This window comes from Mobula hypostoma, chromosome 5 (assembly GCF_963921235.1).
Source record: "Mobula hypostoma chromosome 5, sMobHyp1.1, whole genome shotgun sequence".
In the NCBI taxonomy this organism is placed as follows: domain Eukaryota; kingdom Metazoa; phylum Chordata; class Chondrichthyes; order Myliobatiformes; family Myliobatidae; genus Mobula; species Mobula hypostoma.
Window position 1 is genome coordinate 82705711 of NC_086101.1, and position 983274 is coordinate 83688984.

At 40.3% G+C, this 983274-nt stretch overlaps 2 protein-coding genes and 3 long non-coding RNA genes across 14 annotated transcripts; 2 read left to right on the forward strand and 3 right to left on the reverse strand.

Annotated features, from left to right (window-relative positions):
* Nucleotides 1-125046: 125046 nt before the first annotated feature.
* Nucleotides 125047-158898, reverse strand: LOC134346227 (uncharacterized). Of its 2 annotated transcripts, XR_010017874.1 has the most exons (5): nt 158233-158898; nt 157677-157846; nt 153078-153267; nt 128617-128712; nt 125047-125783 (listed from the first exon to the last, which is right to left on the reverse strand). It is a non-coding gene; the product is annotated as an uncharacterized LOC134346227 (long non-coding RNA). The 2 variants fall into 2 exon arrangements; XR_010017873.1 differs by lacking the exon at nt 153078-153267 and having other exon boundaries at nt 158233-158538.
* Nucleotides 158899-176789: 17891 nt separating this feature from the next.
* Nucleotides 176790-205533, reverse strand: LOC134346228 (uncharacterized). Its single transcript, XR_010017875.1, has 3 exons — nt 205509-205533; nt 183956-184024; nt 176790-177206 (listed from the first exon to the last, which is right to left on the reverse strand). It is a non-coding gene; the product is annotated as an uncharacterized LOC134346228 (long non-coding RNA).
* Nucleotides 205534-435620: 230087 nt separating this feature from the next.
* Nucleotides 435621-585061, forward strand: zeb2b (zinc finger E-box binding homeobox 2b). 3 transcript variants are annotated; one of them, XM_063048612.1, is made up of 10 exons: nt 435621-435725; nt 439090-439238; nt 541552-541809; nt 555826-555897; nt 560701-560889; nt 569084-569298; nt 572125-572233; nt 573001-574997; nt 578234-578414; nt 579346-585060. In XM_063048612.1, the coding sequence occupies exons 2-10, from the start codon at nt 439166-439168 to the stop codon at nt 579921-579923; spliced, it is 3672 nt and encodes a 1223-aa protein (XP_062904682.1). In that variant the 5' UTR covers nt 435621-435725; nt 439090-439165; the 3' UTR covers nt 579924-585060. The 3 variants fall into 3 exon arrangements, with proteins under 3 accessions (XP_062904682.1, XP_062904683.1, XP_062904680.1); XM_063048613.1 differs by lacking the exon at nt 435621-435725 and adding an exon at nt 436258-436933 and having other exon boundaries at nt 541552-541803; nt 579346-585061; XM_063048610.1 differs by lacking the exon at nt 435621-435725 and adding an exon at nt 436259-436933 and having other exon boundaries at nt 579346-585059.
* A 2725-nt stretch (nt 585062-587786) lies between these two features.
* On the forward strand, nt 587787-956894 carry gtdc1 (glycosyltransferase-like domain containing 1). Of its 7 annotated transcripts, XM_063048615.1 has the most exons (12): nt 587807-587889; nt 646484-646598; nt 680239-680434; nt 681022-681231; nt 730353-730520; nt 749013-749186; nt 902343-902708; nt 906933-907042; nt 907683-907827; nt 931555-931625; nt 935948-936039; nt 954505-956894. In XM_063048615.1, exons 4-12 carry the CDS (start codon nt 681053-681055, stop codon nt 954586-954588), a joined length of 1389 nt encoding a protein of 462 aa, XP_062904685.1. In that variant the 5' UTR covers nt 587807-587889; nt 646484-646598; nt 680239-680434; nt 681022-681052; the 3' UTR covers nt 954589-956894. The 7 variants fall into 7 exon arrangements, with proteins under 7 accessions (XP_062904684.1, XP_062904689.1, XP_062904688.1 ...); XM_063048614.1 differs by lacking the exon at nt 646484-646598 and having other exon boundaries at nt 587787-587889; XM_063048616.1 differs by lacking the exons at nt 587807-587889; nt 646484-646598 and adding an exon at nt 589198-589209.
* LOC134346229 (uncharacterized) lies at nt 608169-615346 on the reverse strand. Its single transcript, XR_010017876.1, has 3 exons — nt 615254-615346; nt 610512-610657; nt 608169-610077 (listed from the first exon to the last, which is right to left on the reverse strand). It is a non-coding gene; the product is annotated as an uncharacterized LOC134346229 (long non-coding RNA).
* Nucleotides 956895-983274: the final 26380 nt, after the last annotated feature.

Genomic DNA, 983274 nt, shown 5'->3' on the forward strand with positions numbered 1-983274 from the left:
TCTGAATGGATAAATTAATTTCAATAGGTATCTAAGTTTGCAGGTTATAGCTTACTCCCTTCCTTGTTGTTTAAAAAGTTTTAATGCAATGGATAAAAGCATATAATGCTGTTAACACTTTGCAGATCAAACTCCATCTGTGCAGAGAGAAGCAGAGTTCATGTTTTGGCTCTGATGGGTAATCATCACCTGAAAGTTAAGTCATCCATGAAGTTTCGTAGCCAGTAGCGGCAGAGAAACAATTAAATGGAATGATTGCCCTTCTCACTTTCTCTTTATCCCACTCACTATCTTTTCTAATGTACAGCTGCCAATGATCCAACCACACAATGTTTGTCCCATTGAAATTCTGTATGTGATGCCCAGGAGAATGAAGTTCAAATCTTGCATGTGTTTTTTCATGAAACACTGTACCTTATCCTTTCAAAGTTCAAAGTAAATTTGTTTGTCAAATTACATATGCAGTACATCACCATATACAGCTCTGAGATTCATTTTGTTGTACACATACCCAACGAATCTATAGAACAGTAATTATAACAGGTTCACTGAAAGATCATCCAGAGTGCAGAAGACAACAAACTGTGCAAATCCAAATATAAATAAATAGCAGTAAATAGCGAGAACATGAGATAATGAGATAAGGAGATAAAGAGTCCTTAAAGTGAGATCATTGGTTGTAGGAACATTTCAATGACACGGCAAGTGAATGTAGTTAGCCCCTTTTATTCAAGAGCCTGATCGTTGAGGGGTTAGTAACTGTTCTTGAACCTGGTGATGCAAATCCTGAGGCTTTTATACCTTCTACCCGATGGCAGCAGCAAGAAGAGAGCATGGCCTGGTGGTCAGGATTTCTGATGATGGATGCCACTTTCCTATGACATCGTTTCATGTAGATGTATTCAATGGTTGGGAGGGCTTTATCCATGACATGCTAGGCTGAATCCACTACCTTTAGCAGGATTTTGGAAGTGGTCGTCGACTGTATTTTAACCCTCCAGACCCAAGGATTATCCAGGATCTGATGACTAGTGTGTTACCCTCCAGAGCTGAAGTCTAACAATGGAAGCCTAGAATCTTTTATGCTTCAGTTTTCTGCCAATCAAATGAAGACCTCTGCCATCTTTGAAACTTCCATTGTTCTCCAGCAATCCATTCCCCAGCGGCTGCGGGAATGGTATTGTCTCCACGGTGAATGAATAGATCATGCTGGTGTAGGATTTATGATCCCACTTCAGACACTTTACTTTCTCTGTAATGTTCCAGACACCAAGGTAACAAGTTGCCAGTCATGACAGAGAGTTGAGTTCGAAGCCAAGACGGGAGCCACATAGAGTTATCAATCAGGGCCATCTGTAGCAGCTTTTCACTAGCTATACTACAGCTACAAAGGACCAGTAAAACTAGCAAAGGTGCGAAAGAGGACTTGCAACAAGGGAGTAGCAGGAAGTTTATCATTAACATTATTGTCTTGATATTAATAAACATAACTGAGAAGATGTGTAGCTCGGGTGGTTGATGGTTCGGTTGAGTTGTTCTCTGAGCTTGGCGCTCAACTTGCAAACATTTCGTCACCATAGGAGGAGGCATATGATGATGTCTCCTTGTACAGTGATGAAACATTTGCAAATGGATTCCCAAGATCAGAAAACAACTCAGCCCAACCATTAATAAATGAGGTTTAGACCATTGATCTGATATGGCTTTACAGTTAGCCTGATACGGGTGCATGGTAGGTCACGGTTAGCGTGATACTATTACAGCTCAGGGCATCGAGAGTCAGAATTCAATCCCTGCCTCCTCTGTCAGGAGTTTATACCTCTACCCAGTGGAATGTGTGGGTTTTCTCCGGGTGCTCTAGTTTCCTCCCACAGTCAAAGATGTGCTGAGTAGATTAATTGTTCATTGCAGATTGACCCATGATTAGGTTAGGGTTAAATCGAGGTTGACAGGGGCAGCTGGAGGTGAGGGTTGGGTATAACACGAAGGGGCAGAAGGGCCTATTCGGCAATGTTCTGCTAAATAAATAAATAACTATTGAGATGATCAACAATAGTGGTGGTAGTTTTGTTATTATTATTATTATTATTATGTTATGGAATGCAGATGATATTGAAAAGGCAAATGATTAATGGGCATCTCTGATTGCATTGGTGACAGTAGTGGGTTACTGACCTCTTGGACTACTGCACACCTCATACTCAAGATACTCTTCTGTCAGAGAGGAAATATGATGGTTAATCTTGATGACATCATAGTTTCGGTATCATTGCTCAATTGAAATTTGGGATTCCCTGCTCAAACCCTTAAGGAGGTATTTTATAGTTCAGGAAGGCTGCTAGCCAGCATGTTGTCAAGAGTAATGAGGGATGGCAAGTACATGCTTTCTTTTTAAACCCGAGCACAGCAGAAGAATAATATTTTCAAGTCAGGATGATGTGTAACCTAGAAATGAACTGTCTGGTTCTGTTGTTTAGATGGCCTGGTTGCTTGTGTCCTTTTTATTAAAGTTTACAGACTTCTCAAGCATTTTAAAAAGATTTGTAGAGTTACTTATGGCTAGGCATGGTGTCAGCAAAAACATTCTCAACTTTAATTAACTATCAAGACAAGCATTTGAATTTCCAAGACACAGGGTCAAGGGCTGGACATGGATTGGCTGCTTGACGATCAACATGGAGGTTGTGGGCTGAAGGACTTTTTGTCTGTTCTGTGTAACTCTATGGTTCTATGATTCCATGAAGTTCCACTCATCTAATTAAACATACACTACTGTGCAAAAGTCTCAGGCACGTACATATAGCTAGGGTTCCTAAGTCTTTTGCACAGTACTATACTTGTCAATTGGAGTGGAGTGCGAATTTGTAAATCTGATGGGAGCAAAGGATGTTGGGAGTGGTGAGGGTGGTGCGTCTTGGGAACGGTAACGGACAGGTGGCAGATATAGGTGAAGGTAGCGCAGGTGCAGACACACCCAGCCCTGAGACACCAGGCAAAGTCATTTGATTCCAAACAATTGGTTTATTGATCATTACAGAATGTCTCTCTGTTGCTTCCCCCTCCTTTCCTTCTCCTTTCCCCTTTTTCCAACTAGGATTCTCCTCTCCGTGCTCCCTTCCCATTCAGTCCACAATAGAGACCATTTTATCGGAATCAGGTTTACCATCACCCACATATGTCATGAAATCTGTTGTTTTTTTGCGACAGCAGTACAGTGCAATACCTACTATTACTACAGTACTGGGCAAAGGTCTTTGGCATCCTGACTATATACTGTATATGTGCCGAGGACTTTGCACAGTAGTGTAGAGTATTCCATCTTGACTGGCGAATGATGAACGGGCTCTTGGGAATTGGAATTCAGTATGAGTTCTGGAACTTGGGCAAGACCAATACTTATTGTCATGAGAACATGATGGTGAACTGCTGTCTTCAACTGCTGCAAACATTCTGACATGGGTACTTCTAAATTGTTGTTGGATAGGGAGTTCCGGAATTTAGACCAAGCAACAGTGAATTGCCAGAAAAGTATTTACTAATCAGGATGATGTGCAGCTTGGAGGAAACCTGTGTGTAATAGTGTCCCCGTACACATCCTGCCCTTAGGCTACTTGCTGGTAGATTTTGTGCATTTGCAAGGTGCAGTAGGAGGAACTGCAGTGTGATTTGTCAATGGTGAACACTACACCTATTGTGTTTCAGTGGTGGAGGGGAGGAATGTTGAAGGTGCCAGTAAAGTATAATGCTTCACCCTACATCCTATTAAGCATCTCGAGATATGTTAGGACTGCATTCCCCGAAGCAGTGCTTTTTTATTCCATCACACTTGTGACTGGTGGAAATCTTTGTGGTGTCAGGTGGGTAACTACCAGAATATTCAACCTCTGATCTGCCACCGCATTTGAATGCTGACTGTTGCTAGGTCTAAATTCTGGATCTCCCTACCCAGGAACATTTTGAAAGTCCATTCATCATGCCATGGATACCTTGGGTATGTATGGCTATGACAATAAACTTGAGTACCCTTTCTCAAATTTACTGATTGACAGATAGCTACAATAAGCAAGGAACCCATATAGTCTATAAATCCAGATAAATTTATTGTAAAAGCAATGCAGAGTTCCCCACCTTCTCCTTAAAGGCACGAAAATGTTTTCCTTTCAGATTTGCAACCAGCTTCCATTTGAATGCCATAACTGAACCTGAGAGTGGGGAGGGAGCAGGGAGAGGGGAACCATGGTTGGGAAAAGAGGAAGAGAGAGAGGACGGAGTGGGAAGCACCAGTGAGACATCCTGTAATGATCAATAAATCAATTGTTTGGAATCAAGTGATCTTGCCTGGTGTCTCAGGTCAGGGAGTGTCTGCACCTTTGCTACCCCCTGCACCTGGCATTCCTTCTCTGCCGCCTGTTCTACATCCCGCCCATGGTGCACCACCCTCACCATTCCAAAAATCATTTGCTCCTGCCAGATTTACAAATTTGCTCCCCACTCTATATTGATAAATACAGTACCTTGTAAGAGTCTGAGGCACCATTGCTATTATACAGTGCCTGTAAAAAGTATTCACTCCCCCCCCCCGGAAGTTTTCATATTTTATTGATTTACAACATTAAATCACAGTGGATTTAATTTGGCTTTTTTGACACTGATCAACAGAAAAAGACTCATGTCAAAGTGAAAACAAATCCCTACCGTGATCTAAATTAATTACAAATATAAAACACAAAATAATTGATTGCAGAAGTATTCACCCCCTTCAAGTCAGTATTTAGTAGCTGCACCTTTGGCAGCAATTACAGCCTTGAGTCTGTATGGATAGGTCTCTATCAGCTTTGCACATCTGGACACTGCAATTTCCCCCCATTCTTATTTACAAAATTGCTCAAGCTCTGTCAGATTGCATAGGGATTGTAAGTGAACAGCCCTTTTCAAGTCCAGCCACAAATACTCAATTGGATTGCAGCCTGATCTCTGACTTGGCCACTCCAGAACATTAACTTTGTTGTTTGTAAGCCATTCCTATGTAACTTTGAGTTTATTGGAGTCATTGTCTTGCTGGAAAATAAATCTTCTCCCAAATCTCAGTTCTTTTGCAGACTGTGTTCAGTTTTCCTCCAAGATTTTCCTGTATTTTGCTGCATTCATTTTAACTTATATCTTCACAAGTCTTCCAGGGCCTGCCACAATGAAGAATCCCCACAGCTTGATGCAGGCACCAATATGGTTCATAGTAGGGATGGGTTTTTTTAAATGATGTGGGGTACTTGCTTAAGCCAAACATAGCATTTAGTCTGATAGCCAAAGAGCTCAATTTTGGTTTCATCAGACCATAGAACCTTCTTCCAGCTAACTTCAGAGTCCCCCAGATGCCTGCCAGCAAATCCTAGCTAAGATTCCATGTGAGTTTTTTTCAACAGTGTCTTTCTCTTTGTCACTGTCCCATAAAACTGCAACTGGTGAAGCACCTGGGCAACAATTAATGTATGAGCAGCCTCTCCCATCTCAGCCACTGAAGCTTGTAACTCCTCTAGAACTGTCACAAATCTCTTGGTGGCCTCCCTCGCTAGTCCACTTCTTGCACGGTCACTCAGGACAGCCTGCTCTAGGCAGATTTACAGCTGTGCCATATTCTTTCCATTTCTTGATGATTGACTTAACTCTACTCCACAGGATATTCAATGACTTAGAAATTTTCTTGTATCATCTCCTGACTTGTGCTTTTCAATAACCTTTTTCCAGAGTTGCTTGGAGTGTTCTTTTGTCTTCAGGATACTGACTCACCAGTAGTTGGATCTTCCATGTAGATATGTTCTTACTACAATCAATTGAAACACCTTGACCACCCACAGGTCTCCAATAACAGATGACCATTTACCTAATCATTGTGACTTCCAAAGCCAATGGGCAGCCCCAGTGATGATTTGGTGTGCCATATTAAAGGGGGGGGGGGTTAATACTTATGCTATCAATTATTTTGTGTTTTATATTTGTAATCAGTTTTGATCACTTTGTAGAGATCTGACTTCACTTTGACACGAAAGAATCCTTGTCTGTTGATCAGTGTCAAAAAAGCCAAATCAAATCCACTGTGATTTAATGTTGTAAAACAATAAAACATAAAGACTTCCGGGCAGGTTTGGGGGGGGGGGTGAATACTTTTTATAGGTATTATATATTTTCCCATGATTTTTGTACAGTACTGTATGTGATTGATGTCCAAACCCTAATCGTTTGCTGTATAAATTATTTTTTCCTCGTATCACATTTATTCATTTCCTGATCACTCTTATTCTATTTCTCAGAGTTCAGGACCCCACTCTCACTGGGAGAACTTTCTACATATCTAAAATTTTAGAACTTTAGGTTATTGTGCGTTTACTGAGAACATTTCTGCTTATACACCCACCAGGTATACATTCCTATGCTCAGTACATTATCATTTCCATCAACATCTCTGTAATATCATCCAGAAACTTAGGATCAGCTTCCAGTGTAAAGTGGCCTTTCTCCTCTCCACCCTATTGCCTCCTACACCATTCCAAAGGCAGCTGTTACGCACTCCAGCTGCCTATCCAACAACACAATTAGTGTGGGCCAAAGTTTTATTGCAACTTAAAATGGCACAAATTTAAGCAATTCTCTTACACCATTTCTCTGGTATTTCCAGCTATTTTTTTCTACCCAGGTTGTAACAAGGGATTGGGAAAATGCTTGTTGAACTTGCTTCAGTGTGCTAATTTTTATTTAAATTGTGCTGAGATGGTGCATGTGTAAAAGGAAGAAGACACATTGCAAAACTGGGTGTATATCTTACTGAATCCTTAAAACTATAAAATTTGAAACATTTTTCTCTGTGGGAGAGACTGTTCCGATGTGCCATCTGCTAGGTTTCTCTGTTCATTTAATTTAGACCAAAAAAAATCTTAGGTACAATAGAGTGGCATGATAAAGCAGCACTTGCTGAGAATGCAGAATGTAAGCCTAACTCATTTGATACATAAGTAATGAGTAATATTTGAAAATTTAATAAGTTATCCAAGTGCACCTTTAAGTACTTACATACTGTAATGATAAGAAGAACATGGGGAGAGGAGTTAGGCTATCAACCCCTCAATCCATCTCTACTACTCCATTAGACCACAGTTGTTTGATATCTATAACTCTATTTCCTTGTGTATGATTGATCTTGCTCAATACCTCGACTTCCTAACAACAAATTGCCAGTCCCAGCCTTTATACCTCCATTTAAACTAGAATGCACTGACTTTTAGAGGACATCATGTTGACACTTGCCTCCTGCTATCGATCCTGAAAGAACAAGAGTAGCTCCATTATTGTGGATTCCCACAATAGAACAAATGGATTAGGAGCAGTATTAGTTAGGGCCACCAGTGTGTAATGGGTTCATAGCTGATCTGATTGTGACCAGAATTCTGCATTCCATTTTATCAAGTATCTCTAGAACATAGAACATAGAAAACCTACAGCACAATACAGATCCTTTGGTCCACTAAGCTGTGCCGAACATGTCCCTACCTTAGAAACTATCTAGGGTTACCCATAGCCCTCTATTTTTCTGAGCTCCATGTACCTGTCCAGGAGTCTCTTAAAAGACCCTATCGTGTCCACCTCCACCACCATCACCGGCAGTTCATTCCACGTACTCACCACTCTCTGCGTAAAAAAACTTACCCCTAACATCTCCTCTGTACCTACTTCCAAGCACTTTAAAATTGTGCCCTCTCGTGCTAGCCATTCCAGCCCTGGGAAAAAGCCTCTGACAATCCACACAATCAATGCCTCTCATCATTTTATACACCTCTATCCAGTAACCACTCATCCTCCGTCACTCCAAGGAAAAAAGGCCGAGTTCACTCAGCCTATTCTCTACCTTTAAGATAAACTAAGACTGTTACCACTCTCCTTTGAGGCAGAGAGTTCCAAATTCTCATAATATTCTGAGAGAGAAAAGATGTCTAACCTTATCATTCACTTAACTAGGTAGTCTCTTATTTTATAAACAATGTTGTTCCTTAGAGAACCTCAAACTAATGAAGAGCATCTAGTTTCTCCCACAGGTAAAAACATTCTTTTTACATCTATCCTCTTGAGATTTTATATGCTGAAATCTGATCCCACTCAGAATAATTCGGTCCTCTTCCAGTTATTCCATTTTTGTTTTCTTTCCTATGCGAACCGGTCCCCAAACCACCAACATCCATTTTCAATCCTTCCTCCTCCTGGATCCATTCTCCACATGTCACTCACCTGACACCAAGATGGTTCTGGCTCTACTTGCCTTTCACCTCTCTCCTAACGAATCCCATTATCATCTTCCATGCCAAGACCAGTAGATTCAAAAGGAGTTACTTTCCCTCATCGGGAAGGGTGATCAACACCTGCACACTCTATCCCACACTTGCCCAGCCCCACCACCACTACTCTACCGTTTTTTGTCAGAGTCGCCTTATGTACAGATACTCCAGTGTCCAGCATCACGTTCTGGGCATACAATCAATCCAGGAGCAGTACTGTGCTTAAGAGTCTTGGACACATACACATAGCTGGGGTGTCTAAGATATGTGCACAACATGGAGTGGACAGCGAGTTTATAAATCCAGCGGGACCAAAGGATGTAGGGAATGGTGAGGTTGTGGTGCCATGGGTGGGGTGTGGGGTAGAGGGCAGAGAAGGATTGCCAGGGACAAGGATGGCATGGGTGCTGACACACGAAGTCCTGAGACCCCAGGCAAGGTCACTTGATTCCAAAGAATTTGGTTATTGACTATTGCAGAATGTCTCTCTCGTGCTTCCTGCTCCCTCCCGTTTCCTTTCCCCTTTTCCCAAATATTATTCCCCTCTCCCAGCCCCCTTCCCACTCTCAGTCCACAATAGAGACTCATGTCAGAATCAGGTTTATCATCACTCACTTATGTCATGAAATTTGATTTTTTTTTGTGGCAGTAGTATAGTGTGATACAAAAAAGTACTATAGTATTGTGCAAAAATTCTTAGTCACCTTTGCTATACTTTAGACTTTTGCACATTTATTGTGTTCTTTATCTTATTGTGTTTTCTTGTGTGGTATTGGATCCAGAATAACAATTACTTCATTCTCCTTTAGAAATTGCTTACTGGAAATAGCATTAATCAAACATGAATCTTGATTCTTGAATCTGACTGATTAGATTCCAGCAATAGTAACACTTGTGTTCCTACTTATTACTCTCCTGGAAGTCTCCACCTTCATCCTACTCTCCTTTCATCTAGCTCGATGTGCCTCATTTTGTTTTTTGGCCTGCTTCCACCGAGCATCAACCAATCCCTGTCTCCCAATGCCGCTCAAAGTCCTGAAAAATGGTTTTGATGCAAAATGTCAACAAATTCTCCCGTAGATGAAACTCAAGCAGCTTGCTTTTTGTTCTAGATTCCAGCATCTGTAATCTCTTCAATCTAAATTTTGTTCACTATCCCCATCACAAGCCTTTCGCAATTCATTCTCCAGTGCACACAAATTCCTCCACATCTGACAACTCCACAATCTCTTCACCACTTGGATAATGTACTTCTTGATTTTTCCTGCCAAAATACACTATTACGCATTTTTCACTATCCACACAATAAATTGAAGTTCCTATTGTCCTTTTCACAACCTTTCCGCATTTCATTATGTCATCGCTATTAAAACTTATTGTTTTTAAAACCTTACTTGCAACTCCAGTAAAACTTCTAAACCCAGATCTATGCAACAAGTTCTGTTAATTTCAACATTCATCATCAAGGACAGGGATCCCCAACCCTTTTTGCACTGCGACCAGTTTAATATTGACAATATTCTCGCAGACTGGCCGACCCGGTGGGAGGGGGAGGAGTAGGGTTGCCAACGGACAAGAGTAGCAGTCAAATACGTTGTGTTTACCCAGAGAAAGACTACAATGACCATGAAGCCTTGCTGGGGCACCAGTGCGCATGCTTTTACCTGACGATTTTTTTCTGCAAATCGTTTTTGGCGATTCTGTTCGGGGGAGGAGGGGGTGGGGTGTTAATCACGACCGGAATATAGGTGATAAGTGGCTAATACACTGAATTACATTTCTAAAAGGGTTTATCTAATGAATTTAATATTAAACACACCGCATATTTTCCTCGCATGAATATAGTGGTAAGTCAATTATCATCGGAGGACAGGGGAGCTTGAAGTAAGTGTTGAATGAACTTCCAGTAGAAGTGGCAGAAGCAGGTTCAATATTATCATTTAAAGAAAGATTGGATAGGTATATGGACAGGAAAGGAATGGAGGGTTATGGGCTGAGTGCAGGTCAGTGGGACTAGGTGAGAGTAGCGTTCAGCACGGACTAGAAGGGACAAGATGGCCTGTTTCCGTGCTGTAATTGTTATATGGTTATATGTCACTTATAAGTCAATAGTATCATAACATTTTAAGTAACGTTTGGATATTAAACAAACAGCACATATTTTCCCCATATGAACATATAAAATCATTGCAACACACCAATATTGCTGAATCAGTGGGAGCCCTGGCCTTGTTTTCCTGCAACAAGACGGTCCTATCAAGGGGTGATGGGAGACAGCGATACTCGAAGGGGATTCCTTATGTCCAGTCTATTCCACAATTTAGTTTTTGTTGCATTCATTGCGGAAATCTCCACTTCGCAGAAAAATGTTGGAAATGGAAGCAAAGTTTTCAGTGCTTTCGTGGCTATCTCAGGATATTTAGCCTTGACTTTGATCCAGAATGCCGTCAGATATGTTATGTCAAACATACTTTTCAGCCTGCCGTCATTTGCAAGTTCGAGGAGTTGATCTCCTTCCCGCGCTGACGTGGATGATGCGCGGGTAATGACCTCGCGTGCATTTAAGCTCAACAGTGGGCGTGACAGGGAATGAGGAAAGGTGCAGCTGACTCATATTGCCAAATCATATCGTTTCCCCGCGGCCCGGTGGCACATGCTTTGCGGCCCGGTACTGGTCCGCAGCCCGGTGGTTGGGGAACCGCTGGTCAAGGATAACCACCATCCAGGCTATGTCCTCTTCTTGCTGTTGCCATTAGGAAGAAGGAACAGGAACCTTCAGTCCCACACCACCAGATTCAGGAACAGTTATTACCCTTCAACCATCAGGCTCTTGAATCAATGGGGTAACTTCATCCATTTCAACCCTTCACTGGTTCCACAACATATAGACACATTTTCAAGCATGCTACGACTCATATTCTCAGTATTGTTTATTTATTTGTTTGCTTGTTGTTTTGTATTTCCACAGTTTGTCTTCTTTTGCTCATTGATTGTTTGTCCATCTTTGTTTGTGTAGTTTTTCATTATTTCTATTGTATTCCATTGTTCCACTGTGAATACCTGCAAAAATTGAATCTCAAGATAGTATATGGTGTTTTATAAGTATTTGCTAATAAATTTACTTTGAAGTTAGACCATTTTAACTTGTCCCTATCAGTCTTTATATCAGATTGGTAAATCTCGATTCCAGTCCTACCAGTTACTCAGTTTTACTGAATAGCAAAGTCCTCAAGAAAAACACAAAGTATGAATGACAAATATGTTTTCAGACATTCTTGTCTCAGGTTTAAATTATATAGAAGGTTTCACTCCAGTCTATTTGAACTTTAATCATTTAACACTTAAGGTAAGGGCATCAGGCACAATCCCTTCAGTGTTAGAGCAAGAGGAAGGAGTGAAGTTTTTAGTGAACAATAACCAAGCCAAATTCTGAAAGCCTCAAGACTTCAACCCCCTACTCTCCCTGTAACATTTGTCCTCAGTACTTTTTATATAGAATTGATAAAGTGGTCTTTATCTTGTTGGCCACAAAGTCAAATAAATCACTTGACAATATTGATGCCACAATGATTGTAGAACCAGATGGCATTCACAATTTAACCTCATACATTAACTTGTGTAAGGTAATTTAGATTGGGTGGAACCCATTAAGCTTTATTACTATCTTTAGAAGGAGGGAGTAAATTGTTGAGTGGGAAATGGAGCAGAGACAACTAAGAACCACTTTTTGGAAATCCATTTAGCATTCCCTGCAAAAGACATTATTATTTCTTACCTACATTAAAGTCTCCTCTTTAAATTGTTCTCTCCGTCTATAGTCTTTAGGAAAATTAATTAGGAAGTCAACTGTGCAGTCTATAATGATGGTAAGGTTGCAGAATAGCACTGAGCAAAAGGGAAAACTGTTCAGAAGTGAATTTTAATTAGAAGAATCCAGCACCCCCCCCCACCCTGAACTTTCATGTTTTTAACAAATTAACAATAAGTACTTTGAAACATTTAACTGGAGGTCCATAATTCATAATGTTGGAAATTTGGTGTCATGATGTTAAAAATCTCAAAGGTCATAGTACATTTATTATCAAAGTACGAGGGGTGATTGATAAGTTTGTGGCCTATGGTAGAGGGAGTCAATTTTAGAAAACCTAGCACATTTGTTTTTTCTACGTTTACACACTTAGTCCAGCGGTTGTGGATCATAAGGATCCCTTCTTTGTAGAAGTCGGCGTGTTGGACCTCCAGAAGTGGTCCACAGCAGGGGTGATTGATATGTTTGTTGCCAAAGGTAGAAGGAGATGAGTTATTAACTTCAAACTTTCTGCATTTTCACTCAAAGAGTTGAACTGCACGTGCATGTAACGAGAGCTGTATAACTCATATCCTTCTACATTAGGCCACAAACTTATCAATCACCCCCGCCGTGGACCACCTGGAGGTCCAAGACACTCTCATTAAATGCACGTGCAGTTCGACTCTTTGAGTGATAATGCAGAAAATTTGAAATTAATAACTCATCTCCTTCTACCTTAGGCCACGAACTTATCAATCACCCCTGCTGTGGACCACTTCTACAAAGAAGGGATCCGCATGCTCCACGACTGCTGGACTAAGTGTGTATATGTAGGAGGGGACTATGTTGAAAAATAAATGTGTTAGGTTTTCTAAAATTGACTCCTTCTACCTTAGGCCACGAACTTATCAATCACCCCTCGTATGTATACATTATATGACCTTGAGAGTCATCTCCTTACAGGCAGCCTCAAAACAAGAAACTCAAAAAGAACCTACTAAAAACAGACCAACAGACACCCAAAGCACAGAGGGAGAAACACCAACTGCATAAACAATAAAAGGAAGCAACTGAATGAAAGCGAGTCTATGCACACAAAGTCTGCAGCAGCTGGAACGGGTCACAGACTCAGACTGAGTGCAGTGAAAATCAGGGCAAAAATGTCACAGTGCAGCCATCTTAAAGCCGAGCCAGTATGAAGTAAAGCTATTTCTGTCAAAGCATCCTGTGTGCAGGTTTCAGAGATTCTGTCTTTAAGGGTACTTGAAAGGATTCAATTGTATGCAGCATTCCTCTGGCTGTAATTTCATCAGACTCACTGATGTTTCCAAAAGTGCATCTCTTGTATTTTCAAGAACATCAATGAGATCAATAATATTGGTTCTAGTTGAATGTATGATCCTGATCACTGCAGATACTTGCCTGCTGAAAGCTCTGCCAATTTGCCAGACTAAAATATTAAGGGAAAAATATACCATTTGTTTCAAATATAGCAAGCCCTCAAGATTTGTTTTACTTTGCTATTAAAGGGACTTAACTGGAATGTGAGGAGTTCTTTTCTAAAGGATAAGTCATTAACATAATGTTTTTGTATAAAACACATAATTCACCATGATTGAAATTGTGAATATTGATGGTATAATTAGGAATGTGTTTTTGAGACATTCTAGTGTTTGAATGTATGTTGGCATTGAAAAAGTTTGAATGTTCAAGTGTAAGTACAGTACACGTCCAGGGTTTGTGATTATAGTCAGGATTTTGGTCTTACTGAACACAATGGGCTAATTTTGTGCCAGTTACTGAAACAATCAGACAACCTTTAACATATTACCATATCTTACTTATTTCTTCCTTTAAGAACCTGTTACTACATTTAAAGGAGCAAATGGAAGAGCAGATTGTGGGTAGCACAGTTGTGTAGATAATCCAACATCTGATGCTGTCTATGTGGAGTTTGCATTTTCTCCCTGTAAACATGGATTTTCTCTGGGTGTTTCCTCCTACATCCCAACAATGTATGGTTTGGTAGTTTAATTGGCCACTCTAAATTGTGCTTTGTGTGTAAGTGAATGGTAAACTTTATTTTTAGATTAGATTATGAGGACACTCAGTCCTCATTTATTGTCATTTAGTAATGCATGCATTAAAAAATGATGCAATGTTCCTCCAGTATGATATCACAGAAACACAGGACAGACCAAGACTAAAACTGACAAAAACCACATAATTATGACATATAGTTACAACAGTGCAAAGCAATACCATAATTTGATAAGAGCAGACCATGGGCACGGTAAAAAAAAGTCTCAAAGTCCCGATAGCCCCAACATCTCACGCAGACGGTAGAAGGGAGAAACTCCCCCTGCCATGAGCCTCCAGCGCCGCAAATTGCCGATGCAGCACCCTGGAAGCACCCGACCACAGTCTGACTCTGAGTCCGTCCGAAAACTTCGAGCTTCCAACCAGCCCTCTGACACCGAGCACCGAGCACTTCAACCCCACCCCAGCCGCCAAGCAACAAACAAAGTCGAGGATTCGGGGCCTTCCCCTCCGGAGATTTCGGATCACACAGTAGCGGCAGCAGCGAAACAGGCATTTCAGAAGTTTCACCAGATGTTCCTCTGTGCTTTCACGTTAAATTGTGCTTTGTGTGTAAGTGAATGGTAAACTTTGGGAAAATAGTTAGGAATATGTTGGGGGCGGAACAAATGGGATTAATGTAAATGAGTGTTGATGGCTGGTGTTTCTTGATCGGACTCAGGATACGTGCCTTGTTTTAATGGTATATAACTCTCTGAACCTATGTTAATAGACAAAATGTGTTGCCTGCTTTGCAATCACTGAACTGTTCCCACAACCTATGGACTCACTTTCAAGGACTCGTCATTTAATGTTCTTGATATGTATTGTTCATTTTTTAATCATTATTATTATTTCATTTTGTTCACTTTCTTATTGTATGAGTCCTGCTGAAGAGTTTCGGCCCGAAATGTCGACTGTGCTCCTTTCCACAGATGCTGCCTGGCCTGCTGAATTCCTCTAGCATTTTGTGTGTGTTGCTCGGATTTCCAGCATCTTCAGATTTTCTCTTGTTTACTTATTGTTTTTGCACACTTTGTTGTTTATTATTTGCATATTGGTTGTTGTCTGTCCTGTTGGGTCTGGTCTTTCATTGATTCTATTGTATTTCTTGTATTTACTGTGATTGCTTACAAGCAAATGAATCTCATGGTTGTTTATGGTGAAATATACAGTATGCAAAACTTTGATAATAAATTTACATTGGACTTTAAGCTGACTGTAAGATACGAATGCTTGTGCGGGATACTAATGCCATTGTGGAACTGTTTGATTAAAAGAACACAACAGGGAAATTCTATTAACATCATAGCCCAACCGAAAATAAAATCCAAACACAAGGAAATCTGCAGATGCTGGGATTTCAAGCGAAACACATAAAAATTGCTGGTGAACACAGCAGGCCAGGCAGCATCTATAGGAAGAAGTACAGTGGACATTTCGGGCCAAGACCAAAATCCACTTACCTGGCTGATCGCAGGTCAACTCTTTCATCCAGTTATATTAAATAGTTCCATGGGTACTGTAAGACAGGGGTCCCCAACCTTTTTTCACTGCGGACCGGTTTAATATTGACAATATTCTTGCGGACCAGCCGACCAGGGGGGAGGGGGTGAGCGGGTGGTAGGGTTGCCAATGGACAAGGGTAGCAGTGAAATACTTTGTGTTTACACTGGGTAAGACTACAATGACCATGAAGCCCTCCGCGGGCACCAGTGCACATGCAGGACTTGCGCATGCGTGTACGTCCCGATTTTTTTCTATAAATCGTTTTTGGCAATTCTGTTGGGGGGGTGGGTGGGGGGGTTAATCATGACCGGAATATAGGTGATAAGTGGCTAATACACTCAATTTCATTTCTAAAAGGGTTTATCTAAGGAATTTAATATTAAACACACTGCGCATATTTTCCTCACATGAATATAGTGATAAGTCAATTATCGGGGAGGACAGGGGAGCTTGAAGTAACTGTTGAACGAACTTCCAGTTGAAGTGGTAGAGGCAGGTTCGATGTTATCATTTAAAGAAAAATTGGATAGGCATATGGACAAGAAAGAAATGGAGGGTTATGGGCTGAGTGCAGGTCAGTGGGACTAGGTGAGAGTAGTGTTCGGCACGGACTAGAAGGGCAGAGATTGCCTGTTTCCGCGCTGTAATTGTTATATGGCTATATAAGTCAATAGCATCATAACATTTTAAGTAACACTTGGATATTAAACACACACCACATATTTTCTCCGTATGAACATATAAAATCATTGCAATGCACCAATGTCGCTGAATCAGTGGGAGCCCTGGGCTTGTTTCCCTGAAACAAGACGGTCCTATCGAGGGGTGATGGGAGACAGCGATACAGGGGTTCCTTATGCCCAGTCTATTCCACAATTTAGTTTTCATTGCTTTCATTGCAGAGATATGTTGGAAATGGAAGCAATGTTTTCAGTGCTTTCGTGGCTATCTCAGGATATTCAGCCTTGACTTTGATCCGGAATGCCAGCAGAGATGTTATGTCAAACATACTTTTGATCTTCTTCCCATGCTGACATGGATGACGCGCGGGTCATGACCTCGCGTGCGTTCAAGCTCAACAGTGCGTGACAGGGGATGAGGAAAGGTGCAGCTGACTCATATCGCCAAATCATATCATTTCCTGGCGGCCCGGTAGCACATGCTTTGCTGCCCGGTACCGGTCCGCGGCCCGGTGGTTGGGGACCGCTCTGTAAGATATCTTCAGCATGCACTGCTTCTTTTTCAGAAATGTTCACATGACAAAGAAAATCAAAACAATCTTCAAGTCCATTTTTATTAAGTACTTCAATGGACTAAAATTTGCCACAAAGATAGGTGACAAATTATTGTTTTGCGTAGTTGATTTTTGAGCATTGTTATACCTGTAATCATGAAACACATACATGAGTTTTGTTTTCAGTTTGTGTTGTCCAAAATGTACAGACATAAAATTTCATCTTTTTTCCTAATCATGTGCATGCAGCACGAACCCACTGTGAAAGAAAACAAATTGCTGTTTATTTATTGACGGATAAGACAGCAGACACCGTCTGCTTTAAAAGACAATGATGACAGAATACAAAAGAAGCATAAAATAAAGCTGTTTACTCTGTGAGCTTCTGTCTATCATGCAGTCTGTTCCCATACAATTATTATTTCAAAGTTGTCGAAACAAATTCAAAAAATCCTATGAAAGGACCATCAATAGACTAGGTTTGTACTTGGTGATTTACATACACCATGTGCTACAACATTACACATGAGGGAATGAAAGATAAGACTACATCCTTGCCAATAAGGAAAACATTTTAAGAAGCCATTTTGTACAATAAATATTAGTATGTGTGGAGAAAAATCAGTTCAGATTTTGGGTCAATCAGATACTTACACATTCAAGAAAGTTGTGAAAGAATCAAAGTTTGTAATGGAGCAACAATATTATTGCATTACACATTTCTATGCCCCTGAATGTCACGCTACTCTGCTGTGTTCCCTTCACCTGCCATATTCAAATTGCAGCTTCACCTTTTGACATAAACAGCACAAGTAATAGATCAAAAAAATTACTTGGTGTTTTGAGCAACACACACTAAATGCTGGAGGAACTCAGCAGGCCAAGCAGCATCTAGGAAAAGAGTACAGCTGATGTTTCAGGCTGAAACCCTTCGGCAAAGAGACGTTGGTATTTTGAGCAGTGGTCAGTCAGAAATTGGAAGCAGGAAAAGACGTTGCTCATGCAGGTTTGCCATTGAGTAGAAAAGGCATCAACTCCTGGCAGTTTGAGCAGTGGCCAGTCAGAGATCTGAAGTGTGAGAAGACATTTGCTGATTGAGTAGTAAAGACAGTGCCAGTGGTGCATGATTAAGAGAAGTTTGTTATCAATATCAATGTTTAAGAGAAGTTTGCAGAGGTAGATGGATGATAGGGGTATAGAAGGCAATGGTCCCGGTGCAGGTTGATGGATGTAGGCAGTTTAAATAGTTTGGCCATGACTAGATGGGCCAAAGGGCCTGTTTCTGTGTTGTATTTTTCTATGGCTGTATGACCTGGGAATACAGATACAAAATTCCCTAAAAGTGTCGTCACAGGTAGATAGGGTCGTAAAGAGAGCTTTTGGTACATTGGCCTTTATTAATCGAAGTATTGAGTATAAGAGCTGGAATGTTATGATGAGGTTGTATAACGCATTGGTGAGGCCGAATCTGGAGTATTGTGTTCAGTTTTGGTCACCAAATTACAGGAAGGATATAAATAAGGTTGAAAGAGTGCAGAGAAGGTTTACAAGGATGATGCCGGGACTTGAGAAACTGAGTTACAGAGAAAGGTTGAATAGGTTAGGACTTTATTCCCTGGAGCGTAGAAGAATGAGGGGAGATTTGATAGAGGTATATAAAATTATGATGGGTATAGATAGAGTGAATGCAAGCAGGCTTTTTCCACTGAGGCAAGGGGAGAAAAAAACCAGAGGACATGGGTTAAGGGTGAGGGGGGAAAAGTTTAAAGGGAACATTAGGGGGAGTGGTGGGAGTATGGAATGAGCTGCCAGACGAGGTGGTAAATGCGGGTTCTTTTCTAACATTTAAGAATAAATTGGACAGATACATGGATGGGAGGTGTATGGAGGGATATGGTCCGTGTGCAGGTCAGTGGGACTAGGCAGAAAGTGGTTCGGCACAGCCAAGAAGGGCCAAAGGGCCTGTTTCTGTGCTGTAGTTTCTATGGTTCTATGGTTCTATGGACTCTATCAGATTTTGGTGACATGAATTCACAAATCACAGCAGGGTCCAAATGTGGATGTTCTATCTTGCTGAAAACATTCCATACTCCATCAATGAGACCTGAGGGATGGCAGGATCACAAGCAATTGAAACCCCCTCCTAAAGCATCCCTAACAAGACTTTGATTGTTATTAAAGCCCATTGCAGTGTATTTGTTGTCTATGACATCAAAGACTTCCTACCTTTAAAATTTAGGGAAAAAACTAATAAAGTTATTTTATTCTGAAATGTTTTAACTTTTAAAACTCAGCTAAAAGATTTAATATTATTTAAAAAACTAAAAAAACTTAAATGAAAACACAAATAATTTTAAATGAAAGGAATTAATTTTACGCTCCAGAGTCACATCTTCATATTTCTAATCAATGGGGGCACAAATGCTGCATGAGATCAGATGGATCAGAGTGATAATTGAGGCATTCTTGTAAATAAGAAACAAACATTTCAGTCCATCTTATATAAGAACAGCATTGTACACCCCATGCATACTTTACAACACAGATGTGTTTGGATAGCCTCACAGGAAATATTTATCTTAATATTAAGGTGTTTGGCTAGTTGCTTTAGTATGATTAATTAGGTACTATTTGGTTGGTTGGAATTTATGGGGTGTCTAGGAAGGAGTAGCACCTCTAGTGAAAGGACTTGTTGTGTCTATTCCAAGCAGCTTACTCACCTTTGGTCTCCACGGGACACTCGCTTCTCATCCTGTGTCTCCGAGTAGCTGTCTGCATGAGACAGTGGCCACACCCCGGTGCACAGCTTCAATAGGCAGGCTAAATCAAGCGAGGGTAGCCAGCAGCCTCATGAGACAGGGACATGCCTATCTCAGCATGCAAAGTCAACTCCAGCGGACTGGGTGGATGAGATCCACAATAGTCATAGTCATAGTCATACTTTATTGATCCCAGGGGAAATTGGTTTTTGTTACAGTTGCACCATAATAATAAATAGTAATAGAACCATAAATAGTTAAATAGTAATATGTAAATTATGCCAGTAAATTATGAAATAAGTCCAGGACCAGCCTATTGGCTCAGGGTGTCTGACCCTCCAAGGGAGGAGTTGTAAAGTTTGATGGCCACAGGCAGGAATGCCAGGAAGGTGGTACTGCAACACTCCGTGGACAGAAAAAGGGCATGACAAGGCACAGATGGTCATCCAGTGCAAACAAGGAAAACCCCAGTTTGTGATACTTGTTCATACCACTTGACCCAGACTTCTAACATCGAGATTGTGGAACTGCCCCACAACGAATTTTCCACTTTAAAAACTCACCTGCCCAGGTCTCCTGTCATCGTCGGACATGACCAACAACCACCATGTGATTGATTATTTAAGTATAAAAATAAATTAAAATAGATTAGTTATTAAGTTTACTAACAAATAGTACTAATTGACAGAAATTGTGGATGGTTTTCTTTGTTTTACATCAATATTGCTGCCAATATTTTCTTAAACTTTGACATAAATAATGCAATCTTTTTCTCTCTGTACTGAGCCTATTCTTTGCTTTGTTTTAAAAGGACAAATTGTGGAATTCTAACTGTAGTATAGTTGGATTCCACGTGTCAAATGGAATATGCTTTATCATATTATAAGTAACTAATACAACTATTTAATAACAAAATGATGAATTTGTAAAAAAAATTCTGATTGTCACTTGTCCACTTTGTTCAGTATCCATTAGCTGAAAATGACAGGTGTTACTTGAACATATAAAACTTAGCCTTGATGATATTTTATTTGGACCCATAAGTATACAATCAGGCATCTCTCTCAGACTAACAGGAGTATATCTTAATTTAAGAATGATTTTAGTTGCGGCATAGACATTTATAATTTTCACACATAGGTTAAGGGAATGGCAGATAATGACATAATTTAAGTAATGCCCCCTGTAAAAGCCTTTAGATATATTCTGTGGCACTAGATGAAACCCAGATGTTCCTCCTGTCCATCAGGATAACAATGTCTATTGTTTGAAACTGGACACTGGTGGCAATGTCCAGCTCACTAAGGCTGTGGAGCCTCTAAACTCCCCAACCCTAGCTGCATTCCATTGAGGATCAAACCAAAGTAAACTGCTTGTCTCATTCAGTAGGGTGCGTTATGTTTTGTAACTCGGAAGTTCAAAGTTCAAACGTAAATTAATTTGCAAAGTTCATGTATGTCACCATATACAACCCTGAGATCCATTTTCTTGCAGGCATACACAGAAAACATGGAATAATGGCGATAACAGAATCAATGAAAGACCACACCAACTTGGGCACTCAACCAGTGTACAAAGGACAGCAAACTGTGCAAATACAAAAAGAAAGATATAATAATAAATAAATAAACAGGCAATAAATATTGAGAACATGAGGTGAAGAGTCCTTGAAAGTGAGACCATATATTGTGAGAACATTTCAATGATGGGGTAAGTGAAGTTGAGTGAAGTTATTCCTGATGGTTGAGGGGTAATAACTGTTCCTGATCCTGGTGGTTTGAGTCCAGAGGCTCTTGTACCTTCTTTCTGATGGCAGCAGTGAGAAGAGAGCATGTCCTGGGTGGTGGAGGTCCCCAATCTTGGATGCTGCTTTCCTACAACAGCATTTTATGTAAATTTGCTCAATGGTGGGAAGAGCTTTACTCATGATGTACTGGGACACATCCACTAATTTTTGTAGGATTTTCTGTTCAAGGAGATTGCTGTTTCCATAGGAGGCTGTGCTGCAGCTAGTCAATATACTCTCCACCACACATCTATAGAAGTTTGCCAAAGTTTTAGCTGCCATGCCAATTTCTTGCAAATTCCTAAGTAGAGTAGCAGTGCTGCCATCTTTTTTTCATAAATGCACTAACGTGGTGGGACAAGCATAGGTCCTCCTAAGTAATAGTACCAAGGAACTTAATTTGCTGACTTGCTCCACTTCTGATCCTCCAATGAGGACTGGCACATGGTAAACTAATTGGAAGAAAAACAAGGAGCCCAGGAGAATGTGTAAGATTACTTTACTTCAGTTAGGCGTGTACATATGACATGGTGGCATTATGACGAATGCCATACTTTTACATATAACCCATAATGAATTATGTAATCAAGAACACTTAATCAAACAATATATTTACTCAAATATTACTGAAATATTAAGTACATTACACTCTTTCCTGCTTAGTATAAACTCCAACACAATATGCAATGCATCTCAACTCAAACACGTAATGCATTTCTAGTCATCTGTGACTGTGGAAGATTTCTTACTCTTGTGGAATGATGTCTTTCCTGATAAATGGTGGTAACTTTGCTTGGTAGGAGAGACTTATGGCTGTGAAACAATCTCAGGTTCTGGAACCTGTTCCTTGGTGGTCATAGAAGTTGACTCTGGACTGCAGGAAGCTATTCTGACAAACTGAACACCTTTCTTCTCCAACAATTGACTCTGCGCTCCACAAGTTATCAGCGTGTCATCTCCAGATGACATTAGATGCAATCTCTACTGTATATGAGACTGGACTAGTTCTTAATCTTTCCAAGTACCCACTTTTGATTACCTCTGTAGTCCCTCATCAGGACAACTTATCCAGAAGTGAAACATCAGACGTTTTTGTTTGAGGAACCCTAAATTTCTCTCAACTATTTGTTCTGCATACTCCTTCTCAGATTGGGTTACGGAGAACCAAATGTGAGCACAAGGGATGGCCAAGGATCAGCACAGCTAATGAGTTGTTGGTTGTGGAGTGTGCTGAATTGTGGTTTGTAAGAAGGAAATTGATGAGCTTCTGATTCAGTCAGTGTAGTGTGTTCTGCTGACATTACTCGCAGTGTATTCTTTAGACACTCTGTACAGTGCAGATGTAATATATCTTAGTCCATTCATTTTCAGGAATGACTGAGATTGTTCCACAACAAACTGCAGTCCATTGTCACTGACTCAATGTTCTGGAACACCAGTACTGAGAAGAGGCTTTCCAACGCATCAACGGTGTGCCAGGCTGTAGTAGAATCTATTGGAAACACTCTGACCACTTTGTAGCTGCATCTATTAATACCAAAAATCTGCTCTTGGTAACTTCTAGATGTGCTGACATCCTGAACAGTACATGGCAAGCTGCTCAAACTGTTGATCTATTCCAGGCCACCAGACAAAGCTTTGAGCTAACGCTTTCATTTTGACCACAACTGGATGACCTGCTTGTACAGTGCCTATAAGAAATATTCACACCCTTGGAAGCTTTCTTGTTTTATTGTTTCACGACACTGAAACGCAGTGCATTTAATATAGCTTTTTTGACACTGGTCAACAGAATAAGACTCTTTAATATCACAGTGAAAACAGATCTGTACAAAGTAATCTAAATTAATTACAAATGTAAAACAAAAAATAACTGATTGTATAAATATTCGCTCCCCCCTCCCCTTTTAATATGACACACCAAATCATCACTGGTGTCCCAAGTGGTTTCAGAAGTCACATAATTAGTTAAATGGAGATCTGTTTTTGGAGACGGTGTGCATTCATAGTGTTTCACTTGTTTGTAATAAAAATACACATGTATCTGGATGATCCAGCTGCTGGTATTCTGGCAAAAAAACTGCACCATGAAGACAAAAGAACACTCCAAGCAACTCTGCAGAAAGGTTTTTGAAAAGTACAAGTTAAGAGATGCATACAAGAAAATTTCCAAGTCACTGAATATCCCTTGGAGAATATCCTATCCTCAAAAACTGAGTGACCATGTAAGAAGGGGACTGGTGAGGGAAGCCTTCAAGAAACCTATGACAACTCTGGAGGAATTACAAGCTTCAGTGGCTGAAATGGGAGAGACTGTACATACAACTGTTGCCCAGGTGCTTCACCAGTCGTAGCTTTATGAGAGAGTGGCAAAGAAAAAGCCACTGTTGAAAAAAACTCACATGAAGTCTCAGCTACAGTTTGCCAGAGGCATGTGGGAGAATCTGAAGTCAGCTGGAGTCAAACTTGAGCTTTTTGGCCATTAGAATAAACATTATGTTCTGCATAATCCAGACACTGCACTTCATCAAAAACACATCATCCCTATCATGAAGTATGGTGGTGGCTGCATCATGCTGTGGGGATGCTTTACTGCAGCAGGCTCTGGAAGGCTTGTGAAGGTAGAGGGTAAAATGAATGCAGCAAAATAAGGGAAATCTTGGAGGAAAACTTGATGCAGTCTGCAACAGAACTGTGAGTTGGGAGATTTGTTGTCCAGCAAGATAATAACCCCAAACATAAAGCCAAAAATACACAGGAAGCAACAAAGTTAATGTCCTGGAGTGGCCAAGTCAGAGTCCAGACCTTAATCCAATTGAGAATTTGTGGCTGGACTTGAAAAGAGCTGTTCACTCATGTTCCCCATGAAATCTGATGGAGGTTGAACAGTTTTATAAAGAAAAATTGCAGTGTCCAGATGTGCAAAGTTGATAGAGACCTATCCACACAGACCCAAGTCTTTAATTGCTGCCAAAGGTGCAACTACTAAATACTGACTTGAAGGGGAAGAATCAATTATTTGCGTTTTATATTTGTAATTAATTTAGATGACTTTGTGGAGATCAGTTTTCACTTTGACATGAGAGAGTTTTTTTCTGTTCGTCAGTGTCAAAAAAGCCAAAATAGATCCACTGGCTCTGCTCACTGCTCTGCAATGTTTGCCCCACTATGTGATGAACTGAGGTTGAGGTTGTGGACCTGCTCCAGCTGCTCTGGGCTTCGTGTCTATGGACTCACTTTCATTCTGAATGCTGTTGCTGTTGCTTGCTTTTATTGTTTGTACAATTGGTGTTTATTTTCTCTACACGCATTGGGTGTTTGTTGGTCTTTTTTTAATGGGTTCTTTCAGATTTCTTGTTTCGTAACTGCCTGTAAGGAGATGAATCTCGAGGATGTATAGTTAATAGCTACTTTGAACTTCAAATTTAAATATTTTTGAACTTTGAAGAAACATTTTATGAAGAGAATCAGTGAAATAACTACATATACTAAAGAGAAATCAAGAACAATTCCACCAGGGCACCTTCAATAATTCTATGTTTGAAGTATTAAAAAAAAATTATCAGAGATGTCCTAAAAGCTTGATAGCAGCAGACACTGAGGAAAAGCGACTGGCACTTTGAAAAATGCCACAACCATTTTGCACAAAGTAAGATCCCATGGACAATTAGATAAGTAGCATTTTATGCATTTTGATATTACTTAACGAGTATTGCATAAACACTGAATCAAATGCTTACAAGAATAAGATTTAGTCATTGATGCATTATTAATTTCCACAGATTCATGATACGGCCAACTTACCTTAAAGCAGGGGTTCTCTACCATTTTTATTGGATGGATCCCTACCGTAACCAAGGGGTCTGTGGACTCCAGGAAGGATAACTACTGCTCCTTTCCATTGAACAGAAGAATAGCAATAAACTAAAATTTGCAGAAATAATCTTTACTTTTCCCCATTTCTGTTGTGATCAGAACCAAGTTAGCATGATAGGTGTACTGACCACACATTACAGGCATTAATCCCCAATAAAAAAATGTTGAAAAAGCTTGAAAACTGTTGATAGAAGCAGTGTCCTTTGATAAGTAGTCATAGTCATAGTCATAGTCATAGTCATAGTCATAGTCATACTTCACTGATCCCAAGGGAACTTAGGTAGAAATGATTTATCCATGTGGCCCTGATGTTCTGAAAATATCTCTTCATGCAGAAAGCTTCTCCACACCATTCCTTTCAAATGACAGGTGAACAGCAGATTAATTTAGTTCAGTTTAATTAAAGTAAGTTCTATGTTTTTTTCTCATTTATATGAATTAAGGCCGTGCTTTTATTGCTCTGCCAGGTCCTGAAAGTATCTTACTAGCAACGTGATTCCACCTCAGTCATTAACCTACAGATATATGAATATTACATAACAGAATCCACTGATCTAAGAATAAGATTCATTTCAGATTATTTTTATTCTGGGCTTTAAAAATTTATTTTGCACATAAACCATATTCCATTTTAGATAAAGTAACTAAATAAATAACAAGCTGGCTTTCAGATGAATAATTTGAGCAATGTTTGATATTCCACATAAATATTTCAGTTAATTACAGAAGTACCTTGTAAGACAATACTAAAACAGCATCATTAATTTAACATTGTGCTCACAGATGATACTACTTCTTATATTGCATTTTTCAACCAAATCTGGAAAGGTTAGCAAGTAGAATTGAAAATATAGAGGAATAAAATGTTTTCAATTACAGTGATTTTTAACAGCATGAATAATCAGAACTCTAAGGAACATAAAAATAACACTATAACCTGATGTACCTGCAATCCCAGCACACTATCACAGTCAATAATTTATTTATAAGCATATATTGCTTTACAATTATGGGACTAAAGAAGTCAATGGCCCTGCTTTATGTTTTTATTGGCATTAGAAAATTTGTCTTTGCACAGCATATAAATACTCGATTGAACGTGTTGTTAATCAACGAAACCTTGATTGGGCAAATGAGAGATACATTGGCTAAGGAAGAATTCACTGATAATGAAAGACATTTTGTACTCCTACCACAATATTGTAAAATAGTGTACATTTGATTAAAGATGTGATTTTTTTTTAAACATCAAGCCTTTTAAAGCTTGATTTTAGGTATCCGTGATGCTGAAAAGTCCTGTATTTTCATTTTAGCATTGAACACAAGATAATGATAATTTCTTCACTGAATGCTTTTGCAAATAGTTACACTTCAAAGAATGCCTAGGGATTTACATTTCATTTACAGCTTGTTTAACCTGACTAAATTTCTGGCCAGGATTCTACATGATTGAACCATTAAACATAATTTTTTTTCTGTTCAGACAAAAAGGCAGATATTGTAGTTGTACGTTCTATGCATGAAGAAGACCAACTCCTTGTGCTTTTCACCCTCACTCTCAACCTGTTATTGCTGGTAAGGTGCTACCTGTTGCAAAGTCCACCATCTCTGATATAGAGAGTGGAGTACTGTTGTGAGATTCAAGAGGCCAATGTAACTACATAGAACTCGTGCACAAGAAGGCCCGAATGGTCATCTGCCCATGATTCAGTGAAGAAGCAAAGAGCAATTTTAGTAAATTATATTTTTTCAGAACAATAAATATATTTGGAAGCATACAGGCAAATGGATGAAGTGTAGCAATAATTATCAGAGTTCAGCTACTACACAGCCCACCTTTATGTCATATGTCTTTCTTGCAACACAACACTCCACTTTTTAGATGAAAAGGTGCAAAATTCAGGAGAATGCTTTATTAAAGTAAGTGGCAAAAGTAGAAAACATATAAAGTACTGAGTCCTCTTCAATAGATCTATTGCACAAAAAGCTGAAATGAATTAATTGGCATAGAAAAAGTATCTTTTGAACTCTGCAGTTTACAGTTAATTCAGAATTAGAATTAGATTTAATATCACCAGCATATGTTGTGAAATTTATTGTTTTTGTGGCAGCAGTACAATGCAATACATAATTATAGAAAAGATGTGAATTACAGTGTGTATATATAAAACAGTAGAATTAAATAAGGAGTGCAAAAATAAAAATTTAAAAAATAGTGAGGTAGTATTTATAGGTGCAATGACCATACGGAAATCAGATACAGGGGGAAGAACTCTCTGCAGTTTATTTCAATCTTGAGCAGTAGCCCCCACCCTCCATACCAGACCCATGCTGCAGCTGATTAGAATACTTTCCATGATATATCTGTATAAGTTTGCAAGTGATATACTAAATCTCCTCAAACTCATTGCATATTAAACTGAGTGAAAGATATATCTTCACTTTCCAGGAGGTAGAAATTTTCAACCTTGACTTGATGATATTTCTTTCCCTAGATTCCTTTTTAAGTAATCATGGAAGTCTTGAAGCTCCCACAAACTGTATATTGACTTTTCTGTTTAGCAAGTGAGGGTGCCACCTGATTTGTCAAATCTATGGCACATCTTGGTAGAATGATCCCATCAAACCCAATCTCTCCCTTTTTCCCCACAACCTTATACCATACTGTGCAAAAGTCTGAAGCACATATATATAAGTCTAAGATTTTTGCACAGTACTGTATTTATCAACATGGAACACAGAGCAAGTTTGTAAATCTGTCAGGAGAAAAGGATGTAAGGAATGGCCAGGGTGGAGAACCATGGGATGGGTGTGGCATAGGTGGCAGAGAAGGAGTGCGGGGAGCTGGGGACAGGTGTGGGTGCAGACACACCCAGCCCTGAGACACCAGGCAGGGTAATTTGAATCCAAACAATTGGGTTATTGATCATTACAGAACATCTCTCTGGTGTTTCTTGCTCCCTTCCTTCTCTCTTCCCCTTTTCCCAACCATGATTTCCCACTCCTTGCCCCCTTCCCACAATGCAGACCCATATCAGAATCAGGTTTATCATCACTCACGTATGTCATGAATTTGTTTCCTTTTTGCAGTAGTACAGTGCAATACATAAAAATACTACAGCACTATGCAAACATCTTAGGTATGTATTAAGTCCTAGCTATACATATGTGTTACTAAGGCTTTTGCACAGTTCTCTATATTACTATCTATCAAGTGTTTTATCTTGAATAGACTAATAGGCCTGTAATAGTTTCTTCACTTCACACCAGATGTCACACCAGAGGAGATTTCCCTTCTATCCATATTGGTCTGGTTTTGCCTGCAGTAAATGGCTCATCATTATCTCTGTCATAGACAAAAATCTAAAGCACTTTGCCTCAATTACCATTGGCCAGACAGATGACAGACAACTTTTGATCAAGGTACCATTTACGTTCAGTGGCAACAACCACAAAGCTGCACTCTATGATCCCTGTTAGGGTGTATTCTGGAGTTAGGGTGTATAGCAAATATTAACTTCACCAATCCTCAGACATGAACGAGGATTGTAGATAGAATTTAAAATGTGACCTGGAACAATAGTTTTTCTGCAGCTGTGGACTAGAGTTGATTGCAAAGCAGACAATGTGGATAAAGATTCACTTTGAGTGTCTGGAATGTGGGTGCGAAGAAGGAGATGTGTGAAAAAAATATGTAATTCAAAGGAAGCATTGTAGCTACATTGTTACTACAGAATTGTCCTGCTGTTAGCTTTGATTTTTAACATATAAAAATGTCAATTTTTATATGCTGATTTTGGGTCAGGAGGCCTCTTACTCCAAGAGGTCTCAATATGATGCCTGCTGCTCATTTTTGTTGAATAAAACACTTCTATATCCATTAGCTTCAGTGTCTGTCTGGTCACTTTGTTCATATTGCAACAATCCCTATAATGCTAAAAGTAACTAAAAATTAATATGCTGCCAGTTTTATGCCACAGTGGATTTTGTAGTACTGTAGTGATGCAGTCTCCAACAGATGTTGAAATGAAGTTCAGGATTTTCTGATGAAGAGCCAGAAATTAAGTTTAGGATTTTCTGATGAGTATTTCAGCAAAATAGAATCAATATTAACAATAGAACTAGAAGGGCTAATACACATCCTCACCAAAATATGCTCCCATTGTGTAAAGTAAGTTAGGTGCATAAACATTGTTCCCATTACATTTTTGATTCCCCCATGACACCTGCATGGCAATAAATAGGAAGGAAAGGTGAGCATAATGACCACAGAAGTCAGATAAATGTAAGGGTCACGAAACTCAAGAACCGTTTACAAGGCAAGCCCTCTGAAAATCAGGTGTCCCTGTATTACATTTGGCTTCAATCTGTTCTCCTTATGTAGTTCGATCATCTCCAGCTGAGAAACTGTTTCATCAGTAACCAATGAAGACTTCAAGAAGTCTACCTCAGTGTTGAACCCATTGACCAGCAATTTAACCTCAGGCATTTTGAACTCCAAACCTTTAAATCTTTGAATAAAGCTATCTTTTAAGCCCAGGAAAAAGTGAGTAAAACACTGGGGGTGCTGTGTTCCTTCTGCCGTATTACCATTTTCACAAATCTTAATCATGGACAGATACATTATTTAACCTCACCACAATTGTATTTGAAGCCTGTTTATTAAGTTGATCACATGGTGCATGAGTTCCAGCAACACCATTTTTTTTTTGCCATGTCAGATTTGCAATCTCCAATTACGATGAAACTTCCAGAAAAAGGGAATCGAATTAAATAAAAAATTTCCAGAAAGTACACTTGTTAACTTTATAATGTCCCAGCAATCCATTTGCTTGTTCTCAGCCATAAGAAAAGCAGCAAGTTTCTTTGAGGTTCTGCTTTTTAATATCTTTCCAAACTCTCAATATTCACTCTATAGAACCTCCTCCCTTTTTCTACCTATATCATTTGTGCTAACGTCCTCAATGACTATTGGCTGCTCACCTTCCCCTTGAGAATGTTCTGCCACAACTCAACCGTGGCAGCAGGAAGGCAGCACCATCTTGGAATCCCTTCTGTGGCCGCAGACACTCCCACCTGCCTTCTTAACTGCTGAATCTCCTATCATTATAGTCCTGTCTGAATGCACCCTTCCCTGGGGAGATTTGGAGCCTGTCCCATTGTTGTATACTGTACCTGACTGCTACTGCTGTTCTCTTGAAACGTTATTCCTGTTTTTAAGGGGAATGCCTATAGGGGGGGCCCTGTATTATTGGTTGACACACTCTAACTTTCCTTGTGGTCACCCAATTACATATAGCTTGTGCTTTGGTGTGTGACTACCTCACTTAAGACCCTTATCTAGGATGCAGTCAGCATCCCAGATCACCTAAATTGCATCCAACTCCACCCCCAATTTCTTAAACTTGGTCAGTCAGGAGCTGCAGCTGGGCACTTTCTCTACTGAGGAGTGTGCAAAGATTTGGCATGACATCTAAACCTTTGACAAACTTCTGTTTATGTGTCACAGCCTGGTATGGAAATACTAATACCCTTGAATGGAAAATCTTACAAAAAGTAACGGATATGGCCCAGTTCAACACAGGTAAAACCCTCCCCACCATTGAGCACGTCTACATGAAACGCTGTCACAGGAAAGCAGCATCCATCATCAGGGACGTCACCAACAGGATGTGCTTTCTTCTCACTGCTGCCATCAGGAAGAAGGTACAGGAGCCTCAGGACTCACACCACTAGTTTCAGGAGCAGTTACTACCCTTCAACCATCCGGCTCTTGAGCTAAAGAGGATAACTTCACTCAACTCAGCTGGCCCCATCATTGAAATATTCCATCAACTTCACTTGCTCCAGTATTGAAAAGTTCCCTACTGCCCTAACTCTGAAACGGACAGCACTAAGTGTGAAGATATAAGTTGAACATCCTTGCTTGTGCTTACCTTTACTTTTATAGAAACATAGAACAGCACAATACAGGCCCTTCGGCCTACAGAGCTGTGCCAAACCTGTCCTTGCCTTAGAAATTACTAGACTTCCCCATAGCCCTCTATTTTTCTAAGCTCCATGTACCTATCCAAAAGTCTCTTAAAAGACCCTATCATATCCACCTCTACCACTGTTACCAGCAGCCCATTCCACACACTTATCACTCTCTGAGTAAAAAACTTACCCCTGACATCTCCTCTGTACCTACTCCCCAGCACCTTAAACTGTGTCCTCTTGTGGCAACCATTTCAGCTCTGGGAAAAAGTCTCTGACTATCCACACAATTAGCGCCTCTCATCATCTTATATACCTCTATTAGGTCACCTCTCATCCTCCGTCACTCCAAGGAAAAAAGGCCAAGTTCACTCAACCTGCTTTCATAAGGCATACTCCTCAATCCAGGCAACATCCTTGTAAATCTCCTCTGCACCTTTCCACACCCTTCCTGTAATGAGGTGACCAGAACTGAGCACAGTACTCCAAGTGGGCTCTGACCAGAGTCCTATATAGAAACATAGAAACATAGAAAATAGGTGCAGGAGTAGGCCATTCGGCCCTTCGAGCCTGCACCGCCATTTATTATGATCATGGCTGATCATCCAACTCAGAACCCCGCCCCAGCCTTCCCTCCATACCCCCTGACCCCTGTAGCCACAAGGGCCATATCTAACTCCCTCTTAAACATAGCCAATGAACTGGCCTCAACAGTTTGCTGTGGCAGAGAATTCCACAGATTCACCACTCTCTGTGTGAAAAAGTTTTTCCTAATCTCGGTCCTAAAAGGCTTCCCCTCTATCCTCAAACTGTGACCCCTCGTTCTGGACTTCCCCAACATCGGGAACAATCTTCCTGCATCTAGCCTGTCCAATCCCTTTAGGATCTTATACGTTTCAATCAGATCCCCCCTCAATCTTCTAAATTCCAACGAGTACAAGCCCAGTTCATCCAGTCTTTCTTCATATGAAAGTCCTGCCATCCCAGGAATCAATCTGGTGAACCTTCTTTGTACTCCCTCTATGGCAAAGATGTCTTTCCTCAGATTAGGGGACCAAAACTGCACACAATACTCCAGGTGTGGTCTCACCAAGGCCTTGTACAACTGCAGTAGTACCTCCCTGCTCCTGTACTCGAATCCTCTCGCTATAAATGCCAGCATACCATTCGCCTTTTTCACCGCCTGCTGTACCTGCATGCCCACTTTCAATGACTGGTGTATAATGACACCCAGGTCTCGTTGCACCTCCCCTTTTCCTAATCGGCCACCATTCAGATAATAATCTGTTTTCCTATTTTTGCCACCAAAGTGGATAACTTCACATTTATCCACATTAAATTGCATCTGCCATAAGTTTGCCCACTCACCCAACCTATCCAAGTCACCCTGCATCCTCTTAGCATCCTCCTCACTGCTAACACTGCCACCCAGCTTCGTGTCATCCGCAAACTTGGAGATGCTGCATTTAATTCCCTCATCCAAGTCATAAATATATATTGTAAACAACTGGGGTCCCAGCACTGAGCCTTGCGGTACCCCACTAGTCACCGCCTGCCATTCTGAAAAGGTCCCGTTTATTCCCACTCTTTGCTTCCTGTCTGCTAACCAGTTCTCCACCCACACCAATACCTTACCCCCAATACCGTGTGCTTTAAGTTTGCACACTAATCTCCTGTGTGGGATCTTGTCAAAAGCCTTTTGAAAATTCAAATATACCACATCCACTGGTTCTCCCCTATCCACTCTACTAGTTACATCCTCAAAAAATTCTATGAGATTTGTCAGACATGATTTTCCTTTCACAAATCCATGCTGACTTTGTCCGATCATTTCACCGCTTTCCAAATGTGCTGTTATCACATCCTTGATAACTGACTCCAGCAGTTTCCCCACCACCGACGTTAGGCTAACCGGTCTATAATTCCCCGGTTTCTCTCTCCCTCCTTTTTTAAAAAGTGGGGTTACATTAGCCACCCTCCAATCCTCAGGAACTAGTCCAGAATCTAACGAGTTTTGAAAAATTATCACTAATGCATCCACTATTTCTTGGGCTACTTCCTTAAGCACTCTAGGATGCAGACCATCTGGCCCTGGGGATTTATCTGCCTTCAATCCCTTCAATTTACCTAACACCACTTCCCTACTAACATGTATTTCACTAAGTTCCTCCATCTCACTGGACCCTCTGTCCCTTACTATTTCTGGAAGATGATTTATGTCCTCCTTAGTGAAGACAGAACCAAAGTAATTATTCAATTGGTCTGCCATGTCCTTGCTCCCCATAATCAATTCACCTGTTTCTGTCTGCAGGGGACTTACATTTGTCTTTACCAGTCTTTTCCTTTTTACATATCTATAAAAGCTTTTACAGTCCGTTTTTATGTTCCCCGCCAGTTTTCTCTCATAATCTTTTATCCCCTTCCTAATTAAGCCCTTTGTCCTCCTCTGCTGAACTCTGAATTTCTCCCAGTCCTCAGGTGAGCCACTTTCTCTGGCTAATTTGTATGCTACTTCTTTGGAATTGATACTATCCCTAATTTCTCTTGTCAGCCATGGGTGCACTACCTTCCTTGATTTATTCTTTTGCCAAACTGGGATGAACAATTGTTGTAGTTCATCCATGCAACCTTTAAATGCTTGCCATTGCATATCCACCGTCAATCCTTTAAGTGTCATTTGCCAGTCTATCTTAGCTAATTCACGTCTCATACCTTCAAAGTTACCCCTCTTTAAGTTCAGAACCTTTGTTTCTGAATTAACTATGTCACTCTCCATATTAATGAAGAATTCCACCATATTATGGTCACTCTTACCCAAAGGGCCTCTCACGACAAGATCGCTAATTAACCCTTCCTCATTGCTCAAAACTTAGTCCAGAATAGCCTGCTCTCTAGTCGGTTCCTTGACATGTTGGTTCAAAAAACCATCCCGCATACATTCCAAGAAATCCTCTTCCTCAGCACCTTTACCAATTTGGTTCACCCAGTCTACATGTAGATTGAAGTCACCCATTATAACTGCTGTTCCTTTATTGCACACATTTCTAATTTCCTGTTTAATACCATCTCCGACCTCACTACTACTGTTAGGTGGCCTGTACACAACTCCCACCAGCGTCTTCTGCCCCTTAGTGTTACGCAGCTCTACCCATATCGATTCCACATCTTCCCGGCTTATGTCCTTCCTTTCTATTGCGTTAATCTCTTCTTTAACCAGCAACGCCACCCCAACCTCCCCTTCCTTCATGTCTATCCCTCCTGAATATTGAATATCCCTGAACGTTGAGCTCCCATCCCTGGTCACCCTGGAGCCATGTCTCTGTGATCCCAACTATATCATAATCATTAATAACAATCGGCACTTTCAATTCATCCACCTTATTACGAATGCTCCTTGCATTGACACATAAAGCCTTCAGGCACTCTTTTACAACTCTCTTAGCCCTTGTACAATTATGTTGAAAAGTGGCCCTTTTTAATGCTTGCCCTGGATTTTTCGGCCTGCCACTTTTACTTTTCTCCTTTGTACTTTTTGCTTCTACACTCACTTTACACCCCTCTGTCTCTCTGCACTGGTTCCCATCCCTCTGTTGCAACATTACCTCTCGGCTCCTAAGTTCAATTCCATGATTAATGAAGGCCAATACACCGTACACCTTCTTAACCACAGCGTCAACCCGCGCAGCTGCTTTGAGCGTCCTGTAGACTTGGACCCCAAGATCCCTCTGATCCTCCACACTGCCAAGAGTCTTACCATTAATGCTATATTCTGCCATCATACTGTATTTGACCTACCAAAATGAACCACTTCACACTTATCTGGGTTGAACTCCATCTGCCACTTCTCAGCCCGGTTTTGCATCCTATCAACATCCCGCTGTAACCTCTGACAAACCTCCACACTATCCACAACACCCCTAACCTTTGTGTCATCAGCAAACTTACTAAACCATCCCTCCACTTCCTCATCCAGGTCATTTATAAAAATCACGAAGCGTAAGGGTCCCAGAACAGATCCCTGAGGCACACCACTGGTCACCGACCTCCATGCAGAATATGACCCGTCTACAACCACTCTTTGCCTTCCGTGGGCAAGCCAGTTCTGGATCCACAAAGCAAGGTCCCCTTGGACCCCATGGATACAACGCAGAGTAGGTCCTTCCTGCCCTTCAAGCCACACCATCCCAACTACCCCACAACCACGATTTATCCTAACCTCATCACGGGACAGTTTACAATGAGCAATTAACCTATCTGGTATGTCTTTGGATAGTGAGAGGAAACCAGGGCGCTCAGGGAAATGCCATTCACTCTATGGGGAGGATGTAGACAGACTTCTTACAGACAGTGCCAGCATTGAGCTTCGAACTCTGGAATACCCAACTTGCAAAACTGTTGCAATAACCGTTATTCTACCATGGTGTAGTGTGGTAGTCCTTGCTATGCACTGCAGAGCACCAAGCGATACAGATTAGTTTAAAATGAGCCAGTGATGGATCAAAAGTCCTCTTTCCATGCTGTATCTCTTTGACTCTGTTACAGTATTAAACAGGGGGATTCAAAAATTCAAAGATTCAAAGAACATGTATTATCAAAATTTGTACGTACTATACAACCCTGAGATTTGTCTTCCCTGCAAACAAGGAAAAAAACAAAGAAAACCTAGGAACCCGTTCAAAGAAATACATCAAACCCCACCACACCCCATGCACAGAAAAAACAAATTGCCAAATGGCAACAATAAAAACTAGTGAAAAACACAGAACACAAAACTCAAAATCAAAAGAGTCCAGTGATATTCATTTCCATTCAATATTCTTTATCTGCAGTCTGCCCCAATCAAAATCGCCCAATATAGCAACAAAAAAGGAGCAACCAGAGACATAAATACATCGTATTTCCTGGTCCTCTCCACAAACCACATCGATTAGACTTTGTCCAAGACCCAGAACTCAGGCATCATCCTCCAACAGCATCAAAGGGGAGAGAAAGAGAAAAAAAAAGTTTCAAGTCACGTTTCAGCAACAGTAGCTCAATAATATTAGTGGAATTAATTTATTAGGAGATAGACCAGGGTAAGCAATGTTTAGAATGCTTCAAGTAAATAAGAATTTTCAAAAAAAAGGAAAGAAATTTAGATTTGTGTGAGAAAATGGCACAATCAGCTAAATTGAGAAATGGAGAACATTTGGAAAAATAGCCTTCATTTATAATTACCGCCACAGAAATAATTGATTGCACGATGAAAACAAAAAAGGACAGCGAGAAGTTATATAAGAAGAGCATTGGAATGGAGTAATACAAGATGCAGTCAGTTGAAAAGAACTGTGAAAATTAGCTAGCTAGAGATATCTCCAAATTTGAAGAGCCATAAATGGAAGTCAGAGTTTCCATAACAGTGCTGAGTAAAGAGTTAAAGAAGTAGAGGACTCTTAGCTGACTTGACACTCACCAAAACCGAAAACTGCAGTGAAATCTACAAAGTTATTACGTAAGAAAGATTATTGAAAAGTATAAAAGAGTGTGAAGTTATTTGTTCTAACGTGACCTGGTGCTGGCTCTTCAATAGATCTCTCCATTTAGTCATTTTGTCCTGTTCTGTCCCCATTCAATTGTTTCCTTGAAAATATTGGGCATTAGAAATTCATTTTAACTTTTAAGTATTTATCCTATTCTCTCTTGAAAGATATTATTGAAATTGCTTCCTAAACTCTTATAGGCAGTGCTTTCCAGATGATTAAAATACACTATATAAAATCTTATCTTCAGTGCTTTTCACAGAATTCAATTAATATGCTGTCTGAAAATCAGCAAAACATTCAAGCAATGGAGATCATGGAGCAGAGACACTGCCTTGATGATTATTGAGGAATTTGTTTTGTCCGATGTTTAGATGGAGCTTTGAGGAATGGCCAAAGAGAACTTAGCTTTTTAGGGTTCAGGTATACATTCTGTGCCAGATATATATGTGCATGTCAGGATGGTTGGGTAGGGTTTGTGCCCCTGAAGAGACATGACTGCTAATTTTTCCCCACATGAGGAATTCATAATTTGTAAAGCATGCTCCGAGAGGTGTTTCTGAGACAAGCGTTCTTGAGGTTATATGTGATGTGACACTGCTGTTTGACTCAAGCTGAGTGAGGTATCTTAACATTATACAGGTTCTCAGGCTAACAATGGTATTTAATTGCTCTGGTCAATTTGTATGTTTTTAATTTTATATCCAAGCAAGAACTGCTGATTCAGACAGAAAGGATTTACAGATTTCCAAAGCTCCAAGATTATCCAATAAACCATTAGTTTATCCAATAGATTATCCAATAAACCATAAATAAATCATCAAGTGGTGAGAGAAGTAATTCACAATCTTTCAGAATAAATGACATAAGATGAAACAAATCCTCTTCAACCTCAGTCACCATCTTGTGTTGTTAAACTCTAGGTAGAGGGAGAACCTTTTAAAACTTACATGGAGAAATTTCCATGGAGCAGAGCAAGTTAGCAGATAATTTGTTGCAATTTTTAAATTATGAAGTGTTTTGATTCAGTGAATTTTGAACGTTCACTTGTTCGGTTGGTAAATCAGTACAATAAGAAATTATCACAAAAAGATTGAAAAAGAAGCTGAACTTGATTGAAGCAGAAGTTTGTTATTGTGTATTTCACCACAGGTTGAAGGGTGGATTATCACATCTTTTAAGGGTAAAGTAGGTCAGTATTTAAAGCATTTGGAAAATGTAGAATTAGGATTGATTTAGCATTTCAGCAGCAATTTATACAATTGGACAAATAATAATCTTCTGTAAATCCTCAATCTTCTATAAAAATATACAGTATAAGCTCTGCTGTGTCCTCTTGAAGTATGCCATAATACCCCTCAGAGTTTAATATACACTGTTTAGTATTACCGTCAAACTTTGAAACTGTCCTTTGTACACAATTATTCAAATCATTATTATCTATATATTTATTATGTGATATAAATAAAGTGCTGGTGCCGGAATTAATCCTTGGAGCATGGCACTAGTCCTCCTCCTCTAATCTGATAAGCAGCCATTCACCAGACTCCCCATATTTTTCTGAATCAGAATCAGAATCAGGTTTATTATCACTGACACATGTTGTAATTTTTTTTTGGGCAGCAGTGCAGTACAAGACAAATATTTACTTCAAGTTACAATAAAAAAATAAATAAATAAATGGTACAAAAGAGGGATAATGAGACAGTGCTCATGACTTTTATGGACCATTCAGAAATCTGAAGGCAGAAGGGAAGAAGCTGATCCTAAAATGTTGCGTATGTCTCCTCCCTGAAGATAATAATGAGCAGCGGGCATGTCGCAGATGGTGAGGATTCTTAATGAAAGATGCTGCCTTCTTGAGTCACCAGCTTTTGAAGATATCCTCAGTGGTGGGGAGGCTACTGCCTGTGGTGGAACTGTGTCTATAACCTTCTACAGCCTCCTTCAATCCTATGCATTACAGCCTCCTTACAGGTGGTGATGTAACCAGTCAAAATGATCTCCGAGGTGCATTTGTAGAAATTTGGTAGAGTTTTTGGTGACATACCAAATATTATTTGTTTAATGCAGGGCCTAGTGGTGTTGCATTAAGACAACATCCTTCCCTTCAATGTCATCAAAATAAAGGTCATTGACTTCCGGAAGCAGAGTGACTCACTAGCCCCTGTCTGTATCAATGGCATTGATGTGGAGATGGTTGAGTGCTTTGAGCTTCTAGATGCAAATATCACCAATAATTTGTCCTGGTTTGGCTGCAAGGCCAAGAAAGAATTTATTTCTGAGGAAGGCTTAGGAAGTTTGGCATTTCCCTGTTGACTCTCACCAATTTTTTTTTACAAATGCACCCTCAAAAGCAATCTACCTGGATGCATCACAGCTTGCTATGGCAACTCGTCTACCCAGAGCCACAAGAAATTGCCGAGTTGCGAACACAGCACAGTCCATGATGAAATCCAGCCTCCTCTCCATTGACTCTGGTGATGCATACAGCTGCTTCAGGAAAGCAGTCAATATAAGCAAGAATGTTTCCCACCCCAAGCCATTCTCTCTTCTCTCCCTCCTTTTGGGCAGAGATACAATAGCTTGTAATTACATACCGTTAGGTTGAAGGACTGCGTCTACCTTGCTGTTATTAGACTCTTGAACTGATCTCTCAATCTCCCTTGCCTTTGTCTACCCTGCATTGTAACTGTAAACTATATTCTACATTCTGTTTTTATTTTCTTTTTACAACATCAATGTACTTATATATGGAATGAATCTGTCTGGGTGGCATAAAAATGAAAGCTTTTGCTGTAGCTCAGTGCATTTGACAATAAGAAACCAATTTCAATTCCAGTTCTAAATAAGAGACGCTTCTGCTCTGAAATAGTTGTCTTTATCGAAATCTGTCACCTACTGCTCTTTAATTGAATTAAAGATAAAATTAAATTGATTTGCCACATGTACATCAAAACATACAGTAACATGCATCGTTAGCGTCAAATCAAATCAGTAAGGACTAAGCAGGGCAAGTGCCCTCACATTTCTGGCACCAATATAGAATATTCACAACTCACTAACCTTCATGATACAGGGAATGCAGGCAATTTATACGGTACTGTGCAAATATCTTAGGCACATATACCTAGCTAAGACTCTGTAGTAGTTTTATGTATTGCATTGTATTGCTGCCACAAAAACAACAAATTTCATGATACATGTGAGTGATGATAAACCTGATTCTGATATGGGTCTCTATTGTGGACTGAGAGTGGGAAGGTGACAGGGAGAGAGTAATCATGGTTGGGAAAAAGGGAAGGGAGCAGGAAGCACAAGAGAGGCATTCTGTAATGATCAATAAACCAATTGTTGGAATCAAACGTTACCTTGCCTGTCGTCTCAGGGCTGGGTGTATCTGCATCTATGCCACACCTCACTTCTAGCACTGCTCTGTCACCTGTCCCACACTCCTCATGTGGCGGACCATCCCTTGCTCCCACCAGATTTACAAACTCACTTTCCATTCCACATTGACAAATACAGTACAAGCAAAAGTCTTAGGCACTCTAGCTATATATGCCAAAAGCTTTTGCATAGTGCTGTACAAGAACAGTTTGATTAAGTAACTCTTGCTCAATTAATAACAGTTTAGGCAAGTAGAAAGGCGTATCTAGCTGTAATTATTCACACCACACAACTACCAGGCAATGCCAACATTCAGCAAGAGGAAAGCTAGCTATTACCCCTTGAAATTCAATGATCTTACCAATGTTGTGACTGTGAACACTGAAGCTGGTGGATATAAAAGTCCTTATTCAGCAAGATGAGTAGCGGTCATCATATCTGAGACACTCTTGAAAGAAGAGACCTGCCTGACCCAATATTACATGACGTTTTTACGTGCTGAAGATCAAAGGTAACAGCAGAATAATTCCATAGTTACAATGTATTTACAGTGCTTCCTTTGAATTGCATATAATTTTCAAACACCTCCATCTTCACACTCAGAGCCCAGACACCCAAAATGAATATTAATTCCCACTGACTGGGGGCCACATTCATGCATATGCAGGCATCTGTGATCAAACAGAGTGTTTGTTTGTTTACAACCAACCCCCAAAATGCAGCTCCAGGAAGACCATTGTTCAGAGCTGCATTTTAAATTCAACCTACAATTCATGTTCGGGTCTGAAGACCGGCTGCTGTTGAAATTAGCATTTGCTATGTACTGTAACTCCAGAATAGCCCTAACACCGAATTAAATCCACTACAATCCAATTCCTCAGGGTTCCATTGATCAGAAATTGAACTGGAAGGGCCATATACAAAATGCAGCTGCACAAGAAGGCCAGATGTGACGATCCTGTAGTGAGTAACTCACCTGCTAACTTTCCAAAGCTTGTTCACCATCTATAAGGCTTTCTACTTGCCTTCATGAGTGCACCTTTCCTGCCTCTGTCTATAAAAAGTTTGTGCATGCTCTGCATGACCGCATGGGTGTGTTCCAGATGCTCCAGCGTATTCCCACAGTCCAAAGATGTACCGGATGGTAGGTTAATTGGTCATTGTAAATTGTCCTGTGATTAGGCTAGGGTTAAATCGGGGGTTGTTGGCCGGCATGGCTCAAAGGGCCAGGAGGGTCGTTCTGCACAGTATCTCAATAAATAAATAAAAATAATAAAACAACTTTCAAAAAATATTGCATCATGCAGAAATAACAGCCTAATTGATAGACACCCTTCCACTAACATTCACTCACTCCACCACTGACAAACAGTAGCAACAGTTTGTATCGTCTGCAGGATGTACTGTAACAATTCAGCAAGGTTCCTTTAATAACAGCTTCCAAACTCACAATGTCTGCCAGCTGGAAGAACAAGGGCAGCCAGATCATTGTAACACTACCACCTGCAAATTGCCTTCCAAGCCACACACCATCCTGACTCGGAAGCTTATAGTTATTCCTTCACATTGCTTGGTCAAAATCTTGGAATTCCTTCACTAACAACAGTGTGGGTATACTCACGCATCAAGGGCTGCAGTGGTTTAAGAAAGCAACTCACCGCCATCTTCTGAAGGAAATTAGGGATGGGCAATTAATACTGGCTGAACCAGCAAAGTTCACATCCTTAAATGTATATCAAGTTATTGTTCATCATCCAAAAAATACACACTGCAGATGCTGGAAATCTGCAATACAAATAGAAATACTCAAAAATTCAGACTGCATTTGGAGTCAGAGACTTAGATGTATCATTTTAAGACAATCATCTTGCTTCAGAATAGATGAAAGGTTATTAAAGCAAAACAACATGGGAATTTCTTCCTCTATGGAGGCTGCCTAACCTGCAGTGTATTTCCAGTAATTTATGTTTTATTTATCATTTGTAGGGCCAGAGTTTGGATATGTTAGGGAGTATTCTGGAGTTATGTGAATATAACAGATAGTAATTCAAAGAAAGAATCAGGCTTCAGTTCTTATGGTAAAAATAAATAAGGACAGGAAGCTTGCAATTAGCCTTCAGTGTTTTTTTTGTATATTGCAAGCAGTAAATTGAGGTTAAAAGCATAGGCTGCTCCACAGACTAAGAGATTGCATATGCAAGAACCATACATTAAGACAATGGGGTTGTGGTAATTGGCCTACACCAAACCAGACAACAAGGCTAAATTATTTGCACCATTGTGACTTGGGTACAAGCTGGCAGACCATATGTAGAGGCAACCAATGGATTTTGTGTACTTACCATATTCGTGTACTCAGAGACAGTCATGACAGCATCAATTTTGGCTGTCTGGCTCTCTTTTCTCAAAAAGTTTTAAAATATTTGTGTTAACTGGAGGGGAGGAGAAGATGGCGATGTGATGCAGCACACGCGGCCGCTCCAAAATTGTATTGTATTTGTAAGTAGGTGCCGTGCACAATCCTGATTTGATGGAGACGGACGTGAGAAGCACGGAGGAACATCTGGAGAAACTTCTGAAATGCCCGCTTCGCTGTCGCTGCTACTGTGCGATCGAGAATCTCCGGAGGGGAAGGCCCCAAATCCTCAGCTTTGCCTATTGCCTGTTGCCAGGGCCAGGGTCAAAGTGCTCGGCAGAGATGGTGCTTGGTGCTCAGTGTCGGAGGGCTGGTCGGAGGCTCGAAGTTTTCAGACCGACTCCAGAGCTGGCTGTGGTCGGCTGCTTCCAGGGTGCTGCATCGGCAAGTTTGCGGCGCTGGAAGCTCATGGCAGGGAGAGTTTTTCTTCCTTCTACCGTCTGCGTGAGATGATGGGACTTTCGAGAGACTTTGAGCCTTTTTGTTATCATGCCCATGGTCTGTTCTTTATCAAATTATGGTATTTCTTTGCACTGTTGTAACTATACGTTATAATTATGTGGTTTTTGTCAGGTTTTTAGCCTTGGTTTGTCTGTGTTTCTGTGATATCATTCTGGAGGAACATTGTATTATTTCTTAATGCATGCATTACTAAATGACAATAAAAGAGGACTGCGTGTCCTCATAATCTAATCTAATCTAATCTAACCCAATATATTGAAGTAAACAATGTCATTTTAACAATTGAAACCTTTAATCTTCAGGACATAAAAAAGTGACATACTTTTGAGATTGTGAGTATCTACCGAGAATATCTCATATCAGCACAACAGGTCCACAGCAGATGCCTTTTCATTACCTTTTCACTAACCCTAGAACATCTCGACAGCAAAGATACACATATCAGGATGCTCTTTATCAACTATCATCCCCTCAAAACTAACCAATATGCTTCAAGACCTTGGCCTCATTGCCTCTTTCTGTAACTGGATATTTGATTTCCTTTCAGGCAGGCGTCAGTCAGTTTGGATTGGCAACAACATCTCCTCCACAATCTCCATCAGCACAGGTGCACGACAAGGCTGTGTGCTTAGCCCCTTGTTCTACTCGCGTTACACTTATGACTATGTAGCTAAGTACAGCTTAAATGCCATTATCAAGTTTGCAATTGACACTACTGAACTAGGTCAAACCAAAGGTGATGATGAAATAGCATATAGAAGGGAGTTTGAAAATCCGGCTGAGTGGTGCCACAACAAAAACCTCTCACTCAATGTCAGCAAGACCAAGGAGCTGATAATTGACTTCAGGAGGAGGAAACCAGAGGTCCACGAGCCAGTCCTCATCAGAGGACCAGAATTGCACAGGATCAGCAAATTTAAATTCTCTGGTTTTATCATTTCAGAGGACCTGCCCTAGCCCCAGCAGTTAAGTGTAATTATGGAAAAAGCACAATTGTGTCTCTACTTCCTTAGGAGTTTGTGAAGATTCTGCATGACAACTTTGACAAAACATCTATAAATATGTGGTGGAGAGTATATTGACTGGCTGCATCACAGCCTGGTATGGAAACACCAATGACCTGAAACGAAAAGTCCTACAAAATCTCCCCCTCCATCTAAGTGAAGTGTGGTCACAGGAAAGCACCATCTATCTTCGAGGACTCATACAACCCAGGTCATACCCTTTTCTCATTACTGCCATCAGGAAGAAGGTACAGGAGCTTCAAGACTCATACCATCAGGTTCAGGAACAGTTAGTAGCCCTCAGCCATCAGGCTTTTGAACCAAAGAGGATACGTTCAGTCAACTTCACTTGCCCCATCATTGAAATGTTTCCACAACCTATGGACTCAATTTCAAGAACTCTTTATTTCATGTTCTTGATATTTATTGCTCTATTTATTTATTAATTACTACTAGTTATTTATTTTTGTATTTGCACAGTTTGTTGTCTTTTGCACACTGGCTGAACACCCAGTCCCAGTTAGGTGTGGTCTTTCGTTGAATCTATTATGATTGTTATTCTATTATGGATTTATTAAGTATTTTCACAAGAAAATTAATCTCAGGTTCATCACCAGCTCTGAGCCTCTCTAGTGACATTGTTAGCTGTCACAATGCAATAAATTAACTGGACAAATTGGCTTGTTCATAAAGTAGAGAGAGAAGGGACAGTGTGTACTGGAATTTGGAGCAGCTTACAAAATGCTGAAGAAACTCGGCTGGTCAGGCAGCATCTGTGGAGGAAAACGGATAGTCAGCATTATGGGGTTGAGGCACTTCATTTGGACTGAATGGTAGAGGGGCGTTGGCCAGTATAAAAAATTTGAAGGAAGCAGCAGAACAAGAGCTGGCAGGTGAGAGGGTGTTTGGCAGATCGGCCGGAGAGAGTGGGAATGAAGTCTGAGCTGGTAGGTGGAAATCACCGAGGGTTGATAATGATGGAACCTAATTGAAGAAGGTTGACCGTAGAATTAAAGGAGAAAGGTAGGGTGTGGAATAGGTAGAAGTAGTTTGTGGCTGACCGGCAGATGGAAAGAGTGAGGGAAGGTAAAGAGATTGGGTGATGCTGGCCTGGTAGTTCAGGAGGAGAGAGTAAGTAGACATAGGAGAACAATTACTGGAAGCCAGAGAATTCAATGTTTATGCCATTAGACTGCAGACTACCAAGGCACATAGACTGAATGTTTTTGTTTTTTTTTAATTCAATGTAAAACTCAGCGAAGTGAATTTGTAAAAGCACTAATCTCCCTTTTGTAATATATGATGACACAAAAAATTACTGGTCAGAATGAGTCATTGATAGAGTAAGCTTGGCTTTAAAGTTACTATTCAGGTGCCAGAAGATATATAAAGTAATTAAGAACTGCAAGGAACAGTGTGTTCAGGAATGTTAGAATTTCATGAGTAGGCATAAGTCAGGTCTGGAAAGCAAATCCGTCTGCTAGGGAGTCAACCACCTGTATCTATCTTTAAGGAACAGAGATAAAGCTCTTATCAACATGACTTATGTGACCTTCTTATGTTTGTTTGAGGGGGCCATGAATTTTAATCCATCTGTAACAGTATTTTGAAAACAATCTCCATTGTCCTTCAATATATAAAAAAAGTATAGCTACTTTAATTTCTGAATGAAAAAACATATCTTCGGTTAAAATACTGATTTGGTTGAGGTATCCCTACAGGCATTATTATATGAATCTCCCTGTAGCTGGAAAAGTTTAATAAGTATCCTGTTAGAGCATTTTCTGAAGAAAGGGTATAGAGCAAATAATAAATTCAACAGTGATTAGTCTTCAGATTTGAATATGGATTACAGATTGAATTTAAAACGTAGCTCTAAACAATAGTCTTTCTGAAGCTACAGACTGGGGTTGATCACCTGAGATGTCTGCATATGCATGAAGGCAGCTCGAAAGATTATGGGGATTAACATTCATTTTGGGTGTCTGAAGTGTTGGAGGCATTTGAAAATTATATGTCATTCAAAGGAAGCGTTGGAATGATTGAACAATAGATCTTTAGTATATAGAAATGTCATGTAATATTGGGACAGGCAGGCCTCTTCTTCCAAGAGTGCTGCTCATTTTGCTGAATATAGGTTTCTATATCTACAAGCTTCAATGTCTCTGCGGTGACTTTGCTCAGAGTCACAACATGGTCCACAGATTAAAAAATAAAAAGAACCAGTTGGAATAAAGTTATAGTCTTTTTGTGGAACAGCAGGGGAAGAATGGATTTCATCCAGGTCATTCCATCTGAATCATACCTCCTACAAAGTTCTCCCAATTATGACATAATACCTTAAGGGAAATAGAATTCAGCCTAAATGTATTTTTTAAATTAGCTCCAATTGATGTCATCTAAAATTTGCAGTTAAGCTATCTTGAAATAATGCTTGCTGCTGCCATGCAAGAGGCCTTTCACTCTGTGTTTCACCTATCAAATTGAACGTCTATTTCTAATGAAAATTTTACAAGAGGAGAGGGAAAGAAGAGTCAGAGAAAAGAAACAGGCGAAAAATAATGGAATCTCATCTGAAATGCAAAGTATCCCAAAGTACATTATTCATTATTGTTCTTTGAAACCTTGACAATTTGCAGATTGCTCACATTGGCTAAAAATAACATGATACAACATTGTCTAAAGTCAACACAGTAAGATTTCATGCCCAAAATAAAGTATGTTTCTATTTAGTACAGTTAATTTTGCAATTTGCTGCAATGATAACCTTCCCCTTCCAAGCCTTTATCAATTTGTTTCTGTTGCCTTTAAATAAAATGGCTTTAGTTCAAAGTTTAGGTAGTTTGAGGTAAATGGGTGTTCTTTTTTATAGCAGTACTCAGTGCCTTTCTGTTGAATGGGCAGATAGATCCTTGATTTTAGATTTACTGTGCTGCAATCTTGACACCATCAGAAGCAATGATCTGATAACCTGCATTTGGTAATCCAAGGCTCAAACCACACCTGCTTTTACAGCAGTGTGGTTACATTTACCTCAAGTGGAGGGTGTCATTCAAAGCAACGAGGCAGTTTAAGATTGTGATCCGTTAAATGTGTATGCTTATGCTGGTAGATATCTACCAAAGTTTATTTTTTTAATTTATTGAAATACTGCTTGGAGTAGGCACTTTCAGCCCTCCAAACCGTGCTGCCAAGAAACCCAACTATTTAGCTCCAGCCTAATCAGGGGACAATATACAATGAGCAATTACCCTATCAACTGAGTACATCTTTGGACTGTGGGAGGAAATTGGAGCACCCGGAGGAAACACACACAGTCATGGAGAGAACATACACACAGCGGCAGGAATTAAACCTGGGTCGCTGGTACTGTAAAGCGTTATGCTAACCACAACACTACCAGGAAATGAGTTAGGGTTAAATGGTTACGTTTATAAGCATGTTTGATTTACCTATGTACTGATCTGCATGTGGTTAAAGTATCATAGTAGGCTTTCTTGTGATGTATGCATCTATATGCATACATCCTTTGACTACATATACTGCAAATGCTTCTTTTAATCAATATATACCTTAGTTTTTTTTAAACATAAGGTGCCATTAAGTTGTATATGTGTTTATGTTTGCTCAGAATGTAATTATTTGTGTATATGTATATTTTTATTTTGATACTGTGTCACTTACATATTCGGAAGCAACATGGAAGCATATTTTTAGGAAGGTGGCATCTATTTTATATGTTTGTATTTGTCACTTTACATATATGTATCAGTTGTAAAACAGAGAGGAGAGAGAGAGAGAGAGAGAGAGTATAAAAGAGCCCCATGTACAGACAGTCTGACGCCAGATGGCTTCTTCTAATAAATATTCAACCTTAACTCGGTTCCCATGTAACTTTGTTGTAAAGCTGCCAGCACACCCACACGGATCTAGGCCAGCAAAATGATTACAGTAGTACAAACAAAAAAGTGCAATAGAGGAAACAGGCAGACAAGGTTCTGTATACAGAGAGATACAGCAGGGATATGCGCTGATGAACCTTCATTTGACAGTGGGAAAGTGGAAAGGGTGGGAGTTTGAGGGAAGCCAAGACCTGTGAGCAAATTACAGCTGGATAAAAATTGTTAACAGGCTAGATTCCCTCCAAAAAATGGACATCTAGAACTATGATTTTCAAAATAGCATTAGAAATCTGCCTCTTCTTAGTAATCTGTTTATCTTAATTAAGACAGTCAACAGCCTTCTAATGGGGAGGCCTGGGTATTTTCCTTTGTAGTATCTGGTGTATCAAAGACTGCTGCTTTTCTTGCCAAACCAATCTTCCTTCCTGCTTCATTTCAACCCCAGGTGACTGCAGGCAGCTGAACAGACACTCTCCCAGAAGCTTCTGTTGACCTGGCTCCAGCCTTTTCCTCGTGTGTATTTTTTTGTAATTCTTTTTGCCTCGGGAAACCTAGGGAACTTCATGGCACTGAGGCCAATAATCTGGAATTAAGAGTACATACTTCTGCCTTATCCTAGCAACAGGCCCATCACCATCTGTCCTTCGGAAGGTCTGCTATTATCAGCGGAATTCTTTGTGTATACTCTATCACCTGTGAGCAAAGGCATTGCCCCCATTGTGGCTCCTTTGTCTCCTCAATAAAGTTTGAAACAATTGTGTGCAACATATTTCACAAACCTGAATGACAAACGGCTTAAACCAACGGCTTCCACTTGAGTGAAGAAGACATTTAAGTTATTTTTGCATTCAACAATGAGTATTCAGTCCCAACTGAGCAATGGCATTATTTTCCAGTTTACGCTGCCTGTGAAAAAGACAGGCTTCTCCTACTTTTTGTTCTCTCTGATAACAGACCTGGCTGCTGTCAGGGTTTATCATGTTCAAACATCTACCAACCATCACAAAACCAACTTAAGCAAAATAAAAACTGACTAACCAGGAAGTAATTATTTCCTCCAGGATTACACCCTATTTAAAAAGTGCAGCCTGACATTAAAGAGCTTTACCTTGTTTACGATAAACACTATTTTACACTTATCATATATTTCTACATAAAATATACACACAATTTCAAAATAATCACAGCCATATAATAAACAACTAACATTTGGGAGAATTGCAAAATGCTGATCAATTCATTGCTTTGTTCAGGAAAAGTACAATAGATTAACTCTTCACTGGTAGCAGGTAGCTATTTTTCGAATAAACATGATTCTATATATCCAGGGTGCGCTTGTGCCTGAGAAACGGTTAACTTCCAGTGCACAGTTATTTTCAAATGAAATACTGGCAGAGAGACATTTGTAAAGATAAACTTAGGTTGGAAACAGGCACAAAATTATTTTAAATCCATTGTGTGATTTTTTTTATGTGGGCTTTTACAATTGAACAGATTCTTCTTTTCCAAGTGACTAAACTTTACACAAAAACATGAAAACTATATTTTGTAAAATTAATGATTTGATCTGTAAATTCTGACAAATACTTTCATACAATTCAACTTATTATCTTGTACCTGTGGACACAACATACTGGATATGTATGTATGAACATAGTTAGTAAAATACATATGAAACATATTCACATGCATAGATTGTAAGCGAAGTCCTCATTATAAGTACTTAGTTATGCTTGACCATTTAGAGAAATGGGAAGGTATGCACACACAACAGCATTATCTCATTAACACTAAAATACAAAACACATTAATCTAATGAATATTCACAAAAACATATATTTAAAGTGTTTTGCTTCATTCTTAAATAATTAGGTATTCCTAATCTTTCAGCAGAAATTATTAAACTCTATATATTTTGCAGTTTATCTTGAAATGTCATGTGTGGGCAATGATGAACTGACAGGAGAGCCTGACCTGCTTTGAAAGCTATGCCCAAAAAGTTGTAAACGCCTCTGCAGTTTTAAAACATTTTTGTTTACTAATTAATGTTGTACAAATAAATTCCTGTAAAATGCCAGCCTGCCTGTTATAAAACGGTTACTGAAATCTAAGAGACATTTGCAGAAACCTGCTCATAAACTAAAGAAAAACTCGTGTAAAATGGTGAAGATTGTCAGGTTACACAGGTAAGTGAACAATAAAGAAAATGTTTTATTTTATTTTTATTTAGCAATACAACATGGAATAGGCCATTCTGGTCCTCTGAGCAGTGCCGGCCCAGCAATCCCACAACCCCGATGAACCCTAACCTAATCGCCGACAATTCACTGTGATCAATTAACCTATCCGGTATGTGCTTGGACTGTGGGAGAAACCCAGAGCACCCGGGGAAGACTTACGCATTCCACGGGGAGGATGCATCCATCTTATCTCTAATTCTTCCATATAGCAGCCAGAATTATTTAACTGGTTAGCAACGTAACCAGTAGTTTACGTAAGAAAAGCATAATGGTTAGCACAACACTTTGCAGTACTGGCAACCCAGGTTCAGTTTCGGCCACTGTTTGCAAGGTGTTAGTTCATTCTCCCTGTGACCAGGTTGATTTCATCTGGTCATTGTACACTGTCCCGTGATTAAGCTAGGATTAAGTTGGGGGATTTTGGCTTAAAGGGTCGGAAGGGCCTATTCCACACTGTATCTCAATAAAAATTTTTAAAATAGGATGGCTATTCCAAGATATTATACTTGGTTTATAACAATCCATAGAATGTGAAACTAGCTGAGATTTTGAAGTGGCAGGGAAGAGTATATATTACTCAAGATATTAGCTCACGATAATTTTTGGATTCAAATTCAAAGTTAAATTGTATTTTAAATATAAATGTGATAGCTCCTTTAGTGTGGATTTGAAACCAAGTGAAAATAAAACAGACACTCTATGCACTGCACACTTATCCATGCGCTAATGTTCACTATACATGTGTTGGATTTGATGCCACACAAGTAGATTTATGCAGCGTTCTGAGTTTGTTGAATGGCTCATTAGCCTTTCTTCTGCACCAAGCATCGAGTGGTTTCCAACTTTCCACATCCCTAATTATCACCTTGGCTATTTCAGAGAGAGTTAAGCTATTCCGATAAACTGCCTCTGCAAGTGAACAAGGGGGAACAACAAATACAGTTTAGGTTTGAAATTAATACAAAGACACAATTCTTCCTTTGCTTTCAATGAATGGAGACAGGGGAGTACAACTTATTCAACAGCCTGTTTAACATGTCCCACTCACAGCTGATAGGGTGGAAGCAAAGCGTGTGAATGGATTTGATGGAGAATGAGATTATTTAACTATCACTGACCGAAGATATCTGCCCGAGCTTTATTTGGAAAAAGATTTTGAAAAAAAAAATGGATTATCTATGCCATTTAATCTTTACTGCTGATACATTCAGAGCCTGGAAATGAAAGGGTAAATTTTAGTTCAGACCAAAAAAACCAATAGTCGCATTGAACACATAACTCACCCTTATAAAAACTATTCAATGCGCATTTTATTGAATTTAATAGAATAAAAATGTATATGGGTTACAGAACAAAGATTAACCAACAAAGGAATGAATCTTTGTAAGCAGCAGAGAGCAGAATGCTCTCAAATTTATATTTTTAGGCAATGACTGCTTAATAGATTCATATCAAGTTAATTTGTCTTTGTTGTAAGAATTGATTTTTATTTTAAATGGATGAACACCAACATCAATTTATGTTTGATCATCCTTGATACCATAACTTCCAGAAGGACGATGCACTTTGTGATAGTTTTTAAAGGACTCCCATGGCTAAGAATCCTTTTAAAATAGGCCATAAGACGATAAGATACAGGAGCAGAATTAGACCATTTGGCCTATTGAGCCTGTGCCACCATTCGATCATAGCTGATCTCAACCGATTCCCCTACCTTCTTCCTGTAACCTTTGTTGCCCTTACTAATCAAGAACCTATCAACATTCACTTTAATTATACACAACGACCTGCCCTCCACAGCCATCCGTGGCAATGAATTCCACAGATTCACCACCCTCTGGCTGAAGAAATTCCTCATCTCTGTTCCAAAGGGATGTCCTTCTATTCTGAAGCAGTGCTCTCTTCTCTTAAACTTTCCCACTATGAGAAACATTCTCTCCACATTCACTCTATCTAGGACTTCCAATACTCGATAGGTTCTCGTTCTTCTAAACTCCAGTGAGTACAGGCTTAGAGGCATCATATGCTCCTCATTCAGTTCCCTGTCATTCCCGGGATCATTCTGGTGAACTTCCTGTGGATCCCTCCAATACCAGCACATCCTTTCTTAGATAAAGGCCCCAAAACTGCTCACAGTACTCCATGTGTCTTCTGACCAATGCCTTATACAGCTTCAGCATTACATTCTTGCTTTTATATTCTAGTCCTCTTGAAATGAATGCTAACATGGCCTTTGCCTTCCTTACCACTGACTCAACCTGCAAGTTAATCTTTGGGGAAACTTGGCATTGGTATTTGAATTGTTATGGTACAGAAGAAGGACATTTAGCCCGTCAAGTAATGAGGTTACAAAGAAATTTTCAGTCGGTGTAGCATCACTGTAAGTATTTTCAGATTTTCAATAAAAAAAATAAATTACGCGTCCAAAATTGAGAATGGTTGTTACTTCTTTTAGAAAATTATCTGCTATGTCCTCACTTTTGCTTCTTTCCTGCTGGAAGTCTTTTTTTATGCTACCAGGCTCGCAGATTTCAATATGTTCTTCACTAATTTATTCTTGAAGCATAAAATGTATACATAACCAATTAGATCGACATCAGCTAACTTGAAGGAGATAACTTTTAACTGCAATGTTTAAAGTCCTAGAGTACTTTGAATGTTTTGGATAGAAGTACAACACTCATCGGTTGTGTATTGCATGAATCAGTATATTGAAGTATAATTACATTGAACTCAGCTTCCAATTCTCATTTCATTAGCTACACTTGCTATTTCTTCTGGTGTGGCAGCAGTGACTCCAGTGCAGCACCTCCAGTATTTAGCAGCCTTGTACTGCTCAATGTGTCAAAGGCTAATGCACAGAATCAAGGGAGACACCAGCAAACTATCTGGTTATGTTCACTCTCATTCACTACATACCACTGGATTAGTGGAATGACAACCAACCGCCACGTTACCAGGAAGGAAAATAGCAGACAATATTGACAAAGTTTACTGACAATCTGACAAACTCTAATGGCCTGTCACGGGAAGCATAATGTGTTCATAATTTTGTTATCATTAAGTAAAGGCAGATTATACAACTCACCAATTTGAATGTGACCACAGGTTTTGCTGTATGCATCCATTACACACAGATAAAGCAGATTACCAACTCATATCAGTTCTTACCTCATCCAAGTGTTCTCTCAATCTGCTTTCAGGAGGATTAAATAAATTAATGTGCAACAAGCAAGAGATACAGTTGAGGCTAAGGGGATAATGCAACTATCCCCTTAGGATATGGTAATGTAAAAGTAGATTTGGGAAAGCTTAAGTCAGCTCTCTAAAAGTGAAATAGTCCCACCAAGTATGTGAATCTTTGAGGTATATCAAGGATCAGGGGATAACTTTATTCAATATATATATATTGACATGCATTAGAAACTTGGTGTGTCAGCATGACATGAAACAAAAAAACAACATTCAACATTTATAATAAATAAATGAATAGGAATGTATGTATTTATGCACATTTTTATACTTTAACTGTGTTTTTGCAGTACCCCTGAAAAGGGGAGACAAATATAACATAAACGCTGTAATGTTCATGCATTGGTCGCTTTATGATAAATGAGTATGGTGTGTCCTGCCCCGCCCCAGGCACTCTGGCAGGCATGAGCAATCAATTACATACTGAAGATTGAATGTAAGCTCTTATAAGTCAAAGGCAGATTCAGTGCTCAATACTATAAGAGAACGCCTTGCACACAGATTCTCAGAATTTTCAACTAAGCACACTTGCATGTTTTTCAATTAATCTCTCTCCTTTTCTCAACATAAAATGATATTCACATTAAATAATTTTAACACTCTTTAAAATTTATTTGAACAACAGTTTATGACTAAATTGAACAGATACCAACCTTACCCCTCAAAAGTAGATGACGTCCTGACATCTCATTCCAGTATTAGACTTGCAATCACTACTTTCCTTGCAGGAAACATTCTTTTCGTTTGCAGTGGGCAAATAGTTGTTGATGTGGGAACTGAGGCACAGGAAGCAACTTACTGAAGGCAGAGCTTAGGCAGGTAAGTGGATTCGGATGGCAACTCCTTTGCTTGCATCTTCGGAAACAGCTCTATTTCCATCTTTAATATCTCTATTTTTCCCTTTCAGGGTTCTTTTGAAGACACTGACCAGGAGTTACACGCCGACTAAGGTTCTTTGCGAGAAGGGCGCCCGCTCTCAGGGTTTCACAACTAGCCGTTGTTCGGCACGCTAAGAGCTTGGCCTAAGAGCTCCACATGCCTTCGGAGGCCCAGGATCTCGTGGCTCTGGAGACGGGGGGATTGGAGGTTGGTGCCTCTGCAAGAGATCGATGTGTCATTGGAGACAGAAATCTCTGGCTGTGTGCCCAGGGACCCGAGATCTTTGGGCACAGAGCTAGGAAAAAGCAACGCAGCGGACTTTTGACTTCATAAACCAGTGAGTTGTTTGCTATGTCTCCCCTCTCGCTGTGAAACGGAGACAAATCTTTCTCCCTTATTAAGAAGAGAGTGAGCCTGTGGTATGTCGAAAGCCGGGTGAACGATGTAGCCTTTAGAGTACTGCAAGACTGTGCCTTTACTGTTGCTTTGCTCACACATGAGTGCTCAGTGCTGGGTGCCGATGGGTTTTTTCCTGATGGGGGGGAGAGGGGATTGTTCCTTGTTGCTGCTTACGCACAGGAGGGGGGAACAGGGGGTACTCTGGGGTTCCAACATTTAAATGTTGTCCATTCTTTGGGGCACTCCTCTGTTTTTGTGGATGGTTGCAAAGAAAAACCATTTCAGGATGTATATTGTATACATTTCTCTGACATTAGGTGTACCTTTGAAACCTTTGAAACCTTGAAACTTTTGAAGTCATTGATGTTACACAGTTACAAGGCAAGGCCTGTTAGTGATGTGGCCTACAGTCTACAGTCTGAATGTTGTGACACGTGGGGGTCACAACCCTATAGTAAGCATAGTGTTTTGGGGGTTGTCGTTCTCTCAGATAAAGTTACTGGGGCTGGTACTGGTTCATATGCAGGAACGCTTGGTTCAGATGAAGGTACAGGGATTGTTAATGATTGACAATCAGGTAAGTCATCCAGGTTACTGGGTCCGGATGAAAATACAGGGACTGATACTGGGTCGCATGCAGGCAAGCTGAACAACTGTTCCTTCTTAGGCATTTGTCACTGGAAGTACTGTGAATCCTCAATCCTCATTTGCTGCTCAGCAGGCTGTATAGGCTCTACTTCAAAACTCCTTGCTACTGTGAGTTGGGGACATTTGGTTTTGTAGTAATGTTCATTGTCACTGTCGCTGGCTGGTTCGCTCTCTTCCCTTTCTTTAGGTGGATGAGCCCTGCTGCTTCATTTTGGCAGCCAGCCTTGCATTGCTGCAATATTCATTTGTGGTTCAGCATCCAAAGACAGATGTTCACATGGAACGAGAAGACTGTGATGTAGTATTCTGGATCTTCCCTTCCCTTGTTCAGGTTTTACTTCATAGATTGGCACGTCCTCCCCAACTTTTCATACAACAATATGGGTGCAGTCCTCCCAATAGTTTCAAAGCTTTAAAAGCCCGGACCTCCGTGGGGTGTCCGATTCTTTACTAGCACGTGATTCCCAGGTTGTAGCTCTGTAAATCTCACTCTGCTGTCATAATTTCTCTTATTTCCTCCCCCACCCGGAGAGCTTTTGCATATACTCCTTGGCAATCTGATGGGTTTCTTGCATGCCACTTTCCCATATATCTAAGTATTCTCTATGGGTTGCAGGACATTTGTCAGTGTTCAGGCCAAAGAATATATAGTATCTATGGGCAGCCTCGGCGATTTACTGAAGAGAAGGTAGAACAAAAAGAATCCTGTTACTTCCGACCTTGTACAGTTGTAAGCATAGACCATTTTATTCAATGACTCTTTCCAATTTTCTTTTTGTCTTTCTGTTAGTGTTTTCAACATTTGCAGAAGGGTCCGGCTGAACCTCTCAATTCGTCTATTTCCCTGGGAGTGGTATGGTGTAGCTCTTGTCCATTTCCCTGGGGGTGGTATGGTGTAGTTTTCATCCATTTCCATGGGGGTGGTACAGTGTAGTTCTTGTCCATTTCCCTGGGGTGGTACGGTATAGTTTTTGTCCATTTCCCTGGAGGTGGTACGATGTAGTTCTTGTCCATTTCCCTAGGGTGGTACAGTGTAGCTCTTGTCCATTTCCCTGGGGGTGGTACGGTGTAGTATTTGTCCATTTCTCTGGGGGTGTTACGGTGTAATTCTTGTCTATTTCCCTAGAGGTGGTATGGTGTGGCTCTTGTCCGTTTCCCTGGAGGTGGTATGGTGTGGCTCTTGTCCGTTTCCCTGGGGGTGGTACAGTGTAGTTCTTGTCCATTTCCCTGGTGATGGTACGGTGTAGTTCTTGTCCATTTCCATGGGGGTGGTACGGTGAAGTTCTTGATCTGGCCACACTGCAATGTTTTCTCAGTTACATGCAGAGTTGGTTCTCAAATTCAGCCCCTTGGTCATGGTGTATTCGTGATGGGACTTCAACTTTCAGGGCAAAGTCATTGAAAAGGCGGTCAGTACAGTTTTTCCTGACTTCAAGGTTGTGACATATGCCTGTGCAATTCGTGTAAAATGGTCAATAATCACCAAACGCACTTAAATCCACCCTTGCACTTGTCTAGCTGAAGAAAGTCAACTGACTCAAGTTTGAATGGCTGCATTGTCACAATGCTCTTGAGTAGTGTCCTTGTTTCCCAACACAGTGTCTTTTGCTTGAGACAGGAACAGACTCTTAGCACATGGTGCTCAAAGTCCCTCTGCATGTGAGGCCAGAAAAATCTCTCTCTTAGCAAAGCTGTTGTGCGATCAATGCCTTTGTGCCACATTTTATCATGTAGCTCTTTCAGAACTGTGCACTTGAACTTCTCAGGTAGCACAAGTTGCGTCCAGTAAGGTAGTTTTCTGATGAAAGATGCTGTCCTCATCCAATACTAATTTATCCCACTCTCACAGAAAGCACCTGGCTCATTTTCATAATGTCTGTATTTGTTGAGAAGTTGGTTTCGAACCTGGGTGTACAAAGTCGGTTACTGTTTTGAGGTCTCCATCCTTTTCCTGTGCTTGCAAGATCTCTCTCCTGGACAGTAATGGAACTGACGTGTTCACCAAGTTGACATTTACTGTGTCTAACAGTACAGATACTGCCATGGGCCAGGGTATGTCTGTACTTTGCTGCACTTCAATGGCCTGGTCTGTGGCTCCCACTGAACTCGACGAGAATCTCTCATAGTCGTTTCCATGGCTACTGGCATTTGGGACAAAGAGTCAGCATCAACACTTTCTTTTCCCAGGAGAAAACAGATAGTGAAGTAGAAATTGGCCAGTTCAGCAACCCATCTATATCTGGTTGTATTCAAATTTGCTGAAGACAGAACATATGTGAGGAGGTTGTTGTCACTGTAAACTGTGAATGTTGGGGCCTAGTACAGGTAATCCCTAAATTTTTCAGTAATCGCCCACTTCAAAGCAGGGAATTCCTGTGTAGGTGATAGTTATTTTCTGCAGCCGTCAATGTTTGTGAACCATAGGCTATTACTCTCAATGTGCCATCTTGCTTTTGGTACAGGACTGCTCCCAACCCCTGATTGGAGGCATCAATGTGGAGAAATGAATGGTTGTGCAAAGTCTGGGAATCCCTACACAGGAGGCTGTACTGGGCAGTCAATCAGCTTCTCCAAAGTTTCTTGATGCATCTCTGTCTAAGTGATCACAAGAGGCCACACAATTTGTCTTCCTAATGCTACCCCTACTGAGCTAATTTTTGTCTCTGTCATCTCTGCTTTTTAACAGGTCATGTGGGGTGGAGGTCACAATCCAAAAGAAATAGACCCAGAATCTTTCTCAGTCTCACACTGTGCCTGGCCTCTTCTCCTTCAGCACTGTTACTGCCACGCTGTCTGCACGATCCATCCAATTTCCCTCTACCGACACAATTCTCCCCAGGTAGCGACCCTCAGCCTTAAAGAACTCACACTTGCTGGGTTTAGGTTTCACTCCATGCACCCGCATTTGTTCAGCATTCTTCTCACCGCATCAAAATGCTCATCGAAGGTCTTAGTGAACACTAGCATGTCATCCAGGTATGGCACACAGACTTCATCTCTTAATCCTTCAAGGAACTCCTCCATGAAATGTTGGTAGGCTACAGGCACATTCATGAGTCCAAAGGGGTTTCAAACCCACTCATCCAAGCCTCAGGGGTTAGGAAGGCTGTAAGTTGCCTGCATTCCATCATTGTGAATCTTTTGTGGTATGCTTTCCCCGATCAAGTATTGAGAACCAAGCATCATCCCCTAAGCTGTCCATGATGTCTTGCATTCATGAAATGGGCTGGTGGTCAGAAATAGTTTTCCTATTCAGGTCCCTATAATCAATACAGAGATGAAGGCTTCCACCTTTCTTTCTCACACACACGACTTGCGAGGCATAAGGCGAGTCAGATTTCTCAATCCACCTGTGGATGATTAGGTCATGCAAGTTACCCTTCATTTTGTTGTAAAGGGGTTTTGGAACTGAAATTTAAGAGCGAGCAAGTGGTTCATCAACTCTGAGAGAGATGCTCAGCCTCAAGCCTTTGATACATCCAATGTCATTGTCTGATTTTAAAAAAGAGTGACATTCTTCTCATAGCATCTGCTTCACGACCTGCTGCTGTTATGTATTTAGGTCAGCTGGGTATCCCATAAATCAGAGTCGTTCACCCTTATCATCCTCTGTTTGGTGTTGAGTAGCTGGGTCGAATACAGCACCTTCTTGTGCAGTGACAGGAAACATGGACTTAACTGGTGGCAACATCCTTAGCACTGTCTTCTCAGCAAGAACAATGTCATGGTCCGTCCTGTTGTGCACATCAGTAACAATGTATGGATGTGCACCCCTCTGGAGTTTTACGAGTGTTTCACACTGTTCAAGGCCTTCTGCACGCTGAGGGCTCACTTATGGTTCAAAGAGCATTATTCTGTCTTCTCTCACAAATGCACAAATGGAGACTCTACATAGGACTGAATTTGTGTTGTTGTATGTACTGGTACGTTAATTCTCTCCTTTGTAGTCTGTACTTGATACCCACTGGAATTCTCAATGCTAATAAATTGATGAATGCCTTGATTTTGCCTCTCTAAAGTCAATTACAAGCCAATGGCAGATTCTGTGCTATGAGAGAATACCTTGCAGACAGATTCACAGAATTTTCAAATTAATACATTTGCATGTTTCTCAAGTAATATCCCTTTCCTTTTCTCAACATGAAATGATATTTTCATTAAATACATTAATTTAACTTTTGAAAAGTTATTTATAATCAAATTGAACAGATTTCAACCTTGTCACACTTTAACCTTTAACTTCATAGTTAGGGTGCATTCTGGGGTTAGGTTATATAGAAAATATCAATTTCAACAGCAGCCAATCTTCAGATCTGAATGTGGATTGCAGATGGAATTTAAAATGCATCTCAGAACATTAGGCTTCCTGAAGCTGCAGGCTGGGGTCAATCACAAACGAAGGAACTCTCTACTCAGACCTTAGACCTCAGATGCCCGCATATACGTGAAAGCAGCTGAGAGTCCATGGTGATTTACATTCATTTTGGGTGTCTGGAATGTGGGTTTCAAGGAAGGAGGTGTTTGAAAACTATATGTGATTCAAGGGAAGCATTGTAGATACATTGTAACTGTAGAATTGTCCTGCTGTTACCTTTGATCTTTAGCATATAAAAAATGTTATGTAATATTGGGTCAGGCAGGCCTCTTCTTCCAATAATGTCTCAAGTATAATGCCTGTATACTTGTTTTGCTAAAAGAAAACCTTCTATATCTACTAACCTCACTGTCCCTCCAGTGACTTTGTTCACAGTTAAAACATATATATATACATACATACAAACACACACATACAATATATATATATTATATTTATATCTATATAATTATATATTTATATAAATTTAGAGGCTAATGTACAGATAACAAATAAAATGTGCATAAGCTCGTAAGTACCAGTACGCATTTACAATGTAATTAGCATTATAAAGAGTGATATAAAGTATTTACAGCACAGTACAGTGACTGAGAAACAGATAGAAGTGTAGGAGTCTAACTAGAATGGTTAATCAAATTAACTGCCTTGGGGAAGAAACTTTTAAGATGGCATGAACTTCTTGTTTTAATAGCCCTATAGAGGATTTGTGAGGGAGTTTTTGGAAATTGCAGATTGCTCAGTCAGTAAAGTCATTGAAAGTTACGTAAAGCAGACCTGCAACTGAAGTTGTTTGGGTCATTCCTCATTTAAAATATTACAGTTCTCATTACTTAAGATCCAGTTTCTGATTTCCACTTTCATTTTTTCCTCCTTTTATTAGTATATTTCAAAGTTCAAATATGTATTTCTTATTTTACTGTGATTACAGGTTTAACCCTGTTAATGGCAATGTGAAACTCCCCTTTAAAATTGGGATTATTTAAAACCTGGATAAAACATAAGGAGATGGATCTTATTACCTGGGATCTGCCCTAAGCACATTAAACATATGAGTCATTCCTTTCGCTGTCATTCTATGTTTCAATAGATATATTCATAATCAGATACAGGGATAGAATGGAGAATAGGTGTTCATGGCAGGATTACTACTTAGTTTCTGTTCTGCATTTTGGCAAGATCAAATGAAATTATCAAGGGTACTGACTTTACTTTCCAGAATGTTGCTTAGTGATATATATCAGATGACAAATGCAGTGACTGAGACTTTGATGTTTCCAAGTTTGTGGAGTTAGTTATTGGAGAATATAACTGGTGTTGGTTATTTATTTAAATGAAGCTCTTCCTTGTTTTCAGTATTACTGAGGTGAAACCACAGATTTAACATGTTCCATTGAACCTTTTCCATCTGTTAAAGTAAAATTTCTTGTTGACAAGGAAAGGTTTCATAGATTTTCTGGTGCATAATTGCAAATGGTCATCACTGAGGGTGTTTTGATTTTTAGAGTGAACAGACACACTATGTATTGTTAGTTGTCCTTTCTGACTTCCTGACATGTAAGTATTTCCCCTTCATGAGGTACTGTTCACTCTTCTTTTTAAAGTTGTCACCAAAACATCCTTTTCTTACATCCTGAAGAACTTGTAAAAAGTGAGTTCTTGTTTCCTCTGTCCTTGTTAATTGCTAAAGTAGCCATGTTCCAGCTGCAGAAAATAAGTCCCCATTTTAACCTCTCCATCAGGCTTTTCTAGTTCCATTATAATCAGCCTTTCTGGAAAACAATATCATAAATTCAAGATATTTTAACAAAGGCAGGCTAAGGAGTATGGGAGAGAAGGGTGAAGTAGCATTAAGGGAAACATTGGATCAACCAGGATAGTATCGAATGTCAGAACAAATTCAAGAGGCTGATTGGCCTATCCCAGCTCTTGGTTTGCATGCTTTTATGTATTACATATGTAAGGGGTTTCTTCTTTTATGTTACTGCGAAGGCAAACAAAATGGCTTCTTTGTTATGTTATAATAAAAATGGCTTTTCTGTAATAATTACTGCAATGTAAGGAGTTCTCTCTCTCTCTCTGCTTGTTTGGGTTATATTATTGATAAGAGAGAGAACGTACCAATTGGGATAGACATTATTCTTTCTTGTGTGTCTGCAAGCTATTGTTTTTTGCAGGCTTTGGGACAGAAGGCGATGGGGACAGAGAGAGGAGATGCGAAGTTGTAAGCTGGGTGGCGGGACAGACCCCAAGCGGGAGTCCGAGGCCCAGGGTCTTCGGCGAGGAGAGGAAACGAAGACAGACTCGTGTGGAGCGTCTGGACGACCACCGTGGTTGGTACCAGGCAGCGGTTTGAGGAGGTTGGAGGGGATCGAATGGGGGAAAGTTGACTCCATTAATTGAGCGCCAACTGTTGTGCACAAAGTGGTTGAACTTTGATAAGTTTGGCACCTTTTACTTCCCTTTTATATTTTATCTCTATTAATTACATAGTTCCAGTAAGATCTATAAAGTGTAATCATTTAATCGCAGACGGTGTATTGTCTGTTATTTGGCAGGGTGGGGTACATCACACAGCATCCACACAAACTTGATTACCCAGTTTGGAGGGGCCGAAGGCTGCTCCCACTAGACGAAAGCAAGCTGAGCGAGCCTGAGGCTTACCAGGGGGCTACACATACAAATCAGAGATCAATAAATTTCTGGTGATTAATGGAATCAGAAGAAACAGGGAAGTTGTCTTGAAACAGAAGATTGTATTAAATGTTGAAGCAGAACTGAGGGGGGTCAAATGTCTTACTTTTCTTATATTCTTATATTATAAAGCAATAATCTCTATGTCTATAATCACCTTGTATTATTCCTTTTCATAATACTGTATCTCTCGGCTGTTACCCAATCCTACTTCCCCTCTGTTATCCACTTCAGTAGGTTTGGGATTGTGAGCTCTTTGTGTTTAAATCTGTAATCATATGTACAATACACTCAGTTATATATACCTATAATTAAATAAAAACGCCTATAATTTGTGGAGATCTATTCATGATAACACAATCTTTCCTCGTGCTAAAAGCAATTAGGACTGTAAATTAATGTGAGCAATTATTCTTTTCACTATTGTAATGGTGGGGTGAGCGCATCGCTGTTAAATAGATTAACACTCCTGTTAAAATAGAGTGAGAGAAATTAGATAAGGATGTGAGGTTTATAAACAATAACAGTAAAGTTCAGTCAATAGCTCAATATTAAAAAAGTGAAAGAACTGAACTAGATGAATCCAACGTCTTCAACTGCAAGCTGGGAAAATTGATTAATATCTAATAAATTCAGAGCAAAGATGATTCATTCCTACAGGGTTTATTATGTTTCTACAGGTGACCAGGGTTTTAACATTTGTAAATGATAATATTTCCTTATGTCTTATATATTAAACTCTCAATAAAGAAAAAAATGAAATTCCTATTAACTAGTCCCATTTGCATTCTGTGGAAATTATGAAGTATTTCAGATTTGAATGTTAACAGATGAAATATTCAGTTCATGCACAGTAATTTCCAAACAGAGATGTAAAATGAGAAATCATTTTTTTATTTATTGAGATACAGCACAAAGTAGGCCCTTCCGGCCCTTCGAACTGTGCTGCCCAGCAATCTCTCGATTTAATCCTAGCCTAATCGCTGGACAATTTACAATGACCAATTAACTTACCAACTAGTACATCTTTGGACTGTGGGAGGAAACCCTTGTGGTCGTGGGGAGAATGTACATGTTCCTTACAGGCAGCAGTGGGAAATAGAATTATTTGTGGGAGGAATTTTGGTAGGGATTAAATACTGAAAATGCTGGAAGCACCTGGCAGGTCAGCAGCCTCCATGGAAAGAGAAACAGTGTTAGTTGAGTTTGAGACCCTTCTTCCATTCAGATTTTGTTTGATTTACTTTTAATTTTGGTCAGGACATTTGGAGAACTTTCCTAATCTTTTCAAATCATGACCTGGGTTCATTAATATCCATTATTACCCAATGGTAAGTGATTCAGTGTCATCAAATGCAGCACCTCAAAAATCAATTGCCTCTGCAAGACAAGTTGTGCTGGAAAATAGCTGCATTCCCTCAAAAATATTTGGCTCTAGATAACATATTGCAACATATTTTAAATGCCCTGTCATGGTATAGTTTGTTAACTCATTAACTAGTTAGTTGTAATAATTCAGTAGTTCTCTGTAGTCTGGTTAGTTCTCTGAGGCAGAAAAAAATGGTACTGTACTGTGTTACTGATTAAAAGAAAATAATAATTTATTCTGTTTAGGAGTGCTTTATGTTTTTATTTGTATATTTTATGTGTGTTGTGCTAATAGGATCTTAGCTATATATCCATTACAATTGAATAATATTTGAAATGTTGTCATTAGCAACAATACAAAACCTTAACGGACTCTAATGAGCAGAGTTAAAATCATAAACTATATGTCATATACAGTTAAATCTTCACAAATGCATGATTAATTTTATTGGAATTTTTGGAACCAAATGAGTAACATGCTTGGATTGGGATTTCTATATCATTCAAGCTGCCAATTCATAAATCTTAATACTGCAACCAACTTAATTACTAATTCCACAATTGCAATCTAAGCAAAAAATCTGAAAACATTTAACAAAAAACATATTTGACAGATTATGGTTAAATTTTATAAAATATACGGTGTTCCCAAGGTCAAATCTGCCAGTAAATTCAGTAAGGTTACCATTAAATCCTCTAATTTGGGCCATGTATGTTGACTATGTTCCAGGATTCTATCTAATAGGATATGATTTGATGTTCTGGCTGTCCATGCTTGCTTCATGTACATGTCCAAATGTTCATTGCAGCACCTTCAAAGAGGGATTGCATTACTGTGTGTGGGTGAAAATTGATATCTCTTCCCAACACCGATCTCCAGAGTTTCAAATATGGATAAATTGTGGATCTTTCTCATTTCTATGTTATTTATACTAATGATTTTTAAATTCTATTATGTCTATTTATAGTGTAGGAATCATATTTTCAGATCTGATGACCTAGCTTTTGCACATTCCTTTTTATTTAATTGTACGATGTATTTTTTTCCAATCCCTTTTAGTCCTGTGATTCAGTTAAGGCTGAAATTAAGCAGTAGCATTTACATAGCTGAAGAATTTAAAACATAATTTCTTTTGTCATTTGCACAGCAATTTTACTCCTGAATGCGTTGTTTTAGGCAGGAATTAATAAAAATCGCATGCGCTTCAGGTGCCAGTTAGTTCATTCTTTCACACACTAAGCCTGGAGCTCTGAATGCTCCTTTCTTATCATCAGTTAATAATTCTTTCTCATTGAAGCAAATTAGGAACTTGACTGTGTTAAGAGAGTCCAGAGCTCTGCTAGAGGCAACTGTGGAGCTGAGGCTAAATGGCATAAATTCCTCCCTGAGCAAGACGCATGAAGCACAACATTGTGTCCACCACAAAAGCAGCTCTGTATTTTTTTATCCTTTCTAATTTAATTAGCCCAAGAGGTAGCGCATTAATTGCCAAGAATTCTTCTGATGCAAAGCTGCCCCCAACACAGAAGGGGAAAAAATAACCTGCGTGCTATCCTGGCATGTTAGCAATGAACTCTGTTTGAAAGGGGGTCATTTTTATGTTACAAATGGCTTTGTGAAGTAGCAGGATGATTACAGACTTGAAAACCTTCTAGCTTTTTATCTTTCATTTGGTCACACTTAAATCAGTGTTCTATAAAGGACAATGTAACCCTTTAGTTTCAAGCCAGGATTCTTCATGGAACAAGGCTTCATTAGCTGAGGCTGGCAGTAATTGACACCACCTAACCCAGCCAATTTAATGCACACATTTCTAATTTTAAAGTCAAATTATTAACTGAATGACCTTCGTACATCTTGAATGACAACATCACATATTATAATTTTTAGTCCAAATTTGTAGTTTTAATATTGTTCTATTGTTTGATTTGAATCATCACATTTATAATCACTTTTGCTGGTTTGCATAGGAACTGGTTTATATGCTTTCTTTATTTATTTGTGGTACCCAATACTGTTATTCAGTTTCATGACTGTTCCTTCGGAGAGAAAGGTAGGGAGATTTTTAGTTTTTTGATTCAAGATACTGAATGGGAGTTAGGTCTTAAGAGGTGAAAGCTCACGTGATCCAAAACACAATGGAAAATTGAATCGAAAATTGTCTCAGTGGTAGGAAGCAAAGTATTTTTGTGACTAGGTAACTGTTAGCACTGTCCTGCCATTCACTGCCTAAAAGGCTGACGGAGGCAGAAACACTCATCATATTTACTGTATGTGTTTTGTGTGTATTATGTTGTGCACCCTGGTCTGGAGGAACTTTGTGCCATTTGGTGGTATATATGTGTACGGATGGATGACAATAAACAGAATTTGAACTTGAACTGGACAAGTATGTGGATTTTTACTTGAAGAGCTATGACCTGCATCACTACAGCGCTGATGTTAGAAGTTGAGATTATTCTCAGCATTACAAATGACAGATCCAAGCTCCAAACTACATCGTCTGTGCAAAAAAAAGGTACTTTAGCAACAATCATCAAAAACCAAGAACGTGCTTCTCAAATCTCAGATAACTGAACATTTCTTGACATTAGAAGGAGAGAATTTTTCATGTAAAGTCTGTTGAAGTAACTAGTAATGACTTTAAAGAAAAGTGCCAGCAATCAATGGTTGAGGGTTCAATTCCCAACATTGTCTGTAAAGAGCTTGTATGTTCTTCCCATGATTGCATTCTCTGATTACCTCTCATATTCCAAAGACGTATAGATTGTGGGCATGTTACGTTGGCGCCAGAAGCATGGCGACACTTGTGGGCTGCCCCCAGCAAATCCTCAGACTGTAATGGTAATGGACACTAACAACGCATTTCACTGTACGTTTTGATGTACGTGTGATAAATACAGCTAATCTATCTATATTTCAATCTTCTCAGAGCTAATGCAATAAAAAAAATTCTTCTTCTATCTCTTGAATTTAAATTGTTCCTTTGCATTCATTGTCAATGCTCCTAGGCCAAAATATTAAGAGGAATAGACAGCAGGGATAGTCAGCACCTCTTCCCCAGGGCACCACTGCTCAATACAAGGGGATATGGCTTTAAGGTAAAGGGAGGGAAGTTCAAGGGGGATATTAGAGGAAGGTTCTTTACTCAGAGAGTGGTTGGTGCGTGGAATACACTGCCTGAGTCAGTGGTGGAGCCAGATACTCTAGTGAAATTTAAGAGACTACTAGACAGGTATATGGAGGAATTTAAGGTGGGGTTTATATGGGAGGCAGGGTTTGAGGGTCGGCACAACAATGTGGGCCAAAGGGCCTGTACTGTGCTGTACTATTCTATGTTCTATGTTCTAAAAATGGTCAGTTAGATATAGTACTTCCAGTCAAGCAATGTTCAATTAGTGATAGTCTAAAGACTTGAAGAGAAAAGAGAGGTTATGTGATAAAATTATAGGCATAATCTTATTTGCAACAATGAGTTTATTTTAGCTCAAAATATTTCCTTGCATCAGCTATCCAACCTTTATAATTATGAGTTAGCTTTGAAGTATCTCTCTTTTAAGCCCATCAGCCCTGCTGGGGCATAGGCTTCCACCAGCGGAGTCCTCCGTCTTGGGCCAGACTTTCAAGTTGTTCCCAAGTGTAGCCCATCTTCAAACATCTTTTCCCTCCCAGGGATGAGGTCTCTGGAGCTTCTACTGCATTTCTGTTGCACTGGGTTTTTGCAGGATGGAGTTGCTAGCCCCATGCCCAATCTTCCTCCTTCTGCAGCCGGGCTTGGGACCATCCATGGTGGAGTTAGCTTTGAAATATACTCAATTTATAATATGTACAAAAGATTTGTTTAAAACATAAAAGAATGAAAGAACCCACCTACTGCAATTGCAAAGAAGTTGAGACTTCTTAACAGCTCACCAATTCTTTAATTGTTACTTTGCACCATTGCACAGCAATATACAATACTTTCCTACTGACAAGCCAAATAAATAAGCACAATTGATCAATAAATCATCCTGGTTTATCCTTTGCAGACTACTGTGATGTGTCATGATCCAGACAGCTCTGCCAGTCAGCTCCAACTCCATCATCGGCACTAGCCTCCCCGGCATCCAGGACATCTTCAAGAAGCATAAGACCATAACACTTTGGAGCAGAATTAGGCCATTTGGCACATCGAGTCTGCTCTGCCTTTTCAACATGGCTGATCAATTTTTCCTCTCAGCCCCAGTCTCCTGCCTTCTCCCCACATTCCTTCATGCCCTGACAAATCAAGAATCTATCAACCTCTGCGTTAAATATACATACAGACTTGGCCTCCACAGCTGTTTGTGGGAATAAAATTCCAAAGATTCACCACTCTCTGGCTGAAACAATGCCTCAGAAAGGTAGCATCCATCAAGAAGGATCCCTCATCACTCAGGACATGACGTCTTTTCAAAGCTACCATCGGGGAGTAGATACAGAAGCCTGCCAGCACACATTCAATAATTCAGGAACAGTTTCTTCCTCTCTGCTGTCAGATTTCTGAATGGACACTGAAACCATCAACACCACCTCACTACTTGTATTTTTTTCTCTTGTATTTTTATTTTCACTTGTCAACTTCATATATATATATATATATATACTGTAATTTACAGTTTTTATTAATATGTATGGCCACATAACAACAAATTTCACAACACATGCCAGTGATATTAAACCTGATTCTGGTTTGTTTAGACCAGAAGTTATAGAAGCAGGTGTAGTCCATTCTAGCATTTGCGACTGCTTCTCTTAATATCTATAAGTCTATGGATCTCTCTTTTGATTATACTTGGAGACTAAACCCACTAAAGTAAAAATTTCCAAAGATTCACTATCCTCGCATGAATAAGTTTCATTTCACCTCATTCCTGGATGGAGGTCCCCTTTGTTCTGAGATTGCGGCTCCTAGCAAGGAAAACATTACCTCCTGTCAAGCTCAGGTAGAGCTTTACCTATTCAGAGAGATCACTTCTGCTTGATCTAAGTTCAAGAGATTACAGGGCCAGTCAGTTTAACATGACCTTATATAAAAATGGAAAAAATATCACTTTCTGGAAATTAGTTTGGAGAGCCTTTGCTAGACTCTTTCTATGGAATGTTTAATGTATGTTTAATTTATTTTTATGCTGCTGATGATTGGTTATATGAGTTTTCAGCTGCTTCGTGGTGATCAAGTATGGCATGCTACCTCAGAGCTGCCAGATTAAGATGGAACCATTGATTTCAAACGTTAAGAAAGCTGCACATCCAGTCCTCTCTAACGTGAAAGGATCTTCCTCCACAGTTAGCAAACCTAAGTGCTAACGACATGGCATTCTTGCCTCATCAATGAGATGAAAGATATCAAGCAGGAAACTTACCAGTGGCGCCCTTCCAAAAAAGGCAAGATTGATCAGCTGCAAAAATGAATGAAGACCAAGAGCAGTAGAGTTATTTCCCAGACTTATACAAAAAATATGGAATAAGAAAATACAGGAATAAAAAAATAAGATAGCAAGAATGATTTATATAAAATATAGTAGGTATGTATAAAAGTTCTTTTAAATAGCAACAGACACCAGGAAATGCATTTCAGGGCTGTAATCCAATCCTGGAGTTTCAATGACAGTTAGAAAGTGCTCTAGCATCACTTGATTTATGCTATACAAACTCCTTGATTAGATAACTGGCTTGTAATCACTCCCATCTATCCATTAGCCTCTTTTCTTTAAAACCTTCATAAATTGGATATTAAAACTACCAGCATTCAAACTTAAAAGTGATGTTCAGATATGTGAGCTTATCACAATCTTCATAACATTGTAAGTAAATTAAATACAAATGCTAGCCAGTTTGTCAAACTGTGTAGCAGGTCAGTGTATCAGCACGCTGCCCTTAATTTCCCTGTGAGGCAGGGTATATGGAGAAAGGTGATGATGGATATCAGCCTTTTCATATTAGGAGAAAGTGAAAGAAAAATCACCCTTGTCTCATCAACAGTATGTAGCATTTGCAGTATTTATCACTGGCTGCCTGCTCATTATCTCTGATGAAGGAGGGCACTGAATATATAAGGAATAACTTTAGAAATAGGACAGCAGGTGAAAGATATAAACATTACTTGCCCCTTCTTATCTGTACAATTTCTTCCATCCTGCTAGGTGTCTGTGCATCTCTAATTCTGACCACTTGATATTTCTGAATTTGAATCAGAATTAAAATCAGCTTTAATATCACTGGCAAATGTTATGAAATTTGTTGACTTTGCGGCAGTAGTACCATGTAATACATAGTAATAGAAAGAAACATTAATTAACATTATATATGTATGTGTGTGTATGTTATGTTGAATTAAATAAGTAGTGCAAAAATGGAAATAAAATAGTAGTGAGGTAGTGTTAATAGGTTCAGTGTCCATTCAGAAATCAGATGGCAGAGGGGAAGAAGCTGTTCCTGAATAGCTGAGGGTGTGCCTTCAGGCTTCTGTACCTCCTTCCTGATGGTAGCAATGGGAACAAGGTGTGACCTGGGTGATGGGGCTCTTTAGTGAAGTTTATTCCTGCAGTAAGGGATTAGGAATGCACCTATGACTCAAAAGCAGGAACATTTCTGGGTGCTGGAAGTTTAAAGAAGATTAGCTTTATTTGTCACTTGTACTTACATGGAAACTCTGAAAATGACAGATGTATGTTCATTTGTAAAGGACTTGAGCATTTCAGCTTCACTTTTCACCTTGTGGTGCTCACTTTATTCTCCTGCTTCAACTAGGCTCTTCAGCCTGAACATCTCCTTGTGTGACTCAATGTCAATTTTTGTTTCCTGTCACTCCTGTAAAGCATCTTGGGGAGCTTTACAACATGAAAGGTGCTGTATAAATACAAATTGTCATTGTTGTTCATTGCCTCAGTAACCTCCTGTGACAAGTCAACATGCATTTACTTATGGAGATGCTTGATTCTGCAAGCTTTTTATTTAATAATTTCTTCCTTTTAACCTTGTCTAAATTCATCACTCATTGAAACACAAGAGAAAACCTAACATTAACTAAGTCACAGCAGCAAAGCAATAAAGACTGGCAACATATTGGGATCTGGTAGGATTTGAGATTGGTTTCATTTTTCTCTGCTTTTAAGACACCTCCAAAATGGCTTTATTGAAATCAACTTAATTTAATCTTTCATAGATTTTAACATTTAAACAGGATTTTAGTCATTCCTCCAAGCTAAAACAAAAAATGCTTTATGAGCCAATCATGAGGTAGTGTTCATCTGAGAAAACAAATTTTGGCCGGCACTCATTTGGGTTTGGAAGAATGAGGGATAATTTCATTAAGGGTACTGAAGAAGGGTCTCGGCCCAAAACATCCACTGCCTGTTCATTTCCAGGGATGCTGGCTGACGTGCTCAGTTCTTCCAACATTTTGTCTGTGTTACTTTGGATTTCCAGCATCTACAGAATTTCTTATCTCATTAAGACATGTAAGTTTATGAGTGGGATAAACAGAGTAGACACTGAGAGATTTTTTTCTCAAAGACAGAAAAGCTTTGGAGCTGGGATACTTGGTCTAAGTCTATGGGATTTGGCAATTTATCACAGGCGTGAAATACCTTTGCTCCCTTCTTCTGCAAATCTTTGGAATTCTCTGACTCAACAGGGATTTGGATGTGCAGTTATTGAGTATACTCACAGCTGAGATCGATGGACGATACACATTAAGGGAATGAAGAAAAATGCAACTGTGCCAAGTAGTCACGAGTCTCAGGATCAGTCATGCCCTTACAGGATTGCACCTTTTTATTGTTCCTCATTTTATCTCTTAAGAGTGTAGTTCTATGCTTAGCCCCAAAGCACCAGAACTCTTACCGCAGAAGAAAGGAAGAAATTATGTTAGCCTGCTGGTGGCATATTCACTGGACGTCAGGGTGAGCAGTTCCAGGTTCGAATCCAGCCGGCCCGTTGCACACTTCCCATCCATGCTGGGTTGAGCATCGAGCCAGCAACTTGGCCTCGGAAAACACACAAATGCTAAGGAGGTGGCATGGTTGCTGCCTGAGGTGCCAGTGAGGTGCGGGAGGATCCTATTACATTATTGAAGTACATGAGTGGCATTACTCTTGCCCCAGTGCAAAAAGGGCATTTTAGCAGTGTTATCACGCCTGCACTTAGGGTGCAACTCCTGCACATTGAGGAGCTTTCAACAATGCATCACATAGACTTCCACTGGCAAAAAGGTGCCAGCAACAAATGGTGACATGTTGGAGACAGCTCAGTAAGCCACTAGGTAACTTTCTCCTTCTAGATATACTTCTTCTTTTGAATTGTATTAGATTACAGCCAGTAATTTTCCTCTTAAGCATGTACTTTTGAGCTGACTAAATGATCGAGTGCCTTTATGATCTACCGGGGGATTCAGCGAACTAGATTCTCATGTGCCCATGTCAGGCTGGGGGTGAATGATGCATGATGCCTTTTGGCCAAGCACAAATCTGTGGTTGGCTTCATCATTCTGTGCTGATTGAAGCTTCAAGCAGGATTGAAATTGTCAAGGACGAGGGTGTAAAATGATCCGGTGTTCAGCACCATCAGCCTGTGTCTGACCAGTCTCCCTCTCTTCTTGCTACTGCCATTGGGTGGGAGGTGTAGTAGTCTTGGGTCCCACACCACCAGGTTCAGGAGCAGTTGTTGCCCCGCAACCATCAGGCTCCTGGACCAGCTTCAGTCACTTCAGCACTGAACTGGCTCCATGGCTATGGACTCATTTTCAGCAGCTTTGTGGTTAACATTCTGTGTGTTATTTGTGTACTTTTTTTATTGTTAGCATGATTTATTCCTTATTGCTCCACACATTGAGAGTTTGATGACCTTTGCTGTGTGGGTTTTTTTAATAAGTGGGTTCTGTTGTGTTTCTGTGTTTTCTAGCTGCCTGCAAGAAGATGAATTCAAGGTTGTATACAATATGCATACTTTGATAAAAAGTGTACTTTAAGCTTCGAATCCTTGGCTGTAGGTGGTCAATGCACCTTCCATAAAACAACATTGCAAACCGAAGTAGCTTTGTCCGAATTTTCAAAAAACATTCATCCCAGAGTAAACTTAAAAGTGGGATACCCTGAGCATTTTAGCATTGGTGCCAACAACTTGATGATTATGATGAGGTGCTGAAATTATATTTATTTAAATAGATGAATTGAAAATTCAAGATAATTGTTCCAACACTCAAGCAAATGGTCCTAGAAATGTCTTTGAATATGCAAGTTGCCTTCTTAATTTTAAGCAACAAAATAAAAATAACATATAAAGAATTCAAATAGCTTTGTTGTTACCAGACTGGAGTTTATATTTGATATTATTGTTGTTCAGCATAAATAGTAAAATGTGTTTACCATTATCATATAAGCTGACTTAGACTGGAGAAACACGAACCATACTATTAAGAGCTTGGGATTAATTTTACTGCCATTGTAATGTGATCTCTGAGTCTTCATATACCAAAAACAAAACTTGAACAGGATATCCCACCATCTGCATACTATTGAAAATGAATGTGGTTGGCAAGAATCAAGCAATGGGTCCATCCAACACTTAGTACGGGACTGGAACATATGCACTTGATCCTGGTGGAATTTCAGTTACAACACTAGCAGAATGCTACCATTCACTGGGGTTCTTGGGGACGGCTGAGAGGAAATTGGCCAAGGGAGAACACAACTGAAAACTGAGGAGAACAAAAAGAAGAAAAGCTAATCAATTTTAAATATCTTAATAAGTCTCAAAAGACTTTATAAGACAATGAGCAATATGTTGCAGGTATTCATATTCAAAAGCTCGCGGTAAGTCAAGTCAAATAAAATCAAATTTAGTATCATTTACATATATAAATGTTTATAATATATATAATCACATAATGTATATAAAAACGAGACAACATTTCTCTGAACTGGGGTGTAAAGCACAGTCGTACACAAAACACACGATAACTTATGAAGGAAAGGATAAAATCTAAGGATGAATCACACATAAATAACAAACTAAAGAGCATAAATTAAATATCGTAAACAACAGATTAATCAGTGACACTTCAAATATGATTCAGCAGGGCGTTCAGAAGCTTAATGACCTGAGGGAAGAAACTATTTCCCACCCTGACCATTCTAGTTTTTATGCATCATATTCTCCTGCCTGATGGTATAAAGTCAAAGAGGATGCTAGATGGATGGGTCGGATCCTTAATAATACTAAGGGACCCGATGGATTGTAGGGGGACTCCTATGATCCTCTCAGCTTCTCTCACTGTAGAATCTGAAGCTCGCCTGCTCCCATACCAGATGGAGATGCAACTTGTCTGGATGCTCTCAATGGTGCTCCTGTAAAATGCAGTTACGATGGGGGTGGGGGGGAGTGGGGGGAAGCCTTTTTTACCTCTTCTTGCTTAGGAAGTGGAGGTGCTGCTGTGCTGCCTTGTTCAGGGAGGTGATATTAAGGACCAAGTGAGGTCATTTGTGATGTGAAGTCCCAGGAACTTGGTGCACTTAACTCTCTCTATGGAGGAACCACGTATTCACAGAGGGCAATGGTTCACATGCCCCTTTCTGAAGTCCACAATGATTTCCTTGGTCTTCTCAATGTTCAGGTTTAGGTTGCTCTTCGCACACTAATCCACCAGCTGCTCTACTTCCTCTCTGCACTCCATCTTGTCATCATCGTTGATGAGGACAACCACTGCTGCGTCTTCTGCAAACTTGATGGTACGCTTTGAGCTGAATCCTGCAACAGAGTCATGCGCCAGCGGTGTGAACAACAGTTAATTTATTATCCACGTACATACACATCACCATATGCAACCCTGAGATTCCTTGCAGGTAAACACGGTATATCCAAGAAGTACAATAGTATCAATGAAAGACCACACCCAACAAGGCAGACAAATAACCAATATGGAAAAGACAACAATCTGTGCAAATACAACAAAATATAATAATATTTAATAAATAAGCAATAACTATTGAGAATGTGAAATGAAGAGTCCTCGAAAATGAGTCCATAGGTTGTGGGAACAGTTCAGTGATAGGGTGACTGAAACTGAGTAAAGTTATCCCGTCTGGCTCAGGAGCCTAATAGCTGAGGGGTAACAACTGTTCCTGAACCTGGCGGTGAGTCCTGAGGCTGTTGTACCTTCTTCCTAAATGCAGCAGTAAGAAGAGAGCATGTCCTGGATTGTGCAGGTCCCTGATGATGGATGCTGCTTTCCTGCAACAGTTATAATGTGGAAAAGGCAGCAGTCTATTTGTATTCAGCAAGCTGCTACACACACTAATATGATAATGATTGAATAATCTGTCTTAGTGTTGTTTAATAAGGGATAAATATTGATCAGAACATCAGAGCTTGACATGCTATTCTTTTTCAAATTACTGCCAAGGGATTTTTTACATTCACTTAGGAATCTAGATGAGACCAATGTTTAGCATCAAATCTGAAAGGCAGCATCTTGAAAAGGTAGCACTCCCTCCGTACTGTGCTAAAAAGTCATCCCAGCCTTTTGTGTCCAAGTCTCTAGAGTGGGACTTGAAACGGGAACCTTTGATTCAGAAGAATCAGATTAATACTTTATTTTTACTCCACTGATGAAATTGGCTGCGAGGAGTTAATGAGCCTGAGATTGTGAAGGGGCTCAATTAACAGATAAAGTTAAATCAACATGACCTTTGAAACATTCTGAACTAATAAAAGCATCTCTATTGATGTTAATTCAGCTGTGTGACAGACTTAGTTACTGTTCCCAGCCTCTTTCACTTTGATACCAAAATTGTATTTTATTTTAAATTTAACTGTTGGTCAAGTAAAAGGGTTTGTGTCAAATGTAACACCTTGTTAGTTGAATTTCCAACATATCTTTCAAACCAGCTGCAGTCTCTTTTACAAGAATAACTTGCATGTAATTAATGTCTGTAGCTCAGGAGAATGTAAAGGAACAGGAACAGCGAGTGGAAATATTATGAGGCAAAAACAGATGATCTTTGTGTCAAAAAGGATACAGGGTTGAGGCCTTAAATGTTACGCAAGATGGACAGCGGAAGTGTAAACAGTTTTAAAGTGGTCAGGAATCACAGGTGAAGAAACAAATTTAATTGTAACGGCAAAGACTTGGTTCAGATTGTGATCATTCTAGTCCACCTCCTCTGCTCAGCCCTGTTCTTTTGCCACAACTGCATTTAATTTTTTTGAACCAATCCAGTTCAAGGCCTGACTGTCACAGTGATGACAGAGAACAGAAAATACTTCTGTTGTGCATTTAATATTTAAGTAATCTTGTGTGTGTGTGTGTGTATATATGTAGCTCCCCCTGGCCACCCTCAGGGTCGCACGGCTCGCTGTCATCTAGGGAAACAGCACTCAGCCCCGCCAAACTGGGTAATTAGTTTGTGTGGATGCTGTGTGATGTACCCCACCCCCCCCCAAATAACAGACAATACATCAGATACGATTAAATGAGTTACAGTTTATAGATATTACTGGAACTATATAATTAATAGAGAATAAAATATAAAAGGAAAATAAAAGGTGCCACACTTATCAAAGTTCAATCTCTTCGTGCACAAAACAGTTGGAGTTCAAGACCCTTCTTCTTCACCATGCAACCCTTCGGACCATCTCAACCGGCTGCCTGGGACCAACAACGGTGGTCGACCAGATGCTCCACATGAGTCCGTCTCTGTCTCCTCTCCTTGCCGAACGCCCTCCTCGGGGTCCGACCCCGTTAGCAGACTCACAGCACCTGGTTATTCCTCTGTCTTTCTCTCCCGTCTTCTCCCCCAAAACCCCGCGCATACAGTATCTTCAAATACACCAAAAACATAACAACTATCCTAATTGGTTCATAACATCTTCTTATCAGTAACGTGTTTCTACAAACTGCTAGCGGGAAGGACTTTCTCAGCGATTAACATAACAAAGAAGCATTCCCAAGTATAACATAACAAAGAAGACATTTTAAATTTAACATACAAAAAAATCCTGTACATATGTATATATATATATATGTTGATTAAGCGATCTTATTCATTACAGGTTGTATGTGTAAATGGGTGAATTGCACACATCATCACACTACCACGTGACACGTGCGTGCCTCACTTAAAGTGAACATGACGTTAGACACATTTCAGATTCCCTTTGAATTAGTTCAATGTTTTGAAATAACAAAATCTAACACTTCCATAAACAGCAACACAGCCCAAGGTAATGAATCCTGAGGCTCCTTCCATAACCTACACCGAGAGCCTTTTGCTGCTGTCAAAGGCCTGAGAATGACATGTAAGCATGTCTGATGATTTGCAGCATTTAAAACCTGTTCAAAGAGATTTAGATAATTAAATCATAAGTTCATTTAAAGATATGTTTAACCTTCAAATGATTAAAAATATTAACCTTAAATAAAATAAAAAAGAAGCACCAAATTACCTACATGTCCTTACCTTTTCAATCAAGGGCCAGGATCTCAATCAAACGAATAGGGTGGCATCACATTTGCCTTTCATCACTGGATGTGAAGTCCATCTATTTTCTCAGTTTAGTATGTTTGTATCCCACCCCTCATTGCTGAATGCAGCAGCAATGCGGGAAATCAAATAAGCCAGCATCTCATGTCCAGCTCATAGTTCTGATATCCCCATTGTAATGGGGACACCTCTTTTTCTCTTATTAGGGAGAGAAAGCGCCTGTGATATGTTGAATTACCAGGTGAATGAGTGGTCTTTGGGGTACTGCAAGTCTGTGTCTTTATTGATGCTATGCTGCGCACTTGAGTGCTCGGTAGGGGGTGCTGATGCTTTTTTTGCTGGTGGGGATCGGGGTTGGGATTGTTGCTTTGCTGCTGCTTGTGCATGCATGGGCGGGGGGAGTTGGGGGGGGCTTTGGGGTTGTAACATTTAACTGTCATTCATTCTTTGGGGCACTCCTCTGTTTTTGTGGATGTTTGTGAAGAAAAAGCATTTCAGGGTGTGTATTATATACATTTCTCTGACATTAAATGTACCTATTGAAACGTGCAGGTGGGAAGATCAGGAACAGTCTGGCCCATGCACTGCAATTCAACTCTTTGAGTGATTATGCAGAAAGTTTGAAGTTAATAACACATCTCCTTTTACCTTAGGCCACGAACTTATCAATCACTCCTGCTGTGGACAGTTTATGGAGATCCAAAATCCGTATGCTCCACGACCGTTGGACTAAGTGTGTAAATGTAGGAGGGGACTATGTTGAAAAATAAGTGTGCTAGGTTTCCTAAAATTGACTCCTTCTACCTCAGGCCACGAACTTATCAATCACTCCTCGTATATACATACCACATATAAAGTTAAATTAAATAAGTAGTCCAAAAAGAGAAAAACATAATAATGAGGTAGTGTTCGTGGGTTCAATGTCCATTCAGAAATCTGATAGCTGAGAAGAAGAAGCTGTTCCTGAATCATTGAGTGTGTGCATTCAGGTTCCTGCACCTTCTCCCTGATAATAGAAATGACAAGAGAGCATGATCCAGTTGAAGGGAATCCTTTATGATGGATGCCATGTTTTTGAGGCTTCAATCCTTGAAGATATCTTGAATGTTGGGGAGGCTCATGCCCATGATGGAGCTAACTGAGTTTGAAACTTTCAGATGCTAAGTGACAGCTAGAGAATTACTGAAGACAGATCCTCGACTAATCCAGTAGTGGTGAAAGAGGAAAACCAATGCAGGGGATTTTCTGATTAAAACTTAGAGTTGAGCCGGCTAAGTGGAGTTTCACTCATTTAGATAACAGGGGAGAGTTCCTGTGTGGTATGGAAACTGCACTGCAGCAGAAAGTCCAGCACATCACCAGCACCTGCCTACCTACTATCAAGAACATATATACAGAAAGGTCTCAGAAAAAGGTCAGCAATATCATGAAGGATCCATCCACCTTGCTTATGGACTGTTTCTCACATAGTCATCAGGGAAGAGCCTACACGGCATCCATGCCAAGACCACTAGACTCAAAAACATCAAGGCTGATCAACACTTTCATCCTTTGAGCCACCCCAGCACCACTACAGCTATTCCTCTCCAGACCTCCTCAGCACCCTTCAACTCCCCATGCACTGGCACTTTATACTTACAAGCCACATCTTGCACCTATGCTAACCCAGTCACTGTCCTACATCTTTTCAAATGTCTATTCATAGAATAGATCCTCTTGCCAAGAGTCATTTTGTCACTTTATCATTTCCTGCCAGAGTCACCTGATGCTTATGCACACACAATTAATGTCAGGAAATGTAGAGGAGGCTTAATCCAAAAGCAGATCAACGCAGACAATTTAACAGAGAATGATATTTTACTAATAAACTGCAAAATAACAAGCCTCAAGGGGACACAAAACAAGAAAGAACAGATAGTTAACATAACAAGGTAACTGAAGACTAGGAACAAATGGTTGAGGCTAGCTGGTTCATATGGGTGAACAAGGACCGTGGATGCGAGCTGGGTTTAAATAGGCTGCGGGTATATGTTGGAAGCGAGCGGTAAGTAACTACTGTTAGCTGGGTGGTGTCTGAGAAGACCTTTGCTCCACACTCCAACTAAATAGGTGGCAGTAATGCACCTTATGTTGGTCTGACAACCACCATTAAACGTTACTAGAAGATAAAGCTGAAGACTGAGAAGTCCCTGCTTGTGCAGGCCTAATAATCAGTCCATGTGTATAAGGAAATCTTACATATACATAAACACACTCAATAGTTACTTGTACATTATGCTTATAGGATATATTTGATAGTTATTGTGTTTTTTATGCCACTTCGGATCAGGAGTAATAATCATTTTGTTTTCCATTTCACTCAGGTTCTGTAGAATGACAATAAACAATTTTGAATCTTGAATCAGATATCAAGTTGCAGGAGAAATGGGCATAGATTTTTCTTTCAAGAATACTTAGCACACTTCTAGATATATACACTAAATATTATCTCATCAAGTTTTGGTTTGATCACTGCAATTGATTGAGTGATTAGACACTCAGAGCTGCATGAGAAAATTTATGAAGAAGAAGCAAAGAAACTCAAAGACCTATTATTTGATACAATTTCATTCGTAGAGTTACTATGAAGGAGCAAGGTTCAGTAGGGAGTATCACACCGATAACTTAATGGGACAGCATGACCCAATGTAATAAATTTTATTGAAGTCAAAATAAATTATGCAATAGGCCATTGGCCCAAGGAAGGACCCTGCTCATTTTGGAAGTTTTTTTTATATATACTGAGAATCATTTGCTTCTAAAAGCAAGCTATTCATATCTGCTGTAGGGCAGTAAAATATTTAGTGAGAAATTAATGATACTGAAATGACTGATCATTTCAGATTGGTAAACAGTGAAGAACGTCAGGAACCTTTCAATTAAACCAAACTTTTCAGGACTTGCTAAAAGGAAAATTAAGCTGTTTTATTGTCAATGTAACCAGTTTCAATTCTACTGAGCAAGATAGAAAACCAACTGAACTTATGATGGTGTCCTAGAGATTTGTCAGATGCTGACTAACAACATTTTTGTTCACATCAGCTCCTCACACATTTTCTTATAAAATTGCCCCTATATTGATTGAATTGTTGTTTGTTTTATATCTATTGTAGGTTTCTATGTGAAGCATCTGTCCCCTCATATTAAGAGAAATAAGTGTACTGCATTTAATATTAAGCAACAATACAATAAACTTCCACAGTTATGTCTTAAAGAAGCAATATCTTCACGTTATCTTAGCGGACTGAAAAGCTTGAGCATATAGACATTAAGAAAGTGGATGTGCTGGAGCTTTTGGAAAGCATCAAGTTGGATAAGTCACCAGGACCAGACGAGATGTACCCCAAGTTATTGGGGGAGATGAGGGAGGGGATTGCTGAGCTTCTGGTAATGATCTTTGCATCATCAATGGGGACAGGTGACATTCCAGAGGATTGGAGGGTTGCAGATGTTGTTCCATTATTCAAGAAAGGGAGTAGCGATAGCCCAGGAAATTATAGACCAGTGAATCTTACTTCAGTGGTTGGTAAGTTGACAGAGAAGACTCTGAGCCGCAGGAATTATGAACATTTGGAGAGGCATAATATGATTAGGAATAGTTGGCATGGCTTTGTTAAAGGCAGGTCGTGCCTTACAAGCCTGATTAAATTTTTTGAGGATGTGACAAACACATTGATGAAGGTAGAGCAGTAGATGTCGTGTATATGGATTTCATTAAGACATTTAACAAGGTACGCCATGCAAGGCTTATTGAGAAAGTAAGGAAGCATGGAAACCAAGGGGTCATTGCTTTGTAGATCCAGAATTGGCTTACCCACAGAAGGCAAAGAGTGGTTGTAGGTGGGTCATATTCTGCATGGAGGTCAGTGACAAGTGGTGTGCCTCAGGGATCTGTTCTGGGACCACTTCTCTTCGTGATTTTTATAAGTGACCTAGATGAGGAAGTGGAAGGATGGGTTAGTAAATTTGCTGATGACACAAAGGTTGGAGGTGTTGTGGATAGGGTGGAGGGCTGTCAGAGGTTACAGTGGGACATCAATAGGATGCAAAACTGGGCTGAGAAGTGGCAGATGGCGTTCAACCCAGATATGTGTGAGGTGGTTCATTTCGGTAGGTCAAATATGATGGCAGAATATAGTATTAACGGTAAGACTCTTGGCAGTGTGGAGGATCAGAAGGATCTTGGGGTCCGAGTCCATAGGATGCTCCAAGCTGCTGCGCAGGTTGACTCTGTGGTTAAGAAGGCATACAGTGCATTGGCCATTAACAATCGTGGGAGTGAGTTTAAGAGCTGAGAGGGAATGTTGCAGCTACATAGGACCCTGGTCAGACCCCACTTGGAATACTGTGCTCAGTTCTGGTCACCTCACTACAGGAAAGACGTGGAAACTTAGAAAGGGTGCAGAGGAGATTTACAAGGATGTTGCCTGGATTGGGGAGCATGCCTTATGAGAATAGACTGAGTGAACTCGGCCTTTACTCCTTAGAGCGACAGAGGATGAGAGGTGACCTGATGGAGGCTTTTTCCTAGGGCTGAAATGGCTAACATGAGAGGGCACAGTTTTAAGGTGTTTGGAAATAGGTACAGAGGGGAGTGTATGGAATGGGCTGCCAGTGATGGTGGTGGAGGCGGATACAATAGGGTCTCTTAAGAAACTCCTGGATAGGTATATGGAGCTTAGAAAAATAGAGGGCTGTGGGTAATCCTAGGTAATTTCTAAAGTAAGTACATGTTCAGCACAGCATTGTGGGCCAAGGGGCTTGTACAGTGCTGTAGGTTTTTTATGTTTCTATATCTTTGTTCACATTTGCTGAGCTTCTGTGCCTATCGTTCATCTGTAATTTGCTGTGTTGTATGATATGAGTGATTATGGTCTTACCATGATGGTAATTGTTCTTGGCAATTTTTTATACAGAAATAGTTTGCCATTGCTTTCTTCTGGGTATTGTCTCTACAAGACTGGTGACCCTAGTCATTATCAATACCCTTCAGAGATTGTCTGTCTGGCATTAGTGGTCGCATAACCAGGACTTATAATATGCACCAGCTGCTCATGTGACCATCCACCACCTATTCCCATGGCTTCCCGTGACCCTGATCAGGGGCTAAGCAAGTTCTGCACTTTGTCCAAGGGTGACCTGCAAGCTAACAGAGGGAATGAGCACCTTACACCTCCTTTCATAGAAACATTTCTTCACCACTCCACCCTCTGTGAATATATCCGATGAAATTGATAGGCACCTCATTTGATTCTACTCAAATCTGAATAAAAACTAGTTTACTATGCGTTTTTGCTCTTTAGCCAATTAAATTATTTAATATCATGGTGTCCTGACCAGAAGTTTCTTTTGAGTCTGATTGTAACCTAATTGTTTTGTTCCAATCTGCTTATTTTGTCTAAGTTTCTTGTGCCCAATGAGCAATCTCCAATAGACTTTGCTGGAATTAATATCATTGAATGAAATTACATTACCATTGGAAACTGGGAGTGAAGTAGGTCAGTCAAGAAGAGAGAGTCATTGAGGGGGACATGATGCATGTAAAACATTTCTTGATGACTGAGTGTCAGATGTCAACATGGCGAAGTCTGAAGAACAAAAATATCACTCAACTGCAATTCTTCAGGTATATGGCAACAGGTTTTGTAGATCAGATGACACTGCTATAAGAAGCATATCTTTGTCAAATGTGGGAAAGTACGAGGACTTCCAATTTTGATTCAAAAATACATTTTTTATGGAGAAAAATTATGGAACTGTGGAGGAAGAAAATTTTTATGAACAAAATCCATAAATTTAGGTGCTCAGATATGAAATGTAATCAGACAGATTCATAGAATTATTCCCCCATTGGAGGGGAATTCAAAAGGAAAGGAACAATCCTTCAGCTGTACAGATTCTTGTCCAGAATTCTTCCGCACTGTGTCATTCCATTTGGGGTATTGTCAAGGTCACCTACAGCATTACTGCACCATTTCACCATAAGTGAAATCAGAAGACCATGTGAAGCAAAATATCTCAATTTTTTTTCAAAGAAGTGGATGACAGGATTGTGAGCGTATTTATGGCAGAGAATTATGTATTTAAAACATCAATAGATATTAATTACAAGCTGATCGGAGAAGTAGTACAGATAATTCATGGTCCAAATGAAGGAAAAATGGGGTCAATATGCTAAGTAGCCTACATCTGTACTTATGGGTGGAATCCCTAGCAGATAAAAAGGAAGTGGTAATTGCCAAAAACAACTAATGCTGAAAGATGACATTCAATATATGCATCAGATCTAGAGATGGAAATAAGTCATTCTTCTAGTATTTGCTAGGCTGCCTTCATGCTCTGTGTTAACTACATGAATTGGGAACACATCAATGTACAGCCAGTACTCACTAAACCATCAGGACAACATCATTCAGTCATAAATTGCACTTGACAATACCCATGTGGAAATAGCATTATGTTAATACATGGGAGTGGTTCTCTGAGTATATAATCATTTGCCTTGGTTCTCCTGCCCTTTCCTCTGTGCTCGTCGATTGCATGAGAGATGTGGGTCGAAGTTAAGTTAACAGACTCTGGCCAGAGTTCTGTACCATTGATCTAGATGTTTGAGTTTGAATTCTACTTTATCAACTAAAGAAGTTTTTTTTAAATGGTAAACTCATTTGAGTAATTGTTGTCAAACACTAATAAGTGTCATAAAAATATCACACCTGCCTTACTTTTATCCTGCAGCAGGTGAACTCTGTTATTTGTACTGTGCCTGACCTAGATGCAACCTCAGAGCAACTATTCTGGTTTACTCTTTCCTCTTCAGTGTAGGGACAATGAGAGACAGACAATAGCTGCAGCGATTTCCAGTAAACACTACTGTTAGTAAGTCAGTGAATTTTAAAAATGGTTCAGCATCCTTGATTGGACTATCTGTTCTTCTGATTTACATCCTTTATATGTTCTTTTAATTCTTGACAAATTCTGTAGTTGTGATGACCCCACCGAAAGGAAATCTAGTTGACCTAACATTTCTTCCATATTTATGGGAAACCTTGAAAATGGCCTACTTTTCTTAGTTCTTGTTCAGGGCCAAACCCTTATTCCTGAAGCACGTTAGGATCTTTACTGCATTAAGGTGTTGAATGAAAAACATTGTAGGTTGTCAATTGTATAGGCCAGAAGCAATGAGCCACCATGGAGGGGGAGGGAAGGGGGGTTTAGAGCGGGTCATTCAGGCAAGAGAGAAGGATGAGGATTCCATAGAGTATGGAGACAGACAAGCTATGCCCTCAGAACTGCTGGGGAGAAAATATTGAATGATATTCAGGAATAATTTTTAAAATATTAAGTTTTTTCTACCCTTAAAACAATATTCCTCCAAGAGGACCTCAGATTTGTCATAGGCTTTGGAGGCTTGGAGACATGCATGCCTCAATGATCTGGAGGGCTATGTTGGCTGGAGTCAGGGCCTTGTGCTTTGGCTCTTGGTAGGGTCACCCTTGCCAAACAGGTCAAGGGGTAGAGGCCAAACTAAGAGTGGTCCACCGGTCCTCCAGGTTCAGGAGTTCAGCTCAGGGCTAGCAACCCTGACTGGTCAACAAAAAACTGTTACAGAAACAGCAATGAAGAGTCCTTCTGTATCTGTGTGCAGCTGTGTGAACAGACAGAGATGGTGGACCTGCATTGCTGCCCTAAACACCAACGGCATAATGGGCAGTGAGAAAAACAATATCAAAATATTATCAATATATACTTCAAAAACCTTTAAATAATCTCAAATATTTCAAGAACAATGTTCACAAATAAATGCTTACTTTGTTCTCTAGCAGCCATTCCTCTCCATTGTATGAATGGAGAAACCATTCTTACATCTGGTCTATCTGGGAATAGTTCATTAATCAGATTCCCAAGTGTTTTGGGAATTGGGAAATCTATACAACTTTGTGCTTCTCCTCTGGAATCACAGGTAAGAAATACCAGTAAAGAGCTATTAGCAAATCAGGGCATCCATAGATATGCATATATGTGCAGTAACCATAATTTGCTAACCCTAATGCATAAAATTACAGACATTTCTCCACACAGTCCATCAATTATATATTAATATCCTTTTAAATTCACTTTGTTTTACTTTCATGTGTGATTAAAACAACTTCCCCATAGTTGCAAAGTAATATTTGTTCAATTTCCTTTACATTGGGTGTCCAGGTTGGAAAAAGAAAGACAGTAATGACTGGAATATGTTCTATATACCACTGTAACAAGGTACAACTAGCATTTTCAGAAGTACTACCGTTCATAAAGCTCCGCTTCGAATTCATTTCTTTGGGGAACCAGACCTAATTAATACTGAGATTCCTGGCTGTTGGTGGCAGCCGAAAATTGCTACATAGACTCCAGAGAGTCTATACTATAATATCCAAGTTAAATAATTGAAGACCAGCAAAGGTGGTTTTAACTTTTAAATTTCTCAAGCTCTTTCTCAGTTGTCATACTGTGAATTTTAAGTCATTGGAGAGAAAATAGTTTTTGTGAGTTGCGACATTTGTTGTCCAATATTTCGAGCACTCCAAATGATTCCTTACAGTGTTGTAATCAATGTTGTTTCAAAGGTACTGTAGAATTATGGCTGTGTAACAAGACAAGTAATAAAAAAAACAGACTGACAATTCGTTGATATGAGTTCAAATCTCACCATGACAGCTGATGAATTAAAAATTCAATTAATTAAATAAATCGGTGAGCAGTGTTGTAAAAATCCATCTGTTTTACTAATATACTTTAATAGAGAGAATTTGTTGCTTTTACCTGGTCTGATTTTTTTGTGGCTCTAAACCCACAGTAATAATGAATGACTCTTGACTGCCCTCTGAAATAGAAAACGAGGCTGTCAGTTGAGAGACACTAAAGGATGGGCAATAAATGCAGTTCCTGCCAGTGATATAGACTATACATCTAGTGAATAATGAAGAAGTACTTTGTGAACATAGACTGCTCCTTTCACATATTTTCATTTAATTATGAAGCTATGTTTTAAACATCAGACTGTTTACAACATGTATACAAATTAAGTTTCTATGTGGTGCTGCATGTACAATAATGCTGTCTTTAAATGACTATTAAGATAAGATGATTTCTTTCTTTTGTGACCAGTTGTAAAAGCAGGATCGATGTCTGTACTCCTGACACAGCAGGAGAGGTTTGCAGTTACATTTCTGCCTTGCCAGGGTTTTACTGTAACCAGTTAGAAGAGTGTGTCTGTTAATTACCAATTTCCCTCACACTTTCCCTGGCACCTTTCCTACATGTTGTTGCTGACATTCTAGTTAAGCTCCGAGTTTTGTAGGGAGTCACAATCAACTCTGATATTGATGACACAGATTGTTCTACATTTACATAACTTGGCCTAGAATACATGTACATCACAGAACAATAGTATTCCATCCAAGAAGACCATACCATCTCTAAGTATCCATCAAATCCTATTGCCTCAACTTCACTTATGCCCTAAACATTATTTCCAACCATATACTAAATCAATTTCCATTTGAAGGCTACTATTTCCTCCTGAAATGTATTTCAGACCCTAACCTTTTACCATGGAATTTTTAAATCATTATATTATTTTTTTGTCAATACCATTTCATAATCTCTTGACCTTGGCCAACCCAACCACTGGAAATGCCCTTATTTCTGTAAATACTCATGACTTTGAAAAACTCAAGCAAAGCTCCTTGCGGCTACCTCTGTTCCAAGAACAAACTTTGCTTCTTTCATCTATCAAGTTATCTCAGATCCCTTATCCCTTTGAATACTTTTGTTAAATCTTCTCCCCAAGGTTTTCCTAATGTCTAACAGTAAAAGGCCCCTCATCACACCATTACAAGCAATCATCACACCTATCTATGTTAATATCCTTCACCAGTAATTTGGCTGCAGTCTTCTATGCCTTGGTTATTTGGGTATTCAGATGCAACCTCTTAAATATTGTCAGAATTCTTACAATTACCATTGGCAGGAGGCAAAATCAGAAATCAGAATCAAGTTTAATATAACTGGCATGCCGTATGTCATGAAAATTGTTGTTTTGCTGTAGCAGCACTTTGCAATACATAATAATTTAAAAACTATAAATTACAATAAGTACAGTATATATACATGAATAAATTAAATCAGCAATGCAAGAAGAGAGGGAGAAGAAAATACTGAGGAAGTGTTTCTTGTCCATTCAGAATTCCGATGGTGGAGGAGAAGAAGCTGGTCCTGAAACATTGAGTGTGTGTCTTCAGGCTCCTGTACCTTCTCTTTGATCATAGCAATGAGAAGAGGGCATGTCCTGGTTGATGGAGGTCCTTAATGATGGATGCTGCTTTTTTGAGTCATTGCCATTTGAAGGTGTCCTGGTTGCTGGGGAGGCTTGTGGCCAAGATGAAGCTGGCTGAGTTGACAACTTTCTGCAGCTTTTTCTGATCCTGTGCAGTGGCCCCTCCATACCAGATGGTGATGCAGCCAGTTTGAATGCTCTCCATGGTGTATCTGTAGAAATCTGAAGTCCCACACCGCACAGTTTCTTCTTGAACCCACCAGCACAGTTCTATTCATTACAGTTAGCAACCCTATGACCACTTTGATCACTTTTCCGTGCAATGGACTTTGTTTTATTTATTGTTCTCATCTAATTCCTCTGATCATAGACCTGACACAAGGAAAATTGTAAAAATTGTGTATAATTTATAGCTGGGTTGAGTTATTCTCTGAACTTGGCAATTTACTAGAAATCAACACACATAAAAATTGCTGGTGAACACAGCAGGCCAGGCAGCATCTCTAGGAAGAGGTACAGTCGACGTTTCGGGCTGAGACCCTTTGTCAGGACTAACTGAAAGAGGAGCTAGTAAGAGATTGCTAGTAAGAAATGTTCTGACGAAGGGTCTCAGCCCGAAACGTTGACTGTACCTCTTCCTATAGATGCTGCCTGGCCTGCTGCGTTCACCAGCAACTTTTATGTGTGTTGCTTGAAATTCCAGTATCTGCAGATTTCCTCATGTTTGCGAATTTACTAGCGATGTTTTGTCACCATGCAAGGAGACATATTCAGTGGGCTGTAATTGTGGTATGCCCTTTGTAGCTGAGCTCATGCATTTGACCATAAACTCAACTTCGAGAGAATCTGCCTAGTGCAGGGGTTCCCAACACTTGTTATGTCATGGACCAATACCATTAAGCAAGATGTCTGTGGACCCCAGGATAGAAATCCCTGGCCTCAGGGCTTAATAAATTTTCAACATGACCAGCTTGTTCTGTTTATAATTCTCATCCAATCCACCCGACAGAAATCCAATTTACCAAAACTTCCCAGCCCAGCAAGTCCACTCTCATCCCTCCCCAACCCCATCATTAGAATGAAGCAAGACTATTCTGTGTGAAAGCAGAAATAATACCCAGAGAGATATAGAGTGATTGCTGGAAATTGGAAATTAAATAACTGGCAATACCATTTACCTGCAATTCTGGAATTGTTCAGGAGGTTTCTCATAGGTCGGCAGCTCTCGTTTAAAAGGAGAGTTTCGTGGGTGTTCGGTGTCATTCCGAAGGCCCAATCAGCGGTGGGAGAGCACACAAGGAGGAGGTTTCTCACAGGCAAGCAGGAGCAGCACAGAGAGGAGCAGATAAAAGTACAGAGGAGACATTGTTGAGACAGGAACAGTGGTGAGTGTGGGCATGTCAGGCTTTGGCTCAAAGGAGGCTTTAGCTTGGAAGAGGCATTGGCACTGGGTAAGTTGTCTGTGTTCGTTGCTGTTGAGTTTCCCCTTTTTCTTACTGTGTTAGGAGTAATTAATATAGTTTAAGTGGCCATTGTGTGTTCTTCATACTGGATATTGGAGTCCTGGGAGACCCAGAATGTGACCTGGGAGACACAGATGTGTGAAGTGCATCCAGCTGTAGCTCCTCGAAGAGCATGTTAGGGATCTGGAGCAGCAGCAGCATAACCTTCGGCTGGTATGGAACAGCAAGGAGATCATCAATCAGAGTTACATGGAAGTAGTCACTCCTAAGTTGCAGGAGGCAGGTAGCTGGTTGACTGTCAGGAAAAGAAATGGGAACATGAATAGGAAGTTAGCACAGAGCACCCCTGTGGCCATTCCCCTCAATAATGTGTATACTCTTCTGGATCCTGTTGTGGGGATGACCTCCTGGGGGTTGCCATAGAGGCCAGGTTACTGGCACTGAACATAAGTCTGTGGTGCAGAAAGGAAAGAGGGAGAAGAGGGGAGCAGTAGTGATAAGGGACTCAATAGTCAGAGGAACAGGAGGCGAGTCTGTGTATGTGATTGGGACCCCCAAATAGTATGTTGCCTCCCAGGTGCCAGGGTTAGGGGCTTCTTCGATCACATCCACTGCATTTTGGAAAGGGAGGAGGAGCAGCCAGATATCTTGGTATTTGCTGGTACCAATGACGTAGGAAAGAAAAACAATGAGATCCAGAAGGGAGAATTTAGAGAGCCAGGCAGAAACCTCAGTGGTTGGGGAGATCGTGTAATATCTCAATGCATGGAGTATAAGAATTAAGGTGGATGATCTTGTTTTACAGATTGTCAGGTAGGATGTTGTGGCCATCACTGAATCATGACTGAAGGATGGTTGTAGTTAGGAGCTGAAAGTCCAATGTTACACATTGTATTAGATGGATAGGGAGGTAGGCAAAGGGTTGGTGTGGCTCTGCTGGTAAAGGATGGCTTCAAATTATCAGAAAGATGTGACATAGGATCAGAAGATGTTGAATCCCTGCAAGATGAGTTAAAAAACTGCAGGGGTAATAGGACTCCGATGGCAGTAATATACAGCCCTCCCAACAGTAGCTTGGATGTAAACGACAGGTTACAGTAGGAAATAGAAAAGGCATGTCAAAGGGGTAAACAACAGGAATTCTGCAGATGCTGGGAATTCAAGCAATACACATCAAAGTTGCTGGTGAACGCAGCAGGCCAGGCAGCATCTGTAGGAAGAGGTGCAGTCAACGTTTCAGGCCGAGACCCTTACCTGGGATCCTCAGAAGGTCCAAATTGAGAGGCTTGGAAACGAATCCTAAAGCCAACTGGAGTAAGTTGGCGACGGAGGCACGTTCCAAGAAAGGATATATGGCTGTGATAGCGAGTCTGAGTCAAAGTGTGGTCAAAAAGTTGAAGAGCCGAAGAAATTACAGATGGGGAGCAGTGAGAGATGGTTTCACTGAACTCCCGGCGAAGAGAGGATCTAAACTTCTTTGGTGTAGGCATCACCGGAAGAGGCTTCGCAGTAGTGAATTTAAACGCAAACAACAGGAATTCTGCAGATGCTGGAAATTCAAGCAACACACATCAAAGTTGCTGGTGAACGCAGCAGGCCAGGCAGCATCTGTAGGAAGAGGTGCAGTCAACGTTTCAGGCCGAGACCCTTACCTGGGATCCTCAGAAGGTCCAAATTGAGAGGCTTGGAAACGAATCCTAAAGCCAACTGGAGTAAGTTGGCGACGGAGGCACGTTCCAAGAAAAGATATATGGCTGTGATAGCGAGTCTGAGTCAAAGTGTGGTCAAAAAGTTGAAGAGCCGAAGAAATTACAGATGGGGAGCAGTGAGAGATGGTTTCACTGAACTCCCGGCGAAGAGAGGATCTAAACTTCTTTGGTGTAGGCATCACCGGAAGAGGCTTCGCAGTAGTGAATTTAAACGCAAACAACAGGAATTCTGCAGATGCTGGAAATTCAAGCAACACACATCAAAGTTGCTGGTGAACGCAGCAGGCCAGGCAGCATCTGTAGGAAGAGGTGCAGTCGATGTTTCAGGCCGAGACTAGTCCTGACGAAGGGTCTCGTCCTGAAACGTCGACTGCACCTCTTCCTACAGATGCTGCCTGGCCTGCTGCGTTCACCAGCAACTTTGATGTGTGTTGCTCAAAGGGGTAATTTTATAATAGTCATGGGAGATTTTAACATAAAGGTAAATTGGGAAATGGAGGTTGGTAGTGGAGCCTATGAGAGTGGATTTATTGCATGCCTATGAAATGGCTTTTTAGAGCAGTTGGTCATTGAGCCTACTAGGGGATCAGCAATACTGGATTGGGTGTTATGAAATGAACTGTGCAATTAAGGAGCTTAAGGTACAGGAACCCTTAGGAGGCAGTAATCACAATATGATAGAGTTCAACTTGAAATTTGATAGGAAGAAAGTAAAGTCTGATGTGGCAGTATTTCAATGGAGCAAAGGAAATTACAGTTGTATGAGAGAGGAGTTGGCCAAAGTAAATTGGAAGGAAATGCTGACAGGGATGACAGCAGAGCAAAAATGGCTTGAGTTTCTGGGAAAAATGAAGAAAGTGCAGGATAAATGTATTACAAAAACAAAGAAATACTCAAATGGCCAAATAGTACAGCTGTGACTGACAGGGAAAGTCAAAGCTAATGTAAAAGCAAAAGAGAGGGCATACAACAAAGCAAAAATTGGCAGGAAGATAGAGGATTGGGAAGCTTTTAAAAACACAGAACACAACTAAAAGTATTATTAGGAGGGAAAAGATGAATTATAAAAGCAAGCTAGCAAACAATATCAAGATGGATAGAAAAAGCTTTTTCAAGTATATAAAAAATAAAAAGAGAGATGAGAGTGGAAATAGGACCACTAGAAAATGAGACCGGAGAAATAATAATGGGGAAAAAGGAGATGGCAGATGAACTAAATGAGTATTTTGCATCAGTCTTCACTGTGAAAAATACTAGCAGGGTGCCAGATGGTGAAGGGTGTGAGGGAAGAGAAGTGAGTGCAGTTACTATTACAAGGGAGAAAGGGCTCAAAAAGCTGAAAGACATAAAGGTATATTAGACACCGAGCTGCACCCTAGGCTTCTGAAGAGGTAGCGGTAAGAGATTGTGGAGGCATTGATAATGATCTTTGAAGAATCATTGGACTCTGGCATGGTTCTGGAGGACTGGAAAATTGCAAATGTCACTCCATTCTTTAAGCAGAATGGAAACTATAGACCAGTTAGCCTGACCTCAGTGGTTGGGAAGATATTGGCATTAATTGTTAAAGATGAGTTTATGGAGTATTTGGTGACACAGGATAAGATAGGACAAAGTCAGCATGGTTTCCTTAAGGGAAAATCTTGGCTGATGAACCTGTTGGAATTCTTTGAGGAGATTACAGGTAGGAGAGATAAAGGGTATGCAGTGGACATTGTATATTTGGATTTTCAAATGGGCTCAGAGGAGGTTCACAAAGATGATTCCCAGAATAAAAGGGTTATCATATGAGCAATGTTTGATGGCTCAAGGTCTGTACTCACTGGAATTTAGAAGGATGAGTGGTGATCTCATGGAAACCTTTCGAATGTTGAAAGGATTAGACAGAGTAGATGTGGAAAGGATGTTTCCCATGGTGGGGGAGTCTTAGGACAAGAGGGCACAACCTCAGGATAGAGGGGCGTCCATTTAAAACAGAGATGCAAATAAAATTCTTTAGCCAGAGGATGGTGAATTTGTGGAATTTGGTGCCACAGGCAGCTGTGGAGGCTAGATTGTTGGGTATATTTAAGATGGAGATTGATTGGTTCTTGATTGGCCACGGCATCAAAGTTTACAGGGAGAAGGCCAGGAAGTGAGGCTGACAAGGGGAAAAAGAAGGATTAGCCATGATTAGATGGTGGCGCAGACTCACTGGGCCAAGTGGTCTAATTCTGTTCCTATGTCTTATGGTCCTATGGTCTTTACCAAGGAACTGCCCAGGTTGAAGAAAAGATGCCTAAGAACATACAGGCAGACCAGACACAAGGAAGCAAGAGCGCAAAATAAGGTATTTTATTTCCAAATATTAAGCATTACAATAAGGCCTGATTCATTGCTTTTCTATAATTGTATTTGTACTGTGTCTTGTAATTTGAGATGTCAATTAAAAGTATTGTGGATTAAATTGGGGGATTGCTGGGGAGCGTGGCTCTAAAGGCCAGAATGGCCTATTCCACATTGTAACTCAACAAATAAATAGATAGATAGATAGATAGATAAATAAATAAATAGTGCATTCTTTCCATTCTTGCATTCTTAATGCCATTCAGTAATGCATGATCATAGTCTCCATTATATGTGTGATTTCCTGCAAAGAATATTGGGAAGACACCCACTCCTGCTTGACTCACCTTGCACAGTCATTTTTTCATTAGCTAAATTTAAATTCCTTGGATGTTGTGGTGAGATTATAAACTCATGGTAATTCAGATCTCTGGAATGCCAGGCAACTAATATAACCACAGTGACCTACTCAATCCCCACCAACCTTTGTTTCAGGACAAAAATGTCTAAACTCCATAAGGAGATTACTAACATCCTGTTCTAAATATAGTGTCAGCATCTGCTTTCAATATGTCCCTTACTAGTATAAATTTTATATCAGGAACTCCTCTCTCAGCTGCCCAGTAGTACTGGGCTCCCATCTAACTCCTTGCCTACTTAGATGTTAATCCCACCAGTTTTCGGCAGGAGTGAGTTCTACTGAGAAAGTCTCGGAACCTTGGCCTCACTTCCAACTCAGCGTGAGATATATTTGTTTACTGGCCACATCAAATGCAACCAAGTTGAAATTAAAGTTCTTACTTCAAAGTATTAAAATGTAGAGAAATAAAACAAGTCATTTCCTGCTGGGCTTTTTCTTCTGACCTTGACAACCTGGCCTTTATTTGAAGAATCTGGGGATTTAGAAGCAGCTGTCAGTCCACATAAATTACTCTCAACAATTAGCCACTAATTAACCTTACAATATGCCCATTTAAACCATTTCCCCACTCCTCCACACACCCCCACCCCAGGGGAATACCTGAGCTGTGGGTTAAAAGGAAAGTCTAGTTTTCATCATGACAGCCTTACCATTCTCCAAACACCTGCAAGCAACCACCAGGCAAAGTTTATTAAATAATATGAAAAATTCATTTATAATATGTAAATCTGATTTTTAGTTAATAGAGCTAAATTATTTTGAAAATGAAATATTTTGATCAAACTACTGAAGAGGTTTCAGATAGGTTTCGCTCCAGAAGCAGCCTGGAATGCAATTTTTGTCAAAAGGCTGCCACAACGGAAGGTGTCACTTGAATAGCAGAAGCCACTTCATGGGAGAGTTTGCGTCTTTTTTTTAATGCAGGAAATGCACAATAGGTAAAACAGCTTCACATGTAGGATGTTAGGTCAACATTTGCGGTTTGACCTTTCTGCACAACCTTCGCTGTTATGAAAGGTTAAATAGCAAAACCATAACCTGCCTTTCCCAAGCTGGTCTTTGATGGTCCTGCCACACATTTCGTGTAACCACTTTCTTTAATATTTTAGATCTGCAGCATTTCCTTTTGCCTGCGCTGTTTCTCTTTGTTCTTGCAGTGCTGATTCTAAAATAAAATTAAATGCCATTATGTCATTTACTAGTTCTTTCTGACTCAAACAACAAAAAGTACCTGGAATGATTGCATCTTTTTGAACACTTAAACAGGTAGAATATAGAACATAGAACATAGATAACATCTTATATGAAGTATATTTAACATTTTAAAGCATTAGTCTGGATGAAGGAAGATATTTCACTGGATATTTTCCATTTAAGCAGTCTTTTGACAGGAACAAAACAAACCCAAACACAACTTTGTGTATTCCAATTTTTTTTAATTTTATTTTATTGAGATACAGCACAGAGTTGGCCCTTCTGGCTCTTTGAGCCAGTCCATCCAATAATCCCCCAATTTAATCTGAGACTAATCACGGAACAATTTACAATGACCAACCAACCGGTACGCCTTTGAACTATGGGAGGAAACTGGAGCACCCAGTGGAATCCCACACGGTCATGGGAAGAACGTACAAACTCCTTACAGGCAGTGGCAAGAATTGAACCTGGTCTCCTGTACTATAAACTACTACACTACCATGCCGACCCAATTATAAGAAATTTTCTGTAACTTGTGCAAGGTATGTAACATCTTAATCTATTCTGATGCAATGTCCAATGAACTAACAACATTTTACTGCCATTCATGTTATATGATTGTGAGATTTTTGATCTTTCTTCTATTACAGAAGGAAAGTTTTTTTAAGTGCTTGATAATATAACAAAGTGATTTTTTTTTTGCATGGTTGGCAAAAAGCTTGTAACCATTGAGGTTATAAATTGTGTTTGTGGGATGATATAACTGATATGATGAAAGTCAATTATCTAATGCTGGAGCCATTAGTCAGTTGTTTTATAGTTCAAGCTAATCTAGAAAGATAGGTAAATCAAAAAACAAACAAATTTAAGTAGGAAGCGGAAGTTCCATTTATATTTTGAGCGGATGAGTTTGTATTAATTCAATTGAGTTTTCCAAATATTCATTATGAAATAATTCTCCTTAAAGAATTGTATCTGTCTTCACCTTATGGAGTGTTTCAAGTCAAGTCAAGTCAAGTTTATTATCATTTAATTACATATATGTATAGCCTGAAATGAGGCTATGTTTCTCCAGACTGGAGTGTAAAGAACCAGTAGTAAACATAACTCACAATTACTTAGGAAAGTAAGAAGAATATCTACAAATGAATTATGGATAAATTAACAAAGTAAACAGCGACATTTCGAATGCAATGTGGCAGGGAGTTCAGAACGTAATGGCCTGAGGGAAGAAATTGTTTCCTATCCTGACCGCTGTCATTATGCATCAGAGTCTCCTGGCCACTGGTAAAAGGCATGAAAGTTAGAAATAATGGTAGAAAGTCAAATAGAATGCTGGATGGATGAGTGGGATCTTTCAGTCTTACAGCGCAAAGATTGAAGTTCATGTGAAGCTATGCGGGCAAGTTCTGTGGGAAGACTAACCTAAGGGTTGTATACTGCATACATACTTTGATATAAATGTACTTTGAATCTTTAATCTTTGAAGGTGCAAAACTAAGCAATAATGGACAAATTAACCTAATCTTTTAGCACTAAAGCAGCGCCAACCCTAGTCTCAGTTTTGCATTATGTTCCACTCAGTGCCATCTTGGTAGCTCTCTTCTGCACATCATTTTATCAACCCTGGATAGTTTTCTCTGCCAATGAGCAACTATAATTCTTCAACTCTCTTACTATGAAAATAATATATTCTGCTATGTATTATAACCAGATCTCAGGTGTTTGTACCAAAATTAGACCAAAATGGATCATGTCCCTGAAATAGTGGAGAGCCAAAGACATAGAATGAATGAGAAGTTCAACGTAAATGCCATTAGCAGAAGTTAGTATCGGAGAAAGTAACTAGACTGAAAGGCAATAAATCTCAGGACATTATGACTCACATTCAAGTATTTCAATGATACTGTCTATGGGGAGAGCACATGGTCTCACCTTCCAGATTTCCATAGATTTTGAAATGGTCTCCACAGAAAGAAAGGTATTAAATGTAAGTCCACTTTTTGATAACTATGTTTGGGAAAGAAACAAGGGAGTTATGGACCAGTTGGCTTGATATAACTACGAGCAAATTGCAAGAATCTATTACTAAGGAAGCTGTAATAAGACATTTCGCAAACAATAATAGGATTGAGCAGAGTCAATATGGATTAAAAATGAAGCAGCAAAACACACAGAATGCTGAAGGAACTTAACAGGTCAGGCAGCATCTATGGAGAGAAATGAACAACTGATGTTTTGGGCTGAAACATTTTATCAGGACTGATAAATTCCTGATCAAGGGTCTCGGCCTGAAACATCGACAATTTATTCCTCTCCGTAGATGCTGCCTGACCTGCTGAGTTCCTTCAGCATTTTATGGGTGTCTCTCTGGATTTTCAGTATCTGCAGAATCTCTTGTATTTAAAAAAGGGAGATCATTTTGTCGAATCTGTTCGAGATTTTTGGAGTTGTAGCTGACAGAATAGCTAAGTTGACGCACTCTACGTGGAATATTACAACTTTCAGAAGGCTTTTGGTAAGGTGACTTATAAGAGATTAAAGAACAAAATTCAAATGCACAATATTGGGGGACTAAATTAGCATTGATGGGGGACTTATTAATAGGGAAATATCAGACCTAGAAATCTATTACTTTCATGTTGAGAGCTTCAACTTGTGCCGTGCCATGAAGATCCCACCAAAGAAAGATGTTCAGTTTCTTAGTTTATTCAAGATAAAGGTAGATGTGTCTTAAGTATCATCAGAATCTCAAATATCATGAGAATAAAAGTTTAGAGCAGGATAGCAAGACTAAATTAAAAGATTAGCCAGGATATTAAATTATAGACTAAACACAATAGACTGAATATCGTATTCCTGTTTCGACTGTTTAGGCCCATTGTAAATTGTGGGAACTTCTTCGTTGGTCACCTCCACTCCATCTGCTAAAAACATAAATTCCCCATGGCAAAACATTTTAATTCCAATTCCCGTTCCCATTCTGACATGTCAGTACATGGCCTCTTCTTGTGCCAGGATGAGGCCACCCTTAGTGTGGAGGAGTAACACCCTATATTCCATCTGGGTAGCCTCCAACCTAATGGCATGAATATAGATTTCTCCTTCTGAGAAAAACATTCATCCCACACCCTCCATTCTTCTTCTATTCCCCACTCTGGCCTCTTACTTCTTCTCAGCTGCCTACCTCTTCCTCCTGGATCTCCTCCTCCTTCCCTTTCTCCCATCGTCCACTCTCCTCTCCTATCAGATTTCCTCTTCTCTACCCCTTTACTTTTCACACCCACCTGGCTTCACCTTCTAGCTACCCTCCTGCCACGTCTTTTTATTCTAGCGTCTTCCCCCTTCCTTTCCAGTCCTGAAGAAGGGTCTCAGCCTGAAGCATCAACTGTTTATTCATTTCCATAGATGCTGCCTGACTTGCTGAGTTTCTCCAGCATTTTGACTGTGTTGTCCTATTTTTACTTCTTTTGTTCTTATATTTTAGAGCTCTGCATATAAGAAAAGATCAGAAATAATTCTAGCCAAGCATTACAGTGTGATCTTTCTTTGTCAGAATTATGTTAGTTTACTCTATGTATGATGATGTTCCCAAACATTCAATGCCATTTGTATATGATGCTGAAAAATTGCTGCCAGGTGTGGTCCCAGTTAGTCAGAGTCCAATGCTTACTGATAATCATCATTACTTCAGATTTTCCACTTACTGCTAAGGCAGTTTTCCTTCAGCAGATGATTAAAAACTCAATGAAAACAACTAATGGTTAAATTTTGCTGAGCTAAACAAACCTTCTTTGCACATTAGTTATTGAAGTCATATTGAGTGTAGAATCTAAAGACTTTAATTGGCATGCATTCACACTTGAGCAAATTTTTTGTATTATTATTTTCAAACTGGAAAGATACAGCTTTTAATGTTTCACACTGATGTAATGCTGATATATTCTACTTAGTTTAACATACTTTTGAATTGATTTTCAAAATACTGCTTTTACAAAAATATTAATCGCTTACAAGTTGAAATAAACTTATAATTAGATCTGTAATTCTGAAAATGAGTAATTTTGATCTAACATTAATTTGATAAACCGATTTCGACATTTTCAGGTTAATTTCTCTATTTTCAGGTGAGAATCTCAGGTGGTGACAAACGGGCGTACAGGAGTGAGATATGCCAACAGTGGAGTGGTGTCACAGCAACAACCTGGCACTCAATGTCAGTAAGATGAAAGAGCTGATTGTGGACTTCCGGAAGGGTAAGATGAAAGAACACATACAAATCCTCACAGAGGGATCAGAAGTGGAGAGAGTGAGCAGTTTCAAGTTCCTTGGTGTCAAGATCTCTGAGGATCTAACCTGGTCCCAACATGTTGATACAGTTATAAAGAAGGCAAGACAGCGGCTATACTTCATTAGGAGTTTGAACAGATTTAGTATGTCAACAAATACACTCAAAAACTTCTATAGATGTACCGTGGAGAGCATTCTGACAGGCTGCATCACTCTCTGGTAAGGGGGTGGGGGGGCGAGGGTGGCTACTGTACAGGACTGAAAGAAGCTGCAGAGGGTTGTAAATTTGGTTGCCTCCATCTTGGGTACTAGCCTACAAAGTACCCAGGACATCGTCAAGGAGCAGTGCCTCAGAAAGGCAGCATCCATTATTAAGGACCTCCAGCACCCAGGACATGCCCTTTTCTCACTGTTGTTATCAGGTAGGAGGTACAAAAGCCTTAAGGTACACACTCAGCGATTCAGGAACAGCTTCTTCCCCTCTGCCATTTGATTCTTAAATGGACATTGAACACTAAATGGAGACTACCTCATTTTTAAATATATATTATTTCTGCTTTTGCATGATTTTTCATCTATTCAATATACACGTACTGTAATTGATTTACTTATTCATTTATAATTTTTTTCTCTTCTTCTATATTACATATTGCATTGAACTGCTGCTGCTAAGTTACCAAATTTCAGGACACATGCCAGTGATAATAAACCTGATTCTGATTCCAATTCTGAGAGGCGGGGCAGAGACAGGTTGTTACCAAAGGAGTTGTAATGCACTCCTTCCCTCCGCAAGCCTGCATGTCACCCTTGGGCAAGGTGTAGCTCAGAGTCACATGAAGCCAAGGGAACAGGTGATGGATGGCCGTATGAGCAGTTGATGCATATCGCAAGTCCTGTTTACGTGACCACTGAAGCCAGGTAGTATTGATAATGGTTGGGGTCACCAATCTTGCAAAGGCATTGCCCAGAGGAAAGCAATGGCAAACCAATTCTTTAGAAAAAATTACCAGAAACTGTTGTGGTCATGAAAATACCACGATCGCTTACATCATACAACACAGCACATAACAAATGAATGATAATTTAAAATAATCAGAATCCAGATTTTTAAAAAGCCTAAAACTTGTTTCAGATTTTGAGTATTGCGTGCCATTCTAGTCAGTCCGGTCCTACCTACAGAAAAGATATCAATAAGACTTAAAGGGTACTGAGAACATTTACGAGGATTTTGCCGAGACTTGAGGACCTGAGTTATAGGGAAAGGTTGAATAGGTTAAGAATTTTTTTTTCCCTGGAGCAGAGGAGAATGAGGGAGATTTGATAGAGGTATATAAAATTATGAGGTAAATGCAAGCAAGCTTTTTCCTCCGAGGTTGGGTAAGACTAAAATTAGAGGTCATGGGTTAAGAGTGAAATGTGAAATATTTAAATGGAATCTGAAGGGCAACTTCATTCAGAGGGCGGTGACAGTGTGGAATGAGGTGCCAGCAGAAGTGGTGGATACAGGTGCAATTTCGACATTTAAGAGAAATTTAGATAAGTACATGATGAGATGGGTATGGAGGGCTATGATGCAAGTGCAAGTCAATGGGACTAAGTAGAATAACAGTTCATCATGGACTCTTTGGGGTGAAGGTCCTGTTTCTTTGCTGTATGACTCAATGACTCTATAACCAAATGTTGAGATATTTTGAATTACACAGCTGAGAAGTTTATGTTAATTTTCTACTGAAATGTCAAATTATGACAACTTCACTGGGAAAACTGGAAGGGAAGAATTTGTAATTAAATGTAAGCGAGCCAAGTTCATACTCAAAGCTGAAATAATAATGCAGTGGGTTTTAAAACTTGCATGCTAAATTTGTTTTTTCATTGATTAAATGGAAACTTTAAAAGAATACTATTCATATTTTTGTTAATATTTTGGCAGAGCCAAAATCATTGATTTAGATATGGTTATTATTATATAGATTTACTGAGTATTCCCAAAGAAAATAAATCTCAGAGTTGTATATAGTGACATATATATACTTCGATAATAAATTTACTGTAACTATTGGATTTTGAGCATCATTTTGACACTTAAAAAGAAAATGAATGAAGGTTCTATTTAGAAGAAATTTGTGATCCAACCCAGGTAGCGAATTCCTTGGCAAAGATATCTATCAACCTGAAAATCATATAAAAATCTTCTAATCCCTTATTCATCTATTCAACTGAAAAAGAACAGGTTAACAGTTTATGGCTTCTTCCCCTTTCCTTTCCAGTCCTGATCTCGGCCAAAAAGGTCAGCTCTTTGTTCCTCTCCATTGATGCTGCCTGGATGCTGAGTTCCTCCAGCATTTTGTGTGTGTTAATCTGGAATTCCAGCACCTGCAGAGCCTCTTGTGTTTATAATAGTTACCAATACCCAATATACAAGAAACATTGCAGTAGTCTACAAGATGTAGGCACAATAACTGCAAAATTTAATTTTGATCTTTCTTACTTACTGCCCACTATGCCCTGCTGTTTAGGGCAGCAATGAAGGTCCTCCATCTCTGGCGGTGTTCAGGGCTTCTTTCATCATGTCAGTAGTTCCCTCCTGGGTTTCATTACTGTCAGTCATACACGTACCGGTTGGAGACTCAGGAATACTGTCACACTCAGGTGTAGAAGGATTCTTCATTGCTGTTTCTGTAGCAATTTTGTTTTACCAGTCAGGGATGTTAGCCCTGAGCTGAAATTTTGACCTTAGCAACTATGTTATGAGGCCAAAGTTTATAAATATGATTTTGTGACCTTTTCATAGAGTATTACACATTGCAGTAAAGCCTAAATCTGTCATCACATAATGTGCTCACATATGGCAACGCTGAATTGAAATCAGAAGAAATATTTTCTCACTCAGAGCTCATTTGGGACGTTCTGGGTTGATACAGCTCAATTCAACACAGGGATGTGCTTTTGCCAACTTCTCCATTGGGAGGTTTTCAGATTTAGCATTTATGTTCTTGTGTCACATTCATCTGCTTTTATTTTACCAATGGAAGGAAGACAGTTTTTGTTCAGATACAAATGTTTAGTGGCATTTTCATCAGATTATTCCTTCATATGAAATTAATCTACTCAAGCATAGTATAATCAGAAACCTGGCCCAATAAAAGGTGCAAAGCGGTGCCATCCGGTTGAAATATGAGCTCTTTTCCAGTTTTAAATAGATTAGTCAAAAAGATCAAAGTGACCACATCAAGGATCTTCTTCTGAAAGAGCCAAATAAAATCCTAATAACTCAGTAAGTAGTGCGTATAGTATGTTATATAGTTAAGAATGTGCATACGTGTATATACAAAGGTGCATTATCACTTACATGGGGTCCAAATTGACTGTTCTTTATATTACAATAACATGTTAAGATTCCCTACTGTTCACATCTCCTAGCATCTGTTTCTCTGCATTTAAGACTTGCTTTGTAGCAGCAAATCTCTGGGAAATGTTTCTGACTGTTAGCCTGCAAGGCAAAATAGATGAGAGACACTGTCAGGCGCAGTTAAATCGGAGACCTGTCTATAATTGTTTGCAATTTAATTTCAAACAGTGATATAAACTATAATCCAGCAACATTTGTCCAACAAAATATTTTATTGGTTTAGTACAACTTTGCGAGAAGCCAATCCCACATAGAAAATAGTATTGACACTGCGCGAAGGAAGATGGTTGCGAGATTTTAAGATTCTGTAAAAACCTGCTTCGGAGTATTGATTTGAGATCCAAACAGAGGAAAATTATGTATTATGATACAAATTATTGTGCATTATTTTATTGCAAAGGCTGATAACATTTTGAGTGTATGCATCAAGTAAGGCTCACCTGGTATTCTTTAGTTTATTCAAATGAATCATCATTTCCAATTGCAAATGATTGAATTTTCTTTTAAAAGCAATTGTATACCAAACTCTCAGCCAGACGACCAGACTGGTTCAGTGTTTTGTCTGCATAGATACCCCTTCCTCTAATTCCATCAATTACAAATTCAGGCGAATGCAAGCACAGAGAAGTCCAAGAAGACCTGAGGCTATATAAAAAACGATTAAAATGAAATAGGTATGTTTTTATTTTTGTCTTTTGCTTTGGAAAGATACGGATTGTTTTTCTGGGAGCAGAAAATAAAGACTGAGAGAGGAGTTTGTCTGGGGTAGGTCAAGAGCTCTGTTATAATTGGAAATCAGCACCATGCAGTTTTAGGTAGTTGGCATTAATTTAACACCACGGGGTTATGCAATTATGGCACTATGCCATTAGGTTTAATGTTTTTACTTTGTTTCCTGAAATTTTCTCCTTTTGCTGAAGATATTGACTCATGGTGGAATTTAATTCTGATAGTTCAAACAAGAGGTCATTCTTCATGCATGAACTCAGTCAAGGAGGTCAGTTTTGACTTCTGGGTTTAGAACTTGTTCATCAGTGACAAATATTGAGTCTAGGTCACTTCAAAATTTGAAAACTGACCTAGCTTCTTGTTAGGTGCATCATATGAAGGCAAGGCACAGACACGGATTACCCATGATATAATGAAATGGAAGAGCAGGGTTGAGAGGCTGAAAGACTTATTCTACTCTTGTAATCTGGCATTAGGTGCATCACTCTGTTGAAAATGGCCTTTATTGGTGGCTTGTGGTTCTGTTGTTATAGAACATACAAGTGTGCCAGTGGTGACCTCTCTGACTAGTTCTGTGCCAGAACAACAATTGAAGTCCTTGAGACGAATGCACGTTTATAAATCACATGAAACAGCCAACGACTTTGGGCTGTCATAGATGGAAGGCTATTAAAGTGGCAGAGTAAGAAATCCAATTCAGTGATTGTTATCCCTATAAGACCAGATATGAATTAATTTAAGTGTTACCATCAAGACAAAGCCCACTTATACCCTCATCCAACATCTCTATACGTATGTCTCATAGTCATAGTATTCGAAAAAAAAGTAAAACATTTAAAAAATATATTTACAGTACTGTGCAAAAGTCTTGGGCACATATATATATCAATCAGGTGCCTAAGACTTCTGCACAGTACAGTAGTAATTTTATAAATTACACTGTACTGCTGCCACAAAAAAAAGAGAAACAAATTTCGTGACATATGAGAGTGATGATAAACCTGATTCTGATATGGGTCTCTTTTGTGGAGTGGAAGTGGGAAGGGGACAGGGAGAGGGGAATCATGCTTGGGAAAAGGGGAAGGAAGAGGGGAGCGAGTGAGAAGCACCACAGACACATTCTGTAATTATAAATAAACCAATTGTTTGGAATCAAATGACCTTGCCTGGTGTCACAGGGCTGGATCTGTCTCCACCCTCACTATTCCCAACATCCTTTGCTCTCACCAGGTTCACAAACTTGCTTTCTACTCCACGTTGACAAATACAGTACTGTCCAAAAGAATTAGGCACCCTGGAGATATATGTGTGTGTGTGTGTGTGTGTGTGTGTGTGCACCTAAGACTTTTGCACAGTACAGTCAATGTTCTTAACTCTTTAATCAAATCTATTTAAATGAACAATGTATACTTATGACAGCCATCCTCTATAACAAAGCCAAGGTGCCAAGTACATACATTCCCAGCTCAGTAGGTTTGTGCTCTTCCACAGGAGGCAGTGCCGATCAGTGTTGCATTGACATCACAGTCAGAGGAGATCATTATGATGGAGGGTGATCTTCATAAGAATGACAGATGGATAAGTGTGTTGCATTGATCTTTAGGAAATCAAATGTAAGAGGGAAATATGGAAGCATTGATGGACAAAGGTTTCTTTAGATGCCTAGCCCTATGGAAATAGCAGTAGATGTAGGTAGGAATACTTGCCTTCATTGACCAGGGTGTTGAGTATAAAAGTCAACAAGTCATGCTGCATCTGTTGGACCTCATTCGGAGTATTGTGTGCAGTTTTCATAGCCCCATTACAGGACAGACATGGAAGCTTTGGAAAGGATGCAGAGGTAGTACATCGGGGTGTTGCCAGCATTAAGGTGCATCAGTTATAAGGAGTGGTTAGACATCACTATGTGAATTCTTTTCTCACATCTTTCAGAGGCTAAGGAGTGACCTACTCTAATATTAAGTGATGTATAGGGTAGTAAAGTAAAATACTAGAAGGCATAGCTTTACAGTGAAAAGAGGAAACCCTGAGGAGATGCTTTTTTTACATGGGGAGTGGTAGGTGCCTGATACACACTTCCAAGGGAAGTGGTAGAACAGAAATGATTGCAACGATTAAGAGTTATTCAGACAGGTACATTAAAAGGCAGAAAATGGAGTGATATAAATCACAGGCAGATGGGTCAGCACAGGCACTGTGGGCTGAAGGGACTGTTCCCGTACTGTATTGTTCTATGTTCTATCTGTCGTATGTGGAGGCTGTTACAGTTGAAAGCAGTAATGAGAACTCTACCCTTGCCTCGGATAAAAAGGGCTGAAAGTGCCACTCTCCATATTCAACAGAGTAACCTCCATAATATTTGCCAGGACTAGTGTGATGCAGCATTCAGTTTTATCTTCCGCTTCTCTCAATGTATAACGTAACTTGTAGATTATTCTGCATTTAATGCTTTGACAAGCCCTTTCACCTCCACTAATACCCACTCCATCACACGCAGCAAGTCCCCTGAAACTGCAAGAGCTGCTAGCCCTGCCCTTTTGTCCTTTCCCTTCCATCAGTCAGGACTCATTCTGCAATGATTCCTTGTTGAATGTGATGTAGAAGCATGTGAAAATGTACACCACCTTTATATTTTGGTTCCATTGAAATATTTGAGGTATTGGAGAACAGTGAATTTATAAGCAAGAAGAAATAGGCAAATTTGCAAGTTGATATACTGAGTATATTTTAAACCACCTTTGCAATTCATCCCTGATCCAACTTCTTCAACCTTTTCTCCTGACGATTCCTCCAGCTCCAGTTTTATTTTTAATATATTGCTCAATCTTCATTCTCTGACTGAGGACAAAGGCTCCACATTCCCACTCGGGTCATTTTAAGGCAAGTCGTCATTGTACCCATGTTTGTATTTCTCAAACAAATTTAAGAATGAATATTGACTCCCTTTTTCTACAGTGCCAAGGAATATTTCACCACATTAAAAGTGCTTAATGTGATAATTTGTTGTTGTGTCTGTATTACCAACACTATACACCCACTTCTTACTGAAGCCGAAAATCAGATATGACGACAGTGGGATTTAAATGCTTAAAACTTTATTTTTTGAGCTGATATTTTAAAGTGGCATTTATTTGCCCTCTGCTTACAGAACACATGGTTCTTTTATATTGAGGCAATCAACTCTTGTGAAATATAAATTTTCAGGGATTTGCTTTTTCCTAATACACTCATAATGAAAGATGTTAAAATTGTTAACTCTGAACAAATGATTGAATATGCTCAGCCAGGGAGTAAGTAATTCCTGTACTACTTGTAAAAGGCAAACAGACAGAGGATACAATCACATTAACACAAGAAATCCTGCTAGTGCTGGAAATCCAGAGGAACACCTACAAAATGCTGGCAAAACTCAACAGGTCAAACATCAACTATGGAAATTAATAAACAATCAACGATATGGGCCAAACAAAAGATTGACTGTTTATTCATTTCCATAGATGCTGCCTGACCTGCTGAGTTTGCTGTTCCTCCAGCATTGTGTGATTGTGTATTGTGTGCAGATGTGCACGTGTGTGGTGTGTGTGTGTGCGCACGTGTGTGTGTGTGTGTGTGTGTGTGTGTGTGTGTGTGTGTGTTGCTGCATATGGTGCAATAGTCTTCAATGAACTCACCCAACAGAAAGTCATGGTAACCTTCGGGGCTTGTTATTAATAAAACAAAATTAAATGAAATAATAATCATAATAATTAATTTACTGTTCTTTATTCCTTTATTTAAACAGTGAGTTTAACAGGCATTGTTTTGGAGAACAGAAAGTAGCCCAAGTGAGTAAGATCAACAAGGAGCAGTATAGTGGCATAACTAATGGAACCACCGGCAGACAGGGACTGAGGTAGAGGTTCAGTTCTGACCTCTAGTATGATCCACGTGGAATCTGTATGTTCTCCCTATCATTGCTGGATTTCCTCCAGCTGCTCTGCTTTTCTCTCACAAAGTGAGCAGGCTAAAAGTCCCCAGTAAATTGTCCCTGGTTTGTAAGGGAATGGTAGAATCAAGAGGATTTGATGGGGATGTGGGGAGAATCAAAGAAATGAGATTAATATGGGATTTAATATAAACATGTGGCTGATGGACAGTGTAGGCCTCATGAGCTGAAGGAACCTGTTTCCATGCCGAATGACTCTGACAAAATTTAAGGTCACCATACTATAGGAAGCGCCGATGTACTATAGAGGCACATAACAAGCAGATCTGAATTAACATTGCCTGTTAACATGTGGCTGATAGACAGTGAAGGCCCTGTGAGCTGAATGGCCTGTTTCCATGCCAAACGACTCTGACAAAATTTAAGGTCACCAGGCTATAGGAATCACTGCAACACACATCAAAGTTGCTAGTGAACGCAAAGAGGTACAGTCGACGTTTCGGGCCGAGACCCTTTGTCAGGACTAACTGAAAGAAGAGCTAGTAGGAGATTTGAAAGTGGGAGGGGGAGGGGGAGATCCAAAATGATAGGAGAAGACAGGAGAGGGAGGGATGGAGCCAAGAGCTGGACAGTTGATTGGCAAAAGGGATATGAGAGGATCATGGGACAGGAGGCCTCAGGGCTTCCCCCCTCCCCCTTTTCTTTCTCCCTAGGCCTCCTGTCCCATGAGCCTCTCATATCCCTTTTGCCAATCAACCGCCCAGCTCTTGGCTCCATCCCTCCCCCTCCTGTCTTCTCCTATCATTTTGGATCTCCCCCTCCCCCTCCCACTTTCCCAAATCTCTTACTAGCTCTTCTTTCAGTTAGTCCTGACGAAGGGTCTCGGCCCAAAACGCCGACTGTACCTCTTCCTAGAGATGCTGCCTGGCCTGCTGCATTCACCAGCAACTTTGATGTGTGTTGCTTGAATTTCCAGCATCTGCAGAATTCCTCGTGTATATGAATCACTGATCTAATATAGCAGGGGTTCACAGCCTGGGGTCCACAGATCCCTCAGTCAACGGTAGGGGTCCATGGCATAAAAAAGGTCCGGAACCCCTGCACTATAGAGAAGCACATGACAAGCAGATCTAAATTAACATGCAAGTTAAGTTAACATTGCGGAGCTAAGATGGTGCCAAATGGCTGATACTTTGAGCTGATCTGTAGAAACAGCTTAAATTCCTCTCTTTAATGTCTCTTTTTTCAAATTTCCTTTTCAAGTCAGAACAAATTACTCAGGTACTTGAGCTGGTGGTAGCAAAGGCAGGTTAAACATGATGGTCACTACTAGAAATGATTGATTGAAAACCATATTTTCTGTTACATATTGAATAGAATAATATATAGAACCAAATTATCATTTATGTATTTATTTATTGAGATACAGTGTGGAATAGGCCCTTCTGGCCCTTTGAGCCACAACACCCAACAATCCCACAAATTATTCCTAGCCTAATCGTGGGATAATTTATAATGACCAATTAACCTACCAACTGTTATGTCTTCAGACTGTGCAAGGAAAGCAGAGCACCCGGGGGGAAGCCCACGCAGTAACAGGGAGAATATACCAACTCCTTACAGACAGTGGCGGGCATTGAGCTCCAATTACCTGTACTGTAAAGTGCTGTGCTCACCACTACGCTATTGTAAAGCTGCATCAATTTATCTTCACTCAGAAAGCAAAAATGTGATTGGAAAATGGTACAATATCAACTGTTTCTGTTCATGAATAAAGATCGAGATGATATCGTACCATAAGAAGCTTACTATTTTATCAATTTAAAGATTTTAGCTTCAGTGGGCGTACGCTGTTCACTAGTAGTATCTTCATATCATGAGTCATATTGAGGCTTTTAAATATTGCAGAGGGGAGGATATGAGAATAATTCACAGTCCAAAACATTTTGGTTGTTAATCTAGACTAAAAGATCTACACCTTTCTATTCTACAGACTGTGCGATAATTTGGTCAAATGTAATAACATAATGAATGGATCAGGCTCTGAGTAGAATTGATATGTCACCCAAGATACTTGCAAATTCCTACAGATGTTCCTTGGAGAACATTGCAACTACCAGCATTGCTGAATGCTGTGGACCGGCCACTGCACAAGAATGGAGAAAGCGGCAGAAAGTTGCAAACTCAACCAGCCCCATCAAGTGCACCAGCTTCCCCAACATCCAGAACACCTTCAAAAGGCAATACCTGAAAAAAGCAGCTTCCATCATTAAGGATCCCCATTACCCAGGGCATGCCCTCTTCTCATTGCTACCATCAAAGAGGAGGTCAGTCAGTCAGTGGGTGCCGTCCTGAATCCGGGGTTGGCGGCTATGCACCTCCATCTTCTTCGATCCTGCGACAACACCGAGTACAGCCTCTCCTCCAGTTTGTTCTCGCTGGCTGCCTTGGCACCGCCCACCACCACCCCCGCCGAACTCAAGCTCGAGGCCATGTCGGCCTCCAGCCGCGGCTGCTTCTTCGAGCTCGGCCCTCTCTTAGGCGGAGGCCTTGGGCAGGTCCAGGCACATGGTGCAGCGCCCAAGTTCATCACGTCTCTTCTAACTAAGTGCATAGCATACGATTCGTAGATACGTAGTGAGGCTTTAATCTCTTCCATGGAAGATGGCCGTTGGCTCAGAAGGAGCTCATCCGCCCTTTGTCAGGTCTTGTTTTTTTTAGTCCTACTGGGTGTCCTCACACCCTCCTCACTAGACTAAATCTGGAGGGGGAGCCAGCCCAAGTCGCCGACCACTCGACCATGGCCTCCGGCCGAGCGCTGAGCGCCCGCTCCCGCAGGATCTCTCCGAGCGTCCGGCACCCGACCGAAAACCATGGTTGAGCGGCCAGTGACCGAACCGGAGGTACAGAAGCCTGAAGACACACACTCAATGCTTCTTTCCCTCTGCCATCAGATTTCTGAATGGACAATGAACATTACCTCAGTATTTCTCCCTCTCTTTATGCACTAATTATTTCATTTATTACTTCATATTAATTTTATAGTTTTTATTGCCATGTATTACAATGTACTGCTGCCACAGAACAACAAATTTCTCAACAAATGGTATGCCGGTGATACTAAACCTGATTCTGATTCTGACTGTGTCTGAGATTTACAATATCATTTGAATTTATCACTTTGGATTTCTTCCCATCTATTTATATTTTGTTGTAGGCCACTGTAGTGTGACATCCTACAAGAAGTTGCGATCAAAGCTGATTTGCCCCACTTCAAGGATTTCCTTTTCCAATTCACTTTGAACAGCAGAGTTAGGAATTCAGCAGTATTTCAGAATGATCTACTCCAAAACAATGCACTTTCCAGATCATATTTGTAAAGCCCTTTTTACTCTAACTCCACAAATTTCACTTGTTTCACCTCACAGAGCTCCACAATGCAAACCTTAATATGATAAAGGCAATGGTGTGGTTCGTCAATATTCAGCTGCCAAGTTCATGTTGGTTTAGAGCTCACATTTTCTGCTTAAGTGATCATGTTTACTATAGCCTATCTCCCTCTGTGGAAACTAAGGCTTTTTTGTAGAGTGATTCTTTGCTCACATCATGTAAAGAGTCATGCATCAATCAAATCCAAAGCTGACTTGTCAAATGTATTTCTCAAGCATATTTTTACATTGCATGCATTTTCACCCATGGCAAAAGCATATATAAAGCAATCTATTGAGACAAGATTAATGGCAAAACTGAGCAAGTTCCATCAAGTATCCTGACACTATAGCAATGTAGTGATATAGTGATATGTCATTTTTCATTTTTAAAGGCTACTCGTTGAATCTGCATGATCACACCTGTAACATCAAAAATATTCACAAATGCTGGTTTATTTTTACATCAAGTAAAATCAATACCGAGACTGATGTTTCTGAGGCAAAATTTTAAATTGTGACTACAATTCTTATTCATTGAAAGTACCAAAATATTAACTGTAAGAAGGCATGGTTTAAACCAAAAACTGTCTCATTCATTGTTCCTCTACACATCCCTGATGCCTTACACATCCCAAAACAACGTACCGAAAACCATGGGATTCAATATCCATGGGTTGAACATAGTTCCAGTTTTGGCATATTTAAGCAACATAAACTCAGCCATGCATCCCAGCTGGTGTACGAAGGAGCCCATGACTTCAGTTTTGAACTTCATCAAGTTAATTGTTCATCTAGCAAGCAAATCTTGGCATAATGTAAGCACAATGAACATAAGAACATAAGAAATAGGGGCAGGAGTCGGCCATCTGGCCCATCGAGCCTGCTCCATCACTCTGGCCGTGGACTCACCTCCACCTACCTGCCTTTTCCCCATAACCCTTAATTCCCCTGTTATGCAAAAATCTATCCAACTCTGTCTTAAATATATTTATTGAGGTAGCCTCCACTGCTTCATTGGACAGAGAATTCCACAGATTCATCACTCTCTGGGAAAAGCAGTTCCTCCTCAGCTCCATGCTAAATCTTCTCCCCAAATCTTGAGGCTATGTCCCCTTGTTCTAGTCTTACCTACCAGTGGAAACAACTTTCCTGCTGTTATCTCATCTATCCCTTTCATAATTTTATATGTTTCTGTAAGATCTCCTCTCCAAGAAGTAAAAACTATCCTGATCTTACATTAAGGGTACTTTCTGGTATCCTATTCAAAGTAAGCTGACAGAGGCAACAAAAATAAATCATAAACTCTGGGAGATTCAACAGCATGTGTATAAATATTGACCCTGATGACTTCAGTTGGGTGTTCCTATAGCACGCTTAGGAGAGCATATTAAAATTCTCAATTATGAATTTGTCTTCATGAAATTTATTTATTTATTTACCTATCTATTTATTTATTTGTATCTTTGATTATTTATTTATTGGCATACAGTGAGGAATAGGCCCTTCGGCACTCCAAGCTCCGCCACTCAGAAACCACCCTCCACACAATTTAACTCCAGCCTATCAAGGGTCAATTTACAATGACCACTTAACATATTAACCGGTAAGTCTTTGGACTGTGGGAGGATACCAGAGCACCTAGAAGAAACCCACGCAGTCACAGGGAGAACATACAAACTCCTAACATTCAGCAACAGGAACTGAACCCGGTTTGCTTCCACTGATAACCACAACGCTACCATGCTGTCCAAGTGGATATTAATTGGATATTAATTCTTCAGTTACCTGGACTTCCACTATAAGCATAATGATAAAATATCCCCTGAAATTTTGAATGGTAGGGAAATTATTTTCTTGTTCATGGCACTCATTCTTCTTTTCATAAAATAAATTATTTGATGGCTGGCAGTGCTTTACAAGTGGGTGGTACGTTGTAGAATCCTGATGTTATATAGTTGTTTGGCCTAAGTTTCAGTTATACAGCATTTTCTAATATATGCTAGGGTGTAATAAGATAGTGAGTGCTGATAAATTTACAATGTGCAACACCTTCATTCAGTTTGATCACTGTAGATAATAGCATTTTATATGTAAATACGTGATCTCATCAAATGACATATTTGATCATTTGTGTTTTGCTGTGTGCTGTTTAATATTTACATATTTACATATAATATTTACATATTGTATATTAATATATGATGTCCCCCAATGACATATTTGATCAGTGTTTTTTGCTGTGTGCAGCTTATGAAGAACTTGCCCTTTATTTTTGAGATTTTCATGTATTCTCTACATTACTTGGTGAAATCACTATGTTACTCATTGGGAAACTAGGAACTGTGAGGCTAGAACAGAAAAGAAACTAAGTAAAACTTGAGCACAGGAATAATAAAAGGGAGAGCAAGCATACTGACAAGCAAATACCTTGTATCTTAAAGCATACACGTAACAAGATGGCAGCGTCAACCAGTTCCAATTATATCAGGAACTTTTGCAGGCCTGATAAGCATTTGAGCTCTTCTGTCCTTATGTTGAATGGATGTAGGAAGTACTATCATTGCAATTCAGGGCAAAGTATCAGTCTTTCTGTTCAAAATAAAGCCATGAAAGAGCATAAAAATCTAAGCTTGATAATGGTTAGTAACTTTAATCCAGCATTTTCAGAGATAATAGAAAGCTATAAATTCACAAGCAGAAACTGAAGATCAAGCAACACCAAAAGACTAACCTTGATAATGGTTGGAATTACTTTAATCCAGTGCTTTCATAGATAATAGAAAGCTATAAATTCAGTGCCAGAAACTGAAGATCAAGTAACACCATTTTTTTTTACATAGCTGGGAGAAATCTGACTGAACACTGAAGTTTTGGTACGTACCTGGAATGAGTATTAGTGGGCAAGTTTGACATATAAGCCAATTCAATCTAAATTATTAATATATAGAGTTTAAGCCCACACGTTGATGGAAATGGCTTCCTAAAATTTTAGGTGGTCAGTAATTTTCATAAGCTAAATCAATTTTAGTGTCATATAGTCTTCCCAAGGAGATTGTTCTGTATATTACTCTTTCACAGTTAATAAAACAAATGGGTTCAAACATTGTTTTACATCTTGTTATCATCCAATCTCAAATAAGGAAATAAGAAATAGAAACAGGAATGAATCATTCAGTCCTTTCATGTCTCCTCCAAACTGAATGCTGATCTTTTGCTTCAACTCCTAGTTCCTACACTAAACTATATCCCTTGATTCACTAGTTTTGAAAAACAATCTCTCAGTTGCATATGTTCAGTCACTAAGCCTCCAGAGCGGACAGAAAATTCCAAATGTTTACCATTCCACAGACAAAGGGACAACTTCTCAGTTTTGCCTTGAGTGGATGTCCCATTATTTTGACAGTGTGATGCATTATTTTCCGGACACCCAGCCTGGGGAAATATCAATTTATGTCAAGCCCATAAGATTGTTATATATTTCAATGAGAACAACTCTCATTCTACTAGAGTCCCTATCTACTTAATCTCTCTCAATAAGACAAACTAGGAAAGGTCAGAACATGAAATGAATTGGATACTAAAGAATCAAGTCATGCAAAGCAAATAAGCTGCAGAAAGTTGTAAAGTTTCTGGAACACTAGACTCTCCAGCATCCTGAACGTCTTCAAGGAGTGATGCCTGAAAAGATGACATCCATCATGAAAGATCTCCATCATCCAGGATATGCCTTCTTCACATTGTTACCATCAGGAAAGAGGTACAGGAGCCTGAAGGCACATGCTCAATGATTCAGGAATATCCTCTTCCCCTCTGTCATCAGATTTCTGAATATTTAAAGTTTATTTATTGGGATACAGCACAGAAAAGGCCCTTCAAGCCATGTCGCCCAGCAACCCTGATTTAAGCAACACACACAAAATGCTGGTGGAACGCAGCAGGCCAGGCAGCATCTATCGAAAGAAGTACAGTTGACGTTTCGGGCCAAGACCCTTCATCACAACTAACTGAAAGAAGAGATAGTAAGAGATTTGAAAATGGAAGGGGGATGGGGAGATCTGAAATTATAGGAGAAGACAGGAGGGGGAGCGAAGAAGCTAAGAGCTGGAAAGTTGATTGGCAAAGGGGATACAGAGTTGGAGAAGGGGGAGGATCATGGGACTGGGGGCCTAGGGAGAAAGAAAGGGGGAGGGGAGCCCAGAGGAAGGTGGAGAGCAGGCAAGGAGTGATTGTGAGAGGGACAGAGAGAGAACGAAAAAAAAAGTGGGGGGAATAAAAATAAATAAGGAAAGGGGCAAGAAGGGGAGGAAGGGCATTAACGGAGGTTAGAGAAATCAATGTTCATGCCATCAGATTGAAGGCTACCCAGACAGAATATAAGGTGTTGTTCCTCCAGCCTGAGTGTGGCTTCATCTTGACAGTAGAGGAGGCCGTGGATAGACATGTCAGAATGGGAATGGGATGTGGAATTAAAATGTGTGGCCACTGGGAGATCCTGCTTTCTCTGGCGGACAGAGCGTAGGTGTTCAGCGAAATGGTCTCCCAGTCTGCGTTGGGTCTCACCAGTATATAGAAGGCCACAGCGGGAGCACCGGACGCAGTGTATCACACCAGCCAACTCACAGGTGAAGATTCACCTTACCTGGAAGGACTGTCTAATGCCTGCCCTTTTGTTGGCTTTGTGGAACAGTCCATGTACTGGTATCTGTCCCCCACTTTTCCTTCGCTACATCGACGACTGCTTTGGCACTGCTTCCTGCACGCATGCTGAGCTCGTTGACTTCATTAACTTTGCCTCCAACTTTCAGCTTGCCCTCAAATTTACCTGATCTATTTCCGACACCTTCTTCCCTTTTCTTGATCTTTCCGTCTCTATCTCTGGAGACAGCTTATCTACTAATGTCTACTATAAGCCTATGGACTCTCACAGCTACCTGGACTATTCCTCTTCCCACCCTCTCTTGCAAAAATGCCATCCCCTTCTCGCAATTCCACCGTCTCCACCGCATCTGCTCTCAGGATGAGGCTTTTCATTCCAGGACGAAGGAGATGTCCTCTTTTTTTCAAAAAAGTGGTTCTCTTCCTCCATGATCAACTCTGCTGTCAAACGCATCTCTCCCATTTCACGCACATCTTCTCTCACTCCACTAGGGATAGGGTTCCCCTTGTCCTCACCTACCACCCCATCAGCCTCTGGGTCCAACATATAATTCTCCGTAACTTCCGCCACCTCCAGCGGGACCCCACCACTAAGCACATCATTTCCTCTCCCGCTCTTTCTGCTTTCCACAGGGATCACTCCCTACACGACTTCACCTTGAGTTGGCTGCTTCCGGTGCTCCCGGTGTGTCCTTTTATAGAGATATATATAGGTGAGACCCGACGCAGACTGGGAGACCGTTTTGCTGAACACCACCTTCTCTGTCCGCCAGAGAAAGCTGGATCTCCCAGTGGCCACACATTTTAATTCCATGTTCCATTTCCATTCTGATATGTCAATCCATGGCCTCCTCTACTGTCAAGATGAAGCCACACTCAGGTTGGAGAAACAACACCTTATATTCTGTCTGGGTAGCCTCCAACCTGATGGCACAAACACTGATTTCTCTAACTTCCGTTAATGCCCCTCCTCCCCTTCTTACCCCATCCCTTATTTATTTTTGTCCCCCTTTTTTTTCTTCTCTCTCTATCCCTCTCACAATCACTCCTCGCCTGCTCTCCATCTTCCTCTGGGCTCCCCTCCCCATTTCTTTATCCCTAGGCCCCCTGTCCCATGATCCTCCCCCTTCTCCAACTCTGTATCCCTTTTGCCAATCAACTTTCCAGCTCTTAGCTTCTTTCCTCCCCCTCCTGTCTTCTCTTATCATTTTGGATCACCCCCTCCCCCTCTCACTTTCAAATCTCTCACTATCTCTTCTTTCAGTTAGTCCTGACGAAGGATCTCAGCCCGAAACGTCGACTATACTTCTTCCTATTGATGCTGCCTGGCCTGCTGCGTTCCACCAGCATTTTGTGTGGGTACCCTGATTTAACACATGGAGAATACAGAGTACTATATAGACCAGCCACAAATCATTGCAGCTACAATTTATAATGACCGCTACTTGTCTGGTCTGTGGGAAGGAAGTGGAGCACCTGGAGGAACTCCGTACAGTCACAGGGAGAACGTACTGACAGTGGTGGGAATTGAACCCGGGTCACTGGTACTGTAAAGTGTTGTGCTAACCAATACGCTACCATGCCGCCCCATGGACATTGAACCCATGAATACTACCTCATTACTTTTCTTGCACTACTTATTTATTTTTAGATAATATATAAAGAACTGGAAGAAAGGCAGCTGAAATAAGGCATTGTGACACATGTCGTAATAAAAGTTTAAGATTTCATAATACGGATCATGTGTCAATAGGTCAAGGATAGAACAAATGGGACGTCAGAGAAACTGTGGAAGCATGTGATTCTGAGAATTATCTCACAAGATTAGGTAACACCCATTCGTTCATATGACATCAGAAATCATGGTCATGGCCATGATCGTTTTCGGCATTTTTTTTCTACAAAAGTGATTTGCCATTGCCTTCTTCTGGGAACATATTCATAAAAATTCATCCAAATCAATTGATGTAAGTACAAGATAACCAAGAGAATATAAGGAATATTGTGAGCTTAATATAATCTTGATGTTAATCCTGCAATTATTCATGATAAATTGGCAATGAACATCAAATACGAGAGTCAAGAGGTAAGAGGTTCTCTGTGTGTTTAGGCTGGTGAAAGTTGCACCAGTCAAGCAAGCTGCCTTGTCCTTATTGCTTTTAACCTTCTTGAGAGTTTTTGGAACTGACTCATCTGGGTAAGTAGAGGGTATTCCATCAGCACCTGGCTTTTACCTTATAGATGTAGGGAAAGGACAGCATTCACAGCCTCTGATCTAAATTTGTAGCTGCAATTTATTTAAATAATAAATAATACTCTACATGCTCCATATATTATTTAACAATAAACCAAGGACTCAAAGAAGAAGATGCTGTTCGCCCATTTACAGATGCTCAGAAGTGCTTCAGGGACTCAGGTGAGTTGGATTCGATTCAAGATTGAATAGAATATATACATCACCACTCCAAATGAAATAAAGGCAGAGAAGATTGATGGTGGAAGTGTGCTAAAGAAAACACTGAAGTGGTCAAATCAGAAATGTAATAGAAATATCCAAGATATTTATCAGGAGCACTGCATACACAGGGGCATTAGCATTGTCAATGATCCTGCCCATCCATCCAACAATCTCTTTGACCGCTTTCTATCAGGCAGGAGGTACCATAGTATTAGGACGAGGACAGTTAGGATGGGAAACAGCTTCTTCCCTCAGGCTGTGAGACTGCTGAACTCCCTGCCACCACCCAGTTCTCATCACGTATGAAGCGCCAGTAGAGTTATAGTGTTTACTTTTTAATTTGTATCATAAATGCACCTTATTATCTGTTAATTTATCTGTAGTAATATTCCTTTACGTGTTATGTGTGAATTATTTGCACTTTTTTTGCACCTTGGTCCAGAGGAATGTTGTTTCATTTGACTATACACATTTATATGGTTGAATGACAATAAACCTTGAACTTGGTCCTCAACTTGATAGAAACCTATTTCTGTGACATGTGAAAGAGATGGAAGAGACAATATTATCTTGTTACTGGGTCATTGGTTAACATACATCGTGTTAGTACGGGCGGATAAATCATCAATGGAGAGATATAGGAAAATGGTCCAATGCAAGTACTTTCATCTGGAGTGTCATCAGAAAGCAGAGTGGAAGCAAATTCATGCAAGGTTTCAAACAGGAATGGCATGTATTCACAAAAACAAAAGGAAAAGGGAAAGTGTTGCATATTCACTGTCCAGGACTGGAAGGCATTTTTGCCAAGCTTGGCTTTCTAACATAGCAGCTGACATTTCTGGAGATCAACGAGTTGTTTTTGATTAAGTTAAAGTCCCAACTATTATTATTTGCTCAACTTCTCATGAATGGGAGCAAGTCTTCAGTTCTTAATGTAAATGGCAAGCAATAATCAGTCTGAAGTTAAAAGGACTGCTTTGCAAACAAACAGCACTGTTTACAGAGCACAGGCTGCTGGCCCACAGCATGGAACCGACTCTGAAGAGATGCAGTGTAAGACAAGTACGTTATGTTAACTGGCCTGCATCAAACAAGACTACACTGACCAAGTTATTTAGTTAAGAAAGTTTGCTGACCAGACTGATACTGTCACTTAGCACATCAAATAGCTATTAGTCAAACTTCTGAGCAAATTGTATGCCTTTAAACTCAGCAAAATTGGTACTTGTTTCCCATTGCAACACACACAAGATGCTGGAGGAAATCAGCAAGCCAGGCAATATCAATGGAAAAGAGTAAACAGTTAACGTTCAAGCTAAGACCATTCTTCAGGACTTGTTTTCCAGTGACTATTTCATTTGCTTTAATATACTGCCCAATCCTTTCAGAATACAAAATTCATTTATCTGTTATGGTATTTAACGTGTCTATCTTTCTGATGTAGTCAGCCAATTCTGCTCTTTTTTAATGATTATTAATACTTTTTTGAATCCATGAATTCTTTTTTTTTGCCTTTATTTTAAACGCAAATATTTCTTATCTTCTGAAGAACACATTCTGCGAATTTTTTTTTAGGTTGAACGTCTTGCTGCACTTCCAAAGGTTGTCTCAGGTTCATTTTAAAAATACCTTGTCATCACTGTTATGTTTTGTAACTCCAAGACATTAAACTAATTAAAAGGAAAAAACAGGAGTCCAAGAGATGTGCAAGTCCTAGTTTTTCGCTTTACTTTAAGCGAGGCGCCCACGTATCACGTGGTAGTGTCATAACGTATGTAATGCATTTATTTTTACATATAACCCATAATAAATTATTTAAATGAACAAGAATTCTTTATCATGCAATATAATTACAATATTACTCAAATATTACTGAAATATTAAATACATTACACTGTTTGTTAATGCAAATATCTAACCAGCCAATCATCTGGCAGCAACTCAATGCATAAAAGCAGGAGGCATTGTCAAGAGGTTCAGTTGTTGTTCAGACCAAACATCAGATTGAAAAAGAAATGTGATCTAGAAACATAGAAACATAGAAAACCTACAGCACAATACAGGACCTTCAGCCCACAAAGTTGTGCCGGAAATATCCCTACCTTAGAAATTACTAGGCTTCCGTGTAGCCCTCTATTTTTCGAAGCTCCATGTACTTATCCAAGTCTCTCAAAAGAGACTTAAGAGTCTCTTAAAAGAGACTCTTTAAAGTATCCCCCTCCACCACCGTTACCGGCAGCCCATCCCACGCACTCACCATTCTCTGAGTAAAAAACTTACCCCTAACATCTCTGTACCTACTCCCCAGCACCTTAAACCTGTGTCCTCTTGTGGCAACCATTTCAGAAAAAGCCGCTGACTATCCACACGATCAATGCCTCTCATCATCTTATACATCTCTATCAGGTCACCTCTCATCCTTCGTCGCTCCAAGGAGAAAAGAATGAGTTCACTCACCCTATCCTCATAAGGGGTATATGGGGTGTCAGGGAGGGGTAGCACCTCTGGTGGGGGAACATGTCGCGTCCTTTTCAGGGCGGTTAGTCCACCTTTGGTCCCCACCTGGCACTCAGCTCTCACTTGTGGCTCCCCATAGTTGTTTGCATGCGACAGCGGCCACACCCCGGGCAACGGCTTCGACAAGCCGACTAAACCAGGTGAGGGTAGCCGACGGGTCTCAAACCCTCGGTGAGATAGGGAGTTGTCTATCCCAGCATGTGAAGACAGACTCCAGCGGATTGAGCGGACGAGACCAATGGAAGGTCCAACGGTCAAGAAGGCGGTCTCTGCAAGCGTCGTGGAACGTGTAGAGCAGGACAAGACACAGAAGATGTCCTGGTCATCCACTGCGCCTAGTCCCATCTCCAGCCGTCTAGACTCTGTCTTGCCACTAGACCCAGATGGGAATTGGGAAGAGAGAGTGAGGCTGACGCTACGCAACTCTCCCTCACTTAAATCCAAATCATGCGCTAGTCTCGACACCATCAATAATGGTGTCAAGGTCCTCATCGATGCCAACGATGGACGAACAATATAATAATATCCTCATAAGACATGCTCCCCAATCCAGGAAACATCCTCGTAAATCTCCTCTGCACATTTTCTATGGCTTCCACATCCTTCCTGTAGTAAGGCGACCAGAACTGAGCACAGTACTCTCCAAGAGGGGTCTGACCAGGGTGCAACATAAACTCTTGGCTCCTAAATTCAATTCCACAATTGATGGAGGCCAATACACCGTACGCCTTCTTAACCACAGATTCAACCTGCACAGCTGCTTTGAGTGTCCTGTGGCCTCAGACCCCAAGGTCCCGCTGATCCTCCACACTGCCAGGAGTCTTACCATTAATACTATATTTTGCCATCATATTTGACCTACCAAAATGAATCACTTCACACTTATCTGGGTTGAACTCCATCTGCCACTTCTCAGCCCAGTTTTGCATCCTATCAATGTCCCACTATAACCTCAGACAGCCCTCCACAGTATCCACAACACCCCCAATCTTCGTGTCATCAGCAAATTTAGTAACACATCCCTCCACTTCCTCATCCAAGTCATTTATAAAAATCATGAAGGGAAGGAGTCCCAGAACAGATCCCTGAGGCACACCACTGGTCACCGACATCCATGCAGAATATGACCCATCTACAACCACTCTTTGCCTTCTGTGGGCAAGCCAGCTCTGGATCCACAAAGCAATGTCCCCTTGGATCCCATGCCTCCTTACCTTCTCAATAAGCATTGCACGGGGTACCTTATCAAATGCCTTGCTGAAATCCATGTACACTACATCTACTGCTCTTCCTTCATCACTATGTTTAGTCACATCCTCAAAAAATTCAATCAGGCTCGTAAGGCACGAACTGCCCTTGACAAAGCCATGCTGACTATTCCTAATCATATTATACCTCTCCAAATGTTCATAAATCCTGCCTCTCAGGATCTTCTCCATCAACTTACCAACCACTGAAGTAAGACTCACTAGTCTCTATTTCCTGGGCTATCTCTACTCCCTTTCTTGAATAAAGGAACAATATCTGCAACCCTCCAATCCTCTGGAACCTCTCCAGCCCCCATTGATGATGCAAAGATCATCACCAGAGGCTCAGGAATCTCCTCCTTCACCTCCCACAGTAGCCTGGGGCACATCTCATCAAGTCCCAGTGGCTTATCCAACTTGATGCTTTCCAAAAGCTCCAGCACATTCTCTTTCTCAATGTCTATATGCTCAAGTTTTTCAGTCAGCTGCAGGTCATCACTACAATCGCCAAGATCCTTTTCCACAGTGAATACTGAAGGAAGGTATTCATTAAGTATCTCTGCTCCTTCCTCCGGTTCCATACATACTTTCCCACTGTCACACTTGATAGGTCCTATTCTTTCACATCTTATCCTTTTGTTCTTCACATACTTGTAGAATGCCTTGGGGTTTTCCTTAATCCTGCCCACCAAGGCCTTCTCATGGCCCCTTCTGGCTCTCCTAATTTCCTTCTTTAGCTCCTTCCTTATAATCTTCTAGATGTCTAACAATATCTAGCTCTGTGAACCTTTTGCATGCTTTTTTTCTTCTTGACTAGATTTATTACAGTCTTTGTACACCACAGTTCCTGTACCCTACCAAAACTTCCCTGTCTCATTGGAACATACCTATGCAGAACTCCACACAAATACCCCCTGAATATTTGCCACATTTCTTCTGTACTTTTCCCTGAGAACATCTGTTTCCAATTTAAACTCCCAATTTCCTGCCTGATAGCCTCATAATTCCCCTTACTCCAATTAAATACTTTTCTAACTTGTCTGTTCCTTTCTCTCTCCAATGCTGTTGTAAAGGAGATAGAATTATGATCACCATCTCCAAAATACTCTCCCACCGAGAGATCTGACACCTGACCAGGTTCATTTCCCAATACCAAATCATGTACAGCCTCTCCTCTTGTAGGCTTATCTACATATTGTGTCAAGAAACCTTCCTGAACACTCCTAATAAACTCCACCCCATCTAAACCCCTTGCTCTAGGGAGATGCCAATCAATATTTGGAAAATTAAAATCTCTGCTCACGACAACTCTGTTATTATTACACCTTTCCAGGATCTGTTTCCCTATCTGCTCCTTGATATCCCTATTACTATTGGGCGGCCTATAAAAAACATCCAGTAAAGTTATTGACCCCTTCCTGTTCCTAACCTCCATCCACAGAGACTCCACAGACAGTCCCTCCATGGCATCCACCTTTTCTGCAGCCGTGACACTATCTCTGATCAACAGTGCCACACCCCCACCTCTTTTGCCTCCTTCCCTGTCCTTTCTGAAACATCTAAAACCCAACACTTGAAGTAACCATTCCTGCCCCTGAGCCATCCAAGTCTCTGTAATGGCCACCACATCATATCTCCAAGTACTGATCCATGCTCTAAGCTCATCCACTTTGTTCACAACACTCCTTGCGTTAAAATAGATGCATCTCAAACCTTCGGTCTAAGCATGTCCCTTCTCTATCACCTGCCTATCCTCCCTCTTGCACTGTCTACAAACTTTCTCTACTTGTGAGCCAACCTCCTCTTCCCCAGTCTCTCCAGTTCTGTTCCCACCCCGAAATAATTCTGAGTGATCTGTGTGCTTTTAATCATGGAATGATTGTTGGTGCAAGAGGGGGTAGTTTGAGTATCTCAGAAGCTGCTGATTTGGGATTTTCACACACAGCAGTCTCTACAGTTTACAGTGAAAGGTGCAAAACCAAAAACAAAACACACCCAGTGAACGACAATTCGGTGGGTGAAAATCACCTTGTTAATGAAAGAGGTTCGAGGAGAATGCCCAGAGTTGTTCAAGCTGACAGGAAGGCAACAATAACTCAAATAATCACACGTTACAATAGTAGTGCACAGAAGAGCATCTCTGAATGTACAACACATCAAACCTTGAAGTGGATGACTTACAGCTACAGAAGACCACAAACATACATTTAATAGTCACTTTATTAGGTACAGGAGGTACCTAATAAAGTGGCCACTGAGTGTATTCCCAAAACAATTTTAAGGCCTTTGTATAAACGGCATTTTTGCTCGTTTGACAAAGTAATTATATATGGTGTCATTCTGAATTTCAGCCGATTGTTCTCTCTCATTTCTAACCATCTGACTACTTCTTGCAAATGTCTTTGCACATTTTCCTCCAGTTCCTCAAGCAAGTGATCTTTTAATATAAAGTGTTACAAACTGTTTGTTCTTTTGCCAGGTTAAACAAGTCTTTTTTTTATCAACATACTATTAGCTCGCTTTGCCATTCAAGTACTTTTTTTCCAATTAAGATTGAAAGTAACCTCGATAAAATGTTATCTGCAACTGCAAATTTCAGAGTACATTTAGATGGAGTTTAAGATCATCTTTGGCAGGATCTATCTGAGTACATTGGTGCCAGTTGTATATTATTGATTTTGTACAGTAGTGTAGGTTCATTGACTGGATGGGTGAAAAATCAACCAGTAAGCAAAGCAAAATGTGTTCACACCTTGCACACCAAATTGCCTTTTTCGTGCATTAGTTTCAGGCAGGCCTTTAAATAAAATGCTCGAATATCTGCTTTACACAGATATAGAGGTACAGTAGTTAAGTATAGAAGTATAGGTTTTCATGTCAATACAGCTTATGATATGATACAGACTACCAGGTTCAGAAACAGTTATTACCCCTCAGCCATCAGGCTCTTGAACCAGGGGACTAATCTCACTCAACTTCACTCTCCCCATCATTAAACTGTATCCACAACCTATGGACTCGCTTTCAAGGACTCTTCATATGATGTTCTTGATATTTATTGCTCTTTTTTTTTCTCTAGTATTTGCAGAGTTTGTTGTCTTTCGGATAATTGGTTGTTTGTCCTGTGGGGTGTATCTTTTCATTGATTATATTGTGTTTCTTGGATTTACTGTGTATGCTCTCAAGAAAATGAATCTCAGGTTTGCATGTAGTGACATATGTGTACTTTGAACTTTGAACTTTGATTGTTGTATAATTGCAATTCTATTTTCAATAATATACGTAGCACCTTGATATAGGAAAAATGTCCCACGGTTGTCCAGTGATAAGTAATCAAATCTGTTCAAAAGTTTTAGGCACATATATATAGTGCCTAACCATGATTCCCTCTCCCTGCCCCCTTCCACTCTCAGTCCACAATGGAGACCCATATTAGAATCAGATTTATCATCACTCACATATGTCATGAAATTTGATTTTTTTTTTTGCAACAGCAGTACAGTACACTACATAAAATTCAAAGTTTCAAAGGTCAAAGGTTCATTTATTTTTATAATGTATCACATACAACTCTGAAATTCATATTTGCCAGATAGCCATGAAACAAAAAAAGAACATGAAAGTCATTCAGAGAGAAACATCAGATCCACACCAAAAAGAGCGGCATCCCAATCATCAACACCCCAAAACCTCACTCCTCTCACACAAAATAGAAAGGGAACATCAGCCTCCTCCGCACAAAAAACTACCAGAGCATCAACCCCCAAACATCCTCCCCTTGCACAACAAAACGGAAAAGGAACGGGCAACAAAAAAACACAGAATACAAAAACCGGAAGTCTAAAAAAGTCCACTGTCCATAAACACAATAGTCCAATCCATAAAAGCAGAATCACAGTATTGCTGATGATTATCAAAAGACACCACACGAGGCAGCGAGGCCTACCCTCAGAGAGACAGTGAACCACACAGCTGTAGGCCACTCACAGACTCCTTCTCCAGCAGCGATACAAAGGAAGGCAGTCAGTGCTGAAGCTCTCGCCCGCCTTCCGCATTCGCCTCGATGTCACAATCTTCGTCAACTCTTTAATTGGCGATTAATGGACATTTTAAACAGTGGAATAGTATCAAAGATCAGCTCCTGTGCCGTCTTGAAGTTTCTTTGCATTGAGACCATCCTAGTATGTGCTGGCTTCCCAGAATCTTCTTGGAGATGGCAAAGCACTGGATCACTCAAACAATCTCCAAACTGTAAATCGCAGGCTCTAAACACCCTAGAAACACATTTAAGGGAAAAAACAGATGTAAGAGAAGAAAAAAAGGTATTTTCATGAACTATCTGGAAGTTGTGAACCGAGGGAACGCTGTATGCTAACGTCATCTTGACCGGAATAAATGCAGTTAATAAAATGACTTCAGTACTGTACAAAAGTCCAAGGCAACCTAGTCATACTTTCTAGAATAGATTTTCTTCTGAGATGCAGAGTATGCAGTAACAGTCTGGTTATATTACCAGCAAAATGTTGACTTCAGTGCAACTAATTTTTGGACTGGGTGTGCTAGAAGTGTCTGATAGAATTTTGATCACTAATAGTTGCCATCCATGACAATTGAAAGTCTGGTGCTATCATTAACTATTGCCACAACATTTCATGCTGACCGTTGAGACTGAGCTTTATAGTGAAGAACTAAATTCATAGGGTAAGTAAGTTTTACATTCAGTGGGCTAATTTTAAATACCTTTGCCAGAAGTAAAAAGAGGTAGTGGCAGTCAGCAAACGACACAGTGTTACTTACCACACAGCATTTTGCTGAAACTGCAGCCATTGCTGAGGAAATGCAAAGAGTATAGAAGTACAAGACACAACAGATAAAGGTCAGAAGTTACTGTTTGGATGAGTGAATCTAGTGGAGAATGAAGGTAAATTGGAGACGGAATGCTGATAATTTAGATATCATAACTTAGAAACTGGTATCTCTTGAAATAGATGCAGACTATTTTCAAAATGAGGAGAAAATTCAAAAATCCAAGTTGCAAGGGACCTTGGGAGTCCTCATGCAGGATTCCCTAAAGGTGAACTTACAGGTTGAATCAGTGGTAAGGAAGGCAAATGCATTTTTTAACATTAATTTCAAGAGGACTAGAATATAAAAGCAATGATATAATGCTAAGGCTTTATAAGGCATTGACCAGGCTGCACTTGGAGTATTGTAAGCAGCTTTGGGCCCTTTATCTAAGAAGAGATGTGGTGCCATTGGAAAGGGTCCAGAGGAGGTTCACAAGAATGATTCTGGGAATGAAGGGGTCAATGTATGAGGAGAGTTTGATGACTCTGGGCCTGTACTCACTGAAGTTTAGAAGAATGAGGGGGTCTCACTGAAACCTATCGAATATTAAAGGGCCTAGATAGAGTGGATGTGGAGACAACGTTTCCCATAGTGGGTGAGTCTAGAACCAGAGGACACATCCTCAGAATAGAGAGGTATCCATTTAGAACGGAGATAAGAAAAAATTTCTTTAGCCAGAATGTAGCGTATCTGTGGAATTCATTTCCACTGACAGCTGAGGAGGCTATGTCATTGGTATATTCAAAGCAGAGATTGGTAAGTTCTTGGTTAGTCTGGGGGTCAAAGGATATGGGGAGAAGGCATCTATGATGGAATGGTGGAGAACACTCGATGGGCTGAATGACCTAATTCCATTCCTATGTCTTGTGGGCTCATGGTCTTATAACATGTCATTACTGAAATACTAATATCTGAGAGCTATGCACAGATGAGGAGGGACCTCTAACAGGCTGGGGCTTCAAGCACTTATGAGGAGAAGGAAACCATTAGACTCAAAGCACCAGTTGACTGTCTAAATTGAAATTCAGCCCCACTGATGGTGAATAATGTAGCCTGTGGGGAAAGCAGGAGCTATGCAGGTTAGATCAAATACCAATACCATTCTTCATCAGGCTGAACCTGGTCCTTAAATCTCAAGACAAATTATGTCTTTCAGAGTACAGTATTAATCATTCAGCATGTGGAAATCATGCAGCCTCTGCTTTTAGAAAGGTTCAATTTTGGGCTTAACATCTGAGAGCCATTGTCTTGCTAATAGAGATATTTATGCATTTTTATTACTTTGCATATGGGTTTAGCTTGAATAATTTCTATGGTCTTACATTTGCTGTTCTTATGAGCACTACAATGACTAATGGGGTGTTAGTCTGTGTCCCTATCACTTTCAAAAGCCAATCATATGATGGGTATCTGTTCTAATATGCCAAGAAGTGAATGTAAATTACAAATCGCAGCACAATCTCATTTGATGATAACACAAATACTCACTGTATATAATAAGAAATATCTTTTGGTCAGAAGTCAAAATTAAACTTTCTGAATGTCACTAGACTATCTCTTTTCCGTTTCAAGATCATTTTCTTCATGCCACTTGGTAATCCGTGAAGGATTGCAACACTGACAGCATTTCTTTGAATAAACAAGAGGATATCTGTTAAATGTGAAGGTTAAGTTTGTCTGCCTCTGATGAAAAAAGTATCCATTATATCTCTTAATTCCAAGGTGGAAGTGGCAACATCATTCGTGCAACATCATGAGATCCTTCTTACTTAGCACTCTGTAGGGTTTCAATAGGATAAACTGAGCAAGGAAATTTTTTATATTCTCAGACTGCTGTTTCATACCGCAGTGATTATAAACAGTCAACTGAAGGACAATCAGGAAATGAGAAGCTCTCTTGTATCTGTGTGCAGAAGGGAAATTCCAAAGCTACTGCGTATTTTCTTGTTCAAATTGTAGTTATAAAAGAATTTCCTGGTACTTTAATTGCTCAACTGGCATTCTCTTTGTGCCATCTTAACTTTCCACACACAGCACGCTACATGTTAAATGCAATTGTACTGTCTGTTCTTGTTCTCCACAATCAGCAAATGTTACTGATTGCACTCAGTACCTGACGAGCAATGAAAGGGACAACAGGATGACAACTAATGACTGACAGTTATGAGAACACAGATAAACATGTTAGAGTCATGAATCTTGCTGAGTGTATTTAAGAAGTGAAATTAATAACGTTAGGCAAGTTCGGCATCCTCCTACCCAGTGCTCCCAGCTTTATCCAGGCTTCAGATTTCCCAGGCTATGATCCAGGTTCACGCTTCTTGCTCCATTCCCATAATGCATCTGTTTCTTTGTCTGTAAGAAGAGTAGGGAAGAGTTGGTGAATGTTTGTTGAAAAGCAAAATGGAGATGTGCCAATGGCTAAATCTAAAGAGAAAAGAAAGAAGAAACGAGGCTGAAATGTTTCCTAGAACATTAACATAGAACACTATAGCACAGTACAGGCACTTTGGTCAACAATGTTGAGTCGACCTTTTAACCTAGTCTAAGATCAATCTAATCCTTGTGTAGGGTAATGTAATGGGTGACAGATAATACATATTGTTCATAATAGACACTGTTCTGTGTAATTCACAAACATCATCATTAAGTTGATGCGTTCACTTTAAGAGATGGTGTCTGTCATAATGACGTCAGTGTAAGGTGACTGCTTTTATTTTGTTGGTAATGGATGCAAAGGGCTGCAGCTTTTGTTATGCACATAATATGACTCTTGCATATTTTATTCACAAAATTCTGCCATGGTGACCTCAAGGAGATCAGACAATTAAAGAATTACTCAACAACATGTTGACCAATGCAGTGGCTTAGAAGCTGCCAGGATTTTGGGGACAGCACACAACCAGAGGCGTCTGCTCTACTACCATCCCTGGCAAGGTGTTCAACAGTCAAAGGCAGCAGACCTTACTCAGTACCACATCTGAAATTTCTTCTAAACACAGTCCCCAATTCACATCAGACCTCTGGGCCAAAATGACCCAGAACCTTGATGTTAAATTGTATCACACCACAGTGTATCACTCACAGTCTAATGGCCTGTGTGAGCAGTTTCATCAATCCATAAAGGCTGCTCTGAGGGCCCTCCTGACGGACGAAAGTTGGCACAGTCGTCTCCCATTGGTCCTGCTGGTCCTTACAAAGGCTCTAAAAGAGGACATACAGTGCTTCACAGCTGAGTTGGTATATGAGCAGCTGCTGTGGGTGCCGAATGATTTTATTCCTGATGTCACGACCACCTGGTCTATGTCTCAGCAGGATTCTGCCCTCCTCAGAAAACTAAATCATTTTACGTCTATTCCTACCTCCTATCATGGCCTACTGCTCTCTTAGGTTCCAATTGACCTCTGTTCTACCTTGTTCATTTTTGTCTGCCATGATACACATCAACACCCTCTTAAGCCCCCTTATGATGGCCCATTCCACGTCTTGAAACGCGGGGAAAAGACTTTTATTGTAGACAGGAAGAATAAACATGAATGCATATCTGTAGATCACCTTAAACTGGCCTACCAAGACCAGGATGGTTCCACTACCTTTGCCCCTGCATCACTTTATGACCATCTGCATGTCAGCACACCCCTGGGTGTTGCTTCAATCAAGACTCAAGCTGGGTGACTCGTCTGAGCTTAAGACAGACTCACAATGCCGATTGTGGAGAATTTTAGGGGGTCTGTGTCAGGTAAAGTAATGGTTGATAGATTGTTTAGAACAGAAACTGTTTTACATAATTCACTAATGCCTTTCATTGAGTTGTTGTGTTTAGTTTAAGAGACAGTGTCTGACGTAATGATGCCAGTGTAAGGCAAATGCTTTTGTTTTGTTGGTATTCGAAGTAAAGGTCTGCGGCATTTCTTAAAGTGCATAAAATGGTTCTCGCGTGTTTTATTCACAGAATCCTAACGTTCCTTTCTGTACAGCCATCCATTTTTTAGTCATCCATGTGCCTATCTAAGAGTTTCTTAAATGCCCCTAAAGTATCTGTTCTACCACCATCCCTGGCAAGGTGTTCAACAGACTCACCACTCTGTGTAAAAAATTATCTCTGACATCCCCACTATACTTTCCCCCAATCATACCAAAATTCTGCCCCCTAGTATTCACCATATCCACCCTGGGAAAAAGCCTCTGGCTACCCACTCAATCTGTTCTTCTTTTCATCCCGTACACCATTATCAAGTTATCTCTCATCCTCCTTCACTCCAGAGAGAAAAGCCTTAGCCTGCTCAACCTATCTTCACAAGACATGCTCTCTAATCCAGGCAGCATCCTGGTAAATATCCTCTGCACACTCTCTGAAGGTTCTGCATCTTTCCTATAATAAGGTGCCCAGAACTAAACATAATATTCCAAGTGTCATCTAACCAGGGTTTCATTTTATCTTCATATACAGGATATAATTTATACTGATGATGAAAGAATTTTGTTTTGTCCCTTTTGTTGAAAGATCTTTATTACAACAGGGCACTTTCCAAGTCAATTGATTACAGATTGTAATTAATGCTATGGACTTTGCTATGGATATACAGTTACCTAGACAGTGGGGTGGGATACATCCCTACCAAAGGAGGTGTAAGGCGCTCCTTCCCTCCGCTAGCCTGCATATCACCCTTGGGCAAGGTGTAACACCTGCTTCACGTGATCTGATCATATGAGCAGCTGGTGCATATCTCAAGTCCTGCTTATCCAGCCACTGACATCAGGCAGGCAATCTCTGAGGAGTATTGATACTGCCCAGAAGAAGGTCATAGCAAACCACTTCTGCAGAAAAAATTGTTAAGAGCAATCATGGTCAAAGATTATAATCGCCCACATCATACGACATAGCACATAATGATAATGATGATATAATTATGCATGATTCAGGCCAATGAAAAATTACATTAAGGAAATAGCTAGGTTTGCCCAACAATTCAACCGACTCATTATACTACTGTCAGCTTATTGTCTGAATTTTTTTAAACAAATGCTCAAATTCAATTAATTGGAATTCAAATTCATCATCTTTAAGATGTCAGTCTAGTAATATTGCCTCTATAATAGCACATTGATGTATTGAGTGGAAAGTTGGGTGCATAGAATTTATACTGAAGAGGCAATGAAGGAAGAAATTTGGTTCTGTACATACATCATGTGGAAGGTGTAAAAAGGGTTAAGTGTATTTGTTCTCAGAGAGAGAAAATGTAGGATGAAGACTACATTTGATGACAGAGAGCAATAGGAAAGGTCTGAAATCCATATTGGAAAATGTTGTTAAGTGGGAAATGGAATGCTAGTGGTCTCACTTGAAATTCACATGAGATCATCGAACAATTTCCTACATTAACTCCAGGGTTGTTAGCAATGAAGCTACCACTGGACTACTGAGAATGTGTTAAAGATGAGAAGTCTTACAACAGAGGTGTTGGTATTTGTACGGTTGGAAAAGTAGCACCAAATGCTACCTGTGCTTTTCCCTGATCTGACCACATGTCTCTTGCTGATATTGCTAAGATAATGGAAAAGTTTTCCAAACCTAATGTTGGCTAAATAGGGCTCCACAACTCCACCACCCACCAACCCATTAAGAGTTGCAGGAATTCCAATGCAAATTTGGTCAATGACTGTTTCCTCCAATTCAAGTAGTGTATTAATTTTAGTGACACAAGAGATTCTGAAGATGCTGGAAATCTTAAACAATGCTGGAGGAACTCAGCAGGTCTGGGAACACCATGGAGAGAAATACATAGTAAACATATGGGGCCAAAGCTCATCTTCAGGACTGACCAGTTGTGTTCCTCCAGCATTTTGTGTCCAGTGCACTAATTTCATCATACATCTCGCTAAATGCAGGATTACTGCATAAAACCATAAGAACACAAGACTAAAAGATATAGGAGCAGAATTAGACCATTTGGCCCATTAAGCAAGCCCTGTCATTCCATCATGGCTGATGTATTATCCCTTTCAACCCCAATGTCCTGCCTTCTCCCTGTATTCCTTCAGTCCCTGACTAATGAAGAATCTATAAATCTCTGCCTTAAATATATCCAATGACTTGGCCTCCATAGCTGCCAGTGGCAATAAATTCCACAGATTCACCACCCTCTAGCTAAAGAAATTCCTCCTCATCTCCATTCAAAATGGACATCCCTCTATTCTGATGTTGTGTTCTCTGGTCTTAGACTCCCCTACCATAGGAAACATCCTCGCATAATCCACTTTATTGAGGCCTTTCAACATTCAACAAGTTTCATTGAGATCCCATGTCAATGATGCTGCTGAGTATCCGCTTGAGATGAACCTTCACCTCCAAAATGTAAACAATGCTGCATATTGGACCATAACTGAAACTTACTTGGAGACTCTTGGGAATGGGTATGCACAATTACCAGATAGCCAAAATGAAATGTCAAAGTCCTTTTGCAGAGCTTGGAACCCATCCTAAGCAACACACAAGAAATGCTGGAGGAACTCAGCAGGCCAGGCAGTGTCTGTGGAAAAGAGTAAGCTGTTGACGTTTTTGGCCGAGAACTTTCAACAGGAACCCATCCTTCCTGGCAATGAAATGGTATCTAGCTTGTAGAACTATTATGTAACATTTACTTATAGCTGAGCATTCTGGCCAAGCAGATACTGTTCTAGTCAGCAACAACTGACAGCTGGAACAATGAACTATCTGCTGGAGGTCCTAATGCAGGGTTGAAATCTGAAACATTGACAGGTCTTTTCCCCACACAGATGCTGTTCAACCTGCTGAATTCCTCTATCAAATTGTTTGTTGCTGCAAATTCCAGTATCTGGAATCTCTTGTGCCAACAGGGAAAAGTAAGGCTATTGATGGTAGTGCTGATATTACGATCAGTCGTGTTTTCAGAAAGAATACTTCCTCATTTAGCATGACGTGTTCCAGAATTCAGAGTTTAATTTTGGCGCTGTTCTGTAAGGAGTCTCTGTACATCCTCCCTGTGGAGTATGTGGGTTTTCTCAGGTCTTCTCATTTCCTCCTACAGTTCAAAGACGTACTGAGTAAGTTAATTGGTCATCGTAAATTGTCCCGTGATTAGATTAGGATTAATCAAGGTTGTGGGGTTGCGTGACTCGAAGGGCGAGAAAGGCCTACTCCATGTTGTATCATCAAATAAAATTTTAAAAATCAACTAAATTTCCCTCTATCCGTTCTTTTCCCTCACTTTCTCCCTTTCCTCCTCAGTGCTCTCTGTCTCCTTGGGCTGTTTCCTGGATCCATGAACTGCTGTTGGTATTCACAATTTAGCTGTCATAGCTTTCAAAACCAGATGGCACAAATGACTGATGTTGATCATGACTACTAGTAGTTGAACTGACAATAGTTAAATATCAACAGTGCAAGCAGATTATTCCTCCATAAACTCAGAACTGACCTTCAACCATGTGAACCGAGTCAAATGCACCCTGTCCTATTGGGGAGGTTTGCTATTTCCTCAAAGTTGCTTCTATGTTGCAAATATCTCAGCTCCACCCTAGAATATACCCAGCACATAAAAGAAGATAAAATAATCACCTTAACAACCTCTGAGAAAGCAGTTATTGTTTGTCTTCACTGAACCAGGGATGATTTATACATTCTTCCTGACAAAGAGTTGGATACTCTGGATGTTGTAATCTCCAGCTAAAAGCTTCTCCCCACCTCCTCTTCCAGCATTCTTCCCTATTCTGCAAGGACTCCTGTCTTTCTCTATGTGATTTTATCTTTGAAGAAACATCCTTACTAATATGCTAATGTCTTTGACAAAGAAGTTCATACAGAACTTTGAAATGAGGGCAAAGCTTTTTCACACCTGCCACAAAACCACATTCTATTGAATGTAACAACTTTAGAGAATGATGCAAAACACTCTAAACATATATAATCACAATAGCAGCAGTAGAAACCAAATATTAGTTGATGATCACTTCATATACCGTAATAATGAGATGGGTTAGTATATTCTGCCTCTCGTTGGCATTATGGAGGGTATTAGTGTAAGTGCTGAGCTCCAAGTGGCAGTACTAGTGGCAAATGAATACAACACCTTGATTAATGTCAAGTTATGTCTAACTTGTAAACTACAATTCAAAGTTCAAAAAGTTCAAAGTAAATTTTATTATCAAAGTACATATATGTCAGCATATACAACATTGAGATTTATTTTCTTATGGGCATACTCAACAACTCTATAGAACAGCAACCATAACAAGATCCATGAAAGATCAAACAAAGTGCAGAATGCAACAACTGTGTAAATGCAAATATAAATAAACAGCAATAAATAATGAGAACATGAAATATTAAGATAAAGTGTCTTTGAAGTGAGATAATTGGTGGGGGAATATCTCAATAGATGGGCAAGTAAGTGTAATTATTCCCTTTTGTTCAAGAGCCTGATGGTGTGAGGCAGTAACTGTTCTTGAACTTGGTGGAGCAAGTCCTGAGGCTTTTGTACCTTCTGCCTGATGGCTGCAGCAAGAAGAGAGCATGGCCTAGGTGGTGGAGATCTCTGATGGATGCTGCTTTCCTATGACAGTGTTTCATGTGGACGAGATTAATGGTTGGGAGGGCTTTACTTCTGATATACTGCTGAACCCACTACTTTTTGTAGGATTTTTCCATACCAGGCTGTGTTGCAGTGAGTCAATATACAATACCCTTCACTGCACACCAGTTGAACTTTGTTAAAGTTTTAGTTGCTAAATCTCCACAAACTCCAGAGAAAGTAGAGGCACTGTAGTGCTTACTTTGCAATTGCACTTACGTGCTTACGTGCTACTCTGAAATAGTAACACGCTGGAATTTAAAGTTGCTAACCCTCTCCACCTCAGATCCTCCAATGAGGTCTGGGCCATGGAGCTCTGGTTCCCCTCTCCTGAAGTCTGAAATCATTTTCTTGGTCTTACTAACATTGAGTGGGAGGTTTAGTAAGACAGTAACCATGCTTTCACTAACACCCGCGCAATATGATATCTTGCAACTAACGTGTTGCATCTCAACACACACTATAGACTAATTCAACACCTGTGGAGCCCAGGAAACTAGTGGTAGGGAGCCAAATTTTGTGGGTCAGTTGTTTTAACACACATATATCATCAAATTCCCTCTAATCATCACCATTACATTATGAAATGATTCAAACATTTTATTATTAATCAAGAGGATATTAACTGAAAACTTCAGCTTTCCTAAGTAGATAATAACTAAAAACATATGAAAGCTAAATGATTTTGTAAGTTTTGGGAACTGGAATTGAGATTATTATAGTCACATATACTAATATACAACGAAAAGCTTGCCCTGCATACTGTTCATACAGATCAGATCATTTCACAGTGCACTGAGGAAGAACAAGTAAAGCAATAACAGCATAGAATGAGGTGTACCAGCTACAAAGAAAGTGCAATGCAGGGAAAACAATAAAGTACAAAATCACACTGAGGTAAATTGTGAGGTCAAAAGTCCATCTTAATGTATTAAAGAACCATTTTATATTCTTTTAACAGTGGAGTAGAAACTGTCCTTTACTCCGGTGGAACATGCTTTCAGACTTTTGTATCATCTGCCAAATGGAAGGAGGGAGAAAAGAGAATGTTTGTAGTGGGTGGAGTCTGTGATTATGCTGGTTATTTTACTGAGGCAGCAAGAAGTATAGACAGAGTCCATAGAAAGGAGGCTGGTTTCCCATATGTACTGAGTTGTATCCACAACTCTCTCTGGTATTTTTGCAGTCATGCGCAGAGCAGCTGCCATACCAAGCTAGTTTGCATCTGGACAGGATATGTTCTCTGATACATTGAGAAAAATTCGTAAGGATCAATGGGCCAGGCCAAATTTCTTAAAGCCTCCTGAGGAAATAGAGGCATTGATGAGCTTTCTTGTCATCGTGTCAATGCAGTTGGACCAGAACAGGCCATTGGTGATGTTCACCGCTAGAAACCATTTCAACCTCAACTCCTTTGATACAGACAGGAGGAACATGTACATTGCCCCCCCCCCCCCACAAGAAGTCAATGTCTAGTTTTTGTTATCATTTTGTTGAAATTATTGTCATAACACCATGTTGCCAAGTCCTCCTGCCTACTTCCTGCACTCTGACTCATCGTTATTTGTGATAAGGGTCACTATAGCAGCATGATCTGCAAGCTTGTTGATGGAGTTAGAGCAGAATCTGGCCACACAATTGTGGGTGTACAGAACGTAGAGCAGGGGTCTGAAAATGCATTATTGTGGAGCACCAGCACTTAGAATAATCATGGCGGAGGTGTTTCTGCCGATCCTTACTGATTGTGGTCTGCTGATCAGGAAGTGAAGAAGGGGGCATCGACTCCCAGGATTTGGAGTTCAGTGGTAACTTTGCTTGGAATTATAGTACAATATAATATAATTGTAAATATTGAGATAAGAGGAATCTCTAAGGATAGTATGTTGTACTCAGAATATAAAATTTAACATGTAAAATATTTTCCGTGTCAGAACAAACTATGCATAAACTGGGGATTTATCCCAAGCAACATTGTTTTAGCACAACATAATGCCCAGGGACAAGACATTCCCCAATGTAATTAGAAGTATTACTGCGCAGTACTATACTATTATACTATAGGGTGCCATGGTAGCAGAACGGTGAACACAACACTCTTACAGCTGGGGGCGTTCTGGAGTTTGGAGTTCAATTCCACAGCCCTTCCATAGGGAGTCTCTGCATGTGCTCCCCGTGGAATGCATGGGCTTTTGCTGGGTCCTCCAGTTTCCTCCCACAATCCGAAGTCGTACCAGGTAAGTTCATTAGTCATTGTAAATTGTCCCATGATTACATTAGGGTTAATCAAGAGCACCACAAACCTTGTCATAGGGTCTAGAGGTTTCGTGCCTCAATGACCCAGAGAGCTGCGCTGGCTGGTGTCGGGGCCTTGGCTCTTGGTAGTGTCACCCATGCTGAACAGATCAATGCATGGGGACCAGGCTCAGAGTGGTCCACCAGTCCTCCAGGTTCGAGGGTTCAGCTCAGAGCTAACAACCCTGACCAGTCAAAAAAGTCAACTGTCACAGAAACACCAGTGAAGGATCCTTCTGTATAGACAGAGATGGAGGACCTTCATTGCTGTCCCAAGTGCCAACAGTGTAATGGGCAGTAAGTAATCAGGGTTTGTCAGGAGTTGCGGGGTCAGCGTGGCTCAAAGGGCTAGAAGGGTCTACTCCAGCTATACCGCTAAATAAAATAAATATACCTTTAGATCTTGGAGAAGGTAGTGTTGTGAATTACTTTCCTGCCACCTCTTTCTTACAAAGCCTCTGCAAGAAGCAACCCAATGCCAGGGCCAGTACCTACACCCACTAGCAAGGATTAATAATGCGATTGGCTACATGTGAAAACCAGATGGCAGGTATATTTGGCAGAATGATCATTTTGAGCCAGGTCCAGGCTTCTAGTAGTAACTTTAAAAAGCTGCACAGCTTGCTCAGAGGTACTTTGAAGATCCTTTATCTCTCACCTCTCCAAGAAACAAATTCCTTCACAGGCATTGAAAAGCCGAAACTGGTCAAGTCATTAGTGTCCACAACTTTTATCCCTCAGGATCTTTATTTTGTGGGTCCTCAACAACATAAGGCACTTAGCTTCCCTAGAAATATTAAGCAAATCACTCAAGTTATATTTACTTGTGCAACAACATGGAAAAAGCATCAACTTTTGAATGCAATACTCAATCAACCCCTAAAAAAAATCGATTTCTTGTTATCACTTCATTGGGAAAAATGGAGTCAACTCATAGGCAATTTTATTTGGAAAAAGTTTTAATAATTGGTCAACACGGCAGTATTTTAAAGCTGTGCATTAGTTCCTAATTGGTATCAATGCAGGAATTCATTCAGTGTATGCTAACGTGTTCTTTGATTGACAGTAAGTGAACATGATCAGCTTAGACACCTGCTTTCAATGACTGCATCCTCCAAATCTTCACATTTATTGTAACATTCAAGATGATTACCAATGCCTTCAAATTCTTTATTGTTCCTAATTTGTTGAAGTAGTGAAATTGTTTCATTTTCACTCCCAGCTATTTCTGGTATCTCCAAGCCTGAATACTTAAAATTGCAGTGAGCAAAACAGTTCTGAATTGTCTTACTGCTTACTACTTACCAACTGTCAGTGACAAAAATCACGGCTTTTTGAACACAAACACACAAGTGAAGCTATTTTAAAACTTTTCTCTCTAAGCATGGTGTAGTGTCTAACAGCTGCACAATATTCACCTGACTGACGCTAGTTAGAAAATGTTCAGCAAAAGCCTCTTGCCCCAATTAAGCAGCATAGTGTCCCAAATAAATGAAGGGAATCCGGGTTATTTTCTTGATTTAAGTTTTGCTCTTTAAGAGTTGTCGCAAATAAGTGGCTGCTCTGATTAACTGATGGTCCAGTTTACCAGAATCCATGGTTCTTAAAACAAAGGGAGCATAATTGGCACTCAATGTCTAATATGTGGTGTTAGTGGAAGTTGATAGGGTTATCTTTCTTGGCTGCACAAGTGAATTAATTAAATTTCTCCAAGCACTGGACACAGCGCTTGAAGAAATTTAATTACTACACGATTTCAGTGTGGCGGAGCTGGGATTAACATGTGCAATATGGTGCAGATGCATTAACACTCCTCATCACGTGCTTCACTCATGGAGTTACAATGGCTTCAGCTGAAAAATGGGTCAAATTTCTTAAAAATGTATTGTTCCTCTAGAGCAGGGGTTCCCAACCTTTTTAATGCCATGGACCTCTACCATTAACCGAGGGGTCTATGGACCCCGGGTTAGGAACACCTCCTCTAAATTTTATTTATTTATTTATTCATTATCGAAATACCGCATGGAATAGGCCTTTCTGGTCCTTCAAGCCGCGACACCCAACAACCCCCGATTTAAGCCCAGCCTAATCACGGGAGAATTTACAATGAGCAATTACCCGACCAACCTATATGTCTTTGGACTGTGGGAGGAAACCATAGCACCTGGAGGAAACCCACACTGTCATGGGAAGAACATACAAATCCCTTAAAGGCAGCAGCAGTAATTGAATCTGGTTCGCTGTTACTATAAAGCGTTGTGCTAACCATTAGTCTACCATGCCAGCCTGCTGGAAGAGGTCCTGAAAATTCTGTGGCTGCACCACAGTTCCTGTGTGGCAATGTATACACATCCTCTTTGAGTGTTTTCAATGCTGGAAGCAATAATATGTTAATTACTTCATAAAAGTTCATCTGGATCTCAAACTTCTTTGAAATTGCCTACCAAGTCTGTGGCATCCACTAGTAGGACATTAGTAGCAGAAAATCAATACCTGGAACCTCCATTCCAAGTCACATACCCTGACTAGAAATATATTATCACATAGCTATTACCACTGGATCAAAACCTAGAATTCCCTCTCAACAGCAAGTGCGGTATCATCATTGGAACAGATGGCTGTGGTTCAAGGAGGAGTTCACCACCATCACCACTGTGTACTCGAAGATAATTAGGGATGGCAGCAATGCCCACATACTCTAAAATGAAACATAAAAGAATACCTATATTTGATGACATTATAAAGATCCCAACCATCAAGGTTGTTTTTTGTTATTATAACTATATTTTACACAGCTGATGTTAAGAGTCAAGCAATTATGAGATTTTGCTACCTAAAGTGTGAGGCAGTATAAATGTGCTGCATCCTTTACTGTTATTGTTGGAGAATAACAATCTTTGAAAGCGCAAAATAACATTGCAAGTGGTATGCATGATAGTTACCTCTTTATTTTCCTTTACAAATTAAAGGATACAAAAATGATGGCTACATTTGTCATAGTTTGTTGTAGTCACCCTTGTGTCATTTTACATTTGATATTAATCCTCAGTTGCCTTTGGCAGGGATATGTAGCTGACCCATCCAATTGTATATAATTATTGCTTAATTGGATTGGGGTATCATACTGCGCAAAAGTTTTCAACAGTATTCCATTCGAAAGCTTTGAACTCTGCAAATTTGTTACTTAAAATAAAACTAATGTCAAATGCAAACAAATTATTCATTACAATATGTCGTGGTTGAACCAATTTTTATGACATATCAATGGAAAAACATCATAACACACATTCTTAATTAGTAATAAAGTGAGAGTCAAAAAGTGTAAAATTTGAAGGACCAGAAATTATTCATGGCTGTCAGTGAACAGTAACAATGTTTTCAGTGGGAAAGAAAATTATTGGAGTTTCATATACAGACCATTTACCTATGTGATGAAACAGTTCATTATTTCAATACTATTTTTCTTACAGACGTGATACAATTTCTCAGGCTTCCAGCCAGGTGCAAGTCTCAATTTTAACTGAAATTTTGATGACAAACTCTGCCATCTTTATCAGAGACGATATGTAGGCACGTCTAGTCTGGTGGTATATATACTGTACTCCCAACATCCATCCCTCCTGATTGGTTAGTCCTCAACCAATCAAGTTTCCACTGTCCTTGTTTAAAATCATATTCTAGTTCTTACTTAGTGCAAGACCTTCGTCTTTGTTAAAACTCTTGCTCTCTAGTCTTATTTCAATGGCTTCCTTCACCAAGCAGTCCCAAAAGCCATTGGTGCAGTGCTGTAGTTTTGTGCTGTCTTTTGACTAGAGAATAAGAATTGGACTACACATGCCTAGGCATAATCCTAGATGAAGATGCCGGAGTTTGTCATCGAAGCATCAGTTAAAATTGACACCTGTATCCGTATGGAGGACTGAGAAGAGTTTATGCATCATCTACACTAGGAAAGCATTCAATCCTTTTTGATATAATTTCATATTAAAGCACATGCAGAAGAATATATAGAGTAAGCAAAAGATATTCTATGAATAGTTTTGAAGATGGGAGTGCAAACTTAATGAAATATTCAGTCTCTTATTGTCAACGTTACAGAGAGTATTCAAAGGGTTAAATACAATAAGTCTTAACTGTTTCAATTCAATGCTCTGGCAGAAGTGTGTGTATGTAGCCTAGTTCTGCACAGGAAGCTGTGCACTACTCACGTTGCTGCTTCAGTGAAACCGTGCTGTCCCACAGTTTAAAAAAAGGGGAAAAGAGCCTAAAGGCAGTAGGATAATTAAGCAAACTCAGTGACAGCTGTGGCAGGTCTTGCACAGGACTGGCTCCACTGAGCTGAATTAATAGCATCAACAGCCCAACAACCCAGCATCTACATTAACATTTGATCATTAATTATTACCCCCTGACAGTGAGATCTGAAACCTGTCTAAAATTGCATGGTTACTAATCTATTGTACCTGCCCTGACAACCCCAACTGTCCATCTCTTGCTAACATTCCCTACCTCTTTCCTTTACATTTCACTCAAACCCTAAGAAACTAGATCCTTACTGTTTTGAGTAATTTCAAGGATTGCTTAAGTATTAAAACATAACTCTGAGAGGTTTCCAGCATTTCAATCACAGCCAACAAAATTACAAAGCATTGGCAGCATCCCGGAGGGCTTCAGGAGAATCCAATAGCAATGACACTTTGGAATCCCACATATGATGAATGGTCTCGTGGGTAAGATGCCAGAATCCTGGCCAAACCCATGACAAGTAAGCCGACAATAACCAGCACTTTGGGGAGAGTTCAGAAAGTATAATCAGATAGGGATAGGTGTGAAGGGTAGGAACTTGCTTATAAAAGGAGATATATGAAGGTACTAGAAGTTCCCACAGACACAATAATATCAATATATGAAAATTCTTTGCACCGATTATTTAGTCAATTTAAAAAAATAAGCATTCTTCTTGGTTTAATCAAGAAGCAAAGCGCAGATGAAAATGTAAAAAAAAGTTTAAGCCTACTGTATACACAATAAGTACATATCGTTATCTGAACTCAGTTGCTTTGCTCATGTTTTCAGAGAAAGAAAGCCGCACCCTTATGCATTCCAGCCTATATGTAATTCCAGACCCACTAGACACTTCATGACCTTCTACGATGGACCAGTTGATCCTTCATTCCAGGGCTGTTAGGCGTGGCGGTAAACACAAGGCTTTTGCTACTGTTAGCCACATCCAGTAAATAAATAAATCTCAAAGCCACTTTGCAATATTTTGATGGCAGATGCATAATGTTGCTCCCAGCACCTTCAGAGGATCACATCAGAGCTACATTTGCAAAAGGACGCACAGATTAGAGAAAGGCTTTTTGGCACAAGGAGCCCATACCAGATCAATGTAAGAATCATCCAAGTGGGATCATTCCTCTACCCTCTCCCCAGAGACCCACATTCTTTATCCTTTCAGATATACATGAAACTACTGGGTAGCTCCCAGCCTGGTGACATGAACATTGATTGATTTCTTTAACTTCTGGTAATTTCTCTCCCTCCCCCTTCTCTCATTTTCTATACCCCATTCCAGCTCCCCTTTTACCCCTTCTTTTCTTCCCATCTGGCTATCACCTCCCTCTGGTGCCCCTCCTCCTTCCCTTTCCCCCATGGTGCACTGTCCTTTCCTGTAAGATTCTTTCTTCTTCTTCTTCTTCTTCTTCTTCTTCAGGCTTTTACATCTTCTACCTAGCACCTCACGGCTTTTCACTTCATCCCCCTTCCCCACCAATCCACCATCCCCCTCGCCTGGTCTCACCTATCACCTGCCACCTTGTACACCTTCCCTCCCCCACCTTCTTATTCTGCTTTTTCTCTCTCTCTTCCTTTCCAGTACTGGTGAAGGGTCTCAGCCTGAAACGTCGACTGTTTATTCCTGTCCGTAGATACTGCCTGACCTGCTGAGCTTCTCCAGCATTCTGCGTGTGTTGTTCCAGATTTAAATTCCCGTGTTTATCAATTGCTACGTTTTCAATCCCGCTTTCCCAGTTTCATTCCCTACTTCTCTTGTCTGACTTTATTTTTATTTGATTAAACTTAAAAATATAAAAGTGGGTGCATGATATGGGGTTAAAAAGCATGTGTCTTACCACTTACAAAATAAAATATGAAAGGCTTGAGGCAACAGTGAAAAAGCATTATTTTAACAAAGTAGGAAAAAGAAAAATCATAATTGACATTTCTACTACAAAATCAAATATCTGATAGCAATAGACTTCATTAAATTTTGTCACTTTCCTGTGTTTGTGTTTACTTTCTGCTGTATTGATCCAATTTTAATCTATGCTACATGGCAAGAATATGAAAATATTAGCAGCCATAATGGAGTGCTATAATTACCTATGAATTCACCCATAATGTTAATTAACACATGAAAATAAAATGAGTTAATGGCGCACTGGGAAAGGTAAGAAATGTGTATTGATTAATTGATCAATAACCAACTATTGGCCATGATTAATTGGTCACAGAAATTTCAAGTGATCAAATCTCAAATCGATGTTGTTCAAATGAAGTTGTCTGTTGTATTACCTGCCTGTCGTTCATCACTCCTGGCTGGTATTAGGTCTATACAGTAATAATGCAGATTTCTTGGAAATAAGGATTACTAAAGGTTTGTTTTCAGATTCCTGGATTTTACAGCCGTCTTGGGTTACTTGAAGTACGCCAAGGTTGCAGTTTTACTGGTACGTTACTAAAATTGTCTTTCCCATATTTCTTAAGGCCATCCATTAGTAAGGTGAGTCTATAAACAAGTGGTAAATGAAATGCTGTTTCTTCCACTGAAACCGAATTGCATTTCAGATCTTAGAAAAACAGAACATTCAAAAATCAGAATAAAAGCATGTTTGTATCTTTTATTTCCATGCTTTTAGGTATACTGCTTACCAGTATCATGAGATAAATAACCTGGGAATCTGCAAGATTTAGGTGTTTCCAAAAACAAAAAGGAATTTTTAACTCTGGTCTCAAAGGACAGCATGCAAGTTTTATTAGACCCCCCTCTAGAGAGAAGAGACACAACCTTCCTTTGCCAGGAAACAGGAACACATTCTGTCATTGATACCTGCAGAGGATGGATACAGATACCACTATACTTATAGGGATCAGATGCAGACATTTATGCCCCAAAGGCCTATCAGCCCATCCAGTATCACTTGGGAAAACAGATGTATGCATTTTCACTCGGGCATTCGAGAAATTAATGTGAATTTTACCACAATAGATTTAAGTGCCCTCGATCTGGACAATCAGGGATCAGATGTCTTCCAGCAGGATTAAAATGATTTCAAGAGATACTGTACATAAGTGTTGCAAATCTCATCATAAAACATAGTATTTGTTCTTCACCCAAAGGTTGACACAAAAACTAAAATAAGAATATGAATACCTGACCAGATTATACTTCCCTCTTTAGAAGTATGCAATTATGACGGGAAATTTGTGGACAGTCACACAAAAATATAGTTAATGCAAAGTCAGTGTAAAGGTAACCCTTTGCCGTACTTAATCCTTCCTTAGCTGCGCAACGAGTAATTCAATATTCTGAATTCTAAGGGCCATTCATCTTTCAAATCAAAAAGTATAAAATTCATAATTTTCTTAAGAAATAAAAGATTATAGCACTAAGTCTAACATGATGTTTTGATATGACAGTTTTCCTATTGTATCTTGCAGTGGCAGCTTGAGTCAGAATGTTGTAGTTTGAACTAGGGGGTATAAGGTAAGTAGATCCTCCAACACACTTCCGGAAAGGTGTTACACTGCTGAAGGGGCTTTCCTTCAAATGAAACGTCCATCTGTTAAGGTGGACGTTAAACTTCGTTGTAGAAATGCTGTTCTGGTAGACAAAACATATACAAAATAATTGTGTTGTTAATCTGTGTTAGAAAATTCATTCAAAATTTGTGAAATGGTTCAAGTATTTTGGGGAATGATATGTTATACTACTCAGTGAAGCAATTATTCTGGAAAATTATGTCATTTAACCATTTTAACTAAATATAGATCACAATAAACAGTTATGGTTCAAGTGATATTACTTCAAGAAGTGATCTGAGAAATAATTCAAGGGAGAGAAACCCGTTTTGGTCGAATGATTTGGCAAAAAAACAGAAGCTGGTCTTTAGATTTGAAAGAGTAAGATTGCTGGTTTACACACATTAACATTAATAAAAGATTATTGTGTTTCATATATCTATAGGATCTGATTATAGGGTATGATGTTCTTTGAATGGAAACCATATAGTTTCCAAGAGTTAGTAGTAGTTTGCAACTGAGTTCAAGCTGCCAAACTCAAGGTTTATGTTGTGAATGTCTTGTTTTTTTTCACCCATTCAGAGTTTGAAGTAAATTTATTATTAAAGTACATATATGTTACCATATACAAACCCGAGATTCCTTTTCTTGCAGGCAATCACGGTAAACACAATATACATAGTAGAATCAATGAAACACCACTCACAACAAGGCGGACAACAACCAATGTACAAATAGAAACAATTAACTGTGCAAATTTAAAAAGAACGAAAAGAAAGAATTAATAATAATAATAATAATAAATAAATATGCAATAAATATCAGCAGCATTAAATGAAGAGTAGTTAAAAGTGAGACCAGTTCAGTGTTGGGATGAAGTTGAGTGAAGTTATCCACTCCAGTTCAAGAGCTTGATACTTGAAGGGTAGTAATAACTCTTCCTGAACCTTGTAGTGCAGGTCCTGAGGCTCCTGTACCTTCTTCTAGATGTTGGCCATGACAAGTGAGCATGGCCTGAATAGTGGAGTTTCCTTGATGATGAATGCTGCTTTACTGCAACAGTGCTCCATGTAGATATGCTTAGTGGAGGGAAAGCTTTACCTATGATGGACTAGCCATAGCCATTACTTTTTGTAGGCTTTTCCATAAAAGGACATTGGTGTTTCCATACCAAACCATGATGCAGCCTGTCAGTATATGCTCACCACACATCTATAGAGGTTTTTGGTAGCAAATGTGCAATCTTTTAAATCCATGATACAAATAAATTCACATTCATGCTATGTCATAAGGAAATCCTAGGAGAATTTTCAGACGTTGCACTTGGAATCAATTATCTCCTTGAACCATGTGCAAATATTGAAATCAGGAGAAGGTTACAAACAGCCTCGAAATGCAAGCTGGCCTTATTATTGGTGCACCTGAAAAGGAAATTCTTAGAGTTCCTCTTGAAAACTTAGCCACCAAAGAAAAAAAAATGTCAGTATATCACACCTTTTAAGAGCTGCTACGTATTTCCTATGTCGACAAGATGATACAACAGAGAGCATTTTGAAATACCTAGCATCACTGAACTTACTTTAGTAATTATTACAAAGCTTTTCCTTGCAAGACAGAAATATGACTGTGAACTTTAATTCATGGTATTTCATCTCCATCCTCTCCACTTCTGTTCCACCTTTGTAAACTGCTTCTCTTTTTTAAGAGTACAAAAACTATCCTATGTAGGTCTATTTCAAAATTAGCAGTTTCTGGTAAATGTGGAATAAAGTAATAGTTTGGCAGGTGTAAACAAAGGGTCAATGAAACGCCCAATGTTGTCTTAAACTGAAAAGATGCTCTCAGCACAGTTGTCCTCAACAGCAAAATTATTTAGTCATGATTTATTCTATTAACTCAATAATTGTCAATAGCACAAACAAGTAAACTTCCAAAAGTTGGATTTCAATTCACCCTGCACTTTCCCTTTGATTTTATTGAACCAAGGCTGCAAATAAACTTAGCCTAAATGACACAATTTCCGCACGAGGGAAAAGAACTAGAAATTAATTAGTAGCACTACATTTCATGCACTAAACAATTTGACTTCTATCAAGGATTTACCATGGCAATTGGGAAATCCATGAATTTTTACTCCAGGTATAGTACATTGTGCATATGACGTAGGCACCCAGATTGGCAGTGACATCTAATGATATGCATAACATGTCTGGACACGACTTCTGTGACTTTCATGTGTACATGCATGACCTACAGATGGCCACTTGTGCAGAAGATCTTTCACGCTCATTAGTTTTTTTGAGAAGATGCACTTGCCTTAACAAGAAATCCCAAGGAGTCAGGTGCTAGAAGCCAGCTATAGGGTCCACTTTTGTACTCAAAATTGTACTGTCCATGCTAAGTCCTACTTGAATATCCTGTATGCACCCCGCTTCTCAAAAGTAACAAACGCATCTTCCTTAAAGCTCCAAACTAATAAACAGAGAATGGCCAAAGCCTTGCATTGCTGATATCCCAACCTCTTTCTTTCTCCTTGATTGCTCAGCCTACCCAACCTGCAACATGAAAGGTGCATTTACCTGTTTTTTCACAGTTCATTGTGCACTGATGGAGAAAATTGCTTTGTAAACATTAAATGTGTAGGGCTTAAGAATGAGATTTTGTTGGCTTGCCATGCACCCAACTGTGTAAGTACCTTTCAGTGATAAATAGTTTCTTGGGCAAGTGCTATGTAAAAAAAGGGTATATTAATTAATGGATGGTAATACAGTTCTACAAAAACAACAGGAATTCTGCAGATGCTGGAAATTCAAGCAACACACATAAAAGTTGCTGGTGAACGCAGCAGGCCAGGCAGCATCTCTAGGAAGAGGGGACCCCCTCCCACTTTCAAATCCCTTACTCACTCTTCCTTCAGTTAGTCCTGACGAAGGGTCTCGGCCTGAAACGTCGACTGCACCTCTTCCTAGAGATACAGGTCTACACTCAGTTTACAAGAATCTTATTGATATTGCAAATATTTTAGTTACCACAATCTGGAAATATGCAGATGTTTCTCAAAATTATTCAAAGATACCCTTTCAATAAACTATAATAATATTATGGCACATATTTTTAACTATACTGTACACAACAGTAAATAAGAATCATTTTTTCTTTCTTTCTTATTTACTGTCATATACATATGTAGTGCTTACATAAACTACATGAATTGTTTGCAAGCAAATAAATACAGTTAATTCCTTTCGATCATACAAGGAAAAATTTGTCTGAAGATAGTGAATTGACTTTAGACAAATGAAATATATTACTGAGGGTCAGTTTTCTTCAAATATCTTAGAAAAGTTCCACAAGCATGAAAGTAACTGGCCTTAAGCTCATCAACATCAGATTAAGCAAGAGATATTCAAGGAAGTGTGTTATGCTAATTGACCCAAAGGTTATTAATAACTTACTCGTGTTTAGAGGATAGTGATTGGCGTTTGGTCACAAATGTGATTTGCTTCACTTCAGAGATTAGTTGTTGATGAAGGAAGGAAAACTAACTGAGGAAGAAGACCTTCCCTGCATTACTCAAATATAGTTTCTGAGGAAATGACTGGAATGACATTGACAGTATTCAAGAGCTCATCTCTGACTGATTTTACTTTTCATTAGTACTGAAAATTAAATATTTATTGTGACCCTAACAAATGATAGCAAAGAAAACAAAGATGTTCAGACTTGTGCAATATCTACCTCGGCCCAAGGACTCTTTGAAGTGACTCTTCAAAAGGCAATAAACTAAGGTACTTTGGGGAAAATGTGGCAGACAAATTGTATGCAGCAGGTAAGATGCATGGCCAGATGATCCAGTTCAGCAGTAAATACTGACCAGGATATCAAGAAAACTCCCTACCACAAGATCTATTATATCCACCGAAAGGACTTCCTATAATGCTGCTTCGAACAAACACTGTACCAAGTAGACAGCCTGGATTAATATGCTCAAATCTCACAACTAGAGCTTCAACTTCCAACCCTCAGTCATTTATGCTAAGTATCAGGTTATTGTTTTCTGAGGATTTCATGAAAATTATCTTCACCACTGAAGCAAAAAATTGTGTGTTTTTCATTTCCCTGCTTAAGTAGTTTCAAGTATTGTTTGCTTATCAAAAATAGTGGAGAGTATTTTAGATCTTTGACACTTGTGACTGTCTTTAAGAAAAGTGCTGTCTGGTTACAGTAACTATAGAGGTGTGTCTAGCTGTCTGCCACAGGATAGCAATCACCAGAGTCATCTTTAACCACCATCTTCCAGTGGCTAAAGAACAGATCCTTGTACAGTGTGGATTCCATCCTTCTGAAGGCACTATGGCTATCATTATTCCATGCATCCTCTCCAGAAGGAATCTGGCTTTCTTCAATCTCATAACTCAAAAGAATGATGAAAGATCCTTCTCAACTTTACTTGTCCTCAGATTTGTTGCTACCTATGCCATCAATAGCATGCAAGATGTGTTCCTAACTGAAAAAATTCACCACAGACTCTATTCCACAGTAGAATGAAACAAAGTAAATCTGTCTCAATCTTCCTCAATGCATTAATACATCTTACTTCAAATGAGTTTCTCCCTGGAATGACGTTATCTATAGTACATGTAAGCTGTTCAATCTTCCTCCCTCCATTCCAGAATTAAGAGATCCAGTTCCTGTCACAGGATCACAGCACGCAGGCAAGGTGTGCACATATTCAAGAGGTTGTTATTGATTTTCAATGAAACATGAGGATAAACATTTCATTAAATATTTGAAGGACAGAGATCCTCTACCAACCTACACTAATCACACAAGCCAAACTCCAACAATTAATATCCACAAAATAAAAAACACCTTGGAAGAGTAGATCACTTCCCACAAGTTGGTAACAACTTCTTAACCAAGGTAACTATTGCTAATGAAGTTCACCATTGTTTTCAGGGCATCTGCCCAATCCTCTGACTGAAGGAAAGATGTTTAAAGATCAATACTTCAAAACCAACATTAAGGTCATAGTTAACCAAGCTATTGTGATCTCCTCTCTGCTTCAGAGATCAGAATCAGAATCAGGTTTAATATCACCGGCAAATTAAATAAGTATTGCAAAAATAGAACTAAAAAAGTAGTGAGGGTGTGTTCATGGGTTCAATGTTCAGAAACCCGATAGCAGAGGAGAGGAAACCTGAATCGCTGAGTGTGTGCCTTCAAGCTCCTTTACGTCCTTCCTGATGGTAACAATGAAAACAAGGCATGACCTGGGCGATGGGGATCCTTAGTGAATGACGCTGCCATTTTGTGGCATCACTCCTTGAAGATGTCCTGGATACTACGGAGACTAGTGCTAATGATAGAGCTGACTAAGTTTACAACATTCTGCAGCTTGCTTCGACTCTGTGCAGTAGACCATCCCCCCACCCCCATACCAGATGATGATGCAGCCAGATAGAATGTTCTCCATGGTATGTCTGTAGAAATTTTTAAGTGTTTTGGTGATGTAACAAATTTTCTCACACTTCTACTGAAATATAGCCACTGTCGGACAACCTAGATGGACACACATTCTTTTTTTCCCCCCCATTCTTCATGTTCTTAGCACTGCTGTAAAGTCACTATTGGAGCTACATTCAACCAGTTAAGTGCAGAAGATTTCATCACACTCCTGATTGTGCATTAAACAGATGTCAAAAAGTGAGTCACTTATTATAGAATCTCCAGCCTCTGGCCTGTTTTTGTGGCCACAGTAATTTTGTGACTAGCTCAGTGTTTCTGGTCGGTACTAACCCCTAGAAAGTTGCTGGTAGGGGACTGAGTAATGGTAATATCGATCAATGTTGAGTGTGTGTGGTTAGACCATCTCCTGGTAGAGATGATCATTGTCTGCCATTTTTGTAATCTGAATGCTAATTGCCATATCAGCACAAGCCAACACATGGTATAGACACTGTTGCAGTTTAGTTCAAACTGTAAGGAATTTCCAATAGAGTGATACACAAGACTCTGAAGGAACTCAGCAGGTCTTCATTATCTATAGAGGGAAATATTCAGTCAGCGTTTTCGGTTGAGATGCTTCATCTGGATTGATCTAATATCTGCAATCTCTCGTGTCTCTGAATTTCAACTAGATTTACAGCACTGTGCAAAAGTCTTATATATACAGTAGCTAGGGTCCCCAAGACTTTTACACAGTATTGTAGTAATTTTATGTATTGCAATGCACTGTTGCCATGAAAACAAAATAATTTCCTGACATATCTGAGTGATGATAAACCTGATTCTGATATGGGTCTCTGCTGTGGACTGAGAGAAAGAAGGGAGAGAGAGGGGGAATTATGGTTGGGAAAAGAGGAAGGGAGAGGGGAGGGAGGAGGAAGCACCAAAAAGACATTCTGTAATGATCTATAAACCATTAGAATCAAATGCTCTTGCCTGATATCTCAGGGCTGGGTGTGTCTGCAAATGGCGCCAACCCCGCAACCCACCCCCTGCCCATCCAGCCCTGCAATCCTACTCTGCCAACTGTCCCAGACTCCTCCAGCAGTGCTCCACTCTCACCATTTCCCAACATCCGTTGTCCCCGCCAGATTTACAAACTTGCTCTCGTCTCCACTTTGATAAATACAGTATTGTGCAAACATCCTAGCTATATATATATATATGTGCCTGAGACTTTTCCACAGTACTGAACATCATCATTCATCATATCCATTTCTGAGCTTATGACGGAAGGGAAAGTCATCGACGTAACAGAGAAAGATGATTGACCCAGTGGAACTTCCATATTAATGTAACAGGGCTGGGGTAATTAATCTTGAGCAACCGGGAGAAGTACCACCAAGCTGTCTTTGCTGTCTAATCTACTGAGAGCGTGGACAAGCCAAGGTCAGAATCCTCTTCCAGGCCGTTGTCTCTGTCAGCAAAGCTCTGATTGCACTCTGATAGATGAAGCACATTGTTCACATACCTGAAACCAGGCACCCAATACATGGCGGGAGATTTCAGAAGAACAAAGAAAATGCTTAAATGGCATATTCAAAACCTCTTTGAAAAAGATAACCTTCTTGCTTACTAACAACAGGAATTCTGCAGATGCTGGAAATTCAAGCAACATACATCAAAGTTGCTGGTGAACGCAGCAGGCCAAGCAGCATCTATAGGAAGAGGCGCAGTCGACGTTTCAGGCCGAGACCCTTCGTCAGGACTAACTGAAGGAAGAGTGAGTAAGGGATTTGAAAGCTGGAGGGGGAGGGGGAGATGCAATGAACATTGACTTCTCTAACTTCCGCTAGGCCCCACCTCCCCCTCGTACCCCAGCTGTTACTCATTTTTATGCACACATTCTTTCTCTCACTCTCCTTTTTCTCCCTCTGTCCCTCTGAATATACCTCTTGCCCATCCTCTGGGTCACCCCCCCCCGTCTTTCTTCCCGGACCTCCTGTCCCATGATCCTCTCGTATCCCCTTTTGCCTATCACCTGTCCAGCTCTCGGCTCTATCCCTCCCCCTCCTGTCTTCTCCTATCATTTTGCATCTCCCTCTCCCCCTCCAGCTTTCAAATCCCTTACTCACTCTTCCTTCAGTTAGTCCTGACGAAGGGTCTCGGCCTGAAACGTCGACTGCGCCTCTTCCTATAGATGCTGCTTGGCCTGCTGCGTTCACCAGCAACTTTGATGTATGCTTCTTGCTTACTCATTGATCAGGCATATTCCGGAGTTAGGGTATATTGCAAATACTGATTTCAACAGCAGCCAGCCTTCAGACCTGACCATGGATTGTAGATTGAATTTAATGTGTACCCCTGAACAATGGTCTTCCTGGAGCTGCATTTTGCAAACAAAGGTACACTCCATTTGACCTCAGATGCCTGTGTATGAATGACTGCAGCCCAGAGTCAGTGGGAATTAACATCCATTTTGGGTGTCTGGAGTGTTGATGTGAAGATAGAGGTGCTTGAAAATTACATGTAATTTAAAGGAAGCATTCTAGATACATTGTAACTATAGAATTGCCCTGCTGTTACCTTTGACCTTTAGCAGATAAAAACGTGATGGAATATTGGGTCCGACAGGCCTCTTCTTCCAAAAGTATCACAAATATGGTGCCTGCTGTTCATTTTGCCGAATAAAGACTTCTATATCCACCAGCTTCACTGTCTCTCCGGTGACTTCATTCACAGTCACAACACTCATGTGAGTCCCAGACTTTTACTGCTGCAAAATGGAAGGGCATTAAGTCTCTTTGATAGGAGGTTGTAAATGCCACATACAAACAGCCAAAAGAATGTAGATGACTTTAAGCAAGCCACCTGTCTTGTCAGTCTCCACCCTCCCTACCTATAGCAAAGTCAGTGTATCCCGCACAGGACCCTTCAGCCACCTTACAACATATAGAAGTGGAGAGGAAGCTGGTTATTCTCGAACCCCAAAGCCTTTGTTAGTTGAAAAAGTAGAAGAGATACTGGGACAAATAGATCATCCAATGATCTAATACAGTTTAATTATTCAAAGCAGGATCTCTGCCGGACTAGCTTCTGCTAGCGTAGGATCACTGCCAAACACGTGTACTCCCTATCCACAGCCCTGCCAATGGCCAAAGCATAGATCTGATCTTACAAGAATTTGCAACTGCGGCAGCATGATAGTCACACACTGGAGTCTTACCCAAAATGCTTAAACCTAAAGTAAGTGAGTTGGCTCAGTGGCACAGCTGGTAAAGTTGATGTCTCACAGCTCCAGAGACCAAAGTTCAGCCCTGACCTTAGGTGCTGACTGCGTGGAATTTACACGTTCTCTCCGTGACTGCATGTGTTTCCTTCAGATGTTCTGGTTTTGCGCCACATCCAAACAACGTGCAGATTGATAGGTTAAATTGCTCCTGGTGTGTGGGTGAGTGGCAGAATTTTTGTGGGAGTTCATGAAAAAGTAAGGAAAATTTTTAAACATTTTGTTTATGTAGCAGTAGGGCGGTTGATAGTCGGTGTAGATTCAGTGGGCTGAGGGACCTGTTTCCACACTGTATCTCTCATTACTCTGTAACTGATGCAAAACAATGCAAAAATAATCTTTGCTTTACCAAAAAATCATGTAAAAATTGTAAACCCATTGGCTATTTTAAATTAAAGCAAAAACTTGTTCAGCTTACACATTTGTGTTCCAATTAATTTTGATACCGAATTTAAATTCAATTCAGATAGAGTGATAATAAAAAGCTAAATATTTTAAGTAATTTTCTTGCTCAATTGTCTGATTGAATTTATTAGATAATAGCATGATTGACTTTTTCTTATTTGCTTCATATAACTTCAGACACATGTAATGTAGGGAAGTTAAAACATTGTAATCAGAGAGGGTTTTATTTAATTCTTATTTTTCTGCCCAATCATACTATTTAAACTGTCAGATTTGTATATAACTTTGACAACATGGCTGAATACTGTAAATTATCTGCAAAAGAATGAACAGATCTTGGCTGATCTCAAAACAAATGTCTCTCCTTACATTTGAAAGCTAATGATATGCATTGAATAATATTTGCAAATATTTATGTCTCCGTCTCTGGGAGTTTGTTCCATTTAAAGATAAATTAAAAATGGAACATAGTCAGTTGATTGTGTAGATGCTCTAACAGTAGCAAGATGGTAATTTTTTAATAATTTTTTTTCCAGTATGTGGGAACAATTATAAGTCCAATCCTCATTCCCTTACTCTAACCATCAGTACGCTGAATAGCTTGCCAGGTGGCAATTAAGAATTACCCACACTAGTGTGTCTAAAGTTGCATATAAAAACATCAGATTTATTTCCTTGAAGAACATTGGTGAATGAGTCAGGTTTATATTACCATATTTGCTATTTTTATTCCATGTTACTTAATTAATATAATTTAAATTCACCTGCAGATTTGTCAATGCTCTCTGAAGGACTCAAGTCTCCAAATCTTTAGTGCAGGCCTCAAGGTTACAAGTAACATATTAGTTAATTATAATGTTACTGTACATAGAACTTGGTACAGCGGATTTGGAAAGACTCCCTTCATATAAAGACTAGGTTGGATAAAAGAAGTTGTAAGTCATAGCTTAGGTTAGTTGATTGTAATTGAAGAATGAAGCACTCTGTCTTACTCAACAGCAATTGAAGAAGACTATGGCATGATCTGCAAAGCTCACTTCCAATAATTAATTAACTTAATCGATTTGCTGCGCGAAAGATTCTATATTACTGCTCTTCATGAGGAGAACAATACCACAGCAGTCAGAAAAGCTTATCCCAGTATAGTCCATCCGGTCAGCTTCCACTTTGAGAGTTAAATGTAGGTGATCTATTGTAAATCAGAAGTAAACTCTTCACATCTTTTCTGTCACTGTTCACCATATAGCATTTGTCAAGATATGCTGTACTTATGTAGTGAATGTGAGTTAAGATGTTTGCAGATTATAGGTAATTCTGTGTAATTTATTGATAGGACTGAAATATTGGTTTATTTTATACTTTCTATGTCATTGTGGTTATTCCACTCACACAATGCCTTATGTTTCACATTTAGAGTCATAGAGTCATAGAAAAAGTACAGCAGAGAAACAAGTCCTTCAACCCAACTTGTCCATGCCAAACCATTTAAGCTGCCTACTCCCGTCAACCTGCACTGGAACCATAGCTCTCTATACCCCTACCATCCATGTACCTATTCAAACTTCTCTGAAACGTTGAAATCGAACTCGCATGAACCACTTGCACTGGCATCCCATTTCACACTTTCATGACCCTCTGAGAGAAGAAGATTTCCCTCATGTTCCCCTGAAACTTTTCATCTTTCACCCTTATCCCATGACCTCTAGTTGTAGTCCCCCACAACCCCAGTGGAAAAAGCCTGCTTGCATTTACCCTATCTATATCCATCATTATTTTGTAACCCTCTATCAAATCTCCTCTCAATCTTTTACATCCCAAGGATTAAGTCCTAACTTATTCAATCTATCCTTATAACTCAGGTCCTCCAGAGTATAAAAAAAATTGATCTTTTTTATCACTTTACAAGTAAGCTTCACTTAGCTATTCCACGTAAACTTATATTTTACTGGGTGGCATCAGACAAGCACACAGATTTTATAAGGAGCAGCATAAGTTTGGCAATTTAACTTTGCTCACAATAATGAGATTTCAATGAATGGTGCACTAATTAATTCCAAATCATTGATGGAAGCCGAAAACCCTATCCTAACATTTAAATGTACATATCTGGTATCTTGGTGGTGGCCTAAATCTATTTGTTAAAGGCTAAAGTAACCTTTTAGTTTACTCAGGCCTCTTACTTCTCACCTACCCATCACCTCCTCCTCGTTCCCCTCCTCCTTTACGTTTTCCTATAATCCATTCACCTCTTCTATCAGATTCCTTCCTCTCCAGCTTTTTACCTTTCCTACCCACCTGGCTTCACCCACCACCTTCTCACTGCCCTCCTTGCCCTCCTCCCACCTTTGTATTCTGGCATCCTCCCCTTCCTTTCCGGTCCCAAGGAACGTCTCAGCCCGAAACTTCAACTGTGTATCCATTTCCATGGATGCTGCCTGACCTGCTAAGTTTCTTTCGCATTCTGTTTTTTGTTGCTTTGGATTCCCAGTATCTGCAGAATCTCTTGTCTTTCTAAATATGTTTATGTTGTTAGAGTAAATGTATTACAGGCTTAAAGCAGTCAGCAGACGTTTAGATAGGAGATGCATAAGGTGAAAAAGTTCACTGGGGTATTAATAGTAAATAAATAATTTTCTGAATACTTCTTCCTAAAGTACTATTCCATCCTTGCATAGATCCTATTGTCCTTGAAGAGCCATGGTCTGGATTGTATGGACATAAAAGATGAAGGTTATGTAAAGTTAAAAAAAGGGACTTCACATGGAAGAAAGACACTTTTCCTATCTGCTTATTGTACTTGGAATCCAACTATTCTCAATAGCCAACTGGTAAAATATCAAAGTAGGACCGGTCCTAAAACAAAATAAACTGGCTTGATAAGTCTCTACAATGCTTAACAAGTGTTGTGCAGATCAATGCTGAAGGTTATCTATTCCGAAAGCAATCGTGGAATCAATTTTCCACTATCCAGATCTCACTGCTTGTTAGGAGCATTCCTCGATCACAAGTAAGATTACATTGGCTGCATACAGAAATCAAATTTTCAGCATACTCATTAATGACAGCGCTTTCACAGAGCAAGGAAATTTGACATTAATATCATGAGTTGTAAGTTTGTGACATTTAAGGAGAATTGCCTGTTTTATGAGAAAAAATAGCTTAAATTCAGATTCATTTACTTATGATATGTATATGGAGACATACAGTGAAATATACAGTGAACCAACACAACCTAAGGATGTACTGATGGCAAGCCCGCAAGTGTTGTACACGTTCTGATGCCAAAACATGATGCCCACAATGTTCAGCAGAGCAGCACAAGGAACAACAGCAGCAAACGAAGCTCCTTGCCCCACCACCACCTACCCACCCACTCACACACACACAGACAGGCCCCCAGTCTCAGGATAGGCCCAGGCTCACAGACTGGCAGACATCAGGCTTCCAGCTCACAGACCTCGGGCCCCTGACTCGCAGAATCACAGACTCACCAGCATTAGACCACTAGCTCGCAGACTCACAGACATCAGGCCGCTGGCATGCAGATATGCAGACATCAGGCCACCAACTTGCAAACACTGGGGCCCTGACTCGCAGATATGAGGCCACTGATCAATGGAACTATCACAGAAGTTGTATAGGGTTGGGAATATTTTAGCATCTGAAAACAGTAAAAAAAATCTTCTTAAACTCAGCTAGCATCCAGTTGTAAATGAGTACTCTTTCACTTTTACAGTAATAATTAAACTTTTCTTCAATGAAAGTGTTTTCAGTGTAAGGGAAATTTAATTCCATTGATAGTTATTGGGTGAAATTAACTGTTATGAGCAGTGAATTTGCCAGATCTTATAATAACTGCTTAAAATGCTTAAACGTTATTTACTGTTATGAAACATTTCTCCGCCAACTGCTAACTGTTGGGTTTGCTGTGGTTTAACTTTTCAGCAGCTTTCAGGAAAAAACACAGCTTCCCTTTAATTGCAAAATCTCTCGAGTCCAACAGGTGTATGCAATCAAGAACCGCAGCAGAAGAACAAAAACTGTTACCTTCTAAAAATTCCACTGATCTACGGCACAAACTGGTCAGGGTTGCATAACTTCACTTTCCTGTAGCAATTCTGATGACTCATTATCCTCTGTCAGGGAAACAGCGTAATTTTTATATGCTGCAGCAGGACATATCTTGCTGTTTGATTTGATTCTGGTGATTAACACTTCAATTACTGGATTCCCACTAGCAAGCAAAGCACAGTGATTACAATATGCAAAGGCTTATTCTGTCCATGACTATAACACCTGTTCCACTATCTGTAAAAGGCCAAGGTTTCTTTGCTGGCACCTCCTAAATTCTTGACCTCTTTTGTCTAGGAAGGCAAGGGCAGCAGGTGCCACTACCTAGTTTCTTCACACCAAACACCATCCACAAATTAGAAGCACGTCACCGTCATCACCACAAGGTTAAAATTATGTAACTTCTCTGCTTTCACCATATCATCAGCAACTTATCAAGGTTGTTCATCAGTTGTTTTAAGTCCCATGCCAGTAAATAAAAATTATCTTCACTAATTATTCAAAGGTTACCTATTTGTTACTGGATCTTCGGATTAATCATAAGGGGCTTTTAGATAGTTAGATGAATAGGCGGAGAATGGAATGATGTGGACCATGTTCAGGCAGAAGAAACTAGCTTAATTTGGCATCATGGTTAATGTGGATACTGTAACATAAACCAAAGAGCCTGCTCCTGTTCTGCTGAACTGTTCCATGTGTCTTCCATGACTGTTCTATAATCACTCCAAACAAAAATTGTCAGTATTCTCTCACTTGCATGACTGGTAAGTAGTGGTGGATTAGATCATGATTTTGTTCTGAACCCATTTACTAAGCCTGAACTCAGATTTTCACAGTGTGAGAAATATTCAGACAAGGGCAAAAAGCACAACTAATTTTCTGACAACTACTTTGACATTTGATTATACTATACATTCCACATATTGTACTCTCTTATCACTAAAAGAAATGCAACTTGAGTGTTTCCTGCATTATCCAACTTAATACTGGTGTCAATTGATAATGACATTGTTAAGCAAACAGTTTCATGGTTCTAAGAAAAAAACATGGGAGGGTTGAAATTCAACCAGAATTATAGTAGGTGTAGTATCTGCCAATATATGCAGACTGTTGTGTTTTTAGCTGATTTCCTGAAGGACGGGTTATTACCATATTAAAGGTGAGTGGCAACAGAAGTAATTACCTTGCTGAAGCTTACACTGGTGACCTTCTGCTTCACTTTGGCCAATGGCTTAAAGCAAGCAAGTCTGAATACTGATCAGCACACATTGCATATTCCTGTGCCTAAACTGGTATCAGTTCCAGCAAGGACATGGAGAGATGGCACTTCATGTTTGAACCTTGCCTTCCAGAATGTTTTCATTCTGCTGTCAAGTCCATCTGGATCTACTGCTGGCATGCCTGACATGTTCTTGGTGTTAATAAATGAACATGAAAAACTCATAGAAAGCTGCATGAGGTAGAGCAGAGCCTTCTCTATCCCTTCCAATTTTCTGGGCCAGCTTCAATGAAGTGAATTTGCAACAACTGAGTGTTCCCTCCACTGGAATGTATGTCACAAAAGGAAGCACACTACTACCTTCGCGTGACTGATAGGTGATGAGCAATAAATTTTGGCTATGCCAATAATGCATGTATCCTGAAAAATAGGCGGACAAAAAAAAACAAACAAAAGAAGATTTTTTTCTGGCAGTTGAGATGTTCAGTCATTGAAATTGGATATAGAACTTTTAACGTCCATTGTTTGCCACAAGTAGAAGATTTAATCATCTTCTAAGTGTGTTTTATCACTTTCAATGCCAGTAACCTAGATAACTTGGGTGGAATGACATGTGTGGGATGTTCAATCACATAGCTTATCACAGCTTGTTTGACAAGGTTATTTGAACTTGCTGCCTGCCTCCTTCGTATTCTCTTTGGAGACTTCATCCACAGATAGAGTTCAGAGAGAAGATGGTCACTCTTTTTTAATAAAAAATCACCTTGGCATTGAACTTCATCCAAGAACATTCCATTGAAAGAAAACTGACAGATGAGCAATAATCACATTGCTCCACCTCTATTTAAATTATTTGAACAAATGTTTCACCATTATACCAGACTGCACAGACAATCAGACAGTGGCTCACTTTCTAAGCAGATGTATAAAGTGTTTCGTTGAGTCAATCCTTTGACGAGCCACAACATGGACAAAGGCACATCACTGCAGGTGAAAAATCCCTTTAGCTCTTGAATTGTGGTAGAGGTGACATGAAATGGTAGATTTGAGTTGTGCTACTTTATCATACCTCTTCATGAACATTCTCCTTTCTACTGGCTATGTGACTTGTAGTAATAGTTTCCCATTCCCGTTCCAACATGACCTTATACGCCATCTGCATGGCCTCCAATCTTATGGCATGAATATCAATTTTTCCTTTGGTTTAAAAAGATCCTTCCCCATACCCTCTTCTTCTATTCCCCATTCTGACATTTTAACTCTTCTCACCTACCTATCGCCTCCCTTTGGGTCCCCTCCTCTTTCTCCTTCTCCTATGGTCCAACTCTCCTTTCCTATCAGATTCCATCGTCTCCATCCCTTTATCTCTCCAACTTCCTTGGCTTCACCTATCACCTTTCGGCTCGCCTTCCTCCCCACCTACCACCTTTTTATTCTGGCATCTTCCCCCTTCCTTTTCAGACTTGAAGAAGGATCTCAGCCTGAAACAATGACTGTGTTTTCATTTCCACATATGTTGCCTGATCTACTGAGTTTCTCTAGCATTTTGTGGTGCTTTGAATTCCCAGTATCTGAAGACTTTCTTGTGTTAGTAATAGTGAAAGTCATGGTTATTAACTTACAAGAAATAGAAGATCTGTTAATATAAGTAATAAACTATACTCCAGTGGGTAGGTAGCACTGAACAAGCAGCTAGAGGAAGTGGTTGACAAGGCACCTTTGCAACATTAAAGAGGCTTTTGGATTGGTGGGGTGGAGTTTGGAGGGTTATGGACTGGGACAAGTAATGAGGATACTTCAGTCAGCATGGATTAGTTGGGCTACTATATGACTCTATAAGCAATGTTATGAAGTGAATCATAAATTATAATAGAATATATTAAACTGGGGTTTAGCCAGGAGCTCTTGTTCTTTATAGTATGAAGGGCACAGCTAGGATATCCAAAAGGCTAGATAGAGAAGTCTCCTGAATTTCCTACTGAATTGAATTTAATTGGAGGACTCTTTTAAGAGGTGCTTTCAGTCATAGGCAAGCTGATTAATAGGGTGAAACCTGTTGGTGTTAAGTCTAATTCATGAAGCTGAAGCCTCTGGAGCAGGGGTTTCAAACCTGGGGTCAACAGACCCCTCAGTTAATGATAGGTGTCCATGGCATATAAAAGGTCGGAAACCCCTGTTCTACAGTGAATTAAGGCTGGAGGGAGATAGAATTAAGGCAGGATTGTGTGATAGATGAGGATTATGGCTTCACTTTATTGAGGATTGGAAGGCCCCAAATGTGAGAAAATGGTGGTCCGTTGGTAGCAACATATGACCTGCCATTCCAAAAATTACACATTTCATTCAAATAGCATCAAAAAATACTTAATGCAATGGCTTCCTGAGCTCTCTGGCTGGACTTGCACTCTGAAATTTCTGGAAAGAAGTGCTTGCTTGTGTATAGTTCTCGGGATAGGAACAAAATCTTGCTCTACACTGCTACCATTTTTGCTAAATAAGCTATTATCATACATGTAAAATGCCAGTTGGTGGTGTAGTAACATCCGCACTAGACTTTGAGGTGAGTGGTCCCAAGTTCGAATCCAGCCAGCTCCTTGCATGCTGTCTATCAGTGCTGGGTTGAACATCAAGTGAGCAAATTGGCCTTGTCAAAAACAGACAAAAATACAAAAGATCCAGCAAGTTTGCCACCCGTTGTGCCAGAAGGCTTGGAAAGGAACAACAACAACACATGCAAAATAACTACCATCTCCTTTGGAAGAGATTTTATTTTTTATCAGCAATATTACAATGAATGCTCCATGGTTTACTGAGCATTTCTTTTTTACATATAGATATTGTACAGTATATGCTATCATCCAACACTTACTCTTTTGTGAGTGATAAAATTTACAAAATGGAGTGTCTCTTATCTCTTCACTAGACCATTCTAAAATTTAATTTGACTGGACTAAGAATTTTCCCCTTTTGAGTTTGAATAGTTACTGCAATATCTCTCCCCTTTTTATTTGTCATCATTAAATATATATTTATATGATATAATTTCATTCACTTCTGATTGCATTATCTATCTGATGTATCTCAGTTGTAAGAGCAAACATGAAGGAAGTACTCAACATCAATTTCTGTCATTTGACATTGTTGTTTCCAATTTATCCTTCTCACTAGCATCTGCTCCACTTTACATTTATTCTAGCAATGCTTTCGTTTTCTTGTTAATTTAATGTTGTGCATTACTAATTTTTTAACAGATCTGTTTTAATCTTTTCATATTCACCTTTGTCATGTTGTCCCCAGCTATTCTTGTACAGTATGTAGTGTATGCTTTTGTCTTTTCCCTCATTTTTTCCCCATTTCTTTATGTGTCGAAACGGCTTCATTATTAATTGGTGAATTGCTATTACCTGCATGGTGGGAGGTGGCGGGGCTGGTGCTTTGCTGGAGCAAGTGGGAGGAGGGGAGGTGGTGGGGCTGATGCTTTTGCTGCTGCTTGTACATGGGAGAGGATGGGGGGGGCTTTGAAGTTCAAATGTTTTTGCCATTCATTCTTTGGGGATTTTTCTCTCTGTTTCATGAATGTCTGTGAAGATTAAATATTTCAGGTTGTATACTGTATACAGTTTCTGATAGTAAATGGAACCATTGAAACACCCATATTTTGTTTTAATCTGTAATTCATTAAACATAATTTCAGGAATTACCATTGCTGTATTGTATAAATGTCTTAGCCCAACTTATTTCCTCTGTTCAATTATCAGTGCCTCTAAATCAACCTTTCTCCAATCTCTTACCCTAGTTTTCGTCATGTTCATCTCCTGACTAACTGCATGAGTCTTAGTTTAGTCTACAATTGTGTAGGTGATCCTATCAGAAATGAGGCAAATAAAAATTATTTTGTCTGAAATCAGAAGGAATATCATCATCGGGTAAAAATTAAACCAAAGTAGGTAAACTTTTCTGAGGGGAAACGTACAATGATGTACTTACCTATTTTTGGGCTTACTTAAAACAGATATTACTTAATATTCTTATCCATCTACATCAATCGTATATTTTGCGTTTGATCCTTAATAAAGTTCCTTCTAGCTGGGCGCACCCTTACTTTTAGTTGTGTTCTGTGAAGTTGTATCTCTATCCTGATCATACTTATCAATGGGACAGCTGGTGAAATCATTTCCTATGAAGTTAGTCGCATGAATTGCATGTTAAAATGCAAAATGATATTCACTAAGCAGTACACAGACTTTCATCTTTACTGCTCCTCATAAAACACCTGGGAGTGACTCCAAAATTACAAGTTTTGCTCTAATTTAGTGGGATGTTTTTTTTCAGAGCAGAAGTACTGACTATCAAAGTTCAAAGTTCCATGTAAATTTATTATCAAAGTACGTATATGTCACCATATACAACCCTGAGAATCAGGGTAAATACAAGAAACACATTGGAATTAATGAAAGACCACACTCGATATGGTGGACAACCAATATGAAAAAAATTAACAAACTGTGCAAAGAGAAATGGAAAAAAAGAAATGTTAGTAGCAATAATAAATGAATAAATAATTAAATAAGCAATAAATATCAAGACATGAGATGAAGAGTCCTTGAAAATTTGTCCAGTTCAGTGATGGAGCCAGTGAAGTTACCTCTTCTGGTTCAAGAGCCTGATGGGTGAGAGGTAATAACTGTTCCTGAACCTCATGATGCTGGTCCTGAGGCTCGTGTACCTTTTCTTTCTCATGGCAGAAACAAAAAGAGAGCATGTCCTGGTTGGTGGGGGTCCTTGATGATGAATGTTGCTTTCCTGGGATGACTTTCCATGCAGATGTGTTCAGTGGTGGCGAGAACATTATCTGTGATGGACCATTTCCACTACTTTTTATAGGCTTTTCCATATAAGAGCATTGGTGTTTCCAATCCAGGCCATGATGCAACCAGACAATACACTCTCCACCATCCATCGATAGAAGTTGGCCAAAGTTTTAGATGCATGCCGGATCTTTGCAAATTTCTCGTAGACGCACTGCTGTGTTTTCTTCATAATGGCACTTATTTGCTGGAATGATAGCACTGAGGAATTTAAAGTTGCTGACCTTCTCCACCTCAGATTCCCCTGATGAGGACTGGCTCATGGACCTCTGGTTTCCTGCTCCTGAAGACAATAATCAATTCCTTGGTCTTGATGATATTGAGAGAGAAGCTGTTGTTGTGGCACCACTCAGCCAGATTTTCAATCTCCCTCTTGTATGCTGATTGGTCACCACCTTAGATTAACAACAATGGTGTGACCAGCAAACTGAGTATGGCATTGGAGCTGTGCCTAGCAGCACAGACATATGTATAACTCATGTAGAGCAGGGATCTTAGCACACAGCCTTATAATGCACCAGTGCTGATGGAGATCATGGAGAGATGTTGCCATTCCAAGCCTACTGGGGTCTGCAAGTGAGAAATTGGAGAATCCAGTTGCACAAGGGGATATTGAGGCCTAGGATTGATTAGTTTTAAGAGGATGATAGTGTTGAATGCTGAGCTGTAGTCAATAAAGAGCATCCTCATGTATGTATCCTCACTATCCAAATGTTCCAGGGTTGAGCTGAAGAGCCAGTGAAGTGGCATCTGCTGTTGATCTGTTGTGACATTAAGCAAGTAGGAGTTGAATCCAAGTCACTTCTCAGGGAGGAGTTGATATGTCTCATCACCAACCTTTCAAATCACTGCATTACAGTGGATGTAAGTGCTACTGGACAATAGTCATTGAGGTAGGTTACCACGGTTTTCTTAGGTACCAATATAATTGAAGACTCCTTGAAGCAGGTGGGGACCTCCAACTGCCCAAGTGAGAGGACAAAGATACCAGTGAGCACTCTAGTCAGTTGATCAGCACGGGTCTTTAATACTTGGCCAGGTACTCTGTATGGACCAAATACTTTCCATGAGTTCCAGAATTGACATTTCGCACATGAGATGGCTTTCCGGACATTGTTCCTGGACCTCCTGTATTTAACTGGGTCGCCAGACCTGAATGCCACTGATCTGGCCCTCAGCAGATTGCAGATCTGATGGTTTATCCAGGGCTTCTGGTCAGGGAAGACCTTGAAAGATTTTATGAGGATACAGTCATCTATAACTGAGGAAAATGGGTCCTCTCTCTTCTCTAGTCTCGTTCATTCTTTATGTGCTGTGCCGTATAATGTCTTGGTCTTTCCATGATAATGATTGGTCTTGGCAAATTATGCTACAGAAACGGGATGTCATTGCCTTCTTCTGGGCAGTGTCTTTACAAGACAGGTGACCCCATCCATTATCAAAACTCTTTAGAGATTGTCTGCCTGGTGTCAGTGGTCACATAACCAGGATTTGTGATAAGCACCAGCTGCTCATACGACCATCCACCACCTACTCCCATGGCTTCATGTGACCCGGATTGGGGGTGAGGGAGAGATCTAAGTAGGTGCTACACCTGTAGACCGGTGGAGGGAAGGACCATCTTACACCTACTTTGGTAGAGACATATCTCCACCCCACCACCCATTAGCCTTTTACTATTGCGTAAAATTTTGTTAAATAATCCCTGAGCCTTCTTTATCCCAAAGAAAACATTCACAGCCGAGACAGTCTCTCCTTATAACCGTAATTCAAATCCAATCATGTGTAAAAGCTCCGGTTATCACAAAGAATTGCAAACTCTACTTTTAGAGACTTCTTTAATATGAGGATGATTTTATAAACATATAGTTTTTATTTGGATTTGTCAGATTACATTTTAAATTCAACACTATATATTTTTCCCAGTGCAGCATTCTATTGCTAAGCCATTGACAGAAAAGTTCTACCATGTTGCCAGAAACTATGCAATTTTGTTAGGGGTTACATACACATTCCTACATTTTTGTACTCTGCAAATTCTTCAGTGTTGATTTGTGTTTGACATGGAAGTGTAGAACCGTGAATACATTCTCAGTGAATTTGAAATGATTTCCAAGCTTTTCCTTCAATGGAGGATGTGCCTCTCAATTTATGTAGAATGACAGGTAAGTAAATGCACTTCAATTGTGACATTTTAATAGATACTTAACTTTGTCACAGAAAGCCAGCATTAGCAGCTTTTCATGGAGTCATACAGCATGGACCCAAGCCACTGACCCTATAATATCTTACTAACCAGTGAACATCCATCCATATTAATCCTATCTTTGAGCATTTGGCCTGTAGCCTTCTATGCTTAGGCATCTCAAATGGTCATCTTGACATTTCTTAAATACTGTCAGTTACTCTGTTTCCTCAGGAAGCGTATTCAAGGTACTGGCCCCTCTCTGGGTGAAATATTTCCTCCTCAGATTCTCTCTAGATCTCATATCCCATGCGTTAAATCTACCTTTAATAGGTCCCTCCTATATGTTCACAGGCACTTATTCATCAGATGTTCCAGGTTGGGGGAACAAGAGTACGACAAGACTGCTGTGTCTGAGCATCAAAAAGAGATTATCAGAAAACACAGATCTCACTATCATAAATGGCATTCCCACAGGAGTTATCTTTCCTCCAGTATAAGATCTTAGTTGGATATCTGCAGGCTTCAATTTAATATCTTTGAGATGCCATTCAAACTCATTTTGACTGAAACAGCCAGGTCAATGTCCAATTCCATTTTAATTAATTTGCCACACATTACTGGTGCAAGCCATATTGCTTGTCTCATTCCCATTCTGATATGTCTATCCACGGCCTCCTCTACTGTCAATATGAGGCCACACTCAGGTTGGAGGAACAACACCTTATATTCCGTCTGGGTAGCCTCCAACCTGATGGCATCAACATTGACTTCTCTAACTTCTGTTAATGCCCCACCTCCCTTTCGTACCCCATCACTTATTTATTTATTTGTTATGATTTTTTTTTCTTTCTTTCTTTCCCCTTTTTTTCTCTCTTTTTTCACTCTCTGTCCCTCTTCCTCTCCTTGCCCATCCTCTGTGTTTTCCCCCCACTCCCCCTTTCTTTCTCCCTAGGCCTCCCGTCCCATGATCCTCTCCCTTCTCCAGCCTTGTATCCCTTTTGTCAATCAACTTTCAGCTCTTAGCTCCATCCCTCCCCCTCCTGTCTTCTCCTATCATTTCAGATCTCCCCCCCCCCCCAACTTTCAAATCTCTTACTATCTCTTCTTTCAGTTAGTCCTGACGAAGAGTCTCGGCCCGAAACGTCGACTGTACTTCTTCCTATAGATGCTGCCTGACCTGCTGCGTTCACCAGCACTGTTTGTGTGTGTTACTTGACTTTCCAGCATCTGCAGATTTCCTCGTGTTTGCTTGTCTCTTGTTAGTTTTCACATTTTAAATCTTAAGGCTACCTAGTCCTGTGCCACTTACATCATTATCAGATATTTTTCATTAACAGTATGCAGATTAGTGCTCTTTTTAAAAGTGAATCTTGAATGTTATCTTTATCTCTTCCTTGTGCAGTCCATTTATTTTTGTCTGCCTGACATGCTCTTTTTATGTGCTTATTTTGTTGCATTTTTGGCATGTTTTGGCTTCAAATCTGCATTGGTCTGAGGTATATGAGCTCCTGCCTCAAGGGTGACATAAATTGTTCAGCTAGCCATGTTTCTGTTTAGACATTGCTCACTTTCATTCCTGACTGCAACTCAATTGCGTCTCTGCCTGCTACTTCCATTTATATAGTAATCTTCTAAATATGAGTTGTGCCTCAGTTAGGAGCCACTTTTGCATGCTTTCTTATAAGATTCCATGAACTAAGTGATCTCACCGTGCATTATTAAGCCCATTATCGAATTGCAATGCACAGAAAATCTCTTCAATGCAGTCACATATGCTGAAATGGACACCCCTTCCTTTTGATTCCACTTAGAAACCTAAACCTAAAACTTTCTGCAATCAACAATGGTTTTGGTTCTAGACGTTCCTGCATTACTTTCATGATATCAGCAAAGTTCATTCCTGCCGGTTTATTTGGAGCAGTTGAACTTCAAAGCAAACTGTATTCCTTTAAATTCAACGTACTCAGCAAAATTGGCATTTGCTTCTCATTGGTTATTCCATTTGCTATAAAATACTGCTCTACCGATTCAGTACACAAGTACCGGCTATCCATTGTGTAATGGATCGTGTCATTCTTTCCGAAGTAGACACAAACAAGAGAAAATCTGCAGATACTGGAAATCCGAGCAAAACACGCAAAATGCTGGAGGAACTCAGCAGTATAGAAAAAAGTACAGTCGATATTTGAGGCCGAAACGCCAGCTGTACTTTTTCCATTTTGCTGAGTTCCTCCAGCATTATGTGTGTGTTTCCGATATAGACAGCCATTTCTGCTTTTTATTTTTATGATTGTTATCACCCTGTATTCTGTGTTTATGAGCCTGTGAATTCTTCCATTTTCTGCCTTTTTTTACTCAATTTTGTCTTCCCTTCCAAAAGACATGTTCTGCTGCTCTTCCACAGGTTGGCAGTCGTCTCGGGTTCATTTTAAAATTACTTTGCCTCCAATGTTATGTTTTGTTATTCCAAAACATTAAACTAAATAAAAGAAAGATACAGCAGTCTGAAATGTGAGTCTAACCTTGTGTTTACTTGAAGCAAGGTGTGCCTATCATCTGGTAGAGTTATGATGCAAGCAATTCACATATTTTTGCACATAACCCATAGTGAGATATTTAAACAAACAAGAATGCTTACTCAAACAATATATGTATAATATTACTCAAATACTACGGAAATATTAAATACATGACATATACTAACCCAAACTGTACACAATACTCCAGCTAATGTAAACAACAAAATGTTAAGTGTGGGTTTCTTATCCTAAACTTAAAGTATGAAGGATATGGATGAAAATGAAATGTTCTCATACTGTGCCTTAGTTTCCCTGCCGAACATAAAACCTGTGATCAGACCTTGGTGATGGTGATCAATGAGTTAAAATGTACCAGGTTGGCAAATTATGGTATTAGCAGTGTTACTCTTCGTGCATAAAATACATCAAATGACTCCTTGAACTAAACACTAAGGAGTTCACTTGTTCCAAATTGTTAATTGGAAACAAAAACCTGAGGATTGAACCTCTTATAGAGAGAATACTGTATCATAGCAACACATGTAGATATTCAAACAATTCCATTATGCTGGTTGGAGCTCTTAGCAGGTGGGTGATGCCAGTGTTGATAAACATTTACAGCATTGTGGTGTATGGTGTTTACCAACACCATGATGATGAAAACATTTCATAGCAATATGTTCAGTGTCTCATCCATAAAACAGCTGCAGAAGTATATTTGTACTACTTAATGTCAGAGTCATTTACTTAATCATTTAACAAATGGTGTATAAAATTATGAGAGTTCTTAATATAAATAATAGGAAGGAGCTGCTTCCCCTGACAGAAAGGTAGATTTAAGTCGATGGGTAGAGATTGCGGAATCAAGAAAAAGAGAATTACAGTAATAAACTGGAACTCATTGCCTGAAGTGATCATCAGACTTTAAAAGTACCTCAGAATCAGGTTTAGTATCACCAGGCTATGTCACAAAACTTGTTGTGATGTGGCAGCAGTACATTGCAATGCATAATAATAACTATAAATTACTCTATTATGAGGTAGTGCTTATGGGTTCAATGTCCATTTAGAAATCTGATAGCATAGGGGAAGATCGAGGGATGACTGCGCAAGTGCGTGGATGTCAGGGAGTTAAACCAGCACGAAGAGTTTAAAAGGAGACAGCTTTACGGAATGGGTGCCAGAGGAGCGGGCAACAGATTAGGAGGGCTTTAGCTCAATGGGGCTGCAGTGCTAACGGGTCAAGGAGAGGTAGATTAGCTGTGAAGAATAGAAACAGGAAGTATGTCTGTGAGGCCGGTGTTCTGTAATGGGTGTCAGATGTGGGAAGTCCGGGAGACTCCCAGCCTCCCGGAAAGCCACATCTGCTCCAGGTGCTTTGAGCTGCAGCTTCTTGGGGACCAGGTTAGGGAATTAAAGCTGCAGCTCGATGACTTTTGTCTGGTCAGGGAAAGTTAGGAGGTGATAGAGTGGAGCTATAGGCAGTTAGTCACACCAGGGCCTCAGGAGACAGATAAGTGGGTAACAGTCAGGAGAGGGAAGGGCAAGAGTCAGATACTAGAGAGTACCCCTGTGGCTATCCCCCTTAACAATAAGTACTCCTTGGGGGGGACGGCCTACCTGGAGGAAGCAACAGTGGCCACACCTCTGGCACAGAGTCTGGCCCTATGGTTCAGAAGGGCAGGGAAAGGAAGAAGGCAGCAGTGATAGGGGACTCTATAGTTAGGGGGTCTGACAGGTGATTCTGTGGATGCAGGAAAGAAACACAGATGGTAGTTTGCCTCCAAGGTGCCAGGTTCTGGGCAGTTTCTGATTGTGTTCTCGATATCTTGAAGTCAGAAGGTGAACAGCCAAAGGTTGTCGTACATATTGGTACCAACGACATAAGCAGGAAAAGGGAGGAGGTCCTGAAAACAGACTACAGGGAGTTAGGAAGGAAGTTGAGAAGCAGGACCTCAAAGGTAGTCATCTCGGGATTACTGCCTGTGCCACGTGACACTGAGCATAGGAATAGAGTGAGGTGGAGGATAAATGCGTGGCTGAGGGATTGGAGCAGGGGTCAGGGATTCAGATTTCTGGATCATTGGGATCTCTTTCGGAGTAGACATGACCTTTACAAAAAGGACGTGTTACATTTGAATCCAAGGTGGAACAATATCCTGGCAGGGAGGTTTGCTAAGGCTACTGGGGAGAGTTTAAACTAGAATTGTTGCAGGGTGGAAACCAAACTGAAGATACGGAGGAAGGGACTGTTGGCTCACAAATAGAAAAAGCTTGGAGATACTATGCGAAGGAGGATAGGCAGGTGATAGAGAAGGGATGCGCTCAGACCGATGGTTTGAATGTGTCTATTTTAAAGCAAGAAGTATCATAAATGAAGCGCATGAGCTTAGAGCATGGATCAGTACTTGGAGCTATGATGTTGTGGCCATTACAGAGACTTGGATGTCTCAGGGGCAGGAATGGTTACTTAGAGTGCCAGGCTTTAGATGCTTCAGAAAAGACAGGAAGGGAGGCAAAAGAGGTGGGGTGTGGCACTGTTGATCAGAGATAGTGTCATGGCTGGAGGAAAGGAGGAAGTCATGGAGGGATTGTCTACTGAGTCTCTGTGGGTGGAAGTTAGGAACAGGTAGGGGTCAATAACTTTACTTGGTGTTTTTTATAGACCACCCAATAGTAACAGGGTCATCAAGGAGCAGATAGGGAGACAGATTCTGGAAAGGTGTAATAATAACAGGAGATTTTAATTTCCCAAGTATTTCTTGGCATCTCTCTAGAGCAAGGGATATAGATGGGGTGGAGTTTGTTAGGTGTGTTCAGGAAGGTTTCTTGACACAATATGTAGATAAGCCTACAAGAGGAGAGGCTGTACTTGATCTGGTATTGGGAAATGAACCTGTTCAGGGGTCTGGTCTCTCAGTGGGAGAGCATTGTGGAGAAAATGATCACAATTCTATCTCCTTTACGATATCATTGGAGAGAGATAGGAACAGATAAGTTAGGAAAGCGTTTAATTGGAGTAAGGGGAAATATGAAGCTATCAGGTAGGAACTTGGAAGCATAGATTGGGAACAGATGCTTTCTGGGAAATGTACAGCAGAAATGTGGAACATGTTTAGAGGATATTTGCATGGCATTCTGCATAGGTATGTTCCAATGAGACAGGGGAAGGATGTTAGAGTATAGAAACCATGGTGTACAAAGACTGTTGAAAATCTAGTCAAGAAGAAAAGAAAAGCTTATGAAAGGTTCAAAAAACTAGGTAATGATAAAGATCTAGAAGATTATAAGGCTAGCAGGAAGGAGCTGAAGAATGAAATTAGGAGAGACAGAAGGGGCCATGAGTAGGCCCGAGTAAGCAGGATTAAAGAAAACCCCAAGGTATTCTACAAGTATGTGAAGAGCAAGAGGATAAGTCGTGAGGGAATAGGACCAATCAAGTGTGACAGTAGAAAAGTTTGTATGGAACCAGAGGAGTTAGCAGAGGTACTTATTGAATACTTTACTTCAGTATTCACTACGGAAAAGGATCTTGGCAATTGTAGGGATGACTTACAGCAGATGGTAAAGCATGAGCATTTAGACATTGAAAAAGAGGAAGTGCTGGAGCTTTTGGAAAGTATCAAGTTGGATAAGTCTCCAGGACTGGATGAGATTTACCCAAGGCTACTGTGGGAGGCGAAGGAGGAGATTGCTGAGTGTCTGGCAATGATTTTTGCATCATCAAAGGGGATAGGAGAGGTTCCAGAGGATTGGAGGGTTGCGGATGTTGTTCCCTTATTCAAGAAAGGGAGTGGAGCTAGCCCAGGAAATTATAGACCAGTGAGTCTTCAGTGGTTGGTAAGTTGATGGAAAAAATGCTGAGAGGCAGGATTTATGAACAGTTGGAGAGGCATAACATGATTATGAATAGTCAGCATAGCTTTGTAAAAGGCAGGTCATGCCTTACGAGCCTGATTGAATTTTTTGAGGATGTGACAAAACACATTGATGAAGGTAGTGCAGTAGATGTAGTGTATATGAATTTCAGCAAGGCATTTGATAAGGTACCTCATGCAAAGCTTATTGAGAAAGTATGGAGGCATGGGATCCAAGAGGCCATTGCTTTGTGGTCCAGGATTGGCTTGCTCAGAGAAGGCAAAAAGTGGTTGTAGACTGGTCATATTCTGCATGGAGGTCAGTGACCAGTGTTGTGCCTAAGGGGGCTGTTCTGGGATCCCTTCTCTTGGTGATTTTAAATGACCTGGATGAGGAAGTGGAGGGACGGGTTAGTAAATTTGCTGATGACACAAAGGTTGGAGGTGTTGTGGATAGTGTGGAGGGCCGTCAGAGGTTACAGTGCGACATTGATAGGATGCAAAACTGGGCTGAGAAGTGGCAGATAGAGTTCAACCCAAATAAGTGTGAGGTGGTTCACTTTGGTAGGTCAAATATGATGGCAGAGTATAGTATTAATGGTAAGACTCTTGGCATTGTGGAGGATCAGAGGGATTTTGCAGTCTGAGTCCATAGGACACTCAAAGCTGCTGCGCAGGTTGACTCTGTGGTTAAAAAGGCATACAGTGCATTGGCCTTCATCAACCGTGGGATTGAGTTTAAGAGCCAAGAGGCTACACAGGACCCTGGTCAGACCTCACTTGGAGTACTGTGTTCAGTTCTGGTCACCTCCCTACAAGGAGGATGTGGAAACTATTGAAAGAGTGCAGAGGAGATTTACAAGGATGTTGCCTGGATTGGGTTACCTTATGAGAATAGGTTGTATGAACTTGGCCTTTTCTCCTTGGAGCGACGGAGAATGAGAGGTGACCTGATAGAGGTGAATAAGATGATGAGAGGCGTTGATTGTGTGGATAGTCAGAGGTTTTTTCCTAGGGCTGAATAACATGAGAGGGCACAGTTTTAAGGTGCTTGGAAGTAGGTACAGATGGGATGTCGGGGGTAAGATTTTTATGCGGAGAGTGGTGAGTGCGTGGAATGGGCTGCCAGCAATGGTGTTGGAGGCAGATATGATAGAATCTTTTAAGAAACTCCTGGATAGGTACATGGAGCTTAGAAAAATAGAGGGCTACGGGTAATCCTAGGTAATTTCTACAGTAAGTACATATTTGGCACAGCATTGTGGGCTGAAGGGCCTGTATTGTGCTGTAGGTTTTCAATGTGTTTAGGTTTTTAGGTAGATGTACCTCCAGGCTGCTCTACCTCCACCCTGTTGGTAGATAATGAGAAGCGGACATATCCTGAGTAATGGAGGTCCTTAGTGGTGGATGCTGCCGTTGTGAGCATCTCTCCCTTACAATGTCCTAGATGCTAGTCCCCATGATGGAGTCGATTGAGTTTACAACTATCTGCAGCTTATTTCGATCCTATGCAGTACCCCCCCCCCGCCCCCCACATACCAGATAGTGATGCAGCCAGCTAGAATGCTCTCCACGAAATATCTTTAGAGATATGTGAGGGTCTTTGGTGACATACCAAATCTCCTCAAACTGCTAAGGAAATATAGCCACTGTTGTGCCTTCTTTGTAACTGTATCGGTATGTTGGGCCCCAGATAGATTTTCAAAGATGCTGAGCCCCCAGGAATTTGAAACTGCTCACCTTTTCCACTACTGATCTCTCGACAAGGACTGGTATATGTGCCCTCATCTCGTCCTTTCTGAAGTCCACAATCAATTCTTTAGTCTTAATGATACCGAGTGCAAGGTTGTTGCTGCGACACCACTCAACCATCTTACTCGTGTATGCCTTCGCATCACCATCTGCAATTCTGTCAACAATGATTGTGTTATCAGCAAATGTATAGATGCCATTTGAGCTGTACCCAGCCACACAGTCATGGGTACAGAGAGAGTACAGCAGTGGGCTAAGTACACATCCTTGAGGTGAACCAGTGTTGATTATCAGTGAGGTGGAGATGTTATTTCCAATTCACACAGACTGTAGTCTTCCAGTGAGGAAGGATCCAATGGCAGATGAAGGTATAGAGGCCCAGGTTTTGGAGCTTTCTGAGCAGAACTGTAGGAATGACTGTATTAAACGCTGAGCAGTAATCAATGAACAGCAGCCTGATGTAAGTATTAGTATTGTCCAAGTGATCCAAAGCCATGTAAAGAGCCAATAAGATTGCATCCACTGTATAACTGTTGTGGCAACAGGCAAATTGCAGAGCGTCCAGGTCCTTATTTTGGCAGGAATTGATTCTAGCCATAACTAACCTTTTCATCACTGTAGATATGAGTACTACTGGATAATAGACATTAAGGCAGCTCAACCTGCTCTTCTAGGACGCTGGTATGATTGTTACCCTTTTGAAGCAGTGGGAATTTCTGACTTTGAACACACTTGCTGGTTAGTTGGCACAGGTTTTCAGAACCCCACCAGGTACACTTTGGGGCCTGTTGCCTTGCGAGTGTTCACTCTCTTAAAAGGTGTTCTTAAACCTGTATAAACACTCAAAAAGCCACAATGTGTGAGCATTAATCGAGGGCCAGAAAGTAGGAATCTGGTGTCATCATGATGGACTGGATTCTCGACCTTACTTTCCCAAAATCCATAGCCTGTCATTTATTATTCATAATAGTGAGTTAGAAACACACAAATAGATTTTGTTGACATCTTGACAGTTCAGAGTAAAATTGCAGCATTCCTACACTCAGTTCTTCACCTACACCGAGGCTCTAGCTTTTGTTTAACTGAAGCATGAATTGGGAGCCAGAATCAAGCAGAGAAAGACTCCTTGGAAGAGATGGTTTAGCCCTGTTTTGTTTCAGAATTGGTTCCTTATCCATAAGCTGATTTGTACTGTACATTTAGTAGATGTTAGTTCTGAGCAGTGTGAATATGTCGATATTCCTCAGGAGGTACAAATTGGGATTGTAAGATAGGCCAGTAAGATAAATAAAAGGAAAAGGAAAATAGAATTTCTGCACAATTGGTAGTGGATAGTGTAAGTTCCTTCCCTATTATATCATATCTGTTTTATAGACTTTAAGAACAATAGCTATAAATCCTTTGAGAGTGAAAAGGTACATAATTTGCACATACAACAGGAATTCTGCAGATGCTGGAAATTCAAGCAACACACATAAAAGTTGCTGGTGAACGCAGCAGGCCAGGCAGCATCTCTAGGAAGAGGTGCAGTCGACGTTTCAGGCCGAGACCCTTCATCAGGACTAACTGAAGGAAGAGTGAGTAAGGGATTTGGAAGTTGGAGGGGGAGGGGGAGATCCAAAATGATAGGAGAAGACAGGAGGGGGAGGGATGGAGCCAAGAGCTGGACAGGTGATAGGCAAAAGGGATACGAGAGGATCATGGGACAGGAGGTCCGGGAAGAAAGACAAGGGGGGGGGACCCAGAGGATGGGCAAGGGGTCTAGTCAGAGGGACAGAGGGAGAAAAAGGAGAGTGAGAGAAAGAATGTGTGTATAAAAATAAGTAACAGATGGGGTACGAGGGGGAGGTGGGGCCTTAGCGGAAGTTGGAGAAGTCAATGTTCATTTCATCAGGTTGGAGGTTACCCAGACGAAATATAAGGTGTTGTTCCTCCAACCTGAGTGTGGCTTCATCTTTACAGTAGAGGAGGCCGTGGATAGACATGTCAGAATGGGAATGGGATGTGGAATTAAAATGTGTGGCCACTGGGAGATCCTGCTTTCTCTGGCGGACAGAGCGTAGATGTTCAGCAAAGCGGTCTCCCAGTCTGCGTCGGGTCTCGCCAATATATAAAAGGCCACATCGGGAGCACCAGACGCAGTATATCACCGCAGTCGACTCACAGTTGAAGTGTTGCCTCACCTGGAAGGACTGTTTGGGGACCTGAATGGTGGTAAGGGAGGAAGTGTAAGGACATGTGTAGCACTTGTTCCGCTTACACGGATAAGTGCCAGGAGGGAGATCAGTGGGGAGGGATGGGGGGGACGAATGGACAAGGGAGTCAGGTAGGGAGCGATCCCTGCGGAATGCAGAGAGAGAGGGGGAGGGAAAAATGTTTGCTTCGTGGTGGGATCCCGCTGGAGGTGGCGGAAGTTACGGAGAATAATTTGCACATAACTTGATTGAGAACCTATCGCTTTGAAATTTTTAAATTGTGAAGACCCAAGGCAGCAAAGTTCTCAAAAACGCTTCATCTCCAACAATCTTCCCAAATGAGTGAGCCGATCTACAGGATAAATAGGAGACAGTTCATTGTATGTTACCTCCATTTCAGGTTTCCTTTAGAAATGAAAATGATTTACTGTTAGTGGAATGGAAACACTAATGCCCAAGAACAGAAAGGCCTACAAAAAGTGGTGGATGCAGGCCAGTCCATCACAGGCAAACCCTCCCCATCACTGAGCTCATCTGCACAGAGCACTGCCACAGGAACCCAGCATCCATCTTCAAGGACACCCACCATCCAGGTCATGCTCTCTTCTCATTCCTATCATCAGGAAGAAGTTACAGGAGCCTTAGATCCCACACCAAGAAGTTCAGAAATACTATTACCCTTCAGCCATCAGGCTCATGAACCAACGTGGATAAGTTCACTTACCTCAACACTAAACTGATTCCATAACCTATGGACTCACTTTCAAGGACTCTACAGTCCATGTTCTGTATATTATTGATTATTATTTGTTTTAGTTCATATTTCAACATTTTATCTTCTTTTGTACATAGGTTGTTTGTCTTTGTTCATATTTTCATTGATATTCATATTTTATTGTGCTGTTTTCTATCTACTGTGAATGCCTGCAAGAAAATGAATCTTAGCTTTGTCCTTGTTGACATATTTGTAATTTGATAATAAATTTACTTTGAATGTGCAGCAGGGCAAAATTTGCTCAGATGGTCAGATGCATAACTTCAGTACTGAAAGATCCTTGTTCGTGTTTTAGTGGTAAAATTTCCAGCTGCAAAGCCCTCTGCATCCCAAGTAAAACTAGTGACAGAAATGTCTGGGATGAGGTGCTGGGGCTTCCTACATTGAGAATTACCACTTTCTTACTTCTTATTTCAATGAAACTGTAGTTAAGATTGTTGTCAGGTTTTTGATAAGTTGCAATTTGCCAACCAATAGATATGATCCAGAAAGGGCCAATGTCATTGAAAAAGGGATTAAAAATTATTTTGTAAGTCACAACAAATTAAACAGGTTAAACTGGATCAGAAGAGGACAACAGAAGAGTCAATCTCTGACATCTCACCACATTGAGAATGCAGTGGATGATGTCTAAGCTGTGCCCATAGAGATGTATGTTTCCATCAGCACCAAGCACATGTGTCAACCTACCACTGAAACCGCACATCCTGCTAGTGAGAGTTGCAGTGTACTTGACTTGATCATAGTCCTTGTGTATTAAGCGCTAAAGTACATATTACATATATCTGCGAATTTATATATATATATAGCACTGTGCAAAAGTCTTGGGTATGTATTTATAGCTAGGATGCCTAAGACTTTTGCACAGTACACTTCTTGTCAACATGGAATGGAGAGTGAGTTTGTAAACCTGGCGGGAGCAAAAGATATTGGGAATGGGGAAAGTGGAGCACCTTGGGAGGGGAGTGGGACAGGTGGCAATGAAAGTGTGCCAGGGTTGGTGGTGGCACGGGTGCAGACACACCCAGCCTTGAGATACCAGGCAAGGTCATTTGAATCCGAACAATTGGTTTATTAATCATTACAGAAAGTCTCTCTGGTGCTACCCACTCCCTTCCCATTTTCCCAAATTATGATTCTTCTCTCCCTGAGTTGATTAAAAATGTTTTGGATAACTATCTCACCTTCAGAATTGAATTTGACAGACTGTATATGTCACATTGGTTTCCATTATATCTGCAGCAGCTACTCACTACAGTCTCAAATTGGAGCAAATTTAAACGGAAATAGTTTGGTTGGATTCTGAGGAATCTGTTTATGTTTTCCACTTCCCACTTGAACTGATTTTCATCATTGATGTATTCTAAAGAATACATTAGATAGCTTGGCACCATTGTGCTTGGAACAATAAAATTTATGCTACTACCCTTCGAGTTGAAGAAAGTATTTTAAAGTTGCCAGGTTAGAACAAAATATCAAAAAATATGTTTTATTATAATAGGCAATGAATTCACTCTGCTAGTATTGCTCCTGGATTTAAATTTTACCCTAAATGTTTCCTCAGACCATTAGCTTGTGTATTATTGGTTCAGTTCTTTTTGAATAATGTGTGGTGAAGGGTTGGATTAACTGTATAAATCTCTTCTATTGAGTGAAAGCACAGTGATGATCATGCTGAGGGGAATATACTCTATCCCTCATTTAATCTATTGGGATTCTCTGGGGTGGATATTGAATATTGACATTCATCGCCTTTTCTAATGTCTGTAAATGCATTGCAAATACATACGACAAAATAATTGGAGAGAGTGGAATAAGTATTAGAATGATTTTCAAAGTTCTCCATGTCTCATGTGAAACGTTTATTATTGATGCTATATAAATTTAAGCAAGAAAACATGTGTACATTACAAAGTAATAATGGCAATGTATTGAATGGATATCATACAAAGAATTTTAAAAAATGAAATAAGATGGCAGAAGACAACAATAACACACATAAGATGCTGGAGGAACTCAGCAGGTCAGGCAGCATCTATGGAAATGAATAAACAGTCAAAATTTCAGACCAAAACCCCTCTTCAGGACTGGAAAGGAAGGGGGAACAATGCCAGAATAAAAAGGTGGTGGGGGGGAAGGGGAAGCATGATTGCAGAAGGTGATAGGCAGGGCTAGGCTGGGCTACAGCCCAGGGGCCAGAGCTGCAGAGGGGCCCAAAATAGGTAGCTATCATCATCGCGGACAAAAAAAATACGGGAGTGGAGCACAGAAAAGAAAAAAGAAACAAGAAGAAGAGGACCGTGAGAAAGAAGGATTAAAAAAGACATTAAAATTGACAGAATTTTTTAAACCTGTTCTCGATGATGCAGCTGTATCATCGCTCTTGTTACAATCTGAGACCAGCAGACAAATGGAGACTTGTTCAACAGCTAGCGCTAGCACCAGCGTTAGCACAGGACCATCATCCTAGCCACAGTCAGCAGCTAATGTTGAAGATGCAGAGAGCATGACTTTGGGATTCCCAACCACAGGGGCCTCCAAACAACCAAGTCGGGCTGTCATTAATCTTAACGTTACCGCTACTGGGGATCCTTACAGCACTGATCCTGCTTGCTGGGGAAAGGAAACGTTAGATGATTCAGTCTGAGCATACTGGGCTAAGAAAGGGCCGGAGTCCTGCCAGAATAAGGATGTGAATACAAAGCTTCAGAATGAGTATACAAACAGCAGAGATGTTTTTTCTCCAAATTTCATTTTCAAACGCAAGTAAACATATCAAGGCAATGGCTCTTATATTCCCCTTCCGTCGGCTGTGTGTTTTGTTTTGCATGCTGTATCTTCAGTGATGGTAACTGTCAGTCCATTTTTGAAACTGGCTTTAGTGACTGGAAACATGCTGCTGAGCGCGTAGGAGAGCATGAAAATAGTGAACACCACAGGAAAACGATACTGACCTACATTACACTAGCGTCTGACAGCGGAAGAATAGATACAGAACTGCAAAAACAGTTTGTGTCAGAGTATGTCTACTAATGAGTGGTCTTTACTCTGCAAGCCACACAGCACAGTAATAGGTTAGTATGAGCCAGATCTCATTTTTCAAAAATATTGTTGGAGTAGTGTCAATTTTCCTAGTTTGCCATAATGCCATTTCTCTTGGCCTTTTTGTCTCTCATTTCCATTCTACTTTCTCAGAACACACGGCTGAGAAAAATACCTAAATAAAAATGCTTTGGCATTGTTTGAGAAATAAGGCCTATGGTATGTGCAACAATAGCTAAATAAAGATTTAAGATTGGGTACATCATACTTCGTCTCCCTCATAACTTTACTAAACCAACTAAGCCTAGGTCAATTTTTGAGTGCTTTAGATGCTGTCCTTCAAACTAAGAATCTGCATTACTTTCTGTCCTCCCTCTTAAGGCCTATAAGTTTATAGCCTACGTATTGTACTAAGCCAATGTCTTGGTCCACAGCTTTGATATTTAGACCAGTATGGCCTTTGCTCTTGTTCTTGCCTTTTTTTGCTTGGTACAGCAGCTTTTTATGGTGTCAGCGGGGGCCCCGGCCCCACTAAATCCGGCCCTGGTGACAGATGAAGCCAGATGGGTGGGAAAGGTAAAGGGCTGGAGAGGAAGCAGTCTGATAGGAGAAGAGAGTGGACCAAGGAGAAAGAGAAAGATGAGGGGCACCAGGAGGAGGTGATAGGGAAGGTGAGAAGAGGTAAAAGGTCAGAGTGGGGAATAGAAGGAGAGGGGAGAGGGAGGGAATTTTTTTTACCCAGAAGGAGAAATCAATATGCATGCCATCAGGTTGCAGGCTACCAGATAGAACATAGGGTGCTGTTCCTCCACCCTGAGGGTGGCCTCACCTTGGCACAAGAGGAGGCCATGGACCAGCAATGATATTTTAAGTCACTGATAAAGTGGGTGAGCATGGAGGCAGCTAACTTTGAGTGTGCACTGGCAGTTGTGTACACAGATGGATGTGAATGGCAAGGGGAGACAGATCCACTGGAAATGCGGCATGGGGATACTTTGGGTGATAAAAACAGTAGAACGCTTGCAGGGAAGAGTGTGGCACCACAGGTAAGCGCAACAGTGCAATGACCTCATGTGCCAGGAACAGGGAACCCGTAACATACAGCAGCCATGAAACAATTTTGTTACTGACGCAAGTAGAAACCACAAAATCTGGTGTGACAGCACGTTTGGCAGAATGATCGTCAGTCCTTATGTAAGTTATTTATACTCTGCTAATTATTGATAAACTGGTAATTTTTGCAATCTGAACATATACAATATCGTCTATAGGAGTTCCAACTTTTTATTTAGAACATATTTAAATTCTATTTCTACCACCATTCACAATAAAAATTGATAGCAAGACCATAAGATGAAGGGTCTCATCTTGAAATGCCGACTATCCATTCCCCTCCTTTGATGCTGCCTGACTTTTGCGTATGCGTTGCTCAAGATTTTGCATCTGCAAAATTTCCTGTGTTCATAGTGTAAAGATCATCATCTATGGAATCAAGGTGATGTATTATTAGCCACAAGTAGCAAGGATATAAAATCTAAAGGCTGATTCAGCTGTAAGTCTAAAATAACAATAGGAACAGGAATCAGCCATTTGGCTGCCTTGCTTTCCTGCCACTCGTTAGATAAAGTTTGACTGATATATTTAAATGTTCAAAATGTTCAGCAGGTCAGGCAGCATCTGTGGAGTTCATATTTCAAGTCAATGTTCTTTAGTTGCAACTAGACCTATAATCCTGACTTCTGTTTTCCTCTTGACAGCTGCCATCAGTTGCCAGCTGCTGTGTATTTCCAACATACTTTGTTTTTTATGGCAAAGAATAAGCTATGAATATCATAAATGTTCAGGTATGAAAATGAGCACCATGAAATGCTTATACTTTGTGATAAAGGCTAAATATAAATGGATTGTAAATGGTCATAGAAAAATTGGAAACAATTGTGAAGGAAATAAAACCTTGAAACACTGCAGAACTTGGATCATTCCTAGACATTGGACACTGTCATGTTAGATTTCTGCCAGGTCTTGCAGAAATTCTGGCACCACTGCATCATTTACTGAAGAAAGATGAGGTAGACTTGAGACAAGGAACAGAAAATGTAGACTGCATTTGCAAGGAAAGTATTGCAAGTGATTCTTCGTTAGTCACCATGTTACAAAATTAATATTGAACTTTGGATGGAGTTTATGGATTAAAGCTGTTATTAGTCATGTGATGCATGATCACCAAGAAGACAAGCAATTGCAACACATATAAGATGCTGGAGAAACTCAGCAGGTCAAGAAGGACCTATGGAAATAAATAAATAATCGACATTTCAGGCTGAGACCCTTCATCAGGACTAAAAATGAAAAGGGGAAGATGCCGGAATAAAAAGCTGGGGGGAGGTGATAGGTGAAGCCAGGTGGGTGGGGAAGATAAAGGGCTGGAGTAGAAGGAATCTGATAGGAAAAGAGAGTGGATCATATGAGAAAGGAAAGGAGGTGTTTTGGACGCGGGGGGGGGAGTGTCCTGGGGGAAGTGATAGCCAGTTGAGAAGAGGGAAAATGCCAGCATAGGGAAATTTCCTTTTTACCGGAAGGAGAAATCAATATTCACACCATCGGGTTGGAGGCTACCCAGAGAGAGTATAAGGATTTGTTCCTCCACCCTGCATGTGGCCTCATCTTTGCACATGAGGAGGCCATGGACTGACATGTTGGAGTGGGAATGGGAATGGGAATTAAAATGTTTGGCCACCGGAAAGTTCCACTTTTGGCAGATGGAGTGAGGGTGCTTGACAAAGTTATCCCCCAATTTATAATGGGTCTCACCAATGTAGATGAGGCACATTGGATTGGGAGCCTCACCAATGTTAAGGAATTGTCCTTGTGTCAAGTACATTGACAAAAGTAGAAGAGAAAAGTACTCAAATTGATAAAGAGATAGTCTGTGGAGTGAAAATATACAAAGAATTTCTATTGGGCAGACCTTTACATTTACTTACAGTGTACAAGCCTTTGCAAACAATATTTAGTCCCAGATTAATTGTAGAAGAAAGGAGAATGAACAGTAAAATATGAGTACACAATCAATCATCACAAGCAAAATGAGATTCCAGATGCTTTAATAAAATAATTATGTGGGTCCGTGGCACCTTCTTATACCACAGTGAGGCAACCCCATATACATCCGGATAGCCTCCAGCTATATGGCATGCATATTGATTTCTCCTCCCAGTAAAAAAAATCACTCCCCCCACCCCCCTCACTTCAGTTCCCCACTCTGGCCTTTTATCTCTTCTCACCTTTTCCATAGATGCTGCCTGACCAGCAGAGTTCCTCCAGCACGTTGTGCGTATAACCATGCAAAATTTCTGAAGCAGAACAGAAAAGCATATTTACTCTTATCTGCACGTTGAAAGTAAGAGTGGCCATTCAGAGCAATGGAGCTGACTGAGAATACACAAAAGTGGGCATATTTGGAACACTTGGAGAGCTTGCGTTGAATCAGGCATACATCCAGATGAAGCCATATTAAAACGTATGATATGAGCTGTCAGTACAACAAGTTGGGCTAAATGGGAATGCAGAGCTGCCATATCTGTGGAGAAGACAGGTTTTGGAAGAGTTTCACATTGAACATTTTGGCATTGGAACCATGAAGGTAATTGCCAAATGTTTTGTTTATGACAGTGAGTTGGATAAAGATCTTGAAGAACTAGTAGACAAGCGTACTATCTGCCAAATCTGCAAAGTCAAACCACTAAAGTCATCTTTACAGAGTTGGATACGACTAAATAGACTTTTATTAAAGGTCCCACTGATTGTTCTGAGATTCATAACTTCTCAGTACTCATTGTCACTCTAAATGCTTGAGCCAAATATGTTGAGTCCATAAGACCATAAGACATAGGAGCAGAATTAGGCCACTCAGCCCGTCGAGTCTGCTCTATCTTTCCAACATGGCTGATTTATTATCCCTGTCAGCCCCATTCTCTGGCCTACTGCCTGTAACCTTTGAAGCACTTACTAATCAAAAACCTAATAACAGTCCTATACTATAACAGAGTATGGAACTAAAGAATTGAGATTCATTTCACCTTATAGATTATTACCTGTCCCCAGTTCCATTCATTCCCATGTGAGTGTTTTAAGAAATAAACTAAAAATTATGTCAGGCCTATTGCATCATATCATCCAGCATCCAGGATGGTGCAGTGGAGAGTTCACTGAGAATTGTCAAAGAATCATTGAAAATACAAGTATTAAAAGGGTGCTTGAGATTAATGATGACACATTGATGAAGTAACTTTGCTTAGCAACAGGGTGGCATCACATTTTACAACATGTTATTCATCCGGCTGAATTATAAACACATAATAAATTCAGTATGTTACAGACATGTGAATTAGGAGCAGGAAAATAGTCCACATGGCCCTTCAAGCATAGTGTATGATTCAATACAATCAACTCCACATTCCTATCTTTGCTTGCTGTCTACCTCTTCTTGGATTAGACTGTATAGTTGTTACTTTCTTTGCAGTTTAACTATTTATGCTTGCTCGTATATATACTTGTAGCTGCTTAGTACATTTCCTGGTGGTAATAGTATGTGTATGCAATTGTTCAGTGGGCTCCTTAGAGGTTACAGTTCCGTCTTTTTGGAAGCTTCTTGGTATCACATTATTTGAGTGAGCTGATCTGATTGATAAACTCTACTCTACTTACTTACTTAACTGTTATCCACAAATTTGAATGGAATGTCTCTTACCTATGGTATAAGAAGGGCTGGACATATTGATCCACCACCTTTGCTTCTTCTTTTCTTTCCCCTCCTAGACCCCACTCTTCTTCATTTCCAATTCTCTTTGTTCTATTAGTGCTTAATAAAGCAATCATGAAGCAACAAGTTTTATGCCTCTTTATTGACTTCTGAAAGAACTTTGGATCAAAAACATCAGAATACAACACTTTCTTTATAAATAATCATAGTGTCCACTTTCCTTTGAGGAAGGGAATCTGAAAGAATCTCAATCCACTGAGAACAAAATAAATCAACCCTCTTTAAATAGTTAATCCCTTATTTTTCACATGATCGCTGGCTTTAGATCCTTCCACAAGAGGAAATATCCTGTCATTAAGACCACTCAAATTTTTACCTGTTTCACTCCAGTACCCTTTTGCTCTCACAGCAGATATAAAACTACTCTGTCCATTATTTCCCCATAGGACAACTGACCTATTTCAAGCATAGAGTTTGAATAACAACACACCACATAAATCTATCATTCTGAAATGGGATATTGCTACTTTACAAAGAAATAAAAGTGAGCATGTAAATAAATTTAATTCTGCAAGAGATATTGAAGAATTATGTGATTGTGAGTGTATTCTACAACTAAATCTATCGTTACCCATAGTAGAGACATTGCAAGGTTCTAGTGATCCAATCAAGTAATAACTCTTACTTTCAGACAAGACCCAGATAGAGACCAACAACACAACTTGCCTTGCAAAGATCAAGGAAGATCAGAGAATCTCAGAGAGTTTAAACTGTTCCCACAACCAATGGACTCACTTTCAAGGACTCTTCATCTCATGTTTTCAATATTTATTGCTTATTTATTTATTATTATTTCTTCTTTTTGTACTTGCACAGTTTGTTGTCTTCTGCACTCTGGTTGAATGCTGTAATTGAATTATTTTTATTGATTCTGTTTTGGTTATTATACCATAGATTTATTGAGCATGCTTGCAAGAAAATGAATTTCAGGGTTGTATATGGTGACATACAGTATATGTATTTTGATAATAAATTTACTTTGAACTTTTGGAATTGGTAAATAATGTGTGCAGATGTGAATCATTCTTTCTTTTCAAAGAGGAAATCTATAAAATGGATGCAAGCATGTGACATACAGGTGTAATATCTGAACGCTTCTGATGTAGTTAAAGAGCTGAATGAACAAGATGCATGTACTTTAGCAATTATCGGTATCTCTCAGTGTCTCAATATATTTCAAAAAGATATCCTATTATCTAGAGCCCAGACACAGCCATTACATTGGAGAGGATATGCTTGACACCAGACTCCAAAAATAGGTCTGTACTCTGTCATGACGGGAGGTGATCCAGAACGTGGAGTACATCCTCATTGACTCTTGGAAACATTTGCCTGTTGGTGCAGTAGAAGTCAGGATGGCCCTGCAACATCAATGCTACAAATAAGGAAAGTCACCGTAAGTGGCAGAAGTGATACATCACCTCACAAAATACTACTTACCCTTAGCTGCGTTTTGTCCCAAGTATGAAGAAGCATCTGTAGACAGTTATTGAATGAAGGAGTTATCCTCCAAAGAAGATAACCCCTGCCACTTATTGCAGTGTAAATTAGGAGCCACACATTCAGTTCAAACTTGATAAGCTAATTCTCATCATAAACATAAAGTAAGTCAGGAAAAGTAAGCCACGTGCAGTCATGAAGACAATATTACATTAAAAGCAGGAAAAACATTTGAGAAACAAAAATCTACATTTTAATTTAGTTTTCCTACCTTCAGTAACCTAACCTAGAAATATTGTTGAATAATAAGTAAAATTTGACCTATTGATTAACTATAGAAGTTTTGCACTTGTTAAGGGTGACTAACTTCAAAGGCAACATTGATTGTACAGAAAAGTGAAAGTGAATGGCTGACTTAGTTTGAGTGGGGATTAAAGACCCACAGTCAGTGGGAGTAGAAGACATTGGTATTTTAACTGTGGGAGGTTATTTTATAAGTTAGTAGGCTGTGAATTATCCTCACCTTTGAAGGATCAACAGCCTAATTATGGGTTACAAGATAGATTTGTTTTGCCTATCACCATGCACAAATAATTGTTTGCTTAAAAAAATTATGCCCTGTCTGTAATTATTTTATGCAATCTGAACACATTATGATTTGTGGAAATTAAATAAAACTAAAAAGTAATATGCAGATCTCTCATTAAATAACCTCATAATGATGTCATGTTCACATTCTCACATTAATCTGTGATTTCTGAAAACCAAAACTGTTATTTGGTCACCCCCCTGTTGTTCTTCCTTTGATCACAGTTGTGGTGAGTACCATTTTCCAGTCCTTTCTAAATCAAAGGTACCCCTGCGACAGGTTATTTATATGCAGCCACTGCTCTCAGAATTAGGAGGTATCGTAGGCTGCCCCATTCAATTCGAGCAGACTAAACTTTTGGAGATACAAGAAACAGCAGATGCTGTAATCTGAAGCCAAAGGAACTCAGCAGCAGTGGAGGCAAAAGGATAGTCAACATTTTGGGTCAGGACCCTGCCCCAGTCTTGGGAGTTGGGCAAGGTTGAATCAACATGGTTTGTGGATTTTACACTGTGGTTCACGTTATAATGTGTTTCTGCTTTCTGGTTGCTCCCATCTTGTTCCTACTTTGTCCAATTTTGATCGGGGTGGACTGACTCTGCAGCTTACTGTCAACGAACAACAAAGTGCTGGATTGAACTGAATTGAGCTGAAAACTGAACATTCCTGAACGGTTTCAATGACTTTGTGGTTTGATGTTTTATATTCTGTGTTTTTCGCTCTTTTTTTTGATGCTTGTGCGATTTGTTCTTTTTATTGCGTGTTGGGGGTTTGATGTCTTTTTCTTGAATGGCTTCCATGGTTTTATTTGTTCCATGGCTGTCTCTATGGGAAGACAAATCTCAGGGTTGTATACTGCATACATACTTTGATAATAAATGTACTTTGAATCTTTGACTCTTTGAATCTTTAAAAAGACATTAGACACTGTGAATGCTGGAATCTGGAGCCAAAAGAAAAACAAATAGAAGAAGGAACTCTCCTCAACTTTTATCTTAGCGCCATTTTCCTGCATTAATCCCATATCCTTTCCCCAATTATATACAAACCAGGACGATTCTTGATGGTTTTTGGAGATAACAGTTTCTTCAATAAATCTGTCGACAGCTGATAGGTTGAGGTGGAAGTGGAATTAGGTGATATTGTGGTGGTTGAAGTAGATGGCCTTTGTGACAGAGAAGATTGGAATAGAATAAAATAATTGTCAAGCCATGAATAAACAAAGTTTCACTTATAAAACACCAGCTGTGGTAGAATTCTTGCTTGAAGCTGTGGGTTCAAAGCTTATTTCTGAGGTGTGAGCATAAGATTCAGGCTAATGTTCTAGTATGTGCTGCATTGTCAAAAGTGTCATCATTTGGTTGAGACTAAACAGAGGCACTCGCTGTCTTCTTATGCATATGTGAAAGATCTTGTGCCTTACAAATATAAAGGTTTTGCTGAAATATTAGGTAATAAATAGCTCACTCTCAAACAAAATTGTCAAAAATAACCATACAGAAAAAAGTCACATATTTTGTAAGTGAGAGCTTGTTCCACACAAACTGTTTTTTATATTTCTTACACTCAATTAGTAACAAAGTTTCAAAAATACAAAATTGGCCATGAAGTATCTTAAAAAGTTCGTAAAATTATGATATCAGTGAAATTCATTCTTTTTTGTTGGGAGAACCAAACACGCCATCATCAAAACCAGCTTTAAATTCTATAGCAATTTTATCCTCTCTTTGGTCACAATCTTTGGATTGCCTTTTTATCTATTTTGAACCCAAACTAAGCTACTAATTTTATGCCCACAAAATCAACAAAGTTCCCATATTCTTCAGTTGTTGAATCCCTATAAAAAGGTGGATGGATCTCTGTTTAATATCCCATACAAAAGATTACAGCACAGCGATCAGTGGCATATTAGACAGATATTTGTATACAGATCTTTTGAAGCAATGTCCTTAAATCTCTGAGACAAAATGCTCCTATAAAATTACAGCTGACACTTACATCTTACTATTTCATACTTCCAACTATTGCTATGTTTTATTTAAGTCTAGAACTAAACATTCAAGACATTCCTGCTGATGTCAGGCCACAATTGAGCGATTACCAACAAAAGTTGTGGAGGAAAATGTATGGAAATTTCCATGGGTTTATCTTATTTCCCGTAAGTGACAAAAAAGAGACAATAGAATTTAGGTAGACACAGCATAGTTTCACATTTATCACTCCACTGATAAGTATTGGAACATTTATACATTTCTAAGAAGTTTAAAGTGAGGAGAACTATATTGTTCTTGAACATGGGTATCATGGCATTCAAATCCTTCTCGATTTAGAGTTCCCAATCTAGGGTCCTTGCTTAATGGCATTGGTCCATGGCATAAAAAAGGTTGGGAAACCCTGTTCTATTTCAAATTCTATCAGCAAAGGGGTTCACATTTAAATCACTAATCATTTAATGGTTTCTAAGGAGCCTGTGACTACTGGGATAAAGAGCATTAAACTAATTGAAAACTATTTCATTCCAACATAAATCTGCAATTGAACTGGAATCATTACCGGAATAATACTTGAACAGTAGGCACATTTTACACAGGTGGCTTGAAATCATACTTCTGGTTAATTCTTGCAAAAATAACTCCTTAATTATTCCTAGCATGTTAATGGTTAGTTGAAGTTTGTACCATATCATTAAAACAACCAAGGTAACACAACTGCATCATCAGTTTTACACTTGGGCATGCATTAATCAGTTATAAATATACCTGAAATACCTGGATATCAATGAAGCATAAGTACTGTGAAACTGTTTTAAAGAATAAAGGCTATGTGGAGAGAAATCTCAGAATTATCATTGCCTGGTTACTCATTATAGTCTGATGCTGTTACCTCCTACCTGAGTGAAGTCATGCAAGATGCTGACAGATTTACAGCTAGATTAACAGAGGTTCATACTCTATCCTTCTGTTTACTGAAAACATAAAAGATTGCTATGTGCAATAAAAAATAATTAACTTTGTCTTAAAGGCCACCTGTAGAGATAAACCACAAATATATAAGGAGTTAATGGTCACGGATTACAACCCTTCAACAGAACATCTATTACTCAAACTTGAGCCTGGACCTGCAAATCATTTCTAAAGTAATCTTACCATATTCACATTTGTGGGAAGATCTTATGTTTTAAGAATTTTTATCTTCTTCGTTGAGGCTCTCCCCTATGTTTCATACCATTATCCAGCAAAAAAACTTTATGAGACGAAATGGCAGCTATCAGACATCTCTTTCAACTGGTTCTTATTCATCTGCTGAAAGATGCACGACTGTATCCCTGACTGAGTGGCATAAACTTTTTTTCTTAATCCATTTCCAACAAAAATTTTGAGGATAACCATATATAGTACAAACTGTGCATCAGAAACTAGCTATCCAATTTTGCCGCACATTAATTCGATAGTCATTCAGTCCCCGATAGATTTTAAGAATGTCTTCTCTCAATGGAAATTGCCAGACTATTCTAGTGTTTCAAGAATCACCCCTTGTAATAATGACCAGTGTGGCACAGAGAATCTGTATTTACTGACAACTAACTTTTATTGTCTCAACTAAAAAGCATGATGGTTTACAAACTAACTACCTGTATGCACCCTACTTGAATCCCTGACCCTGCATGAACAGTCAATGAAGCAGAAAGGTATTATCCGGGAAAGGACTCCGTGCTGGCCAGGCTTTCCTCGTGGTCCCGATCTCCTCGTGTCCATGGGGTCCTCTTTAACCACAATGGTTGGTCTCCAGTTGCTGGAGACTTATCGTCCTTCTGTATTTGGAGCTCCTGACTCTTTCTCTGTTCTTCATCAGTTGAACTGGTGGATCTCCATCTCATTGGTTCAGGGTCACCAGACTTACTTGGAGCACCTTCTTACTCCTTCTAGTCCAGGGCTACAACCAACATTGTTTCATGGTTCTGCACAACCCAGCACTGCGTATATGTGTCTTTCAACTCTGACTGGCCCCAACGAGTTAAATGAGGCAACCCAGACAGGGTCTAATGAGATTAAAGGTTGGTTCTTTGGTAGGTCTGGCATTTTACATTATAAGTAGCTACTCATCTGAGAATGTCTTTAGGTTTAGCAGGTCATTACCTGAAGCTCCTTATGTCCACATTCAATTGCTCTGATTAGATTATTCCAGACCAAGAATCAGTTCGAAATCCACAAAATGGAGAGGGAAAAAGACAATTGGTTTGTCTGCTTCCCCTGTCCTTGATTCAACAAATCCACGAATTGTAGACTGAAGTTTCTTCTGGCCAACATCTCCCTCCGCTTGATTCTGAGATAGTTATCTTCAGATCATTATCCTCCTCTCCTTCAGTTGACTGCCCAGGGGAATGACATGGACCACCAGTAGGTGTGCAACACTTACATTCTATAAATAATAACAATTTCTGACAAAATTTACCACCTTTATACTGACAATTATCTCTGCTGTTTCATGAAAGCATTATCCTCAATTTTGTCCCTTATTTCGGTCTTCCATCTTCACAGTTGATAAACATTGAGCAATACAATTATCAAGGTACATAAAATTAGTATTATAACAGAATGTGATTGTATTCTCACCCATGGGTATATTTGAACATTTGTTCCCCAAATCCAAAAATTTATTGTTTGGGTTGCCTTATCTGCGTGTGTTTCAATAACTTCAGTGTGTTCCGTCCATTGATGGATTATCTCCTTTCCTCTGCCACAGCACATATCCAGTCTGCAGTCAAGTGAGGAACTGGTGGCAACTCAGTAACATAGAAACATAGAAACCCTACAGCACAATACAGGCCCTTCAGCCCACAAAGCTGTGCCGAACATGTCTTTACCTTAGAAATTACCTAGGGTTACCCATAGCCCTCTATTTTTCTAAGCTCCATGTACCTATCCAGGAGTCTCTTAGAAGACTCTATCGTATTCGACCCGGATCTGGGTCGTACCCTCCACATATCCGGACCTGCCTCTCGGTTTTTTTGCACTACTTACTTTCCCTTTTCTATTTTCTATTTATGATTTATAATTTAAATTTTTAAAATTTACTATCAATATGTACTCCAGGGAGTGCGAAGCGCAAAATCAAATATCGCTGTGATGATTGCACGTTCTAGTATCAATTGTTTGGTGACAATAAAGTATAAAGTATTCACCTCGACAACTATTGCCGGCAGCCCATTCCACGCACTCACCACTCTCTGCATAACAATCTTAACCCTGACATCTCCTCTGTACCTACTTCCAAGAACCTTAAAACTGTGCCCTCTCACGTTAGCCATTTCAGCCCTGGGAAAAAGCCTCTGACTATCCACACGATCAATGCCGCTCAGCATCTTAAACACCTCTATCAGGTCACCTCTCATTCTCCACAGCTCCAAGGAGAAAAGGCCAAGTTCACTCAACTTCTTCTCATAAGGCATGCTCATCAATCCAGGCAACATCCTTGTAAATCTCCTCTGCACCCTTTCTATAGTTTCCACATGCTTCCGGTAGTGAGGTGACCAGAAATGAGCACAGTACTCTAAGTAGGGTCTGTCCAGGGGCCGATATAGCAGTAATATTACCTCTCGGCTCTTGAACTCAATCCCATGGTTGATGAAGGCCAATGCACCGTATGCCTTCTTAACCACAGAGTCAACCTGCGCAGCAACTTTGAACTTTGGACTCGGACCTCAAGATCCCTCTGATCCTCCACACTGCCAAGAGTCTTACCATTAATACTATATTCTGCCATCATATTTGACCAACCAAAATGAATCATTTCACACTTATCTGGGTTGAACTCCATCTGCCACTTCTCAGCCTAGTTTTGCATCCTATCAGTGTCCCACTATAACCTCAGACAGCCCTCCACACTGTCCACAACACCCGCAATCTTTGTGTCATCAGCAACTTTAGTAACACATCCCTCCACTTCCTCATCCAAGTCATTTATGAAAATCATGAAGAGAAGGAGTACCAGAACAGATCCCTGTGGCACACCACTGGTCACCGACCTCCATGCAGAATATGACCCGTCTATAACCACTCATTGTCTTCTGCAAGCAAACCAATTCTGGATCAACAAAGCAAGGTCCCCTTGGAACCTATGCCTCCTTACTTTCTCAATAAGCCTTGCATGGGGTACCTTATCAAATGCCTTGCTGAAATCTGTTTGCACTACATCTACTGCTCTACCTTCACCAATGTGCTTAGTCACATCTTCAAAAAATTCAATCAGGCTCGTAAGGCACGACCTGCCTTTCACAAAGCAATGCTGATTATTCCTAATCATATTATGCTTCTCCAAATGTTCATAAATCCTGCTTCTCAGGATCTTTTCCATGAACTTACCAACCACTGAAGTAAGATTTACTGCTCTATAATTTCCTGGGCTATTTCTACTCCCTTTCTTAAATAAGGGAACAACATCTGCAACCCTCCAATCCTCCGGAACCGCCCCATCCCCATTGATGATGCAAAAATCATTGCCAGAGGCTCAGCAATCTCCTCCCTCACCTCCCACAGTAGCCTGGGGTACACCTTATCTGGTCCCAGAGACTTATCCAACTTATTGCTTTCCAAAAGCTCCAGCAGATCCTCCTTCTTAATGTCTATATGCTCAAGCTTTTCAGTCCGCTGCAAGTCATCTCTACAACTGCCAAGATCCTTTTCCATAGTGAATACTGAAGCAAAGTATTCATCAAGTATCTCTGCTATCTCCTCCGGTTCCATACACACTTTTTACTGTCACACTTGATTGGTCCTATTCTCTCAGCTCTTATCCTCTTGCTCTTCACATACTTGTAGAGTGCCTTGGGGTTTTCCTTAATCCTGCTCACCAAGGCCTTCTCATGGCCCCTTCTGGCTCTCCTAATTTCATTCTTAAGCTCCTTCCTGCTCGCCTTATTATCTTCTAGATCTCTATCATTACCTAGTTTTTTTAATCTTGGTCCATAACAACATAGTCCCACAGATATTGATCTGACTCAGTGCATTGGATCTTGAAGTTCTCCTTCATTACTATGTTTCTTACTGGCTAAGGATAAGTTCATCCTCCAATGGCCAGATCTAATGCCACATTCCCTATGGCGATATTGTGGCTTACCAAAGAGCATTGTTGTTATCCCCTGATATAACTTGTGGCCGCTGTTACTATATAATATGTCTGTCCCACCAATACATATTGTAAGAAAGACTGATTATTCACAGGTAAAATAGACAATGAATAGTTCTCATAAATACTGAAACCACAATTTGTTAGCTTCTGCTTTATCATTTCTTCTGGACAAGGCTAGTAGTCTCTCTTTTGATGGCTTCTTGATAAGTCTATCCTTTTCACAATACCATTCATAACAATAGCTTGTGTTGGTAGGTTACGTAAGGATATCCGTGTATTCTCATGATATTTACAAACATTGTGAACACTTTTCAAAGGGTAGGTTGAATAATTTCCACATCGGGGAATGTGGAATACTGCTCCAACGTAAAACCTTCCTTCACCATCATCACGGGTACCCAGCACTTCATTGGTTATTATAAAGCTTCTAATATGGCACAACAGCACCTTTTCTCTGACCCATTCTTTTAGATGCTCATCTGAGACCCAATTTGGTACTTGATGTGCATCAAGTTGGAATAAATTACTGGCAAACAAAGTAAGCAACCAACTAGCATATATATCACATATCTCAGTTTTATGCATTTCCTTAGGCATGAGGTCTATGTGGTCAATAATCATATTTGTTGTATCTTGAAGGAGCTTCAGAAATTTAACCGCATCCAGAGTTACTTGGCATGCATCTCAATCAATCTGATTAGTTTGTACCTGATCTTGATCATTTTCTCTAGTAATGTCCTATACTTTCTGCTGGAGGGACTGAATCTGGTTTTCTAATTCTGCTATATCTAGGGTGTTCACCGTTGCAACTCCTGATGCATAACCTGCTCCCACTAATTCTAATAGTTTTCTTTTCCTGTTATTTTTGACTGACTCACTCCCGCTTTGCTGTCTCCCAAGAAGGTGAGTAAATAATTGTTTTGTTGTAGGTGAGCACCATTCAGGCACCATTATTTCAGTTAGATTAAAGGTTACCTGCACATGCTGGTACCCTGGTACCAATATGACAAATTCCCCCATTATCATCTAACACTAATCTTACCCCGTTTGTATTATGCTGGGTCTGGTGCAGTTTCCGTCACTTGTGGGTGTGGAGTAGAGATTTTTCTAATAGTTCTGAAAACTTGAAAAGGGCTTGAGCCGTGACAGAAGCTCTCCTCCGTATCCTTTAGTCTCTTCCCCATTCTACTTTCCCGGCATACTAGATTCTCCTGTGGGCAGTTTATAATGACGGAAACAGCCTTCAAAAAAAGAATGGAATGTCACCCCAGTTGATAACTCATTTGTAGATCACTGCCACACTCAATATTCACATGAGTGTGATCCCACAGAACTGTAATCTTGCCATGCCTGAAGGCTGCTCAGGAATTGGACTTACAGACTGACTTGGGATTATCTCCGGCAACATACATCAAAGTTGCTGGTGAACGCAGCAGGCCAAGCAGCATCTGTACGAAGAAGCGCAGTCGACGTTTCAGGCCGAGACCCTTCGTCAGGACTAACTGAAGGAAGAGTGAGTAAGGGATTTGAAAGCTGGAGGGGGAGGAGGAGATGCAAAATGATAGGAGAAGACAGGAGGGGGAGGAATGGAGCCGAGAGCTGGACAGGTGATAGGCAAAAGGGGATACGAGAGGATCATGGGACAGGAGGTCCGGGAAGAAAGATAAGGGGGGGGGGGTTGACCCAGAGGATGGGCAAGAGGTATATTCAGAGGGACAGAGGGAGAAAAAGGAGAGTGAGAGAAAGAATGTTGCATAAAAATGAGTAACAGATGGGGTACGAGGGGGAGGTGGGGCCTTAGCGGAAGTTAGAGAAGTCGATGTTCATGCCATCAGGTTGGAGGCTACCCAGACGGAATATAAAGTGTTGTACCTCCAACCTGAGTGTGGCTTCATCTTTACAGTAGAGGAGGCCGTGGATAGACATGTCAGAATGGGAATGGGATGTGGAATTAAAATGTGTAGCCACTGGGAGATCCGGCTTTCTCTGGCGGACAGAGCGTAGATGTTCAGCAAAGCGGTCTCCCAGTCTGCGTCGGGTCTCACCAATATATAAAAGGCCACAACGGGAGCACCGGACGCAGTATATCACCCCAGTCGACTCACAGGTGAAGTGATGCCTCACCTGGAAGGACTGTTTGGGGCCCTGAATGGTGGTAAGGGAGGAAGTGTAAGGGCATGTGTCGCACTTGTTCCGCTTACACGGATAAGTGCCAGGAGGGAGATCAGTGGGGAGGGATGGGAGGGACCAATGGACAAGGGAGTTGTGTAGGGAGCGATCCCTGCGGAATGCAGAGAGAGGGGGGGAGGGAAAGATGTGCTTAGTGGTGGGATCCTGTTGGAGGTGGCGGAAGTTACGGAGAATAATATGTTGGACCCGGAGGCTGGTGGGGTGGTAGGTGAGGACCAGGGGAACCCTATTCCTAGTGGGGTGGTGGGAGGATGGAGTGAGAGCAGATGTACGTGAAATGGGGGAGATGCGTTTAAGAGCAGAGTTGATAGTGGAGGAAGGGAAGCCCCTTTCTTTAAAAAATGAAGACATCTCCCTCGTCCTAGAATGAAAAGCCTCATCCTGAGAGCAGATGCGGCGGAGACAGTGGAATTGCGAGAAGGGGATGGCGTTTTTGCAAGAGACAGGGTGAGAAGAGGAATAGTCCAGATAGCTGTGAGAGTCAGTAGGCTTATAGTAGACATCAGTGGATAAGCTGTCTCCAGAGACAGAGACAGAAAGATCTAGAAAGGGGAGGGAGGTGTCGGAAATGGACCAGGTAAACTTGAGGGCAGGGTGAAAGTTGGAGGCAAAGTTAATAAAGTCAACGAGTTCTGCATGCGTGCAGGAAGCAGCGCCAATGCAGTCGTCGATGTAGCGAAGGAAAAGTGGGGGACAGATACTTTCCGACTTTTCGACCACACTTTGACTCAAACTCGCTATCACAGCCATATATCCTTTCTTGGAACATGCCTCCGTCGCCAACTTACTCCAGTTGGCTTTAGGATTCGTTTCCAAGCCTCTCAATTTGGACCTTCTGTGGATCCCAGGTACTCACATTTTATTGACTCTGTCTCTCGCCGCTTCTCCCGTCAAGCTCTGAAGGCGACGCTCTCCGCCATGAGGAGGTACTTAGTGTCCCTATCCCAGACCCTTCCACACCTTCGGGACACTTTCTTCGCCGTCTGTAATGGTCCTACCCGTTATTTCATCCTCCGTCGGATTCACGCCTGCAATCGCCGTTTTTTTTACTTTGTCATGTTAGGCAAAGATCGCAAGATCCTACATCTACGGACTCCAGAGCCTGCCGGCCCCGACGCTAGCAGGCATGAACTTTCAATTGCGGCCCCTGCCATTGATCTCGGCGGCTCCAACACCTCAGGACATATTCAAAACCCGGACTCCAGCAACGACCATGGACACATTCAAAGTGATTGCGCAACCACCAACTGCGACTCCAGCCTTGGACTCCAGGCCGGGTCTTTATGTGCTGCTGTTCTGACTCCCGTCTCCCCTTCCCCCACCACCACTCCGCAGCCCCGTCTTCCTCAGATCCCACCGTCAGCTCCTGGGCCCTCAGAGGCTCCATCTTCCTCTCACCCCAACCCTCCCCTCTCCATTGACACCCCCAGCCTCCCCCCTCCCCCCTCTGATCCCAGCTCTCATCCGTGCCGGGTCTTTACCATCCCCTCCGACCTTCAACTGTCGGAGGCAGAACGCTCTGTTCTCAGTAAGGGCCTCACGTTTGTCCCCCTTCGCCCACACCTCAGCGAGTTCCGTGTTCGCCACGATGCAGAACTTTTCTTCCACCGTCTCCGTCTCCGAGCCTACTTCTTCGGCAAGGACTCTTGCACCCCCACCGATGACCCCTTCTCCCGTCTTCAACCCTCCTCTTCTTCATGGACACCCCGCTCTGGTCTTCTGCCTGCTCTGGATCTCTTTATTGCTAACTGCCGACGGGACATTCACCGCACCTTGTCCCCATTCCAACCTCACTCCTTCGGAACGCTCTGCTCTCCACTCCCTCCGCACTAATCCTAACCTTATTATTAAACCCGCTGATAAGGGGGGTGCTGTTGTAGTCTGGCGTACTGACCTCTACCTTGCCGAGGCGCAGCGACAACTCGCGGATACCTCCTCTTATTTACCCCTCGATCGTGACCCCACTAAGGAGCACCAGGCCATTGTCTCCCACACCATCACTGACTTTATCCGCTCAGGGGATCTCCCATCCACTGCTACCAACCCTATAGTTCCCACACCCGCACCTCCCGTTTCTACCTGCTACCCAAGATCCACAAACCTGCCTGTCCTGGCCGACCTATTGTCTCAGCTTGCTCCTGCCCCACCGAACTCGTTTCTGCATACCTCGACACTGTTTTATCACCCCTTGTTCAATCCCTTCCGACCTATGTTCGTGACACTTCTCACGCTCTTAAACTTTTCGATGATTTTAAGTTCCCTGGCCCCCACTGATTTATTTTCACCATGGATGTCCAGTCCTTATATACTTCCATCCCCCATCAGGAAGGTCTCAAAGCTCTACGCTTCTTTTTGGATTCCAGACCTAATCAGTTCCCCTCTACCACCACTCTGCTCCGTCTAGCGGAATTAGTCCTTACTCTTAATAATTTCTCCTTTTGCTCCTCCCATTTCCTCCAAACTAAAGGTGTAGCTATGGGCACCCGTATGGGTCCTAGCTATGCCTGCTTTTTGTTGGGTTTGTGGAACAATCTATGTTCCGTGCCTATTCTGGTATCTGTCCCCCACTTTTCCTTCGCTACATCGACGACTGCATTGGCGCTGCTTCCTGCACGCATGCAGAACTCGTTGACTTTATTAACTTTGCCTCCAACTTTCACCCTGCCCTCAAGTTTACCTGGTCTATTTCCGACACCTCCCTCCCCTTTCTAGATCTTTCTGTCTCTGTCTCTGGAGACAGCTTATCCACTGATATCTACTATAAGCCTACTGACTCTCACAGCTATCTGGACTATTCCTCTTCTCACCCTGTCTCTTGCAAAAACGCCATCCCCTTCTCGCAATTCCTCCATCTCCGCCGCATCTGCTCTCAGGATGAGGCTTTTCATTCTAGGACGAGGGAGATGTCTTCATTTTTTAAAGAAAGGGGCTTCCCTTCCTCCACTATCAACTCTGCTCTTAAACGCATCTCCCCCATTTCACGTACATCTGCTCTCACTCCATCCTCCCACCACCCCACTAGGAATAGGGTTCCCCTGGTCCTCACCTACCACCCCACCAGCCTCCGGGTCCAACATATTATTCTCCGTAACTTCCGCCACCTCCAACGGGATCCCACCACTAAGCACATCTTTCCCTCCCCCCCTCTCTCTGCATTCCGCAGGGATCGCTCCCTACACAACTCCCTTGTCCATTGGTCCCCCCCATCCCTCCCCACTGATCTCCCTCCTGGCACTTATCCGTGTAAGCGGAACAAGTGCTACACATGCCCTTACACTTCCTCCCTTACCACCATTCAGGGCCCCAAACAGTCCTTCCAGGTGAGGCATCACTTCACCTGTGAGTCGACTGGGGTGATATACTGCGTCTGGTGCTCCCGTTGTGGCCTTTTATATATTGGTGAGACCCGACGCAGACTGGGAGACCGCTTTGCTGAAAATCTATGCTCTGTCCACCAGAGAAAGCAGGATCTCCCAGTGGCCACACATTTTAATTCCACATCCCATTCCCATTCTGACATGTCTATCCACGGCCTCCTCTACTGTAAAGATGAAGCCACACTCAGGTTGGAGGAACAACACCTTATATTCCGTTTGGGTAGCCTCCAACCTGATGGCATGAACATCAACTTCTCTAACTTCCGCTAAGGCCCCACCTCCCCCTCGTACCCCATCTGTTACTCATTTTTATGCACACATTCTTTCTCTCACTCTCCTTTTTCTCCCTCTGTCCCTCTGAATATACCTCTTGCCCATCCTCTGGGTCAACCCCCCCCCCTTGTCTTTCTTCCCGGACCTCCTGTCCCATGATCCTCTCATATCCCCTTTTGCCTATAACCTGTCCAGCTCTCGGCTCTATCCCTCCCCCTCCTGTCTTCTCCTATCATTTTGCATCTCCTCCTCCCCCTCCAGCTTTCAAATCCCTTACTCACTCTTCCTTCAGTTAGTCCTGACGAAGGGTCTCGGCCTGAAACGTCGACTGCGCCTCTTCCTACAGATGCTGCTTGGCCTGCTGCGTTCACCAGCAACTTTGATGTATGTTGCTTGAATTTCCAGCATCTGCAGAATTCCTTTTGTTTGGGATTATCTCCTCAGGGTTACTGAATAATGTCACCTCTTGTAATTTATTGCATAGGAACTGTACCTTTGTACCTTCTGGAATACAAAGGGTTTTGTCCATGCATGTCAAGCCATCTACCCCAGTATAATACCAATTTGAGACCCCATTTCTCCTTTTTTAGCCTGCATTACCCGAGTCCATTGAGAAGATTTGTTTTTGTTCACTGCATGTTCTCCAAGCAACAGTCTCACTGTTGCCACGTTTGTGCACTGTAATGGCTCTGAAGCAAGACTGAGCATGGCCCTAGTCATAGCTAATTCCATTGCAACAAAATACATTATTACCTTCAAGTTAAATTAAACCTTCAATACACAAGGGTAATTTCTGCTCTTATTTTCAGTTTAAATCTTAAACCATTTCATGTCCTTATTTTCTACTTGTTTTTCCAGACTATCCAATCTGAACTCCCAATTGTCTTTGCACTCAAGGCGTCCATTTTTCTTCACCCAATTTTGTTTCGAGATAAGCAGGATAAGCACTGGCATATTTTCCTTTTCCTTTCATCGTTTTGACAAAACTCCCATGGTTCTCAGGATGGAGGAACTGAAAATCAACCCCTTCATAGGACCTGTCCCAATCTTCTTGGAACAGTTGTTCCAACCTCAAGTCTCCCATATCAGGGCCATCATGTATGTCAATTGTTACATGCCGATGGTGATAATATTCCTCCCCCAACAAATTTCAGCTGGATGTTATGGTACCAACCACTTTTATCTGGAGAAGTCAGTACTAGGTACCCTGAAAGGCTTGTTTTGTCTATAATTTCATAGAGCCCTGAAAACCTTGGATTAAAAAGTGATCACTCTTTGTCCAGGGCTTAATTCTATGGGACTGACTTTTGGGTCAAAGTAGGCTTTACTCTGTTACATCTTATTTCCTATTTGGTGGGCTGCCACTTAATTGGCCTCTTTCACTGTCTCTACCAATTGTTGCACCCACTTTTCTGACACAATCCCATCTATTTCAGCTCCTTCCTCCCCCCAGAACCACAAGCTTTCCTTCATAAAGGGCAACTCTATCTTTGACGAACACTCCCTTGTGCTCTTTGTATATTTTAGACCTTGCACCTTTTATCAATTTTTATTTTTAATTCCTTATCTTTCTTCTGCTCCTCTGTTAAATCCATTACCTTAGTCTGTTGTTTTACTGCCTCCCAATCTCCACAGTCTGTGGCTGCCATTCCTGCCCACATAAATCACATTGCTTTGCCAATTTCTATTTCCCTCTGGAGATAATTTAAAATGGGCTTTCACCTTTATGACTTTCCCTTTGCCTCCTCAAATGTATATCATAATAAAGCAGCAGATGGGGGGGGCTTCCCATCAGCTGGAACAAACCCACTGGCTTCCCACAGAGGCAAATGTTCTGTAAGCTGTTGCAAACATACATACTATCAGAGTGTATGACTGACCCTGGCAGAAAGTGTTCTGGGTGGTTAGCCACATATGCTACAGTTGTCAATTCTGCTGCCTATGCACTCATGGTTTTGGGTAACTTTAAAGCTGTACTATACCTTTCCTGGCCATATTCATCCTCTGCATATGTGCCACACTCAGTTCTCCTCTGATCATCTGGTACTGATGAGGAGCCATCTACAAAAATTTTAAAATAGGGTTTTTATTTATCCTTTGTGTCTTTGGTTTCAGTCATTACTTCATTTGATCTGCTTCCAACCCCTCCTTTTTGTTTGATGCAAATGGACCCTTGGGAGCATTTGCTATCATAACTTGACACTCATGTTCACTTCCTTGGTACATCAGGTTATCAGCAAACATTGAGGTAGTGTTTACTCGCTTTACACTAATATTTCTCCCTTGCAGCAGTAATGCTAGGAAATTAATGCAAATGAAAATTGATAGAGCATGTGCCTTAAAATATAAATAGCTATAAGTAAGATTTTCTTTAGACATCTGACTTGATTTCAGCTTACAACTCCAAAATTCATGTGAAATGTGAACAAATATCACCTGGCAATATTCAATTGCATCTCGGGCAGTCCCCTGCTCTATTCCCTAAAGATTCATGACAACGTGGCCAGATCTGCTCTAACTCTAACTCCATTTAAATGTTCGCAGATGATGCCACCATAGCGGGCCGTATTGATACATAATTGGCCATTCAGATTCAGAATTGCCTTGTCCCTAGAAGAGAGATTGTACTGGTTGATGTGGGTTACACTGGCTGGACATTTGAAGCCAGCAGTATTCTGTTTGGGTTCATACTTGGACATTGAATTGGATGTAGGTAGGTTGTTTAGTAAGTGTGCAGATGATATGAAAATTGTTGGTGTTGTGGATAGCATAGAAAACCTGCAAAGGATACAGCAGGATATTGATCCTTTACAGTTACGGGTGAAAAAATGTCAGACAGAGTTTAACACAACCAAATGTGAAGTGTTGCAACTTTGGAAATCAACCATAAGGAGATGGTACAAAGTTTAGGGCAAGACCTTAGCGGTATTGATAAGCAAAGGGATCATGTGGTCCAAGTTCATAGCTCGCTGAAAAAGGCTACACGCATTGATCGGGTGGTAAAGGAGGCATGCTTGCCTTTATTAGTCGAGGAAATTAGTTCAAGAATTGAGAAGTTATGTTGCAGCTTATAAAATTCTACTAAGGCCATATTTTTAGTAGCCTTCAGTTCTGAGCAGCCCATTATAGAAAGGATATGGCATTTTGGAGAGAATGCAGAAGAGGTTTACCAGGATGCTGTCTGAATTAGAGAGCATCTATTATAAGCGGAGCTTGGACAAACATGGCTTCCTTTCTCTGCAGCAGCAGAGCCTGAGTGGAGATCAGACAGAGGTTCATAAGATTAGGAGAGGCATTGATGGAGTAGACAGCCAGTATCGTTTACCCATGGTAAATACTTAAAACCAGAGGGCATGCATTTAAGGTAAAACAGAATAAGTTCAAAGGAGATATGCAAGTTGTTTTACACAGAGAGTGGCGAGTGACTTTAACGTGCTGTTTGGGGTGGTGGAGAATACAAGCGCCATCGGGATATTCAAGAGGCATTTAGGTAGACACATGAATATGTAGAAAATGGAAGGATAGGAACATTGTTCAGCAATGGCAGAAAAGATTAGTTTAGTTGTACATTTGACAGCTAATTTAAATGTTATTTTTATTGTGGGCTGAAAGACCTATTGCTGTCTGTACCATTCTATATTCTATGTTCTGCATTCCATGACTCTTGACCTTGCACCTTACTGCACTGCACCTTCTTTGTAAATATAACATTTCATTCTGCGTTCTAATATTGTTTTACCTCTTACTACCCTAATGCATTATTGTAATGAATTAAGCTGTATGAACAGATTGCAAGACAAGCTTTTCACTTTATCGCGATACATGTGACAATAATAAACCAATTGAACCATTTATTTGCTCATTAACATTGTCACAGTATTAGGATGGTGTAATCCTCGAGCATTTGAAAACTAGTCAATAGCTATTGTTAGACTAAAGCAATGTGTAAATTACTCACATTCGAGTGCAAGGAAATAATTGATGGTATGTATTCTACCCTTTCCTGAAAGAAACCAAAATTGCATTTGGGTTTTGTCCATGAATCCAAGTGCTTGAGGGTGGACTTTTCCTAAACAAGTTATGGGCTATAGTCTGTCACGGCCTCATCTTCTATCTGAATTCAATTCTCCTACAAAAGTGTACAATCATAAAAGAATAGCAGAACATTGGAAGGCCACTCATCTGTTTTGCACGCTGACTGAAACTGGAGCAATTCGGTTCATTCTAATATCACAGCCCAGATCTGTAGCAGTATCAGTTATGGTTATTCAAGTATTCATTGAGGTATCTTATAATTTTTCTGCTCCAATAACAGGTTATAGAATCTGTCCATCTAATCCTTGCAGTTGTATTCGAAGGGTAGATTATATATTTACCATAGGTCAATAAAGGAACAGTTTATTACTTACATACAAAGAGCCAGAGAAGTACAGAAAATAGGAATAAGGATAGGCCCCTCTGCCATTTGAGTATGCATCAGCATGGCCAATCCTCTTTCTCAATATCATATTCCCACTCTTTCTGCATATCCCTTGACCCCTTTTGTCATCTGAAATGTATCCATCTGCTTCTGAAGTATATTCTGCAGATAGTCAAAAAGTAAACCGGGAAGTTAATATAAACATGGTTAAAATATCTTAACCTTCTGGAGTGATGAAGCAGGAACTCCAATTTGTTTCTTGGTGCATTTTTTTCTGGTATTTACTACATCTCTACATGATTTCACTTAAAAGAAATCTTGAAGCATAATAAAGTTTCAGCAATGCACAGAAAGGTCCTTCAAGAATTGTAGGTGAGGGATCAATAAAATAAATCTACTGCAGTCAATAAGAATAACTTTGAGATTATGTCTGTGAGCTCTTCATACAAAATATTTTGTATTAAAGTTTTCTTTAACATCCTTTCTGACAAACTCTAATTCAAACAATGCAGAAATTTCTGAACTGTGCAGGAAACAAAAATCCTGCAGTACATCTGATACAAATTAAACCAGCAGTTATTAAGGCAAGACTCCTTACCTGTAGTTTTTCCTCAATATGAACCTTTGTATCTTAGCACATGCATGTGACACTACTGGGGAACCAAAAGAATCTAATCACATGACTTTGCAGTGGTTAACTAAAATGCTTGCAGTTCCAATAAGAGGAAAGCTTGGCTTAATACTCTACTAGTGATGGCATACTCTGTACAAACATTTATTTATTTATTGAGATACAGCACAGAGTAGACCCTTCCGGCCCTGTGAGCAATCCCCGATATAATCCAAGCCTAATCGCAGGACAATTTTCAATGACAAATTAACCTACCAACCCGGTATGTCTTTGAACTGTGGGAGCACCCAGAGGAAACCCATGTGGTCACGGGGAGAAAAACAAATCCCTTATAGGCAGCAGCGGGAATTGACCACAGGTTTCCTGTACTGTAAAGCGTTGTGCTAACCACTTTGCTACCAAAATATGAGAGTCAATATCTACTCTCGAGTGTTTTTTTCATAATTATGTTATAATTGCTTGCTCAGGTTAATAATAATGCAAACTCTTGCACCACCATACTATACCATACCCTACCGTGCTATACCATACTGATTCCACAACCCACGGACTCACTTTCATGAACTCTACAACTCATGCTCTCAATATTATTTATTTACTTATTTATTACTACTATTATTATTTGTTTTATTGCATTTTCACAGTTTGTCTTCCTAGGCATATCGATTGTCTGCCAGTGAGGTTTGCCCTGTGAGCGACTGCGGTGTGCCATGCTGCATTGGGCTTCTAGGTTTCTCAAGCACATGTATTTACTAATTGTCTTAATGAGAGACGTTAATCCCTTGTGTTTTCTGTTTAATCTTGTCAAGTTAATTGTGACTGGCAAGATATTTCCACTTACTATGATTATTTAATGTGAACTCCCGTTAAGCGCTGATCGCGACGTCCTTGTGTGGAGAATGATTTGTCTCAAGCTGTCACTCGGTCATGCCACTGATGCTCCATTGGTATAACCTCAAGTTTCCATCTCTACGTGGGAGTCTGCCATTCCTCCACATCTGGGTTCAGGCATTGCCAATGCGCATTGTAACAGCCAGTCTCTGTTTTGTGTAGTTTTTCACTAATTCTATGGTATTTCGTCGTTCTACTGTGAATGCCTGCAAGAAAATGAAGCTCAGGATGGTATAAGGTGACATACACAGTACTTCGATAATAAGTTTACTTCACACTTTGAGCTTTGAAAGCAATAAATAATTAATAAGTTTGTGTGACTATGGTTGAACATCTTAAAATGTTAGAAAGCAAAGCTCTGCAAACATTATAAATTAAGTTGGTTATATTAGTCCACAAAATAGGGTAAATTTTTGCCCTCTGTGTTTGCAGGGGTTGGGCAAGGATGTCAAAGCAGAATCATAATCAGTGCCATAAAGTCAGTAGGTTCTGTTTAAAATTATATAATACAATGACATGAATATCTAACCACTTTTTAGAAAATCCAGTAAGTTTCTAATTGTTTTTGTAATATATTGTTTAAAATGAACTGATTTATGAACATTGAGATAAATTTGAAACAAACATGCAAATGGGAAAGTGATTTTACACTCTAGATTACGCAGAGCTTTTAATTCAAACATACACTCTCCAGGGAAACTAGGGAGAGGTGTATAATGACCGGTGTACCCAACGTTGTCTGTTTTACACCATTGCTAAAAGTTAAAATTAGACCTGCTGAGCAGATGAAAAGAAAATCCCTGCAAGGAGAGAATTATCACAGAATGAGCTAATCTGAGCCATTTAAAGCACTGGGCACCTGAGAGCGTTGTTTCTTCCCTACTATTCTAGTTTAGCAAATTACAGTTGGGGTGAGTGGATCTTATGAAAGGAGAGAATTGATTGCTATAGACATCACAGTTATAATATAATCATGCTAACAAGATAAATTTCAGAATAAACCATTTAAAAATGATGTTTCTTGGGTAACAATCCACCTTTTTCTTTCAATAATAATAGGATTTCAATTCCTTGTAACTCTGAAATATAAATAACTGTTACTGCTTCAAGACAAATGAAACAAAATACTCAAATGTGGAATTAGACTTTAAGAAGGTGCTAATGTATAGGGTAACTGAGACCCAGTCCTGAAGGAGGGTCTCGGCCCGAAACGTTATTTCCATACTTGCTGCTCAAGGTGCTGAGTTACTCCAGCGTTTTGTATGTGCTGCAATGTACAGGGTATGATAGTTTGCATCGATGGGGAGACCATAAGACATAGGAACAGAATTAGGTCATTCGGCCCATTGAATCGGCTCAATGCATATGTTTTAATAATTGTTTCCAAAACTTAGCCAAAAATGTTCTCATTGAGAATGCTCCTCTTTCTTTCTTTGTTTTTCAATCTTTTTATTAGTTTCATAAAATATAAACATGACGTAACAGTAGTACAAAATTATTGGGAATACATTGTTATAATTAACATGAGTAATTATAAAACCAAATAATACTTAATTGACAAAACTCCCAATCATATAGGCTACCAATGAATAATACAGAACAAAAAGAAATATCTAGACAAAAATCATGAAAAAGAAAAAAAAAATAACCCCCTCCAAAAAAAAACTAATCTAAACAGAATGCTCTCTCTATCAGCAAACAACAGGAATTCTGCAGATGCTGGAAATTCAAGCAACACACATCAAAGTTGCTGGTGAACGCAGCAGGCCAAGCAGCATCTATAGGAAGAGGCGCAGTCGACGTTTCAGGCCGAGACCCTTCGTCAGGACTAACTGAAGGAACAGTGAGTAAGGGATTTGAAAGCTGGAGGGGGAGGGGGAGATGCAAAATAATAGGAGAAGACAGGAGGGGGAGGGATAGAGCCGAGAGCTGGACAGGTGATAGGCAAAAGGGGATACGAGAGGATCATGGGACAGGAGGTCCGGGTAGAAAGACAAGGGGGGGGGGTGACCCAGAGGATGGGCAAGAGGTATATTCAGAGGGACAGAGGGAGAAAAAGGAGAGTGAGAGAAAGAATGCGTGCATAAAAATGAGTAACAGATGGGGTATGAGGGGGAGGTGGGGCCTTAGCGGAAGTTAGAGAAGTCGATGTTCATGCCATCAGGTTGCAGGCTACCCAGACGGAATATAAGGTGTTGTTCCTCCAACCTGAGTGTGGCTTCATCTTTACAGTAGAGGAGGCCGTGGATAGACATGTCAGAATGGGAATGGGATGTGGAATTAAAATGTGTGGCCACTGGGAGATCCTGCTTTCTCTGGCGGACAGAGCGTAGATGTTCAGCAAAGCGGTCTCCCAGTCTGCGTCGGGTCTCACCAATATATAAAAGGCCACATCGGGAGCACCGGACGCAGTATATCACCCCAGTCGACTCACAGGTGAAGTGATGCCTCACCTGGAACTTCCGCCACCTCCAACGGGATCCCACCACTAAACACATCTTTCCCTCCCCCCCCCTCTGCATTCCGCAGGGATCGCTCCCTACACAACTCCCTTATCCATTCGTCCCCCCCATCCCTCCCCACTGATCTCCCTCCTGGCACTTATCCGTGTAAGCGGAACAAGTGCTACACATGCCCTTACACTTCCTCCCTTACCACCATTCAGGGCCCCAAACAGTCCTTCCAGGTGAGGCATCACTTCACCTGTGAGTCAACTGGGGTGATATACTGCGTCCGGTGCTCCCGATGTGGCCTTTTATATATATATTTGTGAGACCCGACGCAGACTGGGAGACAGCTTTGCTGAACATCTACGCTCTGTCCGCCAGAGAAAGCAGGATCTCCCAGTGGCCACACATTTTAATTCCACATCCCATTCCCATTCTGACATGTCTATCCACGGCCTCCTCTACTGCAAAGATGAAGCCACACTCAGGTTGGAGGAACAACACCTTATATTCCATCTGGGTAGCCTCCAACCTGATGGCATGAACATCGACTTCTCTAACTTCCACTAAGGCCCCACCTCCCCCTCGTACCCCATCTGTTACTCATTTTTATGCACACATTCTTTCTCTCACTCTCCTTTTTCTCCCTCTGTCCCTCTGAATATACCTCTTGCCCATCCTCTGGGTCACCCCCCCCCCGTCTTTCTTCCCGGACCTCCTGTCCCATGATCCTCTCGTATCCCCTTTTGCCTATCACCTGTCCAGCTCTCGGCTCTATCCCTCCCCCTCCTGTCTTCTCCTATCATTTTGCACCTCCCCCTCCCCCTCCAGCTTTCAAATCCCTTACTCACTCTTCCTTCAGTTAGTCCTGACGAAGGGTCTCGGCCTGAAACGTCGACTGCGCCTCTTCCTATAGATGCTGCTTGGCCTGCTGCGTTCACCAGCAACTTTGATGTATGTTGCTCTCTCTATCAGTATGTCTTTTAGCAAATGAAATATTGAAATGCCAACAGAAACAATTTAAAGGAGAACAGAAGGTATCCAATAAATTATAAGGCGTATAAATGGGTGTGTTAGACGGGAACAGCAGCAGAATCCACCTCTGCCAATTTTAGTTGTCAATAATGCCCATGGCCATGAGTTCAATTTTGTAGGCAACGGACAGTTCCATAGACTGCTAACCTGAACTGATGCCAAGACTCAGAGGGAAGGGGGAGCTGGCAACTGTAAGCCCAACATGGACATTTGATCAAATGAGTCAGCTAGAGTGATTGGTGTCTAAATTTTCCTTTTTTGGTTACTTTTCAGAACTGGGCATCACTGGGGGATGAGCATTTATTTTTCATTCCTAACTGCTATTGAACTAAGCGTTTTCAAAGTAAATGTATTATCAAGATACATATATGACAACATACACAACCCAGAAATACATTTTCTTGTGGGCTAACACAGTAAATACAAGAAACACAATAGAATCAGTGAAAGACTGCACCCTATGAGGATGGACAAAAAACAATCTGAAAAAAAAACTGTGCAAATACAAAAGAAACAGAAAAAAAATAACAAATAAGCAATAAATTTTGAGAACATGAGATGAAGAGTCCTTAAAAGTGAATCCAGTTCATTGGGAACAGATCAGTGATGGAGCAAGTGAAGTTGAATAAAGTTATTCCCTTTGGTTCAAGAGTCTGATGGTTGAGGGGTAACAACTGTTCTTGAACCTGGTGGTGTGGGTCCTGATGCTCTTGTATCTTCTTCCTGATGACAGTAGCGAGAAGAGAGCAATACCTGAATGGTGGGTGTCCTTGATGCTGCAATGCTGCAACAGCACTCTGTGTAGATGTGCTCGAAGGTGTGGAGAGTGCTTTATCCATGATGAACTAGACCATATCCGCTACATTTTGTTGGCTTTTCCATACAAGGACACTGGTGTTTCCTTACCAGACCACGGTGCAACCATTGAATACACTATCCTCTACACCACACATCTATACAAGTTTATTAAAGTTTTAGATGATATGCCAAATCTTCATAAACTTCTAAGAAAGTGGAGGCACTGCCATGTTTTTTCATAGTGGCACTGAGAAATTTAAGGTTGCTGACCCTCTCCGCCATGAGTTGATCCCCCATCGAGAACTGGCTCATGAACCTCCAGCTTCCTCCTCTTAAAGTCAATATTCATCTCCTTGGTCTTATTGACATTAAGTGAGAGGTTGTTGTTATGGCACCACTCAGCCAGCGTTTCAATCTCCTTCCTAGATGCTGACTCATCACCACTTTTAATTCGACCAACGACAATGGTATAATCGGCAAACTTAAGTATGGCATTGGAGCTTTCACGCATTCAGAAGGATAAAGTGAGTAGAGTGGGGGGCTAAGCACATGCCTTGAGGCATACCTGTGCTGAGGGAGATTGTTAAGGAGATGTTGTCAATCCGAACTGATTGGATTAAGTTACACAAGGAGGTATTGGGGCCTAGGACTTGAAACTTATTGATTAGTTTTGAGTTTGATAGTATTGAATGTCAAGCTGTAGTCAATGAAGAGCATCCCGGTGTATGCATCTTCACTGTCCAGATGCTCCAGGATTAAGTGAAGAGCAAATGAAATGGTATCTGCTGTTGACCTGTTGTAATGGTAGGCAAACTGGAGTGGATCCAAGCTGCTTTTCAGACAGGAATTGATGATTTTCACAGCACTTCATCACCGTCAATATAAGTGCTACTAGACATTCGTAATTCAGGCACATTTTCTTCGGTACCGGTATAACTGAAGCCTTTTTGAAGCAGGTGGTTACCTCAAAATGCCGAAGTGAGACGTTAAAAATATCATTGAACACTCCAGCCAGTTGATCAGCAGAGGTGTTTAGCAATTGGCAAGATACCCATTCTGGGCTGGATACTTTCAATGGGCTTGCCCTCCTGAAAGATACTCTCACATCAGACTCAGAGGCTGAAATCACATGGTCATCGAGGGCTGTGGGAGTTTGTGAAGGTTCTTCCCTGTTTTGACCGTCAAAGCAAGCATAAAAAGCATTGAGATCATCTGGGAGTGAAGACTTGGTGTCACCTATGTCGCTTGGTTTTACTCTGCAGGAGGTGAAAGCATTCAAGTCCTGCAACAACTGTCGAGCACCCTTCAGTGATTCAAGCTGCCACTTCACACCTGCGATGGCTTTCTGGGGATCGTACTTGAACCCCTTGCACTTAACTTGGTCATCAGACCTGAATGCCACTGATCTGCCCACAGCAGATTTGGGATCTCGTGGTTCATCCAGGGCTTCAGTTTAATTGTGTGGTGGCTCACTTGTCTATGACTGTTTTTATAAAGGTTATGACAACCGTGGTGTATTCATTTAGATCCTGTGATGAATGCCCAGTCTACTAACTCAAAGGAATCCCATAGCTACTCCTTCCTGTGACCACCTCTTTGTTTACCCTATCTCGAGTTTTGCTCTTTAGTCTCTGCCTGTATGCAGGTAGGAAGAGGACAGCTAAGCGTCAGGTTTCTCGAAATACAGCCTGGAACGGTAGGTATTCCTAATCATAGAGTAACAATGGTTGAGAGTGCTGGGACGCCTGGTACTGCAGGTGATACATTGATGAAAATTGTGCAGTTTTTTCAAACAAGCCTGAATGAATTCCTCAGCAATGATTTGAAAGGCATCAGGGTAGGCTGTTTCTTGTTTGCTAACTGCGTAATTCAACACACTGAGTACTTGTTTAGCATCTTCTTTTGGCAGAATGTAAACTGCAGTCAGCATCACGGAGGAGTACTCTCCTTGTAAGTAAAACTGTAAATAGAATCATCAAATGCTCTGGGTCAGACGAACAAGGCCACTGTGTCTGAGCACCACAAAGAGTTTATGATGAAACACAGGCACCACCTTTTGCCTTCTTCGAATCAGCAATCCAGTCCATCTGGTATATTGAGAAGCCCTTGGGTCTTAATGACATATCTGCTTTGTCTGGAATGAGCCACGTCCCATGACACACAGAACCACAGCAATTCCTCATTTCCCACCGATACTAGATGATTTCAAATTACATGTTAGAGTCAACCATATAGGATGGTTTGGGACTGATACATAGAACCAAAGAATCAAAAGTAGAAGAGCCAGTTGGAATTTTATAATAATCTGGCAGTTTTTACAAATATCACTTCTAAACCACGTTCCCAGAAAATGCCATAGATGAAAATTCACTAGAGTTATAAGAATACTGGATGGCTGGCAAAGTTTACTGTGGGAATGTGTGAGGTGATTCATTTGGTTTAAGTGTGTAGAAGAATAAAATATTATTTAAATGGTATGAGACTATTGAGGTGTTTGGTGTGAGGAACAAAAATATAGGAAATTAAAATTTCCTTTTATAGAGTCATAGAGCAATACAGGACAGATTCAATCCCTTCTACTTAATGAGCCCATCCTGACCATGGCATCTAATCAGCCAGTTCCAACTTCCTGCCTTTGGACCACTGCCCTCTAAGCCTTAGCCCACCATGTACCTATCTGTGGCAGAGAGTACTCAGTAAATGCACTCCTTGCACACACACACACACACACACACACACAAATATTGCCTTGTCATTCTGCTGTCGTTGTGCTGAGTGTACACACTTCAAAGTCTTCCCCGGTATATACTCATAATGGGCCCTAAACTGAGCTGATGTGTTCAGGCTGATTTTGTGGTGCCTTTCCCACCATACGCGTCAGAATATTCCAGTTCTTTAGTAACAGGGATATATAAAGGTGTACGTTTTCTTGTGTACTGCATTTAAAGTAGATACTTCTGTTTATTTTGTAATATGATTGTAACTACATTGTGGGGTGCTTCATATTCTAATTCATATGTAGCTTTAAATTAACTCTTGATAATTGAGGAGGAAACGGCCTAGTGCCGAAAAAAAAGGAGCTCTTCTCCCTCAGTAGGGAAGAGAGTTAGTGACTGCCAGGAGTTCACACTGGACAAGCATAAGTATGGAACTATTATTCTATTTTCTGGTAGATATCTTGTAAATATTGGCAGTTTTCTTTTAAATTTTTTTGCTAATTTTTGAAAATTTGATTTTTGATGCATCTAATAAACTAAAGAGCTAAGCGACTCCAGACATGTTTCCTTTGGTTGTAATCCATGTATCTAGCACTAAGCAAAAATCTCAAATGATACTATTGTACCTGTCTTCACCACTTCTTCCTGAAGATCTTTCCATACACTCACCACTCCTCTGCATGAAGAAATTGCTCCTCAGGTACCTTTTAAATGCTTTTCTTCTCACATTAAATCTATGCCTCCTAGTTTTGGTCTCAGTCCTGGAGAGAAAGAAAAGCCTGTTACCATTCACCTTTTCTATGCCTCCTACAATTTTAAACATTTCTCTTAAGTTCACCTCTCACTCTCCTTTGTTCCAGTGAATAAAAACCTTGCCTGACCAGCCTCTCCCTAAAACCCCAGGCCCTGTAGTCCTCGCAACATCCTTGTAAATCTATTCCAGTTTAACCACACCTTTCCCATAAAGTGACCAAACTCCAAGTGCGGCCTCTTCAGTGACTTAAACAACTGCAACATAATGCTCCATCTCCAATACTCAGTGCTCTGATGAAGGCCAGTTTGTTGTAGCAAAACAACAAATTGCACCACATCTTGCTTGTCAGCGATAGTAAACCTGATTCCGATTGTGATTCTGAGTCTGATTCTGCTAAATGCCTTTCTCACCACCTTGTCTACCTGTGACACCACTTTCAATAAACTATGTATTTGGACTCCAAGGTCCTCCGGATCCATTACACTTCCTAGTGCCCAACCATTCATGAGACAAGTCCTACACTGGATTGACTTTCCAAAGTGCATCCTCTCATACTCATCGTTATCAAAAACCATTTATCACTCCTCAGCCCACTTCCCTAAATGATGAAGACCACCCCTCCCACATCATCTATAATAATCTCCTTTGCTATCAACAATACCTTCTAATTTCATGCACAGAAGTGTTTTTTTAATGGGTGAGAGAAATTCACCATCAAATCAAGAAAGCAAATGCAATGTTGGCATGATTTGCAAGATGGATACAGAATAAAAGAATAGGAAGACCTTGCTATGACAGTACAAGGCCATGTGAGTTTGTACCAGTTGGCCTGCTTTTCCAAGGAATGGAAGTTTTGCTTGGGGCAACACAGTGAAGGTTTACTAGGCTGATGTCCAGTATGGAGGATATGTATTAGGAGGCAAAATTGAAAAGTGATCTTATAAAGTCATATAACATTTTAACAAAATATTTTTGAGAGGACTTGATGGGTTGAAAGCTGTAAGAATAGTTTGTTTTATGAGGGGATGCAGAAGCTGGGAGAGTGGCCTTAGGATGAAAAGGAGCCTGCCTGAGAATGAAATGAAGAAGGAATTATTCTTTTAGGAGATTGTGGATCTTCGGAATTCTCTACCCCCGAATATTGTGGATGCTCAGTTATTACCGGTCATTCAAAGATGAGATAAATAGACTTCTGGAGATAAGAGAAATCCAGGATTATGGAAATCAGGTAGAAAAGTTAAACTAAGATCAATGATTAGAGCAGCTGTGATAATTGAATAGAAGAGCTACATGGACAATACCTGCTCCTTTCTCTTGTGTTGTTCCGTGCAGTAAAAATATACAGCAATGATTAAAGATAGCCCATTCCCATTGCACACTGATTTACCCTTCTAAGTAAAATAATCCCAATAAAATACTTGACTAATAGACAACAGAGGCAAAATTATCAATAAAAACATTAAAACTAAAAGTATACCCTCTGTATAAATATGTTTTTTTTTTGTTAGGCTAATGAAGATAACAGACCAATAGATTATGCTAATGAGCAACCATTTACATCTCTTTATGTATGTAAATTGAGGTAATTACCAAATAAACATTCCCATAACTTACAAAACATACTTCCTATCTTCCTGAATCTCAGAGGGTATTTTCACTACACCAACAGGGATAACAGATTAATGAAGTATGCTAATTGTGTTAAATTTACATATGCAAATACTGAATATTTGAAAATAGACTGTTCTATCAAATTGAAATACTACAAGCCTTAACTTGCAGTTCATCAATGTTATGCTATTTCTGGTAACAAGTTAATGGATTATTTTGGCTGGGATTTTTCAGCAGGGCACAAACAAACAGCACTTGCCATTCATTGCGAATACAATTGCCCACAGGCTTGCTATTTTGTGACTTTGAACTATGACATGCAGTAATTTGAGAGTCAAGGCAGCACCAAGGCCTCTGCAGGGAATCTGGGACTTGTGTGAACTAGACAGGCAGTAGTCTGTCTCATCAATCAGTCAAGATGAAGAAAGCTTACTAAGCCACAGATGCTGAAAAACTCAGATGGATAGCACTCTTTGTTCAGAAGCTACAGATGGCACTTAGGAACCTAGATGATATCCACTGGTGGACACACATTGCGGAATGATCTCAGACACCATACTGTTAAAAGTGTTAGCTTACATGTGATTAGTTAACACCAGAGGTACATAGAAGAGACATTTTCAACAGCGTGTATTACTGATTTAATGGTACAGTTGCCAATTTCAACAGAGTGCTCCATTATTGACCTCTCTTATCCAAAGCTGGGTGAACATACCCACAGCAGCAAGAGCACACGATATAAGGGTTTCATCCTCTGTTGCTATACTCAGTTTTGTCTTTGCTCCTTTCTGGTTGCAGAAGAGGCAAGCGCAGGAGAACATTTTCAAACTTTAGCAAAAATCTGCCACATTCAGATATAAAACCGTAAGGTACGGGAGCAGAAATAGGCCCTTCGGTTCATCAAGTCTACTCCATCAATCCATGACATTTGATATTTGTTTCTCAACCCCATTCTCCTGCCTTCTCCCTTACCTTAACCTCCTTACCAATCAAGAACCTATCAGTCTCTGCCTTAAATACATCCCATGGCTTGGCCCCTGCAAGCCCTCTGTAACAACAAATTCGACAGATTCGCTGCCATCTGGCTGAAGAAATTTGTCTTCATCGCAGTTCTAAAAGGTCAATTTGTCATTCTGAGGGAGTCTCCTCAGATACTAGACTTCTACTATTGAAAACATACTCTCCATATCCACTCCACAGGTCTTTCAGTATTCAGTAGGTTTCTATGAAATCTCCCATCATCCTTCTGAACTCCTGAGTAAGGGCCCAGAGCAATCAGATGCTCCTCATACATTAAGCCTTTCATTCCCAGGATTGTTCTTGTAAACCTCCTGTCACTGCTGTTCTGGGACAGCATATCTTTCTTTAGATTATGCAGTCCAAAATATTCAATAATACCTGTACCTGTACTCATCTGGTTAGTTGATGCCGCTTAAATATCTACATGAATGAGACCTTCGTGCAAGATGATACAGAGTGATGCTTCATAGAGGCAGCAGCAGTGGCATTGCCACAGACTGCAATTGTTGACGGGGCGTGGGGAACCCTCTAAACCAGCGGTCCCCAACCACCGGGCCGCGGACCGGTACCGGGCCGCAAAGCATGTGCTACCGGGCCGCAAGGAAACGATATGATTTGGCAATATGAGTCAGCTGCACCTTTCCTCATTACCTGCCACGCCCACTGCTGAGCTTGAACGCATGCGAGGTCATTACGCACGCGTCATCCATGTCAGTGCAGGAAGGAGATCAACTCCTTGAGCTTGCAAATGACAGCGGGCTGAAAAGTATGTTTGACATAACATCTCTGCCGGCATTCTGGATCAAAGTCAAGGCTGAATATCCTGAGATAGCCACGAAAGCACTGAAAACTTTGCTCCCACTGACTCAGCGATATTGGTGTGTTGCAATGATTTTATATATTCACACAGGGAAAATATGTGCTGTGTGTTTAATATTCAAACTTTGCTTAAAATGTTATGATGCTATTGACTGATAAGTGACTTATATAACCGTATAACAATTACAGCACAGAAGCAGGCCATCTCTGCCCTTCTAGTCCGTGCCGAAGGCTACTCTCACCTAGTCCCACCGACCTACACTCAGCTCATAACCCTCCATTCCTTTCCTGTCCATATATCTATCCAATTTTTCTTTAAATGATAATATCGAACCTGCATCTACCACTTCTACTGGAAGTTTGTTCAACACTTACTTCAAGCTCCCCTGTCCTCCCCTGATAATTGACTTATCACTATATTCATGCGAGGAAAATATGCGGTGTGTTTAATATTAAATTCATTAGATAAACCCTTTTAGAAAAGAAATTGAGTGGATTACCCACTTCATACCTATATTCTGGTCGTGATTAACAACGACCCCCCCGAACAGAATCGCCAAAAACGATTTGTAGAAAAAAATCGGCACGTACACACATGCGCACACAGGAGCTGGCGCAAGGCTTCATGGCCATTGTAGTCTTTCTCGGAGTAAACACAACATATTTGACTGCTACTCTTGTCCGTTGGCAATCCTACACACCCACCCCCCCGGGTCGGCCGGTCTGCGGTGCAAAAAAGGTTGGGGACCCCTGCTGTAAACCCCCTTTCCTGCAGTAACCCTGGCATTGAAGATGGTCGAGAGGAGCAGCATCCCAGGAACAAAGAGATTAACATATGAAGAGTAACTGATGTCGCTGGGCCTATACTCACCGGAGTTAAGAAGAATTACAGCGATCCAAATGAAACCTATCAAATACTCAAAAGGGTAACGTACAAAATGCTGGAGGAACTCGGCAGGTCAGCACCATCTATGGAAATGAAAACAGTCAACGTTTTGGGTCAAGACCCTTCATCAGGGATATTGATGTCCCCAGTTAATGTAGACATAGAGAGCATACTTCCTATAGTGAGGGAGTCTAGGACCAGAAGGCACAGCTTCGGAAAGGAAGGACGTCTCTTTAGAACTGAGAAGAGGAGATATTTCTTTAGCCAGAGTGCAGTGAATCTGTGGAATTCATCGCCGCAGACAGCTGTGACGGCCATGTCAGTAAGAATCTTTAAAGCATTGGTTGATACTGTTTGTGATGAGTAAGGGTGCCAAATGTCTCAGGGAGAAGGCAAGAGAATGGGGCTGAGAGGGTAATAAATCAGCCTTGATGGAATGGCAGAGCAGTCTCAGTTGGCCAAATAGCCTAATTCTGCTCCTATGACTTATTGGTGTGCTTAGCCCCCTGCGCTACTCATTTTACACATATTTGTGTGGGTAAGCGCAGCTCCAATGACATATTTAAGTTTGCAACAACATCACAGTTAAAGATGGTGACAAGTCAGCACCTAGGAAGGAGATTGAAATCCTGTCTGTAAACCAACTTCTTACCCAATGTCAGAAAAAACAAGGAGCTGATTATCGACTTCAGGAGGAGGAAACCAGAGGTCCAAGAATAAGTACCCATTGGGGAATCAGATGAGGAGAGTAATTTTAAATGCATCAGTGTTATCTTTTCAGAGGACTATCTCTTCAGAGAACTTGTCCTAAGCCCTACACAGAAGTGCAAATATGAAGAAAGCACAGCAGTGCCTCTACTCCCTTAGGAGTTTGAGGAGATTTGGCATGACATCTTAAACTTTGAAGAACTTTTATACATATGTAGTGAAGAGTATATTGACAGGCTGCATTACAGCCTGGTATGGAAACACCAATGCCTTTGAATGGAAAATCTTACAAAAGGTAGTGGATACGGCCCAGTCCAGCACAGATAAAGCCCTCTCCACCATTGAGCACATCTACACGGAGTGTTGTTGCGAGTGAGGAGCATCCATCATCAGGGTCCCCCACCTCCTTCTATCTTCTTGCTGCTGCCATTAGGAAGAAGGTACAGGAGCCTTAGGACTCGCACCACCAGGTTCAGGAGCAGGAATTACCCCTCAACCATCAGGATCCTAAATCAGAGGGGATAACTTCACTCAAATTCACTTGCACCATCACTGAACTGTTCCCACAACCTATGGGCGGACTCTCAAAGATTCTTCATCTTATGTTGTCAATGTTTATTGTTTATTTATTTATTATTATTATTTCATTTTTTCTTTCTTTTTGTACTTATACAGTTTGTTGTCTTTTGCACACTGATTGCCCTGTTGGTGTGGTCTTTCATTGATTCTATTATGGTTACTGGATTTATGGAGTATGCCTATATACATACTTTGATAATAAAGTTACTTTGAACTTTGGACTTTTGAGCAAAGGGCTTATACTCTTAGAACCCACTTATAACAGCACCAATACAAACAGAAAACACACTGCAGCTCGTGTGCCAATAGTAGAAAGAGCAGCAGCGCTTATGTTTCAGGTCTCAAACCTTTCATCAGAATTGGGGCAATGAGAAGACAAGATACTTTAACCTGTAAAGATGGTGAGAGTGGAATGGATTGGACAAAGGGAAACCTTGATAGGTTGAAGCCAGTGACACCTAGGTGATCCCTATGTCCATAGAGTTGTCTAGTTAATAGACTAGTGAAGGCATTTCGGGAGATAGAAAACGAAAAGATCTGTTGCACTGTGAGGTGCAGTTCAGGACTGCTAATGAACCTGAAACTAAAAGGAAACTGTGGGGACATTAGCAGCAGTCTGACATCTCATCATGCTTGTATTGTAATGGGTCAGGGCATTAACATTAATTCACAGGTAGGACCTCAAGTGCATGAATAAAATTGGTCACTATTTCCAATTCCAATTTAAATGCTAATTTGTTGATTTTCTTGACATTGAACACAGGGTTTCTAGTTCACTTCCTTCATTGCCTCAAACTTTTCAGTTTGTGTGTTTTTTTTTCTCTCTTCCACAGTTAAGTCCATGCAAGTGGGTATTTATGACCTTGCACTCCAGCAACCTGGAACCTACACCATCCTTTGCCTCTGTCCTGCTCCTTCCTCTTCATAACCCACAGTCACTGCCTTTGCCTTAAACTTAAACCAGTTGTATCAGAACTGGTGACTGAAAGTGTGAAATGAAGGCAGTGTTTCTTTATCATCACTTTCACCTTATTGCTCCTCTATTACCTGGCATGCTTGCAGTTTTTGAAAACCTGAAATGAGAAATGCACATGGCTAAAGTTGTGTTGTAAGGAATTGCACTCACCAATATGCTTACCAGCAGGACTGCTGTACAACAGATGCCACAGCAATAGTCATGCACCTGGTCCTGACAAACCTAGAAACAAGGACACTTATGTCGGAAAGTTGTTTCTGGATTTCATTTCAGCATTCGACACTCTTGTTCAACAAACCTTGATGAACAAACTCCTACTCCTCGGTCTCAATATGCTACTGTGCAAATAGGTTTTGGCCTTCCTAATGAACAGACCTCAGATAGACAGGATGCACGACCGCTCCTCCCTCCCCACCATCCTCAACAGGGGCTCCCCCACAGTTGTGTGCTGAGCCCATTCTGTACACTCTGCTCACACATGACTGCACTGCAAAATACCGAAGTAATTACATTGTTAAGTTTGCCGATGACACGAGGGTGGAGAGGCTCATCACCAACAACAATGAGACAGCGTACAGAGAGGAGGTGGAGGAGCTCAAGGGCTGGTGCCAGGCAAATAACGTCTTCAGCAATGTCAACAAGACAAGGGAGATGGTTATCGACTCCATGAGAACTCGCAGCCTTCTTTACATCGATGGCACAGCAGTGGAAATCGTAGGAAGTTTCAAGCTTCTGAGAGTGCACATCTCATACAACCTCTCATGGTCCCAGAACACATTTTACACAGTCAGGAAAGTTCACCAATTCCTCTACTTTCTGAGAAGAATGGAGAGAGCTGGACCTTGTACATCTATACTCACGTCATTCTACAGATGTGTGGTTGAGAGCATCCTGACAAGTTGCATTGCTGCATGTAGGGAAACTTCACTGCAACAAACAGGGAGGTTCTACAACAGGTATCTAAACTGCCCAGTGCATCACCAGCACCAACCTATTCGCCATCAAGAACATTATATACAGAAAGGTGCCAAAGAGGAGCCAGTAACATCATGAAGGATCCCAGTCACTCTGCTCATGAACTGTTTGTCCCACTTCCATCAGGGAGGAGACTATGCAGCATCCAAGCCGGAACCAGCAGACTGATAAACAGTTACTTTCCTCAAGCAGTAAGGTTGATCAACACCTCCACCACTAACCCAGCCCTCCACACCCCTAACCACCACTACTTTATCATTTCCTGTCTGTCTCTTTATGTACAGACACACCTGTGCCTTGCGTCACTTTATGAACATACAATCAATCTATGGTCATACAATCAATCTCATGTATTTAGATTTATTATGCCTTTTTTTATTCTCGTGTTATTTATATTATTGTGGGGGTTTTGTGCTGCAGTGGATCTGGAGTAACAATTATTTCATTCTGCTTAACACTTGTTTTCTGAGAATGACATTAAGCAATCTTGAATCTTGAATAAAACTGTCTGCAGCTTGCAAATCACAAGAGAGTGGAGGTTGAGGAGGAGGCGGATTATAAGCAGCAGGATTAAACCTGAAGAGACAGTCAGCTTTGATAATTTCAGCCCCATTGCTGGCTGTATCCTCTTGCCTATAGTCAACCATGAAATAGACTGCCATCTCCATCAGTGTGATTTCTGTGATGGCAGATTTGTCATACAAGAGGAGTCTAGACAGATTGGGTTTAGCTTCTCTTGACATAAGAAGAATGAGGGGTGATTAAATGAATTGAACAGAATTCATAATAGGGCTGACAGTGTAAACAGAATGTTGATGTTTCTCTTGGCTGGGGTACCTGGAACCATTTGTCAGAGTTTCACAATATTGAGATAGCCAGTCGGGACAGAGACAAGAAGAAATTCGTCACCCAGATTACAGATACAAGATTTGCTGTACACAAGTGTAAAGGGGAACAAAATAATTGCTACTGCAGACCCAATGCAGCACAAAAAGAAATACAATAAGATAAAGAACATAATAATTGAAAATACATATAAATACATAGATAGCTGATAGACATAGATTGATTATATATCCATAAAGTGACACTAGGCACAGGAGTGTCTGTACATAAGGTGGCTCTGTCAGGAAACGCTAAATAGTGGTGGGGGGGGTATGGTGGGTAGGTTAGTGAAGGCGTTGATCAGCCTTATAGCTTGGGAACAGGAACTGTTTTTGAGTCTTATGATCATGGTATGAATGCTATGTAGCCTCCTCCCTAAAGGATCTGGGACAAACAGTCCATGAGCAGCGAGGATGGGACCCTTCATGATGTTACAGTCCTTTTTAGGCAACTTTCCGGTAACTATTTGCTGCAGTGCAGTTCCTGTACCATGCAGTGATGCTGCTTGTTATTTTCCTTGTAAGGGCCTGCAAAAAATAAATCCCAAGATAGTATATAATACTGTAAATGTACTTGATAATGCATTTACTTTGAATGTTGAATTTGAATTTGGACACACAGGCCTAGCTGTATTCTTTTAGTTTGTTGATATTGCATCAGATGGACTACAAAGAGGAAAGTTGTATTTAATCTTTCCATTAATAACGTGAACTCAAACCCAATCATCACTTTTATTCTTACTGGAAAGGGAAAGGTCAGGTACAGGCCAAATCGAGAAGGTGGGGCCCAGGCCCTAAAGTGTATCGAAGTGGCAGTGCCCAAGTCCAAGAATGAGGAGCAACCCGGGGTTTGGACGATTTAAGCACCGGGCTGGATGAAAATGTCGCGATGTTGGGCCGGAGGCGAAGGACAGGCCAGTTCAGCTCATCGCCCTGCGAGGTTTACTTGTCTCTGCATTGAACTGAGGCTGTTGTCTGCAACTAACAAGCTTCTGGATTGAGTGCAGTGATATCTGTCTTCATGGTTATGAACTCACTTTCGTGAACTTCAGTTCCGAATATTAGTTGCTTACTTTTATTGTTTGCAGTTTGTTTTTTTTTCTGCTCATTGGGTGTTCGAACTGCCTTCTTTTTTTAATGGAATCTATTAGGTTTCTTTGTTTTGTGATTGCCTGTAGCAGATGAATCTCAAAGTTGTGTCTAGTATACATATTTTGATAATAAATATACTTCCTACTTTGTACTGCTAAATTACGGCCTTATTTGATCTACGAGATGTTTGCATATAAAGCCATCATAACTTGTCTGGGGCATGGACTATTTTCCCCATAACTCAAATGTGCAGGTTAATATTTCCAAAGCTTGGAAGGCATAACTGTTCAGCTATTTAGATGACCCATAAAAATAATCAGTGAACTGATTACTTATCAGATTGATTGCTTAGCAGAACTGTTGATTGTTCAGTTTGAAATGCTGGGACAAATTAACACATGAACACAAAATAAGATAAGCCCAAAAATTCCACAAAAAATGCAAGTGGTAAAGATTAGATTTAAAGATTATCTTTATTTGTCACGTGTAACATACAGTGTGATGTGTTCTTTGCTTCAAATCAAATTAATGAAGACTGTGCTGGGAAGCCTGCATGTGTCACTACGCTTCCGGTGCCAAAATCGCATGTCCGCAACTTACTAACCCTAAGCAGACTTTTTTGAAGTGTGGGGGGAAAGCAGAGGAAAACCATGTGGTCACTGGGAAAACATACAAACTCCTTATGGGCAGCTGGAGTCCCAAACGCAGTCCTATGTTACGTTGCAGACTGGCATCTCCTGTGACACTGTTGGTGCCAAACTGTGTTGGTCTCTGCCATTCCTTTGGATTCATCAGATGCATGGGGGGGGCACGGGGGGGGAGCTTGCTACATGGACAGCAGCTTGCTCTCCATATAGTACTGCCCTAGCCTGCGCATCTCTCCATGGTCGACCCTCAGTGACAGAGGCCTCACTCAGTTAAGCCAAATAAACATTCATTTTAACTTTTAATCTTTTGAAGAAAGAAAAAACAATGTTTAAATTTATTATCATTGAATCAATACAATTTCTATTGAAAGATTACATCACAGCATTAACTCATACTTCCCTTGCTGGGTTTATCATTACCTCCCCGAAAATCTCCTGTGACTTATTCCCACATTCTATTTAATAATATCGCCTGTAAAGTGTTTGCCTTTGTGTATTTTGATTTTTATATTTTGTTTTCTGTGATATGTTACTCAAACTGTGAACTGACAGTGTAGCATAAGGGAATCCAGGCACCGAGTGATTAGGACGATCAAGAAGGAATCACTTTAACCCATTTGATTTAAGCAGGAGAGAGTAAATGGGCTTGCAGAGAAAGTGTAAACTACAAAGATGAATCAGGTCCCAAAAAAAGCAGAATGACAGCAAGAAAATTTGGATGCAGAGACACTGAAACAAAGTGTCTGACAACTGTGCGAATGCCTCACCTAAACTACAATTTTACAGGACCCTCAGACTTCACAATACCAGGTTCAGAAACAGTTTTTACCCCTCAACCATCAGGCTTTTGAACCAAAGGGAATAACTTCACTCAACTTCACTTGCCCCATTATTGAAATGTTCCTACAACCTATGGGCTCACTTTCAAGGACTCTTATCTCATGTTTTCGATATTTTTTTTTAAGATTACAAAGGCACGCAGTCCTCTTTTATTGTCATTTAGTAATGCATGCATTAAGAAATGATACAATATTTCCTCCGGTGTGATATCACAAAACACAGGGCAGACCACTTGTTTATTATTATTACTTCTTTCTTTTTAGATTTGCTGAGTTTGTTGTCTTATGCACATTGGCTGAATGCCCAAGATGGCACGATCTTTCATTGATTTTATTATGGTTATTATTCTACCATGGACTTAATGAGCATGCCCGCAAGAAAATTAATTTCATGGTTGTAAATAGTGACATATATGTACTTTGATGGTAAATTTACTTGGAACTTTGAACTTTGAATTTATATTTATTAATGGCCTGTGTTTATTGTGCTATTTGATGGAGAGATTTCAGTCAGGATATGTGAAAAATTCCCATTTCTTTTCTAAAGTGCACTTGGACTTTTGATTATTCACATGAAGTGCTAGAAATTCAATACCAAGAACGAAAGAATGTAATAATTTTGGGCAATAATTACTGTGCTCAAGCCCAGAGCTACAGTGGACAGTTCTGTTACCTGGGTAATCTGACTCATCCATCTCATGTACGATGCTCAGACGCCCTTGAAAGCCAAAATTAGAAAACAGCCCAATATTACATCCCTATACCATGAAAACGCAGTAGCACACATGTTCAACTTTTAAAATGTACAGATGGACAAAGTGAACCAGAACTCATTAGGAACAGACTAAATTTCAAAGATTTTTCAGAAAGATCAATTCTGTCTATTTCTTAAAAAATGAAATCTTTAGCAAATATTACTAATCTTTTTCATTGTTTTCAATAATAGCTGGAGGAACATTGAAATAAATCATGAGCAAAAAATATTATGAACATCTCAGGTATTTCCAAATACTCTCTTTAAACTTCCTAAGCAAGGAAAAGATGAAATATGAAAGTAAGCTAGCCAGCAATATTTAACAGGATACTGAAAGATTTATCAAATATATAAAGAGTAAAAGAGAGACAACAGTTGATATTGGACTGCTGGAAAATGACACAAGAGAGGTCATAATGAAGGACAAGGAAATAGCGGACAAACTGAATAAACTGTCTTTACTGTGAAAGACACAAGTAGTATGCCGGGAGTTCGAGAGTGTCAGGGTCAGATGTGAGTGCATTTTCTATTATTAGGGAGAAGAAGCTTGGGGAAACTGAAGGGGCCTGAAGGTATATAAGTCAAGTAGACCTGATGGACTACACCTCAGGGTTCTGAAAGAGGTAGCTGAAGAGATTATGGAGGTATTATTAATGATCTTTTAAGAATCACTAGATTCCGGAATGGTTCCGAAGAACTGGAAAACTGCAAATGTCACTTCATTCGTTAAGAAGAGAGGAAGGCAGGAGAAGGGAAATTAAAGGTTAGTTAGCCTGATCTCTATGGTTGGGAAAATGTTGGAGTCGGTTGTTAAGGATATGGTTTTGGGGTACTTGTAAAATTGGCCAAAGTCAGCATGGTTACCTTAAGCAAAATTCTAGCCTAACAAATCTGTTAGAATTCTTTCAGGAAGTAACAAGCAGGATAGACAAAGGAGAATCAGTGGATGTTGTGTACTTGGATTTTCAGAAAGCATTTGACAAGGTGCAGCACATGAAGCTGCTTAACAAGTTAAGAGCCTATGGTATTACGAGGAAGATAGTAGCATGGATAGAACATTGGCTGATTGGCAGGAGGAAAAGAGTGGGAATAAAGAGAGCATCTTCTGATTGGCTACTAGTCATTACTGGTGATCCACAGGGGTTGGCGTTGAGGCTGCTTCTTTTTATGTTATATGTCGTTGATTTGGATGGAGGGAATTCATAGCTTTGTGGCCAAGTTTGCGGACAATATGAAGATAGGTGGAGGGCTAGGCAGTGTTGAGGAAGCAGAGAGGCTGTTGAAGGACTTGGACAGATTAGGGGAATGGGCAAAGAAGGGACAAATGGACAAATACAGTGTCAGGAAGTGTATGTACTTCGTTAGAAGGAATAAAAGCATCAATTATTTTCTAAACGGGGAGAAAATTCAAAAATCTGAGGTGCAAAGGGACTGGGAAGACCTCGTGCAGGATTTCCTAAAGATTAATTTGCAGGTTGAGTCAGTGGTGAAGCAGGCAAATGCAATGTTATCATTCATTTCAGGAGTGCTAGACTATAACAGTAAGGATTCAATGCTGAGTCTTTATAAGGCACTGGTGAGGCCTCACTCGGAGTATTATGAGCAGCTTTAGGCCCCTTATTTAAGAAAGATTGTGCTGACATTGGAAATGGTTCAGAGTACATTCACAAGAATTATTCTGGGAATGAAAGGCTTATCACATGGGAGCAATTGACAGCTCTATGTCTTTATTCACTGGAATTTAAAAGAATGAGGGGGGATCTCATTAAAACCTATCGAATGTTGAAAGGCTTAGATAGAATGGATGCAGAGAGGATGTTTCTGATGGTGGGGGGGTCTAGGACCAAAGGGCACAGTTTCAAAATACAAGGATGCCCATTTAGAATGGAGATGATGAGGAATTTCTTCAGTCAAATGGTGATGAATCTGTGGAATTCGTTGTCACAAGCAGCTTTGGGGCCAGCTCATTGGGTGTACTTAAGGTAGAGGTCAATAGTTTCTTGATTGGTCAGGCCATGAAAGGTTACAGAGAGAAGGCTGAGAATGGGGTTGAAAGGGAAATGGATCAGCCATGATGAAATGGCAGAGCACATTTAATAGGCTGAATGTCCTAATTCTGCACCTATATCTTATGATCTTACTCTATTTTCCAGTTCCAAATAACTTTGTTGAAAACGCAGATCAAATGGCAGAACATAGAGCACAGAAAGAATGTTTTTTTGTAGATTTAGAAGGAAACAAGTGAAAATTTGTGTTGCTGAAAATTTTGAGAAGTTATTTGATAAACAGAATAGATTCAGGTGTTTTCCTATTTAGAAATTTCAGGTATCAATTATATGGTACAAGCTGTGAGCTAAAATCTTGAACATAGACTGTTAACTAGACGTTCCGTTCCTCACCAAGGAAGCCACTTTGCACTGTACATTGTTCCATTTGGGAATGCAACTGATGGGCTGTTAAGGAGATAGCGGCATGTCTTATGGTTGCTGGCTGTGGCCAGTTCTGTTTTCTACATTATCTCATCTCCAGGCAATGAGGTCTGATGGCAAAGGGGAAGAATTTTCAAGTGACCTGTCAAGCAAAAGTTGTACTGATAACCTAGCAACCAGTACAACTTTGGACTGTGGGAAGAAACCAGAACACCTGAAGGAAACTGGGGAGAGTGTATAAGCTCCTTACAGACAGCAGTGGGAATTAAACCTGTGTCATTTCAACCATAAAGCATTTTGCTAACCATTCTGCTAGCATGCCTTCTGCCATGTGGAAGTGCGATTCATGGCCACACTTCTGACTTGAAAACTGTTCAGTTTACCAGAACCTTACTAGAATTAAATGGAAATAATGTGATCTGTAAAAATACAATGTTGCCTATGCAAGCCCAAACATCTTAAGACTTGTGCTAATCCTGTTAAATTATTGATTTAGAAAGTTTGTGAAAGGTATTCCTCAGAATTTCATCCAATGAATTAAATACACTCAACATGCTGAGACCCTTGAACCTGTGTCTTTTTTATTATATTACATTAATCAAATGCTTGAAGAGGACACGTTTCCAAGCAAATGTCACAATGATGTTCTGTAAAAATATCTTTCGAGCTGGAGGATTTTTGACAGCAATATCAATTGTGCTGTCTCAAATGATCAGTGTGACTGAATTAGTTCAAAATTAACAATTGGAATTTATGTGTGAGTTGCCTCATTTCCTTTGAAGAAGTGTTTGGAAAACAAATAATTGAATTGGTTTAAATGCTTAAACAATTCAAATGGCTAACTTAACATGCCTAACTGGTTTAACTGAAGCATGTGCACGGTCATGAATTGTATTTTAAAATGCTAACTCTGTTCTATTGCATGCTAAGTTTTTTTTACACAAGCGAAGGATATCCAGTGAACTGACAAGGGAATACTGTTGAGTTGTAAGATGCAATTTACAGGATCTTTACAAAAGTTGACAATTTCTTTCAAATTCAAAGGTCTGAACATGCATACAAAATGCTCGTCAAACTGCAAATGTGGCAATTACAGCAGGTTATTCCTTGACACTGTTACTTCAGGCAAGCGGCCAAAGTGCAGCACCAGTCAAAATATCCCACATGATCCAAGCAGCTTAACAAGCTCTTTTACTCTCTGCAGACTTGGAAGAAAAAGAGAATTCAACCCAAGAGGAACAGGACAAAAAAAAAGAAAGAGAAAGGTCTGGTGGTGTTTGCTGAAGAAAATGGTGCCAATGATTCTCCCTGATCAAGGTGTGTGTGTATATTGCAATGACAGCTGTCCACGCTCACATTTAACAGAGCAGACTTTAAATAGGCAAGGAGTCTGTCTGTTATTCACTGTTTGCTAATGAATGACTTGCTTCACTTCATGTGCTTTTGTGTTCCAGCGGCTCCTCTAACTACACCTTGCCTACAGACACATCAGCCTGTCACAGTTTCCCCAACTCACCACCCCCACCATTTGCTCTTTTTTAATAACTTAATTTTAATTCCACCTCACAGCAATCCCCTCTGCACAATGGGCTTCTAAACTCATTAAGTAAATTCCAAAAGAACCATTTACAAATCATTTCTCTTTGGCCAGATATATCAGGTTTAATTAGGTGAGCATTTTTGACATGGCGCAAAAACAAAAGGCCTGCTCCTCTCTGAAAGCGTTCAGGTCCTTTACAGTCCGACTCTTCCCACCATCATTCTGCTAATGATTCGGAATTTTTAAGCAAAAAAAAAGAAGGGAAAGGTCTCATAAACTCCGCTGTACACAAAAGCCTCCACATGAAACCTATTGCCTCCTCACCAGGTGACTTTCGAACCTCATTACACGATGGTTGTCAGACAACAAAGACTCTGTATACAGTGTGCCGTACTGAAGCAAACACCAAATGGGATATGCATGTTTAACTCTTCGCTGCAGTGAACTAACTAGAGGACTTTCATCTCTCCCATACCTAGTGTAATGAAGAGGATTTCTTACTACTACCACGGGCACAAGAATAATACAGACTATCTCTCTACTGCTGCAGGCTTTTAAGGAAGCAATGAAGGTCCTCCATACCTGGCAGTGTTCAGGGCTTCCTTCATTGTGCCAGTAGCTCAGTTTTCACTACTGTCAGTCACTCAGGAATACTGTCACACTCAGGTGTAGAAGGATTCTCTATTGCTGTTTCTGTAATAGCTTTGATTTACCAGTTGGGGTTGTTAGCCCTGAGCCAAACCCTTGAACCTAGAGGATTGGTGGACCACTGTTAGTCTGGCTTCTACACTTTGACCTATTTGGCATGGGTGACTCTAACAAGCACCAAAACATGAAGTCCTGACTCCAGTCAACATAGCTCTCTGGGTCATTGAGGCACACAAGACTCCAAACCTTATTCTTCTTGGAGGAATTCAGACGATTCTCCTGGATATTTATAGAAGGGGTCAGGGGTGGGGTTCATTTAACCTCTCTAGTCTGTTCTGCCATGCAGTGGACTTATGACTGATTTATATCTACCTTTACCCCATAATGTTAACGTTTTCATTGATAAAAACAAATCATCAATATCTACTGTGGAGAAAAATGAGTTGTTCAATAATAACATAATCAAAGCTCACATGAAAAAGAAAATTGTTGTTTTTAAGGGCACTCTCAGAGGATGTGAATTTCCCAGCTTGGCATATTTCAAGACATCCCAAAGTAGCAAGCATATTTTCTGATATCAGAAACATCTTCTTCAGGTTCAATGAGGTATAAGGGAGTAAAGCAATTGCAATAACTTTATCAATGGATTTCTTTCCCAACACTTGGCCTGCAGACACAGTTTTATTAATAAATATTGGCCCACCATACTTTATTTCTTAGATAGTGACAATGAACTTTTCAACATTGAACAGATCAGTATAACTCACATCTCCAGCATACCATTGTGAACAATATCATCTTATCTTCCATAGTTACAATTTAATATTGAAGGATGGAATGGTGAACTGGAGGAATTGCTCTTGTAGAATTTTACCCACCTTGTCCATAGGCCAACAGTATTCATAGACAATTCTGTAGTATGTGAGTGGCTGATCAAAATAGAAAGATTTTGCCCAAGTTGAACGAGAGCGTTCAGAACATGCGTTAGTTTAATTCTATTTTCCTTTACTCTGCCCCTGTTTCGTTTGAGCCAACATCTCTTTTTGGTCAATCCTGCATGATTCACAGACCTGAAAGAGAAAATAAATTTGATTCACCAAAGATCCAAAAGGATCTACATTGAACTCTAATTACCCTAATTATTTTGAGGATCACTGTTACTGAAATTGGCTTTTTATTCCTATTTATTAAAATAATTGAATTTGAGTGAGGTTTATCGCATGATCATCGATCAAGGCTCCCCGGTTACACATCCAGAAATATTGACGCACAGCCATACATTTTCCCCTCAGAGACTGGCTGTGCGAAGCATGTTCCAAATTAATCTGAGTACTGGTTCTGAGTCACTGCATCGTGGAAACAGACGAAAAATCCCCTTTTGTAACATCCCTTGAAATTTCCTTTAATTATCCTTTCTAACTGAAAGATTCTTTCTATCAAATCCAACATTATTGTGGTTCCAACATTTCATTAACATTTTCCAGCCAGAGGGATATGTATTTTCAGTCGTAGTATCCACAAAAAGTTACAATATGAAGATCTATGTTTGACTGTGTTAACTTTGCCTTAGTGAGGGCTCCACCAATGACTCAGTGAAGTTATCCAGTGAGCATTTGAGTCACACAGACCAGGAAGCTCCTTGGCTCAATCCCTAGCCTAGATCAAAATAATTAATCTCAGCCAAGGAAAAAGCAGAACAAAAAGCTCATGCATTCCTGTATTAAGGAGTGGAAACTCAGAAAAATTAAATTCAGCGGTATAGTGAATATGAAATACTGATTAAAAACTAATAACTCCCTCATGGAATTGCATGCCTATTGATCTTGGGTGAGAACATCCTTGGGCATGGCTGTAATGTTCCCATGAATAAATAGGCTGTTGATACTCTCAAGCAAGTTCAATTGTGTTCTTTCATTTTGTGGGACTTATCAACATTGGCACTAACTTTCATTTGTAATTTCTAGTGGCAGGTGAAAGACACACTAGGGGTGGTGAAGTGGGGATATATCTCTACTAAAGGAGCTGTAAGGCACTCCTTCCCTCTGCTAGCCTGCAGGTCAGCCTTGGGCAAGGTGTAACACATGCTTAGCCTCTCTGATCAGGATCACATGAAGTCATGGAAGCAGTGGATGGTCGAATGAGCAGCCGGTGCATATCACAAGTCCTGGTTATGTGACCACTGATGCCAAGCAGACTGTCTCTGAGGAGTATTGATAATGGCCAGGGTCATCCATCTTGTAAAGACACTACCCAGAAGAAAGCAATGGCAAATCACTTTTGTAGAAAGATTTGCCAAGAAGAATCATGGTCACGGAAAGATGATGATCATCGACATCATACAACACGGCACAACAAGTGGGATGTACTATATGAAGAACTGCAGGCTATCATTGTTATTCTGCACATGGTGTTTATTGAAGGTAGACTACCTGGTCAGTGGAGAGACAGGTCAGATCAGCAAGTGACTGGTTAGATGAGCAGTTATATAATAAGCCCATTCCACAATGGCTGGATATTGTGCCATAACTTACTCTGGTGCCATCACTGGCTTAGAGAATGGAGACTATTCTATCCAACATGGGCCGAGAGATTAGCTTTATAAACAGGGCTTGGTACACACCATTGGGAGCGTCTGTCGTGGAACTCAGTGATAAGCAATAAGGCCGACACCTAACTATACCCTCACATAACAGAGTGTTGTGATACTTTTTTGGGAGACTGAATTTGGTTCTATAATATCCAATTGCATTCCACTTTCTGAAAGTTAGAAAGCTTATCTTGTTGACAACAGATAGGTCAGGGATATCGCAGCTAATTTCACAAAAGGGTAAAGTATACTAAAGCACTATGCAGGAGACCAAAATGGAAATATCTAAACAGTCTGATTATTTCTGGTGTGCAATTTAGAAAATAGAGATGATTGTTCCAACTTCTCACACTTACAGTGAGAGACCTGACAATAAGTACCACTATCTTAATCAGAAGAGATTGTGCAGATGCTGAAAATTCAGAATAACACACACAACATCCTAGAGGAACTCAGCAGGTCAGGCAGTATTTATGGAGAGGAATAAAGAGTCAATGTTTTGGACTGAGAGTTCGGGCCATCCTGTTGAAGGATCTTGGGCCAAATCAACTCATTATTCATCTCCATAGATGCTGCGTAGTTTGCCAGCATCGTGTGCATGTGTTACTATGTACCAGAGTCTCGTTGGCTCCCTACAGTTTGGTTTAATGTCTATAAGATGGATGAGAAGTTTTGCCACTACACTGGCTATACATCTATGATCACAAAACTCATCAGAAGGCAGACCATTCTCGACCTATTGTTGACATAGGAGCAGAGATACATGTAGCATGGAAACAGGCATTTCAACCCACCAAGTGGTAGCATGTTAGTGTAGTGGTTAGCACAGTGCTGTACAGTACCAGAGACCTGGGTTCAATTCCCGCCGCTGCCTGTAAGAAGTTTGAACATTCTCTTTTGACCACATGGGCTTTCTCTGGGTGCTCCAATTTCCTCCCACAGTCCAAAGATATACCAGTTGGTAGGTTAATCGGTCATTGTAAATTGCCCTGTGATCAGGCTAGGGTAAAATTGAAAGTTGCAGGCCAACGCAGCTCGAAGGACCAGATGGGCCTATTCCATGCTATATCTCAATAAACAAATAAAGTCTGCACTAAATATTTAACATTCCACTTACACCAGTCCAATATTATTTCCGTGTTTTCTTAATTTTCTTCACAATGCACAATAAGAAACTGAGAATGTTGAATAAAAATTGTAAGATTCTGAATTTTTAAAATGTCTCTTTCAGCTGTGGGTTATTTCACCAGATCTATTGTACTGGGGAATAGGAAACTCAAACTTTATGTTGCGTGTGTGAAAGAAACCCTGGCTGACAACAGGAAAAAATAGAGTTGATGAGCATGTATGTGTTTGTAGAAGACTCACGCTTATCAATAGGATCCTAATACAGTAGATGTGGCATAGCACTAACCAGTTAAAAATAATACCGGGCTGGGTTATGAATGAAACTTGTCTAATTGCCTGAAGTCTTTGTAAGCTACTAATGTCATAAAATAATAAAAATGAGGAGAAAATAGCAAGAAGAGTACCATTTGACAAACAGGAAATTATGTGCAGAAGAAACGAGAATCTGTTAGATCTCCCTATATTAGAAGTATGTTGCAAACCATTTTTCTATTTTTATGTAAAAATGGAAACTATAATGAGATAATTTCAAAGTGGAGTCATTTCTAAAAGATTCATAGAGTTTCCAATAATCTTTAAACTGTTTTCTGTTCTTTGCAAGAATGAACTCTTAAAAATTAAATTCCCATTTTGGAAAATAATATAATCTCTTGTTTCACAGTTTATTATCCAATTAATCAGTTAAGTTCACTAACTTTTAAATAGAGAATGTTTTGCATGGTGCTGATGCATATTAATTTCTCTGGAACTACTGGGGAATTGTTTATTGCTGCAATGCTCAATGCCACTCGTGTGGTAGATTATATTGACTGATTGATGTCAACAAAGCTTGTAATTTTTCAGACATGTTATTTGTGTCAAACCTGCTGATTTTTTGTTTGATTTCCTTTTTCAATGATATTTACTGTATATGATCAGAAACAAGATAAATGCATCAACGTTCTAATGATTTTGTGTGTTCAAGAGTCATGTGGATATCTATTTTCTGTTAGCTTTTAGCTTCACAATATAATTGAGTTAGTCAACCATGTAGGAAAGATTGTATCTGTAATGTGTGCATGTGACTTGCTTAGAAGAAACTAACATTGGCGTGGACAGATACTTCTACAAAACTATAGTCTGGTTGTCATAACATGTCATGGTGCTGTAAAGCGGAAGTCAGTGATGAGCTGAGAGATGCCTCAGGAAGGCAGCAGACATTTTAAGACATCCACACCAACCAGGACATGCCCTGTCTCGTTACCACAATCAGGATGGGGGTACAGACACACACTCAATGACTAAGGAACAGCTTCCTCTCCTCCACCATTAGATTTCTAAACAGTCTTCAAGACATCTTCAAGGAGCGGTGCCTCAGAAAGGCGGTGTTCATAATTAAGGGCCCTCATCACCCTGGGCATACCCTCTCTCATTGTTACCATCAGGAAGGAGGTACAGCAGCCCGAAGGCACACACTCAGCAATTCGGGAACAGCTTCTTCCCCTCTGCCATCCGATTCCTAAATGGACATTGAACTCATGAATGAGAGCTCACTTTTTAAATTTTTATTATTTCTGCTTTTGCACTATTTTAATGTATTTAATATACATATATACCTCGACACTGTTTTATCACCCCTTGTTCAATCCCTTCCGACCTATGTTCGTGACACTTCTCACGCTCTTAAACTTTTCGATGATTTTAAGTTCCCTGGCCCCCACCGCTTTATTTTCACCATGGATGTCCAGTCCTTATATACTTCCATCCCCCATCAGGAAGGTCTCAAAGCTCTATGCTTCTTTTTGGATTCCAGACCTAATCAGTTCCCCTCTACCACCACTCTGCTCCGTCTAGCGGAATTAGTCCTTACTCTTAATAATTTCTCCTTTTGCTCCTCCCATTTCCTCCAAACTAAAGGTGTAGCTATGGGCACCCGTATGGGTCCTAGCTATGCCTGCCTTTTTGTTGGGTTTGTGGAACAATCTATGTTCCGTGCCTATTCTGGTATCTGTCCCCCACTTTTCCTTCGCTATATCGACGACTGCATTGGCGCTGCTTCCTGCACGCATGCAGAACTCGTTGACTTTATTAACTTTGCCTCCAACTTTCACCCTGCCCTCAAGTTTACCTGGTCTATTTCCGACACCTCCCTCCCCTTTCTAGATCTTTCTGTCTCTGTCTCTGGAGACAGCTTATCCACTGATATCTACTATAAGCCTACTGACTCTCACAGCTATCTGGACTATTCCTCTTCTCACCCTGTCTCTTGCAAAAACGCCATCCCCTTCTCGCAATTCCTCCGTCTCCGCCGCATCTGCTCTCAGGATGAGGCTTTTCATTCTAGGACGAGGGAGATGTCTTCATTTTTTAAACAAAAGGGGCTTCCCTTCCTCCACTATCAACACTGCTCTTAAACGCATCTCCTCCATTTCACGTACATCTGCTCTCACTCCATCCTCCCACCACCCTACTAGGAATAGGGTTCCCCTGGTCCTCACCTACCACCCCACCAGCCTCCGGGTCCAACATATTATTCTCCGTAACTTCCGCCACCTCCAACGGGATCCCACCACTAAGCACATCTTTCCCTCCCCCCCCTCTCTGCATTCCGCAGGGATCGCTCCCTACACAACTCCCTTGTCCATTCGTCCCCCCCATCCCTCCCCACTGATCTCCCTCCTGGCACTTATCCGTGTAAGCGGAACAAGTGCTACACATGCCCTTACACTTCCTCCCTTACCACCATTCAGGGCCCCAAACAGTCCTTCCAGGTGAGGCATCACTTCACCTGTGAGTCGACTGGGGTGATATACTGCGTCCGGTGCTCCCGATGTGGCCTTTTATATATTGGTGAGACCCGACGCAGACTGGGAGACTGCTTTGCTGAACATCTACGCTCTGTCCGCCAGAGAAAGCAGGATCTCCCAGTGGCCACACATTTTAATTCCACATCCCATTCCCATTCTGACATGTCTATCCACGGCCTCCTCTACTGTAAAGATGAAGCCACACTCAGGTTGGAGGAACAACACCTTATATTCCGTCTGGGTAGCCTCCAACCTGATGGCATGAACATTGACTTCTCTAACTTCCGCTAGGCCCCACCTCCCCCTCGTACCCCAGCTGTTACTCATTTTTATGCACACATTCTTTCTCTCACTCTCCTTTTTCTCCCTCTGTCCCTCTGAATATACCTCTTGCCCATCCTCTGGGTCACCCCCCCCCCGTCTTTCTTCCCGGACCTCCTGTCCCATGATCCTCTCGTATCCCCTTTTGCCTATCACCTGTCCAGCTCTCGGCTCTATCCCTCCCCCTCCTGTCTTCTCCTATCATTTTGCATCTCCCCCTCCCCCTCCAGCTTTCAAATTCCTTACTCACTCTTCCTTCAGTTAGTCCTGACGAAGGGTCTCGGCCTGAAACGTCGACTGCGCCTCTTCCTATAGATGTTGCTTGGCCTGCTGCGTTCACCAGCAACTTTGATGTATGTTACATATATACCTACTATAATTGGTTTATTTATTTATTTATTTTCTTTCTATATTATCATGTACTGCTGTGAAGTTAACAAATTTCAAGACACATGCCGGTGATAGTAAACCTGATTCTGACTCTGATTCACAACTCCTTCCTAAGCTATAAATTCTAACTCAATGTAAAGTGCACCTCAACTCCAATATGCAACATATTGATCTCTAGTTCAAAGGCTCAAAGGTGCAATTTAATATCAGAGAAATGTATACAATATACATCCTGAAATGCTTTTTCTTCACAACCATCCACGAAAACAGAGGAGTGCCCCAAAGAATGTACGATAGTTCAATGTTAGAACCCCAAAGTCTCTCCCCCACCAGCTCCCCTCCCTCCTGCACGTAAGCAGCAGAAAGCAACAATCCCCCCATCCCCCCACCAGCAAAAAAAGCATCAGCACCCATCACCGAGCACTCAAGCGTGAGCAAAGCAACAGCAAAGACACGGTCTTGCAGTTATCTAGCTATCTATACCTATATATATATATATGTGTGTGTGTGTGTGTGTGTGTGTGTGTTATGTAGTATACAATATATATAAAGATACAAACATTGTATACTACATAACATGGCTACTATATAGGCATCCACAGCATAGTAAATTTTAAATTGTCCCATTGAGGACTAAAGATTCAATTGGTTTGGAGGATTTCTTACTCTTATGGGATAACATCTTTTCTGACAAGGGAAGTTACTCTGCTTGGCAAGTGAAAATTCTGACTGAAACACTCTCAGGTCTGGGTAACACACACAAAATGCTGGAGGAACTCAGCAGCCCGGTAGCACCTATGGGAAAAAGTACAGTCGACATTTCAGGCTGAAGCCCTTCGGCAGGACTGGAGAAAAAAAACTGAGAAGTAGATTTAAAGGTTGGAAGGAGGGGAGAGAGAACCACAGGGTGATAGGTGAAACTTGGAGGGGAAGGGATGAAGTAAAGAGCTGGGAAGATGATTGTTGAAAGAGACAAAAGGCCATGGAAGAAAGAAAAAGGGGAAAGGCAATGGGTTGGCAAGGATATAAGGTGAGAGATAGAAAAGGGGATGGGAAATGGAGAAAGGGGTTTTGGGGTGCATTACCAGAAGTTTGAGAAATCAATGTTCATGTTCATACCATCAGGTTGGAGGCTGCCCAAATGGAATATAAGGTGTTGTTCCCCCAACCTAAGTGTGGCCTCATCATGACAGTGAAGGAGGCCATGGATGAACATATCAGAATGGGAATGGGAAGTAGAATTAAAGTGGGTGGACACTGGGAGATCACGCTTGTTCTGACAGATGGAGCGTAGATGCTCGGTAAAGCAGTCACCCAATCTACATTGGGTATCACTGATATACAGGAGGCAACACCGGGACCACCGAACCCAGTAAATGACCCCAAAAGACTCACAGGTGAAGGGTCACCTCACCTGTAAGGACTGGAAGGTCTGGGTCTCCTCCGTGGTAGTTGTAGGAGTTGACTCTGGGACTGAAGGAAGTGGTTCTGACAATCTGGACACCGTTTTTCTCCAACAATTGACTCTGCTCTCCTCAACTGATCAACATGTCATCTCCAGATGACATCAGACGCAATCTCCTCTGTGTAGGAGAGTAGTCCAGTCTGCCTTTAATCTTTCCAAGTACCAGCTTTTGATCATCTCTTTAGTCCCTTGCCAAGACTGCTTGGCCGGAAGAGAAACCTCAGACCTCCCTGTTTGAGGAGCCTACAATTTGTCTCAGCTCTTTGTCCTGCATACTCCCTCTGAGAATGGGTCTGAGAAAATCTAAGTGTGAGCACAAGGGGCAACTCTGTAACAGCGTAGCTAGTGAGTTGTTGGCTGTGGAGTGTGGGGCATTGCGATATGCAAGGAGAAACTTGTCAAGCTTCTGACTCAGTGTTAGTGTAATGTGTTTGGCTCACATTGTTTGCAGCCTGTTCTTTAGGCTCTGGACAAACCTTTCTACCAAGCCATTTGTAGCTGGGTGCTACGATGCAGATGTAACATGTCTTCTTCCATTCATTTTGAGAAATGACCGAAACTGCTTTGTTACAAACTGAAGTCCATTGTCACTGACTAAGTAGTCTAGAGCACCAGTCCTAGAGAAGAGACTTCTCAACAAATTAACAATGTGCAAGACTGTACCGGAGGCAATTGGGTATACTTCTAGCAGCATCCACTACTACCAAGAAATTTGTACCCATGAACTGTCAGGCAAGATCCACCTGAATCCACTGCCAGGGCAATGAAGGCCACTCCAAGGGATAGAAGGGTGCTGCTCTTGCCATCTTCCGGACATGTTGGCATCCTGAAGTGTACAGGGCAAACTGCTCAATCTGCTGATCTATCCCAGAAAAAGCTCTGAGTCAACACTCCCATTTTAACCACGCCTAGATATCTAGCATATAGCTCCTCCGACACTTTAGTTCTCAGCTTGGATAGTATGACAACACTCAATCGCCACATAAGGCAACTCTTGTCAAGGGCAAGCTTATCCCAGTCCTGGTGAAAATGGGAGAGCTGGAATTTCTGCTCCACATTCCTCCCTTTTTGGGTTGCCACGTAGACCTGAGACAGTGAGGTGTCTTTTGTAGTTTCCCTTTGGAGCACCTCTGCCATAATAGGGAGACTTCTGATTTGCATCAGGGATAATATGTCAAGAAAATTGGTCCATTTTTTGTAAATTTTTCAGGTATTGCCTTTTCCAAAGGTAATTGGGACATTCCATTAGCATTTCCCTGATTAGTTATCCTCTTGAACACGATCTTGTAATTATGTCCTCCAATACAGAGCCCATCTCTGCATTCGTGCTGCTGCTATTAGTTGGACACCCTTCTGTGGGCTGAAGATGGACACTGGTGGTTGATGATCAGCAATAAGGGTAAACTCTCTCCCATACAAGTACTGCTTGAAATGTTTTACACTCCAAACCAGACTACTCTCTGGCTAAAATAATTCCTCCTTACCTCTAATCTAAAATGTCACTCCCTCAATTTTGAAGCTGTGCCCTTTACCCCCACCATAGGAAACATCCTCTCCACATCCATCCTGTTTAGTCCTTTCAACATTTGGTAGGTTTCAATGAGATGCCCCCACATTTTTCTAAATTCCAGAGAGAATAGGCCCAAAGCTTCCAAATGCTCCTCATAAGTGAACCCCTTCATTTTCGCGAACCTCCTCTGAACTCTCCCCAAAGACAACACATCCTTTCTGATCCTTTTACATTACACCATATAAGCATAATTCACAAGATTACCACAAAGTAAATATAAATTATTTACAAGAAAAGGACACAATCAGAACAAAATAGTGCATTTTAGTGCAAAATGACCAAAGTGATCAAAGTGCTGTTAAACCTTGCTGACTACAGTGGCGTCAGGAGGGTCAAGAATTGAATGGTTGAGTGGAAGTTACTGCTGATACACATGGTGGTGTGGGACTTCTGTACCTCCTGTCTGATGGCAGCTGAGAAAAGATGGCACGGCCCAGGTGATGGTAATCTTTGATGATAGACATTGCCTTTTTGAGGCAGCAGCTCCTGTAGATACTACTGATGCTGGGGAGGGATGTGCCCATAATATATTGGGCAAAGTCCACAACTCTGTGTGGCTTCTTATGTTCCTGTGCACTTGAATTGCTGTGATGATGAGTATGGGCTCAGTGGTTCGAAGGGTTAGTTTCCATACATGCTGAATGACTCCATGGCTACAGCCAAACAAGGCAAGTGCTACTGCAGGAATAGTTCAAAGGATGAACATAGGTGAAGTGCGAAATCAAGTCAATCCTATCCATATATCATCTTGTTCACTTGTTCAGCAGGAACATACAATGTAGCCCCTCTTCATGTCCAGTCTTCTATCTGATCCCAATATCCCTTTATTCCCTATTGCCCAAATATCTATTAATTTCAGCTTTGAATGAATCAGTGGCTGAATAGTGAACCCTCTGTGCTAAAGGGTTCCCAATATTAAAGAAATTTGTCCTCACCTCAGTCCTCATTGGGCAAATCTGATGCTGATTTCTCCAGCTTCAGTCCTCTTTAGAATATTGTCAGTGCAAAACACATCAACTCTCCTTCCCCTTCTTCTGAAATCCAAACTTTGAAACACCACTGTTGTCCATTCTTACTAAACCTCTTGGGCAATGCCTCCCTGTCAAGTGCAAAGCTATCATTAGATCCCACACTAACAATATCATAGAGGTGTCAACGCTCCATGGAATCACCACTGGCCCAGCGAAATAAATGCCACATCTACTGGTTATTCTGTAAACTTCTCACCTTCTGACTCTTTCCATCTTTGAGAATGGATGGAATGATATCTCTTGTATTTTTTCTTGCGCGGGGGGGCGGGGGAGGCCATGGAGCACAGCAGTTACCGCAATTCTATTACAGTTCGGTACATCAGAGATCAGAGTTCAATTATGACACCATCTGTAAGCAGTTTGTACATTCTCCCTGTGACCATGTAGAATTTTTCTAGGTGTTCCTGTTTCCTCCCACAATCCAAAGACATACAAGTTAGTGGGTTAACTAGTCATTGTGAATTGTCCTGAGATTACCTAGGGGTTAAATAGCTGGGTTGCTGGGCGACCTGCTGGTCTGTAAGGGCCTGTCCTACACTATATCTCTAAATAGATAGATAGATAGATAGATAAGTAATTAACAATTTTCAAGAAGCACTCCATCATCTAATTCACTGAATCAACAACTTTTCCACTGGTGTAAAAGTTCTTATTCAGTCTACTGTAAATATCAACAAGATATATAATTACTATAATCACAAAAATGAATAAATAGTCCAAAAGACAAATAACGAGGATGATTTTCATGGATTATTCAGCTTCACTTGATGGCAGCTTGAATAGTGTTTAGGGCCAAATTCCTGGAACTCTTTATTCAACTGTGCTGTGGAAGTACCTTCACCCCAGAGAGTACAGTTTCATAAATAAAATCCATCACCACTTTCTAAATAGTAACTAATGATGAGAAACGAATGTCAGCCTTGCCAGCAAAATTAACAACCCAAATTAAAGACGAAAATAATGAAAAATTTGTGCTTGGTCCACCAATTCCAGCTTTATTGTTTGAGTCCTGAAGAAGAGTCTTGGTCAGAAATGTTGACTCTTTATCCCTCTTCATAGATGCTGCCTGACCTGTTGAGTTCCTCCAGGATTCCGTGCTTCTTCTGCATCATGAAAAAATATGGAAAATAAAATTTCACCTTGGAATTCCCAACTACGTTTGATAACCTTTCACTACCTTAAATATGGAAGATAATGATGATGGTAATTAGCTTTAATTGTCACAAATATATTGAAACATTGAAATGCGTCATCTTGTGTCAACAACCAACACAGCCTGAGGATCTGCTTGGGACAAACTGCAAGTGTTGCCATGCTTCTGGCACCCATATAGTATGCCCACAACTACCTAACTCTTATTAACCTGTGCATTTTTGGAACGTGGGAAGAAATCAGAGCACACACATGAAATTCACATGGCCACTGGGAATGTATACCAACTCCTTTCAGATTGTTGTGGGAAATGAACCCCAATGACTGGCATTGTAAAGCATTCCACATGCCACTTTCTCTCTGCCTGAAAAATATTCAAAGACTTCAATATGCACAATCATTTAATAAGGGAGATCAAATCTGTGTGCATTTAACATTTCAATATTATTCCAAATATATTGTTTGATTCAGCTTTCTTGTTTGTTTAAATAATTCATTACAGGTTAAGTATAAAAATACGTGAATTGCTTACGTCATTGCATCTCACTTAAAGCAAAAATGAAGCTAAGACTCTTTCTCCTGGGCTCCTGTCTTTTCCTTGCAATTAGCTTTATGTTTTAGAATTACAAAACATAACAGTGGCATTGAGGTATTTTTAAAACAAGCCCCAAGATAATTACCTACCTGTTGAAGTGGAGCCAGATGTTTGAGTTAAAAAAAGAAGCTGTGCAGCACATGTCTCTTCAGAAAAGAGGACAGAGATATCGAGTTAAAATATAACCAGAAAATAGTTAAATTCACAGGTTCATAAACAGTGAGCTCTGGGTGATAAACAAAACTTTTTAAAAAGCAGAGGGGCTGGGTAAATCGGGTTGATATATGGGTTCAATTACACAACAGATAACTGGATGTTGAATACTAAATGGATTTTAAAGTAAATGGAATAGACAATGAGGTACAAGTACCAATTTTGCTAAGTGCGTTGGACTTAAAGGCATAAAGTGTACCTACAAGTTTGACTGCTCCAACCAAACCGGTCGAAATGAGCGTTGCTGTATCACGAAAGAAATGCAGGAATACATAGAACTGAAATTATTGTTGATTACAGAAGCAGAATCAGAAGGAAGTGAAATCCATTTCAGCATACATAGCTGAACTGAAGAGATTTCACTTCAATAATCGGCTTAATAATGCACTGAAAGACTGTTTAGTCTGTGGAATCTTACAAGAAAGTTTTCAAAACTTGCTCCTAACTGAAGCACAGCTTACATTTAGAAGAGTAGTTGAAATAGCTGTATCAATGGAAACAGCAAACAGAGACACAACTGAGCTTCAGTCAGGAATGAAAGTTAGTGTGAACAAAATTGCAACGTCTAAACAGAAATAGGCCTGGCTGAACAAATTGTGTTACTGCTGTGGCAGGGACTCACATACACCACACCAATGCAGACTTAAGGGTGAAACTTGCAGAAAAGGCAACAATTTAGAGCACATACAAAGAGTACATTAGACAGACAAAAATAAATGGCATTCACAGGGATGAGAAAAACATAAAAAGTCAAGTTTCAGTTTCAAAAAGAGCACTAATCTGCATGAAAAATCAGATAATGATGAGAGTGACAGAGGACTGTGTAACCTTGAGATTCACAATGTAAAAACTATCAATAAACAAGCAATGTGGCTTACACCAGATGCAAACAGCAAATTATTTAAAATGGAATTGGACACTGGCTCAGCTGTTTCAGTCATTCCACAAAATAAGTTTCAACAGCATTTCAAAGATACTGAACTTGAATTCTACAGATATCCAAATAAAACTTTTACTGGAGGAAAGATAACTCCTGTGGAAATGACATTTGTAACAATGAAATACAATAAACATATTGGGTTTGGGTGTGATAAGAACAAAATGACCAGCATTGTGGGGTCGTGACTGGCTAAAACAATTACACTTGATGGGAGATCCATCAACAATTTGTATGCCACATCCCCTGTGGTAGAGCCAATTGAAAATGAATTAAGAAAGGTACTGGATGATGCCACAGCAGTGTTCAAGGATGGCAATAGAAAATCAAACATATCAAGGATAAAATATTGTTAAATTAAAATACCACTCCCAAATTTTGCAATGCACTTATACTGTTTGTGATTAAGTAGCCAATGAGCTAGATCGCATGGAGAATGAGGGAATTCTTTCCAAGGTTGAGGGGAGCCCATGGGCAACGGCAGTTGTCCTATTAGCCAAGAAGAATAGGTCTGTCAAGATCTGTGATGATTTTAAGGTCACCAACAACCCAGTACTGAATGTAGATCAATACCTTCTGCACAGGGTAGAGGATATTTTTGCAAATCTTTCTGGAGGGAAATATTTCAGCAAAGTGGTCTTAACTAAGGCCAACTACAGATGGAGATGGAAGAGTCCAAAGGGTTTCTCACCATAAGCACTCACAAAGGGCTTTTTCGCTATAATAGGCTTATTTTTGGAGTAGCATCTGCACCTGCACTTTGGCAGAAAGCTAATGGACCAGGTGCTGCAAGGCTACCCAGGTATTTTTATTGGTAAGGCTTGCAAAATCTCAATACAGTGTTAAAAAGTTTAGAAGATTAAGAGGTCAGAGCATGATGCAACAAGTGTGAGTTCTTTAAAGCAAGCATCACTTACTGTGGTCACACCATTGTCACACAAGAATTATACAAGAATGCTGATAGAACTCAAGTAGTGTCAGATGCCCCAAGACTAAAGGATGTGTCACAGTTGCAGCTCCTTTTAGGATCTATCAATTGCTATAACTGGTTCCGGCCATATCGGACTATTGTGCTCCACCCCTCGAATGCATCACTACAGATCGGGAAGAAATGGCAATGGAAAAAGCAGTGTAAGGTGGCTTTCCAAAAGGTAAAGGAAATGGTAATGTCAGACACTGTACTCACAGATTATGATCCGCATTGTCCAGTGAAACTTGCCATGCACTGTTTGGGATGCGAACTTGTCCAGAAGAAAGGTGTCCAGAGCCAGCTCCAGGGCTGACAGAACCACTTCTTGCAGTCCCAAAGTCAACTCCTACAACCACCATGGAGGAGGCCCCAGAACCTGAGATTGTTTCACAGCCACAAGTCTCACCTGCCAAACAGAGTGAACCCCTTGCCAGGAAAGACGTTATCCCACTAGAGTAAGAAAGCCTCACAGCAATTAAATATTTAGGCCTGAATGGGACAATTTAAATTTCCTGTGCTGTGGATGTCCATGTGGTGGTTGTACTATGTAGTATACTGTGAATATATGTATATAAGTTGAGAAGCATTCTATATTGTGTTGGAGTTTATAGCTGAGCAGGGATGAGTGTCATGTATTTACTATTTTGATAATATTAGAGTAATATTTTACATATATTGTTCAGTTTAGTATTCTTGTTTGTTTAAATAATTTATTATGGGTCATATGTAAAAATATGTGAAGTGCATACGTCTTATGTGTGTGCCTTGCTTAAAGTAAAAATGAAACTATGACTCGTTCTCCTGAGCTCCCATCTTTTTCTTACTGTTAGTTTTATGTTTTACAGCTAAAAAACATAACACAAACACTCAGAACTAACTGAAAAAATAAAAAACCTATCTCACTTTTGTCTCCAGTATTCATCTACTTATTTTTAAATGATAATCCCTACTTCAGGGAGAAATATCCTTTCCACACCCACTGTACTAAGACCTCTTAGAACCTTTCCAAATTGATGGACCGAATGGCCAAATTCTGATTCTATGTCATCTGTTCATATATATTTCAGATGTAAAGGTTACCTGCTTAATTGCGCATCAAGTCCATTGTATGCAGTTTATACAAAAATGCTTTATTTTATTATACAGTGAAAAGTTAACAGATTAATATGCTATTCGGGATCAAGCGAATCTTGATGCATTGTCACACCTTCTTCTGTGCGTAAACCAGGTGAAGTGGCTCATGAGACTTACCCTTTTCAATAATACCCAATTAAACTTTTGATCTCCCAAGTATTTTTAGACACTAAATCTGTTCAAGCACTGAAGCCTTATGCCACAGATATCAATGTTTTAATACCCAGCTGTCCTGTGGAAAGCAACCATAGCAAAGACACTGAATCCTGTTTGCAAAATGTAAGGTAATTATCGCATTTTGTTTTCTTTAAAGGGACACTGCCTCAACACAAGTCAAAGCTGAGGGTATTGCCATATGCACAAATACACATACAGGTGCAATGAAAAACGTATTTGTAGTCACATCACAAGTGCACAGCCTAAATGCTGAGAAACTGGATTTTGCGCTTGTTTGGTGATGAGTACATACAATGTATAGCACCAACTCCTAATCATTCCCTTCAGAAACGTATGAAATTGGCCAAAAAGTACCTTGGAAACAGGGACTAATATGATGACATCACTTGCAAGAGGTGCATCCAGCTAGAACTGGAGCTGGAGCTGGATGACCTATGGACCACTGAGGAGAATGAGGAGTTGATGGATAGAGGCTACAGGAAGGCAGTAACGCCAAAGTGGCAGGAGGCAGGTAATTGGGTGACTGTCAGTAGAGAGAAAGGGAATCAGCAGATGGGGCAGTGTAGTCCTGTGGCTATTCCTCTCAATAACAACTATAGCATTTTTGATACTAGAGGAGATAAACTACCAGGGGGGACTGTTACGTACCCCGTAACTGGGTTGCCAAACCAGCAGAAATGGATCACTCAGTTGGAGTCTGGATTACTAGAACTAAGAAAGTTTTATTAAAGAAACAAGCAACACAGTACTCTAATCAAAAAATGGATAATAAATGCAACAGTTCAGCAATGATAAACATACATGTACACAGAATTAAGATAACAAGATTAATCAAGCTCTATCGTTATCTAGGGGTAAATGACCAGTTTCAAAGTGACACAAAGTCCAGTTCAATTTAGTTCAGTTTGCAGTAATCGTTGCCATGGCGATGGACAGTGGGGGGGGCGGAGAGAGCAAAATGAATGAATATTCAACACAGCTTCCAGACAGACCTTCGCAGTCAGCTTTCGGGCGAGCCCTTTGTGATTTCATCTGAAGTCACCGACCAGGACCCCTCCGTTTCCAGATACGACCGTTTCTCTGCGCTGAACCTGGCACCCAGGCAAGGGTGGACACACACCAGGTTCCCGCCGATCGTGCCTTTCCACCCTGAGCGTCTAAGTCTGATCCCGCGATCAGCCATTTAAGAGCTTCCCACCGACTTGTGAGAGGCGCACCGCTTCCAGGGTCTCATTACCTCGGGTGTCGTGTGTGTTGCCTTAGCGAACCTGTCCCTTTTTATCCCCCTGCTGGGGTATCGCCTGTCCATCACTTCAAACAGTTCAGGGTTCAAAGGGGGAGCCGCTCTAGACAGCTCTCTCTCCCGTCCCTTCATTACACATCTCCAAATGCTGCTCCATTGTTTTTCCTTATCTCTCTCTCTCTCCTGAAGACAGGTGGCAGACCAACTGCTGATCACACAGGACAGCTAACATCTTATCTATGTGTATTCTTGTCACAGGACCCACAGCAACTAGGTCTCTGGCACTTTGTGGTTCAGAAAGAAAGGGGAGAGAAGAAGAGAGTGGTGTTCATAGAGGATTTAATGGTTAAGGGAACAGAAAGGACATGCTATGAATGTGAAAGAGACACCTGAATGGTATCTTGACTCATAGTTACCAGGTTCAGGGGCATCTCAGATCAGGTCCATAGTGTTCACCGGGGGCAGGGAGGGAAGGCAGCCGGAAGTTTGAGGTAAACTGGTACCAATGGCATAGCTAGGAATATGGATGAGCTCCCAAAGAGCAAATATAGGGAGCTAGGAAGGAAGATGAAAAGCAGGACCTCAAAAGAGCAGTAACCTTGGAATTGCTGCTTGGACCTCACAAAGCCCACATTTTCCACTACAGTGGCAAAACATGTGGGAATGTGGTGGTCGAACACAACTGACCCATCAGTCCATGTGCACAAGTAGACTGGATCCAGAATTGCTAGCAACCGCTAAGACTGAGTTTGCCAATGTAGAAAGACTCAGAATTGTACACCGGTCAAATAGCCTCTGGGCTTCTCCCCTCCATATGGTCCCTAAATCTGATGGCGGTTGCCGCCCATGTGGTAATTATTAATGCCTTAACAAGGCCACCAGTCCCTGATCGTTACTCGGTCTCACACATACAAGACTTTTCAGCTCGTTTAGCTGGAAAGTAAATTTTGTCTGAAGTTGATCTAGGTGGGGGTTACCATCAGGTGACTGTGTGCTCGGAGGACATTCTGAAAACAGCTGTGATATCCCCATTTGGCCTTATTGAGATTCTGCGCATGTTGTTTGGACTGAAAAATGCAGCACAGACTTTCCAACGGCTGATGAATGCTGTATTAAACGATTTAGATTTATCTTTCTGTTTACCTAGATGACATACTTGTCGCCAGTGAATCCAAATCCAAACCTGTATCTCACCTCCACACATTTTTTGAGTGCTTAAGCCAACACGGGCTGATTATTAACCCTGCTAAATGCCATTTTGGGTTGTCACCCATTGACTTTCTCGGCCATCGCATCTCTGCAGAGGGTGCGAAACCCCTCCATCAAGGGAAGCTGCTATTATGGATTTCCCACCACTCAAAAACTACAGGAGGTTTTAAGGCATGGTGAATTTCTATCACTGCTTCATTCCCCAAGCTGCTGAACTCATACTTTCCCTGTATAGTGGACTTAAAGGCAATACCACTAATCATGTGCTTGACTGGTCAGGGAACATGACCAGGGCATTTGATGATACAAGCGAGCTGATCATAATGCGACCCTACTGGCCATCACTACTGACGCTTCAGACTATACTGTGGGTGAACAGCTGGATGGAGCCGTGTGGCAGAGGCTCGCCTTCTTCAGTTGACAGTTCCATCTCCCCGAAAGGAATTACAGCACGTTTGACAGTGAGCTTCTCAGTCTCTACCTTGCAATTTTTGTTTCCTTCCAGAGGGTTGCCATGTCACAGCGTTCATCGACCACAAACCCCTCGTGTGCTCAATGTCCAAAATATCAGACCTTGGTCTGCATGGCAGCAATGTCACCTGGCCTACGTATCCGGTTCACAATGGATGTGCAACATATCAAGGGGAAAAATAATGCCACGGCTGATTGCCTCTCATGGCCAGCCATTGAGTCTGTACACATAGGGGTTGACTATACCGGCATGGCAGCCAACCAAGTTACCGACCCAGAGGTGCAGGCTTACAGAACAGCAGTCATGGGCTTGCTGTTAGCTGACAATAAACTCGGAGGAGCTGGTGTTTCTCTCCAGTGCGATGCCTCAACCGCTCACCCTTGCCCTTTCGTGCCTGCAAACTGGAGATGGACTGTTCTCAACTCCATAACTGGCATCTTGCATCCAGGCCTGGAGGCCTCATAGAAACCGGTGGCACTAAAGTTTGTTTGGCTCAGCCTCAGAAATGACGTGCATGATCGTACTGCAGCTCATGTGGAGTGCCAGCGGGCAAAAATTAATCGTCATGTTCAGGTGCTATTGGCACCTTTTGAGGTCCCTGAGCAATAGTTTGACCATGTCAATGTTGAGTTTGTTGGTCCTCTTTTCCTCTCCCGCAGTTTCACGCACCTTCTAACCATGGTAGCACCAGGCGGCCAGAGGTCGTCCCTCTAGCATCTATGACGGCCATAGATGAGGCTCAGGCATTCATCAGCACCTGGGTCGCTTGGTTTGGTACTTCATCTGATACTTCCTCTGACCATGATCCCGAATTCATTACCCACAGTCCAATGGCCTATGCAACCAGTTTCACCACTCCTTAAAGGCTACTCAGTGGGCTTCCCTGACCAATAAGGGTTGACATGATCGACTCCCCAGGGTCCTGCTGGGGCTCAGACAGCTCCAAAAGAGTATCTGCAGTTGTCCGTGGCTGAGCTGGTATACGGGCAGCAGTGACAAGTCACAGGTAATTTCATTCCTGATGCCATAACTGTCTGGTCGGCATCTCAACAGCGTTCCACCCTCCTCAGTAAATTCAATTCCTTTTCACCTTTTCCTACCTCCCATCATTGTCTATAGCAGTCTTGGGTTCCTGTTGACCTACATTCCACCTCATTTGTTTTTGCCCACCATGACGTACGCCAATATCCCTTTAGGCCCTCTTAAGATGGCCTGTTCTGCATTTTGGAACAGGGAGAAAAAAAGCCTTAATCATAGATAAGGATAAACCCCAGCATATTTTGGTAGATCACCTTAAACCAGCCCACCAAGATTTGGAGTACTCCACTGCCATGCCCCTGGCTCTGCTGGGGGAGAAGCTGACAGCGATGCAGGTGGATGCTTTCCTGGTGTCATGGATTATTGATTATCTGACTGGCAGACACAGTACGTGTGCTTGCAACACTGTGTGTCCGACAGAGTGATCAGCAGCACTGGGGCTCCACAGGGGACTGTCTTGTCTCCCTTTCTCTTCACCATTTACACCTCGGACTTCAACTACTCTACAGAGTCTTGCCATCTTCAGAAGTTTTCTGATGACTCTGCCATAGTTGGATGCATCAGCAAGGGAGATGAGGCTCAGTACAGGGCTACGGTAGGAAACTTTGTCACATGGTGTGAACAGAATTATCTGCAGCTTAATGTGTAAAAGACTAAGGAGCTGGTGGTGGACCTGAGGAGGGCTAAGGCACTGGTGACCCTATTTCCATCCAGGGGGGTCAGTGTGGACATGGTGGAGGATTACAAGTACCTGGGGATACGAATTGACAATAAACTGGACTGGTCAAAGAACACTGAGGCTGTCTACAAGAAGGGTCAGAGCCGTCTTTATTTCCTGAGGAGACTGAGGTCCTTTAACATCTGTCAGACGATGCTGAGGATGTTCTACGAGTCTGTGGTGGCCAGTGCTATCATGTTTGCTGTTGTGTGCTGGGGCAGCAAGCTGAGGGTAGCAGACACCGACAGAATCAACAAACTCATTCGTAAGGCCAGTGATGTTTTGGGCACGGAACTGGACTCTCTGACGGTGGTGTCTGAAAAGAGGATGTTGCCCAAGTTGCATGCCATCTTGGACAATGTCTCCCATCCACTACATAATGTACTGCGTGGGCACAGGAGTACATTCAGCCAGAGACTCATTCCACCGAGATGCAACACTGAGTGTCATAGGAAGTCATTCCTGCCTGTGGCCATCAAACTTTACAACTCCTCCCTTGGAGGGTCAGACACCCTGAGCCAATAGGCTGGTCCTGGACTTATTTCCTGGAATAATTTACATATTACTATTTAATTATTTATGGTTTTATATTGCTATATTTATACTCTATTCTTGGTTGGGGCAACTGTAACAAAAATCAATTTCCCTCGGGATCGATAAAGTATGACTATGACTATGACTATCCCAACATGACCATGACCATGTCTACACACCTCTAGACGAGCCAGAGGCACCCACGGTTCCTCCACCCATGGAACACAGGACTCGAGCCAGGCAGCTCGACCAAGCTCCAGACAGGCTCACTATGCCGGTTTTGGTGAATTCTTGGGGGAGCCTGTGCAGGGAAATGTAATTGGGAGAAATATACGTAATTCACAACAACCAACATTAAGGTGGGGTTTCACTTTAACAGGCTAGTTTGACATGATGATATATTTACATAAAAGGTTTTCAGCGCACATTCCTGTTTACATCTGGGAGTTCAAAAACTGTGTTACGGGTTTCATTAAACATAATATGCCTCATTTTGTTTTATTTGTGAAACCTGCACATACCATGCCTCCAGTACTGTCTCGCTTCCAGCCAGCTAGCAGAGGCGAATGCTGGTTAAATGCTGGGGAACAAACACATCCTATTAACTTGGGCCGACTGTGTGAGCATGTTTCTACAGCATGCAGTTCAGTCAGATGATGCTCAATCAAATCACAATCATTTAAAGACTCAAGGTACATTTATTATCAAAAGTATTGATGCAGTATACAACCCTGAGATTCATCTTCCAGAGACAGCCACAAAGCAAAGAAAACCATAGAACCCTTTCAAAGAAAAACATCGAAGTCCCAAAATGCAAAAAAAAAGAACAAATTGTGCAAATGGCAAAAAGCAAGCGAAAAACACAGAATGTAAAACAGCAAACCACAAAGTCATCGAAACAGTCAAGGAATGTTCGGCAATGTTGCCTTTAATTTGTAATGACCGGTGTGCGTGAAAATCATGTGCTGTGCAATTTTTTGCCCAGTGACAACAACATGTGCACAATAAATAATTTCTTCAATAAAAACAGTATAAATAAGCCAGCTGTAAAATCTGCAGACAAATCATCACAAACTACACGTTGTCAACACCATCTGTATCAGAAACCAGGAAAGGAAATGTGATAGTGTACGATTATGAAATATACTTAACATGCTAACGAGGTAGAGGATGACAGCGTTTAGTGTGCATTTAAATTTCTTTGTGTGCTAGTAGCAAAGGATGTGTACGCACACACCTTAAAGGGAACATCGATGTTCAGTTCAATCTAGTGCTGTGGCATTCGTTGATCGCAGGTCACAGAGCCAGTCCGTCCCAATCAAAATCCCTTCAGACCCTCATCTCTATGCTGACCAAAATGTTTGTCTAACCTAATATTATTGGCCTATGTTTGATCCACCTCCGTGTAAAGGCCATGTTAGACAATTATTTATTGACCACAGATCCACTTTCAATACTACAATTCCAAGCAAACTCATCTCCAAACTTCTACACCTGGAACTCAACATCTCCCTTTGCACTTGGATCCTTGACTTCCTGATCAACAGTTCTCAATCAGTAAGGACAGGCAGTAATACCTCCAGCACAATTATTCTCAACTCTGGTGCTCCACAAGACTGCATCCTCATCCCCTTACTCTACTCCTTATATACTTATAGCTGCAAATTGATTTTTATGCTATTAGCAATATTTAAGACAATTCTCTGCATTTTAACTTTTGGAAGTCCCTTGACAAATTAACATCTGGATGTTAAATAATTGAAAACAATTAATAAAATCTGTGCTGTGAAACAAAAGGTTTACTTGTCCTCTGGTGCCATTCAGTTCTTTATAGTGCATTCAAAAAATGATTCATTGGTGAGAACACTTCTACTGACATTGTGCATTTAGAAGGTGAAACTAATGCCAGGCACAACAAAATGAATATTACAAACACTGCAGTATCATTTTGCTAATGTAACCTGTGCACATAGTTCCAATAGTTAAAGCATCAAGACATTGTATGAAAGTATCACTTACTACTCACACAACTGCAGCAACAATGGATGAAGTAGTTACTGTATTTATCTTAAAAAAAACAGGTTCTTTACTTATTATTACACAATACCGTGTTATATATTAGAAAGTAAGCCATCACTGAAATCTGAACTGGAGGAAGGTCATTCCTTGAGAAAAGAGATGACTCTGAGGTGACCTGATAACGGTTATTAAAATTATGAATGGATTTGACAGGGTAGATTTAGAGAAAATGCTTCCATTTGTGAGTAAGTCCTAAACTATGAACATAAATATGAGAATCTCACTAATAAATAACAGCTGTGGGAGGTCAGTGTTTTTAAGATTGCTTAAGTAGTTGTGTGTTCTAACAATTATGTTGATTCTGCAGTCACTTTATCATTGATATTTTGAAAACAGGTATGCTGCCACTGCACAGTGTAGTATACAAAAGTATACCTCTTATTAGCTTCAGAAAGAGAGCTGAGGAAATTCTTAAGTGAAATTTTGAGGAATCTGGGGCTGATAATGAAAATCACGAGGCGCTGGAAACAGTCGTTCGAGCAATGTCTGCAGAGAGACAGAAGGTCGTTGATGAAAATCATCAGCCCTTCCTTCCTTGTAATGCAGATCCTGCCTAATCCACTAAGTGTTTCTAACACTCTTTTTCCAAAGTCGTGGCCCCTATAGAATTTTGTTTTGTGTGACTAAAAATCTGGTTAAATAGTTTGCAAATACTTCATGAATATATTTTTGTCACAATGCAACAACTCAGACAAAAAGTCTGTAAAATTCTGCTTTTCAGGATTATGCTTTTCCACTGTTAAATAATAAATCCAAATCTTTACACCCGGAGTAAATTCCTCTCAAGCCACCTTAACCTGTAAAACATAGCTTGGCTCATTTAACACACACAAAATGCTGATGGAACGCAGCAGGCCAGGCAGCATCTATAGGAAAAGGTACAGTCGACGTTTTGGGCCAAGTCCCTTTGTCAGGACTAGCTGAAAGAAGAGATAGTAGGAGATTTGAAAGTGGGAGAGGGAGGGTGAGATCCAAAATGATAGAAGAAGACAGGAGGGGGAGGGATGGAGCTAAGAGCTGGAAAGTTGATTGGCAAAAGGGATACCAGGCTGGAGAAGGGAGAGGATCATGGGACGGGAGGCTTAGGGAGAAAGAAAGGGGGAGGGGAGCATCAGTGGAAGATACAGTGAGAGGGACAGAAGGAGAAAAAACAGAGAGAAAGAAAGGGGAAAAAATATAAAAATAATAAATAAATAAGGGTTGGGGTAAGAAGGGGAGGAGGGGCATTAATGGAAATTAGAGAAGTCAATGTTCATGCCATCAGGTTGGAGGCTACCAAGACAGAATATAAGGTGTTGTTCCTCCAACCTGAGTGTGGCTTCATCTTTACTGTAGAGGAGGCCGTGGATAGACATATCAGAATGGGAATGGGACGTGGAATTAAAATGTGTGGCCACTGGGAGATCCTGCTTTCTCTGGCGGACAGAGCATAGGTGTTCAGCGAAATAGTCTCCCAGTTTGCGTCGGGTCTCGCCAATAAATAGAGGGCCACACCGGGAGCACCGGACGCCTGTGAGTTGGCTGGTGTGATATACTGTGTCTGGTGTATGTAGAAGGTCACCTTGAATCAGTCAGGTGCAGTGTAACTAAAACAAATGGCTGAAAGCAGATGGGTTGGCAGTGAATTATGACAGTAATGTTCACTCACGCTGATCTTTTTATGTTGCGAACCACTGTCATGAACTTTGAGAGGTTTGTGGATCTCCATGATTCAAATACTTCATAAACTCCAGATATTCTTAAAAGAGTGTGAACATTAGAAAGAATTCTGATGCCTCTTGCCCTCAGCCTCTCTGCTCTGTACTGCTGTGTCAAAACAACAAATTGCCTGATATATATCAATGATAATGTGGTAAACCATGTATATATGTTGTAACTCGGTTACCTGTCTGGACACACCCCTCTGCTGGCTGCCCCTGTGGCTCCTCCCACAGAGTCCTGTATAAAGGTGTTCGCCTTGCCCCTCCCCCTCAGTCCGGGGGCAGACACTCACCATGGAGGTCGTATTGTACAGCGAATAAAAGCCTTTCAGTATTTTACCAAACCTCAGTCTTTTGGAGTAATTGAAGGTGCTTCAATTTTATTCGCTGTACGTTTTAAAACATGGAACAGACCCTGAGAGCAGAAAAATTAGACCTCGATCCGCAAATGCCTGACGCTGGAAACGCTTTCGAACTCTGGCTGGCCTGCTTCGAAGCGTATCTAGAGGAGATTAAACCGACCGACCCCGTAGCGAAGTGCAGAGTTCTACTCTCCAGGGTCAGTCCACGGGTTTATTCGCTGATCAGAGACCAGCCGAACTATGACGGCGCGATGAACGCACTCAAAAGACAAAACCTGCGACCGATAAACAGCGTCTATGCTCGGCACCATTTAGCAACACGGCAACAACGCCCCGGGGAATCGAGTGCTGAGTTTGTCCGGGCCCTACGGACGCTCGTGCGAGCCTGCAATTGCCAGGAGCTGACGGCAGCGCAGCATGCAGAACTCCTAGTGAGAGACACCTTCATCACGGGGACCAGGTCAGTGTACGTGCGCCAGCGGCTGCTGGAAAAAGCCGATCTTACCCTAAGTTCGGCGATCAAGCTGGCTGATACGTTGGAGGCCGCTCTGCATAACTCCGAGGCTCTCCAGGCACGCGATCCCCCGATGGCCTTGTGGGTGCCGCAGACCCCGCAACCTGCCGGCGAATCGACCTCGGCTGCCGCCAGTCGTGAGTCCGCGAAATGCTACTTCTGCGAACTGGAGAAACACCCCCGGAAACACTGCGCGGCCCGACAAACTACCTGCTCCAGCTGCGGAAAGAAGGGCCACTTCGCCAAGGTCTGTAAGTCAAAACCGCGAGCGGGATCGAGCAGCGCCACATGCGAGACGTGGGGGTCGCCATCTTCCCTGCACACTGCCACCACGTGCGAGACATGGGGGCCGCCATCTTCCCTGCACGCTGCCACCATGTGTGAGACGTGGGGGTCACCATCTTGCCTGCACGTTGCCACCACATGTGAGACATGGAGGCAGCCATCTTACGACCTACGGGTGCTCACCAGGCATCCCGCCGCGCCAGACCAAGACAGCAACTCAACCCTGGCCTCCGTGACCCTCAACCAAAGCACTCCCCACCAGCTCGCAAGGTCAATGATGGACATCCTGGTGGAGGGGCACAGGACAAGCTGCCTGTTTGACACAGGCAGCACGGAGAGTTTTATCCACCCGGCCACGGTGCAGCATTGTGGACTCATGATACGGCCGGTAAGTCAGAGGGTCACCATGGCCTCCAGGTCGCATACAACAGACATCCGGGGGGGTTGTGTAGCGACACTAGTGGTGCAGGGCACAGAATATCGGGACTTTACGTTACTGGTCTTGCCTCAACTGTGTGCCCCTGTGCTGTTGGGGTTGGACTTCCAGGGCCACCTGAAAAGCGTGACAATGAAGTATGATGGGCCCCTCCCACCAATTACTGTCATAAATCCCCTGTTTTGTAGAGATATGTCACGTACCCGCTACTGACCACACACACACACCGACCCGCGCATTCCACCCAACATCATGCCAACTGCCACACTACCGACACCACTTGCGGCCTCTCCACCCTCAGGATCCCTCCCCCACCGCTGTTCGCCAACTTGACCCCCGACTGTAAACCTGTGGCAACTAAAAGCAGGAGGTACAGCGCGGGGGACAGAGCTTTCATTAAGTCGGAGGTGCAGCGGCTGCTCAGGGAGGGGGTCATTGAGGCAAGCACAAGTCCTTGGAGGGCGCAGGTGGTCGTTGTTCGGAACGGGGAGAAGAATAGGATGGTCGTGGACTATAGCCAGACTATCAATAGGTTCACACAGCTCGACGCATACCTTCTACCCCGCATCGCAGATATGGTCAATCAGATAGCACAGTACAAGGTGTACTCGACCATAGACCTAAAATCCGCTTACCATCAGCTCCCCATCCGCCAGGAGGACCGCCCTTACACTGCCTTCGAGGCGGATGGCAGGCTTTATCAATTCCTGCGCGTCCCCTTTGGTGTCACGAATGGTGTATCGGTCTTCCAGAGGGCAATGGACCGGATGGTGGACCAGTGCCAACTGAAGGCCACGTTCCCATATCTGGATAACATCACCATCTGCGGTCACGACCAGCAGGATCAGGACAACAACCTCCAAAAATTTCTCCAAGCGGCCAAATCTTTCAACCTCACCTATAACAAGGACAAGTGTGTATTTGGGACCACCCGACTTGCTATCCTTGGGTGTGTTGTGGAGAATGGAGTCAATGGCCCTGACCCCGACCGTATGCGCCCCTTGTTGGAACTCCCTCTTCCCAATACCCTCAGAGCCCTCAAAAGGTGCCTGGGCTTCTTTTCATATTACGCCCATTGGGTCTCTAACTATGCAGACAAGGCCCGCCCCCTGGTCAAGTCCACCACATTCCCCCTCTCTGCCGAGGCCCACGCGGCCTTCAACCGCATAAAAGGGGACATTGCCAAAGCAGAAATGCATGCGGTGGATGAGGCCGTTCCCTTCCAAGTAGAGAGTGACGCCTCCGACTTTGCGCTGGCTGCTACCCTCAGCCAGGCAGGAAGACCAGTGGCGTTCTTCTCCCGTACCCTTCAAGGCCCTGAAATTCGGCACTCTGCGGTAGAGAAAGAGGCCCAGGCCATAGTGGAAGCTATAAGGCACTGGAGGCACTATCTTGCCGGCAAAAGGTTCACCCTGCTAACTGACCAGCGCTCAGTCGCGTTCATGTTTAATAATCAGCAGCGGGGCAAAATCAAAAATGATAAAATTCTGAGGTGGAGAATCGAACTCTCCACCTACAACTATGACATCATGTACAGGCCTGGGAAGCTCAACGAGCCCTCCGATGCCCTATCCCGGGGAACATGTGCCAGCGCGCAGATCGACCGGCTATACGCCCTACATGTAGACCTTTGCCACCCGGGAGTCACCCAGCTTTTCCACTTCGTGAAAGCCCAGAACCTGCCTTACTCCCTTGAGGAGATCAGGATGATGACCAGGGACTGCCAAGTCTGCGCAGAGTGCAAACCACACTTCTACCAATCCAAAAAGGCACCACTCATCAAGGCCACCCGCCCCTTGAGCAACTGAGTGTTGTCTTTAAGGGCCCCCTTCCCTCCACCGACCGCAATGTGTACTTTCTTAACGTAATTGACGAGTACTCGCGGTTCCCCTTTGCCATCCCCTGCCCCGACACCACTACCACGTCAGTTATAAAAGCCCTGCGCAAGCTCTTCACTCTGTTCGGATACCCATGCTATATCCACAGTGACAGAGGGTCCTCGTTTATGAGTGACGAGCTGCGCCAATATCTACTGGCTAGGGAAATTGCAACCAGTAGGACCACGAGCTATAATCCCCGGGGGAATGGACAGGTGGAGAAGGAGAATGGCACAGTGTGGAAAGCCACACTCTTAGCCCTCTGGTCAAAGGGACTGCCGGTCTCCCGCTGGCAGGAGGTCCTTCCCGAGGCACTCCACTCCATCCGCTCCCTGTTATGCACAGTCACCAATGCCACCCCTCATGAGCAGCTCTTTTCTTTTCCCAGAAAATCGACCACTGGAACCACCCTACCACCTTGGCTGACGTCCCCGGGGCCAGTGCTGCTTCGGAAACATGTGAGGAGCAATAAACACTCCCCGATAGTCGAGAGGGTTCACTTACTTCATGCGAACCCCCAGTATGTCTACGTGGTTTTACCTGATGGGCGAGAGGGCACGGTCTCCATCTGCGACCTGGCGCCCGCAGGAGCTCCGGGCCCCTACCCTGAACACTCCGTGGTGACTATTGACCCCGTACCCACCAATGTATGTACCTACAAGACACCATGCACCCCAAACCCTATACAGACACCACACGACACTCCCATACCGGGCGCAATGCACACGCACGAGGGATTACCGACGCCTAACGTGCTGGCACCTGAAGTCAGGCCGGAGCCAGCACAACCGCCATCACCGGTGCTACGTAGATCACAGCGACGGACTCGACCGCCTGATAGACTTAACCTGTAAATATACTTCTTGTTAATATTGTCAGTCACTTCACCCCACGGGACTCTTTTTAAAAAAAGGAGGGGTGAATGTGGTAAACCATGTATATATGTTGAAACTCGGTTACCTGTCTGGACACACCCCTCTGCTGACTGCCCCTGTGGCTCCTCCCACAGAATCCTGTATAAAGGTGTTCGCCTTGCCCCTCCCCCTCAGTCTGGGGGCAGACACTCACTGTGGAGGTCGTATTGTACAGCAAATAAAAGCCTTTCAGTATTTTACCAAACCTCAGTCTTTTGGAGTAATTGAAGGTGCTTCAGATAATAAACCTGATTCTGATTGTGATTCTGTTACTGCTTTCCCTTACACTACAAGGTGATGTACTGATGCAATAAAATGATCTATATGATGGCAACCCAAACAAAGTTTTTCAGAGTACCTCGATACATGTGATGATGACGAACCACTTTACCAATTTACTAAGACTAATTGATCACTGTGCTCCTGACAGTGAATATCTTAGAAGTATTGATAGAAACCGCAGAGTCTCAATGTCTTCAAAAGTCATCCTGCTCTGCCAGGGGTCCCCAACCCTTTTTTAAGCCATGGACCAATACCATCATATAAGGGGCCCATAGACCCTAGGTTTGGAACCCCTCTTCTATGCTTTTCTCTACTGATGCAATGCAACAACTTGCTTGATATTTGTATAAGACACCGCATTTTCCTTTCCATTGTTCTCACTGTAGTAGCATACATCAGCATAGCAATCCACAGTCATCCACTTCCCATCTCTTCACAAAGTGAAAACTATCTTCCGGATACTAAATGGCCTGTCCACCTAACCTTCCCTTTTGGAGAAGGAATTATTGCACAGCCTTAGAAACACTGTGTGGTTAGGTTTTCGGTTGCTTTTTTTTCTGCATTGCCCATGTCAGGATATTTGCAGTGATATTGCAACCAGAAGTGCACACAGTGCTCCAGGTGTGACTATACTAGTGCCTCAGATTCATTATCACCTCCTGGGATTTGTGATTTATCCCTCTGGCTATCCATTCAATGATCTGGATATCTTTCCTTAATGCTGTTGTGAACCAGGCTGCTGATGCTAATTAGTTATTCACCAAGTACCTGGCCATCCTTCTGTATCTCAGGTCTTTTAACTTAAATCAATTATGCTATATAACCCTGCTGTCATTCTCCCTTCCAAAACACTTTATATATTTCATCTGTATTAAAAAGCTGGCATAAAAGCACATTTTGGAAAATCATATGTGTGTGGGTTGGATTCCATAAATTGCCTCATGTCACCTTAAGTGACAGAAGACTAGAAACCCATTGAACAGCCTTTGAACTCATGGCTCACATTGTCTCCAACTTCTGTGTCCAAGGTCCACTGTCATGTAAGTGCAATCAAATACAATCCCAAGTTATTTAACATCACTGCTATGTGCCCAGTGTTATTTTTGCAGAAGTACAACTGCAAGGAGAAACACACTATTCAATGTCTTATTTTACTCGATGTGCTTTTATAAATTCCAATTGCTTTTCTGAATTAATTTTACACTTCGATTCAATTGAGTATCACTTGAAACCATGCACTACGCTATTGAATTTTAGGGCCATGATGTCAGTTTGTATTTAAGGATAACTCATCCCAGAATAATGTTTTTTTTTCCTGCCTCCCAATCCACATTTCTCACTCCAAATATTCTGATTGTGATGAGGTGCTCATCTCAAGGAAAAAAAATAAGACAACAGGAAAGCTTTCACTGAAATAATAAAAAAGATTGCAGCTCGGTCAGTTATAAATAAGACACCGGTTATTTTCTCACACAAAGACAAAGAAAGCAGTGAATATTAATTCAAAGGGTTCAATTTAATATCAGAGAATGCATACAGTTTACAACCTGAAATTCTTACTTTTCACAGACATCCATGAAACAAGAAACCCTATTCAATGAATTATAGAAACATCAGAACCCCAAAGCTCACCCTCCCCTCCCTACTATTTGAAAAATGAGTAGAACTGTTTTCAGGTAAGTTGATCAAAAATGATGGAGTAAAGACAAGTGAATGGAGTTGAGAGATTGGATTTGCCATCAACTAATTGAATGCCAAGGGAGTTCAGGAGGCAGTGTAATCTATCCTTGTTACTACTTCAACAAAATCAAATTATGTGGGTTTAAATTACATGGAAGTTTCTCATTTTAGTCTCCTTTAATCTTCTCCATCAATTCTTTCCACACACAAACCCAAATGTTCACTTACAGTATAGCCTCAGACATTTCAGTCAAAATCAATTTACGATATATTTTGAAATTATTTCTCTTTGATTCAATTGTCAACAATTCATGCTGATGAGTTATTTTGCAATAATTTTCCCATGATCGGCCTATTATGTTTAATGAAATTATGTTTACTTGTGGTCATAATCCAGGCATAACTGTGCTATAACATACATTAATAGAGTCATAGAAAAGTACAACATAAAAGCAGGTTCTTTGGCCCATTTTGTCTGTGCTGACCATTTAAACAACCTACTCCCATACAGCTGCACAAGGACCATGGTCTTCCATACCCCGACCACCTATCTATCCAAACTCCTCTTAAGCATTGAAATCGAGCTCGCATGAATCACTTGTGCTGGCAGCTCATTCTGCACCTTCGCAGCCCTCTGAGTGAAGAAGTTTCCCCTCATGTTCTTACCCATGACCTCTAGCTGTAGTCCCACCCAACCTTAGTGGAAAAAAGCAACACACACAAAATGCTGGAGGAACTCAGCAGGCCAGGTAGCATCTGTGGAAAAAAGTACAGTTGACATTTCGGGCTGAGAAGGCTAGAAGGGCTTTGGCCCGAAATATTGGCTGTACTTTTTTCCATAGATGCTGCCTGGCCTGCTGAGTTTCTCCAGTATTTTGTGTGTGTTTTTTGGATTTCCAGCATCTGCAGTTTCTCTCTTCTTAGTGGAAAAAGCCTGCTTGCATTTACCCTTTATCGATGCCCCATTTACAAGATTATCTCATTTTCAAGATTGCTGAAATTTATATCATAACTTTCCATTTATTTAACTCAAAATCGAAGTAAAACATAGAGATGTACATAGTTCTGCAGCACTGTAGCACAGTGGTTAGCACAACTCTTTACTGTACCAGCAACACAGGCCGTTGTCTGGAAGGAGTTTGTATGTTCTACCAGTAACTGTATGGGTTTCTTCTGGGTGCTCCAGTTTCCTATCACAGTCCAAAGATGTACCACTTAGTAGGTTAATTAGTCGTTGTAAGTTGTCCTGTCATTAGGCTGGGTTAAATAGGTGGATTGCTGGGCAGTGCGGCTCGACGGGCCAGAAGGGCCTATATAGATAGATAGATGATAGACTGATAGATAGAGAGATAGCCAGATAGAAATAACATTTTTGATTACTTGCTTTAATTTTCTTCTGATTTTTCAATCTTCTTCATATCCACAATTCTTGTCAGTCATCTGTAATCACACTTTGCGCTGCTGTCTGCTGATGGGACTGTTCACACTGTAAAATATCTCAGCAGATGTTACAAACCCCACTCCTCGGCTAACATGTGGAGTGCCAAGTGAACTAATTGGGAGCAGACCCCTCACTGGCATCAGTTTATCCCTTCTCTCCCAGATGTGAACCAGTGGCAAGATTGGTGAAAGTCACACTCCAGGTCAAGGCAAAGTGAAAAGTTTTCAGACTTGATTCCCCTGGCCCATGGGTACATTATATTCAACTGATTCTCATAGTAGTCCACATAATACCACTTACCTCACAACAAGCTTCACCTGGAACCTTTCAGCCTTCTCCTTCCCATCTCCCCCCCCCCCTCTTCTTTATAGGGCCTCTGCCCCTTCCCTCTTCAGTCCTGATGAAGGGTTCCAGCCCGAAACATTGACTGATCGTTTCCATGGATGCTGAACTTGCTGAATTCCTCCAGCTTGTTGTGAGTGTTGCTTTGACCCCAGCATCTGCAGAATATTTTGTGTTTATGATACCACTTACCTCTTTTTTTCCACCTGTTTCCATTTTGTCAATGCATATAATGTAAATATTGTAAATGCTTGCATAAAAATTATTTTGTAGGATACTATTATTTTATTGAGAGGGGTTGTTGGAGATACATCTCTACCAAAGGAGGTGTAAGGCGCTCCTTCTCTCCGTTAGCCTGCAGGTCACCCTTGGGCAAGGTGTAACACCCTGATCAAAGTAACGTGAAGCCATAGGAACGAGTTACGGATGATCGTATGAGCAGCTGGTGAATATTATGCAACCAATGACACCAGGCAGACAATCACTAGGAGTAAGGATAATGGCTGGGGTCTTTCATCTTGTAAAGTCAGTGCCCAGAAGGCAACGGCAAACCACATCAAAAACTATAGAAAAAAATTGTCAAGAACAATCATGGTCATGGAACACGGAACTTGATGATGATGATGACATGCATAAAGTGCATATTATAGTGCACTGTTATATGATGTATTAACTATATTGGTAAATTAGTATCCAAGACACCCTCAAGGAGTGATGCCTCAGAAAAGCAGCGCCCAACATTGAGGACCCCACTACCCAGGACATGCCCTCTTTTCATTGTTACCATGAGGAAGGAGGTACAGAAGCCTGAAGGCACACACTCAACAATTCAGGAACAGCTTCTTCCCCTCTGCCACCCAATTCCCAAATGGACATTGAGCCCATGAACACCACCTCACTACTTTTTTTTAAATTCTGTTTTTGCACTATTTATTTAATTCAACTAATACATATATATATACACACACACATATATATAACTTACTGTAATTAAATTTTTTTCTATATTTATCATGTATTGCATTGTACTGCTACCACAAAGATAACAATATCACAACATATGCAAGTGATATTAAACCTGATTTTGATATTAAACAGTAACAATGTATACATTAAACACATATGTGTTGGTGTATTGTTATATGATGTCATATCTATATTGTTATATTAAACAGTAACTTTGTACATACATTAGAGACAATTTCATGTGAAATGACTGAAGTAGCTAATGGGCAGATAAAAATATTAAGTGGAAAATCCAACCCAACCACTTCTGATTTTAATAGAAGTAACCTGCTTATATGGAGTCTTTACTGCCTCCATTTAAATCCATTTTTACACCAGCTGCATAGAATTCCTGAGCCTGAAGAATCCCAGCACATGATAAATATGAGAAGAACTAGATGAACAAGGTCACCACCTTTGGTCCATCATGATTACCTTTTAAGAGCTTCTTGATTAGATCCTGACAATAATCCAACAAAATGTTCACTTCTCTCCGAGAAAGAAATACTGCTTGAGTACACACTCATGATTTTCACTACACCACGCCTCCACACCATCTAATTTTTTAACCACTGTAATGCTCTATTAATAATAAATAAATTATAACTTTATTTACAGAGCACTCTCCATACAGATGATGTAGTTCAAGATGTTCTACAATGAGATAAAAGTACAAACATGAAAATTAAAAATAAAAATAACATGAAAATAAAAAAAAGTTAGTCAAATGCAAATTAGTTTAAATAAATAAGCTTTGAGTTGGTGTTTAAGTTAACAAATTTCACGACACATGCTAGTGATAATAAACTTGACTCTGATTCCGTTGTCAACTGAATCTTATAGTGTTAGGTATTGAATTCCACAGTTTAGGTGTGTAGTTCAAAAAATCTGATGTGTCAATTATCTTTTGAGAGAGATTGGTTAAATTTAAGAGACTGGTGGAAGAAGATATTCATTTGCTTAAGGCAGGGGTTCCCAGCCTGGGGTCTACGGACTCTTTGATTAGTGGTAGGAGTCCATGGCATAAAAAAAGGTTGGGAGATCCTGTCCTCAGGTGACACTGAATCATGCTTGGTCATGTCAGTCTTATCTTGAATTTTCATTATTTTTTTCCTGGTCAGAAAAAAGCTCCACTTCACAAGTTTCTACCTCAAAGCTGGAAAAAAACTCAACCATTATGTTCAAAACCATAATCATCTTTTTTTGTTGGATGGCAATGGAATCAAAAAAATGGAAATGAGGAGAGGGGTAACTGGACAAGACAGGGGATCAGCCATGATCTCACTGAATGTCAGAGCAGGTTTCAAATGTTTTATGGCCTATTCCTCTTTCTAATTTTCTCATGTCAAGTCAAGTCAAATTTATTGTCAAATATGGTGAGGTACCAGTATAAAGAAAATCTTGGTTAGACCATAAGACATAGGAGCAGAATTAGGCCACTCAGTCCATCAAGTCTACTCTGCCATTCCATCATAGCTTATTTATTTCCCCTCTCAACCCCATTCTCCTACCTTCTCCTTGTCATCTCTGATGCCCATCTAATCAAGAACCTATCAACCTTTGCCTGAACAACCTGCCTCTGCCATCCTTTATAGAGAGTTCCAAACACACACATCTCTACTTAAATAAGTGACCCAAGAAGACATTATTATCATGACTCTCTGAAGAAGTTATTATCACAACCCAGATGAAGCTTCACAGGAACAGATACCGAGATTCAATCTTGACCATGAATGCTCTCTGAGTTTGTATGTTCTCCCAGTGACCACGTGGGCTTAATCCAGGTGCTCTGGTTTTATCAAACACCCCAGAGACATATTGATTAGCAGGTTATAAACACAAGAGCTTCTGCAGATGCTGGAACTCCAGAGTAATGCACACATAATGCTGGAGGAACTCAGCAAGTCAGGCAGCATCAATGGAAAGGAATAAAGTTGCCTTTTTGGGGTAAGACCCTCCATCAGGAAAAGTAATTTTCAGTGATATTTTCTGCTACATTAACAAGACTTTAATCCTCCCTTATTTTATCTTTCTTTTAGTTTCTGATGTGACATTAAACTACATTCCTTCATAACCCTGGTGTTTTTAATTTAGAAATAATTTAATATGATTAGTTAAAGTCATATCCTAATAAACTGGCTCATCCCGTATCTAGTAGAGTTTAGAAGATAGCAAGGGGAATTCATCAAGATGTTCAGAAAAGTCTTGACAAATCAAGTTTGGAGAATAAGTTACCAAATGGGAGATTGAATTTTTTGAGGATGTGACTAAACACATTGATGAAGGAAGAGACGTAGATGTAGTGTATATGGATTTCAGCAAGGCTTTTGATAAGGTACCCCATGCAAGGCTTATTGAGTAAGTAAGGGGTCTAAGGGGACATTGCTTTGTGGATGCAGAACTGGCTTGCCCACAGAAGGCAAAGAGTGGTTGTAGACAGGGTCATATTCTTCATGGAGGTGGGTGACCAGTGGTGTGCCTCAGGGATCTGTCCTGGGACCCTTACTCTTCGTGATTTTTATAAATGACCTGAATGAGGAAGTGGAGGGATGGGTTAGTAAGTTTGCTGATGACACAAAGGTTGGGGGTGTTGCGGATAGTGTGGAGGGCTGTCAGAGGTTACAGCGAGATAGTGATAGGATGCAAAACTGGGCTGAGAAGTGGCAGATGGAGTTCAACCCAGATAAGTGTGAAGTGGTAAATTTTGGTAGGTCAAATCTGATGGCAGAATATAGTATTAATGGTAAGACTCTTGGCAGTGTGGAGAATCAGATGGATCCTGGAGCCCAAGTCCATAGGATGCTCGAAGCAGCTGCACAAGTTGACTCTGTGGTTAAGAAGGCATACAGTGTATAGGCCTTTATCAATCATGGAATTGAATTTAGGAGCTGAGAGGTAATGTTGCAGCTATATAGGACCCTGGTCAGACCTCACTTGGAGTACTGTGCTCAGTTCTGGTCAACTCACTACAGGAAGGATGTGGAAACTATAGAAAGGGTGCAGAGTAGATTTACAAGGATGTTGCCAGGATTAGGGAGCATGCCTTATGAAAACAGGTTGAGTGAACTTGGCCTTTTCTCCTTGGAGTGACGGAGGACCTGATAGAGGTGTATAAGATGATGAGAGGCACTGATCGTGTGGATAGTAAGAGGCTTTTTCCCAGGGCGGAAATGGCTGCCACAAGAGGACACAGGTTTAAGGTGCTTGAGAGTAGGTACAGAGGAGAAGTCAGGGTAAGTTTTTTACACAGAGAGTGGTGATTCATGGAATGGGCTGCCAGCATCGGTGGTGGAGGCAGATACAATAGGGTCTTTTAAGAGACTTTTGGATAGGTATATGGAGCTTTGAAAAATAGAGGGCTATGTGTTACCCTAGTAATTTCTGAGGTAGGGACATGTTCGGCACAACTTTGTGGGCCGAAAGGCCTGTATTGTGCTGTAGGTTTTCTATGTTTCTATGTTTCTAATCTAGAAATTGAGATGATGGTTTAAAATTAAGGGGTTGCCCATTTAAGGTAGAGACAGGTGGTATATTTTCCTCAGAGGGTAGTGACAGTTTGGAACCCTCCTGCACAAAGAATGGTGGAAACAGAACCTTTGCACATTTTCCAGGCAGAAATAAATGCTTGATAAATTGGGAATGAAAGGTGAAAGAGAATGGAAATTTCAATTAGTACAGTTTTATCAAATGACAGAGGAAGTTTGGGGGGCTTTCTCTTGCTCCTAATCTGTACATTCATATGTCATTTTTCTTCAAGTCTAATTAGTTGACCCAATGCTTATTCACTCTGTTAGTACCTGTCTCCTCTTCTATACTATGCTATCAGATTCTTATGTATTAGCATACATGTGAAGTGCATTGACTGTGCGTCCATGAATTGGGGAGTTCCGTACTTGAGGCACAAGCTTTAAAACCTGAGCCTAGCTTTTCAGAGGTAAACCTCCAACAAGACCACAACCTTATCATAGCGTTTGGAGGCTTGCACGCCTCAGTAACCCGGAGAGCTGTGTTGGCTGGAGTCAGGGCCTTGTACTTTGGCTCTTGGTAGGTCCACCCATGCCAAACACGTCATAGGGTAGAGGACAGACTAAGAGTCGTCCACCGGTCTCCCAGCTTCAGGCGAATCAGCTCAGAGCTAACAGACCTGATGAGTAAAACAAGATTGTTGGGAAACAACAAAGGAGAATTCTTCTACATCTGTGATAGTACTCCTGAGTTGACACCCAGGACTTGTGTGACTGACAGTAGTGAAAACTGAGAGAAAGTTACTGACACAGTGAAGGAAGCCCTGAACACCACCAGGGATGGAGGCCCTTCTTTGCTGCCCTAAATGCCAGTGGCATAACAAGCAGTGAGTAAGTAAGTTTTCAGAGGTAAGCCTATAAATAATTCCCATGTGCAAAGGTTTCTGGAAATATGGAAAGCAGTTCCCATTGGAGATTGGCATGTGGTCAATTGTGAACTATATGTTAATTCGAAATCTGAGGCTGGTAGATATTTGTTATCCAAACAAATCATGAGAGATGAAGAGAAAGCTGGTGTATGGAATTAGGGGTCAATGCAGCTACCAATACAGACTTGAAAAACTGGATGACTTACTCCTGTTCTCATATTTGTGGGCTACTGTAGTATATTGAAATACTACATAAATGCACATTGTTGTATTTTATACAGATTGGGATAGAGGAACAGTTGGAATATGCAGTGGTTGGCAATCCAATACAGGTTGAGTAACCCTTATCTGAAATGCTTGGGGAAATCAGATTTCAGATTTTGGAATATATAATGAGATATATATTTCCGACTCTGAATTTATGTACTACAGTAAACAGTTTAGTCTTACAGTTGTTCATCGCACATATGTACTTAACAGTAAAAATTATAGCATGCCATTAATATAATAAGAATATAATGTATGCAGGGTAACAAAATCAGCACAGCAGCCTCAGGAGAATACCTGAATCAGCTGTTGAACAACAACAAACAAAAACAAGCTCTCAGTCTCCACCTATGAAACCATGTTTTGATTAAAAAGTTACAGTACACTGTATTTGGATTTTACTTCTTTTTAGGTTTCATGTAAGGTGTAAAAACAATCAGCATTGTAGACTTGTTCATTAGATTTTCATTAGCGATGATCTTTGCAAACTCATCAATGAATTTCTCCGCTGCTTCATGATCAGCAGATGCTTCATCTTTAAATCTTTAAAAATGTAACGCTGTGCCTTTTCTTAAATTTCTGTAACTAGCCTGCTGAATATACACAATTATCTTTGATTCTCAGTTCATACTGATGAAACTTTTGTTATTTATGATCAGCATACCGTTAAGTGGCACATGTTCACTCCGATGCTGATGAATCCACTCTTTCAATACACGATCGAGATCTTCATTTTTTCACTTTATGCAGTTTTTTTTTATTTTTCATTAACTTCTGTCCATTACATATGTGAAATCATTTCTCACAACTGTCTGTGTTGCACAGAGACCTGTGCATTGCCTGGGAACCTTCCCAGTGTCTTGTGAATTTTTCTATTTCTGATATCATGTCAGCGTTCAAAAAAATTTCAGATTTTGGAAGTTTTGAATTTATGGAATTTCAGATAAAGGGTACTCAACATGTATTATTAAAGAGTTCTACTGCACCAAAACCAAATGTTACCTCCTTCCCCCAAACCTTTCTCAGTTACTCCATGCAGACTTACTTCATTTACTTTGCTTAAATAAAACATAATAAATTTTTAAATGATCAGGAAGGAAATATAATTAAACTCTGGTAATTAATCAAAACAGTCTTATATTAATCTTTAAATTTGCTATATTTTTGATGTTCGTCAATACATTAATCCAAATTTGAAAAACAGCAGCTTAGAATTTTTTTTCAATCCCATACATAAATTTAAAAAGCACATTTGGACATAATGCAACGCATAGGAAAGTTTAAACTCAATTTTGAGCCTTTAACAAAATTCCATTCTTTACCAACCTTTAATAGATTAAAGGTTCATTACAAAACTGGCAGGGAGTTCAGTGAAATCTCTGTGAAGTAACATATTAATGGACAGTGGGCAAATAGCCTGCTCTAGTGGCTCCTGTGATGCTCAGCGGCCAATCAGTGAGGTTTTGAGAGGTCTGGGGGCTGGTTGAGAGGCAGATCTGGTGGTGTGCAGTTCCAAATGTGATTCCAGGCTGACAGAGGAATTATAGGAAACAGATGACGTGCGCTTCTAATTTGTGGCCCTAAATTGCAAACAGAATTTCAGGAGTTGAGGAAAGTAATAAATAGCAATAGAGGAAGCCACACACAGCCAAATCAGTATGTGGTGGTTGTAGGTTAAAACAAATGGGAAGAGACAGGTTATGATGGTTTACTGTATTACAGAGGAGAAAGGATTAAATTGCTATTGGAAGAGCAGTTAAAACTGAACCCTGGCAGAGGTTGTTTTATTTATAAGGATCTGTACCTATTTCAAGCAAACTGTGTACAAAGTAACGTTGTGTAAGATCAGATACAAGCTATACACTTTATGGTTTTTACAGGCCATGGAAGATAAGTGTTACTTTACAGTTTAGAAATGGCTGTTGATTGATGTTCTTTTTATCTCTCCCAGTCAGCAATGTTCATACCAGCAGTCTGGTAAGAACAACTGAGAGAACTATCCCTGTAAGAAAAGTCTAGAATAAAATCACCTTGTCAGCTCACCCGCAGACAGAGCAAGATACACTATTAACTCTAGTAAGTAGTATTTTGTTCTCAAATCAAAGAATAAAAATGCTGTATAGCTGTAGTTAAAATCCACACATGCATTTGCCACAGCTTTTAAGAAATTACATCATGCTATCAAAGTATCAAACCATTCTCCTTCCACATTAAAGAAATGTTATATACTTCAATGTGGAGCAAATTCCTTTATTTATATGAAGCAATCCAACACATTAATGTCCAGCTCAACATTGCCAATACATGCAATTAGATTCCTAATTCTTAATAATGTGCCAGGATTGTCAAACGAGTGATAAAAGATGACATTAAAGGCATTTCTTTTAAAGCTTTACTTCATGAGTGGGTTTAAACTTGTGTTTTACAAGCCACTGGTGAACTTGTTGCACATGAAGTCTTTTTAATAAAAAATTGAGACTGGAAGCAAAGCAGTACTTTATAAACTTTTACTGAAGGATTCCTTCAGCAGTTAAGACAGGGAAGGCGAGGTCACAGTGACATCATGAATATTATGTGAATTTTGTATTGTGAATGTACTTTGTTTAGAACTTAATAAATCCCTTGTTCCATATTTGCATATTTTGGATATCCCACTGCACACTGTCAATGAAGTCAGATAACTACCCCGTGTTCAGCCGTTCTGTTGAGTGGAACATTTGCTACCTTGGAGCCTAAGTAATCTTGCTCCCATTCAGCGAGTAAGTTTTAATCAAAGCTGAAATTTATGTTTGGTTTATTTCTGGGTGCCAAGAATTAGACATACATCTTTCAAAGGTGATATGAGTTTGTATATACCCCGCTAGTTCCAAAATACTGCAAAAGCTATCAGGATATTGGCACATGATATGGTTGCCATGATATGGATCTGTAACCTCATTCTAACATGCCAAGGGATTTCCTCTCCAAAACTACTAGGCAAGCAAGCATGATCTCCCCTCCAAGACTATCAGAAACTGGGGACATTCCTTTGGCAAGGTTTTATTAAGGCAGAATATTTTCCTCCTGGATGCAGCAACAAAGCAGATTCCCATTGGGATTGTGGAACTTTGGAAGTTAAACCAGAGTAGGACGTACTGTACACTATGTTATCTTGAAGAAAATTGGGGGAATTTTAGCAGATACCTTGGCCAAGATTTATTTCTCAACCATCACAACTCAACTTGCTCATGATCATGAAAGGAATCTTGGGAGACCATTACATGCAAATTAACTGTTGTACTTCCTATTTTGCAACAATGGTGACTTTGCAAAAAATACATCATTAGCTATCAGCATATTTGCCTTGCAGAGATTTTGAAGAGAACTTTATGAAATTCAAACTTAACTCCTGTGCATTTGTGATCAGATGTTCACCCAAAAAGGATCCTATCTTAAGCCTATTTACTAGAGCATATTTTAAAATCTGTCTCCAAACTGGTACCTCAGGGCTTTCAGGAGAGTAACAATAAACACAAACTCCTCTTTCTGCCTGGCACAATCAATGCCTTGATACATGCAGCATCTGAAATGAAAGGGTATGTAAATAATTATGAATGGTCAGCTCATAGAACAGAGTAAAGGGTGAAAATTACTGTAGTTTGTCTCATAGAACGGATGAGATGGGCTTGAAGTGAAATGAGTAAGATGAAGAAAATTTGCACAATCATTCCTCTGGATATGGTCCAAGGAGAAGCAAAGGTTCCAGTCATGTTTCAGCCGTACTCCATTTATATATATTTTTATATATATATAGAATCAAAATGTTATCAAATTGCAACAAATGTTCTGGTGGTTGTCATGCAATATTTAATGCATTGATTAAAAAAAATATTCATTCTCTCTCTCTCTCTCTCTCTCACATCCATATGGGGCTGTATTCCCTAAACCACAATATTATATGAATTACATTATTTCGTGAAATTATGATAAAGTAAAATCACTTTTAAAATTAGATTGCAATTAAAATAATAAAGAAAAGACAACTAAATTCCCAAATTTCCACAGATCCTACACAAAATCGAAGTAAGAGTTGTAAATTTAATCAGCTTGATCATGGACACTAGTCTCCATAGTATCCAGGACTCCTTCAAGGATCTGCCTTCTTCAAAAAGGCAGATCCAGCATTAAGGATTCTCACCACCGAGGACAATGCCCTCTTCACACTATTACTGTCAGAAAGAAGGTACAGAAGCCTGAAGGCACACACTCAACATTTCAGCAACAGCTTCTTCCTCTTGCTGTTCAATTTCTGAATGGACATTGAACCTCGCTACTTTTTTTATTTCTATTTTTCACTTACTTTATATATACTTGCAGTAATTCACAATTTTTTCTCTGTATTATGTATTGCATTGTTCTGCTGCCACAAAGGCAACAAAGTTCACAAACTATGCCAGTGATATTAAACCTGATTCTGATTCTGAACCTCATACTTATTTTCTTTTGTCTGACATTCATGTCTGAAAGGTAATCTGGTCTGAAAAAAAATGATAAATATGTTGTGACATTAAGTTATTACAGAATTTGGGTTTGTTATTTCACGCTAGTATTGTACAGAAATGGATGATTTAAGATAGCTTAAGATTATATATATTTTTTTACTGGAACACATGTGGGATCAGATGATATTTGTTTGGACAGGTATCTCCGAAACCAGGAAGGACATATTGTATTCAAAATGCTGGGTCTGCACCTGACATAAAGCACCTGCCTGATAAAACTAGTAAGTTTCTAAAAATTACATATATTCAAAGACAGAAAGGAATGTGCAACTATTAACGACAAACGGATGAAAATCCGTTGGGCAATAGCAATAGGACTCATAAATTAACACTGTGAATCTGCCTGTATTTATAAAATAGGGGGAAGTAAGACTGTGGTATAAGACAAGCTGAAAATGTCAATAACATCTCATATTGGATCCAGTGTAATAGTGAAAAATAAAGGTGTCTGTAGTATTATGTAATAACAGCATTGTGTAATTGGGCAAAATGATAGTAATTTAAGTCATTAGAAATCTTTATCTGAGAGCTCTCACCTGAATCTGATTACCTGAGAGGTGTTTTTGGGTTTCACATACAATTTGCAGTATCATCCAATGTCACTATCAGGGAGTTGGCACTCACATGTAACAGTCCCAAACTTTCTGAAAGGACTTCCTCACTTTTATTCCTACTGTCTATAATTATGGGATTCCTCAATGGTGAATGTCCAACTTCTTGTGTTGTCCCTTTATCTGCATTTGGGAATCTAATAACAAGTTAGACCTGGCATACAGTAGGCATAGGCCCTTCATTAATTTCGATGGAGAGGGATTTACATTTTAATGAATAAATGAGTTAATTTAAACTTGTGATTGCTTTATCAATTACTCTTTCCTCTTTTTCTCCCACTTGTTCATCATATGATCAACACTTAATATTATTGGAACACTTGCAAATTTGAGACTTTTAACTTTGTGGATAAAGTTTAACTTTATTGATCCCAAAGGAAATCATAGTGTCACAGTAACATTACAAGTGCACAGATATGCAAATATGAGAAGAGAAGTAAGAAGAATAAAAAAACAAGTTACCCTAAAAATAAGACGTAAAAGAATTCCAAGTCAAAGATTACAAAATTTATAAGATCTCCAAATTCACGTTGATAAGATGGTAGTGCAAGAATTGCCTATTATTATACAGTAACAATGCACATTCACACCGTCCAGATAAGAAGTGATGGTAATGCTGCACAGTATTGCACAAGGTGAACCTTATGCTTAACCTGTGGGCTTCTCTTTCGATCAGGGGTTCCCAAAACTTTTTTAATACCATGGAGCTATACCATTAAGCAGGGGGTTGAGAACCCCTGCTTTAGGTAGAATCATAGCATTATCAAGAGGTACAGCATGGAATTAGGCCCTTTAAGTCCAATGACTCCGCACTGACTATCATTAATCAAGGTGATTCTATTCGCACTAATCTTATACTCATGCAATTTTTACTTATCTCACTCTATAACTTGGGTAACATGCAGCTGCCAGTTAACCTAACAACCTGCACATGTTCTTGATGGTGGAGGAAACAAAGCAGGAAGTTAAAACCCACACAGTGATAAGGAGAATGGACAACCTCAACAGAGAGAACACAAGGTGTTAGGGTCAAACTAAAGTTGTGAAGCAACAAATCTACTAGCAGCACCACATTACCAAGCAGAGCTTTCTATTGATTGAAAGGCCCTGGCTTCCACAGCGAATCATCTACTAGTTTGTCGCCAGCTTCATGGAACAAGTTGTTGCTGGAAGATCCAGTCCAATCCAGTGCAGACTTGGTGGAAAAGGGAGTGGCAAACACAAGTTGCTGAAATACCATTATGAAATTCCTGGCTGTTAAAAAAAGCAGGTGGGTAAATTGCAGATGAATCCATCATAATTACTCCAGATTTGAGGAATGGTGTTTTTGGATTGCAAGATTTCACATACCAATACCGTATTTAAGAAAAGTAACAGGGAGAAGCCAATAGGGTCATCTGTATATTTTTCATCAATCAAGGGAATATTACATGAATCTATCAGTAATGACAAACTGTCTGATCACTTAGGAACCAATCAAAAGGAGGGCATGGATTTGTGAAGAGTGGATTAACACATACAAAATGCTGGAGAAATTCAGCAAGTCTGGTAGCATCTATGGAGGGGAACAAACAGTCAATGTTTCATGTCCTGATGAAGGGTCTCTTTCCGAAACTTGACTCAGTATTCCTTTCCATAGATGCTGCCTTATCTGCTGAGTTTCTCCAACACTTTGTGTGTGATACTCTGGATTTAGAAGAATGAGCTGGGGATCTCATTGAAATCTATTGGATATTGAAAGGACTTGATAGAGTGGATGTGGAGAGGATGTTTCTTATGGTGTGGGAGCCTAAGACCAGAGGACACAGCCTCAGCATAGAGAGATGTCCATTTAGAATGGAGATGAGGAGGAATTTCTTTAGCCAGAGAGTGGTGAATCTATGGAACTCGTTGCCACTGGCAGCTGTGGAGGCCAAGTCATTGGGAATAATTAAGACAGAGATAGATAGATTATTAATTAGTTGGAGCATAAAGGGATACAAGAGAAGGCAGGACATTGGGACTGAGAAGGAAATGGATCAGCCATGATGAAATGGCAGAGCAGACTTGATGGGCCAAATGGCCTAATTCTGCTCCTATATCTTATGGTCTTATTTCCAGCACCTGCAGAATTTCCTGTGTTTATGTGAAGAGTGGATGTTGTCGGACAAATGTAATTTAATATTTTGTTAAGGTTTTGTTACATTGACTGGGAGTGTGTACAAATTTTTCTGTATGCATTTTCAGAAGGCATTCAACAACGTTCCATAGTGGACGGAGTTGGAAATAACCATATAGCATGCGGTGAAAATTGTTTTGTCCTTCCTCTGTATTCCTAACAATAAACAAGTGATTGGAAGGAAATTATACATCCATAATCTCAGTCAGTCTGCTAGCAGAAGTACATCCCTATCACATCGATCGTCTGATGACTTGCTATCCCAAGGGTATCTCTAAGAGTTTTTTTGTCTGTTGTGAGCTTTATTACCAAAGAGAATAATTTCCACCAAGTTCCATTGATACGATCGTGTATTTTTAAATCAGACGACAAATATTGTAACCAATCACCTTCCTTAGGAATTGTCAAACAAAGCCACTGAGCAGATGTTCAAGTACAATTTACACTATTTCTGCTTTCCCAGTAATGATAAGACACTCCTTTCCACTAAAGATGCTGCCACATTTACCGGAGAGGCTTAGAAGGTGCATTATAGCAGAAGCAAAATGTGTGCATTGGAATCCAATCAACAACAAATGCATCATTCAGAAAGAAACACTGATGACTTTGCAAATACTTGATGAGTTAACAGACCTATCCAGCATTGCTCTGTGACGTTATCTGGAGCCAAGATTTCTGGAGCTCAATGAATTCCCCACGTCCCACTGATGAACCAGACTGGGCAATTAATCATCAGCAGGATCCTGGAATACTGTGGACTTGGTTTTCTCAGATTAATAAATTGACATGCAAAACAGGCTTGGTTCCAGTTTCCAACAATCAAGCTTATCATCTTGAAGTAGTATCGGTCCCATAATGATGAGGCTAGGAGACTATCCAAAGGAGGTTCCATCCAATCAAAAGCAAGGTGAGTACTTCCAATTGCTATTACAAGAAGGAAGAACTAACTTTCTATATTCAACTTCACCTGAAATATATCTTTATAATATAGTCCAAGTAAGGCATATGTTTTTCAATTTGTAACAAGATGTGCTAAAGCTAGTGTCCCTGAAGCACTGTATAATCACATATAATATTTGGTAATCTTATGAAATAGTGAATGATCTGAGAATCTTAAAATGGCGGCAGCTTTTGTTATAGTTTCTTTAAAAACATTACATCCCCCACTACCTCTGACTCCCCACCCCTTCACCACCAACACCCGCCCCAACATACACACACAAGCAACAAAAGCAAAATGTACAACATTTTTTTTGTGTGGAATATCATCATATTTTCATAATTTCATATTGCATTCCAGCACAAGTAAATTTGCTCTCAGTAATTTTAAACAATGTATTCTGATTATTCATAAGTTACTTTACAGATCTTGGCCCAGGAGTAAATGTTCTGTTCTGACCTGTTGCAGTCCTAAACTTGATAATGAAATTATGAAGGTTTAATTAGATTATTAAGATGTTAACTTAATTGTGAAAATATATTCACTTCTGTAGTTCCAAGCTCAGTATTTTACATTAATGATATGGAGGTAACTGCACAGTCCAAAGTTATCACAAAATAAAGTGCATATGTCTTACGTCTTATAACTCAACATCAAGCACTGCTAAAACTTCAGTATAAGGTTTATTGGAGGCAGCCTCCCATATCCTTCACTGTTGCTGGCAAGGATCAGTATCACCAAAAAAAAAGTTAGAGAGAATATGGTATAAAGTTAGGAAGAAAAATATTCTTGGTATCAAGGGACTTTACTATGAAGTTGCATTTACAAATGGAAAAGAATATTTTGCACAGATTAAGACAAAGAAGTGGTATAAGCACAGATACTTGTTGAAATTGCAGTCATGAAACTTATCCAGAAACTGTAATTAGGATCATCAAATGTAAGTTTGGAGAACTAATAGACTATTTTATTAAAAGCATAAACAAAGTCAAATATTGGAATCTTACTCAGAATGAAACAGAATATTTCAGAATAAATAATGAGCATGTTAAGCCTCCAAGGTCCAAAAACAGAAGCCAGTTTAGTGAGAAAAATATTGTTATTTTCTCTCTCTGAATTCTCATAAGGATCATTTGTGTAATGAGTTCAATGCCATATAAAGTTATTTTGCAGGAGACCCCAACATGTAAAGCTCTCCTAATTTGGCCATTGTCAATTTTTATCACAACCATCAGTTTGCTGTTTTAATTATGTCTTTCTTTTTTTGAAGATGTTGATTTGCTGTGTTTATTCATTAAACTATTCAGTACATGGTCATTTTTAATAATGATCTAAGCATAAAATACAAATTTTGCATGTATTTATATATATTTTTTTGTTTGGCCCTTTCCCTCTGAAAAAATTACTCGGCTAACACAAGAAAAATTTAACTGCTGTTTTCAAAATGGAGTAATTGCATCAGAATTCACTTGAGATAATTACCGCTATTTGATTTTCTCGGAGATTCTGCAGAGAGAAACAATTATCTATCGGTTTCTATCAGAATAAAAAAAGGGTATGCAATAAATACATTGAGAAAAGGTGTTTTACATTAGAAGAATAATTAAATTACAAAAGTAATCCATTGGATGAAAATTTATTTCGGATATCTATAGGTTATAGACTTCATATAGATTTAAATTTTTTTAATAATGGGAGGGATTTTTTTCCTTCTATTTGTCTCCTCTTTCTTTGCCTTCATTCTCTCATTCTGGTTTATTCCAAATTAATATCACATTGTGTCTGTGTATGTGTGTGTGTCCTTTCTATGTCTTACTCTACTGCCTCTTTTTTTCAGAATCAGGTTTAATATCACTGGCATACGTTGTGAAGCTTGTTGCCTTTGCGGCAGCAGTACAATGCAATACATAATAATAGACCAAAAAAAACTGAATTACAGTAAGAATATATATATATTAAAAAGTTAAATTAAATAAGTAGTATAATTTTTTTTAAGTAGTGAGGTAGCGTTCATGGGTTCAATGTCCATTCAGAAATCGGATGGCAGAGGGCAAGTTGTTCCTGAATCATTGAGGAAATAATAAAACAGAAATAATAAAAAGAGTGTATTCCTTCAGGCTCAAGAAAGAGGTACAGGAGTCTGAAGGCAGATCCTTTTTTTCTTTTATTATTTCTGTTGTAGATCTACCCTTCTGTTTTGCATTTCCCCATTTTAATTTACTTTTGTGCAACTTTTAGATACCACATGCTGGCATGCACCTCACTGACTTGTTAACTGTTATAGTTATCTATTCCCACCATAGAAGATTGTCTTAACAACCACAAAAATAGACATTGAAAAGTTGATAATCTCCACCTTTGTTTGCTGCTGCTCTGTATCTCAAGATGTAGAGGAAACAAGATAAGAGATAAAATTGCAATAGTGCATGGAAGTTCAAAGTGCCAAGTACACTTATTGACAATGTACATATATGTCACTATATACTACATTAGGATTCATTTTTTTACAGCATTTACAGGAAAATAAAGAAAAGCAATATAATTCATGAAGAAACACATAACAAGTTCTGACAGACAATCTGTAAAAGACAAATCGTGCAAATAACAAAGCAAAGTAAATAGTAATATTGAGAACTTGAGTTGTAGAGTCCTTGAAAGTGAATCTATAGGCTGTGGAGTCAGTTCAGTGTTGAGGTAGGTCAAGGACTAATTTAGAGCATTTGTATTACTTTCCTGTGTGCCCTTTTCTTTTAGGAAAAACACATATAAATTGCAAGTTAATTTCTGTGTTTAAAAAAAAGGCACACACAGGAATGAAATTGCAAAGTTAAGCATTTCAGCCTGATCAGTATTCCCAATTTAACATACCGACAGGATAAAATTTTGTCCAGTTCATCTGATTAATGTACATGATTTATAAAAGATAATAAAGCTCTATGGAAAAGGAAAATTATGCTTTTGTGAAGTGTTCAAAGGCTAATATCAATAAAGGCAATTTCATGAATGATGCAGGTGTAAAATTATGTTTTGCTTGGGTTTCAATGAGAACTACATGATTTACCATTCAGAGCATAAGAAAAGAAGCCATAAATGAATCTCTAAACTGAAAGCTTAGAAATAGACAAGTTCTTCAACTGGAAGCATTACTTACTCGTATTACACATTATTTGCATTTTGACAGAAGTTTTTTTTCATAGCGTATCCATAAATATATCCCTTGATATTTTTAAAACTTCAGTGTTAAACCCTGATGTGATGCTCTTTTAGTATCTGTAAAAATCTTCGCTTTATCTTCTTTATATTTGGTATTTATGCCCCTGAGGTGCACAAGATTAATCCTAGACCTATATTTCCTTCCCTGCATATTAACATAATGTATCCACTAATTTAGCACAGACAGGAAACTAAAGTTGTTAAAATGGTTCAAATAATGATAATAGCTGGTGAGTTATAACAACACACAGAATAAATTATAAATGCTGCACAAACAATATCTAGTCAACAGAGTCATAGAAACAGCCCCTAGCCCAGGGAGCCCAAACTTTTTTTTATGCTTTGGTCCCTTACCATTAAGCAAGGGATCCCAGGTAGGAAACCCCTGCCCTAAATCCAACTGGTGCATGCTGATTAAGATTCCCATCCAATTGCCCATGTTTTACCCATATTCTAACACATGCCTGTCCAAGTATCTTTTATACGTTGTTAGAGTCTCAACCACTTCATCTGGCAGCTCATTTCATACACTGGGAATAATTTCTAAAGGCTGAAAAAGAAAACCAGAGAATTAAGTTTAAAATTATTTAGAATCTTAGTAACCGAAATTGGAATCAGAAGCAGAAATCAGGTTTAATATCATTGGCATATGTAGTGAAATGTGTTGTTTTGCAGCAGCATTTAAATAACATAGAACATATGTTATATATGGTGTGATTAATAATATAAAAGATTATAATTGTACAAATATAATGCATATTTATATATACACTATATATTTTATATATATATATATATGTGTGTGTGTGTAGTGTAAAAAGAGAGGAAAAGAATGTGAACTGGTCTGATCTTCATATTACAGAAAATGATATACAAAATATATTAACTGGGATTATCCCAGAATTTGAAAATTATGCCTATCATGTAAGATTGAACAATCAGAAGATCTTATCCCAGAAGATGCCTGACAAATATGAAATAATTTGTTTGTGTTGTTGAAGGGAAAGTACTTTCACTTGTGGTGTAAAACTAAAATTAAGGGCGATGTCTATAAAATAGCAAATGAAAATTAAATACAGAATTCAGAAGAAAGGTTTTAAGAATGTAAAATTCAATGCCTCAGGAATAATTGATGTAATTTACCAAAATACATTTATTGGTAATTAATAAGCATGAGAGCTAAAGTTTTATAAGATTATACTGATAGGCAATTGAATTTGTACTTCAGGCTGATGATCGCTCCTCTGAAACAATGATAATGTTCCTTGTTTCTGAGGAGTGATCATCCAAACCACTTAAAATGTTCATTTTAGTTCTATCTCCACCTCAGTATTTCTGGCAATTTTTTGATTTTCCTTCCACTTACTGCTATACTTGTGCCAGAAATTCATCCTCAGTCAACAGCATTATTATAATTATAGAAACTCATTCTGGGTCTGCCTCCAAAATTCACATTATACAAGACCACCGGACCATGTAATAGACGACGGGAACAAAAATACACTGTGTGGTAGTGCATTTTGTACAACCAAATACAAATGATTTTCTAGACGTTGTTTTGTTTTAATAGTTTACGTGTTTCAGTCAAATAGGATGGGATGAATCTCAGGTCTAGCGTATATTTTTATTTATTTAAGATACATCGCAGAATTGGCCCTTCTGGCCCTTCAAGCCTCGCCACCCAGCAATCCATCAGTTTAATCTGTGCCCAATCACAGGACAATATACATTGACCAGTTAACCTACCAGCTGGTAAATCTTTGGACTGTGGGATGAAACTGGAGCACCCACACCGTTGCAGGGAGAATTCTTTACAGGTAGCTGCAGGAATTGAACCTGGGTCACCAGTACTGGAAAGCGTTGTGCTAACCACTACACTACCATGCCACCTTGCAGCTTGGTGGGACAAAAGGCCTGTTTCTGTACTGCAAATTATTCAATAATATGTAGAATGACAATTTAACATACTATTCCGTGAAATAATTAGTTATCTGTGGCTATGCATTGTTAAACTAAGCAACTGACCAAATTCATCACATACTTGATAAAAAAAATTCAAATTGATCACCCTTCAGCTTTCTCTTTTTAGTAGTTCTCTCCTTTTCCATTGACCTGCCAGCCTATTTTATTTGAAGTTTTATCCAAATTTACATCTAATACGCTGTTCCACCTGGCTCAAATCAAGGGTTGGTAGGTATGCTTGTACAGGAAATTGCACAGATTTTGCTTCACAGTTCTAAAAAAAAACTAGTTATTTCAGGTAAGGGGAACTATAAATTTAATATGGCATAATGCATAGCAGTAAGTCATTAATTTTCATTTCTGGATAGCCATGTTGAAGTTTACATTTATCTCATTCTGTGAATTTTCAGAACTTTTATTACCTAAATATGTAGCTCATTCCACTTTTGCTGAAACGTGGTCTGAATTCAGCAATTAGATCTTTATAGTTAAGAGGACGTAGGAGCCATGCATCTGTTCTCTATCCACATTGTATTCTGCATTGAGTGTTTATTAGGGTAACTAGCCACCAGTGCGTGCATGGTAAAAGCAAAGGGAACAAGTTATGTATCCGTGCTTTGTTCATGGCAACTTGCAGCTAGGGGCTGACGGATATCGTATCTTTTCTTGACCACTCAGTTACATTTAGCTTACACTTAGGTATGCTTAAGTTTCACCACTTTCAGTTTGTATGTTTGCTAACTGCTAATAAAGGATTGAATAGACATCTTCAACTTTTGGAATAAACATTATTGCAGCTGAGGGCGCATCATACAACTGTAATAAATCTGTGTGGGTCGACAGCAGTGACAATTTGTTGGTTAGAATTGGCCGCCACAGAGGAGTTGAGTGGACTGTTCTATTTATACAAATAAACAACGCCAAGGTATCAGAAGCCATTAAATTAAACATGTGTCTACATTTCCATTTAATAACGGACTTGTAATAAACTGAAACGGTAAACATTTTACTTGTTAATATTTCATATAATTACCTGGATAGACAGTCTTGTTTTTTAAACTGCAATTCCTTGTTGGGATTAATGAAATATTGAGGAATTGAGGTCTATGAGGAACTGCCCAGAAGTGAATTTAAGGCCAGCATAGATCAACTATGATCATATTGAATGATGGAAGAAGCATGAGGACACTGGTGGCCTTTCCCTGCTCCTATTGTATCGTGTTATTATATTCTTGAGATTAAAAGAAGATGATCTTGGACAAAACCTTTTGTAGCAATTTCCACACTGCTAATTGTTAATTTATACTTGCCTGCATTAAGTTACCTTATCTGGAAGTGATTTTGTTTTCTACAGTCATGAATTTAGATTTAAGATTTCAAATAATAATGGCGCATATGATTCTGACTTGAGGGATGAATCTAATCTTTTTTTGACCTTCATAGTGCATGTAATAGATAGTTTATATAAGAATCCGCAGATACTGTAATCTGAAGCAAAAAGAAAATTTTCAGAAGAAATCAATGAATTGAGTACCATGTGCCGGAGAAAGGAAAATCAGAAATTCTTCCCCCTGCCCCCCCTCCCCCACAGTTGCTATTGACACACTGAGCTTCTTCCAGCAATTTGCTTTTTGACTTCATAGGCAGGGTCATTAAAGCAGAAAGGTCTCCTCAGTAGTTACATCTGTAGAGCTGTGGAAAACTGTCCATGGAAAATCATTAATTACTTGGTTGGCAATTGATAAAAATGATTTGCTTCTTTAACATTTATGGTGATTATGATACAAGTCCAGTAGGTTTGATTTTGCCTGTTTCATTGAATGCTCATTAGTACTATCTGGTAATGTAATGATCTTAAAACGTTAATCTTACAACTCAGAATATCTGAAAACAAGGAAAATCCAGTGATCAACATACATCAAAGTTGCTGGTGAACGCAGCAGGCCAAGCAGCATCTATAGGAAGAGGCGCAGTCGACGTTTCAGGCCGAGACCCTTCGTCAGGACACCTCTTTGCGCCTCTTCCTATAGATGCGGCCTGGCCTGCTGCGTTCACCAGCAACTTTGATGTATGTTGCTTGAATTTCCAGCATCTGCAGAATTCCTGTTGTTTGCGTTTAAAATCCAGTGATCAGTGTTTTGGAAAATTCATCCCCTTTAAAATATTTTGCCTCAGAAATAGGGGGCCACCAAATGTTTGAACAAAATTTAGTGGGATCAACAGATAAATATGGTTCTTCTATTTCTTTGGTTGACAGTCAGTAATACTGTAAAACTGAACAGTCGCATTGCTCAGCAAAATAAAAACCAGAAGCCGTAATAATTTACATTTATGCAACACTGTTCACATCCTTAAAAATGCAAAAGTAATTTACTATCAGTAGATTGCTTTTTTGAAGTGGAATGACTATTGTTATATCGATAAGTGCAACAGCCAAATTGCATGTGGTTCAGCCCTACAAAGTGTGGAATTTCTTGTTCACAGTTTCATTTTAATATCAGAGAATGTATACAGTATACAACCTGAATTTCTTAATTGAATTTCTTAAAGGAGAAAAATGTTATCGTTCTTCATATAATGTTGTGAGATCTTTCACAGCCTTGCCAACAGGCTGGAAAGTAGTGATTTTGGTTATAAAAGGGTAACTGTTGCTCTTTGCAACATTATTTGTAGAAATGTCCAGAATTGATCTACAGGAGCCATGTAATAATGTTGTTTAATAATCTTTGTAATATAACTAAATGGAGAACTACATGTTGCATTATAATATTAGCTCTCTCCCAGTATTGCATGGTGTTACTATACCTGGCATCCTCTGTTAGAGCTACATACTTCAGATTGAGGAGAGGATATTGAGGTAGCTGAATGGACTTCAAATGACTAATTCAAAACATACGCCATTTAGGCTTGTTGCACATGTTGGTGGAGCCACACTCAGCAATAGGCAATGCCTTCAGGAAAGTGGGAAGGGTTATGGGAGGGGACAAATTGATTGCATTGATCGGCAATAATTCAATGCTATTGATTAAATTCTTATAGCTCAGGGGTTCCCAACCTGGTGTCCATGGCATAAAACCCCTATTATTAAAGAACAAATGCTATGGTGCATATTTTGGATCACACCAAGATCGATCTCATACAGTCTATGCCCTAATATATACAGAGAGCCCAGATTCTGTGAGACCATGGTGTGACCAGACATCCTGATGGTTGGCATTGCTTCAGATCCTGACATGTAAAATTGAACGACTGTATCATATCTCACAGTAATCGCCACCAATAGAAATAATTCACCTTTTCATTATTCTCAAAAGCCACAGCTTTCAGGGGAAAGGTAGAAAATGCTAGAAGGAGCCCCTCCATTTGTGTCACATTGCTGATTTACAAGGAGATATGTATGCAGCTGCTCTTAATGAGCCTTTTTTTTCTAACATCAGTGAAGGCAATGTATAAACTGGAAATAGAACGAGTCTAAGTACCCTCTCTATGTGCTTTGTGCACTATTGGATTGAAAACATCAACGATCCTGCCTCTTCTTTCAATCTTGGAACTCTTTTTGTCAAATATGGTAGCAGAAGCAGCAATTTGCAGGGGGAGAAAAAGCTGTTATAGCTTGACAGTTAAAGAAAATGCAGCCTGTTAATTATGTAGATGAGTGATTCACTTCCATCATAATAAACTGCCCTTGTTAATGTAATACTTGTTAATGGGCTGGTGTATAAAGATTCCTGAAGGGCCTTTGCTTCAGCAAAATGACTAGCTGCTGGATTGAAAGTGCCGCCAAACTTGCCCTTTTTTCATCAAATTGTGCTTTAATTGACTGATGCTGTCTTTAGGAGTGACAGGAAGAAGAGTCATCCCTTTGGTCTCCTTGGTAAAATAGCAGTATAGTTATGCCCACTAATTGGAACAAAGAATGATGCAAACCTCTGTGCAAACAAAACAAATGAGCATGAGCACTTACTATAATGCAAAAGTGATCCCAAGTATTTTTAAGTGGTCCCTAGTCTGCTGTATAAGACTGATGAGCAGAACAGTTTGCTTTTTAAAAAAAATGCATTACAACAAACCTACTGGTGCAACAATTATTTAGACAATAATGAATAAGAATGCATGTATTTATTATAGGATTCAGTTCAACAGGGACTTTTCTCCCTCACACATGGTTACCCTGACTCTAACAGGCTCATTGAATGGCTGCCATTTTAACTCTTGCCATTCATTATTTGCGTATCATTTGAGTGGTTAAGCATAATTAGTCAAGATATGTCCCAGCCAATAACATACAAATATTTCAAGGGAAGAACGTGCATTTCTAGATTAACTTGTCAGGTAATATTCAAAAAGAACGTTCCTTCTTGGGGAATGCTAAGTATTTTCTCTAACCATGCTGAACAGTGCTATCAAAAACTATTTTTGGAACAGTACTAACAAATATGTAGAATAGTAGTTTTAGCGTGCTGAATTTTACTTCTAAAATCAGCTTCACTGGAGTTGTCAAGAGGCACAAAACCCCCTGTACACCTTAAACTCAAGAAAGTCTGCAGCTGCCGGAAATCCAAAGCAACACGAACAAAACTCTGGAGGAACTCAATAGGTCAGGCAGCATCCATGGAAATGAACAAGAGTTGACATTTTGGGCTGAGACTCTTCTTCAGGACTGGAAAGGAAGGGGGAAGGCCACAGAAGAAAAAGTTGGGGGAAGGGGAAGGAGGCTAGCTAGAAGGTGATAGGTGAACCCAGGTGGGTGGGAAAAGTCAAGAGCTTGGGAGGAAGCCTGATTAGTCTACTGGTTTCATGAAGTTCAAGCAAGTTGGAAGCACATTAGAATCATCAATTAAACTTCCTTTCTTTTCATTTGCAATATGTTAGAGTGGAGTACCACACACAAAATTGCATTATCACTATGGATCTGAGTACTTCATCTTCCTAGTGGGTACTACATGTTATTTCAAAGCAGAAAGGCTGATGAGCATTTGCTAGTTATTTACATTCAATATGAATAAGTATACTGTACATTTGAACAGAGGACAAATCACATTTTTGTCCACAACAGCATCGTATAACCAATCTAAAAGAATGTTCTGTTTAAAAAACTTTCCACCTTTAGTCACATAATGCTTTGCCCCTCACATATTTAGGCCATGCCAAAGGAAAACTTGGCTGTTCGTCAGAATGTATGTAGTTAGACAACTACTCGTGGGGAAAACTGTGCAATAAACTCCTCAATTTCAGTTATCCATGAAATATAGAACAGTACATCATAGTACAGGCTTACAATGTAGCAACGCCCTTTTAACCTACTCTAAGATCAATCTAACCCTTCCCTCCCACATGGCCCTCTATTTTTCTTTCATCTATGTGCTTATCTAAGTCTCAAGTGTCCCTAATGTATCTGCCTCCACCACCACCCCTAGCAGTACGTTTCACGTACCCACCAGTCTCCGTGTTTAAAAAAAACCTCTGACATCCCCCCCCCCCACAGTTTTCTCCAATTACGTTAAAATTATGTCCTCTCATATTAGTTAATAATGCCCTAGGAAAAAATACTCTGGCTGTCCACTCTATCTATGCCATTTTATGTAATTCTGTTAAGCCAGCTCTCATCCTCATTTACTCCAAAGAAAAATGTGCTAGCTCACTGAATCTTTCCTCATAAAGCATGCCCTCTAATCCAGGCAGCATCCTGGTAAATCTCCCCTACATTTTCTCTGAAGCTTTCACATTCTTCCTATAATGAGGTAACCAAAACTGAAGGCAGTACTCCAAGTATGGACTCTAACCAGAGTTTTACGGAGCTGCAACATTACCTCACAGCTTTTAAACTTACTCCCCTGACTAATGAAGGCCAACACACCATATGACTTCTTAACATCCCTATCAACTTGCACGACAATTTGAGGGATCTATGGATGAGGACCCCAAGTTCCCTCTGTTCCTCCACACTGTTAAGAATCCTGCTATTAACATTGTACTCTGCCTTCAGGTTCAATCATCCAAAGTGTATCATTTCACAAATTTTCCTGATAGAACTCCATCTGCCATTTCTCAGCCCATCTGTGTTGACTTGCAAGCCATTATACTAACATGGTTCTACATTTCAACCAATATAGTGAAGGTTAATGTGAATCAATGTTCCATCATTGGAACATTTTTCTTAAACTGTCTCATTAATTTGTTCTTCCTTAACTCCAAAACTTCCCACAGAAGTGAAGCTAATCTTTAAGACTAATGGGAAATATTCATCTGACAATTCAGAACCAAAGTCGCCTTCATTTCAGTAGTTGAGCTGCAGAACACTGGTAACACCTCTGTTTTCATGTACGCCAAGGTTGAGCTCCAAGCCATCATTGACAGTCACTGAGGATGAATCGTACATTCAACATCTACAGAATAATTACAACAGCTCCTACCACCCAACCCACTACATAACATTGCCAGACAACAATGAGGTCTCATGAAAGACCTTGACAAAATTGGGACCACTTCCCATTTTTCAGGAGCCATAACTTTACAAGGAGATACTGTTGATAGAATCACCAATGCCTTCAACTGAACTGCACGGTCTGAGGCTGACTGAGGAAAATCTGACACAAAGCTCCTTGTCTACTGGCAGAAACAATCCCTGTTCTCTTATATGATTCTGATATTTGAATGCCTGGAAAGTCATTTCTATGTCTGCAAAATTCTGCAACTTCATTGGGCAATAAGCAAAGCAAACTCTGCATCGTCTCCCTGGCATTCAGACCTCAGTTACATTCAGTCAGCAAGTTGAATGATGTTGCAACAACAAACTTGCACTCGATGTCAGGAAGACCCATGAATACAGTAGGTGGAAACCAGGAAAACACATCTCAACGAGAGATCAGCAGTGGAAAGGGCGAGTAACTTCAAATTTCTGGGTGTCAACATCTCTGAAGATCTATCCTGGACCCCACATAATTATTCAATTGCAACAAAGGCCCTCCAGCAGCTATAGTTCATTAGGAATTTGCAGAGATTTGGCATGTCACCAAAGACTTTATCAAATTTTCTGCAGCTTTACCATAGGGAATATTTTGGCTGGTTGTATCACTATCTGGCTTGCAGGATAGGAAAAAGCTACACATTTTGGTAAATTCAGCCAGCTCCATCATGGGCACTAGCCTCCCCACCAATGAGGACATCTTCAAAAGGCAATGCCTCAAGAAGGTGGAATACATCATGAAGGTTCCTCACCATTTTGGACATGCCCTCTTCTCATTACTTCCACCAATCAGGAGCCTAAAAACATACACTCAAAATTTTAGGAACAGCTTCTTCCCCTCTGCCATCAGATTTCTGAATGGACCATGAACCCATGAGCATTATTTCACTATTTTGTTCTTTTATTTTGCACTATTTATTTGTTTTTTTTTACTTGCATAGTAATTTTTATGTATCGCATTGTACTGCCACCACCAAAACAACAAATTTCACAATACGTCCATGAAAATAAACATGCTTTTGATTCTGCTGTATTGGGTGAACCACGACATTTGCATGCTCAATATTAGACTTGCAAAATAAATAATCTGCACCAAGCTCTGTAAACAACCTGATAAGGTGAACCCATCACTGATGTTCTTAAAGGCTTCTTGAGTAAATACAACCTCTCTGGGGACTATTGAGAATCCTTGGTCCATAAACACTCAAAGTAGAGAGGGAGCATCCAAGATAGCATTGAGAATGTTGAGACCGTGATTTTGGAACTCACAGAGGCTCTGTATAAGTAGGGAAAGGGATGCCTCACCTCAGAAACTCTCAGCCACTCTCTCCATTGGTTAGCTCCTCCACAACTGTGGAAGAGATTATGGTTTCTTCATTGGCTTCATCAACCACTTCAGAACTCAACTTCAATCCTAACTGAAGAAAAGTGGAAAACTACTTTCATCTACCAGAAACAGGCAGTCTCAGGAATTCTTGAGAATTCACAATTCAATAATGAAAACAATATTGTTCAATATTTTTTAAAACCTCATTGCTCTTTGAATCACAAGTTGGATTTGAGGGATTTAGTTGAGATGATATCCAAATGGATATAAACTTGCCAATATAAACAGTTAGTTCCTATAGAGGAGGAATTAAGCCACAATGGTTTGAGAATTTAAATCCTATAGGGCAATCCTGAACATAATAGGATAATTTATCAATCTTAGATTTTATTAGTCTGTATATTATGAGGGGTGATTGATAAGTTCGTGGCCTAAGGTAAAAGTAGTCAATTTTAGAAAACCTAGCACATTTCTTTTTCTACATAGTCCCCTCCTACATTTACACACTTAGTCCAGCGGTCATGGAGCATACAGATCTTGGACCTCCAGAAAGTGCCCACAGCAGGGGTGATTGATAAGTTTGTGGCCTAAGGTAGAAGGCAATGGGTTATACAGCTCTCGTTACATGCACATGCAGTTCAACTCTTTCAGTGATTATGCAGAAAGTTTGAAGTTAATAACTCATCTCCTTCTACCCTAGGCCACGAACATATCAATCACCCCTGTTGAGTTATTAACTGATGAGTATTTAACCTCAAATGTTCCGCATAATCACTCAAAGAGTTGAACTGTATGTCCATGTAACGAGAGCTGTATAACTCATCTCCTTCTACCTTAGGCCACAAACTTATCAATCACCCCTGCTGTGGGCACTTTCTGGAAGTCCAAGATCCATATGCTCCACGACCGCTGGGCTAAGTGCGTAAATGTAGGAGGAGACTATGTTGAAAAATAAATGTGCTAGGTTTTCTAAAATTGACTCCTTCTACCTTAGGCCACTAACTTATCAATCACCCCTTATGTCTCTTCTCTATCAACCACATTGTGCCATCAAAACCAAGTAATCGAAACCAGAATTCCAGAAAAATTCCCAATACTTCTAACATTTAACTTCACATGTTTCTATAGCAACACCTAAGAACAACTCAAGAAACAATGTCACAAATATAAGTGCATGCTGATCTTTTTCTAATAATATCATTACTCGTGTCTCATTCCTGACACATGCCACTAGAAATATGGGCTCAAATTGCAATCTTCTTCATATGTCCTGATTATTCACCATTTGTTAGTTATTTTTCTCTTCCACTTTCCCCCTCCGTGTAAAACCAAACACCGAACTGTCACAAACAGACAGACAGGCACCTTACTGTCTAGCTTTTCCCAATGCCATGTTTGAAATGATTGTTACGATGTGAACAGGGATTGCCTAGGGTGACTTAAGCACCAATATCAATCTATGTGCACTGGATAAAAATTCAACAGTAACCCTGAATAATTTTTTTAACTATTAATAGGGAAACACAATTGTCTGACACAATAGTTTGACTTATTGTGACATAATTTAAATGAAATATGAAGTTGAAAGACCACTCCATTTAGTACAACCTCCACCCCCTCCCACTACCATATGCAGTCCAGTAGTCAGCTAGCAAATTGCAACACAGGCAAGACACAGGGCTACAAACCTAATGCAGGCAAATGGAATTAGCGTAGGTGGCCAAAAAGGTCAGTTTAGGTGTAGTGGGATAAAGAGCATGTTTTTATGCTGTACAACTCTATAATTCTAACATTAACTGTCAAAAGGTCAGGCATTGACCCCTTTGGCTTATTTGTAGCATGCTTGAAAATCAGAATCCTGATGGGTCAAACTCAAATATTATTTAACAGCCACTTCGCTAATGCATTATTCTCCCAAACACCACCATGGATTTCTCACATATATCTTGTCAAGTTATTTGTTGTTTATGTGCCTTGTATTTAAAATATCCTTCAGCAATATCTGTGAAACCATGGATTGGTGCAAAGAACTTTGGACATTCTAGGAAACAAAGTCAAGTCTTCCCTATGACTCATTGCAACCATTTTAGCACCTCAGAAAGTTCATTAGCATTCTAAATGGATGTCCAGTTAGAACAGAGATGAGGAGGAATTCCTTAGTGGTGAATCTGTGGAATTTGTTGCAACAGGCAGCTGTGGAGGCCAAGTCATTCGGCTTATTTAAGGCAGAGCTTGGTAGATTCTTGACTGGTCAGGACATGAGTGGATACGGGGTAGAAGGCAGGAGAAAGGGGTTGAGAGGGAACTGGATCAGCCATGATGAAGTGATGGAGAAAACTTGGTGGGCCACATGGGCTAATTCTGCTCCTATATCTTATGTTCTTATTAGCTCAATATTTAAGAGGCTTCTGCCAATGCTAATGAATAGGAATTGTGAATTTTGCTCAGCTATTGGGGACGTGCATTTGGTTGAAGTTCTGCTAACAAGGTTTGACAATAGAAATGCAGAAATTGGGAGAACCACAAGCCAAGGTGTATTACAATGAACTTCAGGACACCTTGCAAAACACCACCCCACTAAAGCCATTTTTTTCCTTCTTCTAATTCAAACTATGTTCTGAAGTATCTACTGTAAGTAAAGAAATGTTGATTCAAAGGCAGAAATCCCAATTGAACTATAGCATTCAATATTATTTCACAAAATACCAGAAGAAAATTTCCTGGAAAAATATTAACACATTCCAGTGTGAAACTGCCAATTGCACAGCCTTAGTTCCAGAACAAATTAAGTGAATTCTGATAACTACAATTGTGTCATATTTTCCTAAAAAAAAAGCCTGCAAAGTGACAATGACATCATTCTTTTTTCTAAAATGTGATCCCCAATGTGTAAACCAAATCTTTGGATTCCCACAGAGTTACATTTATGTGCAAGGATCAGGAAAAAGCTGAATTCAAATTTTTATAGTTTTCCAAATTTGTGTGGGCCATCATTCCAGCTAACGGTCAGCAGGGATTAATCAAGAAAAGCTTCATATATCGATATCAGTTTCCAAAACTGGTAAATGCTATTCAACAATAACATTAAAAATGATGCAGGAGGATCGGCTGGTCTACATTTACCTGTATTACTTCTCTTCAGAGTTAAAACCAATGTCAAAGACGAGCTTATTATCACATGCACATGTACGCACAGCAATGAAAATCTTGCTTGCGACAGCATCACAGGCACATGCCATTAGAGACAGAGCACTTACAAGAAGAACAAGCAACCAAGAGTATTACAGAAAAAGATCTAGCATGGGTGGGAAGATTAGCTGATTGGCAGCAAACAAAGAGTGGGAATAAAAAGGGCCTTTTCTGGTTGGCTGTGAGTGGCTAATGGTGTTTGTCAGGGTTCGGTGTTGGGTCTTCTACTTTTCAGGTTATATATTAATATTCTGGATAACAGAAATTTTGGACTTGTGGCCAAGCTTGAGGATGATATAAAAATAGGCAGAGGGCCAGGCCGTGTTGAAGAAACAGGGAGTCTGCGGAACAGGTTTGGAGAATGGGCAAAGAAATGGGAGATGGAAACAATGCATGGAAGTGTATGGTCATTCACTTTGAAAGAAGGAATAAATACATAGACTAGTTCCTAAATGGGGAGAGAATGCAGAAATCAGAGTTGCAAAGAGAAATAGAAGTCCTATTGCAGGATTCCTAAAACAAAGGGTTAACTTTTAGGTCAAATCAGTAGTAAGGAAGGCAGATGCAATGCTAGCATTCATTTCCTGAGGATAGAATATAAAAGTGAGGACGTAATACTGAGGCTTTATAAGATATTGGTCAGACCACATTTGAATTGCTTTTGTCCGAGCAGTTTTAGGCTCAGTATCTAAGGAAGGATGTACTGGGGTTGAAGATGGTCCAGAGGTATACGAGAATGCTCCTGAGGATGGAAGAGTTAATGTATGAAGAGTGTTTGATGGCACTGGGCCTGTATTCACTGGAGTTTAGAAGAATGACAGGGGATTTCATTAAAACCTACCAAATTGCCTGAATAGTGTGGACGCTGAGAGGATGCTTCCAGTAGAGAAGGAGAGTCTAGGACCAGAGGAATAGCCTCAGAATGAAAGGGCATCCCTTTAGAACTGAGATGAAAAGAAATTAGTTGGAGGGTGGGGAATTGTGGAACTTATTGACACAGACAGCTGTAAGAGAATGGTAGGCACTTGATTAGTGAGGAGTGAAAGATTAAAGGGAGAAGGCAGGAGAACAGGGTTGAGAGGGAAAAGTAAATCAGCTATGATTGAATGGCAGAGCAGATTCAATGGGCAGAATTCACACCCCCTTGGAAGCTTTCAAGCTTTATTGCTTTACAACATTGAATCACAGTGGATTGTTTGATTTGGCTTTTTTGACACTGATCAACAGAAAAGACTCTTTCGTATCAAAGTGAAAACATATTTCTACAAATTGGTCTAAATTTATTACACATATTGAACACAAAATAATCGCATGCATAATTACTCACCCCCTTCAAGTCAGTATTTAGTAGCTGCACCTTTGGCAGCAATTACAGCCTTGAGTCTGTGTGGATAGGTCTCTATCAGCTTTGCACATCTGGACACTGCAATTTCCCCCCATTCTTCTTTACAAAACTGCTCAAGCTCTATCCGATTGCATGGGGATTATGAGTGAACAGCCCTTTTCAAATCCAGCCACAAATTCTCATTTGGATTGGGGTCTGGACTCTGACCTGCCCACTCCAGGACATTACTTTGTCGTTTTTAAGACATTCATGTGTAGCTTTAGTTTTATGCTTGGGGTCATTGCCTTGCTGGATGGATAACATGTCTTCCCCAAGTCACAGTTCTCTTGCAGACCGCATCAGGTAATCCTCCAGGATTTCCCTGTATTTTACTGCATTCATTTTACTGTCTACCTTCACAAGCCTCCTAGGGCCTGCTGCAGTGAAGTATCTCCACAGCATGATGCAACCACCACCATGCTTCACGGTAGGGATAGTGTGTTTTTGATGATGTGCGGTGTTTGGCTTACGCCAAACATAGCATTTAGTCTGATGGCCAAAATTCCAATTTTGGTTTCATCAGACCGTAGAACCTTATCCCAGCTGACTTCAGAGATTCCCACATGCCTTCTGGCAAATTCTAGCCAAGATTTCATGTGAGTTTTTTGCAACAGTGGCTTTCTCTTTGACATAAAAGAGTCTTCTTTTTTCTGTAGATCAATTAAATCCACTGTGATTCAATGTCATAATCAATAAAACAAGGAAACTTCCAAGGGGGCTGAACACTTTTTATAGGCACCGTATTTTCTGTTACCTCGATATATAAGTGAACCAAATTAACTTCTGCTAATCTAGTCCTTCTTATATACGTAGAGAATTTCTTAAAATCTGTTTTCATGTTTTTGCTAGATTAGGTTCTACCTTTTACTTTCCCATTTCTTATCAATTTCTTGATCTCCTTTGCTGCAATCAGACATTTTTATTCCCCTAATTGTGGGACACACTATTTTTTGACAGTACTATAAGCTTTTCCTTCGCCTTGCTTACCACAGTTGGAGCATTTTATATTGGGCATTTGAGCTTTAAAAGGATGTACTGTATATTCTTTGTAAATTTTGCAATAATTGTTTTAATATTACCCTTTGCTCACGCACTGCTATTTCATTTCCCAATTTACCATAGCCAATTTATGCCTCATAACTTCATTGATAGTTTTGTTTAGATTTAAGACCCTGGTTTTAAATTAATAACTTCCAGTCTTTTAAAAAACCTATTATATTATGGTCACTTTTCCCTAAAGGCCCCTTAGTTACCAGGTTATTAACTACTGTAGGTCTTTCTCATTGCACATTTCTACATTTAAAGCAGATGGTTCACTCAATGGTTTTTCAACATGTTCAACCCCATCTTTAGCTCACTCTGTGAAGTGGTTTTATACATTATCACTTCTGACTCAGTCTGCTTAGTGTGAAGGTAAAGTAAAATTCCTGATGATCATTGTATTGTCTTTGTTTTGACCAGCCATAATATTTTAATTTATGCATTGACATACAAACCCACTGCTGTTAGGGTGCCTCCAGGCAACTTCCAAATCAGGCAGCACAATGGATAACTAGTACTCACAGAGCAAGAAATTACAATTCAGTTGTAACCTCGAAGCTGTCAGCATGGGGTTTGCAAGTGCTCGCTGTGACCATGCAGCTTTCCTCAGGAGTTCTGGATTCCTCCCACATCCCAAACATTGGTAGGTTAACTGACCACTACAAACTGGGATGATTTCCATCTCTCTCTCATCCACCCATTACAATGGGGGTTCCACAGACCTCTCAGTTACCGATAGGGGTCCATAGAATTAATAAGGTAGTGAGCCCCTGCATTAGAGGTATTTATCAGGACTGCTGTGTGCACAGGGCCCTTCGCATTGTCAGTGATCCCTCTCATCTGTCCAACAATATCTTTGACCCCCTACCATCAGGCAGGATGGACTGCCACATTAGCACAAGAACTATTAGAATGGGAAACAACTTCTTCCCCAAAGATGGTAGACTACTGAACTCCCTGCCACCACCCAGGTCACATTAAAGCACCAGCAGGGTTATTCTGTTGACTTTTTAATTTAATCGTACACAAACATTATTATTTATTAATTTATTTGGGGCAGTATTAGCAGTATTGCTTTATGTGCTATGTGTGTGGGTTATATGTACTGTGTTGTCCAAAGGAAAGTTGTCCCCTTTAGCGGTATCCATGTGTATGGTGGAACGACCATAAGATCATAAGACCATACGGTATAGGAGCAGAATTAGGCTATTTAGCCCATCAAATCTGCTCTGCTATTTCATCATGGCTGATTTAATTTCCCTCAGCCTCCATCCATCTCCTGCCTTCTCCCTATATCCCTTCATGCCCTGACTAATCAAGAATCCTCTGTCTTAAATATACCCAAAGACGGCCTCCAAGCCATCTATGGCAATGAATTCCACAGATTCACCACTGTCTGGCTAAAGCAATGACAATCAGTTTAAAATTGAAGTTGAACTTGGGGGTCTGATGAGAATGCGGGAAGAATAAAAAAGATGGAATTAACGTAAGATTAGTGTGCAGGGGTAGCATGGATCCGATGGGTTGAAGGGTTTGTTTCTATCCTGATTCGCTCAATGAAGCAGATAGACAAGGATGGCTTTTAGGAGGCCAAAGCTACCACTTGTCACGGATGTAATTGCACAAGTAAAAGAAGACTTATTAAAAACTAAAGCAGGAGAAATAAAAAACAGAACAATACTGGTGATTAGGTTGGATAAGATTACATACTCATTAATGACTTCCCCACTGTTAGTAACTCTCTAATGTCATCAAACACTTGCAGCAGCTGACTTTTCTTCCTTTAACATTTCTGACCCTTTCTCTTCTGGGCATTTTGCCCTACAAGTAGAAAATTAGCAATAACAAGACAAAACTGCCAGAAATACTTCAAGAGACAACCGAGGGTCGATCTTTGGCTGTCTTGAAATGCAAGTTTATGAGTCACATGATTTGAATTGTTCATTGTATTTTTTTTAACAATCAGTTTAAGAAGTTAATGTTCCAGGAAGTTCAGCTATGAGATGGTGTAGGAATTTGTGCCCAATGGCAATATGTTCACACATGATAAGCACTCACTAAGTTGTACAGTGGTCACGGTCCACATTTGTCACATGAGGCAATAGAATAGCAGAATGGCTATAACACAGTATCCTGCCTATCATGTCCATACGAGCTCTTTACCAGCACAATTCTCTAGTTCCTCATTTGGCCTTTCTCATAATCTTGTAAACTTTTCCTCACCATTATGTTCTCTAATTCCCTCTTGAAAGTGTGTGCCATATTCCAATCATGCACGTATATAAAAGCTTTTCCTCAGTGCCCTTTCCCTTTATTTTATACTGGTGACTCCTTACCCTCCAGCAATGGAATATCCTCCCAATAGCCATTCTGTCCAGAGTCCCTTATCAATATATATGTTTCTATCAGATCTCCCCCACTCAAAAAAACAGACCGAGCCTCTTGAATTTGTCTTTGCAACTGTAATTACTCATCCCAGGAACTATTCTTGTAAGTTGTTTTCTGGAAACAGTCTCTAATGGCCATCACATCCTTCCTATTATTTGACCAGAAGTGAACTCAAAGCTCCGGTTGAGTCTGGACTGTTTTATAAGGTTCAGAATAAGTTCACTGTTTTTACATTGTCTATATACCTCTGCAAATGAGTCAAAGAATAATACATCGTGGATGTAGGCCCATCGGCCCAATGAATCTGTGCCAACCACAGTGCCCACCCAGTAGTCCCAACATCCTACACCTGGCCCATATCCCCCTAAGTCCCACCCCTCCATGTACCTATCCAAGTGCTTTTTAAATGATACTGTTGCACCTGCCCCAACCACATCCTCTGGCAGCAAGCTCTATATACTCACCACCCTCTGTGTGAAAAGGTTGCTTCTCTGCTCTGTTTATAAATCTGTCCTCTCCTACTCTAAACCAGGGGATCCCAACCTTTTTATGCCATGGACCACGATTGTCCACTTAGAAGATCATGGTGAAGTTTGGTGCCCTGGCAGATTCATCACCATGACCAAGCTGTTTCATGACAGGATGTCAGTCCACTTGCTCGAAGGTGGTGACTGTTCTCAGTCACAAATGAGGTCAAGCAGGGATGTGTGCTGGTGCCCACTCCCTTCAGTAGGATGTTCAGTGCAATGTTGAATGATGCATTCCGGGGCTGCGATCCTGGAATCCACATCAAATGCAGGATGGACGGCAAGCTGTTCAACCAGCACAGATTTCAAGCCGTTACTAGGGTCAAAGAGATGGTTCTGAGAGACTTCCTATTTGCTGACAACTGTGCTCTCAACAGAAGGTCTGAGTCCAAAATGCAGGACATCATCAACAAATTTTCCACTGCATGCGACAACTTCTGTATCGCCATCAGCACCAAGAAAATGGAAGTCATGCACCAAGCAGCCCCAGATCAATCCAATGTGGAGCCATCCATCTCGGTGAATAACTACCAGCCCCAGGCAGTCGACAAGTTCACGTACCTGGGCAGCACCCTCTCAAGAGCAGTCCACATTGATGACGAGGCCAGCTGCAGGATCACTAAGGTGAGTGCCATTTTTGGGAGACATTGTGACACTGTCTGGAGATGAAGGGGAATTACTCTGAAGACCAAGCTGAACGTCTACACGCTATCATCTTACCCACCTTCCTCTACAAGTGCAAAACGTGGAATGCGTACATGAGACACATGCATTGACCGAATGACTTCCACTTGTCATGCCTACGGAAGATCATGAAAATCAATTGAGAAGACAGAATTCTTGACACGGGAGTGCCATCTGCAGCAGACATGCCCACTGTCCACACATTGCTGACGAAACATCAGGTCAGATGGGCAGGCCATGTTGTCAGGATGTCAGATGACTGCAAGCAGTTGTTCTCTGGGGAACTGTCCACAGAGAAGCGCTGTCGTGCTGGTCAGCGAAAATGGTTCAAGGACATGATCAAGACTTTGCTCAAGGCCCTTGAGATTGATCACACTTCTTGGGAACATGCAGCCTTGAATCGCTCATCCTGGCGCAGCCTTCTCAATAAAGGTGCTACCAAAGCTGAACAGCGTCGCAACAGTGAAGCAAACAGGAACAACAGTGGAAAGAATGAGCAGCAGGCACCTCAACTACAGAACCTTCACACACTTGCCCCATATGCGGGAGGTACTTCCCTAGCCCGGACTGGACTCGTCAGTCACCTCTGGACACACAAGTAACAAACACACCCACCCAAGGACGTCAGTGGTCCTCATCGCTCGCAATGGACACACACATGCCACAGATCCCTACCGTTATCCCAGGGGTCCATGGACCCCAGGTTGGGAACCCCTCCTCTAAGCCTATGTCCCTAATTTTGGACTCATCTACCCTACGAAAAAGGTCTGGTACAATCCACCTCATCTACTATGCCTCTCATAATTGTAAACATTTCTCTAACGTTGTCCTTCATTCACTTACGGTCCAAGCAATAAGTCCTAACCTGGCCAAACTCTCCCTAACCCTTTTCTGAACTCTGTAAAATGCACTGTTGATCAGATTTGTGTATACCTTGTTAACCACTTTTCCAACCTGCTCTGTCACCGTCAATGGCTTTGCATCCATGCTACTCTGTATCTCTGCCCTTGCACAGTATTTCATGTTACCTCTTCTCATCTTTTCTGCCAATATCAATTCGTGTCAATCAGATGCAAGTAAATATTTGTGACTTCTATTTAAATTTATTTTTTTGGTTGGCAGTAGATCATCTGGTTGGACAACAAGACATCTAAGCATTGTGTCAACATGTCCGAGCCACAATGGTTTACTCAGTTGTCCACAGTGTGGTCTAAAATATTGAACGGTGCCTTTCCACGTTCTCCCATGCTTGAAGTACCTCAAGATTCTATCTGTGAAATGCAGTGGTATGTTTTGGCAATATGTCTGATCATTTTCAGTAAGTTCCTACAAAAGAATCTTTTCCCTTTAAAAGTTCACTGCAGCAATTTCAATGACTACACTGATGGCAAATGTCTTGCACTTAACCACAACCCTTAATGGCAACTTTTGAGCTTCTAGCAACTGATAGATTGATTTCCAAGAGCTCATCTTGAATCCATAAGACCCAGAATAGAAGTTGGAGTAGTTCTGGCTGGTGGAATCTGAATGCAGCCAAAAATTGCTAAACTGCTTCCCACTGCTGTATCTTGCAAATCAAAAAGTCCTCACCACAGCATATGTTTACAATAGAAGATTGGGAGAGAATAATTTCAGAAGGAAAAACACATGAAGTCTTGGCTAGTTCACATGAAGAGCTTCAGGAAAGGGAAAGTGTTAACAGTTTAACATTGAAAATTTGTTAACCCCTTAGGTATGTTCTTTCGCTTTTGAAAGAACCAAGCGCTGTACAATTGCATCTTACAAAGTTCAGCCTGCTAACGTTACTAAAGGAATCAAATAGATTTCTTGGTGTCAAGTAGAAATTATAATCTCACTGCGCCCCTTTTTAGTCTTCTCTTAAATTTGTTCCATCAGCATTCTCAGGATTAAAACTCTTGATAACCTATCACATCTTCATTCAAGAAAATCAGGAATGTCTTTAATCCTTTGATCTGTAGGTCTGAGGACACATTAAGCTTTTGCTGGCTGAAACTAGTTATCATTTTTTTTTAGTATTAACTATGGCTTATGATAAATTGATTACAGATTTTTGAATTCTAGCTCCAGTTGTAGCCCAGATTTTTATTTACTTTCTCCCAGCTGTTTTATGCTTTCCGATCTGAAAAACAAATACTTAACCCATTATCCCTTATGTTTATTTCCCTTATAAATTAAAGGATTGTTAGAGATGGTAAAGGTGAAACAGAATACAACTTTACTGACAGTTTTATAGGCTGAGTCTCTGAGTGAAATGTCTGGAAATTCTTCTGGCTATTGTCCAAGGCATTCAGGTATAACACTAGGTCCATTGCTCATGTTAACTGAAACAATCTGGATCTGACTAAGCCCACCTTGAGCTCAGCCAAGTGGAAAGCTTAATTGTTGTTCCAGGCCAAGACAGAGAGAATTATTTACCTTAGGATATAAAGCGAGTGGCTGGGCTGTGAAGTGTGGAAACATGTGAGTATCGGGTTTGATTACCTACAGCTTTCTCACAGCTCTACTGGGGCCAATGCGCTCAGTGCCAGTCAGGAGATGGACACTGTGTCAGAAGGAAAAAATAAGAAAAAAAATTGAAGGACCATAAGTGGAAATTAAGAAGGCTGCTTATGAGAAGAATAGATGTAATAATGTATAAAGAGGAAAGAAGGCAAGATAACAGTACAACAGAATATTACAACGGGGTAAAACATATGAGAATTAAGGCTGTACATTCCACAAAGGGGAAAGAATTCCTTCTAATAATAATTATGTCAAACAATCGCATTTGTATTTGCGCCCATTTAGTGCCCTATTTGGTTCCATCAGCTTCTGATTTATTACCAAATAAGTTTATTTTCCTTCTCATATCTCAATGGCATCAAAACACTAATCCATGTCCTGGTCAGCCCAAGTCTATATTTCACTGACAAATTCATTTATGATTTCACAATGTCAACACCTACCCACTTCTACCATCCATCAACTGCAAGTTAACCAGAATTAGCTTTTACTTGTAGCAAAGTTACTTATATGCACTGAGGTTTTAAGTTTTAAATGCACTCTGGGACACAGAGAAGAGCTTTTAAATTCTTCATCATCTACTCTATATCTCTGAATATTCGTCTTCTCTTTACCTTCCACAAGCCTGTTTACTTGTCACATTGCCATCTTTTGCTCATAGAATGGAATAGAACTTGATTATCATTGCTCAAGACAACGAGATTGTGTTGCTAGGTATTTATAAAGCATGCGGTATAGCTTAATTTTAAAAATCCCATATTTACGGGCAGCAAGTGACTTTGATAGTCCTTAACACTCAAAGGCCATTGGCAAGCCAGGGTGTAGCGTTATTTAGCTGCATAATAGCCCTCCGGAAGAAGCTGCTTTTCAGTCTTACTGTCTTGGCTAAGATGTTTCTGTATCTCCTACCAGATGGCAGGGAATTGAACAGACTGTGGGATGGGTCTTTAAAGATGTTACAAGCATGCTGCAGGCATCAAGAATTGTCGATTGTCTCCAGGTCCGGTAGATGAGTTCCAATGATGTGCTGAGCCGTTTTAATCAGCCATTGGAGTCTCTGTGATCTGTCTTGCTGCAGCTAGAGTAAAATGTCTTACAAAACCATAATGGCCACTTCAGACCTCTGTCCTGATCAACATTAAATCTGTTGCTTCAACCGTGATGGTCAATATCTCTAATTTCAAACACCAGCACAGCTGGCTCCAAAAGGCTCTCTTCCATTAAGCGTCTGCTTTCTTTGAAATGCTTGATTCCATTTCTCTATCTTATCTGACGTCACATATTTGCTCACACTGCCGGAGACAGTTTTCTCCAGGTGCTTCTCAAAGGTGGCTGATTGTGTTTACAAGTACTTGACAGAGAACTTTTCACCACCTACTTGCCTTCCTTCTGTTGGAACATTTGATCACAGGAAGTTTTTGACACATTGGGGATGGCTTGCATGTTGTAAAATAATTCAGATGTGTCAGAGAAAAGAGTCAGAACCACACACCACAGAAATAGGCCCTTCTGCCCATCATAGAGTCATAGAACACTACAGCACTGTAATAGGCCCTTCAGCCCATCAAGTCTGTGCTGAACTATCATTTTGCCTAGTTCCGTCAACCTGCACCAGGACCATAGCCCTGTCTTAGATGTTAAAATCGAACCTACGTTCACCACTTCCACTGACAGCTAGTTTCACACTCTTACCACCCTCTGAGTGGAGAAGATTCCCCTTCATGTTCCCCTTAAGCATTTTACATTTCACCCTTAACCCATGACCTCCAGTGTCACAGAATCTCATTGGAAAGAGTCTGCTTGAAATCACCCTATCTATACACCAAATGATTTTGTACATGATTTTTATGTTGCATAGCCTAAGACTTTTGCACACTACTTTATTTGTCATTGTGGAGCAGAGAGCGAGCTTGTAAATTTGGCAGGAGCAAAGGATGTTGGAAATGGTGAGGGTGGAGCCAGTGGGGTGTAGGACAGGGGGCAGAGAGGGAGTGCCAGGGGCAGGGGGTGGCACAGGAGCTGGCACAGGAGCAGACACACCCAGCCCTGAGACATCAGGCAAGGTCATTTAATACCAAACAATTGGTTTACTGATCATTACAGAATGTCTCTCTGGTGCTTCCCGTTCCCTCCCCTCTCCCTTCCTCTTTTCTCCCCAGCTATGATTCCCCTCTCTCTGCTCTCTTCCCACTCTCAGTCTACAATAGAGAACTATATCAGAATCAGGCTTATCGTCACTCACGTATATCATGTAATTTGTTTTATTTTCATGGCAGCAGTACAGTGCAATACATAAAATTACTGTACAGTACTGTGTTTCAGGTAGCCTAGCTATATATATATGTGCCTAGGCCTTTTGCACAGTACTATACCTCTGTCAAATCTCCCCTCATTCTCCTGTGCTCCAGGGAATTATGTCCTAACCTTTTAAAAGTTTCCCTATAACTCATTCTTGTAAAATTTCTCTGCACTCTTTCAATCTTTTTGATATCTTCTGTGTAAGAAGGCAACCAGAACTGCAGACGATACTCCAAATTAGGACTCTCCAACTTCTTAAACAACTTTAACATAACTTCCCAACTTCAACATAGCATTCCAAGTCAACCATCAAATGTCCATACCAATCCTATTTACTAGCACTGGCTTTGTGTCTTTCCTGTTCTTGGTGCTTTAAGTGCTCATCTAGATACTTCTTAGATGCTTTGAAGTCAAGATCCAGTCCAATTTGTCGGCAGAAGGGATGTTCCTTTGTAAATTTAGTCTCAGGGCAAAGAAGTTACTGAAGGGATTAAAATTGTCATATAAAGTTGAAAGTATGTGTCTGCAACTGTTGATCAAAAGTAAGCGAATGTTAATGAAAAAGTCATATTCAAAAGTTAATGAATAAGGCATATAAAAATTGTAACCAAGTTTCTGATAGAATGTTGGTTGAAAGAGATAACCCAGTGGTATCTCTGTGAAAAGTGGTGACTCTTTGAAAAGGGATAGAAATGTACAGCAAAATCATAAACAGATCCAAAAAATGTGCTTATAATTTTACCACACAGAATAACTAAGGTAATTCTTCCCCTCTGTGTGTTTTCACTTCAATGTTGTCATGCGTAATTAATGTGAAATTTAAATCATTGTTATCTCTTTACATGCAACGGAGTAAAGTTCTCCATAATACTTTATAATGAAGCTGCCCCTGTAAGGCACAGAACAAACAGCCTGTATGAAAGAATCTGAGAAAAGTAGGTAAATTAAGTTGTGTAATTCAAATGACTTCCTTCCCGCAACTAAAGTTAAAGATCAACATTAAAAGGATATATATGTATCCCACTCAAATTCCCTCCTCCCGATGCCTCGGGTAGTAGACAGCAATGCAATTAGATATCTGGTGCTATTTCCAATTGTCTGCCAAAACACCATTCATGTCTATTAAAGTATCATTGAAAGCACCCATTACATCAATTTTCAGCAATGGCTTAATTACTCTTTCTCTGGAATGTCATACAACGTGAGTCACTCCAACAGAGTGGGATTTAATCTAAAGACTCAAGGAATGCTTTATATGAGAGAATGGGGAGGGTACTGCTCTCCTATTTATTACTGTATGTATAAAGAAACTTTTTATAAATGAACTTTTGTTACATGCTGAATGACCAGTGCTTAGATGTGAGACAGGAAAGTAGAGCTCAGAGGGCCAGGGTTCAGCAACATAGAACAAAGATTTTTATCTTGAAAATGAACAGAAGATTTTTTGATTGCTGCGTTTCACTTTGTAGTGGATACTAATGCAGGGCCTTGGCTTTTAAAAATTGCATTACTTACCATTTAATTATATTCAGATAACCATAGCTTGGCAAAGGATTGCTCAATAGTTGTTAAATGCTAAACAGAATTGTTGACAGGCAATTCTAGCTAACTCGTTTTGTTGACCTATTTGCCAGTTGCGTGCTTGATTTGGGACCATATTCTGCTCCTTTGATACTGACTTTATTAGAGTTATTGATGGACTGAAATAAAGGAATTACCCTCCTCTTTTGGTTTTAGCACATGCAATCCCGTAAGCACTGTATTGACATATTTGATCTTACAAATAACCTCTTCTGACTGAACTTCTTAAGAGCTTTTGCAGTGTCTTTAACAGTTGAGTTATGGAAAACAATGGTCCCATAGCAAGATCCCACAAACTACATTTTGATAATGACAACAATTTAGTCATGCTAGTTGAAGGAGAAATATTGACGGAAAATGCCACTGGCCCTTTTCCAACAGAAGAAATGGATGTTACCTCATTAAAATGTCTTCAGGACTTCAGGACAGGAAAGTCGAGGGAGCGCACAACAGTCCTCAGCGATGAGTCAGCAAAGAAAAGGGTGAGCAGTTTCTTGGTATCAACATTTCTGAAGGTCTGTCCTGGGCCAAACAGATGGATGCAATTATGAAGAAGTCATGACAATAGCTATATTTCATTAGAAGTTTGAAGATACTTGGTATGTCACCAACGACTCTGGCAAATTTTTGCAGAGGTAACGTGGAGAGCATTCTAACTGGTTGAATCACTGTCTGCTATGGAGGGGCCACTGCATAGGATCAGAAAAAGCTGCAGCAGGTTGTGTAATCAGCCAGCTCTATCATGAGCAATAGCCTCCCCAGAATCGAGGACATCTTCAAAAGGAGATGCTTCAAATAGGCAGCATCCATCATTAAGGACACCCATCACCCAGGACGTGATCTCTTCTTATTACTACCATCATATAGGTTGTATAGGAGCCTGAAGACCCACAGTCAATGTTTTAGGAACAGCTTCAACAACTACTTAAGTTGTTGACTTCAAGATTCCTACTGATTTGGAGAGTATTAGTCACTAGATTCTCCTCAGTCAGGACATTTTGTAAACGAAGCTCCAACTCACTTGCAAGAGAGAATCGGTCCACCACAGAAGTGTACACTTATCTGATGAGTGAAATAGAGTTAAGTTGTGATGAAGTCCGTTTTATGTAGTGAGAATATTCGTACTGTACTCTTTCAAATGCCCTCTGCTATAACATGTTTTTAATCCAGGCAATGCAAGGAAAAGGCATTTAACACAGCATGAGAGAAGGATGAATTCAACATCCACAGTACTTGCTTCATTTCTGGAATGACAAGCTTCAGGAACTCTTCCACAAAGTTAGTCAACTTGGAAAGAAGTTCCATGAGTCAAGCAAAGGACATGCAAAGAAATAAAATTAAGCAATGGAGATTGAAATAAAACTATCAACAAGAACTCCGAAGAGCATCCATTAAATAGGATGCAAGCTAACCGCTGCAATTCAACACATGGCGAACCCTGCAGCTCAGCTTGATCATCAAGGGAGGCACTAAATCCGGCTTTCCTTGCACACATTTTATTGGCGGCTTTCGCAGTGACACCAGTTGTGGCCCCATAACCTGCTCTCACTGAAAAAAGGGATGCTGAGGGATGCACTTCAAACCTAGGGGAAAGTAAATCACACTAGGGATGCAAAATAGAATGAGTCTAAAATAGTAGCCTTGTACTCGCTAATTTTAGTGTTGAAATCAATGTCAACATAACACAAGATTTGTTGTTCATATGCAAGTAATTCTGCCTTAAGAGATCTCCACATGATGTTGGCTAAAGCCAGGGCTTTATGCTTTGGCTCTTGGTAGGGTCATCCATACCAAACAGGTCAAATGGAAGAGGCCAGACTAAGAGTGGTCCACTGGTCCTCCAGGTTCGGGGGTTCAGCTCAGGGCTAGCAACCCTGACGGGTAAAACAAAACTGTTATGGAAACAGCTATGAAGAGTCCTTCTACATCTGAGCATGATATTATTCCTGAGTCTCCACCCGGGACTTGTGTTTCTGACAGTAGTGAAAACCGAGGGGAAATTTTTGATATGACGAAGGATGCCCTAAACTCTGCCAGAGATGGAGGACCTTCATTGCTGCCCTAAACACCAGTGCCATAACAGGCAATAAAAAACTGCAAATAGATGAGTTTTTTGACCATTTTTTTCTGGTTTTCTCTTTAAACAGTGGACGTGGAATTCACTCTTTTCTCATGCTGTGGTGAATGCATCACATTTATGCCTATTCCTTGAAGTGCCAGAATTAAGAACACATTAAATCAAAGGACAGCTGGAAGAGTGGATTACAAAAATTTCATTACATAGGTGGACTTCACCACAACTTAGCCCTACTTCCCACGTGAGGAAAGTATACACTTCCATGGTGCCTAGAGTGATTCTGTCTTGCAAGTCGGTCGGGGCTTCATTTACAATCAATTCCGACTGAAGAGAATATTTCCCTTTCTCCAGAGCGTGATGATGAATTTAATAGTAAATTTTAAATGTCAATAAAATGCAGAGACTGATGAATGAGGATAGCACCATCCCGATTCTACGGCATTTGCTGCTTAAGGTTAAAAGAAAATAAAGGAGCGCAGGCACACTTGTGAATGGACCGGTACGCAGCTATCCTGTAACAGTGCAATGATAATGGTAACATGGATGACATTCGGAGATCAAAGGCACATCACAACTAGAGGAACAAAGTCCTTTTACAGTCTGCTCACAGTGTTGCAAACAGTGTATTTTCTAGGTGGTAGGGTTGTCATTTCTCTGTCCAGTGATATGACAGTGATAATCTGCTGCAAGGATGTTAGAAACAAGACTTCACTGCAGTGAAGGATCTCTTGATAGTGCACGCCAAAGCTTGCCATTGAATACCTTCAGAATTTAACAAGGATTCATCAAATGAAAAGACCATTAGTTTGGTCACAGAACCCTAGTTACATACACAAATGACAAATTTAACAATTAACTTAATTTTTAATGATCTCATGATCATGCAAACATTGAAATTCTGTTCTTTTAGAAACTATGTAATGTATATGGTGAAGTAAAACATGTAAATAAATTATCCTCCCTTGAAATGTAATTGTTATTTTGCCAGAAGGAAGTGTACCTTGCCAAATTCAAACCCATTGTCATAAAGTTGCCTTTTGTTTCTCCAAAGTGTTTGTTTCTGTTACAAAAATAAATAGCAAATGTTATTTGAGAAAATATGTGTCATTAGGGTTTAAAACTTCCTCCAGTTACCAGGTGTTGAGAAATTCCAAAATTAGTCAATATTCAAAGAATTGGTAATGTCATTAAACTTTTAGATAAAACTCAGCTAGTTATACATAACCTCCAGGAGGACAACAACCTTGTTGTGGTTTAGAGGGTTGCATGCCTCAATGACCCAGAGATATGTTGGCTGGAGTCAGGGCTTTATGCTTTGGCTCTTGGTAGGGTTACCCATGCCAAACAGGTCAAAGGGTAGAGGTCAGACTAAGATTTATCCACTGGTCCTCCAGGTTTGGGAGTTCAGTTCAGGGCTAACATCCCTGAGTGGTAAAACAAAATTGTTACAGAAACAACAATGAAGAATCCTTCTACATCTGTGTGCAGTGGTACTCCTGAGTCTCCACCTGGGAGTCGCATGACTGACAGGCAGCCACAAAACAAGAAACCCCTAAAAAACACATTTTATAAAACTGTCAAACACCCAATGTGCAGAGAGAGAAAAAAAATGTGTAAACAATAAAAGTAAGCATATAGCATTTAGAACAAATGCTCCTCAGACACAAAGCCCGGAGCAGCCTATGCATCAGAGCAGGCCCAAGCCTCAGCCTCAGTTCAGCACATAGCGGAGTAAAAGTAACAGAGCGCGCAGACATGAAGCTCAGACAGCCAGAGCCTTAGTACAGTGAAGAGCGGAGTAAACATCATGGAGCAACGAGCAGAACAGGAAGCAAACCACTTGAAAAGGGCAAGTGAGGAGAGATAAATAAAAATTGCTGGCATACAATGAACAAACTCCAAGAACAGCAATGCTGAATTCTACACGTACTTCATTTTAAATTGCAGATTCTGTATGGTTTGCAATTTCAAAGATTCAAAGTTCATTTATTATCAAAGAATGAAAGATTTGTCTTTCCAGAGACGGTCACGAAACTAGAAACACCATGGAAGCTGTTTGAAGAAAGCATCAAACACCCAACACACAAAAACAATATGCGCAAACAGCAAAAAATGAGTGAAAAACACAGAATATAAAATATCAAACCACAGAGTCTTTGAAATAATCTAGGATTGTTCTGTTTAGTTCAGTTCGACTCAATTTGGCTCTGTGTCATTCGTTGACTGCAGGCCGCTGAGCCAGTCTGCCCTGATCAAAAGCACATAAAATAGCAATAAAAAAGGAGTAACCAGAAAGCAGAAACACAAATAACATGAACAACAGAGTACAATGCACACTTTAGTAACAATGCTGATTCACAATCAGCGACCTGATGTCACTTAAAAGAGAGAAGTCCCTTCTCTTGCGACATCAGATATTCTTAAAAGGCCTACAATGTGTAAACTTGATTTTCCACAGGCAATAGGTGGAATTTTATGTGCAACGTTTAACGCTGTGATGATAAACCTCACAGACTGCTTAGTTAAACAATTTACTACAACAGGAAGTAAAATCAGATCCATCAATTGTTTTTAGACCGTGATTTATCCCTGTCAAAATCATTTTGTAATTACGGTAAAAAAAAGTGACTTCTCTGGTGGAAAAAGTAATGCTCTTGGCAACAGCAAATATGTGCTAACACTATCTGTTATTACACAATGTCTTCATCTAAAAAGGGAAGGTGGGTGGTGTAGTTCAATGATGTGTCATACTCTTCTCACAAAGAGATTTGGAAACATAGAGACAGCAGTCCCATCAGGCCACCTCCGATTTGCTGTCTCAATCAGATGCCCTGTAAATCCTCATGTAGCTCTGCCCATGACCCACAGCTTAGTTCTGTTTCAGTGCTCGGCCAGCAAGCCGGAAAGTTAGAAGAAGAGCCATTAGAAAAAAGATCTCTACCTAAATGAAAAACAAAAACATATGACCCTTTCTGCTGAGACTCCCACGCACGGCAGAAACAAAAACATCTCGTTGTTGCTATTTAAGGGCAGAGCTGCAGTAATTTTGCTTTTATGGTTGGTTGCTGCCACTGTACTCTAGGTGAAAATCAAACTTCTTCAGACCCTCTTTGTTAATATATTTATTAACTGAATACACCGTCTTCTTAAAAAAGAGCAAGAGGAAAACATAACTATCATGGGAGCGCCCCTAACATTTCCAAGTGATTCAGTGAACACGATATATTATGCTTTAGAAGCATGGAGATGCAATGACTTAAAACGGCACAAGGGAATACTACATTTTTATAGCATGCTAGTAAATGTTATAAACTCATGTTTTCAATTATAGTGATTCAGAATTAAACTCTGATGGCTAAAAATGCTGAATTGACCTTGCATAACCCCATAGTACAAAGTGAAATGACTTTATGCCACTTCATACGGTGAAAGCTATATTACCTGACATTTCATCCGCAACCTATTGGTACAATAAACATCCAGTGTTTATACTACACATGTTGAGTTTGGAACTCAGAAGAAGCAGACACTAGGCAAGTACAGTCCATAACATTGTCCATGCCTGGTCAGATTACCTCCCACATTGACAAGGCAGTTCCCAATTGTTTTCAGTGGCTAGCTCGAGTTAAGGATCCTAGATATGCAATTCAATTGTCACAGTGGTGTTGAAGTCTCTCCCAATAGGGATTTTTTTTTTGCCCTGTGGCAGAAGTACAAGATTACATTTTATTTTGCACTTTTAACCGCAACATGATAACTATGTAAGTGCCAATTTGCATATGCTACCTATATGATTACACACAGATGAATAAATACATCAAGATCACTCACCAATGTAGCAATGGAAAACACCCCCTCTGAGACAAAGCACTGTGGATTCTACCTTTACTAAATCGACATACCGTGTCACTATTGCACAGTTGTATGAGCATGTCAGTGAAATCCCAATGATATAAATCCAGCAACACTATTACACCAATTGAACAAACGTATATTTCCTTGGCTGCACTGACCTCCAACCCTCTCAACCTGTAGGTTTTATGGAAGACTAAATTCCAGCCCTATTGTTGACACACAGGAAATTAAATAGAGTTTATTTTTAATTTTGCAGGGGTTTTGTTTTTGAGCACTAGCCAATGAGATTTTCACATTTGTTGTGGAACCACAGAGGGCAGAGAACCTTCGCTCTCTGCCAACAGCACCTCGAAAAAAAAAGCTATTCAAAGGACTTAGCACATAGTAAAATTGTTTTCCCCACCCAGAGAAATTACCATCAGATTTTCAATTTGATATGCAGAAAAATGTGCATGCAGTATAAAACACATTATTAGTTAAGCTAAGCTAGTCAAATTGATAAGGTTGAAGAAAAGAGCATGCTTTTTCAGTCATGATGACTACTTAATTCAGAAATACAGTTTTTACTATTATCCTTAATAGAAAATGAAGAAACAGCAATACACTGAAATATTGCAAAAAAAAACCTTTATTTTAATTTATACACTCTCCAGTCAAAGGGAAGCTGCAAATATTGTCTATTTTTCTGTCTCAGTTAACCTTGGTTCATCCATTCTAAATACCAATTTGTCTTAATTCTTGAATAATATATGCACCAATATGATGCACAGCAGTATCTTAATGTCTATTCCCTTGGAACGTTTGGAACACCTGTGCCCTTTGAGCTATGTCCTTTGAACTTTGGCACTTAACCCTGGCATCACAATTCAGTCTTCTCATCTTTATATAAAAGTTTCCATTAACTCTAAGGTATCACCCTTTATTCCCATTATATATTAATGCTAAGGCAGTCACAATCCCCACACTTTAGACTATATTTTTATGCCATCATCTTTTCTAGCAGCAATGGTAATTTTTTTTTGTCTTCACTTTGATGATTTCTTACCTTACTCATGGCATATGGTGTCTTCTCCCTCTCCTGTTTCAATAGTTATTATTCTCTGCATAATTGGTTCAATTGTCCTTCACCTTCATACCAGTTTAAATCTTCTCCCAGTGTTCTTTTTTTTTCAAACCTAGGCCAGGAAATTGGCACTTCCTGCCTTGGCTGAAGTCCATCACTTCTGTTTAGTTTCCTTTCTTCGTAAACTGTTCCAACAAAGTTAGAAATCTGAGCCCTCTTCTCCACTATTCCTCAAGACATGTCATGTCTGTCTCTTCACATCGAGGATATCACATGGCATTCCTAACTATCCCATGATTACCATAAATGGCTTTTAACTCTTAAATAATTCCTACTTCTGAAATTGATCCTGACTGATAGTATTTTGAGAAAAAAATTAGATGCAAAGTTGCAATAGCATTTCCTATGCAACTGTTTTTTTTTCCATTCACCAAAGATTTGTTGCCCACTTTTTCCCACTACTCTTCTTCCAATTGGGATTGGGGCAAATGAAGTGCCCTCTTTCACTACTGCAGAAAAAGTGTTTTCCAGAATTAAAGCGTTTGCAACAACTAAACTCTGCCTTTGGGTCCCCCTGTTTCATCTTGCCGTACTTCTCATACATATCAACCCATGACTCACTGGAAACAGACTCCCAAGAGCGATTCAAAATAGGTAATATAATTTCTGCCATTTAACTCTTTTTTCTTTTGATGATTTATCCATTATAATTGCATGATACTCGTGAGAATAAAGGAGGTCAAGGGTGTCCCTTTAGAACAGAGATGAGGAGGAATTTCTTTAGCCAGAGGCTGGTGACTCTGTGAAATTCATTATCACAGATGGTTGTGGAGGCCAAGTCATTGGATAAATTTAAAGCAGAGGTCGATAGGTTCTTGATTAGTAAGGGTGCCATTAGTTACAGGCAGTAGGCAGGAGAATGGTGTTGAGAGGGATAATAAATCAGCTACAATGGAGCAGACTTCATGGGTAAATGGCCTAAATCTGTGTCCATGTCTTATGGTGTAATGCAGGGGTTCCCAACCTTTTCATACCATGAACCCCTACCATTAACTGAGGGGTCCATGGAACTCAGATTGAGAACCTTTGGTCTAAAGATCTGAATTTTACAGAGAAGCAGAGCCATATTTATGAGGTTTAGAACATGGCAGTCATGGTGGAAGTAGGGGTTCACTGATGGAGAGGTGAGTTACAATGATCAAACTTTTCTGTTTCACCTCATGAATAGCACTGAATTGGAATTGGTATATTAACGTCACATGTACCAACGTACAGTTGAAAAGCTTATCTAGCATACTGCTTGTGCAGATTAAATCATAAACTGTGCAGTGAGATAATACAAGGTAAAACAATATTTAGAATGCAGAACAAAGTGTAACAGCCACCGCGAAAGTACAGTGCAATATCATAATGAGGTAGATGATGAGGTGAAGAGCTGATCTTATCACGAGTGGTTTCAACAATAGAAGTCCAATTGACTTCAGAGCCCTTTGACTAAACAGAGAGAAAAAAAACATCAGCTAATATTCACTCTCTTGAACACTGTATTTTGACCTCAGCTAGCAAGTCCATTTGTCAGGATGTCTATCAGTGACTGCTTGGCATTAGTTATATTATTCATCACCAGTTAGGCAACCTATTGACACATATTATCTGTCAGGAGTCACACATAAAGAACAACCACTTGGCAAAAAGTTGAAGAGTTGTCAGGAACTGCTGAAGCTGCCTCATCATGAATAACTAGATGAGGAAACAAGGGGAGGAAACAGAAAGCTGAGTGCTGGAAATAAAGTTCATTATGCGTTTAAAAACAGTGATGGACTCGATAAAGTCAAGGTTATACAGCACCATTTAATAAATTTTTTGGATTTCTAATTGAAATGGATAGTGGATGTAAACAGAATGTATGAACAAGGGCATCAGGTGATGAACTTGCTTGACAGAAGTTTAAAGATGTCTCAATACTTGGAGTATTTATTTAAAGACTCGTCACCAAGTCACAATCCTGGTGTCACAAGTTGCCTATTAATAGTGCTAGATACGTAGAGTCATCCAGCCCAGAATACAGGCTTTTTGACCCACAGAGTCTGCACCAATTATCAACTGCCATTTATAATGCCATCTTAATTAATCCCTTCTTTTTATTCTCCTCACGTTCCCATCGACTACCCACCCCTTTCTGGATTCTGCCATTCATTTAGACCAGGGGTTCCCAACCTGTGGTCCATGAACCCCTTGCTTAGTGATATTGGTCCTTGGCATAAAAAGGATTAGGAGCCCCTGATCTAGACATTATGGACATCTTACAGTGGTCAATTACGCTACCAGTCTTTGGGTTGTGGGAGGAAAGCAGTGCATCTGGAGGAAATCCAAGAAGGCACAAAGAGAACATGTAAAATTTATAAATCCTGCATCAGAAGTCAAGAGTGAACTTGGGTACCTGGTGCTATGAGACAATAAACCCTCCCAGCCACACCACCAGGCCACCCTAGGAGCTCTGCTTCTGAGCATGCCCAAATCTAAGCTTCATTAAAACACTGTAGCTTGATGATGTGCCTTACGCTTAATATCTGCAAGACAAAGATCGTTTACCAAGCACCATCTGTAGGACAACACACAACCAACATGAACCACTTTTCATATCTTATGAACTATCTCTTGACAAACACAGTCATCATTCATAAAATTCACCATCACCTTAAATGCACCAGCACAACATTTGCTTGACTAAGGAAAGGGATGTTATAAAATCAGTATTCAATGTTTGGACAACACTCATGATCCAACAGGCAGCAGTATCCTGCATACTTCTGAGACGTGGACTACTTATAGTAGAAAGCTCAAGACACTGGAAAGAGATCAGTAAAACTGATTCTACATAATTCTCCAAATTTACTGGAAAAATAATTGAAAAATATCAATGGCCTCTACCAACCCAACTTCCCTAGAATCTAATTACACTCAGTTGGCTCCATTGAATAGGCTACATCTGTCACATGTCTGACTCCAGACTCCCTAAATAGATACTCTATTCTGAGCTCTGTCATCGAGAGTTTACTAAGTGTTCAACGTACTCAAATCTTCCTTGAAAAATACAACATTCCTCTGACTCTGAGGAATCTTTGGTCTGTAACTACTTAGTCGGCCCTCCATTGGTTGAGGTTGATGATGGATGTTGTGTCCTAGCTGTTTACGCAAGCTAGTGTGCAAGCTGTTGCCCATGCAGGTGGTGAATGCAAAGGAAAGACCAGTACAGTTTGGCATCAGTGGTGTTACAGGAGTTGCCAAACAGCATTAACACAATGTAGGACTGTGTTAAGGACTCCAGCTTTGGATTTCATGTGAAAGTAGGAGCTGGAATTAGTTGTCAAGACACTATTTGAGACACACCATTCAGAGTAATTAGTGGGTTGTGGGAACTTATCTCTCCTACTGCCCAACTCACCCACCCTAGTTATGACAACCTTAAGGAATCTGTGGCAACCTAAGGTGAAGAAGATATGGTATTAAGAACTTGGAGTCCATGCATGAGGAGCTAATTCAGCATAGATGGCAGAAGGAGTGTGCCACCTCACAAACTACAAACTTGCATACCCAGCCAGGAGCCCCATGCCTGATCTATCAGACAGTCTGCACTTCCCACATGAGCCTCATCAGTCACCACCAAAACCAGAGATAGAGTGGAACCAGTTTCTCGGTGATCTAAGAAGAAAGATCAGCAATAGTTTTCATCCTGTCACGACCACTGAATCAGCCAAATGTCAACAAGCACTCCTGTCTAAACTTGTGCAGAATGTCATTAATCATGAGAATGTCTAATTTTCAACATGATTATATAATTCATATTTTAAGGAAAATGTCTCTGTAAATTGTTTTATAATTTAGCTAATGATATAATTGCACATAGTACACTGAGATAACCTCCCCTTTCCTGGATGAAGTTTCATTTCTCCCCCTAATTCCTTTGCCCCAGAAAAAAAAGGTTCAGCACACTTGTTAGAAGATTAATTGAGCATCATGAAACACCAGAAATGGGGCAAAATCAGAAATTATGTCACTTTTCTTGTGTTTCTACAATTAACAAATGTGAGATAAGATTGTGGAATCCTTGTGCAAAGGATTACCTTATTGACAGAAAAAAGGTATGTGAGACAGCCACAGAAAATTAACTTTTTACAATTGTGGACTTTTTTTCTTTTAGAATTTAATTATTGTTAAATATATATATATTTTAAATATATTTCCTGTCTCATTGGATTCATTCTTTCTCTCAGTGTTCTTGCACCTTATTTCATAGTGAGTTTAACAGTCTGACAATTCCTTGTCCAGCCTCTTATCAGTCACTGGTTCCCAAACTTTTTTTAAGCCATCGACCAATACCATTAAGCAAGGGATCTACGGATGCCAGGTTGGGAACCCCTGGTACTGATGAAGGAGATACATAGTTACCTGCTTTGCATAGCTGCCAAATATCCTGTAAAGGATGCCTCTCAAATTCGCAGCAAGTTCCAAAGCAATCAAACAAAAGTCCATCACAGGCAAAGCCCTCCTTCTGTTAAATGCATTAGCATGGAGCACTGCCACAAGAAAGCAGCATCCATCATCAAAGACATCTACCACCCAGGTCATGACCTCTTCTTGCTCCTACTATTGGGCAGGAGATAGAGGAGCCTTAGGTCCTACACCAGCAGGTTCAGGAAGAATTATTACCCTACTACCATCAGACTCCTGAACCAGCATGGATAGCTCTACATTGAACTGAATCTATGACCTTCGTCAGGTCCTGACGAAGGGTCTTGGCCTGAAACGTCGACTGTACCTCTTCCTAGAGATGCTGCCTGGCCTGCTGCGTTCACCAGCAACTTCGATGTGTGTTGCTTGAATTTCCAGCATCTGCAGAATTCCTGTTGTTTGTATTACATAGGAATTAACTTGAATATGATGGTGCTGATGCTTTGTAATAGTTCAACTAGGTTAAAAACAATTTATTGATGATTTTCATTTGTACTCAGTGTCTGAGGCTTCTCACTTAAGTGTCCAACAATAATCAGCCAGCATTGATAGATTCCAATCACCCTGATACCCTTTCTCCATGACCGCAATGTCCTGGTGAAACCTTTCACCATGCTTATCACTGGCAGCTTTACGGGGAAGAAGTCTAAATAAGAATGCAGAAAAATTAATCTTTAGTGACATGTTACATTTCATGGTTTTGTATGCCTGAAGCATGTTGTCAACCAGCTGCACATAGTTTACCATAAGACCATAAGGTATAGGAGCAAAATTAGGCCTTTTGGCCCATTGAGTCTGCTCCACCATTTCATATCTTACTAGCTCTTCTTTCAGTTAGTCCTGATGAAGGGTCTCGGCCCGAAACGTCGACTGTACCTCTTCCTAGAGATACTGCCCGGCCTGCTGCGTTCACCAGCAACTTTTATGTGTGTTCTTGAAGTTCCAGCATCTGCAGATTTCCTCGTGTTTGCTATGACCTTCAGACTCACTTTCAAGGACTCTACAACTCATGCTGTACTATTTTTTACATGCACAGGTTGTCTTATTTTTCACGAGACTGTTATGTATAGATTTTTATCAAATTCTATTTTATTTATATTTTTCCTGTAAATGCCAACAAGAAAATGAATCTCAAGATAGTATATGGTAACACATGTGTACTTTGATAAAAAACTTACTTTGAACTTCAAACTTCAGAAAATGTCTTTCTAGAAAAGCAAGTGTAATGATTGGTGGTATGTGTTCAAAGCTGAGACCAAAGTCCACCCCAATGTCAGATCAAGTCAAGTTCAAGTTTATTGTCATTCAACCATACACATGTATACAGTTAAGTAAAATATCATTCCTCTGGGACCACAGTGCAAAACACAGTACATATAGTTACACACAGCACATATAGTTATGATTCTGCACATACAGACACAAAATAAAAATCAGCACAGGTCTCTGAGTGGCATGCCTGAAGATTGATTGACAGGTTGATATAAAGTGTGAAGTGTGATGTCCTACATGCCTAGAAGGTGTGAACGTTGAGTTGGCCTCTTCATCATTTTGTCCATATGCAATCACATAAGACACAAGGAAGACATAAGATCAGAATTAGGCCATTTGTCCCATGAAGTCTGCTCCACCATTCCATTGTGGCTGATTTATTATCCCTCTCAGCCTCATTCTCCTGTCTTCCCCCCATAACTGTTGATGCGCATATTGATAATATTATGTATTTGAATATATAGGCTTCTTTATTCTCCAATTCCTTCATTATTATTTATCTTCTTTTTCCAAAATACATTCCCTCTCTCCTTTCCACATCAAATTGCCAATATCACCTTTATTCCCATTCTTCTGATATGCCTTTTATAGGCATCCGTTAGGCTCGTGACACCATGGATTTCCACCTTGGAAGGTTTCTAGGGCGCAGGCCTGGGCGAGGTTGTATGGAAGATCAGCAGTTGCCCATGCTGCAAGTCCCCCCTCTCCACGCCACTGATGTTGTTCAAGGGAAGGGCATTAGGACCCATACAGCTTGGCACTGGTGTCGTCGCAGAGCAATGTGTGGTTAAGTGCCTTGCTCAAGGACACAACATGCTGTCTCAGCCAAGGCTCGAACTAGCAACCATCAAATCACTAGACAGACGCCTTAACCACTTGGCCACACGCCAACTGATATGCCTTTAGTCCTTAATTTTTTTGATGAAGCCTCACTTGGAGTACTGTATATAGTTTTGGGAAAACTTTTCAGAAGACAAACTGGGAAGAATCCAAAAAAAGATTTATGTGGATGCTGCCAGAAATAGAGGATCTGAATTACAGGAAGAGACTGGCCGGGCTAGGTTTTTATTCCTTGAAGCACAGAAGAATGAGGAGTGACCTTACAGAAGTGTGTAAGATTATGTCAGATGTAGATGAGATAGATAGTAACAATCTTTACACCAGGGTAGGGGAGTCCAAAGCTAGGGGGAATAGATTTTCTTTGAACAATTTCCATGGCTTTCTTGGGTTTTCTTTGTTTCATGGCTGTCAGTGGGGAAGACGAATTTCAGGATTGTATCCTGCATACATACTTCGATAATGAATATACTTTGAATCTTTGAATTTAGGATGAGAGAGGCAAGATTTGAAAGGGACCTCAAGGGCAACATTTTCACACTGAGGGTGGTGGGTGTATGGAATGAGTTGCTGGCAGAGTGGCTGAGGTGGCTATTATAGTTTCATTTAAGAAGCACTTCGATGGGTCGTTTGGGGAGAGAGGCCCAAAGGGAAATGGCCAAACAGGAAATTGGGACTAGCTGAGTGGGCACTATCATCAGTATGGATTTGTTCGGCCACAGGGCCTGTTTGCATGCTTCGTAGCTCTATGACTGTATGACTCTATATGCAGTTTGTAAACATTTAAATGGAAAACATTTTGTTTCAGCTTCTTAGCAGACTGACAAATTGCTCATAAGCCCATGCTATTGAATCCCATGATCCATGTTTTTCTTCATTTTACCATTGTCTTTCACACTTTCTTCCAGAAGTATGTTAAAAGACAATTCATATGACTGATTGTATTAACCAAATGAAAGCTCAGTTAATCTTAAAAGGCCCAAATAATGGTACTTTTGATACTTGAAGCAATGGATGGATTTTTGCCATCAGTCTATTCTTGATGAGCCCTGAATTAGGAGTATTGATGCATACAGACTTTATGGGTATAACGTCTGTATGCATCAATACTCCTAATTCAGGGCTCATCAAAACTACAGTAGATCTGGTATTAAAATAAATTTATAAATTTATTAAAAATAAAAATATAAATTTACCTGCAAGTTTGTATGAATACCTGCTAAGATTATAGAACCAAGGAGGCTTCGTTAATGAAAAATATTCATTTCAATTTAATGGCCCTTCTGTGCAGTATAATTGGTGGCAGGGTGGAGAACTGTCTTTACCAAAGGAGGTGTAAGGTGTTCCTTTCCTCCATTAGCCTTCAAGGTGTAGTGAGCTTCTGCTTATCACCACCCGACGTGAAGTCATGGGATCAGTAGGATGGGTGGTCGTATGAGCAGCTGGTGCATATCGCAAGTTCCAATTATGCGACCACTGACGCCAGGCAGACCACCTCAGAAGAGCATTGACAATGGCTGGGGTCACCCATCTTGTAAGGACAGTGCCCAGAAGAAGGCAATGCAAACCATTTCAGTAGAATTTGCCAAGGACAGTCATGGTCATAAATCGTAGTCGTCCACATCATACCACATGATGATGATGATGATGCAGTGTAAAAGTGTCATGGCCAAGTCTCTTCACCATACTCTAATAACATTCATTTATATCAGTGATGTGGATTGGTCTATAGAAAATAATTGTGTAAACATACAATATTCAATTTTTGGCCCCCATTACCTCTATCAAATTATAGCATACAATCCCAAAAGGAAAATACTTCTCGCAGCCATTCAATGAATTATAAGCATTATGACATATAAGCATAATTATGAGCATAAAAGTGAGTTACTGATGCTTCTGTTATGGCCCTCAGGCTGTCCATAGCACACAGAGATACAAGCATATGATCCCAAAGGCATTGCCATGCCAGCTTTTCATTGATTCTGCAAGAAGTTATTGGATTAGTTGTGACTACCAAAACCAGGAAGCCCATTTTACAGAATAACTGTAGTTGATAAACATTAAAAAATGAATTAATTTGCCTGCAGATTGATAACTGTAATGGAGGTTTTCCTCTGTGAGTTAGTAAACACTAAATATTACATTAGGACAGAACATTTGATAGCTATTGATGTGACAGAAGTTCTGGTACATGTGTTACAGACCACAACATGTTTATCTGGGTGAACAAAGGCTTACATAGTTCTGTTTTACTCTGAACAGACAGTGGCTAGGTTATCATCGGTGATAAAGTCATCAACATGAGGTGTTAACTTGGTTCCCTTCCCGCTGATGAAGCTTGACCATTTCCAGATTTTACCATTTTTATTTTTGATTTCCAGCATCTTCATTCCTTTTTCATTTACTTGACAGAGTCAAAGCTTTTGTGAGTGAGGATGAAAAAGGCCTCAAATAATAGTTGGTATTTTTCCCTGCATTTGTTTTGGCATGATCAGATGGTAACAATCACCTCCATTCCAGCTTGAGATGGAGAGAATCCGTGATCTTGGGGAGCATTTATTCACCCAGCCAATGGAGTTATTTTAAGAGTATTCTGGTGATAATTTTCTCTGTGGCAGACAGTTGGGACACATACAAAATGCTGGAAGAATTCAGCAGGTCAGATAGCATCTATGGAAATGAATAAACAGTCGATGTTGGGAGATCCGAAATAAGACAATAGGTCTTATTTCCTTCTTGAAGATGATCAGTACTGTTACATCCCTGAGGTCCTCTGGAATATCTCCTTCTTCCCAGCTATGACAAAGAGATTCTGGATTCCTAACCAAAGCCCTTCAGTGCCATTTTTAAAACATTAGCAGAGATGTTGTTTGCCCTTTGTTACTCTTTTATTTGCAATATGGCATTTTCTTAGTCTTGTTGGTCACCACAGGCAGCAAGGCAGAATGAGGTGGATTACTGTGGAATGGATTCAAGTACATACACAACAAGGAGAGAGTTGTGGTCGAGAAGGTCTTTGAAGTGCTTCTCTGTTCCTGATGATGTCACCACCTCCTCCCATTTGTGGCTCTCAGGAGGGTGGGTTCCAGAGTGTCTGGGCCACAGATGGCCGTGACAGCACTATAGAACACAGACATGTCACTGCTGCCAGCAGGTTGCTGAACACTCTGCTCTGCCTACACCCACCAACTGTTCTATAGGTCATGGATTTTCCTCTGGATCTCTGGTTTCTTTTCCCTTTAGGAAAGGTGAACTTTTAGTCCAGGAATAGTTTATATTTGTGATTCGTTAACCCAGTTAGTCTCATCAGACCTGTTCTAGATCTTGGTAGGCAAACCAAGAGTCCTTTCACAATTCTTCAGGGTCGGCTACCAAACTAGCTCCTACTTCAGAGTTATTCTGTGATGATCTCATTCTTTTTCCAGTTTCTCCCTCAATGCTGGGATGATGTATTCATTAAACTGACCTCTCCAGTCTGTCTTATCTCACTCAGGATGGCAACATTAATACCAAAGCATCAGTTCCTTATCTCTGACAGAATGGCATTTAGGTGTGAACTACTGGTACTGGCCACAAGGATCATGACATTTCAGGTCTTACATAGAACATGGAACACTGTAGCACAGTACAGGCCCTTCAATCCACAATGTTGTGCTGACCTTGTAACCTACACTAACAATAATCTAACCCTTCCCTCCTATATAGCCCTCCATTTTTCTATTATCCATGTGCTTGTCTAAGAGTTTCTTAAATGTCCCTAGTATAAGATACTCCATAAGATATAGGAGCAGAATTAAGCCATTTGGCCCATTGAGTCTCTCCACCATTTCATCATGATTGATCCATTTCCCTCTCAGCCTCAATCTCCTGCCTTCTTCCCCATATCCCTTCATGCCCTATATAATCAAGAATCTATCAACCTCATCAGCCTTAAATATACTCAATGACTTGGCCTCCACAGTCACCTGTGACAATGAATTATACAGATACACCACTCTCTGGCTAAAGAAATTCCACCTCATCTCCGTTCTGAATGGAACTCCCTCTATTCTGAGGATGTATCCTCTGGCCTTAGACACCATAGGATACATCCCCTCCACATCCATTCTATCCAGGCCTTTCAACTTTTGATAGGTTTCAATGAGATTCCCCCCCCCCCTCCATTCTTCTGAATTCCAGGGAGTACAAGCCTAGAGTCATCAATCGGTCCTAATGTATCTGCCTCGACCATCATACCTGGCAGGATATTCCATGCATCCCCACTCCCTGTGCAAAAAACCTACCCCTAACAACCTTCATATTTCACTTCATCATGCACTTCATATTTCCTGTTTCTATTTTCTTTGAAAATGGTGAGACCATTGAGCATAAATCACCACACAGATTTGATAAACTGTGGCAAGAAGGACCAGGCAACTAACATGCAGCACTAATAGATTAACAGCAAATACCGAGATTAGGATTCGAAACAGAGGAAGAACAATGTCGATTGAAGGCATGCAGGGCTCTGCAAGTTTCTGTTCAATAATTTATCTGCCAGTGTCCTTTCCTAAATGATGCAAAGATGTTTCTTAATTTACTTCATACTGACTACAAAACATGTGATTGAAGAAAATCCAAAAAGTCCCCTAGTTTCCTTGAACAGTTAGATTAAGGCAGAAGTTATATTTTTCTCTTCAGGCAAATTAATTTTAGGTTGATTTAAGTCCAGCCATACAAATTTCTAACTTTTCCTGCATTCATTTAATGAAATCATTATGTGTTGGCCTAGGGCCTTTTAAGATTCTCTTAGATAGGTACATGGAGCTTAGAAAAATAGATGGCTATACGGTAGGGAAATTCTAGGCAGTTTCTAGAGTACAACATTGTGGGCTGAAAGGCCTGTAATGTGTTGTAGATTTCTATGTTTCTATTGCATTAAGGCAGGGTTTTCGAACTGGGGTACATGGACCCCTCAGTTAATGGTAGAGGTCCATAGGATAGAAAAAAGGGTTGAGAATCCTTCTATTAAGGTATAGATCATTATGCCTTTTCATCCTGGTGTGCCAACACAAGTACCTGATAGACCATTTAACACAACCCACTAAATGCCAGGTTCAGTATTCTGGAGTAATTTGTTCTATTTCATTTCAGATGTAAGGATGCATAAACTTGATGTTACCTCCCTAATGTGTCAACTTTGAATGAATCCAAGAGGAACAAAGAAGACACTGAAATGATCAAAATCTGAATGAAGTAGGGGGAACTATTCCTATTTGTCAACATCCATTGACTGGAACTCGTTCTCTTTCCTTTTCTCTGACATTCAATTGGGATTGAGTTTAACCTCCTTCTATTTGTTGTGGGTCTTCCCTCTTGTGGGTCAATGTGGGAACTGAAGACTTCCACAGAAGGGGCAGCTGATGGGGCAGGCAAATGGATAATATATGAGGTGGTTGATTCTTCCACCACCTACATCGCCTTCTATGCGCTCCCAATACATGGACTCATGGCTCTCATACCATCCAAAAGGCTGGTATTGATAGAGATGACACACAGTTCTTCCAGGAGTCTTTGAGGCCATTCTTGAAAATTTCTCTATCTACCTGGTAACATGAGCATTGCATGTAATGTTTGTAAGACCAATCTTCTCTCCCAATCTGCACAACTCTGCCCCTGTCCCCCAAAATTAAGGCTTCCAATAACACCCTGGTAAATGCGAACCACTTTTGCTTTCTTGGGGGGCAGGAGCACCATTTGACAAAAGTAAACATTGATACTAAAATTCATCACCATCTTCAATGTATCAGTGCAATTTTCTTTCATTGGCAGAAACAAGTATCTGAAGATTAAAGTTTCAGGCCTGTCATAAATCTTAAAGTCTACTGGACTACAGGTTCCCTGCCCACCTATATTCTTCTGAGAACTGGATTACCTACAGCAAATATTTCAAAGTACTGGAGCTGTCCCCCATTAGTACACAATTAATCAAGCAATCCTCCTATTTCTGGGTATGTTCATTGTGGTTTTTTAAAAAAGATGCCACGAAGTTAATGATGCTGAAAAGTTGCACATAATTAGATCGGGTTGTCAGTGATAAACAAAAGTAGGCAGGAGAGAGTGTTAGATGAGAACCAAGGTGTGAATATTTTCACTGCTGTTTGCATCTGCTCTTGTTGTTTGATGTCAGACAAATCCATCAGTTCTACCTTAGTGAGACAGTAGAAAAAAATGCTTCAGCAAAACCAAGAGCAAACTGAGGAGGTGTGAATACTGAAGAGTTACTCTTTACTTAATGTTGCTACCTAAATCCAGATGAAGCAGATGAAGTTTTATCCTGATGTTCGTGTGAATATGCTTCTGCATCTTTTATTTTTAAATGGCACAATATATTTCCAATATTTCTGCATTGAGACTCAATTGTAACTAGAAAGATGATTCTTCAATTATTCATCCCACCACCTCAGAAAAATCTCAACTTCTTTGGTTCCTCCTCACAAATCACAAAGGTACAATAATCCTTGTTGACGTGGAAGCAACACATGCTGACATTAAATTTGCCTAATTACAGGGATGCAAACTTGTCCTTGCATAGATCTTTTCTCAGCCATCCATGCAAAATGTCATTGCACACTGAAGGCCCCTTCTGCTTTACCAAGGACTTGTCTGGCAACACTTGTGTGAGGCGACAATGCCCCTTTAAGGACTGCTCATGCTATTGAATGTAAGCCTGTAGCCTTTGATGCCCAGTATGCCAACAAAGGTTTGATTCACATGGTAATCCAGATTTATTCAAACCAGATTAACTCACTCAAGGCTGTTAACCTTGAGAGATGATAAACAGGGAGAGAATGCATGGCTGTTTTAGAGCAGCATTGATCATCTGGACTTCTCTATTGCAATGTTGAGCTAGATCCTGTTCGTCAAAATATATTAAATTGTACATTTCTATGTACTAAAAAATAAAAATAAGAGAATCTCAAAGTAACATTCTGATTTTAAAAACATACATACAAAAGTACTTGTATATACTTATTCAAAAAATTGGGAATAAATGTTTATCATAAATTAACAGTGGGGCAAGTAATGAAGTGAGAATAAATTCTCCCTCAAGGTGAGTAAACATGCCTGACTTTATTTCCTGTTCTGTATATTAATAGCACCAGTGGTAGTTCCCATATAAGTTACATGAAGATGCACAAGCCATCTACGTGGTTAGGAACATTTGCCCATTACACAGTTGCACAGTTTTCATTTGGTGCTGCTGACGCTCTTGAGCAGAAAGCATGCTGGTAGGGGAGGTCACCTTGGGACGATACAAGAACCTTGTTCCTGTTTACTTCCCCTGCTCTGTGCGCCTGACCAATTCTACCCTGCTGACCTCTGCAATTTCTGTGAAATAATGAAGGAGTCTGTAATGCTTGTGCAATATTGCCTGTACTCTAAAAATACAGGGGAATTAAATTGGCCAAGATTGACCTATGATAGATATCTGCACAATAAGGCTGACTGAATACTTCATGAGTGCTAATCGGCTGAGTTAACATCAAGCTAACCAGAGGATATAGCACTCCCATGGCTGCATTATATGAGGGGTGATTGATAAATTCGAGGCCCAAGGTAGGAGTCAATTTTAGAAAACCTAGCACATTTATTTTTCAACATAGTCCCTTCCAACATGTACACACTTAGTCCAGCAGTTGTGGAGCATACGGATCCCTTCATTGTAGAAGTGGTTCACAGCAGGGGTGATTGATAAGTTTGTGGCCTAAGGTAGCAGGAGATGAGTCATACAGCTCTCGTTATATGCACGTGCAGTTCAACTCCATGAGTGAAAATGCAGGAAGTTTGAAGTTAATAATTCATCTCCTTCTGCCTTGGACCACGGACCTATCAATCACCCCTGCTGTGGACCACTTCTGGAGGTCCAAGACGCCGACCTCTACAAAGAAGGTAACCGTATGCTCCACGACCGCTGGGCTAAGTGTGTAAATGTAGGAAAAATAAATGTGCTAGGTTTTCTAAAATTGACTTCTTCTACCTTAGGCCATGAACTTATCAATCACCCCTCGTAATTCTTATATTTAACTAAAAATATAATATAATGTTTTCACCATTGTCATTAAATAGTCTGCAATAAAGTACCTTTTTGGTATGATGTTTTACTAAATATCTTATATTTCCAATTGATTTTTGTACTAGAAATAACTTGCAGGAAAAATGGTTGGTAAACAAGGAATATTTTCATTAGAGAACTAATGCGGACAACCAGTGAAATTACACTGGCTTTCCAGTCTCAATACTCTATGGCCAGGCAGTAAACTACAAATGGGTATTCATTTATTATTAAATAAATAAAAGAAAATATCATAAATGTGAGTTATTTAATGTTGTACATTAAGCCATGTAATCCGGCCCTCTCTTCTCTTCAAAAATGAGTGATAGCCATCTTTTAAATTGCCGTGATAATAAAAGATCACTCTTTGCACATCCTCGGGATATTCCAAAGTGCTTTATAGTCAATGGAATGCAGCCAGCATTGTGAATGTGATAGAAAATATGTGGACAATAAGCTCCAATAACAGCATATACCATGAGTGACCAGTTAATCTGTGGTGCTGGTTGAGAGTGGATTACAGTTCAGGATAACAAATCGTGCTTTAAATAATTCTCTTGAAATGTCTCCTTCCAGCTGAAAAGTGAGATGGGGTTTAGTTTAACTGACCAGAATGCAATGCTGGGTGTTCCACAATGAAATACCAGCGTGTTGCACTTGCTGTGGTAGCATGGATCAGACCTGTGCCAAATTAGCAATCAATATGGGGGTAGATGAGGACACAGACGGCTTCATGCACTGTGGGTGGACTCACTATTGAGTCCTGGGATTTCCTTAATTTGCTGAGTACAGAGTCAGCCACGCTTCGTACCTGACTCCTCAGCTTTATGGTACCCAAAGTAGGCTGATCTAGCAGCATGTCACACCTTTCATTTAAAAGGTAAGTGTAGGTAAGATATTGAAGTTCAAAGTAGATATATTATCAAAGTATGTATACTTTACGCAACCTTGAGATTCACTACCTTATAGGCAGCCACAAAACAAAGAAACCCAATAGAAACTATTAAAACAAAAGAATTCTCTTGTGTTTTAAGAAGGCAACGATAATCCCAGTGCCGAAGAAGAGCAAGGTGGCATGCCTGAATGACTGTCGACTTGTGGCTCTGACATCAATTGCTATGAAGTGCTTCGAATGATCGGTGATAGCACACATCAACCACTGCCTACCGGTCAACCTCGATGCTTTGCAATTCGCCTATCGGAGCAACAGGTCAAGGGCAGATGCCACCTCTCTGGCCCTACATTCCTCCTTAGAACACCTGGAGAATAAAGACGCATATGTAAGGCTCCTTTTCATTGACCACAGCTCTGCCTTTAATACCATCATTCCAAATAAACTGATTCCTAAGCTCCCGAACCTGGGCCTTAGCACTCAGATTTGCAGCTGGATCTTCAACTTCCTCACAGACAGGACCCAGGCTGTAAAAATAGGGGACAAGCTCTCCTCTACAATCATTCTGAGCATCGGTGCCCCACAAGGCTGTGTACTCAGCCCCCTGCTGTACTCACTGTACACCCATGATTGTGTAGCCAAGTTTCCATCGAACTCAATATATAAGTTTGCGGATGACACCACAATTGTAGGCCGTATCTCAGGTAATGATGAGTTTGAGTACAGAGAGGAAATTAAAAACTTGGTGACATGGTGAGAAGACAATAACCTATCCCTCAACGTCAGCAAGACGAAGGAATTAGTTGTTGACTTCAGAAGGAATAGCGGACCGCACCACCCCATTTACATTGGCGGTGCGCAAATGGAACAGCTCAAAAGCTTTAAGTTCCTTGGGGTCAATATCACAAATGACCTGACTTGGTCCAACCAAGCACAGTCCACTGGCAAGAAGGCCCACCAGCACCTTTACTTCCTGAGCAGGCTAAAAAAATTTGGCTTGTTCCCTAATACCCTCACTAATTTTTATAGATGCACCGTAGAAAGCATTCTTCTAGGGTGCATCACAACCTGGTATGGAAGTTGTCCTGTCCAAGACCGGAAGAAGCTGCAGAAGATCGTGAACACAGCCCAGCACAACACACAAACCAATCTTCCGTCCTTGGACTCACTTTACACTGCACGCTGTTGGAGCAGTGTTGCCAGGATAATCAAGGGCACGACCCACCCAGCCAACACACTTTTCGTCCCTCTTTCCTCCAGGAGAAGGCTCAGGAGCTTGAAGACTCGTACGGCCAGATTTGGGAACAGTTTCTGTCCAACTGTGATAAGACTGCTGAACGGATCCTGACCCGCATCTGGGCCGTACCCTCCAAATATCCGCACCTGCCTCTTGGTTTTTTGCACTACCATACTTTCCCTTTTCTATTTTCTATTTATGATTTATAATTTAAATTTTTGCTATTTACTATCAATTTGTACTCCAGGGAGCGCGAAGCGCAGAATCAAATATCGCTGTGATGATCGTGCGCTCTAGTATCAATTGTTTGGTGACAATAAAGTAAAGACCATCGAATGTGCGGGGAGAAAAAAAGCACAATCATGCAAACAATACAAGTAAGCAAATAGCATTCAGAACTGAAGTTCACGAACATGAACCCACAGCCGATTATAAGCTGCAGGCCACTGCCTCAGTTCAGTACAAAGATGAATAAAGCGTGGAGCAGCTAGCTGAACCAGCCATTTCCGACACCTCCCTCCCCTTCCTTGATCTTTCAGTCTCTATCTCTGGAGACAGCTTATCTGCTGATGTCTACTATAAGCCTACGGACTCTCACAGCTACCTGGACTATTGCTCTTCCCACACTGTCTCTTGCAAAAATGCCATTCCCTTCTCACAATTCCACCGTCTTCGCCGCATCTGCTCTCAGGATGAGGCTTTTCATTCCAGGTCGAAGGAGATGTCTTCCATTTTTAAAGAAAGGGGCTTCCCTTCCTCCACCATCAACTCTGCTCTCAAACGCATCTCTCTCATTTCAGGCACATCTGCTCTCACCCCATCCTCCCACCACCCCACTAGGAATAGGGTTCTCCTTGTCCTCACCTACCACCCCACTAGCCTCTGGGTCCAACATATAACTCTCCGTAACTCCTGCCACCTCCAACGGGATCCCACCACCAAGCACATTTTTCCCTCACCCCCACTTCAGCTTTCCGTAGGGATCGCTCCCTACACAACTTCCTTGTCCATTCGCCGCCCCCATCCCTTCCCACCGATCTCCCTCCTGGCACTTATCCTTGTAAGTGGAACAAGTGCTACCCTGCCCTTACACTTCCTCCCTCACTACCATTCAGGGTCCCAGACAGTCTTTCCAGGTGAGATGACACTTCACCTGTGAGTCAGCTGGTGTGATATACTGCATCCGGTGCTCCCGGTGTGGCCTTCTATATATTGGTGAGACCCGACGCAGGCTTGGAGACTGTTTCACTGAACACCTATGCTCTGTCCACCAGAGAAAGCAGGATCTCCCAGTGGCCACACATTTTAATTCCACGTCCCTTTCCCATTCTGATATGTCAATCCATGGCCTCCTCTACTGTCAAGATGAAGCCACACTCAGGTTGGAGGAACAATACCTTATATTCCGTCTGAGTAGCCTCCAACCTGATGGCATGAACATTGACTTCTCTAATTTCCGTTAATACCCCTCCTCCCCTTCTTACCCCATCCGTTACTTATTTATTTATGATTACCACCCCTTTTTTTTCTCTCTGTCCCTCTCCCTTGCCTGTTCTCCATCTTCCTCTGGGCTCCCCTCCCTCTTTCTTTCTCCCTAGGCCTCCCATCCCATGATCCTCCCCCTTCTCCAGCTCTGTATCCCTTTTGCCAATCAACCTTCCAGCTCCTAGTTTCATCCCTCCCCCTCCTCTCGTCTCCTATCATTCTGGATCTCCCTCTCCCCCTCCCACTTTCAAATCTCTTACTATCTCTTCTTTCAGATAGTCCTGATGAAGGGTCTCAGCCTGAAACGTCGACTGTACTTCTTCCTATAGATGCTGCCTGGCCTGTTGCCTTCCACCAGCATTTTGTGTTGCTGAACCAGCCCATCCCTTGCCTCCGGCCCTGACACTCTGACCCTTTCAATCTAGTCCGGCTCTGAAATTGTCTAAAGCTTGGGTAGTTCCCTACTCTCAGACCTGGGCTCTGCTACTTCGATATGCTCTCGAGCCCAAGACCAAGGAACAATCCTTCAGTGTAAGTCACTGGACATTCATGCTATTACTGAATTCTTATGGTTTAACCATCGTCCCGATGACACTAAAATAGATGCTGTGGCAGACAGTAAAGAGGAGCATCAAGAATTACAGAAGGATCTTGATCAGCTGGTGGATGGGCTGAGGAATGGCAAATGGAATTTAATTCAGCTGTTTGAACTGTAACATTTTGAAGAACAAATCAAAGTATGTCTTGTACATGGAGACACAACAGAGACTGCAGATGCTGGAAATCTAGGGCAACACACACACGAAATGCTGGAGGAACTGAACAGGTCAGGCAGCAATCTATAGAAGGCAGTGAATAGTTGACACCTTTGGCCAAGACCCTTCATCAGGATTATGTCTTCTATATTGAAAGAAGGATCCTGGTTACTGTTGTAGGAATGAAACTCCTTAAGGTGAAGTCACAGGTCGACAGAGCAGTGAAGATGCTGTTGGCCTTCATTGGTCAAGACACTGAATGTAAAAATTGGGAGATTATGTTGCGATTGTACAAGATGTTGATCAGGCCACATTTGAAGTAGTGTTTAACTTTGGTCACTATATTATAGGAAGGGTGTGATGAAACTGAAAAGAGTGCAAAAAGATTTATGAGGATGTTGCCAGATCTCAATGGACTGAGTCATAGGGAGAGGTCAAACAGGCTCTACTTCTTCGAGCAGAGGCGACTGAGGGCTAATGTCATAGAGGTATATAAAATCATGAGGAGCATAGACCAGTGCCTTTTCTAGGGTTGAGGAATCAAAAACTAGAGGGCATAGTTTTAAGATCAGAGTGAAAATGTTTAACAAGAATCTGAGAGGCAACCTTTTTTACATAGTGTGGGAGATATGTCCATGGAACCAGCTTCCAGAGAAACTGTCGACGTTTTAGGCCGAGACCCTTCGTCAGGACTGACGAAGGGTCTCGGCCTGAAACGTCGACTGCGCCTCTTCCTATAGATGCTGCTTGGCCTGCTGCGTTCACCAGCAACTTTGATGTATGTTGCTTGAATTTCCAGCATCTGCAGAATTCCTGTTGTTTCCAGAGAAACTGGTTGAGGCAGGTACATTAGGTACATTTAATAATTATGTGGAAAGGTCTACATCAAAGGAAAATGTATGAGGAGCGTTTGATAGCTCTGGGCATGTACTCGCTGGAGTTTCGTAGAATGAAAGCACAAGTATTGAAAGATGTAGGTGGAGTGGACATGGAGAGGATGCTTTCAATAGTGGGAGAGTTTAGAACCAGAGTGCAAGTTTAAGTTCCAGTTTATTATCATCTGACTGTACATATATATAACCAAATGAAACAATGTTCCTCCAGACCACAGTGAATCCACAAATCATATAACACACACAGCATATAAACCAAAATATTACCATAAATAAATTAATAAAATATATTAATTATATAAGCACTAGATCCTTTGTTAATAAAATATGATTCAAAATGCATTCAGCACAGCTAAACAGTAAACAGTACGCTATACAGTAAACAGCAGGCTGACCTAGTGACGAGATCTCAGTGGTGACAGGGTATTCATTAGTCTCACAGCCTGAGGGAAGACGCTGTTACTCAGTCTGGCAGTCCTAGTCCTGATGCTTCTGTACCTCCTTCCTGACGGTAGTGGGTGAAAGAGATTGTGGGATGGGTGGGAGGGATCCTCAATAATGCTTTGGGCCCTTCGTTTGCAACGCTCCTGGTAAATGACACAAATAGAGTGGAGGAGACCCCGGTGGTCCTTTCACCGAGTTTTACTGTCCTCTGTAGGGTCTTGCGGTCTGATGCCTTGCAGCCTCCATACTGTTCAAGGGTGCAAGTAGATTGGAGACTCTTAATGCTGCTCCTGTAGAAAGTTGTTAGAATGGAGATGAGGAGTCTTGCAAGCCTCAATCTCGTCAGAAAGTGTAGACGCTGTTGTGCTTTCTTGACTAGTGAGGAAATGCTGTGGGTCCAGGTTAACTCGTCTGTTATGTGCACACTAAGGAACTTGGTGCTCTTCACTCTCTCCAGGGCAGAGCCATTAATGTGTAATGGAGAGTGGTCGTCCCATGCATTCCTGAAGTCCAAAATTTCCTCTTTTGTCCTGTCCATGTTCTGTCTCAGATTGTTGTTCCCACACTATTTAACAAGCCTCTCTGTGTGCCGACTCATCATTGCTGTTAGGCCAACTACTCTTAGTATCATCTGCGAAATTCATGATGTGGTTTGAGCTGGATCAGTGTGAACAGCAGGGGGTTGAGCACACAACCCTGGGGGGCATCAGTACTTAGCATGATGTTGCTGCCAACTCAGGCTGACTGGGTTCTTTCTGTTAAAAAAAAATCAAAGATCCAGTTACAGAGGGGTGTGTTTGAGATGCAAGGAGGACAGTTTACCTAACCGCCTCTGAGGGACGATCATGTTAAACGCCGAGCTGAAGTCGATGAACAGCATCCTGGTGTATGAGGCATCATTTTCTAGGTGGGACAGGACAGAGTGGAGGGCCGAGGCTATGGCAGCATCAGTGCACTGGTTGGAGCAGTAGGCGAACTGGAAATGACCCAATATCGCTAGAAGGTGGAATTTTATATGATCCATTACCATCCACTCAAAGCACTTCATGGTTGTTGAAGTCAGTGCCACCGGGCAGTAATCACTTAGGCCAGCTACTGTCATTCTCTTGGGCACTGGAATGGTGGTGGCTGCCATGAAGCCTGCAGGTACAGTGGACTGTTTCAAAGAGATGTTAAAGATGTCTGTTAAAAACTCTGCATGGCCACAGAATAGAAGGGCAATGAGATGAGGAGGAAGCTCTTCAGCCAGACGGTGGCCTTCATTGGTCAGGGCATTGAATACAGAACCTAGGAGGTCATGTTGCAATTGAACAAGATTTCGACCAGCACACATTTCACAAGCTCAGCTTTATTCATCAGGTTATAGGAAGGATGCCTGTAACATCTGTGGAATTCATTGCCACAGACAGCTGTGGAGGTCAAGTCATTGGACATATTTAAAGGGGACGTTGACAGATTCTTGATGACTAATGGGTATCAAAAGTTACACTGAGAAGGCAGGAGAATGGATTTGAGAGGCAAACCAAACCAGTCAGGATAGAATGGTGGGGCAGACTTGATGGGCCAAATGGGCTAATTCTGTTCCTGTGTCATATGCTTATGGTCTTAAGAATGTCAACATTTCCAAGGGATGTGGGCCAAGGGCTGGGAAATGGAATTAGCCTTAACGTACATCTTGGTTGATGAAAACATATATGGGCCAATGTAACACACACACACAACATGTTGGAGAAACTCAGCAAGTCCAGCAGCACCAATGGAAATGAAGAAGTAGTCAACATTTTGGACTGAGAACGTTCATCAGGACTGAAAAGGAAGGAGTAAGATGCTAGAATAAAAAAAGATTGGGAGAGGAGGAGGAGGAAGAGGACTAGCTGTAAAGTTGTAGGTGAAGCCAGCTGGATGGGAAAGATTAAGGGCTGGAGAAAAGCGCATCTTATAAAAGAGAAGAGTGGAATATGAGAGAAAGGGAAGGAGGAGGGGCACCAGAGGGAGGTGATAGGCAGGTGAGAAGAACAGGTAAGAGGCCAGAGTGGGGAATAGAAGAAGAGGGAAGGGGAGGGAAAGAAGGGGAAATTAATGTTATACTATCAGGTTAGAAGCTACCCAGATAGAATACGAGATGTTGTTCCTCCACCCTAAGAGTGGCTTCATCTTGGACCGTCATGTAAAAATGGGAATGGAGATAGGAATTAAGATGGTTGGCCACTGGGAAATTCTACTTCTGGTGAATGGAGTGGAGGTGCTCGACAAAGCAGACCCCCAATTTACGTTGAACATAGAGGAGGTTGCATCGAGAGCACCGGATACAATGGACGACCCAACAGATTTGCAGGTGAAGTGTTGCCTCACATGGAAGGACTGTTTGGGTACCTAATATGGAGGCAAAGGAGGAGGTGATTGGGCACTGCCAAAGTGCCGTTTTTCTGTGCTGTTCAACTCTGTGAATCTAATCTTTCTGTCACTTCAATTACTTCTGCTATTTTTAGGTACTCTCATCTGTTTCGAGTTGCCAGAGACACTTGTAAGTTTTCGGAAGGCTGTCAGGGTGGGACATAGCTTTCCACCACACAGGGCCTGGTCACAGCAGATGCCCTGCCCTGCCTTGTGAAACAACTGAGACAGTGATGCTGGCAGGACCTTAACAGCCACACAGCCATATGGTTAATGTGGCTGCTTGGCTTAAGCAGGCGATATGGGAGGCATGGGCCGGACCAAGCTCGATCAAGCCCAATATCTCATCAAACAGACAGCATTTCCGACAAAGTCATGGAGAGCACTGTTTTCTGATAAATATCTTGCAGGAAGGCATGTTAGACACTTCATGAGTGACATTTGACAGCGATAAAGTCAGTCTGCAAATGGAGATAGCAATCATGCCACATTATTATCCATGATGGGGAATGGTTGCTTGATACAGTAACTGCTATATGAGCATTTCTGGCAAGGGTCGCTGATATGATCATCAGTTTTATACTTGGGTCACAATTTGTAAACCCACTCCTTTCTATATGCATTTACTGTACAAGAGCATAAATAAAAACAGTAGGAGATCATCAGCCCTTCACACCTGCTCTATCATTGTATTAGATCAGGGCTGATCCATATCTCAGCTCTCATGCCAATATTTTATTTTTGAGATCACATGACAGGTTTTCAGCCAAAAAAGACATATCGTTATCTACATTACCAAAATGCTCTTTGACACCATGATATCAAGACAGATGATTTCTTATTAATATCTTCACCTGCTTAGAGTAGAGGTTTTTTAGTTGGTAGTGCAGAGTGTATACAGACATACTTTCATTGTGGTTAGAAATTGAATTGTGTTGTAGTGTAATTTTCAATTACATCCTAGAGTAGAGATTGAATCCATCAATTTCTGACAAGAAGGTGAGAGAATTACTACCTGAACCATCAATCATGTATTTAGCATTTGTGTAGCTGTAAAGCTGGAGTGACTAAGTTCAAAGCAAGCATACTGAGATTATTAGAGATTCAAAGTACATGTATTATCAAACTATGTATGCAGTATACAACCTTGAGACTCGTCTTCCCCCAGACAGCCACGAAACAAAGAAAACCATGGAACCCTTTCAAAGAGGAGCACCAAACCAACCCCTGCACATGCAAAAAAAAACAAATCATGCAAATGGCAAAAAAAAACGAGTGAAGATCACAGAATATTAAACACCAACCTACAAATCATCGAAAGGGTCCAGGTCATATTCAGTTCAGTTCAATCTTGCGCTGTGTCTTTCATTATCTGCAGGACGTCCTAATCAAAATTGCACAAAATAGCAACAAAAAAAAAGGAGCAACCAGAAACCAGAAACATATCACATTGAACATATTGATCAGCAACCCACTTAAATATCAGTAAGATGCATACTTGAGAATCTAGAACATTGTGCACAAAATGTTTTAGACTGCATAAATACCAGCTGACAATAAAAGTTACGCACAAAGTACTGGAGGAACTTAACAAGTCAGGCAGCACCTATGGAGAAGGATAAACAGTTGATGTTCCAGGATGAGGCCCCTCATGAGGATTGGAAAGGAAGTGGGCAGAAGCAGGAATAGGAAGATAGGGGAAGGGATCCTCTTATTCTGGCTTCAGCCTCCTTCTTTTCCAGACCTGATAAATGGTCTCCACCTGAAACATTGACTGCTTATTCCCCATCATTGGTGCTGTCAGACTTGTTATACTTCTCCAGTACTTTGTGTCTGTTGCTCAAGATTTCCAGCATCTGCAGAATCTCATTTTTTGAACACCGAAATAATTTGACTGCACGAGAACATAGGAACAAAAGAAAGCCCTCCCCACTATTGAGCACATCTACAGGGAGCATTTTTGCAGGAAAGCAGCATCCATCATCAAGGACCCCACCATCTAGACCATGCTTTCTTTTTGCTTCCACCATGAAGAAGAAGTTACAGAAGCCTCAGGTCCCACACCACCAGGTCCAGGAATAGTTATTATCATCGGGTTCTTGAACCAAAGTGGAAGAAGCTGTTCCTGAATCATAGAGTGTGTGTCTTCAGGCTTCTGTACCTCCTTCATGATGGTCACAATGAGAAGAGGTCATCACCTAGGTGATGGGGGTCCTTACTGATGGATGCTGCCTTTTTGAGGTATCGCTCCTTGAAGATGTCCTAGATATTGTGGAGGTTATTACTTATGATGGAACTGACTAAGTTTACAACTATCTGCAGCTTATTATGATCCTGTGCAGTAGACACTCCCCCTCACACCCGATACTAGATGCTGGTACTGCCAGTTAGAATGCCCTCTATGGTACATCTGTAGAAATTTGCAAGTGCTTTGGTGACATACCAAATTTTCTCAAATGCAAAGGTTCAAAGGTACAATTTAATGTCAGAGAAATGTATACAATATACATCCCTGAAATGCTTTTTCTTCGCAACCATCCACGAAAACAGAGGAGTGCCCCAAAGAATGAATGACAGTTAAATGTTAGAACCCCAAAGTCCCCCCACAGCTCCCCTCCCTCCCACACGTAAGCGACAGCAAGCAACAATCCCCCTCCCCCCACCGGCAAAATTAAAGCGCACCCACTACCAGCACTCAAGCGTGAGCTAAGCGATAGCAAAGACATAGACTTGCAATTACCTCAAAACTACATTGTTCACCCAATAATTCGACAGGCTGAAGACTCTCTCCTAATAAGGGAGAAAGAGGTGACTCCATTTTCCAAGACATAACAAATAACTTGCTGTTTTACGATGTTAAAAGTCCGTTACATCACTTTTGTCGAGCCCTTTGCCTGGAGATCGCAAGGATCCCGGGTCCCCAGGCACACAGCAGATGTTCCGACTCCCCCAACGACACACGGGTCTCCTGTGGCGACACCAACCCTTGATTCACCCTTCCCCAGTTACTCAAGATCCCAGGCTTCTGAATCCGTGCCGAAATCTTAGGCCAAGACTTTCGCATGCCAAATAGCGGCTGATTGTGGAGCCCCAAGAGCGAGTCCCATTCCCGTAAAGAACCGTAGTCAGCATGTAACTTCAGGTCAGGGTCTTCAAAAGAACCCTGAAAGGGAAGAACAAAGATATTAAAGATGGAAATAGAACTGTTTTCTTAGATGCAAGCAAAGGAGTCGCTTGTTGGGCGCCATAACTACTTAACTCCTCGTGAAATATAGCCGCAGTCATGCCTTCTTTGTAGCTGTATCGATATGTTGGGTCCAGGTTAGATCTTCAGAGATATTGACACCCAGGAAATTGAAATTGCTCAGTCTTTCTAATTCTGATCCCTCTATGAGGACTGGTGTGTGTTCCCTTATCTTACCCTCTCTGAGGTCCATTCTATGAGTAAAACTAATTTCATTGAATGGAGGTATAAGAAACTATAAGTGCTGGAATCTGGAGCAAAAAAATACTTAACTTCCACCATCTCGAATGGGATCCCATCACCAAGCACATCTTTCTCTCCCCCCCACTTTCTGTTTTCCCCACAGATCACTCCCTATGTGACACCCTTGTCCACTCGTCCCTCCCCACTGAACTCCCTCCTGGCACTTACCCTTGCAAGCAGAACAAGTGCTACACTTGCCTCCTCTCTCACATTCAGGGCCCCAAACCATCCTTCCAAGTGAGGCGACACGTCGCCTGTGAGTCTGTTGAGATCACCTACTGTATCCAGTTCTCCCGTAGTGGCCTCCTGTATACCAGTGAGACCCGGCGCACATGGGGAGAACACTTTACTGAGCAACTCCACTCCAACCCCAGAAAAAGTGGGATCTCCCTGTTGCCACCCATTCAATTCCAATTCCCATTCTGACACGTCAGACCTTAGTCTCCTCTGTTGCTGCAATGAGGCCACACTCAGGTTGGAGGAGCAACACCTTATATTCTGTCTGGGTAGCCTCCAACCTGATGGCATGAACATCAATTTCTTGAACTTCCGTTAATTACTCCCTGCCTTCACCATGCCCCATTCCTGTTTCCCTCTCTCACCTTATCTCCTTACCTGCCCATCATCTCCCTCTGGTGCTCCTCCCCCTTCCCTTTCTACCATGATCTTCTATCCTCTTCTATCAAATTCCCCCTTCCTCCAGCCCTTTACCTTTCACCAATCAACTTCCCAGCTCTTTACTCCTCCTCACCCTCTCTCAGTTTCATCGATCACCTGCCACCTTGTACTTCATCCTTCCCTCACCCCAACCTTCTTACTCTGACTTCTCCCGAGTCCTGAAGAAGAGTCTCGGCCTGAAACGCCACCTGCTGAGTTCCTCCAGCACTTTGTGAGTGTTGCTTTTGATTTCCAGCATCTGCAGATTTTCTACATTTGAGCTGCTAGAAGAACTCAATTCATCAGGCAGCATCTGTAGAGGCAAAGGGATAGTTAACTTTTCGACTTGAGACCCTGCGTCAGGACAAAGAGTGCAATTATGGGAGAAAGTCACTTTATATAAAGGGGTGGAGGAAAAGGGTGAGGCAGAGACAGGGAAGTAGTAGATGGAGCCAGATGTGGAGGAGTTGCCGGGCAGGTGGACAACCAGGCAGGGGAGTGAGTGGTGGAGATAATGACAGGGGCTGGGAGGGGATAAGTGGAGGCAAAAAAAAGGAAGGCGATGAGTAGATTCGGAGAAGGGTCAAATGTTGGCCAGCAGGAACCAGATGAGAAAAGCAACTGGGTAACAGAGGGCTGAGTGGATGAGGTATTGGAAAGCAGGGTGTCTATGAAAGGATCCAAGTCGACGAGAAGGAAAGAGAAGGGAATAAAGGGGGTGCAAGTTACCTGAAATTAAAAAATTCAATATTCATGACATTGTATTGTACACTCCCCCAGCAGAAAATAGAGTGATGTTCTCCTAATTTCCATTTAGCCTTGCCCTGGCTGGGGATGAGGCTGCGGGTCAACAGGCTGCTGTGGAAATGGCTGGTAACTGAGAACGCTGGATGACCATTGCAAATAGAGCTCAGATGCTTGGCAAGGCAGTTGTCTAGACAGTGCTTGGTTCCAGTGATGTAGTGGAGGCCACATCGAGAGGCCTGAATGCAAGGCTGGAGGAGGTATATGTTCATTGAATTAAACATTTTTTCTTAAATTCCTCCTCTGTCAATTCCTCTTTGATGTGTTCACCTAAAATGTGTTCACATCATATTAAACAAGAAAGGCCAAGAAAGACTGAAGCTGAGTGGATCGTCCCTGGGTATAATTGTTCTTGTTCAAAAACAATTCCGATGTACATCTCACAGAAAATCAAGCATTAGCAAAATCAAAAATGCAGTGATAACTTTTGAATTGCTTATAAGTTTGCCAGCTCAGTATGGATTCTAAAAAAAACTTGGGATCTTCTAAGTATGAATGAATTCTAATTTAAGCTATAGGTCTGCTGACAGTGGATCCATGAAAAATTATGATGTTTACAGCTGGGAACTCTGATACCTGAGAGCGAATTTCCAACCTTGTTCCCAGTATGAAAACTGCACTGAGAGAAGTATATGGGAACTTCAGGCATATGCTACAGCTTTCCAAAATTAATCCAAATGGGTAGAAAATTATCAACAGCACAAGCCAAATTACTTGTACTTTGCTCCTGGTGTGAAAAGTTCCCCATTGGGAACAAGTCAGAAAATCATCCTGCTAATCTTTTCTGGGAAATCCTTCTAACAAGTGCTTGCTACTAGAAGGACGCATTCATTTTTTTCAGCTCCTGTGGAGGCAGGAGGAAAAAATAGACACACACACACAAACACACTCCAATGCTGAGCAAGTTTTTGGTTACTAACCAAAGAACACTCTAAAGATTATTTCAACTTTACAGCAGGTCAAAGTTCCACACAGAGCAGCAATCCAATCTAAGACCTTCCACGTCTGTGTGCAGCTGAAGCTCCACATTGTGGCACACTTCTATACACTAAATTAAACTGGATGAACCGTCCTTAACAGAGTGATAATGCAATATTTCTAATTAATTTTAAAATAGCCTAATGAGCACTTTCTGATTTAGTTTTCTTCCCTCTTGCCACATCGATTTACTATTCATTCTGCTGATGACCTCATTACAGGAAGTTACAATGACCCCTGGACAGTAAAGAATTAAGAGAGCTCTGAATAGAATGAATGTACCTCCCTGTTACAACATCCTCACCATCACTTTACCTTTGACCCTGAGGCCAATTTAACTTCCTGTATGGTGTCACCAGAAGAATGAGCAAATAATCAAGAGAGATTTTTCAATCCCAGAAGTCTCATGAGTTAGTAAACGTAAAAGGAAGAATTTTAGCAATTTTAATTTGAAATGTTAACATTTTAAGGCTATATGAAGGATGGTAGCAGTATTGCCTGTTTCATGAGCCTTCCAAATCTTGGACATCTACAGGCACCTGAATTCAGGCACCATTCTTAATATTGAGCAGAGGTGATCCTCAGAATAGACAGGAGGATAAACAATTTTAAATGACCAGACCGTTCAGTCACTTTGGTTACTTAGCTGGCATCTGTACTGCAGGCCTCATTCGTACAATCACAGGAACACTCTCATCAACTTCACAGGAAAACATCAAGGTATCTCATGGCTGTTTGAAGAAAAAATCATCAAAATAAATGTTGTAGATGTATCAGCAATGGAAGTAGAGTAAGCAGTTACATCTGCCGACCCTGCTTTGCCATTCAGTAAGATCATGGGGTGAGTTTCTTCCACCTCATTTTCACAAGTGGAAATTTCCTGCTAATCAGAATCAGGTTTCATATCACCGACATATGTCATGAAACTTGTCTTTGTGGCAGAAGTGCAATGCATAAGAGAAAAAAAAAACGTGAGTGCATATATATTAAATAAATAGGTAAATTAAATACATAATGCAAACAGTGGAAATATATAGTATTGCATTAGCTTTCCAAGCTAACAAAGTATCAACATTTTAGTCCCTTATGTATAGTTCCATCAGATGTCTGCATCCTATTACATCCCAGACCTCTTTAGATAATGTGCTTCTATTTTTATTTTTCCTGCCAAATGGACAACTTCACATATTTCCACACTCTACTCCATTTTAGTCATAGATTCATACAGTATTACAGCACATAAACAAGTCCTTCAGTCAGTCTAGCCCATGCTGAACTGTTATTGTATCTGGTCCTATCGATCCACAAATGGACCATAGCTCTCCATACCCCTCCCATCATGTACTTATCCAAACTTCTCTTAAATTTGAAATTAAACCTACGTACACCACTTCTGCTGGAAGATCTTACCACACTTGCACCAATCTCTGTGTGGAAAAAGATCCCCCTCAGATTCCACTTAAATACTTCATCTTTCACCCTTAACCCATGACCTTTAGTTGTAGTCCCACCCACCTTCCGTGGGGAAAGCCTGCTTGCATTTATCATATCTATACCCCTTATTATTTTGTATACCTCTATCAAATCTCCTATCATCCTCCTACCTTCCAGGAAATAAAATCCTAACCTATTCAACATTTTCCTATAATTCAAGTCCTTAAGTCCCAGCAACATCTTTGTCAATTTTATCTGCACTCAGTACTTAGATTTATGAAGGCAAATGTGCCAAAAGCTCTCTTTATGACCCTATCTGCCTGTGGTACCATTTTCAAGGAATTATTGATCTGTGTTCCCAGATCCCAGTGCCCTGCCGCTCACTGTATAAGTCCTACCCTGGTTTGCCCTCCTAAAATACAACACCTCTCACTTGTCCGCATTAAGTTTCATCTGCCATTTTTCAGCCCATTTTTCCTGCTGGTCAAGATCCTGATGTAAGTTTTGATAGACTTCTTAGCTGGTCACTACATCGCCAGTTTTGGTGTCATCTGCAAATTTGCTGATCCCCTTTAACACATTAACATCCAAATCATTAATGTGGATGACAAACAACAACAGATCCAGCACCAATCCATGCAGTACACCACTACTCACAGACCTCCAGTCAGAAAGGCAACCATCTACTACCACACTCTGGTTTCTCCCAATAAGCCAGTGTTGAATCTAATTTATGACTCATCTTGAATGCCAAGTGACTGAATCCTTTGGCCAGCCTTCCATGTGGGACCGTGTCAAAGGCCTTGCTAAAGTCCATGGAGACAATGTCCACTGCTTTTCCTTCACCAATGTTCCTGAAAAACTTCTCAAAAAACTCTACAAGATAGATGAGACATATCCTACCATGCACAGAGCTGTTGACTATCACTAATCATGCCCCGTCTTATTGAAACATATAAAATCCTAAAGGGATTGGATTGGACAGGCTAGATGCAGGAAGATTGTTCCCGATGTTGGGGAAGTCCAGAATGAAGGGTCACAGTTTGAGGATAAAGGGGAAGCCTTTTAGGACCGAGATTAGGAAAAACTTCTTCACACAGAGAGTGGTGAATCTGTGGAATTCTCTGCCACAGGAAACAGTTGAGGCCAGTTCATTGGCTATGTTTAAGAGGGAGTTAGATATGGCCCTTGTGGCTAAAGGGATCAGGGGGTATGGAGGGAAGGCTGGGGCGGGGTTCTGAGTTGGATGATCAGCCATGATCATATTGAATGGCGGTGCAGGCTCGAAGAGCCAAATGGCCTACTCCTGCACCTATTTTCTATGTTTCTATGTCTATTCAAATACTTATATCCTGTCCCTTAGAACGCCTTCCAATAATTTACCCACTATTGATGTCAGAGTAATAGGCTTATAATGTCATGTCCATTCTTAGAGCTTTTCTTGAGCAGCAGAAATATAGTATCTATCCTCTTGTCCTCCAGCACCTCACCAGAGGTTTTGAATATCTCTGTTAGGGCCCCTGGAATTTCTGGAAAAATTGCAGGGGCCCTAACAGAGAGATTTAAAACATAAGGTTCAAAGGGACACGTTGTCAGGTCCTGAGACTTATCCACCCCAACTTCCCTCCAGACAGTAAACACCTCCTTTTCTGGATATGATCCATGAGCTTACTGTTGCTTTGCCTCAGTTCTATAGACACTATAACCATCTCCCAAATAAATACAGATGCAAAAAAAGACATAATTTTGTCATTGCTATCCTTTTGCTCTTAATATATCTATTGAAGTCATTTAGATTCTCCATAACCTTGTCTGGCAGAAAAACCTCATTACTTCCTTTAGCCCTCCTGATTTCCCTATTAAATGTTCTCATGCAATTCTATGCATTTCTTATCTTCCACAAGTTCCCTGTTTGCCCCTTGTTGCCTGTACCTGGTATGCACCTCCTTCTTCTTCTTCTAAATCAGGGCCTCAATATCCCTCAAAAATTAAGGTTCCCTCAACCTGTTAGCCTGGTCTTTTATTTTAACAAGAAAATACACACTTATGTTCTCATAAAATTTCACTTTTGAAGGCCTCCCACTTACTAAGCATCATTTTGCCAGAAAAACAAATTATCTCCATCCACACATGCCCAAACCTTTCTGAAAGCCTTTCTCTAATTTAGAATCTCAATCTGAGGACTAGTCCTATTGTTCTCCATAATTATCTTAAAACTAAAGGAAGTATGATTCAGTTACTAGATCCAAAGTGTTCCTCTACACGCACTTCTATTGCCTGCTCTGTCTCATTCCCAAATAGGAGATCCAGTCACATTCTATAGCTGGGACCTCTACATATTGGTTAAGAAAACTTTCCTGAACACACTTAATAAATTCTATCCCACACAGACATTTTACACTATGTGAGGCCCAGTCAAGATATGGAACGTTGAAATCCACCTACTATTACAACCTCATTTTTCTTAAAACTGTCTGCGACCTGTCTATAACTTTGCTCCTCTAAATCCTGCTGACTATGGTATAATCCCATTAACATGGTCATCCCTTTCTTATTCCTCACTTTTACCCATATAGCCTCAGTGGACGAGCTCTCCTGTCTGTCTTGTCTGAGCACTGCCAAGACATTTTCCTTGGCTAGTAAAGCCACCCCTCTGTCTTTAATTCTCTAATGAATGTTGCCTTCCTGAGATGTTACAATTTGGTTTGATATCCCCCTCCAACCCCACTTCCCCATTTTGTTTTATATCATCAGCAACATTTGGGCACAATATACAACTTCAATCAACCAAATCATCAATAAATTATAGATATCTGACTCTTGTGACAGCCTCCCAAACCTCATCTGTTTTCGTCCATATTTTCTCTCCATAACCTAATTTTTGGCCTTTTATGTTTTTTTAAAATTCTTAATATATGACAATCCAAGTTCCACCTTATCTACCCTTTTTAATTATATTGACAAATTGTTTTCCATTAATGACAATTTCTCTTCTACAAAACCAAGCTGGCTACACCTATTCACAAAAATTATCTGTTGCTGCCTACTTAATATTAAACTCCAGTATGTTCCAAACAAATGATATCAGGCTAACTGATCTGTAGTTTTATTTTTTCTATCTTTCCTACCTTACATGGCTGTGTTGCACAGATTTGACAGAGAGCTGCAGACTCTAAAAAGAAGTGCAGTGATACTCTAGCCCAATCAACTAGTCAGCTCTGAGCAGGAAACAAAACAGGCAAGGAACTGTTACCAGTTCTAATCTTCCATACAGCAGGCAACATCTGGCACTGCAGATTGGAAGATAACAAGATAATGCTGTACATATTGAAATGGGTCTGAATATTTGAATACAGTTGACTGTGGAAAATAACCTATCTGATCCAAGTATAATTCTATCAAAATATATATTCCAATTTACATAAATAAAAGTAACTATTCTCTTTCATTATTTTCAATTATTGATCTATGTATATTTTCAGGATACATTTCCCCAATTGTTTGCAGTTTGGGCAATGATCTAAGGCAGGAGTTCCTAACCTTTTTATGCCATGGACCCCTACCATTAACTAAGGGGTCCATGAATCCATGTTGGGAACCCTTGATCTGAGGACATTCATTTGGAATTTACGTAAAAATGTTCTTCAATTCCATAGAATATTTAATACCACAGAATATTTAACGCTTCTCCTCAATTCCCCTGAAACTATGAAGGAGGCAGGTGAAGTTCTACCTTATGTCACTTTCAAAGCATATGCACATTTATGGATTTTAGCATGGCCATAATTTACATCTGACTAATTGGCTTTTATGACATTCATTAGCACAAAATGAGTTCATGTCCCAATATTTTAACTCCACAACTTTTATGAAGAAGATGGCATCTAAGTTTTGAAAACTATCCTCTTCTGTGCCTTGCAACATGACACCTCCATCCTTTCAATGTTTGCTCATTAGATATTAAAAAACTTCTAATTGAATCTGATCACATCTGGGTACAAAGCACTTTTTCTCCTGGATTTCTTTTGATTAAGACTTGTTTCATCTCTCCAAAAGGAACATGTCCAGATAGCTAAGGAATTCCAAAGGGATCTTGTCCCCTTGTTTCAATGAAAATTTCAAATAACAAACTGTACAACTTTTAACCACCATTTCAAACAGCAACACTTCAGCTGGTATGTACAAGTTCCTCTTTAAATTTGCTGAATTTGAGGAGGGTTTTGGGGAGAGTGAGTGATCACAACAATATTTTTAAAGGGGTGTCATTTCAGTCTGGATTTCATTCTTACATTAGAGGAGGTTTACATGAAAATCCACATTGTATTATGTTTTGAAAACATAATTTAAGTGCTTTAAGTATTTATACACCTAGACTATCCTCTTGGACCACAATGAAGCTTCTGTATTTAAGAAAATGGCCATGTGTTACCAGGAAAACAATTTTGATGCCAGGCTGCTGAGCTCAGAGATAAAGAATTGAAATCCCATTGGAGGATTTAAATAAATTATAAAATAAATTACAGTATCAGTAACTTAAATGTAGCTGGCAGTTCTTCCAATCAAAGGGAAACCTATCAGATAAAAGGTGGTATGAAGAGCCAGATCTAATAAATTTGTGCCAGTCAACATAATGGCTGAGCTCTGGGTTCACTTTTCCTACTTTGCACACTTTGGCATGGATTTGTGAGCTGAATTGGAATCATCCAATGATCTCCTTTGGATCACCACCAAAAGTTCTTTTTTTTTAAATCATGGACAGAGATGGAGATCTAAAAGGTTTCCAAGGTCAGAGTGGATGTGACAATGACCAATGTTGAGGGAGATAGCTTGAATCTCAGAGAGAGAAAAGATGCAAAGGTTAAAATAATCGTAAGTCCATAAGGCCTTAAGGCATAGGAGCAGAGTTCAGCCATTTGGTCAATTGAGTCTGTTCCACCTTTGATCACGGCTAATTCATTATTTCTCTCAACCTTATTCTCCTGCCTTCTCCCCATAACCTCGGACACGTTTACCAATCAAGAACTTATCAAACTCCATTTTAAAGAGGCCCAATAACTTGGCCTCCATTGGAGTCTGTGGAAATGAATTCCACAGATATACCAGCTCTTTGGCTCATCTCGGTTGTGAAGGGATGTCTTTGTATTCTGAGGCTGTGTCCTTTTGGTTCTAGACTCCTCCACTATTGGAAACATCATCTCAATGTCTTGCATATCTATCCTGTCCTTTCAATATTTGGTGGGTTTCAATGAGATCCCCTCTCATACATTAAAACTTTCATTCCCAAGATCATTTTCATGGGCAAATTAGTGGTTGTTAAGATCTTTGTGTCAAGAAATATCAGGGAAGAGATGGGGTGGAAACATAAGATATAGGTTTTCTTCTGAACTTCTTAGCCAGTGAAGCAGCCCATGCCTGCATGCATCTAGACCTAGACAACATTCAGACGTTGGATGATAAGTGACAAGCAGAATTCATGTCATAAAAGTGTCAGGCAATAACTCTCCCCAACAAGTGAGAGTCTGACCCCTTTCTTTGAGATTCAATGGCATTATTATTGCTAACTACCCACCACCAATTTCATAGGGGTCAGTATTGACCAAAAACTCACATAATTACATGGCAACTAAATCAGGTCAGAGGCTGGGTAGCCTGCAGCTTCAAGGCCTGTCTAGCACCCACAAGGCACATGTCTCTATTGTAATGGAATGCCCTGCACTTATCTCGATGAGTGCAGAGCCAATGACTCGTAAATGCTCAACACCACCTGAGACAAAGCACATCGCATTTGGCTGGTACTCCAACAACGATCCTAACCATTCATTCTGTTCACCACAAGCTCATAGTGGCTTCAGTGTTTACCATCTGCAAAGTACCCTCCAGTTATACACTCAGGTTATTCTAGCAGCATTTCCCAAACCCAAGACCTTTACTACCATGAAAGGAAAAGACAGTAGATGCATGGAAATATTATGACTATTATTATGGTACATATATGTACTTTAATAATAAGTTTACTTTGAACTTTGAACTTTTTGACCTTCAGGGTCCCTTCCAAGTTGCACAACATCCTTTATTCAAAACACTTTGCTGATCTTTATTCATAAATTGGTGTAAATCCTGAAAATCCTTGTTCAGTAGCACTATGCGTGCACCTTCATTAGAAGGGCTGCAGCAGCAGAGGTTTAAGTGAGCAGCTCACTGTCATGTTCTCAAGGGCAAATAGTGCTGCTGGCTAGATTGACCAAAATACAAGCATTTATTAAGCTTGAAATAAATTAGGAGGCAGATAATCAAAAAGACCACATGGGCGAGATAGAAAGGGGCTTAGAATCATAGAGCCATAGAGTCCTACAACATAGAAACAGGCCCTCTGAACTGTCTCGTCCATGCCAACCTGATCTTCTGCCTAGTCCCACCTAACTGCACTGACCATATCTGTCCAAGCCCCTCCCATCCATGCACCTATCCAAATTTCCTTTATATGTTACAATTGAAGCTGCTTGTCAAGGTCACACCTCTCAAATATCCTTTGGACCTCCTGAGATCCTAGATCACTGAACTCTCCTCTCTCCCTCAAGGCCTTCAGTCCCCTTCAGGTGGTGTCTCTACCCCTCCTTTCCTCCTTCATCAACCCCTACAATTATCCTTCCAGTTGCTTCATGCCACCACCATCTCATTCCAGGGGCTCTAATTACTCATAACTGCTCTGCAGAATCATGTCAAATCTTACTAAGCTGTCAACAAGTTAGACTTTTAATCTGGCTGGGAAACAGAGACAACAAATATTCATTAGGTCTTGGTAAATTCAGCTAGGCGCGACAGGGGGAGATTTGTTTTGCTGGAACTCACGATTCAGTAGGCATCTTTGATGGATCCTACTCTTCTCAAGGTGTACTCGTGACTCTGTAGCCGGCTTCTGCTCTAGCTCCATCTGCAAGTTTGCAGGTGACGCAACTGTAGTGGGTCATACCTCAAATAATGATGAATGAAATAGAGAGCTTAGTAATGTGGCATCTTTACAACAATCTTCCCCTCAATGTCAACAAAAGAGCTGGTCACTGACTTCAGGAAGGGAGTGTTGCACTGGCTCACGTCTACGCCAAGGGTGTTGAATTTGAGAGCTTCAAGTTCCTAGGTGTGAATATCACCAAAAGCCTGTCCGAGTCCAAACACATTGATGTCACAGCCAGGAAAGCTCCTCCACTTCCTCAGGAGACGAAAGACACTCAGTATGTCCCCGTCAACTTCTACCGATTTTTATCAATGCAGCATAGAAATCATCTGTCTGGACACATAATGACTTGGCATGACAAATGCTCTTCATGAGAACACAGGAAATTTCAAACAGTCGTGGACATATCTCAGCACATCGGAGGAACCAACCTTCCCTCCATAGGTTCTGTCTATACTTCTCGCTACTTCAGTAAAGCAGTCAGTATAGTCAAAGATCCCATCGACCTGGACATTCTCTCTTCTCCCCTCTCCCATCAGGCAGAAGATGCAGAAGCCTGAAAGCATTTACCGCCAGGCTCCAAGGTCAGCTTCTGTCACACTGTTATCAGACTCTTGTATGGACCACTTGCACAATAAGATGAACTCCGGGCCTTACAATCTACCTTGTTATGATCTCGCACTTTATTGTTTACTTGCCCTGAGTACATTCTCTGATGTTAAATGGAAGCATTTGAACCTGTAGCTTTTATGTTATATTCTACATTCTTATTACTTTATCTTACTGTAATTCAATGCACAGTGTAATGATTTGATTTGCATAAATAGTATTCACTGCAGACCAGGGGTTCCCAACCTAAAGTCCACAGACCCCTCGGTTAATGGTAGGGGTCCATGGCATAAAAGAGATAGAGAGAGATAGCGAGATAGAGGGGGAGGGGGAGAGAGAGAGAGACACACACACACACACACACACACTCACTTGATTTGACACTCGTAGATCAAATTATATACAACAAAATGTATCACCTGCATCGATGACCAACACGGCCCAAGGATGTGCTGGCGACAGCCTGCAAATCACTATGCTTCCACAGCAACCTAGCATTCTCACAGCTCATTCACTCTAAACCTGACTGTACACCTTTGGAATGAGTAAGGAAACTGGAGTATCCAGAGGAGACTCACATGTACACAGGAGAGAACGTGCAAACACCTTACAGACCAAGGCAGGAACTGAACCCCTACTGCCAGTGCTACAAAGCTAACTGTTTTGCTACCATGCAACCCATAGGAATACATGTGACATTAGTAAACTAATAGCAATGCCTACTCCATCATACACCCCACCTTAGCCTGTCAGCAACTCCCACACCTCCCAACCAGACATCCATCCAACAGAAGGGATTACTATTAACTTCAATGATCCTCACCCCCCCCCCCCCAATGTGGCTACAGTGCAGCACTCTAGTCTTGCATATATTGGGATATTTGGAAGAGATTAATTGAAAGTGGGTTCAGACAAGAAGTAAAGTGCATAACCAAACTTTTCTGGCACTTCTCTGACAGATGAGGGTTAGGTTCACACTGCACATTGTATTTTACATGATCATATTTTGTTGCCTGACTTGATAAATCATTCTTCCCTTTAAAGTACAGGAAAAAAAATTATGTTTATAAAATAAATGCACGTTGTTCTCAGATATTAGAAGAGCAAGGTGTAAGCCAGTTCATTAGTAACTTGGCTGACTTCAATCCTTGACTGGAACAGGGAAAAAACAATCAAGGCTCTTCATCTTCATCACTATCAATCTACTGGGAGCTGTGTCCATTATGGGTTCATGCAAATAGAGATTGAATCAGGTTTGGTTGAACTGGTTCAATAAACCTAAATACTCATCGTCTCGTTCACACATGATCTTCAGCCACCAGCAGACTGAAGGCAGATAATTAGTCCAGTGAAAAATGGACAAAGTATTAAATTGATGCCGGTGCTCCAGGAATCCTACAGCAGCAGCAGACAGTACCTTCAGGAAAGGAAGAGAAAGAACTTGAATTATACAGCACTGTTCACAACCTCACAATGTCTCAACATGCTCCAAAGCCAATGAATTACATATACATTGAAGAGTAGCTGCTTTTGTACTGGTCGGAAATGCAGCAGGTAATTTATACTCAACAAGTTCCCATAAATAGTATTGACATAAATGGCTGGATAATGTGTGTTTGGTTTTGTTGGTTGAGGCATAAATATCGGTTAAGACAATTCCTCTGCTCTTACTGAATAGTTTCATTTTGCATCCGTCTGAAAGGGAAGATGGATGAACATAGATCTGGCAGATGGTACCCCCGTCAGGCCGATATTCCTTGAGTACTGCACCATAGTGCTGAATGAAACTATGTCCTCAATGGGGTCAGATTCACAATTCTTTGACTTCAGACGTACCAGTGCTTTTGTTGATCCACAGTATTACCCTTATAGGCAACAAGTAAGATAAGTGAGGGACAAGAAAAATAAACAGCTGTGAACCAGCATGACCAACTCCCCCAAGTTTCCACCTACGAAGATCAAGAGGGACACAAATTCAGAGAAAGTCATGGCGCATGCAAACACACAACATACAAAAGAATTTCTAGAAGCATGGTTTTCTGTGAACAATTCTGCAAACAAACATGTAAACCTCAATCCTATTTATTAGCCAATGCAGGCAAAATTTCAGACCACAATGCACAGAGTTTGCCATACAACCTGTCGGCAACAAGACCCCCTCCCTACATCACAAGTGTGTTTCCATAATAAAGACAATCGAGTGATTGTTAAGTATAGAAAGGCCAAGCTTTCGGAGGACACACCACAGAGTAACAGTGCACTGATAATGTCTCCTCGTATGGTGACAAAACATTTGCAAATGGATTGCCAGGATTGGAGAACAACTCCAACAAAAAAACAGGCAATACAAATAAAAGTTGCTGGTGAACGCAGCAGGCCAGGCAGCATCTCTAGGAAGAGGTACAGTCGACGTTTCAGGCCGAGACCCTTCGTCAGCACTAACTGAAAGAAGAGCTAGTAAGAGATTTGAAAGTGGGAAGGGGAGGGGGAGATCCAAAATGATAGGAGAAGACAGGAGGGAAGGGGTGGAGCTGAAAGCTGAAAAGTTGATGGCAAAAGGGATATGAGAGGATCATGGGATGGGAGGCCTAGGGAGAAAGAAAGGGGGAGGGGGGAAGCCCAGAGGATGGGTAAGGAGTATAGTGAGAGGGACACAGGGAGAAAAAGGAGACAGAGAAAATAAATAAAAAATATATATAATAATAATAAATAAATAAATAAATAACGGATGGGGTACGAGGGGGAGGTGGGACATTAACGGAAGTTAGAGAAGTCAGTGTTCTTGACATCAGGTTGGAGGCTACCCAGAAAGAATATAAGGTGTTCTTCCTCCAACCTGAGTGTGGCTTCATCTTGACAGTAGAGGAGGCCATGGATAGACATATCAGAATGGGAATGGGAGGTGGAATTAAAATGTGTGGCCACTGGGAAATCCTGCTTTCTCTGGCAGACAGAGCGTAGGTGTTCAGCGAAACGGTCTCCCAGCCTGCGTCGGGTCTCGCCAATATATAGAAGGCCGCATTGGGAGCACCGGACGCAGTATATCACCCCAGCCGACTCACAGGTGAAGTGTCACCTCACCTAGAAGGACTGTCTGAATGGCGGTAAGGGAGGAAGTGTAAGGGCAGGTGTAGCACTTGTTCTGCTTACAAGGACAAGTGCCGGGAGGGAGATCGTTGGGAAGGGATGGGGGGGATGAATGGACAAGGGAGTCGTGTAGGGAGCGATACCTGCTGAAAACAGAGAGGGGGAGGAGAGAAAGATGTGCTTAGTGGTGGGATCCCATTGGAGGTGGCGGAAGTTACAGAGAATAACATGTTGGACCCAGAGGATGGTGGAGTGGTAGGTGAGGACAAGGGGAACCCTATTCCTAGTGGCGTGGCGGGTGGATGGGGTGAGAGCAGATATGCGTGAAATGGGAGAGATGTGTTTGAGAGCAAAGTTTATGGTGGAAGAAAGGAAGCCCCCTTCTTTTAAAAAGGAGGACGTCTCCTTTGTCCTGGAATGAAAAGCCTCATCCTGAGAGCAGATGCGGCAGAGACGGAGCACCTGACAGGCACCTGACAAAGCACTTTAGCAGCAGCGAGGGAGTGGTTTTTGGCACATTCTGTGGCCAACGAGTGGACTTTGGTTTATCAACAAAGCTCTATAAAAAAAAGCAGTTTAACACTCTTCCAAACTCAGCTAAAACAGCTATCGTAAAACCTTTGAACCAACCTGAACTCAACGTGCTCTGGTGTAGTCAAGTATTGCACTTCCTCACATCTAAGGCTACAACACCTACAGAGGTTGTGTGAACTGTCACCAAACTGCATCCAACTTCTTGAAACATAAGTCATCACAGCCCTATCTGATCCCTCTACCCAGTTCACATTAGTGTCAACAGCAAAGAATAGACCAAACCCTGAACCAGAAACAGGCCCAAAACAATGAACTCATTCAAGACCCAATAGCAAGGCTTCCTGGGCTTCACCAGCTTGGTAGGATATACAGTAGGTATTTCTAAACAGGATCTGAATGGGACATGGGCCAGTGGCCACTTAATCTATAAGTGGTGAATCAATCCCTCCTCTGCCTGTGAATGCAGTAACCCAGATCAAACAATGGACGATATCATCACATCCTGCCCTCGATAAGTATTTGACAGATACCTTTGAGATAAACTCCGTCTTTAAAATAGCCATACAGAGGCTTAGCAACATCAACCTCATTATATAAACATTGTCTAGCCTACACAAGAAGAAAATTGCTTGTAGAGGGATTGTCCTCACACAGTGCAAAGCCCCAACACTTATAATATCAGCAGATGAGGGCTGAGCTGTTGCCGAGGTATAGTTTCAGCTTTAAAATAAACAACTGCAGGAATTACAAATGCTGTAAATTGATAATAAAGGAGGACTGAAGCAGAGCCAAGGATTTAATTCTGATCCCAGCACAGAAAGTTTTCCTGGAAAACTAGCCGTATGTTTACCAAGACCCAGCTGAAGTTACAGCCAAGCATTTTAGGTGGAAAAAAAAGGAACAGTGTCACATATTTAAAACATTCCACACCAAACAATACTATTTTTACGTTGTGATTCATATTCGGAGTTTTTTTTAATATTCCTGTTGAGACATTACAGGGGATCCTTTAGTTCTTTTCTGGAATTTGTACACTTTTTCCCCTTGATCTAAGCAGCTGTTTTCTTTCCTCTCTGGGTGCATTTATCAGTCGAACAGTGACTCAAAACAAACAGGAAGTCTTCATTAGCAAGACTCCTTGGCAAGCAGATATAAAGGTGCCAGCAGAGAGGAAATCAAGGTCTGCCTTAGTACTTAGATCTGGATGAATTATTCTCTCCACACTTGCCGTGAGATGCATTTTACTGCAGCTTAGTTATCTAAAGCTACCTGACCAGGATTTACAGGTAGTGCCAACACCTAATAACTCTCTTTAGTTTGTGGTCTGATGTGTTATTCTTTCTCCACAGATTTCACTGAGCTCCTTTCTGTTCCTAGTTTATCCTACCTCCCTTGCACTTCCTTCCTGAGCTGTCTGCATTCTCCTTTCCAGGAGTCTTAGTCTTGAGCTCCCAACTTAACTAATGGAAGACGGAAAGCAGAAAGGGGTATGCTTTCAACATAGGCCCGAAGTTTTGTGCGTACTCAATAGAAAAGTCACATCCTTCTGTTTTCTACTGAGAAATAATGTGTCGCCCTGTCACTTCCTTACTAAGATCAGCTCAAACTTCCTGTGAAGTTACTGAGGTAAAAAGCAAAGGTAGTGCTGGTTGGGGGTAGGGACGAAAACAAGGGAGCTAAAGGGCTTAATCTGTCAAAGTCTCTTTAAAAAAAAGAAAAAAGGAAAATGAAGCATATTTAACATTAGCCATTTCCTGCACTCAGGAGGGAAAGAAAGCGTGCAGTTAGTGCTGTGTCTGAGGCACTCTGTGTTGCTGTTATCTCTGACCTGCAGCTTAGCCTTGGTGCCTGCACTGCCAAAATGCTCCTATTCAACATTGTGCTGAGTTCATCAATGCTCCACGTGTCAGGATCCTAACAGGAAAAGCAGGACAGACAGTCACTTCATTCAGCAGCCCGGAATCTCATGACAAGCAAAATCCCCTTGTTGTCCATGACACAGGTAATCTGTCCAAAAACTGCAGGTCCAGGCACACTCTCCTTTACCCTGCCTGTAATGTCCTGCAATGTGAAACTTACTTAAAAATCAGCAAGACCTGATCGTAAAATGATGGTTAAGATGGATTGCACTAGAAACCTCTCTTGTGCGGATGTCACAGTTAACAACTGGCACTGGGTTCCCTGCAACTTCGAAGCGTCACCAGTTAATTTGTTCCGTACCTTACAATATTTAATTTATGCACTTTTCTTTGTTTATTTATCTGTAATTCACCTGCAGAATTTTCCTTATTTTCCTAAATTATTGTGTGTTATATGTATATTTGTGTACTACTATGCTTTACACCCTGGTTCGGAGAACTGTTGTCTCATTTGACGGTATACATGCATAGGATATAGTTAAATGACAATAAACTTGACATGACTTGACTGTGTGGGACTATGAGGAATGCAGGTCATTTTCATTTTCTACTGGAATATTCAGCGGGAGTGATGGCCGGCAATCAATAGACACCTGACATATGCAGATACACGCACTCGCGCACACACACAAAATGTGCATATGCACACGCACACACACACACACACACACACACACACACACACACACACACACACGCACAAAACTGCCAGAACTGACAGAAGCAATAAAAGTGAACAGGCAAAATTCTATCAGTCCTTAACAGTGACAAAATGGAAACAGGTGCCTCAGGTATAAGGCTCCCCCTTTTCTACTGCAGCACCCACCCCCTATCCATATATTCATGCACAGCACTGGAATGCTTTGACAGGTGCAAGGGTTCATGTTACAGTGTGAACTGGGGAATAAATATGTAGTATTATTGAAGTCTAACGTGCTCACTGAGCAACCGAGGACGTTAATAACTGGCAAGGTACACTAATCTCTGATTGCAACATTTGGTTTACTTTAATCTGGAGGGACAGCTGTATTAAAGAGGGAATTATACTAATCAGTTCAAGGCCCTCGCATATAAAACTTCCCATTAGGCTTAAAGTACAACAGCTTACCACTCATTCTCTAGGAGTATGCATCTGGTTCTGAATACGGCCATCACTAATTTGCAAGGTACAAACTGAAAACAAGAGGCTGACGGTTGCTGGGGGATGGTGGGGTGGTTGGGGGGGGGTGGAGTGTGGGGGGGCTAGCAATGCCCAATTCTATGAGAATTTTCTAACACAAAAGCAGCTTTGAAGCACCTCAGTCCTCCTGCATGTGTTATCATCCCTTGTCCATCTTTTTCCTGTCACCGGAGGTGAGCAAATTGAAAAAAAAATGATGTTGTCAGTCAGATACTAAATACAAAGCGTGGCTTTGTTATTTTAAGTCAGAGGTATGATAGGCCATGCCATATGGCCATAATCCTTCCATAGCTCCCATCACCTGACAGAGGAAAACCTTCATGATGCACGACCTTATACGGCAGGCGCCAGGTTAGGGGCTGCCCAAGGCTTTCTTTTTTTATTTCTCTTTCTGTTAAATCCAGGGGTTTACGGTGATTCTCTATTTTTTAGCCAGGCAAACTATAAATCCGACTGATTACTCTGCACTCTTTTGCTTGACTGAGTCTTTACAATCAGACAGCTCTGTTAACAATAAACCCCTGATGAATCAAACATCTATGGCATTAGTTTCACCTAGCTGCCTCTTTCCCATGCACCAAGAGCTCTGTCAGACCTCATCTGACGAGGAGAGCAACTGACACATTTTCTCCTGATGCACCTATTTATCAACAATTCAGTAATGAGGAGGTGGGGGGGTGTTTAGTTGTACAGAGAGAGAGAGAGAGAGAGAGAGAGAGAGAGAGAGAGAGAGAGAGAGAGAGAATAAAACAACAGTTCCCTGTGAAAACTCAAAGCTCAAATTGGCAGGAGCGTCTTCAGCACATCCAGGTTAGCTTCTGTGAGCTAGACACTTAGAGCTGCATATTACAGGGTAAAGACCAAGCGGTGTTTGGCTACAGATCAAACCAGAATATACTGGGTGTTTGTCATGCAGTGCAGACACCTATTAATAAGCCTGTAGAGGGGAGAAAGTAGGAGAAGCTGGCGGTGGGGGTGCTGGGTGACTGGGGAAGGACACAATTTCAAATAAAAACCTAGCAATTATAAAATACAGAACTGCTGAAGTTATGGAATTATGTCACAACCCTGCAGCATGTGTAGTTCCTTCCTTATGTATTTTAAAAAGTTTTGCTGACCTAACCAAGAACTTCTGGTAAACTAAAACTTTTAATATTTTGCCATCGGTGAATTTCAAATCCTTATTTTCTGAGTTCAGTTACATTTAAACAATAGGACTAATGCATGGTTTTGCAGTATTAAAACCATAAAATGTCTCTTTTTGCTTTTGTGTTTTCTTTTTAATAATCCAATATGAAAAGGTATGATTCAGATCTGAGACCCTGAGACTGGAGATTGCTATTTAGTTTTGACACTCTCTTACCCTACAAACACAAGCCTGTAGTGATTATATAATACGGCCCTCTATCTCAGGATAGCCAACTAATTTAAATGCTGATTTAAGACCTTCAGAATGCACCTGCTTTTTTTGCTCACAGTCAGACCAAAATACATTAAATACAGGCTTATTTCATTCACATGGAAGCAAGAGGGATTTTTGCTTTGAGAGAGAGAGAGAGAGAAAAAAAGAAGTTTCCTTTTCTCCATGGAGGATTAACTGTAGATTCAGTCTGCATTCACTATTGCTCTTGTGGCTCAAGTAAAGTGATTTTGGATTACCTATATGAGGGTGCTTTGCATACCTCAGAGGCTGACAACAACAGCTCTGCATATGAAGTAAGTAACAGATGGGGACTGGAAAGTATGGCCAGAGAATAGTGTCGTTTGCAATGATCTCAGATTGGTTCCAAGATTGGTGCTAATAAAGGTTGTCACCATGCCAGACATAAGTGGTTGACATAATCCAGATATTTATTCACTGTAAACATTTTAGATTTTGTGCATCTTGATCAGCTCTGAACATACTGACCACTGAATATCAGTGATTTTATGCGTGGCCACTCCATCAATGATTCCTTTAAGGGCACCCTTTAATCTAGTGCCTTCCCCACTACTGGAATCCTCATGTACAATATTTATTTCCCTCCAATATTATTTTCAATACCCTGAAAATGTATAATTACAAAAATCTGTGTGGTACCACAACTGAATTGTGCTTTGCATTTTCTGTCTGAGGAGGTATTTGGACTGTTCAACAAGTCTGGTTCTGCATATGAATCGGTGTTGGACAGAAAGTTTATCGGCTACCTTTACCTGCTCATTTTACATACTCTGTGTGTCTGAAAGGAAGTGATTAATAAAAGGCAACATTAATATACTGGTCACCATTACAAACTGCACCAGTTGCCAGATTGCCACCAAAATGGATGAGGAAACTATGTGGAGGTCCATTATTCGGCCTACTTTCAGACTTGAACTGCTCTGCATGTAAGGACCACATAGACCAAAAGAAAGGGCTTACCATTCTTTGGCCGCACTGAAATTATTTGGATGATTTATAGCTCCCTATTATCTCTCCAAGGGCAATTCAATCACTTTATGTCCAATAGGAAAAGAAGCTGGATCCACTATTGAATTAGATATCTTTCATCCTGTTTTGGAAAACACCTGCTTTAATTAATGCAGGAGAAAAGTGCATGCAGCAACATCCAATGTGCATATCTGGATTTAGGAAATGCAGCCATTAAAAAGTTCAAAGTTCAAAGTAAATTTATTTTCAAAGTACTCATGCGTCACTGCACTCCATCCACCTCTTTGTTACTGAGATTCCTTTTCTTGCGGGCATACTCAATAAATCTGTACTAAAATAATAACCATAATAGAATCAATGAAAGACTGCACCAACTTGGGCATTCAGTCAATGTGCAAAAGATGAAAACTGTGCAAATACAAAAAGAAATAAATAATAATAATGAACAAATAAGCAATAAATACAGAGAACATGAGATGAAGAGTCCTTGAAAGTGAGTCCATGGGTAATGGAAACATTTCAATGATGAAGTGCAGTTGAGTGAAGTTATCCCCTTTGGTTCAAGAGTCTGATGGCTGAGGGGTAATAATTGTTCCTGAACCTGGTGGTGTGAGTTCTGAGGCTTCTTTACCTTCTTCCTGATGGCAGCAGCGAGAAGAGAGCATGATCTGGGTGGTGGGGATCCTTGATGTTGGATGCTGCTTTCTTGCAACAACATTTTGTGTAGATGTGCTGAATGGTGGAGACAGCTTTACTTGTCATCATGTTTAACAATATTACTTCCCTAAGACCATAAGACATAGGAGCAGAATTAGGCCATTTGGCCCATCAAGGCTGCTCTGCTATTCAACCATGGCTGATCCTTTTTTATTTCCCCTCCTCAGCCCCACTCCCCGGCCTTCTCCCCATAACCTTTGATGCCGTGTCCAATAAAGAACCTATCAAGGTCTGCCTTAAGTACACCCAGTGACTTGGCCTCCACAGCTGCCTGTTGTAATAAATTCCACAAATTCACCAACCCCTGGCTGGAAAAATTTCTCTGCATCTCTGCTTTAAATGGATGCCCCTCTATCCTGAGGCTGTGTGCTCTTGTCCAAGACTCCCCCACAATGGGAAACATCCTTTCCACATCTACTCTGTCCAGGCCTTTCAACGTTTGAAAGGTTTCACCCTTCACCCTTCTAAATTCCAGCGAGTACAGACCCAGAACCATAAGATGTTCCTTGTATGATAACCCTTTCATTTTCAGAATCATCCTTGTGAACCTCCTCAGAACCCTCTCCAATCCCAGCACATCTTCTCTTAGATGAGGAGCCCAAAAATGATATCAGTACTCAAGATGAGGCTACACCAGTGTCTTATAAAGTCTCAACATCACATTCCTGCTCTTGTATTTCAGACTTCTTGAAATAAATGCTCACATTGCATTTGCCTTCCACACCACCGAGTCTACCTGCAAGTTAACCTTTAGGGTGTTCTGCACAAGGACTCCCAAGTCCCTTTGCATCTCAGATTTTTGGATTTTCTGCCCATTTAGAAAGTAGACTGTACATTTGTTTCTACTACCAAAGTGCATGACCATGCATTTTCCAACATTGTATTTCATTTGCCACTTTCTTGCCCATTCTTCTAATCTATCCAAGTGCTTCTGCAGCCTACCTATTTCCTCAACACTACCAGCCCATCCATTAATCTTCATATCACCTGGAAACTTGGCCGTCTATTCCACCCTCTAAATCATTGCTATACAGCAGAAAAAAAGCGGTCCCAACATTGACTCCTGCAAAACACCATTAGTCACTGGCTGCCAACCAGAAAAGGATCCTTTTGTTCCCATTTGCTGCCTCCAACCAATCAGCCAATGCTCTAACCATGCCAATAACTTCCCTGTTATACCATGGGCTCTTAACTTAGTAAGCAGCCTCATGTGTGGCACCTTATCAAAGGCCTTGTGAAAGTCTAAACATACAACATCCACTGCATCCCTTTTATCCATCATATTTGTAATCTCCTCAAAGAATTCCAACAGGTTTGTCAGGCAAGACTTTCCCTTAAGGAAACCATGTCCTGTGTCACCAAGTACTCCATAACCTCAGCTTTTTGATCACCTTCTCCTGTAATAGTAACAGCACTCACTTCTCTTCCCTCACACCCTTCGACATCTGGCACACTACTAGTGTCTTCCACAGTGAAGACTGATGCAAAATACTCATTTAGTTCATCTGCCATCTCCTTGTTCCCCTTTATTATTTCTCTGGCCTCATTTTCTAGTGGTCCTATATCCAATCTAATCTCTCTTTTATTTTTTATATACTTGAAAAGCTTTTACTATCCACTTTGAAATTGTTTGCCTGCTTGCTTTCATATTTCATCCTTTCCCTCCTAATGATTCTTTTAGTTGCTCTTTGCAGGTTTTTAAAAGCTTCCCAATCCTCTATCTTCCCGCTAATTTTTGCTTTGTTGTATGCCCTCTCTTTTCGTTTTACATTAACTTTGACTTCCCTTGTCAATAACTGTTGTATTATTTTGCTATTTGAGTATTTCTTCATTTTTAGTGTACATCTATCCTGCACCTTCCTTATTTTTTCCCAGAAACTCACACCTTTACTGCTCTGCTGTGAACCCTGCCAGCATCTTCTTCCAATTTACTTTGGCCATCTCCTCTCCCACAGAACTGTAATTTCCTTTACTCCACTGAAATGTTGCTATGTCAGAATTTACTTTCTCCCTATCAAATTTCAAGTTGAACTCAATCATATTGTGATCACTGCCTCCTAAGGGTTCCTTTACCTTAAATTCCCTAATCACATCTGGTCCATTACATAACACCCAATCCAATATAACTAATCCCCCAGTAGGCTCAACAACAAACTGCTCTAAAAAACTATCTCGTAGGCCTTCAATAAACTCCCAAGATCCATTACCAACCTTATTTTCCCCAATCGGCCTGCATCTTGAAATCTCCCATGACTATCATTACATTGCCCTTTTGACATGCTTTTTCTGTTCCCTGTTGTAATTTGTGGTCCACATCCCACTTGTTTTCAGCTTTATAGAATATAGATTAATATTTTGGACAATAAGTACTCTTCTCACCTGCTTCCCAACTCAGTAGTAACTACAATCCAGGATAATGTACTTCCTTTCAGACTCAAATGAGTTTACCCTGAACACTCCTGGGCATTATTCCATGTTAGGGTCCAGCAGGAGGTGCTCATCACAAGGGCATTTTATTATTGGCGTTTCCTAGGGATGAGGTATTTTCCAGGGCATCCAATGACCTGCTTCTCCTGATCTCATGCATTTGCAGCTGGAAGATCACTGATTCATATGGAAGAATGAACGATGTTTTCAGGTGATACCCTCAATGTGAGCAAGTAAGCAAGCATCCTAATCTGCCGAGCCTATCTGACCTGCATGGCCAACCGTCCAGACTGTGTGGAGTGCCTGTAATTTTATTTTAATAATTCTGTGTTCTTCTCTCCTTTTATTGTAAATTTCCAGACTATTCCCCTCCCCCATGTTCCTGCCTTCTTTGATCCTTACTCTCACCCACCACAATGCAATCCCCTTCAGTCAGGACAACAGGGTTGGGTGGTCTAGTGCTGAACTTCTCCATGGCAACCAGTATAGGTGTAGACATTTCCTCATGCATGGACGAGGTTGTGAATCATAATTTATGCATGGTGTCATTGCTGCACAGCCTAATCTGCATATAGGAGTTTAAAAATGCAAACCGGTATTAACAAGAAGTCAAGATAAGTTTAAGAGTATTTTACATTGGGATCATCATTCCTTTCTTTAGCTTTTGAAGCCCAGCGCAAAATGAAGACCAGAAACCCTATCTCCATTAATTCACTTCCTTCCCCCATCCCTATTGCTTGTTATCTGTTTACACATATCCTTCTATTCCTGGAACGGGTGACCAAAAGGACTACACGTGACACAACATGGACTGGCATTGCATACTGTAAAATAAGACTGACAGACAGTGCCAGTATTCTCTTTGGAGATGGAATTCCCTTCCTTTCACGGGCTAGTAAAGAAAACCATTAAAAAATGATGACAGAATCAGCACAATAGTCCATCCAGAAAAAGCACGAGGTAAGAGTGGTTAGAATCACCCACGACATTAACATTGTAGAGAAATATAGATATTTTCTTCTGGAGTAAATTTCCCTAAAGTTCTCTCTCTCTTATTCTTTTATTTCACAAGGTGCACTAGCTAGGTTGGCATCAATCTAAATTAGATTTTTTTTCAATCAAATATATGTTCTGACAAGCACTATAAAGTCTGATAAAATATAATATTCATGTAATAACATATTTTGACACACTAGTTCATCTTGTATTGTGGCATCTACATTACTAACACATACCAGCTCACACCTACACACCTCAGTATCACAGTCTGAGGTGTTCAAACGTTCGCATGAAAATTGTGCTTAGCAGCAGAAACACAGTTAAAAAGTCAGTGAACCAATTACTGTCTGCAACAACTGACTGACTACCGATGTATAATTTGCTGGTCTTTCAAAACTGTTTCTCTCAGACCCACAAACAAGACAGATATGCTTCTGTTATTCTTGCAGGTCTTTCGACTCCACCGAAACGTGCATGTACGCCTGACTTGTACGGATAGAATGAGCTTCACTGCGCGGATCTTAAACACGAACCTTAAAAAACTAAAAACAAATCAGACTTAATTGTAATTGGCTGGAACTAAATGCCTAAATCAATACCGCAACAGCTGATCTGCTTATCATTTAACCATTACCTGCGAGACGGGTACCTCCTGCTGTGCCTGATTTTTACTTTAAATTTACTGCAGCTTTCTTCACTCAGATACTTTATTAAGTAGAAGAAGCCCATGTTTCCCTCATTCTTTCTCATCTTGCCTCTGAATTTGACAAATATTTTTCCTGTTAAGTGACCTTCAGTACTCATGATTGCACATATCCAATAACACGCTATTGGTTTATCTCTGCATTTGTCTCCTGACTTGGATTTCTGAGGGGCAATTTGTTCCCGCATCTATCTGTCTGAGACTCCAACATGCAAAATGCTGCGGGAAAAAAAAACTGGCAATCTTGCAATGTAGGTAAATACAACAGCACTGTAGAAAGATTTGTCTCCAGCTACAACCCCACCCATCAGAATGAGTAGACACGGGGCATTCCGTGTTCCTCCAGGGTCAGAGAAGCTCTCCACTGGTGAAATAACATCTTATTTTTTTTCTTGTCTTTTTGTTCTGTGTGGGAAACACCGCTTTTTTTTTCCTCTCTTAATACTCTTTCCCATTACTCATGTTTTCCAGTTTCAATGTACCTCCAATACTGCCTGGTCCATATGCACATTGAAAACTTTTGTTTTTGTGACTGTGTTGTTATGTGGGTGTGTTTGAGCGCCTGCCAAAAAAATGGGGTTTGCGAGAGGCAGAAGGACTGACGAAAAGAGCAAAAGGTGACAGGGAGAAAAATGATGGTGGGGGATGGGTTAGATACAGAACCGACAGATGACTAGTTTTAGCCTATCCACCTGCTGTTAGCTTACATAACACCTCCCTCCTTTTTCATAGAAGTATTAAATTCTGCACAATCCTCCCCCCCCCCCACCTCAGCCAATGCTGGGGTTATAAATTGGTCCGAACTAATCTTAAAATGATAACGTGTGGTTTGGAGTATATCAAATCAACCAACTAATGGTAAAAGTCACTGTGAGGGGAGTTACCTTTGCACAAGGTTTCATTTAAGATGGTTCCTCTCTTCTACTCAGTGCCTGCGAATCAGCATTTTCAATGGACAATAGACCCAGCAGTGGTCTCATGATTGCTTCTTTTCAAATGGTAATGGACATCCTAACTCCTTTGCCAGGTTTTCTCCCCCCTTAGCAAACCGTAAATTACAGATTACAAGGCCGGAAAAAAATATTTTTTTTAAAAATTCTGCATTGCATATCTTTCTCTATCTCCCCCCACCCCTCCCGACAAACTGACATGTTAATTACCCTTTAAGTGCTCCACTCTAGGGCTCTGATCATCTCCTAATTGTCGCAGTCAATTGTAGCCAACAGTCTCTTCATTCCCTAGCGCTTTGACAACAAGCGCAGGGATCAAAGACGAATCAGCTCCCTTCAATTTCCATCTGTTTAGGATACCACAAAAGGACTGAAAGGAAAGGTATAAAGGGCACCACTATAAAGGAGAATTAAGTGTAGAAATTAGTACAATTGTAATTTTTGTTACCTTTTATTGATATATGTCCCAGTAAACTCCCTTATTACCTATTTTGAGAAAATACATAAACATCTGCAGTGGCAAATGGCTTCTTAAATACTTAAAAGCCCCTGACACGTTAGCATAATTTCCTGCATCCCGACAGGGCAGAGCATGATTTGAATCATTTTTCACTTATTTTGGCAGCATGGTATGATGCTATTAAAATATTCTTTCTTATTGCAACCTGTATTATGCAATTGAGGAGATTATGAAATATCTCCAAAAGGCTGCACCGGCTTTCTTTGGTGTTCTCTTTTAATGAGTTACGATGACTGCACTGTTACTTCTGTCAGATTTCAATCTTTCCACTCACTCCACACAAGGAGATATATACAGTTCAGGCCTTTTGGAAAAGTTCCAACTCCAGACTTCACGGAAAGAAATGCATTTCATATAATTTCTGGTTTGGATAAAGATACTTCCTGTTTACACAGGTCATGCTTAAAACAACATACAATCACTTCCAGAACACTGAATAACAATGATTTTTTTGACTCACTTAGACTTGTCAAACATCCAAGCACGTTAGGTGAATACCACTGATTTTCTTGTGAAAGTTTTCTTCCCCTCAACCCTTGACATAATAATCTCATGAATGCAATGACACCCACCTTTTCCCCATCAGTAATATGTACTGGGAATATAAATTATGTACAGTATAATTGTACAATTTGTATAAATACAGTACTGAGCAAAACTTTGAGGCACATGCAGTATATATAGCTCGGGTGCCTAAGATGTTTGCACTGTACTGTATTTGTCAACGTGGAGTGGAGAGCAAGTTTGTAAATCCGGCAAGAGAAAAGGACGTTGGGAATTTCAGCGGTAGTGCACCGCTGGAGTAGGGTGGGACAGGTGGCAGAGAAGGATGCCAGGGGCAAGGGGATGACATGGGTGCAGACACACCCAGCCCTGAGACACCAGGCAAGGTCATTTGATTCCAAACAATTGGTTTATTGATCATTACAGAATGTCTCTCTGGTGCTTCCCACTCCCTCCCCTCTCCTTTCCCCTTTTCCCAACCATGTTTGCCCTCTCCCTGCTCCCTTCCTTCTCTCCGTCCAAAATGGAGACCCATATTAGAATCAGGTTTATTATCACTCACATATGTCATGAAATTTGTATTTTTTATGGCAGCAGTATAGTGCAATACATAAAATTACAATAGTACTGTGAAAAAGTCTTAGGAACCCTATGGTCCTGAAGAAGGATCTCAGCCCGAAACATTGACTATAGATTCATTTCTATAGTTGCTGCCTGACCTGCTGAGTTCCTCCAGCATTTTGTATGTCTACGTACATATATCTATACTTGCCAAGATTTTGCACAGTACTGTACATAGCGAAAAATAAAAATAGCTTGCCATTTTCAACAAAGTGTGCTAACAGCACCCCGCAGCTAAGGCCAGGAACTCCTAGAACAGTGTATTTGAAGGAATATTGATTATCTATCTCCTCTGAGGTGAATCCTTAAAGGGACCCTACCATCTGGTGAATCCCATCTGTTCCTTAAAATATTTATATGTATACTAGCTGATCTCGTGTGGTATTACTCGTGCATAGTCTCAGGCCTGGTTGCAATGGCAGATACTTGGCTGACAAATAGTAATTATATTTAACCTGTGTTAAGTCAGTGTTCACATAGCCTCACTGGGGATGCTCTTAATGTAACTGTTAAATTTACGGACCAGAGGATAGACTAGATTATCAGCAATAAGACAGAGATGCAGGAAGTTTCTGGTATATTTTTTCTCATTTGTAAACACAGCATCTGACACATTGAGTTACCAAGCACACACCTGAGTTCAGATCTTCGAAAAATGTGAACTTGTGGTTCCATTTCACTTACCGACGATTCTCCGTGGGTCAAAAGTAAATCATTCAAATGAAGGTGTCTTAAGCAACACAATTGGTATAAATATCACAGCTTGCATATGTTAGAAATAAAGAATATACAAAAATAAATGCAAAAGAATTATTAATCTCATATCAGTTTCAGAGGTGACTGCCTTGTGTTTGAATCATTCTAGGACACTATTCTCCACGATTACTGCTGCCCATTATTATTCACTAATTACTAATAAACACTCCATGACGCGAGAAAGGTGGTGAACAGATTTGCGCTCTATGAGATACAGCACCTGTCACACTGTATGCTTTCCGTAGCAACCACCATCGTAGTCTTCTACTGGGGTTATCAGTGCCTTTCCACCTCCTCTATTTTCCTCTGTGCAATCAGATTTCCGTGAGTCAGAAGGTCCAAAAGGGCTTAATTTGACATCATTTTAATCAAGCTGACTCAATCTCTGCATGTGATTGTGCCTCCTCTGATGTGAGGTTTGCTAATGAGATTACAAAAGAACAGATTACAACAGCTTCCATTTATATAGCGCCTTTAAGACTGCAAAACAACTCAGGGCATCGTTATAAAACAAAAACTGACGTAGAGACACGTGAGCAGATTTTTGGGCAGATAATCAAAGCTCAGTTAAAGAAACACACTTCAAGAGATGCCTTAATGATAGAAGGAGACTGAAAAATGCAGAGCAGTTTGGGAGGAATTACAAATAGTGCTTTGGCACCTTAAGATGTGGTTCAGTCATGGAGATATTATATTTAGGATTGATCAAGAAGACAGAATTACAGAGGTGCGGTCTGAAATTACAGAAGGTTTTGATAACATCTGTGAGAACTAATCAGAAGTCAGTGCAGATCCAGAAGAGTTGTTGGTCTGAGTGAAACAGGCACAGCAAGGATATGAGTGACCTCAGTTTTATCAAGCCTGGAATGTGGGTGGCCAGCCAGCAGTCCAATCTAAAAGTAACAAGAGAAGCATCAGGGGAGCTGAGATGAAGGGTTGAAGTTGCATATCTCTATTGAGGTGGAAATAAACTGTCTCAGTTAATTAAAAAAAAAGAAAATGCTAGGCAGGCAGCATCTGTGGAAAAAGTAACGGGGTTAAAATTCCACCTCAAAGCCTTCATCAAACCTCAGGTGTAGGTGTAAGTCAAAAGCACAAGGAGGGAAAAGGTATCAGTATGAATCTAAAGGGAGAAATTTCCTCTCCTTAAAAGGGGTGGGAAGTTATGATGTAAAATACATCACAATCCAATTTTGATTCCTGAAACATTTGGGTCAAATGGGGTGGAGCTTGGATGGGGTGTGCTCCCTGGAGATAATTACTCATATTAACTTACGATGGGTAATTTTTTTTCTCTCCCTTTCTTGGCAGCAGCTAGAGAGAGAGAGAGCCACATGAGACATCAGAGAGTTATTCTAGCCATATTTGTAAATGAGTCGGCGCACCACTACCTTCTGCTCCCCATCAACTTCCTCCAATTTCTCTGCAAGCAATATTTTTAACTCCTCAACCAATGAAACCTTGAAATCAAATGTACACCCAGTGTGCTTCAAGTTCCACCATCCCCTCCATGCCACTTTCAACTATTTCCTTCACAATGTCCCCAATGATCTTCTGCTCTTCTTTCCAGTTTAGTCTCCTTCCTGCAAATCTCTTTGTTGTCCTTTCAATGTCCTCACACCAGAAATCTGCCCCTTTGCCTACCCACTATGGAGATCTTTCCGGATATACACTCACGTGAAAATCTGCAGAAGCTGAAACTCCAGGATCAGATGAAAAGTCCGAATCTCTCCTCATCTTTTTTTCCAGTCTTGATGAAGGGTCTCAGCCCAAAAGGTCAACTGTTCATAGATGGTGACTGACTTGCTGAGTTCCTCCAACACTTCCTGTGTGTTGCTATGGGCATACAACTCAGGGGCTACTTTATTAAGTAACTCCTATTGTGCACTCAGAGATGCTCTTCTGCCCAGCACTGTTCTAACATGGGATTATCTGAGTGACTATCACCTTCTGTCAGCTTGAACCAGTCTAGCCATACTCCTCTGATCTCTCTCATTAACAAGGCATTTTCACCCACAGAACTGCCACTCACCGGATTTTCTTTTGTTTCTCGCACCATATTCTGTCAACTCTAGAGACCTTTTTTCATGAAAATTGCAGGAGATCAGCAGTTTCTGAGATACTCATACCACCCTGTCTGGCACCAACAAACATTCCATGGTCAAAGCCATTTGGATAACATTTCTTCCCTACTCTTTTGGTCTGAATAACTGAGCCTCTTGACCAAGTCTGAATGCTTTTATTGGGTTGCTGTCAATTGATTAGCTGATTAGATATTTACATTCATGAGCACATGTACAAGTGCATTTACTAAAGTTGGCCATTGAGTCTAAGCCCATTGAATCCATGCCAAGCTTCAAATACTGTTTCTATACTAACTCTATCTAAATCCATTTTATTTTTCCTGCATCCCCATCACTCCCCTCACTAATATACCGGTCTTTCTCACTCTCCTCTCTGCTGGCCAGATGAGGCCAGGAACTGAAGACATAGTGACTGACAAATGACCCGATTCCCACCATGGCTGACTGACTCCCGGAAGAGCACCTCAAGAATAGCAATCATGGGTCAAGCTGATAAGTTCAGCAGGAAGATTTTTAACCTCTCCCTTCTTCAGTTTAAAGTTTCTTCTTGCTTTAAGAAGCCCACTACCATTGTGGTAACTTAGGCAAGGTCATTTGATTCCAAACAATTGGTTTATTGATCATTACAGAATGTCTGTCACTTCCTGCTCCCTCCTCTCTCTGTTCCTCTTTTCCCAATCATGATTCCTCTCTCCCTGCCCCATTCTCACTCTCAGTCCACAATAGAGACCCTTTTCAAAATCAGCCTCATCATCACTCACACCATGAATTTTTATTGCGGCATCAGTACAGTGCAATACATAAAATTATGACAGTACTGTACTGAAAGTCTTTGGCACCCTGGCTGTATATGAAGAATGTGCCTTCAGCCACCAACTCTACTCCATATACTGTACATTCATAACTACACGGCCAGATTCTGTTCTATCTCCAGATGCAAGTTTGCAGTTGAAACTACCGCAGAGGGCTGTATCTCAAATAACGATGAGTCAGAGTACAGGAAGGAGAAAGAGAACATAGTGTCATGACAATAACCTTTCCCTGAATGTCAGCAAAGCGAAAGAGCTGGTCATTGACTTCAGGAAACAAGGGCAGTACACATGTTCCTAAATATATCAACAGTGCTGAGGTTGAGAGGATTGAGAGCTTTAAGTTCCTAGGAGTTAAAATCACCAACACCCTGTGCTGGTCCAACCATTTAGAAGCCATGGCCAAGAAAGCTCATCAACATCCCTACTTCCACAAGAGGCTAATTTGGCATTTCCCCATCAATCCTTACCAATAGTTTTTTTATCGATGTACCATAAAGCACATCCTGTCTGGTTGCATCACCGGTTGTTATGGCAACTGCTCTGCACATGACCACAAGAAACTGCAGAGTGTTGTGGAAAGAGCACAGCACATCACTGAAACCAGCATGCACTCTGTCTGTACTTCTCACTGCTTCAGTAAATCATCCAGCATAATAAAAGACCCCACCCACCTGGATATTCTCCCTTCTCCACTCTCCTAGTGGGAAGTAGATACAAGAGTCTGAAAACACATACCACCATGCTCAAGGACAGCTTCTACCCCAATGTTCCCTAGTACACTTGACCTCATCATCTACTTCATTATGATATTGCACCTTTTTGCCTATCTGCACTGCGCTTTCTGTAGCTCTTCCACTTTATTCAGCACTTTGTTATTGTTTTACATTGTTCTAATCATTGCACTATGTAATGAATTGATCTGAATGAACAGTATGTAAGACAAACATTTCGCTGCACCTCAGTGGTAATAAACCAATTCCAAAAGACACACTGTTCCGAGTATCTGAATGGAAAACTGAACTCACCCCACATCCTCACACTCCCGTCTCTTCCTCACACTCACGCACTTTGCATTTTGTCCTTTAACTCTAATGAGCAATGCTGAGATAATAATGTATGCAGTTATCTATATAGATGGAGTTTGTAGATCAAGAGAACATCCTTTTATTTACTTATGATTTATGATTTCATCTGTGCCACCTTAAGATGGTGAGTTAGTGCAGGGAATAATTGTTTGCCAAAAAAAAACAAATCAATAACCATTTGAACAAAAGAGTGTTCTTCCTGGTAATGCAAACAAATTTTAACTTCTATAATTCTAAAAACAGGGTGAGGTAGTGAAAATAATTTCTGATGTAAGTATAACTATACAAAAATGTTAAATTTTACCATGTGGTCAATGGTATTAAGATTTCAAAAATTCAAAAATTTTGAAGTACATTTATTATCAAAGAACGTATAAATTTTACAAATTTGAAACTTGTTGGCTTACAGGCAGCCATAAAGCAACAAACCCGAAAGAACCCAATTAAAAAGAAAATAAAGACCAACACTCAATGAGCAGAGGAAAGGGGAAAAGTCATGCAAATAACAGAACTAAGCAACAACATTCTGAAACAAAATGAGGACTTAGATTCAAACCCCAGAGCAGCTCAGACAAGGCTCAAGCCTCAGTGTCAATCCATCATAATCACAAACTCACGAAGTTTAAAAACTACATTCCTTAAATAAATCTCACATATATTTCAGTATTGGTAAATCATTAAGGAAATACTGTATTTGACATATTATACATATATAATTTTAATAAATCAGTTTATACAAGGAAACACAGGCATTTCATCAATATAAAACACAATAAAAGTATTTGGATTTATGCATAATTACACTTTCATGAACATTACAGAACCATTCATAAAATGATGCCAGCTTTGAATCTCAAAATATTTATCGGTCTGAGTCGGCCTAATACATGTGCTGATGCATGATTCACAAGGTCAAATGATCAAATGGTACAATGTGTTCTAAAAGTTGATTTATCATGTTACTTAAACTAAACCAAATGCACCATTCTAAAATCTGGCAAAATTTACTCTTGTTTTTATGTAATCTATAATAGTCAACTTCAAAGCAAATGTGCAGACTAGATGTATACAAGCCAGAAGCCCACCTCTGTTGAGGTATGTGGGATGGATGCCAGAGTAACTTGAGAGACTGCATGATGTAGATAACCTCTTACAGCGACTTCTCCATCCCAGCAGCTATCAAGGTTGTCTGGCAACCTAGACACAAACAAAGTGATGTTGGCAGTGCCTGATGTATCCTGCTGGACCATGTCTATCAGCACTGAACTTTGTTGACTGTCATGTGTGTCACAGTGTTATCAGCCAGTGGAGGCACCTTGCTGTGAGAATTTGTGCCAATAAACCAGCTCTGTTTAGATCATCAGGGTAGACAGTAGCATAAGTGTAAATAAAGATTATAATTCCTAATGCACTTGTACCCCATAGTTCATCCAGGTCACCACAGAAGACATTCCTGTCATTTAATTTGCAGCTTTACCTCAGTGTGATGCGTTTCCCCACCTATTAAACAGAAGGTCATAGGTTCAAGTCCCACTTCAGAATCTTAAGCATGTAAACTTACAGAACATTCCAGTGTTGCATTCCTGTTCTACATCCCACCGTATCTCCTTTCTTTTATTGAAAGTGACAACTGAAAGATGTGTAACTCTCTGCAGGTTTGCCTATTTTGTGCTACTGCTCAAGGTCACCTCCGATAAACCCAAATAACTACTTAATGGTAGACCATGCCATGCGAAGCCAAGAGTACAAGGACATTCAGTCATAAACTGAAAATAAATTTTTAAATCAATATCAGACAGGCATTTCACACTATAATTATCAATTCCTGATGCTCTGAGAGGTAAGTAAGCATTTCTTATTGACTCAATCATATAAAACATGTTAACGAATTATCCTCATTCTTCTAATGAGATATGATGGCTGTAGCATACACTCAGAGAAGATCTTAGGAGGTTTTTCCCAAGTTTGTGTAAATTTTTGGCACAATTAAAGAAAACGAGTGTGTCTTTTAATCAATGATTGGGTTATTTTCTTCATTTGTGAATGAGTAGTGTATAATTTGTAGGTTACGGGTTTAGGTTTTGTTGTTATCCATAACTTACAGGTTTTTTGGCTGTTGCTTTTTTTTTAACTTCCTAAAATTCTACATTGTCCCCAGAATATTACATGTGATATATAGGAACACAGGAATGTCCATCTGGCTTCTCCCAAGTGAGTACTTTATCTTTGGTTGGAGATTTACTTGGCAGGAACATAATAATACTCAGGCAAGTGCAATAAAGAAACAGGAGGAATCATCTGAAGTACAACAAAAGCATGTGTGTCATCATTGCGAATTAACTCCAGTACTAATTACAGTGTGAATCTTGACAGCAAGGAAGCTGAGAATGTAAATATCATGGGTAGATATGTTGTTTAAAAATGGTAAATTATAAACATATTTACCCTCCAAAAATGGAAGTACGCCACTATCTCACTACAATATCCTAACCCTCATCCTATTAAATACTTTCAGTAGCAGAGTCTGAAATTTTCATGGTAGTTTCACCAACTACCCAAGGACCCACAGAAATGAAGTGAAAACTTCAGTTACAAAGGATTGCTTCAGAAGAAGAAGGCTAATGGCAAGATGCAGGGAATCCCGAAGGGCTTCTACAGATATATTAAGAGCAAAAGGATAGAAAGGGACAAAATTGGTCCTCCGGAAGATCAGAGTTGTCATCTACACATGGCAGTAAAAGAGATTGGGAGATCTTAAGTGGATGTTTTTGCATCTGTGTTTACTCGTGAGACAGACATAGAGTCTGTGGAAGTGAGGCAAAGCAGCAGTGAGATCACAAACTATATACAGATCACCGAGGAGAAGGTATTTGGTATCTTGAGGAAAATTAGGGTGGATAAGTCTCCAGAGCCTGACAAGGTGTTCCCTCAGACCCTGTGGGAGGCTAGTGCAGAAATCGCAAGTGCCCTAGCGGAGATATTTCAAACATCCTTAACCACGGATGAGGTGCTGGAGAATTGAAGGATAGCAAATATTGTTCCATTGTATAAGAAAGGCTTTAAGAGTAAGCCAGGAAATTATAGGCTGGTGATCCTGACCTCTGTAGTGGGTAAGTTATTGGAAGGTATTCTAAAGGAATTGGATATATGAGTATTTGGATAGATGGGGACTGATTACGGATAGTAAACGTGGCTTTGTGCGCGGTAAGTTGGGTCGAACCAAACTTGTAGAGTTTTTCTGAGCAAGTTATCAGGAAAGTTGATGAAGGCAAGGCAGTAGATGTTGTATGGTAAATTGGATTATGAAGTGGTAAATTGGATTAGACATTATTTTGCAGAAGAAGCCAAAGACTGGTAGTAGTGGTAGTGATCGGGGCCAGTCCCATTGTTGTTTGTTATCTATATCAACAATCTGGATGATAATGTGGTAAAATAAATCAGCCAATTTATGGATGACATGAAGATTGGGGAAGTAGTGGAGAGCAAGGAAGATGACCAAAGCTTGCAGCAGGATCTGGACCAGCTAGAAAAATAAGGTGAAATTTAGCAGATAGAATTTAACGCAGAGAAGTGTGAAGTGTTGCACTTTGGGAAGTCAAACCAGGGTAGGATATACTCAATCAGCGGTAGGGCACTGAGGTGGGTGGTAGAACACAGCAACTTGGGAAAACAGATCCACAATTCCCTGAATGTGGCATTACTGGTAGAACAGGTCATAAAGAAAACTTTTAGCATGTTGGCCTCCATAAATCAAAGTATTGAGTACAGGAGTTGAGATGTTATGTTGAAGTTGGTGAGGCCTAATTTGGAGTATTGTGTGCCATTTTGGTCACCTACCTACAAGAAAGATATCAATAAGATTGAAAGGGTGCAGAGAACATCTACAAGGATATTGTCAGGACTTGAGGACCTGAGATATAGGGAAAGGTTGAACAGGTTAGGACTTTAATCACTGGAGCATAGAAGAATGAGGGGAAATATGCAATAGAGCTGTACAATATTATGAGGTGTATGGATAGGGTAAATACCAAGAAGGCCTTTTCCACTGAACATGGAACTAGGGGTCATGGGTTAAGGATGAAAGATGAAGTGTATAGGAGAATATGGGTGGGGGAGACTTTTTCACTCAGGGGGTGGTGACAGTATGAAACGAGCTGCCAATGCAAGTAATGATTTGGGTTACATTTCAACATTTAAGAGAAATTTGGATAGGTGCATGAATGGGACAGGTATGGAGGGCAATGTTCCAGTTGCAGTTTAATGGGACAGAGCACATTAATAATTCAGCATGAACCAGATGGGGCAAAGGACCTGTTTCTGTGCTGTAGTATTTTATGACCTTATGATTCTTTTATGTGAAGAAGTATTTCCTGTGGACATTCTAAAACATCTTAGCTCTAATATTGCAGCTGTTTCTGTTCTGGATTCCTAGACAGTGTCCAGTTTCCAGAGGCTAATGGACAACATGTAATGATCTTAGAGAAAGACACTTACTTTTGTATTGTGTACCTCACAACTTCAGGACTTCCCAAAACAATTAGAGCCAGGAAAGGATTTTTGATCTGCACCGTGTTGTTCAATTAGCTACCAATCAGTCACTTTGCATACAGCAAACCCTAAAAAAAGTAATTTTACAGACTGCTAATCTGTTGGGTGTGATATTGATTGACATTTAAATGTTATCCAGAATATCAGTGATAATTTTGCTAAAGATTCACATGTAAACTTTTATGTCTGTCTGATAAAATAGACAGATACTTTGTTTAAAGTCTCATCCAAAGATTAGTGCCCGATGCAGTGTGGCATTCTCTCAGTGTTGACCTTGAGTTTTGTGTTCAAATCTCCGGAGCAGAACTTGAACCTTCCACCTAAGAGTCATTATGAGCCTCAGCTGGCACTGTGAAAATATTCAGGAGGTACTGAGTACCGTTTTTCCTTCACCACTTAAGCAACAGGCAGAATCTCTCTGGCCACATCCCAATACCAGAAGAATGTGACAGATAGTTGCCCTATCTTTTGTTGAATATAAAATAAGGATTAGAGACCAATATGTGAATAATCAAAGTATCTGAACATTGACATACGAATGTTCAAATCTCTGATAACACATTGTTATACTGGAAACTATTTCATTACTAGTGGAATATAGGGGTTGAGTTCCGTCTCTTCTGTAATCTGGTTGGATGAGTTGTATTGGTGTGTGATCCAGAATACTTGCCTGAATATGATGACAAAAGTCTACCTCTACGCACATAACAAAGGGAATGCAGGTCATTTGTGGATGAGTTTGAAGTCATTTGACTCCAAATCAAACTATCTGTGTCAACAAAATCATTTGAAAAGCTTCAGACAGTAATTAAGATCCATATATGGATTTACTGGATTACGCCTTTGGAGAACAGGTTTGCCCTGGAATAACCTCTGATGAATTGTCACATGTGGTACAAATTATTCATTAAGGACACTTCCTCAAGGTTACAGACTGTAACTGATCAAGACTATAGGAGGGAACAACAGAAATGTTATGAGTGAAAGTCTCAACCTTCACTCTTGTTATGTCCTAATACTGTATTAATAGTCTACAGAACCAAAGGTGGTTGAAAATATATACCTATACTGTTATAACAAATGGCATTAAGAACCTAATCAATGACCAAATATTTAAGAGTTACTTGATGGTGAGTTAGAACACAGTTCTGTCAAAGTAACTAGTTGAGTCTGTATCCACCTAGATTCTAAAATTACTTGTATCATAGAACAGGAAGTCACCGTGCCTTAATTAAAATGAATAATAAGGGATTAAAAGGAAAACTGAATTTCCTTTACTGCAGACGTATTTGTACCCGGTAAATTATTCATCCTATTGGATATTAACATTAAAGCATCTACTACAGAACTTCAGTTTGATTTGCATGAACTTTTAGAGCCAACGGTACATTTTAAAGAAAGGGGAGATGTAATGAGATCCAGTAGACTGTTTTCATAGACACTGCAAACTGGTTCCTCATTAGACGATTAGTCACAGCTGCTCTGTATTAAAGGATCCAAATTTTGAAACCTTTTGTAGTAAAGACCTCCTGAGCCCCTAAAATGATACAGAGACGATGGGAAGTTGGATTTTCCCCAGATCAGGAGTATAAGTGCACTATAATTATGAAATGAGATATTCTACTGGCTAAAACATTCCTGGTCAGAGAAGGAAAGATTTGACTGATATTGTTATAAATGGACTACATCAATAAATCATCCAAAAGATATACCAGTGGATGATTTCCATTGCCTAGTTGAGGAAAAAGTCACCTACCTCCTCCCAGGAGACCACAGATTTAGTTCTTGCACACATTAGATCATCTTTGATGCCATTGTCATGAGCTAATTCACATACTTGCCAACCCTCTTACATGGAAACTGTTCTTGAGTCTTCAGATTAGTGTGTATGCTCCATACATTCAACCTCTCTCAGACAACAGACTAAACTGCCTTCTAATCATTCAATGTTCAAATCTGAAAGGGCTAATTCAAGACTCCCCAGCAAGTTCCCAGTCAATCTGATCAAAACTGTTTAAGTCAATCACATACACCTGGCCAGTATTGTTCAGCATAAGAGATGATTAATTTCAACACATTTACTGTATGTGTTTTATAAACGTTACCTCAAAATCTGAAATAAAAGGCAAACTGTGCACAGCAGAAATCTAACTGTAGGAATATTTTTTTCAACAGGTGCTGTCCATTTTAAAATTGCAACATTCTTTTGTCTAATCCCCTGAGCTAACCTATAGGGTTTTAGAATGATATTGCTGTGGGGATACACAAGTGTAATGATAAAACAAAAGACTGCTTGTTTTAAAACATCTAGCATAGAATATCAGATTTCACTCTGGGTATTACTGCCAAAGTTGTTCCAGTCACTCTCAATCAGGAAGAAGTGTCATTTTGATAGGCCACAAGACTGCCATAGTTGTGTGAACTATTTCTTCAGAATGATACTAATTACTACAAGATAAGTTATTTTTCAACTGTGACTCATGTTTAAATACTAATCCTAATATTAGCAGGATGGAAATGAGAAGACCCAAAACATTTGAAATGGGCTAAATGCAGTCAGGACCTCAATTCAGAGGGGAAAGGAAGAACAAATTTAAAATTGGATACTAGAATTCATTGACTGGTTTAGGGGATTATATGCACTTTTCAGAAAGTAACTCTTTTAGATGAGTCAGTGAATTCTTTCTTACACCAGGTATCTCCAACACCTTAGACGGTCCCTTAGGATAAAGGATGATTTTCTTGTTCTTGATTTTCTTGAGCTGTTTGATGAGACAAAAGTTGGGAAGCACAAACTCAGCATATGGGTAGTTTGAGATGTTGTGCATATGCCTTCTGCCACTTATGCAAGGGATCCTAAGGCATGAACTCTAAGACCTCAATACCATCCAAAATGGTCCTCCTCAACTCTGACTGGTGACTGACCTGGGATTATTAGAAGTCAGAAGTGATACTGCAGTATTTTCCACTCCGTAGTGTGCATCCTTCAAGGTGAACAAGAGAAAGTCTGCAGATGCTGGAAATCTGAGCAACACACACAAAATGCTGGAGGAACTCAACAGCCCAGGCAGCGTTTAGGAAAAGAGTGCGGTCGATATTTCCATCCTGCTGTAGGGTGACAGCCCAAAACATTGACTGTATCCTTCAAGGGGATCTGGATAATTGCATTTTTGGAGTCTCTTCATGTATCTTCTTCCCAGGAAGGGGTGTGTGGAGCAGAGGAGCATTGAGATTTAGAAGTGCATCTGAGGTTCTCCACCACTTAATCTTAGAATTTCATTATAGATAAAGTATGCTCCTGAGGTCTTGTGTATGTTTGTATATATCTCACCTACATACATTGTGTATATCGATTATAACTATATTCGCAAGGGTTTAGGCTAATTCCAACAGCCCAGTCAGTGGCAGGAGCAGACCACAGCAACAAGGTTTCTCGCAGGTTGGTGATGCTTGCTTGAAAGGAGGTCTTCGCAGGTGCTTGGGCTCATTCCAGCGGCCCAATCAGCTGCAGCAGCAGGCCACAGTGACAAGGTTTCTCACAGATCGGCGACACTTGTTTACAGAAGGGACAAGCGGTGTGGCCACCGTTGTGCGTAGGCTGGTGGTGAGTGTAGGAGTGTCAGGTTTTGGCTCAAAGGAGAATTCAGCTCGGAAGAAGCGATGACTCAGGTAAGTTTCTGTTAAGGCTGCCTTTTTTTCTCTTACTGTAGCTAATGTAGTAAATGGCCATTGTGTGTTCTTCATGCCGGATGCTGGAGTCCTGGGAGACCCAGAGTCTCCCAGGGAACTACAACTGCTGAACTGCATCTAGCTACAGCTCCTTGAAGACCGTGTTAGGGATCCAGAGCAGCAGCTGGATGACCTTCGGCTTGTACGGGAAAGTGAGGAGATAATCGATCAGAGTTACTGGGAAGAAGTCACCCCAAGGTTGAAGGAGGTGAGTAGCTGGGTGACGGTCAAGAGAAATGGAAATGTGAAAAGGCAGTTCGAACGGAGCACGCTGTAGCTATTTCCCTCAATAATAAGTATACAGTTTTGGATACTGTTGTGGGGGATAACCTCCCAGGGAATTGCCACGGAGACAAGATTACTGGCACTGAGCATGTGTCTGTGATGCGGAAAGGAAGGAGGGAGAAGAGGGGAGCAGAGGTGATAGGGGACTCAATAGTCAAGGGAACAGACAGGAGATTCTGTGGACATGAACAGGACAGCCAAATGGAATGTCGCCTCCCCAGGTGCCAGGGTCAGGGACGTCTCAGATTGGGAGGGGGAGGGAGAGCAGCCAGATGTCTTGGTACATATTGGTATCGGTGACGTAGGAAGGAAAAGCAAAGATGTCCTGAAAAAAGAATTTAGGGAGCTAGGCAGAAAGCTGAGATGCAGGACCTCCCTAGCAGTAATTTCTGGATTGTTGTCTGTGCCACGCACCAGTGAGGGTAGAAAAAGGATGACGTAATGTGTGGCTGAGAAGCTAGTGCAGGAAGCAGGACGTCAGGTTCTTAAATGATTGGGATCTGTTCTGGATGCAAAAGTGACAGGTTGCACCTGAACCCAAGGGGGGGGCCAATATTCTCATGGGCAGGTTTGTTAGAGCAATTGGGGAGGGTTTAAACTAATTTAGCAGGGGGATAGGAACCGGAGTGAAGGGACTCAGGATAGGAAGGATGGTAAAAAAAACAAAGACAGCATTCAGTCAGACTGTCAGGAAGGGCAAGCAGGTGATTGGACAAAATTGCAGCCAACAGGGTGAGTATCAGTGCATTAGAGATGCAGAATCAAAAAGGGTAGCAAATAGTGTACCCAAAGTGTTATATCTCAATGCATGGAGTCAAAGAAATAAGGTGAAGGATCTTGTTGAACTATTAGATACTGTCAACTATGATGTTGTGGCCATCAATGAATTGTGGCTGAAGGTTGGATGTAGTTGGGAGCTGAATGTCCGAGGTTACACATTGTATCAGACGAATAGAAAGTAGGCAGAGGGGGTGGAATGGCTCTACTAGTAAAAAATAGCATCAAATCACTAGAAAGGTGTGACACAGGATCGGAAGATGTTGAATCCTTGTAAGTCGAGTTAAGAAACTGCAAGGGTAAAAGGACCCTGAGGGCAATTATATACAGGCCTCCAAACAGTGGCTGGGATGAGGACTACAGATAGCAACAGGAAATTGAAAAGGCATGTCAAAATAACAATGTTATGATAGTCATGTGAGATTTCAATATGCAGGACGATTGGGAAAATCAGGTTGGTAATTGATCTCAAGAGAGTGAGTTTGTTGAATGCCTACGAGATGGCTTTTTAGAGCAGTTTGTCGTTGAGTCAACTGGGGGATCAGCTGTACTGGATTGGGTGTAATGTAATGCAGCGGTCCCCAACCACCGGGCCGCGGATCAGTGCTGGGAAGCAAAGCATGTGCTACTGGGCCACCAGGAAACAATATGATTTGGCGATATGAGTCAACTGCACCTTTCCTCATTCCCTGTCACGCACTGTTGAGCTTGAACGCACGCGAGGTCACTATGCACACATCATCCATGTCAGCACAGGAAGAAGATCGACTCCTCGAGCTTGCAAATGATGGTGGGCTGAAAAGTATGTTTGATGTAACATCTCTGCCAGCATTCTGGATCAAAGTCAAGGCTAAATATCCTGAGATAGCCACGAAAGCACTGAAAATGTTGCTTCCATTTCCAACATATCTCTGCAATGAATGCAACAAAAACTAAATTGCGGAATAGACTGGACATAAGGAACCCCCTTCGAGTATCGCTATCTCCCATCACCCCTCGATAGGACCGTCTTGTTGCAGGGAAACAAGCCCAGGGCTCCCACTGATTCAGCGATATTGATGTGTTGCAATGATTTTATATGTTCATACGGGGAAAATATGTACTGTGTGTTTAATATCCAAACGTTACTTAAAATGTTATGATGCTATTGACTTATAAGTGACTTATACAGTAATTGACTTATCACTATATTCATGCGAGGAAAATATGCGCTGTGTGTTTAATATTAAATTCATTAGATAAACCCTTTTAGAAATGAAATTGAGTGTATTAGCCACTAAAAAGTGACTTATAGTTGACTGATCTTCTATATTCCGGTCGTGATTAACACCGCCCCCCCCCCGAACAGAATCGCCAAAAACGATTTGTAGGAAAAAAATCGGCACGTACACACATGCGCACATAGGTGCCCACGCAAGGCTTCATGGTAATTGCAGTCTTCTCGGGGTAAACACAACATATTTGACGGTTATTCTTGTCCATTGGCAACCCTACCCACTCCCCCCCGCCCCCGGTCGGCCGGTACGCAAGAATATTGTCAATAATAAACCGGTCCGCGGTGCAAAAAAGGCAAAAAGGTTGGGGACCCCTGATGTAATGAACTGGAGGTGATTAGGGAGCTTAAGGTAAAAGGACACAGTGATCACAATAATGTTCAGTTCAACTTGAAACTTGATAGGGAGAAAGTAATGTCTGATGTAACGGGATTTCAGTGGAGTAAAGGAAATTACAGTGGTATGAGAGAGGAGTTCGACAAAGTAAGTTGGAAGGAGATGGTGGCAGGAATGACAGCAGAGCAGCAATGGCATGAGTTTCTGGGAAAAGTGAGAAAGGTGCAGGATAGATGTATTCCAAAAACAAAGAAATACTCAAATGCAAAATAGTACAACCATGGCAGACAAGGGAAGTCAAAGCTAATGTAAAAGAAAAAGAAAGGGCATACAACAAAGCAAAATTAATGGGAAGATAGAAGATTGGGAAGCTTTTAAAAATCTACAGCGAGCAACTAAAAAAATCATTATGAAGAAAGAAATGAAATATGAAAGCAAACTAGCAAACAATATCAAATTTTTTTCAAGTATTTAAAAAAATAAAAGGGAGATGAGATTGGATATAGAATCGCTAGAAAATGAGGCCGGGGAAATAATAACAGGGGACAAGGAGATGGCAGATGAACTAAATAAGTGTTTTGCATCAGTCTTCACTGTGGAAGATACTAGCAGTATGCCCGATGCTGAAAGGTGTGAGGGAAGAGAAATGAGTGCAGTTATTATTACAAGGGAGAAGGTGCTCAAAAAGCTGAAAGAACTAAGGGTACATAACTCACCTGGACCAGATGAACAGCACACTTGAGTTCTGAAAGAGGTAGTGGTAGAAATTGTGGAGGAATTAGTAATGATCTTCCAAAAAAATCATTGGACTCTGGCATGGTGCCAGAGGACTGGAAAATTGCAAAAGTCACTACACTCTTTAAGAAAGGAGGAAGGCAGCAGAAAAGAAACTATAGACCAATTAGCCTGAACTCAGTGGTTGGAAAGATGTTGGAGCCAATTGTTAAAGAAGAGGTAATGGAGTACTGGGTGACACAGGACAAGATAGGACAAAGTCAGCATGGTTTCCTTAAGAGAAAATCTTGCCTGACAAACCTGCTGTAATTCTCTGAGGAGATTACATGTAGGATAGATAAAGGGGATATAGTGGATGATGTATATTTGGGCTTTGGCAAGGTACCACACGTGAGGCTGCTTCCCAAGTTAAGAGCCCGTGGTATTACAGGAAAGTTACTGGCATGGTTAGACCATTGGCTGAATGGTAGGAAGCAGTGAGTGGGATTAAAAGGATGCTTTTCTGATTGGCTGCCAGTGAGTAGTGGTGTTCTGCAGGGGTTGTTATTGGGACTGCTTTTTTATGCTGTTTATCAATAATTTAGATGGAATAGATGGTTTTGTTGCCAAGTTTGCAGATGGTACAAAGATTGGAGGAGAGGCAGGTGGTGTTGAGGAAACAGATAGGCTGCAGAAGGAATTAGACAGATTAGGAGAATGGGCAATAAAGCGACAAATGAAATACAATGTTGGAAAACACATGGTCATGTTCTTTGGTAGCAGAAATAAATGTGCAGACTATTTTCTAAACGGGAAGAAAATCCAAAAATCTGAGATGCAAAGGGACTTGGGAGTCCTTGGGCAGAACACCCTAAAGGTTAACTTGCAGGTAGAGTCAGCGTAAGAAAAGCAAATACAACGTTAGCATTCATTTCAAGAAGTCAAAAATACAAGAGCAGGGATGTGATGCTGAGGCTTTGTAAGGCACTAATGAGGCTTCATCTTGAGTATTGTAAACAGTTTTGGTCTCCTCATGTGCTGGCATCGGAGAGGGTTCAGAGGAGTTTCACAAGGATGATTCCAAGAATGAAATGGTTATTATATGAGGAGCATTTGATAGCTCTGGGTCTCTACTCACTGGAATTTAAAAGGATGAGAAGGGACCTCATTGAAATACTATTTGTATTTCAAATGTTGAAAGGCCTAAACAGAGTAGATGTGGAAAGGATGTTTCCCATAGTGGGGGAGTCTTGGACAAGAGGGCACAGCCTCAGGATAGAGGGATGTCCATTTAAAACAGAGCTGCATTGAAATTTCTTTGGTGAGAGGGTGGCGAATGTGTAGAATTTGTTACCAAAGGCAGCTGTGGAGGCCAGGTTGTTGGGTATACGTAAGGCAGAGCTTGATAGGTTCTTGATTGGACATGGCATTGTAGGTTACAGGGAGAAGGCCAGGGAGTGGGGCTGAGGAGGGGAATAAAGGATCAGACATGACTGAATGGCGGAGCAGACTAAATGGGCAAAATGGCCCATTTCTGCTCCTATGTCTTATGATCATAGTCTATATGTATATACTGTATGGATATGTACAAATACACATAACTGTCTTTTTAATTAAAATATATATATTTTTTTAAATTTTGCTGGCATTGAAGTAACCTAATGAACAGATATTTGATATTGCCAGTGGGACTAATTGCCAGGGTCCTGCTGGTTTTTATTGGCTTTGATTTTAATATGGGCTGCTGAGAGAGGACCCTTCTGCAAATATACAATATACTGTACCTCATGGAGTCCCACTGCCATCTTAATTGGAGACCAGCTTAAGAAATCCATAGAGGCCAACCCAATGAGAAGAGAAGTTAGAGTTGGAAGGGATTCAATCAGCTAATTGCCTCTTACATTTTCCTGATTTTCTTTCTGATGCAGGAAGATCTTAGTGCCGTTAGGGACATCCTTTGCTCCACACACCCCTTCCCATTGGGAGGTCTGCCTGAACTTTCATCAGGTGACTTATGAGTTCTGGTGATCATTTTTTGGCTCCAGTAGTTTGAACCTGGCACCTGATATTTTCTCATGGCAAATGAACAATACAAGTGAAACCTAAGTTAAAATATCTTCTCCTCACAAAGCACAAGGTCATGATATTTTAGTACCTGCCTGGGAACTTCCTTATGTGATTATATTCCTCACTTCTGCAAAGATTCATCGGTTGCATTCCATAGCAGCAACCTCTGTTAAAGATGTAACTGTTTTAGAAAGAGCTTTGGTATCCATCCAAGAGGACAACTTGGAATTTAGAACCAGTTGCCAAGCCAGAGGGACATCCGTCAAAACCTGATCTCTCTGATGGATCTTATGATGTGACTTTCAGATGACTTTGCATCAATTGTCAAAATAGAGGTCCTAAAAAAATGAGGTCAGGTTAACCACTGCTCTGTCTTAGCAATTAAGCATTGCAATCATGCTTCAAACCTTGATAACGGATGAGCAAAGCCACTGTAGATCAACTATTTTTCATAATATTTTCAATTTTACACCAAATGTTTGCAGCTGGAAGGAGTGAAGTGTCTATCTTGAGAGAATAGTCATTGCCAAAAATTACAAAACTTATTGCTCATCGAATGGCAATGTATATTGCTGAGTGTTGCATTGCTCAGAAACTGATAACAAAGTGTTTCAGCTGAAATATATTTTATGTATGAAACTGAAATCTGCTCTGATGAGATGTACACTGGTCTAATATCTCATTAGAGGGAGATATCCAATGTGTCAGCAGATTTCGGAATCTACTGAGGTGTCAAGTCCGGAACTAAGGCCTCACACGGCCTTTCAGTTCAACCTAACAAAGACTTGCAGCATACGGCCATTATTTATTTTACCATATAAACTCACAGAGCCTTGTAAATGACCCGAGTGAATAATGTCCTCTTAACGGAACCAAACCCCTGCTTGGTACTGTGAGGTAAGGTTGTTTGATTCCAGATGTTGTGCTCTATGGAGGTTTCTTCCCAGCTAGTTGATTCTCCCTACAGTCCGGTCTGGTCCAAGAAACACAATGTCACAGCTGCTTGTCTGAATATAATCGCAATGTCCCATTGTGACTGCATTCTTTATGCAGCTCTATAGATTGTCTTTCTTCTTTTTAGTTTTTTTTTGTGTCTGGTAAGTGATGTTTAAAATTATAGGGTTCTTCTAATGAATGAATTTAAAATGATCATAAATGTAAAAGTACTTTGAAAACTCTTACCTTTGAAAGAGCCTTGGCTTAACATCCCTTTTAAGAGGGAACTCCTCCAGCACTGCTGCATTTTCTTGCTACTTGCACTGAGGTGCCAGCCTATATGATGCCCTGAAAGGGAAAGAGTCTTGCCATTGATCTTTGGCTGACACCAATGCATTGATTCTTATTGGAAAGGTCTTACCTTGGTATCAGCTTAGAGATAATTCATCTCTGGTGTGTCACTCACCATGGTCAAATATACTGCTGCATCTCACTTCAACAGTAAGTAAGTAAATTTATTATCAAAGTACATACATGTCACAATATTCATTTTCTTGAAGGCATACTCAATAAATTCATAATATAATAATAATTATAATAAAATCAATGAAAGATCACACCAAATTGAGCATTCAACCCAGGTATAAAAGACACAAACTATGCAAGTAATAATAATAATAATAATAAAAGAAATAATAATAATAAATAAATAAGCAATAAATTATCGAGAATATGAAATGAAGAGTCCTTGAAAGTGAGCCCATAGGTTGTGGGTACAGTTCACTGATGTGGCTAGCGGTTGAGTGAAGTTATCCCCTTTGGTCAAGAGCCTGATGGTTGAGGAGTAATAACTGTTCCTGAACCTGGTAGTGTGAGTCCTGAGGCTTCTGTACTTTCTTCCTGATGGCAGAAGCAAGAAGAGAGCATGTCCTGGTAGTGGTGTTCCCTGATAATGGATGCTGCTTTCCTGCGACAGCACTCTGTGTAGATGTGCTCAATGGTGAGGAGAGTTTTACTAATGGTGGACTGGACCATATCCATTACTGTTTGTAAGATTTTCCGTTCTGTAGGCTATATCCTAACTTCAGACCCACTGATACAGTCAAAATAATGACTTTGTAATTTTACTCAGTAAATATGTGGTCTATTAATGTCACGCATAATATCAAGCCACAATTTTACAAAACTTAATCTTACTCTTTGAGTTCATTATTCAAGATCCTTAGTCTATTCCAACCAATTTATACTCTTCATTATTTGAGATTTCCAGCTACAAAGTTGAATACTGATCCAGCAAAATATTATGGGATAACTTTTAACTCCTTGGCAAGAAGATGGTTGCTCAAGTGGTCAGTTTAAGAATTGCCACTAGGATGCCTGGTTATTATAACCATGGTTCTCAGAGGCCCATTAATTGGACTCAAATGTACTTAGCCATTATATTCTTGATCAAATGAAGGAAGGAAATTAAATTAACTTGAGAGGTTGCTTTTCTCTTGACTCTACCTATTTTGAATTATTCTGCATATTTAATAAAGAACCTTGAAGACTGCGCAGATCTGAAAATTTATTTTATATTCCAGTATCTGCAGTTTATAACATTGATTGTGTAGATCTCATTGTGCTTTTATATTAAAATGTATAGTCATTGTGATCACAGTAATAGATGAACTGCTGAATTGCTGGCATAATGCACGTGCCTTCCAATCTTATTTCTGATAATTAGAGCAAATTTTCATTTCCCCCTCTGTGACTGTCACTATGTTATGCACGCAAAGGGAACAAATTTTCCCAGTTTCTGTGGTCTCTTTGGCCTAGACAATCGTTGCAGTTAAGAGGAGAAAACAAGCATCCTCATTTCTCTAACAGGGGAAAATCTGCAGATGGGGGAAATCCAAGCAACACATACACAATGCTGGAGGAACTCAGCAGGCCAGGCAGCATCTACATGGATCCTGCCAAAAGGTCTCGGCCCGAAATGTCGACTGTACTTTTTTTCATAAATGTTGCCTGGCCTGCTGAGTTCCTCTAGTATTTTGGGCATGATCTTCATTTCTCCAAACAGCTACCATGAACCATACATAAAGTTCACCACTTTTAACCACTTCCATTTCACCTGGTTTTCATCCTGTACCTGCATGGGAACTCACTGCTGTAATGTGGTTAAATTTAGCAACTTCAGGTAGGGAACAAAGTGATGAAGAAAGAACAGAGTTATGGCTCAGTTGTCATGCACGGCTGGTGAGTGGCTAATGTCATTACATTATTCGAGAAGAGAACCAGGTATAATCCTGGAAACTATAGACTGGCAAGTCTCACATCAGTCATAGGGAAGTTACTGGAGAGAATTCTTAGAGATTTACTTATGAGTATTTGGAAAACCATGGCCTAATTAGGAAGAGAAGGCATGGCTTTGTGTGGGGAAATAGTGTCTTATTAACTTCATTGAATTTTTTGACGCGGTGACGATGATGATTGATGAAGGTAGAGCTGTAGATGTTGTATACACGTATTTTAGTAAAGTATTTGACAAGGTCCCTTATGGGAGGCTCATCCAGAAGATTAAGATGCATGGGATCAATGGTGAATTAGCCATTTGGATTCAGAATTGACTGATAGAGGCTAGCATGCGAAGGGACTTATTCTAGCTGGAGGTCTGTGACTCATGGTGTTCCGTAGGGATCTGTACCGGGACCTCTGCTGTTAGTGATATATATAAATAACCTGGATGAAAATGTAGATCGGTGGGTAAGTAAATTTGCAGGTGATACGAAGCTTGGTAGTGTTGTGGACAGCATAGATGACCAACAAAGAAGACAGTGGGATAGACAAGGGGTGATTCATAAGTTCGTGGCCTAAGGTCGAGGGAGTCAATTTTAGAAAACCTAGCTCATTTATTTTTCCTACATTTACACACTTAGTCCAGTGGTCGTGGAGCATATAAATCCCTTCTTTGTAGAAGTCAGCATCTTGGACCTCCAGAAAGTGGTCCACAGCAGTGGTGATTGATATGTTCGTGGCCTAAGGTAGAAGGAGATGTGTTATTAACTTCAAACTTTCTGCATAATCACTCAAAGAGTTGAACTGCATTTGCATGTAACAAGAGCTGTATAACTCATCTCCTTCTACCTTAGGCCACAAACTTATCAATAACCCCTGCTGTGGACACTTTCTGAAGGTCCAAGATTCGTATGCTCCATGACCGCTGGACTAAGTGTGTAAATGTAGGAGGGGACTATGTTGAAAAATAAATGTGCCAGGTTTTCTGAGATTGACTCCTTCTACCTTCGGCCACGAACTTATCAATCACCCCTTCTAGATCAGTTGCGGATTTGGGCAGAGAAATGGCAGGTGGAGTTTAACCCAACCAAATGTGAGGTGCTGCGCCTTGGTGCATCAAACGTAAAGACACTGTACACTGTTCACTGTTAAGGGCAAGGACAAGTTAAGCAGAGGGATTTTGGTGTTCAAATTTGCAGCTCACTGAAAGTGGCTGCACAGGTTGATGGAGTAGTTAAAAAGGCATATGGTGTGCTGGCCTTTCTTAGTTGAGGCACTCAGTTCAAAAGGAAGGAGTTATGTTGCAACTTTATAAAACTCTAGTTAGACTGAATTTGGAGTATTTCATACAGTTCCGGTTGCCCCATTATTGGAAGGATGTCAAGACGGAGAGAGTACAGAAGAGGTTTACCAGGATGCTGCCTATATTAGAGGGCATGTGCTATAACAAGAGTTTGGACAACTTGGGTTGTTTTATCTGGAGCAGCGGAGGTTGAGGAGCGATCTGATAGAGGTTTATAAGATTATGAGAGGCATAGATAGACAGGGAGTGTCTTTTTCCTAGGGTTGAAATATCTAATACCAGAGGGCATGCATTTATGGTGAGAGAGGTTATTTCAAAGGTGATTTGAGGGGCAAGTTTTTTACACAGACCGTGGTGGGTGCCTGGAATGCGCTGCTTGGGGTGGGTGGTAGAGGCAGATACATTAGGGACTTTGAAGAGACGTTTAGATAGGTTCACGAATGTGAGGAAAACGGAAGGATATAGACATTGTGTAGGTAGAAGAGATTAGTATAGTTTGCCACTTGGTTACTAATCTTATTGTTTCGGCACAACATAGTGAGTAGAAGGGCCTGTTCCTGTGCAGTATTGTTCTACGTCTATGTTCTAAAAATTAAACCTTTACGAATCAATGATAAAAACTATTTGGCTTATAGTAGACAAAACCAAGGTATCATAATTGAATGAATTATGAATTCTTTTTCAAAAATGCACTTTATTCATAAATTACGCTGTACTATAATATACAGTACTGCATTGCCTTCTCTGATCCAATGACATCATTATACCCATTTACAACTTTTAGGCACTGTTAATACACCACCCATTTTTCATTCCCAAACACTCCATCAGCGTTAAGTTTGGAAGATTATTACACAGGACTCAGCTCCTAGTATCCTGCGGAGGGAGAATGGTAAACTGGCTTTTCCACACAGACGTTTTGCCGTCTCGCTCAGTATGTAGACATGTGCTTTACAAAGTGCCAGATGGCAGTATTCAGTTGTGGACTTCACAGGGAAGCCAGGTTTAGGCTGAATAAATTGATTCTTTTATCCAGTTGATCATTTTCCAGCAACAATCAAGATTTGTCTCCGTATACTTCCCTGTATAGAGCACGCAAAACATTTCTTTCACCAGAAGGTAATGAATCTCTGGAGGTCAAGCCATTGGGTGTATCTAAAGTAGAAGTTGATTAGTACAGAGGGGAGGCAGGAAGATGGGCTTGAGAGAGGTAATATATCAGCCATAAATTACTTGGCAGAGCGAACTCAATGAGCCAAATGGCCTAATTCTGCTTCTATGTCTTATGGTCTTAACACAGGGTCCAGTGTTACAGAACTGCTTAGAAAGAACCACAACAAAGATCAGAACATCTCTCCCCACAACTCCTTGACAATCATCTATCAATTCTAGATGATGCCATCAGATCCCAAATGCCCCTCAAGATCATCGCACAGTGGGTTTGAAAGTCGGGATCTGTATGAAGGATCTGACAGTTAGCCTGTCCTTACCACTAAACAAACAACATCTGGTGCTTGCCTGAAAGTTTTGGTGATGAGGTATTCTGCCAAAAGCTTTCCAACAGTCTGCTCAGAAAACCATCTGATAGGATCCGCCTCGGCAGAGGATAGGGCCTCAAGTGGGCTTCTGCCTGATTGACTGGTGGACAAAGGTACCCTTCTGCAGAAATATTTCTATATGGGGCAGGTGGTGCATGCAGCACAGCACAAATAATAAAAATGCAGTGGTAACAATGCCAGCTCATCGTTAACAATACAGAATCTCAGCATGTGGTGTTTGTGTACCCAGGGTCTGCACACAGCTTGATACAGCTATACACAAACGTGGCTGTAAGGATTAGTCAGAGTCAGGTGCAAACATCAGATACTAGAAGTGATACCTTTCAGGACAAAGAGGAGTTTATCCCAAAGGAACAGACCAACACTGTTAACTTGTCCAGTTCTCCCTGTTACCGTCGTATAATATCTCCAAGATGGAGGGTAGGAAATTCTTGGAAGCGGTTCTGTCCTTTGCCTTCAAGTCATATGAGTCAGCATAAAAAGATTGACAGCTCCTTAAATTTATGCTGCAAGGACATTACTGCGTCTTCTATAAAACTACCCTTCCCAGAGCTCCTGAGCAACTTTTGGAAGAGCATCTCTCTCCCTGCTCCATGGGGTTATCTCTGGATCTGAGGTTGACCTTGGAGGGCAAAGGTTTCAACAATTTAAATTCCTCCTTGACATTCATTCAAACTGGACTCAGTAGGAGCAGACAAGTCCACTGCTTAAATAGGTACAGTGGCATGCACAGAGTGGAACCTGCAGGTCCCATAAACCAGCCCCAAAATCAGGCCATGATGGTTGTGCCAAATATGAGGCTAGTCTAAACTAATCCTATCTGCCTGCACATGGTCTATTATCCCTCCATTGCCTGCCTGTTCATTTGCCTTTCTAAATGCCTCTTACATATGCCCATTGTACCTACTTTCACCACTTCCCCTGGCAGCACGTTCCGGGCACCTACCACTCCAACTTCACATTAGTCATTTATCACATGAGGATGTGTGCATGTGGAATTATTCAGCCCATCAAATTCACACCAGTTCCTCATAGAAAACTCCAGTCATTGCTCTAGCTCCACTCTTTCATTGTACCCTCGCAATTTCAAAGATTCAAAGATTCAAGCCACATTTATTATCAAAGAATGTAGTATATTCAAAGTATTGTGAGAACAGCTGAGAGGATCATAGGGGCCTCCCTACCATCCACTTGGGGACATATATCAGAAGCGCTGCATATGTAGGGCCCTTAGTATTATTAAGGATCCCACCCATCCATCCAGCATTCTCTTTGACTTTCTACCATCAGGCAGGAGACTACGATGCATAAAAATAATAGTGGTCAGGTTGAGAAATGGTTTCTTTCCCCAGGCGAAAAGGCTTCTGAACTCCCGGCTGCATCAAATTTGAAGGTCACTGTTAATCAGTTTCATATCTTATGATATTTAATATTAGAGCACTTCAGTTTGTTATATATTTGTGATTCAACTGTAGATTTTATCCTTTATTTCATAAGTTATCGTGTGTTTTGTGTGTTATGTGCTTTACATCCTGGTTCAAAGAAACATTGTCTCATTTCTGTATACATTACATATGTTATATGCATGTATGTAGTAAAATGATAATAAACCTCACTTGTCACTTGTCACATGTCAAATTATACACCTTGAAATTTGTTTGCTTATTGGCAGCCCCAAAGCAAGAAACTCAAATAACCCTAATTTTAAAAAGACTAAAAACTACTGCGCAGAGAAAGACAAGAGAAATACAAACACATCGTGCAAACAATAGAAGCAAGCCAACAGCATCCCAAAGCAGACTGAGTTCCAGATCCACTCCCGAAGCAGCCACAGTAGGCCCATGCCAAGCCTTGATCCCCCGTTTTCACACCAGCGGGACAGAAGCGCACAGCAGCTGGCTCAATTCAGTTCACAGTTCACAAGTTAATGTAATTAAATGTGCTTACATATTATACGTGTGTGTGCAGAAAGATCACACCATACTTAAATTCCTGTGCATGCCATGAAGTAAGTTTATGGATAACTGATGTTCACCATAGAGGCTTCAGTTGCTAATTTTTGGGTGAGGTAGCATGAAGCAGTGGGCAGAGGCTTACTGCAAAACGCTGCTTAATTATTCAGCATTCACATACTGTACCATGAGCATGTAACCAATATTTTATATTAAATAATAATGATGGTTCTGTACATGCAAATATTCTATACAGCAGCTGCTGTTGCTCTGAGGTTGGCAGGTTGCATTATAAAGAGTTAATGTTGTTATACTTTCCAGGTCTTGAGAGTACCTTCATCATTGTTTCTTTTTAAAGTACACAAACAGTACACATCAAGAAGCAGATATGCAGATTTATGTAAAGACTACAGCTGCAACAATTATTCAAATGTTTGATTAATAATTTATTACAGCAGTAGTCAATTATTAATTCTGTAGCATGATAATCCATTTTCCAGAATTGACTTAACAACCTCCATCCCAGAAGTTTACATGACAAGCGGAGTGTGTGTGGAGCTGATTTAATTTTGCAGGGGTCTCAAACTAAACCAGACCAGACCAGATTTGACATCCTCAGGTCAGCAGGCTACATTACTGCAGCAGCAAACAGTGCAGACTGTATGGAAACAATTGAGAAAACATGTGTGAAATTTGTACTGCTTTACACAAGGTATCTCCTTCCACTTCACTTTTAACATGCTGCCCCAAGAAACCGTCCTGCAGTTCCTCTTTTTAAAGAAAATCTGGGCCGTGGTCTCTTTGGATTAAGCAGGTCACTTTCTGGGTCTTGATCCTCATCTGTGAAAGGGAAATAGTTGGAAAAATTGACTTGTGATGAGAACGGTGCAATAGGCAGATGGAATGACTGGATGAAAATGTGACAAGTGGAGTTTACTGTGGGTTAAGTGCACCTCAGTAAGGTGAAACAAAAGGTAGATTATTATCTAAATGGAGATAGCCTGAAAATGAATGAAGTTCAGTGGGTTCCAGTCCATTAATCACAAATACTTTGCTGACAGGTCCAACAGGTAGTTCAGAATTCAAGTTGCAAGTTGGCCTTTAATGCAAAGAGGTGGGACTTTAATATTTCGCAGAATTGTTGCCGTTGAACAAGGTGTTGTTGAAGCCAAACTTAGAATACTGTATACAATATGTTTCCTTTCCTAGATAGCATTAGAAGCTTACCAAAAGAAATTCACCAAGCTAAATCCTAGGATGAGAGAGTTATCCTATTAAGAGAGGCTACACAGTTTGGGTTGGTATTCCTCGGAATTTAGAAGAATGAGAAGTGAGCTTATCCAAATATTTAAGATCGTAGGGGTGGAATTTGAGATGTTTTCACTAGTGGGAGAGTCATGAAGAAGGGGACATAGCTATAAAATCAGGATATGTAGGAAATTTCATCTGGCAGAGGATAGTGGAGGATCTCTGGAAATTTCTGACCCTATTTTCCTGCGTTCTTGTAACACTAACATTTGTTGGAAAATAGTGCACTTGCTTATTTGTGAGTAGTTCTTCCAACCTCACATGCAGTCCTATCCTAACATTATAATCTGTGTCCTATCTCTCAGTGTACTGAAAAAAACTCTGATTTGTAATTGTCTAACTTTTAGATGTTCTTGCTTTTGACATTTTCCCATCTCTCAGTGAATGCAGAACTCAACCCAAGACCCAAGCCTGGCTTTCTCACCCTTTTGGCTATCCTTACCACTGGCTTCCTGAAACACTGTGCATTGATATTATTTGATTATTAGAGAGATTTTCCCAACAATCGTAAATGGCTTCTTCTACCCTTTTATCCCAGTGCTGACCAATCTAGATAGAGTGGATAGCCCAGGGTGGAAATGGCTGATACAAGGGGACATAATTTAAAGTGATTGGAGGGAAGCATAGAGGAGGTGTCAGAGGTAAGTTCTTTACACAGAGTCATGGGTGCGAGGAATGCCCTGCTAGGGGGTGGTGGTAGAGGCAGATATATTAGGAACATTCAAGAAACTCTTAGATAACCATATGGATGAAATGGAGGGTTATGTAGGAGGGAAGGGTTTGACTGATCTTGGAGAAGACTAAAAGATCAGCACAACATCATGGGCCAAAGGACTTGAGCTGAAATGTTTCATGTTAAATGTTCTATGCAATAATTTTATTTCTGATGTTGATTGCTATTCCTTCAGCTTCCAATAGGTTCACCCTTGGCAGCCAATCAAGGTGTCACTATATCTCTCGTCTCGTAAATTCTCAAATTGTTTTTCCTCCTTCTCCTTTATAATCATACAGAATAAGCATTGTTCCACTTACTCAGCTTTTTCCACCTTCTATCTTCCATTGTCCTAGCCAACTTGGTAATCATTGTCTGCCATGATTGTGGAGAAAGGGCCATAAAAAGGCATTGAGTGAAAAAAGACTGTATTGAGCAAAGATAACAGTTGCAATTGAACATCCTATAAATGTTTGCAGATTCACCTCATTCAGTGATCTCCTCAATACTTGAACCAGATCCTTGAATTAAGACCATAAGACAGCAAGTCCAAAAGACTTAAGGCAGAATTAGGCCAGTCGGCCCATTGACCCTGCTCCACCATTCCAGCATGGCTGATCTATGTTTCCTCTCAACAACATTCTCCCGCCTTCTCCCTGTAACCTTCGTCACCTGTACTAATCAAGAAACTTTCAACCTTCACTTCAAATATACCCAATGATTTGGCCTCCACAGCCATCTGTGGCAATGAATTCCACAGATTCACCAACTTCTGACTAAATAAATTTCTGTTCTAAAGGGGCATCCTTGTATCTTGATGATGTGCCCTCCTGTTCTAGACTCCCCCACTATAGGAAAAATCCTCTCCATGTTTACTCTATCTCGATCTTTCAATATTTGATAGGTTTCAATGTTAAATTAATTTAGAGAAGAAGCTGGAGAAAATATACAAAGAACATATGAAAGAAAAGGAGAAATTCTGCAGACTGACTGTGAGCCTGCCATTTAATTAGATCTTGATTCATCTGGCCGTTGGCTTCATGTCAGATTTTTGATTCCACTGTACTTCAAAATCTACCCATCTCAACCTGGAAGATATTTAAATAATTCAGCCTCCACTGCTCACAGGGACAAAGAATTGCAAAGATCCACAACTCTAAATAAAGAAATTCTTCCTCATCCCAGTCTTAATTAGGAAGCTTTTATCCTACAATTACATTTCCTTCCTGTCCTTCGTTCATCTTCCCCATTAGAGAAATACCTTCACAGTGACTACACTGCCATTTCCCCATGGTATCTATAAATCAGCTCGAACACACAATTTTGAAACTCCCTTCCCCATTCCCTTACTTTACCATTCTATGCAACAAATACATAACAAAGAAGTCAACCATCTCCTTTCCTCTCCAAAATGTTCTCTTTATTTACAGTACTTGAATAAAATCATCTTGATCATTTTTAAAAAGAAGACACTTTCCAATTATTGATTTCCTTCCCTTGGGTCACAGGCTTTCCTCCAGATAGATTTAGCTTTTTTTTCTCCTTTCAGCTCCTCTTAAGTCAGCAGGAAACAATTCAAGCACCCATGTATACAAAGAAAATTACTATGTTGGGTAACTAAGAGACAGGCTGGGACAACAAGAAACCATTCAACTAACCCAATTTATCCTTTTGCTGAGGTGCCTATTGATTTATTTCTTTTACTCCTGCATTCAGAACCAAGAATCAGGAAAACTGTCTACATCTTCCTCAAAGCTTCACAGTAATCCACATGTATGCTGCTAGATAGCTGTCCACTTATTTGGCGTCCGGCTTTCATTCCAGGATGGGAGTGAGACAGGGTCTTTGAATAACATTGCTTTAGCATCACGAATAAGATTGCCCTTCACACATGCAGTTTTACTCCATTTTCTCAAATCTATATCAGCTTTGCAGGGCAGAGTCATATACACAGACAGAATCAAGTATGTGGGATGTTTTTAAACTATGAAAATCTGCCTACACATACTTAAAAACTGTTTATTTATCAGGTGTTAAAGTCTTGCTGATGAAATGTATATTGGTTCGCATGTGTAATGTAATTCAAATGGTCTATACTGCTACAACATTCAAGCTATTATGTACACCCATTCAATGTAAGAAGTACTCTCAAAAGACTTTATAAGAAATAATTTATTTAGTGCAGTTTTCCAGATCTTGACTCCAGGGCCTCCATTTTAAACTTATTTTAAAGATATTCTCTGAAGATGGTACTTAAATAATGTTGTTGGGAATAAGAGATCCATGACACAGACCCAGCACCAATGAAGGTGAATGGTGATTAAGTCCTCACGCACCATCCTGACTTGGAATAATATTGAGGTTCTTTCATTGTTACTCGATCTAAACCTTGGAACTCCAAATTCATCAACATTGTGGCAGTACCTCGAACAGAAGAACCACAGTATTTTAAGGAGGTGATTCCACCACCGCCCTCTCCGGGTCAGTTAGCAGTGGGCAGTAAATGTTGGCCTTGCTAATGATCCAAATGTCCAAAGAAATTCAATAACCACCTCCCTTACTAAGCAAATCCAACAGAATGGACATGGTAGGACAAAGGGACACCTTTGGTGCTGTATGACTTTAAGGTAACAGAAATTATCTCTGCATCATCCGATGGGACTTCTCGGTAGCCAAACGTTTTAATTCTGATTACCATTCATGTTCAGATATGTTGGATCGTGGCCTCCCCTTGTGCCAAGATGAGATCACCCTCAGGATGGAGGAGCAGCACCTTATATTCCGTCTGGGAGTTCTCCAACCTGGTGCCATGAATATCAATTTCTCCTTCCAATAAACAGATCTTCCACCCACCCCCACCCCCCACTATTCCTCACCTTAACTTTTACCTCTTCTCACCTTCCTTTCCTTTCCCCCCCGGGTACCCCCCTCCACCCCTTTCTCCTATGGTGCATTCTCCTCTCCTGTCATATTCATTCTTTGCCAGCCCTTGGCCTTTCCCCCTCCACCTGGCTTCACCTATCACCTTCCATCTCGTCTCCTTCCCCTCCCTCCATCTTTTCATTCCGGCATCTTCACCTTTCCTTCTCAGTCCTGAAGAAGGGCCTCAGCCCGAAACATTGACTATCTATCCTTTTCAATAAATGCTGCCTGACCTGCTGAGTTCCTCCAGCACTTTGTGTGTGTTGCTTTGGATTTCTAGTATCTGCAGACTTTCTCATCTTTACAGAAATTATTCACTTGTTATTAGCAAAATATGTTGCCCAGCCCACCACCAAGAACTTTTCAAGTTCTTGTTGGCATTCCTCCTTTCCCTAAAGAAGGTCATGGTGAACCTTCTTCTGTTCTTCCCTGTCTTTGCCATGAAGGTACCACCACAATGCTGCAAGGTAGACCGTTCCAGAATTTTGACCCAGTGACCTAAAGAAATTACAAAATATTTCCCAGTCAGGATGATGAGTGATTTGGAGGCGATCGTAATTCCTTGAACTTGCCATGTTGGTTGAAGATGGTTGAGGTTGCAGATTTGAAAGATTCAGCCAGATGAGTTAAAGAGGAAAGTGGGAAAAAGTCTTTGGCGATCTTGCACATTCCTTGGACACCTATTCCCTAGATGTTTAACTGTAGAGCACCCTACAGTTATCTCAATGTCCCACAGAAATTTTGTTTGGTTTGCCACCCATATCTTTATATCTGAAAACACGTGAGAGGTAGTGAGAACGATGCTCATATTCTTGGCGTTGGAGAGGGTCCAAAGGGGCTTCACGAGAATGATCCCAGGAATGAAAGAATTTATCAATAGCATTTGATGACTTTGGGCCTGTACTCACTGGGGATTTGAAGAATGAGGGGGAATCTCATTGAAACCTATAAAATATTGAAAAGGCCTAGACACAGCAGACGTGAAGACAATGCTTCTTATAGTGGGGGAGTCTCTGACTAGAGGGCACTGACCCAGAATACAAGATGTCCCTTTAGAATAGAGATTAGGAGGAATTTCTTCAGTCATTTGGTGCTGAATCATTGTGACAGATGGCTATGGAAGCCAAGACATTGGGTATATTTAATGTGAAGATTGGTGGGAGCTTAATTAGGAAGGGCATCAAAGTTTACAGGGAGGAGGCAGGAGTATGGGGGAGGGGAATAATAAATCAACCCTGACAGAGTGGAGGAGCATTCTCAATGAGCCTATGTCTCCTATGTCTTATGGTTTTACAGTCTTATGAACAGCTTGGATTCTGCTCTAATGGTCTGCCACAGTTGAATATGACTTTGACATTACTGTCAACTTACTCTCCTGCTGCCCATTATGCTGCGGGCGTTTACAGCAGCATTGAAGGTCCTTCATCTCTGACAGTGTTCAGGGCTTCCTTCATCATGTCAGTAGCTTCCTCTCAGTTTTCACTACTGTCAGTCATGCAAGTCGCAAGTAGAGACTCAGGAATGCTATTGCACACAGATGTAGAAGGATTCTCCGTTGCTGTTTCTATAACAATTTTATTTTACCATTCAGAGTTGTTAGCCCTGAGCTGAACCCCAAAATCTGGAGGATCAGTGAACAACTCTTAGTCTGGCCTCTATCCTTTGACTTGTATGGCATGGGTGAACTTACCAAGAGCTAAAGCATAAAGCCCTGACTCCAGCCAGCACAGCCCTCTGGGTTTTTGATGCACACAAGCCTCCAAACCATGACAAGGTTGTGGTCCTCTTGGCCGATTACTGTCTAGGTTCATAATTAATGAATTGACTACTTGACACAAGATATTACCAAGCACGTTGTCTCCTGTGAAGAACCAATGTTCTCAGAAGAAAAGGTAGGAGCAAAGAATAGGAAAAGAACTTGAAATATTCTAACACTCACTGGTAGGGGTGGAAAGTAGGCACTTGGGTGCCTTGGTAAGTCGAATTAGCCACATCATTAAGTCCACACGCGAGGTTTGCTGTGACTAATTAGAGAGTAATAAGAGATCAAAAGTATTTCCTCACAAGCATCCAGAGGGGAAGTCAGGGAATGGGTCATTCCAAAACCTCACAACAGCTATGACTTCCTTGCCATTCATATCTAAAGTTTTATATGTCTGATGTGGGAAGATCCAGAATTTAAAATGAATGAAATAACCATCTATAGAAGTGATTAATTTGTCTTTAAAATTACAGAAGATTTCAGATGATTTTAGATATCTTTTTTCTATCCTCTTCTACCTTTGTTGGCCTTGGTCACCATTTCATATACATATAAACATCATGTGACACAGTCTTTGTGCAAATATTAGAATTGTGTTACCTTGATAAGGAGCAATAATCTTACAACACATATAGCAAAAACTATAGCAAAAGATCGTGATACTGTAGCCAAAATTGTGACCCTTGGAGTATGTACTCGCTGCCCCTTTATCGAAAAGACTATTGTAAAGTATAACAATTTCTGTAAAACCATGAAGTCATAAACTAAGTACGACATGGTTGTAAACGGAATCATTAATTTATAAGAGGATTCTGGTAACCTGTTTACACCATATGTAACCCAATGATAAGAAACCAAGAGGTAAACGGATAAATTTATCTTTCAGTAAAAGGAAATAGAAATTTGAAATCAGTAATTGCCATTTCTTATTTAAGCCTCTGTCAAGCAGTCTAAAGGAAATACAAACAGAGGTTTAAATAGAATGTAGGTAGGGCCTGATTAAATTGTCCTTATTGAATAAAAGTTCTTCACTGCCGTTCATGACATGACAGGCTGTTAGGGGAAATTCAGATGTGCTGTATTTGCGTTTGCAGTAAATTTCTTACTTAAAGAATTATTTATCCGGCAGTCACATCATACCCATCATATTGAATGGTCTATATACTGTACATAGCAAAGTCATAGCAAGTAAACATTTTTCTGACAGTACTGTTTGAAGTGTAGCCTGTGGCCATTTGTTCACCAGCAGCCTGGCCTTGCTGACATCATCAATTTGACCCAGCTACTAAGACCGGTACGGTTGCAACATCTTTTTGTCAGGAGCAAATCAATCGTGCAACTGAATTAATGCTCATCTCGTGAATAAAAGCATTTTCTGGCACAAAGCCTCCTGCTGAATAGTACTGACTTGCAGAATAAAGTCCACAGAGGTCAGATTAGACTCAACCAGGTAAATGTGAATGTGCAGTTGCTTAAAGTTTAAGGCAGAGCCAACTACTGCAAAAGGTTACTTACTGTTTTATTCAAGCCTATTATTAGTAGAAAAAGCCAAATTCAGAACTTACAAATCTTGCAACTTTATTTTGTAGTTTGAAATGATTACATTTTCAAAATAACTTAAACTTGGAGACATGGAGCTGTGGTAGCAACTCAGTGCACAAAAGCAGGCAGACATAGTCAAGAGGTTCAGTTGCTGTTCAGACCAAATTTCTGATTGGAGATGAAATGTGATCTAGGTGACTTTGACCGTGTAATGATTGTGGTGCCAGACGGGTTGGTTTGAATACCTTAGAAACTGCTGATCTCCTGGGATTTTCATACACCACAGTCTCTAGAGTTTACAAAGAATGGTGCAAGAGACAAAAAATAAAATCCTGTGAGCAGCAGTTTTATGGGTGAAAACACCTTTTTAATGAGAGAGATCTGAAGAGAATGGCAAGACCGGTTCAAACTGACAGGAAGGTGACAGTAACTCAAGTAACCATGCGTTAGAACAGTGATGAGCGGAAGAGCATCTCTGAATGCACGGGGTGCTGCAGATGCTGGAAACCGACAGCAATACTCACAATGTGCTGGAGGAGCTCAGCAGGTCAGGCAGCATGTAGGAGTGGGATTAAACAGTCAACGTTCCTGGCCCGAGACCCTTCATCAGGGCGCACAACACGACGGACTTAAGAGTGGATGGGCTACAGCAGTAGAAGACCACACCGGGTTCCACTCATGTAACTAATAAAGGGGCCACTGATGTTGTTGTGAGGTTCTTCACACACTCTGCTGTCAATGGGCATTGAGGAACTATGAGAAAAACTGACTCACATGGACCTCATAGACCTTCTAGATGCCAGAATATCAGAAAGTAATTATCAAAAGGCAAAAATATCCAATCTGTTTCACAAGGTGGGAGTTTATATCAAGAAAATCTATGACTGAAAATATGAAATTAATTGGATTAATTTGTTAGTGTTTTCCATCTTCACTTCAAAACATTGTAGACCGTAGGCTTGACTACATTACAGTAGCTAATGGAACAAGTTTTTGATGTTGCTCTTTTACCAGACTTTACTGTGTGAGATATTTGCTTTGCAGGGGTGTCCAACTTTTTTTTATGCCATGGACCCTTACCCCTGTTCCCCAGGTCGGGAACACCTGGATGGGAAGGCATTTTGTAGGTACCTTTTCAACTTCATTAAAACCTGTGATGCAACCAGAATGTTTTAGTTGAGCTAAAAGTCAGGCAGCTGAACCAAAACAGCCCCATGTGAAGTGTCCTGACGTGTTTCCTCTCTTAGTTTACACTTAGAAGTTTATATGGTTGAGTAATTCCAGGCAAACTGGAATTTCAATCATCATGCAGGAATTCTCCAGACTGGATGCTAAAAATTAAATAAACAAGACTTGCTATTGATTCAAACAAATCCCCTAAATGTTTATTTTTTCATTTCACCTTCTAAAATGTCTGCATATAAGTACAGATGTGGACTGCAACCTAAGTGGCTTTCTTGCATTAGAGATATCACCGCGATTGTCCTTGCTTGTGAATCTGCAAAGGCAAGACCTTTATTAGATACGGTAGCACTTTATGTGGGTGCAGCTAAGGTGGTGACCTTTTCCTAAAATCTTTTTCATTAAGAAAGCTGGGAGTTAGACTCGTCTTTTCAAGTCAAATGTTTTGCACAATCCACCTCCTTCAGTCTTGTTGTCGGGAATGGTCCAAATGTCTCCATATTTGTAAATGTTTATTAAAGGCCTGGCATGTCATCAAGCCTGAGATTCTTGTTTACAAATTCACAGTATGTGATGACATTGCTGCTGAGTGAGCAGCCTGATCAGTAGATTAGTGAAATAAAAACCACTATTGAACAGGTTGGTTCTGCTCTTTTTTTTCCACTCTTTTGCAGTAAATTTTGTTTGCTTGGTCTCTAGGGAAGAATCTTTATGCACCTATTTAAAGGGAGATAGAACCCAGAAAGCTTTGGTGCCACAAAAACACCGATTATTTACTCCAATTGTAACCTCCTCACCCTACTATATTCAAGCCTTCTGAAGTATTTTGGTTCCAAAGGCAAAGTTTATTTTACAGTCATTTCAATCATTTTTGTTTGTTTTATTGAAAATCCTCAACAACAAATAATTTATATTTAGGTAGTACCATCAAGAAGTTGTAAGTTCACTTCCAAGTTGAAATATAAGCAGAACTGAGAAGCAGTCAACGCCCTCATTGAATTTCTAAAGCTCTGTGGTAGTGTGCTATTATCACAATTTTACCATCTTATTGTGCACAGCGGTAAGGAGGAAGACATACAAAGGGACCTCAAGTATTTTATAATCGTGGATATCTGCAGAGTCCTACGGAGTTGCTTCCTTGTTGTCTGCCACTGGGAAAGTCATCTTTGGGGCTCTGCTCGGTCTAGTCCTCCTAGTGCATGATGAGCATCAGAGGCATCTCTGAGAGGACACAACCTCATTGCTGTGTCAGAAGCTCATACAAATGAGCAAATCCCTTCCCACACTTGGAGCAGATGAACAGCCGCTCCCCGGTATAAACCCGTTCATGTACCAGCAGTCTGGACGACTGGGTGAATCCATTCCTGCACAGTCTCTCCCGAGTATGAATTCGCTGGTGTATCATCGGCTGTAAAACAGGCTGAACCCCTTCTCACACTCGGAGCAGGTGAACAGTCTCTCACTGGCTGGAAGACTTTGTGAGTCCCTTGCCACCCTGACGGCAGATGAATGGCTGTTCCCCAGTGTGAACTCACTAATGTGTCATCAAGTTTTTTTGAGATTATTTATTGCACTGTACTGCTGCTGCAGAACAACAAATTTTCACGAGATATGCTGGTGATATTAAACCTAATTCTGATTCTGAGCTGTTCCAGAGTTCACAGTGTGGATTTCACTCATATACGGACACAGTGAGAATGATCATCACTACATGCCAACTCAGGTAAAATGCAGGGAGCAGCACCATCATACGTGGCCTTTTTTATCCATGCTAATACCTTTAATTTGACTACCTAGAAAAACTCATTACATTTGTTTCATGAAGCCACACAAGCCACTATGTTAAATACTAGGCTTCAACTGACAGAATTTCAGTGAATACCAATGGCAAGGCTGTATCATTGTCCCATCACTTCTCTAAATTTTTCTCCACAGTAGTGCACCTCACCTCCAAAAAGAACGCACAGGAGGGGAGCTAATCTTCAGAGCTAAAGGGAAACTGTTCTATCTGTGGTGACAACTCTAGAACCAAGGTCACTCTGATCTCAATAGTTGAGCTTGGATATGTAAATGATATTTGTGTTTGTGCACACTGAGCCATCAAGCTTCAAGGCCATAATTGGCCCACTTTCCATATGTTCAGAGAGGATGGTACGCATACTCAACATATCCAAGGCTAAAGTCTTCTACCAGTCTACCCCAGCTACACTACCCTGCCATCTGATAACAAAGATTCATGAAAAGACCTTGAAATTCAAGGATCATTTCCAATATATCAAAAGCCACTTCTCTTTCGAGGAAGACAACAATGATAAAAATCCTCATCCTCTTAACTGTGCCAGCATAGCCTTCGAGAAGATCATTTGAACACCAAACATTCAGGCCTTGCACAAAACTTTCTGAGATCTTGGCTTCTTGTATCAGGATACCAAGGCATTGAAAAGAAACCTGCAATGCCGTCTGTATAAATCTTCCACATTAACTGGAATGAAGAGTGGGAAAACTTTTGCATCTTCTCTCAGGTAAACATTCACAGCTTCGAGGACTCAATTGTACACAGTTGACTTTATTGCACAGGACACTTTGCTTGCATGCTTCAATCCAACTTCCAAAACAACCATTCTGCTCCAAGCTCTGGCTTGGGAGGCGATTATCAGATGGGACAGAGAAAAAGATCCAAGTATGTGATGCTCAAAGTAAAATGCAGCTCTGCCGCTCACTCATAAGAATCTTTGCCACTGGACAAAGATCTTTTGGGATGGTATTTAGAACCTCGAGACCAGACACTGGCAGTGTACAGAATTTCTGTTTGAATGGAGTGTACCATGCAACAGCTCTAACTTCATAGAAAAATAGAAACCTACAGCACAGTACAGGCCCTTCAGCCCACAAAGTTGTGCCGAACTTGTCCCTACCTTAGAAATTACTAGGCTTACCTATAGGCCTCTATTTTTCTAAGCTTCATGTACTTATCCAAAAGTGTCTTAAAAGACACTACCATATCCGCCTCCACCACAGTTGCCAGCAGCCCATTTCACGCACTCACCACTATCTGAGTAAAAAAACTTACCCCTGACATCTCCTCTGTACCTACTCCCCAGCACCTTAAACCTGTGTCCTCTTGTGGCAACCATTTCAGCTGTGGGAAAAAGCCTCTGACTATCCACACAATCAATGCCTCTGATCATCTTATACACCTCTGTCAGGTCACCTCTCATCCTCCATCGCTCCAAGGAGAAAAGGCCAAGTTCACTCAACCTAGGGTTTAGATGGGGCAGAGTTTGTTAAGTGTGTCCAGGATGGATTCCTGTCACAGTATGTGGACAGACCGACTGGGGGGAATGCCATACTAGATCTAGTATTAGGTAATGAACCGGGTCAGGTCACAGATCTCTCGGTGGGAGAGCATCTGGGCGGACAGTGACCACCGCTCCTTGGCCTTTAGCATTATCATGGAAAAGGATAGAATCAGAGAGGACAGGAAAATTTTTAATTGGGGAAGGGCAAATTATGAGATTATAAGGCTAGAACTGGGATGATGTTTTTGCAGGGAGGTGTACTATGGACATGTGGTCAATGTTTAGAGATCTCTTGCAGGATGTTAGGGATAAATTTGTCCCAGTGAGGAAGATAAAGAATGGTAGGGTGAAGGAACCATGGGTGACAAGTGAGGCGGAAAATCTAGTCAGGTAGAAGAAGGCAGTATACATGAGGTTTAGGAAGCAAGGAACAGATGGGTCTATTTATAAGGAAGCAAGAAAGGAGCTTAAGAAGGGGCTGAGAAGAGCAAGAAGGGGGCATGAGAAGGCCTTGGCAAGTAGGGTAAAGGAAAACCCCAAGGCATTCTTCAATTATGTGAAGAAAAAAAGGATGACAGGAGTGAAGGTAGGACCAATTAGAGATAAAGGTAGGAAGATATGCCTGGAGGCTGTGGAAGTGAGCGAGGTCCTCAATGAATACTTCTCTTCGGTATTCACCAATGAGAGGGAACTTGATGATGGTGAGGACAACATGAGTGAGGTTGATGTTCTGGAGCATGTTGATATTAAGGGAGAGGAGGTGTTGGAGTTGTTAAAATACATTAGGACGGATAAGTCCCTGGGGCCCGATGGAATATTCCCCAGGCTGCTCCACAAGGCGAGGGAAGAGATTGCTGAGCCTCTGGCTAGGATCTTTATGTCCTCGTTGTCCACGGGAATGGTACCGGAGGGAGGCGAATGTTCTCCCCTTGTTCAAAAAAGGTAGTAGGGATAGTCCGGGTAATTATAGACCAGTGAACCTTACGTCTGTGGTGGGAAAGCTGTTGGAAAAGATTCTTAGAGATAGGATCTATGGGCATTTAGAGAATCATGGTCTGATCAGGAACAGTCAGCATGGCTTTGTGAAGGGCAGATCGCGTCTAACAAGCCTGATAGAGTTCTTTGAGGAGGTGACCAGGCATATAGATGAAGGTAGTGCAGTGGATGTGATCTATATGGATTTTAGTAAGGCATTTGACAAGGTTCCACACGGTAGGCTTATTCAGAAAGTCAGAAGGCAGGGGATCCAGGGAAGTTTGGCCAGGTGGATTAAGAATTGGCTTGCCTGCAGAAGGCAGAGGGTGGTGGTGGAGGGAGTACATTCAGATTGGAGGATTGTGACCAGTGGTGTCCCACAAGGATCTGTTCTGGGACCTCTACTTTTCGTGATTTTTATTAACGACCTGGATGTGGGGGTAGAAGGGTGGGTTGGCAAGTTTGCAGACGACACAAAGGTTGGTGGTGTTGTTGATAGTGTAGAGGATTGTCAAAGATTGCAGAGAGACATTGATAGGATGCAGAAGTGGGATGAGAAGTGGCAGATGGAGTTCAACCCAGAGAAGTGTGAGGTGGTACACTTTGGAAGGACAAACTCCAAGGCAGAGTACAAAGTAAATGGCAGGATACTTGGTAGTGTGGAGGAGCAGAGGGATCTGGGGGTACATGTCCACAGATCCCTGAAAGTTGCCGCACAGGTGGATAGGGTAGTTAAGTAAGCTTATGGGGTGTTAGCTTTCATAAGTCGAGGGATAGAGTTTAAGAGTCGCAATGTAATGATGCAGCTCTATAAAACTCTGGTTAGGCCACACTTGGAGTACTGTGTCCAGTTCTGGTCGGCTCACTACAGGAAGGATGTGGAAGCATTGGAAAGGGTACAGAGGAGATTTACCAGGATGCTGCCTGGTTTAGAGAGTATGCATTATGATCAGAGATTAAGGGAGTTAGTGCTTTACTCTTTGGAGAGAAGGAGGATGAGAGGAGACATGATAGAGGTGTACAAGATAATAAGAGGAATAGATAGAGTGGATAGCCAGCGCCTCTTCCCCAGGGCACCACTGCTCAATACAAGAGGACATGGCTTTAAGGTAAGGGGGGGAAATTCAAGGGGGATATTAGAGGAAGGTTTTTAATCCACCTGGCCAACTAGAGAGCAGGCTATTCTGGACTGGGTTTTGAGCAATGAGGAAGGGTTAATTAGCGATCTTGTCATGAGAGGCCCCTTGGGTAAGAGTGACCATAATATGGTGGAATTCTTCATTAATATGGAGAGTGACATAGTTAATTCAGAAACAAAGGTTCTGAACTTAAAGAGGGGTAACTTTGAAGGTATGAGACGTGAATTAGCTAAGATAGACTGGCAAATGACACTTAAAGGATTGACGGTGGATATACAATGGCAAGCATTTAAAGGTTGCATGGATGAACTATAACAATTGTTCATCCCAGTTTGGCAAAAGAATAAATCAAGGAAGGTAGTGCACCCGTGGCTGACAAGAGAAATTAGGGATAGTATCAATTCCAAAGAAGTAGCATACAAATTAGCCAGAGAAAGTGGCTCACCTGAGGACTGGGAGAAATTCAGAGTTCAGCAGAGGAGGACAAAGGGCTTAATTAGGAAGGGGGAAAAAGATTATGAGAGAAAACTGGCAGGGAACATAAAAACGGACTGTAAAAGCTTTTATAGATATGTAAAAAGGAAAAGACTGGTAAAGACAAATGTAGGTCCCCTGCAGACAGAAACAGGTGAATTGATTATGGGGAGCAAGGACATGGCAGACCAATTGAATAATTACTTTGGTTCTGTCTTCACTAAGGAGGACATAAATAATCTTCCAGAAATAGTAAGGGACAGAGGGTCCAGTGAGATGGAGGAACTGAGTGAAATACATGTTAGTAGGGAAGTGGTGTTGGGTAAATTGAAGGGATTGAAGGCAGATAAATCCCCAGGGCCAGATGGTCTGCATCCTAGAGTGCTTAAGGAAGTAGCCCAAGAAATAGTGGATGCATTAGTGATAATTTTTCAAAACTCGTTAGATTCTGGACTAGTTCCTGAGGATTGGAGGGTGGCTAATGTAACCCCACTTTTTAAAAAAGGAGGGAGAGAGAAACTGGGGAATTATAGACCGGTTAGCCTAATGTCGGTGGTGGGGAAACTGCTGGAGTCAGTTATCAAGGATGTGATAACAGCACATTTGGAAAGCGGTGAAATGATCGGACAAAGTCAGCATGGATTTGTGAAAGGAAAATCATGTCTGACGAATCTCATAGAATTTTTTGAGGATGTAACTAGTAGAGTGGATAGGGGAGAACCAGTGGATGTGGTATATTTGGATTTTCAAAAGGCTTTTGACAAGGTCCAACACAGCAGATTAGTGTGCAAACTTAAAGCACACGGTATTGGGGGTAAGGTATTGGTGTGGGTGGAGAATTGGTTAGCAGACAGGAAGTAAAGAGTGGGAATAAACGGGACCTTTTCAGAATGGCAGGTGGTGACTAGTGGGGTACCGCAAGGCTCAGTGCTGGGACCCCAGTTGTTTACAATATATATTAATGACTTGGATGAGGGAATTAAATGCAGCATCTCCAAGTTTGCGGATGACACGAAGCTGGGTGGCAGTGTTAGCAGTGAGGAGGATGCTAAGAGGATGCAGGGTGACTTGGATAGGTTGGGTGAGTGGGCAAACTCATGGCAGATGCAATTTAATGTGGATAAATGTGAAGTTATCCACTTTGGTGGCAAAAATAGGAAAACAGATTATTATCTGAATGGTGGCCGATTAGGAAAAGGGGAGGTGCAACGAGACCTGGGTGTCATTATACACCAGTCATTGAAAGTGGGCATGCAGGTACAGCAGGCGGTGAAAAAGGCGAATGGTATGCTGGCGTTTATAGCGAGAGGATTCGAGTACAGGAGCAGGGAGGTACTACTGCAGTTATACAAGGCCTTGGTGAGACCACACCTGGAGTATTGTGTGCAGTTTTGGTCCCCTAATCTGAGGAAAGACATCTTTGCCATAGAGGGAGTACAAAGAAGGTTCACCAGGATTGATTCCTGGGATGGCAGGACTTTCATATGAAGAAAGACTGGATGAACTGGGCTTGTACTCGTTGGAATTTAGAAGATTGAGGGGGGATCTGATTGAAACGTATAAGATCCTAAAGGGATTGAACAGGCTAGATGCAGGAAGATTGTTCCCGATGTTGGGGAAGTACAGAACGAGGGGTCACAGTTTGAGGATAGAGGGGAAGCCTTTTAGGACCGAGATTAGGAAAAACTTCTTCACACAGAGAGTGGTGAATCTGTGGAATTCTCTGCCACAGCAAACTGTTGAGGCCAGTTCATTGGTTATGTTTAAGAGGGAGTTAGATATGGCCCTTGTGGCTATGGGGGTCAGGGGGTATGAAGGGAAGGCTGGGGCGGGGTTCTGAGTTGGATGATCAGCCATGATCATAATAAATGGCAGTGCAGGCTCGAAGGGCCGAATGGCCTACTCCTGCACCTATTTTCTATGTTTCTATGTTTCTATGACTCAGAGAGTGGTTAGTGCGTGGAATGCACTGCCTGAGTCAGCGGTGGAGGCAACTACACTAGTGAAGTTTAAGAGATTACTAGACAGGTATATGGAGGAATTTAAGGTGGGGGGTTATATGGGAGGCAGGGTCTGAGGGTTGGCACAACATTGTGGGCTGAAGGGCCTGTACTGTGCTGTACTATTCTATGTTCTATGTTCTACTCTCATAAAGCATGGTCCCCAATCCAGGCAACATCCTTGTAAATCTCCTCTGCACCCTTTCAATGGCTTCCACATCCTTCCTGTAGTGAAGTGACCAGAACTGAGCACAGTACTCCAAGTGGGGTCTGACCAGTTTCTATATAGCTGCAACATTACATCTCAGCTCCTAAATTCAATTCCACGATTGATGAAGGCCAATACACCGTACGCCTTCTTAACCACAGAGTCAACCTGCGCAGCTGCTTTGAGTGTCCTATTGACTCTGACCCCAAGATCCCTCTGATCCTCCACACTGCCAAGAGTCTTACTATTAATACTATATTCTGCCATCATATTTGACCTACCAATATGAATCACTTCACATTTATCTGGGTTGAACTCCATCTGCCACTTCTCAGCCCAGTTTTGCATCCTAACTATGTCCCACTGTAACCTCTGACAGCCCTCCACACTATCCACAACACCTCCAACCTTTGTGTCATCAGCAAACTTACTAGCCCATCCCTCCACTTCCTCATCCAGGTCATTTATAAAAATCACAAAGAGTAAGGGTCCCAGAACAGATCCCTGAGGCACTCCACTGGTGACCGACCTCCATGCAGAATATGACCCATCTACAACCATTCTTTGCCCTCTGTGGGCAAGCCAGTTCTGGATCCACGAAGCAATGTCCCCTTGGATCCCATGCCTCCTTACGTTCTCAATAAGCCTTGCATGGGGTACCTTATCAAATGCCTTGCTGAAATCCATATACACTACATCTACTGCTCTTCCTTCATCACTGTGTTTAGTCACATCCTCAAAAAATTCAATCAGGCTCATAAGGCAGGACCTGCCCTTGACAAACCATGCTGACTATTCCTAATCATATTATACCCCTCCAAATGTTCATAATTCCTGCCTCTCAGGATCTTCTCCATCAACTTACCAACCACTGAGGTAAGACTCACTGGTCTATAATTTCCTGGGCTATCTCTACTCCCTTTCTTGAATAAAGGAACAACATCTGCAACCCTCCAATCCTCCAGAACCTCTCCCGACCCCATTGATGATGCAAAGATCATCACCAGAGGCTCAGCATTCTCCTCCCTCACCTCCCACAGTAGCCTGGGGTACATCTCATCCAGTCCCGGCAACTTATCCAACTTGATGTTTTCCAAAAGCTCCAGCACATCCCTTTTCTTAATATCTACATGCTCAAGCTTTTCAGTCTGCTGCAAGTCATCACTACAATCACCAAGATCCTTTTCCACAGTGAATACTGAAGTAAAGTATTCATTAAGTACCTCTGCTATTTCCTCTGATTCCATATACACTTTCCCACTGTCACATTTGATAGGTCCTATTCTTTCACATCTTATCCTCTTGCTCTTCACATACTTGTAGAATGCCTTGGGGTTTTCCTTAATCCTACCCGCCAAGGCCTTCTCATAACCCCTTCTGGCTCTCCTAATTTCCTTCTTAAGCTCTTTCCTATTAGCCTTATAATCTTCCAGATCCCTAACATTACCTAGCTCTCGGAATCTTTTATAAGCTTTCTTTTCTTCTTGACTAGATTTATTACAGCCTTTGTACACCCCGGTTCCTGTACCCTACCATAACTTCCCTGTCTCATTGGAACGTACCTATGCAGAACTACAAGTTTGAAGCTACAAGTCCACTGTAGTAGACTGAATTTCAAATAACAACGTGTCAAAATACAAGAAGGAGATAGAAGATCCAATGATATAGTTCCATGAAAACTGTCTTTCCCATAACATTTGAAAATCAAAAGAGCTGGCTACTGAATTGAGGAAGGGGGAGGATAGCCTGTCCTCGTCCAGCCATGGACAATAAAATGCACTGGTGACTCTCATGAAGTTCAGCATGTCCCTGTTGACCTTCAGTGATCTTTATAGATCCACCATAGAAAGTATTCTATCCAGATGCATCGTGGTTTAGCGAGGCAGCTGTTTTACCCGAAACCACATGAAACTGTGAGAGTTGTGGCCGTAGCACAAAAACCAACCTCCCCTCTACAGAGTCTGTCTACACTTCCCTCTATACCTCAGAAAACCAAAGACCTCTTCCACCCCAGCCATTTTCACTCCCATCGGGCAGATAATAACAAAAGCCTGAAATCACATACCACCTGGCTCAACAACAGATATTATCCTGTGATTAGAAAACCATAAAACAGGCCTCTTGTACTGGTGAATACAGCAGTATCCTAGCATCTCTAGGAAGAGGTACGGTCGACGTTTCGGGCTGAGACCCTTCGTCAGGACTAACTGAAGGAAGAGTTAGTAAGAGATTTGAAAGTGGGAGGGGGAGGGGGAGATCCAGAATGATAGGAGAAGACAGGAGGGGGAGGGATGGAGCCAAGAGCTGGACAGTTGATCAATCAAAAGGGATATGAGAGGATCATGGGACAGGAGGCCCAGGGAGAAGGAAAAGGGGGAGGGGAGGAAAAACCTAGAGGATGGGCAAGGGGTATAGTCGGAGGCACAGAGGGAGAAAAAGGAGAGAGAGGGAAAGAATGTGTGTATACAAATAAATAACGGATGGGGTACGAGGGGGAGGTGGGGCATTAGCGGAAGTTAGAGAAGTCAATGTTCATGCCATCAGGTAGGAGGCTACCCAGTCGGAATATAAGGTGTTGTTCCTCCAACCTGAGTGTGGCTTCATCTTTACGGTAGAGGAGGCCGTGGATAGACATATCAGAATGGGAATGGGATGTGGGACATATCAGAATGGATCTCCCCCTCCCCCTCCCACTTTCAAATCTCTTACTAGCTCTTCCTTCAGTTAGTCCCGACGAAGGGTCTCGGCTCGAAATGTTGACTGTATCTCTTCCTAGAGATGCTGCCTGGCCTGCTGCATTCACCAGCAACTTTGATGTGTTGTTGCTTGAATTTCCAGCATCTGCAGAATTCCTCGTGTTTACTCTTGTACTGGAACCATTTGACGGAGAAGGATCTTCAACCTCAAAAGTTTGTCTCTTTCCACTGCTACAGTCTAACCTGCTTCTTATGTTCTTCATGTAGATTTTCAGCATCTGCGGTGTTGTTAGAGGCTTGTAACTTCTTCCTTCGAGATGCTGTTTCATAGGGTATTATATATCAGCTGAACCTTGGCTTGGCCAATTCTCCCCACCTCCAGCTTTGTCAGCTTTCAAAGAGTGGTAGAGGGCAAAACCTTCCTACTGTGCCGACCAAAGTCATTTCGTTGCTTACTGGACTTTGAGATTCGGAGGGCTTGAGAGGGGGCCTGTTTAATCTAGACAGGCATTTGGGACTACAGGCATCAATTTTGGGCAGCACTGATTGAAAGTAATCCTTTACAATTGTTAAGGGAATGAAGCAGATAAGTACATCTGTACTTGTATGTATAAATATATTTAAAACAGATGTTGTTTGCATCACTATCTGGGGAGGGGTGGCTACTGCACAAGATCGAAATAGGCTGCAGAAGCTTGTAAAATTAGTCTGCTCCATCATACGTACCAGCCTTTTTCGTATCCAGGACATCTTCACGGAGTTATGCCTGAAAAAGGCGGCATCCATTATTAAAGACCTCCATCACCCAGGACGTACCCTGTTCTTATTGCCACCATCAGGAGATAGGTACAGAAGCCTGAAGGCACACACGCAGCAATTCAGGAAAAGCCTCTTCCCCTCTGCCATCCGATTCCTAAAGGGACATTGAACCCATGAACACTACCTCATTACTTTTTTATTTCTGTTATTTTGCACTACTTACTTTAACTGAACTATTTAGGAGACATATATATACTTACTACAACTCAGTTTTCTGTCTATATTTATTTATCATGTTTTTCATTGTACTGCTGCCATAAAGTTAACAAATTTCACGACATATGCCAGTGATATTAAATCTGATTTTGTTTGGTTTTTGATTGGTAAAGGTGTCAGAGGTTATGGGGAGAAGGCTGGAGAATAGGATTGAGAGGGATAATAAATCAGCCATGATAGAATGGTGAAGCAGACTCAATGGATTGAATGGCCTAATTTGGTTTCTATGGCTTGTTATGTTCTTACAGGATAGACTCTTGACCTCACAGGTTACTTCATCATGGCCTTGCACGTTATTGTCCATCTGCACTGCACTTTCTGTGTAATTGAAACACTATGTTCTGTTTCATTTATTGCTTTTTCCTTGCACTATCTCGATGTATGCCTTGACAGTAATAAACCAGTAACCATAAGATACAAAACGCGTGAGAGCACAAACCACCAGACTCAAGGAAATCTCTATCCTGCTGTTATCAGACTCTTGAGCAGACCTCTCAAATGCAGAAGGTTGAACTCTTGAACTTTTGATCTCCCATTCCTCCTCTCGCACTTCATTTGGTTACCTGCGTTGCGCACTCTCTGCAACTGCAACACTATATACTGCATTCTACCTTCTTTTCGCTATGTCAATGCAATTATGAATGGCGTAGATCGGTCTAGATGGCATATCAAGCAAAATTGTTACACTGCAGCTTGGTACATTGTGTTACCAATGAACATAAGAAATAGGATCAAGAGTCAGCCATTTGACCCATCCAATCTGCTCTACCATTCAGTAAGGTCATAGCTGATCCGGCCTTAGACACACCTCCACCTACCTGCCTCTTTCCCATCACCCTTAGTTCCCCTGCGATGAAAAAATCTATCTCACTGTCTTAAATATATTTAATAAGGCAGCTTCTACTGCTTCCCTGGGCAGAGAGTATTCTGTGAAAAACAACTTCTTCACGTCTCTGTCCTAAATCTGTTCCCTTGAATCTTGAGGCTACGTCCCCCAGTTTGGTCTCACTGAACCAGTGAAAACATTTTTCTTGCCTCTATCGTATCTATCCCTTTCATAATGTTATATGATTCTATAAGATCCCCACCCATTCTCCTGAATTCCAGTGAGAATAGTCCCAGCTGACTCAATCTCGCCTCATAAATTAACCCCTTCATCTCTGAAATCATGCTCGTGAACCTCCTCTGCATCACCTCCAAAAACAATATGTCCTTCTTCAAGTGAGGAGACTAGACCTAATGCAGTACCCCAGGTGCAGAATCACCAATACCCTGTACCACTGCAGCATAACCTCCCTGCTCTTTCAGGGCTACGGTTGATCCACTCTTACATATTAATTTAGAATAAGATTTAGTTATCACATTTTTGTTGCTTTATGCTAATTACTTTGTCCTTGCTTTTGTACATCATATTCATTGCAATACCCAGATTAGTGAGTGGGTTTTCACTTGCAGGATCTGGCTTTGACAGTACTGCAGGATGAACTTGAATGTCACAGAATCAATCATAACTTTTTCTGCAGCCTTCCTTCCTTCCGTATTGGAAAGCACACAACCTTCCCTGGTATTGTCATTTTTGTCCATTCGCAGATCATGGAACGAAAACTCACCGATACAAAAATAAGATACTGAAACTGCTAGAGACGCAACAGAAAAACAGCAATGCTGGAAACAAGTGGTTTCCATGAAGAGAGAATGGGAATTGATGAAAATTCTGATGATAGGATATCGACCAAAAACATTAGTTTGGTTTCTCTCGCCACAGCTGATGCTTGATCTGCTATTCACTCTTTCTTCTTTTTTAAAGTCTTCACTGGTTGCAGGTTATAGATTTGAATACACAGTCTTCTGTGCTGTAGATTAATCAACAATTAATAAATATATATTGACCAGTTGCATGTAAGGTCATTGGGAATAAAGCATTTTAATTTTAGACATATTAAGATTCCATGGACCAGCTCACATAATCATCATCTACAGTACAGTAATGACTTACATATTATTATTTATTAAAATTGAAATGATATCACTGTGGCAAAAGCACAGATGTAAAACACCTGTCTGTCATCTTCTGACATGAGGAAACATACAGTTGGGATGAGCAAACACCACTGTATGGATGGGAAGAGATGTTTTATGCCTCAGCACAAGTTCACTGCCATTTTGTTAATGGGATAAATATATCCAAATGTAAAATAGTCTACACTAATCCAATCTGATCCTCACTTGAGGGTTTCCAGTATAATCTGAATTCCCTACAATAATTTTCTACTTGTGAGGTCATTCTGAAATTCTTCTCTTCCCCAGTTTTCAGCATATTCAACCCCTTTGAGCATCGATACGTCTCAGGTCATTTTTAACAGCACTTCTGAAAATAATGTAATGTTCTTAACGCTTGCCAGTGACATTATGGGTGGAAAGCCATATATGTATGCACACACTCTCATAGGCAACATGCCTAACACAGATACACATACATGCTTTGGAAAACACTGAGTTTCCAATTATGAAGCCTAGTAACTCACATAAGGGAAAAAAAGTGAATAATAGACGTAAATTTGGTCATATCCAAGTAGCTGTACAACAATTTGAAGCCGCATTTGGCTGTAGGCTTTTTTAACAGAGTACTGCAGCATTTTCACTGTTTCCCCAGTTAGGCTAATGCATATTTGACACAATATGCCAGCCAGTGGTGTAGTGGCATCACCACTAGACTTCGAGGCCAACGGTCCCGGGTTTGAATCTGGCTGGCTCCTTGCACACTGTCCATCCATGCTGCGTGGAGCATCAAGCTAGCAATTTGGCTTTATAAAAAAAAACAGATAAATGCTAATGAAATGGCAAAAAATGCATGAACAACAATATTTGACACTAGTCAGTATTTCCAGAGATATTTGTACAACAGATACACTATTTCCCACTCAAGACCTTGCAATACAAGGAGCAAAGGCAGAAGCACAGATAAGGAAATCTAGTTGATGGTTAGTAGTGTGTCAGTCATTCAGCAGATCAGATTATATAGATCAGATACTGAACAACGTCTTATTTAAGTTTGCCAACTGACTGATACACTAACCATATTTTTTTCTAAGTCAGCATTCCTTTTGAGGATTGATTTCTCATGGATGTATACTAATCAGGACGTGGGTATTCCTTTTATAATGAACCAAGGAGATTTGAGGAAAAACACCAACCCTTATTATTTGTGAAAATTGAAATGATATCACTGGGGCAAAAGCACAGATGCATTGACTCTATGACTCTTAAATTAGTAAGCATTTAAAAACTATGTTTTTCAAAGAGGGAATTTGCAGAACTAAATTGTTTTCCTCCATGTTATCAGTTGTTAGGATATTTAGTATATTAACTGTTAGAATAGTTTCATAAGAGCCACGGTGATAAATAGACTTGTTTTGAGTGGGGGCAATGGGGAAGTAACTATATATTTTCAACATTCCTTTTTCCCATCCGCACATTGGTGGGAAGTAGAGAAGCAAGCCTAGTCCAATGGAGCCTGGCGTCTGCCATAGCCACAGCAACCAACTGCTGACAGCAGAAGAGCTATCTGGACTAGCTCCTCTTCCAGCTTGTACAGAATCAGCCAACTTCTGCTTAATATTCAGAGAACTTTTATCCAAAACATCAGTATAAATAGCAACTTTGAAACATGAGAGATTCTGCTGATGCTGGAGGAACTCAGCAAGTCAAGCAGCATCTATGGAGAGGAATAAAGAGTCGATGTTTCAGGCTGACATCATTCATGAGGACTGGAGAGCAAGGGGAAGAAGATAGAATAAAAATGTTGGTGGGAGGGAGGGGAAGGAGTATCTGCTGGCTTTGTACTCGTTTTTTGTATTTTTTTGTAATTGCATTGTTTGTTGTCTTCTGCATTCTGGCTGAAGTTGGGTGATTTTTCATTGATTCTGTTATGGTTATTATTCAATAGATTTATTGAGTATGCCCACAAGAAAATGAATCTCAAGGTTGTATATGGAGACGTATATGTACTTAGATAATAAACTTGTGAATTTTGAACTTTCCCCTTCCCCCACCTTCTCCTTTCTTATTCTGCCTTCTTCCCCCTTTCCAGTCCTGATGAAGCGTCTCAGCCCAAAATCTCCACAGTTTATTCCTCTCTATAGATGCTGCCTGACCTGCTGTGTCTGTTCCTCCAAATAGCAACTTCCTCATTTATAAAAAACTTATAACACAGTATTGCAGAGTATCCAAAAGTGCCACACAACATTTGATAGCAGTCATATTCAGACAGGCGACCAAAAACACAGTCAAAATATCATCTGAGAAGCATCCTAAGAGAGAAAGAAAAGGTGTGGAGGCACGAAGATTTCAGGAGTTAACTCCAGACCTTAACAGATGGCAATACTTACACTAGAGATAGTGTCTAAAATCAAGGATGCTCAAGGAGTTAGAATTAAAGCTCAATTATTTATGGCAGTTGTAGGCAAGAGAAGGTTAAAAGATAAGGAGCAGCAAAGTCTTGGACAGATTTGAACAAAAAGAAGGGAATCTTAAAACTGAAGCTTTGCTTTATTAGGAATCAAAGTCAGTGGGCACAAGGACGATGGGTATACATATGGGATGCTTTGAGTATAGGCAAGGATCTCTGTTTTGAACGGGCTTAAATTTGCTGGTAACATGATAAATATCTTACTGCTGATTTAAGTTCTAAAGTTATGTAAACTATCCACAGATTCTGTCTAAAAACCACTTCCTTTCATTTCTGGTTGCTTGCATCCCAGACTCTTGATTCCCAACTGTTTGGCCATAATCTCCCCAATACCCCTCCACTTCTCTCTCTCTCCTGTCAGTCATCCAACTTTGTGACTCCTTATAGGTACTGGTGTCAACTGTTGATTATCTCAACATTCTGATATGCCTCAACCCAATAAAAGACTGAAAATCAGGCAGCATCGATTTAAAGTATTTGGTAGAAAGATTAAGCAGAAGATAGTGAAAATTTGCATCTTAGAAAGTGCTGGGTGACTGGAACACACTGGTTGAAAAGGTGAGACACAAGAATATTTTTTATATTTAAAAAGTACTTAAATGTGTACTTGAGGAACAGTGACCTGAAGGGCTATGGATCTAGTGCTGGAATTTAAGCTGGGCAGCACGTTCATGTTTGACACAAGCAGGTCGTGTGGCCTCTTCCTTGTGACATATTTTCTGTGACTTTATGAGCATTATTAATATTTTCTGAAAGGGTTGGGTCAACAAAATAGGCTTTAAATAAATCAGTTGACTGATGAATAAGTCATATTTTAAGTAGGCAAATCTAATTGTGGCACCGGGCAACCCTATCCCACTGGAATACAAGTACATAAAGGGAATACAAGAATATTAACAGAAAACATCATCACATTTCTAACGAGAGGAAGACCACCCAAACTGACTTTAATCAAAGTAATTTTATAAAAAGTTTACTCAAATGTGCAATACATTAACAGTGATTAAAAAAAGGTAAAGAATTTGTGAGTGATTATTATCCATTCACCAAAAGAATATTGCTGATGTTAAGCTGTTAACTACCAAGCTAATCGAGAACTGGCTGTGTCTGGAGAGCATTTGATTTTATGATAAATAAAGTCATATTAACCCTTAAAGACTCAGCACTAGAAAATATGTAGAAGACTAGGGGATGATTTCTGCTGCTTGTATTTACACGCAGTAGACACCTTATTAGGTACACCTGAATGCTGGTTTATTAATGCAAATATCTAATTCAGGGCCAGATTAACCTAGTAGCAAAAGTAGCATATGCTACAGGCCCCACATTTTCGAGGGCCCCGCCTGCACTAAATGCTTGCTAGCTGCAGTCTGGTGAAATCGGCATCTCACCATATTCTCACATCTGTTAGAGTGAGTTTTGGGTAGACGATTCATTTACACTTAAATAAATTACTTCAGCCATCAGTCTTCTGTTCTTTGACAAAGTACTGTGGATTGAGTTCATAACAATGCATTTCATAAAAGCTTTGAACCGAGTTTCATTTGTAACAATGCATCTCTGGCACCTCTGAGACAAGAATGCTAAGTTTACAGGTAGTTACGAAGACACCAAATCTATGCTTTTTGAATATGAATTGTCCTCTATGTTAGCACATAACATACCAAATAATGTATTATGGATTTTAACTTGCATTCCTAAAGGCCATGAATACCAGTTTAGGCATACTGGTGCCAGTAGCATGAATTTAATCTAAAGATGTGCAAACTTCAAAGAATTGTCTATACTTGTAACTATGAACTGTCCTTTGTGTTTAGCAAATAAATATCGAGCCTCAATCATAAGGCGGTTAGACCTGTTCTGGCAGGGGTCTCTGCCTGCTGTAACCTTGTTTTGTCGAATAAAGAAACTGCCTTGTACCTACCGGTAACACAATGCTCTGTGATTTCATCCACGCCACAACAACGACGATCTGGCAACGCTGTTGTTTTCATGTCGGGGGAGCTGCATGCTACATGGTACAGTATGCGTGTGCAGGCGTGTGTTGGCTCCTTGCTGTGTCGTGGTATAAATGCACATGCAAACCAAGGAAGGGGACATAAATCATACCTATCTAAAACAACATGTGAGGAATTCATCAATCTGATTGGATCCAGCATACTGGATCACATTATCGGTGAAGTGAAGAAATACAAGTATTATTCTGTTTCATTGTATTCTACTCTAGATATATCTAATGTGGACCAGCTGACTTTAACTGTGCGTTTTGTTTTGCCCTCTGGACCAGTTGAAAGATTTGTGAAGTTTTTGGATATGGAAGGTCATAGTGCTGAACAGCTCACTCAAAGTTTACTTGACTTTTTAAAGGAAAATGACATTGATATAAAAGACTGCCGTGGTCAAAGTTACGACAATGCCAGCAACATGAGTGGCAAGTATAAAGGCTTACAAGCACAAATTAAAGAGCTGAATGAGTTTCCGGATTACATTCCATGTTTGCACATTCACTAAATTTGGTTGGAAAATGTGCTGCTGAATGTTGTCAAGAAGCATTAATTTTCTTTCAATTTTTTGAAAGCCTGTACACATTTTTTTTTTTGCTTCTACTTACTGGTGGGGTCTCCTTTCTGCTGCATTATCTGATGGTGGTGCTCATTTGCCCATTGTGAAAAGAGTGTCAGATACCAGGTGGTCAGCTCGTGCAGATGCAACAAAAGCACTTTTACACAGCTTTTCTGCAGTAAAACAAGTCTTGGATGACATTTTAAAGAACAATAATCAGAAGGCAGAGTGTCGACAAAAGGCTCAACTTTCAACCATGATGAAGTTGGAAATGGGAATAATGGTCATATTGTGGGGCCAACTATTACATTGTGTTCAAATGACCAGTGCTTCTTTGCAATCTTCTGGCCAAGACTCGAACACAGCTTGTGCACTCTATGAATCTTTGCATGGATATATTCAAGCTATGCGGACTACTTTTTCAGACATTGAGAAAAAAGCCAAGGATCTGACTAAGTGTGAAGATTATCAACAGCAAACTTGAAGAAAACACAAGCAAAATCGCGCATATGATGATTTCAGTGGTTCCAGCACTCTTGATCCACTTGTTGAATCTCAAACGCCTCCTCAGAAGTTTAAAAGCCGAACATTTCTTGCCATTATTGACTGCTTGCTTTCTGCCCTGTCAAAAAGGCAGAAAGCTTATCTAAAGGTGAATGGTGTTTTTGGATTCCTTCATCACTTACACCTGAAGAGATTGTAAAGAGGTCATCAACTCTTATTAAATCATATCCGGAAGATCTGGAAGAAAGTCTTGATGAAGAATCTGTGCAGTTTAATGAACTGTTGAAAACTGATCTTGCTTCTCATATTGGCACCAAACAAGACCTTGTAGAGTTACAGATGTACCGTTTGATAACCGACAATTCTTCAGAGTCATGTTTTCCAAATGTAGAAAATGCCTTGCGCATCTATTTGTCACTCATGGTTACCAAATGCAGTGGAGAACGCTCATTTTCAAAACTGAAAAGGATTAAAAATGAACTAAGGAGCACCATGGGTCAAAACAGATTGAACAATCTCACTCTAATGAGCAATGAACATGAACTTCTGCGTGAAATAGACATATCCAGTATCATCAACAAATTTGCTCATGCTAAATCTAAAAAATCTAACTTTTAAATTGTAGTTTTGTTATTTTTGACATTTGAAATTGATACCTACATGTAAGTAACACTATTACTGAAGTGTCAGACATTTGTTGTATTGTCTGGCTGTATAGCAAATGAAAAAAATGAATTACTTTACTATGCAAGTAAATAATTTATGTTTTAATACTTATGTGCATTTTTAAAATTTAGGGCCCCTTTATAACATATGCTACATGCCCTGCACTAGCTTAATCTGGCCCTGATCTAATCAGCTAAACATGTGCCAGACATTCAATGCATACAAACATGGAGACATGGTCAAGAGGTTTACTTGTTCTTCAGACCAAACATCAGAATGAAGAAGAAATGTGATCTAAGTGAATTTGACTGTGGAATGATTATTGGCGCCACGTGAGGTGGTTTGAGTATCTTAGAAACTGCTGATCTCCTGGGATTTTCACATACACAGTCTCTAGAGATTACAGAGAATGGCGTGAAAAATGGAAAAAAAAATCCAGTGAACGGTGGTTCTGTAGAAAAAACTGCCCTGTTGATCAGAAGGGTCAGAGGAGAACGGACAGCCTAGTTAAACTGAAAGGAAGGTGACAGTAACTCAAATAACTACACGTTTATGTGCAGGAGATTGTATCTAAAGGCAGAACATGTCAAACCTTAAAGTGGATGGGCTACAGCAGCAGAAGACCATGAACATACACTCAGTGGCCACTTTACTGGATATAGGAGGTGCCTAATAAAGTAGCCACTAAGTGTATGTAAAAATGTTCACAATATTGCTCGGGGGGTGGGGGGAAGTGATGGGGTGTTTAGTTATTCCCTTTGAAATGGAGCTGAATAAAGAGTTAAGGAAGAAGGTGAGTGAAGAGTGGAACTATAAACATTAATTAATAGCAACTCAGACATTGACATTAGGTTTCATCTATCTTGGTTGCATTAAGCCATCGGTGGCTAAGTGCTGATATTCATAAGAGGAGCTCACAAGAAAAAGTTGTAAAATTGACTGTTTTAAGTGGGGCTAATTTGGGTGGCGGGGTGGAGTTACATCTTTACCAAAGGACATGTACAATGCTCGTTCCCTCCACTAACCTGCTGGTCACTCTTGGGCAAGGTGTAGCACCTGCTTAGTACTTCACCTCCCATCAGGATCATGTGAATCATGGGAGCAGGTGGTGGATGGTCGTATGAACAGCTGGTGCATGTCTCAAGTCCAAGTCATGCCTCCACTGATGCCAGGCAGGTCAATCGCTGAAGTTTATTGTGGACACCCATTTCGTAAATGCCATGCCCAGAAGAAGGCAACGGCCAACCATTTCTGTAGAAAAGTTTGCCAAGAACAATGATGTTCATTGAAAGACCATGATTGCCCATGTCACACTACAAGGCACATAATGAATGATTGAATTCAACTAATACCCAAGAAAATGGGTCCCTTAGAAATCATGCAGCATCAATGCAATTTATGGCTGCTATGTAGGAGCCAAGGCTGCAATTGAGAGGGAGACAACTGTCATATTCACTAAGTGGTACTGTATAGCTTAATCCTCATTGATGGAATATATGTCAACAGTTAGGTTTTTTGTCTCAGGTGATCCACAAGGTTTGGAAGGGGCAACAAAAGAAAAAAAAACTGAAAGGAAGTGGTTACAGTTGTTTTCTCCACATGTGAGAATTCCCATTCATTTTGTAAAGAGCACTAGAAATATGTTTCACAAAGAATATTAATACAGGTTGATCCATTACAGCAACTACATCTACTGACGTGTTATAATCAATAGAAATAGACCTGACAAAAAATGCTGAAGGAATATTGATTAATATCTGGGCTCCACTTCAAGCCCATTGGTGCATTCTGTTTACAGTGATAATTTGAATGTGGAGAAATTTGGTTTGGTTTGAGATTAAGCTTTCATAATAAGCCTCTCTCTGTTTTAGAGATGCTTCTTATGTAATCCTAATCCCTCACTTATATTTCTTGTGTCCACTGCCTGCCTTGTCTACTCAGCTGAGGAGGCAGACAGTGAGCACAAGAAATACAAGTGACGAAAGCGGATAATGGAGCAGATATCACCTTTTCCTTCTATTCCTCCTGCTCCTTTCACTTCTGGTGCAGTCTAGTTCTCCTGGGTTCTTTTGCTTTGGCACCATTTACCCTTTGTTTTTTTAGATTGTGCAGCATGCATTACACAAGGATAAAGTTTCCTCACTTTGCCGGTGGGATTTTCAGAGGCTCTCAGACCAATGCATGGACACTGAGTATCATTTGATCTCTTTGCAAGACTCGTGATACTTGTATGGCTCTTGATGCTATGAGGAGATTGAGAATAGTCCTTGTTTTCTCAGCTTCATCCCTCTGGGCTGCAGAACATTTCCCACTTATTTCTTCCAGAGAATGTGGGAATGATAGGTTCTCCCTGGAAACATGTGATTCACTATGTCAAACCATTTAAACTGCCTACTCCCATAGACCAGCACTGGGACCATAGCCCTCCATACCACCACCATTCAATAACCTATCCAAGCTTCTCCTTATTGTTGAAATCAATCTTGCATACACCACTGCTGCTGGCAGCTCGTTCCACACTCTCTTGACCAGACTCACTCTACACTCTCTGAGTGAAGACGTTTCCCCTCATTTTCCCCTTAAACTTTTCACCTTTCATCCTTAAACCATGACTTTTGGCTGTTGTTCCACCCAAACTCAGTGGAAAAGTCTGCTTGCATTTACCCTACCTATACCTCTCATAATTTTGTATACCTCCATCAAATCTCCCAATCTTCTATGTTCCAAGGAATAAAGTCCTAACCTATTCAATCTTTCCTCATAACTCAGGTCCTCCACACCCAATAACATCCTTTTAAATTTTCTCTGTACTCTTTCAACACTATTTACATCTTTCCTGTAGGTAGGTGACCAAAGTGCGAACAATATTCCAAATCAGGCCTCATCAATGTCTTATACTGCTTCAGCATAACATCCCATCTCATGTACTCAATACTTTGATTTATGAAAACCAAAAGCTTTCTTTACGACCCTACCTACCTGTAACACCACTTTCAATGAATTATGAACCTGTATTCCCAGATCTCTTTGTTCTACCACACTCCTCAGTGCCCTGCCGTTCACAGCTTGACAGACATTTGTGTCATAGCGATTTGACATTCTTGAGATGAACAGTTGTGCACTTGTATTAACATGAGTCATAGATTCATGACAAAATAAAAAAGAACAAAGCATTATAAGTGTCAACATTTCCTCCAAATTGAGAATCAGTATTTGCAGACCATTCAACTATGATAGAGAACACAGCTAAATCCTCTTCTCACCTGGCATCCCAGCACACAGATTCCAGCTAGGGTCACATGATGATGACCAGGCACAGGAATACTGCTGATTATCCTTTCTGCAATCCAGCAATGAGATCCACATTACTGCCCTGTAGCTAGTCAACTCAGCAAAGAACAGACATCAAACCTACAGCCTCCCTGATATGCATGCCTCATTCAATCTATTAACATTGGCCCGGCAGGGAGCCTAAATTGAAGTGTTTCAGAGCAATTGACTGATAAAGTTCTCCAAACAAGACAGATTATTGGATAAATGTGACCTTTGACACATATGTGGTGCTCACACTTTTGGTAGACCAGTAACTTCAAAAGAGTTCCTGTATCCACACAAGCCACTATTTAATAAAACCTTTCTTGGTGCTTGTTCTGAATACTTAATCACTTTATTTCAGTTATTAAGAATCATCATTATGCACAAGCAGATGAAAAGTGCTTGGCGAACAGGCCTTTAGCCTAGTGATGGCATCATTATACACCTGGTATAATCACTAATTAAACTGTTGTTCGTCTATCTCCAACAACTGGTGACCAACACTCCATTCCAGATATAACTCACCTCTGAGCAAACTAATGGAGTACAGATCTTTCTGAAGATAGATAGCTTACGTGAATTGTCCATGGTACAATGATAGGCAATCTTTGGAGGCAAATATTGGAGTTCTTGATGCCGTGGAGTCAGCTGTTTCTGTACTTATGTATTCAAAGTTTGAATTCAGATTTTGAATCTATAAAAACCATTGAAATGTTAATGCAAATGTATTTTGATGTAACGAAGCACACTCTTTGAGTTGTATAACAGAAATATGGGACAGTAGAGTCTTTAAAGAGCAGACTGAATATGAGTTACTGTCATGCAGTGAATGCTGACGTTTTTCTTTTAAGCACAGATTTCATACTTAAAGGAATTCAAGCAAGCAGTGCTTTTTTCCCCTACACAAATGCAGTAAATTTATGAGCTCTCCAAATATCTGGCAAAGCAGTAATCTTTTTATTAGAGCAATATTTAAATTTCACAAACTAAAGATTCATTAGTTAGTTTTCCATCTAATATAAATCTCCCATGTTATAATATTATAATTAGATTTGTAACTTTCAGTGAAATCTCATCATTTAAATAATCATTTGGCAAGTTCTACAAAAATGCAAGCTATCATAATTTAACTCCTAATAGCCCTGTGCAAGTTCCTCACTGACCTAAATTTTATATTTACCACACCCAATGGAAATACTGTACATAACTTCAAATAAAATGTATTTTGACATTTCACCGCAGACTAGTGAAAGAACTAAATTAGAGGAAAACTCTGTTACAAGCATGGCATTAATGATGTAACCAGGGATTAATTTGGGGCAGGGAAGGATCAAAAATGGCAGTTGAGATGGAAGTAATTTTATATTAATCCTGGTTTTTGAAGATGTGCTTTAATGCACAGAGTAACATCACAAAGGGCTCCTCTAGAATTTTTTTTTGCATTCTGATCAATTTAAGTGGCTGCTGGGTGATAGTGACTCCCCCTAGATTAATTTGCAAAGCTGCCAGTTTTGTACACAATGATTACCAAACCAGCTGTTACATATTTCTTTATTTTAAGTACGTGAGTGAACAATACCAACAGAATGACGAAGTTATGCTATTTGATCAAAAACAATAAATTAGAAAGTAAAGCTTGAATTTATTCATTATACTTTAGAGTGTGAAGAGTTACAAATCATTGTGCTTTTTATAACCAATTTTAAGCATGGTATGCTTACAAAACCAATTATAGCAATACAGTCTGACAAACATGTTACAATGTTTAAATATAATTGTCCACACTCTGATGTTAGTTCGTGGTTGATGCTCTCTTTCTTTTAATACATCATAAGGATGATGAAGTGATGAGATAGAGAGGCCAGATTTACTTCGAAAAGGATTTGTTAAGAATATGTCATAATATCTCTCTCAGTTACAGTGTACAGTTCCTCAGCCCCTAACATTCTAATTATCTGACTAATGCCGTGTGCTTCTCTAAGGCTTGAAGGAATCACAGGGCTGCACTCTAAAATAGCAGAAGGCTCCCTTAACACAACTGTTATAAAATGATAATGTAGCACACAGTGGGATATGTAAGATAACATCATAGAAACTGCAGGGGGTGAACAGAACTCTTACTAGTGCCAGGCGAGGACCACCTTTGGCTTCAAAGGGAACTACAGCCATTTTGGAGCCATTCAGGTTTCCTCTGGACTCCAAAGTATTTCTCCTGTAGATGTTCCAGTCATTCACCACAGGGACTAGAGCTGAAAGTTTGTCTGATGTTGTTGCATTCCAAGAGATTGGCTATCTGCATAATCAGATAAAATACTCTAGTCACTTTTTGGTTTCAGGGGAAGATGTCATGGAGATTTTTTAGGAACTATATTCAAGTTACAGTTCCTGATAATCTGAAATAATCATGGGTCACCTTTAACAAAATTCAGGTACGCTCCTAAAGCAGAATAAAGCACTCTGATCTAAGTTCACATATGTAATCAAGCAAGACAAATCTCTCTGCCAGCATTTCTACTGGTCAGATTACCAAGACCTGAACTTATTGACCTTACGATACAGTGATGTTCTGGTGCTTTAATATAAACATGCCGCTTTGCAAATAAAATCCATAATCCCAGAACAAACTCATTAAAAGTCCATTTCTGTTCCTTTCCCTCCTCCACAGTGCAGTCAATAAATACATTACATGGACCTTAAAATTATGCAGCGTGAGTATTAGTGTCTGAACCCTTAACATGCTTGTAGAAAACTTCAGGATATTTTAAAAATTGGTAAGTTATTTCGGATAAACATTTTAATGCCTCTGCTAAATCAAATAGCAACTCACATTTGTAAAGCATAATTAAAGTTGAATGCTCCAAGCTGTTTCACAGATATGTCACAAAAAAAATGGAAATGTAAGAAGGGGTGGCCAAAAAGCTTGAGTATGATAAAGGAGATAGCTTTTAAATAGAGTCTTAAAGGAGGAAACGTAGCTGGGATGATGAAGAGGTCTGTGATGGGCCTACAGTTGGGTAAAGCGAAGGTACCACATACAAATGGTCAAAATCAGAGGAACAGGGAATTAAGGGAACTCTAAGGTTCATGGAGGTTTACAGAAGCATTGAAGCAACATTCATAATCACTTCAAAACCATAATGAATATAATAAGTTTAAGCATAAGTTAAACAGAGGCTAATATAAGTTATCACAGATGGACATGAGGAACAAGCAGCAATTGATGTAGGATGAGATTTGGGCCATAGGATTTCAGTTGATGGAAAATTGATAGACTACGTGAGAGGACTGATATTCAGTAGTTTAAAAAAAACATTGAACTATTGAAATTTGGAGGTGTCAAAAGCTTAAGATTCCAGATCGAGGCCAGGAAGAAATAGAAAATATTAAACAGATGGAAGCAGACATTTTTTTTTACAAAGGAATCAATACATACTGTAGCTGGACACATAGCTAAACAACAATTAAAATGTCAAAACTACCATGGCCAACAGTTGGAATTAGTGGTGTAAATATAAAGGCAGTGCTAGCAGCCATTGATGGTAGCTTTGGGCTGCAATGGTTTATTGAGTAAATATGGCCTCATTAAAGTCTGGGGCCTAGATATTGAAGGTCTTTTTGGGTGGTTATGCTACTTCTGGCTTGTAATGAAAGTATGCTTCCTGCCTGTTGTATTGACAGTTTAAGGCACTGTATCTGTAATGCGGGGACCATACTAATTACTAAGCTTCCAACACTGTACCCAAGATGCTTATTTTCATTACAACCTAGAGGTGCACACCATACATTTCTATCAAAGTAAGCATGCAGGGCTTGCTTGAAACAGTTGCTAGATTCTTTTCATGTATATTAAAGGTATTAAATCCTGTTTGTATTAACTTTCACTGAATACATCTAGCAAGTTATCAATACAACAAAAGTTTAAAAAAGAGCTCAGGTATGAAAACTGGTCTGTGTTACATAATACAGATCCCAGATACCTTCTAAGTGTCCTGGGCCTTGTGAGGAACTCTTCTTATCTTATTCCCTATTCCCTTGGATTGAAGACTGTAAGAAAATTGTTGCAATTGGCTTTGATGTTCGCCACACTTGATTGAATTCACAGTCCTGGCCCATACATGAAGGAAAGTCATTCAGGTGTGAAAACAGACTGACGCTGATGCACATAGAACTCGATTTAGCCTATGTGACTTTGTTTATGGAAGAAATCAGGAAAACAAGACAAAACTGGGGTAGAGAAGTATTTTAGCAATTGTCTAGTTGTGGTTTTATTTATTTGTGAGTCTCCATTAAGCTGAAATGCCAAATAAGTTTTTGAAATTTTTATCTATTTAGATCAGAGGCAAAAAAAATGTAAAACAGTTGTCTTTTGAATAAACCAAATCTGCATTCAAGAAAATATTCACTGTAATATCTAATCTAGTATAAATTATAGCTGCCCACATCGTCTTGGGAGGTTTGAAAGAGTGGGAAACTGTTGCTAAGAAGCTGGGACTAATTAACATGCTGTAGATTTGCCTTTAAAATTTTGAATGACATGGAACGAGACCAACAAAGACTCTCCCAAATGCTACTGTTCTCACCTCTGTTCTGTAGGCTTCTGCCTGTCTTGTGACCCTTCTTTTCTAGATAATTTGGTTCCAATCATCAGTTGACCCATATCAGCTCAAGAACAACTTTTAAATTCAATTTATTTCAGCAGGGATCAGCATCCTGTTTGTTTCTGTGATCTCATCTAGGATCCCTAACATTCAGAAAATGTGAGTCTGCTATCGTACTTTGCTTTCAGTGACAGCAATAATTTACGTTTGAGATATCGAGTGAAATTTATGTTAATTTTCTTTGTAAAGAGAGCTCTCTTACGCAATCATCGCCAGCTGCTGGTCTGTTGAGCACTCGTTTCCAGCATATCTCACAGATTGTTTTGGTGAATTTGTTTCAAATGTAGTGATAGTCCTAACGGATTGCATTACACTGTTTACAATAATCTGCCGCATATATGTAAAACAGGCAATCACCAGAAATCTGGTGCAGTGTAATTACAGGATTCTTAAAGGTATCAACCACTCGAAGAAAAATGTCGCTGCTTTGGCTGAAGTTGCTTTTATTGATCCCAGTTAGGGCTGTCATTGTTTTATTTCGATTGGTGCTCAATGCCTTTAGTCTAATAATATTGTGAATGACGACCTTGCACTTTGCTGATTTGGACCCAAGCTGCTGTAGCTATGGCAGACAGCAAGCTGATTGTCTGCCTCAGTTTTACCACTGGCATTTTGTTAAATCTGATGGTGTTTATCCCCGTCACAAAGCACACTGTGTACGAAATCATACATCAGGCATGGACTGAAAGACAGAGGCTCAACAGAGTAGAAAGATGAGTTAATAAGTGGAGACATGCAAGATAAATTTAAGTATTGGCAGTGTAAACTGAGTGCCTCAGGGCACCATATTGGAAAGAGATCTGAGGGAACCGGGCAGTGGCTTACTGAAGCCAACAAGCCACCATGCGAAGCAGTAAAGCTCACCAATAAATAAAATGAGGAAGATACAGCCTGATAAATGTACACAGTGCTCACAACAAGGATATCCAGAGGTTTCATGACCAAATTGTTTCCTTGCAAAGACATCTGATTATAAGGATATCTGCAAGAAATATAAGGATATACAAACTTGAAGCAAGAGTAGGCCATTTCCACCATTCAGTAAAATTTTCATTAATTTTTTGGTTTAGCATTGTCAGTCCTACACTGATCTGATTCCTCCAGTAAAAACAGGCTCTAAAGTCCTTCTTCTGAAGTTGGCACATCTCAGAGAAGATATTATTTGAGTATTTGGAACACTTAAAGGAATTCAAATTAGGGTCTACCAAAAATTCTGGAACAAAGGAATATGGTCTTCAGTTTACAGGAAGAGAGGAGAAAATTTAGTTAAATTTGAATTATTTTTGCTCGTCAATAATTGAATATATAAAATGGTTTGTAGTTAAGAGTTTTAGTGAGAGTTAAGGGAGAATTTGATAGATATTTGAACGAGTGAGTGACTGATTGAAGATGTTTGAACCAGTAAAATGAAGCTCAAATTATTTTCCTATCTTGCACATTAGGTCTAAAGTGTAGAGATTATGTCATCAGTTCTCTTTTTAAAAGGGGAATGCCACAATAAACATCATAATACAAAGGATGATCAAAGACAAAAATATTTTCTAATTTGACTTGAATTGTCTATTACTCCTTATATTTAAAATCAGAGATACATACTTTACAACTTTTTAGATCATTATCACCATAAAACATTTGGCACACTTTTAAAGCCGAATTCAATATGCTAATGATGTTTTGTTCATTTTTTGCTCATCAGTACTATCCACTATCCTCTGTGCTTCAAAAAGTGCTGATGTTTTGCTGGAGTGCAATTGAACGAATGCCCACCAGTGACCATGCAATGTAGGCATGCAGCATGTCTTTACATGATTTCACAGTATTTACTTCCATTTTTTTTTCCCTGAGATTCACCATAGCCATCCCAAGTGCTCCACACACTTGATGGCCACACATAAACACTTCAGGCAAGGGATGATGGATTGTCCCAACTCAAGCCAATATTCCCTTTGAGACCAATTGCAACAACAACTGCTGCTGCCATGGCCAAGATCAGTGTATCAGCATTTATCAAATGAAGGACCATTCTGATCTCAATGGTGCAGCCACTAACAGGGTAGATGTATTGAGTCGTTGAAAAATAGCTTCTTAATACTTGAGAACTTATGTATTTTAATTACAACATCACTGGGGTGACATTTGATAACTGTACCTTTGCTAATATTGTTAGATCCTTCATATTGTCTGATGCAATAATCCCCTCTGAGGATTTTCCCTTCTAACTCTTTAGTTTACTATTTAAACAAAATGTAAGTAGAAATACATTGTCAGAATCTGCATGAGTAAAAGGAATCTTTAATGATTGGATTTTTTAATTGTGAGACTGGCTGCTAGAGTCATGCTGAAGCATACCTGTAAAATATTCTGTTGCAATTTTGCTTAAGAAAGCATAATATATATTAGATTCATATGTATAAAAATCATATTATAGGTCTCATAATATGTATACGATCATATGTATAAGAGAGGTGCTTAAGCATACTTCTAAAGTATTCCACTGTAATTATGCTTGAGGAAGTTTTTTTCTTTCTAGCCGTCAAGACCAAGAGTAGCTGAATCTTGCACGTTTCTGAGTTTAAAAGTTCACTTAAATAAAATATTATTGCTGCAGAGCTCTCTCATCTGAGTTATAAGGAGATGTGGAAGAAACAAGAATTGAAGAGTAGGCCATTCAGTCTCTAGTGCCTATTTCGTCATTCAATAAGATCTGTTATCTCACGCCATTTTCCTGCATATACAGTCTCCTTTGATACAGGCTCTAGAATCTTTATCTTGAAACCATGGGCCCCGGGGAGATATTATTTAAGTGCCGGTAATGTTTAAAGGGAGTTAACTTGGATCTTAGTATTAGCTTTAATAGAATTGTCCCTTTCTCCACCAGAAACGAATAGATTACCAATATGCATCATAAGGAAATTGCAAGTTAAAGAGTCACAGACCGACAAGTTTTTAAAAAGACGCAGCTCCAAAGAGCAAATTGCTTGAGTTATTTGGCCTTAGTGTGTAAGTGCTGCTCTCAAGTGATTGAATTCATTGTAAACTTATTCTGAACATTGCTTAATTGCGTTGTGTTGCAGAATGGGAAAAAAAATGTTTATAAAAGTCTGCATCAAAGGACAGCTGATTAACTCCGGTCTTGGTATTGGATACACTGGCAGCGAACGCAGAACTTTACCCAGATAAGAATGGAAAAGATGTGCCTTGAAAGTCCTTACACTTGGTTCATATTTATGCAGAATGTCATTTACCAGGTCGTTTTCCCGAAACATGTTTCACGGCACACCCATGTTTTTACACAGACACTGCTTTATTCAGTAATGTTCGAATAATGACGGGAATCTAAGGAAGCGACCCGGGAATCAGGACTTTTCAAGACCCCTAGAAAGTCAGCTCATGTTTCGTTACAAAGAACATATTTCGTAAATTGTGCGCCTGTTCCTGCACAGAAAAATGACCGACTCCAATAAATTATCAATCGAGTTTATTGCTCAGTCTTTGGTGATTGAAAACTTAATTAACCAAACAAGAGTTAGCGACATGTCAGGGGCGCAGGGAAATGTGGGGCTGTCACCAAGCCAATGGTTCCAAAACGGAGGCTGGACTTTTGCTACCATGTAAAACGAGTAAGAAAGTCTTATTTAGAAGTGCAACAACCAGTCAAAAATAGAGGAAAGCACCAGAAAAATGCACTACACACTTCTGTGTATAGACGCACACAATGAAATACACACGTAAAACATTTTAGAACCACACCCTACGAACTCAGAGATAAACGCTTGTATATCCTTCCAACCTCAACCCTGTGGATCGTCGTTTACTTAAAAGCAGGTAATGGTTTCTCTGCAGCTCGTGAGAAATTCGTCAACACAGTCCTTAACTCTTTAGCTGCCAGGGCATTACACTTCGTCGGATTGTCCTCATCCTCACTCTTGTTTTAATTCAGTTACTGAAGAGTAGGGGGTTAAGGCAGCAGTCTAAGTTATTATTAAGAGGTTGATGCTTAAGACAATTTCTGATTCAAGATAGGTATAACTATAGGTTACAGTACAGATTCTTGGAGGTAATGAACTGTAAGAATCGTGTGCCATTTTTAATAAAACGGACTTTTCGGTGTATTTTATTCCGTTAAAAAACTAAAACAGATAGAAGTTATTGAATAAGTTGTAAATTACGAGGTATTGCGAAACTTTCAATGGGACACGATTTAAAACGCGGAAAAAAAAGAACTATCGATGTCAAAATTCCAGCTCGTGATCAGTCGATTCAAATTAATTGTAGAGAGCAAAAAAAATACGCGAGCTTCAAACTTTTTTTGTGAAATAATGCAGTGGCAAAAATAAATACAACCGGAGTAAATCTGATCCGCAGCCGTATCTAGAAGGCTGCATACATTGCGATGCCTCCGTCTAGCCCACTGCCTCAGTATGCCTAAGCCAGAGTTGAAAAGGGCTGGAGTTTTTTTTCGCGTGTGTAGTCACTGAGCAGCTCGGGGTTTGAGTGATCTTTACTTTCACATACAGTTAACCAGTTAAGATTCGTGCAATTTCACGATTGCGCCGAATGAGGGAGAGGGGCATCTGCATTTCCGCTCCCCACCACTCTTCCCTATTCTCTGCTGCTAGCTGCGATTGTAAAGGTAATGTAATCCAGATTGTTACTGAACGCACAGAGGGAGAAAAAATGTTTGAAAACGTCACGTCTACCGATGATCACGTTTACGGATCTTCAATTATCCCTTACCATGAAGATAGGTGGCGTACGTTTCTGCGGCCGCACTTCAGGGACTCTCTTTATAGAAAAATGTCATTCCAACAAGCGGAACACGTCAGTCCGTCCACAGGTTGTGTTTCCTGGTGTGGGAGACAACGGAGCGATCAGTTCCAACCTGCACAGCAGGAATAACGGTCCTTCTTCAAGTCTTTAAAGGTTTTCCCTCTCCCCCTTTAAAACAAAACCTCGACTTCTTCATGTTTCTTCATCTTCATCCTGCCGATTTCTTACCAGACTTAACAAACAACACAGCCAGGACGAAGCAGGTATTTTATTGATATATATATATATATATACATCTGTCAATGTGTGTGTACATATATAGTTTTTAAGGACAGTTAATATAATACGCGAGAAAATAAACTTTGGTGAATTTAACCCGCTCTTTCTCTCCTCGGAATGTTGTGGGTGCAAAACTTTGTCAAAGTACCTGACGCCCAGGTGTAAAAAAGGTGTTGGTGAACAAAAATAAAACGAGTCAACCTGCCGATTTGGCTTCTTTAGAACAATATATAATTTTTCCTCCAACTCGCTTATGTTTTTGGAGTTGCGTCTGTATTTATTTTAGGAAGGAGTGGATTATTGAAAGATACCGTTACCTGCTACGACAGTGCGAGTCTCTCGACGCGTCCCATGTCCTCGTTGTGGTTATAAATTAGAGGGAATTTTCGAGGGATTTAAAAGCTCGGTATTGTTTTTTTATTATTATCTGGAAATTTTCGGGGAAAAGTCACATTTCACAAGTGAAGGACTCTCCGTTTCTTGCTGCTTGGAGATAGATTCGTTGGCAAAACTTTGGATCCCTTTCGAAACTGCGCCGTGCTTCTGGTCTCTCTCACCGCATTAATTATCTCGGAACTTCAACAAGGGGGTCGGGAAAATCTGCTGTAAAGATAAAAGTGAAAGTTGAGCGCATGTTTAAGGTGGATCATTGATAAAGTTTGATCAGAATTCAGCGAGCGGATGGTGTAGAAAAAAACGTATGATTCATTGTGTAGGTGGTAGTCGAAATTGTTTATTTTTTCCCTTTACTCGAATAAGTAAAAAGAAAGTACAATTGTTACGTGTGGCGTAATTATGGCATTTTTCACTGTCATGCCTGGTCGCTTATGTGACTTTATTACATAAGATAAGTCAGTCGAGCCTTTTTGAGTGGTCTTTTATAGGCATTTTTAAATTTGATTATGTGGCTTGTGGTTGGGCTTTCATATATACAGTGTACGCGAGTAAATATTAGCCATTTAGCGTATAGTTTCAGGGCGCTGATGATTTATCTGATGCGAACCTTTTTAAGAGTAATGACTGGATTCCCCCTATTTGTCAGTTTCGTTTCAGTTTGAATTCACAACAAAACATTTTTTTAAAAACGCTTCCTGCCACCATTTGCACGCCGTAAATCGTCCCACTTTAAGTAAAAGAAAAGGAACATCTGTAAATTTGGGGGAATTACCAGATCCATGTCATATTACTGTTACACATTGCCCACATGGGCTGGAATCACCTTTAGTTAGTGGGGTTGTTTGATGCTTTGGGCGGTGTATGAATGTGTGTGTGTGGGAGAGAGAGAGAGAGAGAGAGAGAGAGAGAGAGAGAGAGAGAGAGAGAGAGAGAGAGAGAGAGAGAGAGAGAGAGAGAGAGAGAGAAGGGGGGGTTGGGGATGAGGTGAAACGGGCACTGGAGATACTTGGTTTGGGGAAAGAGGGTGCAAAAAGTAAATAAAAGCAGGTAAAAAAAAAGTGTACATGCCAAAAAGGGCGGAAACGCATTGATTGACTCTGAGTCTGATCTCAGCCGGCACCGTTACTTTGCCTTTCATCACCTCAGTTGCACATGTAGTTTAACGATTACACGTTTCCTACAGTCTGAAAGAATAAAAATCAAATATTTCTGAAGTCTTGCAAAGCAGCACGATGTTCACACAGAACCAAACCATCGACCGCCAGGGTCTTTTCTCCCCACCTCTCCCAGCTCGTAAGTCAGTGAATCGCCCACGTTTCTCCCCCCTCCATCTCACTCAAACAAAAGGGTAAAGTGAAACAACACACTAAAAAAAATCCTTCTTGGAAAAAATAAGGTCAAGCTTGATTCTAACGATATTGTCTTCTTTAAAATTGTATTGTTTAAAAGAAAACATAGCCGACTGATCTTTCCGTGTTTGGCCGGTCGCAGGCTTTCCGTTCTTGTGTAATGGCCCCAGTTTTGAACATTTTGAGATAAAGAGTTGTGATGAGCGCTCAGAGCTGTGAGGGCGGACAGAGGTGCTGGCTTGTAGCTGCTCTGGAGCCACAGTCCGCTGAGTGCGCTGGTGGCCGGGGCTGTCTTTATTTCGCGGGCAGTATTTAAATGAGTACCGTAAAACACATTGTTGGCGTGTTGTGTTTTGTAAACGCTCCCTCTGTTTTTTTTCTCTCTTTCTCCGAAGGACCGTAAAGCGTCGTGAAAAGAGCCGGGGGGGACGAGCCGATGCCGAGTCCTGGAATCTGATCAGACTCTTATCAATGAAGCAGCGGATCATGGCGGATGGCCCCAGGTGTAAGAGGCGAAAACAAGCCAACCCCAGGAGGAAAAACGGTAGGAGAGAGCACCTTTCCTTTACTGCAGTCGTCTCCCGCACAAAGTTAGCCCCGAATTATTAGCAGCGGCTCCGTTTTTGTGTGTGTGTAATGTTGATTGACTTGAAAAAAGAAACCTCCCCCAGTGAAAGTGCAGAATGTATGTTGTGTGAAAGTTACTCCTGTCCCTCGCTCTCGCCAATACATTGATTTACCTCAAAGAGAAAACCGTTATGTGCCTCTTTTGTTTGTTTTTCAAGTGACCGTTTATTTATCTAAACTCTTCCGATTAAAAAGAGACGCCGAGACTCTGGCACCACTTCACTGTAACGGCACACACCTTCCATATATCTGTTCAGTCTTTTAATACTTTATTCCGATCCGGTTTCCTTTTACATTGTCTGTTTACATTAAAGACCCTTAACTTTTTTTAAATATGAAAAAAAGACCTTATGGCTCATATTGAAGGAGAGAGAAGCCGAACCGAGTTCTTTTTTTAATATAAAAAGCAGACCGCGATCTCTCTCTGCGTCTCTAGCTTCTTTAGATTTTGTTGTGTTGATGTTGTGTGGTTCGGAAACACGGAAGGTATAATTGATAACGGAATCAGAATAAAAGGTTTCTCTTCTTGGTACCTAGATCTTTGTGTGTGAGAGTGTCCGTCTCTCTCTTTCCTCTCTCTTTCTCTCTCTCTCTCTCTCTCTCTCTCTCTCTCTCTCTCTCTCTCTCTCCCCCTCCCTCTCTCCCTCTCCCTCGCTCTCTCCCCCCCTCTCTCTCTTGCCCCTTGCAGTATTTAAAGCTCGAGCGTGCGTGTTTCAAAATCAGGCTTTTGTTGATGGGTTTATTATTCATGTTCCCACCTCGCACAGGCTCAAATGTTATGCCGCCAGCTCGACATTTTGTGTACCATCCATTTCATCATATGTGTCGCTCCCCCCCCCCACCTCCACCACCCCTCATCTCCACCCGCCCCTTTGCTGGAGATGTTTGGCTTCATCAGTAAATAAAGTGTCCGTGACAATAGCAGATAAAAAGATGGGAAAGGAATTGCGAGTTTCTGTTTAAAGTAGTCCATAGCAACTGGACGGGATGGCGATGTGTGGTGTGTTGCGTATTACCTTGCCCCCATACGCAGTCTCTTTTAGCAAATTAAAGTTATTGATTTTTTTTGTTGTTATACCAAAGATTGAGTCTGATACCCTTCTTTTTTCCCTCTTTCCCTCTTCCTAACCAAGTATTCCTGAAGCACGTTGCTAGTGTCAGGAGATTTAACCAGAGTGCCCCCCTCGACTTTCTCCCTTTCGTGAGTGTGTTTGTTAGTGTGTGCCAGAAACATGGGAACACGGGATTAGAAACCAATGCTCAAGAAAAGGCATATTAAGGTAGGGATCCTTTTTAAACCGAGATCCCTTTTAGATCAGTGGCTGGATATCTGTTGTGACTTCAAGTTTTCTTGGGTGCCCTGCTTTCTGATTAATTTAAAGACGTGACTTTTACCCCTGACACTATAATCCATATCCCATCCCTTTTCTTCCTGTTCTGGTCGCTAGTTAAGAGCGGCAGGTAAAAAAAAAATCGCTGTCTATTTACTCCCGTGGCACATATACATCCAAACGCCTTTCCCTTGGGAAACCGCCTGCATTTATCATAGTCGTTTGCACGAGGGGGGTTCTTTATATATACATATATATATATAATTCTCACCCCCCCCCCACACACACACACCCTACGCCTCTTCTGGAATCATAGCCATGGAAAGATGTCAGCCTCTTGCTTGTGCATCCGCTGATAGCAGTATTTGAAGATGTTATCAGGACGATATGTATTGCAGGAAAGAAGGAGGGAGGGGGTGTGGAGGAGATGTTGGGCTGCGAGTAATTGTATGTGATCAGGCAGGAGGGGAGTGAAACACCAAGAGGAAAAAAAATCGAACAAAAGGCAGTGTCATTTTCAGTCACAACCCGAGTCAGATGATTACTGACTCATCTGTAACTTTGAAACACTTTTACTTTAAGTGTTTTGTTTCAGGACTCGGGAGACCTGCGCTTACTTAATAATTTATACTTTGGGTAACTTTGATTTCCAGTTAGATCAAAGGAAATCAAACTGCTTTTTAGCAAGTGAAATTGATGTGCATGTAACAATTTCGCAACTGGTAGCCACGATGCCGTTATTGAGGGTGTAGTTGTTCGGTGAAAATAAATTGTCCTTGTCGATTCGCAAAGATATTTTGTTTCTCTCTCTCTCTCTCTCCCTTTCTCTCTCTCTCTCTCTCTCTCTCTCTCTCTCTTTCTCTTTGTGCTTCCTCACCCCTCAAACTTCGCTACCCCAACATACACAGGTTCTGTTCAGGGCTTTTCCTTCCGAGTACTCCTGCTCTGCTGAGGGTGCGCTCTTTGTTCAAAACAGAATTAAAATTAGTGCCCACTATGTTTAATCATATAGTGGGGTGACCGGTTTCACCTCTCACATATAGTCGTTTTATATAAATACTGGTCTGCTGGTCGTGTCCTATTCGTCAAAGTGATCACTTATGTGAAAGCCTCAAAACTGAATGAATCGGTCTGAATTCGCTTTAAAGGTGAACTTAAATCCCGAGAAATGTTTTAAAGAAAGTTTTGAAGAGTTGAAATGCGCGTGGTGTTGAGATTTAAGTGTTCCCTTTCAGTTATAAATTAAAATAATTGCAGTTAAAACAAAACCTGCCGAACTCTGGGTGATCTAACTCCTAAAAAAAATCACCCAAGGCTTTCTAGTTAAAAGGGAGAGAGCGGGAGCAAAATTAAAAAAAAGACCACGGGATTAACTGTTGTGGGCCGACACTGCTGCTTCTGTTGAGCGACGTTAAACAGTGAACCTATCATCATGGTCGGCTGACCCAGTGTATGTCTCAGTCCAGGTTCGGGAGTCTGCCCTGCTGCAACAACAAACTTAACACCCCCAAATAACTTGTGGAGGAGTGGCGGGGGAGCAGCAAAGTCTCTGCAGACAATGGGAAAATGAGCACTACCCAGGAAGCCCGAGAATCCTTCACCAGCACAGCTCAAACACTGTTGCAATACTTTCATCAGGTGTTGTAACTAACAGCCAACTGTAAAAGCTGCACTTGGTTGCCATTTACAGCTACCCCAGCGAGCAAATGTGAGAGAGCTGGCTTTGTTAATCTAGATTTTATATCATGCATAATAAAAGAGCAAAGTGGACATAATTACAGGCGACCGTCCAGTTTATTTTTTTCAGGTAATAAAATCACTCAATAGGATTGTAAGGATTTATTCTCCCGCCCCCTGTACTTACTTCAAAATAGTACCCATCCATCATCAGCAGTAAACACATTAGTAAAGGATCTTTCCCTTCTGTTAGGATATATTGATCATTGTCAATAAAGGTACATTCGAGGAATGGATTGAGAGTAAAAGATCCAGATGCTTCGAACGGAGTTTTGTGTCTGCATTCATGCTGAAGGTAAAAAGGACAGGCAGAAATTCATTTATAGCAACATTGCTTTCAAGACTTAACAAAGGCAGATTCCTTACAATCCAAACATTTTAGCCTGCTGTCATTAGTCCTGGCATTGTAGGCGCACTTTCACTAAAGGGGAAAGAAAAGGCTTTCTGAATATCGTCTTTTAAAGCCTGCAATTTCTTTTCGCTCCTTGCGTCATGACTAAGAAAGCGGTTTCCCAAGGTACACACTATTTTGCTCCTGTTATCAAAGGAGAGAGAGAGAGAGAGAGAGGGAGAGAGAGAGAGGGAGAAGGTTTGCAGTGATCACAGACAATTGATTGTCAGGACTAATGTGTTTCATTTACATGTTTATAACGTCAATAGTGCTAGGGTGTCCACTGTACTATTCAGTCCGCATCCCACAAGGGTGCAATTGTCTGTGCGCCCAAGACAGACACCTTTCCTGATGGGCTTTCAGTTGGCTTTTTGAGCCTGTTTAAAAAAAATAGCAGAGAGGGGGTGGGGAGAGGGAAAGAGTCAGGCTGGCTGCTATGGCATTACTGTTTGAAAGAAAGATTCTTTGCTTAAAGCGTGTAACATAATTAATAAAGATCTTCCGACACTTAATTGCTGATGGGTTGAGCAGATGCATGCAGGATCATTGGGGGGGGGGAGGAACTAAGTGTTTTCAAAGCAAAATAATGCATGTTGTAAGAGAGGCTATCATTTTTACGCTTTTAAAGAAAACTTTGTCATTTAAAAGTGTGCAATTGTGAGAAGAGGTATTTATTTTGTTGTCTCTAAGAGTTCTGCCTAACGGGAGAATATACACAGCAGAGGTACCGTTAGCTGAACTCTGACACTGCGGTCTTTTAAATGCCTTAGGTATGATTTCACTTTCACTCACATCAATGGTGACCTGAATGCCTTTCATATCTGATCCGCCGTGTCTCTCCCAGTAAACATCCCCTGAGGGGAGAACAAAGAAAGAGCTTCTTCTTCTTAATCACAATTCAGCCCTTTCACCGCCAGCAGGCTAAATTTGCATTCGGCATCAAGAACAAGATGAAAAGAAAAAGTGAGAAGGAAGGAGAGAGGGAAAGAGAAAGGAGGGGAGGGTTTGGTGTCGGGGAAAATAGCTTAGGTGTTTGTAAAAGCTAACTGGGCTTCCCCTGGTTACAGCCTTACATGGCTAGCAGTCAGTCTCCCTGTCCGTGTAGCCTTGGCCTGCATCACGGATAGATAATGTTTCAGGATGGCATGCTTGTACTATTCGTGGCCACTCGCTTTAACACTTGAGCAGAACTGTTTAAAGAGGATCAAATTCTGCTCCAGACTCTGCCGTGTCTGAGGTCAGGTGTATGTCCTGAAAGTGCCTGTTATACCACATTTTGTATTGCGTTGTTGTTGAAAAGCACGGTGTCACAGTTCAAAAACAATAATGTGAGAGAGTCTGGATTTTTCCTTCCCCAAGCCATGAAAGAAATATTCTAACGATATCTATTTTAGTTTCAGTTTAATTTCACCTGATTATGAAAAAAAATAGATTTTAAAAAATAAATGTAATAATAATTCAGCTTCTATGGACCAACACAAGAGCGCGCCCAGACGACATTCCGCTATGCCCAGAAAAGCTGTGATCACGAAGTTCAAGGTATTTAGTTAGTGAAGTTGACAGCTATGGTTCAGTCACTACCTTTATCTCCAGATCTTAAAAAGCACAGTTTTTTTTATTACAAATCAAGCTTCACCAAAACGTATAGACAACACAACCATACATTTTGAGCGAACCAATTGGAACAATTAGCAGCAATTAATTGGCTGGGTTGGACTTGGTGAAATTAACATGAACACAAGAGATTCTGCAGATGCTGAAAATCTCGAGCAACACACGCAAAATACTGATTTCTGATGTAGGGTCTGGGCCCGAAACGTCGACTGTTCACTTCCATAGATGCTGCCTGACCTGCTGAGTTCTGCCAGCATTTTGAGTGATGCTCTGAAATTAATATGACTTATTCACAATACCGGAGTTATGGCACATTTAAATAACTTTCGTTGAATATATATACTATATATTTTTTATATACTAATATGTGTGTGTGTGTGTGTGTGTGTGTGTGAGAGAGAGAGAGAGAGAGAGTGAGTTATATACCTTTCTGGGAATTGTAATAAATTACCCTTTACCTCTGGGTAACTGCGTGGACTGAAATACTGCGAATGCTGGTTTTAGGTTTGAAGTTGTTTCAGAGGACTGTCGGCGAATGAATGTAGGCAACGCGTCTACTTTTATGGACGGGTTTAAGAACTAGGGGATAGGCTTTTTCCTTTATATTTTCCTTTCTCCCTTCTCCCTGCTCCTCTTACATCGGCTGAAGGTTTAAGCGGATTTACTTCCACGAACACCTTCGGATACTTGTTGGGGATGGGAGAACTGCTAAAAGTCGGGACGGGTTGCGGAGTAGATAGTGCAAGGGCAATTCTTCATTCAGGCACCAGATGTATCAAGCCTTTGCATAGACACTTACAAGCAACTTAACCCTTTGAGGTTCTTAATCACGCCACCAACCACCAGAGGATCAAAGGGGCGGGAGATATCAGAGGAAAAATCTGTCTAAAAATGAAGTGTTGTTGTGAACTTTATCTGTGGTACTTATTGAGTTAAATGCCGATGTCTCCGTGCCGGAGCAACTAGGCAGTGTGAGAAAGTTGGGGCAGGAGATAAGTGCAGAGCGATTAGTGTAGTAATTACGAGCTACGTTTATGCAAAATCTGATTGGTTGATACAGATAAACTTTCCATTAAGGTGATGTGCCACGGAACTGGGCATCTCTTCTTTAAAAATCACATTACCAAGAGATGAAAGGGGTTGAAATTGGACATGCTATAAAGCAGCGCACAGCTCCTGCAGGGATCCCTAGGCTTGTTGACAGGGGGAGGGGGGGTTAATAAATTTCCACTGGGCACTTGAAATCAATAGAGCTCTGCGTCTGATTGAACAATGTCCTGGGCGTGGGCACTCACTCCAGAGAATGGTAACTTGCTTTCTGATTTCTGGTGAATTGCCCAAGGATGTGGCGCTGAAAGTTTCGCCAAAATAGTACCAGGCTTCGGGAAATCGGGAGGTTAGGCAAGGTTTCATCTACAGGTGGCCCGTTCAAAAAATAACGATTGCGTAGCTCCTGGGTCCGGTCAATCACCTATTCCTTGAAGGGCCAGGAGAACTTCGCAGAGAGGCATTGTTAAAGCTCACTAAAGGCAACATGCCGTTCCATCACACCGCAAAGGTGAATACAATTCGGAAAGGAAACCGATTTAGGAAAAAAACAACGATCTTTGAGCAGTACTGTCAGACCTTTAGAAATAAACTTGTATCCCTTCCGACAGCAGAAAGCTACCGAATCAAAAGGTGGTATCATCATTGAAGTTTATGCGGACGAGACAACGGTTTGAGAGTATGAATAATTCGTGCGTTATGTTACTGAAGAGCGATTATTGAAACAGAGTGATAGCTTGCACAGGGCGATTTACGACGCTTTTCTGAAACTAGGTGGAATAGTTACTGAAAAAAAAATTACCATCAAAGAGAAACTAGTTGTAGGAAAAAGGCGATTTAATTTTGAATTCAAACCTGTTCATTGGAGAGAAGCAGTGTGTGTGTGTGTGTGTGTGTGTGTGTGTGTGTTATATATGTACATAAAGCGAAAAAGAGTTGGCAAAACTATTTTGGATGCGAAATGGAAAATGACAGAGCAAGTGCTGTGGATGGAGTGAGCGGCTCCAGTATTCTCCTGCCCTGGGCAGGAGATACACTAGTTTTGAGCTTAATGGTGACACGCGGCATTGTGTGTTTGATTGCTAGGTGGAAGAGCACTTCTGGCAAGGTCATTGGCAGAGCGAACAATCAATAGCAGATCGACAGATTAAGATATCATGACATCTAGAATCCAGGCCATTTATTTATTTATTAACATGAATTTCAACAATTCATATACTCTTACATGTAAACTTCATCTTTAAACTAACTTTTGCAGTTTCTCTGATGAAGTAGATAAGTTTCTCCTTCATGGTATTTGTTCCTTTCCTTTTTACTAGCTCGAGCATGCACCAGGCTATGAGCAAGGCAGTAGATACTGGTCCTCAAGCACCTCCTATTGTAATGACCATGAAAGATGTATGAAGCAGTGACACAGGGTGACTCAGGAGTTGACCTTTCCTCAATTGAGAAGTATTTTGATGTCTCCACATCCCTCCCTGAAACAGATGAGTTGAGGAAAATTTTCTCAAAAAAATCAAACTCTCATTTTAACAAAACCGTCATTATTTGAACCTCTCAAAACTGAAGTTTAATTTCATCGCTGACATGTACGTAAAATATGAATAAAATGCATCTAAGAGATAGATTTGTGCAAGTTTTATTTAATGCAGCACTGGAGTCATTGACTTACACAAAATATTGGAAAGATCTTGTTTTATTAATAATTATATGATTAAACTTGTGTAATACAATGCACCAGTGCCTGTGAAGCTTAAAGATAACTGTTCATTAAATTTGTTGAAGTTTATCTGGTCACAACATTCTGTGCTGTTAATTTGTGGTCTTGACGAGCACTTCCTCAGTGAGTGCTAACTGCAAAGAAATATCTTCCTTCTGCTGTTTGAACCCCTCTGTACCTGCAGTAGAAAGTTCACATGTAAATGACTTATTTCTTTCAGGGGGGTCTCACAGTAGTCTTAATGATAGGAGCTTAAACTTATTCAATAAAGAGCCTGGACTCATGCACCTCTTTAATCTGATGATGTATCCATCTGCAGCTGTGCTCACACTAGCAAAGTTCAGTCAAGTACAGTATCCCATCTCCAAAGTGTTTGTGGTTTTTGATAATTTAGGTAAAGGTTGCAACTCTTTTCCTTCCTATAACAAAATTGTATTTTGTTGCAGTTCCGTACTTCTTTGTTTTTAACTTGTGTTATTTTTTTCGATAGAGACTTTTAATATGCAGGGTGATATTTACACCACTGTAAAGTGATCAGTGCTCAATAATGGGTACCTTTGTATCAAAGCGTTCGCTATCAAGGGAGCTTATGTTCTGGAGAGGGAAGTTCCCAAGACATTACATGCAGTTTTCTTACTCGGAATGATTGGCTACTTCGAAAAATTTGCATGTCACAAGGATACCCACTTTGTGAGGCATTCATTGTTTTTCGACTTTCCTTTCATTTGACACTGGATAGATATCTTAATATCAAATGATTTAATTCAGAGAGATGCTTTATTGGTTAGTTGCTCACAGTAAGGCAAATGATCGCAAATAGGTAACAGACTTGGAATCCGGGTTCCCTCATCGTGGGGTCTCTTCAACTCTACATTGGTTTGGGAAGGAGAAGCAAAGTGTACCTGAATGAGGAGCCTTATTTGTTTTAGAAACAAACGCCAAAGAAAAGGCAGTGCAGGGAAGGCTAGTTCAGATGGCCCTTGTCAACTTAATGACTCTTGAAGATGCAACCGAACTGAATTCAACCTTTGTACCACTTTCTATGCCCTGATTCTAGCATCTAGCAGCCTTGCTAATCCAGCAGAATTTGCTTTCAGTAGATTAGTCAGCGTGTGAAGTTCTCTTCGCATTTGATTTAGAAAAAAAACACTCCATGATGCTCATTCAAAGAACACATTTAGATTTGCCCAAGTAATACGTAGGAGCCACTTACCCTTCCTGCCCTCCTACACTTTTGTAACTAGAAAATGTTTTCATATGTGCACATGTGCTTGTGCATGTGCATCCACATGCGTGTGTGTGCATACATATGCAGGCACACACATCTTTACATGTATGGAGTTGTTACATGTTGCTGTGTTAAACAGTAGCTGTTGCTAGCTACAGTATAGAGAGAGAGAGAGAGAGAGAGAGAGAGAGAGAGAGACATACACACATCTGTGGCTGGCAGGAAGGAGTTGTCTTCAGTAATTAATGTAATGAAATATTCATCTGCACTACCTTTTCAGTAGTCTCACAAATTAGGCTGTAACACTTAATGTCTGCACTGCCTCCGTTTTTATTATAATGGCAGGTTTTGCATCCGCAATTAGGACTTATACTGACAGTTACAATTTCCAAGGGATGGTAAACAGCATGGTGTATGAGAAGCGTAATCCACGTGCAAAGCCCCCATCTCTTTAACCTTGTTGTTTTTTGTGCAGAGGTTACCTTTTCCCGACAGTGCAAAATCGACTTGACATAACTGTTCATCAGTTTCAAGGTTCTCCCTCGAGGTATTTACATCAAATCAGCCCAGTCAAGCTTCAAGTTGAAATTGGCAGCCCAGAAACTGACAGGGTTGGGACTGGGAAAGAGACAGCACATAGGCAGCGAATTGACAGCAGCAGGGTGAAAGAGACAAAGCTTCTTGGCTTCTGTGGAAAAAAAAGATCAGCCCTAACAGTGCAGGTCAGCAGCGACACAAGGCACTTCATCAGTACTAGTGTGTGGTTGTATGCTTTTTATTTTTGGGATATGGGGTTGTATAGGGTAGTTGTGCGAGACTGGATGAGAGGAAGCTACAAATATAGCAATCTGGAGACAGAAAGAAAAAGAAAGGAATTTGTTCAAAAAAAAAGCTCCCAGTTCTAATCTTAAAGTGAAGGCTTGTGAGATTTTGCTTCTTTTCTCTGATTGGTATGTCAGACTATTAAAAAACAATTTTAAAATATTATGCATTTTAAATTAATGCTGTGTCTTCTGCCTGTAATAGCTGACTGCTGTCGTGATTGGTAGCGATTTCTAAAGAGCAGTAAAGGCCCTTGCCAATCTCAAATAGTCCCCTCGTAAAAGTTATTTGAACAGAGAAAAAAATTATGCAAGCAGATTTCACTCAGCTACATGTCATGTGTTGTGGTAAAATAGTTTAAAATGGTTTTACTAGATGTCCCACTAAAGTCATACCATTTTTTAAAATAACACAATAATTGATGAAGGAAATAAAAGAACAAACTAAGGTGTCCACTGTGATTCAAAGGGAATAAAACAGCAGCCTTTAATTCTCCATCGAGACACAATGGAAAGTTTTGGGTGTGTTGTGAAGTAAAAACCAGACCCCCTCAGTTTCTGAATAGTTCTTTGATAAGTGGCTGGGCAGTCGAATGGCTGAAAAATGTCTGCCGTATGTCCATTCAAGTAATAAAGGTTCACCTTATAAGTTAAACGTTCTTTGAAATACTTTTCTTCAGCTCTGCATTTGACAGGCACTGGGCATCTATTGATGCCTTTTCGACAGGCAGTGTTGAGCTAAAGTGGTGTGACCAGAGAGTTTTGTTAAGCTGTGAACAAAAGATTGGAGATGCCTCACTGGCATTGTCCACGCATATATAGGCCTTGTCACAGTTTTACTTGATTAAATGTTCTGGTTATTCTTATCTGTGCTTTAGACCTTTTTTTCAAGGTGCAGGCAAGGAATTCGGTAACTAGACTGTACGAATTGAACGATCGCTTCTTTTTGTGTTGTGTGTGAGAGACAGAAGCATAGTTTCCCTCAGGTTGTTGTTTTAAAAAGAAGTGTTTGCTATGAGATTTAAATGTGGGGGGCGCTTCACAGAGGTAGTCAAGGAAAGCGTCTCTTGTCTAGAAAGCATGCACGACAGGTCAGGGTGTGAATTTGCAGGGAGCCGCAGCCAGTGTAAAGCCCCAAGAAGCAGGTACTTTGTTCCCTGTCAAAAATCAAAAGCCACACCAGTTATGAAAAGCTTGGTGACATTACGTTAAGTCATGACAGCTACAGTTGTCATAGTTTCCACAGCATTACATTATTGTGAATATCCCCAGAGAGGTCACAACACATTCATCCACACCCCCCCAACAACAACCCTTCAAATTCAAATGTTCACCCTGCCCCCACCTCCTTGAAAGTTATCCAAAATTTGAAATAGTTTACCATCCATGGAAAGTATTAGATCAACTGAAGTTATTATCCACTGAGAAAGAATAGCCTGTGCTATGTTTGACTCTTTGGCCAAATCTGTTCTAATATTCAAGAGGTTCTCAGTTCAATTACATTTTGTACATGTTTTTATTGTTTTTCAGGATGTTGTTAATTATGGAGTGAGTGAGAGAAAGAAACTGGACTATAAAAGTTAGAAGTATGAAGTAAAAACACGGAGGACAAGATGGAGACCAGAATAAAAAGTAATACCTGCAAACAAATTCACTCACAGATAGGGTAGAGATACTTTGAGGCATAGATGCCATGTATATAAATACATAGATGCATATGCATTGACACACAGGCTCTAACTGTCACATCCAAAAATATATCTCCTTACTTATCTCTGACATTGTATGCATTATCATCTGAGATTGCTCTTTAGGAATATATATTAGAAAATCTCTCTTTAAAATTGTTTCATCATTGGAGAAGGGAATTTAAATTTGGGCTCCTAAAAGTAGAGGGGCTTAATAGTCTGAAAATGATAGTGACATGCCTGGGTGAAAAGTTTATAATGACTAAAATTAGAGGAAGTTTTTTCTCTGATCGCCATTCATCCTATTGCCGTGTCGTGTTTGAACATACTGATAGTCCATTTTTAAACACTTTGTAGGATTGTAAAATTGAGCACGGAAAAATCAACTGTGTAAAATCCCTTGAATATTCATGCACAGTCATCCAACGTTATGTTTGACTCTTTTGCAACTTTTTACAATGTCAAACATAATTTTAAAAGAAGTTCCCTTATTCCACCACTGGTATGTAAGTTTCCCAACCAAGCATGTATATAAATAAGGCTGCGGCAGTCTCAACTCTTTCCAGCCCAGTCCTGTTCCCTCAGTTGAATATGTTGGATAGATAAAAATACACTTCGTTCTTAGGTATAAGAGATGTTGGAAATTAAATTCAGTTTAAATAAATTATTAAAGTTGATTTTTGCTTCAGTTACAAGCCGGGCAGTAATAACCATGACATTGATGATGTGTTTGTGGAGTTATGATACAGTATGATCCAGTTATCAGTACCCTGTGGTGGGCAAATAGATTCCTGTCTTAAGCCATGAAGGTAAAAATGTGATCTTTACAAATACATGTTCGGATGAACTGTCTGGCTCCAGCCTGTTTCTCTCTGGGTAGCTCACTCTACCGCTGAGGAGGCCAAAAGTAAGATTTTGACATCACAAATGATTGGCTGTTTGTACTGTCAGTTATTTTTTCCTCAGGTGGATTGACTGGCAAATAAAGCAGAGTATAGCATCAGGAGTAGTATCAACTCTGATCTGAGGATTGTCCGCATTGATTTTACTTTGCTGGCCTGAGAATGGAGGACAGGTTTGTTTATTATGTCGTGCGGTTAACCAGACACATCAACTGGGCTGTGTAGGTTGCCTTGACACTATAACTTGACAAATTCAGTGTACCCATCCTCAGTACCCATAAAGTGGTAAGCTCCCCTGCTTATATAAAGGTTCTACTTGACATATATCACATACAAAGATGCCAAGTGTCAGACAGTGAGTTCCAAGGTTCAGTCAATGACACCATGAATAGGGAAAGCTGAACTTAAGTGGTTAATGAAAGCCATAAGAAATTCAGTTCATATTAGTGGTCAGACTCACTGCCAGCTATTTGTTCATTTGTGTACAATTGGTTTAATATTCTACTTTTTGTTTACTTCTTTCTAACATATTGTCATGATACAGAATCTGTGACAAAGTTAATACATCTTCATTCTAAAGGCATACTTAATATCTCCTCGGTGGCAATCATCTTGCCATTGATAGCATAGTTTTTAGCATAAATATCTCCCCTCAACAAGACTTGCTTGATGCCCTTGCACATTTCATGGACTACGTTGAACCACAATAAACTCAAATTGACTCAAAAAGTATAGTTTTAATGACTTTAGCATTCATTTGTAGCAATGTTTACAGCAAAAATATACATCACACTAATTTGTTGCAAATGGGACTGTGGTGCAGGCATAAATCACTCAATTTGGAATATGCTACATAAAAAATAATTCTGCAATATTTCTGAATTGCTTCCACAGAGACTATTGGGATCTACTTAGTAGTTTTTTTCCCCACACGGTTTACATCTTCTCCCACATGGCGGAATGAGACTATTATGTAAAGACATTTGAATAAAATACAGAGAAGTAATGGATTCTATGTGAAATACTATCAGTGTTTGTCGTGTAGCGTTACATTACAGATAATTTTCTAGTTACCCATAAAAAGCATTTTGGTGAACATTTCTTAAAAGGGCCTGACAAACAGACAAGGTGAAGCAAATTATGGTTTTTACCTTATACTGGAAGAAGACGTCCAAAAGGTTCATATTGTAATAGTTCTGTAATTGAATGAAGCTAATTTTAAAAGAAGTGTAATCTTTTCCTGATAGCATCAGCCGTCCGATGTAAAGTCAGTTCTATGTCCCACTAGTATGGTACCCTTGATGTTTTCCCCCCACAATTTATCTACTTTCTCTACCTTCTCACATGAAAGAGTAAAGCATCCACATTCTTGTTATCCTCTCCATCTAAATTTGTTTAAACTGTCTTGAGCCTGTTGAATATTAAACTCCTGTCAAGCTAATACTTTTGTCATTTAACAGCTTTGAGGATAATCAGTTGAAAAGTTTCAGTGTAAAGCATAGAACTGGTAAAGAAGGACGTTATATATAGTTTATAATTTAAAAATAAATCTTTAAAATGGTGTTTGAAATAGGTACTTGATTTGTAAGTGCACAACATGGAAAGTTAGGAAATGGCATCCAGCACAAGAGAAAACATTGGATAATTTGGATGGAATTCAAATGGAATATGAAGTCACTTTAGCTGTATGAAATGAATACAGAAGTCAGAATTAATTTGTGATGACCAAAATCCCTTTTTTTGAATTAATATGTATTTTGATGTTTTAATTAATTTTTACATTATTACTTCCTTTATTTAGTAATGAGGCAAGATTAATTAATAATAATTATAACAAGAGTAATGCATTCCCAGGAAGGTTATAATAAAGTAATTACAAATTAAAAGAGCAATGTTAAATCGTTTTACTTTATGAAGTAGGTAATATGAAATAAAATAATTTATGAGCAAAACATTCTTTTATTTGCAATAAAATTGCTTCTTTTCATCCACATTCAGTACAGTTGATTAAAAACACGGATTATATTTAGCTTTTCTACCTTTGCACCAAAAATATCTTGACCAAATGAGAAAACAGGTGCAAGTGTATTTAAAAGTAAAATTGCAATTAGCATTGAAAATTGGGAAATTGTCTGCAGAAATTGCTCTTAATTTCAGTCAGTGACAACATAATTTATCCCCCTCAAACACAAGATAGTGCTTAAATGAACAATTACCTCCTTCTCCACGTGCAGGCTGCAGGTGAAAGTGTTTGCTAAATATTTAGGCTATGTGAGGATGTTTTCTCACATTGAATTTCGTCTAAGACTTGGAATAGACTCCTGCTGCATTAAATGCGCTTCGGGAACTAGTGTAATAGTTTCTTTTTCTCAAGGTGTAGAAATAGATAAAGTTTTTTTTCTCTCCTGGAGAAGTTAAGTTGCTTGCGTTGTGATCATTGTACGTAGAACTTGTTAACTCATTGTGGCAATCTGAAGCTGAACGAATGCTGAAATTTCTTCCGCAAGCTTGCAGGATTTGATCCTATGCATTTCCTGCATTGGCACTCTATTTGCAAATTGTATTAGAAATAAGCCAAGCATGAATTACGGGGATCTTTGATCTTTTGCTGTTCTGTTATTGGAAATATGATTGTAAATAAGCTTTCAGGCTGCCCCCAGCACATTGTAGGCTATATTGGTTGTTAACACAGAAATTTCATTTTACTGTAGGTTTCGATGTGCATGTGATAAGTTATTGAATCGGAATCGGAATCTGATAAGTAGTTTGAGTGGAATAACGTGAAAAGAAAGGTGGATATGCCCTCATAGTAGATAGCTGTGAATAGTTCCATATCTTAAGACTAAAGAGAGGCCAAAGAGAAAACTTCATTCAGGTGAGAGATGTCATTCGTACATTTAAGTTGCTAAGGTATATCAAACTGATCAAGGCCATTCCAGTACATATGGAAGCTTAGAATTTAGTGCCGTGCTTAGCAAAAAGGTTAGAACAGCTTTTGGTTGGTTTCACTTGAGACTTGTGATCTGTTTCAAATAGCACAGTACATTGTACATAAATGAAACATTTATAAAATATACATTCAATTTAAATTTCATTATTATGCAATACCAGATATGACTGTACCAGTTTGCACAGTACCTTTTGAGTGCTTTAAGTCAGAAAATTTAAAATATATTCTGTAATACAAAATTCCATGTTTATTATTTTCCTCTTCCTCTAATTTTCTCCCCAGACTATTCCTCTTCTGAATGTAAAGAGTCATGTTAGGGGACGGTTCCACTAAGTCCAGATGACCCTCTGGTACTTCCCCCAAGTGGTCTTGCAGGTGGTCTGTGCAAGTGTGTGTGACTATTTCATAACTATTAAAAGGATGTATTTGTACTGAATGCATCATTTAAAGAGGATGTTTATGTAGTAACAGTGCTATACATAAGTGGATGTCTTCCTGCAATATGCAATCTAGTTAAATATTTATACATAGTATGCTGTACCTGAACATGTTAGTTTATATGATAGTTATGCTTTATTTTAATTAATAGAGTTATACCTTGCATGTTGTATTTTCTTTTACTTGTTAATGCAAGATATGCTAAAAGTGAACATGTTATAACATGAATACTGTTGGTTCCATTTAAGGGAATATATTTGTGCAAATGTGTTTGACATGGAGCTGATTATATAGGATATGTACTTAAACAGGGACATTTATTTTGTATTGTCTATGCATTTAGGTAGTGCATGTCCTATTTAAGTCAGGATGTTTATACAATATGCGCTCTGTTTCGGAGGACACATTTACTCAGCATGCGCTGTATTTTAATATGTTTGTTTCTGCTTTATCTGCTCTATTGAATACAATGGTCTGTACAGTACCTACATTAAATTTAAATGGGATATTTGTATGCAGTGTATACTCAGCGTAAATAAATGTATTTTTACAGTACCTGTGTATAGATGAGATGAACACATGCAGAGTTGTATGTTTTAGTTCAACAAACTTATCTACACAGTTCCTGTCTGTTATTTAACATTTTGCTTATTAAATTGGACAGTAACTTTGATGGGCTTTTATGTTTGTTCCATACACTTTCTTTCATCATACTTTGTGTAAGAGGCAATAAATGTTGCTGAGCTGAAATACTCCAGTTCAGACCTAGCAGACATGCATTGTGCACAAGAACACAAGGGCACAGGAAAATTGGAGCAGGATTAGACTGCCAGGCCCCTCAAGCCTGCACCACCATTCAGTATCACCACTGTTGATCTATGCTGCCTTCAGCTCCTATTTTGTGCCAGTTCCACCTAATTCCTTGATCTTTCAATTCCGGAGATTCACTGCCCTCTAAGACAGGAAATTTCAACACAACTCAGTCTTTGATGACCAACCTTTTACTGTGTAGATGGATATTCTTGTTAGTGACCTCTCACTAGTGACAACATGACACTATCTCTATGTTTGAATAGGGTCATCCCTTCCTTCTTCTGAACTCCAAGAAATGCAAATCCAAACTGTACAATCACTTTTGGATCTCCTTCCATCCAAAGAATTAGCCTGCCGAATCTCTTTTGGACTGCCTTCTGCTGTCACTATATCCTTTTACAGGTAAGGGGACAAGATCCATGTTCAGTACTCCGGACCTGGCCTCACCAACACCCAGTGCAGCATTGGACCTACCAGCTAACTTCTTGTGATTTATGCACCTGAACATAAAGTTTCCTCCAAACTTCACTTGCTTGCCGTCTCTCTCCATATGTATAATAATCCACCTGTAGGTACCTTTTACTGAAGTGCATGACCTCACACTTACCTACTTAAACTCCATTTGAAAGGTAAGGCAGAGTAACCAGGCAAAAATCTATTGCCCATCACTGATATGCTTGTCACTACATGCCCTTCCACTTTTTTTGTGCAACATCAGCTAGCGTAGAAATATTATTCCTTTCTCCAGATCATTGCTATATGTGTTAAACAGTTGAGGACCAAGAATTGATCCCTAAGTTACAACTCTAGTTAAATCCCACCAACCCAAAAAGGACACATTTATTCCAATTTATTGTTTTCTATGTGACAGCCAGTTTCCAATCCATACTAACTCACTTTTTGCTTGGGCTCTTTAGTTATGCACCAGCCTCTTAGGTATCATCTCAAGTGCCAAGAAGCAACTTTCTCTGTTTAAGCACCTATTTTCCCCCAATTAAATCTAAAAAGACTTTTGTCATATATATTACTTTAACATATTGGATGCAAAGTGAGTGAAAGAGACATTAATACGATTATAGTACTGGTGTTTTTGATAGTTTTTGTAAATACTTGAATGAACACAATCTGTCCAAGTTTAACTGAGAGAGAACAGAATTTGGAAAAATATAGGAGATTGAATAATTTTCATTTCCTCTAGCATCAGACAATAATAATTAACTTCCAGGAGAATAGGAGAGAGCTACAAATGGCACTGTAATAACGTGATAAATTGTAGGATTTTTGCTTGGCTTGTATACACCAACTTCTGTGTGACAACAGGGGAACTTGCTGAATTATGCTTTTTATAATATAAGACGCAAAAGCAAGCCCTCTGTAGGAAAAACAAACGACCTGACCTCCACGGGGTTAATTCATCTATGCACTTTTGCATTGCCACTTCCAAACACCATATTGCAAAAATGATTCTTCCAATAAACTTAAAGGGGCAAAATCCACATTTGTGCATTTTATGGGTTTAATTAAATCATATACAATACCATTGTTAACCTGCTATCTTATTGCAAACTACAGTACATATTTGGTATTTCGTGACTTGTCACAAAGGTAGGATCTCTTACAGCTAAGTGACAATTGTCAGATTTTTATTTAGTCTCACATTTGATGTTAGTATTTTTCATTTGCCCGTGTCCTGGGACTGAAGATATCTCTTTCTGTGGCATGCCAGGCCTTGTTAATATGCCACTTTTTATCTTTATTGCCTAGGCATAATAAGGTACGCCTAATGCTTGTTCTTCACACTAAGCATGTAGCCACTTTTTATGCATCCTTTATGCTTCATCGAATCACTCCAGTGAGCAGGTTAGGCAATATTTCATCAGGTATTCTGGGATTTTGTGAACCTTTCAGGAAACAAATTGTATTCGACAAGTTTAGTGTGAGTGAGCTGCCTGAGGAGCACTGAAGTGAGGAAAATAAATGCAGGAGATATTGGAAAGCCGATCTTGCTACTTCAGTGTTTGTGCTATGTTTATGTGTCGTAAGTGTGTAAGTGTTCATATTCTGTATCTTGTGTTGTACTTGCATGTTGTGTATATAAATTCTGCGTGTTGGTACCTCATAACATTTAATTATTTATCATTTATTATTCCATGAGTAAACAATTTTATTGACCCTTTCCATTTTTCCTACCAATGCCACGGTTACATGATCTTCTGGGATTTTTCCTATACACAGTTAATCTATCAATCTGGTTTCAAGAATCCCAGGAGCACATCTGAGCTAACATAAGGAGAGTGGGGGGCTCTTCTTTTAGGGTTGATGTGAATGCCTGCATTCATACATGGCTGTGATTCAGCTTTGTTCTCAATTTGTTTTCCACAACTGTTCTCTGGAATTTTATTGTTTGCGTTCTACAGAGCCCGCAGAAGGGTTCGTAGCTCACAAGAATAATGTCAATTTAAGCTTTATTCACAAAAGATTTTCTCCTTAGCCCCTGGAGAAGAAGGTATTGCCCGCCATCGGTGATATTGTTGAAAATGAAGCAAAACCCAGATAATAGATGGAAAGTTTTATAAAACTTGGAATCAAGTCAGTTATTGCAGCTGGTATTGTTCTTCCCCACTTTTTTGACAGCATTTGGATGCCTGAAGATGACAGCAACCAATCACCTCACCTTTTTAAAAAAGTAGGTAGTGGGGTGGCATTGTTTAGTGGTTAGCACAACACTTTACAGTACCAGTGACCTGGGTCCAATTCCCACCGCTGTCCGTAAAGAGTTTGTACGTTCTCCCCATGACCGTACAGGTTACCTCCGGGTGCTCTGGTTTCCTTCTGCTGTCTAAAGACATGCCATTTGGTAGGTTAATCAGTTGCTGTAAGTTGTCCCATGATTGGGCTAGGATTAAATGGGGGATTGCTTGGCAGCATGGCTCAAAGGGCCAGAAGGGTCTATATCGCACTGTATCCCAATAAATAAATAAATACAACTGCTGACAGGACATTTCTACACCAGACTTGGATGAAATATTTTAAATAGATTTGATATAAGCATATTTTTGTCTCCGTAAATAGAAGAAACGACAGTGGATAAATCAGTAAATTTTTAAAAATCAACTGACAAGCTAATGGGTGCTCTTACACATTCCAGTTCTTGGTTAAACTTCCTGAGTTTGGCAGTAGGACCTGCTAATTGAAGAAAGAAGATTATTTATCTCCAGAGTGGTTAATGGGCTGCTTTCATAGTCCATTATTTTTTGGTTCTGGATTGAATAATTTGGTAATCTGTCTTCTTATTCTCTCTGAGGGGGGAGGAGAAAGGGAACCATCGCTGTCAGTTCTGGAGCTGTCAGTAGGAAAACAACCCCAAATTTTAGCAAACAGACTGTTTGCTTATACCCACGTAGTGTAACTTGCAGACTTAGGGTATACATGGATTTCACAGGTAACAAGATTACATAAGGATATAATTGATCCACATGGTGGAAAAAAAAGACAGTTCCAATTATTCTATGTTTTGAAAATGGAGTTTATGCAATATATTTGAAGCAATCAAAAAACGCTAATTCTTCCAGATCCCAGCAGTGCCAAATATTTTGTAAAGAGTATATACATGCTTGCACTTTTTGTCGTTGCCTGAACCCAGTTTACAGATGGAATTCCATAGTGTTGATAGGGATAAAATCACTAAGGATTTGGAAAGCTTGGCCAAAGTGGATGCCTGGGTTTGCAGGTGGGGAGGAGTGGCTGCATCACTGAATGTGGATAATCGCTCTAGCGTATAAAGTCATAGGGAAGAAACAGGCCTTTGGCCTTTCTAATGCCTGCCAACCATTTAAATTGCCTACTCCCATCAACCTGCACTGACTGGGACTATAGCCCTCAATGCCCCTACCATTCATGTACCTATCCAACCTTCACTTAAACATTGAACTCGAGCTTGCTTGCACCACTTGTGCTGGCAGCTTATTCCACACTCTCATGACCCTCTGAGTGAAGAAGTTTTCCCTCGTTCCATTCAAACTTTTCACCTTTCCCCCTTAACCTATCACCTCTGGTGATAGTTCCATCCAACCTCAGTGGAAAAATCCTGCTTGCATTTACCCTATCTGTACCACTCATAATTTTGTATAGTCAACTTAGAGACATATTAGTAACTAATCAAACATTTCAGAAAATATTAATAGCCAATGAGATCAATAGATATTCTAACATTATTGATATTTTTATGAAGTGAGGGAGGGATCTTGTCATAGTTTTCAAAAAGCAAATAGAAATCCTGCCATCTGAGTAGTTCACCCAATAGAACAAGATAATAGGCAAAACACACAAAATGCAGGAGTAACTCAGCAGGCCAGGCGGCATCTTTGGAAAAGAGTAAATGGTCGATGTTTCGGGCCGAGACCCCTCACCAGGAAGGTGAAGGTAAAGGCCCGAAATGTTGACTGTACTCTTTTCCATAGATGTTTCCTGGCCTGCTGAGTTCCTCCAGCACTTTACGTGTGCTGCTTTGGTTTTCCAACATTTGTAGATTTCCTCGTATTTGAGAAAAAAATATACTTTCAAATGCAACAAGTATTAGTTCAGCCATGAACGCTGTAGATTAGGGTGGACTTTGAGTTCCAAAAGTATCAACCCACCTATTTTTAAGCAAACGAGCACGGAATGTACATTGGAGTTAGCAATTCAATCAAATGCAAAGCTGTCAAAGTTTAGAAGTCCCCAGAGCTCCTCTTTCTTATTTGGCTACTGCATGTCATTGAAAGGAAAAGGTCCATTGCCCGTATTTTTAAGAGCTTTGGAAGCTTGTCCACAATGATAGACAGAAGCTTAAATGGTTCTTATATAGGGTGGCAAAAAGGAACAAGGATTTGGGCGGAATTTAATATTGCATCCAAAACAATGAAGCAAAAATTAACCTTAGATATACACTATTGCCAAAGGGAGAGCTTGCAGTTAATTGAATCACCCCACACATTGCTTTTCACACTAAGTTGTCCCTGCCACTTTTTCACATGCCTGCACCTGTACATAATATAAGTACTGGGCTGCAAAGCAGCTCATTTGTGGGGCAAAACTGTACATTAACCATCTAGTGAAGGAACCGCTTTACGGAGCGTCACAATATTATGACCTACTGCTGCGCTGTGATGTGTAAAATCTGTTTCAATTTCTGCTGTTCTGACAATTTCACTTAATAAAGCTCAAAAATGGTGAAGCCTTTTACTTGTTCAAATAAACTTTAATATTCTGAAAAAAAATATTCCCATCGCATTCAGAAGCATAGTGTTCTGGTAACTGATATATCATGACTTTCTAAAGGAACCATGCTGTGCAGATTTTCTGTCTTGTAAGCTAGACTTTTCTACATGCACATGCAGGCCAATTTGTAGAGATCAAAAATGGTTAGAGGCATTTGAATTGTTATTCTTTTCAGAGCATCATTCTTTGTGAAATATGTTAGGATGCAGTACAGTATAACTTTTTGAATCTGTACAGAATCTCCGTTTTTATTTCTGTCACCATTTTGTGCTTCTGCCTATTAGACAGCGCTTATCAATTCTGTGCTGCAACTCCTGTCTGAAATTAACATATTTTTGTTGACAGCTTTCTTTAAAATATATCGTTTTAATTAAAGAGTTGTACATTTCCTGATAATCCTTGTTCTGTCCTTGTGGTCGATTCACAGTCAACAAATACGAACTTCAGAAACCACATGTATTTATTTTACCAGTTTTCAAAGGTGACTGGAAACACTTATAAGTTGACCTCCGACTGAACGGAGAGCATTGAAGAAGGCTTCTTTTTCTTGGTTAAACAGTCTAACCCATTTCCTGAAGCATTCAGGAGCAAATTGTACCTGTGCCACTTTACAAAATCTATTCAAATTACAGGTCCATGAACAAAAATTGGTCTCATCGTAAATGGGTTGTTAAGCTTTCTTCCCTACAGGATTTCTAAACTACACCATTTAATTTTTTTCAAGAGCTTTACATGAAAGAAATATTCACAAGTCGATGCAATGCCACTACGAGTAAAGGAGCCATATCCACAAACACATCCACCGCATGTGCAAGTCAAACATAATAATTTACTCCGGAGCTACAGGTTCTTTTATAGAAGTGAGCAAAGACAGTACAAAAACTGTTATTTAAATCACAGCTAGCAAACTGGAGGGGTGTCACCTAACCAAACTTAAAGGAAAGATCAGGGAATATGTAGGGAGAGTTAATATATTTATTGGGAACAGAAGTAAAACAAAATTAAAAACGCATAACATTTGGCTGTCACGTGCTGATCTCTCTTTTCTCTTTTTTTTCTGTCTCTCTTCACAGTGACATCTGCTATCAGGCTAAGCAGGTGTTCCTGTGTAAACGAACGTGGCCTGTTTGTATTTCACCGTACTTGCTACTGCACAGTCAAATGAGCAGTGTGATTAAGAATCCTGTAAATTTTTGAAAAAGGACGGATGGCTGCCCTACTAGAACCTAATTACAAAGCTCGAACATCCGCGGCTCGGTGCTATCACTGCAGCGGCGAACAGCACAAATTAATAATATATAATGGCATCATTCTTGCAATTTATAAATGAAGTAAAGTGGGGGAGGATTCTGCTGATGTGCCGTTTCGTGTTAATTTTGCAAGATTGAATAGAAATTGGAATTTTAGTGAGGTGAAACCCCATTGACATGCTCCTGCAAGTTGCGAACATGGGATTAACACTGTGTCCTAAATTTAATGTCCCTGTAATTTGAACCATGGTGTTTTAATCTACCAAGTTCAAGGCATTAGCATATAGTGACTATACTGTACCTGGATTGAAGTCTGCTGTGGAATGGCTGAATAGTTGAACTATCTCCTCCCAAGAAAACATCCTTGCAGTGGGATTAGTGATTGTCATTGCAAACAATTATGTTAAACTATTTCAATGAGTTAAACCGTCTATGAGGAATAAGGTTTCTCTAGGCCTCCAAAAGACATCCTCAAGGTACAAATAACAAGTGGATAGTCCATCTCTACTGATCCAGGGGCATAAAAGCAACACCAGAGGTTCTCCTGTCCTTCATAAGAACCCAATCATTTCAATTTGATTCTTCCTTTCATAATTATGAGTATACTTTAATATCACTTTAATACCCACAAAACACAGGAAAAATTAATTATGATTATTGATTTCCTAAGTACTGCAGTGGTATGTGTCCTTTGAATGAATAAATCTCTGCAATTTTACTAGTTAACAAAAGCAAAGACTATTTAAAATGTTTTGAAGATCTGAGCCATCCAGATGCTGTAAACTGTACAAACGTAGGAGATGATCTTAAACTGCTGATTATGTAACTGCCTTGCACCTCACCCAGTGTTGTCTTTTATTATAAATGAGGATGTTGTTCAATTACAGCTTTTTATTTACTTCAAATTACAGTCCTACAAAGACACCAAACATCAAAACCCTTTGTCTATCATACACCTTTTATATGGCAATGCTGGCTGTTCTTGTTGTGATTTATCCTGGCTGTATCCTGTAGCTGAGGAAAGGGGAGAGTCACACTTTCCTGAAACTATCCTGCACGTGTCAGTTTATTGCACAATTTGTACAGTTCTTTCACAAAAGTTCTAACATGGCTTGGCAAGAATTTGAAATAAGGCAGTTCTTTCAGGTAATTCTGTATGCTGGATGTGATTGTTGTCCAGGCAGGATTAGGAATCACAAATGAAAGGCAAATTCACAGGACTTGTGACCAACATAAATTAGGGTATGCGGTAGCACAGTGGCTAGCACAATGCTTTACATTACTGACGAGCCGGGTTCAATTCCTGCTGCTGCCTTTAAGGAGTTTGCACGTTTTCCTCATGACGGCCTGGGTTTCCTCCAGGGTGTCTGATTTCCTCCCACTGTTCAAAGACCTGCTGCTTGATTAGTTAATTGGTCACTGTAAATTGTCCCGTGATTAGGCTAGGATTCAATCGGGGGGCTGCTGGGTGATGTGGCTTGAAGGGCCGGAAGGGCCTATTCTGAGCTCTAGCTCAATAAATAAATAAATTCTTGCTAAAGCAGCGTACTTACTGACATGTGACTTATAAATGTACCCCCACTAGTGCTGAGTATTTATGCCCTTTGCTAATGCCACATACTCTATTAGAGGATGTTCATGCTGCAGTGTATGCACATATGTTGTGTTAAAACTCTTTTTGTTCTTTTTTTCTGCAACTTAGTGCATGTGAATTCATGATTAATTTCTTTTAGAAGTTAGGAGTGAGATCAATGCATAATCTGTTTGGAGGTCACAGCAGATGTTGAGCCTGTGTCCTGTCACACCATGTCTGTGTTTCACAATACAACATCATACTCATTGTTCCCTACTCTCTCCACACCCAGCCTTTGACCCTTGACCCGCCATTTTGAATTTAATTGCACCATTAAAGTTGAAAATGAAAGATCATTCAAAGTGAAAAGAGACCGTGAAATAAATAAAGACCTTACATGAGGTATAAACTGAGGATGTAAAACATAGAACAATGCAGCGTACTACGTGTCCGTCAGCCTATGATGTTGTGCCGTCCTTTTAACCTACACTCCTTGATCAATCTACCTTTTCCCTTCCACACATCTCATAATCCTCCATTTTTCTTTCACCATGCCTCTCTGTGTCTCTTCAATGTCACTAATGTATCAGCCTCTACCGACAAGCCCAGTGATACATTCCACACACTTACCACTCTTTTCATGAAATCCTATTTCTGACAATCTCCCCTAAACTTTCCTCCGTTCGTTTTAGAACGATTTGCTGGCTGAACGTTCAGATAAGTGCAAATAAACTCTGTGGTCTGAATAGAAAATTCGCAGTGAAACGCAGCATCCTTTGGCAAAATATTCATGTATGAGCTAGTGACTTAAGAGGCATCACGAATGTGAAGTGCTAATGGTTTTTAGCTCACTTTTGAAAGATGTCTATTGATCATCTCATTTGTATTGCTAACAAAAGAAATAAGATATTATTTCTATCTCATTCTTTCTATAACAATGGGATATCTCCATTTTCTTCATTACTAAAGCAATAGTTATTCCAATGCATTGATATACAATGGCTGTTTTTTGCACAGTAAGATACTACAAATAGTATGAAATAAGTGATTGGATAATCTGATGGGAGTGAGAGTATTGGTAGTATCTATGGCCGGTAAAGAATCTTTGGAGATATTCTGAACGATATGGAGAACGGTTTGTTGAAGAGTGTGATGTGGAGTACTCCAGTTGGGTAATAGCTCTGGAGGTAATGCAGTAGCTCTTGCTTCACTGACATGCTTTGCTTCTTCAGGTTCAGATACAGCTGGTTCCACACACAATCCCACAACCCATTTGGTATTGTAGGCTTTAAGAGTATTTATGGATTGCTGTTTTCAGTCTGGTTTTAAACAACAATTGACAGCCTCTGCTCAGGTTTTATGAGCTTGGTTTTTCAGTTCCAAATGAGAAGGCAGGTTCACTGTCTGACCTGGAATTGATGGATCAATGAGTAGGTCAATTGTCCAGATGGCCAAGCCAGGTCGGATTGCTGATCTGTACTGGTTAGTTGATCTCAGCATTTGAAAACAGTGGGTACTGCAGATCAGCATTTCTGCACCATTTATTGGTGGGAAATATTGTGCAGGGATCGTTTTTGAGTAATCCCTTGTTGGAATTGTGCCCCTGTGGACACATTGAGGGTGGACATGGTAGGATGGGTTGAGGTGAAAGGGATAGGAGCTCAATATCTGGATTAACCACAATAACCATATTCCTTCAGTAGAAGAGAAGAGTGCAGAACACAAAGATTTTGGTAAGATGGGGTTCGGCAGTCGTGGTTGGCAGCTCTTCTAGGAGAAGGAAAGCTCTGATCTCAAACCTCTGCTGTCTTGCGGCTATACCCACTCTTGGGAAAGGCTTTGGGAATAAATCCTGAGAAAAAAAAATCTGGAGCTGGAGTCTCTAAGGCAGTCCTATGTTAAGCAAACAACACAAAATACTGGAAGAACTCAGCAGGCCGGGCAGCATCAATGGAAAAAAAGTACATTTGGCGTTTCAGGCCATTTGCGTGTGTTGCTCTGATTTCCAACATTTGCAGATTTTCTCTGGTTTGTGAGGCCTATGTTGAGTTCTGGCTGGCAACTCCTGCAACACCACTAGTGCCAAACTGTATCGGTCTCTGCCATTCATTTGTATTTATGAGCTGCATGGAGAGGGAGCATGCTACATGGCAAAAGCTTGCTCTCCATATTGTACTGGCCTGGCTTGTGTACTGGCTTGTAGACAGCTGTAGTGCAAAATCCATGGTCAACCCACGCCAATGGAGGGCCTCAAGAGCAAAGATTAGAAGATCTGTAAATTTTTTCTCTTCACAAAAGAGACATGTTAACAATGCAGTACGAAAGAATTACGGAAATTACTGTATGATAGAAGTCAAAATTCAAACTAAATTTATTTTCAAAGTACATGTATGTCACCATATAAAACCATGAGATTCATTTTCTTGCAGGCATTTACAGGAGCATAAAGACATACAATTAAGTCTATGAAAAACTACATATGAAAGTCTATATGTCATCATTTACAGCTGTGTACTTTTTTACTTATCCAAACCATACAATTCAATTTGAAAGGGCAATGTTAGTATTTTCACTCATATAATAGCATAGTTTATATTACTTATGTTTGATGGATCTCATGATGTTGTGAAGAGGATGTCTCTCCAGAGCTTTTGAATGACACCATCAATTGACATTATTATGACAAATGATCACATTGCATTCCATGGTGCAAATTGGATGATGCTCTTCTGATAATAAAGGTTCAAAGATTCACTTCATTATCAAAGTACATATGCAGAATACAATTCTGAGATTCGTCTTCTCCAGGTAGCCTTGAATTGCAGAAAAAAAAGAAACAAAATCTCTCAAACCCCAAACACCACCCGTCCCCATCCCCTCACTGACACAAAAAACCAAAAGCTGCCCACCCGGAAAACGGCAGATAGAACATCAAGCCCCAAACCCCCAACGCCTTCTCTCGCACACGAAAAACTAAACAGATCTCCATGTGGAAAAACACCAGCAAGATTATCAGGCCCCAAATCTCCAACCCCTCCTCACACAAAAACTAACATAGCGCCCACAAGGACATCAAACACCCAACCCACCTAGACTGTGACTAGTCTTTGTAACCTGTACTTCACCTTCCCTGTACTGTAACACTTTATTCCGCACTCTGTTATTGTCTTACCTTGTCCTACCTCTATGCATGGTTGTAATGAATTGATCTGTATGGACAATATGCAAGACAATGCTTTCACCTTGGTACACCTTGGTGAATGTGGCAGTGATGAAGCAATTTACCAATTTATTCCAATGGCTTTGGGAAGTCCTGAAATTGGTGAAGATGCTATACAGATGTAATCCTGTTATTCTTTGCCATTATAATTAGCGAAGAGATCTGCTCTTGGTAATGTGCCCATCGTAAAGATCCCTACAATGTGGTATTGCTGTCTTTTTTTTTAACTGTACAGTAGCTTTGTAAAGGACACGTCTTCTTTGATGATAACAGTGTAAAAATAACGTGGATGTGACAAATGATTTTTACAGATATTTGCAATAAAAGTTACCATTCATATGTCTGCAGGGCTGTGCAGATTGTATTTCCTGGAGCTTGTTGGGGGTTTGGGGCATATGTGAAAATGTCTGTGAATAGATTGAGTTATTTCAGTGTAGAGAACATTGTCATCCAGCCATATAAGGTCTGAGAGTAATAATCCTTGTAGAATTTCAACACACTCTTGAGATTGGGCATTGCCCACTTGGCTCACATAAAACTTCCAGTACTGAAAGCACTTACTGCCGTGCCATTGCCAAAGCCTGCGCCATTAAGGATACTGACATCTCCACTGTGGGTGTCATCTTTGTTTCTGAGCTGATCAGTGTAAACTACCATGTGAGGTAGGTCTTGCTTAGGAAGCCTACAAGTGAAATGATAGAGTAATATTTTTAGAGCAAGTACTAAAATTGGCAGATACCAAATGAGGAAAGAACTAAGGACTCAGGAGCATTGTCTCAAAATTAGACACACACCTTTCAGGCATGAAGAAACATTTCAGTGTGCAAATGGAGGTAGAATGGTGAAACTTTCTCACACAATTGGCAATAAAATTTTAGTTCATTTTAAAATTGAAATTGAAATGAATAAATTTGTAATAACTAATTAGGAAAGTATGGGAACATGGAGAAAAAGGCCATGGCCTAACTGAATGGGGTAAACTCATGGACTAGTATATGGAAAGGAAAGATTTAGAAGGTTATAGGCTAAATTCTAGCAAATGGGACAAGCTTGGAAGGGTATCTTAGTCGGCATTGACCATAGAGTCACAGAAAACTACAGCACAGAAACAGATCCTTCTGCCCAACTAGTCTATGCCAAACAGTTGGGAAGAAGGGCCTTTTTCTGTGCTGTATGACTCGATGACTCTAAACTCAATAGTGACCTACTCCTGTTCCTATACTTTCTACATTCCAACATGGGTGCTGCCTGCTCGGTTAGTGGCTACTTACACCAATAGAGGCAAGGCCTGCTTGAAGCAGGGCAGGGGCTGAAGTAGCTTGGGTACCATTTGCTCCACCATATGCACTGTCTATCTATCAAGGATATTGGCTGCTTCACCAGTGACAATGCCTTCGACAATTTTACTGTTCGTACATTTTCCGAATACTGGAAATATCTTTTTTTGTTGGGAAAAGGAGTACAGCTGTGCTAAATATGTGTTCCACCCACCAGATACTTGAAGTAATGTTCCAGCGTGTCAAGAAATGATCAAGTTTCCTGATTATCATAAATGGCACTCTTTACTATGTAGTACTGAACCTTGGGAATCATCAAATTTTAAATAATATCAATCCAAAAACACAATTTAATAAAACCTACAAGAAACTCCAAATCGGGATAACACAGAAAAGAACACTGGAAATACTCAGCAAGTCAGGCAGCACCTGTGGAAAGAAAGACGGAATTATCTTTTCATGTCAAGCACCCTGAGTTTTTCCAGCACTTTCTATTTTTATTTCACATCTCTGGCATCTGCAGTTATTTAAATTTAATTTGGAATAGCACGGAGATAATCCTAATAAATGCCCACTGATGCATTTTGTAAGATGTTACTTTATTGCCTTGCAAACCTTCGTAAGGATTCAATGAAAATTCAGGACTGTGTCAAAAATAAACAGATTTCCCTTTATTCAGCATGTAAAATTTAAAATCACTGGAATGGATATTGTACATGTGCTTTGCACAATGCCGTGAAAAGGGAGGTGTATAGTTTGTTGGAGTTCATCGCACAATGGCCTTATAATTCAAAAGCTATGCAGATGAAGGTAACTTAAGAGTACTTTCTGAATCGGGTGCATGCTGCTTCAGTTCCTCGATGTTCCCTGTCACATCACGTACACAGAATTCTTGATGTGAATGAATTAGAGGTACCTCAGAGCATTTCCTTTTAATCTGAAATCTTAAAAGAGTTCAAGGTGGACTGAGTTTCCTTACAACATCTTAACTGGAACAGAGATATACAGAGAGAGTGAGACATTTGTGCAAGATCATAAAGTGTTACCTCACTCTCAACAATATTTTTTGTTTCAGTCTTATGCCTTTCTCAGTTTACAAGATGTGTGGCTTACAACTTACACCAGTGATACAGGTCACATGCATCTATATTTGGCAGTTCTCAGAATGCTAACACCTTGGAAGCTGAACCAAGAGTTCTGTTAAGGAATATCAATAGGCCAGGCCTTTCTCTTTCCACTATTTGAGGGTTGTACCACGGCAAGCAAAGTGGGATTGTTGGACTGACATTGGGAAACACTACTTTTGTAATAAATAGTATGAATGGGAATTCTTTCTTTGCAATAATGTTTTTGGTAGCTGTATCCTGAGACATGAATGGTGGTGACATAGTCTGGCCCCATTCATGGAAGGTGGCTCCTCTTGAGATTAAGAGTTGGGAATCAGAGTAGGTTTGCCTAGGAATGCAAATGTCACATCATTTTCTCTCTTCATTCCTCTCTGTTTCTCTGCTTCTCTTTCCCTCTCGCTGAGACGACCCTGGTAAAATATGCAAATCAATCGTGTTTTTATAAAAGAAAATTATCATGGTTAGAACAAATAGCTCAACTTTAAAATAAGACTTGTCACTTATATTCCGATGCTGTTACCTCCGGCATCTGTTTGAGCTTCCTTGCCAAAAGGTGTGGATCTGTGCAAGATTATTGGAGTGGGGTGTTGTTGGGGGTGGATGGGGAAGTGAGGGGGGGGGCAATCAAAACAGCACAAAAATAAAGGGCGAGAGAAAAAAAATCATTGTTGCATTGAGACAGGGGTAGCTTTAGTGGTCTTGGATCCCTTTCATCATGGGGAAAATTATACACTCCCTCACGGATACATGATAATTATACATTTCTGTACACAGGAACTTGACAGTGCTCCAGAAATGTGACAGAAAGATGCCCAGGCACCAAGCAGAACAGATTTTTAAAAAAAACTTGTAACAGTCAGGAGGTGAAAGGGGAGGATCAACTGGCTATTGTACTGGGCTTTGAATTCGCTTTATTCCTTGTTTACCTCACTGGGCGCAGTGATATGATTTGCGCAATGCGAGGTCGCAACATGTTACTTGAGACGACAATTTGCTGATTCAAGCGGGCGATTGTGTCTGGTGCCAGTCAGTCGCAATTAGGAAAGGCATCGGGGAGGCCTGGAGTAGCTGCAATGTCTTGGGCCCAGAGTCATAGAAATCAGCTCACCTGAAACTAATTGTCACAACAGAGTCCTTATGAAAATGAGCCCCGGGGTTAGCGTGGGAAAAGGAAAACTGTCGCAAAGATAGGTGACCTGCTGGGCAGGGGGTCCGTTCAGGGAAATTCTTTGTTTGAGAGTAAAAATTGTTATCCTTTGTTTAAATCTGAGAGCAAAAAGGAAAGGGAAAGTATCACAGAGAAAATCCAATGTGACTAGTCATTTGCATTGCTCAGAACTTATGTATCAGATCCAAAGAAAAAATGCAGTGAACTTTTACTTTTTACTTTTTCTCTTTCTTGTTGCAAGAGCACAATAAAAAAAATGAACTATTATCTTTTAAGATATTCCACCAGTTCTTTGTTCGTACTAAGAGACTCCCACCACCCACCCCACTTGCCGACCCAACCCCCACCCCTCACCCGGCCCAAAAAAGGTATTTACTTCCAAATGCAAAATAGCTATTCTAAGCTGCCTTTCAAAAGCTTTAGACTATAGTTGTATTTTTATATATATATATGTATATATAATGCACCTCTGCACCTCTGACTTTATAAAGAAGTATTTTTAGCACAATGTCACGTTGTTAAATAAAGAATGCGGTGGGGAAATGTATCCATTTCTTCAGAAAGTTGAGAATGGCCAAATATGGAATTGTTTGTAAGATTGTCCTCTTTGGAAATGATGATATATTAGTGAGCAAGCTTGAGGAGCTTGGATGAAATGAAGATTTTACATTAAAATTGCTCTGATTTTATACACTGTGTCAGCTATCTCTTCCTCGGGTTGATTTAGAAGCTGTGTTTTTCTCTCTCCCAGAGACTGGGCAGCGAGCAGGTGTTTCAATAGGGTTTAGCTTTCTTTCCACAGCTTATGTGTTCCTAGACTATAATCAGCAAATTCAGCAGCAGATCTTGTAAGTGCGCACGGCACATGTGCATCCGTAAATGTGTTGAGAAGTCTTTTTAATGTAAGATGTTTTCCAGTGCGTGTGTGTGTTTGTTGGCATGTGTTTCTACGCGTATGGATGTCTGTTTCTGTGTATGCATGCAGAAATCTATGTGCATTCAATATCTATGCATTTATGTGCTTGCAAACGTTTGTCTCTATGTGTATGCCTGTGTTTGAGCACATATGTTTTCTGTGTCTTTGTACGTACCTGTTATTTCATATATCTGGATGAATGTATGTTTGAGTTCATCTTGTGTATGTGTTTTCTTATGTATGTACATGTGTTTCTATGTTTTACGGGGGTACGTTTGTGTGTGTGTGTACGTTTGTGTGAGTCTGAGTCCATGTGGGAATCTGTGTGTGTGGAACTGTATGTGTTTCTGTGCCTTTGTTTTGGGAGCCAGCAGGTTTTGGAATATATCTGGCAGCTGCTAGATGATAAATTCACACCTCAAAAGTTTTTTTGTGTCCCTAGTGTCAGGTGGGAAAGGGGGGGGACAGTTGTGGGTTGGAATCTTTCATCAAAGTGAAAGGGTAAAATAAAAGTGTGTATTGAAACCTACTGCTGACTGTATTACAGATTTGAATGCATTGCCATCTGTGGGTTGATCAAACATAATAATACCTCCTTGCATAAATTTTAATAATGTTTTCTCTGACTTTCATATAAGGAGTATGTTGGGAAATACTGTATGAAAGTAATTTCATTTGAAAAACTGTGAAATGAGTACACAGGGACTTGTGTCCTATATATGCAATAAATTAGAGTGAAGCAGAGCTACGATATCAAATCGCCCTTGTCAGATTGCAGTTCACAAGTGGCAGTCTGACACCATTTGTAAACAGGATGGTGTTACCAGTGTCATCGTTCTGTTTCTGTATCCCAAACAGGCACTATTTTTTATCCTCTTTTCCTCACCCACTCTCTCTTTCTTTCTCTCTCTCCTCCTGCCCCTTTATCTTAAATAATTTCAGCAAAATAAGCGGCTGTTCTGCAGCAGCTAGGAAGCATTCTGCCGCCAACTCATCAAACTTTAATCGTAACTGCATCTTAGTTTTTGAATAAAGAACACTTAAAAAATTTAGATGCAAATTATTTTGCATTATTCATGCCCTTGGTGTCCTTGTAGATTTAAACACTTCTGAGGCCACCTTGATTCCAGTAATTACCTAGGCACTTGCTGCTCTGTCATGAATAAGGTATTTCATACAAGCAAAGTACGTGCCCGATGAGCTTTTAAAGTCGCTTTACACCAAACCTGTGTATTGCTTGGCATGCATGAGTGAGTACAACACGCATCGTGATTTGTCTCAGGTGGTGAGAGGCTGGCTGTGCATCCAGGAGTGATGTGATGGGAGTTGAGTGTCTTCTTGAACATGGTCTCTCTGTTGATGCAAAAACTTAAGAGAAGTAGGCAACACTTCCAGTTAATTATGGCTACTACACAGTGGTATAATTAATATTTAAACATTTTAATAAACTGAGGTTTGTCTGCATTTTTTAGCTTATAACGAAATCTTATATATATACTTAAGACATGAGTTTACATTTTCTTGAAACCAGTGGTATCCTTTATCTTCAGAGAAAATCAATTTCTCACTTTGGGTACAATTTATAGTTTTGTGTTGCTAGTGGAAGGCAAGCTTCCAAATGTTAGAATTTTCAGTAATTACCTAATCCACACCTCAGTCTAATAAAAAAAAGGTTTAAAAAATAAATAAGCAACTTGACAGGAAATGATTTGAATGGAACAGATTGGAATTATTTATTTGCACACTAAAAAGCAACCCTTTTTGGTGAAGTAAGAAGTAGAATTATGTTTCAGTCACAACACAGAAACAACATTTTAATACCTGTCCTTCTAATTATACACACAGTCTACTGTGCTGTACACTTTCTGCAGTTCTAATTTTCTTCTGTAGATTCTCCCATTTATTTTTTCAAAGTAATGTCACAGTTTATTATTCTTTCCCTCCCACTGTCACTTTTACAAATTTATTTTACACAAACTGTTAATAGCTGTATACAGTTTAATTATTATTTTCTTACCACCCAGTCAGATCTAAGAGTTCACAGCTCTCTCTAAGCAAAAGGGATCTCCATAAAATGACAGAAATAGTCCTCCGCAAGCGGAGTTTTGCAGTGACGCGAAACGACTCAAGGGGACGTATTTGCAAAAATGCGTCGTGGAAGCCGGATGTCAAAGCACCTGTTGATTGGAGTTTGTACTAGCTGCAGTGTAACTTCAGTCTGGGTTGAACATCTCATTGGGACTGAACCCTGTTGCCATCAATTGAGTTTTATTCTCACTTTTTTTTCTCTCCTCTGACTGGAAGACTGAAAGTGCTGATTACAGGATGCTGCTTTATGTGCACATTTTCTGTCAAATAAATTAGAAAGTACAATTTGAGGAAGCGGAAAAGCCAGATAGTGTTTATTCATTAGCAGTAAGCAGTGAAGAAACCAAACAATGGAGAAACCAAACCATGAAGAACTCAAGCTTGGTTGCATTCTTACATCCAGTATATCCTCTGGTAGCATTAGACTTAACTTCATTGTAGTCTTCAACAGTACCACCACGACACAACTTGGAATGAGAAGTCCAAAGGAATTCAGAATTAGAATCAAAATCAGATTTAAAATCACTGGCATATGTCATGAAATTTGTTGTTTTGCGGCTGCTCTACAGTGCAATACATAAATAAAAATATAAATTACAATAAGAAATATATTTAAAATGCTAAATTAAATCAGTAGTGCAAGAAAGATTTAAAAAATAGTGAGGTAGTGCCCAGGGGTTGGTTCAATGTCTGTTCAGAAATCTGATGGCTGAGGAGAAGAAGTTGCTCCTAAAATATAGAGTGTGTGCCTTCAGACTCTTGTACCTCCTCCCTGATGGTAGTAATGAGAAGAGGGCATGTCCTGGGTGATGGGGGTCCTTAATGATGGATACTCCCCTTTTGAAGATGTCCTCGATGCTGGGGAGGCTAACACCTATAATGGAGCTAGCCCTAAATGTTATTCAGTGTTAACTAATTTGCTACTGTGAACTGTATTTAAATCCAGAGTTGGTCAAAAGGGTTTCAATCTCTGTGGAGCTGTTCTGTCATATACTCAAAAGTGAGAAGGCCTGAAACAAGTTATAGTCCGTCTGTGGTCTAGTAGCGATTGAGGGGACTTAAAACAAGTTAACATGTCTCATTTTACTTGCTTTAAAATTGGTTTGGGGTGATATGGTACTTGAGAGGTTAAATCTGGCTCTTTTATCATACAAGCTCGAAATAACAGACTTGCTAATTCACAATATTTATAGCTTCCACCTGAATGTTGTATTGGAATTTGTTTAATACAGCTGCCTGCTCTGGAAATATCTGGAATATTGAGATTTGTAACTGGAGACAAATGGGGATGGACTGAAGCTGTTTCTTTGGATGCAAAAAAAAATCCTTTTTTGCCTTTCTTGCATTTTTGATTCGCATTCAGTGAATTACTTTGTTGTGATGTTGGCGAATGTGTCAGCCATTTTACACACATTAGTGTCCGATAAGCAGTGATGAAGCAGTGCTATTTGAAGGAAGTATGTTGGTCAGGACACTGGGAGAGCTGTGAACTTCTGTTCAGATAATACCTCAAATGTTCCTCGGAAGAAGCAGTTAAACCATCTGTGATTACAGAAGAGTGGTAAAAGGAAGTAACTATATTTGGAAGACAGGGGGAATGATGATTATCTCACCTTTCAGTAGGACCCAGAGGCGCATCCCTGCATCTACGTGAAAAATCCAAAATTTTCAAACCTGTGTTTTTGGGCCATTCTGTTCCTTGTGGATTGACGCCCCAAGATACTCGCAGCCACTGACTTTAAAACAGGAGATTCAACAGATGCTGAAAATCCAGAGTAGCACACTCAAAATGCTGGAGAAACTCAGCAAGTCAGGCAGCAGCTATGGAGAGAAATAAACAGTTGACATTTCAGGTCTGAAATTGTCGTCTGTTTCACTCCATAGATCAGGGGTTCCCACTCTGGGGTCCACAGACCCCTTGCTTAATGGCATTGGTCCATGGCATAAAAATGGTTGGGGACCTCTGCCATAGATGTTGCCTGACTTGCTAAGTTCCTCCAGCATTTCGTGCATGCCACTGGCTTAAGCTGCAATTTGGCCTCACTGTAGTAGGAGATCAGACATTCACATAATACCAGTGCCACTAACTTTACATAAAATCTCTCTGTCTCTCATTGAGTTCAGCAAACTAAAATTGTGTACAGCCAAGTTCCATGGCTCCATGTAATGTAATTAATCTGGGCTATTTCAATTGAATGCTTGCCTGCCCAGTTCTAATGTGCAAATTGAATTAAAATTGCCACCTATCCATCTGTCAAGGTATAAAATAAAACAATTGACCAGCTCACCCTAAATTAATAATTTCTTATACAGATCTTGTTCAGCTGAGGATCCAGGTGACAATATTTATGAGATAAGAACCTCAGCACAGTATGTTTAAAGTCCCAGAGTAAACTCTATGGTATCTACAAAATGATCAGTCACTCTTTCAAGAAAATAAATTCGGGAATATGAAAAGCCATCTGCACATTTGACATTTTCCTTACATCATCACATGTTTAGCTCTTGTTACAGACTATCTCCTGGCAACTACACCTCAAAAGTACTTCGGGAGCTGCAAAAGTGTTGTGTAAATACAAGTCTTTTTTTAAAAGCGAGGTAGAGTTGATGCCCCTATAAACAGAAAGAAGATTTCCAACATTTAAACAAAAAAACTCTTGTCTTATTTTGTTGCATAGGGTATTAAATAGCAGCCATTGTTATTTTTGGAACATGAATTTAAATACAGCTATTGTTAAAAAACATGAATGAGAGATAAAGTCAGCTCCAGAGCAGCTGCAGATGTCAGTGGCTACTGAGCTTCAGTTTCAGCCATCCCGAAACAAACATTTTCTCACATTTCCCAAGCTTAGAGATGACACTTCTGAAAATATGGCATTCATTGTTTATGATGATGGAATTTTGAATAGAAACTTTTAAAAAATCATCTTTTGAAGCAGTGAGGACAATACGTTTCACACTGACTGGATAATTATAAAATATGAATAAACTCAGGAAGGAATTCAGAAAAAAATAACTATTCAGTGAGTGGTGAGAATATGAAATTTGTTGCCCTGTGAGAGTACTTGAGACAAATCACTTAGAGGTATTTAAGTGAATCCTGGAGAAGTAAAGGAAGACAAGGATGTCAATAATCAGACTGTGTGGGCACAAAGAATGGGACAGACTGATTGGCCTGAAATTATGTCACTACACTGTAAAGTCTGTGCAGTAATATGTTTCATGACCATGTTGTGTGGCCATGAAAACAATTGTGAAAAAAACAATTCAATATTAAAAACACAAGAAATTCTGCAGATGCTGGAAATCCAAAGCAATATGTGCACAGAATGCTGGAGGAACTCAGCAGGCCAGGCAGCATCTATGGAAATGAATAAACAGTTGACGTTTTGGGCCGAGATCCTTCTTCAGGACTGGAAATGAATGGGGAAGACTCGACGTTAAAAGCCAAGTGTAACTTGTCTGTTATTTACAATCATAGAAATCAAACCTGAATTATGTGATTGGTTTAATATTTTGGCTTTCGGGCTATTGCAGGTGTGCAGCATTTGCTTGCCAACTTTAGCTGGTTGGTTATTCCAGACTAGACTAACACTCATTCTCTAAATCCAGTAGTTTGCAGCTTTCAGATAAACTGAAGTAATCTAAAAAATGAAAACAATAACAGATGGGGTAAAATTGGTCCTTGGCCACTTGTAAACATCCAATATAGTAACAGCCTTAACTCAAAAGGTGCGAAAGAGTCTTCTTTTATTTACTTATTTATTGAGGTACATCGCGGAATAGGCCCTGCCTGTCTTTTGAGCCACGCTGCCCAGCAATCGCCTGATTTAATCCGAACCTAATCATGGGACAATTTACAATGATCAATTATCCTACCAACTGGTAGGTCTTTGGACCGTGGGAGGAATCCGAAGCATGCAGCGGAAGCCCACATGCTCACGGGGAAAACGTACAAACTCCCTGCAGGCAGCGGTGGGAATTGAACCCAGATCACCTGTACTGTAAAGCGTTGTGCTGACCACTACGCTACCGTGCCGCCCAACTCATGCAAGGCAGTACAGGTGCATTTAGCACCAGAACCAAAGGGTGAGTTTTTGAACATTTTTAAAGCACAGATAATTTTACTCTAGTTTGCTTGCTTCATCATCCAGGAGATGTGTCTTAAATTTTTGGACATGCCTTTATAGTCATGGATGATTAGAAGCCCAGTAATGTGGGATTTTAATCAATGTAGAGAATGGCACTTCCCTAATTTGACCCATTGGGATACATGGAACCACATGCTTATAAAATCCATGATTTTGCTGAAAGAAATTAGGAAAGACTTCTAAAGGGGAGACATTGAACAATTCTCTCCCTTGTAATAATGATTGTAAGTTTTCTCTTTACTTCACAGATGAATTGGATTGTAATCTAAATATTTTGATGGGTCTGCACTCTTCAAAGTAAGTTGATGCTTTGGACTAAAAGTGAGACTTTTACTGAAGCGAGCAGAAGCAAAATTATTTCCCCCTCTCGGAGTAGACAGATCTTGACAGGGATCCCTAATCCATCATTCCCTACAGGCAGTGCACAGCTACCGGAGATGCCAGCCAGAGATCAGTAGTTGCACAGACTCCGCAGTGAAATCCAAGACGATTTATAACAGCTAGGTAACGGCTTTGGCTCTGGCAAAGCATTAAGTGAAACTTCATGCTGGTGGAGGGTTGGGAGTGGTCAAAGAGAGACAGAAAAAGGATTTGTGGATGGTGGGGGGGGGGCAAGGGAGAGAAAAAATTACAGATACGCCTGACCCAGGAAGCGGTGAATTGAAGGTCTTCTGCAAGTCTCACACACTGCCCCTGCCCTCCGTATCCTGGCCACATTCTCACATTCCTGTCTTTCTAGACCCACTAGGAGGTAGATAAGGTAGTCGCGGTCAGTCCACCTCCCCTGTCCGTAGAAGGACAATGCCAAGAATGTCTGCAATGTGTTCTATTTTTGTCGCACCTATGTGTGGCCACCCATCTGGTCTTAATCAATCAGTCTCATCCCAAAGCTTTGTTAAACTACCAGCTGAAATAATATACTGCTTCATCAGGATTCAGCCTGAAGGATGGCGGCTGTGCAAATCCCCAGCCAGCGCATGTTAATTGTGGTTACATATCTGTGAACCTAGAAGCTAACAGGGAATTAGGGAGATAGAAGGATTTATGTGATAGTGGCGGTAGCGGCTGTTCTACTTTTAAAACAAAATTTGTCCCCACACTTTCTGAGGCAAAAGAACTCTCTCAGAGAGGGCATCTGCATGGCAATCACCACCTCAGCTTCCTTTCTTATATCTATGTGAGTATTCTTTTCACGGTGGAACTTTTTGCTGCTGCCTAGGTAACTGCCTGGGAAGGTTGGAATATCTGGTGACGGAGTTGTGATTGAGGGTCCTGACACAACCTTTGTTGTATTGAGGTGTTTGATGCGCATTCACATACACGCTTAAAGCCAGTCTATTCTCTTCACCCTACACCCGCCCCACACACTACCCCCACCACCACTATCCTACCACATCAAACTTCTCGTGACACCTTTTTGCAAAGGAAACAACACAGGCTGTTTTGGCTGGAATAGAACACTTGATGAGATTTTGATTTACATTCTTCTTGCAGAACATGTTGTGAATATATGGATATGTGTCCTGGACAATATAAGTGCAAGGTATTATGAGTGCATAAGTGTAATGTTACTTGTGTGTGTGTATGCACTGGTGTGAGAATGTATACAAGAAATGCATGGAGTTTTTTTCTGTTATGTGCAAAAGACAGCATATACGGTATGTGTGAGAGACTGAAATAAGGTGTGAAAATTTGTTTTAAAGCTCATGAATTCAACAAATTACACTTGCCTTCATTGTGAATTTTGTTTTCTACAGTTCTGGCCAGAATTTGAGAGATATTGTAGGAGTATAATGCTTTAAGTATTAGAAAGAGTACAAGAGGGCTCATTCAAGTATAACAAAATTGCATGAAAGATTTGTTTTAAAATGTCCCTTAACACCCCCACCCATTCAATTATCACTTCCATGGAAGGTGCTAACTCATGCTGTTTCAAGTTTCTGCAGCTGTTAGGTATCCCTTAGGACCTTGGCCAATTCACCCCTCTACATGTGTGACTCTAAGCAAGGAATGACTTCAAGCTATTCAGCCATTTGGGGAAGATGAGGTGGGGGTGCAGGTTTAGTGGTGGCAATGAGCCAGTTCACAACAAGTCTTGTCTCTGCCCCCAGTTGGTGGTCAGATATGCTCTCCCGAGGGAGCCACTGGTCAACCAAGAGGCAGCAACCTTTTATTGCATCTCTACCCCTTCCAGAGTTGTTGAAAACAACCTGTTGTATTCCAAAGCAACACACACAAAATGCTGGAGGAACTCACTAGGTCACACATTCCAAATGGTCACAAATAGATCAGTGCAGAGTAGGCATTGAAGTGTGGCACCTGGTTTGTGTATGGCCCTGAAAATTATTTTGAGCTTTAAATTTAATAATAACTCAGATTTTGCTCTTTAATCCCCTGCATATTACGTGGGTATACTTTCTCTGCATTCCTACAGAAACGTCTTGCTATCTCTGAATTTTGAAGATAGTCCTATGGTTTGTTTCATTTGATATCGTAAAAGTGGACTGCTGCCCATACACTTCTATCTCCATCCATGGTGTTACGTGAGGATGAACTTTAGACAGAATGTCTAGAGTTTGACAGTTTTAAGCTAATAATTCATAACTTGGTAAAAACAGGGCTGCAAAGGACTCAGGGCACCCCTAACTGTACAGTTATCTTCCTTATAACATTTGTGGTTAAAAGTAATCTAGTCTCAAATAATAATTCTCCTTTGTTTTTTTTTGTGTAAATCTTTTGGGCAACACTTTGCTGCGCAACTTTAACTGCTTGTAGTAAATTAGTCTTATTATTATGTGTGGGGATTAAAAGCCACACTACTTGGAGCATCTCAAGCTCAGCTTTAACTTCTAGCAAAGCTTGATTAACTACAATGCCATATGTGCTTTAGGTGTTGGGTGGAGATACAACTTTACTAAAGGAGGTACAAGTCGCTCCTTCCATCCACTAGCCTACAGTTTACCCCTGGGCAAGGTGTAGCACCTGCTTAGCACCCCCACACCCTTCCCCACCCCTAATCAGGGTTAGCTGGTGCATATCACAAGTTCTGGTCATGCCACTGACGGCAGGCAGACAACCTCTGAAGGGTATTGATAATAGCTGGGGGGGGCGGGAGGTCACCCGTCTTGTAAACACATCGCCCAGAAGTAGGCAATGGCAAACCACTTCTGTAGAAAAATTTGCCAAGAACAATCATGGTCAAAGATATAACATGGTTGTCTGTGTCATATGACACAGTGCAAAATGATTATGATGACCATGCATATCATTTCTTTATTCCCTCATCCTAATATCGATACATAATGTATTGGATCATTCATACCTGAATAAGTGATAGTACTTTTCTGGCTGAGCACGTTCACAATTCAAAGTATATTTATTAACAAAATACATATATGTCACCATATACTACCCTGAGATACATTTTAAAAAAAAGAAATGTAATAAAACAAATGAAAAACTGCACACAAATAACCAACAAACTTACTCCATACTTTCAGTGAAGTCTTTTCATATTCCAGAATGTGTAAATTCAAGTCTGCAAAGAATTAAACTTGGGAAGTACAACTGGGGATACACCAGCATGGTGCAAATATCACAGATAGAGAAATGGGGTTCAGATCCTGTTGATCAACCACAAGAACTGGTTCGTTAGTGTCCTGTGGGCTCCTGAGAATTTTTGTTGTTTTCAAACACGTGACGGAATATATCTGCTGCTATTCTTTTCATACCACTTTTCCTTTCCCTATTCACAGGTAGATAGGTATTATGGTAGATGTCTCAATCAGCAGGTTCAGCCAAGCCAATGACAATATTTGCTGTGTTATATGATTCAAACTGCAGTGCCAACGTTCGGCCACTCAGATAGATTTGCAGCAATAATGTATTATGCACATTAGCAATGCAAAGGCCCCAGAGACTGTCGATCCTACTAATTCCAAACTGTCCAAACAAAATAGGTGAGTATCAGCTGACAGCAGAAAGGATTACTGGAACAGTAATGAAAAGTGAGAGCACTGGCTGATTTCTTGTACATCAAACTCCACCGACCCCTCTCCCAGAATTTCTAACATAGTAAAATGGCCCAAATATAGGAGCACTGAGATCAAGTCATTAGCTGTACAGTGGTTTACCTGCAATGTATTTATTTATTTGGAGGTACAGCATGGAATAGGCCCTTCAAGTTCCAGCTGCCCCCCTCCCATTTAATCCTAGCCTAACCATAGGACGATTTACGATGACCAATTAACCTAACCGGTGCATCTTTGGATAGTGTGAGGAAACGGGAGGGATCCGGAGAAAACCCACGCATTCCATGGGGAGGACATACAGACTTGTTACAGATGACATTGGAATTGAACTCCGAACTCCCATGTCCCAAGCTACAACAGTGTCGCGCTAACCGTTGGGCTACCATGGTGCCTACCTCTCCAGAAATCCACCTCCGCAGCACTGATTGGGAATTTAACTTGTGAGTTTTTTACTTTGCATAACTTGATTATAGAATAAGCCATTGCTTTTACCAGCTGAACCACCTCAGATTAAATAAGACGGCTGAGAACATTGGCCACGTACCATCAATGGACTCTGGTTTCTGTCAAAGTGCGTTTCCTCTCTAAAATATTGTTGCAGAACAATTTACTACCATTTTGTTCACTGTGACGGAGTAACAAACTCTGGCAAACATAATCCATATGTGACAATATGATTTTATTGCAAAACAATACGAATTGCAAATGGCAGTTCCAGTCTCACAATGTATTTTTTTTCTCCGAGGGAATGTTTGTACTGCATATAATTTGTGATTTCTCCCCTGTGAAGAAGTACTCAAGTTACATGACAAGTAGTGATTTTTATTCCCTCTGTTGAATGAGTTGTGTTCAAATTAGAGAGAAAAAAAGATTTCATGGTTCAAATTAAAGGCAGGTATTGTCTACTGCATTTCTGCAGTGGATTTGCGTAATTGAGGTGGACTTGGGCTACCAGCACCAGACCTTAGAAGACATGGTGAGTTAGTGCACATGCAATAGCCCCCAGCTCCTCAGAGATGCTGACTGACTAGAACAGTTTATTTTTTTTTACTTAAGGCCTCACATAACACTGCACACATGATAAATGGAGATATTTCTCATCAAAAAAGCAAATGCCTTCATTCTCCACATGAAGAAATCATGAAGCGGTGTTACCCTCCTGGACGGTGATTTAAAGTTTATTTTGTTGTGGTCAAGCCAACATTCTTTGGCCAATCTAGTAACTGCAGGTTAGCTTAAAGGTGACAGTAGAAAACAGAATCCTGTAGTGAGCCTCTTGGCGCTATTGCTGTCTTATGGTATATGTGCAAGGTTAGGGATGAATGGGGACAGACAGAAGACAGGCAAGAACAAGCTATCGAGCATTCAATATACTGTTGCTGAGTAACAGCTGAGCGTGGTAGTCGTGGCGGTCTGCACAGAAACAAAACGTAGTTGCCCTGACACTCCAGTGGTGCGGGTGCTACTGCCCACTCTGGGTTTGAACTGTACAGGACGTAAAGGTTTGATCCCTGCTCGGAGCTGATTGACAGTAATTGTGACACTGCAGTTATTTTCGCTTGTCCTGAGGATACAGAAGGGAAAAGGCTGACAGAATTCCTGCTTGCTATCTAGTAGCTTCTGCCATGGGCATGTCTTCTTCTATAGTTTGAGGACAAGATAGAACTAGACAGGGTTGTTTCCTGTGGTCAAGTATCTCTGCAACTATTTCGGCTCAGGGCTGTAGATGAAGTTTGCTACTTGAATGAAGTAGCGCCAAGATAGCTAATACTCATAGAGGAAAGTGTTAGCATAAATCAGTACCTTCAAAGAATTGCACTGAAGAAGAAAACAGTTCATTTGGAAATTATTGATGATCGAATCAGTCTTGTCAATTTTACCCGTATTAGCCTTAATTAAGCAAGGCTGCTTCTTGAACATAAAACACAGAGCGGAAGTAGCATTTTAAGAGATTGATGATTTCAGAGTATATCACCAGATATCTTAATTTAAACTGTACTGAGTCCACAAAAACAGTCTCAGTCTCCTTCTCTGAGCAGGTACCAATCCAGAAAAGCAGAATACTCCTGAAAAAAAAACAGGCCAGTTAACCGGCATCAGAATAAAACATAAACGAGATCATAATTAGTTTGGGGAACCACTATTATACTTCAAATTACGGCTCTCATCTCTTCCATCAACCACCTTGTTATCCAAGGAAGGGAGTGATGAGAAAGGGTTAATAATTCACCAACAGCCGAGCTTCAAGCAACATGATCATGTACTACAACATTTTCTTCGAACAACCACAGAATAAAGGAAAATGTGCAAAAAAAAAGAATTTAGTCAATAAGTCAGTAGTCATTGTAAGAAACAGATAGCAGGGAGTGATTACAGGGCTGTAATCTAATCTCAGGGCTTCGGATGACGTCCAGAACTACTCGGGGGGATTATGATGTCATCTGGACCCTCTATAACATTACAATCTGTTAATTGCTTCATCCACTGAAATGTCAAAAGGGACACCTTCATGATTTCAATAGGTACCTTAGCTTCTGTTAAATCGGATCATATTTTTTCTCTGACGGGATCTCTTTCAGAAACTAGTTGATTCCCACTACAGCTCAGTCCTTGAAAGTTTCTGTTTGAAGAAAAGGCCTGATCAGTGAAACAGCTTTTATTAAAGTGCCCTACTTGTTAGGCTACAGCTGTAGATTGAAAACATCGCCGGGGCTGGTAAGATTTGAGTTCTTTGGATCAGAAATGTAGGGGAAAAAAATCATTCCTGTTTTAGAGTCAAAAACACAGTCATAAAGGCTTGGGATTCTAATTGCAATTCTGTAACCACTTTGTTGTAATTGCAAGACCAGGCATCAGAACACTGAAGGGTGAAAGAGGGTGCTTAGATGAATTTTAATTTAGAAACAGTTGTTGAACTGCTGGTGAGAGATAAGTTACATTCAAAGAAAACTCCTTTTAAAATAATTCACAGGATATGGGTCTCATTGCAAAGGCTGTTTCCATGCCTAATTGTCCTTGACAGTTGGTGCGAGCCACCGCAGACTATGAGATGAAGGTCCTCTCGAAGCTCTGTAATGGAGATTGTTCTGGAGTTCTCACTGAGTGCTCATGAAGGTCCAGCAGAGTATTTCCATGTCAGTGTGGTGTGAAACTTCGGAGATGGTTAGAATTCCCATATGAACACTTACTGCCAGGATTTGCTGTTGGTGATTGCTTGTATCTGTCTTGTAATTGGATTGCACAATACAATGTGGAACATAATCGATGGACAAAGTCAAAATTGACAATAGTGTAAGGGGTGCCAATGAAACAAATTGTTTTTCTGTGGATAAACCATATATCATGGCTGCTGTGGAATCATTTTTGGTTCCATGTGATAGATTTATCAATATCAAATTGTACCTTATAGATAGTGAAAGGGCTCTGTAAAAATCATGAAGTAATAACTTGCTGTAGGATGTAGAACGTCATGGTGTGTGCCACTGTCGGAAGAAGGCCCCTGTACTTGAGCGATCCTCCTTTACTGTCTTTCTGATGGTGAGTGAGAGCCTTTCGGTCCTCAAGTTGTGGGGGGGTGGGTGTGGGTAAGCTTGGAGAAGCAATGCGGAAGAAAATAACATCATAACAACGAGCTGCTGCTCCTCTCCCACTCTCGTCACAGGAGTGATTGCTCTCTCCCTCACTAGTGAGAGAGGGTCTTTCTGAGATACCGAAGTGCTGGGTTATTGACTGTAGTTTTTGATGGACACTAGATCAAGGTCTCTTTGGGGGCTTTTCCTGGTGCAAGTGGGGGGAGGGGAAGTTGCTGCTTGTGTGTGGGAGAGACGGCTTTGGGATTCTGATGTTTCTGTTATTCATTCTTTGTTTCTTTTTCTGTTTCGTGGATGTCTGTGAAGAGTAAGAATTTCAGGATGTATACTGTATACATTTCTCTGATATTAAATTGAACAATTTGATTTAATATGTGCTTTTAACTATAGTATTTATGTAGATGGTCTGATGACGTTCCTAAGGAAGAGAAGCCATTGTAGTTGGGAGTCATAATGGCAAAGTATTATTGCAAATGGCCATTGCCTGATACTTTGTTGGCACTATAGTGTACATGGAGTGTGCCATCAACCGAAGAGATACAAATGGAAGTGTAACCAACACCTCCATCTGTGACATGATACAAAGAAGATTCAAGATTCAGAATTGTCTAATGTCATTTCCAATACACAACTGTAAAGGAGAACAAAATAATTGTTACTCCGGACCTGATTCAGCACAAAAAACAATAGGATAAAGAACACAATAATAAAACCCAACAAATATAAATGCACAAGATAGCTTATATGCAAGGATTAGTTGTATGTCCATAAAATGATGCTAGGCACAGGAGTGTCTGTATATAAGAGGACTCTGTCAGGAAACGATGAAGTTCTAGAGATGGGAAGATCAGTTAGTAAGCAGCTAATGATGGTTGTGCCTAGAATACTGCCTGATACATTCTTGCAGGAATGTCTCATGGCCAAGACAGTTCATCTCCAAAAGCACAGCCATCTTCCTTGGCAGTTGAATGTCGACCGTTAATTCTCAGTGACTTTCATGAATGTTTCCCAGTGCCCCTCTCAGTGAAACCCAGCCTAGATGGCAAAGGCAGTCACATTCACATCGCTTCTAGTACTTAGCTATTGTCTTTGTGTTTGTGTTAAGATCTAAAATGGAATGGGCCTGACCAAACATAAACTGAGTATTGTGGGCAAAGTTTAGGTGGATGCTGCTCTCCTGTGAAGTACCGTTGATGACGGAAGCTGCTTTCCTGTGATGTATTCAATGGGTGGGGAGGGCTTTACCTGTGATATGCAGGAGATGGCAACTTAGCTATTTTTTGTTGGATGCTTTGTTGATGGTGTAAGTGGGGTGGAATAAGGTTGTGCTTGTGTTCTACACCCATCTGTCAGTAGGAGAATGATAGGAAAATGGAAGAAAAGACAGGCATGATTTTGAAAGCATTTCCATCAGTGACGACAAGGAAATTATATTAACGTTAATGCTTCAAAACAAAATTAACAGAGGCTTTGGAAAAATTGGAATGTTGTGGCCTCCTGGCTGCCAGGAACATAAGACATATAGGAGCAGAATTTAGCCATTCAGCCCATTGAGCCTGGTGTTCGCTATTCAAGCATGGCTGATTATATTTTTTTCTCAACCCCCCCCCCGCCTTCTCTCATAACTCTTAACCTCCTTACCAATCAAGAAACCATCAAGTGCTACCGTAAGTACATCCAATCCCAATAACCTCCATGGCAATGAATTCCACAGATTCACCACCCTCTGAAATTCCTCCAAATCTCATCTCTAAAGGAGATGTCCCTTATTCTAAGGCTTTGCCTTTGGGATAAAGAAAATTACAGTTTTAAAAAGGTTAACCTAAAAGTAAAAAAAATAGAAAGAACAGCCATTTTTATGTGGCTGCTTAAATGATCTTAGGCTTTGCCAAAGCACTTTACGGACTTTGAAGTACTTTAGAAGCATAGATATGTTTTAATGTAAGGAAACCAAATTGCGCATTGTAATTTCCATAAACACACTGAGATAATGATCAGATCAATAAGGCTACTTTTTTTTAGCATTGTCAGTTGAGGAATAAATGGTGGCTAGAGAGAATTCACTTTTGAACTTCGAATTACTCCTACAGGACTTTTAAACTCCACCTGAGGGGACAGAAGGGGTTCTTGTTTGAAAGACAACGCCACCCCCCCAACAGTACAACACTTCCTCAGCATTGAACTAAGTTGTCTATCACTTAAGTCCCTGATTTTTTAATGATAAGTGCATAAGGTAGAAAAAAAACAAGGATTGATGAGGTGGCGTCCATCATTAAGGACCCCCATCACCCAGGTCATGCCTTGTTCTCATTGCTACCATCTGAAAAGAGGTACAAGAGCCTGAAGGCACACTCTCAGTGATTCAGGAACAGCTTCTTCCCATTACCATCCAATTTTGGAATGGAAATTGAACCCATGAACACTACCTCACCACTTTTTATGTATATTTTTGCACTGTTTCTTTAATTTAGCTATGTAATATATGTATATATACGTACTATAATTCACAGGTTTTTTTCTGTACTATCATTGATCGCATTGTACTGCTGCTGCAAAGTTAACAAATTTCACGACATATGCCGGTGATATTAAACCTGATTCAGATTCTGATTGTGAGCTCGAACAAAAATAAAAACTTTACATGCCCTATCGTGTAAAAGGGGCAAGAAGTGATCCATTCTTTTGCCAGGTTCATTAATATTGTATGTAGTTGATGATGGTACACCTGCAGTACTTGCCACAGAGTAACCTCAGTATTCAGTACTGTGGTTGTGCCAGCTTCCGTCGCTACCAATCACCCTGTTAGGCTGACCTTCTTACTGAATTTCGTGATTGTATAATCTAGCTTCTGTGCTTGGAAGAAAGGCAGGCATTTACACTTTGGCAAGCTTGGGCTCCACAATAAGTGTGTATAGTTCCACAGTGGTTCCATTATGCTGCACCGCCCACCTTCAGCACCCTGGTCCCCATCACAGCCCTGATGCAGAATAATTGTTCAGTGCATTGCTGAGATTCCCGACTTGTAGGATAATGAAAGCTGGTGTGAGCAGTCAAAAGCCAAGCTGAAAGAAAAGGTTTCTCTTTTGTGAAATTATCTCGTGAATTATAATTTTTCAAGATGTTTATAGTGTTAAGGAAAATTGCATATTTTTACTAGCCCACCAGAGCAAGACTTTAACCCACTATTAGTACCGCAGAATTAAATCAGCAAAACAGAAGACCATAAATTTGTATTGTCTCCATCTCTCAATGGAGACTGTTAATTTTTTGGAGTATTTTGTAGTTCACTTGTTGTGTAATCCAGCTGCAAAATCAGTGTGGAGAAACAACACCTCGTATTCTGTCTAGGTAGCCTTCAACCAGATGGCATGAACATTGATTTCTCCTTCCGGTATTTATTCCCTCCCCTTTCCCTCTCCTTCTGTCATTCTAACCTCTTACCTCTCCTCATCTGCCTACCACCTTCCTCCAGTGCCCCTCCTTCTTCCCTTTCTCCCATGGTCCACTCTCATGTCCTATCAGATTCCTTCTTCTCCAGCCCTTTACCTTTCCCACTTATCTAGCTTCACCTTCTAGCTATCTTCTCCCTTCCTTTCCAGTCCTGATGAAGGATCTTGACCCAAAACATAAACTGTTTATTCATTTCCGTAGATGCTGCCTGACCAGCTGAGTTCCTCCATCATTTTGTGTGTGTTGTAAAATAAAGGAAAGCTTTTTTATCGACGAGGTGACTATGCGAACACAAACATTTAGTGTTCAAAGCTAAATATCCCTTTAAGAACCCCTCAGCAAAAGTCTATGGGTAAAATCAATGGATATAGAGGTTATTGCGTGATACAAACCTGGAAAGAGCATCAGAATCAGAATTAGGTTTATAATCGGTGACATATGCTGTGAAATTTGTTTTTTTTTATGGCAACAGTGCATTGCAAGTTTTAAAAAAATGACGATAAGTTACAAGAAGTATTAAAAAAGAGAAATAGGGAGGTAGGGTTCATGGATCATTCAGAAATCTGAGAGCAAAATGGATGAAGCTGTTCTTGATATGCTGAGTGTGTGTCTTTGGGCTCCTGTGCTCCTTCCTGATGGTGGTAACAAGACGAGGCATGCCCGGGATGCTGAGTGTCCATAATGATGGATGCTGCTTTCTTAAGGCACCACATTTTGCAGATGATCTTTTTGGTGGGAAGGGTTGTGCTGGAGGTGAAGCTGGCTGAGCCCACTCTGCAGCCTCCTCCTTCAATCCTGGGCATTGGATCCTCCATAGCAAATGGTGAAAGAAAATTTGTCAAGGATTGTCGATCTAAGTAAGTCTCAAAGTTCCAACAATAGACCACCAATCTGACACATTGACTCAGTCTCTCTCTCCACAGATGCCAGCTGGTCTTTATAAGAACATTCAGATTTTGTTTTCTTTTGCAGCATATCCAATCCATATGCATATGTTTTTGGGAATCTTACAGGTTTTAATCTCTCACCAATGCCAGTGGGCTAGAGCGTAGATAGTCGTGGGTCACAAAGGGAATTAATCAGTGAGCTTTACTGACAATTGCATAGTGTGTGTTTGTTGTGTATCTATGTGTATGTGTGCTGACGCATGGCCAAGTGGTTAAGGCGTCAGTCTAGTGATCTGAAGGTCGCTAGTTTGAGCCTCAGCTGAGGCAGCGTGTTGTGTCCTTGAGCAAGGCACTTAACCACACATTGCTCTGCGATGACACCGGTGCCAAGCTGTATGGGTCCTAGTGCCCCTCCCTTGGACAACATCGGTGGCGTGGAGAGGGGAGACTTGCAGCATGGACAACTGCCAGTCTTCCATTCAGTCTTGCCCAGGCCTGCGCCCTGGAAACCTTCCAAGGCGCAAATCCATGGTCTCACGAGACTAACGGATGCCTATGTATATGTATATGCACATATGTATGCACATGTGTGCATGTTTGATTTTGTACATATGGGTTTTTATGTATGCAGTGGTATATATGAATGAACCCTCTGTGTGAGTGTGTATGGGGGGAGGGGGTTGCAGTTGGGGTTAGAGTTGGGAGTAAAATATGAGTTTGGAAGTCTGAACTGTTTGAAAACCAGGATTCAGACAAATAGTGGCTTACTGTTGTTTCTTTCAGAAGATTTGTTTATTGTTAGAGATGAGTAAGTCTGCTTCATACTGTTTGTTTCCTACCCACAGTACACACTGGTACCTGCTGGTACATCATTACTGCTTTCGATAAGTGTGTGGGCCAGTAGTATTTGGTTTATGGGTGAGAAGTCTGTAACTCAGAAAAGGGATACCTCTCTTATCCAGATTGTTTCAACTTTAGTTAATTCTTCCAACCTCTTGAATGACCACATGAATACCATTTTACTTTAAATTTAAATGTTTCATCAGGGCAATATTTTTAGATTTGGATGGGAAATTAAATGAATATGCCATGATATGTTATTAAGTATTTTTACTGTTTCAGGGCTCACACTTTCTCACAAAGATGTTATGATTCTATTTCTTGTTTCAATGGAAAGTGCAATTATCCTCTCACAAACGAAGTCACATCCTTTCAAGAAAATGCTCTCCACTACCCCACCTCACTATGCATCTCTAAGGCAGAGAGGTTTTAGACTGCAGCCAACTTGTGGTGTGACAGTGAGTTTGCAATCTTGGTGATCGAATGGCTAGTACAATTATTCCTTGATGTTAAGTTTTCAAAGCAGTACATTTACTGGATTTGCATGGAATGCCATCACGAAGAATTGAGCAGATTATTTTGCATCCCACACATGCAGTTAAGGTTTTAGCAGCAGATTACTGAACCACATTCTCACCTATCCAATGGCAACTCTCTAAATTGTTTAGCAGGTTAGTTTAACACCTTATACTTTAACGTCTTTTTAAGTCTTGCAAGTGCAAAATTCATGATGATAAAAGATTAAATTAGCTGGGGTGATTTTATGTATGTTTATATCTAGAAAGGTACATATGTTACTGTACTCACTAATGTTATGATTGGGCATTTAACAAAACCTCAGAAAGTTACCCATTTTTATGAGCTGAATGGCTATAACATAGGCCAACAAAATAATAGTAGGTAAGTACAGAGGCATTTGAAATGTCATTCTCCCTCTGAAATATTGATGCTAATGTGCAGGAATGTGGCAATCAAGGAGTTAAGTGGAATGCTTAAAGCAACATTCCACATTTTTACTTTGTGACATGTTGTCATGTGTTTAAAAGAAAGTCAATCGGCAATTAACTGATGCACCTTGTGAAGATGACAAAAGGCATTTTGGTTGCAAAAAAGAACTGGGTTGTGAGGGGTTGTAATGAAGGAGTAATGACTATTCATAAGCAATTTTCAGTACGTTGATCCACTTGACTGGAAAGTTCTGCCCTGGAGAGTTTGTGCTGTCAGTTTCTTTCACCTCAAAAAGCTGCTGCAATCGGTCTGTGAGTGTGAAATTATCTAGTTATGGCTGTAGGCCTGTCTCAGGTCATATGTGTTAAGCATACATCTGTCCCTCTATAGGTGTGCGCATGTGAGCAAAGGGGTCTGGATAACAGTGAGCTGTGCCCATATTTACTCTTGGCTTATCTCTGCTTTATCTCAATTGCTGATTTACCTTATCAAAAGGTAAATAGTTGATTGGCCCATTAAGGCTTTTGAAGAGCCACTTGAAAGTTCTGTTTGTGGAAGTAGTAGTCAAATGATGTCCAATTGAAATTTAACCTAGTCACTGCAGGTACAGCAAACTGTTTGAGCTTCTGGCCTGTCAATAATGAAGTGGCAAAGCAGTTTAATTTTTTATGCATATTTGAGGAAGCTCGTCGTTGTATAATGGTTGCCACCATCACACAGATGTATTTGTTGATCCTGAGGAGGTTGATAATGCTGTAAGGACTTTAATGGAGAAAGGGCAAATTACCAATTAAACATATAATGTACAGAGAGATCTCTCAGTACAAGCAAGTAATTCAATGGACACCATGTGATTATACCAAAGGCAGAAAGTCATTTTGAATACTTATGGCAATCTGAATTTATAAAAATACCCTCTTACTCTGCATTAGTGTGACAAAGTGCCAAGGATTTTAAAAGCCATACATTTCTCCCTGTTTAATTCATTACAGCCGTTTTGTGGAACTCCAAAGCCAGTCTATCAGGAATACTTGTTTGTAAGTTTATGATCTGATGGTGAAATAGATCTTTCAGTAAAAGGTTTTTCATTCTAAAAATATAGCTTTATGAATGATTCACATTTAAATGTTAAGCAATTTTTTCCTTTCTAGTAGCTTAGAATTGAGTAGTGGACAAGGCATACCTGGAAGACGTTACAAAACACTAATTCAATTGAGAAGCTCATATGAATAACATCATGGTATGCATTAGAAAGAAAAAAAAACTCTGGCTTTGAAAATGGTTCAAAGTTGGGATGAGGTTTCTGCCTTTGCTTTTCTCCCAGCAACTGTTATTACACAACTTATAGAAAATGCTCAGATTGGAATAGATAAGCTGTCTTGTTCTGTTTTACAATGTTTTTGAAGGGCAACGGCAGATCTGTCTTAGAAGCAAATTTGGTACTGTGATAAGTGAACACATCACCCCTGCCCCATGTTTAAGGAAAGTCAAGCAAAGCCTTGTAAGAATGAAATAAATAATTTGCAGCTGATCACCCATGCTGTGTACAACAGCTGTATATTTTAAAATATCAATGGTTTACCTAAAGTTTGAGTTCAACACAAACTTATTATTTACTAACAACTTTAATAATTATTTTAGAAAATGTTTATGCTATGAGATACTTCACTCTAACTCACTTTAATGAGGAAATGGGGAATATCAGTTGCGTAGCTCTGAGTAGTACATTATTAACTCTTTGAGTTCCATGAATTTCTGCAAATTCATATCTTTTTTAAGAATTTCATTTGCTAAAAATAAAAGATACAAGAATTAACAATAATTAAGAATGCAAGAGACTACAGATGCTGGAAATCCAGAGCAACATCTACAAAATGCTGGAGGAACTTGGCAGATTAGGCAGCATCTTGGGAAAAGAGTAATTAAGAAATTTAAAGTAAATTTTAAAACAAAATCACATTCCCTATTGATTCACATTTTCTCCTAAAAGTCTGGACTCATACTGAAATGTGGCATTGTGTTTATGAGTGTCTGATGATATCCTTCCTCAGTAATGTGTGGTCATTGGTAATGAACATGCCTTTTTAGTTTGGGTTCACGAAACCAATATTGTTCATATACTCACAAGCGTACATGTTTTTCAACTAGGATCAGCTTTGATTAATTTTCCTCGCTTTTGTCAATAGCATCAAATCAACTGCCATCTGAGGTAGCTCAGTGTTTCCTAGGGTCTTTCTGGTCTGCAGTACTCTGTTTCTCAGGGTAATTCTTTGACCAAACTGAAGCATTGTAACAACTTAAACACCACCAGAGCACCGCCAAGTTCAGGAACAATTATCATCTTTCAACTATCAGGCTCCTGAACCAGCCTGGAAAACTTCAGTCACCTCAGCACTGGAATGATCACAGAACACAAACCTGTGGACTCATTTTCACATTCAGAATTAGAATCAGGTTTAATATCACTGGTGTATGTTGTGAATTTGTTGTTTTGTGGCAGCAGTACATGAATAATAAAATAACTGAGGCCCTCCATTGGGTGACGTTGACCACGGAAGTTGCGTCCTAGCCACCTACAGGATACGCAAGCCAGTGTGCAGACCAGGGCAGTATGATGTGGCGAGTAAGCTGCTACAGACTCCCCCTCTCCGGGAAACAGGTGAACCAAAGGAACGGCAGAGACCAATACAATTTGGCACCAGTGATATTGCAGGAGTTGCCAGTTAGTATTGAACTCAACGTAAGGCTGCCTTAGGGACTTCAGCTCTGGAGTTTTGCTTAGGGTTAACTTCTGAAGCCTTCCCTGTGAGTGGGTATAGCAGCAAGGCAATGGAGATTTGAGATCAGAATTTTCCTTTCCCTAAATGAACTGCCAACCATGACTGATGAGCCCCATCTGCCTGAATAAAATAATTAATAATATATAATAATAATGTAATAAAGGCAATAAACACTTTCGCTTTACCCATATTAATATATTTTTGGCATAATTTTGTGGTCCAAGACTGATCTGGAGAATTACAAAGAAAAATAATAACTGAAATGACAAATTTTAGAAAACACTCTGTACACTCGAATGTACTTAAATTAACACTACCTAAGGAAAAAGGAGGAAGAGGAATAAACAGACATGAAACATTACAAACAGTCAGATAAAACTTCTAAAGACATATTTTCATCAACAAAAGTAGGAGTCAGTACTCCACATGAACATATGCAATTCTGATAAGAAGTACATACCACTAAACTTAAATGAAAACACAGCCCAGAAAATGAAAAAATTGTCATTATAGAAGAAAAAGTTAACCAGTGGAAGAGCATGCCCTTTTATGGAAGACATCCCCACGATCTGAACAGACTAGATGTCGACAAGGAAGCGTCAAACACTTGGCTCAAAGTTAGAGACCTCTCCCCAGAAACAGAGGGGTTCATTGTGGCAAATACAGGGCCAGGTGGCTAACGCAAAAAATGATCATAAGGACAAAATAAAGGACCAACAAACTCAAGACAATAAATGCAGAAAATGCCAAGAGAATCTAGAAACCATCCAACAAATTACAGGATCCTGCAACAGTTTAACTCAATCTGATTACTTACACAAGCTCAATCAAGTGAGAAACATCATTCACCAGAATCTTGCTTTAAAATACAAACTCAGAAAGACATCATACCTTACTATAAATACAAGCCTGGTCCTGTTTTAGAGTCAGTGTCCTAGAAATTACATTATGACCAATCCATTATTACAGTAGGACAAAACATAATAACTGCCCAGATAAAATATTACAGGATAAGCAAGCAAGAATGACTTAGATAATAGATATCACCATTCCAAACACACATAACTTACAGAAATCATTATGTGAAAACACCAGAAATATGCTGAATTAAAGGAAGAAATTGAAAGACTATGGAACATGAATAGGGTACGCATTGCCCAATAGTAATATCTCCAATTGGTATCTTCCCAAAGTCACTACACAATAGCATTAATCAATTATGCCCGCAGAACAATATTTATGTAAATCTCTTGAAAGCCACAATACTAAATGCCACTCGAATAGTCTGAAAGTTTCTAGCAATTGAGAAATGTGTGTGCTTGGCTATGCCCATATATCAGGTTTTGCCAGCTTGAGCTGAGAAAAAATATACAATAATAATGATAGTAAATAATTATTAATAATAAAGTATAAATTACAATAAGAAATATATGTAAAAATAATTGATGATGATGCAAAAATGAGAGCAGAAAAAATACTGAGGAAGAGTTTATGGGTCCATTGTCCATTCAGAAATCCGATGGCGGAGGGGAAGAGACTATTTGTGAAATGTTGAATGTGTGTCTTCAGGCTGTTGTACCTCCTCCTGGATGGTAGCATTGAGAAGAGAGCATGTCCTGGGTGATGGAGGTTCTTAATGATGGATGCTGCCTTTCTGAGGAATCACCATTTGAAGGTGTCCTGGATTCTGGGGAGGCCAGTGTCCATGATGGATCAGGCAGATTCTGTAGCTTTTCGCAATCCTTTACAGTTGCTCCTCTATACCAGATGGTGATGCAACCAGTCAGAACTCTCTCCTCAGTACCTCTGTAGAAATTTGCGAGTGTTTTTGGTGACATACCAGTTTCCCTCAAACACCTAACGAAATAGAGCCACTGCCATGCCTTCTTTGTAATTGCATCAATATGTTGCACTTTCAGACTCTACAACTCATGTTGTCGGTATTTTTATACAGGTTGTCTTATTTTGCAGGTTAATTATTTGGCAGCCTTTGTGTGTAGTTTTTCATTGATTCTATAGTATTTCTTTGGTCTATTGTGTATGTCTGAAAGAAAATAAATCTCAAGGTGGCATATTGTGACATATGCATACAGTACTTTGATATTAAATTTACTTTAAACTTTGAACATTGCACATCACATTGTACTGTAAGTTCATTGTAGCTACCTATTCCTTTTAGTAAGGAGTCATGCCAGAAAGAAATCATAGAAACAAATCTGTTGTTTATATATTTTATATATATGATTTTATATATGTTTTGTTTCAGATTTAAAATCACTGACATATGAAGGCCACATATTTTAATTCCACGTCCCATTCCCATTCTGATATGTCTATTCATGGCCTCCTCTACTGTCAAGATGAAGCCACACTCAGGATGGAGGAACAACACCTTATATTCCGTCTGGGTAGCCTCTAACCTGATGGCATGAACATTGACTTCTCTAACTTCCGTTAATGCCCTTCCTCCCGTCCTTATCCCATCCCCTATTTATTTATTTATTTACTTACTTACTTACTTACTTACTTTCTCTCTCTCTCTCTCTTTTTTCTCTCTCTCTCTTTTTTCTCTCTGTCCCTCTCACAATAACTCCTTGCCTGCTCTCCATCTTCCTCTGGTGCTCCCCTCCCCCTTTCTCTCTCCGTAGGCCTCCCGTCCCATGATCCTTCCCTTCTTCAGCCTTGTCTCCCTTTTGCCAATCAACTTTCCAGCTCTTAGCTCCATCCCTCCACCTCCTGTCTTCTCCTATCATTTCAGATCTTCCCCTCCCCCTCCCACTTTCAAACCTCTTACTATCTTTTCTTTCAGTTAGTCCTGACGAAGGGTCTCAGCCTGAAACGTTGACTGTGCTTCTTCTTATCGATGCTGTCTGGCCTGCTGCGTTCACCAGCATTTTATGTGTGTTGCTTGAATTTCCAGCATCTGCAGATTTCCTCGTGTTGACATATGAAGTTTGTTGTTCTGTGGCAGCAATACATAATAATTTTAAAAACTACTGTATAAATCACAATCAGAAATATAGAAAATTATATTAAATAAGTAGTGCAAAAAACAAAACAAAATAGTGAGGTAGTGTACATGGGTTCATTGTCCATTCAGAAATTTGATGGCAGTGGGGAAGAAGCTTGTTCTAAAATATTGAGCGTGTGCCTTCAATGAGAAGAGGGCATGTTCTGGGTGATGGGGGTCCTAAATAATGGATGCCACTTTTTTGAGGCATCACCATTTGAAGGTGCCCTGGGTGCTTGGAAGGTTAGTGCCCATGATGTAGCTGGTTGAATTTATGACTTTCTGCAGCTTATTTTGATCTTGTGTAGTGCCTCCTCATCCCATATCTGACAGTGATGCAACCAGTTAGCATGCTGTCTACATCTGTAGACATTTGTGAGAGTCTCTGGTGATAAACCAAATTTCCTTGTGAAATATGGTCATTGTCGTGCCTTCTTCTATGTTGGCCCAGGATGGGTCTTCTGAGACGTTAACACCCAGGAGCTTGAATCTGCTCACCCTTTCCGTTGCTGATCCTTCAATGAGGACTGATGTGCATTCCCTCAATTTCCCTTTTCTGAAGTCCACAATCAATTCCTTGGTCTTTCTGTTGTTGAGTTCAAAGTTGCTGTTTTGACATCATTCAAACAGTTGATCTATCTCATTACTGTATGCCTCCTTGTCACCATCTGAAATTCTACAAATAATAGTTGCGTCAGCGGCAAATTTATAGATGGCATTTGAGTTGTACTTATCCTCTCTTTTCAATTCCTTATTAAAAATCTCATTTTCCATCTTGGTCTAAATATTTATTTTCCTTTTGCTAATGAATTACGATCAAGGGGATGTCTAGTTCTGGAGTATCACATGGCATTATCTGAACATAGAACTCAATACAGGAACTGTCATCTTTAAGTCCACAGTACACTGCACAACAATATTCTAATACTGCTGTCAATAATTTACATTGATCTCTTCTGTGTTACTAATATAATGAAGCTGAGGCCTGGGGTCTTTATTCCATTTCTGCCTGGAGGCTATCCACAGATTTTAACATGAACTTGGTGATCATAATAAAAAAACAAAATCATCCAGATATTTGCAACCACAGTTACACAAACCAAATTACTTTACCTTTGAGGATAGGCCAAATGAAGAGAAAATCAGAATCGGGATCAGATTTAATGTGACTGGCAAACATATGTCGTGAAATTTGTTGTTTTGCGGCAGCATTGCAATACGTAAGTTACTCTTAGAAGTATATATAAAAAATGAAAATTAAGTTAAGTAAGTAGTTCAAAAAGAGAGGAATAAAATAGTGAGATGGTGGTCATGGATTCATTGTCCATTCAGAGATCTGATGGCGGAGGGGAAGAAGCTGTTCCTGAAATGTTCCTGAAAGGGGGAGGGAAAATGGACAGAGGTAGTGAGATACAAAGGCATCTGTTAAGAAGCACTGATAAACTCCTCTTGATCCTTATGCACCATTGCTGGAATATTCCAAACCTTGGTACCTTAAATACTTCAACACTGTAATGGAATTGCTCGTTCTCCTGGGATTTCTGAAATAATCATTGATGTAATTTTGCTAAAATATATGCAACACAATATTCAAAAATGAAGGCAACAGTTAAAAGTTGATTGATAGAATGTAGAACATAGAAGATTATAGCACAGTGCAGGTCCTTCAGTCCATGAGGTTGTGCTGACCTTTAATCTAATCTAAAGGTGGGGAGAAAGAGGGTTGGAGAAGCGGGGGGGGGGAGAAATTGGGAGAAGGAAGGGGAGAAAAGGAGGAGAAACGGGGGGTAGAAATGTGAGGAGAAAAATAGTAGGAGAATGGTGGCGAGAAATAATTTACCTTTGACATCTCCCTATACTGTACTTTCCTCCAATCAGTTTAAAACTATGCCCCCTTGTATTAGCCATTTCCGTCCAGGGAACATATCTCTGGCTATCCACTCAATTTTATCCTTTGTACACCTCTATCAAATCACCTCTCATCCCCCTTAGCTCGGGAGAGAAAAGCCAGTGCTCATAAGATGTGCTCTCTAATCCACACAACATCATGGTAAATCTTCTCTGCACCCATTTGAAAGCTTCCACATTCTTCCTGTAATGAGGTGACCAGAACAGAACACAATATTCTAAGTTTGGTCCGACCAGGGTTTTATAGTTTGCAACATTACCTCATGTCTCTCGAACTTAATCCCACAACTAATGAAGGCCAACACATATATGCCTTCTTAACAACCCTGTCAACTTGTACGAGAAATCTGAGGGATTTATGCTAGTGAATCCAAAGGCCCCTCTATTTCTCCACACTGCTAAGGATTCTGCCAGTAACCTGTATTCTTCCTTCAAGTTCTACCTTCAGAATGTATCACTTCACAGTTTTCCGAGTTGAACTCCATTTGCCACTTTCCAGTCCAGCTCTACGTCCTGTCAATAACCTACGACAACCACAACTTCACCAACCTTTGTGTCATCTGTAAACTCACTGACCCACCCTTACACTTCCTCATGCAAGTCATTTATAGAAATCACGAAGAGCCGGAGCCCCAGAACAGATTGCTGTGAAACACACTAGTCACAGACCTCCAAGCGGAATGTACTCTATCTACTACCTCTGCTTTCTGTGGCAAGCCAATTCTGAATCCACACAGCTAAGTGTCTCTGCATTCCATACCTCCTGACTTTTGAAGGGGAACCGTGTTGAACACCTTACTAAATCCACATGCATCACACCTACTACTTACCTTCATCAATCTGTTTTGCCATTGATATACATGGATGAAATCTGAGTTTTTTTTTAAATCTTTGAAGCCAATAATATTTCTGTGCTAAACCCAAAGTCACTTGATGAGTGTGAATTGGAATAAACTCATTTCATCCCCAGATTGCCTTGTGGGCTCAAAGAATTAACTTGTGTGGTCCTCAGCTATGCTAATCGGGAAAACCCCACATTTCATGCTTTTAATACGCTGTTGACAACGTTACTTCCAAAGTAAATCATGTTTTTTCCTCAAATAACTCCAGGCTGACATTTGAACGATGAACAGTGACATGCACAGAGCAAGTTTTCCATAGTATGCTCCAGGAGATGAATTTGCTCTTCCCTCTTACTCTCCAACCAGTCAGCACCAGCCCCTGAAAATGTAATATTTCCTATAACCACAAGTGTTTGAGGCCCCCATCCCTCATAAGGCTGTCCTTAGGAGTCAAATAATAGCCCATCACAGCTGGCTGTATTATAGAGATACTGTATTATATATATTTTCTACCTTGGAAGAAAACCTGAATAATCTGGATAACTACAGATTGTCATGCATCAGACAGGGTTTATTGTGAGGCAGTATTGTATTGTCATTGCTTTACCTTTAAAGGATGAGTACTGGTTTTCTAGTTCATTTTGAAGTTGAGAGCTAGAAAGCCAACGGTAGTAGTAGTGTGATCTCCCAAGTCAAGTGTCATGTTCTCCAAAGGGGTTGTCTATTGGTTGGTCCTCAGGTGGCTGTAGAGGCTGATCTGGGATGCACATAGCCTAGGATGTTAGGGTGGTTTCCCTTAATGGAGGACGGCCTTGCGTGACTTTGCTTAATGTGGAGAGGCTCATCCAGCAGCAGTCACCACACAGTCCTTGACAGGTTTTCATGGACTGGAATGCAAGACAACTGGGGACCCTTCACTGCTGCAGACTTCCTCTGCCATTGTGATGTGTCATCATCTTCTGTCAGCTTCACCACTCAGGTCTTGGTTAGATTGCTCTTTGTCTGGAACTGTCCCCTTGACCATGGGCAGGAGCTAAGCGCCAGATGGCTAAACTCCAGACAGCATCATTCTCGGGATGTCAGGAAATCACAAGCTGCTCCTTCATGACAAGGTGACAATTCTTGGAGTAGAGAAAGCCACTATTGATCAGCCAGGGGACTCGTTGTTGATTATTAGCCCTGAAGATGCAAAAACGTAATACCTGAGTATGTCCTACCAAAATTTGGTTTAATTGAGATGAAATTTTGGAAATAGAGGATAACATTTTGCTCCTGCTTCTTACATATTGAGCTTTACTCACCAAAGACAATTTTTTTCTCAATGATTTTTCATAAAGTAAATTACTAAAATTATTTTTACCCTTGCATATTTATTCCTGTTTTCTGAAGCTCCATTGTAGTTTTCACAGTCAAGTTTAGGCAGTGGCAACAGCACTTTACTCCTTATATTGGTTTATTAGTGGTATTGCATGTAAAAGCTTGTCTTGCATACAGTTTGAGAAGATCACTATAAGCTAGCTAACAGTAACATAAGAGTTTTAAATATCATGCACCTCTCCTTTTGTCCTTCCCATACCCCTTTCCTTATTGCCTTCCCCCTTTGACTCTCTCCCTAGCATTCCCCAAGCCTGCAAATTAGCATTACTGCCACTGTTTCCAACCACAACTTCCTTAGGTTAATAGATACACATCACGAATGTTCACCAGAAATAAATGTTATCAGTGCATTCCTGTAAGTGAAAAGTGATATGTTGCTTTAGCACAGTGTGTACTCAAGACATTGAAACAGAAGTGTCTCTTGATTGTTGCTTGTACTAATATGGGTTCTTGTGATGTGTGCGATACTGCTGCCTTGAATCATGTATCAGTGCTGCTCATTATGGTGAACAACTAAATCTAGACATTCACACTACCTCTTTCACTCAAGTGACAGTGAGCGCTGCCCCTCCACCATGAACCCAACCTCACCAATTCACGAGGGAGCCGGATACAGGCAGATTTAGCACCTTTTCTTCCTAGGTATTTCGATGGATGGCCTTTACTCTCAACAACTCCATTAATATTGCCACAAACAGTGTTCTTCCAGCTCCCTGGGAAGCTAAGATGTAAGTCCTTATCTGTTGGTTCATAAAATAGTGGAAATAAAAGTCATGCCTTTGCTTTATCAAGCAAAAACATGGGGAGGGGGAGCATACTTCTGCTCTGAAGTACCTGCCACCACCGTTTTGTAGCTGAAGAACTGCTGTGGTGGATTGGAGGAGAAACAAGGTCACATGCAGGGAGCTATTCGTCTGGCTTTATTACAGCCCCAACCAGTCTCCTCTTTTTAAAAGTATCACTTCAAAAATCTTTTCAGCTGTTAGGGCTTGTTAAGGTTTTATTAATGAACTTCTACTCTATTCTGCTGAAGGTAGTTGAGGCAGGTGCAATCTCAAAATTCAAAAAAACTTTAAAGGCCTTCATAAAATCAAAGTATTGAGTACAGGAGATGTGATGTTACGCTGAAGTTGGTTTGGCCTAACTTGGAGTATTGTATATAGTTTTGGTCACCTACCTACAGGAAAGATGTAAATAAGGCCGAAAGAATGCAGAGAAAATTTACAAGGATGTTGCATGGTCTAGAGGACCTGAGTTATAAGCAACAATTAAATAGATTTGGACTTTGTTCATTGGGACATAGAAGATTGAGAGGATATTTGATAGAGTTATACAAAATTAAGAGGGCTATAGATAGAGTAAATGCAAGCAGGCTTTTTCCAGAAGGTTGGGTGGGACTGCAACTAGAGGTCATGGGTGAAGATGAAAGGTGAGAAGTTTAAGGGGAACATGAGGGGGAACCTCTTCACTTGGTGGGTGGTGAGAGTGTCGAACTAGCTGCCAGTGTAAGTAGTGCATGTGAGCTTGATTTCAAATGTAAGAGAAGTTTGGGTAGGTACATGGATGGTAGGGGTAGGGAGAGCTATTGTTCAGGTACAGGTTAATGGGAGGAGCCAGTTTAATTGGTTTGGCATAGACTAGATGGGCCTATCTCTGTTAGTGTGTTCTACTTTTCTATGACTCTATTAAGATTAGGACATGGTTAGAAGGGGTTTCAAGGGATATGGGCCAAACATGGACAAATGGGATCAAATTAGTGAGCATCATGATTAGCTTGGATGAGTTGGTGTGAAGGACCATTTTTCATGCTCTATGACTGTGTAACAGGGGTTCCCAACCTGAGGTCCACCCACTTCTTGCTTAATGGTTGGTCCCTGGCATAAAAGGTTTGGCAATCTCTGCTCTATAACATGATTGACTTGCAAAAAGACTTTTCTCCTCCACATATGCATATATATTTGAATAAGAAAATTGTTTTTTTCAGTTTGCATAGGAAAATCTCAATGTTGTTGAGGCCAAGCAAGTAAGTTCCAGCATGGGGAACAGCACAATGGTGATAACCAGTCGCATGTATTCTTTTAGTATTACAGTGTAGGTCAATTTTAATAATTTTGAATGGGGATGCTAGTGTTGAACATATAACTTCTGGAAGTTAAAAACACTGAGAACATGTTGATGCCTGATGCTTTGTTGATGAAATAAATGTTTTATTACAAAGCGGAACAATGTTGCTGCCCTTCAACAGTACAGCAAATACAGTAACTTTCACTGGACATACTACAATCCATGGCAGCTGCAGCTGGTGCAGCTCTCTCACTTCTGAGTCAGAAAGCCATGATTCAACTCACACTCCTCTAACTTGAGCACAAAAACTAGACTATCTGGCCAGTGCAATGCTGTGAGAGAGCTGTACTGTCAGAGGAGCAGTCTTTCTAGCTTAATTAAACTGGGGTCAGAGCTGCCTCTTGGGATGTGTATTAAATAATTGCTGAATGCTATTTCAAAAAGTGTCAGGGCAGACATCCTAGCCAACGTTTATCCCTCTATATCTCGAAAATAAATTATATGGTTGTTGTCAAAGGTTACAGGGAGAAAGCAGGAGAATGGGGCAGAGCAGACTGGATGGGCTGAATGGTCTAGTTCTGCTCCTATGTCTTAAGGTCTTATGGTCGCTTTCCTGTTTGTGGGGGATTGCTGTGTGTAAATTTCCTGCTACACATCTGAGAAAAAAAGAGGGAGATTACACTTCAAAAGTACTTCACAGGTTCTAACGAACTTTGATGCATCATAAAGTCATGAATGGCACACTATACACCACTTTTCTTTGCCTTTTAACCAATAATTGCACTTACAGCAGAACAAAAGCTCTACTTTCAAATAATATTATATCTAATATATATGAAGAGATAGACACTAAGAGTGAAAATGAATGAATCGTGTCAGCTGAAGTACAGAGGGTAAGGAGTCAACTTGTGTGTATTGTGTTTGCACTTAATGGTGTTCCATATACATACACACACACACACACACACACACACACACACACACACACACACACATACACACACATACATACAGTATATTGCTTGTGGTGCACCTAACCTGCTACCATCTGCTCTCCTATTTAAAGGACTTGCACAGGTGATTGGCAATGCTGCCAAGTGACTATTTTTAGGAGTTATAAAAGACCTGCAATCTGTATCTGTCTCTAACTGTAATGCACCCGCCTCATTGCCAAAGGTATCTTTCACCTGAATCCTGTTGGCTCATTGCCCTATGAATTGTGTAGAGCGGTGGTGTGGTGCAGAAGTATTGCTGATATGTGCACCAGTTACCTGCAGCTCTGATAGTTAGCATTGTCACTGGTAAGGTGTATGATTAAATGGATTTCTTCCCATTAGTTGTCTTTAGCTACTTTTCACTGAGACAAACAATAAATTCATCTTGAAATTACAATGCCCATTCCTATTACAGACTTTAGCCATGTTTGTGAGATGTTTATGCTGTGTCTCTGAACGTTTAAACTAAAGATTTTTTGGTGTATAAATCTGCTCAAAGAGAAGTATCAAAGTTGGTTACCATCCTTCCCTAACATCACTCTAGTGGAGATTGTCATCACCAGTTGAATGATCCTCTTTAGATGGGTAGCCTGATTGGCTGATATCTACTTCCACCAATGAGAATACACAACTCCTCCATGCTCCACACTATTTAAATTACTCTTCAGTATCTTTTGCAGTAAGGAAAGAACTGATTATTAGACTTTTCAATCTCTTTTAAACTTAGGTTCACAACAGACCTACTATACTTAGCATGCCAGATCTTCACTCAAGACCAGATGACGTCATACATCTAAAATTACTGATGCCTCATTAATCACACTGATCCCTTTAATTCTTCTGAGTTTGTAACTGTGTTCAACAACTGGTGTAAGGGTTGATAAGGCTGTCTAATATTTCCTGGATCTCAGGACTCACACCATCAGATTCAGGACAATTATTAGCCCTCAACCATCAGGCTCTTGAACCAAACAGAATAACTTCACTCATCTTCACTTGCCCCATCATTGAAAAGTTCCCACAACCTAAGGATGCTTCATCTCATGTTCTCCATATTTATTGTTTATTTATTTATTATTATTATTTCTATTTTTTTTGTATTTGAACAGTTTGTTGTCTTTTGCACACTACTTAAATGCACAAGTTCATGTGGTCTTTCATTGATTCTACTATGGTTATTATTCTATCATGGATTTATTAAATATGCCTGCAAGAAACTGAATCTCTGGGTTGTATATGGTGACATATTTGTACTTTGATAATAAATTTACTTTGAACTTAGAACTTTTGATCTTTGATCTGCATGATGATAAACAGGTACTTGTTGGTTTCTAAGCAGAACATACATTTATACCCATAAGTTAAGAGTGAGTGAGCTTATCCACGTGACATTGTCACTGTTAGGAATCCTCTCCTCTTCCATGTCCTCGCAGCCATCATTCAGATGGAAGTGAGTATAAATAGAAAACTCAATCACGTGAACCATTTTGTTAATGTGTAATGCTTACCCAGTACCCAAAGAAAGATGCAGGAATCATTAAACAGCTGTCCAGGCAGCAACAAAGGATTATTTCATCTCCGAAAAAGCAATGGGGCTAAGCTTAGACCCTCAATGCCAACTCAATGTGAGTTGGTTCAAATCTTAGATCAGACTGAATTTAAGTTGTATATATGTTCAATCCTTCCCAAGTTGTTTGATTACCAGATGATGAACCAGACAATAAGCTATGGAGTTTTTATAGACCATTACAATGCTGCATACTCAAAGTCTTGCATGAGCAGGGACTTTCCATACTGATACAGAAGGAGATCATTTGCAAGGAACAAGCAATCTGCTGGAGGAACTCAGTGGGCTGAACATCAACTGTGGGAGAAGAGGAATTGTAATTGCGGTCATTTAGGAATGCTAGTTCCTCACAGAGCAATCTGTTCAGTCCTTCCATTTCTTCCTCACCCGTCCCCCCACCTCCACTGCACTTACTACTCTGAAATCAGGCCTATGGTGTTAGTGGAATGAAGTTTAGAAATCTATTTCTCAGATACCTGCACCATTAATACTGTGTAAACAACAGGAATTCTGCAGATGCTGGAAATTCAAGCAACACACATCAAAGTTGCTGGTGAAAGCAGCAGGCCAGGCAGCATCTCTAGGAAGAGGTACAGTCGACGTTTCAGGCCGAGACCCTTTGTCAGGACTGATGAAGAGTTTCGGCCTGAAACGTCGACTGTACCTCTTCCTAGAGATGCTGCCTGGCCTGCTGCGTTCACCAGCAACTTTGATGTGTGTTCATTAATACTGTGTGGCTGTTTTCATACTGGAAGAAATCCTGGCACATTAGTAAACCAGCTGAGGGATGATCTGTTCAACAATGCACAGGAAGACTTGCCAGAGGATAGTCAGGAAGTTTAAAAATAAAAAAAAATCTGCAGATGCTGCATATCTGAATTCAAATTGGGAAGTCCTGGGGACATGCATTTTCTGTTGTGAGAGGAACTGAGTTAACCTTGCAGGTTGATGGTGTTTCAAAAGAAATAATCTTGTGCAAGGGTTTTCAACCTGGGGTTCACGGGCTCCTCGGTTAATGGTAGGGGTGCATGACATAAAAAAAGGTTGGGAACCCCTGGTCTAGTGCTCGTTTCAATCACGGATAGAAAATGGAGAAAATAAATCCATCTCTCTCTCCCCCCCACGTTTAAAAAAAATTCTATACTACAATAACAAAAGAATTTCGAGCCCATTTGTCACATGCACTTAAAGTGAGCAGCCATCTCAGTCCAGTAATACAGACTTTTAGCACGTACTGTATATTACTGAAATGAAATGAAAGTAGGCTTTAAATAACAATAACATAAGGAAAAGCATTATGACTCCCCTGACAGCTCATTGGGTTTTAGATGGCAAAGAGCTGAATTGTACACACTGGGAAGTTTCATTCATAGCTTGCTCTATTAGTTGTTCTAAGCCAGTAGAGTGATGGGGCTTCCTTACCTGCCTCACTTCATGTCTTCTTCTACTCTCCTCTCAATCCAGGGACAGAAGGGGAAAATTAACAATATTTCTCAAACTTGATAATCAAGGGCCTTTTGAGCATCTTTTGTCTTCTCAGTTCTGATGAAAGGTCTTTGACCTGAAATATGATCTCTGCTTCCCTTCCCACAGATGCTGCCTGACCTGCTGAGTATTTCTATTCTTATTTCAGATTTCCAGCATCTGCAGTTTTTATTGAAAACCTTCTACAACATTCTCTTAGACGTGTTTTCTCATGCATTAGAAACAATGAATTTCACGTCCTGTAAGACATGAACACTTGGAGGAAGCCCATGTGCTCAAGAGAAGAATGTACAAATTCTGTACAGACATTTGTCACATCCACCAAGATGGCATGGTCAATGTTTGCCATCCACTACATAATGTACTGGGTGGGCACAGGAGTACATTCAGCCAGAGACCCATTCCACCGAGATGCAGCACAGAGCGTCATAGGAAGTCATTCCTGCCTGTGGCCATCAAACTTTACAACTCCTCCCTTGGAGAGTCAGACATCCTGAGCCAATAGGCTGGTCCTGGACTTATTTCATAATTTACTGGCATAATTTACATACTACTGTTTAACTATTTATGGTTCTATTACTATTTATTATTTATGGTGCAACTGTAACGAAAACCAGTTTCCCCCGGGATCAATAAAGTATGACTATGACTATACTATTTCAATTCCACTTCCCATTCCTATTTCGACATGTCAGTCCATGGCCTCCTCTATTGCCAGGATGAGGCCACACTCAAGTTGAACAAGCAGCACCTTACACGTAACCTGATGGCATGAACATCGATTTCTCGAACTTCCGGTAATGCCCCTCTCCTTCGCCATCCCCCATTCCTGTATGCCACTATCACCTTATCTCTTATTACACGTAACCTGATGGCATGAACATCGATTTCTCGAACTTCCGGTAATGCCCCTCTCCTTCGCCATCCCCCATTCCTGTATGCCACTATCACCTTATCTCTTACCTGCCCATCATGTCCCTCAGGTGCTCCCCCTCAATTCCCTTTCTTCCATGGTCTCCAGTCCTCTCCTATCATACTCCCCCTTTATCTCTTTCACCAATCAAATTCCCAGATATTTACTTCACGCCACCTCTCTCCCGGTTTCACCTATCACCTGCCATCTTGTACTTTTTCCTCCCCTCCTCCCACATTCTTACTCTGACTTCTCTCCTTTCTTTCCTGTCCTGATGAAGGGTCTCGGCCTGAAATGTTGACTGTTTCCTCTTTTCTGTAGATGATGCCTAGTCTTTCGAGTTTCTCCAGCATCTTATGTTTTGCTTCCATACCGACAGTGGCGGGAATCTAACCCTCAGTCTTACAGCTGGCAAACTCTGCCAGCTTTATGGCTTGACTGTTTTACCCAGTGTTGCCCACCATCAGTGGTAGGATATAAACAAATCACATTTGGGCAGGTTATTGAGAACCATTTAATCTTACTCCAGCAAGGAGTCATTCTTTTCCATTGCTTATTCATTATGTGCCGTGTCATATGACGTGGGCAGTCTTGGTCATCACATGACGGTGATTGTCCTTGGCAAAGTTTTCTACAGAAGTGGTTTGCCATCGCCTTCTTCTGGGCAGTGTCTTTACATGACAGGTGACCCCAGTCTTTATCAATACTCTTCAGAGATTGTCTGCCTGGCGTCAGTTGTTGCATAGCCAGGACTTTTGATATACACCAGCTGCTCATATGACCATCCACCACCTGATCCCTTGGCTTCCTGTGTCCCTGATTTGGGGGGAGAGGGGGGTTAAGCAGGTGCTACACTTTGCCCACAGGTGACCTGCAAGCTAGGAGCACCTTACACCTCCTTCGGTAGAGACATATCTTGACCCCGCCACTCATCTTTCCCACAGAACACAATTTGAAAGAAAATCCACTGGGAATGAAACTGAGAAAGATTTTCAACTAACACCAGTATGTTCATTTCTGTAAAGGGCATAACTTGATTTCAAATCAAATAGTTCAATTTAGTAACAGAGAATGTATACAGCATACAACCTGAAATTCTTACTCTTCACAGACATCCACGAAATAAGAAACCCCAAAGGATGAATGATGGAAGCATGCGAACCCTTCCGTCCACCCATGTACAAGTAGCAACAGAAGCATCCTCCCTTCCCCCACTTGCACCAGCAGAAGCAACGACAAGTCACTCCCGCCCCCCACCCCCCCGCATCATGCAAGCAATATCATCTGCTGTGCAACAATGCAGAATATATAGTCTTTTGGAAATAGAATTATTAATTATACATAAGAGCTCAAGGGTTAATTATGCTGCAACCATAAATACAACAGGACAAAAGAAAGTATAAAAATAAGTTGAATTGCCTACCTACCCGCTCGCGTTTTTAATGAAACAATGCAGTGTGTTTTGTAAGTCTTTGCAAATGAGAGTGGGTGGGAATGAGCTGTGTGCCTTGCCCTTGTCCAGTTTTGGGTCGAAGCAAATTGATGCTGATGCAATGAAGCTGGCATGTGGTCAACTCTGTGGGATGAGCTTTGCTACCAGTGGAGTCCCTCAGGTGGTTCTGGGCACTGTAATAGCTGGTGTAGGAAAGGCAATGGAAACTGATATCCACTGTTGCTACATGTAAAAACCTAACACCAGCATTATTCTTTGAGATGAAGACAGGGATATTTCAGATTATTGATGTTTTATTACTTTGCCTGCGCAAGAATGCTTTCTTCTACTGCTGACATTCAAAGGCTTATACAATGCATTACCTGAACAAGGGACCAAAGATGAATATAGTTCTGTTTCTTGTTGATGCGCAGTTAACTTTCACACAAGCTATTTTATTAAGCAACAACATTCCGATACATATTTTCATCCTACTTAGGTGAGGTCAGTTATGTATCTTCATTGCCAGCTAGACTGAATCCATATTAGACAGTGTAGACCAAGGACTGGAATGTTAGTTTGTGTACAGTTCAATATGACCTAGTACATCATACTTATCTGTTAGTCCTTCTAGAAAATTGCACTAAAGCAGTGACCTGGGCCTTTCTGCAAAATGCTTGTGTTTACTTTTGTAACTGCTGGCATTTCCCTAAGTAAGTGAAGGAAATTTAGGGACTCCCATCTAAAATTGCAGAAATATTGAAGTGTTGAAAGTCCTCACTGCTGATCATTGCTGTTTTGACTTTGGGACTCCACAAAGAGTTTAGCTGTGGAGTATCAACTTCCTGAGATTCCCAGAAGTTATGCAGGGAAATCTTCTGGCTGCCAGGTGTTACTGTGTTTTTTGTGACTTTTCAAAAATAATTAGATTTTTTTCCCCGCTAACACTGCTTAATAGCTCTTTGGATATTTTTCAGTTGTAATGAATGTGAAAAACGTGCACAAGCAATCAAGGTTTTTGATAGCTTTGACAGATAAATTAACTTGGAGATGTGTCTTAACAAGGCCCAGTACCAACACAGAACTTGATCCATTTGATCAGGACATGCTTCATCCAGGACATTCAATAGACAAAAGACAATAGGTGCTGGAGTAGGCCATTCAGTCCTTTGAGCCAGCACCACCATTCACTGTGATCATGGCTGATCATCCACAACCAGTACCCCGTTCCTGCCTTCTCCACATATCCCTTGACTCCACTATCATTAAGAGCTCTATCTAACTCTTTCTTGAAAGCATCCAGAGAATTGGCCTCCCAGCAGGTTTAGCAAAGACAGGAGGGCAACACAAGCAAATAGCTTGCTGCTTCCAGAAATCTTGGACCAAAATTGTAATCAATCTTATAAAAATGCTTACTATCTTTATTTCAATGTAAGTTTGAATTTATAACATAAATTGTGATTAAATCTAAGTCCATTCCCCTCCTTGGTACATTGTATTCCTTTTTAAATGGACCTCATTTTGTAAACAACTGTGTGATTAACAACACAAGAAAACAGATGTTTCGGTCACACCTGGAAACTGTTTGGAATGTGGGTGGTTTGATGCTGGACAAGCATTGAATGGATCCACAAGGGGCTCAGTCAGGGTAGTTGGAAAGTGAGGCATCTCAGATGGGTATGTGAAACTTGACATTTACCCATAATCATTTCTGACTGTAAATTACATTCAGCAGTAGAAGTCACAACTAGTTTTGTCCCTTTTTGGAAAGCAAATATACAGGACAATGCTGCAGTAAAGACACGAGAAGAATAAGTCCTACCAACTCTTGTCAGGTTTTGAGATCATCAGACTGATATGGTGGTCAATTCCCCATGTTAAGGGAGAGTTAGAGGGTGTCGAAGGTGAGAAACTTGATGTTTTTGGCTAAATACAAAGATGTGGGGCTAAAGAAAGTATCCTTTCACATAACTAGCCTAGGGACAGTGGCCAACTTGCCTCCTCTCTGTTGCAAACTTCCACAGTCATGATCGTGATATGATGTCCTATCGAATGCACGTATGAGTCACCACTTCTTAAGCTATCCAAAGGCATGTTTACTGTGGGATGTATCAGAGATGCATCACATTTCAGCATTTTCTTATGTAATACAAGGAGGCCACTCAGCCCATCGAGTCATTTGCAGCCCCCAGAGCAATTCTGTCAATCTCGTTCCCTGATTTACTTCCTTGTAATCTACCCCTCAGATTCAGATTTATTTATTGTATGTGCATCGAAACATGCAGTGAAATGTGTCATCTTTGTTAACAACCAACACACCTAAGGATGTGTAGGCAGCAAGTGTCGCCACACATTCCTATTTTCTCTTTAATGCCACCACTCCTTTCCACTATCCCGGTTCAGACAGCGACCACTAGCCTTCTACTGAAGTCAGATGAATGCCAGCCAGCAGCGGCCCAAATACCAGTGTGCTTTAGTTACATTTGAGAAAACCCCACCCAAGTGAACAAAGCCAGACACAAAAGTTCTGAAATAGCTGTGTGCTAGCATTAGTAGTACGGACACAAGTTGGCATGACTCCAAGGTCAGGTTTAGATTTCTCAAGGAATGGAGAAAAATGGCCATTTTACAGCAGGAATAGGGTGGCCTTAAGCTTCGGGTTACTTTTTAATGCAGTCAACTTGAAAAGCCCAGTTACATTCGATTTCAGTATATCACTTTAAAATTGTCTCAGGAGTTGGAACATCGTGTGGGTGTAAATCATTTAGAAGCGCAGTAATACCATTCGTGCTTGGAGAGAATCCATTTGATTGGCATATGTAACTGTTTCGATTTACAGACATACCGCTATATAAAAGAGTGTTTTGGGTGGTTGTGTCATTTATTGCTGCTTTAGTATTAGGTTGTTTGTTTTCTTCTTCTTCCCTTCTGGCCTACATTTTGTTTTATGGTCCTCTGACAATAAACAGCATTTTTCTAATTTTTATCTGGCCTGAGGCTCATGAGGAAAATCATTGCATGTTTGCTTTCTTTTACTTGTAAATGCTCAAGCTCGTAAGATGCCCTGCCTGTCGACTGAAGGGGCTTCTGCTGCAATCCCACGCTCTTTTACAAACACGTCATCATAGATCTGTTAGAAGGAAAGCAAATTCTCCCTTTGGCAAGTGCTGAGACCTGACGTAGGGCCAGGAGGGGCCTTGATACAGTGTGCCAATTTTACCCATTCTGCAAATCCTGTGAGCTTCCAAGTGACAAAAGATTTTTCAAGGGGGAATAGATTTATGCTCTAGTTCAGCTTTTGTTGGCACCTAGATGTTCCCTCGTGGTTAGCCAAGGAAAGGGAAAAATTATACAGAGGTCTTCCACCTTTGCTGCTTAAATTATTTAACCAAGCAGGAACAAGACTCTCTTCTGCCTCTTGAGGAGTTGTGGTTTGTAAAGGCTAAAATCGCTTCATCATGCCAAACTGAAAGTATGCATAAATTATTTAGTAAAACCTGAGAAAATCTGACTACTCTTGGGGAATCTTCCCTGCCTGGGCTGCTTAAATTTCAGAAGAGTGGGCAATTTTCTTTTTCACTTGAAGAAGGCTATGTACGTTTTCAGAGTTTTAGAGCTGATCTGCATTGGCTCAAAAGAAATGTGATAACTGGTGTGAGGGACTGCTGTACTTTTCTATCCAAATATTAACTGAAATCATCTCTCTTTTAGGGGAACTTGCCCTTCCTTTCTCAAAGCATTATTTTCCAAAGTGGAGAATGATTTGGAATATCATAATAAGAAATCAAAATAAGTGGGGAGGGTTTCTGAGACCAGGAAAGAGGTTTTGCAGGAAACTCCAGTGTCTTGTGAAATGGCACAACTGTAATTGCTTATATTCACTGAATAGTTCACTGTCATATTTATTTCAGTGTTGTCAATACATTGAACCATGTCAAGCTATTGATTGGAAGTAGTGCCCTGGATCCTTTTCTTAATGCCATTCTGTCTTTGATATGTATTTGCATTTCCATAAGTCAAAGAATTGTACTGGCATCCAGGCATTAAAGAAAAAAAGCACAAGATAAAACAGACCAAGCAATGGAGGAGGGGAGAATGGAGCCTTATCATCATGTAGTATCCTGTGACATAAATTTATCTTCTGCTGGCTATAAGTAGCAGCATCTATCTCCTCCCCTCCCCAAGTATGCATGTTGGATGTGTTCTGTATTTACACTGAGGAACTGAAGAAGTTGCAGACATATAGCATGTTAGATAAGATTCCATATAAAGCTAATTACTCCATTCTGGACCCAGTTTTAAACAGGTTGTAATAGTAGTGACATGACAAACAAGTCCCCTCTTACAGAACGAGGTTAAATATCATAATATTGCTAAATGACGCTGACTTCATGGATTACTGACACAACAAATTTCACTTGCTAACCCAGTTTTAAACACTGGCAATATTGTACTTTCCCAGCCGATGCTGCAAACAGAATCACGCTGTCTTCGAGGCCGAGCATATGAAATTAACTATGGAAAATGTGATATGGCAGTATTCCCAGATTCTGTGTTGCATGTATAAAACAGAACTCTTCTCGACTAGGAGTGCTACCTCCTCTTTTCACACTAAGTGTTCTAGATGGCAAATGCATGACTTCAGCTGACAAAAGCTTGTCAGTTAGTATGTAAATTATCTGCACAAAGCTATGTAGATACAAAATGCAACAAAGTGCACGTACTGGCGAAAACTGGGACCAAGGCTAAACAACAGTATAAGGCTATAGGATGTTGGTTGGGGGTGTTATTGGAATGAGCCTCACCATGGTTCACTGTGCTACAGGTTCATAATATTCTGTTTTGATAGAGTCAACTGCTGTTGTTAGTGCTCAGAGAGCAGAGGTTAGTCACCACAGAATGTAATTTCTTCTGATCTGACAGAACTGCAGATTGCTGCTATGGGTTTTCCCTCAGATTTCAGGGAATTGCTTTACGGTGACAAATGATTAGCTGTTATCTCCAACTAAATTTGATTCGTACAAGAAGCTGAGTCAGGTAACTTCTTAATGTCTGAGGGTTTCTGACAGGAAATGAAAACAGCTTGTTGGTCACATGTGAATACAAAAAAAAATCTTCCCTTTCAAAAATAGATTCTGCTATTTGCTAATTGGATACAGGCTTTACCTCAACTCTTTGTTGGAAGTGTCTTTTTTTCTAAGGGACTGGGGTTTGGCCTTGGCAAAAATCCCATCTGTGAGAAGCTGGGTGGTAAAAATAGAGGGAGGGGTCTGGGATCTGGGATGGCATCGAAGAAGATACTGCAGTCTGCAGGCTATTGTGTTCAAAACTAATCTGCAATTTTGGAATCTGCAAGCTAGAAATATATCTCTCCCTCACATTTGACTCCATTTTCCTTTCAGCTGTAAGTATTGGTACTCTTGATGTGTGCAGCTGAAATCTCAACCTCCAGTATTAGTGTGGCATTTACTATCTTTGAAGTCTTTTTTTTGGTTGAATTTTCTGACACACCAAAGCACATCAACACATCTTGTTGCTTGGATTTCCTTTTCCTTGATAGATGAATAACATAATTGGCCCCTTTACTGTTACTTTCCCTAAGTGCAGTTGGGTTTTATTTCACAAGCATGGGCAGGTTATAGAATCCACAGATTTATTTGCATGAAAGGATTATGGAGACATCATCCCATCTGTTGCCTACACACTCTGGATTTTCTTTTATACATAAAAATGTGTTAAAATTCAACATGATTCACACTATGTTGGCTTGGTGAAAAAAAAATAGCTTCTAGCTTTGTTCAGAATATTAAAGTAATCAGGGAAATGAAAGAAAATGGAGAAAATACATTGTTTCAAAATATTGAATGAGTTGGTGAAGGATATAACATTTATCTCTGTGGGCCTGTGTTTTTTTGGTGGAAGTTGAATGCTAAAGGCAAGACTTCTTTCGAAAAGAAACTACAGTGAACTTTAAGAGCTACGTTTTCAAACTTCATAAGCTGTTGAGAAAGAGCCCTACTCGTTTGTTAGTCGCCACTAGGTTTCAGTTGGTTTCCTGTGTTGAAAGAAGCAGCCAGCTCTCCTGTACCCACGTAAATATTTCGCTTTTCCTTTCCTTCTCCCTCTTTGAGGGGGAGAGGAAGAATAAAACATTCTAGCTGCCTGACGGTGTCAGATTAAATACTGAGATGGCGACAGGAAGAAGGCTGGAAGGAAAAACAAAAGACAGGGGGGTGAGAGTTATCAGGTTTTAGGCGGAACGGGATGCTTGTCGGGCTCCAATTTACAGGATCCAAACAGATTTTAGTTGACACAATCTGCAATCATTACTGCCAGAGCACAGCTAATTAAGAAATTAGCTTCAGCAATTGTTTGCTTGCATCTTATGTGATGAGTAGGTGAATAATGTCTTGCTGCTGATGTACCTAGTGCCAGACATATTCAGCCACATTAATAAAGTACTGTACTGCCTTTTTCTTAGGGAGGGTGTGGGAATATAAAATATGGTATTTAGTCTTGCAGTAATGACATGTTGGGAAAATCTGAAATATTCTAGACTCATAATTAGCTTTATCCAAATATTTGACTTGCTTTAGGCTGTCAAAACAATGATGATCAGTGAAACGTTAACCCTTGCATTACCTGAAAAGGGAGATTGCAATGCCTCTTAAGTGTGTTTATGTAATAGTGCACATTTTAATGACCCACCCAATGGATTTGGGATTCTTAAGCAGAGACAGACTGGAAATGCTAATTTAGAAATAATTTCTCTTAAGTTTCTGTAAACCTGCTGTGGTTGACTTCTAGTGTGTCAAACTCCTTTAGAAGTACGTCTCTATCAATCATATAATCTAATAAGATGCTTGTTAAAGGACTGCGAGTAAGCACCTTTGTAGTTATTGTAGTCACTGTGTTCATGAAAACCTGTCATGAGATGAAAGTTCACTTTAAAATGTTTGTCACAGTATAGAGCAATTTAGAATTCTACACATCTGTAATCAAGCATTGGCCTTTGAGTTTCTGTTACACTGATATTCATTTGGTTAGTTTGGAAATCATCAGCTCTCTGAACGGTCCATGAACCCATGTACACTATGTTGTTACTCCTTTTTGTGCCCACTATCTGTTTATTTTGTAAATTATCGTAATCTTTATGCCTTTGCCCTGTACTGCTGCCACAAAACAAAACACGTCACGTCATGTAAGTCAGGAACAGTTATGACCCCTCAACTATCAGGCTGTTGAACTGGGTGTGGGGGCGGGGGAATAACTTCACATAACTTCACTTGCCCCATCATTGAAATGTTCCCAGAATCTATGGACTCACGTTCAAGGACTCTTCATCTCATGATCTTGATATTCATTGTTTATTTATTTATCATTATTATTTCTTTATTTTGGTATTTGCAGTTTGTTGTTTTTTGCACATTGGTTGAACCCCCAAGTTGGATGGTCTTTCATTGATTTTGTTATGGTAATTATTCTATTATGGATTTCTTGAGTATGCCCACAGGAAAATGAATCTCAGGGATGTATATAGTGACATATATGTATTTTGATAATAAATTGACTTTGAACTTTGAATTTTAAGTCAGTGATCATAAACCTGATTCTGATTCTGATTTTTGGTTGTAATGTTTATATTGTATATCTTAACTGAATCAGTTCTGTCAATTGAATGAAAAGAAAACATAACAAAATGTTTTGTCACCTTGATTAAATGTAATATTAACTTGTTTTAACTAGTACTGACAAAGGGTCTCGGCCTGAAACGTCGACTGTACCTCTTCCTAGAGATGCTACCTGGCCTGCTGCGTTCACCAGCAACTTTGATGTGTGTTGCTTAACTTGTTTTACTTTTGTTTCAACGTGGTCCTGATGAAAGGTCTGTTTATTCCTCTCTATAGACACTGCCTGACCCACTGAGTTCTTCCATCATTTTGTGTACGTTGCTGTAGATTTTCAGCAGCTGTAGAATCTCTTGTGTTTATAGTAACTTTTCCTCCTTTACATAGATTACCAGCATCTTATGTGTGACCATCAAACGTTCCTCAGATGCCTGCATTTTATCAAGTTTTATGTAGTATAGGTTACAGAGAGAAGGCAGGAGAATGGGGTTGAGAGGGATAATAAATTAGTCACGATGGAATGTAGGGGAGCAGACTTGATGGGCCAAATGACCTAATTCTTCTCCTATGTCTTTTGGTCAATGAAATTACTGTGAAACACTAGCCAGATTTTTAAAAATATTTCTTATCTGCACTTTGCAAGTAATTTTGCCTCAGAGATCCTTAACAGGGAAAGCAGATTCAGGAGGAATTTCTGTTTGGTATGTACATACCCCTATGCTCAGAGAGGCAATGGCTCTATTTCCAGCAAAATTCTAGAGGCATCAAAAACTTCACCCTCATGCACTAAAGTGTAATAAAGTTTTTGCTGGGATGGCAACGTGCATTATTTATGTCAACAGCGCTACTCTAAAAATTAATTATTTCTAGTAAGAAATGCAAGGGCGTGAGAGATGATAAGCTTATCTCAATTGAGTCTCCTGTGTGCACATGTGCAAACAGGAACCAGTTGAATTTAACCCAGCTTGTTTGGAACCACCTCAGACAGGTTCAATAACAAGTTAGTTAAAAATGAAGCAGCCCTTTTGTGCATGTGTGCACAGGAGATTTTGTTTAGACGGCTTTATCAGAAGCTCAACTGCTTCTAGCAACCATCTGTACTGGGTTTGATCTAATACCTATTCAAATCAACATTGAACGGGAGTCAAAAAAGCACGTACCAAGCAACAGGACCGTTAACTTGAGTCCAAATGTAACAATCCTGTTGGAAATATTTTTAAACTCCTCCCAGAGGAGTATTTAGTCAATAAAAGTAGCACCATATTTTGTTGGAATGCCTTAATAAATACTGTATGATTAAAGTATCTTTGGTGAAAATTCAACACAATTTCATTGTTATTTATTTTTATTTATTGAGGCCCTTCTGGGCTGCCAAGCCACGCTGCCCAGCAACATCTGCTTTAACCCTAATCTAAACATGTGACCATTTACAGTGACAGATTAGTTTACTAACCGGTATGTCTTTGGACTGCAGGAGAAAACCGGAGAACCCAGAGAAAACCCATCTATTCCACAGACTCCTTTAAGATGATGTCAGAATTGAACTCCAGACACCGACGCCCTCAGCATTGCGCTAACCACTACACTACTGTGGTGCCCCAAATTATATAATTTAGATGAGGGATGTGAATGCAATGGGATATGGGAGACGTTATTCTGAATGTGAAATTAGTTTGTGCAATCTTAACGCTCTGGATACGCATTTCTTTCCCAGTTCCTTAACAGCTGATTGAAAGCTTCACGGGAATCAGTGGATTTCTCTGAACCCCTGGGGCTGAGACTGAACTATGTTGTGAAGAGTAAATTTTGAACTAGCATGTGTACCTCACGTGCTATAATTTCTCAAGTACATAGAGATGGTACATCAGCAGATTAACATGGTAGAGTAGCAATTAGCATAACACCAGCAACCCAGGTTCAATTCCCACTGCTGCCTGTAAGGAGTTTGTACGTTCTCTCCATGATCTCATGGGTTTCCTCCGGGTGCTCTGGTTTCCCTCCACATTCCAAAAACGTACGGGTTAGTAAGGTTAATCAGTCGTGTATGTAATTGGGGCGGTGTAGGCTTGTTGGGCCATGAGCGTTGTTACCAAGTTTTATCTCTAAAAAATCATTGAATAACTAACAGCACAGAAATCTGTCAATGAAAAATGTATAAAGTAAGGTAATTCTCCAATTTTTAAAAACCTTTGGTAGTCAGAATTTAAAACCAGTTGGTTATGGCTAAAAGAGAAGGAAAAGAGCCGGGGGAGAAGCAATCGGGTTGGGTTGTAAAGCTCATGATTATACATATTCATAATGAAAGAAAAAAAATGGATCACAGTAAAACTGTTTGAAAAGTCTTTCACAGAATCGACAGCATGGGCTCTCTTCACATTAACCAGGTAGGTAAGTGTTCATTAATAAGAAAAGAATCTGTTTAGGAGTGTTAAAAAGTACAAACAAGTCAAAGCATTTGTTCCCTGTGTAATCTACACATCAATTATCCTGCTGGGCTAATTGCTACTTTCTATACCCCAGGTACCTAAGCATTCACACATATTCGGTCTTTCATGCTCCTGATCAAAACCTTTGAGGAGATTTGGGGAATATAACCCTTCTTGTCAGGCAGCCATTTACTCATTGCAAGTAGGTGGGATGGAAAGGAAAACCATTTCCTGCACCTCGTTGTTACCTGGTGGGGATGCTATTCAGGTGACAAGGATTCTGGCACAGGAGGGGAACAGCTGTGTTTTATACTTAATTTCCATTTGAATGGAACTCTGAAAACCTGGACAGAGACCTAGACTTCACCTGGATCCTATTTCTCTGAACTTTTAGCTCCTGAGAGAGGAGGCTTCTTGACCTCTTTGCAAACCTATTTCCTATCTAATATATCGCAAAGTTCATGTTGGTAAACAATTCAGCAAAGTTGCTGCTCAAAATGTGTCTTCGCACATATTTTGGTCATTGTCTTTAGGAATATGAATAAAAAGCCTGATATGGAACAATTTATTTTGGAAAGTCTCCAAAGACCCAATTTTCATGGTTTTGTGCAGCAAGCAGAACAGCACTTTATCAAATGTGACCACTTAGTCAGCCAACAGAAGGAGTTGGATGCTGTGTATATGGATGGAGCATTGTTATGTGTAATTACATTAGAACAGACTCCTTGGGTTAGGATTAATATTTTCTAAAATGTTAATTCATACTTTTGTTTTTTTGCAAATGGTTATAATTTATAAAAAAAAGATTTTTTGTTCACTTTCTCCCTCTAGTCTTACGAGTATTCTATTGCAAACACTGACCCAACATCCATTCTTATGTCACCCAGAAAATAGTTTCTCACTGCTTCATTTGTACAAAAGTGCAAGTACTGAAAATAACGGTCAGTATCCTCCCATCTGCCCACAATGTAATGCTCCATAGAAATTGAATACGTTGTCCTACTAAAAGTACGTCAAATTTGCGAAGTTTAAGAATTAGTCCCTTGAGCATGCAGATTGGGTAGTATTTGCAAACAGACCAGTCTGTGGACCCATGCTGAATCTGAGGCTTTTTTCACGGAAAGGCTTTCTGTTCTCTTTGGATGCAAGCGCCAGTTTAATTTGACCCTGCTGGCTCAGCACCATAACATTATTAAAGGTGGATTTCCTCACCTCAAGGCTGCTGATCCAGGCCCCTGGGCTGAATCCAATTCATAAGCGAAGATGACAAGGAAAGGCCATCAAATGGATTAAAATGCCAACTTTTACAGAGAAGGGGAGCAATATAATGGGAATTTCTACAAATACTGGCTTCCGGTGCTAATTTTACTGTGACTGCTTTGGCTCAACAAATTTATTTCAGATGGCTATCCAAATGATCATGTCGGAGCTCTCTCAATGTGATATTATGATACAGACAATCTACTACCTGTTTTTGGTGAGTGCCAGCAATTTCAGGATTGACCTTGTCCAGGCTTCCAGAGGAAGTGATTATCTCCGGATGTGAATTTTTGTTGCAGATCAGACTGAATTTTGGACCACATCAGATTTGTAGCAACCATTGACTTTTGACATTGTAACCTGGATAGATTAGACAGTACTCTCAAATGAAGAAGCTGCATTAGATAGTTCTCAAAAAGAATGCAAAACAACCTTGAGTAATTCAGATTGTTTTCCATCTGCATGTCACTGATATTCTGGTTTTTCCAGGAAGGTAAAAAGAAATCTGTGGGAAAATATGCCGGGAGTGCTCACAATTTTAATTAGGTATTGTGTTACAGAATTTTTTTTTAACAAACTGAAGACTGGCAAAAGCAAAACTTTTAGTCCTACAGTTCTCATTTAGTTTACATGGTAAAAGGAAGCAACTGCTATTAAATTACTCTTTGAAACATTCTTTACTTATAACTCAAGCTGTGTGGAACTGGGTTGTGTTGAAACAGTGTTCAACATATGCTTGATGTGTTAGCATATAAATTAGTCTTTACTAAATATATATTTAGCAAGTGGATTGAATTTGAAGCATGAGGTTAAAGATATTTGGAGTACTGCATTTATGGGGTGCTATAAATGAATAATTGAAAATGTAAGTTATCTTATTATTTTTACTGTGTTCAGTGTATGGGATACCAAAGGAAAAGGGTCTGTTCATGCCATTCTAATGGAATTTTTACTGCCCTGTCACAAGCAAGTTACTTGCTATATTAAGCACAGTTCTTGGCGCTCTCTCTCTCTCTCTCTCTCTCTCTCTCTCTCTGTCTCTCTCTCAAGCACATTCTCTTTCTTCTCTCTCTCTTTCTCACACATTCTTCTCTTACTCCGCTTCCCTCCCTCTATCTCTCTGCCTCTTCTCTGCCTACCCTTCCCGCTGGTGTACAATAGTAAGAATAAATTATTTTCTTCCTGAATTTATATCATTATTAATAATGCAGTCACCCATTTGAAAGGTAATCTCAGTTTAAAATATATGTAACGCACTCTGAATGCATAAATATATAGTTCTCAGCATTGCTTACACTCGTTATTCTCTTGTACGATGGAAGCACTATTGACTTGCCAAATATTCATATCTCAAATGATGTAGTGGGGAGGGACTCCAAGTAATAGAGACCTTTGCACATGTGAAAACGTTTAAGGCTTCTCTCTAAGAGAAAGGAAGCTGATAGCAATGCAGTGCGACTATCTGCCTGACTTTTGCCACACCCTGTGTTGGACTGATGAGCTCCAGTTTACTGCCCACGTCAGCAGATTCCAGTACCTGAGAGATAGGGTTCAGCAGACTGCTGATGGCATTGGGCCATGCAGGCCTCCCAGAACAGCTGAAACTAACAGGAAAGGGATTGGAATCTGAATGCTGCGGGAGACTGGGCTTCAGAGAAAGGCCACAGATAAGCGCTTCCAGTTTTGAACAGTTACATCCACAACCGACAGACTTCTGCAAGTGCCATACAATGTGTTGTTGAATCCTCAAGCCAGTATTTTACTCGTGTGTGGGATGGTGTAGAAACATTTGTAAAAGCTGGAAAAATATGTTCTTTGGGGCCAGTTGAGAGAAATAAGACAGCAGGTGTGTAAAGGCAAATGAGTGTTAGCTGAAAGCTAGTAGAATAAATGTAAGCTAGAATATTTACCCAGGTGGGAAAATAATAGTTGTACCTTATACAAAGTGAAAGGTGAAAAACATTTAATGAAATAAAAACACAAACAACAGGAATTCTGCAGATGCTGGAAATTCAAGCAACACACATCAAAGTTGCTGGTAAACGCAGCAGGCCAGGCAGCATCTCTAGGAAGAGGTACAGTCGACGTTTCAGGCCGAGACCCTTTGTCAGGACTGATGAAGGGTTTCGGCCTGAAACGTCGACTGTACCTCTTCCTAGAGATCCTGCCTGGCCTGCTGCGTTCACCAGCAACTTTGATGTGTGTTGTTTAATGAAATAAGAATGTGCATTATATTGTGCCTTCTCCCTAAATGGCATGAGTTTCATTTCAGTAGATCAAAGTGCTGATATTAGATACTGGGCCTGGAATAAACTCAAGCAAGCAGCCTTTCACATGTTGTCACATACAATGGTGAAATAAAGTCATGGCTTCTGTTCCAATCCACAGCAGATGAGTGCTTTGTATAATTTATTTGTTTTATTTTGATTGCAAATTTAACAGATCGACCTATCGCAGAAATCGTACATTGATTCAGTATTCTTCTGCAGGAGAGTTTGTGCCATTTTGCTCAGCTCTTAGAAACATTACGGAATTTCATACAACTTCATAGAAGTGTTTGATGGCTTTGGGTAGCGGTGGGGGGGATACATCTTGACCAATGGAGGAGTAAGTTGCTCCTTCCTTCCGCTAACCTCCAGGGCACCCTCGGGCAAGGTGTAGCACCTACTTAGCAACCACCACCACCCCCAAGTCAGGGTCACATGAAGCCATGGGAGCAGGTTGTGGATGGTTGTCTGAGCAGCTGGTGCATATCACAAATCCTGGCTATGCAACCACTGACACCAGGCAGACAATCTATGAAGAGTATTGATAATAGCTGGGGTCACCTGTCCTGTAAAGGTACTGCCCAGAAGGAAGTAATGGCAAACCGCATCTGTAGAAAAATTCGCCAAGAACAATCATGGCCATAGACCTTGATCGCCCATGTCATACAACACGGCTCATAATGATGATAGCTCTGATGTTTGATGGCTCTGGGCCTGTACTTGCCGGAGTTTAGAATACTGAGGTGGGGGGGGTGGTGTTCTCATCAAAACCTGTTGAGTATTGAAAGGCCTATAAAGACTGGACAATGAGAGGATGTTCCATATATTTGGAGAGTCGAGAACCAGAGGGTACAGCCTTAGAATAGAATGATGTCCCTTTAGAACAGAGATGTGTAGGAATTCCTTTAGTCAAAGTGTGAATAATCTATGGAATTCATTTCCACAAATGGCTGTGGAGGCCGAGCCATTGGTTGTATTTAAAGTGGAGTTTGGTAGGTCCTTGATTAGTCAGGGTGTCAAAGGTTAGGGGGAGAAGGCAGGAGAATGGTATTGGGAGGGATAATAAATCAGCCATGATGGAATGGTGGAGCAGACTCAGTTGGCCCAGTGGCCTAATTCTGCTCCGGTGTGGTATGGTCTGCACGTTTCAGCTACAGGTGTCCCCCGCTGTTCGAACGTTCGCTTTACGAAACCTCACTGTTATGAAAGACCTACATTAGTACCCTGTTTTAGCTAACAGCAGGTATTTTCACTGTTACGAAAAAAAAAGCAGCGCCCAATAAAAGGCAGCGCGTGCCCCGAGCAGCCGCTCTCCCCCGGATTCGGAACAGCTTTGCTTAAACACGTGCCTGTGAGCAGCCGTTCGCAAGATGAGTTCTATGGTGTCGGAAAAGCCCAAAAGAGCTCGTAAGGGTGTTACACTTAGCGTAAAACTAGACATAATTAAGCGTTTTGATCATAGTGAACTAAGTAAGGACAACGTGAGTTTGGCTTGTGGAAGCTGATGAAGATGATGTTGAAGAGGTTTTGGCATCCCATGACCAAGAACTGATAGATGAAGAGCTGATGCAATTGGAAGAGGAAAGGATAACAATCGAAACTGAATGAGTAATGATAAAGTACGACTTTAATTTTGAAAGGGTACGTAGGTTTAGGAAATATTTGCAAGATGATTTAAGTCCTTACAAAGAACTGTATGATAGAAAAATGTGTGAGGCTCAGCAGTCAAGCAAGCCTTCCACATCAGCCACAGCAGACGACGAACCTCGACCTTCGACATCGAGGCGGGCAGTCATAGGAGAAGATGAGCTGCCTCCTCTAATGGAAACAGACGACGAGATGACACCCCAGCGTTCCACCACCCCAACCCCTGGGCCACGGACAGATACCGATTCATGGAGAATGCAGTGATAGCCGGGATGCACACAGCACATCTTTAGGAAAAAAGCTGCAATAAACATGCTAATTAATTAGCTGCCGCCCCACACATAAATGTCTGCCCAGATCAGAGGCGATGCAATCGGCAATCAGTACTGATCTGGGCCGACAATTACGTGTTGGGTGGCACCTAATTAATTAGCATGTTTATTTTGGCTTTTTTCTTAAAGATGTGTTGTGTACCTCCCGGCTACCGCTGGACCCCTGCATGCTTCGTGGCAATGTATCGGTCAGTGGCCTGGAGGGTGGTGGCCACTGCACCACCCCAGCCTGCGACGACTCAGCCTAACACACCATCATCAGTGTGCTCGGCGCTGTCTTCCCAATTCCAGTAAGTGATACTACGCTGTACATACATTATTTCTACTTTATATAGACTGTGTATTTTTACGTGTTATTTGGTATGATTTGGCAGCTTCATAGCTTAAAGGTTACTGGAGAGCGCTTGCGCTGTGTTTTTGCCAACGGTGCTTGCGTGAGATTTTCTGCCGAGAGCGCTTGCGTGAGATTTTCGTTTCAGCGAATAGTGCAGTAATGATTGTGGAAAAGTATTTCTACTTTATATAGGCTGTGTATTTATCATATTATTCCTGCTTTTACTATATGTTACTGTTATTTTAGGTTTTATGTGTTATTTGGCATGATTTGGTAGGTTATTTTTGGGTCTAAGAACGCTCACAAAATTTTCCCTTATAAATAAGTGGTAATTGCTTCTTCGATTTACGACATTTCGGCTTACGAACTGTTTCATAGGAATGCTGTACCTTCGGGTGGCGGGGGAAACCTGTATTGCTATGTACTCACACAGCACAACCTTCAAGAGTGTTAAAGGTGACAAAATGTCTCTGACAGTATAAACTGCACAGCATCAGTTCACTGATCCCAACCATCCTCCTCAGCAAGGGAAGAAGGGTGGAGGGAGGGCTGTACCGATGAGAATATTTGGGATACAACATCCAGCAGCAGTTTCCCAGATAGCTCTTCTTTCAATGTGAGATCAGTGAATGGAATTGGAAAGAACTGATGGTTCAGATGAACATTTTTTGACCTGTGTTCATACTTAGCAATGATTAGATTGTGTGAAATACCACAAACAAGTCAGATGCTGTTGTCACTAATGTGTAGATTCTCTTTGAATCAGAATCAGAAGTAGGAACTAGGAATAGATATCTGGGTAGTATTTGTTCTTTGCCCTTGTGCCTAGAAACCGTGAACCTTATTCCAGTGACCCCGCTCTGTTCTGATTGGTTCTGCCAAGTGTGCGCTAAAACTGTTTCTCTGGTTGGATCTGTACCATACCGCATGACATACTGATTGACTGAACCAGTTAGTTTATTTGCTGTTTATTATTATTATCACATGTACAATGTACATGTACAGTGAAAATTTTGTCTGACATGCTGTCCACATAGATCAATTTGTTACAAAGTTATGCTGAGGTTGTACAAGGTAAAACAATAACTGAGTGCACAATAGCATAGTAGTTATCTCATTGCTTTATGGGTACAGGTGACCTGGGTTCGATTCCCACTACTGCCTGTAAGGAGTTTGTACGTTCTCCCCATGACCACGTGGTTTCCGCCGGGTGCTCCGGTTTCCTCCCACAGTCCAAAGATGTACTGGTAGGGAGGTTAGTTGGTTGCTGTAAATTGTCCTGTGAGTAGGTTAGGGTTAAATCTGGGGTTGCTAGGCAGCACGGCTCAAAGCCCCAGAAAGGCCAATTCTGTGCTGTGTCTCAATAAATAAACAAACAATTAAATAAATAGACTAAGTGTCACAGTACAGAGAAGGTACAATCCATTTAGGCAGTGAGGTGCAAGGTCACAATGAGGTAGATTGTGAGGTAACTAGTCTTATCATATCATACTAGAGATGCATTCAATAGTCTTTATAACAGTGAGATAGAAGCCGTCTTTGAGCTTGCTAGTGTGTACTTTCAGGCTTTTGTATTTTCTTCTTCATAGGAAGAAGGAGAAAAGAGAAGTCCAGGATTTGATAGCACTTTACAGTTCCAGAGACCCGGGTTCAATTCTCGCTGTTGTCTGTAAGGAGTTTATATGTTCTCCTCTGACCATGTGGGTGTCCCTCGGGTGCTCCAGTTTCCTCCAACATTCCAAAGATGTACGGATTAGTAGGTTAATTGGTCACATGGGTGTAATTGAGCAGCACAGTCTTGTTGGGCCTGAAGACCCTGCTATCTTGCTATATCTCTGAGAATCTAAGAAATGAGAAGTACTGACAGAGTCTATTGAGAGGAGGCTGGTTTCCACAATGTGCTAGCCTGTGCCCTAACTCTCTGCAGTTTCTTGTGGTCATGCGCCGAGTTGCTCCCATACGAAACCATGATGCATCCAGATAGGATGCTTTTTATGGTGTATTTGTAAAAAAAAATTGGTGAGGTTCAAAGGGGAAGTGCCAAATATCTTTAGGAGGTACAGGCACTGCTGAACTTTCTTGGCCGTGGTAGCAACATAGTTATACCAGGGCAGACCATTGTTGAATTTCACTCCTAGGAACTTGAAACTCTCAACCCTCTTGATTTCCATAGAGTTGAGGTAGACAGGAACATGTGCACTGTCGCCTTTCTGAAGTCAATGACCACCTCTTTTTTAGCTGTCACCGAGGGAAAGGTTGTTGTGATGACATCATGTCACTGGGCTCTCTATCTCCTTCCTGTCCTGTGACACATAAATGCTGCAAGGTTAATGTTCAGACCATTAACTTGCTTGAGAATCAGGAATTCTAATTTCCAGTATGCTGCTTTCAAAGTCCTTGATGGCCTGGCAGCACAGAAGTAAGCAAGTTGTACTTCGCAAACTGAAAATGCGTTCCTTTGTGGGTTCCAGTGTTACAGCAGATGCTTACAGAGGGTGTGTGGGTGGGTGTGTGTATATGTGTGCATGTACTTATTTTTTCTTTAAACATAGAGCATTGAGTTGGACCTTCTGGCGCTTTGAGACATGCCACCCTAGCAACCCCCAATTTAACCCAGACTAATCATGGGACCAATTAACCCACCAACCAGAGCACCCAGAGAACACCACAGGGAGGATGAACAGAGACTCCTTTCAGAGGACACAGGAATTGAACTCCAAGCTCTTGACGGCCTGAGCTGTGATAAGGTTGAGCTGTCTGCTATGCTACCATGACGCCCACACCTCTAAATGGACAGGGAACTAAAATGTATTTTAAAATGATCAAAACGAAGAGTATGTAAGATGTTAATTTTGGCTGTTATTAAAACACGCACTTGCTGAGCCATGAAAATATTTCAAGTTTGGTTTCACTTGTTGAACTGAAAAGCTTTCGACAATTGTATACCACCATCACCAAAAAGTTATTGTCGGAATGCCTCTTGATGCCTTGGAATTGCACAGAAGAGATCATTGTTTAACTTTAAATGGCAAGATACTTTAAGACACACTTTGTGGTTAATCACGGTGCTCTAAACAGTATCAGATTTGAGTCCACTGGTTCTTTGTTAGTTGCATCTGTGCTGCCATTGTCCTAGTTAATCATAATGTGTTGGCTGGTGAGGTACAAATGGGTGTTGTACCCCTTGTCCATTGGTCCCTCCCCACTAATCTCCCTCCCTGCACTTAATCCCTGTAAGCAACCTATGTGCTACAACTGCCCATTCACCTCCCCCCTCACTTCCATTCAGGGCCCCAAACAGTTCTTCCAGGTGAGGCAATACTGCACTTGTGAATCCGCTAAGGTCATCAGTTGTATCTGGTGCTCCCGATGTGACCTTCTCTATGCTGGTGCGACCGTCGTAAATTGGGGGACCACTTTGTTGAGGAGCTCCACTCCCATTTGCCAAAAGGGGAACTTTCCGGTAGCCCAACATCTTAATTCCGGTTCCCATTCCCATTCTGACATGTCGGCCCATGGCCTCCTCTTGTGCCGTAATGAGTCTACCATCAGAGTGGAGGAGCAACACCTTATATTGCATCTGGGTAGCCTCCAGTCTGATTGCATAAATACTGATCTCTCCTTCCACCCTTCACCCTCCCCTCTTCTTCTATTCCCCACTCTGGCCTCTTAACTCTTCTCACTTGCTGCACCTCCCCCTGGTGCCCCTCCTCCTTCCCTTTCTCTTATGGTCCACTCTCCTCTCCTGTCAGATTCCTTTACCTGTCCCACCCACCTGGCTTCACCAATCACCGTCCAGCTATCCTTCTTCCCCTCCCCCTAATTTTTTTTACTCTGCCTTCTTCCCCCTTCCTTTCCAGTCCCGAGGTAGGGTCTTCCACAGACGCTGCCTGCCCTGCTGAGTTCCCCCAGTATTTTGTGTGCGCTGCTTTAGTTTCCCAGCATCTGTAGGATTTCTTGTGCCTATGGTATCATAAATGCTTACAAGTGATTTCAGCTGCTTTGGAAATAAATCCATAGTGAGAATCTTCAGCAACAAATTTGTAAAATAAACAACTAACTTGGTTAACAGCAAATGGCAAGTTGAGCTGTGAATGCACTCCGGCTCGTTGCTTACTTCTTCTTAATGTTTTTTTTTCCATACCTGTTCAAAATCTGCCAGCTTTCTTCCTGTTTCCACCAGTGTATCGAGGGGAGGAGTTCAACAAAAATACTGATTAAATTATGCATGGGAGCAGATAAGATACTTAATTTAGTCACTGCCTTTTTAAAAGCCGTAGGAAGCTAAAAAGAGACCTTTATTTTCTAAAAAGAAATTGGCCCCTTTGTGACAGCAAAGTACCAGCTTGCACACAGGCAAAACTGTAACAATTTTATATTCTCACCGTTTTGTGTGTATTTGGTTAGTTACAGTAATTATGCCCAATAACTGACAGCCGAAATCACGTAGGGGAAGGCAGTCTGCTTTCACGCTTGGGCCCTGCTGCAGAACATCTGCTGAGAGATTTGCATATTAATTAACCCATATTAACTCTAATTATTCTGGGAAATTATCAAATAAATTGAATTTTCTAATTTTAACCTTTCTTTTGCTTGATGCGTGTTAAAGCTGATAGGATGTGGTCGCTGGCTCACCTGTGTGACAAACAGAGTTTTTTTTCATTGCCCTTTGGACCTGAGACCTAAGGGAGCCCCTAGAGTGAGTGAGTGAGAGTGTGTGTGTGTGTGTGTGTGTGTGCGCGCGTGTGCTTATGTATGTGTGCATGTGTGTCTGTGATTTTTTTTTGGCATCCTTACTTGATGGGGGCCCTGTGCATTTGTTGTAAGATAGAACATGTGTGGATGTGTGCACAGATGGCTAAGTATTATGGGGTGAGAAAAGGTGGTACCTCAGAAACAGTTGAACAAACCTTGCTTTGCAAGCCTGTTGCTTAGGATTGAACAAATAATGGGACTTTAATTGAATTAAAGACCAGCTTCAGTCAGTGCCTCATGACAGAAATTATTGAATCTCTCCTTTCTCATTGTTCCATTTACACGTCGCTGAATTTCCTGCTTTTGTGCTTGTCTTCCCTGCCATAAAGCAAGACTCGTAATGCACTGAGCGTCTGCTTCTGTGCTTTTCACTTCTGTCACTTCTTGCCTAGTTTGGTGGTTTGTGAGGTGAGCCTGGTACAGTCAGCTGCATCTTTGTCAATTTAACAAGGTCCAAAACTCCCTGGAAACCTAGCAGACAATGACCTCATTTCCAATTTGCAAATGCGCACACCTCCCCATTGAGCCATTCAGGTGATTAACATACTTCCAAATCCTTTTTTTCTAAGCATGACAAATTTGCTTTCATCCAATCAGGTGAATGTCCGTTAACATCCCATGCAACTGATGGGCTGGAAAGCAACACATTGCCTGCGAGCTGTGCCAGACAGAGAAAGCTCTTGTTAATTCCCAGCACCAGAAATAAATATGATTCTTAGCTGAGAGGATTACAAGGCATTTGAGTGTAGGCTGCCCCAACCAGAAGTGAACTTTGTAGTTTTTTCTAAAACAACTGCTTCGCTGCTGATGGACCGTGCTCGCTTTAAGGCTTTAACTTCACGGGATCATGAGGGGTTATTTGCAGTAAGTTATTTTCTTGTGGACCTGGCTGTCCATTCTTCATTTAAAGGTATGATTTGATTTTAGTCACCCCAGTAAAATTATTTTGGTAAAGGAAGTTCCAGTGAAAGTTGAGATTCATTGAGGAAAAGGCTGAAGGTGACTCTGGCCGAGTGACTTACTTTGTTAATGCTCTTTTAGGCAATATTTTATGCCTTAGGTAGAAACAAATAATTGCTAATTTATGAAAGGGATTTTTGGTGAGCTTTGCTAGTCAGTTTTGTGTGATTTTTCTACAGATACATAGTTTAAAAATGTGATATTTCATTCCAGTGCCACCTGGTTCTATATGTATGTATATTAATCAGTGAGACTCCCAAGATCAACTTGTAGCGTCGAATTGGAGATGATGCAATTCACATAGATGATAGATAAATGGAGGGCTATGTAGGAGAGATGGGTTGGATTGATCTTAGAGTAGATTAAGTGGTTAGCACAGCATCGTGGGCCTGTACTGTGCTCTGGTGTTGTATGTCTTAAGAGAAGGGTGATGGATTGGACCCATGGCTCCAGTCAGTGCTGAGTGTCAGATCCTCTTTTGGTACCATTTGCCACAACTTCTTCTGTCCCTCTTATCATCTGTACAAGATGCTAAGAGGCATAGATCATGTGGATAGCCAGAGACTTTTTCCCAGGGCAGAAGTGGCTAATACAAGACGATTGAAGGAAAGTATGTGGGAGGGATGTCAGAGGTAAGTTTTTTACAGAGTGATGTATAACAAGCCTGGTTATGTGACCACTGACGCCGGGCAGACAAACTCTGAAGAGTATTGATCATAGCTGGGGTCACCCGTCTTGTAAAGATACTGCCCAGAAGAAGGCAATGGTAAACCATTTCTGCAGAAAAAATTGCCAAGAACAATCATGGTCAAAATCTATAATCACCCACATCGTACTTCATGGCACGTAATGATGATGATGATGGTGTGTGTATGGAACACCATTATAGGGATGGTGGTAGGGGGAGATACACTAGAAACTCTTGGATAGGTACATGAATGATAGAAAAATGGAGGCCAATGCAGGAGGGATCGAACTTAGAGTAGGTTAAAAGTTTGGCACAACATAGTGGGTCAAGGGGCTTACACTATGCTGTAATGTTTTATGTTCTAGGTGCTAACCAATGGTTCAAGTTCCTCTCCTTTTGTGAGAATAATGCATGGTGCTGAGTGCAAGTGAAGTCAGCCAAGAGTGAAACTAGATAGTCAGACTATTTACTACAACATTTTTCATAACCTTTGAGCTAAAAGCTTCAAGTGGTTTTTTCAGTATTTAGTAGGGAAGAGTATATTTTGGTAGTGCTTTTATCATAATTTAAAGCTGCTTTTTTTTTAAAAATAGAAGTATTTCTGCACATTGAGATTATGATCTATAAAGGTAGGTGGTATAATGCTTTATAGAAGATCAGACCTTTACAATATTATGTTTTTGTTTTATTTTCTCCCACATTAGACTTGGTTCTTTAAACACCATTCAGTGGAAGACAAGCATATCAGCTGTCAGCTCTTATTTACAAGCCTACAATTAATGCATTGTTGTCCTTACTTGACGCCCCATGCCATCTAATTTGCTTGGTGACAAGTCAGGAAGCAGTTTGCCGTGATGACGTCTTTGCTGAGTGTGATTGTCACTGCTGAACACGTGTGATTTGTGAAACAGCAAATGGATGCCCCCATTATTAGAATGCCTGGGCCACTCTGAAGGTTGTGCACTTTGCTAAGTTGGTTGGTTGTGTTTCAAAGTTGTGCAAAACATTTTGGTAAGGTATAACATTATTATTTAGATCATAATCATCATTTTTATATGCCATGTTGTATGAAGCAGGCGATCATGGTCTTTCTGTGACCATGATTGTTCTTGGCAATTATTTCTACAGAAGTGGTTTGCCATTGCTTTCTTCTGGGTAGTATCTTTTACAAGATGGGAGACTCCAGCCATTATCAATACTCTTCAGAGATTGTCTGCCTTCTGTTAGTGGTTGCATAACCAGGACTTGTGATATGAACCAGTTGCTCATACGACCATCCACCATCTGCTCCCTTGACTTCACGTGACCCTGATCGGGGCGGGGGGGGGGGCTAAGCAGGTGCTACACCTTGCCTAAGGGTGACCTGCAGACGAGCAAAAAAATAGCTGAAATGCACAAGCATTCAGTGGGAGATACACTTAGTGGCCACTCTGTACACCTGCTCAATAATGCAAATATCTAATCAAACAATCATGGCAGCAATTCAATGCATACAGTAGATTATTGCAGACATGGTCAGGAGGTTTAGTTGTTGTTCACACCAAACATCAGAATGGGGAAGAAATGGGATCGAAGTGACCTTAACCCTGGATTCTTTGTGCCAGATGGGGTGGTTTGAGTATCTCAGAAAATGCTGATCTCTTGGGATTTTCATGAACAACAGTCTCTAGGGTTTAAAGAGAGTGGTGCAAGAAACAATATAAAAGCATCCAGTGAGTGGCAGTTCTGTGGGCAAAAATGCCTTGTTAATGAGAGAGGTCAGAGGAGAATGACCAGAATGGTTCAAGGTGACAGTAACTCGAATAATCATGCATTATAACAGAAGTGTCTAGATGAGCATCTGAGTGCACACTACGTCGTGCTTTGAAGTAGATGGTCTACAGCAGCAGAAGACTACAAACATACACTCAGTGGCCACTTTATTAAGTGTAGGAGGTACTTAATAAAGTGCCACTGAGTGTTGAATTGAATCAGTCAATGCTGAGGTGAATGAGTGAACACCTATGCTCACACTCTCCTCACACTAAATGAGTGAACACCTATGGTCATTCATTCAATTCTGTGATCTGACCCATTAGATGAGCAACGGTAGTCTTTCATTTTGCACCAGGTATTGATAATAAAGGAGTGCCCAGGACCTTTAGGAGAAATAAGCTGTCTCATCTCGATATCGATATAAAATTGATTGGCTGTTTCTAGATTGGGATGGGAAGGGTGAGTGGAGGAGGGCCAAGCACCAGGGAGAAACCTAATAAATATAATTTCAATGTTAACCCTAACTGATTGACAGTTTAAATCAAGTTAAAGTAAATTGTCCAAACAACTCCATATGTCTTGAACATCAATTTGATCAGTTAACCCCAGTTGTTTTTTGAAATTAACTTAAAGGTATTTTCCAACATCAATTCTGAGTCACAAAGGCATTGAATTATACAGCACAGAAGCAGGCACTTCAGCCCAACTCACCCGTGCTGATCGAGGTGTCTTGTCAATTTTCCTGTCTCAAAACAACTGAGTGTCTCTTACTGCATATGTGCATACAAGCATTGAGTTTAGGAAGCCATGTGGACTTTCATGTCTGTTCTGCTACTTAATTAGTTTATGGCTAATCTGATTGTAACTTCAACTCTGCATTCCTCTCTACCCGTGGTAACCATTCACCCCTTGTTTATCATGCATCTATCTATCTGTCATAAAAATGTTCACAGATACCACATCCACCACCCTTTGAAGAAGTCACTTGCAAATACTTGCAACCCTCCGAGAAAACTAAAACTCTACCTCGTCCTTGCTTTAATTGGTTGACTCCTTATTTTAAGAAGTGACCCGTAGTTCTAAAATCTCCCTCATGAGGAAAAAACCTTCAGCAAGATGTATCTTTCAAACAAGTTGCCTTTTACATGATAAAAACAAAAGCAGATGCAAGTTCATTATGACATATTTTTCTTTGAACTGTTTCTATAGCTTCCTTTGTTTTGTGGCTGTCTGTGGAGAGATGAATCTAAGGGTTGTATACTGCATAGAGTCTTTGATCATAAATGTACTTTGAACTTTAAACATCCTGTATGATAGCAACATAGGCCATAGAGTCATACAGCATTAAAAACAGGCCATTCACCCTGACCATCAAGTATCTGTTGACAGGAATCCAATTTTATTTTACCTCCAGATTCTAGTACTCATCTACACACTACATGTAATTTACCGCTGCTGTTTATCTGACTAGTTTGCGCACCTCTGGTATATGTGACGAAAGTGGATCATCTATAAGAAATCCAGACAGTACGATGATTTTACGTAATCTTCATGCAGATAATACCAGATGTCAAGATTGAACTAGGGAGCTATGAGACAACAGCTTTACTAGTTGTACCACCGAGCCTTCTAACCCAACTCATCCTCCTTGACTTCTCTGCTGCCTTTGACACAATTGTCCATATCCATCAACTCTAATGACTTGAATGCACTTACCTGTCTTCACTTTAATCTAACCATTTGTAATCAGATAACCACCTGCAGGTATATCCTGAATCTCACCAGTGTCTGTGGTGTCCTCCTGAATCTATCCTTGGCCTCTACTACTTGTCATCAGCATTAAAACCTGTCATCGTCATCATTATGTGCCGTATCATCTGATGCAGGTGATCATGGTCTTTGACCATGATTGTGCCTAGCAATTTTTTCGGCAGAAATGGTTTGCCATTGCCTTCTTCTGGGCAGTGTCTTTACAAGATGGGTGACCCCAGCCATTATCAATAGTCTTCAGAGATTGTCTGCTTGGCATCAGTCGTTGCATGAACAGGACTTGTGACATGTACCAGCTATTCATACGACCATCCACCACCTGCTCCCATGGCTTCACATGACCTTGATCGGGGGGCTAAGCAGATGCTACACCTTGCCCAGTGGTGACCAACAGGCGAGTGGAGGGAAGTAGTGCCTTGCACCTCCTTTAGTAGAGACTTATCTTCTCCCCACCACTCCACTAAAACCTATAACTACATTAGTAGAAGTCACTACATCTGTTTCTGCATGAATAGTTGTGACATTCATCTTCACCTTTCTTCATCACTCTACTCCCTCTAAATTGTCTACAGATGACTTGTGCAATATATAGCACTGGTTGTGCAGAAATTTCCTTTACTTACGATGTTGCTAAAATTCCCTTTCACCAACGTTGTTTCTTTAGCCTCTGATTCCATCCCTTCTCTCTGACCGTCCAAACTGAACTAAGCCATTTGCAACTTCTGTGCGACATCTTGTCTCTGAGAATGGCTTTGGATCATGAAGTTGCAACATCACTTAGACCACCTGGTTCCACCTCTAAAACACCAGTCTGATCCGGATCTGCTGCTGAAACTGTTATCTACCTTTTCTTTTCTTACCTTTGGACCACAATTTTAGTACACTCCTGGCCATCTTCCTTTACTGGATTCTTCATAAGCCTGAAGTGATTGAAAACCACACTACCTACGTCAAAACTGACACTATCAAATCCCACCTATAGCACTTTCTGCTCCTACAACTGCTGGTCATCTCCAAATTCTGTCCTAGGCAGGTTTGCCTTCGGCATTCTTTTTTCTTAAATTTCATCACCTATCTCCCCTTCCTCCTTTATGGTGATTCTTGGTTTATCTCTCTTTCTGGAGAATGGAGTTGAGAGGGATAATAAGGCAGTCAAGATGGAACAGCAGAGCAGACCCGATGGGTTAAATGGCCTAATACTTTTCCTATGTCTGACGGTCTTCTCAGCTTCTGAAAGTGACTTAATATTTCCTTGCAGCTTAGCATCAAGCTCAATTGGCTAACTCTCCTTAAGCACTTAGAGATATTTTCTTGTGTGAAAGGGACTCCATAACTTCAAAATTGTTGTTAAGGATTCTTAGGGTCATCACTGGAATGCCTAAGCTCAGTACACCAGGCAAATACCTGATCAATCAACTCAAAGTGGGAGCGGATACTAATGTATATTTTATTAAGCATTATGGCAGGCACTTTTCAGAGAAGGTGTTTATTACCCATCCGAGCAAATGGCGTGTTTCTGTGCTGTGAATTCTTTCTATTTCTTTGCATATAATGGGGCAAGGAGGACTTCAGTCCTGATGTTCTGCATATTATTTACAACACAGCAACTGATGTGTTGTGGGAATGTTATGATCGCTGTAAAACCTATAAAGAAGAACTGCCTGGCAAATCTCTTTTATTTTGCAAGGGGCAGCATTGTGTGTCATTTCTACAATAATGATGATATCAATTGCTAGTGATGCAATGGCACGTTGAACATGATTTGCACATTTGCAAACAAAATGAAAAATGGCTTGCCAAACATGGTGTTGTTAATGCAACATGTCCTTGCAACCCTTTATTCTGTTAGAATAAAGCCATTTTGAGGTGGAACTGTCTTTTTTCAAGCCAGCTTTTTTTTTGCAAAAGCAGCTCGATAATTGTTTCTCTGACAATCTCACTAAAGCCATTTAGTTTGTGTAGGTGTCTGGCTGGCTGAGACTGAATTTCAATGGTTCAGAAAAATGTTGTAGGAACAGAGCAGCCTTAAAAGTGCACAGTAAGTCTGTTCCCATTGAGACATTTTATCTTATCACCATGTACGGTTTAGAAGGAGAAATACAGGACCAAAGCACACACAGCCTTCAGAAATATATTTACTTTGTTTTATTTCATATACGTACATCATACTTCAGTGAGAAGAGCTGGAGAAGCTGTGTAGGCAAACACTTTCTTGGACTTATGAGAACATCTGTATTGCACTTTAAAATGAGAAAATAAAATCACAAGAGTGAGTTAATGTGGTATTGCTTATGTGTGTGGGTGCATGCTGTACCCAGATCATACTTAGAGCATTATTTATTTATATTGCAGCACAGCTTGCAGCAAGATGGAAGCATACATTTTATTTTCTTCTTGTATCAGGAAGGGATGGTAATCTAAAGCCACACTGGTGTGACTTTTTTAATGTTTAGGTTTTGTCCCTTCATGTTTTAAGAGTTGAAGTTAGAGTCCAGTATCTTGTCCTGTTGAAGGCTGAAACCCTGTTACTTTACTTTTCAAAATATCTCTAAAATGTTCTGTTGTGATACAGCACATTGATACATAATGGCAAGGTTAATATTTCTGTTATAAAACAAAACTTGGGTAGGAAAAATAAAATACTTATTTGAATAGATGAACTTCCCTTCAGTAAATGTACCATTGAAAATTATGGCTCAAAGGAGGCATTTTCACATTAGAAATAACTTAAAGAAAATTTTGCACCAACAGAAGTTGGAGAAAGTTTAAAAAAAAATTACTAAACACTTTCTTTACAAACTTGAAAAGCCGGGTCGACTGTTGAAAGTTAGGCACTGTTGAGCTTGAATGATTTGATCACTGGGGGTATTTCCACCATGGATATCCTTCCATGGATCGCAATGAGATTTCTACATGCTTAGTTTGCTAAGCTTTGCAGTCATTCACTCGGCAGGAATTTTGCATTGTTCTGGGACTAATATGGGGTTATTGTTTACTCTGGGCCAGCAAATAGTCATCTCTCTCTTTTTCTCTCACTCACACTTCCCTTCTTCCCTCTCACTCTCTCTCTCTCTTTCTCTTCATCTGTGACTGATTACAAAATAACTCTGGAACATTTTTCAGGCACCCACTTCTTTTTAGGTTGAATTAATACCCTGTACGGATGCCAACTTGCAGCCTGATGATTTAAACTTCAGTGGTGGCTTTTGGGTAAATCTAGAGGAGCCATGTATATAAAATGGCCCACTTTACACCAGAAGCATATAGCACTAGAATAAAGTCCCTGCAGCTATTAGGGAAAAAACTGGATTGTTTTTTTTTTGTCATTTTATAAGGAAAAAGAATTAAATCCTTTATTTTGAAATGATAAACAAAACAGTGGATTGTTATTTTAGTTCAAATTCACACTATTGCCAATTAAGGGAACATGTTTTTGTTATTTCAGGTATCTAGGTGGATTAGACCATTTCTGTTTTTGTAAACTGCATTAATTAAAAATCTGGAGGTTGCACGATTTATTGAATAAGTAGTTTTCTGATTCCATCAAGAATGCTTTTACTACTAAGTTGATTACTGATTTGCTTTTTTTTAAAAAAAGGACAACTTCAGTATCCATCGTTGTTGTCTTGGTGAAGGAGTGCTGGGCTTACCGGTGCAATAAAATGGTAATGTTCAACCAAGCACTATTGTTCCATCTTTCCCACAGTCAAAGTGAGGTCTCTGAGCCAATTGCTGGTGTTGCGGTTTTTGCTTATTGCTCAGAGGAGACATTCTTGTCAAGACAGAAATTGGTATTTATGAAGAGAACAATATTTACTGTTGTCCAGGTCTCGCAGGTTGGGAAGGTATTCCTGCCCTTTGAGGGTGATATATGTCCTGCTGCTGCCCCTACACTGAGACATGACTTCATTGCTTGTATAGCTTGTGCTGATATTTGTGAGTGCAGTACCTAGTGATTAATCATGTATCACCCTTTTCTCTGAAGTATTTGAATCACACTGCACTGAGCTGCTCACGTGTTATTCAGAAAGAATGCTGTGGACAAGCAAAAGACCTTACAAGGCATGTTTTTTTGTGGAAAAGAAAGCCTTTTAATGCTTGTCCAGCCTTAGATAATTTTATTCACTCCTTCAAGCCCTCTCTTTATTTCCCTTGCACCCAGAGACCAGTTTTTAGGGGATGGGTTGATAGCTTCCCAGGGCTTGGGCCTTTTGTTGTAGCCCGAGACAAATATATCCAGTGAAGGCTTGAACCCTTGTGCAATAAAGTATCTTCGACATGTTGCTAAGAAATGGTTAAACCGCTCTTGCAAAGGAAGGGTGCAACCAATTGTGCCAAGGTATATCTGGACCACACAGCTAGATTGAAGATGAATATCCCCACTTTATGTAAAAAAATCATTTATTTTCAAAGGGCATTTCTCAGGCTGAACTTGGCTAAACCCTTGTGGTCACACCTCTTTGAAAAGGTTTTGTTTCGCCCGTCAATTGGTATTCAAACCAGGACAGCATTTCTGTTTGCCCAACTTTGCTGCCGTTTTCATTTTAATTTGCACCTGTTGTGCAGTTGTTGGAAAGGCAAGTGCAGGCCCGCGGATTGTACAAAGATCATATTATGAGTAGATATGCGCAGCATAACCTTTTTTTGTCTGGCTAATATTTTTAAAGAATATTTTAACATTACATTTAAAGGACAAACCAATATATCTTCCAAAAGCTGCAGATATCATGCCCTGAAATTGTTAATAATAAAAAAAAGATTTCAATGTTGTACGAATTCATGAGGGCAGGATTCTAAACCTGATACAACCAAAATTCTGTTCCTGCCACTCTGTATAATCTGATAGCTGGCAAGAGCTACTTGAGATAGTTCGGCTGATAAAACCAAGGGATTTCTCTATTAAAGAGTGAAGCCTGAAAAGAGTTGGGATATTTTTCTCTTGTTCCTTCTTCCCATGATGTCATATAGCTGAGCGGCTTGGCTTTGAGCATGTGTATTTGCATGCAAGTGTGTCCATTTGAGTTTCCTGTGAGCTGGGTTAAACAGTTTCTGGCAGTGTTATGTCTGCATATGTGTATCTGATGGTATGTTTCTTCAGCTAAACTAATGCCCCTGTGTTTATTACACTAATCTTTCTTGTTTAGTGGCAAAGTGGACAATTTATGTACTACCATGCACACTGAATGACTGGAAAGGCAGACTAATGCAGAAGCAGCCACCTTCCATTCAGTTCAAAGACCTTATTTATAAACTGTCTATTTTAAGGAATGCTAGTGTGAGTGCATCAGATCTGTGTGGAAAAATAAACTGGTTTATTTTTGCTCTTGACTTGTTCTGACAGTTGAAACATGATTTGAAGCATAATCTGCATGTTTTGCCAGTGTTCTCAAAATTTTGTAAAGGAGATGGACAATCGTTATAGCCTGGTTAGAGGAATTCATTTAAAAAGACATGGTCATGCGGTCCAAATGCAGGAAATGTTCAGCATTTTGTAGTTCACTTCATGAAAGCTATGGTTTCAAATACCTTTTTTTTAAAATCCTAACCCTCAGATCCTCTATTTCCTTTTTTCTGTTGCAGTTTTGAACTATGAGAATGTAGTGGATACGGGTTCAGAAACAGACGATGAAGACAAGCTTCACATTGCAGAAGAAGACAGTATTATAAATGCCCTGGACCGAGATTCCAGTCCGGTGACTATGCCCAACCACAATTCTTCCCCACATGGGAACCAAGTATTGTTGCCAAGAGAGGATGAAGAAAGTGAGAAGAGAGATTGTGTCATGGACCACACCTGGCACAGCAGGGAGACACTCCCAGTCTCAATACATGGTACTGGTGAGTCTATCTTTTAGACTAGTGATAGGATCACTGTTCCAAAAATATTAAAACACATGATGTTGGCATTACACAAAACTCATTCCAATTAATTTGACTCAATGCACTGTTTAAACAGTGGAATGAGCTAAAGATGTTTTATATTCTAAATTTTGCAGGTTAAGTGATGATTCAATCACTATCATATATTGAATTTTGTGACACCCTTCAGAAGCTAATGCAACTTTGTAAATGAGTTAAACTCATAAAAGAGCCCTGTTAACATTTTTATGCATCTTTCACTTACCTGGTGTGGATTTTAATTAAAGAATAACATGAGGGAGGAGTACAGATTGTAATTATTGTTTAATTATGGGGAAATAACATCACTTTATCATCATGCCTAAGGCCTGTAGTTTGACACTGGTCCCTATGAACTGACATGAAAAATTCATTGCTGATATTTCCTGCCAATCAAAGATCTACATACTCTTATATATAGTGAGAAGAGGTCAATGTTCAAAATAAAATCTTCACGATCTTGGGATCCTCATGCCATACAGTCGAACATTAAAACACTTTTATTTCCATTTATTCAATATCGACAATATTATTATCCCGTGTATTGATGCACGCCTGCTTTTGGCATTCAATGAATGTCAAATACTTGATGTCAAGAAGGTGTATGCTGCATTTTCTGAGTATTCACTTCAAATGTGCTCAACTTCCTGGTCTGTGAGATGAATGCAACATTCAGAAAATCATGGAATTATTATGCACAGAAGGAAGGTGTTTAGTTATCAAGTCTTTGTGATGTCAGATGCATTTCTTGGTCTTTCTTCACAGATCTGAAATTATATTCCTTCAAGAGCTTCTCTATTTCTCAGTAGAAATCCTAACCGATTCTGTTTCTATCATCCTGCAGGCAGTGAATTCCAAATCATAGCAATTCAGTTTTTTAAAAGAAGTTCTTCTTCACGTTCACACTACTTTTTGTCTCCATTTTAAAATATTTCTTGCATGGCCATTTGCAGCAGTTGTTGGGACAGAGCAGTAATTCCCAACCTGGATCCATGGACTCCGTGCTGAATGGTATTGGGCCATGGCACTAAAACAGTTTGGGAACCCCTGGAGCTGCTGAGCCCAAGTTCAATAGCTGAATTTGAATAATTCTCACAGCAGATTGTTTATAATCAAATCTGTTAAACGTGGCATTTTTACATACTCAGACTTTGCCTGCTTTTGTTTACTTGTCAGCATTCTGTGGTAAAATATAGAGAGAGACATTGAAAAATACATCACAGAGGCAGGCCATTTGGTTCATGGCAAAACATTTAAACTGCCTGCTCCCTTCAGCCTACACCCAGACCATAACCCTCCATGCCCCCACCATCCATGTACCTATCCAAACTTCTGTTAAGTGTTGAAATCAAGTTTGCATGCACCACTTGCGCCGCTGGCAGCTCACTCCACACTCTCATGATCCCTAAGTGAAGAGGTTTCCCCTCATGTTCCCCCTTTCACCTTTCACCTTTAACCTATGACCTCTGGTTGTTATCCCACCCACCCTCAGTGGAAATCTATTTCTTATATAAATAGAAATATATTTATATATATATTTAAAATGTACCAATTTTGGGGATTCTTTTAATGTGCTGCTGAGTTATGCCATCTTTAAGGATTAGCTTGGGAAGATACTTCTGGTGAGGGAAAATACAAATGCAAATAAATGAGCATATTTTCAGACTTTACAGGAAGACATTGGGAGTGGAGAGGTGTGGTAATAAAAATGTACTTAGTGATAAAAGTCTGTCCCATATTATGTACATGATGTAATAATGTAGGACAAACCCTTATCATCAAGGTTACTTTTATGCTACCCATTGAAAGAATATAATGTAGCTACAAGAAAATCTCTTGCTAAAGAATCTGACATTTTTTCCGTTGAAGGTAGTGAATCTTCAATGGAACAGTTCACAATGAGTCAGAAGAGACATTTTCTCACCTGGAATTTATAGCACCGAAAATCCCATTCAGCATACCAGTCTATGCTCAACACAAGCTTATTCCCCTATAATTGGTTCCTTTGACCCTGACATGCGTTTGTTTCATTGTTTCATTGAGGGTTGGCACAGTAGCGTAGTTGTTAGGACAACACTCTACAGTACAGACAACCTGGGTTCAATTCCAGCCACAGTCTGTAAGGAGTTTACATTCTGCCCGTGACTGCTTGGGTTTCATAAAAAAAATAAATATTCATCTATTTCCCAAGGCCTTGTGTTGAGCTGCACCCTGAACGTTTAATGCTGCCTTCTTCAATTCTTTTTGTAAGGTGGAAGGTGGCATGGGATATGAGCTGTAGGTCAGACCAGGATAGGCATTTAGATCACTGATAAGCATGGACAAAGGGATGCGAGCCATAACTGCAGGACATACATTAGACCAGGGGTTCCCAACCTTTTTTATGCCATGGACCATTACCATTAAGCAAGAGCTCCATGGACCTCAGGTTGGGAACTCCTGCATTAAAGAGAGGATATAAAATATACTGCCTGTGAAACTTATATGTGGGAATTCTGAAAGGTAAGTGCAATGCTAGGATTTTAACACCTGAAGCAAGTGTGACACAAACAAGAAGAAATAGCTTAGTGATGTTAAGCACCATGGCAGGATTATTTGCTTAAAAGTCCTTTGTGCTTTTGGCGCATGGGTAAGGACAAGATGCCACAGAGCATGCTTTTTTTCTCCTTTTATCCCACTGAACCCTTTAATCTTGGGACAATTGTTGAGCTGTCACCATTTAATGATATGGTGAGGCTTTAGTTAATCCAGATCCTATTTTATAATTAATGGTCTACCAAAGTCAATCCAGAAGTACAGTAATATCAATAGAAAATAAAGTCTCTTTGACCAACAAGATCCCAGATAAAATCATCATATTCATGCTCCAGTAGCCCTTCAGAAATCTGGAGATATACAAAGCTGAAACATTTGGCTTTCACGCCAGGGATATGAATGGTGAAGGCCTGGATGATTTTATCTGGGATCTTGTTGGTCAATGAGACTTTATTTTCTATTGATATTACTGTACTTCTGGATTGACTTTAGTAGACCATTAGTACCCTTCTCATTTATGCCAGATAAATCAATTACCACTACCTTCTTGCTGATATTATGTGCAAAGGTTTATTGAAAAAAGCCTTCTGATGGAATCTTCAGTGATTCTCTGTTGAAATCATCATCATCATCCCTATATGCCATGTTGTATGACGTAGGCGATCATAGCCCCAAGACCATTACTGTTCTCGGCAAATTTTTGCTATTGCCTCGTTCCTGTACAAGACGGGTGTCCCCAGCCATTATAATACCTTTCAGAGATTGTTTGCCTGGTGTTGGTGGTTACATGACCAGGACTTGTGATATACACCAGCTGCTCATATGAACATCAACCAACTTTTCCCATGGCTTCACATTACCCTGATCGGCGGGTGGGGCGGGGGGAGTGGAAGGAAGCTAATTGACCTGTGGACTAGTGAAGGGAAGGAGCACCTTACATTTCCGTTGATAGAAATGTATCTCCATCCTGCCACCTGTTCTGTTGAAATACCGAGGTCTCTCTCCCTGGCTATCCATCCCATAGGATAATGATGGTTCCTTTCAGTCAGTCAGTGGGGTGGTACCCCACTCCTCAGAAAGGAATAGCGTGTGTGTGAGTAGATTTTAGGTGAGTAGGGGGTTGCCCAGGTCCAGACCCACCCTCTCGACATCCCCTCCCAGATCCAGCGGCATGGTGGGGTCCAAGACGGCTGGGGGAAATTCTGTTGCAATGAATGGCCAGACCAAGCTTCGATGCAAGGGATGCCCTTTCTGCACTTCACGGCACATGTTTGCTAGATGGCTGTTGACCCTATGAGAGGGTTCATCCGCCCTTTGACAGGTCTTGTTTTTCGTCCTGCAGGGTGTCTAGCCACCCTCCTCACCAGGCAAGCCTGGTGGGGTAGCCTGTTTAGTCGCTGACCACCTGACCATGCGACAGGTAGTACGGGGTTACATGGTACCAGTAGCACTCAGACGAGTGACCTGACCAGAGATATACCGAGGTATAAATGCGGTGATTACTTTGTTATCCACGCTCTTGTCCTTTTTGCCCCTTCTGTGACTTAAAATTATGGTCTAGGACTGCTGAGATCAAGATTACAGTGTCTGACTTCTCTGTTTTTCCCAGTGCTCAGTTTAACTGAACTATGGCCTTGCCTAATGTAAGAGCCAGTCTTCAGTTAACCAGCCACTGACTTGGATGAGTGCGACTTCCTGTTGGAATGTCGACAAGGCTCAGAGCTGTCCACTGCTCTGCAGACCGCCCAGAGATCAGGATCCACCATTGCATTTATCTGGTTATCACCAACGTCAAGTATCCTGCTTTTACAGAAGCTCCTGCAGAATAAAAAAAAACTGCTGACCTCTCAGAACTGTACCTCTGTGAGTGTCAGCATTTACAGGAGAGCAAGGGGAAACAGAACTTTCAGTTCATGCCAAGAAGCACTCCTAAACAGCATTGCCATTGCATGCAATAAGATTACAAAACTTCAGTACTTTTTAAAAGTGGGTTTCCTAATTGTGCTATCCTTGACTACCATTTTAAGAATGTTCAAGAGATTGACCGTGCACTTGCAACAAATGCATGAGGACAGCAGGAGAATAAGATTTTTTTTCCGCAAAGCAGCAACTTATTCAGTTTTAAATAAGCTGACAAATGTCATCTGCAAGTCTGGGCACCTGAAAACAAGGAAGTAGGTGTCCTGTGGGATATTTCGTAACCACTTTTTAAAAAAACTCAGCGACAGCAGGGCTGATTGCTCTAATCTTAAACCTTAGTGCACTTGTCATTGGGGAGGGTTAGAGGAGACAGCTCAGTCTAGATGGACCTGTGATTACAGGAACCCACCATATTGTCCTCTTCTTCCTCAAGCAGCTAAGCAGAAGTTGGTGCAGATTACATCTGCTTTGATCTTAGCCTTATCTGTGCACGGTCAGCTATCTTGTCTATTTTTGAAATAAGTGCTAACATTTGTGAACAGCCTTCAGTCGATTCAGGTTGCATGAATTTTCCAGGTACATCTCTGACTCGGGCAGTAGAATTTGGTCATAGGAAATACTAGTAGTTAAATTTGCAAATAGGAAATGTTAATTCCAAAGGGAGCACTCTGTGACACTCTGCTTCTGGTGAATGAACAGAAAATGGTGCGCTATGTTTGGACAATTTCCAATACACATTCCCAGCATGCAAGTATTCTTGCTCAGAGAGTGAAGCTGGACTCACTCCCTAAATGTACTGTAATTTTGTACTTCAAATAAAATCTGTCGATGTAGAACCAAACGAATATCTGAACATTCAGCAATTGAACCTTTGGTAAATTATACCAGTCTGGATATTAGCTGCATTTACCTCTTATTTTCATAAAACATAATACTTCTGCTAGCCAACATTAATTCCTATGCACGATATTGGAATGCCACAGCACAGGACTCCTGATTAAAGTTTGCACCCTTGCCCCAGGGATTTCACTTCAGTTACATGTCCTTGATAATTGCATGAAAAGTCCTGGAACTTTTTTTGAGAACACCCAGCAGAAGAACATTTGACAGAATTAGTAATGGTAGGAGAGTTACACTTCAACACAAAAATCAACAATATTTTGGGTTGTAAATGTAAAGCTGTGGATCACGTGCTTGGTATTGTGAATCTAATAATTCACAACCACTCACAGCTTTAATCTTTGCACTTAAAAATGTCAACTTTTTTAAAAAAGATTCATCACTTGACCAAAGAGGAATCACAATTACATTCATTATTACTTGAAAATGTTTAACTGTTAACAATAAAGTTAAAATGTAATAAAGAAATAACAGAGAGTGGTAGAAAGATAAATATGTTTAATTAGGGTAGAAGATGATTGCCAAAGGAAATGCAACTCCTATGGAAGGCACTAACACTTCTAAATTAATCTTTTATATTGAATCCTTTTCATGCATCTAATGAGAATAATGATTCCTAGTGTTGTTAACATTAGGATGTAGGAACATGGTCCAATCCCTGTCCCTTTTGTTGCAGAATGAATTATATGTTACAAATTAAGTCATATGGCATGAGCTTGGGTGTCATCTATAAATGTATGTTGTTGGTTTCACTACTGACAACTGAGAAATGATCAGAAGTTCTCCCTATGTACTATTTCTACTACAATGCAACATTAACTACCTATTTCAGATGTTACTGGACATAAAGCACTTTGGAACATTTGAATCTTGGTTTTATTAAGAGTAGAAAACCAAACTTCAGACCAACAGTAATGTTTTCAGACAGTGGCTCTTTGACAGGAATTCAGATGATATTAATAAAAACTTTATCTATCTTGTATTATTGTCCTGTTAAAAACTTCCTGTTCCATCTTGATATTGTAATGTTGGCAGTTGAATATTTTTATTCATCAAAAGTTTCAGTTAAACTTTTGAGTTCTATCTACACTTCTCACTCTACATAATTTGCTGCCATATCTTAAGATCCTTCTCTGAGGAAGTATCAACACCGCATGGTTTTGAAGTTGTCTGCGCAAGCTAATCTGGAGGTTAAACACAGAAAACACTTTCTCTCATTATTGTCAGGATTTTTGAATTAAGTTGCACTCTTTGAGATCTCCCACTGGTCCTTAAAAAACATTTACAATGTCAATACAATTATTTTTTAATAGTATTATCTAAAACCTTAAGTGGATAAGAAATAAAAAGATTGTAAAGCAATGTTTTATAGGTAAAACAGTCTTCTTATTTTTTTAAATAATTTTCTCTGTACTATCTCTTTTAGTTTTTCCTGTGAAGATTCTAATCAGCTTGACTTTTATGTACAAGTTCAATGCCCAGGTTCAACCATTCAAATACCCTTTAAATAAATGGTATGATTTGCTTGGATTGTCAGAACTGATACTGGGATTTGAAAATGAATTGCATTTAACAAATATCAGTACTGGTTCAAAGAGAGCACAGGTCTGTGAATGTAACATAATTCACAATATTGTGTATTCACAATTTTCCTTTTGCAACTGATTATAAATTACACTGACAATATATGTGGAATTTCACATGGGAACAAACCTCAATACAAATCTAAATAAGGAATATAATCTACTTTTGACATACTTGCTGGTTCTGTTGTATTTGCAAGTAAACACATCTCATTTGACTCCTTGTAATAAATATATGCCTTAATTCAATTTATCAAGGAGGGATTTAAAACTGAGAATATTGACTCAGAAAATTTGAGCGGCATAGTGGCTTAGAATTTTGACGCTTCTCACAGCAGGTCCAAATGCATTTGATATTGGGCATTAGTCTCCAAACTAATGGTATGAACATTGAATTCTCAAATGTCGGTAATCTCCCCGCCACTCCTTCACCATTCCTCATTCCTGTTTTCTTCACTCACATGATCTCCTTACCCGCCCATCACCATCTTCTGGTGCTCCTCCCCCTTCCCATTCTTTCATGGTGTTCTACCATCTCCTGTCAGATTCCCCCTTCTTCAGTCCTTTATCACTTTCATCAATCAACTTCCCAGCTCTTTACTTCCCTCTCTCCCACTCCTGGTTTCACTATCACCTACCACCTTGTATGTCTTCCTCCCCTTCCCCCACTATCTTACTCTGACTTCTCTTTCTTTTCAGTCCTGATGAAAAGTCTTGGGCTAAGACATCGATTGCTTGCTCTTTTTCATTGATGCTGTCTGGCCTGTTGAGTTCCTCCAGCATATTGTGTGTGTTGCTTTTGATATTGGGCATTGTTTTGGTGGGCCAAGCTAACATGCAGATGCCAGCTTTGTATTTGCAGTAGATTTTGGGCTGGAGGCTTTGAATGGTAAGACATGGCTTGGCCATCAGTAATCCTTAGGTAAGTAAGGATCTCAGAAAGGCAGGGCACGGAGAACAGGATGATTGAAAGGAGCAACCAGGAATAATGTTCGAAGTTCAAAGCAAATTTTATTAATTCCAAGTACATATATGTCACCATATGTACCCCTGAGATTCATTTTCTTGTGGACATACTCAACAAATCTATAGAGTAGATGCAGCTATAAGGGAGGCAAGACAACAACTATATTTCATTAGGAGATTTAGTTTGTCACCTAAAATACTTGAAAACTTCTACAAATGTACCCTGGAGAGCATTCTGACTGGCTGCATCACAGTCTACTATGATGGGGTTGGTGTTTCTATATAAGATTGAAATAAGTTGCAGATACCTGTAAAAGTAGTGAGCTCCATCATGGGTACTGGCCTCCACAGTATCCAAGACATCTTCAAGGTGCGGCTCCATCATTAAGGAGCCCCACCATCCAGAACATACCCCCTTCACACTGTTACCATGGGGAAGGAGGTACAGAAGCCTGAAGGCACACTCGCAGTGTTTCAGGAACAGCTTCTTCCCCTCTGCCATCTGATTTCTAAATGGACATTAAACATATGAATACTACCTCACTACTTTTTTATTTCTGTTTTTTTGCACCACTTATTTAAACTTAACTATTTAATAGACATACATATATACTTTATGTAACTCTGTTTTTTTCCCTCTATATTTACTTGTGATGTACTTAATTGTAGTGTTGCCGTAAAGTTAACAAATTTCACGACATGCCAATGATATTACATCTGATTCTGATTCTGAGAAGAGTAACTATAATAGGATCAATGAAAAATCAACCAGCGTGCAGAAGACAACAAGCTGCAAATGCAAATATAAGTAAATAGCAATAAATAATAAAAACATGAGATAATAAGATAAAGAGACCTAGAACATGATTTCATTGGATGTGGGAACATTTCAATGATGGGGCAAGTGAAGCTGAGTGTAGTTTTCCCCTTTTGTTCAAGAACCTGATGGTTGAGGGGTAATCACTTTTCTTGAACCTGGTGGTGTGAGGCCTGAGGCTCTTATACCTTCTATTTGATGGCAGCAGTGAGAAGAGAGCACGACCTGGGTGCTGGGGATCCCTGATGATGGATGCTGCTTTCCTACGACAGCATTTCATGTAGATCTGCTCAATGATTACTTGGGAGGGCTTTACCTGTGATGTACTAGGCTAAATCCACAACTATTTGTAGGATTTTCCATTTAAAGGCATTGGTGGCCAGTCAATATACTCTCCACTATACATCTATAGAAGTTTGTCAAAAGTTTTAGATGTTATGCGAAATCTCTGCAAACTACTAAGGAAGTAGAGGTGGATGTTACATTAATGAAACTTTCAACTTTAATAGCCAAGAAAGCAGTAAGTCATTTTGTTTCTCTTCCCGGTGCTCTCTGCACTTCATTCACGTTTAGCACTGATCAGTCAAAAAGTCAAATCTCCCAACTAACAACATATAAAATTCAGTTGGACAGGAAGTCGAATAAGGAAAGTTTAGAGGTATCTGGGCCAAATACAGGCAATTGGTACCAGGTAGATGGGCATATTGGTCAGCATGGATTGGTTGGGCTGAAAGGCCTGTTTCCATGTCTCTATGAATCCATGACTTAATGTTACTGTTGCTTAAAAACAACTTGGGACCAATGAGTGTGCGAACTGGGCAGAAGGGTAAAGGAGGGAATAGAGTCTTAGTGTAGGTGATCAGCAGTTTAGGACTGTGATAATGGGAAATTTCTTCATGTATTTGTTCTGCATGAAGATAGCTTTGAAAGTTCAGTTGCTGATAGTGAGGGAATTGAAGGAGATAATGATTAGGTGGGTAAATGGATAAGATTCAAGATCTACAGTGGAGCAGGCCAAAGGGGCTGCAGGAACTGTTTTTGCTTCTATTTTTTATGTTCTCATGAAGTTTCATCAGTTCAGCTCTGACTACCCACATGATAAGTCATTGCTTTCAATAGTAATTCAGTGCAAAATGCTTTATGAAATGTTCCAAGATGGTACTACATGATATAACTGCGTATTAAATAATTACATCTTAAAAAGACATTAGCCAAAACTCAAATACTGAAGGTGCGAAGTTTCACTATAATGCTTATTATCTTCAAAAATGCAGCATTTTCCCTGTGACAAAAATTCCAAACTGAAAATGTGTGCATAATAGAGCGTGGACAGTTGAGGTGGAATAGAATATAATTTAGTACCCTGTTAGGTGCTGGATTGCTTTGTTGTTTAGCTTCTAATGGTTTCAGTCACAAGTAGCTGCTGGTCAGAATAGATAATTTTATGCATTTAAACACTTTGATAGAAGGAATCTTAGCTCATGGAGGGGGAAAGATTCAAGGGTCCTGCAAGCACATTAAGCATTTTCTGCGGCTCCCCCATAACAGGAATATTCTTTGTTTTTTCATTCCCCTGGCTGGTGTAGGGCTCCATGAGTGGTTGTTGCCCTCAGATATCTTGTGTAAGAAGCCATTGTTCACATGTGAATGAAAAGGCTGTCTGACAGTGGCCGATGTGGCAGCCAAAGCCAATACTACAGTCATCTGCTGTGCTTACATTGGTAATATCAGTAGGAACTAGGCAGAGTTATGAAGAATCAGAGCCAACCTAATATTTTTGTTGCTGATCGTGGAGCACTTTGATTATCTGATAGCTTAAAAAAAGATTTTAAAAAAAATCACATTTAATATCTTATGAGGAATGGGATGGAGAGTTTGTGTAATATATCAGTATACATTGAGACTAATCTTGACAAGTGATACCTTCCAGAATGCCACTTAGTAGCTTGAAGCAGCTCAGTCTATATCACTTAACATTTTCTTATATTTAAATTCTAAAGTAAATTAGCAAGACTTTGGCGCTGCGACGATTGACACTAAAGGCACGCGTGGAGCAGAACATTATGTGTAGTCAATCCATACACAGTTTGCGCCTACACAAGTGAAGGCATGGCAGTGTCATACCAGCTTCAGTACGTTCTGGCAATAATCCATATTGCTAATAAGTACAATGGGCTAGTGTAAGGTCACCCCAGAGAACATGCATAACGCCCACTGCAAAGCTGTCAAGGCTACATTCTGAAGACATGGTCAGGCATTAGAGATTCATTAGTCAACTTCATTACAAGTGTGTTAACCCTTTCCCTGGATCAGAGCTATCTGTTTCTGCAGGTAGGCAACTGACTAGAGTCAGATATCTAAAACAAAGGAAAACACGACTTAATTGTATGGGGGAAGCTCCAAACTCTTTCTTTCTGGAATGAATTTGGAACATGAAGTTTAGATGTTTATTTAGCTGAAGTAAATAGAGTCAATACAGACTTACATACACCCCATGTCAGTTTTGAAATCAGTTAAATCAGACCTTCAACGTAAGGAATTTTTATTATACATGCATGACACATTCTGCTTTTGCACAACCAAACAGAACTGAGATACCATGATCAGCTGTGAGAGAGTAGGAGTGAGTTTTGTGGTGGATTGACTCAATCAAGACATGGAAGTAGTAGTCAAAGAAGGGAAAGATGTGAACCAAAAGTTAAGGCTACTTGCTTTGCCATATAGAGAAGTAAGTAACTGATTTTATTTCTTGGCCCCTCAAATCAATTCCAAAAAAAAACAAAAACCTGAATCTTAGATTTAAAATTGACAATTGAGTTCATTTTCAGAAAAGAGATCCAGAATTTTACCAGATATGTTTCCTAACTTCAGTTGTAAATGGCCTGCCAGTGGAGATGCTTTCTTACTACAAAACGTATAATTGATATCCCAAAAATTTCAGTTGAGTTACCCATTAATATTCTGAGTTCCAAAGTGTACAATGTTTCCTTATGCAATGTCTCATTCAGAGTCATAGAGTTGTAAAGCACAGAAACAGGCCCTTTGTCCAACCTGTCCATAACAATTCAGATGTCTATCTAGATGTTGTCCTATTGCCTATGTTTGCCCGTATCCCTCTAAACCTTTTCTCCCCATATACCTATCCAAATGTCTTTTATACATTGCAATTTTTCCTGCTTCTGCACCTTTCCCTGGCAGTCTTTTCCATTGTGCTCCAACCCGTTTTGTTAACGGAGGCCTGAATGCTTGGAGCTCCTGGAGTCGTTAGGGCCATGGTAGGATGAACAATTCGGCTGTGGAGAAATAAGTGAATGCCTAAAGTGATACAAAAAATTATCTGTCTGCTTGAAAACGGGAAGACTTTGTGAGATCCTTATATAATGAAGGCTGTACATTTAACTCCTTTCAGGCCACAGGCACAGATTCTAACCTTGAAGATAAACTGCCACTTGCCAACAATTCACTCACTGACTAATTAATAATTTTATCATCTGATGACATAGATTCTATCTATGATTATATAATTTTATTTTAGCGATTTATTCTCATTCCTCCAGCAGCAATTTCATCTATATTACTTTACACAGATACACAATCTGAGCACGCAGACAGTATTGAAGCAGTTACAAATACTCGTGCACATAAAGATATTCCCCAACTCTGATCTATCATTGCTAAACTCCGAAACAATTTTACTTCTGTGTCACTCAATCAATATTTAGCACCAGTATGGGTTCAGATGGCCTTCTCTTTTAGATCTACTCTCCCCCTCTCTCCCTCTCTCCCTCTCTCCCTCCCTCTCTCCCTCTCTCCCTCCCCCCCCTCTCTCTCTCTCTCTCTCTCTCTCTCTCTCTCCCTCTCTCCCCCTCTCCCTCTCTCTCTCTCTCAGGAAATAGGTTCTCAGCTGAAGAGCGTAGTTGACCTGCTCAAGTTCTTTCTGTTCCTTCCGGTTACAGCACAATAAAAGTTTTGTGTTTTGAATTGTCCTTGACATTCTTTTATCCCACAATGGTGGACACAGTGTGCTGGGAAACATGACATCATTATCACTGACAGACACTCAAAAATATCACCTGCGAATCGGGTTCTTTTTCCTCTTCAACCCTTGGTGTCCAGAGCCAAGTGGCTCTTTGAGATTTCTTCCATGAACAATAAATAATAGCACATTATGATTGTTTTAGAGTGTATTTATTGCTTTCTCATATTAGTTAAAGAAAAAGAATGATTAAGTGATCTGTAGTGAGAGAACTAACACATGTACTGAGGAGTGCTTAACAAACAGGCTTTCTGATATCTGTCGTCTATGGCTGCTGTATTATTTACTGCGGCACATTGATCATTTTGCACTCGAGGACAACGATGTGTGTAGAAAAAACGTGTTTTTGCCCGTCTTTCTTTCAAACCTAGCCTCAAGGGACTAACCAAAGGGATACTGCCTCTTTTACACAGCTTGAATGTTCTGTTTTGAGTCTAGTTTGTTTACAAGGCCATGATTGTAGTGGTTTTCACTTTAGGTGCCACACAGTCTATGCAACTGCAACAACAAAACTGAGTTCAAGAAAGAAATCTGTAAACATTTTTCCTATTTATTAATGCTGGGTGAAGCAAACAGATAGTAGAGAACTGAAGAAAATCTCTTACCCTTTACCTAAAAAAGGTACTTAGATGGTTAGAGAAGTAGAAAGCTGGGGCATTGCCATTATTACACAAAAATTGTGTCATTTATTTCCTCAGACGGTTAAAGAACCCTCAGATGAAAAACTTATGATACACATGACTCACATTAGTCACATGGATGAGCAACAGTACAATACAATGGCTATATTTCTATTAATCTCTTACCAGAAATACCTCAACTTCAGTGTATCTTTGTGAATTAATATTGCTGACTTAGATTGTTTTTTGAAGCTGACAGCCCTATTTTTGTGTGAGTTTGTTTCTCTCTTCCTTTAATTCTTGGGGACTTTTTAATCCCCATTTTCTTCCTTGAGTACCTTTGTTTTTCATTGCTAGCTATAACACTGAAGGTAAATAAATACTGCTCTGATGCAGCATTATTGGATTCATTGAAAAGACGAGAACAAAGTTGATGAAGACAAATGTTCAGGGCAGTCTGTGTTTACCTTAAAAGAATCCCTCACTTTACCAGGTCTTGCTTGCTGTGACTGGCAGGTTCCAAAACCACAATAAAAGCTCATAAAACTTAGTCCCTTCTCCTGTCCTCTTTCTCTGCAGAAGAAATGAAGGAAGACTATGACACCATGGGGCCTGAAGCCACACTTCAGCCTAGTAGAGGTAAAGGTACAGGTGAGTACATAGACTGTTCTTTGAAGCACTTTTCATCGGTATGATGTTTTACCATAAAAGCCTCACCATAAAACAGTGGTTATTTATTTTTTTTTTAAAAACTTGTTTCTGCTGAGGTGTGCTCTGAATAAAGCTGTGGGTTTACTTTAATTAGATTTATATCAGTCTTTACTTTCAGTCTTCCTGTGCTTTCCAATTAGCTTTCCCTTACAACCACGTACCACCTCCCAAATAATCTAATGGGTTCAATTCCCTGTGTGTGGCTGGAAATCCACAGATGTAGTAATGTTTGTGTATCTAACGGTCTCTGCAGTCTAAATTAGCTTATTCTTTACGTAAACAACAGTAAATTAAACAGCAGACAGTCATGGAATTGAGTCCCTTTAATTCTGATCCAAAGTTCTTCAAAGCCATTCTAGGTGAATCCAACAACTGATTTTAAGTAGGAAATGAGGAGCCATGTGTTCATGAGCATTTCAAGAATTTATTTTCCACCTGATAAAGAGCTTTTATTAAAGCCACCACACAGCAGTATTGAAAACTTGTATTCTTTGTCCTAGGTAGTTTCAAATGAGCTCCTTTCTCCTTTTATCTCTGTAAGAAGGCTGAGCCCTTTTTTAAAATTTCAGTTCATCAAGGTGTTTTCCAGAATGCAAATCAAAGTTGCAACGCTGAACCACAGAGACATGCGTTTCGGTCTAAATTTAACTTCAGATGGGAACTTTACCAGTAGCTGGTTGCACTATGACATATTTTGCTAATCTCGTGAAAACTGGTCACAGGTTTTGAAATAAACAGAGGCAATTAGCTAAGCTGTTTCTGATTTTGCAAGAGCATCAAAAACCAAAGATAGATTTAAATACATATTTTATGTTCCGTTTCAGTCCCGTTCAGCAGGTTCCTCATACTGTATTTTCAAAGCCTGCACCACCACCCTATCTGACATGTCTGTCAGGATCTACTGCAGCATTTTGATGTTGGCAAAACATAACATTTTTAATATTTTGTTCTTTAATGGGATAATCTGTTACTCTAATAAAGTTATAAAAGTTATAAATTAGACTTTTAAAAAATTTATTGACATGCAGTACAGAGTAGGCCTTTCCGGCCCTTCGAGCTGCACTCCCCAGCAACCCCTTAACTTCATCCTCGCCTATTCATGGGACAACTTACAATGGCCAATTCACCTACCAATCGGTACACCTTTGGACTGTGGGAGGTCATTCTCTGAGTACCCGGAGGAAACCGGCGCGGTCACGAGGAGGACGTACAAACTCCTTACAGACAGTGGCGGGAATTGAACCCAGGTCACTGGTGCTGTAAAGCGTTGTGAACCCAGATCACTGGTGCTGTGCCACTCTTAATTTTTAAAAAATTTAATGCTGTGTAAAAAATTCTTCTTTATTTATTTCATTACTGTCGACTGACAAAGGGTTGGCCAATTTATGTTTATAATTCTCTGTGGTACAGTGAATTTTTGGTTGACCATCCATTCTTGTGTGGGTATTATGCTACTATTTCAACATTACTCTTGTGCTTAATAGTAGCATTCAATGCATGGCCATTAGGATAATTGTGTGTGTGAGAGCTTTTTGATTTAGATCTGCCACTTCATTTTCAAACTATAGTAAGTGGAGTTAGGCAGGACTAAATCTGAGACTTTGGATGGGTCATTACCTAAAGTAGGTTACCATTTCTGCTTAGGCCAGCGTGGTCTTGGAAAAGAATTCCCACCAGTTTGATAGGCTGATGGTGCTAGAGTGAAACGTCAGCTTCAATAATGAATTGGAAATTGGTATGTGTTGCACTAATTTTTTTAGGTGAAAATGGGCTCTAAGCATCTCAGTTCAGCAATGAGATAGACTGCACAGAATCTTTACAGACTTCAACCTCATTGCCAATCCACAGCGACCATTTTTAATGCATCCCGAGCAACTTCTTGATTCAGAAGTACAACTTCTGGACTCTGCTGGTTAGAGTACAAAATAATCCCTTTCAAAAAAAAAAATGCTAAGTGATGGCTGTCCCTGCTCAGAACCCTCCAGTCGTCCATGTGACAATAGGAAGGGTGGAAGTATAAGCGGATTGTTAGTGAAGAGGCGTATTTCCTGTTTGGACTGCAGGTTCCTCACAATCAGGCCCTTAATCTCTACCATTTATTTATTTATTCAATTTTCAGTATCTGGCTGTCACAGGAGAAGGTCTGAACGTATGGTCCTGAGAAGATGGTAGTGAGTCACCTCCTTGAAATGCTGTCCTTCAGGAGAAGATACTCCCACAGTACCACTGGGGGGGAGGTTGAGGATTAAATCCACAAGCAATGGTGTTATATTTTCAGGTCAAGATAGTATGAGATCCTCAGACAATGGCATTCTCAACTACATGATTCCCGTCACCCATTTCAACACCCTTTTCCAGTTCTACCCCCGATACACTACCACTCCCCCACCTCCACCTTTCTCAAGAGTTGCTAGAGACCATTTTCTTCTCAAGTTGTGGAAGACTGGCAGGCAATCTGTTTCCAGATTCTCCTCAATTCTGAGTTTGAAGTGGGCACAAAACAGAGTATAAAAAAGAGCATGGGGAAACATCAAGTTTCACCTTGATTCTACCCCTCAAAGCATAAGAATTTCAAAATCAGGTGTAATATCAATGGCATATGTCATGAAATTTGTTGTTTTCCAGCAGCTGTACAATGCAATACGTAAAAATAAAAACTATAAATTATAAGATGTGCAGGAAGAATACTGAGTTAGTGTTCATCGATTCATTGTCCATTCAGAAACCTGATGGCGGAGGGGAAGAAGCTGTTCCTGAAACACTGAGTGTGTTTCTTCAAGCTTCTTTACCTCCTCCTTGATGATAGCAATAAGAAGAGAGTATGTCCTGCGTGATGGGGTCCTTAATGATGGATGCCTGTTTTTCAGGCATCAACTTTTGAAGGTATCCAGGATGCTGGGGAGGCTAGTGCCCATGATAAGGCTGGCTGAGCATACAACCTTTCTCGGCTCTTTCCAACCCTGTGCAGTGGCTGCTCCATACCAGACGGTGATTGATGCTCTCCACAGTGTATTTGTAGAAATTTACAAGTGTCTTTGGTGACATACCAATTCTCCACAAATTTCTAGTGAAACATAGTCGCTGCTGTTCCTTCTTTGTAATTGCATCAATATGTTGGGCCCAGGGTAGTAACCTCAGAAGTGTTAACACCCAGGAACTTGAAACTGCTTGCCCCTTCCACTGCTAATCCCTTGAAGAGGACTGGCGTGTGCTCCCTCAACTTGCCCTTCCTGAAGTCCATAAGCAATTCCTTAGTCTCACTGATGTTGAGTGCAAGGTTGTTGTTGTAACACCACTCCACCAGCTGATCTATCTCACCCCTGTACGCTTCCTCATCACCGTCTGAAATTCTGCCAACAATAGTTATGTCATTGGCAAATTTATAGATGGCAATTTGTCAGGAGAGCATCTTGTCCAAATATTTTGTGACCTGTTGGCCTAGAAATTCAGTTGTTAAATACTGTATTGTTTTCAGTGATACACAATGGATATCTAATTCGTTCTAGATGTAAAGCTAGAAAAGGGGTTTGGGGCCATTTTGCTTTACCATATTACACCACGCGAGTCACCCTGAAGCTCCTAATATGACATGCATCAAATTATGCCATTCTTTATGCAACCCCCTCTGAGAGATTGGCTGGGAACATAAACAGTTGTCTCAGGGTTGCTTAATTCTGAACATTGAGCGGCCTTTCAATGTGCTAATGGACTGGGAACCAGGCTTAGTTACCTTAGGCATACCTCCTAACCCTTCCCTGACTCCCCCACCCCCCCCGGCCCCACTTCAAATCTTGGTGCCAACTTCCCGAAGTCCAGACCGTGACCCTTCTGGTCCTTATTCAACTGATGTCTAGGCCTCGGACACCTTCCCAGCCTAGTCCTTCCAACCTGTCAATGACCACTTTGTCTCGTCAGCTGGACGTGTGATTCTCCAACCCTTTAGGGCTACCATTACTCTCATTCCAACTTAATCTATGGGCCTCCCAATCCTTTTCCTGTAAACCTGGGCCCTTTACCACCCCCTCCCCCCAAGCCCTATCTTAAGTCACTTTAAAAAAAAGTACAATGCCCAAAAGTTAATGGCAGCATTGGGGATGGGCATTACTGGTGCTCTCTCCAGTGCCAGTCTGGCATGAACAGCTAAGACCTTTAGACTTTTAAGAGCATTTATAATGTGCCAATGAACCGGTTAACTTTTGCACCAAAAAGTTGTAGTTACTGAATTTAAGGGAATCTCCACTTTCTCTGTGCTGAAAATTTCTTGGTAGCCATATTGTTACTGAAATACACAGAATTGCTGGCTATATTTTTTTTCTTCCTTAAATAGCACCAAGATTCCCAATGCAACTATGAAATGCCAGTAACAAAAAATAAACAAGGAAAAACCCTGAAAGATAACAAGACTGAGGAAAACAGAAGTAAAACTTGGCATGGTAGCAAGTCAGGCAGTTTAGGCTTGTAATCAGCATGTACCAATAAGGGTCTGTCATTTCCTGGCTAATGAAGGCTGTGGTTTTATTTGCTTTGTTTGTGATTATTTCAGCTATCTCCACCTAACAGTTAGAGTTCCCACAAGAGCTAAACAGTATGGGGAAGCAAAAATTCCAAGTAAAATTGCAGTTCTTCAAAGCTGTGCATTGTGACTCGAGAGATGCCAAGTCACTCTGGCTTGTGCAGTGAGATTGGTCTGTGCAGAACTGACATTCTTCTCCCCTTTTTGCCTTTCTCAATGTCTTTTTTTAGGAAAGACTGTCGATTGCACGTCAGATCTCGAGGAGTATTTTGCCAAACGGAAGCTTGAGGAAGGAGACAGCCACGCGGTTAGCATTGCAGAATACTTGCAGCGGAGTGACACAGCCATTATCTATCCAGAAGCGCCTGAAGAACTTTCCCGGCATGGAACACCGGAGGCCAATGGGCAAGAAGACAATGGTGAGCCTCTCCCTGCCCATTAGCCATTTAACTGATACTTGGAGCTGCTTTATTTATAAATCATTAAGTGCTTTGAGTGCTTACACTAAAGCAATAGGAAATTTGTAACAGCTGATGGAAGCCTATCTCAAATATAGAACATAGAACATCACATGGTCCTTTGGCCATTGATGTTGTGCTGACATTTTAACTTACTCCAAGATCCATCTACCAGGGGTTCCCAACCTGGGGCCCAAAAATCCCTTGCTTAGTGATACTGGTCCATGGCATAAAAAAAGGTTGGAACCCCTGAAAAACTCTACCCTTCTACATAGTCCTTCAGTTTTGTTCATCCATGTGCTTACATAGGAGTCTCTTAAATGCCCCTAATATATCTGTTTCCACCATCACCCCGGCACCCTCCGCTCTCCATGTTAAAAAAAAACCTACAGTACCTCTGGCATCCTCCCTAATCTTTCCTCCAAACACCTTAAAGTTGTACCCCCTCATATTGACCATTTCCACCCTGAGATAGGAAGTCTATTCCTGTCTGCGCTATCTCTGCCTCTTATCATCTTGTACACCTTGATCAAGTCAATTCTTATCCTTCTCTCCAAAGACAAAAGCCATAGCTTGCTCAACTTATCCTGGCGAAGGGTCTCGGTCCGAAACATCAACTCTGCTTCTTCCTATGGATGCTGCCTGGCCTGCTGCGTTCCACCAGCATTTTGTGTGGGTTGCTTGAATTTCCAGCATCAGCAGATTTCCGCGTGTTTGCGTCAACTTATCCTCATCAGCCATGCTGTCTAATACATTTTCTCATAGGCTGAAATTGTGTTAAAATTGTTTAACTGTATAACATTTTTGTTTAATTTTGACACAGAAGAGTAACTTATGCTTAGTTATTTGAGAAGTTTTTTTTCTACATACAACCAGTGACGTATGAGGAGTGTTTGATGGCTCTGGGCCTGTACTCATTGGAGTTTAGAAGAATGAGTACCTATTGAATTTTGAAAGGTCTGGATAGAGTAGATGTGGGGAGGATGTTTCCTATGATTGGTGAGTCTAGGATCAGAGGGAGCAGCCTCAGAATAGAGGGATGCCCATTTGGAACACATATGAGGAGGAATTTCTTTAGCCAAAGGTAGTGATTCTGTGGAATTCATTGCCACGGACAGCTGTGGAGGCCAAATCATTGGGTATATGTAAAGCAGGGGATTTGTAAGCATATCAAAGGTTTGAGAAAGAAGGCAGGAGAATAGGATTGAGAGGGACAATAAATCAATCATGAAGGAATGGAGAAGCAGACTCAAGAGGCTGAATGGCCTAATTCTTCTCCCATGTCTTATGGTCATTTTATACAGTGAAATGACAGCATCCTGAAAAACAATACTCACTGAGTCATAGAATTAGACATCTCACAAGCAGGCCCAGCCCAGTTATTCCCTGCTGATCAAGATATCTATCTGAGCTAATTCCATTCGCCAGTGTTTGGGCCAGGTCTCTTTAAATCTTTTTTATCCATGAGATTTAGCAGCAATAGATACAGTAAATGTTATAAACACTCAACAGTTCAGGCAGCACCTGTGGAAAGAGACATGAAGTTGGTCTTTCTGATAAAATGTTCCTCATCAGAACAATGAATTTACATAGTACTGCATTCTGGGAAATGGTAAAATCTGCCCTTTAGTCTCCTGGGAGATGGGGATGGCCATTCCAACTGTTGTTATTGGTGCATATCCTGGATACAAATTTGAACAATTTTGAGGGACATGGTTTTTCAAACTAACCAAGATTCACATTGAACCCTGTCGGAAAATATAGGGTGGTGAACGGATGTTTGATAAGAACAGATGACCTCATTGTCTCTCTTTTCCAGACGTTTCAGTGCCTTCTCATGCACATATCCACACTTAAAGCTCATGAATAGAGAATGCCCTTACTAACACGCCGCCCTGCAAATGTCACTTGACCATGGAATACAGTGGAAGTCTGGATTAAAGGAACAGACAATTGTAACTCAGAATGTGGCAGAGTTGTTTACCTGAAAAGTTGAGATCCAGCAACTATCTCGTCTTGTGATAGTGTGATCTGATAACCAGGTCACCAAACAGTCACTGCAAGTTAGCAAGTGTTGTAGCACCATATAGTCCTGCTTTTGCACTCTTCCCTTCACCATTCTTCATTCCCATTTCCCTCCCTCAACTTATCTCATTATCTGCTCATCGCCTCCTGCTGGTGCTCTTCCCCTCTTCCATAGCCTTCTGTTCTCTCCTATCAGATTCCCCCTTCTCCATTCCTGATGAAGGGTCTTGGCCCAAAGTGTTGACTGTACTCTTTTCTGTACCACTGTCTGGTTTGCTTTCATGTTACATGTTGGAAAAGATTTATCAGGGTGAGGTAGGATTTCAGTTTTGTGATATCTTTTTCAGTAACCCATGGAATAGTTATACAGGGGATGTTCCAGAGAAGCCACACAACAGGATACAAAAAAAATGCTGCTTCTTCCATTCACTTGGTGTATTGAAACATGTCTCTGTGAGCAGGCCATTTTTGCTGCTGAACATTGGCGACAATTAACAGAGGACCTTTCTGAAGAATTTTTCCCTCTGTGTTAATATGCACAGTGCTGTGCAAAAACAAGTCTGTCTAGCAAAGATGCTTTCAAAAATAACGCATTGAAAAGTTTCTAAATATTAAAAAAAACTATAAAGAACAGTAAACAGTGCTGAAAAACTAAATTAAATCAATATTTGGTGTGACCAGCTTTTGCCTTTAAAATTGCATCAATTCCTACTGCAGTCGTGTAGTTTTACAAGAAAATTGTGGCTGCTAGGTTGTTCTAAGCTTCTTGGAAAACTTGCCACATTTCTTCTGCAGACTTTGGCTGCCTCGTTTGCTTTTCTGTCTCTCCAGGCAATCGATGATGTTGAAATCAGGGCTCTGTACCATCTGAAACCGTATGAAAAATCTAGAGTGCCTAAGACCTGTGCATCACGCTGTATAAGATCTTTGCCCAAAACATAGACATATAAACATTTATATGAATAAAAAGATTCTGGTTTGATTAATTGTGAAAGAGCAACTTTCTTTGAGCTCCTGCATATTCAATTGGTTACATTCAGGTAAAAGACGTGATCCGGTAGTGGGTGAACATAACAGCAACAATGTCGTTGCTCTGATGACTCAAGATTAGAAAATATCCCTGGAAAAATACATTACTGTTACTTTCCAAACCTCAAGGACACGCTTACTGCTCAATTACCATCAAAAGGTTTAGAGCATGCTATTGATAGTTTTGACAAATTTGTTTTTAATTTAACACCCTCACCAATCCAGCTGGTAGGTTTATGTAATGAGGATGCAGGTTACCACCTCAATCAACATCCATGGAGAAAAGGGGATGGTTTCATATTTTGGGTTGAGAACCTGCATCAGGACTGGAGAGTAAAGATGTCCAGTGTGTAGAATTGTAATGGAGAATTGAGACAGAGGCTGGAAGTTGATAGGTACAATCAGATGAGTGGCGGGAGTGAGCGATGAGCAGAACAGGTTTCATTGAATGAGTAGTCCACGAAGACAGTAGAAAGAGGGGGAGGGGGGAGGATTTTCCTGGTGCTGGGATCCTGTTGGAGTTGGCAGAAGTGGTGAAGGGTGATGTGTTTGGATACGGAGGTTAGTGGGGTAAAAGTTCAGGACCAGGGCAACCATCTCTGCTCTACCTAGATCAGGATGGTGGTTGAGAGCAGATGTGTGGCAAATGGAGGAAACACATGTGAAGGTGCCATCAACTAGGGACTGATGGTTACTTTTGCCTCCTCAAATTACTTGACTTCCTCAAGCGGTTTATGTTTTGTTCCAGATTCCAGCGTGAGCTTGAGCAGTCAGTAATTGGATAAGTCTGATAGTAGTCTATGTAGTCTATTTTCTATCATTCAATATGCCAGACAGACTTGATTTCAAATAGTTTCCCTGTGGTGTTCGGAATGAAAATATTTCTATGGCAGTCAGAATGAATGTATGACCAAATAACCAAGTAAAGGAGAGCTTGCAAATTTCCTATCTTAACTGTTTCCAGGAACATATTCCCATCTTGTGCTTGCCTAATCCAAACCATTGTAATCACTCTTTTCAACTACCTTCTTCTATCACTGGATGGGTACTTGATAGTAGGGCCAGACAGAATAGGCCGAATGGCCTGTTTCTGTGCTGTGTACCTCTATGACATAAGCACTGTAGCAAAAATCACAAATAGCTTCTCTTGTGAATGTGGCTTTAAACATAATTTTCCTCATAATCTTTGAGCCTTCAGCAGGTTTTGATTCAGTTATTTATAACTTTTTCAGTTAAACTCACCTCCTTTGCCCAGCCATTTTTTTCAAGCTTACTGTTGGAAGAAACTCATCATTAATGATTCATAATCCTATATGTCATCATTATATATCATACTAATCTTTGACAATACTATCAATACACCTAAGAACAGATGCCCAGCCATTCCTTCTCAAAAGTTCTCTTGATTCCTTCATAATTTCTCTGGCTCCCTGTTCTTCCGTTTTTTGTAGGCACTTCATAGGGAGTTATGGACATTGCTGCTACTCAGGTTGGGGATTACTGCTCAAGCATACCGTCCATTTCTAGTGTCTACTTTCTATTTGTGTTCAGCATGGAGTTTAGCAATGGAACAGGAGCGTTCTGAAGTTCCCTTCCATTTACTGGCAATCCTGCTCTTGGGTTCTGCTCCAATTAGACTTGACTGAGGACCCACTGAAAATTGAGAGCTGCTGTGGAAAAGAAGGAAAAATTGAGACTTTATAGACAAAGCTTTTTTTTGTGATTTTAACTTTAAAAGCTACTTTAAATTGTTTTATGTTCTCAGCTCTTTCAATTTCTATAAAAATAGCATTTTTATTTTATTGAGTGCATTTTAATTATTTTTATATTTCTGGGTATCAGAGAGGTTCAGGAACAATGGCAGGGGCTCTCAATCTGAGGTCCATGGACCTCATGCTTAATGGTATCGGTGCATGACATAAAAAGGTTGGGACCCTTGGTTTATAGGGACAAGACTTCCTTATCTAAAATTTTGAAGGTGTAGTTTGTTTTGGCCTCTTTTAATATGCCATTCAAAACCCTACCCATGCTCAGGTCTTTATCAGGTAGCTTAAGGATCATCTGGGTTAGCAAGTTTGGTCTTCCAAATTTGACCGTGGTCAATCTGGCTATAGCTTCTCACTGGTAGAAGCTGGGCCTATGTGGTCTGATTGCTTGTCTGGCATGTAGCAGTGAATGAACAGCAACTTTGAACAGAGACGATGTGGAGACCAAACCCAAAACTTTTGAAGGAAACAGACTGTGCTGGATGTACTTAGCTGGCCTGGCAACATGACTGGAGAGAGAAAGTAATTTCACATTACAGTCTGATGACCTTTCATAATAAATGGGGAAAAAGAGTCACAGGTTAATTTTTTTTAGATTCAAAAAGGAAAAGAAGGTGGTATGGTAAAGGGTGAGGTTATACGGTAGAAAGAAAGGGATTTTAAATGCCAAGAGAGAGCATATTAGAAATGGATGGAAATATAACAGGTAAGGAGATAAATGATTGGACATATGTAAAGGAGTGTCAAGTAGGAAGAAGAAAATTAGTGTGTATAATTGCAGAACTCGGTGTTGAGTTGGGGAAGGCTCCATTTTGCTTAGTTGGAAGATGAGGTGTTGTGCCTCAAACCATTCAAGCAGCACAGCAAGCTGAAACAGAGAACTGCTCATTGTGTGTATATGAGGCAGAGAAGCTGCTGGGAGTGTAGGGAGAATAAAATGGGATCACTATAGGATTAGAGTAAATGGTTAGCACAGACTTGTTGGGTGAAAGAGCCTACTTCTATACTGCATGACTCTAGGACACTTATACTTCACCATATATGAAACTCCAATTAAGATTGCCTGGGTATGATTTCATCCCTTTCCATCACAACTTTAACATCCTGTTGACTTTGATCCTGACTCTGAATTAATAATTCCATATCATCTGCTTCTCTTAATATTTTAACTTTTGTAGTATTGTCCATCTTACAGTACATAAAAAATCCATTTTAAAAAAATGTTCTCTTTCTTCATTATTACATCAGGTCAAAGCAACCAGCACCTATTGGTCAGCTGTCAGCCAATCATCAGTAGTTATAGGAGAGTGAGCACAACACCCATCAGCCCATCGTCCCCTTCCTTTTACATCAACTTTAAAATATTTATCCTTGTGATTAAAGCCCGCCATCAACATTCCTCTCTATTTCTGGATCTTCTTCCAAAACCATAATGCTGTTCTTCCTTCTGACTGTGACTTCTCATGCATCATCCTTTCCACTTTATCTACCATCAGAAGTTGTGCTTTCAGATGCCTCATTTCCATTCTCTTCTGTTCTAAAAGGAAATGACTCTACTTCCACTTGCTCCTATAAGATCCCCCTCAAAGCCTACATACTTAAGCAGACTTTGGTCACCTTTCATAGAATGATAGAATTGTTACTGCACTGAAGAAGCCCAGGTGCCAGACCCTAGTAGAGCAATCCCAAGAGGCTATTCCTCTGCTTTCCCCCAACATGCTGTAAATTGTACTCCTAATCACTCCTTAGTAACACTTCCCTGGAAAAGTGCTACCAGATAATTGGATGTTGCTCTCACTATTGTTGGAGTTAAAGAAGCTGTTCATTGTATGTTATTTAAATTGACAAGGATGGTTTTATTGATAAATCAGCAGCAGGACTGCCCTTTCTGATATTCTTCCCTTCAGTGGTAAGCAGAGCAATTTAATTATTTTCCTGATAATAATTACATCTTATATACTCTGTCATGAGAGGGATATACTAAATTGGGAATTGACAGGTCTAACTTGAAGTTGTGCTTTATAATGCCTCTGAAGATCACACACAGATTGTAAAAGTACAGCTCATTTATACACAGCCAGAACACAGCTGCGAACATTTTAAAAGCACTGTTAGCCTCAAGTACAAGTGGTCCGATTTCAACCAGCAGATGGGGAAAAAGGCATGACTGATTTTACTGAGAGAGCTGCCACCCATACACACAACTCTCGCTATGGTCCTTACTTATCATTTGAATTCTTAATTGCTCCTGCTTTAAACCTTACTTCACCTCTGACACTCCCCTGTCTGGCTTTAAACCTTGCGCTAGCTTTGACATATTAACTGCGGCCCTTCTGCTAAAATGAAATCTGTGATTCAAACAGATACAGTAAACATTCTGGCATTAGAACTTGCTTTCCCTGATCATTAAACAATATTTAAAATTATATCTCCTTTTCTTCAAAAAGTTGTTATTCTGATATTTTTGTAAAAAAATCATAATGCAATTTTATTATATGTTCTCTGTATTTGTTATATTTTAAAGCACTAGTCCCTTTCCTCTTTAAATCTGGACTACGGTTTAATATATGTTACTATACAACTGGGTGTAGCAGATACCAGTTTCATATTTGAACCTGGTTCATTTTCATTCCTCATTGAATTCTGCATACTGTCATTTTTCCTTTATGCTAAATTTTTGCAGCTGTACACACATTTTTAATAGTTCCATGTCACCACAGTTCGAGCCAAATGTAGAGAGCATGGTACAAACAGAATTCTTGCAAATTTCTGTGTGTCAAATTCAGGAAATGACTGACTTTATTTAACAATGATTCTGTTACATAATGGCTTTGTTTTACATATTTCTTAAAGGGAAACCTCAATGCACTGGTATCCTCTGTAACTTTACATAATATTCAAAGGTAGTCGAGCTTCCAAAGCAAAAGTGAAAACAAAATTGATTGCATTTTTATTTAGTTTTACAGCACATTACAGTTTTATATTATCGTGTTTCATTATCATTTTGCATATACATTTATGAAATACATATTAGATAAGGTGATAGAGCATTTTTTGTAAATGTATGAAGTGGAAACGGAGAAAAATTGTACATTTTTTTAAAAAAGTAGATCAAATTCTTGTCTGAAGTTGCAGACATCATATGAAATGACATGTACTAGCTTGGCGTGGATGTGTATGGGGAATCGAAGTGTGCAGAGGCCACTGTAATGATGGCACTTGAAGCAGCAGATTGCAGCGATTCCTGTCATACCATCCAGGCAGTTATCCCATTAATTGCCATTGATTGCTGACCTCTTGGCCTATGCTCTCCCTTACCCCCTCCCTGGCTGCAGAGCCGCCACCTGGAACTCCAGATGCTTTTGCCCAACTGCTGACCTGTCCATACTGCGACCGAGGTTACAAGCGCTTGACATCATTGAAGGAGCACATTAAATATCGACATGAAAAGAACGAAGACAACTTTGCCTGCCCTCTGTGCAACTACACATTTGCCTACCGCACCCAGCTTGAGCGACATATGGCTACGCACAAGCCAGGGAGAGATCAGGTGGGGCTCATGGATGGGTATGGGTAACCCTTAGAGGATAAATATCATTTTAATTGCCATTGGCTATTAATTTTTTATGGCATTTTGAAGATGCAAATCTTTAATGGTAATAGCTCTAATTTAGGTTTAAATGGTTTTTTGATGGTCTCTTCCAGGATGATTTAATATCATGTACTCACGACTGAATGAGCATTTTAATATCCAATTTAGAAACATTATCAGCACTTGAACTCTGTTTAAGTTTAGCTTAAGTTTGGGGTTTTACCTTCATTTTCAAAATCTCATTAAAATGGTGTTTCATCTCAATAATACTGCTGTGCTTGTACCCTTTAATCAAGTTCGACGATTCATCCCTGTGTGGCCTATGGTCCAGCTAATAGCAGTCACTCAAAGTAACAGTTTCTTTTTAATATTGTTACCGCCTCTGCTGATCGTTCACTTTCTCTGCCATTCGTGGTCGTTTCTTGCTTTAATAATTACGTACAACTTCCTTCCACTACAGTTTGTTTCATTGAACAAGTACACAAAGATTTCCATTTTTAAGTCACTTTCTTATTGTGTAAGTTTATCAGTTGTTGCTGAATTTCCCCTGCCTCCCCAGTCCCTTTCCTCATTTAAAACAAAGTCCTTTCCTTAAAGAGACTTTTACTTAATGTTTGTGATGCAGACTTTAACTCCATACTGTATTACAGAGGGTGGAAAAGTTGAGTTTACACAAAACTGTTCCTCCATTCTTTGGCACACACTCACACCCCATCTCAGTGGAATACTTTGTTGGATTAAATATTACTAAACCATTTGTGTTATGCTGTGTAACTTCCTCTGCCTCCTCTTGGGAGATGTGAAATACCATATATCGTAAATAGCAGCGCAAAACCGTATTTATTTCATTGTTGCCATTTTAATAGAATGACTTCATTCAAATATTTACCTTTGCACTTGACAGCTTTGTTACTTTGGAAGATGAGATAATTATTCATAACATAGCAAAAAATCATTCCATTGGTAACTTTAAGTAATAATGTATTAGTGCTTATGATAGGCAGGTTTCATCTGTCTTTCAAATAAAGCACTTACTTACACTGTAATTTTAATATTAAAAAACTTCCCTTTTCACTTTTGGTGTAGGGCCTCCTCCATAAAAAATTGATTTAAAACTGTTTTCAGGAATCAGAGAATGTGCTTTATTAAAAACACAAGGTTCGTTTTATCTCAGCGTTGTTATAAAGGATGACTGTAATATTTTGAACCTGATTTCTACTCTCCTTTAAAGGTTCAAATATTACAGTTGCCCTTTGTCGGGAAAATAATTCACGCCTACAGAATAATGATGTCCTCAATTTTACTGATGGCACTTTAACACGATAAAATAGGATCTAGCGAGCATTACTCAAACCGTCACACTCAGACACTGCGGGCACTTTCTGCTATTTTCGTTTATTTCAGCCGCTGCACTAAATCTGTAGTGGAGATCCATGGTTTTTCAGTGCTTCAAGTGAGGGAAGCTGCACTCTTTTTTTAATTTGGTTTGAGTCACTGCTTGCAGAATTTGGCATAATGTGAATTGTCGATGGTGTCAAATCACTGGAGGATCAGTTATATTAAAGAATGCCACCAATGTGGAGAGCACCGTGCAGCTGTAGTTGACAGCTTTCCATCAATATAACACCATTTTACATTCTGTAAGAGCTTTACACAAATATTTTTGTTTAGCATTGATATAATTGAATATAAAACGCTTCATTATTTTATATAAAGGTTTAAGAGCACTGAGAATACCCCCATTCTTGAAAGTGTGTGCCTGTGTCTTGTTGCCTGATTCACACTAGTTTCAGTGTATTTGGCTAGCTTAAAATTTTCCCCAGTGTGTGTCTTGTGTTGTTTCTTTTGCCGTTGCCATTGTTTTTAAAATTTATTTATTTGTGTTTAGCTTCAACACTGCAAAAAAAATCCCATAATTTAATCACGGTACTCCCACATAGTAATTACAAATGATTGTTTCATATTAACAGAGGCGCAACTAAAGTTTGCATCAGTTCTCTAAGGATTGAGGGGAGACAAAGCAGCTGTTGCTGTTTGTTTATGCAGCTCAGCAACATATGAGCACCAGCCCCTCACTGGCGCTCTGCAGGCCAGGGTTTGCTTGATCTTTGAAGGTTGCTGCTGTTTGAACAAACCTCCCTGTGTCCTGTCCAACACCATCTGTCTCACCAGGAATGTGGGAAGAGTCAGCACACCCTAGCAGTTGTCACACTGTTCAGTCCTGTTCCCTCGCAAAGCCTTTGTATCTTGCTAGTTTAGAAAGCTGACCTCCTACCTTGAGTATCTGCTGCCATCGATTTCATTTGTTGTCAGTTAATATTCATATTGTGTTTTCTGCCAGATGTTTAAGAAAGGTCAGCCCTGTTGAGATTTTTGAACTTCTTTTTTTCAGAATTCAACAAAGAGTTGCATATTAATTCATTTTAACTATGAACCTACAGTTGCAAAAAAATACTTAATCTACATTTAATCAGCCAGGTCCCAAGATAAGAATAAATACCTTCCCTATTTATGATTTCTACAATATCCATCAGATTATAAACTGTTACATGAGGACAGACATTAGAGGTGATGTCATAACTATTATGGCAGCATTTTTTAATTCATGTATTATTAGACCTAAACTCTATACAAGTTATTTGAAAAACCATTATGTGAAAGATAAACAGGTTCGGAAGCTTGCATGTAAATACATCCATTTAACAAGCTGTGCTGTTAGCTGTGACCATTCACAAATCTCTCTAAGGTCGGCAGAAGGCTCATTTCATTACCTTCCTTCCACAGCACCACATGCTGACCCATGGTGCTGGTAATCGCAAGTTCAAATGCACAGAGTGCGGCAAGGCCTTTAAGTACAAACACCATCTGAAGGAACACCTGCGAATTCATAGTGGTAAGCCCCGAGTTTCTTCTTCTGTCTGTTAAAAAGTTGTACTTTGAATGGTGAACAGAAGTTTTGCAAAAAAAAAGTTTAGAGTGGAGTTTCACCTGCCAGAACCATTGGAACTTAAGGAAGAGAACTCAGTGTACTCCACAGGACATCTGTCCGTTAAAATTATTATCCGGGAAGTCTTAAGGGAACAGTCGATTTCTTGTCCTGAAATATGACTCAAGTAAAGTGAGCTGCAGAGCATAAAGTCATATTTGTTAAATTATTCTTACTTATTTATTTATCTGTCTATCTATCAATTTTTTTGAGATACAATGCAGAATAGGCTCTTCCGGCCCTTTGAGCCACACCACCGAACAATCCCCAATTTAACCCTAGCCTAGTCGCGGGACAATTTACAGTGATGAATCAACCTACCAACTGGTACGTCTTTGGTCTGTGGGAGGAAACTGGAGCACCTGGAGGAAACCCATGTGGTTACAGGGAGAATATATGTACAAACTCCTTACGGGCAGCGGTGGGAATTGAACCCAGGTCACTGGTACTGTAAAGCTACCATGCTGCCCTATTTTTATGCCATTTAGTATGAAACAATTATTATTAAGGCATGAAAAATGCAGTGATCCAGAATATGTCGTTATGTTGGAGGAAGTAATATTAAATCTTCTCCCTTATACGCAACTCATTATATTTGATGAATACTATGTTTTTGACATTGCTCTCAAAAATTATGCATATTTACATTTAATGTTTCAATACTTCTTTTTCAGGTGAAAAGCCATATGAGTGCCCAAACTGCAAGAAGCGCTTCTCTCATTCCGGTTCCTACAGCTCACACATCAGTAGCAAGAAGTGCATTGGCCTGATTTCAGTCAATGGCAGGATGCGACCCAGCTTAAAACCGGGCTCCTCTCCTACTTCAGCTTCCTCCTCCCCTACCAATTCAGCAATTACCCAGTTGAGGCACAAGCTGGAGAATGGCAAGCCACTTGGTATTCCTGACCAGACAGGACTACTTAAAATCAAGACAGAGCCATTAGATTTCAATGACTACAAGGCTATGATGGCTTCCCATGGATTTGGCTCTTTCCCAAATGGTGGGGTAGGAACTGGCAGCCCAATGTCAATCAATAGCTCAGTTCTGAGTCCCATGCAGCACTTTGGCGTAAGCATGGAAGCACCAGTAGTGGGTTTTCCAAATGTAGCAAACAGTAACTTAAGTGAAGTCCAAAAAGTCCTCAAAATTGTTGACAATACTGTGTGTAGACAAAAAATGGACTGCAAATCTGAAGAGATTTCAAGACTTAAAGGTTATCACGTGAAAGAGCCACAATCTCAAGCTTCCCTGGCTGAGGAGCAAGGAATTACCTCCCCTGTTATGCCATCAGTCGGTCTTCCAGTAGTCAGCCATAATGGTGCCACTAAAAGTATTATCGACTACACACTAGAGAAGGTGAATGAAGCCAAAGCTTGTCTTCAGAGTTTGAACACGGACTCGCAAAGGCAAATGAACAATTTGAAAAAAGACAGGCTACGGAACATGAGCTGTTCAGCTTTAGATCTTGGCATGGATGAAAAGACATTTGAAAACAACCATGTGTCCCCTTACTCCTGCCAGTTCTGCAGGGAGGTTTTCCCTGGTCCCATTCCCTTACATCAGCACGAACGCTACATGTGCAAGATGAATGAAGAAATCAAAGCTGTGCTTCAGCCCAATGAAGTTGTGACGTCAAATAAACCAGGGATGCTGGGTGAAAGGCATGCGTATATGTTGTCCTCCCTCCTTTCAGAAAAAAATATTCCCAACCCCATAAATGCTTATAAGGACCACATGTCTGTATTAAAAGCTTATTATGCCATGAATATGGAGCCAAATTCTGAAGAACTACTGAAAATTTCCATTGCTGTTGGCCTCCCTCAGGATTTTGTAAAAGAATGGTTTGAGCAAAGGAAGCTCTGTCAATTCTCCCATTCCAGGTCACCAACACTGGAACGGACCAGTGCTGAGTTGGCACTGACTACCACTGAGACTTTCATAAATAAAGACTGTCTGTCAGCTAAGCTTCCAGCAGCAGCGTTAAAGCCGATGGACTCAATAACATCACCTTCAATAGCAGAACTGCACAACAGTGTTACTAATTGTGATGCACCTCTCAGGCTTAATAAATCTCAGTTTATCAGTATTAAACCCATTGGTGATAAGATGGACCACTCAAGGAGCAATACTCCTTCCCCTTTGAATCTTTCCTCTACTTCCTCTAAGAACTCCCATAGTAGCTCATACACTCCAAACAGCTTTTCTTCAGAAGAGCCTCAGGCTGAGCCACTGGACTTGTCTTTGCCAAGACAAAAGAATGAACATAAAAGCCTTGTCACGGGAAAAATAAGAAATAAAGCCAATAGTGTTATCATTGACCATAACAGTATTTCCTATCCATCAGAGAATCCAGATGAGCCCTTGAACTTGACTTTCCTAAAGAAGGAATTACCTAATATGAACAACACCTTAGATAAAAGCACTAAGCCAGTATATAGTACAAATCCATTTAGTGCCAAACCTTTGTACACAGCTCTTCCACCACAAAACGCTTTTCCCTCAGCTGCTTTCATGCCTTCGGTCCAGAATAATATTACAAATCTGCGACCGTACCCAGGGCTAGATCAAATGGGCTTCCTCCCACATATGGCCTACACATATGCAACAGGTGCAGCTAACTTTGCAGAAATGCAGCAGAGAAGAAAGTACCAACGAAAGCAAACGTTCCAGGTAATAGCAACCAAATGATTCTGTCGCATCTTTTCAAACTTCGATGAAAAGATGCATCGAATGTTATGATAGATGGATAAGAAGCTTTAGTTATAGTATGATCACAATATTAGAATGGTTTCTTGCTATTTGCTTCATTCTTTGTGACAAAAGGATCAACTAATTGGCAGAAAATGACCAACACAAGGACAATTTACACATACAGTACTGTGCAAAAATCTTCGGCACATTTATATAGCTAGGATACTTAAAAATTTTGTTCAGTATTGTATTTGTCAATGTGGAGTGGAGCGCAAGTTTATAAATCTAGTGGGAGCAAAGGATATTGGGACTGGTGAGGGTGGAGTGCTGTGGAGCTAGTGGCAGAGCAGGAATGCCAGGGGAGGTGTAGACACACCCAGTCCTGAGACACTAGGCAAGGTCATTTGATTCCAAATAATTGGTTTATTGATCTTTAAAGAATGTCTCTCTTTAAAGATGCTTCCTCCTCCCTTCCCTTTTTCCCAACCATAATTCCCCTCTCCCTGCCCACTATAGAGACACATATCAGAATCAGGTTATCATCACTCACTTATATCATAAAATTATGTCATGCATCCGAGTGCAGAAGACGTTTACGAAGATACTGCCTGAACTAGAGAGTATCAGCTATGAGAGGAGAGGATGGACAAACCTGGAGTTGTTTTCTTTGCAGCACTGCAGGTGAAGGGAGACATGATGGAAGTTCATATGATTATGCGAGGCATAGATGGAGTAGATAGTCAGAGTAATTTTCCCAGAGTAGAACTGTCAATTACCACAGGACATATCTTTAAGGTGTTATGTGCAGGGTACATTTTTTTTACACAAGAAGTTCCAGGGGTAGTTGTGGAAGCAGAATATAGTGGCATTTAAGAGACATTTAGACAGGGACATGAATATGTATGGAATGGAGGGATATTGATCATGTGTAGATATAATTATTGGCACAGCTACCATGGACTTAAGTGCATGCTCCTGTGCTCTACGATTCTACATGCTGTTTTTTTGACAGAGTGGCTTCAGAAGGAATGCACAGAACATCAATGTAAGATAGTGAGCAAGAAACCCAAATAATGCAAAAGAAATATCTTTGCCCAGAGAATGTGCAACTCAGTAAGATAGGGTGGGTGAAACAAATGATGTAGAAGTATTTGAAGATGCTGGTCAAGCATTTGAGGGAGGAATAAATAGAGGTATAAGTCAGTAAATTTAGCTGAGGAAATATGGGATGTCTGGGCTAAATAATATATTTCTGTGCTGAATGTAATTCTAGGTAAAAACACATTACATTAGAGTAATTTTAAAATAACAATTCATTTTTAGAAGTTTGCACAGTATACAACCTTTAATGTCACTGTTATATGAAGCAAACTTGTGTTTAATAATAGGATAGGTGCTACCATTACCTCATGAACTTTTTTCACACTTAGACTGAACATAACATATATATATATAATATATACTATATATAAATCACTGGTTATGTTACATAGCTAATTAATATATTGATCATTGAGGACAATTTAAAATTGATCTTGTCTTATAAATCATACTGGACTGGAAATGGCAATTATATGACACATTCCCTGCTGAATTTCAAATAATATTTGAACTTAACTTAGCCGACCTAAACCATGACAACCCATAAGCATAAGCCTGCCAGGTCCCCCACAGGGAGGTTCTGTGCTGCGACAGGGTCTCACACGCAATGAAATCACATGGGAATGCAAACAAGCCCCGCATTCCAATCCTCCAACTTAACGAAAACTGTGGAATTCTGAATGATTCACTCAAGAGCAATCAAAAAATATTAAAGACATGAGATGCATTTTTCGATATACTGCATTTTAAAATACAACAACAATAAAAAATATTCTAAATTAACCAGATTTCTCCTCTTTTTTTTTTGCCATTCCCTTTCACTGAAATGCATGGCAAATCACTCCCTGCATCTGGCGTGTCACTTTGCACAGAGTTTCCAGTATAAATGCTGAGGAATCTCTGCAACTTCAGGCTGTCACATTAAACTCCATGATGCTTGGCATTGAAGCACATTTGGAGAAACTGAGGCAAACAGCTAATCACAGATGAGACATATAAACATTCCTATATACTGTACATGTGGAAATGCCAAAGTTGCTGACATTGGGTAGAGGATTATCAGACATTTTGCAAATGTTGGCCCACTGCAAAATCAATCTTTGTTATCTTTCTGCTTATAGAAAGATGCTTCTGCAAATAAAATGCTACTTTCATTTGGAGTAAGTCCACAGCACTGAATAATACATACACAACTGAGAATATTTGGTATTTTTAGTCTTTCAATGTTATTGCTGAGTGAAGCTAATGAGTATTTTAAAGCTTTTAAAGTGAGAACCAGGTATTATATGACACTGCATAAAAGTTACAGTGACATGTAGAAAGGTGTATGTAAACTGAATGTAACAACACGTAATTCATATTTACTCTCTTTTCTTTTCCATTTTGACGGTGCAGCTGTCCTATTTGGCAAATGCATTCAGACCAGTTAGTTAATTTTAACTTATTCAGGTATTAATTAATACATCTCTGTCAGTGAAATGTAATGGAATTAACAAAATGGGAAGGTGCATGTGCATTTCTACACTTTAGATTACTTTTAGCACTTCATCTCATGCCAAAATGAATGTTGTCATGCAGTAATGCACATCTTCCTGTATGTTACTGTTGAAAGGAATCCTGTTTTCACATACAAGGAGTCGTTTTCATAGTAATTACGGAGCCTTCTCATCAACCTCCTTGTATTAAGAACAGATCATAACCATATAGGATGAATATACTTAATATAATTGCTACAAGTGTCTAATCAGAATTGATAAAGAACGTTACTAGCTAGTTGCACAGACTACATGCAGAGCAAATTTTATTAGTAAATAATAGTTATATATTTGGGGTGTCCAGTTAAGTGTTCCTTAGTGGGAGAAATTTATTTTACACAATGCACAAACACACTCAAGCACGCGCGCATATGCACCTCATTTATATTTTGCCTTTAATACATTAATGCATGTATCTTGCATCTCAGATTTAATACCTTAGCAAAGTTGATTCATGTAAATTAAATGTTATATGTATCGCATTGCATTTTCCTGCTATGAAATCATAAGAGACTGCAGAAGATATTTATTTGTGTTGGAGGTCAGTAGGTTTGCTTATAAAAATGTATGTTATCTTAGGGGGAATTGCTTGATGGAACCACAGATTACATGTCAGGCTTGGATGACATGACAGATTCAGATTCTTGTCTGTCCCGAAAGAAGATCAAGAAGACAGAAAGTGGCATGTATGCATGTGACTTGTGTGACAAAACATTCCAGAAAAGCAGTTCCCTTCTGCGACATAAATATGAGCACACAGGTATGTTCATTTTCTTCTTTTCATTTGCTTGACTTATTAACCATTTGATTTTATTCTCACATCTCCATTCTAAAAACAAAATAAAAATTCTTTTTTTTTAATTCCCTGGTTCACTGGTTTTATTTTTACAAAGCGAGACTTAAGGCTATTTAATATGATTCAAGAGTTAAAGTTATGAACTGTGTCTGCACATGGGTTGTGGGGTGAGGAGTATGACATTACATCTTTTAAGGATGGGGAACTTTAAATAATGCTCAAGTAATCTGTCCTCCATATTGTCCTGTAGTGTTCGGCTGACAACGATTTGCAGTTATGTCTATTTTTGAGTTCTCCTTCAACTATTGCAGCTATGGAAGGTGTTGAATGGATTCCAGTGCTATTTATGGTGCGGAATTAGCCAGATGTTTGTTTGGCCAAGGCTGCAAGTTCCAAACTCTGGTCATACGTTGGCTGAAATGCCAAAGTAGCTACTCTCAATTACATAGGTTAAAAATGAAGTGTGTATCATAACTTGATACTGTTATAAATATACCTCTTTCTTTTCTTTCCTTACACCTGCTTTCTAGAAAAAAAAATCATTCCTTTTCCATTTTTGACAGGAATCTTCCCTGTTAGTAACTTAAAAACCTTCACATCTTTTACTAGAACTTTAAAAAAGACTACATTAAATTGTAAATTGTCTTTTCAAAAGTACAGACAGTCTGTGCTCAAAACATTGTTCAGCTTTAGGGCAGGAAAAATGATCTGTAGTACCATTGACAGTTATGATTGACAGTAATTCTGGACACTTGACAATTTCTGACACTTTGACATGTGCTTGGAGATCCGCCAAAGGTATACAAATTATTATAAGGTTATTAAATCATATTGGAACATTTTAGCATTATAGCCTAATCTTTTTTTTTCGCTTGTGTTTCTTTTTCTCTTCTAGGAAAGCGGCCACATCAATGTCAAATTTGTAAGAAAGCTTTTAAACACAAGCATCATCTTATTGAACATTCACGACTGCACTCTGGTGAGAAACCATATCAGTGTGACAAGTGTGGCAAACGCTTTTCACACTCAGGATCGTACTCACAACACATGAACCATAGATATTCCTATTGCAAGCGGGAGGCAGAGGAAAGGGAAGCAGCCGAGCGAGAGGCCCGTCAGAAGGGCCACTTAGAACCTGCGGAGCTACTGATGAATCGGCCCTACTTACAAAGCATTACTCCTCAGGGGTACTCAGACTCTGAGGAGCGAGAAAGCATGTCAAGAGAGGTGGAGAGTGAACGAGAGCAGGAAAAAGAAGGAGAAGAGGATGAGGAGAAACTGGTCAGACAAGATGGGGAAGAGGAATTTGACGAAGAGGAAGAAGAAGAGAGTGAAAATAAAAGCATGGATACAGATCAGGACACAATAAGAGATGAAGAGGAGAATGGTGACCACTCAATGGACGATAGCTCAGTTGACGAGAAAACGGAAACCAAATCAGAACATGAAGACAACGTGGAAGATGGCATATAATAACTACTGCATTTTAGCTTCCTACTTCTTCCAGTAGTATTGTTACTTGCTTGAAACACTGCTGTGTTAAGCTGTACATGCACGTGCCTGATGCTTCCTGGAAGCCTGAGTGTTGGACAGATGGGGCAGTCTGTCAGATGCAAAAAATAGGAAAAAAAAGAAAAAAAACAAGACAGTGTTAGGACGAATTAGTCAAGTTTGGGTTGTGAAGAGTTGCATTATGCAAAAAAAAAATGTTCAGTGTTAGGGCCTAAAAAAATGTGTGGTTCCAGCAGCCTAAATTACCCTTCTGTCAATAGTTTTTTTTAGCACAAAATATTGGAGTATATTGCATTACATGCCACTTGTATTACTACACAAAATTTTACAATGTATTGTCTGTGTTTTCTACCTATGTATATTATTACACAAGAGCAACTTGAAAATGAAATGCTTGTGCTTTTACCCATACATGCAGTATTTTAGTGGACTGTTCGTAGTTTGACCGAGCCATTAGGCCTAATTCTGCAACCACACAATATTTTAGGTTCCCAAGAATTCTTTGAAGGATCATGAAATGATGCACGTGTAATTTTCAGAAAATGAAGTCTTAAAGTGGCCCAGCTATGGAGGAAAAGAGAGAGAGAGAGAGCGCGCGAGAGAGCGTGAGTGCGTGAGCGATTGAGAGAGAGAGAGAGAGAGAGAGAGAGAGAGAGAGAGAGAGGCAGAGGAGGTGGAGAAAGCCTTTTGAAAGGTGGTTTTAAAAAGCCTTATATGCAAACCTTTTAATCTGTGTGTTCTGCAAGTGCCATCCTTGTATAGTGCTAAATTAAGGTAACTAAAGTTACCTTGCACCAGCTTCAGTGTTAAACAGCTCACCCTGTTCTTTGAAGCACCCATGTCAGTATTAGAATCTAGGCAGCAGTTCCTTAGTTTACATACGTATGTTTGTGCAATTTTCTGTACTTTTTTTGTTCATTAACTTGTCAGTATTACACCAAACTTTGCAACAATTTGCATTCATTTTATTTTAGGTCAAATAACATTTATTTATGTTGCTCATTTTATATTTCCTAATTTTATTTATTTCATACTGTAGTGTACAGTATTATAGTTCTTCAATATATAGATATATTTTAGTAAAGGAACATGAGGTTGATCATTTGGGCAAATTTTACGTAATGAGAAGAGCATTTATTGTGTTTTCAAACATTAATTGTGAGATACGAATTTTCGATTTATTATTTTATTTTGTTTTCCAATTACTGGATTCCAAATTTGAGAACTTTTGATACGATCTTGTGAAAACACTGTATTTTCGACTGAAAATTCCACTTTCTTCATCTGTTTTTTAGCTAAAAAAAAAGAGGGACTGTTAAAATACAATGTATGATACCATGACAGAAATCTTTCCTGAATTGTCTTTGTAAAAGTATTATTAAATTTTCAATTTGTAATTTCTCTTTGAAATGACCATGCTCGAATAAAATGTAGCCAAACTAGGACCTGTTACGTGCAGCTTAAGGTTCTATGGACATCACTACAGCAAACAGATGTGCATAATAATGTATAATGTTTCCTTCCTAACTGTAGGATTGTCTTCAAACCATAAAGAATTACATTTTCATCCATAGCATTGTTAACAAAAAAAATATTTATTAACTTAAAATTTATATTGTCGTCCTATTTATTTCACTCAATGTCCACTTTTATATTTCTCTCACCATCTCAAAATAAACAAAATTATATGGTTGGATTTATTTCATAAGCTTGCTGAGGGGAAAACAAGTGACTAAATGAGTGCTGGACACGTTGTATAAAACTGACGTTGCACGAAGGAGATTTATTCCATGGGGGTAGCCTGTTTTTTTTGTTGATTCATGCTTTAGAGGTGATCTGCACCCAGACCTGCAGGGTACGTTCTTTCATCCACTGTTCCAATAAGGTGTAAAGCACTGTCAAGCAATGTAACACAACTGGTGCATAAAACAAGGACTTTGTTTAAAGAGACACATCTAGATTTTATTAGTAGTAATTAATTTGAAGGAAAATCAATATTGAGCTTTTGATTAAGGATACAGTACTTTTAAAGTTGTGCACACAGCTTCATCACTTTATAATACAGGCTGAACAAAATGAACTACTGCCTTTTTTGAAATAAAGAGAGTGGGTTTCTTGAAGGAATAGGTCATAGTCATTTGAACAGTGCCTCCATAATATTGTAACTGGGGTCTGGTTACACTTAAGTCTGAATTTCCAGTAGGCGATTAAGATACATTACATGTAAGGAAGACAAATCGGAGATCAGATGATATCTAAAGGACTAGTGATTGTGATTGACGTGCAGTTTTTTTTGAACTGCCAAACCATTGATTTTAAATGGCTTTTACAGCTCATTTAAGTTGATCTCAGGAATATACCAATTAATTGATTGGTGTCTTAAAACAAAACATCAATTTCTTACTGGTGCAAGTTGAGAGGAAGACTTTTAAAAGACATCCATTACAAAATCCAATTAAAAAAGGTAATGTCAGACTTGCCTGAGGTTGTAAAATTCTTTTCAGCTATTCAGCTTTATACGTAAGCAAGCTAGCTAAAATTACTTCAACACTCTACCATTTAAAATGTAACCACTTTTTCTTAATTTTTTTTATTTTAAAACCCATAAATGCTTCATAAGGTGCATTTACACTTTGTGTTGGTATAGAAGTTTTTCTACTAACAAGAATTTCTCTTACCATCAGCTATGATTTTGCATTTTAATAGCACTGTAGATACTAGCTTTCTATAAAAAGAATTGATAATTTCCCATTGAACAAACCTTTCTTAATTTTTTACTTGTATTTTCTGAGAACTTAAAATATTTTATATTAAATTAAAGGGAAGTCACAGAACTGTAATGATTGAAAATTTCATAGGATTTTACTTCGTATTACATTCCCCACAACCAAAAAATATACTAGAATCCCATAATTGCATTGACAACGAAGTCTGATAGAGTGTAATTCATAGGGTAACAAAATAAAGCAAGTTTCAATCTCAAGTTCAACTTCCCTTATTTAAAAACCTGCAGTGCACTATTGAAGGCAGCATTTGGGATTTCAATAATAGCCAAGCAATTTGTTCAAATAATTGGAGGTAGATTCTTACCATTCACAGTATCTTAAACCATCATTAGTGACTTTTAAGGCATTACTTTGTACACTCAGAATTCTGAGTTTCTGTAAGGCTGCTCGAGCAGCTTCTCTGCTTGACCAGATTTGAGACTGTGTAGCAGTGATTATACATTTCTTGTGACATTAGGAAAATAGTCAAAATAAATATGCAAGGATAAGTCCCCTATAGCATTTTTACATTTATTTTCTTAAATACTTGTTCGCAATATTAAAGGGAGAAAAAGCTTTGTTCCTTAATGCTTTACTGCATTGGCAGGTATGGATATGGACAGCACTTTAAACAAGACTGTTGTTTAAGTGCTCTCTGAAGATCTGTGAAATAGCTTGGACATAATTGTCTGCAAGAATAAAAGTAGTAAAGATGATTATATGTCTGTTGGAGAATGCCTGGAGCATTTTGGTAATATTTTCACTGAACATCCATAGCAATAGAAGAGCCTTTAAAAGAAGGACTGTAGTAAAATATACATGTTTCATTCAAAGTGCCCATAAAGCAGTATAAAGTGAAGCTTTTAAACCCTTTGCCATCTAAGGTTTTTTTTTCATTTTGTTCTGTAATTTCTTTTACGATTGATTGATTTTTAGTTGTAAGAATCAGCTCACAAGAATCCTTGAGAATAATAATATTATAATCCCTCTAAGGAGAGGAAGAAGTATATTTTTTTTCCTTGAGCTTGACCCTTAATACAACAGCAGATTTCTTCTTGTTACTACCTATATTCACAATAATATAAAATATTACATGAAATGATCCCCTTTGGATCACTGTAAAGAGATCAGTTTAATTCCCAATCCAACCGTGGGAAATAACCAAACAGATAACGTATTAATAACCTCAAAATGGTTTAGAGGTTATTGCGTACTCTGTTCTAACATGTATAAAGAGATCTTATTTATTTTCGTACTTAAGCATGTTTGTTGTTAGGACATGGGTAGAAAGGTTTGTAAAGTGATAAAAATAGAAGTAAGATTTCTAGAGTTGATTGGATTCTGTGTGGACGTGTGAGTGAACATTTCTGAAGAAAGCCCATGAATGCTGTCATTAACACGTTAAACAAGAACGCAGCAAAGGCAGGTTTATAAATAGTGATCTAATAAAAGAAAACAAAGACATGTTGCCTTGTTCCATCAAATTTTAAAGAAGTCTGGACACAGCTGTGCCAATGGTAACAGCATAAAATCAGTGTTTTGAACAAATTCTACAATGGACCATCTGATTTTTTTTTCAGTTTCAGTAAATGATTGAACTGCACTTAACATTCAAGCCACGAAGTCCATACAATTTAAACAGTCCACATTACTTTTTCGAGAAACATACTTCATGATTTGGAATGTAGTTAGGCTTCAGATTGCTCCCTTTAAAAAATTCAATAAAGCAATACAAAAAGCTAATACTAAATAAATTTGTTTTCTTCTGCTGTAAATGCGCAATGGTGTCTGCATGTGCTGTTACCATCAGAAGTGTTGCTACCAAAATTAATGGGATTTCTTACTGAAAATTAGAATTTCAATCTTGGGTCCTAACACACGGTCACATCACAACTGTTAAATGTATTTTACAGTGGGACTAATGATGTGTATGCAACTGGAACAGAAATGTTAGTGTAGAATTGATCTGCACTGTACAAAATGAAGAAGATTGTCATTCAGAGAATTTGAAGAATGAGGGAGTCAAAAGTTTACTTATTATATAAAATTAACTTTTTAAATAAATTATTACAGAAATGCTTTGATCAAATGATGATGTGATGAGAATGATATTTTAGCATGTGATCTGAATATGATAAAAATGCCATTTAATAATTCCTCAGCAAGTTACATTGCAGTTACTTTATGCATCATATCTAATGGAGAGAATTTTGTACAAGCTGTAAACCATTTTTAAAACATATGCCGGATGCATTCGACTGTAATCAATAAAGCACAATTAATATGCACAACACTGACTAAATACTGTTAAACCACACAAGACAAGTTATAAACAGGGTCACTTCAGTTTAATTGAATGTATAATATCCTTTGAGAGTGTCTTCCTTGATGAGAAAAGTGCTGTTACAGTATCAACTGCTTTGACTCTAATTTATTGATTTTATAATTTACACACCACATTAATAGTTTAATATTAATGGATGGCAGGCTAAAAGGAAGCTTTATTAATTTGCCTTCATTAAAAAGGAGAATTGGAAAAAATATTCTTAAATCCTTGAAGTGAAGGTAAACAACATCCTGTGAAATCATGAAATTCAAATAATAAACAAGGTAATTTCAAGTTTATTAATAACCTCACATGCAGTTTTTGCTGTCTGGCAACTTTTCTCTCACTTTGAATGTAAATTGGACTAAATGGAAAAAAAAACAAAAAAGGTCGTATTTATATCTATTATCATCCTTAACATAAATGGCCTTGACACAAGAATATCACACCAGCATGTTGAAAGTGTGACTGGTAAAGTGTTCCTCAATAGTATTAATTTGATATTTATTACGTAATCATGTATGCACCGTACATACCTAAAGGATTTCTGGTTTCAAAACAAGTCATTTTTAAGAAGTGGAATAGCACAGATATTAAAAAAATATTTCTTTGAATGATTAATAATGTACCTTTCCAAGCTACTTGTCTTTGAAGCATATGATGTGAGCGATGTTTTAGGTGATTGTAGTAACATTTTGAAATGCTCCGCAGGTTAGGTATCATCAGGAAACACCTTTAAAATGAGCACTGTGCTTACATCTTAAGTTCTGAACAATGATTGAATCTAAAATATGAACACATTCTTCTTTATGATGCCATTTAGTATTAATATATTCTTTTGTATATTTCCAGATTTCATTTTGTACATTATTTTGTTCTTAGAAACATTTCACATTCCATACTAACAAATACATGGTGACAAGTATTGTTCAATTTCTACATCAAAATCTATTTTACTCTAGGGAGTCAGAAGGACTATTAAAAGAATAGAAGGAAGATGTGATTGAGGTTGTAGTTATGGCCCATTTTTGGTAAACTACACCAGCGCATGTAAACATTTAATTTGGTAACCAGCATAGTTGACACCAGAAGTTGACACCAAGTTATCTTCCAATTAACTACAGAACTATTCTTATAAAGAATTTCAAAACAAAAACTATTTCCAAAAGTTATGTCATTTTAATTAACTAGTCCACTTTTAGAGAGGTGATTTTCAAAAAAAGAACTATCATTTAATTATTTGACAGATTTTGCTCTTTTCTCAGTCCCTTCTACAGGTTGTGTAAGTGATCCCCATGCAGTATTAGAAGCTAACTAGCCTATGCAAAACCTGACAATGTTTTGGTAGGTTCAGTGATTATTTATGTACATACAGGTACATATTTATGAAGTACAACTACTTATTCAAACCAGTGAACCTCAGAAAGGTCTTTCCTGAAGGCAGTTGTCCGTTGATGACTTGAGAAAACAATTAAGCTGAGCACCTTCTGATATCAGGACCGATTTCGTATTAGATGGAAATTAAAACCCAAAATGTCAATGCTTGTGCTGTAACACATGATTAACGGGAGACCCACATTTAGAATAATCTCTGGGGTTTAATATGTAAAATTCTTAAGTAGGCAGTGGACGTTCCACAAGATTTTGAGGGAGAAGTATTAGAAAGTTTAAGTTCAGGTGGTCAGAAATCTAATATATGATATTCAATGCTATTCATTAACAAAAAGTATATAAAAAACTGTACTTATGCATCACTTTCCCGAACCCTGTCAGAACACTTCTGAACACATTACAGCCCACTAACTACTTTTGTAGTGCAGTCACCGCTGTGTTATAGGAAGTCTCAAGTTTCCAACGAACAAAGAACAACATAAATGTTGTTTAGCCTGTAAAATAAAATGCAATAAAGGCAGGCAAGTTACATCTAACATTAGTTCATTTCGACTCCATTTACAGCTTTTTCGCATTTTGTTAATAGATTTAGGGCGTGGTCTGTTTCTGCCAATGATTGGAAGTTTTACAGGCTGATAATGCCAGTAGGTACAGAGGCAAACTTAATATTATCAGCATCAATTTAACATAATATGATGGGTACATCAAATTCCACTTTTACTTAGCCTTCTTACAAGTTTAAGGCTCATTTATAGTCTTGCCATTCGTCGGTAGAAAAATAAATTTTCACAGTTAATTTGAACAATTGAATTATGTCATATCTTCACTCTAAAGTCAGTCACCATAAGAATTCTGGAACGGATTATTTTTTTAAAATTCTAAAATAACTATAGCTGATGCAGTGCATGGATTAAAATAACGACAAGCAAAGAGACATGCACGGACGAAGAAAACCGCTTTGGATGCGTCTATAATTGTACAGCACTTGCCAAATCATGCTGTACCCTACAGTCAGCGTGCTCAACAGATGGAATCGGGACAATTCCGTTTTTCTGCGCTGCCCAAATTATTTTCCCCAACTTTTTTTTATGTAACACTTCCCAGATTTTATTATTTTTTTTTGGAAGGTTTTGAATACTATGGAGCGAAGTGGGGAAAGACAATTTGAACGGGTGCAATGAAATCTTGCCAGCCCCGGCAAAATAACCACCGGCCTGAGGGGCACGAGGTGCAAATAAATAAAACTCAGAGGCATTCTCTGCAGGAGAACGCGCACGGGTTATCACCTTGGATCTAGGAACGGGGCATTCCGCTTTAAGGCTGTTACAGAAGTGCGGGACGGGGAGGAGGAGGTGGTACGCGGAAAGGGGAGCCCGGCGGTGGCTGCCATGGTGACCGAGCTGCCGGAAGGAGGTAGCGTGGAGACGGAATGAGTGATTGACAGGTGGGCTGTCAGCTCGCGCTCGGGACGAGGGGTGCTGATAACTTGCGGTTGCAATGGGCACGGCGATGGGGTATTTCGCCATTCAGCCTTGCCCACTGGGTTTGGGTTTGCTTTCCGGCGTTGGAGTGGGGTGGGAAGCAGTTGTGGTAGGCCCAGAGGACAGCCTCGGGATCGCCTGGAGTATGTATCCGAGGCCGCGTGCGTGCGGCTTGGAATGGAATAATTACCCCTATTTGAATATTTGCCGAACAACTATAGGGTCTTTAAAAAGCAAGTATGTCCTTAGTGCAGCATTAACCGAAGGAGGCTTATCTGGAGGGAATTGCTTTGAAAAATGTTGTAGGCTTATTTAAATTAGGCGCTCCAGTTTTGAAATCTGCGACCCTAACGTAATGCTCCCCTACTAACAGTCACGGCCCATATTGCAGTTAGAGTTCCTGTGAAATGCGTGTTTAGAGGTAATTGGTTTTAAATACATTGCAGACTGATTGAAATTCGAATTTGAATCAGCACAAAGAAGAATGTTGGTGGATGATCCAAACTAAATTTCACCAGTACTGTTGGCTGACGAATATTGGTAAAGAAAATGTCTAAAACCTTGCCAAGAAAGGATGAATTCTTATGGGGAAATTGTGACCTGGCTTCCCATCCTTACAAAATATGCTGTAAATTTAAAACAAAATGCATGTTCTGGAAATTTGGAAGAAAAAAAGGTCTGAAGATCAAGCAGCATCTATGGAAAGCTAAATTAAGTTAACATTTCGAATGAGAGACTTTCTGAGAAAGGGTCTCCAATCTTAAGTGTTAATTCAGTTTCTCTTTTCCACAGGTATTGCTTGGCTTGATGAGTTTCTGGTATTTTGTGTATTTATTACACAGTAAATGTACTTGATTTCTTGCCATTTTTCAAAAATATCTTGCATTCAATATTACTATAGATGACAGCTAAGAATATGACTTCTGACTTACTTATGTAATTTGTACATTAGTTTCAGCAGTGGTCAGATATTTTAAATATTTTAAAAAATCCTTTGGGAATATCTAACTGCAAGAGGGAGGGAAACAAGGACTTTTTTGACCAGGGTGGGGGAAGGTGTTAAGAATCACTGTGCCACAAGTCAACCAAACCCCTGGAGAAATACACTTTTTTTTTCTCTCTGTTTTATGTGTAATTTATCTTTTTCTAAAAACAATGTTGCAACTTGCAACTGTTGCCAAAGGATATACTGATATTTTTGTGTGGTTCCTGTGAGGAAGTGACCTCTGGATAACAGGATAATTTCAAAAAATGAGAGGGTACTACAAGTTCTTTGTTGTAGGGTAAGTATTGTGCATGATATTTTAGTTGCAACAACTTAGTTGGAACTAAGTGTTTTCAAAACTTTTTAAAAGTTTTTATTTACATTTCATACTTTTTTTACTGCTGCATATTGACAGTTTTTTTGTTTTATTAAAGCCAGCATTAGGGGTGGTTTTTTTTAAAACATTTTGATGGTGCTTTTCTGTCTTGTCAAGTTACATATGTTTAGAGTCCACCTGTTTGAATCGTGTCAGCAATATTTGTTGTATTTTCATAGGATGGGAACTGTTTTGGAAAATCCCAAAACCGTGAAAAGCGAAGTATTTCCCTTATTGTCTCAGGGAATGCTAGAATCCTTTGAATTAGATGCCCTTCCTAAATTAAGGAAAATTAAATTCCTTTCAGCAAATGCTGGGCCTTATGACAGATTAATTGTCTTTTTTAACCCTAGACTAACACTGGGCTTTGTTTTGCAGTAGGAACCTTTGACCTATCAAGTTTCCAGCTGAGGCTCATGTACATGTTTATCATTCTTTCCTATTAAGTTACCAAATTTACAATTGCAGCAAATAGCAGCGTTTGAAACACATGACAGTGAAGGTAGAGTATGTGCTGTTGATTGAATTTGTATTAAAACAAAAAGTCCAAATGGGAGACTCAGGCTTATTATAGAAATAAAGATGTATATTGGGCATTGGTGAGGCTCACTTGAAGTACTGTGAGCGGTTTTGGGCCCCTTATCTTACAAGGGATGTGCTGACATTGGAGAGGGCTCAAAGGAGGTTCACGAAAATATTCCAGGATTGAAGGGCTTATCATATGAGGAGCGTTTGATGGCTCTAGGCCTGTACTCATTGGAATTCAGAAGAATGATGGTGGGGTTGGGGGGGGGGACTCATTGAAACTTATTGAAAGGCCATGATAGAGTGGATGTGGAGGGGATGTTTCCTATGGTGGGGGAGTCTAACCAGAGGACACATCCTCGGAATAGAGGGATGTCCATTTAGAACAGAGATGAGGGGATATTTCTTTAGCCAGAGAGTGGTGAATCTGTGGAATTCTTTGCCTCAGGTACCTGTGGAGGTCAAGTCTTTATGTATATTTAAGGCAGAGATTGAAAGATTCTTGATTAGTCAGGGCATGGAAGGATATTGGGAAAAGGCAGGAGATTTGGGCTGTGTGGGAAATGGATTGGCCATGATGGAATGGCAGAGCAGACACGATGGGCCAAATGGCCTAATTCTGCTTAAAAAAAACACCAGGCAGGGTATAAGCCAAAAACTTTTTATTTTTGTTGCTTTTGATTTCCAGATAGATTAAAAATTGTTCTTAAAAAAATAAAATTCACGTAGAACAGACAGCAAAATATGAGCAAATTCTCTTGAGGAATCAGAGAGCAAATATGAGTATCTATTTGCCTTAAGAACCTTTCTTGTTTTATGTATGGTTCATAACCTTGGCCAAGTATTTCCTTATTTTGAAACTTATTGATAAAATTACAATTTAGGTCGAAGAAGCATATAAGATCTGGATATTTTTAGTTGAAGATGAAATTTAAAAAAAAACAAGTGTAGAAGGGAAGTAATTGAATACTACCGAGCCAAGGAATTTATTAACACCTACAGATTTCTTGTGAGTTGGACCTCACTTGTCTTCCTAGTTACCATCTAGATTGTGACCATCCCTGTGTTAGTTCCACGGTGTCTGAATTCTGAAGGGTGAATCATCTTTACAGAAGGAAATGCCATTCCTTTGCAAGTGGTGACGGTGCAGATTTCATTCGTTCATTATGTGCCCTGTCATATGATCTCCCCATGACCATGATTGTTCTTGGCAAACTCTTCTACAGAAATGGTTTGCCATTGCCTTAATGCATAAGAGATAGGAGCAGACTTGGGCCATTCAGGCATTTCGAGTCTGCTCCGCCATTTCATCATGACTGATCCCGGATCCCACTCAACCCCATGCACCTGCCCTGTTACCATATCCTTTGATGCTCCGACCAATCAGTAATCTTATCAACTTCTGCTTTAAATATACCCATGGGCTTGGCTTTAACCACAGTCTGTGGCAGAGCATTCCACAGATTCACTACTCTCTAGCTAAACAAAAAATCCTCCTCACTCCTGTTCTAAAAGGTCACCCCTCAGTTTTGAGGCTGTGCCCTCCAGTTTTGGATACCCCCACCAGAGGAAACCTCCTCTCCACATCCACCTTATCTAGTCCTTTCAACATTCCGTAGGTTTGAATGAGATCCCCGCACATTCTTCTAAATTCCACTGAGTACAGGCCCAAAGCTGCCAAGTGCTTCTCATATGTTAACCCATTCATTCCTGGAATCATCCTCATGAGTCTGTTCTGGATTCTCTCCAATGACAACATCTCCTTTCTGAGATAAGGGGCCCAAAACTGTTGACAGTACTCTGAGTGTGGCCTGATTAGTGCCTTATAAAGCTTCAGCATTATCTGCTTGTGTTTATATTCTATTCCCCTTGAAATAAATGCCAACGTTGCATTTTCCTTCTTTACCACAGACTCAACCTGTGAATTAACCTTCTGGAAGTCTTACATGAGGACTCTTAAGTCCCTTTGCACCTCTGATGTTTGAGGGCTGTGGGCAGTGTCTTTACAAGACGGGTGGCCCTAACCATTATCAATACTCTTCAGAAATTGTCTGCCTGAGGCCACCTGCTCCCATGGCTTCATGTGACCCTGATCGAGGGTTAAGCTGGTGCTACACCTTGCCCAAGGGTGACCTGCAGGCTAGTGGAGGAAAGGAGTGCTTTACACCTCCTTTGGTAGACACACATCTCCGCTCCGCCACCCATTACACGAGGGAAAAATGTATTCATTTTAGGTTTGAGTCCAGATGCTGTAGAGGAAGAGAGGTTGAGAAAGGAGTGTTATGAATGGGAAAGATGACTAGACATGGGTCAGTCACTGATGTGAGAAGAGTTGGGGCCTATGAACTATGGAGCTCTGGAATAAATTTGTCCAGGATCTGTGAGAAGATTGGGTTGTGTGATAGGCAATATCAGATTGGTTCATGGGGAATTTTGGCAGTTGGTAACTTAGGTGGCAACTTAGAGTCCTGGCATCAATGCTGAGGGTCGAATCAGATGTCTGGAAGTTGAGACCCTTTGCTTGGTGCTGCGGGTCTCCCTGCGAGTCCGCTGGGATAGTCGAAGGTCCCGTGTCCTTGTGTCTGAATCTGAATCTGCTGGAGGCTAAAGAAGTCTTGAGGTTAGAGGACTGTGGGACTGTGATTGTGGGTGGGAGGAATGGAGTTTGTTTTGCTGTTGCAATCATTGTGGGCAAGCTATGATGATGCCAGGATGTGCAGTGACACTTACTTGCTGTCCCCTGACGCACTCTCAGGTGGGTTGTTAAGTCAAATGACGCATTTCACTATATGTTTTGATGTACATGTGGTAAATAAACTTCAATCTTGAATCTAGTGTGTACCAGAGGAGAGCAGGTACATAAACAAAGGGGATCGAGATGAGCTGGGTTCCGGTTCAGCTGAAACAGATCCCAGTGCTGCATTGGGGTTTGTTCAAAGCGGCTCCCTTTGTATTGCACAACTGCAATGCAGGAAGCACTGCTGAAACTTGGTTGGACTAAAAGTCTCTTTTCTGAAGTGCTTTGGCACTATTTTACCGGGCACTGCTATCAATGAGTGCTGTACTGGAAGTAACATTACACACAAGTCTGTCACCAAAAGCAGCTGAGTTTCTTAAAACAATATTTCATATCTGGAAGTATCCAACTAAAATTCCTACGTTTGGAAAGGGATCACTACAAAAACAAACTTGTAGGCAGAAGTACTTCAGTTAAGAAGTTCTTGTATATAGAGTAGAAATTTGGAGGCGTTTAGCATAGGCAGTAGGAGGAGAGGTTGCACAGATGGTGAGAGACTGAGAACTGTTGGATGCAGGACATCATAGAAAAATTGTCACATTTGTATAGCACATTTGATCATCTGCAGACTTCCCAAAGCTCCATGTGAGTTTCAGGAATGTATTCATGGTTATAATGAAGTAACAGAGTTAACCAAGAAGAACATTACAAGCTCTCAGAAAATATGTGGCATTAATGTCCGTATAATCTTTTATACTGGTGCTAAATATTACCCAGGTCTATAGAGAGAAATCTTTTTTTGTCATGAAGTAGTAACATTGGATTCTGTACGTCTAACTGAAAAGGCAGATTTGGTTTTTGTTTTAACATTTCATTCAAAACGCAAGGTCTCTGCCAGTATTTTGTCAGTGCTACAATTTAGTGTGGATCTAGAATAGGTGCTCAGCCATCTGGAGTGGGACTTGAACCCATTCACTGGAGGTGAGTGCACCATTGCACTGCTATGAACATCAAAAGGTGAATGGGGATTAGAGTTAGAATAGTGCACGGAAGGATTTGAAGTTCACTGAAAGTAATTTTAAACTAAGTTGGGCCTTAGGGATAGTCCACATCACTGTCAAGGAGGCACTGGATGTTTTAAAGAGTACGAAGGTAGTCAAATCTCTCTGGCCTGACCAGATTTTTCCAAGAACACTGAGGGAGGCTAGAGAAAAAATTCTTGGAGCCCTGGCTGAGATATTTGCATCCTTGTTAGCCACAGGTGGGGTGTCAGTAGATGGACAGTAGCTAATATGCCTTTATTTAAGAAGTGTGGAAAAGAAAAAGCTAGGAATTATAGACCAGTAAGTTACTGGAGAGGGATTCTGAGAGATAACCTATATATACATCTGGAAAGACAGGAGCTGCTTAGAGGTTATCGGCATGGCTTTGTGCATAGGGCATGTCTTAAGCACTAAAATTGAGTTTTTTTGAGGTGATTAACAATGTTGATAAGGGCAGTGCAGTTGACATGGTTGTTTGGGTTTGAGTAAGGCCTTTGGTAAGGTTCCACATGCTTGGCTATTCTGGGGGATAGATCACATGGAATCCAAGAAGAGCAGCCTAATTAGATATGCATCTGCCAGAGGGTGATAGTAGAAGGTTGATTCTTTGACTGGAGGCCCATGACGAGTGGTGTGCCTCAGTGGTCATTGCTAAGTCCATTGCTGTTTGTCATCTATATCAACGATTAGGATAAGAATGTCCAAGGCATGGTTAGCAAGTTCGCAGATAGTACTAAAGTAGGTAGTATAGTGGACAAAGAAGGTTATCACAAATTACAGCTGAGTAATTGGCTGAGAAATGGCAAATGGAGTTTAATTTGGATAAGTTGAAGATGTTGTAGTTTGGAAAGTCAAATCTAAGTAGGATTTCCACAGTAATCGGCAGGGCCCTGGGGAATGTTGCAGACATGTCTCAGTGAAGGTGGAGCCACAGCTAGACAGGGAAGTGGAGAAGGCTTTTAGCACACTGGCCTTCACAAGTCAGGGCATTGAGTATAAAAGTTGGGAGATCATGGTGCAGTTCTACAGGACACTGGTGAGGACGCAGTTGGAGTACTATGTTCAGTTTTGGTCACCCTGGCAAAGGAAAAATGTTATTAAACTGGAAAGAGTACAGACAAAGATTATGACTCAACTGCCAGGAATTGAAGGACTGAGTTATAGAGCGAAGTTGGACAAGCTAGGACTTTATTTCTTAGAGTGTAGAGAGAGCTGATCTTGTAGAATTGTGTAAAATCATGAAGGGTATAGATGAGTACAGGCAGTCTTGTTTTTCCCCCCAGAGTTGGGGTACCAAGAACTTGAGGGCATTGGTTTAAGGTGAGAGTGGAAAGATATAGGAAGAAATTGAGGGGCAACATCTTTATAGAAAGGATGGTATCAGCTGCAAGAGGGTCTGGTTGAGGCAGGTACAATACCAGTGAGACCTAATTTGGAGTATTATGAGCAGGTTTGCGCATTTTATTTTGGAAAGGATATGCTGAAACTGGAGGGGGTCCAAAGGAAGTTCACAAAAATGACTCCAGGACTGAATGGCTTGTCATTCGTTTGGCCATTTGTTCCATCAAGTCTGCACCCCCATTCCATCATAGCTGATTTATTATTCCCCTCAACCTCATTCGCCTGCCTTTTCCCAGTAACCTTTGACAAGCTTACTAATCAAGAACCTATCAAGCTCTACTTTAAATATACCCAATGATTTGATCTCTATAGCCAGCCATGGCAATGAATCCATTCCACAGATTCACCCTCTGGTCAAAGAAATTCTTCCTCATCTCTATTCTAAAGGGACGTTCCTGTATTGAAACCCTGATTAGGCGAGGATTAAATTGGGCGTTGCTGGGTGACAGGGCCAGAAGGGCCTACTCCGTGCTCTATCTCAATAAATAAATATAGCAAATGTGTGAGAGTATGGACTAGGTGAACAAAGGGCTGGGACTCTGAGGGAGAAGGTTGCAGAAGTCGTGTAGAGATGAGAAATATAATGACGGTACCAGTGACAGGTTGAGGTGGAAGAGCAGTAGCAGCCAACACTGTGTGGGAGGAAGAAAGCTTTCCTGATGATGGAGAGCATTTGAAGTTAAAACATTACCTCCAGACTGAACAGCACACTAAAATTTAGCATAATCTTGGGCAGCCGAGGATGGAAATAGAGTTACAGATCAGGGAATAAATATAATGGTGTTTATCAATGCAGGAAAATGTGATCTGTGCCGAAATTTACACTGCAAATAAGATTGTATTTCATTTTGTGCAGTTGGCTCTATGTCTCAAATTTATCCAAGACAACTTTATAATTAGAGCGTACATCTCTGACAAGGTGCCGCACACAAGGCTGTTTAACAAGCTACAAGAAAGATACTAGGATGGGAAGAAGATTAACTGGAAGGAGGCAAAGAATGGGAATATAGGGGGCCCATTCTGACTGGCAACCAAAGACTAGTTGTGTTCCCCAGGGATCGGTGTTCGGACTGCTTCTTTTCACATTATATGGCAACGATTTGGATGATGGAATTGATGGCTTTGTGGCCAAGCTTGCAGGCAATGCAATGATAGGTGGAGGGACTGGGAGTGTTGAAGAAGCAGGGAGTTTACAGTAGGCCTTGGATAGATTGGGAGAAATAGCAAATGGAATATAGTACAGGGAAATGTCTGGACATGCACTTTGGTTGAAGGAATAAAGGCATAGACTTGTTTTCTAAATGGGGAGAAAATTCAAAGGGACTTTGAAGTCCATGTGCAGGGTTTCCTAAACGTTAACTTGCAGGTTGAGGTGGTGGTAAGGAAGGCAAATGCGATGTTAGGGTTCATTTTGTGAGAACCAGAATATCAAAGCAAGGATGTATTGCTGAGACTTTATAAGGCATTGATCAGACTGCACAGCGTATTGTGAGTAACTTTTGGCCCTTGTGGAAGAAAAGATCTGGCATTAGAGAGAATCTAGAGGAGGTTCATGAGAATGATATTGGGAATGGAACCTTTGGTTCAGGGCTTGGATTCACTGGAGTTTAGAAGAATGAAGGGGGGGGGCGTTCTCATTGAAAATTATTGAATATTGAAAAGACTAGAAAGAGTAGATGTGGAGAGGATGTTTCCTATAGTGGGCGAGTCTTGGATCAGAGGGCACACTGGTAAAATAGAGGGATGTCCTTTCAGAACATAACAGAGATGTGGAGGAATTTCTTTAGCCAGAGGGTGGTGAATCTGTGGAATTCATTGTTACAGATGGGTGTAAAGACCAGGTAAGTCATTGATTATATTTAATGCAGAGGTTAATAGTTTCTTGATTAGTCAGATGTCAAATTTTACGGGAAAAATGGGGTTGAGAGGGATAATGTGTTAGCATGATGGAATGGCAGAGCAAACTCAATGGGCCGAATAGCCTATTTCTGCTCTTGTGGTTTATGGTCTCTGAGTACTCAGTGATGTAGCATTTATATCTTTTACTAATATTTAAATGTTACTGAGTCTCTCCCCATGCTCATTACAATATTGGTAGGAACAAAGCTTTTATATGCTCTAATGAGTTATGTGCTTTAATAAATGTTCCATAGTATGTTGTAAAAATGTAACCTTTAAAACCTAGGAGAAGTCCAATGGTGCTTGCTTTTAATCCTGAGGGTGGGGTACACTTCAAATCCAATTAACAATATTCAAAACAGCATTGAATGTTTGAAAGTAATAAGATAAGTTCAAACAGAATACAGATCGTGTGCCATCCAAGAAACATCTTATTTTTGTGAATCTGAATAAATTGGTGCCATTATGAAAGGTTACAGAAGAGCTTATTTCTTCTTTAGGGTGTGTATTTCCTCTGAACATTTTTGTTTGAAGCTCCAACATGATTAAATTTTTAATTTCTTGTCAGGCTTCGGTGTGATGCCCCTACATCTACAGTTGAATAGATTGGCTGACTACTTCCTGCTTGAAGAGAGCCACTTGAGAGAACTGTTGAGCTTAAGAGTTGGCATCTCTTCTCTGGGAAAAGCTACTGTCTCATAGAAAGGAAGAAAGCAGTTAAAACTTATTTGGAAACAGTTTTACTTTTAAAGCTTAGGGATAAAAGAATGAATTGCTGGGCTACATCACCACTCAAGGATATCTTGTCTGATCTGACTGCTAGATTCAATTCTAGAGTCATAGAACTACTCATTTCTACTTCTCATTATCTTTAATTCTATAAGACCATAAGATGTAAGAGCAGAATTAGGCCATTTGGCCCATTGAGTCTGCTCCACCATTTCAGCATGGCTGATCCGTTTCCCTCTCAGCCTCAATCTCCTGCCTTCTCCCCATATCCCTTCATGCTCTGTCTAATCAAGAATTTATCAACCTCTGCCTTAAATATACCCAATGACTTGACCTCCACAGCTGTCTGTGACAACAAAGTCCACAGATTCACCACTTTCTAGCTAAAAAAGAATCCTCCTTATTTCTGTTCTAAATGGACATCTCTGTATTCTTAGGCTGTGTCTTCTTGCCTTAGACTCCCCCACCATGGGAAAGGTGCTTTCCACATCTATTCTTTCAACCTTTGATAGGTTTCAATGAGGTCACCCCTTAGTCTTTTGAATTCCAGTGAGTAGAGGCCCAGAGCCATCAAATGTGCTTTGTATGACAAACTTTTCAATCTCAGAATCATTTTCGTGAGCTTCCTTTGAACCCTCTCCAGTTTTTTCTTAGATAAGGGCCCCAAAACTAGTCACAATTCCCATATGGAGTAAAACAAAAACTACTGTAGCTTACAACATACATAGAGGAGTGAATAGTTCTACCTGCTGCATTCCAATAGTGTATGATGCTCTGACACCTTCTCAACTATGCCTTTTCTTAGGCCAGCATGGGTCCAGGTGACATAGTGGCTTCAATGTGGCCTGTATGGCATACACTGTAGGACAAATAGTCAAGATGATTGTTTTCCTGGGGATTTTTTTTGCTGTTGAAAGAAACCCAGAAGAGCACCAAATACCTAGCTTCATTGTATCTTTGCTGCCCCAGTCCCTGAAGACTTTATTGGACTGATCCATTTTGCAGTGGCTGAGCATGATTTGGCTTTCCAAGTAAGCTGAAAGGTCCTAAAACCCACCCACTCCACTACAGTCCCATTAACTCTGCCGTCCCTTTTCCTGACCCCAGCCAGTGGATTCCCTGCTTTGTCAGGCAGCTTTTTTGGAGCAGACTCTGATCTGATTGTGGAAAGATCTGACCTTGCCTTTGTTAAGTTTCTCACCTCTCCAACATCCATGGGCTAACTCAGCCCAGCCTGTGCAGTTTAGTTCAAGGCTGTAATCTAAGTTACTCATCTGAGAAGGTTGAGTAAATGGGGCTAGTGTCCATAAAACTCTGGATTCAACTTCACTCACCAACGGCTTCAACTCCCTTCCTCAGGTTTTCCTGTGTTCTGAAACATTGGGAGAAATGGTCGTGGATCTTCACAGCAATTGAGGGTGGTTAGTGGAAGTTGTATGAGCGAGAGAGCTCTGAGAAACAGATGTCCAGTTAGAAAAAACTCATTCACAGGAGTAGAACGTGATTTATAATTATGAATTCAGCTACAATTGAATTTTAAATGCTTCAAAGCTATTTTATTGATGAACCGGGTATGTGGATGCACAGTTAAAGCAGAAACGGGGAGCATTACGCTGTCAATTTATACAAGTGTGTCATGGTATACTAATCTTTCCTGGATATAACCTGGAAGTGTTGGCTGTGCTATAGCTTCTGGACTCCATCCAAAGTTCCACTTGCAGGCACTGCGTCTCACCAGCAATGAGGACCAGATCAGCTCAATTCTAAAGCAGAATGACAAGCCAAGGTCTAATTGTCCTGGGACAGAAAATTCCAGGCATTCAGAACTTTGTGGGAGAGGAAATTCCTCCTCATCTCATTATTAGATGCCTGACCATTTATCTGGAATATATGCACCCAGGCTCTTGAATTCCTCTTCAGAAGACTCGCACGTTTGAGCCTTTCCTGTCAAGTCTTGGGATTTCATATATCTCAATCCTTTAAACATCCAGTCTGCTCAATCAACACTATTAGCTAATGAACTGGACTGGTGAGCAATGTCTTCAATATAGGTATGCTCTTCCTTGAGTAAAAACTCCAAATTGTAACAAAAAACCCAAACTATTCGAGGAACTTAGTGGGTCAAGCGGCATTTGTGGAAGCAAACGGGTAGCCAACTCTTCAGGTCAAGATTTTGCTTGAGGACTGAGAACATAGAGGGAGGATAGCCAGTATATAGAACCGAGAAGCATGGATTAGGTGGTAGGGTACGAGATGATGGATGTTGCTTTCCTGTGACAATGCTTCGTATAGATGTTCTCAGTGGTAGGAGGGCTTTACCCATCAGGGGCTGGGCTGTATCCACTAACTTTTGTAGGATTTTCCATTCCAGGGCATTGGTGTTTCCATACCAGGCTATGATGCCACCAGTTAATGTACTTTCCACCACATGCCTATGGAAGTTTGTGGAAGTTTTAGATGTCATGCTGAATCTTTAAAAACTCCCATGGAAGTAGAGGTGCTGCCATGCTGGGCCCAAGACAGATCCTCTGAAATGATAACACCAAGGAATTTAAAGCTGCTGACCCTCTCCACCTCTGATCCCCCAATGAGGACTGGCTGATAGACCTCTGCAAGTCAGTAATCAGCTCAATAACTGAGAAGTTGTTGTGGCCCCACTCAGCCAGATTTTCAATCTCCCTCCTATATGCTGATTCATCACCGCCTTTGATTTGGCCAACAACAGTAGTGATGTCAACAAACTGAAATATGCTTTGGAGCTGTGCTTAGCCTCACAGACATCAGTATAAAGCTAGTGGAGGAGGGGACTAAGCACGCAGCCTTGTGGTGCACTTGTGCTGATGAAGATTGGGGAGTGGGGTGATGCTATTGCCAATCTGAACTGATTGGGGATAAGCTTGGATAAATTTCACTGGATCTCTTTGTACACATTATTAATACACGTTCTAAATAGCTTAGATTCCTTCAATAAAATCTTTGAGGCACCCCAGAATTTACAGATCACTAACTTGAAAATGATTCATGCATCCTGACTTTTGTTTGCTGTTTGTTTAAACAATCCTCTCTGTGTGCTAATATACACAATCTCATGTCTTTTTTAGTAATTCTCAAGAGATCAGGTTATTTTTTAATCTAATTATTAGAAGACTAGTTTGATTTTCTTCAGCTTTATGCTTATTCAAATAGCTGTAAAGTTGCAATTGCAATACAAAAGCTGTTTTACAAGAAGCACACTAGATTTGCATCCTATGATTTCAATTCGTTTGGGGTTTGGTATTTGCCTGTCTTAGGGTGTTGTCACCGAGTTCTGGCATTCAAATAGAAAATCACTTTGAAACATTTCATTTTCTGGCTGAGTTGGGTTTGTGGAACAGTGAGCACTTCAGTCCAAAAAGATGTACTTTTTTCCCTTCTCCCCTTATTCTTCAATTCTTCACTCTGGCTTTCCTCTTACCTCTTCTCCTCACCTACCTATTACTTCCTCTGGCGCTTCTTCCCTTTCTCCAATCTTCTGTCCTATCAGACTACTTCATCTCCAGCCATTTACCTTTTCCACCCATCACCTCTCAGCTTCTTACTCCATCCCGACTACCCTGCTCACCTGGCTTCACTCATCACCTTCTAGCTTGTACTCCTTCCACCTCCCTCCCCCGCCTTCTTTTTCTTGTTTCCTTTCCAGTCCCAATGAAGGGTCTTGGCCTGAAATGTTGACTGTTAATTTATTTCCATAGATGCTACCTGACCTGCTGAGTTCCTCCAGCATTTTGTGTGTGTTGCTCTGAATTTCCAGCATCTGCAGAATCTCTTGTGTGTGCATACACTTCTTTATTCCACTAAGGTCTTTTTGCATATGTTTTCTCCCTTCACTGTCATGTATAATTTATATGCTGTGTGCTGTCTGTAGCCACGGCCCCATGAAGCTGCTACAGGCATGGTTTTCATTGTACTTGACTTGACATCTTGACTTAAGTTTAAAAGCTTATGCTAAAGAACAAAATCAAAAAATATATTTCTCTTTTCTATATTAAAATAACAGGTTTCTGGCATTACCATGTCATTCCTTGTTTTCAGTGTAACTGAACCTGTTGTGTATTTATTATCAATGCAATTTTGAAAGTTTAATTTTTTTTTTAGTTATTCATAAACCAAGGCAATGATTTGGCAAAGTTCATTAATAAAATAGAAACATAGAAAACCTACATCACAATACAGGCCCTTTGGCCCACAAAGTTGTGCCAAACATGTCCTTACCTTAGAAATTACCTAGGGTTACCCACAGCCCTCTATTTTTCTAAGCTCCATGTACCTATCCATCAGTCTCTTAAAAAACCTTATCATATCCACCTCCACCACTGTCGACAGCAGCCCATTCCACGCACTCACCACTCTCTATGCTTAAAAAAAATAAATTACCCCTGACATCTCCTCTGTACGTACTTTCAAGAACCTTAAAACCGTGTAAAGTTGTGTTAGTCATTAGTCTTACAGCAGAGAAACAAGACTTTAGCCCTCATGTCCAAAGACTTTAATTCCATTTCCCACCAGCTGGTCCAGAGTCATCTTTCTTTGGTGATTAAAGTGTTCATCCATTTTCATTTGGGTGTTCTGAATCTACATTTTCCACAGAAAGCTTCTTTGATAGTCTAGCAAACACGAGGAATTCTGCAGATGCTGGAAATTCAAGCTACACACATCAAAGTTGCTGGTGAACGCAGCAGGCCAGGCAGCATCTCTAGGAAGAGGTACAGTCGACATTTCAGGCCGAGACCCTTGGTCAGGACTAACTGAAGGAAGAGCTAGTAATAGATTTGAGAGGGGGAGGGGGAGATCCAAAATGACAGGAGAAGACAGGAGAGGGAGGGATGGAGCCAAGAGCTGGACAGTTGATTGGCAAAAGGGATATGAGAGGATCATGGGACAGGAGGCCCAGAGGGAAGGAACGGGGGGGGGGGACCCAGAGGATGGGCAAGGGGTATAGTCAGAGGGACAGAGGGAGAAAAAGGAGAGAGAGAGAGAAAGAATGTGTGTATATAAATAACGGATGGGGTACGAGGGGGAGGTGGAGCATTAACAGGAGTTTGAGGAGTCAATGTTCACATGACATGAACATTGACTTCTCAAACTTCCGCTGATGCCCCACCTCCCCCTCGTACCCCATCCGTTATTTATTTATATACACACATTCTTTCTCTCTCTCCTTTTTCTCCCTCTGTCCCTCTGACTATACCCCTTGCCCATCCCCTGGGTTCCCCCCTTCCCCCTTTTCCTTCTCCCTGGGCCTCCTGTCCCATGATCCTCTCATATCCCTTTTGCCAATCAACTGTCCAGCTCTTGGCTCCATCCCTCCCCATTCTGTCTTCTCCTATCATTTTGGATCTCCCCCTCCCCCTCCCACTTTAAAATCTTTTACTAGCTCTTCCTTGAGTTAAACCCGACGAAGGGTCTCAGCCCGAAACATTGACTGTACCTCTTCCTAGAGATGCTGCCTGGCCTGCTGCGTTCACCAGCAACTTTGATGTGTTGATAGTCTAGCATATATGTTGGCTTCTGTAGATTGATATCTCCTCAACACTAAAGTAGGTTGGGAATTATGGGGTAAGCTCTAAACTGGCTGAAGTTTATACCAAAAAAAAGTTATCTATATCAAAAAAAATGTTATCATTGACTAAGGTCCCAGTGCATCATGGGAGAAATTCCCACTGGGATTGTCATAGCTCAAGTAGCTTCATCAATGATCAGCTTTCCATCCAAAGTTTAGAAGTGGGACTGTTTACTGAATCGTGTCCAGTTTAGTTTGCGTATATATAAAAAATTGTACAGGTCATTTGCATTGTTTAATGTTGACGGGCACATGTAAAGTTTGCCCCACATAATTGTCAGTCAGTGACCACCACCAACAAAGGAGAAGGACTGTGTTGCTTTGTCATTTTCATCAGCATAGTTCCCATCACTAACATCATGTGGAGACCATTGACCAGAAACGTAACATCAAAGAGCAGATCAGAGGCTCAATGTTCTGCAGCAAGTTTGACAAATTCTGACCACAAAATGTTTCTAGTTTTGACAATATATACACCAGGACAGTCATGGAATAATACTCTCCTTTTGCTCAGTGAATGTAGTCTCAACAACACTTTTTTTTAAAAAAAAGCCTATCACTGATTCAGACAGAGCAAAGCAACTCGCCTGATTGCCTAAACCACCTGAAGCGTTTTCTGTTCTACCATCAGCATACTGTGGGGGCAGGAGGTGCTACCCACACCACACAGAGGTTGCTGAAATGGTTGGTTGTGGTGATTTGCCCTGAGTGTGTGGGTGGGTGGTCAGTCTGGTTGGAGTTGGGAATGTGAGGGGAATAAAAATTGGATTTAATATAAGATTAGTATTATACAGGTGGTTGGTGTTTGGTGCCACTGGCCTGTTTCTGTGTCATCTATAACTCTATATGAACACCTAGAAGACAGGAGAGTCATCTTCTTGGGACCTTTGAAGTATGTTGCCATTCCTTAATTCTTACTGGCACCATGGTAATATCTTAACTGTGAGGATTACAGCAGTTCAGGGGAGAAAATCAGTACCATATTTCCAAGAGTAGATAGAGATGGACAACAGCATGGAGTAGGCTGTTCCGAAGGTTTGAGCCACACAACCCTAGTAAATCCCGATTCAACCCTATCACACAACAATGTGCAATGACCAATTAACCTACCAATTAGTACACTTTTGGACTGTAGGAGAATACTGGAGCATCCAGAGAAAGCTCGTGCATTCCACCGGGAGGATGTACAGACTCTTTTAGCTCAATGTAATTGTCTTAGGCCGGCTTATAAGGTGGTTCAACAAATACTAACCCGAGGTTCTCCCTCCCGACTTGGAAGTCTGTCACATCAAACTATTGATTAGCAAGATGGCAGCTGATAGAATAATTATGATTCTAACATGACCAATTCTTTTCTATATTGTACCACAGTTTCCATGGAAACCGAATGGCTCAATTCTGCTCCTGTATATACCTTAATACGCAACTCCATATCCATGTCAATATTTGAATATCCAAGAGAGCTTGCAGTTGGAAAGTACATTTAGCAAGCTGCCCGATTTGACAGGTAGCCAGTAAACATATCTTGGGATCCAAGCCACAACCATTTTGGTCTCATCTCACATCCGCCTGTTCTAGGCCCCTAAAGAATGTTTGCATCTCAGAAGCAAATCCTCCTACCAATATGCAGGCTTTGCCAGTATTGCATACAAATCCTGAAGCAAAGCAATGTTCAATGGGAAAAAATGTTTTAAGAACCAGAAGTACAAATATCCTGGCAATATTGCTTCCTTTTGTGCTATAAAAATCTATTTAGGTTTTTGTTTCATTGTCACTCATGAAATGGTGAGCGTAGTGTCATGATTTGTCTTCAAGAATCAAATTACAATCACTGCACTTTAAAATTACTTTTAATATTAGCTGATACAGGAGTTTCTGAGAGATTAATGATGGGAGTATATGAATAGGTATTTACCACTTCATATTGTCAAATTTATTTTTATTCCTGCTCAGCTCCAGATTAACACAGATAATTTGACAGAGGCATGGTTTTGTGAGTGCTTTAGTAAGGCAGTGGGGAAAATTATTCACATTTGCTCAATGTTTCTTTATTCAACATCTTTTGTATGCAATTGTCCTTGGTGTAACCCCAGCCTGATAAATCTACATAAATGTTTAGTGTCTGAAATTGCACATGATGAAGAAGTGAGGAGTGATGTACCTAAGCAATGATTTTTCCTTCGGCAGTCAGTTAGAATTAAGCATGATTTACTTAAGTCTAGTCTGTAAATTCTGAGGAGACTGAACCTATTGTGTGAACAGTAGACTCTTCCTCTGTTGTAGCAGGAGGTGGTGAGTGGGTAGGTGGCTTAAATGATGAGGCATTCCTTTTGCCAAAAACGCAGGGCGTCTATGCCTTCTGATGCATGGAGATGAAGTCCCCTGTGCCATCTTGAATGCTACTTCTCCATTTTGAGTATTAACAGCCTAGTGATCCTCTGGAGTTGGTGGGATTTTGCCCATTTCCTCTCCCCCTCTGAGAAGTACATATGTCACTCCATGGAGCCAGCGAAGTGTTCTTTGGGCATTGGTGCTGGGAATGTTGCTCTTGGAGAGGATGCTGATGTTGGTTTACAGATCTTTCCAGTGAGTTCACAGAATATTCAGAGAGAGTTCGTAGTGTCTCTCCAGTCCTGTCAGGTGCCTGTTGAAAGTGGTCTGGATATTAGAAGCATCTTGGAGGGCGTATCATGACTGCTTGTTGACCATGAGTTTTTCGTCAACTCTGACATGATTTTTAAACACTGTTCCTCAATTGAACAACAGCTGTGCTGGTGTATCAAAACTGATGTAGAGTTTCGTCATTGCTGTCGGCATTTGCCCCCGTATATGAAAAATGAGCAGTGATTTCCAGGGTGTTGCCATGAACTTGTATTGTCAGAGTTGTACAAGGGCTGCCATCCGGGAGGAGGTACAGGAGCCTGAAGGCACACACTCAACAAGTAGGCACAGCTTCTCCCCCCTCCGCCATCAGATTTCTCTATGGACGTTGAACTCATGAGCACTACCTTTACTTTCTTTTACTCTACTTACTTAACTTACTTAACACGGGCAATTATTTGTGTGTGTACGTGTGTATATACACTGGTGATTGAGAGCTTGATTTTGATTGTGATAGGTTGGTGGGGGACCTTTGTCTTCCAAATGCCGAGTATTAGTGAATGAGCCTCTGATAGCTTGGCTTTTACACAAGTGTGTAAAATGACAAGAATTGTCTGCAACCCTTCTGTGAATGGGATGTAGTTGCTGTAAGTTGATAGTTTCCTCTATGTTCAGAAAACCAACTCCCATTTCCTTTAGGGGAAAATCATTGGCAGGGATCATAAAAATGAAAGCTAAAATATTGTCATCTCATATCTTTTTATCATTAAATTGAACAAGATATTTGCACCAACCTAATGAAGCTTTGCCTCTTTCCGTACAGCAGTGATGTAATTAATTTTAGTTGTATTTTGCATCTGCAGCTTTTTAAAATATCTTTTTCTCAGAATGTATTGATGACATTGAATTTTACTGTATCATTTTGAGGGCAATGCGTTGCATTTCTTGGCAATATTTACAACAAGCATCCTGGTGAAGTTGTCTCATGTTATTGCAATGACCTCCACTGGAAGTGCGTTAAAAGTTGGGAATGGTGGTGGACTTGTTTGTGTGTTGCAAAATGAGGACATAATCTAGAGCAACAAACACAAAGTGCTGGAGGAACTCACCAGGTCAGTAAACACCTATTGAAATGAACAGTCAACATTTTGGCCCGAGACCCTTCTTTAGGACTGGAAAGAAAGGGAGAAGACACTGACATTAAAAGGTGGGGGAGAGGAAGAAGGATAGCTAGAAGGTGATAGGTGAAACCAGGTGGGTGGGAAAATTAAAGCACCTGAGAGGAAGGAATCTGATAGGAGAGGCGAGTGGATCATATGAGAAGGGGAAGAAGGAGGAGACCTAGGGGGAAGTGACAGGCAGGTGAGAAGAAGTGAAAAGGAATAGAAGAGGGGAGGGGGAGGGTAAAAAAAATTAAATGTAGAGTTTGTTAATTCTACAGCAATTGACTGGAAAAATGAATCAGAACCAGGTTTAATATCACTGGTCTGTGTTGTGAAATTTGTTGTTTTCCAGCAGCAGTACGTTACAAAAATAATAAAAGATATACATTATGATAAGTATAAAATTATTAAGTAGTGCAAGGGGGGGGTGGAAATACTGAGGTAGCTTTCGTGGGTTCATTGTCCATTCAGAAATCTGATGGCAGAAGTGAAGACACTATTCCTGACATGTTCAGGCTCCTGTACCTTCTCCTTAATGGTAGCAATGAGAGGAGGACATGTCCTGGGGGATGAGGATCTTTAAGGATGGACGTTGCTTTTTTGAGATTTTCCCATTTGAAGGTGTCCTGGATGTTGGGGCGGCGAGTGCCCATGATGGAACTGGCTGAGTTTACAACTTTCTGCAGCTTTTTCAGTCGTGTAGTGGCACACTCACGGGCAATTATTGGCATACGATTTATAGAAAGTTATTTGATAATGGATATTTTAATGTTGTGCTCAAAATAAGTGCGAGTGATCTTTGAGTAATGATTTGAGGCTATTTTGTGGGAGGTTGGATGGGACTTTGCAATGTGCTACAAGGGAACAAAATTAAATAGGTGTAATCAGAGTCTTGAATGAAATTTTACTGTGGATATACAGAGTGCATAATATAAATAACAGGAGTGAGTAAGGAAAACATGCAAGTATATAATTTTGTTTAAGATAAATAACATTGTAATCTGTGCTCAGGATACAAATAAATCATTTTAACTCCTTGCTGTCAATTCAGAACATATTGTTTGACAGATGTGCAATTTTATTATGGATGGTTCTAAGTTACAGAGCAATAGCCTGCACAAATAGATAAATTTATAAAATTAAAGAAAACGTTGGGTGTAATGCTGCCCTGATCTGCACTCACATGAATTTCCCGCGATAATCGCCGTGGTGGCACCACAGCGTCGATCACGTGCAGCTTATCATAATTAAAGTTGTCAGATATCTGAGATTTTGTACTCAGAGGTCACTTTAGGTGGTCAGTTAGTGGTCACTTTATTGGCCACTGAGTGTACAATTGTGGTCTCCTGTCACTGCAGCCCATCCACTTTGTGATTCAATGTGTTGTGCATTCAGAGATGCTCTACTGTACCCCACTGTTGCCAAACATGTTTATTTCAGTTACTGTCACCTTCTGTGAGCTTGAACCAGTCTGGCCATTCTCCTCCAACCTCTCTCATTACAAGGTGTTTTCACCCACAGAACTGCCCGCTCACTGGATGTTTGTTTTTTGTGCCATTCTCTGTAAACTCTAGAGATTGTTGTGCATGAAAATCACAGGAGACCAGCATTTTCTAAGATACTCAAACCATATGGCCCGACACCAACAATCATTCCATGATCATTGCCACTTAGATCACTTTTCTTCCCCATTCTGATATTTGTTCTGAACAGCAACTGAATGTTTTACCATTTCTGCATGCTTTTTTGAATTGAGTTGCTGCCACATGATTGGCTGATTAGATATTTGCATTAATAAGCAGGTGTACCTAATAAAGTGGCCACTATTTCAGGCAGAGGCCAACTCAACTGTATGTTGTTTTCATTTTTGTAAGGTGGTGCTATCGACTGTTCCTTCTGAGATCTCGTGACTTGTGCACACCATCGTTAGCGTTACTGAGGTTTATCCGTGTGTTTACTTTTTAACCTAAAAAGGGAATTTTGGAGGGGAAAAAAGTAAAGTATGTGGTTTATCAGATGATAGGAAATGATTGCTTTCAAACAAATAAACAACGGATTGTTTTTACCAGGACAGACAGAATCCTGCACATTATGTGGGGGATAATGGAAACCTCTAAATTACAGGGTTTTTAATCGAGTCAAGTAGTTGAGATGATATCAGCAAGTTGGAACAAAGCTTGAGTGATTAATAAATATCATTTGATTACATCACTTGGAATCTTGCTCTGAATAGACTTATTGTTTAATTCTACTTTTGTCCATTCTTCTTTTCGTGATGCCAACAGTCATTGGGTGTAATTGCAGTAGATAATATTGCCGTTTCTATTCCTTGGTGACATATTTATGTGCAGAAAATGAGTAACCATCAGTTATTCCTTGATTGAAGGATCATGGCAGGCCCTAATCTCGTGCTCATCTGCTGTTTACAAGTGTGAAATGCTTACAGTGGTTATCTCATGGTGACCAGAGTTGGAAACATGGGTAATTCTTTCTTTCTTTCTTTCTTCAAAGTACATTTATTATCAAAGTATGTACGTGTACATTATGCAACCTTGAAGATTCCCCTCCTAACAGGTAGCCACAAAACAAAGAATCCCAGAAGAACACACATTTTTAAAAAAGGGAAGACCATCGAAAACCCAAATTGCAGAAAGAAAGCAGTGCAAACAGTATTGCAAACAGTAACTGCAAGCAAATAGTGTTCTGAACTAAGGTCTGCAAAGAGTTTCATAGTTCAACGCAGAGCTGAGTCGTGGAGCAGCGATCTGAAATGGCCTGACCATTGCCTCAGGCCCTGACACTCTGACCTTTTCAATTTGGCCCAGCGCCTAAGTCATCGTCCAATCATTGGGTTCCATTGCCTTGATACACTGTTGGGCCAGGCCCTCGCCGCCTTGATTTGGTCTGTATCTGACCTTTTCGATTTGGCCTTGCGCTTGCATCTCCGTCCAAACATTGAGTTCAGTTGAATCAGTCTGCTCTGGTGCCAGGACCCCGCTGCCTTGATTTGGCCTTTGGCACAGTGTTTAAAACAATCGAACCTCTGTCTTCCTCACCTTGCCTCGGTTCTGCCACATTGAATTGCCTCCAAGTCTAAAGGGAAATTACAGTCTATTACTTTTGATGATCTTTCTTTCCTCCTCGTTTAATGAGTGCTCTGATTTGTGACATGTCTACTGCTGTCTCAACAGAGAGATCAGTGCAGAGTGAATTATAGTCATAGACTAGGGAAATCTCATAAGTCTGGGGCATTACATAAGTATGGTTTTCAACCCACTGCTCTGACTAAAAAAAAAAATCCTGGGTTGACTGCATGACTCCATTTCACATAGGCAGAGTATTTTACCAATTGACTTGTGGGAGGAAGCTTAGTAATTTCTACAAATAGTAAAGTGTAGTGTATGAGCTGGACCACGGCAGAGGTTTTTGTGAGAATGAAAGTGATTGCTTCAGCATCCAGTTATAGAAGTCTTAAGTGTGACATTTAAACTGATTTATTTAGCAGTGGTGATTTTTTTTTGGCTTACCACTTGAATGTACGTTACTTGATGTGAAGAATTACTTGTGCCTTGTCCTGTTCCAGCAATATATAATGGCACTGGTGGCACAACATTGTGGACTGAATCTTTACCGTAGTTGTTGAGGACGCAGAACTGTGAATAATGGTAAAAAGCTGAAAAGAAATAAAGATTGAAAAGTATATAAAGGCCAAGTATGCAAAGGGCACACCACAATCAACAGTGCACTGATGATGTCTCCACTTTAATTAGTTTGCAAGTTAAATTGCCAAGATCAGAGAACAACTCAACTCAACCATCACCACCCAAGCTCCACATCTTCTGAATTATTTCCAGCAGAAGAGAAATTAACTTCAGATGCACATATTAGTATTTGTATGATCTTCTTTTATTCTTTTGGAATGTTCGTGCTGGTGCTATCACTAGCATTTGATACTCATCACTAATTGTCCCAGAGAAGGTGGTGTCAACCCTTCTTTTTAATCTGGGGCTATGCTTCCAGTGCAGTCTTTCCCACTTTAGATTTGGTTAGGGAGTTGCAGGAAATAGACTCGATGATGAAGGAGTAGCAGTATGATGTACAACTAGGAGAGAGGTGCAAGGTTGGTGGTGTCCTCATGCAACTTCTAACTTTGTCCTTTTTGATGGTGAAGCTTCAGCTTTGAGTTGCTGTTATTGCATCTTAGGAAAATGACTTCAGTGTGGTTTGTAGACAATAGATATGCCGCTACAGTGGTGGATGGAAGGCTCATTACATGAGCTGCTCTATCCTGGATAGGGTTGAGCTTCTGGTGTCCTTTCGGATCCACAGTAATGCAAGCAAGCGGAGACTAAGCATTTTTATAGATGCTGGAAAGACTTCGGGGTGTCAGGAGGTCAGTCACTCACCACAGAGTACTCAGCCTCTCGCCTGCTCTTCTACACTATATTTGTCTTTTCCTGTTGAGTTTTTGGTCAATGGTGACCAAGAATGTTGATGGTGGAAGGCTCAGCTAAGGTAATGCCATTAAATGTCAAAGGAAAGTGGTTAGACTATCATCATCGTGTGTTAAGTTGTAGGATCGTGGTCTTTCATCATGATTGCTCTTGGCAAATTTTTTGACAGAAATGGTTTGCAATTGCCTTCTTTCTATTCAGAGATTGTCTACCTGGCGTCAGTGGTCGCGTAACCAGGACATGTGATATGTATCAGCTGCTCATATGACCATCCACCATCTGCTGAGACTCTGGTCAGGCAGGCTGAGCAGGTGGGAAAAACCTTGCCTAAGGGTACCCTGCAGGCTAAGAGAGGGAAAGAGCTCCTTACACCTCCCTTGATAGAGACATATCTCCACCCCGCCACCCATGGATAGACTATACCCCTGTTAAAAAATTATCATTGTCTTGCACTTCATGGTGGGAAAGTTGTGAATGTTATCAAAGAGCCAGTGTGTGAATGTTGTCAAGGTAATTTGTGGAGGATTTGTGAATGTGATTGAACACCACGCAATCAACAGCAAACATCTCCACTTCACACAAATTTAATGGAAAGCAAGTCATTGGTGAAGCATTAGATTGTAGTTGGACCTTGGAAACTGGACTGACAGATCCCTGCAGAAAGGAACGGGGGGGGGGGCAGGATTAGTGACTTGCGAAAACCAGAACGATTGTTCATCCGTGAAGTATGACTCTAACAAGCTAGATGGTGAAGGCCAAAAGCCAGAGGCTGCAGCTGAGGGACAGAGGGGAGGCCATTTAATACTGAAATGAGGAAAAATGTAGTCATCCACAGAGGGATGAATCCCTGGAATTCTCTGACATAGGGAATACAGGACGCGTTATTAAATATGTATTTACAGAGTTAAATTTGTTGTTTATGGCTAAGACTAAGTGATATAGGGAGAAAGCAGGGACAAGCTGCTAAATTTGGATAATCAACTGCTTCTAATATCATGGGAGCGACACTTGGAGAGATTTTGGGATGACATTAGCCATCACCATCAACGTGTGAAAAAGGAGGGAAAGGTTGCTTTAAGATCAAGTCCTTTTACTGGCGTAATGCTTGCTGAGAGGATGGGGGAGCTGATGGGTTATGTTGCAAGGTACAGATCCAATGTGGCTTAGTAAAGGGATACCCTTTAAGAGACAAAAAGCACACGGTTTTGAATTAAAAGGCAGAGAGCTGCATTACACTTATTAGGATCATTTTTTCCCTGTCCTATTATTTGTACTCGTCTGACAGACCATAGCAGGATCCTCAAAGCACATAAAAGTGTCGACAGCATTAATGTTATGTCCACAGACTATAGCAGGATCCTCAAAGCACATAAAAGTGTCGACAGCATTAATGTTATGTCCACAGGTTCTTGCAAATTCACTAGAATAAGTGAACGACCTTTCAGTGTCCCCCTCCCAAGCTAATATATTTGAACTTGCATATGCCATCAACGAGCTGTCTCCTCGTCCTCTCAAGTGGGTGGTATGTTTGGAGTTCATCAATGTTTCTGTAATCCATTGTATCCACTGTACAGGGGATTGGTTTATACCAGTGGTCCCCAACCTCCAGGCCGCGGACCGATACATTGCCACGAAGAATGCAGTGGTGCAGCGGTAGTTGGAACGCACCCGGCACATCTTTAAGAAAAAAGTTGCAGTCCGGAGCCCTGGTCTACACAGCTTCACCAGAGCCCTGTTAGCCGGCCTTACCTGTTTCTACCTCTCACAATGGGGCTGTAGGGTTGGACTTTGAGAAGCCCCAAGCTTATATACCCAGTATTAATCCATTCATCCAATAAGTTATGAGATCCATGGAAACTTGGCTGCATGGATTCAGAATTGGTTTGCCCACAGAAGACGGGGTGTGGTATTAGGTTGAGTGCATTCTACCTGAAAGTCCATGAGTTGTGGTGTTCTGCTGGGATTTGTTCTGGGATCCTTGCTGTTTGTGATTTTTTTTTTTGTGTGTATTGGATGAAGAAGTAGAAGGGTTTATAAGTTTGATTTGAAGCTAGGTGATGTTGTGGATTGCTTAGAAGGTGGTTATAGATTATATTGGGATACACAGGATGCAGAGCTGGGCAGAGAGGTGACAGATGGAGCTCAATCTGGAAAAGTATGAAGTGATACACTCTGGAAGGTCGAACGTAAAGGTAGAGTGCAAGGTTAATGGCAGGGTTCTTGCAATGTAGAGAAACCAAGCAATCTTGGAGTCCAATTCTACAGATTGATCAAAGTTGCTACTCAAATTGATCGAGTGATTAAGAAGGCTTATGGTGCACTGGCCTTCATTAGATGGGTGAATGAATAAAAGAGCTGTGAGATAATGTTGCAGCTCTATAAAGCCCTCGTTAGACCACACTCGGAATATTATGTTCATTTCTCGTCTCCTGATTATGGAAGGTTAGAGAGAGTGAAGGAGTTTACCAGGATCTGCCTGGAGTACAGAGGAGCTTTATCAGGACATTGCCTAGATGAAAGAAATGTCTTGTGAGGAAAGGTTGAGCAAGCTGGGGTGTTTTGGAGTGAAGTGGATTGTGGGGTGACTTGATAGATTATGAGAATTATAGTTAGAGTGGATAGCCAGCATCTTTTTCCTCAGGGTGGTAATGGCCAACGTCAGATGACATCTGCTTGAGGTGAGTGGAGGAAAGAGGTTAGTTAGTGATTATAGTTACCTGGAGCACTCTGTTGAGGTTGGTGGTAAAGGCCGATAGGATAGTGATATTTAAGGGACTGTGATAGTGATATTTACATGGATGTAAGAAAAATGGAGGGTCATGGGCTGTGTAAGAGGGAAGGATTAGATTGATTGTCAGGTGGGTTTGTATACATTGGCACTAAATTATGGGCCGAAGTGACTGGTCTGTTCAACGTTCTAGTAAAATCTCAGTTACACTCAAGTCAGCTCCTTAAGTCATGCCAAGACTGTGTCTCTAATGCCAAGTGCCCAAACATTCTATTTTGAACTCTGTCCTGGGAAGAGGTTACCAGATAGACAGAGAAGAGTACTAGAGGGTGTGTTCAGCATCTTCACTGACACCTGGAATCACTGGCCATTGACCGTTCAAAGTGGAGAAGGAATGTTCGGGATGGTATTGTGATTGTCCTGTTCGTCGGGACCATGTAGAATGCTTGTGTAAATGCAGAAGGAGTGCAACGTGCCTCAGTCTAACGCCAGGCTCCTCTTGCCCCATCTGTGGTTCCCACATAGGCCTCCTCAGTTACCTCAAAACCCACATTAATTTTTCTGTGTAAATGAACCATAGCTGAATTAGATTATAGTTCGATCTGTTTCACATTGCTGTGCTTTTTTTTTTGTTTACCATCACCATCTCAATGCCAGATGGGCTTGCCTTCCTGAGATTACATTAAGCTTCACCTTAAATTAAACCTTCAATGTTTATCGGTCATCTAATGGATGTTAACTTAAAACATGTCAAAAGATAGCATTTTCCAGTACAAAGCAGGCTGAGGTATTGAATCTTTTCTAGCTAGTCCATGTGCCTTAATGAAGAAATATGTCCATTGCATATCTGCTGTGCCTTATAACTGGGGGAACTGTTCAGCCAAGGAGCCATTTACAGCAGACTATTCAGTCAGTGCGTGCATATTTTAGTAGACACCGTGTTTACATGTCTGCAGAATAATGTTTTCCATGATGTTGGTGAAGGGGAATTTGATGATGGTAGTACTTTTGAATGTCCTCGGGATATGCCTGGAGATGGTGATTGCTGGCCCTTTTGTAACATGAATGGTACTTGCCATTTACTCACCTAGCTTGATTGTTCTTTGGCTGTTGTAGCACGCAGACATGGATTTCTTAATTATTGGTGGAATAAGCTGTTATCAGTTGGGGTTGAGATTCGTTTGATTGTTGAGGCCTTTGAGTAGCATTGTTCCAAAGCTGTGAAAGATTCTCACCCCCAGTCCTGGTACTCTGACCTTTTCAGTCTGTCCTGGCACTTAAATCAGCGAAACTACAGGTCATTCCTCACTCTCAGAACCGAGCCCTGCCACTTCAATATGCTCTTGGGCCTGGGCCCCGCCACCTTGAATTGGCCTGTACCCAACCTTTCCAATCTGGCCCCACACATAAAGCGGTCAAACATCAGCCTGTTCCTCACTCTCGGGTCCGAGTCCCAATGCCTTGGCCCTGCCTTTCCTTGGTCCTGCTGCTTCTAATTGGTTCCAGGTCTGTGTCAGCAATGGCAAAACGTTGGCTGATTTCCCGCCCTCTGGCCCATGTCCTGCTGCCTCAATTCAGCTGGTAGATGCCACATCGCGACCGTCTTGCACCATCGAGACTTCAGTTCACATCACAACAATGCCAGGTCGTGCAGGCGGTTCACATGCTCACCTCTGAAAGGGAAATTATGGGTTATTGATTGTAGTGATAATTTTCCATGGAAAGTGTGATTAATAAACCTTCCTGTCTGGAACCAGCAATCAATCTGTGGTCAAAGTCACTTGGATCACATTTCTTCCCTATTCTGATGTTTGGTCTGAACATCAACTGAACCTCTTGACCATGTCTGCATGCTTTTATGCATTGAGTTCCTGCCACATGATTGGCTGATTAGATATTTGCAGATGTACCTAATAAAGTGGCCACTGAGTGATTTGAAAACAAAGGGTAAACACTTGCATTTAAGCAGCACCTTATCACATTCTCAAAGCATTCAACTAATGGGTATTTTGAACCACAGTACATTTTGTGAAGAAGATGATGCCAGTTTTGCACTGTAAGGTTTCACTAACAGCATGCGAGATGAAAGGTAATCTGAACAGTCATTTGGTGGTTTTGGTTGTGCAAGGAACTTTTGCTTGAATGTTGGAAGAGCTCCTCATTCTGAAACATCAGTTTAAATGGTGTGTGCAAAGCCTAGAGTAAGATTTAATGTTTATCATTCTAGCTTGGGATTTTATAGGGGAAGTGCGAGAATCATTGAGTTATAGAGAATATTTTGAAAGTACCATGGAGTAAAGTTTAACATTACAGAGGATAAGGGTTGAATTTTTGGGATTAAGAAGGTGATTTTTAATTTAATTTTGTAAAGTGGATGCTCATGGTGGATCTTTCTTTCTTTTCTTTTCATTGATTTAAAAAATGTATATACAAAAAAGAGGAGAATATCTCTGGAATATATGTCAGTAACAGTACATACAGAAGGTAAAATAAACAATATCAGAATCACACATAGTGTTGATCTACAAAGTATAAATTTGATATAGAATGTATAATGCAGACAAAAATGTAATTCGTTGTCCTCTTATCAATTTATGAAGAAAGGAAGGACTATTAGAAATTTTTATATCTTAAAAAAAAGGGAAAAAAACCACTGTTCTAAACAGGAAAAAAAAGGACTGGGCAGTCCATCCTGAGAGAAAAAAACCAGGAGAAGAGAGACTCTCTGATCAAATCCAAGGTTCTGAAAAAATAGCTGGAAGAGAATCAGTATAAAAATCAGATCATATGAAAATATTGAATAAAAGTTTGCCATATTTCTTCAAATTTAAAGGATATATCCAATGTCCGACTTCTTATTTTCTCTAGACTTAAACAGGACATGGTAGAGGAAAGCCAATAAAAGGCGGTAGGAGGGTTAGGGTCCTTCCATTTTAGTAAAATGGCTTTCCTAGCCAATAGGGTTGAAAAGGCTATCGTTCGCTAAGCGGAAGCAGGAGTATAACCTGCTTCCGATAGAATAATCCCAAAAATAGCTGTAAATAAGTTTGTTTGTAAATCCAGATCCAGCCCTTTTGATAAGGTTTTAAAAACATCTTTCCAAAAATTCCCCAACTTTATGCAAGACCAAAACATGTGAGTTAAAGTGGCCACCTGAGTATTACATCTATCACAAATAGGATTAATACTGGGAAAAATATGGACTAATTTATCCTTTGACGTATGTGCCCGATGCACTACCCTGAACTGTATGAAGGAATGACGGCCACAAATAGATGAATTATTTACTAAATGAAAAATTTTACTCCATTGATTATCTGAAAGTAACTCTTGAAATTCCAATTCCCAGGCAGCTTTAATTTTATTGTTGGGTATCATTCGTAAATTCAATAACCATTTATAAATTGTAGCTATTAATCCTTTTTGGAGTGGTTTAACCTGGAAGAGGTATCTATTATATTAGATGGATAAGTGGAGGGATAATTTGGAAGAAAAGTACGTAAAAAATTCCTAATTTTTAAGTATCTAAAAAAGTGTACATTGGATAAATCAAATTTATCCCCTAGCTGAGTAAAAGACATTAAACAATCCCCTATAAACAAATCCGAAAAAGTTATTATTCCTTTGGTTTTCCAAATTAAAAAAAGCCTGATCTAAAATTGCTCATGGTGGATCTTAGAAGTTGGGAAGGACTGTGGGGAATGGTGGCATGTACCATTCTCCACAATCTCTTGAATCAAAGGGGATAACTTGACTTAACTTCACTTGCCCCATCATTGAAACGTTCTCACAACCAATGGCCTCTTTTTCAATGACTCTTCATCTCATGTTCTTGATGTTTAATGCTTATTTTTTATTATTATTTCTTTTTATATTTGCATAGTTTGTTGCCTTTTGCACACTGGTTGAGCACCCAACTTGGTGCGGTCTTTTATTAATTCTGTTATGGTTATATTATTCTGTGGATTTATTGAGTATGCCCACAAGTAATGAAGATGTAGCACTGGTATTGAAGCCAAAATGCCTATTTCTGGGAGCTTTAGAAGAGATAATGGGATATACAATATTTGAGAGGGAAATTTTCAATTGGGAACAATATTAGTAGTATCCTTGGTTTGGCCCACAATGAGAGAGTGAATGCTTGGGTATTTGGGAGCATTCTAAGATCTTAGCGCTTGGAGTGAGTAGTAGCAACAGCAGCAGGGAGATGGTTAAAACCAACAGCGGCAGATATTGAGAACATCCCATTGCTTAAGAGGGTATTTTGGATTATGCAGATGCACCAAGACTGATATCTGACTTTTACAGGTCTTGGGTGGGTGCCACTAAAAGGCCACTTCCTATTAAGAAGTGAAAAGTATGATCAGAGACAAATATAATAAAACCATTTCCAGGAATGAGAACATGCAAGTATGTGGTAGGGCTTGATCATTCTGTTTTGAATTGGGAGTTTGTGGTAGAGATTTTATAAATGTAATTAAAATCTTAAGTGAAGATATTCAGTTGTATAGCACAATCTCAGCCCCTTTCAGAATGTGCAAAAATGCCTTATCCCAAGTGTTGTCACTTTGAAGTGTATTTTAGGGCATGCATCAGTTAATTTGCATCAGCAGAGTCCCACAAACATCAATATGATAAAGACCAAATAATCTGACCTGCAGTCAAATTAACGGATAAGTACTGGCTGGGGCACTGAAGATAAGTCTCCTGCTCTTTTTTTTGAAATGACCTCTGTTTTTCACATCTAATTCGGAATATGGACAGTCTTGGTTTAGCATAGCAGTGCAAACTAATGGCACCCTGATAGTCGAACATGCACCAGAATTCTCATATTCCCTTCCTGTGGACCAGATGAGGATCGGTCACTTTCACCAAAGCAGGGCCCCTTGTTAAGAAACTTACATAGATGCACCAGCAACTTTTTCACAGGGGATATTGAAATATATTCTCAAGCTGTTTGATATAACTGCATGAGGCCAGTAATCTCCTTTATATGCTTACGCCAAACTTTCAAAACTTATTTTGTTGCCTATACAGAGGCTTGATCGAGTTCAAAGTTCATGTTTTTGGCAGAACTTATTTTGTTGCCTATACAGAGGCTTGATCGAGTTCAAAGTTCATGTTTTTGGCAGAGGATACAGATGTATTTTGCCACTCCAAAATATTGCTATCTGTTTAAATTTAAACTTGTTAAGTAGGACAAGAAGCAGGTATGTAAGAAAGAAATTCTGCATACAAGGATCATGGTATATTAGAGATAGGGTAACACTCCAATAATTCAGCACCCCAGGACTTTGCCAGACTGATAGCTTCTAGACTGTTGGATGTTAGTCCAGTTAATACTCCAGCACTTTCTAATACACATTTATTAATTATTTCACACTAGTGTAATACATATTTACATTGAGCCTGATAAGTTTAAAGAAAACAGGGTCTTGATTTGCTTAAAGGGAGCAAACCACCTGTTGAGTTAAAAGGGAATGATAGGAACAGGCTAATGAGTGTAAAGGAAACATGGGGAATGGGGGGGGGAGTGAATTTAAGGAGCGTTTAAGACCCTATTGTGTTCAAAAGGAATGTAGGAAATGGGGTCCTTGTGTTTCAAGGGAACCCAGGAAAGAGAGTTCTAGGAAACTATGGGACAGCAGATTATGTGAGTTGTACTGTGAAAAATTAATTGGATTTTATAGAGAGGAGTTTATCCAATGTAAGATGCAGGAGATTATTCTCATCACTATATTCTTAATATATTTCTGTTATGCTTTCTTTACCTAGTTCATAACTTTTGTTGCATAATATATCTATCTGGTTCATAATTATCTAGACACATTAGAGTTAGTGAGTCTTTTTTGAAAAATTTGAGTGTATAAATTCAAGGTTTAAAGTACATTCATTAACAAAGTGCATGTATTTCACCATATGCTGCCCTAAGATTCACTTTCTTGTGGGCATTCACAATAAATAAAGAAAAACAATAGAATCAATGGAAAACCTCACACATCAAGAGAGAAGCAACTAATGTGCAAAAGATAACAAATTGTGCTAGTACAAAAAGAAGTAAGAGGAATAAATATGGAGAATGTGAGTTGTAGAGTCCTTGAAAGTGAATTTTTCTATTAATATTTGTGAAATCTAATTGGTAGGAATTCTGAGGGATATAAAATATTGCGAATCTACTTAAACACATGATGTCACATTAATTTTTTTAAGTGATGTATTTACTTACCCTTTTTAAATGTATGTGGGCTTAATCCTGACATGACTGAAGTTTTTGAAATGCAGAATATGTTATTATATTCTTTTGCTACTTGAAATGCTGGCTAATGGAAGAGAAAGTGAAAGTAAAGGACCTACTGTACAGCCAATTTCCCCGTTACAGTAACTGTACTTTAGGTTAACCACTAGGCTACAAAATAAAGTGTGTTATTTATGGCTCCCTAAAAGCTTTTGAATCATTAGTGTTAGGCAATGTTCCCCCAAAAAATCATAAGGTAAATTAGTCATTTTGCTAAATAATTATTATCAAGTGCAGGTTCCTTGTACTTCACTGCAACTTGCCCTTCACCATAACACTGCTTTCTTATGGGTCCCGAAGGAGACATTATGACAAATAATTACTGTATTAGAATTCAGGAAATAAACTAAAACATTCCAGTGCTGCTGTGTTTTTAGATGTGAAAAATGAGACTATGTGGTAGTTATTTCTTTTGTGTTTCTCTTCTCGAAATTCACTTTTATCTTTGATATAAACTTAGATGGTTGGCGAGCATGAGGTTTATTTAGTGAAATGTATCTGGCATACAAAGAATAGCCTTTCTTAAATAAGAGCATGCATTCAGAAGAAGCACTTAATGATAATGAAATAACATTTGGACTGCTGCAGCAACGTGACAAATTTCATGTTAAATAAAACAGTGAGATGTCTTAATAACATCCACTATCATGAAGTGCTTTGAAAGGCTGGTCATGTCACACGTTTAACTCTGGCTTTCCAAATGATGCCTATGATGGACATCATCTCCCTGGCCTTACACTCATTTATTTATTGAGATATGGCGTGAAAGAAGCCCTTCTGACTCTTTGAGCCCTGCCATCCAGCAATTGCCCAATTTAATCCAAGTCTAATCATGGGACAATTTATGATGATCAGTTGACCTACCAACAGGTACGCCTTTGGACTGTGGGAGGAAACCAGAGTACTGAGAGGAATCCCACGTAGTCACAGGGAGAACCTATAAACTCCTTGCAGACAGCGGAAGAAATTGAACATGGGTTGCCTGTACTGTAAAGTGTTCTGCTAACCACTACTCTACCGTGCCTTGACTCTAGAGCACCTGGACAGTAAAGACACCCATTTTTTAAAAAAATTGACACTGCCCTATGCATTTGAAACTTTGACTTCCTAATCAGCAAACCACAATCAACAAGGATAGCAGCAACACCTCTGCTGGGCATATTCTCAGCACAGGTGCCCCACAAAGCTACTTCCTTAGCCTGCTACTCTGCTCCCTGTACGCTCACAATTATATGGCTCGGTTCTGCTCTAACTTCATCTGTCAGTTTGCAGATGATGTGAGCCATGTCTCAGTGATGAGCCAGAGTAGAAGAAGGAGATAGAGATCCTAGTCACATGGTGACTAATCTTTCCCTCATGGTGGGCAAAACAGAAGAGTTGGTCATTGACTTCAAGAAGTGGGGTGGAGCACAGTTCCTGTTTACATCAATGTTGCTGAGGTCAAGAGGTTTGACAGTTTCAGTTTCCCAGAGTGAGCATCACTTGTACCCTGTCCTGGACCAACCATGTAGATGCTATGTCCAAGAAAGGGGGCGGCACAATAGTATAGTAGAGGACACAGTACTTTACAGTACAGGCATCTGGGGTTCAATTCTCACTGCTGCCTATAAGAAGTTTATACGTTCTCCCTGTGACCATGTGGGTTTCCTCCAAGTGCTCCGGTTCCTTCCTGCAGTCCAAAGCCCATACCAGTCGGTAGGTTAATTGGTCATTGTAACTTGTCCCGTGATTAGGCTAGGGTTAAATTGGGGGATTGCTGGGAATTTGGGCTCAAAGTTCTGGAACGGCTGATTCCACATTTTATCTTCCAGTGTCTGCGTGCTTCGCGATATTTTGCTCTGCTGTGGGCCTGCTCCAGCTGCTCTTGGCTTCCTGTGTATGGCCTCACTGTAGTTCTGAATGCTGTTTGCTTGCTTTTATTGTATGCACGATTTTGTTTTTTCTCTCCCTGCACAATGGGTGTTTGATCTTTTTAAAAATGAGTTCTTTTGGGTTTCTTGTTTTGTGCTGCCTGTAAGTAGCCAAATTTTAAGGTTGTATAAATACTTTGATAATGAATGGACTTTGAACTTTGATCTGAATAAATAATTAAATAAAACTTCTATTGCCTCTACCAAATCCAATCTGGATTTGGCCTAGTCCATCACAGTGAGGACAAGTATGTTGACAATACCTTTCGCATCATTGCCTTCTGTGGAAAAGTTCTGGCCACAAAAATCTATTCAGTCTGTTATCCCAATCTAATTGCTTATGCCTTGGTTTATTATTTTACTGAGGTGTGTATTCTCATTGGAGAACGGAGACGAGTGTCAATTTCACCTCATTTTAAAGGAGGAACAGCTACTACCTTGAAATGCAGGAGGAACAAAAAGAGCCAAGGGAAGGAGAGAGTCTGGAAAGGAAGGAGGCTCAGTGTTGTGAACTGATGTAGGCATGGGAAGGAGGAGGAGTAATGCTCTGGCAGAAACTGAAGGAAATGGTGGCAAAAGTACTTCTGTGAATGTATGGAGTGTTTTGCTGATATGGACTCCAGAAAATGATAAAGAATCAAACTAGCAGGTGTGTTGGCTGCCAATTTATATCAATGAAATTCTACGAGAAGGGGTAGAAAAAGAACTGTGCATGTGTTGGATTATTGGCTTCATGCAGCTTGTGTTGTGGTAACTTTGTGCCACTTCAGTTTGTGTCACAATGGCCCAGAGTTACCAAAATTCAGACCAACACCTAGAGCAGTTTTAAGAATTTATTAGCCCTTCTAGGAACTGCATGCAAGCCTTTCCTATCAGGTGTTAATATTATCAATTCCAGTTAGTTGCAGAAAAGGAAGAAGTGTTGTTTGAGGCACTTCAGACGGCAGAAAAATAATTTGTTATTGGAGATGTTCTGTCATATTTAGACTATTATGATTAAGGTCAGATGGGGCACTCTCATCTGGATAATAGATATTGAGACTAGAACGCTCAACCATATCAATTTCTGTAGAGATGATAAAGGATGCAGAAGGGTTGCAAAAACAAATGTAACCATCTGCTTTTGGTTCGAGTTGTTTTGGTGAAAAGATAGGGAAAGATTCAAAGTACATTTATGATCAAAGTATGTATATAATATACAACCCTGAGATTTGCCTTCCCACAGACAGCCATGAAACCAAGAAAACCAAGGAACCCGTTCGCAGGAAAAATAACAAACCCCCAAGGCGCAAAAAGTGAATCGTACAAACGGCAAAAGCAGGAGTGAAAACACAAAATATAAAACATCAAACCACAAAGTCAACGAAACAGTCCAGCAATATTCAGTTCAGCTCAGTTCAGTTTGACATGTTGTGTTGTTTGTTTAGTGCAGGATGCAGAGCCTGTCCACCCCAATCAAAATAGCAGCCAGAAACCAGAAACACATAAAGCGAACTACAGAGTCCAGTGCACAAACTGTATCGATTAGACCTTGAAAGAATCCTCTCATGCAATGAAAAATGCAATAGTCTGTACTGTAAATATACGCAGAATAAGTCCATTAAAACTAGAAAACCGTCAAGACAAAGGATGTTGTTTGCAAAAAAATATCCTGCACAGATGAAAATGTTAAAACATCTTGCAGTGTTATTGCTGTGTAGCAACATCAAGGAGAACAGAATGTGCAAGTTTAATTACTGGTGTGTTTGTTTTATGGTATGTTGATCTGTAAACTGAGTAAATTCATAGACTAGGATTTGTATTGGATGATATGCTCAGAAACAAAAGCGTGTCATTTTGATGTGATAGCATTAAAGGGCTGTAGTCCTTTGTGGTATACACGGGTTTATCTATGAATTGCAGCTTGCAGCTTGCAACTTCACTGGAGACAGTTGCACAAAGGAAAAGTTAGTATTTATTCACCTTTTGCTTGTCTTAGGCCCTGAGTTGTGCTTACTGCTATTTATTTCTGAGGCATCACCTGATGGATGAGAATCTGCATTGCTTTTGCTAATTGCTCTGAAGTGCATCAATGACTTACCACAATATCAACGGAATGAGTACATTTATTCTCTTCACTTCTCATTCCCGTAACCCCTATCAGCGATATGCATTCAGGAGTTTGCTGCACTTCTATTATCTAATCAGGCATTAATGTAACCTGGGAGTGTACCAGTGTAAAATCCCAGGAACTTAACACACAGGACAGTATTCGTTCCATCATGTGCATGGCCATCACTCATTAGAGGAATGGAGGTGGTGAGTGAGGGTCAGTAACTTTAAATTCCTTAGCATTATCGTATTAGAGGATCTGTCCTGATACCAGTATGTAAGTGTCATCACAAAGGTGGCAGGACCTTGCCTCTACTTTCTTAGAAGTCTGCGCAAATTAGTCATCTAAAAGTTTGACAAATTTCTATAGATGTACAGTGGAGAATATCCTGGCTGGGTGCATCAGGGCCTGGAATGGAAACACCAGTGCCCAAGGATGGAAAAACCTACAAAAAGTGGCAGATATGGTCAGTGTATTACAGGCAAAGCCCTCCCCGTCACTGAGCGCGTCTGCAAGGAGCACTGCCTCAAGGAAGCAAGGTCCTCCACCGTCTAGGCCAGGGGTTCCCCACCCGAGGTCCACAGACCCTTTATGTAATGGTATTGGTCATGACATATATAAGGTTACAAACCCCTAATCTAGACCACATTCTCTTCTTGCTGATGGCATTGAGAAGGAGGTACAGGAGCTTCCAGTCCCACACCACTAGGTTCAGGAACCCTTCAGCCATCAGGCTCCAGAACCAACATGGATGACTTCATTTACTGCAACTCTAAGCTGATTCCACAACCTGTGGCCTAACATTCCAGGATTCTACAGCTCATGTTCTCGGTGTTATTTGTTTATTTGTAGTTTTGTTTTTACTTGCACTGTTCGTCGTCTTTCGCACATTGGCTTTTTGTCAGTATTTGCATGTAGTTCATTGACTGTTGTATTTCTTTGTTCTGCTGTGAATGCCTGCAAGAAAATGAATCTGAAGTTAGTATATGGTGACATATATACGTACTTGGATAATAAACTTTACTTTAAAGGCTACACATCTCTGCTGGCCTTCGTGAGGCATTGTCAGTCAACGTATTGGAAGGTTGAAATGCATGTGATAATATGAACGGAAAAGAATGGGCCAGATCTTGCTCACTAAAGACTTCTGTAAGTCAGTTCAGGGATTCCTTCTCTTCTACCTTTTTAGTGTAAATTTCAGGCCCACAGCTCTTATTAATTTAAACTCTCATCTTTCAGTTTGTTCTACCAATCAATTTACAAATACATCTTTTAGTTACTGACCACTTTGTTAAGTGAATACCCTGCTCTTAGATTATTTACATGCTTGCCCAAACTTTGCTGGTGGTTCTCAATGCTAGAAAATCTTTGACATCCACACAAGTGTGGTCAAGGGCAGCCATCTCAAACTTGATCTTCTTTCTTCTTTCTTTTTCTTTTTTTTCTTTTTTTCAGGTAGGGGTATATATCGGGGGGAAGGGTTAAGGGGAGGGGGAGGGTAGATATTATCATTCTATGTAATCATTTTGAAAACTCAATAAAAATTATATTTAAAAAAAAAACTTGATTGGTTAAAACACACCACAGCTTGATCCCCCATTTTCTCTTTTACTTTCTCGTTCTTCATCCCCCACTGCAAACAATGGAGCTGATTTATGGGCTTTTACAACTTAGGCTCAATGGTTGAGTTCTGGGCTGGCTTGTACTCGGGGAAAGGAGCCCCTATGACTTCATTGAGGATCATATTCTATAGAGAGGAGAACAGGGTCGGCATGTTAGTGAAGTGGTTAGTGTAATGCTATTACAGGGCTTATTATGTTTTGTACTTCAAAACATGAAACTACTTCAAAGGAAGACACGTGAGCCCAAAATGCAGGTCTAACTTCCAAGTTTACTCTTAAGCGAGGTGCGCACATGTCATGAGTAGTGTGGTGATTTGTGCAATTCACATATTTATACATATAACTCACTGAATTAGTTAAACAAGAATACTTAATCACCATGTATACCCAAGATATGCACAATATATTTACATGCATTAATTAAATATTAGATACACAACTGGGCCAGAAACCCTGGTTCGATTGCTACTGTCTGTAAGGAGTTTGTACATTCTACTTGTGATCATGGGGTATGGGACTGTGTGGGGTGATTTCCTCTGGGTGCTCCGGTTTCCTCCCGTATGGGTTAGTGGTTCAGTTGGTCGGATGAGTGTAATTTGGTAGTGTGGGCTCGTTGGGGTGGAAGGACCTGTTAGCCTGCTGTATCTCTAAAGAATAAGTAAAAGTGAAAGCAAGTTCCTTTGTAATTAGAATTTTATTTAATGCCTTTCAATTAGGCACCTACTTTGAGTATGTAGCTTAGTTATAAAATTTTGCTAAATCATATTTCATTTTTAGGAATTTTTGATTTTTAAAAGTCAGAAACTTTCAGACATTAAAAAAAGCAGTGGTTTGGACAGCTGTCATTGTTAGGGATGTGGTTTTGCTACTGTCTAACTTTCAGGTGTTTTGATGATCTGAAAGCCCGACTGCTCAGGCCACACTGCATCCACACATGATGCTTCAGGGTCCTCTGTATTGGCAACTTGTAAGATTGGACATGAGGTGATTACAAGCAGCAATGCAAGTGCCTGCAAGGTCTGGCCTGCTCTGTTTTGCCATCATATATATTTCAGCCTCTCAGCAGGGCGATTTTAAAACCTTTCAATGTTACTGGATACTTAAAATGATTTACTTGACTGAATGGAATTTTAGAAGCAGGCAGTTTCAATTATGTACATTTGTAGGGAAATTTAAAAAAAACTATTAAAAACTACAGTTTTAACTTCCTAGATGACCTCTGATTCTGACCGACCTTGTGCTTGGCTGAGCTTCCTTCTGCGATCCAACTAGGTTGATGGACCATATGTGTGTATGTCTCCCTTGTGTCTTCACCATGTGCACTTAAGGAAAAGGCAAGACAGGTCTAACTGCAACTTCGTTTGGGTATTTACTATTTGACATGTGGTCTAAATTGGCCATCACCATGTCAAGTGCTTATTTTCAGCAGACTATCTCCTGTACAAAAAGATGGTCTTGAGTGGATGACTGAGTGGAAATCTGAATCACAAGGACAGATGTCTCATGTTCACTGGGGAAGCGGTAAGGATAGTTGACTCACTAATATTCCTTTGAGCAAATGCTGAGAACTGTTTAAACCTGTGAAAATAGGCACTTAATTTTAAAACAGATCATTTAAATATAGCTCAATTTCTGCATGAAAATACTATAAAAGCCCCAAAACCTGCTATTATCAACAAATTTGTAAGGAATAAATGAAAGCTACTGTAAAAAAAAAGTTGGTTAGTGATATGTTTTCAAGCATGAAGAATTTATAGTCTTACAGTTTGGATGTATTGTTCTATAGTAAATGATGTGTTACAGTAGTGTAATGATAGGGAAATTACTTAAAAACAGAAATATAGCAATACCAGCAATTACTTGTATTTATATAGCGCCTTTGATATAGTACAATGCCCTAAGGCACTTTGCAGATGCATTGTCAACAAAATCTGATACTGAGCTAAAAAAGATTTTTAGATGAAATTACCTAGACCTTGGTGAAAGAGGTTGGTTTTAACAAGCACCTTGAGGGAGGAAATTGTGATCGAGGGAATCTGAGAAAATTCCAGAGCTTAAAACATTAGCAGCAGAAGGGACGGCATGGTAGCGTAGTGGTTAGCACAACACTTTACAGTACTAGTGATCCAGGTTCAATTCCTGCTGTTATCTATAAGGAACTTGAATGTTCTCCCCGTGACTGTGTGGGTTTCCTATAGGTGCCCTGGTTTCCTCCCACAGTCCGAAAATGTACCGGTTGGTAGGTTAATTGCAAATTGTCCCATGATTTGTGTTAAATTGGGGGTTGCTGGGCAGCACAGCTCGAAGGACTGGAAGGGCCTACTCTGTGCTGAATCTCAATAAAAAATAAATAAAAGTAGACTTGACATCCACTGGTGGAAGGTGGGGATTAGGAATTGATTAAGAGCCCAGAAATAAAGAAGTGCAGGGCCTCTAGCTCATCGGAGTGTTGGAAGAAATTAAAGAGAGGCCACGATGTGAAGCAAAGATTTATGTTAAACTCAAAGAGGTAAATAACGAGGAGCCAGAAGATGAGTCTTTTTTTAAAAAAAAAACTAGGATATATATTGTGAATGGCCAGAAGTTAGTGCAGATTAGTTCAGAGTTAGCAGCATGAGTTAGGAGAATTTTCGGGCAATCTTATATTTATAAGCATTGGAATAAGCCAGCCTTGAAGTAACCAGAAATTGGTTGAGGGCTTCTTCAGCAACTAAAGAGGCAGGGCAGAGCTGGTGATTTTACTGAAGTAATAGTTGCTTTTAGTGATGCCAAGGATATGTGGCAAAAGCCTATTTTGCATTAGGAGTGAACAGTTTAGTTCATTTTCAGAAAGTTCCCTGGAAGAAGGATGGGGAAGTAGGGGAACAGATTTTGTAATTGCAAATGGAAATGGTAGCTTAAGGCAGCCTAATAGTTACTTGGCAGAAAGGTCTGTGCCTCCAGTACTACATAACCAGAGAAACATACTATGTACAAATAGTAGACAGGTTAAAAAACGGAGTAACAAGGTGGAGCTAGTGTAGTGTGAAACTGTGTTAGAAATCATGGCTGTAGTAAGTGTTATATTGATGAGAAATTAAAAACAAAGAACAATTCCTTGGGGGAGTATTAGAGGTAACCATGCAAGAATATGAAGAGAAGTCATTGCAACTGATTAAGGAAGAAGTTAAACAGTTGATTGTGCTCCAACTCACCTAGATGATCTTTGAACATAATAATGTAATACTGAAGGCTGGGGAAAAAAATTAAGCAGGAATAAATTATCTTTGTAACAATAGTGACCCAGAGAGCACCATAGCACAGAAATAGGCCCTTTGGCCAATCTAGCCCATGGTGGCCTGGTCTTCTGCTTAGTCCCATCTACTTCCAACCAGATCATAGCTCTCTTGGCTATGTACCTATCCAAACTTCCCTTAAGTGTTACAATTGAACCTGCAGCTCATCATCATCACTATGTTTCATGTCGTATGATGTGGGCGATCATGGTCTTTGACCATCGTTGTTCTTGGTAAATTTTTCTACAGAAGTGGTTTGTCATTGCCTTTTTCTGGGCAGTGACTTTACAAGACGGGTGACCACTGAAATTATCAATACTCTTCAGAGATTGTCTGCCTGACATCAGTGGTCACAAACCAGGACTTGTGATATGTGCCAGCTATTCATACAACCATCCACCACCTGCTCCCATGGCTTCAAGTGACCCTGATCGGGGTGGTGAGGGGTGTGGCTGAGCAGACACTGCACGGTGTCCTAGGGTGACCTGCAGACTAAAAGAGCAAAGGAGTGCCTTAACCCTCCTTTGGTAGACGTGTATCGGTACCTCACCACCCAGAACCTGCATCACTTCCATTGGCAGCTAGTTCCATATTCCGTACAATCCTCCTTAGATTCTCCTTAAATATTTCACCTTTCAACATAACCCTATGACCTTTAGTTTGAATCTTATCAAAACTGAGGGGAGAAAAGTCTGTTTTTGTAGGATATAATTAGTTTTCAGTCTGCAGAAATGTTATTTGGTTACTGTGGTAGTATCTAGAAATGGAAAATTTCCAGCAATTGTTCCGAGAATGAGAGGCATGAGATAGGAAGTCACAAGTCCAAAGACATTAAGCACATTTTTTAAAAAAAGCATTTAGTGGGTAGGAAATTAATTTTTGTTTAATAGCATTGTAGATATTTTGATGCTTGTAATTTGGTGAAAAAAGGCTTATTAGCTTTTCCAAGGAGCTGTGTTACTCTTTTCTTAAGTAGACTTCTTCCATTTAATGAAAATTAAAGAATGCATTTGCAGTTTAAGATCATTTTTACCACTGGTGTTGGTATCTTTCAGCCAGTTGCCAGTTTTTTTCCTCCCTTTTGGATAATTGGTGAGTATCATTTTTCACGATCAGTCCATAATTTATGAGGTGTCCTGTGCAGAGCACCCGACAGTTTGTGTATTATTCTTCTGCCTTTTGATTTTATTGCCTGAAAGCGGTTTTCTGATTGAAATTTCTAAAGAACAAAATTAAATATCCTGTAGTTAAATATTTCACAATAATACATTTTAAACCTCTTGAGCTAAATTTCATTAGTATTTTGCCACTATTACAATTTTAGATTTGGTAATCGGAAGAGCATCTAGAGGATGGGATTTGAAAGTTTTATTGGGTGAAGTTAATGTTAACAATAATATAAAGCACATATTATCTGCGTCACCTGAGCAACATTGATGGAGACATGAAAATATTTCTAAAGTTATAAGTAACTTTTATTATCAAAGTACATATACAACATGTCACTAACTATAATCCTGAGATGCATTTTCTTGTGGGCATACTTAGCAAGTCTGCAGAATAGTAACTGTAACAGGATCAATGAAAAATCAATCGGAGCGCAGAAGACGACAAACTGCAAATGCAAGTATAAATAAATAGCAATAAGCAATGAGAACATGAGATAATGAGATAACTTTAAGGACTCTAAGCGAGATCATTGGGTGTTGGAACATTTTGTTGATGGGACAAGTGTTGTAGTTAAGCCTCTTTTATTCAAGAGCTTGAGGAACTAACTGTTCTTGAACCTGGTAGTGTGAGTCTTAAGGCTCTTGTATCTTGAGATGAGTCAGAAGGCATAATGAAGGGTGGGGGAAAATATCTTTTGTTGAAAAACAGGTGAAATATCCTAATTGGAAGGTTTAAACAGAAGACTAATAGGCTTTTGCAGAAAGGAGCTGAATTGTGAGACAGGCGCTTTGGAACAGGACACACAGTATCTTGTGAGTAAGGGGTCAATGATTCAGTAGTTACTTCTTGAGAGAGAATTGCCCTTATTGTGCACTGAACTAGATAAAGTGAATAGGAAAAATGGTTTTCAATAGCAACAGCATACAGGTAGTCTGCCACCCACTTAAGTAGAATGGGCTGCTTGTTTAATGTTTGTTTACTTTAGTACACTTTAGAATAAATGTTAACCACACTATTTCATAGCTAATGTCAACCACACAAGCACTGCAGAAAAGAAATGTTGGATAATTTGGAAAGTTTCCTGACATGGTTGGGTCGCTGAGCAGGATATTTAATTTGACTGATTATTATTGATTTAAAAGCCATTAAAAACAAAAAGTTCAGTCTTTCTTGTTATTGTATTTATGGGAAATTCATGTCTAAATTGAGTAGGATGATTTTGCTTATTTTTGACTCTGAAGCTGTTGAATTTCATGATTTTGAATGGGACAATTTGAGAATAGCATTGCTGAGGATTATTCATAAATAGAATTCTTAGCAGTTACTGACATGTACAGTGCAAAAGTCTTGGACTCATATGTATAGCTAGAGTGCAAAAGACCTTTGCACGGTACTGTAGTAATTTTATGTATTGCAATGTACTGTTGCCGCAAAGAAAAAAATCATGACATGGGTGGGTGATGATAAACCTGATTCTGATATGGGTCTCTGTTGCGGACTGAGAGTGGGAGAGGGGAATTGTGGTTGGGAAAAGGGGAATGTGGAGGGGAGGGACTGGGAAGCACCAGAGAGACATTCTGTAATGATCAATAAAGGCATCCATTAGTCTTATGAGACCATGGATCTGCGCCTGGAAAGTCTTCACTCTCCAGGGCGCAGGCCTGGGCAAGGTTGTATGGAAGACCAGCAGTTGTCCATGCTGCAAGTTACCCCTCTCCACGACACCAATGTTGTCCAAGGGAAGGGCATTAGGACCCATACAGCTTGGCACCATGATCAATAAACCAATTGTTTGGAATCAAATGACCTTGCCTGGTGTCTTGGGGCTGGGTGTGCCTGCAACCCCACCCTGGCACTCCCCTACCACCTGTCCCACAACCCTCCCGCAGTGCTCCACCCTCACCATTCCCAACACCCTTTGCTCCCACTAGATTTACAAACTGGCTCTCCGCTCCATATTTGACAGATACAGTACTGTGCAAATGTCTTGGGCATATATACACTATATAGCTAGGGTACCTAAGACTTAAGCACGGTACAGTATGTTTATCATTTCTCTTTGTCTTTTTTGATATTTGGACAACGTCCTATTGTTTATTGACATACAGTGCGGATTAGGCCCTTCCGGCCCTTAGAGACACGCCACCCAGCAATCCCGCAATTTAATCCTAGCCTAATCATGGGACAATTTACAACAATTTCTTTGGATTGTGGGAGGAAACCAGGGTACCCGGATGAGACCCCTACAGTCATGGGGAGAATGTAGAAACTCCTGACAGACAGCCGCTGTCTGAATTGAAAGACTGGTCATCAGCTTGTCTTCAGAGCTGCAAGTTTAGAACTTCAACAAGAACCTACAATAAGTCAACATAGTGAATATATTTGCTGCCTTGTGTAAGAGTTAATCCTCTGTAGCATAACTATATACAATTTCATCTTAATTTTTTTTAAGTGAGTGTAACCCACATCTGTCCAGTTGTCACTGCAATTTTATTAAAAAACTCACAAATATGACAATGGTAGAAAATCAGGAAAATGATGTAGCAGTGCAGTAGGAAAGCCCAGCTGAATTTGGCAGGCAGTAGTAGGCAAAGGTTATTTTAATACCATTTATTATTTGGTGGTGGTAAATGACTGCTTCAGTTGACTGTCTCCAACAGCCCTTATGCTCTCCCAGAGTTTACAATGAGGATGTCTATTATTTTGAGTCCAAGTGGAATTAAAATATTCACTTGATGTGCAAGTTGTCCCTTTTCTTCAGAAATGGCTGTGATATTCTCACTATATAGATATTCCACCTCAGTTATTGGAAAATTTCATGGCTAACTGCCAGGATGTTGCCTGGTTTAGAAGGCGTGCTATCATGAGAGGCTGGGTAACCTTGGGTTATTTTCTCTGGAGTGTCGGAGGCTGTGGGGAGATCTGAGTAGAGGTTTATAAGATTTATGAGAGAAATAGATAGGGTGGACAGGGAGTATCTGTTTTCAGGGTTGAAACGCCTAATACCAGAGGGTATGCATTGAAAGTAAGAGGGGTAGCTTCAAAGGGGTATGTGAGGTTTAAATTTCTTTACTCAGCCGCAAATGCCTGAAATGCACTGCCTGGTATAGTGGTAGAGGCAAATACATTAAAGGCTTTTAAGAGATGCTTGGATAGGCACATGGATGCAAGGAAGGTGGAGGGTATAGAAGTGGAGTACATAGGAGGGATTAGTGTTTGGATACTTTTGATTTTGCTTTTTAGCTGGTTCAGCCAGCTTTGTTGGCCGAAGTGACTTTTCCTATGCTGTACTGTTCTACAACTGATTCAGATGGTTATTTTGGTGAAAGATTGAATTCATGCACTATGTGGGTTTAATTGAAAATCTACTTTTAATGCATGATTTTTACCTTCCCGTAGGCATCCCACCCTGCAAAAACTCATTTCAGGGAGGTAGTACCATCAATTTGTGGGAGACTCCCGGAACTTCCGGGAGAGGTGGGATGTCTGCAATACAGTAGCTCCTTAGCAGCTAGCCAGCTAGTTTAAATAACGTTAGCTATGCTAATGAATGAATTACACCTGTTAAACTCACCTCAACATGTCTTTTACAGTCTTAACCCACCATGGGCAATAGAAAAGTCACTGTTGCAAACAGTGCAGCGAGTAACAGTGTCATTATTTTTGACCCCTATTAGGCAGGGGTACACTTTAGGGTAGTCTGGGGTGACATACGTTTTATATTTTTTTTGGGACCCTCTCCCCCTCTCCCCCGGTCGCTCGTGCTTGCCCGCTCTCTCTTGCTCCCGTGGTCGCTCGCGTGCGCTCTGTCTTGCTTTCTCTCTCTTGCTCTCAAAGAATTGATTTCTGTGATATTGTATATAATTTGCAGGCATCAGGGAGCCACTATTAATATGCGGGAGACTCCCGGAACTTCCGGGAGAGGTGGGATGTCTGTTTCCGTGAAGTCATGAGCATTCAGGAGGTATACCCATGGTACACTACTATATTCAGCATGGCATTGACCTCATTGTTCCATCCCTCACAATTCATCACTTCCTGGGCACACAAAAATAAAGCAGGTAAATAGGACATCCATCTCCTTGGGTTGACCCTTGAAGAAACAGTCCCACCTCCACTGCACCAGGCCCCACTTCACCCTTGCACCCATTAAAACTTTAAGACATGTTCTATTGCACCTAGCACCTTGGGTCTGGGGCCATTAGACAATTGAGTTTAGCATCAGTGTGCTTGTGTGCAGTCTTGTGTTGGTTCACTGTCCATCATGTACTTAAGGGTCTTCAACAGTTCTGAAACTTTCTAGCAGTGTCTTGTCGTAAAGAGTGTTACTGAGGCAGGAAGAAAGGGTAGCTGATTGTTCGTCAACAGCATACTGAAACTGAAAAATTTAATTAAAAAAAGATAGTGGTGCAGATTTTGAATGACCACAAAAGCTGTCACTCTGCATAATATTTTTCCATGGTATTGGAGCCATATCAATTTTATTAGTTTGTTACTTATTGAAATACAGTCAGAATACCAAATGTAAAGTGAGTGATCAGAGCTTTCAATTGTAAATTTAAAATCAAAACTTCTCTTACTTATAACAAACATGCAAACTCTCAGCACTAAATTCTCGCCAGTGACTAAATGACATGAACGTTCAAGTGAAGTATTGAGGGCAATGACATTTTTTGTCATTAATCTGAAATGGGTAAATAATTGTATCATATTTTGTCTTTAACAAGAGTTGGTTTCTCATGATGTGAGATAAAGTGATGATGTAAGTTGATATAAGTTTGGGTTATAGAGAACAAGTTTACTCAAGTTGCCTGGAACCTATTTCTCTTTGGCAAGAAGAACATTAGGATTTCTTAAAGATATAGTTCTACATTTTGGCTTGTGGATGAGCAATTGTTAAACTGCTCTCTCTTTTTTGACATTAGCTATACTGGTGGCCATGTTCCACTGTTATTTTAATTGTTACCGGACTTGATTTTTGACTCCAGATGTATAGGAAATGTTTAAAAAAAAGCTACTTGAGGACTTGAATTGAGTCATCTGTTTCTTCATAACTTGAAGCATTTTCTGGTAAGGTTGGATTAGCAATTCCATGCTAAATGCTTTTGAATCTTTGCACAAAAGTGAGAATTTCTGGGGAAGATAAATCTTATTGTCTCTGCAGCTTTTCAGTTTTATCTTGTACGAAATCTTTAGATTCTTATTACCTTGAGGTGAAGCTACCATAGCCCTTGTGTTGCAGCCATAAACTTTGAAGTCTGTCTTAAGCACTGACAATCTCAGTGATACAGTTCCAGCCATAACCTTGTACAGGAATTATTGCCTGACTACGTATAATCTATTAGAAGGATAGATTCTAACATATAGTTGACCTTCTGAACACAAGTGGTCCACATGGCTTTGAACTATTTCTCTTGAAGCTTGAGAGAGAAAATGTAGATTTCATAAAATATTGAAGCTGTTTTCTCAGATAAATGGGTATTTGCTTTTTTTTTTCTTTTTCTATTTATCTTCAGCCAGTGTTTGCCACCTCTTTTGTCCTGGCGGCGACCCGATTGAATTTGGAAACTGGGATTTATTTGATATTGCTAAAGGGAGTTTGGAATCTTCAATGGATAGGCATCAACTGGTGAATCTTTCTCAACACAATTATAATTTACCTTAGTATTGTAGAATAAAAGTATCTATTCTGTAGTGCTCCATCTACTCTAATTTGTATTCTATTTCAGTGCCTATTTTCTAAATTTGAAGTTAAGCCCTCCAAACAATCTTTTTGATCTGTGAAATAAATGTCTTCATGCTGCACAGCAATGGTCTTGGATGGTAAGAGTCCAGGATAAGACCTGGTAAAGGAATAGACAGTTTCCAAGCAACCTCTTAGCAAAGACAACATTATTGAAATTCACCATCACTTCCAGGTTCCCAGTATGGCCTTTGGCCATTTGATGAAAAGAATGTTCAAAGATTAAGAACTCAAACCCAGAACAAAGTTCATGGCTTCGCAAGCATGCTTCCCTGAGGGCCCACCATTTAAAAGGCAAAAGTGCTTGTGATTTGCACCCTTCAAGTTTTCCTGCATACAGATTTATCAAAGAATCTGATTTCTCAGTGAAACTCTGTCAGGTTCCATCCTAAGTGTGGTAATGTGAACAAAGTCACCGCAGCAACATTGAAGCTAGTGGACACAGAAGTCTTTTATTCAACAAAATGAGATGGTCTGGAAGGAGGAGACCCCTCAACCCAATATTGCATAACATGTTTATATGTTAAAGATCAAAGGTAACAGTAAGATAATTCCATAGTTACAATGCTTCCTTTGAATTACATGTAGTTTCACACCTCCTCCTTCTCACCCACACTCCAGGCACCCAAAATGAATGTTAATTAGCATTGTCTAGTTTGATATCAACTTCATTCCACAGTTCCAGGAAAACTATTGTTCAGGGCTACTTTTTAAATTCCATTTGCAATTCACATTCAAATCTGAAGAATGGCTGTCTTTGAACTTAATATTTGTTACTTAGGGTGAAAACTGTCATTTGCGTTAACAAACATCACAATCTGCTCGCTGGTCCGCAATGTTTACTCTGCTCTGTGCTGAACTGAGGCTGATGATTTGGCCTGTTCTGGGCTCTGCATCTGAGGTCTATGTGATATTTAATCGTCTCTGCGCGGAACTGAGGCTGAGGCTGAGGCTCTGGCCGTTCCGCGCTTCATTTCTATGGCTCACTTTTGTTCTGAATGCTTACTTTTATTGTTTGCATGATTTGTTTCTGTCTCTGTGTCTCTGTGTTTCTGTGTCTGTGTGTGTGTCTCTGTCTCTCCACATTTGATGTTTGCAGTCTTGTTTTTTATGAGTTCTTTTGGGTTTCTTTGTTTTGTAGCTCTGTGTAAGGAGATGAATCTCAAGATTGTAGAATGCATTCATGCTTTAATAATGAGGCTATTATGTGTGGCACGTGGCCAAGTGGTTAAGGTGTTGGTCTAGTGATCTGAAGGTCGCTAGTTTGAGCCTCAGCTGAGACAGCGTGTTGTGTCCTTGAGCAAGGCACTTAACCACATATTGCTCTGCGACAACACTGGTGTCAAGCTGTATGGGTCCTAGTCCCTTGGACAACATCGGTGGCATGGAGAGGAGAGACTTGCAGCATGGGCAACTGCCGGTCTTCCATACAACCTTGCCCAGGCCTCAGTCAACATCGAAAATTGATGGACAGCTGAAGAAGAAGAGAATGATGATAAAACCCAAGTATGTGCTGGGAGCAGCCTGCAAGTATTGCCGCACGTTCTGGTGATATTGCCACACGTTCTGGTGACAACATATAGATGCCCACAATGTTTAACAGAATAACACAAGCAAGAACAACAACAACAAACCACAACAACAGCAAAGCAATCCCCTTTCCCACCTACCACTCACACTCTTACAGACAGGCCATTAACCTCAGGACAGCCTACCTCCTATCCTCCAGTCCCTGGAGTCTCAGACTCTTGCACATTGGGTCTCCACCCTCCAGTCCCTTGTCCAGACTCTCAGACATCAGACGACCCAAGGGCTTCAACCTTTGAGCATTGTCCTCTGTTGATCACAAGACTTTGACCTTTGGGTTTTGTGCCTCCTGCTTACATGGATCACCAACCCTGGGACTTGCCGACTGCTTTGTGGGGGAGGGGTGTGGTCTCTGACCCTCATCCTTGGTCCTTGGCCACAGGGATTATTGGTCTATGTCCTCCATCCACAGGGATTGCCTGCCTATGACGGCAGAATGCTTAAACCTAGACTCTACCCTCCAGCTCATGCTTCTGTCTTTTCATTTACTGACCCTGACTTCTAACTCTGCCTTATCCCTGGTCCTAAACACCAAACTGACCCCTGACTCTCCACACTGTCACCAAAATCATCCCTATGAACCCCATCTCCCCAAAAAAAGCCAAGTCTGAGCCACGGCCTCAATGGATATTACAGCTTGCCATCATCTTGACCAGGAGACAAAAGAAGCTGATGAAGTTGAACTAGGTAGGGGTAGGGAGGGATGTCCGAGAAGGTAAAACAGGGATGACTACTAGGATAAGCCTTAAGCAAGGTCATCTGGTCAGTGAGTGAATCAGAGCAGTTAGACAAGAGACTAGGAATTGTGAAGTACAGAGCCTAGCAATTCAGGCTGAGCATGCCCTCCATTTACAGAGAGGAAACGAGGAAAGAAGTGTAGTGGTATAGTGAGCAATAAAAAAAGTTAACAGAATTTACTTGAAATCTTGACCAGCTGAATAATGGGCCAACAAATGGCAAATGCAGTTTAATTCAGCTAAGTTGTATAGGATACTGTTGAGGCCTCACATTGTAGAATTCTGTTCAGTTTTGGTCGCCATGCTCTAGGAAAGATGTTATTTAACTGGAAGATGTGCAGAAAAGAGTTGCGAGACTGCTACCTGGACTTGAAGGACTGAGTTATAAGGAGAGGCTGGATCCTTAAGATTGTAGGAGATTGATCATATAGAGGCGTGTAAAATCATGAGGGGTATTGATAGGATGAATGCACTCAGTCCTTGCTCAAAGTTGGGGTATCAGGAGATGTATTTAGAAGGAAGTTGATGGCTTTTTTTTACACAACAGATGGTATGTTTTGTATCAGCTGCCAAAGGAAGTGGTTGCGATAGATACAATAACTTCTAAAGACATTTGGATAGATACATGGATTAGAAAAGGTTTGGAAGGTTTTGAGTCAAGTTTTGTTAAGTGGAACTAGCTTGTTTGAGGCAGCTTTGTCAACATGGGCCAGATGGGCCAAAAGGTCTGTTTCCCTGCTGTATGTCTCCATGAGGGAGAGAAAATAGAAAGAAAGAAAAACCAGTTGAGCCAATATCACAGATTTGTAGTTCTTTTCAGAATTTACTTTCACAAGCTACCCATGGAAGACCTTGGGACATTAAGTGAAAAATTCGGCTTGCTTCAAAGAAATCTATCTATAGATTTTACTTTTGAGCATTTTAGTACACTAAACAGGTATTTTGTATGGTGCTCCCATTAAGTTAGGAATCACAAATTTGTTATACATTTGGTTTATGAAGCCATTTTTATAGTTTTTTTTCATGTATTTCAAAACCTGTCACAGGAAGTATGATGGACAAGCAATATCTGTACTAGGATAGTCTGTGTGAAAAAATGTACTGACCAGTGTGACTTCCACCGGAAATGAACACAGTTACTTTGGTGCAGGCAACTTTGTCTTGTATGTGTGTCTTAAGCTTAAAAATTGCCACACATGGGCATATCTCTAGGATTCCTCACTGATGGTTTGAAACAAACCTCAAAGTTCAAAGTAGATTTATTATCAAAGTACATATATGTCAATATTTATTACCCTTAGGTTAATTTTCTTGCGAGCAATCACAGTAAATACAAAAAATATAATAGAATCAATGAAAGATCGCACCCAACAGGACAGGCAACAACCAATGTGCAAAAAATAACAGATACCAAAAGAAAGATTAAAAAAAGGAATAATAATAAATAAGCAATAAATATCAAGAACGTGATGAAGAGTCCTTGAAAGTGAATCCATAGCTTGTGGGAACAGTTCAATGATGGGACAAGTGAAGTTACTCCCACTGGCTCAAGAGCTTGATGACGGCAATAAATTATGTTGGTTTGAGTCTTAAACTGAAATAGAGTGTTTAAGTAAAGAGCAGTAACCTAGTATTTTATACAGAGAATCATAAACACAAGAGACCGCAGATGCAGGAAAACTAGCACAACACACAAAAAAGTGCTTGAGGAACTCAGCAGGTCAGGTAACATTTTTAGAAATGAATAAGCAGTCGAAGTTTTGGGCTGAGACCCTTCTTCAGGACTGGAAAGGAAGGGGGAAGATGCCAGCATAAAAAGGTGGGGATAGGGGAAGGAGGACTAGCTAGAAGATGATAGATGAAGCCAGGTGGGCGGGAAAGGTAAAGTGCTGGAGAAGAAGGAATCTGATGGGAGTGGAGAGTGGATGACGGGAGAAAGGGAAGATGATAGACAGAAGAGGCCAGGTGGCAAATGGAAGCAGGCAGAAGGGGGAGGGATTTTTTTTTGAACTGGAAGAAGAAATTGATGTTCAGTTCAGGCCATGAGGTTGGAAGCTACCCAGATGTAATATGAGGTGTTGGTACTCCACCTTGAGAGTGGCCTTATTGTGGTGAATGAGGAGCCATGGACCGACATGTTAGAACGGGGAATGGGGATAGGAATGAAGTGATTGGCCACCAAGAACTGCGCTTTTGACAGATGGAGCGGAGGTGCGCAGCAAAGTGGTCCCCTAATTTAGGTTGGGTCTCAATGTCAGGAGCACTGGATATACCAAGACACGAGAATGCAGATGATGTAATTTGATGAACTTCTGGGTCTACTCATTGAATCAAGTACCATGTATGGAGGCAAAGACATGTTTCAAGTTTTGGACTTCGAGTGCAGCTGGAGTGATTTTATACATTGTTCCCTGGATATTTGGTTTGAATATGGTATTTGTGTAAACCTGAATTGCTGTTGCTGTGTTTGGCTGGTAATGGTGGTATGAGCAACAAGTTGTCATGTTGATTCTTTTGTCACTCACTTGTGCATATAGAAGTTGTTGCATGTTAAAAACTAGTTCGACAGGGACATGGATTGGAAAGGTTATGGCCTAAATGCTGGCAAATGGGACTAGCTTGAATGGACAGCTTGATTGGAATGGACCATTTAGGCCAAAGGGCCTGTTTGCTCTATAATTCTGTGAGTGCACAGACCAGTGCCTCCAAGTCCCAGCACATTAACCACAATAAATGGCAGCAAAGCAAATTAAACCTGCCAGTTTTTGGGCATTATGGTAAAAGAATTCCCTCGTTGGAGCATGTGACACACAGAGTGATGTCAGTGACTAAAGCATGTTCCACATGCATTAAAGATATTAGTTGTTGTGGAAGTCAATTACATAAGGCCCAGCATGTTATGTAGGGGATCAATGCGGAGAAATAGCTCACTCATTAGCTGCTTCATCAGTGGCTAAACTTTGATCATAAAATTAGAAGTTGCGATAATTATGCAATGTTCATTTCCATAAACAGTGCCTCAGAAAGTGAAATGGTCCATGCTATATACAGCAAGACCCAGTAAACATTCACACTGATGAGTGTCAAATAATATGCATACCAGGTAGATGCCACACAGTGATGATCTTCAACTAATGGTTGCTAGCCCCATCGGAAACCAAGGAATAGAGAAAAGAGAGAGACAAAAGATCTTAATGTCAAGAATAATAACATTAGGATGGTCCTGGTGAAATCTTAAACAGAAAATAATCTTCACTGTTGGGCCCACTAGCATTGGCTCTGCTATGGACAAGCTTTTAGTTAACGTACTGTACAAACAGTCCTGAAACTCTGGATGAAAGTTGCTCTTTCACTTGATTTAAGATCCTTGTGTTGCAGTCGAATATCTTTGGAGTAACATCCCTTGTGCATCACACTCGAGTGATGTCATTCAAATGTGCCCAGCAGCCTTTGTAAGCAAGCTGTCTGGCAGTGTAGTGGCACTGGACTTCAAGCCGAGTGAACCCAGTTTCGAGTCCAGCCAGCTCCTAGCATGCTTTCTATTTGTACTGCGTTGAGCTAGCAACTCAGCCTTGTGGAAAAAAAAGTGGACTAAAGTGCTAAAGAAACAGCAAGGAATGCCACCCGATGCACCACAAGGTGTGGAAAGAAACAGCAGCAACAACAAGCCTTCACATACATACAGTTATACTGCAAGTCCCCAGTGATCCTGTTCAGCAGTTGGGTTTTCAATTACATTTTCACTGTAGAGTTCTGGCCCTTCAACTGGACAGCTGATAGCCTTCCGAACAGAACAGTCAGCTCAACAATCTCATTATTGCTGAATGTGAAGATTCTGCTCTTACCAGTTACAGCTCAAGTACACTGTATGTTATTTCTTTATTTGGCGGTGTACCATCCCTCTTGCCATCAGAGCATTGTTATGTTTGCCCCGTCATAAACTTGCCCATTTGTTATCTGCCCCCTCCAGTCCTGCTCTGTCCAGTAAGGTTATATTTTTTTTGTTTTAGTTACACGTTAGTGGGCTGTGAATATTGCTGGCAAATGCCAGATTTTATTGCCCATCCCCAATTGGTCCCTGAGTTTAGCCATTTCTCAGAGCTGTTGAGTGTCCATCATGTTCGCAGGTCTGGAGTGGAATGTAGGCCGTGCTGAATAAGGATGGCAGATTCTCTCCCCTGAGGCAAAAGGTAGACTTTTAAAACAATCCAGTTTCATGTTCACCATAGATTTTAATTAAAGTCCCACCAGCCTGATGGGATTGTAACTTGCATCATTGGATCGATGATCCAAACCTTTGAATACAAATTCTAAGTTGCAATACCCTTGAAGATGCTTCCAAGGATATTGCTTGGTCAACTAGGTTTAGCCTTTATTTTTTGTTCTTAATCCATTTATGTGATGGCTAGTTGAAAGCAATGGTATGCTGATTTTGGTTAGTTTGTATCCAGTGCTACTAAGCAACTTGCTGCTGTTGTAGGAAGATACTCAAAGTCAGGCAGATATACACTAATCTTTCAGTAAAAATTGTGTCGAATGGTCCATAATCAATTTTAAGCTCTGTTAGCGAAAATGGCTGAATTATTCAATTCAATTTAAGTAATGTGCTTCCTTTCCAACGTACGACATGGGCACAATTTCTCAAGGGATCATTGTCAGGTGGTAAGGAATAATCACACACCTTTACTTTCCTGAAACTCTGATAAATTTGCATACAGACTACCGTGTCCATTGCTTCCAAAATTAGGCAGTGGACCAACTAATGTCCAAATTTTGTCGGCAGAGAAGACTCTGAATGGATAGGCACTGCTTATATATGGTCATTTAAAAAAAATTGCGTGAATACTCCACATCCCAAAAAAATGCCATTGTCATTTCAGTTCATCATTGAAAATTTCTGTAATTATTTTTCACCTTCCCATTGTATCTAGATCAACATTAAGCAAAGTTTATGGTAAGGCCTGTTATTACAATTGTAAATTTGATGGTTACATGTAAACAGACCAATATGCAACTTAACAATAACTAAACTCTATGATAAAATGTAAAGCTATTTTGAAACAGTGCAGCTCAAGCTTTAAACACTTCTTTAGAGAACTTTATCGAACACCCATGAAGGTGTAAAGATGCTGTGATGTGGTGTTGTAGGATGTGGGTTTACATCACCAAATGATAATTTCTGTATTGTGGCAATTCACTGCAGGTGGGAAGAAAAGCATCATGGGTGAGTCACAGTGGGTTGCTCTTCCATGTAGGTAGTATTATTGGCAGAGTCATCAAGCTTGCTTGCTGTTTACTTCCTCATGAACGGTTTGCATAGACGCAGAATAGCACACAGAAAATAGAGCATCGAAACAACCGTTTTGAATGTTGATTGTTCCAATTTATTTTAAAAATAAGAACTTCTTTCTCTGATACTACCAATATGAATCAGTTGCTTATTCTAGTCTTCTATTGAAGCTTAGAATGTCCTATTTCTAAATAGCTCTTAAATCAGTAATGGTTTAGTTATTGTTAAATATACACTGGGTTGTTCATATACCTATGCTTAATGTGGTTTTAAGCTCTATGCTTGTAAAGTTTTATTTTAAGGAGAGGTTTGCTGCTGAAAGGGTTTTTTTTCTCACAAACTCTGACTGCGTGAACTCAAGGAGCAAAACGGCAGCATGTTCTCGGAAACCTAATAATGTGCTAACCTTTGAGATATGCGTGGACTCACCCTACCCACACCAAACCGTGCTGCTCAACCCACTTAATGATACCCATGACACAATTCAAGTATAAAAGCTCTCGGGGTGGAAATATTAAGAAAGGTGATTGACTGAAAAAAATACTTATCTGAGATAGTTTTATTTTCCAAGAAGCTCATTTCTACTTTTCTCAGAAGGTTCACGCTTCAAATAAGTAATTAGTTATTGTTTTGCAGATTGAAATAATCAACTTTATAAAAGATGTCTCAGTTCCAGTGACCTAGGTTTGATCCTGACCTCGGTTACTATCTGTTTGGAGTCTGTATGTTCTGTCCGTGACCTTGTTGGTTTCCTGCTATTTCCCAAAAAATGTGTGGGTTAGTAGGTTAAATGGCCTCTAAGTTGCCTCTAGTGTGCAGGTGAATGATGGGTAGAATCCGAGAAGGAATTGAATGGACTGAGGAGATGAGAGAGAATATAACTAATCAGTGAAGTGTAAAATGGGATGGTTGATGGTCAGTGAGGCTGATGGATCTGCTTCCATGCTAAATCTTTCTATAATACATTCTTTTTTAAAATAAAGTCTATTTTGTAAAAAAAAAGTACGGACCCAAATACAGTAGACATGGGTGTGATTGTATTACCCATTCTGAAAAAAATTGGTTGTTGGCCAAGTAGTATCATAAAGCATGGTTCATAGAACATTACAGCCCAGTACAGGTCCTTCAGCCCACAATGTTGTGCTGACCTCTGAAGCTGTAAGTTCAGCCTAACTTTTCTTGCCTATATAGCTCTCCATTTTTCTGTCATCCATGGCTCTATAGAAGACTTTCTAAAATGGCCCTAATATATCTGCCTCTACCACCACTCCCAGCAGTGTGTTCCATACACCTATCACTCTCTGCTTTAAAAAAAAATCCTCTGACATCTCCGTCTTTTTTTTCTTTCAATCGCCTTAAAGTTATGCCTTCTGCTGAGTCACATGGTGTGATTTGAGTTGAAATTAAAAACTGATTTCATTTTTGTTGATGTAACAATTTTTATATACCCCACCTACTCCATCTTCCAAATTTTTTTACTGAATGCCGTGGCATCACAGGAAGTTAGATAATGGGTTGGCATTTCCATTTCAAGTATTATCATAGAGGGGAAAATAGAGTCCCTAGATTGTGCAGTGTACTCTGTGTGTGTGTGTGTGTGTGTGTGTGTGTGTGTGTGTGTGTGTGAACATTATTGTTCAGCTTGTTAGTGTTGAAGAGTTTTATTGTAAAGCTTGTAATCTACACACACTTTCACTGTTTATTATCACCATTAGATCCAGTTCCCTGTTCACTGAACTGTAAGCAAAAGTCAATTACAGTTATAAAATTACATTTTTTTAAAACTGCTTAATCCTCTTAGAGTTTTCAAATGGAGTTTAACCTCACGATGATAACTACACTATGACCAATGAGTCTTCAAAAGGAGGCAAAGAATTTTTGAAATTCAGCCCCCCACCCCATGCCTGTTTTCACCATTCAGCTGGAATCCGAAGCAGGTTTGATATCATGGACATGTATTGGGAAATTTGTTGTTTTGCAGCAGCAGTACAGGTCAATACATAAAATAAATCAAAAATTACAATAAGAAATAGTGGATTCTGTTCAATTAGGATAAATTGGGACCAGTACATTTTGGCCCAATTAAGCGGCTGCCCCAGTTAGCTGAATTTTCATGGAAATAGTTTAAAAGAGACAAACTGCTGTTTAACTGAGTAACAACTTGTGTATCTAATTGAAATACAGATCAAATTAGAACACTACCAATATCACTAAAGTACTATAAAATATGTATTAGTTCCTAATTGTTATCAACGGAGAAATTCATCCAGTGACCTGCTGTGTTGTTTTGATTTGCTGTAAATGGAACAAAATCAGCGCAGACACCTAGTGCAGCTAATGGACTGCCCTCATTGCCTTCCTGCGTGAAATAGTGTCAAAAATCACTGCTTTTAAATAAAGGTAATCCCAGACTTTTATTTCTCTCGATTAGTTTTTATTCTTTAAGAATTGTCCTAAATAAGTGGATGGCCAATTAAGCGATGGCCCAATTAACCAGAATCCACTGTATATAAAACAATTAAATTAAATGAATAGTGCAAAAAGAGAGCCAAAGTACTGAAATAGTGTTCATGGGTTGGTTCATTGCCTGTTTCAGAAATCTGATGGCCGAGGGAAAGAAGCTGTTCCTTGAATGCTCAGTATGTGTCTTCAGGCTCCTGTACCTCCTTCCTGATGGTAGTAGTAAGAAGAGAGCATGTCCTGGATGATGGGTATGCTTAATGATAGATGACCTCTTCCTCTGTCGCACTTGCTAACCTTTCTTGCATATTTCTTGAAAATGTTGCTTTAAACTGTAATTTATCATTGTTGAAAAGATTAATTGACATGGTGGCTGCAACACTTCGAGGTGTTTAGAATGAAAAAGATGTTTGATAGGACAGATGCAAAGAATATTTTTCTCTGGTCATATTCTTAAAATAGTGAACTTAGCAAATGGTGGTGGAAATATGGAAATAGTTCATGTAGAAGCAATGGTGCCAGGCCAGTTGAAATTAAGATGGAGTTTAGACTGTAGCTCAGCATTTAACACTATCACTCCCCCCACTCTGACTGATAAGCTACAGAACCTGGGCCTCTGTACCTCCCTCTGCAATTGGATCCTTGATTTCCTGACCAGAAGACCACAATCTGTGCAGATTGGTGATAATATCACCTCCTCGCTGACGATCAATACTGATACGCCTCAGGGACGTGTGCTTTGCCCACTGCTCTATTCTCTCTATACCCATGACTATGTGGCTAGGTATAGCTCAAATACCATCTATAAATTTGCTGATGATAAAACCATTGTTGGTAGAATCTCAGATAGAGATGAAAGGGAACACACACTAAATGCTGGACGAACTCGGCGGGCCAGGCAGCATCTATAGGGGAGAAAAGTACAGTTGACGTTTTGGGTCGAGACCCTAAAGAAGGAAACATTTTTGGCCCAAAATTTTGACTGTACTCTTTTTTTCCATAGATGTTGTCTGGCCTGCCGAGTTCTCCCAGCATCTTGTGTGTGTTGTTTGGATTTCCAGTATCTGCAGATTTTTCCCTTGTTTGTGGCAATGAGAGGGTATACAGGAGTGAGATATACCAGCAAAATTTGGTTTGTCAACTGCAACACTTAAAAACCTCGATAGATGTGCCATGGAGAGCATTCTGACCGGCTGCATCATAATCTGTTATGGGGGTGGAGCTACTGCACAGGACTGAAAGAAGCTACAGAAAGTTGTAAAATTAGTCAGCTTGATCTTGGGTACTAGACTCTGTAGTATCCAAAACATCTTCAAGGAGGGGTGCCTCAGAAAGGTGACATCCATTACCAAGGACCCCCATCACCCAGAGCATGCCCTCTTCTCATTGTTACTGTCAGGAAGGAGGAACAGAAACCTGAAGATGCACAGTCAGTGATTCAGGAACAGCTTCTTCTCCTCTGCCATGCGATTCCTAAATGGAGATTGAACAATACCTCACGTTTTTTGACATTTTTTTCTGTTTCTGCACTATTTTTAATCTAATATTTATATGTGTGTGTGCATGTATATATGTATACTTACAGTAATTATTTTTTCTTTCTACAAACGTATATTATCATGTATTGCATTGTACTGCTACTGTTAACAAATTTCACGACAGACTGGTGATAATAAACCTGATTCTGAATAATAATTATTTGTTCCTGCTGAAATGAAAGGATGTACGTTGTGGTGGAAATAGTAAATTGCAAAGGATTGATAGGCTGGATGTAGAGAAGCCTTTTCTCTAGTTGAAGTGTCTGGAACTTGGAGCACAGGCTTGTGCTTGGAACTTGGGTTTTCAAGATTCAGCTGAAGTTTTTTTTTGCTCAGGATTGCACATACCTGAAATTCTCTGCTTCAAAAGCTTATGAATGCCCAGTTATTGTATACATTAGAGACTGAGGATGACAGATCTTTAAAGGGAAGGAAGGGATATCTGGGTTGAGTAGGAGAATGGAGGTAGATGATCTGGCATTTCACCTTATTATATCTGCTACCTGGTACATCAGTAGAGAAATTTGCTCTTAGATTTTGGAGCTAGATAATTTCATCTGTCATGGCCAAGTATATCAGCTTTGTTTATAGATTAAGGTGTTGTGTTATGTGTTCCACAGTATGTTCTTGATCACTACAAACATATGTTGGTAAATACTTTCATTTCTCTCCACATTTGGTATGATTTTTGCAGATGCAGTTTGAAGATGACCATTACCACTATATAAGGTCAGAGTCAATAGACAATAGGTGCAGGAATAGGCCATTCGGCCCTTCGAGCCAGCACCGCCATTCACTGTGATCATGGCTGATCATCCACAATCAGTATCCAGTTCCTGCCTTATCCCCATAACCTTTGATTCCGCTATCTTTAAGAGCTCTATCCATCTCTTTCTTGAAAGCATCCAGAGACTTGGCCTCCACTGCCTTCTGGGGCAGAGCATTCCACATATCCACCACTCTCTGGGTGGAAAAAATTTTTCCGCAAGAGTCAGAGCTCTTCACATCCTGGAGGGAGCTTAATGTTTCAATTGAATTTCTAAGTTTAATCAGATTTAAAAGTATATTGCTGGTAATTCTGTTTATGGATCAAGAAGGGCGGGTGTACTTTCAAACTCTAGTGGGGAAACTTGGGGAGATCCTGGTGAGTGGGGAATTACTTTTCAGTGTATCTGTTGACATGTATTTGATGGAGGTTTGGTGTCTGCGGATTGTATACATGTTTTTTTAAAAATTATACTTACAGGGTAGTGAATCTGGAATGCATTGCCACAGATGGCTGTGGAGGCCACATCATTGAGTATATTTAAAGTGGTAGTTGATAGGTTATTGATTAATCAGGGCATCAAAGGTTATGGAGAGAAGGCAGGAGAATGGAGTTGAGAGAGAGAGAATAAGTCAGTCTTAATGGATGGTGCAGCTGACTTGATGGGCTAAAAGGCCGAATTCTGTATTTATGGTCTTGTGAACTTGTGATATGGGAATCATGTAAATAAACCACTAATGGATTGTGTTAAACATAGATTTGTGTTTTTTCAAGACAGTTGCAGCAAGATTTGGCCCCTACTGGTGAATGGTATTTGGATACAGCACCATTGTTCATATCCACAGCACTGATGTGGATACTCTACATCTTGTGTTTGCTCATTATTGGTGGTATATTATTTATGTTGACATTGAAAGGGTCCTAGTCCGAAACATAGATGCTGTCTGACCTGCTGAGTTCCTCCAGCATTTTGTGTGTGCTGCTTTGGATTTCCAGCCTCTACAGACTTTCTCATGTTTATGATTGAAAATAATTTGTGCAGATACCGGAACATGCAGCAGTTCGTGTCGAGGACCTGAGACAAGTTAAAATTGTTCCTCAGGTGGACACTCAGCTGTCTGTTGTCCATGTCAAACTTGGTGCTTGAAGGCAGGCAATAATCTTTGTGAGGTGCAGCATCAGGCTTCTAATCCAGACTCAGTCAAGGGTTAGGACATGGTTACAAAGCATCCACTGATCTTGTGATCCTTCTCGGAGCTGTTCCCAATGAGTTTTGCCATGTACAGATTGCAGTCACGACCCGAGGTTGGGCCTCAACCATGTTTGACTTTGGGCTTATTAGTTGATTCTCCAGAGGATAGTGTGTTCTTGGAACATGTAAGTTGTTCATTGGAGTGACATTGGCCTTTACCTTCCTGGTAAAGCCTGAGGCATGGGCACAGCCAAGCACACTCATTTCTCAACACGCAGATACTGTACAACTTGTGTTTGTGTTGGTAGCACGTTATTTATGCAGACATCAAAAGGGTCTCAGCCTGAAATATCGACTGTTTACTCTTTTCCATAGATGCTGCCTTGCCTGCTGAGTTCCTCCAGCATTTTGTGTGTGTTACTTCGATTTCCAGTATCTGTAGATTTTCTCTCGTTTGTGACATCTCATTTCTCAATTGCGAGGAACTTTCGGATTATTCTGGTGCTGTTCACTATTGTGGCTTTCTGGATATTTCTATGTAGGTCTAATTGTTTCATGTTATTGTGTAGTGGCTTTGGGATGATACCAGATGTAGATATTACTATTGGGACAATGCATACCCTGTTCATGTGCCATAGTCTTTCAATTTTCTCTTTTACTTCTGCATATTTCTTTAAATCCAATTTTCACTGACTGATTTCTGTAAGTTACGTGCGTTTGGGATGGCTGTATCCATTAAGTTGTTCTTGTTTATCCAGTAATATTATATACAGACAGTTATTGTGCATTGTAATGATGGATCTGTAATAATAACTATAGTTATTTTTTTTGTATTTGCACAGTTTGTTTTCTTTTGCAGTTTGGTAGCGTCTGTCCTGTTGGTTGTGGTCTTTCATTTATTTTATTGTTGTATTCACTGTATGCCCACAAGAAAACGAATTGCGTGGTTGGATATGGTGACATACATGTACTTTGATAATCAATTTACCTTGAACTTTGTGAGATGTCCCTGAGTTAAGCGGGGCTTGAACGATCAGGATGAAGTGTTAAATGACCAGAAGGCAGAAAATGGCAACTTTGTTCAAAAAGACAGCAGGGATAGGCCAGGTAGATGTGGTTGTTATTTGTTTAAAAAAATTGGTTCATGGATTTCCATGGATGGCAGAAAATTGTGGATACCACTAAGGCTAGTAGCAAAGATGCTTGGGCTAATTTGATATTTGGTAATCAACTCCTCTTGGCATTAGAGCAACTTTTTATTTGTTTCAGCTTGTATGTTTTGGTTTATCCAATTGCAAATCTACCCACAGTCCTGATTCCCAATGTCTTTGATTTTGACCCCCCCTCCCCCAAATCTCCAACGACATGACTAGTTCCCAATATTCCTGTCCTTGACTCCATCTCTGGCCATTGACCTGGCCCCAAACCCCTGACTGCAGTGCCCACTACAAATCTATCCACATTCCTCACAGGCGACGCTTCACCTGTGAGTTGGCTGGTGTGATATACTGCGTCCGGTGCTCCCGATGTGGCCTTCTATATATTGGCGAGACCCGACGCAAACTGGGAGATCGTTTTGCTGAACACTATGCTCTGTCCGCCAGAGAAAGCAGGATCTCCCAGTGGCCACACATTTTAATTCCACATCCCATTCCCATTCTGATATGTGTATCCACGGCCTGCTCTACTGTAAAGATGAAGCCACACTCAGGTTGGAGGAACAACACCTTATAATCTATGTTCCGTGCCTATTCTGGTATCTGACCCTCACTTTTCCTTCGCTACATCGACGACTGCATTGGCGCTGCTTCCTGCACGCATGCTGAGCTCGTTGACTTTATTAACTTTGCCTCCAACTTTCACCCTGCCCTCGAGTTTACCTGGTCCATTTCAGACACCTCCCTCCCCTTTCCAGATCTTTCTGTCTCTGTCTCTGGAGACAGCTTATCCACTGATGTCTACTATAAGCCTACTGACTCTCACAGCTATCTGGACTATTCCTCTTCTCACCCTGTCTCTTGCAAAAATGCCATCCCCTTCTCGCAATTCCTCTGTCTCCGCCGCATCTGCTCTCAGGATCAGGCTCTTCATTCCAGGACGAGGGAGATGTCCTCCTTTTTTAAAGAAAGGGGCTTCCCTTCCTCCACTATCAACTCTGCTCTCAAATGCATCTCCCCCACTTCACGTACATCTGCTGTCACTCCATCCTCCCGCCACCCCACTAGGAATAGGGTTCCCCTGGTCCTCACCTACCACCCCACCAGCCTCCGGGTCCAACATATTATTCTCCGTAACTTCTGCCACCTCCAACGGGATCCCACCACGAAGCACATCTTTCCCTCTCCCCCTCTCCCTGCTTTCCGCAGGGATCGCTCCCTACGCGACTCCCTTGTCCATTCGTCCCCCTCCATCCCTCCCCACTGATCTCCCTCCTGGCACTTATCCTTGTAAGCGGAACAAGTGCTACACATGCCCTTACACTTCCTCCCTTACCACCATTCAGGGCCCCAAACAGTCTTTCCAGGTGAGGCGACACTTCACCTGTGAGTCGACTGGGGTGATATACTGCGTCCGGTGCTCCCGATGTGGCCTTCGATAATATAGGCGAGACCCGACGCAGACTGGGAGACCGCTTTGCTGAACACCTATGCTCTGTCCGCCAGAGAAAGCAGGATCTCCCAGTGGCCACACATTTTAATTCCACATCCCTTTCCCATTCTGACATGTCCATCCACGGCCTCCTCTACTGTAAAGATGAAACCACACTCAGGTTGGAGGAACAACACCTTCTATTCCGTCTGGGTAGCCTCCAACCTGATGGCATGAACATTGACTTCTCTAACTTCTGCTAATGCCCCACCTTCCCCTCGTACCCCATCTGTTATTTATTTTTATACACACATTCTTTCTCTCACTCTCCTTTTTCTCCCTCTGTCCCTCTGACTATACCCCTTGCCCATCCTCTGGGTTCTCCCCCCCCCCACCCCCGTCTTTCTCCCCGGACCTCCTGTCCCATGATCTTCTCATATCCCCTTTGCCAATCACCTGTCCAGCTCTTGGCTCCATCCCTCCCCCTCCTGTCTTCTCCTATCATTTTGGATCTCCCCCTCCCCCTCCCACTTTTAAATCTCTTACTAACTCTTCCTTCAGTTAGTCCTGATGAAGGGTCTTGGCCTGAAGCATCGACTGTATCTCTTCCTAGAGATGCTGCCTGGCCTGCTGCGTTCACCAGCAACTTTGATGTGTGTTCCTTATATTCCGTCTGGGTAGCCTCTAACCCGATGGCATGAACATTGACTTCTCTAACTTCCTCTAATGCCCCACCTCCCCCTTGTACCCCATCCGTTATTTATTTATATACACACATTCTTTCTCTCTCTCTCCTTTTTCTCCCTCTGTCCCTCTGACTATATCCTCTGGGTCCCCCCCACCCCTTCTTCCTGGGCCTCCTGTCCCATGATCCTCTCATATCCCGTTTGCCAATCACCTTTTGAGCTCTTGGCTCCATCCGTCCCTCTCCTGTCTTCTCCTGTCATTTTGGATCTCCCCCTCCCCCTCCCACTTTCAAATCTCTTACTAGCTCTTCCTTCAGTTAGTCCTGACGAAGGGTCTCGGCCCAAAACATCGACTGTACCTCTTCCTAGAGATGCTGCCTGGCCTGCTGCGTTCACCAGCAACTTTGATGTATGTTGTTCACATTCCTGACCCTCTGTGTTCCCAGTCTTGACTTAGTTGTTCTTTGGTATGTCACTACCTGCATGCAGAAAGGAATTGCAGTCCATCTCCAAGCAGTCGGGATTCAGCGGTCACTACAGGAGAGGACCCTGGAAGTACCCTCAGTGTTTAACATCCCAGCATTACACAGCTAACTTCATGGGTTTCTGATAAACACAAGCAATTCTGCAGATGCTGGAACTCTTAAGCAGCCAGCATTTTGTGTGTTGCTCATGGGTATGTGTATCTGTGGATAGTAAGTCAGCTGATAATCACGAATTATTGTAATTGCATGTAACAGGTCTAATATCAGTGATTAATATTGAGGGGGGGTGGTATTTGTGGGACAGGATTAATCTGTACATGTAGTGGCAACAAATAATTGAAAACAAAAAGAAACTGCTGGTGGAACTTAACAAGGCAAACAGCATCTGTGGGTTGAAAGGAATTGGCAAGTTTTGGATCGTGACCAGGATGGTCAGGTTGATTTTTGCAACTGATTTTATTGAATTTTTCTAAGTTAGTAAAGATTTTCGATGAAGGTAGTGCATTGATGCAATCTATATTAAGTTCAGTCGGCCTTTGATTGGTCCCTCTATGGGAGGCTGATCCAGAATGTAAGAGCGCATGGAATTCATGGAAGCTTGGCACATGGAATCCAAAACTGGGTTGGAGATGAGCAGCTGAGGCAATGGTTGAAGGTTGTCTTCGTGCTTGGAAGCCAGTGATCAACAATGTACTGCAGAATAGTGCTGCCACCCTCACTATTTGCTTTATAGACTAGCAATCTAAATGTGAACATAGGAGATGTGAAAGTTTGTAGAAGAGATGAAAATTGGTAATATTTGAGGAGGATTGTCCACAGCTACAGAATGGCATTGATGAATTAGTAAAATGGACAGAAGAGTGGCAGGTGAAATTTAATCCAGAAAAATGTGTGAAGAGTTGGATTTTTGGAGGACTAATAAAACATACTGAATGGTAGGGCCTTGTGAAATATTGGCGAGTAATAGAACATTGGGGTATATCTCTCAGGATCCCTGGAGGCAGTAACATGGGTAAGGATGTGGTTAAAAGAGGTAGATGGGATATTTGTCCTCGTTGTTCAGGGCATATAAGAAGGAGGTTTTGGTACAACCATATCAAACACTAAGCAACACCTGGTGCCCTGTATGCTGTACTGCTTGCCACAATTTAGGTCGGTTATGTTCGATAGGATACAGAGGAAATTCACCAAGGTGTTGCCTTGATTGGAGGATTTGAGTTAAGGGGAGAGATCAGCAAGGCTGGGCTTGTTTTCTGTGGAGCAGGGGTTCCCAACCTTTTTTTTACGCCACAGACCCCTACTATTAACCAAGATTGGACCACAGCTTGGAAACCCCTGCTCTCGAGTGAAAGAGGCTGAGGTGTGACCTGATATAGGTAAGATTATGAGAGGGATAGATAGACAGAGTCTTACTTCCAATGGTAGAGGTATAATGGGGAAAAAAAGACACCGGTTAACCAGTTAAGAGCTTCCTTTAAAAACTTTGTTGTTTTTTTTGGCAAATATGACATGTGAGTGGTGTTTTATGTGCTTAACAAAAGCCGCAGGCCTTCCATTATGAACAGCACCAAAAGCAGCTGCTTTTCACCGATGTCATTTTATACATATATATCTTGGATGCTTAGGACTTTTACACAGTACTGTATTTGCCAACGTGGAGCGGAGAGCAAGCTTGTAAGTCTGGGAGAGCAAAGAATGTTGAGAATAACAAGGTTGGAGGGGTGTGGGGCAGGTGGTAGTGAAAGAGTGACGGGGTAGTGGGGTGGCACAGGTACAGACACACCCAGCCCTGAGACACCAGTCGAGGTCATTTGATTCCAAACAATTGGTTTATTGATTGTTACAGAATGTCTCATTGGTGCTTCCTGCTCTTTCTCTCTCCTCTCCCTTCCCCTTTTCCCAACCATGATTCTCCTCTTGCTGCCCCCTTCCCATTCTCAATCCACAATAGAGACCCACATCAGAATCAGGTGTATCATCACTCTCCTATGTCATGAATTTGTGTTTTTTTTTGCGGCAGCAGTACGGTGTAATAAATAAAATTACTACAGTTCTGTGCAAAAGTCTTAGGCCTCCTAGCTATATATATATATATATATATATCTTCCTAAGACATTTGCACAGGTCTGTGGATTATATGTAGCTGGGGCCTCACCCCCCAGTACTGCAGTGCCCCACTGATCATAGTCTCTTAACACATAAATTACCTTTCTTTTCTAACACTTCCTTCCATTCATTAATCAATCTTCAGTACGTACTGTTATAACAACTTCAATATTATATACTCTAATTTTGTTTAATATCTCTTTAGCACCCTATAAAAGGATTTGTGAAATGTCGATCACACAGTACTCACTGGCTCCCTCTTTTATGAGTTGCAAACTAAAACCCTGCTGGTCAAAATAAATCCATGCTGACTGTTTTAGATACAGATGTTCTCAACCTAGGGTTTACGGACCCCTTAATGGTATTGGTCCATGGCATTAAAAAGATTGGAATCCCCTGTTCTAGAACCAGGTCAGAAGTTAAAGGAAGGTATATGATTTGATCTCTTGTTGGCTTTGAGTTTGACGTGCTGGTTAGAGTTGGAAGATTTTCTCAGTGGGAGTCATAGGCTCCTCGTTTATCACCCTTCCCTTTCCCTCTTCCCTCTTCTATTCCCCACCCTGACCTCTTAGTGCTTCTCACCTGCCTATCCGCTCCTCCTTTCCTTTATCTATGGTCCACTCTCCTCTCCTATCAGATTCCTTCCTCTCCAGCCCTTTACCTTTCCCACCAACCTGGCTTCATCTATCACCTTCTAGCTAGTCCTTCCCTTCCCCACCGCTTTTTATCTTCCCTCTTCCTTCCTAGTCCTGAAAAGGGGCCTCAGCCTGAAACGTCAACTGTTTATTCATTATCATAGATGCTGCCTGATCTTCTGAGTTCCTACAGCATTCTGTGTGTGTTGCTCAGGAATAGACTGTGTACTTCCTTGAACTTGCTCTGCTATTTAATGTGATATTGGCTCATTTGGTCTTGGCCTTAGCTCCACTTTATTACCGTTCCCCTCATCCTTGACTCTTTTTGCTGCCTGTTACTACGATGGTATAATAGTACACAATCTCACATTTACACCAGCGTGGTTACGGCGATGCATGGCACATGATGTACATTCACGCATGTTTTGATGGCAGCACTAAATTAGTTTTTTTTTTCCTCTGTGATCTGCAAATGACTTGAGCTATTTGTGCAGAAGCAGGCTTTCATGAAGCAGGTGAGGCGTGCTTCAATATAAAGAGGGTTGTTAGACCAGGCCCCTGGCTATCTTGTCCAGCACAGGGATCCTAACAACTCTATCGACAAAATACTAATAGTCAACCTTCATTAGGCCTGTGGCTTTTTGACATCAGAAAATTCTTTCTGCGGAAACTGCAGAGGAACAGTACAAATATAGAATCTAATTACAAATGTTAAACCAGAGTTGCTGGTAAATATATAAGATTGAGATCTCTGTAGTTCTGTGCCTCAAAAATTGTGCAAAACTGGTGATGCTACTTGCCCAGTAGATTAGGTTTTGCACAATCTGTGTATAATCCCTTGTATTTGTATCTCCCTGCAGTGCTAGTGGAGGTTGCATGTTGTAGGGGTTTTGTGCAGGCAGTGGTGGTAATAGGGTCATTATTAGAGAAAAGCTCAGAGTAGGGTAGGGAGGATTGTAATTTCTGTCAGGGAATTTTGGAGTTGTAAGTTCAAGGGTTTATTTGGATATTCAGGCAATCGTGAGACACTGGGAGCAGAATATGGGTCCTGGCCATGGAAAGTAGGGAAGAGGTTACTAACCAGCAAATGTAGGGAAGGGTGTTTGATTGGGTGATGGCGAGGGGGAAGTAGAAAACTTTAAAGGGTGAGTGCAAGCTGCCGACAAGAAGTTCCACTGTTGACCACAATAGCTATTTGTACAGCCCTAATACTGATGCCTGCTTTGTGAAGGCCTGTTTCTGCTTTTGTGCCCTGCAGTGGTCCATTTGATTTGCAGGACACACAAAGACTAATGAATTTGGAAGTGGTATCAAAAATATGCATGAGCTGTGAATTGATATCACTGCATAAGTCCCGGTGCTACAGACTTTAGATCCAATTGTGATATAATGTGAAATCTGTGCAACTAGTAGCTCCTTGCGATCATAAAGAAGAAAGTTGCTTTATAAAAACGAACAACACACACAAAATGCTGGAGGAACTCAGCAGGTCAGGCAGCATCTATAGAAATAAATACACAGCAGACATTTTGGGCAGAGAATCTTCATCAGGACGAAAAGGAGAGGGGAAGACGCCAGATTGAAAAAAAAAGTGGGGAGAATGGAAGGAGTACAAGCTAGAAGGTGATGGGTGCAGCCCAGTGGGTGGGGGAGGGAAGACGAAGTAAGAAGCTGGGATGCGAAAGAGGGAATCTGATGGGTGAGGAGAGTGGACCATGAGAGAAAGAAAAGCGGTACCGGGGGAGGTGATAGGCACCTGAGGAATGGAGGTAAGAGGAGGACCAGAGTGGGGAAATGAAGAAGAGGAAAGGGGGAACAGGGATAAATTACCTGAAGTTGGAGCAATTGACAGACATGCCATCAGGATGGAGGCAACCCAGACAATAAGGTTTCGTTTCTCCTGTCTGAGAGTTCCATTGGATTTCTGAAGCAATTTTTACAAATCTATGCAAGGCTTCCATATGGGTTAAAAGTTGTTACATTTGATCTCCTTTCTGTGCAAAATAACTGATGATTGTTAAATCGATGCAGTGTAGCAGTGGTCTGGATTAAATCCATCCAGTTTAAACAGTAAAGCAAAAATGTTATTTTTTTAACAATGCTAAACTATTTGTCATTGTGTTTGAAGAGCAATCCTCTTATCTGTGGAATGCAACAAGGTCAGAGTTATGAGTAACAGTTTAATGCTCTGGAATTTTGACTGAACAGGGTGGAGGGGAAGACATTATTTAAGATACATAATTGCGTCGAACTTTACCTATACTTTTGTTTTGTCAGGAAGTTCATTTGTATATGTGACAGAGTTGGAATTGGTTTATTATTATGACATGTGCTGAGATACAGTGAAAAGCTTGTCTTGTGTACAGTTCATACCGATCCGATCATTACACAGTGCATTGAGGTAGAACAATGTAAAACAATGTAGAATAAAGTGTCACACGTAAAAGTTGCTGGAGCGTTGCCTGAAATTCCAGCATCTGCAGATTTCCTTGTGTTTGTGTTTTAGAATAAAGAGTAACAGCTACAAAGAAAGTGGAGTACAAGTAAACAAGAAAAGTGCAAGATCAAGGTAGATCTCGAAATCATAAGTCCTATTTATCGTTCTATGGTCTTCTAACAGTGGGGTAAAAGTTATCCTTCTGTTTGGTGATAGGTACTTTCAGGCTTTTGTATCTTCTGGCTGATTGAAGGATATACTGTACACTTAGTAGCCACTTTAGTAGTAGCTACCTCCTGTACCCAATAAAGTGGCCACTGTGTGTATATCCGTGGTCTTCTGCTGCTGTAGTCCATCCATTTAAAGGTTTGATGTGTTACATGTTTCGAGATGCTCTTCTGCACACCACTGTTTTAATGTGTGCTTATTTGAGTTACTGTTGCTTGAACCAGTCTGGCCATTCTCCTCTGACCACCTTCATTAGCAAGGCATTTTCATCCACAGAACTGCCACTCACTGGATTTTTTGTTTTTTGCACCATTCTCTGCAAACTCTAGAGACTGTTGTGTGTGAAAATCCTAGGAGATCAATAGTTTCTGAAATACCCAAACCACTTTATCTGGCGAACAATTATTCCACGGTCAAAGTCACTTGTGTCACATTTTTTCCTCATTCTGATGTTTGGTCTGAACAACAACTGGATCTCTTGAGCATGTCTGCATGCATTTATGCATTGAGTTGATGCCTCAGGACTGGCTGATTAGATATTTGCATTAATGAGTAGGTGTACAGGTGTACCTAATAGAGTGGCCACCAAGCTTGTTGTATATATGTAGCCATAAAAAGGTTTGTGTTCAATGGGCTGAATGGCCTTTGTTCCTGTACTCTGGGAAGGTTATAACAGAACAGGCTGCCAATAAATCATGGCCAGCTGTATGGACTTCATTGCAGTGGTTTATCAACCTCCAGCAGTGCTGACTGCTTATTTAACGGTTTGTGATTCTGTTAGTTTTAATACGAGTTGCAAAGACAACCAAGCTATGCTGAATCAATATTCTTGCCTTTCCTTTGTTTGTATTCCTTTTTAAATGTTCTTTAACCATCTCAATTTTTAAAGGCATTTAAACTGATGTGTGATTTGGTATTTAAAATAATAGCATCTGGTTCCCTTAATATAGAGTGGCACAGTAGCATAGTGGTTAGCACAATGCTTTACTGTACCAGTGACCCGGGTTCACTTCCTGCTGCTGCCTGTAAGGAGTTTGTATGTTCTCCCTGTGACCATGTGGATTTCCTCCAGGTGCTCCACTGTCCTCCCACATCCCAAAGACCTACTGGCTGGCAGGTTAATTGGTCATTGTAAGTTGTCCTGTGCTGACGCTAGTATTAAATCAGGGATTGCTAGGTAGTGCTTCTTGAAGGGACAGAAGGGCCTTTTCCACATCGTATCCCAATAAATAATAGGGTGTTACACACATGCATGGATTCAGTCTATAATGATTACAGGCAAGCCTCTACAATGGTGCATTCATAGGAAATATTTTGAGAAAATGAAAACTATTCAAGAAAGATTTCAATTTTTTTTAACCTTTTTTAAAACAGTAGATACTTTTAAACTATGATTTTTGTTTTTGATTGATGACATTTGTCAGTTCCTGGTAGGTACCTACCTTGAGGTGTTACCAACTACAGGCTTGCCTGCTTGACTGTTTGCATTTATTGTGTTCTATTTGTTCCCGGTGCGATTAAAGACCGGGATGTGTATGGCTAGCAAACCCAAGGGGAAATGGTATGAAGAAGACATTTGAGTTAGTTTGTAATGTGTGGATACAGCGAAATCTTGTGATGCATCCCAAAAGTGCAGAGCTCCTTGTATTGTGATGTTCATTTCATTGATGTTGCATCTTTAAAGAGATGCAAGAGTAACCAAATGCAACTTAGCAATCATTTTGGCCTTAACTATGGGACTTATTCATGTAGGTTTTTCTTTTCAGAGAATTAAGGCATCATTTCTTTGGTATGAGTGAACATAACTTGCTGCCTGTTACACCCCTGGTGTTTAGGGCAGCAATGAAGGTTCTCCATCTCTGGCTGTGTTCAGTGCTTCCTTCACCGTGTCAATAGCTTCCTCTCGGTTTTTACTGCTGTCAGTCATGCAAGTCCTGGGTGGAGACTCAGGAATACTATCACACTCCGATGTAGAAGGATTCTTGATTGCTATTTCCATAACAATTCTGGTTTACCAGTCAGGGTTGTTAGCGCTGAGTTGAACCCCTGAAATAGGAGGACCCGTGGACCTCTTAGCCTGACCTCTACCCTTTGACCTATTTGACATGGGTGGCCATACCAAGAGCCAAAGCAGAAAGCCCTGACTCCAGCCGACGTAGCTCTCTGGGTCATTGAGGCACACAAGCCTCCAACCACGACAAGGTTGTGGTCGTCTTGAAGGATGAATGAACATAAACATGCTCGATACTGAGGTTCCTCTCATTTTTCTTTCGGGCTAAGGATATAATGTTTTTCAAGATTTGCATTATAAGATGCTCTTAGCTTGGGTTACAATTGCAACGCTAAACAGGAGAGGAACTGACAGACTGATGTAGTCTTCGTACATTTCCGTGAACGTCATCAATCGTCTCTCACTATCAGTAAGGAGTATTTAAAAAGCTGATATTGCCATATTTGATGCTTTGCGATGGACTCAGTTCTTCCTTTGCAATACACTTGAAACAACCCTCCATTATTCAGATTGCCTATATTTATAGTTGGTTGAATTTCAGTTACAGTAATAAAAAGGGGAATATTCTCACAGTTTATTCCATTAACTTTAATGCAACTAGTTGACAATATCCTTACTCACAATTGGGACTATCAACAAGGAGAATTTTATCTACTCTAACTTCTTTCAATAACAGATGCTCATGGTGTCCAATGTAAATTGCTCTCCAGAAGAAGTTTCATTTTGAAGTCTTTAGGATGACCATATTTTACTGCAATATAGCCATTTTTAAAAAATTGTGCAGTCATTTGGATCAGCCAATGCATAATAATATTAATGCTGAACCTTAGTCTTTCACACCTGCCTTCAATTTAATCTCTATATCTGTTTCCTTCACTCTGTTTTGCTTGTCCAGCCTCTCCTTTCTAAACCATTCTCACCATCCTTTCAGAAAAGTGGTAACTTCTGAACTCCCCATCAAGATTCTTAATGAATTCTTGTTTAATACCTTTAGCTTTGTTCTACTTCACAAATTGAAGCATTTTTAATGTGCACATTCTATTCAAAACTTTTATTAATTTGTAGACCTCTTCTCAGTCTCCCCTCTGCCTGCCTTTCTCAGGAGAAACGTGATCTAGTCTTTCATTCTTTCATGCTCCTCATTCTATTATTATGTCAAGGTTCAAGTTTACTTATCACGTACATCTTGAAACATGCAGTGAAACCCAAGGGTGTGCCGGTGGCAGCCCCCAAGTGTTGCCACACATTCCAATGTCAACATAGCATGCCTACAATGCTCAGCAGAATAACACAGAACACAACAAAACAAAGCAACAATCAACAAAACAGCAACAGCAAAACACACCCCATTCATCCCTCCCACCCACACAGGTACACAGTCCTCTAACTAGAAGACGGTCTGTCTTCAGGCCACTGTGGACTCTAATTTGGACTTGGAAGTGCAGACGTTGTCTTTGCAAAACTTGCCTGCATTACTTCAGTGCCTCTATATCCTAATGTAATGTGATAATCAGAACTCCATGCACTCATAATAAGAGATAATACATGGTTATTATAACTTAGTATCTTTCAAATTCCATTCTTTTGGAAATACAACTAGTTCTTGGCTGCATTTTTTTTACAGCTTTGGAAGTCAGTGGTGTGACTTCAATGATTGGTGTATTTTTCTTTGATCTATCTTCTTCCTTTTCTCCACTTTGATTTATACATGCCACATAATAAGTTATCTCATCAAAATATATTTGTATACCTTTCCGCCTTGGTAGCCTCCAACCTGATGGCATGAATATTAATTTCTCCAGGATGCTGCATGACCTGCTGGGTTCTTCCAGCAGTTTATGTGTGTGTTGATTTGTATGCCTTGAATTTGCCTTTGCTGCACTTCATTTGCAAATTTATTTGCTTATCTTGCAAGTTTATCAATGTTGTTCCAGAGTTCTTTCTCCAAAATGTCAGATGCTTCTTAGTGTGCTTGTCAGCAGTTCACAAAAACTTTGGTAATACATATGACTTTGTGAATGTAAATAAGTGCTTTAACCAACTTCAGATAAAACTTGAGAGGTCATAGTGCTGGAGATGACTCATGGGTTTGGTTGGTCATGAGGTGTGTTGCCCATTTTCCTCAAAAAAAATCAGTCGTGTGATTCCTAAAGTACTGCCATTTTCCATCACACACTTTTTAGCAGCCTCAAATGTTCAGAATTTAGAAGCATAATTAGCTGAGAACGCTTGTTAACTTTTTAACGAAAATATATATTATCTTTTTTCCCCTCTTCTGCAGGAATGACTAATAAGCTCACAATATGTCACATACTTTTGCCTCTTTTATAATGGTTTAGTAAATCCTGTGAAGTAGAAATGTTAATATTTAAAGAAAAATCATTTCCATTGATTATTGGTACTTGTGTATCTAAAAAGAATTGGGGTCTTTCAAATGCCGAGTAATCATTTGTGATTTGCTTTAAATCAATACAACAATAGTTCAGAATTCCTCTATTTTGTTTACTGAATCTCTCATGTCTTTGCACTATGAAAATATTGATATTTATTAATATGATATAACCTCTAAAGCTGTTTGCCTTTCTAAGCCTCCCAGTCTGTTCGTGCTTGACTGTCACTGTCAGCTATGTCTAGACCATCATACACAGGCCCACTGAGGCAATCTTCTAATGTTTCAAGTAGATAGTTCCTTTTGTGTGTCCTAACATTTAAAAGTTTTGTATTTCATTTCTGTTGGAAAACTTAGTTTCACAATGACAGACTTGATTTTTATTTTTAGATCTGTCAACAATTGAACTAAAATCTACTTACTCAAAACCAAATCCTAAGTGAAAGGTTATCAAAGTTCAAAGTACATTTATGTCACCATATACAACGCTGAGATTAATCTTCTTTTGGGCATTCACAGTAAATACAAAAAACACACAATAGAATCAATGACAAACTGCACACAAGATGGACAAACAACCAATGTGCAAAAGACAACAAACTGCAAATACAAAAAGAAAAAAAAAACCAAAATAATAAATAAGCAATAAATATTGAGAACATGAAATTAAGAGTCCTTGAAAGTGAGTCTATAGGTTGTTGGAATAGTTCAGTGATGGGGATGAGTGAAGTTATCCCTTCTGTTTCAAGAGGGTAATGGTTGGGTTGTAATAACTGTTCCTTACCTGGTGTGTTCTGAGGCTCCTGTACTGTACTAAGTGCACAACATTCTATTTTATCTGCCATAGATCATGCCTACAAACAGGTGTGCTAGGTGAAATTGGATCAAGCACTTCAATGTACGATCCATGTTGGTGCACCTGGCCACCCATGCATCTGATAATATTACCCGCAGAATCCCATTACTGCTTTGTGACACTCATTTTCAACCTACAGTTGTCATAGAACGGAACCTGCAGAACATGGAATAACAAGTTTAATGGGATGGTAAATAAATTTGGCATTTCTCAGGGATCTTTGGTAACACTATTTTTGCTAATTAGGTAAATGGTTTTTTTTGTCTAATGCCTTCCTAAGCCCAGAATTGTCCTGGATGAAGCATGACTTGGCACTATATCTGGCTTTGTAATTTTTGAAATAGTAAGTTGGTTATTGGACTAACATAAACATCTATTCCAATGGAGGAGCCAATGGATTGGCATGGAGCAGGAGCCTTCTTGGCCTGGTGGTTAGAGATAACTCCTCATTGGGATGGGGCTGAGACGCAGATGAATGTGGTCTGCTTTTGTTAGCTGATAGAGAGTGGCCGTCGACTGATGACTGGACTGGGTTTTCTTCAGGAGAGAGTGAGTGGCCAGAAGATTGGGGAGAAGCCACTGGTGGAAGCAGTGGAGAGAGAGGATGTAATTCTGGGATTCAACAAGGAGAAAGTGGCATGGGGAGGATGTGGAGGATAGGGAGATCAGTGTGGAGTGTGTTAATTTGTTAGACCAAAATCATTGTGTCCTTTCTAGTCACAGGTGAGGTCCCACGGGACTAGCGAGTAGCTGATGTTGTTCATTATTGAGAAAGGAAATGGGGAAAATCCTGGAAACTTATTGATGATCAGCCTCCTGTCAGTAGTAGGTAAGGTACTGGAGAAAATTCTTACGGATAGGATTTATGAGTAATTGGAAAACCACCACCTAATTAGAGACAGTCAGCATGGCTTTGTGTGGGAAGGTGTGTTTTATTAATTTGATTGAATTTTTTTTTTAAAGAGGTGCTGAAGGTTATTGAGAAAGATAGAGCTGTTATTGAGAAAGATCACAGGAGAATGGCCACCCTAGTGTAAACTGACAGGCAGGCAAAAGTAACTCAAATAACCACGTGTTGCAACAGTGGTGTGCAGAAGAGTATCTCTGAATGCACAGCATGTTAAACCTGGAAGTGGATGGGCTAAGTAGCAGAATACCACACCAGGTTCCAACAACAAAAGACCATGCATATACTCAGCGGACACTTTAGTAGGTACAGAGGCACAAAGAGTGTCCCTAAGAGAATTTCCAAGATGCTGCCTGGATGAGAGGGCATGTGCTATAAGGAGAGGTTGTGTATACTTGGGTTGATTCTATGGAGTAGTTGAAGCTAAGATCTGATAGTGATTTCTAAGAATATGAGGGGCATAGCTAGAGTAGATAACCAGCATCTCTTTCACAGTCCAATACCAGATGGCATACATTTAAGGTGAGAGAGGGCAAAGTTCAAAAGAGATGTGCAGGGCAGGTGTTGTTCTTTCCACAGAGAGTAGTAGATGCCTGAAATGCACTGCCTGGGGTGGTGGTTGAGGGAGACGTGACAGGGATGTTCAAGAGGCTTTTGATAGATAGGCATATGAATGTGCATAAAGTGGATGGATATGGATGTAGTGTAGGCAGAAGTGATTCGTTTATGTGATTACTAATATAATTAGTTTGGCACAACATTGTGGGCTGAAAGGCCTGTTCCTGAGGTACTATTTTATGTTCTTGTTCTGTGGGGTGAAGAAGGTGAACAAAAAATATATTTTGGGAGACCATGTATATGAGCAAGGTGCACTTACAGTACTCTGCAAAAGTCCTGGGCACATATATTTCTTCATCTTGGAAACGCATTGATTCTTTCCTGGAGTACTGTTTTACAAACACTAATTGCTTCCCAATACTTTGCCAAGCAGTTACTAGTTTGAATGTGACCAACTTATTCAACCACTATAGTGTCCCAATGGTGCCCTCTCTAGTTTTCGGGATATTATTATTTTAACACACCCTATAAATGACGCTATTCATGCAAACAATTGCAACAGTAATTGCTGGATGGGAGTCAGATTCAGAGTAGATCCAAAACTGATGTGAGATTGTGGTGGCATTGGTTTACTATTCTCAAATGTATTGAGATACAGTGAAAAGCTTTTGTCTTTGAGCCATCTAGATGGTTCGTGCCGTACATTGATGTAGTAGAAAGCAAGAACAGAAGGCAGAATATAGTCTTACAGTGACAAAGGAAGTGCAACCAGGTAAACAAACAAAATACAAGGGTCACAATGTGGTGGACGTGGCCAAGTAGTTAAGGCATTGGACTAGCTACCTGAAGGTCGTGAGTATGAGTCCCAGCTGAGGGAATGTGTTGTGTCCTTGAGCAAGGCATTTAATCACACATTGCTCTGCGACGACACTGGTGCCAAGCTGTATGGGTCCTAATGCCCTTCCCTTGGACAACACTGGTGTCGTGGAGAGGGGAGACTTGCAGCATTGGCAGCTGCTGGTCTTCCATACAACCTTGCTCAGGCCTGCGCCCTGGAGAGTGAAGACTTTCCAGGCGCAGATCCACGGTCTCGCAAGACTAAAGGATGCCTTAAATGTGGTGGACTGAGAGTGTATATGGTTCATTCAAGAGTCTGAAACACCAGGACAGAAACTGTCCCTTGATACTAGTACAATACGCGATCACAACTAGAGTTGGACAGTCAAGTGTTCAAGATTGGTTTAAAATGGTTCTGGTTGTCAGATATTAAATGTAAGTCAACCCAGGAAAAACTTAAAGAGCTTTCAATCTATCTAATTGCTCCCCAGCCAAATTCTGATAGTATGTCTTTTTGAGGGAAACAAAAAGTACTAATTCTTGAGGTCTCTCATAAGTGTTCCTCATGGCCAAATATCCTTTAGTGTCTTAAGACATTGTTCTATCTACATTACTGTACAGAAGTCTTAGACACATTTACATAGCTAGGATGCCTAAGGTTTTTCCGCAATACTGTATTGTTCAGTATGGGAGCATCATTTGTTGTGGAGTGGAGAGCGAGTGGTAGAAGTTAAGAATGTTGGTAATGACGAGGGTGGAGTGCTGTGGGAGGCGTGAGGTATAGGTGGGAGAGGAGGAGTGCCAGGATTGGGGTTGCGCAGGTGCAAATAAACCCAGCCCTGAGATACCAGGTAAGGTAATTTGATTCCAAGCAACTGGTTTATTGATCATTACAGAATGTCTCCCTGGTGCTTCCCACTCCATCCTTTCTCCCTTCGCCTTTTTCCAACCATGATCCCTCTAGTCCTGTGCCCTTCCCATTCTCAGTCCACAATAGAGACCAATATCAGAATCAGGTCTATGATCACTCACATATGTCAAGAAATTTGTTTTTTTTTGTGTGACAGCAGTATAGTACAATACAAAATCACTACAGTATTGAAAAGTCTCACACTCTGTGTCCCTTTCTCACAGTATTGTATGTTTGGATTGAGTTTGATCAATCGTGTGTGTTGAAATTTTGCAGCAGGTCTTGGTCTGCAGTTGTCTTGGACCTCCTGGTGATTGCATTAAGACCTTGTTTTGTGAGCACTATGCGATAAGTTGTGTGTAACGTCCATCTGACATGAAGTATATCACCTACAGTCATCTGTGAAAGTAAGTCATCATCAAACCCAAGGGACTGCCTAAAGAAGAAGCAGACATGGGTAGTCGTTTGGGGAAGTCCAGATGAGTCCAGAAAATTCCCTTGAATTCTGTTTTGCAGGTCCGCCTTTGCTAATTATGATGAATAAATTATACACGATATATCCTCAGTCCGGTTAGTTGAATGGCTTGCTGTAACGGGGCGTCACAGCGGTGCAGTGGTGAGCACGACGCCATTACAGCTCATGACATCGGAGTTTGGAATTCAATTCCGGTGCTGCCTGTAAGGAGTGTGTACGTTCTCCCCATGGTCATGCAGGTTTCCTCGGAGTGCTCCAGTTTCCTCCCACAATCCAGATGTACCGATTAGAAAGTTAATTGGTCGTTGTAAATTGACCCATGATTAGGTGAGCGTTAAAGAAGTGGGTTGCTGGGTTGGAAGGACCTGTGCCAAGCTGTGTCTGTAAGTAACTAAGTACACATTTTTATATCATCTGATGTATAACAATTCACTGAATGAACTCTGACGTTGGTATGAAATACACTATGCTATGATGATCTCCACTCTGCAGGTGTAAAGGCCACTCTGACAAAGAGAAATGTACAGAAAAGAAGAAAGCAGCCAAAATACACCATGGCACTATGGAATTCCTCTTGGAAAATGAAGAAATGATAGTCATTTGGGGGAAAAAAAATTGCATTAGTTTTCATAGTGAGAGACACTATAACAGATAATCACAAGGCTGTAGGAAGGGAGACACTTAATATTCTCTGTCACTAGAACCAAGTAACTATAACAAAAGAAGAGCACAAGCTTCCTCACCATTAAGGACATTTTCACAAGGCGGTAACACAAGAAGGACCCTCAGGAGCCGGCTCCTGTTGTCTACTCGTTGCTACCATCAGGCAGGATGTACAGAAGCCTGAAGGCCCACATTCAATGTTTAAGGAACAGCTACTTCCCCTTTGCCGTTAGGTTTCTGAACGATTCATGAACCCATGAAAACCAACTCACTCTTTTGTGCTGTTCATTTTTTAAAATTGTAAATGATGGTTATTGTCATAAAATAACATTTCACAAAATATGTTCAGATTTCAAAAGGCAGTAATAATATACCTGATTCCAATTCTGAAAATATAAGGCAGACAAATGGGGCTAACAACAAATAAGTCCCTCGGACATGATAGCCTGCATTCGCGGGTTTGAAATGGTAGTTCCAGAGGTGGTGAATGTGTTGGCTGTAAGTTACCAAAATTTCATTATTTCTAGAGTGATTTCAGAAAACCACAAGTGTGTCAGCTCAGTGTCAGAAAGCGAAGGTCATTTAGCTTAATGTCATTGGGGAAGAATGCTGGAAACCATTATCAAGGATTGATTAGCAAGATCATCAAACAGAGTCAAAAATGCTTTTAAAAAGGGAAACCTTACTTGAGAATTTTTCTCCGAGGATAGAACAAATATCTGAGGGTAGATAAAGGGGAACCAATATATGTGGTGTATTTGGTTTCCTGAAGGCATTCAATAAGGTGTCATATGAAAAGTTCAAAGTAAGTGTCTTACCAAAGTACATATGCATTACCGTATGCTACCCTGTGATTCATTTTCTAGCTGACATCTATAGTAGAATAGAGAAATACAATAGAACCGATGGAAAAACTGCACACAAAGACTGAGAAACAAAATGTGCAAACTAATACAAATCGTGTTGATAAAAATATAAATAAGTAAATAAATAATACTGAGGACGCAAGTTGTAATTGAGGTGAGTGAAGTTATCCATGTTGGTTCTGGAGACTGATGGTTGAAGAGTAATAACTGTTCCTGAATCTGGTGGTGTGGGACGGAAAGCTCCTATACCTCCTTCTATGATGGCAGCAGTGAGAAGAGAGCCTAGCCTAGAAAGTGGGGCTCCTTGATGATGGATACTACTTTGTTGCGACAGCATACCTTTATAGATGTGGTTTATGGTGGGGGAGGGCTTTGCCTGTGATGGACTGGGCTGTGTTCTTCACTTTTTGTGGGTTTTTCCATTCATAGAAAGTTACTGCGCACAATTTGAATTTACATGGTGGGTGTGCTATATTGCCCTGAATTGGGGATGGCTGATTCACAGAGAACAGACAATTGAAGTAAATTTTGAATTTTCAGATTAGCAATCAGTAATTAATGGGCAGCTGGGGCCTCAGCCATTTGTCTATCTATATTAGTGATTTGGGCAAAGGGATACACTTACCACAGATGATTGCTTGATTAGTTAAAGATCGCTGCTTTACCAATCTGTTAGAAAGGTTAAGAAAATGAAAAAGAAATTCTGATAAGAGTGTAATACTGGAAAATGTGAGGTTGATTCCTGAACTGGGTGTAATGAGAGAGGTTAAACAGGTTGAGCTTATGAAAGTGGATCATTTGCCTGGAGGTGGGATAACTGCAGGGAGGCTGCTTCCCTATTCAGAGCTAGGTGTAGTTTCAGAATAAAGTTCAGTTGTCTACGATGAACATGTGGAGTGATTTTAGCCTCAGAAGTTTGGGATCCTTTGGAGTTCTTGTACTAAAACACCAAGTCATTGGTGTCCAGGTAGCTGTGAGAGTCCGTAGGCTTCTACTATAAGCCTACGGACTCTCACAGCTACCTGGACTATTCCTCTTCCCACCCTGTCTCTTGCAAAAATGCTATCCCGTTCTCGCAATTCCTCCGTCTTCGCCACACCTGCTCTCAGGATGAGGCTTTTCATTCCAGGACGAAGGAGATGTCTTCCTTTTTTTTAAAAGAAAGAGACTTCCCTTCCTCCACCATCAACTCTGCTCTCAAACGCATCTCTCCCATTTCACGCACATCTGCTCTCACCCCATCCTCCTGCCACCCCACTAGGAATAGGATTCCCCTTGTCCTCACCTACCACCCCACCAGCCTCCGGGTCCAACATATAATTCTCCGTAACTTCTGCCACCTCCAACGGGATCCCACCACTAAGCACATCTTTTCCTCCCCCCCCTTCTGCTTTCCGCAGGGATCACTCCCTCTGCGACTCCCTTGTCCATTCGTCCCTCCCATCCTTTCCCACCGATCTCCCTCCCAGCACTTATCCTTATATTAAGCGGAACAAGTGCTACACATGCCCTTACACTTCCTCCCTCACCACCATTCAGGGCCCTAGACAGTCCTTCCAGGTGAGGCGACACTTCAACTGTGAGTCGGCTGGGGTGATATACTGCGTCCGGTGCTCCCGGTGCGGCCTTCTTTATATTGGTGAGACCCGGCGCAGGTGGGAGACCATTTCGCTGAACACCTATGCTCTGTCCACCAGAGAAAGCAGGATTTCCTAGTGGCCACACATTTTAATTCTACGTCCCATTCCCATTCTGATATGTCTATCCACGGCCTCCTCTACCGTAAAGATGAAGCCACACTCAGGTTGGAGGAACAACACCTTATATTCTGTCTTGGTAGCCTCCAACCTGATGGCATGAACATTGACTTCTCTAATTGCTGTTAATGCGCCTCCTCCCCTTCATATCCCATCCCTTATTTATTTATTTATCTCCTTCCCCCCCCCCCCCTCTTTTTTATCCCTCTGTCCCTTTCACTATAACTCCTTGCCTGCTGTCCATCCTCTGGGCTCCTGTCCCATGATCCTCTCCCTTCTCCAGCCTTGTATCCCTTTTGCCGATCAACTTTCCAGCTCTTAGCTCCATCCCTCCCCCTCCTGTCTTCTCCTATCGTTTCAGATCTGCCCCTCTCCCTCCCACTTTCAAATCTCTTACTAGCTCTTCTTTCAGTTAGTCCTGACGAAGGGTCTCGGCCCCGAAACGTTGATCGTACCTCTTCCTATTGATGCTGCCTGGCCTGCTGCGCTCACCAGCAGTTTTTGTGTGTGAAGGCACTGGTCCGCAAATTTTTTCATGTCATGGATCCCTACCATTAATCAAGAGGTCTGTGGAACCCCATTGAGAACTCCTGCAGTAAGGAGACAGAGACATTGCATTTATTCAAGGCAGAGGTCAATAGACATTTGAGCTACAAGAAGACAAACTGTGGGAAAGATAGGCACAGCAGAGTAGCAGATAGAGTGGCACTGTTACAGCTCAGTGTCAGAGTTCAGAGTTCAATTCAGAATCTGTTCCCCCCCCCCCCCCATGAGCATGTGTCGGTTTCTTCTCTGTGCTCCAGTTTTTTTTTCCCACAGTCTGAAGAATTACCAGTTGGTAGGTTAATTGGTCATTGTAAATTGACCGATGTTTAGGCTAGTGTTAACTTGGTGGAGTTCTGGGCGGTGTGGCTTGTTGGACCAGAAGGTCCTGTTCCGTGCTGTATCTCTAAATAAAATAAAGTAGTGTTGAGGCTAAGATCGGATCAACAGTGATCTTGCAGAATAATAGAACATAGAAAACCTACAGCACAATACAGGCCTCTTGGCCCACAAAGCTGTGTTGAACATGTCCTTACCTTAGAACTACCTGGGCTTACCCATAGCCCTCTATTTTTCTAAGCTCCATGTATCCATCGAGGAGCCTCTTAAAAGACCCTATCGTTTCCACCACTGCTGCCAGCAGCCCATTCCACGCACTCACCATTCTCTGTGTAAAAACAACTTACCCCTGACGTCTCCTCTGTACCTACTTTCAAGCACCTTAAAAATACTGTATGCCCTCTCTTGCTAGCCATTTCAGCCCTGGGAAAAAGCCTCTGACTATCCACATGATCAATGCCTCTCATCATCTTGTACACCTCTATCAGGTCACCTCTCATCCTCCGTCACTCCAAGGAGAAAAAGGCGGAGTTCACTCAACCTATTCTCATAAGGCATGCTCCCCAATCCAGGCAACATCCTTGTAAATCTCGGCACCCTTTCTATGGTTTCCACATCCTTCCTGTAGTGAGGCGACCAGAATTGAGCACAGTACTCCAAGTGGGGTCTGACCAGGGTCCTATACAGCTGCAACATTACCTCTCAGCTCTTAAACTCAATTCCACGACTGATGAAGGCCAATGCACCGTATGCCACCTTAACCAGAAAGTCAACCTGCATAGCAGATTTGAGTGTCCTATGGACTCGGACCCCAAGATCCCTCTGATCCTCCACACTGCCAAGAGTCTTGCCATTAATGTTATATTCTGCCATCATATTTGACCTACCACAATGAACCACCTCACACTTATCTGGATTGACCTCCATCTGCCACTTCTCAGCCCAGTTTTGCATCCTATCAATGACCCACTGTAACCTCTGACAGCCCTCCATACTATCTACAACACCCTAAACCTTTGTGTCATCAGCAAATTTCCTAACCCATCACTCCACTTCCTCATCCAGGTCATTAATAAAAATCACGAAGAATAGTGGTCCCAGAACAGATCCCTGAGGCACACCACTGGTCAGCAACCTCCATGCAGAATATGACCCGTCTACAACCACTCTGCCTTCTGTGGACAAGCCAGTTCTGGATCCGTAAAGCAAAGTCCCCTTGGATCCCATGCCTCCTTACTTTCTCAATAAGTCTTGCATGGGGTACCTTATCAAATACCTTGCTGAAATCCATATACGCTATATCTGCAGCTCCACCTTCATCAATGTGTTTAGTCATATTCTCAAAAAAATTCAATCAGGCTCGTGAGGCATGACCTGCCTTTGACAAAACCATGATGACTATTCTTAATCCTATTATGCCTTTCCAAATGTTCATAAATCCTGCCTCTCAGGGTCTTCTCTATCAACTTACTAACCATTGAAGTAAGATTTTTTTTGGATGAAAGTGTGGACCCTGATTAGCCAAGTAATGTTCCTTATTTTGTTGTAATTACTTATGTTGCTGTAGTTTCCTTCCAAGGGGAGTGTACATTTAAGGATCGATGGCTTGTTTTTTTCATTATTGCGAAACAATGAATTGAGAGCTAAGTTGGATGAGGAATTGTCTCAGTTCTGTTTCAGTGCTTGTTTCACTCCACACTTCAGCCAAATTTACTTTTTTTTTGAGTAGGGTCTGGTTGTGCGAACCAGCCATTTTGCTTAAAGAGTAAATAAAACCTTACTTCTAGAAGTGATCCACTTCCATGAACTTAAAAGATATGCCATACATTTCTACCATATATGCTTTACACCATCAACTTAATTGATTCTATCTCTACCTTCTTAAGTAGTGTTGGGATTTAAGGTCACATCATTGGTTTGGAGGTGAGAGAATATAATTATTGTGTCAACAATTTGATGCAGATAAACTTAAGGATTAGGAGAAGGCCACTTGATCATTTATCCTGCTCTGCAATTTCATAAGCTCCTAACAGTATCATTGTAACATCAACTCTGCATTCTTGTCTATCCACAGAAGCCTGCTGCCTCTTTGCTTATTATGTATGTATGTATCTATCTCTGCCTTAAAAAAAATTCAAAGACTCCTCTTCCGTTGTCCTTTGAGAAAGAGAATTGCAAGGGCTAGCAACCCCCCTGAGAGAGAGGAAGAAAAATTAAGGTGTTTCGGTCTGAATTGTTGACTGTTTATTCCCATCCACAGACGATGCTTGTCCTGCTGATTTCCTCCAGCGTTTTGTGTGTTGCTCTGGATTTCCAGCATCCGCAGAATCTCTTGTGTTTTTGTAAACAAAAAGCTCAGAGAGAAAGAAATCATATCTTTTCCCTTAAATAAATAACTACCCCTTTTTTGAAAAACCATAACTCCTAGTTCTAGATCCTCCCAGAAGAGGAAACATCCACTCTATAAACATCTTGTTAAGATCACTCAAGACCCCGTATATTTCAATCATCTCTCACTACTCCAGTGCATAGAAGACTGGCGACTCCAATATTTTCCAATGAGGGAACCTGCCCATTCTAGGTGTAGTTCTAGCACATATCAAGGAGACTTCTCTTACTTGTGATGAGGCATTGATGTGATCCATTTTAGTACCATTTTGATACAAATTTCATGTCTCCCACAAGGTAAGCCACATTAATTGAAAATCCAAAAGAATTGCAAATGCAAGAAATCTGTGACCTGAAACATTAACCCTATTTTTCTTTCTACTGACACTGCCTGATCTGCCAATTATTTTTCTTTTTTTGAGGGAGTTTTAAGTCAGGGGTCCCCAACCTTTTTTTGCAACGCGGACCGGTTTATTATTGACAATATTCTTGCGGACCGGCCGACCCGGGGAGGGGGGAAGGGGTAGGGTTGCCAGTGGGCAAGAGTAGCAGTCAAATACGTTGTGTTTACCCTGAGAAAGACTACAATGACCATGAAGCCTTGTGCGGGCACCAGTGTGTATGCATGACCTGCACATGTGTGTACATGCCGATTTTTTTTTTTCCCACAAATTGTTTTTGGCGATTCTGTTGGAGGGGGTGTTGATCACGACCGGAATATAGGTGATAAGTGGCTAATGCGCTCAATTTCGTTTCTAAAAGGATTTATCTAACGAATTTAATATTAAACACACAGCGCATATTTTCCTCCCATGAATATAGTGATAAGTCAATTATCATGGGAGGACAGGGGAGCTTGAAGTAAGTGTTGAACGAACTTCCAGTAGAAGTGGTAGAGGCAGGTTCAATATTATAATTTAAAGAAAAATTGGATAGGTATATGGACAAGAAAGGAATGGAGGGTTATGGGCTGAGTGCAGGTTGGTGGGACTTAGGTGAGAGTAGCGTTCGGCATGGAGTAGAAGGGCAGAGTTGGCCTGTTTCCGTGCTGTAATTGTTATGTGGTTATATAAGTGACTTATTAGTCAACAGCATCATAACATTTTAAGTAACGTTTGGATATTAAGCACATAGCACATATTTTCCCCGTATGAACATATAAAATCACTGCAACACACCAATATTGCTGAATCAGTGGGAGCCCTGAGCTTGTTTCCCTGCAACGAGACTGTGCCATTGAGGGGTGATGGGAGACAGCGACACTCGAAGGGAATTCCTTATGTCCAGTCTATTTCGCAATTTGGTTTTTGTTGCATTCATTGCAGAGATATGTTGGAAATGGAAGCAACGTTTTCAGTGTTTTCGTGGCTATCACAGGATATTCACCCTTGACTTTGATCCAGAATGCCGGCAGAGATGTTATGTCAAACATACTTTTCAGCCTGCCGTCATTTGCAAGCTCGAGGAGTTGATCTCCTTCCTGCGCTGACATGGATGACGCGTGCGTAATGACCTCGCGTGCGTTCAAGCTCAACAGTGCGTGACAGGGAATGAGGAAAGGTGCAGCTGACTCCTATCACCAAATTATATCGTTTCCTCATGGTCCAGTAGCACATGCTTTGCGGCCCGCTGTTTGGGGACTGCTGTTTTAAGTCACATTAATTCTCGATTTCATTTCCACTCTGATTTCCTTGTCTTTGGCCTCCTACACTGTTCCAAAATTGTAAGCTCAAGAAACAATATTTTCCCATGTAGCATTATACAGCACTTAGGACTCTTATGTTGAATTTACCATATTTAGCCTTCCACCATTCCAGTTTTGTATCTCTATTTCTAACACTTGTTTTCTTTCCTCTTTTGCAAATTTCATTTCTCTCCTCCTATTTACACTACCCCAGATGTGCTCTTTGTTTGGCACTGTTCTTTGTCAGTTGGTAATATCTGATCTCTACCCTATCACAAACTTCACCTTTAGCTCTTGCCATCCTGCCCCTTTTATTGACCGCTTGTCTCATTTCTAAGTTCTCCCAAAGATCACTGACCTGAAATGTTAATTTGATTTCTTTCTCTGCAGACATTCTGACTTGTTGAACATTTCTAGTTTATTCAGTACTAAATTTCAAATTTCTGGCATTTACAACTTCTGGATTTTGTGTTTCTCTTATTCAATTAAACTTATTTACAAGTTTTGTTTGAGAGGATGGAGAGGATTTGGACAAATGGGTGGAGCAGGAACAATAATTTGTGTGTAAAAGTAGTTATTAAAGTGTATTGAAAGTGAGATGGAAAACAGTAGTGTGGGTTGATGTTACAAGTTGCATTCACAAGTAAATAAAATAACCAGTAACATAAATTTGTTCTCAACACAAACTCGCGTTTCTTTGTGCTGACCTACACTAAATTTAAATTTCTTCTCCATTGTTTTATGTGGCCTTATTGCTTTAATATCATACAGCCCGACACACCTCCGTGAGCATTGTGTTCCTTCACCATGGACTTTTCTCATTTCCTTTGGATGTGCCTTTTGCTAATTTATGCTAAGTTCTGGAATTTCTTCCTTTATCTCTCTATCCATCTGATTCTTTCCTGATGCTCCTGAAAGCTCACCTCTGTGATCAGACTTGTGCCAATATCGCCTTTTATGGCTTAGTGTCATATTTTGCCTGGTGGCAATCCTCTGAAGCTCTGCGGGACATTTCCTTCTATGTTAGAGGCAGAATATAAATTGTTCATGCTAATAGCAGTTAATGGTGATCAGATTTTCTTTACATGGCATTATGGTTGGAAATGAAGGAACTCTGTCATGGGAACATGAAAGCACTTTGATAATTGCTGTAAATACACCAATTTGCTTAATAAACAGGGATTGGGTTGAATAATATGTTAATTTAATCACCTCCGTGATAGGAATCCAGTCACAAACATCAGGTAATGAGCTTGCCTGAAGATCAAAGGACAAGAATCTCTTGGTGGCCATACATATTGCACTGCCTATGTAAATCCTTAGGTATGCAAAATCATGTGCTTTGGTTTTAAGATATTTCAGCCTGAGGCAATTATGATACTTCATTGCAGGAACAGAACCAAGCGGTTTTGAAGAGAGTAATATCACATGAATCCATGTCATAAACATGAAGGGTCAATTTAACAATTGTAATTGATTTCTCATGATCAACATTTATTAAATCAGGATTATAAAGACAAACTTGAAACCAAATTTCTCAGACTTGTGTAGTGTAATGACTTACTACTGTCCCTTACACTGCTGGCATTAGGGCAGCAAATTAGGTCCTCCATCTCTTGTCAGTGTTCAGGGCCTCCTTCATCATGTCAGTAGCTTCCTCTTGGTTTTTACTACTGTCAGTCATGCAAGTCCTGGGTGAAGACTCAGGAATACCATCACACTCAGATGTAGAAGGATTCTTTGTTGCTGTTTCTATAACATTTTATTTTTGACCAGTCAGAGTTGTTAGCCCTAAGCTGAACCCCCAAACCTAGAAGACCAGTGGCCCACTCTTAGTCTGGTTTCCACCCTTTGACTTATTAGGTAGAGGTAACTCTACCAAAAGCCAAAGTATAAAGCCTTGAATCCAACCAACATAGCTCTCCAGGTCATTGAGGCACGCAAGCCTACAAACCACAACAAGGTTGCGATACTCTTGAAGGGTAGTGTAATAAAATGCACTTACAGAATAGTCAAACAACATCTCGTCATCCTGATGACACATGTAGAAAGGGATGCGACTGTGGGGGTTCCAGATGATTGTTATGGATTGCTAGAAGGCATTCAGCTACCAGGCATAATTTCTCTAATCAACCTAAGTATCTATCACTACATTTTTGTTTTGCTTACCTGTGTTCTTTCAAGGCTGATGATGTGACAGTCAGCACAGCAAAAGTAGCGTTGATGAGAAGTATCTTTTTTCCTTTCCTGTCTTAACAATTAAAAACATAAAGTATTTGTAATCAGAATCAGGTTTAATATCACCATTGTATGTCATGAAATTTGTTGTCTTTAGACAGCGGTACGTAATAGAAAAAATGACTTACAGTAACTATAGATAAATGCAAAATATTAGTGTGGTAGTGTTCATGGGTTCAATGTCCATTTAGAAATTGGATGGTAGAGGGGGAAAAAGTTGTTCCTGAATCATTGAGTGTGTGCCTCCAGGCTCCTCTACCTCCTCCCTGATGGTAGCAATGAGAACAAGGCTTGACATGGTGATGGAGTCCTTGGTCCTTAGTGATGGACAGTGCCTATTTGAGGCCTCACTCCTTGGAGATGTCCTGGATACTCCAGAGTCGCCCAGTTTCTCTGTTCCTTTGTTGGAATAAATAATACTCACTCAAAAACAGATGGCTTGAAAGTGCTCTGGCAATGCCACTTATACTTTTAAAATTCAGTTACTGTTTTTTCAAAGGAATACAGAATTTAACCGAGGGACATGAGCAATATTTCTGCACAAGATCCAGTGCCAACCGAAGGAGAAAAATAAAATACGTGAAGAGTGTTTAATATTTGAATAGGTAGACTTGCAGAAAGAGATCAATCATTTTAAAATCTGTGATTTACTCTACAGCTGGTATTATTGAGGCAATGATGAATTTAAAGATCATTATTAAAGAGATGTTTTTTTTCTAATTTTATACAGATCATATTGCAGAGTAGGCACAATCTATATGAGCTCTTGCTTATATAAGTCAACGTTAACTGTTGATCCTTTGAAAATACAATTTGAGTGAGGTAAAAAGCATTTTAATGGTGACTGAAATTTGTAATTGCATGGTCTTTACCTGAATTTTGAAAATCAGCCCTTGTACAATTAGCTAACTGTGGGGTACATTGTGATCTCTTTGAAGATATAGCATGATTAATTTTAGTTCCATATTAAGGAAATTCATTGACTAATCCTTAGGTGCATTGCTTATCATTGTACACACCTGCAAGTTTATTATTGTTTTTTGAGGTTGACAGGAGTGTAATCTCATAATACATTGCTGTGGAACTGTTGTATTTAAAGTAATGGTCCATGGCATTAGAATCAGGTTTAATATCACCAGCATATAATGTGAAATTTTTATCTTTCTGACAGCAGTACAATGCAATACATGATAATAGAGAGAAAGAAGAAAGCTGTGAATTACATTAAGTGTATGTATATATGTATATATGTGTATATTTATATATAGTAGTGCAAAAATAAGAAATAAAAAAAGTGTCATGTTCAAGGGTTCAATGTCCATTCAGAAATCGAGTGTAGAGGGGAAGAACTTGTTTCTGAATCATTGAGTGTATACATTATTCTTAGAAGTGTAGAAATGGGAAACAAAATGTAGCTTTTATTTGATAGTGTTGTTGGGAAGGATGTCTTGGATAAGGACAGAACTTTGTTTCAGATTGATCAAAGAATCCATCTACACTTTTCATTCTTGTTTCTCTGCAGAATGGGATTTGGGGAATTATTGTGTAGTGCTAGGATATAAATGTTTGCAACAAAATAATATTTTTAATCTATTTGGAACTGTATATTTAACACCCAAGTTTGTGTGTGTGGTGCGTGCGCATTCATTGGTGCTTATACAGGCTAAAGAGATACAGAGGGAGAGGAGACTGCATACCCTGCAGGGGCATTTCACACTTATTAACAAGAAAAAGCCATTTTATAATATTTTGAAGGAATTTTGTCTTATTTAATTTGGCACCCATTTGATTTTATTCTTTTCCCTTAGGCCCAACCTAGAGGATTGAATTTGGGTTAAATACGCACCTGTGCTGAAGTGCCAATGTGTCAATGCAGTCCACTTCTTACTTGCGGTTACTGAAGATTTACAGCTATATGTGGGTCTGAAAACCATTGAAATAATTGCACAGCTGTTCAGTACAGTACTGGAAACAATTCAACTGCCCATCAGTATAATTTTACAGGTATTTGATTTTTCTCCTCTTGTTCTTAGAAGTTTAAATGGTTTCAGCATGGACTAGGTGGGCCAAAGGGTCTGTTTCTGTGCTGTACTTTTCTATGACCCTATAAGTGTAGAAGTGGGAAACAAGATGTAGCTTGCTTTTGAACTGATAGTGTTGTTGGGAAGGATATTGTGGATAAGGACAGCATTTTGTTTCAGTTTGACCAAAGGATCCATTGAACTTAGATCTCCTACACTTTGCAATTCTTGTTTCTCTGTAGAATGGGCTTTAGGGCATTTTGGCTTCTCAAAAAATAAAAAAGAGGAATAACTATGTTACGTGTTCCATCAGTGGATAAACTGCTTTTAGGTTACACAGAGTGGAATAAGGCAAACTGATAAAACAAAGGTGTTCAGCAGGGAGGGACATTTGGTGTTTTGTGGCTCATCTTATGACGTGTCATATTTTTACTTGCTTTTACAAAATATGCCTTGGCTTCATTTGTGGCATAAAAATTACAATTTCCAGTTCAGCTTGTGTAAAAAGATTGTTTCCCTGTCACTTGCAATAACATCTAACTTCATGTCATTTTTTATTATTACTCATAGGTACTTGTAATGTGAGTATACCAGTGACAGTATGAGTGTCCTAATGATTGAAGCCTTTTGTGGGGGTTCCCACAAACAGCTGCTTGATCTTCTTCAAGAGGAGATTGAGGGATGTTCCGTCTTTACCTTAACAGCAAAAAAATGGCACTGGAGAGCACGTACCGCTGCACTGTATTTCACACAGACCATACCACCCAGTGACAGTTACAGGTAAGTGAGCAAGGAGAAAGGCTGTAAACGCTAATTACCGTGTAGCTGGTAATTATGTGGAATAGCCATGTAATGTACTGTACATTCTCCAAAGCTTCATCAAACCCATTCCTCGGTACTTATATTGTGCTAAAGGTTTTATACTCATATCTGCTACCTTCTCTAATGCATGTGCCTCTGACGTACTTAAATGTCATTAGGGAGACACAGGCACACACAATGCTGGAGGAACTCAGCAGGTCAGACAGCATCTATGGTAAAGAGTAAGCAAGTCAATGTTTCTAGCTGAGACCCTTCTTCAGGAGAAGGGTCTCGGCCCAAAAAGTCAACAGTTTACTCTTTTTCATAGATGCTGCCTGATGTGCTCAGCTCCTCCAGCGTTCTGTGTGTATGGCTTTTGATTTCCAGCCTCTGCAGACTTTCTCGTGTTTTAATTATTACCTAAGTATAATCGGAAGTTGCTTGTTTTTACTGCATTTGATAATGTGGAATGACATGATTGATACACATTGAAATCTCTCTTAATTGAATTTTAAACAATTTTTACATTGTTTACTCTAGGTAATCTATTTATCAATCTGCAAACCAGCTACTTGGGGAATGCTGATGACATCATATGGGAACAAACTCATTGTGGCCATTGAGCCTGACCTTGTCAGAAAGCTGAATTAATATATGGAATTGAAATGACAAGATTCTTGAAGACCCCTGGGTTAATGAAGTCGTTTGTTGTAAATTTAACTCCCATATGCTGTAGGACTGTGGCATTCTCCCTCCATGATGCAATCAGAATATATTGCTTAAATGAGAAATGAGTTAAAATATAAAGAACAAAGATATGGAAGAAACTTTTGCCTCCCGATGTAAATTAATATCATTATTTCCTAATGATTGTAAGTCATCAAAAAATTACTACAGATAGACAAAAGCAATAATGTTATTGCTACTGCTCCACCCATTTGCCCATTCAAAATCCCTCCATCCCCTCAAACAAAACTAGTAAATATGCTTGAATAAGAGAAATTCAAAAGCCAAAAGTTGTAGATGCCGGAAATTTGAATTAAGTACTGAATAAATTGGAAATGTTCAACTATGAGCATCTATAGAGCGAGAAATCAAGTTAACATTTCAGGTCAATGACCTTTGGGAGAAGTTAGAAATGAGACAAGCAATTGAAAAAGGGACAGGATGGCGAGAATAAAAGGTAAAGTTTGTGATAAGGTTGAGATTGGGTATTACCAGCTGAAAGAAGATGACAAAGGGCAGTGCAAAGTATAAAGCACATCTGGGGTAGTGTAAATAGGAGGAGAGAAATTAAATTTGCAGAAGAGGAAAGAAAACAAGTATTAGAATAGAGAGATACAAAACTGGTATGGTTGAAGGCTAAGTATTGTGAATTAATCATAGGTCATAAGTGCTGTACGTTGTCATAAAGTGCTGTGTAATTGGCGGTTTTGTTGTGAATGCAATCACAGGCCAACTACCTGGGCATATTAGCCATCACTCTTTTGCAAGAAGTGTCCCTATTTGCAAAAATGTGGATTGATATTCCAATAATACAATCCCATAAATTTTAAAGTGAGTACATAATAGCATCAGATTTTAGCTGTCCATTTTACCACTAACTTTTATTTTAAATCTAAATTTGTGGTGGCATTCGCTCTCTGAGCTCCAATATGTGCTGCACAATTTCAGTAGTCCATAAATGACCTCCACCTGGAGCTAATTTAACTTTAAGTTAACCAGATGTAGCTTCTGAGAATTACCATTCTTCTTAAACGGCAAAGCTTGACTCCTATCTTTGTTTTAAGTTTGTCCAGTGAGTATTGTGAACACAAAATTTTGCTGGGTTTCAGTCAGATTAGCGAATGCTATTTTGTGTCAAACAGCATTAACAGTCTGAAAATGAAATGGAACACATCAAGCAAAAGAAATAATTTTACAGATGTTACAAAAGCAAGCAGATCAAGTCTTTGTGAACAACGTCGAACAATACTTTGTATCAAGCAAGTTTATTTTCTGTTCACAGTAATTTTGTCTAATTAACATGTCAAAAATTTAATTGCTTAAATTTACTTCTTCACCATTCACCAAAGGAATCTGGCTCCTTCTGTAACTCCCTGCTGTTACAAGGTGCAAGGGCTCTATTGGTTGACGATATTTCCATTCTTAGCAAATAACAGCCTTGTCTCATTTGATATTTTCTTCACCTAAACCAGATGAGATATGTTTTAAAAAAACAGTTCTAAGATTATTCAGAACAGGGTGATGGCCCCAGTGTTCTGATTTGATAAAGCTTACTAACAATTAGACTTTGTAACCCCTGATGCCTCATTTCCCAAGTTGTAACATATGGAGGAAGTAATTCATTGATAAACAGAAAAAAGTATTTCAACTCTTTACCCCTTTGTAGCACTGCTTCAAATATATTCTTTACAATCACATCCACAGTTTCATTACCAGAAAACATTTGAAGAGAACATATACCCTCAAAGATGTTTCTTGTCTCATCTTTACTCTGTGCCAGGTGATTGATACTTACATGACAGTGGTGGATGGCTGCACCTTTGTCTAAGTAGGGGAGGAGATACAGGAATTTGTACCTGCTTTGGACAGTATTGCGTGCTCCCAGATGAAAATGTACAAATGTCTACTCCATTTGGATAGCTGTACTGCCCTATATGGCTGAGTAAGCCGTGGACACTTCAGTTACACTTTAACTTAAATAATAACTGCTAAAAAGTGAATCTTGAGAGTGTTGGGCTCCGTGATGGGAATCAGCTGAGGGAGTGATCTGTGTTCAAGATTTCAATCTCATTAAGAGGAATTTGGGAATTGAAAGCTGTTTTCTTCCACCCCCCCCCCCCAGCATCAACTACAACTCTCTCTTATAAAGTTATGCTGCAGTGCTGTAAACCGTTTATAGAGGATACACGATGGGGGGCAGTGGTATGTTTTTGTGACGAACCAAGGCCAAGTGTTGTGTCTGTTTTGTACCATGGGTGTTACTTTTTTTTCATTGTGCCTTGTTAAAATTGCTTATGAATAGTTTCTTTAAGAAATTTGTTTTATTGGAAAAACAGAGCCAGAAGTGCTAGTGGAATGCTCCATTTCAGTTATGCAGCTTTACTTGCTGGCTCGAAGTATTGTCCTTATTTGTGTTGGTAATTTGTATCTTTCAAAAGATTTAACATTTAAAACACTTTTTGATTTTCTTTTATTAGTTTTGATTAAATGGAGACCCCCCACCCCCCACATTCCCTCCCCCACCCCGAGAAGACAGATATCTTTTGGCAATGGATTGACTTACTGCACACTTGTGTTTATAATGGTGCTGGGTCACCTGACAGTTACTAGAATACTGTGGTTTATATTTGTGGGAAGAAGCACTCCTCATATACGTGTAAAAAAAAATTAAAATTGTCACTGACCCCCTCTATCATACACACTTAGATCTTGTTGTTAAGACTATTTTTGCAGGTTAACTGATCTTAAATCATGTTAATCAAACAGGTGAAGTATAACTGGTTTGGATGGTATGCCACCCAAGTATTTCACCAAGTATGTTTCTCAACTCTGCCTACATGTCTGTGATCGGGCATTATTAGAGTTTATGGTATTGCTTCCCTTTCCATTCTTGCCATTTGCAATGGGATAAAACATCTTGGCAACAGTAAATACCAGTCAACAGTCTCCCACTCAGTCTTTCTGAAGTTCTGATGCTGGAATTTAACAAACTCAACTGCTAGAAATAATTCTTCAGAATTTCCTATCTACAATGGGATTGGGCTGCACGGTAGCATAGTAGTTAGCATGATACTTCACAGTTCCTGCCTCCTGGGTTCTATTCCTGCTACTGCCTGTAAGGAGTTTGTATGTTCTCCCAGTGAATGTGTGGTTTTCCCCGGGTGCTTCGGTTTCCTCTCATAGTCCAAAGACATGCCGATCGGTAGGTTAATTGGTCATTGCAAATTGTCTTGTGATTAGGTTAGGGCTAATTTGGGATTGTCGGGTGACACGACACAAAGGGCTGGAAGGGCCTACTTGACGATGCACCTCAATAAAGTATGCATTGTCAGGATTTTCTGTGTTTATGAATTAGTTTGACTAGTTACCTCAAGGAGTGAGTCGGAAGTACATAGATTGCAGCCTGTGTCATCTACTGCAGTTCTCCCTTTGGAAACAACAACATGATTATATCCGGTACAAAAAAAAACAATATTGCAATATGGGCATTGAACTGTATCTGCCTATGATATCCTGATAGAGAATGTGCCTAAGTAAGGAAGATCTGAGCTTGTTCTGTTTGTACAGTGGCCACTTCTGAGTAAGCCTGCCAGATTCGGTTGGACAAATTCCTGGAGATGACTTGCCCTCCTGCCTCCAATCAGCCAATCTGATCAAACAGCCTTTCCTCTACTTTTGCCAGCCACATCTCCAGTGATTGTATAACTAATAAATGAAGCTGTTCAAAGAAAATGGGAGAAAAAACTACTTTTAATTCCCCTATGATTTTTGCTTTTTTCCTGGGTTGCTTGCAGCAAATGTGCAGGAGACTCATTTGTGAATTCTGGAGACTCCAGATGAATCCTGGAGGTCTGGCAACCTATAACAACGGAAGAAAAATGTGTCAGAGTCGGCTTCAAAGCAGTGACCAGCAGCATAATACTGATCTTGAAGATCTGGGTACTTAAAACCCTACACTGATTTTATTTTTTTGAACAATAAATGAATGTGTTTCTAGTCAAGTTAAACAAAAGAAGAAACTTGGATTGGACTGTTACTAATCATTTGATTTGCACATAATATAGAGTTATTAGGTGTAACCACGATTACGTTGGTAAAAAGACAACTAATTTACAAATAGTAACATCCCACAAGTAGTGAATGAAGAATTTGTTTTAAAAAATTCTCAGCAAGAAAATAATTACCAGGAGACCAAAGAAGCAGTTTGAATTTTATGACTAAATGAATATGCCTGTGTAAATTTGGTTTAATGTTTGCTCCAAAATCTCTTCTGAGGTCAGCTTCTCTCAGGAGGTAACATACCTTCAGTACTGTCTGAAACAGTTGCCAAATATTTGCCATGAAGTTCAATTGTAAAGCAGTTATTTTTTTTGAGAATTATTATTTTTTGGAGTGAAACGTGGCGATGAGTATTTGTTTCATTTCTTGTTAGTCTGAACATTCATTGCAATTGTTTTATTATTGTCACATGTACCAGGATGCAGAGAAAAGCTTGTCTCGCCTACTGTTCATACAGATCAGATTATTACACATTGAGGTAAAACAAGGTAAAATAATAACAATGCAGAATAAAGTATTATAACTACAGAGAGAATGCAGTGCAAGTAAACAGTAATGTGCAGCATCGTATGATTCTGAGATTGAAAGGCTTATCATATGCAGAGCATTTGATGGCTCTGGGTTTATACTCACTGGAATTCAGAAGAATGAAGGGGAATCTCATTCAGAACCTTGGACGAAAGAGTGGATTTGGAGAGGATGTTTCCTATGGTAGAGGAATCCAAGACCAGAGGACACAGCCTCAGAATAGAGGGACATCCATTTAGGGCAGAGGTGAGGAGGAATTTCTTTAGCCAGAGAGTGGTGAATTTGGAAATCATTGTCACAGGCGGCTGTGGAGGCTGTGGATATATTTAAGGCAGAGGTTGACAGATTCTTGACTAGACAGGGCATGGACGGATATGGGGAAAAGGCAGGAGATTGGGGCTGAGAGGAAAATGGATCAGCCATAATAAAATGGTAGAGCAGACATGATGGGCCAAATAGCCTAATTCTGCTCCGATATCTTATGGTCTTGTCTTGTATCAATATGTGTCTAAGTCAATTACTTGTCATCCGTAGGCCTCACCACTCAATTGTTTACTGACAACCTTCCTCAATGTTCTGTGGTTTCCTCCCACAGAACAACGATGTACTGGTTGGTAGGTTAATTGGTCATTGTAAATTGTCCTGTGATTAGGCTAGGATTAAATTGGGGTTGCTGGGCAGCACAGCTTGAAGGCCCAGAAAGACCTACTCTGCATTGTATCTCAATAAATTAATAAATAAAATGCACTTAACTTTTCTCAATAACATGCACCAATCTGTCCATTAGCTCCTACCATCACCAAATGTTGGTCTCTACTTCGATCATTCTCACCACCAGGAGGTGGTCTCTATTCTGGTCCCCCACTTCATGCTGTGTTGGTCTGTCTTAAGACCATAAGATATAGGAGCGGAAGTAGGCCATTTGGCCCATCGAGTCTGCCCTGCCATTCAATCATGGGCTGATCCAATTCTTCCAGTTATCCCCACTCCCTTGCCTTCTCCCCATACCCTTTGATGCCCTGGCTAATCAAGAATCTATCTATCTCTGCCTTAAATGCACCCAATGACTCGGCCTCTACAGCCACTCGTGGCAACAAATTCCACAAATCTACCACCCTCTGACTGAAGTAATTTCTCCGCATCTCTGTTCTAAATGGACGTCCTTCATTCCTGAAGTCGTGCCCTCTTGTCCTAGAATCCCCTACCATAGGAGATAATTTTGCCATATCTCATCTGTTCAGGCCTTTTAAAATTTGGAATGTTTCTATGAGATGCCCCCTCCTTCTCCTGAACTCCAGGGAATACACCCCAAGAGCTGCCAGAAGTTCCTCGTACAGTAACACTTTCATTCCTGGAATTGTTCTTGCGAATCTTCTCTGAACCCTCTCCAATGTCAATATATCCTTTCTAAAGTAAGGAACCCAAAACTGCACACAATACTCCTAGTGTGGTCTCATGAGTGCCTTGTAGAGCCGTGACATCACATCCCTGCTCTTATATTCTATACCTCTAGAAATGAATGCTAACATTGCATTTGCCGCCTTCATTACCGACTCAACCTCGAGGTTAACCTTTAGGGTATCCTGCACAAGGACTCCCAAGTCCCTTTGCATCTCTGCATTTTGAATTCTCTCCCCATCTAAATAATAGTCTGCCTGTTTTTTTTCTTCCAAAGTGCATGACCATACACTTTCCAACATTGTATTTCATTTGCCACTTCTTTGCCCATTCCCCTAAACTTTCTAAGTCTCTCTGCAGGCTCTCCATTTCCTCAACACTACCCGCTCCTCCACCTATTTGTCAAGTACTGGTGTCTTCTCCAAATTTCTGCTATTACAATGTATCAAATGTCATTACCAGTCTTTTCCCTGATCCCACCAGTCACCAGATATTGATAACTTTCTTGATCTTTCTTTCTCTGATTTGTGTCAAGAACAATAACCAGTCTCATCCCGCAGTTCCTTCAGTCATCAACGGTTGGTCACTCCTCCCCATCCTTCTGATCACTAATTGCATGTTTCTTTTGATATCTGTCCTATCACCAGGTGTTGGCCTTTCCTTCTGTTGCTCATGTCATCAAGTGCTGATCTCTCCCATCACCCGGTGCCATTCTTTTACATCTCTCACAGTTCTTTAATCATTCCTACCCAAACAGTAAAATCCCTCACCCATAACCAAATTCTAGACTTGGATTTCCTCATGCTGTCATGGCCATAGCCCAAACCAAATTTGGGCTGTGGTTGTTAATCTCTCAATCCAAGATCTGGGAAAGAAGTACTGGGTGGCACCTTCTGATTGCAGAAATATGTCACATCGTTTTGGTTGCACAGGAGAGCCTGCAACTATTAGCTGCCTGGGCTACAATGTGGTTCAACTGTAGAGCCACTGCCTCACGGTGGCAGAGCCCTGGGTTTAATCCTGATCTTGGATGCTGTATCTGTGGAGTTTCCATGTTCTCTGGTGACTGTGTCTGCTTCCTCTAAGTGCTCCAGGTTCCTCCTATGTTGCAAAGATGTCTGGGTTGGTAGGTTAGTTCGGGCTACTGTGAATTGTCTGTTGTGTTTTTAGTGAGTCGTGGAATCTGAGGGAAGTTGAAGAGGTTGTAGGGAGAATAAGAGTTGGTTAAAACATAGGTTTGGTGTAATGATCACTGCAAACTCAGTGGGTTCAAAGGCCCATTTTTCATGCTGTATCTCTATGGTTTGGGAGCTCTAGAGTATTTTCAGCAATAATGTGTTCAAAACATAGGATGGAGTTTGGTCTCAAATTACTCAATGTCAGGTGGATTTGTTATCTATTTAACTAAGTTGAACATAAATTATGAGTAATTTTAATATTCTCATGTAAGATTTGGCCTTCCTAATTCTTGAAATTGAGTTTAATTTGCTACCAAGCTCCTACCCAGCTTTCTCATAGCTTTTTTTAAAACCTGTTGTTGCTTGGAGCCATTTTACTGTGAATGATTTGGTTTCCTTAATACTCTCCGTACCCCCCGCTCCACTTTGGTAAACTAATGGAAAGTTTCTAAATGAAGAGACGTTACAGGCAAGAGAGTAAGATCATTTAGTACTTAACTCAGGAGGCAATGAATTCTTAGTGAATATTTGTCAATGGACTTTTAAAGAACTGAGACATCGTGTTTACTGTGACCACTTAATTTTTTCCCCAGTTACACATATAGAAATCATTATTCATGCTTTATTTCACCCCCTGCTCCACTTCCTGTAATCTTAGGGAGGATTCTACATTGAATATTTAAAGAAGGCTTCATCCAGAACAATTACTTATGGAGATTTTTTTTGCATTATCAATTACTAAACTTTTCAAAGCGAGGTGACTAACTGCATTGTGTGGGAGGGGGAAATCCCTGCAGTCATCAGACCATGCACTTACTGTTACTCTTGCCAAAAGCAACTTTATTTTTGGCACTTTTTTTTTTAAAAGTTGAGTATTTTTCAAGGTCTACTTTGTCAATAATAGAATTTGTCATCAGTAAAAGTTGGTCTTACTATAGTGCTCTATGCAATGTATAATTCAAGTACAATGTAAAAAAACTCTAGTGAAATGTCGCGGTTATGGTTTTGAGGACAGTTTTTTTTGTGGTACTTTTATAGCATGATAGACCTCATCCCTGCAATTTGAACATTGGATATTTGAAATGTGTTTTTTTTTTCAGTTGAACAGGTAGGGACTTTTTAAACTTTGAAAATTGAGCTGTAACTGAACTGTTTGACTAAGAGAGGACACATGGCACAAACCTTGAAAAAATTAGCGAAATTTCCACAACACAAATACCAGAAAACCACCAGGTTTAATAATGATTTCCTGTCATGAAATATTTTTGTCACATGAGTCTGCCCACTGACTTGGCAATACTGTTGTCTAACATCTTGCAGAATGAAACTGCAGTCATATTAAGCTTGTGGATGATGTTAGGTATCTGATCGCTTGCAATTTTATTTTTTTGTTTCTTTTTGAGTCATGAGTCTTTTTTACTAATTGCCTTCAGCTTCTGAATTCATTATGTAAAGTAGCAGTATTGAGTACTATTTTGCATTCACTGTATTTGATATTGTATTGCTTGAACATAGAATTAGGAGCATATGATTAATGAGGGGAAATTTCTTTATCTACCTGTTACTTTGAAGTCATTATCAGCACTTGCAAATGCTTCATTCCAGTTTCTTTATGCGATTATATAAATTGATGGAAATTCTGACTGAAAAGATAGATGAAAATGATTGAATGCTTAACATTTCACACGGTTTATGAAAGAAAGTTTGCATGAACAGAATGGCATAGGGGTAACCTCACTGATTTCTGTGGGGTCAGCCCTAATTATCTATGCATGGTGAGATCCTGGCCCAGATTCAGTCTGTCAACAGGAGTTTATCTAAGTGGATAGGACGAGGCAGTTAATGCTGATTTATACTTGTGCGTACTAGCTTACGCCGCAGCCTACACAAGTGGACTGCGCCGTTGTGAGCATTTATACTTATGCGTTGGTGTGTCTGCATCGCTCTGCAATTCACCACCAAAACGCTAGTTGGTGGTGGGGTTTCTATGCCACTGTGTTGGGTTTCTTCGTGTTGAAACTCAACACGAGGAAACCCAAACTTCAAAAAATGGTGACTGAAACTGAAGGAGGGCGAATTTTCTGTGCTTGTCCGGCCACTGAGAGACATGGACGAGGAAATGGATTTCAAATATTTTCGGATGTCGGCGGATAGATTTGATGATTTGGTTCATCGTCTCCAACCATTTATTTTGCATCAGTGTACGCACAATATACTCTGAGACTGGCAATCACCATTTGAGTTTTAGCTTCAGGTGGAAGTCAACAGGCTGTAGCAGCTAGCTACAAACTGGCATCAAGCACAGGTCCCCTTTGGAGGTCTGTAAAGCTTTATAGAGAGCATTACAGTCAGAGTTCCTTCCCTGCCCTTCAGTCGTCCAATGGGAAGCTATTGCAGCGTAGGTGGAAATGCGATGCTACCAAGTGGACCAATCACAGTTGTTGCGGTCTGCAATGCCGCAATGCGAGTTGCATTTTGGGAGAGGTGCGTGTTACACTACAGCGTAGGGTTGGCATAGGTACAGCATAAGGTATGCTGCTACGCCGTACCTAAGGTGTACATTTGACACACAAGTATAAATCAGCCTTTAATTGGCATATCATTGGTACTTCAGTGTCGCAGAACACACTTGGCTGCATGAGGTGGACAAATTGTTTATTTTTTTTCCCCCAAGACTGGAACATGAAATTTTTGTTCTTTAAAAAGAGGTTGAACTAACAAACCAAAACTTGGGGGCAGTGAAGACTGTTTGCCGTCAAGCAAAGTAAGTGCAAGTTGCCATAATTGATGACCCGCAGGTGTTTCTGCATGAGGAGCAGGCAAATAAGATTACCCCAAAAAATAGCTGTGTATCAAGCCAGATAGAAAACGAAATCTGTGTGAAGAGTAAGCTGTAGGAACAAACTGAGCAGACCATTGCATACTTTAAGGTGTCTGTTTTACTTTGTATTTCTGTGACTGTAGGTCATACATTCAGTCTGCAATTTGCAATTTAATATTTTAATGATTCTTATTATGAAAGATTGAACAGATTAGAACTTTCTTCCATGGAACATAGAAGATTGAGGGGAGACTTTATAGAGGTATACAAAATTGAGGAATATAGATAATGTTAAAAGCAAGCAATTTTTTTTTCTGAGTTTGGGTGAGACTACAACTACAGGTCACGGGTTAGGGGTGAAAGGTGAAATGTTTGAGGGGAAACCTTTTCAGTCAGAGGGTGGGTTGAGTGTGGAATGATCTGCCACCTCAAATGTTGCCTGGTTTAATGCAGGCCAGTTAACATGTTGAGCAAATGCATGAGAACATCTTATGCGCTTACAGGACTGCTCTGAATCGGTGGACTAGACTGTATTCAAGAATTCATCTTCGAACCTGGATGAGTATGCTGTAGTTGTTACCAACTTCATTAAAACCTGTGTGGATGAGTATGTGCCTACAAAGAATTACTGTACATTCCCAAACCAAAAACTGTGGATGAACTAGGAGACACTTCATCTACTGAAGGCTAGATCTGTGGCATTTAAGTCAGGTGACCCAGGTCTGTACTAGAAAACCAGGTATGATTTGTGGAGGGTTAATTCAAGGGCGAAAAGACAATTTTGAAAGAGGTTGGAGGCGATGTCAGATATACGTCAACTCTGGCAGGGTCTGCAAAACATTACTTCAATAGGATAATAGGACAATAGGATAAATGGCAGCGATGCTTCACTATTCCTTCTATTCCTGCTTTGAAAGGGAGAATATAACTATAGCTGTGAAGATCCCTGCTGTACTTGATGACCCTGTGATCTCCGTCTCAGAGGCTGATGTTAGGCTGTCACTAAAGAGAGTGAACCCTAGCAAGCTGGAAGATCCAGATGGAGTACCTGGTAAGGCTCTGAAAACCTGTGCCAACCAACTAGCAGGAGTATTCAAGGACATTTTCAACCTCTCACTGCAACGGGCAGAAGTTCCCACTTGCTTCAAAAAGGCAACAATTATATCACTGCCTAAGAAGAATAATATGAGCTGACTTAATGACTACTGCCCGGTAGCACTCACATTTACAGTGATGAAATACTTTGAGAGGTTGGCCATGAGTAGACTGAACTCCTGCCTCAGCAAGGACCTGGACTCATTGCAATTTGCCTATTGCCACAACAGGTCAATGGCAGATGCAATCTCAATGGCTCTCCACACAGCTTTAGACCACCTGAACAACACAAACACCTGTGTCAGGATGCTGTTCATCGACTATAGCTCAGCATTTAATATCATCATTCCCACAATCCTGATTAAAGTTACAGAACCTGAGCCTCTGAACCTCCCTCTGCGATTGGATCCTTGACTTCTGAACTCGAAGACCACGGTCTGTGTGGATTGGTGATAACACATCCTCCTCGCTGACAATCAACACTGGTGCACCTCAGGGCTGTGTGCTTAGCCCACTGCTCTACTCTATACACATGACTGTGTGGCTAGGCATAGCTCAAACACCATCTATAAATTTGCTGATGATACGACCATTGTTGGTAGAAGCTCAGATGGTGACGAGAGGGCGTACATGAGCAGGATATAACGGTTAGTTGAGTGGTGTCACAGCGACAACCTGACACTCAACGTCAGTAAAACGAAAGAGCTGATTGTGAACTTCCAGAAGGGTAAGATGAAGGAACACAAGCCAACCCTCATAGAGGGATCAAAAGTGGACGGAGTGAGCAGTTTCAAGTTCTTGGGTGTCAAGATTTGAGATCCCAACATAAAAAAGGCAAGACAGCAACTATACTTCATTAGGAGTTTGAAGAGATTTGGTATGTCAACAAATACACTCAGAAACTTCTATAGATATACTGTGGAGAGCATTCTGACAGTCTGCATCACTGTCTGGTATGGGCGGGGGTGGGGGGTAGGGTGGTGGTGGTGCTACTGCACAGGACCAAAAGAAGCTGCAGAAGGTTGTAAATTTAGTCAGCTCCATCGTGGATACTAGCCAACAAAGTACCCAGGACATCTTCAAGGAGTGGTGTCTCAGAAAGGCAGTGTCCATTATTAAGGACCTCCAGCACCCAGGGCATGCCCTTTTCTCACTGTTACCATCAGGTAGGAGGTGCAGAAGCCTGAAGGCACACACTCAGCGATTCAGGAAGAGCTGCTTCCCCTCTGCCATCCGATTCCTAAATGGACATTGAACCCTTGAACACTGCCTCACTTTTATTAATATATATTCTGTTTTCTTTGCATGATTTTTAATCTATTCAATATACATTGTATACTGTAATTGATTCTATTATTGTTATTTTTTCTATATTATGTATTGCATTGAACTGCTGCTGCTAAGTTAACAAATTTTACAACATATGCCAGTGATAATAAACCTAATTCTGATTCTGGCCCGCCTGTTCTCCACAGACAATATTGTTTATTGGCATTTTTTAAAACTTCAAACTAATTACTGTTTATAATTTACATAAAGAACTAAAGACTGGTTCTCATTTGAATTAATATCCAATGCATTCACATAATTCCATAACTCCTCAATAATCTCTAACAGGTGCCATGTATTACTTTAAGTGAATAGCACTAGGTTTTTGGGGTATTTGGAATGTTATGTATAGCCAATGACATGAACATTGGTGAAACTATTGGTGGTGTGATGAATGTAGGCTATAGGGTCATCGCAATGTGTTGGTGAAATGGCTTGGAAAATGGCAGATGGTGCTTAATCCTGACATATATGTGATTAAACATTTGGAGTACTACCAATCTAAAACATACCCTATAAATATTAAGGCCCTGGAGAGTACCAAGGAGCAGAGAGGCCTTGGTGTGCAAAATCCAAAGATCCTTGAAGGTGGTTACACAGGTAGATAATGTGATTAAGAATTTATATGAGAAAACTGCCTACATTTGTCAAGGCATTAACTGCAAAAACAGGTAGGTTATGCTCCAACTTCCAAAACATTGGTTTGACTTCAGCTGGAGTTTTGCATACAGGTTTGTTCACCACATCGTAGGAAAGATTTGACTGTGCTGGGGTTGGTGCAGGGGAGATTCAACAGGATATTGCCTGGGATGGAGTGCTTCAGCTAGGAGTAGAAACAGCAGCTAAGCAGGTTAAAAGGAGACGTGATTGATGTGTGTAAAAATAAATAAACTGAGGAGTGGGGGTGGGGTGGGGGGAAATTTTCTTGCATTTTACCCTAACAGAGGTGACTAACAATGAGACATGGATAAAAGAGCAAGATGTAAGAAATTGAGAGGGAGTCAGAGGAAGATCTTTTTCACTAAGAGGATGGTGGGTACTGGGACTGCACTGCCAGAGGCTGTGGTTGAAGCAGAGCTGCTAACAGTATCATGTCTAGATAAGTACCTGAATCACCTTGGCATAGAGGTTGGAAGATGGGATTAATCAAGCTGGTGCCCAGTGGACTACTTTGAAGTTAGTTCTATTAATTTTTAGTTGTCAACTTTGGTCTGACTAGGGCAAAGTCCTCCACATGAAGGTTCTCAGCCTGAAACTGTTGGTGGTGCATTTCACAGCCTGGTATGGTAGCCCCAATGTATAAGATCACAAGAAGTTTATGTTTATTGTTATGTTTATTATTTAGTGTTGCATTTGTTATGTTATGATTGCACTGCTCCTGAGAAACACTGTCTCATTCTGCCCTGCAGAGCTGATGTACGGTTAGAATGACAATAAAGTTTTTTGAATCTTGAATCTTGAAGTTGCAGAGGGCTATGTACTTAGCCAGTTTCATCACGGGCAAAACCCACGCCACCATTGAGGACATTTTCGAGAGATGGTGTCTCAAGAAAACAGCGTCTATCACTAAGGACCCTTACCATCTTGGACATGTCCTCTTTTTGTTACCACCATCAGAAGGTACAGGAACCTGAAGACTCAAACTCAACAATTCAGCAACAGCTTCTTCCCCTCCACCGTAAGATTTCTAAATGGTCCATTTTTTTTTTTGACAATGTTTATTTTGTAACTTGTAGATTTAACTGTTTTTGTCACCAGGACCACCAGACACAAAAAGTTACTTCCCCCAGTCAATAAGGCTGATCATAGTCATAACCATATTCATATTTTATTAATCCCGAGGGAAATTGGTTTTCGTTACAGTTGCACCATAAATAATTAAATAGTAATAAAACCATAAATAATTAAATAGTAATATGTAAATTATGCCAGGAAATAAGTCCAGGACCAGCCTATTGACTCAGGGTGTCTGACCCTCCAAGGGAGGAGTTGTAAAGTTTGATGGCCACAGGCAGGAATGACTTCCTATGACGCTCTTGTGTTGCATCTTTGTGGAATGAGTCTCTGGCTGAATGTACTCCTGTGCCCATCCAGTACATTATGTAGTGGATGGGAGACATTGTCCAAGGTGGCATGCAACTTGGACAGCATCCTCTTTTCAGACACCACCGTCAGAGAGTCCAGTTCCATCCCCACAACATCACTGGCCTTAACGAATGAGTTTATTGATTCTGTTGGTGTCTGCTACCCTCAGCCTGCTGCCCCAGCACACAACAGCAAACATGATAGCACTGGCCACCACAGAGTCGTAGAACATCCTCAGCATCGTCCTGCAGATGTTAAAGGACCTCAGTCTCCTCAGGAAATAGAGACGGCTCTGACCCTTCTTGTAGATGGCCTCAGTGTTCTTTGACCAGTCCAGTTTATTGTCAATTTGTATCCCCAGGTATTTGTAATTCTCCACCATGTCCACAGTGACCCCCTGGATGGAAACAGGGGTCACTGGTGCCTTAGCCCTCCTCAGGTCCACTACCAGCTCCTTAGTCTTTTTTCACATTAAGCTGCAGATAATTCTGCTCAGACCATGTGACAAAGTTTCCTACCGTAGCCCTGTACTCAGCCTCATCTCCCTTGCTGATGCATCCAACTATCATCAGAAAACTTCTGAAGATGACAAGACTCTGTGCAGTAGTTGAAGTCCGAGGTGTAAATGGTGAAGAGAAAGGGAGACAAGACAGTCTCCTGTGGAGCCCCAGTGCTGCTGATCACTCTGTTGGACAAACAGTGTTGCAAGCACACGTACTGTGGTCTGCCAGTCAGGTAATCAATAATCCATGACACCAGGGAAGCATCCACCTGCATCGCTGTCAGCTTCTCCCCCAGCAGAGGAGGGCGGATGGTGTTAAATGCACTGGAGAAGTCAAAAAAACATGACCCTCACGGTGCTCGCTGGCTTGTCCAGGTGGACGTAGACACGGATCAGCAGGTAGACGATGGCATCCTCAACTCCTAGTCGGGGCTGGTAGGCGAACTGGAGGGGATCTAAGTGTAGCCTATATGGGCATACTATCAAACTTTGTATATAGCTATCTTATGTAGTTATGTTTATGATTTTTTTCTTTTATTGTATTTCTTATTTTGTTTTTTTTTTGTGCTGCGTCGGATACATAGTAACAGTTATTTAATTTTCCTTCACTGGAAATGCCAATAAACACCTTGAATTTTCTAATGTCTTTGCACTGTACAGCTACCGCAAAACAACAAATTTCACGTTTTATGATTCTGATTGTGACCCTCTCCACAGATGCTGTCTGACTTGCTGAGCTCCTCCAGCATCAAGGGCTAGGCACTTGCCCTGAATCATAGATTGTTCATTTCCCTTCACAAATACTGCCTGGTCCACTGAGTTTATTCCTTATCTGCTGAACTCTTGCCAGTGCTTCATTTTAAAGTGACATTTGAAATTCTACCAGTGTTTGGTTCAACACAACTTTAACCACACTTCTCCATACTCATTAAATAAACTAACTAACCAACTTATTTAATCAAAATATCAAAGTCAGAATGTGGTTTGAATTTCATGACTGGCATATGTCATGAAATTTGTTGTTTTGCAGCAGCAGTACATTGCAATACATAAGAAATATAAATTACAATAAGTATATAGCAAATAAGTAGTGCAAAAAGAGAAAAAAATAATGAGATAATATTTATGGGTTCATTGCCCATTCAGAAATCTGATGACAGAGGGTAGAAGCTGCTCCTGAGATATTGAGTGTGTGTCTTCAGGCTTCTGTACCACTGCCTTGATGGTAGCAATGGGAAGAGGGCATGTCCTGGGTGATAGGGGTTTGTAATGTTGGATATTGCCTTTTTAAGGCATTGGCTTTTGAAGATGTCCTGGGGAGGCTAGTGCCCATGATGGAACTGGCTGAGCTTATAACTTGCTGCGTTTTTTTTTCGATCCTGTGCTGTGGCCTCTCCATATCAGACAGTGATGCAATCAGAAAGTTCTCCATAGTTTATCTGTAGAAATTTGTGAGAGTCTTTGGTGACATACCAAGTCCCCCAATGAAATATACTCAAACTCACAATGAAATATAGCCACAGTTATGCCTTCATTGTAATTGTATTAACACATTGAGCGTAAGATGGATCTTCAGAGATGTTGACCCCGTGGAATTTGAAACCACTCACACTTTCTACTGCTGATCCCTCGATAAGAATTGGTGTGTCTTCCCCTTCCTGAAGTCCACAATCAAATCCTTGGTCTTATTGACATTAAGTGCAAGATGGTTGTTGTGACACCACTCAGCTAGATGATCTATCTCTCTCATACACCTGCTCATCACCATCTGAAACTCTGCTAACAATAGTTATCGGCAAATTCATAGATGGCGCTTGAGCTGTGCTTCGCCACACAGCTGTGGGTGCAGAGAGAGTAGAGTAGTGGGCTAAGCACGCATCCTTGAGGTGAGCCAGTATTGATTGTCAGCGAGGAGGAGATATTACTGCCAATCTGCACTGATTTTGATCTCCTGCTGAGGATGTCAAGGATCCCATTGCAGAGGGATGTACAGAGGACCAGGTTTTGGAGCTTGTTGATTAGAACCGAGGGTATGAACGTGTTAAACGCTGATCTGTAATCAATAAACAGCAGCCTGGTATAGGTACTGCTGTTGTCCAGATGATCCAAGGTGATTGGAGAGCTCGGGAGATTATATCCACAGTACACCTATTGTGGTGATAGGCCAGTTGCAGTGGGTCCAGGTCCTTGCTCTGGCAGGAGTTGATTCTGGCCATAAACAACCTCTCAAAGCACTTGATCGCACATGTGAGTTCTCCTGGGTGCTAGTCATTGAGGCAGCTCACCCTGCTCTCCATGGGCACTGGTATGATTGTCCCCCTTTTGAAGCCGATGGGAACCTCCTACTGCAGCAGTAAGAGATTGAAGATGTCCTCGAACATTTCCACCAGGTGGTTGGCACAAGCCATCAGTGCCTGACCAGGTACACCATCCGTGCCTGATGCCTTGTGAGGATTCACCCTCTTGAAAATTATCATAATGTGCCAATAAATTCTGGGACAATTTCAGAGATCATTTTCCCTTTTGCATGTACAATTTTACTCAGGGCATCTTCCGGTTGAGTAATGGAGAGACCAGCATGATTCCATGTTTAGAGTTCAACTGTAAATCACTTAAATTTATTTGTATGCATTACCGAGCTGGTTAAGTGCTTAAATGTATTCTTGGAAGAGTATTGTATTGGTCCCCATTGATTACTCCACTACAGCTTGCTTTCCATGATGATCAGAAAATCACTTTGGCACTTTTGATGATGTTTGAAGGTTTTGGATTGACTGCTGTGGCACTCCCTGGGCCATTGGGAATATATCTTTGATGCTGGAGGACTTGATGCCAAAATGGAACAGCAGTAGTGATGAAAGAACAGACCGAAGCTCCAAGTTTCACTCACCCATGCAACAACTTGCTGCCACTATGGAAGAACGCTCATGTCGGTCACCTGAAGGTCCAGTAAGCCGGAGGGATGGCATCCTCAGTTGTGAGGCACCACTGATGACTAACCAGCAGGAACTTTAAAAGAATTTCTGGCTTGATGAGGTGCATCTTCTGTTTTGCAGCCGAGACTGGCCCACCATGTTGCAAAGGCTCATCAGCTCACTGCAAATCTGTAGAGAACAGCAAATGGACAAAATACACACTCTTACAATCTTTTCTCATCCTGACCAACTTGCTGCACCAATGCAGGTTTTCTGTTCTTTTGTTTGTCAGCATCTGTTCTTTACTGTACTTCCTGATTGAATGTAAACATGGCAGAAAGTTCCCTCTGAACTGGACGGATGATAATTCTTATTTCCCAGCAAACCCTGATACTCCATATAAAACTTACTTCCCATATGTTTGGTTACCGTTTTAAATGTGTATATCTAGCGAATCAATCTCCCCATTAAATGTTTTGCATACCACGTACACTTCCTGCATTTTAGGAAACAGCATTTAATTGTTTCCTCCTGTTGCACTCTTTCTATCACACTATATCCTTCATGCCTGGTTGCCACATTTAAACTCTACTTACCTCATTTTGGAATTCTTCAGCTCCTAAGTGAAGTGATACTATGCTCACAAGACCATTCCAAACAAGGCCTGTTTGATTTAAAGCCCTGTGCTATATTGGTACTGGCTCTGTGCTCCTGTCATGAGTAGAAGTTTGCTTTTATGTTTTAGTAGGTACTTTCAATGTTTATTCTTAATATTAACAATTGTTATAGTGTTTTTTTTCCAAAATACGCCATGCAGCATGAATAAGAAACTTAAAACTAATCCCATTTCTATTGTGTATCCCTTATTTTTCACCCAGTGTTTAAATCTGAAGTGATAATAATACCTTGAGTCATTGCCGGGAAATGTTTGAAAGAAATCTGACGCCACCATCATCACCTGCTACTTGTTGCTCAGTGTCCAAACCAGGGAAATCGAGGCAGAAGCTGTGTTGGGTTGAGTCATGGCATGTGGCTTATTATGATGAAGATTTTCTTTATCTGCAGAGAAATTGGGCTTTATTTAAAGAAAATGTATACAGTCACAGCTACAGAAGTCATTTTAGAAATCCCCGACACTGCTACTTGTTTTGCTTCACCCCTTTCTCTAAAACCCCTGATTTCACATGCCCTTCCCTTGCATGTAAAGTCTGTTACTGTCTCCATAGATCTCCTATATTTCCTATCAAATACATACCCAGTACTATTAATTTCCAGAGTATCAGTGAAACACATTCCTTAACGTTCATTCTAGTACTTGTGTGTACAGTAAACCTGGTTCCAAGTTTTGAAATCCAATCATTTGCACATTTAAGTCTTGTCTTCCTGTGCCTGCTGTTCTATTTAAATTGTGTTTATCCTGGAGGAGGGTTAAATCATGACCATTTCTGAATGCCTTAAATCAGTTTGAGAAATTTGTCACCTGACTTTTGGACTTTAATTAGCACCAGAATTAATGTTATAATGCTTGAACCTCAATTTTGAAAAGTCGGGTACAGGCCGAATTGGGGTGACGGATGCTGGGCCTGTGGGCCTCTCCTAATGGCAAGGCCCAGGTCCGAGAATGAGGAACAACTCGCGGTTTGGACGAGTTAAGCACTGGCCAGTTGAGGAGGGTTGAGTGTCAGGGCTGGAGGTGAGGGATCGGCTGGTTCAGCTCGCTGTTCCGCAAGGTTTACTTGTTTCTGCGCTGAACTAAGGCTGCGGCCTGCGACTAATGTGCTCCTGAACCCACTGCAGTTATGTGTGGCTTGGTGTCTGTGGACTCACTTTTATGAACTTCAGTTCTGAATGTTAATTGTTTGCACAACTTGTTTTTTTTTGTACAGGTGGCTTGTGTTTGATGACCGCCTTGTCGTGAATGGGTTCTATTGGATTTCTTTGTTTTGTGGCCTGTAAGGAGACAAATCTGAAGATTGTATATAGTACACATACTTCGATAATGAATGTGCTTTGAACTTAGACCCCCATAGTGCAACATTTTTGCAACTGAAAGCGGACAATAGTTCTTTTACTGAGGTCTATGAGCTCCTCAGTCTGAAACATAGGTTCACGTATATCATTGGAGTGCTTTCATTATCAGATTTGTTGCTAGTCTCAGTTTCCTGCCCTTAGGGTCATCTGCTGCTGCCATTGGTCTATGTTGCAAGACACTGCTGCTCATCAGTGCATTAGAGAGCCATCCAAATTCTGGACGCAAGTAGATAAGATTTGCAGTTTGCCTCATATCCTGAATCAGATATAGGGATTTTATGGTATTGCAAGCTTCTTCAAAATACAGAGCTTATTACGTAAGCAGTATTAGAAGAAGTGTTTCCACAAATACCTGCATGGAAACTTCCTGCTAGAAGTGCAAGACTGTAGGATCTACAAGAGGTCTCCTTGGACAGAGAACAATACTTCTGAAGATTAGAATATAAGGCATACAACAGGAGCAGAATTAGGCCATTCCTTCCATTGAGTCTGCTCTGCCATTCAATCATGGCTGATTTGTTTCTCCCTCTCAACCCCATTCTCCTGCATTCTCCCCATTACCTTTGATGCCCTTACTAATCAAGAGCCTATCAACCTCCACTCCAATCAGCTGGCCTCTACAACAGTTTGTGGCAGTGAATTCCGTAGATTAACCCACCCACTAGTTCTCCGCAAGCCTGATAAGCTCCTTTTTTGAAAATTTGAGAGCAGACTCTTGCACTGCCTTGTCTACACAGTTGCCATTCTTAAAGGTGCACTCTGTCGTAATTGGAACCACTCTGTTTCTGCTCTGCATACAGCTCTTGAAGGATTGGTTCTTGAGGTTATTGCCATGAAACTAGATACTGGCAGCAGTGTGAAAGTAAAACTTTTATGTACACTAAAGGAAAAGCATCATGTATTTACACTAGGTGGGTGGCAGGTTGAAGATGCATCTCTTCCACAGGAGATGTAAGATGTTCCTTTTTTCCATTAGCCTGCAGGTCCCTCTTGGGCAAGGTGTAGCACTTGCTTAGCCCCCCCCCCCCACCCTGTCAGGGTCACGTGAAGCCATGAGAGCAGGTGGTGGATGGTCTTATGAACAGCTGGTGCATATCACAAGTGTCCACTGACGCCAGGCAGACAATCTCTGAAGAGTATTGATAATGGCTGGGATCACCCATCTCGTAAAGACACTGCCCAGAAGAAGGCAGTGGTAATCCACTTCTGTAGAACGCCTTCACCATTGTTTTGGGAGATTTTAACCAGGCCAGTCTGAAATAATCACTAAACAATTACCGTCAGCAGATCACTTGCAATACCAGAGGAAACAACACACTAGACCATTACTACACCACTATCAAGAATGCCAGCTGTGTTATTCCACGCCCTCACTTTCGGAAGTCTGATCACCTGGCTGTACTTCTACTCCATGAGTGTAGACAGAGACTGAAGTCTGCAGAACCAGTAGTGTAGACCAAGAAGGTATGGACAAGGGAAGCACAGGAGCGCCTACAGGACTGCTTTGAATCAGTGGTCTGGACTGTATTCAGGGATTCATCTTCAAAGCTGGATGAGTATGCTGCAGTTGTTACCGAGTTCATTAAAACCTGTGTGGATCTTTGTGCCTACAAAGACTTGCTGTACATTCCCAAACCAAAAGCTGTGAATGAACCAGGAGGTACATCATCTGCTGAAGGCTAGATCTGTGGCGTTCAAGTCTGGTGACCCAGGCCTGTACCAGAAAACCAGGTATGATTTGCAGACGGCTATTTCAAGGGTGAAGAGACAATTTTGAATGAGGTTGGAAGTGACATCAGATGCACGGCAACTGTGGCAGGGACTGCAAGACATTACTTCCTACAAAGCAAAACTCAATAGTATGGATGGTAACGATGCTTCACTACCAGATGAACTCAATGCCTTCTAATGTCCACTTTGGAAGGGAGAACACAACTACAGCTGTGAAGATCCTTGATGACACTGTGATCTCTGTCTCAAAGGCCGATGTTAGGCTATTGCTAAAGAGAGTGAACCCTCACAAGGCGGAAGGTCCAGATGGAGTACCTGGAAAGGCTCTGAAAACCTGTGCAAACCAACTAGCGGGAGTATTCAAGGACATTTTCAACCTCTCACTGCTATGGGCAGAAGTTCCCACTTGCTTCAAAAGGGCAATAATTATACCCGTGCCTAAGAAGAATAAGGTGAGCTGTCTTAATGACTATCACCCAGAGCACTCACATTGACAGTGATGAAATGCTTTGAGAGGTTGGTCATGAGTAGACTGAACTCCTGCTTCAGCAAGGGCCCATTGCAATATGCCTATTGCCGCAATAGGTCAACGGCAGATGCAATCTCAATGGCTCTCCGCATGGCTTTAGATCACGTGGACAATACAAACACCTATGTCAGGATGCTGTTCATCGACTATAGCTCAGCATTTAGTATCATTATTCCCACAATCCTGATTAAGAAGTTGCAGAACCTGGGCATCTGTACCTCCCTCTGCAATTGGATCCTCGACTTCCTAACCGGAAGACCACAGTCTGTGCAGATTGGTGATACCACCTCCTCTTCGCTGAAGTTCAACAATGGTGCACATCAGGGCTGTGTGCTTAGCCCATCGCTCTACTCTCTCTATATATACATGACTATGTGGCTAAGCGTAGTTGAAATACCATCTATAAATTTGCTGACGATATAACCATTGCTGGTAGAATCTCAGGTGGTGATGAGAGGACGTTCAGGAGTGAGATATGCCAACTAGTGGAGTGGTGCCACAGCAACAATCTGGCACTCAGCATCAGTAAGAAAAAGCTGATTGTGGACTTCAGGAAGAGTAAGTCGAAGGAACACATACCAATCCTCATAAAGGGATCAGAAGTGGAGAGAGTGAGCAGTTTCAAGTTCTTGGGTGTCAAGATCTGAGATCCCAACATATCAATGTAGTTATAAAGAAGGCAAGACCAGTGGCTATACTTCATTAGGAGTTTGAAGAGATTTGGTATGTCAAGAAATACACTCAAAAATGTGTATGCGTGTACCGTGAAGAGCATTCTGACAGGCTGCATCACTGTCTGGAATGGGGGGAGGGGGGTGCTACTGCACAGGTCCGGAAGAAGCTGCAGAAGATTGTAAATCTAGTCAGCTCCACCTTGAGTACTAGCCTACAAAGTACCCAGGACATCTTTAGGGAGCAGTGTCTCAGAAAGTTAGCGTCCATTATTAAGGATCTCCTGCACCCAGGGCATGCCCTTTTCTCACTGTTACCATCAGATAGGAGGTACAGAAGACTGAAGGCACACACTGAGCGATTCAGGAACAGCTTCTTCCCCTCTGCCATCTGATTCCTAAATGGACATTGAACCCTTGGACACTACCTCATTTTTTTAAAATATACAGTATTTCTGTTTTTTTTGCATTTTAAAAAATCTATTCAATGTATACTGTAATTGATTTACTTATTATTATTTTTTATTTTTTTCTCTTCTATATTATCTATTGCATTGAACTGCTGCTGCTAAGTTAACAAATTTCACATCACATGCCGGTGATAAATCTGATTCTGATAGAAAAATTGCCAAGAACAGTAATGGTTATTGAAAGACCATGATCACCCACGTCATACAGCACGGCACATAATAAACGAGCAAACGATTTACACCGGGGAAGCTGACAAAATTACATGAACTGAAGTGCAAAGGTTTTATAAGCGTTAGCACATCATCCAGTTACATTTCAATGTACCTTAAAAAGTAGAAGCAGAGGTTCTAGGCCATGTTGCACAAGAAAGGATACAAATTCTAACTTCTGAGTCAGCAACAAACTGTTGGCTTGATATATGTTCGATGTTACAAGCATCACCTTGGTTCAGCTGGTGACTTTATTTCCTCTGAGTCAGAAGGCCACAGAGCTAGTTTCACTCACACTCAAACTCCACTTTGACTATTTCCATTTAAGTAAGTAGTTTCACTTGAGCAATACTCATCCGAATTATCACTTAAATGCATTTGATTTGAATTGTTGTACAATTTGCTTTTCAGTTGGTCTATTCTGCATGCAGTTCAACACATTTCATGATTTATTTTCAACAGCATCTCAATTGGATTAGTTGAGACCCATACAGTATGTACTATTGCCCCATTGAATCCTTGTGGCATTATCAAAAACATTATAGACAGGTATGAACTACTAATTTTGAAATAAAACTTTAACAATCTCTGTACGTACTACTTGTAGGATAATTGTTATGAGAAGTTCAATCATCAGAGAAAAATATGATTGGATTTACTATGTGTATGGAATTCATGTTAAGGAAATGTGGTAAACAAAGTTAATGAACTCTTCTTGGCACATGGGGTGACTCTCTAGTGGCTTTAACAGAGACATGGCTTCGACATTGGTATTATGGGAACTAAAGATATGGTACATTTGAAGGGAAAACCAATGATGGGTGAGTGGATGTAAGGTAGTGTTGGTCAGTGTTAATATGTTTCTGGTGATGAGCAAAATACTAGAAGGTTGAAATTTGTATCTGTTTGGCAAGAATTAGAGATCAGCAAAGAAAACTCTTACATGACCGCATACAGTAGATAATGAAGACCACTTGCAGTAGGTTGGGTGTGGGGAAGTGGTGGGAGTAGTGAAAATCTTTTCCTGGCAGCACAGGACTCCAGCCAGTCTTTGCTCTCTGCTATTAATTCAGTCAATTGGCTAGAGTTTTAGCTTTGATAAAAGGAGGAAGCCATGTGGTCATGTTATATGCCTTGTTGTTTTACTGACTCTGTCACCTGTGTGACGTGTATCCTTGATATTTAGTATTTCCACATATTCCTATAGTACCTGAGATCTACAGAAGATATTCATGTTTCCTGATTCAAATGCAAGCCTAGTTTTTGGAGTTGATCCATGTGTTGATTAATTGAAAATATTGACCTCTTAAAGTGAGGAAAGGATGTACTGTTTGTCCACATCAGAAACTTTTGACCTTCTCCACAGATTCACAGTGAGCTACTGAATCTTCACAAAATGGTAGGACAGCTTTGGCTGCAAAACAGAAGATGTATCTCATAATGCCGGAAATTATGACTGTTTGAGTAACAGGGATGGAGAGAACAGCTTATGTTTTAAGTCACAGAATTCTTTTGGTAGTCATAGAGTTAAAATGTTTTACTTACTTTCTTCCTTCCGATTCCAGGTAAAGCACTTTTCTTAGCTTACAAAGGAATCTTCAGTGAGCGGAATATCCTGCTTCTTTATTATTTACAGGTTTACTTTATTGTAGAAAATTTTCATCTGTTTTTATTCAGCCTGGAGTATTACTTGGCAGCGTTTTTTTTGTATGTGGTACTTAAAGCTAGTTAAAGCTTAAGCAGTACAGGAAATGCAAATCATTCTCACACTGAAGATGTACAGTGACATGATTGTGTAGCAGTATGTATAGCTCATGGATCTGCCACATTAAAGAGATTTTTTAAAGAACAGATGAAAGCTTTTGTAAATTCAGTTAGAACTCCATTGAAGCTTCAAAGCTTATAGATTTGAAACCATTGTAAGCCACAAAACTCAGCATTTGGGATATTTATAGCAATTTTGCCTTTATTTTTTTCCATTCTGTGAAGTTTTATGAGACTTATAACATTAATGTGCATTTAATTTGCTTTCACCTTTTAAATTCTTTCGCTGATGTTTAAAATTTAAAAAAAAATGGCACCATGATATGTAGCCAAATCTACATATAGCCTGATATTTTTTTCATTTACTGGGTATCCTCTAAAACAGAAGTTTGTAACCGTCATCTTTACATCTAGCTTCAAACACAAATGTACTGTAGGTGTCAGGTAATTAGTTACAACTGAGACTTTCTGAATCAGGGAATAATAACTGAAGATCACACCACTTTTACTGATCTTTAAATGGTGCTAAAAGTTCTGAAAGAGTCCTCTGAAAGGGGCTTCATGTTGCTGTTTGCGCGATCAGTTTTTTTGCACGTGGGGGTGGGATGATCTTGTTGCTGTTTGGGCAATTTGTTTTTATTGAGCGTGGAGGGTTTGATGTTTTTCTTTGAGTAGTTCCATGGTTTTCATTGTTTTGTGGCTGTCTGTGAGAAGATGAATCTCAATGCATACTTACTTTGATAATAAATGTACTTTGAACTTAGATTATGAGCTTCAGGAAGGAGAAGTCAGGAGAGCACTCCAGATCTTCTGAAGGATCATTGGTGGAAATGTTGGGCAGCTTCAAATTCCAGGGCATCAACGTCTCAGTGGATCTATCCTGAGCCCAACACATTGATGGCAGGCAAGCAGCTCTATATCATTAGGAGTTTGAAGAGATTTGGTATATCACCAAAGACTACTGCAAATTTCTACAGATGTACAGTGGAGAGCTTTCTGACTGTTTGCATCAGAGCTTGATTATGGAGCCTCCAATGCTGAAGTTTGTAAGAGGCTGAGGAGGACTGTAGACTCAGCCAGTTCCATCATGGGCATAATCCTCTCCACCATCGATATCATCATGGGCATAATCCTCTCCACCATCGATAGCATCTTCAAGGGACGCTGTTCAAGAAGGTGACATCCATCATTAAAGGTTCTCACAATCTGGAGCATGACCTCTACATACTAACCATTGGGTATCATTGGAACCTGAAAACTCACAATTAATGTTTTAAGGACAGATTTTTCACCCCCTCCCCCATACCCCTCATCAACAGACTTCCGAGTGGTCCGTGAATCCACCAATACTGGCTTGTTATTTGCTTTTTGCACAAGTTATTTATTTTTACAACTTGTATGAATTGCACTGCACTGCTGCCACGGAACAACAAATTTAATGACTTGTTTTTGATAATAAACATGATTCTGGTTTGTGTTCAGCTTTGTTCCATCCTGGCTTTGGTACTTGTCTACTCCAGCTTATTTTTGTTACTGCTGGAGACTTGGACGTGGGCTTTTTATCATTTAATGTTGAATCTTAGATCCTCAAAAGATTTTATTGAACTCTATTGACAAGAAGATGAAGACACATTCATTCGTGTGGTAGTGGTATACATCATTATTCTGAGATTAGACTTTTCACAATTCCAGGAAGGGATCTGAGTCCTTGTCCTTTGGAATTGTAGATTAACTAAAATCTGTTGCCAAAAGCAATCCCTTTCATTCCAAATCACTGAAGGACCCCCATAATGCATATCAGGTAGTGGCAGGTTCATGACTGTTGAGCTTGGAACTCTTTCAATGGGAAGTCACTAACCTTGCCTGAGTAAGCAAGATATATGAAAAGAACTTAACTTGATTGGTTTGTCAAAAGTTGATGCTGAGCTGTATAGCAATTGTAGCGCTGAAAGTGAAACTTGGAGAATTATATAAAATAGTTTACTGCTGATTCATTGTGCTGTTGGGAATTAACATCAAGCATGGAGCACCAAAAGAGCATTTACGTTCTTCAGTAGCATCTCTTCTTTCCCAAGGTTTGTCAATATTATGGCATTGAAGGAAAAATTGAGTGCATGTCCTTTGCTCTCCATTTGCATTACTGCATATTGCTGAGAAACTGTGACACTCTAGCCTTTTGCCTTTATCAAGAAGGCTCCAAAGTAATAACAAGTTAATCATGGCCAGTTTATGTGCTGTGAATGATCAGACAAGGCAGCTAAAATAAGGTGCTAAAAACATGCTGATATGACTGTAACTGTAATTGGAGGGGGAGTTGTAAATCAGAAAGCAGAAGACCTTTAAAATACCTCTGGAAGAACTGCTCCAAAGGTGGATTTTAATGCATCATGGTATAAGGATTAACAGGAACACGAGGCACATCAGTGGAATGAACTTGCAAAAGCAGGTATGTGTGGAGTTTTGATTGCGGAAATTTAGTTTCAATATGCATAATCTTCATTTGGTCCCTAACTATGAGAAAGAAAGTCAAGATGAACTCTTGAAAACTTTGTGTACATTTATTTAAAATTAGTTTTGTATTTCTTTTTTGAATAATGCCCATCAACTGCAAAATAATTATGTCAAAGTACAAAATAAATGTATTATCAAAGTACATGTATGTCACCATATACTACCCTGAGATTCATTTTCTTGCAGGCTTTACAAAGAAGTACAACACAAAGCCAGACCAACAGCCAATGTGCAAAAGAAGACGATCTGTGCACATACACAAGTAATAATAATGAATAATAAGTAATAAGTGGCATTGAGAGCATGAGTTGTATAATCCTTGAAAGTTGGCCCATAGGTTATGAAATCAGTTCAGTGTTGAGGTGAGTGAATTTATACACACTGGTTCAGGAGACTGTTGGTTGAAGGATAATAACTATTTCTGAACCTGGTGATGTGGACTCTAAGGCTTCTGTACCTCTTTCTCAATGGCAGCAGCAAAAAGAGAAAATGGCCAGGATGGTGGAGGTCCTTGATGATGGATGCTGCTTTCCTCTGGAGATTGTAGAGACAGTGAGTTGGTATCTGATCTGGTTGATCTTGGGGATGACCTGTCAGCAAGATGTTGGATAAGTTCATGAAGCATGCTGCATAAATAAAGTTGAATCAATTAGCAACTGGTCAGGGGATGTTTTTATGCTTAGTTTTCCAGGATTTGCAGGTGAGAAGGAAATGAACAATTTCCTTGAAGAATAGAATTAGGTAGCATCTGGATCAAGGCTGGTATCTTCTGAGGATTTAAAAAAAATTAGCTTGAGCATGCATAAATATTGCTGTTCAAGCTCCCAGATTTGAGACCTTTATCGAGTAGTAAAGAAACCACAGAACAATATCACTATATCAATAAATATATATGTTATTTGTTTTATCACTTTAAGGAGCCCTGGAAATTGACAATAAGAAATGTACAGAAAAGATCTCATTGGAGGGGTATGTAAAATTGGTTGTGGCTGTGTATATTGAGAACAAGGCTGAAGTGAACAGAACGTAAATGTTTGGATCATTTTGATCATGGGAATCAGCATTCTGGAAAAATTATTGGATTATTAGCAGAAGTCTGGTCATTAATCCGGAGACATGAGTTTGAATACCACTATTGCAGTTAGTGAGCTTTAAATTTAAGTAGTTAAAGAAATCTGGAATGTAAAAGCTAGTACCAGTAATGTGAAATTACTGCATTGTTGTAAAAATCCATCTGGTTTCCTGATCTCCATTATATAAAAAAAAAAGCTAAAAAGGGAAAGTTTCGTATTGCAGGTTGAGTATTTTGGTTATATACATCTGGAAGAAAATGTTGTGCTGTCTCCTGTAAGTCATTGTTTTGTTGATAGAAGCTACTGAGGGACAAGTGATGCCTCTTCCATCTGGAACTCCAGGCACACCATTTGAAATGATGGTAGGTACGTCCAGTTATGTCACAATTCTGGTGCGTTTCAGTGGTGTGAAATATACCAGAGGGTCCTGTCCGAAATTTTGATAGCCACTTTGTGACAAAGGTTGTAAAAAAAATGGCAAAGTGAAATAGATTCAAAGAACTGTCTTGTGGATATGTGAGGCCACACATGACTTCAGGATACCCTAAAGTGCTTTGTACTTTTGGCTCTCCTTGATGTTTTATGTCTATTTCAGACAGCAAGCCAGCTCTTAGTTTTATGTCTCTACCAAAAAAGTGACAATGCAACAATCTGGGTCCTCCATCAAAGAACTACTCTGGATTAAGACCTGAAGCCTTTTGGAGTGAGACTATAAAAACACAATCTTCTAGCTCAAAGTTAAAGTAATACAATTGAGACACATTATTAAGACAGGTAGGTGCAGTTCATTGTAGGAAATGTAAAGTGCTACATATGCGATACAAGAAAAAAGAAAGGAAATGATTCTCTCATGATAGGATTTTGTATGAGGGAATAAAACAAATGGATATGGATATCCATGTCTATGATTAAATGTGAGAGCTGATAATGGTAATGGATTATTTACATGTTACCCACTTTTAAGAAAAATATTGAACTTCTTAGTTTTCCTACAAAAAGCCCTTTGGTTATCAGAATTTGGTCAATGTCAAACAAAAACTACATAAGCCAGAAGGATAAATTAAGGAATAATAAATAAGAAGCTGCAACTTTTGAAAGCACTTAAAATTATTGCTTCTGATTTAGTTCATCTTCCATTTCTAGCCCAACTCTGATAACTCAAGGTTAGAGGGAAGAGGTGCAGATTGAATACCCCTAATCCAAAATGCTTGGGGCCAGAAGTGTTTTGAATTTTAGATTATTTTTGATTTTGGATTTTTTGGAATATATAATGAGATAGCTTGGGATCCCCATCATTTCCGACTTTGAATTTATGTGCTGCTGGTAAGCAGTCTTTCTCTTACACTTATTCACCACACATATGTACTGATGTAGCCATTCAGTGTGTTAGATTTTTCAGTAGCGACGACCTTTACATAGAAACATAGAAAATAGGTGCAGGAGTAGGCCATTCGGCCCTTCGAGCCTGCACCGCCATTTATTATGATCATGGCTGATCATCCAACTCAGAACCCAGCCTTCCCTCCATACCCCCTGACCCCTGTAGCCACAAGGGCCATATCTAACTTCCTTTTAAACATAGCTAATGAACTGGCCTCAACAGTTTGCTGTGGCAGAGAATTCCACAGATTCACCACTCTCTGTGTGAAGAAGTTTTTCCTAACCTCGGTCCTAAAAGGCTTCCCCTCTATCCTCAAACTGTGACCCCTCGTTCTCGACCTCCCCAACATCGGGAACAATCTTCCTGCATCTAGCCTGTCCAATCCCTTTAGGATCTTATACGTTTCAATCAGATCCCCCCTCAATCTTCTAAATTCCAACGAGTACAAGCCCAGTTCATCCAGTCTTTCTTCATATGAAAGACCTGCCATCCCAGGAATCAATCTGGTGAACCTTCTTTGTACTCCCTCTATGGCAAAGATGTCTTTCCTCAGATTAGGGGACCAAAACTGCACACAATACTCCAGGTGTGGTCTCACCAAGGCCTTGTACAACTGCAGTAGTACCTCCCTGCTCCTGTACTCGAATCCTCTCGCTATAAATGCCAGCATACCGTTCGCCTTTTTCACCGCCTGCTGTACCTGCATGCCCACTTTCAATGACTGGTGTATAATGACACCCAGGTCTCGTTGCACCTCCCCTTTTCCTAATCGGCCACCATTCAGATAATAATCTGTTTTCCTATTTTTGCCACCAAAGTGGATAACTTCACATTTATCCACATTAAATTGCATCTGCCATGAGTTTGCCCACTCACCCAACCTATCCAAGTCACCCTGCATCCTCTTAGCATCCTCCTCACTGCTAACACTGCCACCCAGCTTCGTGTCATCCGCAAACTTGGAGATGCTGCATTTAATTCCCTCATCCAAGTCATTAATATATATTGTAAACAACTGGGGTCCCAGCACTGAGCCTTGCGGTACCCCACTAGTCACCGCCTGCCATTCTGAAAAGGTCCCGTTTATTCCCACTCTTTGCTTCCTGTCTGCTAACCAATTCTCCACCCACACCAATACCTTACCCCCAATACCGTGTGCTTTAAGTTTGCACACTAATCTCCTATGTGGGACCTTGTCAAAAGCCTTTTGAAAATCCAAATATACCACATCCACTGGTTCTCCCCTATCCACTCTACTAGTTACATCCTCAAAAAATTCTATGAGATTCGTCAGACATGATTTTCCTTTCACAAATCCATGCTGACTTTGTCCGATCATTTCACCGCTTTCCAAATGTGCTGTTATCACATCCTTGATAACTGACTCCAGCAGTTTCCCCACCACCGACGTTAGGCTAACCGGCCTATAATTCCCCGGTTTCTCTCTCCCTCCTTTTTTAAAAAGTGGGGTTACATTAGCCACCCTCCAATCCTCAGGAACTAGTCCAGAATCTAACGAGTTTTGAAAAATTATCACTAATGCATCCACTATTTCTTGGGCCACTTCCTTAAGCACTCTGGGATGCAGACCATCTGGCCCTGGGGATTTATCTGCCTTCAATCCCTTCAATTTACCTAACACCACTTCCCTACTAACATGTATTTCGCTCAGTTCCTCCATCTCACTGGACCCTCTGTCCCTTACTATTTCTGGAAGATTATTTATGTCCTCCTTAGTGAAGACAGAACCAAAGTAATTATTCAATTGGTCTGCCATGTCCTTGCTCCCCATAATCAATTCACCTGTTTCTGTTTGCAGGGGACCTACATTTGTCTTTATCAGTCTTTTCCTTTTTACATATCTATAAAAGCTTTTACAGTCCGTTTTTATGTTCTCTGCCAGTTTTCTCTCATAATCTTTTTTCCCCTTCCTAATTAAGCCCTTTGTCCTCCTCTGCTGAACTCTGAATTTCTCCCAGTCCTCAGGTGAGCCACTTTCTCTGGCTAATTTGTATGCTACTTCTTTGGAATTGATACTATCCCTAATTTCTCTTGTCAGCCACGGGTGCACTACCTTCCTTGATTTATTCTTTTGCCAAACTGGGATGAACAATTGTTGTAGTTCATCCATGCAACCTTTAAATGCCTGCCATTGCATATCCACCGTCAATCCTTGAAGTGTCATTTGCCAGTCTATCTTAGCTAATTCATGTCTCATACCTTCAAAGTTACCCCTCTTTAAGTTCAGAACCTTTGTTTCTGAATTAACTACGTCACTCTCCATGTTAATGAAGAATTCCACCATATTATGGTCACTCTTACCCAAGGGGCCTCTCACGACAAGATCGCTAATTAACCCTTCCTCATTGCTCAAAACCCAGTCCAGAATAGCCTGCTCTCTAGTCGGTTCCTCGACATGTTGGTTCAAAAAACCATCCCGCATACATTCCAAGAAATCCTCTTCCTCAGCACCTTTACCAATTTGGTTCACCCAGTCTACATGTAGATTGAAGTCACCCATTATAACTGCTGTTCCTTTATTGCACACATTTCTAATTTCCTGTTTAATACCATCTCCGACCTCACTACTACTGTTAGGTGGCCTGTACACAACTCCCACCAGCGTCTTCTGCCCCTTAGTGTTACGCAGCTCTACCCATATCGATTCCACATCTTCCCGGCTTATGTCCTTCCTTTCTATTGCGTTAATCTCTTTTTTAACCAGCAACGCCACCCCACCTCCCCTTCCTTCGTGTCTATCCCTCCTGAATATTGAATATCCCTGAACGTTGAGCTCCCATCCCTGGTCACCCTGGAGCCATGTCTCTGTGATCCCAACTATATCATAATCATTAATAACAATCTGCACTTTCAATTCATCCACCTTATTACGAATGCTCCTTGCATTGACACATAAAGCCTTCAGGCACTCTTTTACAACTCTCTTAGCCCTTTTTAATGCTTGCCCTGGATTTGTCGGCCTGCCACTTTTACTTTTCCCCTTTGTACTTTTTGCTTCTACGCTCACTTTACACCCCTCTGTCTCTCTGCACTGGTTCCCATCCCTCTGTTGTGAACTAACCTCCTCACACCTAGCCGCTTTAATTTGATTCCCACCCCCCAACCATTCTAGTTTAAAGTCACCTCAGTAGCCCCCGCTAATCTCCCTGCCAGGATATTGGTCCCCCGAGGATTTAAGTGTAACCCGTCCTTTTTTACAAACTTGTCAATGAATATCTCTGCTGCTTCATAATTAACAGACACTTTATGGCCACAAACCTTTAAAAATTTAATGCTGTGCTTTTTCTTACACTTCTGCAACCAGCCTGCTGAATGTTTACAATTGCCTTCGATTTTCAGTTTGTTGTGATATATCCTTGCTTGTTTCATGATCATTGTACCATTAAGCAGCATACGTTCACAATGACGCTGACAAATCCACTCTTTGCATACACAATCGAGATCTTCATTGTTCACTTTATGCACTGTTTTTATACTTTTCATTAACTTCTGTTCATTACATATGAGGTCACTTCTCAGAACAGTCTGTTGAGCACAGAGACCTGCACATTGCCTGGAAACGTCCCCGTGTCTTGTGGAATTTTCCATTTGTGACGTGATGTCAGAGCTGAAGAAGATTTTGGAGGTTTTCAGATTTTGGAATTTTGGATAAGGGCTACTCAAATTGCATATGTTTGTGGGAGCATCAAAATGTTTGGGAACATAGCCTAGCCACAGTGGTCTGGATACTTTGTTAAATATGGTTAATCTCAGTTAATACAGTGAAGTGCTGATTCTTGACACTGTCCCAAATCCATGTGACTTAGGATGTTGACTGCTTTATGAGAAGTTTGATTGATGTCTATGTACAGTGATTACTTGAGAAAATCCAAGTTGATAAAGTTGATATTGCAATGCAATAGAAGTTGAAGGGTTATTTCATTGTCAAAGTAAAGATGTATATAGCGCCTCTTTGTTATAGTCACTCCAGTTTCCTGTTATAATCTATGTTTTGCATTGGTACTGTTTAGCGAATCCCATGGATTTCCAAGTCAATCAGTTAAATATTTTATTAAAATTGTTAGCCCAAGTTAACAAATTAAATTTATTGAAACTTCAGAGAATTTATTTGATATGGTAAAATTAGGATAATTTGACCTAATTGGAGAGACCTTGTGTCTGCACACTATGTTCCTTGTAGGATCCTAATATAAAGCATAGGGTACAGAGCACATGATCACTGAACTGTCATTCTTACAAAAATAATTTTATATTTTGACATTTTAATGGTTCTTTTCTGTTGATGTAGATTTAGATGTCCTTTTACAAGATAAAGGATCAAAAATTAAGCTGCTCAAATATGAGAAGTACTTCTTTGTTGTTACTTAAAGTGATGCCACATTAATGCTTTAAATGACCGAACCTTGACTTCCGATGGTAGAATGAATCAGAATCAGGTTTAATATCACTGGCACATGTCGTGACATTTGTTGACTTTGTGTCAGCAGTACAATGCAATATATAATTGCAGAAAAAAGCTGTTACAGAAAGTATATGTAAATTAGATAAATAAGTATTGCAAAAGATAGAAATTAAAAATTTGTGAGGTACTGTTCATGAGTTCAGTGTCCATTCAGAAATTGGATGGCAGAGGGGAAGAAACTGTTCCTGAATCACTGAGTGCTGCCTTAAGGCTCCTATATCTCCTCCCTGATGGTAGCGATGAGAACCAGACATGACCTGAGTGATAGGGGCCCCTCATGTTGGATGCCGCTTTTTTGAGGCATTGCTCCTTGAAGGTGTCCTGGATGCTACAGGTTAGTGCTCATGTTGGAGCTGATTAAGTTTACAACTCTGCGCAGCTTACTTCGATCCTGTCCCCAAAGTATTTGTAATTCCATGAGCAAGTTAGATTACTGCGGATCCAGTAACCCTCATGTGAAATTATTTGTTGTGCCTGGGGTCCTTGTTCGCAGAGGACAATTTCAGTTATTTTCAGCAAATTTATTTATAATTTCATGGGAGGTTAAGGCTGCCTTTAATGTTAGAAAATTAAGATTATTGCGGCCAAGCAGAGTTCTATAAAAATATTAATTTTATGTATAAATGACCATCTGAAAAAAAGATAATTTCAACGCCTACACAAAAATGTAATTTCTGTTTTTTTTTTGGGGGGGGTCAGAGCGTCTGGCAAGAATTCACTAAAGGGACCAATGGAGTCTCCAAGGGCTTAATTAGATCGAAAAGTGGGGTTTCCCAACCTGGGAATCATGAACTTCTTGGTTATTGGTAAGGCTCCTTGGCATAACGAAGATTGGGAACCCCTGATACAAAGTATTCTGTGTCACCGGAGCCTTTACTCAAGCATTTCACTGCTTTAAAAACTTCAAATCCTGATGAAAACTCTCAGCCCAAAATGTCGTCTGTTTATTCATTTCCATAGATGCTGCCTGACCTGCTGTATTCCTCCAGCATTTTGTGTGTGTTGCTTTAGTTTTCCAGCATCTGCAGAATTTCTCGTGTTTATGTTAAATGTATGTTCAAATAGTCAAAATAGATTTGCTTTACAGCACCACACGCAAAATGCTAGAGGAGCTCAGCAGGTCAGCCAGCATCTATGGAAGTGAATAAACACTGGAGGATCCAGGCCAAGATCCTTCTTCAGGATTTATTAATTTCCATAGATGCAGTCTAATCTGCTGAGTTCCTGCAGCATTTTGTGTGTTGCTTTGGATTTCCAGCATCTGCAGACTTTCTCATGTTTATGTTAAATGCATGTTCAAATGGTCAGAGTTGATTTGCTTTGTCCTTTGGGTCTAATAATGACATGTACCACTCCCTCCATTTGTCCGGATCTGTTAAAAGATTATTGATTTGTTGGAGATCATACCACTCTGTATAAAGAAACTTCCATATTTTGAAGAAAAATGTGCAAATACACCTTTATGAAATATTAGTAAACACTCTTCTGCCATGGATAGACAGATCTTTAAATTCCACTTCTTAAAACACTTGTTCAAGGATGTATAATTTCATTTTATTTTGTCAAGCAGTCACAGGATTTATAGTTTCTTTTTCTTTGTGTGATACATGCTATCTGTTTTCAGATCAGGCTCACAATTTGAAGGAACAAGAGGATGCAGAAAACTGGAGTTCAAGAAACCGACATCACTGTTCTTTTCTGATCCCATCCAATTCCGATGTGCAGTTATTTTCAAAATTTCAGTTAACCGCTTTATTTTGTCAAAACGTAGGACAGTAAAGCACAATTGGTCAGATTTCCATCAAGTTGGGACAAAAAAGTTACAACACAATCAACTATGTAGCAGAAACCTTTCAATATCAGACATTTATTTCCATATCTTTATTTTGCTAAATCTTTAGCAATAGGATATTGAAGGTAATGGATGTAGATTTATTTTAAAGTCATTTAAGTTTGAGTTGTTATCAGCTTTAATATTCTTTCAACAGCACAGTGTAGTTTTTGTTTTCTTTGGGAAATCCATGATTGTCCAGAGCTATTTCTTCTTTGCCACCAACAAAGACCAGATTGAATTGAATCTCAGACTGGATGAACAGAGTTTTAGTTCTGGATACTCTTCAACACTGATTGGAGTAAAAGCTTCTCTTTCCTCTTCTGAGCCTTTGAAAATTTTGTGGCAAAGTCAGCCTTTATAATTTGGCAATTCACTATCCAGCATTTGAGGAATCCAACCAAATCCAAACCAATTCTTGTTTGAATACTGTATGTGCTGTTTCTTACAATTGTTATTGAAGTTTAAGGAAAGACACATTCCTCTATTGTCTCCTTGCCTAATAGTAGTGCTCCAAATACTGTTCCTTCTGAACTTGTTCGTATCTGGAATCTATCTTGTCTAGATGACAGAGATTGACAGAAGCTATGAATTTAATTAACAGACCACTTGAGTTATGTCTGTTAGTCGAGAATGATGGAACAAAAAAGCTAGCTCGTTGAACAGCATCTGTGTTGGGTGGGGGTACCCAGCGTGAGACCCTGCAATCAGGACTGGGGAGGGGAGGGAGAGGGGAGAGGGGAGAGGAGAGAGGAGAGAGGAGAGAGGAGAGAGGGAGATTATATATATAAATAATTGGTAAGATGGGGGACAGTGCTGTTGGTGGGCAGTAGATGATTAAAGAAGGTGACGAATAATGAGCAGATGGACCCAGGTGAAGGAGAGGAAAGGGTGGAGTTGGAAAACAGAGGCAGATGTGTGATAGATGGAAGCAGACAAGGTATGAGAAGCAGGTGGAACTCCCCTTGATTCATCCTCTCCCACTCCCTTTCACTTTATTTCCATATCGTCCTTGCACTTCCTGATTTCATCTACCTTGCTAGCTACACATTTCACCCACCCAATTCTCTCCCCATCTGATTCCACCTGCCCTTCATTTCTTCCCAATGCTCCCCTTTATCACCTTCCCGACTTATCGGAACTCATCACTGGTTGTCCATGTGTTCCCACCTTTTGTATCAACCTCAACCAGGTTTCTCCCCCTTCACTCTTTCCAACACCCGCCTGGCTTCATCCAGCTCTTGTGCCTTACCTATGTCCACCTGCCTCTATCTGTCAAATGCACCGAGCCCCCTTCTCCACTGGACTCGATCTGCCTGCCACTCTTCACCCTTCCTGCCTTGCTCCTCCTCCTCCTCTGTATACTGGAAATCTTCCATCTGCATTTAGTCCTGATGCAGAGTCTCCACTGAAAATATCAACAATTCCTTTCTCATCATAGGTGCTGCTGCTCCCACAGTGTGCCTGTTACTCCAGTTATAGTCCCTTATGTCCACAATAGTAAATGTTACTTGGTGAATGTCATGTGATCTTCTAATCTATGTTATTATGAGGTGACTTTAAACTAGAATGGTTGGGGGGTGGGAATCAAATTAAAGCGGCTAGGTGTGAGGAGGTTAGTTCACAACAGAGGGATGGGAACCAGTGCAGAGAGACAGAGGGGTGTAAAGTGAGCGTAGAAGCAAAAAGTACAAAGGGGAAAAGTAAAAGTGGCAGGCCGACAAATCCAGGGCAAGCATTAAAAAGGGCTAAGAGAGTTGTAAAAGAGTGCCTGAAGGCTTTATGTGTCAATGCAAGGAGCATTCGTAATAAGGTGGATGAATTGAAAGTGCAGATTGTTATTAATGATTATGATATAGTTGGGATCACAGAGACATGGCTCCAGGGTGACCAGGGATGGGAGCTCAACGTTCAGGGATATTCAATATTCAGGAGGGATAGACACGAAGGAAGGGGAGGTGGGGTGGCGTTGCTGGTTAAAAAAGAGATTAACGCAATAGAAAGGAAGGACATAAGCCGGGAAGATGTGGAATCGATATGGGTAGAGCTGCGTAACACTAAGGGGCAGAAGACGCTGGTGGGAGTTGTGTACAGGCCACCTAACAGTAGTAGTGAGGTCGGAGATGGTATTAAACAGGAAATTAGAAATGTGTGCAATAAAGGAACAGCAGTTATAATGGGTGACTTCAATCTACATGTAGACTGGGTGAACCAAATTGGTAAAGGTGCTGAGGAAGAGGATTTCTTGGAATGTATGCGGGATGGTTTTTTGAACCAACATGTCGAGGAACCGACTAGAGAGCAGGCTATTCTGGACTGGGTTTTGAGCAATGAGGAAGGGTTAATTAGCGATCTTGTCGTGAGAGGCCCCTTGGGTAAGAGTGACCATAATATGGTGGAATTCTTCATTAACATGGAGAGTGACGTAGTTAATTCAGAAACAAAGGTTCTGAACTTAAAGAGGGGTAACTTTGAAGGTATGAGACATGAATTAGCTAAGATAGACTGGCAAATGACACTTCAAGGATTGACGGTGGATATGCAATGGCAGGCATTTAAAGGTTGCATGGATGAACTACAACAATTGTTCATCCCAGTTTGGCAAAAGAATAAATCAAGGAAGGTAGTGCACCCGTGGCTGACAAGAGAAATTAGGGATAGTATCAATTCCAAAGAAGTAGCATACAAATTAGCCAGAGAAAGTGGCTCACCTGAGGACTGGGAGAAATTCAGAGTTCAGCAGAGGAGGACAAAGGGCTTAATTAGGAAGGGGAAAAAAGATTATGAGAGAAAACTGGCAGAGAACATAAAAACGGACTGTAAAAGCTTTTATAGATATGTAAAAAGGAAAAGACTGATAAAGACAAATGTAGGTCCCCTGCAAACAGAAACAGGTGAATTGATTATGGGGAGCAAGGACATGGCAGACCAATTGAATAATTACTTTGGTTCTGTCTTCACTAAGGAGGACATAAATAATCTTCCAGAAATAGTAAGGGACAGAGGGTCCAGTGAGATGGAGGAACTGAGCGAAATACATGTTAGTAGGGAAGTGGTGTTAGGTAAATTGAAGGGATTGAAGGCAGATAAATCCCCAGGGCCAGATGGTCTGCATCCCAGAGTGCTTAAGGAAGTGGCCCAAGAAATAGTGGATGCATTAGTGATAATTTTTCAAAACTCGTTAGATTCTGGACTAGTTCCTGAGGATTGGAGGGTGGCTAATGTAACCCCACTTTTTAAAAAAGGAGGGAGAGAGAAACCGGGGAATTATAGGCCGGTTAGCCTAACGTCGGTGGTGGGGAAACTGCTGGAGTCAGTTATCAAGGATGTGATAACAGCACATTTGGAAAGCGGTGAAATGATCGGACAAAGTCAGCATGGATTTGTGAAAGGAAAATCATGTCTGACGAATCTCATAGAATTTTTTGAGGATGTAACTAGTAGAGTGGATAGGGGAGAACCAGTGGATGTGGTATATTTGGATTTTCAAAAGGCTTTTGACAAGGTCCCACATAGGAGATTAGTGTGCAAACTTAAAGCACACGGTATTGGGGGTAAGGTATTGGTGTGGGTGGAGAATTGGTTAGCAGACAGGAAGCAAAGAGTGGGAATAAACGGGACCTTTTCAGAATGGCAGGCGGTGACTAGTGGGGTACCGCAAGGCTCAGTGCTGGGACCCCAGTTGTTTACAATATATATTAATGACTTGGATGAGGGAATTAAATGCAGCATCTCCAAGTTTGCGGATGACACGAAGCTGGGTGGCAGTGTTAGCAGTGAGGAGGATGCTAAGAGGATGCAGGGTGACTTGGATAGGTTGGGTGAGTGGGCAAACTCATGGCAGATGCAATTTAATGTGGATAAATGTGAAGTTATCCACTTTGGTGGCAAAAATAGGAAAACAGATTATTATCTGAATGGTGGCCGATTAGGAAAAGGGGAGGTGCAACGAGACCTGGGTGTCATTATACACCAGTCATTGAAAGTGGGCATGCAGGTACAGCAGGCGGTGAAAAAGGCGAACGGTATGCTGGCATTTATAGCGAGAGGATTCGAGTACAGGAGCAGGGAGGTACTACTGCAGTTGTACAAGGCCTTGGTGAGACCACACCTGGAGTATTGTGTGCAGTTTTGGTCCCCTAATCTGAGGAAAGACATCTTTGCCATAGAGGGAGTACAAAGAAGGTTCACCAGATTGATTCCTGGGATGGCAGGTCTTTCATATGAAGAAAGACTGGATGAACTGGGCTTGTACTCGTTGGAATTTAGAAGATTGAGGGGGGATCTGATTGAAACGTATAAGATCCTAAAGGGATTGGACAGGCTAGATGCAGGAAGATTGTTCCCGATGTTGGGGAGGTCGAGAACGAGGGGTCACAGTTTGAGGATAGAGGGGAAGCCTTTTAGGACCGAGGTTAGGAAAAACTTCTTCACACAGAGAGTGGTGAATCTGTGGAATTCTCTGCCACAGCAAACTGTTGAGGCCAGTTCATTAGCTATGTTTAAAAGGAAGTTAGATATGGCCCTTGTGGCTACAGGGGTCAGGGGGTATGGAGGGAAGGCTGGGTTCTGAGTTGGATGATCAGCCATGATCATAATAAATGGCAGTGCAGGCTCGAAGGGCCGAATGGCCTACTCCTGCACCTATTTTCTATGTTTCTATGTTTCTATGTTTCTATGTTACAGCTTCAGAATTTCAATAGAAACCAATTCCTCCACTTTATTATCAATTATCAACTTTTTTTGTTTGTTTCTGCAACACTAATAGCGAATAGTCAAGAAGGAATTACTGAATCTTATGTTAGAAAGAAGCCTAGCTGTACACCTGCAGTTGTAAAACAACTATTGAAAGATTTTTATCCTCAGTTTAGAGAGGTAAACCTGGTCTCTCCAACTCAGCAGCTGTCCTGGACCAGGAAACAAAATAATTTTAAGATGACAGCTTATTAAACACCGATAGATAGAGATCTGCAAAAAGAGTCTTAAATCGAAGAATCTCAACTTTTATTAATTGACCTTTTTAAAAAGTACTGAATATGATAGTTTAATAACATCATTAAACTCGCAAACAAGTCGTTGTCTTAATTTCTTGAGGGATTAAAAGGAAAAGTGAAGTTTTTTAAAACATGTACCTGAGGTAGTATAGACCACACTTGGAGAACTTCTGTACAGGCTTAGTGCCAAATTATAGAAACACTAACTGGGATGTAAAACAGTTTTCAAAGATTGTACCAAACACTTAACATCACACCCATTAGGAAAGGATCACCTTTCTGCATTTCTTTATTTTTTATAAAAAGGTTGAGTAGTGTTCAAATTATAAGTATTTTGATAGAGTGGTCACAGAGCAAATGTTTCCATTTGGGAGTTGGGTGTGGTAATAAAACTTGGGACTATCAATATAAATGGAGAGTTTAACAGAACTTTTCTGACCAAAAAGTGGCCTGATTGTGGAGCCTGAAACCACAGGGAGTGATTGAGGTGAATGTTGTGGATGAATTTAGTGAGAAGTTGCCTATTTCTGAGGGGAAAGGAATGAAGATTACACTAATATTTTGATGAGCCAGAATGGGAAGAAGATAATAAAGGCTGGCTGGTATTGGTTGGCTAGGATAGCTTTATCTGTTTCTCGGCTCTCCTTATCTGCGAGTTCCGCATGCGCGAATTCAACCAACCGCGAATCGGGAAAACCCAGAAGTTCTCTCTCCAGCACTCGTTGTTCGAGCATTGTTTGGTCGCTACTTTGTTTCTGTGAAAAAAAATGGCTCCTAAAAAGCAATTACGTGGTCAAAGCAATTCCTCAAAGGCTAAGAGGGAGTGTAAAGTGCTATCTCTCACCGAGAAATTAGAAATATTAGATCTTTTGAAAAGTGGCATGTCGCATTCCAAAGTGAGCCGTGAGGTCGGTAAGAATGAATTGAGCATTCGTACAATAAAGCAGAAAGAAGCTGAAATTCGTGGACGTGTTAGTGCTAGGGATGGCTGGCTGGCTATGTAAAGCACTACAGCCTCAAGAACTTAAAGATCACGGGAGAATCAGCATCGGTATTCCCAGAAGAGCTATGATGGTTGCATCTGTACTGAACATGTACAGACTTTTTTTCTTGTCATTATTCCCTGAACAATACAGTACAACAACTATTTACGTAGCATTTACATTGTATTAGGTATTATAAGTCAACGGAACAGAAACACTGCGGGCGACGGGTCCTGTGCTGCCCTGGGTCCTAAAGTGTACCTGCACTGAGACAGAATAAGTGACTTGAGCATCCACTTTTTTTGGTATCTGCGGGGGGTCTCGGAACCAATCCCTCGCAGATAAGGAGGGCCGACTGTATATTTCTAATTATAAGGTGTCTGTGTGTGATGGATCTCTTGCCTGCTGCTCCTGAGGGAAAACCTCTGCATTCAAGTGGTCTCTCTCACTCTCTCTCCCTCGATGCTGTCTGAGGATGTTACTAAATTTCTGCGACTTACAGATGGACTGCAGTTCACATTAGACTTTTTCAATTTCCGTATTTTATGTTTTTATATTCTGTGTTTTGGCTGGTCTTTCTCGATGCAGTTTGCACAATTTGTTAGTTTCTTTTGCACGAGGTGGAGTGGGCTTTGATGTTCTTGTTGCTATTTGCGTGATTTCTTTTTCTTCTGTGTGGGGTGGGTGGGATTGATTTTTTTTTACTCTTGAATGTTTTCCGTATTTTTCTTTGTTTCGTGCCTGTCTGGAGAAGATGAATCTCGGAGTTGTATACTGCAGACATGCTTTGATAATTATACTTTTGAAGCTTTAATGTATTTTAGTAAGTCATGTTTTAGGAAAATTCATGTTATGACAACAAGCATTCAACAGGGTTCAGGTGTAAAGATGTGAGGCCTCCATCAGTGAGGGTCGATCGTGGATGTTGCTTACTAGCTACCTAGAAATGCAAGCTTGGGCAACACAATATGAAGAGCAAGCTATTGCCCATGTAGCAAGCTCCCCCTTTCCACACTTCTGATGGGCCCACAGGAAAGCCAAAAACTGATTGGCATCAGCAGCATCGCAAGAGTTGCCAGTCAGCATTGAGCTCAGTGTAGGACTGCCTTAGGGACTCCAGCTCCAGATTTTTCCTTCTGGGTTTACTCCCAAAGGCATCCCCATAAATGGGTATAGCCGCAAGACAATGGAGGTTTGAAATCAGAGTTTTCCTTCTCTTAGATGAACTGCCAACCATGGCTGATGACCCCCATCTGTTCAAAGCGTCAGGTTTTAAGGCATCTGTAACCTGCCTTTGCCCCTTCTCTGGTCGGTAGAAACGGTTCTACTAAGCCAGGAGCTGTACTTGGTTGCTAGAGGCTATTTGAGGCCATGCTATTGGAAGCATTTAATAGGAAGTGAGAGCTTGTCCCCATTACCACCCCAGGTTATAACAACCTTAAGAAACCTGGTCTGTACATACTGGCTGTGTGGTGAAAAAAGCACAACAGCGCCTCTTTCACCTCAGATGGCCAAAGAAGTTTGGCATGAGTCCCCAGGATTTTCTACAGGGGCACCACCGTAAGCATCCTGACTGGCTGTGTCACTGCCTGGTACGGGAACTGCAGTAACCTTAATCGCAGGGCACTGCAGAGAATGGTGCGGACAGCTCAGCACACCTGTGGATGTAAACTTTCCTCTCTTCAGGACATTTACATCAGCAGGTGCTTAAAAAGGGCCTGGAGGATCATCAAGGATTCCAGTCACCTCAACCCACAAACTGTTTCAGCTGCTTCCATCTGTCAAATGGTACCGCAGCATTAAGGCCAGGATAGCTTCTTTCACCAGGTCATCAGATTTATCAATACACATTGATCTGGTTGAATATCTGACTGTACATCATGTCTGACTCCCCATACATGTATACAAAACAATTCTGTATACAATCTTAGTGTTTGGGCAATATCCCCCCACAATTCCCTTCATTATTGCTTGCACATAGGGACGGAGACGCAACATAAAGATTTTTACTCCCTCATGTCGTGAGGTGGACGTAAGAAATAAAATGCTAAAAATTCTAAAAAAAAGTTTTAATACCTCAGATAAGGGATGTATTAGATATTAAACTTTATAAGAGCCGAAACAGATACTCCTGTTATAAGCCATTTTGTAGCAGTTTAGCCTACACCAAGGAAACCTTGATGTACAGTACTTATATGACACTTTGAGTGATGGGCTGCATAGTAAAGCACAGTTAGTGCTATTGCTTCATAATTACAGAGACATGGATTTATTCATAAACTAGAGTGCTGTCTTTGTGGAGTCTGTACTTTCTACCCACCATATTGTACAATTCTGCCAAGGTCTGTGGTTTCCTTCACATTAGAAAGATATGTTGATATGCTAAGTGATAATTGTTTTTTTTTAAAAAGAGAGATCCTTTGGTATAAAAAGTGCAAAAAGAAGCAAAAGGAAGTTGGTTTTATAAGGCAAATAAGGGGCAGGGGGATGTGCTTGTTTTATTGGGACTCAACATGACTGAATGGGATAAATAAACTTATTCTGTGTTATAATAAACAAGTATATAGAGTCTTAAGTGTTTACATTTTAACCCAGAGTCACAAACAGAATATTTTTTTCAGACCAAATATAAGACCATAACATATAGGAGCAGAAGTAGGCTATCTGACCCATTGAGTCTGCTCCCCAATTTCATCATGGCTGATCCATTTCCCTCTCAGCCCCAGTCTCCTGCCTTCTCCCCGTATCCCTTCATGCCCTGACTAATCAAGAATCTATCAACCTCTGCCTTAAATATACCCAATGACTTGGCCTCCACAGGCAACAAATTCCACAGATTCACTACTTTGCTAAAGATGTTCCTCCTCATCTCGGTTCTAACTAGACACCCTTCTATTCTAAGGCTATGTCCTCTGGTCTTAGACTGCCCTATTATAGGAAACATCTTCTCCATATCCACTCCACTGAGGCCTTTCAACATTCGATAGCTTTCAGTGAGGTCACCCCTCATTCTTCCTCATTCTGTGATGTTTGTCAATATGTCATCTTAACTTAAGGAAAAGAAAATTCACGAAGCTTGATCCAAAAGTAATGTTAATGCTGAGAAATTGTGAAGCAGATATCAGTACATTAGAATACAGTCTTTTGATCAATATCCTAACAACATCTGAAACCCAAAAGTACCATTTTTTAAAATTAGTGGCAAACATACCGATAAATAATTTAGTGCAAGCCTTTAACATGTTTTGATATTTCTTTGCTCTTGGTTTTAAATTGAGCTTTTCTCCAATCATAGTCAGAGTAATATAGCATGAAATCAGGTTCTTCAGCCTATCTAGTCTCTGCCGACCAAGATGTCCATTTAAGCTCATCCCGGTTGCCTGCAATTGATCCTTGTGCATTTAAATCTTCCCTATCCAGGTATCTGTCCAAGTGACTTTTATTGCTATTGTTCCTATCTCAACCTCTTTCTTTGCCACTTATTCTATATACATCATCCCCCTGCTTCCAACCCTTGAGCCAGTTATGTATCCTCTTAGCTGGTTTTCCCTCAACCTCATGTGATCTGACCTCCTAGATTAACCTACAATGCAGGATCCTGTCAAAGACCTTGGTAGAGTCCATGTAGACAACAGCTATCTGTCCGCCAAATCCGTCTTATGCCCTTGTTTTGCCCTCTTGATTTCCCTCAAGGGTACTCCTACAATTTTTATATTCATCAAGGGATTAATTTTATCCCTCCTGACTAAAGATGATGCATACCCCTTTTTCCTGGCCAGAGCCTCATATCTCTCACCCGCCAAGGTTTTCTAAACTTGTCAGCTTTGCTCTTCGTCCTAACAGAACCATAAGGGGCGGCGCGGTAGTGCAGCGGTTAGCACCTGCCTGTAATCAGTTTGTAAGTTCTCCCTGTGACCGCGTGGGATTTTTCCGGATGCTCTGTTTTCCTCCCACAGTCCAAAGACCAACGGGTTGGTAGGTTAATTGGTCATTGTAAATTGTCTCATGACTAGGCTAAGATTAAATCAGATTGCTGGACTGCATGGATCGAAGGTCCAGAAGGGTCTATTCTGCACTGTACCTCAATAAATAAATAAATGTCCCGGAACTCTTTATCATTCTTCTAAAAGCCTCCCACTTCCCAGACAGTCTCACCCTATTGGCTTCTGAAAGTGCTTGTCCAATGCCTTGAATATTGACACTGCCCCAATTTACGATCTTAACCTATCGACCTGATTTCCTCCTGACTATTTAAATAAATAAAATTGTGGTTAGTGGTCACAAAGTGCTCTCCCACCAACACTTCAAGTATTTGCCCAACTTTGTTCCCTAAGTCAATGCAGTTTTGTGGTTAGTTGTTTAAAAGTGTGTGAGAAGAGCCGTGGTTAATTTAGCTTAAATTCTCCCACTCTTTTTTTGTTCTGTGGGACAGTATACTTGGTCTAAGTTCTGCTATATTGGCCTGGCAGAGCTTTGGTTTACAGGTGGGAGTCTGGAACTGATCATTCCCGTAAATGGTGAGAACTTGAATGTGGAAGAGATGTAGATCAGGAACTTTAATAGTTGTCTCTGAAGATGTTCTGTATTCATAGGTGTAAGATGAATTATTAGTGGTCTTGACAGTCACTTTTTAAAGGTGGTATCTTTTTCAGATTTTATGATTTAAAAAAAAGTATTTTGTTAGATGAGAGTTATGCCAATGATTTGACCCTATTGGAAATCTTGAAGTTGTTGTAAATAAAGTGGTGAGTATGTGGGTTTCCCATATTGTGGCCAAGGACGTAGCAAATGTGTAATGTTTGTTTTCAACGCCCCCATCTCTACGTAGTCATTTTAGTATCATTGCTTAAAAAAAGTCTTAACAATTAATTTGTCGAAGAGAGCATTATTCTTTTATTTGTGAAAAGTTGTTGATATTTCCAGAGGTAGATGATTGTAGTTATCTTTCAAAGTTACTGTGACCAAATAACTTTACAGGGTGGCATGATAGTGTAGTGGTTTGCACAACGCTTTACAGTACAGGTGACTGGTGTTCAATTCCCACCGTTGCCTGTAAAGGATTTGTACGTTCTTCCCTTGACAGCGTGGATTTCCTCTGGGTGCTCCAGTTTCCCCACGCAGTCCAGAGGTGTAATGGTTGATATGTTAATTGGTTTAATTAGGATTAACTTGTGGGCTTGCTGGGCAGCGTGGCTGTAAGGGCAGAAAAGTCCTATTCTCCCCTGTATCTCAATAAAGAAAATAAAAACTTTCCAGTGGTGTGAGCATGTGCATATGTGTTTTTATGTTGAGGGTGGGGTGAGGGGGAGGTGATGGCAGGAGTCATTAGTCAGCAGTTTGTCATATAGTTTGGGAGAAAAAAACTTATTGTGGATATCTGCATTAGCCATAAAACAGTACTGTGTCATTCCACAACAAGATTCAGCAAGAAACAGGAAATTTTAATGAGTCCAGCAATCCTAAGTATTCCCAATTCAATCTTATCTTTGTTCCATTCGTCCTTCAGACATTGCTTTCCTTGCCTCTTTCAGTGAAATCTATCATCTCCTTTTTTTATGCTGTGGCTTACAGTAACAGAACTCAAAAGACCAATCCGACGCCGACTCTTTTTAGTTGGAGTTCATAGCAGTTGCCTTAAAAGATCAAAACTTCCAGTGCAGCTACATGGTATTAATGTTCAGCTTCTGATGTGTCCCTGCAGGGTTTTTTTTTCTCTCTCTGCTTTGGTATGGGGGAAGGGAGTGATGGATATCCCACAGAACATGCTCAATATTTGCAAACACTGCTATCCTTGTTTTGTAGGGTCCTGTTCACAAGCTCAGTCCTTAACCTGGCTGAACTGGTTGCTCTCCGACCTGACCTTGCCAAATTGAAAAAGGTCCTATACTTTCATGAGAACCAGTTGGTATATCCTGTCCGGAAAAGCCAGGAAAGAGACTTCCAGTATGGATACAACCAAGTGATTTCATGGTAGGTGAGCTTACTTTTTGTTCATCTTGTTCAAATGGTTTTTTTCTGTCGTTAGAAGTGGCTTCCACCTCTTTATAAACTCTCACACAATTTGATAGACCAGATTCTTTATACGATCAGGAGGGTTGGTTGCCATCTGTTCTCCCCAAATAATAATTTATTGCAATAAAACCACTTAACTCTAAGTAAATCTTTATGAAAAACAGTACAATTCCTGGCTTCACTGTTAGAGTGATTTATAAAGGATGGCTGAGCACATAAAATTATACTGAAACCCATCATAAGATTCTTAGGTAAGCTAAAATGCCTCTGTCCAAAAACTAGGTTAAACAGCCTTCATATTCCAGATATGTCAATGACCTAAGACACTGAAGAGTTTAACAGTTATATTTGTTTTGATTCAACTGACCAATTCTCCTGGTGGTGTGAAATTATTGGTTAAAATTGAGCTTTGTACAGCGACGGAATAAATCTGTGTTTGAAATTAGGCTGTGGTATTTTGTACATTGATGCAATATTATTTGTATTCAACAGGTAATGTGTGTGTATGTGTATATGTGTGTGTGTGTATGTATGTATATATATATTCATCTATTGTAAATGCATGTACTAAACCTTGAGTCTAAATTGGGTATGGCAAAATTTTATTGGTGAATGACTGCAAGCCCATTTTTGTGGGAGACCAGATATTTAAAGTCCTTACACCAAACACTTGCTGAGTGATTGGATTGCATAATATTGTTATTTTCAGTACTATGCCTTTAAAACTCAATTTAGCATGGATTTAATTGTGTTTGTTACCCATTATAAGTCAAATCATACCAGTCAGAAATTGGAGTATTAGAGATGATTGGATCACATCATCACGAGGACGCCATTCATTGGGCACTAATTCTGATTCCCATATTCCTAATTTAGGAGAATTGTAAATTTAGTAAAATACTCTCCAGATTAAATCAACGCGCCACCATTCTTCAACCAGCCAAAAGCTCTGTAATACAAGTCACAAACAAGAGAACATCTGCAGATGCCGCAAATCTGAGCAACACGCACAAAATACTGGAGGAACTCAGCAGGCCAGGCAGTGTCTATGGCGAAAAGTACAGTTGACTGTACTCTTTTTTTCCATAGATGCTGCCTGGCCTGCTGAGTTCCTCCAGCATTTTGTGTGTGTAGCTCTGTAATACAGACCCCCACAATCTCTCCTTTATGCCCCCATCCCATAAACAACCTACATTATGTTTCTGTTCCTGAACACTTCTACCAACTGACATCACTATGCTAACCTCCAAGATCTCCTCTATGACATTCTGTCCTTCCTAATCCTAATCCCAGCTCTACGATGCCAACACAAGTCCCAACATCTCCCCTTTCTTCTTTTCCTCCCCCCTTCCTACCTACCTGTCAGACTAGTACAAATGTCAAAAGGTTCCTGGTCCAAACTCCTTCCAGCTATGCAGTTCAAGTGCATCTTGTCTGTGGCCAGCCTCCTAAAACCAGTCTCAGTATACATTATATGGGCCACATATTTTAAGGAAACTAAATTTCAATGTGGTGGGCAAGGATTTTTGAGCAACTCTCTCCAGATGAAAAATGATTAGTCTACATTATTTCCAATTGGTCTTGAATCTCCCAGTGTAGATCTGTCGTAGACTGGGGAAAGTGAACATTGTTGAGGTAACTGTTTTGTGTACCACATTTCATCATCTCTCCCATCCTGTCAACTCAGTAGACAGCTGTGATTCAGAGCTTTACATTGTCTGTAACTTTAATTATCTTTCCCATTCCTACTTTGACCTTGCCATTTTTTCAAGATGGGTTCTGAGTATTTCCAATATATTTTGTGTTTTTTTTTCAGAATGGCAGGTTTTGTATGGATTGCATTTGCCAATTTGTGAAATATTAGTGAAATATTAGTCTTTCTTAAATGGCTATGATCAAAATTTGAAATGGAATCCATGATTTCTACCCATGAACTTTATGAAAACTGGCTGAATTAATAATGTTAGTTTGAGTAGGAACAGCTGAGTTAAGTAAGTTGGATAGTGAAACATTATGTATTTGTAGAGAACATTCAAAGAAAGGAACAAATACCCCTGATTGCCTAATAAATGGAAGATGCTAGAAATCTTGAGCAATGCACCCAAAATGCTGGAGGAGCTGAGCAGGTTAGGCAACATCTATGAAGGGAAATAAACGATCGATGTTTCACACCGAGACCCTTAATCAGGAAATGCCACTGAATCGGTGAAATCTAGGAGCAGAGGTAGCTCCTTTGGCCTTGAAGCACGTTAAGTCATTTAATAAATTTTCAGCTGAACTTATGGCTAAATTCTTCATTTGCCTTAACTCCGTGGCCTTGAAATTCTAGTACATTCTATGGGTAGCCAGATGGATACAGCACCAATGTACCAGCAGCTATTTTGATTGCTCCCTCTCCACTGAAAACTTTACTTACATTCAGGACATTGCATAGCACATTATTGGAAGCTTACAAGTCTCTGTTGGTGGTGAGGGCTACATTGGAATCCAGAGGTGGGTATTAGATTTCTCCAATTAAAATAATTTTACAGTTGCATCACACTGAAAGCAGCAGCATTATTCAATTAAAAATTTTAAGAATACATCTCCTAAATCATTTGGTAAGCAAGAAATAGTTGGAAGATAGTGCACTGAAGCTATTTGAAAATCTCGAGCAGGATTTTGCAGAAAAAGGGAAAAATGTTGAGGTGGTGGATTGAGAAAGAGAACTACACAAAGCAAAGACTAACAAAGATGATTTTTAGTTAGTTTTAATCTAAAGTATGCAACTAGGAAAGTAAGATTGGATGAGATTTCAGTTGAGCCTGTGGGATCAGCCTCCAGAAGAGTTTGTAGACAAAAGATTAAGTATGGTAGGGCAGGAGGAGCTAATATAAGGAAGTTGAGAGTGGGTTTAAAAGGCCATCAGTGCAGGCTAAGATGTGACCCTAAAGTAAACTAATGCAAGTACTGGATAAAAATGGAAAATACTGGGAATACTCAGCAGGTTGGGCTGCATCCATCGAGAAGTAGATTTAGTGTTTGACATTGATAAGTTTGCACTAGTTTGGGCGTAGAGAACTGTGGTTTGAAAAATTGTAGCACACGTAGAAAGGGTGGAAATGACAGAGGGCAGTTGAATCCTCATTTGTGTGACTTGTTATCTAGCTGTGACTTGTTTCAGCATCAGTTCACCTGAGTATCATAGAGTAATAGTGTCATAGAAAACTACAGGACAGAGACAAGCCTTTCGGCCCATCCAGTCTGTGCTGAAGTATTTGTACTGCCTAGTCCTATCGATCTACACCGGGACCATAGCCCTCCATATTCCTCCCATCCATCTACCTATCCAGACTTCTCTTGAACATCAAAATCAAAATCGCATCCACCATTTGCACTGGCAGTTCGTTCCATACTTTCACTACTCTCTGAATGAAGAATATTCCCCTCATGTTCCCCGTAAACCGTTCACCTTTCATCTTTAACCAATAACGTCTAATTATAGCCTCACTCGATAAAATGAGTGTTTCATTTCTCTAGGCTAGTCTATAAAACCATAAAACATTGGAGCAGAATTTGGCCATTTGGCCGTTCAAGTCTGCTGTACCATTCAATCACGGCTGATTTTATTATCCCTCTCAACCCCATTCTCCTGCTATCTCCCTGTAAACTTTGACACTGACTAATCAGGAAACTATCAGCCTCCGCTTTAAACATACTCAATTACTTGGCCTCCACAGCCAAGTCCTTCTGAATGGACAATGAACCAATCCATGACCACTACCTCACTTTTTTTTTTTGCTCTCTTTTTGCATAACTAACTTATTTATCTGTCTGCCTGTATATACAAGTACCTCCAAAGAGTGAGACAGGTCTTAAAAAGCCAGCTGAATGGGAAGAGCAAGACCAGAGCCATTAACACATTCTCCCCACCAGTCATCAGACACCCAGCCACAAAAATGTTCTGACCAAGGAGCAAACTGGAAGCTGCTGACTTCAGGACCCAGAAACTATGAACAATACACGGAGGATTCCATCCAAAGTCCAATGTTGAGCACCTGTGCACCCACCAGGATAAAGGAGGACGAGGACTTGAAACTGTCAAGGCCACTGTTCTGAAAGAAATGGGAAACATCCATGAATATGTCGGGAAGCTGGGTCCTAAAGACAACCTGCTAGGATAGTACCTCAGACAGCAGACAGAGGATACGGAAATAGAGGTGGGTGGAGAGCCAGAGGACCAGAGCCATGGCAGGACAAGCCCCTGCACGGGATGTACCATCGCCAGATATCAGAGGTGGCTGACATAAGAAAGTCCAACTGGTGGCTGGAAATGGCAGGGCTGAGGGACAGCACAGAGGCACTGCTCATGGCTACACAGGAACAGGCGCTGAGCACAAGAACAACAGAGGCAGGATGTCTATCAACACCAGGCATGACGCAAGATGCAAGATGCAGACTGTGCAGGGAATCTGCTGAAACCACCCAGCACTTAGTAGCAGGCTGTGAGATGCAGGCAGGGACGGCATACACTGAACCAAGTTGCAGGAATTGTGTACAGGAGCATCTGTGCTGAGTATGGATTGGACACTCCCAAGTCCAAATGGGAAACACCTGAGAAGGAAGTGGAGAATGACAGAGGTAAGATCCTGTGGGACTCCCAAATACACTCTGATAAGCAGATACTGGCCAGCCAAGCAGACATGGTAATACTGGACAAGGAACAGGAGAAAGTGACAGTAATAGATATGGCAATCCCAAATGACAGTAACATCAGGAAGAAAGAATATGAGAAGCTGGAGAAATACCAGGGCTTCTCCAGATAGGTAGAAAGGATGTGGAATGTTAAAGCCAGAGTAATCCCAGTGGTGATAGGAGCACTTGCAGCTGTGACACCTGGACTGGGAGAGTGGCTCCGACAAATCCCGGGAACAACATCTGAGATCTTGGTCCAGTAGATTGCACTACTAGGAACAGCAAGGATACTGTGCCAAAGCCTCAAGCTCCAGGCCTCCGGTAGAGAACCTAGATTAAGGGAAAAATACACATATACACCACCCATAAGGGGTGAGAAAAAATATATGTCTATTACAGTAATTTATAGGTTTTTCTTGTGCATTGCATTGTACTGCTGCTATGAATCAACAAATTTCACGACCTATGCCAGTGATATTAAACCTGATTCTGATTCCAATTCAGAAATAAAACCGAATGCAGGAAATAGCAGTTGTTGAAATGAAGATCTAGTTATGCATACTTTGCATTAACAGATTGAATTTCCATGCGCCCACTGACTGACAATTCCCACAGATCGCTTTCTGGACTTGTACTGTATCCCTGCATGTGATTATGTACTGTAAGCTTTCAGTTTTGCACCCTGCAACATTGAAAATGTTGTAATAGCATGTCTGTATGGGCCCTGCTTCCTCGCAGCATGGATTAAGTTGGAACACTGAATGTGTTCATTGTTTTGCATCATGTCTCTGCTACTTTGAGTTCCTTTGTAGAGCAATTATGGGTGCAGCTGCCACTTCTGTTAAACTTCCTCAGCCGAGCAGCGGCACATTGTGATTACTGCTAGCTTATCTCTGTACTTTCTCAGGTTCAGCACAGCAGAAACATTTCCGATTGGAACCTGAGTTTTGCAAACCTCTGTGTTTGTGGTAAATTACCTTCACCGCCCTCAATGAATTATTTTGTCATTGGCTTTGATAATTTCAGTTTCTTTTTTTAATATTAGTAATTCATTCTTTTTAAAATGAAGGGCACCACGGCAGCGTAGCGGTTAGTGCGGTGCTGTTACAACTCTGGGCATTCCGGGGTTAGGAGTTAAATTCTGCTGTGAGTCTCTACGTTCTCCCCATGGAATGCATGGCTTTTCCCCATGTGCTCTGGTTTCATCCCACAGTGCAAAGATGTACCAGGTAGGTTAATTGGTCATTGTAAATTGTTCTGTGATTAGACGAGGGTTAATCAGGAATTGCCGGGGCTGCATAGTTCAAAGGGCTGGAAGAGCTAAATAAAAATAAAATATTTATACTTTATTCACTTTGGCCATAATCACAACCTGTTTAAAAGGCTTCCTTTGAAATAGTTTTCACTATCATATTTATTTGGACCTTTTTGGGTTACATGTGTTATATTTATTTAAAGTTCTTGCCAATTATTTTATCTCTTCGCTACATCTGCAATGGTTCATTTTTTTTTTCAAAACCAAACAATTAAATATTTTTGACATTATGACACTTGATCAATTTATTTGACCTGGATTGATAACTTTAATATTCTCTAAATGTGATTTTTCCTTTTTCCAGTCCCAATGGTGCAGGTTCATGTTGAATCCACTATTTTTGACTGTAAACTGCTTCCCTGCAGTTTGAAACTTGTAATCTTCAGTGTGCATATTTATGCTTTACCATTCACCTGACATTTGACAGTAATGGCTTCATTGCACAAACCAATCCTCTGACAGATCATTGAGCTGAACTGTAACCCTGTTTTTCTCCCTCTCTATCTGCTGCCTGATCTGTAGATTGCTTGCAGGGATTTTCTGTTTTTACATCAGATTCCCAGCAGCTGTAGTTTTTATTTTACTTCCAGCCCAATCCCTCTAAACATCCCATGGGGAGTTGGGTAGAAAGCTGAAACGCAGGACCTCCAGAGCATTAATCTCCAGATTGCTGCCTGTGCCAGTGAAGGTAAGAATAGGATTAGTTAGATAATGAATCAGTGGCTGAGGAACTGGTGCAGGGATCAGGGCTTCAGATTTCTGGATCCTTCGGATATCTTCTGATGAAGGTATGACCTGTACAAAAAGGACCAATATTCTTGAGGGCAGATTTGCTAAAGCTGTTTGGGAGGGTTTAAGTTATTTTCGCAGAGGGATGGGAGTGAATAATCTGGTTGAGGATGCGGCAGTTGGCATACAGGTAGATGCAGTGTGCAGTCGGACTGTGAGGAAGGACAGTTAGATGATAGGGCAAAATTACAGTCAGTGGGCTGAGTTGAAGTGTAACATTGAATTGAAAAAGGTGATGAAAAGGGAAGGGGAGGTGATGAGTTGATGCGTGTGCAGTGGAGAGGGTAGAGGGGGCTTTGAAATTCTAACATTCTTCTGTCATTCATTCTTTTGGGGTTCTTCTGTTTTTTTGTGGATGTTTGAGAAGACAGATATTTCAGGTTGTATGCTGTGTACATACTCAGATAATAAACGGAACCATTTGAATACAGGACCAAAGGAGTTATATTTTACTGCACACAGTATACGGAATAAGGTAGGTGATCTTGTAGTGCTCTCAGAGATTGGCAGGTATGACTTTGTGGGCATCACTAAGATGGGGCTGAAAGAAGATCGTCATTGGGAGTTTAACATCCAATGATACACCTTGTATTGAAATGACAAGCAGGTAGGCAGAGGGGGTGGAGTGGCTCTGTTGGTTTAAAAAAAACTGAAATTAAATCTTTAAAAAGAGGTCAGATAGAATTGGAAGATGTAGAACCCTTGTGGGTAGAGTTAAGAAACTGCAAGAGTAACAAGACCCTGATGGGAGTTATATACAGTCATCCAAACAGTAGCCAGGATGTGGGGTACAAATTACAATGGGAGATGGAAAAGGCATATAAAAAGAGCAAGGTACGATAGTCATGGGGGATTTCAATATGCAGGTAGATTGGCAAAATCAGGTTGTTGCTGTGTCACAAAGGAGGGAATTTGTAGAATGCCTGTGAGATGGGTTTTTAGATTAGATTGCAGCTGAGGCCACTCGGGGAAAGGCAATTCTGGATTGGGTGTTGTGTAATGACCCAGATTTGATTAGGGAGTTTAAGGTAAAGGAACAGTTAGGTTTGAGTGATCACAATATGGTAGAATTCATCCTGCAGTTTGAGAGGAGGAAGATAAAGTCAGAGGTATCAGTACCGCAGTGGAGCAAAGGGAATTACAGAGGCATGGGAGGAGCTGGCCAAAGTTGATTGGATGGGGACACTAGCAGGGATAATGTCAGAGCAACAATGGCTAGAGTTTCTGGGAACAATTTGGCAGGCATAGGATAGATACATCCCAAAGAAGAAGATGTATTCTAAAAGGAGGATGAAGAACCCATGGCTGTCAAGGGAAGTCAAAAACAGCATAAAAGCAAAAGAGAGGACATTAAATTTAGCAAAAATTAGTGGGAAGATACTGTACAGGATTAGGAAGCTTTTGAAAACCAGCAGAAGGCACCTACAAAAGCCATAAGGAGAGAAAAGGTGAAAAGTGAAGGTAAGCTAGCCAATAACATAAAGGAGGATACCGAAAAAATTTCAGATATATAAAGAGTAAAAGTGAACAGAGAGTGAATATCTGATGGGTGACAAAAAAAAATAGTGGATGAACTTAATAAATATTTTGCATCAGTCTTCACTGTGGAAGACACTAGCAGCATGCCAGAAATTTGAGAGTCATTTGGCAGAAGTGAGTGTCATTGCTCTGGCTATGGAGAAGGTGCTTGGGAATCTGAAAGGTCTGAAGGCAGGTAAGTCACCAGGATCAGATGGATTACACCCCACTGTTCTGAGGTAGGTGAGGAGATTCTAGAGGCATTAGTAATGATCTTTCAAGAATCATTGGATTCTGGAATGGTTTCAAAGGACTGGAAAATTAGAAATTTGCTCCAGTCCTTAAGAAGGGAGGGAGATAGAAGAAAGGAAACTATAAGCCAGTTAGCCTGACTTCAGTGGTTGAGAAGATATTGGAGTCCATTGCTAAGCATGAGGTTTTGGGTTACTTGAAAGCACATGATAAAATAGGCCAAAGTTACCATTGCTTCCTTAAGGGAAATCTTGACTGATGAATCTGTTGGAATTCTTTGAGGAAGTGACAGGCAGGGTAGATAAAGGAGAGCCAGTCAGTGTTGTTGTCGCACACAAGGCTGCTTAACATGATAAGAACTCGTGGCATTACAGGAAAGATATTGGCATGGCAAGAGGATTGGCTGACTGGTAAAATCCTCCCATCCATTGAGAACATCTACATGAAATGTTGCCGTAGAAAAGCAGCATCCATCATCAAAGATCCTCACCAGCCTGGCAATACTCTTTTCCCGCTACTGCCATCAGTAGAAGGTACAGGTGCCTCAGGACTCACACCACCAGGTTCAAGAACAGCTACTACCCCTCAACCATCAGGCTCTTGAACAAAAGGGGATAGCTACGCTCATTTAAGGACTTTGTTATTTTGTTTTTTCATGATTATTTATTGCTATTTATTTATATCTGCATTTGCACAGTTTGTTTACAGTTCCTGATGTTTACAATTACAGTTCTGTAGATTAGCTAAGTATGCCTGCAGAAAAAGCATCTTAGAGTTGTACGTGGTGATACGTATGTAGTCCGATGATAAATTTTACTTTGAACTTTTGATAGGAGCCAAAGAATGGGAATAAAGGGGCCTTTTCTGGTTGGCTACTGGTTACCAGTGGTGCTCCATGGGGGGTTGGTGTTGTGACCACTTCTGTTCATCTTATATGTCAATGATTTAGATGATGAAATTGATGGTTTTTTGGCCAAATTTGTAGACAATATAAAAATATGTCGATGGGCAGTTTGTGTTGAGGAAGCAGGGAGTCAGCAGAAGGATTTAGACAGATGAGAAGAATGGGCAAAGAAGTAGCAGATGGAATATAGTGTTAGGGAAGTGTTATGTCATGCACTTTGATGGAAGGAATAAAGGTGTAGATTATTTTCCAAATGGGGAGAAAATTCGAAATTCGGAGGTGCAATGGAACTTGGGAGTCCTAGTGCAAGATTCCCAAAAGGTTAAATTGCAATTTGAGTTTGAGGTGAGGAAGGCAAATGCAATGTTAGCATTTATTTTGAGAATACTAGAATATAAAAGCAAAGATGTAATGCTGAGACTTTATCAGGCATTGGTCAGACCGCACAGAGTATTGTGAGCAGTTTTGGGCCCTTTATGTAAGAAAAGATTTGCTGGCATTGGAAAGGTTTTAGAGGAGGTTCGCGAGAATGATTCCAGGAGTGGAAGAGTTAATGTATGAGGGGTGCTTCATTACCCTGGGCTGGTACTCACTGGAGTTTAGAAGAATGACGGGGTCTCACTGAAACCTATCAAATTTTGAAAGACCTAGATAGAGTGGATATGGAGAGGATTTTTCCATCAGTGGTTGAGTTGAGGACTAGAGGGCACGGCCTCAGAATAGAGGGCCGTCCATTTGGAACAGGGCTGAGGAGGAATTTCTCAAGCCAGAGGGTGGTGAATTTGAGGGATTCGTTGCCACACATAGCTGTGGAGGCCAGGTGATGAGGTATATTTAAAGCAGAAATTGATAGGTCCTTGGATTAATCAGGGCAACAAAGGTTTTGGAGAGAAGGTAGGAGAATGGGGCTGAGAGGATTAACAAATCAGCAATGAAGCAATGGTAGAGTAGACTCAATGGGCTGAATGCCTTATTTCTGCCTTTATGTCTTATGGTCTTGACCAACATTTTATAATTGGCAGTTATTCCAGAAAATGTAATATATCACTGAATAGCAGAAGTTCTTGTTTGAGTTTTTCACTTTCTCAAACAATGAAAGGTCCCGGCCCAAAACGTGGACTATTGATGCTGCCTGACCTGTTGAGATCCTGCAGGATTTTGTGTGCGTTGCTCTGGATTAGCAGCATCTCTTGTGTTTATGATCTTAGTCTTCATTGTGTCCGGTGACTCCTTTGCAAGTCTGTTCAAAATGGATTACTACAGTTTAAGGGCAGCTCTGATCTATGTGCTGAGATGCCAGTAGGGCAGTGTCAGTAATTTCCAAAATAAGGGGCACATGATTCGATTCAGAATAGAGATCAACTGATGTCAAGGGGTTAGAAGAACCAAGACAAATGGGGACAGGGACAATAAATGCAGTCGAGGGAGATGAAGCACAATCATGTTGAAAGACAGAACAGGGCCAAGGGGCCAAATGGCCTATTCCTTCACACTTTTCATACTTTCATATGTTATGGGTCTTGTTATCTTCTGGTCAGAGGTCAGAAATGGGGCGATTCGCTATTAAATATCATCATGAAATTACCAGCTTTTATGACCAGAGGAAGAACTCTTGGCCTATTCCATTCGTATTGACTTTGTTAATATAATACATGTGGAAGCAGAATTAGGCCATTTGGCTCATCAACACTGATTCACACATATGTAGTATAATACATGTTACTATCATGCATATATCCTGGACTTGAGGATCTGAGTTATGGGAAAAGGTTGGGACTTTATTCCCTAGAGTGGAGGAGATTAAGGGGAGATTTGATAGAGGTATGCAAACCTATGATGGGCATAGATAGGGTAAATGCAAGCAGGCCTTTTCCACTGAGGTTCGCTGAGAGACTACAACTAGAGGTCATGGGTTAAGGGTGAAAGATAATATCGGGAGGAGAAGATGGCGGCGTGACACAGCTCGCAGCGGCCACTCTGGTGGTGATGTCTTTTATTTGTCAAGTAGGGTGCCGTGCACAATCCTGATTTGATGGAGATGGACGTGAGAGCACAGAGGAACATCTGGTGAAACTTCTGAAATGCCTGCTTCGCTGCTGCTGCTACTGTGTGGTCCAGAATCTCCAGAGGTGAAGGCCCCGAGTCCTTGGCTTTGCTTGTTGCTCGGTGGCCGGGGTGGGGTCGAAGCGCTCTGCAGAGGATGGTGCTCAGAGAGGCTGTATCGGAGGGGCTGGTCGGAGGCTCGAAGTTTTCAGACGGACTCAGAATCCGTTGCGGTTGGGTGCTTCCAATGGTGCTGCATCGGCAAGTTGGCGCTTGGTGGTTCATGGCGAGGAGAGTTTCTCCCTTCTGCCGCCTGCGTGAGATGATGAGTCTGTTGGGACTTTAAGACTTTTTTTTTGCTGTGCCCATGGTCTGCCCTTTATCAAATTATGGTATTGCTTTGCACTGTTGTAACTATATGTTATAATTATGTGGTTTTGTCAGTTTTAGTCTTGGTTTGTCCTGTGTTTTCTTGTGATATCATTCTGGAGGAACGTTGTATCATTTTGTAATGCATGGATTTCTAAATGACAATAAACGAGGACTGAGTGTCCTCATAATCTAATCTAATATGTTTAAGGGGAGGGAAAGTCTTCTCTCTGAGGGTGGTGAGAGTGTGGAATGAGCTGCCAGTGGAAGCGGTGGGTGAAGGTTTGACTTCAACATTTAAGAGAAATTTGGATTGATACATGGATGGGAAGGGAATGGAGGGCTACGGTCCTGGTGTAGGTCGATAGAGACTAGGCAGAGTAATAGCTTAGCACAGACTAGATGAGCTGAATGGCCTGTTTCTGTGCTGTAGTACTCTTTGACTATTTTTTTGACTTCTATTTTTATTAAGATTAATCTGTTAAACAAGCAATGAAAAATCAAGTGGGATAAAAGTTTTGAAATTTCATTTCTTTCATCTGTGGTTTACAGAAATACACGTTCATACACAAAGCTACTTGGAAAACTACCACTGTGGTTCCTAGGATTCAATTATGTTGTGTGACAAAGGGATACAGAAGTCTGGCTCCCCATACCAGAAACTCCCTCAGGTGGCAATATATTCTGTTGTAATAATCTTCTGACAGGCTGGGATTGTAAAGGAATTAGCGGTAAACAAGATGACAATTCATATGAACTCAATATTAACATATTTGTTCTGCCTTTCTGTTTGTTTCTCATGCTGCTTCTTGACACAGTCCAACTTCCCGAGGAATGTGCAGTGTAACAGCATGGGGTTTGTGAATGGAACCATCCGAATCTCAAACTGAACTGTAGGAACTTGTAGTGGCTAGATTACAAAATTACGAAGGGACAGATGAAGCAATGAAAGCAAATGCCACTATTTAAAAACCTACATCTCAAAAATTGTTATGGCAGGGGTCCTTGGGCTTCTTTCTCTTTCCACACCAATGGCCTTTGTGCAATTTTAACGGTCCACATTTTAGCTGAAGGTTCCATGGTATATTTATAACTTGTTGCTGTTTTCAAAGCAGGCATTTCATATTCCCACACTATGGTTTCTGAATCACTGCAATTTGATCACTTCCATGATTAGAGTGGGCCATGCGAATCTGACTTCCTTCCAGTTCTCCACCCCTCCCCCACTGCTCTTGTAATTTCAGCTATACTCAATTCTCTCTTGCCTTTATTCTTCAGACCCAATGTTATTTGCTTTTCCTTATATCTGAGGGAAATATTCTAGTGTCCTTGCATACAAGAACACACTCATCCACAAACATGATGCCACTTTCATGCAGACCTCCTTAATTAAGTTCCTTAACAGACTAATACTGAAATTATCTTACTCATCTATTGAAAATTTGAGGGTATATTTCCACTTTAAGACCTAGTGTACCAGAGGAAGCTGATGGTTATACTTCTCCCATGAAGACCACCTCAAGATATTTGCAAGTTGCCTAAGGAATTCCAGCTGTGTTGGCCTCCAATCTAGACACAGGCTCATTTGTGGCTGGGTTTTTATGTAGAAGTAATAGGTTTCTGAGAACTCTATTCTTTTCCTTCCCCAGTGTCTTCGGTATCCAGATCACTTAACCACTTTGTCTTTGTGTCATTTTTTTTCTCAACATGCTGTTACCTTGCTCATTTATTTTTAGTTTAAAAGGTTTCTGTAACTTTTATACTCAAATTATTTATTCTCTAATTGTTTCTGTATGTTTAGGTTTAGGATTACATGGGTATGATTTCCAGAGGTAAACATACCTCTATAATAAAGGCATGTTATGCAAAAAACTTATAGAAGATGAGTGAATATGTGTTCACTTCCTGATTTGAACAACTAACTATACAATTGGGAAACTAATCAGCAGATTCTCTGGTGCATATTTTATGATGGGAAAATATCCTTGCAAGTTTTTTAATCCTGCTTTGTGGAGCTAAATTATATCATGTACAACATCTCCTTCACGATAAAGTGAAGTCAGGTTCTGATAGGTAAGTTATGGTGTGGCTGTGTAGGCCGTGTCATTGGATATATTTAAAGTGATGGTTGATTAGTCTAGGTATCAAAGTTTACAGGTAGAAGGCAGGAGAATGGGTCAAAAGGGATAGTAAATCGGCCTTGATGGAATCGCAGAGCGGACTAGGTGGCCTAATTCTGCTCCTGTGACATATGTCTTATGATCACCCAGATGCTTAACTCATGACTCCCCAAACAGATCCTTTACTCCCAGTTAAAGGAAGGTCAGTGAGTCTCTGGTGGGCAAAATAAATGCATCAAGGATAGCATCGTCAGCCTGAAGAAATCCAGCATTACATTTAAAAAAAACTAGAAAGACATTGCACTCAGTAGATACACCTAGCGGAAATCTGTTCATGAGGGAGCTGTGCTACATGGGAGCGGCCTGCGCTGTGCCCCAGAGAACAAGCAGCAGCTGCAAAAGGAGAATCAAAAGACCCAGCCACTAACCACAGCCACAATTGATTCGTGCCCACACTGCACCAGAATGAGGATTCCAGATCAGGCATTTCAACCATCTGAGGAATCACCAGTAGACAACCCCTTGGACTGGAGTGATCACACTACTACTGCATATCATTTGTTACAAGGATTTGGGTAGCATTCTGACACTGAAGCCGTCAATTCAGTTCTCTCATGTTTCTTAAGTCTCCTTCACCATCAGTGTATCTGCTGATCCCGTTATCACGTTTAACCAGTTTCCCCTAAATGTATCTATGATGGTCAACCCTCTTTGTGTTTGCAATTTCCACGTTTGTGAGCCAGTCGAAGATGGGTGCCGGGGCTTTGCTGGCCATTCATCACAGCGGACTCTAAAACTCATTGGAGTTAAAGGATTGCAGTGCAGAAGAACCACCAAGAACATTCTGGAGGCTGCTGAAAAGGCCTCGCGGTGGCTGTGGATCCGGAGGGGGGATCCGTGGATTAGTGTGCCACTTGGACACAAGTCGGGAGCTGATCACCCCCGGCTGGGTCGCCCGGTCGAGGTTGTCTGATGATTAAAGACCCGAAACACCCTATGACCCCGGGATCATCACTGAAGATGTGTCCAAGTAGCACCTGAAGGTGTATTCTACAACTAACTATTGATCATTTTATGGTTTGTTTCATCACTGGCATCTTACTTTTGCCTTGTGTAGAAAAGCTTACAATGTTCAGGCTGTTTTGTCTCACAACTCTTGTTGAGATGGTTTCATCTGAATCTATTGTTATAAGGTGACAAATTGGAGGTCCGGAGAATGACTTTGGGATACCCCTATTAAACCACACAAGCACAGGAATTCCGAAAGTACACTTAATTTCACAGAATAATAATGGTAAAGCTCACTGGTTTTATAACATTACTAACTCAAAAGCTGACGTATATTCTTCTTCAACTTTATCAAGTTATTTAAGACTCTTAAAGACTTTTACTAGCTTACTCTTTTTACGTGGTCATTTTGTTCTTTCATTCAATGGTTTACTTAGCAAACAAAAGTAATTTGATGTCTGTAATAAACATAAGCTATTGCTACTCTTCATCAGTACAGACTATGTTATATTGCTATTTGGATCCACCTACAATAGTGTCTTACTTGTTAATGACTCTAAGTAGCATTGAGTACATTGTGGAAAGAAACCCAAAGAAATGAATGGAGAAACAACATTTTAATTATATTTTGAGGTTCTAGATCAAGACAAGTAACAGTTGACACAGATATTTATGTATCATAATATGCAGAAAGAAAATGAATGAGGGGGTGTTTATAATGGTGTGGAGTTTGTAATGTGGAACAGACCTAATGCATAGAAACTAAGCTGTCTGTACAGTTTTGTACAAATATTGTGGGCACATATTTATAGCTAGGCTGCCTAAGACTTTTGCACAGTACTGTATTTGTCAATGTGGAGTCGAGAGCGAGTTTGTAAATCTGATGGGAACAAAGGATGTTCGGAGTGATGAGGGTGGAGTGCCTCAGGACAGGTGGCAGAGAAGGAATGCCAAGGACGGGTAGCGCAGGTGCAGACACACACAACTCTGAGACACCAGGCAAGGTAATTTGATTCCGTACGATTGCTTTACTGATCATTACAGAATGTTTCCCTGGTGTTTCCCACTCCGTCCCCTCAATCTTCCCCATTTCCCAACCTCTCCTTACCCCCATCCCACTCTCAGTGCACAATAGAGACCCGTATCAGAATCAGATTTATCATTACTCACTTATGTCATGATTTTTCTTTTCTTTTCTGACCCCAGTACAGTGCAATACATAAAATTACTACTGTATACAGGTGTTCCCCATTTTTCGAACGTTCGCTTTACGAAACCTCACTGTTACGAAAGACCTACATTAGTACCCTGTTTTCGCTTTCGGAAGGTGTTTTCACTGTTACGAAAAAAAGCAGCGCGCGATAAAAGGCAGCGCACGCCTGAAGCAGCTGCGCTCCCCCGGATTTTCGCCGGCATTGCTTAAACACAAGCCTGTGAGCAGCTGTTTGCAAGATGAGTTCTAAGGTATCGGAAAAGCCTGAAATAGCTCGTTAGAGTGTTACACTTAGCGTAAAACTGGACATAATTAAGCGTTTTGATCGTGGTGAACGAAGTAAGGACAAAGTGAGTTTGGGTTGTGGAAGCTGACGAACATGATGTTGAAGAGGTTTTGGCATCCCATGACCAAGAACTGACAGATGAAGAGCTGATGCAATTGGAAGAAAAAAGGATAACAATCGAAACCGAATGAGTAATGATAAAGTACGACTTTAATTTTGAAAGGGTACGTAGGTTTAGGAGATATTTGCAGCATGGTTTGAGTCCTTACAAAGAACTTTGTGATAGAAAAATGCGCAAGGCTCAGCAGTCAAGCAAGCCTTCCACATCAGCCACAGCAGACGACGAACCTCGACCTTCGATATCGAGGCGAGCAGAGATAGAAGATGAGCTGCCTGCTCTAATGGAAACAGATGATGACAAGATGACACCCCGGTGTCCCACCACCCCAACCTCCAGGTCGCGGACAGATACTGATTCGCGGAAAATGCAGCCGTAGCCGGGAGACACACAGCATATCTTTAAGAAAAAAGCCAAAATAAATATGCTAATTAATTAGGTGCCGCCCCACACGAAAATGTCAGCCCAGATCAGAGACGACGCAATTGGAAATCAGCACTGATTTGGGCCGACAATTACGTGTCAGGCGGCACCTAATTAATTAGCTTGTTTATTTCGGCTTTTTTCTTAAAGATGTGCTGTGTGCCTACCAGCTGCATTCCTGCATGCCTCGTGGCAATGTATCGGTCGGCAGCCTGGAGGGTGGGGGCCACTACACCATCACAACCTGCGACGACTCAGCCTAACACACCATCATCAGTGTGCTCTGCGCTGTCTTCCCAATTCCAGTAAGTGATACTACACTGTACGTACATTATTTCTACTTTATATCGGCTGTGTATTTTTAGGTTATTTGGTATGATTTGGCAGCTTCATAGCTTAAAGGTTACTGGAGAGAGTGTTCTTGCCAACAGCGTTTGCGTTAGATTTTCTGCCAACGGCGCTTGTGTAAGATTTTCACTACGGAGAACAGTTCAGTAATGATTGTGGAAAAGTATTTCTACTTTGTATAGGCTGTGTATTTATCATATCATTCCTGCTTTTACTATATGTTACTGTTATTTTAGGTTTTATGTGTTATTTGGCATGATTTGGTAGGTTATTTTTGGGTCTGCGAATGCTCACAAAATTTTCCCATATAAATAAATGGTAATTGCTTCTTCGCTTTACGACATTTCGGCTTACGAACCGTTTCATAGGAACGCTCTACCTTCGAATGGCGGGGGAAACCTGTACTGCTGTGCAAAAGTCTTGGGCACCCTAGCTCTATCGCTCTATCTATCGCTCTATCTATCTATCTATCTATCTATCTATCTATCTATCTATCTATCTATCTATCTATCTATCTATCTATCTATCTATCTATCTATCTATCTGTGTGTGTGTATATGTATATATGTGTATGTACAGTACTGTGCAAAAGTTATAATATATATAATAACTTTTGCACAGTACTGTACATTGTCCCTGTAGGCAGATTCTCCATTAACACTATTGGACTCAGTAAAATAATGCAAGTGAACTGTGAGCAGAGCTCTTTGTTCTAGTTCAGAGTCCATGTGATCACTGTCAAAGTGCATTGAAAATACCTTCAAACCACAACTGGATTGCTTATTGCAGACGGTCTGAACAAAGCATCTGGGAAACACTTATAACTTCAAAGCAGCCATGTGTTGTTTAAAGGTTAAAGAACTTTGTATGTAGCTGTGGAAACCACAGAGTGATTTAAATAAGAGTGACTTGCATGCAAATAAGAAAAATAAGACTTCTCATTATCTGACCTGTGTTTCAAGATAGTATTTCATACAACAAATTGGATCAGGATTCTAGCTGTTAAAAACAAATCTTGCTCTAAAATCTCTACTTTCCAAAAAAATAAAGGTTTAATTTTCAATTTTCAGCTTGGTGGCTGACGTGGTGGTGTTTAATTCTGCATTTAATATGGAATCCTTCCTAACGGGCATTGGCTCTTTCATGAAGCTCATTCCCGATCATCGGCCCAAAGATCTTGAGAAGCTCATCAGACCCAAGTGCCAAGTATTGTATTTTCCAATCAGATTTCCTGATGTTACCAGGTCAGTAGCTGCAACAATCTGATATTTCAAGGTCTTTAAAGGGCTAACATGAGTACTGTAGTATTTTTCTTGGTTTTCTAACTTATTCACACGAATGCCCAAACTGAGAACTTATTGAATCTAAGTTTATTTTTATTTATCCAGCCCTTCGAGCCGCGCTACCCCACCAATCCCACAAACCCTGATTTAACCTTAACCTAATCACGTGACAATGTACAGCCACTAATTACAGACCCAGTACGTCTTTGGACTGTGGGAGGAAACCAGATCACCCACAGAAAATCTACGCATTCCCCGGGGAAGATGTACAGAGTCTCCTTACAGAGGACGCGAGAATTGAACTCTGAACTCTGTGACGCCCTGATCTGTAATAGCATTGTGCACTACTGTGGCACCCAAATACAGTTTAATAAATACATAGAGATATTTGTAGATGATTGACAGTGTCTATAGTCCTTTTTCAAAAAGAAGTATTTGTTGAGCAACCATTTATTTTTAGTTTTTTTTCTGAAGGGTTGTTTTACCACATCGCACAATAATACATAACCCCGAATATTTTCTCATGTTTTACTTGATTTCTGCAGTATGTCATATGAAATCTAAAATAGCAGATAAGCTTGTAGGAGCTGATGTTGGCATAAGAGAAAATTTATTTGCGACTGACAACTAACTGAGCCAAACACATAAAAATCAAATAAAATTTTGATAATTCGTCCCCCTCCAAGTTTAACATTATCAAACAAAAAGCTCAAATCTTTTTTAAATAGTGCAGGTCACCAGGAATGTGAGTTTTTTTTCCCCAACGGCTTCCACAGTTAGCGGTGAAGCTAAGATAATGATTACTTTCACTGGTGTTGCTATTGGATCTATAGTCAGGGAAGCAAAAAGCTGAGTTGCAAATTGTTTTGCTTAAAATAAATGGTAAAGATTTCTGCTACCTTTTAATCTGTTTTGTCTCACTGAAACATTCATTTTTAGTTTTCCAAAGCACAGTAATGTTATAATCAAATAAGAACTTGGGATCTGCCACAACTATGACACTGATTGATAGCTAATAGAAAACCTGAACTAAATAGTGGATGCACGAAAAAAAATGATCCCCCGCCACAAAAATATACACCAACTTCACCAAAACGCGAAGTGAGTATATTATGTTTCACAAATGACATTATGATTGACCACATTAATATTCAATTTTTCCTTCATAGGTACAAAAACATTAAATGCTCATTCTGATGGTCTATCATTTGTCACCATCAATACATTAAAGATTATAATGTAGGCTCACTTTCAGCTTGCTTTCTTATTCCATGCGTGAGCATGGCATGCTATTTAAACTGCATTTGTGATAACAGTATAGAAGAGCTCATTTATCTCACTGTGAACAGTAAAGTATTATTAGCCCAGTTTGTTTTAGTAATTATAAGCTGCTTAAGTCATTACTGTACAGTAATGGAATTCATTTGATTGTACATATCAAAACTGAGATTGTGGTACATTTGCATATTTTCTATTATCTAATGACATTCATCTACACCTGCAGAAACATTCCCTCTGTAAGGTGACATCGGTCAAAATGAGAGTTTTCTTTCTAACATGAGAGCTTTTTTTTTAATCAGTTCATTTAGCTTTCTTGCTGTTGATATCTGTGTAAAAGAGATTTGACATTGAAACAATTGAATTGGAGACGAATATTTGCATGAAGAATTGCTTGCAAGAAGAAAAAGTTATCATGTTCAAAATGTAAGGCACATGTGTTTGAAATGAAAATTAAGCCATCATTTTAGATTATGAACCTATATTGTATATGACCCAGATGGGATGTGATTTGGGCCAGGTTTACAGGTGTACCAGAGCGTTAGTTCAGGTGTCATGTGCATCTGCTGTCTTCAGGAAGCAGTTATGACACAAGTTCTTCTGACAATTCTAATATTGGACTTCAAAGGCATTGAGCATCTTACTGGCTAAATTATTGCCCCCATATAATACAGGCCTGGACCTTAGTAGCAACTTTGAAGATTATTAAAAATTAAAAACAAAAATGACCAAAATTGAGTTTATGCTATAATCTGGGTATATGTTTTTGCTCAGAGATGACAGTGGCTTCTGCTGTCTCTGCTCATTGGGTGGGCTGACATTCCCTTTTACACACTGAGTGCTAGTTGTATAAAAGTAACAACTTTTGTGTCACGGAATGTATGTAGGTATTGGCAGAGGTTCAGCTAGAGGAATAGTAGATAAGGGCACTGCCTCCTGCAATATCAAACCATACATACCAGGAAAACTTAAGGCAAACCAGTAATCAAATCTGAGGTTGTATTTCTTGGCAACTGTTATTCCCTATGTCCTTGGGCTAGAAGGGGAAAATTGTCTAGAGATCCAGCTTTCCAGTGGTGGAACTCAAACTGTGCACATAGGGTTCCCATGAACTCAGCCAACTCTCAATGTTTTAGGCTTAAAGTATGATGATTTAAGTAAAATAATATTTGAGAAGCTGCTAGATCTGTAAGCCAACAATGATCTCGTATCTACGGGAGAGAAAACCGACAGGGAAAGAGAACAATACAACTACGCACACAAAATGCTGGAGGAACTTGGCAGGTCAGGCAGCATCCCTGGAAGTGGATAGACAGTCAATTTTTTGGGCCAAGACCCTTTTTCAGGACTGAGAAGGAAGATGATATGTGAAGGTGGACAGGAAAGGTAAAGGGCCAGAGAAGAAAAAATCTGACAGGAGAAGAAAATGGACCATAGGAGAAAGGAAAGGAAGAGGGGACCCAAGGGTAAATAATAGGCAGCTGAAAAGAAGTAAAAGGTCAGTGTGGAGAATAAAGGAAGGGGGGGATTTATTTACAAGAAGGGGAAATCGATATTTCTACCCTCAGGTTTGAGAGTAGCCAGACGGATATAAGATGTTGTTCCTCTACCCTGAGGGTGGCCTACACATTGGAAGCAAAGAAATCTTGGTTTCATTTTCCTCTTGACAGTTTATAGTATCTGGATGATACTTTGAAATCAAATAAAGAAAGCAAAGGTGGTCTTGAAAGAGAGGAGCCTTATTTCTTTTCATCGTTATCAATGTTCTTGAGGAAAATGTTAAAATTGTGCTGTGGTTATACTAATCCCAGGCTAGACCACACCTGGAGAACTGTGTGGTCATATAAAACATCATATTTTAAGAAGGATATCTTGGCTTTGTCGAGAGTGCTGCAAAAATTCACCAGAATAGTGCCCTAACTCAGGGATTAATTTATGAGAAGAGATAACACAAGAGTAGGTTGTATTCTCTAGAATTTAGGAGGTGTCAAGATAGTGGAGAGAAAAAACATTTCCACTAAGTATCATAGTCTAAAAGCTTTGTTTTTTTTCCCCCACGTTTAAAAGGCTTTTGAATATAAGGTGAAGAACAGTTTACAGCATCAGTGTGCCAGTAAGATTATTGAGGAAGAGTGGCAAAGAAATGGGAACAAAACCCTCTAGCATATTTTCTCTAACGCAGTACATTTCTACAATCAAGTTTGTTTCGGCATTTGCTTACTTGGGGAGTCCGTTGACCATGCTGGGGTCTTGTATTATTTACCAGGGATGAGAACCTACTGAGAATATTCTTACATTCTTTGCCCAGTTTTAATGAAGAATGTTACTACTTTATCACTTCTTGTGTATGCACATCACTGTCAAAGCTTGCATTTACTCCCCATTATCTATTGCCCTTGACATGGTAAGCTGTTCCCTTAAGCTGTTGTAATTCACACAGTGATGGTACTCTAACAATGTAGCTAGTTATGGAGTCCAGTTAGGGATTGAACAGTAACGGAAGAACAGCAATATGTTTTGCAAGTGAACATGGAGGGGATTTTGCTACCTGGAATGACTTTTTTATGTGAAAGACACAATAGAAGTGTAAGGTGCTATTATTGCTATTGTCCTTGTGATAGAATTACAGTATCTAGCCAGGTCTTTCACTCTGAGAGCAGTCCTAATGCTAAGACTTACCATAGTATCACCAATCAAGATCTGGTTTCCATAGCTTTCGGCGGCCCCACCCCCCACCCCCATGATGCTCTGGTGGTCTCCTCAAGTGTCTAATGGATCAGCAAGAACTTCTGAGGGCTTCCCAAACACTGAGTGCGTCCATAGCAGGTTAAATTTTGTGCTATCACAAGAGGCTCATTTAAATGAACAGAAAACATTAGTTGTCAGGAAAATTTTAAAAAAAGTAGCTTTATAATTATTTATTTGAATTATTTCCACTATTTTAAATTGATTTGTGGAGTATGAATATATTTTTAAATTTTTGACTGCTGACACTTTTTGACACATTCTTATTGTTAGTGCTTATGAATATCAGAGACCGCAGCACAAACATTTATGATAGCTGTGGAGAGGGTGCAGCCTCGAGTTTCTGTGAGTGCAGCAGACTGTTTGACCCAGTATTCCCTGAGACGACTAGAATCTAAAATCAAGGATCTTCTGCTGAGGCTTTATAAGGCATTGGTCAGACCACACATGGAATATGGTGAACAGTTTTGTATTCCTTGTAGAGTCATATAGAAGTACAGCACAGAAACAGGTTTTTCAGCCCACATCATCCATGTCAAAATCCATTTAAACTGCCTACTTCCAATGGGACCATAGCCCTTCATATCCCTACTATCCATGTACCTATCCAAACTTCTCTTAAACGTTGAAACCAAGCTCGCCTGGACCACTTCTACCAGCAGCTCATTCCACATCTCACGACCCACTGAGTGAAGAAGTTTCCCCTCATGCTTCCCTTAAACTTTTCACCTTTCACTCTTAAGCCATGGCCTCTGGTTGTAGTCCCTCCCAACCTCAGTGGAAAAAGCCTGCTTGCCTTTACCCTATCTATACCCCTCATAATTTTATATACCTCCAGCAAATCTCCTCTTAATCTTTAATGTCCAAAGAATACAGTCCTAACTTATTAAATCTTTCCTTATAACTCAGGTCCTCCAGACCTGGCACCATCCTTCTAAATTTTCTCTACACTCTTTCAACCATGTTTACATCTTTCCTGTTGGTAGGTGACCAAAACTGCACATAATACTCCAAATTTGGCCTCACCCATGTCTTATACAACTTAAGCATAACATCCTATCTTTTGTACTCACTACATTGATTTATAAAGGCCAATGTGCCAAAAGCTTTCTTTATGACCCTATCTACGTGTGACACCATTTTCAATGAATTATGTACCTGTATTCCCAAATGCCTTTTGCTACCGCACTCCTCAGTACCCTACCGTCCACCGTATGAGACCTACCCTTGTTGGTTCTACCAAAGTGCAAAACTTCACACTTGACTGTATTAAATTCCATCTGTCATTTTTCAGCCCTTTTTTTCCAGCTGATGCAGATCCCTCTGCGAGGCATGATAGCTTTACTCACTGTGCACTACAGTCCCAATCTTGGTGTCGTCCACAAATTTGTTGATTCAGTTAACCACATTATCATCCAGATCATTGATAAAGATGACAAACAACAGGGGACCCAGTATCGATCCCTGTGGCACACCACTAGTCACAGGCCTCCAGTCAGAGAGGCAATCATTGACTACCACTCTCTGACTTCTTCCACAAAGCCAATGTCTAATCCAGTTTATTACCTCAAGAAAAAATGTGCTGGCATTGGAGAGGGTCCAGAGGAGGTTCACGAGAAAGATCCCAGGAATGAAGGGTTAATGTATGAGGAGCATTGGATGGCTCCAGGGCTATACTCGCTGGAGTTTAGAAGGATGAAGTGGGATCTCATTAAAGCCTATCAAATATTGAAAAGCCTGGATAGAGCAAAAATGGAGAGGATATTTCCTATAGTAGGGGAGTCTCAGACCAGAGGGCATAGCCTCAAAATACAAGGATGTCCCTTTAGAACAGAGATAAGGAGTAATTTCTTTTGTCAGTGTGGTGTATCTGTGGAATTCATTGGCATATGGCTGTGGATGCCAAGTCATTGGTTAGATTTAAAACTGTCGTTGATAGTTTCTTGATTGGTTCGTGTCAAAGGTTATGGAGAGAAGACAGGAGAATGGGGTTGAGGGGGATAATAAGTCAGCCATGATAGTATGGTGGAGCAGATTTGATGGGCCAAATGGCCACAGGAAACTGCTATTCCTGCAAGTCGAGATATATGATAAGCTGTCTGACTGCCATGAGACATTCAAGGGATAAAGGGAGATCAGAGCTCACCATTGCCCATAGATAGTGTAACCAATGAGCCAAGGGAGAATGAGGGAGGCAGACAGCACAGCTGGAAGATGTATAATCCCCTGAGCTACAACACATGCTTGGGAAGGGAAGCCTTGGCTGGAAGTGCTGTGGCAATGGTTGGATAGGTGAGGAAAAGAGTGAAACAACAGAGAGGTGATATAGGAGTATGGTGTGATTGATTGACAAAAATTGCATAGAAGACAAACAAGGTAGGTAAAAATGTTTTTAAGAACAGAATATCGTATTGCCAAGCACCATACACAAAATGCTGGAGGAACTCAGCAGGTCAGTTAGTATTCGTGTAAATAAACGATCGATGTTTTGGGCCAAAGCCCTTTTTCAGGACTGGAAAGGAAGTGGGAAGATGCCAGAATGAAAAGGTGGTGGGAGGGGAAAGAATAGCTAGAAGGTGATGGGTGAAGTCAGAGCGGTGGGAATGGGAAAGGGCTGGAGAGGACAGTGGACCATAGGAGAAAGGAAAGGAAGAAGGGCACTAGGTGATAAGCTGATGAGAAGAAGTAGGAGGCCAGAGTGGAAGAAGAGGGGAAAGGAGTTATTTTACTAGAAAAGAAATTGATATTCATGCCATCAGGTTGGAGGCTACACAGTTGAAATGAGGTGTTGCTCCTCCACCCTGCGGGTGGCCTCATAGTGGCACAAGATGAGGCCATGGGCTGATATGTTGCAATGGGAATGGAAATTTAAAAGTTTGGCAATTGGGAAGTTTTTTGCAGATGGAGTAGAGGTGCTCGACGAAGAGGCCCCCCATTTTACAACAGGACTCACCAATATAGAGCATTGGGAGCACTGGATACAACAGATGACCCCTATTAGATTCACAGGTGAAGTGTTCACCTGGAAGATCTGTTTGGAGCCCTGAATGGAAGTGAAGGAGGAGGTGAATGGGCAAGTGCAGCACTTTGGTTCTTTTCAGGGATAAATGCCGGGACGTAGATTAGTGGGGAGTGGACAAGGGAATCACGGATGGAACAGTCCTTGCAGAAAGTGAAGAGTGGAGTAGGGAGATAGGCAACTATAAATTTGTTGGTAGAATCCCTTTGGAGATTGCGAAAGTTGTGGAGAATGATGTGTTAAATGTGGAGGCTCATTGGGTGGTAGGTAATGACAAGATGAACTCTATCACTGTTAAGATGGCGGGAAGATGGGATAAACGTGGATGTCTGGGATGTGGAGAAGATGTAGGTGAGGGCAGCATTAATAGTGGAGGAAAGGAAGCCCTGTTCTTTGAGGAAGAAGGACATCTCTGATGCTCTGGAAAGGAAAGCTTCATTCTTGGAACAGATGTAATGGAGATAAAGAAACAGAGAAAATGAAATGGTATCTTTATAAGGGTGGGAAGAAGAATAGACACTTTGGTCATATTTACGCATTGTTATGGATTTACTGTGGAGATAGTCAGTGTATGCATGGTATACTTTTAGGGGTTTTGGATAGGAAAAGGCTGGAGTTCAACATTGTTATTCAAAGAACAGAGGAGATCTTTTTAGAGGAGAGAATCCTAACAGTTACTTTGAAATAGTGGGTACTAGTAAATAGGGGTAAGATACAATGATAATGTATTCTCATAAGGCAGCTGGGAAGGGAGTTTGTGGTTCTTAGTTTGGCAGGAAGTTGCTGAAGTCAGTATTGGATGTTGCCCTTTTTTCATTCTGGGAGGCAACAAGAGGTACCCGACTATAATGTCTGAGACGAACGAGATCAATCAAACTACTTCTTAACTAGTACTCTGTTGATTTCCTCATCCTTTCTTTTGAGCAGCCCAGAACTTCATTAATTCTGTACACTAATATCAAGTCACACTTTGGGCTTTGGTTGCTTGAGAAGTTGGATTCTGGCATGAATCTGTAGCCAGTTGTTAATACTGAGGTGAAATCTAAGATTCAGAATGAAAATAAAATGATAAATATCTTTCTGGACCCATTGGCAGCTTAAAGGTTAAATGTTTACAATAAATCAACTTAACCTCAAAGTCCGTTCATTGGTTAAGTGGTCAAGTTCTTTTTTTATGCATTTTCATCATTTAGTGAGCTCTCAAGGGTTGCTGGCTTCCTCTTTCAACGTGTACGTGGTGTTAATGAAAAGTTTAATTTGGATTTAAAAGTGGGTTATTAAAGGAGATTACAATTTAGCAATCATCTCTTTTGCTCCGTGGTTTCCTCTGCAAAGATAGCTTGCAAATTACTACTTGATAGTGACCATATTTGTAACTGGAACACTGACGTTATTTACAGATTAATTTAAAACTATTTACAAATGTAAATGTTACTGAAAAAGAACTCGTGCTCCAATGTACACTCAGTGGCCACTTTATTAGGTACAGGCGTGGAACTCAGTGTAGTATTCTGTAGCTGTACCCCATCCACTTAAATGTTCAACGTGTTGTGTGTTCACAAATGGTCTTCTGCACACCACTGTTGTAACACGTGGTTATCAGAATCCGAATCAGGTTTAATATCACCGACATGTGTCGTGAAGTTCATAAACTTAGCAGCAGCAGTTCAACGCAAACATGTTAAATATCAAATAAATAAGTAATCAATTACTATATACATTAAACAGTTAAATGAAAAAAAGTGCAAAAAGAAAGGAGGTAGTGGTCATGTGTTCAATGCCTATTTCAAATTTGGATGGCAGAGGGGAAGGGGAAGGAACTGTTCCTGAATTGCTAAAAGTGAATCTTTCCTCATGGTAACAATGAGAAGAGACACTTTTCTGAGGCACTGCTCCTTGAAGATGTTTTGGATACTGTGGAGGCTATACCCATGATGGTGTTGACTAATTTTACAACTTTCTGTAGCTTCTTGCTATCCTGTGCAGGACCCTTGCCCCCCCACCCCCATACCACACAGTTATGCAGCCTATCTGAGTTACTGTTGCCTTCCTGTCAGCTTAAATCAGTCTGATCATTCTCCCTGACCTCTCTTGTTAACGAGACACTTTTGCCCACAGAACGGCCGCTTGTCGGATTTTTTTTTTTTGTTTTTTACACCATTCTCTGTAAACTGTAGAAACTGTTGTATGTGAAAATCCCAGGAGATCAGCAGTTTCTGAGATTCTCAAACCACTCCACCTGGCACCAGCAATTATTTCATGGGCAAGTCACTTAGTTCACACTTCTCTATTCTGATGTTTGGTCAGAACACCAGCAGAGCCTCTTGACCATGTCTGCATACTTTTATGCATTGACTTGCTGCCACATGATATTTGACAAGCAGGTGCACCTAATAAAATCTGACTGAATGTACATATAAATACTCTTCTAAAAAATTGCAAGTACCACCAATCAACAATAAATTCTCCAATATTGTGTTTAAATGACTGCAAAAGATTCTTGCTTTTCTCCCTCTCTGTACAAGTATATAAGCATTTTTTTAAAAAAGCAAGTGTTATAATTAACTTTTTAGGGTCTTTTATTATAATGATACTCGCTGGAAGATTATTAATGTACGGGGTCTCTTTGTATGTTAAATTTAAAATGGCTTCTTTGTTATGTTAATCTTTTAAATTGCTACGTATGTGGATTAAAATGGCTTCTAAGTTATGTTAAATGTTGAGGAAGTCTCTCGCTAGACATTTGCTTGGGTTAATACAGACAGCAGGGTGCTATTAGCCAATGGGTGTTCATGTTATCATTTCTTGGAGTGATAATGCTGTCTCATATGACTGGGAACGGGGATCTTTGGCGGGGAGTCGGAGGAGAGACGGAGAGGACGACAGATGTGTGGGAAGGCTCCGAGCCGCGAGTCGACGGGGTCCGGGTGGTCCCGAACCGCGAGCCGACGGGGTCCGGGTGGTCCCGAGCCGCGAGTCGTCGGGGTCCGGGTGGTCCCGAGCCGCGAGTCGTCGGGGTCCGGGTGGTCCCGAGCCGCAAGTCGACGGGGTCCGGGTGGTCCCGAGCCGTGAGTCGACAGGGTCCGGGTGGTCCCGAGCCACGAGTCGACAGGTGGTCGCCAAGGATTTCTGAGCTCCAACTTGTGCACGAAGAACTTGGACTTTGATAAGTCTGGCGCCTTTTTTTTCCCCATTACTTCCTTTTCTGTATCGAACTTATATTAATTTCATAGACTTAGTAATATCTATAAAGTGTACCTGGTAAAACGTACTGTGTGTGTTGGCTGATGATTGACGTTTGGGATTGATTCAGGCGGCAACCGACCCAGCGGGAAGCGTTCAGGCTGGTGCCGGGCGGGATTTCCCCTAGATATATACGAGCCAATATAGCTGAGCATTACATTAATAATCGGGTAACAACAATACGTGAAATAAGTCTGCGCAGAATTCAGTTCAAAATCAAGGAGCAAAGTCTGGTAATCATATGTGGTTTTTTGATGTATAGTAAATTAGTCCTGCATTAAGGACCAATTTGGTATACAATGATGCCTCTTAAAGCATGATTAATTATAACTCCCTCACTGAAGTGCGAAGCCATACCAAGAAGAACATGACATGGAGCTCCCAGAACTACATCATGATTTTTATGACAAACACGAAAAAAATCTGCAGATGCTGGAAATCCAAAGCAACACACACACAATGCTGGAGGATCTCAGCAGGTCAGGCTGCATCCGTGGAAAAGAATAAAACATTGAGATTTTGGGCTGAGGCCCGTCTTCAGGACTGAAAGAGACGGATGAAATGCCTTGAATTAAAAGGTGTTGGTGGAGGGGAAAGAAGATACCTGGAAGTGATAGGTGAAGCCAGGTAGGTGGGAAAGTTCAAAGGCTGGAGAAGAAAAATTTTGATAGGAAAGGGAAGGAGGGAGGGGATGGACCCAGGGGGAAATAATAGGCAGGTAAAAAGTAGTAAGGAGTATTGTGGGGATAGGTGGGAGGAAGGATTTGTTTACCAGAAGGAGAAATCGATATTCATGCTATCAGGTTGGAAAGTAGCCAGACAGAATATAAAGTGTTGTTCCTCCACTCTGAGGGTAGCCTCACCTTGGCACAAGAGGAGGCTACGGATCGACATGTCAGAATGGGAATTAAAATGTCAGCTGCCTGGAAGTTCCATTTTTTTGACACCTGCATGCTGCACATACTGCTTTTGTATATACTGCCTTTGCAGAGTATAGTGCATGCTCACAATTAACTGGGTGGTTTTAGTTGTTTATCGGTGTAAATTTAACAAGAATGCTAATAATGTTTTCTTTGCATCACATCCCATTCTATGAAAGCATTCAGAATTGTTCTGGCATATATCACAGGTTTTAAAAAAACATTGCCAATTCCTACTTGTCTTTATGTGTGCTTGAGAGTGCAAAGGGTATTCTTGCAATTATATTAGAACAGAATTTCAAACAGTACAGCTCAGGAATAGGTCCTTTGGCCCATGATACTGTGCTAAACCAATTAAACCCCTAACTAAACTAATCCTTACTCCCTATAGAAAGTCCAATTCCCTTCACTATTTGCATATTCATGTACTTGTCAAAGAACTTTTCAAACACCTCTATCATATGTGCCTCTACTATCATCACTAACACTGTATTCCAGACGCCCATCAATTCGATCCTCCCCACTAAACTCCCTCCAGGCACTTAACACTAACAAGTGGCTAAAGTGCTACATCTGCCCATACACCTCCTCCCTCACCTCTATTTGGGGTTCCAAACAGTCCGTCCAGGTGAGACAACACTTCACCTGTGAATCTGCTGGGGTTGTCTATTGCAGTCTCCTCTACATTGGTGAAACCTGTCGTAAATTGGGGGACCGCTTCCTCGAGCCCCTCTGCCACAAGTGGGACTTCCCAGTGGCCAACCATTTTAATTCTGATTCCCATCCAGTGTGATGATCCATGGCCTACTCTTGTACCAAAATAAGGCCACTTTCATGGTGGAGGAGCAACACCTTCTATTCCGTCTGGGTAGCCTCCAACCTGATGGCATGAATATTGGCAAACAAATTCCACCCCTCCCTCTATTCCCCACTTTGGTCTTTTACTTCTTTTCACCAGTCTATAACTTCCCCCGGGTCCCCCCCTCCTCTCCTTTCTCCTATGGTCCGCTCTCCTCTCCTATCAGATTCTTTCTTCTCCAGCCCTTGACCTTTCCCACTCACCTGGCTTCACCTATCACCTTTCAGCTAGCCTCTTCCCCTTGCCCCACCTTTTTTTAAATTCTGTCATCTTCCCCCTTTCTTCTCAGTCCTGAAGAAGGGTCTTGGCCCAAAACATCGACTGTTTATTATTTTCCATAGATGCTGCCTGACCAGCGTATTGTGTGTGTTGCTTTGGATTTCCAGCATCTGCAGACTTTCTCGTGTTTTTGATAGACGCCCATCAATCTTTGTTTTTAAAAAAAAGTCTTGAGTATCTCTTTTGAATTTGCCTCTCTCACCTTAATGTCTCACACCAGAGAGTATGTACTTTTGACTCTGGGAATATGTATCAATTGTCTACTCAATCTCTACCCCTCATAACATTATAAACTCCTATCAGGGTTTCAATGGATCATTTTTCAGAGATTTGGTCTTCTTACCAAAGAAATAATGTTCTTGCCATACAGAGAATACAACAATGATTCACTAGATTAGTTCTAGGAAAGGCCGTTGGATGAAAAAGGGGAGTTTTAGTAGTTTAGGCCTATATTCTCTAGAGGGTAAAGGATATAAACATTGAAGCATTTTCCAGGACTCGATATGCTTGGAAGATGTTTCCCTGGCTGAGGAATTTGGAAGATCTCAGAATAAGGACTAGGCTCTTTAGCACACAACTGAGGAAAATGTGCTTCACTCAGTGGTGATAATTCTCTAGAAGTCTCTGCCATGGTGAGCAGTGATGACCCAGTCATTGAACTCATTCAAAGCAGAGTTCAATAGATTTCTAGACTTTAAACAATCAAGAGATTTGGGGATTGTGAATGGAAATGGTGCAGAGGTAGATCGGATGCTTCTTCTGTTTCATATGTTTTTGTTCACGGGATTGAAATGAACATATGTTCAATGTGCAGTGTATTGACTGTGCCAGTTGCTTGCCATTAATATAGAGTAGACTGCTTAGTTTTGTTCCAGTGATTTAATGTATTCAGCACCTACAGGATATTGTTGTGGCAGCAGTTTCACGTGTAAGTAGTAGGTTGCGTTAATGCACTACTGAAGCATGAACGTGTAGGTAAGTATTGATACAGGTGTAAATTTATCCAGTGTTTTGAACAAACCGGTAATTAAAATGATGAGACTGAATATCAGCTGTGTGCACATTTGATTGGCTTGATATTCTAAAACAAAGCAATTGAAGCAGCCTTTTAAAGATCTGTCTCTGGATGTTCTTCATGCAGCATTAACTTTTTACACATGTAATATTTATAAATCATTGCCATGCATATTTATTTATAAGTTATGTTTGTATTTATAAATGCATAACTTGTGTGTGTGATTGTATTATTACATTATCTTTGAACGAAGGATTCCTGTTTAAAGTATTTAATTTTGCTCATTGCATGTTAAGTGAAAGTAATCTTTGTAAAGATTCCAAGGAAGAAAATTGTCTCTTTGTATTTACATTGTATTGATGGACCACAGTGATAAACATGTTAAAATTTATGATAATAGAAACTGATAAATATTGTACCTATTCTGGCACATTGTAGCTGAACATCACAGAGCCATTATAGTTTGCAGCAAACAAAAGATGGAGACTAATATTGTGAGCATCTAAATTGAAGAGAGCGCTCCACAGTCCCTCCTGGTCAATAAAGGCCAGGTGCAGTGGTCGGTGGTGTTGTCTGCTTTTATCATGGAGATGTAGAGCAGAGAAGATAACATCTGTTGTGCTTCTAGATCAATGAAATCCACATTAAGCTTAGGGACCAGCACTTTCATCACTACAAAGAAGCAACTGAGGAGCAGTCTGATGATGACTTTCCCTGAGGCAGCAAGAACCTTCTGTAGTAACCATTCCTCACCTGTTAAAGAAGGCAGACATTCATTGCAACACACACAAAATGCTGGAGGAACTCAGTAGGTCAGGCAGCATCTATGGAAAAGAGTAAACAGTCGACGTTTCGGGCCAAGTCCTTCATAAGGTCTTTAGCATTTTGAATGTGTTGCTTTGGATTTCCAGCCACTGCAGATTTTCTCATGTTTGAGAAATTAATTTTCACCTTCACTACGCTTGCAGGGTCTTTGGTCAGTTCAGGAAAGGGGCATTTGAAGAAAAAGAACTTGGGCACAATTCATGGTTCATTGGACAGCAGTTTCTAAGACCCGGACTGACTATAACAGCCATTGGAAAGGTATTGCCTCAGCTGCGTCTACAAAATTCTCCAAGTTCATTAGCAGGGTATGAACTAATGTCAGTGATCGCTCAGGCCAACACCCTGCACATTAAGGCCCTAATTTAACTCAATTATATGCATTCGGCAGACCATGTTGCTTGCTTGCCTGACTTTACACTCTTCAAGTGAACACATTGTTCTGAAGTCTGGTTACCAAGTGGACAGAGGAAAAGGTTCACGGTTGTGCTAAAAGCCTCCTTGCTGAAAATAGGATAGTCCCACTGATCCTTGGGAATTTCTGTTGCATGAATGTTGAAAGCAGAGAAGGGATATTCTGGATGATATTGAGAAGCACAAAACCAAGCACCTGAGCCCACGGAGTCCCTACATAATGACAGCCGACTTACTGACCTGCTCCCACTATGGTAGAGTCTCCTGTTCCCACCTTGGCTTTGAGAGAAACCTCAGAACTCTCAAAACCAGAGTGGAAGAAAGCCATCCTTGATTCTGAGGGACAGCCTCGAAAAACGTCCCTGAATGTAATTATGGACATGTTTTTACACACCCTTCATTACAGATTTATTTATACTGTGTTTATCAACCAAAGATTCTTAAAAGCAAATACTGTCCTCACAAGAGGCGATTACTTTTGCTATTTATATTTCTCCAGTTGCCATTAATTGCCATTTCCTCTGTTTTATAGAATATTAAATCAAAGGTACTTCAATGTTTTTTTTCTGTTAGTGAGATGAATGATCATTGTAAATTTCCCATGATTAGGCTAGCGTTAAATCGGTGGGGTGGGGGTTTTTGGGTGGTGCGCTCAAATGGCTTGTTCTGCGCTGCATCTCAATCGATCAATAAATAGACAGAAAATAATTCCCTCCCAATTTAGATACATTTTGATGCTCTAGGACAATATCCAGTGTTATCTAATCTATATTGACTGGCTCTTTATTTGAGATGTGGAGAGAAGGTAGAGGAGTGTGAGACCTGGTGCCTCAGTGTCAGCAAAACAAAGGAGAATGGATATCAACTTCAGGAGAGCTGGCAGCAGTCACACCCTTTCGCACGTGGGCAGCACAGCAGTGGAAACTGCGGCCAGTTTCTGACTCCTGGGAGTTCACATCTTGCACAACTTCTCATGGTCCTAGTACACATCCTCCACAGTCAAGGAAGCTCACCAACAGCTTTACTTTCTGAGAAGGCTGAAGAGAGCAGGATTATGCATGTTAACGCTCACAATCTTCTCCAGATGCATGGTAGATCCTAGCACACTGCATCATTGTGACTGCACTGCAGCAGATAGGAGGGCTCTACAGCAGGTTGTTAAAAATGCCCATCGCGTCACCAGGGCTAGCGTACCCACTATCAGTGACATGTATACAGAAAGTTGATGGAAAAGGCCTGTAATATTATGAAGGATTCCACCTACCCTGTTTATGGACTGTTTATCCCACTCCCAGCAGGGAAGAGGCTATGCAGCATTCACTAAATTCAAAAACAATTACTTCTCTCAAGCTGTCTTGCTGATTTACAGCTCCACCCATTGACTGACCCAGTCACACTCCCCACCACCTCTGTTATCATTTCCTGTCAGTCACCTCATGTACAGATGCTCCTGTACCTTGTGTCATTTATCTACATACAGTCAGTCTATGTGTACAAGCTAATCTTATGTACATTATCTATAGTTATTGCATTTTTGAGTTCTTTATGCTCATTGATTTTTAAAATTTGTATCGGATCTGAAGTAACAATCATTTCATTCTCGTTTGCACTTGTGTGCTGATGAATGACAATAAGCAATCTTGAAGCTGGAGTAATGTTTCATTTAGCTGTGTGCATGTGTATGGCTGAATGACAATTAAACTTAAACTGTGAAATTATATCCGCAGATTCAGTCTAATAGGTGATAAAAATAGAAATTTCCTTCAAGTCAAGTCAAGTCACTTTTTATTGTCATTTCGACTATAACTGCTGGTACAAGTACACAGTAAAAACGAGACAACGTTTTTCAGGACCATGGTGCTACATGAAACAATGCAAAAACTACACTGAACTATGTAAAACAACACAAAAACTACACTAGACTACAGACCTACCCAGAACTGCATAAAGTGCACAAAACAGTGCAGGCATTACAATAAATAATAAACAAGATAAGAGGCATAGTAGGGGGCAGTAGGTTGGTGTCAGTCCAGGCACTGGGTATTGAGGAGTCTGATGGCTTGGGGGAAGAGACTGTTACATAGTCTGGTTGTGAGAGCCTGAATGCTTCGGTGCCTTTTGCCAGATGATAGGAGGGAGAAGAGTTTGTATGAGGGGTGTGTGGGGTCTTTCATAATGCTGTTTGCGTTACGGATGCAGCGTGTGGTGTAAATGTCTGTAATGGTGGGAAGAGAGATCCCAATGATCTTCTCAACTGACCTCACTATCCGCTGCAGGGTCTTGCGATCCGAGATGGTGCAACTTCCGAGCCAGGCAGTGAAGCAGCTGCTCAGGATGCTCTCAATACAACCTCTGTAGAATGTGGTGAGGAAGGGGGGTGGGAGATGGACTTTTCTCAGCCTTCGCAGAAAGTGGAGACGCTGCTGGGCTTTCTTTGCTATGGAGCTGGTGTTGAGGGACCAGGTGAGATTCTCCTCCAGGTAAACACCAAGAAATTTAGTGCTGTTAACGATCTCTATGGAGGAGTCGTCGATGTTCAGCGGAGAGTGGTCGCTCCATGTCCTCCTGAAGTCAACAGCCAACTCTTTTGTTCTGTTCACATTCAGAGACAGGTTGTTGGTTCTGCACCAGTCCGTTAGCTGCTGCACCTCCTCTCTGTATGCTGACTCATCGTTCTTGCTGATGAGACCCACCATGGTCGTGTCACCGGTGAACTTGATGGTGTGATTCGAGCTGTGTATTGCTGCACAGTTGTGGGTCAGCAGAGTGAACAGCAGTAGACTGAGCACACAGCCCTGGGGGGCCCCCGTGCTCAGTGTGATGGTGTTGGAGATGCTGCTTCCAATCCGGACTGAGGTCTGCCAGTCAGGAAGTCTAGGATCCAGTTGCAGAGGGAGGTGTTCAGGCCCAGTAGGCTCAGCTTTCCAATCAGTTTCTGAGGAATGATTGTGTTGAATGCTGAACCGAAGTCTACGAGCAGCATTTGAACGTACGTGTCTTTTTTTTTTGTCCAGGTGGGTTAGGGCCAGGTGGAGGGTGGTGGCAATGGTGTCGTCTGTTGAACAGTTGGGACGGTACCTTGCACCTGTACATACATTAACTGTTAGAATAACAAAAATAAATCTAATTTTTTTTTCTCTGTTATATCATGGTAAAAATGCTCAAAACTGTCCAGCTACACTTGCTTGATGTAAAGTCCCTAGTAATGGGACCATTCATGTGTCCATTATTTTACTGTCCTAAATTTCACTGCAAGTTTGTAATCCCACATTGTAGCACTAAATTGGAAGAGGCCAAGCACCACTTGCTGAGCTAAACACAGAAAATGAGCTGGTAAGATGTCTCTGTATGGCTTGGAATAGAAATATCCAAGAGAAAAACTGCTTATTCTGAATTTGTGCTGACTGGCAACCAAGACATATTTTAAGAGTCTAAAAAAATATTCTATTACTTGCCTTTCGGGATTGCTCTATGATAAAGCATCTAATATGTAGGCTTATTTCCCTCCTATACCTAATTAAGTGACCTCTGAGTGTATGTTCATGGTTGTCTTCTGCTGTAGCCTACTGCCGTCAATGTTAGATGGGTTGTGCATTCAGAGATGCTCTTCTGTACAACACTGTTGTAACATATGTTCATTTGAGTTAGTGTTGCCTTCCTTTCTGTCTGAACTAGTCTCGCCATTCTCCTCTGACCTCTCTCAATAATAAGGCATTTTTGGCCACAGAACTACCACTCACCGGACGCTTTGGTTTATTGCACCCTTCTCTGTAAACATAGGGAGACTGTTGTGTGTGAAAATCCCATGAGATCAGCAGTTTCTGAGATTCCCAAGCCACCTTGTCTGGCACCAATAATTATTCCACGATCAGATTGATTTGTTTCACATTTCTTCCCTATTCTGCTGTTTGGTCTGAATGATAGCTGAGCCTCTTGACCATGTCTGCATGCTTTTATGCAATGAGTTGTTGCCAAGTGATTCAGGTGTACCTATTAAAGTGGCCATTCAGTGTATAGTCCCAGCATTTGGTGAGAACCATGCGGTGAGTTTGATCAAGGGTTTGCGTAAATTTCTCTATATAGCACCACATGAAAAGATTTCTAGGTGTCTATATCTTGGTTGGATTCTGGTTCCAACCACATTGTGAAGACAAACCGTCGTAGCAAAAGATAACTTCTTGAATGTGCAGGGTGTTTTTATCTTCATTTAAAGAGATAAACATTGATGGTTTTGAATGCAGGCATCGCCCATTACAATTTATACTTGGGAAGAAGGCAGTGAGACATATTTTTGAATTGTTGCAGTAGCAGTTGCATGGGGTATAGATGTGGCATTTTCTGCATTCGTACATTAGATAAAATATGTGCTTCCAAATTTGCCTCAGTCCCCGTTAGGTTAGTGCATGACCACTCACGGTGAAGCTACCCCATTCCCTTCTTGCTGTCTAATCATTGAGTTTATGAAGGAACTTGTTGGTCACCTATTCAACAGACCAAATGCCAAATCAAACATACTAAATTGTTTTTTTGCAGAACATGCTGTGTCCCCATGGTCTGTTGTGTAAAATATATTGAGAGATGTTCCATCTTTTACAGTATGACTGTCAATAGAAGTGCATATTTAAATATTACTAAATTTCATTAACTAAACATTAACATTACTAATGGCATTCCTAGCTGCTTATGCATTTCTCCTGAGTTGTCTGTGGTCCGCTGCGCAATATGTAACCATTGTAAAGTGATCCGGGAGAAGCTGCTATGAAAATTAAAAATAATGGTGTGGGATTTCCCAAGAGCTTCTCTTGCTCTATTGGGATTTCTTTTTTTATCAGATACAGGCAAAACCCCCATTGCTGAGCTCTGAATTTCATTTATTCTGTATTGACCATGTGCAAATGAGAAAAGATTTATAAAGAAATATAAACACAAGAGATTCTGCGGACCTTGGAAGTCTTGGGCAACACACACAAAATGCTGGAGGAACTCAGCAAGTTTCTGTAGAGTGGGTTAAACTATTGGTGGGGAGGCAGCACGGTAGCATAGTGGTTAACACATCACATTACAGTACCAGCGATCCTGGTTCAATTCCTGCTGCTGCCTGCAAGGAGTTAGTATGTTTCCCCCGGTGAGCGTGCGAGCTTTTCTCTGGGTGCTCCGGTTTCTTCCCACAGTCCAAAGACACACCAGTTGGTAGGTTAATTGGTCATTGTAACTCGTACTGTGATTAGGCTAGGATTAAGTCGGGATTGCTGGGAGGCACTGTATCACAATAAAAACAAAAAAATAGAATCGATGTTTTGGGCTGAGACCTGTCATCAGGGCTGGAAAGGAGGAGTCCAAAGCTAGAATAAGATGGTAAGTTGGGGGGGGGGTGATGTAAAGGGGAAGGAGTATAAGCTGATAGGTAAGACCAGTGAGGGGAAAGGTGGATCGATTTGGGGATTTGGGGGAGGGGGGGAATGAAGTAAGAAACTGGGAGTAGGTAGGTGGGGATAAAGGTAGAGGAAGAAGACATCTAATGGGAGAGAGAGTAGACCATGGAAAGAGGAGGGGAGAGAAGGGGTGAGAGGATAACCAGAATAAAGAATGGAAAAAGAAGGGCAGGGGGAGGGAGGAGTATTTACTAGATTTTAGAGAAAATGATGTTCACACCATCAGGTTGGAGGCTAATTTTTAAAATGTTGTTGTTCAAAACAATTGTGCAGAGTTTCTCATCCAAGCAAAATATGTACATGCATTACCCTGATCTACATGTCATATTTATCTAAAGTATTCATGTTTTACTGTTCAGTTCGCTGAAAATTTTCATTCCAGCAAAAATATCAGTTATGTTTCACATACCGATAAGCTCTTGCAAAGATCATAATTTATACAAGCATTACCACTTAGGTTGGCTTAACCCCACTGGGTCAATAGATTGGTTAAATGTAAAATACTACAAATGGATCTTGGCATTTTATAGAACTAAGATTTCTTGGTAGCTACAGAGGATCAGGGCGATTAGGGGTCAGGGATCAGGTAGGGAATGTGTCAGTAAAACTGATAGCCTAAGCCACATAGGATTGGAGATGAGATTGATGGAAGTTTGAATTGAGTTGTTCTCCGATCTTGGCAATTTACCATAGGAGGAGACGACATGAGTGTGCTGTTAACTGTGGTGTGTCCTCCAAATGTTTGGCTTTTATATACATATCAATAAGCTGATTGGTCATCATTCTGTAAACTCATTTGTGATGTGGGGAGGAAATCTTGATGGATGTGGGTGGGGACATGTTGGGGAGAAGCCAGAGGCATCAGTGGTAACAAAAGGACTCCCCTTACATGACTCTGCATGCATTGGTAAAAATATGGCCGAAAAGAAGCATGGATGGCTATCATCCCAATATGAGATTGATGGGGAATTACACCAGAAAAGGTTTGGTTGGGTCTCTGGGGCGAAAAGGCAGCCCAGAAATGATAGTTGATCGGCTTTGTTATGGAGAAAGTCAGTTTTCAATCACGTAACTCTGTATAAAAATATGCTCAAAGATGTTAGAAATAAATTTCCTGCTACAAGTTTCAAATAGAAACCTATCATGTTATTGGTGTCTTACTGCCAGTGTTGCATTATTTTGTTGTATCCTTGCTTCCAATAGTCAGAATTTTCAGATGGGCTTTTTGTTATAGGACGTATTTCCTCCCCCTTGTATTTTTCTGCAAGTTCTTTCATCTGCATGATGTTTAATGATTAAAAATATAACTTCTATTACCAGCCTAGCATTGCCACTGAATCACCCAAATGAGAACAAGCTACACTTAATTCAAAACTTCCGTTGAGTGAAGGTCATCAATAATTTCAGATCCATCAGCATTCAAACATATTACTAAATGACAAATGTAGTTTCAATATTCTGTTCAACATCACTCAGGTTTTTCAGTGCTGTACTTACCGTAATATTATTAGTTAACAGCACATTTTGATTCAGTCGATATTTGCTGACGTGGATTCCCAGTGTGCCTCATAACAAAGGCTTCAAATTCTCAGAAGAGAGTGTAGTCACAATGTGGTCTTCTCTACAATAGATAAACCAAACATAGGTTGACTGATTGCTTTGTGGATCTCCTGCAGACAGCTCACAGGGATGACCATGAGCTTTAGTTGCCTGCCACTGTGATTCTCCATTCTATTCACACACCAACCTGTCAGTCTGTGGTCTCCCCTGCACTGTAACAGCGAAGCCCAACAGACGGAACAGCACCTTATCTTCCATCTGGACACTTTTCAGCCTTCTGGACTTAAAAATTTACTACAATTTCAGGTAACTTGATTTCTGGTGGCATCAGTGTCCATCTGTGATTTTCGGTTCAGCTTTTTATTTTATCCCTCTTTTATTATCCTCCCTTTTCTCCCCGGAGTCGAGGACATTGCCAGTCTGGTCTTGGCGCATCTTCTTACTCCGCAATTTGCAGCTCCAACATTCTTTTGTCTAGGTTCTCATTCCCTAATTGTTTTCATGGGCAAGGTAACTTAATTTACATCTTATCCCCATGGCCACCCCAGTTTTACCCTGTCAAAGCACTCTTCTCCTAAAAACAATCATAAACCATTAACTATGATGAGCTACTGTATATTTTTCATTTTTTGTTGAAGAGCATTATGCAAAACAGCTATTAATCTTGCAATTTAAGGTTATGGATCCAATTACACTGTATACTTGTTTTGCACATGAACCATGCTCCAGAAAAGGTGCTTTAAGATGAGCCCAAAACCTTCAGGAGATGTTTAGCATTTGGAACGTCAGGAAGAAGTATTCAAATTCCTTGTGCATCATATCAACTTCATCACCCCATATTATTTTAGATTATGAGAACACTCAGTCCTCTTTTATTGCCATTTAGAAATGCATACATGAGTGATATCACAGAAAACAGGACAAACCAAATACTAACACTGACAGAACCACATAATTATAACATATAGTTACAGCAGTGCAAAACAATACCATAATTTGATGAAGAAAAAACCATGGGTACGGTCAAATGTCTCAAAGTCCCCGAGTCCCCGATAGCAGGCGGCAAAAGGGAGAAACTCCCTGCCATAAACCTTCAGGCACCGTCAACTTGCCGATGCCTTGGAAGCAGCTGACCACAGCCGACACTGAGTCTGTCCGACTGAAAACTTTGAGCCTCCGACCAGCCCCCCGAGCGCCTACGACCTAACCCCGGCTGCTGAAACAAGCAAAGCCGAGGATTCGGGGCCCTCTGCTCCGCAGATTCCGGTTACCACACAGTAGCAGCGGTGGCAATAAAGCGGGCATTTCAGAAGTTTTCCAGATGTTCCTCGGTACTCTCACGTTCGCCTCCATCAAATAGCATCCTTTAGATTTTATATTACAATCCCATAAAAAAACACTTCTATTATATTTTAAAGCTTAATTTAAATATTATAATATTAATCTTTGATATCAGTCACTAACTTTGTAAATCTTAGTGCTGCAAGATAATCATATCAGTTCAAAATGTCAATCATAAATGATGAATATTTGATTTAAAATTGTGGAAAATTACTTTTAAAAGTCTATACGGAATGAACTAATGAACAATCAGGAAAAGACTGGTGAATTCCTCATATTTAAAAAAAACATTCAAATTCTTTCAAACAATATCCATTAGTTTCTGGGTCTCCGAAGGTTCAACTTGTATGTTGGCGATCCCTTGAAAATCAGTAAATCTCTTAGTGTTTATTTCGGGATTTGACAGGTTCGATGTAGGGATAATGTTTCTCCTTGCTGGAAATCCTCACAGCAGGATCACAGTCTCAAAATAATTCAGGATAGAAATGAGAAGAGCAACGCACAAAATGCAGGTGAGGCAGCAAACTGGATCCCGAAGTAAGACCCCAGCCCAAAACGATGACTGTTTATTCTTCTCCATGAATGCTGCCTGACCTGCTGAGTTCCTCCAGCATTTTGTGTGCGTTGCTCTGGATTCCCAGCATCAGCAGAATCTCTTGTGTTTGTTTTGTCTTTATCCTGAGAGCATTGAATCTTGGGGAATCCCTACCCAAGAGGGCTGCAGAGACTTGTTTGTTGAGCATATCTGCTAGATTTTTAAGTATGTAGAATTAATGCACTGAAATTGGTACTGACATAAAATATCGGCAATGATTTATTGATTAGTAGGGCAAGGAAAGGAGGCTGAATGGCCTACTCCTGTTTCTGTTTTAATGTTCTAATCTTCTTTTGGCTGACATGGCCTCCTTGAAGGATGACTTTCATACCTAACATTAAAAGTTGAGATAATTAAATTTGAATCAGAGCAAAATAAATTTTGAAATCTCAGTAACTTTTGCACCATGTTCACTGTTGGAGGTTGTCTATCATCTCCAACAATGACAGGCAACCTGTTCGGGGAAGTTTTTAAAGTGGAAAAGCCATTGCACTGGTGCAGTTCTGCTCTCTTGACCTCAGAAATCTGAGTCCAGTGGTACAAACAAACAGATCTTTGGTTGCAGTGGATGACCATGCCTTGACATGCTGTTCACTCTCCTCAGAATGCTACAGTACCACCTTCCTAGCCGTTGGATCTCACTTTAAATCTTAACTGCCCATTTCGTCAGAGCTGACCTCACAGCTGGGATGGGCACCTTCCTATCCTCCTGTGGTATGAGGCCACGGGCTAAGCCCTCCTGGTTTGCCTGCCTTTTGAAGCAGTATACCGGGATGTGGGCGTTGTCGCATGCAAACAGCTACTTGGAGCTACAGCTGAGGGCTGAGTGGTGGGGACCAAAGGTGAGTGAGCTGCCCTGGAATGGAGATGACGAGTCCCTTCACCAAAGCTGCTACCCCTCCAGCCTTGCGAGAGGCCCGGTTTCAATTCCTGGCCAAAGTCTCAGAGGTATACACTGATATCAGGAATAATTGCATAAAAAAGAGTCCTCGCAATGGGACTGAAATTCCAAGCCCTCATGTAGATTGGCAGCCAAACTAAATGCCATTTATTTTATAGCTCAGTGAGCCTGAATAACTTCACAGGGGACGATTAAATGAAACCATATGCAGATTCCTTTGTTTAAATAGATATATTGGTAGGGAAGCAGCTCTTAATAAAATTCAGAATATAGAGATCCTACTGAATATCCTTTTGTGGTTAGAATTTTGACATCTTTTACTCCTAACTCTAATTACATCCAAATTAAATAAAAGCCCAAATGATCTATCAGTAAAACTTCCTGTCAACAGTAATTTAATATTGTATAAGACCTTGTCAAAGTTTCAAATTCTAAATGATAAAGCAACCTTGTCAAAATGGATAATGTACAAAAGAACATTCTCTTCAGTAAGAGTTTCAAGGTCTATAGTCATAGGCAGCATTATTCTCTTTAGATACCACCTCATGTTTTGTTTAGGGTTAAGGTAGCATACAGTGTGTATCTGTATTTCTTAGTACAGAATGTGTTCAGAAAAAAAAAATCCACCTTCTCCCACACCACAACCTTTTGTTAAAGGTATATAGATACAAAATATTAATCATGGCTAACACAGTAAGCAAGTTTATAAGAAAAACGAAAGAAATGATGTTGACAACTGTGTTGTATTTCAGACCATAATTTTTTCAGGACAATGATAAAATGTATTTTAATAATTTGGCGTGAACATATGTCTTTTATTGGCTTTTTCTGTTCTTTTTGTTGGCTTAGTGAATTCTTCTCAACACGATAAGATGAGAAATGTACTTTTCAACATATTTGTGTGGAGCTGCACCTTGAGTTACAAGTTTTACCGGAACCTTATATATTTTCTATGAGTAGCAATATGTGATGGTGGGATGGATTCCTGTAAATCTCAATGGAGTATTATGAAAATATTGGCATCGAGCTGCTGCTATTGTTACTTTAAAGGTTAAATAGTTCTGTTTTGACTTTAATATGTTCAATTTAACAAAAATTAACTATTATTCTATGAAAAAAGATATGGCCTTTGACCACACAAAGTATTTGCTTATAAACTTATTCAGGGCTATTGTGAGTGCAATGCCCGAGTATAAAATTTTTACATTGCCGTTTCATGTAATGAAATTTTAAAATGCCCGTACAGCTCTGCTGGCAATTGGAATTGGAGACGAGTGTGGCAACAAGTGATTTGACATTGACATAGATTGTATCTTATTCGACTATGTGTTTGAGTTTACCTGAAGGACATTGCCAAAACTGAGAGATGATGTGTGGGGAATTGTAAGCAATAAATCCATGTTCTGCTTAATCATGCAGCATATTACTGGTGCTTTCTAACATTTAGTATTGATTGTAAGGCTAACTTTGACCATCAAAGGTATACCAATACACTTGTGAAAAAATATCATGTGCAAGAGCAGTTGTTATAAACTTTTCTTTTAGCTATTGAAGAAACTGTGTACATGAATTCCATCCAATATGCAGGATATCCATTTGAAAAAATAAATGTGCCAACATTATTTGATAAATTATTTTATCTGGAGTTCTGGGAATTTTAGCTGGGAGAGTTATGTAACAGAAAATAAAGTTCAAGCCAGACTGATCTTGATAGTGTGACAATTAAAGAAAATAATTGCATCATTGTTAACTGAGAAGAATGTTGTAGGAACAATAAGCATAACCTTTTCTATGTGCTTTTTCCCATTGTATTTTATCAGAGTAGCAATATGTAGCACTATGGTGATACAACAGATAATGTGTGCGCATTCCTGACGTGGTGCAGTCTGAAAAGAAAGTATTACTGTAATATTTCCATGTCATTGCTCCATTTTGCAGATTGCATATTTCTGTTTTGTTTTTACTGCATGACAGCTTTTTAATGAGGGCAAAGTTGTATTCAGTGAAATGATGCTGGAACCAAGATGTATGCATTTGGCATACATCCCAGAGGAGATCAATTTAGTTTAACACAGGCTATTTTTGTCACCATTCTACCTGACCATGGGACTAAATGACCCTGTTCAGATATTAGCTAAATGTGTTTGTTTGGGACATACTTATTGATCACATAAGTCCATGTAGTAAACAAAGAATTTTTTGGAATTGAAATTATTATTTTTTCATGTACTGAGATACAGTGTAAAGCTTGTTTTTACATATTGCTCATATAGTTCAAATCATTACACAGCGCATTGATGTAGAACAAGATAAAGCAATAACAGAATGCAGAATAAGGTTTACAGAAAAAGTGCAGTGCAGGTAAACAATGAGGTGTGAGATCATGCAACACACACACAATGTTGGAAGAACTCAGCAGGCCAGGCAGCATCTTTGGAAAAGAGTAAACAGTCAATGTTTCAGGCTTAGACCCTTCGTCAGAACTGTTTACTCTTTTCCATAAATGCTGCCTGGTCTGCTGAGCTTCTACAGCATTTTTGTGTGTTGCTTTGGATTTTCAGCATCTGCAGGTTTCCTCATTCAGGGTGAGATAATATCAAGGTAGATTGTGAAGCCGAGTTATTTCACAGGCTTAGCCTGTTATTAAGAGACTTTCTTCAGTATTTAATTACAATGTAGATCCATCTGTGCGTAGCACTCTGACAGATGTCTGAATTTTTTTGACAAGTTATTACACAGTAATAGGGAAAGAGCCTACATTTTTATCTCACCTTTAATGACCTCAGGCTGTCCCTAAACTCCTTTTAGGTCATTAAAATGTGGGCAGTACAATAGTAATTAAAATATTCAAAGTATGTATGCAGTACACAACTCTGAGATTCGTCTTCCCCACAGACAACCATGAAATAAAGAACGATGGAACCTGTTCAAAGTTAAAGGAAATCAATCAACCCTTGCTCCTGCACATAATACAAAAAAAAATAAATTCCATAAATGGCAACAAAAGAAAGAGCAAAAACACAGATTATAAAAACAAAATCAAAAGGCATATTCAATTCAGCTCATTGTTTGTTGCAGGCCGCCCAATTCAAAAATGCCCAAGCTAGCAACAAAAATAGGAGTGACCGGAAAAACTAGAAACACATCATGCGTGAATTAGAGTCCATAGTCCACAAACTGTGTCAGTTAAATCTTGCTCGGCATGATCCTCCGACAGCTTCGAAGAAAGGAGGGAGGGGGAGAGAGAGAGAGAGATCATTCACATGGGAGGATCTCCCCTTGGGGCAACAAGCAAGAGGAAGAGAGAGACCATCTCACGCAGACCCCTTCCTCCGGCAGCAGCACGTAGGATACTGCTAGACTGTGCTGATCATTTGCTCCCTCTGCACCCGTCTGGATGATTTTCAGTCTTCCTCTACACTTTAATCAGGGAGAGATGGAGTTGATCATGGGCTCACGCCACGTCTGGCCTCCATGCTGTAGGCTTTGCTTACAGCCTTACGGAGCCCTGTCAGAGACAGCAAGGCGCCAGAATATACAATCGGCCAGAAAACGCACAGCCAGAATGTAGATAACAGACTCCAACGGTAGCAGAATCACATCTGAAATAAAAAGACGTGAAAGGAGTTGATTCATGACCTATCTTGTTGGGTACATGGCCAAGTAGTTAAGGCATTCGTTTAGTGATCTGAAGGTCGCTAGTTCAAGCCTCAGCTGTGGCAGCATGTTTGTGTCCTTGAGCAAGGCACTTAACCACACATTGCTTTAGTGTCTGTGCGAGGAGTGGCGCCCCACACAGACTTCCAATCTGCGCCTCCTAAGGCATGAAAATGACCGACACTGGCCTCTCATGGTCTGAGTCGACGTTCCCCTCCCCATCTTGAAGATGTTGCTTTTGGTAGCATAATTTGCTGGCATCATCTTCTTCACTTCCAATTAATGGTGATAAAATATTTAGTGGAAATCAGAGAAAAAAATAGTAGTGGTGCTGGAAATCTGAAGCAAAAAGTGTGCAAAAGTCTCAGCAAGTCAGGTAGCTTCTGTGCAACGAGAAGCAGCGTTAGTGTTTCAGGTCAGAAATCTTTAATCAGCTTTGAATGTCTCCACAATATTGAAGGCACTGTTGGAAGGATGAGTATTTGCCAGGACATCAGAAAAATTCTTGTACTCTTCCTCAATGCAGTGTCATTGGATTTTTTGCATCTAAATGAATGGGTATCCATATTGGCATCATCTGAAAGTTTCTGCCTTTGATAGTCAGCACTCTTTCAGTGTTGCACTGAAGTGTTGTGGGATTATATGTGTAGCTTTCTGGAGTGCATCATGAGCTATCAACCCTATTCATAGTTGAAAACGTTGCTGCTGTGCAGGGTTAACACTTAACATAATCTATTATAATTTACGTTCTTAATGATAATGTGTATGCAATTATATAATTGAGAAATTCATAGGAATACATTTTTGAGGATGGCACAGTCATAAATTTGCAAACCATTAAACATTAATTAACTGTTTATCTTTTAATCTTATTTCAAAATGAAGGCTCTGAGAACCGCACAATATCAGCTGTGGCTCATCAGTAGCACTCTTGGCCATAAGCACATATGTTTTACAAATATTCAAAAAGCTGGCTTCCTATCATAATATTTCATGACCTGTAATGGTCATGAAACCTTTGAGTTTGTAATTTTTACCAAACTTAAGCTAATACCCTTCACATTTTTGCTCTGCTGAAAAAAAACGCATGTTAAGAAATTCATAGCCAAAAATTAATGCAAGAGATTTCCATTTTTAAACAACAAGATTTTTTTTTCTCTAGAGCCCTTGAGTGCTGGCAGTGGGTGTGGGAAGGGATGTAGTGGAATGTTGCAGCACTATCAAATAGGCATGCTTCGAACTTATTTGCACAAAATAATGAAAACATCTGGTGTGTACCTTTTAAAAAAGCTTAATTTTTTTGTTGTTCAACTTATCTGCGCGCATTGTACAGCAGTTTCTTGTTCATTCATGTCTTCTTTAATGGCATGGCAATAAAACAGTGAGGATAATGGATATAGTATTGTGTAATAGGCTGGGCTTCATTTGTTTGTACCAATAGAAGTATAAATGAAGCCCATATGTTGTTTTAAAGTATTTAAACAGTGATGGTAATAATTGGTGTTTATTTCTGATGAACATAGTGTTTTGCTTTTGGTTACAATGTGTGCACATTAAGTTGTAGTTGCAAATTATGTTGAATCAGCCTTTTTTGCTTTATTGTGCTTCCAGTGCCCGAGGAAAGGTAGCAAAATGTAATTGTCTTATTAACCACAGATTTACATTGCTTTGTTCATTTTGATGAAATAGAATGCCTTCAATTGGTTTTGGTAGCAGTGCACTCGTGGATGCAATAATCTGCCAATTAAAATTGAAGAGAAAGCAAACTTCTGGTACAGGAGCCACTCTGCCCTCCCATTAAGGCTGCCATTTGCTCTGCAGCAGGTGGGAGAAGGCTACAGATCCAGGTTTCTGGCAACCTGTAGTCCGGCTGCATTTCTCGAACAGTGAAGTGTCCGTTGACAGATGCAGTGGGAATTAGTTACGGGTCTGTCGTTGCAGCTGATGTGGAAGAGAGAAGGTCCAGCTGGGTTAGGCCTATGCACTTAATTTGAAAATTCTGAAATGGATGCAACATATCTGTCTCTTTCAAATTTAAAAAAAAACTTGGGCACTTTTCAGTGGCTTTTGAATTGCTTGTGAATATCCATCTGATAATAGACTGCAAGAGGTTCTGTACATTGCTATGTACTTATCGCCTAATCGTTGGTGATCATTTTGGCTTTGTTGATGTATTGTCTGGTTAGATTCTTTTTGGAGTTATTTACCCCCCCCCCCCTTTACTTTACACTTTCTTAAAAAAAAGAGTTCACTAAAAATCTACGGAAAGACTGCTCTCTGGAAGATAAACGTGGCAAGCCTGTCCTGTCCTTTGCACTTAAAGCTCTCAGGAGTGAGTTTCATATATATAAAAAAAACTTTTCGGTGAGTGAATCATGTCTGATAACCCAGTTACTGGGACTGACCGTAATGGGTTTTCATTGGGGATCAGCTGGAGCTCTGCTGAGTGTTTACACTGCTATAGGTATTGACTTTTTTCAGCATTGAGGCAAGTCTGCAGTGCTATGACATCAAGTTGCCACATTGGAGTCTGCTATTACCCCGGAGACAATAGCAAAGATCGAAGGCTGAGTCCAATCTAATTTGTGGCCTGTGTTTATATTACACCAAGTTGCCAATATCTTGCTGATACCAGTCACACTACATTTGATTTTGCATAGAAAAATGAGCATCCAATGCCAGTCAACATTAAACACTGGATTGGTTACTGATCTGGAGTTCGGAGTTGAAGTCTGGACGTACTGTAGTTTCCACGTAATTAATAGTGATGGAAGAAGTGCCCAATGACCAGTAATCCTTTGGTCATAATGTACTTGTGATTCACAATGATTCACATCATTTGAATTTCCAAAAGAATAATGGGGATTGACTGCATGGATGAAATCAATGTACTGTATTGAGTACAGGAGATGGGATGTTATGTCTGGACATTGATGAGGCCTAATTTGGAGTTTTGTCTACAATTTTGGTCTCCTCCCGATAGGAAAGATGTAAATAAGTTTGGAAGAGTACAGAGCAAATTTACAAGAATGTTGCTGGGTCTGGAGGACCTGAGTTATAAGGAAAGATTAAAGAGGTTCGGGCTTTATTCCTTGGAATGCTGAAGATCAAGAAGAGATTTGATAGAGGTATACAAAATTATGAGGGGTATAGATAAGGTAAATGCAAGCAGTCTTTTTCCACTGAAGTTGGGAGACTACAACCAGAGGTCATGGATTAAGGGTGAAAGCAGAAAATTTTAAGGGAATATGAGGGAAAACTACTTCACTCAGAGGGTCATGAGAAATTGGGAACTGCCAGTCAAGGTGATCCATGCAAGCTCAATTTCAATGCTTAAGTGAAGTTTGGATAGGTATATGGATAGTAGGGATATGGAGGGCAATGACCCTGGTGCAGGTCGATGGGAGTAGGCACTTTAAATAGTTTTGGCATGTACTAGATGTGCCAAAGGATCTGCTTCTGTGTTGTACTTCTCTATGAGAAAATCCATGGATCAGATAGGCCAATACATTAATATTAATAATACATTAAGCTGCCGAGATGAGCATGGCAGCATCAAGTGTCATGCAAAACTGTTTCTGCCATGTTCTGTATGGCTTGAAGATGATATGGGCCATGTGCTGGGAATAGTTTTGACAGCACATTTGAGGACTGCTTTGACATCCCGAGTTGATCCAGATCAGGCTCCAGTTTATGGATTCCAGCACCAATTTACCAGCTTCAGATAGGCCCTTAATTTTAAAAGCTTATTCTTTCAATAGCTCTTGTTCTTCACCCACCAATAGCTCTGCTAACCCAGCTGCAGCCTTTCTCCCCAATGGCAGGCTGCAACCCTTGTCATCTGATGCCTGCTCCACCCATAATAGCAGAAGTTATTTATTTACTGATACAGCGCAGAGTAGGCCTTTCTGGCCCTTCGAGCCATGCTGCCCAACAATCCCGATTTAACCCTAACCTAATCATGGGACAGTTTACTGTGACCAATTAACCTACCAAGCTCTACGACTTTGGGCTGTGGGAGGAAACCGGAGCACCCGGAGGGAACCCATGCAGTCGTGAGAAGAGCGTGCAAACTCCTTACAGACGATGACAGAAATTGAACCTGGGTTGCTGGTACTGTAAAGCATTGTGCTAACCACTACTGTGCTGCCCCGATGTCCCAATTCACTTCCTTCTGCTTTTTCTCTGTACCCACTTCTCACCCTGCCACTCTGTACAACATCTGTGACCTACCCATTTCAAGCACTGTGCCATCAAATTCTGCATTAAACGTGGACTGTACTCTTTTCCATGGATGCTGCCTGGCCTGCTGAGTTCCTCCAGCATTTTGTGTGTGTGTATTGCCAAGTGTGATTTGTGTCCATCTTCTACATATTTGCAAATGCTGCTAAATTTCTAGACCTGTTACTTCTGAACTAAAAGGGCTGTTCAAAAGATGCGTGATCACTTGATTTCCCAGTCAATAACTGCGTTGTTTCATTCAAAAATGAGGATACTTTACCTTTATACGTGAGAAACAGTGTAAAGAAAAGAAAGTTAGGATAAGAAACTTCTGAAACACCCCATAAGTTAAATTGTCATTATTGACAGTTACAGATCAGACCATGCTGAATCTGGTCTGTATCATGTGGTTGCCCCTGACACCCTATGGCCTTTAAATTAATCTCCTGGCCTTGCTGTTGTGGTTGACTCCAGAAGCAGAGTGGTTTACATTGTCCCCATCTGACTCTCTGACAGTGTCAATGTCCCTGGACTGTAGTGGTAATCTTTTAACAGCCTGTTTATACTGTATTTCATTGTGTTTTAATGACACTAGTTCTTTTTTTCCAAAATGCCTTTGACCATTGGGATTTAGAAGAACAATTTAATTTAGATTTATACAGAGTTAGCATGTGCAGAGTTGTCAAGATAGCACCTAAATCAGTTGTTGCTTTCATGAATCATAAAGGGAGGGAATTTTTAGTTTTGTGACTCACATCAAGCGAAAGGTAACTACCAATTTCTAATGAAAAATCATAATGCTGATTAGCAAACATGTGCTATCTATTCTGGGTTACTAAAGTCAGAATCATTTAATTGCTTTCATCTTACTTCCAGGATGACTGCACCCATCGCCCTTTTTTCCTCTCGCTCTCTCTCCCGATCTTCTGCTCCTCTCCCTTGCACTCTTGCTCCCCTCTCTCTCTGTTGTTCCCTCTACATCTCTCTCTCCCCCCCATTTTTGTGCTTGTGACATCTCCCTCTCGCTTTATTTCTCCCCTGCCCCTTTTCTCCCCCCACCCCTTTGCTCTCCCTCACCCTTGCTCCTCCCCTCTCCCCTCTCCCCACACCCCTCCCCTCTTGTTTATGAAAATATAATAAACTAAGGGTAAAAGATCAATAGCCCATTGCAAAATTAGTGAGATATTAAACAGATGCTTCATTTGCTCCCTCAAGTGTGCATAAAATATTCCATTCAATGAACCTATTAGGTCACTCCTACAGTATTATCTCTGATTGTACATCCCTATAACAAATTATCACTTTGTTGAATTTCATTCTGCTCAAATTGGCGTTCCTACAGTACAACACTAAACTTCTCTGGTTATAAAGCATTTTGGGAATTCCATAATACATGAATTGCCTGAAATACGCTCTTTTCTGTTTGGACAACCCCTTCAAGTTTCTGCCAATTGCCACTCTTGCTTTCAAGTCAAGAATGTTGTGTATCTCTCTCATCCTCTGGACGTGAACATAACTACCTGGGATGATATTAAAACTGAGGGAATTCTGCACAGTTGAAGATGCCATCTTGTAGATGAGTATTAAAGTGGGGTACTTTCCATTCTGTAAGCTGAATTTAAATGAACCGCTAGCACTATTTTCAGAAGTTCTCTCCTAATTGACCTGGTCAATATTTGGCCCATTATTAACATCAGTAAAATAAGTTAACTAGTGTAAAACGATGTAGAGCTGTGTGCAAATTGGTAGCTGATTTTTCAATATTACATCTGAAACTACAAATCGAAAAACCTCAATTGACTAAAATGCTATGGGATGTACTGAAGTTGTGGAATCCTTTTTTTTAGCACAGTATCATCGTGTAGCTTTTAGAAAGCAGTTCTGAAATTGAATTTTAAACAAATTAGTTAAAAATCTTCATGTGTGTTTAAAAGGTGTGCCAATTTTTTAAGTTAACCCAACAATTTGAATACAGAGGTAATAATTCAATTGTAGCTAACTGCCTCTTCAAATTCCCATATTTGGTCTCCTGATGGTCTCTGATTTGAACGTAAGTAATAACTCAAGAAGCCTGGCCAGGGATGCAGCGGCATCTGCACCGGACTTTGAGGCCAGTGGTTCCGGGTTTGAATCTGGCCGGCTCCTTGCACGCTTTCCATCCGTGCTGGGTTGAGCATTGAGCTGGCAACTTGGCCTCATTTTAAAAAAAAATCAGGCAAATGCTAAAGAAGCAGCAAGGTTGCTGCCCAGTGTGCCACAGGGCGTGGAGAGGAACAACAACATGAATAACTCAAGGGTCATGTGATTTTGACAAGTTTATTTGTTTTTATTTATTCAGATAAAGCGCGAAATAGGCCCTTCCGACCCTTTGAGCCACACCGCCCAGCAATCTCCTGGTTAAAGACAGATTAAGAATTTAAAGCAGAATCATTTTTCTCATATTAGTATAGAGGGCTCTGGATAGAGGTAGTGCCTTTGATGTCTGGCATGCTGCTCCCTACCAGAGAGGGTGGACAGGCATCACTGGTCCTCCTCCATCTCCTAAATCTCGCACGTGTTGGCTCCAAGTGCCATACCCCGGTAAACTGCTTCAGCTGGCGGGCTAAACCACGTGACGGGGTGGTGTTAACATGGCACCACTGGGCGAAAGACCTCCATGATGAAGTCACCGGCCGGGGCGGAAAGGTTCTCAGATGAACTATAACGGCCACGTGTTCACAACCAAAGCGAGCCACCTAGTTGGAGGAGATCGGCTGTGGTCAAACCTGGAGAGGGATGGGCTCCGCCAGGTTTCAGATGCCCAAGACATGCCGCATGATGAGCACACCAAAAAGCAACTTCATACCGGATCGGTCACAGCCCGCGTTACCAATGACTGCGCTGTCCGTCTCACAACAGGGCGGACGCAATAAATGTGCTACTGGTGATTCGACACAGAAGATCCATGGCAGAAAGAACATCACAGTCACCACATGGGACGTAAGAACGCTGAACTGAGCAGGGAAACTCAAGGAACTCGCACATGAGATGGAAGGATACAACTGGCACCTCCTCGGGCTCTGTGAAGCCAGATGGAAGAACGCTGGAGAAGTTCATACTGAGGAAGGACATGTCCTCTATTGTAGCGGAGAAGAGATCAGACATGAAAATGGCGTAGGGTTCCGAGTCAGCAAATCCATCAAGAATGCTGTCCTAGGATGCCAACCAATGTCAAGAAGGCTCATGCCTATCCGCCTGTGAGTAAAGCCATTCAACATCACAGTGGCACAAGTCTACGCCCCAACAACAGACTACGACGATGAACACATTGACATCTTGTAGTTTCTTATAGAATTCTTCATCGATAAGGTGGACAAAAAAGATATTTTGATCATTCAGGGTGACTGGAATGCCAAGGTGGGCAGAGACACACAAGATGATTGGGGGGATCTTATCGGCCCCTCATGCAATGACACTTCCAATGAGAGGGGACTGCGCCTGCTGGAATTTGCCAGTTATAACAACATGGTGCTGTCTAACACTCTTGAAGAGCACAAAGCATCCCGAAGAGGGAACTGGCATGCCCTCAGTGGTCAACATCACCAGATTGACTACATCCTGGTGCAAAGACGGCACAAATCTGGTGTGAGCAGACCGAAGACCAGAACATTCCCAGGAGCAGACGTGGGCAGTGACCATGACCTTGTCATGATGAACATCAGGGTGCGCTTGAGGAGAATCAACAAGCCAAAAAACAGCCGGCTGAGATTCGACCTTGAAAAACTGAAAGACCCTGCCATCTCTGAAGAATTTCAGGCAGCAATTGGGGGGAAGTTTGCACCAATACTCCTCTTTGATGAAGGCCTGGAGACCACCATAAATAACTTTAACACAGTGGTGACGGAAACAGCAAGCAAGATTCTGGGGAAAAGCCTCCGCTAGTCTAAACCATGGGACACTAACAAGATACTGGATATGTGTGACACAAGAAGGAAATTAAAGACGGATAAAAACACAGCAAAGGGAAGAACAGAATACAGGAAAATCAACGAGGAAATCAGGAGGAAAATGAAGGAAGCAAAGCAAAGATGGATAGCCGAACAATGTGCAGACATTGAAGCCACCCTCTCCAACAACAACACAAAGAAGGCATTCGAACTGGTGAAAGATCTTACCAAGGAAAAACAAGTCAAAGTGAACACCATCCAAGACAAAAGTGGCAAAAGTTTCACAGAAGGAAAGAAAATAATGGGAAGGTGGACAGAGTACTGTTCAGAACTGTACAACTACCAGAGTAAAGGGGATCCAAATGTGCTGAATGTGTAGGAATCTTCCAATGAGGATGACTATCCAATCATGTGTGAAGAACTTGAAGATGCAATACAATTACTAAAATGCGGGAAGTCAGCAGGAGTTGATAACATCCCTGCTGAACTGCGGAAGCATGGAGGAGAGGCCACGATAGACATGCTTGCCACCATCTGCAATAAGATCTGGCAGACAGGTGAATGGCCGACACCTTGGACTCAATCGCTGATCATTGTGCTTCCCAAGAAAGGCAATCTTCAACTTTGCGGGAATTACCGTACCATCAGTTTGATCAGCCATGTAAGCAAGGTAATGCTCAGAATCATCTTGAACAGACTGAGATGTCAGGCAGAAGACATCATTGCCGAGGAACAAGCAGACAGAAGTAAGGGCAGAAGCACCATGGAGCAGATTTTCAACCTCTGTGAGAAACACCTTCAGCACCAGAGAGAATTTTACCATGTCATCAGAGACTTCAAGAAGGCATTTAACAGAGTCTGGCATGATACCTTATGGGCCACCATGAAGAAATTTAACATGGGGCAGAAGCTGATTCATACAATCCATCAGCTTTACGCTCAGGGCACTATCGGGAAGTGGTTCCATACCACTGTGGGAGTCTGTCAAGGCTGCCTCCTCTCCCCCACTCTCTTCAACATCTTCCTGGAATGAATCATGAGTGTTGCCCTTGAAGATCATGTGGGCACAGTCAGCATCGGACGGAGGAACATCACAAACCTAAGATTTGCTGACGACATTGATGGACTTGCAGGAGAAGAGGACAAACTGGCCAACCTGGTCAGCCATCTTGACAGAGCCTCCACAAAGTTTGGAATGGAAATAAGTGCCGAGAAAACCAAGCTCATGGCAAATGCCAACGGTGCCATCACAACAGACATCTCAGTCCATGGTCAGAAACTTGAGACAGTACAGCAGTTCAAATATCTGGGGGGTAATTATCAGTGATGAAGGATCAAGACCAGAAGTCCTGGCAAGAACCGCACAGATAATGACTGCACTATCCAAACTCAAGACAATATGGAGGGACAGCAACATCCTCATGAAGTACAAGATTAGCCTCCTGCGTGCGTTGTTATTCTCCATCTTTCTGTGTGCATGTGAGACATGGACCCTCACAGCAGAGCTACAGAGGAAGATACAAGAAATTGAAATGAGATGCTATCACAACATCTTGGGCATCTCATACTTGGACCACATCACAAACGAGCAAGTCTGCAAGACCATCTCAGCACCACATTGGCCCCCATGAAGACCTTCCTACGACGGTGAAGAAAAGAAAGCTGAGATGGTACAGCCAAGTAACAAGATTCAGTGGCCTTGCAAAGACCATTTTACAAGGAACTGTGGAGGGGAAAAGAAGAAGAGGTAGGCAGTGGAGAAGATGGACGGACATTAAAGAATGGACGGGGAAAACATTTGCGGTGACCCAGGCTCTGGCACACAACTGCGACAGATGGAACAGACTGGTGCAAAGCTTGTCATGACGGCGCCCCGACGACTCCACCAGGAGTTAAGGGCGCAAGGCAAGTATATGGTAGACATGTTTTTTAAACTATGGGGGTGCCAGAAAGTATATTGTGCCCAAGGAGGGTATTAGCAAATATGAAGGTGCTTTGGGAGGTGTTGTACTAAAAAGGATTGGGAAACACTGCCCTAGCCTAATCACGGGGCAATTTACAATGATCAGTTAGCCTACCTACCGGTATGTCTTTGAACTGGGGAAGGAAACCAGTGCACCCTGAGGCAACCCACTCAGTCATGGGGAGAATTTATATTTTATTTCTTGTTTATATTTAACTTGATTTCAAACACAGCATCATCAGTGAAGTGGCTATTAATTCTTAAAATAGTTGCTAATGTTTATATTAAATAAATCTTTAGACAGTTGTCATTGTTGTACTTATTATTCTTTAGCCTATTTTATGATGTGGACAGGAATTTTAATTGTACAACATGAGAAAAGAATCCTCCTTACTGACCTACATGGGTAGCTCTATATCTCCTTACTACGTTTTTAAAATCCTCCCCCCCCCGCCCACTGCTTCATCTCTTTTCTATTTATTTTACAGCTGTTTTTTGGTAATTCATCAAAATGCATCAAACAATGTTCATGTACAGAACACAGCTGAAAAAGGCAATTCTACTCATTTTCACATGTATTGGATTATGGGCCAAGTACAAGTCAACCAAGGGGAGATCTGATAGAGGTTTATAAGATTATGAGGGACATAGACAGAGTAGACAGGGAGTATCTGTTTCCCTGAATAGAAATGTCCAATACCAGAGGGCATGCATTGGAGGTGAGGGGGGTTAGGTTCAAAGGGGATGTGAGGAGCAAGTTTTATTACACAGAGTGGTGGATGCCTGGAATGCGCTGCCTGGTAAGGTGGTAGAGGCAGATACGTTCATAGCTTTTTAGACATGTAGATAGGCACATAAATATGGGGAAGATGGAGGGATTATTTCTGGGGTTTTTTATTTGCTTTTTAGCTGGTTCTGCACCACATTGTGGGCTGAAGGGCCTGTTCCCATGCTGTATTATTCTATGTTCAATATGCCTAACGCTATTCATGCATCTATCTTTTGAAGAGTTTTGCACCAGAAATGCACTAAGCATTGACATTGTAGATGCATGTGTCCTGCTCAGTTCTTCTTTCTTCAATGTTTTCCTGTATTGCCTTTATCCACAAAGGGCTTTAAACACTTTCCACCGGTCGTTTCTAATGAATATAAAAAGATAAGTATATTTGATTCATTTTACTACTTTCATCTTAAACAAAAATCTGGTATAACACAAAATGGCACTGTGTGAAAAATGTCTTGCTTTTACTTTGGTTATCTGACCCAAAAGGCTGTGATAAGTAAAAATCACTCAAGTTTGAACCATTATTTGCTGTTATTTGATCTTTTGGATTTAGTTGGAGAAGCTCAAACTGCTACTCTTAATTTTATGCTTCCATTTAGAGTCAGCACGACACCGTACCCAGAACATGGGAACTGGGATTAAATATTTCTGGCGGGTAACAAGCATTTTAATACCCAGGGACATAACAACTTAAGTAAATTTCTGCCACTTGATCATCGATTAACACAAAAGCTAATTATCATGTAGTAGCATCAAAAACTAAGTGGATAGCACTGACTCTTTCTAAAAGTAGCAAAAATAAAGTCTTTATTTGGTGAAATCTACCATATTTTTTAAAGATAACAAGAAAGTAGGATTTGCAAAATTGCTGAATCTGGAGCAAGATCGGTACCAAACACTGTAAACTTGAATCCTTGGCGATTCCTGATTCATCTGCAGATGTCACATTTTTGCCTTCCTTCAAACATACATGCAAGGAGAGAGGTGCTCAGATGGAAATAATGAATCTGGTGCCAGTTGAAAGGAAATTGCAAAATCCAAAATAAAGAAGCCAAGTTCTAAATTGGTGTCCCAAGTTCTCAGCAGTGGTATAGTTTGGAAAGTGTAACACCAAGTTACTCTGTCGAAAGGACTGAATGTCTTTCCAAAAGCAAAACAGCACAACATCTATAAAGCACCTCCCTGTCAATATACCCTACACTGGATAATTTTCTGACCTGATTTGTACAGATAAATATATACTGTGCTTCAATTCTACTATCATCCGATACCCTACCTCTCTCTGGTATCATGTGCTATTCACAGCAACTGCAGGGAATGTGAGTATTTGCTACATTTAATCAGAAATCTAATAGATATCATTGCTCTATCATCAGTACCAACCATCACAAATTTCAACATGACTGTAATCACTAATATCAATTCCTACGATCCCCCACATCATTGATCATCATCTAATTTACATTCTGCTCTTTCAAATTAGTAAGTGAAGTCTTAAGGGACTAAGACAAAATTCTTAGAACTAGTTCAGCAGTGGGCAACAGGTTTTTCAAAGTTTGAAGAGCCTCATTCGCTTTCTGAAAGACCTCTTTTCCAATCACAATGAGTCACAGTTTACTGGGCCTTTAACAAAAAAATGCCATTCTCATTGCAAATTCAAATAATTTACGCTTTTGTACATTTTTTTTCCTGTCTTCGTGGATCTTTAAAAAATTGCTATAAAAGTTCACTCAAAAGTTTCTTGCAAATTACACAAACTTAATTGAGAAAATAATGTCAGATGATCCCTGGTTTCAATAGAGGTAGGTACAACTAAAAGGGAACAAGAAAGTCGAATCAAAAATAAGTTAGTTAATCCATCTAGAAATGGCCTTGTAGAAGCTCACATCAAATTCAGACGTAGACCAAGCTTTTTCCATAAGTAGTCATAACAAAGGATACACTTTACTGCCCCATCCCAATTATCTCAAGTATCTTAGTGTCCAAAATCCAAATGATGTTATCATACATAAGCTCAAAAAGTAAGAACTCGCAACTTATTGAAGTAAAATATTCAAAAGATCACAACCCTCAGAGTAAAGACATTTCTCCTCCTCTCCATCTGACATAGTCACCTTGTTCGTCCAAGATTGAACCCCCTCTTTCCATTGACCCAGATTTACTAGGCTCTAGAAAGTCTGTTCATCTGTCCAGGAACTTTGCATATTTTTTTCATTCTTACAGTGAGTGTGAACTGACACTGCAAATCTCCCCTCACAGTGTTACGTCCTCTTTCCAAGAATCAATCCAGTTTATCCACGCCTCATTGCTTCTTGGGTAGTTGGTCTCTTTTTTTTGGAGTATGAAGATGCAAACTGCACTAATTATTTTATGCACCGCGTCACCAAAACCCTGTACTCCTTGTTTGTCTACTCCTACTGCTTTGCGATAAAGGCCATCTCAATTATTTGCATTTCTAATTGCTCACTGTACTAGCACATAAGCTGTTTGTGCATTTTGTGATTCATCACATCCAGAATCCTGTGCACATCAATATTTACAAGTTTCTCACATTTAAAAAAAAGTCTTATCCTTCTATGCTTCCTCTCTGTGCAAATATTCATAGATTTTCTCACATAGAACATTGACTAGTGTAGCTCAGGAACGGTCTCCTCGGCCCATGATGTCTGTGCCAACCATAATGCCAATCCAAACGAATCCAATCTGCCTGCAAACGGTCATGTGCTTTCCTAAAAGCCTCTTGTACTTTACTGTCATACTAGCTACCAACACTCCCTTGGCAAGGCATTCCAGGCACCTACCGTTCTTGATGTAAAAATAAACACCTCAAAAATCTCCTTTATACTTTGTCCCTCTCACTTTAAGCCACTGCCCTTTAGTATTTCACATTTCCATCCTGCTAACTAGACTTTTTCTCTTGTCTGTATCTCTCATAACGTTATAAACATCTGTCTGGTTGCCCTAAGCTTTGAATGCTCCAGAGAAAACAATCTATTTTTTGTCCAACGTCTCCTTATGTCTAGACTCTCTAATCCAGGTGCACCACTTCTGCTAACCTTCCACATCCTTTCTATAATGTCACGGCAAGAACTGGGCGACATCACAGGAAGGATGTGGGGTGTTTGCTTGGGTTTCATTTGGACTACCAAATGAAACCAACCAAAGTTTTATAGAGTTGCAACATGGCATCCTGACTTTTATACTTAAAACCCTAACTGATGAAGGCAAGTGTGCCATAAACCTTCTTTACTATCCTGTCTACTTCTGTGGTCACTTTCAGGGAACAGTGGACTTCCACTCCTAGATTCCTCTGTATTTCAATGCTCCTAAGGGTTCTGCACTTTACCTTGTGCTTTTCCCTTACACTTGACTTCCCAAGGTGCATTACTTTACATTTGTCCAGATTTAACTCTATTTGAATTTTTCTTTCTGACAAAAATTTCTAACTGGTCAGAATTTGTCTGAATCCTTTCATAACCTACCTCACTGACATTATCTCCACCATTTTTTTTAATGTTATTTGCAAACTTGTTAATGAGCTGTCCTATGTTTTTGTGCAAATTTTTTACCCCAAACAACAGAGACTCCAGCACCAATAGTCAGAATATCAATGGTCACAGACCACCAGTCACATTTGTACCCTTCCACCACCATTGACTTCTATGGGCCAGCCAATTTTGGGTCTATTCTACCAGGTCTCAATGTGCCTTAATCATCTGGATCAGCTTACTATGAGGGGCCTTTTTGAAAGAGTTACTAAATTCCAAATGGGGTATCCAGTACCCTATTCTCACCAATCATCATTGTCACCTTGTCAGAAAGCTCAAATCAGTTTGTAAGATATGATCTACCCATACAAAGCCATGCTGTTTATCGCCTGTAAGTCCAAATACAAGTAAGTCCTATCCTTGAGAACCTTCTCCAATTTTTTAAAAAATCTCTGATCTATGGATCAACCTTCTATAATTTCACGGTTTGCCTCTACTACCCTTCTAAAACAGAAGAGCAACATTGGCTATTCTCCATCTCTCTTGGGCCTTGGCTGTGGCTAAAAAGGATACACAAATCTCTGGCCAAAGCACCAGCAATCCCCTCTCCGGCCTCTTTCAGTAACCTGGGATGGATCACATCAGACTGTGGGGGGGCTTGTACACAGCTAAGTGTTCTTCAAGAGACTGAATGCCGCCACCTCCTTAATATCAACAGATCCTTGAATATCAGCAGACCAGTTCCTGATTTCACTATCCTTCTTGTTCTTCTCCTTGGTGAATACTATGCAAAGTATCCAATTCCTTTGACACCATGTAAAGGCCCCTCCTTTTACTGAGGTGCCCTCTTCTGGTGAATACCTTGGAATTCTCTTTGCTCTTATTTGACAAAGGCATTTCATGGCCTTTTTTTTAGCTGTTGTGATTCCCTGTTTAAGATCTCTGTGCTGCTTCCTTTATATTCTGCAGAGTTCTGATTTGAATTTAGCTTCCTAAATGTTATGTAATACCATGGTTAAGATTTCTGTTGCTATGCTGTGAAGTATTTTTATTAGCAGTTTTCTGTAAAAGCAGTGTGGCCTGCATGTAAGAGTGTTTTGGCTTTGGCTAAAGATGAGGAACCATGTTGTCCAATTTAGGAGTGTTGTGTCAGCCAGTCGGTGTTGTCTTGATACGTGTTGTAACTTTCTGTCCAGTTGGATGCCATGGAACATTGTAGAGAGTGGCGGGATGATATTTCTGAAGGGCAGTAAGCTGGTTTGGGGTCTTTCGGTGGGAGCGGAACACAAGGGAAGATGCCCACAGAATGCTGTTTGATGGAGAGACCTCATTGTAAGGTGCTTTGGCAGACAAATGGTTCCAAGGAGGAAGTACCAATACCCCTGAGTTAGCCAGTTCATTCGACATGGTCTTCAAGGGAAGTTCAAGCGCGGCTGGGGTCATTTCATGCAGAATGTGGGTTTAGCACGTGAGTACAGCTTGCACCCAACTCCTTCAGAAATGAGTTCCAATGTTTATGTGCACATTGGACTGGTTTAACTGTAATGGACCCTTTTATTTTTATTTTCTTTTCCTGTTAGCTGTTTGTTAAAGTTGAAAATTGGTAAATAAATGCTAGTGTACAATCTGTCATTTCCTGATAACCAATTATTTTGTATAGGCCAGTATTTACCCAGCATTCGCTACAATCAATGTTCCTTAATCAGAACATCCTAACTTTTCTGTTTGGTTGAACCCCAAATCATACCGACCCTAGATGTATATTGCTTATGAAAGGTGACTTTCCCACCTCTGAGTCACGTGGCTGTTAGCAGAGTTAGCTATCGAGCCACGTTTGTGTACAAGCCCAGTGAGAAGGTTGCAGTTACATATGCTTTTTTTAAACTTTTGATTAAATCTACAATACTTTTCATCATCCAAGTTTGCCATCCGTGTCTCTTTTCCTCACTGGAACATGTTGACCTGAATTTTGATCAACTTGCCTTTAAATGGCTCTCACAAGACATGAATGGGCCTACTGAATAACAGTTGCTCTCCATATAATTTCCACAGCTCCTGCTTAATACTATTGTAATTAGCCTTTCCCCAATTTAGAACCTTGTGCTGAGGTCTGGACTAATACCAGCTGTAACCATATGAAAACTTGTGTAGTTATGATGACTGTTCCCGAAATACTTTCTCATCTTGGGAAACAGCCACCCCTCTATGGACCCCTGGATGTCTATATTTCTTTCTGCCTCAGTAAAGCGGCAGCCTATGATGGACATTCTCTCTTCTTCCCTCTCCTATCAGGCAGAAGATGCAAAAGCCTGAAAATATGCACCACCAAGCTCAGGGACAGCTTCTATTCCAGTTATCATATGATAAGGTGGGCTCTTGAAATCACAATGTACCTTGTTATAATCTTGCACTTTATCATTTACCTGCACTGCACGTTTCAGTACCTTTTACACTTTAAAGGTTTCAAAGGTACGTTTAATGTCAGAGAAATGTATACAATATGCATCCGGAAATTCTTTTTCTTTGAAAACATCCACGAAAAACAGAGTGCCCCAAAGAATGAATGACAGTTAAATGTTAGAACCCCAAAGTCCTCACTGATTTATGATGTTAGAAGTCTATTGTATCACTTCTTCCGAGCTCTTGTGCCCAAAGGACTCTGGTCTCTAGACACACAGCCAGCAGTCAGCTTGCAGCTTTCGATCTTCCGTCTCCCACGACACACCAGTTTCCTGCGGCAGCACCAACCTCGAGTCTGCCCGCCTCCAGAGCCATGAAATCCTGGGATCCTGAAGGTGCCCTAGTCTTCTAGGCCACGTCCTTGGCATATCGAATAGCGGTCAGTCGTGAGACACTGAGAGTGGGTCCCGTTCCCGCAACTTTATTCTGCATTTTTATAGTTTTACCTTGTTCTAGTTCAATGCAGTGTATAATGATTTGATTGTATCAACAGCATGTAGGTCAAGCTTTTCACTTAGGTACATATGACAAAAAAACCATGTCTATATCTCTACCAATACCAATCACACGGTTTCCTTATATAAGGTCCACAATGGTCCCTTCTGTGGTTGGAATATTGACGTACTGTGTCAAGAAATCCTCCCGGCTGCACCTAATGATTTCTGCCCCATCTGAGACTTTGACAATACTCAACTCCCAGTCAATATTGCAGAAAGTAAAGTTGTTCCCTACAACTATCCTCTCACTTTTACATCTTTCCATTGTCTGCTTTCGTATCTATTCCTCTGTCACCTAATAGCCATTGGGAGGCCTGTAGTATAACCCATCATGGGGATTGTGGCTTTGTATTTTCTGAACTCCTCACCAGGTGAGACCATCAGGATGTCCTCTCTGAGTGTTGCAGTGTCATTCTCTGTGATTAAAAATGCAACTCCCCCCATCTCTTTCAGACCTCTCTATTGCATCTGAAACATCTGAATTGTGGAATGTTAGGTCTTGCCTTTCTCTCAACTAAGTCTCTCTTATGGTTACGATATTGTAGTTCCATGTACTAATCCAAACCCCAACTTCAACCAACATATTAACAATATCCCATGCACTGAAATAAATTCACGTCAGTCCTTCAGTCCCATTGTGCTCTGGCCCTGTCTCCAGTCATACTTGACCAAACCTTACTCTTTCCATTTGTAGACCCAAAGGCTCTGCTTCCCACTGGTCTATCACACTAGTTTAAACTCTTCCTGCAATGATATTGGTGCCCCTCCAGTTTAGCCCATCCATCATTGTACTACATTTGAGTCAGTCAGGTTTTTAAAACAAATTACCAAATTTGTAGCCACCATTGTTGAAGTCGTGGCCACCACTTCCTATGCTGTGTTTCTTTAATTGCTTTGAACTAAAATTCCTCAGTTACTGTGATAATGTGTTCGTAAGGCCATACTGTGATTCTGTTGGACAGGCGGGCCTGCTTTGTTACAATGACACTGACTCTAACAAACCGCTTGAAAAAAAGTCAATTTGCAAATAAACCACTAACTTTTTTTGATGTACCTCTGTTGTGCCAATTTTCTGAAAATCTTAAAATCAGTGGCAAAGATGGTCTCCTCAGCAGTTTTTGTTCCAGGTTACTTAAGGACACTGAGGGCTTTTGCTTGATAAGTTTTGGACAGTTCCTCACATTGAATCTTACTTTTTTCTTTGCATTGTTTCATACTTCCACTTACAGGAATCTTTATTTGTTTAAGACCTTTGCATGTATCAATGAGAGTGCAAACTGCAGGAAACCACATTGGCACAGTAGTGTCAACTTAATACAGGGTTCACAGATGCCAAGTTTAACTGTGGTACTATTGAAAAGGATTCAGACAAAATGTTGTCCCCAGTTGCCTGTATCTGGTTCTTAGGACCTATAACAACCATAAGAAACATTCATCATATATATTGAGTGTATTAATATATTCATTGCAGCATCCAATATCATGGAGGTTGAAGGTGAAGGTAATTTTATGAGAGGCCAGTGTAAGTGCACAAATAAAGTACTTCAAAGATGTTTAGTCTAAGGAAGTGGTACAGAGACTGGAAGAGTCCTTTAATCAAAAACTGTCAGTTGGTTGGCACAAAGTGCCGGAAGCAAGGTGAGATTCTTACTGGCTACATTCTTTCATTATAAACGCATTTTCCCATTGAAAGCTTTTGGTACTTTTTCAGATTGTGCCTGGCTGTGGTCTGATAAACAGTATCAGAATCAGAATATCAGGTTTAATATCACCAGCTTATGTGTGAAATTTGTTTTTCCAGCCACTGTATAGTGCAATACATTATATGCTTCCTTTTGATTATCGCTGCTTGAAGATGTCCTGGATGCTATGGAAACTAGTGCCCATGATGGAGTTGACTAAGTTATGTATGCTATATGGAATATAGTATAGGAACAAATCTTTGGCTCATGATGCTGCAAAAAATTAATTTAATAAAACCTAATCCCTTCTGTTTTCATGTGGTTAATATCACTCCATTCTCTCCATATTCTTGTTAGTTGAATGATTTCATTTGAAGCTGTTGGACACGCAAACCAAGCTTTTGAACTTGCTTGTAAAATTCCTATTTTGATGAAACAGAGATCCAGGAAGATGAAATAATTGTATCCACCACAAGTGACTAGTACAACTGTACACTCTAATCACTGAGCTGTAGGAAAATCCGAGGCTGTGATACATAGTGTGAGATATACGGTGAAATAGAATTAGCCATTACTCACCACAAATTTGTCAGTTTACCAAAAAAAGCCACATTTTAACAATCTGCAGGTTACGATAGGAAACAAAAAAAAACATTTTCCGTGGCATTACAATACTGCAAGAGAAAAAAGAAGTTCAGAGTTTGCAATAAGGAATTAGGAAATGATGCACCTATGACTCAAAAGCAGGAGCAGTTCAGGGTGCTGGAAATTTAAAGAAGATTAGCTTTATTTGTCACAGGTACATCAAAAGAATGAAACACGGAGTGAAATGCATCATTTGTATCAATGACCAACGCAATCCAAGGCTGCCCCCACAAGCATTGCCGAAATTCTGACGTCAACATTGCATGCCCACAACTTACTACCCCTAACCCATACGTTATTGGAATGTGGGAAGAAACCATAGCACCAGGAGGAAAGCTACGCAGTCATGGTAAAAACATACAAATCCTTACAGACAGCAGCAGATATTGAAGCCAGGGCTTTGACGCTGTAAAGATTTGCGCTAACTGCTTCACTTCTGTGCCGCCCTGTATCCACCAATGCTGTGTCCAAGTCCACTGGAAAGATGAATGATCCAGTGTAGTGTCCTTTCCCAGGCCAAACTCTCAGCAATAAGGGCTGAATTATGTTCAGCTCAGGTGAATAACTAATGCCATGTCAAGTTCAAGTCTATTATCATTCAAATGTATACATGCATGCAGCCAAATGAAACAATGTTCCTCCGGACCAGGGTGCACCACACAGCACAACACATAAAGTAATATTACCACAAATAAATTAACAAATAATAAAATATATTCCAGGAGATTGATATTTAGCATAGGCTACATTTACAACACGAGTTTAAAAAGTAAACAGTGTAATGCTACTGGCACTTCATTAGTAGTGGGACCTGGGTGGTGGCAGGGAGTTCAGCCGGAAAAAGGAAGTTGTCTCCCATTCTAACAGTAGCTCCTGCCTGATGGTAAGGATCAAACTGATTATGGGATGGGAGAGATGGGAGGGATCCTTGTCAATGCTAAGGGTCCTGCATACGCCAGGCTCCTGATAAGTATCTCAGATGGGTGGGGGAGAGACCCTGATGATCCTGTCAGAGGTCCTTGCAATCCTTTACAGGATGTTGCGATCAAGTGCAGCTAGTCAGGTCAATCTCAATAGTTCTTCTGCAAAAATTGGTTAGAATGGGTTGGGGGGGGGGGAGTGGGAGCCTCACTCCCCTCAACCAACTCCATACCTAACTCTAAGCTTCCCAGGATGACACTTTCTTGCAAGTGAAGTGATTGCAAGGGATTACAGGACACAACAGAGGAAGAGATTCACTGGGATTCTCAATCCCCCCTTGGGAAAAAATGTTATTATCTCCCGCTCACTCCTGAGAATCTCAATTCCATGGTGTAGGACTTTCAGCTCACAAACTTCCCAACTGTACATACTACCAGAGGCTCCCTGCTCCATCTTTGGAGGTTCTACTATTGGCCTCGTCAATCACGTTGGAACCCATGGATCTAGAGTAGCAGTAAGTCGTCATTCATCCTGGAGGACTGCGAAAGATGAAGCCGAACATAGGTAGCCACCCGTGTTGAAATGTTGATTTATAACTGCCACACTAACGTGCAAGTTGACACTGTTGCAGGCAATTTAATGCCAAATGAAGGCATTTACTCTTGGCAGTGCTTCCCACCACAGGCAGATATTTCTGGCAGAAGGTGCCTTCAAACTGAAAGACTACTCTGGCAGGGCTGTATGGACAGAGCAACATAATACACTGTGAATACAGTTATTCATCACTATAGCAATCTGTGAAATTGAGTCAACTTTAATGAATTAGATGTGACTGGGGCTAGTTTGGAAAAATTTCTTTTTGGTATTGATGCTTAGAAACAGTTTGAGAAGGGTATGGCTGTGGAGTTGTTGGATAGGTTTTGTGTCTAAATCATATTAGTTGCAAACCCAGATTAGTTATGCATCTTTTGAAGTGATAAATTGGGAATGAACTGGATGGACCAGAACAAAAATGGCATGCATATAGAAATTGAGGGTGGCGGGGTGAAGATACATCACTACCATAAGAGGTGTAAGGTACTCCTTCCCTTTGCTAGCCTGCAGGTCATGCTTGAACAAATTGTAGCACCTGCTTAGCCCCCCTCCCCTCCCCCAGGAGGGTCATGTGAAGCCATGGGAGCAGGTGGTGGATGGCTGTATGAACAGCTGGTGCATATCACAAGTCCTTGTTATGCAACCACTGACACCAGGCAATCACTGAAGAGTATTGGTTATGGCTGGGGTCACCCGTCTTGTAAATACACTGCCCAGAGGGCAGCAATGGAAAAATGTTACTATAAAAAAAATTGCCAAGTACTATACAATCATGGTCATGGGGCAATGATAGCCTACATCATATGACACGGAACGTGATGACGATGATCGAAACTGAGCAGAATGAATAGGCTGTGAAATATTGATAAAAAGGTGTGGTTGTTTGTTGATAGTATCAAGTTAAACATTCTTAATAAACACTATCCACTCCAAGTTGTGGAAGTTATTTACAGTGTCTTGTAAAAGCCCCAACCCTTTGTTCACATAAATGAGTATTACAACCGGGATTTTGATCAATTTAACTGAGAATTTTTATTTGTGAATCACATGTCCTTTTATCACAGCAGAACCCCAGAAAATAGGGAAAATTGTAAAGCATGAAAAACTAAAAATTCAAAACCTGAAATGTCAGCGGTTCTAAAATATTCATCCCCCTTTGCTCAGTATCTAGTTGAACCACCTCTTGTAGCTATTACAGCCAGTAGACTTTTTGAATTAGCTCTATTAGCTTTGCACAATGATATGGAGCAAGATTTGCCTATTCCTCCTTGCAAAATTGCTCAATCTGGAGAGCAGAGGTGGACAGCAATCTTAAGGTCTTGCCAGAGATGTTCAATCAGGTTAGGGCCAGGACTCTGACTGGGCCACTCAAGAACATAAATTTTCTTTATCTGGCAGTGTGCTTTGGGTTGTTGTCCTGCTGAAAGACCAACTTCCTCTCCAGTTTAAGCTTTCTAGCAGGGGCTAGCAGGAGCTCTTTGTACTTAGCAGTGTTCATCTTCCAATCAATCTTGACCAGATTTCTAGTCCCTGCTGCTGAAAAGCATCCCCATATGAGGATGCTGCCTCCACCATGCTTTACAGCAGGGATAATGTTACCTGACTGATGCACCGTATTAGATTTATGCTACGCATACCACTTAGTGTTGAGACCAACAAATTTCACTGTATCTTCTAAGTGACGCATTGCAATGTCTTTACAGGCATCAGTGTGCTTTTTTTATTTAGCCATGGCTTCTTCCTTGCCACTTTTCCATAAATACACTTTTTGTGGAGCCAAGAACTTCATCTTCAGTTGCAGCCATTGACCTCTGCAGCTCACTCAGAGTGACTGTTGGCATCACAGTAGCCCCTCTTATAAGTGCAATTCTTCTCTGGTGACTAAGTTTAGAGGGGCAGCCTGACCTAGGGACTGTAACTCTGGTTTAATAATCTTTCCACTTTTTCACGATAGACTGTACTGAGCTCCGAGGTATGTTCGGTGCCTTTGAGATGGTCTTGTACCCTTCCTCGGATTTGTGCTTCTCTATTATCCTTTCCCTGACTTGTCTTCATTTGTCTTCATTTTGGTTTGTCCTGTTGAAAAACTACCATACTGTTGGATCTTATTCAGGTGCTCTTCCAATTTTCAACATCAACAAATTGGTAAGAAGATGTGCAGTATTGTATCTGAGGATAGTAATTACAAAGGGAATTAATACCTTTTACAGCCTCACAATTATGTTTTTTAATTTTTAGGTTTTTTTGCATGTTGCACCAGACAGTCAGCCATTCTTGTCTGGCGCGTGGTGTCAGGATTGGTCTTCTTTCGGATTGACCGGGTCACGATATGAACGTTCCTGACTTGACCCTTTTGTTGTACGAGGCCGAGTGGCTAGCTCGACGCACAACCAGGCGTGGATGGAAAGTGTGCTCGGGGGGTGGCCCAACTTGGACTCGAACTTGGGAGCCTTTGCTCCGGAGTCCGGCGCTGATGCCATTGCGCCACCAGCCGGCCACCAGTTTTTAGTAAACTGTTAACAGGTTTTGGAATTTTTCTTTTGATTTGACATGATGCACAATGTTTTGTAGATTAGCTCACAAAATCCTATATCAATATATTTTAAATTTAGAAAATGTGACAGTAAAATGTGAAAATGTGGGTGCTGAATACTTTCTCAAGCCATGGTTCATGAAGGTTAACTTTTACTTTGAGTTAGCAGGTCAAAGATAACCACAAATATACTCAGTTGACTGCAGAAACAGTCAGATGTACCTGACCTTCAATGAGTAAGGATTTACTCATACACGCGTCTATCCTATGTAATCAATTTTTCTTTCAAGATTTTTGCAACCACAGTGGATAAAGTATCACAACGAATGGATATTGCTTGTGTACTGAAGATGATCTGTTGAATTCTATTAGCATGGAAGAAGAAAATATTTTTATCTTGAAGAGATTTTATTACAAGGTGTTGCAACAGCTAAATTGAAAAGCTGTCAATATGGAGGGCTGAACCTACAATGCAGGGACTATGTTCAAATCCTGCCGTGGCACCTGAAGATTGGTTAAAATTTGGGATTATTAAAAGTAATCATTCATAGCAATAATTACAAAACTGCAGAAGTTTTATAAAAACCTGTCTAGTTCAGATAAATTCTTCAGATGAGGAAATCCACCACTGTAACCTGGTCTGACCTGTATGTGAATCCACTGCCACTAAAATGCTTGATTCTTCAATGCCTCTCTGAAATAACAAAACTGGCAAGCTAGTCAGCTGAAAGGCAATTAACAAGGAACAATACATATTGGTTTTGTCAGTAGTACCCAGATTTTGGGAAAAAAAAAGAAGCAGCATGAAGTTGAAGCAAAGGAGAAATTGTGAATCTTGGTTTTGTTATTGATGGCATAACGTAAATATGAAGCTATCGTAGCTGCATTTTGAACTCATTTTTATCAGGCCTTAGTCCAGTAATTTAACCAATGTGACAGTCTGAGATGATCATATGTATGTGTTGAGATTTTCATAAAATATTTTTGAAAATGTGGGAGTAGTCCATAAGGCTCCTTGAGTTAATTGATTCAAAAGATCTTGGCAGATTTAATCTTTACCTCAATTTCATTTTTATGTCAATTCCATATACCTTTGTTTCTTCAGCATTCAAATAAATCAATACCAGCTATTCTGCAACTCTCTGAATCAGAGTATTTCAAAGATTCTCAATCCTCTGAGAAGAAATTCCTTCTTATCTCCACTTTAAATAGATAACCCCATATATTGAAAATAAAGTTGTAGATTTCTCTCTGTGAGGGAACATTGTCCTTGAAATCTCAGCATCTACTATGTCAGTGCCCAGGAGAATACAATATGATAGTTCTCTACGATACTTCTCATTTTCTCAAAGTCTGAAGACAATAGATCCAAACTGCTCAATTTTTTCCTCAGGTATCAACATTGTTAATCTATTCCAAATATCTGGATATTTGCAAGGATATCATTTGTCAAATGTGGAGAACAAAATTTCTCATCAATGCTCATAAAATTGTAACAATTTTTTTTACTTTTATACTCCATCCTACTTGAAGGAAAAATGTGGAGAGCATTGATTGGCATCATTACAGAGCTGTATATGATTTATTCTGAAAAGTTGAAGGTGATTGGTCTTGAACACTATTATCCCCAATTAAATGAGTCAAGAACCTGGAAATTTCATACCAGTTGCCCTAAAGAGCACTTGTAGTTAATATGAAATTCTAAAAAGTGCAGGGACCCTTTTAATTCATCAGAAAGCACTTTTTCACTTGAGGCTTGCCTAATTAATCTTTGAAATTCTTAAAAGAGACCAAGTCAGTAAAGGAGGATTCTAATGATATCAATGACTTCAATTTTCAGATGGTCTTTGGAAAAAGTTCAATATGTGAAACTCTTAAAGAAATTTGAGCCTTGTGGAATTCATGACGAATGAACTATAAATGAGAAGAAAACTGAGTAGCTTGGCAATAGGTAACTAAAGTTGCTGCCAAGCAGGATAAGTTCTGAAGGTTTGCGCTTTCTACTGCCAAGGTCGTGGGGAAGATTTGATAGGACACAGAGGATCTAATGGATTGTGGTTTGCCCAAGTAGCAAGGTGTAATTCTATGTGAATTATCATTTTAGATTCTACAATAACCCAAATTTCTGGTTCCCATTAAGAGCACCAGATTTCTGTACGTGGAACATAGAACGCTGGAAGAACCCAGAGAATCAATTAACATCTGTGAAGGCAAAATATCCGAGTCTACATTTTGAAGTTGAGATCCCACATAAGAACTTGGAGTACATATTAGTAGACACCTGAAGGTGACTGCACGAGTCAGCAGGATAGTAAAGAAGACACATGACATGCTTGCCTTTATTGGTTGAGAAATTTAATTCAAGAGTCAGGATATTGCAGAATGTTGCAGGTATAAATTCTGTTCAGGACACATCTGGAGGATTGCATTCAGTTTTGGATACCCCATTATAGGAAGGATGTCGGGGCCATGGGGAGGGTTTGGAAAAGGTTGATCAGGATGTTGCCTGGGTTGGAGGGCATGAGCAGTAAGGAGAGGTCGGACAAACTGGAATGGCGAATGCAGTGTGAAGTCCTGATTGAAGTTTATAAAACTATGAGAGCAACAAATGGGGCAAATTGCAGGTATCTTTTACCCCCACCCCCCAGGTCAAAATGTCGAATACAAGAGAGCATGCATGTAGGGTGAGAGGGAGAAAGTTCAAAGGAGATATGCAGGGCAAGATTTTTACATATTGAATGGTGGATGCTTGGAATGCACTGCCAGGGGTGGTGGTTGTGGAGACAAATAGGACAGAAGCATTTAAGTTGCTCTAAGATAGGGACATGAATACGCAAAGAACAGAGTAACTTTAATCATGTGCAAACGGAAGAGCTGAGGTGTAATTTCCTTACTTAGTTCAACCCAGCGTTGAGGGCGGAGAGGCCTGTTTCTATGCTGTTCTATTCTATTCTATGTTTTATGTTTTCAAAGTGAAAGGGATATATAGCTGTACAAGGGGGAGTTGAGATAGAGACAATTAGGTGATAGGTGGAACAGTATCGGGATGGAGTGATGACAGAGGGAACCAGCTGGCAGAAGGAAGAGCTAAGGGTGGGACCTGTAAACAAAGGAGGTGTCATTGTACTTTGATGCACTGACCTCTCCTTTGCATAACCCCATTCCACCATCTCTCAGACGATTATCGATCTCTTCACTTAAGGAGTCTCCCCTCCATAGCTTCTAACCTCATTGTGTCTCAGACTGCCTGCTTCTAACTCTTACCCAAGATCCATAAACAGGGCTGCCATTTTGGGCCACTTATTTCTGCCAGATCTTTCCCCATTGAGGTAATTTCTTCTTACTGGATTCCATCCTCTCTCTTCTTGTCCATTGTCTTTCTGCTTCCATCCGCAACAAATTTCATATCCTCTGCTATTTTGCTAACTTCCAATTCTCTGACTGCAACTGGTTCATCTTTACCATAGATGTCCAATCTCCATATATTTCCATTCCTCATCAGGAAGGCTATATGACTTGCCATTTTCTTGAAAAAGAGCGAACCAGTTCCCATCCACTGATACTCTCATCTGCAAGGTCCTTACTTTCAACCAATTCTCTTTTGATTCCTCATACTTTCTTCAGATCAAAGAGGCATTACAAGGGGCCTGGCTACACTTACCTTTTTATTCATTATAAAACTGTTTGATAGGACGCCCTTCATTCTAAGCCGATTGCGGCACAATCTCCCACATCTTTCTACACTATATTGGTGATTGGATTGGTACTGTTTCCTGAAGTTGTGCAGAATTTGTCAACTTCATCACCTTTACCACCCCCTTCCACCACACCCTGAAATTCACCCAGATGATCACTGACAATTCTCTTTCTTCTCAGGATCTCGCAGTCTCCATCTGAAGAGACGGATCTGCCAGTGACATCTTTTATAAACTTCATTGACTCACATAGATGTCTCAAATACACCTCCTCCCACTTTGCCTCCTGAAAGGGTGCTATTCCTTTACATCAGATGAGGCCTTCTGCTCTTGAGCTTCTGAAATTTCCTCTCTTTTACCAGAAAGGTAACTTCTCTAATATTTTTATAGAGCCCTCATACGCATTTCTTCCATTGTCTGCTTGTCTGTTCTTTCCCTTCCTCCCTCCCTTCCGAAGCAGAATTCCCTTGGTTCTCACTTTTCGCCCCACTAGCCTCTACACCCAACACATCATTCTCGACCAGCTCTAGTACAATCCCACCACCAGCCATATCCCTCCATACTCATCCTTCCTTCCCATGGCACTTTTGTCTGCAACTGTAATAGGTTTAAGACTGTTCTCTACATCACCTTTACCACCATCCAGAGACCAAAGTAACACTTCCAAAAGAGGTCGAGATCCAACCTCGTCACCTGCATTCAATGCTAACAATGTGGCCTCCTCTATAATTGTGAAACCAAGCATAGACCAAGTGACTCCACTCCATTCTGTTTTGTACTGGAAATCTTTCCTCTTTCTGAGGTTTAAATTGGAGAACATTTTGGAAATGGTGATAATAACACCATAGGCCTTAAGATGGTTATAGTAAGGATAAACCTGGACTTTGGAGTGGGTGGAGGCAGAGGAGAATTTAACTGGGGAAAAGAAAATTACAGCATTATGTGACAGGAGCTGGGGAGAGTTGATTGGGAACAGCTGTTATTCAGTAGGTCCACATTTGACATGTGGGAGCAGTTTAAAGACCAGCTGAACAAAATTTAGGGCTAACATGTTTTCTATGAAGAAGAGGGACAAGGATGGCAGGGTGTGAGAATCTTGGATAATGGGAAAACGTGAATTTAGTCAAAAATAAGAAAATGAAGCTTATGTAAGGTTGATGGAGCTAAAACCAAACAGAATCCTGAAGGAATATAAAGAAAGCTGAGAAGAATTTAAACAGTGAATCAACGAGGCCAAATGGGCCATGAAATGTTCTTGGCAAATAGGTTTAAAGCAGGGGTTCCCAACCAGGGGTCCATGGACCTGTTGGTTAATGGTACAGGTCCATAGCATAGAAAAGGTTGGGAACCCCTGGTTTAAAGGAAATCTCAAGGCATTTTATACAGACATTAAAAGCGAAAGGGTGGCTAGGACCATTCAGGGAGACCATTCATGCCTGGAGCCAGAAGAAGTGGGCCAGGTACGGAATAATATTTTACATCATTATCCACTAAGGAGAAGGACATGAAGGATACTGTGATTAGGGAAGCGTATGCTGATACTTAAAGCCCATTTTTATCAAGGAGGAGGATTGGTTGTCTTAAAGGCATTCAGGTGGATAAGTTACCAGGCCCTAATGGGATCTATCCTAAGTTCTTGAGAGAGGCAAGGAAGAACATTGCTTATCATTGAAATTGTTCCCACAACCAATGGACTCACTATTCATCTCATGTTCTCGATGTTTCTTGTTTATTTATTCATTATTATTGTTTCTCCTTTTGGTATTTATGCAGTTTGTTGTCTTCTGCACTCTGGTTGAATGCCCAAATTGGATGGTCTTTCATTGATTCTGTTATGATTATTATTCTATAGATTAATTGAGTATGCCTATAAGAAAATGAATCTCAGGGTTGTATATGAAAAACATATGTACTTTGATAATAACATTTACTTTGAACTTTAATTATTTGTATCGATGGTCAATGCACATTGAAGCATAGATCCCCTAGCATGATGTCACTGGCCCAGCGCCATTGATCAAAGACACAACTGCTACTTCTGTCCTTACACAGAACCCAGATGGCACATTAAGGTGCAGCATCTAATTTGTGCTCATTACGTACAAAACCCAAAAGCAGACAAGCAAGTTAACTGAGTCCCCCAAACTGTCTTCAATGGCTTACCCATAGAAACCACCAGGCTCATTTTTTTCCTAAGATCAATTCACACTCACTGTCATGACTGCATGCTCATCAATAGTTGCAGCATCTCGACTGCATGTTCTGCTATACAAGATGGCACCTTGTCTGCAAGTCTTATCAGTCTCGGTCTCTCAGTGGCTGGGAGGTAACTCCTTACATGGGAGTTATTTGGTCCCTTGCATCCATTAAGGGTGTTGCAATCATGTTGGCAAACTTAATGGCCCCTTCAGCTCTGTTGGAGATCCCTCCCCTCCATGACAGCCCTTGCTGTTTCTACATGATGGCTACCAAGGAGACGGATTTTTAAGTGCCCCCTTGCTTCTGACTAGCTTCACAATGTTGTAATAGTTGTGGGCTCGGTATACCAGTACTGATAGGAACTGCACACGTCCCATTTAAGCATACAAAATCATGTGCAGTATTTTTTAGCACTACTTTCAATGTTCCTTTGTCCAATTTCACAACTTTTAAGGAGATTGAAATAGACATCCGTACTCTACTTAGCACATGATGAACTCCAGTTTTAGGCACCAGAGTCTAATCTTTATTAACGGATAGTAGACCAGGCATTTAAAGCTAAATATAACTTACCTTTCCTGTTAGGAAATGCTGCTTTTATGTGGGTGACCTAAGCTACGTGGAGAAGACCTGAAGCTGTATTATGGATTACTTAATTAGGCTGAAGTAATTCTCATCTGCTTAATGGCTGTTCATATTGCATCTCCCCTTGCTCCTTTTTCCAAGCTGTTCAACAGATGATTTCCGAGAGTGGACTTGTTGCCAACAGATGTTGTACAGATCTGTCTAGTTTAGCCTGTGTAATCACTTAAAACAATTTCAGACTCTTTCTACAAAGTGGTTCTGTAAAAGCAGGAAGTGTTGTTGCATTTTATTCACCTTTTCAAAATGGGAATAAGTTCATAACTGGTTGTTTAACTTTTAAGTAATATGTCTCATCTTATCTACAGGGAAGGATTCTATCCCCGGATGTTCTACAGTATAAGTTTAATCACAAAGTGAAAAATATTTAAGAAGCAAAGAGTAGTTCTCTTGCAAAGTGCTGTTCATAAATCTTTGCGAGTTGAAGACCTCTGGTATTAGCGATTGGATCTTCATTGAAAATCACTGCTGGCTGCCACAGAGTACCTGGTTTATCATTGCTAGAGTTGTAATTCTGGTTTATAAAATCTTCCTTGTCAGGTTTTGCAAGTCAGCACCAGCTATTTTGATAGTAGATGAAAATTAATAGTTGTCTAGTGTCCAGTTTTTGAGTCAGAGGTTTACTGGCAGGGAGGAGAAGAGTGCTTTTGTGTATGCTTCAGATATTGAATGCATGCTGGAGGTGTGCAGTGTCAGTGAGAAACTGTGATTTGTTGCCGTGGTCCAGATAAAACTCACTTAAAATATTGTATGTATTCACAACAGGAAGGAATTAACTGGTAACCCTAATATCCCTCTGCATCATCAATTACTTAACAGCCAATTTATAAGTTAATTTCTTCTTGTTCTTCCTGTCAATTCTTCAAGTACTATTACACTAATGCTGTCTATTAAGGTAAAGCCAAGAAGTTTACATTCACCCTTGCCAGTCTAATGGGCAGAGCGATTGTGGCCTTCATTATGGTTCAGAATGTCACTGATCCCATTCTCTCACACGCAGCTACTATACATGAGTGTTAGTCAGTACCATATCTTAAATAGAGTTCGGCTTCCTCATCAGGTCGTTGGTGTGTGATCGTATACAGGTTGATGCCTGGCAATTGGTTACACTCATTATGCATTCTTTCTGCAACAGAACACTGAGCCGGTGACATTTGAGTCACCAGTGGAAACCAGAGAGTCACTTCTAGGCAATTATCACCAATGACATGGTTTGTGTCTCCAGTGTGTGTATGTGGGTTGCATTTGTGCCAGAAGCCACATGATTTGTGATACCACTAACGTACCGAAATAACATATATGATGCATGTCGTGCTTCTGAGATAACACTGCTGAGTTCAGCAGCCTTGAGGAGGAAACCAGAGGTCCATGAGCCAGTCCTCATCAGGTGATCAGAGGTGGAGAGGGTCAGCAACTTTAAGTTCCTCAGTGTTGTGCCTTCAGAGGATCTGTCCTGGGTCCATTACAAAATTCCATTACAAAGAAAGCATGGTAGCACCTCTACTTACTCAGGTTTGCAAATATTCAACAAGTCATCTGAAACTTTGACAAAATTCTATAGATGTGTGGTGGAGGGGATATTGACGGGTTGCATCACGGCCTGGTATGGAAGCACCAATGCCCTTGAATGGAAAAACTTACAAAAAGTAGTGCATGTGGCCCAGTCCTGCACAGATAAAACCCTTCGCACCCCTGAGCACTGTCACAGGAAAGCAGCATCCATTATCAAGGACCCCCATCATCCAGGTCATGCACTCTTCTCACTGCTGCCATCAGGAAGGAGGTACAGGAGCCATGGTGCCCACACCACCAGATTCAGGAAAACTTATTATCCCTCAACCATCAGGCTGTTGAACCAGAGAGGTTAACTTCACCCACCCCAGCACTAAACCGTTCCCACAGCCTATGGACTCACTTTCAAGAAATCTTTATCTCGTATTCTCCCAATACTTATTGCTTATTTATTTGTCATCACAATGTTTTGTTTCTTTGTATTTACTATGAATGCCCACAAGAAAATGAATCTCAAGGTTGTATTTGGTGGTGGTGGTGTTGTAGATAGTGTAGAGGATTGTCAAAGATTGCAGAGAGACGTTGATAGGATGCAGAAGTGGGCTGAGAAGTGGCAGATAGAGTTCAACCCGGAGAAGTGTGAGGCGGTACACTTTGGAAGGACAAACACCAAGGCAGAGTACAAAGTAAATGGCAGGATACTTGGTAGTGTGGAGGAGCAGAGGGATCTGGGGGTACATGTCCACAGATCCCTGAAAGTTGCCTCACAGGTAGATAAGGTAGTTAAGAAAGCTTATGAGGTGTTAGCTTTCATAAGTCGAGGGATAGAGTCTAAGAGTCGTGATGTAATGATGCAGCTCTATAAAACTCTGGTTAGGCCACACTTGGAGTACTGTGTCCAGTTCTAGTTGCCTCACTATAGGAAGGATGTGGAAGCATAGGAAAGGGTACAGAGGAGATTTACCAGGATGCTGCCTGGTTTAGAATGTATGCATTATGATCAGACATTAAGGGAGCTAGGGCTTTACTCTTTGGAGAGAAGGAGGATGAGAGGAGACATGATAGAGGTGTACAAGATGATAAGAGGAATAGATAGAGTGGATAGCCAGCACCTCTTCCCCAGGGCACCACTGCTCAATACAAGAGGACATGGCTTTAAGGTAAGGGTTGGGAAGTTCAAGGGGGATATTAGAGGAAGGTTTTTTACTCAGAGAGTGGTTGGTGCGTGGAATGCACTGCCTGAGTCAGTGGTGGAGGCAGCTACACTAGTGAAGTTTAAGAGACTACTAGATAGGTATATGGAGGAATTTAAGGTGGGGGTTATACGGGAGGCAGGGTATGAGGGTCGGCATAACATTGTGGGCTGAAGGGCCTGTACTGTGCTGTACTATTCTATGTTCTATGTATTTGGCAACATATGTATATGTACTTTGATAATAAGTTTACTTTGAACCTTGAACGTTGTCTTTGTGAGTGGATGATACATGCTGCAAGTTGTATTTGGAAGAATTAATTGATAGTGTTCCTATGGAGGTTTGAAATTACAATTTGACGGGAATAAAAATGATGGTGTAATCGGCTGCTAGTATAAAGATACATATTGAGTCACTACCTTTTAAGAAATGACCACTTTTTATCATTAGGAAATATGATTAGATTATCTATCACAAAGCTCCTATATTTATGTAGCCTCTTTTATGTAATAGAGTATCCCAGTGCACATCACAAAAAAAAATTTCAATCAAAATTTGATAGCAAGTCATGAAAAGAAATACTGAATACTGTTTAAGAGGTAGATTCAAGGGAACATCATAGAGCATGAGATAGAGAGGGAAGGAACCCCAGGAAGCATAGAGCACAGAGTAGTTGAAGCAATGACTTCCAATGAAGATTTATCTTTATCATCATCATCGTGTGCTGTGTCATATGACGTGGGCGATCATTGTCTATCCATGACAATGGTTGTTCCTGACAAATTTTTCAACAGAAGTAGTCTGCCATTACCTTCTTCTGGGCAGTGGCTTTATACTGGGATGTGTGGCCACCAGCCATTATCAATACACTTCAGAGATTGCCAGCCTGGTGTCAGTGGTCATGCACACCAACTGCTCATACAACTATCCAGCACCTGCTCCCATGGCTTGAAGTGACCCTGTTCGGGTGGGGGGCGGGGTTAGCAGGAGCTACACCTTGCCCAGGGAGACCTGCAGGCTAGCGGAGGGAAGCAGCGCCTTACACCTCCTTTGGTAGAGATCTGTCTCCACCCCGCCACCCATCCAATGAAGCAGCACTTTAAAATTGGAGGATTGTAATGTTACAATATTCAAGGACTGCTGTGATATTGGACTTGGGGGTCAGAACAATAAGGATTGTTAAGGCCACATGGGATTCTACTGGTCTTTCATGACCCATGAGCTCATCGTCCAAATCCATGAACTCTAGACAAAAAAACTGTGCGAGACAGCTGTAGTTCAGAATCAGGTTTATTATCGCTGCCATGTGTTGTGAAATTTGTTAACTTAGCAGCAGCAGTTCAATGCAGTACATAATATAGAAGAAAAATAATAAAAAATAAAGTAAATCAAAAACAGTAGACATGTATTGAATAGATTAAAAATAGTGCAAAAAACAGAAATTATATATATTTTAAAATAAGTGAGGTAGTGTTCAAGGATTCAATGTCCATTTAGGAATCAGATGGCAGAGGGGAAGAAGTTATTCCCGAATCGCTGAGTGTGTGCCTTCAGGCTTCTGTACCTTCTACCTGAAGGTAACAATAAGAAAAGGGCATGTCCTGGGTGCTGGAGGTCCTTAATAATGGACGCTGCCTTTCTGAGACACTGCTTCTTGAAGATGTCCTGAGTACTTTGTAGGCTAGTACCCAAGATGGAGCTGACTAAATTTACAACCCTCTGCCACTTTTTTCGTTCTGGTGCAGTAGTCCCACCATACCAGACAACCAGGAAGATGGTTCACTATCACCTTTTTCAGGACAGTAAGAGGTGTGCTGTAAATGCAGAGATCTCATTTGGAGGTCTGTTAGAGAAACTAACCAGTGGAGTCAGATCTGTTTCAAAGGATATGAATGGTCTTGATTAGTTTTAGCTGGGAAATGATAATTGCCTCACAAGTTGGGCATATCAGAGTGGTTGAGAAAATGGTATTTTCAGATAAAGTCACAGAGTGGCAAATAATAATGAAAAATTAGAAGGGAGTCTCTAGAGATAATGTTACAGATATTCCAATATGTGAATTTTAATTGTGCCACTGCAATATGTATTATATAATGGACAAAAACAATGTTTCTCGGAGATACATAAGCTCTGTTTGTGGCATGTGTATTGTTTTCTGAGTTATTACATTTATCCTTTTTAAAATAATAGACTACAACTTCATAGGAAATGATGGCAATTCTTAGCAGACCTGCCAATGTTTTCCCCTGTAAGTGCAAGAAATTGAAGGCTCCCAAATGACGTGTGAACCCATGAACGCTCTGATCAAATTTCACTAGTGATTTTCCAGTTACGTCCCAGAGCTGATCTCTATGTAGAATGTCCTGATTTTCCCAACACATACACTGGGTACCTGAGCACAAAATGAAAACAGATAATGCTGGAGTAGCTCAGTAGGTCAGGCAGCATCTGTGGAAAGAGAAGCAATTAAAGTTTCAGGCCACAGATTCTTAATTAGAACAAAGGCAACAGGGATATGTGAGGGAGGATCTTCTACCTGGAACATCAAGTAGTTCTCTTTTCCCAGAGACTGTGTAACTTTCTAAGTTTTTTTTTCCCCCAGCAATTTCTGTTTCACTTTCAGATTTCCGGCAGTGCCTTTTTATTATTTTCATCTCAACACAAAATGTACAGCAGGTTAAATGATTCATAGGCCCGTGCACTTGAATGACTGAGAGGAAGATCAGCAAGAATAAAATCAGCCACATTTTAATTAAATGTGTTTGCTTTAATGTTTTCATTTACTTAAAAGTGTTTATTTTAATTTTAGAACACTTGATTAATTGACCTTTTCCAAGTTTTTAACTGTCAGACATTCAGAATCTATCAAACATCTCAACATCTTTGACAGCTGGCAAAGCTGGGGGCATGCCATTGCCAGCTGTCAATTCTTTTGATCTGTTTCATGGTCTTAGCATGTTTAATGCCCGCGTGATGTAGGCATATAAAATTGAATTGAGAAGCCTAGATCCAGAGCAGATTTGGCCTTCCAGATATGAATTGGGAACTGCTGACTACTAACCACTTCAGCAATGAGTGCTGGTGGCAAGCATCCCTCAGCAAGTTCCAGACCATTAAAATTGTATACAAGCTCACCACACATTTTTTTTTAAATCTGTGTCACCTCTTCAATAAACATCAGGTATATAAAACAATGATCAGAACAACATCACTATTCTTTATTTAAGATTGAGTGTGATGCAATGTGATCACTTACAAATATAACATTGTTCACTTGCCATTCATTACTAGATGTGATGCAGCCTCAGTAGCCCAGAGTACTGATGTGTTCTGCTGCAGTCACATATCAGAACTAAATCAAATTATCAACAGAGCTGAAATGAAACAAGCCAATTCAGTTCTCATGAGAATATTCTTCTACAGAATTCTGAAATATCAAAGTCTTCATTGATTCTTACAAGGAGTCACAGTTACAGAACTCAGGATGCAATTTAGGCATATCTGCTAGTTTTTCTTTTAGGGTAGTATGTGTGCCAATCTCAGAGCTGAAGTTGTTACCCATACAGCACCCATGTGTCAACACTCATTTGTGTACTTAATCTGTAATAAACTCTCATTCTGCTACGTAAGATGAAAATATACTCATTTACATTTATTTATCTTGAGATGTGTGCACTTTATTATTTTATATTATTTAGCAGTACAGTGCAGAGTAGGCCATTCCGGTCCTTCGAACCGCGCCACCCCAACAACCCCGACAACCCTGATTTAACTCTAACCAGATCGCAGGACAATTTCACTAATTAGCCTACCAGATGGTCTTTGTACTGTGGGGGGGAAACCAGAGTGCTTGGGGAAAACTGCTGCATTCCATGGGGAGGGCGTACAGAGACTCCTTATAAATGGAGCCGGATTTGAACTCCAAGCTCCGACGCCCCAAGCTGTAACAGCATTGCGCTAACTGCTACATTACCAATATGTCAAGATTAACATTTATTCACCCTCTGTAAGTACTATTTGGAAGATGGTGGTGAACTATACTCTTGAGCTGCTGTGACTGCTCAAACAATGCTGGTTAGTTGAGCATTCCAGGATATACTGTGCGAACGTCTTCGACACCCTAGAATTTCAGATGGTATGGCCTCCACAGAGCTCTGATCTCAACATCATCGAGGCTGTCTTGGATTTCCTGGAGAGACAGAGGCAAGAAAGACAGCCAAAACCTGCAGAAGTATTGTGGCAAGTTCTCCAAGATGCTTGGAACAACCTATCAGCCGATTTTCTTACAGTGTACTGAAGAGAATTGAATCAAGTGTAGAGGCAAAGTGTGGTCACACCAAATATTAATTTGATTTTTTTTACTGTTTACTGTTTATAGTAATTTTTTATAATTAGAAATTTTGATGTCATTATTTTTGAAAATATCTTTGCTTCACCTTATTTTTTTACATGTCCCTAGGACTTTTGCTCAGTACTGTAGATCCAGTGATGTCAAAGGAAAATCAATCTACACTCAGTTGCCATTTTAATAAGTACATCTGTTCACCTGCTTGTTAATACAAATATCTAATCAACCAATCATGTCACATCAAGTCAATGCATAAAAACATGCGGACATTGTCAAGAGGTTCATTTGTTGCACAAACCAAACATCTGAATGGAGAAGAAATTGGATCTAAGTGACTTTGTCTGTGGAATGATTGATTTTGCTAGCCAGGGTGGTTTGAGCATGTTAGAAAATGCTGATCTCCTGAGATTTTCTTGCACAACAGCCTCTAAACTTCACAGAGAATGGTGTGGGAAAGCAAAATTAAAATCCAGTGAGAGTCCATTCTATGCTCAAAAACACCTTGATAATGAGGTGGTCAGAGGATAATGGCCAGACTGCAACAGTACTTCAAATAACCATATAGTACAACAGTGATGTGCAGAAGAGCATCTCTGAACACATCGAACCTTGAAGTGGATGGGTTTCAGCAGCAGAAGACTATGAATATCAGTGCCTGCTTTAATCGGTACAGAAGATACCTGGCAATGTGGGCACTGAGTGCATTTCTAACTTTGGAGGGAGAGTGATTTAGAAGCCTGAAGGTACTGGTGTTCCCTTGTGCCAACTGCCCTTTCCCTGAGCGGTATAGGACCTATACTATAGGTCATGGATTTGAAAGGTTCTTTCACAGTATATTCAATTGGTAGTGCTACATAGAGAATGACATTAGATTCCTCCTGCAAGCAATGAGTTTACAGAAGCCTTCTCTAGATGCAGACTTTATTTCATGTGATGTTAAATGGCTGAATATACTAGATACAGCAAGGGTTATGGGATTGGACAGCAGTAACAAAGAAGAGAAGGTCTTGATCTTAAATATTAGCATTATTATCACATGTACATTGAAAGATTCAGTGAAATTTGTCATTTTGTGTCCAATCAAATCATCGAAGATCATGCTGGGCAGCACGCAAGTACAGCGCTGACATAGCATATGCACAACTCATGACCCTAAGCATATGTCTTTAGAACGTAGTAGGAAATCGGAGCACCCAGAGGAAATCCACACTATCATTGGGAGAATATACAGGCTCAGCAGAGACAGCAGTGAGAATTGAACTCTGATCTCTTAGATGGCTTCTATAAAGCATCGCACTAACCCCTGCACGACTGTGCCCCCCCCCCCCAGTAGAATAGTAGAACCAAAGGCTTGCACTCCAGAACTATCTGAGCCTCTAGCCAAGCTCTTTTAGTGCAGTTACAACACTGGCATCTAAACAATAAGGTGGAATATTACTTGGCTATGTCCCACTAACCAAAAGCAAGATAAATACACCCGAAGAATTTACTATCCGGTCAGTCTAGGCTGAATCATTAGAGTCATTTTGTAGATAAATACACAAAATGCATGGCAGGTACTACCTATGCTACCCCTAATCCCTAACCCTCTACCACTTAGGCATCTAATGGCAGCAGGTAGATGGGTACATCACCACTTGCATGCTGTCAATTTAAGTTTTAAGATTTTGTTAACTTATGCAACACGCACAAAATGAAGGGTCTTATCAAGTCAGGCAGCATCAGTGGAGGGGAATTAACAGTCAACATTTCTTTCTGAGACCTTTCATCAAGACTGGAAAGGAATGGGGCAGAAGCCAGAATAAGAAGGTGGGGGAAGGGGAAGGAGTACACGTAGCAAGTGATAGGTGAGAACAGGTGAGGGGGAAGCTGGGTGGGTGGGGAACGGGGGAATGAAATAAAAAGTTGGAAGAGGTTAGGTGGAAGAGGTAAATGGCTAAAGAAGATGTTGACCATTTATTCCTCTTCATAGATGCGGTCAGACTTGCTGAGTTCCTCTAGCATTTTGTATGAGTTGCTCAAGATTTCCAGCATCTGCAGAACTTCTTGTATTTCTGATAACTTATGTTTGTCGTATTTGTAATGCACAGTACTGCTCCTGCAAGAGGCTAATTTTGAAGGCATTAACAATAAGTATGCCTATAACAGTAAACTTGAACTTGATCCCCTTCATGTCAAAGGCAGTGTTTGGAAGGATAATAAACACCAGCTTCTGAGGTTATATGTAGATCATTTAAATTAATGGACTTTGTTGATGGCATACACAGCAGCCACTGTGCATTGGTGGTAAAACAGGAAAATATTTAGGGAGGTAGATGAATTCTCATTGAAGTGAACTGCGTTGTCCTGGATGGTATTGACGTTTTACATACTTTTGGACTTGCACTCAACCAAACATGTCAAGAGTTTTTCATTGGATTCTTGACTTATGCATTGTATTTTGTGCTAAGGTTTGGCTTGTAATGATACCCAATCCCTGACCTGCTGTTGCAGCCACAAATTCAGGTGGCTCACCTCATTGCATTTCTGGTCAGTCAATGGTAACCCCAGGGTGTTGATGGTAGGGCATGGAACTTTAAAGTTAGATGGTTAGGATCTCTTTGGAGGTAACCTTTGCCTGTCACTTTTTGTGGTTGGTTTTCATGGCACCTTTGATACCTGAGGCAGACCCTCTCACCCCATCTCTAGAGTTCATCCCTGAAGTCCGCTAGAAGGGTAAGACTACTGTTAAGTCTGAAGTCAAGAGGGCCCACTGGAAACTAAACTGGGTATCACTGAGCAGGTTTATTGGAGAATAAGTATTTGATGAGACTGTTGACCCATCACTTTGTTTATGCTTTATCGGAAAACAATTGCTCCCATCCACCCTACCTTCCCTGAACACTTCAACCCTCTTTTCTCCTCTTCCTCCCTTCTAATCACAGCTCTAATCCTTGCTGGGCCTTCACCATACCCTCCAACCTTCTATTCTCTTAGGCAGAACATTCTGTCCTCAGCGGGAGCCTTCCCACTTTGCCTGTGCCTCAGTGAGTTCTGTGCCCACCATGACGCCGAGCTCTTCTTCTGTTGCCTCCCTCCTATGCAGAGAAGAATTGATTTGTAATTAGACAGATTAAGTTTATGAATGGTACATACAAGTGCTATTTTCCAAATAGTTAGGTAGATACCACTATCAGAACTGTATTGAAACAGTTTGGCTAAATGTGCTGCTTGTTCTGAAATGCGACACTTCAGCTTTACAGTTGGGATCTTCTCTGTCCGTGTAAATTTACCTCTACCCGGTGTTTTGTTGTGTCTTGGTATTAAATGGAGTCTGATGAGTGGTTTCCATGATGGTGGACACTCTGGTAGAAGCAGAGATGGATCACTTATTGGCTCTTCTGACTAAATGCAGTTGTAAATGCATCAACATTGACCCCAGTATTCATGAGCTGCTCTCCCATTATGAAGCACAGGTTGTCCCATTTTCTATGTGACTATCCAGCACCATTCATTACTATATCTAACAAGGCTCTTTCTCTTGTGTTAATGTGTAGGCCATCTCAACTCACCTTTGAAATATTTTGCTTTGAACTCTAAGTAGTTTTCAGTATGTTTGCAATGTTTATGCTTAGATTAAAAAGACTTTTTTATTAATTCACTGTTCACTTTAGTCAAGGGTGTGATCATTTTGGTTCTTTGGTGACTATTTCTTTCATGGTTTATTCACTGCTCTGTGAAAACAGTTGATCACCCAAATATCCGACTAAGCTTGAGAAATTCTGTATGGTTTACTTAGAGCAGGGAAAGCTAAGAGATAGATTATATGTCTTGGAGGATAGCAAATATTGCATCTATATAACCACAGTTCACGTTCTCCGCAGTTGGTTATGTTACCCTGGTGCCATCTCATCACCCCCCAAAAAAAGCACTTTGGAGGCAAAGAATTATCAGTTGCCTGTTTAGACCAAAAAAAAAAGCAAATGATCCATCTTGAAAACCTAGAAGTTTGCACTAGGAGGCTTGGAGAAATTCGTCATTTAATTTCTGAATCTTTTATCTGTGTTGGGTTGTGAATTAAAGCCATTACATCATTTAGATTATGGTTATGCTTTAAGATCGATGATCATGATCATATTCCAAAGGGGTTGGAGAAACTCCAGTGTAGTTACCAATTCAGAACAAGCTTATTAGTATCATTTGTTATGTTCAGCTGAGGAATCCTAACTGCAGCTTGTGCTTTTTGAGTTCATAAGCATTAACGATTTTACAACTCAGGGAAGTGATGATGTCACACTGGATCGGAAGTTGCTGCTGTTAATCATCCCAACCATTTGTTGCAACCTTTTGATTTATTTTTCATGTGTGCCTGTTGTATTTTATTAATACCAAAGTGGGGGAAAAGCTTTGTAATTTTTTTCTCTCTGTGTCTACCACAGGAAGTGTTTGCAGCAATGGCTCCTGCCCTTAACCAGCATTTTATCTTTTGCTAAGAAGTTTTGAGTGGGATGTTGCAATATCTGGCACCAGCAGCCTTACTAAATTGAACAATACTGAGAATTGATTAGATTGGGAGATAACACTGCAATTGCAAGCCTTATGTGACCTTCACATTGCTGTTACAGGACTTTTGAGATCCAGGAATTACCTGCATTGCTAAAGGCTGAGTATGTATTTTATTCTGATTGTGATCAGATGTTTCTTGTCCAATACTTAATTCTCTACTCGCAGTACTGCAAAGGCAAACTACAAAAGGGATTGTAATGTAAGTGTATAAATGATAACTTTTTTCAGGTTCTCTCCTCTTGTCTCTGCTGCTCCACTTCCTCTTCAGCTGGGATTGTTTGTATCGCACATTTCTGGGAAGTGAAGAGGAGACTAATGGCTAGCTTTCCTCCTAATTGTGCATTTATTTCTGCTCTCGCTTTCTCTTGCACATGCCTCTGCTCAATTCCATGTAGAGGAGGTTTATTTTAAAATGTTTATGAAAAGGTTCTGTGAATGCCAATAAAGCTATAGGAGAAGGTGTTACTATACAGATGAAGAAACATGGGTTCAACCTGTTAGTTTTTTCAAGTTAGTTGGTCTCAAGTGTTGCATTGGGGTGAAGGAGGTGAGATTATTGGTGTGAATACTGGATAAAGAAGGAAGAACATGAGGCAGAGCTAACCTAGACTATAAGACTGTAAAACATAAGAGCAGAATTAGATCACTGAGTCTGCTCTGCTATTCGATATTGGCTGATTTATTTTCCTTCTCATACGCATTCTCCTGCCTTCTCCCTCTAACTTTTGGTGCCTTTATTAACCAAGAACTGATCAATTGTCATTCTAAATAGACCCAAGGACGTGGCCTCTACCTATCTGTGACAATAAGTTCTACAGCTTCACCACCTTCTGGCTAAAGAAATTCCTCCTCAACTTTGTTCTAAAAGGACATTTTATTCTTAAACTCTGCCCTCTGATCCTAGGCTCTCCCATCGTTCCTATGCCCACTCTATCCAGGCTTTTGAATATTTCATCCCCTCCCCATTCTTCTAATCTCCAACAGTTGCAGGTCCAGACCCATCAAATGCCACTCATACATTAGCACTTTCTTTCCCGGGAACATTCTCGAGCTTCCTCACCAAAATTGGGACATCCTTTCTTAAATGAGGGGCCCAAAACTGCTCACGATACTCCAAATGTGGTCTGACGGATGACGTATAAAATCTCATCACTGCATCCTTGTTTTTAAATTCTAGTCTTTTCAAAATGAATGCTAACATTGCATTTGCCTTCCTTTATATAGACTCACTCTGCAAGTTGATCTTTAGAGAATCCTCCATTAGGGATACAAATTCCCTTTGCATTTCCAATTTCTGAACTCAGTCCCAAATTAAACAATAGCCTACGCCTTTATTCCTACAGTTAAAGTGCATGACTATACAGTCCTATATACTGTATTCTATCTGCTATTTTTTTGCCCATTCTTCCAACCTGTCCAAGACTTCTGCAGACTTCCTGCTTCCTCAACACCACTTGTCCCTCCATTTATCTTGGTATCATCTGCCAACTTGGCCACAAAACCATCAATTTCATTACCCAGTCATTAATATATTACATGAAAAGTAGCAGACCGTACATCAACCCCTGCAGAACACTACTAGTCACCAGTAGCCAACCAGAAAGGTCCACTTTATTCCTATTCTTTGCCTTCTACCAGTCAGCCAGTCATCTGCCGTGCTAACAATTTCTAATGGTTGTACTTAGTTATTCTGGAAAGAAAATGCTTTGATGATAAATAAAGGCAGTACAAGCTCTGACACAATGGCTGGTAGAGTGTCATAGTCTACCTGGTTACAACAGAAAAGGAGCACAGTACCAATGCCTGTGGAGCCATATTGAAACATAGCCATTACCTTAAGAAGAAGGTTAGGAGAGGGAAAACAATAGAGATTTTCCATATCCTCTGTGGGAAAGAATGATCAAGAGAAATGTTATTTAAGAAATTTGGGAAGTTTTGATGATTTTGGAATGGAAAGTAATTCTTTTGAATTTTCTGTAATTATTTTCAAAATAAACTTCGAATACACTTTTGAATGTGGAGCTTTAATAGTTTTCCTATTCCTAGTTTTGGTTTGATAATGGACATTCTTGCATATTGAAAATCTACAAATGGCCTTGGCAGGGTGGAAATACATCACTACCAAAGGAAGTGTAAGGTGCTCCTTCTCTCCACTGGCTTGCAGGTCACCTCGGGCAAGGTGTAGCACCTTCTTAGCCCTCCCTCCCCAATCAGGCACATGGGAAGCAGGTGGTGGATGGCCGTCTGAGCAGCCGGTGCATATCAAAGGTTCTGGTTATGTGACTGCTGACTTATCCCTGAAGAGTACTGATCATAGCTGGGATCTCCCATCTTGCAAAGTCAGTTCTCAGAAGAAGGCAATGGCAGACCACTTCTGTTAAAGCAATTACCAAGAACAAACATGGTCAAGACCATGATCTCCCATGTCATATAGAAACATAGAAAATAGGTGCAGGAGTAGGCCATTCGGCTCTTCGAGCCTGCACCGCCATTTATTATGATCATGGCTGATCATCCAACTCAGAACCCTGCACCAGCCTTCCCTCCATACCCCCGATCCTCATAGCCACAAGGGCCATATCTAACTCCCTCTTAAATATAGCCAATGAACTGGCCTCAACTGTTTCCTGTGGCAGAGAATTCCACAGATTCACCACTCTCTGTGTGAAGAAGTTTTTCCTAATCCAGTCCTAAAAGGCTTCGCCTTTATCCTCAAACCGTGACCCCTCGTTCTGGACATGGCACATAATGATGATGATGATGACAAATAGCCTATCAATAAAGGAGAAATGTATCACAAAAGCAGCCCAATGGCACAGCTAGTAGAGTTATTGCCCCAAAGCTTAAGTTGAATTTGAAATGAATTGAATTGACTTTATTACTTTCATCCTTCATATACATGAGGAGTACATCTTTGTCTAATGTACAATTTATAGTAATTTATAATAAATAGTATGTACAACAGGACAGTCATAGAAATACAATTGTAAATTTGGACTTCTGTTGCTATCTGCTTGGAATTTGAAGGTTCTCTCTGTGTTTGGGTGGGTTACAGGGAGAAGGCAGGGAAATGGAGTTGAGAGGGATAATATTTCAGCTGTGATGGAATGGTGGAGCAGATTCAGTGGGCGCAGTGACCTACTTCTACGCCTATGTCTTATGGTCTTATGATCTCCTCTCATGACACAATATGTGTTGGGTTGTATGCTTAATTGCCATTATCCTACTATGTAGATAAGTGAGAATTAGAAGTGGGTAGTAGTTTGGAACTCATGGGAATTTAAAAAGAATTAAGCATTTTAGGGAATGATGAGGATAAACGGGTGTTTGATGGTCAGCATGGACTTAGTGGACTGAGTTATTTGTTTCTGTGCCATGTCTCTCTATGAAGCTATGACTAAGTAAGTTAGTGGCTGCGTTGAAACACAATTTGTGAAGCTATTATCAACTGCATGTATACATCATATATTTACTCATTTTGGAAGCGCTTCCGGCATGGTCTTATTTGCAATACCAGACAACTTTATAGATGCCTTTGTGGCAGCTCACAATTAGGTCAATGCAAGTTAACAAAGAACTGAGGAAAAACATTGTTTTGAACCTGTTTTAAAACATCGATATTTTATTTATATGCACCAATGTGTTTTGTAATGTCAGCTCTGCATCTTGCTTTAATAATGTAGCACATGAAATGAGGATATGGTATATTGACCTTAGTCCACTGACCAATCACATTTATTTGTAAACACTTCATAGAATGTGCTTGAAAAAGTAAGCCTTATTAGTAAATTCGGGTGTCGATGGGCAGATCTGAATTTGTGCGTATTATTTATTGGCTTCATCAGTTTAATTATTAAAAAAAAACAAAAGTTAACACTTTTTTTGTGTAATAGCCAAAAATACCCGATTTTACCATTGAACAGGGGGGAAAGAAAAGCCTGATCAGAACCAAAAATAAAAACTGTATAATTGAAGCTCTTTCATTTTGGTTGATGCTTGAGGTTCCTTATCATAACTTATGTCATCTCAAAACTCCTTCTTGATTTTGCTACACTCATTACTTACGCCTAGGTGTTAGCATGATACCTCTGAGTCAAAAGGATGTGGGTTCAAGTTCTACTCTGGAGACTTAAGCTCAAAATCATGTTAGACATATTGATACAATACTCTGGGAAGCCTCCCACCTTTTCTCTGAGGTGAAGATGAAGAATGCTTTGGTTTCAAGATTGTGGAATTCATTTACTGGTCTTCTTACTGATGTCTATCCCTCAGCGAATATCATTTAAATAGATCACTTGATTAAATTCCAAGTTTAAGCAGGGTTTGAACAAATAGTTAGTTACAAGTATGTAGTATTTGATGACCTGGAAAGTTGATCTAGAGACATGAGTTGACGTCCATAAGGCTATAAGTCATAGGAACAGAATTAGGTCATCGGGCCCATCGAGTCTGCTCCGCCATTCAATCATGGCTGATCCCTTTTTAAAATGTCCTCCTCAACCCCAATTCCGGGCCTTGTCCCCGTAACCTTTGATGCCATGTCCAAACACGTGCCTATCAATCTCTGCCTTAAATACCTCTAAGGACCTGGCCTCCATGGCTGCATATGGCAACAAATTCCACAAATTCACCACCCTTTGGCTAAAGAAATTTCTCCACATCTCTGTTTTAAAAGGGCACCCCTCTATCCTGAAGCGGTGCCCTCTTGTCCTAGACTCTCCCACCATGGGAAGCATCCTTTTCACATCTACTTTGTCTAGGCCTTTCAACATTTGAAAGGTTTCAGTGAGATCCCCTCTCATCCTTCTGAATTCCAATGAGAACAGACCCAAAGCCAATAAACATTCCTTATACAATAACTCTTTCATTCCTGGAATCAGCCTTGTGAACCTTTTCTCACCCTCTCCAATGCCAGCACATCTTTTCTAAGATGAGGGGCCCAAAACTGTTCACAATACTCAAGGTGAGGCCTTATCAGTGCCTTATAAAGCCTCAGCAAGCCTCAGCATCACATCCTTCCTCTTAAATTCTAGACCTCTTGAAATGAACGCTAACGTGGCATTTGCCTTCCTCACTACTGACTCATCCTGCAAGTTAACCTTCAGGGTGTTCTGCACAAGGACTCCCAAGTCCCAATGAATCTCAGATTCCTGGATTTTCTCCCCATTTAGAAAATAGTCTGCACATTTATTTCTACTACCAAAGTGCATGACCAAGCATTTTTCAACATTGTATTTAATTTGCCACTTCCTTGCCCATTCTCCTAATCTGTCTGTCCTTCTGCAGCCTATCTGTTTCCCCAAAGCTACCTGCACCTCCACCAACCTTCGTATCATCTGCAAACATGGGAACAGAGCCATCTATTCCATCATCAAAATCATTTCTATACAGCATAGAAAGAAGTGGTCCCAACCGACCCTGTGGAACACCACTAGTAACTGGTAGCCAACCTCAAAAGGATCCTTTTATTCCCACTCGCTGCCTCCTAACCATGTTCAAGTCCTTAGAGAAATGTTGGGGATTCAAATTAAGTTAATTAAAATTTATCTTGAAAATAAAGATCTCATCAACAATGATGACCATGAACTTTCACGAAGTTGTAGCGGTCAGAGTGGTTCACAGATTCCCTGCAGTGATGGAAATCTGCCACTTTCTTGGGGCCTGTGAATGTACAATAGCAATGTGGTCATACTTGAACTTCCCTTTGAAAAGACCACACAGTTCAAGGGCAATTTGGGATAGAAAGATTACTGGTTATAACTACAGAGTGATGAAAACAGGGCTGAAGGTGTTATATTTGAATGCATGCAGTAAATAGAATAAGGTAGATGACCTTGTAGTGCAGTTAGAGATCGGCTGATATGACATGGGCATCACAGAGGAGGTTTATGAGAATGATTGGCGGGTATGCCATTATGGGCATCATAGAGAAAGTTCACAAGAATGATTCCAGGAATGAAAAGGTTCATGTATGAGGAGGATTTTTTGGCTCTGGGCCTGTACTTTCTGGAGTTTAGAAGAATGAGGGGAGATCTCATTGAAACCTATCAAATATTGAAAGGCATAGATAGACTGGATGTAGAGAAGATGTTTCCTGTCATCAGTGAGTCTGAGACTAGACAGCGCAGCCTCAGAACAGAGGGAAGTCAATTTAGAACAGGTGAGGAAGAATTTCTTTAGCCAGAGGGTAGTGAATCTGTGGAATTTATCGCCACAGGAGGCAGTGGAGGCCAAGTCATTGAGTATGTTTAAAGCGGAGGTCGATACGTTCTTGATTAGTCAGACATCAAAGGGTGGGGTTGAGAGGGTTAATAAATCAGCCATGACGGAATGGCAGTGCAGACTCGATAGGCTGAATAGCCTAATTCTGCTCCTAAGTCTTATGGTCTTACTAGCCAAGCCTGAAATACATGCGCACCTTGAATAAACAGATATAATAACAAGAATATTCAGTTTTGATATATCTTCCTTTGACACACCATCATTCAGCTTCCTTGAAGGATTTAGCCTTGACCTTGCCACCAAATATTCACATGCTGTGTCTTGGCATTATTGCATTTAGACTTCACTTACTAACTGATGTCCTGGCTATTTAACTTTCTTCTGCAGTCAATAAACATTGTCCCAAATTTGTCCGATCGGTCTATTTCTCCAAGCAGTAAGACTGATCAACACCTTTACTCACTAACTCCACCACTATCTTATTATTTCCTGTCAGTCACCTTATATACAACTTAGAATCATACAATCAATCTGTGTATACAAGCTATCTAATTTGTTTACATTTATTGTATATTACTATTATTGTGTTCTTCATTTTATGTTATTTATCTGCTGCACAGGATCTGGAGTAACAGTTATTTTGTTCTTTTTACACTTGTGTACAGGAAATGACATTAAACAATATTGAATCTTAAATAACAGTCTCATTCACACAGCAGGCCTACACTTGTTTTCGCTACTTTAACGTTCCCTCTCTAAACCCTTTGAGATCACTGCATACCTTAAATTCTGTCCTTTTGATCAGCCTGAATTTAATTACACCACAATTAGCAAGAGCGCCTTCAACTACCAGTGCCTTTGCTCTGGAGTTCTTTCCCTGAAACTTTTAATTCCTTCTTACAGACTCGTGATATCCCATCTCCAGCTTTGATCGCCTGCTCTAATATATTTTTGTGGCTGCATGTCAAATTTTGTTTGACAAATGACCCTATGAACCATGACTGATGAGTTGAATATGTGAATAAAAGCTTTTTTTTTGTTAAATTTGACATTTGCGGATCCTTGAGGAGGACAGGTTGCTGCATTTCCGACAGTAGTGGTAACTACTTCACGAGTTATAAAGTGCCTTAAGATAGCGTGAGGTTCTGACTAGGCTGTGTAAGTTGCAGTTCTTCCGTTTCTTTGTTATCCATTCTTCTGCGTACAGTATAACCTCAAGTTTACTGAAAGCATGACTTATAATGAAAGACTTTAGTACAGGTCCTAAATTCAATCTACTTATACTGAAGTCCTGTTTCTGTTCAATTAAATTGTCGTGTAATGCCACTTTTTATCATTTCAAACAGACTCTATAATACTTGGCACAAAAGCATTTGAATCACTCCCTGCCAAGATGTGAAAGACTTCTAAATGAAAATTGTAGAATTCCCCATTGTCATTTCAGATTTGTAAAAGCATGGAGGGCTAATTTCACATCAACAATCATTCCTTTTAAAATCAGCAAGTTCTTTGAACTAGTCCATATTGACTAAAATGATACAAACATTCACTCCTCACTAGGGACTTCAGACAGATGAAGCTCAATTTGAATTGATGTACCTGTACACACTTAAGACAAAATGAAGTTCAGATCAATGTGCTATAAGCCTATCCTCTGTCTGTTCAAAATGAGCATTTCTTTGTTCATGTTTGTGAAGAGAAATAGTTCTGACAGTTACAAGTTAAATTAGATACTAATTTGCAAAGGGAAACTGGTTTAGATTAGCCTGAAATGAAAATTAGTATCTGATATTTAGAGAGAAAAGACACTTAATCAGCATGATTTGATCTAAATGCATTCAAATTCATCTAGTTATATACAGATGCTGGAGTGCAGTATTGCAGATGTTTTTCCATCTATGACTGGTGGTTAGTGGTACTCAATGACACCTAATGCAGGTGATAGAAATGTGTTTATCAGTAAGCTTGATGATTGCAGACATTTTGCTCTGCATTGCAGGAGAGTCATGAAAAAAGCCTTTGGAGAATTTCCCCACCCACTTGATCACGAAGCACCATTTTTTTCATTACTTTTTTTAACTTACCTCTCAGAAAGCAACAAAATCAGCAAAATTACACAACTTGAGGTCACAGATGCCAATTTCTATTTAGTGCCATTACATTTTATTCCCCTTCTTCACACAACAAGTCACCACCCACATCCATTCTTCCCCATCACCTTCTAACTTAACACGTTGCATGACCTTGAAATGATTGATACTGACATGAAAGAATATTTTCGTCATTTTTGTGACTAAACAACTTTCAAGAATAGAGGTCAGCAGCAGCTAAGGTGAAAGATTAGAATCTTGCCCTTATGACTAATGTTATGGAGCCGTCAATAGTGCTGTTGGTTTTAATTGATATTCCAGTTCTGTTGACTTATTACTATTGTCACGCCTATTTGTTGCAAAAGCGATTTAGGTTTATGTTGTCAAAACATTGTATAATTCAAAGCTCCACAATATAAAGCTATTGACTTGCAGCATTAAAATATAAGCCCTGTCACCAATCACTAAAGGAGTTAACTCTGTTGGTATCACAGTTATTCTTGGGTGATCTACTTTTAATGGAATTATGCAAGAGTTTATTTGACTTAAACATTTGTCTGTTTGTACCCCTGCTGTGAATGCTATACTGTTAGCAGGAACTGAGTTTTTATTGGATCTACACTTGTCAGCCACTGAGAGCAAACTATTGTTTTGACCAGTTTTGGTCATGCTCCTTGGACATTGGCCAGATGATTACAACATAAGCAGAATGTAGGTTGAGCTAATGGCAGTGAAGGCAAATACAATATTTGCATTCATTTCCAGAAAGCTAGAATATAAAAGCAAAGATGTAATGCTGAGGCTTTATAAGGCATTGGTCAAGACTGCATTTGGAGTACAGCTAGCAGTTTTCAAAGTTCACAGTAACTTTATTGTCGAAGTATACATACCATATACTACCTTGAGGGTTTTGGCCTCTTACCTAAGGTATGATGTGCTGGTACTGGAGAAGGTTCATGAGAAGGATCCTGAGAATGAAAGAGTTAATGTATGAGGCTCTGGGCCTATACTCAATGAGGTTTAGAGCATGTGGGGGGGGGGTGGAATCTCATTGAAATCTATCTAATATTGAAAGGCCTGGAAAGAGTGGACATGAAGAGGATGTTTCCTATAGTGGGGGAGTCTAGAACCAGAGTATGTAATCTCAGAATAGAAGGATGACCATTTAGCTCAGAGGAGAGGAGGAATTTCTTTAGCCGGAGGGTGGTGAATCTGTGGAATTCATTGCCACAGACAGCTGTGGAGGCCAAGTCATAGGGTATATTTAAAGTGGTGGTTGATAGGTTATTGATTAGACAGGATGTCAAAGGTGACAGGATAAGGGCAGCTGAATGGGGTTGAGGGAGATAACAAATCAGCCATGATAGACTGTCAGAGCAGACACGATGGGCCAAATAGCCTGATTCTGCTCCCATATCTAATGTTCATATGGATCTGCAGAAACATATACAGGACAATGAAATGCTGAAGTTACACCTGAATTCAGATTGATAACATAGCATGCTGCTGTCAATTTATATACCTGTTTCAGACATGCCAAATGGCCCAGCATAATTCAGCTGCAAATTAGATATATGCCAATAGGCCTAAAAGCTGCAAAAAATGATGAGTATTCTCAAGGTACATTTAACCAGATTGACATTGTGTGGGATGATATCAATTACACCAAAAGAGCTCAAGTGGGCACTGTATATCTAAAAGTGACAGCTTCATAGTATCACAATGCCATAATGTGTAAAGAAAGCAACTTATGCATTAGTGGGCAGAGCTCCCATCTTGAACCTCAAAAGAACTGCAGATGCAGAAAATCTGAAACAAAAATTGAAAGTAATGAAAACACCCAGCAGGGCAGGCAACACTCTTCAGTGAGAGTACAATAGCTAACATTTCAGATTCAAACATTTCATCAAAAGTGGGAAGAATTTTAGGCTGCAAAGTCAATTGAGAAGGGTCAGATAGGACAAAGTGATGGCCTTTGACAGGGGTAAGGTTAGTGTTGCTATGGTGATAACTGATTGATGAAGTAATTTGTGAGGAACATGCACAAAATGCTGGAGGAACTCAGCATCTATCGAAAAGACTAAGCAGTTGACGTTTCGACTGAAGGGGGGGACATTCCCCATTCCCTTTTCCCCCCTCACCTTATTTCCTTGCTGCCCATCACTCCTCCTTCCCACCCCCTTTACTTCCTTCCATGGCCTTCTTTCCTCTCGTATCAGACTCCCCTTTCTCCAGCCCTGTATCTCTTTCACCACTGAACTCCCGGCTTTTACTTGACACCCCCCCCCCCACCCCACTCCCGGGGTTTCACTTATCACTCGATTGTAGATCCATAGATGCTGCTTGGCCTGCTGAGTTCCTGCAGCATTCTGTGTGTTGCTTGGATTTTCAGCACCTGCAGGTTTCCTCCTCTTTGTGATACATTGTGCAACTTTGAGATTCGTCTCCTAACAGGCACCACGAAACAAGCGCTAAGGAACCCATAAAAAAAAAGACCGTCAAGCACCCAAAGGGCAGAGAGAAAAAAATACAAATCACGCAAACAGTAATTGCAAGCAAATGCTGTTCTGAACTGAAATCCACAGAGAGTCCGTCCTCAGACCCTTAGGTCAGCGCAGAGCAGCGAGCTGAACTGACCCTGTCCCTCACCTCCTGGGCATTCAAATCTCAGATGATCTATCCTGGGCCCAGCACACTGATGCATTCATGGACGCCAATAGTTATACTTCACTGGAAGTTTGAGATTTGGTATGTCATCAGTGCACAGGGTTGAAAGAAGCAGCAGAGAATTGTAGACTGGACCATCTCCATCACAGACACAGTTCTACACACCATCAGGGACATCTTCAAAAGGCAATGCCTCAAGAAGGTGGCATCCATCATTAAGGACCCTCACCATCCGGGACATGCCTTCTTATTTTTACTGCCATCAGGGTGGAGGTACAGGTGCCTGAAGACGCACACTTATCATTTTAGGAACAGCTTCACTGCCATTAGATTCCTGAACAGTCCATGAACTCATGAACACTACCTTACTATTCTTTTGTGGGCTGATTTATCTATTTGCCTCTCTGCTTGTTTATTCATTGATTGTGACCTATAGTAATATTTTTAATATCTTGCACTCTATGGTTGCTTCAAAACAACAAGCCACAACATATGTCAGGGATCGTAAATCTGATTCTGGCGGGATTTTGGTAAAGGTAGCTTCTATCTTAGATCTGTCAGAAGATTTTGTTGTCAAAAGACATTCAAAGCAGATGATAAACATTTTCTCTCCTTGCCCGTTATGATTTGTGCAATTATGTTTGGTGAATGATATGCAAACCACAAAATATCAGTATGACTCTTGGAAAGAAGTCGAATGTCAGGGCAACAGTGTCCACGTGTGCTCTCAGTGCAGCAGAAACTGTTCTTACTTTTCAGATAGATTTTGGTTGAAGTCATTTTGCAGGTGTTTAGAATGTTTCATGCAATTGCACCATGTATGTTTATTTTTCAAAGGGGGCCTTCTTGCATATCTATCCACAAGCCAACATTGTGGCTTTCAATGCAACACAAAAAAAAAATATGCTGGAGGAAGTCAGGTCAGGCAGCATGACGTTTCGGGCCAAGACCCTTCTTCAGGACGGAAAAGGAAGGGGGAAAATACCAGAATGAAAAGATAGGGGGAGTGGAAGGAGGATAGCTAGAAGGTGATTGGTGAAACCAAGTGAATGGGAAAGGGAAAGAGTTGCAGAGCAAGGAATCTGAGAGGAAGGAAAGGAGGAAGGGACCCACGGGCTTTCAATGTAATTTTTAGCATTTTGGAGCCTACAGTATTTCAAACTTTAAACCTGCTTCTTTTATTCAGATAAGGGTGCTTTTGTGTAGCAAAAACACTTATTTTGAAAATTTCTTTATAGGTGTGTAAACAGTAAAATTCTAAGCAAATAGGTGCTTCTGAGGATGTGACCTGTTCTGAGTATGACTGTAATTTGAAGGAGTTGTGCTGAGTTGAGATGGTTTAATGAGGGCCTAACGTTTGAATTGAAGTGACTTTATTTCTTACATCCTTCACGTACATGAAGAGTAAAGATCTTTATGTTACGTCTCCATCTAAATGTGCCGTGTGCAATCATGGTAATTTATAATAATTTATAGGTTCATGGACAATAATTAACAAAATAATTTCATGGGAACATTAACAAAAAGTTTTAGGAAATAAATTACTGAGGCATGGTAACATGAGATATACAGAAGGAGATCTGAAGGTATAGAGGATAGAATAATGGGAAAAAAAAAGGATGAAACTAGTTTTGGCAGGATTGAGTGAAACCAATCCAGAAATATAATATAAATTGGTATATTAAAGTATTTTGTTTCCTGCATAAATAGTCCTGAGCAAAAGGATCACTGCCCTGTTTGCTCTTGACATCCTAGCAGTTGGAGTAACTACCTTCATAAAGTATTTGTTACTTTAAATGTGTTTTAAGCTTGTTTTTAAATTAAGTTTAGAATAAATGAAGCTGACATGTATTAATCAAAATAAAACTTTGGTCAGAGTTTCAGTGAAGGAACACTTGTGCTTTCAGATGCTCATCAACCTACTTGCATTTCAAATGTCTTTCCTTTTAAATAGTCCCGAAACACACTAATCTTGAAATTACTGTTGATACTTACACTGACTGAACATACAGACGCAGAAATTCATCTGTTCAAAGCCAAAAATATACAAATACGTATGGACACAATTCAGACTAACACCTATGATCATCAATTTTGGGGATGTTTGTGCAAGAGTCAATATTTCTTACAAATGTGTATGAATTCTTTTTGTGAAAAAGTTGTGTTCGCTGGTACTCTTTTACACACATGGAGTCATACAACACGGAAACGGGCCCTTTGAACGACCAAATCTGTACCAGGCATCTCTCACTCATTTGCATTCAACCCATTTTATTCTCTCCCCATTCCCATCAACTGCCAACAGATTCTAACACCACCTACGCACATCAAGCAATTTGTAGTGGCCTGTTTACCCTCCAACCTGCATGTCTTTTCAATGCGGGAGGACGCCAGCTGAGGAAACTTGGGGCATGTCCTGATGTATTTTAACTCGGCCATCATTGAGAGTGTTGTGACCACCGCTATAATGTACCATTTGGTTTCCCGCCACCACCTCCCCCTTCAAGCCGGGGTTGCAGCGAGTGGTCCACTCAGCGTGGAAGATCATTGGCTGTCACCCACCAATACGAAAAGACCTGCTTATCTGCAAAGTGAAGGAAAGAGCTGGAAAAAATTACTGCTCATTCCATCCACCCTAGCAGTCATCTGTTCATCAAATTGCCACCAGGGAGGCAATTAAATGTCATCACCACCAGACTACACGTCATCTCCGAAGCTTCTTTCCTGTAGCTATGCAGCTTCTCAAAAAAAAACTCAGTCGGGTGTAATACCCTAATTGTCTCTGTACAACATCATTTTTCCTGCTCTCCTTGTTCTGTTGCATATTATTTAGTCTGTTCATATGTTCACATTTATTTAAGTTTGATTACTGAATTTTGCACGTGTGACAGTCTGCTAATAATCAATAGCTCATGGCTATTTGCTGTATTGTCTTGTAAATTGTTGGTTACTATTATGTTGTCGGTTATGGTATTGTCCTGTGTTTTATGCTTGGCATTGGACCACAATCAATTCTGGTATGTTTCACATACTGGCAATAAAGTGATTCTGTTTCTGAACTGGAGCACCCAATGGAAACCCAAAGGGAGAACCTGCAGACTTCATACTGACAGCATCGGAAGTTAGGATTGAACCTGGTTCATCAGAGCTATGTGACAGCAGCTCTATCAGCTTTGTCTCTGTGCCATTCTTGTTTTTTTCTGGCATCCAGTTTAACCAAAAGCTATTGAGAATAGTGTAACACCCAAATTATTTCTGACAGGATGCTATGTCACATTGTTAACTCACAGAGGAACCAGCTTTTAATAATTACAAAGGATCAAATAGAATATTATTTAAGGAGTTTGACATGTTGTCCCTGCAGACTTAAGCAGAGTGCTGTGCATCTCTCTTTAAAACAAACCACAAATAGGTTAGCCCAAACGATGTTCTCCACTGCCATAATCCTGGATGATTTCAGCAAAATTTCAACTCAGAGTTTGGTGGCCAGAAATATCAGAGGAAGCTTTGCAAAACCAAGAAGTTTGTTAGATCGTCAGATGTGCAAAATAAACGAGGAAAGACTTACAACAAATACAAGATCAAGTACCTTCTCCAGCTGATTTTCTGAGGAAAGATGTTCTGTAATTAATGCTTACTATTGGTGCATTGTGCACACATGCTAGCCTTCAAGGAGGTTGTTGCCATGCACATTTGTGACCCCCAAGTATAAGCTCACATGAGTTGTCAATGTCACTATCATCCTCTCTCCAAGAACATGACCGTAGTATCCTTGTTGACTGCCTTTGCAGATACCAGCCGTATATGACATTATTATTCACTGCTGAAAAGTGGAAGTTAAAGTAAACATGAAGTGGCAAAGTGGGAAATCTCCAATTTTTGATCAATGGAATAGTTGCACGTAATCGAAAGTGCACCTTACAGCCCAACCTGTCCAAACTGACCAAGTAATTTAATTACAGTATTCATATTTGCCTGCAATGGCCCATACCTCTCCAAACCTGGGTTCCACAGACCCCTCAGTTAATGGTGGCAGTCCATGGCATAAAATAGGTTGGGAATTCCTACTCAAAACCATGCATTTTTCCTACTGCCTTTAAGATGTGGAATTATGCTTGTCTCATTCCCTGTACCCACAATTGAAATTCTTGCCCCTCAGATCCCATTTAAATCTTTCCCATCTCACCTTAAAACTCAACTCTCTAATTTTAGTCTCCCCTACTCTGAGAAAAAGACTGTGACTATATCTGCACCTAGCTTGAGTCCTCTGGTCCAGGCAACATTCATGTGCACCTTTTTCTGCATATTCTCTGGCTTAATTGCATCCTTCCTATAACTTGTTGCTAGCAGTGTACACCAACTAGAAGGTGATTTGACTGCATTGCAAGGTTCCCAGAAGAGCAGACGTTTATAGACAACTCCTTTTCACCTTTCTGTCCTTTGCACAAGGGAGTTATGTCCTTCATGTGCTATTCTTCAGATGTCTGTGCCATTTTCTCTGCACGCTGAAAGATTTCTCCTCCCATGATTTAATATGCATTCATACCTTGCTAACACCTCTGCAGTTAAGATTGCTGGTTGTATTGTGGTGTGACCTTTCTAAGTGGTACTTCCTGAGGTCAGATCTGTGAGGAAGGTTAAGAAATTATGTAACACAGAAAAAACCCTTTGACCCAGGGAGTCTGCACTGACCAACAAGCTGCCCTTTATATGACACCAGCACCAATTCCCCATTTGATTCTTCTGATGTTTCAATCACCTTTTCACCTACCAACCACCTGTACATTCTGGGGCCAATTTACCGAGGCGTACGTGTTTTTGGTATGTGGGCGTACACAGTTGCAACGGGGGGAAACCCACTTGGTTGTAGGGAGAATGTGCAAACTCTGCATAGCTGATAAATTTTGCCTGGACAACAAATTTTTCAAAAGTGTTGCTTATTTTGAAACTTTTTTGCTTATGGTAGACCACTTGAAGCTGAACACAAATTAAATTTCGGACGACTTGTATCACATAGGAATTCGAGGAAACAAGAAGTTAACTTTTATTGCATATAAAGCATTTAATTGCATAATGCTGCTGATGCTTTGCAATAAATCAACAAAGCTAAAAATGTTTTGTTGATGATTTTCAGTTGTACTTTATGTCAGAGGCTTCTCACTCAATAATCACCCAGCACTGATGGATTCTAGTTGCCCCGATACCACTTCTCCATTACTGCAATTTCCAGGTGAAACCTTTCACCATGCTCATCACTGACAGCACCAAGATTTACGGGGAAGAAGTTGAAGTGTGAATGCAGAAAATGAATCTTTAATAACCTGGTGCACTTAATGGTTTTGCATACCTGAAGCATGTTGTCAACCAGCTGCATGTAACTTGGTGCACTGTGGTTGCCAAGAAAATTTTCAGCAGCATCCTTGAATGCCTTCCATGCGATTTTCTACGTTTCCACTAGAAGTTCTTCAAACTGCCTGTCATCGATGATCTGTTTGATTTGTGGACCCGCAAAAATGTCTTCCCTAATTTTAGCATCAGTTGTTCTGACTGGAAAATTATGAATTGAAGTAACAAATATAAGCAATGCAAAAAAGAATGATGCATGACAGGGACATTTCAGGGTGATTTTCATGATCAGCAGCCCAAAATCTATAAGATGCACCCAAAAGTATTCAGGAAGCAAGACCTTTGTTGTCCAGTGTAACACTGGAAGTCGAGATTGAACCCAGATCATTGGAGCTGTGGGGAAGCAGTTCTGTTTGCTGTACCACCAAATATATACTGTGCAGTTAATAAGAATTATTCTTCTTATTGGTGACACCTGACTACTTATTGTTTTTGAAATAGAGTAATATTACATGAGTAAACTCTCTAGCCATGTCAGAGCACCACTGTTAATGAGTAACTTGTTTTGGAGTTTAGGATGGTGGTGAGTATTGGTAGCTCGGATTGAGGCGTCTGATGTGCTGTTCGCTGAGCTTGGCAATTAGTTTGGAGAGGTTTCATCACCAGTCGAGCCAGCATCCTCAGTGTACAGTTGTTGGGGCTTCTCTTTGGGAGTGCTTGTGTGTATATGGACTCCCGTTCACTTGCCTCAGTCCTGATTGGCTGCCTCTGCAGTTGACCTTTGAATTCTATTGGCCCCTGTTTCTTTGATTGTGTCCATTTCAATATGTTTGTTTATGGAGCTATCATAAGAGAGGCACACTTTAAAAAAAAAACACACTCATCTTTGCCTGCGCCAGAACCTCTGCAGCGCCCCAGTCAAAGTGGTGTCCTTCTAGGTCTTCATGGACCGAGGTCAGTGACAGTGGATCGTTTCTCTGTCCCACCAGTTTATGTTTCCGTGAACAAGTTGAGAGATTACATCCTTTCAGGCTGATGTTCTTGTTGCTGTCCCAGAGATGATCCTGTACACCACATTGTTTTTGGACTACAAATGCCATTTTAATCAGAGAAGGATTCTGCAGATGTATTTCCAGGACTACCAATGATTTTAGTGGAGGAGAAATAATTTTGAATTAAGATGGTTAATGCTTCTGTTAAAACCCATGTGTTTTCTGAGCAGTGAACCACCAAATCTTGTGAGTTGTGTGCCTTGGGGTCTGCTTTTTCTTGGAGCATGTTCCTGTTACATTGTTCCAGAAGGAAACCTGTTCCCCACTGATAAAGGCCCAACATACTTGTATTGGTATAGGTTTACATTCGTCATATGTACCAAAAATAGATTAGAAAGCTTGCTGTTTATATGGATCAAATCATTACGCAGTGCATTGAGCTTGACTAAGATAAAGCAGTAACAATGTAAAATAAGAGTAAAAGCTACTGAAGAACTGCAGTACAGGTAAACAATGAAGTGCAAAATCAAAATGAGATAGATTGTAAGGGAAAGAGTCCATCTTATTTTACAGGATGTCCCTTCAAGAGGCTGGTAGCAGTGGGATAGAAACTGACCTTGAGCCCGGTAGTACAAGCTATCAGGCTTCTGTATCTTCTGACTGATAGGAGAGGGGAGAAGAGGGATTGTCTAGAATGGGTAGGGTCCATGATAATGCTGACTTCTTTACAAAGACAAGAAGGATGGACAGAGTCCATAGAGGAGAGGCTGGTTCCAAAGGAGTCCTGAGCCGTGTCCACAGCATTCTGCAGAATCGTGCACAGCAGTTTTCCTACCAAACCATTGTTGGTGAATTGATAAAAGTTGGTAATAGTTGATGGAAACATGTCAAATTTCTTTGGCCTTCTGAGCACAGGGCCTCTACAAGCATAACTAATGTATTCCACTGTCTAGACTCCAAACTGTCACATTTTACTATGAGGCTGCCCTCAGAGATTTACTGATAAGACTGTTATTGGGTTTCACTGTTAGAATCAAAATCAGGTTTAATATCACTGGCATACATTGTGAAATTTATTGTTTTGTGGCAGCACAACATTGCAATAGATATTAATAAAAAATAATATAGATAAAAATTAAATTAAATAAGTAGTGAAAAAATAGTGAGGTAGTCCATTCAGAAATCTGATGGCAGAGGGGAAAAAGCTGTTCCAGAAATATTAAGTGTGTGTCTTCAGGCTCCTGTACATCCTCCTTGATGGCAACAATGTCTTGGGCGATGGGGGTCCTTCACTGTTTTCCCCTCTTCTGTTGGTCAGATGATACAAAAGCCTGATAGCTTGTACTACCAAGTTTAAGGTTAGCTTCTATCCCACTGCTATCAGACCCTTGTATGGACCTCCTGTAAAATAAGATGGACTCTTTCCCTCACAATCTACCTCATTACGACCTTGCACTTTACTAAGGACCTCCATCATTGGGCGATGCTGACTTTTTGAGGCGTCACTTTTTGAAGGTGACCGTGATGCTAGGAATCGAGTGATGCTGCACAGGACTCCTGGGTGTAGCAGTTAACTGATTGGACGGCTGAACTCCTCCTTGCCCTTGGATATCCTGAATTTCACCCAGTTAAGTAATGAAGCCCAGCAAAGCTAAATTGAGCTGCCTAATTTTAAGCAGAAAATCTGTTCCATTAAGTGGCATTATCACTAATTTTATCATCTCATTTGTACGGATCTTTTGTTCTTTGCCAAGGTTAATCTGGAGATAATAGACAATAGGTGCAGGAGTAGGCCATTCGGCCCTTCGAGCCAACACCGCTATTCACTGTGATCATGGCTGATCATCCACAATCAGTATCCAGTTCCTGCCTTATCCCCATAACCTTTGATTCCGCTATCTTTAAGAGCTCTATCCATCTCTTTCTTGAAAGCATCCAGAGATTTGGCCTCCACTGCCTTCTGGGGCAGAGCATTCCACATATCCACAACTCTCTGGGTGAAAAAGTTTTTCCTCAACTCCATTCTAAATGGCCTACCCCTTATTCTTAAACTGTGACCTCTGGTTCTGGACTCACCCATCAGCAGGAACATGCTTCCTGCCTCCAGCATGTCCAATCCCTTAATAATCTTGTATGTTTCAATCAGATCCCCTCTCATCCTTCTAAATTCCAGTGTATACAAGCCCAGTCACTCTAATCTTTCAACATATGACAGTCCCGCCATCCTGGGAACTAACCTTGTGAACTTACGCTGCACTCCCTCAATAGCAAGGATGTCCTTCCTCGAATTTGGAGACCAAAACTGCACACAATACTCCAGGTGTGGTCTCACCAGGGCCCTGTACAGCTGCAGAAGGACCTCTTTGCTCTTATACTCAATTCCCCTTGTTATGAAGGCCAGCATGCCATTAGCTTTCTTCACTGCCTGCTGTACCTGCATGCTTACTTTCAGTGACTGATGTACAAGAACACCTAGATCTCGTTGTGCTTCCCCTTTTCCTAACTTGACTCCATTTAGAAATAGTCTGCCTTCCTGTTCTTACCACCAAAGTGGATAACCTCATATTTATCCACATTAAACTGCATCTGCCCACTCACCCAGCCTGTCCTAATCACCCTGCGTTCTCATAACATCCTCCTCACATTTCACACTGCCACCCAGCTTTGTGTCATCTGAAAATTTGCTAATGTTACTTTTAATCCCTTCTTCTAAATCATTAATGTATACTGTAAACAGCTACGGTCCCAGCACTGAACCCTGTGGTAAACCAACTGGTCACTGCCTGCCATTCCGAAAGGGACCCGTTAATCGCTACTCTTTGTTTCCTGTCAGCCAGCCAATTTTCAATCCATGTCAGTACTCTGCCCCCAATACCATGTGCTCTAATTTTGCCCACTATGTGGGACTTTATCAAAGGCTTTCTGAAAGTCCAGGTACACTACATCCACTGGCTGTCCCTTGTCCATTTTCATAGTTACATCCTCAAAAAATTCCAGAAGGTTAGTCAAGCACCATTTCCCCTTCGTAAATCCTTGCTGACTCGGACCTATCCTGCTACTGCTATCCAAATGTGTCATAATTTCATCTTTTATAATTGACTCCAGCATCTTTCCCACCACCAACGTCAGGCTAACCGGTCTATAATTCCCTGTTTTCTCTCTCCCTCCTTTCTTGAAAAGTGGGACAACATTAGCCACCCTCCAATCCACAGGAACTGATCCTGAATCTATAGAACATTGGAAAATGATTACCAATGTGTCCACGATTTCTAAAGCCACTGCCTTAAGTACCCTGGGATGCAGACCATCAGGTCCTGGGGACTTAGCAGCCTTCAGACCCAACAATCTATCAAACACCATTTCCTGCCTAATATAAATTTCCTTCAGTTCATCCATTACCCTAGGACCTCTGGCCCCTATTACATCTGGGAGATTGTTTGTGTCTTCCCTAGTGAAGACAGATCCAAAGTACCTATTCAACTCGTCTGCCATTTCCTTGTTCCCCATAATAATTTCACCCATTTCTGTCTTCAAGGGCCCAGTTTTGGCCTTAACTATTTTCTTCCTTTTCGCATACCTAAAGAAGCTTTTACTATCCTCCTTTATATTTTTGGCTAGTTTACCTTCGTACCTCATTTTTTCGCCACGTATTGCCTTTTTAGTTATCTTCTGTTGCTCTTTAAAAGTTTCCCAATCCTTTAACAATATGTATTAAAATAAGATTTCTCAGAGGCTCTAACAGCAACTCTGAGATCTATAGAATGCTGAAATGAAAATCCTAAATTCAAGAATTTTACTTTAATTGTTTTAGGACATATCATTGTCGAAAGCCACATGCTAGTTTACTTGCTGAGCAAGACTAACTTTGTAAAAGGCATTTACAATATACCGGCAAATCATAGGCTATGTCTGCGTAAGACTGCAGTGGAGTATTTTTCAAAATGTTCCTTTTGAGGAAAAAGAACTGAGTCTCAAAGTACAGTTTAGCTGCTTGTTCAACATGTCTAGCATCTTTGAGAGCAAACACATCTGGAAGTGCAGCTCGCTGAAGCTGTTGGCTCATCTTTGAGCTTTTCCCTCTTGACCAGAAATGGGGAAAAGTGGTACCCCATTGAACAGTTCTAACAGCTTCTGAGCCCACTTTGGAATTTGTCTGATCGGCTCTGACAGCCTTGAATTGTACAGTTGATTGATCATGTTGTTCGACGTACCAAAATCTTCAGTCATTGTGGAAAGTAAAGTATAATTTCTAACATCCCATGCTTCCGACACTGCCCTCTCCACCACCATCATTAAACTCTAAGGAAATTGGCATATGCTGACCGTAGTGGGCATAGATGCTCCAAGGTAAATCATAAGGATGTACGTGTTACATTGTGCTGCTGCCACATAGCTCTTAATCATCTGACGGACGTCATGCCTCTACCGCTGTTGCTTCACTACCTCAACAGCTGCAGCTGCTCCTGTCACTGCTGCAGCCCCAACAGTTCTTTAAAATGAGTCTGGCCAAAATAAATACATGACTTTACATTTCTTACACTGTGGTCAGTCTTCCAGCCAAATTTCTGAAGTTATTTGGCATTCTTACAGACACAGTGATGCATGGGCAACTTAGCTGTGGGTCCTTTTGCCTTTGCTTTGCATTGTTAGAAGCATTCATTGATGTAATCAAACACCAGTTAAAACTGTTGCATCTCATTAGCCCAGATTTACTGGAGGGGTGGGAGAGCGTCACATGGCTCTGTTATTTATGGTTTCCTCTTGTTCTTCAGCTTGAAATCATTTTGTCCAGTAAAAGTTCCTAGAAGTGTGAGCTAATAGTATTGTAGCAAGCCCAGAAAGAGTATTTGGAAATTTACTCACCTATGAGACAAGCTTAACACTCAAACTTCTAAGGAGTGGGAAAGGAATGATCAGTGAGGAAGTAAGGTAATTTGTGATCTAATAGCAGTCAGATAGCTGTCATTTATTGATTTCAGCTCAGCGTCCAACACAATCAGACCCTCAATTTTAATCAACAGGCTCCAAAACCTGGGCATTTGTACCTCTCTCTGCAACTGGATCTTTGACTTTCTCATTGGGAGACCACAGTCTCTGCAAATCGGAATTTGCATCTCCTCCTTAAGGCTGTGTGTTCTACTCTCTCTACACCCACGATTGTATAGCTAGGTACAGCTCAAGTGCTATCTATACATTCTATACAAATATTGTTGGCCGAATTTTATATGGGGATGAGGAGGCATGCAGGTGCAAAGTAAATAAGCTGGTTGAGTGGTGTTGCCATAACAACCTTGCGTCAGTGGCAGGAAGACTAAGGAGGTAATTGTGGACTTCAGGAAGGTGAAGACGAGGGAACACACACAAGATTTCATTGAGGGATCAGCAGTGGAAAGAGTGAATAGTTTCCAGTTCTCTGACAATTTATCCTGGGCCCAATATATTGATGCAATAACAATAAAGGCATGATGGTAGTTATATTTCAGAAGAAGTTTGAAGAGATTTGGTATATCACCAAGGACATATGCAAATTTCTACAGGTGTACTGTGGAGAACATTCTAACTGGCTGCATCACCATCTGGTAATGGAGGGGCCACTGCACAGGATCAGATAAGGATGCAGAAAGTTATAAACTCAGCCAACTTCATTGTAGGCACAAACTCGCCAGTTCTGAGGTCACATCCACTTGGTTGTCCCGATAGTGTAGTGGGTATTAGGCGCAACCACAACTCGGGACGTTGGAGTTGGGAGTTCAATCCTGGTGTCCTCAGTAAGGATTCTCTGTACACCTTCCCTGTGGAATGCGTGCTTTCTATAGGTCGTCTAGTTCCCCCCCACTCCCCCATAGTTCAATGACGTACTGAGTAGGTTGATTGGACATTGTAAATTGCCTGGTGATTTGATTAGGGTTAAATCAGAGTTGTCAGAGGTTGCTGGGTGGTGCAGTTCGAAGGGCCAGAAGAACCTATTCCTCTCTGTATCTCTTAAAAAAATATATAGCAATGCCTCAGAAGGTGGTATCCATCATTAAGGACCCCCATCACCCAGGACATGCTCGCTTCTGATTGCTACCATTAAGGAGGAAGTACAGGAGCCTGAAGACACCCACTCAACATTTCAAGCACAGCTTCTTACACTCTACAACCAGATTTCTAAACGGACAATGATTCCCTGAACACTACCTCGCTATTTTTTTCTCTCTTTTTGCACTAATTTAATTTAATTTTTGTACATATATGCTTATTGTAATTTATAGTTTTTTATTATTATGTATTACAGTATACTGCTGTGGCAAAACAATAGGTTTCGCGACGTATGCCAGTAATTCTCATCCTGATTCTGAGAAACTTGTTAATTAATATCCACAAAAGCAAATTTATTTATGCACTAAGACAACATTTCAGAGCAATATGAGGCAATTTTATTAATGATGCTGAACAGATTGCTACAAGTTATATATTTCTTTCAAAAAGGAGTTAATTTTAATTTGAGTTGCTTTAAATTATTTTTATTCTTTAATGCAATTACATGATAAGGTTTACTTGGAGATACTTGCAATCTATTCTTGCTGTATTAAAAAATCATGTTTGAATGATTCATAATGGTTGGAAGGTTCTTTACATGTTCCGCTCAAAGTTTGGCACAGCTTTTGTGTCTTCATCTACTTTTAAGTGCAGGGGATGGTCAGGCTGTGTGTCTTGAGCATGTATATTTCTTATCAGTGTTTTATCGACTAATATTCTGGGCAACAAAAATCTGTTGTTCAGGAATTCCTGCTCAGAAGTAAAATTCCAGTTTTAAACATTACTTGTGTATAAATTAAAAGGCATTAATAAAACTTGTATGAAATGTAAATTTCAGCCCACCACTCTTTCCCTCTGTAAATTGTTGCTCATAGCTGGTTTTGCCCAAATGTTGGAGTCTGTTCGAAATGGAGTAATTGAAATGTACTACTTTGAAGTAATTGTTTCCTGTCAGAGAGAAAAATTGGCTGCAACTGCATGCAACCTTGCCATAGAATGCCATCATTTTCAGAGTTTACACTAATCAAATCCAGTAGGAACTTTGGCACATGTTGATCGTTTATTTTCCTGGTTACTACAGTGTTTTAGATATGCAAATAATGAATTGATTTTAGAGTAAAGGGGCATATTGGCATGGGACTGGCATTCTAAACTGTGTTACCAAATTGATATAGGCTTTCGACCAGGGGTTCTCAACCTGGTGTCCAAGGGCCCCTCAGTTAATGGTAAGGGTCCATGGCATAAAAAAAGGTTGGGAACACCTGCTCTAGACTAATAGTCACCGATCCACACACCAAACTCCTTATCACAATAATAAGCATGTAATAAATATCCCAAAGTACAACCTGGATCATCGTTACCTTATGCCTCCTTCCTGTTTTAAGCTTATATTCCTTTATTTCCACATTATCCAAAAGCATATCAATCTTTTTTCATGAATATACTCAGCAAGTGAGCCTCACAACCCTCTTAGGTAGTGAATTCTGATGACTCAATACCTATGATGCGGAAATTTCTACTCATCTTGGTCTTGAATAGTTGAACCCTTACTGTGACTCTTGTTTCTAGGCACTCCATCCAGGGGAAATACCCCAGATCCGTCTGGTGAACCTTTGTTGCAATCTCTTCATCTCTGAGCTTTGAAAGAAGCACAAAACTAATTTTTAAAATTTACTTTTATTTAGCTATACACTGCGGAGCAGACCCTTTGAGGCCCACAAGCCGCACCACTCAGCAACCCATCTATTTAACACTAACCTAATCACAAGAGAATTTACAATGACCAACTTACCTGCTAACAAGTACACCTTCGGACTGTGGGAAGAAACTGGATCACTCAGAGGAAGCCCATGCGGTCACAGGAAGAACGTCCAAGCTCCTTCCAGAGGGTGCTGGAATTGAACTCTGAACTCCAAAGCACCCTGAGTTGTGATAGCAACATACTAACTGCTATGTTACCGTGGCACATATTTTTTTTTGCACCATTTTAAAAAATAGTTCAAGGGGCACCTTAGTAACAATGTGGGAACAACCTTAGTCCTCTTGGATAGGAAAAATTCAGAAGAAAATATTAATAAGATGCTTTATTTGAAGTAATAACCCTGGCATGCAAGCTCAAATATAACTTTTAATTATTTAGTAATGGAAATTTATAGGCTTTGTTGATTTTTTTTAAATGAGTGCTGATTTTTCCCAAAACCACTAACAGTTCAGATCTTTCCCCTCCTCCACACCTCAACACCACTCCCCCCCCGCCCCACTACTTCTTGATAGTGTTCGCTCATTCTCTCGTTGTTGAAGTACGCCTTCTCCCAGCTATGAAAGAATACATGGACGCCGCTCATTCTTTCCTGTTTGTTTTTCTTTCAGCGAGAGTATTGGTTTGGAACCTGCATTTTGCAGTAGCAAATGGTACTCCTAATTGTTCAGAGCTTCTCAGCAATGAAGGAGCACCATTTGGTGGCGGTTTAAAACAGAAATTCCCTGTGTTCTCAAGTGCAAAGAGAATAGCACTCTTGAGTTGGTCTGTCTCTGAATGTACACTCTACTCCACTTCTCGGTAAAGTGTATCATTTTTAAAAGCCTAAATTCCCTACCCTATTCATTTCTTTGGAAGCCTATGCCATTGAGTGTGATGACCTGGAGGGTGATGCTGAATAGCTTTTCACAATAACATCATAGACCCTCTGATAATGGTAAGGATAGGTTTAGCTTAACAGTATTATTTTGTAGCCCATTCTTCCAATACACACTTAGGTAGCAAACGACACCTTTGTAAATACAAATCCATTCATTGTTCCTCTAAATGGGTCCGCTTAACCCTTCTCATTCATGGAGTCTGCCAGTCCAGCTACTTTAGATGTTCCACTCCCAAATTAAAAATCTCTCATTTTCTCCTATAGTGAATCAAAAACAAAAGACAGCCTGTTTAAGCATTATCGTGCATACAGTAGTTCTCAAGTATGTACCTTTGGGAAATGCTTAACTGTAAAATACTTTCTTCCAAAAGCAGGGCTGAACAATGTTTGCGATGGTGACAGTATGGCAACAGTTTTGATATTCCAAGTGTACTATAAATCCATTTACTTGTGAAAATACAATTTTTTAAAAATACAGCAGCAAATACTGCTTTCCCTTCCCAACTCACTCTCTGATACTTGGCATATTTTCTTTTCTTCTCCCTAGTTGTTTTTGATGATTTATTTTAATGTCTACCATGGTAATACCATCAATTTCTAATTTGCACCCAAGCTCCCATTCCTCTTTTTTTTCCTGCTGGTGTTTCCCATTGCTACACTCAGGAATTGAGAGCATCCCCACTTATTATCTAGTATGCAACATCTTACTTCCTTCTTAAATGAGTGGCCACATAATCATCATCCAAAGTACCATTGGATACCCAGGTATTCAAGAACAGGCATTCAGACAGGCACATGAACGTGCAAGGAATGGGGGAATGTGGATCACGTGTAAACAGATGGGTGTAGTTTAATTTAGCATCATGGTTGGCATAGACCTATCGGGCCAAAGGTTCTTTTCTGGTGCTGTACTATTCTACGTGAATTTAAACATCTTCTCTGGTTTATCCATGGCCTTCCCCGACCTGCATTTGTAATGCAAACCCCTAGCTAAAATCGAAATGAATTTAAGAAGCTCATCTGCTATACAACTTACTCTGTCATACCAATATGTCGGCTTTCGGTTAACATTTGCAGAGCAGCGTGCTATAGATAGTGCTGACAGTTTGTTCCCTGAAATGCGTTTATATTTTTAAAAACTAACTGGAAATTAATTGGTAGCACCAGCCTCAAAGTGCAATTGATGGCATCAAACCATCAATCTGGTCTGCATATTCCTGAACACGAGAAAGATTGCAGATGCTGAAAATCCAAAGCAACACACACAAAATGCTGGAGAAACTCAGCAGTTCCAGCAGCATCTGTGAAATTAGTAAACATGAGACATTTCGGGCCGAGACCCTTCATTAGCCTTATAAATTGTCTCACAAATCAGATCTCCCAGATCAGAATTTTAGTTTGAATGGTGAAGGACTGCAAAATATTTTCAAAGAATCACTAAAATATTGTTGTTATGGGTAATATTTCCAGTTATTTTGTTTTCTTTTTCGTGCTTAGTCCTTAACTGCATCGGGGAATTGTGAGGAGATTGGGATGCAAGAACAGTCTTTTCAAAGAGTATGATCAAAATGAGGTACCGTACACTGTTCAAACATAAATGCCTCTCAGACATACTCTCATTACATGCAATCAAATGAACACAGATTTGGGAAATGATACAGGCTGTTATGTAATCTCCAGAAACTTTCATCTGAAATCCTAATTTATATTGAAAGTGAATTACTGCAATATTTTCTTGTATCCACCCTGACCTGTTTTCATTCTGTATTAAAGCAGAAACACAAGAAGCATGAAATCTTTCAACTCAAAGAGCACTTGAATGGTTTAAATCTGAAAGAGGTTGTTTTCCACAATTTTTAAAACAAATGCTTACCTTTTATACTAAGTTAGTGTGAATTATTTTTTATATTGAATTCTCAGATTTATGAATTGAGCTAATACTTTTAGTTCCATTGAGATGCAGTGCAGAATAAGTCCTTTTGGCCCTTTGAGCCGCATGACCCAGCAGCTCCCTATTTAGCCCTAACCTAATTATAGAACAATTTAAAATGACCAATTAATCTACCAACCAATGCATTATTGAACTGTGGGAGGAAACCAGAGTACCTGGAGGAAACCCACATGGTCATGGGGAGATCATGCAAACTCCTTACAGGCAGTGGTGAGAATTAAGCCCAGGTCACCTGGTACTATGAAGTGTTGTACAAGCCACTCCGCTACCATGCCACAGCACGTTGGGGGAACCACGTTGATGAGAGACTGGTTTGTACCCCTCACTTTGACTTCACCTGGCTCTCAAGTGAATTAAATGGTACTGGGCCAAAGGAATGAAAATGCAAATGGAACAAACCTGAAAATTAACCAACCTGCCCAAAGCAGTGCTGTCAATATAGCTTGATGGTTGGTCATTAAGTTGGATGATAATGTTGATGAACATGCAGGCAGAAGTTTTAGTCCGCAAATTAGCCCCAGAACAAGTCATGTTCACTACTTTGGACTCTCAGATAATGGCCTGTCACAACATCACTCATTGTAGAACCAGGTTGATTATCATAGACAAATTGTAGAAAATATGATGTATAACTAAAGCATAATATCCATAGTTCTATACAGTATAACATTACAATTACTCTCAGTTGCCACTTTATTAGGTATGCCTGTACACCCGCTCGTTAATGAAAATATCTAATCAGCCAATCCTGTGGCAGCAAGTCATTGTATAAAAGTATACAGGCGTGGTCAAGAGGTTCAGTTGTTTTTGAGACCAAACATCGGAATGGTGAAAAAGGTGTGATCTTAGTGACTTTGACCGTAGAATTACTGATGGTGCAAGACGGTGGTTTGAGTGTCTCAGAAGCTGCTGACCTCCTGAGATTTCCATGCCCAACAGTCTCAAGTTTACAAAGAATTGTGTGAAAAACAAAAAGAAACATTCAGTGAGTGGCAGTTCTGTAGGTAAAAGTGCCTTGTTAATGAGAAAGATAAGAGGAGAATGGCCAGACTGGTTCAAACTGACAGGAAGGTAACGAACTCAAATAATCACTCTTTACAACAGTGGTGAGCAGAGGACCTTTTCTTAATGCACCACATGTCGAACCTTGAAGTGGATGTGCTACAGCAGAGAAGATCAAGAACATGCACTTACTAGCCATTTTATTAGGTACAGGATGTACCCTGTAAACTGGGCACTGAGTGTATATTAGACTTCATCAGATTTGACATGGAGGAGGGGTGCTGCTTGGGGGCTGGCGGTATCAAAATATTTTAGGTCATTTTGTCATGGGCCTAAGGCGATCACTGTGTATAAGGTGGACAGTTGCCAGTGGTAGGAAGAAACACAAGAGATTCTGCAGATGCTGGAAATCCAGAGCAACGCACACAAAATGCTGGAGGAACTCAGCAGGTCAGTCAGCATCTATGGAAATTTATAAACAGTCAACGTTTCAGGCTGAGACCCTTCTCCAGGACTGGAAAGGAAGAGGGAAGACACCAGAATAAATAGGTGGATGATGAAGCAGGACAAGGTAAAAAGTAATAGGTGAAGCCAGGTGATTGGGAAAGGTAAGGGCCGGAGAAGAAGGAATCTGATGAGAGACGACAGTAGACCATAGGATAAAGGGAAGAAGGAGAGGCACTAGGGGAAAGTGATAGGTAGGTGAGGAGAGGAGATAAGAGGCCACAGTGGGGAACAGATGGAGATGGAAGGGGGAAAGGAAAAGAAAAAAAAATTGCAGAAAGAGATATTGATGTTCATACTTTCAGGTTGGAGGCTACCCAGATGGAATATAAGGTGTTGCTCCTCTGCCCTGAGAGTGGCCTCATCGTGGCAGAAGAGGAGGCCGTGGACCGACGTATCAGCTGGTTCCAGGCACTCACTCTTCTCTGTGTAAAGAAGTTGGTTTGTATACAAAAGGAAAATAACAAAATTTAAGAAGATAAGAATATGCATTTGTTTTCCTTTTGAGATTTAAATTGTTTTTTTCTCTCTATTGCAAAAGGAGAAAATTTGTTGCTTGTCTTGTTTGGCCTGTGGGACTCCAATGTCAGTTTGCATGGTTCCAGCATTTATTTTGTTACAGATTGCTCCCTTATCTCATCAACTGAGTTCTAGTCCTACATTTTAGTGGGTCTAGGATGCAACTGGGATTATGGTGTCTGATTTATTTACGCTGTAGAGTGGAGGCAACTGAGTGAGACGCAGATTTCTTTCATCAATTGCACTGATGTGTCATTAAAAACACCTTTTAGACTATTTGCAACAGTTTCATTTAAAGAAGCATTGTCTTCTAATTGACATTGTTATGTTGTAGACTTATAATGTCCATAACAGTTAAATCTGTAGCTCATTTGTTACAGGATATAATTCTTTCTGCCCAGCAAATCTAGCACTTTCAGTGTGGGTGGACTAAGCAGATTGTAAGTGCTTAATGCCGCTTTATCTATAACGTCACCTCATTCCTCAGACAATCCAAAGGGACACTAAATAATATAAGAAGACTACTGTGATCGTTGTTCTAGTGGACTTGGAGAGAGGTGTCACATAAACACAATATTTCTTTTAAAAATTACAATATTCCAGAGAGACAGAAAATTGTTTTTAAAGCTCCTATTTGTTGATAGCTGTGTCTGTGAAATTAAGATACAAGCTACCTCCTGGGTGCTGAGTTTTCTGTTTGGATTTGAACCATTATTCAGTCGGTGGCATTTCATGTCTCTAAAGCATCTTCTAAGTGCAGTACATACCAAGTAGTTCTAACTGAGTCGAAACTTGAACCAAATGTTTTTATTGTGCAACACATTCCACAGCGAGCTACTTCCAGTGAAAGCTATAACTCAACCTCCAGCTGTCTAGAGGTCTGTAACATCACAGTTTATAGTAGAAGGAGGTGGGAACAGTTGTGCGTCATCAAGTGATCACAGAATTTAGAATTGAGCTTACCAATGTGCTCTAAAGAATACTAATAAAACTCAATGGACAGTCCAATGTTAAATTGTGTCAATTATACTATTTTAGATAAAGTATGGTGATAGCTAGTATCACTCAAGCAGAAAGGACTTCTGTTTACAGTAGGAATCAGCATATTTGAAGTAGAGCATAATGGGTACCTGGGGGTGATTACAAGGCAGTAAACTAATCAAGAGTTTCAAATGAAATTATAAACCATAAGGGTGAAGCTCTCGTGATTTATGACAGTCATCTGAACCCACAGATTAGATTACTTCTTTAAAATTGCTCCTTGGCATCTGTTGGTATATGGTTTTAATTTCAGGTGTTGAGATATTTCCTTTAGTTCAGTTTTGGAGTTTATTCTCCAAGCTTGTACTACCTGCTCATTTAGCTTTCTGCCCTTGTTGTACAGACATGCATGAGGGTTAATAATTAGCCCATCATTTACTGAGTTTTCTGACAAACAATTTGCAACTGATGACCAGAAAATTCTACAGTGTATGCTGTATTCAATTATGAGCAAAAATAGTTTTACTAGATTTGACCTAAATCTATGTTAATTATAGACTGTCTTTTCGTAAACTGCTGCACGGACTTTGACTTCTTTTGATATCTGATGCACTGGTTCCCCTGTTAGGCATCTTGGTCTTGTTGCATTCTCTTGTGTAATCCAACACTGTATATACACTTACAGAATCCTGGTTGCTTGTATGTAAAAACAATGCTTATGAATGTCTTTATAGGATATCAGCAGGCATGCAAGTGTATTCCTTGGCATTTTGAGGTAGAGTATTAATCAAGGCATAATTTCAGGCAAAATCTGATCCGTTTCTGTTTCAGTCTGCACTTGCTTTATAATTCACATTGATTTGATCTAGAAACTGATGTTGGCCTCTTGCCTGTGTAAGTCCATTTTGATTTAGAATTAGTCTTTTTACTTACAGCATTGAAATCCCCTATCTCAGTGGAAATACAGTACTGTGCAAATGTCTTAGGCACAAACATACAGCTAGGGTGCCTAAGACATTGCACAGTACTGTACTGGTCAATGTGGAGCAGAGAGCAAGTTTGTAAATCTGGCGGGAGCAAAGGATATTGGGAACGGTGAGGATAGAGCACTGTGTGAGGGGTGTGGGACAGGTGGCAGAGGAGGAGTGCCAGTCACAGCGGGTGAGGAGTGGTGGTGGTGCGCAGGTGCAGACACACCCAGCCGTGAGACACCAGGCAAAGTCATTTGATTGCAAACAGTTGGTTTATTGATCCTCGCAGAATGTCTCTCTGTTGCTTCCGGCTCTCTTCCCTCTTCCTTCCCCTTTTCTCAACCATGATTCCCCTCTTCCTGCCCCTTTCCGACTCTCAGTCCACAATAGAGACTAATATCAGAATCAGCTTTATGATCGTTTACATACGCCAGTGATTTTTTTTCTTTGCGACAGCAGCGGAGTGCAATACATAAAATTACTACAGTACTATGCAAAAGTCTTAGGCACCCTATCTATACATATACTGCATGCTATTTTGCATAGTACTTTATTTTTTTTTACTAATCTCTCAGAAAAAGGTAAAAGTTTGGGGGACTATGCTGTGGCAGGATGGCAGTTTAACGCTGGAAATTTTTTTTTACCAACTATCCAGAAAGTGATAATAAGAACTTATTTTTAGAGATCTTTTCATGCAAACAATGTAGTTCAAAGTGCTTTACAATATGATGAAGTGCAAACATGAAAACAAACAAAAAAACCAAAAAGATGGTTGTTAAAAACAAGGTTAAATAAATAGATTTGAGCTGGTATTTAAAAGTGTCAACTGAGTCTGCATCCCTTGTAGTTTTAGGTATTGAGTTGCACAGTTTTGGAGTGTAGTTCAAAAAAGCTGATTTGTCAGATATCTATTGAGGGGGTTGATTTCGAAACCCAGGATATTTGAACTAAAATTGGCAATAATCTGCCTTGGACCTAAAGCTGATTCCTTTGCTGGAGTGAAGTGCAAGTTACATATCAGATTAAGAAAATGGATACTCCCAAACAGGTCCTGGCAAAATAGATCAGCAAGGGGGTAAGAAAGGACAGAAGTCAAAATGACTAGGGTTCTTGTGGGAATAAAAGCATCCTTTTCTGTTGGCTGCTAGTGACTAAAGGTGTTCCGCAGGGGGTCAATGTTGGGACAGCTTCTTTTTATGCTGTATATCAATGATTTTGATGATGGAATAGATGGCTTTGTTGCCAACTTTGCAAATGATACGAAGGATAGGGTGCAGAAGGACTTAGACAGATTAGGAGAATGGACAAGGAAGTGGCAAATGAAAGACAGTGTTGAAAAATGCATGGTCATGCACTTCGATAGTAGAAATAAATGTGCAAACTATTTTCTAAACGGGGAGAAAATCCAAAAATCTGAGATGCAAAGGGACTTGGGAGCCCTTGTGCAGAACATCCTATAGGTTAACTTACAGGTTGAGTCAGTGGCTGAGGAAGGCAAATAGAATGTTAGCATTCATTTCAAGAGGTCTAGAATACAAGAGCAGGGATGTGAGGCTGGGGCTTTATGAGGCACTGGTGATACCTCACCTTGAGTATTGTGAATAATTTTGAGCTCCTCATGTAAGAAAAGATGTGCTGGCATTGGAGAGGGTGCAGAGGAGGTTCACAAGAATGATTCTGGGAATGAAAAGGTCATCATACGAGGAACATTTGATAGCTCTGGGTTTCGTACTCGCTGGAATTTAGAAGGATGAGTGAGGATCTCAGTGAAACCTTTCGAATGTTGAAAGCAGATGAGGGATGGATGTTTCTCGTGGTGGGGGAGTCTAGGACAAGAGGACACAGCCTCAGGTTAGAGGGTCATCCATTTAAAACAGTTGTTGAGAAATTTCTTCAGCCAGAGGGTAGTAAATTTGTGGAATTTATTACCACACCCAGCTGTGGAGGCCAGGTGATTTTGTGTATTTAAGGCATAGCTCGATAGGTTTTTGATTGGACATGGCATCAAAAGTTACAGGGAGGGGGCCGGAGAGTGGGGCTAAGGAGGGAAAACAAAAGGATCAGCCATGATTGAATGGTAGAATAGACTCAATGGGCCAAATAGCTTTTGTCTTATGGTTTTATGGTATTGTGATATGAGGATTGGGTCGAAGGCCAGTGAATGGATGACCTTACAAAAGTACCAGGAATGGTAAAGCTATTAATAGTAGAATAATTTAGAAAAGGGTAGAGACAAGATAAAACATGTAGAAAATTAAGTCATTGAGTAATTCAGCATGGAAACAAGCCTTTTACTGGTCCATGCTGACCACAGCATCTTCCATGCTAGTCCCAGTTGCCTGCGTTTGACCCAGAGCCCACAAGCCATTCTCTTCCATTTACCTATGCAAGAGCCTCTTGAATTTTGCAGTTGTTGACTCTCTCGGCCATTTTCTCTGGCTGCTTGATCCAGGTACTCATTATTCTCTGTATAAAGAAGTTAACTCTCAGTTCTCTTATAAATCTCTTCCACTCTCATCTTTTATCTGTACTTTCTGGTTTTGGACTCCCTGAACCTGCCCCTCATGATTTTATAGTCTGCTCATCCTCCTATGCTCCAAGGAATAACAATTCAATGTGGTTAATCTCCCTTTATAACCAAGGCTCTAGTCTAGGCAGCATTTTGGTGAATCGGTAAGAAAATAATTAAATTATACATTGCCTTCAATAAATGGAAAGCAAGGTAACTGACCAAATTCATGTTACCAATTTTTCCCAGTTTAATCAACTTGATGTATTAACTCTGTTAATCTTTCCATAATTGCTGCCTGACTTGCTCACTGTTTTCAACATTCTCTGCTTTTACCTACGTTCAATTTCAGAGATGACCCTGAACCATCCACTTAATTCTCAACCCACTCACCAAGCATGACCAATTTGCTGTTAGCTTCTTATACTTTTCCCGCAGAGCTGAACGTGAGGTCAAGGAACTACACTTCGCCTTCTGACTCGGTATATAGCAGCTTTCAGTATTCAACATCAAATTTCACATAATCAGCCAGTCCAGTCTTGTATCTCGTATTTTAAGTGTACAGTTTTGTTTTCCTAAAATCTCCTCAGTTAGTATTCCAGTCTTTATTTGTTTCATATAATTGACATCTTCTCTGGATATAACTTTGGTTACTCATAAGCCTTTAGCGCATTCTTGCAGCTAGTGCCACATTCACTTCTGTGATTTGGTCTTCCCTGGTCTTTACCACGTCAGCTGGAATTCTCTCTTATTCTCTCAGTCTCTTCCTCTCGCTCTGCAAATAAAAACTTGCTTTAATTTTTAGCTTTTCCCCCATTCTGATGAGTACTTATCAACTTGAAACATTAACTCTGTTTCTCTCTCCACCTCACGACCTGATCTACTAAATATTTCCAGAATCTTATATTTTTATTTCAGATTTCCAGCATCTTCAGCTATGTTTTATGCTTTTTGATTAAAATGTTGCTCACAACTTGTAAGTGGTGCTTAGCCAGCATGACCAGGATGAATTTAAGGAGTCAATAATGGCCTTTTAAGGAATGCTTTGTCAGTGCTCTTTCTCATTGCATTCAGACGAGTTCTGAAAATTAAAATTCAACCAAATGATAATTGCAGTGACTACGAGCTGTTTAGTTCTTTTATCTTTTTTTTTAGATTGATGCATCATTGAATAGATTACTGAAACTAAAGTTTAAGTGATGAATAAACAAAACTGATTAGAGGGGAAACATTTCAGGAAATCCTACTGTTTTTAATTACAGCCATCTCTTTATTTTTAATGTGAACTTGTAGAATTTCATAGTCAGGGAAACTGTGTAATGCAGTATATCCCCCACAGTTAGAAACTTCAATAAATTTCGAAGAGTGCAGTGCCTACCATTAATAAATATATCAGATGCAAGTCCCTTGATTGGATTCCATTTTGCTGCAGAGATATTAACTTCTAAAGTCTGCTAAACACAGAGACTTCTTGACGATTGTTTAAAAGTCGATTTAAGAGATCTTTGATGTTAATATCAATGCAGTAACGTGGGATCAAATTAAGATTCCACCCGCTCCTTCCACCCCCTGAGGATTAACTTATTAATTGTAAGTATTATTGAATTTGAAATGTATAAAGATGTTGGTCTATTGAGAAGGGTGTGCAGAAGATTGTGAAATATACTCTTGCACTTCACTTGTGCGGATGCATCTTTTGCCAATGGGGTATCCAAAATGTATTGGCCTTTTCTAAACACAGGAAATTTTGAAGGACACCCTTTCTTTCAGAGTCATTCAAAGACTTGTTTTATAAAGTAAAACCAATCTGAATCAATGCAGCCTCACAGAGATAGAGTGATTTGAATTATATATGACCATGTAAATAAGCACCCTGAAATTTAACTTTGCATTGACCTTACCGAGATTTGAGATATGAAAGAAGAATGACTTCATAGCATATCCGGTCTCTAGCCTGGAAGCATAATGTTTCTGGAGTCTACATCCTTCGTACTAACACTGTCACAGTATATGCAGATTTACTATAAACTGCATAGTCATTCTGTAAACATAACAGTGTGCCAATGAAATCACTAGAAGTGTGGCAGATCTGTTTTCTTTTACATTTGAAGTATACATGAAATAAACTGTCCTCTACTTAATCACCACCTAGTTTTACCACATTTGCATTTATTTGCATATTAATTGGACTCGAGATTAGAATTGGTTTTGTAATTTTAATTAAGTGTTCACAAAGGTAAATGATTAAAAATGTTTAAAACATATTCAGACATAAATATCAGCAAGCCTTGTTTGATATTTTGCAAAACTAATCAGTTTGGAAAATTTATTATGATAATTTCTTTATCATTTTAACAGATTGTAGAGAAGTAGAACCAGTAAATATTAATTATTTTATTTCCTGATAATTTTCATTCTGAAGAGCACTACTCTATATCAAGTGTTTGTAATGTTTAAAAAAAATAGAATTCTGGACTTACAAATGGCATACCTTAATCCTATAATTTTCTGTGGTGTTGAGAATGTTCCTCAAATAAGCAATTGATTCTTGGCCCTTTGATTAGATTTCTGCCAGGGTCTGCTTGCAGAGGGTGAGTGCTGACTTACTCTATCTACCTCAGGAATGTTTATTATATAGAACAGAATAGAGCATACAGCACAGAAAAGGAGCTATTCAGTCCACTATGCCATAGTGAACATTGACATGTATTATTTCACACACCTGTCATTGCTCGGGTGCCAGTACAGTCAGCCTGGTTTAGAAATATATTCCTGTTCATTCAGTGTCACTGGGTCAAAGTCACATAACCCAGCAGTGTAGGAATAACTGCACACAGATATCAACCACAGCAATTCAGAAACACCATCTCCTTTAGGGAAATTACTCAAAGTGCAATTATTTCTTGAAGGAAAAATGTAAATATACCTCGTTTGAGGAATAATATATTTATTATTAAAGAAATTAGAATCAAAGCATAAAACAAATCACACAAAAATGCTTCAAAGCAAATACTGGAAACCTGAAAAAAGACAAAAAAAATGCTAGAAACTCAGAAGTACTTCAGGCTACATCTGTGAAGTGAGGAACAAAATTTCAGGGCAATGACAGTTTATTTAATCTCTATTTTGGATGTGGAATTCTGATTGTAACATGAAGGGTGTGGGATGTTTGGCCATTGAGAAGGGATGAATGCCTCATGCTTCTCATTGACAATCAGGGGACTTTAGTCTCGCTGCCTGGCTTTAGTGCTAGGCGAGCTTCGGTTTGAAAGATATGGATGTTACAGTTAAAGATGTACAGAGTTAAACTGTGAAAGTGGCATTGGACCCATCAGGCTCATTCTATCCATAGGTTACCTTGATAATTTAATCAATGCAAAAATATGACAGGGCTGATGAAGGGACAGTGAAGAAAACCGTTCAATGATCCAGAATGGAAGAACATTGGAGATGCAGTTGAAAGTCAATTCCGAAAATCAGATGTGCAATGTAATAATAGGTATACTTATTTAAATACTATTTAGGAGAGCTGGATGTTGGTGTTGAAATACATCTCCACCAAAATAAATGTAAGACACTGCTTTCCTCCAGTAGCCTGCAGGTCAACCTTGGACAAGGTGTAGCACTTGCTCACCCCCCCCACCCCCCCCTGAATTATGGTCATGTGAAGCCATGGGAGCAGGTGGTAGATGGTCATATGAACAGCTGGTGCACATCCCCAAGTTACTGACGCCAAGCAGACCATCTCCGAAGAGTATTGATAATGGCGGGGGTCATTCGTCCTCTAAAGACACTGCCCTGAAGATGGCAATGGCAAACCACTTCAGAAAAAATTGCCGAGAACTATGTTGGTTATGAGACCATGACCTCCCACTTCATACAACACGGCACGTAATGGTGATGGTTAAGAGAGAGTCATAAAGTGATGGGAAGATTTCGGACAACAACTATAAATGCAGAACTGATGAGAGGAAAGAACAGATTACTTTTCAAAAATCCACACCATAAAACTTGTTTGTTGAACATGTAAACATTTGATTAAAATAACCTCTTTCCTGCTGAGACAAAGTTCAACAGTTCCCTTGCTGACATAATTAAATTTACAGTTAATAGATTACAGTTTTGTGCATTTCAAGTCTTAAGTGGTATATTGTGTATTATTTAATCAATTACAGCATAAGGTGGAAGTGCAAGCATTTGCAATCATGTTGATCCTCAGTGGTAGATGAATTCACAGGAAACTTTAGCAATGGGCTTCAGCCATGGAACTAAAGCACTTCAAAGACATATAGTGTATTAGCCAGTTTAAATTGTAGTGGAATCAAGTCAAGTCAAGTGTGATATTCTCCTAAGGGGTTGTATACCCTTAAAGCAGAATGCCTGTGTGTGACTTTGTTTAACATCGAGAGGCTGATGCATGGCAGCTACCACACGGTCCTTGACAGATCAAGGTCATGGTCCAGTGGCGTGGAATGCAGGAAAACTCGGGGCCCTTCACTTCTGCAGTTCTCCTTCACCTTCACTGCCGTTGCGATGTCATCTTCTGCCAGCTCCACTGTTACGGTCTTGGTTGGTCTAGGATCTCTCCGTTGACCTTACCGCCATGGGTAACCATACTAGCAGCAAAGGGCCAGATGGATAAACTGCAGACAGCATTACTGTGGGAATCTCAGGAACCTACAGGCCCCTCCCCCATGACAAGGTGATGATCCTCGGAGAAGAATCAGTGTAATAGATCTGACAGAATACATAAGTATGCCAGGGCTTTGGGCGAAATTAGTACAGAATTGTTATACATTCATGTTTTCGGGGAATGTGTGCTGTTTTGGCCAGACCAGCATTTATTGGCCTTGAGAACGTGAAGGTGAACAAAGGTAAAGTGCTGCAGCCCTTTTAGGGAAGGAATTCCCTTGGTGCTGTGGGAAAAGCTGTTGAGGTGGGGATATTCTTCCAGCATCTTCATGTGAATCGCTTAATTACCTGACACCATTCAGCACTAGATATGGTACGAATGCAGAGATTGTCTAATCTATTGATGTTGTGGTATCACTTCTCTCGACCTGTTTCATGCTGTTTTGCTGTTTAGCACACACGTAGCCCTCTGTTGCAGTCTCACCAGGTTAGAGTGCTTGTTGCTGCTCCCAGCAAGCCCTGCCACATTCCTAACTGAACCTGCTTTGGGGTTTTGAAGAACTTATTTATGACAGGAGTGAGGATCATTGCATTAGCTGGATGAGCTGTGAGAAATATAGAAAGCATAGCTAAATGCTGTAATGAGAATAAGGTAAATTGGTTTTGTGAAAGAATTGGATCAACCAAACTGAAAGGCAAACTGTGATGGAGAGTACTTGGTAAATGCAGTCCTTACACACACCATTCACTCACACATGAACATTGCCTTGTCATTCTGCTGTTGTTTTGCGGAATGTAAACACTTCAATATCTTCCCCAGTACATTCTCATAATTGGTCCAAAACCAACCCATGCACTCAGGTTGGCTTTATGGTGTGTTTCCCGCCATACATGGTGCAATATTCAATTTCTTTAGTAATGGGGATGTGTATATGTTGTTTGAATTGAATTTGAATTGACTTTATTACTTACATCCTTCATATACATGAGGAGTAAGAATCTTTACGTTGCATCTCCGTTCAAATCTGCAATGTGCAATTATAGTAATTTATAATAATATTATGTACCCACAGGGTAGTCAGCATAACATAGAAATACAGATGCATCAGCATGAATTAAGCAGTCTGGTGGCCTGCTGGAAGAAGCTGTCCTGGAGCCTGTTGGTCATGAATTCTATGCTTGCAGTACTGTTTCCTGGATGGTAGCAGCTGGAACAGTTTGTGGTTGGGGTGACTCGTGTCTCCAGTGATTCTTCGGGCCCTTTTGTAAATGTCCTAAATAGTGGCAAGTTCACATCTGTAGATGCGCTGGGCTGTCTGCATCACTCTCTGCAGAGTCCTGCGATTGAAGGAAATACAGTTCCCATACCAGGCAGTGATGCAGCCAGTCGGGATGCTCCCAATCGTGCCCCTATAGAAAGCTCTTCAAATTTGGGGTTGGGGGCACACCAAGCTTCTGTTACCGTCTGAGCTGAAAGAGGCACTGTGGTGCTGTTATCTCCGCACAGCCGGTATGTACAGACCATGTGAGATGTGCTGCATTTAACCTAGATACTTCTGTTTATTTTGTAATATGGTTGTATCTACATTGTGGAGTGCATCATATTCTAATTCATGCATAGTCTTGTCTTAACTTGGTGGGTAATTGATGACGGTATGTCCTGGTGCCGAATAAAAAGGAGCTCATCGCCCTCAATGAGAGAGAGAGAGGGGCTGGCAGGAGTTCACAATGGCAAGAATAGTATGGAGCTATTAGTGTATTTTCTGCCAGATAACTTTTTGTAATATTGGCAGTTATCTTTTCACTATTTTTGCTAATTTTTATAAGTTTGATTTTTGACATACCTATTAAATACTCTTGCACTAAAGTGCTAAGTGATACCAGCCATTTTTCCTTGTGTCTAACACATCCTTAATCATGTAGAGATTAAAATTCCCCCCCCCCCCCGGCCCCATGAACTACAATATTGTTTCATTACTGTGTTATTAATCTATCACCCTCTATGGTTCTAATAATTTGATAAACTTCTATCAGGTTGCTCCTCAGCCTTCAGTTCTCCAAAGAAAATGATCTAAGTTTCTCCAGCCTGTGCAATGATAGTTCATGATGGCACTAATAAAAGAGCTGGTCACTTTAATTGTATGTTCCCAACGGATGTGCCTCTACCACCACCCCAGCCGCGTGTTTCATGCTCCTACCACTCTCTGTGTAAAAAAAAACCTACCCCAGACATCCCTCTGTACTTTCCTCCAAACACATTCCACTTACAGTTATGCTCTCTCTCATTAGCTATTTCCAAACTCGGAAATCTCTGGCTGTCCGCTATCTACAACTGTTGTCATCTTGTATACCTCTATCAAGTGACCGGTCATCGCCTCCTTTCCAAAGAGGAAAACCATAGCTCACTCAACTTATCTTCATAAGAGTCTTTCTCACTGGCTGTCATATAATGTATGTCATTATAAGGTCTCCATTTTATAACTTTCTGTGCTATATACTATGCATCATCATCATCATCATCATCAGGTGCCATGCCCAGTTTGAGCTTTGACTGTACTGGCCCACACCCTCCTGTTTCAGGTCAAGTGGATCAATTCATTGGTATTCATTTCCAATTCTCTGGCTGCTGTCTCCATCATCATTTGTCTTTGTCTTCCTCTTGCTTTCTTCCCTTCAATCTTTCCCATAATTACCGTGCATTCTAGCTCTTCTTTCCTAATCACATGTCCAATGAAGTTATGTTGCCTCTTCATGATCTCATGCATTATTTCTCTTTTTGTGTTTGCTCTGTTCATGACATCCTTGTTAGATATTCGTTTCGTCCATGATATTCTTTGCATCCTCCTCAAAAAACACATCACTGCTGCTACAATTCGTTCCCTCATGTTACTAGATATTGTCTAACATTCTGAGCCATATAACATAACTGGATAAACGTAACATTTCAGTACTCTGACGCAGGTTGTCATGCCTAGTTTAGTATTGGTCAGTATAGTCTTCATTCTCGTAAAGGTGTCTTTTGCCATCCATATTCTTCTTTTGATGTCCAAGTCTCACCTGCCATCTGATGTCACCCAGCTTCCTAAGTAGCAAAAGTTCTTTACTTGTTTTATGTCTTCCCCATTTATTCTCAGCCTGTACTATGCATTGACATTATAAATAATATTTCAGGCAAGTAAGGAGTCACTGGATCACATGGGTAGTACATCTGGTACATCTGGTATGTTTGATTAGAGTTACTTTTCCTAAATATATAAAGTTTGCTGATGTTATGTTCAAGTTGTTATCCTGTAAAACATTTTTGTTTAATTTTAATATAGGAGAGTAACCTATGCTTAATTCTTTGGAGGATTTTTGCACATACAACCAGTGTTATGTGAGGAGTGTTTGATGGCTTTCGGCCTATACACACTAGAGTTTAGAAGAATGAGGGTCGGATCTCATTGAAACCGATTGAATATTGAATGGCCTATTTGGAGGGAATGTAGGGAGGGTGTTTCACATATGGAGGAGTCCAGCAGACAGGAGGCACAGCCTCAGAATAAAGGAACACCCATTTAGAATAGCGATGAGGAGAAATTTCAAGTGTTGGTGAATATGTGAAATTCAGTGCCACTGACAGCTGTGGAGGCCAAATCATTGGGTATATTTAAATCAGGGTTGAAATGTTTATGATTTGTCAGCCTATCTCAGGTTAGGTAGAGAAGTCAAGAGAATGGAGTTGAGAAGGGAAAATAATCAGCTATGATGGAATGGTGGAGCAGATTCAATGGGCTGATGACCTAGTTCTGTTATTAGATCTTATGGCCTATGTACGATGTGCATCTAAATTGAAGCTGGATGAGAATGCATGTGAGCTGCAGAAAATGGTCTCTTTGGCTTTTATCAGAATCAGGTTTAGTATCACTGGCATGTGTTGTGAAATTTATTGATTTGTAGCAGCAGTACTTTCCAATGCATAATAAAAAACTATACATTACAATAAGAAATATATATATATAAATTAAATTAAATAAGTAGCGCAAAAGAGAGTTTAAAAAAGTACCTCCTCTTTGATGGTAGCAACGAGGAGAGGGCATGTTCTGGGTAATGGATGCTGCTTTTTTGAGGCAATGACTTTTGAAGATGTCCAACAACAACGATGAAACAAAGTTGTTGGTTGACAATTGGATGTCCTATGCATAGAGAAAACCTAGCTTTTTCCATCAGGTTACAATAAGTGCCAATTATTGATGTCTTGTTTACTTTGGTAAGTAAAGCAAATGTGTTCAATGCCTTGACAGTGACTGTTATTATTTCCAATGGCAGTCCTTTTTTTCCCACTGGTGTGTTTTTTATAATATTTACAAGCATTTTGCATCTTATCAGTCATTGTCTGCTTTAAAAATTTCCAGGTTTGGCACAGTTAATCCAAAGAATGATGTAATTGTTTTTTGAACCAATATTGATAAAAATCTGTCTGCGATGTCTTTGAACTGGCATGGTGGTTGAGATGGTGGCATTCTTGTCTGAGTCAGAATCATTTCTGTCCAAGTCCCATTCTAACAGTACATTGCCTGAGGATTTTGGGAGACCAGCATTTTGTGCATTATTTCCCAGACTTACATTGCAATGGCACCATAGTATGGCAGTCACACATTTCTCAATTTCATGGTAATGGATTAAGAAAAAAAAAATCAGTCTGATTTACAATTTCTAAAGTTTCTGGGCTGTCTGACTTAAAAGCAAGTGGACAGTAACTCCAAGCATATCATGGGTTAGTTAATCAGTTACATTTACGTAGTTCCATTAATAAACTATTCTTTCAGCTTCAAGCCAGCACCCATAATTCTCTTTGCCAGCTCCCCCTATGTTAGCTTGGTTGAATAAAACCAGCAGTTTGAATATTAATGATGGAAAATGATGGCATAAACTTGGGTCAGAAATGAACCAGATTGTGATTGCACAGACCCATTTCACTTAATATCCTTTATAAGAGGCTTCTGAATAGATAACCCTTTCTATTGTGTCTGTGCACAACTACATATCAATTAAATAAGATGGCTTTAATTGGTGTATTTACATTGCAGCGAGAGTGAAAGAGAGCACTGCACTTGACTGTACAACAGTGCATGAGCAGACAGCAGATCAATATGTAGTGCTAAGGGTGGGAGTCATTGCACTAAAAGAAATAGATCTATACATCACACTTCCTCCCTCTGTAGATTATTGCTATATATGTACAAAACATTCTATTTCCCTTCCATAAACCCATATTCCAAATTAACATGCTTTCACAAGTCTAGATCTAACTTCACAGTTCTAAAGGGTTTAGTCTTTTGGGTGGCACTCTGTTTCTTTTAGGATAGTGCATCTGGACCTGTGGAGTGGCATCAGGTTTGGCAGGTGTTTTGTCAATTATTAGGTTCTCATCGTGCCTTTGGACCTGTAGAGAGGCATCAGGTTTGGTAGGTGTCTTGTCTAAGACAACATTCTTGGTTTCTGGTGTCACGTTGCTGTCAGTGACATGATCATCACTGAGAGGTAAGTCCAGTGACTGTAATGTGTCCGTCTTGTTGGATGCAATTGACTCAGGTAGGTTCTTCGGTTGAGCATTCAACACCTGGTCCACATGACATCTTCATGTCTGATCTTCAACATCCACGGTGTACATCAATGCTCTAGTTCTTGTAACTAAACTACTGGGTGTCCACTTGTCTTCTCGGTAATCACGCTCTAGGACTTGCTGTCCAATCGCAAACCTCCTTGCTGCTTCACTTCGCAACTGGCTGAACTACTTATTCTGCACTTCCCTCCATAGACCTGGTTTCAGGAGGTCTGTGCAAGATCTCAAATTCCTGTTCACGAACAGCATTGCAGGTGTTTGAATTGTCTTCGCATGAACAGAGTTCTGATACACAAAAAGGAGATTGTCCTCCTTGTCCATCACTTTAATGGACTTCTTGAAAGTTTGGATACATTTTTCAGCTAGCACATTAATTGTTTTGGTGGCAAGGAGCTGACTTGAAATGTCAAATGCCATTTTTCTTCATGAACAGCTGGAATTTTTCTGAGGTGTATATTAGTCCATTGTCACTCACAGTGTGTTCTGGTAAGCTGTTTCTGGCGGAGATAGTTCTCAGAACAGAGACAGTCTTTTCTAAAGTCATTAACTTCATTGGTATAATCTCCGGCCACTTCAAATGAGCATCCACAGCTGTCAGAAACATGAGGTCCATGACTGGCCCAGCAAAGTCAATATGTACTCTTTGCCATGGTGACGACAGCCACTCCCGCAGGTGTAATGACACTTTTGCAGGTGTATTTTAAACTTTTTGGCATCCCGAACAGCTTTCAGCCAAGTGTTCAATCTGTTTATCTATTCCCGGCACCACACATAGCTCTGGGCGAGACTCTTCATCTTGACTGTACCCAGGTGTCCTTCATGCAGATTTTCTAACACTCCGGTACATGGTTCAGAGGGAACCACAACATGAGATCCACACATCATACTGACAATTGGTCTCATCTCGCTAAGAACCCTGGAAGCATAGGGTTACCTTGAGCTGGCCATCCTTGCATGGTGATTTCATAGACTTCTGACAATGTCAAGTCATTCCTTGTTTCCCTTCGTGTTTTGGAATTTGTCACCGGCAACTGGTCCACCAATGCGACATGGAACACTTCTGCTGGGGCACAGTATGAAGACTTTTCTTCTCAAGTTGCCATTAGTGGAAGACATGACAGGCCTTCAGTGTTGCTGTGTTGTTTGGTACCCTTGATCTCTATGTCATAAGAGTGGGCTTCTGGGAATAGTGCCCAATGTTGTAACTGGGTAGCAGTCATCACTGGGATTCCCTTCCTGGGATTGAAAATGGACACAAGGGGCTGGTGGTCTGTCACCAGTGTAAACTTCTCTCTGTAGAGGTAGTGGTGGATCTTCGTTATTCCCCATGCTAGACTAAGGGCCCCTCGGTTGATCTGTGCATAGTTGTGTTCTGCGCTCGTCAGTGATCCTGAAGCAAACTCGATCAGGTGTTCAGGTCCATCTTTCATAATGTGTGACAGAACAGCTCCCATGCCATAACGGAACATATCACACACCAGTCTGGTGGGCAAGGATGGGTCATAATGGGTGAGCAGTTCCTCGGATGTTATTAGTCTCTTTGTTTCCTTGAATGTTTTTTCATATCTTTCTGACCACTCCCACTTCGCTCCTGTCTGTAGCAGCGCATTCAATGAATGCAGCACTGTAGCAATATTTGGGAGAAGCAGGTGATTGTAGTTTACATGGCCCAAGTATGACCTGAGCTGTGATAATTTTCTAGTGTGAGTGCCTGTAGCACTGCTTCAGTCTTCTCTTGTGACTTATGTAAGTCCTGCTTGTCAATAACATGTCCACAATATGAGATTTCATTCTTGAAAACCTTACATTTCTCTCTCCTTGCACACAGTCCATACTCACTCAGCCTGTTAAGCACTTTACAAAGGTTTGAAGGTACTCTTCATCATTTTTGCCAGTCACAATGACAAGGTAACATTGTATTCCTGGGATATCTTGGAGCACTTGGCCAATTGCTGTTTGCTAAATTGCTGGAGTTGATGAGATGCCAAAGGCGAGATAATTATACTGGAACAGCCCCCTGTGAGTGTTGGTTGTGAGGAAATTCCTGCTTGACTCCTCAGTCTCCATTTGCAGATAGGCCTGTGCCAAGTCAGCCTTTGAAAAACTCTTCCCTTCTGCCAAAGATGCAAAACTGTCTTCTATTTGTGGCAGAGGATACTGTACAGTACACAGCACTGGGTTAATGCACACCTTGAAATCCCCACATATGCAAATGGCTCTGGCCTTCCCTTTCTTGATCACCGGGACAGTGGACATCACCTTATCGCTCCATCAAACTTGGAGAGAATTACAGACACCTCCAAGCCCTGCAGTTCAGCATCCACTTTAGGACGTAAGATTTGTGGAACCTTGGTGTTGCTGCTTCATTCGATTCAATTCTGGCCTTCATGCCTTTGAGTTGATCAATCCCCTTTACAAACACCTTCTCGTTAGCATTAAGCATCTGTACCAGTCCTCCGGTTGGTGCTACCATTTGGGCTGCCATTGCCTGTTGATGTCACACTGGGAGCTTTGAGTGCCAGTCTAGTTGGATTTTTCTCAACCATCCACATCTGAAAATTGCTGGCCCTCCACTTTTCAATACATAAAGTTCTCTCTCTCTGTGACCTTGTCTGTGACACACTGCAGACTTTTTTTTTGAACCAACATTCATTTGCATCATGGGAGGATTTGCCAGATCTGTATGCTTTTGATGAAAAATCTGACAATGATGAAAGTGACAGAGGATTGTTTAGCCTTAAGATTTACAATGTGAAAATTAACAATAGACAAGCAATGTGGCTTATGCCAGAAGTGAACGGTAAATTAATTAAAATGGAATTAGACACTGGTTCAGCTATTTCAGTTATTCCACAAAATGAGTTTAAATGGCATATCAAAGATATTGAACTGAAGTCCACAGATATTTAACAAAGAACTTATACTGTACAAATACTGGAAAAAAGGTAACTCCTGTGGGATTTACATTTGTAGCAGTGAAATACAACAAGTATCAAGCCACATTGAGCTTGTACGTGGTAAGGACAGAAGAGCTAGCATTGTGGGGGTATGAATGTCCGAGACAACTACAACTTGCTTGGAAATCCATCCATCATTTGCATACCACATCCCTGCAATAAAATCAAATAAAAAGGAATTTTAAAAATGTACTAGATCATGCACAACTGTCTCCATGACAAACACCATGAGCCATCCCAACAGAGGACAAACAGGTGTTGGTGCCAACTTCTGTGCCTCTGGTTGGAAAACATACTGGACCAAGGAAAGACCACACTGCTGAAAGGAATCATCAGAGTGATGGAGTAGTGGTCTAACTACAGCAGTTTTTGTAGGCAACATATCTAAGTAAGCTGACATGTTAATGAGGCAGTTACTTGCGAAATGTGGCTTGGTTTTAAGCTGGAAGAGAATTCAAGGAGCTTCAGGAAAGTTGCAGGCATTTGATTTTTTTTTAAGCATAAAGAACCAGAATCTACTCTGTGTGCATTAAGTTTATTGCATGAACTTCAAGTGGGAGACAAAAAGCTGCTTGTAAAAGTAGATGCAAAGACCAAGCCCAGCTGGATGAATGGAAGGCCAGAAAGACAGAAGTCAATGGAGATACAAAAACAGAAGATTCATCAGATGATGTTGTGGATGTGCAAATCAAGAGAAGATCATAAAGGGAGCAATAGAAGGATTAATAAGAGATTACTCCAATGAATTAAATGCACCTTCCCAAAATCAAGGTGCACAAACTAGAAGAAGAAAGCTGGCTACTGCTATCTGAATCATTTCCTGCAGTTTCAGAGTCAACTCCTACAAACACCATTGAGGAGGCCCCAGAACCTAAGATTGTTTCACAGCCAAATCTTACCTGTCAACCAGAGTGACCCCCCCATTCAGGAAAGATGTTATTCCGCAGAAGTAAGAAATCCTCCACAGCGGTTAAATCTTTAGGTCTGAATGGGACAGTTCAAAATTCACTATGCTGTGGATGTGTGTATATAGTAGTTGTATTATATGTTATATTGTGTATATATAGTTGAGATATGTTTTCCATTGATTTGGAGTTGACAGCTAAGCAGGAAGGAGTGCTGTATATTTAATATTTCAGTAATATTTGAGTAATCCTGTATATCTATATATACATGGGTTGATTAATCATTCTTGTTTGTTTAAATAATTCATTATGGGTTATATGTATAAATATGTGAATCATGTACGTCTTCACACTACCACAAGATAGGTGCGCCCCTTGTTTAAACTAAAACACAAAGTTGGACTCACATTTTAGACTCCCTTGTCTTCCTTTGAATTAGTTTAATGTTTTGAAGTTACAAAACATAACAGTATCTTTCAAAAAAATAGTATCCTGCTTTTATAAATTGAAATTCATGAGTTTTACTGCTGCACAGTATTGGCAGAGCAAGGACTGGAATTCTAATGAATTTTGGAAAGTGCTTTTACAAAGTTTCACATCAAAAATTAAGTTAATATTGCAAAGGAATAGTTACAGATTGTTTTATCAAAACTTACAGAATAAAATCTGACCAGGATTTCAACATGCTGCATAGGGAAATAGGTACAGAAAAGAATTTAACTATGACTATAAATAAGGTTAGTGATTATAGACAGGCCCAGACCGATCTATGTGTTTAGAGACATTATAGTCTCTGAGGTACCATAAACTTAAAGAAATGAGGCAGTCAACTGTCTCCAATTTGTTATATCAGTTATCTGGCTTAAGCATTTCACTACTGTAACCCCAAATTTTAAAGGAGTTTTTTAAACATCTTTAAGAGTATGTCAATATAGAAAACTGATAAACAAAAGCCCCAGTATTAGCACAGGGAAAATGTGCTTCCTTGATCACTGAGTACATTGAAAACCACATTCCGTAGCAAATGTTGAGATATGAAATTCTGAAGTTTGCTACTGTTTGATGTCTGAATTTTTGATAACTTGTTATAAATTTTTGTGCAAGTCTTTATCGAACATGTATTTTATGTGGATTCATTCAGGGCTTAACGCATCTAAAATGTTATTGATTGTTAAGGGAAGAAAAATAGCTCATGCCCTAGATGAAAGCATGGTTTAATCTTGACCACAAGTTTTCTTTTTAAATCCATGTATGTTTTGTATAGTTGAGTAACTTTTGAAATGTACAGCAGAGTTCTACCGCACAATAGTTTCAAAACCATTGGGAAAAGAAAAAATAATTAAGCATGGCAAACTCTGTTTAAAGAAGAGAATTTCTGTTGGATTTTTCCCTTGAAGTGCTTTCTTGCTGGTATTTACTTAACTATTTATCCAGGTAGATAGTTATTGGTATTTTTTTTAAGAGCTACCCAGAAAAAACCTGAGTTTTGAAGCATAACCTATGTGACTGCAAAGATTATATAAGTTGGAATCATAAGATGTTACACGAATATATGCAGTATTTTGCTGTTCTAATCTTTAATGGATAATTTTCATGTGAGCCACCTAGTGTAATCTTGTGAAAAAATAGTCAGGCCCTTTACATGTTGTATAGACAAAGAATTGAAATGTAACTATGCAACCATGAAGCAACTTTTCAATTTAAACTGATCAGGTCAAAGAAAAACCTACAATTTCTCAACTCATTTTATTTGCTAATTTTTCTGACAATTTTGACCTAAATAATAATGGGAAACCTACTTTATACAAAGTCCCCTTCTTCTCATCTATGACTGTGCAAGCGTACCACACAGAATGCAATGATGGGGTTCAACAGGTTTGCTGCTCTTTTGTTGCTTGTTGCGTTGTATGTTGTTCTGCCAGATATTGTTGGCATGCTGCGTAGGCATTGGAACGTGTGGCAAACCTACGGGCTGCCCCCAGCACATCCTCAGGTATTTTGGTTGTTAACACAAACAATGCATTTCACTGCATGTTTCAGTGTACATCTGATCAATAGTTCTGAATCTGGATCTGAACTAGGCTGACTCAAAAATTGAGTTTAATGATAATCTTTCTCACTGCACTAAAAATGCACAGAATGTTGCTTTGGATTGTTGTCTGGTAGCCGTGAAACATTCATATGCCTTTAATGTGGATGAATTTACATAAATTCCAATATTCTTCATATTTGCATCATAGTGGCAGAAAATTAAGTTGGTTAAAGAACTACTGTATCAACAATATTTTCAAGTCAAGAAGTACAAGAAAAGAAATTATTAGTAAAAGATGCATTCAGGTATGTCCAGGTTGATTAGACTGCAGGACTTCCTACTACTTTTCAAATACTGTACTTGGTTTGTTATTTCTTTTTAACATAATGCAGCCTTAAAAACAGAAGACCTGAGCAGTTTTTTGTTCGGAATTAACTTCAGGATAGTATCTTCACTTCAGATGCATAGGAAAATTCATCCTGTTTGTGTCTATCCTCACCCATTGGTGCTCGCATATTTTTTTCCCCCAGTCTTCTCTTTACCATTGTTGGAGGTCCTCATCTATAATAATGGATGCCCTATCTACAAGATCAAATTGTCATTCCCACTCATTCGCTTTGTCTTGGCCCCTTTCCCAGTGCAATTATGCCTGCCCTGTTTTTTGAACATGTGCTCATTCTAAGATGCGGCTGCAAAGTTCCTAGATTTTCCTTGGCATCAAAATTATGATCATGCTCTGGGCAAAATCATAGGACATAAAAGCTACATCTCTAGTCTGTAGGCTGGTTGCTTTAACTTTAAAATGGCTTTTACAACCTAATTTTACTGCATGTATCTGCTGGACCTATTACTTTACTGTTAGTTCTGGTCACTGTCCAGTTCCTGGCTGGACTTTCACTTCCCTGGACTGAAGTGCAATTCTACAGATTTCAACATGAACAGAAACTCTACCAATGGATTCTCCTCTAATCACAGTCAATTTGGCAAACTAGCTAGGTTTTGCTCCTGAGAGAAATATCTTCACATCTCCTCTATATTCCACCATACCAATATCTCCTTACCTTCACATGCTGTACATGAGCTTGGACAACAGTATCATTTTGATTCCCCTCCACCCTCCCGTATTAACTATATGCTATCACAAGATTGATATTTCTACTGTGCTCTGTGGCAAAAATTCCCTGAGTGCTTTGATATTTCTCATCTGCTCACTGTCTTTTGTGACATCATCTAAAACCTCAGTGTCCACTGTAATGTTGATGACACACATTCGCATCTCATTAAGATTTTTATGTATTGTCTTGCCTAACTTGCAGAACCAGATGATTAGAATTTCCTCCAACTAAATATTGAACAGAAGGAAGATAAGGTCTTTTGTCTCTCTTACAAATGCCACCTGCTGATCCCCAAATTTTTCTTATTTTGTGATAAAGTAAGATCCAAGGTTAATTATATTTGTCACATGTACAGTGAAATGTATCATCTGTGTCAAATCAAATCAGGGAGGGCTTTGCTGGGGTCACCCGCAAATGTTGGTATGCTTCTGACGCCAACTAGCATGCCCACAACTCATTAACGCTAACCCTAACCATATATCTTTGGAATCTGAGAGGGAGGAAACCAGTGTGGTCAAGGGGTGAGCATACAAACTCCTTACAGACAGTATTGGGGATTGAACCCTGATAGGTGATCACTGGGGCTGTAAAGTGATGTATTTACTGTAAAATATCCACAGATGAAAAATTTTCCTTGTCAACAAGAGATAGAGCAGAGATGGTTTCGAACTATCATCCTCTAGATTATGGGCCCAGCACGTTTCTGCCATGTCACTCTGAGAAGCTGTGATGGACTTATTTATAGACTACCAAAACCTTTTTGAATATCTACTACTGTATCAGCGTGTTATTAAGGCTGAAAGTCGCAAAATGACAGGGTGTGATGACATGGATAACAAGCAAACAACAGAAAATAGTAGTGGAAGATTGTTTTTCAGACTGAAGGAAGGATACAGTGGAGCACCACGTGGTTGGTGCTATGACCAGTGCTTTTCCGAATGCACTTTAAAATCTTGGACTCGGATGAACCGGCATAATTTCCAAATTTGCAGATCACAGAACTTGGAGGCAACATGAACTGTGAGGAGCATAGTAATAGACTTTAATTAGATATTGGCTGATAGAATAGAAAGATAAATGGCAGATGAAATGAGTGCTGATTTTTGTTAGGAATAATGAAAAGAGATAATAGGAACTGAAGTGCGATGTTCTTGTATCCCTGAAAGGGATATGGATACGAAACAGAGTGTTGTGAAACTACATGCACAGTGCTCATTGGAAGAGGCAGGCAGGTTCAGAAAGTGATTAAAAAACATATGGGATTCTGAGCTTTTTAAATGGAAACATAGAAAGATCAAAGAAGCTGCAGGAATCTTTATAAAAACATTTGTTTGACCATGACTAAAATATTATTTCCCATTCTGGGCACCTTGAGAAAGAGGAAAGATTTGGGGTGGTTGTAAAGGAGATGTAGTAAATTGATTCCAATGATTCTGGCATCATTCTCCATGAACCAGACACTGTTATGGTACTTAAAGCCATAAAAAATATAGTCAAAGTAGATTGAGAAAATCTGTTCTCATATGTGGGACCTTATCAAAGTTTTTCTGAAAGTCCAGGTACACTACGTCCACTGGCTTTCCCATGTCCATTTTCATAGTTACGTTCTCAAAAAATTCCAGAAGATTAGTCAAGCACAATTTCTCCTTTGTAAATCCATGCTGACTCGGACCTATCCTGCCACTGCTAGCCAAATATGCCGCTATTACATCTTTTATAATTGATTCCAGCAACTTCCCCACCACTGATGTCAGACTAACTGGTCTATAATTGCCTGTCTATAAAGTCCTCTCCACATCCACTCCATCAAAGTCTTTCAATATTCAATAGGTTTCATTGAGGTCACCCCTCATTCTTCTGAATTCCAGTGAGTAGAGGCCCAGATCCATCAAACCCTCCTCATATGACAAGCCTCCTCATATAATATCTCCTTGAATGACTGAGTATCAAGAATTATTAATGTAATTGAAGCTCCTAGTTTCATTACACTACAATAAATCTACAACGTGCTTACAGATATTCATTGAAGGTTTTCATTAGCATTATATGAACTAATCCACGAAAAGGAAGTCTGTCATGTTGTTTTATTTTGTGTTTTTTTTTCACATCAGGTGTGCAGAATCACTCTGTAGGTCGCTGAATGTTTGGAGATGGCTATCAAGGGGGATTAGCCCTGGTTGCGGCAGTTGTGATGAAAATGAAAGCACTGTGCTTGATATTAATTGCTGATGCCTTCTGGGGGAGTTGTTTTTGACTTGACTGCTTTATCATTCACGGGGAACAGAAACCACATTCCTCATATGTGAGTTAACAAGCATGCCATTCTGGACCATGTACTTTCTTATAACTGAGTTTATACTGCCAGGAAGGATAATTTTTTTTACTTAATTTATTTGTTTTTAGGACCTAAGCATCACTTCCATGAATACCATTTATTGATTGCCCCTAATTGCCCTTGAACTTGCCCTGCCACTTCAGAAAACATTTAAGAGAATTACATGGGTGGGTCTGAGCTCGCATTTAAACCAGATGAAGTATGGATCGTGCTTTGAACCAGATGCTTTTTTAAAATAACAATCCAGTGGTTTTGTGGTTGCCGTTAATAATGACTACTTTTTAAAATTCTGCATGATTAACTCAATTTAAGTTCTACAGCCCTGATGATGGGATTTGTATTCGGGATCTTGTGGACTGATAGCCCAGGATTCTGGATTACTAGTCTGATAAATAGGCCTCTGCAATGGTTAGATTGCATTCTTTGCAGCAATGGTGGAAGAAATGCATGCTTACACTGGAGACTGAGGCATCATACAGGGGGGCTGAAGATGCCTACTGTTGGGGAGATTCATGCAGCAGTTATCCAGTGAGCAGTGAGTGCTCCATTATGCTTCTGATTTATGTTTTGTAAATGGTAGAAGGGGCTCGAGGTGGCAAGGGATGAATTGCTTGCCACAGCCTCCGCTCTGCTGCTGCAGCCTTCACGTTCTTGTAGCTTGTCCTTGTTGAGTTTCCAATCAGTGGTCACACTAAGAGTACAGGTATGGTGTGGGTATTGTCATTAATATCGAGGACAGACAATTAGGTGAGTGTGGAGATGCATCTCTACCAAAGGAGGTGCAGGGAGCTCATTTCCTCTGCTAGCCTGCAGGTCACCCTTGGGCAAGGTGTAGCACCTGCTTAGTTTACCCTGCCCCCCCATCAGGATCTCACAAAGCCATAGTCATATGAGCAGCTGGCTCATATCGCAAGTCTTAATTATGCGACCATTGACGCCAGACAAACTCTGAAGAATATTGATAATGACCAGAGTCACCTGTCTTATAAAGACACTACCCAGAAGAAGGCAATGGCAAAAAAAAAACACATTTCTGTAGCGAAATTTTGCACGAGAAATTGTGGTCAAGATCAATATCGCCCACGACATGGCATATAATGATGATGACGCAATTAGACTGTCTTCTTTTGAGATGGTCTTTGTAAGGCAATTTTGGGTCATACTTTGATTTGCTTCTTTTGGTCAGAAGTTGCAAATGGAACCGATCATTGTGCAATCATCAGGAGCATTCCAATTTCCATTTAGAGTCATAAAATGGTAATGTCATGTGCACAGCACAGAAATAGGACCTTCAACCCACCAACTCAATGCTGAGTGTCAAGCAGTCATTCACACTAATTCTACACAAATTCCATTTTATTCTCCACATCTTCTCATCAACTCCCCCAGATTTTACCACTGATCAATAGAGTCAGGAAAACTTATTAGCCGTATGACTTCAAGATGGAAGAGAAAATCATAGCCTACAGAGGGAACCCAAGTAGTGGTGTGGTCCTGGCGGAACCCAAGTAGTGGTGTGGTCCTGGCGGAACCCAAGTAGTGGTGTGGTCCTGGCAGAACCCAATTGGACATTGAGGAGCAGATCATTGGTGAGGATTGGCCATTTTAAAAGTTCAGAGTAAGTTTATTATTGAAGTACATATATGTCACCATATACTATCCCGAGAAACATTTTCTTGCAGGCATTCAGAACAAAAATCCAATAGAATCACTGAAAACTATACACAAACACTGACAAGCTATCAATGTGCAAAAGAAGACAAACTGCAAATACAAACAGAAATACAAATAATAATAATAATAATGATAATAATAAATAAGTAAATAAATAACACTGAGAATGAGTTGAGAGTCCTTAAAAGTACATCCATAGATTGTGGAATCTGTGCATTGTTGAGGTAGGTGAAGTTTTCTAGCTGGTTCAGGAGCTTCATAATAACTGTTCCTGAACCTGATGATGTAGGGCCTAATGCTCCTGTACCTCCTTCCTGATGGCAGCAGCAAGAAGAGAGCATGGCCTAGATGGTGAGGGTGTAGCACTTCAACAACAGTTTCTGTCATTTTGTTAGTAATTGGGATGCATTGGCTGGATAGTGGTTATCTAGTTATACTGTGTTTGTCATATTTTCGCATAGACAGGATATACCTGGGCAAATTATCACATTATCAGAAGGATCCTTGTGCTGTAGCTGTAGTGGACCAGCTTGACTAAGTTCTCAGCTAGTTTTGGGGTACAGCATCCATTACTGCAGCCAGGATGTTTTCTGGTTGCAAGACCCTTTCTGTAGCCAGTACTCTCTCTCCTTCAATGCTGTCAAGTGGCGGGAATCAAATTGGCTGAAGATTGGTTTCTGTATGTTGAGGAACTTGAGAAAGCTGAAATAAAACACCATTTGGCCTCTTTTGTTGAACATATTTGTCAATGGTTCAGCTTTGTCCTCACCACCCACATGCTGGGCCTTGTCGTCATGGAGGGTGAGGCTGCTCTTGGAAGCTTTTCCTCCCATTCCAACACCATTCGCAGTTAGATGCAATAGGTCTGCTGAGCTGTAATCTGATCGATGGGTTGTAGGACCACTTGGATCTTTCGATCGCATGCTGCTTTCACTGTTTTCCACACTTGTTTTGTGACTTCATTAGTTTAACACCTCTATTTTAAGTTTGTTTGCTGGTGTTCTTGGCATGCCTTTCTGCATTTTGATCCCCTAGCATGATTGTATTGAAAGACTAAGAGATCAGATTATGAGATGCTAGATTACAGTAAATTAGAGCTGCAATTACTTGTAACAGCAACTTGTAGATACACAGTATTGAGTTGCTGGACTACTTTTTCCACAAAACTAGAGAGCCTTTCATAATAATCCATTGCTCATTCAATGAATAGTCTGTATTTCCTTGAAGCCTCCCTGCAACATTAATCTCAGGCTATCTGCATGTGCAAGAACTAAACTGGTTCTTTGTGTGTGTGTGTGTGTGTGTGTGTGTGTGTGTATGGCACTCAATGGCACTTTATTAGGTTAACCTATATACCTGCACATTAATGCAAATATCTAAACAGTCAATCATGTGACAGCAACCTAATACATAAAAGCATGCAGTCATGATCAAGAGGTTCAGTTGTTCACACCAAACATCAGACTGGGGAAGAAATGCAATCTAAGTGATGTTGACTGTGGAATAATGGTTTGAGTACCTTAGGAACTGCTGACCTCCTGGGATTTTCACACACAAAAGCTTCTAGAGTTTACAGAAAACAGTGCAATAATATAATAACCAGTGAGCTGCAGTTATGTGCTCAAAAACGCCTTGTTAATGAGACAGGTCAGAAGAGACTGGCCGTACTGGTTCAAGCTCACAAGAAAGCAACAGTAACTCAAACAACCACATGTTACAACAATGGTGTGCAGAAGAGCATCTCTGAATGCACAACACATCCAACATTGAAGTGGATGCTCTACAGCAGCAGAAGGCCAGGGGCATGCTGTTAGTGGCCACTTTATTAGATACAGGAGGTACTTAATAATGTTGCCACTTGAGTGTGTATATTCCTGCATGTTACAGTGCTGTATATTCCAGTAGGATGTGCAGGTTTGACATTGCCTTGCTATAATTAGTCCACAAGCTTAAAAAAATCAGGGATCAGGTATGAAGTGTAATGCAGTCAACACACAAAAAATTCTGGAGGAACTCAGCAGGCTCAGCATCTGTGAAAAAAAGTAATCAACGTTTCGGGCTGAAACCTTCCAGCAGGACAGTGTGAAATCTAATTCAGTAATTATTTCCTACAGTGCATTGCAAATTTAGCATTACACACTTCAATATTTCTTTTCTTCAATCTCCCACTGGACTTAAAGTCAACCTATTGTACTTCATTATGCTGTTCCAGTAGTCTGCATCTGACTCTGATTTATTGATTGATTGATTGATTGATTGAAATACAGCACTGAGTAGGCCCTTCCAGTCCTCTGAGCTGCGCCGCCCAGAAATCCCCAATTTAACCCTAGCCTAATCACAGGACAATTTACAATGACCAATTAACCCACTACCGTAACTGGTACATCTTTGGACTGTGGGAGGAAACCAGAGCACCCGGAGGAAACCCACGTTGTCATGGGGAGAACATACAAACTCCTTGCAGGCGGGGTGGGAATAGATTGCAGAAAGAAATGACGGGGAGTAATAGTTTGAGAGTAATATCTGAAGTGCTTATATGAACCCCATTTGCTTTCAATGGAGAAATGAAAAAGAAATGCACAAAAATGCAATTTACTTTCATTGCCTCATCACCCTAATAGGTACAACCTGTGCTGGCTCCAGGATGCAGCTTCTCTTCATGTTTAGTCCTTATTTTTAGCCCATTTTTGGTTGGTAGGGAAACTGTTCATGACACTCTGTAACATGTAATCCAGAACTCTTTCAATCATAAATCGATTCACTTTAAAAATATTGTTGGCAGAGCCAGTAGTTCTAATGTGGTTTTCATTCATCCTACAATGACATCAGTATCTTTCCGTTTGTTTTATTAAAAGAAATTGCGCAGATAGCCTGTTGGTGCCAGAAAAATATCTCAAGCCACCAAAATAATCTGTCATAGAGCCAAAGAGAGATCTTTTGTTTCATCAGCAAAACTATTGCAGCAGTGCATGCCAGAAAAGCCAAGAAACTGAAGAGAATTATGTTTCAAGGTATTCATTCAGAAATGCCCAGAGCCACCTACAGGTGCAGATGAAAAGCAAGGTAAATTCATTGACTACATAGCAATTTTACATACTTCGACTTTCATCAAAGATAACCAAGAGTTTGTTTCAAGTTTTTTGCATTTTTAACAATACACTAATATGAATAAAATATTCAGTTCTATATGGGTATATAATCTGCAGATTATATAAAAGAAAGCTTAATAGAGTTGTAGAAAGAAACTGCAAGGAAATAGGTTCTTCAGACTACAGAGTTTGCACTGACTAGTGTGACACAAACTAGAATGACTCACTATCTGAATTAGAAGCAGTGACCTTCCTTAAGAATAATTCGGCCTGTTTTAGTGCAGTGTTGTGAGGCTGAAGTCAGAGGGAGCAGAGTTAAGTGTGGGTAGGAAAATAATGGTGACAGGGATTAGGAACTGGTTCAATTTAAGTATTGAGCAAAGAGGGATGAGTACTTTTGAACTGCTGACATTTCAGGTTTTGAATTTTTAGTTTTTCATGTTTCACAATTTTCCCTGTTGTTTTGGCTCTACTGTAATAAAAGGAGCATGTGATTCACAAGTAAAAAATCTCAGTTAAATTAATCAAAATCCCTGATTGTAATACTCATTTACTGTATGTGATCAAACGGTTGGGGACTGAATACTTTTTCAAGGCACTGTATTGCACTTTCGTCTGATGAATGGGAAAGAGCTGTGCAAGAGGGAATGAGTATTGAGAGAAAGAAAATAGTTAATTGGAGTTGTACTGTGAGTAATCCCTTCAGAATATTGAAAGGAAAGAGAAGAAGTTAGGGAAGGTTATCTGCTGAATCTAGAGTGCAGCAGGGTGGAAGGTAAGAATAACTTTACTTGCAGTTCTTATAACCGGGTGGTAATAGTGATAAACTGGGGTTCTAGATTATACATATATGCATATTATGCATTGTTGTATTTACTGATATTCCATATAGGTTTGTTGACTTATATGCATCAAACCAAAGCATTGCTGGGGGGGGGGGGTGGTGGGAGGTGGACGTGGGACTCTTATTACATGATCATAATCTTGTGTGTGACTGTCTGTAATGTGCCTTTGCACCTTCACCCCAGAGAAACACTGTATCATTTGGCTGTGTCCATGTGTGGTTAAATGAGAATTAAACTAGAATTGAATTGAAGCTCCCACTACCTACTAAATGATCCCAACGGCGTATGTCTCAAATAGCCTCTGAGAACCACGTCTAGCTCCTGGCCTTCATATGTGGCTTAGCTACTAAGCCCAGTGGAACCGTTTCTTCTGACAGGAAAAGGGGCAAAGGTGGGTTACTGGCACCTTAAAATCAGTCACTTTGGCGGATGGGGCTCATCAGCCGAGGTTGGCAACTCATCTAGGAGGAGGAGAGCTCTGATCTCAGACTTCTGCTGCATTGTGGCTAGACCCACTCATGGGGAAGGCTTTGGGAGTAAACCCCGAGGGGAAAATCCAGAGCTGGAGTCCCTAAGGCAGTCCTACATTGAGTTCAGTGATGACCGGCAACTCCTGTGATGCCGCTGGTGCCAAACTGTACCAGTCTTTGCCATTCCTTTGGGTTCATCAGCTGCATGGAGAAGGGGAGACTGTCACATGGGCAGCAGGTTGCTCTCCATATCATACTGCCCTGGCTTGAGTACCATGTTGACAGCTGGAGTGCAACATCCATGGTCGACCCCAACCATTGGAGGTCCTCAAGTAAATTTGAGTCCTTTGAGGAGGTGAGTAGGCATATAGATGAGGGTAGTGCAGTGGATGTGGTCTATATGGATTTTAGTAAGGCATTTGACAAGGTTCCACACAGTAGGCTTATTCAGAAAGTCAGAAGGCATGGGATCCAGGGAAGTTTGGCCAGGTGGATTCAGAATTGGCTTGCCTGCAGAAAGCAGAGGGCCATGGTGGAGGGAGCGCATTCGGATTGGAGGATTGTGACTAGTGGTGTCCCACAGGGATCGGTTCTGGGACCTCTATTTTTTGTGATTTTTATTAACGACCTCGATGTGGGGGTAGAAGGGTGGGTTGGCAAGTTTGCAGACGACACAAAGGTTGGTGGTGTTGTGAATAGTGTAGAGAATTTTTGAAGATTGCAGAGAGACATTGATAGGATGCAGAGGTGGGCTGAGAAGTGGCAGATGGAGTTCAACCTGGAGAAGTGTGAGGTGGTACACTTTGGAAGTACAAACTCCAAGGCAGAGTACAAAGTAAATGGCAGGATACTTGGTAGTGTGGAGGAGCAGAGGGATCGGCGGGGTACATGTCCACAGCTCCCTGAAAGTTGCCTCACAGGTAGATAGGGGTGGATAAGAAAGCTTATGGGGTGTTAGCTTTCATAAGTCGAGGGATAGAGTTTAAGAGTCACGAGGTAATGATGCAGCTCTATAAAACTCTGGTTAGGCCACACTTGGATACTGTGTCCAGTTCTGGTCGCCCCACTGTAGGAAGGATGTGGAAGCATAGGAAACGGTACAGAGGAGATTTACCAGGATGCTGCCTGGTTTAGAGAGTATGCATTATGATCAGAGATTCAGGGAGCTAGGGCTTTACTCTTTGGAGAGAAGGAGGATGAGAGGAGACATGATAGAGGTATACAAGATATTAAGAGGAATACATAGAGTGGACAGCCAGTGCCTCTTCCCCAGGGCACCACTGCTCAATACAAGAGGACATGGCTTTAAGGTAAGGGGTGGGAAGTTCAAGGGGGATATTAGAGGAAGGTTTTTGACTCAGAGAGTGGTTGGTGCATGGAATGCACTGCCTGAGTCAGTGGTGGAAGCAGATACACTAGTGAAATTTAAGAGACTACTAGACAGGAATTTAAGGTGGGGGGTTATATGGGAGGCAGGGTTTGAGGGTCGGCACAACATTGTGGGCCAAAGGGCCTGTACAGTGCTGTACTATTCTATGTTCTATGTTAAATGATAAAAGGAATCCCACGGGAAGGTGAAAAGCTAGAGCAGAAGAAAGAGACACATTTGAATAACCTTTCCTTCATACTTTAATAAAGACCTATCCAATCCCATCCAAGACCATCCTGTTATGCTTGACTGAACTCATTCTCACATAGAACTACTTTTTTGACTTCACCCATTTTCTCTAAATCAAGAGTGTCACCCTGGGAACTCACATAGGTCCATAGTGCTTCAATTCAATTCAAATTTAATTGCCATTTGACCATACATGAATACCCATGAATACAGCCAAATGATACAGTGTTACTATGGGGTGAAGGTGCAAAGGCACATTATCTCCATGGGATACGTGGAACTGTCCTTATTTCACTCTTTCTTAGGCACCCCTCACCATTTCTTCTTGTATACTGATGACTTTTTGTTCTGACTCTGCAAATTCCATCACGTTTGCTGTCAATTTCCTTCCTGCTTTCACTTTTGCATGGCAAATCTTTGACTTTTTCCTTACTAATCTCCATCAGAGAGGATATATCAGTGACCAGCATCTGTTATAAATCCACAGATTCCCACAGCTATCACCTCCAACACCTCCAATCATGCTTCCTGTTACAAAAAACACACTCCCAGTATCTCCAGCTCCATCCTATCAGCCTTGATCAAGCTTTATCTTGATCTTAAACTGACTTTACTCAGGAATTTTTTTTAAATATAACCTCCCCTACTGAAATGCTTTGCCTCTGAATGATGTTACAAGACATACTCTCATATACTGATGTTACAAGACGTACTTTCATATACTGAGTATTCTCTCGGTTGCAGTGGATGACCACGATGTCTTCCATGCCTTGTCATTTCCTCCGCTCTCCACGGAGCATTGGATCTCGTTGTGGAACTCATTCGCATAGTCCGCCGGAGCAGACTTTGCATGCTAGGATGGGCATGTCCCTATCTCACTGGCATGTGGGGCTGCCGACTACCCTCACCTGGTGCAACACTGTCGCATGCAGACAGTTACTTGGATCCACAGGTGGGAATTGAGTGTCCAGTGGGGACCAAAAACGAGCGAGCTACACTGGAGTGGACATGATGAGCCCCTTCACTAGAGGTGCTATGCCTTCCTGGACACCCCATACCCATAAATTAAATAACTACTGTAAGTAGTGCAAAAAGAGAGCAAAAAATAGTGAGGTAGTGTTCATGGGATGGTTCATTGTGTGTCCAGAAATCTGATGGTGGATGGGGAAGAGACTGTTCCTAAAACACTGAGTGTGTGTCTTCAGGCTTCTTTACAGTAGCAATATGAAGAGGGCATGTACTGGATGGTGGACATCCTTAATGTTGGATGCCGGATTTTTGAAGTATCGTCTTTTGAAGGTGTCCTCGATGCCCGCAGTGAACCTGGCTGAGTTTGCAAACCCTCTGCAGCTCTTTCCAATCCTGTGCACTGGCCCATCCACTCCAGGTGGTGATGCAACCAGTTAGAATACAGTGTAGAATACAAAATACTTTCTGCTATTAAATTTCATCGATGTTACAAATTAATCTCATTCTATTGTAGGCCTCTAGTTTCTATAGTTTATAATCACCTCCAAATTTAGTTGATGTGTGGTTTGTATCTAAACCATTTGTGACCTGCATGTATTTTTTCACTTGATGTGGGTGCTGCTGGCCATCTCTAGTTGAAAGATGACTGTGAGTCAGTTTCATGGATTGTTACAGTTTTTCTCATGAAGGACTCCCACTGTTGTATTGGGTAAGTAGTACAGGATGTAGATAAATGGATGACAGGTTTGCAACACTATATTTTTTCAGCTTGTGATGGTGTGTAAATTGGATGGACATTTGCATATGTTGGTGTTCCACTCATCTTTCAGCTGAGTTTCCTCAAGGTGCTTCAGTTTCCCCCCACAGTCCAAAGACACACAGTTAGGGTTAGTGAGTTGTGGGCATGCTATTTTGGCACCAGAAGCATGGCGACTCTTGTGGGTTGCCTAGCACAACCCTCGCTGTTTTGATTTGACGCAAACAACCTATTTCTCTTTATGTTTCAATGTACATGTGACAAATCTTTAAAGATCTTTATCTTTGGTAGACACCATGGTATTGGTATTTGATCTGCTGTGAAGCATATAAATGGTGCACACTGCTGCGCTGGTATCAGATGAATTGCCACGCACGCAGGCCTCATTGTCCAAATGATGTTGAGCTTCTTCCGATAAAATGCTGCTCTATATGATCTCTTAGCAGCATTGTGAGTGTACATTGCCTGAGAATTTAGCAGGGGCCAGTAAACATGCCAGAAACTTCAAAGTAGCCAACAAATCCAAAATTATTTAGTTCAGATTAGCTGAACATCTGTACCCGATCTTTTCCCAATTTATGGAAGTCAGCAATTTACGCTTGAAACCACTTACTGATTGGTTAAGGAATGCAGATGCCACATAGAGGGAAAAAAAAACAAGCTCCCAAGATAAATATTGGAGAATGTATGCCTCTGTCATTCTTGCAGTCTTCCTGGTAGCAGAATTAATAGATGTCAAAAAATAGATTTAATGATCTATTGTTTGAGGACAAGCATGTGGTACAAAATAATCAAAGCAGAAAAGAGAGGAAATTCAGACTTCTGAAAGCCCACATTCAAACTGGCTTCATGCAACCCTGTCATAAAATATTTAGTACATTGTTTGAAGATCATTTTAGGCTTCTATCAGATTAGATTCTCTATTGTGAACATCTGCCTTGAATGATTGAGGAGTCCATATGAGTATGCATCTTAACTTAAAAGGAGATACTGTACATCCAAATATTCAAATGACTATAACAATTTGTAACTATGTAGGTCAGTGGGCTGCAGACAATAAGCGACCTTGTAACGAGATAAACAATTTCCTCATCTTTAGTGGTGCACGTCAGAAAGCCATGACTTAGGATGTTAAATATCAAAAAGATATCTAGTTGCCTATTGATTTCAGTGAATTAAAACAGTATTATTATCAGACAAATATTAGTTCAAACTTTGTGTGTTAAAAATAGTTAAATGTAGCCTACTTTTATCTCATGAGTATTTCCACTAGCTTATAAAGTGCAGCAGTATGAGAAACAAAAGGGCAGATTATCTGATATGTAATCACAGGACTTGAGTTATAAATACTTTTCATATTCTGTAAAGTTTGATGTGCAACTGACTGCTTCTAAGGATCAGATCAAATAACGTACAAAATCGAATGATTACCATGATGATTTGCTGTAAGCTGTTATACTTCTGCTGGATTTTTTTTGCACGTTTTCTGAGATGCTCTTTTAATGCAATAGCTAAAAACGAGAACTTAAGAAGCAAGTCCTGAAAATGGTTGCCGTGTGAACACAGTCACGCAGAAATATGTTAGTTGATAAAGATTGTTTTTTGCTTCATGTGGAGCTGCCACTCTAGTTTCATACTTCAACATGTTTACAGCGTTAACGAGCAATTCTCTTTTTTAAGAAATCCAACGTTACAATTGTAGAGAATCCATGTTCTAAATATCTGTATATATTAAAAATAACTTCATCCCTTTTAATTCTTCATGTAATTATTTTTAGAATATGTTCTATCTTGACAACCATTAGAAGCAGTCCTTCATTATCTGCCTTCTGATAGCTCTTTTGAAAATACCATTTGTTTACCCTTCACCTTCTGAGCTCAAACATCTTTGAAAATGTTATTTTTTCCAGGCTTTTTCACAGTAATTGACTGTACCTGTTAACGCCCTAAGAGCTTGACATTGTACCTTTCCCGTCACCTTTATATTCTTAACATAAATGCAAGCCCAAAACTGTGTACAATGTTGTATGTTCAAAATTGCCCCCATAGCCCCAGATAAAGAACAAAGGATTCTGCTTCCCTTTGTGATCACTTTTTGATAATTAATGACAAGAGTATCCACGCATCAAAATTCCTACTAAGGTATTTCAGATGTCCTGAGGTCATGAGAGATCCTTTTCTTTTCTATAATTTTCTTTTCCACACTGGTTGAATGCCCAAGTTGGTGCGGTTTTTCATTAATTCTGTTTTGGTTATTATGCTATGGATTTTTTGGGTATGCTCGCAAGAAAATGAATCTCAGGGTTGTATATGGAGATATGTATGTACTTCCGTAATAAATTTACTTTGAACTTTGAGTTGTTGAACTTTAGCATCATATTTTTAAGGTAAAGCTTTCTTTTCTATTTGCAAAATTTAAGTCAATAAAATATTAAGAACGATGTGAACCTATATGTTCATCTTTCAGTTCTTGTTATCCCATTCTGTGACAAGTAACAATATTTTCAAATTATGTCATACTCCATGATCTAATGCTGTCAGAATTTCTATATTATTCTTCCAATTTCATTTGTGCAAGTTAGTTACACATTTCCGATGTAATTATATGAATATTTCGGTGTCCTTGATCTGTAAGCTGTACATTTACATATTCTACCCTTGGAGACCATTGCATGATCTGGGGCCAACAGTATTTGCTCCACATACAGTAATCTGTGCATTGGACTATGTGGATTTGTATTGTGGTTAATTAACTAACATACTTATTTACAGTTTACGGAACAGAAGGATCAGAAATAGGATTAGGCAAGACCATAACAGTACAATAATCAATCATAAAGTCCTTCAAAATGTCCACAAGGGATTAATTACCCTTCTGAATCTTCTGATAAAGAAGTGAAGATAAACAGCCATTTGGCTGCATAAAATCTCCAGATAGATTACAATGAGCAGAGCTTCCTTTTCTGTCTGTCTCTTGTACAATCTTAGCTGACCACTTCCTTTGCTGCTGGAATTCAAAGGTGCTCCCAACATGGAAAATCTTTCTTTTTTTTACACTAACATTTCATTTGAACTTCCAAAATATTTATCCCATTTAATAACTTTTTCAACATCTGTTCTTCAATTGCTGTTTAGTTCCCTTCCCTAAGAATCGCATAGATAACTTTTATTACTTTTATGCCACTTTTAATATTAAGACATTGAAGACCTATACACAATTGTGATTTATTCAGTACTTTAAAATTAATAAAATGCTGTTTACTCGGTAAATCATTTTGTTAATGGAGATAACCAAAATCCACTTACATGGAACATACAGGCCATTCGGCCCCTAATGTGTCGACCTTCTAACCTACCCTTAAGAGCAATCTTAACGCTTTCCTCCTACGTAGCCCTCCATTTTTCTATCATCTATATTCCTATCTAAGACTTTCTCAACTGTCCCTCATGTAACTGCCCATACCACTACCCCTGTTAGCACATTCCACACACCTATCACTCTCTGGATTAAAAAAATACTTACTCTGACACCATCCCTTTACTTTCCTCCATTCTCCTTAAAATGATGCCTCTTTGTATTAGCCATTTCTGCCCTGGGAAATATTCTGATGCCTCTTATCATTTTGTTCACCTCTATCAAGTCACCCCTCATCCTCTTTTGCTCCAAAGAAAAAAACACCAGATCACCTATTCTCTTAAGACATTCTCTCCAATCCAGACAGCATCCTGGTAAATCTCCTCTGCACCCTCCCCAAACTTACTATATCCTTCCTGTAATAAGGTGATCTGAATTTGCTAAATGGAATCCTGGTATGACTAAATATGCTTGGTTTAGAGTAGCGATTCTTTAAATGTTCCTTAAGCGGTAATCGCCGTTTCATATTCTGTTTGTAATATCCCCAATGATAAACAAAAAACACTGCTGGAGGCTGACATTTTGAGTTGTGACCCTTCATCAAGAGGGATGAAGGAAGATAGCCGGTATAAAGGGGATAAGGAGGTTGGTGTGGGAGAGAAACAGAGGTCAGTAGATAGCAGATGGACTGAAAAGGAGTGAGGGATAATGGACAGAAGGAGCCAGGCAAAGGAGGTACAATACCTTTTCCCTGACTACCAATCCAGGGACCTAAGTAACACTTCGCAGGTGAGGCAAAATTCAAGCTCATCTACCACATCTATGAGCATGGTAATGTAATGGTTAGCACAAGGCTTCACAGTACCAGCGAACCAGATTCAATTCCTGCTGCTGTCTGCGAGGAGTTTGTGCGTTCTCCCCGTGACTGTGTGGGTTTCTTCCGGGTGATCCGGTCTCCTCCCACAGTCCAAAGATGTACCAGTTGATAGGTTAATTAGTCATTGTAAGTTGTCCCGTGATGAGGCTGGGGTTAAATTGGGGGATTGCTGGGCAGTGTGGTTCAAAGAGCCGGGCCTGCCTATTCCACGCTGTATCTCAATAAATATGTTTGGTGCTTTCATTAGCAAGACCAAGCACAGACTATACAACCAGTTGTCAGTACACTTGTGCTCAGTCCATAATGGTCACCCTGATCTCCAGATTGCATGTCATTGAACAATGAATTGTCTAATTTTGGTTGACCCATAATTCCTGTGTTCCTTTCTCTCTGCTACTGATACTCCATCTTTCCTTCCATTTTTGTTTTCTCCCCTCCTTTTGACCCCATCAACCATTTCCTCCACTTAATACCACACTGGATCCCCTCCCCAATATGGTTCCATCTGCCCTTCATCTCTCCCAATATTTGTAGACTTTTTGTCCCTGCTTATTACTGTTACGCCTCTATGATATTCCAAGCATGATTCTTTCAAAGATTTGGATTTGTTCTAATCCTCAAATTATGTAAGATATTTTGAATGTTATATGTACAATGCCTTGAAAAAGTATTCAGTCCCCACAGCTACTTTCACATTTTACTGTCTCATTTTCTAAATTTAGAATACTGTATATTGAAGTAGGAATTTTTGAGTTAATCTACAAAACATTGTGCATCATATCAAATCGAAAGAAAAATTCCAAAACCTATCAGCAGTTACTGAAAATTAAAAACTAAAATTGTGAAGCTGAAGAAGTATTCATCCTCAGGGGCAATACACTCTCCTCAGGAGCAATTCTGTATATTACCTTACCAACTCGCACAACTTGTGGATATACAAAACTGGAGGAACATCTGTTTTCAATGAATTCATAAGAATATATACGCAGTCTCTCTGTAAGGTGCAACAGAATGGTAGATATTCAACAGACCAAACCAAGATGAACCAAAGAGAGCATTCATTACAAGTCAGGAAAATGATCGTAGGGGCACAAATCTGTGGAAGGGTACAGGACCATCTCAAAGGCACTGAACATACAGTACCTTGGTGCTCAGTGCAGTCTATTGTAAAAAAAAAAGTGGAATAAATATAAAACCACAGCCACTGTGTCTATTCAGGCCTCCCCTCTAAACACCAGAGAAGAATGGCACTTGTAAGAGTACTGAGCACCTATGCTCTGTCCGCCAGAAAAAGCGGGATCTCCCAATGGCCACACATTTTAGTTCCACTTCCCATTGCCATTCTGACATGTCAGTCCACAGCCTCCTCTACTGTCGTGATGAGGCCACACTCAGGTTGAAGAAGCAACACCGTTTATTCCGTCTGGGTAGCCTCCAACCTGATGGCATGAACATCGATTTCTCAAACTTCCGGTAATGCCCCACCCCACTTCACCATTCCCCTTTCCCATTTCCCTCTCTCCTGCCTATCACCTCCTTCTGGTGCTCCTCCCTCTTCTTTTCTCCATGGCCTTTTGTCCTCTCCTATCATTTCCCCCCTTCTCCAGCCCTGTATCTTTTTCACGAATCAACTTTTCAGCTCTTTACTTCACCGCTGCCCCCCTCCCCCGGTTTCATCTATCACCTTGTGGTTCTTCCTCCTCTCACCCCACTTCCGTACTCTGACTCCTCAGCTATTTTTCCTGTCCTGATGAAGGGTTTCAGCCTGAAATGTCATCCGTACTCTTTTCCATTAATGCAGCCTGGCCTGCTGAGTTCCTCCAGAATTTTGTGTGTGTTGCTTGGATTTCCAGCATCTGCAGATCTTCTCTTACTTGTAACAGAGGCTGCTGTGATGCCAGCAGTCACTCTGAGTGAGATGCAGAAGTTTGGCTGCAACTGGAGGCGAAGTTCATGGCTCCACAATCCCTATGGCCCTGCATAAAAATTGTATGTATGGAAGAGTGGCAAGGAAGAATCTCTGGCCAAAAAAAGCATATCCTTGTCCGTAAAGATTTTGCAAAGTGCCATTTAGGAAGTACTGTAAGTATGTGGAAGAAGGTGTAAAGAAGTAGTTTTTGGCCTCAACACCAAGTGGTATGCGTGGTGTAACTCTAATACTGTGTCAGCAAGTTAGCACCATTCCCACTGTAAAGTATGGCGGAAGTAGCATCATGCTATGGGGATGCTTTTCAGCAGCAGGAACTGGAAATCTGGTCAGGATTGATGGGGCAATGAATTCTGCAAAATACAGAGAGATCATGGACCAAAACCTCGTAACCTCTGCCAGAAAGCTTAAACTGGGGAGGAAGTTCATCCTTCAGCAGGACAACGACCCAAAGCAACCAGAATCAGGATCAGATTTATTATCACCGGCATGTGACGTGAAATAGGCAAAGTGCCAGAGCAACCATGGAGTGGCTTCAAATGAAGAAAATTTATATCCGTGGGTCACCCAGTCAGAGTCCTGACCTTAACCGAATCGAACATCTCTGGCAAGATCTCAAAATTAGTGTGTACTTGCTGTTTCCCAATTAACCTGGCATAACTTGTGCAATCTTGCAAGGAGGAATACGCAAATTTTGCTCCATCATATTCAGCAAAGCTATTAGGGACTTATACAAAAAGTCTACTGACTGTAATAGCTGTGAGAGGTGGTTCAACGGAGTACTGAGCAAAGGGGGATGAATACTTTTGAACTACTGACAAGTCAGTTTTTGAATTTTTAGTTTTTCGTGATTTACAATTTTATGTGTTTTTTTGGCCTCTGGTGGAAAGAAAGAGTACGTTTCACAAATAAAAATTCTCTACTAAATTAATCGAAATCCCTGGTTGTAATACTCATTTATGTGAACAAAGGGCTGGGGGCTGGATACTTTTCCAAGGCACTGTATGGTCCAGTATTTTGCTTTCCATTTTTGTTCGTTTTCTTATACATGATCTTCAAACTGTTAAATAATTTCTAAACTGGCTGTAACATATTACGGTGGTTCCCAACACAGGATGCAGAACTTCTGGGTTGGGAAAGGGATTTGGAGCAATGTGGTGGAGTGTAGGCTGGACTCACACCAAGATTACAGGGGGTGTATGGGACCTTAATACCTGCCACAAATCCTACCTATGTAGGATTTTGAGAACATGACTTATTCTTTCTGCATCTTTTTTATCCTGTTGTGCAAGGCTTGTATTTTTTTTTATTCTTAAACCATTTTATTACTTTGACTCATAACTTACCATTATCCACAAACTTAACCTTTCTCTACACAATGGCTTTTCTGCGGTTCTTAATAAATATTCAAGACCAATCCTTCAGGGATTTTATGGGTCACAGCTGCCCTATTATCTAACCAATTGATAATCCAATTTCCAACTTCATTTCGGATCCCACGAGCTTTCACTTGAGCCATGGGTCTCCTTTGAGGGGCTTTCTGTTTTGAATAATATTTGGCAGGACTGGGTACAGCTGGAGGCAAGAGCAACAAAAAACAGATGCCTCAGATTTGACAGTTGTTGAGAGGATGAAAGACTTAGAGTGGCCAGGTACAAGGTCAGTTGGAAATATTCAACAGCTTGGTTCTTACCCTGGTAATTCTGCTTCGGCAAGTGCTGGTTAAATGAACATGCACTCCAGGGACAAAGTTCCAGGCGATCTCATTCCGTGGAGGATTGTTCCCCAGGCAGGAGAAGCAGCAACTGAAGTCTTGCCATCGGCATTCTTAGTAGCCTTTCAAATTGTTACAACTGCCAAGTTGGTGCTGTGGTAACCCTTGTGCTCTTAAATATGGAATTCAATTTGTGTTTTCATTTTAATTTTAATCTTTGCAATAAATATGATTATTAATTGAATGATTACTCCAATATATTTGAAGAAATGGCTTTTTTCTTCACAAAAGTGTTCACGAAGATTATATTGCATACTTTATAACTATAAAGAAATAGAAGTACTGCAGCTTAACCACGGAGATGACAGTTTAAAGATGTTTGCCATTGGCAAAAAATTTATAAATATAAATTCGAAAAGAATTAAGTACTGCTGATGTAGGTGAACATGGTAGTAGTTGTTTACAGAAGACTAGTCAATTGAGTGGAAGTTCTAGTACAGAAAGTGAATGGATTCAGAAATTGAAGACACAGGAGGAGGCCATTTGGCACATCTTATCTGTGCCAGCCAAACACTGGCTCGAGACCTGGGGTCCATGGACCCCTTGTATACTGGTATTGGTATTGCTTCCTTGAAGTCTTCAACCAGGTGCTTTTGAAAGCGGCCAAAGCTTTATTTTTCCACAAATACTTCAGGACGTCACTTCCTGATCTCCAGCATCCCATAATTTATTTTTCTCCCAATACTCTCTAATTCTTCTATCAATTAATTCAAATCTATTCCTTCCCACTCCCCTATCCCTACGTTACTAACTTGCTGATTAAGGAAATGGGTCCTTCCTGTTTACCCTGCATAGTTTCTCAGAATTTAATACACCTCAATCAAATTTCTCTTTAGTCGTCTTTGCTTCAATGAAAACTATAGTCTAATTAGGGACAGTCAACCTGGCTTTGTGTGGGGCTAGATGTGTTTTACTAACTTGATTAAGTTTCTGGAAGAGGTCATGAAGATGATTGATGAAGACAGAGCTATGAATGTTGCCTACATGGGTTTTAGTAAGGGGTTTGACAAGGTCCCCTGTGTGGCTCATTCATAAGATTAAGATGCATGAGGTCCATGGTGAATTGGCTGCTTGATTCAGGATTGGCTTACCTATAGAAGATAAAGTGGAGTGGTTAATGGTAGGTTCTCACTGGAGGTCTATTACCAGTGGTGTTCCAAAGGGATCTGTACTGGGATCTCTGCTATTTGTGATATCTAATAAATTTGATCTGGCTGAAAATAAAGATAGGTGGGTTAGTAAATTTGCAGACAATACAAACATTGGTGGTGTTGTTGATAGTGTAGAAGATTGGCAAAGGATACAGTGGGATATAGATCAGTTGCAGATAATGGCTGGAGAAATGGCAGATGAAGTTAAAACCAGCAAAATGTGAAGTGTTCTCTTTAGGAGAAGGGAACAGTGTACTGTTAATAGCAAGACCTTTAACAGTTTTGATGTGCAGAGGGATCTTGTGGTCCAAGTCCTTAACTCCCTGAAAGTGCATGCACAGGTTAATAGGTTTTCTTCCTTTTTTAAAAAAAATCTTTTTATTAATTTTCCAAAATTATAAACAGAAGAACAATATTGATAGAGACATTGGAATAATCTTATTGTCGATAAGCATGTACAAAAAAGATTTTAAATAATACAGGTATAATAGACTTCCAAACTCTTAATATAATTAATTATAGAGAAAAAAGAAATAAAAAGAAAAAATACAAAGAAAAACTTCAAAAAAACCAAAAAAAAAAAGAAACTAAATACTATACCCCTCAAAAAAAAACGAACGGAACAAAACAAGGCTGGACCAATATCTTAAATCGAACAAGTTCAGTAATGTCGTCAACTCCGCTTCTCTATTCATATATTTTAAGTTAACAAGAAGGATTCGGAAAGGTCAAATTACATCATATGAAAATGTTGAATAAATAGTTTCCAAGTCTCTTCAAATTTAACCGAAGGATAAAAAATGTCACCTGATTTTTTTCTGAATTTAGACATGATATAGTTTGGGAATGATAGGTTTTAAAGAAGGCACATGACATGCTTCCCTTTATTAGTTGAGGAATTTAGTTCAAGAGTCAAGAAGTTATCTTGAAGCTTTTTAAAACTCTTAATTACACCACTTCCGGAGTACAGCATACAGTTCTGGTCGCCCCATTGTAGAAAGGATGTCAAGGCTTTGGGAAAGGTGCAGAAGAGATTTACCAAGTTACTGCCTGGATTAGAGGGAATATGCTACTGGAGGCTGGACAAACTTGGGTTGTTTTCTCTGGAGTGGCAGATGCTGAGGGGAGGTCTGATAATGTTATGAGAGATTTCGAGAGAGTCGACAGCCAGTATCATTTTCCCAGGGTTGAAATTTCAAATACCAGAGGGTGTGCATTTAAGGTGGGATGAAGAACATTCGACGGGCAAGTTTTTTCTAACGTGGAGAGTGATGGGTGCCTGGAATGTGCTGCTGGGGTAATAGTGCAGGTAAGTACAATAGATAGGCTCAGGGATGTGCAAGAAATAGAAGGATATGGATATTGCTTTAGTTGGACATTTGATTGCTATTTTCATTAGTTTGCCACAACATTGTGTGCTGAAGGGCCGGTTCTGTACTGTACTACTCTATCTTCTAAATGATTCTAAAGAAAACCTGGACTATGATACTTCGGGTCAATAAATTTTATCCACTGGAACTTTCTTCAGTTGATTAATATCAGTCTATTCACCAACTACTGAACATTAAGCTTATTTTGAAAAAGGTAAAACTGATTTGGAATTAATTTGAAGCCAAATGCTTTTAGAGCAGGGGTTGCCAGCCTTTCTTATGCCATGGACCCTTGCTATTAATTGAGAGGTCTGATGACCACAGGTTGGGAACCCCTTATTTAGAGATTTTAGTCTTGCAGTCCTAGCATTCTATCAGGTATATAAAATCTACCTTAAAATATTTGATTTATTGGCAAATCAACATAGAACTGTATCAACATCAGCATTTTGGACACTTGAATTGGCCTCTAGTTCTGTGCAACAATTGATAGGTTACATTTTGGATGATTCAAGGGGTACTTTTCTTCCATAAATAAAATATTATTCATATTCTTCATCTCTTTGAATATGTGGTATCCACAAATGTAATTACATCAGTCACTCAGAATGGATTCTTGGAAAAAAAATGTGTTGCTGCATCTGTGTGACAACTCGACAATAAATCCAGGTCAGAATGCCAAGAGGTTTGAGATTTTGAGAATTTCCATGTGGATCTGGCTGCTTACATTTAAAAATGCTTTGGAGGTATATTTGTTCCAACATGCCAATAAGCTAATGCATTTTTTTTGTTGCATGTGGTAAATTTTGTATCTATAACATATGATGAAGATCATATGCCACTTGTCTTGGCCCAAAACGTCAGCCCAAAGGTTCGCTTATCAGCGTGCACCAAATACAGCAGACAGGGCAGTCTTTGTTGGGTCAACTTAGATGCCGGTCCAGATAGACCGAACAACAGACAGGTTGAGACCAGAGCTGATTTTGCTCATTCTGCACGGTGGACATCTCCATGGCAATGTGGCTATTAAGGCGGCACTGGATGCTGTGTTCCGTGCCCACTGAGGAATAGGCAAGGCTTCGGGCCTACTCTGAGCTGTCCCAGGGTTCAGATCTGAGGACTCATTTTTGGTTCAGAATGCTGTTGTTTGTTTAAATTGTTTGCATGACTTGTATTTTTTTTTCTCTTGTGCCACGAGTGAAGATCTTTTATTTTTATTTTTATACTTTTTTATCCTTTGAATTGGGTTATTTTGAGTTTCTTGCTTTGTGGCTACCCGTGAGCAAGCAAATTTCAAGGTTATATAATTTATACATCCTTTGATAATAAATGTACTTCAATCTTAAGTCTTGTCTGAATACTGAGCAATAGAGAAAGCTAGCTTGTGAAGGAGAAGAGAGAGTTTTCCTCACTCTGAAATCCAACCTCCTGAGACAAGGAGGAAAGGGAACCTTATAGGATGCTCCAGTTATCACCCATGACATGAGAGTAATGCATGTGCTATCTACTGTAAAGTGTTTATGTGTTCTAAAAATAATATTTTCCTGCAGCATTGACCCAAGTCATGACAAATGGGAGCTAACATCTTCTCTGCCCAATGATTCAATGACACCTACTAACAACATGAAGTTAAAGGGACCTGAATTAATGTCAGTTGTGTGCATAGTTTATTCACAGATATTTTAACTTCAGCTGGATATCTTAATTTTTTTTGAGGCTAAAGGAACAGAAATAATCAAATAAGGAAAATAACTACCATTAACAATAAACCTGCCTTTCCTGGCAGACCTATTGTCTCAGCTTGCTCCTGCCCAACTGAACTCATTTCTGCATACCTCGACACGGTTTTATCCCCCCTTGTTCAATCCCTTCCGGCCTTTGTTCGTGACACTTCTCACGCTCTTAAATTTTTCGATGATTTTAAATTCCCTGGTCCCCACTGCTTCATTTTCACCATGGATGTCCAGTCCCTATATACTTCCATCCCCCATCAGGAAGTTCTCAAAGCTCTACGCTTTTTTTTGGATTCCAGACCTAATCAGTTCCCCTCTACCACCACTCTGCTCCGTCTAGCGGAATTAGTCCTTACTCTTAATAATTTCTCCTTTGGCGTGACCCCACTAGGGAGCACCAGGCCATTGTCTCCCACACCATCACCGACTTTATCCGCTCAGGGGATCTCCCATCCACTGCTACCAACCTTATAGTTCCCACACCTCGCACTTCCCGTTTCTACCTCCTACCCAAGATCCACAAACCTGCCTGTCCTGGCCGACCTATTGTCTCAGCTTGCTCCTGCCCCACCAAACTCGTTTCTGCATACCTCAACACGGTTTTATCCCCCCTTGTTCAATCCCTTCCTACCTATGTTCGTGACACTTCTCACGCTCTTAAACTTTTCGATGATTTTAAGTTCCCTGGCCCCCACCGCTTTATTTTCACCATGGATGTCCAGTCCCTATATACTTCCATCCCCCATCAGGAAGGTCTCAAAGCTCTACGCTTCTTTTTGGATTCCAGACCTAATCAGTTCCCCTCTACCACCACTCTGCTCCGTCTAGCGGAATTAGTCCTTACTCTTAATAATTTCTCTTTTGGCTCCTCCCACTTCCTCCAAACTAAAGGTGTAGCTATTGGGCACCCGTATGGGTCCTAGCTATGCCTGCCTTTTTGTTGGCTTTGTGGAACAATCTATGTTCCAAACCTATTCTGGTATCTGTCCCCCACTTTTCCTTCGCTACATCGACGACTGCATTGGCGCTACTTCCTGCACGCATGCTGAGCTCGTTGACTTCATTAATTTTGCCTCCAACTTTCACCCTGCCCTCAAGTCTACCTGGTCCATTTCCGACACCTCCCTCCCCTTTCTAGATCTTTCTGTCTCTATCTCTGGAGACAGCTTATCTACTGATGTCTACTATAAGCCCATTGACTCTCACAGCTATCTGGACTATTCCTCTTCTCACCCTGTCTCTTGCAAAAATGCCATCCCCTTCTCACAATTCCTCCGTCTCCACCACATCTGCTCTCAGGATGAGGCTTTTCATTCCAGGATGAGGGAGATGTCCTCCTTTTTTAAAGAAAGGGACTGCTCTTCCTCCACCATCAACTCTGCTCTCAAACGTATCTCCCCCATTTCACGCACAGACGCTCTCACTCCATCCTCCCACCACCCCACTAGGAATAGGGTTCCCCTGGTCCTCACCTACCACCCCACCAGCCTCCGGGTCCAACATATTATTCTCCGTAACTTCCATCACCTCCAACGGGATCCCACCACTAAGCACATCTTTCCTTCCCCCCCCCCCCGCTTTCCGCAAGAATCGCTCCCTACATGACTCCCTTGTCCATTCATCCCCCCCATCCCTCCCCACTGATCTCCCTCCTGGCACTTATCCTTGTAAGCGGAACAAGTGCTACACATGCCCTCACACTTCCTCCCTTACCACCATTCAGGGCCCCAGACAGTCCTTCCAGGTGAGGCGACACTTCACCTGTGAGTCGGCTGGGGTGATATACTGCGTCCAGTGCTCCTGGTGTGGCCTTCTATATATTGGTGAGACCCGACGCAGACTGGGAGATCATTTTGCTGAACACCTACGCTCTCTCCACCAGAGAAAGCAGGATCTCCCAGTGGCCACACATTTTAATTCCACATCCCATTCCCATTGTGACATGTCTATCCACGGCCTCCTCTACTGTAAAGATGAAGCCACACTCAGGTTGGAGGAACAACACCTTATATTCCGTCTGGGTAGCCTCCAACCTGATGGCATGAACATTGACTTCTCTAACTTCCGCTAATGCCCCACCTCCCCCTCGTACCCCATCTGTTATTTATATACACACATTCTTTCTCTCATTCTCCTTTTTCTCCCTCTGTCCCTCTGACTAGACCCCTTGCCCATCCTCTGGTTCCCCCCCCCCCCATTTCCTTCTCCCTGGGCTTCCTGTCCCATGATCCTCTCATATCCCTTTTGCCAATCACCTGTCCAGCTCTTGGCTCCATCCCTCCTCCTCCTGTTTTCTCCTATCATTTTGGATCTCCCCCTCCTCCTCCCCCTCCCACTTTTATATCTCTTACTAGCTGTTTCTTCAGTTAGTCCTGACGAAGGGTCTCGGCCTGAAACGTCGACTGTACCTCTTCCTAGAGATGCTGCCTGGCCTGCTGCGTTCACCAGCAACTTTGATGTGTGTTGCTTGAATTTCCAGCATCTGCAGAATTCCTTGTGTTTTCACCATTAACAATATTTAGGTAACTTCTAAATATGGTCTTTGAATTCAAAGCTTTTTTGTAACCAAATTTGCAAGCACATTGGTGACAAAAATGATTGATGACCCTGATGACAGTTATACACAGGTCTCCAGTAGTAGCTGGGATGTGGACTACAGATTACAATGGGAAATAGAAAAGGCATGCCAAAAGGGCAATGTTATGATAGTCATGGGAGATTTTAATATGCAGGTAGATTGGTTAACATGCAGGTTGGTGATGGATCTCAGGAGAGTGAATTTATTGAATACCTACAAGATGGCTTTTTAAGCAGTTTGTTGTTGAGCCTACTGAGGGATGAGCGAAACTGGATTGAGTGTGAGGAAAGGAACCGGAGGTGATTAGGGAGCTTAAGGTAAAGGAACCCTTGGAAATCAGCGATCACAAAATGATTGAGTTCAACTTGAATTTTGATAGGGAGGAAGTGAAATCTGATGTAACAGCATTTCAGAGGAGTAAAGGAAATTACAGTGGTATGGGAGGAGAGTTGACCAAAGTAAACTGGAAGGAGATGTTGGCAGGAATGACAGCAGAGCAGCAATGTCTTGAGTTTCTGGGAAAAATGAGGAAGGTGCAGGATAGATGTATTCCCAAAACAAAGAAATACTCGAGTGGCTGACAAGAGAAGTCAAAGCTAATATAAAAGCAAAAGGGAGTGCATACAATAAAGCAAAAATGACTGGGAAGATAGAGGATTGGGAAGCTTTTGAAAACCTAGAGAGCAACTAAAAGAATCATTAGGAGGGAAAAAGATGAAATATGATAGCAAGCCTGCAAACAATATCAAGGTGGATAGCAAAAGCTTTTTCAAGTATGTTAAAAAATAAAGAGAGAGTTGGGAGTGGCTAGAAAATGGGGAGCAATAATAATGGGGAACAAGGAGATGGCAGATGAAGTGAATGAGTATTTTGCATCAGGCTTCACTGTGGAAGACACTAGAAGTGTTCCAGTTGTTGAAGGGAGTGAGGGAAGAGAACTGAGTGTAGTTACTATTACAAGGGAGAAGGTGCTCAAAAAGCTGAAAGACCTAAGGGTACATAAGTCAGCCAGGCTAGATGAACTGCACCCTAGGGTTATGAAAGTGGTAGCGGTAGAGATTGTGGATACATTACTAATGATGTTTCAAGAATCATTAGACTCTGCATGATTCCAGAGGACTGAAAAATTGAAGATGTCACTCTACTCTTTAAGAAAGGAAGGAGGCAGCAGAAAGGGAATTATAGACCAGTTAGCCTGACCTCAGTGGTTGTGAAGATGTTGGAGTCAATAGTTAAGGAAGAGTTTATGGAGTACTTGGTGACACAGGACAAGATAGGACAAAGTCAACAAAGGTTTCCTTAAGGGGAAAACTTGCCTGACAAACCTGTTGGAATTCTTGGAGGAGATTGCAAGTAGGATAGATAAAGGGGATGTAGTGAATGTTATATATTTGGACTTTCAGAAGGCCTTTGACAAGGTGCTACACGTGAGGCTGCTTACCAAATTAAGAACCCATGGTATAACAGCTAAGTTACTGGCATGGTTAGAACATTGGTTGATTGGTAGGAGGCAGCGAGTGGGAATAAAAGGATCCTTTTCTGGTTGGCTACCAGTGACTAGTGGTGTTCCGCAGATGGAATAGATGATAGAAAGATTGGTGGAAGGGCAGTTAGTGTTGAGGAAACAGGAAGGCTACAGAAGGATATAGACAGATTAGGAGAATGGGCAAGAAAGTGGCAAATGAAATACAAAGTTGGAAAATGCATTGTCATGCACTTCGGTAGAATAAATAAATGTGCAGACTATTTTCTAAATGGGGAGAAAATCCAAAAATCTGAGATGCACAGAGACTTGGGAGTCCTTTTGCAGAACACCCTAATCGTTAACTTGCAGTGGAGTTGATGGTGAGGAAAGCAAATGCATTCATATCAAGTGGTCTAGAATATAAGAGTAGGTGAGGCTTCACCTTGAGTATTATGATCAGTTTTCACTCCTTATCTAAGAAAAGATGCGCTGGCATTGGAAAGGGTTCAGAGGAGGTTAACAAATATGATTCCGAGAATAAAGGGTTATCATATGAGGAACATTTGATAGCTCTGGGTCTGTACTCGCTGAAATTTAGAAGGATGAGCGTAGATCTCATTGAAACCTTTCGAATGTTGAAAGACCTAGAGAGAGTAGATGTGGAAAGGACGTTTCCCATGATGTGGTAATCTAGGACAAAAGGGTATAGCTTCAGGATAGAGAGGTATCCATTTAAAAGAGAAATGCAGAGAAATTTCTTTAGCCAGAGTGTGGCGAATTTGTGGAATTTGTTACCACAGACAGCTGTGGAGGCCAAGTCGTTGGGTGTATTTAAGGCGGAGATTGATAGGATCTTGATTGGCCAAGTCATCAAAGGTTACAAAGAGAAGGCCGGGGAGTGGGGCTGAGGAGAGCGGAAAAAAGGATCAGCCATGATTGAATGGCGGAGCAGACTTGATGGGCCAAATGGCCAAATTCTGCTCCCACGTCTTACAGTTTTATGAATATGCCATATATTGGAAAGAAAATTGCTGCTTTGCCCAGTGTAAATTATGCATTATTTTAATTCCCTAATCTGCCCCCTTTCTCCAAGGACATATATACTCAAAAGTAAAATTCTCATGTGGATGAAGAGCTGGAAAATTATGAATGAACCCTTAAAGAAAAGACCTGTGGCTTTTGTTTTATGAGTCTGTGTGTAACTATGACATAGTGCAGACCTTTCCACAAGTATATTTTCAAGAATATAAAAATACTGGGACTAATCCTAAAAGTGAGCATATAGTAAAGAGTTTAACTAAACATTTCCTCAGACAGTGTGTTCCTTTTAATGTCAGCAGAAACACCGGATTAACCCATTCTACATGTAAAATAAAATACTTGTATATAAAATTGCAGTCATTCTTCATGAGGGTGAAAGCTAGACATTTCAGTTTGATAGAAATGCCAGTGCATTCAGTTATTTTATGCGGTTCTCCATTATCCTAGAAAATTTCTTCTTCAGTTACAAGCCTGTCTGTAATCTTGATAAGGACATTTTGAGTATGAGCTCTATCTCGGTAGACAAAGAATCTGAAATGAAAAGATTGAAACAGAGCTGTTCTTATTAACAGTGCTGCTTTACTTGGAATCTTAAGTGTTTGACGGTGTTGAAGAAAATCAACATGCTACCCCCAGAACAAATAAAAGTTCAAAATTACTCACTCTTCTGAGAAAGCAGAACTTGGAGAATCTTGTTTGGTGTAACTGGGCAATGGATTATTTGGTTGTTTATTGCTGATCATGTATAAATGCACAGACTATCAGTTTGACTATTTTGTTTTTCTTAGGGAAGTTCTTGCTTTTTTAATATGAACTCTTTGAAAATATTTAAGCGAAATGGGAAATAATAATTTTATTATTTGTTTTAAAGCTTTGTAAATGCTTTAAAATTGCATATAGTTTTGGCTACTATATTATACGTCAAAGACCAGGATTGCCCACATTTTATGACTTGGCACAGAATGGTGATGATTATAAGAGGCACTGGAGAGAACCCAGAGATAATTTGCAAGGATAATCCCATAAATGTGACAATACACATTCTCAGGGAATGATGGACTGACTTGGTGACCTAAAAGAGCCTTGAAAATTACAGAAGGTTTCAATGAAGTGGATTCCCAGAGAATCGGTTTGACTGTACCCAGAGCTTAATGTCCAGTTCTGAATGCTGGACGTTAGTGAAGGTGTAAAGGCTTTAGAGCAGAGGTTCCCAACCTGGAGTCCATGGACCCCTTGGTTAATGGTAGGGGTCCATAGCATTAAGAAGGTTGGAAACCCCTGCTTTAGAGAAAGTGGAAAGAGAGTTTTTGTTATTTAGATAAAATTTGGCTGTTCTCCTTGGAGGATGTAAAAAGAACTGATCGAGGAATTGAAAATCTCAGAGGGTGTGAAAAAAGCAAATGTATTCACTGTTAGGAAGTCCAAGAATCAAGAGACATAAAATGAAATTGATTAGAATAAGAACCAAAAGTGAAGAATATTTTTTTCCCACAAGTGGTTAGTGTGTGGAGTTCTGTACCAGGTGGACGGGAAAAGGCCAATGTACCAGTCAGAACTAAGCTGAAAGAAAGAAGTTTGCATCATTAAGGGGAAAGAGCAGAGAACTGAGCTAAGAACTATACTTACAAAGGAACTGAATCTGCAAAGAGTTGGCGCAGACTTTATTGACCAAATAGCCTCCTTTGGTGCTGTAACAATTCTGTAAATCTAGCAGAGGATTTGGAAGGCATTTCATTACCAAAGGAATAGTGGAAGTGTGGAAATGACTCCCAAAGGAGCTAGCTGTGTTGACTATAATCGTTTAGGGTGATGGTGAAGAGCCAAAGAAACACAAGCCAATAGAATTCAATGGTTAATTGAAGGGGTAGCCAATTAGGACCAAGGCAAGTGAACAGGGGGCCTATATCAACACGAGCACTCCCGGAGAGTAACACCAACAGCTGTGCATTGAGGATGTCACCTTGACTGATGATGAAACATCTGTAAGCTAATTGCTAGGCTCGTCGAACACTACAACATCAAATGACTACAACAGTGGGATTTTAGAGGAGGCTGGGAGATGAGGGAGAAGAGAAAATGGTGTTACAGTGATAAGTTTAGTTGAGGAAAGCAAAGCAAGAAGGCACTCAATTGACCAATAAACACCAGCATGGATGAGTTTTATTGAATGATCTGTTTCTGTCATTTACACTATTTAACTCTATGTAACTGAGACCTTGCATTGCTGTACATATAGGATTCTTTCCTTAGCTGATCATAACCTGTGACGAAAAATAACAAGAAGTAATGCTAACAATAATGCATTGAACACATTCTTTTGATTGAATCCTTTGAAGTGGAAAAAATGCATGTAATATTAGTTTAAATTGTTTTCTTTAACTTTTTTATACACTACAGGCGATCTTTCATATTGCATTGAACTTCTGTTGTTGCTGCTGTTTGTATATTTTCTATGATTTCTCCATTCCACATTTACATCGCAATCTAATCTCTTGCTTCAGATTTCTGCCAGCACATAAACTTTGCCAAACTCCTCAGATGACTGGTGTTCAAGACATTGAAAATGGTAAAGGATTAGTGGGCCTGATTGCTTTGCAAAAGTATAAACACGATGATGAACTGATGAGAAACAGTTCTGTCCTGGAACCTCACCCTGCTGAGAGGCGGGAAGGGCTATCAAGCCCGACAGAGTCACTCGAGGAGCTGAACCACATCAAGAAAAGTGAAGGTACAAGTGCTTATCACGGAGGAGAAGATAAGGAACATATGGCCTTTAACCTCTGCAGCAGGCTGAGTCGCAACTCAGAGGAAAATTACAATGTGGCTTCCCAGTATAAACCTTTACACATTGTCTGGCCACACAGGTGGTGAGTAATATACATCTGGGGTAATCTATACACGTAAATCATCCCTATCTTTTCAGAGGCACATTTGACATATTATCACTGTCAAAGCTGGACTCTGTAATCTCTTCTGAACAGAGCAGAATCTGCAGCTCAGCTAATTGCTACAAGTATACAGTCATAAACTTCAGTTTTCAGTGCCGTTAGAGGGGAATATATTGGGATTAAAATGCAGTAGCGAAGAGGTGTGAGGGTGAACATACAGAGGGATGTCTAGCACCTAGTATTTTTGCAGAGATGGATGTGAACATTTTGTTTCAGTGACCTCTGAGCCTGGTTAATCTGCATGTGGCCTGATTAGAGTCTACTTCATCTGAGATTATAAAGTGCTTGGAAGAGGCGCTTGGGATGGATCAGTAGGTCAGATTTTATTGAACAACTGTTTACAGGTGAATCAGTTAGTGCACACAACAGGAAAATAAATCGTCTTTACACAGATTTGACTTCCAGTACATTAAAACTCCAGAAGCTTTCATAGTTGATCTGCAGCAGCTGGTATCTAAAGGGATTTTCATCTTTGACTCTGGGGCCTTAAGAAACAAAATGTGAAATTTCTGGTGATATAGTGTAAAGGAAGAATTGACCCAGAATTAGTTTACAAATCATGTTGTAACATGATTTTTTTAACATTTATTATTAAAAGTCATTCTTTTCATAATTCTTTTTATCATTTAATGGTGCTGAGTTGGGAAATGCAGCAACTATACCTGAAATCCTTGATCCATGATTACATATTAGTTCAAGTCTCTTATTATGTAACGGGATGTTTAATCAGTACAATATATAGAGCAAGCAGTAGTTCCAGAAATAAAATTAATGTTTTTAAACATTAGTAGAGATGGAGACATGTATACCAGCATCGCTTATGTCTAGGGCATCCTTAAAAATCAGGAGGGCACAGTAAATTTTAGTGCTGCTTCAGGTCATCAAGGGTAAACACAGACAAGCGAGTTATTCACTTCATGACTGTATCTATTAATTGAAGTACTGGTATTATAAATTGAATATATTAATATTTGGAAACAAAAGATGTTGTCATTTGATATGTGTTTTTTTGTAAAAGCCAGCCAGGTTAATATACTTTACCTTTGAGAATTTTAGAAAGGAAACAAGCAGGGGAAAAGGGAAGAAAAGACAAAAACATCAACTCAAGCTGTTTGTTGCCATTACCTAAGTTAGCTATGTCAGCTTTCTTGGCCCACATCTGATAGATATTTGTTGTATAGGGAGCAAAAAAATATCAAACTCTAACACTATTGTGTGCACATAACCATCTGTCACCAGTAGCCCGGAGATGAGAGGAAGATTACGAGGAATAAACATTGAGCTGCAGAGCATTGGTAAAGCCTTCAGGCAAAAACTCTTGTGGGGACATCAAAGACATTCTAATTCCAAGGCAGTCAAGGATTACAGTTTGTAACCTATGCTGACAACAGATAAATGGCAGGCAATATTGTGCTCGAGCTGTTGGGTCTTGCATGGAGTATTGATGATGATGTTATCTTGCGGGATGGACTCTGTTGGGATAATTTCATGATAAAACACTTTAAATGCCACCCGGTTCTGTGCACTTGCTGGCTGGTTACTTTAATGTCAGGTTTGTTAATTAAGGGATACAAGAGCCCAAAATAAAAGGATAGAACTGGTGGACTTAATCAGAATTAGAAGTTGCTATTGAAGTGTGAGGGTGGTGGGGGTCGTAATACGACTAGAAGGAAAAACTGATAACTTAAAAAATAACTATCTTGGCATTTTTAAAGAATCACCTGAGAAAACTGCATTTAGAAAAAATTTACTTACATATTTTCTGTATTTCAATCTCTCATGCTCTCCACCCCATATCATTCACTCCCACTAACACCTTCTTCATTTCTTGATAGATATTTATTTAAAATTGAGGAAAAGCAGTGCTGCTGATGTTACTATTCCTATGGCAACAGATTTATTTATTAGGACCTGAGTTGACATGTGTTAATGTACCACATACCTGCTGATCGGCAAACTCTTCTCTTTCAGCTTCAGTTGACAATTAAGTCCTGGACAGATACAGCCAGGGGTTAATGTTACTCATTAGGAGAACTAGGTCATTACTGAGAAATCAAGGCACTTAAGACACCATGGGGGAAAAATACTAAATTCAGCATCTTGGTGAATGCAGCTCGTACATTAATTAACCTCGCTTTCCTTGGTGAAAAATTCTGTTATCATACACGTGCACTACCATACACCAATTAATTGCAAAAGCTAGTTTACTATCATCCCTTCAGTTGTCTTTTCTTCCTGCGCAGGAGTTCCATTATTTTCTGCAAAATTCTAATGTCTATATGATGAGTAAAAAGGGTATTAAAATTAAGAAGGGAATCATCATGGAAATCAGTTTTGCCACAAGGGAATGGACAAATAAGAGCCTCTCAAATTAAAATAAATAAGCTCTGTTAATACCACACCTTAGGAGCCTAATATGAACCCTGCAGAAATAGTGTAGTTGGAGGTGCTGCTTTAGATTATTATTAACACGTAACAGAGACATTTGACCTTCAGCAAGAAGCTATTGTAGTCTAAATTCACAGTCCTTGTAAATGATGATGTTCTTGTTCCATACAAAAGAATTAGTTTTGTATTTTTCAGATAGATTAGACATTGAGTCTGGACCTTAACCTTGCAAACCATGTGATTAGTTTTTTTTCTCTCACAAGTATTCATAAGATGTATAAACACGTACAAATAAAATGTCATTTTAACTTGCACACAGAAATCTCTATTATTGGAGGTATATATTGGACTACCCACCTCTCGTTTAGCATTTTCACATTGCATATTCAGAATGTTTGAAAAAGGTGGGCGTACATGGCAGATAGATGGCACTCTGAGGGTTAATGTGAATTTCATGTAACTTGGACAAGTGCTAAAATTAAAAAAAAATTAATAAGTTCTGATTGCAGGATTGATTAATGTTGTGATAGGGAACTGTGCAGTAAAACTGAGAATGCATCTTGCACTAATTAGCACTTGAGTAAAAATTTCACCAAGGGTAAAAATTCTATTGAAACCCAGTATTTATAATTAAAATGGAATAGATTTTATTAGAAGTTTTTTTCCTTTAAAACATTGCCAAGAATGAATAGCAATGTTATACTGCTAAATTATTATTTGCTTTGTTCTATTTGATCCATGTCACAAGATCAAGTTGAAGGATTTCCCTGCACTTTTTAACATCCTACTCTGCATAAATTGCAAGTAGTAAACTTTTTTCCAACCAATGTTTACCTCAACCCGGAGCCAGATTGTTCTGGAGTTAAAATATCCTTAACTGCTATCAACTAACATGATTTATTTTGTCAATAAAAATATACAGAGCTCCACTAAGTAGAAAAATAATATTGTAAGGGTTATTTTGTAATCAGAGTCTAATTTAATATTGTGTATCTAAACTTGTGTTGTCAGAACTGTTGAGGAATCAGGATAGTTGGTACACCAGAAATTCTTTTCATCAATATGTTTAAATTTAACTCTTAATGTGCCAGAGATGATCGTGATACAACGTACCTCAGTTAAATTCTAGGTATGCTGATGCGGGAAGATAATTGGATGCAATTCAAAATGTTTCCAATTACTATTGGGACACTATTAGGGTTGATCAATTTCTTCTCCTTGGATTCATTTTACTCCTTTTAATATTTGATAAAGAAGTTGTAGAGAATCATGATGAATTTTATTATCCTACAATTTCTTTAAGGGGGAGGGCAAGAGATGAATTTACTTTATAAACAAATAGTCTTGATGACTTCATCAGTGAACCAAGCTGGAGGAGTTCGGAACTTGACAGTGTGAGGGAGCTAAATTAGCATCAGCAAAAACACAGTCATTAGTTACAACATTTTCAACATTTCAACTGTGTATGCTAAATTCTCTCCCTCACATTGTCAGACTCATAACTCCTTTCAGCTACCTTTCTCATTATTATCATGGACACAATATAAATGAACAAATGCATGCAAAGCATTATAAGGGACTCTTAACAACTTAGCTATATTCTATTCGGCTATCTTTCAAAAGGTTTAAAAGGAAAAGTAGTTTCTAAGTGTAAGGAGCCTCGATTTGGGGTATTTTATTTTCATGACATGCCAAGTGCCACCTTATTTAACTTACAAAGCCCTCTCACCACCTTGAATCTTGCTTTGTTTCAAGGGAGCATGACAAAGACCCTGAACTCTTCTTTAAGACATTATTGAAGCTGAAGGAGGATGGACTAACCTTCGAAGTTTCTGTCCTTGGCGAGACTTTTACAGATATACCAGGTATTGCTTCATTGAGACATAAGAGCATTCCTTCCCCAACCCTTCCCCCCCCTCCCCACCACACAAAAATAAACACCTTCAATGTTGCAAAAATCTCTGTCAGTCTCAGAAACCTCTTTGTTGTTGTTGAGCATTTTTTTCCCACTTCTAAATGCCTGGAGTGAGCATCATTCATGGATCATTACTTTCCAAAGAAATTTAAGCGTGGAATGCCATTTAATTTTTCCGAATGCAGTCCGTCATTAGGAAACTTAGCTGTCACAGTGATGCCATTTTTGGTGTGATGTTTTTGTTGCCTCATTTCTTTTAATTTTATCTCCATTAGCTTAATTCTTTTTTAATATTTTCATTTAACGAACTTTACAGTCCATTTTGTTTCACTGTCTGCTAAGCGAGTTTTATGAAGCAGACAGTTGGCTTTTCATAGAGGGGAGGATGTTGAGGCGGCCCTCGCTTCTGTCAGCTTTTGCACCTCAGCATTTGGTTCTGCTTCCTTGCCTTGATTATACAAGCAAACAACTCTGAGAAGTTCTATAAAATAAGCAGAAGCTAATTAACCTGAACTTTAGACGAGGCAAAGCTGACATACGAGTTAATTTTGCACCATATTGAATTGTTGAATATTTTTTTCTCATTAAAGACATCTTTGCTGAGGCCAGAAGGGAATTGGGTTCCTCTGTTTTGCACTGGGGCTACCAAAGCAGCAAAGACGACTACCTCAAAGTTCTGTGCACGGCAGACATTGTCATATCAACAGCAAAACACGAATTCTTTGGAGTGGCGATGTGAGTGCTCTTTATTAGTTAATGCTAATTACTGTCAACTGAAATGCAGATCTCTGCAAACATTTGAGGGAGAAATGATTTCTTTAGAAATTAAAGTGACTGTCACGCTATTTCCTTTTGCAAATGTAAAACATAAAAGAAGTCATGATGCGCAAAAGAATATGAAAAACAATTATTAGTCCCTGTCATTTAATATATAGGCATTTTTGTAGTAACGTTTATGGATAGTGGTATATCTTGTACATCTTTTTTTTACATGTCATTGGTAATGTAACATAAAATATGGGTTACAATAACTCACAGTGAGGATCATTTTAATCTGATCTGCTTAGTATAACAACATTAGCATTTTCACTTAATTAAAATATCCCTAATGCAGCAATGCTTTAATCATGCTGCTTTATATTTACCCTCCTTTTGTCATTAATAATTAACATTATCTTTTACTTAAAAATAGGAGAAAAACATAATTATAAGGCTATATTTCCCTGATTTCAAAGGTTTCAAAAAAAAGGTGCTATCAATAATTAGTGTTTTACTGTTCCAACTCAAGTCAGGTCTCAAAAGCCTGTGTCATCTGCATTATAGTTTAAAAAAAGTATTCCACCTATCAGAACAGTTATTGCTGGACAACGTGACTGAGTGCCATTGCCTGCAGTAAAATAATTCAGTGAAGAAAAATTATCAGCTAATTAAATGTAGGATCAGAATCCCAGTAACTATTTGCAAATAAATTATAGGAACTGAAGAGGGATAGATCATCATTTTAAGATTCATAGAATTAGCACTTTTGGCAATAAAGGTCATGGTATTGCTTTTGTGACAGATGCTCAATATTAACCCAAAATATCTTCATGTCTAACAACATACATTGTGCTTTATTATATTTATATACAGTAAGTATGGGAGTTTTAATTTAATAATACTTACCATTGCTTTTGTGCATAGTTAAATACTTTTGTTAATCTTGGACATTTATTAACTATGACAGTTGGATGTAATGAGGTATTTATTTTAATACAGCAGGTAAGTGATTGTTTCGTATAGTTTGTCTGTTCTCTCTCTTCACTCATGCTTACACCATATTGACATACTTTTCCACATTTACACTCGTACCCAAGAAGAGTTCAACAGTGAAACAATAGCGATTATTGTCCTGCAGATGATGCTACTTGTGTAACAAATTCACCTCTGCTGGATTGTTTCATCCTTTTTTATCCACTTCCCACCTGATTTGTATACATTTAGATTAGTAAATTCCCAATGATATTCTCAAAACAACTTCGAAAGAAATTAATGAATATTAGTGGACCAGTTGTGCTTTTTCCCATTACTTAGATTTTAGGCAATCTTTACTGCCTGTCCCTCATCGTTCTTTAAAAATGAGCCACATGCCTTAACCACTCTAATCCATCTGTTGGGCTGGTAATCCCCACTGTGTTCCAAAGTGTATTCCAAAAATTACACATTCTTAAATAGAAGTATGAATATGTTTAAAGCACTTTACTTTCGTACTATGTATACTTTACTATTGCAACAAATTACTCAGGATTGTATATGATATTAAATTATTCCAAAGTTATTAGGTCTGAAGTCACTTCCCCAGAAATTACTCACCTCTGTTTTTCATGTTTTGAATAAAACTACATTTTGAGACTGCAAACTTATTTTTTTTTTAATCGGCAGGGTATATATAATATATAGCAACTGTAAACGAGAATTATGGAAAACATCACACATAAGGTGCTGGTGGAGCTCAGTAGGTCAGGCAGCATTTATAGATGGGAATAAACGAAGTTTCAAAGTAGATATATTACCAAAGCCTGCACCTTGAGATCTGTTTGCCTACAGACAGTCACAAAGCAAAAAAAAGAACGCAATGAAATAATAATAAAGACCAAACCCCTACTGCGCAGAGAAAGGGGAAAAAACACAAATCATGCAGACAATAGAAATGAGTAAGAACATTCTAAACCAAAATGCGTCCTCAGATCTGAACCCTGGAGTAGGCCCAAAACCTACTCATATTAATGGACACTGAGCACAATAGCCAGGGCAGTCTTCATCAGTTCTGATGAAGGGTCTCAGCCCAAAACATCAGCTGTTTATTCCCATCCATAGATGCTGCCTGACCTTCTGAGTCCCTCCAACACATTGTTTGTGTTGCTCTAGATTTACAGCATCTGCAGTACGAACCTCTTGTGTGTGTGGAAAACATGCTTGTCAATGTAGAAGTGATTGGTTACTTAATCTTTAACCAGAGCCAGCAAAGTAATTAATAAGTAGTAGCAATCTTCAGAGCTGTACATAGAATGAGTTACATTTTAACTATTGTTTTTGTCACCCTCTCATCATTACCATTTCTCTTAAAATTCATGGGGGTAATTTCCTATCACCATCCTGAGAAAGGAAAGTTGATTGTGGTCTCTGAAATGGTGATGTTGTTCTAATTTCAGGTCTTGATTCGCACTGAATTACATGACAGTTGTGAATCGGTGGCTGTTAAATTATTTAAGAAGTGCAGTTGGAATGGATACAAGTGCAGAGTTATTCTTTGAGGTGTAATACATTGATAAAAGAGAATCTGCTCTCGAGTTTGATATAAAGAAAGCACAGAGACTGATTATAGAATTGTAATAGGACAAATGTTGCACACCTGTGAAAGGGCATTTGTTGCCCCAGCTGTTGAACCTGCATATGTAGGCTTTCCTGCTGTGCTTTTGACTAATGCTGTCAATCGGTGTCATTGTATCTGACCTCCCATTGTCTAATGCTCTTGTCTGTGTAGCCCAGGCTTTAGAATTTCAGACTAGATTCTTCCCAAGTAATCTTATGCTTATTGAGAACCTGTATTATCTCAATGTCAAAAATGCAAAAGTTTATTAAAGTGTTTGGAAGTTCTGTTTTAAAATACAAAGCTAACTTGGCAAAAGTAATTGGAACTCTAATGTGAAGGGTCAAAGTCTCAGCCAGAAAGATAATGCTAGCAGTTATTTTTTAAATGTGCAAGATGTGCAGTTATCAGGTTTCATTAAAGTATACTTAATACTGAATAGCCAAGATTTTACATTTACTGACAAGTCTCATTAATATGAATTTTGATGGACCTGAATATTTTATACTTGTTATCAGAAATAAATGTTCCTCCAGATTAGTTCAGTGAGAGCACTTTGAGTAGTCTACACTACTTGTCCGACAAGGGTTTTTATGCTATTAGAATGCTGCTTGTGTTAAATGAGATTTGACTGCATTATCCCTCCGAAAAGACATGTTTGAAACATTAGTACAATGCAACTTGCTATACATGTTGGTATTAAAAAGTAATGTGACACAAATGCAAGTTATGCCTGATAAGATGGAGGTAGGTATAGCCTTTTATGTAGTGCTTAAAGGTAGTATGAAAAAATATAATAACAGTCAATCATAAGACTGTAAGACTTAGGAGCAGAAGCAGCCCATTTGGCCCATCAAGGCAAATTTACCACCATCCCATCAAGTCTTCTCCACCATCCCATCAAGTCTAATTTATTATCTCTCTCAAACGCATTCTTCTGCATCCTCCCCGTGGCCTTTCATGCCCTAACTAATCAAGATTCTATCAACCTCCACTTTAAATATAGCCAGTAACTTGGCCACCACAGCCTTCTGTGGCAATGAATTCTACAGATTCATCACCCTCTGGCTAAAGAAATTACTCCTCATCTCTATTCTAAATGGACCTCCCTCTGGTCCTAGACTCCCCAACTATAGGCAGCAATCTCTCCACATCCACTTCATCTTTGCCTTTCAATATCAAAAGGTTTCAATGAGATCCTTCCCTCATTCTTCTAAACTCCAGCGAGGACAGGCTCGCCATCAAAGGCTCTTCATACGTTAACCCTTTCATTCACAGAATCATTCCCATGAACCTCCTCTGGACCCTCTCCAATGCCAGCTCATTTTTTCTTAGATAAGGGACCCAAAACTGCTCACAATACTCCAAATGCAGCCTGACCAATGCCTTATAAAGCCTCAGCATTACATCATTGTTTTTCTATACTAGTCCTCTCAAAATGAATGCTAACATTGCATATGCCTTCCTTACCACAGACTCAAACTGCAAGTTAACCTTTTGGGAATTCTGCACGAGAACTCTCAAGACTCTTTTCACTGATATTTGAATTTTCTCCCTGTTTAGAAAATAATCTATACCTTAATTCCTTCATACACTTCCCAACACTCTATTCCATCTGCCACCTCTTTGATCATTGCCCCAATCCGTCTAGGTCCTTCTGCAGACTCCCTGCTTCCTTAACACTAGCTGTCCATTTACCTATTTTTATATCATCATTTTTATAGCCATCAATTTCGTCATCCAAATCATGAATATATAACGTGAAAAGAAGTAGCCCCAACACAGATCCCTACAGACCAGCATTAGTCACCAGCAGACAACCAGTAGAGGTCCCCTTTATTCCCATTCTTTGTCTTCTGCAAGTCAGCCAATCTTCTATACAATGGTAGTATCTTTCCTGTAATATCATGGGTTACCTTGTCAAAGGCCTTCTATAAATCCAACATCTATTGACTCTTCTTTGTATATCCTGCCTGTTAATCCCTCAAAGAATTCAGGCAAGGTTTCCCCTGAAGGAAGCATACTAACTTTGGCCTACTTTATCATGTGTCTCCAAATACCCGGAGACCTCACCCTTAATAATGAACACCAACGTCGTCCCAATTACTGAAGTCAGGCAAACTCGCCTATACTTTCCTTTCTTCCGCCTCCTGCCCTTCTTAAAGATTGGAGTGACATTTGGAATTTTCCAGTCTTCAGTTTCCTCTCACTTCCCAAAGACGTACCGGTTAGTAGGTCAATTGGTCATCGTAAATTGTCCTGTGATTAGGCTAGGGTTAAATAGGTGGGTGCTGTTGGTGTGTCTCATTGGACTGGAAGGGCCTGTTCCATGCTCTCAATAAATTTTCCCTCATCCATCCATACTCCCTCTTCCAAAAGGTACTTACGACTGAAAGCACATGTAGCTTCTTCTGAATGGTTCACCAGTAAGATGAAGTAGTCTCTTGACCTCACGGTCTTGCTCATTATGACCTCTCTACATTGCACTCTGTCTGTGGCTGTTACACTTTATTATGCACTCTGCTATTGTGTTACCTTGTGCTACCTCAGTGCATTGTTGTAATGACTGTTATGCAAGACAGGTTTTCCACTGCACCTTGTATTGTTAACGTTGCTCCTCTCCACATCTTGTGGCACATCAGGTGGCAACCTTGCAGTTTCTTTAGAATTTTTTGTCTTTTTTTTAACAAGGTTGAGTTGCTAGCTCAACACTCAACCCATGGAAAGCATGCAAGGAGCCAGCGGGATTCGAGCGCGGAAATATTCGCCTCAAAGTCACTACACCACTGGCCTGCACACCTTGGTATATGTGACAATAATAAATCAGTTTACCAGATACACATTTTAATCTTAGTTTATGAAATATACTACCTTCGATTCACATAAAATGATTGTAATCAATTGAAGAACTTTATTTTGGAACAATTATTTCCGAGGTAAAGGTTAAAATAGTAGGACTTGTTGCAAGTAAGTTTGTATTCATTTAAATAAAGGACAGTAAATAGTAAATTGGAAAGTTTAAGAAGATTCAAGAAATTGATGAGGTAGGAGTTGAGTTGAGGATGATCAGGGATGAAACTGCAGGAGTGAATGAAGAGGACTGAGATGTGTTATGACCAGGAATGAGTGGAAGGAATCGTTGGGTGGTTAGGGTAAGTGGATTGTGAGTGGGGGAGGTGGATAATCAGCAAGATCATGGTTTAAAATCGTGATGGGAGAGCAAGAATTGAGAGTGGTCAGAAATCAAAGAATTATCAGCATCTTGGGCAATTAGAGAATGAAGTGATCAGAACAGCTAGGGATAGTGCAGGAGAGGAGGTTTTCTGGTCAGAGCTTCGGGGATATTTGGCAAGGTCATGGAGGCACCAGAGAAGGAACAACTTCGAATGGTGCAGGAGTGTGGGTTTTCTGGTCAGGGCTTCGGTGGTATTGGGCAGGGTCATGGAGACACCAGAGAAATCAGCAGTATGTAACTAATTTTCTGTGCTTATGCTTTTCTGAGCTTGTGCTTTCATTTACCCTGAATGCCAACTTTCTCATTAGCTTCAGTGTTGTAAACTTTATAAATTTGGTACTTGTGTTTAATTTAGGAAGTTCCTGGATTCATTTCCTTGTCATAATACTATAATCTCCACTGTACCATCCTGCTGCATTTTGCCAGTAAAAGTTCAGTAAATCTGGTAAAAACACAAAATATGGTGTTTTATTTGATCCTTCAATAACTGAGACAGATCACCTCACTCTTGACATACACTTAAATGCAGCAGCTGAGTACAGTTCTGCAGTGATATAGTACCAAGGTTAGGCGGCACATCTAATCTTGTTCGAGTATGGTACGTCATCATAAATAAGGCAGATCACAAATAAATCAGTGCAAACACTTCACAGATGAGCCTTGTTAGTTGTACAATCAAATAAGTGATTGGTTTCATCAGTTGTTCTCACGCACTAAGGAATAGACAGGGCAATGTGGGAACTCAGTGTTCATACAGCATTTTTGTAGTGATTTAATTAGTTCTTTCACAATTTATCTTCATAACTACTAGTGTTTTGTAATATAATGTGGCATAGTACAGCTCTAAAAGCTTTATGCTATTTTAAATAGGGATGCTTTTGGGTTGTTCAATCATGGAATAGTCTTCTTTTAGTAGTCCCTTGGGATTGAGAATAGTTTGTCTTCACTTCAGTTCCCTGGCTTTTGAGATAGTTGATGAGGTTAATATGGAACTTACAGTCTTCCACATTTGGCTGGTGGTTTGGGAGAAAGTGTGTTTTATTTTCTTTGGGTTTTTTTGCTGGATTCCTACGTCTTCTTGAAGAATGCAGTCCAGCTTCTCAGTCTTGAATGCTGTGTCTTGAATTTTAGATCTTGAGTCATGGATTCCAATCAGTTGGTGGCAATATAACACTTTTTCTAAGAGGATCTGAGAGCATCTTCATCACTCTTACTGGTAATCACATAACTTGATGCAGCTTGGAATAGAGTATCTATTTATGGTACCTGGTGTCATTCAGACTTCATCTTAACCATCCCAACCACACTTTCTGCAACTACCTGACCTGTTCATCATTAACTCAATTTCCTGCAGGATATGATGTGTAACATTGTACAAAACAAATAATTACAGAAACCTTGAAATGATGTAGCACCACTCTCTATTTCTCCATTTCACAATAGCATTTTGTGCTTTTATTATTCATCTATTTCCCTTAAGTAAGCTGTCACCGAAACTTTTTCTAACACTATATAAGGCAGTGCTTTCTATTTCCTTATCAGCGTTTGTTAAGTCTTAATTCATGTTGCTTCTGTTTTTTTTAACCAGTCACCTTAAATCTGTTCTAATTAATTGTTGACCCGAGAGTCATTGGAAGATCTTAAACAACTCTTTTAGTCTTCTTATTTTTGGTTTGCAGAAAACCGCCTCATCTACTTTAGTCTATTTGCATACCCATTAACCATAGAATCATCCTAATAATTATCTGTTTGAACTTCTTCGATCTGAAGTGTTGCCCAATTTGACATCATGTACCAGGTTGGGGTATATGGTTGACCTGTATTTCTGGCTCTTGTAATCAATTTTTTCTATGGCGAGACTAGGTAACGTTGCAGACTTTTTAAAAACAAATTAAGTTGTTGTAAGGCTCCAGTATTGGTTCAGTGAGTTTATCTGATGAGGAGTTGTCCAGAGCCTTGGAATGCATTGCCACAATAAAGGTGGTGTGTGTTAGGAGGCCATCACTGTAGCTAAGCCATGCCGTCCAACAAAATTCCTGGGAAAGATTATGCCACATTGCCTGTCTCTGTTGAAATGGCAGTAGGAGGGTTGCAACTGACTGTGCTGCTTGTGGACTGAAGAATATAAAGTCAGTTAAAAGACTAGGCTGCTGTGGAGGCCAAGTCATTGGGTTTACTTAAGACAGAAGTTTATAGATTCTTGTTTAGTCAGGGCATGAAAGAATATGGGGAGAAGGCAGGAGATTGAGGCTGAGAGGGAAAATGGATCAGCAATGATAAAATGGAGGAGCAGACTCAATGGGCCAAATGGCCTAATTCTGTTCTTGTATCTTTTGGTCTTATAGCCTAAAATTTCTTTATCGCAGTGGAATAAAGGGAATTACAGAGGCATAAGAGAGGAGCTTGCTCAGATGGATTGGATGACGATACTGCTGGGGATGATGGCAGAGCAGAAATGACTGAAGATTCGGGGAATACTTCACAAGGTGCAGGACAAATATGTCCCACAGAAAAAGAGGATCTTGAATGTCTGGGGAAGGCAACCGTGGCTGACAAGGGAAATTAATCACTACATAAAAGCCAAAGACAGGGCATATAAGGTAGCAAAAGTGAGTTGGAATTTGGATGATTGGGAAGCTTTTATAATCCAACAAAATGCAACTAAAAAAGCTATAAGAAGGGAAGAGATGAAATATGAGGGCAAACTAGCCAATAATATAAAGCAGGATACTGGAAGTTTTTTCAGTTGTAGAAAGAATGAAAGGGAGGAGAGAGTTGATACTGGACCACTGGAAAATGATACTGGTGAGGTAGTAATGGGGGATAAAAAAAAAATGGCAGATGAACTTAATGGGAACTTTGCGTCTGTCCTCACTGTGGAGGACACAAGCAGTGTGCCAGAGGTCCATGAGTGTCAGAGAGCTGGAGTGAGCACCATTGCTATTACAAAGGAAAAAGTGCTAGGCAAACTCAAAGGTCTTAAGGTGGATAAGTCACCAGGGCCAGGTGGCCAGAGAGAGGTTGCTGAAGAGATAACGGACGCATTGGTGATGATTTTTAAAGGATCACTTGATTCTGGCATGGTCCCAGAGGACTGGAAGATTGCAAATGTCACTCCATTCTTTAAGAAGGGAGGAAGACAAAAGAAAGGAAATTATAGGCCAGTTAGCCTAATCTCAGTGGTTGGGAAAGTGTTGGAGTCTAATATTAAGAATGAGGTTTCGGAGTACTTGGAGACTAATGATATATTAAGGCAAAGTCAGCATGGTTTCTGTAAGGGAAAATGCCACTCCACTCTTTAATAGGGAAAAGGTTCAAACATCAAAGGTGCAGAGGGACTTTGGAGTCCTTGTGCAAGACTTCCAGAAGGTTAATTTACAGGTTGAGTTTATGGTAAAGGAGGCAAGTGCAATGTTGGCATTTATTTCAAGTGGAATAGAATATAAAAGCAAGAAGATAATAAAATGCTGAGCCTTTATAAGATACTAGACAGGCCGCACTTGTATTGTCAACAATTTTAGGCCCCGTATCTCAGAAAGGATGTGTTGTCATTGGACTTTCTCCAAGGACTGGATAGGGTCAATGTGGAGAGGATGTTTCCTATGGTGGGGGTATCCAGATCTAGAGGGCACAGCCTCTAAATGGAGGGGCGACCTTTTAGAACAGAGGTAAGGAGGAATTTTTTTTAACCAGAGAGTGGTGAATCTGTGGAATGCTTTTCCATGCACCATGGTGGAGGCCAAATCTGTGGGTATATTTAAGGCAGAAGTTGATTGTTTCCTGATCGGTTAGGGCATCTGAGGATATGGCAAGAAAGCAGGTCTATAGTGTTCAGTGGGATCCGGGATCAGCCATGATAGAATGACAGAGCAGACTCGATGGGCTGAATGGCCTAATTCTGCTCCTATATCCTATGGCTTTATAGCTTATTTGTTCATCCCTGTGTTAACGGAGTGATCAGACTGAGAGAATAGTTTCCCAACTCACATAGGTAGTTTGAAAAATGTACCATTTCTCAAAGTATATCAGTAGTGATCATTTGGGAAAGTTACACTGAAGTAGGAGCTGAAAATGAAGAAGACATTCAGCAGGTCGAACTGCATTTGTGAAAAAAAAGCAGAATTAACGTCTCATGGCAATGACCCTTCTTGAAGTTCATGATGTGTCATTATCTTGAAACATTAACTCTATTTATCTTTCCACCAATGCTGCCTGTCCAGTTCAAATGTTTCCAGCATCTTTGGTTTATATAACAAAGGGTCTTTGACCTGGGGTGTTGACTCTGTTCTCTTTCTTAGACACACACTGATTGGTAGAAAGTTTCTAAAAGTTTATTTCAGGTGTCCAGCAGCTGCAGTTTTCTTTTATACTAATTTATTGTACCAGCAGCTATACTCCAGCATGACAGCGCAAGCAAATTATTGATCACCTTTATCTTCTGCATATCAATATGAGAACCATGGGCATGGAAGTAAATATAGTTGTATGGTTTTAGCATGAAGATTTTGTTTTTATTTTTCTATCAATAATTAATTCTTTTACTGACAACATGGTAATACTAAAGGTCTCTGATATCAGCTTACTGAAAAATACAAATCCACCCTCATACATAAAGTACTGGTCATACAGGATAAGCCGAAGGACTTAAGGTAGCTGATGTTAGAAATGACGCATAGATATTTCCCAGGTGTATTAGTGAATGTATGGGCATATCATTGTTTAGTTTTTTAACAAGTCATCAATATATAACTGCTTAAACCCCCAAAATTGGAAGTGGACTTTGCAGGATTTTAGCATTTCATTACTTTTTATTTTCTCTTTGGCTTTAGTTTCATTACTTCTCTCATTTTCTGAAGTGCTGTACTTTCTCTTTTCCCATTCTGTGTATTACTGATGTGTATTTGGAGAGAGAGGAAAGTATTTTCAAGTTTACAAATACTAAACTTGATGGTGCATTGAATTGTGAAGTAGAGAGCAGAACATTAAAGAAGTACGTTGACTGAGTGTGGGTTATGATGACAGATGCAATTTAACGTAATGAAGTGTGAGATGGCACACTTTGGTTGTAGGAATGGCAGATGGAAATACAGTCTAAATTGAGAAACACAAGGAGGTGGGCTAGTAGTTATAAAAGTAAAATTTCGGAATCCAGGTAATCAGTCAGAAAGAGAAGCTTACAAGTGAAAAATCCAATCAAGAAAGCAAATGGGATGCTGTGATTTATCATAAGAATGTAGGATATCAAATCAACCCAGTCTATAATTATTTGAAGTATCTTTTATACCTCATCTGAAACTTTTGCTTGAAAATATTTGAAGTACTTCTGCATTGCTTGTACTGTGCTATCATTTCTTGTGACTTTTACGCTGCTGTGCCATTACCCCATACGGAATGACAGTGATTAACATGGAACTAGCTCTATTAACGGTGCTCTAGAATTTGCTGCAAACCATTCTTAATGTTAACCATTCTTAATGTTATTGCCATTTTAATTGTAAATTAATTAAACTAATTACCTGGCATTAAGTTGATTTACAGGATTGTGTTTCAGGAACCAAGTTGGTTATTTCCTGAGATTCAGGAATCTTTGCTGAGCTGAGCACAGGCTACATAGCAACTTTTCTCCATTAACTCAATTTGTCTTATAATGAACATTATTGAGTTAAAATCAGTCTGACATTTTATTTGGACTTTTAGTCAGTGGAAAGTTGACAACTTTGGAAGTTATCTGATTTTTGTGTGGAGTAGACTCATGGAACAGTTAGGACATCAAAGGAAACTGCCCAACACATGGAATCCATGCAGCCTAACTGTAGAAGAATCCAATTGATCCTATTATTCGCTCTGTCCTTGTAGCTCTACAAGGTTATTTTCCTCAATTGTCTATCCACTCTGTGATGAAAATATGTTGCCTATTCTGGCACCTTACAACTGTGTATTCTTTGTACCATCTTAAACGGTTCCAATCTTGTATACCACTGTCAAATTTCCCCTTAACCAACTTTACTCCTAGGTAAAGGTTACCAAGTTTAATCTAAACTTGTATGTAAACTTTCTCTTTACCAGAACCATCCTGAATCATATCTGATATATCGTTATATCCTTCTTAAAGTTTGGTGACTGGAACTAGATGCAGTACTCATGCTGTGGTCTAACCAGAGTTTTAAATATGCTCCACATCACAACCCTGCTATTGTACTCAGTATCTAATTTTATAAAGCCCAAGATCCCATATGATTTATTGACTATACTCTTGATTTGTCCTTCCACATTCAAAAATCTATTCGCATGAATACCAAATTCTGCCTGTTCATGTACATTCTATGGATTTAGTAGCAAACTCTATATTGCCTCTCCTATCAAACCGCCAAAATGCATCACCTTGCACTTCTCTGTATTGAATGTCAGCTTCTGCATGCCACCGTATTAGTGTCCTGTTGCAGTCAGTCAGTATAATCCTCACAGTTTGTCACGCCCCTAAGTTTGGTATCATCAGCAAGTTTTGAAATTTTGCACTGTATTTCCAATATCCAAGTCATTTATATAAATCACAGGAATCAGCGGCCTGAGCACTGACCTTGTGGAATACCATTGTCATCCATCCCGAAAAACAGCCATTTATCACAACATGCTGCTTTCTGTGTATCAAAGCCGATACTGGACCTCTTATTCCATCGCCTCAGTTTTGTTAACTGGTTTTTTTTATGTCGCTCATTGTCACTCATTTTCTTAAAATTTATATAGCCAACAACCACTCAATTCCTCCTTTATTTGTTTCTAGTATTTCATCAAAATGTTCAGCTGTACACAATATGCTTTTAAGAAATGCTTAATCAACACAAAAAGCTACTTTTTTATAACCTGATTGCTGTCTCTAAAAGTATTTGCACCACTGATTGTAAACTCATGAATTTGTGAATTCTGTAATCTCCTTACAAGCTTTCCTAAACAAGGGAGTCTATCCTCCAATGAACGCTCGACATATCAAGTGAAATTGAACGATTAATGGCAGGTCTTTCCACCACCTTCAATCCACACTTCTCTCAGCAAAGCAAAATGCAAGTTATCTGGACCAGGAAACTTTTCCACTCACTGTACAGCTAGACTTCCCACCATTCCCTGCTTATCAGTTTACATCCGATCTCTAATCTTTATTGTTTCCACTTCTGTCAATATCCTGTTAATGTTCTCTTTCTTGGTGAACACATAAACATAGAGTATTTATTAAGTATCCTAACTTTGCCCTCTCAGTACATCCCAATAGATCACAACCAACTTACCATTTATGTACCCAGAGTTTTCTAGGTCTATCTAATATTAATTGTTGTTTTCTTATTTACTCTTTGCCGACCTTATCTTACTCTCAACCATCTATATTTATCGTGCTCTTGCTTAAAGAAGAGGCATGTTTCATCACCTTATCTATCTCCCTCTTTGTCCAAATACCCCTATGATTTCTTCGACCTTTGTGAAAATGTATCTTAGCATCACTTGAAAGCTATAGTCCTTAAAGATCTCCCAATATTTTGTATCAGATTTTTATATTTTCCTGTCTAGCTTTGGTTCCATTTTGCCTGACAACTATACCTTTTCATCCTATTGGTTAGCCCTATGTACATTAGATTGTCCCAGACATTTCTGCATTTCTAAACCAAATTTTATTTGAAATTCTCCAGCAATGCTCTATCCTAATTGATGAAGAACAATCTGTACTTGTCAAGGGACTCATTTTAAAAATGGCTCCCCCTGCTTTCAGTTTACTCCTAATGTTATCTCAATTGGGATAATGTTAGCAATCGGCCAGGCTGATTTAGAAATGTGGCGGCGGGGTCCAGGTTCTGAGTGTATTGGTGCAACAGGGCTGGGGTCCTCGACTGAGGAGTAAATAACCTGATGTTTGGATGATTTAAACAGTAGGCCGGATGGATTGAAAAGGCAGGTGTCGGGACCAGAGACGAGAGTCGGCATGGTTCTGCTTGCTGCTCTACAATGTTTACTCCATCCGCATTTCGCTGTGCAGAGTCCGGCTGCTTACCATTGTGTTTTCTTTCTTTCTTTCGCTCTCTCTCTCTCTCTCTCTCTCTCTCTCTCTCTCTTTCTTTTCTCTCTGCACATTTGCAGTTTGTCAGTTTTTTAAAAATGTGTTCTTCTGAGTTTCGTGTTTTGTGGCTGGCTGTAAGGAAAGGAATCTCAAGGTTGTATAATGAATATATCCATACTTTGATAATAAATGTACTTTGAACTTTTGAATCTTGACATTTGGGTCATTATTGTTCCCCAGTATTATCACTCTATGGATCTTGCACATCACCTTAATTACACTGCAGACTTCCCGTTCTACCTTCCTCTTGTTATTTAGAGGTGTGCGGAATTCTCCTATTAGTATGTTTCTAAACCTTAATAAATCCAGTTCTGACCACATCCCTGATCGAGGATATCCTCCCTTTCCAACACTAAATACCTTTTGTAAATAGAACCACCACTCCTCCTCCTTTTTTTCATTCCCCTTTTTTAATGAATATAACATGCCCAATCACTTTTGGTTTTAAGCACATTTCCTTTCTTCCCAAATGCTGTTTGTGCATTTTTCTCATTCAAAACACTGTGTGTTTACATACCTGTATTCTAAACTTGGTGTGCCCCTTTTCAGTGAGATTTTTTACCTCCTCCTCTTGTTCCATTCAATATTCTCTCTTCAAGAGACCACATAAATTCCCAACTGACATATGGATTGAGATTCCTGAATTTATGAACATGCACCATTAAATAATTGAGATTCCTTGATCAGGATTGGGATAACAATAAGTGTAAGGTCCCTTGAACATTGAAGCAATGGTATAACAGTGTCAGGACAGTCCCAATCCATTGTGAGGAGCAAGATTATCAAGAAGAGAGTGTATCATATCTCTTTTACTGTTACGCCTTGCCAGCTCTCTGAAAGAGACTGCTCCCACTTTTTCAAGAGGAACAATAATGAACTGAATTGATAAGAGTAGACAGGATTATCCTTTTCCCTTCTTACAGAAGAACCAAAAGTTCAGAATCAGAATCAGGTTTAATATCACCAGCATATGTTGTGAATTTTTTTAAATTTTGTGGCAGCAGTACAATGCAATGCATAATAGTAAAGAAAAAACTGTGAATTACTATGAATATATAAATATATATTAAATAGTTAAGTTATATGTCCATTCAGAAATCGCATCCCAGTTTGAATGCTCCATAACTAAAACTGAGAACGAGATTTATTAAGAGTAAATTCAAAACTATTTTATACGAGGTAGTGGGAATGTGGAATGCATAGAAAGGCAAAACAATTGACTTGTTTAAAAGGAAGGTGCTCAAATCGAGTAAAATGGAGAAAACAATGGGAATTGTGACTAAAACTTATCTATTCGGCCAATTAAGAGAATAGAACTCAATGGATTGAATGCCCATTCCTCTTCCTTTCATAAATTAGCTTAATATTGGTGTTGCCTGTTTTAGGGATTGTGTGGATGATTTAGAATTCATTGTATTGTAAGTGCTGATGGGTAGGAATTTATTCCTCACCTGCCTCACTGGCGCATTGGGCAGCAACCTTGCCGTTTCTGTAGCGCTCGTCTGTTTTACAACCCCAAGTTGCTAGCTTGTAGCTCAACCCGGCATGGATGAAAAGCATACAGGGAGCCAGCTGGATTCAAACCCGATACCCCTTGTCCTGAAGTCAGGTGCAGGTGACACTACTCCACTGGCCAGCTGGTTTTAAGCATGCTTTATTATGACTGTATTCTGCCTCTTCTTTTTTTTTTTCTCTTTTTTTTTAAAAACACTCGCTTCTCTCAAACTCCAACTCTGCCTGCCACTCGCCGCACTGCCAGACTGGGTACGCCCCGCCTCTCCGCTCTCCGAGCTTCCAATCGGCCCGCGCTGCCGGGCCTCGCACCTCTCCCTTTGTATTCTGCCTCTTGAGTTAATTCCATTGTAACTAAGCAGGTGAATGACTGAAGCAGAGTAAAACAGGATGAAAACTGCAGATGCTGGAAAGCTGAAACAAAATCAGAAATTGCTGGGCTGAAAGAGGGTACGACCATATCCAAAGGGAGTGTCTATCCCGTTGTTATAAGTTTATTGAATGGTTCCCTAGTACGATGAGGTAGACTCATCCTCAACATACAATCTACTTACACTTTTTCTGCCTGCAGTACACATTCTTTGTAACTGTAACATTTTATTCTGACTATGTTATTGTTTTACCTTTCTCCTACCTCAACGCACTGTTGATCAGTATGAACAAACAGTATACGTTTTTCCCCTGCACCTCAGTACATGTGAAAATAATAAACCAATTTACCAATTTAATTTGGGCGGTTCAAAAGTCACGAGGTTATGTTGTAACTTTCAAAACTCTGTTTAGGCCACATCTGGAGTATTGCATATAGTTCTGGTGGCTCTGCTATAGGAAGGATGTTGAGGCTTTGGCAAGAGTGCAGGATGCTGCCTGGTTTAGAGCAGTTATTTTCTTTGGAGTGGCAGTGTCAGAGGGGAGATCTGATAGAGGTTTATAAGATTATGAGAGGTATAAATAGAGTAGACAGCAAGTATTTTTCTCCCCAAGGTAGAAATATCTAATACCAGAGGGCATGCATTGAAGATGAGAGGAGGTAGATTCAAAAGGAATGTGAGAGGTGTTCTTTTACTCAGAGTGTGATGGATGCCTGGAATGTGCTGCCTAGTACGGTGGTAGAGGCACATACATGAGGGGCTTTTAAGAGACATTTGGATAGGCATGTGGGTGTAAGGAAGATGGAGGGATATGAACATTGTGTAGGTAGGAGGAATTAGCATTTTTGATTTCCTTTTTAGCTGGTTCGGTGCAACATAGTATCTGTAGAAAGAGAAGCAGTTAATAATTTGGGTTTATGGCCATTTATTGGCATATTTTGATACCACAGTTTAGCATTTGTGATGAGGAGTACATATCAATGCAAAAAATTAAGTGAAAAATCTTATTTAAGACTTGAAACCTCATTTCAAGTTTACTGCTCCCATATGCTAACAATTACTTTCATGGAGGAGGGTTATTTGTAAGAGAGGTCACTCATGATCTTTTGTATCATTTTCACATCAATAACAGAATCACAATAAGGTTATTATTACTGAGATTTTCCATGAAAATTGTTGTTTTATGCCAGCAGTACAGTTATAAGTCACAAACATAAATAAATAGATAGATAAATAGTGCGAAAGAGAAATAGAGAGAATAACATTGACAATGCTACCACAGCATCTTCACGTTTCATCCCTGTAGTCTCATAGATTTAGTAAAATCACCCACAGAACAAGCAGCATAAATTGAATTGTTCGCCTGGAGGAATACTACATAGTGTTTCAATCTATGGTTTTAAATGACAATTCTAAACCAGATGAAGTTCATTGTTGTGATTTGTGAAGTACTATTCTCTTCATTCCCAGAGATATATTATTCTATGTGGATGCCACATTTTTGGCTGTTGCCTTATTCTGAAGATTTAGGTTATGCAGATGGGTGTGAATCAGGCACACACAAAGCAGATATAGTATAAGATGCCGCCATGGTGATGTAACAATTCATTCACACTGTCTGTGCTGCTTACAGTGGTCTTTCATTTCAATTTATTGAATCCCAAGTAATTCCACGTTCTCTTGCCTAGGTGAATAAGGTCTAAGCAAATCAACAGAAAGAACTACTTAAGTTTACATTATCCTCCAAACACAGAAAAGCAGAACGTAGAAAGAAGTTTGAGTATTCTGTTAGGAAGGTGTGTCAGAGGCCTCCCAATATATAACGAGTCTCTACATCCCTATGCCTGAGTGCTTCCTATTGAATATATCAACTATTATTCCACTGTTACATTGTCTATACAGCAGACAAAATTTTATTATTCAGTTCTGGTAGGTTTTAACTCCTTGTGAGCCTCTTCAAACCATTCCTCTTCTGATCACAATCTTTGGATTCCTTTCTCCCTCATGTATTCTTCTAATTATCCCATAATTACACCTACAGTATGGTATTTGTGTCAACAATTCCTTGTATTGACAACTTCGACATTTTCACCTCTTCAGGTAAAGAAAGTTCACCTGAAGTTCTTATTTTTTAATAGTAATTTTGCACTCCCCAGGATTGAAACATTTTCTCCTTGGTTATCAAAATACCTTAAAATCTTCAAACTGGTCACTTTGCACCCTTCTTTAAAGAATACTTCTCAGCCTTCATCCTTTCCCATTAAATGTGTACTCTCAAATCTGACATCATTCCTCTGAAAAGAACAATCTGCTGCAGAAACTCAGAGGGTGGAGCAGTTTCGTTGGGAGGAAAGAAATTGTTGACTTTTTGGAAACTCTGCCTGATGCCAAGTTTCGATCCAAAATGTCGACAATTCCTTTTCTCCCACTGCATGATCTGCTGAGTTCCCCGATGCAAAGTTCAGAATCAGGCTTGTTATCACTGACTCATGTCATGAAATGTTTTGTAGCTCATAAAACTTACTATAAGATACAAAAACCCAGTTAATAGTGCAATAAATAAATAAAAAAGATACTGTTCATGGACCATTCAGGAATCTAATGATGAATGGGAAGAACTTGTTCCTAAAACTCTGAGTGTAAGTATTCAGTTTCCCCATACCACCCCCCCCCATGATAATAATGAAAAGAAGATGTGTCCTTAATGATGGATGCTGCTTTCTTGAGTCATCGTGATGGTACGAAAGGTTGTGTGTGTGTGTGTGTGTGTGTGTGTGTGTGTGCTAATAGAGGTAGATTTGACCCAAAATGTGGACAGTTCCTTTCCTCCCATAAATGCTGTTCAATCTGCTGATTTTCTCCAGCAAATTCAAGTATCTGCTGTCTCTTGTGCCTCTATTATTCTTCTGAATCTTTTTTATTTCTTTTCTATTGCTTCCACGTGATCTTCTTATGAAATATCCATCAGAACAATGTTTAATTGAATTTATCATGAGTTTAACATGAATTTATCTTCTCCACTTTTCAATTTTATTCCTCCAGTTATAAAACTCAATGATTTGTTCATTATTTCTGTCAGACCTGCATCACTTTTATCAACAGATTATAAATTTCTAACCCATTTAGATTTTTATTACCGGAAGAGCCACATTTGAACAGGGATGGCACGGTAGCATACTGGTTAGCACAACGCTTTACAGTACAGGCAACACAAATCCACTTCCCAAGGCTGCCTCTAAGGTGTTTGTACATTCACCCTGTAACCACATAGGTTTCCTCCCACAGTCCAAAGACATTCTGGTTGGTAGATTAATTGATCATTGTCCCGTGATTAGGCTAGAATTAAATTGGGGGATTGCTGGGTGGAATGGCTCAAAGGAACTATTCTGCGTTGTATCTCAGTAAATAAATAAATAGAAGACTGTTCTTCCAGACAAAATGTACTTCATCACACTTCAATTCTGTAATAATACATACTGATTCTGTTAACTCAGCAGTGTCTTCTGGTATTATGTGTTACGCAGTCACTTCCATTCTCCTAAAATTTAGAGTCGAGATGTACTTTCAAAAAATTGTAAATTGTGAATGTTTACTTGTATACATTGATAAACTCATACTATGTTGTGATAAAAACAGGCTTAAAAAGATTAGTATAGAGGAACTGTACTGTGCCCATCAGCCTCGAGTGAGACTACCAAATAGGTTATACATTCCTCAGCAGCATTCCCTTGGCTTTAATCTAACACTGAAGCTGGCATAGTTTCTGAGAACTCAATGGCATATGAAAATGTTACATTATCACAGTACATGTTTCGAAATTGCCTATTCCTTTTGAAGTTAATCCAGATGGAATCACAGAATGGTTGCAGCACACAAGAAGGCCATTCAGCCTGTCGCATTCATATCAACTCCAGAGAAGAGCATTGCATTCATTATCATGATCCGCTCCTGTTAGACTGAGATAACTTATCTTTTATTCTTTCTTACTTTTCTTCTAATATTTGCATATTTGTGCACTTATAATTCCACTGTGACACTGTAATTTCCTTTGGGACCAATAAAGTATCTATCCATCTATCTTCTCAACAGTTCACTACATTTTCATGTTTTGTACTATCATCATATTTGGAAATTGTGCTTTGGTGCCTGGGTCCAAATTTCTGATCTATTTTATTGAAAGCAGTAGTCCTAGTTAAGATCTCTGTCAAACTAGTAACAACTCCTGAGGCGTTCCACTGTATGTCTCCCTCCAGTCTGAAAATCCTAGTCACCTGCATTGTCTGCAGTGCAACCTCTTTCTTCCACAGTATGTTGACCAGAACTGAAAACAGCACTCCACCTGTGGTCCAATTAACATCTTATATTGTTGTGTTGTAACATCTCTGCTCTTGCATTCAATACCTGGCAAATGAAGTCAAGTAAGCCATATCTCTTTTTAACCGCCTCATCAACCTGTCCTACTGCCTTCTGGGAAGTTTGGACACGTACACCAAAATTATTTCCATTCTTTATGTGCACCTCCCCTTATTAATCCTCCCAACACATCACTTGATGTTTTACAGGATTAAATTCTGCTCTTCTGACCAGCTCATCAACATTATTAACATGCTCGTTATTAACAATAACACCAGTTTTTTGTGTTTATCTGAAAATTGCTGACTTTTATGTTCGTGTTCAGGTTGTTAATGATTTAACAGTCAGCAAAGTTCCTGGCTACAATCCCTGTCGTGCACTGCTGGTCACAGGATTACAATCGCAAACACTATTCTTGACTGATATTCTCTGCCACCTATCAACAAGCCAGATGTTGATCCAAAGTGCCCGAGATCCCACATTTTTTAGATAGAACAAAATTAGGAGAAAGTACAATGGTGCTTGCATTTCAAACTCATCTTCCAGCCAAAGGCCATATTGAAGTCAATGGAGACTACATCAACTGGACTACCCTGAAAAACACATTTAGTTATTTCTTCAAAGAAATTCTATGAAATGAGTCTTAACAAAGCAACACTGACTATTCTTGATTAACTCTGTTTCGATGTGCAGGTTAATCATATTCTTTTCCAACACTTTCCCGAACCTGATGGACTCAACAGACAGTTATTACCTGGTTTACTCCTGCTGCCCTTCTGAAGCAAAGGTTCAGCATTTAGTAGTAACAATCCCTCAAACAAACACACTTGGGTGAAATCCATATTGGTCACACTGAGAACATATAAACAGCAGACAGACAGCGCACAAAGTCAGGCTTGAACCCAGGTCTGTGGTGCTGTGAGGCAACAGCTTTAATAGTTGTGACACTGCCCAGTACTGTCAATGCAGGTGTGATGGCTTGAAACACGTACAAGCAAATGGCCAAGGTATAATTGTCTTGAGGGAGGAAATCCAGAAGCTGCCTTATGGATAACGTGTCTGTGCATCCACTCTTGCTGTGGATGACTTAGAGCAGAGGAGGTATGGAAACGAATCAGAAGCATCGATCCTTCAGAGTTGAATGCTGATCTGAGTGTTCGTAGTTACCAGTGGAGTCAGTATATTTACATAGTGAAGAGTAAGAACGACAACAAAGGACTAAAACACTGACAATGAAAGGTAAATCTACGTTATCAATTTTGGTAGAAGATCCAAAAGTAGATATATCGTTATTGCTTATGTTATCAGGCATTAAAAGAAATAGGTTTAAGTCTCTGTTGGTAGAGCAAATGATAGTACAAGCCCCTAAAATTTCAAAATCTGAGGTCGTTGGTCAAGTAGGTACTGCTGAGACACAATAATACTTTGCACATGTTGTATGTAATTTGAGACTAGAACCCCTTTGTGTGATTATGTTCAATCTACTTCTGGTTATAAGGTCCTTGATACCTTTTATCACCTTTCTTTTGATAAGTGTTTCAAAACTCAAACTTGTATGCTTGACTATAATCCTGATTCAACTCAGCTTGTTTGTTACTTGTTTCAGTATGTTGTCAAATGGTTTCAGTCTTATGTCTTGCTTGTTAAATGTATTTGACAGAGATTAATACATAGTTATGCATTGTCAGCTTCATGACATGGATCTCAGCTGCCACTCTGAACCTGTGGAGCAGAATATTAAGAACAAATCATACTATTTCATTTCAAGGGAGAAACTTATTTCTGAGCCCTGTTGTTCCTTTCAGGTGGCTGCTGGGGCTGATCATTGATTGCTTGAGTAACAGGTTAAATGAATACATTGTACATTCATAGTCAGTTGTGGAATGCATCACTCCAAATTTTCTTTGGTATGGAGGACCTGATCTCAGAGGCCCAGTAAATCCCAATAGAAACGTATGGAATTTCCTATGGTGTTTGCACGCCAATTTTGCTGTTTTATTTTTAAGATTAGGTTTTGTGTACACTTCACCACTTGAGGGAATCCAGCACAGAGTGCAGCTGGGAAATGGCCAGTGGAGTTCAGCCAGTGAGTTTGAGACTTCCATGTTCACACTGGAGCCCCAAAGCTTGGCATTTATGCTGAGAAGTGCAGGTGGTTTCATTCAGATTTGCCGGCAAAAGAGAACAAGATTTAGGTCATTGTTGCCTGCAGTTATGTACTGAAACTCTTCCTGATTATTGCTTCAATAATTACAAGACTGTACTGTTCTAAGGTGAATCCATTTTAATGCTGAAATATTTGACATTACATGAATGCAAACCACAATCACAAGGTCTACCTTTTCTTGGTTAACTTGTATCCAGCAAAATAACCACAGTCTTGTGTGGAAAATTTGGTTTTCTACCAGTAACTGACCACTTCCCTATAACAAATAGAACACAGGCAGTTTTTTTTAAAATCGTATGCCTCAGTGCAATCTGTCCATATAGAATTCAGATATCTAAGAAAGTTTAAAATAGTGTTATTCCAAAACGTTTGAACAAATGGAAGGTACTAATTCTGATCTTAATGTTGCCTTAGATTGATGGTGCCTGCAATAAGACAGCAAGCAACAGGAGTTTACAGATTACCATACACTTTGATTTTTTTTCTCCCAGGAAGCATGTATGTTTTCATTGAGATATACAGTTACTTGTCCATTTGTTCCTCCCCAATAATCTCCCTCCAGCAAGTGGAAGAAGTGCTACACTTGCCCTTTCACCTTCTCCCTCACCTCCATTCAGAGCCCCAAACAGTCCTTCCTGGAGAGGCAACAATTCACGTGAAAATTTGTTTAGGTCATCTGTATCCAGTGCTCCTGGTGCAGCCTCCTCTACATCGGCGAGACCCAATGTAGGTTGGGGGACTGCTTTGTTGAACACATTCATTTTATCCACAACAAGCAGGATTTCCCGGTGGCCAGTCACTTTAATTCCCATTCCCGCTCTGACGTGTCAGTCCATGGCATCCTCTGCTGCCACGATGAAGCCACTCTCAGGATGGAGAAGCAATATTTCATTCCATCTGGCAACCGTTCAACCTAATGGCATGAACATTGATTTCTCTAAATTCCAGTAATGATTCCCCCTCCCCCTCCTCCCTTCTGTTCACCATTTACCTCTTCTTTTCTTCTCACCTGCCTATCATCTCCCCTGGTGCCCTTCCCTTTCTCCCATGGTCCACTCTCTTCTCATATCAGAAACCTCCTTCTCCAGCCCTTTACCTTTTCCACCTATCACCCCACAGCTTCTTATTTCATTCCGCCCTCCTCCACCCGTCTGGCTTCACATATCACTTTCTAGCTTGTACTCCTTCCTTTTCCTCACCTTCTTATTCTGGACTTTTCCCCTTTCCTGTCCTGGAGAAGGGTCTCAGCCCAAAACGTCCACTGTTTATTCATTTCCATGAATGCAGCCTGACCTGCTGAGTTCCTTCACCATTTTACACGTGTTACTAAGGTCACTTTTTTTTTGTATTAACTAAAATTCTTTACTTTGCTAGGTTGGAAGCTGTTCACTGTGGTTGCCACCCACTGTGCCCTAAAGCGTTAGTCTATCCGGAGATCTTTCCAGGTAAGTTACTTGAATGGACATATTTTTGTTTACGAAACTGATGCGGAGCCAGCGTTGTTTCATCTTCTACCAGTTCTATGACCCACCACATTTCTTCCCTCTCCACTACTACCAAGGCAGTTCCTGAAAGAGGGAAGAAACAACATGAATTACATACAACACTCAGTTCTACTGGTGATTCACAGGAGTAAGAGATGTATTAAATTTAACAGTCAGCTGTAAAAAGAAAAATTAATACAAATTAGTGGTCAAAGTTTTAAGCGTGCGAGAATAGAGTGACAGAGATGTTTGTAGAAGTCATTCAAGACCTTCAAAGTTCAAAAGTTCCAAGTAAATTTATTATCAAAGTATGTATATGCCACCATATGCCTGAGATTCATTTTTTGCAAGTATTCACAGTATAACAAAGGAATACAATGGATACAATGAAAAGAAACTACACATAAAAACTGACAATGTGCAGAAGGAGATAAACTGTGCAAATACACAAAATACGTGAGTAAATAAATAAAAATACTGAGAACATGAGTTGTAGAGTCCTTGGAACTGAGTCCATAGGTTGAGGAATCAGTTCAGTGGTGAGGTGAGTGAAATCATCCATGCTGGTTCAGGAGCTTGATGGTTGAAGGGTAATCACTCTTCCTGACCTTGTGGACCAGACTGCTGAAAATAATCAGCTGAAACCAACAATGGCTTAATTATAACAGAAAATGTTGGAAATATTCAGTACTTCAAGCAGCATCTGTGGAAAGAGAGGCAGAGTTAACATTTAAAATAAAAGGCCCCTTGTCAGAACAAAGAGCTCCAGCACAAATTACTTTTGCTGAATTCCTGACTAAATGCTATACACATTGTATTTTTACATTAATCTACAATCTTTAATTTTATGAGCAAAGTTTCATTATGTTTACTTTTACAACCGCTATTTATGATGATCTTCAATCTGACACATTAACTCTGTGCAATACACACAAAACACTGGAGGAACTCGGCAGGCCAGGCAGCATCTACGGAAAAGAGTACAGTCGGCATTTTGGGCCGAGCCTCTTCGGCAGGATTTTTCCATAGACGCTGTCTGGCCTGCTGAGTTCCTCCTGCACTTTGTGTGTGTTGCTCAGATTTCCAGAATCTGCAGATTTTCTCTTGTTTTGTGATTGGACATTAACTCTGTCTTTTCCAGAACAGGTGTCTCCTGACCTGAGTTTTTCCAGCATTTTCTGTAATTCTTTAAAGATTTCCAACAGGTGTTAGATATTTTCAAAAGATGTGCTATAACTGGTTTTCAAAAAGGCACAACTGGATGAGAGCTGGAGTAATATGGAAGGTCAATGCCATGGAGAGATTTGAAAACAAGCCTGAGAATATTAAGTTTGGGCTATTGCCAGACTGGAAGCCAGTGTGGGTCAGTTTACATAAGAAGTTGGAAAAATGGCTATGGAAACAAACTCTCAAATCAACTCTTACCAATTTTTTGGTGACCAAATTTATTCCAAAAGACAACATGGATCAAAGAAACTCACTTCAATATGATGTGATCGCAGCTGCAGGCAAGATCTAGTCTGCTTCTCTTAAAGGTGACTAGAATCTGTACACATTGCACCAGGCCTCAGTGCATTGTGGATTCATGGTTTAGTTAGGGATTATGACCGAAGAATATGGCACAAAAGCAAAGATTAACCATTTTTAAAACTGAAAATTATGAAGAAAAGCATGAAAAATATAGAATTTTAAGAAGCTTTAGCCATGCAAAGATAAAAGATCCTAAGAAGAAAATATATCCAAAGTATTTTTCCTCTATTGCATGATTTTTACGGATTTATGTTTATTTATAAGGACAACATGTAAATGATCTATTGATTATCAAAAAAAGAATAACATTTATCTAAGTGGTTGGGATTCGATGGTGATCTAAAATCTGTGTACATGGTTTCTTATCCTTCACAACATAATTGTATTCCATATAGTAATTCTGTTCTCCACTTGTAAAGAAAAACAATATAAAAACATATGATTTGTAATAATGTAGATTTTACATTGTAAGTCTGCATCTAAGCAATGTAATCTCTTGCTGATGTCAGGCTCCTCCCAGTATATTTACTTACCCTAAGTATATATCCTGCTTGCCTCAATTAAATGAGCTGTCCTTACGTTTACATTAATTGTTCAGTTATAGCAAGTGGGAAAAAGTTATATATTTTAACTACTCTCTGGGTAAAGAGCTTTTGCCTGAATTCTATATTGGCTTCATAGAAGCTTTATCAGATTTATTACAAACATGCAAGAGATTCTGCAGATGCTGGAAATCCAGGCCAACACATACAAAATGCTCAAGGAACTTCAGCAGGTCAGGCAGCATCTATGGAGAGGAGTAAAGAGCCAACGTTTTGGGTGGAGACCTTTCATCAAGACTCAAACAGATTGTTTTAATTTATTTATGTTTCTGACACTGCCCAGAAGAAGGCAATGACAAACTACTTCTATAGAAAAATTTGCCAGGAACAATCATAGTCATGGAAAGAGCATGATCGCTCACGTCATACGACATGGCACATAAGAAACAAATGACACTTCAGAAGCAATAGCTTTTTTGAGTGCAGGAATTTCTGTTTGAGCAGTTGCAGATTATAGAGAGCTGCAAAACCTTCAATCTCCGTAGACGAAGTTAAAAGAAAAAAAATGGTGTTGGTTAGAGATTACAAGATTCTTCCATCTAGCAAGTTTGTATTGGGCTTAATCCAATATATACTGCTCCTTTTGCACAACAAACCTGCCAAACTTTACACTGTAGTTTCACCTTCAAACCCTCAACTCTTTTAAGTAGTTGGTCTGATGCCATCGTGAATCCAGACACAGAGTAAACTGTAGCCAAATACCAAGCCAGGATATTATTCCCACGATAATTCATTTAGCTTGGCATCTTAGTGGACCAGTGAGTTAATTTTGATGATGCTGTCTAAAGCCTGTCCAAAAAAGCACAGTGCAGGGACTTCTTTGTTGGAGACATCTTGTCCATCGTTATTATATTGCTGCAAATACCGCTGAGCAGAAGTGGATTGGAGGAAGACTCAGCTGTGCTTTTGACTGTGATTGACCCTGTCCTTGATATGAAGTTGCAGGCTGAGAAATAGTACAACAGTTAACTATTTAAAACATTCCCTTATATGAGAGGCTTCAATTGATCTCGTACATGACCTAGATAAATTGCATTAAATTTACATTCTGCTTTTACCATATTCATTTTAATGCATCTGATGTCTCAACCTTGCGTTGTCCAATCCCATACCATAATAATAATGCCATCATCAGACACAGAAGCAGAGTTGGACAATTTGGCCTATCAGTCTGCTCTGTCATTCAATCATGACTAATTGATTTTCCTTCTTAACTCCATTCCCCTTCCTTCTCCCCACACCTTTGATGTCCTCACTAATTAAGAACCTATCAAACTCCGCTTTAACTGTACTCAATGACTTGGCTTCCATGGCCTCCACACCCATCCATGGCAATGAATTCCACATATTCACCACTCTCTGACTAAAGAAATTTCTCTTCACCTCTGTTCTAAAGGAACATCCTTCCATATTGATTCTAGTTTCTCCCACTTTTGAAACATTCTTTCCATGCCCACTCTATCTAGTCCTTTCAATATTCAGTAAGTGTCCATGAGATCCCCTCTCATTCTTCTAAAATCTAATGGGTATTGGCCCAGAGTCGTTAAAGGTTAACTCTTTCATTAGCAGGATCGTTCTTCTAAACTTTCTCTGGACCCTCTCCAATGCCAATCCAGCACATCCTTTTTTAAATGTGGGGCTTTAAACTACTCACAATACTTCAAAAAATACTCCAGGTCAAGCATGGTGGGAATAAAGGAAAAGCTAAACATCTTACAAATTGTTTTACTTTAGTTTAATGTCTTAATTAATTTGCTCTATTTAATATGTGAAAGATTTTTTCTTTATTAATTCACTTTGTCATTTTCTGTGATTTTTTTAAAGAAACATTTAAAAATAATGAAAACCTTTGACAGTTTTGAGAGAAAGCAAAGCTTCACACCATGTTGTTTACCAACGCATGGTCTCATAGTAATGCTGCCTGAGTCCTGATCACTCTGAAGCTTTGTCGCCTCACTGCATAGAAAGGGTCAGTTAGGTGCACCCCACGCGTTGTCTATCCCACAACACCTGCACATTAACAATCGGAAGGCAGTCTGGGTCCATCACCATCCAGCCATGATTAATCTAAACCACGTGGTATTTATCAATGAAGTAACCATTCTGTACAGGCTATTGTTCATAAAAAAAATCCATATGATTTATTAACAGAGATGTATCTCTACGCTACTGCTCAGCAGCTGTTTAAGAAGCTTCAGAATTTCTGCAAGAGGCCAGACCTTATAAGAAGGAAGCCTGTTGAGGTAACTTATTTAATTAATTAACACAGGAAAAACTACAGGGTGCATGCATGCATAGTTCATAAGATGCTGGAGAAACTCAGCAGGGCATCTACAGAAATGAATAAACAGTCAATGTTTCGGGCCAAGACCCTTCTGCCACAATATTGACTGTTTATTCATTTCTACAGATGTTGCCTGGCCTTCTGAGTTCCTCCAGCATTTTCTGTGTGTTGCTTCGGATTTCCAGCAACTGCAGAATCTCTGTGTTTCTGCATGAATAGTTGTCTATATTATCACTTGCTGAAGTACTGAATGTAATTTTTTTTTTAGCTTTGTAAGTGCAAAAGTTAGAAGCGATGCAAATATCTACAATACTCAGAAAATGATGCAACTCAAAATGCAACTTTGCACATTATGATTTGCAAAAAATTGAAATAAGCTTTGTCTTTAAAGGACGGAAGATGTGGATAATCATATGTAATGTTTAGTGAGATTAACAGACAAGGACTTTATTCTTTAGAAGGTAGAAGATCGAGGAGAGATTTGATAGAGCTATACAAAATTATGAGGGGTATAGACGGTAAATGCAAGCAGGCTTTTTCCACTGGGTTGGATGGGACTACAACTAGAGGTCGTAGGTTAAGGGTAAAAGGTTTAGGGGGAACAAGAGGAGCTGCTTCTTCACGCAGAGGGTTGTAAGAGTATGGAATGAGCTGCCAGTGCAAGTGGTGCATGCAAGCTCGATTACAACGTTGAAGAAAAGTTTCCATAGACACATGGATGATAGGGGTATGGAGGGTGATGGTCCCAGTGCGGTTCAATGAGAGTAGACAGTTTAAATGGCTCGACACAGACTAGATGGGCTGAAGGGCCTATTCCTGTGCTGTACTTTGCTATGATTCTAATGAATAAGAAAACCAATGGTATGGGCACTCCAAGAATGGGGATTGGCTGATTCGAAAGAAATTATCAACGACAATAAATGTTTCAAACACTGGCTGCATTTTACGCAGTTCAGACACTGACAGTGTGTGAAACGAAATCCACTTCGCCTTTATTGTAGGTTCTCAAACCCATGGAATTGAGGTTTTCTAAAAGGATTATGAACATACCCATGTTTTCAAATGTTTAGCTAAGCTGACTAATCCATCGCAAAATTAGTATGGACACCTAACAGCTAATAGGTTAACCAAAGGGCTCGTTTGACTTGCCATATTTATAAATTAAGTCTGGTAACATCAGCTTATTACAATAGATGTAACAGATAAAAATATCTTGAAGGATGTCTGGAAAATTCAAAGAAAGTACTAAAATATTTAAATGTCAAAAATGCTTTATATTACTGATGAAATGTTATGTATTGAATATGAATACAGTACCAAAATTAGATTCTCAGAAGTCTCTGTAGAAATCTTACTTTTTTGATTAGCATCCAGTGCAAAATAAACCCCAGCATCAATGATACAGGATTTTCAAAAATAAATAACCTTCCCCACTAAAATAAAGATATCCAACTGGTTAAATAATAAATGAACTAATTGAATCGGGAATTGACATTCAGATGCTGGACATGCATGTTAATATTCTGAGTCTTTAGATTCTTATAATACTTTAAATATGCTTTGGGAATGATAGTTCCACTAGACTCTGATGGGGAATAAAGAGATGTAGTATGATAGTTAAGTACTGTTCTACACAATACGATTGCTTGGTACAACATATCTTTCAATATTTATGCTGTATTAAAACCCAGTTTGTATGTTAGAATACTAAATATTAAGGTGAATTTACTGTGCCTTATATAATTATGAATCTAAATTTGCTTCTGTTATTTTCTGGCATCATATGGAGTCCTGTTGAGTTTTAACCGCATGTGTAAGATATAATAAGACATCTAGAAAACTAATTTCAAAATTCAAACTGGATTCCCAAAGGGAATTTCTCTTCAGAAGAATATTGTCTTGGCTAAAGTCGAGGGAACTGGATAACCAACCAGCTTAAACGGAAGTGCATTTTCGAATATCATTTAGTATTTTATTAACTAAAACATCTGCACCGTTAATTATTGACAGCTTTTTACTAGTCTATCACTCTAATTTCAAGTAACCATTTAAATGAAAGTTTAACATTAAAAAATCCCATTAGTTTAACTCTGCAAAATGGTAAGCCCCTGTCATTTAGGTCAAAAATGTGCGAAACAAAAACTCAATTTAACACACAATTTCAAACTCATTATCTTTCAATGTCTATTAACTTGGCAATGGTTCAGATGCCAGCTCATAATACTTAAGAATGCTGAGTGCACAGTTCCTCAGTCCCTCATCATTCCTGCATGCTGCATACTGCACATTCTTCTGGATAAATTTGAGCTTTAAAAGGGAAATTGTTGTCAACTTTCCAGCTGCATCCAGTATTTGAACTTTTCTAATTCAATAACAGTGCTCTTGCATTTTTTTTTTATTTAAGCTACTTCCCCGAATGAATGATTTAGTCAATTGTTTCGTACAGCATTTCCAGTAATAGGTCTCTCTTTTGTGTACCTGCTTATCCTGCAACAGAATGTTAAACTCTGGCATTGAAGCATAAATGCGATTGACAGGAAGGTCACTGCGAACTGAATTTTTTGTTTTTATATGTCCTCGAAACATTTCCAATAGTGAGTGATGAAAGAGACTAATCATAACGACTCGGCAGTGCAGGGTGTTAGTATATTGTTTGGAACCTGTGTTAGAGGTAAACCCATATTGTTGGGTTGAAAGTCCCCCTACATGGTTTCTATGTAAATTTACTTTGGATAGTTTTAAAATAAACTGTGCTGAACATTTTTAGTAGCAGAAAGCTGTCCAAATTTTGAGTATATTAAGGTTAAGGATCACATGCCTGAGACATAACTGGGGTGATATCAGTGATGTTGCTGGAATCTACTTTTTATCATAGGAAACTCAGTTCAAGAATAATTCTAGAAGAATAACCCTGTGAGCTTTAGGAAAGGAGACATGTCAAATAAAGAATAATTGATTGATAGCAAATGTATTTTTCCTAATGATATGAGCTAGATATAGCAACAAAGAGTCCACCTAGAATGTTTCAACATATGCAAAACTCACAAAATACTGGAGGATCTCAGCAAGTCAGGCAGCATCTATAGAAATGAATAAATAGTTAATATTCTGAGCCGACACCCTTCATCAGGACTACATATGTCTTAACCTGTCATACTTCCCACTTTACTCAATCAATGGAACCTAATGAGAATGAGAAGATGCTTTGTTATTAACTCATTATGCCCTGATATATTAAGTGTACGTAGATTGTCAGTATGTATTCAAAAGATTTTTAACATCTAGTTATTAATTAAAAAGGATAGAACACAAAAAAATCTTTGTCAGAATCACAATCTGTGGTATTCTCTGTATTAGATAAATCAAATTGTTTATTTATGTTAAAACAAGCAATTTGGTGCTCTTCTGTTAGTTCTTAAAAGTTCACAGTTCTGTTGCTGCTGTGAAAGTTGGATTTTATGAAAAAGAACAGAGTTATAAGAACAGTCAGACATGGTACCCTTGATAAAGGAGTAGTTTGTTGTTCACCAATAAATTCTGGGGCCTCAAAGGTGAAGGCTGCTCAGTCCCCACTCCACACACCCAGCCCTTCTACTTTAGCACTGTGTGCTGCATTCTTGAAGTTTCTGTCTTTCAAATGAAAATGTTGAACAAAGGTTCTTACTTTTCTTTCGGTTGAACATAAAGGAGGCTGAGACGGTCAACATCTCAATCAAATGCTCCAAACGTAGTTGCTTAAGCAAGTAAAGACTCGTCTTAAACGCAAAGTTTTATTAATAAAAAACAATCTTAACACGATTCGCGATACTTTACCCAGACCACAGAACTGCCCAACATTCAATGCAGCTGGATAATAAACTGCCTGTCAAGCTCTCGCCGATCATGGAGAGAGTCTGTGGAAGAAATGGAAATGTTAAGCTGTTGTTTTATTCCATCAACTCAGTGTGACTTGGAATTTTACTATGCACATATAGTATGGTGTCCATGCCGAAAGGGTCTTTCTATGCTAAAACAAAAGAGCAGAAAAATATTCTATTCCCCAGTATTGACAGCACAGATTCACAATGTCTATTGCCCATCAAAGTATTTACTGAGGTTGAAGTTCTGGTAAGCGATTGAACCCAAAGGGCAGGAGTAAAAGCATTATTGACTATAATTCTCTAGTTATAGGAGCTAAAGTTTTTACCTTCACATTGAAGTTAGTGAATTTGATGATGTAATAATATCCTTGGGCTCTGAGCATTATTATTTATAAATCGCTCAATAATTTAATACTGTCAATCTCCAAGATGGTCAAATTTGTATACCGTTGCTCCTTGAAATACTGTTTGGGTAGTATGAAATCTTATTAAAGAACTGATACTTAAACTGTAGCCAAGGGGGAAAATAAATACTGACTGACATTTGCGAGATAGAAATGTTAAAGTGTTGTCCCTTAAAGTATAAGTAACCTGTGCATGCAATAATATATCCTGGATGACCTTTACAGCCCTAGTGGCTATATTTAACGCTTTCACTGATAGCTGAGCTTTGTCTTTTCCTTAATACCTATCTTTTTTCCCTCGTGTCTCCAGAAATACACTTAGTCATCCTTTTGAATGTAAGTCAAATCTGTGCCTACATAGGATCAGGCTTTGTTTTTACAACATGGACCATGATGACTGACTCCATAATAGACACTACACAAAATACTATGGATACTATAAATACACAGCAGCTCAGGCAGCATCTGTGGGAGGAAGACAGAGATATCCATTGCTTTAGGTTGACAGCCTGTTTTCATTTGTTTTCAACGTTAAAAATTGTCAATTAGAGTCATAGAAAAATATAGCACTGAAACAGGCCCTTCGGCCCATCTAATCCATGCCGAGCCATTTAAACTCCCTTCTCCCATCAGCCTGCACCCGGACCTTAGCCCTCCATACCCCTCCCATCTATGTACCTATCCAAACTTCTCTTAAATGTTGAAGTGGAGCTTGCATGTGACTCTTGTGCTGGCAGCTTGTTCCACTCTCCGACGATCCTCGAAGTGATGTCACTTCCCCTCATGTTCCCCTTAAACTTTTCACCTTTCACCCTTAACCCATGATCTCCAGTTGCAGTCCCGCCCAACCTCAATGAAAAAAGCCTGCTTGCATTTTACCCTATCTGTACCCCTCATAATATTGTATTAATGAGAAAACGATTGTAGATGAAAGGATTTTAAAATACTTGCCAAGTGGTTTGATGAATTAGATTTGTCTTTGATAGATTTTCATGATTCTACATTGTCACCGTTATGCCTGGATAGCTGCATTTGTTGCTACTTCAGAAAATATGAAGTCAGAGAGCCAAGGTGAGATGGCAAGAAGCGTGACAACAGGATACTGAGTAATATCAAGATAAATTATTTGATTTAGAGGTTTAGATCTAATTTTGGAAATTGGTTTCCTGTGGTTAACAACAAGCTATCTTCTGATTGAGAAAATTGATGTTAGCTGATCAGCTGATTTTATTGATCAGATGGTAATTTTGAAGGCTTTTATTTGTACTTTGGTGTTTGTATGTACCTGTGATTGGAAAATACAATAGGTCATGCAACTGGAGAGGGAGAAAGGTTATGATCATTACTCTATTTTGTAGCTTACACTAAGAATTGAACTGAATATTAAGGAATGATAACATAGAAAAGAACAGTCAGAAACATATACAGAGTATAACAATTGGAATATATTTCTGGCAAAGTTAATGACATCTAAAGTCTGTGCATAAGATTCGAGAAGCTGATAAATTTCAACCAAATTCTAGGATGCATTAAACACTTGAGCACACTCCAGGCTATTTTAATTCTCTCCTTTCAATACAACCCTCCATGTATTTTCTGATTCAAAGCATTCCTTTTGGTCTTCATATCTATAATTACCACAGGCTAAGGTTCAACATTATGACTTAGAATCATGTGACAGGAGGAGTGCGGCTTTACAAGATTATGACAACGGTGTGTTTCTATTGGGAAATAATATGTGTCCATATCAAAGAGAAGTAGGAAGTTTTAGATAGAATTAATGGGCTTTCTTTCATTAAATTATGACTTTTGTTTAGGTATAGAATATTAGATAATAGATGACTGTGAGTCCATTACAATGCAGTTGTTCAATCAAGTGCATCTCAGATGGTGCATTCAACTACCTGCTGCTTATTCTGTATTATTTATGATAGGGTACAGTTCAATTCTTTAAATTTTCAGACCTATGTACAATGGTACAGTATAAGCTCTGGTGAACTGGAAGGTTAATTAAGATCATTATAAGAAATCTGCAAATTTCTAGTGGATATATTTCCAATATCATATGTTATTGAGATTAAAAAGAATAAAACTAGGAAGGAATATTATTAGTACAACAGTAGGTAAGGATGATTTTAACATAGTTCATTTACATGCATCTTCAACAGTAATTACTGGTTTCACTTTCTCCTTTATTTTCCATTCTCCAATTGAAATAGGGTATTATTGATATCGAGCGGGAAAATCGAAGATCTTAGAAGTTAATTTCTAACATTAGAATACCCATGTAACATTTCATGTACTTTAATAAAGGAATAAAGGGACCAAGTCCTGAAATCATCAGTTAGTTGCACAGATATGTTTAGGATGCTCTCCCATATGTATCCAGAAATTGCTATAGTTGTCTTAATTCTTTTGTTACAGAGTTACTGCTGAGGGGTCCATATTGCTAACATCACTGGAGAGGTGTTCTCAATGGGTTCTGATGGTCATTTCAATTACATTGATTCTTGGATAATATGTGTTATCAATTGAAAGATAGCCTGAAGGGTTTTAGTGAGAAATAAATGGATTTTCTTGCATGAGGCTTTAAATATTGGGTTTTGAAGTAATTGAGTAATGGCCCACGTGACAATTTAGACCCATTCTATTTGTTTCACATCAACCCTAGAGAAACATCATTCTATCGTTCCAGCTCCAAAACAATTCTTGGCCTTAGTATGCTAAATGAATGTTGTAACTATGATCGGTCCAATTACCAATACTCACGAATTACAGTGGTGAGAGGAGGAATGACAACTTCCTAGATTTAACGAATGACACAAACATCCCAGGCACTTGTGGGAGCATTTTAAATTCACTTTTATCAGAATACACTACAGTATTGTTGTGTATTTCTTAATGCTAAGAACTTGTAGCCAGTATATTTTTTTCAATATCTCTTAAAAATAGAACAAAATTCCACTTTTGGGCCATCATGGAATAATTTGGACTTTTCCTTAAAAGGTACATAGAGGGTCTAACTTCTGAACAGAATCCTGAACAATGAATTTTTGGAGTTATTACTTAGCATGGAGCAAACACACCTTTGGAGGGATTTTTAAACTACAGAGCTATAATCTAGTAGACTGATTTCTAGTATGTTCTGTGATCAACCTGATAATATCTTTTCCAGGAACTGGTGTTAGGATATTTGACAAAGACTCTTGGCTTTATTTATAACATTTCTGATAATTTTTTGAGTACTATGAATGAAAGGTATTTTGACTTGACCTAATGAAGATGACTTTTCCATTTCATTTCCAACTATTACTAATTATCTTACTCATTAGCCTAGGAGAGTTTTATTTTTGCTATGATTCAGCTATATTAATAATCTATAGAAATGCAAAGACTAAAAGAGCATGGGAAGTGGCCATTTGACCCATTGAATCTCAGACAGTTAGTCTCTTCTGATAAGGAAAATTTAAATCACTCCAAAATATTTGCTGATTGAAGCCTTTCACTCTGCATAATTTGAAAACTCACATCATTGCTTAATTCTGACTCACACATCTTTAGAAAACTACTATCAATCTGCATCATAATTTGATACCATAATTGTTCTTCATGGCATCGTGGGTGAGATCATCAGAGTTATGACTGGTACTGTTTCATGATTATTCATTACATTAAGGGCATTAATTTTAGCATTTTCTTTGGATAGCATATGCTAGAATGGAACTTCCTTGGAATATATTATAAGATAAACTATGGTTTCCCTTTCAACTCAGTGTTTAATTTACTCATTTTGCATTGATTACATGATGAGAACTAACCCCCCCCCCCCCCGCCCTCCCTTTTAGCACATCCACAGGAACACACAGCTAGATATTAATAGCATTCTAGGAGATCAGGGAGACAACAAATGTATACAAAATGAGCATGCATTCAGAAAGAGACATGCATGATAACAATGGGAAATCTGTGCTGCACAGTCTTTTGGGTGAGTTGGAAGTGGGATTATTGTATTATATTTTATAATCTAAGGAATAATCGTGTGCTCACTGGAATTCAGAAGAATGAGGGGTGACCTCATTGAAACCTATGGAATGTTGAAAGGCCTCGAAAGAGTGGATGTGGAGAGGTTGTTTCCTATGGAGGGGGAGTCTAGGACCAGTGAACACAGCCTCAAAAGAGAGGGATGTCCAATTAGAACAGAGATGAGGAGGAATTTCTTTAGCCAGAGTGTGGTGAATCTGTGAAGTTTGTTGCCACAGGCGACTGTGGAGGCCAAGTCTTTATGTATATTTAAGACAGAAATTAATAGATTATGGATTAGTCAGGGCATGAAGGGATACAGGGAGAGAAGGTAGGAGATTGAAGCTGAGAGGAAAAGTGGATCAGCCGGTGGAGCAGTCTCGTGGGCCAAATGGCCTAATTCAGCTCTTATGGTCTCACGGGATATGTAGCCATAAAATATGCATATTCTAGTGATGAAGGTAGGAGGTATGGAAGGTGAAAGAGAAACCCCATTTTCCAATACACTCGCAAACTCACTTAATTTGAGGGTCCAAGAGACTTACAGTCATTCATATTGAGAGCAACACAATATAAGCAAGCTTATTTCCCCATTGCGCTCAGAACAATATGCTGAAGAATACATCTAGTTTGCAGAAAAGTTAAGCAATTTATAGCTGGTAAGTGAGTTTGATTTTTATTACCTAACATTATAAATCTGGCAAGGAAATAACATCCAATGAGATTGCAGACATTTCAACCACATTGTGAATATTGTTAGCCTAAATTCTGATGCAGCCATACTGGGGGTGAAGCACAATACACAAGTCTTAGGTTTTTAAGTGTTGATGGTGAAAAATCACTGAAAATGAAGAGTCATAAGACGTAGACCCAACCATACTGCTTCTCCATCTTAACTCAGCAAGTTGGCTTAGAGTTTGTGTTAAAACATACAACATAGAAGTGTACAGCACAGGAACCGACCCTTCAGCCCACAATCTTGTGTCAAACCAGCTGAAAATCAAAAACACCCAAACACTAATCTCTCCTACCTACACAATGTCCATATCCCTTCATCATCCTTGCATCCATGTGTCTATCCAAAAGTCTCTTAAATGTCTCTAATGGATTTGCTTCTACCACCATACCAAGCAGAGCATTCCAGGCATCCACCACTTACCCCTCACATACATCAAAGTTGCTGGTGAACGCAGCAGGCCAAGCAGCATCTCTTGGAAGAGGTGCAGTCGACGTTTCAGGCCGAGACCCTTCGTCAGGACTAACTGAAGGAAGAGTGAGTAAGGGATTTGAAAGTTGGAGGGGGAGGGGGAGATCCAAAATGATAGGAGAAGACAGGAGGGGGAGGGATGGAGCCAAGAGCTGGAGAGGTGATTGGCAAAAGGGATACGAGAGGATCATGGGACAGGAGGTCCAGGGAGAAAGACAAGGAGGTGGGGAGGTACCCAGAGGATGGGCAAGGGGTATATTCAGAGGGACAGAGGGAGAAAAAGGAGAGTGAGAGAAAGAATGTGTGTATAAAAATAAGTAACAGATGGGGTACGAGTGGGAGGTGGGGCATTAGCGGAAGTTCGAGAAGTCGATGTTCATGCCATCAGGTTGGAGGCTACCCAGACGGAATATAAGGTGTTGTTCCTCCAACCTGAGTGTGGCTTCATCTTTACAGTAGAGGAGGCCGTGGATAGACATGTCAGAATGGGAATGGGATGTGGAACTAAAATGTGTGGCCACTGGGAGATCCTGCTTTCTCTGGCGAACAGAGCGTAGATGTTCAGCAAAGCGGTCTCCCAGTCTGCGTCGGGTCTCGCCAATATATAAAAGGCCTGCTGCGTTCACCAGCAACTTTTATGTGTGTTGCTTGAATTTCCAGCATCTGCAGAATTCCTGTTGTTTTTGTTAACCCTCACATCCCCCTCTGACCCTAAACCCTCTCGCCTTCAATGCATGCTCTCTGATATTAGACACTTCAACCCTGGGAAACAGACACCCTCTGTCTGCACTATCTGTGCCTCTCATAATCTTGTAAACCTCTATCAATCTCCCCTCAGCCTCCGCTGCTCCGGAGAAAATGACCCAAGTTTATCCAGCCTCTCATGCTCTCAAACCAGGCAGTATCCTGGTAAACTTCTTGTGCACCCTCTCCAAAGCCTCATAATGGGGTGATCAGAACTGTAGGTTTTGATGAACATGTGATAAACCACAATCAGCAAGTTTAAGGTGCAACACCTCCACTACATTCACCCTCAACACTGGTGAAATTATTGAATACACACTTTTGACTTACTCAAAGAGTCCAAGTACATTTATTATCAAAGTATGCATGCAGTATACAACCCTGAGAGTCGTCTTTCCGCAGACAGCCACAAAACAAAGAAAACCATGGAACTTGTTTAAAGAAAAACATGAAATGCCTACCTCGCAAAAACAGAACAAGTCATGCAAACAAAAAAAGATGAGCAAGAAACACAGAATACAAACCACCAAATCACAAAGGCATTGAAAGAGTCCAGTCATATTCAGTTCAGTTCAGTGTCGCGCCAGTCCACCCAATCAAAATACCACAAAGCAACAACAAAAAAAGGAGTGATCAGAAACCAGAAACACGTTGTAATGTGAACTCCAGAGTCCCCCCAATCCACAAACCACTTTGATTGAACCTTGCCCAAGATCTATTGACTCTGGCAGCATCGAGAAAGAGAGAGGAAGAGAGACTGTTCATATATAGGCACCTTCCTCTGCGAGCGGCGAGGGAGGGAGACCATTCTTGCGCAGGTAGACAGGGCTGAACATCCACCCATCTTCCGCTCTCATCCTCGTTGATTTCAATCTTCTTCAATGCTGTAATCGGCAGGATCAGCAAGAAATGGAGTCAATCATGGGCTCGCACCCCATCTCCAGGCTTCTTGGCCTGCCTGCCACATGCTTCGCTTGAAACCTCGCTGAACCCCCTCGTGGACAGATCACTCAATCGGCCCGGAAACACAGCACCAAAATGTGGATCACAGGCTACAGTAGCAGAACCGCATTTCAAAGAAAATGTAAAATGAAGGAAGTCGTTTCGTGAACTGTCTGAAGAATGTTGTACTTGGTTGCATTGTTCACTAGCACCATCTTCTCCCTGACTCGAACTACTAATTTATGTGCTGTAAAGTCATCTGGCTCTTTGTGTAGAATTAAATCTTAAGCAACGTAGAAGAAGACAACCTTGAACAGATGGCATAGTACCAGGGGTGAAGTGGCACAGAATAGATTAAAACCTATTGCTTATTACAAACAAGCCATTATGGATGTCAAAATGTAGAAGATGATAAAGGGCCTGGGGGTGATAAAATCTGTAGTATAATGGTGCATGTAATAACAATTTTATATTACACAACAAGCATCCAGCTTCATCAGAGTTAAAGGGCATTTATCCTGGTTTCAGCAATATGCATATCACTATCCATATTCTTTCTTCATTCTCTGAGTTGATTTTTTTTTAATCAGGAAAGCATCAATGACCAGACTAAGGTATAAATACTCTATGACGGTGATGTACAATTTATTACTGCATACATCATCCAAAGTAGATGCTGGTCAGACAAAATTATACTATAGAATATTGATGAAGGGAGGACAGGTAAATCTCTGATCAGAATGGAGGAAGTGGAATACATAACAAAAACAGAAGTACCCATTCAGCTGCAGAATGGCCAAGGAGACCTTGAAGCATTTTCATCTCTGTTAGAGGATTGATGTGCAGATTGTCTTATACTGAATTCACATCAATGTGACAGCTTGCATCTTATTTATCACTGAGAATTTGATGAAAAATTGCCTCTGTCACAAAGATGGGTAAGTTGGATTGAGTGAATGACTATTCAGAACTACATGAATTATTGTATACTAGGGCAACACTGAAACATTATTAGCCATTGCTCAGGATTTAAAATAATTTGCTTGCTGTCCAGATTCGTGGGTTCTGAGGTTGCTAAGGAGATCTATGTAGGAACTACAGGCCCTTCAGCTGATGGGATAATTAGTGGCTGATGGGCCTGTTGAGATGAACTACTGGTTCTGCCATTATATAGGACCTCTCCAAATGCATGTACTTGAGGTTTTCAATACCATCCCGAATGTTCCTCCATATAAAGTAGTCATGGGCCAGAGATGAGATGGGGATGTTCGCATTTCTTCAAGAAGGTTTTCAGCATCCTTGAAACTTTTCCTCTGTCCATCTGGGTAATCCCTTCCCATGGGAGAGCTTAGAACAATATATCTGTTTAAAGAATCGAGTGTAGGATATAGCAAAATATTGCAATGTCTCCGTAATGTTCACAACATCATCAGCTTATCAACAATAAAAAACAAGAATTGCGTTGAATGCTTAATTTTTTTGGTGTTAGTTTTGCATTTTCTGTCATTTGGTGCAGTGGTGAATAAGGTGACCGGACTATATCTGATTTCAATCAGTGACCATTTTATTAGGAACACTATACATCTGTCGTTAATACACATATTAAATAAACCAGTTGTCTGGCAGCAAATCAATGCATAAAAACATGCAGACATGGTCAAGAGGTTCATTTGTTGTTCTGACCAAGTACCAGAATGGGGAAGAAATGTGATCCAGGTGACTTTGACCATGGAATGATTGCTGGTGCCAGATGGGGACAGTTTGAGTATCTCAGACACTGCTGATCGCCTGGGAGTTTTATACACAGCAGTCTCTAGCCTTAACAGAGAAGTGTGTGGAAAAACAAAAAAAAGCATAATTTGAGTGGGAAGCAGCTCTACCAGTGAAAAATGCCTTGTAATTGGGAGAGGTCAGAGGAGAATAGCCAGACTGGATCAAGCTAACAGGAAGGTGACTAACTCAGGTAACGACACATTGCAACAGTGGTGTGCAGAAGAGCATTTCTAAGCACACAACATGTTGAACCTTGAAGTGGATGGGCTACAGCAGCAGAGACCACGAACATACACTCAGTGACCACTTTATTTGGCACAAGAGGTACCTAATAAAGCGGCCACTGAATGTATAATCTTAATATTATATTTCCTGTCTTAGTTTCTCATTAAATTTATAGGGACCATCCCAATAACCACTAGCTGAAATTTGACTAATATCATAATTTAGTCTCAATCAGGTCTAAATAACCTTATGCAATGAGTGAAAATGAAGTACAATCAGCCAATATAAATACTTACAGACATGGTTTTGATGGTAGGAGAAGAATATAAACTTCCAGTGATATCTTAATATCATTGGCAATCATTCTGGCAATCAGACATCTATGCCAAAACCTTTCTTTATACTATGTGTGATTATGCTGCCTTACATAACTAATCTTAAAATAGTCGACCTCTTAAATTTTTTGACAGAACTAACAAAGTAATACATTCATCCTTGATTTGCCCAACTTGGATAATTTTCAAGATTACATTGAAATCGTGAACAATTTACTATGCAATGAATATGAGAGTGGTTTCTACTTTAGATACATCCGTAAGAGTGAGTGCAAGTTGTGCTCAAAATCTTCAAGTTTTCCAAAGTGAATTTGTGATTTGCAAGTTTCCACGCAAATCCATTAACCAACTTTTGGGAATAATAATTAGCTCAGAGTTTGCATTCAACAGTGAGATGCCAACAGTAACCCCCAAATATTCAACACTTTTGCATATTTCCCTTCCAACATCCCTTACCACCATTAGGAAAATTCTTGAAAGGGTCAAAGACTCATTGAGCACTACATCACAGAAACAGGCCCGTCAGCCCATCTAATCCATCCTGAAATGTTATTCTGCCTAGTCCTGACCTATACTATTGTCCTCCATAGCCCTCCCATTAATATACAGTACTTATTCAAACTAGTACTCCTCACTCTAAGTACACCACTGTGCAACTGGGTCTTGGACTTCCTAACCGACAGAACTCAGATAGCCAGGCTACACAACCGCTCCTCCCTCCCCATCATCTGCAACAGGGGTGCCCCCCTGGGTTGTGTACTAACCCTGTTGCTGTACGTTATGCTCACACATGACTGTCCGACCAAACACTGGAGTAATCACATTGTCAAGTTTGCTGACAATGCACGACTATGGTTGGACTCACCACCAACAACGATGAGATGGCCTATACAGAGGAGGTGGAAGAGCTCGAGACTGGTGCCAGGCAAATAACATCTCCCTTAATGTCAACAATACAAAGGAGATGGTTATCAATTTCAGGAGAACTCGTGCCACTCAAATCACTCTTTGCATTGGCAGCACAGCAGTGGAAACTGCGAGCGGTTTCAAACTCCTGGAAATGCACATCTCGCACAACCACTCATGGTCCCAGAACACATCCTGCATAATCAGGAAAGCTCACCAACATCTCTATTTTTGGAGGAGGTTGAAGAGAGCTAGACTATAATCACATCATTCTACAGACGCACAGAAGTGAGCATCCTAACAAGCTGCATCACTGCTTGATACAGGAACTGCACTGAAGCAGATAGGATGGCTGTACAATGGGTAGTCAAAACTACCCAATGCATCACCAGCACTTGCCATCAAGAACGTGTATACAGAAAGGTGCTGGAAAAGGGGCTAGTAGCATATGAAGGATCTCACCAACAGTGCTTATTCACTGTTTGTCCCACTCCTGTCAGGTAGGAGGTTACTTAAAATCGACACTAGGACCACCAATCTCAAAAAAACAGTTACTCTCCCCAAACAGGAAGGCTGATCAACAGCTCCACACCACCAACCACCCCTACTTTATCATTTCCTGTCAGTCACCTTATGTATAGGCACTTCTCTGTCTGGTTGTCATTTTATAGACATGCCATCGGTCTCTGTATATAAGCTATCTTATGTATTTATTGAAATTTTTCAAAAAAATATTGTTTTCTGTATCTTGTGTATTCTGTGCTGCATCAGATCTGGAGTAACTATTATTTCATTCTCCTTGGACTTGTGTACTAGAATTGACAGTAAACATTCTTGAATCTTGAAACTTCTCTTAAATGCTGAGATCAAACCTGCATCCACCACTGACGATGGAAATTCATTCCACACTTGCAGCATCCTCTGAGTGAAGAAGATCACCTGCAGGTTCCCTGTAGATAGTTCTCCTTTCATCCTTAACCTATGACCTCTCTTCTGAGTCTCACCCAACCTCAGTGGAATAAACTCTACCTATAGACCCTTCATGAGGGGTACTCTTGTCGGCGCCAAGCCAAGTGGGAAGCTCTTAGCCTATACCTTCCCCTTTTAAGTCCTGCCATACCAGAAGGTGTGTAGTAGAACAGAACAAATCCCATTAAAATGCCTTTTCATAACATTTATACAGCTGTGCAGCAATTAAATACCATGTTAGATTTTGGGTTTTTTTGGAGTTTCCAGTCTTGTGATTACATAATCTTGACTGGAATTGATGCATGCATTTCCTTAAAAATAGAATCTATTGATTTGTCTATTGAAGCACCTTGGTTTTAAATAATTTGCAAGATATTGGGCGACCTGCTCCCACCCTGTTCTGTACTGTCAAAAAACCGAGACAATCTTCTGAAGGTTTCTGTCTGGAGAATGCTCAGTGCTTCCCCAAAAAGGATTAGAAGCTGTTTTCAGCCTTAGAGCCAACAGTGCCAATTATCATCAAATCATGGCACATTTTATGCACAAGTAAATCAACTGAGATCTGGCCCAGTCTCAAATGAAAGAACAAGATACCATTCTATTCATTTGAACTAATATGTATATATGTGCTTGCTACTCTTTGACTCTCCCAATCTGGCTCCAGTAATAGTTACCACGTTCACCTCACACGTGAAATGTCTCCAGTTCAATTACAGGGAGATTTTGGGGTCCAGGTCCATAGTTCACTGAAAGAGGCCATAAAGTGGATAAGGTGGTAAAGAAGGTGTTTGGAATGCTTGCCTTCATTGATAAAGGTCTTGTCTACAAGAGTAAGGAAGTCATGCTGCGTCAGTGTAGAAATTCAGTCAGGCCACACTTGGAGTTTTGTGTGCATCTTTGGTTGCTCCATTATAGGATGGATGTGGAGACTAGAAAGATGCAAAAGAAGTTTAACAGGATGGTGCCTGGGTTAGAGAGTATGAGCTATAAGGACAGGTTGGATAAGCTTGTTCTCAGAACATCGGAGGCTGAGGGGACAGCAGATGGAAGTTTTTAAAATTATAAGAGGCATAGATAGAATCAGCAGTGAGAATTTTTGCACCAAGGTAGAAATGCCAAATGCCAGAGGACATGCTTTTAAGGTTAGAGGGGGGATGTTTAAAGGTGATGTGAGGAGCCAGTTTTTTTATACGGAAGGGGATTGTAATGGGTTACCAGGTAGTAGTGGAACCAGGCTGTTTGGTGGAGTTTAACAGGCCTTTAGGTAGACACATAAATGTGAAGGGAAAGGAAGGATATGGATGATAAACAGGAGGAAAACATATAGTATAAATCAGCATCAGCATCGGGACAACATTCTAAGCTGAATTGTCTGTCCAGTGCTGTACTGTTCTATTTCAATATCAGATGCATTGAGTGGATGCATCTATAAAGAGCAGTCTGCTAACCTCCTGTATAATCTAGTTAATTAAAAGTTCCAAATTTCTGAATTGACAACCTTCTGCAATTGATTTTTCCCCTCATCTCTTGCAATATTCAGTTAATTTTTGATCTACATTTGCAAAATAAGTTTTGTGAAACATAATATAATAAATTAAAACTAATTGTCATTGGTAGCTATTTAAATTACTTACCTATCAAATGTGGTAGCTTGTGTAACCTTTTTTTTATACCCAGAGTCGATTCAGTTATCCCGCTCTCCTTGGCAATACTTCTGAGCATAGTAATGAACGCCACATGGCAAACACATGAACTCGCTTTAGTTTAATTACTCTGATCATAGAATTGTGCTTCAACTTTTGCTGTGAACCCCATGTCTTCCATCTGGGTGAGCACATAGTCAAATAGATGTTTAACCTGTAGAATTTTAATATCCTAATATTACTGTCACGATGTATATGTTAACAACTGGTGAAAGCTTTCAAGGATGTATATTTTAAAAATTATTTTGTCTCTTCTACCATTGGAATTCCCAGTTGCCCCCGCTTTGCAACATGCTTTCCTACTCCCTGCTTCTCCCTCCACCCCATTAATCATTTCTTAATTTCTCAACTGTTGCCGACACTTCATTCATGGTGAAGTTTTAACATTCCTTCTCGCGTGTAAAGAGTACTGCAGAAATTAAGATTGCATTCTGATCTGAACATGCTGCATCCCAGGATGAAGTGCTCAGAGATGTCACCATTCCTGTTAATTCTGTCACTCTATTGCAAACATGCAGCTGAAAGTCGGTCTGCAACGTTACTTTGCTAACTTCTGTTTAACTTCATTAACTACAGTAGGCCAGTGAGTCTGACACATATGCAATGAGTAAATTGCCTTCTTGAAGATAGGGGAATGTCAATGTTATCAGCTGAAATTGTCCCCATTGCCTAATGTAAGGATTCCGTTGCAGTGTTTTGCACATCCATGCAGCTATTTACATTTTCCTCATATTATTTCATATTGACTACATCACTGCAAAGTACATTACTTAATAACTGCACTTTCAATATTGCTGTCCTGCTTGGAAAAAGAACAAGCTTTGGACAATGGCTTTTATGCTACCATAATCCATTAATTGACGAAAATTTATTCCGCACTGGAGAATAAGACTCCTTTTCCCTCCCATTCATTCTGTGATGAAGCAGTGTTGTTGCCAAGGTGTCGTTACACCTAACAACCTAGGCAAGGCCAGTCAAAGGAATGGTCATGCTCACTGAGTGCATGCATCAAGCCAGGGTGTCCTGCTGTTTGGCTGTCAGAACAACAGAGCCAAACTAGATGAACTTTCATGAATGGGTTGGTAGGTGAACCAGTAGCCATGGAAGTTTGAGGTAAGTACTTTCCAATGATGCTACCAATTCCTTACCATTTCTGATTTTCCATTGGTATTAAGCTGTTGTTTGTGGGGGGAAAAAAGCATCTTAGGATGAAAATGTGTAACGTGAAAATGCAGGGTTTTTTTTCCCCGTGTAAATTTTATTTAGTGCTTCAAAGATGTAAAGATATAAAAGGAAATGCCTTTGTTCTTAAAAAAGTTTCTTTTCCTTTCTATAGGTTAACTTGGCCCGCTTTTCCTGGGTAGTTCTTCGTGGCAAATTCAGGTCTCTGCTTGCAGCAGAAGCTAGAGAAGATTTGTGACAGATGGGTTTAAGTCACAAACTTGCAGCCTAAGGCAGAATCTGTGGAAGTTTCCAGAGTGTGCCCATATTTACCTGATCAGAGAGAAAGAAAATCTGCAGAGGAAGCTGAGCCTGGCTGCTTGTCATAGCTGACACAGAGCCATCTGCCACAAACCTGTGGCGGCTTTAGATCTTCGATCCCTGCCACCACCCCAGCCCAAATTAAATACAGATTCATAGTGAAGTTACGATGGTTACACATGTCCCTGCTTCACATGCAGGAGACTATCTGCTCAAAAATATGTGGCCTGTTGTGCAACCACATTCATGTATCCCATATGTGGTGCCACATTGAATTTCCGGTTGAATCTGTTTTTATCCTTTGTACTGTATGACATGGTGCCTAAATACTTTCTTCTTGTGGACTTGATGGCAGCCAAGCTGCAGCTTCAAAAGCTTGCACTTGGCTGTATTTATACCTAGGTTGCCAGGTTATCGCTAAAGTCCTGTCATGTCCTCAAAGGGCCACAGGGTCTGAAAGGAGGATCAGGATGCTAGTGGACTAATTGGGCAGCCATCCATGAATTGTTTCCAGGCAAAGATTGCTTTAGTCTCTCCCTTTTTTTTATTTATTGTGAATTAATCAGTGTGATGCAGGGATTCTTTAGCAAAGGTATTAATAAGAAGTCTGGCAGGTATTCCCTTGATTCACAGTGTTGCATTTGCAATTAATTAATCTTAAGAAAAGCTGAAAGATAAACAGCTGTAATTCAAACTAATGTTGAGAGTATGCTGTGTGTTGCAAGCTATTTGAAGCAACAAAGGCAGGGATGTTTTCAGCCCCCTCCCGTTACAGACAGTGAACTACCAGACACTATCAAAATCTACCGCCAATGAACTGATTCATAACTGATTATAGCTGCGAGCAGATGTGGCTTGAAGTACTTGAATGAAAAACACAATTAAGGACTAAAGGTTTACTAAATACTAAATAAATGTCCAGAAAATTTCAGCATCAGCATTGCAGTGTTAATTAACACTTTCCCCAAAAGATCGGCAAATAGAGCCCTTCTCAGATATCTCTCAGCTGTGTCATGATGCAAAGGTTTCTTTTTAAATCATGCAGTAGTGCTTTTTTGGGGTCATAGCTTTCTTCTCAGCATCTCTTCAGTGATAGTGTGTCTCTGTCGCTTACAGCAATGTTTTTTTGGCTTTTAGATAGACCTGGCTTTTTACTCTGGAACGCTGATTGTATGACACCAAGCCAGGAAAATATAAGCAGCAGCTTAAAAAAAAACTTGGCGAGATAGGGCATAATGAATCTCTAGTTTATGTAGTTAATTTTAAGGAAAAATGTTTTATGAGTAATGTTGTTTGTTAGGAGCAGAATGTGCTTAACTGTGGCATTAATAGACTTCGCAGAGGTTACTCAGGCCCCTGGGTACATCACAAAACTGTCCTCCTACACGATAGAGCGTGCAGCTGCAATTTAGCCCCAGGCACACCTACCCACAGTCACTATCTAATGCATTTTACATTTGTGCAGATGAAAAAGAGGAGGACTTTGCACTCTTTGTTCCTTTGTACCTCGCATCAGCTGCCACATGGAAACTGTAGTGTAGGTTTCTCTTTGTCTTTAATCTGTAATTAGGAATTCTGTGTATAGTCTCTTCATTGTGGCTGCCGTCGGAGTTGACAAATATTACTAAGGGATCACGGTAGTCAAGTGTAAGGACGAGAATAATACATTATACCAGTCCTGGGAAGTTTTGGTAGGTGCTTTCACCGTACACAAATGTAATTCATAATTAAATGAGCCTTAGTTTATTGTAAAATATAAACACTTCCCACATTGAAAAACACCTACAGAAAGGGCGGAAAGAAATTCAGTTCCTGCGTAAATCCTTTCACCTGGTTATTATGTTGAAACCGCAAGACATTAATGCAATTTTTTCATCATGACTGAAAGTGTCATTCCGATTCAGATATACACATTTGTTGTGGTAAGACTATAAGCTCACAAATCACAAGAGCATGAGATGCTCAGAAAGCAAGAGTGGTGGCTCCTTTTAATTCAGCAGTATATAGTTAACCCTTGATGGGCTATCAAGTAGTTGTGGAATGTATACAAAAAAATGTGAACAGAGACTCCATTTAAAACGATTTGTTCACTTTTAAAAATGGCTCTTTGCTGACCTTGCGTTTAGAGTCGTCTTTAAATATATATTGATTTGGATATATTTGTGTTAGTACAACAACTGAATTTGTTTTTATACTTGGTTTTCTATTAAACTTAAACAGTTGTTTATTTTAATAAAGTATTAAAATCCTGGATGTGTGTGCGAGTGTGTTCCTCACTATTTAACAGTGTTTTGCAATGAAACACATAGCACACTTACAAGATGATTTCATTTCTGAATAGTAAAGTTAACCAGCAAAACGTATTAGGATAACCACAGCGGTAGTCGCTCCTCAATCCAAATTCTGTGATTAAAAGGTATTAATCAGATCAGTTGATTGAGGCAATCCACTACTTCCATCAATCAAATCAGTTTTGGTGCATTCTTTGTTCTCCGTATAATAGGCCTCAATCTAAGGATCCTTTGTGTTTGGTTTATAAAGTTACATTACAAAAGAGATTTAAGATTTTCCTGATGTCTTTTCTTTAACTGGACCTTTGATCCTAAACCTGCTGGGGCTAGTGAAATCCTCACCCATTCTTGAGCACCCCCACATCATGGAATTTGAATAGACCCACCTGAAGACTTTAGTTGTCTTCCAACATAGTCTATTGTTCCTGTGGACAGAAGGGGGTCTCAGGGTACTTTTTGTGCATCTCTCGAGTGGCCAAAGGTGCTTTATATGGGAGCTATATTCCCCTGGAAATAAGTAACCAGGAAGAAAGAAGTCCATATACCTCATTTCCTGCTATCTGCATTTAGAGCTAAGGAGCAGGGGGTCATCTTTACACCCCAGTCTACCTTAATACCTTCAGACATAGGATGCATAGAAGCTCATTGAGTGAGTCTTAAACTTTCATTGCATGCATCGTTCCCTACTGTTTTGTGTTACAAATCACACTGACAAAGAGCTTCCCCACACCCCCTGCCTCTTTACCTTTTAAAAAAAAATTAGTTTAAGCGTGCATGTGGACCTTTTGTTCATTTATTTTATTTCAGTACCTTCATTTGGACTCATATATTTAACCAACCAGTACGAAGATTAATCAACATTTTTGGTAAAGTTAAACGAGAAAGGTTTTACAATGAAAAACAAGCAGATAAGGCGAAAGTCTGTCATTGGTAATGTTGAAATAATGCAGACAGATTACAAATACATTGAACATTCTTCCACATTAGAGACAGGGGAATGTTTTATATTAGTCAATGTTCAGTCCTTCAGCATGCAGTGGTATTTTTAAAGACTGCTTCGCACAATCTTACAGCTGAAGAATAATTGGGACATTTGTTTTTGAGCTTTAGGGTACTCAGTTGGTTCCTACTGCTTGAAGAGGCAAGTGACAGGTTTCTTGTTAGAGAGAGTCTTCTCTGTATCACATACGATGCTAGAGGTCTTTGGATAGGAAAGAATTCTGCCTAATAAGCAAGAAAAGCTGATACAACTCAATCACTTTTTTTTGGCAAGCACTCCTTCTGTCAGCCAGTAACAACACAAATGGGTAGCCAATTTCCAAAAAGTATGCTGAAGATCATTGTTTTCCTATGAGCGATAAAGGCAGCTAGAGCAAGAGTTGTGGTGAACAATCCACGGATGGGAAGCAGTGCATTTTCCTTAAAAGGTCTTGCCCCACGTACTCTAGCAGTACAAATGTGTATTTCCATTGGAATCTCAATGGCTTGCTCAAGAGTTAGGACAGGACAAACATTAAACTTGCAGTTGTGTAAGCATGGAAAAAAATTGGATAATCAAAGAAAGAACTATATTACCATGACTATCTGCTGCTCCAATATTCATTATTTTCATAAAATCAGTGAAAAGAAAATGTCAGTCAACATAAATTCATTTGTTTAAATGGTTTGGCACAGACTAGATGGGCCAAAGGACCTGTGGCAGGGCTGTACTTTCCAATGACTCTTAAAATCTTCACGTATTTGTGTCTAAGCAATGAGAACCAATTAGAAGAAAAAAACATTCGATAGATGACTCCGCCTGGAGTTCGCAGCCATTGATCGTAAACTTTGAAAATGAAACTATGATAGTTTCTTTACCATTTTACCAGCTAATCCAATTTTCTTAAAAAGTGCAGACAACAGGATCAAGGGGCTGACGTTGATGTGATTAAATCAAGGCAGCAAACAGGTGCTGATATAGACTGGCTCACAGCTAGTAGATTTGAGCTGTTATATTTCCCAGTTAACCCATTTTAATCACGAGACCATTTGCAGATGTTAGAAATCCAGAGCAATACACACAAAATGCTGGAGGAACTCAGCAGGTCAGGCAGCATCTGTGGAAATGAAAAAAGAAACAGTCAATGTTTCTGGCCATGGCCCGTCTTTAGGACCCATTTTATGAAAGGTTCCTAGCCTTATAATATTCTTTCAGTACTTTTGAAGTCTGAACTAAATAAAATGTGAAATTTATAGTGAAAGGACAGGCTACTCAGCCATGGAGTTATATCACCATTTTGTTTAATCAGTCATCGACATTTATGTAAAGAAAGCATTTTGATCTCTAATGCCTATATTGGTGCTATTTGATTTTCTTGTCTCTAACCTTGTATATTAATGTCCTTCAAGTGTAATGAAAATTTGTGTATCTACTACACATTCAGGCAGTATGGTCCAGCTACCAATAGGTTAAAAAAAAACTTGACCTTCCTATACCTGACCTTAACATAAATTATCTAAATTGTTATCTTTTTTTATGAAGGAACATGATGCTGTTTTTTTCACTGTCTTGTCCTCTTATAATTTTATACATCTCATTTAAACATTTCACCAATCTTCTTTGTCTCAAAGAAAGGCATCTCAGCCTAGTCCTTCTCTCCGCTAAACTATAATTCTGCAGCTATAACACATCTCCCCAACCTGCTCTAAAGATATATTCTTCCTGTGGTGAGGTAAAAATGGTTGTACGTAGCACTTAAATGTACCTGGTGTTTTATACAATTCATTCTTCAAATAGACATCTTCCCTATTTTTATTGGATTATATTGCCAAATGGGTCACAAACTGATTGAAGAAGTTAAAAGGGGCTACATCTAACTATATTCATGTGTTCAGTTTAACTGGTGGAATCAAATCCATTCAACACAATACAGAGCGATCAAGCTGGAAGCAGTTTTGTCCATGTTATCTTCTGTCACCATTCCTATTTACAGTATGAACACCAAGACATAGAAGAAGAAAATTAATTTACTCACAGGAAAGGAAGTTAAAATGTTGGGTATTCATTTTGGGGAAGAGAAAAATCTGATAGATGCCAATTAAATAAATAAATCACAAGAATGTACTGTGTGTCCTTTGGCTGACTGATTGACAACTACCATACGCCCCTAAAATCACTCCATCCATCCAATCCCCAACAACTGATAATTGCTGTTATTTCCTTTTTTAAATGGAGTTCTTTGAAAAGGCTGTGCCTTGAAACAATGTACCAACCTTATTTCCATTAGTCTGCTGCTCGTCACTTGGAGATCTGGGATCATGCCGTCCATCCAGTAATTTCACACATTGCCCCAGTTGCCAACCACTTCATGGATGGGGGCAAAAAAATAGCTTAGACTAAAGTTTGAATTTATAAAAGAAGTTACATTTTCAGATCCTGGAAATTTCTTCATAATTTATTTTTACAAGCATTTTTATCAATATAATGTAATTACAAAGTAAAATGACTGCAGTAGAATTGTTGTGTTGGTGCAAGATTGCTTCATAATTACAAGTAAGTTTGAACCTTTTGAGGAGAAATTAATCTAATGCTTGCTTCTGCTTTTATATAATGTTCTAATTATCTTCCTTCAATATACAATGCATTGAAAATCTATTGGGACTGCAATAAATTCTGCAGATGCTGGAAATCCAGAGCAACACTCACAAAATGCTGGAGGAACTCAGTAGGTCAGGCAGCGTCTATGGAGGGGAATACACAGCTGACGTATCAGGCCAAGACCTTTTATCAGAACAGCAACCTGCTTAAGAACCACTTTCTCTCAAACACGTGAAACATGAAAGTGACTATTGATTGAGGTAATAAAGATATTCACTTCCACATAGTAGCACATCCGATAAGCTTACACAAAGGGATGAGAAACTATTGTGCATTTTAAATACATCTTTCTATCTTACTGATACTTATGCTTTCTCTTGTGTGTGGATCTGGTATTAGAAGTAACTATCTAAAAATGTTTCACCCATTTAGAAAAGAAGTCTTGGTCTCAGAGGGCTGTGAGCATTTGGAACTCGCTTCCTCGAGGAGTGTGGTAGCAAATACTTAGAAAAAAATTAAGTCATAAGTAAAAAGCTTCTTAGTAAGCAAGGAGATTGAAGATTCCCAGAGAAGCAGGAATACAGAATAAATAGTCTACAGTCACATCAGCTAAGACTTTATTGAATCATTAAGCAAGAGCAAGAGGCTGAGTGATCAAATCTTATTAGTAACTCAAATTAATGAATGTACAGTATGTATAATTACACATAAAAGTCATATCAGGTAGGCTCAAGAGTGCATCTTAGGGCTCAGTTGTTTGCTAAGAAGATACGACTTTCTGTGCTGTAATATGTAAACAATAACATTTGGCACTTAAATCCCATTCTCCAAATGAAGCACAGATGAAACCTGTATTTCATCGTCTTTTAACAAGCATATTGAAATGAACTTCTAAGTCCATGTTTTTAAATTATGCCTTTACAGTAAATGTGAACATTTCATGCTTAACCCCTACAATTTTCTTGTTCTTTCTCTCTCTCTCTCTCTCTCTATATATATATATATAAATTTCATGAGATGTATATCTTCAAAGTTCAAAGTAACTTTATTAACAAAGTACATATATGTCACGATATAGAATGCTGAGATTCATTTTCTTGCAGGCATTCAAAGTAAATACAAAAAGCACAAAAGAATCAACGAAAGGCCACACCTAGCAGGACAGACAACAACCAATGTGCAAGAAAAACAACAAACTATGCAAATACAAAAAGAAGTAATAATGATAATGATGATGATAATAATAATAAATAAATAAGCAATAAATATTGAGACCATGAGATGAAGAGTTCTTGAAAGTGAGTCCATAGTCCCAGTGATGGCCTCTCTGGTTCAAGAGCCTGGTGTTTGAGGAGTAATAATTGTTTCCGAACCTGCTGGTGTGGGTCCTGAGGCTCTTGTATCTTCTTCCTGATGGCAGCAGCAAGAAGAGAGCAATGCCTAGATGGTGGGGGTCCTTGATGATATTGATACTTTCCTGTGACAGTGCTCCATGTAGATGTGCTGTATGATGGACTGGCCTCTATTTTTTGTAGGACTTTCTGTTTAAGTGGATTGATGTTTCCATATCAGGCAATTATGCAGCCATATGCTCTCCACCACATATCTATAGAAGTTTGTCAAAGCTTTCGATGTCATGCAGAACCTTTTCAAACTTCTAAGAAAGACAAAGTGCTGCTATGCTTCCTTTGTATTGGCTTACATGTTGGACCCAGGAATGGTCTTCTGAAACAGAGGAATTTAAAGTTGCTGACCACCCGCCCCCCCCCCGCCCCACCGCCCCACCTCTGATCTGCCGATGAGGACTGGCTCATAGGCATCCGGTTTCTTCCTCCTGAATTAAACAATCAGGTCTTTTGGCGCGATTCATTTAAAGAAGTCTGGAACCTGCCTCAATTATTAAAAGTTTTAAAGATTACACTTTCAATGTTGTTTGTTTCCAAGTTCTAAAGTGGGTTAAATGGAATCTACAGAATGCCCTCTACTGTCAACAGTATATATATTGATGGAGTTAATTTTGTCCTACTTTCTCCTATTTTTGAATTGACTTGCTCCAGGCCTTAAGGTTACTGTTGTGTTTTCCATTCTGAGTAAGTCACTGAAAAAAAATGAAAAGGAAAAAGAGATTCAGAATGTTTTAGAAAGTCATTGTGTGGACTTACAAAGTGGCTGACTGTAATTTCATTGCTATTGGTCACGCACACCATAAAGACCCACACACACACCAAACACTGTGCATTTTAACCTTTGTATTGAATCCCCATCCCCAGTAAAAATGATGAGGTTAAATATTAAACGCCTGCAGTGAAAGGACACCTGTATTTGCTGGTCACATTATGCACAAACTGAAAAATGCTTTACAGCTGGCCAAATTAGCATAATTAAATCCACATCAATTAGAAAAGCTCCATCAGCCTATTCCGGCCTTCTCATGCAGATAGTGGCATTTGTCTAAGGTGATAAATAACAAAGACTTTCAGAGTTGAAGACTTCATAGTTGAAAAGAAGAGTAATAGGATTTGTATATTGTCCTGATGTTTCACCTTAAAGCTAGTGGAAGTGATTAGCACAAAGCACACCATTGAAAGAGGTACAGTTGCATTTTGCATTCCAATTACGGTGGTACACAGGAGTCAGCATTGCAGATGTGCATTTTACAACGTGCCTCTGTTGCAATTACTCTTTTATCCACAAATAACGAGGATAAACAAAAGCCTGGCTTTGTGACTTTGGCCCTCCTTTGCACAGGGAAGCCCTGATGACCCCGCGATCATAACAAGACTTCACTGTGTGATGCTTGCAAGTAAATTCCTCCAGATGAGAAGTGACATGGGGTTCAAGGGTTAATTTGTGTAACAGGCAAATTTGCATACAAATGAACAATGATGAAATTTCTGTTCTCCTAAATTTTCAATGTCAGTGACATCAAACAGCAGACAGCACTCCCTTGCTGTTCATGGAATATTCATTACTTGTGAAACAGGAGCGTCTTGTTAGGTATTAATCTAAAACTTAAAGTCATTGGCTTAATTTGTTAAACTTTATCACTTGCAACACTTGCCAATCCTGTTTTAACTACTCTTTGTTACACTCTGTGTGTACTTACACTCCGCCACATAGGGCTAATAAATTCCAAAAGATTAGGGTGCCTGAATCTGATCCCTAAGGAACTGTCATTCATTTCACAAAGTCATTGATAAATGGAAATACCCTGTATTTGTTCTCTACCACTGGGGTACAATCATTTTCCAGGGCATGAAGCAGCAGTTTGGAAATGATAACAATTCTTTGAAATGAAATTATTTGTGAGTGTTCTCTCACATGTATGTTTCTTGTAATAGAGTTGTATTTTATAGAAAAACAAAATATATTTTCACGTGTGAATTCAGAATGCAAATTTTAAGATTCAAAGGAAGTTCTTTATAAACAAATCTGCCACTTTTAGTACAAACACGAGAATATCTGCAGGTGCTGGAAATCCAAGGCAAACACACGAAGAAGTCTGAAGGCTGGGCAGCGTCTATGGAAAAGAGTTGACAGCCGACGTTTCAGGCCAAGACTCATACTTGGCCCAAAACATCAACTGTTTACTCTTTTCCACAGATGCTCCCTGGCCTGCAGGGTTTGTGTCTTTTGCTACTTTTAGCAGGTCATTCATGTACACACCTAGTTCAAATTGTGTTCATCTGAACCGCGTTTGCCAGCTTGTATTTATTTGTTGAATCTGGCGAAAATATATTATTGGAGATTTTATTTGAGGGATAGATGTGTGTTGGTGGCCATTCCCACTTTTCCTTGAAAAATTTCAGTGAGACAGCACCATGAACTCCTGCGATTGTTCTGCAGGATTCTCCCCGCACTGCTGGATATAGACTTCCAGAATTGGCAATATGCAGTATTTGCAGGCAAAGATGGTGTTTAGCTTGGAGGAGAATCTACAGTTCCCTGATGAGGTAGAATAGCTATCATGATTGTGTTAGTTGCTGACTCTGGCTTGAAGAGACAAATTGTCACTACTGCTCCTATTTCTATTTTTTTCCCCCACTTTTATCCTTCTCTTTGACCAGTTTTATCTGGCTCATTGATGACATCATCTGTCAAATATCACTCAAGGCAATCCTCCTGATGCACAGCAAGGATTTGGTTCATTTGTCCATGTTTGAATGAGATCGTTAATAAAGTTTGGAAGCAGGAAGTCTTGGCAGAATCCAAAGTGAACAGCAACAAGGGAATTATTGGTGTAAGCACTTCTTGAAGCACCTTGCTGATAAGTAAATGCAGACTAATACCAATAATTAGCTAAACTGGATTGGTTCTACATTTAGTGGAGAGGACAAATTTGGACAAATTTCCACATCGTCAGGTACAATTCAATGAAATAAATTGAACGAAGTGTGCTGAAACTGCTAAGCTTCAGCTGCAGGTAGCTCTGATATGCAGTTCTTTGACAGCACACCAAGGACGTTGTCTGGCCTCACGCCCTTTGCTCTGTGCACTTTAAACTCTTTCTTAATTTCATATGCAAGGAGTCAAAACTAGCATGGGCCTCCAGAAGAAGATGAGTTGGATCACCCACTTAGCATTCTGTTTGAACATGGTTGCAGACACTTCTCCCTTAGCACCAAACACAATCTGTTGCAGGAAATCAGCAGGTCAAACAGCATCGATGGAAAAGAATAAACAGTCAACATTTTGATCCAAGACCTTCCTTCAGGATTGAGAAGAAAGGGGGAAGGTGCCAGAATAAAAAGGTGGAGGATGGGAGAGAGGATAGCTGGAAGGTGATAGGTGAAGCTGGGTGGGTGAGAAAGGTCAAGGGCTGGACAAGAAAGAATCTGATAGGAGATGAGAGTGGACCATAGCAGAAAGGGAAGAAGGAGGGACCCAGGGGGAAGTAATAGGCAAGTGAGAAGAAATAAAGGGAAGTACTGCTTGTGATGGATGGTGCGAAGGTGCTCGACGAAGCAGTCCTCCAATTTATGACAAGTGTCAGCAATGTAGCAGAGGCTGCATCAAGATCACTGGGCACAATAGATGGCCCCAGCAGATTCACAGGTGAAGTGTTGCCTCACCAGGAAGGATTCTCTGGGGAACTGAATGGAAGTGAGGAAGATGGTGCGTGGGCAAATGTAGCACTTTGGCTACTTGCAGGGATAAGTGTCTGGAGGGAGATTAGTGGGGAGGGACAAATAGACAAGTAAATCATGGAGGGAGTGATCTCTGTGGAAAGTGGAGAGGTGGGGAGGTAAAGATATGTTTAGTGGTAGCTTCTACTTTATCCTTGATGTTCATATGCTACACCCAACCATCACTGAGTGTGGAGATAACTCGAATCTTCATCGCCTAGAAGTTTGTTTAAACGTTGAAGAAAATGGAAAGTACGATTGCAGAGCTTTAAAGTTATCCATCAGTAATGGGATATTCTCTACATACCGTTGCTGCAGAACAGGAGTTCCCAACCTGGGGTTCATGGACCCCTCAGTTAATGGTAGAGGTCCACAGTATAAAAAATGCTGGGAACACCTGCAGTAGATCATGCTTTTAGTGCTGTGTTGCAATTTAACAGATTACCATTACAAATGCAGCGGGCATTACTAACTAGTGTTTAGGCAGTTGATTAATTAGACGATGCGCATTTCTGCACAGGTTCATGGTACGTAGTTTGAACAAGGAAACTCTTTACCTTTTTTACAACCGCCTTCTGTACATGAAAACCCATTCAAGTGACAGATTAAGAAAGATATTATGAATTTCCTTTGGATAACACTGAATGAGGGGATTTAACTTAGTCAGTGTTTACACCTGTCTAATCTGATCTGAGTCAGTTTGATGCACAGATGGCTTTAGACTGGCACCAGGCTTGAAATATTGTAATCCCAGCATTTGATGGAAGGAGATCAGTCAGTGCCACTTAGATTGAAGTCGCGCAGCCCTCAACTATAAATTAACAAGGGATTTATACTGTCGTGTTGGCCAAACATGAAATGAATATACGTATTGCTCAGAGGTTTTGTTAACTTTCGTTTCACTGATAGTGGTCTATCTTTAAATGCAAAACTTACTGTTGAGATCGCACTTCAAAAGTATTAGTTTCCATTTTGTGTTTTCATTCAATTTGAATATTATTACAATCCAACTTTGTAAAGCACTGTCCAACTGTTTGCCTTACACCCTGTATTCACAGCCTTGGCTACTGATACTGAAAACTGCTGGTTGATATGGGGCGAAATGTAACCCTTTCTAGATTTTAAGACCTACTCAATTCAAGTACCTTTTCCCTCCTTCTCAAATGCTCAACCTAGAATTTTTCCAAAATTAAACTGCAGCTGTAGGTTTTCTGAATAATCCAGTATACATGAGGATCAGAATCTAGTTATTCCTAAAGGCTCACTAAACCTCAGAATATATCAGTCACCCTGAAGTTAGGCAGGAAGACAAGCACAACTGATACTATTCCATGGTATTTCGTCTCTCTGTAAGCTGACTATATGCATGACTTAATGAAAATCAGGGAATGGACGAATTGTTCTGCTCTGAAATATGGAGAAAACCAGAAAAACTAATTCCAGTTCTCTCGAAGTTCTTGTGATAAGGATGATTGATTTAGTAACTGGGCTGCCTTCTTAGTACTGTACCTGAATCTCGCAATCATTATTTTAAAGGAAGAAGATTATTTGTGTGGGAAGGGGGGCGAGTAGAAATCCTCATCTACATGAAGGAATATTTTAACCACTTGAAATGCAGGGTAACATGTAATGTACTTAAATAGATTATATCACATAAATTTATAATAAAGCTCAACACACCTTTAAATCTCTTCTGGGACACTCCCAAATATAAAATGCTCAGTATTTTCAATCTCAGCTCTACTGTGAAAATTTGTAATGGAATTAAAGCATATCATACCATGTAAAGCATAGAAAATTTGTTTAGCTTTTGTTAAGACTTATGTTATCATAACAAAGTCTGGATTAATCAGTTGGGAACCTCAGATATTCTGAGAACGAGATTTATACATACAAAAAAAAACATCTTTTGGTTGGAAATCCTACAAAAGGTAATGGGTACCACCCAGTCCATCACAGGTAAGCCCATTCCATTAATGAGCACGACTACACAAAGCCTTGTTGCAGGAAAGCAACGTCCATCATCAGGGACCATCACCACACGGTTTATGCTCTCTTCATGCTGCTGCCATCAGGAAGAAGATACAGGAGCCTCAGGACTCACACCACCAGGTTCAGGAAGAGTTATTACTCCTCAACCATCAGGCTCTTGAACCAAAGGAGATAACTTCACTCAGCTTCAATTGAAATGTTCTCACAACCAATGGATTCACTTTCAAGGACTCTTCACCTCATGTTCTGGATATCTGATGATGATGATGATGACATCGACTCGGGCCTGAGAGGCCAGTGTCGGGCATTTTCATGCCTTACAAGGTGTGGATCGGAAGACTGTGTGGGGCGTCACTCCTCGCACAGATATTTTGCAGTATTTTTCTTTATTTTACGAGGTTGAGTTGCGAGCTCAACACTCAACCCGGCATGGATGGAAAGCGTACTCAGGAGCAGCCCGACTGGATTCGAACCCTGGAACATCGGTTCTGGAGTCCTGCGCTGATGTCACTGCACCACCAGCCTGGATATTTATTGCTTATTTATTTATGTGTTATTATTTCTTCTTTTTGCATTTGCACAGTTTGTTGTCCCCTGCACTCTGGTTGAACACCCTAATTGGGCAGTCATTCACTGATTCTGTTATAAATATTATTCGATAGATTTGTTGCATATGCCCACAAGAAAATGAATTTTATGGTTGTATATGATGACATATATGTACTTTTATATTAACATTTACTTTGAGCTTTGAACTTTCATTTACAGGTTGGCACTGACAATGTTGCAAATTATTGTCCACACCTAAATTCCACTGACTTGATGAGACTGTTACAAGTGGGCCTGGACCTAGATATTGACCAGACCACATAAAAACAACTGTATATCCTCCTTAAGTGATATCAGTAAACAAGGTTTTTTTTTAACACAACAATCTAGTGGTTTAATTGTCCTTGTTACTGAAATCAGCTTTTTCTTTTAAATTTCTGATCTATTTAATTGTTAGAATTTAAATTCCTAGCTGCCATGATGGAATCAGAGTGTTGCTTCTGAAACAGTGGTCCATATCTCTGGCTGCCATCCAGCTAACTAACCCACTACACCACTATGTATACATGACTAATAAAACCATAAGACATAGGAGCAGAATCGGGCCATTCAGCCCATCGAGTCTATTCAGCCATTCCATCATGGCTCCATTCCCCTCTCAACCCCAATCTCCTGTCTTCTCTCCGTAACCTTCCATGCCCTGACTAATCAAGAGCCTACTAATCTCCACCTTAGAGCAAGCATTTGCTTTGGGCCATTAACTATTTACCCTATTTATTAATGTCTTATAAGATGATTTAACCATGTGTTCAAGTCTGAGACAATGATGGAGAGGGTATGGGTCAAAGATGGGCAAATGGGACTAGCTTAGACTGACATCTCGTTCAGCATGGGCAAGAAGGGCCAAATGGCTTGTTCCTGTGCTATATGACTTTATGATAGTGATTGGTCTGTTGTACACAGTGCAGACACAGCATGTAGTTACAAAAATTTATTAATCAGAATCAGTTTTAATATCATCAGCATATGTCATGAAATTTGTTACTTTGCGGCATCAGTACAATGCCATCCATAATAATAGAAAAATATGATGAACTACAGTAAATGTATATATATATATATATATATATATAGAGAGAGAGAGAGAGAGAGAGAGAGAGAGATTGAGAGACAGAGACAGAGACAGACAGACAGACACACACACACACACATACACACATACATATATAAAATAAGTAGTGCAAAAAAATAGAAATTAAAAAATTGTGAGGTAATATTCATGAGTTCAAAGTCCATTCAGAAAATCAGATGACAGAGGGAAAGAAGCTGTTCCTGAATCATTGAGTATGTGACGTCAGGCTTCTGTTCCTCCTTCCTAGTGGTGGCATTGAGAACAAGACATGACCTGGGTGATGGTGCTCCTTATTGATGGATTCCCCCTTTTTGAGGCATCCCTCCTTTAGGATGTCCTGATGCTGGGGAGGCTAGTGCCCATGATGGAGCTGACTGAGTTCGCAACTCTCTGCAGTTTATTCTGATTCTGTGCAGTAGCCCTCCCCCCACCACCACCACCCCATACCAGATGGTTATGCAGCCACCAATGCTGTGACAAATGGATTTCAACATAAGCAAATATGAGATCATGTTATGTCCATACCTGGCATGAGACTCCTGGAACATGCACTCTCTTACAAGCTCTGTCATAAATAAGAGCCTGAGAAAATGATTCAAGAATATGCTGAATGCCTTCTGATAAAATAAGCATCCCTATTGACCCCTGGAAATCTTTGATCCACGATTGCTTAAAGTGGAGATGGAACAATTGGAATTGATCTGAAAACTTTAAGTCAGAACTCCCTTGTAATTGTAGGAACACATCATCCACCAACCAACCCTGAAGGGTCTTCCTACCCAACTATGGTAGAGTCTGTAAGTCTGATGTTGACCTTATGCATCATCTCAGAATCCACAGAACTGGAGTGGAAGCTAGTTGTTGTCACTGTATGTGATGAAAAGATAGAAATTGTGAAGGTCCCAAGAGGATGCCAAATTTATTTACATAGATTGTAAAAGTGTTATGGAAAGATGAAATGATCAAAAAGCGGAAACTTCAGCTGTCATTTTATATCTAGAATTGTGCCACAATGGACATCAGTAATTTATGTTAACCAAAGTTAGCAAGACTTATTTGCTTACCTGGGCCCTTAGCTCCTAAGTAGAGCATAGGCCATAGATGACCCCCGTCTCCATTTTCTCTGAAGTCGATGGTATGGTTGGAGTTCATCAACACTTCTGTAATCCATTGCATCCACTGTGCAAGGGATTGGCCTGTACAGTTTGACCAAAGCCCTGTTGGCCAGCCTTAGCTGTTTCCACCTTTCACGATGGGGACATCGGGTTGGAGTTTGAGAGGCAAAGTTATCAAGTGGGAAGTGGTAAAGTTACATAGAATTAGAGGACAGATCACCCAGGATTTGAATAACTGGCAGAATGGACCTTAGAAGCTAAATAGCCCATCTAAGCTAAATGAATAGTAAATGCAATGTTAAAAGTAAAACATTGTTCCGATATGCCATTTATCTTATTTTGCCTAATAAAAGTGTTTTAGATCTTTTTCGTAAACTTTGCAATTGAAATTCATTTCTTTTCTTTTCCCCATCCTCCCATGCTTTGGAGTTTCAACCCCTACCAGTTATCCTGAACCTTCCAGAAATTAAGACAAAAGCTCCATGCTGTGAGCAATGTGGGAATAAGATCCAGATTTCAATAAGTAACTTTAACATATGAACATACACATTTGAAGGCTATTTGGCTCCTCTGACTCATCAACCAATTAATGTGATCACGCTCATCTCAACTCTGAAATCACACCTACCTGGAATAATCATTCAACTTACGCTGGCCTTGTCCACAATGCCCATATTGTGTAAATAAATTTTAAAAAGTACGTTTTTATTAGTTCTCTGGATGTGGCTGTTGCTCACAGTGTTGACATCTATTACCCACTTTTAATTCTCTTTGATCTACGTGACCACTTCAGAGGGCAACCACGTTGCTGTAGCTCTGGGTTCACATGTAGATCAGAATAGGTATGAATGTACATTGTGGATCTTGTTTTTATTTTAACAGCAGTCCAGTGGTTTCCCACTCCCCATTAATGATACAAGCTTTATATTGTGGATTATTTAATTTAGAGGATTTAATTTTCCCTCTGTAATGTAGGGATTTGAATGCACCATCTGTCCAGGTCTAATGGTTCAGTAACTTAATCATCAGTCTACTGTAACCCTTGTCAGACTGTCAGCAATCCTTCATTTTGGGCAAGCCAGACTGCTCATATTCTGATCCCTGTAGGAAAACAGTAAAACATAACCACCAACCAAACTATGCAGGTACAAAGAGTCTCATTGAATTAACCAGGCAGAAAAAAGTTCTTTTTTACTCAGTTAACGTCAACTTCGGCCAGGAGCAGATAACCCTTGCAAACAAAAGGAATAGGCTTGTTTAGGTTGTTTATGGTTGGATAATAAATAAAGGAACTTAGCAGTTTTCAATTAACAACATGGGTAAAGTATCTACAGTACTGTAAAGGAGTAGGCACATATATGACCACAAGACATTTGGCCCACTGTGTCTGTTGTGTCTGCTCTTCCTGCAACCACTGATGCCATTACTTATGAAGAACCTACCAACCTCCACTTTAAATATACTCTGGGACTTGGCCATATATAGCTAGGGTTCCTAAGACTTTTGCACAATACTGTATTTGTCAACGTGGAGCAGAGAGTGCATTTGTAAATCTAGCTAGAGCAAAGCAAGTTGGGAATTGCGAGGGTGGACCGCTGTGGGAGGGGGGTGGGACAGGTGGCAAAGAGTGAGTGCCAGGGGCAGGGGGTGGCGCGGATGCAGACACACCCAGCCTTGAAACACCAGGCAGGGTCATTTGATTCTGAATGATTGGTTTATTGATCATTACAGAGTGTTTCTATGTTACTTCCCATTCCCTCCCTCCTCCCTTCTCCTTTTCCCAACCACGATTCCCCTCTCCCTACACCCTTCCCTCTCTCAGTGCACAATAGAGACCCATATCAGAATCAAGTTTATCATTATCACATCTGTCATGAAATTTGTTTTTTTTTAACAGCTGCAGTACTGAGCAATATTTAAAATTACCACAGTACTGGGCAAAATTGTTAGGCACCCAAGATATATATATGTGCCTTAGAATTTTGCACAGTATCATTCTTATACTTTGGAGGCCGACGAGCGCAAGAAGCTGAGGTATGCCGAGCTTGAAGCTGATGTGCAACAACGTGGCTGGAAAGCAAGGGTCCGACCGGTCGAAGGAGGCTGCAGAGAATTTGTAGCCACATCAACATCAAGGCTACTCCGGGAGTTGGGAGTGCGAGGGAAGACACACCGACAAGCAGTCAAAGACCTCTCCAGATCTACTGAAAAGGGTAGTCAGTGGCTTTGGATGAAGAGAAAGGATTCCATCTGGGCCCCCAGGTGAGTGAAAGGAATCTAGGGGGGGTGAGCCCGGGATGCCGGGATTCACTGCTGAACCCTCCAGAGGTGTCGTGGACCCATCAGCGAAACACTGAGGAAAGAGGGCGCCCACTTGATAACCCAGAAGATGCCACCACTCCCTTGGCCACCCCACAGAGTCTAGGCAGCACGTCTCAGGAGTGCAAGTAAGGGATAGTAACATCTAGTCCTACATAACATACCTTTACTTCTCTTCACCATGGCCTGACCACTTTCAATGCAGGAGAAGCAAATTGTATGTAGGTTAATAAGAAAAACTGGAAAATATTTTTGCAAATTCAAAAATGGTATCAGTCAAAGTAATTTTAATGTTGATTAGAATTATTTTTAGGTAGGTTCAACCTAATTGAAAGTTAGGCTATTTAATATTGGTAAATTGGTATATTACTGTTCTGTACTGAGGTACATGGTGCATGTTTGCATGCCATTCATGTAGATCAGAACATCAAGTAAAACAACGGAAAAACAATAACACAGTGTTTCATTTACAGAGGAAGTTCAGTGCAGGTAGACAACAGAGTGCTAGGCCATGATGAAGTAAATTGTATTGACAAGTGTCCACTTTATCATCCAAGGCACCAGCTTGAATGCCTGATAACAGTGGGATAGAAGCTGTCCTTGAGCCTGGTGGTATGTGCTTTCAGGCTTTTCTATCTTCTGCCTGATGGGAGGGGGAAATAGAGAAAGATTCTATAGTGGGAGTGTTCTTTGATTACATTGGCTGTTTTACTCTGGCAAGAAGTGTAGGCAAAGTCTATGCGGAGACAGATGGTTTTTATGATGTGATATCCACAATTTGCTACATTTTTTATGGCTTTGGCCGGAGCGGCTGCCATTACTGATACATCTGTGTAGGATGCTTTCTCTGGTGCATCTCTAAAAATTATTGATATTATGGACGGGTGTATGAAATATGATTATTTCTCCTCACCTTGAATATCTACTTTATCACTTGTTGAACATAGAAAATAGCCTGATATTCCCAGGGTGAATCCTCTGAGTTGCTGCAAATGAGAATAGAGCTCTTGACTCACTTTCTTTTATGTGTGTGTGTGCATACATGCGAGGGTAAAAAGAAATGGTCATGGATAGGGAGTGTGGACAAGAATCATTAAATGACAGACATTCATTGTGTCAGCTTAACAGTCTTGTACAGAACCACTTGGAAATACCAAGCTTCACTGTTACTCCATCCAGCTGTCTGCAATTCTGGTAGACTAACAATTAAAATGAACTGTATTTATGTTGTTAAACTTTGTCAATAACTTATTTTGCATAAAAACATTTTGAATTCAAAATCAGAGGCCACAAACTGAACTGCTGCTCTGAATTTCACTTTTGTTGAAATGAGAAGAGGTTGTTGATGAAAGATCTCATCTGAATTATTTTCTTTTTACTTTCTCCATTAAAACTAGTTACAGTTTCTATGTAGAACAAATTTTATAGTGACTGAGGAAATATTGATAATTAAACTGTCCTTTTAAAGCTGTGGCAAAACATTGTAACATGCAAGAGTTTGTGCTGGTGCAGGAGGCACATTCCCATAGGGCACTATATGACTGATCAGGTTCAATGGGTTAACTTTGGCTTTTCTTTGAAGAGTCAAATAGATTTGAAAGCAAGCCTTCAATACAGGGGAGGCATTTTGATATCCAAATCTAAGTAGCTTCTCTGTTACAGATGGATTCTGAAATTGCTTTCTGCAACAAGTGTCCACAGATAAAACTGATTCATATCTATCTGAACCAGATTTGAACTCCAAAGCATTTACCGCAAAAGTATTGAGGTATAATGCACTTTAGAATTCATGGTGGTGAACATTTTAGGCAAACTGTAAACTTTGAGGAATTTTTAAATGTTTTATCCTAGGACTGCTCACTATATTGACTCTATTTGGAATTTATTTTGTCACTTGCATATTTCTAACTTTAAGAGTTTGGGTACAAATTTAAAAATAAATTTACATCAATACAACTTTTCAGAGGTTATGGAAGAGCTATGTTTTGCACATAATATTCTTACGTTCTAAAGCCCAATTACTTGACTCTGTTAGCTGTCACTTACTATTTATAATCAATTAGTTCATCAAATTGATTAACTGGCCTTGTTCAAACTACTAAAATGCACTTTTTTTCATTCCAACTCTATTTACATAGGGGAAAGAACCATAGTTAACTGTTGTAAAGGTAAAAAGAAAATGTGTGTGTGGATATTTTGAAACAAACAGTGTTTTGAATAAACATGGTGCGCCCCTGATGTGATTGGAATGTGTGGGATATGCTAAATGCTAAGCACTGAATGATGTAGCTAAAGTATATAATCTTTAATATGCATTAGTTAGATCTCAGAATATTTTAATCTTGATATTTTACACTCCCCTAGCAAGGCTCAATGATGTTTCCTTTCAGATTAATTTTGTTCCAATGCATAGTATTGCTAATATTTCTTTTGGGTATGAATTAGGCCACACCAAACTAATGAAAGTTGAACATGACTAGATAATAATTTGGGGGTTATCTGTACTTTAGTCTTGTACCATCTTCATCATCATTATGTGCCATGTCATATGACGTAGGTAATCACGGTCTTTCTAGATGATGGTTCTCGGCACTTTTTTCTACAGAAGTGTCTTGCCATTTCCTTCTTCTAAGCAGTGTCTTTACAAGATGTGTGACCACAGCCATTATCAATACACTTCAGAGATTGTCTGCCTCACATCAGTAGTCACGTAACCAGGACTTGTGATGTGCAGCAGCTGCTCATACGACCATCCCCCACCTGCTCCCATGGCATCATGTGACCCTGCTAAGGGGGCTAAGAAGGTGCTACGCCATGCCCAGGGGTGCCCTGCAGGCTAGCAGAGGGAAGGAGTGCCTTACATCTACTTTAGTTGAGACGTACTGTATCTCCTACTTGCCACTATTGTACTATATCCTTTTAAAAATATACAAGAACTTGCAACAAAAATGAGTGATCATTTGATGGCCCCACTTATAAGAACATGAAAACAAATAGATAATAGACAGTCTGCCGCTTGTTCTTGTACCACCACTCACAATATTATGGCTGATTCTTTTGCCTCATTCTGCTTTCCTGTACTGAATCTATAAACTTCAGTTCACTTAGTATCTTGAAAAAACATATTGATCTTTGCCTTGAATATACTCGGTGACAAGGTATCCCATTCGAATGAAGGAATTTCTTCTCATCTTATTCCAATGGGAACAGGCAGTTTAAGTGGTTTGGCAAAGATAAGATGGGCAGAAGGGCCTGCTTCTGTGCAGTACTTTTCTATGACGCTAAATGGGTGAACTCTTATATTGGGGTCGTTGTCCCTGGTTCGAAACACCTCAGCCATTTGAAGCATCAGTTCTGCATTTCTCCTGTGAAGCCCCTCAAAGATTTTATGTTTTTTAATCAGATCATCTCTCACTCTTCTTAACACGTGTGCTTATAGATCAATTTTTCTTAATATCACCTCATACAACACATAGTAAGGGGATCTGCTGTGCGCTATTTCATAAATATTCTCCCTTCGGTACTGAGATTGGGCTTGTGCACAATATTCCAGACAAACTCTCCAGTGCTTCATCTAATTGGAACAAGACTGCACTACACTTTTACTTAATCCTCTTGTAATAGAATCCAATACCCATTTTGTCACCTTAATTTCTCATTGGACCAGTACATTTACTTCAACTGCTCTATATACCAGGACATCCTGGCCCTCTAGACACCAATTCAGCATCATCTAGAAAAGATATTTTTCTATTTTCTCTCTATCAAAGAGAATGAATTATCTAATTCTCTCATTGGATTTCAAGTAACAGGCGAGGATGAATGTGAAATTATTGAAGGTCTGCGGAAAGTACAATTCCACCACATCAAATGCTTCACACCTCACACTTAGCTATTCTGCTAGTTACAATCTGAAGAAACTCTAATGGATATATCAAACATAACTTCGTTTTCACAAGTTCCTGTTGACTCTGTTAATCCTGTAACAATTTTCCAAATGTCCTGTTATGCTCACCTCAATAACAGACTTCAACATTTTATCTATTACTGATGTCAGACTCACTAAACTCTAATTCTCTATTTTTTCTTTCACTTCTTTCTGAAATAGTATGGTTATGTTTGCTATCTTCTACGTACAATCCATGGAACCATTCTCAAATCTATGATATATTGTAAGGTAGCAAGCAATGCTCTCACTATCTCCACAGGCACCTCTTTCAAACACTAAGATGAATTTCTATACGTTTACATTTTCCCCTATGATAGAAAAAAAGTTTGATCAAGCCTAAGCTGGCTAATAAAATCTCATTCCCCCCACTATTTTTTTCTATACACTACACCATTGCTTTGCCGTCTCTATTTAGATTTCCTTCGCAGCAGAAACCAATCCACCCATCCAACACTCTAAAGTATTTTGTTCACAACCTGGGTAGATTCAAGTGAAACCTGTCACAGAGAAGAAACTCCCTCTTTCTCCAATATTGGTGCCTGTGCTCCTTAAATAGGAATCCATAAATAGAAATCCATTTTTCTTAAGCCTTCTTTGATCCATGCATTCAAGATGTGTTAGGAGGAAGTAGAAGTTCTGGAAAGAATTATGGAGCATAAGCATTTGTTTCACATCTTCTTCATCCCTAGCATAGCCAAACAGGATTGAAATTGTCATGGAACAATCAAGAAGCAGCTATTAAAGCTTTATTATCTTCTTACTCTAAGGCATTCCTATAGAAAATTATGTGATAAAGTGGAAGATGAAAAAATACTTAGTGACTTTTAGCCTAGAGATTTGTTACTTTTTATTGCATTAAAATCTTAAATTTTAACAAACACACTCAAGTATGTATAAATTATACAAACTTGAGATTCATCTGCTTGCAGACAGCCACAAACAAGAAACCCAAAAGAACCCAATAAAAAAAGACCAACACCCTGTGCACAGGGAGAGAGAAAAAAAAACAAATCATGCAAACACTAAAGCAAGCATCAGCATTCAGAATGAAATTGAGCCCACAAACCTAAAACCCGGAGCAGCTGAAGCAGGCTGATAATCTCAGTCTCAGCTCATCATCCGGTGGGGCAAATCGCCACAAAGCTTGCAGATACTAAGCCTAGAGCAGCTGAAGCATGGCACAGCCTCAGCCTCAGTGCTGAGGAAAGCAGAGTAAAACGTTGTGGATCAGAACCAGCCCTGACCCTAGCCTCTGGTCCCAACACCCTGGCCTTTCAGTCCATCTGGCGTTTAAACTGTCTAAGCACTGGGTCATCCCCCATACTAGGATCCGGGCCTTCGTCGTCTCTTCATTGTTTGCAGTGTTCGTTTATCACAATCTTCCTCATAAGATGTATTATTATTAGAGTGTTTAGTCATATTTCTTGCTTTGAAAACCGCCAGTAAACTGTTGCCCACATTGAATTTATGTGTTGAATCTTAGCGTTGTCTTGAAATTCTAGTAAGGTCTGCTTCAGTGCAGTAGGTATTCTTGTCTTCTGTGAAAATTGTCTTTGTTTTACTTTAGGACAGGGGTTCCCAACCTTTTTTATGCTGTGGACTAATACCAAAGGGCCTGTGGATCCCAGGTTGGGAACTCTTGCTTTAGGATGGCCCAGCTATGCAAAAAATAATCTCAACCCTCTAAGTATTCCACCTGCACCTCAATAGCAAACAGAAGAGCCCTGCAATAAAGACTTTGTGATGCTTCATCAATAATTATAAGACTAACAATTCAACTATTAACGCAAGAGATTCTACAGATGCTGAATATCCAGAGCAACACACACAAAATACTCAAGGAACTCAGCAGGCCAGGCAGCATCTATGAAAATGAATAAACAGTTGACGTTTCAGGTCAAGACCCTTCATCAGGACTGCAAGGAAAGGGGGAAATGCCAAAATAAAAAGGTGGGGGGAGGGAAGGAGGAGTAGTTTTTTACAGAGATACAGCGTGAAACAGGCCCTTCTGGCTATCGAGCCGCGCCGCCCAGCAACCCACGGGTTTAACCCTAGTCTAATCACAGGACGATCTGCAATTAACATACTAACTGGTACATTTTAGGACCGTGGCAGGATACTAGAGCACCTGGAGGAACCCCACAGGGAGAATTTACAAACTCCTTATGGACGACGGCGGAAATTAAACCTGTGTCACTCGTATTGTAAATTGTTGTGCTAACCAAGCTCGTCCACCTTCTCCTCCCCGCCACCTTTTTATTCAGGCATCTTCCGCCATAATTTCTTGTCCTGAAGAAAGGTCTCAGCCTGAAACCTTGACTCTATTTATTTCCGTAGATGTTGAGTTCCTCCAGCATTTTGAGTGTGTTGCTAACAATCCAACTTCCTCTCTTACAAGTTTTCCTTCTCCTTCCTGATCATACTAAAATCCCCCCAAAACGTTCCTCTGCAAGCTCAGTCTAGTCATTCCAAACTCCTGTAATTCCTTTTCCAAGCGCATTGTGTTCATGTGGTTCATTGTTATTCCTTTAGTTTTATCACCAATGAAACTATTAACCATTCATCTTTTTTTTCTGGCTTTTGACCAAGATTATGATGAAAATGTTACCTCTCCTTGAGTGTTGTCCCTTCCAAATCATTATACAACTCCTTAGTGTACTGTCCCTCAGTTTTCTGGCCACATTTAACCATCTTTAGTGAAATAAAATTCAAATTTAATATTTCCCCAAACTTTGGCATGGATATCCTGGCTCCCAATGACACTTAATCTTGCAACATTACCTATAACAATGTATTTAAAAAACAAATTCAATTTCCCATCTAAATCTCCCCATAGACTTGCCTCTATAGTTTTTTTTTGGCTTTCAACCCTTCAGAATGTGCGCTTTCTTCCAACTCTGACCCCCTGTGTATCCTTATTTCAATCACACTTCCTTTACCCTTCAGGTAAAAGTGTTCGTGTTTTCAGACATCTGGGCTTTATTAGGTTTTAAGCACTGGATCTCATTTATAATCTTTCCACTTTTCTCTTTTAAGGCTTTCTCAATGCCTGTCCATGTCTGTTCTATTGACATCCATTTTCAGGTTGTTTGCCTGATTGTGCTTCCTTGAAGTACCTTAAGAGATTTTGCTCCTTTAAAGCAAAGAAGTTGTTTTGGGGTTAAATACACTTCTGATGGATGTAAAATTGGTCTCTACAGAATAATCTGTAAAATGCAGCTTTAAATCAGGGTTTCCCAATGTAGGATCCACTTGCTTAATGGCATTGGTCTATGGCATAAAAAAGTTTGGGAACCCTTACTTTAAATGGACATCATCATCATTACGTGGCATGTTGTATGACATGGGCAATCATGGTCTCGACCATGATTGGTTCTTGGCAAATTTTTCTACAACAGAGGTTTGCCATTGCTTTCTTCTTGGCAGTGTCTTTAAAGACAGTTGAAACCCTAGCCATTATCAATACTCTTCAGAAATTGTCTGCCTAGCATCAGTGGTTGCATAACCAGGACTTGTGATATGAACTATCTGCTCCCATGGCATCACATGACCCTGACTGGGGGGCTAAGCAGGTACTACATCTTGCCCAAGGGTGACCTGCAGGCTAACAGAGGGAAGGAGCGCCCTACACTTCCTTTGGTAGAGACGTATCTCCAATCCGCCACCCTTAAAATGCGACAAGAAATAATATACAAATTAGAGAGAAAGCAAACAAAATTTGATATTGAACTGGTTTCTCTCTGACTGGATTGCTGCCATCTGATTGGAAGGCAGAAATAAACTGTGTTTAACAGTTATTGATGTGTATGTTTCATAGTAATATCTTGTGAGGTTTCAATGATACAGTCAAAAGAGCAAAGGCTAGAGCACTTTATTTCATATACCCACTATTACACATTGTTTTATTGAACTATTGTACCACATAAATTTTATCTTTGATAATACAGGCAAAATCCAAAGTTTACTGACTTTAGAGAAATAGGGCAAAATTCTGAGGATCAAAATAAAAAAAATATGTAATTATTCTGTATAATTGTCAAAAATATGGGACCAATCAGTTGTTAATTGGAACCTGCAAACTAATTCTGAACATGCTTGTTTTTACTTTTACAATATGTCAAATGTTATTAATGTTCTCAGTTGAATTTCTGGATACCAATTGTCACAACTGAAAGGGATTTAACATAATCAAGTGTGTACTCAAACAGAAGGTGGTATCAAATTGCTTGCCAATTAGCTTGAAACAAAAACAGCGCCTCACATCTTGCATTGATATAACACCTTTAATAAAAGAAGTCGTGAGGCGCATCACAGAAGCTTATGCAGACAAATGTTCAGACTGGACCATAAAGAATGAAATTAGTCTTATTTACAGATCTGCAAGAGTAGGGATCAAAGGACATTCAGATATATATCTTATTATCTTACAATTGTGATAGCATTTTTTGTGGATATGACTTAATCTGTCTCTACCACATAGATGTCATTAATTTTGGATTGGTCTTGTTGACCAGCTAGCAGCCAAGTTCACTAAGGTAGTTGCTGATAAAGGATCTATTAAAGGTAAAGAAACTTGTTGCCATGAAATTCCTGGCCTTTAAGGTGGCTTTATTAAAAAGGATCAGATGTTCTCAATAGAGTATTTTACTTTCTAATAAACATAATTTGAAATAAATCATATATTGATTTTCAGTTTTAATTCATCTCATTTGAGTGATTATTGACCTGTTTTTTAATATGAGAGAAGATGCGCATGACATTTCAGTAGCTGGAACATGGAACAAGGGTTTCTGTTGCATTTTCCAGCTCTTGATTTCATTTGGCTAGATATTGAGCATAACGTCTTTGACCCAAAACATTAAATCTATTTCCTGTTTCACAGGTGCTGCCTGACCTGCTAGGTCTTTTCTTTTTTTTATTTTATGTTCAACAGTAAAGTTCCACTCTGCATTATTTGGAATGTGAATTTTGATTGCAAAGGCAACTAGTAATGCTGAACCTGACAAAATGGGATAAATATTTCCTTGAATTGACTTTATTTCTTACATCCTTCACATACATGAGGAGTAAAAATTTTTTTACGTTATGTCTCTGTCTAAATGTGCAACGTGCAATCATAGTAATTTATAGTAATTTATAATAAATAGAATAGTCAATGTAACATAGAATACACTCAAATCAGCATGAATTACTCAGTCTAATGACCTAGTGGAAGGAGCTGTCCCACAGCCTGTTGGTCCTGGCTTTTATGTTGTGGTACCATTTTCCGGATAGTAGCAGCTGGAATAGATTGTGGTTGGGGTGACTCGGGTCCCCAATGATCCTCTAGGCCCTTTCTACACACCTGCCTTTGTAAATGTCCTGGATCATGGGAAGTTTACAACTGCAGATGCACTGGGCTGTTCACACCACTCTCTGCAGGGTCCTGCAATTAAGGGAGGTACAGTTCCCATACCAGGCAGTGATGCAGCCAGTCAGGATGCTCTCAATTGTGCCCCTGTAGAAAATTTTTAGAATTTGGGGGCCCATACCAAACTTCCTCGACTGTCTGAGGTGAAAGAGGCCCTGTTGTGCCTTTTTCACCACACAGCTGGTGTGTACAGACCATGTGAAGTCCTCGGTGATGTGGATTCTGAGGAACTTAAAGTTGTTTACCTTCTCAACCCCAGATCTATTATTTCAATAGGGGTTAGCCCATCTCCATGCCTCCTGTAATCCACAACCAGCTCCTTTGTTTTTGTGACATTGAGGGAGAGGTTGTTTCTTGACACCACTGTGTCAAAGAGATGACTTCATCACTGTAGGCCACCTCGTTATTGTTTGAGATAAGGTCAATCAATGTGGTGTCATCAGGAAATGTAATTAGCAGATTAGAGCTGTGGGTAGCGACACAGTCATGGGTATACAGGGAGTAAAGGAGGGGAATTAGTACACGGCCCTGAGGGGCTCCTGTATTGAGAGTCAGAAAGGTGGAGGTGAGGGAGCCCACTCTTACAATCTGCTGGCAATCTGACAGGAAGTCCTGGATCCAGCTGCACAAGGCAGTGTTAAGGTCGAGGTCTCTGAGCTTCTTGTTGATCCTGGATGGAACTATGGTGTTGAATGATGAACTATAGGCCAAGAGCAGCATTCTCACGTAAGCATCCTTCTTCTCCAGATATGTAAGAGTAATGGTTATTGCATTGTCCGTCGATTGGTTGTGTCACTAGGTGAATTGTGGGGGGTCCAGTTTGGGTGGTAGCAAGCTGCAGATGTAATCTTTGACCATTTGCTTATTATTGAGGTGAGTACTACAGGACACCAGTCATTCAGGCATGTTACCTTGGTCTTTTTTGGTACAGGGACAATGGTGGATAATTTGAAGCAGGAGGACACTGGGGGAGGGAGAGATTAAAAATGTCTGTAAACACACCTGTCAGTTGTGCTGTGCACATCCTGAGTACTCACCCTGGGATGCCGTCCGGTCCCGCAGCCTTGTGACTGTCCACTCGTTGGAGACATCTGCGTACCTCAGTCTCAGAGATGACCAGGTTGCAGGTTGTAGTGGTGGCTTTCCTCAGAGGCTCAGAGTTAG

Excerpts from the sequence above, each read along its gene's own strand:
- zeb2b (XM_063048612.1), top strand. The coding sequence starts at position 439,166 with ATGAAGCAGCGGATCATGGCGGATGGCCCCAGGTGTAAGAGGCGAAAA. Across the intron at positions 560,890-569,083 it reads CAATGGGCAAGAAGACAATG|AGCCGCCACCTGGAACTCCA; the intron begins GTGAGCCTCTCC and ends CCCTGGCTGCAG. Across the intron at positions 569,299-572,124 it reads ACAAGCCAGGGAGAGATCAG|CACCACATGCTGACCCATGG; the intron begins GTGGGGCTCATG and ends TTCCTTCCACAG.
- gtdc1 (XM_063048614.1), top strand. The coding sequence starts at position 681,053 with ATGAGTGTCCTAATGATTGAAGCCTTTTGTGGGGGTTCCCACAAACAG. Across the intron at positions 902,709-906,932 it reads ATTGTCTGGCCACACAGGTG|GGAGCATGACAAAGACCCTG; the intron begins GTGAGTAATATA and ends CTTTGTTTCAAG. Across the intron at positions 936,040-954,504 it reads TAAGAAGGAAGCCTGTTGAG|GTTAACTTGGCCCGCTTTTC; the intron begins GTAACTTATTTA and ends TCCTTTCTATAG.